Source organism: Taudactylus pleione, unplaced genomic scaffold (assembly GCF_031769625.1).
Source record: "Taudactylus pleione unplaced genomic scaffold, aTauple2 ptg000129l, whole genome shotgun sequence".
NCBI classification, from domain to species: Eukaryota; Metazoa; Chordata; class Amphibia; order Anura; family Myobatrachidae; genus Taudactylus; species Taudactylus pleione.
In genome coordinates this window covers 10,802,609-11,956,041 of record NW_028284531.1, presented here as the reverse complement: position 1 = coordinate 11,956,041, position 1,153,433 = coordinate 10,802,609, and the positions used below count along the sequence as shown (strand labels likewise).

Genomic DNA, 1,153,433 nt, shown 5'->3' with positions numbered 1-1,153,433 from the left:
CACACATATATACATATACACACATATAAATAATACAGCCGGCCTAGCTCTATCCAGTTCTCTTCCCTCTACGCTAGGGGTGGGTAATAAGCGGCCCCCCAGTTGTTGTAGAACTACACTTTCCACAGCATGCCCTGCCACAGTTTTGCTATTTAGCCATGATAAAACTGTTGCAAGGCATGCTGGGATTTGTAGTGCAACAACAGCTGGAGGTCCGCTTATTGCCCACCCCTGCTCTACACACTCCTTCACCAGCCCTAACCAGGTAGTCCTCACTCCCCGCATCCACATGACATGCTGGCTGCTGCTGCATGTCATGTGGATTCGGGGAGGTAGGTCTCACGACTTACCTCCTCGAAGGAGGCTCCTCCTAGTCTGGCTGCCGTGGCTCCTCTTTCTTCCAGAGGCATGGTGTGACGTCACATGTGCCGACGGACTATTGAACAAGTGGGTGGGAGGGAGGAGAGGCGGGCCTACTTATCCCGTCAATCAATCACTGTTATTGTCAATCGGCTGGTAGGAGCAGGCGGGCCCCCTCCTTTCTGAGGAGTGTCTGGGCCTGGGACTACAGTCCTGGCGGTCCCCCACTTATGGCGGCCCTGCCACCGGCCCTCGCTGATGTATTTGCAGACTGACAGCTCCACATAAGCATTAGACTAGTCGCATTTGAACACGGAAGCAGAGTGATAGTGTAAGCCATCACTCTGCTACTTTCACTATGCTGGGATGGGCTCTTATTAGAGCCAGTCTCCAGGTAGGATAATATTGCTAAATTGTTCACTTTCGCTTTACAAATTTAGATGGCTAAGCTCAGTTCCCTGGCAAAAAAACATTGCGATCATGGGGTAGAACCATCGGATCTCGGCTATCCATGGGAAAACCATCAACCATCGGTGGCAAACCTCAATATTTGTTGACCTTCAATGAACAATGACCATTGTTATAATCTGCTAAGGCAGAGACAGGCAACAGGTGGCCATCCGAGGCCTCACTTGCATCCCCCAGCTCCTTCATACTTGTTGTCACATTTGCTTCTATCTTATTAAAGAGAAGAGTCTCATTAATCAAATGTGTTAAATTACTATTGAGATTAATAGTAATATGCAGTCTTTTTGTAAGTTAGAGGGCGCCCAATGCAGCCCCCGAAGTGAATCAGATGGCCTATCACTGCAGTAAGGTCTGTCCCATCTCCGACATGCGCAGTAGGAGCCAGTTTGCGAGCCTCAGGTGGGGAATGGAGCAGTGGGTGGACAGATGTGACCTGGCGTATGTCGGGTCCCTTTACTGGTATTAAGCTGTATTGACCAGCCTGCTTGCTCCTATGCTGCGGTTCTAAACAACATTGAGATATGGCTAAAAGCAAATACATGCACTGGAAAATGTGGCTTCAAGAAGTAGAAATATTTACACAATGGATGGAAGCATTCTATTATGCAAGCTGTGTAATGCAGAGAGGAGTTCAACTAAAATGAAGGAATCACTCTGTAAATTTAGCACCCCTTTTGCCAAGACGTTTCATTTTGGGTTGCGTAAGATTGGCTGACACTTATGTCCACATTCATCATGTCTGTATGGGAGTATTGACATGTTCAGCATGTCGACAGTGGATGATATGTCAACATAATGAACGGTCTACAAATCATCCCTGGTGGCCTAGTGGGTGTCTCACCTTTTCCTGGTGACTGCTGTGGCTCCAGCTTTTTCATCCGAAAAGCCCTTATTCCCTACTTACCCCTCCCCCTAGTGCCACTTCCCCCAACCTCCCCTGCCTAACTCTCCCAGTGGTGTCTATCCCTAACTAGCGGCATCCTCAGCATGTCGACATTTCACATGGCAACTGGATATCAACATTGTGCTTGTCAACAGTTTGAACCATGTCAAAATCATGGTGTTGACATGGTTACTGTCAACCTTCTGACCGATTATCTTAATTTTTTCCTTTTAGCTCCCTCCATCTGAAACCAAGATCTATGTAGGTTTTGCCAGACTAAAATGTGTTGATTAAAGTTAGCAATGCCTTTTTTAACTATAATATATTATACTACATATCTGAACCAATTGGTGTAATAACAGAACCTTAATTTTGGGTAAATATAAGAAATTAAAAAGGTAATATAATAGTGGTAAGTAACTAACTGAGGGCCTGATTCAGACCCGCTCACTAGATGCATACTTTCGCTGCGTGTGAACACAAGTCCTGCGGTCGCACAGCCATGTCTTGGCGTGCGATCGCGGTGTGTACAGTATGTAGACGTCCAGCAGCCTGTCTTAAGACGCCTTTTTATACACGTCATCTTCAGGATGTGTATGCAACCATCGGTAACATCGAGTACCATCGGAAACGTTCGTAGCTGACCATTCCCTACCGCAAGCACTGCAAGTGCTTCAGTGTGAATTTCAACCATGTGACGTGTACTAAGATGCTGCGTCTTAATTATGCATGCCTATGAAACGGCTTTAAGATGCTCAGACACGCCTGTGTTTGCACCACCACTCCCCCGTTTCCAATGACCATCCCGTCACCACCCACAAACGGCTCGTCCTGTCACTCATTCTAGCGAGGTGGCTATACGCAGCAAGCGCTTACCGATCGCATGGACTAGTTCGCGCACGCGCACTGCAATGCGTATGCATGCGCAGAATCCAAAAATTGGCAGGCTGCGTGCGAATGCATCCTAGCGAGCGGGTCTGAATTGAGCCCTGATTTCAAAGTTTGTCATATATTTTTGGATATTTAGGGCGTTTCCTTTGCATATTTTTACAGTTTTGACTGCATATTGCCGGTTTATTTGGGGCAATATTTATTTGCATATCTCCCTATGTCTGCTTATAAAAAACAGTATTGCTATCATAGAAGATATTTCTTCCCATCTTTTGGTGGTAATACTATCCCAGAAACTCTACCTTCACTCCTATACTGAGGGTTAAAATCATTCTGCATCTGGAGCCTTTGGGATAACTTAGCGCCTGTGATCCCAATCACCAGTGTATAACTTCCGTGCTCTGCCTTTTAAGACCAAAAATGAGTTTTCTGCCAGCTCATATAGCCGTCTGATAAAAGCACACACACTCCTTCATTTTCATCCCTCTGAAAAATCCCAGTCTATCACATTGCATGCAGATACTTAATCCTTAAATATACAGGACAGTAAAGAAATATTTATTTTACCCCTTCAAATGTGCTCTGCAAAGCCAGAGCAGAATTGCTGGAACTGAACTCAAATACATTACTATGTTTTCAATGCGGAAAACTGCAGATTGGTGAAGTCAAGAGGTTTGTTTTCTAGTATCAGGTATATAAGCCAGACCGAAGGGAAAAATAAATACTTTATGTTTAAGGAGGTTTTATTATCCTTTACAAAAGAGCAAGAAAACTTTATAGGTTACATCTATATATGAAATATACAAACACAACTTTCATAAAATATATTTCAAAACATATGTACTGTGGAAATCAGGGACGTGTGGTGAGGTCAATGGATGGGCAGGCACTGGCTAGTATCAGAGCCAGATTTACACACATATAAATGAACCTGCCCCACTTGCACAGATCTCCCCTTCACACAGTTCCCCCTCACACACAGATTCCACGTAGCACAGATGCCCCTCACCAGTGGCGGAACTAGAGTGGTGGGCCCAGGTGCAAGAATATGCTTTGGGTCCCCCTATGCAGTGCCCTCAGTAGTGGTCCCCTATGCAGTGCCCCTTATACAGTGCACCATATACAGTGCCCCTAGAAGTGGTCCCTCTATGCAGTGCCCCCAGTAGTGGTCCCCCCTATGCAGTGCTCCCAGTAGTGCCCCATATACAGTTCCACCAGTAGTGGTCCCCCCTACATATACTGTATAAGACAAACACACACAAAAAAAATCAAAAACACACTTACCTGAATCCCCGCTCCTACGCCTGCCGCCGTTAGCTCCTCTGTCCTCCTGCTCTGCACGATGGAAGACACGTCATGACGTCTCTCCCATCACCCACGTCACGGCGCAACTAGAAGGGCTGTTTAACGCACATCTGTATGTCCAGGACTGAAAGATTGATTTCTTCCATGTACATATAAAAATTGATACAACGGAACCATTCCTGAATAGATGGTGAGGTGGGAGATTTCCAGTGCATCGGAATCACCTCCATGGCAGCATTGTTTAGATGTTTCAGCAAAATGAAAATGGACATTATGTGCAACTGTATAGCCAAAACCTGTAGTGAGTTGGGGCATTGGAGCCACAAAGCTTCTTTGAAAAAGAACAAAAACAGCTGCCAAAAAGTGGTGACACCAGAACACGTCCACCAAATATGAAACGGTGAACCTGGGTGAGACCCGCAATGCCAACAGTCATCATATACAGAGAGAAACATAGCATGTACTACGGTGTGGCAGAGTTACCATTTAGAGAGGAATTTGTAGCGGGTTTTTAGAACGTGAATTTAAATAGTTTCTCCCATTGGGAATCTTCAAGGAAAAACTGGCAATCTCTGTGCTACAACATCGTATAAAGCAGGTAGGTTAGGGTGCAAGGCTAGGTCCAGCAATTGGTACATTTGAAAGATCAGGTGACAGATGGGGGTGTTTTAGAGGAGCACCACGATATGAATGGGGTCAGTTGGAGACCCAAAAATGAGGATCTTAACATAGTGCCAAATTTGGACATAATTCCAAAAGACAGAGGAAGGCAAGGAGCCAAACGAGCCCTGAATCATCAGCTGACCGATCCATAGTGGAAGCCGCTATTCCATATAGCAAAGCCACCTTCTATATCAGCAGGAGGAAATTGTGAGTTGTGTATTAGAGAAGTGAGGATATTAAGGAAGATACAGCGGGTACGTTTCTAAGCATCTCCCAACAAGCCAAGGTGGGGAGAAATTGGGAGAACCAGAGTCCAGAGCTCCCCCTCGAAGTAAACCCACTGCTTAACAGAGCGTGGTCGACTAGGATACAATTCGACCCAAGTGGGCTGGATAAGAATACTGTAGAAAACCAGGCAGCTGAAGACCACCTCAAGATTTGCACCTAGATAGAAGAACCAGTCTCAGTCACACCTACCCCACCCCCCTGAAAAACCATTAATGGCCCCTTCATGATCTTTAAAGAAGTCCTAAGGAACATGAATCAGGAACGTTTGAAGCAGATACAAAACCTTTGGCAGAGTGTTCATCATGAGAACATTGATCCGACCCAACCAAGACGCACTTAAAAGCCTTCCATTCCCAAAGATCGCACCTAACCGAGAGTTAGGAAAAAAATTTAACTGCAACTGGTAGGCACTGTGAGCAGGGATACCCCAGGTATTTAGTTCTGAACATCGGGATGCCGTTGTCAGTCTTTTCACCACCAGCATGCCAACCGCCGGTCAATTGTATGTATTCCGTTTCAATTATCAATTGGAGGCAATCTGAGAGATTTCCCTTCAGTATACACGAAGCCTACACAGATGATGAGGATGCAATATTGGACTAAACAGAACCCACTTAGGTCATCCTCTCCCCCCTACTATAACAGATTGATTCTCCAAAATTGATTTCTATTTAGATATGGCTGACATGGCAACATTTGCTACAGGTAGAAACTAGGGATCTGCAGGCTCGGATAGGTTCGAATTTGTCCAGGAATGATGATGTTTGTCCATGCAAGATGACGTCTTGCCTCTTTCTGAGTCCCGTTTTTTGGAGGGAAAAATCCGAACTCGGCGTGCAAACTCGAACCTATCCGAGCCTGCACATCCCTAGTAGAAACCTTGTCCTTTGCTCACTTGTTTGCCTCGGCTGCAATTTATAGAATCTTCTCCATACAAAACCAACCTAATTGGTTCAGCCTTTATTTGATGGTGGGTCTATCATTATTCACCACATGCTTTCGCACATCATCATCACTCTTTTTACCCCCCCCCCCTCGAGTTCCCTGTTGCTGTTGTCCCCGCTATTTTGTCTCGGTGTTGTTTGCTATGACACCTTCAGTAATCTCACGTCGCTAACATGGATTCCTTATTGTATATTTTATGTCCGTTTCCATACTCATTTCCTGTGTCTTGTATGTCATTGTGGATATATCTCAATAAAAAGAATATAGAGCATGAGAACTGTGACTCTTCTTGTCATACAGAAAAAAAAAATCAGCCATTTCTAACACAAAAGGCTGGTAACATTGGCCAGAGACTATTCTTCACATTAGTAGGTAAACCTAAGCGCAGCAACTTGTCCCCCCTCAGCGCACCAGGTACCAGACGACTCAGCAAAACCGAGCGGCTCTTTCACTCAAAATGTGCATTATATTTGCATAAATAAAACAATTGGGAGCAACAATACTACATTGCTTTGATCAATTTGATGTGCGACTGCATCTGGATCTATATACGAAGCGCTACAAGGCATCGGTTGCAGCTTTTTCTCACGTAAAGTGTGATGTGCTTTATCTGCAACTTTGTACATGTTTAAAATAATTCCTGTGCAGTTAAAGTTGCAGCCAAGCATCTCTTATACACAAAGTGTTGTTTCGCTGCAACTGCGATGCAAATAAGACAAGTTGCACAGGATGTCTCGGGTCGTATGGCGTATGGACACATTTGTATAGGGCCAATTCATTATCTAGGGACGATTGGCCCCTAAAATTAAGTATTCAACTCAATGCGAGTCGCAGTGATTGAGCGATTTAGCATATGAGTTTTCAATGTTTGGCGAATACGGGGGCAATCACATCGACCTCTAATAATGAATGGGCTTGTTACTTCACACATTGCAGAAACTAATGTTTCCACATGTGTAAACAGGCCCATAAGGGATGATGAATAGGCCTCAAAAGAGATAGAGAGGCTGGAGAGTCCGGATAAAAGACGAGAGAAGAAAAAAAAAAAAGAAGAGCTGAAAATGATACTGTGTCTGTAGTCAGACCTCTGGTTTTATGCTTACTGCTTTCCAGCGGGCCAGTACCAAGGCTGTATTTGTTCACGTGACGGGCATTAGTATATTTAAAATACACTGAGAGCTACATTGGTTTGTGGCAGAAGAGCCTGGAGTTTGCATTAGGACTATTCTTAATGTACAAAAATAAAATGTGGAAGACATATACATGTAATGTACATAGCTTGTAGTCTATTGGAGGAATACGGTTTTCTTATTTACTGGTGAAAGTTTAATTTCCACTTCACAAGTAGTTTCACCATAAGCCAATAGTAAGGCTGGGTGGAAAAGATCAATGTTAAATTAAAAGGTGAGGTTTTGCCATCTTTAAAGGAGTTTTTTTGTGTGCTACCCTAAGGTGAAAAATATCTTTGGAAAGTACGATTATTGTAGATGGCCGACCGCGTCCAGCTCAACTTGGAAGTCAATGAATATTGACAAAGAGGTGGAACTCCCTAATAGTAATTACTCAGGCTTGTAGAGCAGTGGATCTCAAATCCAGTTCTGGATACACAGTAGAGGGGCCTATCCATTAGCAGAAAAATTTGAACGATGAACGATTCATCATTTTGCCGGGGGGGTGTGTGTGTATTTGTTTATAGTGCGGTGGGGGGGTAGGTAGTGCGGTGGTCAGGGCCGCCATCAGGAGTTCCGGGCCCGTCCGACTGTTCACCGGCCCCCCCTCCTTACCTTTCTGACATGCTCGCCATGCTCGCCTGGGGGTCCGCAGCCGCCCGCCGTGGCTGCTGCTGTGGGAAGAAGGCAGAGTGGATGCTCCCGGCTGCTCTGTGTTGCTAGCAGCCGGGAGTATCTTCTCTGCCTGTCTCCCACAGCTAGCCACATACATGACGAGCCTGTGAGAGGGGGGAAATAGTAGTGGGCGCGGGTGCCCGTTGGTAGGAGCGGACCCTCTAAATTTGGCAGGGGGCCCTCATCGGGTGGAGGGGGGGCCCTGCCTAAATGGGGGGCTGGGGGCACTATAGGGGCTCCAATGGGGACACTGCAGGGGCATTGGGGGCTCTATAAGGGGCACTATGGGGGCTCTATAAGGGGCACTATGGAGGTTTCTTTAATGAATATTCAAACAATCATTAACAAAAAATCCACTCCCAGAATGATGTCATGCAATATCCTTAAAATGTGATTTGATCTTCATCTAAGTTACAATAATAGACAAACAGTCTGCTTAAACACACAATTATATATGTTTTGATGACTATATTAAACAAACCATATAAAAAGTGCAAGGAATAGAAATTATGTGAACCCTTGGATTTAATAACTGGTTAACCCTCCTTTGGCTGCAATACCCTCAACCAAATGTATCCTGTATCAGCGGGTCAGAGCTGCATAACGGTCAAGAGGAATCTTGCTCCATATTCCTCCTTACAAAACTGTTTCAGTTCAGCAATATTCTTGGGATGTCTGGCATGAACGGCTTCCTGTGAAACATCCATTCTCTTTAGTGAAATTCAGATGTGCAGCAATATTTTTTGTTTTTGACAACAGTGACTACTTCCATGGTGCACGCCCATAAACACCATTCTGGTTTAGTGTTGTACGTATTGTTGACTTCTGAGCAGATATATTTGTTGAAAGTTGCAGAGATTTCTGTAAAGGTGCATACACACTAGACCGCAAGTGCAGGGGGAGGGCTGGGCCCCGAGTCGGTCCGTGCCCCATAACAGCCGATGCGGCTGGTTACGCCACTGGGTTCACATACTTTTCCCAACCTATACTTTGAATATTAAAAAGATGTATTCAATATGGACAAGAAAAGTACTGTACGCTGCATGTAAGTTTAAGCAGATTGTATTTGTCAATTCTTGTGACTTAGATGAAGATCAGGTCACATTTTATGATCAATTTATGCATAAATCCCTGTAGTTCTAAAGGGTTCACACACTTTTTCTAGCCACTGTGTTGGACCGAAACATTTTTTGATGTTTTGAATAAACTGGTGAGTGTACCCTTTCTTGTCATAAATATATATAGTCAATATATTTTTTTTTCTCTTTTTTTGTGAACTCATTACAAAGTATTTATAAATTGTGATTGACAGCAGGGGCGTTTTAAGAGGAGGGGGCCCATGTGCAGTCTCGGTCTGGGGCCCCCTCCTCTCTACACAGTGGCCAGCAGCGCACTGAGCGCAGCAGTAGACTCTGGGTACTAGTCTGTGCCAGAGTCTACTGCACATGCACAGGTCACCATTTGCCCAGTGATTTCCCTACTGCGCATGTGCAAAACGCTGGGAAAATGGCCATGGCTGCCATTTTCTAGGTGATTTCTACAGCGATGCTACCGCTGATGCGGGACTCTGGAGAGGTAAGTAGTGAGTGCGGTGTGAGCCACCCTGGACCCCAGGGCCTGTGTGCCCCGCACACTCTGTCAATCAGCGGCATACCTATAATGGGTCCAGTCTAGACTGGACCTTGCATTTAATGAAAGCATACTCATATACACTCTATAAAATATAAATACTTAAACACGGAACTGCAGCAACTGGCAAATAAAAGCTGTATTTCATATAAAAAGATTTCAACAAAAGAGCCACAACATTCACTGACCTGAATGATAATGACTATATGTGTCTGTCCATAGCATTCAGCGAACACTGAAAGGACACATCTACATGTACCTTATTTTCTGTATTTTACTCACTTGGATGGATCGGTTCAACAGCAACTCGTACAATTGGCGTTGCTTCAAAGTTAAGAGGAATAAATGGTGGACAAGCTGGTGTTGTAGACAAAGTTGCTGACTTCAGGACAAATTCCTCTAACCCTCCGATACCTAATGATATGATAAAAACATCAATAGCCAATTAAGACAGATTTGATAAATTAACTTATTGTTATTATACAGTTTTTAAAAAAAAATATATTTTTTTATAACATTAGCTTTATTTATTTCCACTAATACTGATCTTATATGATTGTTCAAACAATGCTGTTGGTCTAAATTGGTGAAGCAATATCAAAAAGTTTGAAGAACAAAGAAAACCATTAGCCAAAATGAAATATCTGCTTGTATTGAGTACATTATACGAGCAGTATCCTCCCCCTTATGTACCACCTAATCGCATCTTCCAAAGGTGCGTCATAAGAATGTCAATATTCTGCAGGGTCTATCACAACTGAATGATGCCAGACTATGGTGGCTTTTCGTCAATTAACCAAATGGATTCAACTGATATTATTGTACGGGCATCATTATTTATCTTTCTACTATGTATATTCATGTTGCTTAAGTGCGTCATACCAATTAATTAGCACTTTTTAGGGAGACTCTGACAATATTTCAGCAGACAATCTCCAAACTGTGACTTACATAATGTAAAATAGGTTGTTTATTTATGTTTTCCGGCAGAACCTCTCTCAGGAGCCATGTATTAAATTGCTTAAAAACCAGTGAGTCACAATTCTCAGGCTATTAGTGTCAATGACTGTTAAAGGATGAGTATTCTTGGAAATATACAGGACACTGCAGTGAAATACTGAAAGCATATGCAATGTAACCTAACTATAAACTTTTCTGTTTTCCTTTAGCTACCAAATAGGACATCATTATCACTGGGAAAGAGATGGTTTTTTGTACATAATGATTATTTTCACCTAATAACATTTTCATTTTATTATTCTTAAAATTAGCAGTTTTGGGAACACGAGTCAGGACTACTGTAATGCTGGGTACACACTAAACAGATATATCTGCAGATCACTTGTTCGTACACACTGTACAACCATCATCAGTCATCAGTGTTCAGTGTGTAGGAGAGGGAGGGTCCTGCTGGCACGGGCGGTGGGGTTCCGCGCTCCTCCCCGCGGCTGCATGTGTACGGGCGGTCGGCAGACCGTCGGTACACACTTACCGATGGACAGATATATCTGCAGATATATCTGGCAATCAGCTGTGTAGCACGGCCAAAGTGATATGTCTGAACGACGGCCTTCACAGACATATCGCTGGTAGACAATGGCCGACGGGCAGCAGATATATTGGCCAATCAATTTGGTCGGCCAATATATGTCAGTGTGCACCCACCTTAACACAGATGAGACAATCAAATGTTAGGGGTGGGGTTGTCTCCAAAATGTCTTGCAAGGCAATAGTGTACTGACCGATTAACCAACATTAACTTCCCATTCATTTTATTGAGGTTGTCAGCTACATGCATGGAATGAGGGTCTTACAAAGCCCTTAATATTTTGTTGGGGTAACAACACTGCCACTTCAGGGGTCCAAATATTCTTTTTTACCCCAGAACCCACAGCAGAAAGGTGCAAGGAAAAGCCACAGTGCTGGTAGTCTTTGATTACAAAATTAGTGTGGACTCCCTTCTCACCACCCCCATTGAGGATCCAGCCAATGCACTGACCTCACACTGTTAATAGTGTCTAGACTATTGCTGGTCTCCAATGTAGCATAGAGAACACATTTGTCCCCCTGATTTGGTGGTTATCAGTACAGGCTGCCTAGCACTCAGGCTAGTTGAAGAATTTCTGGGGAGAAGGGAACACTATCCGACTTTATCCATTAATTTTTCAATAGGGAAGAAATTCCATAATTCTTCCGTTCATTCATTTCAAAACTCTGAGCTTTTGTATTGAAGGAATTTCCAAAATGTGCATTATATTATATGTGCATTATACACAAATAAAGTAAATGTTGCTAAAAGCATAAATACAGATGTGTACTCATACACTATTGCCGCAGTCCGTCAAACAGCCATTTCCCAGCGCCAGATCCCATGCAACTTTTTTGCTTGAATATGCATCTTAGTTGCAATATGCAATACGATGTGACAAAACCGCTTAGCAAGACTGCACTGATTCATTTGATATGCAACACTTGTACATCTGTGTGCGAATGAGTCTGAAGCTGTATATGATGCAGCGGCCGCGGCTTTAGTTCATGCAAAGTTTTAAAACTAATTCCTGTGCGGTTAAATAAGCAGCCCGGCGTCTCTGGACAAATTGGTGTTTTGCAGCATTAAGAGGCGTAACTAAGGGGGGTCGAGCAGGGCGTGTGCCCTTGGCACGGTAGGACCGGCGGTGCGGGGGGCGCCGCCGGCTACGGTACCGGCCCGTCTTAGTTAACCAGTGTAGTGCCGACCGCAGTGAGTGCGGTCAGCACTACACATTATACACAGGACCGGCGCTAGGCTTCCCTGCGCCGGTCCTGTGCTGCACAGTCGAGCCCCTTCCCTCCCCCTGAGTGCTTGCCCAATAGTGCCAGGAGGAGGGTGGGAGGCGGGCTGCGGCTGTGCATTTTTACACACACATCGCCGCCAGCGTGGCGGCGATGTGTGTGTTAAGCAGCAGCTAATGAGAGTCAGACAGACTCTCATTGGCTGCTGCGCCCACTCATGAGCTCCGCCTTCCGGCTCTTGCAGTGGGTAATGGGAGAGACGTCATGATGTCTCTCCCATAATGCAGACCACGCCAGCCTGGGAGGACTGATGTGCGGCGGCGGCGGGAGCAGTGACCAGATCCGGAGCGCGGATTAAGGTAAGTGTATTTTTTTTTTCTTGTATTTGTCTGCACTAATCGGGGGGGGGGGGGGGAGGACTACTACTACTACTACTACTATTGGGCTGGGGGCACTGCATCTGGAGGGGAGACCTCTACTGGGGGCACTACTGGGGGGAGTGGGGACTACTACTACTCTGGGCACTGCATCAGGGGGGGGGGATTCTTCTGGGGACTACTAATGGGATTACTATATATGGGGCTTACTACTAGGGGCAGTGCACTGGGGGGACCACTACGGGGGGCACTACATTGGGAGGACCTGGCCCACTACAGGGGGCACTATAAGGGGCAGTGGAAAGGGGTCATCACTACTGGGGGCCTGCATAAGGGGGACCACTACTGGGGGCATTGCACAGGGGGGATACTACTGGGGGCACTATATAAAGGGCACTGCATACGGGGTACCACTACTGTGGAGTACTGGGGGAACTATATAAGGGACACTGCATAAGGGGGACCACTACTGGAGGCACTGTATAAGGGGAAATAATGGAGGGTTGCATAAGGGGGACCACTACTGGGGGCACTGCTAGGGCCCTGCATAAGAGGGACCACTACTGGGGACATAGCAAACTGGGGGTACTGTATAAGGGGCACTACTTGGGTTAAGGTGCATATGGAAAGGAATGTTCAGAGTGACGAGAAAGGGGTGTGTCATGTTGACACGCCCCATTTTTAAGTGACCACACCCATTTATTTTGCTGCGCGCGCTGCAAATGCATAATGTGTAATATGAGAGATAAATATATGTACAATTGTCTTTTTTTGGAGTCATTTTTTTCTCTCTCAAAATTTGTTGAAATGTATTGCTTATATATAAGCAGCGTCTATATATATATTATGTAATAGTGATTAAATTCATTACCTATGTACAGTGTTGCTTTGCAAGTGTTGGGAGTACAAACAATGCAAATGGGTGGCAGAGGGATCCCAGCTGGAAAATGATTGAGACCCAACTGCTTTAAAAGAATCCTTTGATAAGCACTATTTGTGTATATGGTATTAGGATACACCGTTAAGTGTAATTTTGGATATGTAGTCAAGAAGCCGGTGGTTGAAATGCCGACCGCCGGCTTCCCGTCTGCAAAATCCCGTCATGGGACTAATGATAGGTATCTAAATATCGACGCCCACCATCAGCCCCACTCCGAAATCCCGACGCCCGGCTTCCGAACATAGGTAAGCCAAACACCAGGACTGGTTAGCCGTGGAGGGGTTAGGGTTAAGCACCCACCCCGGGAGGGTTAGGGAGCGGGGGTAAGGTTTAGGCACCCTTGGGGGGAGGTTAGGGTTAAGCACTAGAGGGGGAGGTTGGGGTTAGGCACTCCTATGGGAGGGATAGGGTTGGGGTGGGGGGGGGGGAGAGAGGAGGGTCAGGATACTTACCAGGCGACGTCGGGATCTTCATCTGCCATACTTCCTGCGTCAGTATTTCATCCGCCAGGCTCAGGTCCGGCGGTATGTCATACCGATTCCGTTATTTTGATACAGGCTGCTGTTTTAGACAGTGCACACTTTAGACGTTATTTTCTGGTTGCAGATGTACAGTGTTTATAAGCAATTCACAGAAAATCCCTGCAGTAGAATTCATTTGTCAACATCTTGTGCTAAGCAGCTAAAAGGTTACAAAAAATAAACAAACTGAAGACCATCTCTAAACGAAAAAAAAAAAAAGTTGGTTTTAAATAATGTCAGAATTCAGCAACATTGTTTCTGTTCACTAAGGACATGACCTTGAAATGACAAAAAAAAAAAACATGAGTAAACATTTACTATCAAGCGTATTACTGCCAAGCTACCGCAGGTAGGTCGGGTCGCTTATTTAACACATTCTTTGACAAAAGGGAACAATGAGGACATCTACTTGACAAGCTTTTGTTATTGGAAAGCAACACGATAAAATCAGTAGTCTCAAACAGAAATGGTTAATGCCATTAAAACTAGCATGGTTGAATTGAAACAATTCTCGCTGCACAGTCAATATTTACTTGCCCTAAGTTGCCACAAATCTGCTCTTCGTGCCAATGCTTAATGGAATTAACCAAAAATTATTTTCTGCTACATTTTTCTTAATGAGAATTACTATAAATATGTTTGACAGATTACAGGGATTAATGAAAAGAAAATCCTATGATATGATACAACATAGAAAATAGATTTATGCAAAATTCAGTAATTAGAATCTGCATAGCTTTCATAAATGAAGACTGGGAGTGTACCAGTTACCCTTCTAGCTACACACAAGAATTTTGCAGGCAATTTCTAAAATACCTAGATACACAGATCCACTTCTTGGCTGTCCAACATCCCCACACCACCAAGAGTGGGGGTCATTTATCAACCAGATTTTACACTTTACCTGAGTAAACACTATTGTTCAGGATAAAAAAAAAACTTCAATGCAAGAGATATGTAAGGAATTATTATTATAAAAAAATAAAAAAAACTTATTTATAGGGCACAATAAGTGGTCTGCAACGTTGTAAACATGGCAAAAACAATAAGACAGTATGGGGCAAAACAGTACAGTACCAACACAACCACTGATGCAAGGGGTGCAATGGAAATGGTCAGCGTAAGCTGAAACCTGTAGCTATTAGCGTTGGCGCAGAAAACGGGTCTAGGTCATCTGAAGAAACTAATACAACGGTGGAGTGTGAGAGTCCAGGTGCCGAGATCCCAAGGAGGAGGTGTATAGTGTAGCTGGTGTGTAAGAGAAGTAGGTAATGAGAACAGACCAGGAGGGAAGAGGTCCCTGCTCATGGAGCTTACAGTCTAAAGGGAAGGGGGAGACAAATGGAAGACATAAGGAGTGAGCCAGTGTAAGGGGAGCTAAGGACAGGAAGCAGGCGTAAAAGAATTGGAGAGTGCAAGAGGGTGAGTTAGACTAAGTGGTAATACGGTTAAGTGATGGATGGATATGCTTTTATGAGCAGGTGGGTTTTCAGGTCCCCTTTGAAGCTATGCAGGCTAGGGGATAGTCTGATAGAACAAGGGAGAACATTCTAGTATTGGGGGCAGCATGGGAAAAATCTTGGATTCGGGAGTGAGAGGTTGTAACCAGAGGGGAGGAAAGGCAACGGTCATTGGCTGACCGCAGTAGGAGCATGTAGGGAGATGAGGTTGGAGATGTAGGGAGCAGTGGAGCAGGAGAGGGCCTTATACGTGAGGAGTTTGAAGAGGGTTCTGCAGGGAAGGGGGAGCCAGTGTAGTGCTTGGCACAGTGAGGAAGCAGATATATGCGAGATGGGAGTGGAGGAGGCCCGGTAAGGAGAAAGTTGCCGTAAATTTTTTTATTTTATACATACAAATTGATGGACCAGATGAGCTTAATAATACATTTTAAATGTTTTGTGCAGCACCTGTGGGCATAGGCGAAACTAAGGGGTGGTCCGGGGGTGTACCGGACCACCCATTAGCCTCTGCCACCAATTTACATTTTTTTTAATATAATTAATGGGCTCCCTGTCAGGAAGGCGTTAACGCCGCACAGTCCGCCACCACCTGACCGGGAGGACCTTCATGTTCTGCACCTCCGCCTCTCTACCTAAACAGGCATCACCAATCGAATTCATCCTTGTGCACGAGCTCCCGGTGACATCATGCCACGCGCGCTATGCCAGTGAGGAGCCGAGGTGCTCTCACTGTCACCTGCTGCCTATATATGGGGAGGAGAATACTGCAGCTTGCAGGGGATGGGACTTACCGGGTACAGCAGCAGCCGACTCCCTCTCACCTCCACACACGTGCCCCAGTGCTGGGAGCCTCAAGGCACAGGTGAGGTAACCCAATGGTCTGTGTTTTGAGGGGGGGTTTGTGCTGTGAGGGGGGGGGTCTGTGCTGTGAGGGGGGGTCTGTGCGTGCTGTGAGGGGGGTGGGTCTGTGCTATGAGGGGGGGTCTGTGCTGTGAGGGGGGTCTGTGCTGCGAGGGGGGTCTGTGCTGCGAGGGAGGTTTGGTGCTGTGAGGGGGGTTCTGTGCTGAGAGGGGGGTTCTGTTGTAAGAGGGGTCAGTAATGTGAGAAAAAGGGTGTCTGTGCTATGAGGGTGGGGGGGTCTGTTGTGAGAGGAGTTAGTGATGTGAGAAAGAGGGGGTCTATGCTGTGAGGGGGGTCTATGTTTAGAGGTGACAGGGGTCTGTGGTGAGAGGGATCAGTGATGTGAGAGGGGTCTGTGCTGTGAGAGCTCAGTGATGTGAGAAAGAAGGGGTCTGGGGGGTTGGAGCTGACTGCACAGGGGGCTGGGGGGGAGGTTGGAGCAGACTGTACTGGGCTGGGGTGACATGGGATGGGGAATGGGGCAGAGAGACGCAGACTGGGGCCAGGGGAATGGGGCTGAGACACACACACTGGGAATGGGGGAATGGGGCTGAGAGACACACACTGGGGCCGCGGGGGAATGGGGCTCAGAGACGCACAGTGGGGCCGTGGGGAATGGGGCTCAGAGACGCACACTGGGGCCGTGGGCAATGGGGCTGAGAGCCACAGGTGGGCCTAAGGATGGAAAGATGCAGGGGGTCTTGGGGATGGAGAGGCCCAGGGGGTCCTGGGGATGGAGAGGCCCAGAGGGTCCTGGTTAGAGACGAGGGGGCCTGGAGATAAAGAGACACAGAGAGCCTGGAAAACCACAGAGGGGCCTGGGGATGGAGACATTGGGGGATCTGGAGAAACACAGAAGTCTGATCAGGGAAATTCATATTTTTCCTGCACAAAAGCTTCTGTTACGACAGTATATATTATCTGGTTATGATGATGACATTGGTTATATTTCTACGTAAACAGGCATCTTCCAGACAATGTTATCTCCTACATGAATAGTGAATACTGGCTGAAGACGCTGCCCAGTGAGGCTCAAATTCCTCAGTTTCCCCGTTGCAGAGAAACCACCATATAGGTAAGAAAAGACTTTCAAACTGACTGGGGCCCTAAAAACCTGCTGAGGGGTGACACCAAGGTGACAGGAGCCGGGTGCTGCACTGTAGCATTAAGTGCAGCACTCGACTCCTGACAGTGTGAGGGAGCCGGCACTGCACAGTGCTCACCTGTACTCCTGGCACCCCCCACCACACCGAACCACTGGGGTTCGTGCGGCAAGGCCATACCCCTTCCCAAGTGGCCACGCCCCCTGTCCATGAGGCCACACCCCCCTTTGGCGGTACAGATCATTATACGCATGCGCGAACCAGTCCGTGCTGTCGAAATTCATGTGCTCGCAAAATAGCGAATGCCTGATAATTTGAGTGACAGAAAGAGGCGTATGTGGGTGGTAACAGGGGAAGGTGCTTGAAAACGGGGAGTGGATATCCGATCGCAGGCGTACTTAAAGGTCAAAACGGGCGTTTTATGGGTGTGCATAATTAAAACAGCAGCGTCATTGACCACGTCACTGGGTTATTTTATAGCCAGAACTGCTCGCAAGATTGTGGTAGCAAAAACCAACCACAAGAATAGCGAGCAGTTCATAAGCTGGTCGATGTACTCGATTAATCTAATAAATAGCGGACATGACGTAGGATGCGAGCGGCCAGGGGGCGTATTTTTTCAAAAAGCGACCGCAAGTTTTGTTCGCTCATTCAGACATAGAGGCGTGAACAGACCACAAAGAGCGAACGGTTCATTTGAATAGCCACCCCTATTTTCTGGACGAACGACCGCAAATAGCGTCCGGCTCTGAATCAGGCCCAATATCTGATGTGCTAAAACTGGGACCACCCATTACCAGATCTCTAGTTTCGCCTATTCCTGTGGGCCATACATCTACGGGCCAATTCCCCGATCTGACTATTGGTGTACATTGATGAATCTACGGGCCAATTCCCCGATCTGACTATTGGTGTACATTGATGATTGCTGATCTGACGAGGAATCGGGTGAATTAAATATGTTAAAAATACCTGACTCGCAAATACGGACCTATTTCAGGTCGAAAAATGGGAATCAAGATTGTCTAACATGTTGGATTAGACAATTTATTAGGACCCAGTGATATCAGTAATATTCTCAGGAATACTGGTTCATCAAACACGAGTCTCCACTAATGTTACTGGTTCCTAGTAAATTTGTTGGTTACATTTTGAAGGTTAGATCAGGTCAACTTTGTCACACAAAACAGAAATTTGGGAGGTAAATCCTGTTCATTGAGGTTTTGCACAGCAGAGCAGCAGGACATGGGTGACACACGCACATCCCACTGGTGCGCACAGCAATGACTTTGCAATTGAATCATGGCTACCACCTTGAAGTGTTTGGCTGCCCCTTGGTCTCCTCATTTTTCCTCCAATCACAATGTGATCACACCTACAATACAACATGACCATGCCCCCTGTACATACACAATTAGGAAGTATAGCAAGAGTTCCCAGTTACAGTATTTTGTTTATTTATTGGGGGGGCTGGGAAGATATTTTAATTCTCTTATATAGTTACAATTGAACTTTAATCAGTCCATGGGTTGGATTTACTAAGCAGTGATTTTCAAAACTGGCAGGTCATTCCATGGTAACTCATGTTACACAGTGACATACTGTAGCAAACAATTAGTAATTCCTGTATACAGTTTTTTAAAGCATGACTTGTCTTATTATTTACTCAGAAAATAAAATTAATTTCACATAAATTCCTTTTGCTGTTGATAGCCATGCATATACTTGCTATGTCACTTTGTAACGTGAGTTTCCATGGAATGACCCTGTGTGTTTTTGACCGTTTCAGCCCTTGATTTATAGGGGTAATATTACTACTTACAGATGTGTCCTCATACACCTATCCTCAATACACCATACGGCGTGAGTGAGCCACCAGGTCTTGTATGATTGGCTTGTGCCAGGCGTCTTTTCTACCCAAAAAATGCATCTTAGTTGCAAATGGATGTGACAAACAGCGTCACAAGACGGCACTGATTAATGTGATATGCACACTTGTACAGCTGTGTGCGACTGGGTCTGCATCTGTGTATGCAGTGTTACGATGCAGCCGCCACGCCTGTGGAAGTCTGCTGTGCTTCATATATTGACCCAGTCGCACATCAAATTAATCAATACAGTCTCTTGAAGCAGATTGTTGTATCCATTTGCAACTGTTGGGTGAAGATGAAGTTCTGCACAACCAGAGTCAGACCGGACCTGGCGCACCAATAAAGGGCTGTTTGACATGACCATAGCAATAATGTGTGAGGTATATCTGTACGAATCCCTGCTGGTATTCCACTTGCTATTATTGCCACATTAAATCAAAAGTTTGAACTGGAAATCCTTGCTAGCTTTGCAAAGCGCCACTTAGTAAAGACTTGGGTGGAGGGATTCAGGGTAGTGCAGTTAGGATGACATACATTCATGATTAAAATGCTAACAAATAGCGCTATTATACACAAACATACACAAAGCTGAAAGTCGTTTGTAAATGGAATCCTATATCTTTAAAATCAAGGAAATGGCAGTTGCCACATGAGTTATATATCCGAGCAATAAGAATAGCCTAATTCAGGAGACATCAAAGACATCTCCTTCCTTATGCTGGTACAGCCATGAGCGAGGGATTGGCTTTACTGGCTGTCCGATTCACAGATTTGGTAAGTGTTCTGAACAAACGAAATGCGCATATACACTTACCAATCTGCCGCCAGGTATGACTGGCCACAGGAACCGGAAATGACTGTTTTGTCAGCAGTTCCTGCTGCAAGCATATAGGTACTCGGTGAGTCGCCTGTACACACATACAGATGCAACAATATACTGTATCTGCATGATATGTCATCATCGGCTGTGCTGCAGGGCTGACCTGATATGTCTGTGAATGACGTCGCTCACGAACATATTGCATGTACACACCCGTTGATGCTCTAACAATATATTGTTCAGCGGTTAAACAAATGATATATCAATAAGTGTGTAACCAGCTTTAGGTTAACAAACACTGGATACCACAATCCCCATTATTCTCAATGAATACATCTGTACGATAATCACCCTATTTACCAAGTTTAGAAAAGTTTAGAATTGCGGAACTTGGCGTCAGTTGCTTTGTGCCTGTGGAGACATTTTCGTTGCAGAGGGATCTTCTAATTCCTCCCTGACAGACTCCATTCTCCTCCCCCCCATTGCATTTTCTGCATGCATAGAGTCCTACGTGGCAATAATGTGATAGGGATAACTATCTACTTACTAACAAGCTCTTTGCAGGGACAGCCTCTTACTGGACCTGCTGATAATCTGCAACAAACAAAAATTCCTTAAGCTGGCCATACACCAGATCAACTTTCCTCCAACCATCCAAACACCAGAAAACACGAAAAAGGTAATTAAGGCAAGATGGTTAAATCTGTTTGATGTAAACGACTTATCCGTTTTTCGGTGTTTGGGAGCAAATGGCTGACTGTCATTTGCTCCCATACATTGCCGGATCTTTATTCCAACCAACCAACTACAATACTTGGATAGTTGGAGAAACATTGGTCTGGTGTATGGCCAGCTTTATTGCTGTGACATGCTACAATAAGGAGTGATAGTTTATGGGGACTATATACAGAACAAAGTAAATAGATCCCTAAGCATGGTAAATATATGTAGAAAACCAGTGATATAAAAGAAGCAGTGATAACTGCAGGCTGTAAGAAAATACTACTCTAAAAAGCAATGCGGGCATCAGGACAATCCATAACTAGAACCAAAACGAATCATTTTTTTCAATGGAAAAGTTCAGTCCTGTCATTTTTATAGTTCACAAAATATATTAAGCCACATCTGAAATGGTGATAAACGTCGTCACTGCTCCTTGTCTGAGCAATTTAATAAAGCTTCATGCCTTCTGCATTGTTTCTTAGAGTCACCCTATTGACCCAAACTGTATGACACTTCTCCAACTGAAATGACTACAACATGACCCATGAAAAGGTTAATAAAAACCACCACTCACACAAAATAAATAATTGATGCAGAGCTCAGGTGCTTCTTGAAGTGACATTAGTGGAATCTCCCTATTATACAACCTCAGTCTTCTTTCTACCCTAAGGTATAACAGTCTCCTCTGACAGCAGGCTGGGATTTGAGCCATTTCACGTGACAAGCTGCTGGAACTGCATGCACTAACCGCTGTTATGCTGGAAGGTGATCAACTATAGGCAGAGAGATTGTGCTGGTGTTAATCCAGCCCTCCAAAAAGAGGACAACCAGGCTGTTCGAGCTCAACACCTACTGAGCCACACTCCACAAACAGCCCTGCTTTCCAAAACAAGGCTACTGTAGGGTCAGTGTTGACATTACAAGAGTCTCAAAACTCCCTTCCAGGAAGAAGGAAACGGTCACATCATCACTTCTTTATAACTCTGTAGGTTTATAAGAGGCTCTTCTGTAAGGGCTCATACACACAGGTGTTATAATCAAGTATTCCATATTCTTGCAACCTGTTAAACACATTTTAAAGTTGATCGTCAATGCACCTACAGTATGAACACAGACTTTCTGATAAGCAATTTGTGTCGTGTCCCTATCCACACTGCCTGCTATGTTCAGAAGCATCAATGCTGTGTGAGATATACAGTAATGTAGTCTGTGGGAGCACATACACAGTACACTATGCTGCAGGGAAATTTAAGGAGCAGGCACAAAACAAAATACAGCATTATTAAGAGATGATGTTTTATAAACTGCATATTTATGAGCAGCTGAAAAACATCATTATACACTCAGAGGATAAACACACAAACAATATGTTTAAAGCAATGTATATTTTGTACAGCAATTCACAATAAATAATGGAGTTCTATGTTGACATTTAGAACATAGACAATCATTATAGAGACACCATAATTTCGACAGGTACTTTATGTAGACAACCAAAATGGACTATATGTCAACTATCAATATGTCGACAGTCAAAATGTTAACAGGAAGATAATGTATATATTTTAACTGCAAACTATAGCTGCATGTTATCAGTGCAAGTCATCAACATGGTACCTATATTATAGATATACTGTAGTTGATTATCACTAGCATTGGCAGATTTTACCTAGGGACCCTTCATTACACAATTTTATTTTTTATTAGTCAAATTTTAATTCCTGCTCACTCCAAGTGAAAGACTAAATGGATCTTTACAATTTGTGGACAGGTGATATAAAAGAATAATGAACATACATTTCATAACAAATTACTATTATAGTCAAAAAAGGAACTAAGGGCCTGATTCAGAGCCGGACGCTCTTTCAGAGCGCTCGCTCTGAATCAGTGCCCTCCCGCTCTTTTTTTAGAGCGGCCTCCTGGCCGCTCTCATAGCTGTGGCTCTCACAGCTATAGCGAGCGGCCCAAAAAATGGTCGCGATGGTTAAGACCATCGGGCTTGCAACGAGACCCTTGTGGTAGGGTCTCGTTGCCGCAAGCCCTGGAGTGCTTTTGGCTCTATCAGAGCCGAGAGCACTCCCACTGACATCACTTGTGATGTCGGTGGGGCCGGCCCCAGACGGTAGGCGTTCCCATGGGAACGCCTCCGTCTGGGCAGCAATGCCCCCGGCACGCCCACCAAAGTTGTCACTCAACATCGACAGCACGCCCCCTTTGTAGCGAGACCCATAGCGACGGCTTGCCCGTCGCTATGCGGGTCTCGCGCATGCGCACGACGGAGCCGGCTCCCTCGTGCGCATGCGCACTTGGCCAACATCGACCCACTTGCGAGCGCTCAGCGCTCGAGAGTGGGTCTGAATCAGGCCCTAAATTCATACAAATATTATAGTAAACAATGAACAATGAGCTGCTGGTGACCATTTATGTGTGGGGTTGCTTCTCAGCCAAGGGCGTGGGCTCACTCAAAATTTTGCCTAAGAACACAGCCATGAATAAAGAATGGTACCAAAACATCCTCCAAGAGCATCTTCTCCCAACCATCCAAGAACAATTTGGTGATGAACAATGCCTTTTCCAGCATGATGGAGCACCTTGCCATAAGGCAAAAGTGATAACTAAGTGGCTCGGGGAACAAAACATCGAAATTTTGGGTCCATGGCCAGGAAACTCCCCAGACCTTAATCCCATTGAGAACTTGTGGTCAATCCTCAAGAGGCAGATTGACAAACTAAAGGGGCCTATCCATTAGCTGATAAAATGAACGATTGAACTATATATCGTTAATTATATCTGCTAATGGATAGGCCCTGAACGATGACAGATGCGCACTCCCGAGGCCGATAAATCGCATTTATCATCTCTCCAACATGTTGGTCAATTATTGCATATAGCTGTACGATATTAGCAGTATCGTGCAGTTTATATGCTTTAAACGACAAAAAATATTAGCAGCAGCTACAGAGAAAAAAATCCACTCCCTGAATGATGCCATGCGATATCGTTGATCAAAATCTGTCATGTACATGACAGATATCGTTCAGCACAGCCACCGGAATTTTCAAGGTATATCTTTTGTCTTTCATCGCTCAGAAATACATCTGCTAATGGATAGGTCCCTAAACACCCACACATTCTGACAAACTCCAAGCATTGATTAGGCAAGAATGGGCGGCCATCAGTCAGTATATGGGCCAGAATTTGATTGACAGCATGCCAGGGCGAATTGCAGAGGTCTTTAAAAACAAAAAGGTCAACACTATCAGATATTGACTCTTTGCATAAATGTAACGTAGTTGTCAATAAAAGCCTTTGACACTTATGAAATGCTTGTAATTTTACTTCAGTATACCACAGTAAAAAGGTTTAAAAACAATGAAGCCGCAAACTTTGTGAAAACCAATATGTAATTCTGAAAACTTTTGGCCATGGCTGTACACCAAAATACACAGCCAAAGAAGAGAAAAAAATGCACTGTTAAGCTGGCTATACACACTACAATTATCGGGGCGATCCCGCGGATCGCCCCGATAATTGTAGCGTGTGTGCGGGCGACCGAGGGTTAAATATTGCTCGGTCGGGCATGCCAGAATGTCCAGCATGCCTGTCCGATGCGATATTTAACAGGTAAAATGTTGGCCGCATTGGGCTGTGTGTGCGCCGAGCCGCGGCCGACAGACAGACATTTCCTGTGTTCCTTCCCATGGAAGGAACACAGGAAATGTCTCCTCCCCCGGGGCGGAGCGCAGATGTCGGGCTGATACACTGGGAGAAATCTCACAGTGTATGCCGCGGACATCTGCGGCTGGCAGGCTGCCAGAGGCATTTTATCTGCACGTGTATGCCCAGATTTAGGGTTCCTTGGAATTTGAAAACATTTAGTATACATTGTATAGTTGTGTAAATTTGGGGATTTGTTTTTCTTAGCTCTGTATTAACACAATTACAATTTAATAAAACTGAACACTGACAGACATTTGTCATTTTTAGCCTTACCATGTTACCTATTAATATCCAAGTTTATATTTGATTTTTTATGCAGTCTAAACACTGCAGGCAAGACAAACTTCAGCTTCTCCCCCCTGGTGAGACCCTCAGTGACGGATGTAGCACAGGTGCAGAGAGTATGTTTACATATTGTAAGGAAAAAAATGATAGTAACAAAGTAAAGAGAAAGATTCTCAACTTTGTTCCTAGAAGTGTAACTTACACTCACATGTTGCAACAGATACAGATGCCATTATAGAATTACTCAGCCACTTTCTTGCAAAGTATATACACAGCGGTGGTGAGCTACGCCCCCAAGTAGTGAGACTGCTGCCGGGACACTTGTTTGTTGCAATACAGTACAAATGGAAAGGTTTTCCTCAGCAGTTGCTCACAGTAAATAGCACCTACTCAAATCTTCAAGGAACATATTTACATCTGAGAAGTTCTCCCTGAAACTATGTCAGTTTTAACAAAGGATACACAGGCATGTTAAACTCACCAAGCTGTGTATAAATCAGTGCAGGCCCAGCTGTAGTTACAGCTTAGCTACTAGCATGTAGTCAAATTCATATATTGAAGTGAGAAATGATTGTGATGCATTTTTCAACCGGTCTTCTTTTTTTCTGTGTAAAGGTGCGTACACACTAGACGATTAAAATGAGCGACTGAACGATTACCTCATAGTTATTGTTCAATCGCTTATTAATCGTACATGAATCGTCCAGTAAAATGTCTAAAATAACCAGCGATGCGCACTCCCGCTGGTTGTTTTTGACATCTATCATCGCCTGAACATGTAGCCTAATCTGCCGATAACGATAGGTTGGGCATATTCGGGAATGAGAGAGGGTGCCTGCACTGTACGACATATCGTTCAGTGTGGGCACATTATCCACTGCACAAGATGAAGAACGATTGCATTATTACAATGTTGTAATCGTGCAGTCGTTGCACTCTCGTCTAGTTTGTACGCACCTTTAGAGTGGTGTCACACAGGAACTTTTCCAGATTCCAGAGCTCTCAAACCAGATTATCATGGCATTTTTTATCACAGCTGGAAAAGTGCAGCACTTGTAAAGCTGGATACACACTAGACGATGTGCAAATTACGTGATGGTCGTCCAGATTCCCTATGAACCCCAGAACAAACGATATAGTGCGTTCAGACTGTGTAATCCTTCAAAAGACCAAACGATATATCTTGCGTCGTTAGATCGTTAAGATGTTACATTAACATATTGCCTGGTCGTCCGGTAGGGCGTACACAATAGATGATATGAACAAAATTGTTAATGAAATCTTCAGATCTTCCTGCGATGCGTTGAAAGACGCACGGGAGCGCGCAATAGTGTGTACACACTGGACGATGTGGTCCATTTGTCATTTCAATTCGCTTCAAAATGACAAATCGTCCACAGCGTCACAGCATGCTTCCTTTTGCAGTCAGGGTATCTGATCACAGTGTGCTTCCTCTTGCAGTCAGGGTATCTGATCACAGTGTGCTTCCTCTTGCAGTCAGGGTACTGGATCACATTGTGTTTCCCTTTGCAGTCAGGGTATCGAATCACAACGTGCTTCCTTTTGCACGTTGCAGGAAATTGGATTACAGTGCGCTTTCCTTTGCATATTGGATTCACAGTGTGCTTCCCCTTGCAGTCAGGGAATTGGATTACAGTGTGCTTCCTCTTGCAATCGGGGTATCGGATAACAGTGTGCTTCCTCTTGCAGTCAGGGTATCGGATAACAGTGTGCTTCCTCTTGCAGTCAGGGTATCTGATCACAGTGTGCTTCCTCTTGCAGTCAGGGTACTGGATCACATTGTGTTTCCCTTTGCAGTCAGGGTATCGAATCACAACGTGCTTCCTTTTGCACGTTGCAGGAAATTGGATTACAGTGCGCTTTCCTTTGCATATTGGATTCACAGTGTGCTTCCCCTTGCATTCAGGGAATTGGATTACAGTGTGCTTCCTCTTGCAGTCAGGGAATTATGTACATGGTGGCTAGTTTTTTATAATAAGGGATCCATTGCTCCACTCACAATTTAGAATTTAAGTGTATATGATGAGTGGTGTGGTGGCTTGTTGAGAAGTGCAGTGCGAAATCAGTGCAGATTATTTACACTGAAGTTGGAGACTCAAAATTCATTGCCAAACACAGGCTGGGATATGTGTATGCACTGGCCTAGAGTAGGACAGTATATGTATTCTGGACTAGTTGAAAGTAGTATAGAGTACATGTACAGATAAGGGATATTTATTTCAGAATGTCATTATTTAGAAGATAACAAACACTATGAAGTGATCATCAGAAACCATCAACAAGAAAGCATACTTGTTGATGTTACCTAGTTAATTTCTTATTTCTGGATTCCTCCCACTTAATCCACATAGATGAGTGGACCCACTATCAACTGCTGCCAACAGTAGACAATGTCATAGCTCTCAAAATTCAGACTGGAAAGCCAGGATAAATGAAAACACATCTGTCCCTCCCAAAGATAGCCCAATCTGGACATACTATAGGTATGCTTACAGCAGGCCATCCACTCTGGGACCTCACAGTGATGATCAGTCACTGTGAGGAGCCTTACATAATTTAAAGATAACTGGAAATTCAGGGCAGAGTAAAGCTGGGCACATACTAGGACGATGGATCGGCCATATGGCCGATCTGCCGTCCTGATTGGTAAGTGCATACACACTTACCAATTATCGGCCCGATGTGTCATGACTGACACCAGTACCATCGGAAGCGATCGCAGCGCTTGTGGCTGACCATACCCTACCGCAAACACTGCAAGTGATTCAGTGTGATTTTCAACTATGTGACGTGTACTATGATGCTGCGTCTTAATTATGCACTCCTCTTAAACGGCGTTAAGATGCTCAGGCACACCTGCGTTCGCACCACCACTCCCCCGTTTCCATGGACCATCCCCTGTCACCACCCACAAATGGCTTGTCCAATCACTCTAGCTAGCGAGCTGTCTATGCGCAGCGAGCGCTTCCCGATCGCATGGACTAGTTAGAGCACTGCGATGCGTAAGCATGTGCAGAATGCGAAAATCGGCTGGCTGCGTACAAACGCAGCCTAGCGTGTGGGTCTGAATCAGGCACAAAGACCCATTTTGGCTTGTACAGACCTTACTGACGCTTTAACTAAACACAGTGTCTGTTTTTGTAGGCTATCAAATTTGCTTTTCAGACAAATTTTCAGAGGAGCGTTTATTTTTATTGCCCATACAACACACAGCTGCTCTCTTGGTATACAATGGTATTTAATACACAGCACAGCAGAGCAATGAATACAACCAACTTTATCTATTGATACAACAAAAAGGCTAAAAATCACAAAAGCCAAATAGACAACATAGGCCCTCATTCAGAGCCGTACGCTCTGAGCAGAGCGCACGCTCTGAATGAGGGCCGGGCTCCATTTTCATGGAGCGTCCTCCTGGACGCTCGTATAGCTGTGGGTCACCACCCACAGGCTATACGAGCGTGCATTGTGATGGTCGCGATGGTCGAGACCATCGCGACCATCGAATTTGCGAGCCGGAGCCTGCGGTTGAGGTTTTCAACCGCAAGCTCCGGAGTGATTTTGGCTCTATCAGAGCCAAAATCACTCCCACTGACATCACTAGTGATGTCAGTGGGCCGGCTTCTGACGGGAGGCGTTCCCATGGGAACGCCCCCGTCAGGGAGGCACGCCCCCGGCACGCCCACCAAAGGGGGCGTGCTGTCAATCAACATTGACAGCACGCCCCCTTTGATCGGACACAACGAGCGAAGGACTTTCCTTCGCTCGTCGCGTCTGGCGCATGCGCACGACGGAGCTCCCTCCGTCGTGCGCATGCTCAGTCCATAACATCGACCCACTTGCGAGCGGACAGCCGCTCGCGAGTGGGTCTGAATCAGGCCCATAGTGTATTAAGCAAACATTTCAGGAGGATATGCACAACCACAAATCAATCAAGTAAAGTTATTATAGTTGTGTTCAATAACTAACTACTGTTTTTGCTATATTTTCCCAATGCTCATTACATTCATTCACTCCAATACAAGAACAGCGTATTCAAACTATGAACCACCTATCCTTAATGCACAATTAAGGTACATACACACGTAACGATTTTTTGAACGATTTAACTATAACAACGTCGTTATCATTCAATCGTTGAAGAAAACGTTCAGTTTCTAAGTTATAATGATGAACGATTATCGTTCATGCGTGTTCCCGTTTGTAGTTCATTCTGACTGACCAACTGAACGATTTTCATAAAGGGAAGTTACAAAAATCGTTTGTAGTTCAAAAAATCGTTCATTACACTTTAAAAAATCTGACAGATAATCTGACAGAAAATCGTTCATAAAATCGTTCATAAAATCGTTGTGTGTGTATGCAGCTTTAAAGATAAATTCTTCTTGTAGAGGACTGATAGTCTATGTAAATATTTGCTTAGCTGACAGCACGTAAATATATTTACACCACATCTATAAAACACTTCAGAACAATTTATCTGCAAGGCAGAATTTGATAGATCAACTTCTGACACAAACAAAATTATACTATATGTAAATGAATTTAATTTGAGGCTTAAAAGCAAATTATAGCTATAGGCATGGCTCCTATATCAAGAAGCACTTTGCAAAATTCAAGATAGCAGTAGAAGTTTCCCTGAAATATCTGCAACAGAATGTGCTCTGTGGGGGCAATGATTATTTTGTTTCTCATTCTTCCTAAGGAATTGGTGATGATGTAAATGACATCTGTTGGAACTGTTCAGGTTCTATTCTAACCAGACATCTCTGCAACATATATGTAAATATACCTAACAGATTTACAGGGGAATAAAAATGTATGATTACAATTTATCTTAATATTTTATTTCTTTTAAAAAGTCAATTGCACATAATAAATAAAAATAAAAATACAAAACACGATTAGCTTTTACAGCGTTCGTTTTTGTCTCTTTTGTATTAGCCTACAAATTAGGTTACCCGATTCCGCCATTACTGTCCAGTTTGACTTAATTAGTACCTCAGTCAATTTGATTTAACAATCTGGACTCAAGCATGGATAGCCTTAAAACATGGACTGTTATGGCGGAGTTTGGATAACTCCGTCCTACAGCATAAAAAGAAAGACAAAGCATATTTAAGTCTTATGCAGTCCCTGGAAACACTTTTTCATGTGAACTTATCACCTGTCTTAACGGTATGCGTTTATGATGCCGGCGGTCGCTATGCCAAGCGCCGGCATCTCCACTACAGAATCCCGGTCGAGGGTTAATTAACCTGTGCTGGTAGACCGTCGCCCCGATCAAAGGGGTGCCGGGCACTGAGAACAAGCACAGCCGTGGGGGGGAGGGGGAGGGTTAGGTATAGGGTTCCAGGGGGGGGGGGGACTTAGGGTTAGGCACCGGTATAGGCTAGGGGGAGGGAGAGTTAGGGTTAGGCACCCACGGAGGGAACTTAGGTTTAGATGGCGGGGAAAGGGGGGGGTTAGGTTTAGGCACTTAGAGGGGGGACTAGGGTTAGGCACAGGGGGGGGAGAGGTTAAGGTTAGGCACCCTAAAGGAGGGTTAGGGGGTAGATTAGGTTAGATAACACTTACCTTTCGCACAATCGGGATTTCCTTCTACGTCGGGCTGGCGCTGCGGCCGGCGGTGTAACATATGTATTCCGTCTTAACTACTCGGTCATATGGTTTGTTTAGGACCTCATTGCTTCTATCCATCACTCTCTTCTGTCCACATAATAATGCTTACACTACACACCCCTATACTATTTGTTAATAGTGTGGTTCCTCTGGTGAGTTTGCTTCTCCTAAAGCACTTTAGTTGGTGTTCAGAAACCAAATGGCTGGCCTATCCATTAAGTGCTTCCAGCACTATTCAATGCAACATCTCATCAATCACAGACTGGAAAGCTACAGATATGCCCTGCTATACCCTTGCCGCTGGCGCAGCAACTCGTGAGACACGCGCCCACGGGCGGATACGTGTACTTCTGCCCACGCCTCCATAGGAATGCATGGTGCGATCGCAGTGTACTCCATAGCGTACCGTAGCATATGCAGGCGCGGGGAATCGCATGGTGTGATGCGTGCGCACATTTGTGGCGCGATCAGCCTCAATGTAACAGGGCGCATCTGTAGGATAAATGTTACCTTTTCCACACATTTGTTCCCTTAAATAACAGTCAGGATCTAGGGATGAATAGAGCAGGTCACCCCTACCTGAAAATTCAGAAATTGTACCTCTCACAAATCACAAAAATATATATTTTCTCTAGCCTTTTTCCTGTATTGTAATAGGTAGAGAAGTTTTATTTTATTCACATAATGTACTTCTGTAAAAAAAAAAGTTGGGTGTTTCGCAAACAAATGTGTCTTAAAATGTACAGATGTGTCCTCCTATATACGCCACACAGCGCGACATGCCTGGCATGAGTGAGCCGTCAGGTCCCGTGCAACTCTGCTAGTGTCAGGCATCTTTTAGTGCTGAAAATGTGCCTAAGTTGCAATGCGATATGACTAGGAGGCACCAGGAGAATGTGCTGATTAATTTAATATGTTAAGCTGCATACACACGGAACGATATTGTGAACGATATGAACAATATCGTTATCGCTCATACCGTTCAGTGTGTATGCAAGACATCGTTAACGATGCGCGCTCCCGCGGATCATTACCGATATCTTTCATCGGCCGTACTTGCAGGCCAATCTGACGATATCATCAAATCCTGCAAGTTCGGTGATGCAGTCGGTGACGTCACTGTACGATATGCTAAATATCGCAAATGACATTGCGCCCGGCAGGTGAGGGGACAACACTGAACAATATCGCTCATGGAGCATATCGTTCCGCGTGTACCCGGCTTAACAATATCTGTGTACGACCGAGTCTGTAAGCGGAACTTGGTGTGGAGAAAAACAAAGGCTGCTGCATCATAGCACTTCGTATGCTGATTCAAAGACTCATACAAGTGTCTCAAATCACGTTAATCAGTACAGTTTCCTGGAGCATCCTAGTCTCATCAAATTGCATTTTTGTCAAAAAAGGCGGGAAAAAGATACCCGGCGCAAGCAGAGTTTCACAGGACCTGGCGCGCCGAGATGGCCTGTTTGGCTCGAATGAAGCAAAGATGTGTGAGAACACATCTGTTGTCCAGTTGCCATCAAACCTATCGCTGAGTAAGCAATTCAAGAGCCAACATAGCAACGGTTTAAAGAAAATAACAGAGAAATAAAAAAAAAATCTGTAACCATCAGTAATGTGTTCTGAGGAATTTCAGGTTGTTTTCGAAATTATGAGCAATGCATACATGACACAATAAGGAAACATGCATGTAAGAAGCCTTGTATAAGAAATTACTGTTCATGCAGTAATGTATTATATAAGGGTTACGTGCAGAGAAGGTAAAAAAAAGAAAGCATGAGGACTATAAATCACTGCTTCTACAATGTTTACAGTGGCATGTTTATCTGGCCACCATTTCCCTTACTAGAACCAAGAACAACACACATCTGTTCAGAGGTTAATCAAGGAAACAAATGACACAGAAGGCCGTGTAAAGAGAGATCATATATGTACACATGATCAGAACGTTCTCCAAACTTTTAGTTATTAATTCCTGCTGAAGAGCAGGGCCTCCTCTCCACCATTTTATTAATGCCAATAAGAATTATGATAAACTGTATAAAATACACTGTAAAATCACTTAAAACTGTGGGCCTGATTCATTAAGAATCACTATTGCGATTGTAGCTCCGTAATCGCGCGCAGGTCTTCTGCGAAAATATGCTGAGTGCTATCGCAATGCCATCGCACTGCCACCATAGAGGCGCCCCCAAACCCTCACTGCCTGTCAATCACTCTGCGATGGCTCTGGTCTGCTTGATCGCAGTGGTGCCTTCGCGCACGCGCATTGCTATGCATATGCAGTACGTAACAAACAGCCAACTGCGAGCGCTGTTGCGGTTGTGATCCTTAATTAATCAGGCCCTTTGTCTTTTGTGTACTAAGATTATATTCCAGGCGAGTTCTTGAACAGGAACATCACAGTCATGCATCGTTTATAATTATTACTTATTTCAGAGAAGTTTCAAAGTGATTCCACCTGCTGGACAGTGTTTGTTCTCTTGCATTCTAGTGATATTACTGCGTGCAAGATATGAAGAGCTCACTGCGCAGGAGATTGCTTTCATGGAGTTAAAGTGAACGCAGTGTAACTGGGGAAGATATAGGGATCATATTGGGAGGTTGGTATAAAGTCTAATAATGATCCAATTGAAATTGATAGAACAGGGGGGATTCAGTATGATTTACCGCCGACCGCATGGTTCAAATCCCGACAGCGGCTGCCTAGCAGGGGTGAAAATCCCGATCGTCTAAGGTGAGTATTTGCTAACCCTATTCTACCCCCTAACCCTCCCTTAGGGGTGCCTAACCCTAAACTCCCCCTCCCCCCAAGTGCTTAAACCTAACCTCCGCCCTTCCCTGCCTAAACCTAAGTCCCCCGGGGGATTGCCTAACCCTAACCTCCCCCCGGGGATGCCCAACCCTAACCCCCCTTTCCCCTAGTGTAGCCTTAACCTCCAGGGGGGTGCCTAACCCTAAGTCCCCCCTGGGAGCCCTAAACCTAACCCTCCCAGCCCCTGCGGCTGTCCGCGCCCGGCTTACCTTCGATCGGTAAGCCGGGTGTCGGGCTCCTGGCGTAGGTAAAATGACAGGGATTTCGCCGCCTGTCATTTAACCCCTTCCCGGGATTATACAGTTGGGAAACCGGCGGTTGGGATTACATCTGAAGGCTTCCCGACTGCTTCCCAACATGGGAAGAACTAGAAATGAATGGACCTAATAGTTATGAGGAGGGAGCATCACCCTACACTTCATTGGTACACCTGCCCTCACTTACCATGTTGTGTCGGCTACTTCCTCTGGTCTGCAGAGAATGGGAACATGGGAGTTAGGACTGTAAAATAATATTTATTTTAGCCCCAGGTGTACCCAACTTTTGCAGAAGATGTACTTCCCAAAAGCTAATTTTCCAAAGTGGGCTGCTTGGCCGACAGAATGTAGTCATATTTACAGAATTTTTTTTGTAATGAAGAGCATACAGTTCACTAACAAACATATTTGGGTATTTGGACTGCATGTGCCAAAATTCTTAAACAGCCAACAAATGATTTAGCTTGAAATTTAACGACTAGCCCAAGGTCACAGGAAAAAAGTGCCATATCTATTCTTGCCAAACTCCAGACTCGGTTCACATTTCTCCAGACATATCAGGCACAAAAGAGGCTTTAAGAGTAATTTAGCTCTGTCATAAAAATAGAAGCAAACAAAATTAGGACTGTTTAAATTTCAACCTCTCCCACATTGTAAAGGAAGTAGAACACATCTGTCCCAGGAATCGTTATCTTGCTAAACTGATGACATCAACACCTAAATATTCTAGGGAATAAAGAGCAGTCATCTCTCTTTTTAATTCTTGAAGTTTACCGGCTGAAGTCAGGAGTTAATGAAACAAACTGCCAAACAAAACTGTCTGCAACCAGATTTATCACCACTTATCAGCATTGTTTGTTTAGAAAGAATTAAGGCTCTCTGCCCTGAACTGAAAGACCAAAGTTGAAGTGCCCCAGACTGAAATGTTCAGCCAGTTAGAAATCACCAGGAGTTAAATCAAATACTATACATAAACACACAGCTGATAAGACTCACTCAATACAGCTTTCTGTGCCTCATCCTCCTCCAGTCTAACTACGAAATAACCACAGCAATCATAATTGTGTAAAATAGTGAAGTAGGTTGTACACTTAATGATCTTCAATTTTTTTTTTTTTTTTTTTTAAACAAAGGAATACTTCTAAAGGGGCCTATCCATTAGCAGATAAATTGACCGAATTTATCTAATGGATAGGCCCAAAACGACGACAGATGCGCACTCCCGCGGCCGATAAATTTTATCTTTCGTCTCTCCAACATGATGGTCAATTATCGCATATCGCTGCCAGATATTAGAAATATCTGGCAGTTTATATGCGGTGAACGACAAATGATATTAACAGCAGCTGCAAAGCACTAGAGAGAATAAAATCCACTCCCTGAATGTCATGCGATAACGTTCATCTTTCGTCTTTTGCAGAAATCTGTCAAGTACATGACAGATATCTTTCAGCATAGCCACCGGAATTTTCAATAGATATCTTTTGTCTTTCATCGTTCAGAAAAACATCTGCTAATGTATAGGCCCCTTAACTCCCAAAATAATCATCTTAAGTGACTAACAAACACATGGCAATGATCCTGTACTTTTAAATTGATCAGCTGATATGAAACATGACTGCCCCCAATGACCTGGTTGCTCTGTCACTATCTCAGCCAATCAAATTAATATTACCATTTACTTATATAGCGCCAGCATATTCCGTTGCACTTTACAATTGGTAGTCACAAGTGAATAGAAAATCACCCAACAAGTTTTGCACAATTAATCCAACCATATGCAGCTTCTATACACACTATAGCAAATAAGTGACGCTCGAAAAAGGATTTGATAATAAAAAACGCGTTGTGTGGGCACTGTGCTGCAGACTTTTCAGGATTTGGGATCTGGATGACCTTCAACAACCCCTTGCTTCTGGACATTCCCCCATTGATTACAGTCTAAAGCTAAAGGGGCCTATCCATTAGGCGACCTGAAAAACGGAACTTCTAGTGTTTAGTTCTTCAAGTCGTGCGGTGTCCGCACTCAACGGTGTTCACTGAACATCATTCAGTGCAGGAGACCGACCTCCTATCTGTGAACATGTGGAACCTGACGCTCGTCGTCAGGTTGACGAGCATGTTCCACAAATAGTCTGGGTCGGCAAGGACCCAGCGTGCATGCACATCGCTGGTCCTTGCCGGCTATCCATTAGACGACTTTCTGAACAAAACCTCCTGGTTTTGGACGGATCATTCAAAAAGTCGTCTAATGGAGAGGCCACTTTAGTGGTGTGATGCTAAACTGGCCTTGGTTCCTGGACAATGGACAGTTACCATCACGTTTGCTCACATCACCACCAATAAAGGGTATGATCCAGAGGGTTCATATTATATATCTCATATATGTATAAATTTGCTGCCTATCCTATCATCAATTAATTAATTTTATCCATTTCAGTGATTTTTATCAATGTTTTGTATAATATTCGATAAATAAATGTATCTGTATTCTCTTTCATTCTAGTCCCATTCTTTGATTAAAGGGATTATGTGATTTATAGTTATCACATGAGTAAAGTCCATTCTGAACAGAACGCTATCAATACTCACTTATTTTTTGGCACTTTACAATTGGTAACAAAAATAAAAAATAAAGAGACTGTAGGAAAGCAAGCTTACAATCTATATAAAAAGAAGAAAATACTGTAGGGAGAAGACAAAAAATTATCAAGTAGTCTTGAAAATGTTTTGTGTTTACAAAACGAAACGCATTGACTGTGACTGCCTCATTCGCTATTTGGACACGTAGCTCACTGTCTCTACAGCTGCAGTGATCCACCAGAGATGGAGGTTTGAACAGGCCAAGTACCTACTGTACTCGTAAACATCAGATGGTATATTTTAGCAGTGCGTACTGCAACTTTTAACACAATCTTATTGCGGCTTAATAAAGCCTTATGCAACTTTGAACATTAACCATTGCAACTTTGTGCAGTGCCTTGATACGACAAACTTAAGACACAAGTTCCCGAATAATTGTTCAACAAAAGACCGACACATAATTGGAGAAGATCTTTAGTTATCTACTATGGGTTATTCTCCTGGACTGTTTTATATGCAGCTAGCAACTAATTTTCCATCAAAGTGCGAGAATCTGATCAGAATTATATTTCAGATTATTCAAATCCATGCAGATTTAAATTTAATAAATGTATTACATTTTTATATATACGGTTAGCTTTTTTTTCGTGAACCAATTGTTTTCATTTAATTTATTGTATTTGGTATATATTTTTAGGTTTTTGAATTTATTATATTCAATTATATAAAATATCAATTATCAATTTATGACACGTAATATATACATACATATATAATATTATTCTTCACTACCACAGTGATATATTATGTACTTATAGTCATTTAATGTTATAGACCTAGCAAGTTTATCAAATCACTTGCAGCAGGTGTTCTAGTTACCAATTAAGCGCCAGAGTGTGTAAAGACATTCACACAACAATCCTAGTTTTGTAAAAATAAATATCAGGTACTGCACTTCATGAATTTCATTATTTTAATTATCGCATTAATTAGATATGGAAAAAACACCATTAGCTTCTTAATTATGCTGACGGCAGACCAGGCAGTACAGAGCAAAACAGCAATATAGGTGATTGCTCCTAATACAGAGAGGAAGAAAAACAAGCTGAAATAATGCGACAAACTGAGAACTGGGGATGCAGTTGAAATACCGGTGCGGCGGCATACCGACGGTAAGTAGTTGGGTTAGGTGGAGGTTTGGGGTTAGGTACTAGGGGGAGGGCTACAGTTAGGCCCTGGGGCGATGGGTTAAGCGCTAGCGGGGATGGATAGATTTAGGCACTAGGGAGGTTAGGGTTAGAGTGCAGGGAGGGAGGGTTAGTATACTTACCGACAGATGTCGATATCCTAACCCTGTCGGGATGCCAGCGTCGGGATTCTGGGCGCCGGCATCCCGCACCAAACTCATTAGTTGCATTCTTGTAGTAGTTATAATTACAACTAGAGATAATGCAGGACAATTTTAAAAACTGTTGCCCTTAAAGAGAAGAACGTTGAACAACCAATTATGTCTTAACTGTCATTATCCTAATACATTTCAGGAAATGAAAGCAAACCTCTGATTTGTTGTTATAGGTACAGCATATTTTTCCTATCATCAATTTTCAGTCCCCAAATGTTTTCCATGAAACATACAACAGAGGGGACTAAACCAAAATGTAAACTGAAAAAAAAAATACATGTAGCAACATTCAAAAATGTAGATGCAAATGTTCCCCATGCCAACATAGCAGTGACGGTGCAGAGCGTTTCTATTTGCAGAACGGGATCGATCGTGGTGGACACCTGCCGCTGCCTATATCATTTGCTGGGAGCCCTCAGATTTTGTTACCAGTGGGCACCCGGCAGCTCCTTCCTTCCTTACAGCGGCAGATGGTGGCTGGATCTCACTCCTGAGCTCCGCCTTCGGGCTCCCGCAGTCGGTGAAGCGAGACGTAGCATGATGTCTCTTCCATAGTGGTGAGCAGGAGGAGCAGTAGGACAGCGGCGGGCGCAGGAGCGGGGCTTCAGGTAAGTATAGTGTTTGTTGTGTGTGTCTGTCTCTTTATGTGTAAGGGGCACTACTACTGGGCACACTGCGTAAGGAGCACTGCTTAAGGGTCACTACTACAGGGGTCACTGCTTAATGGGCAATACAGAAGGCACTATGGGCACTGCATAAGGAGCACTACTGGGGGCAGTGAATAAGGGACACTACTACTGGGGGCATTGAATAAGGGGTACTACTACAGGGTGCTCTGCATAAAAGGAACTACTACTGTTTGCATTATGTGTATATGGGTCACTACTGTTGGCATTGTGTATAAGGGGGGCACTACTGTGTAGTAATGTGAATAAGGGGCACTTCTTTGCAGTGTAATGTGAATCAGGGGCAATATACAGTCAGGTCCATAAATATTGGGACATTGACAGAATTTTCATATTTTGGCCTCTATTCACCACCACAATGGCTTTGAAATGAAACAAACAAGATGTGCTTTAACTGCAGACTTTCAGATTTCATTTGAGGGTAATTACATCCAAATCAGGTGAACGGTGTAGGAATTACAACTGTTTCTATAAGTGCCTCCCACTTTTTAAGGGGCCAAAAGTAATGGGACAAACTAAACAATCCTAAATCTAACTTTCACTTTGTTGCAAATCCTTTGCAGGCAATTACAGCCTGAAGTCTGGAACGCATAGACATCACCAGACGCTGGGTTTCATCCCTGGTGATGCTCTGCCAGGCCTCTACTGCAAATGACTTCAGTTCCTGCTTGTTCTTGGGGCATTTTCCCTTCAGTTTTGTCTTCATCAAGTGAAATGCATGCTCAAATCGGATTCAGGTCAGGGGATTGACTTGGCCATTGCATAACATTCCACTTTTTAGCTTTAAAAAACTCTTTGGTTGCTTTTGCAGTATGCTTCGGTCATTGTCCATCTGCACTGTGAAGCGCCGTCCAATGAGTTCTGAAGCATTTGACTGAATATGAGCATATAATATTGCCCGAAACACTTCAGAATTCATTCTGCTGCTTTTCTCAGCAGTCACATCATCAATAAATACAAGGGAACCAGTTCCATTGGCAGCCATACATGCCCACGCCATGATACTACCACCACCATGCTTCACTGATGAGGTGGTATGTTTTGGATCATGAGCAGTTCCTTTCCTTCTCCATACTCTTCTCTTCCCATCACTCTGGTACAAGTTGATCTTTGTCTCATCTGTCCACAGGATGTTGTTACAGAACTGTAATGGCTTTTTTAGATGTTGTTTAGCAAACTCTAATCTGGTCTTCCTGTTTTTGTGGCTCACCAATGGTTTACATCTTGTGCTGAACCCTCTATATTCACTCTTGTGAAGTCTTCTCTTGATTGTTGACTTTGACACATATACACCTACCTCCTGGAGAGTGTTCTTGATTTGGCCAACTGTTGTGAAGGGATTTTTCTTCACCAGGGAAATAATACTTCCTTCATCCACCACAGTTGTTTTACATGGTCTTCCGGGTCTTTTGGTGTTGCTGAGCTCTCCGATGCGTTCTTTCTTTTTAAAAATGTTCCAAACAGTTGATTTGGCCACACCTAATGTTTTTGGTATCTCTCTGATGGGTTTGTTTTGATTTTTCAGCCTAATGATGGCTTGCTTCACTGATAGTGACAGCTCTTTGGATCTCATATTGAGAGTCAACAGCAACTGATTCCAAATGCAAATGTCACACCTAGAATCAACTCCAGACCTTTTACCTGCTTAATTGATAATGAAATAACGAGGGAATAGCCCACACCTGTCCATGAAATAGCTTTTGAGTTGATAGTCCCATTACTTTTGGCCCCTTAAAAAGTGGGAGGCACATATAGAAACCGTTGTAATTCCTACACCGTTCACCTGATTTGGATGTAATTCCCCTCAAATTAAATCTGAAAGTCTGCAGTTAAAGCACATCTTGTTTGTTTCATTTCAAGGCCATTGTGGTGGTGAATAGAGGCCAAAATATGAAAATTATGTCAATGTCCCAATATTTATGCACCTGACTGTATGCAGTGTAATGTGAATAAGATTGTGCTACTGTGTGGCGTAATTTGAATTGAAGATACTATGTGTGATTTCTGCAGGACAGACCCCCATGCCCCTTGCTGCAAAGTCACGCCCCCTTTTTGCATTCATGTCCCCTTTTTCGGGCTCGGTAGCTCATGAAAGGTTTATTGCTTTATAAGTAGATCACAGAGTCCAAAAGTCTGGCCACCCCTGGTATAGTGTGCACCCAGCATATGTTTGCATCTAGTTCTAACCCCTAGTCCATAGATTAGTAGCATGGGCCCAATATTACCCAAAAGTGTACACTAAACTGATTCAAACAGGTTCACCTTAAAGGAGCAGAAGACCTGAAGTAAAAGGTGACACCTATATTTAAGGATGTTATTAGTCACTGTTCTATAGGTAAAATTACCATACCTTGGAAACCATTGATATTTATGTTCAATTACTTTATACCTTACTGTAAACTAGTGTTCTCTGTGATCAGTTATCCTCTAAAAGGACGCTAACTACTACCTATTTATCAATTAATATTTTCTGGCTATCCACATAAATCACCCGTTTTCAGGGAGCACCCACAAATATTAAGGATCCCCTAGATCAGGGATAGGGAACCTCAGGCCCGGGGACCTTATAAGGCCCTCGGAATCATTTGGTCTGGCCCTCTGAGCTTTTTTCTGCTAGCCTCATCTGGCCAAGAATGGCACCGTGCAGCCAGAATCTAAGCAGCAGTGCCGCCTGTAGCGTCCTTAGGGCGCTTCAGGCGGTCACACCACTGCCTTAACAGCTCCCCGAGGAATCCTCAGGATGCTCTGGGCATTGCTGTAATCACCTGCAATTGTGGCCCCACCCCGTGTGACATCACGCAGAGGGGGCGTGGCGTGCACCAGGCCCACAAATAATCTTATACAGTATATATCAACATGGCCCTCGGCAGAAAAAAGGTTCCCCACCCCTGCCCTAAATATACCATGGAGGGATCACAGCAGATAGCTCATATCTGTTGCGGGCCCACCATTTGTACATGCAAATGCAGCCCTGATAAACTTCTATAGGGCTAAAATCCAGTTGGATTTAACAAGCCCTGATAGCCAACGCCATTCAAAGATAGCGTTAGCCTATGGGCTAGTGCATCTGTATCTGTATTTTTAGAAAGGGATCTCTCCAAGTCCCCTCACTGACGCAGTATGTACCCAAACCAGGAATCAGAGTGATAGCGGAAGCTATCCCTGAGCTTCCAGCTCTTTGCTGGGTTAAGCTCTTATTGATCAGTCTCCCAGCAAAAGCTTTTCACTAAATTTGCATAAAAAATCCTATTTTCACAATGCAAATTTAGACAATAAATATTTCTCACATCTGCATTAAAAAATGTGGATTGTGATAAATATCTGAAATATTTTCATTTGTGAAACCCCCTAAAAGAATTCCACAAGCATTGCATAAAACTTTATAGGCAGTATCATTCAAGTGTCCAATCATTTCTGTAATTATTGGGAATACTGGACAATACAGTTGGATGACCACCTTCTGACTACAGTCATAATCCCCAGATACACTGGAAAACAATCCAGCCACTGAACCCACTCATGTGTATGGCCATATTGGGAAAAGATCCCCTTTCATGAGCTTAGTATTGTTGCGTGTGTAGTTAGCTTTACATAACAGGGCTGTAACTAAGGATGGGTGAGCTGCGCAACTGCCCAAGGCTCACGGTCTAGGCGATGGCAAGGTTGTTGCCCCATGGCACCTGCATTTGGCTTGCATGGTGCCTGGAATGGATTATGCTATGGCCTTGTTGCATACTGTATATTTTTGCTAATGTTATTAAAGCAGCAATCCTATGAAAAATCTATATATTTTTTTTAATAAATCTCTATGGCAGATTATGCAAAGAATACTGATATTTATTATTTGTCTTTTTCTTTTTTTTCTTTTTTTAGGGGGTTATTAATGATTTATACTTCTACACAGTGTAATGGACTACCCTGGCAACTGCAATTGCACAGCACATGAAGTAGTTAACCGATACTTTGGAATGCCCCTCTTAGCTGTATCTGTACTGTGACATACTCCTTCAACTACTCCCAACTCTGCCATAATATGCCAAACAGAGCTGTTTGAGCCTGTGTCTGTCAGCCATAATTGCTTACCCAGAAGACTCACAAATTTAATGGGTCTCTCTCGGGCCAGCACCCTGTATACAGCCCCACTTCCCAAGTGAATCAAGGCTTTGTACAATAGGAAGTGGGACTACAATCACCATATAACGCCTGACCTGCACCTTCCAACTGGCTGCCAACCCAGATTTAATGTCGGCGGGCATAATATCTTTTATTTTCAGTTAAGCTCTCAGTGAGACAGTATCTAACAAAGGACGAACATAGAGAGTCAGAGTTGCTGAAGGGGGCACTGGAAACAAAGATGAACATTAGGAAAGAGGATCCTACCCATGAGAGATTACATGCTAAGAGGAGGGGTGAACAACTGGAAGGTGGACTGGGGAGAAAAGGTGGTCAGGGGATGTGAGATTGTAGATTTAAAAGAAGGCATGATAGACTTTGAATGTGGATTAGGATATTTTAATATAATATGTTCAGTACACGTTCAAAAAGCAAGGTAAAAGGAGAGTTATGGTAAAACGTACCCTTGTTAACACTCTTTTGTCGAAGACCATAGGGAGATAATGGTGGTACTTGGAGGATCGGACACCAACAGCAAAGCTTTTTTCACTCCCAGAATGCTCCGGTCCTTCCCCCTATACCCCACCCACAGCCTGAGGGCAACTCAGTTTTGTTAACAAGCCCAAGGCAGGAGCAGGTTAGGAGAGAAGGAAGACTGGTGCACTCAGGAATCACACTCTCACACAGAGAAGGAAACAAGTGACCAAGAGAAGAAACCCATAGAAGCCAGGTGCGTCAGGGCGGGTGCCCTGTGGACCCTATGGACTTCGAAAAAAGAGTTAACAAGGGTAAGTTTTACCATAACTCTCCTTTTCTTCTTCAGAGTCCATAGGGCACCACAAGGGAGACAATGGGAATGTCACAAAGCAGTTGTTCAAGGGCGGGAACGTTCCTGAGCTGAAGATCCCGGCGCCCGAAGAAAGCATCCTGAGAGGCAAATGTGTCAAAGGCATAGAACCTAAGAAAGTTGAGGACAAAAGACCATGTGGCCGCCTTGCATAGTTGTTTGGTAGACGCGCCACGGCGGATTGCCCACGAGGGACCCACAAAGCGAGTAGAATGAGCAGATACTGTAGCCAGCACAGGAAGTCCAGACTGTGTAAGCATGTGAGATAGTTAGGCGAAGCCATCTGGCCAGAGTCTGTTTGTTAGCTGTCCATCCCTTCTTGTGGAATCCATACAGGACAAAGAGGGAGTCCGATTTCCTGATGGCACTAGTATGGTCCACGTAGATCCTCAGAGCATGGACCACATTCAAAGAGGCCTCACCTGCTGAGAGGTCTGGCTTATTGAAAGGCCAGAACCACAATTTCCTCAATGATGTGGAAACAAGAGACCACCTTGGGAAGGAGGCCAGGGCACATTCGAGAACAGACCTGTTCAGATGAAAGATTAGAAAAGGGGAGTGACAGGAAAGTGCCCCTAAATCCAATACCCTACGGGCAGATGCTATAGCCAGAAGAAACAGAGGGCCTAATTCAGACCCGCTCGCGAGCGCTGAGCGCTCGCAAGTGGGTCGATGGTGCCCTAATGCGCATGCGCATGACGGAGGGAGCTCCGTTGAGCGCATGCACGAGACCCGCATAGCGACAGCTAAGCTGTCGCTATGGGTCTCCCACCAAAGGGGGCGTGCTGTCGATGGTGACTGACAGCACGCCCCCTTTGGTGGGCGTTGCTGCCCAGATGGAGGCGTTCCCATGGGAACGCCTACCGTCTGGGTCTGGCCCCACTGACATCACTAGTGATGTCAGTGGTAGTGCTTTTGGCTCTGATAGAGCCAAAAGCACTCCTGGGCTTGCGGCAGCGAGACCCTACCGCAGGGTCTCGTCGCAAGCCCGAAGGTCGTGATGGTCTTGACCATCGCGACCATCTTTTTGGACGCTCGCTATAGCTGTGGGTGGCCACCCACAGCTATGCGAGCGGCCAGGAGGCTGCTCCATTTTTAGGTAGGAGGGCCCTGATTTAGAGCGAGCGCTCTGGTCAGAGCGCCGGCTCTGAATCAGGCCCAGAGTCTTTGCAGTGAGCCATTTGACATCTACTGAATCCAGGGGTTTGAATGGAGGTTCCTGAAGTGTGTGGAGAACCACTAACAAATCCCACGGAGCTACGGGAGGGACATGGGGAGGTTGTATTCACAGAACACATTGCAGGAAGGTGTGAACATCTGGTAGCGGTGCAATTCTGCTGGAACCGGATACACAGAGCAGACGCGTGCACTTTCAGAGAGGCTAGGCGGAGTCCAAGATCCAATCCAGATTTGGTAGGTAGATGTCTTGTAGCCCAGGTCTGTTTCGCCCTAGGCTTGGAGGGTTTAGTGGATGCCGACTGCCATGGAAAGGACTGACCTTTAACTGTTCCTTGGGGATGAAAGGACTGAAAGGATGACATTGGAGGCTTCGTATTAGATGCAGAGGGCAAGAATGCCTATTTGGAAGCTGCCAAGGTAGTCAAAATCTTGTTCAATTCTGGGCCAAACAGAATCTCCCCAGAATAAGGCAGAGACTCCAAAAGCCTTTTTAGAGTCTGAATCTGCTTTCCATGAGCGAAGTCAAACAATACGACGGGCTACCACAGAAGCAGCAGATGCCTTGGAAGCTAGGAGACAAGTATCCAAAGTTGCCTCCCCTAAATAGGAGGCTGCATCTCTAATGTGAGATATGTAGGGCAGCAGTTCCCTCAAAGAATCAGAGGGAAATGTATCTTCTAGGGCCTCTGCCCAACCCTCAATGGCTTTTGCCGCCCAGGCTGCAGCTCTGGCAGGACGAGTAATTCCTCCTGTAAGATAGTATATAGACTTTAGGCAAGCTTCAATCCTTCTATCCGTAGTCTCCTTTAAAGAGGCTGCAGTGTGGATAGGTAAGGCAGCGTTCTTAACTATGCATGTCACGTGGGAATCCACAGCAGGGGGAACTTCCTATTTAGTGCAATCAGTAGCTGTAAGAGGGTAAAAGGAAATCAAGAGTTTAGGCAGGTGAAACTTTTTACTAGGTATATTCCATACTTCACACATATGATCAGATAGTGAGGAAACTCTAGCCACTATTTAAGCGTCAGAAGGTAGTTTTGCGATTTTGCCCGAGGAGTGGGTTCTGCCTCTTCTAGGAAATAGCGCTATATAACCTGGCTTTTGGGAGAGGTATACAGGAAAACCAGACCCAGCGTACCCGGAGACCGGAGACTGATGCAGAAAATAGCTGCTGTGAGTCTCTAAAGGGGCGGAGTGTGAGGGAGGAGCAGCTCAGGGGCGGCAAGTGGAATGGTGCCCTGAGCTGGGGGAGGGGCCGCAGGTAGAGGGCCTTCTGCCCTATGCTGACGTCAACCACCGGGTCCCTGGCCATAGTATTCTGTCTCCTGCGCCAGTATATTATACCCTGGTGGTCTACTGGGGTCCCAGACAAACCGGTGTCCACAATAGCGCCTCCGGTCTGTCTCCTAAGACCAGAGGTAAGACTGCCTTATAAAGCGGTGACCTGCCGTAGCTGTCCCCTTGAGTCCCGGCTGCAGTCTGGGGTCTGAGGAGCCCTTCTAGCTAGGTCCCCCCGAAGCCCAGCAGAGAGTGCATAGCCGAGGGCTGGAGTTGCGGCGCTGCGGAGGGTTGATGGAGCGGCAGTGCAGACGTCCAGAGGACTGTCTAGCGCTGCTTGCTCTATTATGAAAAAATTTAAAGAAAAATGAATCATAATAATAAAGCTTGGGCTGCTTCCGTGTGGAGCCCTATGGACCCTGAAGAAGAAAAGTACTTTAGCGCTGTAGTGCATAAAGATAATATAAGCGAATGGATGTGTGTATTGCTACCGTATTTCAGTTGGCTTTACGTTAATTTCAACTTTGTTTGCAACGTTCATGAGTATTAAACTCTAATACAATGCATTTCTATGTGACAGTAGTACTTTACGAAGGGAGGCTTTGAGAACATGATTTAAAAACTCTGTTGAAGTGAGGGCAAAGTACAAGATTTTGCCTACACTTAATAAGCATTGTTTTTCAACACCATGTATACAAACCTCTAGGCTGAAAAGAGAGATCATGTTTAGTGAAAACTTTATTAAGAGTAAAAGGATTTATAATGTTATGAGAAATGGAAACTAAGGGAAAATAAAGACAAAAACCTCATTAGAAAAACAAGCTGTAAACAGCACTTGAATTGTGCAGGTCAAGTATTTGCTGGGTATTAACGGGAATGAATAAGAGTGCTTAGCACTGCTCAGCAAAGTGGAAAGCAAATAGAGTTCTTTAAATATATAAAATGTCATAATGCAGAAATGCACAATAAATCATGTGACAGTAATGGGACAACACCAAGGTCAACAAATAGGAGAGTAGTAGTAAGAAAAGGAATGGTTCTCCAGCCAGTTCAGCATAAAATGATCTAGGCATACATCCAGAGAGGAATCCAGGAAGGTGTGAACAGAAGTGGAGTAGAAGTGCTTGTACAATCCTATCACAGATGTACTTACTATACCCATGGGCCTCACAAGAAATAGCACAGTCCAAACACACGTATATTATATATATATATATATATATATATATATATATACACACACACACGCACATACACACAAATACATACACATATATAGTTTCTTGTCGATGTATTCAGGCTTAGACATCACGTGACCTGCATCTTCAGACTAACTACCGTGTACAGTATTATTTATACATTTTTGTCTTTCTGCTGTTTGACAGGATTGGAATGTTCCATTCACTGTCATTCATGTTTTTGTTTCTGCCACATGGTAGGAGGCGTGGTGATGACTCTCCCCGGATGCTGTCTCCATGGTTACGAAATCAAGCATACCCGCTGACGCACTTCCGGCTGGCGAAACCAGAAGTGACGCGGACCCGGAAGTGCGGCGGATGCAGATGCCGGTCCGGATGGGCAGCACATGGTGAGAGTCACTATGTAGGCACTATATAGGTAAGCAATGTTACATGCGTTTGTCTTGTTTACATGTCTGTTCCTTGAAAAAGGAGTTAAATCCAAAACGTTGGAACCAAACTTTACCTCATCAAGGTATTTCCAAGCCCAGAAGAGTGCCACAATTTGGAGTATGTATGGCTGTGTTGTACGCAGATGCTGAGCACCCTGGCCACCTGTACACTGTCTGAGGGGAGTGCCATCCATAGGAGGGATATATATACACACATACATACATACAGTATATAAAACTTGCAAGATGTACCGGCACTCTCCTTTAATGATTCATCAACTCCGGTGCCATCAGGAAAAAGGTCATGTAAACTACAGGACCAGCACAAACAAGCTGCGGCACTCAGAGATTATACGAAAGTAATGAGCTTGTATTAAATAATTTGTGACAAATCCACCAACGTTTCGGGACACACCAGTGTATGCCTTGACAAAGGGACTGGTGTGTCCCGAAATGTTGGTGGATTTGGCACAAATGATTTAATACAAGCTTAGTACTTTCGTATAATCTCTGATTGCTGAAGCTTGTTTGTGCTGGTAGTTATATATATATATATATATATATATATATATATATATATATATATATATATGTATATATGTAGCTATTTTGTAGTTCCTGAACCTCTCATTAACTATGACGTACAGTCCTGGGCCAAAATGCATTTTCCATAAGATAAGTGATTTTAAAGTCACCTTTGAGTGTCTTCCTTTCTAAATGCTATAATTGTATATAAACATATATATATATATATATATATATATATATATATACACACACACACACACACACACATACGCCTACCCAGGAAGGCGGCACTCAGAGCCTTCAGATCAAGGTGAAACAGACTTCAGTTTTAATGAATCAATGTTTTTCGGAGGACGAACTTCCTTTCTCAAGACACTGACATACAATGAAACAATACAGACAAAAACACTTAAATACCTTCTAAGACAACAAAGTTCCTCCTCCCCCGCAAGAAACAAGACGCCAGACGCAACTCCAGTGACCCACGGAGGCACACATGCACCCAGTACCGCGCCACCGCAGACGTCACAAGGAGGCGCCTCTGGCGCACTGATGACGTGGTCCATGGCAACCGACAAACAGGTGGAGGCCAACGTACACAAACCCCAGGATCACATACATCGGGATAACAAACGATGAAGATATAAGTAAAATGCTGGATACCGTACAAATGAAACAAATATATAAACAAATATCTTAATATCAACTAGGATTTAGACTAATTCTTCAAAAAGCATATATATAACAATATGAGAATAAGGTAGATCAAACCTACTATAGTATAGAAATAATGTGAGCTGTAATAACACACTGTTATTAAAGGTGGGTAACCATACAGTCACTTAATGCACAAACCAAAGATATTCTCAAAAAACAGAATCAATACCATTTAACACGAGCACGAAGAGAACATTATTGCTGCATTCATCTCTCTCTCTATCCTGACTAGTCTCCCAGTTCCTGCCGCTGAAAAACATCCCCACAGCATGATGCTGTCACCACCATGCTTCACTGTAGGGATGATATTGGCCTGGTGATGAGCGGTGCCTGGCTTCCTCCAAACATAACGCCTGGCATTCATGCCAAAGAGTTCAATCTTTGTCTCTCATGGTCTGAGAGTCCTTCAGGTGCATTTTGGCAAACTCCAGGTGGGCTGCCAAGTGCTTTTTACGAAGGAGTGGCTTCCGTCTGGCCACTCTACCATACAGGCCTGATTGGTGGATTGCTGGAGAGATGGTTGTCCTTCTGGATGGTTCTCTCTCCACAGAGGAATGCTGTAGCTCTGACAGAGTGACCATCGGGTTCTTGGTCACCTCCCTGACTAGGGCCCTTCTCCCCCGATCGCTCAGTTTAAACGGCTGGCCAACTAACTCTAGGAACAGTCCTGGTGGTTCCAAACTTCTTCCATTTACGGATGATGGAGGCCACTGTGACCACTGGGACCTTCAAAGCAGCAGATATTTTTCTGTACTCTTCCCCAGATTTGTGCCTCGAGACCAACCTGTCTCAGAGGTCTACAGACAATTCCTTGGACTTCATGCTTGGTTTGTGTTTTGACATGCACGGTCAAGTGTGGGACTTTATATAGACAGGTGTATGCTTTTCTAAATCATGTCCAATCAACTGAATTTACCACAGGTGGACTCCTATTAAGCTGCAGGGACATCTCATGGATGATCAGTGGAAACAGGATGCACCTGAGCTGAATTTTGAGCTTCATGGCAAAGGCTGTGAATACTTATGTACATGCGACTTCTTAGTGGGTTTTTTTTTTTTTTATTAAATTTGCAAAAATCTCAAAACAAACTTTTTACACGTTGTCATTATGGGGTATTGTGTGTAAAATATTGAGGACAAAAATGAATTTATTCCATTTTGGAATAAGACTGTAACATAACAAAATGTGGAAAAAGTGAAGTGCTGTGAATAGTTTCCGGATGCACTGTAAATCATTTTGAATTGACTCAGATGATTTTCTTTTGTCACTCAAGCACAGTTTTTTCATTCTTCTATCACAGCATGGTGTTGTGGATATTTTCCTACCTTTACCAGTTTGGTTTTGAATCGACTGAGTCTGTTGATACTTATTGAACAGTTTTTCAAAATTCCTCCTTTGGTTACCTTCTTCACATAAAGTAATTATTTTTATCTCTTTCTAGGTGACCAGTCAACTTTTTTTTACTCTGTATGTCATCCTAAATAAGTTACACAGCTTACTTCAAGAAATGAAAAGTAAAAAAACGCATAAAAAGTGATAATCAAACAACTAAATAAGATGTTTTACTATCAATACTGGTAGAAACAAATGTGAGCTTACTTATGCTAACACCTTATTGGATCCATTTTGTGGCATCGCAACACCTGTTTGTTTTTATGCTTTGCAACTTGACAAAGGGGTGCTGAAGCCCCGAAACGTCAGATCTATGTATTAGCATGATTTGAATTATATATATATATATATATATATATCGCAAATAATAAATGAATTCGGCGCCAGAACCTAAACCAATATGTAAACTGCTGGTGTATTATGCAAATGCAGGTAAAAGCCAAGGCTTAGACCTAGGGCGTCTGCTCCTATGTCAATAGTTTGTAGTGTTGGTGAATACACTACTAATCAAATTAAGAAAGGGGGTTATTGACTGTGGGCGACCATCCTGCTAGTAATGCATAGTGATATAAATAAATATATACAAAGTGCTAAGTGCAAACGTGCTTAAAAATCAACCTGGGCAAATAATTAAAATCATAAAGTGCTTTGTGCTTCAAGCAGCCTAAACATATGAAGAGCTTAGTGCAATATAATTGATTTTAGCAGCATAAACAAATACAGTGATAAGAGAAGGCTAATAGCATAAAAATATATATTTAATAGAATTTGACAAAAATAAAATGTACACAATAAAAATAGACACTGTGGTTCCTAATCAGGAGTGACCACCAAAGGCAATAAATAAGCGATAAAAAATAAAATCAATTTCAGAGGTAAAAGAAGAGTTTTAGCTTATCTGAAAAAATGGATTTGAGGGGGTCTGGATGTAAGTCTCAAGGGCAAATAATAAGGTCCCAACGCGTTTCGTCCGTTGACTTCTTCAGCCAGGCTTCCAAGTGTCTCCGAGCAAACTCCCTGCCAGCTCCCCCAGGTATATATTTTAAAATAGTCTTCTTCGACTGAAACGTTGAACGTACTACACTGCTGTGTCAGGAGTCTCATTTGAAAGTCCCGTGAGTGCCGCTATTTTCTTTTCTATAAAATTATATATATTTATATATATATTTATTAGGGATGTGCAGGCTCAGAAAGGTTCGAGTTTGCACGCAGAGTTCGGATTTTTCAAAAGTCCAGGAATGAGTTTGTTTGTACATGCAAGATGACGTTTTGCCTCTTTCTGAGTCCCGTTTTTTGGAGGGTAAAATCCGAACTCGGCGTGCAAACTTGAACCTACCCGAGCCTAAACATCCCACATATATATATATATATATATATATATATATATACACATACACACACAGATATATGTCGCACTCCTATCTCAAAGACTCCTCCAGCGACTGGGGTGTCCTCACACCCCCTATTGTGATTGTGCTACGTATAGAAAGTTCAGAGAAAAGGACACACCAGGTTTCTTTATATATAGAAGGTAGACATTTATTTATTTCTTGATGCAAGTTTCCATGACAAAAAATGCTGTAAATTTCTTTTCTCTCGAACATTTTCGGACTGCATCAGTCCTTCAACAGGAGACACAACAGCAAGCCATATGCAGCATATACACCACACCAAACACCAGCACGTGGGCCGATTGTTTTCCTGTCCCATAGGTAGATGTGGCAACACTATGCTGGTTATTGTGAAGCTCATACTTCGATGTGTCTGAACCTGCGGTTGGACTGCCGTAGTCGTCTTTGTTTGGTCACAGCAAGTGGAAGATCTTCGTACGTTTCGTCAAGGCAGATGAGGAAGACGCGTCTGTGAGATCACATCAGAGATGTATGATTGAATTTTGTGTTAAACTTTGAACAAGCGGAAATAAAACTCATGAAATGTTACGGCAAGCATACGGTGGAGAAATAATTAGCCAGGCTGCAGTATTTTGGTGGTGGAAGCACTTCAAAGAGGGTAATACTCAAGTGACTGAGGAAGCACGTTTTGGGAGACCATCCACCGTGGTTACAGATGTCAACATTGCCAAAGCTGCGGAGATGTTGCAAAATGACAGGTCAACTTTATGCAAACTTTCAGCTTCACTTGGCATCTCATTCAAATGGGTTCAACATATGGTGACAAAGGAACTGAAAATGCATCACGTGTGTGCCAGGGGGGTACCAAGAAATCTCACAGAAGATCAGATGTGACGACAAGGTGAATTGTGCAAGAACACCACTCAAATGCCGGAGAGGATACCAGATTTCCTGACATTGCTTGTGATGTGTGACGAATCGTGGATTCATCATTATGATCTGGAATCCAAACAGTCCAGTGTATGGAAGCACGCAAATTCGCCTCCGCCCCAAAAAATCTGTGTGATTCCTTTGACGTGTAAAGTCATGCTTCTGCTGTTCTTTAATGCGCTTGGTATGATCCTACAGTACTGGGTGGACAGACAATTAATGTTGACAACTATGCAAATGTCCTGAAAACCCATATGTGTGGAGCCATGAGGAAAAAAACACAACATTTGCTGAAGAAACAGTGGTTTTTGCTCCAAGACAATGTCTGACCACATGTTGCTGCTGTTGCATTGGCAGCACTGACTGAAGTTAATGGGACAGCACTGGAACACCCTCCATAGAGCCCGGACATAGCACCCTGTGATTTATGGGCATTCCCAACCCTGAAAAAACAACTACGTGGAAAGAAGTTCTCAACAAATGAAGTGAAAAATGCCACAGCTGCAACACTAAAAGTGATGTCACAAAACAGTCTACTGCATGTCTTTGAATCGTTGTTGAAACGCTGCAAGAAATGTATTAAATGTGAAGGACGTTACTTTGAAAAAGAAAAAATGTTCAGATCCTGTGGAGTCATCCGATTCCGAATAAAAAAAAAAAACAAGCTCATTACTTTCCAATCCGCCCTCGTATATGTGTAGATATATTATTTTTTTCTGAAAGCTTTCTGAGCATATACAGATGTGTCCTCGCACATCTTTGCTGCAGTTGCGCCAAACAGCCCCCTCTTGGCGCACCTAGTCCGTGAGACTCTGCTAGCGCCACGTATCTTTTTTGCATATGTTTTGCCAAACATAGGTTTAAACAATGTGATGCAACTAGGTGGGAACAGGAGACTGTGCCGATATATTTGATATGCGACACTTGTATATCTATGTGCGACTGAATCTCTGAATCAGCATACAAGGTGCTACATACAATGCAGCGGCTGCGGCTTTTCTCCACGCCAAGTTCCGTTTGCAGACTCCATTGCACACAGGTATACAAGTCACATTGCATTGCGACGAAGACGCATTTTCAGCAAAAAGACGCCAAACGCTAGCAGAGTTGCACAGGACCTGGGGGCTCCCTCACGCCAGGCTTGTCGCCCTGTGTGGCATATGGAGTATAGATGTCGGCAGGAACATATGTATCTGCAACGCCCTTTGACAACAGCTGATCAATGAACACTTCCCTTTTAAACACAAACTTTTCATTTATTTGTCCATTTCTGATTTTACATGGATCACATTGATGTCTTATTTAAGAATATTTTTTACAAGGAGAGGGATTTAAGAGTAACATCTTTAATCCAAGAGTATAGAGAGTAGTCCGTTTGCTTTACCTTTGAATCCTTAACTCTCTATCTAGATTATTGATCTCTAATGCACTGCTTATAGTATGCTGGTTGATATGTGAAACAGGGTTAATAACATTTATTTTTTAAAATTACTAGTGCATTTATATCGATTAATTCCTTGTGACAGAAAAAGAAGCGTAATCTGACTTTAACAACTTTGTTTGTGCTTAAGTAGATAGCACAGTATCACACATCTGTAGCTCACATCGTAATTTTACAGCATGTGTCCACATACATCTATCCTCCGTGTGCTACAAGTCGCGTTACACAAAGTGTGAGCGCTGACTTGGTAGCGCTGAGGGTATTTTTGTGCAACTTTTTCTCTTCAAATGCGGCTTATTCGCACAGCAATGCGAATAGGACGCCCGAGCAGCGGCTGTATCTACAAGTTAAATGCTACGTTACAGTGTCGCAGCTGCTGACACTAAGGTATCATTTTGCATGCAGATAGAGCCGCAGTCGCACACAGAATATAGGCATTGCCGCTTATCATTTTAATCAGCAGAAGTTGTTTGTGTGTCCTATTCACATTACTGTGGTAATAAGACGCATTTGAAGGGAAAAAGTCGCACGAAAAGACACTCTGCGCTACTAAGTCATGGGCTGTTTAACGCATACAGATGTATGTGGACACATCTGTCCGGTGTAAGCGGCTGGAGCAGAATTCACCCCAAGTTAAGAATTCCTGCTTAAAATAGTTATTTATATAACATTCAAATGTAAATGGCTGGAATCAAATTGGCATTACTGTTGAATTGTTTTAAGTACATGTCATTATAACTTGAACAACACAATCTAAATAAATCTGAATTGTTTAAAAGGAGTTTTATTGTATCTCATAATTTCACTGTGCAGCCTTTTATTCATTAATCTGTACTGAACAATAATTTATGTTAAATTAAGTAAAAATAGGAGACATCCTTTAATAGCGTTAAATTGTGACTATTTTGTGACTCATTTCCATTAAGCTCTTGTAATGATTTTGATTAAACACATTTAATGGATATAATGGTATTTTAACTCAGGTATGGCAAAGGTTACTACCTTTATAATTACGAAACATAATTTGAATCTCTTGGAATATATTTTGCTATTCAAAAACTCTACAGCAATCAAATAACCAAAGAAAATATTTGTGGAAGGAAATGTTACAATTAGTATGAATTTAAAAAAAATAAAAATAGAATTATAGTTAAATTAAAAAAAAAAAAAAAAAAAAAAAAAACATTATTCAAAGATAATCTTTACATAGAATAAAATAAATTCCCTGGTAGGCGTCTGTCTGTTTGATCTGGCTAATCTCGAGAACCACTGGACAAATTTTGATGCAGTTTTCACTTTTCTATAGAGCATTTGTTGAGGAAGGTTTAGGTGTAATGTGTTAACAAAGGGAGCCGAGCATTGCCTAGTTTAGTAAAGCATGTCAATGAAAAAAATGGACGTCCGAGCGCTTTCTTGGCTTACGCTGCCTAAACCATTAAAGGTATATCCCAATGATGGACTTTATTTTATATCATGTAAAGATGTCTACGTATTTTCCGGATTCTCCAGAAAAATTTATGTAAGCTGTTTACCTATACAAAATTTCAGTTTTTCCCTTTTTTTAATTGCTCCTATTTCATTTATGTAAAAAATTATTCTTTAATTTCAAACAAGTCCAATTCCTAGTAAGAGTCTGCTTTGGTATGGCAATAAATACAGCACAGGGACAGACACATAACATGTCCCAAGTGGAGACTGTTTTGCTCATGGACACTATGTGGTACTTTTGTGTGTCATGTCAAAACAATCTTTTCATGTTGATGTCAGGAGAAAAAACTACTAATGTCGTCTACAAGGGAATCTTATAAGACCTCGGTTAAACAAGACTATCACAGTAATATTAAAATTGCTCCCATGCAAAGCTGGGACAGGTCATTGGCATATAGATAAATAAATTACAATCCACCACTACTCTAGCATAAAGTTAAGAAATTCTCTGTCTGGGTCATTACATGTGACATGATCTAATGAAAATTATATTAACAGTTACATTTAACAGTATAAGTGAGTATTCTAAAAATATATTTTTTTAATCTTGTGCCGTTTTTGAACTAGTTTGAAAAATGTAAGAAATCTGCATATTTTTGGATTTGCGAGTACAGGTTGACTCTCCCATATACAAGTATTCCGAAATGCGGAATAATTTTGGCATGACTGAGATAATAAAACCTTTGGTTTTTGATGGTTCAATGTACACAAACTTTGTCTAAGGCACAAATTATTAAAAATATGGTATAAAATTACCTTCAGGCTGTGTGTATAGGGTGTAAATAAAAAAATGTATTTCATGTATGTACACAAACTATGCTTGAGCCACAAAATTATTGAAAATTTGTATAAGGTGTATATAACACATAAATGCATTGTGTGTATATTGGGGTCACATTTCCAAGATATTTCATTATGATATGCAATTATTCCAAAATACATAATATTCCGTTATCCAAAATACCCCTGGTCCCAAGCATTTTGGATATGGGAGACTCAACCTGTATACAAAATCTCAGGACTGAGATTTAAAAAATAAATAACATTTTGTTCAGAACATAACAGGCTTTAATACGATATACAGATGTGTCCTCGTACACTGTGGCATGTCTTTTTTGATGTGTCTTATTCACACAAATAAAACACCTGGAAGCAACATAACTACTTTGCTGGGTTGCACTGATCGATTTGATGTACGACAGACATCTTGTGCCGCATGGCGTACTGAGGCTAGGTGTATGAGGTGACATATCTACCATATGACTAGATTTAAAGAAGTCAAACACTTTAAGGTCACAAGATCAAAGATTTCCAAAAACTATAAAATTAGTGTTCATTCCTTTAAGATTGTCCACACCAAGTTGGGATCTTAATGGCATATTACGTTTTATTAATTGGTGGTTTTTTTATTTTACAGTATATTGCAGTAAAATATCAAAACTTAAGAAAACAATTGTTAACAATTTTTGGGGGAAATTTGTTTTTAAAATATTTTAGTTTGTGACTGCTAAATATAAGCCTGCTATGTTCTGAATAAAATCTGGTGTTTTTTTAAAATCTCAATTCTGCCTTTTTATGACAAAATGTGTTTTTTTTCAGACCCAAATCAAAATCCACATGAGATAATATTTAAGATTTGTAGTCAGCTTTGATGTCCTAATTTTTTATACAAATTGCAGTTAAAATTGGGACATCTAAGGTAAAATATATCAGTTGATTTGGGATAAAAGGTCTGCAAATTATGAAAATCATTCTGACTGTGATATGTAAATCAGTAGGATTATTTTATCTAACTCATGTCTCTTCTACATCTTCTAAATAAAAGTGAAGAGCTGCAACCTAGTGGCAAATCTCTAAAAGTTTAAGTTGCTCCAAACAATGTGCATCAGTTTAAAAGTAGATTTAATTGAAAAGGTGAAATGTAAATCTATGTGGTAGAAAACTTCCATACACTGTTATACTGTCTGAGGAAGCCGCTGATACCGATCGGAGGCGGAGAAAAACGTTACTGAGCCCCATCTGTCTGAGACAGCCGCTGAGCACGGATCCAACACCATCTAGAGGAAAGGTGTATGCCATCTCCTGTATAACTCTGTCATCATGCCATGTGACTGAGAGGGACCAGCAGCACAGGCAAAACAAGATCCAATAACCACTAATCACTCCGGACTATGGGGGTCATTCAGACCTGGTCGCTAGCACAGATGTGCTCGCAACCGGGACGATGGGTAGCCCTGCGCACACGCAGTGGCCGCACTGCGCGTGTGCAAGCCCCGGAGCGAGAGAGAAACTCTCTCGCTCCGGAGCTCGCTACAAAAGGGGGGGCTGTCGATGTTGATCGACAGCTCGCCCCTTTTTGTAGGCGGGCCGGGGGGATGGTTTCCAAAACGGAGGCATTCCTTAAGGAACACCTACCGTTTTGTGGGCGGCCGCACTGACATCATCAGTGATGTCAGTGGGGAGCTTCCTGCTCCGTCAGAGCAGAAAGCTCCCTGGGGTTTGCGAGTATCCAGACCCAACCTTAGGGTCTGGTCGCAAGCCGCGATGGTCACCACCATCGCGACCATCACCCTGGTCGCTAGCTAAGCTGTGGGTGCTAACCAAAAAAAAAATAAACGCCCGCCCTCATTCAGAGAGCGATCGCTTCTTGCGACCGCCTCTGAATGAGGTCCTATGTCTGCCAAAAAGTCTGGGACTGAGAGATATGGAATATTGAAAGACCACTAAGGAGTGGCTGGATTCACAAGCTACAGCAGGTGTGCCAATAATAAGAGGTTTGTCACAGAGATCATTTTACCTGAAGAAGCATAGGTTACACCAAAGGGAATTCGCACTGTTCAATATCCAGGTGACGTAAGTGACTATACTTCTACATATCGTACAGCATATAAGGAATTATTAACTCTACTAAAAGTACTTACCCAATATGGTCCACTTATAAAAGGAGCATACTAACAAAAGGAACTTTGCTTACTAACATAGCTCATATGAAAAATGAGAAGGACTGATGATTCCTATTTTGTGTGCAACAGTGCTACTTACTAACTACGCTTACTAACATTGTATACACTTAATTTGGAAAGAACTAATGATTCCTACATGATGTGCAATAGTGTCATTTAAATAATAACTTTTTTGTAAGTTTGTTTTGTTTTTTTAGCTGCAGTTTTATATTCTGCTAAGTAAAACTATGTGTGTTTAGGTTTTTTGTGATATTTTTTATGTCAGATATTATGCAATGATTAATATTTTAATTCACTGATTAATTATCATTCCTGTTAGATGCACAGCGCTCTCTTGATTTTCTTTGAAAGGTAAAAACTTCTTAGAAAAGTCATTATCTCTGTACCAAGAGTGATCTCAGGTGTGGAGGAACACAACCTGCTGATTCCTAATTAGAGCACTCTCGGGGCCTAACTATGAGATTTACAAAATGTCGATATCAACGCTGATGGAACAATTTTGCAACTGGTTTGCGATTACGCTTGCACAGAGGATTCAGTCGTAAAGTGTGAGCAACAGGTAGTAAGCATTTGAGGGTGGTAACGGGGTGGCTAAGTAAACGCAAGTGTGTGACATTTAAACGCTGTTTCATGGGTGCGCATAAATAAGCCATTGCGATCTCCTTTGCAGTATGAGAGCTCTCAGCGTGTCAGGAGAGACGCAGTGCTTGAGACAGGCCAGACTTCACTCAGAAGTTGGGCGGCTTCTTAATCTGTGTCGATGTTGCAGATGTTTACGCTGATGCACATCATCGGACGGACATGAGAAGACAACAATGGGCGTTTCAATGCTTGGGTAAGCTTTGAAAGACATTAGCATATTTTCAAAATTGCAGTTCGTAAGAGATTGCAGTTATGTTTATGCATTAGCATAAATCTTGGAATCAGGCTCTTAATGTCTACCCAGAAATTGGTAATTTTTAAAACAAGTGGAGCAGCCTGGGCAAAATGTTCATTTTTATAGCTTTAATGCATCCAATCCAAGAAATACAGAGGTGGGTCCATCTGTAAAAGAGGAGAGCAGTTGGACTTAAAACAATTGGTCATAGGTCTTCGTGATATGAATTCCTAGGTATTTACTAGTCAGTGAGCGCCACAAATAGTTAAGTTCTAGGAGTTTCGTTGTAGAAGGGGGAGATGGAACACTAGTGCTTCTGACTTAGCACTGTTGACACTGTATCGGAGTACTTGTCATATAAATCTAATTTAGCCCCAAGATTTGGGAGTGAAGTTAGAGGAGAGTAAATCATCCACAAATAATGACATTTTAAATTGGGTACCGTTCACTGAGATACCCCTAATGTCTGAGTTACAGCGCACCCTAGCCGACAATAGTTCGATACTTAATGCATAAATTAGTGGAGAGAGGGGGCAACCTTGCCAAGTCCCATTGCTCCGGCTAAACACCGGTGAACAAAGTCCATTCGTAGACACTGAAGCTGTCGAGTTGGAATGTACGGCGTTTATCGCTAACAAAAATTACAGCAAAATCCATAAGTTTTTAAGAAACAAAGGGCCAAGAAAGCTGGTCAAAGGCCTTTTCCATATCTAAGGCGAGTAGTACTGTCGGCAGCTGGTGTCAATTGATGCGAGAGATGAAGTTGACTATCCGCTGAGTGTTATCTAATGGTCATCTAGATGGTACAAAGCCAACCTGCTCCGCATTAATCAGATGTGCCAGACAAGCAATCAGCTTTCTTGCCAAAATATTCACAAAGAGGGATATTGGCCTATAATTAGTACAAGTAGGGTCTTTGCCCAAGTTTCTCCAATTGATTACAGAGTTCAGCAATCCATTGAGATTGCTGGCGTTTTCTATGAGTGGCATATTTACACACTGCTCTTCGAAGTACAGCCTCGTGAGCTTACGAAGGTGGAAAAGTGGATGTCTGGGGTAACATTATGGTCAAAATATTTCTAAAGGTGATTTTGGAGGTGCTCCTTAAACTGGAAGCTTGTTTTGTTTTGTTTTTTACAGAAAAACAAGTCTCTTAGCACATTCAACTCACATCTTATCAGAATTTCTTATGTGTTCATCACATAGAAGGACAGTTTAAAACTCAATTTCCTTTTTAACACCAAAGAACAGATGCCAGCTAAACTTTCCTTGTACAGCTTCCAAACTTCCAGCAAAAATATCTCACCTTACTTTATAATTTACTTTAAAAATCTCCAAGACATTTTATCAGAACTGGAAAATAAAACTAAGCATAGCGGCTTGTATAAACTTTGCATGTGTATCCCACTTCAAGAATAGCGATAGAGAACCCAATTGCAATCTGAAATGCAGGGCCGCCATCAGAGAGGGACTGCCCGGGCCTGGAGTCCCGAGTACAGATAGAGACGGGACCAGCACCGGCAGAGACTAAGGGCTCCACTCCCCGGATTTTTGGCCACTGCCGTGCTAGAGATGCCAGATACCTGCCGCAATTTATTCGTGAGCGGCATGCCCGGCCGTCTCTGCCTTCCCGTCCCTCCTCCTACGTCAGCACACTCTGATGCTGAGGGGAATGAGATATTAGGACGTTGTGACATCTTGTCACCCCATACATCGGCTAGAAGAACAGCAGCCTACAAGGGGAGCGAACCCACTCCTCCCTGGCCAGCCTGAGCCGAGCCCCAGCAGTGATCAGAAGAGAAGGAGGAGAGGAAGAAACTGAAGAACAGGTAAGTAATAAAAAGATGGAGACACAAGGTCATTAAACACATATACAGTGTGTGTGTAAGGGTGGAGGTGATCTTGGGGAAACAAAAAATCATAAAATACATATATTACAAATGTATTGTGTGTCGGGGAAGGCCCTAACTTACTATAGGTGTGAGTGAGGGTAATGTTTTACTACAGGATACGGTCAATATACCGGCACATGGGATGCCGATGAGTAGAATACCGGTGCTGGAATCCCAACCATCGACATACCGAGAGTAAGTAGTGGGGTTAGGGGGAAGGTCAGCGGTAAGCATTAGGGGGAGCGCTAGCGTTAGGTACTATGGGGGGGTGGTTAGGGTGCGGGTGGGGAGGTTAGGTTTAGGCACTAGGGGGAGGTAAGGTTTAGGCACTGGAGAGGGGGGGTTAGGATACCTACCAACAGGTGTCGGTATCCTAATTCTGCCGGGGTGCAGATGTCAGGATTTTGGTCACCGGCATTCTGTACCCAACCCGTTACTACAGGTGTGAGTGATGGGTTGTATTTATACACAGGTGAGGGAGGGGGAATGTTGAATGTATTACAAACAGGGCGAGGGGGGAAGATGTATTACTACCAGAGGTGAGCGAGAATAATGTTTTACTACAGAGGTGAGGGAGTGAAATGTGTTAGTACATAGGTGAGAGAGGGTAATGTCTTACAGTGCAGTGATGCATTACTATAGAGGTGAAGGATGAATATGTTACTGGAGAGGCGAGATGGAAATGGAAACAGTGAATAACAGATCTACCCGGGTGAAACCGGAATCATCAGCTAGTGATAATAAAATAATAATAATGGCCCCTATAAGCATTTGTTGCCCACCGTTTTCCTTCAAACTGCCATAGGTTTTATTTTATTACTTTTTTGGCTTAAACGCAAAACGAAACAAAAGCAACAAAAATATACACAGACTGGTTTGCCATGTTTTAAATCAGCTCTCACATAATTTGAATCTCACTACAGAATACTGCATTGTATTGCAATGAACAAGGAGTGCTTGTATCTAAAAATCACCAGGGGTATAAGCTGATGATTCTCCTGTTCCTGCACTCTCCTTTGACCTTGCACAAGTTGCTTGACCTGTTTGTGCTCCAGCCCTCCCATCTGTTGACAATTTGTAAACATAGGATCCATTGAAAAACAGATGTTGCTTTTAAAATGACAGCCATAATCATATGACAAGCAGAGTCTAGAAAAACAAGCTGTCACCTCATTCAGCGGAGTCATGTAACGCACTCTATACTCTGTAAAGCAAAAATGGAAAGGAAATCATCAAAATTATTGAATGTATGACAAATACGACTGGGCTCAGATTTCCTCCATTTATGTGTTTTTTGAAAAAAAAGATATCTGCCATGTATGAAAAAAACAACTTGCGCCTCAGTCATGTATCTGATGCCTATCGAACATGTTTAGCTAACAAAATGGCTGCCTCATCTCCACTAACAAAAAAAATGAAGCCCTAGTCAGCAAATCATTTTAAATGATTGACTGGGAACTGGAAATGTTCCTTTTCTGTCTCTAACAATGAAAACTCATAGTACACAGAAAATACAGAGATATAGGATTATATCTTCAGAAAAATAATGATGTCCAAGAACAGTTATGGAAATACAGAGTAAAAACATACTTGCCGACATTCAGCTCCCTCATAACGGGAGGGAGCTGAATGCCTGCAAACTGCAGGGGGCTTTGCCGGACACTGATGCTGGATTCGGGGCGGAGCCACACGATAGCGTCATTGTGGCCCCGCCCCCTCTTCACAATGCCAACATTAAAGGCATTGTGAAGCAGGGGGTGGGGCCACGATTGAGCGCAAACTGCGTCATCGCCTCCCCGCTGCAGGGATTTCTGTTAGTGGACAGGGGGGCAGGCTTGCCTTCCTTTCCGGGGGGTCGGTAGCGGCACCCGATATTCGGGAGGCTCCCGACCAAATCAGGAGGGTGGGCAAACCAGAGTAAAAATAGTTAATATAAATAAACATATACTATCTGTATATAGGCATAAGAAAAATGGTACAGGTTGTAATAGGCCATATGCACTGACACATACAATTATTGCAAATTTAAGAAGGTATTAAAATACAAAAAATAAAATTTGGGATGACTGAGAAAAAGGGAGTGAAGGTGTGAGAATGGAAGTCGACACAGTGGGCATTATGCAGAATGGTTTCCAAATTACCCCAAGCAGTGGTGACTTGGTTAGGAGATACCATGATTTTGTGATCATTAGCAGTGGAGCTCGACAGCATATTTGAAATGTATTGTTACAAATGCTTTGCAGATATACAGGAGAAGTTTGTCTAAAGAGAAATTACTTAATGGGTTTATACGACAGGTAAATAATAGGGTAAAGCAGGTAAGTGGATGTTAGTAACCAGTTTGATTAGGGCATGGATAACTTTTCAAAGATAAGAAATTTTGTGGGCAATCCAACCAATTGTGTAGGAAAGTACTAGTGGCCACACAGTCTCTCCAGAGAGTGTAATCAAGCTATGGAGTCAGGATGGATCTAGATACAGTCAACCCTCCACCAACTGATCTGATTACGGTGGAACAGTTCCGATCTGGGGGCTCTGTCCACCTGTCATGGATTGGGCGTTAAATACCATTCTATAAGAGCAGTGGTGAATGGGTGCTGCAAAAAGTGGTTTTTTTTGTGAAGCTGGAGAGTGCTACTGCACATACTCCATATTGATTTCTCCAGGGAGACTTCAATACCTTACCAAGCTGGCCACCATCTGTAGTTCTGCGATGCTAGGTGCCATCTTGTCACTGTGTTAGAGCTCCACAGTGGGAGGTGCATATCTTCCACAGAGACTGTGTGATTACTGCCTATCCAGCCCTATTAAAGACGCTGATACCGTTTGCATCCTGCACCGCTACCTACATACATTCACCACTTGGTGAGTATGCTCCACTCTGCTCAAGCTCCCGCTCTATGCAACAAGTCTGTGCAAGTATAACGGAGTATGGCTGTACATTCACATTGCTACTAAATAAACCACACTACTTGTTAAGCAGTGGGCTGTTCATTGCTCAGGGCACCCACTGGTGTGTATATACACTCTGCCATACCACTGCATCCTGTTCACACATATTCCAACAGGTTATGTGTCCAAACATGCAAGTTACAGTTACACAGGCCCCAAGCTACTAGAATGCCCAGCAGCACACAGACACCTGCAAACAGAGTGAAGACAGGACAGAGTTTTTCTAGTGCAGCATGTCAGCAGAGAAGCGAAGTACAGCACAAGAGGTGCATAATCATGTCAGTAAGAAATATGCACACATACTGGGGTTAATCAAACTTAAAAAGGTGCAGAGAATTACACCACATGGAAGTTTGCTATGGAGATGCACCTAAAGCACAAAAGGTGTAAAGTAATAGTGACAGTCCAAACCCAGATGATGAAAAAAGAGTCATGGGTACGATTGTTTGAGTGTTGAGCAACATGTGTACGCTATCATACATTGGAAAGTGTCAGCAAAAGACATGTGGACAGCAGGCAGCATATCAAGATGGGTTTCTGATGGGAATAATTAATTTGAGATGTGTACTGTAAGAGTAATACCAAGTTATCTGAATGCAGCAGTATGAGTGACTACATTGAAAAATGATGTCCATTTCTCAGCAACTGATGTCTGAAATGAGTGAACATAATGGTCACAGGAATATCAGTGACTGATACAGAGAAACCCATATGTGAAAACTGTATAACAGGAAAACAAAGCTTTCAGCCTTTTCTAAAACCAACAGAGCTGAAACATCACTTGAGTTAGTACATGCAGATGTGTGTGTAGTCCAATGGTTAAGTCAATTAGTGGATACAGATACTTCACATGATTCATTAATAACTGTACAAGAATGGCACACACACGTCAAAGAGAAGTCAGAAGTACAAACTACAAGAAACTTGTTGAAAATCAAAATGGTCACAGACTAAAAACCCTGAGTTCTGATAATGGCGAAATATCTAAACAGAAAAGTGGAATTCTTAATAAAGAAATAAGGAACTGAACATCAATTGACCATCGCCTACACTTGTGAACACAATGGTATCAGCGAGCGAGCAAACCACACACTAGAGGAGAAAGAAAGATCTATGCTAAAGGATGCAGGCCTAAACAAACAATTTTGGGCAGAAGCTGTGTCCACAGCAGTCTATCTGATAAATCTTTCTACCACAGTCACCTTAAAAGATGAAACACCTATTTAAGTGTGGTCAGGAAGAAAACAAAAGTGTAAAACATTTCAGGACTTTTGGAAGTACTGCCTATGTACACATATCAAAAGAAAAATAAGACGCAAGCTAGATTCAAAATCCATGAAGTGCATCATCCTTGGCTGCCATGAAAGTAAAGGCTGCAGATTATGGGTTCCAAGCACCAGAAAGCTTGTCAAGTCTAGAGTTGTCATATTTACAGAAACAGCACAGCTTAAAGAAAAGCTGGAATTTGAAAAGTAGAGCTTGTATCACTTGATATGCCAGCAGCTGGAGATATGGATGTGTTCACATACATCGATCCTCTGTGCGTTACAGCTAATGCATGAGCACCGTGTGACTCGGTAGTACAGAGTCTTTTTGTGTGACCTTTTACCTTCAAATGCATCTTATTCGCACAGTGACGGAAATAGGACGCACAAGCAGCTTCTGCTTTTTAAAATTAAATGAGGCATGCCTATATTCTGTTACGCGACTGAGGCATACCTATATTCTGATACGCGACTGAGTGTATCAAATGCAAAATGCTACGTTACAGTGTCAGTGGCTGTGACACTAAAGTAGCATTTCGCATGCAGATACACCCGCAGTCATACAAAGAATAAATGCATGACGCATATAATTTTAATCAGAACCTTGTGCGTCCTATTTAAGATGCATTTGAAGGGAAAGAGTTGCACAAAAAGACGCCTAGCGCTACCTACAGTAACCACGGGATGGCATGGTGCAAATAGAAGGGCTGTTTAACGCGCAAATATATATGTCTGAACCAGAAGCTTCCAGTGTGGACATTCAACCATAGAAAGATACAATGAGGAATTTGCCAATATTGTATTCAGTGAACCTCTTGGTATTCCAGAAGCACAGTCAAGAGCTGACTGTTGTGAATGGAAATCAACGATAGACATGGAAATTAAGTCACTTGATGACAAGAAATCAGATGTATGGTATATGGATACTCTGGGGTACCCGTTCACCTGATCCCGTACTGAAAGAACCAACCCTTTTTGTGATTGTAGTGTAAGCAGAGTCTGGTCTGGGTTTCCAGGGAAGCTATGGCAAAATTTCAATGATTCTTCTCTAGGAAGGCATTTTCAGTATTGACGCATTTGGTAATTCTGGGCTTTACAGGTCATGACATGTATGGACATCCACTCCTACTGGTTTATTTAAAAGTCAAGCTCTATAATCTATGTTTATTTCCCTCCCATATAAAATCGATTGCAGGGTACTAAGAGTATGCACAGGGAGATGAACTCTAATAGGAGACAAATGTTAATTTTACCTTTGATAATCCTACCAATTCACAAAATATCTGGATTCTCATACAGGGGCCTATTCATCAACACTAAATTAACGTTTTTAAGGACATTTTCCTTAAATAACGTTATTTTAGTATTCATGAAGCCACTTAGCACAGGATATATCACTGATATCTCCTTGCAAAGTCCCCCTGCGTTAATTTCCACACTCCCCATACATTAGTATGGGGATGTGGAAATTATGGTATTCATCAAATTCCGAAAATTATGAATTTTCAGAATTTGATGGAGGTACTATCCGCCACTGTGAGGTGGCGAATAGCAGGTGACACTTACGTGCTTCCAGCTGGACAGGTCCCCCGGCGTCTTCCTCCGGCAGTCTGGTACGTCCTCTGGCTCCGGAGGCTGGTCGGACACGGTGTTCTCCCAGCAGAACACAATAAAGATTAGAATAAAAAAAAATATTTTTTTTTTCACCTAATCTGTACTGTGGTCTGCTGGGAGACCATGTGACAGACCAGCAGGACGGTGCCGGAGGCTGCTGCGCGGACAGGTAAGTGCTGAAGGGGGGGGGAGGGAGGTGAGGGACACAAACTTACCGCATGTGTAGGCAGTGCTGCGCATGCGCTGGGTTAACGAATGTAACAGCGCATGCACAGCACTGTTTCCAGCTGCGGTAAGTTAGTGTAGACAGGGATAACTATCTATTTCCTGAAAAGCTGTCATCGCAAAAATGACAGCTTTTCGGAATAGATAGTTATGGGGCGGAGGAATGATGAATTCCTCTGGTAATTAGGTAGAACTCTGCATGCGAGTTCTAAACCTAATTACCTCCAGGGAAAGTTTTGTAATGATGAATAGGCCCCCCAGTCTCTAATTTAAAATAAGTAGCTATAACTCCCCTGCCACTAGTGACAAGTGCTGTGGGAGAAACATCACAAAGCAAAGGGTAAAATAAAAAAAAGTATACAGGCATTTAGAGAAATACAGTGCAATGTTGATTACATTTTTAACATGATAACATTTCTATAGTTGTCATTTTAATATTGATTTTCTTTAATGTACCTTAATATAGGATAATTAAAAATAACTCATATTTAGATGGCGCCAATGATCAACAAAGTGAAAACTGTAATGCTAGGATAGTACTGTAATGCACTGGAATAACCAGGTGTTCTATAATCCGTAGACCCCATGCAGGGCGCAATGACATGGATGTGAGGGACACCTAAACCCATTTAAATTGCAGAATTAAGATGTATTCATAAATTCAAGGGTTTTCATAAAATATACACATAAATAAACAGAAACAGAGCAAAAAGACCCAGATATGTGTCTGCTTCAGATTTTTTGCTTGTGTAGCAGAGATATTTCCTGAAAAACACAGCTGATCTGCAAGCCAGGCTTACAAAAACATATTGCCTTCACTGTCCAAGTTTTGGCAGCTGTTTCTCTTTTGCTCACAAGTTCTAGGTAATGTTTCTTCCATGCCTGGATGAAATGATAAAATTGCATATGACACATATTTACTGACCATTTATTTATTGATAGCCATTTATTTAGCGCCTACAAAATATGCAGTGCTTTACACAGAATATTTACTTAGCCAGACACTGCATGAAGGAATAGGAAAGTGCCTGAATCTGGGCATGGTTTACTGAACATTAAAGACCTGTATACGAGACGGACGCAGCCAAGTCCATGTCTACGTCTGTTGTATGCTGGTACCAAAATATCCTCCAAGAGCAACTTCTCCCAACCATCCAAGAACAGTTTGGGGACGAACAATGCCTTTCCCAGCATGATTGAGCACCTTGCCATAAGGTAAAAGAGATAACGAAGTGGCTCGGGGAACAAAACACTGAAATTTTCGGTCCATGGCCAGGAAACTCCCCAGACCTTAATCCCATTGAGAACTTGTGGTCAATCCTCAAGAGGTGGGTGGACAAACAACAAAACCCACAAATTCTGACAAACTCCAAGCATTGATTAGGCAAGAATGGGCAGCCATCAGTCAGGACATCTGACAAAAAGGGCTAAAAACACTGAAGCAGCAAACTTTATGAAAACCAACACTTGTGTCAGTCTCAAAACTTTTGGCCATGGCTGTATGTATGTATACATCATATAATATAAAATTAATTGGTCGGTTTGTTGGTCCGGTTATGAGATAAAACCAATGCAAGGTGGTCCAGTTGAATCCTGGACAGATTTTAGGTGGGGTTAGGGTCCCGGTCGGACCTCCCGTTGGTGTACGCTGGGCAGAACTTTGACCTGGAGAGCCTGTTGTGGGCCTTCCACTGGATGGATTTGGATGAAATCTTCACAGAGGGGTGGCAATTCGTCTAGGATGCCTAATGGAGTGATTGGGGTCCCGGTCGGCCATCACAGTGGAGTGCGCTTGGCAGAACTTTGACCCAGGGAGTCTGTTCTGGGCCTACCACTGGATGGATTTAGACATGCCCGGCTAAATGCCCGGTCATTTAGCCACCATCCCCAGAGAGACACCCATCCACACCTCCCTGGACCCCTTCGGTCACCCGAGCCATCATCACCCTCATAATCACCCCCACACACACACAGCCAGCCTATCACAGCACATGATTGGCCGCCCCACCACGAGACTAAACTACCACGACAGTGAGGTTACACATCCCCACCTCCACAATAATTGCCACACACACCCCAGTGCCCGACCCCCCACCCCACTCGCCATATGCCCCTGCCCAATCATTAAATCCTCCACCAAGCACTCAGTCACTTTTTCCACATACCTCCTCCACTCAACGCACGCCAGAACCAGCTGTCACCTCAACCCATGTAAACACACAGAAACCCTACACAGCATAAGATTGGCTGCCCGCACCACGTGACCACCTCCAACCAACTACAACCGCTCACGATCCCCATAGCAACCGCATAATGCATTACAGTACAGTACACCAGGCCCAGCATACACACCCACACCAGCAGAGCACACGATTGGCTGCCAACACCACGTGACCGCCGCTGACCATCCACAGCCGATCACGATCCCCATAGCAGCCACACACGCACCCAGACACGAGCCCCAGCTAACACACCCACAGCCGTGCAGCACACCATTGGCTGCCCAAACCACGTGACGATATCACCCAATTACAGGCTTAGCCTCGCACAATCACCCACGACCTATCAGATACATGGGCCACACCCACTCTTAGCCCCGATTGGTCATCTCCACCATCTGACAAATACAGAACCCGGAAGTTCCACATTTAAACCCCACACGTGCATAGCCACACTTCTTACCTCCTTGAAGAAGGCAGAGCCCCTGCCGAAACGCGTCGGAGACCCCCTACTTCCTGACACCAAAGCCAGCTTACACCAGAGCTCTTCATTCCCGCGGGGAACTCGGTCGAGCCTTGCTGCTTCCAGAACCCTCTCTACCCACTACCCGCAGGGCCGCGCATCACACCTAGCAAAGCCCTGTGCACCCCTCCTGATCACCACTCCGCCTGCCTGACCCAGGCGACCACGCACCGCCCCCCGGGAGCAACCAACACCAGCTCCACCCGCAGCTGTTCGTCCAGCAGCAATCCCTAAGCAATCCACACAAACAGGCACCCACCATGCAGCGGGAGCAGAACGCCAGCAACGCGGTGCACCAAGCCCCACAGTGCACCAGCAAGCTACCACCACACACAGAGCTTCCTCCAACTGCTGACATCGCAGCAGCCATCCAACACCGCATCTGCAAAAGGAAATTCCAACACCAGCTACCAGCAGCCCAAGCTATCTTCACCAACAAATCCTACCGGTAGGTAAGTGACTTCGAGACTAATACCCCTGCGCGGGACGCCGCCAGGGTGTACATCCACAACCGCCAGACCCGCTGCCAACCCACCACTCCCCTCCCCCCGAGACATCCTAAGACTGTTGACCAAAGGTCCAGCAGGGGTAACGTGCCGGTCTATTGAACTGCACGGAAAGGAGCCCCCTAAAAGGGTCCACTCACCTCCCCAGTCTCCACCCACACCCCCTCCAAGTGGATTGCTTATCCCACCTGGGTGCCTGGGACCGAACAGGATTAGTACTGTGTTTTTTCCAATAAACCTTTTGGCCCCCATTTCTTCCTCTGTTCATTTTCTCGCCCACCACCTCCAGTCCATTCGACCCCCCTTCCTCCCTACACCCCATCACTCCACACATAACATCGAACACAAAAGACCACGACATACTATTACTCCAGCATTACACCCATAGGCCGAGCGCACCCTCCGCACCCTCTACCCCATTCTATTGCTACACAGGACCCAGTACTCCTGCTTTTAGGAAGGTGCAGCACCCCGACACAAACAATACATCTCACATTCCATCCGCCCATACAGCAGAGCGCAGTACTAACCCATCATTTGCAAGTATCTTCATTAGTACCCAGAACTGCCGCACTCTGTCCTTGAGCAGAGAACACACAGAAACACCCACTACACCCCAACAGTACCAATGACATCACATCCACACATGGGAATCTTCAACATCAGAGAGACGAGATTAGATAGGACCAATACTCTCCTCCGTGACCTAGAACACAGCATTCAACTACATAACAACAGCAACACATTCTGCCATACTTACCTACAATTAGAGAAATTAATCACCAGAGAAACAAAACTATGGTGGGAGACACACATACTCCAATGGTACTCTGACACAACCAAAACACAATACCCGAACAGGCCGCCCACAAGGACGCAGCACCAACCCCCCAGACACACCCATCTACAAGAAATTCGAACTTACCTACCAGCAACATATGTCCAAAGTCCACAAGAACCACAAGTCGACAAACACCCAACCTACACACATAGACTACACAGACGTCCAGGAACTAGACTCCGACATAGACACATCCTTCAGCATACACGAGATAGAAGACCCATCGGACACTGAACAATACAAAGACCTAGCCAGAAACTCCCTGAGACAAGGGTGGGTCAACACTCTCAGAGACACCTCTGCACTCACCACCACACAGGACAATTCAAAACAAACACTACCAACACACCGATCCACCACCCCACCACCAGCAAGATGTACACCCACAAACACAGAAGAACAATGGTCCAATCATTTTTTAGATTTGGAGGCAGGCAGCCGCACCTGCCTATCACCATCACTAATCAAACACCCACACAGCATAAAGAGAAAACTAGACCAACGAGACGTGGATGCAGAGGCGGACACCCGACCAGATCCCAAACACCCACCGACTCCCCAACACCCGACAACAAAGGCATCTTCAACCTCAGCTCACGCATCCTCACACCAAAAGACATCACTCTCCTCAACGAAGGCCTCAAGTTCGCACCCAACAACCACCTTAACAAATTCGAAACCTACCTAGACATCAACAGATTTGTCCGCAAACTAACCTTAAAAAAGTACTTCATATCCAACAAAACCACCTCAGAAACCAACCCCGACAAATTCAAGCACACATCACTAAGACCACCTTCCAAATTCTTCCCTAACCATCTTAAAGGACATTTCATCAACACCTTCGAACACATGGTAACGGAAGACATGAACAAACTTGACACCCGAATGAAACACCGCAACCCTAACCTCATGGCAGGCGAACGCAGCGCACTCAAAAAACTCAAAACTGACACCAACCTCATAATTAAACCAGCGGATAAGGGAGGGGGAATAGTACTCTTGAACAAAACCGATAACATCACAGAATCCCTACGCATACTACAAGACACAAACACATATGAGACCCTCAGGACAGATCCCACACTAAACTTTAACATGACACTCAAACACATACTCCAAAAAGGACTAGACAAAGGTATCTTGAACAAAGACGAAAACAACTTCATATACAACCCCAACCCCATCATTCCAGTCTTCTATCATCTCCCGAAAATCCGCAAAAGCATCACCAATCCACCAGGCAGACCAATCATATCCGGCATCAATTCCATATCAAGCAACCTCTCACAATACATCGACCATTTCCTACAACCACAGGTCAAACGCCAAAGATCACACCTCCAAGACACTACCCACATACTCAAAATCCTTGACAACATAACATGGGGTGATGACCACTGGCTGGTCACCAGCGATGTTACATCACTCTACACTATAATCAATCACACACAAGAACTCGACAGCATCAACGAACACCTCAAACACGACGATTCACTGGAACCAGACCAATTATCCTTCATTCTACAAGGCATTAATTACATCCTTTCACATAACTATTTCTGGTTCAATGGGGAATTTTTCCTACAGAGGACGGGCACTGCCATGGGGACGAAGTTCGCGCCCAGCTATGTGAACCTGTTCATGAGTAGCTGGGAAGACTCCCAAATATGGACGGGCCATGGCTGGGAAGCGAACATGGTCCTATGGACGAGGTACACTGACGACGTCCTCTGCATCTGGAAAGGCCCCCTCAACACAATACTTGACTTCATCAACTACATCAATGACAACGATAGAAGCCTCCATTTCACGACACACTACAGTCAGACATCAGTCAACTTCCTCGACTTCGAAGTCTTCATCGAAAACCAACAGATACATACCAGAACCTACCAAAAACCAGTGGATGTCAATAGCTATATCCTATCCACCAGTGGTCACCACCCCACCTGGCTTGACAATATCCCCACAGGACAATTCAAACGCATTAGACGCAACTGCACAAGACTCACAGACTACAAGGAACAAGCCAACACCCGCAAAAAACAATTTTTGGACAAAGCATACAAACCAGACAAGTTAGAAAGCACCCTCATACAAATAGGTAAAGAAGACAGACAGCCACTTCTTGACTGCAAACAAAAACCGCAAGATATACAGAACATCATCCCATTCATCACGCAATACAACACACACAAACAGCATAAAACGCATCATGAACAAACATTGGCACCTACTACTACAAGACAAACAACTCATCGACATTTTACCCAGCAAACCAAAAGTCATCTACAGGAAAGCCCCCAACATACAGAACCAACTGGTACGCAATCACATTCCACCCCTGCAACATTCACAGTCTACCCTGGACAATTCTAGACCTACACAAGGTTTTTTCCACTGCGGTACGTGCACCAACTGTACCACCTTGAAATATCGCAGCACCAGACCCACCACGTCATTCACATCAACACAGACAGGAGAAACATACAAAATACAGGAACACATAACATGTAACACCACGAACGTCATATATCTTACACAATACCCCTGCAACCAACAATACATCGGCAGAACCACCAGACCACTCAAAACCAGGATCCAAGAACAACTCAGAAACATCACGAAACAGACAACCACAGCATATCGATACACTTCAAGAACACCACCACAGCAACACGACAGGCATCAGATTCACAGGCATTAAACACATCAAGAAAAACTGGAGGGGAGGGGACCACACCAAGATCCTAAACAAGGAGGAACTCCGGTGGATCTTCACCCTCAAACCACTAGCACCCAAAGGACTAAACATCGATAACGAGATTAAATCAGTCATCTCCAAATGAACACAGCTACCATATACTTGACACAAACACACCTTGACACCTTGATCACCACCACCCCCATACCCCTTATATCGACTGCACCACCCATTCCAACACCCTCATCCACATCCCAACCGGACTCCCCCCGACACAACAGAAAGCGCCCTCACACGAATACACCTAGCCACGACCATCATCCGAGCCACCCCCGTCCCCCCCACCTCATTACCCAGCACAGCAAGCACCCATTACACCCCACTGCCACACACATCTAGGACACACCCCGCCTCTCGCATCTCTATGTTGCTATGGCTCTTGTCTGACACACATCACCAGTCTGTAAAATGAACACACACCTGCCCCCCCCTCACGCTACACTATATCCCAGCCCCCACATACAATCCTGACTGCCTTTATAGTGACCACACCACCCCAAGACGGCACCCCTTCCCCCCCTCTTTCCACAACATGACCATTTGCACACTACTGCACCAAACACATACCACATGCTAAGAACCTATTAGTCAACAGACCAACCTTACTCCTCCTCGCCACACGTTAACACACACTTCCCCGTGTCAGTCGACTTAACATCACCACTCGGCCACACCACATATATACTTACACAACCCCGGCATTCCACACATCACACAGGTTAGCGATACTAACCACTACACTCACCCTCCCACCACACGCGGCCATCATCTAGACACCATTACACACATAACAGCATTGTCCAATACAGCACTGCCAGCTTGACAGACGCTACACGCACCAGTTTAATTCCATCACCCCCTGCCCAGTCATTTAGCCACCATCCCCGGAGAGACGCCCATCCACACCTCCCCGGACCCCTTCGGTCACCCGAGCCACCATCACCCTCATAATAACCCCCACACACACACCCAGCCTATCACAGCACATGATTGGCCGCCCGCACCGCGGGACTAAAGTACCACGACAGTGCGGTTTCACATCCCCACCTCCACAATAATTGCCACACACACCCCGGTGCCCCTGACCCCCCACCCCACTCGCCATATGCCCCTGCCCGATCATTAAATCCTCCACCAAGCACCAAACACTCGGTCACTTTTTCCACATACCTCCTCCGCTCAACGCACGCCAGAACCAGCTGTCACCTCAACCCATGTAAACACACGGAAACCCTACACAGCATAAGATTGGCTGCCCGCACCACGTGACCACCTCCAACCAACTACAACTGCTCACGATCCCCATAGCAACCGCATAATGCATTACAGTACACAAGCCCCAGCATACACACCCACACCAGCAGAGCACACGATTGGCTGCCAACACCACGTGACCGCCGCTGACCATCCACAGCCGATCACGATCCCCATAGCAGCCACACACGCACCCAGACACGAGCCCCAGCTAACACACCCACAGCAGCGCAGCACACCATTGGCTGCCCAAACTACGTGACGATATCACCCAATTACAGGCTTAGCCTCGCACAATCACCCACGACCTATCAGATACATGGGCCACATCCACTCTTAGCCCCAATTGGTCATCTCCACCATCTGACAAATACAGAACCCGGAAGTTCCACATTTAAACCCCACGTGTGCATAGCTACACTTCTTACCTCCTTGAAGAAGGCAGAGCCCCTGCCGAAACGCGTCGGAGACCCCTACATCCTGGCACCAAAGCCAGCTTACACCAGAGCTCTTCATTCCCGCGGGGAACTCGGTCGAGCCTTGCTGCTTCCAGAACCCTCTCTACCCACTACCCGCAGGGCCGCGCTGGGCATCACACCTAGCAAAGCCCTGTGCACCCCTCCTGATCACCTTTTGGCCCCCATTTCTGCCTCTGTCTTCATTTTCTCACCCACCACCTCCAGTCCATTCGACCCCCCTCCCTCCCTACACCCCATCACTCCACACATAACATCGAACACAAAAGACCACAACATACTATTACTCCAGCATTACACCCATAGGGTGAGCGCACCCTCCGCACCCTCTACCCCATCACAAAATAAAACTTAACTTGAATATTTAAACCTGGACAACGCCGGGTACTTTAGCTATTATATATGTGTTTTTTTGTGTGTACTAAGTAAAATACATCTTACCTAGATGTTGGTTTCTCTGGGGATCTCAGGTGATCCTTCCTGGACAGGCAGTGCCTTCAGTTGGTACTCATTATTTATGTAGAAGATCACATGGTCTGGAAGAGGTCTGTTTGTGTTTGAATGTGACAAATGTCATCATGCCCCGTGTCACCTCCTACCCGTCTTTCCAGCCTCCTGTCTTTCCACAGATGTTCAACAAGACTTGTGCCCCGTGTCTGCTCCAGCTCCTAGTGTCTCTCCAGTCTCAAGCACCCTGTCTAGTTCCAGCCCCCTGTCACTCCAGCATCATACCCAGTCACTCAAACTCCCTTCCCTGCCCCTTCACCTTACCTCCTTCTTGGGCAGCTTGCATGCTCCTCTTCCTTAGCGGTGCAGCATGACAGAGAAACGCAGCAGCATTGCGTGTAAGCACAGAAGTCGCATGTCAGAGGACAGGCCTCCGTGGAAAGCCCCTGGGTCCTAGTGCCCAGTGACTATCAGCCAGCAGTTACCAAAGGTGACGGCAGTGCTGGTGGGGTTCCTGGGCATCAGCCATAGGCCGCAGTGATCCAGGCAATATCCCAGTAAGCCCACCACTGGCGGTGCAACACCTGAGTATTGTTGTAATAGGTAAATTAGACTGTAAACTCCAATGGGGTCATGCAAATGATTATACATGATGACTGTAAAGCGCAGCACAATTGGTTTGATTCAAACAAAGAAAAATCAATATGTAAAAATATATCTTTAAGTTGTGGGTCTATAGTTCAACATTCTGTAAAAAAAAGCTTCAGAACCTCTTTATAAAGATTAATTTGTACCATATTACTTCTGCCTCTCACTAGAACAGACTAGGAAAGTTTTGGAGTGAATACAATTATTGCATGGGCCAGAACACATTTGCCAAGCTAAAAGTGAAAAAGCTGAAATTATGAAAAAAATTGGACAAATGACCAAGCGTCCCACAGTATAAAGGGTTTGGAGGTGATGAGACATCTGCAAATCCAAATATACTACACAGAACAGAGCAAATTTTAAATGTTTGTTATGCCATTAATTTGAACAAAGAAGCATTGCATGCTCAGGCAATCAGTAGCTCTCCATATTCTGTGGAACTCAATAGCTGGAGTGTCACAGGCAGTGGCGGGCTGGGCCGGGGGGCAGGGTGCCATGTGCCCCCCGGGCCGCAGCATCATGCGAGCCGCGGGCAGTCTCTGTCACTGTGACACAGACTGCACCGCGTGTGTAGCGCTGACCGGACGGAGTTCGGTCAGCGCTACACAGCACAAACACACAGCCGCCGGAGCCGGCAGCTGTGTGTTTGCTGTAATCAGCAGCCGCTGACATTCTGTCAGACTCATCGGCTGCTGCTCACACTGCGGGAGCCATCTTCCAGCTCCCGCAGTGGGTAATGGGAGAGACGTCGACATGACGACGTCTCTCCCATAATGCAAAGCGGACGGAGGAGCCGGTGGAACCGTCGGGACCAGGAGCGGGAGTTTCAGGTAAGTGGTTTTTTTTTTTGTTTATTAAGTCTCTCTCTACTGGGGGGGGGGGAACTACTGGGGGCACTACCAGGGGGAGGATTACTATGGGGGCATTACCAGGGGGGGATTACTACTGGGGGCACTACAAAGGGGGGGCAAACTACTACTGGGGGCACTACAAGGGGGGGCTACTACTGGGGGCACTACAAGGGGAGGGGACTACTACTAGGGGCACTGCATAGGGGGGAGGGGACTACTACTAGGGGCACTACATAGGGGGAGGGGACTACCATTGGGGGCACTGCATCGAGGGACCACTGCTGGGGGCTCTATATAAAGGGCAGTACTGGGGATACGGCATAGGGGGGAGACTACAACTGGGGCCACTATTTAAGGGGCATTGCATAAGGGTTAACACTATTGGGGGCACTGCATGGGGGGTGGACTGCTACTGGGGGCACTGCATAGGGGGTACCACTATTGGGGGCACTATATAAGGGGCTTACTACTGGGGGCACAAGGGGCACTGAACAGGGGGGACCACTATATAAGGGGCTTACTACTGGGGGCACTGCATAGGGGGGATCACTACTGGGGGCACTACTGGAGGCCTGCATAAGGGTGTTCTCTCCTGTGGCACACGGGGGCACTGCATATGGGCACTACGACAGGGGGCTGCCCCTAATCTTTATTTTTACCTTACATTAATCCCATATGGACCCGCCTCCTCCCTGAAACACTTGAGGGGGGGGCGGCGCCGTAGCACGCACGTTCTTCGGGCACCCTGGCTACACGCTACTCCTCTGCCAGGGCCGCCTGCATGCATTTGCCCCCCAGGCTAAAAGTTGCCAGCCAGCCCCTGGTCACAGGCTGCCTATGATTGGGGAGGGGGGAGCAAGTAAAAAATCAATCCGTGAATCATGGTGGATTCACTCATTTTGTACCTTCTCTTTCTACATTAGTCTTATAACTTTTTCTTTATTTAACACCTTTTGACCATTAGAAAATTTGTGGCACTAGATAACTTTTTGAACAGCAAAACGGTGTACCACTATTATCTGCTTAGCAATACAGTTGGGCAAAACTGATGATTATGATGATGCTAAAGGGCTATTTTGTGCTCGTAAGAAAAGGAGAGACTATTACAACATATCTGAGGCCATAATATAAGAGATATGTATTTATAAGAGATATGTACTTATAAATCTTTGCAGCAGTTGTGCCTCTCAGAGAACCAGGTGCCGTGAGATTCTGCTAGCGCCAGGCATCTTTTTTTTTTTGGACGAAAATGCATTTAAGTCACAATGCGATGCGACTAATATGCACCAGCACACTGAGCTGATTTGTTTGATATGCGACACTTGAATATCTGTGTGCAACTGAGTCTCTGAATCTGTATATGAAGTGCTACAATGTAGCGGCCGCAGCTTTTTCCATTCCAAATTCCGTTGTGGTTCATATACAGACTCAGGTGCACACAGATACACAAGTTTCGCATATCAAACAAATCAGCTCAGTCTGCTGGTGCATATTAGTCACATCACATTGTGACTTAAATGCATTTTCTTCCCTGTCTACCCCATCTGTGTCACACCTGTTTGTCTGCCCTTCCCCTTTACAATGTAAGCTCTTATGAGCAGGGCCCTCTACCCTCCTGTGCTTCTCCTTCTCTACTTTCATCTAATTCTTACTCCCCACTAGGGCACCTAACACTTGGTTGCTTAAGCTTGACTGCTTATGTGGGTGTTGTGGTCGCTAATGTAGCAATATATATTATCCATGTCCTTGTCCTGCATTCTATTGTATTGTACTGTACTGTCTTTAGTCACATATTTGTTTATATATTTTGTAAGGCGCTGCGGAACACTTGTGGCACCATATAAATAAATGATGATAATTTTCGGCAAAAAAATAAATAAAAATATGCCCGACACTAGCAGAGTCTTACGAGACACTGGCAGCTCACATACACCAGGCAAAGATGTGATGTGGAGCGTATTGAGGCTAGATGTATGAGGACAAATCTGTATTGTATCAAGGATGCTTACAGTCAGGTGCATAAATATTGGGACATTGACAGAATTTTCATATTTTGGCCTCTATTCACCACCACAATGGCTTTGAAATGAAACAAACAAGATGTGCTTTAACTGCAGACTTTCAGATTTCATTTGAGGGTAATTACATCCAAATCAGGTGAACGGTGTAGGAATTACAACGGTTTCTATATGTGCCTCACACTTTTTAAGGGGCCAAAAGTAATGGGACAAACTAAACAATCCTAAATCTAACTTTCACTTTTTAATACTTTGTTGCAAATCCTTTGCAGGCAATTACAGCCTGAAGTCTGGAACGCATAGACATCACCAGACGCTGGGTTTCATCCCTGGTGATGCTCTGCCAGGCCTCTACTGCAAATGTCTTCAGTTCCTGCTTGTTCTTGGGGCATTTTCCCTTCAGTTTTGTCTTCATCAAGTGAAATGCATGCTCAATCGGATTCAGGTCAGGGGATTGACTTGGCCATTGCATAACATTCCACTTTTTAGCCTTAAAAAACTCTTTGGTTGCTTTTGCAGTATGCTTCGGGTCATTGTCCATCTGTACTGTGAAGCGCCGTCCAATGAGTTCTGAAGCATTTGACTGAATATGAGCATATAATATTGCCCGAAACACTTCAGAATTCATTCTGCTGCTTTTCTCAGCAGTCACATCATCAATAAATACAAGGGAACCAGTTCCATTGGCAGCCATACATGCCCACGCCATGACACTACCACCACCATGCTTCACTGATGAGGTGGTATGTTTTGGATCATGAGCAGTTCCTTTCCTTCTCCATACTCTTCTCTTCCCATCACTCTGGTACAAGTTGATCTTTGTCTCATCTGTCCATAGGATGTTGTTCCAGAACTGTAATGGCTTTTTTAGATGTTGTTGGCAAACTCTAATCTGGTCTTCCTGTTTTTGAGGCTCACCAGTGGTTTACATCTTGTGGTGAGCCCTCTATATTCACTCTTGTGAAGTCTTCTCTTGATTGTTGACTTTGTCACATATACACCTACCTCCTGGAGAGTGTTCTTGATTTAGCCAACTGTTGTGAAGGGGTTTTTCTCCACCAGGGAAATAATTCTTCTGTCATCCGCCACAGTTGTTTTCCGTGGTCTTTTGGTGTTTGCTGAGCTCTCCGGTGCATTCTTTCTTTTTAAAAATGTTCCAAACAGTTGATTTGGCCACACCTAATATTTTTGCTATCTCTCTGATGGGTTTGTTTTGATTTTTCAGCCTAATGATGGTTTGCTTCACCGATAGTGACTGCTCTTTAGATCTCATATTGAGAGTCGACAGCAACTGATTCCAAATGCAAATGTCACATGCTAGAATCAACTCCAGACCTTTTACCTGCTTAATTGATAATGAAATAATGAGGGAATAGCCCACACCTGTCCATGAAATAGCTTTTGAGTTGATAGTCCCATTACTTTTGGCCCCTTAAAAAGTGGGAGGCACATATAGAAACCATTGTAATTCCTACACCGTTCAGCTGATTTGGATGTAATTACCCTCAAATTAAATCTGAAAGTCTGCAGTTAAAGCACATCTTGTTTGTTTCATTTCAAAGCCATTGTGGTGGTGAATAGAGGCCAAAATATGAAATTTCTGTCAATGTCCCAATATTTATGCACCTGACTGTAAATGCTTCTGGAATTTTATATGTATTATTAAGAGACTATGGCCCTCATTCAGAGCCGTACGCTCTGAGCAGAGCGCACGCTCTGATTGAGGGCCGGGCTCCATTTTCATGGAGCGTCCTCCTGGACGCTCGTATAGCTGTGGGTCACCACCCACAGGCTATACGAGCGTGCATTGTGATGGTTGCGATGGTCGAGACCATCGCGACCATCGAATTTGCGAGCCGGAGCCTGCGGTTGAGGTTTTCAACCGCAAGCTCCGGAGTGATTTTGGCTCTATCAGAGCCAAAATCACTCCCACTGACATCACTAGTGATGTCAGTGGGCCGGCTTCTGACGGGAGGCACGCCCCCGGCACGCCCACCAAAGGGGGCGTGCTGTCAATCAACATTGACAGCACGCCCCCTTTGATCGGACACAACGAGCGAAGGACTTTCCTTCGCTCGTCGTGTCTGGCGCATGCGCACGACGGAGCTCCCTCCGTCGTGCGCATGCTCAGTCCATAACATCGACCCACTTGCGAGCGGACAGCCGCTCGCGAGTGGGTCTGAATCAGGCCCTATGCACTTTGTATCTGTCACTAGAAAACACTACAAGGTCACTAGGGTACTATGTTTGGTATAAAGGTCAGGATTATGCTTTCTGTATTGTATAGGGGTCAGTTGGATGCTCACTGTACTGCAAAGAAATCACTAAGATGTTCTCTGTACTGTATACTAGCTGTTGTCCCCGATGCTGTCTGGTTTTTTTTTTTTCCTCTCTCTCTCTATTCAGCAAACCCTCCGGTATGAATTACCGCCGTTTGGAATCCCAACACCAGGATGCTGGCAGAGGAGGAAATCCCGATCGTCTAAGGTAAGTATACACTAACCTAATTCTAACCCCCTAACCCTCCTTTAGGGTGCCTAACCCTAACCTTCCCCTCCAGTGCCCAACCCTAATCCCCCCTCTAAGTGCCTAAACCTAATCCCCCCCTTCCCCGCCTCCTAAACCTAAGTCCCCTGGGGGGTTGCCTAACCCTAAGTCCCCCCCGGGGGTGCCTAACCCTAACCTTCCCCCCTAGCCTAGCCCTAAGTCCACCCCAGGAGCCCTAAACCTAACCCTGCCGCCCCCCGCGCGGCTTTCCGCAGCGGCACCCGGCATCACTTCAATCAGGATTTTGTTTTGATGGTAGTTTTCAGTTACAGCCGAAGCATAGTTAGGAAAAAAGAAATGTCCACAAGGTTCATTCTGCGATTTTACAAATTGTCTAGAACTGTTGTAATGCATATGGGGTTCTCAAGATGAGGCAGATTAAATGCAGCAGGAAGCTTGTAAAGAAGTCAAACCTGATGTTTTACTGAATATTACTTTATAAAAATGTATATTCGCTGTATACACTACTAATACCCCTAGATAGTAACTGGTTATTCACTGTGAATTAGCTTCAAACAAAGGCTGCATTCGATGCACAGTCATTTTCTGTTTATCCCTTTAACCCTGTCATGAACAGCCGCTTTAACTCCAAATTACTATACCAAGGTTAATATTTATGGCATGTGTGTTATACTGTACCTGGATTAATTTATTTCTACATTTCTTTATATCATTATGCAGATCTATTTAGTTTTGCTGCCTGGAAATATATCACATCTGCTGTGCTCTTTGCATTGGATTCAATTTTATCCAGAACAGTTTAATACACTATAAGACACATGACTAAAAAGCTAAAAATTAAAAACAATGCATGTATTAATAGTACAGTCAAATGAAGAGGCAAAACACTTTTTAAATACACAAAATTATCCCTTTTGTATATCTTCAATTAATGTTACGAGATTTACCCAAAGAGTTTGGTGAAAAAAGTAGTTGTGACACACTAATGTGCACACTTATACATCCAAACATGGGGCCCGATTCAGAGATAGACACTATTAACGCAGCTGCTAGGTCTTTGTACACAGCGGCTCTGATAAAATCTACAAATGTCATAGGAAACATCTTGTGGAAACAGTTGCCTCCTGTCAGATTCTCTGACCCGCTGCTGCATCCGAAGATGCAGCATCGGATCAAATTGTGTGAACATCACACATTGGAGTAACCCTCAGGTTACTCAGGATGTCGGATGAAGTCACACTGCCAGGGCCGGTGAAGCATGACTGTCCCGTTTTCAGGGACACTTCCTGTCGCACCTCCAAAATGTCAATCATGCTGCCGTGTTTGGAGCACTGCAAGCAAAATCACAGACCTAGATCTGGACATACGCAGTGTGGCTTCTAATCACGTGTGGATCTCAAAACATCAGAAATTTGCGTAAACATTGTGTTTACTTAAATCTCTGAAAAAGGCCCATGGTCCAGTTCCAAATCTGCACAATTTCAGTGGACATATCACGCTGGGGAACCCAGCATGTCAGGGAAGCAATGTCACAAACTGCAGATCCCCGCTGCCCTGTCACCTGTTTACTCACCTGACTCCCTGCTCTGGCAACGGCTCTGTGGGTGTACTGCTGTAAGTCGAGGCTGCTTAGTTCCAGCGGCTGTGGCTGCTCCTCTCCTCTGCAGCCTCCAGGGGACTTCTCGTCTTCCTGCAACGTCACCCCTGGTGTCCCACATGGATGAGCACACGCCGGTTCCGGTTGCTGGGTAACCACCATGACAGTCATGGTCAGGTGACTAGGATCCCACTGGCTGAAGAACAATCTGCCAGCTCCTGATTCCAGCAGCCAAGCCCTGGTTATCTAGGGGTATATAAGTATTCTCTTGGTATACAGCAATTGCCAGTGCAATGTTGTCTTCAGCACAGCTGTAGAATCATAGAGAGAGCTCCTGTGGATATCCTATCCCATCAGTGACTCCTGTGCAGCTTTTCATCTTGCTACGCCCCTGGCTCCAGTATCCGGCAACATTCCAGTGACCAAGTGTTCCAACGCCTATTCGGTGGTGATCCAGCTATCCGGTTCCATCCCAATGATCCAGCTATCCGGTTCCATCCCTATGATCCAGTTATCCCGTTCCATCTCGGTAATCCAGCTATCTAGTTCCATCAAGGTGATACAGATAACTGGCTCCATCCCAATAATCCAGTTCCATCCCAGTGATCCAGCTACCCAGTTCCATTCCAGCAATTTGTATATGGTATTCCTTCCGGTTCCATTCTGGTGTCTCAGCATCCTGTGCTATCCCAGCTGTAACCTCAGTATCTCCTTTCACCAGTAGCTGTAATTCACCCTCCAGTTACACACCATTCATTCCGAACCCAGTTCCTTGAACTGAAATTACATTAGGCCTGCCAGCTTCAAGGCGTCTTGGTATACAGCAATTGCCAGTGCAATGTTAGAGTTAGAAGTTAGAATCAAAATAAGACAAAACAATGATCAAATCTTAATCAAGATAGAACCTTGAAAATGCACTTGACATAAAAAAAATTACAAGCACACCAATTACATAAAGAAACTACATGATTTCAACAGACTTTAAATAAGACTTGAGACAACCATAAATGGAAATGTTCCCATTTTATCAAATACAGCAAGCACAAATGAAAAGAACATTAAAAAAAAAAAAAAAAGAGAAAGAAATTATAATTTCTCAGGGGAACTAGTGGATTTACTGACATTGCATTACATGCTATTAGGCTAGAGACCAGACAGGAGATGAAAAGTGAGTAATAGCCGCAGAAATGGTTTGTCTTTTTCTCCATCTTCAACATAGCCCAGTGCCCCAACATGAACTGCATATCCTTACTGTTTTAGTTATTTGTACACTACGGTGAAGAGGTAGCATCTGTTCCATGCCAGCTGTCGATTAGAAATGGTGTTAAAATTAATGAAGCCTTTAGGCAGCAAGCTTACATGGATTTCTCTCCAGCACCGGACGACGTCTTGGACTGTTTATTTAAAGAGAGATAGAATATGTGTATTGCCAAAAACCGTCCTTTGCAATAAAGTGCAGATATCTTACGTCGATTAAGTCAGAATAGTTATATTTAGCACCAGAACTGAAGCATGTAAATCCTTCCTGGTTCTGTAGAAATCAATCCTATTGCCTTTACCTTTAGTCATCATATCTCTTAACATGCCCAGCTCTGGATAGATAATCTTTAATCTCATCAGGGGGCAATATGTGTAATTATATACAGCTACAAATATTTCATAACCTTGTCTTTATTATACAAATGCCAAGATGCCTTTGTCAAAGTATAATTTTATTTATATTTCTTGCACATTTTGTTTCTGAACAGCTTAGTTGTGAAGAGGAAACTAGCTAGGATACTTATCTGGAGAGAGAATCATTTTCAGCACCAGTATATTATTATGCAGAGAGCTGCACTCCCACTTTCCAATAAGGAAAGATTTCCAGCAATAGTAATAGCAGAGTTCTCTGAAATGCTGTCTCTCTGAGCTCTAGAGGGAAACAAAGCACTATAAATGTTCCAGGCCAATGCACTGTAATAGGGGTCTCTCGCTGTCAGACATGTTCTGCTTCCAGTGGAGGGATACATAACTAATGTTATTCAAATATATAGTTGACATGGGAATAAAAAAAAAAAAAAACACATGGGAACTGTACAGTAGGATTATTATACTGTAAAATTGTTCATAGTTCCAAAAGAGAAATTTTATGAGGAAAATAGAATTGAGACCTTGTAATATTTCTGCTATGTATTCTGGAAGATGTGCAACGTGATATATACTGTAGTACACATTTTGGTTGTCTGGATCAGTCATGCTGCCTTTTACCAAACATTAACACATTTCTGAAAAGAAAGTAAAAGTGATGGTCTCAATAGCAGTAGGGTAACATGTGAACACATCCTTACATGGTAGTGGTTTTCCATTCCTCAAATGTTAAATGTAAAACACTTTCAAAGTCTCATGTAGCTTTTCAGTACTACTTCAAATACTATAAAACTGTTAAAGGGAATTGAATTTTATTATGTAGTAGCAGTGGCTTGATGTGCACTTAACAATGGCAACAGAACACACCCTCATTAAAAAGATAGATTGTGAAGTCCTCACTTCTCATTCAAATCTGAATATTTGTATATGAATAAACACCCCCTACAGCAGATTATCTAAGTATATTTATCAGTCATCTAGAAGAAATGTTTTTCATAGCTATGTATTTGTGTTGAAAATGGAGAGTGCCATCTTAGATAAAATACTTTACCGGCAGTAGGTGGCACCTACAGATTGTAAAACCCATTGTCAGCATGCCCATTAAACTGTCAGCCCAGCAATGCACAGAGCAAACAGAATAATTGCTAGACTGCTGCAGGAGATCTGGCTGCAGACAGTTGACATAGGGAGAGCGAGATCTTCCAAGTACATATCAAATTATAATTTGGTATGATGTAGGTTACGCATTACTAACTTTTATTCAGCTGCTTGCAGTGAACACGAGGCTTTAGGCACAACCGAGGGACACTTGACACAATAAGTGCGGTCCCATGTTCCCATCTGTGCGGTCCCATGTTCCCATCTGTGTGCAATTTAGATTTTATTTTATTTTTTATTATTTGCAATTTTTTTAATTTTGGCACAACACTAAAAATGTGGCGCATGGTGGGAATAAAAACATTGCATCAATATCCAAAATTCTTCCACTTCATGATTACCCTGTCCAATGATTCTCTTCTAAAATACTGAGAAGAATCAGAAGAATATCTCTACTGCATTTATTTAGTACCACTTTGTATATTGTTTTTATTTTTATTTTTTATTTAATTGGTTTAACGTCCACTTACTGTAGAAATGTGCTTCTCAGTAGAAGTGAGGGGGAAGGTGCAAGGAGGTAAAAAAAAGAGATGTGTTCCCTTCATACAGAGCTGGGAAAACTGCAGTGAGTGCCCTTCATTTACCATTTTTTCTCATGAACTAATCATGGACAACAATATAAAAGTGTTTTTTCATGTCAGCGCACAATTAAGCACAGTTTGGCAGATTGTGGGTAGGCTAGGATGCACAACTCTTCCCATTTGTCGATGCAAACACGAGCTGGGTACACACCTATACAATTCTTGGACCAATTACTCGATATCGTGTGTATGCAGGACTGTTAGTCGATAAATGGCTACGCTCCTGCAGCGGCCGGGATTGGGAGATTGCATCTTATGTGCTGTTTAATATTTATTGGCCCGACCTCCCCATCCCATAGAAGCTCGTACACACAGTGCTATTTCTAGCACAATGTATATGGGACTCGCAGGGGGTTACGCTGAGTGCACGCTGCTCGGGAGCATCTAACCCGATCAGCCGGGGATCACAAAGGTCTGTAGCCAACTTTATAACCCTTTACAGATGTTGCACATCTTGCCTGACAAATTTACACAATTACATCTAAAGCACGTGCACCTGGAAAAGTAGGAGTGCATTGACACAAAAGAGAATTTGTTTTACACTTTTTCTGTTCACAAATGACTGACTGCAACATTGTTGCTACAAGCCAGACATTGGAAGGAAAATCGTGGCAGAAGCAGTGAGGTGAACATGGACAGCCAAACTGGTGACTTTTTACCTTTGATGCTTTACATCAGAAGTTTTCAAACTCTGCCAATACAGTCCAGGGTTTAAGGATATCCATGCTTGAGTCCAGATTATTAAATCAAATTGACTGAGGTACTAATTCAGTTACCTGTGCTCCCAAGCATGGATATCCTTAAAACGTGGACTATTAGTACTGCTGACATGTTGGGTATTCCTATTAATGGTCTTATTAATGAGCATTTAAGAAGGTGCTCTATCATTAACCTTATCTGGCTTCATTGTTACTACCAGCATACTCTGTTCTAGTGATGCAGTCTAGTGAAGTACATATTGCTGGTGATTCACAGTAACCGGAAGTCCCATTGCTCCTCACTGGAGATCCAAAAACAATGGTAGCTCTTCATAGTGCAAAAAAAACCCAAAACACTTCAGTTACTTTAGTCATTACCACAATGCAAAAAAATAACTGAAGCCATGACTTTTGTGGTTTCATGGCAAGCTTTGTTGTATAATGAATAGAGAAAGTAGGAGGTTATGAAAGCCCAGACTAACATCTTTTCAATCTCACTTAATAGATGTTAGCTGAAATATCCAGCACTCAATAGTTTAGTACAATAAACACAACTTTGTGCTTCTTGATATAGAAGAATAAAAAAATACAGAGTAAGAATTCTATACTGCAAAGGAATGAAAGAAAATCATACATCAAATCAAGTGTTAGAACCTTGGGAGATAGAAATAAACATCTCCTTGCTGAACTACCAGCTGGATTGAACCTGTCGCTTACACCAGCAAGGGGTGTTTTGTAGAAGCTTATCAAAATGGCCAACACTGGATGGGGGTATGGAAAAGAAATCCCCAAATAGTTCAAGTATTGCTATAATGAAATTCAGTAAAAATGTAGTTTAACTCTTCATTTATGGAATAATAAGTATATACAGAAAATGGGATAATTTTAAGACTTCCCTTAACTGTCAGGCAATAGTTTCCTAAACTCAGAATACTGTTCAGAAGTAAAATTAAATAGCCACATAAATTAAGTGTTGTTAGGGCAAAGAAGTGTAATAAAAAGTAGTAATACAATTTAGATCAATGTATTATGAGCAAAGGAGCAATTATGGCTGCTCATTATCACAGCAGTGAAACATCCGTATTTCTGACAAAGATAATCATCATGAAAATTTTAACTAAGGGGGCTAAGGCCTGGTTGATCAGATCTTGCACTGCCGTGATGAGTAACGGACGTGAATGCTCATATGCTTATGATCAGGGGCGTAACTAGAACAGGTGCAGGGGGTGCCGCTGCTATGGGCTCTGGAGGATTAGCAGGCCCGTCTCAGGTGCCCATGTCCCCTGCACCCAGATCACATCAGCATTAGTGCTGAATGCCAGGGGAATACAATGAATGCAGAGAAGGGGAGTGGCTTGGTGTAGGGAGTGTGGCTAGACCATTGTTTGGTAATCCTCACCATCTACCCCTGGGCCTCTCCTTTGCTGGATCTCTCTCCTAAGCCTCGAGCCATCCACTAAGCTGTCCTGCTAGTTGCAGGAGCCGCTCCTCACCAGACAGCAGAGTCTCCTTTCTCCAGCATTTGGTGGGACTTATCTGCAAAAGATCTAGCAGACAATAGTGTCCTCCCACTGGTCACTGTATCTGCTGAAACATAGACGATAACCTCACCTCTGCAGATCATCCTAAGGCTTAGGTGTCCTCCTCTTACTCACCTAACTGCTTGTGTGAGGCGGCCTGAGTTGTTCCGATCCCTCCACCTACTTCTTTCCATTTCCATGCCACTGCGGATCTGAGAGGATTCCTCATGTATACTCTCTACTGCACAGCAGCTGTTACCCAGTCCACTTCCACAATCTTCAGGAACAAGATTAGTCCTGGGTCTCTCCTCCTGGTTTCCCGGTGAGAGCTGCATCCACTTGAATTTTCTTCTGCACAGCTTCGAGCTCCAACACAGGTTTTTCCATTACCTAAGTGAAGTACTCCTATTACCATTGAATTAATGTATCTTCAGCCCAGAGAGCACAGTGTGCACTGAGGGGTAGTACTGGGGGGCTATGTATACGGAAGGGTAATATCGAGGAGTTGTGTGTACTAAGTGGTATTATTATGGAGAGCACTGTGTATACTGAAAGGTATTATGGGGGTGCTGTGTATACTGATGGGTATTATGGGGGGTGCTGTGTATACCGAGTGGTATAATGGGGCTTGCTGTATATAATGAAGTGTATTATGGTGGGTGCTGTGTGTACTATGGGGTACTATAGAGGCACTGTGTACACTATAGGGTGTTATGTGAATCATTGGGTTCTATGGGAGGCGCTGTAGAGGCACTATGTACACTGCAGTTTAATATCAGAATGATGCGTATAATTAGGAGATGAAGCTACAAGAAGGGTAAATAAGAGCATGAAGTTAGTCTGACCACATAAATATTCTTCAGCACCCAAATCAGTGATGTGATCCAACAGGAATGTAACTAAAATGGTCCCCAAGGGTTTAGAGGGCAAAAAATGAACAACCGCTAGGAAATTAGGTATCTCTCTAGAGAATCAGGGGCCCCTATAAAATGTTGTTATGGGGCCCTCAAAGTTCTAGTTATACCGCTGCATATGATACATGGATCACATTTAAAAAGGTTTATAAAGCACATGCTCATTTGTTCAGGAAATAAGAATTTTAAGCTTAACAAGTTCCTTGTTATAACTAATGATATCTATAAACCCTTTGTAGTTAATGATCAAAAGTAACAACGGAGGATAGGTAACCTGTTACTCAGCTGGGAAGCTTGACCTAGAAATGAGAAGTCCTGCAAAAGTACAACTAAGCAGAAGATTCAATTAAGCACGAGTTTACATCAGAACATGGTGCTGCACACATTGCGGGTAATAATGGGAATACCACACTTGCTTTTACTTCTAAAAATGAGCATCCTTCTTCTGCTCAGATATCCAGCATTATAGCAGTGCATGAGTTTCAAATGGAACCTTGCTGATAACTGAATCTGCCCCTGACAGGTGCAAATTACATTCGGTTATAAATATAGGGACAGAAAAAAAAAATGTAATATGCAGACATTTGGAGTAGTTGGTCTAGGTGTGAGAGAGGCTCAAAATCTATTCAGCTGTCCACCATAGCTTTACATTAGGGACATAACCATTTTGCAGATACTTGGGATATCGTCAACAGACTCAGGATTTTGAATTTTTTGCCCTGTAATAAATCACTCAGCATGTCTATTAATCCATACTGTACCAGCGATTCACAGGTTTGTTAAATGCGCTTAAGGGAGTATTCATTAGTCTATGATTTTACCCCTGATTACAGCCTGGTCACTCATGACCCTGCTGAATAGCCTCTTTCACACGGCTACTTTATGTACCACGCTGCTCTGTAACAAGTCTCCCACTAGCTGGAAATTCAACATTTCTGGTCTTTTCTCATTTTGTGCACTTTAAGAATTTCTACCTATGAAAAACACTTTGCGATTATATCATCATTTCAACTTAATACAACCATTAATCTTCCCAGGTGTCATCATGTAGATACTAATGTAAAACGTTGACATATCATCGATGTTGGCCCAGTGGTGACTTACCTGTTCCCGATAGCGGATCCTGTGTGGCTTCCGGTGGTCATGTGACCATCATTTCCGGTGGAGTCATCTGATGCTCCAGGGCAGAGCCGGATTTAGACCTCAGGGAGCCCTAGGCAAAATACCGGTTTGGGGCCCCCTCCCTTTAGCTTAGGTTTAGGCACTGGGGAGGGAGGGTTAGGGGTTGTAACCTGGTCGGGATGCCGGCGTCGGGTTTCTGACAGACGGGATCCCGAGCACCGGTATCCCGTACCCAAGCATTATGGATGTGTGTATCTTGCTCCAGTGACACCTAAATATATGCACCGATAAATATAGGTCTCAGTGCACGTCACCAGGCCCTGGCATGGCCTGGTGACGCGCCTACCTCCCCGCAATCAGGCCTCACCTTCATGGTAAGTGTGTTTCCGACACGCCGTATCCTGTGCTAACGGCCATCCTGGAAGAGTGGACTTGATCTACAGTCTGGATGGTGATTGTCGGTATTGCCGGTTGAGTATTTTAGCAATACCATGTGGTACCCAGTGGCCAAACGGTTTTACACTATGGAGTGCCTCCTCTTTCTTTCTAACATTATATATATACATAAATATACTCCTAAATATATGTACCCCTCCCATAAATATATGTGTATATGCACACAGCTTCAGGTTGCTATAGTCAGTGTGACAGTATTATCAGAGCCCAGGCTCCCTTATGAGTCACCCTAACCTCTGTTTAGAACTTGAGAAAGCCTGGCCCCTTCACAGCACCACATACTGCCCCCTTATTCCCTTCACTTCCTCTCCCAGGACACAGCACCCATAATTCTCCCCTCACAGCAGACACCCTCCTCCCCTCACAGCACAGACCCCTCTCAGCATATACCCCCCTCCCCTCACAGCACAGACCCCTCCCTCCCCTCACAGCATAGACCCTCCTCTCACAGCACAAACCCCTTCCTCCCCTCACAGCAGACTAACAGCACAGACCCCCCCCAATCCCTCACAGGAGAACCCCCTCAACATAGACCCCTCTCAGCACAGACTCTCTCACCCCATAGCATAGACGCCTCTCCACTTACTAGACCCCTCTTTCTCTGCAGTACACTCCTGTCAGTATAGACACCCTCACTGTTCATCGCTTTTCTCCCCTCCCTGCCAGTTCCAGCAAACTTACCTGCCCAGGACATTGGTGCGGACCTGCATGGCTCTTTGAATAGGTCCAGCCTCCTGAACAGCGGCACAGTGGGGGACAAAGTGAGTGATAGTGAATAATTTTCACTGACTGTGGGAGCGGCGACATACTCCTCACCATGACAGTGGCGCTTCATTCAGCTGTATATCCTCCCTGCCTAATGGAAGTGCCGGCCCTGGCCTTCAACCCCACCTCCTCCTCCCCTAGCTTAGTGGGGCAGCCCCAGGGCCCTGGGCTGGACGTGCTGCTACTACACCGCCAGCTAGTATGTGTGTCTCGACTCTTCTCTCCCCGCCTGGCTGATGCCAGCAGTAGCAGCAGGTCATACAGAGCAACAGGTTCTCTCCAGGGCCGGATTTCAGGGGGGCCCAGCCACGGGCCCCTTGGAACCCACTGGGCCCTCCAAACTGAGGCACCCCTGCAAGTGTCCCAAGGCACCCCAGGGTGCCGCAGCGCACAGTTTGGGAACCACTGCCCTAACTTCCTCTGCAGTGATGGGCGGTGAGATGAGGCAGAGCCTTTCCTGCCATAGAGAATAATCCAGAGTTTTTACTATAAAAACTAAGAAAAATTTTAAGAAATCATAAATATCTTCCCCGTCTACCTTTTCCGCCCATAACACACCAAATTTCCAGCACTATATACTGTGCTGCACCTTTGTATAATGTCCACATGTATCTGTAAATCTGGCTCTCATACTAGCCACTGCCTCCCCAGCAATGTACCTCACCGCACGCCACTGCCCTCTAGTGCCTAACCCTAAACCATTCCGTAACCTCCCCGTAGTGCCTAACACTAACCTGCCGCCCTAACCGGAACATCGACATTCTGACCATATTGACATTTCACATGTTGATATTCTGAGAATTTTGCCTTTCATCATTTTAACAATGTTAACATCATAACTCGATATTGATAATGTCGACCTAATTACTACATCTCAAGCTTCCCAACTGTTAAACTATTAAAGGTGCTTTTATTTGCTAGATAGACAGATACACAGTATATTATTGTTAGCACTGATAACAAAATGCTTTCTGAAGGTAGAATTAGCCTTGCATGACAAAGCAGTAATATAATTTATATGTATATATTCTTTTGCTTGAACAAAAAATAATGTCATTCGTAAAACAAGGTTTATAAAGCAAATAATAGCAGCAGTAAAAATAAAAACCTGCACCAGTAACAGGAAAAAAAAAATCCCATTACATATATTGTAAGCTCATTTGGGCAGAGCCACCTTTGCCTTCCATTTTAAGTCACTGTATGTAATTTAAGTCATGATACATTAATTATATAGCCCTGCATATGTCAGCACTTTACTAAACAAAAATAATAATAATAATAGCACTAATCTGGTATGTTAGAACAGAGCTGGCTATGGCTGTAGGACTCATTACTTCCTATAAAGATGACGGTTTAGGTTTTTGTTTGCTGATTCAAAGTGAAACACCTTGGAAAAATGATTATGGGAAGATAAAATTTTCCATAAATAAGAGCAATCATGTCCACATAAAAGAAAGAAAACAAACTGTATAGCCTACTTGCCCCAGCATCACATGTGATGTAACAGAAATGTCATCTGGCAAATTACTATGAAGTCATCCAAATGTTCAAAATAAAAACCAACCTTTTGCCATAAATAATAAAAAAATCAACAACCATAAATCGTACATGATGATATCATTTTACCATCCTGAAGTTTAGTTGAAAAGACAAAAAAAGCTGGCAGTAGAAACAGAAAAGACAAACAAATATCTGAAAACCATATGCTGCACATTACTGGTGGGCCAGCTCATCCCTTTTCAGCCAGAGAAATGTAGCTCAGTGCAATGAATATCAGAAGGCAGAGGGAACTCTTGAATATATAGAAGTATATACAAAAGAGTTACTAAAATTAGGCACTTGGATCAGCATTGATCTTCTAGTGTGTGATGCAAATATTCAACTTCGTCCACATGATTAAAATTCAATTCACTTAGAATGGAGCCAATCAAAGTTTCCATCACCCGGGGCATTATTTTGTTGGCTGTTTCTGTGCAACATTTGTAGCTTGAGATTTATTTATTTTATGTTAAAAAGGCCCTGCATAGCCATACTTACATTGAGAAACCCGCAGAATTCTTTTATTACCATTTTGCCAAGGGAAATACAATATAAACTAGATAACGGAAAATCTATAAGCAGACATGAGCCTCTAATTAGAACCAATTTAGATAGCTGCAATCCTGGTTACATGTTAAATTTTCACATAGCTACAGTACTTCTACTTAGTACAGCCCAAGGAACTATACTCTGAAAACGCTATCTTAAGGGCTCCTGTGTTTCTGTACTACACAGAATAGGTGACAGCTACACTGTTGAGGGGTGGAAGTGCACAGACAAATAAGAAGCCTCGCACTACATTTTTAACGGTCCATTTTTGAATGGCTGACTTGGTACAGTCATTGACTTTAGGCTTCAGGATACCTTTTTTAAGCTGTACATGATTAGGGTCAAATAATTTTTTTTTGTTACCTTAATAATCTGCATATCCATGTATCCCTAATTTTGTAGTTAGGAATAGAACAATCTGTAGCCACTCTAATCATCTTAATATTCATAGCTGATCTTGTAGGAAAGCAAACTGTTCCAATTTCTCAATGTTGTTGCCATGATATGAGCAGGGGAATTGAGGCAGGCAGAAGTCTACAGACTGAGGGGCAGCTAATAAACGAGCACCACAAAGTAAGATAATAATAATCTATATAATGCTCGTCTCCCAACATGACTCAAATTACTTTACATATGCAAATTTTTAAAAATATGATACAAAAAACAACTCCTTCCCTGCAAAGGATGAGTGGGACTTGACCTCAGTACATACTTCAAAAGTGCATAGGACAACCTATGTTCTGCCATAAGAGGCATGGCTTGATGAAGACCTCACAACATGGGTGTAATGTAATAAACCCTGCCCCTCAAAGCCACTACATTATATACAATTGTATAAAGAAAAGGGAATAGGATGAGAGCACTAAAAATGTCATCTCCCCATTCCTGTCGGGAGAAAGGGATGAGGGTACACTCGTTTGATAGAGGGGAGTCCCTGTTTTCAAATTATTTGGCCCCTGAGAAGTTATTCCCTGGTTATGACGTGTGATCACCAGGAGATAATAGACACTGCTAAATTCATTAAAAAGAGCTCACCCATCCTGGCAGCAATAAACTCAGAAGAACCCTCATATAAAAGAGAGAAGTCTCTTATTAGTAATTCTTTGGTGATTACCAGAAAAAAAAACCCTTAGATTACAGAAAGGTCCTTGTTTGGCTATCATGTACTCCAAACACATTATATGCATTTCATATAAACTGACCTAAAAAAAACATTATCATGTTCAATTGCAGATTTTATTATGAAAACTGATCTGTAGAATCCAGCTTTTTCCTATTTTGGAAAGGTAGATTAACGCAGAAGCAAGGACCACATATGAGTTCTTGATGGTGGTTAGAAAAATAAATGACATTTTTACTACACTTTCTAGCATTTGCAATAAAAAAAAAACAACTGCTTTGGCCAATTTGGGTAGATTTTCTTTACTGTTTGAGAAGACATAGGCAAAATAATATGTGAAAAGTTAAAGTCTTCTGGAAAAAAAAAAAAGCAAAAAATACAGATGATGTGTCCTCATACACCTAGCCTCATGGGGCGAGAGAAACCGGGCGCGAGTGAGCTGCACAGAGCGGTGTAGCGTCTTTTTTGTCTGAATGTGCATCTTAGTCACAATGTAATAAAACCGCTTCATGAGACTGCACAGATTCATTTGCTATGCAACACTTGTATATCCGTACAACAGAAATTAGTGTGACAAAAAGCTGCGGCATGGTGGCACTTCGTATATAGATTCAGACTCATTTGCACACAGATTTACACGTGTCGCATATCAAATTAAGCAATGAAGTCTCGTAATACGATTTTGTTGCATCACGTTCCAACTAAGATGCACATTCAAGCGAAAAAGATGCTCGGCACAAGGCAAGTCTCACGCCGAGAGCTGTTTGGGATGACTGCGGAAATACTGTATGAGGACACATCTGTAAACAACATAAATGGTCGTGGAAACTGCACAAACTGATATTGTGCCAGCAAAGGGGGGTGAAAACCTAAGTTGCAAAAGGGTTCATTAAATGTGGAGTACATACAGTAGGTAGGTTTTTAAGCCTGTTTTTGAAAATGTTTATAGTGTCTGCCTGTATGAAGCAGCGAGACCGGAGAGTAAGAGCCACAAAGCTAAAGGCTTCATCCCTCATTCTAAGTACTAGAAGTAATCCTTCAGCTGTGAATCAAAGTAAGCAAGTGGGAGTATAAGGAATCAGAAGCGGCTTCAAGTATCCGGATTATGTAGAGTGTGCTGAATGTCAATTAGCCAATCTTGAAACAGATTCACCATATCACAAGCAGCCAGTGAATGGAATGGAGAGCAGGTTTTATGTAGCAGGAATGGGTAGATAGGCTGCTGCATTTTGTACCTGCTGCAAGTGGTGTAGACCCAAATAGAGTGCACTGCAGTATTCTAAGTGTGACAACCTACATGCATGTATCAGTGTAGAAAGAGCATTAGGCACACACCAGTATTGCCTCAATACTTTGTTGTCCCCTGTATTGTGACTGGAATGGTTCATCAATATCATGGGCTAACAGACAAAGTTCCAGATGGGTTGCAACCACTTTCTCAATAACCTTCTCTAGAAATAGACAGTTATCGATCTGTGGTTGTTTGTGCACTCAGGGTCTGACAACTGCATATTGAACTCCTATCACACTGATGTGGGGAGACTGGTTTCAAAAGCACTTCTAAAGCTGGGTACACAGACAATTTTTTGAACGATTTAAACACCAAATCGTCTAATGTGTACGGACTATGCACGCTCCCGCGGCGGCGTCCATCGCATCTTCAGGTCGGCCTTACATGCAGCTCAATCTAAACATTTGACAGACGATGCTGTGTATGTGGTGGGGGAACGGCACATCATGTGGTTGTTCACCAAATCACATGGTGTGTACAGACTGCACGATGTGTCATCTGCCGCATCTGCCGTCGGCTGGACCATTCATCACATCTGCCGTCGTCTAATGTATGTCCAACTTAAATTAATATAAAAAAAAAATAAAAAAATCTTACTTTCAATTTGCCATCATCTTATTTTTTCAGCTGCTGTGAAAAGTCTATGTACAGTAAACTTGCACATACTGTAGCAATGTCCCTCCATGCTCCACATGTGAAATAATTCAGCTCGTAGGTTTGGATTAGTTATATGAATCAAGCTAACTTAAATGTATCCCTGATCCTTGCTTTAACCACGATAAAAACAAAACAATGACCCATACCCCTTTCAGACATACGACCTGGGAAATTTCCTGCTCAGACCCGGGAATTTATCCTGGGTAAATTCACGGGTATTTGGTCGAGACCCCCCTTTCACACTACAGCGTCTACCCGGGAAATTCCCAGGTAGACCACTTTCAGACATAAGCAGGGTTTTTTAGACTACCTGCCTCTCCTATGCAGTCTACCCTTCCTAGCCTATCCCCTCTCCGGCTGCCGCTGAGGTCATCAAAATGCAGCAGGCAGCCAGCCAATCCCAGTCCAGCCATTTTTTTATTATGTTATGTGTTTTAACCCCTATTTGCCGCACCCCCCCCAATGGGGAAGAGATAGAACCCTTTCCGTTGATGTACTGCCCTGGTGGTCCAGCGGGGGTGAGGGCGGTCTCCAGCACTGGTGGGTGTCCCCAGCGTCCGGCTGGGGTCCTATGTGTCGTGATCTACACAGCCACCGGCGCAGGGGGTGGTGAGCGGCAGCGCTGAGCATCTATAGGACGCTCTGCACTGCCAACTGAAAGCAGCAGCACTGAACATCTGTGCTGCCAACTTAAAGCAGCGTATAGGATGCTATAGGATTCTCTGTGCTGCCAACTCAATGTAAAAGCTGCTTGGTGCAGCCCGGCAATAGTAAATTCCTGGGTAGCACCATTCAGACATAAGCAGGGTAATTTCCCGAGACTTAAGTCCCGTGAAATTCCCTGGTCGATTGAAGGGTCGGCTACCTGGGAACGTGTTCCCAGGTAAGTACCTTTCAGACATACGCGGCAGCCCTGCCTCAGCCAAATTCCCAGGATTCTCGGCATGTCTGAAAGGGGTATAATTGACATTTAGCATTCTTACAGGACCCTCTGCAATGCAGCAGTAATAGAGGTCTGTATCTGCCATTCACCCAACAGGCACGTGCAACAGAACACCTTATGGAAGGAAAACACATCACTGCCTCTGTGGCTCCCTGGCACCACATTACTTTAAAATTAAAAAAAAAGAAAACAGATTGGTCTGGATGATATTTTGCTGACTTAACAAAGTGTCTCACAAGTGAGAGATCATGTATCACTCACAACCAAAGCAACAACTGTGTTGCCTCCTCCTTCAAGACAGACGAAAACCACAGAGACAAAAGAAATGAAGAATGTCAGCTGCTTTAGAAACTTGACCACCGTTTGTAACTTACAGAAACAAGCTTAAAATATTAGCATAAATGCACAGCCTGGACGCCTACACATTTATGCAAAAACAAAATAAAAAGTGACTCATGCTGTATTAGGTTACATGAATGCCTTTCAGTTGTGCTGTAGAGTGTAGGGCATATAATGTGATAGGTCATGCTTCTCTGATGAAAGGACATGAAGTCACCTAAGCAATAAAAGGGAAATGTAAAATTCCCCTGTGTCTTTTTAATATAACGTTCATGCTAGAAACCACTTTGTCTGAACTCCTGGGTTATTCATTGCAATGAAGGTATGGTCAGAAAATGCAGTACAAAGATATCTCCAGATCAGATACAATTGGTGTGTGTGTGGGGGGATAGGGAGGGAATTTGACAATTCAAATTATATAAACTAAAGCAGCTGCTTGCACAGAGCACTTAAAAGTCTTATAAATGACCATAAATGAAAATACAGTATAGACTACTGACTGAAACTTCGCCATTTATTACATACAATCCCAAAACACACACTTTTGGGCACCTAGTCTCTAAATTCAACATACATATAACCGCTCTGTGTATGAATTTATATCATTTGGCAGACTCAAATTAGTGTTAGGTCCCATCGTAGCCTGGTGTAAGAAGAGAATGCCACTAAGGGGGGGGATTAAATAAGGGTATACAATCGGGATACCAGCAGCCGCCTTCCCGACTGTCATATCCCGGCGAGGGTGAAATGCCGGGCGTCTAGATGCAGACACCTGACATTTCCCCGACGCCAGGAGACCGGCGTTGCCGGGGGCCGCAAGTGGACAGCCGCGGGAGGGAGGGTTAGGTTTAGGGCACCCAGGGGGGACTTAGGGTTAGGCACCCCCCTGGGAGGGTTAGGGTTAGGCTAGGGGGGAGGGAGGGTTAGGGTTAGGCACCCCCCCGGGGAACTTAGGTTTAGGCAGCGGGGAAAGGGGGGGGTTAGGGTTAGGCACCCCCGGGGGGGACTTAGGGTTAGGCACCCCCCTGGGGGACTTAGGTTTAGGCAGCGGGGAAAGGGGGGGTTAGGGTTAGGCACTTAGAGGGGGCATTAGGGATAGGCACTTGAGGGGGAGGTTAGGGTTAGGCACCCTCAAGGAGGGTTAGGGGGTTAGGTTAGGTTAGAACATACTTACCTATCGACGATCGGATTTCCAGCGATGTCGGGCTTCCGCTGCCGGGAACTCTGCTGTGGTCGGCCAGGCGCTGCTGGTTCATACCGATTCCTAAACAAGCCATGATAAACCACTTTTTTGCGAAAAGTTTACACAGATGCTAACTTTTCACAATGTGTATAACGATATCCTATTAGCTGTGGATTGGCGCAAGTGCTCCATAGCAAAAAGTTGCGCAAACTTTTTATCACCTCCTGAGTAGGTACAAAGTTACGCTAAACCCTATTTTTGACCAAAAACATTGGGACTTGGTTCAGAAGCACTGGGACAGCCTCCTTTGTGGCTATTTAAGTCAAACGTTTTTTTAATTAGCTTAATTTGGCCAATAATTAGGCCATTTTTGGAGTGAAAAAGTGCAAAATGCAAGAACATGGGTTAATTGATGTGGGACAGGTATATGGGGGTGCTGCATGATTGTAGCAGGTGAATTTTAAGATTGCAGGTGGGTGTTAGAGGTGTAGTTTGAAGAGATTTTAAAAATGTCTTTAAATGACACAAATATATGCTTTTTATGCACCCCTAATTTAAATAGAACATTTGGCAAAAAACACTTGCTTTCTATCATATAAATGTTTTTAAAAAATGCATATAACAGTCATTTGACACATTTTAAGAATCCAAATACTTTTGTTAGGGCTACTAATACACTTTGATATAGGAAAACAATTTATGTTTGCCTTTTTTTTGGGGGGGGGGGGGGGGGGGGGGGAGATACAGGCAGTTTTCCCCATATTTGCCTAGACTTATCGAGGCAAAATTATCACACTTTTACAATTGGATTGTGCTATAAATGGGAATGCGCATAGCCAAAATATACGAAATTATCACACAAACAGTTGCAAAGTGTGCGATAAGTGTCAGTTAGATGCAGTGAGTTTTATTTGAGATCCATTGGCAATTCCTAGTGACTTTGCACAAGTGGTATACTGCACGGTAAATATAGATTTAAAAAAAATGCTTGCAGATAAGAAAATTAACTAAAGAATGAGCCAGTGAATAAACATTTTCAAGTTTAATACAGTTATCTTAAATTTTAGTACGTACAATCTTAGATTAGATCTATTGACTGTTTTATTGATGTTTATTCACTGGTAATTTCTACACCCCTCCTGTTTTTGGTTGTAAAAATTCTAACTAATCCTTTAATCTTTAAATCAAAAATGTGCTTTAAAAATATACATCTTAATAATAATGGCCCGTCTCAAAATATTTTTTTATGTTGTTTCCTCTACATGCACCATCTCTTTTAATTATGAGAATTCATTTAACTGTTCATTCACTGGACGATTCAATCTACTATATACAGCGTGTAAAATAAGTATTTAACACATCAACATTTTTCTCAGTAAATACATTTGTAATGGGGCTATTGTAATGACATTTTTACCAAATGTCAGCAACAACCCATGCAATCCACAGATGCCAAGAAATGAAACCATAGATGTCCATACATTAAGTTATGTGAAATGACACAGGGAAATTGTATTGAACACATGAAGCAAGGGAGGTGCAAAAAGGCATGGAAAGCCAAGACACCAGCTGAAATCAGTAATTAGAAAGCAATCCTGCCCCTTGTCAGTGCAAATTAATATAAACTGGTTCAGTCCCAACTGATGGCCTATAAAAAGGTGTCTCATTACCAAGGTGTCACAAGAAACACCTCATGATAGGTAAAGAGCAAAGAGCTCTCTCAAGACCTTCGCAACCTTATTTGTTGCAAAACATACTGATGGCATTGGTTACAGAAGGAAGGATTTCTAAACTTCTGAATGTTCCAGTGAGCAATGTTGGGGCCATAATCCGGAAGTGGAAAGAACATTATTTCACCAAAAACCAGCCACGACCAGGTGCTCCTCACAAGATTTCTGACAGAGGAGTGAAAAGAATTATCAGAAGAGTTGTCCAAGAGCCAAGGACCACTTGTGGAGAGCTTCAGAAAGACCTGGAATTAGCAGATACAATTGTTTCAAAGAAAACAATAAGTAATGCACTCAACCGGCATGGCCTGTATGCATACTCACCACGCAAGACTCCATTGCTGAAGAAAAAGCATGTTGAAGCTCATTTAAAGTTTGCTGCACAACATTTGGACAAGCCTGTGAAATACTGGGAGAATATAGTCTGGTCAGATGAGACCAAAATTGAACTCTTTGGATGCCATAATACACCATGTTTGGAGGAGAAATGGCACTGCACATCACCCCAAAAACCAAATACCAACAGTGAAGTTTGGGGGTGGGAACATCATTACTGTACTGGCATACTTCATATGATTGAAGGAAGGATGAATGAAAAAATGTACCAAGACATTCTTGAATCTGCTGCCATCTATCAGGATGCTGAAGATGAAATGAGGGTGGACATTTCAGTAAGACAATGATCCCAAACACACAGCCAAGTACACTCTCAATTGCTTTCAGAGAAAGAAAATAAAGCTGCTAGAATGGCTCAGCCAATCACTTGACATGATTCCAATTGAAAATCTATGGAAAGAACTAAAGATCATAGAAGAGGCCCACGGAACCTTCAAGATTTGAAGACTGTTTGTGTGGAAGAATGGGCCAAAATCACACCAGAGCAATGCATGCGACTAGTTTCTCCATACAGGAGGCATCTTGAAGCTGTCATTACCAACAATGGCTTTTGTACGAAACATACAATAATCTTCAGTAATTGTGTTCAAAACTTTTCCTTATGTCATTTCACATTATTACACATAACTTAATTTATGGACATCTATGGTTTGATTTCTTTGCATGTGTGGATTGCATGGGTTGTTGCTGACATTTGGTGAGAATTTCACCACAATAGCCCCCATTACAAATATATTTACTGAGAAAAATGTTGATGTGGTCAATACTTATTTTACCCGCTGTATATCACGCTTGCAGACATGCTGGCTGCCCCTTCCGGGAGGGGTCAGCCAGGTTGGACAAGCAGGGCAAAGTGGTGCTGCAGAGGGGGGCCACAATGATGCTATTCAGCGCAAATCACGTCACCCCCCCAGGGTTTTTTATTGTAACAGTGGGGGGGGGCTGGACGGGTCAGCAGCCACCGGGGGGCTCGCCTGCCCTTCCGGGGGGCCAAGTGCGGCACCCGATCGGGAGGCTCCCTGTCGAATCGGGAGGGTAGGCAAGTATGATATATATATATATATATATATAGATAGATATAGATATATACACACACCTGTCCAATATTGTGCTAGTCCCCCTCGTGCCTATCGAGGCATAGACTTCACAAGACCTCTGAAGGTGTTCTGTGGTGCCTAGCACCAATACATTAGCGGCAAATCTTGAAGTCTTGTAAATTGGGACGTGGGACCTCCATGGCTCAGACTTGTTTTTATAGCACATCCCACAGATACTCGATCGGATTGAGATCTGGGGAATCAGGAGGCCAAGTCTATAGCTATAACTATGTCATGTTCCTCAAACCATTTCTGAACATTTTTAGCAGTGTGGCAGGGTCGCATTATAGTACGTGTCAAAGTAACATCCACAGGAATGCCAGGACCCAAGGTTTCACAGTAGAACATTGCCCAGAGCATCACACTGCCTTCGCTGGCTTGCCATCATCCCATAGTGCAGCCTGGCCAACCTGTGGCTCTCCAGCTGTTTCGAAACTACGTCCCAGCATGTCCAGCCACAGTTTTAGTATTCCCTAACTGTGGCAGGGCATGCTGGGGCTTGTAGTTTCACAACAGCTGGAGAGCCATAGGTTGGCCAGGCCTGCCATAGTGCATCCTGGGGCCATCTATCTCTTGCCTAAGTAAAGTACACATGTGCACCCAGAAGTCCACATGCTGTAAGGAAAATGTGATTCATCAGACCATGCCACCGTCTTCTGATGCTCTGTTGCCCACATATATATATATATATATATATATATATACATACACATATATATATATATATATATATATATACACACACACACACAGTGGGGCAAAAAAGTATTTGGACAGCCACCGATTGTGCAAGTTGTTGCACTTTAAAAGATGAGAGAGGTTTGTAATTTCCATCATAGGTATACTTTAACTGTGTGAGACAGAATCAGAACAAAAAATTCCAGAAATCACATTGTATGATTTTAAACAATTTATTTGTATATTCTTGCGGAAAATAAATATTTGGACACCTACCAACCAGCAAGAATTCTGGCTTTCACAGACCTGTTACTTCTTCTTTAGGAAACTCATCTATCCTCCACTCGTTACCTGTATTAATGGCACCTGTTTGTACTGGTTAACTGTATAAAAGACACCTGTCCACACCCTCAAACAGTCAGACTGCAACCTCTCCACCATGGACAACACCAAAGAGCTGTCTAAGGACACCAAGGACAAAATTGTAGACCTGCACAAGGCTGGGATGAGCTACTCGACAATAGGCAAGCAGCTTGGTGAGAAGAGATCAACTGTTGGCGCAATTATTAAAAAATGGAAGAAATACAAGATCACTGACAATCTCCCTCGACCAGGGGCTCCATGCAAGATCTCACCTTGTGGGGTATCAATGAACTACACAGGGGTCCTGGTCAATGACCTCAAGAGAGCTGGGACCACAGTCACAAAGGTTACCATCAGTAACACACTACGTCGTCATGGATTCAAATCCTGCAGCGCCCAAAAGGTCACCCTGCTTAAGCCAGCAGGGCCGTCTAAAGTTTGCCCGTGACCATCTGGATGATCCAGAGGAGGATTGGGAGAATGTCATGTGGTCAGATGAGACCAAAATAGAACTTTTTGGTATAAACTCCACACGCCGTGTTTGGAGGGAGAAGAATGATGAGTGGCATCCCAAAAACACCATACCCACTGTGAAGCATGGTGTTGGAAACAACATGCTTTGGGGATGTTTTTCTGCAAAGGGAACAGGACGACTGATCCGTATTACAGAGAGGATGAATGGGGCCATGTATCGTGACATTTTGGGGAAAAACCTCCTTCCCTCAGTAAGAGCATTGAAGATGCAACGTGGCTGGGTCTTTCAGCATGACAATGACCCCAAACACACCACCCGGACAACTAAGGAGTGACTCCGTAAGAAGCATTTCAAGGTCCTGGATTTCCCTAGCCAGTCTCCAGACCTCAACCCAATAGAAAATCTGTGGAGGGAGTTGAAAGTCTGTGTTGCCCGGCGACAGCCCCAAAACATGACACATCTAGAGAAGATCTGCATTGAAGAGTGGGCCAAAATACCTGCTGCAATGTGTGCAAACCTGGTCAAGAACTACAGGAAACATTTGACCTCTGTAAAGTAACCTCGGTTGGCAATTACAAAGTATTGAGTTAAACTTTTTGATTGTCCAAATATTTTTTTTTCGAAAGAATATACAAATAAATTGTTTAAAAATCATACAATGTGATTTCCGTGATTTTTTGATCTGATTCTGTCTCTCACAGTTGAAGTGTACCTATGATGGAAATTACAGACCTCTCTCATCTTTTAAAGTGCAACAACTTGCACAATCAGTGGCTGTCCAAATACTTTTTTGCCCCACTGTATATATCTATAAATCTAGGATCTGGCACTCACCAATATAGCATCACCTGACCCAGGAGGATGCAGTCAGGAAGCAGATGGTCGAAATGCCGACCGTTGGCTTCCCGACTATTTAATCTCGGCAGGGCCCTAAAGACAGGCGTCAAAATCCCGACGCCTGTCATTTAACCTACGCCGGGAGCCCGACGCCCGGCATACCAAACGAAGGTAAGCCAGGTGGCGAGCACGGACAGCCGCAAGGGGGGGAGAGTTAGGTTAGGGGAAGGGGTGGTTAGGCACCCCCGGGGGGGAGGTTAGGGTTAGGCAGCCCCCCGGGAGACTTAGGTTTAAACTGTGGGGAAAGGGGGGGTTAGGTTTAGGCACTTACAGGGAGGGTTAGGGTTAAGTACCCCTAAGGGAGGGTTAATGTTAGTTATAGTTAAAATACTTACCTGTCGGGATCTTCAGTTGCCGATCCCGGCCCAGGTGCCTAACCAGGAAAGATATAATTCCTGCACAGCAGTTTATTTATTAAACAGTCTTCAGAGATACCCTCTCTCTCTGAAGACAATTAAATAAGCGAAATGTTGGAAACTGTTTACAGTGGTTTTTTTTCTTGTGTACAAAGTCGCTGAGTGCAACCTTCCATTGGTGTGAGGATATAAAAGTACAAGTGTTAAGCAGTTAGAATGAACTGTGCTTCACCACCAATAAATATTCAGGAGATTATCTGGGTCACTTCAAGTTTAAACTCCAAAAAAGCAATCACTTGACCTACATCCGTACATACAGATGTGTCAACCCTGGTCAAGTATCATAAATAGAAGTGTGGAGATATGGGATTGTATGAGCACACGCTTGTCTGTGGCACACTGTTTAAACATGCTGACCAGAAACAAAATGTTCTCAAATGCTGATGTTACAGGAAAAAAAAGCTAAAAGATATGTGATAGCCACTGACAGAACCTGTCAATCACTCAACAAAATGCATTCTGCACACAACTAACGTGTGCTTAGAGATCTTCACCAGTCAGACCACATAAATGTATTACAAGTGGAAGAAATGTGCACTCGGATTTCCAATCTCAATTTAAAACATGGATAGATGTAAAGATGATAGACATTTTAAGAATTATCTATTCTCTGTAAGATACAAGCTTGAAAAAACAATCACAGGAAAAGCTATACTATAGCAGCCTGCAAACTATTTTTGATACATTCATAAATCAACATTTTTTTTAGCAGACCTTTTTTATTTCCATAGCACAGGAAATAAAAATGGACAATTTAATTATATAGAATTTACATTTTAACGGTAGTATTCCAATTATGAAAATAAGTGCCCCCAGCTAAAAACAGAATATACATCTCTTTTGTTATATATTTTACATTCATATGTCTGCTAGCATATATTGCTAGTATAAATGCAGGCCAAGTCATAAAATCATAATTGTTTACAATCCTGGAACATCCAGGAGTATCCAAAAGAATTTGGTAGTACTACAGAGTTTCAGGAGAGCGGGTCACCCTAATTCATCCCGCCCACTTCCTACTAAAATGGACGAGACAAGTGACTTGTGTCATCACATCCACCGTGTACGTAATACAGTTATTCACAGCAGTGTGCCAAATGATGCAAGGGTCAATGAAGAGGGGCGGGGCCAAAATGATGTAATTATTATGTCATATTGGCAAGCTCCCCATGTCCACGCATATGCAATTCCTGGCATTATTCTCCCCATCCAGCCCATTTCACCAGGAAGTGGATGTGATGCGGAAGGACCACCCACTGTTCCGAGAGACTTCATGAAAATTTATGTAGGTGAATATATGTATTAACATCATGAGCAGAAGAGACTTATAAAAAAAAATCTAAAATGGTTACACGCTGGCTGCTTTCAATATCTTTCTATACTACCCCATCATCTTCCCTTTTCTACCATCCCTCGCCTATTCCTTCTGGGTGCTGCCCTGAGTTCTGATTTATTTTTTTCTCTTTCTGTTCTGTGATTCTTGACTGCACATTACATATCTACAAAACAAATTGCACATACTGCCCGCTATAACCTAAGTAGTATGGCTGCATTTTCCAGTACTTCCATGGGCAGGATGGACAACTCGTTGAACAATTTAATCAGTGGTTAACTTGTTAGTCATTTTCCATGTTTACCCTTATATGTCTTACTTCCATGTACTGATCACTTTGCACACTGTAACCTATGAAGATGGCGCCTCATCTGGTATTCTTGTGTAAAATGAACATTGCATGGCTCTGTTGATTTTTAAAGGATCTCACTTTAGTATTCTAAAGATGCCTGTCTAGTCTGGTTCCTTATTGGGCAGGATAAATAATCCTTGGAACTTTGACCCAAAAATGGCAGCCTTTTCTCTGTATGATCATCGATTGTCTGGCAATTTAATTCTCTGTTTTATGTTTATGAATTGTGTACTCTCTGTAAAGCCAAAAGTCTATTAATATTCAATATTTCTGTAAAATGCCTTGAGTCGTTTTGGAGAAGAGCACCATATATAAAAAAATATTCTTCTTCAACATCATCTCCTTATTACAAATAATTTCAAGTACAAATATTCGAAAGACAATCAACAAAGGAATTAATAAATGACACTGAAGATAGTCACCAAATATTCAGAGAAGTGGGTGCAACACTACATTCACCCAAACCGCAAAGAACCCATGTGTGACATCCAGGGTTCTAAAGGTCTCGGTCAACATGGGACATGCTAATGTTCATGAGTCCACTATCAGAAAAATACTGCACGGCTGTGGCTTTCACAAAAGACGAGAGAAGGCAACCAAAAAAAGTGGCGCATGGATAAATTTGCAGTGTTGTTCCTGAATGAAACAAAAAAGATCTGGAAACATATACTCTAGACAGACAAGAACAAAGTTGAGTTTAGTCTTCATGTACGTCGTCTCATTTGGCAAAAACAACAAACAGTGCATCATAACAAAAGCCTCATACAAATGATCATGCACAGTGGTGGAGCGATTGTGATTAGGGATTGTTTTGCAGCCACAGGACCTGCATACCGCTCTATCAAAGTCCACAATCTAAGTCCATCCACTTCATTCCAAAAGTGCTGCTACGGAAAACTGTGAGACCATCTGTCTGAAAATGGAAAATTGGCCAATTTTGGAATCTTGCTACATGACAACGATCATAAGTACAACAGAATGGATGTAAAATAATGACCCAAGGTTTTGGAATGGTTAAGTCAAAATACATCAACCATATTCAGAATCTGCGGCAGGACCTTAGGAGACCTGTGCATAAATGAATGTACTCAAACAACACTGAACTGAGGCACTTTTGTAGGGAGAACAACAGAAAAGGATTCCTTGAAGTTATTGCCACTGAAGGTAGCTCTGCGAGATACTAAATACTGGGATGCACTTACTTCACACAAGGGTTCTTTAGGACAGCTTAATTATTGTCACATGGAATAGAAATTATTTGGTGAGGACTACAGCCATGGCCAAAAGTTTTGAGAATGACACAAGTATTGGTTTTCACAAAGTTTGCTGCTTCAGTGTTTTTAGACCTTTTTGTCAGATGTTACTATGGTATTCTGGAGTAAAATTACAAGCGTTTGATAAGTGTCAAAAGTTTTTATTGACAATTACATAAAGTTTATGCAAAGAGTCAATATTTGCAGTGTTGACCCTTCTTTTTCAAGACCTCTGCAATTTGCCCTGGCATGCTGTTAATCAACTTGTGGGCCACATACTGACTGATGGCCACCCATTCTTGCCTAATAAATGCTTGGAGTTTGTCAGAATTTGTGGGTTTTTGTTTGTCCACCCGCCTCTTGAGGAATGACCACAAGTTCTCATTGGGATTAAAGTCTGGGGACTTTCTTGGCCATAGACCCAAAATTTCGATGATTTGTTCCCTGAGCCACTTCGTTATCACTTTTGCCTTATTGCAAGGTGCTCCATCATGCTGGAAAAGGCATTGTTTGTCACCAAACTATTCTTGGATGGTTGGGAGAAGTTGCTCTTGGAGGATGTTTTGGTACCATTCTCTATTCATGGCTGTGTTCTTAGGCAAAATTTTGAGTGATCCCACTCCCTTTCATGTGTGGGGTTGCCCGGCATACCGAACGAAGGCAAGCCGGGCAAGGTCAACCACGCAGGGGGGGGGGGTTAGGAAAGGGGGTCCTGGGGGGGACTTAGGGTTAGGCACTGACCCAGGAGGGTTAGGTTTAAGCACTTATGGGGGAGGTTAGGGTTAGGCACCCCTAAGGAAGGGTTAGGAATAGTTTGAAACTTACCTTAGTTGGGATCCTGCTGTTCTGCTTTCCGGCGTCTGAATAACATTCGCCAGGCTAACATCCGGCGGCATTTCATACAGATTCCGATGTAAGTTATACTGTATACCTCTCTTAACATTTAGTTTTCTTGTGACTGGCTATATCCCCTCTTATTCCAGTCACCAAGAAAGTTGCAAGCATTTCTTGTTATGTTTTCCAAATATTATACTAATAAGTTACCAAAAATGAACATAGAGGACAATGAAGTTATAGCTGCCTAAATCCCTGTAGAGAACAGTAATCAGACCCTGCATTCGGAGAGGAGGTGGTACTGGCAGAGGAAATTATATCCATCAAGAACATAAAATTCAGAATAAAAACAGTCACTAATTACAAAATCATGGTAACTAATGAAATTTCTTTCAGTCAACACAATGCTATGTTGAAAATGTATATTTCTCTGTAGATAGAAACATCTTCTGTTTACAGTCATCTAACGACTCCACATTACCAATAATCAGAAACTGTTGCCGCTCACACTTACAACACGTGCAATGTACGCAGAAGACATATCAAAACATTACCATGTCTACAGTGGAAAGCAAAAAAACAGAACTGCAATTATAAATTTCCACCCAATAAAAGGCCGTGAATGGTACAGTATCTTTGAGTAACATCTTTTGTGTGGAAACAGAATGTGAGATACACAAATCATATACAGCACCTGGTGTGATGTGGGCTTCTGGCATAAAAAATATACCTTGTATACTGATACTAGTAGGTGATCACTATTAATAATGTAGTAGTGATGACCACAATTTAAATGATTTTAAGTGCTTTTAAAAATGTTTGCCTGTAATTACACATCTACTATATTCCAGCATCAAGGGTTTGATGTATTAAGCAGTGAAAAGAGAGAAGTGGATCAGTGGAGAAGTTGCCCATAACCAATTAGCTTCGAGGTACTGTAGTATTTATCAAGTACATTCTATAAAATGTTAGGTAGAAGCTGATTGGTTGCTAAGGGTAACTTATCCACTGGTCCACTTCTCATGTCTTTTTGGATACATCAACCCCAGAATTCCTAGTTTCACAGTTGCACTCCCTGACAACCATTTCTGAGTTTAAAATCTGGAGTGGTTTTAATGCTTTTTGAACCAGCAGTAGATGAGCTTCTCCCATGGGGTAAGAGCATTTCCCCAGAATGGCCCTTCACATTAAGATATTAAGCAATGAAATATAAAAAATTATGTGAAAGAGCTATGATCAAATACAATACAGCCCTGACTACCATTTAAAATAGAGAATATTTAGTGATCTCTAGCAATATGTAAAATGGGTCTGAAGTAGATTAGATACGCAATATAATTAGATATCACTTAAGCTGCGTACACATTAGATGATGTGCAAATGATGCGATATCATCAACAATTTCCCTTGAACTCTCGGACAAACGATATAGTGCATACACACTGTGCAATCTAACAAACGACGGAATGGTATATCATGCATCGTTGGGTGGTTACATCATTAGCTATATAATGTTAACATATCGCCTGGCCGTTCAGTAGAGCATACACACTGCACGATGTGGTAAAATCGTTAATGAGATCCTCAGATTGAGCAGCTCTGGGTATCAGCCAATTCCCCAGTACTATTCAGCTTCCTTCAGCCTCAGACTACATCTCATGAGCTACATCTAAATAACCCAAAACCCATTCCAACTAGCGACTACAGTCCTGCTCCACAAACAAACACAAGTGTGACAAATGGTCAGATTCATTCACCAAAGCCACAAGCGCCTTTTCCAAGCAAAATAAAAATGCAGGTAGAGATGAATGCTGTAAGCAATGGCATGTCCTTTGAAGACAGTTAAGATGGCTTATATCATACTTACCTACTTTCCCCAAATATTTGTAAACTCCTACATTTTTGGAGAGTCCCATGGACTCATGGAAGAGTAGATCACCATCGCGAATCCCATCCAATTCCTAGTGAATTGGTGGGGAGGGTAATGCAATGACATTATTCTCAGAGGGGCCTAATGACAATAAGTGCCCAGACCACTCCCCCGGGGATCAGCTGCATCTCCTCTCCAGGAACATTGTACAGTTGGCAAGTATTATTTATATCACAAAACAAAGTTGAAAAAGTTTTATTTATATTGTCACATATAATTAAGGATTCCAGATTCCTAGGACAATCTCATTTTTAGCCACCAGAACTACTCTTCTTTCATGTTTCTGTCTAATGCCCACAAATTACCAGGATAAATGGGAAAGTGTTTCTTAATTGTTTTACTTTCTTTGGGACCCAAAAGGGAAGGATTGGGTAGGGTTCACGGTGCTCAGGACCCCAGCAGTGAGAATCCAGACGCCAGCAGCCCGACAGGGTCAGAATACAGACACCGGCCAGTAAGTACCCTAACCCCCCACTGCAGCCTAAACCTAACCCTACCTCCACCCGCAGCATAACCCTAACCTCCCCCAGCAGCCAACCCTATCCCTTACCCTGGTACCCAACATTAACCTTCCCTCTAACCCCAATACTTACCGTTGGGATCTCAGCGGTCGGGATGCTGGCGCAGGGGATTCTGCCTTGTTTCAGGATATCAACTACATCCCAAAAGGAAATATAGCCTGTTTATAGCCTCCACAACCTTTCCTTCTAAAATTATAGAATCTTTGAATAGAAGTTATATTGCAAACCCGAACAACATCTCATAAAGTTAAGTAAAGGATGAGATAGAAAACTTGGGACAACAACTCATCATTTTGTGGCAATGTCCTAGTACCCCATTAGTACATAAGGAGTTACCAATAAAATGTAACAACAACAATATATTATGCAAACTTTGTTTGCTTCAATGAGCGTATAACATAAAACAAAATAACAGAGTAATAAACCACCAGAAATACAGGAAGCACCTAAATGACCCTGCCACACTTCTCTTACTGCTAAGACATATTGCCAAGCTCTGTAGGTTTGAAAAAACGACCACTTGCTGGAAGACAGCTAACAGACCAACACACAGAATTCCGGGAAGTGACATACAAATGAGAAATTTGTCTGTCTGGGGCAGACAGTGAGAATTGTTACATGCTGAAAGCAGAAGGCTCTGGAACACAGTCTATAAGATCTCCATAAGGAATAAATTAATTTAGCTATTCAGTTATGGTTGCCAGCATCTAACTATTTTAAGATTTCTACAGTGACTGGTTAATGTTTCATGTCTACAACTTCCGCTGTCTCGCCTCGTTCCAACCATAGCACTGGTAGCTACACAGATATGCCAGTAGCTGCTTTATTATTGGTGCCCGATAATGCTGCTGCCTTACAACAATGCCACAAACATGCACTTTTCTGATCTGGAACCAGGAGCGCCGATAAGGGGGGGGGACTAGCGGTTACTGATTACCCGGACATGCCGTTTTTTTATTCACTTTTTTTTTTCTTTATTCAGACACTATGATAAATCCGCCATGAGCGGTGGGCAGCAGTTGCAGGGAAGGGGTAGGGGGCGGCGGGGGTTGGGGTCTCGGTCACTCAGTGTCTGCGTGTCAGACAGTGGTACTCACTTGCAGGAGCTGGGCCGCTGCAGAGCGAATGATGGTCTTGCGGCTGGCTCCGGGCAGCAGGTGGGGACTACAAATTAGAAAAGCAGGCTGGGTGACCATGGGCAGGGTTTGTGTGTCAAAGTCAGTACAGTAGTGGAATAAGGAAGTGTGAGACAGTGACTGAGGGAAGAGCAGAGTCTGCCTGTGTGAGTGACTTGGACTTGTCTTTGACATTGTGGTGCTGCCTGCTGCTGAGCTTGAAAGCTGTACAAATAGATGAATACAGTAGGATGGCGGCAGTCTGGATTAGATTAGTAATGCTGTTTCTGACAAAGGTGCAATAAAGCCCTGAAATGTTAGGAGACAGAGTGAAAAGTGATAAGATGCATGTTAGGAGACAGAGTGAAAAGTGATAAGGTGCCAGCCAATCAGCTCCTAACTGCCATCTCACAGGCTGTGTTTGAAAAATGACAGTTAGGAGCTGATTGGCTGGCACCTTATCACTTTTCACTCTGTCTCCTAACACAGCTTAGTAAATAGACCCCTTAGTGAATAAGACTCCAAGGTCTACGTTCAACGTTTCAGTCAGAACAACTTTTATCAAGAACGATAAACAAAGTTCTTGATAAAAGTCATCCTGACAAACATCGAACGTAGACCTTTTGGAGTTGTGAGTCTTATTCACTAAGTTCTGTGAGTACCGCTGTTTATATACATATCGTTTTAAAAAAAAAAATAAAATATATATATATAACGTGGAGATGGCTGGCACTCCCTAGCTGACAATCAGATACTTGCATCTGGTGCCTTCCTGATTACCTCTCACTTCTAATGAGGTAAATATACCAAGATATGCAGGTGGCACTCATGACGGCTTCAATCAAATAAATAGACAGATCCGCTGGGTTATGTCAACGTTTCAGAACTTTAGTTGATGTCCTGTTGAAAGAACATCAACTAAAGTCCTGAAATGTTGACATAATCCAGCGGGTCTGTCTATTTATTTGATTGAAGCCGTCATGAGTGCCATCTGCATATCTTGAGAATTATATTTTATATATTATATATATATATATATATATATATATATATATATATTAGGGATGTGCAGGCTCGGATAGGTTCGAGTTTGCACGTGGAGTTCGGATTTTTCCCTCCAAAAAAACGGAACTCAGAACGAGGCAAAACGTCATCTTACATGGACGAACATCATCATTCCTGGTCTTTTGTCCAGGAATGATGATGTTCGTCCATGTAAGATGACGTTGTGCCTCGTTCTGAGTTCCGTTTTTTTGGAGGGAAAAATCCGAACTCCACGTGCAAACTCGAACCTATCCGAGCCTGCACATCCCTAATATATATATATATATATATATATATATATATATATATATATACCCAATTTGACGTTCTGATTTGGCCAAATCGGGCAGATATCGTGCAGATGTGTACCCAGAGTAATATACTCTTGTCCCAGCTGCTGGGAGCTATGCATGCTCCTGTGAGTGATTGTTTCACACATGCTAGACACGCCCACAAAGAGGTGCAGTCAATCTACGTCTACCAACATGCTGTGGCCACAAGTTGCTGTACCGGGGCCCAGGATTTCTCTTGGCAGCCCTGCCTGGAGCTAGAGTTAGTTCGTTACATAAGGTATCACGTGTTCCCACACCTCTTAGATTGTAAGCTTATGTGGGCAAGGCCATCTTTACCTTCTGTGCTTGTATGTAATCAAGATCCTTTCAGTATCAGTTTATTAAAATAATAATTAAATTCAACCTTGCACTCTTTCGACACAAATTCCCTGCAGTATTCATTTTATTAAGTGTACACAGATCAATTGCTGGCAGCAATTTTCTTTTCCAAATGATAATTTCCTCTCCCATGTTACAAAACAGTAATAATACTTATGGGCCAATTCAAAACAACAGTCACTTGAATGCTGGGACAGGACAGAATCTATTGTAAGGGGTAAATTTACTAACAATCAAGATAGGTCGAGATGACCATCTCGGGTGATTTATTGATTTTTTTCCCTGCTTGCAAATTTATTAAAGGCAAAAGTCGGGTGAGTTAGAGAGAGATTTCTCTCATCTCACTCGTAAAACTCGAGTGAGATAGCAATCTCGAATCATATCACCATGGGGCCAAATCGGAAGTACTTTTCACCTAAAACCTACATCTCTCAAAAATCGGGATGACAAGCTCGGGTGAGATATGAGCAAACTCTCTGTCAAAATAACTTTTCAAACTCTCAACCCCCTGAGCTGCGAGATGGTCAGAAACATACACAAATCATTGTGATTTGAGTATGTTTCTTTCTGTAACTGTAAAAAATAGGGCTAAATTGAGAAAAAAAAATGACGCGAGGCCCCCCCCCCCCCAAAACACTAACCAGCCCCGAGCTTGCCAGCCTGTCAAAGTTCTTAACATTACAGGGACAAAAATGTATAGGGATCCCCTGTAATGTAAGAACCAGCACAAGGCTGCAGGGACAGAGCTGGTTTTAAATATACGGCAAAAAAAAGATGTCGTGGGTTACACAGTATATTTAAAACCAGCCCTGGACCCTTTCACCGGGCCCCCCAGCCAGAGCTGTTTTAAATCTATGGTGGAACTCACGTTATTTTATTTTGGGCAGGCTGGCAAGCCCGGGGCTGGTTAGTGTTTTGGGGGGGACCTCACGTCTTTTTTTTTTTAAACATTTTTCTAATTTTTACAAGGGTTAAAACACATGCAGCAAGCACATATCTCAGTGATATGTGCTGGCTGCTAGCTCAGGAGAGATTTGCAGAGAGAAAACACTTCAATCTCAGGTGAGTAATCTCCTGCAAAACGAGTTACTCGGGAGAGATATCTCGTTCTGCTTCACCATCGGCATACGCGTTTAGCCTCAAATTGCCTGTTCGTAAATTTGGTAAAAGAAAAGGGATTAAATCACCCATATTTTGGCGAATTCCAGCGAGATAAATCACTTTGAAAATCGGGACCATCTCGAATCTTAGTAAATTTACCCCTTAGACTGACACAGACCCATATAACAGAACTGAGAAACATTTTACCAAGAGGGCTGTTACAAAGCATTGGCCCCTGACTGGCAAATAAGTGTATGGACAGTATTTTTTTTTACAAAAGGTTTAAAAACAAAAAAAGCAATGATAAAGAAGTGATCCTTGAGCAGTTACATTATTTCCAAAAATTATTTTTCTAGGGCTCACCACTTCATTCCATACAGTATCTACATACCATAGCCATATGCTCATGGAGGTAGATGACAGAAATACAATGTACCTGTCATTTGTTAGGATAAATGATAGAAGGTATTGCTCTGTGAAGTCAGCGTATCAAAGGGATTTTGTATCACTTTTGTGTAACACACTCACGTGGCTTGTGACCAGAAATTGTTACCTTGTCAACTTCAATTGAGTTCTTGATATGAGCAATTGCTGAAAAATATCTAAGTAGATAAAAGGGTTTTGCAGATTTGCTCTGTATTTGTAAATGGCCATTTTGCTATCAAATTCATCCTGCTATGTGATTGGGTAGACTTAATCCATATTAAAGCCAAGATCCAGCACTGAAATATGTAAAAGTGGAATAAGGTGAATATTTCACAGATTAGAACATTCAGCCATCTCTACTCCTGTATGTTATCCTACTGTAGTACCTTATGCCACTTTCCCATCTGCAGATTGCCAGCACTGTACGAAAAATAAAAATACAAAAAGGATTAAGCTAACGAAATGAAGTACACTACTAGCTGTGTTCAAATGACCCCATCAGCCAGTGATGTGTCCACACAACATGGACAGATTGTGCTAATTATTTGCTGTACAAGGCTCCGTGCTTTCTGGACTGATAGTGACATTGGCATATGTCAGGGGGCTGACCATCTAACCAGATTTTCAGTCCACTAGATCTAAATCAGACCCATTGAAAGAACTAAAATGTGCATTACAAAAGTATCTCCATTAAAATTGCCAAAAATGACCAGAGACCTCTCAGGGTGATAAGATTAGATAACATTACCGGTCACAGGTTTCTAGAGACCATGCAAAGGGGGTTGGTACTATGCAGCCATAGGCTGCTCATTCCTAAGCCACTGGTTTCCATTATCACTCAAAGCCTTTAGCAATCTGTTTAATGTCAGATGCTGGTTTAATGAAACTCATGTAAAATTGTCGATACATTTTTGAGAGGGGTTTCCCCCACACTTCTTCTTGTTGGACATTAACAGTTAAAATATTCAGCTTTTAACGGCAACGTTTAAAAGGAAAACACAATTTGCATTGCAGATGCAGACTGATAAAATTATACCTTTAAACAATTACAGTTTTATAGGCAGACTGTGTGCATATGAAATGACATGTAATTCAAATACTTTGCCAAAAGAAAAAAAAATGGAGAGCAGCACTCTCTTACACTCCCTTTGTTCAATGTGTGCACTCTGTTCTTTGTTTAACAAATCTTATGAGGAACACTGCCCTCAAGTGTTCAACCGCACACAGAGCACTCTGAGCTCTTAGGGCAGCGAGCAGGCTACTTTTATAACCATATGAGCGATTCAGAGAGCAAAATTAGTCCACCAAATGTCTGTACAAAAACAAAAGGCTGGTATAACAGCAGGACAATTTGCAGGGCTTTTGCGGAAAAAGCTAATGCTTTCTATCTGGCTTTAATCCTAGAAAGGCATTCTGGCCCTCTAAAATGGCATCATCGTCTGCAGCTGCTCTGTCCCTGGGCAAGCACTGCCTACTAAAAGCTCCAAATCATTAGACTGGACAGATCGCTTGTTAGAAGGAACCCTGTATAATGGCAATCACACTATACCAGCTCATCCTATGGTCCACATTGGCAGTGACCCAAAACAGAAAATACGTTACAAAAGTTAAGCTCCTGATTTAATAAGTCAGTTATCAAAGTGGGCTCTGATTTATGGTCAGTAGTTGAACTAAATAGCATAGAACAAGTCAATTCTACATGACCACTAATAACAAGGCTCATCAACCTCCTGACCTAGCAGGACAGTTATCAGTCAACACAGCCTGAACTCGCAAGGTTTGTTTTCACATCTAAGGAACTCTTAGTTCTGTTAGAGGAGACTGTGTCGTACATGCTTCACTCTGCTCCCAGAAGAAGTGGGGCGTATAAATAATGAAAAACAAATGCATTAATTGGGTGCAATTCACATACAACAGTACATTACTGACCATTTCCTTTGTAAAGCACTTGGAAGATTTTCCTTATGAGCTACTGCTGATTGCATGTTACTTTCAGAACTGAAAATTCTACTACTGATGCTCCATGTTCTGCTAATGGACTTACACTATTAATCTTTTTATCACCATTATCTTCAATATTCCTCCCAAGCTGCACCTAAATCCAACACATTAAACCAAGGAAGTGCATTTCAAAAATTTAAGCTTTCCCTGAGAATGCCTCTTCAGTGGACTTTGGACAAAAAGATTTTGGTCAAATGCACCAAGCAATGTTTTTCAATGCTGTCACATCTTCAGTAACTGGATTTAAAGGGGGCATAATAATAATAGATACAAGACATGCTTGGTCTTGTATTTAATATTATTGCTCCTTTAAAACCAGTGGGCAACAATGAAGACGCGAGAGCTTTGAAATGCACCGCTTACTAAATGTAACCTTTAGGGCTGATCCCCTGAACAAATCAAGAACTTCTACTATATGTTTGAGACTTTAGCAAACAGGATCATCTCCCCTATTGTTTCACTGTTTTTTCTGGTATTTTAAGGCCGGATACACAGTAAAATGACGAGCAATCGGGATATCTCGTTCCATCCTTCATTAAAACTGCATCACCTCGTACACGATATCTTCTGATTGACCGTGCAGTACAGCAAACCAAAATATATTGTGTACTACCTGCGATTAGCGTGCAATTGCACATACACACTACACGACATGCACGATTTATCGTTCTAATTTGCCAGGAAAAGACAAATCGTGCGGATATCGTTGTAGTGTGTACACTTATTTCCCCCCCCCCCCCCGATTGTACAGCGCTGAAAAGTAGGTTTACACTACATAAAACACAAATCTTTATAAATAAACCAAGATCTATAAAATACTCATGTGTATAAAACATGAGGCAGCATATGCTAATACAGAAATTTCATAACAGCTGACTAATATAAGCAACAATGATTTGCATTGGTCATGGATGCCTACAAGAGAGGTTCAGCTGGGTGATCTAAATACCCAATCAGAAGGAAGACTGGGCGAGCAGAGAACTGACAATAGTGCAGCCATCTTAATTTCCCTGGAGGAACATCCAACATTTAGCTACTGAAGAAAAGCAAGACCAGCACTGTTTTAATAAATATTTCTTGTGGGAATGCTGCATCCTGACATGAAAACAAAGAATATGAGCAAGAGGGAGGAGAGTGAGAACACATAATAGGAGAGAGAAGGAGCTACTTTTATATATTGGATTTGCTCTTACAAGATGAATCTATTACCAGTATAATAATAAAAAAGAACAATTATAAAAGCGAGAGGGGGAGCAAGAGAGCAGGCAAGAGCGAAAGAGAGTAAGGGAGTCAGAGAGAGAGAGCGAGAGTGAAAGAGACCTTGAGAAAGCAAGAGAGAATGCAATTGTTAGCAGAAGTGCACAAGTGTTAAGGTGGCCATACACTGCACGATATACGTGCCGATCCATCGGATATAGGTGCTATATCGTGCCGTGTACGATATCGTACCTGATATCGTGCTGCACGCTCCCACGGGGTCATACATCACATCCCCAGGTCTTCCTGCAAAACCATCTGACCTGGGATGCGATGTACGATCCCATTCAAATGGTGGAGGGGGGAGCCGGCACATCGTGCGGTCTTCGGGGACCGCACGAATGCCAGCAGTGACAGCACGATCCGTCTGCTGACGGATCGGCAGTCGCACTACACGGTGCATCGCACAGTGTATGGCCAGCATTAGAGGGGAAGCATGAGTCTTAGTAGGGAGAGCACAAGCACGAGTGTGAGTATTAAAAGAGAAAGTGAGAGTGTTAGAAGAGAGCATGGGAGTGTTTAAAGAGAGAGTGCGAATATTAAAGAAAGGGTAAGCCTTAAAGAGAGCACAAGAGAGATAGAGGGAACTATTATTTACGTGGCATATTTTGCTCTTCGAAGATAAATCCATGGAAAGATAAAGAGAAGGAAAAAGAAGTAAAAAAAAAAGTTATTTATACAAGGAGAAAATTTTGAAAAGTAAACTTAGAGGCTTTGAAAATTATTTATTTTTGCTTTCTAGCTAACTCATAAGGCGGGTATCCACTTATAGATATACAAACGAGAGCACGATTACGACATTGCAATCGTGCTCTCGTTTGTATATCTAGTGATGTGCCTAGACTGAACGTTCACTCGTTCAGTCCAGGCACATCCCTCATCCCCGCACATGCTGAACCTGACGAGATTGTCAGGTTGACCAGCATGTACGGGCGATGTCGTAAGCGACCACGCGCATCGCTGGTCGCTTCCGACCAAAACATGCCCGATTTGCAAGCGATTGCATGATAACAACTTCGTTATCGTGCAATCGCTTGGTTAAATCGTTAAGTGGATACCCCCCTTTAGATACTAGTTAAAACTGAAAGTTTTGGCCAACTCATAAACAGAAATTAATAGCTGAGAACCCAGTGGCGGAACTAAAGAGTGATGGGCCCAGGTGCAAGAATATGCTTCCCCCCCCCTCCCCCCGTGTGTATATACTGATGAAGTGGATGTATCCCCGAAATACTGAAAATAAAACACGTTTGTTCACAGAGGTAGAAGTCTATGGAGTGCCGTCTATATATACACACAGTATTACATTAGGTCCACATAAAATACGTTGGAAAAGTCGGATGTAAATTAAAAAGTACCACCATTACACTTGTGCAGTTCAGATGGGTAAGAGTTCACCTGCATCTCCCAGTCCCTAACCCAGCCCCGGGGGTCGTTCCACCACAAACCCAGCCCCTGCGTCTCTCAGCCCCAAACCCAGCCCCTGCATCTCTCAGCCCCAAACCTCAGCCCCTGCGTCTCAGCCCCAAACCTCAGCCCCTGCGTCTCAGCCCCAAACCTCAGCCCCTGCATCTCTCAGCCCCAAAACCAGCCCCTGCGTCTCTCAGCCCCAAACCCAGCCCCTGCGTCTCTCAGCCCCAAACCTCAGCCCCTGCGTCTCTCAGCCCCAAACCTCAGCTCCTGCGTCTCTCAGCCCCAAACCCAGCCCCTGCGTCTCTCAGCCCCAAACCCAGCCCCTGTGTTTCGCAGTTCCAAGACCCTGTGCCTCACAGCCCCCAAGACCCTGTGCCTCACAGCCCCCAAGACCCTGTGCCTCACAGCCCCCAAGACCCTGTGCCTCACAGCCCCCAAGACCCTGTGCCTCACAGCCCCCAAGACCCTGTGCCTCACAGCCCCCAAGACCCTGTGCCTCACAGCCCCCAAGACCCTGTGCCTCACAGCCCCCAAGACCCTGTGCCTCACAGCCCCCAAGACCCTGTGCCTCACAGCCCCCAAGACCCTGTGCCTCACAGCCCCCAAGACCCTGTGCCTCACAGCCCCCAAGATCCTGTGCCTCACAGCCCCCAAGACCCTGTGCCTCACAGCCCCCAAGACCCTGTGCCTCACAGCCCCCAAGATCCTGTGCCTCACAGCCCCCAGACCCTGTGCCTCACAGCCCCCAGACCCTGTGCCTCACAGCCCCCAGACCCTGTGCCTCGCAGCCCCCAGACCCTGTGCTGGAGAAGAGAAAGGAACAGCACAGGAGGCAGCAGGTAAGTGTTGGCTGGGGTGTAGAACCCCGTTAATTCTTGCAGGGATGGCAGGCAATAAGCACAGGTGAAAATGGGGAAATCAGTCTGTAAAAAAGGAAAAATAATATTGGCTAACACTATAGAAATCTGTTAGTGGCCAAATTCAAAGGGTTTGGGGTTCTTAAATTGTATGAAATGGGTGTTACAAGCATTTTTCAATAATAGTTTAAACATAACAGAAGGTAAGTATGTGTGTGCAAAATGCATGCTCTACAAAAAAACATAGGGGTACATACAAATAGGTGTAAGTAAGTTTGTGTGTCATTTAAATTCACTTTTAAAATAATCTTTAAAAAACACCTGTCACTGCCAGCTGCAATGTTCAAAGCGGGAAGCAGTCGGGAAGCCGACGGACGGAATCTCGACCGCCGGCTTCCCGACTGTCTAATCCCGGCAAGGGTTAAATGACAGGCGTCGAAATACCGACGCCTGTCATTTACCTACGCCGGGGGGAGTCCGATGCCCGGCATCCCGATCGAAGGTAAGCCGAGCGCCGGGTAGCCGCCGGTAAATCATACCGATCCCGTTCAAAGCACCTGCCCCAGCCATACAGTGCCCCCATTTACCTGCCCCAGCCATACAGTTCCCCCATTTACGTGCCCCATCCATACAGTGCCTCCATTTACCTGCCCCATCCATAAAGCATCGCCATTTAACTGCCCCATCCACACAATTACCTGTCCCACATCTTTAACCTAATTATTCTGCACTTTGCAAATATTTACCCCAAATTTGATGTCATTATTGGCCAAATTAAGAGAATTAAAAAATAATTTTTGACAAATTATTCATTAAGGAGGGTGTCCCAATGGTTCTGAACCAAGTCCCGACATTCTTAACTCAAAATAGAAGTTTTGCAAAACTTGCGCCTGCTCAAGGGAGTCCTGTTAAAGAAGAAGCGTTAACACAATACAGAATTAATGCACAATAACAGACCGGCTAATTGAATTGGGTGAATTCGTCATAACAATATAGAACAATAGCAATGGTACAAATATGCTTGGATTTTACCTGGTCAACACCGCCTAACCTATATTATTTCGCGGAAATGAGAGATATTATCTATTATAATCAGGGAACTGTAAAGGGTTAATTTACTAGAGTGAGATTTTAGACATGGGGATGTTGCCAGTGGCAACCAATAATATTCTAGCTATTATCTTGTAGAAAGTGCTAGTTAAATGTTAAGTAGAATCTGATTCGTTGCTATGGGCAACATCTCCACTTCCAAAAACTCCTACTTTAGTAAATATACCTCTAGGAGTGTAACTCACATAGAAAGTAACTTTTCTTCTTCACACAGGGATGCACACCAAGGCCGCCATCAGGGGAGACTGTCGGAACATGATTCCAGGGCCGGGACACTTGGGAGGCCCGCCTGCTCCTACTGCTCGTCGCCCAACCACCCGCTGCCACTATGCCCTTATGACAGGGTGCACAATAGACAGGCAAGGGCCCTACCACTCCATCCTGTCCTCCAGCTCCACCTCCTATCTAACCTATGCTGACGCGGCCGTCTCGTGTGAAAAAATGTTAATTGTTGTGAGCTGGCGCGTGTGACGTCATGACGCACCGCTGAAAGAGCCACGACGTGGGAGGACTGGACTGAAAAGCAGCCAGAACAGGAGGTAAAGTAAGTATCTGACTCTTCTTGCATTATTGCACATCAGTTGTCATGTTGCAGATGTGGGGAGTGGGTTGGCTAGGGCTACTTTGTGCTTGGGTTACTTTCTCCCATAGATTATAATATCTACTTATTTAGCTGCAAGATAACCCCTTCACCAATATTTATACATATACACATACACACACACACATACACTGTATATATACATACATACACACAGGTAAGTCCAGGGCATCTTAGCTGTCAGTTGCGGGGGAGGAAGGTCAGGTTAAGATAGCATAGCAAGCTTAGAGGTTTAGTGGATTTTTTTTTGGGGGGGGGGAGGTTATGCACCCCTGGGGGAGTAAGGTTAGCCACCCCTGGGGGGGTGGGGGAGAAGAGTTAGGGTTAGGCACCCCTGGGGGAGGGGAGATAGGGAGTAAGGGGGAGGGTTAGATTTAGGCTACAAGAAGGGAGGGTTAGGGGGGGAAGGGTTACCAACCATCGGGATGCGGCTGTCGGTATTTTCACAGGAGGCATTTTGATGCCAGCACTACATACAGATTCCCACATATATACACACACATATATATATACACACACACACACACCTAAAAATAGATACGGCAGTCACTTTATGTATGAAGTAGCTTCATCCCGTTGCCCTCATCAAATAACAGCCGTGTGCGCGTGTGTGTATGTATATATATATATTTTTTTTATTTGCTCTAACTACCATATAGTAAAAGATTTTACCAAAGTGCCTCTCCCCATTCAGTTTTCCTTAATGCTGCTTCTTTCCTTGTTACAGCAATGGCTGAAAACTCTGGGAATAATTGTGAGGGTGAGAACCAACCTCAAGCCACAATCATAAGACTGGTTTGTGATTGCTCCTTCCGCTCCTAGCCCTATTTCTAAGTAGTTGGCAGATGAACTGGGGAGTTTTATATACTGTAGTGCAACTTTGGTTCATTTTTGGGGCGTGGGTCCCCCTGGATTGCCTTTGTTGATTTGTTTCAGGGCACCGCATTATAACACATTTTTCTTTTATAACACATTTTAACCCTTCACTGTTTGTTTATTATATATGTACCTCACTTTTTATTTTCATTCTTTATATGCAGCAGTAGCTGCTCCTAACTATCTCTTTCACACTGCACTTTTCTTACTATGGCGGTACCCTGGGGTGGCTTAGCTGGGCTAGTTTGGGGGTGTCCTGCGCTCTGGATTTGAATCGTAGTATGTTAGGGACCTACCCTACAGAGGTTTCCTGGATATGGTGGGTAGGCCCATAACCTTGGCCAAGATTATGCTAAATACCTCTATTGATTGCAAAATTGTATTGCATTTATATATTATTAATAATTTGGAGTTGTGCACCTGAGATTTATCTGTTTGTGAACTGGGGAGAAGATCAGGTTGAGGGTGAAGTCGTAAGTGGAGCTTTAGGAGGAGAGCTGGTAGGCTTTAATGTGTGTTTTGAGTGCACGTTTGAAACCAGCAAGACTCTTACAAAGTCTGACAAGGAAAAAAGTTACAGTCAGAGATTCTATTAATAAAGAGGACATTGCTGTATCAAACTGGCTTGATTGGAAGGCAAACAATTAGAAACCATTTAAATGTACTGTACACTCCCTTCTGTATTCTACCACTACCTCTTGGCAAACCTGAGCAGTGTGCTTCTTTACTTATTTACCCTACAGAGAAATGGTGTAGTGACAACTACTACAATATAAATGACAAACGCATACTTCTGAAAAGGAGAGATCAAAGAGGCAAATGTGAGGGCATGACACCACAATGTGCGCAGTATGTACGAAACAATTTGCATAATCAGAAAGAGTAGCCGCATTCTGTACTCTCCTGAACATTTCAGGGGAATAGGCAACTATGCCTAAACTAGTAACACCAGAGAGACATCTCCTTTTTGTATGTGTGTATGACAAAAAAACCAAACAAGTAAACAAGATTTATGGTACTTACCAGTTACAGTGTGCGGGGGGGAGTTGTGGAACAATGTAGTGCCTTCAATATGCTACTGCAACATTATTGAACAGGAAATCATGTGGTCTTATTTAAAACAGAGGTTGCGTTTGAGTCCCTGAACCCCAACACCTGTGGGTGCATCTGAAACTCGATTAGTGCGGATGGATCTACCAATGTACTTTATAAAAAAAATAGAGGAATGAATCTAAAGTAACCAAGATTTGACCCTGGACCATGGCAATGTAAAACCACCGCTCTACCACTAGGCCAAGAAGGATTTCACATCCATCTACTGAATCCTTGTGCACTCCACCCACTGCCGTTATGAAGGGAGCAGTAAGGGAAACATAATAATAATGATAATAATAAAAATGTGTCTTCCTTTCTAAATATTATACTAGTATATGTAAACACAGTAACTGAGCAGTTACCCTATTATTAATTCATTCCATCTCATTGAAAGCTCTGTGTGTGTGACCCCGAGACAAAAATATTAAAACATTTTTTAAAATACACATACTGTAATGATTTAAAATTGATTACAGATTCTTCTACAGCCGATTCCATGACAAAAACGCTGTACTATAGTGTACCGAATCACAGGTTATGTCAGCCAATCATCGGGTGGTGATACAGAAAATGCATTGGATATCGGACGCACGCGCAGTGTAGTTTACGAAAAGCGACACCTGGTGCACAAAAAGTTGCATTACAGGTGTCACGGACCGCTGTGACGGCTCTTTCCAGATACAACAATCAGAGAAGCTGCCGTGAACTTCACCGGTTAACTCAGCGCTTGTGGTTATTAACTCAGGTAACTGCCACCAGCAGACAACCAATTTAACGCTAAAGCGTAAGGCAAGCTTCTGCTCTCACCTGTACACACAACTTATCAATATTTAAACATAGGTAACATGCCAAACATGAGGCGTTTGGGTCATAAAAACACAGTTCCAGAACTAGAATTAATGTTTTAATTTAAGAATTCCTTCAAAGCTTAGTTACAAAAAGTTACAAGATTATACTAATATTAAATAAAAGGTTGCAGACAAGTTACTTACAATTTCAGAAAAAAAATAAAAGGGAAAAAGCAAACCACACTTTCTTTCTTGGGGTGATTTGGGGACAGGTCCCTAGTGACGAACTCCAATTTAGTCTGTACCTTTGACGATAGCCCCTCAGAAAAGAACATTGACCCAGAAGTCAGCTACAGTTTTATGCCTGTTTCTCCAGGCACCCCCTGACCCCCCTTCCTGAGGTGATTTTAACCCTTGTCAACTCACAGGGTTGTCCAGCTGGTTGAATCATTGGGGTCTCTCTCTCATTTGGACACGGGTTATTTTAATTACCTTCAGCACTTTCTGAAGTTTAGCTCCAAGGCTTATGTGAATAAACATACCACTGGACAGGTGAAAAAAGCTCTTAATGACTTCTTCTGGCAGAGCCTGGTCAAATGGCTGGTACTTTCCAGGGTCATTTATCTTATGTGAGATATACATGTTAACCAAGTTTTATGATGCTATGGGAAGGAAATCCCTTCTACCATTCATCTCAGCTTCAAAGAACTACACTAAGGGTTTTGACACCTCATATTAGACTTTAGCATAATATTATACAGATACATATACATTTACAATGGAAAACTACGGATTCTGCTGACGCAATCATGTGCAGTTACGCCCATGCGGACGCAAAATCTGCTTTTTCGCTATAACACAATTACTTTTTCCAGCGCCACGGTATGTTCCATTGCAATTAATCCTGAAAAGGTGCGACTCAACGCGTACCATGTGGCGCGAGATGCAGGGCACTCTACATGGCGTATGGAGCAACAAACTAGCTGGGCACATCTGTATACACAGGACTGCGAAGTATTACGGATGTCGATCTCCAGATATGTCAGATGTGTACCCAGCTTAAGAGAGGCACCATCCAGTAAAGGGAGGGCCATGACCTTAAATAATCTAGCTATAAGAACATCCACCTTCTGAGGTTGTTCTCTAAACCCAATATCCTTATACGGTATGGGATACATAAACTGAAATCTGCATGGTTCTGCAATAATCTCACTCAATTGTACAGAAGTAGGAAAACACTACAAATCAAGACACTGTTTCCACAGATTTGTTCAGACCTAAAAAGGCTAAGAAAATACCCAAAAAACTGCTTTAACTAGCTCATCTATACCCTGTATCCACATTGTCTTCTATGAAAGATCCTGCATCTTCTAAGTCAGAGATATCTAATCAACCCTCCTTTTCTAAGTATAACTCTGACTCAGAAAATCTTGCCACTTTCTCCATACCCTGTCTCTTACGAGATCTAGGCACCGCAGAGGCCAGCATCTTTTCAAGAGAGTTTTTTTCTAAACCCAGGGCTGTTCTTTCCATGGCTTTGGTCCATGATGGAGACATCCCATGTACTGTAGCCTCACACCCCTCTGACAGGTTTTCTGTAACAGTTACATCTTGCTCAATTTTGGAAATATTTTGATTAGACACATAGGGCCAAATGTAATAGGGTGAGAGTTTAGAAAAGTGAGAGTTTCTGACACTTTTTAAACTTTACCAATGTAATAGAGTCCAAAAACAAAAGTAACAGAGCGAACTTGCATGTTTTTTTAGACTTAAAAAACTCTCACGATTTAAAATCTCATTCAGATGTTTTCCCATTTTGAAGATAAAACTCAACCAATGTGAGAGTTTACTGCTAAACTCTCACATTTTCTAAACTCTCACCCTATTACATTTGGCCCAAAATTTCTTCTCTCATAATTGAGGCAACATACAGTGCAAATGATTGGAGCCAGGCTGGCTCTTCCAAAGAATGCCTCCAGTTCATCTTATGCCACATTACAGTGCCTCCTGCTCATATTTGCCACTATCATGCCTCCAGTTTATATAGTACCCATTACAGTGCCCTCCAGTTCATATTAAACACACTACGGCCTCCACTTCATATTGTGCCACATTACATTAATATTATGCCAAATTATAGTGCCCTCCAGTTCACATTATACCATATTGCAATAAGAAGGTTAGATTATGGCACATTACAGTGCCCCCCAGTTCAGATTATGCCACATTGAAAATGGAATGTCTGGCTGGGCAACGGGTAGGACCCAAATGCTTAGCAGGCAAATCTGGGAAATTTATTTGAAACTATATAGCCTGGTCTGGGGCCCCCTAAGCCTCTGAGCCCCATAGCAATGGCACCCCCTGCACTCATTATAGCTACACTCATGGGTTTATCATTAAATAGCAAGCAGTATACAGTATATGCCATAACATACCCCAGACCTGTTATTACAAAATACAATTAGAGCGATAGAGATATATATATACAGATATATATTTATATCTATATATACATACATACATACACACACTAAACTAAGTATGGAAGGCGACCAATACTTCCATACAGGTCTCTGATCAAGACTGGAGTCAGAACATCATTAAGTGTTGTTAGCTTAAATAAGGGAAATTGTATATCTAAGGCTGAATTGTAGTGATTCCTGCCTAGAGGTAACAAATAACCACTAATATGAGTTTTACAAGACAAATGAAAGTAATTATATAAAGCAGGCATGTGGAACTGCAAATTCACACAAGCTGTATTGTTCTCCCATCAAAATAATGCTTATCTGCTTATACTGTACGTCAGTCCAGCACTGAGGAAGGATCACCGGGAGCAGTGAAAGTGGTATGGAGATCTGTACTCTTATCAGCGCCTTGGCTAGTCACCTAAGAAGCATATCCAGAATACGCACACACCCAAATTTCACACAAGACAAAGCAAATAAAGATTTGCACTCATTATCTCCTGCATTTATTATTGTAACAGCATTTTTATTGGCCTTCCCCTGAGCAGACTGTCACCCCTACAATCTATTTTAATTGCAAAACATTCTTCTCTTGCTACTCCTGTTTGTCAGTCCCTACACTGGTTGCCTGTACTTTACAGAAATCAATATAAAATACTTCTGCTTACATATAAGTCTATTAACAAAACGACATCATCATAAATCTCTTCGCTTGACTCTAAACACGTCCTAAAGCTGGACACCCACTGATCAGTGCAGACGACCCAGCAAAAAGGAGCAAAGGTCCGATAATCAGAGAACTTCCATGCACTGAACGATGTATGAAGGTGATCTCTAATCACAGCATGAATACGGATAAACAGTATCGCAGCCATTTTCAGGCTATGAACAATTACCATTCAGGTCCATACACTGAACAAAAATTATTGTTATTATTGAGTGATTATAATCACTCAAGCCAGTTGTTTGGTCGGCTGACTTGAACAACTAACTGTGAATGGCAGTGAATGGACAGCTTAACTCGAACACAAGATCTGCATTTCTCATCCACACTCATAACCTGCTCACCGAATTTTTTCTATGTTGCACCCACGCTGCAGTCCGGTCTCCAAACCTTCAAGCGTTCCCTGAAAACTCGCCTCTTCAGGCAAGCTGATCAAATTCCTAAATTACCAACATAACCTCCAAAAGCTATGCTATCCAATTACCTCCTCTCTGCACAGCTGACATAAAACTTAAGCTGCATACACACGAGACGATCTGTTCAGCAATCGATATCGTTGAACGATCTTCCTTGAATGTCCCGGTGTGTTGGATGAATGATATCGTTCATCCACACACCACCAATATCAGCCATGACCAACGACCATTCCCTCCTGCAGGCACTGATAGAGATCGTCCAGGTTGGCCTGTATGCATGGACGATTAACGATATAGTTATCGTCCATGAGGGAATGCGCATCGTTGGCAGCATAAAAATTAACGATTTAACGATGAACGATATTGTTTAAATCGTACCGTGTGTACGCACCATTACATGTTATCTTTCCACTCTCACACAACCCTCTGACCAACAAAGGTGTGTTACCATACATAACCAACCCTCTGACCCTAAACCAGCACTGCTGTGTTACTGGCTCATATAGCCCACCAAGACCATTTAACCTTTTCAGTCTTGGTTAACCAATATGCACTTATCTCCATCTATCAAATTCCTATTTCCTTATACATTGTAAGCTTGCAAGCAGGACCCTCTTTCATTTTCATCTATTACCCAGTCTCATTTTTATTTTATTAGTGCAACAGAATATGCTGTTGTTATATAATTACATGCTTATTATATGTTACAGTTTTTAATGTACAACATTTTTTCTGAGGCATACACGGAGTATGAAGAAAATGTATATTTATACGCTGAAGTCTGCACAGATATATTAGTGTATCTGCATATGGGGTAATTAATTCCCATCTACAATTTGGTCTAGCCTTGGCTTAACAGACCAACACAGCTAACCTCATGCATATCTGAAGTGACATCTATGTGAAAGGTGCACTTAGAATGTGATGGAACGTTGTTACACTGATAACCCAGCAGCTCTGGATGTCTGTCACACTGACAACCTACTTTTATCTCAGGTAAGTGAAAACTGTTCCCTTGGGCACTATCCATAGTCTGTAATATGACAGTCAGTAGGACAGAACAGTGGGCAATTCTACAAATTAGAAGACACAGGGTACTTCTACAAATTAGGCTAAACTACAAAATACATTTTAGGATTTTCAGCACTTATTTTAAATGAGGACAAAAGATATGAATTGCTGAGGTCGCCAAAAACAAGCGAGCAGTAGTTTAGCACTGCCATCTTCTCCTAGCATTCTCTGCCTGCTTTAAGCTTAATGTATAATGGAATCATCATCATTATCTGAAAACTTTTATATTGATACATCGAAGAATAAATGATTGATAAATATAAAACCACGTTACTTTTGTTTAGTGTTAACAAAGAGCATTGCCCTTTACTGGAATCCAGAAACAGAGGAGTGAATGGAAGAACAGGCCGTAATTACATCTGCTACTACTATAGCTTTATGGTTTAGCATAGAGGTTCTCAAACTCGGTCCTCAGGACCCCACAGGCGTCACATTTTGCAGGTTAACCAGCAGGAGCAAAGGTGCATTCATTACACATTGACACATTTTAAAAGTTCCACAGGTGGAGCTAATTATTTCACTTGCGATTCTGTGAGGAGACCTGGAAAACATGCACTGTTTGGTGTCCTGATGGCCGAGTTTGAGAACCTGTGGTTTAGCAGATCTATGTGCCAGCAAGGACATTAAACTACGGGCAAAATAAAGTCCCAACTGAGTTTTTGCAGATGTCACACACACAGACAAATATATCCACATATATATAAAACCACCCAAAACTATTCACCCCTGAATATTTTGTGCTGTTCCCTATTATTAAAAAAAATTTTTTTTAAATAATTCATTAGCAACTATTCTGCTGCTTCTGGTAGGAAATAAGGGAATATAAAAGTTTTGAAACAATTTGCATGTGAATGGGAGATTTCAGCTGACAATGGAACTTTTCTCTTCAACTAAAAAGGAAAAGAAAATGAAAGCAAATCATCTTATCAATTGAAGGAAAATAACTGAATCAAAAATATTGTAGAGATCTGTAAGCCTAAGAGCAGCCAATGAGTGATGCACAGTGAAGGGGGTTTATCATAAAAAAAAAAAAAAAACCCTTAGACACCAATCACAATGTAAAATGTAGTAGGCAGCGTCTAATATGTTAAGATGATAACTGCTGCCTCCCTTACTACTGTAAAAGCACTACTGGCCCAACATTTTTAACAGCCACAAAACTACGCCTTTAAGTTACACCTATTTACCAGGCAGAGCTGTTGTCTATGGTTCTTTCCTCTGCACCTCCCACTGCAAGCAACAGGTCCACGGCAGGTGTAAGGGACCTGGAGAATTTAAAGAAATTCCATTCACACAAGCAGATTCGATGCAATGGGTTGTTTTTTTTTCCTTAACTATATAGCAGGCAGTAATGTCTGCTATGCTATGTAACGTTGCTTTAAAAACTAATAAAGTAAAACAGATATTCAAGGATGGTACATATCAATTTTAACTTTATGTGAGCTATGAATGAGTGTATTGCATTGTAATTTCACTTATGCATTTTTTTATGTTGTAATGACAAACAAACTATTTGATTTAATTAATCTACTGCTGACGTTTAGGGGGCCTCCATTTGCTTCTATACTAATATTGCAAAGTTTAAAATACTAATATTTAATTTTTTTAAATGTCAATAAATATTGGAGTTTTTCCTTCAAAATTTCTTTTGCATCTTTAAAACAGAAAAAAAATGAAAGAATTGGGATGAATTAAATAAAAATGTATAGTGCCTAATTGAGGTCACTGAGCAGAGGCTGTATGTTAATTAATGTACTTAACACTTCAAGACTGTAGCGTCTTATAATGGAATATACGTGTGCACTGAATGACTATTGCATTATTATCAAATCAGCAGACAGTGCTTTAAATAGAAGCCATGTTTATACGTCATCAAGATTTCTGCTAACATTTTCTTGCTCTCATGAATGCTAGATCTACATGTTCTTGTACACATTTGTAGCAATGACATCACATTTTTCATATAATGATGGCAATTAAAATAGATTACGTAGGATGTCCCATACAAACACAGTCTCTCAAGCAAAAAAAACAAGCTTCTAGATCAGGGGTCAGGGAACTTTTTTACCTTTTACCCGAAAAGATATTTAGATATGCCGACGTTACCCCCTTGATTTTAAAGGACTGAAATCATATAGTAGTGCCCCCATAGTTATGCCCCTGTAATAGTGCCCCCAATAGTTATGCCCCTGTAGTAGTGCCCCCATATAATGCCCCTGTAGCAGTACCCCCATATAATGCCCCTGTAGTAGTGCCCCCATAGTTATGCCCCTGTAGTAGTGCCCCTGTAGTAGTGCCCCTGTAGTGCCGCTTGTACAAAAAAAAAAAAACACTTACTTTAATCCCCGCTCCTGCATCCGCTGCCGTCTTTGTCCGCCCGGCTGTTCCTCGGAACTATGGGAGAGACGTCATGACGTCCCATAGTGCGCATTGGGAGAGCCGGAAGCTGGAGTTCAGAAGAGAACTCCAGCCTCCGGCTAACGCAGCGCTGCAGGGAAGGAACCGGGTGCCCGCTGGTAATAACATCTCAGCGGGCGTCCGGCTTAGGGCCTCCCTGCGGCACAGCCGGGCATGCATATGAATCATTATATATCATAGAATGATTCATATGCATGCCGGGCTGTCCGCCCATTACCCCCAGGGATTTCAGTTTTACCCCATGTGGGGCAATTTACCCCTGTTCTCCGACCACTGTTCTAGATAGAGGCAATTACAGGAGCACATCTGGTTTCCCACATGGCTGTTTTGGGAAATGGTAGAGGGGAAGAGAAGAGAATGAAACATTTGGGTAGATCCTAAATTCGATGTAGCAAAGATTACTGTAGATAATATGCTACTAAATGTCCAAGAAAACCACCATTATCATAACGCAGTTTTGTGACTTTGCCTATTTATGTGCACATGCACCAAATTCATGTGAAAGGAGATAATATAAAGAGTTAAAAATATGAAGCAGCATTTAGGGAGACTAAACTTCTATGGGACATAGGCCCTGATTCAGAGGCGGACGATCTGAAAGAGCGCTCGCTCTGAAACAGGGCCGTCCCTCCTCCTTTTTGGAGCGGCCTCCTGGCCGCTCGCATAGCTGTGGGTGACCACCCACAGCTATAGCGAGCGACCAAAATGATGGTCGCGATGGTCAAGACCATCGCGACCATCGGGCTTGCGACGAGACCCTGCGGTAGGGTCTCGCTGCCGCAAGCCCTGGAGTGCTTTTGGCTCTATCAGAGCCAAAAGCACTCCCACTAACATCACTAGTGATGTAAGTGGGGCCGGCCCCAGACGGTAGGCGTTCCCATGGGAACGCCTCCGTCTGGGCAGCCACGCCCCCGGCACGCCCACCGAAGGGGGCGTGCTGTCAATCACCATCGACAGCACGCCCCCTTTGGTGCGAGGACCATAATGACAGTTTGGCCGTCGTTATTCAGGTCTCGCGCATGCACACGACGGAGCCGCCTCCGTCGTGCGCATGCGCACTTGGGCAACATCGACCCGCTTGCGAGCAGGTCTGAGTCAGGTCCAGAGGCCCAGATTCAGAGCCGGACGCTCTGACAGAGTGCTCGCTCTGAATCAGGGCCGGCCTTTTGGTTTTTTAGAGCGGCCTCCTGGCCGCTTGCATAGCTGTGGGTGACCACCCACAGCTATAGCGAGCGGCCAGGAAGATGGTCGTGATGGTCAAGACCATCGGGACCATCGGGCTTGCGACGAGACCCTTGTGGTAGGGTCTCGTAGGTTCTCGTTGCCGCAAGCCCAAGAGTGCTATCGGCTCTAACAGAGCGGTACACTAACAGAGCCGAAAGCACTCCCACTGACATCACTTGTGATGTCAGTGGGGCCGGCACCAGACAGTAGGCGTTCCCATGGGAACGCCTCCGTCTGGGCAGCGATGCACCCGGCCAAAGGGGGCATGCTGTCACTCAACATCGACAGCACGCCCCCTTTGGTACGAGACCCAGAGCGACGGTTTGCCCGTAACGCCCGCGAGCAGGTCTGAATCAGGCCCAGAGTCCTGATAATCAAGAGCGGTCATATACTTTCAATAGGACATTTTCTGCACCATCATATTTTATTTTATTACTATAGTAAAGCACATTTTTAGGCGCACTACAACCAATGTAACACAAACTGTCATAAAAATTAAGCACACACATAGCATTGACAATACTGATGCGCTATCAGTCTTTACACTAATTTAAGGCATACTGAAGCTAAAATGTTGAGTATTTAAAGAGAAAATAAAAAATATAATTAATTAATTAAGGGGCTAGGAGGTTGAAGTGGATGTGGCGTTTTACGGTTTCTAATATCCGCATTTCTAATCGGGCTCAAAATCCCACAAAAGAGGCAGACAAACTGTAACTGGAAAAATCAAAATCAGACATGTTTGCATTTGTATATTTTGAAGACCTTTTGAAAAAAAAAAAGAAACCTGTACCTAAACAAAAATGAAATAAATGGAGGATAGAGAGATACCTTGATCTCTATGAGAGATGTCGGAGCAGTGCAGGTGGGCGCGGCAGACTTAAGGAGCCAAACGGCAAAGCAATGAATAATCCACCTTACACCATTCCGCCATCCAATTTGGAAAGACCGCCAAATGCATGGCACTGATAGCTCTCTGTGAAAAGCAATGAATGGTGTGCCAGTCACCTTTCAAAACAGCAAGAGATGGATTTCTGTAAATTTCCAAGTGATCAGTATGCCAGTCTTGTATCTTAGATCAAACAGCCCAACAATTAGACAGGTTCTCGATATCAAACAGATATCAACAAGAACTTAAGATAAAATGTTTCCAGATGAAGTCTGTCATCACAAACAAACCGCATTAACTACACCCTTCAATATCCAGCTGTTCAGCCTGAGCGAAATATGGCTGCATCTGCCCACTTTGATCACACAAGTGCATCCTAACTGGATATAGTTCTGACCATAAGAAGCCCAGGCCAAGTAGCCGGATTTACAGATGCAACATTTAGCATTGTTTACTTCCATTCTTTAAATAAACTAAATAGATTTTTATTGTTAGTGCCACATACAGATATTGCTAGCAACAACTACTGTGAAGGAAGACAACCTCTATGTCTTAATGGTTATATACTGTAACTTTCTGGAACTATACTCTGTAATAGTATAGTAATTGCATATCGACAACTAGCACCAGACACAAATAGGCCATTAGTTTGCCCCACCTACTTTGCATCTTGTCAAGTACATTAATATACAGCAGGGGTTGGGAACCTTATTTCTGCCGAGGGCCATTTTGATATATATAACATCATTTGCGGGCCTGGTTCAGGCCATGCCCCCTCTGCGTGACGTCACGCGACGGCGAGGCCGCAATCGTCAGTGATGACAGAAATGCCAGGAGCATCCTGAAGATGCTCCGGGGAGCTGTAAGGGCAGCGGTGTGACCGTCTGATGCATCCTAAGTACGCTCCAGGCGGCACTGCTGCATAGATTCTGGCTGCATGGTGCCATTCTAGGCACCCTGCAAGCCAAATGAGGCTAGCAGAAAAAAGCTCAGAGGGCCTGACCAAATGATTCAGATGGCCTTATAAGGCCCCCGGGCAGGAGGTTCCCCATCCCTGATATACAGGGATTCATTTAAGCCAAAATACTTAAGAAACCTGTGAGTAAAACATAAACAACACTAATATAATGAAATTGTGTATCCAAAGCAATTCTAAGTTTAAAAGAAAATCTCATTCATATTGTAACATATCTTGCATAAGTGACCTAAAATAAAAGTAAATAAAAATCATTCAAAACATTGTTAAAAAAAAAAACTAGGCCAAACACTACAAAACACATCCATAACCTATTCAGTGAACCAAATTAGACAGAATTTCTCTTTCCAACTTGCAGCAGGAAGTGAGGCACTGTCAGATGCGGATAAAGCAGGTAATTCTTTTTTTGTATAACTGTATTTACAAGGCTGGTAACAATTAGAAAATGGTTAGCCTAAAAACAAATCGGAGCAAACATGAAAATGATTTATATCTGTTAGCATGTGATGAAAAAATAATCTAAAACAAATGTCGAGTTTTATTTTGTTATTTTGTGGAGATTTTTTAGCAATCACATGTTGAATCAGCAATAACCTTTTCTGAAATGTTCTGGCAGGGTTGTTTAAAAAGGATATATATAGATACAGTATTTATAACATATGGAATAGTTTGCTTTAATCTAAGCTTACCTCAAACAATGAGTTTATTGGTATCAAAAAATGAGGATTAACCCCCAACTGTGATTAGTCAGGAAAACATGAAGCCACCTTTCAACAAACAACTTTAGGTGTTCTTGTTTTCATTAATTAATTACAAATCATGCTATTTTCTCTCAAATATTTTTTTTTTATAAAACATTTTTTTTAACCTCTACAACAGTGCAGAATCCAACCCTTGAACACACTTCCTGTTCATTTATAACAAGCTAACAGTATGACTAAACAAGCACACAAGCCAAGTCCTTGAGAGATAGAGATATATATATATAAATATATATATATACACATACACACACACACACTATGTATGTGTGTGTGTGTGTGTATTTATATATATTAAAAAAGAACTGGTTCTGTCTGTTCAGGGTAAACTCTATCGAACAACTGGACAGATTTTACTGACGCAAGTCTCAGAAAAAACAGTTGCGCTGTGTGACTGATTGACTGCTGCCACAGAAGCGAGGGCTGCACTCTGATTAGCTCTCTAAGACAGTGAGAGCCAAATCAGAGCTAGCAATTTGCCCTGTTTCTTAGCAGCAGCCTAGAGAGGGGAGGGAATCAGGGACTGATAAGGGTCATGTCTGAGGCATACAGAGTTAGGGATAGCCCCCAACAAACCCATAAAGATGCCCTGATGCAAAAAATGTAGCCAGAAAGGACCCAGGTGGGACAAAGCTATCAGGAATTTAAAAAAAAAAAAAAAAGCAAACCATCCGAACACCATTGAACGATTTCCATTTGGTGGTAGATAACATCAGACCACCACCATCAAATGGTAAAAACACTACCAATTGCAGCAGCAACTGTAATAAAGCCGCCTGTTGCAGTAATGCCAAATAAAACGAACAGTAGTAAAACCTAATAAGCATTTGTGATCCCCAGTAATATGCCAGCAGTTACAGTAATATGATACCAGTACTTCTATAGTATCTACTATTTATATTCAGCTGTCATTGATGTTGCCATCTCCTTTGGTAAAGTCTGATCTCTTTGGATGCTGCCACAGCTTCTGCAAACATGCAAACAAGTCTCCTGGCTCTGTGTCTAGCGGTAATCATGATACCAAATAAATATACTAGGCACCATGCTACTACGAGCAGGAAAATAAACGTAAGTGTGTCTATGCAGCCTTTTACAACTCAGAAAGGATGTCCTGATCAGCAAGGTCAACTTTGGTAAGAAGCCAATTAACCCAACAGTATGTTTTTGGACTTAGGGAAGAAACTGGAGCACCCTTGAGGAAATTACAAAAACATGGAGAGAACATACTAGCACCACACGCAGCTAGGGTCCTGGGTAGAAGAAGAACCATGACCCCAGTGCTGTGTAGCTGCAAAGCTACACACTATACTGCCCCAATATTATATACAGTGTTACTTCAATAGAGTACTACACCACGGCTCTTTACTTTCACAATTATATATTTTCAGACTGAAGGTGAATCAAAATTATACATGTGTCCTCCATACATCAAGTCCCATTACGCCATAAGATGAGACACCCGGCACGACCGAGCCATGCAGTGTAGCGCAAAGACTTTTTCTTTAAATTGTGCATCAAAGTCATATCACAGATGTAGCAAAACACCATTCAAAGTGCACTAGAGATGCCGGGCTGTGACTTTCACCGCACAGGAATTAGTTTTAAACACGTAAAAAGTCACAGATGAAGCACAATGGAACTTGGTGTGAGGAAAAAGCCGCGGCCATTGCATCGTAGCAATTCGTATATATATTCAGACTCATTCGCACACAGATGTACAAATCTCACAGATAATATTAATCAGTGTAGTCAAGTGTGCGACTGAAACCTATTTTCGAGTGGAAAGATACTTGGCACGAGCTGGGTCACATGCTTCACTGGGAATAGAGAATGGTTGCTGGACACCATATTGTTGTGTGATTTTATAAATGTATAAGGCATCAGATAATGGTCAAGACATTAGAAAGGACAGTTATGTTGAAATGTATATGTACTGTATATACACTGCACAAGGTGTTCTCGACAGAAAGAATCCAAGGACAGGACAAAGTTCACTGTTTAAGTAAATAGTGTCTTATTGTGTCCAGACATTACCAATCCTGAATAAATATGGCGGTACCTTCAGTTAAGCTAAGTACACGCCATAAACAGTCAGATGTCTTTGACATGTCCAACTTTCTTAATTGAGGCAACAGTGCCCCCTACTGTCTATTCTTTCCTCTTTCCTTTACTTAATATTTCCAAATGACCTTTGTACTTATTAAATGCTTATGCATACGTTTCTTCCCTATATAAGATGTAACCTGTCAGTATACAGTTAGCCTATTGCTCGATGCATGAGATCCCAGCTTCAAGGTGTTGGAGGAGGCTCCTGGGAATTAAGCCATCTATGTTTTAAGTAGATCTGACAAGCAAGTTAAGTATTCTTCCTTTTATTTTGTAATAAATGTCTTTTTAATATATATTTGTTTGTGTGGTTTGATTAACTCTTTGTATCCAAGAATCATATTCTCGGTCCACCGAGAGAACACACCACCTGGCGCGCCAAGAAGGACTGTTTGGTGCGACTGCTGCAATAGTCTATGAGGATACATTTGTATTTTTCCAGATTTGAATAAGCATTTAAAGCAAAGCAGACTTTGAAGTTTTGTGGAGAGTCTGATAGGGAGAAGGCTCCAATGAACTTCCAACGGGCTCCCAAGAACCACAATTTTATCAAAGTCCTAAAGTTGTCATCCGAACCCACTGCTCAATGCTTACTGTCTCTCCCCACTAAATTAGACTACGAGAGTGGGGCCCGCTTCCCTCATGTGCTTTTCCTTCCTTCACTTATACAATCATCTCGTCCCCCACTGCCTACAACCAGCAGCTGCTGAGGGCATTAAGTGACTTGTACAAAATCTGATTTTAATCATTTTTACCCTATAGAGTCTTACTTTGGCAGCTTTCATCAGCAAAAGCTTCCTTGTAACTGCTATGTTCTCTGTGGGCTGTCCAGATACAATTCCATTGTATCTGGATAGCCAGAAGTTTCTTGGGCCCCAACCCCTGCATTTATTCATGCCCCAATACAACACTGCTCTTGACTTTTTTCCTTTTATTTAAAAATACCCAAACATTCTGGCCACACCCCTTTACCGTGTGCACTTCATCATCAGGGGCCGTACCATAGACACGTCAAGGTGAACCACATCATGAGCCTAACATCTCTTATACTGACACATTATGTAAATTATCCAGGACTTACCTAAAATAGTGCCTATTCCAATGTGTAGACTGCAATGAAAGGTCCTATACGAATTAAAATCACCTAAGGACAGATGGGAGGGGTGTTAATCCTCCAAGAAATTTCTTACTGACTGGCTCTGACACAGATTAGGGTACACTTTACTCATGAACTTGTTTGAGAGCTGAAATCAAAATCTTCCAATTGTGAGACAGTGGGCCTGATTCACAGTTGTACGCTATGCCGATATTCACAAAGTTAAGCTATATTTTGTTACTGCGCATGTGCGTAAGGCCAAGAAAAGTCTTACAGAGTACGCATGAGCTGTAGTTTTACACAGCATTCGAAAGGTCTCTGATTTCAAGGTCCTGAGCAGACAACTACAATCCACCACCAAATGTTAGTGTGCAATAAGGGCCATACAACATTCCTTGCTTAAAAAAAAGTTTTGTTTTTTTCCAGCAGATTGTTTATTTTCTCTTATAGGTATTCATGACTTGCACAGATTGTCACTAACTTTATCACATGGCAGCCACCAAGAAATATAGTCATGTAAATAATACATTTTCCAGGTGTTGGGCACTTGCCAATGTTGTATTCGAGGCAAACTAGGCATAGCTTTTACCTCCATTTCAGTGCAATGACCAATTAGTATCCTAAATATACCCACCTGTCCATAAACATACACTTATCAGCAAATTCAGCAGCATAAAACATAGGGATTTTATCTTCTGTTTCCGTGAGATGGAGAATGAAATGATTATTTTCAGTTACAGTCAGGTTCTTTGTTTGAAACATGGCAGCCTTATTTTTTTCATTCCACTTGATCTTTAATGATTTATTAGCAGTCCCACAGTCCGCGCAATATTGAGCCCTTTCCAGTTAAAATCAATGCTGTGTGTTTTAGAGCTTAAATGACCAAAAGGCAGGATATTCTGCAGGATTTATATTCTTGCCAATGATCACATTGTAATGTTCTCCTTCATTTTCTCAGCTCACACATCAAAACTGTTCTTTGATCATTAAAGACTGCTAAAGACCAAAGGTAACATGTAACATCTCGTTAGGCACCAGCAGATTTCACCTTGTTAGTAACCACCCACAGACAACCCAAAACAGGTTAGGGGATGAAAATAAAATAGCGCTGTATTTTTGTTAACTATTTTCCTAACATTCACAGAATACATTTTTATTATTGAACTGGAGGCTGTGTTAGCACATCTATGATTAAACAATCATTCCATATAGCAACCATTAAATTGTAAAGGGCAATACCACTAATCGGCAGAGCAGCTTCGCTAATTTGCTGCAAAGTCTGCAAGAAATTTCTCTATAAGGCACTTAGGATTCATTTGAAGTTTTTTAAAACAGAAATCACTGCTAACCGCCATGACTAAAGCCTCATGATCACCATGTTTGTGTCTACCTCCTGTGTATAAGTGTAATATTTTGCCATTATATCCCAAGTGGAAAATATCTCTATGAATGAATGAGAAGCAGAAGCAGCATGTGCTTTGCGAAGACATAGTCCTCCGAGATGCAGTATTGACTTAACACATGACAATCACTTTGTCTTCTCTAAGTGCTGTATTGTGAGGTCAAAGCTGATTCCACATAAGAGCTTGGAGTTAACAATTGCGGCTGCTGGAACAGAAAATGTGTGTTCACATATTATACTACTGTAGTTGGTTGGACTTCACAATATTTAAAAATACTATGACAAATTAAAATATGCATGTAATACTATATATAATAAGCTACATGGGGATTAAAGAAGCCCCTTTCAGCTTCCTTCAATAGCCTTTTGTACTTAAAATTTAGGGTTTTATTTACTATGCGTTGGGTACTAAATCCTGTCACTTGCAATTGTGTTTATGCCAGAAATTTTAAAGGAAAATGATTTTACTAGCCTTGTTTTGCAATTCCCAATGCAACAATGGCCAACCAAAATATCATTACTAGCATGTCTTGCATATGCCAAATGTCTTTCACGCATTGTCCACTTACCTTAAATACATTTAGAGGAAGATCCAATTAAGTCACGGCAGCTTATGCTTAACTGAATCTTCCCATTAATCTGCCGGGGATTCCCATAAAACCTGTACTTGGAGGGCTACCACACATTTCTGGTGGCAATCAAAGAAAAAGTGGTGTACCTAAACGGCCATGGTAATGGAATATTTATAATGGGTTTAAGTGCTAGATAAAAAATTCTATTGGACCTGGACAATTCTGAAGGCATGTGTCGCCATCCACCTAATTCTAATTACTGACCGAGTAAAGCACACTTGGGATGACGTTTTTGTTTACACTTTCATTAGAACAGAGAGAGAGCTCCATTAGCCCAAATCATCTACTGTATATGCAAATAAAAATCCAACATATAATCACCCATTGATTACAGTTGTAACACTATTTTTCACTTTACTCCAAACTGTCACCTTTAAAATGTGACTTTACACCCCTGATCAACATCATGACAATGTTCCTTACCTGAGCTGGCGAGAGACAGACTTAGTGGCAAGGCCATCATGGAGTTCTATAGGCAGTTAGATACTCCTGGCACTATTACCTAAACCTACACCCTTCGGACCACACACTGAAGCGATGCAGCAGTTTGCTCCTCTGTCTGAAAGTTACAGCAGCCACACTTGCTACATTCTCACTGAAGGATCCCGCCTCAACCATCTCCTCCGGCTTCCATGCTCCTTACAAATACAGTACTTCTGCACAGTACATGGGAGTAATCACTAGAAACAGTCTATTATACCAGGACTTATCCTCGCATGCACTTCCCTCTGAATGCGGCCTGAAAACTGTAGATCGTGGGAACAAATTAAGTTGATTTATATTGAGTCTAAGAGGAAATGCATTTTATTTGGGCTGTTTTGCTTATCGTTCAAGTTCTCAGGAACAAATTAACAGCGCTGTTCAGGGAAATCCTGTACTATACATTAAATCTGAAAAACATTTTCACTATGGAAACAATGCAATCTCATCATCCAGAATTCTATTTTCCTATTGCCAAAGGCATAGTAGTACCAAAGAGATTGCATGGAGACATAATGAGTCCTACAACATCGCCCCCCGCCCCCAACCAGTGATGGGCAACGAGCGGCCCTCCAAGCCTTCACTTGCATTCCCCAGCTCCTTCCTGCTTTCTGGTCATATTTGTTTGTTGTATATTGTAAAACTTGCCTGAAAGGCCTGTTGATATGTTATTACATTTAGGTGTCTTTTCATGATTAAATATTTAAACTTGCTATTGAGATTACGGGTAATGTGTACTAGGCTGTGATGTGATAGAGCTGCAGTGGATACCTAGAAGGAGGAGAAGAAAAGAACGGCAGCAGGGTATAATGGGTGTGTAAATGTGTCTGCCATGGTCTCTACATTTATTTGTTATACTTGTTTGTGTGTGTGTGTGTGTGTATATATATATATATATATATATATATATATATATATATTTGAGAACTTTGCATTATTAGTCTGTATTTATATATACTTTTGTAAATTGTATCCCCTTGTAGGGTGTCACGGAACACTTGTAGCGCTTTATAGTTTGGAGGACAATATAATGTGTGTGGATAAGAGGGAAAATGTATGGATTTTGGATTAACACGGAAGGTATTTATTCTGGGTAGACACAAATGGCTACACAGCTTGGAAGTGGGGGAAATATAAATTAGGTGGACAATAGGGGGTGATACAGGACTTGTATGGATTTTTTATACATGTAAACATATGTATGGTTAGAACTAGACTTAATGTGGCGGTTGTCAGGTCACTGGATAACATGGCTGGGAAAGGAGGGGTGGGTTTATACCTAGGTATAGGATGTGCATGTTGGAAGTGGTGATCAGAGAGTGCAGTAGATTAAAAGAGAATACCACTAGCAATGTATAATACACACACGCACACATCTAGCACATTCTGCTATACAAAAGAGATAAAATGAATGAGCTGTATTGTACAGATTTGTGAAGCAGCATTGAACTGGCCAATTTAAGAACATCCAAATAATGAGATTCCCTTCTGCTGCAATAATTGGACATATTTACTTTTTAGCTGATGGAGAATATCAAGTTCCCCCACAGAGGTTTCCTCAAGCTCTGAATAGAGACCGACTTAAAAAGAAAAGAACGTCGCACATCTGGAAGAAATTCCAATTTTCCATGACATGATTTAAGTTTTGGAAACTTAATTTCCACTATATTTCACATGAACAGATGGCAGACAAACACGTCCTATTTTTAGACCATTTTATCACTGATTGGATGTTTACAAAAATGCTACAACATATAACAATTATTTTCTGGTAACACTTAAATACTTCCCTGCATACCATCAAAGCAGGCTGTATGATTTCCTAATCCGTACAATTATCCGTTCTATTCCATCTACACAACAGAGGCAAGAAACCTTGTAAGGACCATATTAAAGATACAGTATAATACTAGTCTTACATATAGAATTTGCTTAGTCCCTTTGTTCGGAACGCTCTTTGAATTTGAATATCTCAAAGACTAAGATATTAATGTGATTCTTTTGGAACTGATTTCAATCAGCAATAAATCACAGAATTTGGAATAAAACTTTATAAAATTGAATGAAAAAAAAAAAAAAAGTATAATAAATGCTTTGGTATAACTAACCTTAAAATGTCAAGAAAACTACCAGAGCACAGAGCCGGCAAAGTGACCCAGGGGAAGCGGGATAAGTGACCACCGCCGGCTGCTGTTCTCACGCACTACTTGTTGTCTGTGCTCTCACATGGGCTCGGCGCCCTAGCCATGTGCAAACACTGTTTACGTTTTGCTCAGTTCGGCTCCTGATTGGCTGCGTGACGTTGCTATTACATAATGAGGGAGAGCACGCAGGCGGCACAACAGGTGAGGCGGCTGCTGTAGGGGGGGGGCACTCTTCTCTCACATACTTTCTCCAACACGTCTATTCCAGGCTCAGCACCTCTTTTCTCTGCTTTCCACGAGAGCTGCCGGCAGCCGCTGATTGGCGGGAGGCTGGGAGACGGTAAGGCGGAGTAACAGTGCATTATCATTTGCACCTATAGGGGCTCAGCTTGCAATACCCCTGGAAAAAGGTCCATTTTGCTTCAGAGTCCATGGCCACATATATCATCACACTTACAAATTGGCGAAATGTTACAATAAATATCGCTGCAAAGGAGTCTTATTCGCACTGTGATGCAGACTATGCTGATTACAATATGTGGAATGTGCATGTTCTGTGTGCGACCGCAGCAGTATCTACATACAAAATACAAATACAAAATGCTACATTACAGTGTCAGTGGCTGTTTTCCACACCAAGTTCCTTTGTGATGCTTTTACAGACGCACACAGAACAAATACATAAGCTGCATGTCATATTTATCAGCAAAGTCTGCTTGTGCATTTTATGCACATCGCATTGTGAATAAGACACATTTGAGGTGAAAAAGACTCATCACCTCACACATTGCAGTCAGACACCTTACACATGGAGCTATCTTCTCCTGCAAAGTAAGCTTTTCAATTCTAACTATATGAAGTAATTGTCAGTTTAAAACCATTGCTACTCAGCAGATATATGTAGTGTGCAGCCACACATCCAATCTGCTGCAGCTACACACTACATACTGTAGATCTTCTCAGCTGCAATGCTGACTTTATACAAAAGTATATTGTGTCTCATATAGTTAGAATTTGCAGGCTTCCTTTGCATGAGTAGATAGCGCCATGTGCAACGTGTCTGACTGCCATGTGAGAGGTGATGGTTTGAGTCTTGGGTATGACAGTATTTTGAAATGTGTGTGTTAAATAAAGGAGGATGTGACTGAAGGTGCTTGGGGTGGTGGCAAGATTAAGGGTGAGTCAGCCAGGGAGGAGATGGGGACAACCAGGAGATGCCAGGGATAAAAGAACAGCGCCCCCTTCCCTGCGGCGCACTGTTACGGCCCTGGCGAACACCATTGTAACATCATTTAACATATAGTGACAAGCAATGTTGGCTCAACATACAGGAAACGTGTGTCAGCATGTGATGTAAATTAAGATAAATTGTGTATCACATATTTCCCAAACAGAAAAAAACTAACTACATCATGATGCCTGGCTTATGCTAAAGCTGACATTCATCCTCTTAGTGGCCATGATTATTTTATTGTTTCTTAAGAACAACAGAATGGTTTCAGGGAGAGTACATTATATTTTATACAAAAAAAATGCACTCCTACACCTACAGTAATTATGTATGTTAGGAAGATACAGGAGAGTTCTGTGACCATAAAAAGTACAAGTCTGTGACTTCTGATGTTAGTGAGAGGCAATACATACGGTTTAGGTTTGCTACTATAACCTGAAGTTATCGCATTACAACTTACTAAAATGTCGATGTCATAATTCACAGTTTATACAGATATTACAAGAGATATACAATTATTATTTGTCTATTAAATACTGGTGAGATCAATCAAGGGACATTAAAGAAAACAGAAATATTTTGGTAATGATATGGTTTCTCCCAACCAAGCTGGTTAAGGGCTGGATGCCATTAGCCGAAGTAATTTACCACAATGAAAAGGGTGCCGAGGCTACTCAATTAACCCATAGTATCTGGGATAAGTACCCAGTGCTAAGAGTTAACACGTTCACGTCATCCGCGCTAAGAGCACTTTCTGCCGATTTCTGTTCGAGCCTCCCTCAGACACGAACAGAAATCCGCATTAAGGGCAGGCTGCAGCCCCACCAGTGCAATTAGCCTGTGGTTAATTACTGCTGCTAACTGCATGCGGCCCTAAGTGGTAGTACAAGATTCGTCCCCAATTTATCAATTAATTTCAAAATCAGGCAAAGTGCCACACAAATTAACCATTGATCAACGTTTACGGTCATAGGAAAAAAGAAAAGTTGTGAGACATACCCAAGATATTGCCTGCGGGTACTTCCTCCAAGTCTTCTAGTTCACGGCCCATAAGAAGATAAAGGCTGTCCACAGTGCAGCAAGCCATGTGAGGTATATCAGGGAGGTCAGCAGTGGCCGAGCATTCAGAGGGCAACTGTAACAGATACTCATACTGTGATTTCTGACAAATCAGAGATGTAACTAGTAATTCTATTAGGCAACAAACACCAAAGCAACCCTCTCATCACGCACACAATCAATAATATACAATGCATATGTTAGTTTAACACTATCTGTTTAGCTTATTGGTTCAGACAATTTCCAATCCCACCATAGTCTGCACTTAAAACCGGCTGCCCCATCTGTCTATTCAACACCATGCATTCAGATATGGTCAAGAGCAGGGCCACTGGGAGTCATTTTTGGGTCTGGTGTTGCTGCTTTTTTGGAGCCACAGAGGCTGACAATGCAGATTTGATGCAACTATTTTAGGTGCTGAACTTCCAAACCCTACAACTGTGACACCAAATTAGCAAGAGAAATAACTGAAGTAACTTCTAATCTACTTAAGTCATAATGTTTTGCCAGAAGCCCCAGGGTTGGTATGGAGGTAAGTAACGTTTACTGCTCACTCAACAAAATTAGAGGAAATTAATGTCCATAAATGCTAAACCTCAAGAGGCTTTGTATGTACAAAATTTATCAGAAGCTGCAATTGAACAGAATAGCATTTTGTCTATCAGCCAAACAAATTGTCAAATAAATGAGGTGCAAATCATTCAAATCACTATTAAACAAATAAGTAGACCCTGGGTGGACAGCTGCTTTCTTTTCAAATTAAATCTTAGGTTCTGCAAGTCACAATAGTAAGTAAGAATACCACCCCTACTATACTGCTGCAAAAACCTGGGTTATTGCCGGGTCTACCTGGGTTGCAGCTCAGTGTACAAGGGTCCCTGAAAAATAACCTGGGTCAAGTAACCCAGGAATCCAACCCAGGTAGCTACCAGGGTTGGACACAGGATGAACCTGGGTGCAGTGTAAACGGCGCGACCCAGGTTATCCTACCCGGGTCATGCCTAAAATGAGCTGATTGGTGGTTGTGGAGCAGTCACCTCCCACTTTTTAATGACATCACAAGTTTAGCAGGGCAGACCCAGGTTCAGTGTGAACGGGGCTGACCTGAGAATAACCCAGATCGATGGTGCTGTGTAAATGGTGTCTGACCTGGGTTGGAACCATGTCTGAAAACCCAGACACAAATCACAGAATTTCCCCTGTAAAATCTGAGGTTTTAAAAAAAAAAAAATAATGGTGTTTACTTACATGTTTATTGCTAAAACCACAACCTTTTGAAATGATCTAGTACAGTGGTTCTCAAACTTAAGTCCTCAGGACCCCACAGAGGTCACGTTTTCCAGGTCACCCAGCAGCTGCACAGGTGTATTCATTACTCACTGACACATTTTAAAAGATCTACAGGTGAAGCTAATTATTCAACTTGTGATTCTGTAAGAAGACCTGGAAAAAAAAATGCACTGTTTGGGGTCCTGAGGACAAAGTTTGAGAACCTGTGATCTAGTATCATAACTCAATTATAAAAGGGCTAAAATCTGTTGAACTCAATTAAAATTAATCCCACCAATATACACTAAAAGATTCAATTACTAGAACAGGATCTTTGTTCAGGATCAATGACAAATCCTTCAAACTTATCAACTGAACATAGAGCAGACAGAGGAGCATTATGAAAGGTAATTGATTTAATAAACTCCAGCACCAGGGCCTGATTAGCAATGGGGCGGGAGGAGCTGCAGCTCCCGGCGCTCCCATCAAACTAGGCCTACAGGATCTGCAGGGCTGCTGGAGACCAGACAATGTTTTCCTGTTACAGCAGCCTGCCAGCTGCTGCCCAAGGCCTCACCCACTCAACCACAATGTCCACGGTTGAAATACCAGGTATAATACTTTTGCTAATTGGCACTCCCTGTGCCACAGTTTCTCTCCTCCTCTGCTGCACTGTGACGTCATGCCAGGGACAGACTGCTCCCAGGAATCCTTCAGAGCTCTGTCCCCTGCTGTGCATGGCCAATACCAGAAAACAGTGGGTGTCGTCACTGTTCTGCGCCAACGTGGACATCAAGTGGGAGTCTGACTGTGCTGCCCACCCTCACTGACAGGAACAGTCAGGCAGAAGGAGCAGGGTGGGAGGGGCCAGAAGGAGTAACAAACTGAATGAAACAAGAGCCTGAGGCAAGAGTTCAGTAGTAACAGATAGTGTATATGTACTAGGGCCATTGTTGGCAATGCAGGAGTTAATCTTTTGCTGCACTGAATAGGGGAGACTCAGGAAGGGAGATTACCTCCATCCATCCAGTGAGCTGATGCAGTGTGCACACACAGTATAGAGCTCCTCCCTGCTGCTGCCTGACTGTCACTACGATGGCTACTCCGCCTCTGCAAGCAGAAAATGAAGTGATCTGTACTAGTGAGTATAGGCCCAGTAGCAGCTCCCAATGCACAGGAGAGTGGGGAGGCACAGCATCCTGAGACACTAGCAGGAATACCCCCATTTCTATACAGTGAGACCCCCTCCTCTCAGGAGGGATGCTGTCACCACCTGTAACACCAGGTGCCTGGAGCCATCTTTCAGCAGTTTCAGTACCATTCATGATGTGGAATTGGCTCCAGTCCAAAATCTCATGCACTCTCATCCCCCCTCCCCTCCCTGACCAGCTGCACAACATCATGGGGGGCTGCATACTCAGACAGTTACTGATTGGCTATGACAAATGTCTGTCTGGCTGAGGTGTACTCATCACCTAACAAACATATTACTTAAATGCAGCTAAGGGTACAGACATCTCATAGCCTGCGCCCAGGTCTGTATGCAGAGCCCCTAGATCATTTCCTGACACTTCCAAACGCACCACTACATCTTTGCACTATCTCCATGACCACTACTTCCTCTCTGCACTATTCCCCTGAATCCTCCATGCCTACCACTCTCTCTGCACTACCGACCTGAATCCTTCATACCCAACAAAACCTCTCTACACAACCGCCCCTGAGCTCCTCATGCCCACCACTTTTCTGCTCTACCCCTGAACCCTTCATGCCCACCACTACCTCTGCACTGACCCCTCCATGCCCACCACTACTTCTCTGGAGTACCCCAATGAACCCTTCCATGCCCATCACTACGGCCCCTGGCCCCTCCATACACAACACTACTTCTCTGCACTATATAACGGATTTCTCCTAAACCAACACGTTACTGCACTACATCATTTAGCCTTACATGATTGACCCCTCCATACCAAGCCTACAACATTGATCACTCCACATCAAGCAGTGCACCTTTTTCTTTCACTTCTCCAAGTAAAGCAAGATTGAATTGAGGTTGCAGGGTCTGCCTGCTGATAACCCTTTAACAAAACCAAATTCAACTTATCTGCCCTGAAATTTTACTTCAATATACAGTACGCAGCTTTCCAGCTGCTCATGTGCAATGCGGCAAAAGCCACAAAGCTTTCAGGAAGTCCTGCAGCCCACCAGAGGGGATCACAAGATGCCTCTCTGGCAGGGCAGCCTCACAGCAGGTAATCGGCTAACCCGGCTCACTTTGAGTTAAACTTATCAGACTGAACCATACTCTCTCCTGACCCGATCTGCTCCACACCTTACATCTCTACTGCTGTGCAGCCAGAGAAACTATAGCCCCTATCAGAGGCCGGGGGAGAGGCCGCAGTACTGATCACCGCCCTCCTCCTCAGAGGTCCTTGCCGTCCTGGTGAACTGCTTTGTTATGCAGCAGTCAGTCACTGGCAGGGGGCGGTGCTTTCCTGTCCAGCTCCGTCCTCTCTAGTGTCAGTCTGACTGTCCACTCAAATTCGGCTAACTGTGCATGCGCAAACCATAACAATGGATTTACCATTGAATACTTGTGATGCAATGGTTAAGTACCATCACACTGCAACATTCAATGGAGAAAGTCTGTTCCACCATTCGATGATGGGCTTCTGATGTCCATCTCTAGATGGCAGGTTAGAGGACAGAATTTGTCATTGTCTCACCTAAATCAAGTCAGCTGGAAAGTGTTATGGGCGAACCTTGGCAGCTTCTCTTATGTACATCGGGACAATCACTCTTGATATGCCAAGGTGTGTCCCGAGCCAGATTAACAATGGGGTGGATGCTCCATGTCTCCACATAAAAATAGGCCCATAATCATAAGTATTTAAATTGTATTTCCAGTGGGGGTATAGCCTGGAGTAGAACGTCGTAGGACATCTTACCAGCTCTCCTGTTAACATCCTGCTACAATCTCCTGTCTACCAGGTAGTATCCACCACTGCCTTGGCACATTAGTAGATTGCCCCCTCCTGCCTCCCTGGAGTTTGTGGTGGGCAGATTGCATGCCTGTTTCCTCCCCCAAATTTCTCTGGCTTCCTCGTGGTGCTGCTACTGATTGGTGTCTCCAACCTGGTCATGACTGCGTCCTCCGGAGCCCTGTGTATGCTGACCACTCACTGCCTCTCCTTCAGCTCCCATCGTTCAGCACCCGTGACTCAAAGCGCCGCCATCTTGAAAGTGTGATTGTTTGTGGCAGCCTCTTGGAGATCCTTGCTGTCCAGGTGACTCGATCAAACCACTGACAGGCTTCCTGCTGTATTCCCCTGGTGCTGGTCTCCAGCCTGCAATTTTCTCCTGGGGCAGTTTCCAGCAGCAGCGGCTATTTTGGATGGGTGGCTCTGTGCTCTGCACTCTGGGTGTCTCATCATCCATGCTGACTACGGTTTGCAGCTGCTGCTTGTAAATACTGAATAGTGGTTATTCCTCATCTCCTCTGATATTGTTCAAAGTAAATACCCGGTTGATATATTTCTTGCCAACACACTTCCTGGACTCAGGTTGGTGGATTTTTACTTTATATTTGGACCACCTCTCCACCCCTGACTGCTGTGACTTTGTTCCTGGTGCTCCATTATCTGCTCTACTTTGGCTATCTACCTGCCTGTCCTATATTTTACCGTTTGTTAATACATACTGTGCACCTGTCACTGGTGTTTCTACTGTTTTTCTCCTTTCAACTATATCATCCTGCCACAGGCAAATATTGGCATACCACTGGCGCAGCAGCCAGGCTGGAGAAATTTGCAGACTCCTCACAGGCTCCTTTGCAGGCTAACCTCCTTCAGGAGTCCAAGCTTCCCCCTTCCCATACTTCCGATGTTGGTGCCAACACTGCTTCTGAGCAACAGGTTACTGACAAGATTGGCGAATAATAAGTAGATATCTCCCTCCTCCGTCATGATCTCCAGAAAGATAGAGAGTGGGTTGGGAATGATGAACATCAGATTTTAGACTTTGAGGACCTTACTTCTCCTATGAAAGATAAATCTGATTTGTCCTCTCAAAAGTTTCCGATATGGAGGACTGGCTTGTGAGCACCTTTGGTAGAGATGTTTTTACCCCCCATTTTACCATCATCTCCCCTCCCAGCCACCTCCACCGGGGACTCAATTTGGACTTTATAGCTTGCCTTCTAAATTTCAAGGATTGGGACGCTGTCCTACAACTAGTCCGTCTTCAAGGTCCCTTCCAATTCGATAACCACTCTGTCTTGGTGTAACCTGATTTTGCCTTGGACATTCTAAAGAATCGTTTCCAGTTCCTGCAGGTTATGAAGTAGTTCTGGGATATTAAATTACAATATTCTGTCCTTTTCCTAGCTCGTCTGCGGATAGTCGGACTACTCTTTTTTTCATTGCTCAACGACCTAGAATCCATAGCTGATCCTGTACTGAATTGAGTTACATTGCTCATCTTGCTAGTGTGCCTTTATATGCTTTGAACACCTCTTTAAGTTGAACTCCATTATTTAACGGGAGAGACTTACTAGTTATGCCTTTGATTAACAAAGCCCTTTCCTCCTACTTTGTTTATTGGTTCCACATGTTTCTAGTTTGTTTCCTTTTCTGGACATCGAATTGGCAATTGCAACTTGTTTTGCTGGCAACTCTGTTGTCCAGACATTATGGTGGGTGATTACTTACCATTATAGTGTAGTTTAGTATAGTTTGGAGCTCCAAGTATACCTTAAGGTGCGCATTCACTAGGCGATATTAATGAGCGATTGAATGATAACGACATGGTTATCGTTCAATCGCTCATTAATAGTGCACAAAAAACTGCACTATAATGTCGGAAATGACCAGCGATGTGCACTCCAGCTGGTAGTTTCCGACATCAATCATCGCCTGAAAATGCCGGACAATCTGCCGATAACGACACTGCACAGTTTAATGAATGACTGAACGATAACTACAGTATATCATTATCGTTCAGTCCTTCACTAGTCGTCTAGTGCACAGGTTCTCAAACTCAGTCCTCAGGACCCCAAACAGTGCATGTTTTGCAGGTCTCCTCACATAATTACTAGTGATATAATTAGCTGCACCTGTAGATCTTTTAAAATGTGTCAGTGAGTAATGAATACACCTGCGAACCTGCTGGGTGACCTGCAAAAATTTAACTGTTGTGGGGTCCTGAGGACTGAGTTTGAGAACCACTGGTCTAGTGGATGTGCTCCTTCAGTTTAAGATGGTTATACAGGGTGGGATAGTGGTTGGGATAGTATCTTATTTTTCATATCTAATTCGGCTAGAATTACTATGCGGTTTCTCTTTATTTTATCAAATAAAATCAGTACAACCGCGCAACTTCAAATCATGGGTATTACGTGTTAAGTCTGCAGTATTTTATCTATATGAAGTGGATGAAAGCCAGGGAAATCATTGTGAGCCTCAAATAGATAGCTAATGGCCATACGAACAGTTTAGGAGGCTGTTAGTGGCCATTAGAAAAGTATAGGAGGCTGTTATAAGGCGTCCAGGAGTTGATTTTTACACCTTCTATATATCAATGAAAAATTATAAACCAGCCGGGGAATTTCAGCAAATAAAAAAAAAAAAAGTGTGTTTAGAGTACTTTGGGGCACAATTAAAGTTCTCCATTGTGTTTTGTAAGTGTGGATATACAAGTTAGTAAATAACGGGAAAAGACAGATGCAACTACAGTCTGCAAGTAAACCTAAAATAAAAAAATAAAAAACAGAGAAAAAACTACTTTGTACTTCAATACTACACATTAACATACAGTAGATGTCACAAATTGTTAACACTTCTTTGGCTATATTTTACTATAGAATCAGCTTTGAATACATGACTGTTCATTAAGAGCAGCGTACCAGAGGTACTGCATTATACTCTTACATTTATATAACTTAGAAAAAGTTATCACCAACTTTCAAGCAACGCACTAAAAGCCATTTCTCCCTTCCGAGACAGCATTATCTGAACACTATTTTAATAGCGTAAAGTTGAAGCCGCAGGGAATGAACACATTTAATAGTTGTATGGCATTACCTACCAACGCCGCACATCCCACACCTGATATTGCACTATAAATGGGCACCAATGACAAGTCACTGTATGCAGCTGTACACTAACAGCAAATTAATTATTTTTCTTTTAGGTGGCAGAAGCGTTGCCATTAGTTAATGTTAGATAAAGTTAACTTTAAACAGCTTCTAGACATAACATTTACGTTTATAACCATGTGTCTGTACCACTCGACTATAATAAATGATTTAATATACACACACATAAATAGGCTACCCTTCAATGGGTGTACTATATTTTGTCGCCATTCATAATGTTGACATGAAAATGCCGACATGATCATAATGTTGAAAAAATATCCCTGATGGTCTAGTGGTGACATGGTGCAGCAGGAATTACGTTTGGCACACCACGAGCATGGAAAAAATTACCTATTACCTACATGATTGTCCTCATAAATTTGAGCTAGTCTGGGGCCCCTGACTTTTGAGAGGTAACCACAGCTCATCTCCCCTCTCCTGGTTTGGTGCTACCTTTGTATTTTCGGGGCTCTTAGTATGTCTGCCTTGCCTCCCTCGGGTCCTCCTCATCGGTTCATTTGTTTTGTACTCTGGTAAGCCGTATTTCTTCATATTTATGTCTTTTGGCGATACATATTGTTTGATATGTACCTGTTTATGTTCTCCCCCCCTTCCTTCCCCCCTCCCTACCCTATGTCTTGAATTTTTATTTGTACTTTGTTTTCTCAAAATTCTGGAAAAAAATACGGAACATTTCTGTTACATATTGCATATTCTTTATTAATGTCTATTTTTCTTGTTTCCTTGAATAAATACAGAATTTAAATTGTCTTTGCTTATAATCTCATTCCATTGTTCCTGAAAAGGACTCCACTGTTCACTAACATGCATGCAAACATTGGAGTAACTACCGTGGGTGCGGCTGCTAGGGTGCCTGAGCTGCCTCTGTAGGCCGGTGCTCCCCCTTCACCCAGTCACGCACACAAGGTGGGCCGGTCCAGTCAGGGCCTTCGAGGGAGGCCTAGGTGTCAGTGATGTTGATTTGGTGCCGGCCTGTGGCGTAAATTTATCCCAGACGCAAGTTATAATTTGATGCCCCCCCGTCACAGCCGCTGACATTGTAATGTAGCAATTTGCATGCAGACATGGAGCTCTCCACTAGTGTATGGTGGCTTCTCAGGTGCCAGGAAGGGGTTCCATGTATTGGGCAGCTGTGACGGTTCACATGACGGGTATATAGTTATAGCCATAAGTGGGTTGAATATGTTGTGGACAATGGAGGAGGTGCCCCCCCCAGAGCTGGAGCCCGGCGGCAGGCGCCTCCATTGTCTCCCATAGTTCTGCCCCTGGTGCCAGCCCACCAGTTGGTTACAGCTGGAGCACTGGCAAGCAGTCATGGAGAGACAGTACCACCAGTCGCGAGGCAATTGGAGCTTGCAAACCGGCACCAGATTCAAATTGCAATGGCGTTGTCCATGTCTGCCAGTGTACCAGCTGTAATTAGCAGGTGGCATGGCCCCAAATCCACACCTGCTGGCTGCTGATTGCACATAGGGGGAGGCGAGAGGCTGCTGGAGAGACATGGGGAGGTGAGTTGCTGGGGAAGGGGGCATAATGTATGTGTGGCACTACTACTATGTGGCATAATCTGTAAAGGCAATGGATTTAATATGAACTTGCATGAGTCATTGTTTGCTCATACTGAGGTTAAAAGGATACTTTTGTAGCTTTCTCACAAGTTTTTTGGCAAACTGCCAATATCCACTGGAGCCAGCCCTGGAACCTGTGTAATTTAAGAGTTTCCCATTTTTAGGGTTTGTGTGAGAATGTGTGGCCCTGACGAAGTTCAAATCTAATCCTGGTCAAACTACACCACCATGCCACATTTGGTGGAGCTAGGTCCAAAACTCTGGTCATGCATAAAGGACAAACAGACAGACTTTCTCGTTTATTATATAGATGGCTATATTGTAAAAAATGTAGACATTTTCACCACATCCCCTCTTAAAAAAGTAACATTTGGATAGATTTTTCTTAAAACACTGTAAGCTTTACTTTCCATCTAGCCCTTCTGTGGACCATATGGCAAATCTGCGGTTCAAATACACATCAATTACAAGCTACAAAACGAATTACTGACTCCTCAGTGAATTTCCCTAGCCTTCTTTTCACAAGTAAAACCACTAAGTTTTTCTACATACAGTATAAAAATGGCCAACAAACAAGCTCTATAGGATAATTTTAACAATAGGATTAAAGTCTGGCCTGTTGTACATGAATCACTTGGAAATAAATAGATCAAGCACTGTGAGATATTACGAGAACATATGTGTATTTGAGACCGTTTAAATTAGCATCTCTGCCACAGGGAAAATAGTTGCAGACAGGACATTTCATGCTGAGAAGTAACAAAAGGCCTGATTCAGAGGCGCTCTGAATCAGGGCGGGGTTTTTTGTTTTTTTTTCGGCCTCCAGGCCACTCGCTAAGCTGTGGGTGACCACACACAGCTTTTGCGGGCGGCCTGGCGATGGTCGCGATTATCGCGACCATCGGGCTTGCGAGGAGACCCTTGTGGTAGGGTCTCAGCTCTCACAAGCCCGAGTGGACTTCATGCTCTAATAGAGCAGGAAGTTCACTACTGACGTCAGTAGGGCCGCCCACAAACACCAGACGTTTGTGCAGCCACCCCCCTTCCCGCCTACAACACGGGGCGAGCTGTCAATCAGCATAGACAGCCGCCCCATGTTGTAGCGAGACCTGTTGCGAGACGGAGCTGCCATCGCAGTACGGGTCTCACGCATGCGCACGCTGTTGGCGGCGCATGCGCAGTCGGGGAATACTGACCCACTTGCGCTCGCGAGTGGGTCTGAATCAGGCCCAAAGTCTGAAATGAAGCAGATCTGCTAGCAGCAACAAGGATCTCAAACATTCACTTAGATCTCTGTCCAGCTTTGCAGTCACTAATCTGCCATGTGGCACATGAGATCTGGTCATAGATTATATCACCAGGTGTCAGTTATTGTGGGACAATTATGGAAACAGGAAAAATAAATCATGCTGGATGCAACCTCCGGAAACATAGCAGAGACAATATCAGACAGAAAGATGCAGAGTTCTGACATAACAGTGGAAGGACGCATGGCTTGGTGTAGACCTTCCCCTGGATACCAGAGGAAGCAAATACAGGAAGTTTTCCAGACCCCTGGGTAAACCAATGTAGTTATACTAATGCCTGTAACAAGTATTATTACGTTTAGAGCAGCAGTGCTGAAGTGACACATGAGGGGGACTGAGTGACACATGGAGGGGCTGGATTGACAAATGAGGGTGGCTCGACTGTATTGAGAAACTTTATTTTTTTCTTCTTCAATGTATTTTTTGTGTATGTGGCTTTTTCTTTGTATTTTATATGTATGTGCCTTTGTCCCTGTATTTTATGTGGATCTGTTTTTTTCAGTGTTTTTTATATTGTTCTGGCTTTTTCTTTCCCTTTAATAGATACACTTCCACAGTGATTGTATGCATGCGCTTTTACATGCTCCTACAAAAATCATACCAGGGGCATGGACTAGCGGGCACAAGGCCACACCCCTTTTTGCATGTGCGCATGATCTCTTTATAGGTATGTCTCTGATATACCTACAGATATTTTTGGGCTTCTTTCACTTTTGTATTTCTTCTTCGGGTTCCACAGGGTCACACAGGAATTACCTTGGGGACGTCCTAAAGCAGTTACCTTACAGGTGGGGACACTCCTGAGAGAGGAGAATCCGCCGCCTAAAGGAAGCATCATGGGATTCAAAGAATGCCGTAGAGACTTTGTCCAATCCTCCATAGTCTTGGCCACCCAAGCTACAGCCATAGCTGGACTGGTAATGGCCCCAGAAAGTCATCTGAAATCAATGTTTTCTCTATCAAGTTTTCTATCCGTAATCTCCTTTAAAGAAGATGCTGCCAGAATGGGCTACACTCCTAATTAATCTTGTCATATGAGCGTCTACCGTTGGGGGAACTTCCCATTTTTTGCACGCTCCTGGTGCAAATGGGTACCGAGAGGATACATTCCTAGTGGCCGGAAAAAACTTGCTAGGAGTATTCCATGCCTCAGACAAGAGGTTTGTCAACTGTCCCGACTGAGGGAAATAATCTTTAGACACCGCCTGACGTCTAAAGACCACCTCCTTAGATGTCCGTGCAACCTCCTCCTCAATATTGAGGACAGACCTCACCGCTCTTACCATAGAGGGAACATCCACCAGGGATTGATGGTCCTCCTTCACAGAGACTGTCCCAGAACTCTGAGAATCATCATCTGACGAGAAGGTTGAGTCAAACTCCTGAGGCAACACCTGACGAGAACCTCTTTCATGCCCTTGCTTTCTTACTACCACTGGTCCTTCCACCTGTGGAGAGGCTGAGGACGGTAGTATACTCTGGCTAGAGTGAGCAGCCGCATTAACCCAACAGGTATTCATGAGGGGCAAACATAGCCTGAGGCATCACCGCAGCTGGAGCCCATACCTCCGTGCAGTGGCGGAACTCCCGGAGACAATGGAGTCATTTGCTGCCAGGCGCCAGCCCTGAAGGGAGCACCTGGCTCCATTGTCACCCGAAGCTGCATGGAGAAGGAGCGCTCCACCTCCAGTGGCGTAACTAGGGAGGGTGCGGTCGCACCCCCTGCACCCTCCATTTGCCAGGCGCCCGCTGAGCGTGTTACCAGCGGGCGCCCGGCTCCTTCTCTCGACGGAGCTCACTCCTGAGCTCCGGCTCCCGCAGTGCACTATGGGAGTGACGTCATGAGGTCACTCCCGGGGACGGGGTTTAAGGTAAGTATTTTAGTGTGTGTGTGTGTGTGTGTGTGTGTGTGCGCGCGTGTGTGTACACGTGTGTATGTGTGCACGCGGGGGGGGGGGACTTATTACAGCGGGCTTACTACTGGGGGCACTACAGGGGCACTACAGCAGCATCACTACTGGGGGGATCATATGGGGGCACTACAGGGGCCTTACTATTGGGGGGCACTAGAGGGGCCTTACTACTGCATAGGGGGACCACTACTGGAGGTACTGCATAGAGGGACCACTACTGGAGGCACTGCATAGGAGGGCACTGTATAGGGGGACCTCTACTGAGGGCACTGCATATGGGGACCACTACTGGGGGCATTGTATAAAATGAACTGCATGGGGGGGGCAGCAGCAGCTGGGGCTGGCATAGGTGCTGGGGGTGGTATATTTTAATTTGGGGGGGAGGGGGTACCAACATTTATCTTGGCTCCGGGCACATGGGATGAAGTTAAGCCACTGCCTCCGTGGCTCTGTCTATTAAATAGGACAAGACCTCAGGTGTGATGGCCATCCAAGACGATTCTGCTGCTGGGGCAGGTGTAACAGATGTATTCGGTAACTGTTTGCTACAGTTATTATGGAACACATTCTGGTTAACATCCTGCTCAAACAGGGCTGCTGAACAGGACTTACAGGATATAAGCACCGGAGGACTCCCATCCTCATCTTTACCTTCAGACATAATGCAACGTATAAATGGTATAAGATATGCAAGTCTAAATGTAATGTGACAGTCTATCAATGACACACCCCACCCTCAGAGGGATAAGGAGAATCACAGTGATGGATGTACCTGACAGTTTTTGAAAACATAGGCAGTGTACATACAGCAGCTAGCATACAGTCACATACAATGCATAAAAGATGCACAATTGCTACAGCAATATGGACTCAATCAAATGACCAGCCCCTGGAGGAAGATGGTAGGATATAGAGTACGCTATACGCCAAACCCTGAGGGAGAGGTATATAGAGAGACAGACCAAACCTCTGAGACCAACTGCTACAGCCGTGAACAGACCATCGCTAATCTGCGCGCGTCTCGCACACACACACGAGGTGGTCAATTATAGCAAACCAGATGCGGGAATCCATACCTGGAAGTTCGTGTCTGGCGGGGAGGAGCGCCTTATCTCCCCTAGGCTGCGATTTTGATGGCCGGGTATGCTGAACTACAAGGTAGCAAGACGTTGACTAGTGTGGTCTAATTCGTCCTACCACCCGTCCCCGGTAACAGACGATATGGCCCTGGCCAACTTAGTGAGGAAACGCAGGACGACCTTCACCCGCAGCGGCCTCTGATGCGTCTCAACACCAGAGGCGAGGTACTGCTTTGCGCATGATTCCCCGAGAGGAATCCTTACCTGCCATCTCCATTACCCGTCCGCAGTCCCGGACCTCAGCGTTTTTAGGCCGCTAGCTAAGCCACGCTGAGGCCTGCGGTAAACCTCAGGGCATAAAGCGGAGTCACAGTACAGTGTCATTACCCGCGCTGGAACCTCTAAACTCTGAAGTTTCAGAAGCTTAAGGTAAAACATAATAGAAAAAAGCTTAGGTCTGCCTAGCAGTCCCGCTGTTATAACAGGTGGGTCTTGCCGCGCACCAAACAAAACAACTGAACGCCATTGGCTTGTGACGGGGTATATAGGGAGGAGGACCAGTGCATGCTGGCAGCTCCAAAGCTTTGCTGTTTGGTGCATTGGATGCGATCCAACTATATACCCCAAGGTAATTCCTGTAGACCCTATGGACCTCGAAGAAAAATTATCATCAAAGGTATGTTATATCATAATTCTGTATTTTTTTTTACGTAGGCAATCCTCTAAACCAGGTGTGGCCAACCAGTCAGAGTGAAAGAAGCCCAAAAATATCTGTGGGTATGTCAGAGACATACCTATAAAGAGATCATGAACACATGCAAAAAGGGGTGTGGCCTTGTGCCCGCTAGTCCATGCCCCTGGTATGATTTTTGTAGGAGCATATAAAAGCGCATGCATACAATCACTGTGGAAGTGTAACTATTAAAAGGGAAAGAAAAAGCCAGAACAATATAAAAAAAACATTGAAAAAAAACAGATCCACATAAAATACAGGGAAAAAGAAACATCCATATAAAAATAGGATTTTGGTACTTACCGATAAATCCATTTCTCCGATTCCACAGGGGACACTGGAGCCTCAGTACAATGGGGTATAGGAGTGTGTCAACCGGGAGCTGGCACCTTTAAATAAAAAACTACTGGTAGCTAGCTCCTCCCCCTCTATTGGATTGAATTAGAAGAGTCATCCTTAAACACCGGAACCACGATAGGCTGGTTTATATGAAAAGCTGTCACCACTTTGGGAAGAAAAGCCCTTTGAGTACGCAGCTCCGTCCGTTCCTCATGGAACATAAGATAAGGAGGGTGGCAGGATAAAGCACTGAGTTCTGACACACGCCTTGCCGAAGCGAGAGCCAACAACAGAACCACTCTCTGTAATGGCTCAAAAGTATCAGACTGGAGGAAGGCCAACACCAAATCCAAATCCCATGGTCCTGTGGGAGGTACAAAGGGGGGTTGAATCCTCACAACTCCCTGGAGAAAAGTCTGTATATCCGGAAGCAAAGCAAGTTTCCTCTGAAAGAAAATGGACAACGCGGATACCTGTACCTTTAATGAACCCAGACGAAGGCCTGCTGTGAGACCAGCCTGAAGAAAAAGAAGGAGACGTGATACCTTAAAGACTGAAGGAGGAGAATTAAGTCTCTCACACCAAGCCACATATGTCTTCCATATGCGGTAGTAATGTTGAGAAGTGACTTCTTTCCTAGCCCGAATCATTGTGGGAATTACACTAGATGGAAAACCCTTCTTTCTGAGGACGGTCCTTTCAATAGCCAGGCCGTCAAACGAAGCCACCTTAAGTCGCGATAAACAAATGGGCTCTGACGAAGGAGGTCATCCTGAAGAGGCAGTGGCCACAGCTCGTCTATTAACAGATTCTGTATCTGCTCGTCTGGGCCAATCTGGTGCTATCAGAAGCACCTTGATCCCTTCCCGCTTGATTCTTTGAAGCAGGCGTGGAATGAGCGGAAACGGAGGGAATAGGTAAATGTAATGAAACTTCCACGGAGCAGTCAGTGCGTCCACTGCAGCTGCCCGTGGATCCCTTGTTCTGGAGTAGTAAACTGGTAGTAGGTGGTTTAACCTTGATGCCATAAGGTCGGCTTGAGGACAGCCCCACCTCAGAGTTAGTTGCTGGAACACCAGAGGATTGAGTGACCATTCCCCTGGATGAACGTTCTGCCGACTGAGGTAGTCGGCCTCCCAGTTTTCTACTCCTGGGATGAAGATCGCAGAAATCGCTGCTGCGAATTCCTCTGCCCAAAGCGGAATCCTGGTTACCTCCCTCATGGCGGCTCTGCTTTTTGTGCCGCCCTACTTGTTTATATATGCCACTGCAGTGGCGTTGTCCGACTGGACTCTGATTGCCTGCCCCTCCAGCAGCGGATACGCCAGCTGGAGAGCATAAAATACCGCTCTCAACTCTAGGATATTTATGGGCAATCTGGCTTCCTGCAGCATCTAGTGCCCCTGAAAATGCTTTCCCAGAGTCACTGCTCCCCAGCCCCTCAGACTTGCGTCCGTGGTGAGGAGGGTCCAATCCCACACCGCAAACCTTTTCCCCGCCAGCAGGTGGGAAGGGTTCAGCCACCAAATGAGAGATGTTCGAGTCTGAGGCGCCAGGAGAACTCTCTGATGGAGAAAAAGGTGGGATCCTGACCACTGGGAGAGGAGATCCAATTGAAAAGGACGGGCTTGAAATCGTGCATACTGAATCGCCTCGAAGGCCGCTACTATCTTCCCCAGAAGGCAGATACAGAGATGCACAGACACTCGGCGATGTTGTAAGACAAGGCGCACCATTTGCTGAATGCAGGCAGCCTTGTCTTGAGGCAGGAAAACTCTTTGCTGCACTGTGTCCAGTATCATTCCCAGGAATAGTAAACGCTGTGTGGGGATCAGGGAGGACTTTTTAAAATTTAGCATCCAACCGTGTTGTAGGAGGATGCTCTGAGTAAAGCGAATGTCCCTTAACAGCCGAGCTTCCGAAGAGGCCTTTATCAATAGATCGTCTAAGTATGGAACAATGACGACCCCCTGACCATGCAGTAGGGCCATCATTGCCGCCATAACTTTTGTGAAGACTCTTGGAGCTGACGAAAGTCCGAAAGGTAGGGCCTGGAATTGAAAATGCGACTCTAGGACCGCAAAACGAAGAAAGGCCTGATGGGGAGCCAGATGGGGATGTGGAGCTAAGCGTCCTTTATGTCTAAGGACACCAGAAACTCGTTTCTGTCGAGACCCGTTATAACGGATTGGAGAGATTCCATCTTGAATTTGAAACTCAAAGATGAGGGTTTAAATCCTTGAGATTGAGTATGGGTCTCATGGAGCCGTCCAGCTTGGGCACTACAAACAGGCTGGAATAAAACCCTTGACCTCTCTGATGGGTCGGAACATTCACTATTACCTGGGAGAATAACAGTTTTTGTATTGCCCCTAGAATTTCTCCTCGTTTTTCTGCAACCAGAGGTAAACCGGTTTTGAAAAAACGAGAAGGAGGATGGGCTCTGAAGTCCAATTTCAGGCCGTGAATCATGATGTTCCTGACCCAGGCGTCCTGCCAAGACTGGATCCAAATGTCCTTGAAACGTAAAAGGCGTGCCCCAACCCTGGGATCCCCCAAATGAGAAGGGAGGACGTCATGTGGCAGGCTTGGCAGCTGCCTTGTCCTGCTCAGTATTGGAGGCGGCTGATGCTGAAGCTCTACCTCGGCCTCTGGAGAAGGCCGGACCTCCTCTGGAACGCCCCCTAAATCTTCCAGAGGCTCGAAAGGAGGGACCTGCCAAAGATCTTCTAGTAGGAGGAGGAGCTGCAGATGGTAGGTAAGTGGATTTCCCACCTGTAGCTTGTGAGATCCACTTATCTAATTCCGATCCGAAAAGTACCTCCCCAGTAAAGTGAAGGGCCTCTACCGCTCTCTTGGACTCTGCATCTGGCTGCCATTGACGTAGCCACAGAGCCCTTCTAGCAGATATAGCTAATGCTGAAGATCTGGCGGATTACAAATGTCCTTAGATGCTTCTCCGAGGAAAGCAGCCGACTCTGCGATCTGTTCGGCTAACTGAATTAAGTCGTCAGATTGCGTACCTGTCTTAATCCCCTCAGCCAGCTGCAGCGCCCAGGCTTCAATGGCCTTATTCACCCAACAACTGACTAGTGCTGGACGCATCAAAACCCCTGCAACTGTATACAAGGAATTCATTGTGTGTTCCATCTTCCTATCCGAGGTTTCCTTTAGGGAAACCGCGCCATGCACCGGAAGCACCCTTTTCTTAGAAAGACGGGCTACTGACGGGTCCACTGCTGGAGGAGTTTCACATAATCTCCTACTGTCAGGTGGGAAAGGGTAATAAGATAGATATTTCTTAGAGATTTGAAATTTTTTGTCTGGGTGTTTCCATGCGGAATAAAGAATCTCATCCAGCTCTTCAGATGCTGGAAAGGTAACAGACTGTTTAAATCTTTTACCAAAACTCGATGGTTTTCAATAACCTCTAAATCCTCTACATGCAACACCTGGCGTACTGCTGAAATTAAAGCATCTACGCCCTGAGATGCAGGTTCGGGGTCTTCAGGAATGTAAGTTTCCTCTTCCTGAACCTCGCCCTCTTGAGTGTCCTGCAACTCCTCATCTGACTCATCCCAGTGTAAGGGATTATGAATCAATCTCTTACTAAGGACCTGAGCAGGAGAAGAAGCAGGTGGGGCCTGGGACATTACTTTTGTAAGTCCCTCCACAGATCTGCCAGAGAGCAAGCCCAATCTGGTTCAGCTGCTGTTTGTCTCAGCCTCTCCCTGTCCTTACGAGCGGATTCCAGCTCTGATGACATATTTGATATAACTGCAGTCAATTGATCAGACCACCTAGGCTGGACTTCAAGATTAGTATCTTGAGGTAAAGACACACATTTATCACACAGTAAGGAAGCATTAGATAGTCCCTGTGTGAATTTTTCACCACAAGTCTTGCATGAAAAAGACTTCTGTGCTGCTTTAGACCCCTTGGTAGACATGTCTGTTACAGACACCACACCCACACACACAGAGAAAAGGACAGTAAGGCAATAACAGATTTTTCAATCACACCACACAGTCCTGAAAGGGGCACAGAGGGAGATAAACTATAATGCTTGCAGCGCTAACCGAATAGTGCTGATAACAAGAATAAAAAATGCAATTGCTGATACACAGAGTACTAGCCTGTCTCCTGCACAGCTCTTGTGCTTAAAATGGCCACCAGCGTCCTTCTGGAAGCGCTGAATCTGCTGGGAGGCAGGAGCAGTAGGGAAACTTAGGCTCCGCCCCCCCCCCCCGCACTGTGAATGCCCGCCTAAATACATGTCCTGGCTCCTCTGCTAACCAGGGAGCCAGGAAACACTAACCTTAGCCCTGCCTGTGCTGCCGGCGGCGTGCATAAGCTACTGGGTCCCGCGACGTGCACTGCATGCAGCGCGTCTTTGGGAACCCTAGAGACTGAGGTCTCTGTAGCAGGAGACCTCAGCGCAAACCGCATGCAGCAGCGTAGAGGATCTCCCCGGCAGCTCCCTCGTCGCAGACAGACAGGGGCAGTAAGCTGCCTGTCTGTCCTCAATGCTTGTGTATTATTCCGGAGCCCTAAGGAGGCTTACGTCCAGCTCCCAGGGAACATTTTTTAGACTGACCTGTGGGGGTATAGAGGGGGAGGAGCTAGCTACCAGTAGTTTTTTATTTAAAGGTGCCAGCTCCCGGTTAACACACTCCTATACCCCATTGTACTGAGGCTCCAGTGTCCCCTGGTGGATGAAGGAGAAATACACTGAAAAAGCCACATACACAAAAAATACATTGGTGCATTGGACGCGATCCAACTATATGCACCAAGGTAATTCCTGTGGACCCTATGGAACCTGAAGAAGAAAAAAATAATAATTTGGCGAAATAACGTCCCATCCCACTAATAGCAGTTGTGGGGTCCCGCCCTGATATCCACCATTCTTTTGTGGTTAGTAGGGTCCAGTATCATACATATAGCGGTGAACATCTGCTGACCACCTTGTAACAGCTTAGTTCTCTACGGCAAGGGAAGTCTGTACAATCAACGTTAGTTAAAAAACCCATTCTCAGCTAAGACTGTATGCAGCATTGAATGAACATCCATTGGCCAATGGCTGTAAGACAAACATCTTTAAGAATTGCAAGCACACTGATGAACCTCCTTAAGAATCAATCATTCTTTTTATTCCTTATAAACTGACTATATACTGAACAAGGGAGGTCCAATAAGTAAGGTAACAAGACCTCTCATGTGTAATATTCTCTACTTCATTTTATTTTCCAGCCAGGTCAGAGCAGGTAGACCACTGCCTTAACGCCCATTAGACTGCGCCTTATATCAGTCATACTGTTCCAACATCAGTTGTAAGATGGCGGGACTGGCGGAAACATGGTCAAATATTGAGGTGTGTATTGTAATCTGATTTTTGTGTCTAATGGGCATTATCAGCAGCTGAAATTCATTACCAACTTGTCGAAGTGTACTTTGATAACGCCATGTCATGGAAACAGGTTTGGTGCACTGCCTTTGAGAACGCCAAGGCAGACGTTCAAGATGAGCAGCAAAGCACAATCACCACAGATGACAATTTGTGCAGCACAGAAAGTCTGATTCATTCTGACGTACTGAACATCTCCGTGGGTATTGTGCACAACATTGTTCATGAGCAACTGAGGTACAGGAAAACGTGTTCACGCTGGGTACAGAAGCAATTCATTTCACAGACGTTCACAAAACCAATAGGATGGGATTGTCTCTTGTGTGCTGCGGTACCATGAGGAGTGAGTGCAGTTCCTGCAGCGTATTTACAGGCAATAAAACATGGGTGCATCATGTGACACCAGAGAAGAAGCAAGCATCCATGACATGGAAACACGCATTGTCCCCACCTTCATAGAAATTCAGAACAACTCCATCAGCAAAGAAGGTCATGGTGACCGTGTTTTGGGACCACAAGGGCATGCTTCTTGTCAATTTCCTCACCAAGGTAGATACTGTGCATGCTGTCTGCTACTGTAACATATTAAGCTGGTTGCAGAGGGCACTTCATCGAAAACGACCTGTGTTGCTGAGAGCATGCGTCGTATTGCTGTACAATAATGCCAGGCCACATTCAGCCAACTACACGCATGAGTTATTACAGCAATACCATTGGGATGTACTGGACCTTCCTCCCTATTTCCATCCCTTTGGACCAGAGAAGAAGCACCCGGGTGGAAGGTGATTTGCAACTGATGATGAAGTCCAGCAAGCCTTCATGTCCTGGATTCAGGTACTTGACACTAATTTTTTTTGCCGGGATAGATACCTTGGTGTACTGTTGGAACAAATGCTTAGACAGGTATGGGGACTATGTGGAAAAATAATCTGTACCAAGGCCACATTATTGATTATCCATAAATGTACGAGCTGAATACATTTACGCAATGATAGGTCTTCTTACCTTTTTATTGAACCTCCCGCATATGTCAAGTGCCTCAGTAAAGCTTCATTGTAAATGTATTTTACCTCTATACTGACCTCAATTGTTTTGTGTTTCTTTGTTGTATATTATCTCGTCCCTTATTTTATATTTATAGAATAATAAAAGTTAAATTTTAATACTATAATATTACTTAAAGAGTGCACCACACAGGTGTGACTGCTTTTGACTCGTGCTTAGTGGTCCATCCCCCTTCCGAGTATATTTGTACTCTACACCAGCTACATACAAATGATAGAATCTCCTAATTACTGAGTTAATTACATATTATGGTTGGTTTTTCATATATGCAAAGAAAAGATTTCTGTCCTGTGCGGATTCAACCTTTTACCTTAAATACAAACGTCAGAAACCCAGTAACAGCAGTCGCATGGAGCAGCTGTCGGGCTTTGGAGAGGAGACAGAGTAGGGTATTCTTTTGATCTTACCAAGAAATACTGCTTTACAGTGTCTAAAATGAAGAGAAAAAGCTTACCTTATGCAGTGCTTCTATGGGATCGTATTTAGGTCCCAAAACAAATATCCTTTGTCCTCTGCGCACAACACCACTAAAGACCCGAGCAAATGCAATGAAATAGCTTTTATTCTCAACTTCTTGCTTCTCCGGCTTATGCGTCAGGTTCTGGCTTTCATTTGTCAGTGTTTGTAAATCCCCTGTAACATGATTACACCAAAAAGAATTGAGAGTTTTTTCGCCTAGATTCCTAGATCTATTTGCAAGACAATTTATACACAAAAAAAATTTGATATTTAAGATACCACTAGGGAGGTGATAGTGCTGGGGATATTTTTCCACTGGGGAGGGGAATAGGTGATTTTAGAATGGGGGCCTATGTTTGGTATGTTTTTTTTTTTTTTTTTTTTCAAATACAATATTTAAATATATTTTTAAAATTGCATTTTAAACTTTATTAAATTTAAGCAAAACATTTGAGAGAGGGGGAGAGAGAGGGGAGATATAGAGTGTGTGTATACAGGTTGAGTCTCCCATATCCAAAATGCTCGGGACCAGGGTTATTTTGGATATCGGAATATTCCGTATTTTGGAATATTTGCATATTATAATGAAATATCTTGAGCATGGGACCCAAATATACAAATAGAAGGCATTTATGTATTATATACACTTTATACACACAGCCGGAAGGTAATTTTATAAAATATTTTTAATAATTTTGTGCCTTAAACAAAGTTTGTGTACATTGAACCATCAAAAATCAACAGGTTTCCATATCTCAGTCATGCCAAATAAAAAAAAATCTGTATTTCGGAATATTTGGATATGGGAGACTCAACATGTATGTATGTATGTATGTATGTATGTATGTACTGTATGTACTGTGTGTACTGTGTGTATACACACAGAGGATGAATACAACCCAACTTTCACTCAGAAGCTCACATTAAGTTCTAATATATCTTACATTCTTGCCTTTGGTGCAGTATGAAACAAGCTGGGACGGGAGAAAGCATAGCACAAACAGCATTAACACTCAAAATATTACACATTACAACATATGTGTGCATTGATTATATGTTCCTACAGTGCTCCCAGACCATGCTACAAACGGTATGTAGTTATGTGACCGTGGGCCGCAAGTCACAATCCGAATGCCAGTTAGGGATTCATGATAGACGTTGAGATACCGACGCCTATCATAATCCGACGCTGGAATCCACGACGACGCGTGCCCGAACGAGGTAAGTCCGGGGCGTCCGTCCTCTTAGCCATGGGGGGGTTTGGGGTTAGGTTTACGGAAACCCGGGGGACTTAGGGTTAGGCACCCCCCAAGGAGGGTTAGGCTTAAGGAGGGGGTTAGGCACCCCTAAGGGAGGGTTAGGGGAAGGTTAGGTTACTTACGTGCCGCTATCGAGATTTCTTCCTTTCAGGCAGCCGCTGTCAGGTTTTGAACCGCCGCCGGCATTTCGATGCAATATATGCAGCCATCAACGTGTACATTATATATATATATATATATATATATATATATATATATATATATATATATATACACACACACACACACACAACCTCTGGAAGTGTTCACGTTGTCTTTGAAGCAAGCAAATAGGGTCATGAGGGAACCCTGTTCCTTTGGGTATTTTTTTTTTTTACAACTGCATCTATCACTATGCAGTCAAAGAACATATGACAGTGACTAGGGCCTTTTCATGTTCTTTCACACAATGGGACATTTTAGAACATGTTTGTTAAGGTTAAGCTATTTCTTATTGGATCAACTTATATTTTAGCATTAATAACTTGGAGAGCTGCTGCAGCCATTAGCGGAGCAGACAGACAATTAAAAGCAGGTTGAAGAAATTATTTTTTCATTCAATTCATCAGGCTTAGCAGCAACTCTTGCAGTCAATGATTATTAAGTAGAACTCCAATGATAATGGTTTTTCTGGCATTTTCAGGCTAACATTTAGCCAGCAGGGTGTAAATGTAGAATATGTTGTTTTAAGCATGGGCTGCTGTTCTGCACATCCCTGTTTATGGATAAATACTTGCACTTATAGGCCCTCATTCACAGCCGGACGCTCTGACCAGAGCGCTCGCTCTGAATCAGGGCCCACCTCCATTAATATGGATCGTCCTCCTGGACGCTCGTATAGCTGTGGGTCACCACCCACAGCATATACGAGCGTGCAAATTGATGGTCGCGATGGTCTTGGTTGGGTTTCTCATCCACAAGGTCAGGAGTGATTTTGGCTCTATCAGAGCCAAAATCACTCCCACTGACATCACTAGTGATGTCAGTGGGGCCGGCTTCAGACGGTAGGCGTTAGCTTGGGAACGCCTCCGTCTGGGAGGCATGCCCACCAAAGGGGGCGTGCTGTCAGTCACCATCGACAGCACGCCCCCTTTGATGAGACACTCCGAGCGAAGGAAAGTCCTTCGCTCGTCGGGTCTCGCGCATGACGGAGCTCCCTCCGTCGTGCGCATGCGCAGTGGGGAACATCGACCCACTTGCGAGCATACTGCTGCTCGCAAGTGGGTCTGAATGACCCCCATAGTGCCTACACTGAACGATCAGTCCTTCAGTGTAGGCTCCCTCCCTCATCACTGAACATACACAATCTATCGTTATCGACAGATTGTGCTGCATATTCAGGCAATGGACAATGTCGGAAACGACCAGCGGGAGCCCGCATCGCTGGTCATTTCCGACATTATAGTGCGCGATTTGTGCACGATTACGATGTGTGAACTACACGATTGCCAAGCATTTGAATTCTTTATTTATATATATATATATATTTTTTTTTTTTTTATGTGACAACTTGGGGTTAATTAGCTCAGTAGACTGGGGTCAGTGGTGCAGTGAGTAGGTGCAGAATTAGAGTCCACACGTAGCATTACAGTTAAATAAACATAAGTGATGCTTTACTCCCAGCATGTGAAATCAGGAAACAGAAAAATAATAAACAAACCTAGCCCTTGTTTAGGGTACTAGCTCACTTCTTGAACCCTCTCTACAGAAGCAGCTAATCTGCTTGAAAGTCTCTCAGTCTCTGAGATTTATGGTCCTTCCTGCCACATGCAGGACTGGACACATTCCTCCTGGCCTGGTATAGCTTTCTCAGCTTGTTGGCTGCCGTCTCTCACAAGGACAGTGTCAGAGGTATCTGGATCTGCCTGCCACCTGGTCTGCTTCACTCACACTGCAGCCCCACCTGGACTGTCTGGCTGTGTCTACCAGCAGCCTCACCTGGGCGCAGGTCATACGGCAGCCATTCTACATCTTCCCACAATGCTTTTCTACTCTGTGTGGGCGGATCTGTCCTGCCCCACACAGAATTTGTTGCTCACCAGTGCCACCTCCGGTGATACTGCCATATAATTAAAATATATCTCTTAAGTTCTGTCTCCACAGTTGCGCAGTATAGACAGGATCGAGGCCGTGTCCCTTGCCTTCATAGCTCTCCCATCACTGGCTGTCAGGGCACACAGCCCACGCAGTTCCCCAATATTCTGTCACTATTAGTGTGTCTTCTCAATCACAATACATCCTCATTATTAGTGTCTCTCTCCTCAATCTGAGGCCTGTCTGCATTCCCATTGCCTCCAGGCACCATATAGGTTGAGTCTCCCATTCCCGTTATTCTAAAAACCGAATATTTCAGGCTGACATCTCACTCTGATGCCATGTAATGAGTCAGAAACAGTTCTCAAGACGGCCCCTTGCACATATTACCCTGCTTTCTGACCACGCCGGATTTCCTCTAGGTTGTGCAGTGCCTGTCTGGCGCAACACCGCCAGTGCTTCTGCAATCTCCATGCTCGTCCGGCGCCTCACCAGCAGTCCCTCTGCAGTCTCCATGCACCACTCGCCACAATCTGGTTAACCGCAGCCGCCGAATTAGCTCTCTGGGACTCTTCTCCACCCTGACTGGTTACAGATTCAGCTCTGCCTCCTCGCACTGCATCTTAAAGGGATCCCTGTGCAAATATTCCAAAATCAGGAAAAATTCTAAATCCTAAATGCTTCTGGTCCCAAGCATTTCGCATATGGGAGACTCAATCTGTAATTAATTGTTCAGCTTATTTTACGGATGTATTCCGAACGCGGTTTTTGCCATATGAAACTTCCTCGTTTGCATTCCACAGTGGAGCCCATGACTGGGCATGCGTCCTTGCTGTGATGCTCGCGTCGGGGTGCTGCACATGTGACCCCTGTGCGTTCCAGAATTGGATGCACTTCCGGTTTACGCTGCCCCTGTCCAGTCTCATCTTCAGGCTACAGGGCTGCTTATTCAGGATCCATCCTGACTGAGACTTTATTAATTCTTTTGATGTATACTATGCGCAGTTATATTTTAATTGCTAGATATGAACGTATACATTATGTGGTTCAGGATGGAACACAAATACTTCCGGTTCTGCCTATTTTTGGTGCATTTTTAAAAGTTTGTGTGGGTAGTTTTATATCCTGTTTGGGTGTGGATTGTCTGATTGGTGTAGGTATATATAGGACACGTCTCAAATTTTGCTATCTTGACAAAAGTCCATGCTAGGACCGAAACATTGATGTGCATTCATTATGGAATCTTATGAATAAATCCATGAAACATTTCAAGTCTAATGATTCCCTCCGTTTTCTGCATTTTTATACTATTGGATTCATTTGGATCGGCACCACAGCTATTTGGGAGGATTTAGAAGTGAGTTTGGGCAATCATACTATATATAAACATATACACACATAAAATCTTAGAGATAATTAGAGATAATAAAGTGAACATGAATAAGGTCTATGCAGTGCTCTAAAGTTTGTGAAAATCTCAAAAGAGTACATGCACCTGTTATATGCTCAACGTGAATTTAGCGGAGTTCTGCTGAAGGTATGAGAACTGCATAACATAAGCAAGAATAGTGTATATGTGATTTTCACCCATTTCTAATACATTGACCAGTACCCCATCTACAGATGTGCCCTCATATACCTAGCCTGAATATGCCATGTGGTGCGAGATGCCTTGCGCGAATGAGCCGCCAGGTCCAGTGTGACACTGCTAGCATGGGCATCTTTTTTGCCTGAAAATGCATCTTAGTTGAAATATGATGTACTAGGACGCACCAGGAGACACTGCTGATTAATTTGATATGCAACACTTGTGTATTATATCTGTGTGTGACTGAGTCTGTACATGAAGCACGGAACTTGGCATGGAAAAACCCTGTGGTCGCTGCATCGTTGCACTTCATATATAGATTCAGAGACTCAATCGCACCAGGAGACTGTGTTGATTATTTCATATGTGGCACTTGTATGTCACATATCAAAATAATCATTATTATTATCATAATTTATTTATATGGCGCCACAAGTGTTCCACAGCACCTTACAAAGTACATAGACAAATAAGTAACCATTGACTTACAATACAATACAGGACATGGATAAACATTGCTATATTAGCAATCTTACACTCGCGTAAGCAGCCAAGTGTTAGTTGCCCTAGTGGGGAGTAAGAGATAAATTAAATTACAGTAGGGAGAAGCACAAGAGGGTAGAGGGCCCTGCTCGAAAGAGCTTACATTCTTTAAGGGAGGGGAAGAAACAGGAGTGACACAAAATGGGGTAGGTGGGGAGAAAGAAAGATGTAGCAGCAAGTTAGGATGAGAGCTGGAAGGCTTTAATGAAGTAGTGGGTCTTAAGAGCTCGTTTGAAAGATTGTAGAGAGGTGCAGAGACTGATGGGGAGAGGGAGGGAGTTCCAAAGGTGAGGAGCAGCATGGGCAAAATCTTGGAGGCGGGAGTGGGAGGAAGTAAGCAATTGGCATGAAAGGCGGCGTGTATTAAGTGAACGAAGGGCGGACAGAAGAGTGAAGGGAGATGAGATCAGAAATGTAAATGGGAGAGGAATGGGTGAAGGCTTTGTAAGTGAGTGTGAGAGCCTTGAATTGGGTTCTGAAAGGGAATGGGAGCCAGTGGATCATCAGAGTCTCCTGGTGCGTCCTAGTACATCACACTGTTACTAAGATGCAACGTCTGGTGAAAAAGATACAAAAAAAAGACGCCCGGCGCTAGCAGAGTTGCATAGGATCTGGCGCCCAAAGAGAGGCTGTTTGGTGCAACTGCAGCAAGAATGTATGAGGACACATTTGTATTGAAGGCATGGCCCATCTTCACCTCTCTTCCTCTGGGCTTCATTGAAAGCATGGCCCATCTCCACCTCTCTTCCTTTGGGCTTCATTGAAAGCATGGCCCACCTCCACCTCTCTTCCTCTGGGCTTCATTGAAAGCATGGCCCATCTCCACGTCTCTTCCTTTGGGCTTCATTGAAAGCATGGCCCACCTCCACCTCTCTTCCTTTAAGCATCACTGCATATGGTACGTGTGCGCCTCTATATGATAGAAATGCTATTCAACCAATTCTCTTTCTATGTTTATTGAAGCACTCTGACAGCAGCTCCCTCTCGGTTGAAGATACCAGAGAACAATAACTTGAACACTTGCACAGCTAATGTAAATAGAAGTTCAAACATTTTAAAAGTTGTGTAAGACTGAGGATACTTTTACAAATAATTATAAATGCTATATATAGGCAAGGCATATTGCATTTTAAGCGGTGTTCACTATTTGTGTCAGTCTGGCATTAAAAAAAGTTAGTGATTCATAGCAACAGATCATAAATTAACCGATCACGAACCATATACACCTCACACCACCTAAACAGCTAATTTGCTTGTAATTATGTAATTTACAGACTGGTGTCAGCAACTGTTAGCAAGTGATGTGGATTGTAATAGTGTGTAATTACTGTCTGTGTGGTGGGAACATTCAGTGATTACACAGAACTCACTAAAGACTCCTGGAGGGGGAAAAAGTTAATAAAAGTAGTAAGAACAGACACTTGCCTTTGGTGTTCTCACTGTTTACAGCGCCTTGACATTCAGTGCTGGAGGGAGCCTGTTCCTGTCCCTGATTGCTTGCCATCTTTTCAGCATGTCTCTGCCTGGCAAGCTCCCGTCTCAGCCCAATCTCTTCCTGAGTTAATGGCCTGCGAGAAGTGCAGTTATTTGCATGAGAGGTATACCATTGCTAACAGACTGAGAATTACGGGTTCTAGATATTGAGATACCAAATCTAACAACTACTAAGCACATAAGGGGAAATTGTAGCCAGTTAGTGTATTATACACAAGTATTCAATACAAACACATGTATGTCAAATAAAAATCTTCATTTATATATTATATAGTACAAAACGCAGAACATAATGATAAAAATATACTTTTCAAATGAGTTTTTAAGCGTTCCTCTCATTAACATACAGTGAAGGGAGAAATTAGGAGTGTATCCAATATTTATTATAATATAGCCTATGACCTTACAAAGAGCTTGTGCTCTTACTGTGCATGAGGATTATTATTAACCTGTAACTACAAAAATGTCTGTTGGAATGGTACTCCTAATGAATGGTAAGCTCTGGCCTCTGGACCAACCAGAAAAGCTAAACATTTATCCCTAAAAAATATGTTATGCAATTTTAACAATGTTACATGAACAGTACACTGAGTAAAATCCTGATTGCAGTGTACAATTTTCAGCTATAAAACTGTGCCTCCCTAGCTGTGACATATTTGGAACCATTCAAATTAGCTGCTTGTGTATCAAAAAAGTACCTACAACTCTGTGACCAGTTCAGACAAACTGGATAAATCAACCGATTTAACCAAATTGTTTGAACGACCATTTTTGTCTGTTTTGCAAAGTTTGGGGAAAAAGGGTTATTGTCATTTGCTCCCATACATTATCAGATTTTCGTTCCACCAGCCACATTGACAGATAATCTTAGTGTGCACCTAGCTTTAGGTTCAGTTATTTTGTGGTGGACAGAGTTGCACATCTGCTTGTGAATGGCAGCCATCAGCACTGGTTTTGCTCATCACATTGCACATAAACAATTTGATTTGGTGCTGAACCACCAAGCCGTGGCACCTATGCAGGTGCTTCGTGTCACCCAACAGTGCCATGGTACCCAGTTTGGGAACAACTGGTGTAAGTTAAAACCAAAACAGAAAATATTTACCTGTACAAAAAGGCTCATATGCATCTTACACACTTAACATGAGAGCACCTTCACATTCTGAATGAGAGTGTGAATTTGAGTTTGCATGCATGTTTTAATAAAATTATACTGTCACGGTGTGTGAGTCTTGTGTTTATTTTAATATTTCTTTTACTACAAGTACCAGCGCGCTCTTAATGCCCCGAATGCCGGTACTTGTGGTACTCCAATTACCAGCATGTGGGGGAGGCTTGCTGGAACCTATAGCTCCAGCAAAAGACAATATTAGTTAATTATTTTTTTACACCACACTATACACAATCAACCCAGCACTTACCGGCCAGGGGTGCCGGCGATAGCCCCAGGCTATCAGCCCAGGCCTGGGGTGCCCTGGAGAGAGGGACCCCTGTATTAGAAGTGTCCACCTCCCCAGGGATCCCCGGCCTGGGCTGACTAGCGGTCAGATGTAATGCTTTGGCCGGGAAACCGGGTGAAAGGGTTCCCCTTGCTGTGGCATTACACCACCGCTAAAAAGAGTCCGGTGTTGATTATGGAAAATACAAGGCACCCCTACTTATTTTGTCCCCTATATTGCCAAAACTAGGACCAGCTCGCTGAGCCCAGTGCTGGTTGTGCTAAATACAGGGGACCCCTACGTCTTTTGTCCCCCATATTAAGATAACCAGGACTGGTTCTGAAAAGTCCGGAGCTGGTCATGCTTTTAGGGGGGAACCACACATTTTTTTTTAATTTTAACACTTTACAAGCTTTTACACAGATGCATGCATGAATCTCACTGATCTGTGCATGCATCTGTCTCTCATAGAACAGCCCCGTAATTAAATTTAGCAGAAATCTGTAAAAGGGTCGTCAGTTGTTTTGGCAAGTTAATCATCTAACGATTTGGAAATCATTAACGAACAATATATTGTTTTTAAAATTACACAGTGTGTATGCACTATATCGTTAGTCCAGGGCTTCCGGGTAGTTCAGGGAAGTTTGTTGACGACATCACATCGTTTGCAAGTAGTTTAATGTGTACCCAGCTTAACTGTAATTTGGCTGTGCACTTCATGGAAAAACGGTAATAACGTGAATTGTATTTGTACCCTCTATACTACATAAAGTATATAAAGCTACCTACAGTAGATATTGGAAAGTCCGCTTCACAGTAAAGTGCTTATCCTTACACACAGATAAAGCCAGTAGTACAGCCAGAGATAATGAGGTGTTCCGGATTACACGTTTTTTCTCTTGTGCTAAATTGGCAGTTTCCCCAAGATAGTGTGCACTTGTTGAAGTGTTATCTCATTCTCATCTGTGCATGCAAGCCAGCCATTTTGTTATTATTGGTCGATTTTTGTTTTTACTGATCATATACTCTTTGTAGATGCATCAATATAATTTGGTAGGCTGGGCCAATAAACATGAAAATGCAATGGCATCACTAAAGGTGGCCATATAGTGTCAGATAATTGGTCAGTCTGTCTGATGAGGATCACTAAAGGTGGCCATACAGTGTCAGATAATTGGTCGGTCTGCCTGATGGGGATCACTAAAGGTGGCCATACAGTGTCAGATAATTGGTCGGTCTGCCTGATGGGGAGTATATCTGATCATGCTGGAAGATTTTTCATTCCCCACAGCCTGATAATTAGTACTCAGTTGCAGCCATATGCTGTGCAATTATCAGCCCTATCATCCGATAATTGGCTGATCAGGCCAATAATTGTATAATATATGCACTTCAGTAAACCTAAGTATGCATAGAGATAGCTCACTACAGAATACTTTATATAGACAAGGTTTTAATTAACTTTAAACAGCACTTATAGAGCACTTTTTAATAAAACCTGCTAGTAAATTTATAGGCCTAATTCTAATAATCTTGCTAAAATACTTCCGGATATATCACTCACCAAGTTCTCCCATAACAACAGTTTTAATAGAGAGAAAATGCACATATGGCAACTCAAAAACAAATATATTACTACACAAAAATCATATTTAAAGAGACATTTCCAAACAAAGACCTATTCAAGATTTCAGAATGATGGTAAAGTAAACCATGCACAGGATGGCAATAAAGGAATCCTGCATATCAAAAGACTACAGAAAGAGAAAATATTCTACAGCTTTGTCAAAACTGAATGGCCCCAATCCAGTTAAAATGTTACATACTATCAGATTAAATAAGGGGGTGTGTGGGAAATGCATAAAAATGGAAAATAAACCGCGACATAAAAGCAGAGGCCGAGGCTCAAATAAAGAGGCAGTGTGCATTACTGTCAAGACACGGAAGAGAATTGCAAACACCTAGTAAAACAGATGAAGTAAAAACACATGTATATTAAAAGACTCTTTTACTGCCTTTAAACATACCCTATATCCCTTTCCAAGACACGACATATACAAAGCTCAACATAATCATTTTTCCAGGTTGCCATAAACTAAAACACATTAAAGCAACGGCATGGGAAAAAAATAAATGGAGAAAAGGTTTTAATAAAAAGGGCAGATTGTTGAGACCAAATTGACGAACATTTTTCTGACTTGACACTTGCCAACATAAATGACTGGATACACAGCACATATTTTTAAAAAGCAAAAGGTGACCATGGATGTAATGTAAGTTAATAGAGTATACAAAGGAGGTGGACTCTCACCCCACTTGTAACAGTCTACACCACAGGTTCTCAAACTCGGTCCTTGGGACCCCAAACAGTGCATGTTTTAAAAGTTTCCTCACAGAATCATAAGTAAAATAATTATATCCACCTGTGGATCTTTTAAAATGTGTCAGTGAGTAATGAACACACCTGTGCATCTGCTGGGTGACCTGGAAAACGTGACCTGTGTGGGGTCCTGAGGACAGAGTTTGAGAACCACTGCTCTACACTACAACATACGGATGTGGCTATATACAGTACGTCTTACTTCCATGTGCTGCAAGTGGTGTTAAACATAACGAATGAGCGCTGGGCGACTCTGTAGTGCCGAGCGTCTTTTCGTGTGACTTTTTACCTGCAAATCTGCTGCGAAATACTACTTTACAGTGTCAGCAGGTTTGACACTGTAACGTAGCATTTTGTGTGCAGATTGACCCATAGTTGTACACAGAATATAGCCATGCTGTATATCATTTAAATCAGCAGAAACTGCTTGTGTGTACTATTCGTCTCACTTTGCGAATAAGATGCATTTGAAGGTAAAAAGTCGCACAAAAAGACGCCCAGAGCTACGGCATGGCGCAACTAGAAAGGTTGATTCAGAGGTGGACGTAAATCCCGTGGCTTCCCTAATGGCAACATTGCTAAGAGGTTGCTATCCTTTTTTTATGGCAACAAGAGAAAACTACAGAGTTTGACATTTTATGAGTGACCATTAAAAGAACCTGATATTGACAAACTCTACTCTCAAATAGAATGTAAGCTCTCACATGAGCATGCCCCTCCCTACACATGGTCTTTGTGTCTGCATATATTGAGTCTCCCCCTTGTATGTCCTGTTTTCCCTACTGTACAGCGCTGCCAAGCACTGTGGCGCATTATCAAGCAAAAACAATAACGGCAACTTACACCATGAAAAGGAAAGCCAGGGAATACCAATGTCTTGTGTGCAGTGTCTTTTATTATTACAACACTAGGTAAGTAATATAGTCTGTATAGGAAAGTCAATAAAATAAATAAGTCCCAGCCCTCTGGTCAGAGACTTGTTGCATCTTGTTTGAATGAAAGAGGCCCATCTCATCATCCATATTATTCCATCTCCTCTTCCACATTACTTCAATACAAGTGACCTTAAGACCTAGGTCACTTGTCTGAAAGAGGCCCATCTCATCTTCCATATCAGTTACTTGCATAAAATGATCTTAAGCCCTGGGTCACAAAGAAACAAAAATCTCAAACAGTAATATTTGTACAAATAAACTGTTTTCTATGTACAAAACTCTTGATAGCTTGATGGAGTGGCAAGTTACTTCTTTGTTCAGGGGCAAGAACTAGCCCGACCCTTGTTCTAGGCCAAATAATGCCCTAAAGGGCCCCTGATTGCTTTACACAACAGCTGCTGCTAGCAAAAGATCAAAAATGGGCATTTCCGGTAAAAATGCTATATACTATAGCCTGCACTATCCTACAGGTATTAACACAAGTACAGCAACTGTTGGTATAAGGAACACAAACTAATGACTCAGTGTTTATCTGATAATGACAGACAGGCATCACAGAGAACACATAAAACATTGCTTCTCTCTCATTGATGGTTCAGAGAGAAAGAGAAAAAAAAAAACAACAAACAATAAAAGTAGTGGGTAGAAAAACGAAAAAATAAATGTTCAGTACTTTCTAAAACACTTTGTTATTTTAAGAAAAGTAAAAATTATATATTGTGCAGGAGAAAAATACTAGTTAAACCATTCAATGACAGTGCATTCACAAGATTAAGATTAGCAGTTTAGACAGCTGCACTGGAGTCATGAGTTCAAATTTCAATCAGGTCCATACCTGTGTGGAGTTTTCATGTTGTCTTTGTGTAGGGTTTTTCTAGTTACTCTGGTTTACACAATTCAATTAACATACAGGTAGCTTAACAGGATAAAAAAAAAACAGCCACTTCTCTTACCACTGAATTGAACACCATTTTAATTCTTCACTGCGACCACCACAATACATATATTTATAAATTATACACATACAGAGATAGAGCGTTCCCCTAAATAATACGCATACTCCTGCAGCCGCAGTACTGATTAATAAAGTTTGTACTTTTTTATATTTATTTTAAAACAAGTTCAATAAACGTCAACCTATTTAAAATTTAATTTGGAATTTTTTTTTTAGAAAATCAAATATTTACTCTCCTGCTGAGACAGACAAAGACAATGCAATCACTACTGTGTGACTAATATTGCATCTTCTCACATCTGTGCAAGTTATAACACAATTTCAACCAGGGCCGGATTAAGGTCTGTGGGGGCCCCTGGGCAACAAACTGGTAGGGACCCCTATCAATAAAATTATCAAAGTAATATACTGGCGATGTTATAAAAAAGTATAATGTCTGTGTGCGTGTATATATATATATATATATATATATATATATATATATATAAAAACGTAAAATCCCAGTATACTACATTTTAAAGCAAATGTAATAAACTGGAGTTTCAAGTGCATAATATATATATATATATATATATATTATATACACACACATACATATACACATACACACAATGGGGCAAAAAAGTATTTGGACAGCCACCGCTTGTGCAACTTGTTGCACTTTAAAAGATGAGAGAGGTCTGTAATTTCCATCATAGGTACACTTCAGCTGTGAGAGACAGAATCAGAACAGAAAATTCCGGAAATCACATTGTATGATTTTGAAACAATTTATTTGTATATTCTTTCGGAAAACAAATATTTGGACAATCAAAAAGTTTAATTCAATACTTTGTAAAGTAACCTCGGTTGGCAATTACAGAGGTCAAACGTTTCCTGTAGTTCTTGACCAGGTTTGCACACACTGCAGCAGGTATTTTGGCCCACTCTTCAATGCAGATCTTCTCTAGATGTGTCATGTTTTGGGGCTGTCGCCGGGCAACACGGACTTTCAACTCCCTCCACAGATTTTCTATTGGGTTGAGGTCTGGAGACTGGCTAGGCCAATCCAGGACCTTGACAGGCTTGTGCTGTTGAGGGCAAGTGAAATATTTGTATAGGATTCTGGGAGGCTACAGAGAACAAGCTTGGAAATGAAAATATTATAAATAATAACTTCAACAGCTAAACAAAAACATTCAAAGCATTTTCAAGAATAAAATTACAACAATCTTGTTAAACAGAATACTTTCAAAGCCAAATGCAATAAATGATTTCCTCCTAGTTTAAAAGCACGGCTGTCAGTGCTAAATGGATGATAAACATAGGTTAGCGGTCTGCTTCTTCACAGGCGCAAATGTTTTATAAAGTCCAGGACTAGGTGAGGAGGAAAGAAACAGGTTAAATTGCTTAACATAAGAAAAGCATGAGGACAACCAATCTAAACAGGTTTAATATGTGCTGAGCAAAAATTGCTTTCAACGAGACTCAAAATGTCTTTCAATTCTAAAATGGGTAGTTGGCCACTGGTGACTCATTTATAGGCATGTCACATGCATTCTAGGCCATTCTGTAAGGTACTTTATGAAAGCTTCAGGATGGTATGTACAGATTCATAAATGAAGTGTATTAAGTAGTTTTTCAAACTATAAAATATAAGTAATTATAAGTAATGAACATGTCAGAAATAAGCAGTTAACACAAGACAAGCAGCTTGTCACAAGCCGCCGCACTGAGAACGCAGAGCGAGACGAACGTTCGCTGAACTCCTCCCTATCAGCTGTCCATTGGTCTGTCCCGGTTTGGCTCCTGTTGCTATTTCCTGCTGGTGCGAATGCTGCTCCGGTGCAGATGATAGCGTTTCACGTGTTTCCGGTTTTGGAGTTGTCTCCTGTTATCCAGTGGAGTGCTTAGTTCTCCTGTCAGCTTTTGTTACCTGCCGTTTGTGTCATCTAGGCGGTACGGTTCGCATATCCACGCTCTGCCGTTTGTGTCACCCAGGCGGCACAGACAGCACTCAGAGTCCAGAGTGCGCAGTTCTGCGTCCAGCCACTTGTGTCAACCCAACGGCACAGGCCGCACTTCAGCATCCAGCTGCTTGTGTCAACCCGGCGGCACAGGCCGCAATCCAGCGTCCAAAGTACGCAATCCTGCGTACCACCGCCTGTGTCAACCCGGTGGCACAGGTACTTCATCAGACCACCGCAGCCAAGGTTTCTGCACGGCCCAAAGGCCGCATCTTGTTCTACGGCCTACAGGCCCCAACCAGCCCTCAAGGCTGCTCCACGGCCACAGCTAGCCAAGTGTTCCAGTCCTCAAGGCTGTTGCAAGACTATACCCTCAAAAGATAATACCCATTCCTTAACACAGATCAAGGATTAAACCTTCTATGAATGGAAGAAAAGTATTTACGTGGTGGAAAAACAAAGTAGTCACATAAGGAAAGGCATCTCGGCAATAAAGAAAGGAAACTGGGAGAGCAAAAGATTATCTAGACTAAAAGCCTCTCCACCATCCCCCTCAATGGTACAGTCAGAAACTTGCTTCAGAGTCGCAGGCAAAGTGCCCATACTGCAAGCTCGAAAACAGCTGTGGATTTCTATCTATATCCAGAGTCAATCGGTTCTATATGACTGCATCTCCACTATACAGTCGCTTGTGGGAGAAGCGGTCATCACTATCGGCACACATTTCCACCAGCCAGAAATCGCACACACTTATCTTTCCATCTGCAGACCCAGAGCAGTCTTAAGCCAAGTGCAAACACCCATACACTGTCCAGTTACACCAATTTAGTCACAAGTGGAGATCTGTGCTAATCTGAAAAGTCCCGCAAGTCTGTGTATGTTCGCCCGTGTGAGAATTTGCGGTGTGAAAACGTGTGCGACTCCGAATCAGTCCCTTTTAGTGCTCACTTTCAATAACCACATATGAACAATACACTGAGAAAAGGGCACTGGATTATTAATAACAGTAGTCAGGGCCGGATACAGTTTGCGGGGGAACCCAGGGAAACTAAATTAAATTACCAATAAAATTGTCAATATGATATGCTGGCGATGTTATTAAAAAGTATAGTATGTAAATACTCCCAGCACCATAACATGTTAAACACAATGTAGTGCCCCCAGATCACATTAAGCCACATAAAAACCCTAGTTGATATATGCCACAGTGCCCCCACGCAGGTGGTGTGTGTGTGTGTGTTTGTGTGCGCCCATCCCAGATGCCCTTTGTTAATTTGGAACTGTTCGTCATAGAAGGATTATCAACAATAATAATACTACTAATAATAAATGTTGGTCCATATCTGTGTGAAACTTCTATACTCTCCCAATGTCCGTAGGGTGTTTCGTCCGAGGGCTGTCATATCCTCCCACACTATAAATACATACTGGTAGGTAATAGCTGTACACCTTATGCTTGTTTGTTACCTACATGACCATGGCAGTGAGATCTAGGGGGACTGATTCAGCATAGTACAGAAGTGCAATGCCGATGGCATATTCCCGATTATCCCAAGTGTGAGAATGGGTCCTGCGTAATCGCACACAGCCCCTTCTGTGCCTCTGCCTGATTGGGCACGGACGACCTGCGTTCCCGGAAACAGGGGCGTGTCTGCCCCAAATTCCAGGAGTGGCAAGGCAGTTAACTGGCCTCGCAAGCTGGCCAGACTGAATAAGCTGAGGCTTACTCAGCTAGCCGGGGGCCTGGCGCCGCCCACCATCGCAGATGGTCAAGATATTGATCCCAGGGGTGTCATACACCTCTTGCTGCATTTGCATATTTACAATGACAGAATTGAAAGCTGTCTGCGTGCAGCATTGCAATTGCGATCCAACTTGAATCAGCCGTTACATCAGGACTATGACTATATTCAACACCATTAGTGAAACGTAAAACTTAAAGAAAAGCTGACTGTGGCTTACCAGACCCACATTATCCTTACAAGTCAATCAACTAAAGAACAGACTCATGACAGAGGTCTACCAATTCAGCAGTGCCAAACATCTGCAGGCAACACCACCCCCATCCCATCCTTACTGGCATTTTCTACTTCCCAACACAGGAAGCGGTATTCCTAGTGTGTGTGGGGAGGGGGGGTTTGCCCACCATACAGATATGACTCACATTATTTCACAACAAGCAGGATACTTTGTAGTTGTATGACTACACATAACACCACTCATTGTACTGGATAATGTAGTTGCGGTATGACAAAAAAAAAAAAAAAAAAGTTACAGTACTGAATCATTAGGAGAGCAATTTCGAGCACCGCAATAAAAAGTAAATATAAATAGATCAGTTATATTTCTTTACAGTTGTGTGTGTGACTTAGCAATATTCTATTTGATAAATGAAGGCACAATTTTCAGGAACAGGTTTGGAATACTGCACAATTAAAATGGAAAGAGACATCTATTTTACCTTGGTATAATAAATGACCCTCAAATCAACTCCTGGATTAGTCCTCCCTCCCACGCTGTACATCTGTGGAGGGACAGGGAGCAAGGAGTCAGATGAGACCGTGACTAGCCTCTGATAAAGTCCTCCTGGCAAATAGTCATTTCTCCTTTCCCTTGAAAGAATCGGCATTGACATTGCCTGCTCTGTAACAGTATGGTGGCACCATCTTGCTCATTAACTACTAATCAACCAATGGTGTGATGGTAGCATTACAGGTAAAATGCCAGATGAACTAATGCTGGGCATACACTCTACAATTATCTGTCAGATCTCTGTCCAATCTGGCTGTTTAGAATTAAAATCTGGTAATGTATGAGAGCCAATGACAATCAACTTTGTTCACAAACACTGGAAAACAAGACAAAAATGGTAATTCAGACAAACTGGTTAAATCAAATTAATTTAACCAATTTGAACAATTGTTTTTGTCCGTTTTCCAGTGTTTAAGACCATATGGTCTATTGTCAATGGGTCCCATACATTACCAGGTTTTTTTATTCCAACCAGCCAGATTGGACAGATATCTGACAGATAATTGCATAGTGTATGCCCAGCGTAAGGAATGGACAGCCCAACTTGTTCCTTAAACACACACAACACTTGTGTTTAAATATCAGGAGCTACATGGCTTAAGAACCATTTGGTAATGGAGAAAACAGTCTCTCCTTATACCTAGCCTAGGTGACAAATGAGCACAGACGTTTCATCATACAGCACAGCACAGGTTATCACTTCTTTCTCTACAAATGTTCTTAAAAAGTTATACATTATGAATATATGTATAAACTGCTGTAAATATCTGTGTCAAAAGCAAATTCTGATGCCGTCACTTGTGTATTAGAAGATATAAATCACACTCTAATGTAAAATTATGGATATTAGTAGTCATGCCACATTTGTGACATCTATGAAAACACTGCCTACAGCCATGTGTGAGTTACTACCCATAAAATGTACAGTAGGGAACGCACTGTACCGTACGGATTGATCCATCTGTATCTGAATTACATAGGTGAAAAAGGAAAGAGCAGGGAGAACGTTATAGCTTTCCAGTCATACGTAATGAATCCACACCAAGCTGAAAAGATACAGGTCTTATTCACAATCCCCAGGAGCCAACTAAGGCTTCAAATGCTGGGAAAATTGCTGCATTTACTTAAATGACCCTATTTCTCCAACTACCACTACGACAGCAGGTCTGAGGTTGTTTTAAAGCCCAAACCATTTCTTTTTCTATAGTAATGGCTTATAAATGAGCTCGGGATTTTTTTTCCCTCTCCCCCCCCCCCTTTAAATCACAGCCAATGATAAATGTTGTTATCTTTGTAAACACTTGGTTTTCTCCACATTAAATGATACCAAAGCTTATCTTAAAATTCAAGTGGTTTAAGAGAGATAATGGAATATAAATGAGAACAATTTTGTTTTGAGATGAAATGACTGAATGGAGTATGTTTTGTTATTGTAGTCGCAGGAATAAGAAAGGAAGAAACAGAATTTTATCAACGATTTGAATAAAAGAAAATCTTAGCGTTCCTGGAACAAAGACATTAATGTATCAGTCAGTAATAACAAGTTCGCATCACCTGCTGAAGCTTTCTGAACGACGCTGACATTTATGGGCTCCAGAGAATTTGCTGCACTCATTTACGCTGAGCAAAGTCAATTGAAAACAGTTATTTACAAGTGCCTATTAGAATCCTAGAGACCCCAATAAACTTGGAACATGTGCCCTGAGCTGGTTTAATTGTTTGCGGTCATCATAATAGAATTCTGTAATGATTAACCCTTTAAACAGGGTAGCGTTGTTTTCTGGTTAAGCAGCCAGACCACATTAAGTGTCAATTATAGCTTTTTCACATAAAATTTATATTTCAGACAGGTGAATAGAGTGATACTAATTATACAGAGACCAACACTACACAAATTTCCATCTCATAGGATATTTAAAACTCATAAAAGAAATTCTCCCAAATAAGATATGTGCATACAGAATTTAGCAGTATATTATGTTCTAAAATAATATCTTGCTGGGCATAGAATGTCTACCAGCTGAGACTGTGAAATGCAAGTAAATCAACTACTTAACATTAACCCAGATAAGTTCTATGTGCTGTTGAGTTAAACAAAATAAAATAAAATAACTACAGAGTTTATACTTACACTACATATGTCACACCATTGAAACCTTCTTAGAAAGACAGACAGGGCAGCCTAAGGTGCCGGGGCCTTGGGGGTGTGCTTAAGCCACATAGTAGAAATATGAAGGAGGCCTCTGAAATTTTTCTACCAAGTTTTAATAGCCCTGGGCAGCAGTGGAACCTGGACAGTGTTCTGAGTTTCAACAGCAGTGCATCTAGACTGCAACCTTGACAGCCAGCCAGAAGGTAAAACATTTTTATTTTAGAAAAGTCTGTGTTTTTAGGGCTGGGAAATCGGTATTGGGGTATGAGGGTTGGTAAGCTGAAGCCTTGCCTATGGTGCCGAGAAACCTTGCACCAGCCCTGAAGACAATGAGGGTGAGATTGGCTTGTATTGGTCAATAGAAAGCTGTGTACAGATTGGTCAAATAGTACAACATAGATGTCCCTGCAAGTTTGAGATAAAAATTATAATACAAAAAATTTTATGATTTGAGCTTTTCATTCCTTTTGCTTAAGTGGTGTGCCTACTACGGAGTTGCAATGGTAACTCAGGTTATGTCCCGTATTCAATTGAGCTGAGCCGCGATACTTTTTCGCCTCCCGGACTTTTCGCCTACATCACGTGTTTTGCAGGCAGAAAAGTATCGCACGCGTGCCCGCATATCGCCGTATTCAATTTGAAAATAGGCGAAAACGGGACCCGGCGAAACTTAAACAAGCGGAAAGGTACTGTCAGATTTGGAGAAATCAGCCTGCCACCCCCCAAAAGATGCTCTGACATTGGGGTTAGTTATGGTACCTCCCGATTCGGCTTGCTGAAGGTATTTGGTGTTTTTAAACGGGCTCAATAGCTGCTAAATAGCGTTTTTGTTTAAGAGGTGCAGAATAGTATTCAGGAATATTTTTTGCAGAAAATTACTTATCCCAGCAAATTTGGGGTACTTGAAAAAGGGGGTCAGCATATTTTAAAGTTGCTAAAGTTAAATTTAAAAAAAAACTTTAAAAGTCCACCTGCCGCAAGCCCCTGCATTGAAAAAAAAAACACCTGGGGCATACTTGGGGACCCCCCCAGAGTCAAGTTCGCTAGTTTTTAACTTTGTCCAACATTTTTATTCTTTGCCCCCAAATTCAAAGTGATTTTTTTGGGGTAAGTTTTTTTTTTTTTGACACAGTTTACCTTTGGGGCACTGTCTGAAGGCTGCATGGGGGTTCCAGCACCATTGCACCCCAAAACCCCAATTCTGCACTTTTTTCCGCCTATTACATTGCATTGCAAATCTTTTTCGCCTATTACATTGCATTGACTTTCCGCCTTGGCAGAAAGTCTTTCAAATTGAATACAGCAATATTTTTCCGCCTAGCAAAATGACATTGGCGAAAAGTTTTCGCCCAAAACACGCGAAAACGGCTTTTCGCTTCAAATTGAATACGGGCCTAAAGCTGGCCACACACTAGACCAACTTACATCCAACCAGCCAACTAGCTGATTGGTTGGAATGAAAATCTGGTAAGGAATACAATCAGCAATTTGCTCCCAAACGCTGGAAAACGGACCAAAACTGTTGTTTGAACAAATAGTTTAGATCAAACATTTAACAAATTTGTCTGAACGACCATTTTCATCTGTTTTCTGACATTTAGGAGCAAATTGCTGATCATCAGTTACTCCTATACCTTACCAGATTTTCATTCCAACCAATCAACAAGTTGGCTGGTTGGATGTAAGTTGGTCTAGTGTGTGGCCAGCTTAAGTCTGCACAGCATGCATCCAGAAAACATATATAGTAATATAGTAATTTCTATTGAGCAAAAAAATCTGTTAAACAGTCCATGTAACAATAACAGCCACAACCATAAAAAGAAAAAACTCAAACATGTGGTAAATATGTTAAAAGTCTCAACTGACTCACAAATAAAATATTTCCCGTTAATCAATTTGATGCCTCTCAAAAATCCCTAGGGCTTTGTCAATGTGACAGACACGGGATAGCATCATAGTTTGGTGGGCTGGGCTTCTTTCAGACTCTAGCTGTTTGGGAGTGGGCCCCAGTACAAACATGTTGTGCTAACTTGTTATGAGGACGGTAAGAGTCTTATAACTGGGTAGCACAGGAGCATGACAAGGGGATCAGTAGATAGTAACACCAAGAAGCTGCCCCAGGAGGGCTAGCACTCTCCGCCAGAAAATGGATACTAAGACAACCCCACCATACATGAAAATAAGTACCAGCGTGACCACATTGTCACCAACATAAGGTGGAAGAGCTGGGGTACATCTGGTGGAATTTAGCAGGAACTAAGGGCCCGATTCAGCCCCGCTCGCTAGGAAGTGTTCGCACACAGTCAGACGATGTTTGCATTGTGCGCATGCATCGCAGTGCGCGAACCAGTCCGAGCGATCGGGAATCGTTTGTTCGATCGCCGCGCATAGACAGCCGGCCGAATGAGTGACAGAAGTAGCAGTTTGTGGGTGGTGACAGGGGCTGGCCATTAAAAACGGGGGAGTGGAGGTGCGAACACAAGCGTGTCTGAGCGTCTCATCGCCTTTTCAGAGGCAGCGTCATAGTACACGTCACTGAAGTACTCTCCATGCTTGCAGTAGGGTATGGTCTGCCACAAGTGCTGCGTATGGGTCCGATTGTTGCATACACTTCCTGGAGAGGACGTGCGCAAGTGGGCATCTCAAGTCAGGCTGGGGGGCATCTGCATACACAAAGCGATCGCACGCCAAGACATAGTGGGGGCATGCTAATGCCTTGCCGTGCGATCGCCTGCCTTGCTGGGGGTGTGCCGGATTTGCATACTCTGGGTGCGTGTGAACGCATCTAGCGAGCGGGTCTGAATCGAGCCCTAAGTACCATCTCATATAAACCTTAAAAGTGTTTTCCAGAAGCTAATTAATAGAGCACTTTGCGACTCTTTGCCTAATGAGTGACCACTCGGGTATCTTTTTCAGGTAGTCTCAAAAAGTTTTGGGGGTGGGGGGGGGAGCGATAAAAAAAAAAAAAAGGGAGGTGGCTCCCTGACAACCCCCAGAAAAAATACAATTACTCTCAAAGGATGTAAGGTGTCTGAGCTTGGAGGTTTGAGTGCAAGATTGTATGAACCACTTTAAGTGAAGAGTCAGGGATTAATAGTATTGATAGCGAAAATCAGAAAAAGAGCTGGGAATTAAAATCAGCACCCACATGCCAAAACCATGTAACCCAGGCAAAACTGCCAGTGAACTCACAGTAAAGCGAAAAGGTCAGTGACCTGCATAGAAAAAAAATAGGGTGTCAAAGAGGAGACAAAGGGGAGAGGTGAGAAGTAAGGTCATACAACTGAACTAGTTTATCTCACAAATCAAGCGTGAACCCAACAGTAGGGAAGAGGCAGATCAAGGCCAGGGCAAAAGACTTAACATATCTCCCTTGACTAGAGAGTTCTCCATATCCACCCATTTCCAAGCAACAAGCCAGGAAAGAATATGACAGAGGTGGACATGATAGTGTTGGTTGAATAGGGGAAGAAGTTAATCCCGCAGAAGTTGAAGACTTTACAAGACATCCACAATTTATCCAGGGCTTCTTACTATTCCAGATAAGTGTATTACAAAGCATCTGTAAGGAAGAGAGAAAAGACCCCGGGACTGACACAGATAAGAAAAAATTATAATAAACGAGGGCAATATTCATTTTCACAATGTTGATCCGACCAAACCTGGAGATAAAAAGGGGGGCTCCATTTGAGCAAGTCCTGTTTAATAGAGGTCAAGAATGCAGAGTAATTAAATTTAAAGAGTTGTTTATAAGGTTTTTTGCAAAGTGCTAAGAATATATGGGGGTACATGCTGAGTTTGTGCTTCAGATTTTTAATTGTTGACTTTATAGCCAGTGACCCGGCCATAATAATTAAAATTCCGAAAAAAATTGGGAAAGGCGATTAAGGGGTAGGTAAGAGTCGATGGGGCGATTGAAATGTTTCCGTCTGGGACTATCAGTGCCGGGCGCCCGATAAAGCAACTCTATTGTTGCTCTGTTAGGAAGCGAACAGCCGGTGGCACCAGCATTTCTGCTCACCCCCCCTTCCTGAGGAGACAAGTAGAAATTGCGACAAGTTAGTTTGGATGCCCTAAGAAAGGATTAGTAGTTTTACACAACTAAACCCGGTTTAATTGGGCACGACAAGCGCAATAATTAATGTTACGGACTTTATACTCTGATACAGAATTTGTATTTTTCATACACCCACAACAAATAATTGGAGAAAATTGCATGAACATTAATACTTACAAAGGGTGAGCTTAATAACGCTTTTTATTAAAAGGTTGTTGTGGCAGAAAATCTAATTTATGTGTTACATTATATACTACTATTCTATATTGATTCCCAGGGTCACTGAAGCTTTTCATGTGGTGCAGACTGATTTCCCCCCCAAAAAGATGTCCTTTTCGCTAGTTTCACTTTTTAAAACATTCGCCTATCCACGTTTTCGCATGTTTTACAATTGAATAGGGCAAAAAGCGGGGGATGCGCATGGAGAAAACATTGCATCAAAACAGGCAAATGAGGCTAATTCAATACGCTTTTCACCAGACGGCACTTTTCGAGGCTAATTTGATTCAGCCCTCCAGCCTAAGATTAAATCATCAACTAAGTTAACTAAATTAGAATGGCAAATTAGGCTTAGAACAAAGAATCAATTGGAGAGTCCATGGGCGGCACTTCAAGGCAGATAGTGAGCAACGATGGACCTTGAAGACTCTTGACTTGCAGAAGTTGAGGCAAGATGGAGATTTGCAAATTAAGTCTGTGGAGCAGGTCTCGTCCCTCATACAGGGTCCTGATCACGACTGGCTGGCCACAAACAACTATGAGCTGGAAAGGAAAGCCCCATTTATATTTGTATCTATTGTCCCTGAGCGTGTGGGTCATGGCAATCAAGTCATTTGGCAATCATTGACAGAGCAGTTTGGAACTTAGGATACCTCAAATAGAATGTTAGAAGATTTCCGCCTAGCCACAATCACCAATTCTTTAATTTTAATAGAAGGGCACTTCAGAAGCACATCATATGGTGCTACTGGCTCTTTGGGTTTGGGCTGGAGGGCTCTGTGTATTTGATCAATAAGGACATGCTGTGGGTCTAGACCCGAGACCAAAGACAAGAACAGCTGGAACACAAACGGTTCAAGGGCCGATGGGTCCACTGATTTCCCGGATATTGCATACATGGAGATTATTTTGGCGTTCATGATTCTAAATACTCCATTTTCTCAAAGAAAATGTTCTCTATAAAGACAGTCCGTATCATGAGACATCTCATTCTGTAATTTGATAGTGGACTCCATTTTCGATTCAAGGGCCCCTGTGTATTTGGAAATAGAAGTAATTTCAGAAGTAAAATTAGGGATGGCACGCTGCAAATCTAAAGAAAAGGAGTCCTTCATGTTCACAATGAGAGCTCACAAGGTGGTAATATCCACTTTCGTAGAGTGAACTATAGGGAATTGCAATTCATCTCTGAACCAGCAGGATGAGAGGAAGGCAGGAGAGACTTTTCCTGTCTAATGAAGGAATGAATGATTTCTACAGAAGTTTTATTACGGCCTTAGTTGGCCAATTTATGCATCAAATTCACACACTGCAATGAACTTGAATGTATTCTGAAAAAAACTGATGGGTGGTCATAGGTATTTTAAGCCATACTGGCAGCTTGCAGAGGAAATCCAAGGTGTGGTAACAGGAGCAGACAAGATAGTACATGAAAAAGAAGTGGATTAATGGTGGAGCCAGAAAATTTAACTCAGCGCATGTGCAACAGGAAAACTAGTGCAGTCAACACTAGCAAGTGGGGGTAGTTAGTTCACTAAAAATTAAAACACTGCCGAATATCCAACAGGATGGTCAGGGGTGGTGCAAGTTGGCTACTGGTGAGGTGAACTGAGGCGTCCAACTGCTGGGTGGATTCCCACAAGTGCTGGATGCTGCGGCTGATTGTGCAGTGGAACAACCAGTCTCCACACAGGCAGATCGTGAAGGTCGACGTGAAATTGATTCCATAATTCATATGGGTTTATTTAATTATTGGACTGACAAACAAACAGTGGATTTTTTGACACAGGAATTCCTGAGGATACCACTTCTGTATATACAACCAAAAGATACTGTACTTAAGTCCTTGGTCAGGCCTCCTGGCAGACATATTATTTCCTTGAATGGTTCACTGTGCCAATCCTGGTCACAGTATGTGGATTATCATCTTCAGCCAGTGGTGCAGAACACCCCCTATTTTTTTAAGGATATGACTGATTTTCTTAATAATCTTAAATCATTTGGCCATGCAGAGTACTTTTGCTGTTTATCTGCTTCTTGAGCCATCCTTATGTTTGTACGCTGTATTATTCTTGCATTGTTTACCTGTTGATGACTAATTGTATGGTCCCAATGTCAATACATTCTGTTTTGTACTATTGAAAAATTAATAAAAATGCTTTTCAAAAAAAAAAAAAAAAAAACTAATTTGGCCAACCACCCGCCAAGTGTCTACTGGTGACGCTAGAGATGTCACCAGTTTATATACAAACATTGAACATAATGATAGTATGCAAGCTGTTCGTGATGTGATCATTCTTGCTATTGCATATGGATACTATGTTGCATAAAAAATTTATTTAGGAGGATTAGTTTTTTCTTAGAACTTAAAGGCACGTTGATGGCCTCGAATATGGCCCCATGGCATGCAACTCTTTTTATGTTTAATTATGAAAAACTGCATATCACTGCAAAAGGCAAATTTTCCAAATACACAGCGTTTTCCGTACACCATATAGATGACCTCTTTTTAGTTTGGACTGCTACGGAGTTAGAAATATTGGAATTTGTGGACACCCTTAATTGTATTCCAGGGACCATAAGGTTTACATGTACTAAGAGCTCAAAAAGTATTGATTTTTTTTTAGATGTGTCTATTTCACTCAAAGATGGACAATTTTTTACTGGTCTTTTCAAAAAACCCACTGCTAAAAATACATAATTATCGGCCTCAAGTTTTCACCCACAGCCGTTGAAAAAAGGTTTACCCTTTCCACAACTGGTCCAAGTGGTAAGGATAACATCTGATAATATCGAACTTCCGGGGGCTCTAGAAAGAATGGGAAACAATTTTATTGATCGTGTCTACAATTCCAAGGATGTGCATAAAGCTATACAAAAATGTCTTAAGCTTAATAGGGGCGATCTGCTCACTCCAACCATTAATTAAAAAAAGAATATTCAGAAATAATTTTTTTCCAGTACTTATTCAGTTACATCCTCACTCCTATGCAAATCCATTTTGAAACACTTGCACATAATACAGTCGGACCCTATTCTCAGACAGAGCTGTTTGAATGTTCCACTGTTCAGTTATAAGCACAGTGATAACCTTAAGGAACGCATCACTTATGCAAACATTAGTCCCAGGATCAGTAGTGGGAGAATACAGAGGCAGCATCCGCAATCTGAACACAATGTAGGTAAAGTGATGGGGTATTTGGGCTATAAATTGGGGCTAGTTTGATGAATAGTCTTTGTCGCAGGGAAGAAGTGATTGGCTGCAGCAGCAGAGGGGGCTGGGTTATGACCTAGACCGTACAGGGTTAAAGTTATTTCTAAAAGAGAAAAAGGTCCAGTCCAGGAGAAGAAGTGAGAGGTGAAGAATCAAAGTCAACAAAAGGCAATGTGCAGTAATGTGCTTTCTCTTTCTAAGGAATCTTTCCCACCCTCCCAACACCTAAAATGTTTCTTTTATGACTGTACCCTCCTTTCTGTAGAGGGGGAATATGGTCCAGTGGCATAAACAAAAAATCTTTGATAGAGTGTCCATGAGTGACAAAATGTTTGGCTACTGGAGGAGTGCTAGATTCAATTTTAGATAGAGCCTTCTTAATAGACGATCGATGCAATCCCATCCTTTTCTTTAAGCACCCGCATTGTCTTTCCAACATAGTTTCTCACATGGACACATTATCACATATATCACGTTTACCAATTCATGCGATATTGCAGATGGTAAGAAATTCCAGACCGAGGATGTTCAAACACATTGCCAGTTTGCATACAACGGCAGTATACACAGCCCAAACAACAAAAAGGCACCATGAGCTGATGAAAGCCAGTTAAGCCACTTAGGTATGAGAGCTTCCCTTGTGCCTACTTCCTATTAGCATATTTTATAGCATTCTATATGACCACCTCTGAACCCCATTGAATAAAGACACAACACACTATAGCTGGCAGAAGTAGATCCAATTTATTTATCGCTTGCATAAAGTTGATGGCCTAGGAAAAGCAATCGCAAACATACTATTCAATTTGATAATTGGGGTGAGTACTCCTACCCACCCCATCCATGGGTGGGTGCATATGAGCCCACCCAATTCAAAATGACAGGGTTCTCCAATCCTACTGACCGTGAAACCAAGACGTCAGTCACTCTTCCTTCACTAGCGGGATTGACTGTCCGAGTTTGGGCCTAGTGCCCCCACGATGTTCAACTTGCGAGGAGACTTCACGTTCCATCATATAACAAAAAGGATCCATGACACTACTAGCAGCCCACATTGGCACAGGTGTCATACAACTACATAGGTGTGTTCTGCCTATCATGAGGCAATTCATTCCAGGAAGCGTGCTCAATCACTACACTGCCCCGAAGGATATATCATCCTCCCATCACGTTATTGACAACGTCTCTTGATTATCGTAAGTTTGCAATTACATGTCCCCGGACGCCCAACTGCCAAAAATGCTGCTCGACCGCGAAAGCCACTGGATTTATAAATTAAAAACAATTGCACCACAAGGCCTTAATGAAGAAATTTACTTTTCCACCATTTTTAGAACTGAGTTTCTGTGAGCTCTGTTGCCTTATGGGCCATGGGATGGATTTCTGATATTGATGTTAGTTTAAATGATTTAAATATTATTTGCAATACTATTTATTTACTTATATTAGTGAATATTACATTTGGTTCATCATATGATTTCTTTCTATTGTTATTTGGAGAATACGCATGTCACAGTTTTGTTTTGGTCCAGTTTGTCATTTCCAGCACACGGGAACCTATCTTTCTTTCCCGCAGACCGGAGCAGTGCCTGTGGTTCCACTATCTGGTGTCAATTCCAGTGCTGCTCCCGTGGCCCTTGCCAGGATGAATGGAGCATTCCAGGCTGTCAGTATGTGAATGTGAGCACCATCAGTGTGGACAGGTGAGCCTAGTTATTTATGGTTGTACTTATTTAAGCCGCTTTGGTACACAGTATTACTGGCTATTCCTTTGAGAAAGGTGCATAAGGCACCGAAACAGCTGTCGGGCAATGCTGGGTCTATGTTGGAGTGAGGCTCCACCTATTGAGATAGAAACATAGAATTTGACGGCAGATAAGAACCACTTGGCCCATCTACTTTGCCCTATTTTTTCCTTTTGGTAACCCTCAACCCTATGTGATCCTCAGTTCTTTGTAAGGATATTCTTATGCTAATCCCAAGCATGTTTAAATTGCTCTACTGTCTTAGCCTCTACCACCTCTGATTGGAGGCTATTCCACTTATCCACTATCCTCTTCCCTCAAAATTTCCTTTGAACCTCCCTTCCAGTCCTCCAGTCTTAGTGCATGGCCTCGTGTTCTAGTACTTCTCTTATTTTAAAGAAAGTCTCCCTCCTGCACCTTGTTAAAACCCATGATATATTTGAAAGTTTCTATCATGTTCCCCCTATCCCCTCTCTGCTCCAAACTATTAAGATCTTTTATGGGACACTTTTACTGATATGTACTGATCTCCTTTATTATGCTCGAGACAGCTTACTATATTGTGAGATATATTAAATTAACTTTTATATTGCATTAAAAAAATGTGTGAGTGCTGGTCCATTGCCCTCTTCGGTGAAATTGAGGATGCTATAGGCAAGCACAGACTGTGTAATGGTTAGCATTACTTCCTTACAGCACTGAGGTCGTGGGTTAGATTCCACTATGGCCCTAACTGTGTGGAGTTTGTATATTCTCCTGTGCTTGTGTGGGTTTCCTCCGGGTACTCCGGTTTCCTCCCACACTCCAAAAATATACTGGTAGGTTAACTGGGTCCCAACAAAAAATGAACCCTAGTGTGTGAGTATGTGGTAGGGAACATAGATTGTAAGCTCCACTGGGGCAGGGATTAATGTGAATGGACAAATATTCTCTGTAAAGCGCTGCGGAATATGTGTGCGCTATATAAATAACTGGTAATAAGTAAATATATATTTATTGGCTTATGCTGTGACCATACATTGGACAAGTGGAAATAAAAATTATTTGGTTACCAATTTTGGTAACAGTTTAGAAAACCTAAAGAGAGATAGAGAAGGAAAGAATGAAGAAGGTGGGTGGGGGTTGTGAGAGTGTGTGTGAGAGAGTGCAGGGGAGTCCATGGGCCATAAGAACAGAAGGGGTATATGCACTAATCCTTGGAAAGTGAGAAAGTGGAGAGTGATACAGTACCAATCAATCAGCTCCTAACTGTCATGTTACAAGCTGTGTTTCAAAAGTTAGTTAGGAGCTGAGTGGTTTGTGCTTTATCACTCTCCAAGGCTTAGTGCATCTGCCCATGAAGAGGTATACTAACGTTAGATGATTCCTAAGGGGAGGGTGCTAACTCAAAAATACAGGATAGACCAGAAGGACCTGTCAGTTAGATGGTCATGTGCTCCATAGACAAACTAGATCTTCTGTAGGAGAGCAGGTACAGTGGGGGGGGGCTCTGAGGCAGGCAGCAGCACTGAGGACATGTCTTGCAAGCCTGTTCTCATGTTAAGCCAAGCCAGGGAATGGTAGAGGGAGCAAAATGTGTTTAGGGAAACATGGGACATTCAAACCTCTGACCAGGAGCCCTATATAATGGGACAGAACTGCCAGATGTGGAAGGAAGGAAGGAACCCATATACATACAACCCATTAAATAGAGAGGAGAAGCTGAGCCTACCACTGGAACAGTAGTTTATAAGCATTCTTTTAGAGGCCACATCCAGGGCTTCATCCAGATCCCTTTTCCAATACAATTCATGAAGGTACTGAGCAGGAGAAGTAGGAGGAGTCAAAACAGTTATACAAAAATGATGAGATTCCTGGCTGCGCAGCCTCAATGACAACTAGCTCAAAAGAGAGAAGGAGCCTCGAAAAGAGCAAAGATGGGTAGGAGTGAAAATAAATTTTGATTTGCAGGAAGCAGTGAAAGGAAGAGGTAGGGAGATGAAAGCGGTCATGGAAAGAGCAGCAAGTGGGAAACACCCTTCTAAATATTATATCATAAAGAAATCTGATCCCAGCTGAGATCCAAGGGGAAAAAGTGGACGAGTTGAGGCCAGGGGAGAATGTTGGCTTTGTACCAAAGTGGCATGAGGGTAGAGAGTAGGCGCCATGGAATAGGTAGTGTTACATCTAAGGCATAGCATCAGGGAGAGGCTCGTACTTTATTTTAGCCAGAAATTCTTCCTTGCGACCATCCCACTCCCATTTTTGCAGAATGGCCTGAAGATATCTAACCCATGTGCTGTACATTATTTTCTACTGCATGCACTGACTGATGCAGCTTGTTCAATGTCAAAGTTGCTCTTGCATTAGCTTTACTGTTAGGTGCTCTTGTTGTCCAAAAACAAACTAGTTTAGGCCTGGATTAGTGGGACTGTAGTTCCACACTTCTTGCCCTTCTGTACAATGGACTGACAGCCTTTTTATTCGGTGATGCGCACTTTGTCAGACGTGTAATAAGCAGATGTCCAATTTATTTGGAATGTTCCTTCATTGAAGTTTGTAAAATGTTGTAAGACCACACAGCAAGAACAGTATTAACATCTACAAAAGTTCTGTCTACACTAACTTCACTTTCCTACAGAATTGGAATCGATTAACTAATTATATGACTTGAATTAGCGTATAGCACCAATAAACATGTAAATCTGTGCAATTACCATGGCGTATGAATAGTTTTATTTACATATGTTTTCGTTAGGGCAGCACAGACATTGTAGTGGTAACAATTCCTGCCTCACAGCACTGAGGTCGTGGGTTCGATTCTCATTACGGCCCTAACTGTGTGGAATTTTCATATTCTCCCTGTGCTTGCGTGGGTTTCCTCTGGGTACTCCGGTTTCTTCCTACACTCCAAAAATATACTGGTAGGCTAATTAGCTCCAAACAAAAATATGATTCCTAGTGTGTATGTCTGTGTGCATATGATAGGTAACATAGATTGTAAGCTCCACTGGGTCAGGGACTGATGTGAATGGCCAAATATTCTCTGTAAAGCGCTGCAGATTGTGTGTGCTATATAAATTACTGGTAATACATTTTTAGTACTACAGTAGGTTTTCAAGAAAGCCGCCTATTTCCCTGTGATTTACAAGTAATCACTTATTTCAGCAGCTTTGTAGAATGCCACGGTAAGATTTTACATAAGTTTAGCATTTTCCAGGTGACCCATATCTATTTGAAGCACAGGCAAGAGAGATAGTGTTCTTAATATTTTCACTCTTAAGAGTTGAAATTCCAGAGTACAGTAAACATGAACAGGACATGTTAATGAAATTTGCATGGAGGTAAATGATATGGCAACTTCTACTCAAATTGTGGTAAAGACAAAACTTGCTTTGCAGACATACCTTCTATACAAAGTAAACTCTACCTCTATCTTCATTCATAACAAATAAAATAAATGTTAATTATACATAGAATATTTTGATTTAGGAAAAGGAAGGGTTACTGCAAACAGTCAGGGTGAAAGTCAATACATCTCTGAGTTACAGACTGTCAGGAAAGCAACATTCTAGCAGTCTAAAAAAACTAGAGCTCAGCAGTAGATAATTACCCTACTACTAATCCATGAGGTCATGCAGCTTTTTGGATCCTGTGTGTTAAAAAAATGCAACAAATAAGACTAATAAAGAACAACACATCGCCATCTAGTGGGGACAAATCAGTATATCCTCTACGAGCTCTAATGGTCCAGACACAAAGTGGTATATTTACTAAAGTGAGGTCTAGCAATCATCTTCTAGAACAGTGTTGGCTAACCTTGACACTCCAGCTGTTGTGGAACTATATATCCCAGCATGCCCTGCCACAGTTTTAGCATGCCCTAATAGCAAAACTGTAGCAGTGCATGCTGGGTTATGTAGTTCCATAACAGCTGGCGTGTCAAGGTTAGCCAACACTGTTCTAGAAGGTGCTAGTTAATTGTTAAGTAGAATCTGATTGGTTGCTATATGCAACATCTCCACTTCTAAAAACTCTCCCAAAGTCTCTTGCAGTCAGGTAAACCACAGGTGTGAGAACATTCAGATCTGCATGCATTAAAGGCTTAGAATAACATGCACCCAATTTCAGTTTATTTTATTTTAAGGCCTTTGTTGCTGAGGGTTTTCTCACTCGTGCTGAAATCATGTTTTTACGTTTGTGCTCGTTACATTCCAACATGAATTTGCATGATTTCGTATGCAGCGTCAACACAAATTATACCTGGTTATTTTCAGATTGTATTTTCTGAAAATACTATTAGTCTTTTTACTTATTCTAACGCAGCAAAAAGTTAACCCAAATGGGCAAAAAAAAAAAAAAATGATTACTGAAATTGTAAGAAAGGGAACCTTAAGCAAACATGATTTTTTATCCCGTCTTATAAGCACCACAAAGAAATACTTTGTGGCTCTTGTTTCGCCAATAATACAATTTACCAAAATAATAAAAAGCAGAATTATAAGTGGAGGTTTTGAAAAAAATAAAAATAAAGTGCATTTCTTTCTTTGAAATATTTGCCGTCTCGATTTAAGTGCTTCCTATGTGTGGGAAGAATATGGCAGCCCAACAAGGCCTACCATTTTATACACTAGGCAACCTACTGCATTAAATGAGGAACCACTTTCTTTATTGGACATAAGATGGGGGAGAAATGGGCTATAGACCCCCACATGGGAAACAGTCGGGAAGCCGATGGCCCGGAATCCCGGCAAGGGTTAAATGACAGGCGTCGAAATCCTGACACCGGTCATTTACCCTACGCCGGGAGCCCGACACCCAGCTTACTGATGGAAGGTAAGTTGGGTGACAGGCGTGGACAGCCGCGGGGGAGGTGGGAGGTTTAGGGTCCCCGGGGGGGACTTAGGGTTAGGCACCCCCCCCCGGGAGGTTAGGTATAGGCTAGGGGAAGGGGGGGGGTGGTTAGGGTTAGACACCCCCGGGGGGAGGTTAGGGTTAGGCACCCCCCCCCCGGGGGACTTAGGTTTAGATGGGGGGATTAGGGTTAGGCACTCCTAAGGGAGGGTTAGGGTAGTTTATACGTACCTTAGGACGATCGGGATTTCCTCCTCTGCCGGGATGCCGCTGTTGGGATTAGAACCATACTAGTAAATCATACTGAATGCCCCCACATCTTTGGAAAATTTTATCTACTGTTTCAATTATTGTCTGGTGATCAACAGACAATAACTATGGATGGCACACCATTTGAAAGAGACTCCCCTCTTTCAAGACAGAGCGTCCCCGTGTGTGGGGCAGTATGGGCGAGAAAGGCACAATGTGCCCCTCCCCATCTATGGAAAACTACTTAGCGCTGGTCGATATTGTCTGGTTATCATAGGTGATCACCAGACAATAGCTACACTTAGTCCCCTCTACTCCATATACTGAAAAATGTAGTTTTAAGTAGCACGGGGTAACACTGCCCAAATTTTTGATAGAGGAGAACTCCCTTAATTCTATGTAGTCAGGATGGGGGAGATCTTCCCCCATGCTTGGACTACATTTTTGTTCTGTAGTACAGGCAGTTAATGTTTGGTGACCAGTGGGATCATAACATTTGAAAAAGTGTACTCCCTTCTTTCATAGAAGGTACCTAAATCTTTTTATGTTGGTGGGGTAAAAATAAAGGCACTTAAAATCATACTTGCCAACTCTCCCTGATTGTCAGGGAGACTCCCTGAAATAGTTGCAATCTCCATGACTCCCTGAAGAGTATAGCAATCTCCCTGATTGCATGTTGCCCCCATTATAAAGCTGTTATACATATATATACATTCAAATGGAATCATTAGTATAATTTCCCTGCATTGGATATAAGGCACAATGATCCCTAAGGCTACATGCATTTTCTAAAAAGTATCAGTGTGTTTTCATCAACAAATAGATCTTACTAACTGCTTTGGGGCTCATTTACATGCGGATATAAGTACATTTTATGACACTCCTCTCAGATGTACCAGTGCACATCCACTTTACCGCCACGCTCATAGATGTTGCTTTCACAGTCTCTCAGAAAAGCTTTTTCAAAAGTAGGGAAGTATGCTTAAACAATAGAGGTTTGGTCAAAGGCACTATGTAGTGTGAAAAACACAATAAAACAACCAAACTTATCACTTATAAAAATCAAACAGGTGCTATAAGAATAAAAATATATTTGTCGTGGCCCACCACAAGATCTAACTAGAGGACAGTAATAAAAAAAAAATAAGACTACTAGGAGTAAATATAAAAAGGAGAAAAGGAATAAATGGGTGGAACACATTTAGGACATATTGGGCATGATTCAAAGCCACATTTGGGACCTTTTGCACTGCACATGCTTATGCATCTCTGCGGATCTGCTGGGGCTATTCAGAGTAGCATGGAAGTCAGACGCATCTCTAATTGCAGCTAAATGGGTGTAACTGGGCAGCATACACAAAGATACGGCAATTTCAGACAGATCCTTTGCGCCCAGGATATGGCTGATTATGACAGCGCACTCACAAGTGGGTGTACAGAGGAGGTGCAGCCATATAGATCCGGCCACATCCGAAAACAGGCGGAAATCCGCAGCCATTTCCAAGGTTGCAAATACGTACACTTTGCATGCTTCGCTCTATCAGGTCCATTGTATTTATATTATTCAAAAATAAGAGAGATTGGATCTAATGTAGAATGCACACTATGGCCCTGATTCAGACACGCTCGCCGCTTGGGCGCGCGGGCTGGAGACCGTCGCGATTATCGTGACCATCGGGCTTGCGACAAGGCCCTGGGGTAGGGTCTCGGCTGCCGCAAGCTCGGGTGGACTCCCTGCTCTAATAGAGCAGGAAGTCCACTACTGACATCACTAGTGATGTCAGTACGTCCTCCTACAAACGCCCGGCGTTCCTAAAGGAACGCCTGCGTTTGTGTAGCCACACCCCCTACCCACCTACAAAACGGGGCGAGCGGTCACTCACCATCGACAGCCGCCCCGTCTTGTAGTGAGCTCCGTAGCGACTGCAGTTCAGTCGCTAGGTGGGGCTCGCGCATGCCGGACGCGGCGCATGCGCAGTGGCCAAACATCAAGCCGCTTGCAAGCGCTGTGCACTCGCGAGCGGCTCTGAATCAGGCCCTATGTGCAGTACATAAGCTGTTTGCAATGTACGCATAAGATACACACCTGCCATTCATTCCTGGGAGACTATTTTGCAGATGCGCACATACGCATAGCATACAGAGAAAACATTGTACCACACATTTATGGGTTTCATTTTATTTATTTTTCAATATTTTAAATTCAGCAACTACAGAATAATTCTGCATTAAAAGGTGTAGAAATATGTCATGCTTGTACAGTTTTGTTATCTTCTTTCCACTTACAGATTACTGAAACATGCAATTGCCCCAGCATAATAGCTTAATGCCCCACACAGTACGGTGTCAAACTTGAACTGCCTTTGCGGTTTGCCATACACAGTCCTATACCCATCATAACAACCACATGCCCACCATATAAAATCCTATGCCCTTGTCTACCACAACAACCACATATGGCCCCCATGACTAACATAACAAGCACATGTCCACCACATATACCCTCTTGTCTATCATAACAACAACATGACCTCCATATATACTGTAGCTCAATGACCATCAGAACACCCACATATAGCCCCACGACTACCATAACAACCACATGCCACCACATCTAGCCCCTTGTCTACCAAAACAGCCACCTGCCCACCACATATAGCCCAGTCTACCATAACAGCCACAAGCCCACCACATCCAGCCCCTTGTCTACCAAAACAGCCACCTGCCCACCACATATAGCCCAGTCTACCATAACAGCCACATGCCCACCACATATAGCCCCTTGTCTACCAAAACAGCCACCTGCCCACCACATATAGCCCCGTCTACCATAATAGCCACCTGCCCACCACATATAGCCCTGTCTACCATAACCACATGCCACCACATTTAGCCCCTTGTCTAGAAAAAAGCCACCTGCCCACCACATATAGCCCCTTGTCTACCAAAACAGCCACATGCCACCACATCTAGCTCCTTGTCTACCAAAACAGCCACCTGCTCACCACATATAGCCCAGTCTACCATAACAGCCACATGCCACCACATCTAGCCCCTTGTCTGCTAAAACAGCCACATGCCACCACATCTAGCCCCTTGTCTACCAAAACAGCCACCTGCCCACCACATATAGCCCCATCTACCATAACAGCCACCTGCCCACCACATATAGCCCTGTCTACCATAACAGCCACCTGCCCACATCTAACCCCTTGTCTACCAAAACAGCCACCTGCCCACCACATATAGCCCAGTCTACCATAACAGCCACCTGCCCACCACATCTAGCCCCTTGTCTACCAAAACAGCCACCTGTCCACCACATATAGCCCCATGACTAAGTGGCATATTCAAGTAGGTGCGAAAAGTCCCAGACTTTTACGCATGCCAGAGTTTCCGCCGTCATCGCTGGTTTTTCAAGCAGAAAAGTATCGCGCTTATCCCCGTATTCAATTCGAAATCGGCGAAGACGGAACCCGGCGAATTCGAAAACTGCGGAAAGTGCTGTCAGATTTGGGGAAATCAGCCTGACACCCCCCAAAAGATGCACTGACATTGGGGATCACTATAGATACCCCCAAATAGGCCTGCTGAAGGTATTTGGGGTACTTAAATGATCTCAATAGCTGCTAAATAGCGTCTTTGCACAAGTGGTGAAGAATAGCATTTAGCAATATTTTTTGCTGAAAATAAGTAGTCCAAGCAAATTTGGGGTACATGAAAATGGGTGCAGTCAAATTTTTAAGTTGCTAAAGTGAAGGTTTACAAATCTTTAAAAAAAAAAAACACCTGCTGCAAACACCTGCAATCTTAAAAACACCTGGGGCATACTTGGGGGCTCCCCTGCTATCTAGTTTGCTAGCTTTAAGTTTGTCCCCCAACTTTGTACTTTTTCGCCTCCTTTTTCAAAGTAACTTTTTGGGGTGTTCTTAAGGGTTTTTTTTTTTCTTTATTTTGACACGGTTTACCTTTGGGGGACTGTCCCAAATGTACTGGGTGGTTGCATCAAATTTGCACCCCAAAACCCCAATTCTGCCCTTTTTTTCGACAGGTTTCAAAGGCGAATCTTTTTCGCCTATTCCAATGCATTGACTTTCCGCACCGACAAAAAGTCTTTGAAATTGAATACGGGGATAAGTTTCGCCTGGCTATACTTTTCCGCAGAAACTGACTTTTCGCACCTAATTGAATACCCTCCTGAAAGTTAAATCTTACATTTAAGAGTGCACCTACAATGAAGACAGTTCTTTTCTTCCTAAACCCTGTGAAATACACCACACTTGCAAGCTCAGCTAAAGAATAAATGAAGATAATGAGAGATTCGGATCAGACAAATTCCCCCTCTGAGGCTAGTAGGCAATTCTTTTAACATGGTCTTATCAGAAAATCTTTAGAAAAGTTGTGAAGGGTCAAATTTGTCTATGGGCAATTCCCAGCCTTTTTTAAAACATCATTTATAAAGGAGACACATTATACAGTAAAATCTCCCTGGATCAGTTTCACAGACTGCTGCCTGGGTATCCAGCTCATTCTCCTCTTTACTGTGCAGTTAGTGGCTTCCCGTTTTACTTCCTTCACCTTCCTACATCATTGTGGTACTTCGGTCACATGCAGTCCTCAGTTACACAATCACAGGTGTGGTATATTATGTTGCCTGTCAAAACTCAATGTTCACATGGTCGTAATGTCAACACTGATAGAATGCACTAAAAAGACACTGTCGACATTACATCACTTTGGACATTTATTTTAGGTAAATTGTCACTACTTTTATATTAGGAGCCATTACTATAACGGAAGTTAGGAATTTATTGTGAATCTGTGATGGTCTTCCCACTTCTCAGAAATTGTTTATCTTAAGACTTTATTGCATCTCAATTTAGGGCCATATTCAATTTGGAGCGAAATGTCGGGATGACGTCATTTTTCGCCTATTTCAATTATCCCCGTTTTCAATTTCAAAGAGTTTTCACAGGTTCGAAAAGTATTTGAAAAAAAAAAAAAGGGGGATAACTTTTCACTGCTGAAATAGGGGCGAAAAAAGTGCACAATTGGGGTTTAGGGGTGCAGGCTTAAAAAAAATAGCCTGCACCCCTGGGATGTCATTTAAAAAAAACTGTCAAAAAAAGCTTAAAACACCCCAAAAAACTTTAATTTTGGGGTTAAAAATAAAAAAAATTTTGAACACTTTAAATGCAGAGGGGTTCCCTTATATGTGGCAGGTGCATTTTTAAAAATAATTTTTAGGGACTTTAAAATATGCTTGCACCCATTTTCATGTAACATAAATTTGATGGAACAAGTTATTTTAAAAAAAAAAAAACACCTAAGTGCTATTCTTCACCACATCATCAATAGCCGCATTTATGCATCACAATCCCCGACTTCCTTCAGCAAGCTAAAATGGGGGTACCCATAGTTAACACCCATGTCTGGACATCTTTAGGGGGGACCCAGGGACATTTCCCTAAAATTTCCGAATTTTTTGCGATACTTAACTTTCCGCCGGCTCCCGTTTTCGCTGCTTCCTAATTGAATACGGGGATAAAGCAGGCACGCGCCAGATACTTTATCCCTGGAATAGCTGCGATGTGGAGCGAAAAGTCCAGCACGGACTTTTCGCTCCCAAATTGAATACCCCCCTTAGTGTGTGTTGAGCAAAGGGGATGGGGTCCCAATCAGTGAGCACACAGACACGTTTGTTACTTTAGTTGCTATTAGTGATCAGTAAGGCTGCATAGCCTCTAGCTGCCATAGTCCGTGTTAGAGTCAATGTGTTAAGCTGGGTACACACGTAAAGATTTTCTGTCCAACCATCCAACTAGTTGATTGGTTGGAATGAAAATCTGGTAAGGTATGGGAGTAACTGATGATCAGCAATTTGCTCCTAAATGCCAGAAAACAGATGAAAATGGTCGTTCAGACAAGTTTGTTAAATATTTTATCTAAACAATTTGTTCAAACAACAGTTTTTGTCCATTTTCTGGCGTTTGGGAGGAAATTGCTGATTGTCATTTGCTTTCATAGCTTACCAAATTTTCATTCCAACCAATCAACTAGTTAGATGGTTGGACAGAAAATCTTTACGTGTGTATGCAGCTTTTTATTCTAAGTGTAATTACAATTTGATAACTAAGACGGAGTTAGGCTGGAGGGAAAACATCCATAAAACCAGAACACTTTCTGACCGACATTAAGCATCATACTTTTGTGTTACCAAATTCACCATCTGCTGCTGTATGCATATCCAGGAAACTCCTTTCTGCACTCGCTGCTTGGTCATTGCAAGTACTTCCCTATCTGCGTACTGCTCTTATTGATTGATCTTTGTTGTTCAAACGGCTATGTACATTGCAATTTTTGCCTTCATACTACAGAAAATCTTGTTTGTACTGTATTGCCTTTTCTCATTGCATCACATCAATCCACTTTAATCATTAATTTAATAACCAATTCCTTCTCCCACTACTTACATCTCTTTATATTTCACTTTCGGAGCTGCGCTCATACATTAGCAGCGCTGTTCTGTTACCTGTATTTTTGAACATTTAACAACTTTTATCCACACTGTCTCTACATCACACTGTCTCTACATCACACAGCCTCCACTCCAGTTTTTATCTTGCTTATTTCCCCTTCCACAACATGAACACCCTTTCTTTAAACACCCCCCATATTAAATGTTCACATAATCCTCTACTTTATCCATCCCTATTCTTCCCCTCTTGTCTTCTGCACTTGCGGTTCCCCCTTTTTTCTCTCTAATTTGTCTGCTTTCCAACCCTCTGCTTCTTTCCCCCACCTTTCCTGTTCCTCCACCACCCTCCCTACCTCCCTCCACGGCCTTGCTACCCCACCACTAAGCCCCATTTCCTCCTGGTTCTGTCTGTGACCTACAGGGCTGCCAAGAACATCCTGTGGGACCACAGCTGCACCCATGTGTGGGTGGGTCTAGCATGTGAGATACACCCACTCAGGAGCATGGCATAGCACCCAGCAGCTGGGACTAAAGTATTCACTACTGTATTAGGATGGCAGGAGCTGCATTTTTAGAAGGATGTATTTAGATGCTAAAATGCAACACACAAAAATTAAAGTGCAACAACTTTATTTTATACATCTCTCAAGTAAATAGCACAAACAAAATCTATTTTCTGTCATAGAGATAGATGAAGGAAGGACTTAATTTTGACATATCAGGTCATCTTAAACACACACATTCCGCAGCACATATCCTAACCCACTGCTCCATCCTCACAATCTACCCCATCTGTGTCGCCCCTGTCTGTCTGCCCTCCCCTTTAGCATGTAAGCTCTCACGAGCAGGGCCCTCGTCCCTCACATGCTTCTCCTATCCCTACTTATAGAATCATTTGCTCGTAACTCCCCAATTGGCACCTAACATGCTGCTTGTGTAATGCAGCTAAGCTATGTGTATAAAAAATGTCCTTGTCCTGCATTGTTTTGTATTACTATTAACTGTTTTACTTGTACGCTCAATTTATGCACTGTGTAAGGCGCTGCGGAACCTTTGTGGCGCCATATAAATAAATGATAAAAATAATAATAACCATAATGAACATGTCAACATTTTCACCATGTTAAAATTTCATCCATGTTGACATTTTAACCAGATAGACAACACAACTGTCAACATTCTGGTGTCGATTTCATGATTACAATTACACAAATGGACAGGTCACTTCCTCAAGATCAGTACAATTATCTCCTAAAATACTCGCAACCCGTGAAACATTCTGATGATCTCATTGGCTATACATAGGTTGTTCTTTCTCCACCTACTTCAATATAAAAGTTTTATCCTGATAAGCAGTAAAGATTTAATACAAAAGCTGGTCTTCAAAACAAATGCACCAAATGTCTAAAAACTCCAACACAAAATATTCCTTGTTTGGACATTAGGACCAACTGAACCACTCTACCTTTGCCAGTGTGATTTATGCTGGGTACACAATAGACGATATATCATCAGATATTTGTTTTGAAGCGGATCAGAATTATATACTGGGCACATAATTTAATGTGTACCCACGGGTCGCATGGTGTAATTGGCTGTGCTGCACGGCCAATCACACAATATTGTATCTGTGGCTATGCAGTGTAATGAAGGGCAGAACGAAGTATCGTTCCACCGTTCATTACAATATGTAATGTGTCCCGGCAATCTCGCATGGTCTGGGAAAAAGGTAAATCACCCCGACCTTCTGCAACATTGCTGGGTCGTCTAGTGTGTACCCAGCCTTACAACTGTAGGTGATCGCCTTTGTGGGAGTAAGCTACCATGTACATTCCTCAAACAAAAACTAAGGAACAATGTTTCCATTAATAAAAGTTAGTGGACAGCAGTGTTATGTTCCATACCTTTGCTTGTTCTGGGGCATGGCTTTCTCATCAACAGCAAACATTTTGGAAACGAAGATAATGATCGGTGCAGTCTCCTCGCTGCGACACTGCAAAAAAACTGAGACAGAAAAACAAGTTGAATGAAAAAAAATCAGGTCAAGTTTGAGGAGAGATCGATCTCACCTGTCTGCACTTACTGTACTGGCAGAGGATATTATTTCTGTTGGTGCCTCGGGACTGTGCCAGTGTTATTTATTTACTGAAAGATTAAATTTAAAGGTGTAATCATGAAGCAATACTGAGTCACCTTTAAAAGTCTTTGTAATTTATTCTTCCTTTTAGCAGATTTATATAGCCCCTGCTCAATGTTATCATAAAGATGTCTAATTATTTACTGTGAGCAATAAATTGTACCTAAGAGATGGATACATACTGTATTTTTGTGTTTTTTTCTATATTAATCCTTACATTTTAGAATGATCTTATATGGATCCCTTTGGTTGCTTTCTCATTATCAGTACAATTTCCCTAAAATCTTTAATTACCACAACTGACTAAATAGAAAGAGTCCGTATAGAAAGAGTCTGTTTGCATTTACATAGGTACTCCAGGAAATAGTACAGGAGAGTACATATGCAGACAGTCCAATTTCGGTTCTCTTCTGGGACGTGTTAAGGCGCACATCCACTAGGTGATATTAATGAGCGATTGAACGATAACGACATTGTTATATTCAATCGATCATTAATTGTACACTTTAATGTCAGAAACGACCAGCTGGTCATTTCCAACACCAATCATTGCCTGAACATGCTGGTCAATCTGCCGATAATGACAGATTGGGCATGTTCAGTGATTAGGGAGGGTTCCTACACTGAACAACATATCGTTCAGTGTAGGCACTGCAGGGGAAGAGTAACGACTGTACGATTACAATGTTGTAATCGTATTGTCGTTCCACTATCTACTAGTGGAAGTGCCCCTTTACACAGTCACAGTACCATAAATGCAGCCTTTGGTAATGATGCCCACTGTCACTCAGTGACAAGATGGAAGACAAAAGGACAATGCACCAGATGGCACTACTGGCTAGTGGATGGAGTATAAGGAGTTAAAAAGCAGACACTGAGCTCAAACTTGGAAGCCTAATGAAAATAACAAAATAAATCAGCAAAAAAAAAAAGTATTGACCCGACATTGAAATAAGTGCAGAAAAAAAAAAACCATTTGTGCTTAATGACAAATGATTTTGTCATTAAACGATAATGCGATTCTAGGGCGCCGTTTACCGGGCCGGCACAGGGTTCTCAGACCCCTGGAGCCGGCCCTGGTTGGTTTATCTAAAGTCACTAGGTGTAAATGGCAGTGACAAACAATCAGATTTGACATGTGAACAGCAATTGCGCTTTAAAGGTGACAGTGGGGTCATAAATGAACCACCCCACAGTGACCCGCTTAGGTTCACCTGTCGTTAATAAAAGTAGACATTACCTACAAAATGCCGCAGCTACAACCATGAGTGGGTGGAAGTGATTAATGAGCTCAGGGTGCAAATAAATAACAGACAACAACATGAAACAGAAGCTAAAGATGCTCCTGGCACGTGTACGTCTAATCTAAGAGGTGTAGGAACACTTGATACAGAAGGTAGCAGAATAAAAAGGGGAGCAGGCGGTGGGGAAAGTCTTTGCGGCTACAGTAAGGCGGTGGAGGGTGAAGACATAAAAGATCAACCAGTCACTGTATAAATATCAAAATGGTTACTGGCAACTAAGACTATTACTCTCTGCTTCCTGTTCTGGAAGTGGCTTTAGGCCCTGAACTGTAAGAGCACTTCCTGTGTTCATCCACCAGCTCCAAGTAGTTGTGTACCCAATATTCTTCTTTAGCACCATGCTGGCTGCTGGCCGCAGAGACAAGGCAGGTGTTCCAAATATATTGCGGAAGCTGCGGTTACCAAGGACCCAAAGAGGTTGCTGAGAATACCAAAAGGAGGTTCAAACATGGCAGCAGCGATGACCGTTACACTCACAGAGGCTAGAGACAATTAAAGCAATCCTGTCCTTCGGAAGAGGAGGGAGGGGGGCAGGTAAACTCTCTGGTTCCATCTTGTAGTTTCTCACGGCCTTCAGAGATCGGTTTACAGATTTATATTTGTGGGAGGTAGTTCTGAAGTGTAACTGCATCGGTAACCGCTGTCCTCATGTCACCATACATATATTTACCATATGAATTGAAATCCTTTATAACCACATACTGTATTGATCTATTACACTGCAATCCAGGATAAAACCAAACTAAAAAGGTTTAAGAGTTCAATAACTGTCCAACTGAGATTTAACAGAAAGCCTTACATGGCAAGCAACAAATTAATCTCCCTAATGTTCTTTATTTGTAATATAAGCTGCTGTACTTACAAGAAATGTGTGTGAACCAATGTATTGTTACTTGTACAGAGGATCTGCAGGCCCATTTAACGCTAAATAAAACACTTGTGTCTAGAGATTTGTCCACTTGCAAGAAAGCAGAGAGAATGAAAGTCAATCCCTGTGGTTTACAAAAATATTCAAGTAATTCTCAGGGAAGCAATGCAGTGCCGAAACCGGCATATTTTCCAATAAATCACAAATACATTCACAGATCAGAAACAATACCTTTGTACTAGGACACAAGTTCTACTTACAGAGAAAATAAACAATCAGTGTACTTCGATTACATTTGAACTACATTGTAACTTAGGTTACACACATCCATGCACTAGTGAGAGTATTTGAGTCTGGATGCATGTCTATACAAGGTGTGGCTTAGGGACTTCCATGGTAGCCAGTTCTAGTTCTCAGGAAATTACTCAAGGGAGAATAAACTGCTCACAAAAATACAGAAGCTGTGCTTTGCTTTTGGTGCATGGTCATTTCGTTATAGTCATCTGGGAACACACAATTTTACTGACCATTCCTGTGGGCATTTTAGCTCAGACTGTTCTTTAAGTGCAGCTGCACATATATTAAGTAACATTTGTTATATAGTGCTTACATATCACACAGAGTTTTACAGATAATGATTAGTCATTTACATCAGTCCATGCCCCTAGTGGAGCTTACATACACATATAATAATGTGTGGGGCAGGGGAGATCCGCCCACACAGACTAGAAAAGCATTGTGGGAAGATGCCTAATTGCTGCCTTGTGGATAGAGCTCAGGTGTGGGCTGATGAGAAGGCAGACCAGTCAGAGAGCCCAGTGAAGCTGAGCGAGCCATTGGGGGCCAGGAGGCCTGTGTCTGGACCTTGAAGGAGGCAAGGGCGGGGCCACAAACTCTCAGACTGTGTGACATTAAAGCAGTGAAGCTGCAGGCTGAGGAAGCCAGGGCCTATATCTGTATGATACATGGAAGGCCACCAGGACTGACTGTATTTGTGTAGCTGTGGCAGCCAAGCCAGGCTGGAGCCGGCGATAGACCTGCAAGAAGTAGGCAGAGACTTTGTTGGCAGACTAGCTGCGCCACATTAAAGAGGGCTCAAAAAGTGAGTTAGACGCCCTAAACAGGTGCTAGGTTGTCTATTGTTTTCTGGTCCTTTGTGTTGTACCTGTTTTCCCTGCTGGAAGTAAAGCACCAACTAATTTGTTTTACTTGAAAGCTGTGTGTGTACCCTCATTAAGCACCTAAACACTGCACCAATCCACCCTCTGCTGAGCTAATTACTCCCAAGATAGATAGATAGATAGATAGATAGATAGATAGATAGATAGATAGATAGATAGATAGATAGATACACACATACAGTCAGGCGCATAAATATTGGGACATTGACAGAATTTTCATATTTTGGCCTCTATTCACCACCACAATGGCTTTGAAATGAAACAAACAAGATGTGCTTTCCCTGCAGACTTTTAGATTTAATTTGAGGGTAATTATATCCAAATCGGGTGAATGGTGTAGGAAATACAACAGTTTCAATATGTGCCTCCCACTTTTTAAGGGGCCAAAAGTAATGGGACTATTAACTCAAAAGCTATTTCAAGACAGGTGTGGGCTATTCCCTCGTTATTCCATTATCAATTACGCAGGTAAAATGTCTGGAGTTGATTCTAGGTGTGACATTTGCATTTGGAATCAGTTGCTGTCGAATCTCAATATGAGATCCAAAGAGCTGTCACTCTCAGTGAAGCAAGCCATCATTAGGCTGAAAAATCAAAACAAACCCATTAGAGAGATAGCAAAAACATTAGGTGTGGCCAAATCAACTGTTTGGAACATTCTTAAAAAGAAAGAACGCCCTGGAGAGCTCAGCAACACCAAAAGACCCGGAAGACCACGGAAAACAACTGTTGTGGATGACAGAAGAATTATTTCCCTGGTGAAGAAAAACCCCTTCACAACAGTTGGCCAAATCAAGAACACTCTCCAGGAGGTAGGTGTGTATGTGTCAAAGTCAACAATCAAGAGAAGACTTCACAAGAGTGAATATAGAGGGTTCACCACAAGATGTAAACCATTGGTGAGCCACAAAAACAGGAAGACCAGATTAGTTTGCCAAACAACATCTAAAAAAGCCATTACAGTTCTAGAACAACATCCTATGGACAGATGAGACAAAGATCAACTTGTTCCAGAGTGATGGGAAGAGAAGAGTATGGAGAAGGAAAGGAACTGCTCATGATCCAAAACATACCACCTCATCAGTGAAGCATGGTGGTGGTAGTGTCATGGCGTGGGCATGTATGGCTGCCATTGGAACTGGTTCCCTTGTATTTATTCATGATGTGACTGCTGATAAAAGCAGCAGAATGAATTCTGAAGTGTTTCGGGCAATATTATATGCTCATATTCAGTCAACTGCTTCAGAACTCATTGGACAACGCTTCACAGTGCAGATGGACAATGACCCGAAGCATACTGCAAAAGCAACCAAAGAGTTTTTTAAGGCTAAAAAGTGGAATGTTATGCAATGGCCAAGTCAATCCCCTGACCTGAATCCGATTGAGCATGCATTTCACTTGATGAAGACAAAACTGAAGGGAAAATGCCCCAAGAACAAGCAGGAACTGAAGACATTTGCAGTAGAGGCCTGGCAGAGCATCACCAGGGATGAAACCCCGCGTCTGGTGATGTCTATGCGTTCCAGACTTCAGGCTGTAATTGCCTGCAAAGGATTTGCAAAAAGTATTAAAAAGTGAAAGTTAGATTTAGGATTGTTTAGTTTGTCCCATTACTTTTGGCCCCTTAAAAAGTGGAAGGCACATATAGAAACCATTGTAATTCCTACACCGTTCACCTGATTTGGATGTAATTACCCTCAACTTAAATCTGAAAGTCTGCAGTTAAAGCACATCTTGTTTGTTTCATTTCAAAGCCATTGTGGTGGTGAATAGAGGCCAAAATATGAAAATTCTGTCAATGTCATAATATTTATGCTCCTGACTGTATATAGAAACATAAGTCCTTGCATGAAGCAGGAACAGGCAGCACTCACTGGTCTTGTGTAAACGTGCAATATTTAATACAAAGGCCAACAGGTTGATATAGATATATATATATATCTATATCTATATATATCTATATCAACATTCGCGGTTGATCCACCACAAGTATTCAAGTATAGACAGAAGACCTCCGGCAAACACCAGGCCCCTTCACACGAACCAAGTCACATATGTATAACATATGGATCTGTCATATAACAGTAAACAATGTGCATAACAAAATGTAATCATAAAATCGACTTGTAAACCTTTGTTGGACTTCCTCGTCTAAAGCCGCGTAACCATTAGACGATATAATGAAGATTGAATGATAACGACATTGTTAAATTGTCCACAATATTGTGCAGTGGATATGCCGTCAATGACCAGTGATGCGCGCTCCCGCTGGTCGTCGCTCATCGCCCGAACCTGCTGTCCAACCATACGATATCATAGTCAGGTTGTGCAGGTTCAGGGATGAGGAAGGGTGCCGGCACTGAACAATATGTCGTTCAGTGTGGGCTCAATGTTCACTGCACAATATAATGAACGATTGATTGATGTCGTCATTGTTCATTATATCAGGATTCCAAGTGTTCATAGGGTTAGTGATGATCTCCACAACATTTCCAAGCTCCAAAAAGAGCAAGGAAAAATATTAACCACAATAGTGTAATACATTTTGAATGATGGGGGAAGGGAAGAAGACAAGGTGCTACATTTGATTATGTGCAAAAGTGCATACAAAAATAGTGCTATAGTGCAAAACCAACCAATGGATGGCAATGTACCAAATAAAAATAAATAAATAAAAGAAAGGCTTCTTTCTCCATGTAGTACATTTCTTCTTATTGTAGATCACATGTAGGGGAAAATATCCTTATGGTATGCTGTGCTCCGCCAGTCCCCTCACCATGACCCGGCTGTACAGTTCCCCATCCACAAGACACATGTGGCTGGCTAATGGTTTGAGGTCACACCCAAGGCAGTCTTTTCCATCACCATCAGTAATTCATTGTCCTTTCTGTGGAAGAATAATGCTGCACAATTCCAGACTTTGGTAGATTCAGCGGTGAAAATGCCTACAAGTTGGAGTTTCCTTTTTGGCCCACTCCCTGTAAATAAATGTGTGTTTAAATGTACTAACAATTAATCTAAATTAAATACTTATTTGCCCATAATAGGAACAGATTAGCAGCTGCTATGAGAATTTACACTTTTACACTTGTAAGAGCCAGTGTAGTGACTTAATTTTGCTTTCAAAAATGTTTTATTATTTCTGTTACATAAAAAGTACACATTTACAAAGCATTCACATGCCATATCCCAATGGATAAATGGTTATAAAATACAATAGAAATACAATAAGAAAAAAACAAAGTAAATAGCTAAACATGGTACTGTAGATATAAAAGTATTGACCTTATGGCAGACATTTACCAGGGGAATTATTATTATTATCCTTTATTTATATGGCACCACAAAAGGTTAGGCAGCACCTTACAGTACATAAATGAGCACACAAGAAAAACAGTTATTAGCAATACAAAACTATGCAGGACAAGGACATGGTTTATACACATACAGTAGCTGCATAACACAAGCAGCAGGGCCTCAGCAACCAAGTGTCAGGTGACAAATTGGGGAGTTAGAGTACACGATAGTATAAGTAGGGGGAAGGAGAAGCACGGTTGGGACGAGGGCCCTGCTTGTGAGAGCTTACATTCTAAAAGGGAAGGGGCAGGCAGACAGGTGTGACACAGATGAGGTAGATAGTGAAGAAGGAGCATGGAGCAGTGGGTTAGGATATAAGTGGAATGTGTTTGTTTTCAGATGTTCATCTTTATAACAAAAAATAGATTTTATTTATGTGTTATTTACACATTTAGAAATGTACGAAAAAAAAGGTGTTTCACTTTCATTCTTGTCGTTATATTTTAGCATCTAAATACACCCAGCTAAAAATGCAGATACTATGGGACTTTCCCGCCATCCTAATAGTGAATACTTTCTCCCAGCTGCAAGGTGCTATGCCATGCTCCTATGAGTGGGTTCTTCTCACATGCATCTCACATGCTAGACCCACCCATAAAGAAGTGCAGCCATGCAAAACATGATGTGGCCATGCCCCCAGGATGTTGCTGTACCCAGGCCCAGGATTTCTCTTGGCAGTCCTGGAGGTGACAGGAGGTAATGGGGCTTAGTGGTGGGGTAGCAAGGCCATGGAGGGAGGGATGTGGTTGAGAGTGGAGGAACAGGAAAGAGAAGTAGAGTTTTGGAAAGCAGACTAAGGAGAGAAGAAAGGGGGGTCAGCAAGTGGAGGAGACTAGAGGGGGAGGATAGGGGTGGAAAAAGTAGGTAGAGTAAAGGATTATGTTGGCACTGAATATGGGGGGTGTTGAAGTAGTAGTGTTCATGCTATGGACGAGGTAATAAGTTAGATGAAAACTGGAGTGGAGGCTATGCAATATGGAGACAGTGTGATAAATGTATTTAAAAAATACAGGTAAAAGAAAAGTGCTGCTAATGTACGGGCTCAGCTACAAAAGTATGTGAGTAGTGGGTGCAGGAATTAGTTATTAAGTTAAAGAATGTTTAAAGTGGATAGATGTAATGCAATGGAAAAAGGCAATACAAAACAGGATTTTCTGTAGTAAGAAGGCAAAAATTACATTGTACAGAGCCGTTCCAGTCTAAGGTGTTTTGAACAACAGAAGCAATCAATAAGAGCAACACGCAGATTGGGAAGTACCTGCAATGTCCAAGCCTGGAGTGCAGTAAGGAGTTTCCTGGATATACATACAGCAGGTGTTAGTAATGGCGAATCAGCTAATTCACATAAGTATGTTGTATGATGTCTTTCAGAAGGAGTTCTGGCTTTCATGCCGTTCGTTATCAAATTATAACTACATTTATAATCTAAAGGCCCCCATACATCAACAATAGATTGTGGCAATTCTGCAATTTGCAATCGATTATGTATAAAAATCTGCAATGTATGGGCTTCACAGATCGCAGATTGCAACCAAAAAGTGGTTGGAATTGTTAGATTGTCCAACATGTTGGATTTCACAGATGAATTGGGGCTGTAGATTGCTAGTGTATGGGCATGATCAGCAGGCCGTTACTAGTAAAATGATGGGCCTTTCAAGATTGGCAGATCTGTGTTTGCTGCAATCGATCTGCAAATCACTGAAAAAGATCTGTAATGTATGGGCGCAGATTGCTAGATTGGGAAATCCTAAAATCAGGCAATAAATCTTCAAATTGTTCAATTGTGGTTTTCAGATTGCTGATGTATGGGGGTTAACATTGACTATTGCAGCCTACGTTTATGCAGTCTTACTGGTCACTAAAGGTGCATACACACACTATTTTTTGAACGATTATCGTTAACGATATAGTTTATCGTTGAAAAAATCGTTCACTTTCTAAGTTAAAACAATGAACGATTATAGTTCATGTGCGCTCACGTTTGTAGTTCAGTCAGACTTACCAACTCAACGATTTTCATTAAGGTAATATGAAAAAATAGTTTGTAGTTCAAAAAAATCCTACACTTTAAAAAATCTGACAGATATGTAGCATACACACAGTCAGATTTGTCAGATCTGTCAGATGAACGATTTGAACGATTTTACCAAAGATTTGAACGATTGAATGATTTTTAACTGCATTAAAATGAATGGAATCGTCCAAGTCTGACTGCAAACACATCAGATGTCAGATATTAACTGACCATCGGGAACGCGCATCGTTCATCTGACAGATATGTCAGATTTTCCTTCAGATATGAACGATTTAACGATTTTTTAAATAGTTATCGTTCAGATCTGAAGAAAAATCTGACCGTGTGTATGCACCAATAATCTAACAGAAAATCGTTGGTAACAAAATCGTTGTGTGTGTATGCAGCTTTATAAGTATCTACCAACAGGTGTCCGTGTACTCACTGACTGGAACCCCTCCCCCAGTACTCAACACACACTAGATAGGGATGCAATAAAGTCGAATGGTGCGTACACACGTAGCGATTTAAAAGAACGATTTGAACGATAACGATATCGTTACAGTTATATTTCAAATGGTTATTTTAAATGGTCCCTATCAACTTACCTTTGACCAGCGATGCGCGGCCACGTATGGACGACAGCGATATCGTCCATCGGCCGTGCATGCCGGGCAACTTGCTCGATTTCGAGCAAGTTACTATAGAGACCCGCGATCGATGACCGCTATAGTCGTCTGCAAGTTGGTGGTGTGCTGGATGATAGATATTGATTATCCAGCATACCAGGGATGGTGTATAACGATCTGCCAGTGATATCGTATCGTGTGTACGGACCATAAGATAAACAAATGGTGAGAGAGGAGTAGACCATCACAGATTCACAATAATGGCTGCTAATATAAAAATAGTTGCAAATTACTTAAAACAATATTTCAAAGCTGTCCTATTCGAGTGAAAAAACAGTAATGCTACATACTCAACCGGGTCAGTAGATACCCAAATACATAAAGTATGACGTCCATACAAGGGGAAACCCACACATCACGCTAACCAAAGTGGATAAACATAAAGGGGAATGTGTGATCACAATTTATTCTTAAGCCATTATAGCGGGTAAACTTGTTTAAAATCTGAAACACAGTGACCAAAGATCCTCTTGCATCCGATAAAAAGATCAACACAGACGGTGTGTTGGTTAGCATTACTGCCTTACAGCACTGAGGTCGTGGGTTCGACTCCCACCATGGCCCTAAGTGTGTGGAGTTTGTATATTCTCCCTGCGCTTGCATGGGTTTTCTCCGGGTACTCAGGTTTCCTCCCACACTCCAAAAATATACTGGTAGGTCAATTGGCTCCCCACAAAAATGACCATAGTGTGTATGTGTGCGCGCATGTGGTAGGGAATATAGAGTGTAAGCTCCACTGGGGCAGGGACTGATGTGAATGGTAAGATATTCTCTGTAAAGTGCTGCAGAATATGTGTACGCTATATAAATAACTGGTAATAATAATAATAACCCGCATACAATGCGATTTTATGCTCATGCTTATATAACACTTGAAACAGGGCAAGGGATAGCAGGCACCCTTGTTGAGTAACACTACCAATCTCAATGATTGTGGTACATAGCTGATAACAAAAACCCTTGCCTTAGGTATAGAATAACGGAGCTTTATCCAATAGATGTAAGGTTGGTTCAAAACCAAAACATTTCACCACTTAAATAAATTCTTTAGCAGCATCCAAATATACTGCAGTCTCCTCGCTCAAACATTGGACATTACAGCTGCATAAGAGTAAAGACAGAACGTATACAGATACAGGTTCCTCAGCATAAAGCCTGAAGACAAAAGTGCAATAGGAATCAGTACACAGGGTATCTTCTCCAGGTTTAGGGATCACCATTATCAGGAGTATACAGTATTAAAGTGTAAAGATAATTAAAAATGTCCAGCAGTTTAGAAGTAAAGAGAGTGCTATATTTCTGATAGAGCTCAATTGGAAATTCATATATCTCAGTAGACTTCCTATTTGGGACTGAAATAGCATCGTCCACCTCTTTCAAGGTAAAGGGGAAATCTAAATTCTCTCTACTGGCCTGCGAGAGGACAGGTACACAAACCTACATAGACCTACATATCATCCATTAATTTCACTGATCAACACGCTTTTCATTACCAATCATATTAGAGAGATCTTGGGCTAACTTTGTGGGGCTGATTCTGAATAGGACATCGGTTTTGCTAGATTGGCTCTAATTTTTAAGATACACAGACTAGAAACAAAAAAAAAAACACTATAAGCAACTGACAACTGATTGCTGGTTGGGTGGCTAATCACTTATTTACAGAGAGGAAATATTCTAGAATGATCGCGGAGTGAACACCTAAAATATTTGCGTGTCTGACCTTCTAGAACAGGGGGTCTTCAAACCGTGGCCCGTTGAGCTGTTCCCCGTGGCTCGCAGATGGTTAGTGTAGTGCGGACCGCAGCGAGTGCAGCCCGCACTACACAAAAACAAACACAGCCGTCAGCGCCGGGTAGTACACTCTTACTACCCGATGGCGATGTGTCTGTTTTAGCAGCCGGTCTGGAAGCTCACTCATGAGCTCCACCTTCCGGCTCCCACAGTGGGTGATGGGAGAGACACGTCATGACATATCTCCCATAGTGCAGAGCGGGCCGGGAGGACGGAGGAGCGGACAGAGGCAGGTGCGGGGATTCAGGTAAGTGTTTTTTTTTTTTTTTAATCTGTCCTATAAATGTAAGGGGCACTGCATAGGGCAGACTACTACTGGGGGCACTGCATAAGGGGGACCACTTCTGGAGTCACTGTATAAGGGGGCAGTTATGGGACATAATTAAGGATGGGGGCAACTGACAATTAATGGAGGAGGAGGGACAGTTATGGGGCATAATTATAATTGTGGGAGGAGGGGGCTGTTCTGGGACCTAATTATAATTGTAGGAGGGGGCTGTTAAGGGACATAATTGTGTGAGGAGGGGGCAGAGTCTAAACACTGCAGTATAGTTTAATGGACCTTGGGCTTTGTTGAATTTTTTAATTTGGCCAACACTGTCTTAAAGGTTGAAGACCCCTGTTCTAGAATGTTCCGATACATTGCCATATGCACGCGTTACGGCGAAGTTCCCAATTACATGGGAGAATCTATTATCCCAAGAACTGGAGCCAATTCGAAAAAAATACTTTAATTTTTAAATTCAGCAACCACAAAAAACCATAAATTTGTTAAAATATTCTTGGCAACTAATCAATTTCTTATTTGTTTTGCTCATATAGGGTGTGTTTACAGAAGAGTAATTTACACCTTGATGTATCTAGAAAGTAATCAGCCCAGGATTTTTTGTGCAGCAAGCCAAGAACGCCTAGAAGCCTCAGATGGGGAACTAATATATGCAGAACCTAAATCAACACATTTCTTCTTCAACTCACATTCATGTTTAGAAGATTATTTCTTTAGGGATGTCAAACTATTGATTAGAATAGTGCTGCCGATCACTCATTTACGGTAAAAAAGCTATCCCATAGCCTTACCCCAACCAATACTAAAATTAACACATAGTAAGGAGGAGAGGAGGGTGATCCGAAATCCCTCAATTAATACAGGTTGAGTCTCCCATATCCAAAATGCTTGGGACCAGAGGTATTTTGGATATCTGAATATTGTGCCATAAATTCTATGTGCTAAAGTGCTATAAATTCACAGCATCTCCTCAATACTTCACTAAAGCTACCATTAACTTGCCCTATCCATATGATAGCGAAGACATATCTATCCCACTGATGAAGACGCACCATATAAAGCACAAAAAGACAAATTACAAGTGCACAACTCCTTTTCGATATACTGTATTCAGTGTGCTCCTTTGCACACCTGAAAGCATGAGACACCTTCAGCCTGGACTAGCACCTCTCCCCCATTGGTATAAAGCAAGTAGTCTGGCATTGTGACTGCACAGTAGTAAAAGGCACAATTTAGGTAAGTCCTACAAATTTATATACTGTGTGCAGCTTTGGGTTGATTTTTGGGGCGTAGGTCCCCTGGATTGCTTTGGTTGGGCTGCTTCAGGACATCACATTATAAAACACATTTTTCCTTTTTTGCACTTTTATTGTCTGCTTATTATAACAAGAGATATGGTAAGAACTTACCTTTGTTATCTCTGTTTCTACGAAGTCCATAGGGTCCACAGGGTTGACCTTGGGGATATAGCTGGATCAGGATCCATGGGCACCACACAGTTAAGCTTTTAGCTCCCAGGATGCACTTGGGTCCTCCTCTATACCCCGCCCCCGAGCCACAGGCACCTCAGTTGGTAAGCAGCCTAGGCCGGAGGAGAATATGGAACAGAGAGAAGGAAGACTGGAACACACAAGAAACCATACTCACAGAAATGGGAGACGGAAAACCGGTGACCAGCCACACAGCCCATTTGAAGCCAGGTGCGTCAGGCGGGCGCCCTGTGGACCCTATGGACTTCGTAGAAACAGAGATAACAAAGGTAAGTTCTTACCATATCTCTTGTTTTCTACTTCAGGGTCCATAGGGGGTCCACAGGGTTGACCTTGGGGATGTCCCAAAGCAGTTCAACTAAGGGCGGGGACGCTCCTGTGCTGAAAGGAGCACCCGGCGCCCAAAGGATGCATCCTGAGAGGCGAAGGTGTCAAACGCATAGAACCTCAAAATCGTTGAATTGAAGACCAAGTGGCCGCCTTACACAGCTGAACAGCAGAAGCGCCACGTCTAGCAGCCCAAGAGGGACCCACAGAACGAGTGGAATGAGCCTTAACAGAGGCTGGCACAGGTAAACCCTCCTGTGCATAAGCCTCACAAATAACGGAACAAAGCCAACGGGCTAACGTTTGTTTGTTGGCAGGCCAACCCCTCTTGTGAAAACCAAAGAGGATAAACAAGAAATCAGACTTCCTAACCGAAGCCGTCCGGTCTACATAAATTCTAAGCGCCCGGACCACATCTAAGGAAGTCTCACCAGCTGAAAGATCAGGAGACTGAAAAGCTGGCACAAGTAGTTCCTGATTAATGTGGAACTTCGAGACCACTTTGGGCAAAAACTCAGGACGAGTGCGGAGCACCGCTCTGTCCCGGTGAAAAATCAGGAAAGGAGGGCAACAGGAAAGCGCCCCCAATTCAGACACCCTCCTGGCTGAAGCAATTGCCAGGAGAAAAACCGTCTTAAATGTCAGCCACTTGAGCTCCACTGACTCAAGAGGCTCAAACGGAGGACCCAGCAGGACCCGTAGCACCACTGCCAAGTCCCAAGGAGCCACAGGAGGCACAAAGGGAGGCTGGATCCTGAGAACACCTTGGAAAAAGGTGTGAACGTCTGGCAGTATTGCAATCCGCCGTTGAAACCACACGGACAAGGCGGACACATGAACCTTCAGAGATGCAAGGCGTAAGCCGAGGTCCAATCCTGATTGAAGAAATTCCAAGATCCTAGAAACTCGGAACACCTGAGGATCATAATGTGTAGACTCACACCATTGAAAGTAAGTGTGCCACACTCTGTGATAAATCCGTGCTGAAGCAGGCTTGCGTGCCCTGAGCATGGTACCAATAATCGAACTGGAGAAGCCCCGAGACCTCAACACGGCTGTCTCAAGAGCCACGCCGTCAAAGACAGCTGACCCAGATCCGGGTAAAGGCAGGGCCCCTGAGACAACAGGTCCCGACGCTGAGGAAGAAGGTACGGCGAGTCGATGGAGAGGCTCCTGAGATCGGAGTACCAAGGCCGTCTGGGCCACGCCGGAGCCACCAGCACGAGCGTGCCGCCGTCCTGCTTGAATTTCCGCAGAACCCGAGGAAGTAGGGATATCGGAGGAAACAGATACGCCAGGTGAAAAGACCATTTCACCGACAGCGCGTCCACCAGACTTGCGCCTGCGTCTCTTGTCCTTGACCCGTAAACGGGCAACTTGTGATTGTGACGGGAGGCCATCAAGTCCAGCTCCGGCAGTCCCCATCTGTCCACGAGTAGCTGAAACACCTCTGGGTGAAGCGACCATTCCCCGGGATGCACGTCGTGACGGCTGAGGAAGTCCGCTTCCCAATTGAGGACTCCGGGGATGAAGACCGCCGAGATCGCTGGAATGTGACCCTCCGCCCACGTCAGGATGCGAGACACCTCCGACATCGCTGCCCGACTGCGAGTTCAGCCTTGGTGGTTGATATACGCCACCGTGGTGGCGTTGTCGGACTGCACCTGTACCGCCCTTCCGTGAAGAGCGGGGCCGGACGACTGCAGGGCCCTGTATACTGCCCGCAGTTCCAGGATGTTGATGGGAAGAAGTGCTTCTTCCGCAGACCAACGACCCTGGAGAGACAATGAGCCGGTCACTGCCCCCCAACCCCGGAGACTGGCATCCGTCGTGAGCAGGACCCAGTCCGGGATCCAAAAGGGGCGCCCCTCGACGAGATGAGCTGTCTGAAGCCACCAAGACAAAGATTTCCGAACGTCCGGAGACAACACCAGCACCTGAGAGCGGATCCGGTGAGGTAACCCGTTCCATTCCGATAGAATCAACCCCTGCAGGGGCCGGGAATGGAACTGGGCAAATTCCACCATGTCGAATGTCGACACCATGGACCCCAGAACTCTCATAGCTGAATGGACCGACAGGCGGCAACTGCTCAGGCAACTGCGTATCCGCAGCTGTAGGGAGGCGACCTTCTCAGGAGTTAGGAAGATCCTTTGCTGACGCGAATCCAGCAGGGCTCCCAAATGAACCATCCGCTGTGATGGAATCAGGGAGGACTTTTTCCAATTTATCAACCACCCGTGTGCTTGCAAGCAATCGATCGTCAGGTGGAGATGTTGAAGCAGTACCTCCGGGGAGCTCGCCAGCAACAGGAGGTCGTCCAGATACGGCAGCAGCCGTACATTCTGGCTCCGAAGATGTGCGGCCATGACCGCCATAATCTTCGTGAACACCCTCGGTGCCGTGGAGAGACCAAAGGGTAGCGCCCGGAACTGATAGTGGTGTTGAAGGATAGCGAACCTCAGATACCGCTGGTGCGAAGATGCTATCGGAACATGGAGGTAGGCGTCCTGGATGCCCAGGGACACCATGTAATCCCCCGGTTCCATCGCCAGAATGATGGAACGTAACGTTTCCATCCTGAACTTGGGAACTCTGAGGAATTTGTTCAGAGACTTCAAGTTGAGGATAGGGCGATGAGAACCATTGGGTTTCTGCACCAGAAACAGAGACGAATAATACCCCGTCCCTCGTTGTGATTGAGGAATGGGAACAATGACCCCTGCTTTCAGCAAGGACTCTATAGCCTCCTGAACCTGTAACGCCTTGGTCTTGTCCTGAGAAGGACTCGTGCAGAAAAACTGGTGGGGTGGTTTGTGCCGAAAAGACAGGGCGTACCCCTGGGAGACCACTTCTCGAACCCAGGTATCCGTGGTGGTATTGTGCCAGCACAGGGCAAATAGAAGAAGTCGGCCTCCCACTCTGAGGTCCCCCAGAGGGAGGCCCGTCCCATCAGGCCGCAGGTTTATCTTCCTGCTTGGAAGAAGGGCGCTGAGCACTCCAGGCTTGCTTCTTGGGTTTAGAGGCAGTCTTACTCGCAGACTGTCTCGGGAAGGACTGACCTTTCGCCTTACCCTGAACCCGAAAGGAACGAAAACCCGAACTCCGAACCTTAGCAGGCAGTGCCGCCGAAGGGAGGAAGGCCGACTTGGATTTAGCCAGGGCATCCACTATTTTGTCCAAGTCCGGACCAAATAGTAATTCCCCATTGAAAGGTAAGGCCTCCAGACCTTTCTTTGAATCAGAGTCCGCTCTCCAGGACCGCAACCATAAGGATCGGCGGGCAGACACCGCTGCAGCCGATACCCGCGAGGTCAGCAGACTAGCATCTAAAGAAGCTTCTCCAATGTAAGAAGCAGCGTCCCTCATTTGTCCCAACAACGCCGGCTGGACATCCGGAGCGTCGTCCGGGAAGGTATCTTCCAATGCATTGGCCCACCCCTCAATGGCCTTGGCCACCCAGGAGATGGCCATAGACGGTCGGGCCACCGCCCCGGAGAGGGAGTAAATAGACTTTAAGCAAGTCTCAACTTTCCTGTCCGTGGGATCCTTCAACGAGGATATCGACAGTAAAGGTAAGGTAGCGCCCCGAGTTAAACGGGTGACATGGGAATCCACCGCCGGTGGAGTTTCCCATTTTTTACAATGTGCCTCAGGGAAGGGATAATTAGAAGCCAACCGCTTCTGAGGAAGGAATCTCTTACTGGGCGCCTGCCAAGCTACCGCCATATGATCCGTCAACTGATCCGACAGGGGAAACACCGCAGAAGCCACCTTAGTTTTTTTTAAACTAGGAAACTTCGACTTAGGAACCGGTGCCTCATCCTCTATAAGAAGAATAGCTCGCACCGCCCTAACTAGTGCTCGCACATTAATGGACGACTTGGTATTCATTTCCTGGACCGAGGCGTCCGAGTCAGTGTCATCAGGGACCTCCCCATCATCTGAGGAACCCTCTGAGTCCGATACCTGAGCAGCCTGTGTCATGAGTGGGCGTTTTGAAATCCTAGAAGGCATGTCAGTCTGCAACATTGACTGAAAAGCCGAGGAAGCGGCCGCCAAATTTTGCACGGAGTTGGAGAGCACATCCACCCAGGGTGGAGGAGCCGCCATAGGGGCCTGAAAAGGTACCACAGGCTGCTGCGGCACAGGGGAAGCCTGTATATACATAGGCAACCCCGCATAGGGACCCACTGACTGAGACCCAGGAGGACTCCGCAATAACTGCGGGACACCCGGGGAATGAGGAATGGTCGGCTGGGGTAATGCCCTAGTAGGGAGAGCAGTCGGGACCGACAGACGGTCCGCAATAGACACCAGCACTTGAGAAAACATCGCCCACGGTGGTTCCTGCGTCAGAGAAGGTCTGGATGGGTCAGGAGCCACCTGGCATCGACTACACAGGCCATCCTGTGACAAATCCTCCCTATCCACTCCTGCAGAACAGCGTCCGCAGGAGGCCAACACCGGAGCCACTGAGCGCTCAACCTCCTCGTCTGACATGACAGAATATATTATATAGTCAAAAAAATATATCTGGCAACAGGGCAGAAGTAAACGCACTCACCGGTGTGCTGAACAACTGCCCATAATATGGCACTGTGTAACACACAACTGTATGTGACGGACCTCACAAATACGTGATCTATATAAGTGAGGTCAGTAGAAACGCCCCTCCCCCACACACCTGTAGGGCTTGTAGGAGAAGGAAAGGGACAGGTATAAGCTGAAAGTAAGCGGAAAATAAGCACAGACAGGCAGCACTAGCAAAAGTCACATACCATGCAGAGAAGTTATACTCACTGCACCTTTTCACTACAATCAACCTACCCAGATTCAGTGTCTGGGAGGGCTATAGTGCTGTGTACACTGTCCTTAAATCAGGGGAGAGGTACACAGGGGGACCGGTCCGCGTGCTCCCTGAGATCTGCGCTGCCACATAGAAAATGGCCCCCAGAGACCTCAGAGGAGGAGTGGCCGTAGAGTCTGCAGCTCAGCGACGCCAGACTGCGTGTTGAAAGGCGCGCTGAGCTGAGGGGAGGAGCCGCTGACAGGGAAGGCTTCCTCCCCTGGCTGGCCATAACCCCAGGGATGCTGGCTTCCCGCATGCCTGTTAACCCTGGTGGTCTAGTGGTCCCACGGGTTATGGGGGGCCCGCCGCCACTGCCAGCAGCCTCCGGTCTGTCCCCAGGACCGGAGGCTAAAGGACTGCATTTTAAGGCATTCCGCGCGCCGCCGCTAGCCAGCTTACCTGAATCCCCAGCGACTCCGGCAGCACTCTGTCCTCCCGCCGCGATCCCCAGATCAGTACTGGCGTCGCAGCGCCAGTCGGGGATCAGAGCGGCAGCGTGGGCGTCTGAATAGACAGCCCTTCGCTGCCGTCTGTAGTAAAAAGAAAGATTAAATAAATAAAATCTATGTTAAACTAAAAAAGCTTCTGGGGGCTGCTCCTGCAGCCCCCCCTGCGCGGTGACCGACTCCGGCCGGGCACCAACTTACACTGAGGTGCCTGTGGCTCGGGGGCGGGGTATAGAGGAGGACCCAAGTGCATCCTGGGAGCTAAAAGCTTAACTGTGTGGGGCCCATGGATCCTGATCCAGCTATATCCCCAAGGTCAACCCTGTGGACCCCCTATGGACCCTGAAGTAGAAATATGTATTTTCACATCTCTATTCTTATATATGCAGCAGTAGCTGCTCTTATCTATCCAATTTTACACTTCACTTTTCTTATTGGTGATGCCCTGGGATGGCTCAGCTGGGTTGGTTTGGGGGTGTCCTGCGCTCTGAATTTGAACCTTAGTGTGTTAGGGACCAGCCCTAAGATTACCGTTAAGTGGTGGGTAGGCCCATAACCTTGGCCATGATTATGCTAAAAACCTCTATTTATTGCAAAAATTTTATTTAAAAATGTACTATATATAAATTAGTAATTTGGAGTTGTGCACTTGTACTTTGTCTTTTTGTGTCTGCAATTACAATCTCAACAGGTAGCACTTTCCATTATATATATTCAGGGTGTGCAGTCTAGGGTCCTTTTCCATATACCATATAAAGCACGAAAGGGCTTTTCAGAGTGAAAATGTATCACGCTTGTCCCTGCGTATTCAATTCCAAATCAGCGAAAACAGGAGCCAGCGAAACTGAAATGAGCACAAAGTAGTCATTTTTGGGGAAATCAGGCCAGCACCCCCCCCAAAAGATGCTCTGACATGGGGGTTCACTATGGGTACCCCCGAATAGCCCTGCTGCAGGTATTTGGGGTGTTTAAATGGTCTGAATAGCTGCTATTTTGCATCTTTGGAAAAGTGGCGAAGATTATTATTTAGCAAGTTTTTTGGGGAAAAATAAGTAGTCCCACCAAATTTGGGGTGCCTGAAAATGGGTGCAAGCAAATTTTAAAGTGGGTAAGGTGAACTTTTAAAAAACTTGAAAAATCCACCTGCAAACTAAAACACACCTGGCGCATACTTGGGGACTGCTCCTGAGTCTATTTCGCTAGTTTAGAAGTTTGTCCCCCAACTTTTGTTTTTTTCGCCTCCAAAACGAAAGTTGTTTTTGGGGTGTCCCGTGGTACTTTTTACAATTTTTTAGACACCCAATACCTTTGGGGGACTGTCCAAGGGGTGCAAGGTGGTTTTTTGAAGTTTTCACCCCAAAACCCCAATTCTGCACTTTCTCGCCACCTATTCACAGGTGATACTTTTTCGCAGGTCCCGATGCTTTGACTTTTCACACCGGTGAAAAGTCAGAACAATTGAATACGGGGATAACTGGAAAGCAGTGAAAATGACGTCATTGGCGAATAAGTATCGCAGATAACTTCTTTTTGCCGGCAATTGAATATGACCCTAAAGCAGAGACAGGTCTACAATTAGAGTGGTAGGTTACATGGCATGCCCAATTTTTTTTTTTTTTTAACAGCAAGGAGTTTTCCTTCTTAAAAGTGTCTCTATTATACATACCACATTAGGGTTGTATTATTTTACATACTTCAATACCAGGGAAAGTTTAAATGCATTATTTAAGCTGCAAACATTCCATGAGAATAGGCAAAGGTCTTCAGGGGCAGTATAACCTTGAGCTATAGGAATTAATTTAAATTTGCAAAAGAGAAATGTCATCCAATCCATATACTTCATGCCGTATATATCTTGCCAGCACCCAGCATTACCGCACATATTTAAGTACAGAAAAAAAAAACCGGTATCCGGTTTAAAGATAGACACTCAATAGGTCGACGGACAAATGGTCAACACAAAAATTGTCGACATGCTTCCTCAATATTTTTAAGCTTAGGATGAGGGTCAGGGTTAGGCACTTGCCGGAGGGGCCGGTTAGCAGGGCAATGTAATGGACTGGCGCCCCTCCCCTATGCAGTGCCCCCAGTAGTAATCTCCCCCCTATGCTGCATTGCCCCCAGTAGTAGTCCCCCCTATACAGTGCCTCCAGTGGTAGTCCCTCCTATGCTGCATTGCAACCAGTAGTAGTCCCCCCTATACAGTGCCCCCAATAGTCCCCCCTATGCTGCATTGCCCCCCAGTAGTAGTCTCTCCTATGTTGCAGTGCTCCCAGTAGTAGTCCCCCCTATATAGTGCCCCCAGTAGTAGCCCCCCCTATATAGTGCCCCCAGTAGTAGCCCCCCCTATACAATGCCCCCAGTAGTAGTCCCCTATGCTGCATTGCCCCAGTAGTAGCCCCCCCTATACAGTGCCCCCAGTAGTAGTCCCCTCTATACAGTGCCCCCAGTAGCGGCCACCCCCTACACAGTGCCCCCCCCCTGCTGTGCCAGGCTTACACACACACAAAAAAAAATTTACAACTTACCTGATCCCCGCTCCTGACGCGATCACGGCTGACCGTCTCTCCCATCACCCGCTGCGGGGGGGAGCCGGAAGTAGGAGCTCAAGAGTGAGCTCCAGACGGCTCCCTCCGTGGACGACACAGCAGCCCATGAGAGTCTGTCTGACTCTCATTGGCTGGCTGCTATAACAAACACACAGCTGCCGCTGACGGCTGTGTGTTTGTAAACTGTGTGACCGCTCTCACTGCGGTCTGCCCTACACTTGTGGGGCCGGGGAACTAGCTAGTCCACCCCTTGGCTGCTGGTGGCACTGCCGGAAAGCGCCCCCCACCCCTTTGGTCAGCGCCCCTGGCGAGTGCCATCCTGACCAATGGGTAGATACGCTCCTGCCGGTTAGTGTTAGGGACTAGGGGGAGGGTAAGGTTTAGGGTGAAAATTAGGCTTAAAATACAAAAGAAATGTTTTGGCCATTTGTGTCTCGATCATGTGTGTGTCGACCTTTTGTACATGTCAACCTATTGTCTGTCTACCATCATTTGTGTTTCCATGTTTGCAAGTTGATTCTGGAGTGGAGCTGTGGAATCTTCCAGCATAGATATACGTCTTTCCACCTCATCAAGTCACTCCCTAACTTTTTGCATATCCTGTCACAATAGGCATAGATCAGTGTTCGCAAATACACGCTATAGCGCGTATTTTACCCGGGATTGAGCACTGGTGACTCACTGTTAAAAAGTAGACGATGTGCTGTGGCCAGTCCCTGACAGCTGGCTGCAGCACAGCGTGTAACAAGCACAATGCTGTTTGTTATAGCAGCCAATGAGAGTCAGACAGACTCTCATTGGCTGCTGCTATGGAAAGCCGTGCTGGGTTTAAGTGTCTGATCCCAACATCGTCGCAGCAGCAGGGGCAGGCAGAATAGATGTGTCCCCTGCGAGACACATCCGTGCCCAGCGCTGGGACAGTGTGTTTGTTCCCAGCGCCAGGTAAGCAGCCGCGGCGGGTATCTGATGAAGGGACTGACTGGTCCCTTCCACCAGCATCAGCGGTAAAGTAGCGGTGAGAGAAGCTTGGCTCCGGGTGCAAGCTAAGCGGAGCTCGCCGCCTGGAAGCCAAGAAGCGGCGGTTGTTTGGCACTGGCCGCGAGCCAAACACGGCTTGTGGCAGCAGCCAATAGAAGGCAGACGCGACGAGCCAATCGCGGCTCGCCGCGTCATAGCCCTGCCCACTCGCGACGTCTTGTATTAGACACCACTGAGCGGGAAAGTTCAGTCCGATGGTGGAGGGTGAGGAGTGAAGACCTCCCGAAGAGAAGAGCGCCGCGTCAACAGTTACGGCGGCAACGCAAGAGGCCAGAAGATGGCGTGATCAAGGAGGAAGAAAGGAAGAGGCGGCGCCGCTGGCCAGGACGGGCCAGCAGCAGAAGAACGAAGCTGAGGACTGGAGAGGAATGCAGGAGTGGAAAGAAACAGAGCTAACGAAGCTCCCCCCCCCGCAGCCTCTTCCACCGCACCGGTACGCGGCCTTGGGCCACCGGTATTTAACCCCTCCCTAGACCACCAGGTTTGTCGGGCACTAGGCCCATGTGATAAATTCAGGCAATAGGCCTGTGGGTATATAGGCGGGCACATGGCACGGGGCTATATAGGTGGCATTAGGCCCAATTGAAGGCATCTGTCCCCCAAATAGGTGTGAGTGACCTGGGCATTAGGCCAAGGTCCCTAAAGGCCAAATAGATGGGCCACTACTGGGGGCAATGCATATGGGTCAACTACTGGGGGCACTGCATAGGGGGACTGCTAAGGGCAATGCATAGTAGGACTACTACTAGGGGCAATGCATAGGACGACTACTACTAGGGGCAATGCATAGGGGGTCAACTACTGGGGGCTGTGAAATCCTACTTTAAATCTCTCTCACTATGGCTGTTGACGCCATGTGGACACACCTTGCGTATGGCGATACGCAAATGTGAATGCACAGTGTACGCAACGTGTGATGCATAGGCAATACCTTCCCTTATGGTAACACCAACAGTATGCATAATAGTTGCTCTCATCATATCAAAATACAGTGTGAATTACAGTGCAATATATATATATCTTAGTATACTAACCTTATTTGTGAAAGCAAGTGAACACACACACACACCAATTTCTGTGGTCCAACGCACTAAAGTAAATATTGTATTGAAAGTATATATAACATTAGTTACACGTTATGGGTGTGTATAATAGCAGGCTGTGTCATCTTCCATTGGCCCAGGGGCGGGACGTTTCCAGTTCACTGGGGGTCATTGGTTGGTTCAAACAGTGGGTGATGCCTAGGCTCAGAATGCTGTTACAGGACTTCACCTCTGGGTTCCCTCCAAAAAACTAGCTCAAATCAACCATTGTTATATGCCATTATTAAACATAAATCTGGCATTGCTAATATCTGCTTGCCGCAATGTGCAACAATCTATTCGCAATCACCGGATTTATGCTAATCCCTGGACTATATGTATTGTGTGAGCCACGAAAGCTGGGATATATATATATAATACATTGGACATGTAATTTAAATGTCCAATTTGTTCTATATATATATATATATTGTTATTTTGGATATCTTAGAAGAAATATGCAACCATTACAGTGGTATAATGGTTATAGTAAAATAGTGATTATGAAAGGAGAGTTTGGTTACAAGAAATGCCTAAAAATGGTCATCAATTGTAAAATAAAATATACCTTAGTAATATGAGGATGAGACATTGCCTAAATTGAAAACATCATTAATTGTTACTTTAGATACACTGCACATATATTTTTTAAAGTGAGAAATAGATTAAATAGGTTTGACTTTATAAATGTTTAGTAGCATGCATGTAGAGGTATTTATTTTACACTGAGACTATGGGTCATTGTTATAAGAAACAGGTTTTTACTGCTTAGATCATTTAAAATGCACACAGATAGTGGTATGCATAGGTGTGTGCCTGCCATTCTAATCAGGATCAAAGTATTGTACCCTTGGCAGTCATAAACGGACATGTCCATTGTCCAGTATGGGTCAAAAGAGGAGCCATGACAACAACAGACAAGAGGTCGTATATATATATATATATATATATATATATATATATATATATATTAGGGGTGTGCACCGGCCACTTTTCGTGTTTTGTGTTTTGGTTTTGGATCTGGATTGGTTTTGCCAAAACCACCCTTCCGTGTTTTGGGTTCTGGGTTTTGTGTTTTGGATCTGTATTTTTTTTAAAAAAAGCATAAAAACAGCTAAAATCACAGAATTTGTAGGTTTTTCTGCTCCTATGCTATTATTAACCTCAATAACCTTAATTTCCACTCATTTCCAGTCTATTCTGAACACCTCACACCTCACAATAGTGTTTTTATGTCCAAAACGTTGCACCGAGGTAGCTGGATGACTATGCTAAGCGACACGAGTGGGCGGCACAAACACGTGACCCATCTAGGCGTGAAACTGCAGTGGCAGACAGGATGGCAGTTTGAAAAACTAGGCCCCAAACTGTACATAATGCAAAGAAAAAAAAGAGGTGCAAGATGGAATTGTCCTTGGGCCCTCCCACCCACCCTTATGTTGTATAAACAGGACATGCACACTTTAACAAACCAATCATTTCAGCGCCAGGGTCTGCCACACAACTGTGGCTGAAATGATTGGTTCGTTTGGGCCCCCACAAAACAAGCTGGCAATTAATGTGTCCCTGCACAAACTGGCTCTATGGAGGCAAGATGTCATCCTCATCCTCCTCATCCACCGATTCCTCACCCTCTTCAGTGTGTACATCCTCATCCTCACAAAGTATTAACTCGTCCCCACTTGAATCCACCACCACAGGTCCCTCTGTACCTTCTGGAGGCTGGTCTCCCTGGAAGAGCTGATAATTCATTTTGATGAACATCATCTTCTCCACATTCTGTGGAAGCAACCTCCTACGCCTTTCGCTGACAAGGTTCCCGGCTGCACTAAACACTCTTTCGGAGTACACACTGGAGGGGGGGCAACTCAGGTAAAATAGAGCCAGTTTGTACAGGGGCCTCCAAATTGCCTCTTTTTCCTGCCAGTACAGGTATGGACTGTCTGCCATGCCTACTTGGATGCTGTCACCGATGTAATCCTCCACCATTCTGTCAATGGTGACAGTATCATATGCAGTGACAGTAGACATGTCAGAAATTGTTGCCAGGTCCTTCAGTCCGGACCAGATGTCCAAACTTGGTCCTGCCTGCCCTGCATCACCGCCAGCGGGTTGCTTAGGATACCTAAGTTTTTTCCTGGCAGCCCCAGTTGCAGGAGAAAATGAAGAAGGAGCCGTTGACGTGTCACGTTCCGCTTCAGCTGACAGTGTGTTCACCAGCAGGTCTTTGCACCTCTGCAGGCTTGTGTCGGCCGGAAAGAGAGACACCACATAGGCTTTAAACCTAGGATCGAGCACGGTGGCCAAAACGTAGTGGTCTGATTTCAACAGATTGACCACCCTGGAATCCTGGCAAAGCGAATGAAGGGCTTCATCCACAAGTCCCACATGCCGAGCGGAATCGCTCCGTCTTAGCTCCTCCTTCACTTTCTCCAGCTGCTTCTGCAAAAGCCTGATGAGGGGAATGACCTGACTCAAGCTGGCAGTGTCTGAACTGACTTCACGTGTGGCAAGTTCGAAGGGCTGGAGAACCTTGCACAACACGGAAATCATTCTCCACTGCGCTTGAGTCAGGTGCATACCCCCTCCTTTGCCTATGTCATAGGTGGATGTGGCCTTTTGCTGCTCCTCCATCCTCTGAAGCATATAGAGGGTTGAGTTCCACCGCGTCACAACCTCTTGCTTCAGGTGATGGCGGGGCAGGTTCAAGAGTGTTTGCTGGCGCTCCAGTCTTCGGCACGCAGTCGCTGAATGGCGAAAGTGGCCAGAAATTTTTCGGGCCACCCAAAGCGTCTCCTGCACGCCCCTGTCGCTTTTCAGAAAATTCTGCACCACCAAGTTTATTGTGTGAGCAAAACATGGGACGTGCTGGAATTTGCCCAGATGTAATGCCCGCACAATATTGGTGGCGTTGTCAGATATCACAAATCCCCAGGAGAGTCTAAGTGGGGTAAGCCACTGGGCGATGATTTCCCTCAGTTTCTCTAAGAGGTTGTCGGCGGTGTGCCTCTTACTGAAACCGGTGATACACAGCGTAGCCTGCCTTGTAACGAGCTGGCATTTCTGAGATGCTGCTACTGGTGACGCTGCTGCTGTTGCTGCGTAAGGTGATACATCTACCCAGTGGGCTGTCACAGTCATATAGTCCTTAGTCTGCCCTGTTCCACTTGTCCACATGTCCGTGGTTAAGTGGACATTGTGTACAACGGCATTTTTCAGGACACTGAGGACACTTTTTCTGACGTTTCTGTACAGTCTCGGTATCGCCTGCCTAGTGAAGTGGAATCTAGACAGGATTTGGAACCGGGGACACACTACCTCCATCAATTGTCTAAATCCCACTGCACTAATGGCGGATACCGGACGCACGTCTAACACCAACATAGCAGTCAAGGCCTCAGTTATACGTTTTGCTTCAGGATGACTGCTGTCGTACTTCATCCTCCTCGCTAAGGACTGTTGGAGGGTCAATTGTTTAGTAAAAGTAGTGGTGTTCCTACTTCCTCTCTGGGATGATGAACGACTCCCAGCAGCAGCAACAGCAGCAGCGGCAGCAGTAGGCGTAGCAATGCAGGATCCTCCGGAGGAATCCCGGATAGGAGAGTCAGTCATGCCAGTGACATGGCCTGCAGGACTACTTCCGATCCTAACTAAGGAGGAAATTGACGAGGAGGGAGTTGACGGTGTGGTTTGCAGGCGCTTGGATACAACAGGACAACGGGATTTAGGTGTCCCTGGACTGCTTACGGTCTTAGCCAAAGTTTCTGAACTTGACAGTAACTTTTTATGAACGCGCTGCAGGTGCCGTATAAGGGAGGATGTTCCTAGGTGGTTGACGTCCCTACCCCTACTTATTTCACCTTTACATATGGTACATATGGCAAGACAGTTGTTGTCCGGATTTGGATAGAAATATTGCCAGACCAAAGAGGTGGAATGTTTGGTCTTCTGCCCAGGCATGACCGTGATGGGCTTTTTCATCCCACGGACAACAACTGTCTCCCCCGGAGCCTGATTTAAACAAACCACATCACCATCAGAATCCTCCTCGCCAACTTCCTCCTCAGCGCCAGCTACACCAGTATCCTCATCCTGTTGTACTTCAACAGTGACATCTTCAATTTGCATATCAGCAAGTGGACTGTGGGTGCTCCTTTCAGCACTTGCAGGGGGCGTGCAAATGGTGGAAAGAGCCACCTCTTCCCGTCCAGTGCTGGGAAGGTCAGGCATCGCAACCACCACCACACTTGGACTCTCCTTGGGGATTTGTGATATCTTCTTAGAAAGCACAGTTCTTCGCTGTGCTTTTGCCAGCTTAACTCTTTTGATTTTTTTAGTGGGAGGAGGGCTTCCATCGTCATGTGAAGCTGAACCACTAGTCATGAACATACTAGGGATCGACCTTAGCCGTTCCTTGCCACTCCGTGTCGTAAATGGCATATTGGCAAGTTTACGTTTCTCTTCAGCTGATTTAAATGTCTTTTTCAAGGTCATTTTCCTGAACTTTGCCATTTGGGATTGTATGTGCCCTCTACTATGACATTGGGCATCGGCCTTGGCAGACGACGTTGATGGCATGTTATCGTCTATGTCATGACTAGTGGCAGCAGCTTCAGCACTAGGAGGAAGTGGTTCTTGATCTTTCTCTATTTTATTTTTATCGGAGAAAGTTTGGTCCTCCATTTATGTTATATCGATTTGATATATACGTGCGGCTAAACACAGAAAATAATATTTTTTTGGGTTTGGACTGGAGTGTACTTTGTGGGTTACAGCACCCTTTAACGGTCAAGCCAGCCGGCCCTTTACTTATGACACAGGCGCACGCTTGGCACTACTTTGTTGATGCACGTGCGGCTACTGCGCACACAATTCACAAACACAGAAAATAATTTTTTTTTGGTTTGGACTGGAGTGTACTTTCGGGGGTTACAGCACCCTTAACGGTCAAGCCAGCCGGCCCTTTACTTATGACACAGGTGCACGCTTGGCACTACTTTGTTGATGCACGTGCGGCTACTGCGCACACAATTCACAAACACAGAAAATAATTTTTTTTTTGGTTTGGACTGGAGTGTACTTTCGGGGGTTACAGCACCCTTAACGGTCAAGCCAGCCGGCCCTTTACTTATGACACAGGCGCACGCTTGGCACTACTTTGTTGATGCACGTGCGGCTACTGCGCACACAATTCACAAACACAGAAAATAATTTTTTTTTGGTTTGGACTGGAGTGTACTTTCGGGGGTTACAGCACCCTTAACGGTCAAGCCAGCCGGCCCTTTACTTATGACACAGGCGCACGCTTGGCACTACTTTGTTGATGCACGTGCGGCTACTGCGCACACAATTCACAAACACAGAAAATAATTTTTTTTTTGGTTTGGACTGGAGTGTACTTTCGGGGGTTACAGCACCCTTAACGGTCAAGCCAGCCGGCCCTTTACTTATGACACAGGCGCACGCTTGGCACTACTTTGTTGATGCACGTGCGGCTACTGCGCACACAATTCACAAACACAGAAAATAATTTTTTTTTGGTTTGGACTGGAGTGTACTTTCGGGGGTTACAGCACCCTTTAACGGTCAAGCCAGCCGGCCCTTTACTTATGACACAGGCGCACGCTTGGCACTACTTTGTTGATGCACGTGCGGCTACTGCGCACACAATTCACAAACACAGAAAATATATTATATTTTTAGCACTTGGGGGGAGCACCCCTGATGGACAGAGCACCCCCTGGACAACACTACAGCACCTCTTTAGGACTGGGACACTGCACAGGACTTTGGAGTGGACACAGCCCCTATGGAGAACTGACTGCACAACACAGTCCAGCCAGCCCCTATGGACTTTGAAGTAGTGGACACAGCCCCTATTAACAACAGCAGCACAGCACAACACAGCCAGCCCCTATGGACTTTGAAGTAGTGGACAACAGCAGCACTACACTACACTACACTACACAGCCCTAACTCCCACCCTCCCTCTTCACTGTCCACAGCCGAGTGAGAAAATGGCGCCGACGTGGGTACCTTATATAGGATCCAAAACCCGCGAGACTCGGAAGGCGGGAAGATGACGTTTTGCCTCGATTTCAGAATCCGAGTCAGGCGGGAAAAGTCGAGCCTGACTCGGATCGGACTCGGATCGGGGGGGCTCGGGGGGGTTCGGATTTCAGAAATCCGAACCCGCTCACCCCTAATATATATATATATATATATATATATATATATATATATATTGGTTTTAAGACCTCAGGCATGCCATACCTATTTACACATCAAACATAACCAAAGGAGGATAACTGATGAATAAATATCACCTTTTATGACACCCTGTCTGCTGGGGGGGAACAACAAGCCTTATTGTTTACGAAACCTTGGAACTTGTTACTTCAATAGAATGGAATAAGGTTCTTTAAAAGAAAGTGGTATATGTGTATAGATCACAGAAATACACACAGGTTATGGCTTTTTGAAATATGCCATGAGAATATGCCAGTTAATGTTAATGTCTGGGATATGAGTTATTTTGTAGTGTATTAAAATATTTTCTGACTTCGACAGGGCACTGCATGGGGGGAGGATTGCTACTGGGGGCACTGCATAGGGGGGCCCAACGCATATTCTTGCACCTGGGCCCACCACACTCTAGTTCCGCCACTGCTGACTATCCAGATCAGCTAGCTGCTTGACACCTAATAGATACTGCTTATACTATTACTGGCTGCTGGGGATTTCATGCATGCAAAATTATTCTGCATAGGGACTTTTTGCATGCAATCAATTGTGCCCTTTGATCCTGGAGTCACTCTTGCAATTATATGGAGTTTTTTTTATGTGCTGGAATCTAGTGTAAAGGGCATTACTGCATGGCATAATGTGTAAAGGCTGGGTATTACTGCATGGTATAATGTGTAAAGGGCATTACTGCATCGCATAATGTGTAGTGGCTGGGTATTACTGCGTGGCATAATGTGTAAAGGCTGGGCATTACTGCGTGGCATAATGTGTTTATAAGGGGCAATACTGTGGTGGTGTAACGTGAATACGGGACACTATATTGTGAAACACTAAAACGTCCGTCTCCACTCAAGAGCCGCAGTGTCTGGCATGGCATCTATTCACACTGCAGGGATAGCTTTGGGGCAGCCCAGCATCTCAGTGAGTGCTGGGCACGCCCCCAACAGTGATGAAAAGGGGGCACTCAACGACACGCCCTCTTTTCTGGTGAGCATGCCCCTTCTTGGGTGCGCGCTGAAGTGTCCCTTTCTGAAAGGGCCCCTGCCTGCCCTAACATGAAGACTAGGGGATTGCAGCAGATATCATGAATATATGCTGTGGTCTTTTGAACATGTATCCTGGTAGTTCTTAATATTTCCATACCACCTCCAAAAACAGTTTTCTGGGATATACCACACATTAATTTATTATCTAATGCCTTATTCACTATGGGTTTGGTGTACATACAAGTCATATGTGTAGGATCATGGAGGCATTAAACATGCATTTAAGGGGCATGTGAGGTCTGATGCTGTTGGCGGTATCAAATGGGCATTCTAAGGGTATGTGGGGATGTGTGGTGGCATGTGGAGAGGTCTGAGGGACATATGGGGACCTCTAAAGCATAAATTATGATGGGAACCAGAAATGGTCAGATAGGACCCCATTTTTCTTAAATGGAGGGTCCCTGGGACCCACATATTTTGTCACTCAGCGCAATCACTGATAGATCAACTTATAATTCGCCAATTTTATCCGTAACTTGCTTTACAGATGTAGTAAAGATGCAGAGACACCAGGTGCTGTAGTGTGGGAAAACCTCAGCAGATTAAGGTCAGCTGACAGTTAACTATTTTTGCCCTAGGGTAATTCCATCGTTAACGGAATCACCTTTTTACATCGATATAAACTCTATTCATTATACAACTGCCACCACTAATGTGACCAAATCATCATAACCCAGCAGCGCACAATAAACCCCATATAAAATATTATCCAAATAGCTTAAAGGGGCCTATCCATTTATAGACTTGAAGGTCTGAACGACTAGCGTTCAGACCTTTAAGTCGCCGGGTGCTGAGCAGCACTGAAAGAGGTTCACTGAACTAAATATCTAAGGACAAAATTACACAATTTAGAACGCATCAACATGGTGGAATACTTTTTTTTTTTTTTAAAAGTGGACATAAACATTCAAACCTAGATTCAGATACATAGAAGAGCAAATCAAAAATATCAACTACAAATCATACTCGTCTACTTTTGGTTTCTCCTCTCCGCAAAAAAGCCCATAGAGGAGACTCAACTGATCACTTCAGGGAGCAGGGCCAGGCGCTCAAGATATTATGCTCCGCCCCCATTATGACAAAATGGTGCAAATCCTGGGTCCGTGGGGAGGGGACGGAGCTAAAACTACGCGATTCACTGCAATTTGGCCCCGACCCCTCCATACGGACCTGCGATCGCAGTCAATTATCTCCCTACCCGGGCCCACTTCATAGTGGAGAGCAAGATGCTGGAGATACGCCCACTTTTCCAGGAGTGCAGGGGAATACCCAAAAAGAAAAAAAAAAATCATGAGACTCCCGCACCTTTCGGGAGAGGAGGCAAAGTATGCTACAACTAGGTCCATACAAAACAAATCAAGACTAACCAAGTAGTACATTCATGAAATGTAGCCTTTACTAAGCATCTAGAACAGAAAAACAAACAATGTCCCCTGTTATCGATATTGTGGTGCTGCAACAACTTTAACTTCTGAACTGCTAATTATGCCTCTTTATAAAGTGAAATAGTAGGTAGAGGTAAAATTATATGCTTTATACCAAGGCTTGACAAATTTTTCTAAAATTTAGGAGCCAGGATGAAAGTGTAGGAGCCAGACCCCCCCCTTACCCCCCGGGAAGCATTACTGAGCACCTACGCCCCTGACAACCAACCCCCATGGCCACACCACTAACGGGGTGCCCCAGTAGTAATCCCCCCTCTGCAGTGTCCCCAGTAGTAATCCCCCCTCTGCAGTACCCCCAGTAGTAATTCCCCCTCTGCAGTGCCCCCAGTAGTGGTTCCCTTATGTAGTGCCCCTTTAATCAGTGCCCCCCCATATGCATTGCCCAGAGTAGTAGTCCCCCCTATGCAGTGACCCCCCCCATAGTGTCCCCAGTAATGGCCACCCCCAATATGCAGTGTCCCTACAGTAGCGGCCACCCCCACCTATGCAGTGTCCCTACAGTAGCAGCCACCCCCACCTATGCAGTGTCCCTACAGTAGCAGCCACCCCCACCTATGCAGTGTCCCTACAGTAGCGGCCATCCCCCCTATGCAGTGCCCCTTAAAAGAAAAAACGCAACTTACCTGATCCCCGCTCCTGCCGACGACCGCCGCTGTCCGCTCCTCCTGGCCGCTCTGCACTATGGGAGAGACGTAATGACGTCTCTCCCAACCTGCTGCGGGGTGAGCCGGAAGGTGGAGCTCATGAGTGAGCTCCAAGCCGGCTCACTCCGTGGACGATGCCGCAGCCAATGAGTCTTGGCAGTCGCTGACGGCTGTATGTTTGTTACTCTGTAGTGTGGACCGCGCTCGCGGATTGCACTACAGGACCCGGGGGTTGCTGAAAACCTGGTCGCCAGGCAACCAAATCTGGTCGCCATGGCGACCTGGCCCCCGGGTTTTGTTGAGCCCCGCTTTACACTCACCAGAAATATGTTCAAAACTTCAAAGACATTTAGAATAATATCCAACACTCTTGTTCAGGATTATGTAAACAATTACTCAGCACATGGTTAATTGTAGCCTGCGCTATCAATGACCAAGATCAGCTGTATAAATGGTGGCACTTCCTCTTTAGATCTACTTACTGATTAAAGAGGCAACCTAGTGCGATTCTGTTACCAAAAATAAAGCTAGCGTTCCCACTAGGCTGTTTTAGCAGGGCGCCAAGCCATGCCCGATTTCAAGAGGGCAGAATGCACCCTACCTTTTTGGCGATGCCCTGCTAAAGCAACCTATCGGATGCCGTTCCCACCCGCGGGCCGCAGTGTCCCACGGGTGGAAAAAATAGAGGAGCAGCAATCACTACTGGTGAATAGGTGCCGGGCACATGCTCTTTTAGGGGAGAACTTGGGGGCAGCCCGGCATGTCCGTAAGTGCTGGGTGCGCCCCCAAGAGTGATGAAAAGTGGACGCATCTTAAAGACACAACCTCTTTTCTCGTGGCCACATCCCCTTTTCGGGCGTGCTCAGAAGTAACCCTTTCTAGGTCTGGCGCCAGATCTAGTGTGAACACTGTAAAGTGCTTCTGTTGCCTCAAATTACAGCCTGGAAAAAAATAAAATGTTAGGACCATCTCCTTTTAAATAGGAGTTTGTATTTAGAAACTAATATAAATCTAAATTTTGAGGTAATATCTAAAAATTTGAATAATCAAACTTTTTAGTTTACTGAATCACCTTTACTGTTGTAACCATATCAACAAGAGAGATTTATTTATGGCTGTAAAATTGCCTTATTGTATTATATTAACCCCGACATTGATATACGTGATAATCAAACACATATTTTCAGGATATGCATATTCATATTTGCAAATGAATGAAAGCTTGATCAATATGGTTTTCATTCTGTGAACACATAGTTTAAAGAGCTCTAATATTAGGTACTAGATCACAAATCAACATTATTTTCCTCTATTAGTAAAATAGATCACTTTAACTGATTATAATGCCAACATCTTGTACCTGTGTTGACTTATGTTTTAGGCTATATGTCCATAATTTTGTGGAATTGCCCCATAATAAGATGGGAAAACACACAAAAAAAATATAATGCCAATGTAGCCTTCCAAATAAAATGAATACAAGGCCATCACAGCAAAGAGTGCCATATAATTTGTTCAAAATAAACTTTAAAGTTGCAGGAGCCAAAAGAAGATATAAAAGAATTGCTAGTACATTGCTGGTCTGACGTTCCAGCCGTACTTCCATATATACGGGATAGAAGCAGGTTACAAGCTCAAATGGTGCATCATACACAAATAAAAAGATAGTGTAATCAAATCAGTAGGTCATCAGCATCATGTTTGACTATATGTCCCAGTATAAGTCAATACAGGCAGAAAATCAGGATGCATTGAGAAAACAGCTAGCAGGGGAGGTTATGCAGTATCAACAGGGGATGTAGTTTGGAAGCCAACGGTCTAAATCCCGACCGCCGGCTTCCAGACGTTATAATCCCGGTGTGGTACTGACAGGCGTCTAAATCTAGACGCCTGTCATTAAAACCGACAGCGGAAAACCGACGCCCGGCAACCCGATCGAAGTGATGCTGGGCTTGGGAGGGTTAGATTTAGGGTCCCCGGGGGGGACTTAGGGTTAGGCACCCCCCTGGGAGGGTTAGGGTCAGGCTAGGGGAAGGGAGGGTTAGGGTTAGGTGCTGGAAGTGCTAGGGACGTAACATCTACCTTAATGATCAATGCACCAATATGGCTACATCAGTCCAAGATGCGTTCTCCACAGGTAGAGCAAAACCACAGCCCTGATGTCAATGTGTATGTTCCCTTTTAGTGAACTAGTTTCCTACACACAGCAGAGGCTGTGCCAGTATTTGTGAGAAAGCAGTGCTTCAATCTGATAATCAGTGACATCACTAGGACAAACCTTACCAATAATAGATTTGATTTCCCTTCATGAGACCTAAGCTCTATGCTTCAAAAACAGCTAGTGGCAAAAAAATAATGAAATAAAAAAATATTTATATATTATATATATATATATATATATATATATATATATATATATATATATATATATATATATATATATATTTATTTATTTTATTTAAAGTATGTTAAGAACTATGGGCCTAATTTAGAGATTTCCGTAAAGCTGCTTTTTACATAAGTCTCCAATGTTAAATGATCTGCGCATGTGCATGAGCTGCACTGTGCGTGTGCAGATCTGTTGCCCCTAAGCTGCAGCATCATTGACACAGTGCTGGCAAAAGGAGCATTCCAGAAAACAGGGGGGGGGTGTCAGCCCCATTTTCTGGGTTTGCTGAAGCCAGTGGCTGCGTCCTTGAACACATCTTCACTGGCCCCGGCAGCGTGATATTTCCGGACATCAAGAGTAACATAAGGGTTACTCAGACGGCCGATGTTCACGCTGTTGATCCGATGCAGCGGATGAAAGAAGCCGGCACTGGGCGGCTTATTATTTAACTAAGGAGCCTCTTGCGGCTTTTGCATATATTAGCACAGCCGCTGCCTACAAAGGCTGTGCTATAGCATACCTCTCTGAATCAGGCCCTAGGTTACAAACAACATTTACTTTTGTGTTGTCTACAAAAAACATAGCAGATACATAAAACAAACAGAATAGTAAAATGCATTGGAAGTGAAATAATGTAGCATAGCAAACTGGCCAAGTGGGTCACAGCCAGCGGGAGCCATATGCAGATATTTCACCTTACATCATTAATCAAACTACGCGTCTAGCAGCCACAAAGTGTTAATAGGTCAAAGGCATTCTGTACTGAAAAACCAATACGTATAAATTATATTCAGCATTCAAATGGAAAAAGTTAAAGCCTGATATAATATGGAAGAGAACATCATACAATATTATTACTCACAGTCTTTGAGCTGTTGTGTCTGTGGGGGCAAGGAATCAAAGCGCCGGGAGCCAGCACATAGCAGCTTTTCCACTCTCTCCGCGGAGTTATCCAGGGGGCTGGGAAGCTTCCTGCACACCATGTCTAACAGTAGTGGTAAAGGATTCATACAGCAAGCCACGTCTGCCATTACTACAAGGCTGCATAACATTTGTCTAGATTCCCAATCCCAGGTATCTATCGACTTATATCGATTGATTCCAAAATAGACTATAACAAACAGTAAAAATGTTTTGATATTATCTATGGCACTTACATATCCTACAATAGAACACAGATTGCATTAGATATTCTATTTTACTATATGGAAGTGCCATAGATTATACCTGTATTCGTATACAAGTGTGGTGGCATTCATAGGAACACACTAGCTAAAATAAATTAAAAACTTAGGCCCTCATTCAGAGCCGTACGCTCTGAGCAGAGCGCACGCTCTGAATGAGGGCAGTCCTCCATAACTATGGAGCGTCCCCCTGGACGCTCGTATAGCTGTGGGTCACCACCCACAGCCTATACGAGCGTGCAGTTTGATGGCCGCGATGGTCGTGACCATCGCGACCATCGAAACTGCGAGCCGGAGCCTGCGGTTGAGGTTTTCAACCGCAAGGCCAGGAGTGATTTTGGCTCTATCAGAGCCAAAATCACTCCCACTGACATCACTAGTGATGTCAGTGGGCCGGCTTCTGACGGGAGGCGTTCCCTTGGGAACGCCCCCGTCAGGGAGGCACGCCCCCGGCACGCCCACCAAAGGGGGCGTGCTGTCAATCAACATCGACAGCACGCCCCCTTTGATCAGACACAACGAGCGAAGGACTTTCCTTCGCTCGTCGCGTCTGGCACATGCGCACGACGGAGCTCCCTCCGTCGTGCGCATGCTCAGTGCAGACCATCGACCCACTTGCGAGCGGACAGCCGCTTGCGAGTGGGTCTGAATCAGGGCCTTAATATTAATAGTAATAATAGACAAAAATGGGGTAGTACATGGAAGAAAAAAAGCTAAAGTAACAGTTTAATTACGGAAATGGTCTGGCAGTAGCTGCAGTATATCCAGACTGTGGATTGGCATCGTGCTAGGATTTAGTGGCAGTGAATTTATATTTTAATAACACCAGCTGTTAACACAGACTTCTATCATTCATTCTCTAGATAAGTGCAGAAAAAACACTCTGCCAAATATAGTGAGAAAACGTGTCTAACCTTTGTTGGCCGATGCAGCAGCCAAGATATTCCAGTTCAAATTAGGTACTTACTTTTAGCTGGCTCACACTAGTCTGCACCATAGAGGTTATGGATAAACACATAAAATAGAGCTAGAGTAAAGTGTAAACCTATTTAATGAGCCCTGAACTGGAAAATCACTGCAGTTATTAATGCCAGCACAACAAACAGAAACCCCAATATTAACATTAGAACTACAGGGAGCTGCTGCAATACATTAATGGAAAGCACATAAATGATGTCAAATTAACAGCAGCAAGCATACCTACAGATGTGTCCTCATACACCATACGTTGTGAGCTGTCCAGCACAACTAAGCCTCTGTGAGAAGTGTTAGCACACCGTCTTCATCTTTCAATTTTGCGTAACTTGACGTGAGAAAAAGCTGCTGCATTGTAGCACTGCGTATACAGATTCAGACTCCATCGCACACACATGTACAAATGTTGTACATCCAATTGATCAGTGCAAACAAGCAAAGTTGTTTTGCCTCTTCCAGTTGTTTTATTTGTGTAAGACACACATTTTGAGTGAAAGACACTTGGCACGGCCAATTTACACAGGACCTTGCACGCCGAGAGGGGCTGTTTGGCACAACTGAAGCCAGAGTGTAAGGACACATCTGTAAACAATTTTGCCCATGGCACAGTATCCAGGGTTGAGGAAAACATTCCTAGTAACCCAAGCGCTGTGCGTATCTGGATTCTACGTTGTGACTGTATGAGCTGACAACGCCTGGATCTTAATGCACCTTATTTCTGAGAGTGCCACTGAATCATGCATGGTGTCTATCTGTACCCACAGAAACTTGATGTGCTGTGATGGAATTAACTGTCTCTTCTCCAATTTATTAGACACCCATTGCCTTGAAGATATAGAATTACTTGCTTTACTCTGGTCTTAACGATCTGATTTGGTTCTCCTCCGACCAGGAGATCATCAAGGTATTGATCATTTCTGATTTCTTAATTGTTCAAAAGTTCTCGGTGAGGTCGACAGATCAAACGGGAGGCAAGTAAAGTGATAATGGTTGCCCAGGATACAGAACCTGAGAGAAGCTTGATGCTGTCTGCCAACGGGAATACAGAAAAAGGCATCTTGGAGGTCTATAGAAATCAAGAATTTGCCTTTATTTCGTTCAGGAGTGACTTGTCTCCATCTGAAAATGCTTTACCTGGACATACTTGCTTAGATGCCTTAGATCTAATACTTAACACACCTGAATACTTATCAGAAATAGGCGTGAATAAAAACCTGCTCCTCTGTGCATGGGGGCACACTTGTAATCACTTGGAACTTTACATAAGGCTGTAGAGAACAGTCTCACAGATTTGTTGTGGTGTTTTTGACATGACCATTACATTCTTTTAACGGACTTTATTGAACTCTATTTTGTAGCCGTGCACGACAACATCCAGCATTAATTTGTCCCATTTATTTTCCTTCTATTGTTGTCTTGCTGAAAAGGGAGGTGGATATTTAATCTTCTTGTCCTGTGGTAATCTACTTGATCTCCCACCAGTCAACTTTTGAATCATGGATTCTAATTTGTCGCCAAACAAGAGAACCTTCAAAAGGAAGTATAGCCAAACTAGATTAGAATGTACATCCGCCAACCATGGGCATAACCAAAGCGCTCTTCTAGCCACCACTGATCCACAGATCTTGCAGAGAATGATACATCTAATGATAATTCACACAGATATTCAACCGCCTTCTGCATGAGATGGATGTTACTGCTATGCCTGAACTTAGCGTGGTTACTGTAGATGTATGTAAACTCTTGAGATAACCCTCCATTTTCTTATCCAAGGATCTTTAAAGGAGGCTCCATCTTCCAATGGGATGGTGGCTCTGAATTCCTCACCTATAACAGGGTACATAAGTTATATTCAGTGGTAGCACTGGGGTTGGTGACATCCAGTGCGTCTAGTAAAACCCCATCCAAAAGGGGTGTGTCCTCACTGTGGGGGGGGGTGTCCTCACGGTATACACCCCGGTTTCATCACTCTGGGGGATTGCCCAGTACTCCCCGGAGAAGCCGGGCTGCCCTCAGAGACTCTCCCCTGCAGTGCTGGCTCCTCCACAGTGACCAGGAGCCGGGAGCTGCACTGTGATTTTAGTGTGCAGTGCCAGACTCCCTGACACCGAGGAGCCGGCATTTTGGTGTCACCCCCTCGGAGGGCGATACCTGGCGCAGTCCACACCCCCATTGTGACGCCACTGGTTCCATCCTAGACAAATTACTCTGACATTTGTCCAGATTCTGCCATTCTTTTAACACCATGGGGGAATTACCCATGCCTCGCAGGGAAACATTATTTAGTGAAATTGCATTTTCTTCACACGATCAAAAGGGGATTAACATGTAAACCACTAAATCAATGGGTTACCCCGTGGCAAATTGGATCCACCCCCCATATATTTCATGACTTTATGAACTGGAAACACCCTGCCTTTTCTAGGACAATCTTCAAACAGGAGATCCCGTTCTGCACCTTGCTCTGATTCAACTTTATAACTCACAGGGTCATATTCAAATTGAAGCGAAATGTCGGAATCGGCGATAATTTATCACAGATGATGTAATTTTCACCTGTTTTAATTATCCCCGTATTCAATTTCAAAGACTTTTCGCCGGTGCGAAAAAAGTCTTTGAAAAAAAAAACAGGGATAAGTTTTCACCATGTTTTACATGGCGAAAAAAAGTGCAGAATTGGGGTTTAGGGGTGCAGGCTTAAAAAAATAAAAAAAATAGCCTGCACCCTGGAAATAGCCCCTAAGAATGAACTGTGTCAAAAAAAAGTTTAAACATAAAATAGGGACACCCAAAAAAAAATGTACATTTTGGGGTTTAAAAAAAATATATAAAAAAAATGGGGAACAAGCTTTTAAATAAATAAATTAATTCAGGGGGGTTCCGAAGTATGCAGCAGGTGTTTAAAAGTATTTGGGTGGTAGTGGCAGGTGCATTTTTGAAGAATTTTCAAAATGCACTTTAGGAACTTAAAAATATGCTTACCCCCATTTTCTTATACCCCAAATTTGATAGATTTAAAAAAATAAATATGTAACTATTCCTAAGTGCTATTCTTCACCACCTCTTCATAGCCGCAAATATGCACCTGCTGCGGCTATTACAAACCCGACTTCCTTCAGCAGGCAAAAATGGGGGTACGCATAAGTGATCCCCCATGGCTTGACATCTTTAGGGGGGTCCCAGGCACATTTCCCGAAAATTTCCCAGGAAGGAGTCAAGCTGAATTTTTTGAGAAATAGGGGTATATTTACTAAAGTGCAGGAACTCTAAATACCCACACTCTAGTAAATATATCCCTATATCTCAAAAAATTCAGCCTGACGACACCACTCAAATTTACATCTGTTCTCACGATCACTCACATGTCGCCACCTGCCTGTTGAACATCCCCTCTTAAATAATCCATCACTTTTTAAGAATGAACCTCTCAGGAACTTTAATAACCATCTTTCCTCCCACCAAGGTTCCCTTCTCTTCCCCTCGTCGACAATATCTCTCATTCCTCTGTACCCCAAACCTCTGTTTTGGTGTCATCAGCGATTCTCACCTACATTCAGTCCCTCTCCATATCCTGTCATTTCCACCTCCATAAATATTTCCAGGATTGGACCCGATCTCAATCTGGAAGCCACTGAAACCCTTATTAAAGCCTTTTTTTTCTCGCCTAGACTACTGTAAACTACTCACTAGCCTATCAATGCCCCCAACTCCCACCCCCCAAGTCTATCCTGAACTCTTCTGCCTGCCAATTTTCCTATGGCTGTCACTAAACTGGCTCACTATCTCACTCAGAATGTAGTGCAAACTCCTCTCACCTACAAAGCTCTCAACGACTACCCACTTACATTTCCTACTCACACTCTCCTTTGCCAACAGACTCCTCACAGCTTCCCAGATCCACTTCTTTTTTCACCCACCTCCAGGATTTCAACCGCACGGCTCCATACCTCTAGAGTACCCTGCCATGCACTGTGCTCTCACAACAAATCTTCATAGAAGCTGACCATGCTCCCCTTAAATGTCCAAATACTAATCTGTGCCAACTCTCCATATTTGTGTCCACCCAGTTTCTCTACAACAGGGCACTTTCTCCTTTTGAGGTCAGTAACTATGTCATTTGCAGGTTTCAATTACATATTACAGACTTTGTCAACTTGTCTTTGTAATGATGCTGTATGTTCATCCCCTTATGGTGTAGGTGTAGCAAAACCCCTTGTGGAACCAAATAGAAGATAATTGGTCAAGAATGTGTCATAAGTCACAACCTGTGTAAGTCGCAGATGTATCCACAAGGATAAATTTTCCATAGGATTACCCTTTTCATCCAATTAACAGAGCTCTGACATTCCCAGATTGGCCACAGTTTCTGAGATACTTGCCCTCCCCTCACATGAAATAGCCCAATGACCCCCAGCACTCAATGCAGGGGTAACCACAGCTGAACAGACAGCTACTTTAACAAGTGTAATGGACAGATGACAACTTAAACAAATAAAATATAGTGTGAGGACTTCTTTAAAGGAAATGGCAACTTAGTTTATTTAATAATAGCTAAACCAAATAGACTTAGCCTAGATGTTAAGATACACAATCTAGCAGAGTAACTAACGGTACCTACAGTTGAAAAATAAAAGTGCAACTTGATGGCAATTTTGCATATGGCCAATTGCTACCACATGTCAACATCAGAGGCTTTCAAGCTTCTTTTGCACCATAACCCAGCCTGCACTAGGAGCTGGGATATATTTTTTATAAAAGACAAAATGGTACTGTCACTTATCCCAGGCACAGAATCTAGCATGGATTACCCACTGCATTGTAGCTCAAAAAGAGGATACTGAGAACAGCCTCTGATACTGGAAGCCACTGACTGCAAATCGCATTCACATGGACCTTTGGGTCAGAGTGGCGGGATTCACGAGGACTGGTTTTCAGTCCCAAAGAAGAGACAATTTTGTCAATTTTCTCCTTCTCCCTAGGAAAAAACAGAAGAAAAACAACTTTTATCATAGGCACCATATACTGTATGTCTAAAACCTCACCCCTTCAGACACATTATTTAACCTGTTCTATCTTCTTCCCCTTCTCTATACAGTTCAATACCTAAATTTATTCTTAACCATCTGACCTGCAAACCACCATTGCTATGTGCCTCAATCATATTCACATCCACGTTCCAATTTTTCCTACTGCAATCTGGTTGGACCAACATGCAATAAGCGCCTTGTTTTAGTATTCTATTTGCTTACAAATTTAAAGCACTGTGGGATCAGCAAGCACTGTATAAATAATACATTTTAGTAAATTCTAAAACAAGTAAACAATAAGTTTGAGCTCTGTTTTTTCATTTTTTAATTGTGTGGGCGGAATTTACTAAGGGCAGAAATGCAGTAGTATGTATGTATGTATTTATGTATGTATTTATGTATTTATGTATGCATTTATGTATTTATGTATGTATTAAGCACAGGAATGTATCACTTCGTCCCAGTTGGTAACGCCATTTTTAGATGGTGTTACCCAATAGAAGCCTATGGGCTTCTTTTCGGAACACCCAGAGGTCCAATCAGATCCCTCGCAGCTCCCCCACAGCGCGGCTGTCCTGGTGCAGAAGGGCGCCAGAGTAACGTCTGTGTCATAAACCCGGAAGTCTCTGTATCGCAAAAAACAGCTCTTGCCGGAAGAGCTGTCCTTTCCATTTTGGTGCATACCAACGAGAGATATATATCTCAATTATAGAAAAAGCAGCACTCAGACTTCAATCAGCGGTAAAGTGCAGGTACCTTAATCAACGATTTGGGGACATTCGCCCCTACCTCATTATACACACAAAGTGATAAAAAAAAAACAGACCGGATGCCATTCCGGGTGACGGACTAGACTCCAAGGTGTGAGTTAGACTGTTGGTCACTATGTGTACAGCCCTTTTTTTCCCCATAAATATTCATGTAATTACTGTGCTTTATTTTTAGGATTCTTAAATCATTCTTGCTGCCAAGCTACAGTCATTTGTAACATATAACACAGTGCATTTTTAGGTGTTTATGTAAGAACATGGCAGCTGTGTGCATTTTTAACTTATTTTACATGATAATAGTTTATTTGTATTCACCATATTTTCAAAGCATTAGAAATGTGTAGTTATGATGTGTATACTTGCAAGTCTGGTTATTGTATATTCAGCCCGGTTGATGTTTGTGTGGATGCCGCTTTTCTTATCAGGCAGTTTCCATGGTTACTTCACAAACTATTTTTTGTTGACAAGTTCACAGCGGGCGTTTGGTCACCCTCTGACCGAAATCCCTTCCGTTGTGCAAACCTTGGAGTCTAGCATGGCACCAAAAAGTTGCCGACCGGATTAGTTTCTGGCATTCACGTCTTACACTTGAGGAATGCTTATGTAATGGGGTATTTAAGGTAAGATTTATGTTTTTATCACTTTGTGTGTATCCTGAGGAGGGAGTGGATGTCCCAGGAACGTTGATTAAAGCACCTGCACTTTACTGCTGACTGAAGTCTCTGAGTGCTGCTTTTTCTACATTGGGGGTGCTTTCACCCTAAAAAAAGGCACCAGAGCCAGACACTGTGCATTACCATTAGGTGTGCAAGATATCAAAGTACAATATAGATTTGTGATATTAACGCTATGCTTTATTAAACACTGCTAATGAGAAGTGTGGCAAGTGCCTCCCTATACATGATTATTTGTGGCTACACTTGCAAACGATGGACTTTGGGTCTAGCTGAGAAGAGCACCCCTGCTGCTGGATTCATAACCGTGAGTGCACAGACTTCCTTTTGTAGGTAGATAGATACTGTATAGTTTATATCCTATCTATCTATTTCCAGCTCACACTCAAATAACACATTAATCCTTCACCTCGATAGTAATGTATCACTGCTATGAGAGATTACCTTCCCTCACCTGTGTACCAACACTTTCCACTCCCTCACCTCTGTAGTAACACATTGCCCTCCCTCACCTGTGTAGAAATACAATTCTTCCCTCACACCTGTAGTAACACATTACCCTCACTCACACCTGTAGTAACTTATTCCTCTCCCTCACTATTCAAATAGGGGAGCCACACCAACTGCCAGTGATGTTTGGCAACACTAGGGATGACAGTTGGTGTTTGAATATGAACTGTGCTGCAGCCACGATGATTCAGTCAGGCAGGAAACATTTTAGCCTTTTTGACCCCCTTTGGAGTCGAATTTCAAAAACTCCCTTCTTAGTGGCCACCTACGTCATGGAAGGAATGTACTCCCCAATTTCATGTTTCTAGGGGTTTGGGCTGGGCGTTGATCAGTCAGTCAGGACATTAGATAGACAGATGATAGGCAGATAGATATTTTTTTTAAAGATGAACTCTGAGCTCTCTGAAAGATAAGGACAAATAGAGGATAGGCCAGATAGAAGCAAGACATTAAATAAAGCATAAAAAAAGAGCAACTCAATGATATTTAGTAACTTAAAACAAAGCATAGCTTGTAGGTATTACACAAAACAGAGATATTAAAACCCCATACAGGATAATAGTGGTGAAACCGGTACCTGAAGGCGCCGGGACTTAGTCAGGATGCCGGTGATCGTAATGCTGATCTACAGAATCCCGGCATGGGACTAAAGATAGGCATCTAAATGCCGACACCTATCATTATCCCCATGCCGAAATCCCAACGCTCGGCATACCGAACGTAGTTAAGCCGGGCGTTGTGAGCAGTTAGCCGCTGGGGGAGGGTTAGGTTTAGGCTAGGAAAAGGGGGGACTTAGGGTTAGGTACCACCCTGGGAGGGTTAGGTTTAGGCACCACGGTGGGCACTTAGGGTTAGGCACCACCCCCAAGGGAGGGGAGGATTAAATATACTTACCAGCCGGTGTCAGGATTTTGATCTGTCGGGCTTCCAGGGTCGGGATTAGAACCGGCGGCGTTTAAGCAGTCGGTATACCATAGCCAACCTGAAGGCGCCATCCAGGCCCACGCAACACGTAGTGTGACAAATATAAAGCCAGCCTTATAAAAGGGATAAGGGCAATAAATCTAGACCCCAGCACCTAACATCAAACCAAGCCATTCTAATGTGGACCTATGTACAGAAGGCTGCCGTGAAGCAAGCAAATATCAAATCAATACAGAGAAACTTACGATGTATATACTAGCCATCATCACCAAACATACATCCGAATACAATTATCAACCATTCCCCCATGTCCCCCCACCCTGTATGACCATACCTCCAATTTACGGCATACCTGGACCCCCTAATAAACAACTCTTCCCCAACTGCACTACATTATAAAGACATGGGGGCAGCTATTCCCGTGTACCGTAAAATTAAGGTGTATTCAGCACAGGCTCTAAGGGACAACAAAAGACTGCCAAAAATAAGAAATACATTAACCTACCCAAAAAAAAAAAAACTAAAACAAAGAAAGATTAAGCAGTAAAACTAAATAAGGATAACATAACCTTGGAAGCAATTAAATACGAATGAAGAAGAAATATGTATATAGGATAAAACTAAAGAAAAAAATATTTCAATGACAGACAATTTCCTATAGGTACTACACCCTCAGAGATGCCAAGATGTGACAGAACTTGACGTAAAAGAGAGAATTCAGCATGCAGTTCTGCTCCTGAGCTGCCACCCTCCTGTCTGACTCGGTAACGAGCTGAAGGAGTCTCTTCGTGGTGCACACAAACTGTCACAGCAGGAGAGGACTGTAACAGTAGTTAAGTATCAGTAACCGAACAACAGTCCAGATGGTATCACTGAATAGGAGACTAGGGAAAAAGGGAGCGGATGCAACAGCTGAAACAGGATCTTATATTGGAGCAGGTCAGCAGAGCAGAATGAAGCAGGTGTAAGTGAGCAATACAATCTCACAGGGTAGCACTGACCATCAGAGTAGAAAAACTGGAGCAGCAAACAAGGAGAAAGGCAAGGGTACCTCAGTCACAGTGAGCCCAGGGCATTGTAGGAAATCCATCACCTCAGTAGCAGCTAGGCAAAACAGCAATTTCAGCTGCAGTTGCAACCATAGGAGGCAGACAGGAACAGACACCAGTGCACCAAGGGCAGAAGAGCGCAGCGGGAGTCCAGCGCCGCGGAACTCAGGGGCAATAAGCGACCCCAGCAGCTTCAACAGGATCCACCAGCAATCTGGACCCTCAGAAAACTAAAATGGCGGCAGGCCGGGAAGGACAGTGGGGGATACAGCGCCCCAGGGGCTCACGCAGTAAAAGACTCCAGAGGACAGCAGGATCCGGAGTGACACCAGGGTACAATCCAGAGCTAGAGGCCACTGAGAGGAGTCCCACAAGACAGCGGTGCAGCAGGCAGAAGGTCACTACAATGGTAGACAGGCGTCTGGAGATAATGCAGGCCCCAACACAGCATGGCACAGGAGAGCGACACGGAGACTTGGAGCTGAGCAGAAGCACCCCCAGGGCAGCACGAAGATATCCAGCAATGCAAAAGGTAAGAAGGAGCCTCAGGGTAGCCACAGGATGGATAAACAGGATAATTAGACTGAAGAGATTTAAGACTCACGTCTTACTCCAGCTCTCTGCGGTTTTAAATAAATTTTGTCCAAAAGTTAACTTTAAACCATCAAAAAAGGCTAATGCCATCCTATGAAGTGCTGACCCCAATAGTATAATTATGAAGGCTAATGCCATCCTGCGAAGCACTGACCCAAATAGTTCTATTATGAACTACACAATCAATATGCCACAACTTAATAGATCTGGTGTTAGAGCTAATTCCCACTTTTATCAGCTTGAGTCTAAATCTTGATGTTTACTATGAGCTCATTAATTTATATGAAGCAGACTATAACAAACTGAGAGAATTAGATTCTTGATTTTATAGGTTCTTAATGACCTGAAACTAAATAAAAATACAGGAGGCAAATAGGTTTCTTGAGGACACCACATCTTACACTAAATTAACAGAAGATCCAACAGATGTATTTGCTGGCGATTTTAGGTTTTCATAGAGGAAAGTCTTAAAAAGAAATTGATTGTGAAAAATGAAATTAATTATTTAGCACTCTATCCCACAATTTACTAAAAATCAACAAATCATTTATGAATCCACTGGGTAGGCTCATAACTGCGGGCACAGATTCAGTAACACCTCATGCCTCCAAATTTGTTGATTTGCATTTGAAAAATACATCATTCCCATCCTACCTAAAGGATACTACTACTACTGTACTTCATGCAATTGGGCAATTTTAATAAAATCCAATTATTATTGGCTGACAACTGATGTCTAATCTTTCTATACTTGTACTGTAACTAAGCAAGGACTAGAAGCCTGTAAATGTTGTCTTCTGACTCTGTGGTGGATTCTGATCTCATGACCTTCCTTTGTAATCTAAGAATTTACATTTTAGCACCAAAAAATGTTTAATTCTTAGATGTGCGCTCCTGCACATGTGACTGCAGCCATGTTAGTACTTTGTCTGAGTAACATATAACGCCGCTAAAGCTTCTCTCCATTACCAGTGTACATGTAACAGTGAGTATACGGCTGTACCTGCTACCCATCAATAAACCACCACCACCACTGGTTAAGTAACTGGTTTGTGCCTATATAACTCTGCAGTATCAACACCTGCACACACACAATTTCCAACAGGTTACGGGCCCTGGCACACAGGTGTAGAGTACCCAGACACCCATACATACAAGCTATTAGGGACGCCCAGAGCGGCATACAGATACCATCTTAGGCACATCTTAGTGCAGACTACATAGGAGCACAGTGTGAAGAGAGCACAGGGTTTCCAGCGCAGTATAGCAGCAGTGAAACAGATTTTAGTACATAAGCTGCACAGTCATGTCTGTAAGAAGCAGAAATACAGGAGCTACAACCATAATTTGGTTTATCAAGCAAAAGGTGCAGAAAATTATACAACCTGGAAGTTTGCTATGGAAATGCAATTAAAGCGTATCAAGATGGAGGTCTCATGAGGAGGATACATTTTACGACCTGTATTGTAGAACACCAAACTGAATGCCAATTGCTAGAGCAATATATTCCATTTTGTAAACTTGGAGCTTTCACAGCACACCGATTGAATACTTAACCAAGCAGCAGTTTCTCATTTTTTATTTATTTTTAAATCTGCTGACAAATAATATATTAGGAGTTTAAAAACCAGCATACTCCTTCACAATAAAAATACTGTGGAACAATCTGTGCAAGAAGTATTATTTCACGCACACAGTTCTATGGCTAAAGACTGACCTTTTCATAACTGCATCGTACAGACTCCACACATTGTCCAAGATCAGTTGCACAAATAATGGTTTCTTCCCTTTGCCCTGTATAGTAAAAAGGAGCATAGTTACAAATAGGATATCATTACTGACTATACCGACTTAACTGACAGATAAACTGCAGCCATTTAAAGTGACAGAACAGATGGCTGCTCGCGCTTCATAACATGCAATGCATACTGATAAATCCAAAGGAGGCCTTACAGAGACATCAGGCATAACAGGGACATGAATTTCCTGATCGGAGATGCTAATGGTAAGGAAGACTGCTGCAAAAAAAAGAAATAAAAAAAAAACAGACTATTTTCCAGAGCAGGGTAATAAAGAAAGGGGATGTAGTTATGTGGGGTCACAATCCCGACTGCTGAATGCCGGCAAAGGATTCATGATGGACGTTGAAATACCGACGCCGATCATAATTCTAACACCAGAATCCAGGAGGACGTGTGCCCGAACGAGGCAAGTACAGGCTGCGTGTCTAACCCTCCCCCCGCAGGTGGGGGGCAGGGTTAGGTTTAGGGTAGTTAGCGGGGTTAGAGTTAGGTTTTGGGGGGGGTTAGGGCTAGCCCCCCCCTCCCCCCCAGGAGGGTTAGGTCCCCCCGGGGGGAGGTTAGGGCTGGGGCGCCACTAGGGGAGGGTTAGGGTTAAGGGGGGGGGGGGGGAGGTTGGGGTACTTACCTGCCTCTGTCGGGATCTTCATCCTGTCGGGCAGCCGCAGTAGAGATTTGAACCGGCGGCTAAACAGCGACCGACATTTCAATCCCTTTCCTAAAGAAAGCACAGATCTATAGTGCAGGCACTGATATAGGTGATCTGTACAGTGCGGTGTAATACAGTGCACTACATAACTAAAATTAATAATGTATGTACCAGTATAAGCTATGTAATGCCCATGTTATGAAGTTATCTTACTATGTATAGATTAATATACTGTACTATATGTCATTACGTCTATGTTGTCAGTGTGTGTTATGGTGCATACACAAGATCAGATTTTCTGTCAGATTTGTACAATAAAATCGTTCATATCGGAAAAGAAAATCTGCCATGTGTCCCTGCAACGATGAACGATGCACGTTCCCGTTTATCAGATAACGATATCTGACATCTGATGTATTTGCAGTCAGATTTGGTCGATTTTCATTCATTTTAATACTGTCAAAAATCATTCGTAGCTCATGAAATCGTTGGTAAAATCGTTCAAATCGTTTGTCGTTTATCATTCGTAGTTCATTTGTCTGACAGATCAGACCATTAGTTATCGAATAAACTACCGTGTTTCCCCAATAAGACACTGTCTTTTTTTTTTGTCCAAAAAACTCCATAGGGCTTATTTTCGGGGTAGGGCTTATTTTCGGGGTAGGGCTTATTTTAATTAACATTGAAAGCAATTTCAATAATTCAATACAATTCTTAACTTACTTTTTTTTTTCCTCTTTTTCTATCCTCTCCTCCGCGGCACTGCTGTAAATGACCCTGCCACGCACGCCAGCTGCCGCACGCTCACTGAGAGAGTGAGACGCTGCAGCTGTGATTGGATGCCACTGTTACATCTTTAACAACGGCATCCATTTCATGCGGGGGGCGGAGCTGGGGGCATTTTAGTGTAGCGCAGGCAGGTACCGGACAAAATGGGGATTTTGTTAGGTCTTATTTACAGGGTAGGGCTTATTTTGGAACGTTTTCCAAAAGTAAGGGTAGGGCTTATTTTCGGGGTAGGTCTTATTATCGGGGAAACACGGTAGTACATTTAAAAAATAATACAGAACAATACACAACAGGATCTATAATGCATAAAGATCATAATTCAATTTAAAAGCCTAAGGGTCCACCCCCACCCCAATAATAGGTTCTAGTATCATTATGAAACAAATGCTATCTGTGAGGTATGTATACACTAGACAATAAGTGGAATCCTTCCCATACCACTAGATAAAAGCACGGCATTCTAGTGTACCATCTCTTTATCATTGCCATTTGCTCTGCAAAAAACTAGAAACAAGCTGCAGGCAACATAAAGGAGAAGTCTCAAAACAAGACATTAGCTTTGCTATTTTTACCAGTACAGTGACAAAGGCCATATACAAGCGTCATCAATCACCACATATTTAGCTTGCTGCTTTTATTAACACTAGTTTGTAATCAAAGGAACCATTAGAAGAGGTAGAAAAAAAAGAAAAAGGAGCCCTAAATACAACTTTTCAATGACATTTAAAAGGAAATGATGTTAAGAAGTCAAACCATGAGGCCATCAATCATTTAAAAATAACGAAGGCAAAAAGCAAATGACAAAATAAACCACAAACATATAAAGAGTGTAACATTAGACTGTAAGCTAATAGTACTGAAAAGAAATAATGGCACAGTATAAAAATAAAAATCTTTGAGGTTTTGAAATATAATCTCAATCAAATGAAAATAGATGGTGTCATAATAACAGAATGCCAAGAGCTGCATTATGGCCTCACTAACACAATACGAGATGTGGATATTTTTAAAGCTTGACTATTACAAAGAGATTCTGGCTCGTGATTGTCCTTGCTCAACCCCCAGCCCTCCTCTTAACACACACCATTATAATGTGCAACATAAATGAGGCTCCATGTTGGAGAAGGGGGAGGGGGAGGGGGAATGCAGCAATACCACCATCAGGTGGGATATTCTTTAAATTCCCCTAACTGTCCTGATGGTTTATATGAGGTTTGGTAAATCCTCCATGGAACCAATTTGTCCTAGCCTGGCTGAACAGTCTGAAGTTAGAACATTTGTCTTGACACTAGCCTGCATAATGCTATGAAAATCCAGTGAGTAATAGAATTCAAGGGATTGTCATGAAAAAATACATAGCCAGAATTCTACCCTCCTGAAGAGGAACGTTATGAGACAAGGCAACATATTTACGATTTGTAGAACACCTGTGATGTACTGGCTCTTACCTGAGCTCCCTTCATGATCTTCTTGGCTTTGGTACTCAGATAGTAGTCTCCCCAGAGTGTCTTCAGCAGCACAGCTGACTTAATGCCAATCTTCTGGCCATACAGCTGGGCAAAGTAATCAATCCTGCAAAAATAAATAATAAATTATGCCCAAAGCACAAACCAAGTTCTCAATCATGTATCTAAAGTGAAAATGAGCTTCTTAATATGGAGCTTCTTAATTCTTAAAAGAGATTGTCCAGATATTACTATCATTTACTGAACCTGCTTTCTAATACTCGTGTAATCAGGAAGCTTAGGTACACTATTGGTGGAGACCACAGCCAGAAACTTTGCTCTTAATAGATATTAGAAGAAAGAAAAATATCTGGCACTTCCCATTTGTTTGCTTTTCTGAGATTATACATTTATAAAACAGTACGTGGAATTTTGACCTTTATTGCAAATATCAGAACTAATGATTGCACAGTATTCCACTATTCCATAATCACTGAATCACTAATTGGTAAGGAATAGATCAAATACTAAAACCAGAAAGTGCTCTAGGATAATTCTATTTGTTTTTATCTGATAACAGTAACAGGTATGTGAGGTGTGTGTAAGACAGGTGGTGAGAACAGTACAGGTGTGTGACATCTGTAGGTATGTACTAGGTAGGTGTGTGTATTCTATTCGGACTGGCATACAATTTGGTAGATACATATTCTCACCATCATTTCAATTTGAACAGTCTAAGATAAGTGTGAAAGTAATCTGCAGTAGGTAAAGGATCCGAATAGACTATGTCAGCTGTCAGTGACAATCATTCCATGCCTGGAGTTCACTGATAAGGACCACTAATATTGAATATATATATATATATATATATATATATATATATATATTTATTTATTTATTTTTAATCTGCTCCTTTATTTAACTTACCTACCCCTGTCCTCTACCTCACTACTGTGTTGGATTTTAATGAGAAGTCAGGCCAGGAAAGCCCAGATAACTCATAGCAACAATCCTGACAGTGTATAGCAATGTACATGGTTGTCATTCTAATACTGCAGCGCACCAAATGGTCTGCAGGATCATGGCAGCTCTCTCTGCTGCCACAGAACAGTCTACCCTAATTTTATGGTAAGCCTGAAGCAATGCAAAACATGGGCACAACTGCAGGGGTGAGTTTTTAATATTTACCATTTTTAATATGCGAGTGTCCTCTGCAATTGCAATAGTGCTATTTAAAAGAAAAAAAAAAAAAAAACAGAAACTACCTTTCAATGATATGATCTCCCATGAATGCAGTGTCTCCCTGAATACTTATAAGTTAAAAAATTATACCTGACTACAAATAGGTCAAAATCAAGTATTAACATAGCAATTAAATGAAATTCTGCCCCAACGAAGACAAATCTTATTTCAAATGTTCTACCAACTCTCTGATTAAACAAAAAAAAATAAATAAAAGGTCTAATAGAACTTGAAAAAAGAAAGAAAAAAAAATGCACGAAAAAGTGTAGGCTACTCAAAATCAGTAAAGGGTACACTGAATCAATTTAAAGGAATCACCTAAAATGAACTTATGACGGTGATCAAAACAAAGCCACAGCGCCATCTAGTGACCGAAAATGAATATTTGCAGAGCAAAAAAAAAAATTTCCTGGCAAGGTGATGCCATTAATTTAAAAAAGCATATTCTGGATCATAAAAAAAAAAGTTATACTAAAAAAAGGATCTATAATGCCAAAATTTTCAGTTTAAAAACATAAATAAAATAGAAATATAAAATCACACACAGTCAAGAGACTATGCTACTGCATTCAGGATTAAAGGTTAACACAGACAACTTCCTCATGGTGTTTCAGAGATGTTAATGCTGGCCATACATCAAACCAACTTTCCTCCAACTAAAACGGTTCACCTAACCAACTTTTTCATAAGACCAGCCAACTTCTGTCCAACTTGTGATTTCACAGAAGTAGGTGGACAGGGTCTGCCAGCTACTGCATGTTTTAAATAAATTGAAAATAAATATTTGTTTGAATGTTTGTTTGAAAAATTGAACGTCATTATTATTACTTTTAAACTAAAAATGCCCTCAAAATTATCAATATTGTTTATTATATGTAAATAGTTGCTATATGGACTAAATTCAGTAACATTTTACTAACAAATCTGCAGTTTGATCATTTAAAGAAATCGATAATTTTGTGGAACTTTTTGGAAACAATAGTTTTATACAATTTAAAAAAAAACTACGGTGAAATAGAGAGATATCTAGATCTACATCTATATATCTATATCTACACACTAATAGATACATCATAAAAATGTTTTAACTGTATAAAACCAAGGTCGACAAGGGAGAGGCATGGGGCAATAAATAAACAGAGAGTATCATACACTATATGGGCTCACAGGATGTAAGGCGCTATATGGGTCTGATTCAGAGACGAACAGTATTACAAATGCAACTGCATACTTTCACACTTACCAGAGCATAGGGATGCCCACTGCTGCCTTCTCATATCTGTACGAAGATGGGTAAAAGCAGTACCAAGAATGCACAGAAGGCAGTAACGCAGTATGCAAGTCAAGTCTGACAAGCCGCTCTCCTGACATGCTGAGTGTTAATATGCTGGCAAGATGAACACAGTGGCTAATTTATGCACGCCCATGCAACAGCAATTAAACAGCCAGACACGCCCGCGTTTTCTAACTACCATCCCCCCCCGTTACCACCCCCAAAAGCTGACTACTTGTCACTCACTTTGCAAGTGGGTCCTCTGTGCGTATGCAGTGTGGTGTTCGTGCATGCGCATTAGCAAATAATCACTTGAACTGCATAAAAATCGAATTTGTGTCAATCTCTGATCAGACCCTATGGTCACACAGATTAACATGAGAGAGAGGGTGTCATGTGTGCCCAGGTGGCATGAGGCGGTGTCAGGTACTATATGGGCACACAGGGTGACAGGAATCAGGTACTGTATGGGTGAATAGGGGAAGGGGGGTCAAGTACTATGTGGACGCACAGGGTGATAGGGGAGAGGGGTCTGGTACTATATGGGTGCACAGCATGTCAGGAAGAAGGTGTCAGGCATTACACAGGTGCACAGGGTGACAGGCAGTATGGAGGGGACACCAGGTAATCAGCTCATTCCCCATCTCTGACCTCAGTCTTAACCTCCCTGGTGTATTATTTAAACTATAAAAAAATAAATTAGAGTTATGGTAGACTTACCTAGATAACTCCTTTTCTTCAAGGTCCATAGGGTCCACAGGGATACCAGGGGGATATTATGGTTGGGGACCAGGCACAAAACAGTTAAAGCTTCAGCTTCCAGGATGCCTCAGGGTCCTCCTCCATATATACCGCGCCCCTAGCCATAGGACTTAAGTTTAGTTAACAAGCCTCAAGGCAGGAGAAGGAAAGAGAAGGAAGATCAATCGTACACCAGAAACACTTTTAGACAAAATGAGTGCCCTGGGGACTTTGTGGCTGTGACGTGACACCATGAGATCTATTTCTGTTAGACCCCATTTGTTTACCGGAAGCTGAAACACTCCTGGATGGAGAGACCACTCTCCAGCGTGTATGGCCTGGCGACTTAGCAAGTCTGCTTCCCAATTGAGTACTCCTGGTATGAATATTGCCGAGATGGCCGGAAGATGACGTTCTGCCGAAATTAGAACCCTTGTCACCTATTTCATGGCTGCGTAACTTCTTGTGCCTCCCTGATGATAGAGGTAGGCCACTGTCGCATTGTCGGACTGGATCTGGACCGGCTTGCCCTGAAGCAGGACTTGTGCCCTGATAAGTGCTTTGTATACTGCTCGCAGTTCTAGAATGTTTATTGGCAGATGACTTTCCTGATTTGTCCATCTTCCCTGAAAGGTGTGATGACCTGTCACTGCTCTCCATCTGCAAAGACTGGCGTCTGTGTGGAGCAGTACCAAATTTGGAATCCAGAATTGGCGCCCTTTGTTCAGATGAACCTTTCTCAACCACCACAGGGAGTGACGAACCTCTGGAGTAAGAAGGATCCTTTGGGACTTTATTCAATGATACTGTCCGATCTACTTGCCTATGTCGAAGGTGGATACGATTGATCCTAGTATCCGCATTGCTAACAGAATGGATGCCCTTCGCTTTCTAAGCAGATTTCGTATTGGCAATGATAGGGCCACAATCTTGTCCTCTGGTAGAAACACCGTCTGTGCCCGAGAATCCAGAAGAGCTCCCTGATGTACCATCTCGTGTGTTGGAAAAAGTGATGATTTCTTCCAATTGATGACCCAGCCGTGCTTTTGTAGGCAGGCTATGGTCAGTAGAAGATGGGTTTGTAAAACAACAGGAGTCTGTGCCATTATCAGAAGGTCGTCCAAATATGACAGAATTCTGACTCCCTGACGCCTGAGATAGGCTGTCATGACTGCCATTATTTTGTTAAAAACCCGGGAAGCCATAGAAAGGCCAAAGGGTAGAGCCTGAAATTGGTAATGCTGCTGAAGGACAGCAAACCGTAAAAATTGCTGGTGGGATGATATAATAGGAACATGCAGACATGCATCCTGAATGTCCAGGGAAACCATGTAATCCCCCGCTCCATTGCCAAAATAATTGATCGGAGAGTTTCCATAAGAAACTTGGGTACATGGATAAACCTGTTGAAGGTCATTAGATTTAGTATAGGGCGATAAACCCCATTCGGTTTCCAAACCAGAAATAGATTTGAATAACCACCTCTTCCCTTTTGCAACACAGGAACCGGGATTATTACCCCAGCCTGCAGCAGGGAGTGAATGGCATCCTGAAAGGCCAAGGCCTTGACCACATCTGATGGGGGATCTGTGGAAAAAAAAACTTCTGGGGAGGATGCCTCTTGAAAGTGAGGGCATACCCCTGAGAGACCACATCTCGGACCCAGGCATCAGTTGTTTGATGCCAACAATCCGCAAACTAAAGATGTCGGCCTCCCACCCTGGGATCCCCCAGGAGGAGGCCCGTCCCATCAGGCAGAAGGTTGTTATCCGGCTTAGAAGCTGGACGTCTTGACGGCCCTGACCTCTTAGTTTGTCGCCTTGATATTTCGCGAAAACTAGACGCCTTAAAGGAAGACTGTTCCCTTGCTCGTCCCTGAGAACTGAAGGACTGAAAAAGAAACCTGTCTAGACTTAGTCGCCGTAGATGGTAGACCTGCATACTTTGAAGCTGCCAGAGTAGCTATTATTTTATCCAACTCTGCTCTAAAAAGTACTTTTCCATAGAAAGGTAAAATCTCTAGCACCCTCTTTGATCCTGTATGAGCTTTCCAGGATCTTGACCAAAGGGCCCTGTGTGCCACTACTGAATCTGCTGATGCTTTAGAAGCTAAAATTCCAGTATCTACAGCAGCTTCACCCAGATAGGAAACCGCTTCCCGTATATGAGAGATATATTGTACATAATCTGTTCTCTGGTAGCATTTGGTAAAGAATTTTCCAATGCTCCCATCCATTCTTCAGCCGCTTTTCCTACCCAGGTTTCAGCCATAGCTGGACAAGTAACAGCTCCAGATGAAGAAAAAATCATTTTAAGACACGCCTCAATCTTTTTATCCATGGAGAAGTTGCTGACGGAATAGGCAATGTAGCATTTTTTATTAAATGCTTTAAATGAGCATCCACAGTAGGAGGTACCTCCCGCTTAGGACATACAGAAGCCGGGAAAGGATACAACGATGTTATTCTCTTATTCACATAAAACCACAGGGTTACCCCAGGCCTCATCCATAAGCGCAGTGAGCTGTTCTGATACAGGGAACTCAGTTTTGACCACCTTCCGGTGGTGTTTAAACACTGGAGCCTTCTTACTATGAGCTAGCTCATCATCCTGAATTTCTAGGATTGATTTAACCGCCTTCTCCAAAGAAGGAACTTCCACTGTGGACAGATGGTCCTCCTCCCCCGAGCTAGACCATGGAGAGGAAGTATGCGCATCATTTGCATCATCTGATGATGCGTCTGAATCCATATGTTGAGCTGACTGATAAAAAGCTAACTTGCGCTTAGGTGCCTTAGTAATTACCGGCCTGCTATCAACATTAGATGGTGCCATAGTCTGACTAGAATGGACATCAACATCTTTCCAGGAAAAATGCATAGGAGGTGCAAACATAGCATGCTGTGGACACCCCATCAAAGGAGGCATAGTGGGAGCAGCCATACGATCCACAAACTGATTCATTACCTGGGAAAAAGAGGCTACCCAAGAAGGCTCTTGTCCAGGAACATGTACACTGGTTAGGTGGCATCTGGGTCAGGGGAGGGACTGCCGGGGGAGAGCCTACCTCCCCTAAGCTGCGTTAACCAGCCAGGTACGCTGGCTTTGAGGCAGCAGAAGCATCTGCTGATGATCCCCACCATCAGACTACAAGACCCCGGTGGTGTAGTGAGAACGCGGACAATCCAGGGCCGCGGCTTCTGCTGCAAAGCCGCAGCCCAGAAATGTTGGCTTCTGGTGCGTCTCTGACACCAGCAGCAAGGACTGCCACGCGCCATTTCCCGTAAGCGAGTAATCGCCTTACTTGACATCTCCGTGCGTCCAGTTGTAGTCCAGGTCTCAGCATTACGGCTAGCAAGCTTAGCCTCAACCCGCTGAAATCACCAGCTCAGTTACTGGTGTTGCGGCCCGGTGGAGGTAGATGGAGTCGCAGTATATGCTTCTTAATTCAGATGCTTAGTAATGCCAACCCAAAAACATAAATAACATAAAATCTAAAATAAAAAGCTTAGGACTGCCAGAGCAGTCCCCTGTTACAAAGGTGCATCTGCCGTCCTATGGCTAGGGGTGGGTTATATATGGAATTTGGTGCCTGGTCTCCAACCATAATATCGCCATGGTATCCCTGTGGATCCCTATGAACCCTGAAGAAGAAAAAAATAATTCTAGAAATATAAATATTTATATAAATCTAAAAATATAAATATTTAAATACCTGGGTTTGAACCCTGGACCCTTGCATCAACATACCTGCACTCTTGCCACGAGACTTATATGCCAGCTGTGTTACCTCTATACAAACAAATAGAAGAGGCCTTACTCATCCATTATCTACAATAGGTACCAGCAGGAGGGGAGGTGTGTGAGGCTGGGGCACATCGATCGAGGTGGTGGATGCCGCTTGGGGAAGTGGGCTGTGGGGTTGGAATAGTCCGTAGATGCAGTGCCGCTTGTACTGGGGCAATAGTCGGGGATCAGTGTCGCTTGTACTGGTGGGGTGGGGAGGAGTCCCTGGGTGCAGTGCCGCTTGTACTGGGCAGGGGGATCTGGGTTCAGTGCCGCTTGTACGGGTGGGGGTTGAAAAGTCCACAAGTGCTGTGCCGCTTGTACTGGGGAGGGGGGGGGGGGGATTCCATAGGTGCAGTGCCACTTTTACTGAGGTAGGGGGATCTGGGGTCAGTGCAGCTTGTACGGTGGAGGGGGAAGGGGTGGGGGGGGGGGGCAGGGAGTCCGCAGGTGCAGTTCCGCTTTTACTGAGGGGGAGACCCGCTGCCGGCACTGACGAGAAGGTGACCTGCTGCTACCAGTCAGTACTAAAGGACTGACAAAAGCATTTAGTGTCCGTCTACTTATCTTTCAATTGGGGGGAAACTTTCCAACTTTCCCCCTACACTAGAACAATTAGTTGGGTAAAATCTAACATGTTTGATTTTCCCAAATAGTTGGACAGACCATTTTTTGGCGTTTTCAGCATGTGGAACAAGCAAATGATTATCGTTTGCGCCCACACACTAGATGATTATCATTCCAACCAGCCAACTAGTTGGCTGGTTGAATAATGTAGATGTGTATGTGCAGACTACTTAATTATCACTTTATTATGAACACCTGATTGTTAATGCAAATACCTGATCAGCCAATCAAGTGGCAACAATTTAATGCATAATGTTCAGACCTAATGCCAGAATGGGGAAGAAATATGATCTAAAGCTGCCCACACATCAAGAATATTATCTTTCCAACCAGTCAACTTTTTGTTTTGTGAACTATTCTCTGTAAACTCTATGGAGACTATGGTCCATGAAAATCTGAGGAGATCAGCCATTTCTGAGACACATGAATAACCAGATTTTTGTTCCAACCAACTAGTTGGCTGCTTTGAAAAATAATCTTTAGATGTGTGGCCAGTTTAGGTGAGATTGTTGGTGCAAGATGAGCATCACAGAAACTCCTGGATTTTCATGGACCACAGTCTCTAGAGTTTACAGAGAAAGGTCCACAAAACAAATACACAAAATCATCCACAGAGTGTCAGGTCTGTGGGCTAAAACACAAACTGGTTCGAGATGACAAGAAAGTGAAAGCCACACAAATCGCACATAGCCATGTATTACAAACAGTGACAGGCAAAAGAGCATTTCTGAATGCACAGCATGTGGAGATGATGGGCTACAGCAGCAGAACATGACTCCAGGTTCCACTTCTGTCAGCTTAGAACAGAAAACTGTGGCCACAATAGTCCAGGTTCCCCAAAACTGTAAAAGGTTAGAAAAACGCTATCTGATCTAACGACCCTCAATATCTGCAGCGCAATTCACAAGGCAGGGTCAGAATTTGGTATGCTCGGGTGGCGAGCAGAAACAGCAGAAATAAGTTGGCTGTTTGGGTGCACAAAGCAGGACATTAGACAGGGTTAGCTGCTATATACAGCTAAACCTCGTGATTTTGGGGCGCACACACGCGGCACCAGAACAGAGCAACTATTGAATTGCTCCGTCAGACGTCCATTGTATTTGGGCACACAAAAAAATCCATTGATCCACCCAGCCTTGTGTCAATGGCTGAGATTGATGGTGGTGTAATGCAGTGGGAACGGGATGTAGTTATGAAATACCCATCAGAGACTCTCACATCATTTTGTTGCTACTTTTAATACTGCTTATACAAAAGTTATGTGGAACTAGATCTGCCATTAAGTTACTCACATTTATTTTCATATTGATACTTTGTGTATGTTGATTTCCATTTTTTGTTTATTTTCTATATGTCTCTAGCATTTATCTTTTTACACATTTTTGTCTTGTGTTATTGTCATTTTTGGGATTTTTTTTTTTTTATTTATTTAATTTTTTGTTGTTTTAGGAGGTTTTGATTATTCTATCCATTAACTCACCCATAATTCAGGAGGTGGCTGCAGGTGTACTTAATTCAGTGGTATTATTTGCAGAATATATTGCAAACTGTCTCTCTTTTTATTATGCTAATGCACTTTATGTCACATGTTTAGGACATTTGTAGAATTTAATATATTTTATTACTACAATAAACTGTATCTCTTTGGTCCGGGTTAGACACTTGGCACTATCAATTTGATACAAAATTTCCTCTTGATTTATGGGTGGCAGTGTACCCCTAGGATAGCTGCCTGACACTTTTCAGCCGAGAACTTGGAAGGCACCCTTTTTTCTTGTTACATTATTGATGCATGGTCTAAATAAACTACAAGCTGATTACTGCAGACAAAAAAAAACTGCATCCAGGGTGATCGGTGCTCCGGTCAGCTAGTCTCCCGGCTTCTGCACTGTGACCCCAGGTCAGCTGCTGCACAGAACAGCAGACAAGAGTTAGAGTGCTGGCCGGGAGACCAGCTGACCAGAGCACATCACCGGACCACCGATCACAGAAGGTAAGTGAAACTGAGGGGGAGGGGGGGTAGCAGACAAGGGAGGGGGGGGCGGTATGATGTGCCAATCCGCGCATTTTGCAAAAAAGTACAGTGAGAAGATTGCGTACGGGATTTGCAGGGACAGAGCTTTAAGGGATTTTTGATAAATCCCTGTGATAGTTCCTAAATTCGCAATGCGAATTCAGACAAAAATATCACACTACAACCGCATTTTAAATGCGGCTGTAGCAAATAGGGCCCCAAGTCACAAAGAACATGTCATGTCAAGGAAGTTCCACAAACAGGGCAAGGAGTACTGTTTACTCAAATGGCCTCCACAGTCACCAGACATCAATCCACTAAAACCCCTTTGGGTTGTAAATGACAATAGCAACAGCTAGGAATTCAGGCTTTTCTGGGGGCAAAAGGGTGTCCTACCTAGTACTAGAAAAGTGTACCTAACAACATGGCCACTGGGTGTAAACAAATAATGATAGATGATCAAGTCCTTGAATAATTATCGAAGTGTGAGTTTTCACAAAGGCAAAACTTGATTTTAAAGTTAAGAGTAAAACAAAGTTCACAAAATTTGCTTACGTAAACCCCCAGCCATCTATGGCACTGGCAAACACCACATTGCCTTGTTCTGGGGAGAAATACAAGAGAGAATCATCTGTCTCTTCCAAGCCTGCACTCCAGTCATAAACCTGCTCCCCCTCCAATGTCTCTGTAGAAGTGTCTTTCTCTGCTCTCTCTTTCAAGACCTTTGAGGTGAAAAGGGCTCCTGTCACAGCATTAACCTGGAAAATAAAGCAGAGGCTGGTCAAGGTTCATGTCTGTCAAGGCAGTTTTGATTAATTCACATTGTGGAGTAGTGGTTACCTGCTCCAATAATTTTTGGAGATGTGTATATGCTTCCTGGGAGGAGAATTTCAATTCTACTATCAACCTGTCAATCTTATTAATCACTAGAACAGGCCGTATGTTCTCCAGCCAGGCCTGTCGTAATACCGCTTGCGTCTGAAGAACAAGAAAGGAGAAGATTATCAGCAGGAAACAAGCCAAGGTCAGATGATACTTTTGTAGGAGCCAAGATGGACACCTCCTCCTGAGTTACAGTTCTAGATATCTCCATAGCCATCCATACTCGTATATCCAATGAAACAGTAACAAGTATGACCAGAGCAGAAGCCACCTTACTTGACTAAGGATCTAAGACCAAGGCCAGTATTCAATTAGAGGCGAAAAGTCGGAGAAGTTTTGCCTGTCCGACTTTCCGCCTCCTTCGCCCGTTTGAGGTGAAAAATTTCCATGCACGTCCCCGCTTTTCGTCCTATTCAATTGCAAAAAATGGAAAGCGGCGAATGCGGAACAGGCTTTTACAAAAAGTGAAAAACCACCCTCATACATGCACCTGCAATACCAAAAACACTTGGCCCCTCCTTACAGCACCCCAAGAAGTCTATTTCACTACTTTTCATAGTTGTCCCCTCACTTTTTACAGAACACAGAGTACATATTTGGGGTGTTCTGAGGTCATTTTTTATATTTTTTTGTTGATTTGTCCTTTGGGGGGCTGTCACAGGGGTTCTGAGTCATTTCCCCACATTTGCACCCCAAAATAATGATTTTGCATTTTTTTCCTCCTGCTATTCATAGGAGATATTTTTCCGCCTATTGCAATGCATTGGCTTTCCGCTTACGCAAAACAGTCCTGGAATTGAATATTGAGATACTTTGAAAACAGGCGGAAGGTCCAAATCCGTGGAAACTTATCGCCTAACGGCACTTTTCGCCTCTAATTGAATACGGCCTTGAGTCAGTTAACACTGAAGTACCACTATAATGTTATTATAAACAACAGTGGGAAAAGCGTTTGAGTTCCAGGATTAGAAAACACGCTGCAAGCAGAGCTATCGCATATCAAGTTTTTCTTTTTTTGAGGTTATGACATTTATTATGTTAGAATTTTTTCCTCAGCTATGTGTAGAAGCAACTCTTGCCATTCTGAGTGCTAGAATATTTATAATATACAACTTAAAGAACAAACCGTGTTGAACGAGTATGCCATATGGTAAATTTCGCCATATACTCTACAATACCCAGAGAAGCCAATACGGGAGCTGCACAATAGGATTTATCCTGGACAACTAAAAACTGCCTCATTCCTTTCGCTCACTCAGCCACTGCAACAGTATTAAGAGATGGGAATTACAGCGCTCTAGATCATTTGTTGGAAACTCCCTAGCTGCTCCACTTGTAGAGATATCCCAACCTCTTACAGAAACATAAACTAAAAATACAATAGTGGTGCGCTCTGGGGTTATCCTAATAGGTGGTGTGCACTCTTGTATGTGTCCTTTGATATTTATGATCAATTATTATCCTGTATCCTTAACAGCAAATCCCGATTATTATTCTGTAGGTAAGGTGTTCTTAAATAGTAACCATAAAGTCTTAGGCCCTAATTCAGAGCCGCTCGTAAGCGGCCGCTCGTTCGTTCTGACCGATGTTCGCACATCTGCGCATGCGTACGGATTTTAATACGCATGCGCAAACCAGTCAGTGCTGCCGAAAATCGTTTGTTCGCTATATAGCGAATGCCTGCTATTTTGAGTGACAGAAGGAGGCGTATGTGGGTGGTAACAGGGGAAGGTGCTTGAAAACGGGGGTGTGGAATTCGAACGCAGGCGTGCTTAAAGGTCAAAACGGGCGTTTTAAGGGAGTGCATAATTAATACAGCAGTGTCATTGACGACGTCACTTGGTGACGGTTGAAAAAACCAGCCACAAGAATAGCGAGCAGTTCATACGCTGTTCGATGTACTCGATTAATCTAATAAATAGCGGACATGACGTATGGTGCGAGCGGCAAGGGGGCGTATTTTTCAAAATTACAACCGCAAGTTTTGCTCACTCGTTCAGACTTAGAGGCGTGAACAGACCGAAATTAGCGAACGGTTGATTTGAATAGCCACCCCTTGTTTTAGAACGAACGACCGCAAATAGCGAGCGGCTCTGAATGAGGGCCTTAATGTGCTGTATCCCTGTCCCTGAACGGGAAATGTCTCTAAATGTGTCCACAATTGTAAATAAACTCTTGTGGAGAAGGGATCATGGATAGTCCCAGCAAAGTGTTCTCGTAATAGCTGTAGGATGGGTATTCTGATATAAAGGTTAGGACTCTTCGTTCTCCTCTCCACCTCAAATATAATACAGTAGCACAGTATCAAGGACTTGGTGAACACAATAATGCAGGATAGGTGACTAATGGCTTGTACTTACCAATTGATGTGGTTCGTTCCTGCTGGTTCTCCTCGTCCCGGTGCTTGCAGAAGTTGTGGTGAGGAGTGATATAAGGGTGATATTACTAATGCTATATAATATAAGTGAGACTGAGGACTCCAGTCTGATACAATATATTTATTCTCAAAATCAAACAGTGTGACTCTTCAGAGTCTAAACATCCTTTTAAAATATCCTAATAATGGTATAAAAGTTCCAAGGTGCAGTATGCATACATAGTCTATTAAAGTGGTCCTGTATAAAAGGGACGTGGCCCAACGAGTTTCGTCCACAATTTATGGACTTTTTCAAGGTGCCTACCTTTCTCTGTTCCTTCCTTAAATAGGCTGTGTATTCGGTTGTCTCCTCGATGCCGGTGTTCGCGCTCCCCGCATTTCCGGGTGGTGTTGTGTCATCACTGGCTAGTACTGTCCAAGTTGCATGCACTAGAGTGTGCACTGAAGTGTCCATTAGTGCTTTGCACATGCGCCGTCCTCGGCGGCCATTTTGGTAGTGATTTATCTGGTTGTATGATGTTAGATGTTCTGCGGCGGCAATCTTTTTGGTTAGTTTTAATCATTGGACTTAGAGTGTCTGTGGGATTGTGTCTCTCAGTGGTCACGGCCATTTTGTTGGTTATACCATCTATGTTGATTTCTCCTATATGCCCACTATATATAAATTAATCTAGCCTGCTTACTTCATTCTAGTAAGTATGTCTAGAGTTATTTGTATTGGGCTGTGTGGTGCCATTCATCTATTGGTAGATGATATGGATAATTCCAATGAGATAGCATGTTAATATCCAGATCAATAGCTGCTTTGAGTGATCATTGCTATTTCTATTCAGTAATCATAATCTCACTTCCAAAGAAGTTATGTATTGATTTTTATTGTGACCTAATCGGATTCCAATTATTAGTCAATGTGGTTACAGGTAACTTCTGTTGAACAAGGATTTTGAATTGAAATGTTATTTAAATCGATATTTTAAATAAGCTCAGCGTGGACCTATGGATCTATATTTAATCCTTCTGTGATGAGGGTGTGTAGATTAAAAATCCATCTGCTTTCTATCTAGTCTATCCTGACGTTGTGGTCTCCTCTCCTCCAATTGGGTACAACCTGGTCTATTGCTGAGAATTTCAATCCCTTGGGGTTATTATTATGTTCTTTCTTAAAGTGTTCTGGCACACAATGCTGTTTGAAACCAATCTTAATACTGCGAATGTGTTCTGCTATTCTTGTTTTTAGACTTCTAGTGGTGCGTCCTACATACTGTAAATGGCATGGATATTCCAGTACGTAGATCACATTCTTGCTGTCACAGCTCAGTGTGTGGCGTATTTTATATTCCTGTTGAGTTGGTTGACTGATAATACTCTGTCGGAGTAGTGTTTCTACAACCCTGGTTTTTACATGGTTGACAGCGGCCGCAATAGTAAAAGCCTGTCCTAGTGGTCTTCCCATCTAATGTAGTCTGTTTGACAAATTTATTGTTCCTCAAATGATTCCTGACCAGTTTTTGTTTCAGATCTGGTGCTTTCCTATATAGTACATCAGGTGTGTCGGGTAAAATGGTTGTTAATTTGCTGTCCAGATGTAGAATAGACCAATTTTTTTTACAATGTTTTTTACTTTAAGAGCTGAATTAGTGTAATTGGTAATGAAATATATTTTACTGTTTTCCCTATCGCCCGGTTTCTTTTTTTCTTTATATGTCAATAGTTGTTCTCTAGGTCTTTTTTTTTATTTTTTCAGAAGCTTCTTCTACTTGTGAATCATCATAGCGTTTTTCTTTAAATTGGTTTATTAAATTCTGTCCCTGTAACTCATAGTCCTCAATATTAGTACAATTCCTGCATATACATGTGAATTAACTCTGTGGAATACTGCGAATCCAACTGGGGTGATGATCACTCTCTGCAAGAATATAGCTATTCACGTCTACTTTTTTATAGTGTGTCCTAGTCTGTATGTTGGAATTTCTGATGTAAACATCTAGGTCGAGGAATTCCACCCTCTCCTTACCGTATGTAGTAGTAAATCTCAAATTCTGACTGTTTAAATTGATGTGTTGTGTAAACTCCCTCAGTGATTCCTTGTCTCCCTGCCATATAATGTAAATAGTACATCGTCGATAAAGCGTCTCCATAGGACCAAGTTTGCACCAAGCTCATGCCTTCCCCAAATGTTCCTGAGCTCCCAGAGACTCATGAACAGGTTTGCTTAGCTTGGTGCAAAATTGGTCCCCATCGCAGTACCGTGACGTTGTAAATAGAAATCCTCCTGGAACCACATGCAATTATGCGTAAGTATATATAGCATTAGTAATATCACCCTTATGTCACTCCTCACCACAACCTCTGCAAGCACCGGTACAAGGAGAACCAGCAGGAACGAACCACATCATTTGGTAAGTACAAGCCATTACTTACCTATCCTGCATTATTGTGTTTACCAAGTCCCTGATACTATGCTACTGTATTATATTTGAGGTGGAGAGGAGAACGAAGAGTCATAACCTTTACATCAGAACACCCATCCTACAGCTATTATGAGAACACTTTGCTGGGACTATCCATGATCCCTTCTCCACAAGTTTGTTTACAATTGTGGACAGATTTAGAGACATTTCCCGTTCAGGGACAGGGACACAGCACATTAAGATTATTTAAGAACAACCTACCTACAGAATAATAAATCGGGATTTGCTGTTAAGGATACAGGACAATAATTGATCATAAATATCGAAGGACACATAAAAGAGTGCACACCACCTATTAGGATAACCCCAGAGCGCACTACTATTGTATTTTTAGTTTATGTTACTGCAACAGTATTGACAGGATTGGTCAAAATTTGTTTCCCTAAAGGAACATGGGAACTTATCAAATCCATAAGAGACTTCTCAGACAGCAGCCCAAAACTGCACAGATCATTTTCCATGTGAAATGGGTGACGCAGTGTTGAATCACACAGCATCACAGAATGGTGGAGTGAGTATGGAGACAGTCACAGTCACCAATCCGCATGTGCACAAGACATACTGCAGGGCTTGACAAATTTTTCGAGAATCTAGGAGCCAGCTTAAAAGTTTTAGAGTCAGGCCATCGCCTCCAACCAAAACATATGACAACTTGTATAGACCACCACACCCCCCGATTGCTCCCCAGATCTTCCCACGTGCCCCTTTAAATGCCAATTAGGCCCCCCACACATCCCTTATATCGCATCAAACATCCTCCACATGCCTTGTGCAGTGTAATTGGTACTATCCCTGAGGAAAGCTCCACACAGACACATTTGTATCATTCAACGAACCATGGACCTTTATAACATCCCAGCGCAGGACACACTGGAACTGGAAGATTACCTGCACAGCAACACAGGGTGACTCAATCACAAAATTAAAGAATACAGAATTAAATATCCCTAGTCTTGAAAATAGCTCAAACATAAAACGTAATTATACACAGCAAGAAAACATTCTAAAAGCTACACATGGACAATTATTAGCAAAGATCCACATGTATGAAATATAACTAAAAGGGGAACATATGCAAACATACAGTAATATAGAATGCAAGCCAAATTATTTAAAAAGAAAGCTTATAATATTATGCATAGTCATGTGATGAGCAGAGATCAAAAGCCCATTCCTGTTTATTAACGCGAAAACAGATCAGAGTCCCATATGCACAGCTGCTGGTGCAGAGATGGGAGAATGAGAAACATTATCAGTGAGATTGGAAAAACACTTTTGCATATACTTTGTACAACTCTTCCTTGTTTGTGAGCGCAACTATACATCCGGCTGCAGTGGCGTAACTATAAATTTTGCTCCCCCATGCCAAAAAAGTTTCAGGCGCCCCCCCCCCCCCCCCCTTCCCCGCCCAAAGATCAAACACACCCAAAGACGACATTTAAGGTGTGTGGTTACATGATACAGTAATGCGCCTTACACATTATGACACACTAAGTAATGCCACTTATAACACAGTATGCCACACCGGAATGCCCCTTACAACACATTATGCCACACAGCAATGCCCCTTACACATGCCACACAATGCCACGTATAACACATAATGACATACAGTAATGCCCTTATAACAAATTTATGCCACGCTGTAATGCCCCTATTTCACATTATGCCACACTGTAATGCCACATACAACACATTATGACACACAGTAATGCCCCTAATAGCACATTGTGCACACAGTATTGCCAAATACACATTATACCAAACAGTAATGCCCATTACATCCCACCCTGACAGATCTACTTCACCAACCCTCCTCTCTGCTCCTGCCAGTCTGCCACCTCAGCTCAAGACAGGTTGCACAGATTTTATGTCCGTGTAGAACCAGATTATTGGGAACATAGTTTATAACCTGTAAACTGCGTGTATCAAGTTAGTGCCCCCTATACTAGTGCCCCTTATGCAATGCCCCCCTGTAATAGTGCCCCTAATGCAATGCCCCCTGTAATAGTGCCCATTATGCAGGGCCCCCTGTAGTTGTGCCCATTAAAGTAGTGCCACCTGTAGTTGTGCCCCATATGCAATTCCCCCTGTAGCAAGTGCCCCTTATGCAATGCCCCCTGTAATAGTGCCCATTATGCAATGCCCCCTGTAATAGTGCCAATTACGCAGGGCCCCCTGTAATAGTGCCAGTTACGCAGGGCCCCCTGTAATAGTGCCAGTTACGCAGGGCCCCCTGTAATAGTGCCAGTTACGCAGGGCCCCCTGTAGTTGTGCCCATTAAAGTAGTGCCCCCTGTAGTTGTGCCCCTTCTAGAAGTGCCCACTGTAGTTGTGGCCTCTCCTGTAGTTGTGGCCTCCCCAAACCTCTCTCCCTCCCCTCCCCCCCCCCCTCACTTACCTGACTTTGCGCGCTGTCATCCGCGTTGTCTCTCCCGCTGTCGCGCTGACTGGATCTAAATAGACCCAGCAGACGCGGCCGCGCAGGTTCCCCAGGTCGCAGGTGACGTCATGACCCGCGCACTGCATTACTGGGAACGCTGGCCTCTGAAGTGATCGGAGGCTTCCTTAGCCTCCGATCATTTCAGAGGCCAGCGCTCACAGTTGCAGTGGTGTAACCACTGCCCCCGTCACCCCCAAGCTACCCGACGCCTCCAAGCCACCGCGGGGGCTGCGGGGGCAGTAGTTACGCCACTGTCCGGCTGCAATGTACTCAATCACATATCATAGGTGCTGCAATGCAGGCTGAAAGTTGCAGGAGCCAACTGAATTCCATGGAACAGAAGATTGAGAGGATGGGAGAGCACTATCCTCCTCCCCTGATTGGTCAGCCTGCATTACGATCATCTAATTGGCAGCCCCAAGAAGCAGTGATTGATAGAGGACAGCTCAGTATGATTGGGAGGAGCATGTCTGTGGGACCTAGTCTTTGCTTTTTTGAGTCCCCCACCATAGTTTTCAGGTAAAAATAAATGCCATCGCTAGACGATACTAAAGTCATGGCGGGCGTTCTCTTCTGGGGCTGCTCATCTGACTGCAGTATCTGTGTGCACACAAGTCAGTCCAAGACGGGTCTCCCCTCTACTGGTGCCCATCACTGTATTTTCCACTTACAGAGGCAATAAAAACAGGTTTTGTTAAAAACCAAGAATTACTACACACTGTGCAACACTATAAGAAAACACCCAGAAGGGTGTTCCATAATTACCCATATTAATATTACACATCGCTTACAGATATTTAGTGTCATTAAAATTTTATATCTTTTAAGAAAATGTAACATTTGAAGCAAATTTCTTAAAGCTTTTGACAGTCTATACACCTAAAACAGACAGATAGACAGACAGAGGCTCCAGTCCAAGATTCAAATAGTGGAGCTACACCAACTGGGACTCACTGGCAGCTGGTGTGGTTCCCCTATTGCAGCCCCACCTCTGGAGCAGTCACTGATGAAGATATATTCATTTATACCCCAGCTCACAGATTGTACCAATCACTTCAGCCTTTAGTGAGCAACATAATAGATTACACAAATACAATACATGCATTAGCTATTAATTGATGCCATGCATGTTGTTTTGTCTATGTTACAGGTCTACACCTGTATTGATAAGAAACAGATTGTTGCATTACCTGTGGACAGACACCTTCTACAGCATCAACTACAATAATACAGCCATCACAGAGACGGACTGCCGTGGAGACCTCGGATGAGAAATCAACATGTCCCGGGGAGTCTATGAGGTTGATGAGATATTCTTCTTCACCTAAAAAATGATAACGACGATTAGGATTATGGGTATTCAAATCAATGGTTTATCAATAACTAAGCAAAAAAAAAAAAATTAAATATCGAGAGACCAAATATTGAGGATTAAATAAAACAAGCAAACAAAAACCAGTACTTGTAGTTCAAGTCTTGGTGGGGGACATGTCAGTGCCTGGAAGGTGGCAGATCAGTACAAATTACAGTCTAGTAAGAAGCATGTAGATGGGCAGTGAACTGGTTGAAGCATAGGTTATAAAGGGAACATAATCACATTAGTTATAGGGAATAGTATCAGGCACTGCTCTTTTTAGTCTCTTTATTAAAACCTTGTAGATGGCCAACAAAGTAAGGTGTCTGTGTTTGGAGATAGACAATTAACAGAGTGCAATAGTAACTTGCTACAGAAAGATTACAGAAACATGTCAAACTCAACATTAAGATGGCAGATATAAAGGAAAGCGGAGATGAAAAAGGACTAATGCCGGGTCCCTCTGAAAGCTCCTACTCCGAGATACAGGCTGCCAATGTACTGCAAACCAAATAAGTAAACCGAAAAGTACAGGCTGCTCCAAAATAGAGCACTCAGGAGCTCATTCAGACCCGCTCGCTACATGCGTTCTTTCGAACCCAGCGTATGCAAACTCTGCAAAGTGACGGCACAGCAAGCTATCGCACAGCAAGGCAAAAGCACGGCCACTTTGTCTTGGCGTGCGATCACTTTGTATATGCAGACGCACAGCAGCCTGTCTTAAGACGCCCACTAGCGAACGTGTTCTCCAGGAAGTGTATGCAAGCATTGGAACATCAGGTAGCATCGAAAGCGAACGCAGCGCTTGAGGTAGACTATACCCTCAAGCACTGCGATCACTTATGCAAAAAACAGCCAGGTGACGTGCACACCTCCAAAACAGCGTTGCGACACTCAGGCCCGCCCTTGTTCGCATCTCCCCTCCCCCGTTTCTAGTGGCCGGCCCTGTCACCACCCATAAACGGCTTCTCCTGTCACTCACTCTGCTGAGCAGGCTATGCGCAGCGAGCGAATGCTTCCAGAGCGTTCGCAGTGGTTCGCGTACGCGCACTGCGATGCATGCGCACAATGCGAACATCAGCCAGCTATGAGCTAACACTTTTTAGCGTCCGGGTCTGATTCAGGTCCTCAGCTCCATCAAGTAATAAAAACTGAAACGTTTACCAGCCAATCAGGGTACAGTATAGAGAGGTAGTAGTGCAAGTTAAAGCGGTTATTATGAAAGTGCCCAGCCTACTCGCACCACAAGCTATATTAATATTTCCTCCATTGTATCCCATAGGAAAAAAGAGAAAGTAGATTTGCTTACTCTGGAGAACAATTTGCTGATTAAGGTTTTCTCATCCTTGTGCTGAGGTCATTTTTCCACATTCCAACATAACATGGGGGAGATAGAAGCTATTGTCTAGTGACCACGTGTGCCCTAAGTGGATCACATAATTTGAAAGAGGGGACCCCTCTCAAATATGTGACACCACATTTACAAGTGTAATTATGGACGCAAGTGCCCTCCCAAAATTATATAGAAAAGCCTGTTTTCTGAAGTGCAGGGCAGGATTGGCACCGGTGACAACAGGGAGTCCCTACCGGTCTCCTGGACCGGTGGGGACAAGGTCATTTATTTTGGGGGGGCGCACTACCCACCCCTGTGGAAAGCGAATGGGGCTTTTCTTCCACAGTTTACATGTATATGCGACAATTCTAGATATATACAGTCAGGTGCATAAATATTGGGACATTGACAGAATTTTCATATTTTGGCCTCTATTCACCACCACAATGGCTTTGAAATGAAACAAACAAGATGTACTTTAACTGCAGACTTTCAGATTTAATTTGAGGGTAATTACATCCAAATCAGGTGAACGGTGTAGGAATTACAATGGTCTCTATATGTGCCTCCCACTTTTTAAGGGGCCAAAAGTAATGGGACAAACTAAACAATCCTAAATCTAACTTTCACTTTTTAATACTTTGTTGTAAATCCTTTGCAGGCAATTACAGCCTGAAGTCTGGAACGCATAGACATCACCAGACGCTGGGTTTCATCCCTGGTGATGCTCTGCCAGGCCTCTACTGCAAATGTCTTCAGTTCCTGCTTGTTCTTGGGCCTTATCCCTTTAGTTTTGTCTTCATCAAGTGAAATGCATGCTCAATCGGATTCAGGTAAGGGGATTGACTTGGCCGTTGCATAACATTCCACTTTTTAGCCTTAAAAAACTCTTTGGTTGCTTTTGCAGTATGCTTCGGCTCAATGTCCATCTGCACTGTGAAGCGCCGTCCAATGAGTTCTGAAGCATATGACTGAATATGAGCATATAATATTGCCCGAAACACTTCAGAATTCATTCTGCTGCTTTTGTCAGCAGTCACATCATCAATAAATACAAGGGAACCAGTTCCATTGGCAGCCATACATGCCCATGCCATGACACTACCACCACCATGCTTCACTGATGAGGTGGTATGTTTTGGATCATGAGCAGTTCCTTTCCTTCTCCATACTCTTCTCTTCCCATCACTCTGGTACAAGTTGATCTTTGTCTCATCTGTCCATAGGATGTTGTTCCAGAACTGTAATGGCTTTTTTAGATGTTGTTTGGCAAACTCTAATCTGGTCTTCCTGCTTTTGTGGCTCACCAATGGTTTACATCTTGTGGTGAACCCTCTATATTCACTCTTGTGAAGTCTTCTCTTGATTGTTGACTTGGACACATATACACCTACCTCTTGGAGAGTGTTCTTGATTTGGCCAACTGTTGTGAAGGGGTTTTTTCACTAGGGAAATAATTCTTCTGTCATCCAGCACAGTTTTTTGCCGTGGTCTTCCGGGTCTTTTGGTGTTGCAGAGCTCTCCGGTGCGTTCTTTCTTTTTAAGAATGTTCCAAACAGTTGATTTGGCCACACCTAATGTTTTTGCTATCTCTCTGATGGGTTTGTTTTGATTTTTCAGCCTAATGATGGCTTGCTTCACTGATAGTGACAGCTCTTTGGATCTCATATTGAGAGTCGACAGCAACTGATTCCAAATGCAAATGTCACACCTAGAATCAACTCCAGACCTTTTACCTGCTTAATTGTTAATGAAATAACGAGGTAATAGCCCACACCTGTCCATGAAATAGCGTTTGAGTTGATAGTCCCATTACTTTTGGCCCCTTAAAAAGTGGGAGGCACATATAGAAACCGTTGTAATTCCTACACCGTTCACCTGATTTGGATGTAATTACCCTCAAATGAAATCTGAAAGTCTGCAGTTAAAGCACAACTTGTTTGTTTCATTTCAAAGCCATTGTGGTGGTGAATAGAGGTCAAAATATGAAAATTCTGTCAATGTCCCAATATTTATCGACATGTGAAATGTTGACATTGTCAGACTGTCGACAGTAGGGTTAGGCTGCGGCGGGGCGGGGGGATGGGGTTAGGGACTAAAGGGATGGCTAGGGTTAAGAATAGGGATTAGGGTTAGGTATAGGGGAGAAATACTCATTGTAACGCTGCAGCATCGGAGGTCCAGCCAGGAAGCGACTCTCGTATGACTGCAAGGAAGCCGCAATAAGAGCCAATGCTGTCGTCAGAAACAATATGTCGACATTCTAACATGTTGACATCTCATTCGTGTCTACATAATGAATGTCGATATGGTCAATGTCGACATTACAATGCAGGCATCTCACACCACCCCCCTCCCAGACAGCATGTAACCAGGGTTTCATAAGGCAACAAAGGCCAATGTGGTCTCCTGAATTGATGGATAAAGGGAGGGGTTGAAGTAGGGATTAAATCATGTTTCTGGTTATATTTTCCTATTCCCTAGCACAACTGTATTACAGGGTGAATTCTAATTTAACAGATGAGAAGTCTCAAACATTTCTTGGGTGAAATTGCCTATGTTTTGTGATGCTTTATTATTATCACCCTTTATTGTAGGTAAAACAGACAAGAAAGGTTTATAAATAGTATAAAATGCTATAGATTGGAAATATACCAGATTTGTACTGAAGTGATATTGCACTGGATTTCATGGTGATTCCTCGAATCTGCTCATCTTCACGACTATCCAAATAACGTAACTGCAATGATAATCATAAAGGTTACAATCTGGCAGTGAAGACCAGCGTATACTCCCAAGCAATAACTCAGAAATTAAAACAATACCTTCCCCGCTAGTCTGTTAGAGATGATCCCATTGCTTGATATGAGGCAGTCTGCTAATGTAGTTTTCCCTAAAGAGCACAACATAGATTAAATTTAAATAAAATAAAAAAAAATTAAAGGGAACAATTAAAAATACAGTACCAGCAGTTTTGAGGAAAAAAAACCATAGTACTGAATAAACCTTTTATCAATGATTAGTAAGTGACTAGAAGAAACTAATATACTTATATAAAGATACAAACAAATGAATTCGCACTGAGGGCCCGATTCAGAGAATGTTGCAAATGCTGTCACAGCAGATGTGCGGAAATATGCAAATATCACAGCTGCCAGGACTTGTAATGAGACTTTCACCTCTGGCGTCTCAGATTCGCCGCTTGCGTACATGGACGCAACCATCATTCGCACATCGGTTGAGTATCAAACTTCTGCGATATGGTTACTCGGAATGGCCTCTGGAACGAAGACATCAGAACCTTTGTATGGGATCGCAGTTGCAGGCTAAGATACGCCCAGAAAATGGTCATGACAGGCCTGCTTTGAGTCAACACCACACACACGCACACACACCCCCCCATCCCCTGTTGCCGCCTACAAACGGTGCCTGCCTGTCACTGCCTTGTCAATAAATCCTCACTGCAACCGTGGCAGGACCATCGCAACATATTTGCAATGTGACCTATACGCATGAGCAGTAGAAAAAAAAACATCCATTTGCAAAAACATTGGCGTTGCGACCATCTCTGAATCAGGCCCTGAGTGCTAGGGCAGGAACAGCACAATATCAGTAAAAGGCATAGGCTCCTTATAACCTCCCAATGTGAGCACTAGCCTTTCATGCATAGTAAGGAAAGATGAGCTATCAGCAAAACTCGGCTCAAGTGCTTTAAGAATAGAATTGGCTATAGCCTATCACATACAAAAGCCCACTTACCATGATCAACATGAGCCAATATACAGATATTCCGAATGTTAGCCGGCTTCTTTTGCAGAGCAACTATTTTTTCCAAGCTTATGAGCCTCATTGTGTTTTATCTGAAAAAAAAATGAAAATAACTTGCTTTACTTTGATGTAACAATAAATACAAGAACATAAAACTGCACACATTAAGTCCACCAGATCATCAACAAGTGAAATTACAACTGACATACAGGTCAAAAACCTATACAATGATGCCAGATGGCTGTTATGGCCCGACATCCACAACAGCTCCCACTGTCGGCAAAAGGACAGCAATCCTGCAGAAGAGGACAGGATGACCAGTAAATATAACGGGGAGGGTACGGGGGTGGGCTGAAGTGACTCAGCATATCCAAGGTCCATTTTATTTTATTTTTTTTAAATTGGAGTAGTATTTATTAATTTTCAGAAACAAATATAAAAACAAAAATACACTACTTATAATAAAATAAAACAAAATTAAAACATCAGGGTAATACAATTGAGCAGAGAAAACAGCACATCATACAGAGATGTGGTAACATCAAATTACATCATTGGGACAATAACACAAAATTGCAGTGTAAACATACATATAAAAATAAACAAAAAACTGGTAGAATAGAAGCACCAAAACATAGCATTGAATAACCCTAGCACCTCCACTAGGGGTAAATAAACAAATTACTAGAAATAATGTCCTAACCTATAAATCAAACTGATAAATGTGGGGATGTCAGACCTATCGTCCAGCACTTTAGCAAACCTGGACTCTGCCAAATATGATCAAATTTAGATTCAGCCTTGCGGGCAATATATACTGTACATATCGTTCATGGGCCACCATGACACTGACCAAAGAGACCCATTCCTGGAACTCGGGACCTGTAGTAGCCATCCACGTACATGCAATACAAACCTTGGCCAAAGAGCACAAATTATGAATGTATTGTCTGGTATAACAGTCAATAGCATCCTTGGCCAGAGTACAAAGTGTACAAACTGCCGGTGTGAGAACAGATGGAGAAGCACTGGTAGAGACAAGCACTCTAATCACCTGTCCCCAGAAATCTGAACCTGTGGGCATGTCCAAAGGAGATACTAAAAGTGTGCTCAGAATACACTCACACACTTTGGACACCTGGCATCAGTACGACCCACAAACTTACGAAGACGTTCAGGTGTGAGATCAGTTCTGTGTACAATAAACAGTTGGATCTGTTGGAATCTAATAGAAGTTGTGGATTCTCCTGGACTTCCCAAGGCCATAGACCAATAATCATTACACATTGGCCCCACATCTTCCTCCCACCATAATTTAAGGCGTGGTAAATTAGAAGAGTGATGAGCCGCCATTCTATAGGAATATAAAGAGGAGAGAGTCCTTTTGGAAGTAATAGATAACAAAAATTATTTAAGTGAGGAGTCCTGTATATTGGGTGACGTCCCTGAAAATTGAGCCGTTCGAGCGTGTCTGAGCTGTAAATAACCATATAATATCGTAGCGGGGAGCAAATACTCAGTACATAGCTGGGAGAATGATTTCAACACATTGCCCTCAAAGATATGCCCCAGCGTGACTATACCTCTGCCACCTCAGAACACTCTAGCCTGAAGAGAGGATAATTCTGACAATGCCCTAGCACCCATAAAGGAGTGTCAGGGCCAATATCCTTGAACCTTAGGAGTTTATGAACAGACGCCCACAGCCTGAGTGATCAAATGAGGACCCAATCGGAATTTCTTGGCAGCAAGCAGGGCTTGTAAAGGTATAAGGCCTGGCATGGCCTGAGTTACGAATAGCGTGTGAAGACCGAGGCGTCCTCTAACCAGAGCCTCAAATGCAATAATTGTGCAGCATAATAATAAAAGCGAAAATGAGGTAGTGCTAAAGCTCCATCCGTTTTGGCTCTAGTAAGAGTACTGTAATGAATACGAGCCCGGTGGTCCACCCAGACCAGAGAAGAGACCAGATTCTCCACTTTACGGAATGACATAAGGTGCGTACACACGTAACGATTTTTTTTGAACGATTTAACTATAACGACGTCGTTATCGTTCAAAAAATCGTACAGTTTCTGAGTTATACCGATGAACGAAAATCGTTCAAGCGCGCTCCCGTTTGTAGTTTGTAGTTCATTTCAGACTGTCCAACAGAACGATTTTCATTAAGGGAAGGAACATTTTTCGTTCATCGTTGTAAAAATCGTTCATTACACTTCAAAAAAATCGGTCACTCTTCAAGGGAAAATCTGACAGATAATCGTTGTTTACAAAATCGTTACATGTGTATGTACCTATAGGGAGATAAATAGGTGAATGGTGAAAAAAATAAAGTTTAGGTTGGACTATCTTCTTAACCAGATTTGCTCTCCTGGTAAGAGCGAGAGGCAATTTGCTCCATGAGCAGGTTTTGGCCTTTAAATATACCAGCTGTGGTTTTAACATAATCTGATGAGGAGTTACTAATCTAATCCCTAAGTATTTAAATTTGTCCAACCAGTGAAGGGGGAGGGTTATCAATGGGGAATCAGGTCAGGACCCACGGAGAGGAAGGATATGGGACTTCTCCCAGTTCGTAGCGAGGCCAGAAAAAGTAGCAAATTTGGAGGACAATAGGCATAGATGTAAATCAATCTGACAACAAAAGTAGGTGGTCATCGGCATAGAGAGACACTTTATCTTCCCTGTCCCCTAGTCATGCCGGGTCCATTTTAATAGTCTACATCAGAGGTTCTCAAACTCTGCCATGACAGTCCAGGTTTCAAAAATACCCATGCTTGAGCACAGGTGACATAATAATTAGTACCTCAGCCAATTTGATTTGATCATGGATATCCTTCAAACCTGGACTGTAATGGCGGAATCTCCGAATCCTCTGGTCTATATAATAAGGCAGAGTGGTGTGTCATGAGGCGCACATGCTCAGTACGTGTGGGAGTAAGCTCAGGTGATGACATCACTAACACTGGCAGGAGGGGTCAGAGGTCAGATCAACTGTCAGTAACTGTAATGTAGCTGTTACTTAGCAACAGCGTTTTGCTTTTTTAATTACTCCTTTCATTAGCACCAATCTACAGAGTCAGTGGTAAGATGGAGAACATCCAGGAGGCAGTTTTCAGACATACTTTGTGAAACCGTATGGCCACCTAACGGCCTACATAGCAACTGATGCAAACGTAATTGCTCCAATCACCCATTAATCAGACATGAGTGTCAGATTAAGCACATGCCTGCCTGTCCGCACCGAGCACATGTCCAAAATGACGTGCAATGCCACAGGTTGGACATACATTCACATTTTTCATGCATTTTTGACGAGTCCTAAATTGCTAAGCTTTCCAATATCTGTAATTGTGTGCCTTGCTGCTGACACAGAAACATCTTTGGATAAACAGAATATACAGCAACTGCTGTAGTAGTATATGGTATTTTCAGGTCAATCTTATTGGACAGCTCCCTCAAGTTAGGATGTCATTCCCCACATGTGCATGGTCAGGTCTTTTAGTATAAAAGACAACTAGTTTTCAAAATCATCCTATAATATAAAGACTAAGGGGCCTATTTATTAACATTATTTTTACTAAAATAAAGCGAAGAAGTGTGTTTTCACGACCTTTTCACATTTTTTAGTTTGACATAAATTTACTAAAGGGAAATTAGAGTAGAATTCGTAAAATTCTACTCCAAGCATATTTTTAGTAAGCAGGTCACATTCCCCATAATTGTAATGGGAAATGTGATCTGGCCAAAGTTACTAAAAATATATTGTGAAAAAATACCAGGCGAAGTCCTGTGATAATAACGCCACCTGGAGATGGCGTTATCCAAGGTTTTCCCAGGTTCCCCGACTCCTGCACTGCTCTAACAGGCAGAGCAGAGCCGAAAGCCAGCCCCAGTGATCAACTGTGTGGTCAAAACAAACAACAAGCTGATCCCTGCAAAAAAAAAAAAAAAAACATCTGCATCCAGGGTGCTCGGTGACTGGTGATGTCCTCCGGGCTCCAGTCAGCTGGTCTCCCAGCTGCTGCACTGTGACCCTGGTCAACTGGTGCATAGAACAGCTGACCGGGGTCACAGTACAGGAGCCAAGGGACCAGTGACTGGGGCCTAGGAGTACATCACCGAGCACCAATGACCGGTGGGAAGTGAAAGTGCAGGGGGGCTATGGCAATCTCGGGGGGGCGCGGTCACAGGGGGGGTTGTATGGTGAGCCAGTCAGCACATGCGCAAGCACCTTCTCACTGTGGGGCAGATGTATGAAGCTCTGGGAAGTGATAAAGTGGAGAGTGATAAACTACCAACCAATCAGCTCCCAACTGTCATTTTTCAAACAGCCTGTAAAATGACAGTTGGGAGCTGAGTGGCTGGTCGTTCATCACTCTCCACTTTATCACTTCCCAGAGCTTCATACATCTGCCCCTGTATGTTTTGCAAAAAATACAGTGATAAGGCTGCGAATGGAATTCGCAGGGGCAGAGCTTTATCGCGAGCTCTGTCCCTCCAAGGGATTTTTGATACATCCCTGTGATATTGCCTAAATTCGCAATGCGGATTTAGGCAAAAATATCACACTACAATCTGCATTTCAAATGCGGATTGTAGTAAATAGGGCCCAAAGCATTGTTTTAATTATATGGATTTATTAGCTTGGTAAAGTTATGTAGTATACAGCTAGATACATATTGCAGTCTGTTATTGTTTAACTAACATTCCAAGTAAACATATTATTATCATGATTATTATCATTTATTTATATGGCGCCACAAGTGTTCCGCAGCGCCTTACAAAGTACATAAACAAGTTGTTGACAAACGACTTACAGAACAATACAATACAGGACCAGGACATGGATAATATATATTGCTACATTAGCGACCATAACATCCAGATAAGCAACAGAGCATAAGCAACCAAGTGTTAGGTGCCCTAGTGGTGAGTAAAAAGTAGATGAAACGAAGGCAGGGAGAGGCACAAGAAGGTAGAGGGCCCTGCTCGTAAGAGCTTACATTCTAAAAGGGAGGGGGAGACAAACAGAGGTGATACAGATGGGGTGGTTGGGGAGGAAGGAGCATGTAGCAGGAAGTTAGAATGATAGCTTGAATGCTTTGATGAAGTAGTGGGTCTTGAGAGCCCGTTTGAAGGATTGCAAAGAGGTGGAGAATCTGATGGGGAGTGGGAGAGAGTTCCAGAGGTGGGGAGCAGTGTGGACAAAATCTTGGAGGCGGGAGTGGGAGGAAGTAATCAGCTGGCATGAAAAGCGTGCATTAGTTGAATGAAGAGAGAGGAGAGGAGAGTGAAGGGAGATGAGATCAGAGATGTATATAGGAGAAGATTGGGTGAGGGTTTTGTAAGCGAGCGTGAGAACCTTATTGGGTTCTGAAAGGGAAGGGGAGCTAGAGGAGGGCTTGTAGGAGAGGGGAGGCAGATGTGGAGCGTTTGGAGAGGAAGATAAGTAGATATAAACAGACAAATTATTTTTATTTGCACAGCATTATAAATCTTCAAAAGAGAATTTTATCACCATAGTACATAGTCTACAGCTTCTGCATCACGTTCGTAGAAAACTGTGCTTTTCACTCGCAATAATAATGCAGCTTCACCAAGGGCTACTAACAATATAAACATCCAGATTATACAAGAAAACTGGGGCCAAGCATCAGGGCCGCCATCAGGGGGGGACTGCGGGGACTCGAGTCTCGGGCCCGGAGAGAGAGGGGGCCCTGGTAGCAGAGGTGTGGTGGAATGCATTGGAAGCTAGAGAAAAAAGCAGTCTGCCGGCGGCGAACGCTGCTTATTGGCTGCAGTTCCGCGAGCCAATCACAGCTTGTGGAACAGCAGCCAGCCAATCAGCAGCAGCCGCTGCTGATTGGCTGCAGTTCTGCGAGCCAATCATAGCTTGTGGAACAGCAGCCAATCAGCAGCGGCCGCTGCTGATTGGCTGGCTGCCGTTCCGCGAGCTGTGATTGGCTCGTGGCCAGCTCTATGTTTTAAATGCCACCGACACTCTTCATTTCTTCTCTGGCTGCCGGGTGCATTCCACCAGTGATGACGTGTGGTACCGCATATCACTGCATTCCACACCTCTGCAGCTCTGCTACCTGGGTCCCCTCTATCTCCGGAAATGCAGCCGATGCTCTTTCGCCCAGGCTGCCTGTGTCTACCAAAATTTATAAGGTGCTTAAAGGTATTTTTTTTCGCAATAGTCTAAATCTCGAATATGACAAAAAAAAATGAATTGATGATATAATATTAACAATAATATACCAGCCTTCCCTGCGCCCCCCTTCCAGCCAGCCTGCCTTCCCTGCCTTTGCCCCCACAGCCTTCCCTGCCCTGTGCCACCCTTCCCAGCCCAGTACCCCCCTTGTCCAGCCTTCCATGCCCCCTGTGCCACCGCCCCCCCACCATGTCTAATCCCTGTGCTCCCAATAGCTCCAGCCCTCCCTGTCCCTCACCGCTGAAGTAGCTCCACCCACATCCACAATTCCGCCCCCCTCTGTCCCTTACCCCGGGGAGGGGGCCCTGCCTATTTTCTCAGTACCGGGCCCCACAATCTCTGATGGCAGCCCTGCCAAGCATGAATTGCCAAAGAAATCCCCTCACCTGTGACACACCATATCTAAAACATGGAGCAGCAGGAAGTGGCGGACCATTAGCAAAAAACGCAAACACGTAAGAGGTCAGCAAATACAAGCTATATACAGATGTGTATGCATCTTTGCTGCAGTAACGCTAAAAAGCCCCTCTCGACGCACCAGCTCTCGTGAGACTCTGCTTGCGCTGGGCGCTGTTTTGCGTCTTTTTTCACTGAAAATGTGTCTAATTCGCAATGTGATGAGACTAGGACGCACGCACACACTCTGCTGATTAATTTGATATGTGACATTTCTATATCTGTTTGCGAATTATGCTGAATCTGTATACTAAGTGCTAGAATGTAGCGGCCGCATATTTGTTTTCATTCCAAGTTCCGTTTTGGTTCATATAAGACTCAGGTGCACATAGATACACAAGTGTTGCATATCAAACTAATCAGCACAGTCTGCTGGTGTACGCTAGCAGATTAGCACAGGACCTGGCAACTCACTCACGCCAGGCATGTCATACTGCATGGAGTATTGAGGCTTGATGTATGTGGACACATCTGTAAACAAAACAATCGGAAATGACACGGTCATCACCAAACAACCAATAATACCAACAGAGAAAAAAATACATACATTCATACTCTCTCTGAAAGGTAGCGCCATCATTCAGGGCAATAAAACAGGCTGTCAAAAGCTGTAAATCTGCAGTCTGTGCCACTGGTTTGAGTTCTGTAGCTTCCTTACAGTATTTATACTGAAGGCAACAATGACAAACATTTCGTAATGTATGCGAGTGCTAAATCCTTCTGTCAATGTCTGTGGTAATAATGGGTGGATAAGTTGGTGATGAACCTTCTCATTTGTGCTCTCACCGAGAGCAGTGAAGACTACCTGCCTGTGCCGGTTGGAGGGGCCCACATCAGCGCAGCCCTCACTGCTCTGGCCACTACCGCAGGCCACTTCTATATAGCAGTGCAGCCACAGTGGCACATTGGGCAGTGAGAGAGTTGAGACTGCCAAGGAGAGCAGAGACTGCAGCAGTGTCCACGGTATACAATCCCGGCAGCCGGCTTCCCGACTGCTTTATCCCACCGCGGGATAAATGACCGGCGTCTATATCTAGACGCTGCTCATTTCCCCGACGCCGGGAGAGAGGCGCCCGGCATCCCGATCGAGCGTATGCCGGGCGCCGCGAGTGGACAGCCGCGGGGGGGGGGTTAGGTTTAGGGCACCCGGGGGGGGGGGACTTAGGGCCAGGCACCCCCTCGGGAGGGTTAGGCACCCCCGGGGGGGGACTTAGGGCCAGGCAGCGGGGAAGGGGGTTAAGGCACTTAGAGGGGGGGGATTAGGGTTAGGCACAGGGGGGAGGTTAGGGTTAGGCACCCCTAAGGAGGGTTAGGTTAGATTAGTTCATACTTACCTCACCACGGTCAGGATTTCCAGAGCTGTCGGGCTTCCGCTGCCGGGCTCTGCTGTTTTGTCGGGCTGCCGCTGCCGGGATTCGAACTCCCAGCCATGCGGCAGTCGGCATATCATACCGATTCAGTCTCCACTCACTGCCCAATTTGCCGCTGCGGTACTGTACAGGTGCGGCCAGCGGAAGTGGGCAGCGAGAAGAAGTGTTACAGGTGTGAGAAATCACACTGATCGTCACCCCCTCCCCTGTAGCTGTCCCCCTGTGCTAAGTGTGTGGCGCTATACTACATATTTTTGGGGAGAAGCGTTGCCACTCGTCATGTATTTGGCCACCCCCAATCCCCCAGTACCCGGTCCCGTCTGAACTCTCGACGTCCCTGGGTGATGGTGCAGGCCAAATGGTCAGCAGACCATTTTTTATTCACAAACAATGGAGATTTATTTACAGTACATTTTCTTGGCTTCCACTCCAGCACAGTATGTGAGTTGCAATATTTAGATCTCTCCTGTTATCTGCCCACCACTATTCCTGAGCAGGTCACATGAGCAGTAGCAGGTGGTGAGGGCAGTGGCAGCTGGAAGCGACTGGCAGTTGGTCAGGGCAGAGAGCCTAAAGCTGGGTACAAACTAGACAATATATTGGACGATTTGTAATTTTGATGCAAATTGAAACGACAAATCATCCACATTGTCCAGTGTGTACGCACTATGGAGTGCTCCCATGCATCGCATCTTCTGATCTACTGCATGCCGACAATAGGCCTCTGGATGCGGTGGGGAATGTACACCAGATTGTGCAGTGTGTACAGACCACCCGATATATTGTGCTGTCGCTGGGTACATTCATGGTCTAGTGTGTACCCAGCTTAAGGTTCCTTGATAGCCAGAGTGAACCTGCACTGCTGAGGGGTCCTGCGATAGCTTTTTACCTCAGAGACAGTTTCAACATAGAGCCAGTCGTTTGCTCCTATAACACAAGTCTGTAATTAATCTCCTTGATTTATCGACAACGGTTAAAGACCGGGAAACGGCCATACGTTTCCTGCAATTTTACATGCTCCACAGGTCATGAGAGGACATTGGGATTAACAGGGAGAGAGAGACGGAGATGTTCTGAACGAGGATGCCATGATGACAGTGATGATGACCCATTTCTAAAAATTTTTGAAAAGATCTTACTGTATTGGCCCCCAAAGTGAAATTGCCCCCTTAATTTGTTGGCATTTGCTTTTCCGATACTGTAAAAATTAGTTTTTCATGTATTTCTTACACAGGTTGTAAAAGTATGTTGCTCAAGAATAGTTGCAGGCAGATAACAGGAAAACCCCAATATTTACATGATTCTTTACCTTTCCTTAGCCAGGGTTAATAACCATGACTTATTGCTGTCCACCTTCCTGGGAATGGAAACATCCTCCCCTCCATCAGTATGCTGCTCCTCACTGCCACCTACTGGCTATAACTGTCACTGCCTCACCATGCTTCCCTGGTGATTGTCCTCCCACATCACCCAGGGATGTGGCTCCGAAGGAGGTGAGCTGGGCACTCGTCTCACTGTAGTATTCTTTTACCATTGTGTATGTTCACAACTGTAAAGCTATACGTAGTACGCAGAACCATTATAAAAAATAAAGTAATAATAATGACTGAAGCATTCACATAAGTCATAACATTAAGATCAAAGTTTTCAAGTTTTGTACCGGATTGTGGATTGAGAAATTATATGTGGCTGTTTCGAGCCTCTATAAACGTGATCACTCTGGACAACCTATGACTTCCAGTGATTATCCCTTTAGCTCTTGATTGTTATTAGTTGGTGATCATTTCACTTTATTGCTTCCTGTCATCAAGCTCTCTAAAGCTGGGTACTGTCGAAGCTGGATTATTGGCTGAGACCAGATCAGTTTAAAATTGAATCGCAGCAATGCCATCTTGCGACTGGCCGCAAGACGCCATCTTGGAAATGAGATAACAAGACGCAGTTTTGCGAATGGCCGCCCAAGCGCCATTTTAGATAAATTCACATTTAAGTACATATGGCGATATTACTATTAGCACCATGCGATTGCATCTTTCACCATTTCTCATATACACATTAATACGCACAATTGCGCTGTTAACTAGTCGCATATTAGCGAATGCATAAGATCCTATATGAAAACGCTGTTTATTAGCTAAATGCGCACGCATCTGTCCCAAGTTAACTAGCGTCCTTATATCAAACCCCGCATACTCACACATTACATATCTACATACAAGGTTCCATAAGCTTTAAGGTATAAGATTTAAGTTTGTTCACTTAGTATAAATGCTGTGAAATAAAGATTATTTATTATAAGGTTTTATACATGATAAGTAAGCTGTGTTTGGTTTTGTACTGATGCGTACTCTTTCCACAGTATTCCGGTATCATCGGTGGGGAGATCGCATCATGCATTCTCAACTTATGGACCGCAGAGACTTCAAGCAACAAAATGTATATAATATGAGCAACAGTTAGGATGTTGCAAGTGGCGGGAACCCAGAGACCCCCAGTTGTTAGAGGCTGGGTTGGGTCTATTTGAATCAGCCTGTTAAACGCTCTGTAACAGATGTATCCCCCTTGGGAACAATGGCATCAGCAACAAACTTCTCTATTGTTTTGTCTATTCCTGGGGGGTATAAATGTGTGCGCTCCAACATTGGGTCTTAGTCTTCCTGCTGAATGCTGATTGACAAAGGGGTTTCTTGCTGATGCCTAACATCTGGTCCGGAAGCACTGCGTATGTATACTGTACTCGGGTCTGTATAATTCCTTTGCGCCGAATTGTGTCTGGATCAATAGCGTGTAATTGACTGTACTTTAACTTGAATAATACTTGTGCTTTGGAACCACAGATTCCAGGTCTGAAGTCTTTATTTACTGTATGATTGCGTACGCAAATTAGCGTCATCCTTAGAAGGTATAGGCAGGATATTAGAAGGTATAGGCAGGATATTAGAAGGTATAGGAAGGAGTGTATAGAGGTTCTAAGCCAGTATCGTTAGTTGGGGGCTCGTAATGAAGTCACTTACCTACTCCCACGGTACATACGGTTATCGATATTTCAGCAAAGGGTGGAGTGGCCACATGCAGGGTTTACCTGCAACCATTTTGTGCTGAAAGATCGTTATCCGTTTCCGTGTGAGCCAAGGAAGCTGACAAGAATCCAGGGACAAGAGAGGAAAAAGTTTGTTTTCCTTTATTGATAGAACCAAATGTTTAAAGGGGTGCCGCAGTATTGAGTACGCGGCTGAGTCGCAGTTTTGCACACAGCAAAGACGCACTTTTGCGTATGCAGCTAAAAAGTTGTCATACGGTTGTGTGGTAGTCGCATTATTGTGTATGCGTCTGGTCGCACAATAGCGTATACGTACTTCCGGTTGTGCTACCACGTGTTTATACAAAGCCGTTGAGGTTTAAATTTTTCAATTGTTATCAATATCTGGGTTAACGTGTGTTTTTCTGCACAGGAGAAAGTGTGTAACAGTGAGTATTTGTTGGTAGGGGTAACTTGTTCCCTAGAGTTAAAGGTACCGTATGACCTTTAAGGGCTAAGTGCTAGTCGCTCGGTAAGCAGCTCACCGTTCTATACACAGTAGCAGGTGTACATGTTGTCTTTGTTGTAGAGAAGTGCGTGGAAGTAGCCGACATACAAACTTCCATAGGTGTGGAAGTTGCCTTACTAAATCTTATCCGGGTGTGGAAGTTGCCTTTTTCAAATCTTATCCAGGTGTGTGGGCGCTGCTGATTTAAATCGTCCACAGGTAAGTGAAAGTATCTTGATTGTCTTTCACCAGTTTAAATCTTTATTGAAAAGCGTAGGATTTGTCCCAGAATGGGAGCAGCGCAAACAGTAGAGATGTTAGACAATGATGTGCTGCTAATGGAAGCACCGATTGGATCGGCCCGTCGTATTATACATACTAAGTACAGTACTTATGCGATAAGGTATTGTGATGTATGGTTTAAAATGACGATGAAGAGTGTTAGACCGTTTCCCAGAATTGGTAGTTTTGATAAAAATGTACTAGATAATGTCCCGATCACATCAGTCTGATGCGCTCCCGAGAGAAAAAAGTTGAATATTATGAATGTTTAAAATTGTGGCAGCATGAAGGGGATGCGTGGCTTAAAAATGCGCAAGCGACGCAAACTAGCGTCGCGAGTGGATTGCCAGAGAATGCATCCGTGACGCTAAATTGTAATACGGGCGAGCTGCAAAATGGCGCGCATGTGCTGCAAAGTAGCGTTGTGGAGAGTATTCACAGCAGTTACGCTCACCTCCCCCACCATATGTGGATGGAGGTGCAAGTACAGTTACCAAAAATACCCATAAAAATGTAACAAGCAATTTGTACCCTCTCTTAAGCAACCATAAAGAAAATGTTTATGATGTGGATGATGAGCCTATTGTAATGTCTGCCATTTCCCATGCTGTGCAGATGATAGATGCTGCATCACCATAATCACGAGTGGTGCCGCCATCTCCATCGGTAACAGTAAGGGAAGTGTTAACACCCTCTGCACCCGTAGAGGAAGTTGTTAATACCATACGTAGCAACAACAGATTAAACCCCCAGCCAGGTAACAAGGTCAAAGGTAGCAGCGCTGCCGGTCTGCATCCCATTCGGACAATAACCGTTCCGAATGGAAACGCAGATGCGAACGGTGTAGTGCCCACGAGGGAAGTGGTAATGCATTGTCCTTGGACAAGAGCAGAACTAAATTTGATCATAAATGATTTCCCCGATCCCAAAAAGGAACTAGCCAAATGTCAAAGATTTTTGAGAAATTTGGGTAGTTCACACGAGCCAACTAACAAAGATTGGCGTGTGGTGTTAAGGGCCTGTCTACCACGCAATACCGACGTGACAAAATAATAACGGATTGTGTATTGGATGGTGACGTTCCCTTAACAGACCAAGTAAACCAAGGTAACATTTCCCACATTGTAACTCAATTGGGTATATATTTTTCAGTAGTAGTTAACTGGAACAAAATTTTCACCATTAAGCAAAAGGAGAGTGAATCTGCAGAAGATTATTGTGACCGGGCTCTGCAGGCTATCACCCAGTACACTGGGATAGAAGATATTAAAGATAGCACTCACCACAGGTGAATGATAGTCACGGTACTCGTGGACGGTCTGAAAGAGAATTTAAAGACTCGGGTTCAGACCTCACAGCCTGGCTGGAGGGGAATCACAATAGATACCCTCATAGAATCTGCCATAGAACACGATAAAAACATCTCAAAGAAGAGAGAGATCCAGAGCGAAAAACTAATGGCTGTCAGTATCCAAGCTCTGGAGGGAATGACAGTAACATCACAGCCAACAGACACACTCGCAACTGCACACACACTTACATCTGAACAGATATATGCCCTCACTAACCCCACGCAACAACAATCACAGCTCTATTCCACTAACCCAATACAATCACAGGTCCCATACTACTCACAAACTTCATATCCCCCACAATACCCTTACCCTCCCTAGCCTTACCCATATCCACCACCTTTACCCTCTGCTCAAACCTCACAACCACACATGCCTTCACCCGATCCACGAACATGTTTTAAGTGTAAACAAACAGGACATTTAAGTAGAAACTGTGCAGTAAAAAGAATAGGAAACCCAAATCAGGGAAGACCTGGATATCCCCATAAGGGATATGCACAGAGACCATCAAATGTCCAGCAGGCACCAGTTCCAATTGTGGCCGTAAATGCTTTATTGGAGAACGGTAGCCAATGCTAGGGGTCAGGTCATACCTGTAGTCTACAGATGGTCAGGTTAACGGGAAGTACTAGGGAAGAACCGGTCATGATGGTTGATGTAGCTGGTACTGAATATCCTTTTCTTTTAGACACAGGGGCGACCAGGTCAGTGATAATATCTCCCGCTAATTTACAGGTGACCAACGAGACAGTACCAACAATGGGTATAACAGGTAAAGTGGAACATTATCCTTTAACAAAGTCCACATAGGTTACTATTGGGCCGCTGCATACCAGGCATTCTTTCCTTCTGGCTGCTGCGGCTCCTACTAACCTGCTGGGTAGAGACCTGTTATGTAAAATGGGATGTGTTATATATTGCACCCCTGATGGTGTATTTTTAGACATCCCAGAGAGAGTTGCACACGAGGTGCGGGATATGTTGGACACTCCCCAAAGGATAATGTATCACTCTACAAGTTTAAATGAAAATCCATCTCAGGTAGATGAAATGTTGTCCCAAATTCCAGATTCTCTTTGGACTAAGGATGGACAGGACACTGGATTAATGGCAAACGTAAGCCCTGTAATGGTAAATTTAAAAAGCGGAAGGCAAGCTCCAAAAATTCCCCAGTACCCACTAAAACAGGAGGTAGAGTTAGGGTTTTTTCCAATAATTGAGCGATTATTGCAACAGGGAATTTTAGTTCGTACAGCTAGTGTAGCCAACAGTCCCATTTTTCCAGTGAAGAAGAGTGGTGGGAGGGGTTATAGGCTGGTACAAGACCTTAGAGGTGTTAATAAGGTGGTAGAGAGCCAATTTCCTGTAGTGCCAAACCCAGCTGTCATCCTGATGCAGATCCCACCAAATGCAACCCATTTCACTGTCATTGACCTCTGTTCTGCTTTCTTCTCTGTGCCTCTCCACCCTGACTGTCAGTATCTATTCGCATTTACATACAGAGGTGTACAATATACATGGACACGGTTACCCCAAGATTTCATAGACAGCCCCAGTATCTTCTCCCAGGCATTGCACGACTGTTTACAATCTTTTCAACCTGCCAATGGATCTGTTCTAATTCAATATGTGGACGATTTATTGCTATGTTCTGACTCGTTTATGTCATGTTTGAATGATACTAAACTTTTGTTACTTCATCTCTCGCATACAAGACACAAGGTGGCTAAGGACAAACTACAGCCGTGCCAATCCAGAGTAAAATATTTGGGAAACTGCCTAACCCAGGGGTTACGACATCTTACAAATGATAGAATCCAGGCCATACAGAACATGACACTGCCGCAGAATCAACAGCAAATTCGTACCTACTTGGGAATGTGTGGATACTGTAGAATGTGGATCCCAGGTTTTTCTATTATGGCCTTGCCTTTACAGGAATTAGTCTCTTCCTCAAAGCCCGATCGTGTCATACATCCAGAGGAATCAGAGCAGGCTTTCCTTAATCTTAAGGATAGTCTGACAAAGGCTCCTGCATTGGGAATACCTGATTATGAAAAACCTTTTGATTTGTATTGTACGGAAGCCGATGGTTGTGCTGCAGGTGTCCTTACACAAAATCATGGTGATGCCAGTAGGCCCGTAGCATACTACAGTGCCCAATTGGACACTGTAGCAAGATCACTCCCAACTTGTTTGAGAAGTGTAGCAGCTACCGCTCTATTGGTGAGTAAAAGTGAGGACGTAGTACTGGGTCATGATATGATTGTCTACACTCCCCATGCTGTATCTGCTCTGTTGAACTCAGGGGGTCATTCAGACCCGCTCGCAAGTGCAGGACGCTCGCAAGCGGGTCGATGTTCCCCCTATGCGCATGCGCACGACGGAGGGAGCTCCGTCGTGCGCATGCGCGAGACCCGAATAACGACGGCCAAACAGTCGTTATGGGTCTCGCACTAAAGGGGGCGTGCTGTCGATGGTGACTGACAGCACGCCCCTTTAGTTGGCGTGCCGAGGGCGTGGTTGCCAGACGGAGGCGTTCCGATGGAAACGCCTACCGTCTGAGTCCGACCCCACTGACATCACTAGTGATGTCAGTGGGAGTGATTTTGGCTCTGATAGAGCCAAAATCACTCCAGGGCTTGCAGTAACAAGACCCTACCACAAGGGTCTCGTCACAAGCCCGATGGTCAAGATGGTCTTGACCGTCTTGACCATCTTTTTGGCCGCTCGCATATGCTGTAGGTGGTCACCCACAGCTATGCGAGCGGCCAGGAGGCCGCTCCATTTTCAGGGAGGAGGGCACTGATTCAGAGCGAGCGCTCTGGTCAGAGCGTTCGGCTCTGAATCAGGCCCTCAGCTCAAACCAGACACGTCTCTTCGGCTAGGTATACCAAAAGAGAACTAGCTCTAATCGCACCCACAAACATCACTGTTAAACGTTGCAGCACGCTGAATCCAGCTACGTATTTACCATATGTACAACATGATGTACAAAGGGTGGAAGGAGGCGAGTTGTTGGCGGGAGGTGAGTTCAGCGGACATAATGATACGCATGATTGTATGAGATATCTGAATCAGACATTTACTTCTAGACCTGACATACATGACACACCTTTAGAGAATGTGGATGTGACTTTTTATACGGATGGGAGTTGTCATAGACAAACAGACACAGGTGAATTATGTACAGGTTATGCTGTCGTAAATGACAGACATCATAGAAGCTAAACCTCTTGGTCCTCCTCACTCAGCCCAGATGGCAGAGTTAGTAGCACTAACTAGAGCGTGTGAACTGGCAGCAGGCAAATCTGCTAACATTTACACTGACTTGAGGTACGCGTTCAGGGTGGTGCACGATTTTGGGGCTCTAAGGCGTCTGAGAAATTTTATGACAGCAGCAGGCACACCAGTTGCACATTCCCGACATATAAAACATCTTTTAGAAGCAAACCAAGTGCCCAAGGCGATGGCAGTAATTAAATGTAAAGCCCACACATGTGAGGATGATCCGGTGTCACTGGGCAACAACAGAGCCGATGAAGCTGCAAAATGGGCAGTAGGGTTAAAAATGTTTTCTCCAACTGAAAAAATTATGTCTTTCCAAACAACTGATATGCTGAAATTAATTGAGATGCACAATTTGTGTTCAATTCAGGAAAAATCCATTTGGAAGTCCAAGGGATGTGGGCAAGAGTCCTCCTGACTCATCTGGGAAAACAACGTATGTGCAAGTTGGTGAGAGCATACTGGTGTGCACCAGGTTTTTCGTCACAAGCAGAAAAGATAGCAATGTCCTGTCTGACCTGCTTGAGGAAGAACATAGGGAAAGCGATCCCTACTGAACCGTCCCACATTCCACTGACTGATGGACCTTTCCAGGTGATACAAATTGATTTCATCAAATTACCACCCTGCAGGAACCTTAAGTATGTATTAGTGTGCACATACGTATTTTCTAAGTGGATTGAGGCCTACCCAGCGGCCACTAATACTGTATGCTGGTACGGTATCCCTAAAATCATCGAGAGTGACAGGGGTACTCATTTCACAGGTGATGTTTTTCAAAATATGTGTAAGCTGATGGGTATTAATAGCTCCCCTACCGACCGCAAGCCAGTGCCAAGGTAGAGAGGATGAACGGGACTATTAAAAATAAGTTAAGTAAAATCATGGCAGAGACTGGACTAGGATGGCCAGAAGCGTTACCTTTGGTCCTACATAGCATAAGGACCACTCCTAGACCCCCTCTAAATCTGTCCCCATTTGAAATACTGTTTGGTAGACAACCTCATTTGATTATAAGTCCACAGGAAGACTTGAAGGGTAACAACGAGGTAACTGTAAAGTATCTTATATCAATGAGTAAGCAGTTAAAGCAACAGCAGCAGAAACTGAAATTGTTGTCCCATGATATGCCTGAAACTAACTGTCATGATGTTGAACCAGGAGAATATGTTATGATCAGAAATTTCTTGCGTTCAGGTTGTTTGACTGATCGGTGGGAAGGTCCGAACCAGGTGCTGCTGACAAGTACTACATCTTTGAAGGTGGGTGAGAGAGATACTTGGGTCCATTCCACTCACTGCAAAAAGGTCAATCAACCGGTGGAGAAACAAGTCGGAGACAAGGCTGATAGCGTGGACATGTCGCTCGCGAGCTTGTTCCGGGAGGATTGAAAAGGTCGTAGTGAGATACCTGAACTAAGAGAAATTTGCAGGTCTTGTTGTGACAATGGACGGGCCTGCTGTGTTCATTTTCATATTCTCCTTTAGTGTGTTCACCATCCTGGTCGGTTCGGGAATATCCAGTTTTTGTGATGGGAGACCGATTGATGAAATGGGAGCTGATGGCAGTGCTGATGGAGTGGAGTCAGGAGGAGTGCGATGCCAATCAGGGGAGTGTCTGACCAATCTTAGTACTGTTATTGTTAAGAGAGCTGTCATTCCGGATACTCGGGGACGGTGTGGAGGTTTATCGTCTGAAGATTCCTGTATTTGTGAGCTTTGTGGGTCCCTAGTTCATGAGAACTGTATCCAAAGGTGCCAACCTAAATATAACCCGTACTGGGGTGGGTATCCTTTAGAGGATTATCATAGCATGGTAGCAAAGTATTAAATCAAACTGATTGCTGGGTGTGCTCACATGTGCCACAGAGGCAGCATAACGTAGGGTTGGTGCCATTTCCGCTGAATATCACGTAAATTTTAGAATTACAAAAAAGGGAAAACATTGGATGGAAAATTCCTCTCATCCAAACCATCTCATTTCAAACTCTATCAATTCCAAGTAGATAGATCACTTTTGTGTTTAAACATAACCAACCCCAATAAACCCGGGAGTTGGGAAGTGACGGGGAATAATCAGACGATGACCTTCTCACAAAGAGCTGATAATGAGTCCATAAACCATGATCTACTACGCTCAATTAAATCTAGTGGGAAACATTTTAGGTACCGGTATACATTGAGTTCCACCAAATAAATTATTGGTAAGGTGCCAGATGGTTATTGTGCTAAAATAATACAGCCAGAAACTTGCATATACCAGATGGAAGACCCAGAAATAGGATTATTTGCAAGAGAAATGTGCTTAATGATAATGATGCATACCATTCCTTATGTTCTCCCCGATAATGTATATTTTATATGTGGAAGAAAAGTGTATATGTGGCTCTCCCCGAGTTCCGAAGGTTTGTGTTACCTGGGAAGAGTAGTCCCAGAAGTTATGACCCTCACACATGTTGAAATGCTTGGTATACATAAAAATACACCATCACCATATCTTCACACACAATATGAACACAGAGGCAAAAGAAATATGATACCTGGTGACGTGCATAAAGCCACTCAGTTAATTAGTGAGACAACTGGCTTTCAAGTTTTAGTCGCACTGGATCCCACCAGGATTGCTCGGGGTACATTAAATTTTAGGTATATTCAGGAACTTGCTAAATTGATAGATAATATCACCGAGATGTACGATGACACATTCAGGTATACAGGGAGAGAATTGCAAGCGTACAAGAAAGAACTGCTGCAACACAGGCTAGTGTTAAATTATTTAACTGCTGTTACTGGAGGGTATTGCGTAACATTGGCCATCCAATTTGGAGTAAAATGTTGCACCTATGTCACCAATGATACCAGCGACCCCAAGGAGGTGATAGACCGAAAGATGGATGAAATCATGCAGCTAAAATGGGAGTTTCCTAAGAACTATAATGCTTCAGTGGCTGAAGTAGGGAAGAAGATAGAAGGATGGGTTTCATGGCTGAACCCAGTGAAATGGTTCTCAGGTCTAGGGGAATGGGTCCAGGAAGTGATCGCCAGTATAGGCAAATTCTTGATCCTCATACTGATTGTCATCATAATTGGCATATGTATCCGGTGTGTTCCTATTGTGTTGCAGTGTGGAAAATGTAAAAATAGAGTAAAATTCAAGAACGAAACTATGATGGTGGTCAGTAATGACAATATGAATACCAAGGTAAATATAGAACTGCATTACAACCCTGAACTAGGAAATACCATCATTTAATGTATTATATTTAGACGTGCATAGAATGTATTATTGAAATGTTATTTTTAAAACACCTCAGATAATGTAAAGTCTCAATTCCCCTTCAAGACTGCCTTTATAAGACTGGTGCATCCCCACACTTTTCACATGATCTTCCAAGATCTGCGGTGTGCGTATAATAGTAGTTTTATGTCCCCACCCAGAGACACATTATTGATGGATTAAGAACCACCTTGTGCCATCCCATAATAACACTAAATAGTATATGTAAATATAAGCCTAAATTATATTTTAAAACCAGATTGTGATAGCATGTTGTTTGCTATCAAAGGGTGGACTGTCGAAGCTGGATTATTGGCTGAGACAAGATCAGTTTAAAATTGAATCGCAGCAACGCCATCTTGCGACTGGCCACAAGACGCCATCTTGGAAATGAGATCGCAAGACGCCATTTTGCAAATGGCCACCCAAGCGCCATTTTAGATAAATTCACATTTAAGTACATATGGCGATATTACTATTAGCACCATGCGATTGCATCTTTCACCATTTCTCATATACACATTAATACGCACAATTGCACTGTTAACTAGTCGCATATTAGCGAATGCATAATATCCTATATGAAAACGCTGTTTTTTAGCTAAATGCGCACGCATCTGTCCCAAGTTAACTAGCGTCCTTATATCAAACCCCGCATACATATCTACATACAAGGTTCCATAAGCTTTAAGGTATAAGATTTAAGTTTGTTCACTTAGTATAAATGCTGTGAAATAAAGATTACTTGGTAACTAAGGTTTTATACATGATAAGTAAGCAGTGTTTGGTTTTGTACTGATGCGTACTCTTTCAACAGAATTCCGGTATTATCGGTGTGGAGATCGCATCATGCACTCTCAACTTATGGACCGCAGAGACTTCAAGCAACAAAATATATATAATATGAACAACTGTTAGGATGTTACATGAGACGGGAACCCAGAGACCCCCAGTTGTTAGAGGCTGGGTTGGGTCTATTTGAATAAGCCTGTTAAACGCTCTGTAACAGATGTATCCCCCTTGGGAACCAATGGCATCAGCAACAAACTTCTCTATTGTTTTGTCTATTCCTGGGAGGTATAAATGTGTGCGCTCCAACACTGGGTGTCTTAGTCTTCCTGCTGAATGCTGATTGACAAAGGGGTTTCTTGCTGATGCCTAACATCTGGTCCGGAAGCACTGCGTATGTATACTGTACTCGGGTCTGTATAATTCCTTTGCGCCGAATTGTGTCTGGATCAATAGCGTGTAACTGACTGTACTTTAACTTGAATAATACTTGTGCTTTGGAACCACAGATTCCAGGTCAGAAGTCTTTATTTACTGTATGACTGCGTACGCAAATTAGCGTCATCCTTAGAAGGTATAGGCAGGATATTAGAAGGTATAGGCAGGATATTAGAAGGTATAGGAAGGAGTGTATAGAGGTTCTAAGCCAGTATTGTTAGTACACACTGTGCCGATGGATCAGTCAACACAGCGGGCGATCAGGTAAGCTACAGATGGGTCCGCATATCTAGCCTCCTTGCGCGCTAAACATCCCTTCTAGTCGCGCCATGCCGTTGCGTGACTCAGTAGCTCCAAGTGTCTTTTCCGGCGACTTTTTACTTTCAAATGCATCTTATTCACACAGTGGATGTGAAAATGTAGCACAAGCAGCTTCTGCTGATTAAAATTATATGCAGCATGTCTATGTTCTGTGTGAGATTGCAAGTGTATCTGCATGTGAAATGCTACATTACAGAGTCAGCGGCTGTAACACTAACGGAGCGTTCTGTATGCAGATACACACGCACACAGAACATAGGCATGCTGCATATCATTTTAATAAGCAGAAGCTGCTTGTGCTTACTATTTGCATCACTGTGCGAATAAGACATATTTGAAGGTAAAAAGTCAAATGGAAAAGACACTTGCGGTACATCGGCCATTCCAATGAATGCCTGATATATATCGCCCAATGTGTACCCAGCTTTAGGCCAAGATTTATCAAAAAGTGATATTCCTGTCATTACTCGTTACTATTCTTAAATGGTGCTCCAACCAATCAGCTCCTGTCATTATTCAAACACATGACAGTTAGAAGCTGACTGGTTGGAGCACCATTTAAGATTAGTAACCAGTGATAATGTAACATAGAGCAACGTTATCACAGGCGTGTCATTGGAAGTGGTTGCATACACAGACGAGCAACCGCTCATATACGAAGCCAAAACACGAAAGGAGAAACTGCACCTACCATAAAGCTGGTACGAGTTTTGATGGTGCGATCAGTGGCGGCATCTCAGAACGCACCAATCGGTATTACTTCAGAAGCTGGGAGTGGGCATCTCAGTCCTTGCACATTCGGGCATATGGATTCACACAAGGGACTCTGTAGAAGCATTTGCATAAAGTCGCAGACAGACTGCCAATAGGCGTGCCTGTCTGCGAAGCTGTGCCGTCAGAAACAGGCCATTTATCTTCAAAGGGCATTCCAAAGGAATTGACGCTTTATACCATAATCAATGCCATCTCCTAGCATTAATATTCACATTAAATATGCGCCCCCTAGATATAAAAAAAAAATAATAATCTTTAAAACTGTGCAGCCATGTATACACTCAAAACAAAATTCCCTGTACATGGATAACGTCCTCTTATCAACATTCAAACATCCATCCTAATTCTTTTACAGATTACAGAAATAATCCTACAAAATAGAAGTGTAAGACTTTCATAGTCCAACAGCCATAAAAACTCACTTGGAAAAACTTGCCTTTCAAATGGCAGAAAAAGCAAGATAAATTATCTTAATTCGCAAAATTTACACACAGCAGATTCGACGAACGGCGCATGGGAGTGCGTAATCACCCGTACACACTGAGTGATATGGGCGATATATATTGTTCCAATCCGCTTCGGAATGATATATTGTCCAATATATCGCTTAGCGTGTACCCAGCATTACCCATCCTTAAAAGATTATTTTTTTTTTTATATAAACTTAACTGTTTTATCTCGGTATGCATTCATTCATTCACACACATTCTTTAACCAGTGTTCTCCACAGAAAATTTTTCCAGCCGGGTGGCATCAAGAAGTAGCCGGGTGGGGCTTTCGCAATAATTAAATGTTTTAAAACTTGACCTTATAAAGATTTGAAATAACATATTATATATTAATTCTCCTCTTCTTATTAGAAGTCCAGTCGTCTGATTATGAAAAAGCTGCAAAGTCTGTAGGATCTGGCCCTTTTTATACAGCTCCCAGATACTGTCCCCACTTGGAGGCTTCCAAAGTGCCGGGTGGTAGGCTGTTTCTTACCGCGTGGTGCACCTGCCAAAAACAGCCTGGGGAGAACACTGCTTAACCCACTCCAGTCTGGCTTCTGTCAACCCCACAAAGGGGCCCATACTAAAGTCATCCACTAATGATCACTTTTCCTTGCTCATCCTTCTGGACTGCTATGAAGCTTTTGACAGACTCTCCCTCCTGTACACCCTTCACTAAACCAGACCTTCATGACACTGTACTCTACTGTTCTCCTATCTTTCCAACTGTCCTCTCTCTACCTCTGCATTTTCCTCCCATTCGCTAACTATATATATTGGGGTCCCAGATGTATCTGTCCTCTCCCCTTTTCAGACCACCTCCCTTGGTGAACTAATGGGCTCATTTGTCCGCGGCCTGGGTGTCATTTTCAACTTCTTGCTTATTCTTCACTCCCCCTCCCAAAGCCGCCACTTGCAAATCCACTACATCGCCAGGATTAGACACTTTCCCATCCTTGACGCTACCAAAAATGTATTCTCTCATTATTTCTCACTTACAGCAACCTTCTCCAATCTGATCTCTTCTCATTGCCTTTTCCCCATTTCAATTCAACCTCAGGGCTGCTGTTGATTTTTCTCTATCCCGCTCTGCATGTCTCCCAACTCTGCTAAAGCTACACTGACTCCAGCTTGCTTCAGTATTATCATCATCATTTATTTATATGGCTCCGCAGTGCCTTAGAAAGTACATAAACAAATAGGTGACCAGTGACAGGATGTAGTTGGCATCCCGGCATGCGGGATGCCGATGGTCTGAATACTGGAGCCAAAATCCGACAGGTCGGAATCCCAGCACCAGTATCTCGACCGCCGGCATCCTGAAGGTAAGTATTGGGGTATTAGGGGGAGGTTAGGGTTAGGTAGCGGGGTTAGGCATTAGGGAGAGGGTTAGGCACTGGATAGGGAGTGTTAGGATTAGGGTGCGGGGAGGGGGTGGTTAGGTTTAGGCACTAAGGGGGAAAGGTTAGGGTAGGGGTTAGAAAAACACTTAACTGCCTTCCCTATGGGTGTCGGGATTCTGGATGTCGGGATGCCTGTCAGTATTCTGACCAGCAGCATCCAGGCAGCCGGGATTTCGTACCCAACCCCCAGTGACTAACAGTACAATACAATGCAGGACAAAGACACGGATAATATAAATTACTACATTAGTGACCATAACACTCACATAAACAGCTGAGCATAAGCAACCAAGTGTTAGGTGTCCTAGTGGGGAGTAAGAAGCAGACAAAAGTAGGGAAAAGCACAAGATGGTAGCAGGCCCTGCTCGTAAGAGCTTACATTCTAAAAATGTTCTAGTTCAAAGTCCACACCTACAATTTACACTCCCACACCAATGGAACTCGTTCACACGTCCAATAAGACTATTCACCAAACCCCTTAAAAAACCCACCTGACATCAAATACAACCCAACCGCCTCCTAACTCCTCCCCCCACACATACTATTTCACACAGATGCTGCTCTTTGTCCTTTTTGATATTGAGGAATGTACAACAGCTTCAACATTTTGGAAAGAAATCAAAGATCTAATTTTTACCATGATATGCAGGTAAGCGCCCCAGCCATGGTTCTGTCAGCTTCTCAATTACAGAACACCTTAATTAGGCATATGGCTTCCACAGCCACCTGCCAGATAACCACCAATTGGAAATCTCCAACACTACTTGTTCCTCAGTAGATTGTGGCATACATATTGGATGGAATATAACAATTCTGCTTTCACAATATGGGCAGCATGGCATCACAGTGGTTAGGACTGGCAACTAATCAGCTTCTAGCAATCACATTATAGAATGTATTTGATGAATGAGAACTAGAAGCTTACTGGTTGATATGGGCAAATTATTCACTTGTCTTCCTTAGAAAGTTTGATATGTATTCCCCTTAGATTCCAATGGGACAGGGACTGATGCGAGTGGTAAATATTATCTGTACACCACTGCATCACATGTTGCCAATATATAAAAGATAATAATCTGAGCCTACCATTTTAAAAGGAAAGGCAACAAAACAATTGCATGCAGACAGTGTTAGATGTGGGACTTCCCTTGCATCACCCCCCCCCCCTCCTCCTTCCCATGTTGGTACAGTACACCACTGTTTCCCAATCCTCTCTGTGTAATAATCTGATTGGTAGAGATTAATAGAATATTCCAGTATAATTGTTGTTTTCACAATCCTTGCCTAAGGCTATGTAGGTCTTTACTAATTTCTTAAAAGATTCCCGAGAAGTCGCATTGGGAGGACGCGTGCAGGGTAGATGCCCTGAATGCCACCTTTCATGTACTGTAACAATGGATGAACAGACATCTTAATTTGAATATACAGATGTGTCCTCAAAACATTTTCCTGAATTTAGTCTGGAAAATGTGTGTAGCCGCACGCATTCGCTTATAGTGTCCTATGATTTAGGATTAGTATTTTTGCAACAAAGAAATTGACATAACGTTGCAGATTAAGCATAACTATGTGTGGAGCAAAGCATAACAGATATCATTTGTATCAAACCACTGTCTCCTGCCTTTTCATCCAGTTTAGCAAACAAATTGCACACAGCAACTACATGAAATGCCAGTGTCACTATTCAGGGTTCCCATGCATTGTACTTTTGTTGCATTAGGGGTGCGAATAAGACATCATTTGTGAATACGTCTCCACATGGCCAAATTGCAAATTTGTGGCGTGCCAAACAAGGCTATTTGGCGTGGTTTGTGGATAGGTGCATGTGGACACATCTGTAACAAGGTGCTCAGAACATAGTTAAATCCACTTTCAAACCAAAAGAGGAGTAAAAAAGTGACACCTTCATAAAAGTAGAATACAGTACTGCATGGGAAAGGACCACACTAATGGTAATGCTGCATCAGGGTGAATTGTTCAACGTCATTGCTGGTCTATTTACTATAACTAGCAGTTGTCCTCAGCGTTGCTTGGGTTAGTTTGTTTTAGTCTATTCCCTCGTGTTCCATTTTCCCTGCCATGCTCTGTCCTCTCAGTCTTTCTCTCCTGCCTTTGTTACCCCTCAGACTTTTTCTCTCCTACCTCTTGTTGCCTTGCCCCCAAGATTCTTTTGGTCTCAGACTCAGGCCCGTATTTAATTTGAGGCGAAATGTCGGAATCGGCGAAAATTTATCGCCGATGACGTCATTTACGCCTATTTTCATTATCCCCATATTCAATTACATTGACTTTTCGCCCCTGCGTAAAGTCAATGTAAAAACGGGGATAAATATTCACCTGCCTTTAGCAGGCGAAAAAAAATGCAGAATTGGGGTTTAGGCTTAAAAAAATTAGCCTGCACCCTTGGGTAGGACCCCTTAAAATGATCTGTGTCAAAAAAAAATAAAAAATTAGGACACCCCAAATAAAAATTGTAAATTTGGTGGAAAAAAAAAATAGGAAAAACCACTTCTAAAATAGTTAAATAGATTCCAGAGGGGGTCAGAAATATGCGTCAGGTGTTTTCTTCAATGCCGGTGACAGCAGCAGGTGCATTTTTGCAGAATTTAAAAAAAATATTTTAGAGACTTAAAAATATGCTTGCACCCATTTTCATGTACCCCAAATTTGATGGGACCATTTATAAAAACTAAAAAAAAAAAACCTAAGTGCTCTTCTGCATCACTTCTTCCATGTCGGGAAAAATAACCACCTGCCGCATCTATTTAAAAAGCTGACTTTCTTCTGCAGGTAAAAAAGGGGGTTACCCATAGTGATCCCCGAGGTCTGGAAATCTTTAGAAGGGTCCTACAATTATTTCCCGAAAATTCCCGTTTTTTGGTGATCCAAGTTTCGCCTGTTCCCGATTTTGCCTACTTTGGAATTGAAAACGGGGAATAGCGGGAAAGCACGTGATACTTTTCCGCCTGGAAAACAGGCGAAGGAGGCGAAAAGTCCAGCAGGCAAAAAGTCTGGACTTTTCGCCTCAAACTGAATACAGGCCTCAGTGTCTTTCTACCCCCTCTGTTTCTATTCCACCTACCAATACCTCCAGTCCTACACGTGCCCAGGGCCGCCATCAGGGGGGGGGGGACTGTCGGGACTACTCTCCCAAGCCCGGACACTCTGACAGAAAAGGGGGGCCCGGACCACTACTACCACCCGCCCGCCGCTACTGTGGACGAATGAGAGTCCGCCCCCTAACCCCACCTTTGCTTCCTTGTCCCCAATGTGAAAGGAGCCCGCCGCGAATGAGGTGCCTGCTGTCCGCTCCTTCTGGCAATGTAACTTTATTGTACATAGGCAGGAGTGGACGCTGGACAGGCCACCCGTTGATGGCGGGCGGTGGGCTCCTTATCCGGCGACCGTGATGTCATTGTCACCGCGCGCTAATGAAGAAGAGGAGCCGCATAATCACCAGCCTGACCCTGGAGCAAAAGGGTAAGATTTATATGCTCTCTGGCTGGGGGAGAAGGGGGCTGCAAGAACACTGTGCCGGGCCTGTATGTATATGTATATAGAGATATATATTATATAAGGTACCTTTGGTGCGCTACAACTTTGAGTATTAATTGAATAGAAGAAATTTCCACCACTTAGGAGGATTTATTGCAATGTTAGCTGTTGGTCAAACACAACCTTCTAGTTAGTCTTCAAATCACCATAAGTTTATGTTTTGGATATTATTCATAAAATAAAAGCCCTATGGTAGCACATAATTCTTATACCTGAATATTTTATTCTTGGTATATCAACAGTTATAGCTATAGCTAGCTGACCCTTGAGGAAGGTGGCAAGACCGAAACAGCTGTCGGGCTGGGAGCTATCAGTATGCCTGTATCTAAACTAGCATGATAAGTATCAATATCATATTGAACTTTATGGAATGCAGCCAAATGCCTTTTTCCTATTGAAATAAATGTACTGGGTTTTTTTGCTACAAAGCTGGTGTGCTGGTTTGTGCTGTCTTTCTCTTTGGATGCAGTTCAAGCATTGTTTTTGGATGATTATTTACCTCGCACCCGTTTCATGACATTATCGGGCATATTCAAGTAAACCCTGCGGCTAATTGTCACGCTGGTGGTGATTCAATAAGCGGGGATTCCATGTGCGGGTGTCCACGAGACCCCGCGCACGAATCCCCGCTGACGGGCTTTACCTCGCACCTCATGTAGGTGCGAGGTAACAGCTGCACGAAGTCGGCCTTGCGCGCGTCATAAAAACAAAGTTTTCGCACTTCTCGCGGAAAGTGGAAACAGTGTGTTCTCGCGAGCGAGGGCTCATTTACTGGCGCGGGGAAAAAGCTATTTTATTGAATAGCTTAACCCCGCGCCGCGGGACATTCGAGCCTCAATTGCTCGCGGGAGAAGTCCCGCGGGTAATTGAATATGCCCCTAAGTGTGCGATTTTCTATGGTCTGATATATATATATATATATATATTACACATACACACACACACACACACACTTGTGTGTGTGTACCAGGAATAAATGCTGCAGATGCAGTTGCATGCCGATTTATAGAGCCGTAAGCCGGGGAATGCGGCCATAGGTTTTCATATTGTGGGGGGGGGGGGGTCCTGCCTATTTTGTTAGTCCCGGGCCCCACAATTTCTGATGGCAGCCCTGCACGTGCCTATCATCTTCAGCTGCCGCCGCTGCCTCCATCCAGTCACCAGTGGATTGCCATCGGCCAGGTGGGTGCACATCTGTCCCAGCGTGTGCCATATATTTGGCAGGTGACCAGTGACATCGGAAGGTGCCAAACTATTCATGCAACGTCCAACATGAACGCATGCCTACCAACGCAATATAGGGATGGCCATTGACCATCCATGGTTATCAACCATTAATGGTTAAATTAACAGTCATGCTTATTAGAAAACGCTATACATTAAAGCTATATACCCCAGCATGGTGACAGCAAGAATAACATCGTTTATTACATTTGTATAATGTTATCAGTAACAATTACTTTTTAAAATCCTTAAACCAACCACCAGCTGCAGAGAAGCTGGCCCAATTTTGTACCAGAACAGGGAAGGAAGAAATAGGCGCCCAGCGCGGTATATAGAAAAGCGGGGCTCCTCTACAAGAACACTGGTAGTTACAGTACTGAGAGGAAGCGCCGGCACTCACCAGTCTCTCGGACACCACACACACACTGACAGCACCGCCGCTCCTCCAACAACATGTGCAGCTGCCCAAACCCGGAACCTAGCGAGCGCATCACGTCCTTCTCTGTGACGTCACGGCGCAGCTCCGCCCTGTTGACTGGACGCGCAGTTGTTGCTAGGCGACGGCCCGCTTGCATAGTTACCAACTACGGTGCATCGTGCAGCATCTTTCAGTGATCGCCGTCCAAGCACCGGGAGACATGAAGCGCAAGTGTATCTGCGAGATCTGCACCTGCGGGTATGACAATGACATCAGCCACGCTAGGGGGCAAGGGGGGCTGCACCCGGGCATAGGGGCATAGAGAGCAGCAGGGGGGCTTCTCTCCAGCCTGAGGGACTACAAGTTCCAAACTTGCAGCTCAAGTGACAGACAGACACAGGCAGCCCAGTCTGGTATAGCTAGGACAGGAATACTATGTATTATCATACTGTTATTATTATATATGTCTGTAGGAATTCCATGCTGTTTCTGTATAGGAGTTACAGTTACACTACTGGTGAAAAGTTTTAAAACACCCCCATTTTTCCAGTCGTTATTGAAATTTGCACCGTTTACTGTCTCAGGGCCTGATTCAGAGCCGGACGCAATTAGCACTCGCTCGTCCAGAAAATAGGGGTGGCTATTCAAATGAACCATTCGCTCTTTGCGGTCTGTTCACGCCTCTATGTCTGAACGAGCGAACAAAACTTGCGGTCGTTTTTTAAAAAAATACGCCCCCTGGCCGCTCGCATCCTACGTCATATCCGCTATTTATTAGATTAATCGAGTACATCGACCAGCGTATGAACTGCTCGCTATTCTTGTGGTTGGTTTTTGCTACCACAATTTTGCGAGCAGTTCTGGCTATAAAATAACCCAGTGACGTGGTCAATGACGCTGCTGTATTAATTATGCACACCCTTAAAATGCCCGTTTTGACCTTTAAGCACGCCTGCGTTCGGATCTCCACTCCCCGTTTTCAAGCACCTTCCCTTGTTACCACCCACATACGCCTCATTCTGTCACTCAAAATAGCAGGCATTCGCTATTTTGCGAGCACACGATTTTCGGCCGCACTGACTGGTTCGCGCATGCATATTACGATCCGTACGCATGCGCAGTTGGGCAAACATCGCTCGGAGCGAACGAGCGGCTCTGAATCAGGCCCTCAGTGTACTATGAAGCTAATGCAAAGAACAAATAAACAATTGGAGACCAAAAATAAATAAATAAGAAGTCAGAGAGTAACTTTAACAAAATTTAAACTGAATGTTTAGCTCATCAAAGTAGCCGCCTTTTGCAGAGATAACCGCCAAGCGCCCTTTTGGCGTTCTTTCTACAATGGAAATCAAATAATGATCAGGGAGTTCTTCCCAACATTGTTCCCACAAATGTGTTGCACTTGTAGATTACTTTGGGGCTATTTTGCTATTAAAAGCATTGCCCTTTTACATTTTGGGCTTAAACATACCAGGAAGCAGGGGGCTTAGTAAATAAACCCCACACACTGAGGAATCATTTTTTCACCTACTCAAAGGGGTACAAGAACCCTGCGTGATGATTTAAAATTTTGATTCATCAGTCCGTAAGACCTTCTCCCAGTCTTCAGTAGTACATTGGTGGTGCTTCATGTCCCACACAAGCATATTTTTATTGCTACAGAATGTAAGTTTTTAACATATTACTTATTCCCTGAAAAAAAACAACCTTTTTTATATCACTCTCAAAGGTACATTATATTTTACATTTTTGCTAACCTAAACTTTTTATAATTATTTTTAACCTTTAACAGTTTATCGCTTGGCAAGATTTACACTTAATTGAGTGCCGCTTTCAAATTTTTACCTGAAACCCGCCGAGAAGTGTCAGTTTATAAAAGCTGCCGCTTCGTAAATATAGCTCGTAGTGTACATACTATGTGTGTATAGGAATTACATGCTGAGCCTGTTTGTGTATAGGAATTACATGTTATTTGTGTATAGGATTTTTATACTACTTGTATACTGTAAATACATGCATATAATTGTATATCACAGTATAACTATGCATCTATTCTAACTTAATTTTCTATAAAACACTACAGTGTATATATTATGTACAGTATGTATATATACAGATGTATCCTTACACATTTTTTCTGCAGTCACACCAAGAAGCCCCACTTGGTGCGTCAGGTTCCGTGAGACTCTGCTCACGTCTGGCGTCTTTTTCCTCGAAAATGTGTCTAGGACGCAAGGCGATGCAACTAGGATGCATCTTCAAACTGTGCTGATTAATTTAATATGCAACAATTGTATACCTATGTGTGACTGAGTCTCTGGGGGCGAGTCAAATGTTTTTTGGGGCGTGATAATTAATGAGCGCCCAGTTTGATATTCAATTGTTCTGGGCGCTCATTAATTATCGCCGTCTTCGACGACTAAAAGACGAGGTTTAGCCATCTAAAACAGCTAAACCTGTCTTAATTCCTGGTTAGTTAGCACACCCTAACCAGGGTGTTTCAGACACATTTATGCTCTCGCACTCCTGAGTGCTTGCAGAAATGCCGGCGCCGGCGGCTATCGCGCCCTGACAGAGCAACAATTGAATTGCTCTGTCGGGCGTCTTAAAAAAAAAAGCAGCTGGCAGAACATTTGAATCGCCCCCTCTGAGTCTGTATACGAAGTGCTACAATGTAGTAACTTTTTTCATTTCAAGTTCCATTGTGCTTCACATTTAGGTTCGTATTCAATTCGGGAGCGAAAAGTCCTGCATCGGAGCTTTTCTCGGGATAACTTATCAGGCACGTGGCCGCTCTATCCCCGTATTCATTTTAAAATGAGCGAAACGAGACCCGGCGAATTGGGATCTACGAAAAAAACAGGAATTTTCAGGAAATAATTGTAGGACCCCTCTAAAGATATCCATATATGGGGGATCACTATGGGTACCCCCGTTTTTGCCTGCAAAAGAAAGTCTGGTTTTTAAATAGCCGCGGCCGGTGTTTTTTCCCGACATTGAAGAAGTGATGCAGAAGAGCACTTAGGTTTTTTTTTCCATTTTTTTTAAGTGGTCCCATCAAATTTGGGGTACATGAAAATGGATGCTAGCATATGCACCTGCCGCTAATAGCCTATTCTAGAAAACACCTGCCGCATACTTGCAGAATAGCCCTGAACCTATTTCCCTATTTTTTAACACTATTTCCCCTTTTTTTTTTTTCACCCCAAATTTTAAATTCATTTTTTAGGGGTGTCCCTAATTTTTTTTTATTTTACTTTTTTTGACAAAGTTTATTTTTAAATGACATTCCCAGGGGTGCAGGCTATTTTTGTAAAGCCTGCACCCCTAAACCCCAATTCTGCACTTTTTTAGCCATGTAAAACACGGTGAAAAGTTATCCACGTTTTTTTTCAAAGCCTTTTCGAACCTGCGAAAAGTCTTTGAAATTGAATACGGGGATAACTGAAACATGCGAAAATGACGTCATCGGCGATAATTTAACACCGATTCCGACTTTTCGCATCCAAATTGAATACCCCCCCCATAGACCCATGTGCACACAGATACACAAGTGTTGCATATCAAATTAATCAGCACAGTCTGCTGGTGCATCCTAGTCACATCATATTGCGACTGAAGGCCCCCATACATCACAGAATGATTGCAGCAATCGTGCAATTTGCAATCGATTGTGTATAAAAATCTTTCCCTTTTTCAATCGATTGTGGCAATTCTGCAATCTGCAATCGATTGAAAAAGGGAAAGATTTTTATACACAATCGATTGCAAATTGCACGATTGCTGCAATCAATCTTTGATGTATGGGGGACTTTAGACACAATGGGGTAAATTTACTAAGATGGGAGTTCTATTACGAAGTGATGTTGCCCTTAGCAACCAATCAGATTCTACTTATCATTTATCTAGCACCTTCTAGAAGATAATACCTGGAATCTGATTGGTTGCTATGGGCAACATCACTTCTTAATAGAACTCCCATCTTAGTAAATTTACCCCAACGTCTGCAAAAAAAAACGCCCGGCGCTAGCAGAGTCTCACGGGACCTGGCGGCTCACTTATGCCAGGCCAGTCGCGCTGCGTCGCGTATTGAAGCTAGATGTAAGAGGACACATCTGTACAGTGTAAAGAATGTCTATTATAGTTAAAAGTGGTGATAGTGCTGTGTTTATTACTTGTCTTAAGTCATCACTTTGTACTTTTTTCCACAATGGACTTAGGGCCTGATTCAGAGATGGTTGGTAATACAGCCACGTTCCCAGACTCTCGCATTAGCGGTTGCGGGAATATGCAAATACTAATCTCAGTCTTCCTTTGTGCTCGATAGTGCAATAGATTGTACGAGCATTGAGACGCCCACTTTCAGGCTGTGTGGTTTGTGCATGGAAATTGTAAACACTCCACCATCAGCGCAACATTGGTCGCACCACCGACATTTGCGGTAACCTAGGGTCTAATCTAGCAACTCTCCTCAAATCCAACTAAACGTGGCCGCTGAAGCATTGGATTTGCGATTTGGAAAGCAGCAGCATTCCCAGACACACCCGTGACGCTCCCATAAGCCCATGAAATGGCCCCTTTTTGCGATCACTTTAGGTCCCCTCCCAGTCTCCACCCTGAAATTCCCAGGGATGACACATTACTTCTCAAGTGACACTGATATTGTAACAAACGTCAATTGCGAACGTCATAGGACATTTGCTTTCACGCATGCAGAATAAGGGCTTTCTGGACTTTTTGCGCATGCGCAGTAGAAAAACATCGCTCAACTACGTAAACATCACCACTGTTTCCATCTCTGAATCAGGCCCTTAGTCAGTATGTTGTGTTATGACAGGGCCGTAGCTAGGGTAGTGCGGCCGGTGCCATCGCACAGGGCACCACAGGTCAGGGGGCGCTGTTTGGGCCTGTCAAATTTCTACAAGTGAGAATGATAATAATCATTCTCACTTGTAGCTTCCTCTTATTTCATCCCCAGCATTTCCTGGCCTCTCCTATCTCTTCCCTGGCCCTTCCCCATGAAGCCATGGCCCTTTTTTGGGTGCATTATGTCCCTTTGAAAAATGAGGGGGGCGCCAATGCTCTTTCTGGCACAGGGCACCAAAAAGTCTAGTTACAGTTCTGTGTTATGAGATGTACGATACGGCCTGGTAAGAGGCTTTTAGTACTGCCTGGAGAGGGGCCTAGCATAGGAAACAATCTGCGAGCCCTAACTATCAGATAGATAAAAACAAATAATAATTGTTAATACAGTCCCTGATTTACCGATCTGTTTTCTGAGATGGAGACTTTGGGCTAGATTTACTAAATGTTGGTTTTTCAAAGCCACTGACAACAGGAATCAATGCTAAACCAGCCTAGTTTAGATTGGTTCCTGTTGCAGTTTTAAAACTATTAGCCAAAGCCACTTTGAAGAACCAACATTTAGTAAATCTACCCCAAAGTCTCCATCTTTACGATGGCTAACCCTGCAATGGTGAGGATCTGGGGCCTGATTCTCAGACGGACGCAGAGGCGTCCATGTGTGCGTCTTTTGCGGGTCGCACATCAGCGACGTTATGCTAATACTGCTACAAGCCCTTCCCTTGTGTACATCTGTGTAAGGACTGAGATGCCCACTTGGGTGTCCCCAGACACTACAATCATGCTTGGTGCGTCTTTAGAAACCACCGCCGCGCCTTGGAAACATGCATCAGTCCAATGCTAGGTGCAGATTCTCCGTCTGAGTACTGTATGTCCTCCAATATGAGCCATTAAGCATTTGTGATTAAGCAAACACTTCAGCAACACAACCGCAACACTTTCATAAGACACCCAAAAGATCGACCAGCTTCATCCGCCTAGATAGCCACCTCCCAGTCACCACCAAGGAATGTCCAATATATTTTCAAATCATTTCTGCGTGCGCCTGAAATTGTTACTGCAGCTCTGTACCAACACAATTGGAGCACATGCGCGGTGCGACTAAGATGCATGTGCAGCAAATAAACCCTCAACTATGTCTAACATCGACATAGCGTGCAACTCAGAATCAGGTCCCCACTGTTTGCTCACCATCACAAGCTTATTTCCAATGTTCTACTAATGTACTGGGGGAGGGGCAGGCAGGTTAGTTTGATTGGCTCCCATGTGTACAGAAGATATATACACCCAGTAGCGTCACTAGGGAGGAGTGGAGTACATCGGGTGTCATCATCCGAGGGGGTGACACTAAAATGCCCCTTCCTCTTTAGTGACTGGGAACCGGGGGCTGCACTCTCATGTAAATGTGCAGCGCCCAGCTCCCAGTCACTGAGAACTCTACACCTTTACGGGCACTCACTGGACTCTGTTTGGTGCACTGGGTGACACTGACCCCAGTGATGCCACTGTGTACACCTTCAGTTAAATCCCCCTGTATTTAAAACAGACATTTTTAATTTTCAGCATACCATACAGGAGACTGTATGATATTTGATGTTGCATTGGAAGGCTAAGTGAGTCTAACTATATGATGCTAACTGTAATTGTCAGTTTAAACCACTGCATCTAAGCCAGTGACGGCACCAGGGTTAGTGACACCCATGAGAGGGGTGTGGCCTTGCAGGGAGGGGGTGTGGCCTCATGGGAAGGCAGTGACTCTTTCAATGCCAGGGTGTGGCCATGTGGCAAGTCTCCATTTACATTAATCCGGATCATGCCCAGCCTTCCCAGAGATGCTGGGATGCCCCCCGAGACTGTGTCTGCACTGCCTTCTCCTCACCAGTGACAGGAGCTGGGTGCTGCAGGATAATGTCACAGTGCAGCACTCGGCTCCCTGTCACTGCAGAGGAGCTGGCATTTTGGTGTCACCCCCTGGAAGCGTGACACCCCTAAGTGACGCCTATGAGATAAGCATTGCAGTGAAGCAGATCTATGTTTGTGGCTGTATGTAGTGTGTGGCTGCTTAGCTGCAATGGTTTAAACGGGATGTACTTAATATGCCGGCAAGATGCCAACGCTGGTATCCTGATCCCTTTCGGATAGCGGCGTCTGCATTTTGCCGGGCTGCGGGATTCCAGCGTTGGTATATCGGCAGCTGGCAGCCCGTCTACCAGCATATTAACTACATCCGTTTAAACCATGGGGTTAGGTTTAGGGACCCTCGGGGGGAATTTAGAGTTAGGCGCCCCCTGGGAGGATTAGGTTTAGGGTGTTGGAATGGTGGACGCAGCAGTGCACACTGCAACCTCCGGGAGACTTAAATGCCCTTCTGAGTGGCCGGGGACATCAAGCAAGAATCGGGAGCCTCTTGGCCATTTTGGGAGAGTAGACAAGTGTGTTATGCATCATGAAGAATGAAGAAGTAAACCATAGACAAACCTTTATCCATACTTACCTACTCTTCTGGAAGTTGCGGGTGACCCCTGATTTTTTTATGTAGCACCCCCAGAAGAGTGGGTGGATCTCCCGTGTCCCACCCACTTCCTAGTTAAGTGGGCAGGATGGGGACATAATTACTGAGTATAGCAAGTCCATACGGAGGGGGCAGGGCTACAGTGATGCAATGTAAAGAGCCGGCTCCGCCCCTAAATAGTCATCTGCATCTCCGCTCCGGCTTCTCCCTGATAGGAGAATTAAAATATCAGCAAGTATGCCTTTATCTTTTATTCCTAACCTTTCCAGACATAATACCATGGCTTCTAGTTACTGTGATTCAAATATCATAAACTGAGGTCAGGCATCACACCTAACTGGCAATGTGTCCATATCATGTTCTCAGCTGTAACAACTGAAAACTAGTTCATCCAAACATAATGAGGAATGTGAGAGACTGGACTGACAGCACTGGCTCTCTGGCAAATAAGAAAAATGCTCCAGAGAGAAAGTCACAACAAGCTCTCCTAGATATTAATACTCCAGTCCTACAGTGATATGTTCCTCTTGTGTCCAGTGTGGCTCATTGTAATGTACTGCACATCTCTCAGGCAGCTTATACATACTATGTGACATCAATAGCTCTAGGATGGTCCATGTATATTGGGTAGTTGCCTAGGAGTGTAACTTGGGTGTGTCTGATGTTCTGTACATATTACTAAGTGTTACTAAGGAAAACATATACACAGAGACTGTGTTGTAATGTCATACGATGACTGACAGCAGTTCTCATTACATCTTACCAAAGTACCATTAGGATTAAATACTGCTGTAACATTTAATCAAGCAGGTGACCACTGAGAGGCCTATTTCCAAAAAGAATACTGTGCATAGTCCCTGTAACTTAGCATTCCTCTTATTAGCATTCCTCTTATTAGCATTCCTCTTAGAATCGATATGATATTCTGAGCCTATTATTGGGGTGCTGGCAAAGGCCCAGAAGTAAAGTGGTAGCTTACACTATCCATTAACTTCCAGATTCGGCCCTGGCTTAGTTAGTGCACACGTGAGACTTTGGGTCACGCATGTACAAATGCTAGTTACATAAAAAGAATGTGATATAGGCCATCTAACATGTTATTAGCTGCTTCATTTTTTGGAGCTAGGTATAATTGGGATTTGGGGATATATGGGGACTACTTTTGTGATCGATAACTGAGGGATCACAACACATTTCTCCCGTATCTTCTATTGTACCCTCTTAGTAAATAAGTGAGATATAGGGCCTGATTTTGAGTCGCACGCCATGCAGATGTTCACATAAATTGGCATTTTTTTGCTGCTATGCAAAAATCCCTAAAAAACTTGCATGGTGCATGCTCTCCATTGGTTGCGTGCTCTCCATTGGTGCGTGCTCTCCATTGGTGCGCGCACAAAGTCGCAATATCGATTGAGACAGTCAGTTTACTCATCATATTCATCCAGTTCTCTCTCTTATTTTTTTTCAACTGAATTCATAGTTGCCAAAACGTTACAGTACATTACATGGCAGGGGCATTTTAAGAGAGGAGGGGGCCCGTGTGCACTCCTCGTGCGGGCCCCCTCCTCTCTCCCTGGTGGCTGGCAGCCGACTGACGCGGCTGGCCAGCCACTGGAGCATTAGTAGACTCCGGGTACACTCTAGTGCCCGGAGTGTACTGCGCATGCGCAGAACACCGGAAAATGGCCGCGGGGGCCTTTTTTCCGGTGTTCTAAGCAGATGTGACACCCGACGCACGACCTCGGACAGGTAAGTTTAAAAAAAATATGGGTACAGTGTGTGCGGTGCGGGGCCCCCCTGGACCCGGGGGCCCGTGTGTCCCGCACACGCCACTGTTACATGGCCAAAAGTATGTGGATACCCCTTCTAATTAGTGTGCTTAGCCATCTCAGCCACAGCCATTGCTAACAGGTGCAGCCATACAATCTCCACAATCAAATACTAGCAGTAGAACGGGTCATACTGAGGAGCCAAGTGACTTTCATCCTGGCCCTGTTCTAGGATTCCACCTTCTCAACAAGTCAGCTTGTCAGATTCCTGCACTGCTATTGGTGCTTTGGTCAGCTATATGTGCTATTAATGTAAAGTGCAACAACAGCTCAATCTCGAACCCTGGAGCAATGGAAACATATTCTCTGGATTGATGATTCGCCTTCACCACCGAGCAGACTGATGGATGAATATGGGTTTGATAGGTGCCAGGAGAACACTTATAGCCACAGACGTACTGCCACCAGTACAGTTGGGTGGAAGTGAAATAATGGTCTAGGGCTGTTTTCCATGGCATGGACTGGGCCCTTTAGTTGCAGTAAAGATAAATCTTAAAGTTATACCATACAGCATACTTGCCTACCTTTGCTTTGAAAAAGCATTTCATGGAGATTGTGAAAGCTACACCTATGAGAGCGGTGGTAAAGTGGACGTGTACTGTTCCGCCTGACAGGCGTGCCATAAAATGTACTTACAGCCAAATGTAAATGAACCCCAAACAACAGTTGTTGCTCAGTAAGATGTACTTGTTGATGAAATCACACTGATACTTCCTTGTGCCTTATAATCAATGCAGGGAAATGGCACTGATGATCCCATTTGAATATATATATATATATATTAGGGGTGTGCACCGGCCACTTTTCGTGTTTTGGTTTTGGATCTGGATCTTTCTTCGTGTTTTGGATCTGGATTGGTTTTGCCAAAACCACCCTTGCGTGTTTTGGGTTCTGGGTTTTGTGTTTTGGATCTGTATTTTTTTGAAAAAAAGCATAAAAACAGCTAAAATCACAGAATTTGTAGGTTTTTCTGCTCCTATGCTATTATTAACCTCAATAACCTTAATTTCCACTCATTTCCAGTCTATTCTGAATACCTCACACCTCACAATAGTGTTTTTATGTCCAAAAGGTTGCACCGAGGTAGCTGGATGACTATGCTAAGCGACACAAGTGGGCGGCACAAACACGTGACCCATCTAGGCGTGAAACTGCAGTGGCAGACAGGATGGCATTGAAAAACTAGGCCCCAAACTGTACATAATGCAAAGAAAAAAAAGAGGTGCAAGATGGAATTGTCCTTGGGCCCTCCCACCCACCCTTATGTTGTATAAACAGGACATGCACACTTTAACAAACCAATCATTTCAGCGCCAGGGTCTGCCACACAACTGTGGCTGAAATGATTGGTTCGTTTGGGCCCCCACAAAACAAGCTGGCAATTTATCTGTCCCTGCACAAACTGGCTCTACGGAGGCAAGATGTCATCCTCATCCTCCTCATCCACCGATTCCTCACCCTCTTCAGTGTGTACATCCTCATCCTCACAGAGTATTAATTTGTCCCTGCTGGAACCACAGGTCCCTCTGTACGTTCTGGAGGCTGGTCTCCCTGGAAGAGTTGATAATTCATTTTATGAACATCATCTTCTCCACATTTTGTGGAAGCAACCTCCTACGCCTTTCGCTGACAAGGTTCCCGGCTGCACTAAACACTCTTTCGGAGTACACACTGGAGGGGGGGCAACTCAGGTAAAATAGAGCCAGTTTGTACAGGGACCTCCAAATTGCTTCTTTTTCCTGCCAGTACAGGAACGGACTGTCTGACATGCCTACTTGGATGCTGTCACCGATGTAATCCTTTAACAGACAGACGCACGCTTGTCGCTGCTGCTTTGAGGATTCAAGTGCGGCTACAGCCCACACAATTCACAAAGACAGAAAAAAAAAAGAATATTTTTATTGTTTGTGGAGCACACTTTGAGGGTTACACCACCCTTTAACAGACAGACGCACGCTTGTCGCTGCTGCTTTGAGGATGCAAGTGTGGCTACAGCCCACACAATTCACAAAGACAGAAAAAAGAAGAAGAATATTTTAATTGTTTGTGTAGAACACTTTGAGGTGTCACCACCCTTTAACAGACAGACGCACGCTTGTCGCTGCTGCTTTAAGGATGCAGGTGCGGCTACAGCCCACACATTTCACAAAGACCAAAAAAAAAAGAACAATATTTTAATTGTTTGTGTAGAACACTTTGAGGTGTCACCACCCTTTAACAGACAGACGCACGCTTGTCGCTGCTGCTTTAAGGATGCAGGTGCGGCTACAGCCCACACAATTCACATAGACAGAAAAAAAAAGAACAATATTTTAATTGTTTGTGTAGCACACTTTGAGGGTGTCACCACCCTTTAACAGACAGACGCACGCTTGTCGCTGCTGCTTTGAGGATGCAAGTGTGGCTACATCGCATACAAGTCACAAACACATTAAAAAAATAGTTTTTTATTTTTTGGAACACTTTGAGAGTTACACCACCCTTTAACAGACAGACGCACGCTTGTCGCTGCTGCTTTAAGGATGCAGGTGCGGCTACAGCCCACACATTTCACAAAGACCGAAAAAAAAAGAACAATATTTTAATTGTTTGTGTAGAACACTTTGAGGGTGTCACCACCCTTTAACAGACAGACGCACGCTTGTCGCTGCTGCTTTAAGGATGCAGGTGCGGCTACAGCCCACACAATTCACATAGACAGTAAAAAGAAGAATATTTTTATTGTTTGTGTAGCACACTTTGAGGGTGTCACCACCCTTTAACAGACAGACGCACGCTTGTCGCTGCTGCTTTAAGGATGCAGGTGCGGCTACATCGCACACAAGTCACAAACACATTAAAAAAATAGTTTTTTATTTTTTGGAGCACTTTGAGAGTTACACCACCCTTTAACAGACAGACGCACGCTTGTCGCTGCTGCTTTAAGGATGCAGGTGCGGCTACAGCCCACACATTTCACAAAGACCGAAAAAAAAAGAACAATATTTTAATTGTTTGTGTAGAACACTTTGAGGGTGTCACCACCCTTTAACAGACAGACGCACGCTTGTCGCTGCTGCTTTAAGGATGCAGGTGCGGCTACAGCCCACACATTTCACAAAGACCGAAAAAAAAAGAACAATATTTTAATTGTTTGTGTAGAACACTTTGAGGGTGTCACCACCCTTTAACAGACAGACGCACGCTTGTCGCTGCTGCTTTAAGGATGCAGGTGCGGCTACAGCCCACACATTTCACAAAGACCAAAAAAAAAAGAACAATATTTTAATTGTTTGTGTAGCACACTTTGAGGGTGTCACCACCCTTTAACAGACAGACGCACGCTTGTCGCTGCTGCTTTAAGGATGCAGGTGCGGCTACAGCCCACACATTTCACAAAGACCAAAAAAAAAAGAACAATATTTTAATTGTTTGTGTAGCACACTTTGAGGGTGTCACCACCCTTTAACAGACAGACGCACGCTTGTCGCTGCTGCTTTAAGGATGCAGGTGCGGCTACAGCCCACACAATTCACAAAGACAGAAAAAAAAAGAACAATATTTTAATTGTTTGTGTAGCACATTTTGAGGGTGTCACCACCCTTTAACAGACAGACGCACGCTTGTCGCTGCTGCTTTAAGGATGCAGGTGCGGCTACAGCCCACACAATTCACAAAGACAGAAAAAAAAAGAACAATATTTTAATTGTTTGTGTAGCACACTTTGAGGGTGTCACCACCCTTTAACAGACAGACGCACGCTTGTCGCTGCTGCTTTGAGGATGCAGGTGGAATCTAGACGGGATTTGGAACCGAGGACACACTACCTCCATCAATTGTCTAAATCCCACTGCACTAATGTCGGATACCGGACGCACGTCTAACACCAACATAGCAGTCAAGGCCTCAGTTATACGTTTTGCTTCAGGATGACTGCTGTCGTACTTCATCCTCATCGCTAGGGACTGTTGGAGGGTCAATTGTTTAGTAAAAGTAGTGATGTTCCTACTTCCTCTCTGGGATGATGAACAACTCCCAGCAGCAGCAACAGCACTAGGAGGAAGTGGTTCTTGATCTTTCCCTATTTTATTTTTATCGGAGAAAGTTTGGTCCTCCATTTATGTTATATTGATATATATACGTGCGGCTAAAGCGCACACAAACACAGAAAATATTATTTTATTTTTGCTGGAGAGTAGTGCACTTTGTGGGTTACACCACCCTTTAAGAAATGAGCCAGCCGGCTCTTTACTTATGGGACACAGGCGCACGCTTGGCGCTGCTCCTTTGTTGATGCACGTGCAGCCACAGTGCACACAATTCACAAACACAGAAAATTATTTTTTTTTTGGTTTGGACTGGAGTGTACTTTCGGGGGTTACAGCACCCTTAACGGTCAAGCCAGCCGGCCCTTTACTTATGACACAGGCGCACGCTTGGCACTACTTTGTTGATGCACGTGCGGCTACTGCGCACACAATTCACAAACACAGAAAATAATTTTTTTTTTGGCTTGGACTGGAGTGTACTTTCGGGGGTTACAGCACCCTTAACGGTCAAGCCAGCCGGCCCTTTACTTATGACACAGGCGCACGCTTGGCACTACTTTGTTGATGCACGTGCGGCTACTGCGCACACAATTCACAAACACAGAAAATAATATTTTTTTTGGTTTGGACTGGAGTGTACTTTCGGGGGTTACAGCACCCTTAACGGTCAAGCCAGCCGGCCCTTTACTTATGACACAGGCGCACGCTTGGCACTACTTTGTTGATGCACGTGCGGCTACTGCGCACACAATTCACAAACACAGAAAATAATTTTTTTTTTGGTTTGGACTGGAGTGTACTTTCGGGGGTTACAGCACCCTTAACGGTCAAGCCAGCCGGCCCTTTACTTATGACACAGGCGCACGCTTGGCACTACTTTGTTGATGCACGTGCGGCTACTGCGCACACAATTCACAAACACAGAAAATAATTTTTTTTTTGGTTTGGACTGGAGTGTACTTTCGGGGGTTACAGCACCCTTAACGGTCAAGCCAGCCGGCCCTTTACTTATGACACAGGCGCACGCTTGGCACTACTTTGTTGATGCACGTGCGGCTACTGCGCACACAATTCACAAACACAGAAAATAATTTTTTTTTTGGTTTGGACTGGAGTGTACTTTCGGGGGTTACAGCACCCTTAACGGTCAAGCCAGCCGGCCCTTTACTTATGACACAGGCGCACGCTTGGCACTACTTTGTTGATGCACGTGCGGCTACTGCGCACACAATTCACAAACACAGAAAATAATTTTTTTTTTGGTTTGGACTGGAGTGTACTTTCGGGGGTTACAGCACCCTTAACGGTCAAGCCAGCCGGCCCTTTACTTATGACACAGGCGCACGCTTGGCACTACTTTGTTGATGCACGTGCGGCTACTGCGCACACAATTCACAAACACAGAAAATAATTTTTTTTTTGGTTTGGACTGGAGTGTACTTTCGGGGGTTACAGCACCCTTAACGGTCAAGCCAGCCGGCCCTTTACTTATGACACAGGCGCACGCTTGGCACTACTTTGTTGATGCACGTGCGGCTACTGCGCACACAATTCACAAACACAGAAAATAATTTTTTTTTTGGTTTGGACTGGAGTGTACTTTCGGGGGTTACAGCACCCTTAACGGTCAAGCCAGCCGGCCCTTTACTTATGACACAGGCGCACGCTTGGCACTACTTTGTTGATGCACGTGCGGCTACTGCGCACACAATTCACAAACACAGAAAATAATTTTTTTTTTGGTTTGGACTGGAGTGTACTTTCGGGGGTTACAGCACCCTTAACGGTCAAGCCAGCCGGCCCTTTACTTATGACACAGGCGCACGCTTGGCACTACTTTGTTGATGCACGTGCGGCTACTGCGCACACAATTCACAAACACAGAAAATAATTTTTTTTTTGGTTTGGACTGGAGTGTACTTTCGGGGGTTACAGCACCCTTAACGGTCAAGCCAGCCGGCCCTTTACTTATGACACAGGCGCACGCTTGGCACTACTTTGTTGATGCACGTGCGGCTACTGCGCACACAATTCACAAACACAGAAAATAATTTTTTTTTTGGTTTGGACTGGAGTGTACTTTCGGGGGTTACAGCACCCTTAACGGTCAAGCCAGCCGGCCCTTTACTTATGACACAGGCGCACGCTTGGCACTACTTTGTTGATGCACGTGCGGCTACTGCGCACACAATTCACAAACACAGAAAATAATTTTTTTTTTGGTTTGGACTGGAGTGTACTTTCGGGGGTTACAGCACCCTTAACGGTCAAGCCAGCCGGCCCTTTACTTATGACACAGGCGCACGCTTGGCACTACTTTGTTGATGCATGTGCGGCTACTGCGCACACAATTCACAAACACAGAAAATATATTATTTTTTTAGCACTTGGGGGGAGCACCCCTGATGGACAGAGCACCCCCTGGAAAACACTGCAGCACTCCTTTAGGACTGGGACACTGCACAGGACTTTGGAGTGGACACAGCCCCTATGGAGAACTGACTGCACAACACAGTCCAGCCAGCCCCTATGGACTTTGAAGTAGTGGACACAGCCCCTATTAACAACAGCAGCACAGCACAACACAGCCAGCCCCTATGGACTTTGAAGTAGTGGACAACAGCAGCACTACACTACACTACACAGCCCTAACTCCCACCCTCCCTCTTCACTGTCCACAGCCGAGTGAGAAAATGGCGCCGACGTGGGTACCTTATATAGGATCCAAAACCCGCGAGACTCGGAAGGCGGGATGATGACGTTTTGCCTCGATTTCAGATCCGAGTCAGGTGGGAAAAGTCGAGCCTGATTCGGATCGGACTCGGATCGGGGGGGCTCGGGGGGGTTCGGATTTCAGAAATCCGAACCCGCTCAACCCTAATATATATATATATATATATCCATACCTCCCAGCTGTCCCATATTCAGCGGGATAGTCCTGCCCGCGGGCTGTCCCGTGGTGGGGGGGAAGTTGGGAGAAGCATACAAGCAGAATAGATGCCGTGCGCACAGTATCTGTTCTCTACTGTAGGGAGAGATTGGGCACGCCCCCACAGAGATGTAAACAGGGGGTTCCGTGAGGTCCCTGATGTTCCGCCCCTTATGTGTTTAGCCATGCCCCCTTTTCGGACGCACGCGCAACCTGTCCCTCCCTACAAAACTAAAATGTTGGGAGGTATGTATATCTTTTTTTTTTTTTTTCCCAAATATGGGGATAAGGTGCAATCAGGGAGATTCCTAGGGGTAAACTTACTAAGAATCGAGTCTGGGAGAGGTTTGTTTTTTTTTTCAACTCGATTAGCTACGCTGAAACTCTGGTGATTTGAGGCTCCTGAGACTCTCAAATTTACCAAGAAGTGAGTTTAGCTGAGAGTGAGATGTCCGATGGTGAAGCAGAATGAGATTTCTACCAAGAGTAGCAAGTTTTGCAGGAGATGACTCACATGAGATTGCAGTGTCTTCTCTCTGCAAAACTCTCCCTAGCAAGCAGCCTGCACATATCAGTGAGATATGTGAAGGCTGCTTGTGTTCTAGCCTGTAAAAAAACGGGTTGAAAGTAAAAAAAAAAAAACATTTCCCCCCCCCCCCTAAAGCTTAACCAGCCCCAGACTTGCCAGCCAGTCCTGGTTTCTAAAATTACAGGGGAACAAAATGAGTAGGGTTCCACCGTAATTTAGAAACCAACACCAGGTTGCAGGGCCAGTCCTGGTTTTAAATAGAGGGGGAAAAAATTGCTTAGGGTACCCCCTATATTTAAAACCAGCAGTGGGAACTGGCAGTAGCCGGAGCCAATCAGCAACCGCTCTACAGTTAGCGGTCGCTGATTGCCTGGCAGGACGTGCAAACCCTGTGCAGTCCCGTCAGCTGGCATACGCGAGGTATCTGTATGTGTGGAAACACACATACAGATCCTGGGTCCGTCTGGTTCGTGACTCGTTTTTTTTTTTTTTTTTTTTTTTTTGCTAAGCCCCGGGGATGCTACAGAGACCAGCGCCAGGATATAGGTGAGTATGCAATCTTTTTTGCAGGGTCAGTCATTAAGGATTCTACATGGGACAAATGGACAGACAAGCTGGTATAGGTAAGTATGTGTGAGTGGTTAGGTGTATGCAATACACTTTTACTTGTCACGGTGTGTGTGTGTTTTGTCTTTATTTAACTATTTATTTTACAGTGGGGGTACAGGTGCCGCCCGTCTGCTGGCACTTGTAGTTCCACAAGTGCCAAAGGGCAGGCATGCTGGCACTTGTAGTCCCACTGTAAAATACAATAGTTTAATTCTATTCTTTATATTATTACCCCCGTACCCAACGCTCCAGGGGTGGTGGGAAGAGCCCCGGGCTTCAGTCCAAGCCTGGGATTTCGGGGGGAGGACACCCCTTCTTGAGGGGGTCGCCACCTCCCGTGAGATCCCCGGCTTGGCCTGACCGGCTTGGGCTGATAATGCTTGAAAGGGTCTCCGGGCTGTGGCATTAGAGCTTGGTCGTTTTGGGTCCAGTGCTGGTTTTATATATAGGGGTACCGTACGTAAATTTTTTCCCCCTATATTTAAAACCAGGACTGGCCCTGCAGTCTGGTGTTGGTTTCTAAATTACGGTGGAACCCTACACATTTTGTTCCCTATAAGTTTAGAAAGCAGGACTGGCTGGCAATTCCGGGACTGGTTAGGCTTTTGGGGGGGGACCCTATGTAATTTTTTTCTGATATTTATAATTTTTTTTTATATATTTACAGGCAGAAACATACATGAATCACAGTGATCTGTGTATGTTTCTGCCAAACTCTCAGATCACAGGCAGGTGTATTTATTTCACGAGTTTTTACAGGAGAGTTTTCCCATCTAATGAGAGTTTAGAAACTCTCTGCTTGGTAAATTCCCAAATCCTATCTTCACTAGTGAAAAGGTTCTCGAGTTTTGCCGATGGTGTATTGAAGAGAGTTTGCTAACTCTCCAGTATTTTTACATAGTAAAGGAGATCTCTCTCCCGAGTTTGACATTAGTAAATTTGAGAGTGGGAAAAAATGCCCAAACTCTCCGGAGTTTGCAAACTCTCACCTTAGTAAATTTACCCCCTAGACTCTTCAGGGAGTAGGGAGATTGCTACTATTACAAGTATGACATACAGTGATATTCTAGAGTAGTTTGTACTTCCATAGAGAGTTCAGTCCCTGGATTACTGTAGTTCCCAATAATATAATATTTATTGGGCTTCGTTATACTGGACTTTTTTGAATTTCAAACACTCTCTTTCAGTATATATGAAAGTAAAAATTAATTTGTAGTATAAATATTATACTAAAATTGTCCAGCAGAGGTCACCATACACTGTGGCTTCTACAGCATAGCTGCATGTTGCTCTGTTAAATTAAAACTACCCAATACAAGTGAATAATGTTAATGCATTTAGTCTAGCAAACTAAACAAAAAACACAGCTCAGCATTGACTTTTCCGTGATATTTGTAGTGACAGGTGATAAGCCCTTGTGCTATATTTCACTCTCGTATTAAACAGATGTAGACAAATTATGTTTAAATAGTAAATAAAAATGTTTCTGTGCCAACTACTATTAATATAATAAGTTGTGTAAAGCAAAATCCTCTATGGGTCTAATCAGCAATGACATAAGGCTGCTGGTGTCGCTTTGCCCATCTTAGTACAATGTTGGGCTGATCGCATGCCGTCGCTTTTCCTTCTGCCCACGGCTGCTGCTTACTACATTATGGTAAAGTGCAAATCCGACCGTGTACAAAAGAAATCCATGCGACTCCACGTTGAAGCCTGTCCCGGTCACTGTTTTTACATCCACCAGCCACATGCTGAATGAAAAAGATCCATTTTCAACAGACGTCCCATCTCCGTCCAAATACCACAAACGAGCAATGAAATCAGCGTACACGCCCAGGACATTCCCACTAAACGGAACATTTCCGTGTGATCAGATGGTTGCCACCAAGGTACCTCCCAGAAATGCCCATTTCACGTATAGTGTGGTCTGTCAAATGACTTCTCAATCTGTATGCACTAGCAATCTCCCCCTGTGTGCGATAACTAAACCACATGCGCAGAAGTTGATTTCTTTTCATTTGGCGCATGTTATTCTGAAATCCATAATATCCGCGGACTTTGCGACTTGCGTGCTATTCAGAATCAGCCCCTTTATATAAAGCTGAACAGTGATAAAAATGATGTCATCACGTTAGCATGTAATGGTTTGAACTCTGACCCCCTCAGACCGGTAAAACTGTTTAAAATGTGTAAAAAAGCTTGGCTGAGCTGGTTTGGGGGTGTCCTGCGCCCTGGATTTGAACCCCAGTATGTTAGGGACCTTCCCTACAGAAGTTACCTGGATATGGTGGGTAGGTCCATAACCTTGGCCATGATTATGCTAAAAACCTCTATTTATTGCAAAATTCCATTGCAAAATGTATTTATATATAATTAGTAATTTGGAGTTGTGCACCTGTGATCTGTCTTTTTTTGTGTCTGCATTAATAGTCTCAACTGGTAACACCTCCTATTATATATATTCAGGGTATGCAGTCTAGGACTTTTTCCCATATACTCTAATCAGTGTGCTTCTTTGCACACCTGAAGACATGAGACACCTTCAGCCTGGACTAGCACCCCTGCCCCATTGGTATAAAGCATGGAGTCTGGCATTGTTATGCAATGTTATGTAACTAGTACAAGGCACAATATAGGTAAGTCCTTCAAATTATATACTGTAGTGCAGCTTTGGGTTGATTTTTGGGACATGGGTGGGTAGGCCTATAACCTTGGCCATGATTATGCTAAAAAACTCTATTTATTGCAAAATTTCATTGCAAGATGTATTTATATATAATTAGTAATTTGGAGTTGTGCACCTGTGATCTGTCTTTTTTTGTGCCCTCACACCAGTGTCCAGTGATGTCACTCCCAGAGAGTCCTGGCATAACACACATACAGTTTCCCATACTTACTCATTACGGTTTGGTTATGAAATCCCGGCAGTCGAGTTGCCTGCTGTCAAAATGCCAACAGCGGCATTCCAATGCTGGGAATCCCGACAGGGGTCGGGTAAGTATGTTAACCCTCTCTCCTTCTCCCCCTACCCCTAACCCTCCCTTCTTGCACCCTAATCCTAACCCTCCCCACCAGCACCCTCACCCTCCCCATTAGTGCCTAAACCTAACCCTCCCCCCTTGGTGCCTAAACCTAACCCTTCCCCCTTAGTGCCTAACCCCCCCGCCAGTGGTGCCTAACCCTAACCTCCCCCCCAAAGCCTAACCCTAAACCCCCCGTGATGCCTTAAGCCAACTCTCACCCCCACAGCTAACAGCTAAGGGCATCCCGGCTTACCTTCGATCGGGATGCCGTCTGTCAGGATGACGCCTGTTGGGATTCCAGTGTCGGTCTATGGGCTGGCGTCGGGATTTAGCCGTCTAAGTTAACTCCCAGGTCGGGATTCCGTCACCGGGATTTCAACAGTCGGCGTCCGGCCGTCGGTGTTTTAACTACATCCCCTCGTGATCAGGGGCATTTCATGAGAGGAGAGGGCCCGTGTGCAGTCTCCGTCACAGGACCCCTCCTCTCAGTCCGGCGGCCAGCAGGGCACTGAGCGCTGCTCCACACTGATAGGGCACTAGAGTGTGCCCAGAGTCTATAGCGCATGCGCAGTTCACCGGGAAAATGGACGCGGCGGCCATCTTCGCTGTACTGCGCAAAACTACGGGAAAATGGGCGTGGCAGCCATTTTCCAGGCATTTTTACAGTGCTGACCCCGGCACCGACGTGGGACTCCGGAGAGGTAAATATAATATGGGTGCAAGGTGTGCGGTGCGGGCCCCACCCTGCTCGTGATGAAACCACAGACACTCATGATAATCACCCAGCAACAACATTATAACATTAACCACCACAAAAAATTTAGTATAGAAAAAATGAAACAGACACACAGGGATGAACAGGCCACATACAGAAAGTAAAAACACTGTAGAGGAGAAAAGGTCTCATAAACATACAGTAGTTAAGATGAAAAGAAAAAAATGCATGGTAAGGATAATCAACATAATAAAATCAATTGCTGATAAGATAGACAGATTAAGGGGAAGAGACAGATGAAAAAAGAGGGGGGGGTGCTGAAGAGAGAGAAGAGGAAAGAGGAAGACAGGGACAACATCTAGTCTATTTATATAACTGGTTTCCCAGTTTATGAAACTTTTTTCCTAGAGAAATTAACAACCTACTCAGGAAGGAACATACATTTTTTGTAACAATCATTGTTAAACTATAAAACTGGCCATACACTGAAGAATTTTACAGCCAATTTGGTTGATATATGATAGTTCTGAACATTTGTCGTTCAATGTATGTATGAACAATGAATGTCGGACGCTAAACAAAAGTTGGCTTTCATTTTCAATCATGATCGACCTGTCAGACCATCGTTCTGCCGATTTTATTCTGTGTACTATACGTCATCATGATACATCGTTCAGTGTATGGAGGCACTGCAAAATTGTTAAAATCACGTAGCCGGTCATACAGTACCCCGTTGTTTGAACTGTTTCCTAAATCTTTCAGTGTATTGCCAGCTTTAAGCTGGGTACACACTTATCGATGTGTGTACCCAGCAATGCAACATCCGATGGGCCGACATATCGAGCAGCACACATTACACAATCCGTTGCCTGACCGCCCAATCTGTCAGGCACTGACTCCATTCACCTCCCTGGCGTCGTTCATCACATTGTCAGATGAGCAGCATAATGTGGCAGATCTGTCAATGCGAGGAACGACCCTGTGGGAGCACACATAGGCCAACATAGTGCCTACACACTGGCCGATGCCAACGATATGTTGGCCCGATCCACCGGATCGAGCGACATATCGTCTAATGTGTACCCACCTTAACAATTCAGGTTATCCAAACCACCTAGCTGGCACACAATTCCTTTTACTGAGTCCAAACACATTTTAAAGAACCATAGATTGTCTGGAAAACATGAACGATTAGGGTACCTTAAAAATACGACAATAATGATTATGATGATGATAATAATAATAATGATTATAATAATAATTACTAAGGCAGGCAAAATGGTTAGAATCCATTCAGACATAACATTGAGAAAATTAGTGCATATGATGTGTGTGTATATTTGTGATGTGGTTACAGAAAATTAACGTTGAGACATAGGCCCTCATTCAGAGCCATACGCAAACAGCAGTACGCTCGTTGCGTTCCGATGTTGACTAACCGCGCTTGCGTCGGTGTAACACTGCCCATGTGCGTACGGCAGATTGCAAGTTTTTTTGGTCTCGTTCGTCAAATAGCGTACAGGAAGCGACATGTCAAATGTGATTGACAGAACAGGGCGTTTTTGGGTGTTGACGGGGGTGGAGATGGAAAAACGCAGGCGTGGCGAGGCGTTTTTGGGGCGTACATACATTAGCAGATGCGAGCGTAAAATGTGTACGGACCGACTCATACGTCACTGGATGATCCTCTTTCCCTTCAAAATGCTCGCACAGCTTAGGGTCTGGATTACTCGACCACATTGGCGATGGCCTTCTCCTCCATCCCGGCACTCCACGATGTTGCTGCGATTAATCGCGGATGGTCTGAACAGCAATTAGTGGTGGATTGAAAACCGGCTTGGTATGTGTTTTGAAAGCAGTTTTTTGTGTTAGCACAAAAGCGTACGCAGGTGGAAATCATAGCTGCTAATGTGATGATTACACAATCAATTTACGTACATTTGTGGTAGTTTCTTTTGGGCTCAATTTGTTGGTTAGGGCCTATTGTAACAATAATGTCATCATGTTTTTTTGGTTTTTACCTTTTTCTTTTGGCCTGTTGAATTTGCATCGTTATGTTAAATTTGAAACGTTCCTTAAAGAGCCCTTTTTTTGGGGGGCATGTAAAATGTGGTTTTTGCCAGTTTGTGCCTTTTGGCCCAGGATTAAATGTAAACCATTTTGACAATAATGTGAGAATACAATGTCAGTTTTTTACTTTTTTTTTATTGCTCAAACAAAAACTAAAAAAAAAAACAATTTGTGGCAAAGTTTTTTTGCAGGGTTCATTCCCAAAGTTACAATAATTGGGCCAACATAAAAGATTTCTGAAATGTAGAACACAAAATTAAAAACAATTCACAAGAAAGGAGAGGGAAGTTTTGACCAGAAAGGAATATGAGCCAAGCACAGAAGGAGTGTGGGAAAAGTCGCCATCGCTGTCACCGTTTTTTCACCCGTTTGGCTGGGGGAGGGAGGGCGCCAGACCGGGGCCGGGATGTCATCGGGCTGGCCTGTCCAGAGGCAGATGTTGTGGCCTCTGGACTAGGCACAGGGCTAGGCACATTTGGAGGATTGGCTGATGTTGTGCCAGAGGTGGAGGATCCTGATGTTCCGGCAGGAAGGGAGGTCGGCTCCACTATGTGCTGGCAAACGAGCTGCTCCAGGGCATTGGCGATGCGGATGTTGGCCCTGGTATTTTCCGCCAGGGCCTGACCAATGGTCACATTGGCCGCAGCATTTTGCTCCAGGGCCTCAGCCACCCGTAGCAGACTGGCGTCCACCCTCTGCAGAATCTCCGTATGGAAATCCGATTTGAAATTGAGTTCTGTGAGGAGGGCCACTGCCTGCGAGGGGGATTGCCCTGGACTGGCTTCAGCAGGGTCCTCAGCCGGATATACTGGTTCCTCCCCTGCAGAGCCAGCAGAAATTCGGCAGCCAAGGCTCCCCTCTGGAGCAGACTCATCCGCCTGTGTCTCTGTTCGGAAAAATGAGAAAAGACTCACATTAGAATCTACATATTGGCCCACTAACATTTCAGAGTTGGTGACATCACAAGATTTACCTGGGACAACATGAGGAGCCGCAAAGTCTGGCATGTCCGTATCCATGTTGGACACGCCAAACACCTCCACAGGCTGCACACACCCCTGTGCCAGCTCTTCTAAATCCGTCAACTCCAATGACACGGGTGGGACCCCCACCTGTCCCCCTTGCATGCCTAGCCCTGTCCGCGAGTTTTTGCTTTAGGCGATATTTGAAGTCGCCCCATCTGTGGAATAAAATGGGAACCATTATCCTTTTGTTTAAAATGGGGTTTGTTTTTAGGGGGGGCACGTGTTTACTTACCGCCGTTTGACATCCCGGGCTAGACGGACATACTCACCCACCCTATTGACAGCAACGGCTACCTCTTCCCACATTCTCCACTTCTGGCTTGTACTCATATTCCTGTCTGCCTGTGGCAGGATGTCCACACACTTCTGAATCAAAACCTCCATCTCCTTTCTTGTGAAATGTGGCTGCCTTTTCTTTTTGGCAGCTTTGGCCGGAATACTGGGCCCAGCAGCCTCTTCCATGTCATCCTCCTCACCTATTTGTGTAAATATGCAGATTTCTCTAATTCACAACTTGCCCAATCTTATGTTTCAAAGTAATCATTGAGACAAAATGCATGAAAGACTTACCGCCTGACTCTTGTCCATTGTTTCCCTGGTCTGTAGCCATGTCTGAGGTCCAAACAAGAAATACACCAGAATTTAAAAGTGTTTTCGTGACGTATTTATACATGCGTCTTTATTTTGCGGCCGCATCATTGATTGTGCGTTCCTATGATCCCTCCTTAATTTGTGCGGGAAACAAAACACTATTTATGGCTTGGTGTGTCTCGAGTCGAGGTGGCGTTTTTGGATTGTTGGAGGTTACCTTGGTTGGAGTTTCTTGTTTGCGGATTAAGGAGTTGGCGTTTGGAGTTTATTTTGTTTGCTAGACTTGCGTTTTTATTTTCCGTTCTCTTTTTTTTAAAAAAATTTTTGGCCTCGTTTCTTGATTTGGTAAGTTTTGGGAAGTCTAACTTTGGTTCAATTGGTGTCTCATTTTGTTTCTTCTTGTTTTTATTTTTTTGATCCATAATTTCATCTCTTTTAGGTTTTTTTTTATTTCGGACCCAAAGACCTTTTGATTGGGAATCTCATATATTTGCTCTTGGTAAGTCCATTTTTTAACTTGTATTTGCGACCTAATTAGCGCATTTTTCTCTGTTTGTATAGTGACTTGTATTTGCGACCTAATTAGCGCATTTTTCTCTGTTTGTATAGTGACTTGTATTTGCGACCTAATTAGCGCATTTTTCTCTGTTTGTATAGTGACTTGTATTTGCAACCTAATTAGCGCATTTTTCTCTGTTTGTATAGTGACTTGTATTTGCGAACTAATTAGCGGATTTTTCTCTGTTTGTATAGTGACTTGTATTTGCGAACTAATTAGCGCATTTTTCTCTGTTTGTATAGTGACTTGTATTTGCGAACTAATTAGCGCATTTTTCTCTGTTTGTATAGTAACTTGTATTGGCGAACTAATTAGTGCATTTTTAAAAGCTTATTAATCCTGTAAAATTGTTTGTGGTTGTCCTTTAGCATTTTTGGCTTACATTTCACCCCATTTTGATGTACTGTGTGCAATGTCGTTTTGCTCTTTGCCCAAATGTGTGTTTCGCCTATTTTATGTTTTGTCTAGTACCAAATTTAGAAACATAAATGCACAGACTAAACTTTTACAAATTAATATTGGGATTATTTTCAGTTTGGACGTATCATGACAATACCCCGGCATGTAAGCAGCAATGGATGGTATCATCAAGCTAAGTTGTTCTTATTTTTCTTTTGGGGTGGGTCCAAAGCCTTACATTCAAATCTTGCCATTTCAGGTTGATCTTGGGCGGATTGTTCTGGCCATGCTCCCGGAAGCCGACCAACCTCAATCTCGTCCCAGGCGTAGGCATCGTAGGCGTGCAAGGCCCCAGATATTTCGAACACGTGTCACCCTTTTTGGAATGCCCGATGATGAGGTTTTAAGACGCTACCGTCTTCCTCCCAAAATCAACATAGACACTCTCTCATTAATAGAGAGTGATCTTGAGCGGCAAATTGACAGTCCTACAGCAATACCACCACTTATGCAATTTATGGCGGTGTTACATTTCTGTGCCTCAGGATCGTTTCAAACAACGGTGGGAATAGTGGCGGGCATCTCACAATCCTCCTTTTCCAGGATCCTGAGGGCAGTGATGGAGGCACTTTTCAAGCACCTCCATCATTTTATTAAAATGCCTTTGGATATGGGTGCCCTTAGTGTGGCCAAGGCCAATTTTTAGCAAATAGCTGGCTTCCCACACATCATAGGGGTTGTGGATGGTACTCACATACCACTTCAGCCTCCAGCACGGCTGGAGGCAATATTTCGCAACCGTAAACACTATCACTCCCTGAATGTAATGGTGGTATGTGATGCCTCCCTCCAGATCCTGTCCCTGAATGCAAAATTACCAGGAAGTGCACATGACTCCTTCGTCATCCGGCAATCAGGGATATGGCACAAATTAAACAACCTACAAGCTGGTGATGCGTGGCTTCTGGGTAAGTGGAGACCTTTAGTACATAACAATGTTAAGCTTGATACACAGTGATCCTGATGTTGTGTATTCTTTTTCACAGGAGACAGTGGATACCCTTGCATGCCCTGGCTGCTCACTCCTTATTTGGCTCCCACACCAGGCCCACAAAGTGAGTTTAATACCGCACTTACAGCCACCAGGCAAGTGGTGGAGCGCTGTATCGGCCTTTTAAAAGGCCGATTCAGATGCCTCCACCGCTCTGGTGGCGAGCTCATGTATTTGCCGGATATGGTTTCGAAAATTGTGGTCCTGTGTGGGATATTTCACAACATCGCCATAAGGAGTGGTGTTCCAATGCAGCCAGAGGATGCCTTACCTGAGGATGGCCCCCCCGAGGTTGGTCGGAGGTCAGTATGTGGGGGGGCCATACGCGATGATGTGGTGGCCCGATATTTTAGGTAATTATTGACCAAACAACAGTGTGTATACCCAATGTGTTACTGTTTTTTGCCGTTCATCTTTTTTTATATTAATTCTTGCACCATCTTCTGTTTGTTTGCACAATCTTTGCCACTCCCACGATGACTACTTCCTGCTACCCTTCAAAAACCTTTATGTGGAAACTTCTGGAATATATTATGCCACCCATATTGCAACGCCATATTTTTGAAATCATGTGGGCATGGACCTTCGTCAACCAGTTCTTGATTTGTTGTGTGTTTGTTTCCTGTTTTTGGTATGTGGTGTATTTCTGATTATCACTGTGTGTTTTGTTTGTGAGTGACCACTTTGTTTTTTGTTTTCTGTTGTGAATAAATTTTTGGAGAGTGTAATTTGTTTCCTTTTTGGGCACGTTAGAAGCAAGTGTAAACAAACTCCCAAACGTTAATTTTACCTAAGGGGTAACCCAGTAATGAAGCAAGTGGAGCTAAAATGTAATATGTTTTCGGGGTACTAACCAACACACCAAGAAATCCTGTACAATCAGTTGCCTTCGTAAGATTGTCCTAAGCAGATTGGCCACCAAATAGGAACCTGTAAAATGTTGTAAACTATCATGTTGTCCACCCCAAAAAAGGAAAATGACATTGGTACTGGGAGGTGTTTCTTGTGCCTGTTTGCCTTCAAAATACAACACACAATCTGTAGTGAGATTCTTTGGCAATCCCTGCTTGAAGAGTCTACTTATGTCAGTGTAAAGAATCTTGGATTTACTAAAAACGCATGAGACAGAGCGTGAATTAAAAGTGATTTATTTGTAAACAATTAGAAAAAAATAAATTTAAAAAACTAATTCCTAAGGAGGACCGCCAGATGGTCAAGGCCCTGCAGAAGCCCGGTGACTTGCTCCCGCATACAGGCCACACACTCACAGATTTCTGCCCGACGCCTCTGTTCCTCTGTGGGTGACAAAAGTTTGGGGATTAATAAATCAATAATGAAGCAACATTCCAAAAAAACACAAAACAAGCAAACCAAAACTTAAAAGCTTGTGGCCAAAAAAAACATTACACGGATAAAACCCAGCACCCCAAAATGTCCTAGGCCAAAAATACAAGGGCCCTAAAAAAATGCACACAGGTGTGATATGTGTATGGTGAAATCAGCAGGAACAGGTAAAGACAACCCCCAAAAATACCCTAAGGCGACAGAAAGCCAACAAAAATGGGGACGACACATGATTACATACAATCAGTTTGTGGTGCCCCAAAAAAAAAAAAAAAACATACTGTTCGGCAAAACGCCACAGCGAGAAGCCACTCCCTCGACCACCTCGGAGGTGGCTACATTCCCCAAACCTAGGGGCAGGGTGTTTGAAGAATCCTGGGAGGGGGTATTTGGAGGAGGGGCGGATGGAGGAGAGGGGGAATTGGGCTGGAGGGGAAGTAGACCAGAAATCTCGGCCACAGGGTCTGGGGAGGAGGGGGGAATTGGGGGTTGGAGAGAGGGGCCGGGACCGGCGTCTTGTCTGGCGATGACGCCGTAGTCTTTGCTGTGCCCCTAAAAGATGAAAAAAATATTGTGGTTAGTTTCAACAGGAATCCAAAATAAAAAAATAAAAAAATGTACAATGACTAAATAGGACAGACATGAAAACATGCACATGCAGATATGACTACAATGACTAAATAGGACAGACATGAAAACATGCACATGCAGATATGACTACAATGACTAAATAGGACAGACATGAAAACATGCACATGCAGATATGACTACAATGACTAAATAGGACAGACATGAAAACATGCACATGCAGATATGACTACAATGACTAAATAGGACAGACATGAAAACATGACATGCAGATATGACTACAATGACTAAATAGGACAGACATGAAAACATGCACATGCAGATATGACTACAGTGACTAAATAGGACAGACATGAAAACATGCACATGCAGATATGACTACAATGACTAAAGAGGACAGACATGAAAACATGCACATGCAGATATGACTACAATGACTAAATAGGACAGACATGAAAACATGCACACGCAGTTAGGGCCCACAAGATAAAGTTGAAAACCACAGTCCATAAAACTTACTTTCCTCGATCTGCATGCGAAAGCATGCCAGCAAGCGGGGCGTACGCCGGTGCAGGTCCGACCACCTGCGCTCCAGCTGGCCAATATGTCGGCGTGAGCCAAAGGAGCGCAGGCGGCGACGTACCTCCGCATATGCGGAACGCTTTCGGCTATTTGAGATGGGTGGAGGCTGACTGGTGATCCGCCTGTCCATCACCTCCGTGAGCACCAGCAGTTCGCGCCTGGTGAATGCGGCGGATCTCATGATGGCAATGGTGTATTTTTAGAAAATTATTTTTAATAAAGCACCCAAAATAAATTTGATTGGCTAATGTATTTGGGAAATTAACAGGACAAATTCTATTGGTTAGTGTATGAGTCATGTGTTCGACAGGGCCACAAATCTCTTGAGAGTTATGATAGGCTTGATGCAGTGACATGCGTAAGCAAATTTAAATAAAGAAATGAATCACAGAAAATTTGTGGGGATACAAACAAATAGAACAATTGTTTAATTGAGGCTAACATGTCTTTTGAACAATAAAAGCGAAGGTTTCAGCCGTACGTATTCTGCGAGTAAACACAAACACGGACAAGATTAAAGTTTATTGCATTGTGTTGAAAAAAAAAAACAATTAAGCGAATTGATACATTGATTGGCATGATACGATTGAGGGAGGTAGGCAGAAAATACGAGCAGGTAATCGGAATCTGACAGGCCCACTTCCGGTTTGTACTTGTGCGTGCGTTCCCTTCAAGCCATTTCGGGGATGTACGCTCGCTATTTGGCACGCTCGTTAGTTAGAGGAGGGGTCGCCTGAGTTTGGGGCGGATTTTTAGCTGCGTACGAAAATACGAGCGAGTGCTTGAATTTAAATATTTTTTTACGTACGCCGAACGTACGTACGCCCACTTGCGAGTGGGTCTGAATCAGGGCCATAACCCCCTAATATATATATTGTAACCATAAGTATTGAAATAAGACTATAATAATTGTAATACTATTATTTCAACTAGTGGTTTGCAACTCTAAAGTTGGGTGCACACTGACAGATATATTGGTTGATCAATTGATCGGCCAATATATCTGCTGCCCGTCGGCCAGTGTGTACCAGCGATATGTCTGTGAACGGCGTCGCTGCACAGCCAATGGACAGATATGTCTGCAGACATATCTGACCATCCGCAGGTGTGTATGGGCAATCTGCAGACCACCAGTACACACAGCGGCAGCCGCGTGGAAGGGGACGAAACACGCCCCTCCGCCCGCCGGTACACGCCCCCGCCCCCCGTCCGCTGGGACCCGCTGCAGCATGCAGATGATGGTTGTTCAGTGTATATGAACGACCATCATCTGCAGTTATATCGCTTAGGTGTGTACCCACCTTAAGTCTCAAGTACTTCCAACAGGTCATCATTTTAAGACTTCTAGAAATAGCCTTATTATTAATGTAACCTTATAATTAATACATGTCAATGCTATGTTACAACAGTATGTGAGGATTATGGCTGTAAGGAATTTATAACTTGATTTATTTTGTTCATGTCATTCACCACCAGCGGTGTATGTTATGCAGTGCTTCGTTTCTGGCCTTTAGCTGTCGCCTTACTGGCTCTAATTAGTTTTTGTAGCATTTTTGCATTCAACAACCCATTTGCATATCTTATGTGTGTGTATTATAATATATTTGTATTTCCTTTAAAAAAATAAAATTGTGTGGAAGGTGCATGTGATTCTCATTTATATGCTTATTTGTTTCCCAGGCGTCACCACTGCCCACATATGCCTACCAAAATTTTTGAAAAATCTTGGAAACCTTGTTCTCTGACTGAATATGTGGAGAAATACCCTCAGTATGATAACATTCAGCCACCACAAAGCATGAAACCAAAGCATGAGTACCAGGGGAACCGTGGGAAGATGGAAGGCATAACAACCTTTAAGTAAGTGTGTTTGGCTACATATGTGTAAGATAGACCAAGGCAAATTTTCAGCAGGAACTCTGGAGCTGATTCAGACCCGCTCCCTAGGATGCGATCGCTTGTAGCTGGCCGATATTTGCAATCTGCGCATGCATATGCATCGATTCGTAATGCGCGTGCGTGAACCACTGCGAAAGATCGGAAAGCGATCGCTCGCCCAGCATAGACAGCCCAGCTGAATGAGTGACAGGAGAGGCCGTTTGTGGCTGGTAACAGGGGCAGGCCACTGGAAAGTGGAGGTACGAACGCAGGCATGCCTGAGTGTCCCAACGCCGTTTCAGAGTCGTGCATAATTAACAGGCAGCGTCATTGTACAGGTCACCTGGTTGTATTTCACACTGAAGTGATCGCAGTGCTTGCGGCAAGGTATAGTCAACCTCAAGCACTGCAAGCACATCTGATTGTGCTCGATGTACCAATGTTTTCATTCTTTTTCTATAGCTCCTCCCACAGTTCCTGAACCTATTTTAATAAAAAAAAATAGCCCTGTGTAAGATGAACACATATCGCGCCTACAGCCGTTACTCACTTAACTCCTCTTCCCAAACTGAGCATGGGTGAATGGGTGCCGTGCACGCTTGCCACTGGTGCAAGCCATAAGTTCATAATGGTTTTTAATATCCAGCACTTAATAAATCATAATACAGATTAGTTTGAACTGAGTTGCAGTTCACAATGTAATAATCAGCAATCAATCATTCACTTTAAAAATATCTATCTCAAGTCATATTGTTTAGAGTGCAGATATATAATATAATACACCATTCCACTTATAATACTTGCCAACCCTAAAACGTACCGATATTTTGCCATATATATCTATGTAATACACACATCAATGGTAAATCTTCACCAAGTTAATCAGTATCTGTATAATTGGTGTATTCTGACATCACAATGTACCAATTATTTTTTAAAAAGAGGATTCACTGAACATTTTCCGATGTGAATGATCTCTTGAAGTAGGGATGGCTATCAACCATCAATGATTGGTAACTGTAGATGCTTGACAACGAAGGTTAAAAAACATCGACCATCTACAGTTAACACTTCGATGGCCATCCCCAGGGGCGGATTGGGATGGAAAACCAGCCCGGGAAATTTTTGGAAGCAGCCCTGATGGGGGCGGGCTCTGTTAAAGCGGCGGAGTCTGTTGAGGGAATAGAATACGCCCTCCTTATAGGGCCTGATTCTAAATTGGATGCAGTTGCAGCTACTACTAACCCCTTGCATGGTGCACAGCCGTGCATCCAAATGTGCAAGGGCTGAGACACCCACTTTGGTCTTTAGACATTACCATCAGATGCGTCATCTGCTAGGTGCAGATTATCCATCAAGTATGGCCTCCAACGTGTGTGATTCAGCATCTCTCAACGCACCTACTTTCAGCAACACTCCTGTATCACTCCGATAATACACCTATCATCGTAGTGATATTATATATATATATACACACATAGTATATAGCAAGTGAATGGGTGGCACTTTAGCTGTGTGTATATATATATATCAATATATATATATATATATATATATATATATTCAGGCAGGCAGACATATGTTAGGTTAGGTATAAAAAAAATTGTTTACTTACTGACTGTCACAGTCACAGGCTGTCGGTGTGCAGGTTGCTGCTGTGCCGTCTGTGTACTCTGTATGCCAGCTGCTTGTTGTTGGAGACAGTGCCAGTGTGCCATGCATGGTACAGAGATGATCCTGGAGGCACTGAGGCAGACCACAGACAGAATGGAGGTGGAGCCGTCAGTAGTGACTGGCAGGCTCCGCAAAGGCTTATGGGAGAGCTGCAGCGGCTGGGCATGTGCAACAGCTCCCCCATTGGCCATTTTTGTGTAGGTCTGTAGGCTTAACACTGAGCTCCGATCGCGGCAGCTGGGTCGGTAGTGGGGTGACTGAGGGAAGGTCTATGGGCAATAAACTTGTGGCGGCCCCTATATATATATATATATATATATATTTCTTTTATTATTATTTTTTTTGCTATATATATATATATATATATATATATATATACATACTCACATGCAGTATATATACATGTGTATATATACTGTAGCTATTTTTTTTCTTTTTTAAATCTCAGGCAATTACACCTTGACAGTATAATATATATATATATATATATATACATATACATATATATATATATATATATATATATACACAGTATATATATATATATATACACACAGTAAGTATATATATATATATATATATATATATACACACAGTATATATATATATATATATATACACACAGTATATATATATATATATATAAGCCCCCACACCTTGCCCGGACGCTTACTATAAAAATCCGGAGGACAGCGTTTAGCTGTGTCAGCTTCGGTCCTTGGTCTCCTCCTCGGCGGCTCAGCTGTTATTACCTATTACCGCGGCCGCTGAAGATCTGTCACAGTACCAGTCTCGCGAGATTTGACTCCTCTCGCGAGACTGGGACTGTGACAAGGTGCGGTAATAGGTAATAACAGCTGAGCCGCCGAGGAGGAGACCAAGGACCGGAGCTGACACAGCTAAACGCTGTCCTCCGGATTTTTATAGTAAGCTTCGGGGAAAGGGTGTGGGGGCCTCGGAGTTGCCGTCACGCCTATTGTCCAGCCCTGGCTGCCCGGTCGCGGCAGCTGGGTCAGCACTGGGTGGTAAGGGAAGGTTAGCTGCCGGCCCTTAAAATATATAAAAAGAGACCAGCCCAGCGGGAACCAGCCCGGCGTCCCGGCGGCCCAAACCGCCCCTGGCCATCCCTATCTTAAAGTCCTTCCTCCTTTCTGGTCATGGCCACAGCAACTCCCGCTTTGGGACACAAACCGGAAGCTGTCTGCTGTGGCTGCCAGGCACTTTTGGGTGCCCTTAGCCGGGGCCGGGGAACACGCTTTTACACTGCCTGTGGCGGCTGTAGATCTTGTAAGGTGCGGCCTCTGTGTCTGCATGCCATCCTTTCACCTGCTCTAAAGTCTCAAGGCCTGTCTATTTGTCTGTCCCGTCATTCAGCAGGCAGAGGCGCCCATCCCCCTCCCTTCCAGTCAATGATACAGGATGCCCCGTCCAGAGCCGTAACTAGACTTTTTGGTGCCCTGTGCCAGAAAGAGCATTGGGGCCCCCCAATCAAATTGGGACATACGACGTGTACACGAAAAAGGGCCATGGCCTCATGGGGAAGGGCCATGGAAGAGATAGGGGTAGCCAGAAGCTGCTGGGGATAAAAGAAGAGGAAGCTACAAGTCAGAATGATTATAAATAGAAATTTGACAGGCCCAAACAGCGCCCTCTGCCCTGCGGTGCCCTGTGCCATGGCACTGGTCGCACTACCCTAGTTAAGGCCCTGGCCTCGCCTTCCAGACTACATATATCCTGGTGCTGTTAGCTGGGAGCAGCAGCGTAGATAGACCGCACTGACCTCTGCCCACCTCTCACCCCATATCAACACTGTCCCCACCCCAGCTATTACCCATCACTGCACTGTCCACTCCCCAGCTCCTACCCCACATCAGCACTGTCTCCACCCCAGCTGTCACCCCATCTCAGCACTGTGCCCTGCCTAGCTCCCACGCATTCTCAGCACTGTCCCCTCCTCAACTGTCACCCTATCAGCAATTTCCCCTCCCCAGCTGTCACACTATCTCGGCACCGTTTCCACCCCAGCTGTCACCCTATGCTGGTCCCAGGGACATACACTACCTCTGGCTCCAGAGACATACACTTCCCACCCTAACCCCCACACCAAGAGACATACACTCCCCAACCTACCCCCTGGCCCCAGAGATATACACTCAACAACCTACCCTTGGCCCCAAAGACAGACAGTAAACCCCCCAGCCCAGGTACATACACTACCTGCCCGACCCCAGGGACATACAGATGTGTCCACATACATCTAGCCTCCTTGCGCGTTAGACAGCCCTTCTAGATCTGCCATGCCGTGGTGTGACTCGGTAGTGCAGAGCGTCTTTTTGTGTGACTTTTTACATTCAAATACGGTAGTTTAGGTCTATGGGGCCAAGAGGGGGGATGTAGGTAGTGTACAGATGTGTCCACATACATGTACATATCCTCCGTGCATGAGCGCTGTGTGACTTGGTAGCGCCAAGCGTCTTTTCGTGAGTCTTTATCCCTTCAAATGCATTATTCACATTGCGATGCGAATAGGATGCACAAGTAACTTCTGCTGATTGAAATGATATGCAGCATGCCTATATTCTACGTGCAACTGCAGGTGTATCTGCATGAGAAATGCTACGTTACAGTGTCAAAGCCGCTGACACTGTTACGTAGCATTTCACATGCAGATACACCCGCAGTCACACACTACCCCAGTGACATAAATACCCTCCCTACCCCATGGTCCCCATGACATAAAGTACACCCAAGATATACACTAACCACTCTAAACCCCCTGCCTTTGGAACACACCCTAGCCCCCATTTCCTACACCAGCCCAAGGGACATACACTACCTGCCCCCCCCCCAGCTAATGGTGTACCTAGGGGGGGTTGAGCAAGGCATGTGCCCTGGGCGCCATCGGAACTGTGGTCCAGGACAGTGATTTCAACTCAGTGTAGTGCGTGCGGTCCGCACTACACAGTAACAAACATACCGGCGGTGTGTTTGTTTTAGCAGCCAATGAGAGTCAGACAGACTGTATAAGGGGCACTACTGGGGGCACTGCATAGTGGGACCACTACTGGGAGCACTGTATAAGGAGCACTGCATAGGGGGGACCACTACTGGGAGCACTGTATAAGGGGCACTACTGGGAGCACTGCATATGGGGGACCACTACTGGGGGCACTGTATAAATGGCACTACTGGGGGCATTGTATAAGTGGCACTACTGGGGGCACTGCATAAGGGGCACTGTATAAGGGTTAAATACTGGGGGCACTGTACATGGGTGTACTACTGGGGGCACTGTATTAGGGGTACTACAGGTAGCACTGAACAAGGGGCGCTACAGGGGCACTGAATAAGGGGCACTACTGCGAGCACTGTATAAGGGGCACTACTGGGGCACTGCATAAGTGGACATTGCATAAGTGGTACTACTGCAGGGGGCATTGCAAGAGGCCATGCCCACTCTTCGACACACACCTTAGGCACGTGCACATACTTGGGGGGCTCCTTTTTTAACTTGCCCTGGGCTCCAAATACCCTACTTATGCCACTTCCCACAGCCCAACATAAATCACCCACCCAATTCCCTGAGCCTTGAGACAGTAGTGCTGCCCTTCCTGTACACATGCTGAATCTTAGCCCCATATGCTGGCTATGCCCAGTCCCCAGACACATTACTGTACTTGAGGATGGGGCACCATAGCATGTGCCTGCTTGGGGATCTGCAGCTCCTCGCTATGCCTCTATGGGCCACCCGAAAGCCCGCCATATCCTCTCTATGACAGTTGCACGCAAGGCAATTGGGTATGGCCCGATTCATCTTACTGCACCTGTGTTGGTACTGTTGCCAGCCTGAGCACCACTAAATAGCCGAACACACAACGCTCTCAGGGACGGGAAGCCAAGCATGTCAGCAAGTACTGCAGACAGGTCAGTCTACTGTGGAAGGCTGGGGCAATTATGTATGTTTTATTGTTTTCTGTAGGGGCTAATGTGTTTTATTGTTTTCTGTAGGAGCCAGTGTGTTTATTTGCTTTTTGTGGGGACCATTGTTTTTTCTTTTTTTATTGTGCGATGTTATTCATCTGCGCATGCGTCCCAATGGTGTCTGTACAGAGTCACAGTACAGATTCAGATGCACGCACCAAATAGAGTAGTGTATTAGAAATGTGTTGGGCGTTCCTAGGCAGTTACTGGAGGTTGGCTAACCAGATGCAGATGTAGCATAGTATGGGCGTGTTATAGGAGTGACTTGGGCGTGACGATTAAAGTGTTTGCGTACAGAGATGCCGAATTGCTTACATTAGAGGTCATGCACAGACTGATGATCTGCACCTAGCATAGGGCTGGTGAAAGTTTCAATGGTGCGACCGATAGTGGCGTCTAAAGATGCACAAAGCATGATTGCCGTGTCATTAGACACTGAAAGTGGATGTCTCAGTTCTAGCACATACAGACTAGGGATGAGCGGGTTCGGATTTCAGAAATTCCCGACCCCCCCCCCCCCCCCCCGATCCGAGTCATATCCGAGTCAGGCTTGACTTTTCCCGCCTGTCTCGGAAATCGAGGTAAAACGTCATCATCCCACCATTTCTCACTCCGGCTGTGGACAGTGAAGAGGGAGGGTGGGAGCTAGGTATGGCTGGGCTGTGTTGTGCTGCTGTTGTCCATAGGAGCTGGCTGGGCTGTGTTGTGCTGCTGTCGTAGGGGCTGGCTGGGCTGTGTTGTGCCCTCAGTTGTCCATAGGGGCTGTGTCCACTCCAAAGTCTGTAGGGGCTGGCTGGACTGTGTTGTGCAGTGTCCCATAAAGGCTGTAGTCCTAGAGGGGTGCTGTAGTGTTGTCCAGGGGGTGATCTCTGCATCAGGGGTGCTCCACCAAAGTGCACTCCAAAAAAAATGATTTTTTTTTTTCCTGCGTTTGTGAATTGTGTGCGACAAAGTAGCACCAAGCGTGCGCCTGTGTTATAAGTAAAGGGCCGGCTGGCTTGACCGTTAAAGGGTGCTGTAACCCCCAAAGTGGACTCCAAAAAAAAAAAAAAAAAAAAATTTTTTGTGTTTGTGAATTGTGTGCACTGTGGCTGCACGTGCATCAACAAAGGAGCAGCGCCAAGTGTCCCATAAGTAAAGGGTCGGCTGGCTCATCTCTTAAAGGGTGGTGTAAGCCCCCAAAGTGCACTCCAACAAAAATAAAAAATTATTTTCTGTGTTTGTGAATTGTATGCGCTGTAGCCGCACGTCCATCAACAAAGGAGCAGCGCCAAGCGTGCGCCTGTGTCATAAGTAAAGGGCCGGTTGGCTCATCCGTTAAAGGGTGCTGTAATCCCCAAAGTGCACTCCAAAAAATATTTTTTTTTTCTGTGTTTGTGAATTGTGTGAATTGGAACACAATTCACACAATTGTGCATCCTCAAAGCAGCAGCGCCAAGCGTGCGTCTGTCTGTTAAAGGGTAGTGTAACCCCCAAAGTGCACTCCAACAAAAACAAAACATTTTCTTCTGTGTTTGTGAATTGTGTGCACTGTACGTGCATCCTCAAAGCAGTAGCGACAAGCGTGCGTCGGTCTGTTAAAGGGTGGTGTAACTACCAAAGTGCACTCCCAACAAAAATAAAACATTTCCTTCTGTGTTTGTGAATTGTGTGCACTGTACGTGCATCCTAAAAGCAGCAGCGCCAAGCATGCGTCTGTCTGTTAAAGGGTGGTGTAACCCCAAAAGTGCACTCCAACAAAAATAAAACATTTTCTTCTGTGTTTGTGAATTGTGTGCACTGTACGTGCATCAACAGAGGAGCAGCGCCAAGTGTGCGCCTGTGTCCCATAAGTCTGTTAAAGGGTGGTGTAACCCCCAAAGTGCGCTCCACAAAAAATAAACAATTCTTTTTTTTCTGTGTTTGTGTGTGAAATGTATGCGCAGTAGCCGCACGTGCATCAACACAGCAGCAGCGCCAAGCGTGCGCCTGCGTCATAAGTCAGGGGCCGGTTTGGGCATCTGGTCCAGACTGAAAGACGTGCCAACAATTTCTGACATGTCTACTGTCACTGCATATGATACTGTCACCACTGACAGAATGGTGGAGGATTACATTGGTGACAGCATCCAAGTAGGAATGTCAGACAGTCCGTACCTGTACTGGCAGGAAAAAGAGGCAATTTGGAGGCCCCTGTACAAACTGGCTCTAATTTACCTGAGTTGCCCCCCCTCCAGTGTGTACTCCGAAAGAGTGTTTAGTGCAGCTGGGAACCTTGTCAGCGAAAGGTTGCTTCCACAAAATGTGGAGAAGGTGATATTCATAAAAATGAATTATCAACTCTTCCAGGGAGACCAGCCTCCAGAACGTACAGAGGGACCTGTGGTGGTGGATTCCAGTGGGGACGAATTAATACTCTGTGAGGATGAGGATGTACACAACACTGAAGAGGGTGAAGAATCGGTGGATGAGGAGTATGAGGACGACATCTTGCCTCCGTAGAGCCAGTTTGTGCAGGGACAGATTAATTGCCAGCTTGTTTTGTGGGGGCCCAAACGAACCAATCATTTCAGCCACAGTCGTGTGGCAGACCCTGGCGCTGAAATGATTGGTTTGTTAAAGTGTGCTTGTCCTGTTTATACAACATAAGGGTGGGTGGGCCCAAGGACAATTCCATCTTGCACCTCTTTTTTTTATTTGCATTATGTACTGTTTGGGGCCTAGTTTTTCAAACTGCCATCCTGTCTGCCACTGCAGTGCCACTCCTAGATGGGCCACGTGTTTGTGCTCCCCACTTGTGTCGCTTAAGCATAGTCATCCAGCTACCTCGGTGCAACCTTTTGGACATAAAAACACTATTGTGAGGTGTGAGGTGTTCAGAATAGACTGGAAATGAGTGGAAATTAAGGTCATTGAGGTTAATAATAGCATAGGAGCAGAAAAACCCACAAATTCTATGATTTTAGATGTTTTTATGCTTTTTTTAAAAATAATACAGATCCAAAACACAAAACCCAGAACCCAAAAAACGGAAGGGTGGTTTTGGCAAAACCAATCCAGATCCAAAACACGAAGAAAGATCCAGATCCAAAAGCAAAACACGAAAAGTGGCCGGTGCACACCCCTAATACAGATGCACGAATGTACACCAGGAAAGGGCATTTTAGCGGCATTAGCATAAAGTCGCAGGCACAACTGCAGCAAAAGACGCAAGGAAAGCCGCAACTGCGATCCCATCCCCCTCGATAGACCCTGCCCCCATTAGGGCTGCTTCCGCATATTTCCCAGGTTGGTTTTCCATCCCAATCCGCCCCTGTTCCTAGTGGTAGCATCGGCCCAACTATTACAAAGCTTACATAAAACTTCAACATCATTTCAACAAAATACAAAACCAAAAATAAAGAGTTGTCTCCCGGGCTTTAAAGTGTGCATAGGGAAGCTAGTGAGATGTGAGATCCCAGGCTGCTATCACTTCACTATCCAGCACACCAGTAGATAGGTAGAAGCAACTGCAATATATGCATATTTTTCCACTAGAAGAGATCAGATAATTCACAGCATGTCTATTACCTGCAGACAGTGGCAACTTAAGCTGGGTACACACTAGACAATCTTTAAAACAATTTTTCGTTTTCCGACGGATTGGAACAACAAGACAGACAGTAACCCCCCAGCACAGTTACATACACTACCCGCCCGACCCAGGGACATACAGATGTGTCCACATAAATCTAGCCTCCTTGCGCGCTAGACACCGCTGTCACTCATCTCACCACCGGCAGTGCACTGGTCATGCCAGAGCTTGGTATCCTCTCCCCGCCGCATACACCCGTGCTGCCTGTCAGCGCTGAATCACCCCCATGTTCTGCTTACTCATACCCTTAGCTCCTCTTTCTTTCTTTCAGAGATGAGAAGCATGGCTATTAGTCACACTTCACTACAGTGGTGCCCACTTGTCTATTGCCCAGCTTCACTGACAATTTTGTTTTTGTGTGTTCTCACTGGAGCTCTGAACAACCTTGTAGCCAGTGAGATGGCTCAGTCGTCCAGGGGTGCTGCTGCGACGCGCGCGCAGCTCCTCCCAGGCAGCTTCCATGGGCCTTTCAGTGCTCAGTGACTCATTATCACTGCACTGCACTCCTCTCGGGTCTGGACATCTGTAGGTAAGGCAACTGTAACATTTTAAGTAAGCTGTATCTGGCTGTGTGTCATGCATGTTGTAGGAGGGAAGGTGTAGGTGTGTGTGTGTGTGTATGTGTGTGTTAGGAAGTGAGTAATTGGTGTGTAGGGAGGGGGTGGACTTTCAGTATAAGATGCTGCACTTTTAGACAATGTTATTTATTCTATTTTTATACACAATCAACCTGGCACCCACCGGCAAAGGGTGCCGGGGATAGCCTCAGACTATCAGCCTAGGTCTGGGGTGCCCTGGAGAGGGGGAACCCTTTTATTGGGGGTCCCCACCTCCCTTGGGATCGCCCTTCCTGGGCTGACTAGCGATCAGGTATAATGTTTTGACCCGGGGACCCGGTGAAAGGCTACCCCGGCTGTGGCATTACACCCCCACTAGAAAGAGTACGGTGCTGGTTTTGGAAAATATAGGTGACCCTTACTCATTTTGTCCCCTCTGTTCCCAAAACCAGGACTGACTCACTGAGCCTGGTACTGGTTGTTGAAAATAAGGGGGAACCCTACAACTTTTTCCCCCCGTATGTTCACAACCAGGACCGGCTCAGAAAAGCCCTGTGCTGGTTGAGCATTTAGGGGGTGGACCCCACGTCAGTTTTTTTGGGGGGATTTTACACTTTTTATAGGTTCACAGAGAAACATTTCTGTGCAACTGGTACCTGCTCATGCTAAAATTGTCAGCATGAAACAGGTCTATTATTTTGGGGATTTTAAGTTCGATTTTGTGTTCGATTTTGTGTTCAATTTGGACATGGGCATCCAAAATCGAACCACATCGAATTCGATTTAGAAAAGGCTTACAAAATCAAACTTTTGTAAATGTGTGATTTTTACAGTGATTTCTACATTCGATTTGATTTGATTTCAAGTGAGCTAAATCGAAAATAAAATCGAATGCAAAATCGAACTTTCTTTATCCCCAAAATGTACAGTGCTAATTTGTTGGCGCTTTACAAATAAAAGATGATAATATTTTTTACTTTATGAAAAGAATCTGACTATCAATATGTTTACAAGATATTTTCTATATGCACTATATAATACACATTACTCGATATACATGTTGTGGGTATATATGTTTCTTCTGCTTGCTAGTTTAGATTTATGCAACATTTGCCTATAAAATGTATATATGCTTAATATTATTGAAAGTGTCACTTATATTTATGTAAAGGCTTTAGTGTAGCGTACGTTACCAGGTAGAGTGGTATTGGGTTAATGGTTACCGGAGGGAAGGCCAATGTGATCATAAACCACTCTTGCATCACATTGACAATAATTAGGCATTGTTTTGCTTCTCCATTTACAACTTGCTTTTCTGTGACTATATATTTATATGTTTTAGGTCAGATTACATCCCGTATGAGGTAACCAACATCCCAGTACGTCCTCACCAAGAGTATCAGCCGAAGCCCGGTCAGATTGACCTCGGAACAACCTATAATCAGGATTTTAACCCTTATAAAATAGAACTGGTAGCACCAGCACGACCAGTGGAAAAGAGACAGATGAATGTGGGGAAGTTTGACACAAATCCTACATATAAAGGTAAGTACACAGTCCTGGAGCATTGTGACATGACAGGCTCTATGTAACTTGTCATAGCCGCTTGTCAGTGTGTGGTTCCAGCTGTGTGGGTGGGTGTTATGTAGCCTCTTTGTAGGTCTAAGTTGGTCTTCAAGAACCTAATGGGGCTGATTCTGAGCCTCACACAAAGTGGCTATATATGCGGGCAGCCATGGCAATCAGATTTACTACCTAATGCTGCTGCCAGATTCTGCTCAGCAAATGCGGGGAGTCCATGTGCCAGATTAAGGCTTTTGGGTACCCCGGGGCAACTAAGTTGTGGGGGCTTCCTCCAATAAAATTTAAACCCTGCCTCACAGTGCCCCTGCAACATGGTGTCCCCTCATCATGCCTGTGCCCCCTTATATGCCACACCATGCTCTCCACCAATATGCCCTACAATGCCCCCTGCAGGATATACACAGCTTCCCCCCCCCCCCATGCCCCTGAGTACTCACCTCCCATGGTTGGCTCATGCTGAATGCTTTTGGCTCTGTGTTCTGCATGAGTGCGTGCACGGTGCATACAGGGCAGAGCGACTCCCCTCATCAGCCTCGTGGACGTGATGTGTCAGGTGGCGGTTATGAGGGTACCGGTAACAGGTGCTTCTGGGCACTTGTTCTTGGCAATTGAAGGTTCACACTGACTCCTTGGTGGCGGCCCCCTATAATCCAGCCCTGGCAAGCAAGAAACCACTGCCATCCATTGATTTAACGTCAACCGCCATCATTAGTATCAGCAATTGCACCATCCCCATGCTAGGTGCAAGAGGTTCATCAGACACAGGCTTCTCTTCTTTGTACATAAGATCAGAACCGCATGTAGCTTTAGATACACGCCCATGACACTTCCTCTATTCAGAACAGTTCCGTACAATCACATTGTTGCTGCCCAGTTCTTTTCCCGAAATGCCAAATTTCAAGGAAAGACAGATCCTACTAAGCTTCGCCTGGTTCAGAATAGGACTGACATAAGTGAAGATGCGTATTTGCATCTGCACATGGCCTCTATGCAAACACTCTCCATTTGCATCCATACACTGAGATCAGCCCCAATGAGAGCAAGAACCTAATGAGGAGCTTTATGTTCCTCTCAGACCAATCCATCAGCTGCCCGAGCATTGTCTTGTAACCATCTCTCCTTGGCTATGTCTTTAGATTATGGTAATTTAGGAAATACATATTTTGAAAGAGTCTAACTTCACTAATTAATTAATCTCCCAGAACAAATTAAAACAAGGTTGCCAAGGCAATATATTATAATATGTTCTGACCAATAAAATATTATATGCTACCAATATTACATTATTTGTCCTAAGAAAGGAATCACATATATTAAACCATATTAATGTTCCATATAAATATTTTTTCATGACAACTCCCAGCCAGTAAACAAAGACATTGGAGAAGTGATGTAAATAAACTTAGTTGATTAGAGAACCACATACATAATAATGTGCTGTTAAACACAAAATGTACATATTCAGTTATGTATTTTAAATTACGCTGTCCGTCATCAGCTCTATTGAAAAGCAAAGTATTACCTCTGAACTCCGTTATAGACAGCTGGGGGTATATTTAGTAAAGTGCAGGTTTATAGAAGAGGAGATGTTTCCCATGGCAACCAATAAGATTCTACTTATCGGTACCTTCTAGAAGATAATAGCTAGAATTGCATTGGTTACTATGGGCAACACCTCCACTTCTATAAACTTCTAGAAACCCACACTTTAGTAAATATACCACCTGGAGTCTATTTCCACAGTCCTAACGAGATATGATCAGGTCAAATAGCTGAAACTACAATAATTTGAGTTGCTGTGAAATCATTGGTTCTGCCCCTGTCTATGAATCCACCAACCACCAAACCACTCAGTGAAAGCATTCAGTTTACCCGTTTAATTAGAAAGTCTGCCTCTGTAACATGGTAGCATGCTGCGTAGAGGGGAAAGAGAGAATGGTGGACATTTTTAGTTAAGTATAAACACTCCAGTTATTTAAGTTATATCTTTCAGCTCAGGCTTATACAGTATTTTATTTATGGAACGTTTTGTGTTTGATCTTTTTTTTTTCAAGATGACTATAGACCATGGGACATCAATAAAAGAGAACTTGCTAAACAGGAGCATAATTACCAACCTCCAACTGTGAAGTTTGGAAATTCAACTACATTCCAGGATGATTTTTTCCCAAAAGAAATTATGCCAAGAGAGAGTTTCAAACCCCCTAGTTTAGCGAAACGCACTGGTGTCCCTTTTGATGGCACAACAAGCCATCGTGTTTCTTACGTCCCGTATGACTTAGAACCAAGGTTTGCAAGACAGAAACAAGAATATAAGCCCAGCAGCCAACCATTTGATGGTATCACTACCCACCATCTCAATTTTAAAGGTGCACTCGGGGAAAAAACAAAAAGCTTCAAACCTGAACATGGCAAAGTTGGAAGCGATGCTCGCTTTGAAGGCAACACTGAATTCCGTGATAGCTTTCAGCCATGGGAGGTTTCTCCCCATCATGTTCAAAAATCTCAAGAGTACAATCCACCTACTACTCACATGGAGGTAGACACCACAACTCATCTAGATTATGTACCACACCAGCTGAATTATGTTGCCCCAATTCGTCCCGTCTCCCATGGAAGAAGAAGCAATGTGCCATTCAAAGGAAATTCTACAATGAAAGAAGATTTTCGAGCCTGGGAGGGCAGGCGCCAAGAAATTATTAAGAAGGATCATCAGATTCCAAAGCCTGCTGGAAAATTTGATGGGTTGACTACATTCAAATCCCACTATCTTCCTCATGAAATACATCCAACTCAGAGCTATAAGCCTTCAAACATAGCATCACGCAACTCTGCCCCGTTTGAAAGCGGGACATTATACCGCTCAGATTTTACACCCAAGAAGAATGAAATCTGTCCTGCAAATTACCCATCTCCTCCCGGCTATGTCTTTGAGAGTATCAATAGCCGAGGTCACAAAATATTTCAGAAGATTCCTTCTCCGGAAATGAATTTGTTTTCCAACACAAACGAAAACATCCTGGCGAAAGCAATTGCTGTGATATCATAATTCACGTTACACTTTAAAAAAATATACGAAGCTTAAACATATTATGTTGTACTTGCAATTCTTTCCTCTTTTGAAAAAATACTGTTCATTTAATCACTTCAAAACCACACATTGTACAATTATATAGTATTAAATGATTATATTTTCTTAAACTATAGCACAGGTTCTAACTGCAAAAATAAAACAACCACACCAGTTGTAATAATACTATAATTTTGATTTAAAAAAATTACTCCTATTAGTATAAGTGTTAAGGGATTGAAGTACTCTTCTTATTGATTATCAAGGAGATTGTGCTGTTATTCTGTCTTAATATTCAGGTCACCAAGAAGGAAGATACAGAAGTTAGTCTGGGTGACACACTAGTAAGATAATTAACATAACTGTTAATGATTTTGTATTGTAAGGAATAATGTTACTGTGGCAATTGTTAAAACAAAATCATTAGAAAAAAAACATTCTAAAAGTGAAGAAAATAAAGTGTGTTAAAAGAATAATGATCGTGTGTAATCCAATTTCTGGTATTGTATCTTTACAAGTAGTTTTTAAATTCCAGAGAGACAGGCCTATTTACCACAATCTGCATTTAAAATGCGGTTGTGGTGTAATATATTCGCCTAAATTTGCATTGTGAATTTAGGAAACATTATACGAATGTTTTAAAACGCATACGCAGGGACAGAGATTGTGAGAAACCTCTGTCCCTGTGAATTCCTTCCATGCACCTTTCAGGGCATTTTTCGCAAATAATACCCTTGGACTGTGCATGCACAAGCGCAGCCGGCTACACTCTACCCCCTCCTCTCCTCCCCATTCCCCTCAGCTTACATTTACCTCCGTTCAGGTGATCGGTGAGCTCCTCGGTGACCTGGTCTGGCAATAAACTGAGATGCCGGACAGGACTTAACTGCATCTTAGTACATAGCACAGAGCAGATGACCGGGTTGCAGGGGAGCTCACCGATCACCAGCCCCTGGTGCAGGTACAGTAAGTGTAAGTTTTGTTTTAATTATTATAACTTTTCTTTGTAATCAGTCTGTGGTCTATCAAACACACATGACTGATCGCATCAGCCTGTTCTAGGCTCTGCTTTCCCTGTCAGCAGGCAGGGAAGGCTGAGCTGGAGTAGGGGAAACAGGGGAGAACCCTGCATAATGCCATCTCCAGATAGCGTTATTATTGCAGGGCTCCGTCACAGTCTTTTTTTACAATTTCTTATAGTAAATCTGAAACAGATCACATTTCCCATTACTAGTATAGAAAATGCAATCTACTTAGAAACATAGAATTTGACGTCAGAAAAGAACCACTTGGCCCATCTAGTCTGCCCCTTTTCATTTATCCTTTTGGCAACTTTAACCCTATTTACTCCTTTGGTTTCTCTTAAGGATATTCTTATGCTTATCCAAAGCGTGTTTAAATTGTTCCGCCGTCTTAGCTTCAACCACATCTGATGGGAGGCTAATCCGCTTAGCCACTACCTTTTCTGTGAAGTCATTTTTCCTCAAATTCCTCTGAACCTCCCTCCAGTGTCAGTGCATGTCCTCCTGTTCTTGTACATCTCTTCCTTTGAAGAATGTTTCCCTCCTGTCTCTTGTTAACACCCTTCATGTATTTGGAAGTTTCTATCATGTCCCCCTTTCCCTTTTCTGCTCCAAACTATACATATTACGATATTTTAGTCTTTCCTGGTAAGTTCTGTGTTGTAGGCCATGCACCATTTTAGTTGCCCTTCTTTGCACAGTCTCTAATGTATTTATATCCTTCTGGAGTTACTGTATGGCCTCCAGAACTGAACACAGTATTCTAGATGAGGCCGTACCAATGACCTATACAGTGGCATTATTACTTATTTTTTCCTGTTACTGATTCCTCTCCCTATACAACCAAGCATATGACTTGCCTTCCTGAATGTCTTGGTGCATTGCTTGCCTGCCTTCAAGTAATCTGAAATGGCGATTCCTAATTCCCTTTCCTGCACCTTATTGTAGATACTCGCCTGCGCCTCTGATGAGACTTTCCTGGCAAAAGTGGGCGGTCCAAGCAGCCGTAAGAATGCAAACTTAAGGCCTTGGAGTACTTTTTTATACAAAAGTCCTTTGATACAATTAATTTATACTAAAATATTGTGAAAAGGGTGTAAACAAAATCCGTTTTTTCATTATTTTAATTTTAAAAAAATGATAAATAGGCTCACACCACGTGCATTGTAATTGTTATTTATTTAAAATTCATCCCTCCGGGAAATCAGCTGTAATATAAAGTATACTTAAATCACTATGTTAGATAATCATATGTGTTACAGGTGACAAATTTAGTCATCAAACCAATTATTCGCTTATATAAAACAATTAGTAAATGTGCCCCAAATTGTGAATAGATTTTATTCCATGCAACAGTATGACACACTGATATGAATCCAGTCTTTATATATACTTGACAATTAATTCCACTCTGAGGGCCGATGATCGGGAATCTGCGCAAGCGCATGACCCACTCTACGCATGTGCAAAACGGGTCTGCAATCCTGCACAGAGACTGGCAGCAGACTGTCAGTGGGCGGGGAGGGGGAGGCGATGGCCTCCATTTCCCGAAACGGAGGCGTGACGCCGTCATTGGGGTGGAGGGAAGAAGCCAGGATCTCCGTCGGCTGACGGAGATTTCCTGGCTTCTTCCTCTCATCTGCGGCGGCTGGCTGCGGGGCCCCATTGTTCACCATAACCAGCCGATGTTCTGCAGAGTATCCGATGCTGTACTTGAAAACGCAGCTCGGATACGTAATGCAGCAGGAGACGTGATGCCTCCTGTGCATTAGCATATCTGCAAGGATCGCAATTTGCAAAGCTGCCTGCAATTCCGTCTGAAGCTGAATCAGGCCCTGAGAACGGAATGTGGGCCTGATTTATAGATTTACACTAATGCCAACGCTGCTGCCAATTTGTATGCAGTGGCTGTGTGATATTATGCAAATATCACAGCCCCCCGGGATTTGCATTGAGACACCCACTGGCGGCTTCGCAAATCCAAGCAACTGTGTACAAAGACGCAGCATTGGTCACAGGTCAGTCGATAATTGGCCTCATAAGTAACCCTATGGCCGCGGGAACTGAGAAGCCAGAGCCATGGTTACTGTTTACAGGATTGCAGGAGCAGACTGAGACATGCCCAGATAATGGTCGCGACATGCCTGCGTTTGAGTTGCAATCCCCCCATTGCCGCCCACAAGTGGTCCCTGACTGTCAATCACATTAAATCCTCACTGGGAGCGACAACGGTAATGAAACAATGCATGCGAAGTTCGATAATTGCGCGGATCACAATAATCACTGAACAGCCTAAATATCAGCATTGCGTCCATCTCATTAATCAGGCCCTGTGTTTCCATTTAGTATTAAGCTTCTTTGATATGAAGACACACACTTCATACAACGCAAAGGATTAGTTAGATCCCAGAGGCTTTTGTCAGAGTAAACTACTATAAACCATCTTATTCTTAAATCATAAAGAGAAAGAGAAAAATCATGAAGAGAAAGAGTAGCTCCACATAGCACAGTACATTGTGAAATCAGACCATCATGTGTAGTAATAACAGTCTATATAGAGAATTTATGTTTGTATGCTTACACCATGTACACCATACTTCACAACTTCCTTGCTGCCCCCTCCAGGAAGGGGAAACCACATCAGCTCTTCAAAGAGGCATGTGGCGGGAAAGTGGGTGGGCCGATGGGGCATGATTGCGTCATCGTGGCTCCACTCTCTGCTACACAATGCCTTGATTATCGGGCATAGTGAAGCGGGGGCAGGGCCACAATGAAGCAATTCAGTACGAATCATGCTATCAGGTGCTTGGACTGCCCACTTTTGCCAGGAAAGTGGCCGGGTTTCGGGCAGATGGTTGCCATCTCAGGAAACTTGCCCACTCTTCCAGGTGGACAGGAGTGCCACCCGATTTTCTGGAGCTTCCCGGCCGTTCCAGGAGAGTAGGCAAGTATGATGTATACCACTGGGACACTTTGTAGTGTCTTATAAATAAAATACCATAAGGGTCATTCCATGTGACTCACGTTACATTTCATGTTAATTTTTAGAAGTTTAAATGCACCACACAGAAATATGAAGCTGAAATTCAACATTTTAAAAATATGACAATAATATATGGGGTAGGGAGTTATAATTATTGCTTTGAAGCAGAAAAAAATGTACACTTAATAGTTACATTTTATTGTTTATAGGCGTGACTCTTAATACAACAGAATGGACATAGGAAATAAGGGGACTTATATATTTATTTAAACCTGCTCTCCTAATTATTTTTACAATATGATTGTTATACTCTACACTTATAAGACCCTAAACTTATGATTGACACACAAACAAAAAAACTGAATATTAAGCAAACTATACTTAAAATCAATATTAGAAGAGAATTATAGATGGAGCGCTGGTGTTTGGTTGAGGTCACCCTAAATTGTAGACAGCAGCTCTCACCGTGGGTTCTGCTGCCCACTAAAAATTACAACTACGGAAGAAAGGAGAGTGGAGCGCTGTTAAGAATTTAATTTAGAAAATGTATTGCTAGACAGGAATATGTTAAGAACAAATGTATCTACATACATACAATGAAACACCTTTTTCAATTAATGAAGTAAATAAAATCTAATGCTAAAAAACACAGGACTAATAATACATAGACACTACTTATACTCTTATACACAAGAAACTGCAACATTGTTCTTCAATATGGCATCAATAGTATCTAATAGAAAAAATATAGCCAAGCATTCACATTAAAAGCGATTTATCCAAAACACAGTACATTGTGGGAGTAATATATGTGAAGAAAAACTCTGTGAGGAGATCCAAATATATACTGTCAAAGTTCTTATCCCGATATATTAATGACAAGTCCGTAATTAGAGGAACTCACCCGTAGATGCTGCTATTCCTAGGAGTAATGTTATACAATGTAATCAGCAACTCCTATTCAAGGGAGCTGAGTAGAGCTGATATACATAGCCGCTGGGTAGGGGGAGTGCTAATACTCCTGACTGATCACTGTGGAACACACCAGCAGTGTGCTGCCTTGCATACAGTGTCAGGGCCGGGTGTGGCTATCATGCAGAGGTTATGTACCGGAGGTCCAGAGATTTTTATTTACAGTCCTGTTTCAAATTAATAGCTAAGCATAATCAGTGCAATCCTATGGAGACAGTGCCGGACTGGTTGCAGCGGCAGAGAAATAAAAGTATCTCAAGGGATTTAACTCATCCCTATTCCAGGAGGGTTTAGTAAGTGCCTAGGAGACAGCAAGTTCAGGGCATCAAGGCTCTGTGTTGGGATCAGCAATATTATGGCTGTTACCGGAATATCAAAGTGCAGTGGGTATAGAGGTCAACGTCCATATGATCTGAATTAATTACTCAGAAGGCAAACTGGGAGTAGGTGTATGCGGAGAAATGCGTCAAGGATCAGATTATATGGACATTGACCTCTATAACCAAAGCACTTTGATCACTCTCCTTTCTTACTTAAAATCAATTTTGACATGTTACATACGAATGTGACTCACGTTACATTTCTGACCCCAGTCAAAGGGCTCTGATACAAATTACTCAAACCTGTAGAATCCACATGAATGAATCAATGTAGGCCTGCTTATCTTCCTGATCAACTGTGAAGATATATAAAATATTTCATCTGGTATGATGGCCATTTCCAGTTGCTGCCAGCTTGCTCCATTGTACTCACTAAGTAACTGTTTCCATCATAGTCACCAACACTACATCATCTGAATTCATTGTGACAGTTACATTAAGTTAATCAGTATAAAGAAATGAAATTGAAAATGCCTTGGCATCTCCTGCGATACAATTTAATTTTCATGTATTGTGTCCTTTATTTCAAGGAATGATCCATATTAATATTTTAATATTACTAAATTGATTAAATTATGACAGACAAACTGATCTAAGATATCAAAGGAGTTGGGGTCTTTTTTCGCTAATAGAAAGACCGGATTGTACTTGTATTTAGAAAAAAAACTAATTAATGAATGAGGCCTATCAATCTGGGCACATGAATATAGTCTATGTTATGAGCCATCGTGACAGCTCATATCTGCTGCAGGTTCCAGCCACAGAGAGGGTTAACAGGCAAAGACACCCACAGTGAGGTTTGGTCCAGGCTGATTGCTCTGAGCTCGGAAGCCTCTTTAAACATGCAGCATTCAGCTGCTCATAGTGGTAATTACCATAGGCTAGTCTTGTTTACGCATACTGGATTGCTTCTGGCTTCTATTATAGGGCAGCAAGTCCATTTTGTGGAAGTCGTGCCATCCGGTCCCTGTTCCTGTATCTGCTGTTTGGTACAGTATTCCTGGTTCCTGTCCTGGCTCTGCCTTGCATTACCTGTACCTTTTGCAAGTATACATGGAACATTAATTGTGTTGCAGATCTACTTTGCAAGCCATTTGTGTTGTTTACTGTTGCTATTCCACACAAAAGTCTATGTACATATCTTTTGCTGCTATTATACTCTGCAAAACACATGCTGGTTAATATATTGCTATTCCATTCTGCATTATATGTTAAGCTGCAATTCCATACTGCCAGCTGCATGAGTATCTGAGTTTATTGCTATACCATCTTGCAATATATCTGTTGTTTGAGATTGCCACTATTTTATATAGTTGTATGTATATGCAATCGTATTCTGTTATTGTCAGCAGTGCACGCTGATCTGTGGTAATTCCCCAGCGATATTATTATTTAGTATTGCTGATATTCACGCTACCTGTCATTAGTGTGCATTCTGTCTTGCTGGGGTCCACAGCTGCAGCTTGCTATGTGGTTAATATTACCTTTGTACTACTACTCCAGATTTACCTTGCGAACTCCCGCTGTTTGTATAATCCCTACTGTCCAGAGGTTAAGACCTGGCAGCATCCTAAGTACCGGTGAGTGCGCTGTATGGCAGTAGTTCTCAAACTCGGTCCTCAGGTGCACAGTTGTAGTCATTACTTACTGATACATTTTAAAAGTTACACAGGTGGAGCTAATTAGTTTACTTGTAATTCTGTGAGGAGACCTGGAAAACATGCACTGTTTGGGGTCCTGAGGACCGAGTTTGAGAACCTGTGCTTTAACGGGCTGTTGTTATAGGCAGAAGCCGTCCCTAGTGTGGCTCTAGGTGACTTATGCAAATACAGGGGAGATTCATTGCAATATGGATGAACAAAACAATACACAAGAAGAATTACTCATCTATATGTGTGTATAGAGACAATTCTCTTGATGTTGGTAGTTCCTCGCATAGGCACTTAATCCACAGGTACACATAAAATAAAACAGATATCACAATATAGTGTAGTTTGAATGCAAAATACAATTAATAAAAATATATTCATGCAAAATGGTTAATGTGTCCACCTGGTCATTTAATAAATCCAATCCACACATGAGGATGGGGTGCTGCCTTCACTATATTATTTTCCCCTTTTGGTGAAACATTCACAGGAAAACCGTTGACATAAACATGTAGTATAACAATCAGATGGGGATCTAATGCACTTTATCGTCGGATAGGATCAGCAGTGGCTCCTACCTTCTTGGATGAGGGGGGCTGCTGCTGCCGAAGGAGAGGGGGAGATACTGCAGTCCCGGCAGGCCGAGTTCCCGTGCCTGCACAAAAGATCTGGCAGGTTTCAGGACCGGCAAATGCGTGCAAGAGGCGATGGTGCCGCACATACGCAAACAACAGACTTCTAGGGACTGTATAGGCTGCACACCCTAGAAGCCAGGTATGGCAGAGACCGAGGATCAACTTCCCAATAGAAACACACTCTCTGCTAATCGCAGCCCAGACTGGCAGTCCCAGGGGGATAAAGCACCTCCGTCCGGGACTGCCTGTCCACTGTGTGACTGGCAGGTAGTGATTTCAATGGGAAGTCACTGCCATTCAGAGTGTAGCCAGTGCAATCACGAACTGCAACTGGCTTACTTACGGTACGGATTTTACTGGGGGGTCTGCAGAACCTTATTGTACCCAAAGCACCCACTCCCAGTAGTTCTTTACATACCAACCCCCCATAAACACACACCACATTCTCTTTAACCATTCATTGTAGTTCAGTCTCCCATCCTACTAAGTACGCAGCTGCCTGCTCCTGGTTCCTCTCCATGACAGATGTCATGTTGCTGAGATATCTGCACTGCTGTGGCTGCTCCCGGCTCCTTTCTGATGCTGCACGAAGCTGGGGTGGAACTTTGTCTTGACAGTCTCGCACAATATTCAGTGAAGTATGGGAAGCACAGGTTTAATGCATGAAATATTATTTACATCATTCTTTTATGTGGGTGAGGCACATGGTACATAACCTATGGTTTATTATGTACATATGATAATTTGTCTCATGATATTCAATGAGTCCACCTCCCATATCCCAGAGTGGATGTATAAACTGCAATATATATTGCGTTCCCCTGATCTGAGGATGAGATATTAGCAGAAAACACTGATAAATATGTATGTTTGGCACAGGTAAGGTAAGTTATATGTGCAGGAGTCTTATACGTAATATTCTGTTGAACACAATCACACTCCTTAAAACCCAGGAAAAGTATAACTGGGTCCCGGTGATTTTAATGGAATCATATTTCCTTATATATTAAAAAAAATCTTGTCTAAGCAGACAGTCCCAGGCTATAGAATGTTAGAGGAGAGACGGGGGTAGAGTTACTAAAGGACAGTTAGGTGTTTTTTGTTTATTTTCCATAGAATTTACAAATAAACTATTTGCTAAAGTCAAATCTGAAGGAAAATGAGCCAAAACACTGACTTTGGAACACTATAGAACATTGCATCTACAATCAATACTTTACATAGAGAAGAATAGGATTTGTAGATTTACTAAAGGTTGGTTTAAAACCGATCAAAACCTGATGGAAATCAGGTATGATTTGTGCAAGCTTCATTAGGTTAAAACAAAAAGAAAGGGTTGAAAAACATGCGTGGGGTCCCCAATCAAATCAGTAACGAACCCCGGACCTCTCAGCCCCAGCCCTGGACCTAAATAAATTAGTCCCCCTCCCGAGGAATGCCCAGGGCTCTTGGATTGGCTCCGCTTCTGTCCATGTATTAATCCAATGGTGTTCGGAAAAATAACAAACCCCAAACCAGAGCCCCACGGACAGCACTGTACAGTACACTGGGCACAGTGCTATGTGAAATGACATGTCATTACCTCGGTCACGTTCATAGGACTGAATGAGGAAGATCTCGGTGAGGAGCATACATGTTCCATATTACACAAAGACGGGGGAAACAATGTATCTATATATATATATCATATTATACAAATAAGGAACTGACCGAAAGTTCTATTTAAATGTATTTCACAAATAATTATGTTGAACATATAAAGGGATTTAAAGGATTACTCAAGACTATCCTTCGAGTCTTTAATAAGCCACTCTACACACCAAGTATTAAGAATTCCTCATGAAAAAAATACTGTATCAGAAATCAGAGGTCTTGGATCTTTGGGAGTCCAGAAAAGTAATTTATTCATACTAAGGGCGAAATGTACAGTGCCAGTGCTAGTATAGGCTTTGCCAAATTAACAGTCTCAGAGAACTACACTACATGGAAATTCACCATGCAGATGCAGTTAAAGCAGGAAAAGTTGTGGAAGGTCACTAGTGATCATCTAACCCAGAAGATGTGAAGAGAACCATGGGGACCAAAGGCTTAGCTGTAGAGCAGCACATATATTGCATAATTGATGGAAATGTGACAGCATACGAAATGTGGGTGGCCTTGCAGACAACTTATGAAGACTGAGGCGCCCTGTGTACAGCACTAAGCTAGGTGCGTGCAAGAATATCAATGAATATATAGATAGGATGCTGTCTATCTCTCAGTAGTTGACATAAGTAGATGTCCAAGTAGATGACAAGTTTCAAGAGTGCATACCTGTTGAGACAAATGCTGAGAATTCTATTCTATCAAAAGGCATAAAACCCAGAAAGCACAAGTGTCACAAGATGCTTCAGAATGCAGAGCAAGTGAAAATGTGGTATTTCATCATGCAAGCAAGATAAAAAAAGTCAGCATTAAATGTAGCAGACAGTCATCACAAAGATTGCTGGTACATAGACTCAGGAGCAATGAAGCACTTCAGCTGTAATTAAAGTTGGTTGTAACTGAAGTCATGTGATTCTGTAAATGTCAAGGGAATAAAATATAGAGGCCGGTATCCTATTAGCAGAGGAAAATTTTCTGACACAAAAAAAAGTTTGTTTATGCCGATTTACGGGTGTTTTTCAGCAATTTTTTTGTGGTATCCAATTAAGCTCCATTTTTTATGCCCGAAAACTTTCTATTTTTCTCACGAAAACACATAGGATCTGCGAAAAGTCGCGGACCTATTTTCACTTTCGCAATCGTAGGAAAAATGGCTTCTTATCACAGATTTGGTTTTGCCTGCCTGAGGCAGGTGAAACAAAATCCCTGATAAGTGCCGGCATTGGGGTTAATTGGATAGCCCCGGGCGAGGTAAGTTACTGCGGCTAATAGGATACCGGCCAAAGTCCTAAATGCCCCAAAAGATGGGACAATTACTTTGCACTTGAGAATTAAAGGTAAAATAGTTGTCACAGACATAGAAGATGTACTATTTGTGCCAGATCTAGGAACCAATCTGATTGCCATCATTGTACTAGAAAAGAAGCAATACAAGGTCTAGTTCATAGATGGACAGTGTGTTGTACACAATAAAAGAGGCACTGTAATTGCAATGACCAGCCAGTCCCAACAACTGTACGTCCTAGACACTGAGGAGTGATGGCAGATTCAAATTCCAACCTGTCTATGGAGCTATGGCATTGGACACTGGATCACCTAGGGTACGACAATGTGCAGAAGCTTCTAGATGTCAAGGTGACAGGGATGTCAGCGAATGAGACAGAAAAAACAGAATATGAAAGGTAAACAAACACGTTACCCCTGTCAGCATCCAGAGCTAGAGCATTATTGGAACTACTGTAATGCACTCAAACCTGTTTGAACCAATGGAGGTAAAGTCAATTAGTGGTAACTGTTACTTCATGATGCTTATAGATGATGCTTCAAGGATGACACATGTATACTTCCTGTAAGCTAAAAGTTAAGTAACCAGTAAAATTGCAGAATACAAGAATCTGATGGATACTCAAACAGGTCTAAAATTAAAAGTGCTGAGAGCTGACAAGCAGGGAGAATATCAGATCAGAGATCTTGCTACTTTTCTAAAGAAGAAGAGCATCCAACAACAATTAATGATTAATCACATACCAGAACAGAATGGTGTGGGTGTAAGGGCAAACAGAAATTCATTGAAAAACCACATACTGCTAAGTGATGCAGGTCTGAACAAGATAATCTGGGAAGGGGTAGTCCTAGCTGTGATATAACTCAAGAATTGGGCACCTACAGTGGTAGTCAAAATTAAAACACCATTGGAGGCATGGTCCAGGAAAAAAAAAGCCAAGTGTCAGTCATCTCTGTGTCTTTGGGTGTAAAGCATATTTCCATATACCTAAGGAAAAGAGTTGCAAGTTGGATTCCATGTCCATCTCCTGTATTATGCTTGGATAATGTCAAGAAAGTAAAGTATACAGATTGTGGGACATTAGCAACTAAAATCTTGTAAATTCAAAAACATGGTGTTTTACAAGCTTCAACTAAAGACAAGCTGGATATTGTAACTCAACAAAAAGTTGTGATGCTAGTTATGCCAACACCTGGAAGCACACTGGAAACTGCCCACAGATAACAGAGCAGGAGCTCTATGAGGAGTAACAAAGGTAAACCACCGTCCTAAACGATACAATAAAGATTTTGCTAACTTTGCCTGCTATAAACAAATGATTCAAGAAGCAAAGTCAAGCAGCTATTGGGAAGAGTGGAAATCAAAGAGCTTACAGCCTTGAACAACATTGACACCTGGACCAATGTAGACCACTAAATAGTAAAAGAAAGTGGGTCTTCTGAAACAAGCTACAGTAAATACCGATGGAAGTCTTGCTCGGTATATAGCCTGACTAGTTGCCAAGGGCTACACCCAGAAATCTAGCAATGACTATGCAGAGATCTTGTCTTTTGCAAGAACATAACATTATGTATGGTCATTACTATATCTGCTATGTATGATTTACTGCTGTACCAACTAGACTTTGATTCAGCCTTCTTAAATGATGAGCTAGCTGAAGAAATTTACAGGGAGCCACCAGAAAATTACAGTGTTCATGCATTCCTAGAGGTAAAAGTATGTCTACTGAAACAAAGTGACTGCTGCTGGTACAACAAAATTGACAATGTATTGCTGGAAATTTACTTTATGTATTCTAAAACTATTCACTGGTTGTACTATAAGTGGAAAGAGAAAAGCTTATTCATTGTAGTTGTGTATGTAGAGTATCTATTGCTTACAGGTCAAGAAAGCCAGATAGTCAAAGTAAATTGATGCTAAGTGATTGGTTCAGTCTAAAAGACCTTGGACTGGCACACCAACTACTGGGTCTTGTATTGTATTGAGTATTGTGCAAAATTGAAATGCTGGTCTGTTAGCATAGACCAATGTTATCAGTGGTTTCCATGCTTTCTTGAATCACAGAGTACTGTGGGACATTAGCAACTAAAATCTTGTAAATTCAAAAACATGGTGTTTTACAAGCTTCAACTAAAGAGTATCAGCATTTTTTTTACGACACCTCTAGGCCAAAATTTTCCTATTGATAAATTCATAAACAAGTATTAAATTAAATAAATTGTGCTTACCTGTCATCTTTAGGTTCAGTTATGTGGTGGTGGACAGGGTTGCACTTCTATTTGTCCACATATTTTATGACTGGCAGCCACCAGCACTGGTTTTGCCAATCACATTAACCATAAATACTTTGAATTGGTTCTGGACTACCAACAGATGGAACCCCTGCAAGTGTCCTGCAGTAACTCAGGGTGCCACGGCACCCATTTTGGGAAACACTGCCATAGACCAACAACAGTACATTGAAGCAATGCTAGAACAAATTTGGTATGATGGATGCCAAACCAGTCATACACCAACTGGCAAAAGCACAAAAATAACAAGAGTTATGTGTCCAATGACAGAAGTAGAGATAGAGGAAATGAAAATAGTTCCTTACCAAAATGCCATTAAAACTTTAATGAATGCAAGTGTTGGCACACGTCCAGACATCACACATGCAGTCAGTTGTGTTAGCCAATTTGCAATCAATCCAGAAAGAGAGAGCATTGAATTGCACGCGCCTCAAAATTAAGGTTTGTAGGAAATGGAAGTTTGGCTTTACAAGCCCGCTGTAATGCTTATTGTGGATCGGATGTGGACAACAGATGTTCCTACAACACAATAGATACATATTTGCTTGGTGGCTGCAGCCATCAGCTGGGCTAGCAGGAAACAGCCTACAGTTGCCTTGTCCACTACTGAAGCAGAATATATGGCTCTCATAGAAACAGCCAAAGAGGTGCCTTCTTAGTGCAATAGATGCTGTCAGCATTGCATGTGACAACAAAGGCAAACATCATGGTTGGTCTAAGCATATCGCCATAAAACACTATTTTATAGGAGAGATGTTAGCACTTTAGGCAGTGTGCAATATGTAAATACTCGTAGTGATGGAAATCTCACTGATATGTTGACCAATGGTCTGACACCACATGTACTTAAGGGCGGGGGTACAAATTACCCGGGCCCGGGCCTGCGGCAGGGGCCCAGTGGGGGCCCAGGTCAGGCATCGCTCCTTCTCCCTCTTAAGTCACAGCAGCCCAGCACATTGCACTGGGAGACTGCTCATGGCTGCTAAAGCAGCAGCCAAAACAGTCTCCTATGCCTATGGGGGGAGCGATCATGCTGATCATGCACCCCCTTGGCTGTGCATCGGGCTGAGGGGCACACAGCACCCACTCCCCAACTCACTGTAATATTTTTTTTTCTAGGGGGATGTTGCCATGCTTCCCGTGATTAGGCCACGCCCCCTGTCACCTGTGCCCGGCGCGGCTCTTGTTGGCCCTGTCTCCAGTACATGTTTAAGTGGTCTGTTGGTCATCCTGATATATATTTTGGGACATGTACAGTATATATAATAACTTCCCCCTGCCTTTTTGCAGTTTGTGAAGTTGCATATGATGTATGCTATAGTATCTATTACGTCATTTTTCTTTGGGGAAACATATTTGTACCCTTTGGGGTATATTTACCAAAGTGAAAATTTTTAGAAATAGAGATGTTGCCCATAGCAACCAAACAGATTCTACTTAACAGTTTACTAGCACCTTCTAGAAGATAATAGCTAGAAGCTAACAGAGCTAACTGTTTAGAGATAATTCCCAACAGACAATACAGGAAGGCCAGTTAAGTAGCGACTGCCTCCAGTTCCAGCCATCTCAGGGTACTGCAGGAAGCAAACCACACAACCACTTGGCTGAGGTTGGAAGCTAAGTAATAAAGCTTAATATCTGGAAAGTTCATTGAGAAAGAACAGAGTCAGGCACACAAACCGTAAAGTTTGAAATAACTGGAGAAACCTTAGCAGAAGGTTCATTATAATTGCTGATATTCTACTTAGACAAGCGATATTTTGGCTTTGCAACCTGAACAGGTCTGCCTTTATAGTTGAGAGTACCTTGGGATCTTTTTTTTTTTTTTTTTTAGAGTGATCCATAAGTGTGGGTAAGGTAGATATCTAAATATTTATTCTTGTATGGTTTCAAGGTAAAATTATAGTTAGATATTAAAAGGTCCAATTGGGTCTGTGACACATGAAAGGGAAGAGCTTCTGTCTTGGTATATTTCATTTTATAACCAGAGAGGGATCTGTAGTTTGTGAGGATATTGTACAACTTTGGGAGTAACATATGGGGGGATATCAGGGAAAGTAAGATATCGTCGTCAAACTGGGAGACTTTAAAGTATTCTAGGCCGACTTGGATCCCTCAGATGCCTGTAGATAACTATATTCTAGCTGATAGAGTATAAAGATCAAGGGTGAAAGCAGACACCCCTCTCTTGTGACACTAGTTATAGAGAACAAATTGGATTCTGTCTGAGGAGATTGAGCCTTAGTCACTTTTAAGAAACCTACCTCACCAGCTCTGACGCCATGCACAGAAGTTCATTCAGCAGTAACATGTGAAATGGCCACGAGAGGGCTGCTGCGGATACCCAGCCACAGCAGCTCCTCCCATGGGCCATTGCGGAGCACGTGACACCTCACAGCACGGCCTCCAGCTGCAGAGACCATCTATGTTGAGTGTGCATTTTCTGTGCGGCTGGGGGCTGTCACCGTTGGGCAGGGGATAAGGCCGACCCCGTGATATGCTGGGGGAAAGCTGCATTGTCCTGTCTGTTATATACACCAGGGTACCAGAGGACTGTAGCTGTGGAGAAAGCAGTATGCAAGGATCATTTCCCTTGAAAATGCCAGCAGCAGGTGGTGGGACAAGGGGCTGTCTCTCTGCAATGCTGAGGTGTAGATTAGTGGGCGTACAGTGTACCTGACTGCCATGGTAGGTCTGTAAACAGCGGCTTCTTTTCGGCTGCTTATGAGACTGTAGAGTCCTACCTCATTGCTAATCTTCACCTCAGCGCTGGGAAGATACAGTATTCCTCTGTTAGAGAAACAATACCAATTGGGGATTGCAAGTATATAGTGAACTCACTACTGTATATATGCCTAATTGATGAGTCCTGGTGGGTACTGGTGCTTTTATATACTGACAATTTTGTTGTGTAGTTGCTGGTGGAAGTTTTTTCTTTATATTGATATGTGTATATATATACTGATCAGCAAAAGGATCTGCCCCCTCCTAAGAATCTGCTTTAATATACAATTGGTCACATTTGTTAATCTACCATTTCATCATGAGCGCCAATAGAGATGTTCAATATATAATAATATCATTAGGGGTAATACATGTCATTGGAGAGCAGCAAATGGGTAGAGCCAGTGCACATGCATATATATATATATATATATATATATATATATATATGTACATATACAGACAGGTCCATAAATATTGGGACATTGACAGAATTTTCAGATTTTGGCCTCTATTCACCACCACAATGGCTTTGAAATGAAACAAACAAGATGTGCTTTAACTGCAGACTTTCAGATTTCATTTGAGGGTAATTACATCCAAATCAGGTGAACGGTGTAGGAATTACAACTGTTTCTATATATGTGCCTCCCACTTTTTAAGGGGCCAAAAGTAATGGGACAAACTAAACAATCCTAAATCTAACTTTCACTTTGTTGCAAATCCTTTGCAGGCAATTACAGCCTGAAGTCTGGAACGCATAGACATCACCAGACGCTGGGTTTCATCCCTGGTGATGCTCTGCCAGGCCTCTACTGCAAATGTCTTCAGTTCCTGCTTGTTCTTGTGGCATTTTCCCTTCAGTTTTGTCTTCATCAAGTGAAATGCATGCTCAATCGGATTCAGGTCAGGGGATTGACTTGGCCATTGCATAACATTCCACTTTTTAGCCTTAAAAAACTCTTTGGTTGCTTTTGCAGTATGCTTCGGGTCATTGTCCATCTGCACTGTGAAGCGCCGTCCAATGAGTTCTGAAGCATTTGACTGAATATGAGCATATAATATTGCCCGAAACACTTCAGAATTCATTCTGCTACTTTTGTTAGCAGTCACATCATCAATAAATATAAGGGAACAAGTTCCATTGGCAGCAATACATGCCCACGCCATGACACTACTACCACCATGCTTCACTGATGAGGTGGTATGTTTTGGATCATGAGCAGTTCCTTTCCTTCTCTTCTCTTCCCATCACTCTGGTACAAGTTGATCTTTGTCTCATCTGTCCATAGGATGTTGTTCCAGAACTGTAATGGCTTTTTTAGATGTTGTTTGGCAAACTCTAATCTGGTCCTCCTGTTTTTGTGGCTCACCAATGGTTTGCATCTTGTGGTGAACCCTCCATATTCACTCTTGTGAACTCTTCTCTTCATTGTTGACTTTGACACATATACATCTACCTCCTGGAGAGTGTTCTTGATTTGGCCAACTGTTGTGAAGGGGTTTTTCTTCACCAGATAAATAATTCTTCTGTCATCCACCACAGTTGTTTTCCATGGTCTTCCGGGTCTTTTGGTGTTGCTGAGCTCTCCAGTGTGTTCTTTCTTTTTAAGAATGTTCCAAACAGTTGATTTGGCCACACCTAATGTTTTTGCTATCTCTCTGATGTTTGTTTTGATTTTTCAGCCTAATGATGGCTTGCTTCACTGATAGTGACAGCTCTTTGGATCTCATATTGAGAGTCGACAGCAACTGATTCCAAATGCAAATGTCACACCTAGAATCAACTCCAGACCTTTTACCTGCTTAATTGATAATGAAATAACGAGGGAATAGCCCACACCTGTCCATGAAATAGCTTTTCAGTTGATAGTCCCATTACTTTTGGCCCCTTAAAAAGTGGGAGGCACATATTGAAACCGTTGTAATTCCTACACCGTTCACCCGATTTGGATGTAATTACCCTCAAATTAAATCTGAAAGTCTGCAGTTAAAGCACATCTTGTTTGTTTAATTTCAAAACCATTGTGGTGGTGAATAGAGGCCAAAATCTGAAAATTCTGTCAGTGTCCCAATATTTATGGACCTGACTGTATATATATATATATATTTATGTATAATGTTATGCTGATTTAATTTATTTTATGCTAATAGTGGTAATACACTAATATTGTAATATACAGCATGTTGGTGTGATGTTCACCATAAAGTTGCACCAGCTGACTAAACATATTAATGCCGGGCAGAGTGTTTACTAATTTATTTATGTTTTGTTAATTGCTATTTTTTGTTGCACTTCTGAATGTTTTTATAATTAGTGAGATCAGCAGATAGAAGGTCAGTGACATTATATATGGCCCTATTGTAGTTATGTTATATAGCAAGCACCACTATGGCACAGTAGTATACAGCATTGTGGGCAGGGCCGGTGCAAGGCTTCTAGGCACCCCAGGCAAAACTTGTGCCTGCGGTTCATTCTGAGTCAGACACTGTGACAATGTTGGATGAAGTGGAGCGATGTTTTCATCGATTTGCACTGCACATACATCCTAATGGAGATCTCACAGAACTTATTCATATTCACACACAAAGAAGTGAATCAGAAATGTGTTGGGCGTTCAATGGCAGTTACAGGTTTTTGGCTAATCGACACAGATGTAACATAGTACGGGTGTGTTATTAGAGACAGGAGCATGTTACTGGAAGTGGTTGCGTACAGATACGCTGAATTGCTTACATTAAAGGCCATACTCAGATGGATCATCTGCACCTAGCATAGGGCTGGTGAAAGTTTTAAACGGTGCGACTGGTATTGGCATCTAAAGACGCACAAAGCATGATTGCAGCATCTGTAGCCACTGACAGCGGGCGTCTCATTCCTTGCACATTTGGACGCATGGATGTACCCCAGGGAGGAGCTTTGTTGCTGCATTAGCATAAAGTCACAGACGCAACTGCAGCAAAAGACACAAGAAAAGCCACAACTGCGTCCAACTCAGAATCAATAGACACCCGCCCCCTCATCAGACCACATCCCAATTATGGCTTCTTCAATAATTTTCCCGGGCTGGTTTTCTACCCCAATCCGGCCCCTGCCTACCTCCAAAATCTAATTAGGGGAGTTTATCAAGCATGAAGGTCCAGCTGATCCTATAGAATGCTATCTCCACATTCAGAGAAAGTAAGAGAGCAGGGATCATGTTTGAGTTATTGCTATGTGTTAGGCTAACAATGTGCTTGATGTCACAGGCCTGTCTTCATTGTATAAAACCAACTTGGTCATTGTGAAACAGCTGAGGTAACACCAAGTTCATGCAGGAAGCTAGTATTTAGAGTAAAGTCCAGTGGCGAATTTTACCTAGCGGCTGTAAAGCTGAAGTCCCCCAGTGAGAACTTCTAAGTGGCTTTCCATTGGAAATGCTTTCCACTAATTACATCCAGGTAGTCCCAGGGGGTGGTGTTTTCTCCCCCTGGAATTCCAGTCCTGACTGTGACAGCATTGCTTGCAATGGGAGGCCACTCCTCTGCTATAATGGCTGCTCTATGTGGCTTCTATGGGCTGCAACCAATGCAGTCCCTAGACGCCAGCTTATTGATTTGCGCGAATGCATGGGATGGCGATCATTGTGCACATTTGCACATCAGACCCCTCTGCAAACCCAGGTAGGAACACATCCAACCTATTTATAAGATTACTTATTTAGCCATCGGGGATGTGCAGTCAGTATAGGCAGGGGAGGCAGAGCCTCCCCGTCATACTCCCTGTCATGCTCCAGAGTTTTGATATATAAAAACTGTGTTTTTATACATGTGTGCCTCCTAAGCCATTGACCTCACCGCACGTCACTGTTAGCCATTTCATGTTGTAGTGTGCCTTTGCTGTTAATAGCAAATTGAATTTGCCCCTGGAACCTAGTAGATGTGAACAGGCATATTTAGAGCCAGAATTCCTATGTTGTATGTCAAGGATTCGTCTAAGTTTCCTAGAATATGTAGAAATTCTAATCTTTTAGGGAAAAATAAAATCATAGCTTTCTCTTCCCTAAAAAGTGTTACTTTAAATATATTTCAATTATGATATGGAAAATACGAAACTGTAAAACAAAATTTGATAGTGACAGAAAATTTTAATTCAATATTTAATTTGATAAAAGCAAAACAAAAATGCTATGTATTTCTCATGTCTAACAAACAAATCAGTGTATATTTGCACTGCATAATTATGTCATGTTCATGCAGAAATTTTGAATTGAACACTTGTTTATTTCCTATTTTAAAGTGAATTAAACCAATAGTTCCAATTTGGGAAAAGCTAAAATTAGGATTAAGTGTGGCTGAATAGAGCTGGAGACACAGACATATGTTATTAGATTTGCTATGAGAGCTGTTACTCCGTGTCAGGATCATGTACTAGGAAATTAAGGATATGGAACTAAAGGCAACAAACCCAATGTAAAGCCTCTAATCTCAGCCAAACATAACATAACTGTCATTGGCTTTTCCTTAACACTGCCCAGAAAAAAACTACATGTGACCCCTCCATAATAAAAGAACACAAATGCTATATTTTATTAAGAGTGTGTCAAACAGGAAGAAAATTAATTACTTTTTTGCAGTTGGAGGTGTCTTTTTTGTTACTTGTGTGAACAGTTTCAACTTTACTGACATTTGTCAGTAAAGAGTTAAAGGTTCCCAGTAATGTGAAGTAACTTTTTATTTACAGTATGATCTGTTTTGTGTCGAGCAGATGTTTGTACCATCTTCAGTTTGTTTTATAGATCTCCTACAAAATGGTGGTGCCTTACCCAATTGTTGTCAGTCGTGTGCTATGTCCCAGCTTGACCCCGTGAACCCCGTACATACTGTGCTAGAGATAGCTCTGTGTGTACAAGCTTATACGGGATGGAGAGGTCGGGCCAATCAATATTAAACAGCACATAAGACGCGACTTCCCGATCCAGGCCGTTGCAGGAGTGGTATAAGCTGTTTATTGGCTAATAATCATGTGTATAGACATCTATACAATAGTGGGCCTGGGTGATCAGTCCGAGGATTGTACCAAGCATAGGTATGGCATCGTTTGCCTAACCACCCCCGTTTGCTGCATGTTGCACAGTGCGAAACGCCTATTCTGCGTAAATGTCGGCAATGTGTACATCTTTGAACCAGGCCCACTGTGCGAGCTAAAGTGCAGGGCGCACTGGAAAAGAGCATTTCTGCAAAGTGGATTTAATCAAGTTCCCCTGAGCTGTCTACATCATCAAAGAAGCTTCCATGTTAAACATTCCTGAGTTACATTAAAGAACAGACGCCTATGGGGACCAGTGTTGCCAACTCTGAAATGAAAACAAGGAACTGATGAGCAAAAAAAACTATTCAAAAATCAAACCCAAAAGAAAAGCCCAACTTAATGTGGTGGTATGGAGGTGGGGGTAATTTAATAAAAACATGTCTTTTATTATGTTAATGAAAGTCTCATGCTTGCTTTGGGTGAAGGGACCTAGAGGGCACACCAAGTTTGTAATTTGAGCACACCACCCATTCAAAAGATTTAGGGCTCTATTTACTACAATCCGCATTTGTAATGCAGACTGTAGTGTGATATTACCGACTGAATTCGCATTGCAAATTCAAGCAATATCACAGGGATTTACTACAAATCCCTTGCAGGGATAGAGCTTGCGATCAAGCTCTGTCCCTGCGAATCACCTCCACACACTTATCACGGTATTTTCGCAAAAAATACTGTGACAAGTGCAGACACATGCGCCGACCGACCGTCGCTAACCCCCGCCCCCCATGATCACGGATCCCCCCACAAACCCCACTCCCTTAATTACACTTACCTGCAGTCATCAGTGCTCCGGTGATGTCCTCCGTGGCTCCGGTCAGCTGACATCCCATACTGCACTGGGACTCAGGGCCTAATTCAGACCCGCTCGCGAACACTGAGCGCTCGCAAGCGGGTCGATGTTGGGGCAGTGCGCATGCGCACGACGGAGGCGGCTCCGTCATGCGCATGCGCGAGACCCGGATAGCGACGGGCAAGCCGTCTCTCCGGGTCTCGCTACAAAGGGGGCGTGCTGTCGATGGTGAGTGACAGCACGCCCCCTTTGGTGGGCGTGCAGGGGGCATGGCTGCCCAGACGGAGGCGTTCCCATGGGAACACCTACCGTTTGGGGCCGGCCCCACTGACATCACAAGTGATGTCAGTGGGAGTGCTCTCGGCTCTGATAGAGCCGAAAGCACTCCAGGACTTGCGGCCACGAGACCCTACCACAAGGGTCTCGTCGCAAGCCCGATGGTCGCGATGGTCTTGACCATCGCGACCATCTTTTTGGCCGCTCGCTATAGCTGTGGATGGTCACCCACAGCTATGCGAGCAGCCAGGAGGCCGCTCTAAAAAAGGACGGCCCCGATTCAGAGCGAACGCTCTGTCAGAGCGTCTGGTTCTGAATCAGGGCCTCAGTCAGGTGACAACCAGGCACCAGTGCAGGCTGGGAGACCAGCTGACTGGAGGGAGGACATTACGGGAGCCCTGATCACCAGTCCCTGGACTCAGGTAATGTTCTTTTTTTTTTTTTAGCAGAGATCAGTGTGTGGTCTGTTTAGACCACACAGCTGATCACTGAGACCGGCTCCGGATTTTGCTCTGCCCGTTAGAGCAGAGCAGGAGTCCGGTAACCGTGGAAGACCCTGGATAACGCCACCTCCAGGTGGCGTTATTATCACAGGGCTTTCCCCGGTATTTTTTCACAATTTATTTTTAGTGACTTTGGCCAGATCATACTTCCTATTACAATTATGGGAAATGCGATCTGCTTACTAAAAATAAGTGATAATTAGGGCTTGGATTAGAATTTTACAAATTCTACTCCAATTGCCTTGTAGTAACTTTCGGTGGTACTAAAATAATGTGAAATGGGTGTGAAAACACCCTTTTTCACTTTATTTTAGTAAAAATAATGTTAATAAATAGAGCCCTTAATACAGTAACCTTTCAGTATTTGCAGTTAGCACTGATAAACCTCTAATATTATGTACTTATATGTTATCATATTATTAAGTGTCCCTTTGCAATCATATTCACCATAATACATATTATACTCTATAGAGCAAGCTGGGCTGACACTTGTAGTTGCGTGATTTCATACACAGCAGTGCTGACATTTGCACAAAAAAAAAATTGACGTAGGGTTCCCTCTCCCCCAAAAGCATAAGCAGCCCTGGGCTCCTGAGCCAGCCCTGGTTCTAAAAATTTTGGGGGAAAAAAAGTGTAGGGTTTCCCTATTTTATGAACCAGCACTGGGCTGTGAGCCAGTCCTGGTTTTAAAAATAGGGGGTGGGAATGGCGTGGGGGTCCCCCTATTTATAAAACCAGCAGACTCTAACTAGCTGGGGACATGCCACAGCTAGGGGACCCTTTCACTGGGTCACCCCAGCCAAAGCATTAACACTACAAGCTAGTCAGCCTAAGCCAGGGATCTCAGGGGAGGTGGGGACCCCCCCAATAAGGGGTCCCCCCTCTCCCGAGCACCCCAAGCTTAGGCTGAAGCCAGGGGCTCTTCCCTGCACCCCTGGCCAGTGGGTGCAGGGGTAATAGTGGGATTTTTGTCCAATAGTGTTTTTTACAGTGGGACTACAGGTGCCAACGTGCCTGCCCTTTAGCACTTGTAGGGCCACAAGTACCAAAGGGCAGGCACGCTGGCACCTGTAGTCCCACTGTAAAAAAAATAGTAAAATAATCACAGTACACACACACTGTAGAAAGTAAAGTTTTATTACATACAAAACACTCACACATACTTACCTTCTGCCAGGTGATCGGTCCCCTTGTCCAGTAGAATTTCCACCTACAAAAAAATATCTATATTCACCTACCTCCTGGTGTAGCTCAGGACCACACCATCCACTCCAAAGATTTCAAACAGTACAGTAGCCGGCACCCTCTAAAAACAACCACCATTCATTATTAAATAATACTATTATATAATAAAATAGAGGTTTTTTTTTACTTTGGTGTGTTTCCTGTCAGAATTTGCAGCTACAGCAGCACTAAATGATAAATTAAGAAAAAACTCTATTATTAATGTCTACCCTTACAAACGTATTCACCGTATGAAACACTATACAGCAAGCTGCGCACACACTGATCATTGTGGCATACTGTAGTCTCACCCGTAGCACAAGTCACAACACAGGCACTTGCCGCAAGTGTGCTGCAGAAAATGCACATTCAGTTTGTAATCTAAAGACACCTACTGTATATCTTCGCTGAGACTTGTAGTTCTGTGATGATTTATTGATTGCCCTTCAAATCTCTATCTATTTTATAGGCATGCCATCACTGTGTGAGCGCCGCACACCACTTTCTACAGTGCCACCATGACTGGCACTTACTGATGTGTACCGATTGGCGACATTTGTACAAACTCCTAGTGGCACAGCAGTGCTGACATTGCTGCAAGCGTGTGGCATAAATTGCACAGTCAGTTTGTAATCCAGAGACACCTCTTTCTGGGCTGAGACTTGTAGTTCAGTGATGGTTTTATCCACCACTACTCAGACCCCACTACTAGTTTCTAAGGTATGCCATCACTGTGTGAGCATCACATACCACTTTCTACAGTATTGCAGTGTAACGATTAGCGTCAAGCTCCTAGCGGCACAGCAGTGCCGACATTGCTGCAAGTGTGCTGCATAAAACACACAGTCAGTTTGTAAACTCTTTCTGGACTGAGATTTGTAGTTCTAGCATGGTTCCATACACCGCTGCTCAAGTTCTACTACTAATTTCTAAGGCATGTCATCATTGTGTGAGCGCTACAGACCACTTTCTACAGTGACGCAGTGACCGATACTTACTGATGTGTAAGCAAAATGTTGTACAAATTCCAAGCGGCACAGCAGTACCGATATTACCGCAAGTGTGCGGCATTAAACACACAATCAGTTTACAACCTAAAGACATCTCTTTCGGGTCTGAGATTTGTGGTTCATTGATGATTTCATACAACGCTGCTAAAACCCCACTACTAATTTGTAAGCCATCACTGTGTGTGTGCCGCATATCACTGCCAAAAATAGCCTGACATGCAGAATTACTACAGTACTGTATACTGTATTAAAGACACTGTACAGAATGTGACTGGTCTGCCTGTCAGGGCTTACAGTTCTATTGTATTCTGTAGTGCCATACTGTATCCATCCACTGCTGTATTATTCACCACTTATTCAGTGGAGCACTAACCACCCAGCAGGGGAGCTGTGCATTGCATGCCGTGGATATTGTCAAGTCTCACTACGCCATACCGCGCTATTCTCATGCCGCGACTTAGAAGCCTGTATGGCACGCTATGAGCAAAGATGTAGTAGGACACATCTATAGTGCCGAAAAAAAGAGTTTTGAAATGAGCTAAACAAGAAATATACCCAAGGCGCCGTAATGGAAATATCAGTGTACCAAAAAGGTGTACTTAAATCTAACTTGATAATGAATAACAATGAGTGAATCAAGCTGCTGTATTAAATGGCAGCCAACCAAAAAATGCAAATAAAGAAAGAGAAAAACATTCACTCAAAAAAGATAATGCGGCTTCTACCAGGTGTTAAGCAGATGGATACAGTACATATGTAGTAAATTTTGTCTGATTTTTATTTGTAATTTAATTATTAGTGTTGCTGGTTTTTTTTACATTACTGAGTATTTGATATTGATTAGTGGTAAAAAAAAATTTTTAATTTTGATTTCTGTAAAGTAAAGTAAATGTAAAAACACCATGTAGATGAATTATTTTTATAGCCACTGGCGAATTTATGGCAGAGCAATATTTTGAGCATAACAGATTTTTTTTAACCTACAGTTTATTTTGCACATGTTTTTCCAGACATATACAAATCTGATACTTGAAGTATGAAGAGTAGGACACATATAATTAATGTCAGAATAAAAATCATTAGTGTAAGAATAACAAGTATATTTTTATTGCCAAAATACTGTAAATCTGTTCATGAGACAAAGACATTGCTTCTTATAAGGATAACAGGTTTTGCAGGAATGTCAAATTATTTGTAATAATAACAACAAATGATAGCATTGTGCTTCCATATTGCATGCATGCTTAACTAAAGACACATTTGTCACAGCAAACAAGGAAAGTGCTATAAGTTGTCATATTTTGACTTTAAATACAAAGGAGGAAACAAATGAAATGATTTGGTAATAAGAAAATATATGTCCCAACATATTTATTAAACACTGTACAGAACAAAATATTGCACTTGAAATCAGACCATAAATATGTACAAAAAGTATTTTACAAACTTTAATTCTTAATTTATAAATCTCTAATAACAATCAAGACCCATTATTGATTAAACAGACAAATGTACTGGAATATTTTGTATACAGTAGTTCTTGTCTAGCAGTCAGTGATACAAGACATATAAAGGCAGTTGTGTTTTCCGGAAATGTAAAAAAAAAAAAGTGGTTTGATTGCCAAGTAATAATCAGTGATTGTTGGAAAGACAAAAGTGACTCTGTGATCAGGAATAGGAGCATATTCATAACTATACTAACAAGCTCTAAACTGAATCCCAAATTAAGGATAACAGGATTGAGGAACTTTAATGGGCCATTAAACCTAAAATGTAGGTCTCAAACAGAATTGCTGGTGACATTTACAAGGATATAAGTAAAAGTTTCAGGACGTAGTACAAAATGACAATGTCTGTAATTAGCCATTTGTGTGGAAAAGATATTCTTTTGTATACAGCAGATTTCATGACGGTTAGACTTGAGGTACCAATTTAAGGCCGATTTGGCCAATAATAGAAAATAGCTCTATTACATGAAAAATACACAGAAAACATCTGTTTTGAAATTGTACTTCACTGTAGATATAGTGGACCTTTAGTACAAAATGTCCCAGCTGTATGATACACATTGATCTTGAATATCACCTCTGTCCCTAACAACCCCCTTGACACTGACCATGGAGAGAAATATTTTCGGAGCATTGATGAAAAAGTATAAATGACCACATTCTGATAACAATTGTTGTAATGACCTGACCTTGAGCATATTAAAGTGGGTCTTTATAGGTGCCCAAACATAGGGTCACGCTGCCTATAGCATCCTGTTTGATGTCTGGACCAAATAGACAAATCCTATGGGCCCAAACAATTGCTATCACCCAATGACTGCATACACAGGTCATAGTGTATCTTCGGGATGTAGTTAGTATACCGACGCACGGGAAGCCGTCTGACGGAATCCCGGCGTCTAAATCACAACTTAGTACTTAAGATAGGCGTCTAAATATCGCCGCCTATCTTTAACCCAACAGACGTCTTCCCAAACAAAGGTAGTTGGGGACAGGGTTAGCGTTAGCTGCGGGGGAGGTTAGGTTTAGGCACTCCCAGGGGGGACTTGCGATTGGGCACCCCCCAGGGAGGGTTAGGGTTAGGCTAGGGGAAGAGGGGGTTAGGCACCACCGGAGGAAGGTTAGGGATAAGTATCCCTTCCGGATGGGTTAAATTTAGAGTGCGGGAATGGGGGGGGTTGGGTTTAGGCACCCCGGGGGGACTTAGGGTTAGGCACCACCCCGGGAGTTTTAGGGTTAGGCACCCCTAAGGGAGGATAAGGATTAGGAGGGGGAGAAGGTTAGGGTTAGTATACTTACCTGCCCTATTGGGATTCTGGTGTTTCAGGCTTCCGGCGTCGGCTTTTCATACCCAACCCGTATCTTCAGACCAAAGTTTCTGCCAGTCTTGATCAAGATCACATCGAACTTGTGAAATTCTTGGTCAGGATTTGGGCCTACATCAAGCAGCACCTTGTAGACAATATTGTCTTACAGAGACTAAATCACTACAGGTTTTGTCACCTCAATGTCCACCCTGGCATCGATTATGGCACTTCCAGCTGGGAAGCTCTGGAGCAGTCGGAAGTACCTGCCCAAAGAGGTACATGAGAGGATGTAAACATCATGGGGTCAGCCATCATCCACTCATGTGATGCCCTTATTGGACAGGTATGCCCCACAGCTGGCGTGCCCCCTCATTAATTATATTTAGTGATGAATTCAGTCATGGGGATCCAATCCCCTTTAATGTCTGGTTCACACTGGTGACTTTTGTTACATTTATAAGCTGTAAGATTTTTAAAACAAAAATAATGTTTAAGGAGCAGAAAAAAATGCTTCAATATGTGAATAAGTGTCTACATGTCTGCATCATGTTACATGTCTGCATGTTTCATTGTGCATATCCACTTCTGTGTCCTGGAACTACTCCGGGAAAGTCATTCTGCTTTGGGTTTATCTGACAATGCACTTGGTGGAAACATTGAAACCTAATAAAAATTTAAAGCCACCTATTTATTACATTAAGCTTTTCAGGTTTTATCTGACTGCATTTATTATGCATGAATTTTGTGTGTTTGAAGCTTTTAATTACATTAAATTGTGTCTAAACTTGAGCTTTTCCCACAGAAGCGTAACTAGAAAGTGCCAATATATGTCCCATTAAATGTAAGAGATGAGCCCCCACCAGTCCTACTGCAGGGATGAAGGGACTGTCTGCCCTAAGGTAAAGCTGGGAATGGCCATGTATTTTCGCCTTTGCTATCCTTTTATGTAATTTTAATAATAATACAATATATAATTTATGTGGGAGACATCAGCTAGGAATGCCCCCAACCCACCCATTAGCTGGTGACAACCTTTGTACTGGTCTATATATTCATGCAACTGCATTTTCTAATCTATATATTAATTAGTAAAACCACTCTGGAACATAAACAATACTATGCATATTAGCTGGGGTCACAAATCACTGGTTTTTACTTGCAATATGACCCCCATTATGTGCGACCTCAAATGGGAGCAATTGTCCTTCGGTAACATGATATTTAGATGACTTGCTGCTCACCAAATCTCACCATACACAAGAAAATGGAAAGACGCCTTTCACTTATTTAGTGACTGTACATGTAGAAAGGGACTTTCTACTCATCAGGGGAAGAAACTCACTTCAAAAATGTTTAACTTAGCAAAGAGTCTCCTTTAATAGTAAATATGGATTGTATAGTCTGAATATATATATACATATATACATATATATATAATATATATATATATATATATACTGTATATAAAAATAAAAAGTCATACTGGCACTGAATGACTTCATACAGCCACAGCTAACTTGGATCTGCTGTCTACCGTTTATTTTAGCTTACTAAAGTCTAAAGGAAAAGGATGAGAGTCACTGTCCTTCTGGCAAATAAAGAGTTTATATTAAATATAGAACAATAGAACATTTCCAACTATCACTGCTGTTCAGCTGATCATGGTTGTAGGATATGGCACCAATTGATAGCACTAATAATGCTGCTGATAGATTTGCACACATAAGTAAAACTGCACTACAGCATGTAAGTTTAATGTAGTGCTAGACTGAACATATAGGTATATCTTGCATATGATGAATTATTGTACTCCGCTATACAGGTAGTAAAGGATGCTGAGTGGGAGGCAGGGCTGTATACGCACTGCCAAAAATTATATCATTTTTACAAATAAAAAACAAACAAAAAACAACAACTTGTATTACATATTTGTTAAAAGCTTTGCAAAATGTTTTCATGTGTAAAGCCTTGAAGAGTTGGACATTCTTACACACCTCATTATATTATAGTAAACAATGCTTTTTTTTTTCTTTCTACAAAATAGTCTTTTCTAAAATGTACAAGTAGACAAAAATGATGTTTGTGAATTGCACTGGTCATGCTCATATGTACTGAGCTGCAGCTACAGAATTGCTGCATAGAGGGCATAAGCCAATGTAAAAACACCGCTCAGTAGATTCAGCCCTGGACCCAATACCTGCATGTTTACTGCTAAGAACCTTCACAGAGCCTTTGAACTCTGGGTATCCAGCTGATGACATATCAACTTGCTATAACATTTCTCTATCCATCAAATTAACCTTTGATGTAGCGTCAAGTAACTTCTGTCCTCTGCTCATAGCTCTATTCAATGGAAATCCCTCATTCTGCATAAAACAAACAGACAAATAATCTAGTATTCCATACTAGCAAGAAATGGAGACTTTTATTGGTTCATCCAATCAGAAAAATTACTGCAACATGAACGTCTCACAGATTCACGTTGAATTTGTTTCCTTTCATCCCGAGGCTGGAACAGGCTTAGGTCTCTTCTTATCTATCTGTGGGACAAACATCATAGCCAATCAAAATGATGGCTCATTGCATGCACTAGATGTTAGGTCTTCAATTATATTAAAAGCCATCAGGGTAAGGCTCAACTGTACATACTGACAAGAAATTCCCGCTAATTTTTTTTCTTCTTTTTATTTTGGCAGCAGTTAGGGATGTTCCATTGAATAGACCTTAAAATCTAAATAATAAACCTAAATGTACACACTTTATACAGTTTTTGGTGGCTCCTTCTCATCTCTTCAGTTTACCGCAGAGTACGGTTTTCAGGAGAAGTTATGCTCCATTACACGATTCACAACACCTCTGCTTGTAGAGATCTATTAAGCACAGCTTAAGCTGTTTTACAAATGTACAGTAGTGAGTTGAGTCCTTGCATTCTCCTTCTGTAAAAATAAAAGATCTAATTAAAACCCAAAGCTGGAAAAAAAAGTACAAGTTGTAAAACAGAACACTGTATTAAAGTGTACCTATCACCTACTTATACTGGCGGCAGCCATTTTATGAGGTAAACCAACATTCTGCAGAATGCAGCCTATCAATTCACTAGGAACCAGTGACTTCATCGAGGCCCTAGGCAGTTATAGTATTTGTTCAGTCTACAAAATGGTTGCCTGGTCCACTGTGTGTGGGTCACAGCTACACTTTTGAATGAATGAATGAATGTCTTGTTACAAGCAGTACACACAATTGGCAATTATACTCTTCTGTTAAAGAGATTTCATTTTTAATATCATTGTCAATGATTGTAATAGCCAAATATTTGCATACTTCCACAGGATGTAATATTGCAGTGCTGCCAAGTTGAGGGCCTCCGTTTCCACACGCAGTATTGATCAGCCAAGACCTTTCCGTTCTTCCTATGTACACATTCTACTTTCCGAGACTGAAAACCACTTCCACAGGCAGCAGTGCACGGTCTCCAGTTCCCTGTTTTCCAGTACACATCGCACATTTCTGAAGAACAGTTCCTTCTGGAAGCTGGCCTGGGGATTAGACAATCACATAATATTACAAATGGAATTCTCAACTGTATTACAATCTGTAATACTACATACAATACTGTAGTGTGCTCGCCTACTCAGGTGTACAACTTTATCCTGGCCCAGGACTGTCCAATTTGTGGCATATGGGATAGGTGTGAGACTGGTGGACATTAAACTCTGCTGAACACAGGACTGTAAGAGACAGGACGGTTCTATGGTAGAGATGAACCTGTTAATTCTGCTACAAGGAGGTATATGTCATATGAATGGGACTGCTATGTTAGGCAGTAGGTTGCATTTAATGTGCACAGGACTGTTGAGGCATGAACAGGAGTGTCAAGAGGGGGGATTTGTATCAAAGCACGCAGGACTTTTGGGAGCCATGTTACGGCAAATGATAAGGTGCAAATCCATCCTGACCTAGGGGGCACATGGCTCCGGTGACATCTGAGCTGGATTGCACGCACAAAGGAAATGGGGGCAGATGACTGCATGGACCAATAGCTTCTTATTGATCAAGTGGTCACACACCCCCAAGGCCGTGCTTAAGAATCCATAGGTTGGGAGTGCACAAAAAGCTGCCTCATTGGGTCACAAGTTTCCTTTTAGCAGCCAAGGAAAAGGTATGTAATGGTGGGCCTGAGGCTATTATGTATTACAGAATGCTCTGAAGGGCATGTAATTGTTTGGGGCATAAGGTTGGTAATCAGTATGTTACATTGTTCACATAGCAGAAATGATGAGTATGAGGCTGTGGTGGGCAGAGAACTGTGTGCCATGGCACAAAGTTGTTATGTTAGTCATTGGTCTGTAATGTGGGCATTAAGCTGCATCATGAAATCAGTGTGTGCATGCCCAGAAAAACAGTTGCACGGGTAGCTAAGAGACATTCTAATACATAGTTGCTGACCTTTGGACAGCCCTCTCTGGAAGGGGTCACCTAGGTTGGCACTACGGGGAGCGTGTTGGGGGTAAATGGGTGGTTCCGGGAGCATGATGATGCAATTGCATCATTGTGGCTTCGCCCACACTATATAATGCCATGATTACCGGCATTGTGGAGCCATGTCAGGGCTAGGATGCCATGATTCAGAGCAGAGCACATCATCGGTTGGCCAGACCACCCACTTCACTCAGATGACTCTCAGGAGACTTGCCCACTCTTCAGGGGGGTTGGGAGTGCCACCTGAGATTTGGGATCCTCCGGGTCTAGGCAAATATGTTCTAATGTATGTGTAGTACAGTAAGGACTTGTTTGCACAATTGTGCACAGTTTAGACCCGGGACACGTGAATATCAGCCTGAAAAAAACAGGGCAAAGTGAAATACTGGATGATAATGATTATTATGACAGACACCAGCACTAGTGAACTACTTGTGATTGGCTGGTTTGTAATGCTCCACTAACACTGATTTAGAGAATTTAGACATATTGGGCAGGATGCATCAATGAGAAAAATGTGGTCAAACCCCGAAAATGCGTTTTTGACCATATTTCTCATATGCACTGAGCCCTGGAGTGCTCTTACCGACAGAGCGGTCCTTTGCGGTGATCGTCATGCACACCGGCATAACCAACACCGGCATGCATGCGATGACCGGCGGAATACATCGCATCGCGAGTGCGATGTGTCATGTATCCCGCCCATTAAGTGATATAAAGGCCTTCAGGATGTGAGAAGCATAACTGTATTGTATTTAGTAAAACCTCCTTTAAGTTACTAAGTATGAAAACTTTTTGCTCACATGTAATATACTACAGATACTTCTGATCATGAATGTAGACACTAATGTTATGTATAGCAAAACTGCCCTTTTCTTTTTAAATATGATACGAGTACGATAAATTTGCTAAATGTTTACCTCAGATCTTACACAAAGTGAAAATAATTTATGATAGATGAATTGTCAGTGATTTATTTAAACTTTTTGGAATCAATCAATTAGGTGCGTGTTTGTGAAAGTGAACTCGCATCATCAAATTTGCATACACTGCACGAATGCGTGAACTCTAGAGATATGCAAGATCCAATTAGAATTGCGGCTTTTGAACAAAATGCGACCTCGGACAAGGGCATGAAAAGTGGGGAAATCATTCTGAACCCAAAAAAGTGGCAATGGAGGCAGCAGGACCACATAGAAGGCTGTTAGTGGCCATAAGGAAAGAACTGGAGTTTTTTTTTAAATGTCAAATGCGTGACTTTAAAAAAAAAATATTAATGGTGTAAAAATTACAGCAAGCAAGTGTATTTCAGTAAAGTCTTTACAGTATTTTGGGGAACATAAAAATGTCTGAATAGTAGTTTTTCAGTGATTTTATACACTTTTGTAAAAAGTTGGAATAAGCACTTGTACTTTTAAAACCCCTCTCCCGTCAACACAATACCTCCACATACCTGTCCCACATCATTTTCACACATAGGTGTAACCATAGGTGCAAGGGGTGCAGCTACTATGGGGCCAGAGCTGAGTGGGTCAAATCTTCTATTGTTAAAGTTACATGTGTTTTACACATTTTTCACCATTGGGTGGTACATAGAGGCCCTTACAAACTTTTGCTATGGGGCCTTCAAATACGTAGTCACGCCCCAGCCTCCACGTACCTGTCCCACATCATTTACAGATAGACGTACCTGTCCCACATAATTTACAGATAGACGTACCTGTCCCACATCATTTACAGATCCACGTACCTGTTCCACATCATTTACAGATCCACGTACCTGTCCCACATAATTTACACCTCCACATACCTGTCCCACATCATTTACACCTCCACATACCTGTCCCACATAATTTACAGATAGACGTACCTGTCCCACATCATTTACATCTCCACATACCTGTTCCACATCATTTACAGATCCACGTACCTGTCCCACATTACAGATCCACATACCTGTCCCACATCACTTACACCTCCACATACCTGTCCCACATCATTTACATCTCCACATACCTGTCCCACATCATTTACACCTCCACATACCTGTCCCACATCATTTACACCTCCACATACCTGTCCCACATCATTTACACCTCCACATACCTGTCCCACATAATTTACACCTCCAAATAAATGTCCTACATCATTTACACCTCCACATACCTGTCCTACATCATTTACACCTCCACATACATGTCCCACATAATTTACACCTCCAAATACCTGTCCTACATCATTTACACCTCCAAATACCTGTCCTACATCATTTACACCTCCAAATACCTGTCCTACATCATTTACACCTCCAAATACCTGTGCCACATCATTTACACCTCCACATACCTGTCCCACATCATTTACACCTCCACATACCTGTCCCACATCATTTACACCTCCACATACCTGTCCCACATCATTTACACCTCCACATACCTGTCCCACATCATTTACACCTCCACATACCTGTCCCACATCATTTACACCTCCACATACCTGTCCCACATCATTTACAGATAGACGTACCTGTCCCACATCATTTACATCTCCACATACCTGTCCCACATCATTTACAGATCCACGTACCTGTTCCACATCATTTACAGATCCACGTACCTGTCCCACATCATTTACATCTCCACATACCTGTTCCACATAATTTACAGATCCACGTACCTGTCCCACATTACAGATCCACATACCTGTCCCACATCACTTACACCTCCACATACATGTCCCACATCATTTACACCTCCACATACCTGTCCCACATAATTTACACCTCCACATACCTGTCCCACATAATTTACACCTCCAAATACCTGTCCTACATCATTTATACCTCCACATACCTGTCCTACATCATTTACTCCACCAAATATCTGTCCTACATCATTTACACCTCCACATACCCGTCCTACATCATTTACACCTCCACATACCTGTCCCACATCATTTACACCTCCTAATACTTATCCTATATCATTAGTCCATTATTGAGATTTTTAGAGAAATTCACCTGAAAACTGACAAAATATGCTACTTAAACCCGTCCAACTGCATGATTATTCATTGGGAGGTGTGTACCAGAGGTTCTGCACTGTGTCCTGACATTTTTACCTTACAATAAAGATTTTTCCTACCTTTTCATCTGCTCAGGAAAGTGTGCACAACGAAAATGGGAATTTGCAGGGAGACTGAAATGTGAGTTTGGAATTGGTTTGCTAATACAATTTGCGGAGCGAATTTGCTGTGAAAATGGCTCGCACGAGCCAACTCACAACTAACTGGATTGACCTCTTTCACTGTTGTGATATTCTGCATAACAGCCCAGCATTCATCTGAGCAACTAGTGTCTGAATCTAATAAATGGTAAGAGCTACAAAGGGCTTTATATGATCTCAGTAGAACATCGAAACTCCTGGATGCATATTTCTGGATATGTACTATTTTCTTCCACTATAAAATTGGCATGCCAAAGAGCATTACATCTGTAATCTGTTACTGGCTTCTTATAGTGAGCGTCAGGCGCGTTCAAATACCTCTTCCTTCTGTCACAGAGAGTGTCTGGCAGAGTGGTTCCATTCCGGTCCTGACACAGTATGTGCCGATGCTGTAAGCCCATTCCTTGTCCGGTGCAACGATTAACACACTAGAAGGAAAATACATTTTTTAGATGGAACACAGATTCACGTCCTCTCCTCTGACCAGGATTCATTTATCTTACATTTGGATAGATATTTGAAAGGCAATTGTGAGCCAAGCAAACCATTTCTGTGACTTGAACAAAGCTACAAATACTGTATCTGAGAGTCTTTCCATCAGCATTTTCCTGACCATGGAAATACTACAATATTGGGAGGCATAATAAAGATTATTTTAAATGTTCTTTTGATAATTGCCGTAGTGTGAAGTGCAACTTTCTATGATTGTAAGCACATGTTTGTTTGGAGGCTAAAATTACCACTTCACAGTACTGGGGCCTTCAATTCATCCATGGCACTATCTGTGTGAAATATGTACAGCCATGGCCAAAAGTTTTGAGAATGACACAAGTATTGGTTTTCACAAAGTTTGATGCTTCAGTGATTTCAGACCTTTTTGTCAGATGTTACTATGGTATACTGAATTAACATTACAAGCATTTCATAAGTGTCAAAGGCTTTTATTGACAATTACATTAAGTTTATGCAAAGAATCAATATTTAACAGTGTTGACCCTTCTTTTTCAAGACCTCTGCAATTCGCCCTGTCATACTGTCAGTCAACTTCTGGGCCACATACTGACTGATGGCCGCCCATTCTTACCTAATCAGTTCTTGGAGTTTGTCAGAATGTGTGGGTGTTTGTTTGTCCACTCGCCTCTTGAGGATTGACCACAAGTTCTCAATGGGATTAAGGTCTGGAGGATGTTTTGGTACCATTCTTTATTCATGGCTGTTAGGCAAAATTGTGAGTGAGCCACTCCCTTGGCTGAGAAGCAACCTCAGACATGAATGGTCTCAGGATGCTTTACTGTTGGCATGACACAGGACGGATGGAAGCGCTCACCTTTCCTTCTCCGGACAAGCCTTTTCCAGATGCCCAAAACACTCTGAAAGGGGATTCATCAGAGAAAATAACTTTACCCCAGTCTTCAGCAGTCCAATCCCTGTACCTTTTGCAGGATATTAGTCTGTCCCTGATTTTTTTCCTACAGAAAAGTGGCTTCTCTGCTGCCCTTCTTGACACCAGGCCATCCTCCAAAAGTCTTTGTCCTGTGTCATGCCAACAGTAAAGCATCCTGAGACCATTCATATGTGGGATTGCTTCTCAGCCAAGGGAGTGGGATCACTAAACTAACAATCAGGGGCGTGTCTATAATGGGTGCAAGGTGTGCGGTGCACACGGGCACACCCTACACCCATACTTTCTAATACTTACCTCTCCAAAGTCCCACGTTGGCTGAGGAGGCGCTACGCAGAATGCCTGGAAAATGGCAGCAGTGGCCATTTCTCTGGCATTCTGCACATGCGCAGCAGGGAAATCATCGGGAAAATGGCTGCCGCACCATTTTCCTGGTGTCCTGCGCTATGGCAGTAGACTCCGGGCACAGACTAGTGCCCGGAGTCTACTGAACCCATCAGCGTGCCTCGCCTGCTGGAGGAGGGGGTCCCGGACGGTGAGTGAACACGGGCCCCCTCCTTTCTAAATACGCCCCATGTCATAATTAATGTTATTGCTATTTAAATCAAGGATAGTAAAGATCAAGATGATCAGAAAAAATTTTGTTTATCTTAAATGTGCCACCACTCAGGCAAATCCTGTCATTTAACTGGATTATCATTCAATTTGACCATACATGTGGGTGACCATATCAATGAGATCTGGCTGTGCAATGTTCTGGCAAATATGCCATCTCACTTCCATCCTCACTGCAGCCTCTTAGAAGATGAGCACACATACAAGTGATAGAGGTCATCCTCAGACATTATCTAACACTACGTTCATTTTGGGGTCACACACACTGTGATATCATGTCAGCAGCCCAATATCAGCGATACACGATACACAATGTGGGCATAATTCTGAGTCAAACACAATGCCAATGTCAGGTAAGTTGGAGATTTTTTTTGTGACAGCGCATGCTTTCAATGTTGTATGCACACAGAGTGGCGGAACCGATTGAGCTACACTGACCCTGGAATGTGTTATTTGTTCCTGGGTGGTTACTGGGAGGTGGTTATTCAGACGCACAAGATATTCAGTCCAATTAATGTGCTATGGGACGGTCAGGGGCGTGTCACAGGAGTTGTTTCCGACTCAGACGCTTAATAGTGTACTGTACATTGGAGGCCATACTCTGACAGAGATTCTGCAATAGCATGGGGCTAGTGCAAGTCCCGATGGTGCTTCAGATGGTTGCACCTGCAGCCACTCAAAGTGTGGGTCCCAGCACTTGCACATTCAGACGCACAACCAGAGGGAGCACTGACACTAGACTTAGCATAAAGTAGCAAACACGACTATGGTGATAGACACTAAAGAGGTCGCAGCAGCATGTGACTCAGAACCAATCCGTGTGTCCAGATTAGTACCCACCCTCTTACTTGATGATATGTTACAAATTATATTATTTCAAAACCCTAATCATTGGCCAGATAATGGCTGAGTAAGTACTCTATACACATCGCTGCTGCTGACGGGCCAGCAGGGTCAGTTGATGTGTATGCATTTTAAATTTAGGTTTTTGTTACAGCAGAGAGTCCTACAAATGCAGTATTACTATTTTGTGTTGCTCATAGTCACCTGCAGAACTGCCTCCACTTTATATATATATATATACACACAATATATATATATATATATACACAATATATATATATATATATATATATATATATATATATATTTATATTAGGGATGTGCAGGCTCGGATTGGTTCGAGTTTGCACGTCGAGTTCGGATTTTTCCCTCCAAGAAAACGGAACTCAGAAAGAGGCAAAACGTCATCTTGCATGGACAAACATCATCATTCTTGGACTTTCCAAGAATGATGATGTTTGTCCATGCAAGATGACGTTTTGCCTCTTTCTGAGTTCCGTTTTTTTGGAGGGAAAAATCCGAGTTGACGTGCAAACTCGAACCAATCCGAGCCTGCACATCCCTAATATATATATATATATATATATATATATATATATATATATATATATATATCAATATCAGAAGATATAGGGTGCAGACACGTGAGTAGTATAAAAAGCAATAATTTTACTTGTAATAAAAATCATGTGCATCTAAGTAAACAGTAGTCAGCATATCACCACCTAACAGGGACAGGATTAGCCGCACAGTTGACTGGACTGGTCCCCTGATGAAGACCAATCAGAGAATGGAATGACGAAATGCACTGGGCGTGGCCAGATTATGTGGGATGCTGTGATATCAAGGAGTGATTCTGGCAGCTTTGAATGTGGACACAGGACGCTGGTTCTCCGGGTAGCACTACTGGTGACTGTGTGGCTAATCCTGTGCTTTCTGTGTGGTGATATGCAGACTACTGTTTATTTACAGTACATGATTTTGATTACAAGTAAAATTATAGCATATATATATATATATATATATATAATATTATATATATAAATAAATACTATGTGGACAAATGTATTCGGACGCCTGACCATTACACCAGCAGTCACTGTAATGACATTGTATTCAAATACATATACTTTAATATGGAGTTGGTCACCCTTTTGCAGCTATAACAGCTTCCACTCTTCTTGGAAGGCTTTCCACAAGATTTTGGAGTGTTTCTATGGGAATTTGCGCCCGTTCATTCTGTAGAGCATTTATGAGGTCAGGCGCTGATGTTGGACGAGAAGGCCTGGCTGGCAATCTCCGTTCCAGTTCATCCCAAATGTGTTTGATGGGGTTGAGGTCAGTGCAGTCAAGTTCTTCCACACCAAACTCATCAGTGTCTTTATAGTTCTTGCTTTGTGCACTGGGGCACAGTCATGTTGGAATAGAAAAAGGCCTTCCCCAAACTGTTGCCACAAAGTTGGAAGCATAGCATTGTCCAAAATGTCTTGGTATGCTGAAGCATTAAGATTGTACATCACTGGAGATAAGGGGCCTAGCCCAAACCCTGAAAAACAGCCCCATATCATTATCCCTCCTCCACCAAACTTCACATTTGGCACAATGCAGTCAGGCAGACCCAGACTCACCCATCTGACTGCCAAACAGAGAAGCATGACTCGTCACGCCACAGAACACGTTTCCAGTGCTCCACAGTCCAGTGTCGGTGTGTTTTACACCACTCCATCCGACGCTTGGCATTGGACATGTGAGGCTTGCATCCATTCTATTAAGCTCTCGCTGCACAGTTTTTGTGCTTACATTAATGACAGTGGACGTTTGGAACTCTTCAGCTATGGAATAAGCAGAGCGTTGGCAACTTTTACGCACCATGCGCCTTAGCAGTCGTTGACCCTGCTCTGTGATTTTACGTGGTCTTCCGCTTCGAGGCTGAGTTGCTGTTGTTCCTAAACGCTTCCACTTGACCGTGGAATATCCAGCAGGGATGAAATTTCACAAACTATTGCAAAGGTGGCATCCTATCACAGTACCACGCTTGAAGTCACTGAGCTCTTCAGAACGACCCATTTTGTATGACAGATGTTTGCAAATGGAGACTGTATGGATAGGTGCTTGATTTTAAACACCTGCGGCAACTGGTCTGATTGAAACACCTCAATTCCATAATTAACAGGTGTGGTCAAATACTTTTGTCCATATAGTGTGTGTGTATATATAAATATATATGTATTAATCCGTCTATGGCAAGGAATGTGTTAAACGCTGCTTACCTTAATTTGGCTACACACACAATTTTTATTCCAGTGATTAATATTCTGTAGACCTCTCAGAAAGACTAATGTTTCTATGGAGTTTAATAATTGTTATTGGGTTTCTACACACATCAGTGTCGCTTCTGCTCTAAGCTCTGGGCTGTGTTTTTTAATTATGCACGATCATCCACCAACAAAAGGTACATGACAGGAGCCAAGCTCTCTGACTCATTACACGGTCATTGCCAAAGGGGTTTAACACTGTTACACGATGATGTTTGCTTTGGGTCAGCTCCTTCTAGAAAATGACTATAATAAAACGTTTCTAGAATAAAACTTTTATAGTGTACATTTCCACACACACAACAACCCGAATTGCATAGTGTCTACATACCTTCAAGTTCAGATATATGTTATTCTCTAACTGCCACTTTCTACAAGGTGTGAATAAGCAGTATTACTGGGTTGTTATGATTAGAGCAACATACAGAAAAAAAGGATGGATTTAATATACAATGATTGTGCACTGGGGAAACACAGCCTGGACTTATGTCAGCAGTAAAACTAGCAGCAATGTATTAATTTGATCCAGAAATGAATAAAAAGCATTATGGAATAATGTTGTGTGTGGTTAGGTACAACCAGGAATAAATGGCTCCATGATTGCTCTGGGAACCTGCAAACTATTCAAAACGTTTCTGACTTGACCCCAAGTTATTGGCTGACGTGAGGCTGCAGCCTGATGGAACGCAGTTTACCTGTCCCCAAGGCTGAGGAATCCAGTCCATACAGGTATCGACAGAACATGGCTTCTGTGCTGCTGGGCGCTCAGTGAATCCGCAGGAATGTAAAGGCAGCTCTTTTACGGTACCAACTGCCATAATCTGCTGGCAAGCCACTTGCCTCTGCTGGAACCCTGTGCCGCAAGAGGCAGAACACAAAGACCACGATCCTTTTGCCCATCTAGAAAGATAACATATTGCATTATATCCCATTAATGGTCTAACAGTTCAGCTATCTAATACCATAGAGTATAAGAGTCACCTTATTGGACAGTCTTTTATATTGCAAGGCTGAGACTTTGCCACTAATGGTTCAAGATGTTCACATAGTGAATTGTTCACTTGGTGCCCCTCGGAGTTCAGACAATGTTGTGTTCTAACCTGAGTACCCATATTTCCACATGTTGCTGTGCAAGGGGTCCATTCACCATACTCCAGCCTGTAGTCTGTGGCAGAACATATTACATATTAGGGGGTTATTAGCGATGATTTCACTTACATTTCTCTTACAATATTTCATTTTACACCTATGGCTTTGGCCCAGAAGGCAGACACTCGAACACACGCTGGCACGACTGCTATGTGTTCTGTTTGACTATAGCTCAACACAGAGTGTACACAAGTGTCTATCCTGATATTATTAGAGAAGTACCTTTTCAATAATGTGAATTAGTAAGGAGAGATGCTACTATGTCACTAATGATGATGTCATTACTCATGATGTCATCAGGCTGTTAAAGTTTCCTGTATACGGTTACATGTATTGTATTCTCCTTATATGATAATTTACTGGGTTCATATGATCACACATTTCCCATCTGTTCGAAAACTTAAGAAACCTCAACCTAAATTGCAGGAAAAGACAAAACTCTTTAAAAATCATTTTGTCATCAATTTATTTTGTGCATGGAGATGTCTACAGAATCCGGGGTGCCTTTGTGTGTTGTTGCTAAACCTCCTTTAAGCATACTGTATTTCCATCCCTTTTTTGACACTTTGTTGAAGATGAAGTCCTGCACTGCTATGAAAGAGTTTATTTTATACGTGATTGCAGAAACAGCCAGAATTTTCTGCAATAACCAGCAACAAATGATAGCTCCCAGCTGTATCCACAGACTCATTACTGCAAGCCATCCAGCAGTTCTTAATTCTTTGTTTTCCACTATTTTCCTTACCATACGTTTTCTTTCAAATGTATTTCTTAAATAGTCCAAGTTATTTTGGTGTTCGATAATTTGCTAGAATTATGTTGATAATATTTAAGCAAGAAACATATGTAAGGTGGAATATTTAAGAAGCTTACTGCTAAACAAAAAATCCAGGTCTTTGCAGGTTTTGGTTACAGCTATGTCCTTAATAAATGATAGATAAGTGCTTTATAAGATTGTTATTCACATTGGTAGGTGAGGGAGTAAGTGAGGTCTTTCTGACGGGGATGATTTATTAATTTGCAAATTTTACACCGGTTTGTCAGATCTGTGTTAGTGAACACCAGAGCCAGATTAAGGGGGGGGCACAGGGGGCAAGTGCCCCTGCCCCCCATTTCTCTCAGAAGCCCCTCCCCCCAGCCTTTGATCGCATGCTAGAGTGTGTAGTAGATACAGAAGCCCCTCAGGGGAGAGGAGGCTCACACCAAAGGGTCACTATACATGAAACGAGGTACATTAGACAGTACTGCTGTGTGGTAAACCGCATGAGAAGGTGACATGCTATTCATCCCCATTTCGGAAAAAATGGAGATGAATGGTGGAGGCGGAGTCCTAGTAGGCGGTGGGGCTACACAGCACTGTGTGAAGTCAGAGCCAGGAGCAACATGTATGGGAGAGATGATGGGAGGAGCAGCAGCTGCAGACAGTCCCAGTGTTAAGAGTTTATGGTAAGTGGGAGGACACTATATTGTCTCTCAGTATTTTTATATGTGACTGTATGTGTGTGTGTGACTACGTGATGACAGTATGTATGTGTATGACTAAGTGCGGCTATGTGTACAACAGTACATATGTAAGTGTATATGTGTGTAACTATATATGTATGTGTAGAAGTGTGGCTATGTGTACAACAGTGCGTATGTAAGTGTATATGTGTGTAACTATATATGTATGTGAAGTGTGGCTATGTGCGTATGTAAGTGTATATATGTGTGACTATATATGTATGTGTATAAGTGTGGCTATGTGTACAACAGTATGTAAGCATATATGTGTGTGACTATATATGTGTTTGTATAAGTGTGGCTATGTGCATATGTAAGTGTATATGTGTGTGACTATATATGTATATAACTGTGGTTATGTGTACAACAGTGCGTATGTAAGTGTACGTATGTGTGTATGACTATATATGTATGTGTATAAGTGTGGCTATGTGTACAACAGTGCGTATGTAAGTGTATATATGTGTGACTATATGTATGTGTATGTGTGGTTATGTGTACAACAGTGCGTATGTAAGTGTATGTGTCTACATATGTATATGTATATGTTTGGTACGTACAGTATGTAAGTGTATATGTATGTGCCTGTATATGTGTGGCTATGTGTAAAACAGTACATACAGTATGCAGTGTGCATACCCCCCAACCATCATTATTGAGGTGCGACAGTTTTATTATTTGGGTTTTATTATTTGGGTGCTATCCCACCCGTGGGCTGGAGGAAAGTTAGGGAGGACAGCCCAGCATCTATGAAAGTTATGTGCATTCGCCCAGCATGAAATGAAATGGGGACGTGCTATATGGCCATACCCCATTTTCATTAGCGTGCCCAAAGCTTGCACACAAGGACTTGATCCCAGTGTCCCAACTCCCAAATATTGCCCTCTAGGGCTCCCCAGTCTTAAGTGCCCCGGGCCCCTCAAAGCCGTAATCCCGCTATGGGGAACACCCAATCAGGTTAGCAGAATATTTAACATCAGAACTTTCTGGATAATGGACCTCATTCAGAACCGCTCACAAGCGGGTCGATGGTGAGGGCCTGCGCACGCGCAGCACTCGCACTGTGCGTACGCAAGCCCCAGAACGAGTGACAAATGCACTCGCTCCGGGGCTCGCTACAAAAGGGGCGGCTGTTGATGTTGATCGACAGCTCGACCCGTTTTGTAGGTGGGGTGGGGGGGTGGCCGGACAAACGGAGGCGTTCCTGAAGGAACGCCCGGCATTTGTAGGCGGCACTACTGACATCTAACAGAGCAGGAAGCTACCTGGGGCTTGCGGTAGACGAGACCCTACCCCAAGGGTCTCGTTGCAAGCCCCGATGGTCGCGACCATCACCTAGTCACTCGCTAAAGCTGTGGGTGGTAACCCACAGCTTAGCGAGTGGCCAGGAGGCCGCCTTTAAAAAAAAAAAAGCGGCCGCCCTCATTCAGAGCGAGCGGCTCTGAATGAGGTCGAATGTGCCCGCTTGATAGATCACATACTTGTACAGAGAATGTGTGAAAAGGCTCACCTTCTAGAGAGACATTCACCCAGGCGGACAATATCCTTGAATCACTTGAAGTCCAACATCTGTACTCTCCAGCACTCTGCTCAGATAAGTTGTTTATCTCCAGAACCCGTCCAGACACCAAAACACGGTATCTGAAGTCTTTGATGTCTTCTATTGGTTGTTTCCTTAGAAACCAGTGAATTGTGTTCTGGTGGCTCGTTTGCACTGGACAACCTATAAGAGCAGCACCAGTATTCTTTTATGTAACAGCATTGTTTTACAAAACATAATTCTTTTAAATAGTGTAATTGTTTTAAACATCATCCTTTTATATGATAGTATTGTGTTATATGGTATCAATGTTTTTTTGTTAAATAATATAATTGTTTTATACGGGGGCTGATGCTTGGTTAGTCCACAATTGCGCCTCAAATTGTAGGTGCAATTTGCGTTCATTAAAATAATCTGCAATTGTGACCATATGCAAAGTGGTAAAAGTCATAAGATGCATGCTAGTCATCAACAATAGCAAATGCAACTGGATGTCTTGTGCACTTAAGGAAAAAGGTTTGCTTAAACACACACAGAAGCGTAACGTATGCCCAAGCCAGGAGCGTATCTATAATGGGTGCAGGGTGTGCGGTGCACATGGGCCCCCAGATCCAGGGGGGCCTGCACCGCACATCCTGCACCCATACTTTGTAATACTTACCTCTCCGAAATCCCGCGTCGGGTCTCCCAGCGCTGTTCAAACAGCGGAAAATGGTCGTCGTGGCCATTTTGTGCATACGCTGTGAGATCTCCAGGAAAATGGCAGCCTCGCCAGTTCCCCGGCGATCTGCGCATGCGCAATAGGCTCTGGGCACACTCTAGTGCCCAGTCTATTGATTCTGCCACCAGAGTGAGCGGAGGGGGCCCGTGACGAGTGATGCACACGGGCCTCCTCCTCTCTAAAGGCGCCCCTGCCCCAAGCGATGAAAAAATCAACAATCGGTAGAGCATTTGCAAATAGTTGTTAAAAAGGCATCGCTAGTGTTGGGGACCACTAATTGCAAAATGACCTCACGCTACTAATACAAATGTCTCAGATGCATATGCGCCATTGCACAATTTCAAACAGATATAGAGCAGGAAATATTTGCCCTTGATGTACTTTGCCTATATCATGTCCCCAAACCATCTATCCAGGTGCAAGAAGCATAAGTGGCAGAATCATGCAAATCTACATCTGGTTACTTTTCTGGGCACGATTTCATGCAAGATTAGCTACATCAACTTGTGTAGTACACACTCAGCATCAGGCACACACTATTTATCACAAAAGTCACAAAACATGGATTCATAGATCTAAAATTACATTAGATAATTTACAAAATCCATGACTGAAAATGTGTTCAATACATGAATTCTATATATGGATTCATGTGTTGAACACGTAGTGATTTCTATATATATTGTTTTCTGTATTTACATGTAAATAAATTGTTTTATATAATAAAACAGGATTTACCAATACGTAAGAGGTCCCCGAGTTTACCCACAATACTAGTTCCTAATGAAGACGCCATCAGAACTCGCCTTTTGCCTTTTCGGGACTGTTCTTCCGTAGAGTTATGAGCTTTTTTACCTAATAAGACAATAAAGTCACATTTCACTCATCATATACAGCATCTATATATACATATCTGCTGCAAGATGTGGACATCATATGTAAGTATGTTTGCCTTCACTAGTTCTAATATAAATACCATTACAGTCTGCATTGTGCATACGATGATTTAAGACAGAATGAATCAGCAGGCAAGTGGGGGAAAAGTACAAGTCTTGGGGCTGACAGTGGGAGATAGGTGTACATTCCTTTAGTGACAATGTATCTCCAATGTGTATAGAATGCGTAGTTCTTGGATTCAGCAGAACATATCAGCAATGATATACCAAATTTCTCCACAAGATGTCAGTAGCGGAAACAACCAAAGGTACAATAAACCTGCAGGACACAGTGACCGACTCACCATGTGCGTATATATATTCCTCCCTCAGCTTTATATTTTTGTGGTCCAATCCAAATATCCAGTGGCTAAATAGGTCGTAGCCTAACGATTATGGGTTTAGCAAATAATAAATATTGGTGCAGTTGGATGGGTCACTAGCGTGAGCTAACTATATCTGAGGTGTGGCCTACAATATTTTGTCCCAAAGTTTATGTTTCAATCTAGGTAAGTATGCTACAATCACTATCTGGCTCTGCATTAATGCCAGGGAGGGGTAATGCCACAGCCAGGGAAACCCTTTCACCGGGTTCCCCAGGCAAAGCATTACCCCTGACCGCTAGTCAGCCCAGGCCGGGGATCCCTGGGGAGGTGGGGATCCTTCCCAATAAAGGGGTCTCCCTCTCCAGGGCACCCCAGGCCTGAGTTGATAGTTAGGGGCTATCCCTGCCACCCCTGGCCGGTGGGTGCCGGGTTGAGCGCTGGGCAAGCCCCCAGCATGCTGAAAGTGGGGGACGTGGCTCACGGGTACTGCATTTCCAGGGAGGCCACGCCCCTTGTTGATAGGCCATGCCCCCAATTTTCAGGCATGTGTTGTTGTCTTCAAAAATTGGGAGGTATGCTGAAGTCGTTTGATCATGTAAATGTCAGGGGAATAGGAAATACAAGTGCTAAATACAACGAAAGTTGGGACAATTGCTGTATACTTGAGGGTCAAGGGTGAAACAGCTGTCACAGACATAGAAGTATTATTCGTGCCAGATCTAGGAACCGATTTAATTGTCATCAGTGTACTGGAAAAGAAACCAAACAAGGGGACAAAGGGACATTGTGTTGTGTACAATGAAAGAGGCACTGTAATTGCAACGGCAACCCGACACTAACAACTGTACATCTTAGACAACGAGGAGTGTTGTGCAATGGCGGCTTCAGATTCCAACCAGTTTATAGAACTATGGCATAGAAGACTGGGTTTTCTAGGCTATGACAACAGACAGAAACTTCTAGATGTCATGATGACGGGGATGTTAGTGAACAACTCAGAAAGACCAGAATGTAAAAGTTGTGTGAAAGGTAATCAAACACGTTACCCTTTTCCAAAGTCAGCGTCCAGAGCTAAACTACAATTGGAACTAAACACAATAAATAGGATGCACCAAAGCTTTTAATTCAAAACACCTATACAATACATCCCTCTCTTATTATAATTCCAATCAATTTGTTGTCTGGATATATACTGATGTTAGGAATTTAGTTATTAATGACATTTAATAAAAGTTATGTTTTAAATTCATGTACCTGTGCCTATACTGATATGCAAGTGTATTCCATCATTGGGACTGCTTTGTCTATATTGTTGGAACTAGTGTACACAGATGTGTGTGGACTGATGGAGGTGACGTCATTGAGTGGGAACCACTTCTTCATAACTTTCATAGGTGATGCTACAAGGATGACGCATGTATACTTCATGAAAGCAAAAAGTTAAGTAACTTGCAAAATTGCAGAGTCTAGTGAAAACTCAAACAGGCCTGAAAATAAAATGTTGAAGTCTGACAATGTTGGCGATTATGTTAAGTGATGCGGGTCTGGATAAGAGATTTTGAGCAGAAGCAGTCCTAACTGCAGTGTGCCTCAAGAATCGAGCATCTACAATGGCAGTTAAAAGTAAAGAACCATTGGAGACGCAGTCCAGTAAACAACCAAGTGTCAATCATCTACATGTGTTTGTATATAAAGCATTTGCCCATATCCCTAACAAAAAAGAGAAGCAAGTTTTATTCCAAGTTCGGCTTGTTTATTATGCATGGATATTGTCAAGAGAGCAAGGGATACATATTGTGGGACATTGTCAATCAAAAGTTCACAAAGTCAAAATACGTAGAGTTTCATGAGGCAGCTTCAACATGGATAAGCTGGATATTACAACTCCACATGGATTTGTGATGCTGGATATGCAAACAGCTGGAAGCATATCAGAAATTGAGACTACAGATACACGTGATCAATCACAGAGCAGGAGCTCTATGAGGAGCAACAAAGCTAATAAATTCCAGTAGTCTCTGGTGGGGTCAGAGGAGCATGTGATGAGCTCTGATTGGAGGAGCCCATCACATGCTCCTCTGACATGGAGTTTAGCAGCAGTTTAGGGTAATTAGGCTGGGATGTACTAAGTTGAAGCAAGTTGACACCCCATCTTATACCCTATGTGGTTATATGTGATTTAAAAAATTTTCAAATGTGAGTGTGATTTGATAAATAAACCTTTTCCCAAAAATTATTTTTGGCTATATTGCACCATGTTTTGTCTTCTTCTTTTCTATACCAACCATTGAGGATTTTATTAAAGAAGGAGTGTATATGGAGAAAGATCTATGTCCTTAAAAGAGATTGAAAGAACGATATCCAGATACTTAGAAACAGATGGGCCACAGGCTTCTACAACAACGTACTGGCCGGATGATCAGTGTCATGTGCACAATGATGCATGAGAGTATTTTAGGAAAGTGTCAGGGTTCTCCAAGATGTCAGGAATGCCTTTACATGCATTAACAGCAGCACAGAGGCACTTCAAGTGCCCAATTGCTCCAATCTTGGGTGAACAGTGATCACCCTTTTAATTTAATTAAGCCACTCACTTGCACATGCTCCCCAGTACAGATAGTACCAGCCCTCCCATTAGATGGAAGAGAGTCTAATCCCAAATACAAATTCTGAGGTGCTAGAATAGCATGTGAGGTTTTTATCTTATAGCCAAAGTTTACAATTTCATTAGCACCTTTCTGATGATGAACAATGTTTTCCTCCTGGAGGCTACTCATGTGAAACATCATGCTGGTCTATATAAAAATGGCATCAAATCCTGAACCTTTATATTAAAAATCATATTGCAATTGGACAATGAAAATCTTTGAATTTGTCTAATTTAGCAAATGTCCCCCCAAGTTTGCATATTTATGTCATCAGAGTAGCTTTTGTTATCCATTTCATCATATCACTTTGGTGTTAGCACAAATAGCCGATGAGCTCAGGCATCCAGAATAGCTACACAATAGACTGCTGGTCTTTAGCAACACTTAATACATTAAGGTAACTCTGGTAATATCTGTAAAATAAAGAACCATTAATCTCTGGAAAAAATATACAGTAGCACTTTAGAAAGAGAACTTATGCTAAAAATTGTGTATAAGATTATAGAGATCGAATATGAAAACATTTCGCAAACTTTAAAAGGGTTGATTAGAATATCATGTGTTTACATGTGTAAAATATAGTTCAATGCCACCATAATGCTCTGGAAGACAGTCCCCAGACAACGTCATGCACAGACCACACGCTCCACTACAAGTTATTATGTAGGAAATAATCCCAAACTGCCTTTTTATGTTAAAATGAGGTATTTGGAAAACAGGCACAACGTCTTGCTATAACTATTTCTCAGGAATGCCATAAAAACTGATAGAACGTCACCGCAGGCTAGCTCATAGCAGAAGAATGCAGCTGCACATTTTGATACTAACCAGATAGGTGCAAAACAGACATTGCTACTGTTTTTCCAAGAGCGTTTGTTGCAATACAAATGTACATCCCTTCATCTTCAGCGGTGATGTTTGTCAGCAGCAGAGATCCATTTGAAAGCACAAATGAATTGTTTGGCATGGGGAAGTCTTTCTTCAGCCATGTTAGCTTGGGATGAGGAAAACCTAATGAAGAACACATTGAACAACAGTTGAGGTACTAATAGCTACAGTTATAACAATGTACAAAAGAACATTTTTGATGAATAATAAGTACCTGGGACCTAGATATACATCCTAACTTATAGGAGCGTGTGTCCAAAATGGAGGCAAACCTCGCGACAGAAGGCATGGCCTAGCTAGTTGCTGCATATTTAAGTTACCGGGCCATTCATCATCAGGGGTCCGATAGGACCACCTGATATTCAGCAAACTATGAAGACTTTAAGCTTTCAGAGTTTGCCTGCTAGAACGATCGCCATCTTCAGATGGAGCTTGTTCTCGTAGCCCCGCTCCTTCCTATGGATCCCTCCGCTGCCTCCTCAGCGGCACACATGCGCAGAAGCTGGCCACGGAGACAGGTAAGTAACGTTGCTACTTCTGTAGCAGTGTTACTAATCGCAGACAGGGCGGCTTTTCACAGCAGCTGTCCCCGTACCGGAGCAATGATGAATTGTTCCGGTGACAAGTACTCCCTGCTGCGAGGTGGATAATTAATCATTATGCGGCCCCAGATTATGAATAGGCCTTTAAGGGTCTTAGAGATGCAAATTTTCTTCACGGCTTTCCTAATTCGTGTTACTGGACTGATAGCTTTTACAAAATTACAGGTGGTTTGTCAAAGCACTGATCATTAAAATGACAACAGGAATCAATGCATCAACAGGTTTGTCTATCATTGTTAAAAGCTAACGGTCAAAGACGCTGATGATTGGCAGCTTTAACAAACCACCCATTACTAAATATACCCACATCGCTAATGCAATTACTTTATTTGCTAGATTGGGGGCCAGCCGCGCCACTGCGCAAGCACCGTCATCAGACCAAGCATATGCGAGCGTGCATTGCCAGGGAGGGATGGTAACTTTTGCGGTGTATAGCCTATAGGCTACAATGGCTGCTGCATCCCCCAAAAATGTCCATTTTGGGGGGAATTATTACTTCAATAACTACGCCCCTGTGGGTTTTATGCAAAAGCTGATTATACATGGATATCTCTCAATTGTGAGACATACAAGCCTAATGTATTAGGAATGAATAAAGCATATTCAAACAAATTAAAATGAGTATTTCCTACCAAAGACACAAGCAGTTTGTTGACACACATTTATACACACTGCAATGTAATTTCACTAGCTGTACACCCTTTATAGGGTACTTGGGATGCATTTTCCCAAAATATGGGGTATCTGGCTAATATGTAACATCAATTGGAAAAAAAAAAGGAACACTCTCTGTGGGCACTCTTGTTACGGTACATCCACTATTTTAAAGCATAACTTTTAATTATAGTAAAAAAACCTAAAGTACCTCATATACCACTATGAGATAATAGGGAAAGCAACTGTGATAAAATACAGATGTATACCACAAATATTTAATGATAAATAGCCACCCCTAGGGTGGTGATATCAAATACTAATTTAATATCTATCCTGGTTACTTTACCTGTGCAGATACCTCTCCCTACTTTACAGATAATATGCAACATCATAAAGCTGTACATGATATAGGAAGGATGAGAAACACGGAACTACAGTACACACAGATGAGGCAGCCATATGGTCAGCTTCATGCCTCAGTGATGTCACTAATTCCTAGTGAACTGATAGAATCTATTCTTTTGAAGACCACAGGTGTAGTTTAAAGAATAAAATATAAAAGGTAAGAGTTCATTAATTCATAAAATATCAGTTACATTTTTCTTCCTTGTTTACCATTAGGTGGCATGAGGTGAACAGATTAGGAATAATACTAACTAATTTACAAGGCATGTTTATAGACGGGATGATACAACCTGCAATTAATATACATTTGCTTTTATATGTCAGTCTTTAAGAGCTTTGATACGAGTTTCTGAGGTATTTATTTTACATTAAAAAAACTATGAATGCTGTAAAGCTTATCCAAAAGCAACTTGGAGCAGAATTGCTGTAGATATTTATACCACATGTGTTGACTGAAAAGCATTTGCCTGCGAAAATGAAATACAAATCAGAGCTGAAAGGTTGTAAATAAATCCATATATCACAGACTCTGCAATGTTGATCCAAAAGACAATGACTTCCAATGAGAGCTGCACAAATGTTATTACCAAATGTCAAAACAAAACAAAATATATCCCAGGGGTATCGGGGGCTTCTGGCTGTAAGGGTGGAGGGATAGCACATGTGTTGTGATATGTGTGCAGCTTTCCGCAGATTTATCAACCTCATAAAGGTTTGTTAAAAAAACTATATGAATTAAGGTTGTTATTATTATAAGGAAATTAGACTGTAATCCAGTATAATATCCAAGTATTATATTATACATTAACAAACAACTTTTATGTAAATGATAAATCACCTCTCTAGGAGCCATAGCTCGCAGGGGTGACACAACCACTCCCAGGGCCGGTTCTCCCGTTACGCATGGTACGCAGCTGCGTAAGGCGCCACACAGTGAAGGGTGCCTCAGCTGCGTACCATGCGGGCCGCGGTGCAGACTGTGTCTCTGTGACACAGCTGCACCGCGTGTGTAGCGCTGACCGGACGACGTTCGGTCAGCGCTACACAGCACAAACACACAGCCTCCGGAGTCGGCAGCTGTGTGTTTGCTTTAGCAGCTGATGAGAGTCCGGCTCCCGCAGTGGGTAATGGGAGTGACGCATCACTCCCATGACGCGTCACTCCCATAATGCAAAGCGGCGGACGGAGGAGCTGATCTCGGCGGCGGGACCAGGAGCGGGTGTCAGGTAAGTGTTTTTTTTTTATTATGTCTCTACTGCGGGGGGGCGGATTACTACTGGGGGCACAACAAGGGGGGGGACTACTGGGAGCACTACAGGGGGGGAATGTCAAAGTTAAATTGGGTATAGCAGAGAGCAATGTCCTGCTTCTCCGTTTCTTGTCGTCTTACCACAAAAGTTCCTGAAGTATTGACTGTGGTGTGGGTGTTGGTTGGGTTCTCCTGCAAATGGTGGTTGTTTAGGACACACCGTGGGGCATCGATCCTATCTGGTTGTGTCCTCCTTTTCTAAGGCTTCTAGCTGGGTGTTTTGGTACCTGGTGACGAGGATTCATCCCGCAGTGATGTTATTGAGGTCAGCTGGTTCCTTGTGGTGGACTTCCACTGTAATTTATTGTTTTCATGCTATAGTTTCCATAGTTATTTTTCATGTATTATGCTGAAGTACCGGTAAAGTATTTCATACTGATCTGTATCAGAATTGTCTTTACCTATACACACCAAAATAAGAGTTTGATTGAGGTCATCTGTATTTTTATGCTCTGTGGGCTGGGAAACCTATTAATCAGCAGCTCCACCCAACTCACTAGGCCACATATACATATTGTATATCAATTTATAAAATTGCAGGCATACATGGAAAAATACAAAGTTGAGAGATACTGGTCTTTCCATTTACATAGCAATAACAGAATTTAAAAAATAAAGAAATACCAGTTATAGACTTTCAAGAGCCAGGTCTGTAGTATGAGCTTCATTAGGGTCCAAAGGGGGAGCAATTTCAATGTCAGTGGGCTTGGACTTAGGTGCCCCTTCCCCTTTCAATATATATAAGTGCCAAGGAAGCCACCTGATTAAAATGGACGATGCTGAGGTAGAGTATGGGCCTTCTGGGATTTCTATTTCAAAGTTAAATTGGGGTCTTTGAAAATACTTTAGAAATAGATGAGCAGAGGGTAATTTCCAAAGTTGGACAAGGTGTCGTGGGCGTATATTACCTAAAACATATCTATTGGATTTGAAAACTGATAGAGCAATAGAGCAGTGGTTCTCAAACTCGGTCCTCGGCCCCCACAAAGGGCACATTTTGCAGGTTACCTAACAGGTGCACAGGTGTAATCATTACTCACTGACACATTTTTAAAGATCCACAGGTGGAGCTAATTATGTCACTTGTGATTCTGTGAGGAGACCTGGAAAACATGCACTGTTTGGTGTCCTGAGGACCGAGTTTGAGAACCTGTGTGATAGAGGGTACCAATGTAAAAGTGCCAATACAGGGTCGGAAAGGTCCTGCAGATGGGGGACTTTGAAAATAAGACTAAAAACCTCCTTCCAGAATGGTTGTATGATCGTGAATCTCAAAATATGTAGAGAATGTAGCCCACACCCAGCGGCTACATTTTGTGTAATTCAGTTAGTCTATAAAGGAGTTTAACATGTATCGGAGCATGGTTTTGTGCATTTGGGGGTATGGAAAGAAGTGAGGCAAATACAATCCAATTGTTTAGGTGTAAAGGTACGATGGAATCCTCTTGCCAATGTCTCGCTACCTTAGTTTTATCAACCAATTCAGGATAAAAGGTAATTGAACCTTCAGATACCTTGTTGTTCAGCATGTATAAAATCGGAGTTGGCAGCAGATGGAGGGCATTGTAGTTTCTACTCATCTCCCACACTCAGTGAGCAATCTAGAGATATTGATAGTATTCAGATGGAGGTAGTCCCAACTGACTCTGAAGCTGGGCAAAAGCTCATAGTGTCATTGTGAAAGGTTTAAGGGCCTGATTCAGCAAGGATCAAGATTGCAATAGTGATTATGCACGCAGTCTCGCTGCGAAGATATGCCAATACTCTGCGATCGCTATGCTGTTGCAGCACAACATAAGGACGCCCACCTTACCTTAAACACATCCGTAATAATAAGCAAGTCTGCAAAACCATCGGTAACATTAAGTACAATCGGAGCCTCACGCACAGTTGCACAAGGTCAGACCTTACTCAGAAATTGCTAACCTCATTGCACGCAGTGAAAGCGCAAGCTGCGTATGGCATCGCAGTGGCTAATTTATGCATGTCCCCTGCAATGGCGTGCAAAGGCACTGGCACGCCTGCGTTTCACCGACCACCTCCCATCACCAAACGGTACTTCCTGTCAAACACTCTGTGATGGGTATGCGTAGTCACTGCAGTGCCGATCGCTGTGGAGTGTTTGCGCACAGTGATGCATACGCATGCGCAGAACTCAACAATCGCCGATTGCGTGCGTAATCTCAGTTGCGATCCTTTCTTAATCAGGTCCTAAATTAGGTATAAGACAACCAAGTGCCATAAGGGAGAGATTTTTGGTGAGAACCGTCCAATCAACACAGGGCAGGATCTGGGTATCACAGGTTTTGAGGGCATCAATCACAGCCAAGGGGCCAGAACATAAGGCTGAAGAGGGAATCTGGGTATTAAAAATTCCACTAGGTCATCTTAGGGTTTAGATATGGGGAGCAGAAACCAATCAAATAACTGAGAGAGGAAACATGCATGTTGATATACAGTATGAACAAATTGGGAAACAGAAGGCCCCAGTATGTCTTAGAGAGGCTCATATGTTTATAAACTTTAATGGAGGAAGGGGTGCGGGTTGATCTTCCAAATATACACAAATATAATTTTTTTAAGCAAATCAAGGTAACATCTTAGAAAAGTAAAAGGGATGGTGCGGAATAGATACAATAATTTTGGTAGAAGCATCATTTTAAAATCTGCCAAACAACGCAACCAGGAAACCGCATAGCTGACCCGAGTGTGTGATACTGTATGTCAGTAAAATGGGCAATCAAGTAATGCAGTTTGAAGTGCCGTTTGCCTTTAGTAACTTTCTGTATGATTTACAAACTGCATTTAAAACTGCTAGAAAACACGTGGTTTTGCAAAACCGCACTTTGGGAATTCTTTTCCCTGTACCTAAGTGTACTCACCCCAAAATACTTTAGTAGTTATCCTTTAATTATTCAAATAAATAGTCAACAAATGATTAATAAAAAAACTAATAGTTGTTAGATGACCATATACTGTGGGGTGACAGAAAAATAAGAAGCATCTAATTTATCAGAGCGCACGTTCCTCCATCCGATCCCTGCTGACTGCAATTGGGATATTATTTAAGACTATTTCTACTTGAGCACAAAATATTTTATTGCAAGCACTTAATGAATTTTCACTGAGCCTTGTGCGCAACCACAATATTAGAACATGTTGGTTTATTTAACTTAGTTATGAGGAAGTGTATATTTTTTTTGTATGCTTCATCAATCAAATGTCATGTTTGTTCAAAGTGGCATTTACAGAAAAAATAACTCCTAATATATGTAACACATGCTGAGCTGAGTCCTGATCTTTAAAGTTTGTATGACAAGGAGCTAAATATAGTAAAAAAAATATAAACACATGCAATATATTTCAGAGGCATTTGGGAGATCCTCTTCAAACTTGCAAAAACTAATTTATGAAATCAGAAGACTATAATGAATGCTAAATGCTCCCTAGGAGAAGTTCATGTCTTTCCTAGGATTCTTGCATAAACAGAGGTGTTTCGAGCTAATCTGAAAGAGTGTCTTTTATGCAGTGCCATCAAAAAAACACTCTTTAATGGAACAGACAATTTGATATCCACAGTGAAAAAGAGGCCTTGTTTGTGCCTTACACATTGAGTAAATTATTAAAGAGTGGTTTATCCTTGTAAAAATATTATTCCCCAATGTTCTTGTAATACTGCCAAGGTCACTGAGAGTTTAGCGTTAGAAACTGAAGCTGGGTAAATTATTCACACTGAATCTGGGTTACCCATGACACGTGCTATTGGATAGCTACGAGCTACAGTAAGATTGAGGATTTGTAATGCGTTTTAACAGCGTACACGTGTGTTTTTGAACCATGCAAAATGCATTAAAAAATAAACATACTTTCAAAGACAATTCACTACTGTCCAGTTGACCCACAGTGGGCTTAAGCACAAGTGATTATGGCAAATGTAGGTGTTCGGAAAATAATATATAAATGTGATCATGATTACTCCTAAATATATTAGTACCAGTGAAGTCTCTGTGTGCAAATAAAAAAGTGGTGAATATAGGTTGTCACTTCAAAATTGTCTGCGTCTTGTCATATAGATGGATTGTTAATATTCAGAGAGGCCTGGTGTCTCCCAGACACAAGGTAAGATCAACATGTCACTTAAGGTTTATGGCGTAGCCCAGATGCTGTGAAAACAAAGAACACTGTTTGAAGTCATACCCAGGACAATATATATTTTATAGGAAAACCATTTACATAAGAATAATGCTTTACATAATGCTTATTTGAGAAGACCTATGTACATATTTATAATCAGTGGGATGAGCTATATGACATATGGCATTTATAATTAACAGTCTGTATGAGAACATAGGGAAATTACAAGTCTCCATGAACGATGACGTTATTATAGATTTTCTGACCACAACTTATTTTGAAAAACAAAAGACAGGGTTATAAAATTGATCAGTACATACTTCTCTTATGGAGGGGTAGAAGAAAAGAAGTGTGATGAGAAAGAGAGACTGTGTGAAAATCAGGGAGCTAATCTGGAAAATGATTAGGCCTTGGATGTCAGTCTGCTACTAAAGTGTTGTCCATTTTCTAGCCACGTAGAGGTTACATGAAAAAGTATGTGAGTGTGAGTTTTTTATTTGTTTTTATTCCTGATTATTTAAGAGAACCATTTGCATTGTTTTTCTGTATCTTATTTTGTTATCTTTCATCATACAACAAATCACAGTACATCCATTTAATAACATTCTGTCCATGTGTTCTTAAATATTTTCAAGTCAGTAAGACTTGGTTCATATAATGCTACATTTAAGACAAATAATTGTGGAGATTACATGAAATCTTATTAAATCAGATTGGGATTTCAACTGAAGATGTAATTAGAGTGTCAGTTTTGAAGCCAATGTTAGATGTAGCAGAAGTAGTTAATAGTTGACATGAGCTTTGGCTTGGATCTTCCCACCAAGTTTGGATCTCATAACGAAGCAAAACATTATTTTTCATGGACATCTATTTTGAGATGTTTTGCCTCCTTATGAGATCAGAACTTGGTGGGAAGATCTGAGTCAAGACCGAACCGCTCATCTCTAGGTAATAATGAGTGTGAACAATCAGTTTGAGTGAGTTTGATCATTTTTAGATAGACCTGGCATTTTTATTTTGATTAACCCTATCTCACCCACGTGTCATACATGCTGAAGTGGAGCTTATAATGACAGTGGACCTCATTCAGAGGCGGTCGTTAGATGCAAGCGGTCGCTCTGAATGAGGGCGTCCGCTTGCATCTTGTAGTGCCGCCTCTTGGTCGATCGCTAAGCTGTGGGTTACCACCCACAGCTCTAGCGACCAACCAGGGTGATAGTCGCGATGGTCAAGACCATTGCGACCATCGGGGCTTGCGACGAGACCCTAAGGTTGGGTCTCGGCACTTGCAAGCCCCAGGGAGCTTCCTGCTCTGATCGAGCAGGAAGCTCCCCACTGACATCACTGCTGATGTCAGTGGGCCCGCCCCCAAACGGCAAGCCGTCCTTCGGGAACGCCTCCGTTTGGCCGGCCATGCCCCCTGCCAGCCTCCCAAATGGGGCGAGCTGTCACTCACCATCGACAGCTTGCCCCCTTTGGTGCGAGACCCCTAGCGACGGAGTGCCCGTTGCTAGTCGGGTCTCGCGTATGCGCACGTCAGAGCCGGCTCCTACGTGCGCCTGCCCAGTGGGGGAACATCGACCCGGTTGCGAGCGCTCAGCGCTTGTGACTAGGTCTGAATGACCCCCAGTGACTTTTAGTATGTTTTTCCTCCATCAATTTATCGAAAGGTGAAAGGATAAGACATTAATAAAGATAATTTGGAGAGATTTATGAAAACTAGTATAAAAGGGAAGAAGGAAGTGATGCCCACAGAACTAGTCAGAAGATGTGCTGCTGCTAATCATATGTCAAATGGTATTGGTGGTTAGTGAGCGGTAGAACACTGTGTACAGTGATATGAAGACAGATAGTTTATGCTGCACAAGTGACAGTTGTGGTGGATAATGGCTCTGTTACCAGCGGCACTGCAGAGTCACATATCACTTTCAAACACCCGTTCACGCTGCATGCTGAAACTATATTTTGTTTATGGTGTCTGAACATCGAACACATAAAACCCTCCAGGGGCATGAGATTTATGTTTATTATACCTCTGGAGAACAGTAATATATATTGATTGAACCAATAAGGAATGGTGTTTGTGCATCACTGTGGCTGCTATACATGATAATTGGTTATTATACCATTATTAGTGGATTCTTGTATTTACATATTTTACCAGCTTTATTTTGCTTTTTTTTATTTGAAATTCTTTTATTGTAATACCTTTATTTGATGTGTAAAATAAAAAATTTCTCACTTTTGATGTATATTTAATAAAAGTATTTTTTTATTTAATAATATTTTCTTTACCCGAGTGCCCCCAAAATTAGAGTTTCATTTTCTAAAAAATATTGTGCAATTATATACGTTCACTCTCTGGGGAAGCACCTCCACCTATATCTCCCTTATTTGGGATTTCATTTGAAGCTAATATCGTGGACATATTATTTAGGGGCCTATTCATCATCACTTAATTTTTACAAAAGCAGGTGAAAATACACATTTTCACCTGCAATTGTAAAACTTAAGTGTTCGGGCCATTCATCACAAAGGTAAAGCAGGAGATATCACAGATATCTCCTGCTTACCTTCCTCTTGCAGAATGGCCCGCTGTCCCCATACATTAGTATGGGGACAGAATTCATCAAGCTCCGAAAATATTTTTTCGGAGCTTGATTGTGGTAGCATTCGCCATCTTCAGATGGCATTTGCTACCGCTACCCGCTCCTTCCCTATGGGAAGGGTCCTGGGTCGCGAATAGGGATCCTTTCAGATCCCTCTGCCTCTGTCTGGCTCCTTCTGCCGGATGTCAGGGCTCTTATGCGCATGCGTGACCTGTAGGTCAGGCACGTACACTGCTATCGCGAGCAGTGAAAAGATTCACTGCTCCGACAGGAGCAGTGAAGCCGCTCGTTGGGGCAGCTGATTAATTGCTTCGGCGTCCGCAGCGAGTCAGTGTGTTAATTATCGGGGTCCGTTCGGACCTTGATAATTAACATCTTAAATAGGCCCTTTACTGTGTTATTTTGATCACCAATAGGGGTATTAAATATGGGTGCGATAACATTGTTTTTTTCGTTGATATCGCACTTTTTAACGTTTTTGCGTTAATATCACTTGTTTTAGTTTTACACCGTATTCAATTTCAAAGACTTATCGCAGTTTTGAAAAGTCTTTGATAAAAAACGGTGATAACTTTTCACCATTGAATAGGTGTCGAAAAAAAGTGCAGAATTGGGGTTTAGGGGTGCAGGCTTAAAAGATTGATATTAAAAAAAGAACTGTGTCAAAAAAAGTTTTAAAAAAAATAGGGACACCCCAAAAAATTAATTTAAAAATTGGGTTTCAAAAAAAAAAAAAAAAGGGGAAAAAATTGTTAAACAGTAGGTAAATAGGTTCAGGGCTATTCTGCATGTATGCGGCAGATGTTTTCTAGAATAGAATTATAGCGGCAGGTGCACAAATGCAGAATTTTTAAAAACTTACTTTAGGGACATCAAAATATGCTAGTACCCATTTTCATGTACCCCAAATTTGATGGGACCACTTAAAAAAACGAAAAAAATAACCTAAGTGCTCTTCTGCATCACTTCTTCAATGTCGAGAAAAAAAGACCTGGTGTGGCTATTTAAAGCCCCGACTTTCAATTAAAGGCTAAAATGGGGGTACCCATAGTGTTCCCCCATGTTTTTACAACTTTAGGGGGGTCTTACAATTATTTTAAGGAAAAATTTGTAACTTTACGCAAATCCAACTTCGGAGTATCCCGTTTTCGTTAATTTGATATTGAATACGGGGATAAGTGGGAGCGCGCACCATACCTTTACGCAGAAAAAAACTCCGATATGAAATGTTAACTTCGCCAGGGAAGTTAACCTTTCATATTGAATACCCCTCCTAGTGTTCAAGTTTTTTTCCCATTTTCCCCTTCCCCGGCAATCTATTTTCTAACTTCCACTAGAAAAAAATAAGACTGACAACACCAATAGAGCAGGTAAGTTAATGTAAGACCATGCTATAAATCTGTGGTGTAACAACAGCCCCCGAATACCCCGGGGTGGCTTGGGGGTTGGATTAAGGGGGGGTGTGCGGGGCAGTGGCTGCAAAACGTTGATCGCAATCCACCGGTAGCTCACAGAGCTCCCGCCTGTAGATCACGACCAACTTGCCTACAGCAACTGTGAACACTGGCCTCTGATGCGATCAGAGGCTAAAGAATCCTCTGATTGCTACAGAGGCCAGCATTCCCAGTTATGCAGTGTGTGGGTGATGTGAGGAGCCTGCACACCTGATGAATCCAGTTAGATCCAGCCAGCGGCAGGGAAAGCCCTGATGGCATGGAGCCAGCGGTGCCCAGCATGGAAATTTAAGTACTGCACAGGTATGTGCGGGGCCCACTGGGGGCTGTTCTGCACTGGGAGGGGGCACTAGTACTGGGGGTATTGCATAAGGGGCACTACTTTAGGGGCACTGCATAAGGGGCACAACTACAGGGGCACTACCACAGGGGGCACTGCATAATGGGTGCTACTACAGGAAGTACTGCATATTGGGCACAACTACAAAGGGCACTGCATTAGGGGCTCTATACAAGGGGCACTGCATAATGGGCACTAACCTAATACACACAGAGTTTACAGGTTATAATAACCTATGTTCCCAATAATCTGGTTTTACACGGACATAGAAACTGTGCCACCTGTATTGAGCTGAGGTGATAGACTGGCAGGAGCGGAGAGGAGGATTGGTGAGGCAGATCTTCATGGTGGGATGTAATGGGCATTACTGTGTGTCATAATGTGTAAGGGTCATTACTGTGTGGCACAATATGCTATAAGGGGTATTATTTAGTGTGGCATAATGTGTTATAAAGAGTATTACTGTGTGGCATAATGTGTTATAAGGGGAATTGTTATGTGGCATAATATGTAAGGAGTATTACTGTGTGGCATAATGTGTTGTAAGGGGCATTACAGTATGCCATAATGTGTTGTAAGGGGCATTATGGTGTGGCATAATATGTTATAAGGGTATTACGGTGTGGCATATGTTATATGGGTATTACGGTGTGGAGTAATGTGTTATAAGGGCCATTACTTAGTGTGGCATAGTGTGTAAAGGGCATTACTGTATCACAAAACCACACATCTTTTTCTGGAGTGGCGCGTGCAGAAATACATCTTTTTATTTTTGTTTGGATATTTTGTGGGGAGGGGTTTGCCAGAAACTTTGATTTGGCAGGGGGGAGCAAAATTTGTAGTTATACCACTGCTATAAATGCCAAGGTAGCTTCATTCTTCTGACCCCTGTCTGATTTTGATTCTCTCAAACTGATTTTTTTCCCTTGCATTTTTGACTATTTACTTGGATTCTGATTTTTGGCTTTGGACAACATCTAGGAATTGTATACAATGAATTCCTGCAAGTGACATTCACTCACATTCACCACCTGTACCATATGTGCGTTCATATCACACGCCTTATAAAAACTGAGTATGTGCTTCAACTCTAGGGATGAATAAGAGCATTCACAGGACGAAAGAGTTTAAAAGTGTAATTCATGTGACCAGAAACAAACAACCCCAGTCAAAATGTGAAGGGATAAGTTTCTTGTCATGTCAGTTCCATCCATGTGTCACTGTTGACTTTAACCTGTTTGAATGGTACCAAGTTGCTGCCAAGGCTAGAGTGTGTATTTGCTTCTGAGAAAGTGTCTCTGGAATGTAAAGTGTAAGAGTAGTGCGGGGCATATGAGCTCGAGACTAGCACCAGGGTTGTTACTGTACATTTTTGTGATGTGAGTCAAGTAGTATGAACATAAGTGTAGTCTCTGAGGGACACCAATGAGGTCTTGGACCGAACTTGTTGTTAACCAAAGAATGGAATAAGGTGAATTGGTACTTAGTGTGAGCTCTAAGGGCCTGATTCAGACCCGCTCGCAAGCGGGTCGATGGCCGGGCAGTGCGCACGCGCAGCGTGCGTGAGCCCCGGAGCGAGCGAGAAATCACTCGCTCCGGCACTCGCATCCAAAAGGCGCGGCTGCCGATGTTGATCGACAGCTCGCCCCGCTTGGTAGGCGTGTCGGGGGGGGTGTGACTGGCCAAACGGAGGCGTTCCCGAAGTGATGTCAGTGGTGAGCTTCCGGCTCTATTATAGCCGGAACTCACTGGGTCTTGTGACAGACAAGACCCTACCACAAGGGTCTCGTTGCAAGCCCGATGGTAGCGATAGTCGCAACCATCGCGACCATCATCTGGCCGCTCGCTAAAGCTGTGGGTGGTCACCCACAGCTTAGCGAGCGGCCAGGATGCCGAACAAAAAAAAACATGCGGCTGCCCTGATTCAGAGCGAGCGCTCGCTTTTTGCGAGCGGCTCTGAATCAGGCCCTAAGGGTGAACATAACTGTTCATAGGCAAATAAGTGAGTGAACTGTGCCAGTCCCACTGCACGCAACGGTCAGCTTTAGTGTCAAGCAACTGTAACTACTAAAATATAAGTATCCAAAAGTAACTAAGTGAACTGAACTGGAGTATGAAGCTGGGAGAAACAAGTGAAGTCCTATCTCATGTAGAATAAGAGAGATGGCCTGGTTCCTATTATTTTTAACTAGTGTCTGCACGCCACCACACTTGCTTTATCTGCTCTCCAAGTACATTACTGTTATTAAACCTACATATTTAGGGACAAATGTTGCCGATTCACTGACAGAGGCCAGAGGTGATAGAGAGTTAGAACCCATGTATTGCACCCAAGAGAATTCCAGTGTTAGGTGTGAAAGCGCTAGGCGGCGGGCCGTGGCTGGGACTGATCCCCTACTTCTCCAGGTACTCCCACAGTGCACAGATATGCCCCCGTCAGACACTACCCAGGCAGCAGCACATGGCATGATGCTGCCGCGGCTCTGTAGTATGTGGCATTGCCTTGAAGAGCGGCGGTTGAGACAGAGCAGCACGAGGGGTCTGAAGGCATTGGTAACTTATCTAGCGTGAGGGAGAGAGGGAAGGACAATACAAAGTATGAAGGGGACAGAGGGCAATATGAGACAGAGGGAGGCAAGAGCAATACATGGTACGGGGGGACACAATACAAGGCATGGAGGGGGGTAGAGGACAATATAAAACAGAGAGGGAGAGAACAATAATATGCATGGGGAGGTACAATACAAAGTATGGTGGGGAAGAAGACAATTTAGACATGGGGGGAGCAATACAATGCATGGAGGGGGAGAGGATAATATAAGATATAGAGTGGGAGGAGAACAATATAAGACATTTGTGTAGATATGTAGTTGCATATTTATGTACATGCTTTAGGTATGTGTACGGCTTTTCCCACACCCTTATGTATTTCGACCGCGCCCCAAAGGCGCGTGCAACTGTACCCCTAAGGGCACCAAAAAGAATATTCGCTTACCTAAAAAATTGTCCTCGGGCCGGCCCTGTCCATACATTGTGGGTCTTGACAGATACAGTACAGATACATTAAGTCAAATAGTGGCTTTAATTGTAATGGTTCTGAAAAGCTGCTTTCTTGGCCAACAGTTATCCTATTTTATGCAGAGCCCTCATTGAATAAACATTAGAAGTGCTCACAGATTTGCCTTTCATCAATCTTAAAATAAGAAATGTCAGGACGGGAACATTCTGGCTCAAGGAGGGTTAATATCCCCGAGATTCACAGTTAAACCAATCACAGACATTCTTAGGCAGTGATCACTTTCCATTGCACATATTTCTCTCCTGACAAAAAAAAAACTACTTTGAAGTTAGAATCTCCATTAACTTAAATTAAAATCTCTAAGGGAGTATACAGTTTTATTTTTGACTTAAATATGGCAGAACTCATAGTGGAAGAGAGATTAAAGTATTATTAATAAAGTTTAAAGAGAAAACATTAATCATGTGAAACCAGTTTTTTATACTCTCTCAGTAGGGAGTATTCCACCTTTATATTTCTGTAAATGTTTAGCACAATATATGGACATAAGTTATTATAAACACAATTAGGTTCATTTAGGCAGAGCAAGACTAACATTGTGCTGTGCACGTACTGTATAAGTGAGCATCTGCGCTTTTTTATTGGGGTTGTCCACTTTTGTCTGTGAAAGCTTACACTGCTGGGCGGTGTTATACTGCACATACGTGGCCTTAGGTCATACGTGCACACAACAAGGACTGAAGGGTGCAGAGAGATCTCAATATGAATAGATCTCTCTTCGCATATCGGATCTCCTTCCTATAGGAAGGAACAGGCTCGTGGGCTAATGGCCACAGAATTTACCTTCCCATACTAGTGTGCGTCCTGTGCTGTGTGCAGGAGTTATCAGTCATATCTCCTGCACTGCAGCAATGGTGAATGGGTACGTTTCTTAAAATATACAGAAATGTTTCGACATGTATAATGGACCCACTCACCTTGATGAACAGGGCCCGTACTAGTCATTAGAACCTTAGTTGGGAGTGAATGAGGGAGAGAAAATGTGTATAATTGCCCGTATGCAGCATTGCACTCATCTCTGTGGTTAGACCAGACGTAGTTGTACGTTTCATATCTGTCATCATCATCAGGGCTCATTTGCACCAGCCTATACCTGGCGCAAAATACATGTCTGATAGCAGGTACAATACGCATATGCACAATACTGCATAGCCCACATTTCTGTCTACACGCCCTCTGACAACTTAGCCTACGTGATAACACCCAGTTATGCCCCATCAGCTGCGAGTGGAGATGGAATTGAGTTGTACATTATTGTACATTGCCTATACATGCGCCTGTTTGACCCCGTACAAAAACATGTATGATACGTCTGCACATGCAGCATAGCATTAGCCTCTAAGTGTGTGTCTGCACTGCTTGAAATTAGCATGTACATCATAGAACGTACATCATATAAGTGCTATCGTCACCCCTGCAGCTATTTCAATTTATTCTTCTGAAAATCTTTTTTTTTTTTTTTTAGAAACTGTGAAAAGACAGCATCCAACCTGCACACACAAGATCCACCGCAGTCGTTTAAACGCTGTTATTTTATTTCTTTCTGTAGTTCATAAACAGACGTTGCGTGTGGGATATTTACACAGTGCCACCGTATATGACCCTTATTATTTCTCTTCTCAGGACCAATGCAACAGAGCCCCCTGTGGCTAAGATGTTGGGGAAAATGAAAGGTTTTAGATTTATTAAGCGGTACATTTTGAGCTGAGAATGTCTCAGGATGACTCTTGTTCCAGTCAGCAAGACGAGCAATAAATAAACACACTTTACTGTTTTAGTACAAAGACCTATTCAAAATTACTTTGTGTATTCACCATCTCGTTTCATTCTAAGGGCTCTATTTATCAACATTGTTTTTACTAAAATAATGTGAAAAAGGGTGTTTTCACACCCTTTTCACATTATTTTAGTATCACCTATAGTTATTACAGGGCAATTGGAGTAGAATTCATAAAATTCTACTCCAACCCCTAAGTAACACTTATTTTTAGTAAAGCAGATCACATTTCCCATAATTGTAATGGGAAATGTGATCCGACCAAAGTTACTAAAAATAAATTGTAAAAAAATACCGGGGAAAGCCTTGTGATAATAACGCCACCTGGAGGTGGCGTTATCCAGGGTCTCCCCCGGTTACCGGCCTCCTGCCCTGCTCTAACGGGGAGAGCAGAGCCGGGAGTCGGTCCCTGTAATCAGCTGTGTGGTCTAAACAGACCGCAAGCTGATTACTGTAAAAAAAAAGTAAAACAAAAAAAGTAAAAAAAAAAATTACTTACCTGACTCCAGGGACCGGCGATCGGGCCTCCGGTGATGTCTCCCCTCCGGTCAGCTGGTCTCCCACAGTGCACTGCGGCCCGGTCATCAGGTGATCGGGCCCCAGTGCAGTATGGGAGATCACCTGACCGGAGGAATGGAGATCATCACCGGAGGCCCGGAGCGTGCAGGTAAGTGTAAGTAAGGGAGAGGCGGGTCGCAGGGGGGGAGGGGGGGGTCGCGGGGGGTCCGCGATCGCGGGGCTTAGCGTCAGGGGAGGGGCTAAGCACCGGAGGGGGGATAGCAGCGGTGACCGGTTGGCGCATGCGCGGGCACTTAATCACGGTATTTTTTGCAAAAATACCGTGATAAGGCTCCGAAGGGGATTTGCAGGGACAGAGCTTTATCGCAAGCTCTGTCCCTGCAAGGGATTTGTAGTAAATCCCTGTGATATTGCCTGGATTCGCAATGCGAATTCACTTGGTAATATCACACTACAATCTGCATTACCAATGCGGATTGTAGTAAATAGAGCCTTAGATAACACACAATTATTGAATTGATCACTGGGATTTAATCAATGTTCCACTAAAGCTTTTCTATAAATTATTATTATTTTGAAAAATGATTTATACAGCGCACACACATTATGCAGTGCTTTACAGAGTATCTTTTAGAATCTTAGTCATTCAGTAGAGTGTACAATATATTTCCTATCACGTATACATACTAGAAGCTAGATTTCGGGAGCGTTAGCTCTTTCAAGCCAATGCTAGTCTGTTTGGCCTGGAAATTTAAAGCAGCAACAATATTAATGCAAAACACGCGTCGTTAAGCATTTAATATTATTGGTACTCTAAACTTCCAGGCCAAACCCGCCATGAAGTGGAGGTTTGCAAAGCCACAGTTTGGAAGTTTCATTTTGTCAGAATTCAGCTGGTTTTTGGAATGTGGGATGAAACCGGACAACCCGGGAAAAATCCAAACACAAGGATAACATGCAAACTCTACTTGCAGATAGTGTGTGCCCCTAGGCCTAGTAGCTGTTATTGACACTGGTAGTTCTATTACCACCTCTGGGTGCAGCATAGAAATCTGTTTATGTTCTGTTTGTATTCCCAATATAGGGCCGTATTCAATTCGGAGCAAATAGCTGTTTTCGACCATTTTTTTTGCGAAAATTTCACCTGAAAATTTATCTTCATAGTCAATTCCAGTCCGTTTTCGCCTATGTGAAAAGTCAATGCACTGAAATAGGCAAAACTTTTTCTCCAGAATAGCAGGAGAAAAGAAGTGCAAAATCTATAATTTGGGGTGTAGATGTTCGGAAAACACTCAGAACTCTTGGTACAACCCCCCAAAAGGACAATTCACCCCAAAAAAAAGAAATAAAAAATTCCAGGATCATCCTAAAAAATGCCTTTGAAATGTGAGGCAAAAATTAAAAAAGTGGGGGGACAACTTCAAAAACTAGTGAAATAAGCGTCTGGGGGTGCTCTAAGAATGGGCCAAGTGTTTTGGGATTGCAGGTGCTTGTATGAAGGAGGAATTTCTTGCCGATGCGAAACTAATTGAATATGGCCCATAATCGTTATTATGGAAGCACATGAGTAGTAATGCTTACAAGTTAGTTATTATAGAGGCATACAAATGAGAATTTGCTAGCTTCGTGTGGCTTTTTTTTTTTTTTGTGAAAATGTGCCTAAGTCCCAATACGATGCAACTAATTTGCTCCCATACATTACCAGGTTTTCAATCCAACCAGCCAGATTGGACAGACACCTGACAGATAATTGTACAGTGTATGCCTAGCATAAGATGCACCAGGAGACTGTGCTGATTAGTTTGATAGGTGACACTTGTATATCTGTGTGCCACTGAGTTTCTCAATCAGCATACAAAGTGCCACCATGCAGCGGCCACAGCTGTTTTCCACACCAAGGACCTGATTCAGACCTGCTCTCTAGCAAGCGGCCACTCGCTGCAGATGATGTTTCGCTAGTGTGCGCATGCGTGTAGTTCACAGTGCGCGTGCGCAAACTAGTACGAGCGATCAGAATGTGCTCGGTCGCCCTGCAGAGACAGCCCAGTGGAATGAGTGACAGGAGAGGCCGTTTGTGGGTGGTAACAGGAGCAGGGCAGTAGTAATGGGGGAGTGGAGTTGCGGATGCAGGCGTGCCAGAGTTTTCACGCCATTCCTGCAGCGTGCATAATTGACAGGCAGTGTCATGGTAAACGTCACCTGGTTGAATAATACACTGAAGTACTCGCAGTGTTTGCGGTAGGTTACAGTCAACCGCAAGCGCTGCAGTCAGATCCGATGGGACCCGATGTACCGATGGTTGTATATACTTCCTGGAGATGACGTACGCTAGTGACCGGCTAAGGACAGGCTGGTGGGAGTCTATAAACACAAAGTGATCGCTCGCCAAGTCATAGTGGGTGTGCTTATGCCTTGCCGTGCAAACCGCTGCCTTGACGTCACTTAGCTGAATTTCCATACGCTGGGAGCGAGCGGTCGCATCTAGTGAGCGGGTCTGACTCAGGCCCCAAGTTCCATTTACAGACTTAGTCGCACACAGATATACAAGTATAACTTATCAAATTAATTAGCACAGTCTGATTGATAATCGCAAAGACACCCGATGCTGGCAGAGTTTGCACGGGACCTGGTGGTGGCTCACTCATGCCAAGCATACCGCGCTGCTTAGCATATTGAGGCTAGATGGGAAAGGACACATTATTGCTACACATTGCTGGAACTGCATGCTAGTCTATACCTCTGTCTAACATGGATTGGAATAACAAATTTATGTATATTAACCCCTTCAATGCTGAGGGCTTTCTCACCCCTGTGCTGAGGCAATACAAAGTATATATTGAATTTTTCAGAAGACTTTGTAGTAAATCTTTTTAAACGCCAAAAACAAACACTTTCTGGTTCATGCTTCGGTATTAATTCATCATTCCTAGACTGAAACCAGCAGGGTTCTATGTGTATATTTGCACACAAAATCTACACTAGAAAATGATAATACAGTACAGTACATTTTCTGTCTTTCTTATTTCTACCATCTCAATTAAATACTAACCATGTGTAGGTATAATATTGCAGCACAGTAAGGCCTATCCATTTGTAAAAAGAGGAAATCTACTGCATTTAATGAGGAGATCCCTTTTTATTTGACAGTATATGGAGGAGATCTCGGATTTAGATCCCGTCCATATGTGGATCTTTGTGTGTGCGCTGTTTAAGTCACTGGGCTTGATGCAGAGGTGGACACTAATCGCGTCACTGCTATATCTTCGTACGTAGAGGATCTGAGCAGATATGCAAATGTCACCGCAGGCTTCTCAGATCCGCCAACTGCGTGCAAAGACGCACCATCGGATGAACATCGATCGCACCAACCTTACGGTTGCTCAGGATGTCCGTCGCAACTAAGCCGCCAGGGCCAGTACAGCTGCGTATGAGGACCCTGAAACGGTCGTGACACGCCTGCGTTTTTGTAGCCCCCGTTACTTTCCACAAAACTGCCACTGTCTGTCAGTCACTCTGGACCTCATTCAGAGGCGGTAGAACAGAGTGACTGGTCGTAGCGAGCAATGTTTTTTTCAACTGCGCATGCGTGTACATGGCAGTGCACTTGCGCAAGCCTGTCTTTCCAACAGCAATCCTCTTGCTCATTAATCATTACGAGGTCGTAGCTGACATTGACGTTTGTGGGTGGTTACAGGGGAAGGTGTTTGTGAACGGGGGTGGGGTGGTGCGGACGCAGGCGTGGTTGACCTTAAAAAGGGCGTGCATATATTACTGAGCGAGTCATCACACACGTCATCTCGTTGCAATAACGATGCTACTGCTCGTAGTGCTAAAGGTAGCCCAGGGTCTACCTTTAGCATTGCGAGTGCAGGCGATGGTTTCTGCCTCAACCGATGTTTGTAGGCAATTAACACTGTAACAGGTGTTAATCGTGCTGACATAGGTTGCCGCCTGCGACCGACTCTGAATTAGGCCGGAGAGATAGGAGGTGTGCTTTCATTGTTGTGGGTGTTTCCGCGCTTATGATGTGCGTTGCGACTGAGCGCTCATTTTGCATATTCTCGATCACTTTGGGTGCTACCGATCGCTCCCGAGCGACCGCCTCTCAATGAGGTCCTCTGTGTACTTATCTACATTGCAAGCGCTGTCACAAAACCATTGCAGCACATGTGCAGTAGATAAAACATCGGTCAACTGCGAAAATATCTGAATTGCAGCCATTCATGCATTAGCGTATACCTCTGAATCAGACCCTCTATTCCTAATATACTTCTGTGTTGTAATAAGCTATACAATGCCTACTTGTTTACATTTTATTAGATAAAGAGTATACAAAATATTTTCTTTTAATGAAATAGCAAGTTTGTAAGTCACATCTCCACTTCTCTAACCCCAGTTGCATGTGAGGCCTCCTATAGATTTAACCTAACACCCTGTTTAGACGTAAAGTAGTTAACTATAATAGGAGTTTGGCAATACGAGTTGACTTGGGCTTGGATTTCTACCCACGCATTCTGAGTCTTCCAATGTAGCGCAGATTGATGTCTTGCATTGTAGCAATCCATCTGTTGCATAAATCCAGTTACATAATGCTGCACACATCTGGGAACCGAGTGTTTCTCTTCCACCTAATGACTCTGAGCAGTGTATACATGTTTAATGTAAATCCAGACTTTGAACAAGGCTCCTGTGTGGTGATGTGAATTTACATCTGAAAACATTAGGTATGTAAGCATATTTTTATGTGATGTGTGCACGCAACAGAATACTGAAAACTAACATCTGCTAATGCAACATATGAAATTGGAACTAGAACCTCAAATTCTATTTTAAATGTATTTTGGTATATTGCTGAGGAGTCAGAGGAGATTAAATTGTACAGTTCTACCTTTCCTAAAAGGCCTGAATACCTCTGAAAACGGAGACAATAATCAGATTGCCTTCGACACACTGCCATACTTCTGTGAAAACTCAGAACACTTTCACAGTTGATATCTTTAACTATTATTCAGCAACTTATGCTGAAGGAAATTTTATTTGCTTAACTTTTATAATTTTACAAATTTAAAAAAAATTATCAAAACATGGTACAATTCTTTTTGTGCAGTATATACAGCACATTCTACAATCCTTACAATCAGAAGGATACAGTGTAAATAGTTTCCACTTAAATTAGGTTTTTTTATGTTTTCAGGTTTAGCACCACTAAAAACCCACATGCGTTTCACGCAGTCACTGCCTGTATTTTTCATTCTCTTGGGCTGATATCTGATCTGCAAATTCGTTGAGGCTGACCAAACACTAAATGATTTAAGATGGTCATAGATTTGGCTGATTGGAATAAAAATCTTTTAATAAGGTATGAATGTATGGGAGCAAATGACAATTGAGCCTTTGCTCCCAAACACTGGAAAACACACAAAAAGATTGTTCAGACAAATTGGTTATATATTTGATTTAACCAATTTGTCTGAATGATTGGTGTTGTCCGTTTTCCAGTGTTTGGGAGCAAATGTCAACTGTCATTTGCTCCCATATATTACCAGATTTCCGTTCCAACCAGCCAACTAGTTGATTAGTCGGAAAGATAATCTTTGGATGTGTGGCCAATTTTAGTTACACTAGTTGGCTGGTTTGAACGATAATTTGAAGGTGTGTGGAAGCAAACGATAATCGGCCGTTTGCTCCAACATGCTGGAAAATGTCAGAGAACAGTCATAATAGTTGGGCAATAATCGGTTCAGTATTCAGAGAAAGATAAAGTTGGACACTTCCTTCTGTTCGTCTACTTTTGTCTACTCCCCCCCCCCACTCCACAGCCCATCGATTTTGTGACAAGCTCCCCATCTCCATGGATCACAGAAATGATCTGCTTTGCAGGTCCCTGGTTACTGCTGACACTCTCCGCATCTCAGAACAGAGACAGCATCTCTTTGAATCCATGATGGCTGATGTGAAAGTATCTGACTAGAGCAGCTTCACGTTGTTTGCGGGATGGGAGCACTGGCAGAGATGGTAGTACTGTCGGTGCAGCCACCACCACCATCAGCTTTCCAGGCACTGCCCGTTCGGGAATAAAAGCCCTAAAGACTCCGGACAGTTCTAATGATTTCCGGACTGTCCGGGGTAATCCAAATTGGGTCGTAACCCTATCTCTGACTAATTTCTTCTCCAGTATTGCTGCATAGCTTCCAGAAGCATAGTTGCCAACATTTTAAAATAAATTCCTTAACTATGATAATCTCTTGAGGTATAAAGCCATGGAGTCATGCTTCTTCTGTATGTCGCTCAATAAATCATCCATCACCTTGGAGCAAATGGTACAGTGGCTGTGGTCTATAAGGCCCTACTAACAAGCATGGAATCATTGTACAATATAAGTGAAGTAAACCCTGTTTGGTTTCAGAAGTAATTTTCCTCTAAGCGTTGCTTGGCCAGAAATGGAACTGGCAACCAATTCTCCACTCCCTAATATCTGCCCCCAAGTACGCACAGCACCTAAATAAGAGAGGACTCTACAGACCTGATCATCTATCAAAAGAATGTGATATGACAATAGTGAAAAGATAAAGAAATGCATATTGCAAAACATATGTATAGGTGACATAGAGTAGCATGATTCCCCAGAGACACAGCACAGTCACATTGTTTATACGGGACAGATAAACCAGTTTGTATTACCTTTCACAGGACAATCCAGTGTAATATTCACTCTTGTTCTTGTCACCAAATTGTCACCCACGATGGCCAAAATGTTGCCGCCATCCAGGCTGGTGATGTTCCTTCTGGAGGATTGGATGATAGGTGCTTCTTTAATTGAAAGTGATAAATAAGACATGAGTTTCTGCTCAAACAGTTCTATGACATGTCAGTCTTATATCTCAAATATAATGCTCACTAATGTCACACATGGACATTCACTGTGGCTAAGGGAAAAATATTCTGTTGAGGTGGATCTTATAATTCAATCTTTGTCTATAATTTCATAATACAGAAGACATACATACATACAGTACATACATGTACAAATTCTGCATCCACAGATTAATGATGTGGTGCACTCTCTATACACTACAATTTGTAAGCTTCTAACAATGGGGAACAAAATGTAACTTATGGGGCTGTGGGACATGTTAAGTAGAACATAATGTGTATTCACATCCTGAAGATGAAAGTGTGATAGCACATGAAGCTGACCTGAAGCTGTGTTCAACTTGTACTGCAATGATGATAATAATAATAATAATAATAATAATAGAGCATTATTGGAGCACTAGTTTCCACTTAACCATTTTGTATCTTATATTAGCAGGCAGCAGAACCTACTGTGACAGCTGTAATCGGTAGCTAGGTGCCACAGCCGCTGACACTGTAACGTAGCGTTTTGCATGCAGATACAGCCGCAGTACCACACAGAACATAGGCATGCCGCATATCATTTTAATCAGCAGAAGCTGCTTGTACATTCTGTTTGCATCAAAGACGCATTTGAAGGTAACAAGTTGTACGAAAAGACGCTCGGCGCTGCAGAGTTACATGGCGCTCACACTTTATGTGTAACAAGACTTGTAGCGCAGGGAGGATGTGGACACATCTGTATGTCCAGTGCCACCGTATATATGGTCACAAAAACCACACCCCATTCATAGTCCACCTACAATGCACACCATTGGTGGTGCAGATTTGGAAACAAGAAAAGAAGCATGTACAGAAATAAATGTGAGGCAAAGTTGTACTCAGGCATCTGTGCTTGCGCTTGTTTACTATTAGTTATCATCAGTGTGGACATGAGTCTGCCCTACACTAGGTGCAAAAGAGACATCTCCAAACAGGCGTGTTTCTATTACATCCAGCTATGGATGGGTTAACCACCTACCTGATTAATTTTTTTAATCAATAACTGCACAGAAATTGTCGTGTTTTTTTATTTATTTAATTAAGTTAAAAGAGTATTTTTAAAACTATTTTTAAATATTTTATTTAAAAAAATATACCTAGAGGATGCACTGATTATGGCACCTTCAGTGCTTATGCTGCAATTTATTATTTGTTTTTATTGTGTGTTTATCTACTAATTTCCTTTTTTATTGCTAAGATTCCCAATCCCGGGAGTTAGTGTTTAAATATTGTTGCTAATTTGCACTTTTTATGTACACACTTGTCGATATATAATTTGTTTGATCAACAAACAACCATTCAAATGCTCCCATTAGCTATGTCTAGGGCAGATATTACAGTATGCTCCAAAACCTACACTAAATGTAACTGGCATTATAAAAAAGCAAACATTTCCCGGCTTTGTTTAATACAAGTAAGGAAATCAGCTGGTTTGGGTCTTACTGACATCTGTGCCTTTTCACAGGCGGCTTTTTTTCCCGCTATGTGGCTGAACACCTTACCATCCTCTCATTAGGAAAAGATTTCTGGACTGCACAACCTGACTATATATAATGGGAGATGCTACCTGATGAGACTAATTGCAGGCACAGAAACAGACAAAATCTCAGGTGCACAACTCCAAATTATTAATAATGTATATAAATGCAATAAAATGTTGCAATCAATAGAGGTTTTTAGCATAATCATGGCCAAGGTTATTATATATAGTCAGGTTGTGCAGTCCAGAAATCTTTTCCATATACTCCATTTAATGTGCTTTATTGCACATCTGAGGGAAAGGAGACGCCCTCATTCTGGACTAGCACCCTTCCTTATTGGTTTAAAAGCATGGAGTATGGTAATGTATATGCACACTGTATTAGGCACAATTCTAGGTAAGTCCTACAAGTTATATACTGTAGTGCAATTTTGGTTCATTTTTGGGGTGTGGGTCCCCCTGGATTGCGTTGGTTGGTCTGTCTCAGGGCACTGCATTATAACACATTTTCCTTTATAACACATTTTAACCCTTCACTGTGTGTCTAATATATATGTACTTCACTTTTTTATTTTCATTCTTTATATGCAGCTGCAGCTGCTCCTAACTATCTCTTTACACTGCACTTTTCTTACTATGGTGGTGCCCTGGGGCGGCTTAGCTGGGCCGGTTTTGGGGGTCCTGCGCTCTGGATTTGAACCTTAGTATGTTAGGGACCTACCCGAAAGAGGTTACCTGGATATGGTGGGTAGGCCCATAACCTTGGCCATGATTATGCTAAAAACCTCTATTGATTGCCACATTTTATTGCATTTATATATATTATTAATAATTTGGAGTTGTGCACCTGAGATTTTGTCTGTTTCTGTGCCTGCAATTAGTCTCATCAGGTAGCACCTCCCATTATATATAGTCAGGTTGTGCAGTCCAGAAATATTTTCCATATACTCCATTTAATGTGCTTTATTGCACATCTGAGGGAAAGGAGACGCCCTCATTCTGGACTAGCACCCTTCCTTATTGGTTTAAAAGAATGGAGTATAGTAATGTATATGCACACTGTATTAGGCACAATTCTAGGTAAGTCCTACAAGTTATATACTGTAGTGCAATTTTGGTTCATTTTTGGGGCGTGGGTCCCCTTGGAATGCGTTGGTTGGTCTGTCTCAGGGCACTGCATTATAACACATTTTCCTTTATAACACATTTTAACCATTCACTGTGTGTCTAATATATATGTACTTCACTTTTTTATTTTCATTCTTTATATGCAGCTGCAGTGTTCCTAACTATCTCTTTACACTGCACTTTTCTTACTATGGTGGTGCCCTGGGGCGGCTTAGCTGGGCCGGTTTTGGGGGGTCCTGCGCTCTGGATTTGAACCTTAGTATGTTAGGGACCTACCCGAAAGAGGTTACCTGGATATGGTGGGTAGGCCCATAACCTTGGCCATGATTATGCTAAAAACCTCTATTGATTGCAACATTTTATTGCATTTATATATATTATTAATAATTTGGAGTTGTGCACCTGAGATTTTGTCTGTTTCCATCCTCTCATTAGATAAAGGCCTTTTTGATCCATTTACCCCAGCTGTACTTCTTCATCTCCGCAGGGCATACATCCCCTTGCATGTACTGTACAAAACCACCTCTTTTCAAAGATATTTATTCTGCTTGGTTGGCGGTCAATAGGAAATTGGGTGGCGACAATACCAGCTCCAGATTTATTCCCATTTGGGGTAAACCTGATTTTTTGCCATCTCGACATCTCTCTGCCTGGTTTTTACAATGGAAATGTAAAGGATTGAGTGTGTTCGGTGTCTCAGTGCCATGTACGAGCAATTCTATCACCTGAGGCTGCAGTCGTGAAGAGACTTCAGTATGGACTCTAATGCGTTTCTTCCCGTCATCGGGATTTCAGTATGACTACAGCAACTTTATAAATTTTAATTAATTCATTTTAATTAATATAAGCTTTCCTAAAAAAAATAAAAACACAAATGTAGCACATTAAAATATGCAGATTCTTTCAGATCACCGATGTACTATGTTAATTGAGTAAGAAGCTTGGGCATGCGCAAAAGAACCTCCAGAGTCCTGACACCGGCAAGTGTACATAACAATCCTGAGATGATGTTATATTTTTTCCTCAAACTGCAATATGATCAAATTATCACAGTTTTATACATTAATTCCACATAACAGTCGCCATAGCGGCGATGGGGCAGAAATGCAATGCACAGAGAGACATCTGTGATTTATAAGGAGAAGCATCCTTTTCTTCTGCATACGATAAATGCAGCAAAAGTGGGTTTTCAGTGCTTCATAAATAGACCCCAAAATAAGTTTACTTTTAAAGAAAGAAAATTGTTATGTGGCAGCTAGAGATGCATGTTGGGGCAGAATTTATGGAGTAAAAGGTTGCTCGTTCCTTTTCAATCACCCTCCTGACAGAAACATTTAATATCATAAAATAGATTTATTTAAATTTCTTACTTTGGGCCTGATTCAGAGATGTATATTCATCTGACGGTAAAGGTATATCTCTGATTGTTAGGGGTCTGCGTCTGCGCATATGCAGAACGTGTCCTGCGATCCTTTGGAGGGCGGAGAGGGGGCGTGACTGGTCGCAGTTCCCGGAAAAGGGTGTGTGTCATTTTCCGGAAGTGACGAGGCCAGGGTCTGTGTTGATGAATGCAGATTCCTGGCGTCTTACGTGACTAGCACCGGGTCTGACGCCTCCTTCTGCATTTGCGTCTGAGATGGACGGATTTGAACAGCCGCTTGTACATTTCTCATGTGCATGCACAGTACAAAGAAGCTTATTTTAAGCTTAAAAGTATCCCTTGCATCCAAATATAAATATATCCCTTATTTATGCAAATCATTTTCTACAGGTTGTCTGATTCTGTTGGGCTCACTCTACATGCACTACTATTGTGAGATTATTCAATACGGCCTCCAAGAACCTCTATCTATTTATGTCTCTTTAGAAAGCAGTGGTCTTCCAGCCAGAAAACCACAGCATTAGGAAATTCATATAACACCACACAGCAGTTAAGGGAAAACTTGAACTCCCTAACACATGGAATTTGCTTCAGACATGAAAATGTCAGTGCAGCATTCTCACAGAAGCACTTCCTGTGTGACAGAGACTTCACCCTCACAGCTGTGTGTCATTACAGGAGCTGGAGAGCGCGCTGTGTTTTTGGCTGGAAAAGTGCTATACTCTAACACACCTACAACCTTCCCTGGCACACATTCCCCGATATTCCTACCATACCCTATTCAATAAATCAACCAGGATTTTATACTTCCCCATCCTCACTGCTGACAAACACAGACCTCATATCATGTTTCTCTAATCTCATTTGCTGAGGAAACATCATAACTGAATTGATGCTTTAATAAATGATGCACAGCTATAAACCAACCAAACCTTTTAAGGTATGTTTTGAACGAAGTGGCCATAGATAGAAAACTGTAACCAATGACATAATCTGACTGTTCGCGTCAGCACAAATGATGATATTATTTGCTGTGAATCACGTCATTGTGGCCCTGTCTCTGTGGTGCAGTTCTGAGATTTGCAGCATTGCATGGGGGATAAGGGGACAGTAACATTGGCGTATCAATAATGGCCTACCCTCCCATTAGGTACAAAATGCTCTGCTCCTGGACTTCCCACCTAATTACTGATTGCAGTCACCTGTGTTGAGCTAGGTAATAGATGAGAAAGGTGTTTCAGCACAGATGGCTTCAATCATAAATAAAGAAGGAAGTCCAGGAGCAGAGGATTTTGTACCTAATGGAATGGGTCATGTTGGAGGGTCTGTAATGGGTGCAGGATGTGCGGTGCACACGGGTCCCTGAGTCCAGGGGGGTCTATACCGCACACCCTGCACCCATGTTTAATACTTACCTTTCCGGAGACCAGTGTCAGCGCTGCAGTAGCAGCGTTAATCACCGGAATTATATGAGGCAGCGAGCATTTTCCCAGTGATCTGCACATGCCTGGTAGAAGTGTCCTCGGCAACAAGGAGCAGGCGCCATGTTGCCAGAGACCTTTGCATGTGCAGTAGAGGTGTCCCCAGTACCATGGCGTGGGCGCCATGTTATCGTGGATCTGTGCATGTGCAGTAGACTCTGGCACAATGCCAGAGTCTACTGCATCACAGAGGGTAGGGGGCCCGAATTAAGTGGTCAGCACACGGCCCCCTCTTCTCTAAAACGGCACATGGGCAGTAATGAGGCAATGTGAGGCAAATATAGTGTTCACTCATATGGCTATGTAAAGCAGGACAGTGCTGCAGGTGACGGCAGTAATATCATGATGTCAGGAGAGGAATGAAAGCATTCAGCAGGTCACAAGCGGATAGATCGTGGCAGAGCTCTTTGCAGAACAGCGAAATAGAGGTCAGGCTTCTATCAAATTAATGCAGGAAAATTGTAGCATTACAATAGTTTGATAATTGTACAGATGTGTCCTCATACACTGTTACTTGCTCTGAGCATCTCTTTTGCAACTGAAAAATGCGTTTTAGACATAATGCAATGTGACTAAGATGCACCAGTAAAGGGCAGTGATTAATCTGATATGCAACACTTGTATATCTGTGTGCGACTAAGTGTGAATCTGTATACAGAATCAGTAGCGATGCAGCGGACGCATTTTTTCCCATGGTGCTTCTTTTACAGACTCAGTCGCACACAGATATGCAAGTGGTGCATATCAAATTAATCAGCGCAGTCTCCTGTTGCGATCCAACTAAGGAGCATTTTCGTCAGAAACAAATGCAAAAAAGACGCTGTGTGCAAGCAGAGTGGCGCGGGACCTAATGGCTTAATCATGCCATACATCTCGCGACACATGGCATATTTAGGCTACAGTAGGTGTATGAAGACAAATCTGTATATGAGAACCTGCGCACTGAAGTAATATATATAAGTTGACAACTAGAATGTGCTGCTCACAGGGTGTCTAACCTCTGTTACAAGAAGGCATGTGTAGGGTAGGTGAGAGCTCTGCCTCTGGTGTGTGGGTGGATGTAGGAAATTATAGATTGAATTCAAAATATGCATTATTGAGTAAACACTATAGCAGTCAAATAACTTCACTGATGTATTCATAGAATAAATGTGCATTTAGGTTACTAATGTACTGCATATGGGTAGAGCAGCCGCTCTAACCCCTGGAGATCACGGACTGTGCTCTTGGCACTTTGCTGATTAGAATACTATGTTGCCATAGAGTCCAGTACGCAATCTGAAATAGACTTGTTGGAAACCAGAAGATGCTACATTGTTGGAATAAACTCAATCTAGGATTTGGAAAGTTTCTCACACAACATATACTATGTACCATCTTGTTTAGCAACTAGAGCAGCGGTTTTCAACTAGTGTGCAGCGGGCGGTTGTGCAGTGTGTCAGGGCGCAAGAGCCGCCGGTCACATTATAGAAAAGACCGGGCAGCTCCTCTGGGAGGCTCAGATGCGCCCGGGCCGCGCCTAGAGGCGGTGGCGTGACATCACAGGTCACACACGAAGCGTTGCCTGGCCGCCCCGTCACCCAGCCCTTTGAGTGCTGTGACAGTGGAGGAGGAGCTGAGAAGACAGGGGAACATGTGAAGAGAGAACAAGCTGGTAAGTGTAGGCGGGGGGGGGGAGCAGAACAGACACAGATGGGGAGGAGGGGGGAAGAGTGCATAGTAACACACAGATGGGGAGGAGGGGGGAAGAGTGCATAGTAACACACAGATGGGGAGGAGGGGGGATGAGTGCATAGTAACACACAGATGGGGAGGAGGGGGGATGAGTGCATAGTAACACACAGATGGGGAGGAGGGGGGAAGAGTGCATAGTAACACACGATGGGGAGGAGGGGGGAAGAGTGCATAGTAACACACAGATGGGGAGGAGTGGGGAAGAGTGCATAGTAACACACAGATGGGGAGGAGTGGGGAAGAGTGCATAGTAACACACAGATGGGGAGGAGTGGGGAAGAGTGCATAGTAACACACAGATGCGGAGGAGGGGGGGAAGTGCATAGTAACACACAGATGGGGAGGAGTGGGGAAGAGTGCATAGTAACACACAGATGGGGAGGAGTGGGGAAGAGTGCATAGTAACACACAGATGGGGAGGAGGGGGGGATGAGTGCATAGTAACACACAGATGGGGAGGAGGTGGGAAGAGTGCATAGTAACACACAGATGGGGAGGAGGGGGGAAGAGTGCATAGTAACACACAGATGGGGAGGAGGGGGGATGAGTGCATAGTAACACACAGATGGGGAGGAGTGGGGAAGAGTGCATAGTAACACACAGATGGGGAGGAGGGGGGATGAGTGCATAGTAACACAGAGATGGGGAGGAGGGGGGATGAGTGCATAGTAACACAGAGATGGGGAGGAGGGGGGAAGAGTGCATAGTAACACACAGATGGGGAGGAGGGGGGATGAGTGCATAGTAACACACAGATGGGGAGGAGGGGGGAAGAGTGCATAGTAACACACAGATGGGGAGGAGGGGGGATGAGTGCATAGTAACACACAGATGGGGAGGAGTGGGGAAGAGTGCATAGTAACACACAGATGGGGAGGAGTGGGGAAGAGTGCATAGTAACACACAGATGGGGAGGAGGGGGGATGAGTGCATAGTAACACACAGATGGGGAGGAGGGGGGAAGAGTGCATAGTAACACACAGATGGGGAGGAGGGGGGATGAGTGCATAGTAACACACAGATGGGGAGGAGGGGGGATGAGTGCATAGTAACACACAGATGGGGAGGAGGGGGGATGAGTGCATAGTAACACACAGATGGTGAGGAGGGGGGAAAAGTGCATAGTAACACACAGATGGGGAGGAGGGGGGATGAGTGCATAGTAACACACAGATGGGGAGGAGGGGGGGATGAGTGCATAGTAACACACAGATGGGGAGGAGTGGGGAAGAGTGCATAGTAACACACAGATGGGGAGGAGGGGGGATGAGTGCATAGTAACACACAGATGGGGAGGAGGGGGGAAGAGTGCATAGTAACACACAGATGGGGAGGAGGGGGGATGAGTGCATAGTAACACACAGATGGGGAGGAGTGGGGAAGAGTGCATAGTAACACACAGTTGGGGAGGAGGGGGGATGAGTGCATAGTAACACACAGATGGGGAGGAGGGGGGATGAGTGCATAGTAACACACAGATGGGGAGGAGGGGGGAAGAGTGCATAGTAACACACAGATGGGGAGGAGGGGGGATGAGTGCATAGTAACACACAGATGGGGAGGAGTGGGGAAGAGTGCATAGTAACACACAGATGGGGAGGAGGGGGGATGAGTGCATAGTAACACACAGATGGGGAGGAGGGGGGATGAGTGCATAGTAACACAGAGATGGGGAGGAGGGGGGAAGAGTGCATAGTAACACACAGATGGGGAGGAGGGGGGATGAGTGCATAGTAACACACAAATGGGGAGGAGGGGGGAAGAGTGCATAGTAACACACAGATGGGGAGGAGGGGGGATGAGTGCATAGTAACACACAGATGGGGAGGAGTGGGGAAGAGTGCATAGTAACACACAGATGGGGAGGAGGGGGGATGAGTGCATAGTAACACACAGATGGGGAGGAGGGGGGATGAGTGCATAGTAACACAGAGATGGGGAGGAGGGGGGAAGAGTGCATAGTAACACACAGATGGGGAGGAGGGGGGAAGAGTGCATAGTAACACACAGATGGGGAGGAGGGGGGAAAAGTGCATAGTAACACACAGATGGGGAGGAGGGGGGATGAGTGCATAGTAACACACAGATGGGGAGGAGGGGGGGATGAGTGCATAGTAACACACAGATGGGGAGGAGGGGGGAAGAGTGCATAGTAACACACAGATGGGGAGGAGGTGGGAAGAGTGCATAGTAACACACAGATGGGGAGGAGGGGGGAAGAGTGCATAGTAACACACACATGGGGAGGAGGGGGGATGAGTGCATAGTAACACACAGAAGGGGAGGAGGGGGGATGAGTGCATAGTAACACACAGATGGGGAGGAGGGGGGAAGTGTGCATAGTAACACACAGATGGGGAGGAGGGGGGGGTGAGTGCATAGTAACACACAGATGGGGAGGAGGTGGGAAGAGTGCATAGTAACACACAGAAGGGGAGGAGGGGGGATGAGTGCATAGTAACACAGAGATGGGGAGGAGGGGGGGATGAGTGCATAGTAACACACAAATGGGGAGGAGGGGGGGATGAGTGCATAGTAACACACAGATGGGGAGGAGGGGGGGATGAGTGCATAGTAACACACAGATGGGGAAGAGGGGGGGAAGAGTGCATAGTAACACACAGATGCGGAGGAGGGGGGAAGAGTGCATAGTAACACACAGATGGGGAGGAGGGGGGAAGCACAAGAACACAGATGAGGAGGGGGGGAGCAAAATAACACAGATGGGGAGAAGGGGATGTGCACAATAACATAGGAGGTGGAGGTGGAGGAGGAAGGGAGCACAACACCACAAATTGGGAGGAGGGGGGGACAATAACACAGATGGGGAAGGGGGTAGCACAATAACATAGATGGAAAGAATGGGGGACACTAACACATATGAGGAGGGGGGAGCACAATCACAAACATTGGGAGAAGGGGGGCAATAACACAGATGTAGTGCGTTTTATTCCTGTGGAGGCCAATGTAGTGTGTTTTATTCCTGTGGAGGACAATGTAGTGTGTTTTATTCCTGTGGAGGACAATGTAGTGTGTTTTATTCCTGTGGAGGCCAATGTAGTGTGTGTTATTCCTCTGGAGGCCAATGTAGTTTGTTTTATTCCTGTGGAGGCCAATGTAGTGTGTGTTATTCCTCTGGAGGCCAATGTAGTGTGTTTTATTCCTGTGGAGGCCAATGTAGTGTGTTTTATTCCTGTGGAGGCCAATGTAGTGTGTGTTATTCCTCTGGAGGCCAATGTAGTGTGTTTTATTCCTCTGGAGGCCAATGTAGTGTGTTTTATTCCTCTGGAGGCCAATGTAGTGTGTTTTATTCCTGTGGAGGCCAATGTAGTGTGTTTTATTCCTGTGGAGGCCAATGTAGTGTGTTTTATTATGTGGGAGCCAATATGTATGTTTTTTCATCGGTCGCGCACGCCGTATCATCGGATAGTGTGCCCTGGCAATTTGAAAATCTTATGTAGTGTGCCTCGAGTTGAAAAACGTTGAAAATCACTGAACTAGAGAGACCACCGCTGCTTACACACTACTGTACAGACTCCCAGAGTGTAGCATTCAGAGCGACTTGTATCAGACTGCTACATAATGCAAAGATTACCTGCGAGATATAAGTGTGAAGTTTCCACATCAGATCCTCGTTCGTTATCAACTTCACACTGATACACACCCATGTCTTGTGCTGTAGGACCATATATATGTAATGATTTGCTGTTTTCCAGGAATATCCTAGAAGTAAAAATAAACATGTCTTTTGCTGATTCCGGACTTTAAAGAGAGCTAACGTCTTAATAATTGCAAGCCTTAGGTTCACTAATGTGCTAATGAACTATAAAATTATTATTATTAAAGCTGTGTTGATCTCTTTACATTCAATCCTTTTATACACACTTAAGCTGGGTACACATTTAACAATATGTACCCAGCCGACCTATCCTGCAACGAGACCCGGCATTGGGTTCCCGGCATTGGCAAATGCATACACACTTGCTGATGTCGGGAGCGACGATGCGGCAACAATGCAGGTCCGACGGGTGATGTCGTTGACGATGCACGCATCATCAGCAACATTGAGAGTACACACTAGACGATGTACCTGATATGTCGTCCAATCCGGCCGAATAGTACAACATATCGTCTAGTGTGTACCCGGCATTAGGCAATATGGAAATATTAAGTTACAGGGGATACAATAAGGAGGGAAGAGGTTACCGGTGTTGAAGTTATTCAGTGGCTTTAGTATATTTTGGTGCATCTGACAGGGTTGGATTATGGGATACATGGGCCTGGGGCTGAAAATGGGGCCTATTATGAGAAGCGGAGGAACTGTGCCCAGCGCTGTGTGGGTGTAGCCAGTGCCATATAAGCATGTAAACCGTCCTACACCATCTGCCCCAATGTCACTCTAAATAAACATTTAAAAAAAATAATTTTAGTTTTTTTGTGAGGAAAATAGAAACACAATTTTAATACGTATGATTGATGGCCAACTATGTGGCTAGCTGGGCCTATTTTCATGTGGAGGCATGGAGCTGCAGCCCCTTTCTTAATCTGGTGCTAGCACCTGATTAAATATAACAAATGATCATTTAGAAAATTTACTTTTCAGCCGCTGTTCTTGGGTTTATTATACAAACAGTTTATATGTCTAGGGTAATACTCTGGCAGTAGACAAATGATGATGTTTATTTATACTTTATATTTTACTACAGAAGTTCAGTATATAGTATAACATCACCATTCAGGGCCACTTTACTACAAGCATATTTATGAACAATTGTCTCCAATGAATGGTTTTAAATCGTTTTGTCTAAAGGCTGAAAGTGTAACAGTCTATCAGTGTAATGGCCCAACCTCTTTGTATATGAGGTGTAATATATCCCCACAGAGCACTGTATTTCTGGGTTCAGTGTGCTGCCAAAACCAAACAGCCTAATCTTTTAATTCTGCGATTGAACAGGGAGAGTACAGAAAACAGCCGACCATCATCAAACGGGGAACTTAAGAAGGACTCTATGCTGGCCGAGAATATATATTTTGTGTCATTTTAAAGCTACCATGTGGCACAGTAAGAGGGAAATTAGCTAAATCTCCTGTGTGTCGCTAATACAGAAATGTGCATATAATGCCAGCAGTCAAAGCCTCAACAGGGCTTGCCTAATTTTTAAGATCCGTTTATGAAAATATTTGTTATAGACTTTTTGGTATTCTGCATTAAATCACATGGCTCAGGGGATGCATAACAGAGAATTCTTCCAAGCTAAGGAAGGCTGAAAAAGAAGGATGAACATAATAAAGGGAAACATGCATAAAGTACATAAGGAATCCTTCAGCGGCATAGTCTACTGGCCCAGTGCTTGGGACTAATTGCTGCCAAGCCTAGGGATCAGGTTTGGTTTCTGTCTTATGTTTACAAAACAACATTTAGAAAGATCACAGTGCAAGAATCCAACATTGTGTGTGAGATCAGACAATTGTCCAAGCAGATTTGTCTGGGAAAGTGTATCTACACACCTGCCAATAGTCCCTAGTTTCCGGAGTCTGATCTATGACCCAATAATCCTCTACGTCCTGGGTGAATTTTAATGGTTAACAATCTGTTCTGTGACTTTCTCTTTCCAAGTCCAGTGAAAATTTCTAGCCAACACGAAAGCAGGTAGATGGCTGTATGGAAGAGAGTATGGGAATCATGTAACAGGGCAGCTACAGCTGAAATGTCATTTTTATATTCTACACAAAGTAGAATATAAAAATGACATCAGTTTAAACTGATCAATCTGCTGGGGACACTATACTGATCACTGCTGGTGTGTATGGCACCATATCCATGGCACGTGTTCTGGGCACTGCTGGGTATGAGAAATTGACCACTGCTACTTAAAGTATATTGGCTACTGGCTTGGTTGATTTGTATTCCTTTGTACGCCCGTGATATAGGTTACAATACACTGATTAAATAAGAATTAAACCAGCTGACATTTCCCTCCTAATTCCAGACTCAGGCAACAGAAGACATAAACATGTTGACTGGAACAACAGTGAGAACAGACTTGGTTGGCACCTACTGTACCAACTTGGAAAAGCCCACATACTGCACAAACGCTGCAATGGTCCATTTTGTATGCAGCCTATCAGTGTTCATTATTGTTAGGGGCTTAATGGTTTCTTCTCATAGATTTCCTTTATAAGCTTTATTTATACTTAACAAAATGCAGTTTCGGCTTCATAATGCTTTATTACATGGTAATAAAGCTTTGACTTTAAATCATTCGTTCCAACATCACCTCAATGACACATCAGAATTCCCCCATGTCCTGTCACAATAATATAAATCTCGGGGATATCCAGGATTCTTTTCAGTTTGAACATTTGTGAAAAAAAATGTTTGATAAGAGAGCCCACACCTAAACTCACATGACTACCAGGAGCCTGTAAGTAGCTTTTAGTCAGTGACTTTTCATAACACTTGTATCATCAAAGTGTTACCCACTGAATACAGATTCTGAGTCACATGATAAACTAGCAACGACAATGGACCTCTTTTGCTTCACAATAGTTTAGACTTAAGCAAGCGGCACAAGGCAACTTACACAATTATAGGAAAGTTATAAACTATTAGACGTAACCGCAACATGCCACAAAATAGCCATAAACCTGGTTAATATGGAAACTTTTTAATTAGCTAGAGACATGTTATTGGTGTCACATGCTGATTCAGGTAGGTGTAGGAAAATGTTATCTCTAAACACAGATTGTGATTACAAAAAGCATTACACTTAATAAAGGTGTGTTATGCGGTCGCTTCATGTAAAAAACATGCATTTGTAACTTTTGAGTGCACCACACCCATAAGCAAAATTGACTAATGTTGTATGTGTCAAAATTACAGATAAGTATGCAAAATATCTTTTGCTTTTTTGGGATTGATGTAGGAAGGAGTGTGCTCCTGTGCTGCCTCCTATCCAGTACACTACAAGGTAGGCTGACTCGGCTATATCTAGGACCAGCCGGAGCTCAGCCTCACAGGCCCAACCTCTGACGTGCACTGGGGGGAATAGTACTGTACTTACCGCTATCACACCTGGCACACTACAATGCCCAGCAACACCCTAATCTCCAGACTGCTCATATATATCTGCATACCTCTGTTATACTTGTTGCATCCCTGTGTCTTGTGCTACATGTTCTACCTGATTCAATAAATGTAAGAACTGGTTAAGCTGTATCACGTATAAACTAACCGCCACCAGCACCAACCCCTGTGCTACATATTCATCACATATACCTTGGTCAAGTATATTGTATCCTGGCATGTCTGGAAGACTACTGTACCCAGCAAGTCCGCTCACACATCGCACTCTGCCAGGGGCGCCACAACGTTTTTAGGTTGGGGGGGCAAAATATAATTTAATTTTGGCGCATTTAAATCGCTGTCACTCCCTCGGGGGCAGCTGGAGTAACCAGCCACAGCACTTACCTGATGACAGAGATCAGTTACCCTGTTTTTGCTGATTTGGCTCTAAATGAGGACATTACTGCTCTCTATTAGGGCAGGATGCATCAAGCATCACATTTTGGATGCTCCCCGATAAAAGCTGTCCTTTGCGGTGGGGGGCTTCATGGATTATGTACTGTGCATGTGCGGTCATGGGGGACCCTGTTTCACTGGCTCCATATCCACATACAATACAGTTAAAACTCCTCGCCCTCTGACTTTTGATTTCGGTGGCGATGTAGTAAGTCAAGTCACTGCAGCTGCGCACCATCCCGGCATCTTACTTGTTCACAGCCGTTTGCCGGCCTCCACACTGCGCTGCCCACATCACTGAAGTGGGTGCACTTACATGGAGAAATTGCTCTCCCCATCCTGGTAAACATCAGAGAGCCCTGGCTGAGAAATGCTGCATGCAATCCAACATGACGGGCACAGCGACGGAAGCTACTGATTCAACGGATCTGGCCCCCTTTCTGTAGTCCACACCCCAGCTACTGCTGATTCTTTTATTACATATTGGTAGGATGTGAAAGCAATAAAAGAAGCCATGATTCCCTTACTTCAGGAGCAGGCTACTACATTAATTTACACAAGCTCTCACTGATATTAGGAATCAGATTCAGCAGCTGTCCCGGTGTGTCTCTTCCACTGAAACCACATTGAGAACTTTCAAGATTTAGCAACCCTGCAGTCAGACTATGATAAGCTTCAAACATCTCATCTCCAACATCTAAAAACAGTGGATGTTCTTGAGAACAAGTCCAGGTGAAACAATCTACGCGCTGTTGGCCTGCCCTAATCCCTTAAAGGGCCCACGCTCTCAATTTCTATGCACCACCCTGCTTGCGCTCTTGGATATTAGCGATAAATGCAAGGGCATGATAGTGGAGAGAGCTCACCACTTAGGACTCCAGATAACTGGTGCTAGACCCAGAGTGGTAATCTTTTGTTGCCTGAATTTCATTCATACAAAAGCGATATGATCAACCTGAAGAAAACATTGTGACTTGGGAAGACCTTATGCAGTTTACATTTCAAGACTACTCTGCTGAGGAAATGAGAGCCCTCAGTACGCCAATTACTCATCAACCGAGGCTGCGAATTTGCCTTATTGTATGACGCCTCTGCTTATATGCGAGAACTACAGCAGTCTTTCCTCAGAATTTCCTGTGGCTGATCCTACGGCTGACTGACCCACCTTCACCACCTCGCTGAATTCCTGCTGCGTTGCCAGTCTTCCACAGAGTTGGAACTCATGTCCATTTCTCCGTTTATGCCTCTGTGTGTGAATGGATGCTAGTATGGGAAAAAACTGAGACTGTTCTCTAGGATGTTGGGTTTCATTGCTTTTCAACAACAGTTATTATGGCAGCTTTACTTCCTCCTTTACAATTTCTGTTATTCTATGAGCTCCTCACTACTTTCACAACTTGATGGTTCCTTTAGTTTCCTAGTTTTAGTTGCTGGGAAAGGTTAGGATATGTATTAATGTGATACTGATTTGGTACCAATCATCTGTACCTATATCACAAATGTTTTTTTATTTACCTGCTCTATTTTTTATTTAATATTCTTGTTTACATGTTATTTTTTGTTTCATTTTCCCCCTTTCTGTTTCTCTCCCTTCTGTTTGGCACAGGAGCATGAAACCCCCCTCCTTTTTTGGCAGATGTCCAAGGGCAGTTATAAGAGGTGATATTTTCTCCTATGTGACCCACAACCGCAAATCATTTCAAAACTTCTCAGGAGGTCCTTACTGATGCCTTTCATATGTATAAATTCACCCTACCCTTATAAATAAACAGTTATATATAGATAAGAAAACACATTTTGAGGAAATTATAACTTTCATAGGATGAAGACACTCTTTCCACAAAGATTACCGATTCCACAAATTCGTCAACAAAACTGGCCGTCTTTTGTCTAATCACTTGAGAGTCGCCAGTTCTTCTGTCATTATTAAACGCCTAAGACAAAATGATGCTACATATACCACCTCAGGTGCCCAAATCACTGAGTTATTCAGTGTTTTTTATGCAAATTTACATGTGCAGGCCCCTCCTGATCTTCAGAGTAAATCATCCTTTTGGACCACTTTTTCCCTTCCCCAACTATCTCCTGAACTACCTAAGTCCCTTTTCGGCCCTATTACTTCTAAAGAAGTACTGAATGCAATTAAAGGCTTGAAGTCTGGCAAGGCCCCAGTTATCGATGGATTTAATGGCGATTACTACAAACTCCTATCTGCCAGGATTGTTGATAGGCTCTAGCTGGGTACACAATGGTACTGATACCGTACTGTATATCTGTAGATCGAGTGATCTACAGATGATGGTTGTTCAGAACAACCATCATCTGTTTTCTGGCCACAGGTCCCACTGACCAGGGTGGTGTGGGTGTGGAAGCAAGTGTACTGTACACACAGAACAATGCCCCAATATATATATCTGCAGATAAACTGGGCATCGTCTGTGCAGCAGACGCGATATGTCAGTGAATGATGTCATTCACAGACATATCGCTGGTACATACAGGCTGACGGGCACCCAATATATTGGCCAATCAATTGATCGGCCAATATATCTGCCAGTGTGTACCCAGCATTACAGCATCTTTCAGTTATATACTTGATAACAAATTACTTACTACCTATTTTAATTCAGCAATTATCAAAGACCTACCAAAACATTTATATCACTGCTCTTAATACTGACTATAAGTTGTTGACAAAAATCCTGGCGGATAGATTGAAACTAGTCTTACCTTCATTGAATGATGGGGACCAGATGGGTTTCATGTGGGGTAGACACTCTGCAGTTAACATTCTCCGGGTTCTCTTAGCAGCCCAATGGATCAGCTCCAGATGACCAAAGTCTAAGTACTATACTCTCCTTTGACACTGAGAAAGCATTTGACTTGGTCTCCTGGCTCCATCTCTTTGAATCTTTACGAAAATTTGGTTTTGGAGAGGATTTTATTGCTATTCTCCATACTTTGTATTCTAATTTCACCTCCCAAATCTCCTGCAATAGCTATCTTTCCTGTCTTTCCCCCGATTCAGCAGGACACCAGACAGAGATGCTCATTATCCCCATTTCTATTCGCACCGGCTATAGAGACACTCGCTTTAGCACTAAGCGCATCTTTTGAATTCTGTGGGATTCGGGTCGGCTCAAATGAACTCAAAGCTACTCTGTTTGCAGACAACATGCTTTTGTTTGTTTCAGATGCGGCCGGCTTGATCCCCATGGTGCTCCACAGTATTAAACATTTTGGCTCCTTTGTGGGTTACTGCATCAATATCACTAAGGGGCCTATTTATCAACACTAAAATAACGTTTTTAAGGACATTTTCCTTAAATAACGTTATTTTAGTATTCATGAAGCCACTTAGCACAGGAGATATCACTGATATCTCCTTGCTAAGCTCCCCTGCGTTAATTTCCACACTCCCCATTCATTAGTATGGGGATATGGAGATTATGGTATTCATGAAATTCCGAAAATTATGTATTTTTGGAATTTGATGGAGTTACTATTCGCCACTGTGAGGTGGCAAATAGCAGGACAGACTTACCTGCTTCCAGCTGTGCAGGTCCCCCGATGTCTCCCTCCGGCGCTCTGATGCGTCCTCTAGCTCCGTCTGCAATGCTGACATTGTGTTCTACCAGAAGAACACAATAAAGTTTAGAAAAAAAAAAAGTTTTTTTTCTAAACTGCACTGTGTGCTGCTGGGAGAACACATGACAGACCAGCAGGACGGAGGCGCTGCAGCGGGCAGGTAAGTGCGGGACAGGGGGGAGGTGAGCGGAGGGGGGAGGCACACACAAACTTACCGCAGCTGTAAGTAGTGCTGCGCATGCGCTGGGTTTACGATTGTAACAGCGTATGCGCAGCACGGATTCCAGCTGCGGTAAGTTAGAGCCCTCAGGGAAAACTATATATTTCCCGAAAAGCTGTCATTGCAAAAATGACAGCTTTTCGGAATTGATAGTTAATGGGAGGAGGAATGATGAATTCCTGCGGTAATTAGGTAGAACTCCATGCGAGTTCTAAACCTAATTACCTCCCTCAATATTTTATGTATGATGAATAGGCCTCTAAATCTGATATTTTAGTTACCCCAGGATCTTCCTGTGACTTTTTTAACTATCCCAACCCTCGCCTCTTTTCAGTGCTCATGTGCCAAGCTTAAATACAGTACTTAGGTGTTATTACTCCAAAAATAAGAGACCTTTATTCAGGTAACTTTTCCTCTTTAATAAAATCCATTTCAAGGCTGCTTACTAACTGGAATTTTCTATCATTATTGTGTAGGATAGCAGTGCTTTCCTAAGATTTCTTATACCATGCAAATTTTACCTTTATCTTGAAAGAATGGTGCAATAAAAAGCCAAAGATTGAAGTTATACCTCCTTCGGTAAGATGGTGGTTTAGGAGTGCTAACCTGCTAACATTTTCCCATTCTATATGTTTTTGGTATGTTGCTGACTGGCTTTTAGACCATTCTGTCTATACTTGTTCTGCCTTATATAAAGCAATGTTTGCCCCATATTGGATGGGTGCACTCCTGCATACCCCTCGGGCTCTTATTCCACCCTTTATTTTCTAAATTCCCTTATTTCACAACACCTACAGTACTTAGCCTGGATTTCTATAAACAAGAAGTTATGTAGAACATGGAGATTTTTCCATTTATATGCTCTTTTGTGGCCACCCCTTATTTACACCAGCTATATACAATCAATATTCTCATTATGGAGTGTTAATGGCATCATGACAATTAAGGATGTATTTCATCCTGGTGGTCATATTTGCTTATTCCAAAATCTCAGCTTACTTTATGGTATTTCTAAATAAAGGTTTTTTTCATGTACTTGCAACTATGTGATTACATTCAGTCCCTCCCCCCGGTAATGTTGTCTCCCCAAACCACTGATTCACTATCCACATCGCACTAGATACCTTTATAAAGATCTTATTTTAGTAGATCCCGCACTATGGAAAGCTATGCTGCAAAGCTAGCCTAAGGATATTCCTCCATTCCACCCCTCCCAAAGATTTATTCTATTATTTTGACACCCCCATGAAGTTTTAACAAACTGCCATGCTACAGGACATCCATTTAAAAATGCTAAACAGGGCATATATTTCCCAATACCAACGTAGGCATATGGTCAGTGATGAATCGGGCTATTGTCTTATATTAGGCTGCCGGCCACCGGGGAGAGAAGAGGGGGCCCTGCACGGGGAGTGCATATGGGCCCACTCCTCTCTTAAGACACCCCTGAGCAGAGGCTGGGGTCAACTGCTGGCACCAGCCGGGACCTGGCTATGCTGGCCATACACAGTTAGGCGGCGGGAGCTGAGCGAAGTCAGCTGTCAGCCCATGCACCCAGCCAGCCAGAGAAGGAAGTGGAGTGACATGAGATTTGTAGTTATTCTTTTACTGCTCAGACTCTAAGCCAGTGGTTCCCAAACTTTTTGGAATCACAGCAGCCTAGATATCAGCATTTTTTTCCACGGCACCCCCTGGGGCAAAAGTTTCTTATTGAGAAATTCAGCAACAATTTAATTAAGTAAATTGTGCTTATATCTCACCCTTTAGGTTTATTTATGTGGTGGTTGACAAGGCTACGCTTCTTTTTGTCTACATATTGTTTGATTGGCAGCCATGAGCACTGGTTTTGCTTATCACACTGACTAAATATTAGTTTATTTGGTACTGGACCACCAACCTGAGGCACCCAGGGTGCCACGGCACACAGTTTGGGAACCACTGCTCTAAGCAGTAAAAGAGAAACTACAAATCCCATTGCAAAACTATCAGACATACTATTCCTATTCTGAGTTGCTTTCAAGGTGCTATCTCCATCCAAACATAGGGCAGTCGGAAGAAACACAAACTCATAGCAAAGCTTTGTGTATCTGCTGTACATATGATCACCTATTGTGTTACTGCCTGCTTTCTCATGTGCCATTTACATGTCCTTATACATTAATATTGAGTATTCTCATATTGCAAAACATTTTTGTTCACACATCAACAGCAGTTCAAGAAAAGCATTGTTATACCAGGAGTCAACCAGGGTAATCTAATGGAGCAACCAGTAATTAATTTTGATGGATCTACTGCAAGTTGAAAAAAATGAAAGCAAATATCTAATAGGTCAGTATATTTCTAGGGCAGATTTGCACCTTCATGCAACTATGATACATAACCCTCAGTGTATCCTGAACTACATCTCAGAGCAAAGAGAAATTAAAAGGTAATGTAACCACTATAACAGTCTACCTACCTGTCAGAGAACTTCAAAGTTTCTCCATCCCTACTCCAAGTGAATTTAGTTTTAACTTCACCATCAACGTCACACTGAATGGTAATGATCTGGGTGTTATTAGTGATAAAGCCATTACTTCCAATGACCAAGTTCAGGGTCTTATTAGAAGACAATATATAGCCATTCTTCTTTTTGCGAATGAGTAGTCGTTTTCGATTATCCTTTTCTGTGGCTTTATTACTAAAAAATATTGAAGTATTTGGTTCTTTTGCAACCAACTTATGGTCTGATAAATTATCTTCATTGGGCCCCTTCCACTTTTCCACAGGTGGTTGAGGTTTAGACAACTCATTCACTACATGGGAAATAATCTGACTTGCAAAATCATCACTAATTTCACCAGCCTCAATAAGTTCACTCATGTTCCTAACCAAAACTTCAAACTGGACACTGTCCATACTGTAAGCTCCTTGTAGAACTGCAGCCTCTAGTCTCCTGTCTCTAAACTCTTGAGAACCATAGATCTCCGCAGAGTTTGTCACAAGAGTTTCGAGGTTTCTTAAGACCATTACATCCTGGGGCTGGCTGTCTTCAAGATATAAATTATTGTTTTTATTCCACGACTTCCACATTTTGCTCATTGTATGCCATTTTTCCCCAAAATGTTGTGCTTCTTTGGGATCTTTTTGAAAACTTGGTGGCTCCAGGAGTCTATTATCAGTGCCTATGAGCTTGAGAACAAAGGTTTCAGAAGCAGAGTTTGCAATGCACTTGTACACTCCAATATCCTGCACGTCCAGGTTATGAATCTTAAGTGAACCTGATTTTGTTACTCCAAGTTTCTTGGAATGTCTCACAGGCTGTCCGTTTTTTTCCCATTTAATAAGTGACTTTTGGAAGCGACGTACAGGGCATTTTATCATAACAGATGTTTTAGGAAGTAAATAAGCTCTGCTTCCAATGGTAAAATTAATGCGTTTTTCTTGTCTGGTCTGAATGTAAACACGATGGATGGTGAGAATTTCTGGAGGACCAAAACGGTCTTCTTTATTTGACGTATGCTGTTTGTTTTCTTTTGGAAAATTGGATAAACAAAGTTAAAATTAGATGTTTGAGCATATAAATCGAAATGCATATAGTGAAAATAATATTGGTATATAGTCATGTGAGCAAGAAATAGCTGAATAGTATAAGGAAGACAGAGAACATGCAATGAACCTGTTGCATGCAATAGCTGTGAAATATTTTCACCCTCTTTGGCATTTTCGTATTTTATTTTCTTGCAACATTGAATCAAAATTAGTTTATTCAGGAATTCTTACCACTGATCAAAACAAAATAATATGTAATGTCAAATAAAAGCAAATTATAAATGTATTTTTTTTTAAATGTATTGATTAAATCAGTATTCAGCCCTTTTGCTAATGATGGGCATACACTATACAATTATCTGTCAGACATCTGTGTAGTTGGAATGAAAATCTGGTAATGTATGGGAGTAATTGACAATCGGCCATTTGCTCACAAACACTAGAAAAATGAGACAAAAATGGTAATTCTGACAAATTGGTTAAATCAAACTAATTTAACCAATTTGAACGATTGCTTTTGTCAATTTTCCAGTGTTTGGGATTATATGGTGGAATGTCAATTGCTCCCATACATTACCAGGTTTTCATCCCAACCAAAGCAGATTGGACAGATGTCTGACAGTTAATTGGATAGCATATGCCCAGCATAAGATACACCTTAATAACCCTGGTGCAAGCAGTTATCTCTAGAAGTCACATAATGAATTGGAGTCCATCTGTGCGCAATTATATTATCTTGATTGACTTTACATCTAAAGGCCCCCATACATCAGAGATTGATTGCTGCAATCGTGCAATTTGCAATCGATTGTGTATACAAATCTTTCCCTTTTTCAATCGATTGTGGTAATTCTACAATCTGCAATCGATTGAAAAAGGGAAAGATTTTTATACACAATCGATTGCAAATTGCACGATTGCTGCAATCCATCTCTGATGTATGGGGGCCTTAACTGTGAGATGTCCAACAGTGACAATTGCTTCATCATGAAAATCAAAGAACATTCAAAGCAAATTCAAGAAAACTACCAATTAGGGGAAGGTTATCAGAAGATTTCAAAGATACATGGAACATGGTCAAGTCTATTACAAATAAACAGAGAGAATATGCAAAACTGTGGGTTTATATAGAAAAGGCTGTCCTCCAAAACTAAGCATGCGTGCACGAAGGGAACTTACGTTGGTGAGGGAACCAAGAGGACTATAGCAACTCTGACAGAGTTACAGCTATGTACGGCAGAGATATGGCAAATGGTTTATGGGACAACAATACCACAGGAATTCACTACGCCTTATGGAGCAGTGACAAGATGGAAACCATTGTTGAAGGGCACTCAATGAAATCTCAGCTAGACATTGCCAAAAAAACATGTAATACACCTGTCAGCCAAGTGGAGCAATACTCTAGGATCTGATGAGTTCAAGATTTATTTTTTTGGTCTAACTGGACAAAACTAACAATACACATTGTCAACATAACATCCCTACCATGAAGCCTGGTGTTGACATGAAAATGCTACACGGATGCTTCGCTAATTCATGGACAGAAAAACTTAAAGTAAAAGGAAACATGAATGCAGCATATTGATCCAAATGAATCTGGATCAAAACTTGCTGCAGTCTGCACGAGAATGACCCAAAGAAAACAGTAATAGTCAGATTGGAGTAGTTTAAATATAAAACACAATCAATGTCCTTGAGTGGCCCAGTTAAAGCCCAAACAATCAATTCTATTGGGAAACTGTGGAATAGTTTGTAAACTGCTATTCACCAACAGTCCCAATCAACCTGAAGGATATTGAGTAATTTTGCAAATAAGAATGAGCGTAAATTCCAGTGTCCGGATGTGCTAAGCTGGTAGCAATTTACCCAAATAGAATTAAAGCTTCAGCTGCAGTTAAAAATATCCTACAAAGTAATAAAATATGGCAGCAAATACTTATGCAATCAATTACTGTCTGGTTTCTATTTGTCGTCAATTCAGAAAAAAGGCTTAGAGCATTTTATGCATGTCATTACTCTGGGTTGATCAGTAATAAAAACTCCCAAATAAATCCATCCTTATTAATGAGAAAATAAAATGTAAAAAAAGGTTAAAGGGGGTAAATTCTACTGTATATAGTTAAATAGATGACTAGTCAGATTGACATCATAAGCCTCGGACACATACATGATCCTTATATGAAAAAACTAACAATCTGTCTATAGGGTTGTTGCTGAAAACAGATGACATGACCTTGAGTGCACTATGTACTATTGTCAATGGCTTATAAGGTGCCTGTGTGAGAACTTTCACTTTAAGCAGAGCGAGCATTAGGAGTTAGCTCCTCAATCAGTAAGGCTAGATATGCTTGCTAATCTGCTCCTTAAAACTGTAGTCTACTTTAAGGGGAATATTTACTAAAGGTCGATTTTGATTGATTTGTAATTGATCAAAATCGCTCAACATTGATGTTATATTTCTGGGGCTAAATGTTAGTAAATACAGTATGTGATTTAGGAGTCTATTTACTAAGCTGTGTTAGGAAATAAAGTGAACGGTGATAAGGTACCAACCAATCAGCTCCTAACTGCCATGTCACTGGCTGTGTTTGAAAAATGGCAGTTAGGAGCTGATTGGCTGATACCTTATCACCGTTCACTTTATCTCCTAACACAGCTTAGTAAATAGACCCCTTAGCCCCAGAAACACAACATCGATTTTGATTGATTTTAAATCAATCATAATTGACCTTCAGCAAATATACCCCTTAGGGCCATATTCAATTAGGTGTGATAAGTGCCAATTTTGCGGTAAATATATTATCGCACCCACCGATTTCGCTGTAAATTTACACACCCGCGATAATCAGATAATGTAAAACGTTTTCACCCTCTCAGACCAGGTGAAAAAAACTGCAAAATCCCTATTTTTGCCTAAAAATGTGGGGATTTCTTTCAGAATCGTTTGGACACCCCCCGCCCCCCCTTAATGATAAATTACCCCAAAAGTTTTCTGTAATTTGCGTAATTGGGCCATAAACGATCGGTCAAGTTTTGGGTGAAAAAAAATCATTGAAAATGGCTTTAACGTATTGGGTCTGGTATTTCGGGGGGCTATATGGATGTGACAGGTGTTTTAAACATTGCACAAGGTTGCAGCAAGTATTTTTTTAACTGTTTTTAAAAGTAAAAAAACACCAGCAGCAGCCCTGTGCAATGTTAACCGCAAAATTACAGGTGCGATAATTTACAACAAATTCGTCACTTATCACACCTAATTGAATACGGTCGTGTCATTCAAAAATACGCATGTCAATTGTAAACGTTGCAGTACCTTTATGGACAGGTCATTTATCTAAAGAGAAAACATACTTTGTTACATAGCCTATGTTCTCTAGTCATACGTTTACAGCGGAATCGCTATGTAATGCCGGCGGCTGATTAGCCAGAAGAAATATCGACGCCGGAAGCCTGAACGCTTTACATCCCGACTGGCGCTGGTAAATACACTAACCCTCCCCTGCCCCCCCCCCTAAACCTCCCTTAGTGGTGCCTAACCCTAACCTCCTCCCTTCCCCTAGCCTAACCCTAACCCTCGGTGTCGGGATTTCGTCATCAGGCTAATGATAGGCGTTGGGATTTAGACACCTATCTTTAATCCCAAATCGGGCTTTCCGCATCTGGATTCTGGGAGGCGCCATTCCGGACACCGGTAACTTACTGTAACTTTATCCCCCCACAGCAATGTATGCAAATTTTTGTAGGGAAAGTGTAAGGGGCAGCCTAGCCCTTGAATGTGCTATGCTCCCATTGGGACATGGCAATGTCACCATTTGTGGACTGCTCTTGAGTACATTACTGTAAATCTCATTTGGAGGAGTCTAATAGTTGGAAGGTTTATTAATAATATACAAAGTATATGGTAACTCCCTTTAGAAACTGATTTTCTCCCTTCTGTGTAGATTTTGCAGTTCATTGTTATTGAATTCAACTTTTAATCTCACCTATCTAGCCTTTTCAGCACTCGCCACAATACAGAATGAGAATGCAATAACAAGGGAGAATGCATGATTTGGGGCTCTCCTTGTAGTAACACCCATCTGACTGATTTGGACATTACAGTGCTATACTATCTTAGTCCAAATGGGGAAAAATATTCTAAACCTTAAAAATCCACCTGGCTAATGGCTTGTAATGAGAAGGGAGTGAGAGTGAGTCCCAGGGGATCCCTGCTTTGATTATTTTGCTTTGGTCATATAGCAGGTAATTTGTATAGGCTATTTTGGGGTTTGTGGGGTGTTTTCCCACTTGAACAATAAGGGCTCAAGAAGGAGAAAACAAATGTTGATGATACAGTATTTTTAAGAAAATGTGCTTTTTTGGGGAAGCTGATATTTAACTCACATTTAAGTGATTTTTTTTTCATTAACTAGGGAACTCAAAGTTGGGTATTCAATAAATCCAGCGGCTAATTGCCGCGTCGTAGCTATTCAATTAGCGGGGATTACACCGTTCGCCAGTCCCTGCAGTAGGACTGAACCTCGCAGCTTATGGAGGTGCTAGGTAAAGTCAGAGATTTTTTGTCGAGGGAAAAACGTTATTTAATTGAATAGCCTTTGCCCGCGCTGAAGGGTTTTTGGCCGGCAATTAGTCGCAGGGTAAACCCTGCGGCTAATTGAATACCCCCCCAAACTATTACACTGGGACACTATTACACTGGAACACTATTACACTGGAACAATTGCAATTACAAATACTCCAGTTGCTTACCAGCCCTGTGCTGATCACTATGGCAGAGGAACATGGGCTTCTTGTTATAGTGACATCAGGCCCAGGCTTAAATAGCTTTGTGACAGCTTCAGAATTTGGAACTGGTTGAGGATTTGAAACCAGTGGCACAGTGCAGCTCTTACACAGTTTTCCTTCTCTCCGCATAGAGGAGAACTTTAGTTTGCAGTGAGGAGAGAGGAGATATCTACCTTAAAGTGTTCCAGGTGGAGTATAGAGACACTACAGTGCAAAAGCAGGTGCACTTAGTAAATTAAGCCCAATGTGTTAATTACAGAGCTGCTTCAGCGTATTTGTAATGTGGCAAGACTCAGAAAGTTTGTTAACTTCCACCTTAATGTAAATTGAGTGAATGATGCCAATGTTTTTGAAAATCACTCTTCACCATCTACCACACACTTCAAAGTCATTGCCTCAGCTTTCTGCAATTAATTACACCAACTAAGATATGTAGCTCTTTTTTTAACCTCATGCCAAGAACATTCCTGGAACTCCATTGGGGTTTTAAATGTGCTACAATCTCAGCCAGCCGGTTGGCATTTTAATCTGAAATAAAGCCCAAGTGAAGAAAGTCTCTTATTATGCGGGAGCTGTTAGAACTATTTTTTCTAACTATAAAATCATATGAAGGCATAATATTCAGTCCTCAGTCAAGCCCGGGATTTAAGCATAGTTAATTTGTCAACTTTTCACATCAAAAGCAAAAAACTTGTGACACTTTCATTTGCACATTCTTTTCATACCCAAATCATTAAATCCACATTTCATTGCACCTGTAGCTTGTTTTAGTGTTTTCGAAGACCCCCAGGTCACCGTGTGCCATATTTATAGCTCTTTGCAGTGCTAAGCCATTAGCCACCTTATAAAATAGTCAACTCAATTTGCCACATGGTGTCTGCATAACGTTGCTTAGTAGATAGTCCACTCTCTACTGTATGTGACTTCACTTATATGGAAAGAATTGTGATTTTTGTTTTCATACTACAATATTCCCACATGTTTAAAAAATAAACATGTTAATTTTATTCATATAAGGCATATTCCCTGGATGTAGTGTTGCTTTTTGTTTCTGATTTGTGGCACTCACATGAAATATTTGCTCTTCAATTACAAAGACTTGCAAAGAACAAGTCATCTCTGCTGGTCCATGTAATAGAACTTGCCGTACAGACATCCTAATCTCCAGAGCTTTTCCCATCAGAGGTTTTCCCATCCGCCCTGTGTTCTTAGTGCCAGCGCAGTACAATCATACTGTGTACAGGTGAGGAACCCATGATTGGATGTAAAGGTCTTCTCACCACTAATCAGCTAGTCCAAGGTTAGTTTGCGCCACAGCTCTGATGTTATTAGGTGCGGATACAAGCTTTCATAGAGCCAATGCAATCTGACACTGGTCTGTATTGTGTGGCCCAGCTGAGGGACCAGATTCTCAGAACATATCATGTCAGCCGCAATAGCTGAGCAACTACCACACGCTGCACATCTGTATAACACATTCCAGGTGAATGCATGGTGAATGTGAGTGCTGGAGCGCATATGAGGGAGAGTGTTGCTGTACAGCATGTGCTCCCCTCAGACACACCCTTCTAGTCATGCACAGAAGCAATGTGTGGTAAGTAACCTACAGATGGGTCCACATACATCTAGCCTCCTGGCGCGTTAAACAGCCCTTCAAGTCGCGCCATGCCGTGTCATTACTCAGTAGCGCAGAGCGTCTTTTTGTGCGTCTTTTTACCTTCAACTGTGTCTTATTCGCATAACGGTGCAAATAGATATCATTTTAATCAGCAGAAGCTGCTTGTGCTATGTAGTATGTCTATGTTCTCTGTGCATCTGTGGATGTATCTGCATACGAAATGCTACGTAACAGTGTTACAGCCACTGACACTGTAACATAGCATTTCGCATGCAGATACACCCATACTCACTCAGAGAACATAGGCATGCTGCATATCATTTTAATCAGCAGAAGCTGTTAGTGCTATCTATTCGCATCATTGTGCGAATCAGACGCATTTGAAGGTAGAAAGACGCACGAAAAAACACTCTGCGCTACCGAGTCACACTGAGCTCCCACGTTATGTGTGGCGCGACTTGAAGCGCACGGAGGATAGATGTATGTGGGCACATCTGTAAGAAGTTATTGTTGAATGATAAGAAGTGACTGGTTTCCCAAATACATGAAGAGCTTAGCAAAAAACTATTCATCAAATGAACAGATATCTGTTTCTAGTGGCATCAAAACAGACGGTACTAAATTAACACATTGTGTGGCCTTTCACTTCTCACAATGAAAGCATTTATGACATTACAGTAAGTGCTCTTTTCCTATATGAAACCCAGATTTCACATTGCAAACTTTTCGCTCTATCGGGCATATTCATTTAGGTGCGAAAAGTCCCGTACTTTTGCATGCCAGACTTTTCACCGTCAGCGCTGGTTTTCCATGTGGAAAAGTCTCGCACGTGTCCCCGCTTATCCCTGTATTCAATTAGAAATCGTCGAAAACTGCACCCGGCGAAACGCAAACAGGCGAAAAGTGCTGTCAAATTTGGGGAAATCAGCCTGACACCCCCCAAATGATGCACTAACATTGGGGATCATGGTAGATGGCCCCGAATAGCCCTGCTGAAGCTATTTGGGGTACTTAAATGCTCTCATTAGCTGCTAATTCACGTATTTGCACAAGTGGTGAAGAATAGCATTTAGGAGTTGTTTCTGGTGAAAATAACTAGTCCCAGCAAAATTGGGGTACATGAAAATGGGTGCAAGCATGATTAAAATTCGCAAAAGTGAGGGTTTAAAAAACTTGAAAAACACCTTCAGCAAGCAATTGCAATCCAAAAAACACCTACCCCATACTTCCAGACAGCCCCAACGTCTATTTAGCTAGTTTTTAAGTTTGTACCCCAACTTTGAAATTTTTCACCACCTTTTTCAAAGTCATTTCTTGGGGTGTACTTACATTTTTTTAGGATTTTTTTGATGCAGTTTACCTTTGGGGACCTGTCCTAAGGGTGCAGGGTGGTTTTCCCACCTCTGCACCCCAAAACTGCAATTCTGCAGTTTTTTTCGACTGCTATTCATAGGCAGGTTCAATGCATTGAGTTTCCGCACCGGCGAAAAGTCTCCACAACTGAATACGGAGATAAGTTTCCGCAGGTGAAATAACGCCACCGGCGAAACTTTTTCGCCGAAAATGGCTTTTCGCAACTAACTGAATACGGCCCTTACTGTACATAACATTACTCTAGGGAGCTCCGTCACACTCAATGTATGTGGGAGATGTATCAAAGCTTCTAAAGAGTGAAGAAGTTGCCCATAGCAACCAGTTGGTTAGTAGCCAGAATTTATCATGTACATTCTATAAAGATAGGGAGAAGCTAGTTGCTATGGGCAACTTTTCCACTCTTTAAAAGGTATGGTACATTTCCCCATATGCCACAAAGTATTCTCCTCTTCCTATCAACCTATAACCTGCCTTCCCTGCTGATATTTGCTTCCTAATGTCAGTAGTACCAGAAGGCTAATGAGGGGGAGGAGAAACATGGCCCCCTGTCACTGGGCTTTAGTAGATGATGGAAAAGATCCCTACACAGATCCCTATTCCATGTATTACGACTATCTTTGCCTTCATTATATATTTACCATCAGGTTCTCCAAAACATTTACCTGTAAAACAACTCACATGTCTGCAATATTTAATTATTTAAGAGTTCATACAGAGAAATATTAACCTAAATAATAAAGTAAAGGTAATGTTTGCCTTTTGATACAACAATGTAGTTTTGTATAGTGGTGACAGGTCCACTTTAAAGCTTCCGCATCCTAGTAGTGATCTTTCAATTAACTGTGCCTGAATTCCCTATATATGATGTAGTACTATTAGTATAAGTATCCAGCACATAAAACATACTTACTGTGACATGGCCCCACACGACATGCTCTAACAAGTGCTGGGATAGGAAGTCCATGACATAGGGATTTATTCACAATAACGATTTGTCCCTTAGATGTTATCTTCTGACAGACCAGCGTCCTCCTCTGGACTCCAACACCGCATCTCACAGAGCACTACATTAACACACACACAGTCAGGAAATCTCTGTTGCCATTGGAAATTAAAATGTATTTGATGATAAAGTGAGGCTTTAAACTATCTGCATACCCATTCCTATACGTATACCCATACCTATACCCATATGTATACCCATAGCTATACCCATATGGTAGAATATGTCAGAATTCTGGGCTTTATTTCTCAATCGATGGTTTTACAGAGTGAAGATTTTTGAAGTCTTTGCCACAGAATTTATGGCGGTGATTTTGGTAAAGGCATACACATTCCTAAATTGGTCCAAGCAGACGCGGTCGCACAGTGGTAACCACCGGGACACATGCCCAGTGCTATATGTATGCATGCACAGACTGAAAACATCGGACACTTGCGTCCGACATCACCACTTCGTCCACCTCTGAATCAGGCCCTTTATCTCTCTGCAAAACTGCAGACGACACATATTAACAAACAAATTAATTAACAAATAAACCTGCTAAACTCTCATTGATCAATTTATCCTTCAGCCACGTGGTTCTGTAAGAGTTCAGAGCAGTCACAGACAGAATAAAGGAGCCAGCGACTGGATACAGTACAAATGACTGCAAAGTTAAACATATACTTGATCAAAGCAATCATAATAAAAAAACAACATTAGGTGGACGCGCCTTTACCAGTTAATTGCTGAGCCCCTGAGGAACCAACAAATTACACTGTCATGTACTATTTATCATGGCACCATTTGTGGATATCACTAACCTTGGACCATTCTCCTGTAGTTAACTGCAGGGGGCAATCAACTTTACCACAAGGTTTCTGACTAGCCGGCTTTTGTATCTGGCACATTTCTTCTGAAAGCTTCATAAAGCTCCCATCTGCTAACAACTGTTTGCAGCTCACTTTGCGGTTTTGGACACCTCCCCCACACATCCGGGAACACTAAGAACACAAACAAGGCATTGTTCAGGCTATCAGTATCACTCCAGTCACAGGGTATAGCATGGCACAAGTCACCTATGCTGTACAGAACGGGATCGGTTTGAATGACCAATCCCGACGCCGGAAGACCGGCAGCAGTGAAGATCCCGACAGGTAAGTAAACTAACTATACCTAACCTTCTCCCCCCCAACCCTAACCCTCCCTAAGGGGTTCCTAACCCTAATCCCCCCCCCCTAGTCCCCAACCCCCCCCCCCTGTAAGTACCTAAACCTAACCCTCCCGGGGGGGGGGTGCCTATCCCTAACCCCCCCTTCCCCTTGCCTAACCCTAACCCTCCCAGGGGGGTAGTTAACCCTAAGTCTCCCCCGGGAGCCCCTAACCCTTCCCCCACCGCGGCTGTCCGCTCCTGGCCTACCTTCATTCGGTATGCCAGGCGTCGGGCTCCCAGCGTAGAGATGATAGGCGTCAGGATTTCAACGCCTATCATTAGTCCTCTGTCGGGATTACAGAGTCGGGAAGCCGGCAGTCGGCATTTCGACCATCAGCTTCCTGACTGCATACTGTACAGAACAAGAGTGTCTTTACACACAGCAGTGTCACTTGTCCAGACATCTCAGCAGAAGAGTGTGCAACGCCGCCAAATCCATCCAGTGTGTTATCTAATGGCCTCATGTTTTCATGGACTGAATCACTGGCTCTTGCTCAGGGTATATTAATAATATGTCACATTATATTTTAGACTTCTGAATCTGCAATCCAAGGGCATATTTACAACCAGGTAAGTTTGCAGAAGTGCAAATATTACTCCATATCACACATTTCCACTGATGTCTAGCTGTTCCCCAGAAGAACATTGTGATGGGTGAGGGGATAAGTGGTGGGAGGTCAGCATCGAAGCCTCAACTAGAAATCTGTCTATACCTTTGTTGGGATAATATTCACTGTAATATCAGTAGTCATAGGTACATTAGACAATAGGAAGTTAAGTGTCCTAAAAAGTACTAAAAAGTAGAGAAGCGGAGAAGTTACCCATAACAACCAACCAGCTTCTACCCATACTTGCCTACTTTTGAAGAAGCATTTCAGGGAGATTGTGAAAGCAGCACCTATGAGCGCGTGTTACAGTAGGCGTGTACTGATAAATCTGAGAGGCGTGTCCTAATACTGACTTACACTAAAATGTAACCAGCCCAAAAGCAGTTAGTAAGATCTGTTTGTTGATGAAAACACTAATACTTTTCAGAAATTCATAGGGATCATTGTGCCTTATAATAACCAATGCAAGGAAGTGACACTAATGATCCCATTTGAATGTATATATAACAGCTTCATAATGGGGGTAAGGATGAAATGAGGGAGATTTCTAGACTCTTCAGGGAGACAGGGAGATTGCTACTATTTCAGGGAGTCTCCCTGACAATGAGGGAGAGTTGGCAAGTATGCTTCTACCTATCATTTCATAGAATGTACTTAGCAAATGCTAGCAAGTAGCAGATTGGTTACTATAGGCAACTTTTCCACTCTTTAAAAGCTTTACATCTCTCCCTCTCCCCAGTCCTAACACTGAGGTCTCATGAATAAGAACACATGGAACAATGTTATGCATGTTATGCTTGCCAGGCACTGTACATTTACAGAATAAAGGGCCTATTCATCATAACCGCAGGGGATACTTATCACAGGAGCAATTCATCATTGCTCCATTGCGGGGGTAGCTGCTCTAAAAAGCAGCTGTCCCCACGATTTGTAGCACTGCTACAAAAGTAGCAGCGTTACTTACTGTCCCCATCTCTGGCTTCTCCAACATGCGTGACCTAAGGCCACGAATGCGCAAAGCCACCGGGGAGTCAGTGAGGAGGCGATGGAGGTATCTGCTTAGATCCCTCTTCGCATCCCCGGAACTCCTTCCCATAGGAAGGAGAGGGGCTACGAGAACAAGCTCCATCTGAAGATTGTGTTTTCTCTTTAAGTTTTCGAAGTTTGCTGAATATCAGGTGGTCCTATCGGACCCCTGATAATAAATGGCCCATTACCTTAAATATGTAGGAACTAGCGTTTCCGCATGTGTATCGGGCAACTTTAATGTTGATGAATATAAATTACAGAAATTCTGCAGTGAGCTAGAAGGTTCAGATTGCTGTATAAAATATATCTAATACTGTAAAGAATGTGTATGTGAATACCTGTTGCCAGTCTTCTACATGCCAAGCTGGAGAACAATCAATCTGGTTGCAAGGCTGCAATGCTGAAGGCTTTTCCCCATCGCACTCATGCTCAGAATTGTTATTAGACTCAGTCAGGCTGGAACAATGCACATCTCTTGTCTGTATTCCAACCCCACATGTAGCAGAGCACTGACTCCAGGACCCAGTCTGCCACCTGTTATATAAAAATAGTATTATATACATTAAGGTCACAACACAAAAACATTCTCTGGCATTTTATAATCAACCTTAGTATTTCAGCTTCAGACGCATCACATTCACATCTCTATGCACCACGTGGTAAGTACAGCTCTTATTACCATTTGTTCCTCTATTAACCTGAGTATATTTATCTAACTGAAGGAATTTGGAACTCACCTAAAATTAACTTGTGCCTCGCCAGTATGTGACACAGATCATTCTATAAATGTGATTACACTGAATTTAACCCGCCTTTTACCGCCCAAACATCATACTTGCCGACATTTGCTTTTTCCTACCTCGGAGAAGCCCATGGAAGAGAAGCAGATGGGAGGTGTGGGGGGCAGGACCGGAAGTGTCATTAAGCCCCACCCCATCACATAAATTTGCCGCGAACGGCACATATTTAAATAAGGGGACAGGGCCAAATGTCGCAATTCCCATAGAACTGCATCATTAGGTTACGCCCCTACTCGCGGACCTGCCGATCCGCTAGAAAATTCTCCTATTCTGCCCACTTCACTAGGAAGTAGGCTGAATGTGGGAGAAGTACCTAGCCTTCCGGGGGTGCGGGGGGGGTTACCCGAAAAATCGAGAGTCTCCCGCGACTTCTAATAGGGTAGGCATGTATGCCAACATGCAAATAAACAATGTAAAACACAGACTAGTGGGTGATGCCGTTTACATCTCTGTGTATAGGTGGAGATTATGTGTCAGCCACATGAGCCTCGTGCTTCAGAAACCCAGGTGTGGAACCCATGTGAATAGCACTAACCAGAGGTCTATTCTCTTGTTGGACCAACTTACTATATTGCATGGACTGCAGCTTGGAATGTTCTCTAACACATCTACTTGCTAAAGTGAAGCAATTGCAAAGTATCCATTAAATAAATTTCGGCGGCTGTTTAGCCGCCGGTTCAAATCCCTACAGCGAATGCCCGACATGAGGAGATCCCGACTGGGGTAGGTAAGTATACTAACCCTCCCCTGTCCCCCCTCTAACTCTAACCCTCCCTTAGTGGTGCCTAACCCTAACCTCTCCCCTTAGTGCCTAACCCTAACCTCCCCCCCAGGGTGCCTAAAACTAACACCCCCTCCCTGCACCCTAAACATAACCCTCCCGTGGAGGCGCCTAAACCTAACCTCCCCCCGGTGGTGCCTAACCCTCCCTCCTAGGGGTGCCTAACCCTAATCTCTCCCCCCCCAAACCTAACGCTAACCCCGCTAGACTTCCTAATACTAATCCTCCCCCCCCAATGGTTAACACTTAGGGCGCCTTGGACTTACCTTCTTTCAGGCTGGCGTCCTCTGCGTTCCGGCGTGGGGATTAACATAGGCGTTGGTATTTCGACGCCTATGTTACAGCCCTTGCAGGGATTCTGCTGTCGGCATTGAGACTCATTACTACATCCCATTAAATACAATCTAATACACATGACTATGGATGTAAACAGTGATATTACAGTTCTTACTTTTACATAACTCAATTCAAATTGCACGTTGATTTTAAAATCTATTGTAGGTAGAAAGGCTGAAAACCATGTGTTACCTAACTGTCCATTCAGGCCTATGAATAGGCTCTAGATTACAGGGGGTGGGCAATAAGCGGCCCTCCAGCTGTCAACACATCCCAGCATGCCATGCAACAGTTTTAGCATGGCCAAATAGCAAAACTGTGTCAGGTCATGCTGGGATGTGTAGTTCTACAACAGCTGGGGGGGGGCGCTTATTGCCCACCCCTAATCTAGAAGCTGATTTTCCCTCAATATTTTCCTGTTTTTTCTCTCAGATCACCTTCTGCTATGATTATAAACACGCGAGCACTACTCTGAGTAAAAGCACCTCACTGGGGCCTCTGAAATTGCCTTAGTAAACTTTCCAATGAACCTGTGCATCTTTCTGCTAAATGAATCTGTGCATGTCTAGCTTCTGTAATTGTATTACCATCTGTCCAAGATTACCTTTTATAAAATATCTAAGCATATTTCAACTCTTGCTTCCGTCCCTATGTTTCATTGAGCTAATCATGCCCCATGTTTTACTACATAGCAAATAACATTGAAATATACTTTGTGGTCGCATAGTATTTTGTCATATTGTAACTTAAATTTAAATCAAATATGTAATGTCAATTAAATTCACTGGAAACAAGATGTCCAACTACCAATGCAGTATAAATATTATACTGTGTTTCCATTGTAGATATGAATAGTTTCGACTGACTTGTTTGATTGATAGTTTAATGTTATTTGCAAAATGATCAAAATAAGAGTTCCAGGAACTCCAGCTTTGCTTACTTGAGAATTAATCAAGACAGCTTGTCAGTTACCAAACTTTTCATTAACTCTGAATTATATTTTATTATTTGTATTTTTCATAACTGAGGCTGTGTTTAAAGAAATGTTATAATCTTATAAAATGACTATGCATTAAAACGAGTACCGTAAGTAAAACGGATCCTTCACACAAACATTTTGCCTGGAATTCTGATACAATTAGAGAAAAGATAACACATATTTACATAAAACCTAGCAGCTGCTTTTGGTTCTGGTGTCTTGGCAAGGAAGCCCATGTGCATATGTTTCCCGGGCCAGGACAATTCTGTTTGTGGTGCCATGTGGAAGGCATATGTGATTGCTAATTATAGTGGATCAATACAGGCACATATCACACTTTGGGGGAGATGTACTAAGCTCTGGAAAGTGATAAATTGGAGAGTGCTAAATTACCAGCAACTCAACTCCTAAATGTCAAGTTACAGGCTGTTTGAAAAATGACAGTTAGGAACTGAATGGTTGGTAGTTTAATACTCTCCAATTTATTACTTTCCAGAGCTTAGTACCTCTGCCCCGTGGGTGTGTTGCTTGATGTGATGGGAAGCAGATTTGCTCAGGTAAGTGGAATTGAGAAAGCTATTCAGACAGCAGGTCCTGATTAAAAGTTCTGTATGCCCTACATCAGCGTACCAGTTACCAGATCACTTGTCACTAATTTAATCTAACGATTGGCAATCAAAACCACCCATCCATGGACGTCAATGATCGCAATCCGTCGGGGAATCGGGGAAACTCTGCATGTTAAAGTTCCCCAATTTGCTGATCCCGATCGTTTCCCGGGCCCAGTCCCAGGAGTCAGGGAATTGAGGCAATCAGTCGCATATGTATGGGCCCCATAATGCACTTGTAGTGCATAAAAGTTTGAGCAGTAAGTTACATCGTGACATCTGCACAGCCATTGTGGGTCACTTTATGAACTTTACCCTCCAATCTACCTCAGGCCGGCCAGATGACTTACAAGTTTCTTTAATTAAACAATGCGCCCTTCATTTTATTCCCCAGCTGCCAACTGCATGGCACCCCCCCAAGTCCTGGAGCCCTAGGCTGCAGCCTAATTAGCCTAATGGTTGATCAGACACTGGCAGACAGGCCAATTTTATTAAACACAGCAGTTCTAATGTAAATCCTTGGAGGGCTGTGCAAACAACACTGTCCTGATAGGTACAACATTAGTTATCCCATCTCTATACAGTCTCATATCTTCAATTTATCTGACTATACAACTACAAATAACTACTGTAAATATGCATTTTTAGTTTATTGAAATCATGTACATATATTAAACACTGCAATTCCATACTGCCTATTCCCTCATTACAGCTTTAGTTAGTTGTGAGGCACAATTTTTATTTTCACTTATTCCTGTGCGTTTATGTTCTTTGCAATATTTCAGATTCCTTTGTTATTTCTCCAGGTCCTGTCATATATTATTTAGTGCTTATTTGGTCAAATAAGGAGATATGAGATAGTGTCAATGATTCTATGGTCTTCTGTCATGCAGACACACTTCTATCCAAAGTTGTCAAAGTAATGTCACAGCCCCATAATAAAGTGCAGCCAGCAGTTAAGGCACACATCCACTAGACGACAGGCAAAAGACTGCATGATTACCACATTGTAATTGTGCAGTCGTTTGTCTGTCTGTGATGTGCCTACACTGAATGAGCAGTCGTTCAGTGTAGGCACATCAATCATCTGCAAACAGGCTAAACCTGACGTTATCATCAGGTTGTCCAACATATTTGTACGATGATAGATGTCTAAACGACCAGCGGGAGCATGCATTGCTTAGACATTTTTTTAAAGAATCTGCAAACGATTAAACGATTATCGAATGATTAACCGATAACGATATCGTTATCGTTCAATCGCTCAATTTGATCGTCTAGTGGATGTGTGCCTTTAGACAAAATAAGTTGGCCCTTTATGTCAGAAACTCCACAAATTTGGATTTGGGGATTCCTCCAAGGCAGTGGCAGAACTAGCGGCGGTGCAGCCGGTGGCTTGCACCGGGGCCCGCTGTGGTGCAGGGGCCCATAGCCGCTGCTGCACCCGCCGCTAGTGTCCCCCGGGCCACACAAGTGTAGTGCAGCCCAAAGTGAGAGTGGTCAGCACTACACAGTAACAAACAGATAGCCACATAGTAGCCAATGAGAGTCAGACAGACTCTCATTGGCTGCTGCGTAAATGGAGGGAGCCGGCTGCAGCTCACTCATGAGCCCCACCTTCCGGCTCCCCCCGCAGTGGGTGATGGGAGAGACATCACGGGCAGAAGAGCGGGCCGGGTGGAGCGGACAGTTGTGTTTTTTTTGTGTGTGTGTGTGTGTGTGTAAGAGGGAATGGGACCTGACACTGGTACAGCATAGGGGGGGGGCACTACTGGAGGTACTGCATAGGTGGGGTGGCTGCTACTAGGGGCACTGTATAGGGGGGGCCACTACTGGGGGCACTGTATGGGGGGGTGACCACTACTGGGGGCACTACTGGGGGCACTGTGTAGGGGGGACTACTACTGTGGGCAATGCATAGGGGGGACACTACTGGGGGCAATGCATAGGGGGGAGTACTACTGGGGGCACTGCATGGGGGGGACTTCTACTGGGGGTACTGTATAGGGGGGACGGGGGACTACTACTGGGGGCAATGCATAGGAGGTACTACTGGGGGCACTGCATAGGGGGGGCTACTACTGGGGGGCAACGCATAGGGGGGACTACTACTGGAGGCACTGTGTAGTGGGGACTACTTCTGGGGGCACTGTATAAGGGGCGCTGCATAGGGGGACCACTACTGGGGGCACTGCATAGGGGGACCCAAATCATATTCTTGCACCTTGGCCCACCACTCTCTAGTTCCGCCACTGCTCCAAGGCATTCAGCCCTATACTCAAAACCCTCTGCCAAGATGTTGGAAGCAGACAAGGCCCTTTATAACCCATATAAAGGTTGTCAAATCACTGGCAGCATGAATTAGGCTCCCCCAGACAACACAAGTGTCTCAGTCGATTTGGATGATTACAAAAAATCTCTTTTTGCAGATGAAGTTCTTACTATCATTTCTCCTCTACCATCCCTACCAAATGTATGCAAAAACTCTTGATATCACACTTGTTGGGAACACGGAGTGCATTGTGAGGCAAACATGGGCGTGCCTGGGGCGTGGCAACGCAATTGTGTCATCGTAGCTCCGACCCCTGCTGTACAATGCCAGTGGAGATATACCCATTTTTCTGGGTGGCCAGGACAGCCATCCAATTTTCGGGAGTCTCCGGCCATTTTGGGAGCGTAGCTGAGTATGGGTCCCAGCACTGGCTCCTGACCTCCCCATTTCTCCATTAACAATGACTAATAACAATAACTAACTGGCATACGGAATCATAATTTCTTGGCAAGTATAGATACATAGGAGCTGAGTTGAACACAAGGCGTCCGTAATTGCACCCGCATTGTGTTCACAGGAGTAAATATAGTCACCTGTAAGCAGAGTTGTACGCATATTTGCAGCCAGACTGTGCACTCATTATACAGTAAGTGTACACTTGTACCAGGCTTATCCCTGGTGCCAAAGATCCATTTCAAAATAGTTGTACTATCCAGGAAACACAACTGTGCAATTCTGCTGACAAGCCCTCGATAAACTGACCCTATGAGCGAATGCCGTGTTACCACCCAGTTGCACCCCTTCAGCAGTAAGTGGAGATGCAACTAAGTTGCATACGACTCAGGATCGCCCCATGCTTGCGTACTCCTGGCTCCGGAGCAATGCGCACTTTAAATAAACTGATACAGCCAGCTCTGGGTACTCTTTATAAGGCCCATAGTTAGTGATCAGCATGAACTATAGGGATATAGGAGTTATCTTGGTTATTTGTTGTTCTGGTGTCCACTGTATACAAAAGTTATAAAATAAACTGTTATTTGCCCTGATTTTTGTAACACTAAAGGTTGTGGCACAGACGTACTTTCTACACTAACGCTTTTGTGGCTTCAGAAGCCCTTATGCCTCATTTGATAGTATTGTGATTGCGGGTAGAATAGTGCAGCTCTTTTACATATTACTGTTTGTATACAGCCCTGAAAATGCTCTTTGCAACAACAAGGCCTTCTTAAATATAATGCATTTCAATTGGCTAGCATTTTCTACAGCACTATGGACATGTGTCCAAAACACTGCTCTCAGCACATTACAGACCACTCGAGCAATTAAAGCGATCATGTGTCATCCTCTTAATATTACTCATATATCTGAATGATTTAAATTTGGAGAGTGAAGTGAATGTGTAAGTGACACAACCCTAAGAAGCATAATGTTTGGTGAAATATTACATTCCCTTTCGTTTCAACTGTGGGCTTACCAGTGCCGGGCCTGCTTACCACATTTAACTTATCGATGTCAAGTGCCCGAAAGCTACTTTAGCATCTAGTGGATAGAATGTAAAATCCCCAAGGTAAAAGTATAATCCATGGAGTATTTAAAATAGAAAAAAATCAAGTTATTAATTTTTCTGCTATGAAAATAAGATATTGCAAAGGAAAAGATCAGAGCACTCACATAAACTGCCGCACATTTCTGGTAGAATAGAAACCAAAAAAAGGGAAGAAAATAAATACGTTCAAGGCTTATTACCGAGTTTCAAAGAGAATATTTAAGAGAAATGTCTGCCGCTAAAACTGAGAAATCATGATGAAACCAACATGAAATCTTCTTTCAGCTTCAATGTGGAACAATTTCCTGAATCATTATTAAAAAGACCTTTTGTGACTTCTGGCGGAGGAAGAAAGGAGCTAGCTGCCAGTGTATGTTAGAGGCTCGCCCCAAGCTTTGGACACTTTGCAGACCATTATTTTACATCCAAGATTGTAAGTTCTAAAATAGCCGTACCACATAGAAACTGCAACCTGTAGGGCGAGGAAAAGTTTCACCATTGTGACATATAATCTCGTGACCCATACCAGTCATATTATTAATCATGTTCAGTAAAACTACTAATTAAAGGGTCAAGATAATGCAAACAATATATGCCTCATGTATACAAACTAGGTGTTGTATTATATGTTCTTGATGTATAGATTTTAGAGGTTTGCAATATATTTTCATTTAATTTTGCAGTATCTTAACCAATAAAAATGTGTTGAAAAAAATAAATTAATTAGAAATAAAAAAAATACACAATATAATATTAACATTGTGAAGTGGATTTTTTACACTTTATCTCTGTTACTTCACAATTTTACAACGGTTCTAGGATTTCCTGCATTTGGCACCTGATATTGGAATACTAAAATCTGTTCATTATGTGTCTGCCAGATGTGGTAAGTGTAAGGAACGCTGATTAATTTGTAACCTAGAGAGGCTCAATAAAGAATTCTGCTCTTTAAACCCTGACTTCATATGAAGGATTTTTTTTTTTTTTTTAGGACTACATTTATTTTTATAACATCTTATTGAGGCTTCATAATGCAAATAGAAACAAATATATTCAACAGATTCACATAAAGTGAAAGTACAGCAATAGAGGCAAACAGTGGCGACTCTTACATTTATCTTCTAGGGGGTCCGCTGTAAGCCGGTCTGTGCAGATGGCTTGTGCGTAAGCGCGGGATCAAGATCCCACACATGCGCACAAATTGACAAGCACCCCAGGCTTCTTGGGACTGCATCGTGTCCCCAGACACCAAACAGGGCTATCGTTATAGCAATTGAGTGACTTCCAGTTGGAAGTGCTCTCTCTGCTAATTGTAGCCCATACTGGAAGTCCCAGGGGCAGAAAACACCTCCTCATGGGACTGCCTGTCCGGCTGTGATTAGCAGGGGGTGCTTCCAATGGCAAGCCACTGCCACTGCGAGGCAGTCCCTGCGGGTGGTGGATGTTACTGGGTGGCTGCAGCCCCTAGGTGAAATTTGACAGTGGAGTCATTTTGATATAGAGTTGAAGCTCTAACAAGAAGGGGAGAACACAAATATCTAATACAAAGATGGACTTAAATATATATACACACATAAATACATGTACACACAGATACAATGCAAAATTCTATCCAGGGAGAGAACCAGACCATCTACAACTATGGAATATTGACACTAGAGTTGAATGGGGGGATCCTGGGCTAGGTCTCGCAGGTGGTATCAAGTAGTTTGGTGTAAACCTCTATAAATTTGAGTCTTCGTGGCAAGAGGCTATTTATCAATTTAAGTCTCCCATACACCAAAGAAGCATGCTGTATGTGTTTTCTTATTCCAAAGAGTCTCCACCCAGTCCATTCTAAATATAAAGTATAACTGGGGTAATTGGGGTGTGTGTTCTCTGTATCGGTTAGCTACAATATCCCGGAGGTCAGAATTCCTGTGGTCATAATGCCGGTTCTGGGATCCTTACGGTCAAAATCCCAGCGCATGTTAGAGAGTATTCTAACCCTAACCCTTCCCCTAACCCTTCCCTCACAGCCTAACCCTAACCGTCCCCTTCGGCAGCCTAACCTTAACAGTCCCCTTCGGCAGCCTAACCCTAACTGTCCCCTCTCGCAGCCTAACCTTAGTCCTTCTGCTAGTGCCTAACCCTAAACCTAACCCCTAACACTAATACTCACCGCCAGGATTCTGACCATTTGGATTCCAGAGCCGGTATTGTCATGAACGTCGGGAGTCCAGAGACGTTATAGTGACAGTCGGGATTCTGACCGCCGGGATCCTGACTACATCCCCTCTGTACCCATCTCTGGAGTATAGATTTTTTACCCCGGCTGCCCTCAAGTGCTATTAATAGTCATTTGCCCTCCATCATTATATGCTGGTGAACATCAAAGACACCTAAAATTACTCACTCTAGAGTAAAATCAACATAAGTAAGCAGATGATGTTCAGCATAGCACATAATCAGATGCCAAAAATATTTTATCAGTGGGCAAATCCAAAGGCCGCCTACTATAGCAGCCTGTGGTTGGTTACATTTCGGACATGTGTGAGTCGGTGAAAGTCGATAGCATCATTGGGGGGATATGTATTAAGAAACAACTCAGTGTAGATGCCAGTTAGAAGAGATTTGTGAGAGAACAACAGAGCTTGTTCTAGTATAGGTATGTTCAATGAAGGTCAATATGAGAGCCATTAGTCATACCACTAGCAGACAGTGAATGGTGGAGAATATCTTGAAGGAAAGCATAACAAGTGGAAATAGCTTTTGGGGGTGGTTGAATGGTTGAAGCAGGAGTTGATCTAAGAGATTCTGCCAATCAGCGACTGAAAAGTGGTGGATAACATGGCTAACATAAAATTGTGATTGTAAAGATACAAGAGGGTAAAGCCTAACAGATTCATATCTCAGAGAAGTTTCACAATATCTCAAGGTACGTTTTATAGAAATGTCAACCAGATATAGTGAAAATACCACCAAATTGTCAAATAGCAAAAAGATGAGCAGCCAAGCCGTCCAGAAAATCAGGGTTAGGAATGAGGGGGAGATGTAGTGAATGACATGTGTTAAGGCCTGATTGGTGATGCAATATATGCAAAATTTTACGAGTTGTCCACAACAATGTATTATCTTTAATTTTGTCTGAAATCTCCTGATCATGCGGGTGCTATATGTCCCAGGGAACCTTGCTCCAAGGAGGTATCGGCATAAGTATCCTCATTATGAAGCCAGTCACGCAGATTGCACAACAATGCTGCCTGATTATAGGCAATAACATCCGGAAAGTTGATTCCTCCATAGGATGTAGGTTGATATAGTTCATGCAAGCTGATGTGCGGGCGGCCATTGTTCTAAATAAATTTACGAAACAAAAAATGTATTTCTTGCATATCTCTATGGACAGATGGTTAACAATTGAAATAGATACAGCAACTGGGGGGGACGGGACCATTTTTATCAGTTTTGCCCGTCCTAAGTAGGAAATGAGAAGATGGTCCCACCCCTTCAAGTTGTTAGTAAGGTTCTGAATGGCCCGTGAGACTACATGGCATACAAGTCAGAAGGATGTTTGTGTAATATAATGTCTAAATAGGGAATGTTATTCATAGCCCATTGTAATGAGAGATAGTTTCCACAGGATGGACGAAAGCTTGGGTCATAGAGCTGTAGTGCCACAGACTTGTCTACATTGATAGTGAATTCAGATATAGAACCGAATAAATCAATCCTTTACAGGATATGTGGGAGAGAACACTTGTGATATAAAGAAGGATGTTGTCAGTGAAGCCGACCAATTGAAGTGTTGTTATGGAAACATCGGATCAAACGTCTGAAATCACTCTCTAACTACCCCACCTCCAGCACTCAGAACAAATGAGCCCATACAACCATGTCAAATGCTTTATGAGAATCTAAGCTCAACTATATGCTCGCGCAATACGGGCATTGAGAGGATGCTGCGACCGCTGGTATAGCTGTACAAATCCCATTCACGGCATGACAACCCTGCACAAAGCCCAGTTGGTGATCAGTCAGGAGAGATGGAAATATTGTTTGTAATCTAGCTGCCATCATTTTGGCCATTATTTTGAAATTGCCATTTAATAAACTAATAGCCCTATAAGACGCCAGTGGTTCTGGGTCTTTGTTTGGGTTAAGGTATTAAAGACTTTAAAGCGTCAGGAAATGAGGAATATGGAGGGGTATCCCTGTGAAGAGTTTGTTATAATTTTAACAAAGTAGGGGCATTGTGAGGCTGAAGGTTTATGTCTACTTTAATTTACAGATGTTTATATTGTTCATGAGAGAGTTAGGGTGCCAGGGAAATACATGCAAGTATTTAGAGGGGATCAGTAGGTTCTGAGGCGACACTCATACCCCTTTCAGACATGCCGAGAATCCCGGGAATTTGGCCTGCCTCAGTAGCTGACCCTTCAATCGACCAGGGAATTTCCCGGGACTTACGTCCCGGGAAATTACCCTGCTTATGTTTGAATGGTGCTACTCTCACTGGACCACCAGGGCACATTTAAATAATGTAATAATAGTAAAATAAAATGGCTGTAGTGATTGGACGGCTGCCCGCTGCATGATGATGACATCATCAGCGGCAGACGGAGAGGGGATAAACTAGGAAGGGCAGAGGAGAGGCAGGTAATATTAAAAACTAAAAGACCCTGCTTATGTCTGAAAGGGATCTACCTAGGAATTTCCCACGTAGACGCTGTAGTGTGAAAGGGGGGTCTTGACCAAACACCCGGTAACTTGCACAGGAGAAATTCCCGGGTGTGAGCAGGAAATTTCCCGGGTCGTATGTATGAAAGGGGTATAAGAAATGTATTAGATGGACTGCAGGACAAAGCAATGGATACAGGGCATAAGAAGCATCATAGGATAATATAAAATTGGCTGCAGCTATCAATTTGGTGACAAGGAAAACTGGGACACTATTTGGAATATTGTTTATGCAGCCACTACAGACTACCTCACACTTCTTTTCAATGAATCTTAAACAGTTACAGCCATTCCTTCTCACATCCCCATCTGCAAGTTACTTAATACTATAACACTTTGTTCTAATACCAGTTAGTGCTATAAGTAATGGAAACAAATCACACATAAACATTTAGAAGTCTACACTCAATTTAATAAAAACTAATATGAATTATAGCTTGTGTTTTATTAGTATTACTTAAACACTTATAAACCCAGCCAATATACTGTACAAATCAAACTATCATTGGGAGTTTATTATCATCATCATCATTATTATTATTATTCATTTTACTATTATTACTATCATTATTATTATTATTCATTTTACTATTATTATTACTATCATTATTATTATTATTATTAATCATTTTACTATTATTACTATCAATATTATTATTATTAATAATGTTATTATTATTATTATTATTACTATAATTATTATAATTTTAACTATTATTATCTTTTGCTGGATTTTACAATTACCGTTATTTATATAATGCCTACATATTACAAACCTATGAGCCCAGCACTGCAAGGCAATAATGCTAACCACTGTGACACCTGCTACTACCTCTGAATGAATCTTAACTCATGACATATAGAAAACAAGATACTTAAAAATGAGGGATTGTATGGTGGTAATTTCCTTGTTACCTTCGCTAGACAACCTGAGAGTGTGGTAGAGAGACATCCAGGAAGCGGTTGGGCTATGGGGGATAGCAGAGGCAGCTCTGTGCAGCTGTCCCAGACACAAATAAATGCACATACCAACAGCATTGTTTATATTTCTGTGCATCATGCATAGAGGCCCTGTTCAAACATCCCGGTACTTCAACTGCAGGTTTATAATGAGATGTCTGATATCACTTTCAGCCCTATACCTCTCAGACTTTTCCATTTTATTGCTTTGTCTACAACTAGTTCCTGTTTGGAATGTAAATTTACTTTTAAACGACTTTTAATCAAGAACATGTTGAAAAGAGTCCCCTCCACAGAAGGTGCGCATAGCGTGTGGTTCTGTACGTGGTACTGTGTGCTCTTCTACATGCAATATTATACTACTAGACAAAGAATACGGGCATGACCTAAAGTGGAAGCATACCCATGAATTCATGGACATAAGTCATTTGTAAACCATGTAGCAACATTGTGCATGTGCCCCTATGTGTATGGAGCAGACAATTATCCCCTCATACAGCTTACTGGAACTCTCTCTACTGATTGCCTGGGGCTGCTGAAATAACCAATAGGAAGCATCCTTTACTGTTAACTAATCACACACTTACTTTTGGTGAATATGACAGCAGCATAATTATTCTACAATCACAGTGTTGCTGCATGAGACTATGGGGCCTATTCATCACAACTAAAAATTCAATGGAGGTTATTAGGTTTAGAACTCGCATGGAGTTCTACTTAATTACCGGAGGAATTCATCATTCCTCCTCTCCATAACTATCTATTTTGAAAATCTGTCATTTTTTGCGATTACAGCTTTTAAGGAAATAGATACTTTTCCCTCTCTGCTCTAATTTACCGAAGCTGTAATCGATGTTGCGCATGCGCCGTTACATTCACAAAATCGTCGCATGCGCAGAGCTGCCCACAGTTGCGATAATTCTGTGGCCCCCCCAAACCCTCCACTCACCTCTCTGTCCCCCACCTACCTAGCCGCTGCACCTGCGGACCCAGACCTCACGTCTGAAGAGGAGAAAACCGTAAAGTTAAAATACATATATACATATATATATATATATATATACACATACACACAGTGTATATATATATATATATATATATATATTTATTTTTTAACTTTACTGTGTTCTGCCAGGAGAACACAGTCAGAGCAGCAGCCGGAGCCGGGACGAGGGAGTGACAGAGCGAGCCGGAGGACCTGCTCACACTCACAGCAGGTAAGTATAAAAACCGCTGTACACCACCTGAGAGTGGCGTATAGTAAGTTAGTAACACCTTCAAAATCCGAAAATACATAATTTTCAGAATTTGATGAATAGTCTAATTTCTACATCCCCATACTAATGTATGGGAAATTAACGCAGGCAGATTAAACCTGGAGATATCAGTGATATCTCCTGTGTTAAGTGTGTTAGTGAATACTAAAATAATGGTAATTAAGGGAAATGTCCTTAAAACCGTTATTTTAGTGTTGATGAATAGGCGCCTATGACGTGGCCCCCCAGGGACACCTGCAACTATAGTAGTGCCATCTCTGCATCCTGATCATCATAATAAACTTTACTCTCATCTATTTAAAAATAATTCTATGTATGTGAATCTCACCTTCAAAGTTGCAAACTGAGGTTTTGTGGCACCCTAGATGAGAAATTAAAAAGGGGCCTCAACCCAGAATATTATTCTCTTCTGGGATTCGGTCCATGGTCTCTTGAACTCCCTTTTGAAATCCACAGTGGCAAAGGACCCCTGGATATTTGTGTTATGCTACCCACCCCTAGACCTTGATACATTTTCAAAGAAAGTACTTATGCATATTCTGTCAGCGGCTAAATCCTTGATAGCCCTTAACTGGAAAACTATTCCTCCACCAACTCTTTCTGTGCTTAAATACCAGATTTGGCATGTGGCTGCTATGGAGAAGATAACTTATTATGTCCATGATAGGGGCCATGTTTTTACTCAAGTAAAACTCCCTGGCTCTCTGCTGAACGTAGACCTTCATCTCTCTCTACCCCTGAGAGCTGAACACCTGCGGAGACCCTTGGGTGGCTTAGTCTGTCTTCCTCATCTCAAACTACTGCCTCTAATATTACCAATTTCCCTACAGATTGGTCTGTCTGTACATTTTCATTGAATCTATCGCTATGGTAACCCTTGCCCTCTCCCTTGCCCGCCCTGTACTTATTCCCCTTATAACAGTCTGTGTTGTTTCCTAACTTTCTATTTGCATTTGTGCCCTTTGCTAATATTTACCTATGTTATTTTTAGTGTTTTGTTTCTATTTTGGGCTGGATCACGCTGTGACATTTAATATTTGCTATATTTATTTTTCCACTGTATTATTAACACAGCTTTAATGTTTATTTTTCTGTTTTATTGACTGACCGTTAAAAATAAAGAATTATAAAAAAAATAAATAAAGGGGGCCTCAACTATTTGCCACACAAGCAATTACACTGCCATTGCCACCAACACATAGCCCCATAAAAATCGTTTTCTAGGTAAGCAATTAGCTGTTTTATTCATCAATCCCTACCTTTTGGTTTCCATCCATTTTCTGCTCTACGCCTGACCGGATCCCTCACATTTAAATGTTTTTTTTACTAGTGACAGAGACACACCTACACCATATATAGTATGCCAGGAAGGTACATAAGGTGTCATTTATCCGAGCCGTAGCTAGACTTTTTGGTGCCCTGTGCCAGAAAGAGCATTGGCGCCCCCTCATTTTTCAAAGGGACATAATGGACCCAAAAAAGGGTCATGGCTTCATGGGAAGAGATAGGGGAGGCCAGGAGATGCTGGGGATGAAATAAGACAAATCTACAAGCAAGAATGATAATAAAGATAAATTTGACAGGCCCAAACAGCACCCCCTGACCTGTGGTGCCCTGCGCGATGGCACCTGCCGCACTACTCTAGCTACGACCCTGTCCTTTATAACATACAGAATTATTGAGATTTCCAACCAATTCTGCAGTGAGAAAGAATGTTCTAAGGCCGGGCACAAGCCAGGGCGACTGTGCTGATGCAAGCAGCAGCCATGGGAATCTCTCGCTCCATACAACGCATGCAAAGTGTTCACAATTATTTTACTTTATAAATGTTTATAAATGTTGTCTTATTTCTTAATTATTTTACACCACTTACACATTCCCTCTTTACCAATTTTTCTTACAGTTAATATTGTGTTCTCGAAGTCCCTTCAGACAATACCTTGGTGGGCACAGTTTGGTATTGCAGACTCTCGTCATTGCAGGGGGACGCATGGAGCTGTCACACAGGGAGCTGTTCGCAGCCCGCTTTGTCTGCATGTGAAGGCAGGCTGCTATGGCTTCTTGTCTTCCTGGATTAAAGAAACATAAAAATAAGGAAGGAAAGATATAAATACAAAGGCATATGTCCAATCGTTCACAAATAGTGAATAGGAAATATTATACTCAATTTAAGAGTAATTAAAACCATTTGTTCCTGGAATTAAATTACTAATTTAACTGAATTCACCATCTTATCTATAGGTACAAGGAATCAAATTTGACTGAAAAAATTACATTTTATAAAAATAAATCTGGTCTTTTAACAATAAATAATTTTTTTTAAAATAAAAACAGTATAAATTGAGGTGGCAGTCTTAGTTAGGGCAGCATCTGCCTCCTCCCTCCGTTGGCTTGCTGGCACTCGTCGCCAAAAGTCAGTGTTTACTCATCCGACCCTATAGAACTAAACCAATAGGGAATTCTGCCCAGCCCCCATACTTGAGCCTCTGTTCCCTCTATTTAATTATCCTGATTTCTTCACTGGATGTAAGCTCCCTACTTTCCCTCTATGGCAGTCAAACTAGTATAAAATATCTGAATGACCTCTCAACTAACCATTCGTCCGTTATATATATATATATATATATATATATATATTCGGATCCCTATGCTTGAGACAGACATCAACTTGAGGCCTGATCTCCATAATTTATGCTGAGATCAAACCTTCTGTATCTTCTTTGAGAGATTCTCACAAGTTGGTGTGGAAGTCGGACCTCGGAAAGTCTTTGGAGGACGAGTACAGTACTGTCAAGAAATTCGATCAAACATGGCTTCCAGTTCTATTTGTGCTATGAGTTAAAGAAAATGCTCTTAGCTTTTATATCACTGGTACTAAGGACCTGATTCAGACCCGGCCGCAAGGTTGCGTTCGCATGCAGCCGTCAGCAGCCAAAGTATGCAAATCCTGCGATCGCTAACAAGACATTAGCACGCCCACTATGTCTTGCCTTGCGATCGCGGTATGTATTTAGACGCCCACCAGCCTGACACAAGACGCCCACTTTCCCTTAGTAACACACGTCATCTCCAGGAAGTGTATTAAACAATCGGTAACATCGAGTAACATCGGACCCATATGCAGCACTTGTGGCTGGCCATACCCTACCGCAAGCACTGTGAGTGCTGCTGTGTGTAATTCAGCCATGTGACGTGTATGCTGACAATGTGTCTTAATTATGCACGCCCCTGAAACGGCGTTCAGACACAGATATGCGCCTGTTTTCGCATCACCACACCCCCGTTATCATCAAGCACTCCCTGTCACCACCCACAAACGGCACATCCTGTCACTCATTCTAGCGAGGTATCTGTGTACAGGGTGCGAGCGCTTCCAGATCACATGGACTAGTTTGCGCACTCGCACTGCTTCTTGTAAACATGCGCAGACTGCAAACAACGGCAGTCTACCTGCGAATGCAGACTTGTGACCGAGTCTGAATCAGGCACTAAATTCCTTTTGAGGCTCGTTCCTTTACATTTGGTGGGTTTGCCCCAGACGACAAGCCTTTTGGCATGATAGAGATGTGTCCACATTACATCTATCCTCCCCATGCGCCACAAGTCACATTACACATAACGTGTGAGCACCGTGTGACTCGGTAACTTTTTTTGTGCAACTTTTCCCTTAAAATGCATCTTATTCGCAAACTAATGTGAATAAGTCGCATAAGCTTATGCTGATTAAAATTATATATTCTATGTGCGACTGCGGCTGTATCTGCATGTGAAATGCTACGTTACAGTGTCATGGGCTCATTACACCACTGTCTTTTATTGTTGTTTTATAGCCTCTTCAGTTGTTTTTTTTGTCTTGAGCTTTTGTTTTTGTCAGTGACTTGCTTGTATGTTCCATGTACAGTATGTTTGTATCATCAATAAAATTATATTTAAAATTAAATAAACAAAACAGTCATATTGGTATCGCTATCTCAAGATTCGTGCATTGATTACAATGTACAATAATAATTTTCTATTATTGGTTACCTACAATGAACACTGTTTGGCCATGTATAAATTCCCAGGTTTCAAAGCACACCAAAAATGGATTACAGTATATACATTTATCATTACCTAAGGTCTATTCTATCCCTACAATGTGCGCCATGGAAGCCAAGGCGCACGCCACCCTCCAACGGTTCCCACTATGAGGGTGACAAGACGACTTAGCGCACTGTAGAGGAACAGCGATGGGCTAAGTGTTAGAGTAGGGGGCAGAACGGAGCATTACGTAATCATACTTACTGTTTTACTAAAATAAGGTCAGACGGATTGGGCCAACATATCGTCAAAATCGGCTAATGTGTACCCACTACAGTATGTCATGCCATGTGCGCTCCCATCATGTAACTTCAAGGCTTGACTATATAAGCAAATCCATCTATGTAGCGGTCAACAGCATTTGACTTTAATGCAATATGGATGCAAATGCCGTCGCTAGGATATGTAAAAAGACACCCACTAGCCGTGTCTCATGCCCGCTGCTTGCGTATAAGGATGCAACCATTGGATGCACATTGGTCAATCATCGGACTTCTGAGTAACCCTATGGCCACAAAGAATGGCTGACGGAACCAAGACACCGAAGCATTAACAACTGAGTACGGAATTGCAGTTGCAGGCTGTGACACGCCCCCGAAAGGGTCGCAATAGGCATGTGTTTGAGTCCGCCCACAAACGGCCCCTGACTGCCAATCACTTTGCGAATAAACTCCGAGGCCGCCATCGCAAGACCATTTGCAGCATTGCAGGACATGCACAGTGCAGCTCAGACATGCACAGTTGAAAAAACATTGGCCATTTGCAAAGACATTGGCATTGCGTCCATCTCTGAATAAGGCCTATTGTAGGATTAAGCTACCCATATATAGGCAGACCCAGTCACTCAGGTGGAATCCTAAATCGGAGTCTTCAATGAATAGATCTGTGACCATCTGGACAGCATACACAAGCAAACTGAACAGATCGTGCTGTGTAAAGCTCAATCAGAGCAACCGGATCACATGAGGTGAAGTTACTGTGCGGTCAATGAAAGATTCAACTGGTATGGACCCGTCCTGATAATCACAGTCATCTGGCAGGTTGGCCATTTTCAGAACACACAAAACCAAATCCAAACTGTTGTGTGTGCACATGGGCAGCATAAGAATATAATTTACTACTCACTGTTCAGATATATAAAAGCAATAGACTGTACCTCCTGAACAAGTGCTGGAGCAGGATGTGAAGCCAATATATTCCCAGTCATACATCTCAGCAGAATCCTCCTCTTGTGGTGGAAGTACTGATGCTTGGTCCATTGTATCACCATGACACGGGAGGAGATAGCAAGATCTTTCCACATCTGGTTTTTCATCCTCACATTCCTCTTCTGGCAATTCCAGTTCAGTCTGAGTAAATGTCAGCAGAATACGGCACTTGACATCTCTCACCTGTACACCACGACCACAAGTAGCACTACAAGGTGACCAGGCTTCTGGGATAAACCTGTGTGGATGATTTATGGTACATCATAGTGGAAACTACAATATATATGCACTTTGAACTTACACTCATTGTATAAAGATATTACTATAGTACAAAGTTATTATTAGGGATATATTTACTAAGAATCGTGTCTGTTCGATATTAAACACCAGGGGACTTACACTATAGCAGCATGTAATCCCCTTGCCATAATGTAAACCAACCCCAAACTAGTAAACCCAGGGCTGGCAATCCTCAGAAAGTGGGGACCCCCAGTGGCTTCATGAAGGGGGTGCAGGCCGCACCAGGGTGTCACCCTGGGAGGGGGTGACACCCAAATGCCGGCTCCTCTGCAGTGGCAGGAGCCGGGTGCTGCAGTGTGACATTCCCCTGCAGCACCCGGCTCCTATCATAGAAGAGCCTAGAGGAGCCGAACGTGCTGACCGCCAAGTCTCCAGGGGCAGCCCAGCATCTCCGGCTATGCTGGGATGCCCCGGGAGTGAAGTCATCGAGATCCCCCATGACGCCACGCCCCTTTATTTTAGGCCAATCCCCCCTTTTGGACGCCGGCACACAGAGATAATCAGAGTGCGCACCGGGTGTCACCAGACCCAGTGACGCCTCTAGGGACCCCCCCCCCCCAAAAAAAAAAAAAAACAAGGATCAACCAGCCCTGGACTGAAAGCTCTTCCCCGCAACACTGGTGACAGTGGGTGCCCTTCAGTGTAATCGCGTTGTTTGTTTTTAAAGAAATCCGGATCCTACATGGACAAGAGGACTGACCAGCACAGGGAGTAGGTTAGTATGTAGTGTGAGTGAGTGAGTGAGTGATAAAGTTTTAAAACATGTTGTGTGTTTGTCCTGTCTTTTTATTTTAATATTCTCTTCACAGTGGGGGTACAGGTGTCAGCAGCCTGCTGGCACTTGTGGTTCTACAAGTTCCGCAGGGCAGGCTTGTTGAGACTTGTAGTTCCACTGTGAAGAACAATATTAGTATATTTAATTTAACCCATTACCCCTGCACTCACTGCCACCAGGGGTGTAGGGAAGATCAGGTTGCTCCTCAGAAGGGGGACCCCTTATTTGGGGAGGTCCCCACTTTCCAAGGATTGCCAGCCCTGAGCTGACCAATTTGGGGCTGGTTTACATTATGGCAGAGGGATCCCACACTGTGTCTCCCTGCTATAGTGTAAGCCCATCGGGTGGTTCAGCCCGGTGCCTGTTATAGGAAAAGAGGGGGGAACCCCACGTCTGTTTTCCACCCGTATTTCCAGTACCAGAATGCTCAAGGGCTGACTATGCTTTTTTTGGGGGGGGGACCCCATGCTGTTTTGTTTTACCTTTTCTTTAACCTATAGCAGAGAAGCACTGCATAGATCACAGTGCTTCTGCTGAACACACTGCTGAGTCATTTTAAGCTTCTATTTTGACCCGAGTTTGCTCCATTTACAATCGTGTCTTCAGACATGATTCTTGGTACTTCCCTGTGTTGTATTCCTGTCTATGGAAAGTCATACATGCCTACTCTCCGGGAAGTTGCGGGAGTCTCCGGTAACCCCCCACACCACCGGAGGAGTAAGCATATCACCCACATCCCGCCCACTTCCTAGTGAACTGAGCAGGATGGGGAGATTTTACACTGAATTTTCGGGTCCATAGGGAAGGGTCAGGGCTAAATGAAAAAAATTGTGTCATTTAGCCCCACCCCTCCTCACAGACCCGCGATTCGTGGGGGTTTTCCCGAAGAGGAGAGCAGCAGGTCCCCTCCAGCTGCTACCGGAAAGGGGTGCCCAAGAATGTCGGTAAAAATATGGAAAGTACTTGCGAATTGTTTTGATGGTGTATTGACTTGTATTTGTGTGTTTTACCGTTGTTTGCAGATAGAATCGTGTTTTTACACCTGTGTTTGTCTTTAGTAAATCTCTTTGTTTGAAAATCAAGGGAAACGCGCCCAGGAATGCATTCTCGGACAGACACGATTCTTAGTAAATATACCCCTTAGAATGGACAATCAGCAAAATGTGTATAAATTTAACCAGTATTCATGGCAAGAACCATTGCATACTTTTTAGCATTTCTGCTAAAAGATTAAAAGCCAGGAGGGTAACCCAAAGCCAGAAGGATAGTCATACAGAGCCAAATGTCAAAACAAAGGTAATAATTCAATAAACTGTAATTAGGACACATGTTCAGAGAAGCTGGTTCAAAACGCCTCTCTCAATAAATTGCCAATGTGTGGTTCTCATACATCATCTTATATAGGGCTGAAAAGAACCTCATGTTCTGGCAACTAATTACTAGCAGCAGGATACTAGGGCCATTCTCTGATGCAGGTCTACACAGATGAAATAGGGCACTGTGGTTGTTAACAGGTGTTGTGGCTCATAGTATAAAGCAGGGGTGGCCAACCAGTGGCTCTTTTGAGTTTCTGGTGTGGCTCGCGGCTCGGCAGACCCCCACTAGTACTGAAAATGCTGGTCTCTGAAGCGATCAGAGACTAAAGAAGCCTCTGATCGTTTCAGAGGCCAGCGTTCCCAGTAATGCAGTGCGTGGGTGACGTCAGTTAAATCCAGCAGGCAGCGGAAGCGTCAGCAGCAGCGATGGCAGGACTCGGGACACCCGGATGGCGTGGAGAGGTGCCAGCATGAAGACAGGTAAGTTTCTTCTTAGGAGTATGTGGGCACTACCTTATAAGACACAACTACAGGGAGTATTGCAAAAGGGGCACAACTAATGGGGGACTTGCTTAATGGGCACAACTACAGGCTGTATTGCAGAAGTGGCACAACTACTGGGGGACATTGCATAATGGGCACAACTACAGGGGGGCATTGCATAAGGCCCACAGCTACTGGGGGCATTGCTTAAAGGGCACAACTACAGGGGGCATTGCAGAAGGGGCACAACTACTGGGGCCACTGCATAATGGGCACAGCTACAGGGGGCATTGCAGAAAGGGGAAAACTACTGGGGGCATTGCTTAATGGGCACAGCTACAGGGGGCACTGCATATGGGGCACAACTACAGGGGGCACAGCATAATGGGCACTGACTTCTCAATGTATTTTATGTGGTTCTGGATTTCAATATGTATTTTATTTGGATGTGTATTTTAAATGCATTTTATGTGGATCTGGCTAGTTTCTGTGTATTTTATGTGAACGTGGCTATTTCAATGTTTTCTATATTGCTCTGGCTTTTTCTTTCACTTCAAAAGTGAAAAAATTATATTGGGAACTTTATGTAAATTGTGTATTTTCAATGTGCTGGGCTCGCCCCCAGTGTGACTAAAAATGGGGGTGTGACACAAGGTCATGCTCCTGCGAATGTCATACCAAAGGCGTGCGCACATAAATGGGGCGTGGCCTTTTTGGCTCTTTGCCTCTGACTGGTTGGCCACCCCTGGTGTAGAGTCTCCACTGCTGCAACCTAGAGTTTACTTTTTTGAGTCCTACAAGCAACAGAATTTTCCCAGGAAATGGTCTTGTCAAGTGGCATAAGAAACACAACGTCTGTAGCAGAAAAGTGATGACATCATTTTTACAAAATATTGGACCTTCAACTTACGACCCCTGAATGTGGGCTTCATCTTATATGAGATACCTGGTGAGGGTTTTGGGACTCCATTAAACAATCCCTGAATTAGTAAAGCCCCAGACATAAGCATTGTCCAAAGCTGTAGGCATGCAATAGAAAACAAGTTTGCAGCCCTCAGCCCCATGCCATTTGAGATCAGCAGACCCCATGCACAAATACTTTCATCAGCACTGTTCCAGTCTGATCACCTGGGGATCTCAAACGTCATTTACACATCTCTCCATCATGTAGCACAGGAATAAAAAATAATTATGGAATAATACATAACATTGTTGAAACCTATGCTGTAGGCAAAAGGGCCCAGGGGGCAGCATTTAAAATCATGATGGGTTTCAACTGTCATCACATTCCACAACTAAAAACAAAAAAAGGTCAGGCTCACATTGTTCTTGGCTCTGATTTTCAAGCAAGTCATATTATATTCTGCCAGTAAAAGAAAAAAGATCTTTGAAAGATCTTTGAATGTTGTACAGTAATATAAATGTAGGACACTAGCAGTGGTAGACCGCAAAGGCCAAGGTATTTATCTAGCACGAGGCTGGTTTGGCAATGCTCAGGTCTATGCTTTGGAGTACAGCCGCACTTATTCCTTTGCTTTTCATAGTCACAAAACAAGACCGGCTCTAGGTATATACACTTAGGGGCATATTCAAATTGGAGCGAAAAATCAGTTGCCGGACTTTTCGCCGTCATCGGAGGTTTTGCCATTGATAAGTTATCGCGCTCGTCCCCGCTTATCCCTGTACTCAATTGCAAATCGGTGAAAACGGGACCCGGCGAAAACTAAATTAGCAAAAAGTACTGTCATTTTTGGGGAAATAAGCCTGACACCCCCAAAAAAGATGCTCTGACATCGGGGTTCACTGTGGGTACCCCCAAATAGCCCTGCAAAAGGTATTTGGGGTCTTTGAATGGTCTCAATAGGTGCTATGTAGCGTCTTTGGGACAGTGGTGAAGAATAGCATTTAACCACTTTTTGGGGGGGAAAAGAAGTAGTCCCATCAAATTTTGGTACCTGAAATGGGTACAAGCATATTTTTAAGTGGCTAAAGTGAACTTGTAAAATTTGTGAAAAATCCACCTGCTGCAAGATTCTGCAATCAAGAAAACACCTGGGGCATACTTGGGGAGCCCCCCTGATTCTATTTTGCTAGTTTAAAAGTTTGTACCCCAATTTTTATTTATCGCCCCCAAAATGAAAGTACCTTTTTTGGGGTGTCCTGTGGTACTTTTTAAAACATTTTTGACACAGAATACCTTTGGGGGCCTGTCCAATGGGTGCAGGGTGGTTTTTGGAAGTCTGCACCCCTAAAACCCCAATTCTGCACTTGTTCTCGCCTCCTATTCATTGGTGGTACTTTTTCGCTGGTCCCAATGCATAGACTTTTCGCTCCGGCGAAAAGTCGGGAAAATTGAATACGGGGATAAGTCAAACCTGCGAAAATGATGTCATCGGCGATAAAGTATCGCTGATAACGGCTGTTCGCAGCCTAATTGAGTAGGGCCCTTAATCTGTGCTTGGAAATCACAGCATAAGGACCATTTACTTCAATGTCTGACAGATGTAGTGCTCCAAACTGTGCCCAGTTAATTAGCACTTTCATTGGTTGGGAATGGGCAATAGGTAGCACTTCCACGGACACATTTTTGGATCTTAAGCCGGGGGTCCCGGCATCGGCAAGTGCATAAACACTTTCTGATGATGGGACCAACATCGTGACAGTGGGGGCCATGGTGCATTCGGCAGCATGGCCCTCCCTGACAATCTCGCCCGTCGGATCTGAATGCAGGTCCGATGGGCGATGTCGCTGATGATGCCCGCTCCCGAGTACATTGAGTGTACATACTAGAAGATGTTGCCAACATGTAGTCCGATCCCGCCGGATCGGACAACATATCATCTAGTGTGCACTGGTCATTAGACTGACAAAAATAGATGAACTAGAAGTACCAGTGGGCCCTTAATGCCCCGCATGTTGGTACTTGTGGTTCTCCAAGTACCAGCATGCAGTGGAGGCTTGCTGGGACCTGCAGTTTTACTGTTAAAGACAATGTTATTACTTCTATTTTTACACCACATAATCAAGCCGGCACCCACCGCCCAGGGGTGCCGGTGATAGCCCCGGGCTATCATCCCAGGCCTGGGGTGCCCTGGAGAGGGGGACCCCTTTATTTGGGTGGTTCCCACTTGCCCAGAGTTCCCCAGCCTGGGCTGACCAGCATAATGCTTTGGCCGGGGGACCCAGTGAAATGGTTCCCCTGGCTGTGGCATTACACCTCCACTAGAAAGAGTCCAGTGGTGGTTATGGAAAATATGGGGGACCCCTACTCTATTTGTCCCTGTATTTCCAAAACCAGGACCGGATCGTTGAGCCCAGTGCTGGTTTTGCAAAATACAGGGGGACCCTTACGTCTTTTGTCCCCTGTATTTTCAGAACCAGGACTGGCTCTGCTTTTAGGGGGGGACCCCATGGCATTTTTTTAATTTAACACTTTACAAGCATTTTACACACAAATGCATGCATGGATCCCGCTGATGCATGCATGCATCTGTGCCTTTCATACCTGCTCATGCTAAAATCGAAAGCGTGAAGCAGGTCTGTTATTTTGGGGATTTGAAGTTTAATTTGTTGTTCCTTTTCAAATCAAATCTTAGTAACTGTGGGATTTGTATGTGGTCTATGTGAAAGTACCAATGTTTTTCCGATGTTCGATTTTGATTTGAGTGAAATTCGGGATTTGAGTGAAATTCGGTTTTATGTTCGATTTGACATTCGATTTTGCCTTTAGTAAATCTACAAATGCAAAATCGAATGACAAATCACACTAAAATCAGAATTGAACATTAGTAAATATACCTCCTAGAGTGTATACTCCAGGGACGGAATTAGCGGCGGTGCAGCCGGTGGCTTACACCGGGGCCTGCTGTGGTGCAGGGGCCCAAAGCTGCCGCTGCACCCGCCGCTAGTGTCTCCGCTGCTAGTGTAGGGCAGACCGCAGTGAGAGTGGTCTGCACTACATAGTAACAAACACACAGCCGCCAGCGGCTGCTATGTCCACGGAGGGAGCTGGCTGGAGCTCACTCATGAGCTCTGCCTTCCGGCTCCCCCCACAGCGTGTGATGGAAGAGACGTCATGACGTCTAACCCTTGTTGCAGGAGAAGACCAGGCCGTTAAATGGAGCGGAAAGCGGCGGTCGCGTCAGTAGCGGGAATTCAGGTAAGTTTTTTTTTGTGTGTGTGTTTGTGTGTAAGGGGCACTGGCACTGCTTGGGGGGTGCTACAGGGGGCACTGTATAGGGGGCCGCTACTGGGGGCACTGTATGGGGCGGCCGTTACTGGGGGCACTGTATAGGGGGGCCGCTACTGAGGGTAATGCATAGGGGGGGGACTACTACTGGGGGCAATGTATAGGGGGGCTACTACTGGGGGCACTGTATAGGGAGGACTACTACTGGGGGCAATGCATAAGGGGGACTACTACTGGGAGCAATGCATAGGGAGGAATACTACTGGGGGCACTGCATAGGGGGGACTACTACTGGGGGCAATGCATAGGGAGGACTACTACTGGGGGCACTGTTTAAAGGGCACTACTGGGGGCACTGAATTGGGTGGCCACTACTGGGGGCACTGTATGTGGGGCACTACTGGGGGCATTGTATATGGGGCACTACTCTGGGCACTGCATAGGGGTACCACTACTGGGGGCACTGCATATGGGGACCACTACTGGGGGCACTGTATATGGGGCACTACTGTGGGCACTGCATAGGAGGACCACTACTAGGGGCACTGCATAGGGGGGCCCAAAGCATATTTTTGCACCAGGGCCCACCACTCTGCTATACTCCATACTGCGTGAGAGAAGAGGTGTAGCATACAGACGCAGCAAAACACCTCTCACAGTGTACTAGGAAATTGTTTTATACAAGTAAAAAGTGGTAGATGTAGCACAACGGAAATATGGGAAGGAGTCCCGGGTCGCAAAGGGGGATACTTTTGGATCCCTCCACTCCTGTCCGGCTCCTTCTGCCGGATATCGGGGTTCTTGTGCGCATGCGTGACCTGTAGGGCATGCATGCGCACTGCTCTTGTGAGCAGTGAAAAGATTTACTGCTCCCAAAGGAGCAATGAAGCCGCTCGCTGGGACAGCTGATTTTGGGATCAGCTGCCTCAGCGCTGGAGCAATGATGAATTGTTCCGGCGTCCGCTGCGAGTCAGTGTGTTAATTATCGGGATCTGTTCGGACTTCGATAATTAACATCATGAATAGGCCCCCTGAGTGAGTTCATCAGGAATTGGGAATTATTCAGCTCTGGCTCAGTTTCTGTTATACCCCTTTCACACTGCCATCAAATAACCCGGGTTACTGCGAAGTGAAAGGGGCAGTTAAAATAACCCGGGTCGAGCGAACTAGCATTTCAACTCGGGTAGCGAGCAGGGTTGAACACGAGTATGTTTGCTACTATGTAGTGCAGACTGCTCTCACTGCGGTCTGTCCTACACTAGCAGCGGGGACACTAGCTGCGGGTGCAGCAGCGGCTTTGGGCCCCTACACCACAGCTGCACCGCCGCTAGTTCCGTCCCAGGAGTATAGACTCTAGGAGGTATATTTACTAATGTTCAATTCTGATTTTAGTGTGTGCGGTGTGAACGGGTAACCCGGGTCAAGGCGACCCGGGTCCCGTTCACTGCATAGGGAGAGCCGGCACTTGGAGATTAGATAATCTCCAAGCACCGGCTCAGCAGCGATGGCAGTGACGTCATCAACCTGGTATTATTGCAGGGTTGGGCCACCAGTCTAAAAGGGGTCTCAGGTAGGCCGCATCCGGGATAGCCGCGTGCACAAATCCCGGGTGCAACCCGCCAAATGCGATGTGAAGGGGGTATAACCAAATTAGGGTTGTTAAATCATGGACATGAGACTAAAAGAAGCAATATACATGAATATCAAACACTTAGATATTTATATTACCTTTTCAGCTCCACAGAATTTTCCAATAAAATGCATGAAATAAATGACGCAGGATGCAGTCTGCATTTCAGTGAGGCACGTGTAGAAGTATTAAAACATTTCTACATTAGAGTTAACACACTGTATATTGTCATTGTATGAAGCAGCAAATTATCTACAGAATGTTCTAATCCCGCTGAGATTACGGCGATAAGAAGAATTTCTACTTACGTTGGCTGATCTGATGCTGTTCTAGTCTCCTCTAGTTCCTGGGCTTGTTTCAGCCACGGATGTTTTGCTTCCACAGGGAACTTTTCTAGCAGACAAATAAATACAACTCTCATTGCTCGACAAAACATGTCATTTATAAAAAGTCTCAAATAAAACTGCCAAATTGGTTTATTATCAGCGGAAGTAGAATATATTACCTCTGGGTTTATAACATGGCACAGTTACAATGCATTCCTCCTTTATATGTGGCTTTAGCTGTGGATTGCAGCCTCCAGTGTGTTGTCCACGATGGTCATTGCATAATACTACTCTATAGCGTAAGCCTCGTCCACATGTCACTGTACACTGAATAAATACAGAATGATAGCATGGCATGTTAGAGAAAGCTGAAGCCAATCAGGTGCAAAGTGAAACTTTACTTTTTCTTTAGAAATGCAATGTCCTATTTATATTTTATAGGGAGATATTCAATTCCTGGCAATGACAGTAAGGTGTGATCCGATCGTTCCTACTGCACCTGGTGATCACCGACATCACAGATTTTTTCTCACATCACAGAGGTGCGCAGGAGTGATGTTGGGGAACTATAATTAGCGTGATATGTGCAGCCACACATCCCTGCTAATTAATACCCCGTCATATGTGTATTCAACTAGGGTCAACTCAAAACATTTCTTGCATTTATTCTCCACCTCCTGCTTGGCTATTGTTATGATGAGAGGAGGGGAATGAAGGCAGGAAGAGTCGAGTGGCGCACGTGTCCTGGGCGCTGTGTCGGACACATCGGTAGGGAAGGGGGGGAGTGCCACTGGCCAGGAGAAGCCAGCAGCAGCCAATAAGAGTCAGGCAGATTCATATTGGCTGCTGCACCCAGAGCCGGCACCAGGCTGGAGAAGCGCCGCCGTTGCCTACTCCATCTGCCAGGAGCCCACTGAGATTTTGTTACCAGCGGGTGCCCGGCAGCTCCTTCCCTGCAGTGGCAGCCGGAGGCTGGAGCTCTCTCATGAGCTCTGCCTTCCGGCTCCCGCAGTGGGTGAAGGGAGAGGCGCCATATTGCTCAGTGTGAGAATGGAGCAGTCGGACGGCAGCGGGCGTAGGAGCAGGGCTTCAGGTTACTATAGTATTGTGTTGTGTGTCTGTGTCTTTATGTGTACTACTGGGGGTACTGTATAAGGAACACTACTACTGGGGAACTGTATAAGGGACACTGCATAAGGGGCCCTGTATAAGGGGCGCTACTACTGGGGGCACTGTATAAGGGGCACTATTACTGGGGGCACTGTATAAGGGGCACTACTACTGGGGGCACTGTATAAGGGACAATACTACTGTGGCACTGTATAAAAGGTACTACTATGGGGGCACTGTATAAGGGAAACTACTACTGGGGGCACTGTATAAGGGAAACTACTACTAGGGGCAGGGAATGGGTATGAAATTCCCGTCAGCGGCAGCCCGACATGAGCAGAGTTCGAAGCAGCGGAAGGCCGACAGCGCTGGAAATCCTGATCGTGGATAGGTGAGCATCTACTAACCTAACCCCCCTAACCCTATAACCCTAACCCTCCTTAGGGGTGTCTAACCCTAACTCCCCCCCCCCAAGTGCCTAACCCTAACCACCCCTTTTCCCGCTGCCTAAACCTAAGTCCCCCGGGGGGTGCCTAACCCTAAGTCCCCCCCGGGGGTGCCTAACCCTCCCTCCCCCTAGCCTAACCCTCCCGGGGGGGGGGGTGCCAAACCCTAAGTCCCCCCCGGGAGCCCTAAACCTAACCCTCCCCCCCCCGCGGTTGTCCGCTTGCGGCGCCCGGCATCACTACAATCGGGATGTCGGACGCCGGTCTCCCGGCGTCGGGGAAATGCGGGCATCTACATCTAGACGCCCGGCATTTCACCCTTGCCGGGATATGACAGTCGGGAAGCCGGCTGCCGGTATTTAGGCAGTTGGCTTCCCGATTGCATGCCAGGGGCAGAGCCGTAACTGGACTTTTTGGTGCCCTGTGCCAGAGCATTGGCACCCCCCTCCCCAATTTTTAAATAGGGACATAAGATCGTGCACCTGAAAAAGGTGCATGGCCTCACGGGGAAGGGCCAGGGAAGAGATAGAGGCAGCCAGGAGATGCTGGGGATAAAAGAAGAGGAAGCTACAAGTGAGAATGATAATAAACAGGAAAATTGACAGGCCCATACAGCACCCCGTGCCTTGCGGTGCCCTGTGCCATGGCACTGGCCGCAGTACCCTAGCTACGGCCCTGACTAGGGGCACTGTATAAGGGGCACTATTACTGTGGGCACTGTATAAGGGGCACTACTATTGGGGCACTGTATAAGGGGCACTACTACTGGGGCCACTGTATAAGTGGCACTACTACTGGGGGCACTGTATAAGGGACACTACTACTAAGGGCACTGTATAAGGGGCACTACTACTGGGGTATTGTATAATGAGCACTACTACTGGGGTCACTGCATAAGGAGCACTACTACTGGGGACATTAAGTTACATATGGAATGGAAAGGAATGTTCCCAGACTGACGAGAAGCAGTGGCGTGTCATGTTGACATGCCCCCATTTTTCAGTGGCCAAGCAAGCCCTTTATGGCATGTGGCCACAACCATTTTTTGGTGTGTGCACACAGTTGGGAGGGGCATCATTTTTCTGCTTGCCCTGGGCGCAAAAGACCCTAGTTACGCCACTGAGGAGCAGTGTTCCCTATTAGTACAGAGTAGTCCTATCATACTGGTACAGAAAGATCTCGCTCTATAGGTAAAGAAGTTCCGATGTCCAACATTTTTTTTCAAGCATTATTAATATTGTAATTTTCAAATATCCACTCGGATATGATGTTTACATGTTACCTGTGACCATTCCATAGCCATCCACTTGGGGCAGTCAAAGAGGTTACATGTCTGCATGACGGCAGGTTTGGGAGCATACATGCATTTCCATTCATCCACCTGCAATATCTCCCCATGCATCGTTTCCTCTACACACACAATGCTACGTCTCTGAATGCCCCCGCCGCAGGAAACAGAGCATGCCGTCCATGGATTATGTTCCCACCTAGAACACGGAGGTCAAGAGAAACACATGTATAACTACTCAGGGATACAGATAGATACATTCATGTTAACTGATTTATTATTGACAATGGATACCAGCATTTGCCTAAGTGTACATATCACTGAGAAAAGTATTTGATAGTGACATGAAGATGATCAGAGAAATGTGGATGAGTCAGGATGACCACTCTAATACAAATGACATAGCTGGGCAGAAAGTGGAGACAGAAATGAGTAGAGAGCACATGTTATCTTACGGAGTCTTCACAGAATATCTCATTATAAGGCTACACACCAAAATATTCTTATCAGGTCACTTTAAGGCCTCAATGCCACTGCTACTAAATGTGTACTAACCTATTTACTGTGTAAAAGGCACGAAGATGGGTCTGAAAATGGAGCCCTTTGGTCCCTATGATCCCATACCTAGAGGCACAATTGTGATGGAGACATCTGTGTATCATAAACCCTTACCCACCACAATGTCTGCTCCATCCCTAGTCAGTATCTAAAAGAGCAGAGCAATCACTGCATTGGCAGTAATCTCACATTAGTCTGATTTAAATATAGTCAAATTGTATTACTGCATGGATATATTCATCACAAAGCCATAACATTTGTATTTTAGGCATCATTGTTACTCTAGTATTGGGCCCCTGACCTGACAATTCCCAGTGCAGTTGCATGGATCACTATAGCTATAGTTATGGTATGGGTATGAAGTCCATATCCCGATGCCGGCAGCCCGAAGGGAGAAGATCCCGACAGGGCAGGAAAGTACTCTATCCCTACCCCTCTCCCCCCCCTAACCCTCCCTTAGTGGTGCCAAACCATAACCTCGCCCCGAGGGTGCCCCCCCCTTACCACACCCTAAATCTAACCCTCCCGAGGGGGTGCCCAACACTAACCTCCCCCGGGGGTGCCAAACCATAACCCTCCCCCCTAGGGGTGCCTAACACTAACCTCCCCCCCAAAACCTAACCCCGCTATGCTCCCTAAAACTAACCCACCCCCCTAAGGGCGCCCGGACTTATCTTGTTCGGTCAGGTGTCCTTCGGTGTTCCGGTGTTGGGATTAAGATAGGCGTTGGTATTTCAACGCCTATTTTAAATCCCTTGTCAGGATTCGGATGTCGGTCTCATAACTACATCCTATAGTTACCTGTGTACAGGAGAGTTGCATCGGCATTGTGCTTTTCCAAACCCGCCCTGCGACACTGTATGCAGGTTACATAATCAAGTGCAGGCAGGGGCCTCCCCTGTAATACGCCTGAGATATGATATAAAAATTATCAGAATAATAAAAAGAAGATATTTATAACTTATAAACATCTTCTATGTTTATTGTAATCACTTTTATACAGTAGTTTACGCTCACCAGCTTTGTGGAGCTCCCTGGGACTGCAGGGAGACAATAGATGAGGCAGCCACCGCTCAGCCTCATTTCTCTATCTGCCTGCAGAGCTGAGGGCGGGGCCACACCACGGGCAGTAAGCTGCTCAGAAAGAGAGCTAATAGAGGCATGCCTCTGAGTATGGGGGGGGTGTGCCTTTAGCACTGATGGACACCATGGATGTGCCATGTGACCAGGAAGTGCACTGCAGTGTTTAGAGATTGGAGCTCAGCACCACGAGAAGACACAGTGATGTAGATTGGAGAATCAATGGACACTGAAGCTTAGTGTAGTGAGGGGAGAGTTACAGTGAGTAGGGCGGGAGACTTGTTCCCAGCACTCAGACCCATGTCTGTGTGTATCTCCCCAGCCATTGACCTCACCGCACGTCACTGACTTGGGGTCCTTCAGAAGTCACTGCTGGATAAACCAAACTCAGCCAATTATGTGTATCAAGATATCATTTATGCCAAGAAGAACCATTATTTTTTATTTTTATTGCTACATACCGTGGGAGAGGCTGGAAATGGTCGTAGGGCATTATCTCCTTAAACCCATCACTGTAATCACATACAGAAATACTGTAAGTCATTCTTCCTACATTAAACAAATCATTACTAAAATTCTGCATGCTAAGCAATACCATATGCAGTGCAGACCATCACTTCAGTCATGACTGTATTAGGAGAATATATATGTTGAATTCACACAAAACTTATATTTTGCAACATTTATTTAAATTTCAAAAAAGTTCCTTTTTAACATGAAATATACTGTGCTGTATGTCCACATATGCATTCTGCATTTTTTTTCAGGGTAATATGAAAAATCAATGAATATATTATATTCTACGTCAGCTGAGTGAGACCGCACTTCATAAGTTAGAAAATAAAACAGGGTGACATGGTATTTAGGAAGGAAATCATCTCTACATAACATTACAACATACAAATAAACCACATTTGCAAACAAAACATACTTTAATGCTGTGCAGCAGATATATGAAATCTACAAATATTACCAAAATAATAATAATAATCATCATAATTTAACCCCAAGGAGTAAATTTACTGAAGTGAGAGTTTTTAAAAGTGTAGATGTTGCCCATAGCAACCAATCAGATTCTAGCCATTATCTTCTAGAAGGTGCTTATTGAATGTTAACTAGAATCTGGTTGCTATGGTCAACAACTCTCACTTTAGTAAATATACCCCCTAGTGTATATTCATATAAGTTTTGTGAGGGATACATTGTTGCTTCTGTTGTCTACAGAGTGATATCATGTTTTTGGGGGTTGTACGAGCAAGATCTTTGCCTACATTATAAAGCAGAGTGAAGCATTTGGAGCTGTCAGCATTTTTCAGAGCCTTCCCTGCAGTCAGAACTGGCGCCACAGAAACAAATTGCAGCCAATATGATCCCTGACTTCTCTGGCTTGCTGTTGGCAGAGGTATCCAATTTTATGGAGAGTAAAAACATCACATTTATCACAGGTTTGTACACTTAAGAGGCTGTGTTTGTGTTCAGCTCTTCCCAGCCACCTACTGCTATCATTCTCAAGGCTTCAAAAACAGGATAGCAAGTACGATAAAGTGATAAAGTATTTGTGAATGATAGATTAATAAATTGAAAGTTGAACTCGGATCATTTTTAATGCTGAGCTAATGTGTCAGTAAATGCAATTCCAGTTTTCGCAGTTCCACTGCAAATTGGTGTTTTAGGAAACATTTTGGAAATGAAAGAGTGAACGTACATTTAAAATATGCTGTGGTCACAGGAAAATGATGTTTAACAACCAAAGGATGCTAAGGATAATCTTCTAATACATGAGTATATTCCCATTGCTGTTTTTGCAGTGGTGATCGGGTAAGGGGTCAATGATAGGAAGTACAAGAATTAAAATAATTGTGCAGCTCACTAGCAATAGCAAGCACTTTATTATAATTGTTATCCTAGATTTGTAAGTAACCACAGAGCTCTGCAGTTCAGAGGAGAATCATAAAACAGGGACATACTGTAGTGTCAGAATAGGCACCGTCATGATCCCCTATTCAGGTTTTAGGCAACCCACAAACTGCTGGCCAACCAGTGCAGTGCAATCATCTGACTGTACTGCAGCTACTCATTGAGAGGGTGCACTGCTCTGTATGGACCTTCTGATTAGCTTATGAGCCTTCTGATTGGCTTCCTGCTCCTTTAGTTCTGTTCTTGCATAGGTGCGCACAAAATGTAAATTGTTAATTATGCACACCCTTAAAACGCCCGTTTTGACCTTTTGGCACGCCTGCGTTCGGATCTCCACTCCCCGTTTTCAAGCACCTTCCCCTGTTACCACCCACAAACGCCTCATCCTGTCACTCAAATTAGCAGGCACTCGCTATCTTGCGAGCGCTCGATTTCCGACCGCACTGACTGGTTGGCGCATGACGACCGATACGCATGCGCAGATGTGCGAATATCGCTCGGAGCGAACGAGCAGCCGCTTACGAGCGGCTCTGAATCAGGCCCAGAGTGAAAAGTGATAAGTAAGTGATAGGGTGCCAGCCAATCAGCTCCAAACTGCCATCTCACAGGCTGTGTTTGAAAAATGACAGTTGGGAGCTGATTGGCTGGCACCTTATCACTTTTCACTCTGTCTCTTATCACTGCTTAGTACATAGACCCCTATAATACATATAATACAGGGATACCCCTATAATACATATGTAATTACTCATTACTAATAATTTGTATCCTTTATTGAACTTTTGCCTTCACTTTTTGGGGTCTTTTCATCATCACTTAATTTCTACAAAAGTAGGTGAAAATGAACATTTTCACCTGCAATTGTAAAATTAAATTTTCGGGCGATTCATCAAGAATGTAAAGCAGGAGATATCACAGAAATCTGCTGCTTACCTTTCTCTCCCGGATTGGCCCGCTGTCCCCACACACTAGTATGGGGACAGAATTCATCAAGCTCCGTAAATACAATATTTTCGGAGCTTGACTGCGGGAGCAATCGCCATCCTCAGTTGGCGTTTGCTCCCGCAATCTGCTCCATCCCTATGGATCCCTACGCCCGTCTGTCTCCTTCCGCCGGACGACGGGGCTATTCTGTGCATGCATGACCTGTAGGTCACGCATGCGCATTAGTGTCACTGCTCGAAAGGAGCAATGAAGCGCTTTGGGGAGACAGCTGATTTTCAGATCAGCTGTCTCCGCACCGGAGCAATGATGAATTGTACAGGCACTCACGTCGAGTTAGTATGTTTATTATCGTGGTCCTTTCAAACCCCGATAGCATAATGAACAGACCCTTAGTGTGTGAGATATACAGTGTTAACAGTTATTTATACAGTATATCACCATTATATACTGCAGCTCTTTAAAAATGGGAACACAAACAGTAATAAAACAAGGCTGGTTATTAACTGCTAGACCAGAGGTTCTCAAAATCTGCCATTACAGTCCAGGTTTTAAGGATATCCATGCTCAAATCCAGATGTTTAAATCAAATTGACTGAAGTACTAATTAAGTCATCTGTGCTCAAGCATGGATATTCTTAAAACGCGAACTGTAATTGCGAGGTTTGATAACCTCTGTGCTACACAAAGTGGTAAGAGAACACAAGTTTACAATATATAGAAATAGGAGTTTGATACATGAGATTAAGGGCTCTATTTATGACAGGGAGAAAAGAAGACACCCAGCTACAGCCTATTTATGAAGGAGCGCTACAATACTATTATCACTATTGCTGTCTCAGTCTCAGACTGTGGGGGTGGGCAGTTCAGATGCAATAAAGGAAAATACTTTATAATTACAATAAAGCATGCTTTCTAAAAGGATGTATGGACATTATTGATATTATTATCATTTACTTATATGGCACCACAAGTGTTCCGCAACGCCTTACAAAGTACATACACAAATAAGTGACCAGTGACTTACAGTACAATACAGTGCAGGACAAGGACATGGATTATATACATTGCTACATTAGCAACCAAGTGTTAGGTGCCCTAGTGGGGAGGAAGGAGTACATGAAAATAAAGTAAATAGAAGCACAAGAGAGTAGCGTTCCCTGCTGGTAAGAGCTTACTGTACATTCTAAACATTTCTGAAAATATTGATATTACAGCCTGATATAATAAAATATTTCAGTTGATACAAACCATGTGATATATATTGTGTGGATCAATTATTGGGTAAAGAAATATCATTCCCCCAGAATCCCAGCCACCCAGAGGTGGAAGCTGTTTTTTCCATCCCTACTCTCCCTTAACCTATTGGAAGCAATCCTGGCAGCATGTTAAAAAGTCCATGAGAGGCTGAAAGAGTCCATCAGAAGACTCCAGGAAGATAAAGTACTAAAGGGGGGTATCCACTAGACGATAAAGTTGAACGATTGAACGATAATGACAAAATCGTTCGATAATCGTTCAAACATCGTTTGAACATCGTTTGCAAATCGTGCAGTAATTGTTTCTAACGATGTACGATGCGCGCTCCCGCTGGTCGTTTGATCGTCTCCTCCATCGACTGAACATGCAGGTCAATTTCACTTGATTGCTTACAAATCGTTTACACATCGTTCATGCTGAACGATCAAACGATGAACCACTGTCTGCCCACTATAGCTGAAAGCTCTCAATTACAGATTAAAACAACATAGTTTATTGTTAGATCTTTTGCAAATCGTTTGCAGATCTTTTGCAAATCGTTTGCAAATCGTTTGCAAATCGTTTGCAAATCGTTTGCAAATCGTTTGCAAATCTTTTGCAAATCTTTTGCAAATCTTTTGCAAATCCTTTGCAAATCCTTTGCAAATCCTTTGCAAATCCTTTGCAAATCTTTTGCAAATCCTTTGCAAATTGTTCAGAGTGGAAGATCATATTTCAAGGGAAACTTCAAGGGAAAATCGTTAAGAGGTTGGACAGGGATAAAATCGTCTAGTGGATGCCCCCCATAACCAATCATCTCTTAACTGTCATTTTACAGGATGTATTTGAAAAATGACAGTTAGGAGCTGATTGGTTGTTACTTTATCTCTCCAAGCTTTGATAAATCTCCCCCAAAGAATTGAAACTGTGTCTGTTTTCCATCTCATCAACTAGAAATAATAACCTTCCTCCCAGACCACAGAGACCAGTGTGACCAGGGGCGGAACTACTGGCGTTGCAGCACGTGCTCTACAGCGGGGTTCCTGAGATCTATGGGGCCTGATGGTATCCTATCCAGACCAGTAACTTTGGTTTCCCTTGACAGAGTCGCCCAACCATTTCTGCAGGGTTCAACTGCCCAGTGGGAAAGCACCGATACGACCCTGTGACGTTGGACCCAGGGGTGGAGACAAGGGTGTGGTCAAGGTGGGAAGTAGAATAGCACTACTGCAGCATGCTGTTTGCACTTCCAGCCACCAGTGTATATAAGAGTATAATTGTGTGCCTCTTCCCGTCACCCTCTGCCTTCTCCTCTCACACACTGCATTCCTCTGTTACCCACTGCATTCCTCTGTCATCCACTGCCTATATCCACTGTTTCCCCCTGTCACCCACTGCTTCTCATGTCACCCTCTGCCTCCCCATCATCCTCTTCCTCACCCTTCACTCTCTGCCTCCCCGGTCACCTCATGCCTTCCCCGTCAACCTCTGCCTCCCGTCACGCTTTGCCACCCGGTCACCATCTGCCTTTCCCATCACCCACTGCATTCATCTGTCACCTCCCCCTCCGCCCTCTGCAGCCCCTGTAACCCTCTGCCTCCCGCATCACATTCTTCCTCCTCCCATAACCATTTTCCTCTCCCCATCAAACTCTGCCTCTCCCGTCACCCTCTACCTCCCCCATCACCCTTGGTCTCCTCCTGTCACCCTCTGCCTCCCCTCATCACCCACTGCCTCCCCCCGTCACCCAGTGCCTCCCCTTGTCATCCTCTACCTCCCCCCATCATCCTCTGCGGGAATACATACGAAATCCCGACAGCGGCAGGCCGACACGGCTGAAAATATAGATCGTCCCCAGGTAAGTATGAACTAACCTAACCCCCCCTAACCCTCCTTAGGGATGCCTAACCCTAACCTTCCCCCAGTGCCTAACCCAAATCCCCCCTCTAAGTGTCTAAACCTACCCCCCCTTCCCCGCCGCCTAAACCTAAGTCCCCCGTGGAGGTGCCTAACCCTAACCCTCCCTCCCCCTAGCCTAACCCTAACCTCCCGGGGGGGTGCCTAACACTAAGAACCCCCCGGGAGCCCTAAACCTAACCCTCCCCTCCCGGGGCTGGCCACAGCGGCGCCCGGCATCACTTCGATCGGGATACCGTGTGCCAGTCTCCCGGCGTTGGTAAAATGACCGGCGTCTACATCTAGACACCGGTCATTTCACCCTCGCCGGGATATGACAGTCGGGAAGCCGGCTATCGGTATAATGTCAGCCGGCTTCCTGGTTGCATACCCCCTCTGCCTCCCCCCGTCACCCACTGCCTTGCAACTCTCTTTCGAGTAACGTGGTGCACTACCGGCATGATATGAACTCTTGCCAGTGGCGTAACTATGGAGGGTGCAGGGGGTGCGGTTGCTATGGGGCCCGGCGGCTTAAGGGGCCCGCCGGCCCGGCGATCGCACCCCCTGCACTTTCCATATGCCGGGCGCCCGCTGAGATTGTGTTACCAGCGGACGCCCGACTCCTACTCAAACCCCCGGCGGCAGCCGGAGGACGGAGCTCACTCCGTCTTCCGGGTCCCGCAATGCACTATGGGAGTGACTTCATGACGTCACTCCCATAGTGCCGAGGAGCGGACGCCGGGGACGGAGCTAAGGAATGAGCTCCGTCTTCCGGGTCCCGCAGTGCACTATGGGAGTGACGTCATGACGTCACTCTCATAGTGCCGAGGAGCGGGCGACGGGGCGGTCGGCGGCTTCACAGGAGCGGGGATAAGGTAAGTTTTTTTTTGTTTGTTTTGTGTGTGCGCACGCGCCCGCGCGCGTGGGGGGAAGTTCCTGGGATCTCACTACTGGGGGCATTACAGAGGGCTCACTACAGGGGGCAGCTACTGGGGGCATTACAGGGGGCTCACTATTGGGGGAAGCTACAGGGCTTCACTACAGGGGGCTCACTACTGGGGCAGCTACTGGGGTCTCACTACTGGGGGCAGCTACAGGGGGTCGCTACTGGGGGCTCACTACTGGGGGCAGCTACAGGGGCTCACTACTGGGGGCTCACTACTGGGGGAAGCTACAGGGGGTCACTACTGGGGGCTCATTACTGGGGTCACTACAGGGGGCTCACTACTGGGGCAGTTACTGGGGTCTCACTACTGGGGGCAGCTACAGGGGGTCACTACTGGGGGCAGCTACAGGGGGTCACTACTGGGGGCAGCTACAGGAGGTCACTACTGGGGGCAGCTACAGGAGGTCACTACTGGGGGCAGCTACAAGGGGCTCACTATTGGGGGCATTACAGGGGGCAATTACAAGGGGCTCACTACTGGGGGCATTACAGGGGGCTCATTACTGGGGGCAACTACAGGGGGCTCACTACTGGGGGCACTGCGTAAGGGGCACCATTACAGTGGGCATTGCATAAGGGGCACCATTACAGTGGGCATTTAATGTTTTAGGGGAACTACTGTGGTTATTGTGTAAGACCTAAGTTAGGGGGGGCCTTAAAAATGTTGCTATGGGGCCCAAAAAGTTCTAGTTACGCCCCTGACTCTTGCTGAGACAAAGAAAGGGGCCCAAAGTATATTTTTGCACCTGAGCCCACCACTGAATGTGACTGAACATGTAATCATTCCTCACAAACCAACATATGCTTCCTGTGGGGCCCACATTAAATACAATGTAGACTACCTCACAGGGTAGTTCTTACTGTATCGCTACAGTGTGGTGAGATGCAATACAGTATGTTAAATACTGCTGTGTACAAGTGATTCTTAGTAAATACGCCCCTAATTACTTGTTGTAATTTTATTCTTTATAGAGAGCATACTGAGCTGTTTTCTCTTTTCTGGTCGAATATACCCCCATAGTCTTAGAGCACAAAATATTGTAAAGGTCAATTTTTAGGTGTTATGTATGAAGAGCTCTTTTACAAATACAAATCCATATTACCATTCTCTTCCTGTACTTTGTAGTTGATGAAGAGGCTCTAAGTTGGAATGAACACTAATGTAAGGAATAATTTATGTGGAAGCTCCAAATATAACTTGAAGCCTTGAAAATATAAACAAAATACATTTTCCTCATCCCTTTACTTCATCTACTGTTACTTGTAATGTTTTCTCTGCCTCTCCCTGTCCCCTCTGATACACACTTCCTTCTGTGAACCGACAGGAAATCATGGATTCAGGAAAGTCACAAGATGGGTGGAGGAACTGACACCGACATCAAACTCCTAAACCAGGGAGCAGAAGATTGATGGGGCTTGGATTTAGTGCTGCTGTTAGAGCGGCATTGACACAGGATTTAATGTTCTCTTCCTTGAGAGGAAACAGCAGTCAGTCTGGACATCTGATTACCCAAATAAAGCAGCATAATTCAGCTAACATTTTAATGAATGGGATTATAATTTGGTTTAACTAAGCAGCCATGCGTGTTTCCAAGAAGACAATGATCTCCAGACAGGAGGTGTATTGCTTCAGAAATTTTATGTTGTAAGATGTATTTATGCTTTGCATTTACTTAGGTTAACCTCATACGTGTCATAAGTAGGCAAAGGTGTGTTTAGCATGGAATCAAGGAAATAGAGCAAGAACTGGAAACAATCTGGAGTGTTTCCTTGCCTGTTCTTCTGTCAGGGACAACTTCCTCTCTGTGTTCTGGGACTCTAGTGAGATGTCTAGAATGACAACCTGCATCCCTAGACTGTATATATTAAATCTCCAACATCACAGTAGCCTGCACACTGTCGATATCAATGTAAATCTATAGGTTTATGTTCAAACCTAGATGGGCAGGGATCCATACTGCATTCCTTCAGCTTGGGCTTAGGCTTCTTGTTTTCTGGATAATAATGACAATAGTGATCCGGGACAGTTCGATTAAGTCGCATATCAACACATTCAGCAGAATTTAGCTGATATCCTGTAACAGAAGCACAGAGGGAGAGAATGACTACAAGATACTGTAAGTAACTGTGACACTCTGTGCTCGTCTTACAATAACTATCTTATGATTCAAACCATTACATTGAGATATAATAATGACTTTTAAATTACCACATAAGCAGATTGCATATTTTGATCTTACACCAAAAATCAACTTAAATCATCCGTCTGCTTCTTATATAACTTTGGCGTCACAAGGGGGGTGCCGGCTGCACCCGGGTGTCACCCACCGAGGGGTGACTCCAAAGTGCAGACTCCTCCTCAGTGACAGGAGCCGGGTGCTGCACTGTAACATTACATGCAGCACTCGTTCCCTGACACAGTGAGGGAGCCAGCACTGCACAAAGACTGGACCCTGGGGGCAGTCCGCATCTCCGGGATCCCTGGAGGTACTTAAACAGGTTTTCGGGCCACGAAGCCACACCCTCTTTTTGCAGGCGCGTGGCAGAATTGCATGGAGATCCATGCCATTCCAAGAAGTGTTCCTGGGCAGTAACAGTGGGTGGCTTTCATCATTGGGCATGTCAGTGTCAGGGACTATGTTTGCAGTTCCATTGGCATTGGCGGCCAGATACAGTTGGACATTCTGAGCAACAATAGATGTCCGATGGACTGTGTGACTATTTGCGCACTGCAGCGGATTACAGCCATAAATGGCGGGTATCTCAGTAGACAGCCCATAGTCTGTGGCATTAGCATAAAATCGCAGTAGCGGCTGTGGCAGTAATGCATTAGCGTCCACCTCTGAATCAGGTAACTATTGTTTCTTCTAAGAGAAATTCTGAGAAATGTCCATAAGAAGCGCAGGCTTTACTGGCTAACATCAATATTGGCTGGTGCTCTGTCATGTCTAAAACACATCATCTAATTACTACAAACAGCTTCTGTGCTTTCCACTAAATCTGCTCTGTAAATCCTATTGACGTCAATAGGAGTTACAACACCATCTCTATTCATGAATTATTCTTCATGAATTTACCTCGTGACTCCCCCTCCCCGAATAGTGCAATGTAAAGGTTGTGATGTTAAAGGAATTGTTCTATGCCGACTAAATTCAATTATTTTTCACACCATTCTTGGATCATAATAAGTTTCCACGATTTTAAAACTTTTGGGAGGGATTTGAATGTATATGGGAAACAGTTATTTTGTTAAAATATTGCATATCTGAGCGGCAAATGAAATGAAAAGTTCCTGAATTACTCACCTCCTCCACAGGTGACAGTGCATGGAAAGAAGTCTGTCTGTCTCCACTGGTGACTAATGGGTTGGTAGAAAAAAAACTGCACCACACTATCTTTAGGAGAAACGTACTTGGTCTGGAGAGAGTTTTGTGACAAAGTATTAATGTCCAATTATTTTGACATGATAATATATCAGCGATGCACTTATATCAATAACAAATGTAACTCTTTTTAATAAAACATTTTATCATTATTTTTCTTTTTTTATTTTCCTTGTCATTTCTGGAAAAAAAAAAAAACTTGCATCAGATTAGACCACAGCCAGTGGATTACCACTTTGGTTCTACTAGTAATGTAGCATACCGAACGTATAAAGTCCATGTCCAAATTTTCTGGTAAACAGACTCTTATTAAACATCAAAAAAGTCTGTGATTTACTATATTTCTGTGTTAAGCAATGAAATGCAAAAAATAATAATAAAATAGTTTTAAAGTGCTATGTATCCACAAAGGGATAATAATCTTAGCTAACGGGAAAAATGAGCCTATTTTTAAATCACTGGTAAGTTATAATTAAAAATTGTACATATAAAATGATTTAATTTACTAAGGATCATGCACACAAGTCCAAAGAGGTCTGCCAGATATATCGTTCCATACTACCTCTGGAGACAGTTTTTGGAAAGCTTTATGCTCTGAAAACTTAATTTAGCTCCTAATTATAAGTTGTAAAAAAGGATTATGGAAACATGGCAAAATAACTCAGCATACTTGTACCAAAATGGAAGAAAAGGTAAAGAAAGGAAGTGAACTATTACCACAAAATGTGTATTCTTTACACTAAAGCCACATTTTCTGTCAAAGTATTGATCTGTTGACATTTTTTCACCATCATTTCACAAGGCCACCACCATGAGCTCAATCTAAACCTATTTAATGTGTAGACCTGAATGGCGTCCTTGGGTATGCACTAGGATATCCATATTAATTTTGAGTTGGCTGTATATTTTGTTATATACACATGATATATGTTTTACTTCTCTTTTTATATCCGTTGATCTTACTGTCAAAATGTAATATGTATATTGGCTTCAAGTATTTTCTATGTCTGCCATGAATACGATAATGTACTCTTTTATTTTTGTTTGGGTGTAACTTTAAAAAACTTTCAATAAATACTCAATTTAAAAATAAAAAAACCTCTTTAATGTGTACCTGTCAAATATACACTGGTGGAAGCAGCCATTTTGTGAGCTCACTTCAGTTTATCAATTCACTAGGAACTACTGTAGTGACCGTCATCAATGATAATTGAGGTATTTTCCCACCTTCTGTCTTGGTAAAGGGAATTAGTGAATTTTTTTTTTTTAAATGGCTGCAGACACTGTTATGAAGTCACAGATACACTGTCAGAGGTGCTTCAGAAGACAAATGTTCTATAAAAAAAGCTACAAGATTCTACTTAAAAAATGAAATCAACAAAATGTCATAGTTTTATCAAACTAGACAAACCGTACTAACTAACTAACACCTTTTCATATTAGTCGCCAGTTTATACATCAGATATATTCACTCATTTCTAATTCTGTAAAATATTATACAGAATGCTACAAATAAAACACAAAAAAACAAATTACTGGCATACATGACCACCAAACACCACGTCACTGTGAGGAGCTCTGCCAGACAAGTTAAATAAAAACAGAATGACAGGTGCTGTGAGGGGAGGCCAGGAGTAAAATATACATATTTATTTTAGCAATTTTGTGAACCATGCTGTTCTATATTACAGAAATAAAAGATTGTCTATACTCTAAAAAAAAGATTTAAAAAAAATCTCACTAGTATAATATATATATTTTGGAGGAAAATATATTTTTTAATGTGAATGAAGACAGATTTCTATAATCTGCAAACAGTACTTCTATATAAATAGCTCAAAATATACTTGAAAGAGCAGCAATTGCTTAACTGACACTTCAGCACAATTCTTATGGCACTGGTACTCTCATAGTCAAGGAAAAAAGTTGCCAGGAAAAATCTTAAAAGCCTGTGACCATCCCTGGCAGCTATGTAAAATACAATAATGAAGCTGGATTTACCTTAATGATGAAATCTGCACGCAATGGGCCAGGTATCTTTAAAACTTCTCTTTCAGATCCCTTTTGAAATTCTACTGTAGTGTTTTCCACAGTGTATAGCCCAGCGCTAGTAAAGCTGTGTTCCCCGCTTTCGCCTTGCAAGGTTTTTGTCTCTACAACTGGAAAAACAATTACAATGGCACAAAAATACTACAAGAACAAGTTACTGTAAATAGCAGTTTTCCTTTTGTAACAAACATACATGCAGCATATACATATATAAGATTGTATACATAATCTCTATATACTGTTCATATTCCTGCTTAGATGCAACAACATATTGTAGTAAGACCATCTATAGCAGTATCACCTGTATAAACGGATTAGCTTGTATTACGCAGGGAGAGGTGATTGCAGTCATTAGAGACTATGGAAGTATTCTGACTACATATCTATTTCATACTGGCAGGAGTTTTTGTACTGTACAGGACGGCAAGTTTTTTGCTACATGGATCTGAAACTGACCATATTGCCATTATTTTGACACAAAAGCATCACGTGTTACCAAAGTTTATCTCTAGTTTATTATGAACAAGTTTATTGTGTGTCATTCAGAAATGCCAGTTTCCCAAAGAGAATCAAAAAATGATGTTGATCTTTCCATGTGATGCTATATTGTGGTATGAACTGAGTAATGCTGACAAGTCACTAAGCTGATAAAGTATCATTTGGTAACAACTGTAAACCACCACAATATAAATAGTTCATATTGTCACCATTCCTGGCAAGGAAGAAATGCTTAATTGGGAAAAACCAAAATAAATGTCATTTCTTTATGGGAAACATACGCACAGGGACTCATGGAGTGTTGGTTGCAATTGTCCTAATAATGGCAGGTGTAAAATGTGTTCACTAAAAACTGTATGCACCTACCAGCATCAGGGGTGTGTGTATAACCAGCCAATATATATAGGCGCATATACGTGTGACCGGTTTTCCAGGCATGCACAGAGCAATTTCATCCAAGATATGTTATACAGATTGGCCTCAGGGCCTGATTCAGAGCCAGACGCTCTGACAAGAGCGCTCGCTCTGAATCAGGGCCCTCCTACCTAAAATTGGAGAGGCCTCCTGGCCGCTCGCATAGCTGCTTATGCGAGCTTAGCAACTTATGCGAGCGGCCAAAAAGATGGTCACGATGGTCAAGACCATCGCGACCATCAGGGTTGCGACGAGACCCTGCTGTAGGGTCTCACTGCCGCAAGCCCAGGAGTGCTTTTGGCTCTATCAGAGCCAAAAGCACTCCCACTGACATCACTAGTGATGTCAGTGGGACCGGACCCAGATGGTAGGCGTTCCCATGGGAGCGCTTCCGTCTGGGCAGCAACGCCCCCGGCACGCCCACCAAAGGGGGCGTGCTGTCACTCACCATCGACAGCACGCCCCCTTTGGTGCGAGTCCCATAGCGATGGCTGGCCGTCGCTATGCGGGTCTCGCGCATGCGCACGACGGAGCTCCCTCGACCCGCTTGCGAGCGCTCAGCGCTTGCGAGGGGGTCTGAATCAGGCCCTCAGTTTGCATCAGGCCCATAGACTGTAAAATCACGGATGGGTGACATTTTTCTGTCACGATCACCTTTACTTGAAAACACCCATTTTCTATATATATACTCCATTATATATAAAGACTATGGGCCTGATTCAGCAAGGATCGCAATTGCAAAGCTGCACGCAGGCTATAGATATATGATCTATGCACGTAGGCTATAGATATATGATGTATGCACGCAGGCTATAGATATATGTATGCACGCAGGCAGCTTTGTGATTGCGATCCTTGTAGATATGGTAATGCACAGGAGGCATCATGCCTCCTGTACATTACTTATCTGAGCTGTGTTGTCCAACGCAGCATTGGATAATCTGCGTAACATCTGCCGGCTAAGGTGACCCATAGGGTCATGCAGCTGGCCGCCACAGTAGAGAGTAAGGGGCCAGGAAATCTCCGTCAGCCAGTAGAGATCCTGGCCTCTTCCCTCCCCCTCAACTTCGGCGACACACCTCCGTTTCAGAAAATGGAGGGTATCGCTGCCCCCTCCACGCCAGTAAATGGCGAAACTAGTGAAAAGGACCTCTTTTTTGGGGGAAATCAGTATGTACCTCAAAAAAAGCGTAAGTGACCCTGGTAATCAATATAGAAGTGCAGTAATAGTAGTAACAAAATTATTTTGGGTTCCTTAATTGAGTCAAAGGGCTGTTATATGCACATTTGCATTAGTGTGAAAAAATTATATATATATGTTTTTTTTTTCATTTTAATTCCTTTTATTTTCTGAAACTTATTTGTGATATATTTGTATTGTCCATATTTGTACTACCTTTTTTCTGTAATCAATAGCCTTGGAAATATTTTTCGGATTAAACATTCTTAATCCAGTGTATTCTCTGTGTTCTTGTCAAATTCACGAGCCTGTGAGGTCAAAGCTATGTACCTATATGTAAGTGAGTGTGCATATTGAGATTTAAGGGGAGAACCTAACGACTCCCGTTAACTTCGTTGGTGGTGGCAGTACCGTGTTAGACTAACCGCACGTGCTAAGGTAACCATAAGTCACTGTTGGCGATTCTCAGATTGAGGTATCTGGAGAATTGGCGGGCTGGTCGTGACTTTCTGCTTTCTTCTCTGTACCTCTTCATCCTGTCAGTACCTATTCGCTTTTACATCCAGAGGTGTACAATACACAAGGACACGATTGCCCCAGGGCTTCATAGACAGCCCCAGTATCTTCTCCCAGGCCTTACATGACTGTTTACAATATTTTCAACCCGCCAGTGGATCTGTTCTAATACAATATGTGGACGATTTATTGTTATGTTCCGATTCGTTTATGTCATGTTTAAATGATACTAAACTTTTGTTGCTCCATCTCTCGCCTTTGGGCAGCAAAGACGGTGTAATGGTTAGCGTTACTGCCTCACACCACTGAGGTCGCGGGTTCGATTCCCACCACGGTCCTAACTGTGTGGAGTCTGTATATTCTCCCTGTGCTTGCGTGGGTTTCCTTCGGGTACTCCGGATTCATCCCACACTCCAAAAATATACTGGTAGGTTAACTGGCTCAAAAACATAAAAAAAAAAAAAAATTAACCCTAGTGTGTATGTGTGTGAGCATGTGATAGGGAACATAGACTGAAAGCTCCACTGGGGCAGGGACTGATGTGAATGGCCAACTATTCTCTGTAAAGCGCTGCGGAATATGTGTGCACTATATAAATAACTGGTAATAAATAAATATAAAATAAAGCAATCTCTTTGGTGAAAAATAATTGCTGTAGTTAAGTGGGTATATTTAACTGGGTACTTGTATATTTTGGAGTTAATAAGGTGCATTTTAAAAAATTTATAATAAACAGCTGCTGCAGCCCCCTGCAATTCTGAAAACACCTGCCCCATCCATACAGCACCCCAAAAATTACATGCCTTTTTTAGGGAGTATTCAGATTATATTTTTATATTTTTTTGCTGTTATTAGTCATTAGGGAGGATGCCCAAAGGGCTCTGAACCGAGTCCCCGCATTTTTTCTCAAAAATAGGGATTTTGCTAAACTTTTCTCCTGCCTTTGGGTGGAGAAACTTTTTTGCCTGTTTTTGCCTATGGAGTTTCACCCAGGCGAAAATGTCCTGGAATTGAATAGGGTGATACTTCGGAAACTGGCGAAAACCGCGCATCGGCGAAAACTTTTCGCCAATCACGGCTTTTCGTCTATAAATGAATATGGGCCTAAGTATTCCCATACAACATCTATTATTGCTAGTAGGTGGCAGCGGTGTGCGATGGAGGTCAGTGTACATGGCAGATAAACTTAACCAGGGAATGGTTTATTAACCAGTATTAGCAGGTGCAAGATAACACAGGGTTATCAGAATACAGCTGGTACACAATGCAAGGACATCCAGTTGCAGCCAGGAGCGTACAGGGTATGCTGGGCACTGTAGTGCATCTACAGTGCACACTCACTGGTACCGATATATGCATTGGTGGCAGCAGGATATAGATAATACACAGCTGTGGTGATAGTGTTGTTTGGGGCCTCCATTATTTGGAGAACACTCAGGTGCACATCTGTTACTCTGCAGGATGCTGAAAAAAAAGATGCGTGGGGAACCGCATATGTGTAGTAGGCAGAACAGAGATATTGCCTCGGGCTGCCGCACCGGGTCCTAGTGCCGGTGGCTTATGTAGGAGAAACAGTGCCAAGTGCTCTCTCTAACATGTATACTGTACTATAACTTGTTATTTGTAGGCAAATACCATTAATACACTATGTAATACAGTAAAACCTTGAAGGGCAATGTAAAAGGAAATACAAGGTGGATTAATTTATCTTTATCTATAAGCAACATGGTCAAGTCAAATATCGCCCTTACACAGAGCACTGTTAATTCTGGATTTGGCCTTTACTAGATGACACCCCCTTTTATTGCAGGCACCTGTAGCACTTTGTCTCGGGAAAACTACAGCCATAGAACCTAATACTTCAATTACACATGCTTTGATCTTGTACGCTGTCTGCACACAGGAGTTTTTACAAATGCTGTAATACACAAAAGGGAATAACCCTGTGCACATAGGGCACATCATTTTTATACATTTTTCCATCATCACGAAATCAGATCTGTGGAATACATCAATATGTGTAATACCCTCTGCAGGTCTGTAGACTCTGGTCTATTGAGCCATTTACACTTTGAAAATTGTTTGTATTATCGTTAGGGTGAAAAGACTATAATTAATCCTTATTGTTTTATGGGTGTCATTTATTTATACTACTTAGCATTAACACAAAATAAAAATTGTATATTAATAGCAACATATTTAATTAAGGACAAGAAGGTGCTACTCAATCAAACTTAGCATAGTTTACACTTATCACACTATTTACATAAGATAGATAGATAGATAGATAGATAGATAGATAGATAGATAGATAGATAGATAGATAGATAGATAGATAGATAGATAGATAAGATAGATAATGACTAGTTGCACAAACAGTAAGGAATCAGTGAAACAAATGTACCTAAAGACTAGTTTGTGGGCTGAACTAGCATAGTATCCATTAGAAGGTAGAAGCCATTACATAATAAATCTAAGTCTCAAGAATATAGGTTACACAGGGGACTATTTACTAAGCTTTGTTAGGAGATAAAGTGAACGGTGATAAGGTGCCAGCCAATCAGCTCCTAACTGTCATGTCACAGGCTGTGTTTGAAAAATGGCAGTTAGGAGCTGATTGCTTGGTACCTTATCACCGTTCACTTTATCTCCTAACAAAGCTTAGTAAATAGACCCATAATGTCTTATTGATGTTACCTTGATCCTAGTAAACTAATAGTAAAGGAATAGACTGCATCATACTTTAGTATGAGATGATGTGGCTGAGTAAACAAAAGAAAAGGTGGGAGGGGTTTGATGACATGATTCAGTTCATCAAGTGGGCACAGTAATCACATCAGGACATGCCCTCCCCTCTGAGAGAACGAGTAAAGGGAATTTTTCTGTATATGTATATATAGTCAAAAGGCGAATAGCTACCTGAAACATTGCGGTCGCCTAAATAAACACTTTGGGTGTTTGGACTCTGATTCTGGGGTGCAATTTTCTTCTACTGAAAGTTTAAAACCATTGCAGTGTGCCGATCATTCTGACAGCAAACTGCTCCCGTCACAGGTGAGATCATCAGCAGGCTGCAGCCCCCCCTCTGAGCCCAGGACCTGTACAATAGTACTGTACCCCCCTGATGGTGGCCCTATGTATATGTATGTAAGAGTAAGGAAATAACTGCAGGTGTGTGATTAAACCAGACCATGGATTCACTGGAAGATTAACATGCACACCCCATTAAAACTGTATATACTGTTTACTGTTACACAGAAAAAGTGTACAGCAGAAAAGCCTTGCTGGCATTTGTGCTTATGCAAACAGGGTGTGGTGGCCTTTCTGGTGGAAATTAAATCTATTGGAAAAATCCTGAGACATAAAGCATACTGCGTGAGTTTGACTCTTTACCGGTTACACATCGCGTCAGACTGGTCTTGCCACCCAACGTGCAGTCACCACTGCCAACGCTCCTTAAATGTCTCATTTACCAGGTTTGCAAGTGAATTTTGAATTGATAATACATCCGCAGATGTCGACCCACATATTTAGGAAGTGTTCTCTCCAGTGCTGGAGGAGCGTTCTGTGCAGAGCTCCAAAGTACAGATGATCACTGCAGACCACTGCTTAGAAACTACAACTAATCCCTCAAACATCAGAACTTCCACTAGACCTTGAAAACAGGTGTCGAGCAGCGTATTAACTCTTACTAGTAATAGAGGCAACATCATATGGTTAAATGTTCCTTCATAGAGGCCACATACGCGTATTACTCACACACACATGCACTTAAAAACATAGATCACATAAAACTTAAAATGGTTCATACAAATGTGAGCTGGTCCCTTTAGTGAGATTCTCACGCTGCGGCTTCCATGCGGTACAGCAATTACTGTCTCTTCCCCTGTGGAAAAAATACAAAATAAGACGTTACTCTGATGGAGACAGATGTTGTGAGTATCGTGTGACTGGGGCAGTGCTGAGGGCTAAATGACTGAGTAAAAACACAGGTGTATGCATTTCACATTAGAAGAACATCTAAGAATTGCAGAAAATACTATTTTATTTTAAAGATGGGGCTGAGGAGAAAATAGCATCCAGGCCTCCCACACTTCCTATAAAGGAAACACGTACCTGGAAAATGGATTTTTTTTTTTTCTTTACAATGCATGAAATTTAAACACAAAATAAAATAAGCGTTTGCTGTCTTTGAAGTATAACAAGGCATGTACAGTATATGGGCAAAGCACAGGCAAACACATTCCACCACAATCCTACTAATAGAACCACGACGGTCCTCCAGCAGGAAGCATATCTCACAAAAAGTGGGAGAGACCCTTGTGGTCCGAATAGATTTGGGGCAAATTAATTAGCGCTCCCCAAGGCCAGCAGAATGACACAAATGATATTACTGTACTGGAAACTTTAAATATTATACAAAATAACAAGGACATTAAAAAATGTCACAAAACACAAAAGAATGAATGATCCCATCACATATTTTACATTATCACAGAAAGTGGTGTTGTATTGATACATCTGGACTCCTGCTGTACTATATACGTCCTATAACCTATGGAAAATCTTTACATTTAAATCTTTACAATACTTTACATAGGACCTGATTCAGAGATGGAGGCAATAGCGGTTCTTACGCAGATCGAGCAATTGTTTGCCATTGTGCATGCGTATAAGCTGCGCTGCGATTGTCTTGCGATTCCGCATGCACAGAACCCATTCTCAAAGTGAATGACAGGTAGTCATCATTTGGGGCAGATAATGGGGTGTCAGAAAAATGCAGGTGTGTCTTACCTTTAAAACACCGTTACATGGGCGTACATAAATTAGCCACTGCAATCACATACGCAGCACGAGAGCCCTCTGCATGTTATGAAAGCTGCTGTATTTGAGACAGGTCAGATCTTCCACAAGGCTGCATTGCTGGTCGATGTGCATCGGTGTTACCAGTATTTACGATACTACGCGACGTCATACGCAGATGAGAAGGCACCGATGGGGTCATTATTCTCCGGTAAGCTTTGGAACCATCAGCATAATTTCGCAGCTGCGCTCCGTGCGAAATTGCAGCTGCGATCGCATTAGCGTCCATCTCTGAATCAGACCCGTAGTGCCCACGTGGTTGATGTTAGTATGTCTAGGAGTATAGACAGCTTCCACTTGAAATTCCATCATAGGGACTAGTCTAAGCGTCCGACGATTGCAAGACTCTGCATGTTCATTTATGCTACTGCGATTCTGGACGCTGCAGCCCAACTGATGGGCTCAGGTGTTCCGGGGTGGAGCCAGGGACCTATTATCAAAACCTATGGGAGTGCTGAGGCCTCTTCTGGTGCAGATTTACTTGCCATGGCAGTGGAGGTGAGGAACCATTCTGAGTAGCCTAATATGGCCCATACATCTGCCATGTATTGCCCAATTCCCCATTGGAAATCCTCGATTTACCATTTAAAAAAGTGATTGAGATTGGCAAATCAGGGATTTTTAACAAGCTGTTTTTCCCTGAGCCACTGATGGATCACTGATCGCCGTTATCCGCGGTTCAGCGTTTTTGATCGCCTGATCCTCAGAACGGTGAATCAGGGATGTAGATGTATGCATTAGGCTCACTCAGACGGCTGATGCTGTGATCGATGGTCGCGATGTTGATCCGGCAGGTGCAGCACTTGGATCTGAAATGACGGCAGTGGTCGTCTTTTAACTCCTGTGGTATTTACATATTTTACAATAGTGCCTTTACTGCGATAGTCTGCATCACGGCTTATTACTGTATGTATATATGTATTCAACATCTCCTTGCGCAAATAACCTATCCTCTAACTTCTCTGAAATTGACAATATTAAGTTTGTATGCATTATGGACAACAGTCACCTGCTATTTCAGGTGATTTCACAGGTTTCGTTATCAATAAATGCACTTGTGTGATGCTGGATAAGTTTGTGGTGAAAACAAATTGTTCAGTGAGACAGCACTTCCTGGCCAAACACAACCAGACAGAGGACCTCATTCATAGCCGCTCGCAAAATGCGAGCGCTCGCTCTGAATGAGGGCGGCCGCTTCTAGGGTCAGAGCCGGCCTCCTGGCTGCTCGCTAGGCTGTGGGTGACCACCCACAGCTTTAGCGAGCGGCCATGTTGATGGTTGCGATGTTCAAGACCATTGCGACCATCGGGGCTTGCGACGAGACCCTTGTGGTAGGGTCTCGTCTACCGCAAGTCCCAGTGAGCTTTTGGCTCTATTAGAGCTGGAAGCTCTCCACTGACATCATGAGTGATGTCAGTGGGCCGCCCCCAAACGGCAGGCATTCCGTCAGGAACGCCTCTGTTTGTGTAACCACCCCCCCCCGCCCCGCCTACAAAATGGGGCGAGATGTCGATCACCATCAACAGCCGCCCTGTTGTAGTGAGTCCCAGAGCGAGAAAATTTCTCTCTCGCTCCGGGGCTTGCTCACGCGCAGTGCGGCCGCTGCACGTGCGCAGGGCCTCAACATCGAACGGGTCTGAATGAGACCCAGAATGTATACACGGAGTCGGTATGATATGCCGGCTGTCGGGATGCCTCCTGTCAGATAGGGCCTGATGTGCAGTCAAGAATAAAATTGCAACTTGTCCACAAACTTAAAATTCTACAGCTGTATTTTGAGTTGCAGGTATTTTAAACAATGTGCACCTTTACATGAATACAGATAGGGAAAACAGCGTAGAGAACAACCCAGAAAAAAAAAAATACCTGGTACATTGAAAAAAAATCAAACGCATTTAATGCATGATGCTGCAATTAGCAAATTCAGTATACTGTATGTACTGCCAGCATAATGTCCTTGCATATTTTACAGATTAAAGATTGCTATTCTGTTGCAACATTTTATCTATTTAGTGTTTGTATCTTTTGCATGTTTTGTATTTGTTTATAGCAACATTGTGCAGTAATTCTTTTTTTTTTTTTATTGTACCAGTTAGTCTTTTTTTCTGATTGTTCTCTGTGCTGTGGGCCTGATTCAGAGCCGCACGTAAGCGGCTGCTCGTTCGTTCTGACCGATGTTCGCTCATCTGCGCATGCATACGGATTGTAATACGCATGCGCGAACCAGTCAGTGCGCCGAAAATCGTTTGTTCGCAAAATAGCGAATGTCTACTATTTTGAATGACAGGAGGAGGCGTATGTGGGTGGTAACAGGGGAAGGTGCTTGAAAACGGGGAGTGGAATTCAGAACGCAGGCGTGGTTAAAGGTCAAAACGGGCGTTTTATGGGTGTGCATAATTAATACAGCAGCGTCAGCGACCACGTCACTTGTTTTTTTTTTAGTCAGAACTACTCGCAAAATAGCGGTTGAAAAAACCAACCACAAGAATAGCGAGCAGTTCATACGCTGTTCGATGTACTCGATTAATCTAATAAATAGCGGACATGACGTATGATGCGAGCGGCCAGGGGGCGTATTTTTCAAAATTTCGACCGCAAGTTTTGCTCGCTCATTCAGACTTAGAGGCGTGAACAGACCGCAAAGTGCGAACGGTTCATTTGAATAGCCACCCCTTTTTTTTAAACGAACGACCGCAAATAGCGAGCGGTTCTGAATCAGGCCCTGTGTTCCTTATCTGTATTTGATTTCTTCCATAGGGGACTTAGCACTACCCCATACACAACTGCATTGACTACACATACTCGGCACCATAAGGTTTTTGTTTATAGCATACCTTTACAGCATAGCATACAGATACGGTACGTGCAACGCAAAAATGCTGCATCGTCATCATCAACTTGGAAACTTGAACTAGGTCTGTGTGATGCACAAACATACACCTTCCAAAAGCGTAATTTAAGGCTATGTCTAAGTCAAAATCTGGCACCTCTCTAAAAAGCGTGGTTGACTTGTGTCAAAACGCCCCTACGAAAATGAACTTACAAGTGAGCGTCTCTGATCCATTCTCCAAGCGTAAATATGGGTGCAAGTACAAGATGCACTGAACTCAAAATGCAGGTGCAGTTCAAAAATATTAGGTAAACTGTATTGTTGTATGACCCATAACTTACAGAGATTAAAACACAAGATTTTGAAGAGTAGAAATGCAATATGATACTAAATAGACAACAGGTTAGTTCTTATTTATTGCTTAGTATAGACAATAGATAAAGTTTAAAGTTACACATTTGACATTGGCCTGTCTTAAGGTTTGCTCTGTGTGGTTTATGGAAATTCTACAAGTAAATAAAAATGTACAATTACAATCCTTTAATGGATATGACTATCTCAAAAGCAGTAATGTACAAAAAGCAAGATTGACACAGCACAGTGCACCCAGGGGCTCATTCTAGTTGAAGGCATGAAAAACACTATAAAGCTGTGGGCCACAAATTGCTACTGACTAAAAGCACCTTCCATAATGAGACCAAGCAAGGCATCAACACATGCCGTGTACATAAAGCCCACCAAACAGTAAATATCAAACCCCTGTTTATCTGACTGACCTCTCTATCCAGTGCATACTTTGACACTTCCCACAGCTCATACTGTTACCTTCTAATTGCACTATGTGGTTTTGTAGACCATACTAAGAAAAATAAACAGCTCACATGCTTCAATAAACACATTTGTAGAAACTATTTATCATCTACACAGTATCATTTGATAGAGAGCTCATGCCTAGAGCTCTGGACGTGCTGTTAGTCTTTCACAAACATGCTCGCTGTCTCAAAAGCAAGGAGTCACGTTCACCATACACAGGCCAGTTTGGAGTGGAATTCTGCCATTACAAAGTTGCTTCAGCCAAAACTTTTTCAGACCTGCTCTCCTATACCCACTTATAACCACCATCCAGCTTATCAATTTATCACAGTGGAGGGTTCTGCAACAGGCTTGTAAATGACTGATCGTAATCACCACAGACCTACACCTAGGGATACACAATACTTGGTTGTAGATATATTTTGCTTGGGAATGAAATGCACAACATTGGAAATTTATAGGAACCCAAACTGCTGTCTTTGACATGTACAATGCTCCGATTACAGTATGGAGTTTCCATAATTCACTTAAGTACATTTCACATGTATTTTTCTTCTCAAAATAATCCTGTACTTTAATGTAAAACCCACGATTTGAGTACCCGCAAGACAAACATAGAAGGTTGGAGCCAGTTAGTTAGTGATTTGCAACCTTCTTTGGCAACTGAATAAAGTCATGAAAAAAATCGTAAAGAAAATGTAGAACTTATATAGTAAATATGGACATTGCCTGTTGCAGAGCTGCAGATTGAGACTATTTGATATATGAATTATTCACAGAGAGATTGTTAGTCTAAAACAATGATGTGTTGTGATCAATCATAAAAGAGAAGTATACTTAGATATAGGATGATGTAGATAAGTGTGGGGTATTATTAAATATAATTCCACCCTGAAGTTTTCAAACTGTAGTGACCACTGATTGAATGACATGTCACAAATAAATATAGGGGGAGATGAATCAACAGTGGAAAAAGTGGAAAAGTAGACCAGTGGAGAAGTTGCCCATATCTACCAATCAGCTTCAAGATATCATTTATGTACTGTCTATAACAAATCTAGGTAGAAACTGATTGGTTGCTAAGGGCAACTTCTCCACTCTGTACACTGCTTGATACATCTCCCCAATAGATCTTATAGAGCAATAAGATGCTATTAAACTTGTGCTGATATAGATAGAAAATCTCAAAGAAAGCTCATAGATTGAGAGTTATGATTCCACTAATATGCCGTGTGCGGTGTGCACAGAAAATTATTACCAAGGAGCCTAATAAAACACTAACTCACGGTAACTTATCACGGTCCCAAAGCAATGTAAAGTAGAAAAGCACCATCAACCTGTGCAATATTTGCTTTCTTGACAGAGCATATAGCTGGCAGAACAGATATAGAGCTTGATTCAGAGATTTTAACAAATGCCAATATTTTCGGAGATGGAGCAATTGTTATACAGGAATTGAGGTGGCTGCTCATGGGCAGGACCATTAGGGTATGTAGCCTGGCACCATCAAAGATATCAGGGATTACTGGAAGGCTCTCAACCTGCTCCTGGACCAACTGAGTGGAACTTGACCCTAGCCCTGAGCTCATGTCCATGGGGCTGGAACCACTGTTTGAGATATCAGGCGTCAAACAGAGAGTAATACAGATAACAACTAGTCCGCCTGGAATCCACTAGAGACAGTGCGACCTAGATACCAGAACTGAGTGCCTGAAGCCTACACCCTCCAATAGCGATATAAATCCAGTAGCCAGTCCCCAACATCCGGAGAAGACCCCTCTACTGTAGACTCAGCACAAACCCCACACTCAGAGAGAGGACCCTCAGAACAACAACCACCATCGATGATGATACTGATGGCATGATGAGCAGGGAGTCCCAGAAACAGGCTTGGGGCGTGTGATGCTGAGACAAATAGTAGAAACTGCTAAACAGTATTACCATCTGAAAAGAAATGCATGAATAATCCACTGAACCCGCAATGTGCAGGTGAGATGAACTCAGAATACTTGGCACTTGGGAGCACTATAACAGTCAATGGTTATACATCGCAATGTCAGACTACTGCTGGAATAATACAAGCAGGTACCGGACCGAGACCGAAATGGAAGTAGCAGGCTGAACCGGAATGGAGGTAGCAGGCTGAACCAGACTGGGCCCGGAAGGGAGGTACTGTAGCAGGTTGGACTCGCACTGGGACCGGGATGGAAGCAGGCTGATACTTGCAGGTTTATCCAGACTGGGATGGAAATGAAGAACACAGGCTGAAACTTGCAGGTTGATCCGGACTGGGACAGGAATATAGGACACAGACTGAAACTTGCAGGTTGATCCGGACTGGGACCAGAATGGAGGACACAAGCTGACGGTACACAGGCAGGATACTTGCAAAAGCGATATGTTGCAGAGTAGAGCAGCTTGAACTGGACTAAGACCAGAGCAGGGAACAGAGCTAGAACCGGAGGAGAACAGTAACTTGTGCCGGAACGTTACCGGATCTGAGCCGTAGGAGAACAGCAACTTGCACCAAACTGGGACCAGAGTTTGAACCATACTGGGACCAGAGGTAAACAGCAACTTGCACTGGACTGGGACTGGCAGGAGAAAAGCAGCTTGAACACAGTCTGTAGACGTGCAGCCTGGGACCAAGCAATAGCAATATACTGCAGAGTAGATGAGGCAGACAGAGGCAGCAGCTTGCAGAGGTCCAGCTGACAGGAGCACAGGTTCAGGCAGAGGATCTGAGTAAGGAGATGCACACTGGTGAGTGAGCACACAGAGAAGTATTGTTCCACATTGTTCTGACAGTGTACTAATGGCAGGTGAAGCTTTAAATAGGGCCCTCTTGCAGAGGATAGGAGGAAGCAGTCATATGAGCGCAGCAAACAGGTAGTGGATACGGAGCTCAGCTGATCAGAACCAACATGGCTGCACCCATGACCTTCAGGAATGCAGTGATATCGCCCTGGGACAGAATGGCCTACCTTGATAAAGCACCGACTGACTGGATATGAGTGACTAAGTCCTGGTTTAGTGACAATTACAGTCACTTAAGACACTTTACTTAACCTGAGGACAAGTTCTTCTCCTTTGTTTTTTAATCAGTGATTTGTTGGTCTTCAATTTCAGAAGAGGATAGACTCATTTGTGAAATCATTCAACCCACACACTCCCAACCCAACCCTAGACAGGACAGGGGCGATATAAATTATGTATTGTTTCCCACTAATATAATAGCTATAAGTATATACAGTAAACTAGCTGTATTGTGCTATGCTAAACTGTCTGTCCTTTATTTTTGTAACTAGGTTCACAGAGAACCAATTAATGTCCAACAGCTACTCTTTAAGGACATACATTATGCAGAAAAACATGGCTAATGTTAACAGGCATATTTATACATGTTCATGCATTGGACATTACGTATAGATGCACTGGGGAGTCCCAGACAAGCTAATTACAACAATCACTTCATATGTCACATTGAATAAAACACAAAAATATTTTGTTTGACAAGGTCTGTGTTTGCAGTATTGAGCTTTCTGGAGCTGGATCAATAGGCAGACTTGTATTTATCAAACGTATCACCTGACACAACCATTCAGAGTGCCTCAGCTGCCTGACTCATTGGTAATGTTTTTAAGCTGATGTAAGATTACACTCAGGGTCACAGATGGGGAACTTTTCTAAAGGAAGGCCATAAAAGGAAATACTGTATACTATGGACATTAAAAGCCTGTTTGTTGCGAACCAAAATTATTTTCTCAACAATCTATGTGGCAGTTTTCACATCCTGCGGCAGTCTCTTCCACTGCTGTATGCTGGGGGTGCTGTAATACACTGTTCATACAACAAATATTCCACACACAGCGGCGGTTATTTCCGAATGGCAAAATGGCGCTCCGTAGTGTAAATAAAGATTGTGACCCAGTGACTTGATTTGCAGAAATAAGCCTAGATTACCCTTAGATTTACAGAGCAAACTGGCCATATATGGAGCTGGTCAATGTGAAGCGCTCCCCTATGACGTACAGAAATGGCGGGTAAGTGTGCAATGTTTTGCTAAGCATTGCAGATATCCTTTTGTTGAGCAAAATTACTATAATGAGAAAATGGGATGGAGAGGACGCATTTCCAGGGCATTCCGTGCAAAGTCATTGCCCATCCACAATAGGACATGAATTTGAAGGTGAACAGGTCTCTATTTTCTACATTTATTAAGACAAAACACTCCCCATACACAATGCACTGTGTAATAAAGGGTGCATTCTCATCAATATTACTTCCACAAACAAAATGGCGTCCTCCATAGGAGGATTTTATAAAGCACAAAATATCAGCTACTAGCTGGGATACCCGGCATTGCACGTGTTGAAGAATGAACCTTGAAGTACATCTGCAGCCTTCATTTTATACAATGTCCTATAACCCCATTCCATTGATCAATTGACATCTGCTTGCATTTCCTCTGAGGAGTCCTCACTTCTTGTCTCTCCTTTACTTCTAGGAACTGCCACCCAGATTGGATTGGTTTTTTGGTGACATGGCTATTCTGAAACTTGATTGTGCTTTAACAGTAAATGGTCTTGAAAAAGACCATACTTTTGAAGGCTGAGATGTGAAAAGAACTAAACTTAGAGCCTGATTCAAGCAGGGTCACAACTGCGATTGTTGCGTACTGCGCATGCATATGCATCGTAGTGCTCGTACGCAAAGGCACCACTGCGATCGTACTGCGATCACGGAGACCACGGAGAGCCATCAAAGAATGAATGACAGGCAGTGAGCGTTTGGGGGTGGTGACGGTGGGGTGGTCGGAGAAATGCAGGCGTGCCTGTCCGTTTGAACGCCGTTGCATGGGCATGCATAAATTAGCCACTGCGATTGCATACGCAGCTTGAGTACTTACTACGTGCAACAAGGTTAGCAATTTCTAAGTAGGGTCAGAACAGCTGTAATTCTGCGTGAGGGGCTGATGGTACTCGATGTTACCGGTGTTTATGGAGGTTTGAAAGGTATTACAGATGTGAGATAGCGGTAGTGGGATGCAGTGAGCGTCTCTATGCTGGCAGTGCGGCGGCATTGCGATAGCATTCATTCGAATATTTTTGCCGCAGACCTGTGTGTGATTACGGAGCTGCAATAACAATCCTTAATGAATCAGGCCTTTAGTTTGAATGTGGTACCATGTAGACCTCCATGACCCTGGGCACCATTGTAGACCCTGGGCACCTCCATGACCCTGACAAACTTCAATCATAACCAAAAACCTAATCCTGGTTATACTACACTACCATGCCAAATATGGTGGTACAAAACTCTGGCTGTGCTTAAAGGACAAACAGACACAAATACATACACGCACACACACTTTCACGATTATTATATAGATATGCAGTGCTAAACAAACTTTGGGCCCACAGTGCACCTGAAATGTTTTACAGAGCAAGATAACTGCATTGAAGGAGAAATTGAAGTTTGTACAGGCAGACAATTAATTGGACAGACTTTGCACCTCCTTGTAACAATTCGGCAATGAGATCTTGTTTCTGCATTTCCTTTAAAAACTGCAGTCTTCCCTCAAAGAGTATCGTTCCTTATCACTACATATCACTGTACTTCCTGGTTCAGACTAGAGATGAGCTGGTTCGGTTCACAGAGAACCGCAGATCCGAGGCGAGATCAGAGTACGGCTCGGGTTTTCCCGCCTGACTCGGACCTCAAAGCGAGGCAAAACGTCATCATCCCGCTGTCGAATTCTCGCGGGGTTTTGGCTCCTATAAAGGTTCCCGGCCATTTTCATTCTGGCTGTGGAGAGTGAAGGGGAAGCTAGGGAGGGGCTGTGCTGTTGTTATCCATAGCGGCTGTGCTGTTGCTGTGCATAGGGTCTGGCTGCTGTTGTCATAGGGGCTGTTTTTTTTCTCTGTGTGTGTGCGCGTTAGCCACACTTAACAACATAGCTGCGCCAAGTGTGGTGCCTGTATCGTTAATCAAGGGGCTGCTGTGTCCATCCAGGGGTTGCTGTGACCATCAAGGGCAGGGCCTTCTGTGCTATCCATGGTCTGCTGTGTCCATCCAGGGGCAGTGGCTGCTGTGTCCATCCAGGGGCTGCTGTGTCCATCCAGGGGCAGTGGCTGCTGTGTCCATCCACGGCAGGGGCTGCTGTGTCCATCCGAAATGCAGTGTATTCGTAAAAAATATTGTGACTCTGTTAGTGGAAACGTAGTGTATTCATACAAAAAATTGTCACATTGTAAGTGGAAACACAGGCCCTGATTCAGAGCCGGACGCTCTGAAAGAGCGCTCGCTCTGAATCAGGGCGTTTTGTTTTTTTTTGGAGCGGCCTCCTGGCCGCTCGCATGGCTTTGGGTGCCCACCCACAGCTATTGCAAGGGCCTCCAAATTACTTCTTTTTCCTGCCAGTAGTCAAACGGACTGTCTGACATGCCTATTCTTTTAATGGTGACCATATCAGATGGAGTCACGCTAGAGGTGTCATTAATTGTAGGCAATTCTTCTGACCTGACCAGATGTCAAAACTTGGTTGTGTTGACTCAACTGCATCACCAGTGGGTGTTTTGAAAGTTTAGTTTTTTTCTCAGCAGATGCACTTGCTGGAGAAACTGAAGGAGAAGCCATCTCTGCATAACGTGCCACTTGAGCTCTTCAGATTTGTGTCCGTTGGAAAGAAGAAACAACGTCTTCATACCTTTTGGGATGAAAATCCACTCCCAGCAGCAGGCATGGTGCTCAAGTATTCTCAAGAAAGACATAACGTAAGACTGAAATCTTGCATTTGCTCTGTTCCGCTTGTCCACATATCTGTGCTGGTTAAGTGGACAGTGGGTACAACGGCACTTTGAAGGCCACTAAGTAACTATGTTTTTTTTTTATGTCCCTGTACAGGTTGGGAAAAATTTTTCAAGTGGAATCCTTGAAAAGGATTATGTAACAGTCAATTGTTTTTGAAAGCACTCTTCCTGGTCCCCTTCTGTGATGAAAATCCACTCCTAGCAGCAGAATCAGGTGCTGGATTCTCAAGAAAGACACAACGTAAGACCTTAAATCTGAAATCTTTGATTTGCTCTGTTCCGCTTGTCCACATATCTGTGCTGGTGGACAGTGGGTACAACGGCAGTTTGGAGGCCATTAATTATGTATTTTTTTAATGTCTCTGTACAGGTTGGGAACTGCTTTTCAAGTGGAATCTTTGCAAACGATTATTTAACAGTTAATTGTTTTGGAGAGCACTACTAGAAGTCTTCATGGTCCCCTTGTGGGATGAAAATCCACTCACAGCAGCAGGCATGGCACTCAAGGATTCTTCTGGGGCAAGGACTGATGTGAATGAGTAAAATATTTTTTATAAATGCCTCCCCTCCCCTTCTCCCTCATAAATTTACTTCGGAATCAAAAAATTTAATTAAATTTACTACCAATCAACCCTTCCTGTCCCTGCCTTCAACTACATACATACTCCAACTCCCTCAAGCCTCTTGAATAATAAAAACATTTGTTTCGTGATGTGCCACGTGTTTGTGCCGCCCACTACTGCTGCTTAGCTTAGTCAGCCAGCTAGCTTGGTGCAAATTCTTGGCCTAAACTGGATGAAAACAATATTGTGAGCTGTGAGGTGGTCAAAATCGACTGGAAATTAGTGGAAATAAATGTTATTGAGGGTAATAATACTGTAGGAACAAACACAGGCCCAAATTACGTGATTTTAGCTGTTTTTAGGATTCTTATTAGAAAAAATACAGATCCAAAAACCAAAAAACAAAACACGAAAGGGCGGTTTTGGAAAAACCAAACCAGATCCAAAACCAGAGAAGACACATATCCAAAACCAAAACACAGGGGTCAGCGCACATCTCTAGTTCAGACCCAGCCACAGATGCAATAAAGTTGCAATGGACATTGCGGTCACTCCAGCTCACCAATCTTCCCCATAGAGAATAGCGAGCCAAAGTCAGCTGAATATGGCATTATTAACTACCGTATGTAGGTTCTGAAAACCTAAGCTTTATGTAAGAGAGCTGGCAATCAGAATGCCGAAGATATGCGAGAATTAGTTTTATAAGTATGACCCTAGGTGCACCTTCTCCAAACGTTCCAAGGAATCTCTCCTCCCATCAGCCTGTGAAATATTTTGCACCTCCCCTCTGCAAACACTACTCTATAAACCAATTCAGTTACTGTAGGCACATGTCAGAGCCAAAGCTGATTTTCTACTATGTGCCACATATCAGGCACCATGTAACTGACCTACAAAGAATATATTGTAAGAAAAAACTGGCAGTAATACAAAGGGCGGGATGTACTAATGGCGAAAATGTGGTATAACCCCCAAAAAGGCATTTTTTGGAAGGGTTTACCGCATTCCCCGAATGTACTAAGCATTACGATGCTTCGTCCCGATAGGTGAAGCCTATGGGCTTCTTATCGGGACACTCCCCCTTGGGAGTGATTTGATCGGATCCCTCACATCACCCTATGTGGCTTTCTGCGCAGCTCAAGCTGTGTATACTATTGCAATGGTTCATTTATGCACGCCCCTGTAACGTCGTTCAAACGCACTGACATGCCCCCAAATGGTCACTTCCTGTCAATCATTTTGCGATAGGTCTGCATAGTGTCTGCGATCACTGGGGGATCACAGTGAGACTTTTGAGCACTGTGATGCATACGCATAACGCAACAATTGGCCGTCTGCATGCATAGTCGCAGTTGCGATCCATAATAAATCAAGCCAACTGTTCCATCCTTCATTAACTTACTACAGGTCGCTAGCGATATCACTAGGTTTATTGCTCACGACCATGGTCGCTAGCGATATCATTAGGTTTATTGCTAGGGAGCGCGTAATCGCCGATACAGAATGAAGTAGGCCATTTGTCGTTACGAAACGCCAAATCGGCCCGACATTGCTCCAGTGTGTACCCGGCTTATCTGTTCCATCATTGTGAGCCCTTCTATTGTCTACATGAAATGTTTACTGTGAAAGGATACCTAAAAATATAACAACAGCGCTAAATAATTGGTAAAAGCAGCAGAGGCGTCACTAGGGTTGGTGTCACCCGGTGCTGTAACTAATGGTGACATCCCCACCTGACCAAAAAATAAATAAATCAGGACTAAGGTGCACAGCTCCACGCTCTCTCTCCCCTTACCAGTCCAACAGGCTAATACGCACACTGCAGTGCCCATCCCAGAATGCTGGGCGCACCCGGGGGGGCGTGATGACATCAGTCTACTCCCTCTTCTGTGTCCCCAACCAGCCAATCCCCACTTCTGTGAACCCAGACTGCCAGCCAATCTGCCCTTCAATGTCCCCAGCTAGCCTTCCACCACTTCTGTGTCCCCAGCCAGCCTTCCACCACTTCTGTGTCCCCAGACTGCCTGCTCCCACTTCTGTGTGCCCATCCATCCAGCCAATCCCCCCTTCTGTGTCCCCAGCCAGCCTTCCCCCACTTCTGTGTCCCCAGACTGCCTGACCCCACTTCTGTGTCCCCACCCAACCAATCCCCACTTCTGTGTCCCCATCCATCCAGCCAATCCCCCCTTCTGTGTCCCCAGCCAACCAATCCCCACTTCTGTGTCCCCAGCCAGCCTTCCTCCACTTCTGTGTCCCCAGACTGCCTGCCACCACTTCTGTGTCCCCAGCTATCCTTCCCCCACTTGTGTTCCCAGCCAGCCTTCCCCCACTTCTGTGTCCTCTGCCAGCCAGCCTTGTGTTCCCACACAGCCACCTTGCTTCACTTACCTTCTTCTTGACGGCTCCTCTCTTCGAGCTTTCCAGAAGCGGCGGCGTTGGGCGGAGTAGTGGATGGGAAGCGGGCTCCTGAGCAGCGGCGGCGCAGTGTGACAACATGACGTCACACGCTGTCTTTAAAAAAAAAGAAAAACTTTTCAGCATGACGCCCATCCCGGGCGGCGGCCACAAAAGTGGATGGGAAGTGGGCGGATCCCATGCCCGGGACCCGGCACCTTTCATGGCCAATGGTGTGCGCCGCCCCTCTCAGCGGCCCTGCGGGCATCTCTTTGACGGCAGGGGAGGTGCAGTCAGCTGTGTGACGGTGGGGGGAGTGTTTGGCTTTTTGGTGTCACCCCCTTGGAGGGTGACATCCGTTGAGGCCCGCACCCCCCGCGCCCCTCTTGTGACGCCACTGAAAAGCAGTAATACTTCCCCCCAGCTCTGGGAGTTCCATCATTGCCTTATAGTTTTATTTTAAGATTTTTTTGCAATGTTCTACAAACAGGATATTACAGTTTCTGAGAATATAAGAAAAAGGGAACTGCATTCATATACTAGCATAGTATCACAATAGCAGAAATAATTTCAGTCAGGATACGTATGTAAATGTAAAACTTTTAATATCACAATTAGTTAATACTAGTGACTCGTCCCAGCTTCGCATAGGAGCAATTTTGAGTTTACAGCCATAGTATTTTTTAAACAAGGTCTTACAAAATTGCCTTGTAGACATTAGTAATTTTTACTCCTGATGTCAACACAAATAGATTTAGGGCCTGATTCACCTAGGATCGCTATTGCGATCGCAGCTCCGTAATCACACGCAGGTCTGCTGCAAAATTATGCTAATTAATGCTACTGCAATGCCTTCGCACAGCCAGCATAGAGAGGCCCACTACCGCTATCTCACATCTGTAATACCTTGCAAACCTCCATAAACATCGGTAACATCAAGTACCATCGGCCCCTCGTGCAGAATTACAGCAGCCCTGACCTTACTTAGAAATTGCTAACCACATTGCACGCAGAGGGCTCTCAAACTGTTTATGCATTCACACTGACTAATTTATGCACGCCCAAGCAACGGCATTCAAACGGACAGACACGCCTGCGTTTCTCTGACCACTCCGCTGTCACCACCCCCAAATGCTCACGGCCTGTCAATCGCTCTGCGATGGCTCTCCGTGGTCTGTGTGATCGCAGTGCGATAGCAGTGGTGCCTTCACGCACTGCGGTGCATGCGCAGTACGCGACAATCGGCCGTCTGCGTACACTTTATTAATAGCGATCCTTAATGAATCAGGCTCTTAGTTTTGACGCGACATGCAAAAGGGCCACATAAAGTTGTCCATAAGCAAAACAGTCTCCACTCAGGTCAACTCCAGCCACGTTAAGTGTCTGTCCCTGTGCTTTATTTATTGGCATGCCACGGCAGCCTCTTACTGGGAAATGCAAACATTTTTCACAGAAATGAAATAGGAACGTCAAAAAAAGGGAAAAACTAAGATTTTGTATCAGTTAACAGGGTTTACATCCATTTTCCTGGAGAAATTGGATAATACGTATCAACAGGGGCGTATCTATCATGGGTGCAGGGTGTGCGGTGCACACGAGGGGGGCCCGCACCGCACACCCTGCACCCATATTATCTAAAACTTGGCAGCAGCCATTTTTCCAGAGTTCTGCGCAGCGCTGTGAGGAAATTGCCGGGAAAATGGCGGCCGCACCATTTCCCCGGCAATCTGCGCATGCGCAGTAGACTCTGGGCACACTCTAGAACCCAGAGTCTACTGATTCTGTGGTGGCTGGCCAGCCACTTCAGTCGGCTGCCGGCCGTCGGGGTGAAAGGAGGGGGCCCATGACGTGGGGTGCACACGTGCCCCCTCCTCTCTAAAGACGCCCCTGTGTATCAATACATGTTATAAAATAACATCCATCATTGTGATATATCTTTAACAGTTTAGGCAGCGTGAGCCAAGACAGCGCTGGGACGTCTGTTTGTTCATTGATTTGCTTCACTAAAATCATTACTTCCCAGTTCCATTTTGTCATACATTAATGTTTCAGTGAACACTGCATCAAAATCCGACCAGTGGTTCTCTAGATTAGCCCGAACAAACAGACAGACGCCTATCTATACATAGTATTTTAGTATAGATAGAAGATATAGGAGCCTATTTATTAACATTATTTTTACTAAAATAAAGTGAAAACCTGTGTTTTCAAACACCTTATTTTAGTTTCACATAAATTTTCTAATGGGCAATTGGAGTAAAATTATATATACTTGAGCTGCTAGTTTGAATCCAGAGTAAGCTCCTCCTTAATATAAAAAGCTGCAATTGGTGCTTTCCCAGTATTCCAAAGTTTCTATTTTCTCCTTTTCTCCTGGGGTAGTTGTTGACGGCTGTTATGCAATTCAACAAATCCACATTTCAGTCCTCGAATCATAACAATTTTGACTCAGGAAAGGGTGTGGCCACTGGATGGGGTGGAGCTTGTGAAATTGAAACTAAAAATTCTGGAGTGTTAAAGATCCCGGACTGGTAGCATACTGAAAGCTGAAATTGTTTTAATTCACAAGCTCAAGTCTCCGTATACCTGCCTACCTCCAATCCTTGCCCACCTCCTATCTAGTCCTCTCCCACATACCTGCACACTTCCTCACCTGCCTCTTCGCCTGCCTCCAGTCCTCTCCTGGCTACCTGTCACTTCCTCACTTGCCTCCAGTCCTCTCCTGCCTAGCAAGCCTCCTCGCCCCCATCTAGTCCTCTCCCATATACCTCCTCAACTGTCTTTTTGCCTGACTCCTGTCCACTCCTGGCTACCAGATGCTTCCTCACTTGTCTCCAGTCCTCTCCCACCTACACGCTCGCCACTTCGCCTGCCTCTAGTCCTCGGCCACCTCCAGTCCTCTCCCGCCTATCAGCCCGTATCCTCGTCCGTCTCTTCACCTTTCTGCTGCTGCTGGCACTGGACTGCCATAGCATGCCCTAACAGCCGGAATGCGACAGGTAGGTTTGAGCTTCTGTTTTGGCAATTTAACCTTATAAACGTTGGGGTAACTGGACTGGGGTAAGGTCTCCGTGATTTCCAGAGAATGATTTAAATTATTCATCTTCTTATTTATAGACTATTAGCTGGGATACCTGGCATTGCCCAGTTTGAAGAAAGAACTTGAAGTACACCTGCAGCCTTCATATTTTCACATTGTCCTCATCTATAACCTGGATAACTGTGCAAATTAGGAGTAAATGACAGTGCAGGCATACCATTTGTAATGTGGTATATCAGAAGCAGACTGACTTACAGAACAGAAATCACTATAGCTTCCAAAACTACTTGAGCTTCAGAAATCACTGCAGAAGAGTGGTGGTGATTCAGCTGTGGTGGATATGCTATTGCAGCTGCTAACATGTCAATAACTACGATAGCTGTAATATGGTAATTCAGCAGGAGGCACCATGTCTCCTGCATGCATTACTGATCTGAGCTGCGTCCAAATACGCAGCATCAGATGATCTGTGTTCCCTTTGGCCGGCTGAGTGACATGAGGTCACGCAAGCCAGCAATCGCAGATGAGTAAAAGAGGCCAGGAAATCTACGTCAGCTGACAGAGATCCTGGCCTCTCCACTCCCCCCCAAAGGCAGTGACACGCCTTTGTTATAGGAAACGGAGGCCGCCGCAACCCCTCCCTGTCCAGATACAGCAGTAGACTGTCAATCACTGACAGTTTATTGCTGGACTGCGTGCACAGTACAGGTCAGGTACAGGTTAGGTGATTGCGCAGATTCCCAATAATTGGGAATCTACGTCAACCCTGTCACTGCGTCCGCAGCTAAATCACCCCATGAAATAACTCTGCAGACCAACATTGAAGACCATGTCTAGCAGTGCTGCCATCAGGCAAATATGCTGGGACTGGAGTACTGTTCCCACTCAGAAGGGGGTCTGCCCACAGTGGCACTGTGTGGCTGCGATCAATCTCCCCTGCTGTTTGTAATCTCCGTATGCTAAGCTTTGCCAGGATTGATTATGCTGTCTGCTACAGTTTAAATGTATTGAGTGCTGAGCTGCTCATGCGCCTGCCAGGAACTGTGACAGTGTGTGTATGAAGCCAGCCCCAGAACCTGTGTAGTTTAAGAGTGTCCTGGTTTTATGGGATTGGGTGACAGTGTGTGGTCCTGACAAAGTTCAAACCTTGGTCAAACCACATACCATGCCCAAGTGTGTATTAAGACAGGAGGGGGCCCGGGTTCATTACCTGTCCGAGGCCCCCGCCTCTCTCCCCGGCAGCAGACTGACGCATCTCACCGCCGACCGCAGCATCCGTAGACTCTGGGCACTAGAGTGTGCCCAAAGTCTACTGTGCATGCACAGGTCGCCAGGGAATTGTCGCGACCGCTATTTTCCCACTATTGCCTCACTGCGCATAACGCCGGCAGCCATTTTCCAGCATTTTGTGCAGGGCTGAGACACCCAACATGGGACATCGGAGAGGTAAGTATTAAATAATATGGGTGCAGGGTGTGCAGTGCGGGCTCCCCTGGACCCAGGGGCCTGTGTGCACCACACACCCTGCACCCATTATAGATACACCTCTGGCCATGCCAAATTTGGTGGAGCTAGGTACAAAATTGTTGGCGTGCATAAAGAACAGACGGACAAACACTTTCTCTCAAATTATATAGATTTTTACTCTTGTTCTTCATTTTAGTCCTATCTGATGCTTTTCCTAATTATTTGCTGCTGATGTTCCATAGTATGGAACTCTGTGTTTGGGTATAATTATAATGATTTACACTGATTTAAATTTCTCATATTCATTCTCTCCTTGTTTGTCTCTTTTATCCGGTCCCTGTGACCTTCTCTGTCTCTCTATGCCCCTGATCTCTCCCTATTTTCTCCTCTCTCTTTGCCCATCTTGATCCCTCTCCCCTCATTTGTCTAGCTCAATCTGTCTCTTTCCCCATCTGTCCTCTCTCTCTCTCTGCCAATCAACTCAAATTTACACTGAGTTGGTGTAAAATTATTTATAATAAAATAATTGATTATATTATACATATTTCATTAGAGTTTATTAAAAACAACAACAACATTTTCACTATTTGTGGTAATATTTTCCCAACTAATTTCCCAACTATATTTCATATATTTTTACGTGACATGATTTATGTATATGTTTATACATTCATTTTAATTAATAAAATAGATACAAACATCATGAATGAAATTATTTGATGATGTTGGAAGGGGGGGCCTATGTAGGTAATGATTATATAATGGCTATATATGTCTTTTGGCTGGGATACTAGTGAATCTGTTTCAAAATTACCACCATGTACTAAATATTATATAAAGTAATAAGGCTGCTCAGATTTATATACCCTTGGTCTGACATTTTTTAGACCCATCATCAGGTAATACTAATAGTGCACTGAATATATTAGCATATCTAGCTGAGGTGGGTATCTTAATCCATTCCATCATTAAAGGATATTTTGTTTTGTAAAAGTTTAAGTGGAATAGGGAATGTGATTATAAGAGAATTTTGCCTTAAATACCATTTACATATTATGTCATATGAGACTTAATTTACCAATTTATTGTCGAATGATTTCTTGATTTTTATATTCCAAGAGTGAATTTTGTATATACTCTTTTTTTTAGGGTAATTTATTAAAAGCTAGGTATTATGTGTTTTTAATATGGTTTTCTGACTTTCTACTATAATTGTTTAAGAGTGCCCCAGATAGACTAGTTTGTTCTTCTGCTTCTTCGCACCACAATACATTTGTGTCTTACACAAATATTATCGGGGAGCACCGCCAACGATTCGTCTTAAATAAATTTGTTTGGACAAGACTACTATGGCCCGTATTCAATTAGTTTTGCATGCCGGACTTTTCGCCTACATCGCGTATTTTAGCAGCGGAAACTTATCGTGCGCGTACCCGCGATTCGCCCTATTCAATTCCAAAAAACGTGAAAACGGAGACACGCAAAGTCAAAACAGGTGAAAAGTGGTGTCAGAATCGGGGAAATCAGCCTGAACCCCCCAAAAAGAAGCAGAAACATTGGGGATCAGTGTAGTAGTGTCCGATTAGCCATAATACAACTGTTTGGGGTACTTAAGTTCGCACAATTTACACTAATTAGCGTATGTTCACAAGTGGTGAAGAATAGCATAAAGCAGTATTTTTTGGAGAAAATAAGAAGTCCTGTCAAATTTGGGGTACCTGAAAATGGGTGCTAGCATATTTTAATGTCTCTAAAGTGCAGTTTTAATAATTGTGACTTTCCACCCTCATAAAAGCACCTGCAATCCCAAAAACACTTGACCCCTTCTTAGTGCACCCCCAGAATCTTATTGCGCTAGTTTGCGAACTTGTCCCCTTCTTTGTGCTTTTTCACCCCCAAATTCAAAGTACTTTTTTGGGGTGTTCTTAAGTTTTTTTCAGGATTTTTTTTACGCAATTGTCCATTGGGGGCTGTCCTAAGGGTTCTGATTGGTTTCCCCACCTTTGTACCCCAAAAAATAACTGTGCACTTCATTTCTCCTGCTATTCAGAGGCGAATCTTTTTCGCCTATTACACTGCATTGACTTTCCGCGTACGCGAAAAGCGGATGGAATTGAATACGGAGTTAAGTTTCCGACAGACGAAAAGTCGCAATCGGTGAAACTTTTTCACGGATCTCGGCTTTTCGCTTCTAACTGAATAGGGCCCTATGTTGGCTGTTTAATGAATAATATACATATATAGAAACACATTTTTTTTGGTCTACTAGTGTCGACCCTACCCAGACAATTCTAAGCCTCAGCTTACTCAGGCTGGCCGACTTGCGAGCCCAGGTCACTGCATTCATCAACGCAGATCCTGGGCTAGCCACTCCCGGAAAACGGGTGTACACGCCAGCGTTTCCGTAATGGTGGCCACTCCCACACCGCCCCTTAAATGCCTCTGCCTGTCAATCAGGCAGAGGCATTCAAGAACTTGCGTGCCACTACGCAGGACCCATTCTGCACACTCGCAGAATGGTCCTGCGCACGTGCAGATTCCCGATAATAGGGAATCTGCGATCAGCATTGGATTTGCATTCCCTGCTGAATCAGGCCCTACGATGTTTAAGGATGAAGGGCAGAAAGAGCTTATAAGGCAGATGATTTGATACTCAGTAAAGCTATGAATTTAGCAATGGGCTGCCATATCTCCCCCATGACACTTCACTGATTCTCTGACCAACCACATTTCACAGTATATCACGGTGCATAACTATTGCATATACTGTACAACAACCACTTACTCATTGTAACAACTATACTATACTATATTACTCATTTCAGAGTTAATGTCTCCATTTCCCAAAAGATGGATCATAGTTCTAGGCTAAGATGAGATAAAATTTCAAAACCGTTCCGTAGAATGTTCACCTCATTCCACATTTGGCACATGTTGTCTGCGGAATTTAAGTGTTCCCCGTACTACCAAAACCACACCACACAACAGCAGAATTACTGACCACTGTCCTCCCAGCTGTATTCATAGACTATAAATTCAGCAAAATGCACATTTACATATATAGGGCCTTATTCAGAGATTTATGCAAAGCCAATATTTTTGCAGGTAGAGTGATTGTTTGCAAATACACATGCACAGCATTTGCATTGCGATTACCTCCATACATAAGAACCACTCGCAAAGTGAGTGACAGGTAGTCAGCCTTTTGGGGGAGGTAAAGGGGGGTGGGGTTAGGAAAACGCAGGAGTGTCTGACCGTTCAAACACTGTTTCATGGGCGTGCATAAATTAGCCATTGCCTTTGTATGAGAGCCCTCTGCGTGCCAGGAAAACTGCAACATTTGTGGGTGGTCAGACTTGACTTACATACTGCATGACTGGGCGATGTGCATTGATGGTACCGATGTTTACGCTGTTGCACATCATCGAACGGATAGGAAAAGGAAGCAGTGGGTGCCTCCCTATGCTTGGCTAAGCTGTGGAAGGCATTAGCATATTTTAGCAACTGCAATCCTTAAGAGATTGCAGTTGCGAATGCATTAGCGTAAATCTCTGAATAAGGCCATAGAGCAGAAATGCATTCTGCAGAATGACAGCGCAAAAGTGGAAATTACGGTTGTATCGCCAGGATTTTATAGCTCTCCAAAACAGCCACGCACAGCTACTCAACCACAGTTCTAGCATATTCGAAGTGGCTAATGGATTATGAGCCTGACTGAGAAATTGATGCAATGCCAGTTTTTACGCAGTTCGAGTGATTGTTTGCCATTGTACATGTGTGTCAGCCACACTGCGCACTCACAACGATTTTTTTGCGATTATGCCCGCACAGAGGATCCATTCGCAAAGTGAGTGACAGGAAGTCACTATTTAAGGAGGTAACGGGGGGGGGGGGGGGGGCTTGTACTAGAAAAACGCAAGTGAATTGGACTGTTTAAACTCTGTTACATGGGCGTGCAGAAATTAGACATTGCGATCTTCTGTGCAGCATGAGAGCTCTCTTCGTGTCAGGAGAGCTGCGTTGTTTGCAGCTGGTCAGACTTGCTGCATATGCACCATGGCTGCCCGATGTACCTTGATAACGATGTTTACACTGTTGTACGTTGTCTGATGGATATGGACATGAGAAGGCAGCAGTGGGCATCCCTATGCTCGGCTGTGCATTGAAAGGCAATAGCATATTTTAAGAAATGGCGATCCGTGAGAGTATGCAGTTGCATTTGCATTAGCATCAGGGGCGTTCTGATGAGAGGAGGGGGCCCGAGTGCAGCCTCTGTTTGGGTCCCCTCCTCTCTGGCAGTGAAGAAGACTTTGGCTTAATGTAAGAATCTACTGCGCATGCGCGGGTCTCCGGTAAAATGGGTAAGCACCGAGCTGCCAAAAACCGAGCCTTATTCCCAGTTACATCTTTTCTGCTCACGTGCGAGTCACTGGGAAAATTGCCGCCCCCATTTTCCCTGTGATTTTTGCTGCTCTGCAACGCCAGCCTGTCAATGCAGAGCAGCACTCTGGAGACTGCGGAAAGGTAAGTGTAGCTGTATATGGGTGCAGGGTGTGCAGTGTGGGCCCCCCTTGGCCCCAGGGGACCATGTGCATGCCCCTGATTAGCGTCCATCTCTGAATCACGCCCTATATGCCCAAATAAAGGTAGGTAGTAATTTCTCAGTCCTACTGTACCCTAGATATATTACTTCTTGGCCATAGTATTCATTTGAACGTAATCCTTAGATCACATTATATAATGGGTACAGAACTGCTCAGACACATTATATAATCAGACATGGAACACAATATGTATTGTGCACGTAAATACTTGACCATATTATAAATTAGGCATATAACAACTGGTCCATCTTATATACTGGGCACATAACTGCTAGGAAATATGTTATACTGGGAACAGAACTGCTGGGCCAAGTTATATACTGGACGTGGCCTAGAAATACGGTGTATACTGGGGACCATACCCCTGGACCATGTCATTGTGCAGCGATGTGTAATATGTCAGCACTTTATATATAAAAGATAATAATATAACAGACACGGAATCCTGAACCTTTATCAGACTCTAATTGCAAAAAATTGGCTGCGCTCAATTCTGCACACTAAGTATATATATTATAAATCACACTATAGTGAAAAATACATAAAAAGATTTTAATATGGCAATATTTATACACAGATGAAAAATATTCAAAAATGTGTGGAACATGTATATGTTCCTAATAGAAATAAATACATACATACATACATACATACAAACAACATATATTACTATCAATATTGAATAAAACAGGTTAAATGGATGTAGTCAGTGTTCCTGGTCATATTGGGCCAGAAGAAAAAGAATGATTGTTTCTCTTGGATAAAATACACTGTATCTGTGGTAACTTGTGAATTAATTGCAGCAATTGAATATATTGTTGCTATTGAATAGCATGGAATGAGCTCACCAGATTCTGGTAGGGATGTTGTCTGTGATCTGCAGATCAGGGGTCTCAGTATTCAACGTATAATGCTGTGTTTGTCCCAAAACTTACAGCGCTTGTACTATTTCTATCCGTCACTGGAAATCAAGTTGTCTCCCTCTTATCACGGAAAATCTTAATGTTGCTGCTCCGCTCCGTGTCAGGCAGTATATAGTTACTGGTGGAGCCGCCGGCCGGCTTAGCTGCACAAACACCCGGGAGCGGGCACCTGCAGTGATGGACAAAGTACCCGGTGAGGCTTCACACTGGTCTGGATACCCGACCGGACTCCCCCCGTGCACGAAGGAGCGGCAAATATGGGTATCTACAGAGGCAGTCGGGCAATGTGGCTCTCAATGTAAGCTCCTTGGCTGTTTGTAATTTGCTGGAGTCTGTCTATTAGGAGAGCATAAACGCTGTTTGGTTCAGGATAATGTGTCCGCTTAAAAGGGAGAGAAGTGGCTGCTTTCTGGATCATGTACCACAGGATCAGCTGTATGGGCTCAACGCGTTTCCGTGTGTCTACACACCTTCGTCAGGAGCACTTTATCAGACTCTGAGAAGTTGTCCAGGCTGCCTAAACTGGTAATATCTATATGCAATATGAAGCTTTCCAAGACGGTTTATTTGTAACAGCACAGAATTACACAGAGGAGAGTGTCTTTATATTAATGACTGTAGCTTTAATTCATATGCTAGTACCAGTAATCATCTACACAGAATTTTTTTTAAATGACCTCTTTCTTGAGTATAATGTTAAAGGAATAAAGTGACACCTACTTTTTTCAGGAGACATATGAGTTTTGGATTGTCCTCTCACCAGCCTGCAGGTAGAGCCATCTCCGGCACACACTCCACAATTGTCTTCTTTGGCGTTGCTCCCAAGCTGCCGATCACAGCCCACTGCCTGCCAACATTAACAGCAAAGTCAGAAGGAGGGCAGACCCATAGTACACATGCTCAGGTTTCTGGAATTTTATTTATTATATTATGCTTTTCTCTTTATGAGCTGGCCTAATTCTGTCAGAGCACATATTGTTTTTCGGTTGATGTTAGACACATCCTGTGGCACCGTATCATTTCTACTATGCTAATAAGGTAGATTGGTTATCAGTTGTTACACTGCAAGCCCTAAGGGAAACTGAAAAGTATAGTATTACTATAGTGTCTGACAAATATTTCTGACTCATTGTGAAATTTAATGGGGATGGCTACCATTGGGGATCGAACCCCTGCTCCTCCCCACACACAGAAGGAGATCTGTGAATATCGTGCAATGTGCACCCTGCAGGTCACGTCTAACGTCTTTACGATTCCCAGCTTTCATGACTGTTATGGAAGCTTTTCACAGAATTAAATTGTCATTTAAATAGCTACTAAACATAAAATGGAAGTGGATTCAAAAGTAAACATCATACAGTATTTATAAATGCATAAGTAAGCGTTCCTGACAGAACTTCAGATAATTTAAATTTTTCCCACCATTGCCCTGACATGCAGCTACAGCAAGCTACTTTTCTCTTATCTATTTTGGATTTATAAAATTTTATTGCAGCGTTGCTCTACAGTTTTGTACATAGACAAAGCATCATTCCACCCTTGAACTCAAATAGCTGTAGCTGCGATTCAACTCCAGACGCTTTCACATTTACAGTCAGGTGCATAAATATTGGGACATTGACAGAATTTTCATATTTTGGCCTCTATTCACCACCACAATGGCTTTGAAATGAAACAAACAAGATGTGCTTTAACTGCAGACTTTCAGATTTAATTTGAGGGTAATTACATCCAAATCAGGTGAACGGTGTAGGAATTACAACGGTTTCTATATGTGCCTCCCACATTTTAAGGGGCCAAAAGTAATGGGACAAACTAAACAATCCTAAATCTAACTTTCACTTTTTAATACTTTGCAGGCAATTACAGCCTGAAGTCTGGAACGCATAGACATCACCAGACGCTGGGTTTCAGCCCTGGTGATGCTCTGCCAGGCCTCTACTGCAAATGTCTTCAGTTCCTGCTTGTTCTTGGGGCATTTTCCCTTCAGTTTTGACTTCATCAAGTGAAATGCATGCTCAATCGGATTCAGGTCAGGGGACTGACTTGGCCATTGCATAACATTCCACTTTTTAGCTTTAAAAAACTCTTTGGTCGCTTTTGCAGTATGCTTCGGGTCACTGTCCATCTGCACTGTGAAGCGCCGTCCAATGAGTTCTAAAGCATTTGACTGAATATGAGCATTTAATATTGCCCGAAACACTTCAGAATTCATTCTGCTGCTTTTGTCAGCAGTCACATCATCAATAAATACAAGGGAACCAGTTCCACTGGCAGCCATACATGCCCACGCCATGACACTACCACCACCATGCTTCACTGATGAGGTGGTATGTTTTGGATCATGAGCAGTTCCTTTCCTTCTCCATACTCTTCTCTTCCCATCACTCTGGTACAAGTTGATCTTTGTCTCATCTGTCCATAGGATGTTGTTCCAGAGCTGTAATGGCTTTTTAGATGTTGTTTGGCAAACTCTAATCTGGTCTTCCTGTTTTTGAGGCTCACCAATGGTTTACATCTTGTGGTGAACCCTCTATATTCACTCTTGTGAAGTCTTCTCTTGATTGTTGACTTTGACACATATACACCTGCCTCCTGGAGAGTGTTCTTGTTTTGGCCAACTGTTGTGAAGGGGTTTTTCTTCACCAGTGAAATAATTCTTCTGTCATCCACCACAGTTGTTTTCCGTGGTCTTCCAGGTCTTTTGGTGTTGCTGAGCTCTCCGATGCATTCTTTCTTTTTAAGAGTGTTCCAAACAGTCGATTTGGCCACACCTAATGTTTTTGCTATCTCTGTGATGGGTTTGTTTTGATTTTTCAGCCTAATGATGGCTTGCTTCACTGATAGTGACAGCTCTATGGATCTCATATTGAGAGTCGACAACAACTGATTCCAATTGCAAATGTCACACCTAGAATCAACTCCAGACCTTTTACCTGCTTAACTGATAATGAAATAACGAGGGAATAGCCCACACCTGTCCATGAAATAGCTTTTGAGTTGATAGTCCCATTACTTTTGGCCCCTTAAAAAGTGGGAGGCACATATAGAAACCGTTGTAATTCCTACACCTTTCATCTGATTTGGATGTAATTACCCTCAAATGAAATCTGAAAGTCTGCAGTTAAAGCACATCTTGTTTGTTTCATTTCAAAGCCATTGTGGTGGTGAATAGAGGCCAAAATATGAAAAATCTGTCAATGTCCCAATATTTATGCACCTGACTGTATATTCATGAATCCTACAATAATAGGAATTATTTATAAGACAACTTGTATTTTAGGTTTAGTGATTCCTCAAAAAATGCTCAGTCAATAAAATGACCCATTGGTAGTAACCTGTGGCTCCCAGCTGGTATTTATGTAGTGTCCAGTTATGGTGGAAGCAAAAGGACCAGAATATCCTGTCAACTAATGATGTAGAGAAGGATACCGCCCCACCTGTAAGTAGTAGATGCCATCAGCCTGATCTGCCTTCTAATATGAAATGATGGGAACATACTAACATTAACTAGAATAGGTATCCTGGCTGTGGTTTATTTGGCTAATAACAGACGGGAAGCTTTATGTGCAGTGGACGGGGTGTCAGTATCCACTGTACAAGTGTGCCGGACCAGCACTACCTCTAATAATAATAATAGGTATAATGCAGAAATAAAATCTCTCTTTTTCAGGACTAATGTAAACCTCTATAACACATAAATCAGTAGCTCACTTAATAGGGCTACAAGCTAGGCCGGCGCTATACGCTCAGCTGGACCTGCGCTGCACACGCTCGGCGGCTCCCTCCTTGCAGTCAAAGGCTGGATTTCACTCTGTCTTCCAGCTCCCTCAGTGGTTGTATGGAGAGACGTTATCATGACGTCTCTCCAACAGTGCTGAGTGCTAGGCGCTGGAACGGGATGTAGTTAGTTTGCCGACGGACAAGATGCCAGCGGTTGAAATCCCGGTGTCAGAAACGTGGCCCGGGAATAAACATAGGCATCTAAATCCCGACGCTATTTCAGATACCTATGCCGGAATCCCGACAGCTGCCATCCTGAATGTAAGTATAGCGGGGCGGCTTAGGTGTTAGCCGCTAGGGGGGGGAGGGTTAGGTTTAGGCACCATGGGAGTGTTAGTGTTAGGCTCCGGGGGAGATTAAGGTTAAACTATGGACGGGGGGGGGGGAATTAGCCACCACTAGGGGGGGTTAGGCACTAAGGGGGGAGAATTAGGTTTAGGCACCAAGGGGGGAGGGTTAGGGTTAGGCTCTAACAGGAAGGGTTAGGGTGCAAGGTGGGAAGATTCTGGTTATAGGCAGAAGGGGGGAGGGTTAGGATACTTACAAACCCCCTGTTAGGACACTGAGCATCAGGATGCCGCTGTCGGTATTTCATACCCAACCAAATACCAACAGCGGAACACCGGCGGACCTAATTCCCGACTGGGGCTGGTAAGTACCCTAACCCTTCCCTAACCCTCCCTGAGTGGTGCCTAACCCTAACCTCCCCCTTAGTGCCTAAGCCTAACCTCCACCCGTTAGTGCCTAAACCTAACCCCCCTTCCCCGCACCCTTAACCTACCCCTCCCGGGGGGGTGCCTAACTATACCCCTTCCCACCTAATGGTGCCTAACCCTAACCCCCCCCTTCCCTACCCTAACCCTCCCGGGAGGGTGCCTAGCCCTAACTCCCCCCCGGGGGTCCCTAAACCTAACCCGCCCCCCTCCCCTGCGGCTAGACGCTAAGACACCCGGCTTACCTTCGTTCGGTATGCCGGGTGTCGGGATTTTGTAGTGGGGCTAATGATAGGTGTTTGGATTTCGACGCCTATCATTAGTCCCATGTCGGGGTGTCAGTGTCGGGATATCAGCGGGAGGGATTGCGCCCGCCGGCACCCTGACTGCATCCTACGCATAGGTATCTTTTTTGAATAGTGATACTTTTCAAATGTATCAAGCACAGAATAGAATTTTCATTATTGAGTTTGAATGCTTTAGTTTTCGCCATCTTTTGATGGCAAGTTAGGAAGAATTACATGAAAATGCATGAGGGAAAGGCATCTTTTCTCATCCCTCCCCTGAATCTATTTGAATCATGTGCTCGCACTGCGTCGCGTAAAGCCAACCACTAAGTAATAGCAAGCGGCCGCACTATGCGCTCGCACCTGTATAGAGACGCCCCTTTGCCACTCGCAACACACGTCATCTCCGGCAGTTGTAGGATTAATCGAGAACATCGACAGCCATCGGAGCTGCTCGCAGCGCTTGTGGTAGCCTTTTCCCACCACAACATTGCGAGCAATTCAGGCTAATGACGCTACTTTGCTAATTATGCACGCCCATTAAACGCCATTCTGACGGTCGGGCATGCCTGCGTTCGCACATCCACACCCCCGTTTACAAGCACCTTGCCCTGTTACCACCCACAAACATCTGTCACTCAAAATAGCGCCCCAAATACGGGCTACGGGCGAGCAACTTTCCCATCGCAACGACTGGCGCACGCGCATTGCGACTCATGAACATGCGCAGATTGCGAAAAATCGCTCAATGCGTGCGAGAGCAGCATAGCGTTCGGGTCCGAATCAGGCCCACTGTCCTCAATAGTTACTTCACTACCCACTACAGGGGCTGTGTCACTCCAGCTGCCCTGCCACACTTTGCAGTTAGGGAATGCAAAAAAAGGGTTTGAACATTCTGGGATGTGTAGCTGCACAGCTGCTGGAATGAAACAGGTTTCCTACCCCTGACCCACTAGTTACTTCACAAATCTTTTTAACATAATCATTTTCTATCTTTCATTTACTATTTGCCGTGTCCGAAGTGCTTCAAATAAAACGGATGAAAAATATTTTTCCCAAAAAAGCGTATAAAATGTAAGTTTGGCCCATAAGTCAGTCTATTTTCACACAGTTTGTTTCTTATTGTCCCCAGTTGATCCTGTAATATAATTATGTACCATAGGCCTGATTCAGATATTTAGTTGAACAATTATCATCCGACTGTTCATGTGTCTGAGCCGCAAGGCGGACATACAGTGACTGAATTGCAATCAAATTTGACAACGGTTGTAGTATGGAACTAGTCGCAAGTGATTGACAGACGGAGGCCCTGTTGTGGGAAGTAACAGAGAGTACCGGCGAAAACACACGGGCTTGTCATGACCGTTACTGGGGCGGGTATCTGCGATCCCGTATGCAGAAAATATAACACCAGCATCTCAGTTCCAGCGGCCATTCTGTGCAACCATAGGATTACTCAGATGGTCAATTATCGTAGGTTCTGCGCCCACCACTGCATGTATTGTACGCACTTGCTTGGATCTGCGAAGCTGCCGGTGGGCGGCTCAATACATTTCCAGGCGGCTGTAGCATTAGCCTATTTTCGCACAGCGGCTGCGATTGCATTAGCGTCCACATCTGAATCAGGCCCTATGTCCTTCATTTATCTTACAATATAATAGTTATGAAATACTTGAAAAATACTTATTTTTATTACATTTTAATCCATTTTGCTATAGATGGTTTACGTGGTGATATGCTGAAGCCATTTTTTGCCCCTTTTACTTTTCGCTGAAAATACACTTTTAAAATGTGAATTTGCTTTGATACAGTTGGGTGAAAAGGCCTACGATCATTTTCACATGTAAAATGTGATTGATAATACGTACATCTGCCCCTGCTTTAGTACATAGGGGCTACTTCAGAGATGTGCGCATGTGCAGTACGAGTCCTGCATGTTCACACGCAAATTGGCAGCAGACTGTCAGTGATTGACAGTCTGCTGCCATTTCTGGGCGGGAAGGGGGCTGCGACGGCCTTCATTTCCTCAAACAGAAACTTGTTGCCGCATTGGGGGAGGAGGGAAAAGGCGAGGTTCTCCGTCGGCTGACAGAGATTTCCTGGCCACTTTTGAGCAACTGCATTCACCAACTTGAATGACCCCCCATGGTCACTCAAGCCAGCACAGGATCACGCATGGATCCAGCTCGGATCAGCAAAGCCACAGGAGGAGTGATGTCTCCTGCTGCATGACCATAATAGTGCTAACGCAGCTCCTACCAGGGTAGTAATACCATCGGACTTTGAATCACCCCCATAGTTCAGAAGGCCCTATTTAACAAAAAGAACATTTGTATGTATATTACTCATATCATTTTTTTATTTTACCAATGCAATAATTATCATACAGTATATGGCCAAAAATATTGAAAAATAAAATGTATCATGTTTTACCTCAAATATTTTCAGTATTTCAAGGACTATAGTAAAAATATAATACGTACATCACAGAAATCATCAGAACAGTACCAGCAATCAGTTTACAGTACATATTCATGCCAAGCACACGCTAGGCATTAAAGGGCACTGCCAGCCTAGCACAGCAGAACATGCTGCCCTGTAGCAGCAGGAACCAGCAGCTGAATAGATCTGTGCATTACTGGTCTTTAAAGCTGTCACATATAAATATTTTGATATACAATCTTAAGGTAAGCTTTGACACATTCCACGCATTAAAATCCAACTTAAAAGGTCCCAATAGGACAGATTTAATACAGAGCTTTCCATTACATATACATATTATTATATATATTTTTTATTATTATGTCTGGCGCTCTCTCGCTTGACCTACTAAGAGGTCATCAACCCAATTCGCTTTAGAAGCTGCTTTTCATTCGTCCATGGCTGTGTGAAGGAATAATAAAAAAAAAATCTTGGAACCACATAAACCATGTCAGGGTAGTAATCATTTTATTCTGGGTTCTGCTAACTCCATCTGAGAAATGCAGTTACAGGGATAGTTTTTCATTTTATATTGATGGTTTACAACTAAGGATCAACACAAGGGCACTGTATGCAGAAGAAAAGGGAATCTTACATTAAGTCTGGGTTTTAGCTTCAATGTTCATGATTCAGCTTTTTATTATAAAACAGTTGTTTGGTTTTATTACTTGTGTCAGGGACCTGTACCCAGTATCCCTGACGTGGAGGAGTGCACCTATAGACAGAGCGCCGTGATACAAATACCTTACTTACGAAACTGCCACCACCGATGGAAACAATTTAAAGAGGCCACCGGTCCTCTATTATCCCAATAATTGCACAGGCTCAGCAACAAGATTCCCACTCAGTTAAGCTGTTGCTTAACCTCTCCACAATTGCGCAGACTCGGCGTCCCAGATGACCACACAGTTCGCTGAGACCAACCCTCTGCTTCCCGTACTTAACAATCTCTTCAAAGACTAGGTTTCAGAGCATATATGAAATAAACTAATAAAGAATACTTTATTTACACAAAAGGTAGTACAATGCTTAAAAAAGAATGTTACAGAGAAAAGAATGGTTACAAAGGTACATACAGCAATATAAATTTTAAATAGTAGAGGTAGAAATACGGAAAACACGCTGCGTTAGAAACACGTAGCGTTCGCCCAGGAGGAATGGTAAGAACTGCAGAGACTGCAGGTTAAACTTCAATGCGACAAATTGATCCCCCAGTTGAACACAGAACACAGGGCTTCAATCCATTTTATCAGAAGGGTATCACACCTCAGGTGAGGTCATCACAGCCCGCTCTGATTGGTGGATGAGATGATTGGAGGTCAGGAACCTCCCAGCTAAGTTTAAATCCCTTTAAACTTATAACAGAATAAACCTAATAACTTCCCCTGTGGATGGACTACCTACAATATGGTGTGTTCCTCATACAGGTCCATATTTTATCTGTTATACAAGTGTAAATATGATGTGGTTGTCATAATGCATTCCTGAGATATCTCATATCTTCAAATCTGTATGTCTCAGTGATCTGGGAATTGCACACAACCTGGATATGGAGTCCAGTTATATGTATATAATTTTCCAAGCTTCCAGCTATCACTGATACATCACTTTTGTCACATAAACCATCCAAATATGACTGATCATTGATCTGCCATATCTCATCAGCCTGGTTTCTATTTGTTTTACCCCCTATGGTGCTGAAAGTCTATAGCGGCAGACACAAAGGCTGAGCAATACACATGCCCTGGTGACAAGGTTACCATAATTGAGTGGACACACAGCTCTCCTGCCCTCACATTTAGCAAACTAGTTATTCTATGGCTTTTAATTACCAATCTGTTATGATGTGAGAACTATAATTCACACTATGTGCCATATCGCTATATTCCTCACAACTTGTCTATTGTGTTATACTATTTTTCTTTTATTTATGAAGTATCATCATAGAAATAGCTTTCTGTAATAGAGGGAAACTTATATTTCAGTAAAGGGTTACAAAACAATATAAATTCTTCTAAAAGCTTATACTCTTAAAAGTAAACAAAAAAGTGACACAGAAGGTTCAAGTGTATGTTCTAGTCATCTAGGTATGCATATGCTGTACTACTGTGTAATCTCTACTTTCCAGGAGTGTGGTAAAGGTGTAGTGCTGGCAGGTCAAACATCTCACCTCTAGCAATACATCCAGTCAGGTCTTTTCTTGTCCCCGTTGCTCATCTGTCAGATGTGTCCGCTTCTCAAGTGTTAACATAACTAAAAATGATCACCCCTCCTTCCACTAATTGGCCTCTCTTGGGGGTCTATTTACTAAGCAGTGTTAGGAGACAGAATGAAAAGTGATAAGGTGCCAGCCAATCAGCTCCTAACTGCCATCTCACAGGCTGTGTTTGAAAAATGACAGTTGGAAGCTGATTGGCACCTTATCACTTTTCACTCTGTCCCTTAACACTGCTTAGTAAATAGACCCCTTGATACCATGTAAGTACTCTACTACTAGAGCACCACTAAAAGGGGCGTATCTATAATGGGTGCAGGGTGTGCGGGTCCCACACCGCACACCCTGCACCCGTATTTTTAATACTTACCACTGCGCCACCGGAGTCCCACTTCGGCGCAATATCCACGCTCTCAAAATCACCTTGAATATGGCCGCCGCAGTCATTTTCCAGGCGTTTTGCATGCGCAGTAGAGAAAACACCCTGGGAAATGGCCGCGGCCCCATGTTCCCGGTGACCTGCGCATGCGCTTTAGACTCTGGGCACACTCTAGTGTCCAGAGTCTACCAGTTCGGTGCTGCGCCCAGTGCGCAACCAGCCGCCGGAGACAGGAGAGGGCCCCGGACAGAGACTGCACACGGGCCCCCTACTCTCTTAAAACGCCCCTGACTGCTAACCATGGTGTCTGCTATTTTGTTACAGTGGCACGCTGTCACTAGTGAAAATACAAGATCAGTATATCAGAAGACGTTGGGTATGGGATGCCAGCGCACGGGATCCTGGCGGTCAGAATCCAGAGGCCGGCATACCGACAGGGTTAGGATACAGACATTGTCGGTCGGTATCCTAACACTCCCCTTCTTCCTAACCCTCCCTCTCAGTGCCTAAACCTAACCTCCCCCCTAGTGCCTAAACCTAACCTCCAGCACCTAAACATAACCCTCCCTCCTTAGTGCTTACCCTCCCTCTAGTGTCTGTTGATGGTGCAACTGATGTTGCGTTGATGTTGGAGCGTTTATAATTTCCATCGCAAATGTACAGACCACAGAGCCTGAAAGTGGGCGCCTCAGCACTCATACACTCCATTGCACCATCCTACACAAATTAAACCTGAGATTAGCAGTTCCATATTACCGCAACCTCTGTTGTGAGAGCGGCGGTGAACACGGCTGCATTACCAACCATCTCTGACTCAGGCCCTCATTCTGATCAAAATACCGGAAAGCTGCTTACAATGTCACCAAGGATTTGTCAGAAACAGTACATGGACTGTGCAGGATCTCATTATTACTCAGGAATATCTATAACGGTGCAGAAGATGGCTGACTTTATTCTAGGGGTGAGCGGGTTCGGATTTCTGAAATCCGAACCCCCCCGAGCCCCCCCGATCCGAGTCCGATCCGAGTCAGGCTCGACTTTTCCCGCCTGACTCGGATCTGACATCGAGGCAAAACGTCATCATCCCGCCTTCCGAGTCTCGCGGGTTTTGGATCCTATATAAGGTACCCGCGTCGGCGCCATTTTCTCACTCGGCTGTGGACAGTGAAGAGGGAGGGTGGGAGTTAGTGCTGTGTAGTGTAGTGTAGTGTAGTGCTGCTGTTGTCCACTACTTCAAAGTCCATAGGGGCTGGCTGTGTTGTGCTGTGCTGCTGTTGTTAATAGGGGCTGTGTCCACTACTTCAAAGTCCATAGGGGCTGGCTGGACTGTGTTGTGCAGTCAGTTCCAAAGTCCTGTGCAGTGTCCCAGTCCTAAAGGGGTGCTGTAGTGTTGTCCAGGGGGTGCTCTGTCCATCAGGGGTGCTCCCCCCAAGTGCTAAAAAAATAATATATTTTCTGTGTTTGTGAATTGTGTGCGCAGTAGCCGCACGTGCATCAACAAAGTAGTGCCAAGCGTGCGCCTGTGTCATAAGTAAAGGGCCGGCTGGCTTGACCGTTAAGGGTGCTGTAACCCCCGAAAGTACACTCCAGTCCAAACCAAAAAAAAAATTATTTTCTGTGTTTGTGAATTGTGTGCGCAGTAGCCGCACGTGCATCAACAAAGTAGTGCCAAGCGTGCGCCTGTGTCATAAGTAAAGGGCCGGCTGGCTTGACCGTTAAGGGTGCTGTAACCCCCGAAAGTACACTCCAGTCCAAACCTAAAAAAAAATTATTTTCTGTGTTTGTGAATTGTGTGCGCAGTAGCCGCACGTGCATCAACAAAGTAGTGCCAAGCGTGCGCCTGTGTCATAAGTAAAGGGCCGGCTGGCTTGACCGTTAAAGGGTGCTGTAACCCCCGAAAGTACACTCCAGTCCAAACCAAAAAAAAATTATTTTCTGTGTTTGTGAATTGTGTGCGCAGTAGCCGCACGTGCATCAACAAAGTAGTGCCAAGCGTGCGCCTGTGTCATAAGTAAAGGGCCGGCTGGCTTGACCGTTAAGGGTGCTGTAACCCCCGAAAGTACACTCCAGTCCAAACCTAAAAAAAAATTATTTTCTGTGTTTGTGAATTGTGTGCGCAGTAGCCGCACGTGCATCAACAAAGTAGTGCCAAGAGTGCCCCTGTGTCATAAGTAAAGGGCCGGCTGGCTTGACCGTTAAAGGGTGCTGTAACCCCCGAAAGTACACTCCAGTCCAAACCAAAAAAAAATTATTTTCTGTGTTTGTGAATTGTGTGCGCAGTAGCCGCACGTGCATCAACAAAGTAGTGCCAAGCGTGCGCCTGTGTCATAAGTAAAGGGCCGGCTGGCTTGACCGTTAAGGGTGCTGTAACTCCCGAAAGTACACTCCAGTCCAAACCAAAAAAAAAATTATTTTCTGTGTTTGTGAATTGTGTGCGCAGTAGCCGCACGTGCATCAACAAAGTAGTGCCAAGCGTGCGCCTGTGTCATAAGTAAAGGGCCGGCTGGCTTGACCGTTAAGGGTGCTGTAACCCCCGAAAGTACACTCCAGTCCAAACCAAAAAAAAAATTATTTTCTGTGTTTGTGAATTGTGTGCGCAGTAGCCGCACGTGCATCAACAAAGTAGTGCCAAGCGTGCGCCTGTGTCATAAGTAAAGGGCCGGCTGGCTTGACCGTTAAGGGTGCTGTAACCCCCGAAAGTACACTCCAGTCCAAACCTAAAAAAAAATTATTTTCTGTGTTTGTGAATTGTGTGCGCAGTAGCCGCACGTGCATCAACAAAGTAGTGCCAAGCGTGCGCCTGTGTCATAAGTAAAGGGCCGGCTGGCTTGACCGTTAAAGGGTGCTGTAACCCCCGAAAGTACACTCCAGTCCAAACCAAAAAAAAATTATTTTCTGTGTTTGTGAATTGTGTGCGCAGTAGCCGCACGTGCATCAACAAAGTAGTGCCAAGCGTGCGCCTGTGTCATAAGTAAAGGGCCGGCTGGCTTGACCGTTAAAGGGTGCTGTAACCCCCAAAGTACACTCCAGTCCAAACCAAAAAAAAATTATTTTCTGTGTTTGTGAATTGTGTGCGCAGTAGCCGCACGTGCATCAACAAAGTAGTGCCAAGAGTGCGCCTGTGTCATAAGTAAAGGGCCGGCTGGCTTGACCGTTAAAGGGTGCTGTAACCCACAAAGTACACTCCAGTCCGAACCAAAAAAAAATTTATTTTCTGTGTTTAGCCGCACGTATATATCAAATCGATATAACATAAATGGAGGACCAAACTTTCTCCGATAAAAATAAAATAGAGAAAGATCAAGAACCACTTCCTCCTAGTGCTGAAGCTGCTGCCACTAGTCATGACATAGACGATAACATGCCATCAACGTCGTCTGCCAAGGCCGATGCCCAATGTCATAGTAGAGGGCACATACAATCCCAAATGGCAAAGTTCAGGAAAATGACCTTGAAAAAGACATTTAAATCAGCTGAAGAGAAACGTAAACTTGCCAATATGCCATTTACGACACGGAGTGGCAAGGAACGGCTAAGGTCGATCCCTAGTATGTTCATGACTAGTGGTTCAGCTTCACATGACGATGGAAGCACTCCTCCCACTAAAAAAATCAAAAGAGTTAAGCTGGCAAAAGCACAGCGAAGAACTGTGCTTTCTAAGAAGATATCACAAATCCCCAAAGAGAGTCCAAGTGTGGTGGTGGTTGCGATGCCTGACCTTCCCAGCACTGGACGGGAAGAGGTGGCTCTTTCCACCATTTGCACGCCCCCTGCAAGTGCTGAAAGGAGCACCCACAGTCCACTTGCTGATATGCAAATTGAAGATGTCACTGTTGAAGTACAACAGGATGAGGATACTGGTGTAGCTGGCGCTGAGGAGGAAGTTGGCGAGGAGGATTCTGATGGTGATGTGGTTTGTTTAAATCAGGCTCCGGGGGAGACAGTTGTTGTCCGTGGGATGAAAAAGCCCATCACGGTCATGCCTGGGCAGAAGACCAAACATTCCACCTCTTTGGTCTGGCAATATTTCTATCCAAATCCGGACAACAACTGTCTTGCCATATGTACCATATGTAAAGGTGAAATAAGTAGGGGTAGGGACGTCAACCACCTAGGAACATCCTCCCTTATACGGCACCTGCAGCGCGTTCATAAAAAGTTACTGTCAAGTTCAGAAACTTTGGCTCAGACCGTAAGCAGTCCAGGGACACCTAAATCCCGTTGTCCTGTTGTATCCAAGCGCCTGCAAACCACACCGTCAACTCCCTCCTCGTCAATTTCCTCCTTAGTCAGGATCGGAAGTAGTCCTGCAGGCCATATCACTGGCATGACTGACTCTCCTATCCGGGATTCCTCCGGAGGATCCTGCATTGCTACGCCTACTGCTGCCGCTGCTGCTGTTGCTGCTGCTGCTGGGAGTCGTTCATCATCCCAGAGAGGAAGTAGGAACACCACTACTTTTACTAAACAATTGACCCTCCAACAGTCCTTAGCGAGGAGGATGAAGTACGACAGCAGTCATCCTGAAGCAAAACGTATAACTGAGGCCTTGACTGCTATGTTGGTGTTAGACGTGCGTCCGGTATCCGCCATTAGTGCAGTGGGATTTAGACAATTGATGGAGGTAGTGTGTCCCCGGTTCCAAATCCCGTCTAGATTCCACTTCACTAGGCAGGCGATACCGAGACTGTACAGAAACGTCAGAAAAAGTGTCCTCAGTGTCCTGAAAAATGCCGTTGTACACAATGTCCACTTAACCACGGACATGTGGACAAGTGGAACAGGGCAGACTAAGGACTATATGACTGTGACAGCCCACTGGGTAGATGTATCACCTTACGCAGCAACAGCAGCAGCGTCACCAGTAGCAGCATCTCAGAAACGCCAGCTCGTTACAAGGCAGGCTACGCTGTGTATCACCGGTTTCAGTAAGAGGCACACCGCCGACAACCTCTTAGAGAAACTGAGGGAAATCATCGCCCAGTGGCTTACCCCACTTAGACTCTCCTGGGGATTTGTGATATCTGACAACGCCACCAATATTGTGCGGGCATTACATCTGGGCAAATTCCAGCACGTCCCATGTTTTGCTCACACAATAAACTTGGTGGTGCAGAATTTTCTGAAAAGCGACAGGGGCGTGCAGGAGACGCTTTGGGTGGCCCGAAAAATTTCTGGCCACTTTCGCCATTCAGCGACTGCGTGCCGAAGACTGGAGCGCCAGCAAACACTCTTGAACCTGCCCCGCCATCACCTGAAGCAAGAGGTTGTGACGCGGTGGAACTCAACCCTCTATATGCTTCAGAGGATGGAGGAGCAGCAAAAGGCCATACAAGCCTATACATCCACCTATGACATAGGCAAAGGAGGGGGTATGCACCTGACTCAAGCGCAGTGGAGAATGATTTCCGTGTTGTGCAAGGTTCTTCAGCCCTTCGAACTTGCCACACGTGAAGTCAGTTCAGACACTGCCAGCTTGAGTCAGGTCATTCCCCTCATCAGGCTTTTGCAGAAGCAGCTGGAGAAAGTGAAGGAGGAGCTAAGACGGAGCGATTCCGCTCGGCATGTGGGACTTGTGGATGAAGCCCTTCATTCGCTTTGCCAGGATTCCAGGGTGGTCAATCTGTTGAAATCAGACCACTACATTTTGGCCACCGTGCTCGATCCTAGGTTTAAAGCCTATGTGGTGTCTCTCTTTCCGGCCGACACAAGCCTGCAGAGGTGCAAAGACCTGCTGGTGAACACACTGTCAGCTGAAGCGGAACGTGACACGTCAACGGCTCCTTCTTCATTTTCTCCCGCAACTGGGGCTGCCAGGAAAAAACTTAGGTATCCTAAGCAACCCGCTGGCGGTGATGCAGGGCAGGCAGGACCAAGTTTGGACATCTGGTCCGGACTGAAGGACCTGGCAACAATTTCTGACATGTCTACTGTCACTGCATATGATACTGTCACCATTGACAGAATGGTGGAGGATTACATCGGTGACAGCATCCAAGTAGGCATGTCAGACAGTCCATACCTGTACTGGCAGGAAAAAGAGGCAATTTGGAGGCCCCTGTACAAACTGGCTCTATTTTACCTGAGTTGCCCCCCCTCCAGTGTGTACTCCGAAAGAGTGTTTAGTGCAGCCGGGAACCTTGTCAGCGAAAGGCGTAGGAGGTTGCTTCCACAGAATGTGGAGAAGATGATGTTCATCAAAATGAATTATCAGCTCTTCCAGGGAGACCAGCCTCCAGAAGGTACAGAGGGACCTGTGGTGGTGGATTCAAGTGGGGACGAGTTAATACTTTGTGAGGATGAGGATGTACACACTGAAGAGGGTGAGGAATCGGTGGATGAGGAGGATGAGGATGACATCTTGCCTCCGTAGAGCCAGTTTGTGCAGGGACACATTAATTGCCAGCTTGTTTTGTGGGGGCCCAAACGAACCAATCATTTCAGCCACAGTTGTGTGGCAGACCCTGGCGCTGAAATGATTGATTTGTTAAAGTGTGCATGTCCTGTTTATACAACATAAGGGTGGGTGGGAGGGCCCAAGGACAATTCCATCTTGCACCTCTTTTTTTCTTTGCATTATGTACAGTTTGGGGCCTAGTTTTTCTAACTGCCATCCTGCCTGCCACTGCAGTGTCACTCCTAGATGGGTCACGTGTTTGTGCCGCCCACTCGTGTCGCTTAGCATAGTCATCCAGCTACCTCGGTGCAACCTTTTGGACATAAAAACACTATTGTGAGGTGTGAGGTGTTCAGAATAGACTGGAAATGAGTGGAAATTAAGGTTATTGAGGTTAATAATAGCATAGGAGCAGAAAAACCTACAAATTCTGTGATTTTAGCTGTTTTTATGCTTTTTTTCAAAAAAATACAGATCCAAAACACAAAACCCAGAACCCAAAACACGGAAGGGTGGTTTTGGCAAAACCAATCCAGATCCAAAACACGAAGAAAGATCCAGATCCAAAACCAAAACACAAAACACGAAAAGTGGCCGATGCACACCCCTACTTTATTCTGACATGTAAAAAGAGAATAGAAGACAAAAACATACTATACCGCTGTAAGACATAGTAAACACAAACATGTTATGTGCCGACTGCTAAGATATCTGTTTAATGTGCAGTTGTCAGTAGGTGACAGGAATGCTTAAAGTAACTGTTAAGAACTTAAGCATGTGTCCAAAATAATATAAAAATAAGAAGAATGAAGAGTTTATGGTAGTATATAAGATTGATATATATATAAAGGATATTGATGTCTATCCTAAATGGCACATCATTGTTTCATGGCTAGATACAAAGAGGTTTAATATCTGCAATGTTTCATTTTTGCATATGTACTTAATTATACTTTCTAGTTATATTTATGTCACCACTTATATGTCACCACTTCTAACACTCCCTGCAGGTAGAAAGGCTACAACACACAATCTGCCATGCTTCTAGTAGGACAGAAACTGGTAAACAGGCTAGAAACCTAATGTATGTCTGTGTGTTTTGTTGGGGAGAAGGGTTATCACCACTTATTTCTATTTATTGTGTTGGGTACGGGATCCCAGCGGTCAGAATACAGACAGCAGCATCACAACAGTCAGAATCCCGACACCTTGAAGGTAAGTACTGTATGCTAACCGCAACCCTCCCCTCCCGCAGCCTAACCCTACCCCTGCAACCTAACCCTCCCCCCACGCAGCCTAACCCTAACCCTGCAATTTAACCCTCCCCCACGAAGCCTAACCCCCAACTCCTTGTAGCCTTACCCTAACCCTCCCCCTAGTGCCTAACCCTAAAACTAACACTCCCCCTAATACTTACCGTTGGGATGTTGGCGGTCAGGATTCTGGTGCCAGGATTCCGAGCGCTGGTATCCCGACCACCAGGATGGTAACTACAGGGCCTATTTTTTTAATAGGGGTAGTGCAGAGAAATCAGTGAATGTTAATGGAGTACCTCTATTTTCTTAGTTTACCATGTCATAGCCTGCTACAGAGACTTCAGTGTATGCTCAATTTATGAAGCAGCAGAAAGCATTCCGTCACTAGGTAACACCATCATGAGATGGAGTTATCTATAGCCGGCAATAAGGGACCCGCAAAACAGGAGAGTGGGGTTTTTGCTGGGGCTCCAATAAAAACGAATGTAATTTCATTACACATAGTTGCAATATCCGGTGACACATAATTCTTCCAATGCACCACCAAAGATAACTAAAACCATCAAAAAAGTAGTGAGTAAAGTGTGTTTGTAAAACCATCTAGACCAGGGGTGGGGAACCTTTTTTCTACCAAGGGCCATTTTGATATATATAACATTACTTGCGACCTGGTGCAGGCCACGTCCCCTCAGTGTGACATCACATGGGGTGGGGCCACAATCACCAGTGATTACAGCAATGCCCGCAGTAACATAAGGATGCTCCGGGAAGCTGTAAGGGCAGCGGTGTGACCATCTGAAGCATCCTAAGGATGCTCCAGGCGGCACTCACCGTATAGATCCAGATGAGGTTAGCAGAAACAAGCTCAGAGGGCCAGACCAAATGATTCCGGGGGCTTTATACGGCCCCCAGGCCTGAGGTTCCCCATCCCTGATCTAGACAATGCAAATGTCAGAACTCTGTAGAGCTGCTGAAGGGTAGAGGGTTTTAAAATAATCTGAATGTAAATATAGCTGCTCAGTATTTGTGTCATACTTACTACAGGTTGAGTCTCCCATATCCGAAATGCTCGGGACCAGGAGCATGTTGGATTTTGGATACCTGCGGGGGGGGTCCGACAGGTGTCACGACGGGGTCCGACGTGTGCTGCGGGGAGTCTGGAGTGTGTCAGGGGCACCCAACGTGTGCTGCAGGGGGGGGGGGCATTGGCCAACTAGTCATTGGCCATTGATACTAGTGACTTCATGATATCCTGTCTCGTCATGACATCACGGCTGCCCCGAAATATTCAGTTTTTTGGAATATTTCTGCTTTTAGAATTATGCATATTCGAGACTCAACCTGTACTTCTTTTGCCTTTTCTCATGATCCCAGAGGGGAGATCCGAGTGATGCCCTACACACTATGCAATGTAATGATTCATGCATCAAGGTAACATTATGAATAAGAGGTTAATGCTTTATTGGGGTTAATTAGGATTAAGTTTTTTTTAAGAACTGAGGGAAGTAATTAGGGGGTTAATGCATATGAATGGAATTATTTGATGATGTTGGGGCTAATTAATAATGGTGATTATACAGGTAATGAATACAAAGAGGTTAATTATATTAATTCCAGTGAATCAGAGTTGTTACAACTATGCTGAGGTATTTAATAGTTTTTGTGGTAGGGTTAATCTATGTACTGGTAACACTATTCTCATAATGGCGTTACCATTGCAGAATATTTTTTTTTAAGTTTTGTTCTCTTGAAATAAAGCATTATATTATATTTAACGCAGTACTGTGTTGCTCACCAGCACCATTTCTTCCAATTGAACAACTGTTTCCAACTCTCCCCTTGTCTGGCTAAAGTTTGTGAATAAGTCATCACATCAGTATGACAGAAGATGATTAAAAAACATCTTGCACCCTGGGCCGCATGTGGCCCCACAAACCTTCCTGCTTTGCTGTTATATTTGTTCGTTATTATACTGTACCTTATAATGCTTGTTTAAAAGGCCTGCTGATATATTATTTGAAACAGTATACTGTAGTGTCTCTTTCCTTGTTTAAATGTACTCATTTAAATTACTACTGAGATTAAGGGTAATGGGCTAGATGGCTGCCCAGTGCGGCCCCCGGACTTTGGTGTGGTGTCATCTCCATTAACAAATGTTATACCTCACGCAAAATGCTCTCTGGCACCAGGAATATAAGTGCTGGAGCCTGTTGCCCTGCATAAAGAACAGTCTAAAGTTAGGCCGATTGGAGTATTGAATATTGTGAGCTGTTTTATAAAACTATTCCTATTAAAGCTTTCTAAGCCCTGTCTCTGGAATATGGCTGTTGTGACATAAGGTTTTCTTTGTTGCTCCTCTGCTGCTTTGATCATTTCTGCTCTTCATCTATATCCGTAATGTCCTTCCTTTTTCCTATATCATGCCTCCACTGCAGTCACTAGGGCCTCGCTCTTCGTATACCTTATCTGCAACCCATAGTGCCTAACTCCTACCCTTCTGCCTAACCCCAACATTTACCATCAGGATGCCGGCAGTCAGGATGCTGGTGTCGAGATTCTGAAAGGTATCGGGATTCCAGTGCCGGCATTATGAGTGCTGGCTTCCTGATGGCCGGGATATACTACATCCTAGCATGACGCAGCCTGATGCCACCTCAATTCATTCATAGGGCACTGGCCTGGGGCAAACACCACCCTGCCCCACTTGCCAGTGCCCTATTGAATTATGTTGAATACTTCTGGAAAATATGCTACTTTTTTTAATTGATTGTGATAGATAATCTTTCATATTAAATTGAATAGATTACTAAATATTACACTTATCTTTTCAAAACCTGTATTGTTAACGAGTGCATTTATGTTATATGGAGTATTGTTATCATTATGTATTTATATTTTTAAATCCTCATATCCTTCATGCTGCAGTGTAATGATGAGGCCAGCACAATATCAAGTTATTGTGGTTAGTGGTTGGTAAATTATAAAAAACTGAAAACCAGAAACCACTGAAAGAAAGCACAGACCGCCAAGCACATATAAAAGTTGCAGAATATGTTTCTGACTTATTGTATATGCTTTCTTAGACTACAAATTGGCATTGTACCAGCATGGCTCTCCCATTTCATACACTGTTTCAATGGCCCACACGCTCTAACTAAAAATATTCCACTTAAAAGAGTTCCTTTCATCTCTAAATGTGAAAGACTTCTGTTTACTCCTGATGAAAGAATGTAATCCGATGTGAGGACCGGCCAGCAAAGGATTATTATTTTTTTTTGCAAGGAAAGTTCTCAATCTTATAGATATTAAAACCTCAGCATTCAAAAGGACATTCACAGCTAAGGATACTGTAAACAACATCAAAAATAACTGCACAACAACCAGTTATTTCCATTGAAGCCCTTTTCAACTACTAAATACAATGCCACCAGTGGTGGCTCCAGAGGTTGGGCTGCAGCACACTCCAAAATTCAAATAGGGGAACCACACCGACTGCCAGTGAGTCCCGGTCAGTACTGTTTGGCAACGTTTGGCATGGCAGTTGGTGTGGTTACCCCATTTGGATTACTATGGCGACAACACCTCATCAGTAGGGTAAAACTAACCTGTCTCACGATGGTGAGAATGTGCTGCAGCCTCACCTCTGGAGCCACCACTGAATGCTACCAATGTTAAAATACTACCCAGACATACATTTCCACCCCAAAGCGCAGTCTTATTTATGCCTGTTTACACAGATCCGTTACACAAATATTATATTTTTTTTACTATTGCAGCCGAATCAGAATCCGTTACATATGACAATATGACTTGATGATGACAGGATGACAAGCAGTTGGCTAGTGGAAAGAATTTCTACATCTTGTTAAATCTCTTAATGCAGGCCATACATCTTTGGGCTGATTCACCATTCTGCCTATGTGGATTTGATCAGCCAATCCAAAATGATAGTTGCCCGATATCAATGCTCTGTGATTCGTCGGGGAATCGACCGGCTGTGACCGTTTTTTGGTTTGGAATTGGGATTGTCCAACATGTTGAATTTCTCCAATCACCCGACCAGGCGTCAGCAGAATGGGGAACTACCTATATGTATAGGTCCCATAAGCAGTGGGTGCAATTAGGGAAAGCACACCTTGTAACTTCACTTCGCCAGGAGATATTTTGGGCACTGTTACTGTGGAGTTGGCATGGCCATGGGTGTGTGTGAGTAGGAGTGGGCCGTGGCCTTTGTGAAATTCTGAGCCATGACTACAGTGCACTGCTGAAGGGGGCATGACCTCACCAACTTGAGTACCATGGCCCGCAGGAGAAGGCTGATATTTACCATTTAGGAAAAGGACATATTGATATATGAGACCATGCCATGCATATCTGCATTTTGATGGCTATTGTTTCTGTAAGTGTGCACTGACATCATCTGACAAGGATACGTAACTGTAAATACAGAAATGTACATATAACAGCACCAGCAACTTGAAATGGGCACCAATGATTTGCAGAAAAACAATCACTATAACTTTGCACAAATGACATGAGGTGAAGTGTGAAGGCATGTAGGGAGGTCTGAGTAGTATGCGGAGAAGCTTTGGAGTACATATAGAATCTGAAGTCTGAGAGCATGTAGAGGCATATCATGGCAGGTGGCAATCTGAGGGTATGAGGTGCAATTTTGGGGCAAGAGGGATATCTTATACCACCACAGACATAGTGAGATTCCTGGGTTTTTGGCGGGGTTTGGCCAAACTACCAGTGTCTCACTTATGTTTGAAAGGTACCAACCCGGAAACACATTCCCGGGTCGGCGCCCCTGCTATTGACCAGGGTTTGTCCCGGGACTTATGTCCCGGGTAGACAACCAGGGTTAAGTCTGGAAGGTTCATCCTAGGATTTTTGTCCCTGGTCGCACCCAAAGGCCTCTGATTGGCCGCTCGGGCTGCCTGGAGGGGACAGGGCTGTCTGGGGGGGGCATCCTCCTACAATAGAAAAAAAACTGTCAGCACTGGATCTGGGGAAAGAATCAGTGGTTTGACAACAAGGGGTGAAGACCAAGTACCCGATGGTTTGGAAAGAAGTGTCTGGTCCATGCTGCAGTGTGTAGAAGCAGCCGTTGCACACCAGCTATAGAGATGCTGCCCATTGTTGTGATGTCTAGTGGCTGGAGAAGGGGTGTATGATTGCGTGAGTGTGTATGAGTGTGATGTGTGTGTTTGTGTGTGTATGACATGTACAGTCAGGTGCATAAATATTGGGACATTGACAGAATTTTCATATTTTGGCCTCTATTCACCACCACAATGGTTTTGAAATGAAACAAACAAGATGTGCTTTAACTGCAGACTTTCAGATTTAATTTGAGGGTAATTACATCCAAATCAGGTGAACGGTGTAGGAATTACAACGGTTTCTATATGTGCCTCCCACTTTTTAAGGGGCCAAAAGTAATGGGACTATCAACTCAAAAGCTATTTCATGGACAGGTGTGGGCTATTCCCTCGTTATTTCAATATCAATTAAGCAGGTAAAAGGTCTGGAGTTAATTCTAGGTGTGACATTTGCATTTGGAATCAGTTGCTGTCGACTCTCAATATGATATCCAAAGAGCTGTCACTATCAGTGAAGCAAGCCATCATTAGGCTGAAAAATCAAAACAAACCCATCAGAGAGATAGCAAAAACATTAGGTGTGGCCAAATCAATTCTGTCAATGTCCCAATATTAATGCACCTGACTGTATATGTGTGTATAGTATATGCATAGCATGAGAGCAGCCTGGCAGTCCTGGCTGTTAACATGCATGGGCAAACCTGGATTATGTCTGAATTGGGTCGACCCAGGAATTTTCTGGGTCTCAGCAGTGATGTGCGGTGGGGTGAGGCAGAGCCTTTCCTGTCATACTTAGGTATACTCCACAGTTTTTACTATAAAAATTATAAGAAAAATATAAAGAAAATATTCTAAATATCTTCTTTTTATTATTATAATCATTTTTATAGTCAAAACTCTGGAGTAAAAAGTGCATGGCAGGTGAGGCACTGCCTCCCCTGTCTACTTTATCTGCACATCCCTGAACAAAACTCACCAAATTTCCAGCTCTATATACTGCTGCACCTTTGTATAATGCCCACATGAACCCTCAGGTTTATATATGTATCTGTATATCGGGCTCTGATACTAGCCAGTGCCTCCCCAGCCATTTACCTCACCGCATGTCACTGGGTCTCAGGTGTAGTGTGAAAGGGGGTCTCGCGCAAAAGGGGGTCTCAAGCAAAAGCCCAGGTTTTTGCTAAGGTGAAAAACCCAAATCTGAGCAGGGAAATTCCCGGGTCGGGTGTCTGAAAGTGGTATTAGTGGCATGTGGCTACATTTTTATGATGATATTTGCATTCAGAGATATTGGTGCTGCTCTTTCTTTCTGGAAAATTTAAGGTAGTGTGCGCCCTTTCTGAGGGTTGGAGTGACGCACATGCGGCCTTTGAAGTACAGAATATCAGGTTGGCCATCACTGATGTAATCTGCTTTAGGCTCATCAAAGCTAATTGCTGATATATTTTTGTGGGTTAATGAACATCCGTTTTAGATGTTACTAGTACCCCTACTGTATACTGTACATACACAATAATGCAAATTTAGACAATATCAGTGAATAGTTTTCCACAGCACATAGATTTACATTGATTGTGTCTTATTTTCTTTTGTCACTAAATTTAATGGCTAGTTTGAGCAGGATATAAAAGACATTAGTTATGTTGGCCAGACTCTGAGGGAGATTTATCAAAGCTTGGAGAGAAACTGGAGAGAGATAATGTACCACCAATCAGCTTCTATTTGTCATTATTCAAACTAAGGGATCTATTTACTAAGCAGTGTTAGGAGACAGAGTGAAAAGTGATAATGTGCCAGCCAATCAGCTCCCAACTGTCATTTTTCAAACACAGTAAATAGATCCTACAGACTGTAAAATGACAATTAGAAGCTGATTAGTTAGTACTTTAGCACTATTCACTTTATGTCTCTCATCGAGACCATCGGGCTTGCGACGGAGACCCTGCGGTAGGGTCTCGCTGCCGCAAGCCCTGGAGTGATTTTGGCTCTATCAGACCGGGCCGGCTTCAGATGGTAGGCATTCCCATGGGAACACCTCCGTCTGGCAGCCACGCCCCCGGCACGTCCACCAAAGGGGGCGTGCTGTCAATCAACATCGACAGCATGCCCCCTTTGGTGCGAGACCCAGAGTGACGGAGAGCCCGTCGCTAGCCGGGTCTCGTGCATGCGCACGACGGAGCTCCCTCCATCGTGCGCATGCGTAGTAGGGCAACATCGACCCGCTTGCGAGCATCCTGCGCGCGCGAGCGGGTCTGAATGACCCCCACTGGACACTTGCTATATAATTAATTAAGAATATCCCTATTGGTATGTAAAGATGCCATATGGTCGAACTATCAATCTTCTGATGAAGCAGCAGCGTCATAGGGCAGAGAAACGCGTCAGTGACCAGCCCAACAGTGACAGGCAGGTGGAATGTAAGATCGTAAGCCGAAAATTGGGTGTTCTCCTTGCCAGTGTTACTGGCTAGCTGTGTCCAGTGGAAAAGGCCACCTAGTGAGAGGAGAGGACTCTCTGCCTTGTAGTGGTGAGCAACAGTAACCCCTCGGTCCATATGTAGAGGGCTTCCTAAGTGACAGAAGATTGTGCCCCACTTCACATTGGTGTGGATCTAGCCCCTGATGGTGGGATAAGTTTGGACCAAGTACAGCTTGAGCCAGAGCAGGTACATATTGGCAAACAACTTTTATCTGTGGTTGGCAGTTGTACCCATGGGAGTGAATTGTTTTACACATTCTGGTGGATGATGACAATTTCCCCTATCTTAGATACAGTGACAATGTTACATTATATCACTTGCTTCATTAGTCCATATCCTGCTCTGCCACTAAACCTCTACTATTTGCTTCTAACACGCTCGATTGTGTTACTTAATAGGCTTTCTGATATAAATTGAATACAGCTGGACTTGCACAATCATATAATTATCTGTGGCCACAGAAATAAAACTTTTGGAACAACCTCCCTGCCGAGTTCCTTCAAAAACTGTGTGCAAGTGTACCTAGAAGAATTGATGCTGTTTTGAAGGCAAAGGGTGGTCACCCCAAATATTGATTTGATTTAGATTTCTCTTCTGTTCATTAACTTTGCATTTTGTTAATTGATAAAAATAAACAATTAACACTGCTATTATTGAAAGCATTCTTACTTTGCAGCATTTGTTCCACACCTGCCTAAAACTTTTGCACAGTACTATACATCTATCTATCTATATACCTACCTATCTATCTGCTCTCACTCACTGGGGGGTTTCTACCCATCTATCTATAGATTTTAATACTATTTTTTGCATCAAAAGACCTGGAGTGCCTTTCCTTTTTTGTGGAATTTGTATGGGGGTGTTCTACACCTTACATGGTTCGGGACACCTGGGCACCTTAAACTAATGAACTAGTAAGTGCCAGATATTGTTGGTTGTGTGTGTATATATATATATATATATATATATATACATACAACCAACATCTATATATATATATATATATATATATATATATATACACACATATATACACACAACCAACATCTATATATATAGATATATATATATAAATATATATATATATATATATATATACACACAACCAACATCTATATATATATATATATATATATATACACATATATACACACAACCAACATCTATATATATATAGATATATATATATAAATATATATATATATATATACACACAACCAACATCTATATATATATATATATCTATATATATATAAATATATATATATATATAAATATATATATATATATATATATATATATATATATATATATACATACACCCACATACTTGAGTAAAATAGTCCAGGTCGACCTGTGTATACTGTAACTGTATGTGATGTGATAGTTTTATTTTAATTGCTATAATGGGTATTTATTCTTATTAAATAAAATATAATAAAAAAATTAAACCAACAGCTGTTTATGATTGCCCCTATCACTTTTCGTACAAAACTCAGCATCAGATAGACAGACCAATTATCTGACATTGCCATACACTGTCAGATAATTGGTCTATTTGTCCGATGGTGAATATATCTGCTATCAGATCTGAACACCACTTATCATAAGCCATGCATGCTAAAAGATTTCTCATGCCCGAAAGAGAGATGACTGGTACTTGGTAGCGGCCATAAACTGTACACTCTTCATCCCAATTAGCCAATAATTAACTGATCAGGCCAATAATTGCATAGTGTATGGCCGCCTTTAGATGAATTGTGTAAAGACCTAGGAAATCAAAATTATAATGTCATTAAATATATTAATTTGAGCATGTACACACTCTGGGACTATAATTGACCTTAATTGATTTCAATTAGTATCTTACAGTATAACAACATTGACTAGTTATTCTCACACTTTGTATATACTTTGTATATAGTATAATTTATTTTACGGTTATTATGATTATGATTCAGTGTGTATTATTTGTATGTGTTTCATTGTTTGATTCTTTCTGGTGCTCTTTCTATAATATTTCTTGTATATTCCAATGAAGGAGATTATGTCATAATTGAATAATTTGGGTGCACCTTTTCAGTATATATTACACCACGTATTGCTTGTTTGGCTTGATAAAGGGTCCTGAGCAGACTCAAAACAATGATGTTTCTCAAGTGGTTTATGCATTCAAACAGTGTGCCATTCCTTTCTGTCCATATATCATCCATTTGTTCTGGCACTTGAAAGAATAACTGAACAATTGGTCTGCCCACTTTACCTTCTTATATATATTATACTGTACATTTACCTTTTATCTTTAAAATATAACATATAAAATACAATATTATTACATTATGTGTATGTCTAGGACGAGTTAGCTTATGTTTGTAGCAGCGTCCTGTGCCAGCATATTTTGTTAAAGCAATTCATTTTGACCATGTCCAGTGGTCAGATCATGTTGGGTATCTGTTACATCACATGTGCAGATCAAAGGGGAAAAGGCTACAGTAAAGTGTCAACCTGATCCCTAATCCAATCTGATATGCTAATGTAAGATGAAATAATATCCTTATACAATAACCTTATACTTCCTGCAAAGAAAACAGATTGCTTTCAAACAATGACAACATGTGTTTTATGTATAGGAACCTCTCCAAATATTACAGATCAAGTGCTTATTATGCTAAGGACGCTTTTAAAATAAAAATGCTACCATTGATACATTGCAGAAATGCTTTCTAAAGTGGACAGTGCCAAATACCCCACATTACTGATGTGAACTAGCACTGACCTCTGGGTAGTTAATTGAGTTTATTTGACCCACATTCTGATTACAAGTATTCTGTTTAGTCTCGGATCTAGAAGAGCCCAATTGCACATGATGTCATTTACAATGCATTTATTTTCTACATTACTCCAGCATATGGTAAGATCTTGGGTTCACCATTTTCAACAGTTTATTACTGTCAGTCTACCATGATGAAAGCAGGTGGCTGAATACACACTGTTGAATAGAGTGTTCTTTTTATACACAATAGTGTAAACTAGTCTTAAAAGAACTATCCAAGAGTTGACAGTACCTCCTCAATTCATGTCTCAATTCCTGTCACCTTCAATTATAGGATGTGTAGAAATGAGAAAATGCTGGAGAAAAGAGAATACATCTATTACAGTAGAATATACAGTATTATGAATCACTTCAGTCAATATTTAGAGATCAAAATCTCTCCCATCAACTGGCAGAATTGTCGGCTTGTTATGACCAGGACCTCTGAAGTCCCCGAGAACCTCCACTGCTAAGGGTATTTTCTCCAGGCTTAAACCCCTGGGAGTTATTGCTCTGTGCCCAGTGTAAATCTATAAACAATGCTGTCTATATGGCACATTAGGGACAGGTCTTCATTGGTGGCAGAGGTAACTTTTCATGGCACAGAGAAAGTAAGTCCCAGAATGGGAGTTTGGTTGGAAATCTATGGACATTGTAATATGGATATTCATGCAAAAGAATTATAGACACTTTGTCATGCCTCCCCACAAGTGAAATTGCCAAAAAGAACACAATGTGTTTTTGTATAATAGCAACTATTTTTTTTTGTGTTCCAAAAGTACATACCCATGGCAGACTTTCTGATACAAAGTATCAGAAAACAAAACTTATTACAAACACCAAAAAGCACTAAAACACCTAATCACATACCGAGTGAAGAGTACAGAATATAATACAATTAGGAGCCAAATAGACGTTCTCAGGATTCAGTGGAGGAGATTATTTATACAGAGTTGTAACACAGAGAAGAATCTGGATGTAGAGAAGAACAGGGCATCTGAGTCCAAAAAAAGAACAGCCCCTCGAAAAAAAAAAAGGTAATTTAGGAGGCATGCATTATGGGTCTATGGCCAATCAAAAATAGTCAGCAGTTCAATTCATGGTACAATGAGATTGTTATACAAGTTCTATGATGTATCTTAGAGGCAAATTAATGAATATAAGAGAACTAAAGTGATCTTATTCAATGCACACAATTTATTACAAGCTTTGGTCAGAGAGACTTGAGCCATGTTCATAATTCTGGAGCAGTTTCTTACTTTAGCCACAATTGTCTGGACTTGTTCCATTCCTCTTTGGTTACAGTTTTGAATTTCACGCAGCACTTGTCAGCTCCTGAAGCTGATTATATCTGTTATTCCTACATTCTAACTGGAAACAACTTATACTGATGTCATCCGTCACTCAATTTAGTTTATTTTACTTCCTATCTTCAATAATATAAAAAAAATTCAAAATACAGTTTATATAAATCTAGATATCTAGCCCCTTATTATTAATACAGTAAGTGCACAATTATTTTTCATGGCCAGATTACTCAATACTAGCCTAAGGCACAGATGAGGGACATAGCGAGCTACATCAAGTATTACTTTTCTTTTTGATCATCTTAAAAGTATCAGAGTATCCACTAAACGAGGCTCGAAGAACAAATGTACTTGAAGTGAGAATTTTAATGTTTATAGGACTAATTAAATTGCTTTTAGCCAAGGGGAAGATGGATTTTACATCATCTACTGAGAGGTGGAAGTGGAGACAAAACACCTACTAATAACCAAGCTAAATATTTCAAAAAGTAATGAAATATAAACATTTTAGCAAAATACTCTTTTGAGATAGAAGACTTGGCTCCCATGCTGAATAGTATAGTGGTTGAAATGTCCATACGCTTGTACTGGCCAGAGGCCACAAATAATAGAGCAGTAAATAGGAGAAAGAATGTGTCTTTTTGTAGCCTGTGGAACAGGAAGAGCAAAACCTTTAACTACAACTCGCTGGTAACAATTTAGATTGGCAGTTGTTTAACAATTCTTTGCAAAAGACGCAGTGCTATTACCATCACAATTCAGCTTTTTTAATAATATGGTATAAAGAGCAATACTCTGCAATCTGTATTTAGTAACTAGATATATGCTTTAGGTATAACTATAAGGTGTCTATTCATTACTAAGCCCTAATGGTACATGTTGATTAAGTATTCAACTCTCTGCGAGATGTAGTGGCAGATGCAAATGTGCAAAAGCAGCTGTCCTGAGATCCCTATCACTGCCACTTTTGTAACTAATTATTAGCGAAGAAAGATTACAGCGACATGCAGTATAATTGCAAATGACTGAACTTAATTCACACTTGTGCACAGAGAAAGCCACAGGAGCAGAGGATCTCAGTCAGGGACAGACTGGGGCTGTAGATCAGTCCTGGCAGTCCCCTCCTGTGCTCACGCCTTAGGCGTGCTCGCTCGCAAAGGGGACGAGGTTACGTTTCAAGGGGGCGAGCCGATAGTCACGAGTATAGAGAGTAGAGACATGGTAATAAAATGTATTAGAAAGGTTTTCTAGTGGAACTTCATAAACTCTAAAAAAGCAGCAACTGAACCAAATACATGGAGCGAATAGCAGAACATAACAAGATTAGGAAACACAAGACAAGAATATTTTATGTATGATTCACCTCTGTTTCGTCTCTGTGAAAGAAAGAAATTAGCCAAAGAATATGTGAAATCAGGCTTGCACAGTGTATGAAATATTAGTCTGGGGTTCCCCGTTCCAGCAAAAATCTCCAAACCCTCACCTTCCAGCTCTCTCATTACACGTCTGACAAAAACACCAAGTACCCCATCCAGCAAAGAGACGTCTACACTCAATAGCCTGTGGAGAATACGGCCTAGCTCACATTCTGGCTGGTAATGGTGACAAGTGATGATTTTAACCCCTTCATAGGTGATCTGGCATTTATAATCATGCTAAAGCATAGGCAGCACAGATGGTGTAGTGGTTAGCATTACTGCCTCACATCACTGAGGTCATGGGTTCGATTCCCACTATGGCCCTAACTGTGTGGAGTTAGTATATTCTCCCTGTGCTTGCGTGGGTTTCCTCCAGGTTCTCTGGTTTCCTCCCACACTCCAAAAATATACAGGTAGGTTAATTGGTTACTAACAAAATTAACCGTAGTGTGTATGTGTGCATGTGATAGGGAACATAGGGCCTGATTCAGACCTGGTCGCAAGCGCTGAGCACTCGCAACCGGGTCGATGGTGGCCCAGAGCGCATGCGCGAGACCCGGATAGCGACGGGCAATCCGTCGCCACGGGTCTCGTACCAAAGGGGGCATGCTGTCGATGTTGAGTGGCCGGGGAAGTGGCTGCCCAAACGGAGGCGTTCCCATGTGAGATTTGAGTGGGAGAGATTTCGGCTCTGCCACAAGGTCTCTTGACTTGACCATTGCGACCATCTTCCTGGCCGCTCGCTATAGCTGTGGGTGGTCACCCACAGCTATGCGAGCGGCCAGGAGGCCGTTCTAAAAAAAAAAAAAAAAAAAAAGACCGGCGCTGATTCACAGTGAGCGCTCTGTCAGAGCGACCGGCACTGTATCAGGGCCACAGATTGTAAGCTCCACTGGGGCAGGGACTGATATGAATGGACAAATATTCTCTGCGAGCTGTAGTGGCAGATCAAACAAATATTCTCTGCAAAAGTGCTGCGGAATATGTGTGCGCTATATAAATAACTTTTAATAAATAAATACTTGCCAACTCTCCCTGATTGTCAGGGAGAATCCCTGAAATAGTAGAAATCTCCCTGACTCCCTGAAGAATCTAGCAATCTTCCTGATTGCTGGGGGTAAATTTACTAAGATTTGAGTTTGGTTAAAATCTCGGGTGAATTTAGCCATGTTTTTCATCTCCGGTTCCTGACAGTTCCCACGTGGGCTGGTCAGTCAGTCAGGAGCCAATCAGCGGCCGCTAACTGTGACAATTCACACACATACACCACTAATGTAAGTGGCAGAGCCGGCCCTAGCCAAATTAGTGCCCTAGGCAAGATTTTGGGTGGTGCCTCCCCCATGGGATCCAGAAAAAGCGTGTGGCCTCACTGAAAGGGGTGTGGTCTCAGTGTGCTGTGGCCCCTTTCCCCATTGTGCTGTGATCCCAGCACCCCTCACAGATCACAGCATAGCACAAATCACAGCACCATTCTCCCAGCACAGATAACAGCACAGTACCCCTCACCCAGAACCCTCCCCAGCACAGCACCCCTCTCCCAGCACAGCACCCTTCACCATGCTCCCAGCACAGCACCACCGCTAACCACTAGCCGTCGTCCAGGTGCCCTGTCCCCACAAACCGCCGCTGCCGCGCTCACTGAATTGCTGCTGCCAGGCCCAATCGGAGCTGTCAGCTGAGATCTGATCATGGACGCTGCACAGTGGCAGTAGCAGCTGCCATAGTCTTTGCCCAGCCAGCAGCAGGTACCTCGGTTGTGCCTGTCCCAAACCTCCACCGGCCCTAGGTGGGTTTTGGTGCCCCTAGGCATTTGCTTAGTTTGTCTATGCCTAGGGCCGGCTCTGGGTTCAGGTGCCGGTTTGTTTTTTTTGCCAAGACCCGGGAATGCTACGGAGAACGGCGCCAGGATGTAGGCGAGTATTGTTTTTTTTTTTCAAGTACTCCCAGTGGAATCTACGGGACAAGTGGATGTGAACACCTGACAGCAGGTAAGTATGTGTGAGCGGGATAGGTGTATACAGGGCAGCCAGGACCCGGGTGACAGGGTGTGTGGCCTAATTGCGGGAGGCGTGGCTACGCCCCTTAGGGAAAAAAACACCCAAAAAAATAATTGTAGCAGCGCCGCGAAGCGAGGCTGCGCGTTGGGAGGAGAGCGCTGTGATCGCTCCCCCATAGGCATAGGAGACTGCTCTGGCTGCTGCTTAGCAGCTGCGAGCAGTCTCCCACTGCAGCCCAGCACACAGCAGCGTGGTGACGGACCTGTACCCGCTCCCACCCCCCTCTCGACACCCCTGGGTGTATGTTATACTGTATACGATGTGTGTGTGTACTGTGGTTATTTAACTATTTCTTTTACAGTGGGGGTACCGGTGCCAACCGCCTGCTGGCACTTGTAGTTCCACAAGTGCAAAAAGGCAATCATTCTGGCACCTGTAGTTCCACTGTAAAATACAATAGTTTAACTATTTCCCCCATTATTACCCCTGTACCCACAGCCCAAGGGTGCGGGGAAGAGCCCCGGGCTTCAGACTAAGCCTGGGGTTTCTGGAGAGGGGGAACCCTTCTTGGGGGGTCCCCACCTCCCCTGAGATCCCCAGCTTGGCCTGACCGGCTTGGGGTGTGAATGCTTTGGCAGGGGAGACCCGGTGATAGAGTCTCCTGGCTGTGGCATTACATCCAGGTCGGTTTGGGTCCGGTGCTGGTTTTAAATATAGGGGGACCCCTACGCATTTTTCCCCTTATATTTAAAATCAGGACTGGCCCTGCAGCCAGGTGCTGGTTCATAAATTACGGGGAAAACCTACATGTTTTTTTTCCTGTAATTTTAGGAACCAGGACTGGCTGAGCAGCCCAGGGCTGGTTATTCTTTGGGGGGGGGGACCTTACCTAATTTCTTTTTAAAGATTTAACGCTCTTGTAACAGGTACAGCACACAAGCAGCCTTCACATATCTCACTGATATGTGCAGGCTGCTTGTTCGGGAGAGTTAGGCAGAGAGAAGACACTGCAATCTCAGGTGAGTAATCTCCTTCAAAACTTGCTACTCGGGGTAGATGTCTCGATCTGCTTCACCATCGGCCTTCTTATTCTCAGCTAAACTCACTTCTTAGTAAATTTGTGAGTTTCAGGAGCCTCAAATCACCTGAGTTTTGACTATGCTAATCAAGTTTAAAATAAAAAAAAACTCAGTCAGACTCGGATCTTAGTGAATTTACCCCCTAGACCAGGGGTTCCCAACTACGGTCCTCAAGGTACACTAACAGCCCAGGTTTTAAGGATAGCCATAGTTGAGCACAGGTGACTTAATTAGTACCTTAGGTATTTTGATTTAACCATCTGTGCTTAAGCATGGATATCACTTAAACCAGGACTGTTAGTGTGCCTTGAGGGCCGAGGTTGGGAATCACTGCCCTATACTCTTCAGGGAGCTGTTATATATATATATATATATTAGGGATGTGCAGGCTCGGATAGGTTCGAGTTTGCACGTGGAGTTCGGATTTTTCCCTCCAAAAAAACGGAACTCAGAACGAGGCAAAACGTCATCTTACATGGACGAACATCATCATTCCTGGACAAAAGACCAGGAATGATGATGTTCGTCCATGTAAGATGACGTTTTGCCTCGTTCTGAGTTCCGTTTTTTTGGAGGGAAAAATCCGAACTCCACGTGCAAACTCGAACCTATCCGAGCCTGCACATCCCTAATATATATATATAAATATAAAAAAACAGCGATATATACATTCAAATTGAATCAGTAGTATAATCTCCCTGCATTGGTTTTAAGCAGGCTTGCCATATCATCCCTTTAAACCGGGACACATGGATTACACAGGTTCTGTGGCTCATTAATACCAGGTGAAATTCAGGCTTGAAGTCAGCCAGCCACAGAACCTGTGTAATTCACGAGTGTTGCGGTTTAAAGGGAAAGTATGGTAAGCCTAGTTATAAAGCACAATGATTCCTATGGTTACCTGCATTTTCTTAAAAGTATCAGTGTGTTTTTATCAACAAGTAGATCTTACAAAAAGTGCCCATACACGGGGCGATAAAGCAGACAATCCGATGGATTGGTATGATATGGCTGCTCTATCGTACAGTGTATGGGCATGATATCGGACAGAGCATGCACCCATGGGGTCGTACATCGCACCCCCAGATCTTACTGTTTCTCAGATGTAGCAGTACACGTCCACCTTACAGCGCGCTCATAAGTGTTACTTTCACAATCTCCCTGAAATGCTCTTTCAAAAGTAGTCAAGTATGTGCTAAAGTACATAATAGCATTACCGGTACTTCAGAAAGTCCGTAAATCAGAACATCTGTCCAGAGTCCGAAGTCTTCATACCGGATGGGCCATGTCCTGAAATTATATTTTTTGTTTCTTCAAACACAACCTTATGTGTGTGACTCACAGATTAGCTTTTGCCTTCTCTGCTGAGCGCTGACTGTTCCTTCCGGGATGCACAGCAGTCTGCTTAGCACCCGCAATTCTGCCAGCACAGTCACTGGACACAAAATCACAAGGCAATCCAAGGTATATAATGCTGCTTGGAGACTGATGGCAAATGGCACATGCAGTGGGAGATTCTGAAAAAGCATAAAGCGGGTGTAATTTTGCCTCCGCCCCTGCCATACACCCGCAAATTGTCACATTATGATTATGCTGTAAGGGAGCGGAGTCTAATTATGCAATTTACATGGCCCTGCTCCCAACAAGAGCTGCTGCATTGAAATATATATATGTTCTTATATATATCAAACAAAAAACGTTATCCCTTATACTGTGCTAATTAAAAGTAAATGTCCAAATGTCCAAGTCATTTTTTTTTTTTTTTTAAAGAATAAACAAAACACCAAAAGGGTGCCAACAGTGTAGTGTCCAGTAAAAGTTTCAGTATTTCAGTAAAAAAGGAATAAAACATATATTAATTCTTCAATTCGTTTGCGTACATTGATGCTTATATTTTGTGTTGTGGAATAGGTGGTCCTTTAATCTCCTACTCATGTTTCTCGATGTATATCACAAACCAGTTGAGACTTCCTTCAGTTTCCAAACTTCTGACATGCTCCCATTAAAAGACCTTTGCACCAAAAGCACCCAAAAAAGGCCAAAGGCCACTCATTTTTTAGTATTTCACTAAGTTGTATTTATATAAAAAAAAGTAAAAATATATAGTTTGATTGTTCTTACTTCTTAAAATAGTTTTTGTAAAACATGTGGGTTATGCTCTTTGGGAACAGATGTTATTAAGTTCACTCCATCCTTCCAGTGTATATGAGCTCCTGGTAGACCTAGTTTAGTTCCTTATTGGAGGGACACCACTTGAACTATACTACACGTTTCGCCTGAGACTTCTTCAGGGGTGTCATTTTCTGCAATCAATCCTCATCTGTCAGTGTCTGTATTTTTCTGCAATCGATGCTCTCATGTCTTGTGTCTGACAGACACTACACAAGGAAAGGATCAATTGAAACAAATTTAATTTGAAATGCCGACATTCTGCACTGACCAACAATGGAGGTTTAGGGTTACGCTATGGGAGGGGAGGTTAGGGTTATACACTAAGGTGAGCATTAGGGGTTAGGATAAGTCATACTCACAGTCAGAAGAGCTGCTGGATCCACCACAAGTCATCTTCAACCGTCCACCAGACCCAGAAGACGCTGCTGGAGCCACTAGACCACCAAGGACGTTTTGTCGACATTCTAATCATGTTGACATGTCGAAATGATGAGTGTCAAGGTGGTCAATGTCTCGTATCGTCATTATGACATTACTTTTGATCTATCTATCATGTAAATTAAAATAAGTTTACACTACACAGTCTTTAGGCATATTAACAGATTAACAGATATAAGGACCGATTCAGCAGTGGACAATAATGTAATCGCAGCTGCGAAAAAATACATTAAGTATGGGGACAGAATTCATCAAGCTCCAAAAACACAATAGTTTCAGAGCTTGACTGCGGGAGCATTCGCCATCTTCAGATGGAGAGTTGCTCCCGCTCACGGCTCGCAACCCGCTCCTTCCAGTCCCAGGTGGCGAAGAGGGGTTCTTTCAGATCCCTCCTCCCCTGTGCGTGACCTGTGAAAGGAGCAGTGAAGTGCTTCAGCGAGACAGCTGATTTTCGGATCAGCGGTCTCCGCGCTGAATCAATGATGAATTGCTCCGGCGTTTGCGTTGAGTTAGTATGTTAATTATCAGGGTCCATTCGAACCCAGATGATTAACAGAATGAATAGACCCCTTATAAACATAAAACTGAGCTTGGTGTTTGGAAATACCGGACACATAACACAATTTGGTGTAGTACAAATAGGACAGTTTGAGCCTTTGCACATTCAGCCTACTGTGGACATAAAACATCCCATGAAATAGGATGACTACATTGTTTAGGCAAAGTAATTTATCGCTGAACACCTATTTCGTTTTATGATGTGAATCCCGACTATCATCTCACCGAGGAAGTCTCCCAAGAAAAGATTTGTTACTTGCAGACAGTGAGGAAAATGAGTCCACGTCAGCAGGATGACAGGTTTGTTTAGATGAGTTACTGTAGGATTTAAAACACCTGCCAAATCATCCCCAGTCCCTGCCAAAGACATGTCAGAGCTCCAGCACTAACCAGGGATTCAGCACTTGCTGCTATCTACAGGCTGCTTAGCTCCAACCTTTCCTTACAGTCAAATAGGTTAGATAGCTCAGTATGGAATGAAATGCACAGAGCCATTACTCTTATCTGAGACCTGACATGATGATTATACAGCGATGGAGTAGTATTAGGAGTATAACCATCTTGTGTATTAGTTACAGAAGCCAAAGTACAGCACTTTTCTCAGAAACTAATCTGGTACAAGATAAAGGGGCCTTGTCTGGCTTCAAAAAATAAAGCATAGGCTAAGTTTAGTCTAATATGGATAGCATGTTATTCAGAATATCACTAGTTATATATATATATATATATATACTGTATATTGATGCCAATGTGTACTCGGATCAAGGACTCTATTTCAATCAGAATGTTCTCTGCATGGAGTTTGTATGTTTTCCCCATGTTCGTGTAGCCTTCTTCCAGGCACTTTGGCTGTGGTATGGAAGTAGATTGCAAGCTCTTCTACTGACAGCCTCATCTGAATGAAACTGACTCTCAGTAAGCTGAATGGGCACTGGAATCTGATTATTGACAGCATGCCTGGTGTGCTAGAGCTTATAGTTCCACAACAGCTGGAGACTGTTTGGGGAGGTGGGAGAGGATGGTATGTAAAGAGTGGAGTGAAGTAAAGGAGCTGGGTAAAGTAATGGGAAAGGAATTCTGACAGGGCAGATCATAGTAGTGAGGACCCCACAAACCAGTATATTGTACATGGCATGGGTTCATAATGCAGCTTTTCCCATTCTCCAGGAGAGGCTAAATAATTATTAATGTCCAATACCTTGTGCTCTCCAATCAGCCCGTGTGACACAAGAATTTCAAAATTATTCTGCCTCATATGGAAAAAAAAATAGATCACTTCAGAGGTGCTGTTGGGGTGTCAGACAAACAACAGAGAGCCTGAACATTTGCCACGCTGTTTATTTTACCTGGGTTGGTTCTACTGTATAATGTTGGGTCTTGGTTGAGCTTAGCATTTAGCTCTGAATCTCCTGTCTTACCTGCTTCCAATGGATCCCCTGATTAAATCACTATTATCTTAAGATGGAAATAACATTGCTTATTTTCTCCAAAGTCTAATCATTGAAGAAAGTTGAAGAAGGTATTTCTTATTCAGGTGTCAGGAAGTTATGTATGATGTATCATGTAGTTATTAGAATGTTGTGCTGTACAGACATCAGTAAGAGAAACACAAAGTGTGATTTTTGTGAACATTCCCATTAGACTATGTGGATTATGTACACTAAAGGATCAATCGGCACAAAAAACTCATCTGAATTCCAGGAACAATTCCTGACCCCTCCCCTCCAGCAGGAACACCTCTGAATTTGATAGTGTAGGCACAGTCAGGCGCATCCATAATATTGTTTTTGCAAGTACAATATATGCTGAAGATGATCAACAGTGGGCATAAAAAACTGTTTGTCATTTCCTTTATGTACAGCTGTGCCCTCATACACTATTGCTGCAGTCACGGCAAACACTATTGCGCCATATCCCGCCTGACTCTGCTTGCATCAAGTGTCTTTTTTGTGTATTTTTCGGCCAAAAATGCATCATAGCCGCAACGTGATGCGACTAGACGCACCAGGAGACTGTACTGATTAATTTGATGTGCAGCACTTGTATCTGTGTGCGACTAGGTTTGTATCTGTATACGGAGTGCTATGATGCAGCAACCAAAGTTTTTTTCCAAACCTAGGGGGTCATTCAGACCCGCTCACGAGCAAATGACGCTCGCAAGCCGGTCGATGTTTGCCGAATGCGCATGCGCACGACGGAGGGAGCTCCGTTGTACGCATGCGCGAGACCCGGCGAGCGACGAGAAATACGTCGCTCGGGGTCTCGCACCAAAGGGGGCGTGCTGTCGATGGTGAGTGACAGCACGCCCCCTTTGGTGGGCGTGCCGGGGGCGTGGCAGCCAGACGGAGGCGTTCCCATGGGAACGCCTACTGTCTGAGTCCGGCCCCACTGACATCAGTAATGATGTCAGTGGGAGTGACTTTGGCTCTGATAGAGCCAAAATCACTCCTGGGCTTGCGGCAGTGAGACCCTACCGCAGGGTCTCGTCGCAAGCCCAGACCATCGCGACCATCTTTTTGGCCGCTCGCATATGCTGTAGGTGGTCACCCAGGAGGCCGCTCCATTTTAGGTAGGAGGGCACTGATTCAGAGCGAGCGCTCTGGTCAGAGCGTTCAGCTCTGAATCAGGCCCCAAGTTCCATTGTGCTACATTTACAGACTCAGTCGCACACAGATATACTAAATAAATTATATGAAATGCTACACTTGTATACAGTATCATATAATTAAATTAAAAGACGCTCAGCACTAGCAGAGTCGTTCGGGTCCTGGTGGCTCACTCGTGCCTGGGATCTCGCACCGTGTGGCATATTGAGGATAGGTGTACAAGGACAAATCTGTACTAAGGGCCCGATTCAACAAGGATCACAGTTGCTAATACGCACGCAATCGGCCGATTGTTGCGTTCTGCGTATGCATTGCAGTGCGCGAACACTCCACTGAGATCGGGATTGCGATCGCAGAGACCACGCAGATGCATGGCAGAGTGATTGACAGGAAGTGCCGTTTTTGGGTGGTCGGCCAAACGCAGGCTTGCCAGTGCATTTAAATGGCGTTGCAAGGCTGTGCATGAATTAGCCACTGCGATACCATACGCAGCCTGATGCTTCATAATGTGCGCTGAAGTTATCAGTTCCAGAGTGAGGTCTGACCTGCCCTAACTGTGCGTATGGGTCCGATGTTACAAATTATTTTGCTATGTTGCTAAAGTATACTGGTTTAAGGGGAAGTGGGCGTCCTTATGTTAGGCTGCGATCACAATGCGAATGCAATTATTTGCATATCACCGCTGATATTAGCAACTGCGTTGCGTGCGTATTAGCAGAATAGCGATCCTTGCTGAATCAGGCCCTAAGTACCCTGACATTATTACCTTGTATTATATAGCCTGATGAACTGTTCAATTTCTACACTGGGGGCCTGATTCAGAGCCGAACACTCTGACCAGAGCGCTCGCTCTGAATCAGTGCCCTCCTACCTGAAAATGGAGCGGCCTCCGGGCCGCTCGCATAGCTGTGGGTGACCACCCACAGCATGTGCGAGCGGCCAAAAAGAGGGTCGCGATGCTCAAGACCATCGCGATCATCGGGCTTGCGACGAGACCCTGCAGTAGGGTCTCGCTGCCGCAAGCCCAGGAGTGATTTTGTCTCTATCAGAGCCAAAATCACTCCCACTGACATCATTACTGATGTCAGTGGGGCCGGCTTCAGACGGTAGGCGTTCCCATGGGAACGCCTGTCTGGCAGCCACGCCCCCGGCACGCCCACCAAAGGGGGCGTGCTGTCACTCACCATCGACAGCACGCCCCCTTTGGTGCGAGACCCCGAGCGATGTATTCCTCGTCGCTCTCCGGGTCTCGCGCATGCGCACGACGGAGCTCCCTCCGTCGTGCGCATGCGCATTCGCACAACATCGACCCGCTTGCGAGCATCTTTTGCTCGCGAACGGGTCTGAATGACCCCCTGGGTTCCTAATTCATAGTTATGAGCAAACATAAAAAAAGCAAAAAGAGCAATTTACTCCTTACAAACCATGTTGCAATACAAGGAGAAAATACAGGCTGCTTTTGCATGTAGCAAATAAATACTGGGCAATTTTGTTATTACACTTAGGGGTCAAAGCAAATAGGTGTGAGTTAGCTTGCGTGAACCGTTTTCAATCCAATTCCAAAATCTAATTTTTTTGTTTTTCAGAGGAAAATTGCGTTTTTTCATGCACAGTCCACTGAGGGTGTGAGATGGTATGGAAAATCTTTATTCTAAGGTACAAATATTGGGACACAGGGCATCAATCAGAGGCGGACGTTAGATGCAAGAGGTCGCTCTGAATCAGGGCGGCCGCTTGCATCCTGAACGGCCGCCTCCTTCTCGATCGTAAAGCTGTGGGTTAACACCCACAGCTCTAACAACCGACATGGGTGATGGTCGCGATGGTCAAGACCATTGCGACCATCGGGGCTTACAACCAGACCCTAGGATAGGGTCGGGCACTCATAAGCCCCAGGGAGCTTCCTGCTCTTTTCGAGCAGGATGTTCCCCACTGACATCAGCAATGATGTCAGTGGGGCCGCCCCCAAACGGCAAGTGTTCCGACTGGAATGCCTCCGTTTGGCCAGGCACGCCCCCGGCCCACCCAGCAAATGGGGCAAGCTGTCGATGTTGAGTGACAGCTCGTCGAGACCTCTAACGATGGAGCGCACGTCGTTAGCCGGGTCTCGCGCATGCGCTGTGGGGCAACATCGAGTCGGTTGTGAGCGCTCAGCGCTCACGACCGACTCTGAATGAGCTCCACAGTGTAGAACCCCTTGGACAGCCCCCTAATGACTAATTAGTAATTTAGAAGTTTTAATTTAGCTTAATTGGTCCAATAATTACATGTCATACATGTTGGTATTTTTTTTTCTTTAAATTAAATATAATTGCTTTTGACCATTTATTTTACATTAAAAAAAAAAGTTAGTGTCCTAAATTTAACACAAAATCACCTTTTTCCTATTTTTTTTGCATTTTTTAATTTAATTTGTTTAAACAAAAAAGTTTGCGGCGTAACTAGGTATTTAAAGGCCCTATAGCAAATGTTTTCAAGGGCACCTATGTACAATCCAATGGTGAAAAATAGCACATAACACATGCAACCCAGTGCGCGAACACTCCACATGCAACCAACCCCCCCCCCCCCCCTCGGCTCTTGGCCCCATAGCAGCTGCACCCTTTGCACTTATGGTAGTTACATCCATGATCCCACCTGTAGTGCAACATGTTTTTGGCAAGGTGCTAATAACTCTGCATAAACCCATGAATATTATATAATCTGGGGATTTGGGGTACTAATGAATATTTTTATGGCATCTTAAAATAATGCTTACATTACCACTAGTCCAAAAAGAAAACATTTATGCAAAAGTAGTAGCATCTAATGACAATATTTGTTATGTTGCAAAGCTTATCTGCATAAGAGCAACATCAGTAGTTAATAAAATGTCTAATAACAAAAAGAAATAATACAGGAACCAACGATAGAAACCCCGATACTAATGTTGTTTTTACTGCTAATAAATATACAAAATTTGCCTGGGAAATTTCAAAAGAAAGAGTAATGTTTACACTTATTTCAAGTTCCGATAATCCATTAAGTTTTTTTGTTTAGCAAAATTTATATAAATAGAAAAGAGTAGTAAAAAGGGTTTACGGTGCCAATAAACAATACACATATACTGTTCAAAGGCCACAAAACAAAGGCATTCATATTAGATTTAAAAATAATTATACAATAAAGTGTTGTTTAGTGCTTCAACTGATGCATTTTGGCCAAATGTCTTATTTTACCATAACAGCCAGAACACACAGCCCGGAATAATCAACATTTTCTGTTTTTTTTATTTCTTTGTATGTCTGTGTTATTATTTTATTATTTTTACTATGACCACTACATGCTTGAGGCAAGGTACTCAGCTGCATATATTCTAGGGAAGATCTAGGAACTTTTGGCCTTAGAGAAAGCACAAGTACATTGAGTGCCCAAGACAGTACAACACCACCCACATGTTTATATAATGGAACTAGTGGAAAGCAGGTAGTGGCTGCAACTCCTGATTAGCTGTCAGCCGTGTCTTTCTGCAGTTATGACCTGAACGCCCAAGAAGCTGGAGAGCTACAATGTCAAGTGTACTTATTGCATTGTTTGGTATTGTCTACTTCAATCTAATACAGAGTCTTCTCATAGAGCAGTGGTTCCCAAACTGGGTAACATGGCACTCTGGGGTGCCGTGTGGCACTTGCAGGGGTGCTATGAGTTGGTGGTTCAGGACCAAATCAAATGATTTACGTTCAAAAACCAGAGCTGGTGGCTGCCAATGATAAAATATGGGGACAAACAGCAGTGTAACCTTGGCCACCACTACACAACTGATCCTAAGAATGCAAGTAAACACAAATTACTTAATTTAATAATTTCTGCTAAATTTCTCAATAATAAACTTTTTGCTTAGGGTTGCTGTGAAAAAAAAATACTGATACTCTAGGGGGCCATGATTCAAGAAAGTTTGGGAACCACTGTCATAAAGACAATGGGCCTGATTCAGACCCACTCGCGAGCGGCTGTCCGCTCGCAAGTGGGTCGATGGTCTGCACTGAGCATGCGCACGACGGAGGGAGCTCCGTCGTGCGCATGCGCCAGACACGACGAGCGAAGGACTTTCCTTCGCTCGTTGTGTCCGATCAAAGGGGGCGTGCTGTCAATGTTGATTGACAGCACGCCCCCTTTGGTGGGCGTGCCGGGGGCGTGCCTCCCTGACGGGGGCGTTCCCACGGGAACGCCTCTCGTCAGAAGCCGGCCCACTGACATCACTAGTGATGTCAGTGGGAGTGATTTTGGCTCTGATAGAGCCAAAATCACTCCGGAGCTTGCGGTTGAAAACCTCAACCGCAGGCTCCGGCTCGCAATTTCGATGGTCGCGATGGTCACGACCATCGCGGCCATCAAAATGCACGCTCGTATAGCCTGTGGGTGGTGACCCACAGCTATACGAGTGTCCAGGAGGACGCTCCATGAAAATGGAGCCCGGCCCTCATGCAGAGCGTGCGCTCTGCTCAGAGCGTACGGCTCTGAATGAGGCCAATGATCTCAACTCGTACAAAACCTTATTTCTGATGTTTGCACAATTTCCCCTGGTTCCATTGTGTCAGTAGACAGAAGAAAATGCTAGAGATCTATCTTTGCAATCACATAAGTATCTAGTGCACAGTGGGCCTGATTCAGACCCATTCGCTAAGGCGCGATCGCTCGCTCTGAGCGATATTGGGCCATCTGCGCATGCGTATAATTCGCAGTGTGCGTGCGCAAGCCATTCGCTGCGATCTGATTTTGGTTTCACGTAAGCCACTATCAGGTCGCTGCTATGAGTGACAGATAGTGCCGTGTGGGAGGTAACAGGGGAAGGTGCTTGTGAACGGGGGAGTGGATGCGCGAACGCAGGCGTGTCAGGTCGCCAAAATGAGTTTAAAGGGTGTGTATAATTAGCAAAGTAGCGTCATTGTACACGTCACCTGCATGTATTTCAGCCAGCACTGATCGCTGTGCTTGCGGCAGGTTAAGGCAACCCCAAGGGCTGCAAGCAGCTCCGACCGCGCACGATGGTCCCGATTAATCCTTCATTTCCTGGAGATGACGTGTGTTGCGAGTGGCAAGGTGGGCGTCTTTAGACACTTGCGAGCGCACTTTGCCGTAGCTTTCTAATACATAGTGGGCGTCCATACGCAACGCAGTGCAAGCACTTAATTTAAATATCCGGCCCCTTTTTGCCAGTGAGCGATTGCATCTTGCAAGCAGGTCTGAATGAGGTCCAGTGTGCGCAGTTTATGAAAGACCTGAATGGATTGATCACAACTCATGCCCAATTAGGGAAGTTCCTCTCATGAGACAAGTAGAAAAGTCCTAGGTGCAGAAGACAAAAGATTTTCATCTAACTACTGTAATAACACACCTCTCTCTGCACTGACTGACTGCAAGAATCAATGTTACAATCGACTGACACAGTGAGTGCAGTAGGGACAGAACAGGGAGAATACTTAGGGCCTGATTCAGAGCCACTCGTAAGTGGCAGCTCGTTCGCTCCGAGCGATGTTTGCCCAACTGCGCATGCGTACGGATCGTTATACGCATGCGCGAACCAGTCAGTGCGGCCGAAATTCATGTGCTCGCAAAATAGCGAATGCCTGCTAATTTCAGTGACAGGATGAGGCGTATGTGGGTGGTAACAGGGGAAGGTGCTTGAAAACGGGGAGTGGAGATCCGATCGCAGGCGTGCTTAAAGGTCAAAACGGGCGTTTTATGGGTGTGCATATTTAAAACAGCAGCGTCATTGACCACGTCACTGGGTTATTTTATAGCCAGAACTGCTCGCAAAATTGTGGTAGCAAAAACCAACCACAAGAATAGCGAGCAGCTCATACCCTGTTCGATGTACTCGATTAATCTAATAAATAGCGGACATGACGTAGGATGCGAGCGGACAGGGGACGTAGTTTCCCAAAAAACGACCGCAAGTTTTGTTCGCTCGTTCAGACCTAGAGGCGTGAACAGACCGCAAACAGCGAACGGTTCATTTGAATAGCCACCCCTATTTTCTGGACGGGCGAGCGCAAATAGCGACCGGCTCTGAATCAGGCCCTTAGTCAGCTACCTTTATTCCACTCACAGTATAGAGCATGGAAGGAGCTCAGGGTACTTATATCACCTTGCGCTTCTTCATCATTACATCAAAGCTCCTTGAGTGACATAGATGAGTGGTACACACCCTGTGTGCAATTAGGCAATGCACACAGCACACACCATGCCATGCAATACTGTATGCACTGCCCACCCAGTTACACTATCTCCGCTTCATGCTGTTAGTGCATATAGGCAAGCAATACATACCAGTTTACCAGTTATTGGTGCAATACCAAAGACAAAAGCCCACTGAAGGGCCCTAGGAATAGATTCAGGATCATTACCTGCTGTCCCTATCTTAGAGGAACTGTGCCTTTTTTTGTTTTTAAAGGGTGTCTCTTTAGACCTACTTACTATATCTTTATGGGCAAACTCCTTAAGTGTCTCAAATAATAGTCCATTAGAACCAATATATTACTGCACTGACATCTCACCCATTATATCCGTATGTATTTTAGTTCTTTGTAGTGTTTGTAATTGTCTATATTGAATTGTGCTTTATGATAACTTGCTGTGGTCATTACAAATGATGGGAGATATAGGGCCTGATTCAGCACGGATCGCATCTGTATAATCACATGCAATGAAGCTCAGAAAATATGCTAATGTCTGCAACCGCCCAGCCAGCATGGAGTCGCCCACTACTGCCTTCTCACATCCGTAATACCTCGCCGTCCTGTGTATACATCGGAGAACATCGGCACGTCACGCACAATTACAGGAGGTCTGACCTGTCTCAGAAATTGCAAGTCTCGTCACACGCAGTGAGTACTCAGGCTGCATAGGCAGTCGCAGTGGCTAATTTATGCTCGCCCATGCAATGTTGTTCTAACGGACAGACATGCCTGCGTTTCTGCAACCACTCCCCCGTCACCACCCCCAAACACCCACGGCCCGTCACTCACTCTGCGATGGATTCCACAGTGCGACCGTAATTGCAGTGATATCGTCGCGCACACGCAGTGCAGGGCATATGCATGCACAGTACACAACAATTGGACGATCTGCATTGCAATTGCGATCCATGCTGAATCAGGCCCATAATACAGATCTCAGGGGACCTGTGCCAGCAGCAGCACAGTTCAGCATTTTATTATGTTCTGATTGCTATGTGCCGACTCTTCCTTTTATAAATACTACAGTAGTGGGTATTGGGCATGTGGCATGGACAAATATGGTGCCAGCTTGCACACAAGTTTCGGACCCAGTATAGACGTCTTTTACACGCCACCATGTGCAGTATTAAAAAGTCATACTGATAAACTAAGCAAGTACTTGGCATATTGGTACAAAAACTACAAATGTGGATTATTTAGCAATTGCCAGTACCTGTGATACATAGGACAAGTGAACACAACAAATCACTGAAGAACACAGTGTAAGGACAAAGTGATCATGAGATTTTGGGAATAAACTCTGAGATGTCCATGTAACTGTGAGTTTCAGGACAAGGTCTTCAGAGTTCCTAGATACGCCTATAACAGTTTTTTTGATGTTAAATTGTTTAAACGTTTCTCAGGAAAAAAAAAAAACACTTCACCGGCTTTATAGCTGCTAGCTTTTATTTCCATAGGAAAACTATCAACATCACACATTTATGGGCATATTCAATTAGCTGTGAAAACTGAAAAGCTGCAGTTTGGCGAAAACTTTACGCACAAAAATGCGTATCTTGCAATCCTGTTGCTGAAGTTTTAACATGTGCGAAAACTCCATAGACAAAGGACAGCAAACTGTGGGCCTGATTCAGACCCGCTGGCGAGCGCTAAGTGCTCGCAAGCGGGTCGATGGTGGCCCAATACGCATGCGCATGACGGAGCCGGCTCCGTCGTGTACATGCGCGAGACCCAGATAGCGACGGGCAAACAGTCTCTCCGGGTCTCGTACCAAAGGGGGCATGCTATTGATGTTGAGTGACAGCACGCCCCCTTTGGTGGGCGGGCCAGGGGAGTGGCTGCCCAAACGAAGGCGTTCCCATGCGAACGCCTCCGTTTGGGGGCGGCCCCACTGACATCATGAGTGATGTCAGTGGGAGAGATTTTGGCTCTGAGAGAGCCAAAATCTCTCTGGGGCTTGCGGCAATGAGACCCTACCACAAGGATCTCGTTGCAAGCCCGATGATCGCGATGGTCTTGACCATCGCGACCATCTTCCTGGCCGCTTGCTATAGCTGTGGGTGGTCACCCACAGCTATGCGAGCGGCCAGGAGGCCGCTCTAAAAAACAAGAAGACCGACCCTGATTCAGAGCGAGCGCTCTATCAGAGCGTCCGGCTCTGAATCAGGGCCTGTATTCACCATCTCAGGGCAGGTAAAAAGTTGTGCAAAATCCCTATTTTTGTTTAAAAATGTGGGGACTTGGACCAGAACCCCTTGGGCACTCTCCCTAATGATAAATTAGGCAAAAAAAATTTTAATTAGCTTAATTTGGCTAATAATGACATGTCATTTTTTGGGTAAAAAAATTAAAAGTGTTGGAAAATAGGTTTAAAGTAGTGTGTCTGGTATTTTGGGGGACTGTATGGATGGGACTTGTGTTTTAAACAATGTAGGTTGCTGCACCAGGTATATTTTTTTTAAAAAGTGCACTTTTTGGACTCAAAAATATAGTATTACACATTTTAATGTACCCCCAATTTTTTTTCCACACTTACGCAAATATGTATATAACAGCAATTTCGCACAATTTAAGAACCCCAAATAATTTTATTAGGGCCACTAATGCACTTCTAAAATGATTACCTAGGTCAGACACTTATTTCCCCGAATTCACCTGCACTTTTTTGCTGGTTACTACATGAACAGTCTTAGTGCAAATGCATTTTTTGGGGTCTTCTGTTATTGGATAGTGCAAAAAACGGGAGGGTGCACAGACAAAAGACGCAAAAAACTTAAGCTGGAACATAATGGCTGACTACATTATAATTTCCAATTGAATTGACCTTGGGAAATAATGGTGGAAATATGTATGTGGTAGATTACGAGATCATCTCAGAATAGGTGTTTAAAGGGTCTATGCACTAAGCCTTGGAGAGAGCTAAAGTACAAACCAATCAGCTCCTAACTGATTTATCAAACATAGCATGTAAAGTGACAGGAGTAGTTTGGTTGGCACTTTATTTCCATCCACTTTATTTTTCTCGAAGGCTTAGTACATATACCCCTAAGTGGGGAATTCAATTAGCCGGAGGCGCGCAAAACAAAATCCCCAAAAAGTGGCTTTTGTTGCAGCCACAATTGTGAAAACACATGGATCCGGGAACTTATCCTGGATCCTATGTGTTTTTGCCTGAAAACTGGATTTTTTATGTGTGCGGTAAAAATGGGGGGTAGTTGAATTGCCCGAAAAAAAAAAATTCTTGTTTTTATCGTACAAAAATGTATCGAGTACAATCGGATCCCTCCCAGTGTGCACGGAAGGACGCCAGAGGAACTTCTGGGCCATAAACCCATGAGAGGTGTCCTTTGTGATTTAATTCATGCATACCGGCATTATTTACGCGAGTGAAGGGATGAATTGCATACAAAATGCGATGCTTGATGCATCCCGCCTACTACATGTTCTGTTTGTGATGTAATACAGCAACAATTATCAGAAGCTTCTGTAAGCTCAGTAGAAGAATCTAGCCTGGGTTAGGTAATTTCCATAATTTTGGTATCCACTCGTTCTGTAGGAGTAACTAGCCAGTGTAAGGCCGGCTACACACTTGTACAACCAGCAATTGGGGGGATGGAGGGGGCGATTTCCCTTCACCCTGCTCCAGAGGAGATTGCCGGTACACAATTAATTAGATTTAATGAACGACGAAACGGTCATTGGGCCTGATTCAGACCCAGTCGCAAGCGCTGAGCGCTCGCAACCGGGTCAATGTTTGCCCACTGGGCATGCGCACGACGGAGCCGGCTCCGTTGTGCACATGCGCGAGACCCGGCTAGCGACGGGTGCTCCATCGCTCCGGGTCTCGCACCAAAGGGGGCGAGCTGTTGATGGTGATTGACAGCTCGCCCCCGTTGTCACCCACAGCTGTGTGAGCGGCCAGGGGGCCGCACGAAAAAAAAAAAAGAAAAGCCCAGATTCAGAGCGAGCGCTCTTTCAGAGCTTCCGGCTCTGAATCAGGGCCACTGTTCCGTCCCTCATTAATATGTATAGCCTGGCATGCGATACCATTATGGCCAATCACACAACATCACATGCGACCTGCGGGAGCGCGCAGTCGGGCATACACACTGCACAATATGCGTAATTTGTCTTTCCAATTATCTCTTACTTTTCTTCTCAAAGTCTAGCAGCTTGAGATAAGTTTCTGACAAAATTATACATTTTCTTTTCAGATATTTACGTGTTTTACCTGTATGCTGTATAAATGCTCAGTATCATACCAGGTGTAGGGGAATTTTTCTCCATGTGAAATTTGTTAATATGTTAAAAGAGGCTGCTGTGTTATATTGCAAGGGTGTATCAGGTTGCGGAGACTGCACATGGGCCCCCTCCTCTCTCCCCGCCGGCCTACTGCGCATGTGCAGGTCACCAGGAAAATGCCCGCCACGGCTATTTTCTCGCTGATTTCCCTACTGCACATGCACAAAATGCCGGCCATTTTCCAGGTGGTTTTTACAGTAACAATACCACAGATGTGGGACTATGGAGAGGGTGTGCGATGTGGGCCCCCCTGGACCCAGTGGTCTGTGTGCCCTGCACACCCTGCGCCCATCATAGATGGGCCCATCATAGATGGGCCCATCATAGATGGGCCCATCATAGATGGGCCCCTAGTTATGTACTAAAAGCACAATTACAAAAATCTGCAGCAAAGAGCAGATCGCAGTCCCCGCGAGTACCCCTTTGTACATACTGGGGATATTTTACACAGTCAAGGCTGGACTAGAGTCTTAAAATCACTTCACCTTAAATACTCCCAGTCTTGCTAACCTTAGAAAAAATGCATGGTTGGGTCTGGATGGTGCTTTGATGGTAGTCCACCTAGTGAGAACAGATGCTGTAAGTGCCAGGTACTAGATTAGGCTGATAGTTCAATGTGCTAGAACTAAGGGGCCTATTCATCAAACAATAAATGGCCCGGTAACCATGCAGAAACGCTAGTTTCCGCATTTTTAAGTTACCGGGCCATTCATCATTAGGGGTCCGTAGGACCCCCCTGGTATTCAGCAAACTCTGAAAACTGAAAGTTTTCGGAGTTTGCTTCAGAGAACAAGCGCCATCTTCAGACGGCGCTTGTTCTCGGATCCCCGCTCCTGCCTATGGGAAGGAGTTCCAGGGATGCAAAGAGGGCTCCGAGCGGATCCGCCGCCTCCTCACCAGCTCCCCGGCGGCTTTGCGCATGAGTGACCCGAGGTCACGCATGCGTAGCCGGGATGATGATCGGCATGTAAGTAACGCAGCTACAGAAGTAGCTGCGATACTTTCCACGGGGACAACTGCTTTTCGTAGCAGTTGTCCCCTCACCGGAGCAGTGATGAATTGCTCCGGTGTGATGCTTCCCCCGCTGCGAGTTGGATACTAAAGTATCCCTCGCAGCGAGTTCTAAACTTCATTATCGGAGGCCATAATGCCTTCGATGATGAATAGGCCCCTAAGTGAGGTTCTGAAAACATTGGAGTATGCACAGTCTACAATGCTACGGCAAGGTGCAGGCATATGATTCATAAGGAGAGGACAAAGGCTCTGATTCAGACCTGGTCACAAGGCTGCGTTTGCACGCAGCCTGACGATGTTTGCAATGTGCGCATGCGTAAAAGACGCAGTGTGTGAACTAGTCCATGCGATCTGGAAGTGTTCGCACCCTGTACACAGACGCTCTGCAAGCATGAGTGACAGGACGTGACATTTGTGGGTGGTGACGGGGTGGTCGATGGTAACGGGGGTGTGGTGGTGCGAACACAGGTGTGTCAGTGGCGTGCATAATTAGGACACATCATCAGCGTACACGTCACATGGCTGAATTAACACAGTAGCACTCACAGTGCTTGCGGTAGGGTATGGTCAGCCACAAGTGCTGCTTATGGTTCAGCCGATATTACCGATTGTTTAATACACTTCCTAGAGATGACGTGTGTTACTAAAGGAAAGTGGGCATCTTCTGTCAGGCTGGTGGATGTGTAATTACATACCCCGATCACATGGCAAAACATTGTGGGCATACTAATGTCTTGCTAGCGATCGCGGGATTTGCATACTTTGGCTGTTGTCGGCTGCGTGCGAACACAGCCTTGCATCCGGGTCTGAATCAGGCCCAAAGTACCTAAGAATGGGCGATTCTGTGTACATGTTTCCTATAGCAGAGATTTATGGGACTGCTCAGTCTCTCAACAGGAATAGAGAATGGGGAGAAAGACTGCCCAGTCATCAGTCCATGTTTCTGCATTCAGTAGAGTTTGTCCTAGTGACATTTTATGTTATACAATTGGTATTTTCCTCACATACCCATGCTTCCTTGTTTAGGAAGATATAGGGGATGGTATTCCAGTAATGCAGTGGCACCAGATTATCAAAAGAGGGTTTGGTGCTCAGAAATACTAGACAGGGCAGTGGGTCCATAACTAACGTTTCCATTTAAACAGGACCAGTCTGTTTATGGGCCGTTGTTGTCAAAACATATATAGGTATTAATTATGGCATTGGTTTGAAGCTAGAACCCTAGAGAAACTAGGGGGTTTCTAGATACATTAGTTCAGACTACGAGGAAATCAGGATTGTAGTTTCATCAGACAATTATCTTAGCGTCTGGAATGGTGATGTTGTTAGGAAAAGTTTTTTGTCTTACTCCTCCTCTTCTAGGCTTCTCATAGACAGCAACTTATAAGCATACGGTTTTGAGATGTGTGTATGTGGGTACATATTTTACACATACGAGCACCGGAATTGGTATGAAATACCGCCAGCCACGCCTGACAACAGCAGAGTTCCCGGCAGCGGAAGCCCGACAGCGCTGTAAATACCGATCGTGGATAGGTAAGTATTGACTTACCTAACCTAACCCCCTAACCCTCCTTAGGGGTGCCTAACCCTAACCTCCCCCCCAAGTGCCTAACCCTAATCCCCCCTCTAAGTGCCTAACCCCCCCCCCTTACCCGCTGCATAAACCTAAGTCCCAGGGGGGGGTGCCTAACCCTAAGTCCCCCCCGGGGGTGCCTAACCCTAGCCCTCCCTCCCCCTAGCCTAGCCCTAACCCTCCCGGGGGGGTGCCTAACCCTAAGTCCCCCCGGGTGCCCTAAACCTAACCCTTCCCCCCCCGCGGCGCCCGGCATCCCTTCGATCGGGATGCTGGGCGCCGGGCAAATGTCAGATGTCTACATCTAGACGCCCGGCATTTCATCCCTCGCCAGGATATGACAGTCAGGAAGCTGGCTGCCGGTATTAAGTATTGACTTACCTAACCTAACACCCTAACCCTCCTTAGGGGTGCCTAACCCTAACCTCCCCCCCAAGTGCCTAACCCTAATCCCCCCTCTAAGTGCCTAACCCCCCCCCTTACCCGCTGCCTAAACCTAAGTCCCACGTCCCACGGGGGGGTGCCTAACCCTAAGTCCCCCCCGGGGGTGCCTAACCCTAGCCCTCCCTCCCCCTAGCCTAACCCTAACCCTCCCGGGGGTGTGCCTAACCCTAAGTTCCCCCGGGTGCCCTAAACCTAACCCTCCCCCCCGCGGCGCCCGGCATCCCTTCGATCGGGATGCTGGGCGCCGGGCTCCCGGCGCCGGGGAAATGTCAGACGTCTACATCTAGACGCCCGGCATTTCATCCCTCGCCAGGATATGACAGACGGGAAGCTGGCTGCCGGTATTAAGGCAGCCGGCTTCCCGATTGTATACCACGAGCACCATATAGGCATCCTATAAAGCCTTGGGATTTAAATTTTGTTTTTACAGCTCTTAAGGGCTTCTCCTTTTCAGACATATAGGAGCTACATCTTACATGGTTAACTGGGGAATTGTTTTTTGTCCTTGCCATTACGTCAGCAAGAAGGGTGTTAGAATTAGGAGTTTTATACTGTACTCTCTATATATAGTCACCCATAAGGATAGGACAGTGTTCATACACATCCTTCATTTCAACCTAAAGTAAGGCAGACAAGATATTTAGCAAGAAAATTGACCTTGTTAGATGTGAACATAGTTTTGAGTATTCACTTGGACAGGTTTGCAAGTATTGGAAAGACCGATAGTCTATTCACTCTTATGATACTATGTAAGAGGATGACCAGCATCTAAGCAGGAGATCGCTAGATGGATTATGGCCACAATTAAGCTATCATATACTGGAGCTGTTCCAGTTAAATTTCTGCTAATTCCACCCGCTCAGTAGGTTTCTTCATGGGCAGCTTGGATAGGGGCATCCGCAGAGCAGTTATGTAGAAACAAATGCATGGTTCTCGGTCCATACAGTCACCAAATTTTTACAGTTTTCATGACTTTGCGCTCAGTGAATCTGACATTAAATGTAAAGTTTTAGCTCAGATATCTCTGGACGCTCCCTCTCGTAGGGACTGCTTTTGTACATCCCCGAGTGTAATGAAGTGTCGCTCAGATGAAGAAAGAGAATACAAAATGTACTTACCAGTTAAATTTATTTCTCTGACTTCATCTGGGGGACACTTTGATTCCTCCCTCATTTGTTGAATATATGAGTAGAATGGAAAAAGTTGTTCTTTAACCTATCCTTCAGGCTCTTTAAGTTCAAACGGAGGCAAGGTTAGAGGGGAGGAGCTTTTATACCACTAAATAGTTAGCACATTTAGGCCTCCATTTATTAACAAGTTTTGTCACCAAAACGAGTGATAAATGTCACTGTGTATATGATAAATGGTGCTAAAGCCAATCAGCTCCCAACTGTCATTTTTCTAACAGTTGACCGTTGGGAGCTGATTGGCTGGAGCACAATTTATCATATACACAGTGACATTTATCACTCGTTTTGGTGACAAAACTCGTTAATAAATGAGACCCTAAGTGCTGATGTCTCTATCCCCAAAAGTAATGAAGTGTCCCCCAGATGAAAGAGATTTAACTGGTAGGTACCATATATCTTGTTTCCTAATATATAAATGGTGATTTAGTCTAGATTTTACTATCACTTAGATTTTCCCTTCACTTATATAATGGTGCACTCTGTACAACACTGCCTTTTAGTTCATTTTCTACATTATTCCCTCTTCTTTATTGCAAGTTCATGTAAATCCAGTTATAATTGATGTATATGTATGATAGCTGTACCTCAGCAGCATTGCTATGGTTGCTGTGACATCATACATCTATCCTGTGACATCACAGTGCTTCATCCTGTAACATCCTGTCAACAATTGCCTCCAGTTTACAGTTACTGGCCAGGAAGGAGGAAGGTAAGTCCTACATAGCAGGGTATGATGGAGGTGGGTAAGGAAAGCAGAATGCAGTGTATTAGGGTGAAAGACAGGACAATATAGAACAGGGAATCTACAGTAAATTTAGCTATTTATTGTATAGTTCTTATTTACTGGGGAAATTTATTTTCAGAATGTACCCACTCGTTATTATAAGAAAACATATTTCTATAATCCACACATTAGGGGGAATAAAACAGGCCCTTTGGGCAATTGTTCATATTTTAGGGATTTTTATGTCCTCAATAGTTACAAAGAGAGATTTTCCTCTTCACAACTGCACCAAGTTTAACAGTTTGTCACTCTGCTTGTTCTTACACTAACAATGTCTTCTCCTCCCTTTCCCCCTAGTCTACACAGCAGCTGATGATCTTTGGTAAGTATTGGAAAGTATTGAACCTCTCCCTTTATCTATTAGTATACCTCTTAATGCCCAGAGAGAAGGGCGATCCTGAAGCCATGGTTCCTCAGAGGTTTCCAACACAGGGGGTTTTCCTCTCTTCAGTGCTGAAGGATGACTCTTTGTGAGTCCAGAGGTTGCACAAGTATGTGTCTGTTATTCCATTATGTTCACCCATCATTCACCTGTCTCTCCAGCTCACACCCCTGCATCTCTTTAGTTCACATCCCGGCATGTCCCAGGCAGGGTGCGGCCACTCTGGGTGCTGTGAGACTAGCTAGGGTCGCTGTATCCCAGGCAGGGTGCCGCCATGCTGGGTGCTGTGAGACTAGCTAGGGCTGGCGCATCCCAGGCAGGATGCTGCGACACTAGCTAGGACCGGTGTGGCCACTCTGGATGCTGCAAGACTATCTAGTCTCGCAGCACCCAGCATCTCTCCTGCTTTCAACACTGCGTCTTTCCAGTGTACATCCCTGCGTCTCTCCAGATCACACCCCTGCGTCTCTCCAGCTCAGACCCCTGCGTCTCTCCAGCTCAGTCCCCTGAATTTCTCTAGCTCACACCCATGTGTTTCTCCAGCTCACACCCCTGCATGTCTTAGGGTGGGTGTGGCCATTCTGGGTGCTGCAAGACTAGCTAGGGCCGATGCGTCTAAAGCAGGGAGCAGCCAATCTGGGTGCTGCAAGACTAGCTAAGGCTGGCGCATCCCAGGCAGGGTGCGGCCACTCTAGGTGCTACGAGTCTAGCTAGTCTCGAAGCACCAATTGTCTCTCCAGCTTTCAACACTGCGTCTTTCCAGTGTACACCACTGCGTCTTTCTAGCACAATCCCCGGCATCTCTTCACAGCACATCCCAGCATGTCCCAGGCAGGGTGTGGCCACTCTGGGTGCTATGAAACTAGCTAGGGCTGTTACGTCCCAGGCAGGGTGCGGCCACTCTGGGTGCTGCGAGACTAGTTGGACAGACGCATCCCAGGCAGGGTGCGGCCACTCTGGGTGCTGCAAGACTAGCTAGACGAAAGGAGCAAATTTAGAAGATCTCGAGCTAGGGGCCGCCCCAGAAGGGAGAAAAGCTGTCTTAGATGTTGCCACTGTAGCCACTATCTTATCTAGCTCTGGACCAAAGAGAATATCCCCCGAAAAGAGGAGAACGTCAAGGGGCTTCTTAGAGTCGGAATCCGCCTGCCAGGAACAAAGCCAGAGAGCTCTTCTAGCGGACACTGAAGGGGCCGAAACCTTGGAAGTTAGAATACCTGTATCTATAGCTTCTTCCACAAGATAAGAAGCCGCCTCACGGAAATGCTCCACGTGAGACAAAAGTTCATTCCTGTGTGTACCTGAAGAGAGACCATTTTCCTGGACATCAGCCCAGCGTCCCAGGCTGATGCAATGGCCGAGGGAGCTACCGCACCGGCATTGGAGTAAATAGACTTAAGAAAGGTTTCCAACTTCCTATCCATCGGATCCTTAGAGGATGCCGTACTAGGAAGAGGAAGAGTGGTATTTTTGACCAGGTGGGCCACATGCGCATCTACAGGGAGGAGACTCCCATTTAGCCTAATCGGCAGCATGAAGAGGGAATTTAAAGAAGTAATGCGCTTAGAAACCTGGAAGTACCTATTTGGGTGGGACCAAGCCTCCGCCAAGAGGTCATCAAGCTGCACTGAAGAAGGAAATTCTGAAACGACCCGACACTTAAACACTCCGCATCCTTAATAAGTAAAACTGATTTAACTGCTTTAATCAAGGAAACCACATCAACCTGAGGCTGTGAATCTTCCGGAATGGAAGAGAATTCAACATCAGAGGCTACCGATACGTTTTGGCCTGAGGAAACCTCAGAGTCTGAATCAATATCAGACAGGGGTGTGTAGAGCTGCTTCTGTTTGAAAGATTCTGACACCTGCGATAACCCCTGAACTGACTGCATAAAGGACTGCATCCAAGGAGGCTCCATAGCAGACGGCAGCAAAGGGGACAACACCATATTTGGGGCAACTCCAGAAGGGACACTAGCAGGGGGAGCAGACCCAGGGGAAGAAAGGCTATCCACAACCTCTAACATTACCTGGGATAGCGTGGAAATTCAAGCAGGTTCCTGACTAGCAGGTGCAGATGAAGGAACCACCTGCTGTGGGGTTGTAAAACAACGAACACAGAGACCATCATGGTCCAACACCTGTGAAAAAAACACAGCAGCACAAGCCCTGCAATTACCCAGCACAGAAACACCCACCGCCTTGGGAGTCTTACTCCTTGAAGATATAGTATAGAAATCCAAGGAAAACCCCACACACCAGAGCAAGAAAACTGTAATGTGCCAATTAGGGCAGAAAAAAGGCTGTAAAAAAATGAGTGGAGCTATACAGAGACTGTGACTATACAAAGTACATTAAAGTCAAACAGAGAGAACATTCAATGCAATAATACAGGCAATATGTGCTCAACAAACCACCCCAAGGTGCTGTATAATGTAACCTGACCACTGAGGGCGAGGAACATGGGTAAACAAGGAGCCTGCACGATCTGCAGACAAACTGCACCAGCAGACATTATTGAAAATGGCTGCTCAGCGTCTGTGAGGAGCGGAGAGAGGAGGAGTGACCATGAAACAAAGAGCCTATTATGAGGGAAAATGTCCAGGTGCGGGAGAAGAACCAACGGGGTGAGAGCCTACCTCATATCTACCAACATTTGCAGGCAAGGAGTCGGGACCTGCGTGTGCCCGAAAAGGGGGCGTGGCCTGATCGTAAAGGGGGCATGGTCTGATGACATGCTCCCCCCCATTTACATCACTAATGGGGCGTGCCCAGTATCTCCGAGATGTTGGGCTGCCCCCGGGCTTCACCCGTACTGTGAATAGATGCTGTGCGCATGCGCACAGCATCTATTTTCGCTCTGAATACACGCTGCCCTGCATAGCAGAGCAGGGGTGTATGCTTTCCCCAACTTCCCCCCCACTGCGGGACACTGCGGCCCTTGGGCGGGACAGTCCCAGAAAAACGGGACTATTCCGCTAAATGCGGGACAGCTGGGAGGTATGCTACCTCCCCCTTCTGGCATGGACCCCAGGGCAAATGGCCGCCAATACTGCAGCACCTCGCTGTCCGGCTGCCCTGGTGGTCTAGTGGAGATGCGGAGAGGACCTAGGACCCCACTGCCAACACCGCCGGCGTCTACCAGACCGGCGGTGAGAAGGCAAGATCACGCAGCTCCCTGCAAACAGGGAGTTGCCTTACCTTTCCCCTGCTGTACCGACTACAGCTTGACCCCACTGATCCATTGACCAGCACCGCAGCCACCGGCTCTGGGGTGATGGAGCAGCAGCGCGGACGTCCTCCTAGATGCCTAGCGCTGCTAACTCGTAAAAATAGAAAAACCTGAAACTTGAAGCTGTCCGTACAGCTTATCCGCGTACCTCTTTGCAGGCACCAACATAACACTGAAGTGCCTGTGGCTGGGGGCGGAGTATAAGGGGAAGGGGGAGCCTGGGCTGTGGTGCCCAGACTCCAGCTCACCAACCTATACCCAACGTAAAGCCTGTGTCCCCTATGAAGGAAGAAGAAATTCACAGTATAAAAAAAATTAAAAATAATAATAATAATAAAAATAATCATTCCATCTTAAGATAACTTTGCTTTATTACTCAAGCTTCTTCTTTGCCAGACAAGGGAGGATTGGGAACTTAAAGTGGACTTGGCAAAATATGAAAAGTGGCCTCATATAGGTTGGAATAAATCAACTATAGGCGGTTCCCAACGCAAAAGTAGGCGGAGTTAGCAAATTGTTAGCATTAGTCACAATGGTATTAAGCAAGGCCAATGCAACATGATAGATGGAGTTCCAACATCTGTAGGAGGATTCTGTAGGTATGTACATTGGAAACCTGCTATCAAATGGCTGGGCTTCTGCCATCAAAACTACCCATCATATCAAAAGATTTAAATGGAAAATGGTACAGTATATACACATGTGCAAAAAATTAAGTTTGCACATGCACAATAGCTATATTTTAACATCAAGTGGACATCACTTCCACATCATCCAATGGTGGCTATCATCGGAAAACCGCCATCGAACGGTAAAAATACTACCATAACAAGAAAAACATTGATGGTGTTAAGCCATCAAAATTCGATGTCCATCCCTAGTGCAAGTACAGTGCCGTGGGCCATTGCCAGGTTATTAGATTATTAGGTTTTTTCATGTCAACACTGTCTGTCAGCCTCCTGCGAGCCTATTTTCATGGGGGCCTGGAGCTGCAGCTCCACCCGCCCCATTGTTAATTTGGCCCTGACTGGGGTATATGACAATCTGCCTGTCTAGTGTGTTCAGTGCTGCTGTTGATATGCTTAACCTATGCATAAACAAATGCATGATGTATACACGGTTGTTGGTATTTTAATCCTAACCGTCCAGAAATAATGTAACGTAGCAGGATATATTTGACAAATGGGTAAGGTAAATTCTCCCCATCCTAATGATAAAAGTACAAAAATTACATGTAATAAAATTTCCTCGTTAGACATCTTTTACACTTCATAAAACAGAACTTTTTATTTTTAATTTTGCTATTAAAACTTGTCAAGACAACTGGCTATATAAAATATATAATTTTCCATTTCAGTTTTATGAACATGCATGTCTTCTTATGCAGCCAATTTACTCTTCTTTATGTCGTTTCAAATAATTCTGTGCCGGCCAATGCATACCGATATTTTACAACCTAAGATCCAAGTTAAAAAAAAATATTTTCTGATTGAAATTGAAAAGAAGTTTGTCGTTTTTTCCATTCTGTGAGCAAAAGCCCCGATGTCAGGGAGATGATTGAGAATTGCTTTTTTAAGCTGTGTCAGTTTTATGGTCCATTTAATTGGCTGATATCACCAAACTCCTGTATTTGCTGACAAAGTTACATCAGACACGAGTGCCAACGATGTAAATGGAAACCCTCTTTTACCTTTTTTTTTTGGCTAATGAAAGTATATAAAGTGTTTGGCAAGAAAGTGAAGATACGCATACAAAAGTGCTCACATTTTCTAAGGTTAGGACTAGGGGTGTGCACCGGCCACTTTTCGTGTTTTGTGTTTTGGTTTTGGATCTGGATCTTTCTTCGTGTTTTGGATCTGGATTGGTTTTGCCATGACCACTCTTCCGTGTTTTGGGTTCTGTGTTTTGGATCTGTATTTTTTTTGAAAAAAGCATAAAAACAGCTAAAATCACAGAATTTGTGGGTTTTTCTGCTCCTATGCTATTATTAACCTCAATAACCTTAATTTCCACTCATTTCCAGTCTATTCTGAACACCTCACACCTCACAATAGTGTTTTTATGTCCAAAAGGTTGCACCAAGGTAGCTGGATGACTATGCTAAGCGACACTAGTGGGCGGCACAAACACGTGGCCCATCTAGGAGTGACACTGCAGTGGCAGACAGGATGGCAGTTTGAAAAACTAGGCCCCAAACAGTACATAATGCAAAGAAAAAAAAGAGGTGCAAGATGGAATTGTCCTTGGGCCCTCCCACCCACCATTATGTTGTATAAACAGGACATGCACACTTTAACAACCCAATCAGTCTGCCACACGACTGTGGCTGAAATGATTGGTTCGTTTGGGCCCCCACAAAACAAGCTGGCAATTAATCTGTCCCTGCACAAACTGGCTCTACGGAGGCAAGATGTCATCCTCATCCTCCTCATTCACCGATTCCTCACCCTCTTCAGTATTGTGTACATCCTCATCCTCACAAAGTATTAACTCGTCCCCGCTGGAATCCACCACCACAGGTCTCTCTGTACGTTCTGGAGGCTGGTCTCCCTGGAAGAGTTGATAATTCATTTTTATGAACATCATCTTCTCCACATTTTGTGGAAGCAACCTCCTACGCCTTTCGCTGACAAGGTTCCCGGCTGCACTAAACACTCTTTCGGAGTACACACTGGAGGAGGGGCAACTCAGGTAAAATAGAGCCAGTTTGTACAGGGGCCTCCAAATTGCCTATTTTTCCTGCCAGTACATGTACGGACTGTCTGACATGCCTACTTGGATGCTGTCACCGATGTAATCCTTTAACAGACAGACGCACGTTTGCCGCTGCTGCTTTGAGGATGCAGGTGCAGCTACAGCCCACACAATTCACAAAGACAGAAAAAAAAGAAGAATCTTTTTATTTTTTGTGGAGCGCACTTTGGGGGTTACACCACCCTTTAACAGACAGACGCACGCTTGTCGCTGCTGCTTTGAGGATGCAGGTGTGGCTACAGCCCACACATTTCACAAAGACAGAAAAAAAAGAAGAATTTTTTTATTGTTTGTGGAGCGCACTTTGAGGGTTACACCTCCCTTTAACAGACAGACGCACGCTTGTCGCTGCTGCTTTGAGGATGCAGGTGGAATCTAGACGGGATTTGAAACCGGGGACACACTACCTCCATCAATTGTCTAAATCCCACTGCACTAATGGCGGATACTGGACGCACGTCTAACACCAACATAGCAGTTAAGGCCTCAGTTATACATTTTGCTTCAGGATGATTGCTGTCGTACTTCATCCTCCTCGCTAAGGACTGTTGGAGGGTCAATTGTTTAGTAAAAGTAGTGGTGTTCCTACTTCCTCTCTGGGATGATGAACAACTCCCAGCAGCAGCAACAGCACTAGGAGGAAGTGGTTCTTGATCTTTCCCTATTTTATTTTTATCGGAGAAAGTTTGGTCCTCCATTTATGTTATATTGATATATACGTGCGGCTAAGGCGCACACAAACACAGAAAATTATTTTTTATTTTTGTTGGAGACTAGTGCACTTTGTGGGTTACACCACCCTTTAAGAAATGAGCCAGCCAGCCCTTTACTTATGGGACACAGGCGCACGCTTGGCGCTGCTCCTTTGTTGATGCACGTACAGCCACAGTGCACACAATTCACAAACACAGAAAATATTTTTTTATTTTGTTTGGAGTGCCCTTTGGGGGTTACAGCACCCTTTAACGGACAAGCCAGCCGGCCCTTTACTTATGGGACACAGGCGCACGCTTGGCGCTGCTCCTTTGTTGATGCACGTGCAGCCACAGTGCACACAATTCACAAACACAGAAAATATTTTTTATTTTGTTTGGAGTGCACTTTGGGGGTTACAGCACCCTTTAACGGTCAAGCCAGCCGGCCCCTTACTTATGACACAGGCGCACGCTTGGCACTACTTTGCTGATGCACGTGCGGCTACTGTGCACACAATTCACAAACGAAGAAAAAATATTTTTTTTTTTGCACTTGGGGGGAGCACCCCCGATGGACAGAGCACCCCCTGGACAACACTACAGCACCCCTTTAGGACTGGGACACTGCACAGGACTTTGGAGTGGACACAGCCCCTATGGGCAACTGACTGCACAACACAGTCCAGCCAGCCCCTATGGACTTTGGAGGAGTGGACACAGCCCCTATGGACAACAGCAGCACAGTGCAGCACAGCATAGCACAACACTACACTGCACTGCACTACACTACACTACACAGCCCAGCCAGCCCTAACTCCCACCCTCCCTCTTCACTGTCCACAGCCGAGTGAGAAAATGGCGCCGACGCGGGTACCTTATATAGGATCCAAAACCCGCGAGACCCGGAAGGCGGGATGATGACGTTTTGCCTCGATTTCAGATCCGAGTCACGCGGGAAAAGTCAAGCCTGACTCGGATCGGCCTGGGATCGGGGGGTCTTGGGGGGGTTCGGATTTCAGAAATCCGAACCCGCTCACCCCTAGTTAGGACGTGTAACTGAACCCTTCACTAATAATGCTGTATTCCTTCTTTTACCATTATACAGTTCAGTGATGAAAATGACAAACATTATGGGTCACAGTGAAGTAGAATGTTAAAAAGTGACTCTACGCAGACAACGTTATACTAAACAAAGTGAACAGAATATTTGAATAGTTCACGCATAATGATGTACAAGTGCAAGGGTGAAAATTGGGGCTTTTTTCACCCAAATCACAAATACAGGATCTATTACATTGTATTTCTAAAATATGCAGATATATGCTTTATAATCCACAAGCCAATAAGTCAACAATAAATCTTTTAGAATCCAAAAACACTTACCTGGCAGATACCACTGATGCACATGTCTGGAGACTCCGTGTTACACCGTGTACCATCGAGGACTTTAGGAGCGAGCTCCACAACCAAGTTCTTCCCCACAGCTTGACACTTGAGTGCACAGGGAGCAGTGGCATCATTGTAGACTGGTTGCCACTCATAAAACTGTCCCTGGTACTTAACATCGTTGTGAGCTGAGCATTGCTGGGCCCTGAAGTCTCCAACATCAGAAGGACAATCCTACAAAATGAATGAAACAATGCACATTATTAACCTACAAAAGGGGAATTATGCACATCAAATTACAATGAACAAATTGAGCATATGGCTAGGACAGGATATACATAATTCATGCCTGCGGGCATGCGTCCTATGCTCTGTCTCATCCTCTATCTCTTTTATATAGGGTATTATCTAGCTTCACTGTACTTGTGTTACATCAAATGATAGTTGCTCCCTGTGCTTGCGTGGGTTTTCTCCGGGTGCCCCGGTTTCCTCCCACACTCCAAAAATATACTGGTAGGTTAATTGGCTCCCCACAAAATTGACCATAGTGTGTATGTTTGTGAGCATGTAGTAGGGAATATAGATTGTAAGCTCCACTGGGGCAAGGACTGATGTGAATGGTAAGATATTCTCTGTAAAGCGCTGCAAAATATGTGTGCGCTATATAAATAACTGGTAATAAATAAATAAATAAATAGTTGCATTATCAGGGACATAACTAGCAACGAATGGGCCATTTAAGCCATAACCGACCCACACTATGGGGCCTATTCATTAAACATTAAAATTCTCTGGAGATAATTAGCTTTAGAACTCTCATGGAGTTCTAGCTAATTATAGGTGGAATTCATCATTCCACCTCTCCATAAGTATCTATTCCGAAAAGCTGTCATTTTTGCGATGACAGCTTTTCGGGAAATAGATACTTTTCTCTGCCTACACTACCTTATCGCATCTGGAAACAGTGCTGCGCATGCGCTGTTACATCTGTAAAACCAGCGCATGCGCAGCACTGCCTACAGATGCGTTAAGTTTCGTACCCCCCCCCCCCCCGATGCCCCCCCCCCCCCCCCCGACTTACCTGTCCACGCAGCAGCCTCCGGCTCCGTCCTGCTGGTCTGTCATGTGGTTTCCCAGCAGATCACATGACAGATTAGAAAAAAAAAGAATTTTTTTTTTTCTTTTTCTAAACTTTCTTGTGCTCTGCTGGGGAGCACACATGACAGACCAGCCTCCGGAGCCTGAGGACGGAGCAGAGCGCCGGAGGGACTCGTCGTGGGACCTGCACACGTGGATACAGGTAAGTGGATTCTGCTATTCGCCACCTCACAGTGGCGAATAGTAACTGCATCAAATTCCGAAAATTGATAATTTTCGGAATTTGATGAATACCACAATTTCCACATCCCCATACTAATGTATGGGGAGTGTGGAAATTAACGCAGGGGAACTTAGCAAGGAGATATCTGTGATATCTCCTGTGTTAAGTCTGTTCATGAATACCAAAATAACGTTATTTAAGGAAAATATCCTTAAAAACGTTATTTTAGTGTTGATGAATAGGCCCCTAAGTATGTTTATTAGCCTAGGGCAATGCTGCACTGACATGTGTACACATAGCAGGCAGCATAAACTCTACGTTCCTGGCACAAGAACACAGATTCATATTGTAAAAAAGGCTACCTGCATCATTCATTCCCTAGACTACTATACATGGAGCTAACAAAGCGTGTACATGCCATTAGACTTAAGGACATAAGGGGGAGATCTATCAAACCTTCTAAAAAGTACAAGTGGAGAACTTCACTACAGCAACAAATCAACTTCTAGCTGTCATTTAACAAGTACATTCTGTAAAATGATAGCTAGAATCGGATTGGCTGGTATGGGCAACATCTCCACCTGCCATTTTTAGAAGATTTAATACCTCTCTTTATGAATATGATCTCTTGACTCTTTGCCCCATTCAGGGAGAATGACAGTTCTGGCTATTCTTACACTCAGAGCACTATCAACTACTCAGATTACACATCATTTGATTTTTTTTCAGCCATTTTGTTAACTTTTCTTTGCTGATGAAAGTTTGACACATGCCCTGTGCAGGGAAAGGCTCATATCCTGGGCAGCCACTTCTACCCTTAAACAAACCCGTGACAGGGGGTACAAGAGAGACACTTGTACTACAGCTGATACTGTATTCCGAGGGCCCTCATCCTCATCTCCCCTGCCTCCTGGGGCAATGCAGTACTTAATTGTATGCGCCGCTGCAGTAATCAGCAGGGCACACTCGTGAATGGGGAACCCTTTTACCTTATCACCTAGCACAATTAATGGGGAGGCTTAGACTGCTGGAGAGACACAGAAGCTGATGCTGCTGGAGAGAAAAGGTGGGGCTGACGCTGTTGGAGAGACGTAGGGAGGCTAAGGCTACTGGAGAGACAAAGCTGAGGTTGCTGGAGTAACACTGGGAGTCTGAGGTAGCTGGAGAGACACAGGGAGACTGAAGTAGCTGGAGAGACACAGGGTGGGATGAGACTACTATAAAGTCATAGGGGAGGCTGAGGGTGCTGTCAAGAAATAGCAAGGCAGAGGTTGCTAGAGAGACACAGGCATGATGAGGCTGCTGGAGAGATAGGAAGGATGAGACTGCTTGAGTGACACGAGGGATGAGGCTGTTGAAGAGACAAAGGGAAGGTTGAGGCTGCTGGAAAGACACTGGCCGTCATTCAGAGGTGGACGCAAGAAGCGATCGCTCTCTCTGAATGAGGGCGGCTGCTTCTTTTTTTTTTAGTGCGGCCTCATGGTCGCTAGCTACCACCCACAGCTTAGCGACCGACCAGGGTGATGGTTACGCGGGGGTCAAGAACATCGCGACCATCGGGGCTTGTGACGAGACCCTTAGGGTCTCGGCAACCGCAAGCCCCAAGGAGCTTCCTGCTCTGATCGAGCAGGAAGCTCCCCACTGACATCACTGCTGATGTCAGTGCGGCCGCCCACAAAAACGGCAAATGTTCCATTAGGAACGCCTCCGTTTGTGTAGCCACCCCCTGCTACGCCTACAAAACGGGCCGAGCTGTCGATCAACATCGACAGCCGGCCCTTTTGTAGAGAGCTCCGGAGCGAGAGAGTTCTTCTCTCGCTCCGGGGCTTTCGCATGCGTAGTGCAGCCGCTACGCGTGGGCAGGACCAAAACATTGACCCGGTTGCAAGCGTACAGCGCTTGCGACCGAGTCTGAATGAGGTCCACTGTGTGATAAGGCTGCTGCTGTAGAGACACATGGAGGATGAGGCTGCTGAAGAGACATAGGTGTGACAAGGATGCTGGAGAGATACATGGAGCATGCTGATGGAGATAAATGGGAGGGTGAGGCTGTTGGAGACACACACACAGGGGGGATGAGGTGGCTGGAGAGTCATGGCGGTGGTGCTGGAGATACAAAGGATGAAGATGGAGAGGCAGGGGGCTGAGGCTGCTGGAGAAACTCTATGGGGGATGAGGCTGGTGGAGAGACATGATGGGGATGAGGTTCTTGGGAGAAATGGTGGGGCTGAGGCTACTGGAGAGACACAAGGAGACTGACACTGCTGAAGAGACATGAGGACTGAGGCTGCTGGAGAGAAACAATGGGGCTGAGGCTGCTGGCAAGGCATGGGGAGGGTGATGCTGCTGGAATGGCAAGGGGGTTGAGGCTGCTGGAGAGACAGGGTAGGATGAGGCTATTGGAGAGACAGAGGAAGGCTGAGGCAGCTGGAGAGTCACAGGATGGATGAGGCTGTTGAGAGACAGGGATGAGATTGAGATTGCTGGTGAAACACAGAGGGTATGAGGCAGCTGTAGAGACACAGGTATGATAAGGCTGCTGGACAGAGGTGTGATGACGCTGCTGCTGGAGAGACACATGAAGGATGAAGCTGCTAGGAAGACACAGGTGGGATGAGGCTGCTGGAGAAACACAGGTGTGAAAAAAATAACATATTACTGATACTAATGTTATACCAAATTAGCAAATGCAGTTTAATATTATAAAAAATTTTGATCAGGGAAGTTTACATTTCTGTCTGCCCCAAAACTCCTGTTACTGTTTGAATCTCTGTTGTATGATGACTATATATATTATATTCCTACGCAAAGAGGCATCTTTCAGACCATGTAATCTCCTACATGAATAGTGAATATTGACTAAAGATATCTGCCCAGGGAGGATCAATTTCTTCAGATGTTCCAGTTGCAAAGAAACCACCATATACCGTAGGTAAGAAAAGACCAACCAGCCTGTACGAACAGGGGAAGTATAGGGGGGAGGAGGGGTGGTATGGCTCAACAAACACATTTTTCTGGACACTAGCCTACTATGCAAATGCTCACTCTGTTTGCTAGTTACTATTCATATAAAAGAAAGTACAGAATAAAAGGTTTCATTATTTGAAAACAAGACAGAAATAATGGATATGATCATTAAAAATTATAGCAGGACTTTTGTATGCATTATGTAAACAATCTATTGCAGAGCTTTGCTTGGGTATGGCTGTTAGTTAAAACTGACAGCTGAGAGATCACAACAAACTTGGATATAATAATAATAACGTCAACAATAATGATTATAATAATAAAAGCAATTGCTGTCACTAAATGATCACAACTGGTTATAATGTATTCTGTATAGTAGGTGTATTATTTGCCTGCATATACTATTTTAAGTTACAAGCTTTATGAGACTCCTCTTCTAGTCTGCTGGCATGTGATATAAAACATAATAGGCCTGATTCTGAGTAGAACGCAAAAGCAAAATCAACAGTTTGAGTTGGCGGTCACCCATCTGTGTTTATGTAACAGGAATATAAACTCCATCCCTTGTGTAAATCTGTGTGGCCAAAGGTGCAAGGACTGAGACGCCCACTTTAAGCGCATGTACACGATGTAATGCTGATTGGTGCATCCTTATACCGCAACATCAAGAATGACACCAGCCCTGACCACGGCCTCCAATGCCTGCGGCTAGGAGTCTGTGAACGCACCCGCTTGCACTGGAACGCCTGTGACACTCCCATAATACTGGCTTACATACATATCTGATTCATCCGCTATGGGCTACTCTCAGGGCAACACAGGCGTTGTAGGAGATTTCTGAATTTTTATGCATGCGCAGTTGCAAATAATCACTTAGCTACGTGAACATCGGCATTGGTGCAGTTCTCAATCAGGCCCAATGAGATATAGTTACCTGCTATCATTGTATATATAGGGAAATGAATGAAACAGTTACCACAAACTATCTTTTATGTTTTTTACTGGGGTCAATGGTCTCTTAAGGGGATGAAAGGAAAAACCATATTGTCAAAGATTATGCAAAATGGATGTACACTGTTGTTTAACTTCACAGAACAGTAATAAAATGTCAAAACACTTTAATTACACTCATAAAAATGATCTACCGAAAAAGAACATATTATTTGGTTCGGGATTCTATTTCAAATTATGCTAAGAATTCTAGAAGGTGGTTGAAAAACACAGGCTACCCTGAAAGTAAATGAGGAGATATGCATAGTAAAAACAGTGAACTGAATGTACAGTACATGTGCAGATCTGTATGACATTGGCCTTTCAGTAAGGTTAACATCTCAAAACAGGACCAGAATGAAAGATATTGTATGCTGGGATGGAGCTTCTTATACAAATGTGCTAACATCTGGACTAAATATTCTTTATTATTGTTGTAAGTGAGAATCAAGCAGGGGCAGGTCTCACCTAACCTGTAGCAGCTACGGCATAGCTGGTAACTGTAGCTGTCTCCCAATCTTAAACCGCTACACTGTTTTGACCAATATATTTTATTGAACATAATCCTAATTGATGTTCACACTCAACGATACCTGTAACTAAACTGAACAGCGAAAACATTACTGAAGAGTTTTAATTTTGTAATGTCAGAGGAATTTCAATTTAACAGAAGAGTTTTTACTAGCGTCTGTGATCTTCTTACATGATCGGAAATCGCTGCGAAATGCATTTAACAAAAAAAAGGCACTTGGCACATGGGCCCTGATTCAGAGCCGCTCGCTGCCGCTGCCCGCACGCTGGGATTGTGGGCGTTTTTTTTTTTTATCTCTGGCCGCTCACAAAGCTGTGGGAGACCACCCACAGCTTGTGCTAGCGGCCAGGAGACCATCGTGACAATCACGACCATCGACCTTGCGACGAGACCCTACGGTAGGATCTAGGCTGCCACAGGGCCGAGTGGACTTCCTGCTCTAATAGAGCAGGAAGCCCACTACTGACATCAGTAGTGATGTCAGTAAGACCTCACTACAAACGCCAGGCGTTCCTAAGGGAACGCCTGCATTTGTCCAGCTGTCACTCACCATCGACAGCCGCCCCGTCTTGTTGCGAGCCCTGTAGCGACTGAACTTCAGTCGCTCGGCAGGGCTCGCGCACGCTGGACGCGGCGCATGCACAGTGCCTAAACATCGGGCCGTTTGCGAGCGGCTCTGAATCAGGGCCATGGTCTTAGGGGTATATTTACTAACTTGCAGGTTTTTAGAAGTGGAGATGGTGCCCATAGCAACAAATCAGATTCTACTTATCATTTATCTAGCAACTTCTAGTATATAATAGCTTGATTCTGATTGGTTGCTATGGGCAACATCTCCACTTGTAAAAACCAGCACTTTAGTAAATATACCTCTCAAAGTCTGATCAGCTTATTCAGTCTTGACATTTCAAGAAGTGATTAGGCCTACATACAGTACCCATTGTTAGAATGCAGGTTGACACACACAGTAGCTGTTCAACTTCTAACTGTGCACACCCAGGACTGACTCTACCATTAGGCAGTTGGGATATGGGCAGAGGCGTCACCATCTGATGACACTCGGTGCACACTCTGACTATCCCTGTGCGCCGGAGGTGTGCCTGTGCCCCAAAATGGAGCGTGACATAAAAATAAAGGGGTGTGGCCCCACAGAGGATCCCGATGACTTCACTCTGGGGGCAGCCCCTGGATACTGGGTAGTCTGCACTGTCGGCTCCTCTTCTATGATAGGAGCCAGGTGCAGCAGGACCTCACAATGGACAGATCACTGCACCTGTGGAAAGTTTCCTTGATTTAGCCAGTGTGTGCAAGCACAGTCCGTGTCAATGTTCGTTCAGCAATCGCTTGTGTATAATTTCAGCATTTTGCGGAAAAGATTCAAAAAAAAGAAAAACAATGTGTAGTGTCAGATGAGCGACTTTCACTAAGTGGTGGTCACAGCTCAAACCCAAAACTTACTACTAGTGCCAGGGAAGTGTCTGTGTGTACCAGCCCTTAATGTAATCTAATTTACTTCTTTATCTAACAACAATCTCTTGTTTTAATGAGTGAACACAGACTACACTGAAGAATATAAACAACCTTGATAATTATTGTATTCACTTTACTTGTCTGAATATTCCAAAAGCTTTTACTGTTTACTATACATCGATAAGTACTGTATGCTTAGGGGAACGAGAGGATTGCACTGATGGGAAGCATGTGTCCTCTCCAACCTTGTGTACTGTATAATAAGGTCTGTAGATTATACCAAGGCTGTGCTAAACACAGAACAAACATGGATTGTGGCATTTAATAAATCATGGAAAGCTAGCCACAAAAACCCTGTATTTATCCCTGTGGTAGATCCCTTTTAGCGTGTATGTTCAAATTGGAATTCAACCTACAGAATTCTACACTTCTACCCAGGGCAGGTTTTAGACTTTGCGGAGCTCAGGGTGAATGTTTCCTTTGTCGCTCTGAGCTCAGAGGCCTTTGGCCTGATCAGCGTTTGCCTAATTCTTACCTTGTGAAGGCAGATGGGTCCCTCTTGCTTGCTGCTCCTCCATCCTCTCTCTCCTGAGCATGGGCGGTCCTCCCCGCCGTTACACCCAGTGTGGGGCGGGTTGTGGTGCTCACTTCCCCCAGGGACCACTCTGTGTGCAGTGCCGGCTCCCTCACTGTGTCAGGAGCCGAGTTCTGCACGGATTGCTACAGAGCAGCACCTGGCTCCAGTCACTGAAGAGGAGTAGGCACTTTGGTGTCACCCCTCGGTGGGTGACACCTGGGTGCGGCCCGCACTCCCCTTGTGACGCCACTGCTTTTGCGGCTGCTTCCAGAATGCTATGTGCGATGACATTATGCATTCTGGGACTCCCAGTCGGAGGCTACAGAAAATCAGCTTGTAACTATGACAACAGACAAGAGCGGGCGGGTGCCGTCAGTTAGACAGGCGCTGGTGGGGTGACTGCAGCTGCGCCCTCAGACAGCAGCGCCCTGGATAACAGCCCTGCTTGTCCGCCCCTAGAACCGACACTGCTTGTACTTGACCCTATAATCAGCCATGACTGCATTGCATGACTCATATACACTCTTACAAATTGTACTCTCTTCGTTTAGTAATTTTGCAATAAATCTATTTTGTCTCAGGCCCTGATTCAGAGCCGGACGCTCTGACCAGGTCACCACCCACAGCGTACACGAGCGTGCAGGATGATGGTCGCAATGGTCTTGACCATCGCGACCATCGAAACTGCGAGCAAAAGCCTGCGGTTGGGTTTTTCAACCGCAAGGCCAGGAGTGATTTTGGCTCTATTTTAGCCAAAATCACTCCCATTGACATCACTAGTGATGTCAGTGGGGCCGGCTTCAGATGGTAGGCGTTCCCTTGTGAACGTCTACGTCTGGCAGGCACGCCCCCAGCACGCCCACCTAAGGGGGCGTGCTGTCAGTCACCATCGACAGCACGCCCCCTTTGATGAGACACTCCGAGCGAAGGAAAGTCCTTCGCTCGTCGGGTCTCGCGCATGCGCACGACGGAGCTCCCTCCGTCGTGCGCATGCGCGGTGGGGACCATCGACCCCCTTGCAAGCGGACAGCCGCTCACGAGTGGGTCTGAATGAGGGCCTTAATGTCTAATGCACAAGAGAGATTCATTAGGCCTTCAGGATGTTAGATATTTTTCTTAATATAGGCAAATATTACAGCATTTTCCTTTCCTCTTCTAAATAAACTTTAAAGCGTGACATATTAAAGCCTAGCATCTAAATAAATGTTGGATATTTATGCAGCCCAAACAACCTTTTAGCATATGGATTGCAAAGGCTTATTTTAAAGTTGAGAATATACATCATAGCTTTAGAATGTAACAGCTGAACATAAACGTAGAACCAAAAAGAGAGAAAACAAAGAAGCTTATGTACAGTATGTCTGTCTTGTCTGGGGAAAACAGATACATTACAGCAGAGATGTGGAACTAAATGCACTGGTAGGTTGTGCTGATACTTGTAGTTCCACCACAGCTGGAGAGTCAAGGGTTGCCAAGCATGATTTGCCACACTGTCTTTGAGGCTATATAAGAGTATGAGACATGGTAAATGTCTTTATATGCACTGAATTAACCCTATGGTCATAATAATAAACAATTAAACAATATGATAATTATTGTATATATTACAAACCAGAGAAGTATGTGTGCAGCCCAGCAGGCACTGACAGAACAGCACCAATGTAAACGCTCTCCCGGCTGCTTACCATGGAAGCACTTGACTAGGAAAACACATGAAACCAATTTTATTGTAGAATAATTTTGGTTTTCTGATTATAACGACATTTATATTATGTGGGGCCACGCTCTGTTCTTCCAGAATGTTGGAGCTATATGCAGACTCATGCCTGTCAGCAGTTTGTTTCCGTTTGTGCGTAAGTTTTAACTAATACCACTTTTACATCAAAGTGCTGGGTCTGATCCGGGAGTTGGAACACTGTTCCAATCCGGATCAGACCCGGCACAGAACCCTATCATATTGCGGCGCTGACCAAGGATATTCTCAAGTCGGCGTCCTTCTAACCGTAGCCGGGTGTGCAGTGACCTGGCTTTTCCGGTGTTGGAGAGGACGCTTGGAGATGATGTAATCTCCAAGCGCCACTCAAGCCGGCCAATCGGGTGGCCATTTACACTGACAAAAATCCTGGGTTGATGCGTGTTCACATGCATCAATCTGGGATTGTTATGTCGGTGTACAAGCGGTATGAGTAAACGTCCAGCAGACAGAGCATAACAAAGAATAAAGAGACCCAGCAAATGAAAGGGAAACTGACTTATTTACATACGATTTTAAGATAAGAGGGGGCCCATGTGCAGACTAAGTGCAGGCTCCCTCCTCTCTCTAGCGATGCTGCGGCGGCCGGCGGGTGCAGTAGATTTTAGCTTAGTGACAGAATCTACTGCGCCCACGCCGTTTTTCCGGGACATCAATACTGCACATGCGCGAAACACTAGGAAAATGTCCACCTCCATGTTACCAGTGATTTTTGCTGCAGAGCAGCAGTCTGAATACAATGGACGGGTAAATATAAAGACTAAATGGGTGTGGGCCCCCTTAGACTCAGGGGCCCATGTGCATCGCACACCCTGCACCCGTTATAAATACGCCCCTGTGCAACCAGTAAGAAGCTGATTGGTTGGTATGGGCAACTTCTCCACTTAATCTCCCAAAATTTTAATACACCTCCCCCGAAGTGAGCAGGGTTAGAGCAATGTGTACCCACAGTATGTAGAGTATTGTACTGTAACTTCAGCACTAAGTATTTCAGCTTTAGATAACTATTGTGAATCAAGTGTGAGCATTTTAGTAGTATGAAGGGCTAAGCTAAATCCATCCCGGTGGAGATTTTGGCTGTGGGGTACAGATGTCCTAGGGAAAGTGAAGACACTGAAAGCTCCTGTAGAGCAGAAGGGTATAAAGGGCCTCATTTAGTAACGAGTTTTATCACCAAAACAAGTGATAAATGTCACTGTGTATGATAAATGGTGCTCCAGCCAATCAGCTCCCAACTGTCAACTGTTAGAAAACTGACAGTTGGGAGCTGATTGGCTGGAGCACCATTTATCATACACAGTGAAATTTATCACTCATTTTGATGATAAAACTCGTTACTAAATGGGGGCCTAAGTGTGAAGAGAAGTTATAACAGTTTTCTGTTAAAATATTTCTAAAAATTGTGATATCAGTTTAATACATCAGACTTTGCATCAATTAAGATGGGTCTTCACCCACACACATCAGGGACATCCAATTTTTGGGTTGAACCTTTATGGATGAAGCCTTTTATTTCCTAGGAACCAGTCATATCACTATGGTGCTGGCAGACTGACACTCTTGAGGTATTGGTTCCTATATAATCATAAGCCTACATACAAATGTAAGTACAGCGTACAAAATGACTGCTTCTAATATGATTAGGTGACAAGTCGTCCAGTTTAAATTAGCCCAGATTACTGCAGGTGAAAAATAAGTGGGGAAAGCAGGGACACTATTACCACACACAGGTGTCAGGATGAAAAGCATTTATGTAATATGCAGGGCCAGTACTATGGGAGACAATGGAGGCGCCTGCCGCCAGGCGCCAGCACTGAAGGGGCACCTCCTCCATCGCCCACAATATATTCACCCCACTTAGGGCTGTAAATATGTACCCGGAGTGTACCGTCATGGCCGCTCAATACATGGCACCTTTACCCTGCACCTGAGAAGCTACCATAACCATATGCTAGTGGAGGGCTCTGTGTCAGACCATCAGTTGCCGCTTCCATCTATCTACAGCCTGTTCCTGCTCATGGGGGTCGCTGCTCCTCAGCAGATTCTTATGCCAGTGGGACACGTCCGGCGCCCCCCCTCACCCACAACTCCCCGTCCCATTCCTCTGAGACAGAAGCCCTAGCCGCGGACCCGTGCAGCAGTCTCGGTGCCCCTCCTCACCTACAACCCCCTGCCCCACTCCTCCCTGGTAGAAGCTGTAGCCGCAGATTCTCCAGGAGCTAGATGTCAACAAGGACCACCACAGTGGCAGTCTTACAGTATCTCAACTCAAACTCAGTCCTCAAAGCCCCCACATCAGGTGGTTTTCCTCTCCATCAGGGGTATCAGGAGGGCTTCCCGACCACATCACGTGGTTTCGCCTCCATCAGGAGGACTCTTAGCCTCATGCTAATTGCACTATATAGGTCACTATCTTATCTGTGACTAATGCATAGCTGTATATACTGTACTCCTAATTAACCCCAGGGCTATAGGTGAGGTCACTCTTCATACAAACATACATTACATTCCTCAGCGCAGTCCCCATCTTTATAATACACAATGCTGCAATGTTATCTTGTGTCTCTGGTATACAATGGGAGAGCTGTATAGCTTTGCATGGAGATGCGTTCGGCATCCCGACAGTCTGTATGCCGACGCTCATATTAACCATGGGGACGCATTTGGTCAGCACTAGGGGGAGGGTTAGGTTCAGGCACTAGAGAGGGAGGTTAGGGCTAGGCACCAAAGAGGGAGGTTTAGGTTTAAGGTATGGAAAGAGTTGGAGGGTTAGCATACCGACCAACAAGTGTCGGTATGCTAACCCTGTCGGGATGCCGGAGACGGGATTCTGAACTCTGGGATTCCGACTGCTGGCATCCCATACCAAACCTCTTTCATGAGTTCCAGGCACATTAACTGAGGGAGATCTATACACAACCCTAATGCAAACCCTTCACTTCTCCTTCAGCGCTACTGTGCATGAGTGGCCTGAGTAGAGATTGCCAGGGAGGGATGCTAGGGATCCCTCTCCTGATACTTTTTATGATCTGTAGACCATAGGCAACAGCAGCTAATGCCACTTGAGATAGTATTAGCTACCGGGGCCAGTCACCAGAATGCAGATACATTCGGGGGATTCTATAAATCTGTAGATATCTCCCGAAAAAAGGGTGCTTTTGGGGGGATAGCCTGCAAATTTACTTTAGTACATAGGCCTAATAGAAACATAGGTGTAAATTTACTAAGATTCATGCTGGTCCCGATTTGCTCCATTTTTAAACACGGATCGGATCGATGAAAAAATAAAAGGGAATTTACCAAGCTCCCGTGTTGGTCAGGATAGTATTGTCCGATGGTGTATTTGATCGATCCTGTCCATGTTAAAGCCCAGAGTTTACTGCCCAAGTTTTCCTCCCGAACAAGCAGCCTGCACATATCAGTGAAATATGTGCAGGCTGCTTGTGTGTGTTAGTGTAATATAATGGGTTACATAAAAAATTACATAGGGTCCCCCCCAAAAGGCATAACCAGCCCCGGGCTGCTCAGCCAGCCCTGGTTCCTAAAAATACGGGGGGAAAAAAAAAGAGTAGGGTCCCCCCGTATTTTAGGAACCAGCACCTGGTTGCTGGCCAGTCCTGGTCTTAAAAATAGGGAGGAAAAATTGTGTAGGGGTTCCCCTATATTTAAAACTAGCACCGGATCAAAAAGCAACTGGGGTGTAATGCCACAGCCAGGGGACCCAATCACTGGGTCTCCCCGGTGAAAGCATTAACACCCCAAGCCAGGGATCTCAGGGTAAGTGGGGACCCCCCATATAAAGGGGTCCCCCTCTCCCGAGCACCCCAGGCTTAGTCTGAAATCCAGGGCTCTTTCCCGCACCCCTGGGCAGTGGGCAAGGGGGTAACAGTAGTGTAAAAATAGATAAACGATTGTATTTTACAGTGGAACTACATGTGCCAGCATGCCTGCCCTTTGGCACTTGTGAAACTACAAGTACCAGCAGGTGGCCAACACCTGTACCCCCGCTGTAAATTAAATAGTTAAAAAACCACAACACTCACACACCATGTAAAGTACATACACCTACCTCACTCACACATACTTTCCTGCTGCAAGGTGATCTGTCCCCTTCTTCATGTAGAAATCCAATGGGAGTACCTGGAAAAGAGATGCTATACTCACCACTATCCTTGTGCTAGTCTCCGCAGAATCCCTGGCCTTAGCAAAAAAAATTAAAAATAAGTGACCCGATCCATGCCGGACAAGTATTGGTATATGTCTTGTCACATAAACCAATACTTCGTGAATGACAGGAGACAGGCCTCTACGGGAAATCCCACGACCCGCCAGCCAATCAGAGGCCACTTTACATGTAGCAGACGCTCATTGGCTGTAACCCACGTGTGTAATATTTTGTGTGCTTGTGCGTTTTTCATTATTTTTTTCCCAGCTAGATTTTCCGTGCACCTGCAACTAATAAGCGTCCGGGTTGGCGCTGACCTGGGCTGCAGCCCGGATATCCCCCTGGACACTGCTTTTTATTTATCAGTGGCATCTGAGTGATATGGAACTTCCTTAAATACAATGATAAACAATTTATGCCTATGTTTTTATATGAGCTCGTACCTTTAATAAAAATTATGTACCTTGTTCTTTTCAGCATTAAAACACGATATGATCATTGAATTCAACCTTAAGCATGATGCTTGACATACATAGTTACTGTGTGTTTAAAGCACTTTCTGAAAAAATTTTAACTTTTTATCATGTTCTGTTAATTTGTGTTAAATTGTGTTCTTTATTCTATATATGACACCTGTGTTATATATGATGCATGTTATTTGTTGCTGATTTTGACCACATGAGGCCAGTGTTGTGCCATAGGAAATGTAACAAACATATCTCACAGCACAATCAGAATTAAATATTGTGAGTGTAATAAACAGAGTAATATATGCTGTCTTAGAATAGCTGCAAGGAAATCCTTAGTTTTTAATGAACATAAATTTCTCCTTTTTGTAGACAATACTTGTATAAATATTGGCTACTTTAAAACAAAAAATAGTGTTTCTTAAATCCTCTCTAAAGTGCAACTTCCTTCTGACACACATTAAACATTGTGAATCACCGCTTGGCAGGAAGACTCAGTTGTGGAGAGACACCATCGGGAAATGTGAGTTCAAAGCCCCGTGCTGTCAATTACTTCTAATGAAGTAAAGGAAGAAGTACGAAAACAGAGACAGGGACTTGCACCAACTTTAGACTTCGGAACTTGGAGACAATGAAAGAAAGGAAATTAATAATGGCATTCAGACTTACATTATTGCTGCATGTTCTGTAACGAATGTTCCGGCCTTCACAGCTCCTAAAATAGAATGTTGCGGAAGATAGAATTTAATAATACTGAATCATACTCCCATGTATACATTTATCTTAAATCCTATGAGGCAAAATCTTTATACATTTATTATAAAGAGATATGACAGACAGAGATATGATAGATTGAAAGAAAGATATGGCATAGGTAGATAGATAGATAGATAGATAGATAGATAGATAGATAGATAGATAGATAGATAGATAGATAGATGCAGACAGCTACATTTGCATGTATAGTAATGTGAAAGAAATGAAGTTAAATATTTCAAAGTTCTGAAGCTAATGTTAGTGTTACAGAGATAGGGGTAAAATACTCAGCAGGATGCTGCTCTGTCAGACGTCTCCGTCTCAGTGCTGTCACATGGCCGTTGCAACCCGGAAGACGACACTGGAGACGCAACTACTAGGTAAGTGACTGATGGGCCACCAGGAACATTAGGCTTAATATTCCAACATGCCAAAATGTCTTCTGTGTAGGTATGATAATTGTCGACATTGTCTCTGTAGACATGCTAAGCATGTCGGCAATGTGTCTGTGTCGATCATTCTCATGATACATGTTGAACTGTCAACCTAACATACTGTACCATACACTCAGATGGTCCCCAAGGAATACATCTTGTCTCCCCCCAGCTACAGGATAGAGATTATTCCCCCGGGTATAATTGACATATTGTCCCCACATCTACAGGTTACAGATGGTCTTCCCAGCTACAGGTTATAGACTGTCATCCCAGCTACATGTTATAGACTGTCTTCCCAGGGACAGGTTATAGACCGTCTTCCCAGGTGCAGGTTATAGACTGTCTTCTCAGGTGCAGGTTATAGACTATCATCCCAGGTACAGGTTATAGACTGTCTTCCCAGCTACAGGTTATAGACTGTCTTCCCAGGTACAGGTGACTGTCTTCCCAGGTGCAGGTTATAGACTGTCTTCTCAGGTGCAGGTTATAGACTGTCATCCCAGGTACAGGTTATAGACTGTCATCCCAGATACAGGTTATAGACTGTCTTCCCAGCTACATGTTATAGACCGTCTTCCCAGGTACAGGTTATAGACTGTCTTCTCAGGTGCAGGTTATAGACTGTCATCCCAGCTACAGGTTATAGACCGTCTTCCCAGGTACAGGTTATAGACCGTCTTCTCAGGTGCAGGTTATAGACTGTCTTCCCAGCTACAGGTTATAGACTGTCTTCCCAGGTACAGGTGACTGTCTTCCCAGGTGCAGGTTATAGACTGTATCCCAGCTGCAGGTTATAGACTGTCTTCCCAGGTACAGGTTATAGACTGTCTTCCCAGCTACATGTTATAGACCGTCTTCCCAGGTACAGGTTATAGACTGTCTTCTCAGGTGCAGGTTATAGACTGTCTTCCCAGCTACAGGTTATTGGCTGTCTTCCCAGGTACAGGTGACTGTCTTCCCAGGTGCAGGTTATAGACTGTATCCCAGCTGCAGGTTATAGACTGTCTTCCCAGGTACAGGTTATAGACTGTCTTCCCAGGTACAGGTTATAGACTGTCTTCCCAGGTAGAGGTTATATATAGACTGTCTTCCCAGATACAGGTTATAGACTGTCTTCCCAGGTACAGGTTATAGACTGTCTTCCCAGCTACATGTTATAGACCGTCTTTCCAGGGACGGGTTATAGACCGTCTTCCCAGGTGCAGGTTATAGACTGTCTTCTCAGGTGCAGGTTATAGACTGTCATCCCAGGTACAGGTTATAGACTGTCTTCCCAGTTACAGGTTATAGACTGTCTTCCCAGGTACAGGTGACTGTCTTCCCAGGTGCAGGTTATAGACTGTATCCCAGCTGCAGGTTATAGACTGTCTTCCCAGGTACAGGTTATAGACTGTCTTCCCAGGTACAGGTTATAGACTGTCTTCCCAGGTGCAGGTTATAGACTGTCTTCCCAGGTACAGGTTATAGACTGTCTTCCCAGGTACAAGTTATAGACTGTCTTCCCAGGTACAGGTGACTGTTTTCCCAGGTACAGGTTATAGACTGTCTTCCCAGGTACAGGTTATAGACTGTCTTCCCAGGTACAGGTTATAGACTGTCTTCCCAGGTACAGGTGACTGTCTTCCCAGGTACAGGTTATAGACCGTCTTCCCAGCTACAGGTTATAAATATGTTATAGATTGTTCCTCCATGTACAAATAGGTGTGCTCACTCCATAACCCACCTTCCCTTATAAAGGAATTACAGGAGGTAGGGCGAGAGTGGCAAAAAAGTGCATTTTGGGAGAGGGATGATGTGAACTGAACTACATGAAAGATAGTAAGTGAATATGAGAAAATAACTGCTTAGGAGGCGAACCACAGAAGGCGGGAGAGTAGGGAATGAATATGCTGGGCTGAGGGCAGGGTGGGAAACAACTACTGATCTGAGGGAGAGAATGTAGGTAGTGTATATGACAGCCGTGTATGACAATACAAGGTAGAATGAAGGGTGCTGAAGATGGACAAGTGTCACTACTGTAGACAGATCATGCCTCTTTCTTGCTGGGACGTTAAGTGGCAACATGCATGCCATTTATCTATAAATTAAGCACTACATAAAAGGACTGGATCATCACAATTTGTATATATCCACAGCTGAGAAGACATGGCAAGTAGACTGACATATGCTGTTGCCATGGTTTACATCCCTATAAGACTAGGGGGTGGAATTAAATTAGCCCCGACTTTTCCCCATTTTTTAGCTTTGGGCAATTCAATTAGAGCGTTTTTTGCACCCAAAAAATTACCTTTTTCAGGCTAATACACATAGAATCCGTGATAACTTCATGGACCTATTTGTTTTCGCTGGCGGCTTCCCGAAAACAGGCTAATTATCTGGGATTTTTTTCGGAGCCTTAATTCTGCTAGTATTATGATTGCTACTTGTTCAGCATTAAAACTGAATGTTGCCCACAGCCGCCATGGGTTCAGAAACTCTCACCGCACTGGGAATGGAGAGCAGGAAGCAGTAATAGCATAATGGAGGTTTGTACCCTCCTGTCAGTGCCCATAGCCGGAACCCCCACAGCACCAAGATGATTGAGATGGAGGGGTACAGAGATGAGAGAGACAGAAATGAGACAGTGTTAGTAACCCCGGCCGCGAATGATGGATACAAAGAACTAGTGATACAATAAAAGGCTGTTGCTGTACCATAGCAGCAAATGATAGGGAATCTTTCTTTTTTCTTTACTGCTGGAAAGTCAATCACTCGGGCCCTTCGCTCTCGATCTGCGTGGTTTTGCTGTGATTAGCAGGCTGGACTTATGGCGTAGTGCTGCTGTATTGGGACATGTTGATGTATGCCCACTCCTGAGTAATGTATAGGCTTTATACATCTACAAATGTCCATTATCTGTGAATGCACTGCTATCTGTAGTCCTTCTGCTGTTTTGTCCCTGTCTGCTGCATGTTATTTACTTTATCGGGCTCCTATGAGCTTGCCTTGGATTTGACCATTCCCCTGGATGCTGTTTGGGTACTGTGCAATATATACCTATCTGTTGCTGACCTTTTCCCGAATTTTGAAGAACCTGACCTGAAACTTGTACTCGCCTCGTGTGTCTCTGGATTTAGTTTTATCCCTTTGTTTTCCTAATACTGGTATCCTGTACACCATGTCTATATAAACACCTCTGACTCGTGCATATGTAAGCCTGGAGACAACAACTGTAACAAAGAGAAAGGGGTCTGCTATAACCAGGTATGGACTGGGGCTGCTGAGCAGCCCTGGCAGTTCCCCTGTGCGCGTGCCAAGGGAGCGCCCACAAAGGGGGCATGGCCTCACAGCTAAAGGGATGAACCGCGAGTCACGGGGCCTGGCCTTGCTTCAAGCCCCCCATCTTTCATTGTCCCTGGCTGAGCAGAGCGCCGGGAGGCGGAGCTGCTCGCCCGGGAGTTGATGCCGGACTGACCCATCTGCCAATTGGCCCTCCTGGCATTTGGCAGAAGTGCCATAAGGGCAGTCCGGCCCTGGCTATAACGAAGAGCACAGTACCCCGGTCATAGTGGCTATAAACAATGATTATAAACACGGACGTGGCCCAGATTGTCACTCTGTTTCCTGCTATATTGCAGTTGATCAAAAAAAGAAACACATTTACTGTATAATTGCATGTTTCTCTGCAGCACTAAGTGTTAACTATTATGGCAGAACGATGCAATATTATCTACATAATAAGCAAGGAAGTGTGTGTGTGTCTGTCTATTTGTTTGTTCTTTATGCACGGCCAGAGTTTTGTACCTAGCTCCACCAAATTTGGCATGGTGGTGTAGATTGATCAGGATTAGGTTTTTGACTGTGATGTATGTCAGGGGCATGGAGGTTTATATGGTGCCCACCAAGTAGGCCATGGAGTCTCTGATTTGAAATTTTGGTTTAAGCAAATATGTTCCGGATAGCACAGGGTAAGAAGTGAAGCTGGGGGGGTGGGGGGCTGCTTAGAGGAGGAGGCTTGCTGCACACAGGACCCCACAGGCGTTAATTCCCCCTTGTATTAAGGATATTTGGGTGAGAGACAGTCTCTGTTGGAGTAAAGTCAGGGTGCCAAAAATTCCCTTATTTAAAAGCAGTTACATAATTATAGGAACCATCCGCAATATCCATTTTACTCCAGATCTAGGAGTAGTCACTGTCTGAATATCAGGGAATAGGAAAAGATTTCCATGGCAATAACAAGAACTGTCCCTGTTAAATTTCTAAATAAAGAGACCTTATAGTATTATACAATTCTTACTTACCGGCCATTCAAGCACCTCCGCAATGAGTAGGATGCTCCTCCACCACAGGTACGTGAACAGTCACTCCAGTTACCCCAAGCATCCCATCCGCTGTCTTTCTCATTGTCGGAGCGTGTAATTCTGGAAGTCTGTGATAGAAACAAACAATGAGGTTTATGGATGGCCAAGGCATTTCCCAGCATTCAAAGCAAACAGCTTAGGCAACACTAGGCCAAGACCAAATTACCGCAACACAAAAATAGGAGATATACTCCTTTAATGAGCGCAACAGTTTTGAATAAAAATATACAATTTATTTATAAAGCAGAAAAATTAAATATACATGTATACAAACAATATTCAATGAGTTAATTAGAGAATGTGATCAGTAATCACTGTGGTTTTTAAGTGGCCTATCCATCATTACTCTGGAGGTAATTAGGTTTAGAACTCGCATGGAGTTCTACCTAATTACCGGAGGAATTCATCATTCCTCCTCTCCATCAGTATCTATTCCGAAAAGCTGTCATTTTTGCGATGACAGTTTTTCAGGAAATAGATACATTTCCCTGCCTGCTCTACCTTACCGCAGCTGTAATCAGTGCTGCACATGCGCTGTTACATCTGTAAAAGCAGCGCATGTGCAGTACTGCCTACAGCTGCGGTAATTGTGTCCCCCCCAACCCCCCCTCTGCTCACCTCCTTGTCCCCCACTTACCTGGCCGCTGCAGCCACCTCCGGCTCTTGCTGCTGCTCCGACACTGTGTTCTCCCGGCAGAACACAGTGTCAGAGCAGCAGCTGGAGCCAGAGGAGGGACCAGGGAGCGAAGGAGCGAGCCAAGGAGGATCTGCTCAGCTGACAGCAGGTAAGTGTAACCCGCCATACACCACCTGAGAGTGGCGTATAGTAACACCATCAAATTCCGAAAATACATAATTTTCGGAATTTGATGAATAGCCTAATTTCTACATCCCCATACTAATGTACAGTACTAATGTATGGGGAGTGTGGAAATTAACTCAAGCAAACTTAATCAGGAGATATCAGTGATATCTCCTGTGCTAAGTGTCTTCATGAATACTAAAATAACGTTAATTAAGGAAACTATCCTTAAAAACTCTATTTTAGTGTTGATGAATAGGCCCCTAAGTGATTAGTTTTCCTAATCACTCACTTTTGATATCGCTTGACAGTGACACATAGTTTAGCAAAACATGCCAGGAGAAAAATAAGCACTAGGATCCAGTGTTTTAATGCAACTTTGTAACAGTCCTTTGTTATTATAATGGTATTTTAAAGATTACAGCTGTAAAGTCCGCAAGGTATGCATACTGTTATAGATTGTAGTAGGTCTCAAATCCCCCCCATGTGTGCTCACTTCAGCCCCTCGCTTACCCCTTTATTACTTTAGGCCCTTAGCACAGTGCTATCATGGACGAGGAGAGAACCCTCCTTGTGGAGGTAGATTTCAGCGTGTCTCCATCCTGGTCTATCAGTAGCAGTGGGGCGCGGTGAGTATTAGCACAGCAACCGGGACGGAATCCAGAAGTATTTGAAAATCAGCGGTTTTAAAGCATCTGTCCAGCAAACCCCGGGTCCTCCCTTACGCGTTTCTCCGCCTTGTGCATTGGAAGTTTCTTCAAAGGTTCAAGCAATGAATATCCTGCTATGTCCTGGCTACATATTTATTTGACTTTTGTCCAATATACATCTTTCTTCCACAGCTGAATGTTAATCAACACCTGAAAGTAATTAGTCTTCACACGATGTATGAGAATTAATCTTCTTATATGTCTTTTTTTATAGAATTTTTTTATGTTGTATATTTATACATGAATATGTTTTAATGGTGTATCTAATTACATTGTGAAGACTAATTACCTTCATTTGTTGAAACTTTCAGCTGTGGAAGAAAGATTTCTATTGGACAAAAGTCAAATAAATATACAGCCAGGACATAGCAGGATACACTTGGAGAAAGGATTTTGATCTGAAACGCGTCAGTGTGTTCCCTGAAGGTGACCCTCCATTGCCACGCTTGATTATCTTGCGGACTGCACCTTCGTTCTATCCTAAAGGACTCTATATGGATAAGAGCTATGCAAGTATACGACTAAATCATTTTTTTTCAGTGTGGATATAGGAGTGTGTTCCTATAGGAAAAAGGTAACGACTCTACCTTTTTATTGATATTTGTATGGTTTTTTTATATGTGATTGGTGGTGTATGTTACACCGAATAAATTTTATATTTTTTTTTATCCGTGGAATACCGATCCTCCTGTAAGAATTACAATCAGCCTTGGGTAATAAAAAGGAGACTACTAAGTCGGTGAAGGATTGATTATTACTACAAAATATACATGCCTACCCTCCCTGAATTCGCAGGAGGCTCCCAATTTTTCGGGTAATCCCCCACACCCCCCCGGAAGGGTAGGCACTTCTCCCGCATTCTGCCCACTTCGTAGTGAAGTGGGCAAAATGGGGAGAATTTCCGTGGCGATCGCTGGTCTTAATGACGTGATTCTCCATGAATTGAGTAATTTAGTCAAGTTCCCTATTTAAATTAGTGGTAATTTACCACAAAGGGGTGGGGCTTAATGACACGACCTGTCAGGCCCAGCCCCCGTCGCAACCCACCGGCCTCTCTTCCCCGGGTATCTCCCGGGGAAGAGACAACAAAGGTAGGCAATTATGCTACAAAAAGATACCTTTATGTGAACGTCTAATACTTACCTCGGTAAGTGTGTTGGAGAGATCTCATTTACTGTGGATTGGCTTATAGATCGTGGAAACTCACCATTCCATTTGTCTTTATTTTCTTCCATGTATTGTGTAAATGGCGAGGAGGATATTGCTTAGTGTGGACAGAAGATTTCTGATACACATCTCACCACATACAAACTGATTTCCACAAGAGAAACAGCACATTCTTTAATTAACTCATTGAATATTGTTTGTATATTTAATTTTTTCTGCTTTATAAATAATTTGTATATTTTTATTCAAAACTGTTGCGCTCCTGAAAGGTGTATATCTCCTATTTTTGTGTTGCGATATATAAGTACTGTTCAGAGGTACTGTCTTGGAGCAGCAATATATTAAATTGAGAGTAGATCTGTTTTAAATGTTTATTAACTATCTAGCAGTAATATGTAAGGTATTGGCGCCAACTTAATTAGGATGTGTGTGCTCAAAAAGTGAAAAAGAAAGATATTTTGTACATATAGTCGGTACGTACTCCCTATGGATAAAGGGTGTCAGCTAGACCAAATGAAATGGAGCACTGTATATGCACCTAATTAACAGTATGTGTATAAGGTCTTAGCGACTAACATACTTAAGTTGTGAACGAGTGATACACCAAAGATTGTATGTGCAAAGAGTGCTATAAAAAAACATATGTATACACAATAGTGTATATAACTAATTATACCTTTTATTCAGAAAAATAAACAAACAAAACATATAATGATGAGCCTTCACGTGCTCACAATAGGCTCTACCAATGACCCTCAGGTCTGCATAATTCACGTGCAACAAGTAAAGTGCATATAATAAAGTGCAAATTGCTATAAATAATAATACAAGTATTAGCTTAGATGTAAATAAATGATAAAATATGTTGTTTAAAATAAAAAGCAATTGATATCGCAAGCACAGAATAATTGATAAGAAGCTTAAAGGATGTTCAAAAAACACTCAAAGATTCCTAAAGCATTTAAAACAGGTTCTTAAAAACGCAATAATTCATAAGGTGCTTACATTAATAGTTTATTTAGGCAAAAGGCAGCTTTCCAACGCGTTTTGTCCTCCTGGGACTTCATCCCAGGAGGACTTCATCCTAGCGCCTGATATTCTATTTACACTGTATTGACAAAACCAAAATATATATGTTCATGATAAGGAGAGATCATTTTGCTTTTAAGTTTTATTTACTAAATGGCATGTTAAAAAAAACTGCCACCATAAATATAGTGGCCAAACGGGTTGGGTATGATATCCTGGCTGTCGGGATGCCGTAAGTCAGAATACCGACAGCGGCATCCCGACAGCCAGAATCCAGACAGCTATAGAAATCAATGGTAAGTATTTTGCTACCCCCTCCACTAACCCCTACCATAACCCTAACTCGCCTTTCTCGATGCCTAATCCTAACCCTCCCCCCTAGTGCCTAAACCTAGCCTCCCCCTTCCTGCAACCTAATCCTAACCCTCCCTCCCAGGTGCCTAACCCTAGTGTCAAACTCTAACCCGCTACCTAACGCTACCCTTCCCCTGCACCCCGATACTTACCTTTGGGATGCCGACGGTCGGAATACTGGTGCCGGGATCCCGACCTGTCGGGATTTCAGCGCCGGTATTAAGACCGTCGGCAGTCTGCATGCTGGGATGGCGACTACATCCCTGGCCAAACAGCTGAAAACCATAAAACCTCCATTTAGTAAATAAACCCCTTAGTGTGGACTGTGACAAAAGTAACATAAATGAAGTATCAAACACAAGAAGTAACATACAAATGTAATGGCAATGCATTTTACATACATACTGTATATAATATATGTAGTGAGTGCTACTCTGCTCTGGATATATATATATATATATATATATATATATATTAATTTGCATATGTATGTGTGTATATATGCCTACATACATACAAACACTTATATAATGTATAAACAGGATTTTACCTACTAGATTTAGCTCCTGCATTTTGCCCTTTTTTCCCATCTGGGTCACAGCTATACTGTTTTGTGTTAACTTCAGTTTTAATTATGCTGTAATTACATGAAAATCCACTTGATGAGTGCTTTATAACCCAAGCAAGTACAGATGCAGAGTGTGTATATGTATTTAGTTGGAAATTATTAAGTGGTCTAATTATTCCTAATTGTGGCAGTTTGTGTTTATTTAGGCATGGAGGCCTTCCTTCCAGTGCCCAGAGCTGCCTCTAGCATACAAGGCACAGCCAGCCATCTCGTGAGAGGATTCAGAACCCCTTGCAAGGCAGTCACCATCTGACGAGAACCAGACTGGCTCCAACAGTACAAAATTAATGATTTATTGTTCACAAGTATATTATGAAATGCATGGTTTTGGTTAAATAACACGCTATGACACTAAACAGACATTTTCTTAAAAACTGTGCAATAATTGGAGCTTTTAACACAAGATCTATGTTATTGGCAGTACAAATTCAGTATTTCATATTTTAACCATAACTGGCACCATAAGATTTACCCACCTCCTTTTGTAAGTTCTTTAACCCTAAGTGATCATTTGAGGACATTTTCCAGGGACCTTTGGCAGCCGGACACCCAAATTAAGTATGTACAGTGCCCAGTTGGTGAAAACACTTCATATCTAATATAACTTGAATAGTGGATACAGGGCCAGATTCACTACGGATCGCAACTGTGATTGCAAGTGTGATTACGCACGCAGTCTGACTGTCATAGTATGCAAATCCATTGCGATCGCACTAGGCGATATTACAGCATCTACAGATGCTCTAAGTATGCGTCTCAGTCCTTGCAAATCATAGACACGGATGTACACCAGGGAAGGGCTTGTAGTGGCATTTGCCAAAAGACACAGATGCGGCCATTTCTGCGCCCGCCTCTGAATCAGGCCCAAAGACCTGCCTATCGCATACACCCTGCCAGCCAGGAAATTAATATCCATATCAAATATACATAACAATTATACTTAGGAGGCTCAAGGAGGTAACAGCTCCAAGGGCTGGATTAACTGGGGGGCGACAGGAGCGATCGTCCCTGGGCACCCACACGTTAAGGGCCCCCACACCCATCGGGGTTAAAGTGGACCGGAGGAGACGGAACCAGTTCCGCCTCCTCCGGCAAACTTAACCCCGGCGCCGCAGGGAAGCTCCATTTACCCAGCTCCCTCCCCGCAGCAGCAGCCGGAGTCGGAAGTTTGAGCTCAAGCCTCCGGCTCACGCAATGCACTATGGCAGAGACGTCATGACGTCTCTGCCATAGTGCAGAGGAGCAGCCGAGCAGACACCAGCGGACGCGGGGCTTAACTTAAGGTAAGTATGAGCTTTATTTTAATTTTTTTAGTGCAAGCTGCCTACTGGGGGCATTACTGGCGGGGGGCATTACAACAGGGGACATTACTCGGGGGGGGAGCATTACACCTGGGGCATTACTTGGGGAGGGGGGAGGCATTACTACTGGGGGCATTACTCAGGGGGGAGCATTACTACTGGGGCATTACTCGGTGAGGGGGGAGGCATTACTACTGGGGGCATTACTGGGGGGGGAATTACTACTGGGGGCATTACTCAGGGGGAGGGATTACTCGGAGTGGGAGGCATTACTACTGGGGGCATTACTATTGGGGGCTCTACTAGAGAGGGAGCATTAGTATTGGGGGCACTAATAGAGGGGCATTACTACTGGGGGCATTTCTACAGAGGGCTCTACTAAAGGGGGAATGACAACTGGGGGCATTGCTATTGGAGGCACAACTACATGGGTATTACTACTGGGGGATTTATACAGGAGGCATTACTATTGGGCAAACACCCAATTACTACTGCGGGGCATTACTATTTGGGGCACAACTACAGGGGTATTACTACTGGGGGCATTTATACAGAGGGCATTACTACAGGGGGCAGTACTAATGGGAGTATTGCATAGGGGCACTGCATAAGAGGCACTACTACTGGGTACACTGCATACGGGGCACTACCACTGTGGGCACTGACACTACTGGGGGCTCTGCATAAGGTCCCCATTTCGCATACCCCCAGTTTGTCACATTTAATAGGGGCCCCCACATGTTTGTTGCCCAGGGGCCCACACAGACCTTAATCTGGCCCTGACAGCTCCAACTAGTCTGAATACAGAGAGGAGTTATCTCAGGTCAGGTGCACAGACACAGGGATGCTAAGCCAAATAGAGGAACAGTAAAGAAAGGAACAAAGGGCGCGGGTAAAAGATGACACATACATTTCACTTTTAAAACTAATAAATATTGTTTTATTGGGCTTCTTCAATAATTCAACAAACTCAATTTATGTTAAGAGAATGGGAACAACACTTGAAATGTTACCCAGAATGCATCAATGTATCATAACCAGATTCTTAGACAAAAACAGTAATATTGGTATTTTTGTACCTAGCTTTACCAAATTTGGCATGGTGTTGTATTTTAACCAGGATTGGGTTTTTGGCTATGTTTGAGGTTCATCAGGGCCATGGAGGTCTACATCAGGGGTGTCAAACTCATGGCCATCCAGCTGCTGTGGGACTACATATCTCAGCATGTCCTGCCACAGTTTTAGAATGCCCTAACAGCAAAACTGTGGCAGTGCATGCTGGGATGTGTAGTTCCACTGCAGCTGGATGGGCATGAGTTTGACAGCACTGGTCTACATGGTGACCGCGTAGTTCACCAAGGATGTCTTCCAGTGCCCAAAACTGCACTGATCTGAATGCACAGGCTGATATGTACCAGTAGGGGGCAGGCAGAGCTCCAATGGAAGAGCAGTGAGTCGGAGGATCAACTGTCCACTGCGCCTGCACTGACAGTTACTAATGTACTCCAAGCACATTTTCATATGCCATGCTCTCCAATGTTGGTCTGCAGAGATTTCTGCTCTGCAGTGATTTCTGTTCTGCACTGATTTTCTGAAACTGCAGTGATTTGGGAAGCTATATTGATTTCTGTCCTGTAAGTCACTCTGCTCCTGATACATCCCATTCCAAATAGTCAGAGTGGGGACTTACAAAAGCCTTTTCATTCTGGCTCCTAATGGATAAACAAACAACACTGTTTATACCTCAGTGTTGAGGCGACAGTGATACTCTATCAAAATGGATAGATGGGTCCTTTTCAGGGCTAAAACCATGTTAGCAAACAGTGAGGTCTTTTAAGGATCACTGGAATGGGATTATAGATGAGGGCAATGTAAAAAATGAAGGCTGCAGATGTACTTCAAGGTCCATTCTTCAACTCGGGCAATGCCGGGTATCCCAACTAGCAAAATATTATATATATTATAAATATATATATATATATATTCTAAATGGGTTAACAGGTGTAGTAGTGATCAGTTTGACAAAAACTGAAATGTCCATTCCTCAAACGCATATTTTCACTGAGACACATGCATTTTTGAAAGATTTCCTTAAAAGCTTTAAGAAAACATAAAACTGGGGTTTGAAGGGAAGTGCACATCCCTTGCCAATCTGTGCACTAATCCAAGTGGTATTTGAAGCATCACAATGTGTTTTTATTGGCATAGTGGTTTTATTTTTGTATTTTGTCCTGTTAAGAAATCATATGCGTTCCTATTGCTCCCAGATGAACCAGCTGATGTTTAACCCCACAACCACTTGGGCTTTCAGCAACAGCTTGCAAAGCAATTTAGAATAAGCCTCTGACGAGGTGGGTTTAGGATAGGGTTTAGGTGAAGGACAAATCAAATTGACACGAAAAAAAAAACCTCTTTCATTCAACTTCTAAAAGACACCTTTATATCAGCACGAGTACATGCAAATACTTTGGAAAGACAACTCCAAAGTAAAAATTACACTGTAGTGTAAGGGAAAAATTGAAAATCTCATGTGTTAAATAAATCTGCATATACTAGGGATTTATCATCATATATAACAATTCTTGATCAGAGATGGCTGGTTGTCCTCGAATATTCCCCATGTCTGCTACTTAGGATTTCCGGAAATGTTAAATATTATATATATATATTATGAAATAGCTGTTTAATCATTGTCTGTATTTGTTGTTCCACCAATAATCTCACACTCACCACTTATTTTGCCGCTCTTTTTTCTATTCATGTCCAATGTTTATGTTTTTTAACCAATCTTAGCATTTGGGATATTGGACTTTCTGAACCACATACTAATGCAGAAACAGAGCCCATTATAAGTCTATATACCCACTCTGCTAAATACATGTTATATGTATGTTATGGTTAGGTGAGTCCATTAATATAACAATAGAGTGTTGAATTTTAAATTATACTTTTCTTCCAGTGTGCCCCACAGAGAAGTGCTTTCTCTAGCTTATTTTCTCTTGCCAAGGTATACAGCTAATCAGGACTGGTAAGACGTTGTTTGCAGACTGTTCCTGTTGTCACTAGGAAGGGGCAATACGGAAATAATGGTGTAATCAATGGACTGAAGCTGGGTACAAACTGCGCGATGTGTACCCAGCCGATGGGCCGACATATCGGATACTGGGTACACGTCAGAATGGTGTAATGAACGACAGAACAATCCCACATTCCATCCTTCATTAACATGCATGGAGCCGCAAGCGTCATCGCCAGGTTTCTTGTGCAGCACATCAAACCCATCAACATCGCATTCGACCGCGGGAGTGCACATATCATGCATACACACTGCATTATACATCGTTACGCACTGTGGGACGAATGCCCTGTGCGACTTTTTAGCTAGTTAGACGCACGGCTATTGCCAATGTGTGGACAGTTGTAGAGTTGTCAGGAGCAGGTTGTATTGTAGAGTTGAGCTAGTACATGCACTAAGTTAAAGCTAGTGTTCCCTGCACTTACACTGCTGTATAATTTATCCCAATTTTCCCCATTTACCTAGATTTGTTCCTACCATTAAATGTCTGTCTGTGCTTTGCTCCTTAAAAGCTGATGCAATTAAAGGGAAAGATCCTCAGGATAAATGTTTATGCACAATAGGAATGGAGGTTGTATTGCTGATGACTGAAGAAGTGGAAACTTCTTCCCTTGGAGGGTACAAAGTAAAAGCCAGAAGGTCCTTTTTAATTCACAGATATTTCAAAAACAATGTTACACTGTATGAGCCAGACAGCTACTGATTGTTAAATTGCCATTAACGATTCGGCTTAGAATTTCATATTGACAATTCCTACAACTAAAAATAGAGTTCATGGTTCTTCTCTCTCTGCATGGCGTCTCTAAGGAAAATGTCCTGTATTTTCCTGCAGAAAAGCAAAATATGGAATCTGATCCATTCAGCGTTGTGAGTCTTGAAGTGTATTGTATAGCTGCACCCTGCAGGCTCCTTCATAAAGTGATTAACACATACAGTATGCAGTATGCAGCATCTGTCCTTCAAAAACTGATTAAATACTTGGTATGTTGACCTTTTTTCTTTTTCTTTTTAACAGCAGTCAAAGAGCAGTTTTTTATTTTTAAATGTATTTAAATTATCCTGTGCTGGAAGGCCTGAAATATGGATACTGTCCACACTTGTTTTATCCGCAAACATTGGCCGGTATTTATACAGTAGCACACAGTGCAACTGCTTGGGGCCCTCTGGGTCCACCCAATCATCAAACCAACAATCCTGAACAGTGCTAGATTTAGCTAACTCATCCAGGCTGTAAATTGAGCTATCTGGGAAACAAAGGGTGAACTGAACATTTAAGAAAGGGGAGGATCATATATGTGCATGGAATTCTTATTTAATATGCTGCTGTTAATTTTGTTGCTATTTCATTATAAATAAAAGTACATTAGAACAGTAACAATTGGAGGATCCCATCTTATTTATCTGCCCTGACCTTGCTAATCCTTACTTATTAAAGGCACCATGCTCACATTAGGATATGTTTATGTACAAATGGCTCCACTTATGGGAGTGGCAAGTCTGCCAAATATAAGATTTAGCTATGCTCATTATTATTTTATGCTATCTACTTAAAAAAAAAATCACTATTACAAATTACTTTCCAACTTCCAAAGCTTTTTTCGTGTCTCGAGCTTAACTGAAAGCTGCTTATGTTTTCAGTGTAATACTGTATGGCTTACAGGTGATTTTTATTTATTTTTTGCAACATGTATTGTATACATTCTCAAATAATTGATTTGATAGTACTGCCTATGCATCATTACATACATGCCTACTTTTGAAAAAGCATTTCAGGGAGATTGTGAAAGCAGCACCTATGAGCACAGCGGTAAAGTGGGCGTGTACTGCTACATCTGAGAGGCGTGCCATATAATTGTTTTACATAAAATGTAAACGAGCCCCAAATCAGTTATACCACTTTCAGACAGAAAATGGCAAAAAACCCGGATTTTTCCAGACTTTTGTGTACCGGGTTGTTTTGCCAGTTCCTGCCTGTACCCCCCTTCAGACAGAAGAGGAAATTCCCGGGTCAAAAATTTCAATCCGGTAATTTACTGATTTACACGGGTATTTCTTCTGTCTGAATGGGTCAACCCAGGACTAAATTCCTGCGTCTCCGACCCTGGTAAATTCCTGGTTCAAAGTCCCAGGAATTTAGACCCGGGATGACCCTTTCAGACAGAAAAAAGTCCCGTGTAAATCACCAAATTACCGGGTTGAAATGTTTAACCCGGTAATTTGGATTTCTGTCTGAAAGGGGTACTAGTAACATCTACTTGTTGACGAAAACACACTGATACTTTTCAGAAAATGCATGTAGCCATAGGGATAATTGTGCCTTATAAACAATGCAGGGAAATGATATGATAGATTCCATTTGAATGTATGTCTTTTGTTTGTTTGTTTATTATATATATATATATATATATATATATATATATATATAACAGCTTCATAATGGGTGTAAGGTGCAATCAGGGAGATTGCTAGATACTTCAGGGCATACTTGCCTACCCTCCTGGTTTGGCCAGGAACCTCCCGAAAATCGAGTGCCGCTCCCGACCTCCCGGGGAGGCAGGCAATCCTCCCGGCTGCCGGCCACCCCTTCTATCCCCCCCGCAACTACCTTAGCAACCCCCGCAGTGGGGGGGGGGCAGTGACACGATTCGCGTCATTTTGGCCCTGCCCCCCTGCTTCACAATGCCTATATTACTGGCATTGTGTAGCGGGGCGGGGTCAAAATGGCACGATCGCGTGGCCACGCCCACAAGTTCCCATCACCTGCCCGGTCACTCCTCCTTGTCCCGGCCACGCCCACCCCCCCGTCCTGCTCACCCCCCGTCCTGCCGATTCCTCCCGAAAGGAGCAGCCAGAAAGTCGGCAGGTATGCTTCAGGGAGATTATTACTCTTTCAGGGAGTCTACTGACAATCAGGGAGAGTTGGCAAGTATGCGTCATGGTATTCCAATCACAGCATTCCAATGTATTGCGCAAGGTGCAAACAGGCTGAAAAATTTAATAAGCCGCTCATTGATTATCCCCGTATTGTGGATTTTTGGCTTCATCCGAGCTCATATACTTGTACTTGAATTTTACCTGGAGCAAGTGTCCCTCAGCAGTTCTATGTCACCCTAAGACTTAAGCTGGGTACATTCTAGATGTCTTGCAAAAGATACAATGGTTGTCTAGATTTCCCTTGAACTCCCGGACAAACGATCTAGTGCATACACACTGTGCAATCTTCCAAACGACCGAACAATATATCTTGCATCGTTTGGTGGTTAGATCGTTAAGTATATAATGTTATCATATCGTCTGGTCATCCAGTAGTGCTTACACACTGCACTATTTGTGGGTAATCATTAATGAGATTGTCAGATTGAACTGCATGTACAGATGACCTGAATATGCGAGGGACGACGCCGCGGGAGCGTGCATATTGTGTACACACTTGACGATTTGATGTTCCAATGCGTCAGAATTTGCCAAATCGTTCAAAAAATCGTCTAGTGTGTACGGGGCTCAAGATTATTGTTTCTTCAATAGTAATGTACCAAACACCTTAATTTGCTTCTCCACCAATCAAATCCCAGGAACTAACTGAGCAGCTACTCTTTTACTTATTGCTGATGTCAGCTGGACACCTGATTGCCGCCAAATGGAGACCATAGAGCAGTTAATCTTTAACAAGAAGCGTACCATGGAAATTATGTTTTATTTTTATACAATGTGGCTAACACTTTACTACATTTGTATTTATAAAACAGCATAAGTATTTTTTTCCAAACACATACAATTTTATATTTTCTTGTAAAGGGTCCCATTCAGTTTAAAAAGTCACTATTTTGGGATATATTGGTTGAATGGGATGACCAGAGGTTAACCACTGGATTATAAAGAAAAGTCTGCAACAGTAGGAAAAACATTTGTCATATATTTGTTCTCATCCTAAGCTTAACAGCCTTCTATTTTCAGCTAACATGTTGAAAAGTGAATAAAAAATATAGCTTTGCCTCTTCATAGGATAATGAAAGAAAAACATCCAATGTTTTCTATAAAGCCAGCTAAAAGCTTCCTATTCATGTGACTTCCAGAAGAACCAGGGTCTACAGAAGTGGACGGCTAAGAGGCAATATGTAATGTCACAATCATGTCAGTAAAATGGTCTATCTGTGAAAACATGGGTAACTATATATTAAATCAGCAGAGTTTGGTGTAGTCTGGTTCATGTTTTAGTGATATTGCCTGAAATATTATCATACGATATTTGCACCAAAAATATACAGAGAGAAGCTCACGTTACAGAACTGCATTTACAAAGTTAAATTATATAAACCATCATTGTCTATAATAGTAATATCTACAGGAATGCCACCACAATAACAAACAACAAAAAATAAGCTCATCTGTACTGCTTTGCTCATTATACTTCATTATTATCCTAGCATCACCCTGCATTAACAGTAATATTTATTTATATTATGCCAGTATATTCAGATCCGATTTGCAATTACAGTATATTAAATGACACCCATCATTTTGCGATATCAATACCTGCAAGTGGTAACATTACACCACTGCTTCGGAGAACTTGCATGAAAGCCACTGTAGGAATACGAGAAGGTTTATAGTATTATTATTATTATTACTAATAATAAAGTTTCTTTATTTAGTGCTTTTCTCTGAAAGGTCTCAAATTACATATGCAGTTTAATAATGTTTCAGTATTAGAAAAGACACAACCATTTTTTGCACCCACCACATTGGTTTTTGTTTCTTCAACACTCTGTTGAACATTTGTAACAATTAATGGCAGTGTGTTGTACAAATACATTATTTACACAAAAAAAACCTAATTTCACAGCCTGTAGAAAAGATAAATCATCTATTGGACCATTTCAAACTTAACTAACAACATTTTCTCACACTGGTCAATAAAACAATCTGGTTGGCTCTCCGATCGCTAACATGGATCAGCCAAGATAGATCCCTACCATCAATTCTCTGCAGCACACAGTCCAATTCATTACCGACCTTGTGGATTAACAAGGACAACTACGTGTGGTGACTTTTCTGGCATGGTTTAAGAATGGAACACAATAATTGAACAGGTAATGACTCTTCTATCAGTTCCTGCTTATTATAACTCAATTTGTGTTGGAAGGAGAATTGCTCTTTAGAAAAAATAAAAGGCAAGAGGTGTTAATGCAAACACTCCGCTAAGTGCTAAGGAAATTGAGCAAAGAAGAAGAGGGAAAGATGGAAACTTTCATTAATAAGCAATAAAAAATATCACTGAATTTGAATACCAGGCACAGGCTTTTGTAGCCAACTTAAGAAGTTTTAAAGGATTTAGAGAAAAGACCATAGAGTTCATCACTAAAGACACTATAGATTTGGATTCGAGAAAGAAGAGCAACCAAGTAACTTTTTAACTCAATCAATTGCAAGTCAAAGAAAATTCTGTATTACGACTAATCTGAAGACTCAAAACAATACTTAAAAGATAGAATGTGGGTCTAGTGCTTTAGGAATTCCAAAAGGATGTGTCTGCTCAAATATTTACTGTAACAATTATCCTCTCTGCACTAGCAGAACGGTCTGACATCCAGGGCTCTTGTTCATGTTATAGGCACCTCTCACCCTACAAGGCGTCTCCTAATAACCTAGGACCTGATTCATTATGGCTCGCTGTTGCAAACGTGGCTGCGATTACGCGCGCAGGTCTGCTGCGAAAATATCCTAATGAATGCAATGGTAAAACCGTCGCACAGCCAGCATAGAGACGCCCACTACCGCTATCTCACATCCGTAATACCTTGCAGTCCTGCATTTACATCGGGAACATTGGGCAACATCAGCCCCTCACGCACAATTACAGCAGGTCTGACCTTACTCAGAAATAGCTAAACTCGTCACACGCAGTGAGTAATTTATGCACGCCTATGCAACGGCGTTAAAACGGACAGGCACGCCTGCGTTTCTCCTACCACTCTCCTGTCACCACCCCCAAACGCTGATGTCCCATCCCTTGATCTGCTATTGCACTGTATGTAGGTGATCGCAGTGCGATCGCAATGCCAACTCGAACACATGCACTGCAGTGCATACGCATGCACAGTACGCACCATCGGCCAATCTGCGTTCGCTGTTGCAGTTGTGATCCGTAATAAATCAGGCCCCTAATGTTCTGCTTGGTTGGTAAGAAAAATTTTCAGTTTCAGCTCTCCTGACATACTGGGGCCTGTTATGTGTCAAAAGCACCGATTGGATGCATGCCGCAGCTGTCTGGTCAGTACTCAATACCAGTACACTGTTATTCTGCTAGTTAGGGTGACATTACAGTAAATACTTTATTTGGATAGCAACTACTTTACTTTGAACAGTAACTTAATAAAAAGGAAAATAAACTATTTATCTACAAGTATAGCGAGCAATTTGTTTTATTTTGGCTTTATTTTGCTACACTTGTCAAAGGGAGCATAACCCTGTATCACAATTTCCCTCATCATTCAACTAATTATGTGCAAATGAAGTCTATGGGGGTATCCAATTAGCCGCGGTAAATTACCGTGGCTAATTACCTCGCCCGAGGCTATCCAATTAGCCCTGAAGCTAGCACTTATCAGGGATTTTGATTCGCCTCAGGAAGGCGAAACCAAATCTCCGATAAGGTGTTTTTCTCCCGATCGCGGCAGAGAAAATACATAGGTCCGTGACTTTTCGCGGATCCTATTTATTTTCGTGAGAAAAACAGAAAATTTTCATCTGTAATAAACAGGGTTTAATTGATAGCACGATAAAAAAAATCGGCAAAAAAAATCAATTTTTTTTACGGCCGAAAATCTATTCGGAGCTAATTGGATACCCCACTATGGATTAATAATTATACTTTACTGATCCTAGTCCCTAAACATGCTTTTAAAATGTTTATTTTAATACAGATTGTCTTGTTTTCTAATTACCCAAGATATTCCATAGCCCCCCCCCTCGCCGCCAAGCCTTAAGGAGTGCTTCATTGAACAGGAATCAATATCCTTAGCAAAAAAATATATATTTTTTTTTAAATCTATAGAGAATCTATTTAAATTACTTACTGGTAAATGTAAATATTCAAAATGAAAATACAAAGCAATATACAGCAATACCGAAATGTGACACAAAAAGCTCAAAGCTATCAATCTATGAGCAAACAGCATAATAACCCCCAAAATCTAACTACGGCCGGTCCATTGTCTATTGTTTATAGCAGCCTTTATAATATCTAGACAAGCACAACCACCACACATACAGTACATTATATACATTTGACCTTTTCCAACATCACAAAACAACAGATCTCAATAGTTGTAATTAATAAAAAAGCCAAAAATGTTTTAAGATTTGTGGCATATTTCCTTAAATCTGATCACATGAAAAACTAAAATTCATGCTGTAAAATATGACCAATACCAGTAAAAAGTCTAACAAGTGCCATTCACCAATTACACAAAAATGTATTTGGAATAGGTCCTTAAATTTAAAAACTTGTACATCTGGTTTTAATAGGTTTAAACCCTCATAAACATACTGCTATTTCTTATTTCAATTCATCTAATAAAAATGTCCTCTGAAGCTGGTTTATAACAAACGTATAATATTTTGTCAGAAGTATTTCAAATTTAAAAATATATATATTTTACTATTGTCTGCCATTACTTCTGTACCAATAAATTACTAGTATCAGGGAAGGTATGTATATATTGTTTTATTTTTTTCTCTATTATAAATTACCCTATTAGTGGTGTCCGAAGAGAGTTGCTTTTAACTTTCCCCTAGTGTGTTCTCCGGTTCCTGTGCAAAGGCAAGAAGCATTCTGATTGGATGAGATCAAAAGGACCAACTGACAGGCTGACATGAAGCAGTTTGACTGCAACTATGTGGAATGTTCCAATTCTGCAGTTGATAGGGGATTCTAAAAGTCCAAAATACATTAATCATATAGTGTTTCATTTGAGTGCCTTTTGCTAGCAGAGCAAATGAGTAACAAATCTACATAATGTTCAGCCTTACAACGGTTAAATAGCATCTGCTAGCTGTTAAATTGTCATTTGTTAAGGGTATAGCCAACATCATATAGTAAGATAGCAATGTTAAAAGGTGGCTTTTGAAATATTTGCGCTGTGTTAAAAAGTTAAGTATCATGATATCCCCGCGGGTCTAAAATCACTGCCTAAAGATCCTTACCTACAGCACTGGCTAACTTATTTTAGAGCCTTGATAAGACTATAGGCACCACCAATAGAAGGAGTATACTTCATTGCTGAACGGATTAGTGTATGTCTTAATTTGCATTAGTTGAAATGGAATGTGAGAGTATTTGGGGGCCTATGCCTTAATAATCACTGCACTGCCATGATTATTAAGGATCCATATCACAGGGGATATTTTCATTTTTAATTAAAATATCCCCTGCGATATGGATCCTTAATAATCTCGGCAGTGCTGCAATTGTTTATGAAAATATCCCTGCTATGTACAAAGGGGAACTTGCAGGAACAGCTGTCCTTGCTAGTAATGTCCCCAGCATTTAGTAGAAGTCTTTCACATTTGTGACAGACTTCTCCTGTGAAAGCTGACACTGCACATGCGCACCGCGTCAGCCCCATCGAAAGATCTCTCTCCTGCTACTAAGCCTCCATAGACTTACTAAATTTACATTTAAAGAGTTACCAGTTGCCTTGGCCAATAACAGCAGACACGCTATACATATTTATTTGTTATATTTATTTCTATGTATATAACATCAACATTTATGGGTGTATTTTTGTCTTTAACATTACAATAGGTTGCAATAGGGACATGGCCACACCTCCTCCAAAGAGGTGTAGTCACATATTGTTAGGAGTATGGTTGCATCTAATTAGGGGTGTGGTTTCATCATAATGGGGAGGAGTAGGCAACCTGTGGCACTCCAGCAACTGTGGAACTACTCATCCCAGCATTCCCTGCCACAGTTTTAGCATGTCCTAACAGCAAAATTGTGGCAAAGCATGCTGGATGTGTAGTTTCCCAGCAGTTGGAGTGCCATAGGATGCCTACCCCTAATAATGGAAATGGTCACATCTTCATGCCCAGTGCTTCTGAAGAGCTAGGCCATCCCCATCCCATAAAAACACCCTTGAATTGCTCTGCACAGCAGAGGCACCTACTTCTGGTGTACGTGGGGCAAGTGAGATCGGGACTGTTGGGCAGTATGGAATAACTAGTTACAGTAGGTAGTGCTCAATCTTTATACTGCTAGTTTATTATGCAGGCCAAATCTGGCTATGCAGCGAGTGTAGAGTTATAAATGTAGAATATAATGTAAAAAATATATTTTAGGGACTTTTGTGTAGGTTATATTCTTGGAGGTAACTGAGGGTTTAAAATATGGAACTAAAATAGGAAACATTGTATCAAACTGCCATTCGCATCTGAATTTCAGTGGTGAGTTGAGGTGTTGTCACGTACAGATGCGACCACACATGTAGCAAACTGGCAACTCTTGCACCCTTTATCAAGGGGATATATTACAAAAGTGCGGGTTTTTAGAAGTGGAGATGTTGCCCATAGCAGCCAATCAGATTCTACTTAACATTTACCTAGCACCTTCTAAAATATAACAGCTAGAATCTGATTGGTTACGATGAGCAACATCTCCACTTCTAAAAACCCACACTTTAGTAAATATACCCCAAGGTGTGTAGGCATGGCATGGGCAAATGCACAGTCTTCAATTGCTTTTTGCGCAGTTTGCTGATAATCGCAAGAAGCGTCCACATCTGAAGCTGTTTCTGACTCAGAATCAGGCCTGTTACTTAACCTATTTGTGGTATAGTGGTTTCAGACGTTAAGGTGCGTACACATGATATAAACGATAACGATATCGATCATATCGTTATCGTTCATATCGTGCATTTTTCGGTGCCTCCAACCCGCCAACGACCTGCGATGCGCGAGCACGTATGGACGATAACGATATCGTCTATCACCCGTGCATGCAGGCCAACCTGGTCGATATTGTTGATCGCGGGTCGTTGGCCATCGTTGGTGTGTTGGTGGTGTGCTGGATGATCGATATTGACCATCCAGAACACCCAGGAGATCGGTCAACGATATCATTGACGATTGGCCCATGTGTATGCAGTTTTAGAAAAGGTGACTTTGGAAGACATTTAAGTGATGGATGCTAACTAAATCCTTGATATGTGTGTGTGTGTGACATTGTGCTTGCATATGATAATATACAACTGATATGAATTAAAAGCAAAAAAAATGTATGCAAAGTGGAAACACAAAAATCAGGATATGAAATCAAATAGTCAAGAAAACATACAATGACTAAACCAATAATAACCAATGCCAACCAACGCTTACTTAACTCTCCAATTGTATCTGTGCCCATATTTATACTATGAAAGTGAGCCAGTTAAAATATGTGTGCCATTAAAAGCCACAAGTTAAAATTAGCATGACCTTGCAACACAATATATTCTGGGAATTATTAAGTATCAGAGCCAGCAACTCTGAAATTCAAATCTTATTTTTGTTTAAAGGGACCCAATATTCCACTTTCCAAAAATACACAGGTGAAATGTATCTGACTGCTACTATAGTTTACAGTAAAATAAATAAATAATATTTTGACAATATTTACATTTGTACAGCTGTGCATTAAGAGAACGGTTTATACATTCCAGCATAATCTAAACAGGGACATTTCAGACTAATCAGAGAAATCATACATATGAAGGTGGCTCGATGACCTACATTTATCCATTACCACCAAATATTTAAGTATCGCCTATTTGCTACCAATCTATCTATATAAATGAATCTGCATATAAAAGACAAGGCACATAATACCAGTGTGGACAGAAAGGACTTGTTACAATAAAAGAGATCCTTCCTGAACGTTAATGAATAAATTGTACAGTAGGTGAGTGCTTATTATCTGAATCCGAGGCCATGTCACGATAGGAAATCTGATCCAAGTTGCACTCACTAGGACTAATGGATAGTAAACTTGTCCCCCACTGAATGTAATGGCCAAATAGCTAGTATAAGTTGTAAATGTGTTAAGCTAACACAGCATTAAGTGCTGGTTCACACCTATCCACTGTTGATAGTGGATAGGTTTGAATCTACTGTAAAAAAAAAAGCATTAAAACAAAATAAATAGTTTATTTTTATTCTTTATGAGTTTGATCCTTCTATTACCTTGTAAAATGATAATGCTGCACATAGAATGTTATAGTGCAGCACGACCTGTTCCTCATGCATTAATGTGTGGAAAAGTACACTATATTGAGAAAAGTGATTAAAGTGTGTGTTAGTTTCCAGGCTCTTTTCCCATTTTCTCAGTACGTATTGGTGACCCAGCTCTAAGTGATAAGTCCGGATAAAGCCATACCTATCTCTCCAACGTTCTGCACACAAGCAATTGACTCTGATTAAATAATATGACTATTGTCAGTTGGAATGTTTTACTACTGGATCCAAGAAATAATAGTCAACTTTGCTTCTTTTACTGACCTACATGCACAATATTTCATATACACATATTTCATACATATGCCAACAGAAAGCCAACTCACGCAATAGGCCCATAATTGCTCAACATATAGCCAATATGTCCATACAAATCCTCATATAGCCAAAATGCTTATACATACCTCTATATAGCTAATATGCCCACTATATAGTTTAATTTGCCCTATGTTATAGCTTAATATATCATCATATTCAATATGAAAACATAAAAACAGATGTGGGTGCATGAGATTATTTTATGTATAGGAGACAAAATGTGTCCCATTGCCAAGGGGCTGATCTATGCCTGAATCGTGAGGGCTGGGTATATGGCTCCTCCTCGTCTCGGATAGTCACCTGCTTTTCCATTTTCTTATTTAAAAACACAGTAAATCAGCACAGAAGGGGCTGAGGAATACAAGTGACCTCGGCTCAGCACTTGATAAGTTCCGATGACTGTGGAAAGCCATTTAGTCACATCAGTCATCCACTAAGCATGGGCTGCCAGACAATCATGTACTTTTTATACAGGGTATCTTGCAGAAATTTGCCATACTTGCTTTCTATGAGGACACATTAATAAGGTCCTGGACTCTGGAGTCACAATCCACTGTTATTAAGTTAACACAGTGATTTCAAAATACATTTAATTACGAACCTTAGTATTAACTTGCCCAACCCTCCCTCTTGAACCTGAGATCAGAGATGATGCAGTCAGGAAGCAGACGGTCAAAATGCCGACCGACGGCTTCCCAACTGTCTAATCCCGGCAGGGGTCTAATGACAGGCATCTAAATCCCGACGCCTGTCATGTTACCTACGCCGGGAGCCCGACTCCCAGCATACTGATCGAAAGAAAGCCGGGCGGCGGGCGCAGATAGCTGCGCAAGGGGGGAGGGTTAGGGGCTCCCGGGGGGGGACTTACGGTTAGGTACCCCCTGGGAGAGTTCGGGTTAGTCCAGGGTAAGGGGGGGTTATGTTTAGGCACCACCAGGGGGAGGTTAGGGTTAGGCACCCCCCCCCCCGGGAGACTTTTGCTTAGGCTGCGTCCGGCGGTATTTCATACCGATCCCGATCAGAGCCGTAACTAGACTTTTTGGTGCCCTGTGACAGAAAGAGCATTGGCGCCCCCCCCCATATTTTAAATAGGGACATAAGATAGTGCACCTGAAACAGGGCCATAACCTCATGGGGAAGGGCCAGGGAAGAGAGAGGGGTACTCCTGAGGCAGCCAGGAGATGCTGGGGATCAAGAGGAGGAAGCTACAAGTGATAATGATAATCAACAGAAAAATTGACAGGCCTGAACAGCGCCCCGTGCCCTGTCCGGCAGTGCCCTGTGCCATGGCACTGGTCGCACTGCCCTAGTTACAGCCCTGCTGAGATTAGCCAACTGCACAAGAGCAGAAAACAGTAAGAAAATGGACGGTCTGATGTTCCTTAACCACAATCATTGCTACTTTACTACTATTGAAAACACACAGTAACCATTAAGACGATTACATAAAACAGCCTACTATTTTCCAAGGGAGTCTCAACTTTCATGAAAGGTTAAACCTTTTCCATTCCACTGAACGGCAAAGGATAGGCAATACCTGTAAGGCTCACTATTATATTTAGCTACACTAAATTTCAAGAAATCTGCATCTATGACATCACTCATAATCATAGTAATATTAATAGTAATAACAAAGCCCATGGAATGTAATGAATATGCTTGGACTATTGGGCCAATGATTACTGTAGCTGCATGGAGATTCTATGAGCTACGATTTTAAGTTCACATTTGTTCAATTACATTTTTATAATACATTATGCTTGTGTTATGTAGAAGGTTGCTACAAACTCCAAGGGAAACATTGTAATTAAATTACTCTCCATCTCTTCTGCGAGCAGCTTATGAGAAAGTAACAGAATCTTTTTGCTATATCCTTAACATGATATAAGCAGATGTTCCTAATCTATTACGGATTTTTGTTTTCAGAGCCATCTATACATCAGTAGCCTGGCATTGTGAATAGATGACAGCTTCTTGAAGTTTGTAGGTTTGGAGTATGAGTGCAATTTGGCTGGACTCTCCGGCGTAAGATGCCTGCAGTGATGAGTGTTTAATGCCGGCTCTCTGTACGGTATCTGATTGCATAGCCGTGTTTGTGCCAAAGCTCTTAGTGCACAGATCCCTTTCTTTCAACTTCTTCCCAGCCAGAGGCAGAGGAACAAAAACACACAAAATCAAGTTTGAAATGCATGGGGTCCATGTTCAAAGTATATTAAAAAGTAGCATTAGGTGTCAGTGTTAGATATAACATAAATATGATTTACTTAATCATATAAGGTATGTATCAATATCATCATATCATATCATCAGTTAATGTTTACTCACCACTTGCCAACAGATGGTGGTAATGGCGCCATTCTGTGCTCTTCAGCCATGTCTTTTTGTCAAAATTAGAGTGGTTAATGTCATTGCTTCTGAACAAAACACAGCACAATGCGTGATGTATAACTTAGTTTGTGCCACATCCGTGAGCAACAACATTAAACAGCAAATAGCTGTAAGGCCATTGGGTTTTTTGAAAATAATATATATATATATATATATATATATACACACACAATTATATATATATATATATATATATATATATATATATATATATATATATACACAGTGCAGCAGACCTGCACTCTTGTAGATAAATAACCCTGCTTTGCTGCCTTCTTTTAGGGACCAGCTGACTTCCCGACATTATGCAAACAACAAAGGCGGTACTCAGAGGCTTTTAGATCAGGGTGAAGCAATGTGAAGTTTATTTGGTCGTCTTCGATGTTTCGGAGGCCTAGCCTCCTTCCTCAGGACACTTACAGACAGTCAATGTTGCTGTTCTGTTGATTTACATAGGCACAATAGTGACTTTAGAGCAACATTGCAATTGAGGAAAATGTGATGAATTTAATGTAGCAGGAAAGCTTCTCTTGAGCTGGGCATTGTGGCAGTCATCCAGCCTTACTTGCAAATCTGGTACCTTTCATTATACAATGTTCTAGGATTCTCCTGGTCACTTGTGAAATCTTAGTGTTTTTTTTAACATCTGTCACCACTGTTAGGATGTTCTTAAACCTTTCATAGAAAACAACAGATTTTAAACATAGGCTTTTCACTACCCTTCATCCATGTGCAAAGGTTGTGCCCATACATATTTGTTTGTGATTAGGGATTCCTTTGAGATAATTCTCATTTATACTATGGCCCATGGCTGTATGAGGCCTGCAAGGTTACTTTTGCAGCCTGCAGGAAGTGACATACATGGGATGCTAGGACAGAATTACTGCCTTACCAGTGACAGTGACAGTGGCAAAAGCAGGATATTGAAAGGGGGTTTCTAAAACCTTGGTTACCGAACCAATGAAAAAACATTGTGACAAATAAATATATATATACACACATAGAAACAGCTTACACAGGATTTAGGACCACTACAGTAAAATATATCACTCAGCCTATGACAGGGTACACACACACTGACTGACACAGACACACACAGACAGGCACACACACACCTCTATCACTAAACAACATGAATGCAGCCGGCAAATAAATACAGCCAGCATGATTTATTAAAGACCCCCTCCCCCCAGGAGTGCCCCTTATACAGTGCCCTCAGTAGTAGTCCCCCTATGCAGTGCCCCCCAGTAGTGCCCCTTAAACAGTGCCCCCAGTAGTGCCTCTTATACAGTGCCCCTAGTAGTGCCCATTAAACAGTGCCCCCAGTAGTGCCTCTAGTAGTGCCCCTTAAACAGTGTCCCCAGTAGTACCCCTAGTAGTGCCCCTTAAACAGTGTCCCTAGTAGTGCCTCTTATACAGTGCCTCTAGTAGTGCCCAATATACAGTGCCCCCCTATGTAGTGCCCCTTATACAGTGCCCCCAGTAGTGGTCCCCCCTATGCAGTGCTCCCAGTAGTGCCCTTTATACAGTGCCCCCAGTAGTGGTCCCCCCTATGCAGTGCCCCCAGTAGTGCCCCCAATAGTGGCAATAGTGGTCCCCCCTATGCAGTGCTCCCAATAGTGCCCCTTATACAGTGCCCCTTATACAGTGCCCCCAGTAGTGGTCCGCCCTATGCAGTGCCCCTTACACAGTGGCCCCAGTAGTGGTCCGCCCTATGCAGTGCCCCTTACATATATAACACAATATACTTACCTGAATCCTCGCCCTTGCGCCCGCCGCCGTCCGTTCCTCTGTCCTCCCGCTCGGCATTATGGGAGAGATGTCATGACGTCTCTCCCATCACCCACTGCGGGAGTCGGACCTCATGAGTGAGCTCCAGCCGGCTCCCTCCGTGTATATAACAGCCAATGAGAGTCTCATTGGCTGCTAAAACAAACATACCGCCGCCGGGTAGTACCAGTGTACTACCCCGTGCCGGTGTGTTTGTTACTGTGTAGTGCGGACTGCACTTACTGCGGTCCACACTACACTTACTGAAACCGATGGCTCTACGCCACTGATCGGCGGGCGGGGGGGGGGGGTTCTGGGTACTCAGAAACCCCCCCTGTGTGCACTTCTGATAGAGGCATACTTGCCAACTCTTCCTCATTGTCAAGGAGACTCCCTGAAATAGTAGCAATCTCCCTAACTCCCTGAAGAGTCTATGAATCTCCTTGATTGCAGTTTACCCCCATTATGGAGCTATTATATATAAAAAAATTGAGATATATACATTCAAATGGGATCATTAGTATAATTTCCCTGCATTGGTTATAAGGTACAATGATCCCTATGGCTACATGCATTTTCTAAAAAGAATAAGTGTGTTTTCATCAACAAATAGATCTTACTAACTGCTCTGGGGCTCATTTACATTTGGATGTAAATCAGTTTTATGACACGCCCCTCAGATGTAGCAGTTGTAACGCACGCTCATAGGTGTTGCTTTCACAATCTCCCTGAAATACATTTTCAAAAGTAGGCAAGTATGCATAGAGGGTTCCCCTATATTTATCCTCTCCTCCATCGCACTGGGAATCACTGTGTCTGTGGGAGGTGAGGATTTTCCCAGTCCACACCCCTGAAGCCACAGTAAGATTCAGCTACTTGTCATTAAGGACAGATCGTTTGGCAGTGAATCAGAATTAATTAACTTTCACTATGATTCACTACCAGCCTGACACTGTTCCCAGATGTTCCAGTAGAATAGGCAAGTATGGTCTTATCCTGAATTATAAGTAAAAGTGTAATTCCCAAGCTATATTTTGTATTTGCTTACAGTATGGTTTTGATATATTCTAGAAATACATATTACTAGGCCATAAGATGTGTGTAACTCTTTGTGCATAAACAAACAGATGTATTATTTGTACTGCCTAAGTAACATCACTGTAAACAGAATACTGTATGCTTACACTACTGTACATATGGATTGTACAGCAATTGGTTGTGGTCAACAAACTGCAGCAATTGTTAAACAGAGTTTTGTAGCAGGACATTTAAAGCTCTACTCAGCAATAGTATACAACCATCAGGTGTGTGGGAATGATTTTATGCTGGGGGGGGGGGGCAACATAAAATTGCTGCAATGCCCCTTCCTCCAATCAATGAGGCCCCTTTCCTCCCTCCCTCCCACTTACCTGTTGCTGGGCGCTAAAGACTGAGCGGCAGCCGCGGGCAGTCAGAGGCTGTGCTTTATAGCTATAGGCTGCAGGCCCCTGCACTGCACAGAAGAGAAGGTGTAATGTGCTGCCTTTTAACTTAAATACTACACATTACACCTCCTCCTCCATGCAGTGCAGGGGCCATGCAGCCTATTACTATACAGCACAGCCCCTGACTTACACCTCCTCCTCCATGCAGTGCAGGGGCCATGCAGTATATTACTATAAAGCACAGCCCCTGACTTACACGTCCTCCTCTATGCAGTGCAGGGGCCATGCAGCATATTACTTTACAGCACAGCCCCTGACTTACACCTCCTCCTCCATGCAGTGCAGGGGCCATGCAGCCTATTACTATACAGCACAGCCCCTGACTTACACCTCCTCCTCCATGCAGTGCAGGGGCCATGCAGCATATTACTATACAGCACAGCTCCTGACTTACACGTCCTCCTCTATGCAGTGCAGGGGCCATGCAGCATATTACTTTACAGCACAGCCCCTGACTTACACCTCCTCCTCCATGCAGTGCAGGGGCCATGCAGCATATTACTATAAAGCACAGCCCCTGACTTACACCTCCTCCTCCATGCAGTGCAGGGACCATGCAGCCTATTACTTTACAGCACAGCCCCTGATTTACACGTCCTCCTCTATGCAGTGCAGGGGCCATGCAGCATATTACTATAAAGCACAGCCCCTGACTTACACCTCCTCCTCCATGCAGTGCAGGGACCATGCAGCCTATTGCTATAAAGCACAGCACCTGACCGTCCGCGGCCCACGCGCCTTTCAAATGTTTGGGGGGGGACAAGCCACCCCCTTGGCCCTCCCCCGTTCCGACACCCATGATAACCATCTTGAATACTTTGGCCTCCAACACGCTCGTAATATACTGTACATTAAAAAATCACTCTGTACTTGACATGAAAACAATCAACCAGTAGAACATGACAGCACTAATTGGCTGAAAAACATCTTATTTGCTTATGACTACAGGAAACCAGTAGATTTCAACTGATAAAAAAGGCGCTGTCCAAAAAAAGTCAGGAGAAATACAAATCCTCTGTATGTTGCTTTTTAAAAAGCTTGTGGTTTTTAATTTTTATTTATCTACTTACCCTGATACTAAGGTTGCATTAACACCCCCGCTCTGTACCTGGTCTATGCCTGCCCGCTTCTAACCTCCCTGTTCTACCTCAGTACGTGCAGAGAGGCGCAATGGTAAAAAACATCTTAGTCCGCATACACACATGCTACACTTTAATGAGCATCCACCATGGCTGTCTTAACAGCATTGTAGGCCCTGGGCAAAGCATTGCACTAGGGCACCTACGCGCGCTGTCATGGGAATAAAAAATGTAAATAGTCAATAAAATTAAACCATTAGATTTATTGATACTTTCAAAAAAAATCAATGTTTAAACATAAAAAAATATGATGTAAAGTGAGGATTATGGACTTCACCTCCCTCTTCTCCATCTTGTAGTGCAGGTCTTGCTCTGCACCGCAGCTGTGATTTAATTATGTGGAACCCAATGATAGAGGGGAGCTAGGGGAGATGTGCTCCCCCCCCTTAATCCGGAACTGTGGCTGCAGGCTGGGAGGCAGGTAGAGAATGCTGCCTGGCCCCTCTGATTATGTGATTATGCAGCTTTCTCCACTTTCACTGACACTCCCGTAACACAACCATTAAATGGACCGTGTGTGCATGTATTACTAGCCACCTCCCAGTCCCCGCCCAGGAATACTCTGAATTTTAGGACATTTCTGGGGGGAGGGACCCGGCGGCCGTGTCGGGGAGGGTGTCCCGCCCCCCTCCTCACGGCTGCAGCTGTGTGTGTACGGGCGGTCTGCAGACCGCCCGTACACACTTGCCAATGGACAGATATGTCTGCAGCCCGCCCGTACACACTTGCAGATGGACAGATATGTCTGCAGCCCGCCCATACACACTTGGACAGATATGTTTGCAGACATATATGTCCATCGGCTGTGCTGCACAGCCAATGCATTATGTCGGTGATTGACATTCACAGACATATCACGGGTACACACTGGCTGATGGGCAGCAGATATATTGGCCGATCAATTGATCGGCCAATGTATCTATCAGTGTGTACCCAGCATAAGTCCATTCCGATGTACACCAGAGAAGAGCTTTGTAGGGGCAGTAGCATAAAGACCCAGACACGGACGCAATCCGACAAAATCAGGCCCTAAGTGATATTACAGATTCCGATCTCTATAATAACTGGAGACTTGCCTTTCATACAGGGCCAGCACAATTCTTGTGCCAGAGGCATATATGATATTTGTGAAGCACTAATAATACACTTATCCCTCAGCCATAGCACACCATTCACTGCAACAAACTCTGCTACATGCAGCGGGAGGGGAGCGGGTACTAATTACCCAGGCCCGGCTTGAGTCCACTGCCCTCTCAGTAAAACTTCTTACCTGTCAGGAGTAGCAACCTCTGTGTGCTGGGCTGCAGAGTGTCCCACCCTTGCCACGATCTGCCCCTGGCTGAGGGGCGCGGCGCGCCCTGTGCAGAACACGCATATATTTTTTATTTTCTTGTAGGGTTCCACTATTTGACCATACCCCCTCCAGTACCCAGGCCGGTCCCAGCTCTCTACGGCCATGATAATCAAACATTTGACATTGCGCTTTACAAATAGAAGAGGTTCATAAATGAACATACCATGATAAGAACACAAAAACATATCAATAAACAAATAAGACAGCCCTGTTCACTAGAGCCGACAATCAATATATCGGGGATATTCTGAATTGGACGGATATCTCTACATGGATGCAAACTGAGTTTTTGCAAATAGCGCATGCACAGAAGTGAATTTACGCATCCTTATGTCCGTCCTATAGTCGGAGGCAACGTGGCCGCCTCTGACTTTCCGTGAAATTGATCATTTCGGGGCATGAACAAGTGGTAGCAAAGCGAATGCACGCTACCACCCTGACTTGTGGGAGTGTTGTTGTCATGTGTGTTATTGGCATGTATCTGAGTGTGATTCTGCATCATGCATAGGGGGAAGAGAAGCCTGTGTCAGATGTAACTCTTGCACCTAGCATGGGGCAGGTGGTTGTGCAGATACGAATAATGATGCTTGCGAGGGCCACCATAAAATCAATGGGCAGCAGTGGTATCTGCTTGCACACGCACAATCCCCCGCATTAGTTGATTTTATACTACTTTACTAGTAGTAAAACAGACTTCTGTGGCTGCCCACACCTACAGCCACTATTATTTTGCCAGTTAGGGTGAACTGAAAGCCAAGGACTACACAAATGAAACATTTTAAGCTTTGTAATACGCTCAGCAGCAGAAACTATGACCTCAATGTTTTCTCTGCTTACATAAAGAAGAAAATAAACATGTTGCCAGTAAAACGTTTTATTGTGATTTCATAATTACGTTAATACAATAAGGCTGCTTTGGAAGCTTTAGTAGACCAGCTGTGTGGGCTAAACAAACATGCAATTTGAGAATGTAAAATAGTTACAATGTACTTTGTAAAAGGAGAATAAATGATTAGAAAACTCCGAAATGCTTTTATCTGTAATCATGTTTGTGTATTTTCAAGGACGTAGAAGAGTATAATAAAGGCTCTGTCTCTATAATATAATGTGCCCTGCTCCCCTCTATGAATATTTTAATGTTTTTGCTCATAATTAAATAGAAACACATATGCAATTATAACCTCCAATACATAATGTAACTGCACTTAGACATGACATATTAAATCATTCTTTAAATTATAACAAGGAGCGTCCTTTCCCTGCCTCCACAATCAAAGCAACATAAAAAGTAATATAAAACAGATCTGGGCTAAACAGACATATATCTTAGGGGAGTTATTGAAATTTAAATTTGTTCAAAGATAGAAGATGGTCTTCCGGGAATAAACCTCACAACCAATTAGAAGACTCACCACATACACCACATAAATTCCAACACATGGTCAAAATATTGAAGAAAATCCGTAGAAATATTTTTTTTAACCACAGGTCAACTCCAGCTTGTGATAAAATGCAGTGAGATGAAATGATGTCTAGAAAGAAAAACCTCTACAAAGGAGACAATGTGAAACATAAGGGCAAAGGTGCCTGGAGCACACAAAATAATGCTACATTGTTGGAGACAGCTTGATCCCTACTAAGGGTAAATATTCACTTTAAGGCTGCATGTGCCAGCAGACAGACACTGCCGGCTATAAAGGCCATGGCCAATATTGTATCATTAGGATATCCTATGTAAGTACATTCAGATGACCAACATGGTTTATCTATTTCAAAATTCATAAAATTTCGCCTGGTTCAGAGATATTAAAACAACTTACTCAAAATGAAGATAATTTATGTTGGGACTTGAGTGCCACTCAGGGGGCGGGTGCAGCACAGGGCGCAGTGGCACCCTGTTACTGGGCTGTGATACTTGGTGGAGACTATAACACTATTCTGGAACCTGCCTTGAACAGGTCTGCCCTTCTGCCGAAATCTGCTCCCATCCCACCCCAGGTCAACTCTCCTTGGTCTGCTTAGGAAACAAGCCTTGTACCACACCTGGTGCTTGAACATCTCTGACACCAGGGGCATCTTAAGAGAGGAGGGGGCCCGTGTGCACTCCCCGTGCAGGGCCCCCTCCTCTCTCCCCGGTGGCCGGCAGCCGACTGATGCAGCTGGCCAGCCACTGGAGCATTAGTAGACTCCGGGCACTAGAGTGTGCCCGGAGTCTACTACGCATGCGCAGAACGCTGGAAACATGGCCTCAGCAGCCATTTTCCGGCATTCTCTGCATGCGCAGTAGACTCTGGGCATCTGAGTAGCGCTGACACCCGATCGGGACCACGGACAGGTAAGTTACTTTAAACTAATATGGGTGCAGGGTGTGCGGTGCGAGGCCCCCTGGACCTGCACACACTGCACCCATTATAGATATGCCACTGTCTGACACTATATATTGTACTCATTTTTCAGTCCCACACCAGGATTATACTCACATAGCTATGCTCTCTGTAGCTCACTCCATTACACCTGCGGTTACTGCGACGGGTATAGTTATTTCCTTGTCATACCACGCATGGACTTTTTTAGATCATATAAAAGTTCCTACTTCACAGGGTATGATTAACAATGGGGAAGATGGAGCTACAGCTCCAGGCCTCCATATAAAATAGGCCCATTATCATGACAGCATGATGATGACCAAACAACCGGCTGGCCACACACTCGTTCATAAATCATAAGTATTAAAAATTGTATTCTCTCTTTTCCTCACAAAATGATTCTATTTTTATAGTTTTAGATATTTATGGAGACACTGGGGCTGATAGCGAAGGAGTGTACACACCCACATGGTACTGGTCACACCTCCTCTGCTTCTCACAATAGGCACTCGCTCATGTGGTCCATGTGGTCCTTAAACCAGTCCTGCTTCTCGACATCCCAGATGGCAATTAAAGGATTCTTTTCTCTTCAATACCTCAATGGTCTTATTCCTCTCCTCTATTTTAGCAGAGTTTTTCACAATTAACAATACTGATGATGTCACGCTGGGTGATGTAGGGGAAGCTCATAAAGACACTGTTCACGGCAGCTCATGTTTATACTCCCAATATAAAAAGCAGGCTAGACTGGATGTGTCCACTTTAGAATCCCAGATCTTTTTGCTTCTTTTTCAACATAAAGTATCTCATCTACTCACTTAGATAGATGTTCTTAAAGGCCAGCTAAACGCCATACTTTCTCATCCTGCTGCTGCTGCTCTTAAGAAACTAAACCAACACTTACGACAAAGCAAAAAAAGATGACTATGTGGGCCAACAAACTGCGCCAAAAAGAGCTTCTTGTCTGATTGACAAGATCAATAGACAGTCTAATTCTTCTATCATATGTGATTCAAACAAAACTGTAGATGAGTGTTGTGGTTTCTATGAAGCCCACGGCAGATATTACGATGCAATGAACACCGTGGTGGTGTTACATTCAGCATGTAACTATACACTGCGCCAACGTACACTGTATCGTGCAGTGTATACAGCATGCACAATGTACTGTTACATCACATTGTTGCATAGCCGGGTTGCACCATCGTAGAGTGTCTACCCAGCTTTATATAGCCAGCACGATATGGATGTGAGAAGATTTAGAGCAAGACATAATCCATATTTCTCAATGCTCATAAAAGACAGCACAGATTTAAAATATTGCCTTCCCTTCCGTATTTATAATTTCCAAAAAGAATAATGTGTATGAATAGGGTATTGCTACGCCATCAGTGTGTGATATTTTGGGGTACTGCTACGTCTTCAGTGTGTGATATTTTGGGGTACTGCTACGCCTTCAGTGTGTGATATTTTGGATACTAAAGTATCCCTTTCCATGGAGCAAGGATTTTGTACAGTACATTGAGTGGTGGTCTTACAATGCATTATTGGCCTAAAATGCACACAATGACCAAACTATCATGCATATCTTAACCAGCACAATGTTGTTCCCCTTCTTGGAGCCAATATTTCTTGAGCATAGCTATAAAGAAAATATTTTTCTTATACTATGTGCTTGCATTGCTAGCAGGAAAATATCCAAATTGCACTCGAGCAATAATATACATTAGTAATTAATTACAAGCACCTCCAAACTTTCCCAGTGCCCTTGGACAAGACACTTTATATTCTGGTGTCCAGACACCTATAATACATATAGCTTCAAAGCAAACATTTGATTACTGGATGACGAAGTGCAATTACTCCATTTTACAAACAAACATTAACGTCAGTAAAAAAATAATGCAAGTTTATTGTATTCTGTTTTTGATAACCCTTTCAATTGCCTATTAATGTAAAACTATTGTACATACTGTACTTGAAAGATTTTACTCACAATCAGCGGTGGCTCCTACTCTCTTAGATGAGGGGGACTGACTATGTCTGTGCTGCTGCCTACCCGGACAGCCGGGTCCTGTCACCTGCCCAATGGATCTGGCAGACGCCGGGACCAGCACATGTAGCAGTGGGACCGCGCATGCGCAAAACACAGGCTTCTAGGTACTGCATCCTCTAGAAGCCAGGGAGGGCTGCTCAGAAAGCAGAGGAGTGGCTTCCCTTTGGAAACACGCACTCTGCTAATTGCAGCCCGGACTGCCAGTCCCAGGGCGAGAGAAGACCTCATCCTGGGTGTTTGCATGTCTTGTGTGTGACTGACAGGTAGAACTTCCAACAGGGAGCCCTGCCGTCACAGTGTATCCAGTGCAGTCATGGACTGCAACTGGCTCACTGAGGTGGCAGATTTTATTGGGGAAGCTGTAGCCCTGTAGCCCCTAGGTAATATCCACCGCTGCTCACAATCCACAATTCTCTGAGGGATTAAAGATCTTAATAACATCCAATTTCCAGCGTGCATACTATTGAATTCTATGTTCCTATCTGAACGATTTATGCTCTAAAGATAATCAAAGGTAACGTTTTTAAAAGTACTATATCGGACAGATCATGTACACACTGCAATATGTGCACGATAATTGCTCAGTATTACTGACAAATGTTGTGCAGCAGTACACATCAGATGAGCAGTCTGCCCCGGGTGCTGTGTACAGTACACACTGTGCAAAACTCAGACAAGTTGTCTGTCGGTCCAATTGATGGATATCCTTAAAACCTGGACTGTAATGGCGGAGTTTGGGAAACTCTGGCATAGTGTGTGCCTCACTTTCGTTTTAATATTTCACTCTTGTTAATAAATCAAATGATATATATATTTAATTGAAGTGTTACCTTGGAGATTGTTTCTTACTCAAAACTACAAGCAATCACCCGACTATAGTTGTACATACAGTAACAACTACTTTATAAACTAACATATATACCAGATTACAAAATGCAAAAAATTGTTTGTTATATAGTTACAAGTCACAACTTTGTGCAGATTTCTTATGATAATTGCCCATAATCACCTAATATGCAACATCGTTAGTTCCGGATTTCATTAAATAGAATAATAATATAGAAAAAAGTAAATAGCCCTATTTAATGGATCAATTTATCTAGAAGGAAAAGCTGCAGACAAAACAAAACATTTAACATTAATATACAAGGTACACTTTAGAAAAAATCACTAATGAAATGTTCAAACAGAAGAAAGTGTTTGAACCCATCTCAGAGCCCCCCGATGATTAATTTCACTGGGGTTAAATATGAGGCGTACATTCTTCACAAACAGACACAAAAATGATGCACATGCATAACTACAGTATTAGTCCATGATCTAACTCTGTGTAACAAGCTATCAAAGGGAATTAAAGCACAGGGGATAATAGACATACAGCCAGACTGGCTTCCAATGCAGGCCCCTATTCCCTTAGGAGAAATCTGAAAACCACTGATCTCCGCTAGTACATTTAATTTGAACATTCCTGCAATAACTCAATTGGGTTCCATCTAACTTTTTTACTAGCGCGTGCACACACAAAAAAATTCAGACATTAGTTTTTGTCCTAGTACTACGTGGTACTGCCAATGTCTGGCTGGATATCATACTGGTAATTGTGTTTGTTTTGCACTGGACGAACTTACCTTGTGTCCTGCCAGCATGTCCTTAAATTTTACAACATTTCTTGCAGTTAAAATAAGCTTGTATACAGTCACCCATCACACGTTCCCTTTAGTTTCTGCTTAGGGGCCAGCTTTGTTATATATACAGAAATCTGTGCATGTCTATATATTTTCCCTTTTATTAGTTTATAAGGCTCTGCTAAATGGGTGCAGAGCATGTACTGTTTGGAAAACACACGTTGTAGTGTAGTGTAGTTGTAAACTGTCACTTAAATCGAAGTAATTAAAAAGCAGTTTCCCAGAATTATCTGATGTGGTTACTTTTTTTCCTTTACTTTTTAATTGGCATAATGTCACTAGCTTCATCACAATAGCCACTAAAGGGGTTGATGTTGAGTTGAACGCAAGTTCATTTGCGGATCCATTCTTGTGAACCTTTGCTCTGCGCATGCACTGGAGCCAAGCCTACACGACTATGGGTTATGCCGAGTCGTACGCATCTCAGGTGCACCTCAACTTGTGACTGAAGGAGCAAACTGGGCGCTAACCAGGTGTTCCACTGCAGCAGAGTTCAGATAGGGTCATACTTGCCGACTTTCTGGCAGCCAGGTCGGTGCTGAACTGGGCATTGCGGCGGCAATGGTGGATGGTGGGGGTATAGCGGCGCAATCACGTCATCATGGCACCACCTCCGCTATTTAATGGTAAAATTACTGGCATTGTAAATCAGGGGGCAGGGCTACGATGATGCGAATTGCGCCAGCCCCTCGCCCCCCCCAGACTGCCCACTTTTACCCGGTAAGTGGGCGGCTGCAGAGGGGATTTACGCAGGTGGCAGCCGGTCCTGGAGAGTTACGAGCGTCTGGGAGACACTCAGCCGTTCCAGGAGAGTAGGCAAGTATGGATAGGACATGTCGACGGAACTGGGTTTTGTGTGGCCCCACTGGTCTCACACCTCTAGTTACAGCCCTGTACACAGTGATGATGCTGATGGGTGTCATATAGATAAGGGTAGCCTGGCCACAAAATACATACAATTCTGCATACAGGCAAATATAGCCATTTATTTAAGTGCACGCAATGTGGAGGCAATTACAGCTTTAACTCTGCATCAACACTAAAATGCATAACAAAAATACCACCTTATGGACAGAATTCACTATTTTGAATACTCCAATAAAATGTATGTATAAGCTGCATGGGATACTACTGGTCTTGTTCTGATCTCTCTGATCTCTTGATCTGATTGGCCTGAAACTTAAAGATCATCCTACTAACTTTTTGCAAACCAACAGCTGGGCTTTGCTTTCCATGTGACAGGTCACTTGACTTGACCGAATGCCAGCAATACAGTCACAGCCACCAAATAACTCCTTTACCCACAACGACCTCATTAATGCAACAAGCACTAACTTTATAGTATGCCAACGTCTACGGTTTTCATTAGAGCTAAGAAAAACACGAGAATTCCCTAATCACCAATAAATGTCCTTGTAAGTAGCAACCATCCAGTAGCACTAAAAATATTATATAGTAGCTGCTTTTATCATATATGGTATTTTATCATTTAATAATTGAGATCTGCAATCTAAAAGAATGGTAATGAACCTATTTTTATTAATATAAGCACTCCTTTCTTAATTTAAAAAAAGACAAAACTGGTATACAGAAAAAGAATGGCATCCTTAGCATACAAATTAGAAAATTTAATTCAAAAATCAAATTTTTCCCGTTAGTAACACCACATTGTTTATTTACACTAATTTATGTAAATATCTCCTATTGTACTATAACATGCAGCTTTAATGAACCACTCACAATGTATATAACAATCATCTCCCTTCTATTTTATTGAAAGTAACAGAATACACTCAGGGGGTCATTTAGACCCGGTCGTTAGCGCCGATGCGCTCGGACCGGGTCGATGGCCCCCCACAGAGCATGCGCACGACGGCGCCGGCGTGCGCATGCGTGAGACCCGCTACGACCGACAGCGCCGGTCGTAGCGGGTCTCGATCCAAAGGGGGCGAGCTGTCGATGTTGATTGACAGCTCGCCCCGTTTGGAAGGCGGGCCGGGGGGGTGGCAGCCCAAACGGAGGCGTTCCCATGGGAACGCCTACCGTTTGGGGGCGGCCCCACTGACATCACTAAGCCGAAAGCTCTCCGGGGCTTACGACAACGGAGACCCTACCCTAGGGTCTCGTCGTAAGCCCCGATGGTCGCGATGGTCTTGACCATCGCGTCCATCACCTTAGGCGGTCGTAACCACCGCAAAGGAGGATGTCTTGAAAATTCAAGACGTCCTCCCCTCATTCAGACTGACCGCACGCTCTGTGCGACCGTCTCTGAATGAGGTCCTCATTGTATATGAGGACTATATACTATGAAAGACAAATTTTGTCATTATGATCATCAATCTACCAACAAGATGGATACTTCCCAACAATTCAGATGGAATACGATGAACACTTGAAACTTGGGGGCCTATTTACTAAGCAGTTAGGAGGCAGAGTGAAAAACGATAAGAAAGTGATAAGGTGCCAGCCAATCAGCTCCCAACTGCCATCTCACAGGCTGTGTTTGAAAAATGACAGTTGGGAGCTGATTGGCTGGCACCTTATTACTTTCTTATCACTTTTCGCTCTGTCTCCTAACACTGCTTAGTAAATAGACCCCTTGATGTGCAATACAATATAAACTGTATTTGAGCCCAGCACACATCTCAGCAGACCCTCACATACAATCTAGCACAAAATATAAACTACCAAAATATATTATTAAAACTACAAAGCACTAAAACAAACGAATAAAAGAAGATGGTGCTAATATATAGCAAGGGACTAGATAAGACACTTTTTCCTGTGCCGGTTAATTCATTTATATAGATCTTTACACCAGACCTAAAAAGTGGTGCAGAAAAAAATTGGGTTAGAAGAGATGAAGCGAAAATAGTGCAGATTTAAAGTAAATCCCTATATTCTGCTCATTGCCGCATTTACCCATTTTACTCAGCAATCTGACCTTATTTTCTTTCTTCAAAATGCTGCATTTGTATGTTTAGCAACGCCTATTTTTTTCTTTTTTCGTAACTCGCAGGTCTCTTATTGCAGACTGCTTGCTAACACCATGTGAGAGGGATTTGAGCAGAGTGTTTATGTGGTTAATATTAGAGGAGAATGCCAACGTAAGCATGTCGCGTACCCGACGTGTGACTTCCCGTTCCATAATGCCACAATGCAGGTTTCTATAAATATGATCTCACATAAAAAAATGTGGCGATTCACAGTGGCCAGACACAGTGGATTATATACGAGCACACGGGACACTAGAGATATAGGTGAATTTAGAACATTTATTGTATCACCAGGTTTCACAGCACTAGCACATAATATGCATGTTATTGTCACATCATTGTGCTTTAGCGTTCATTCATTTGTATGATTTTAAAAATGATCACTGTCACTAATAAAGGTGGATATGACAGGGCTTATATATATGTTTAGGAGGAGTTTTAGGTACCCGGGATCCCCTCGTGTTAAGAAAAAGAAATGCCTTAAATACTCAAAGTAGTAGTTAAAGGAACCGTTTTAATATACATGATAGTGCTGTGTACTTTTTGACGGCATGATACATATAGACTGCATACTGTATATTAGGGCTGATTCTGAGTCACAGGCAGCGGCGTCCATGTCTGTGTCCTTTGCCAGTCGAACATCTGCCACTTTGCGCAAATGCAGCTACAAGCCCTTCCCTGCAGTATAGCCGTGCATCTGAGTGTGCCAGGACTGAGACGCCCACTTTGAGTGTTAGACGCTCAGATACTACTCGGTGAGCCTTTAGACGCAATCACCAGTCACACCAGCCCCAGGCTAGCTGCAGATTCTCCATCAGAGAATGGTTAGTGTGAACAATTGTGCATCTGAGTTCACAACCACTACAGCGACACACCTACGACACTCTTATAACACACCATCTCCGTGTGTCCATTTAACCACCATCCTATCACCACCCAATACATTTTCAAAACATTTCTGAGTCCGTGCATCTCAATCGCAACTCTGTGTGCTGGGACTCTGGTCGCTTGCACAGTGTGACAGACACATGCTCATGCCTCAGACTCAGAATCAGCCCTTTACGGTTATGTCCTTGTAGATGCAAATACAAGTGTGTATCATACTTGCCTACCCTCCCGATTTGGTCGGAAGCCTCCCGAAAATCGGGTGCCGCTCCCGACCTCCCGGGAAGGCAGGCAATCCTCCCGGCCCCGGCGATATGACCACACTCCCCCGCGCTTTTAAGTAAAAACCCCGGCAGCAGGGGGGCTGGTGACGCGATTCGCGCTGAATCGCGTCATCGTGGCTCCGCCCCCGGCTGCACAATGCCATTAATCACGGCATTGTGAAGAGGGACGGAGCCACAATGACGCGATCGCGCTGTCACGCACCATGCTCCGCCCCCAACGCTGCATCAGGTGCCGGGCCCCACCCCCCTCTGGCCCGCGTCACGCCCCCAGCCCTGTAAGCCCGACAGCTCCCTCCAGGAAGGAGGGAGCTAAAAGTCGGCAAGCCTGGTGTGTATTAGATGTATGCATGTATACAGTACAGATGTGAATGATAATATATTCTTTGTAAAGTGATGCGTAATGTGTGTGTGTTCCATATATAGACAACTTAATAACTAAATACAGTAAATACACAATGTAATTTAACCAACAGTATAGATGGAATCCAAGCCATATGACTACAGCATAATGTATGTAGTCTTTAGTATTTGTATTCTCCAGCCCCTTAGAATTCTCATGCTGGGATCTGCTCAGGCAAGGAACTATTTGAGTGAATTGTGTGGTATCCAATATGTAGACATTCATGTAACAAGCAAAGAAGAAGGAAGACTTTCTGGATGGTACCCATAGGCAAACGCAGGAGGGGGTTCCAGTTGCCTGGAAACCCAGCTCCCCAGCCGACACCATGACCACAATAGAAATAATATACAATACCATTTAACTAGTGCTACATGTTCTCCCAGTAATGAATACACCTGTGCACCAACTAGGAGATCTGGAAAACATGCTAGGGTTGTTAGGGTTGCACTGCTATAGACCATCTATAGAGTTAATTATTAATACTGTTATCCAGTGCATAAGGAGCCCAATATGTACATATGTGTCCATGGCAGTGCTAGGCTCTTCTGCTGATGCCCCAGACTCCCGTTTTGCTCCCATGTTCTGGAATGGTGCCCACATGTGAAATAAAAACATTCAGCTCAGACAGGATGGCCCTACTGTCACATCTAATGACTTACTGTAATTGCTGGTCCTGTATATGTTGGAATTATAACATACACAACACGTTGTATGATGCATATTAAAGCTGGTTAAGTGCTAATTATGTCCTCTTCATGGACTGACCTCCCCTCTAGAATTCCTGCATTTGCCCCTTGTACCAGTTTATGGGTAAAGTACAGTCTGTAAGCTAGAGAATATAACTATTTGGTTTCAGGCTTGTTAGTGACTGTATACAGTGTGTGGACTTGCTGCCGAGTAATCGTAGTTTGGTAAACATGACCCCATTTTCCATGAACCTCAAGTAGTTTGAGCTTGGCACAGTTTTTTATTCTGCTCGTTTGCTGGATGGTTCTCACTGACTTTCTTCACAAAAGTCTATGTTCTTAACATGTATTTTCCAGGTACATGACATATCATAAATTGGGCACTTAGATCACCTAACTGTAAGCAAAATATTCTGCTATGCAAGACATTAAATGTAAAATGACTGTCTCCAGATTCTGTTCTCTGGCAGACTGGCGTCCAAACTAAACAATACCTTCTGAAGCCAACAAGTCTGCACCAACATTTGCTGTCATGAAAAATGTCTTTTAATAGCATTTTGTTGGAACTATCCTTCCCACGAAATCCAGGCTGCAGTGCAGGCAGCACAACAATAACCTCAAACACTTTCTTTGGAATGACAGCCCTTTGGGCCCCGTGGTTTTCAAATCAAAGATGGACTCACATAAAGAACATTCTTTACCATCACTGATTAGCTGGAGAGTATTAAATGTACGTAAGACCTGCACAAAATGTTATCAGAGAAGCCAAGTTGTATGGAAAAGCGCCATAGTAGATGCCTGATGGAACATCTCCTTCAATAGACGCAGTGATGTGAGATTCTGAAAACAACCGGGGCTATTCCTGGCTCTTTAAGTGGAGCCATTGCCGCACAATCAGTGGGGACAGCCATTTTCAGGGCTGTGAAAATATCTAAATTAATCCACTTCTAAAGTCACTGAGCCACTTTATGGAATCGGTATGTAATGCCGGCTGTCGGGATGCCTCCTGTCACAATACCGACAGCGGCATCCCTTTGGTTGGTATCCCGACAGGGGTCGGGTAAGTATACTTAACCGCCCCCCATCTCCCCCTAACCCTCCGTTTTTGTAGCCCAACCCTAACCCTCCCTGTTAGTGCCTAAACTTAAGTTTCCCCCCATGTGCCTGAACCTAACCCTAACCCCCCCCAGTGGTGCCTGACCCTAACCCTCCCCCCTAAGGGTGCCTAACCTTAACCTCCTCCCCCCAAAAAAAAATGCTAACCCCGCTATTTTACCTAAACCTAACTCCGCCCCCCCTCGTGGCTAACACTAAGGGCGCCCCGGCTTACCTTCATTTGGGCTGTCGTCCTCCTGGATTCTGGCGCCGGGATTAAGATAGGTGTCAATATTTTGACGCCTATCTTAAGGGTGAAAATCCCGATCGTCAAAAGGTAAGTATCGCTAACCTAATTCTACCCCCTAACCCTCCCTTAGGGCTGCCTAACCCTAACCTCCCCCCCAAGTGTCTAACCCTAACCCCCCCTTCCCTGCAGCCTAAACCTAAATCTCCTGGGGGGGTACCTAACCTTAACCTCCCCCCCGGGGGTGCCTAACCCTAACCCCCCATCCTCTAGACTAAACCTAACCCTCCCAGAGGGGTGCCTAACCCTAACTCCCCCCGGGAGCCCTAAAACCTAACCCTCCCCCCCCTGCGGCTGTCCGCGCCCGGCTTACCTTCATTCGGTATGCCGGGCGTCTGTCTTCCGGCGTATGGATAATGACTGGCGTTGAGTTTTCAACGCCTGTCATTAGTACCACACCGGAATTAGAGAGTCGGGAAGCCGGCGGTCGGCATCTAGACCGTCAGTTCCTGACTACACCCCCCCTTATTGGCCTTCCAGCGTCAGGATTGAGACCGGTGGCATCGCGGCCGCCGGTCTCATAACTACATCCCCACTGTATTAGTGATATCATTGGTTCCTAGTGAATTCATAGGCTGCAACGTCATAAATATTGGTAAAGGCAACAAAATGTGAAAATGATGCCTACTTGCCTTCCCTCCTGATTCGGCCGGGAGCCTCCCGAAAAGGCAAGCAAGTAGCCGCCGCCCCCCACACTGAATCACGTCAACGGCATTGCGAAGAGGGGGCGGGGCCATGATCGCCTGGTCACGCCCCATACTTCGGCCCCAATGCTGCAACATCACCGCGCCACGCCCCCTTTCTACCGCAACAAGACACCCTGCCGTGGAAGCTTGACAGCTCCCTCCCGGAAGGAGGGCGCTGAAAGTCAGCAAGTATGAAATGATGAGTCCTCTGCAAAATATATAAAGCTAAATATATAGGTATACGTTTTGTAGGTCACTATGAAGGATAACTAATATAACTAATAACTCTACACTAAAGGATTAAGGCACTGTTTAAAATAAATGAATAATAATAATAATAATAATAATAATAATAATAAAAAATATTGAGGGAACAGACTTCATTATAGTGTTTAGATAACAGACTTCATCAAATACCACACAACAGTCTGTTATCACATTGTAAAGACTGGAATAATCAGATTGTGAACCTTTCACTTTCCAACACATAAACAAGGTTATTTGGTAAGGGAAATTCAAACACAGCTGCCAACATAAAAAAAAAGCAGACAACACAGTGGGTGAAGCGCTGTGGTGGTATAGATGCAGGGGTGCAGGGGTATAGATCCATAATGGGTGCAAGATGAGCAGTGCACACAGGCGCCTGGGTCCAGGGGGGGCCCGCACCACACACCCTGCTCCTCTATTATCTAATACTGACCTCTCCAAGGTCCCTTGTCTGGTGTCTCTGCCCTGCACAAAACGCCAGATAATGGCCGCGGTGGCCATTTTTCCGGCGTTTTTTGAAAAAATCGCCAGTTAAATGGCGGCCGTGCCACCCCGGCAACCTGCGCATGCGCAGTAGCCTTTGGGCACAGACTACTGCCCACAGTCTACTGATGCTGCGGTCAGCGGTCAGACACGTCAGTCTGCTGCCGGCCGCCAGGGAGAGAGGAGGGGACTCAGGATGGGGAATGTACAAGGACCCCCTCCTCTCTTAATACGCCCCTGTATAGGTGTATCAGTATGGCACCATTTGCAGAGGAACAGAAGTCTGCACCCACCAATGGGGATGAGTGAGAGCTTTTCTTCCTAAGCAGGATGTTGCGCACATGGACACCTACAGTATACGTCTTAATCAGTGCTAAACTGACGTACATATTATTCAGTAAGGTACTGAAATGAGATATGGGGGAGTGGTTTAGGAATGCTCCTTACTGTGCCAAACGGCCATTCCACATCAGCTCTTCTGTGCAGGCAAAGATCAAGCATTGTCCTGTACTTTACATGGGACACATTCTGCATCCTGCGGTTACGTTTTGTCCCAGAAAAATATGAGATATGGTAAGAACTTACCCTTGTTATCTCTATTTCTACAAAGTCCATAGGGTTCCACAGGATACCTTGGGGTATAGGTGTGACGTCAGTCGCAGGGCACCAAAGAGTTAAGCTTTCAGCCTCCCAGGATGCACTAGGTCCCCCTCCTATACCCCGCCCCCGGGCCAAGGCACCTCAGTTAGTTACCAAGCCATAGGCCGGAGGAGGAGAAGGAAGAGAGAGAACAAAGATCTGGACACATACAAGAATCACATTCTCACCAGAGGGAGACGGAAAACCGGTGACCAGAGCAAAGCCCATCTGCAGCACAGGTGCGACAGGGCAGGAGTCCTGTGGAACCCTATGGACTTCGTAGAAATAGAGATAACAAGGGTAAGTTCTTACCATATCTCATATTTTCTACTTCAGGGTCCATAGGGTATCCACAGGATACCTTGAGGATGTCCCAAAGCAGTATCCTTTAAGGGTGGGGACGCTCCTGTGCAGAAAGGAGAATCCGCCGCCCGAAGGAAGCATCCTGAGAGGCGAAGGTGTCAAACCTGTAATACCTCACGAAGGTATGGACAGAAGACCACGTAGCAGCCTTGCAGATCTGAACTGCCGAGGCACCACGTCGAGCTGCCCACGAAGGACCCACAGACCTAGTGGAATGAGCCTTCAGAGAAGGAGGGACCGGTAGGCCTTCATGAAGATAAGCTTCAGAAATAGCCATACGGATCCAGGCTGCCAAAGTTTGCTTTGAAGCAGGCCAACCCTTTTTACGGAAGCCATAGAGGACAAACAAAGCATCCGACTTCCTAAACGAAGAAGTGCGGTCAACATAAGTCCTTAAGGCTCGCACAACATCCAAAGAGGCCTCACCCACGGAAAGACCCGGTGAGTTAAAGGCCGGAACAACTATTTCCTCGGTAACATGAAACTGGGAAACAACTTTGGGAAGAAACTCGGGCCGAGTGCGGAGCACTGCCCTGTTCCCGTGAAAAACCAAGAAAGGGGGTCTACAAGAAAGAGCCCCTAACTCAGAAACACGTCTGGCTGAAGCAATGGCCAGAAGGAAAACAGTCTTAGCTGTTAGCCATTTAATATCCACTGAGCCCAGTGGTTCAAACGGCGGTCCTTGGAGAGCCCTCAGGACCACAGCCAAATCCCAAGGCGCCACAGGTGGAACAAAGGGTGGCTGAATACGGAGAACACCTTGCATAAAGGTGCGCACATCCGGGATTGTAGCAATCCTACGGTGAAACCAGACAGATAGGGCCGAAACCTGTACCTTCAAAGAAGCAAGGCGAAGCCCATGATCTAGTCCCGCTTGCAGGAAGGCGAGAATCCGAGACAGACGAAACACCCGCGGTGCATAACCTCTCGGTCGACACCACTGGAAGAACGTATGCCACACGTGATGGTATATCCTCGCGGAAGACGGTTTCCGAGCTCGTAACATGGTACGCACCACAGAGCTGGAAAACCCCCAGGACCTCAGCATGGCCGTCTCAACAGCGACGCCGTCAAAGACAGCCGAGTCAGGTCCGGGGGAAGGCAAGGACCCTGAGACAGAAGGTCCGGTCGTAGCGGCAACCGCAGAGGACTGTCCACGGACAGACCCTGAAGGTCTGAGAACCAGTGCCGTCTGGGCCACGCGGGAACTATCAACAGGAGCGTCCCTCCTTCCTGTTTGAATTTCCGGATTACCCGTGGAAGAAGGGAGACCGGAGGGAACAGGTATGCGAACCGGAACGTCCACCGGACGGACAGAGCATCCACCAGAGACGCCCCTTCGTCTCTTGTGCGAGACCCGTACACCGGCAACTTGTTGTTGTGCCGGGACGCCATGAGGTCGATTTCTGGAAGACCCTACCTGTCCACCAGTAGTTGAAAAACGTCCGGGTGCAGGGACCATTCCCCCGGATGAACGTCCTGGCGACTTAGAAAGTCCGCCTCCCAATTTAGCACTCCCGGGATGAAGACCGCTGATATGGCCGGAAGATTGCGCTCCGCCCAAACCAGGATCCGAGAGACCTCTACGAGAGCCGCCCGACTGCGAGTTCCTCCTTGCCTGTTTATGTAGGCCACGGTGGTAGCGTTGTCTGACTGGACCTGCACCGGGTGACAATGGAGAAACCGCTGTGCCTGCTGGAGAGCATTGAAGACCGCACGGAGTTCCAAGATATTTATTGGAAGCTCCGCTTCGGTCGGCGTCCACCTGCCCTGGAACAAGTGTGGACCCGAAACTGCTCCCCAGCCCCGAAGACTGGCGTCCGTTGTCAACAGGACCCAATTTGGAACCCAGAACGGACCTCCCTTGTTGAGGTGGGTCGTCTTTAACCACCACGCAAGGGACAGGCGAACCTCCGGGGTGAGCACAATCGTCTGGGACTTCAGAGACTGAGGCAGCCCGTTCCATTTGGACAGGATCAGGTGCTGCAGAGGTCTGGAGTGAAACTGGGCGTATTCCACCATGTCGAACACCGACACCATGGAGCCCAGTAACCTCATCGCCGAGTGTAAGGACACCCGGCGGCTGTGCAGACAACTGCGCACCCTTGACTGTAAAGCAGAGATCTTGTCCTCCGTCACGAAGATCCTTTGCTGTCCCGAGTCCAATAAGGCTCCAAGATGCAGAATCCTCCGAGACGGGATTAGAGTGGACTTCTGCCAGTTGATTAGCCAGCCGTGCCGTTGCAGCAGCGCAATGGTCAGGTCCAAGTAGTGTAACAGGAGCTCTGGAGGTCCTGCCACCAATAACAGGTCGTCCAAGTACGGCAACATGCGGACTCCCTGCAGCCGCAGAGAAGCCGCCATGACCGCCATCACCTTGGTGAAAACACGTGGTGCTGTCGCCAGGCCAAAAGGTAACGCCCGAAACTGGAAGTGGTCGCTGCGGATTGCAAACCGGAGAAACTGTTGATGGCGCAAAAGAATAGGGACATGCAGGTAAGCGTCCTGTATGTCCAATGACACCATGTAGTCCCCAGGTTCCAGCGCCAGAATGATGGACCGTAGGGTCTCCATCCGAAACTTCGGGACCCGCAAAGACTTGTTGAGTGCTTTGAGGTTGAGAATCGGACGATATGACCCATTGGGTTTCTGTACCAAAAATAGATTTGAATAGAAACCCTGGCCCCTCTGGGAGAATGGAACAGGCACTATAACTCCAGCCTGGAGCATAGTGTGCAATACCTTCCGCAGCTCCGTAGCCTTGTTCCGGTCTGATGGTAGACCCGTGGTGAAGAATCGAGCCGGGGGTCTGTGCCGGAAGGAGAGGGCGTATCCGTGGGAAACCACCTCCAGAACCCAAGTGTCTGTCGTAGTGGTCGACCAACACTGGGCGAACTGTAGCAGGCGGCCTCCCACCCTGGGATCCCCCAAAGGGAGGCCCGGACCGTCAGGCCGCAGGCTTGTCATCTGGCTTGGGGGGCGGACGTCTGGTACTCCATGCCTGCTTCCGGGGCTTGACCGATTTCTTAGGACCAGCCTGTCGAGGAAACGACTGTGGTTTGGGCCTGCCCTGGGCCCTAGATGACCGAAAGGACGATGGTCCAGAACCAGAAGGAGCAGCGGCCGACGGGAGACAAGCAGATTTGGCTGCCGCCAGCGTGGCCACAATCTTATCCAGATCCGGACCGAAGAGAACTTCTCCGGTAAACGGCAACGCTTCCAGACCTTTCTTGGAATCTGCGTCCGCCTTCCAGGATCGCAGCCACAAGGTGCGACGAGCAGCTACCGCTGCTGAAGAAATTCTAGACACCAGAGTACTAATGTCTAGAGCCGCCTCGTTGATGTAGGTGGCCGAATCACGGAGATTGCCAATCAACTCCGCCTGTTCGGCCGGACAGTCGGATTCAAAAGAAGCCTCTAATGAATCCGCCCAGCGCTCCATCGCTCTGGCAACCCAGCAAATGGCCATAGCCGGCCGTGCTGCCCCCCCTGCAAGGGAATAAGCGGACTTCAGGCAGATTTCTACCATGCGGTCCGTAGCATCCTTAAGGGAGGACATGGATGGCATCGGCAATGTGGCACTACGGACAAGACGGGTCACGTGAGAATCCACCTGTGGAGGGGATTCCCACTTAGCAAAATAATTATCCGCGAACGGATAAGCCACCGCCAGGCGTCTCTGCGGCTGGTATCTTTTGCCAGGTTGTTTCCACGCCTCCTCTAAATGGTCCACCAACTGACCCGAAAGAGGAAAGACTGTGGCATCGCCCTTCACATCTTTGAAAAAGGCATACTTAGATTTAGCCGCTGGGGGAACTTCGTCCTCAATCACCAAGGCTGTGCGGACCGCCCGAATAAGTCCAGGAATATATACTTTGGACTTAGCATCAGCGTCCTTAGTATGGAGAGGTTCCTGATCGTAAAGATCCAGAATCTCCCCATCATCAGACGTCCCTTCGTCATCCTCATAAGGAGCGGACAGAGACGCCACCCGCCTTTTATGAGGCCGCATCACAGACTCCCCTTGCAACACATCCGACAAGTGCTGTACAGAACTCGTCAGGGAGTTAACCCACGCTGGCTCCTGAGAACCCGGGAGCGGGGAAATAGGGAGACTGTGGGGTACCACCAATTGTCGTGGGAACCCCTGCATGGGTGACGACACCACAGACTGCAGGGACAAACCCATCGGAGTAAACGCGGGCTGCGGAGCTAACTGGCCCACTAAAGCTGTTAACGCCTGAGCGAAACAAGCCCAGGGCGGCTCCTGTACCGGTGCTGTAACCGTAATAGGCCGCGCCATGGACAAACACTGCCGGCAAAGGCCCTCCGCGCTACCCTCCCCCTCCACTAACGGTACTTTGCACGTGGTACACTGTAGCCGGAGGGGAAAATCACTTTCAGACATGATGGCACCACGTATGTGACCTCTCTCACCAATTAAGTATTAAATAGGCGAGAGACCTCCCTGCAGCACCGCACTGCAAGGGCTTTAGCAGAAAGAACAGGGACAGTAATAAAGCTGACAGTTTTGAGAAGATAAAGTTACAGGCAGCAGCGCTAGCACAGTCACATACAATGCAGAGAAATAACAATTCCTGCACTAACAGCGCTGATCACTCAACTACACAGACACAGGGCCTGGTAGGACACAGCGCTGCATACACAGACCTGAGCCACAGCGGAGGAGAGGTATGCGGGGGGACCCAGACCACGATGCTTCCTTCCAGGCTTCCAGCAGCGTTCACCATGCGTTGCAGAGAAGATGGCCGCCGAGGAGCAGAGAGAAGCTGGCCTGGGGGAGGAGCGCTGACACAGGACCAGTCAGCACAGTGCAGAGAGGGCTGTGTGCAGCGGGGGAGGCGCCGGCTGTGAGACAGGGAAGGCGCGCTCCCCTGGCATGCATTTAACCCCTGGGACGCCGCAGCGCTACCGCTCTGCTGTGGTCTGCTGTCCCAGGGGGTAGCGGAAGCGCAGGTTGGTCGCCTGGCTCCACGCTGCAGCCAGTCCCCAGGGAGCGCCCTGCCTGGGGACTTAGGACCATGTGATCAGTGGGGTCCCACCGCGGGACCCCGCTGCTTACCTCTGTCCCCCTTGAATCCGGCCATGGTCCGGAGCATCTGGGGTCACCGCTAGCTGTGACCCCAGACGCCCACCAGCATCCCCGGATCAGTACCGGCGTTCTGGTACCGGCGGGGTGTAGGGAAGACAGCATGGACGTCAGGACTGACTGTCCATGCTGTTCATCCAGATGTGCAGCCACAGCTGCATGAAGAAAAAGCTTCAGGGGCTCTTCTAGCCCCCACTCCAACAGGTGCACCCGACTCCGGCCGGGCACCAAACTAAAACTGAGGTGCCTTGGCCCGGGGGCGGGGTATAGGAGGGGGACCTAGTGCATCCTGGGAGGCTGAAAGCTTAACTCTTTGGTGCCCTGCGACTGACGTCACACCTATACCCCAAGGTATCCTGTGGATACCCTATGGACCCTGAAGTAGAAAGCACTTTCCAAAATGTAAATAAAAACCTCATACAAATTTGTTACATGTAACAGGCAGCTTTATGTCCTTTTCTTATCATGACTAATTCAATCTACAAAATGAGGTTAAACTGAGCAGTATTTTAGGAGAAACACTGAACGGTTACATGTAATGAATAAGGTTGGTACGGTATAGAAGTAGTGGAGACATCTCCTAAGAGGGGTACGGGGTACGCGAGCTCCTTAAATTGCATTGGATGGACAATCTAGTGCAAAACCAAGACACCTTGCGCTGCTCTTACCGTGCGCTAGAATAGTAAACAGACCCTACTCTGTATTGTCCACCATTGACTACAAATTACATTGTTTAACTTATCTCAATGTGTTTTTCACATTCCCTGTTTCATAGAAGGCAAAACTTTGCCTTTATATTAAAAAAAATAATTAAATAAAATACTAATCAAGAACTGTGTGCTCCCTTGAGGAATTTCCTAGCTATTTTTTACCAAAAATTCAGTTTGCTTTAGGGAGTTTAAAAAGTAATCTGCTGCGGAAGAGTTTTTGGATATTAGATGTGGGCTGATTGAGTTTCTGGCGGTAGTCAGTGTGCTGACAGGTATCATGGTGAATAACAGCACGGAGGCGTTATGGTGATTGCTTGTGTCAGTACATAATAAGTAATTTATCAGACTATGTAACCAATGTTCACATGCTCAGAGCTTCTGTAATAAGCATAAGCGTTGGCTAACCAATGCATTGCAACTGGTCCTACAGTATTCTGTACTGGCCATAAGAAAACACCAGCAGAGATGGACCCCATGGACAATGTTACCTCTTGTAATAAACAAGTCTCCCCAAACTAGCAAAATCCCTATTTTCTCATGTATCATGGAATTGTAGAGGCAGCTTGTGTGAACTGCAGGGGTCTTGGGCATGGAAACTATGTGAGTCTAGGGGGTATACTAACTAAAGTGCAAGTTTTTAGAAATGGAGATGTTGCCCATAGCAACCAATCAGATTCTACTTAACATTTGTCTAGCCCCTTCTAGAAAACAATAGCTAGAATCTGATTGGTTGCTATGGGCAACATCTCCACTTCTAAAAACCTGCACTTTAATAAATGTACCTCTAGTAGTGGAAGGGAGGGAGTTTATTGCACAAAAAATAACAATATTATTTCATGGGAGCAGATTCAATTAGCTGCAAGGTTCTGTCAGAATGCTAATGCTACATAAGCTATCTGGGCTGGAAAACCTCACAACAAGTTAAAACCAATGCATTATGAACCACAAAAATAGGTTGGCACAATCTAAAGGGTTTTTTGATTTGAGGTTACATTACAAAAATATATATAATAATGTATATACATAATTGCAGATTCTGCTGCTGAGGGAATAAGCTCTCTAAGGTCAATTACCTATGAATACCCATGAATATACTATTAAGACCCAACACAAGAAATTACTGCTTTTCTTTTTTGGAGTAATGAACTCTTATTACAGAGAAGCTAGCAAATATAAACAAGGTTCTCCTGCAATGATAACCCAAAATGTGCTCAGCCTCCCACATTCTGCTGGAACCTCATGGCTAATTGAATCTGATCCATGGAGTACATTAAAATATCTTGTTTTCTGGTAGTGCGACATTATTTTTATTTATGGGGCTATTATTATCTTCTTTTATTTCTAGGGTGCTACAAGGGTTTCATAGCGTTGTAGAAAGTGGATGGAGCATACAGCAAATTACATAGTACAGGTAATTAGACAGGACAATTACAGACAAGTTAACAACTTTACATGTATACATAAATATAATCCAGATTACATAATTACGTGTAGACAGGGAGAAGAGAGTTTACAGTACATTCTAGAGGGCCACGGTGAGATATACAAAACTCTAAAGAAAATTCCTTAACTCTATAATCAAGTCTCATCCCATCTTCAATCTCCAAGTTTTCATGCTATTGGCAACTAGTTGCTCAGGTATGTCCACAAACCAATTGTCCACTTACAATGTTAAAAGTTTTACAAATACCATCTTATTGTGTAAACTTTCATATGATTCTTAAATTATTTTAAATAGGTAACAAAATTTGTGAAAAATGTAGACTGCAATTCTAAGAAAGGTTGTGTAATTAATGCAGTAGCCTACATTCAAGGTATACATTTTGAGTCTTCCATATCCAAAATGCTTGGGACCAGGGGTATTTTGGATAACGGAATATTCCGTACTGTAGCGCACGCAGGGGGGGTTTCCGAGCACACAGAAACCCCCCCAGATGTACCAGTTTGGTTTTTTTTAGTGACAGAGACAACCTTGTCTCTGCAGAGTCAGCGGGCCGTGACCCACGGCTGTGACTGTAGCTGCCGCCTGCCCGGCCAGGACCGGGAGGAAGAAGGTTAGTAGCTGCTAGCAGAAGCAGCTTCCAGACTGGTCTAGTCCCGGGCTGTGCCTCCTGTTGTTTACATGCGCGACGTGACGACGTCACGCTGCGTGCACTCTGTGTGGCCATGTATGAGAAGAACCAAGCCTAGAGGAGCAGACAGGCACACCAGAAATCATGTGGCCAGGAACAGGAGGACCGGACACTGAATCACCCGAGAGGGAAGAGGAGCAGGTAGGCGGTCTTCAAGTGACACAGGCGGCTGGAAGGGACAAAGGGGGCTGGAAGGGACCCTTGGCAGCTGCAGGGGATCCAAGAGACTGTAGGGACCTAGGAGGCTGGAGGGTACCCCAGGAGGCTGGAGGGACCCGGGGGCTGAAGGGGACATAAATCTGGTTGCCGAACTGTTCTATGATGAGGGGGACACCAAAGGGAAGTTAAGCTTACTTGGTCTAGAACTGGCCCTGGCCACACTGCGTAGAAGCAGTAATCAGCTCACTGAACTCCAATAATGAAGGGAGTGCAGAATGGCAAATGACCCTGTGACTAGGTTTGATGAAGTTAAGGGAGCTGATTTTAATCATCACCTGTGGGGACATACCATCTGCTAGGGTAGCCATGGCGGTGAGCTCTCCTCCTCAGCCCTGGTTTATGTAAGTACTATATGCTGTGTGTATGTTTGTTATGTGTGTGTAGGTATGCTACAGTATGTGTGAATGTATATATGCTACTGTATGTGTGAATGTATGCTTGCTATGTGCGTGTGTATGTTTGCTATGTGCGTGTATGCGTGCTTGTGTATGTATGTATGCTGTATATATGCTGTATGTGTGTATGTACAGTATGTATGTATGCCGTATGTGTATGTTTATGTGTATGTTTGTATGTATGCTGTATGTGTGTTATATATATGTTGGAAACCCCCCTTAAAACCCTGCGTTTGCCACTGCCGTATTTGAATATTTGCATACCATAATGAGATATCTTGGGATTGGGACCCAAATCTAAACACCGAATGCATTTATCTTCTATATACACCTTATACACACAGCCTGCGGGTCATTTATACAATATTTTCAATAATTTTGTGGCTCAAACAAAGTTTGTGACCTTACATGAAATTCATTTATGTTTCATATACACCTTATACACACAGACTGAAGGAAATTGTATACAATATTTTTTAATAATTTTGTGTCTTAAACAAAGTTTGTATTCATTGAACCATCAAAAAGCAAAGGTTTTACTATCTCAGTCATGCTAAAAAAAAAATCTGTAATTCGGAACATTACGTATTTTGCAATATTTGAATATGGGAGACTCAACCTGTACAACATACCTAATACATTTGTTATAGTGATGACCATCAGGGTTGAGCTAATTATTTTGTTAAGTCTTAATGAGAGATAACTACATCGGAACTTGTCCAGTGGGTGCTACACCCAACCACGATGTTAGCCAGACCAATGGTTCCATGTACAGTACTGAAAATAACTCAAAATGACCATTTTCATGTGAGCATTTGGTAAAAAGACTTCAGCTGTTAAATTCAATAATGCAGTAGTTATAAAAAAAAAAAAAACAGCACAAATCAAAAACATTCAAGATATATTTATTTGCACATGATACTCCAGAGGCTAATCTGAGAGACGGATTTACTGACAGCCTGTGCATGGTACAACTGAGCTGGTGCAGCTCCTAGCATATCCTTTCTGTTACTTGGGCCAATTTTATGTGCCGTTCATAGATAAGAAAAACAAGCTGTTTTCCTGTTACTGAAAAAGGCCAGGACATTGCTCCAATAATTCTTTTATATAACCTGGCCAAGGGTGCCAGAGGATAGAAGGAATGTGCAGGGTGCATGGAGCAAAGAACCATATTTCTGAGGAAGGAATAAAAGAGGTCTGGCTTTAATTTAAATGACCAGTACTACAATCATTACTAAACTGTATCTTCATAGAGAACAGCAGTTCTTGATTTTTTTCTGTCAGCACAAATAAAGAACAGATAAGTGGTTAGTTACAGTACCACCAATATATTCTTACAGCTCTATTATACTCTTAAACTTCTTTTAAAATTATAGAACATTGTCTTGCTTCTGCCATTGTGTGAAGCCATATTGGAAGCGTGTCCTGCAAATTATTATATGTAGGAGCAAGATTAAATTTTTCTTTACACATATAAATTTATTTAAATTCTGGGAGCCTTTTGTCCACTATTTCACTAGGAACTATAATATAAATATATATATATATATTTATATATATATTTGTGATCCTGATGGAGGGCTATTGTCATGAGATTTAAAAAAAATTTTCTGATACACAAACAAGGATATTGCACCCATAACGACTCTGAGTGCCATTTGTTTGCCATCGGAACACGCATACATTTTACATATATATATATATATATAAAATTGACTCCTAATCCGGCACTCTAGGCTGCTGATAGCCTTCTCTCTAATTGCTTGGGTGCCCTCCAGATGGGTGACCTCACCCTCTACATACCATAAACAGCAGGCAGCACTCCAAGGCTTAAAGACGGTGAAAGCAATGTGTATTTTTATCGCATCAACGTTTTGGGAACTGATACCCCATCATCAAGACAGACATAAGTGTATATATATATATATATATATATATATATTTATTATACAGTGACCTTTTATTTATTTGTAACATTGGGATTTGCCAGCGACAAGAATAAAAATGCAACAGAGCCCATGAGCAAAAGGGTACAATCTAACAAATGACATACTCAAGGGAAAATATGCTCATCAGATTGCTTTTCTCATTTCTAGTCTTCAGTTAAGATAATCTTAACTTACTAAAACTAGAACCACTAATGTAGCTTAAATATCAACCACCTTATAACAATTGAACTTGTGTGAAAGTTGCTGAGTCGGAGAGATTTGCACTGAAAACCTAACATCTCAGGGGATCAGTTATCAAGGCGGCCAAAGATTAACTAAATCGCTAGATTTTATTTCAGTGCAACCTAGTTTTGCTATGCCTATAAATTTGGCACAGCTGTGTCTCATTATCATATACTTCCACCTCAAGACCCAGGCCCAGCACAGTGCACTCTGGCAGGACTCAGATGCATTTTCCTCTAACCAATAATAAGGTATACACATTACATTTATCATATACTTCCACCCCGAGAGAGACCCAGGCCCGGCACAGTGCACTCAGGCAGGACTCAGATGCATTTTCCTGTCACCAATAATAAGGTATACACATTACATTTATCATATACTTCCACCCGAGACCCAGGCCCGGCACAGTGCACTCTGGCAGAACTCAGATGCATTTTCCTCTAACCAATAATAAGGTATACACATTACATTTATCATATACTTCCACCCCAAGACCCAGGCCTGGCACAATGCACTCTGGCAGAACTCAGATGCATTTTCCTGTCACCAATAATAAGGTATACACATTACATTTATCATATACTTCCACCCCGAGAGAGACCCAGGCCCGGCACAGTGCACTCAGGCAGGACTCAGATGCATTTTCCTCTAACCAATATAAGGTATACACATTACATTTATCATATACTTCCACCCCCAAGACCCAGGCCCGGCACAGTGCACTCTGGCAGGACTCAGATGCATTTTCCTGTCACCAATAATAAGGTATACACATTACATTTATCATATACTTCCACCCCGAGAGAGACCCAGGCCCGGCACAGTGCACTCAGGCAGGACTCAGATGCATTTTCCTGTCACCAATAATAAGGTATACACATTACATTTATCATATACTTCCACCCCGAGAGAGACCCAGGCCCGGCACAATGCACTCTGGCAGAACTCAGATGCATTTTCCTCTAACCAATAATAAGGTATACACATTACATTTATCATATACTTCCACCCCAAGACCCAGGCCCGGAACAGTGCACTCTGGCAGGACTCAGATGCATTTTCCTGTCACCAATAATAAGGTATACACATTACATTTATCATATACTTCCACCCCGAGAGAGACCCAGGCCCGGCACAGTGCACTCTGGCAGGACACATTACATTTACATTTTACATTTCAGGTTATTATTAATTACAACATTTTCAATTATTGCTAAGGTTGGTTCAATCATTTTCCAGCCTTTGTGGATAAATAAAAGTCACAACTGTTCCACAAAACATTCCCCTCGCTCTGCATTCTGCATTACTCCAGGTGCAGCAAGCAGAATGAACTGGCCATCATCGTCTCAGCGCTGTTCATAAACTTTTACGATAAATGTGAATTTACATATATGGGGCACAATTGTGAAGCAAAACTGAATTTCGTCTTTGCGTCTCTGCAAAATGGCCTGAAACGTAAACAACTCTGCTCATTTCACTAAACTGTCGGCACAGCAGCTCTCTATTTTATTTTATTTACTAAGAAAGTTTGCAACATTGTCTTCATAGTGTAGCTAAGTATTGCAGAGAGGACTTGAGAATCCATTTAGATGTAAAATACATTGCGGTGCGTCCTTTACAACTATGACCATTTTTCATTGCAGTTTTCCTCCCTCAAGCAGTGCACACGTGGGCAGTTGACATTGGGCCTGATGGTACACGTACTACTCTCATGTTAGATCAGAGCAATGTGCAGGATCTGTACTCAGTGGCATCCCTCCCCTGTGTGACACCTGGCGGGGGCAGGAAAATAGTGAACATGGCTTTTTAACATCTGACAAAAGGTCTAAAAACACTGAAGCAGTAAACTTTGTGAAAACCAATACTTGCGTCATTCTCAAAACTTTTGGCCGTGGCTGTACACCTTAGGCTGGAACATGTTGCATTAGAGTATATTACTCATGGACATGGACCTTGATAGTAGAATTTTCTACATGCATATGGATTCCTTGATTCCTATGTTAAGCTGGCTATACACTGAACAATAAATGTTCAGATCAGCCAATGAGAACACTGTTCTGAACGATTATTGTTCAGTGTATAGACATGAATAGTAATTGTTTATACTCTATAAAAAACAGTCTGGATCATTTGATTTGGTTATCAAACTTGTCTGATTCTCCAAACCTTCGTTCAGCTTACTCCATGCTGCAAAATATAGATTGCCTCATCTTATAGTGTATGGTGGCATGACGATTATCATCTTTCCGCTCCTAACCTTGTCCATTCTCTCTGGTAGTCTGCGCTACTCTTACAAATATGTCCTCCTACAGTACATCTATCCTCAATACTCCACGCAGCGTGACTTGCACTGCGTGAGTGAGCCAACAGGTCCCATGTAATTCTGCTAGGTTTGGGCATCTTTATTGCTGAAAATGTGTCTAAGTTGCAATGTGATGTGCAGGGGCGTCTTAAGAGAGGAGGGGGCCCGTGTGCACTCCCCGTGTGGGGCCCCCACCTCTCTTCCCTGGTGGCTGGCCAGCCGACTGATGTGGCTGGCCAGCCACCAGAGCATTAGTAGACTCGGGGCACTAGAGTGTGCCCGGAGTCTACAGCGCATGTGCAGAACACTGGGAAAATGGCTGTGGCAGCCATTTTCCGGTGTTCTGAGCAGCGCTGACACCCACTGCGGGACCACGGAGAGGTAAGTTTAAAATAATATGGGTGCAGGGTGTGCGATGTAGGGCCCCCCTGGACCCGGGGGGCCCATGTGACTTGCACACACTGCACCCATTCTAGATACACCACTGGCGATGTGACTAGGGTGCCTGGCGCTAGCAGGGTCTTGCAGGATCTGGCACGCCGAAAGGGGCTATTTGGCACTGCAACACAAGTGCGAGAACACGTGTTGCAGTGCTTCCACAAGATCTGTTGCCTTTTCCTGTTTAGAGGCAATCAATGCCCTCCTAAACTCATATTATGAGCAACTCAAAAGCCAGAGTATGCCAGGGTGCTACATTATGGAAGTCATTGCACTCTAGATAAGGGATTAGCATACCTCCCAAATGTTCCAATTTTAGGGGAATGTCCTGCTATTCTGACAATCAGCATATTGTTCACTTATTCTGCTGACACCTAAAGAGCCTCCTTTGCGCACCTGCCACTGGTGCTGGGTAATGCGCAGAGGTTTCTACGGCAGGATTGGGAGAATGTCCATTTGCAAGTGCTAGGACCCCCCAAATGAATGTATCATTCCCCAATATGACATTTCTATGGGCCTAATTAAGTGGTGGACGCAATGCCAAAGTGTGCAGTGTAGATGGATTCGTTCTATAGGGAGTCGCATTCCACATGCCCCAAGTTCCATTACTTACGGCTGCCGCAGTGAGAACTTGGATGTAGTAAAGGAGCGTTTGTGGGAGATAACAAGCGGTGGCGAATTCGAATGCAGGCGCGCCGTGACTATTTCTGGGGCGTGTCTGTGTCTACGAATTGGTACCTAGCGGTTAAGGCTCCGGTGGCTTATTTCCGACAGACATTCTGAGTGACCATAGGGTTTCTCAGAACATAGAAGCTGCGACCAATGCTGCGTCTGTGTATGCAAGCGGTGGACTTGAAATGCTGCTAGTGGGCGTCTCAATACAAATCCCAGTGACTGCAACATTTCCATATTATCGCACAACCGCTGTGTACGGGATTGCAGCCATGACGGGATTTGTGTCCACTTCTGAATCAAGCCCTATGGCTTCTTTTAATCAGAATGGCACACGCACACGCACTGTCCCCATTTACTCATTTACAAATGTTAGAAGGTTTAGATTACAACAGCAGAAGGAATTTGCCATATTTCTAATTAAAATACCATAGCAGAGAATACATTTGGCATTCTAGAACTATTTTTTTATGAACTGATCATAGATAAGTATGGATACATTGACTTTGGGCAAAGGAGGAAATAGGCAACTGAGCTATTCTGTTTCACTTGTGATATAAATTTCCTATCTTGTATGAGACCAGAGTGTCAGCTTAACACCTGTACCACTGCGTGACCCATACAGCATACCAAAAGCCATATGTTACACATTTTCCCATCTGTTTGGACCCAAACAAATTTAGCCAAATATAATTTGCTATCAAAATTTCTAGAGAATTTAGCCCGAACATATTTTAGCATTCATGAAAGTTCAGGGATAATACAGTGTGCAATTGCACTGCAAAAGGACTATTATAAAGTGTTCTCTTAGGACTTTTTACATTTCAACATCTTGCATTTGTTAAAATAAAGGGATAATGCTATTACTGTCACACAGGTTAGCCACATCTGTTCAGCAGATGCAACATCACCCTGCAAGAGCCAAAACATTAACATTTCTGACACAAAGCAGCCTGGAACAGGCTGCTCGGGAGAATGTCAGTAGTGAGATAGGCTCTTTAAGTTCCACACACTCAATCAGAGAAGGGGCCATTCCTACATCTTAGTATGCCTAGTACTGTTATCTACACTTTTTTCTAAACAGGCTCCCTAAAACGTTGGGTGAACCATCATTCACGGTTACAGAGAACTTCGCTATTGGGTAGCACATTTGATAGAGTTCTGCTGTTCTTTTCACTTTGTGATCTGCGCTGGGAGCCAACTACAGTGGCAAACGCAGGGTTTCTAGAGAGGGGGTTTCCAAATGCTTGATTTTAAAGTGAGTATGGCCAGTCCATGAAGAGGGCATAATTAGCACTTATCCAGCTTTAATATGTTACATACAAAGTGTACTGTGTTGCATAATTCCAGCATATACAGGACCAGCGATCACAGTAAGCCATTAGATGCGGCAGTAGGTCCATCCTGTCTGAGCAGAATGTTTTTCTTCAGATGTGGGCACCATTCCTGAGCATTGGAGCAAGTCCGGGAGTCTGAGGGAGCGGCAGGAGAACTTAGCACTGTCCTGGACATATATGTACATATCAGTCTCCTTATGTACTGGATAGTGTATTATTATACAGTATTAATTATTAACCCTATTGATGGTTTATAGCAGTGCACCCCTAACAGTGCATGTTTTCCACATCTCCTAGTTGGTGCACAGGTATATTTATTACTGGCTGACACATTTTAAAGATCCACAGTTGGTGCTAATCATTTCATTTGTGATACTGAGAAGAACATGCAGCACTAGTAACATTCTATTATATTACTATTTCTATTGTGGCCATGGTGTGTGCTGGGGAGGGGGGTTTCCAGGAAGACAGAAACCCCCCTGCGTTTTCCTATGAACTAACCAGAAAGCTGTTTATTAGATCCCAACAGTTTACCTTCACATTCTGGTATATTTAAACTAAAGTCATGTTATTTGCTGGGGCACTGAACTATTTATGTGGAGTTGCATTTGATTTATATGCTGCAACATTTAAAATGTTTTCATGGGTGATTTGCTTCTGGGCAGGAGCATCAAAGCACATCACACTCAGTAGTTTCATATACTTACGTTGCATATAGGTACAAAACTGTTTTGCAGTGAACCACAGAATCCAATCAGTCACTTTATTGTCTACAGTAGCTTGTGCTAGTCAGATAGAAACTCATTGATGATTGGTTGCTGTGATTGAATCAAAATGTTACACCTACTGTAAATGCAGTGTTATTAAGTGCTGTTCTAGGCAGACCTCTATTTGGCTCACTGTGATAACATGTTTACTGAACTTGATTATTTTTGTTTTGTGTTATATACATGGTTTAAATACATTTTAACATATAAAACACAGAAGATAAGACTACCTAGTGAGACTTGCATTAAATATACAGACTACAAGGGAATGTACTCTATTTACAGTTGCCTCAAAACTAGCCCGTTTTCAGTGAAACAATCAAGATTTTGGAGCCTTAAGCTCCGTACACACGGAGCGATCAGACATATCGTTTACTGATCATCCTTCATGTGTTGGATGTTCGATACTGAACATCCAGCACATGCACCAACCTCCAAAAAACTATAAAGATCCGCAATCGACTATCGCGGGTCCCTATAGTAACCAGGCTAACATGGTCGATATCGACCAGGTTGGCCTGATTGCACGGGCAATGGTCGATATAGACCATCAGTGCCCGCGCATCGACCATCGTTTGGGGGTTAGAAGGGCCCAAAAACAGGACGATATGATCGATAACGATAAATCGATTTCGTTATCATTCTTATCGTCCTGTTAAATCTGACTGTGTGTACGCACCATAACCGTGATTGTGAGGTTTGTCTTAAGATGCCCTCTGTATTGTATATGGGTCACTAGGACGTTCTCTGTGTTGAGTATAGACTCATACAATACTCTCTTTGTTGTAAATGTGTCACTGACATGTTATCTATATTTTATACATGACTAGCCTATTTCCCTATAGATTGTAAGCTTGCGAGCAGGGCCCTCTTACCTCTATGTCTGTCTGTTATTACCCAGTTTTGTTCTACTACTGTTGTTTCCAATTATAAAGCACAACAGAATATGCTGCGCTATATAAGAATCTGTTCATAAATAAATAATATTCTCAGTGCCTCTGGGCACTCCATCGATGACACTGATCCCACTGGCCCTTGGCTTCTTTCTTTCAGCAGATGGGATGTGAGGGGTTGTAGTTTCATCCCCTCAGAAAGGGAATGTGGTGTATCATAGACATGAGAGCAGCAGCTTTACAGGTAAGAAGCCAGTTGATGTGTCTTCAGCTGTCAGTGTGGATGCACCAAGGGGCATTAAAAACACTGAAAGACTGACATTAATGAGCGACAGGGGTAAATGTATGAATGGGTGATAAGTGCAAAATTGGTGCAGCAGTTATCACTTCCCAACATGTATCAAAGCTTGTATTGAATAGCAAACACAAATATCCTCAGTGCCTCTGTCATTGCCCAACCATACTTTATAAAGGCAGAGATACAGAATCACAATTTATTAAACCATGAGGCATTACCATTCCGACTGGCAGCTTCAAAACTTATCGGCAGGTACAGCCGCCATCATTACGCATTTCACATTATAACTCATGTATCAAATCCAACTTGAGCACAGTCGGCGTAGTTGTGGCTAGATCCCCTTCAGTTAAAGGACCCTGACATAATCATTTACTATCCACATGGGCATCTATTGGGAATAGTAACATGTGGCAAGCAAAGCGGATGAGCCATCATGCCCGAAGCGTGGCAAGTAAAGCAAGCCCTCGCGTATAGAAGTTTCTGCTATTGGCCAGATACATTTGGGACAAAATAACAGCGCTATGAGGGCATGGAACCGCACTTCCGCCCTCACTGATTGTCACGTCTGGGTCCATTAGCTGAAGGGGATATAGACACAACCTAGCCCGTGTGTTTCATGTACATGTGCCGACTAACTCACCAAAGTGCCGCTGGCTAGGCAAGTTTTTACCGCATGAACCCTGCAGGGCTACGGAACTGGCTATCCTCCCTCTTCGGCAAATGATTTTGTAATACATTTCAGCAATATTTGTTCCTGCTTTGCCTCAATAATGGATGAAGCAGGAGCTGCACTGTAGGATCTTTATTGGCCACGTTAATACATCTCCTCCATAGTTAGCTGGGCCCTTGCAGAGCTGGGTTCTGGGAAGTCTTCTTAACTGAGATATTAAACAATGACATGACACTCCACACAATGGAGAAGGATTACCTGGGCATCAATCTTTTTGGGTGACATCATGCCTCTAGCTGGCACTTTCTCCTAAATAAGGCCAACCACTAGCAAAGGAAGCAACACAAGGGTAATGTGCTTGCAGTCCCATCAGTGCTACCGGTTCCTAGAGAACCCACTTGGTGACATATTAGAACACTGACATATACATTAAAACGTATGTATATTTAACCTTAGTGCAATCCCAGAACAGTGCTTATATGGTCCCTATATCTTGTTATGGTGAGAGGGGATGCAGAGTGGGCTTATCCTTTGTTTTCAATTAGATTGTTTTCAATTAGACTCTCACCACAGGAAGGTCCACTTTCTGTTGTGGGGAATATGTATGTACTACGCAGACCGAGGGCCTGATTCAGATTTGTATGCAAACCCGATGGTTTACGTACAACTCCAATGTTTGGTGATCTGCGCATGTGCAGATGTGTATCTGTGACGCCAGTCACGGTGCCCCCTAATTGACGTGCTGTGACCGCTTTGGTGCGGGGAATAGACGGCGACACAAAGCACCCCAGAAAACAAGGGTGTGTCGAAGCCAGTGGCTGCGTCCTTGGAAGCAACTTCACTGGCCTCAGCAACGTGATTTACCCAGACATCCTGAGTAACCTGAGGGCTATGCAGATGTCCGATGGTCACGAAGCTGATCCAATGGCTGTGTTTCTCTACGCAGCATCAGTTCAGAGAAGCTGGTAGTGGGAGACTTATTACGTAAGACGCCTCGTGCGGCTTTTGCATATCGTAGCACAGTCGAAGCATACAAAGAAGCAGCAGCTGAACTACAGAGTACATCTATGAGAAAGGGCCTGAGAGGAGGGATTAGGGAATATCTCAAATGTTTTAAATTAACGCCTTTAAAAAAAAAAAAAATTATATAGACTATGGTGATATGGGTTGGGTACGGGATCCTGGCAGTCAGGATGCCAACAGTCATCCCAACACTCAGAATCCCAACCAGATTTTTTATAAGTGTTATAACCCTTACCCTAACCCTCCCCCTAACCCTAAACCACCTTTCCCACAGCCTAACCATAACCTTCCCCCCTACAGCCTAACCCTAACCCTCCCCCTAGTGTCTAACCCTACTCCCTAACCCTAAAACTAACCTTAATATGGGCAGCATGTCAGCGGTCGGGATTCTGGAGCCGGGATTCAGACTGCTGTTGGGATTCTGACCCCACGCATCCTGACCGCCAGGATGCCAACTGCATCTGGTGATATGTATGTGGCCTCCAAAGTTCTATAGGAAAACTTGGGACACTCCTGTGATACTACAGTTCTTAGTAGAATGTTATTAAAAAATTACTTTCAATACAATATTGTTATTTTATATCAGCAGATTGAATTCTAGTATTCTAGGATACATGAAATACTATGTCCACCAATAGCAGCAACACCCCACATTTCCACTATTCATTTCTACTAAAGACAAGCAGTGATTTTGGTGGTGCCTCTCAGCTTATAAAGGACCTTTATATATATAATGATATATAATTATTACAACCTTGACACAGAATAAATGACACACTACTTTCACATTAAGGTTAAACACATTTCCCTGTGTTGATATTTCCTTAAATTACCAATTTCTTTCTCTAATATTTTGGCAGTTCACATAAATAAGTCCATGGATTGTGGATCTTTCTAAAATAGACATACTGATGTAGGCCAATATATACATACACACAAAGGCTGCACATTATTGCATCATGGAAAATAAATAAACCTATTATGTGTATTTTGAAAAGACAGTGACCATCATGGAACATCTACAGTACTGCGCCAAATGATACCAGGTAACCAATATATAGATGACACCAGCACGACGTGACTATGGAATCCGTAAGGGAAAAATGCCAATAATTACATTTTAAGAATGTTGTATAATATAAAATATATCTAAACTCTGTACTTTATTATTTAAAAACACACAAGTTTATTATTTTTACTATACCTATATTTTTATTTCAAAACTGTACCACAATGATGTAAGTTATAGTAACAAAATGTCATGATGGCGTAAAGCCGCGTATCCACTAGCAGATACTGGCACGACAGTACGATTACATCATCGTAACGGTACCGTCGTTGCCCCTTCCCCTTGCAGTGCCTACACTCATGCCCGCCAAGAGCCGCGCCGGGCCCGGGTAAAAGGGGATGTGGCCTAATCGCAGGATGCATGGCCACACCCCCTTAGGTAAAAAAAAAGAAAGGTTTTGCGCTGCATGCTGGTGAGGGGGGCGCAGTGAGCACCCTCAGGCCAGCACATTACCAGTGGGGGGTGCAATCAGCTTTGATCGCTCCCCCCACAGGCATAGGAGACTGCTGTGGCTGCTTCTTAGCAGCTGCGAGCAGTCTCCCAGTACAGCCCAGCACACAGCAGCGTGTGCTGGGCTGCTGTGATGTAAGCGGGGTTGGGGAGCGGTGCCGGACCCGGGTCCCCGCCGGGCCCCTCCAGCAAGCCCAGGCCTGGGTAATTAGTACCCACCCCCCCCCCCTTCTCGGCGCCCCTGCCTACACTGAACGATTGATCGTTCAGTGTAGGCACATCAATCATCTCTGAACATGGGCAATCTGTCGTTAGCGGAAGATTGACCAGCATGTTCAGTAGATGATTGATGTCGGAAACGACCAGCGGGAGCGTGCATCGCTGGTCGTTTCCGGCATAATAGTGCCCGATTTGTGCACGATTACTGAGCGAATGCACTTTTACGATGTTGTAATCGTGCAATCGCTCAGTAACATCGCGTAGTGGATATCCGGCTTTACAAGAGAAAAATTATTAAAAAGGTACAATTTTGAATGATGTAAAAATATGCATTTTTTTATATACATTTATAGATGATTCAGAGATGGATGCAATGATGATAGTTTTGCAAATGGCCGTTGGATTACCGTTGTCAGACGCAGTAAGGATTTATTCGCCAAGTGACTGACAGGCAGGGACAATTTGTGGGTGGCAAGGGTGGTGGGGGGAGGAGTGGCATCTCAAATGCAGGAGTGTTGCGTGTCTCAGCTTGCAGCTACAATCCTGTATGCAGTTGCAAAGGCTCCAGCGCAGGGGTGGATTGGGCCACCGGGAGCTTGGGAGAGTTTCCGCTGGGCCGACTCAGATGTGCCCCGCCCCCCTCTCTCAAGGAGGATGCCAGCAGGGGGTCCCCACTTAATGAAAGCCAGCGCAGGCTCAGTGTTTTAACGCAAAGCTCAGCAGCTGCTGCAGCAAGTCGGATTGTCACTGTTAGACACAAGCTGGATGTAGGAAAGCAGGGTGCGGGCCCAGTGAGGACGGGGGGGGGGGGAGCCATTACCATCATAATGACCAGACTAGGACAGAGGAGGATCGCCGGGTGGCAACAACTGTTCTTTTTAGTTCCCACCCGGGCCATGGTCAGCCCAACTAGGTGTGTGTGGACTGTGGAGGCCAGTTGTCCAGAACAAGGGGGAGGCTAGCAGGAGAGGAGAAAGCAACAAAGTGTGCAGGTTAGTGTGCTAGAGATGTGAGGGGAGCAGGGGGTGGGTGTAAGGGGGGTTTGGCCAGTATGATCTGGAGGTGAGGTGGGTTTTGCCTTTCAAATTATTGCTGCTTGAAATCTAGCAGCTCAATTTTAGAAATCACGCGGCTGACTGCAATTGCGGGAACATTTATCCCGGCAGTACAACTACCGTGTTTCCCCGATAATAAGACCTACCCCGAAAATAAGCCCTACCCTTACTTTTCAAAAATGGTCCAAAATAAGCCCTACCCTGAAAATAAGCCCTAACAAAAAAATAAAAATAAAAAAATAATGGAAAGTAAAGAATTGTAAAGCAGGACTGAGGCCATGATGGGGATAAAAGCAGGACTGAGGGCATGATGGGGATAAAAGCAGGACTGAGGGCATGATGGGGATAAAAGCAGGACTGAGGGCATGATGGGGATAAAAGCAGGACTGAGGGCATGATAAAGTCAATGTTAATTAAAATAAGCCCTACCCCAAAAATAAGCCCTATGGAGTTTTTTTGACCAAAAAAAAAAATAAGACAGTGTCTTATTATCGGGGAAACACGGTAATAGGCCTCTTGCTATTGCTTCTAAAGAGGGGATCTCCTGCCCCCATCCCCCCATTAGGGCTGCTTCCAGAAATTCCCTGGGCTGATTTTCCATCCTAATCCACCCCTGCAGCTGGCATCTCTGCCATTCTGCGCACCCATAGACTTACTCAGAACTTCGATAATCGACTGATCTGTATCTGATGTTGCGTCGAGTTTGCGCACAACTATGAATGAAGCCCAAAGTCCATGTACAAATCTCAGACTCCAGTTCAAAGATATTCTATGCAGTGTTTGAGCATTACGGACACAGGTGATGAATGTTACACCTGCTTTTCATATTGTTTCATGCTGCTTCAGTAACGATAAATGCACAGCAAGAGAAACACATGTTAGTTTTTCACACAAGTTAAGATATTGCTCCCACATGTCTCTCTTTGAGCCAGATTTGATATGTTTTCTATCAGTACTTAGTGTATGTTTTGGATCACTATCAGGTATAATGTGGATAAATGTTTTATTCGCAATATTGTTTCTATATACCAACAAAAAAACTTTTTATATCTATAACCAGGTGTCACTCGTAAGGTGCATACACACGGTCAGATATGTCAGATGAACGATTGAACGATTTGCAAACGATTGAATGATTTTTGACTAATGGAAATGACTAAAATTAATGGAAATCTTCCAAAACTGACTGCAAACACATCTGACAATCAGGAACGCGCATTGTTCATCTTTGCACACGTCAGATTTTTCTTTCAGATATGAACGATTTTTAAAATCATTACCATCCAGATCTGAAGAAAAATCTGACTGTGTGTATGCACCTATAGACTATGGTTGTTGCAGACTAACTACAAGATTTGACTGTGTGAATTTGCACTGCACATTCCCAGAACAGTGGGCACACCCATGCCGATTTGCATGATTCTGCCAGTGCTTGGATGGGTACGTTCTAATGAAGGCCAAGTGCAGTAAGGCCAGGCTTGCCGACATTCTGGCGGAAAACCAGGGGGGAGTGGTGTGGCAGAGGGTGCGTGGCCAGGGATACTACACTTTATTGGGGCGGAGCGGGGGGCTTGGACACAGAATTGTGTCATATTGGCCCCGTCCCACTACACAATACCAAATTTTTTGGCATTGTGAAGCAATGGGTGGAGCTCCGATTATGCATTTAAGTGCGAATCGCGTCACCGGCACCCCCCGCTGCAGGGGTTTTATTGTAACAGTGGGGGGGGAGGCTGGTCAGGTCAGCGGTCACCAGGAGGCTTGACTGCCTTTCTGGGGGGCCTGGAGCGGCACACGATTTTCGGGAGGCTCCTGGTTGAATCAGGAGGGTAGGCAAGTATGAGTAATGCATGTTCGTGAAATTGTGAAACTATTGGCATACTAGTTTAGCAGGTAGCCACAATCTTAATACCACTCTTTCGCTTCTAAATTCAAACCTTTATTATTGTACCCTTTTTTATTTAAAATATATACTAGAAGCCAAGATTTTTAAAATACAGATAGAAAATCTGTTATCATTGCAATTTATCAATAAAATAATGCTGAGGCAACTGAGCGATGGTCTTTCAAATATCAGCACTGGTTTTCCTGGTAGAATATCTTCAAATAGCAACAGCAGTCAAAATGTGGGTTATTGCTGACAGCACTAGTGCACACAGGGGGGGTTTCTGAGTACCCAGAAACCCCCTCTGACAGACTGGAGAGCAGGCACCACCATCTTAAGCCCCGCCCCTTCGTGACAAAATTCAGCAATTCATGGCTCAATCAGGAGGAGGCTGAGCCAATATGACGTGATTCCTTCAGAATTGTGGCATTTGGCTCCACCGCTCCCGATTGACCCACAAATCACTGCATTTTGTTGGTAGGGGCCTAATGATATGGTGCCAGCCTGCCAGATCAAATCCTTATCGGGTTGGATGGCACTCAAAGACTTTCAACAGCATAAAAAAAGTCACCTTCACACAAGTCTGTGTATAGCCAACGTTTCAGGGACAAACCCTTTTATCAAATCTTAATAAAAGGGTTTGTCCCTGAAACGTTGGCTATACATGGACTTGTGTGAAGGTCACTTTTTTTATACTGTTGAAAGTCTTTGAGTGCCGTCCTACAATCAGCCCACTGTAGTTCCAGGTTATGGAAAAACACCATGCATTTCCAATAAGGAGGCTGTGTAGAAGTATCCACTTAGCCTAAGGTCCATCTTTCCAGATATCTGCTGGGGATGCGGTGAGGATCCCAACAAGAGGGATGCCATCTGCCAGAACCTCCGGTATCGGAATCCCAAGCGCCGAGACAACACCGGCGCCGAAATCCTGACATGACTCGGGATCCTGACAGACTGCATCCCAATCGTAAGGACACTGCGGAAAGGTATCAGCCACGGGCGGTGGGGTCTGTTTAGGCACCCCGGGGTGTGTTAGCGTTAAGCTCCGGGCAGGGGGGAGGTTAGGGTTAGGCTCCGGCCAGGGGGGTCAAGTTCAGGCACCACCAGGGGGGTTTAGGGTTAGGTTTAGGCACTTACCGGGAGCGTTAGGGTGTGGGGTAGGAAGGGTTAGTATTAGGGTACAGGAAAGGAGGGTTAGGGGTAAATAGGACAGGGGAACATTACTTACCGTTCCCTTGTCGAGATTTGAACCATCGGGATGCCGCTGTCAGTATACTGACAGTCGACATCCCGTCCATTGGTATTTCATACCGATTCCATCTGCTGCAGTCCCTCCATTTTCAACCGCAGCTCCCATAAGTTTCTACGTGGGCTGCAAAGCTTTCCGTTATCCAAGCGGAGTTTAGCCACGATAGGATAATGCCACCGCCAGATGGCATCTTATATATATATATATATAATTTGCTTAGTGCCTTTGTCTGGAAGGCTCTTTGGGGCAGATGTATGAAGCTCTGGGAACTGATATAGCCCGTACACATGATCAGATAAACTGCACGATTTTAACAATAACGATAATATAGTTATCGTTAAAATCGTACAGTTTCTGGCCCCCACAAATGACCAAACGATGCGCGGGCATGAATGGTTGATGCCGACCATCGACTGTCGCCCGTGCATGCAGGCCAACCTGGTCGTTATCGACCAGGTTAGCCTGTTTACTATAGGGAACCGCGTTCGTTAATCGCGGGTCGTTATAGTCGTTAAGCTGCCCATCCACTAGAGGACAGGCAAAAGACTGCACAATTACAACATTGTAATTGTGCAGTCATTTGTCAGTCTGTGATATGCCTACACTGAATGAGCAATCAGTCAGTGTAGGCACATCAATCATCTGCAAACATGTTCAACCTGACATTATCGTCAGGTAGTCCAGCATGTTTGCCCGATGAAAGATGTCTAAAACGACCAGCGGGAGCATGCATCGCACGTCGTTTTAGAAATTTTAGTGAATGATTTGCAAATGATTAATGAACGATTACGATATCGTTATCGTTCAATTTAATCGCCTAGTGGATCGGCAGCATTTGGAGGTTAATGCATTTGTTGGATGGTCGATAACTATCATCCAACACATGCAGGACGATCAGATAATGATCGTTATCGGTATCTGATAGTCTGATGGTCTGACCTTGTGTACCCCCCAATAGAGTGGAGAGTGATAAACGACCAATCAGCTCCCGAGTCCCAACTGTCATTTTTCAAACACAGCCTGTAACATGACAGTTGGGAGCTGAGTGGCTGATTGTTTATCACTCTCCACTTTATCCCTTTTTAGAGCTTCATACATCTGCCCCATTGAATTTGAATATCTCGAAGACTACTTAAGATATTAATGTGATTCTTTTGCAACAGATTTCAATTAGCAATAAAACTGTATAAAATTTGATGAAAACAAAAAAAACAACAAAAACCATAAGAAATGCTTTGGTATAGCTAACCTGAAGATGTCAAGAAAACTACCAGAACACAGAGCCGGCACAGTGACCCGGGGGAAGCGGGATAGGGGTGACCGCCATCGGATGCTGTTCTCACGCACTACCGGTGGTCTGTGCTCTCACATGGACCCGGCACCCTATGTGCGGACACTGTTTACGTTCTGCCCAGTTCGGCTCGTGATTTGTCGCCTGGCTGTGTGACGTAGCTATTACATAATGAGGGAGAGCACTCGGACGGCACAACATGTGAGGCGGTTGCTGTAGGGGGCGCTCTTCTCTCACCTACATTCTCCAACACGTCGATTCCAGGCTCAGCGCCTCTTTTCTCTGCTTTCCACGAGAGCTGCCAGCAGCCACTGATTGGCGGGAGGCTGGGAGACGGTGAGGCGGAGTAACAGTGCATTATCATTTGCATCTGTAGGAGCTCAGCTTGCAATACCCCCTGGAAATGGTCCATTTTGCGTCAGAGTCAATGGGCAAATATATCATCACACTTACAAATTGGCAAAATGTTACAATAAAAAAATTCCCAAAAAACCATAAAAGGGCGTGGCTTAGCCGGTTATATTTCACACACATCTTTCATTACCCGATTCCATCATATTAACATATGATCTAGCCATTACCTAGCTAAGCATTTTCAGTATCTATGTTCTGGGTTCAAATTGGCTAAATGTTCGCCACGGGCATACTAGTTACCCTATAGTAGCTAATGAGCTACTGATTAACTCCAGAACCCTTACCGGCAACAGATCGCGCACTTGGCTGGTGTGCTGACCATGCATGCACAGAACGGCCCACGTCCTGATAGAGAAGGGAAATTATTGCTTTTTCAATCATTTCACTTCTTTACACATTGCAGCCCCTGTCCCTGCAAGTGATTTTAATATGTTCGGGAGAATATTACTTTCTAATTGTAGCGAATAGCATGTATAAGAAATTCCAATTATCTGAAATTTCTGAATCCCGATAATTAGTAAGTATTCTCCATAGAGAGCAGTAACAAGAGGCTGTTTCTAGAGGGATTCCGGCGCTCAGGATCCCGGCAGTCAGAATCTCTATGTCGGCATCCCGACAAGGTTAGGATACCGACACTTGCTGGTAAGTACCTTAACCCGACCCCTACTACTAAACCTAACCCTCCCTCCCCGCAACGTAAACCTAACCCTCCCCCCCTCAGCCTAAACCTAACCTCCCTCCCTTAGCCTAACTCCTAACCCTAATCCTAACCCTCCCTCTTACCCCAATACTTACCACATCGAGATGCTGACAGGTGTCGGGATTCCGGGCACCGGCATCCTGACCTCGGGAAACCTCAACTACATCCCATTTCTAGAAGTGACAGTTCTAGTAGTGATGAAAACACATTTCAGAGTCAGATTTATGTTTCAAGTCAACTCTTATTAATAGGCTAAGACGGACATTGTTTTAAGTTCTCATCTAAATAATAATTCATAATTGTCAATCAGTTCTGAAGAGTTGCTGACATACTTGTCTGTCACTGTGTCCACGATTTCCTTACTGAAATGTAAAAGTGCATTACACCTCTGAATTAATAATGAAATATAGAGTTTTTGGTCACCTGATAAAATTCAGTGATCCCATGGTGGTGTGTTTGGCCATATACCGTACATGGGCACATGGACACACATCTAAGCTAGTGCCATGGTATGTGAATTTTGACGTAGAAGTTGAAAACTTATTTTTTGTTTTTCATTTTCAGAGAGAAAATTACTGGACAGAGTCAGACGGCTGCATTAAGCATCAGGCTCAAGCAAAATGTATTATATCAAATATTCCCCATAACCCCTCCTCATTTGCACACAATTTCCTACACACCTCAATAGTGTTTCATCTGTCTGTGGTTGGAAAAAAACGATGTGGCAGATTTAAACAGAAGCAGACATTAATATAGATGTATTTTTGTTTAAAAAAAAAGTGCACATTAAAGTGTCAGGAAAACTTTTCAGCAATACTACGTTCTTACTTCAAGGTGATAAGGTGTACACAAGGCTCAATGATTGCTGGCTTGTATGGAAACAGGAGGTCCTTTGGACACTAAACTAGTTTCCTGACTTCTATTAAATTACAAGTTGGGTTTGTCATCTCTAATTGCTTTTGTCACGGTCTATATACATAATGAAAGATTTATTAAACAAAAATAAACTTTTTACAGAAGAGATCATTCATTCTAATTAAATAAAATTCCACAGCAAAAGAAAAAAATTACAGTTACACTAACCAGTTACGTCATCCCTAATTTAACACACTACCATAAAAGCAGCCGCGAGGTGCCAAGGTAGGAACAAAGTACAGCCCTTATTACCACATCTATAGCAGTTACTTAAAGTATATATACAGTAGTTGTGACACAAAGGGGCTACTTGCAATCATTTGTGCACTGATGAATTGAATAACCTTGCAAAAATAAATAAATAAAATTCACCATGCTTCCGACACGTTTCACAGCTGCCATTTTGTCACTATGTATGTTCTATGACTGGACATGATATCTACGCATAAACACATACTTGGGGTTATGTGCAAGCTGGAAGCATGCAGCTACGCAGTGTATTTTTTGGTATTCTACTTTTGGGAGTGACTCTGTAAAATTTCTCTGCATGACGTTTTGCCTATAGAGGAGAGGCAAAGAAAGAGAGGTGGTCACGAGCCTCAGGACAACTTCCCCCTCGAGAGCATCTGTACACCTGTCCTTGATACTCGGGGCGATCACCACAACGGCCCCTTGCAACCAACACGTATTGGAGAGATTTCTGTTCAAAGACTGGGATACCATCAGAGTAGCGGCTCTCCTAGATTTTAGGAGGTGCCTGCCGCAGCATACTGAGCAGGGTCAACACTCATCTGAGATTTGGAAATCCATTATATTAGTTACACATACCTCCGTATGGAGACTCCACTAAGGATTCTGGGCCTGATTCAGACCCGTTCACGAGTGCTGAGCGCTCGCAAGCGGGTCGATGTTGGCCCAGTGCGCACGCGCACGATAGAGTCGGCTCCGTCGTGCGCATGCGCGAGACCCTGATAGCGACGGGCAAGATGTTGCTCCGGGTCTCGCTACAAAGGGGGCGTGCTGTCGATGTTGAGTGACAGCACGCCCCCTTCGGTGGGCGTGCCAGGGGCGTGGCTGCCCAGACGGAGGCGTTCCCATGGGAACGCCTACCGTCTAGGGCCGGCCCCACTGACATCACAAGTGATGTCAGTGGGTGGAATTCTTGCTCTGTAAGAGCAAGAAGTCCACTGGGACTTGCGGCAACGAGACCCTACCACAAGGGTCTCATCGCAAGTCCGATGGTCTTGACCATCGCGACCATCATCCTGGCCGCTCGCACTAGCTGTGGGTGGTCACTTACAGCTATGCGAGCGGCCAGGAGGCCGCTCTAAAAATACAATAGGCGGGCACTGATTCAGAGCGAGCGCTCTGAGAGAGCGTCCGGTTCTGAATCAGGCCCTCTGTTCAAGTGAAAAGTGTGGACTCGAGATTTCTTCACCATAATGTTTTTGGATTGCAATCCGGTGAGCTATCTATGCTATACAATAAGACAGTCGTATGTGGTCTTTTCCATAGTCAATCATACTAATTAGACCCCAATTGGGAGGTTTTTTATATATTATGAGTAGTCTGTTTTGACCTCTTTAGTATGTTATGTCTTTTTAGCACGTTTTATTGTCATATGACAATATTTAAATTGTATAAAGATTGAATACTTTCATGCCACATTTTGGTGTCTTGAATCTCTTTGTCTCTGCCATATCTGGTTAATATTTCTCAATGTAGATTATTAGCGCAACACCAGCAGTGTTTATAAGTTTTATCCTAAAAAACTACTAAATTGAGTCTCTCTTACATAAATCATCAGAGTGAGGGGACATCAATCTTGTCCTTATTATGTGTCCATATAATACATTTGATGTTTTTTTTTACATTGGTAGAACTGTGATTACAGATGTATCCTAACTTAGCTTTACTGTAATCTCTCCAAAGACCTATCTACCTCGCACCTATTCCACAAGATCAATACGTTCTTTGTTTCTATTGCTTGTATTACACAGAGTATTAGTACAATGAAGTATTGCTTAAAGAGGATGGGTACCAGTCTGGCCAAATCACATTATTTATTGTAATCGGGCAGGAGGAGGCTTGGCAGTAGCCTGGCCATAGAAGGCCAGAATCACACTCATGTCATATGATGTCAGGTGACGTCTTCTTCGGCCCGGCACACACTGCTGCTTCTAAGGGCCGGATTCAATTAGCTGCGTATATTACCGTGCAAGGAATAGTGCTAGTAAACTCTGGCCTTTAAGCCCGAAGCTTATCATAAACCCTTGTCCTCACGTGATAAATCCACGGCTAACGCAAGAAAACCCACGGATTCCGGGATATGTGCCCGGAGCTATGAGTTAATGCATTTGTGGCACCCACAATAAGGACACTTAAGCAAGGATTTCTGTTCGAGCCTTACAGACTCTAACACATATCTACGCTAAGTGCAACCTGTGGGCTGCCGCGGGCTACAATTAAATAGCCACCGCCACAGCATTAGCCCACGGATCATTACCACGGCTAATTGAATCCAGCCCCAAACCTACCAAGGTGATAGTGTGATAAAATTACATTCATCTCGTTATTCCCAGACCAAGTAATTCACCACTTTTATTTTATCATGATAAAAATGATTAGATCATAAGTACATCATAATACAGTACATATTAACATAGAATACGTTATACTTCAATGCATAGAATTCATCCCATCTTCCTTTCAATAAATAATTACAATGCCAAGGATAATTTGGGGAATTATCACATTTTTCGCGTCGTATTTACAGACAACTACAGAGAGCATTGAACCTGTAATATATTTGCTACAGTGTCAGCAGTCTTATTTTGAGAGCTTTTATAAAACTATATAGACCAGCAAGTAATGTTTGGGTAAGTATTTCAGGAAAGAGGAAATCCAATCTGGTTATGGCGAGAAACCACATATTGGCTCTAAATGAGTTCAACATCTGGTACAATACTATGAGAGCACTGTGGCAAAATAATTAGACGAAAATGTATGTGCATTATGTCTTTTCCCCCATTTACATTTTCATGATATACGCTGGGAATTTCAGACCCCATAAATCAAATAAAAGATTGGACATTATTGTGGCATAGGACAGTTTATGTGTTCCAGTGATTGTAGAAACAGGAGTGCATTATTCTGTATGGAAGAGACACACAGTACAATACAGTTTGTATGTACAGAATGTGTCTAAACACAACTGTCCTTATTGCTCCATATAGCTTGAGACGTCAAGTCATACTGACTGAGACGTGCCACCATGGGTAGTAATTCCAGCACTTTCGTGCTTATTTGTATCATAGCAGCATACAAATTTGTTTATAGAATTAGTATTTTTGTTGCAAAGGAATTGGTATAAAGTCATAGGTTAAGCATAATGATACATGGCGCGGGTCATCCTTATTAGACCTTTGTCTTCAGCTTTTTTTCACAGATTAGCAACTGAGCCACACAAAGAAGCTACATGAAATGCCAGCGTCCGTAATCAGGGTACCCCTGCATTGTGCATTTGTGGCATTAGTGATGCATAGAAGACACATTTTTTGTGAAAAAGTCTTTGGTGGGACATTTTGGCCCGGCTAAGTTGCAAACTTTGAGGCATACTTGCCAAGTTTTAAAGTCACATACTGGGATGGGATTTAAGGACACTACAATGAGGGACTGATTCAGCAAGGATCACTAAAGCGATCGCGGTTGCAATCGCGTACCCAAGTCTGCTGTGAAAGTATGCTAATGTTTGCAATTGCAAAGTACTCGTATGGACAACATGCAGACGCCCACTTCCCCTCTCGCACATCCGTAATACCTTGCAATCCATCCAAAACATCAGTAACATTGAATACCATCGGAGCCACTCGCACAATTGAGGTAGGTCAGACCTCACTTATAAATTGCTAACTTTCCTGTATACAGTGAACACTCAAGCTACGTATGGCATCGTAGTGACTAATTTATGCACGCCACTGTAACGGCATTCAAACTCACTGGCACACCTGCGTTCGGCCGACCACTCCCCGTAACCACACACAAATGGCACTTTCTGTCAATCACTTTACAATTAATCTGCGCAATCGCTGCAATCTCTTTCCCGTTCACAGTGAGCCACTTGCACAAGCGCACTGCGATGCATGCGCAGAAAGCAAACATCGGCCGTCTGCGTTCGTATTAGCATCTGTAATCCTTGCTGAAACAGGTCCTGAGCCCTCAACCTGAAGAACTTACAAAGACAAATCCTGATGCTCCTAGTCAATGGGGCATAGTCAATTGGGCATGAGGTTTAGGGAGGAAAAAACATTGTGCCCAATTTTGGATTACCGCGGGTATGCGCGCTCCCGATACCTGCTATATCCAATAAAAAAAAAGTGGTTGCAGGGTTTTCAGAGGTGAAACCCCATGCTACGTACAAAAAAAAATAAAAAATAAATTACACTTACCTACCCGGGGAACTCTGCGGCAACTGGTGGCCTACCCTCCATCTTCTCACTGGGGAGGGGGCTGCTGGGAGTCCTGGGGGCTGCTGGGAGGCACAAGGGCTGCTGGGAGATGTAGTTCCCCCAGCACCCATTAGAGGGGGCATACTCAGACTTGGGGGGGTCACACACACACACACTTACTCATACACACTGATATACTCACCGTTGCTGCAGGAGACCGGGTCCTGACGCTGGATGCAGAAGACAGCTCTTCGGAAGGTATTACTGACTAATTAAGCTAATTGGAAAGTTCCAATTGCTTAATTAGTCATTAGGAAGGGTGCCGCCTGGATCCCAGAGCATTTCCTGACCATTTTTCCTAAAATTGTGGATTTTAGGAAAAATTGGTCGAGCTCTGGAGGTATGCAAAAAAAACCTCTCGGCACTCAAAAAATTAAAAACCCCGTTCCTAATTGAATAGCAAAAATCCCGCACCTGCCGGCAAAACCCCGTGGGTACAGGATTTTTTGCTATTCTCGCACCTAATTGAATATGCCCCAATGTTTCTATATCTTTTCATTGCCCATGTGTGTAAAACAAGAAAAGAACAGAAATGGCTGTATCAAAACACTCCGAAGAGGAACCACAACAAATAGCCCAGCACTGAGAACACATAAATATTTAAAACAATAAAACTAAAACTTAACCTTTAATAAGATCACAAAGGAAAACCAAATAAAGTGCTAATTCAAAAACAAATCTGTTGCTAATTTCCAACCTACTATAAAATATAATTTCCCAAGTGTAGAAATATAAATAAATAACAGTAATAGGAACCAGTATAAGAATGTGATTTATTTATTGCATCATCATCATCATCAATCTACAGCCTACATTTATATTATACTGTGTTATTATGCCTTTTCTTGCTGTGGATCCTTTTTATTTAACGTCAGTTACTTACACTTTCAAAATTCAGCCCTAAGATGTACTCTAAATACCAGAAGCGCATTTCACCTCCAACACAGTCCTATTTTGAACCAAACAAGGGTTCTGTGAAAGATTTTGGTTGCCTATAGCAAACAGTAAGTATAGTGCAAACTAGGGATATTCTTCTGTAAAAATAGGTTCAGGAGGCACTCATAACTTTAAAATAAAACTTATCTTATGGAAAATATATTTTGGCCCAGGACATTACATCATAGATAATGAGAGGTTCAGGAACTAAGGGCCTGATTCAGACCTACTCGCTAGGATGCGTTCGCTCGTAGCTGATGATGTTTTGCAATGTGCACATTCATACGCATTGCAGTGTGCGTGCGCGAAACAGTTTGAGCGTTCGGGAAGCGTTCTCTTGCTGCGCATAGACTGCCCAGCTAAGTGAGCGACAGGAGAAGCCGTTTGTGGGTGGTGACAGGGGTTGGTCTTTGAAAATTGGGGGTGGAGGTGCGAACGCCACAACGCCGTTGCAGAGGCGTGCAAACTTAAGACGCAGTGTAATAGTACACATCACCTGGCTGAATTTTACACTGAAGTGCTCGCAGTGCTTGCGGTAGGGTATGGTCAACCACAAGCGCTGCGTTTGCTTCCGATGGTACCAAAGGTTGCATACACATCCTGGAGATGATGTGCGCAAGTGGGTGTCTTCAGACAGGCTGGTGGGCGTCTGCATACACAAAGTGATCGCATGCCATGACATAGGGGGCGTGCTTATGCCTTGCCTTGCGATCACCTGCCTTGCTGTTAGTTAGCCGGATTGGCATACGCATCGGGCGACCGTACACATCTAGTGAGCGGGTCTAAATCGAGCCCTAAGTTCCTGCTGAAAAATAGCACAGGCGCAAACTATTTCCACAGATTCTAAAGTTCGGCCACAGATTATTCAATCCAAATTTGTGCAAGATGAATAGGCTCTACCATGCTCAAGCTTAATGGCAATATATTTTTCACAAGTTTCAATATGAACGCAAACATTGAACTTGAAAACACAAATAGACCACCTAACATGTAGTAATGTCATACTTACCTACACTTCCGAAATGGTCGGGAGGCTCCAGAAAATCATGTGGCACCTCCGGCCACCCGGAAAGTTGGGCAAGTATCACGCAGCTCCCTCCATCGCGAGCACCCCCGTGACCTGCTTGCACACCACCAACACCCCCCCCTGCGGCTGACCAATTATAGAGCACAAGTGGGCGGATCATCGTAGCCACGATGACAGGATTGTGCTGCCACACCCCCTGGAATGCCCACTTTCCCGGCCACCATGCGACCTGCCAAGTATGAGCAAAGTACAGTAGGCAAGTATAAGTAAAGAACACTAACCATTTAGACATATTTTATAGCTTATTATTAACATTTTTAAGAACCTCAAAAGCAACCTGCGGGACACGAGTCCCAAACTTTACACCATAAACTCGAATGTCTTAAATTCATGGTCAGGACAGGAACAAATTGGAGACCCTCAAACTTTCTCTTCGTAATTAGAAGGTTGATTGATTAAAAATGTAAGTTTGTTCAACGCATTAGTGTACAAGCATTTCCTGCAGTATTCTAAGTGATTTATACACAGACATAATTTACAAATCTTGACATTAATATCATGTCTGATGTTTTCATCTTGCATAGTAAAACAAAGTTACAGTCTGAGAGACGCATTATATTTAAGTAGGTGGTAAAGGTGATATCTGCTAGGCATTAATAGTAGTCAACAAAATCACACACAATTAGCTGTTGTGCTGCTAATTATACAAAATCATTAAATCAAAATGACAAAATTTGAAGTTAGGCAGTAATTTGGCCCAAAAACAAGGTTAGACTGTTGCAAGACTCTAAAGATAACCAAACATGTGGCTGATCTTAACCACCTTGACCCAAAATCCACTCATGTGTGGGGCTCAACCGACCATAAACGGATGCTATGCGGTTTATGTAATAGGGTGCAAGTTGCACGAAGCACAAATCCTGCAAACTCGACTGCAGACTTAAAGCGGCAATAATTTAAATTGCAAAACCAACTCAATCCCTATTACTGAAAGCTGAAAGCTTTTTTCAATCTCTCTAGAAATGAGATCAATGTGCTCAGCCTATGGAGATATTAGTGAGCCCCTCCTAACTATATCTTTTTACATATTGATTGATCTTGTCTTCTCATTGGCAAAAATGCAATGTCGGCCACAAATATTATTGGTATGTTTGTGCAGTCATTGGCATGCACATTATTAAGCTCTTCCGGATCCCAATCAGTGATCAGACCAAGCTTTCAGATCTCATCGTGTCGTCTCCTCTACAGTCAAAAGCCCAGCAATCTGATTCACAATGATGCAAAACACACCCCACTTGATCGGATTTGTGTTCCTCTCCAACTGCACATCAGGTTTGGTATAAATGGCAAAAAAAAAAGAAAAGCCTATGCTTTTAGTAAATCAGCCTGCTAATTGAGAAAGATTGAGGTGTTGTAAATCCAAACACAAGACCCTAATGGAAAACATCTGACAAAGTGAGAGTGGACTGCATCAATTCTAATGATGCTAAAATAAAATTAGCAAGACTGTTGTCTGGAGGGAGAGACTCACATTAAACGAGAAGAGACAAAACATGGCAGGTGTCAGATGGAACTGAGAACTGAAGTGTGACTCTCTCCTCTCTGCCTGCAAGGCAAAGGCTGAGAAATGTGAAATAATAAATTGGCCTAATAGCTGCATTAAGTGCCAAAACCTCTTAAAATGAAAGCAAACGTGTGTCATAAATACTTGCAGAGAAAGAATGAAACAAATTGCTCAATGCCAGCATTGGATGCATTTCTGGCCTCGACAGGCAATCCCAAATGGCTTTTGAGGGCTTTCAAGTCATTTCTGAGTTAAAAGTGGCGAAACGTATATATTTTAAATCTCTACAGACACGTGACGCAACCTCATTACTTATAATGTGTCTTAGTAATGGCAGGTGACACACTAGCCTAGAACTTTAAATATTTAGCGTTCTGTGCGAAAACAAACTTTTTTCTTTTTTAAATGGCAGTTCTAAGTGCAGGTGAGGGAGAAAGAAATATAGGCTATAATAAACTTTCAAAAGAAGGAATGGCTAAGACTCTTTTCTCTAAAGAATGACTTCTCAGGGTGAGGAGGTATAAACTTCAATAAAAAAAAGTAAGACACTACAATGTGGGGACAGGACTTTCTCAGTATCATTGATCTTTGCAGACAACACTTTACCATGTGTTCAATGCAGAGATTGCATTACTACATTATGGTAAAGCAAGAATCCGCCCATGTATAATAAAACATCTGTGCACTTCCCTGTGGAAGTTTGCCCCGCCCACTGGTTTTATGTCCTCAGTCATCATCATTAGTACTGGGACTTACACCAGCCTCATGTTGAGTGCAAAAGATGAAACAGACATCCCATCTCTGTTCACACGCCACAAACAAGCTCTGAACACGCCCATGACATTTCCATGGCGCTCCCACTAGATGCAATAGTGCTATTGCATGGTCACTACCCGCTTACAGCCCAAAAATGCCCATTTCAAGGTTAGTGAGGTCCATCGATGGACAGAGTAATCCGTAGGCACTGGCGATCTCCATCCATTTACAGATAATACTTGATCCTGCAGAGAAGCGGATTTATTATTTTGGTGCATGTGCAGTAGGCTGAAATCCCCAAAATCTGCGTACATGGTGACTTGTGCCTCTCAGAATCAGACCCATTATGTGCTGTGTTCCATGTAGAAGTCCCATTATGGGGCTTATGCAGAGTTTGTGGCAATATTTGTTTAATTTATTCTGAAAAAAAAAATTTTGACACAGTATATTTAGTATAGGATATAGTCACCATCCCGGCGCATGCAATGTCAGCGGACAGAAACCTGGCTCCGGAATCCCAACGGTTGCGATCCCGATGGTTTTGGGGTTAGGCACTAGGAGGAGCGTTGGGCTGTGGGAAGTGAGAGTTAGAGTCAGACTGCGGGGTTTTAGGGTTAGGTTGCGAGAGGGGAAGGTTAGGGTCAGGCAGCGGGAAAGGTGGGTTAGGGGTAGGGCTAGAATACTTACCTGCATGTGTCAGGATTTCCACCATCGGGATTACGCTGCCGGGATTCTGACCGCCGGTATTATCAGCGCAGGGATCGTTTACCCAATCCATTTAGTATATGCATATGCTGATTTATGCAAGGCACATGTCAAGTACACTTTACTCCCATGTTTTCAACCATGTGTTTTGCTTGTGAAATATGTATTTACTATTACAGCTATAAAACATCAATAAAACTGTATTATTACAGCAATAAAACTTAAAAAAACATCTATAATACAAGAGAAATACTGTAACTCTGTTTTCTGCATGAAAAATATTTGTTAAAACACATATGCAAAAGCAGAATATATTCCACAGTAATGAACAAAGCACATACCTACATCTATGGTGCTTTCATAACCAGCCAATCACAAGTGGTTCACTAGTGCAGGTGACAATTCTGTGTTTATGGGTTATGCTTATTGTGACAAAAACACTGAAAAGGTTGTCAAGGGGTGATATATATGCCCCAGATTTTTAGCTTCTATCTAGAAGACAGAAACTGATTAGCAGCAATGATTGCCAGACCACATGTGAGAGGCTGCTAAATGCTGTCGGTCTCTGTAGTCATTCTCTCACTGCCTTGGGAACAGGTCAGAGGCCTTTTGAGATATAGTGTGATTTCTGAATGTAAGTGCTGTGCTAAAGACTTCTGTTTTGTGAGAGGGTTGTTAGGTCCATCCATTCTGAGAAAGGGAATCATTTTGTTTAGCTAGAGCCAGAGAGTCCAAGATTTACTGTATGTTTTGTTTATTTTTGTGCTGCTAATAAAACTATCTGCGGATACTTGTACCAAGGCCCTGGACTCATGTACTACTACCACTTGGCTACTCCATGACAAGTGTAACTGTTTACCCCAGGAGATGGCACCCGTACTGTGATCTTGCCACACTATCTTTAGCTCTTTTATCCACTAAGTGAATGCTGGTCATGCGGAAAGTAGCCTTTTGTACTGGCAGAGGCAAAGTTGCTTTCTGGAACTCAGCTCTAAAAAATCCTGAAGGGGGAGGCCCCAGGGGTAATTGTGGGGGTGTGGTGTCAACAGTTACATCATCATAGTCCCGTCGCTGCAGGAAAATGTTAAACGAAATTTTAAAATAAAAAAAATTGTTTTCACTATTGAAGACAACAATGGTTAAAGGAATAATTAAAAATACAACTAAGTTAAAAATAAATTAAAAACACAGTATCTTAAGATAAAAATCAGGCTTAAAAAAAAATAAAGCATAAAAGGAAAATTACATTCTCACTTAAAATTGCAATGCATTTTACAGCACCCAGCAGCTTCTTCAGGCAGTGTTGAATGAATGATGGTTTTCTATAATAGTTAAAACGATTTTGCTACTTTTAAATTTCGGTTATCCTTAACAATAATGAGTTGTAATCTGATGCCGTTAATCTAACTAATAAATCATTTGATTATTGTTTATCAATTTTTTGTTGGGTCATCCCTTATTTGCCAATTGCAGCCCATATTTCAGGTTTGGGTAAGAGGGTGTCTGACCACTTATATCATAAGTGCTGACACTACCTTTAACAGTCTTATATTGCTAAAGTCCCATTTATGGAGAGTAAGGGACTAGTTTTGCATAGCAGAAGTGTGTCACCTGGGTGTCACCCTCGATGATGCTGGGCTGCCCTCAACGTGATTTTATTGGGATCCCGCGGCGCCACATCCATTTATTTAGGCCACACCCCTTTTGGGCCGGGCACGCCTCCAACGCACGGGGAGTATCCAGACCCAGCGACACCTCTGATGTGGACACATGTAGGGGGCTTAGATCACACATGGAACTGGAAGCTTTGTTTGGGGGCAAAGTGTGCGGTGCACAAGGGGCCCCTGGGTCCAGGGGGCCCCACACCGCACATCCTGCACCCATATATTTTAATACTTACCTCTCCGAAGTCTCGCGTCGGTTGTAGCAGCGCTGCACAAAACGCATTTTTCACATGCGCAGCAAGGAAATCACCAGGAAAATGGCGGCCACACCATTTCCCAGTGACCTGCACATACGCAGTAGACTCTGGGCACAGACTAGTAGCCAGAAGTTACTGCTGCAGTCAGTGCGCTGCAGGCCGCCGGGGAGAGAGAACGGGGCCCTGTACGAGGAATGCACAGAGGCCCCCTCCTCACTTAATATACCCCTGTCAGTGACAGTGATGTTATTCCCTGTCTGAACAGAAGTAAGGTTATTACTGGTGAAACTATTGTTTTTAGCAGCAGTATGGCATTTATCCTTTCATAAAGCAGCTCCAGAGTTCTTGGGTACTTACTTGAAAATGGTATAAAGTACTCCCTCTCTACATCACAATGTCACCAAATAGCACCACCACTAACAGTGCAACCACCACTAACAGTGCAAAAGAGCAGTAAAAAGGGCATTTCATTGCATTATATTATTATTAGATGTTTGTCTTTCTCTCATCCTCTTACTCCATCTCTCTCTTTCCCCTCATCTATTACTCTTATCAGCACTTCATTGTATTATATAAATTACCCATAGCAATACTTTTTTTTCTTTTCATCATTATTATTATTATCCTTTATTTATATGGCGCCACAAGTGTTCCGCAGCGCCTTACCTAGTACATAGAACTAATAGGTGAACAAGAGACAAGTAACTTACAGTACATTACAGTGCAGGACAAGGACACGACTTATATACATTGCTGAAATAGTGATTAAAGCACTCACAATAAGCTGCCGGGAGTTGGCAGTCATGTGTTAGGTGCCGTAATGGGGAGTAGAGAGTAGAAGAAAATGTAAAGAGAAGCACATGAGGGAAGTGGTCCCTGCTCATGAGAGCTTACATTCTAGTAATTACTACTGTATTGTACTTTTTGGGACATCCTCACTCTTTCTTTCTGCATGTGCCTGTGCATCCCCGGGTGCCTTCTCCTTTACTTGTATACCGTTATCAATTTTTGATTGTAGATAAAGTTCTGATGATGTTATCGGTTGATTTTCAGGAGTGCCTGTGGTTTCATCATGAGGTGGTATGTGATGAGTAAGTATAGGAAGTAACTGAAGTATTTGGAGACTGTAGATCTGAGTGATGCCAGCACTCTCTAGAAGTATAAATATATATATATATATATATATATATATATATATATATAGAGAGAGAGAGAGAGAGAGAGAGAGAGAGAGAGAGAGAGAGAGAGAGAGAGAGAGAGAGAGAGAGAGAGAGAGAGAGAGAGAGAGAGAGAAAGAGAAAGAGAGAGAGAATTGGACTCACAGCATTTCATGGAGTCCTTGGCTTCCATCTCCTCTACTACTGTCCTCCTGATTATGCTATACTATGAAACGTCACAAGCTATGTGAAAACTGTAAATTCTATGGGTATTAGAAATCAGTGAGTACAGTGTACCATAACAATATGAAATCCAGCGGCCAAAATGCTTGTATACTGTTCATAGACATCAGCAGTGGCTTCTGAAATCCACAATGCCTTACCTATTTTAATACACACACTTTTTCCGAATCAAAAGTGAAGGGATGACATCATATATCACAGATTATAATGTATGTCATCATAATTCTTCCAGGAATATATACATATATTAGCATTACTATTGTACTATATTATATTATGCAGCAGGACATGGCACTGCAGTAAAATGATTATAAAGTATGGGATAGTAACTGCTAGTAAAGTAAATGACTGCAGAGGTTTGAGTGAGTGGTATTGTACTTTGAGTTTCCTCTCTTTGTTAAAACTAATAATACAAGATCTACACAAAATAGACTAACTAGTGTCTACTAGCTGTACTCTCCTTACATGACCTTATTTGCACGAGCAAACACATTACACAAAGGGCATGCTTATCTCATTAGAGCTTTTACTATGCCAGCTCAGAGTGTGTATAATCTTGCTTCCAAGTTTTAATAATAGTCTGATTGGTTCAGTATCCATGTACTGAGAAATAAAACTGTTACATTTACAAAACATTTAGGTCCACATTTGTGTACATTAATTTGATTACATATGTCAGGATGCCAATGTAAGTGAAAGTGTGTATGTGCATGTGTGTTTGTTCCTATCTAATATGTGTGTGCTATATAATATTTATGTGTGTATGTGCATGTGTGTTTGTTCCTATGTAATATATGTGTGTGCTATATAATATTTATGTGTGTGTGTATGTGTGTTTGTTCCTATGTAATGTATGTATGCTATATAATATTTATGTGTGTGTATGTGCATGTGTATTTTGTTCCTATGTAATATATGTGTGCTATATAATATTTATATATGTGTGTATGTGCATGGGTGTTTATTCCTATGTAATGTATGTGTGCTATATAATATTTCTGTGCATGTGTATGTGTGTTTGTTCCTGTGTAATATGTGTGTGCTATATAATATTTATATGTGTGTGTATGTGCATTTGTTCCTATGTAATATATGTGTGCTATATAATATTTATGTGTGTGTATGTGCATGTGTGTTTGTTCCTATGTAATATATATGTGCTATATAATATATATATATGTGTGTATGTGCATGTGTGTTTGTTCCTATGTAATATATATGTGCTATATAATATTTATATGTGTGGATGTGCATGTGTGGTTGTTCCTATGTAATGTGTGTGCTATATGATATATATATGTGTGTGTGTGTGTATATGTGTTTTGTTCCTATGTAATATATGTGTGTGCTATATAATATTCATATATATGTGTGTTTATGTGCATGCGTGTTTGTTCCTATGTAATATATGTGTGCGCTATATATATATACATATATATATATATATATAAGGTGCATGTGTGTGTCTCCTATGTAATGTGTGTGTGTAATATATACACCCGCCCTGGGGTGGTGCCAGGGTAGAAGAGAGGGGGAGTCAGGGTTATTATCATTAAACCGCCCCCCCTAAATGGATAGTATAGGTCCACCACTGTTTCTGAGTACCCGGAACAACACCCGCTAGTAGCGCTGTCAGTTTCAGTAAGTGTAGTGCGGATCGCAGTGAGTGCGGTCCACACTACACGGTAACAAACACACCGCCGCCGGCGGTGTTTGTTTTAGCAGCCAATGAGAGTCCCGACAAACTCTCATTGGCTGCTGCATCCACGGAGGGAGCCGGGCTGGAGCTCACTCATGAGCTCAGCCTTCCGGCTCCTGCAGTGGGTGATGGGAAAGACGTCATGACATCTCTCTCATAGTGCCGAGTGGGAGGACAGAGGAGCGGAAGGTGGCGGGCACAGGAGCGGGGATTCAGGTAAGTATATTGTGTGTGTGTCTTGTGTTACATATGTAAGGGGCACTGCATAGGGCGGACCACTACTGACGGCACTGTATAATAGTCACTACTGGGTTCACTGTATAAGGGTCACTACTGGGGGCACTGTATAAGGGGCACTACTGGGGGGAGGGGGTCTTTAATAAATCATGCTGGCTGTATTTATTTGCCTGCTGCATTCATGTTTTTTAGTGATAGAGGTGTGTGTTTCTGTCTGTGTCAGTCAGCGTGTTTGTACCCCGTCACAGGCTGAGTGGTATATTTTACTGTAGTGGTCCTAAATCCTGTGTAAGCTGTTTCTCTCTCTCTATATATATATATATATATATATATATATATATTTGTGGCTAGATGTTTTTTCTTTGGTTTGGTAGCCACGGATTTGGAATCCCCCCTTTCAAAATCCTGCGTTTGCCACTGTATGGCATTAATAAACACCACTGCATACGGTAAGTGTCGGGATATCCTGCATACAAAATGCAATGCTTGATACATCCTGCCCTATTTATGTATGTATACCCCCTCAATCACCCCAATTTTAGCAGGACTGGTAGTGAAGGGAACATTCTCTCACAAGCTTTGTGAGGCTGGGGAAGCTATTTACACACCTCCAGTGTGACATGAAATGGGGGAGTGATGTGTGGCCATGCCCATTTTACATGTGCGTACCAAAGGCTTCCGCACAAGAACGCGATCCCATTGTCCCAAATGATGCTCTTTAGGGCCCCCCAGTCTTAAGTGACCCGGGCCCCCCAAAGCCTTAATCCAGCTCTGCAGAGCCTCCTGAGTTGCAGCCTGATTGACAGGCTGCAGCCATTGGAATAGGCGTGGGCATGGTGCCAGCCTCCATTCTGGAAAAGGAGGGCGTGACGCTTTTGAGGTCAGGGTCTGTGCCTTCTGACGCAGGCATCCTGGCCTCGGCACTGGAGCTGTGAGAGGCAAACTGAGTAACCTCGGGGTTACTCAGATGGCCGATGATGTCGCAAAAGATCCGATGCTGCATCTTAGGATGCAGCACTCAGATCTGCAATGTTGTCAGGAGGCATCTTTCCTCCTCAGAGGCCTCCTGCTGCATGATAACAGCGTCCATCCCTGAAGCAGACCCACAGATTGATAGGAACCATCGGAATACATTTACATAAGGTTATACTGAGTTTGACATATACAAGGAAGTACAGACTGGCTGGTACAAATTATTTCACATAGTTACGTTTTAAAATAATGGCTATAATAATAGGGATAACATTATTTATAAAAAATAAAAATAAAGAAAAGATTCCTTCCACAATTAAATATCTTGCACTTTACTTTTGGCAATTAGGTTAATCATTATAAAATGATCTCTGCTTCCCTGTCTCACTTCTTATGTTTTCTCAAAGAGGTCAATTCAATTGTTGAGGATGTGCCACTGCAATGTCCGGCTGCACGCAACACCAAATATTATACTAACAATTTCAAATTTATACTGTGTACTTCTATCATAATTATACTTATTGCTGCTGGCTGTGAATTACATTTGCCGGACAGCTCCAGGAGGTACTTTGTGTCTCCCACAAGTAGTATGGATTTTTTCGTCTGTTAAAATCGTGGGAGCTCTGCTCTTAAATAAGAGCATCTGGAGTCCACTGTATTATGTATAAGAACTTGGTGATCATGTCATATAAATCTTGGAAAGTATCATACGTAGCAATCATTCCTCACCACTAGTTCCCTTACTGTCCAGTGGTTTATCTAAGAGCTCCGGCTGATAGTCAGTGCTCTGTGACACTGCAGTAGGCATCTGTGAATGAGAGGAGAACCAATCAGAAGCTCTCACTTTCTGCCGCCTAGGTAGTAGTAGGAGCTTTGAGGACATATTGTTTCCGGAAAATGAGAAACATGGAATTACAAAATAACATGTTTGGGAATACCCAGGGTGCTGATTCCTGATTGCACAGAATACACTTTGCACACAGTATAGAAAAGGCATAATATTATGAATCTCACTGGAGACACAGAGTAAAAGGCATAGGTTGTGCACCAGTACACCTCTGTGGTCAACATAGATTAACCTGATTTATTACATATATAAATCATGAGATTTGGGGATCTCAGCACTGTCACATGTGGCACTTTGTGTTCAAAGCCTTTCGTTAAACAGGGCAAAGAAAACCAAGGAATCCACTTCTGCAACATTACTTCAAATTATTTTGGGATTAGATTCAACCTCCCACAGCTGAGAGCTGGTACAAATCCCGGTTTTGATTAGCAGAAGTTACTCTTGCCTCTTCACACAGTAAGGAGTGCCCATAAAAATGTATCTCCTCCATCCCTTCTTCCCATGTCAATAAGCTTGCTCTGAAAAATGACATCTTGTGTTTCCACTGCTCTTATAAATAGATGCATTGGTCACAAACTCCATATTTATCAAGCAATGCCCCCCATACATCGGCGATAGATTGCCATGATGTTGTGAATCTGCAACCCGGCATTGCAGGATCGGTGAAATGCAACATGTTGGATTTCACCGATTTTCGGATCACGATCAAAATACAATCAGGATTGGCAAATCTGTGAAATTTAACATGGTGGATTTCACCGAATCTGCGATGGATCGTGGAACATCGATGGCCGCCGGATCGGCTTTTCTGAACTGATCGCAGGATCGCTCAATCCGCCGGCAGATGTATGGGGGCTTTAACTCGTCCGATCAGCAGATGCAATCTTCAGCCCTTTATCAAATTACCTCATCTTGCTCCACAAACTCTTTGGTGGAAATCTTGGCACACTTATATTTTGTCTGGTTCCCTCCTAGACATATTCCGTAGGAGATGCATCTGGTGGCAGCATAAAAGTGACAACGACTTTCAAGTATAATTTAGCACCTTGTTGCATGTCTGGAATGGCCACCCTAGTGGAGTAATATTGCAACAATATCATTTTCTCCAATGAGATACGGAAACAAACAATGTTTGAATAAACAGCATTCCTTCTCACACCCCCGATTTTGGTGTGGGGGCCGTCCAAATTTGCAGGGAGAGGTTTGGATGCATTAAACTACCGCAGGCAATTGCACTTATGTTTTGGGGGTTTTTTTGCTAAAAAAAACACTAGGACACGGTTACAACTCCCAGCATGCAGCTGCCATGTCCCCCATCCCAACTGCAACCTCCCAAATATTGGGCAGTGATATACAGTACCCCAGTGTTGCAGAGGAATAAAGTATATAAATTGTATACAAAGTAAATTTTGGTTTCTCTTCAATTGTCGGTAATTAGTGACCTTCATACTTTAATAAAGCAATTTTCATGTCAATGTACGTGAGAAATAAATTTTTTACAACCTCTTCTGCTAAGTAAAACACATTGGAGGTTGTTTTAGAAGGACATTATCCCCTTTATCTACTTTTGGGGGCATTTTGTGTCTCATATGCACAGGTACTGTAATGCTGGGTACACACTTGGCAAAATATTGCTCATTCTATCAACGAGTGACATATCGGTGGATGTGTACACCTGATATCTCTGTAAAACACGTCATTCACAGACATACAGGTCGACCATGCAGCACAGCGATGCAGATATATCTGAAAGATAAATTGTGCATCTGCATGGGTGTACGAGCGACCAGGAGAGCTGACACTGACAACTCAACTGGGCGTGGAAATTGAAATGCCCGCTCAGTTATGATGTCAGCCCAGACACATGTGTATAGCTTACAAGTCGGCAGCTCTGAGGCGTATCGGTTTGCTGACCGATTTGTCGTCAAAGAATGTACTCTTCTTAAGCCTAGATGTACATTTTGTGAATGGGTTTATGCTAGGGATGTGCAGGCTCGGATAGGTTCGAGTTTGCACGCCGAGTTCGGATTTTTCCCTCCAAAAAAACGGAACTCAGAAAGAGGCAAAACATCATCTTGCATGGACAAACATCATCATTCTTGTCCAGGAATGATGATGTTTGTCCATGCAAGATGACGTTTTGCCTCTTTCTGAGTTCCGTTTTTTTTGAGGGAAAAATCAGAACTCGGCGTGCAAACTCGAACCTATCCGAGCCTGCACATCCCTTATGCAGCAAGGTCGCTGCATTTGTGAAAAGATTTGCAGAGAATCTGGTACAAGTGAGGATTTACTTGCTAAGTACAGTGAGGCGAAATGCAATGTTACATTTTGTTTTGTAGAGTGAGATTGTTAAAAGCCATTTCTTCTCTGCCAAAGGACTTGAACTTTGCACCAGCTCAGAGATGGCAGAAATTGGATCCTATATTATACTGCTAATGGGACACATTTTGCACTTTCTAGTTGCACTTTGGCAGAGAAGTGTTCTTCCAGGCAAACTTTGCCTAACGTAGTTGTTTAATAACATTATTTAAACAAAGTTTCAAACACACAAATGTGGCACAAGTAACCAAAACAGTCCCAATATTCTCATGGTTAATTTCATTTATAAACGAGGCTAAACCGATTTGTATTTTAGGACAAAAATTTATTTTATTTAATGAAAGGGGTGGCTGTAAAGTGGGAGGGTGGACTTTGGCATAACTTTTCCACTTTTGCATAACGTACCTCTACAGCTTTTTCATGTATGAAGCCTTGGACAGAGAGTAGGTAGTTGGCCAAAACAACCAATCAGCTTTTGTCAATACAAATACTGGACTGGATAAATGACAGTTAGAAGGCGATTAGTTGCTTTGCGCAACTTCTCTACTTTATTCTCTCCAAGGCTTGACACATTTCCTCCTGGTCTCTCAGCACGTCTAGGTGGAGAGTAGGCGACCACTTTGAAGTGCTGCAAAACCCAAATTATTTTAAGCTGGGTTTGCTGAGAACTTTGTAATGAGGTCCATTGTCTGCAAATGCTTTATGGATTGTATAAAACAAAATGGATGAAAGTGTTGATGACTGTGACTGGTGGCTAGATCGCTACCTCAGATTTCTTGGAGTGTTGGCAAGCACTGGTAATTTTGGTCTCAATGCTGGTGGTATTAAGTTGTAGAGAAAAAAAACACAAGAAAGGAGGAGTTAGTGAATTCTAACACAACATATTGAATTTTGTCTCTCTTAATTTCTAATAATATTCAGAGGGCAGAAAGTGTTTGGAATCAGCACTCACCAGCCCCCCATGTGTACATACAGCGCAAGCTTGGCATCACTGCTATTATAGTAGACAGAAGACGGAACAACTATATTGGGCAGTAAAAAAAAAAAATGTTTTTAAGACCAGCTCCCAGAACCCTTTCACAGGATGTCATCCTCAAACAAAGTCACGTTTTTAAATATCTGTTACATGTGCTGCCTAAGCTACTACCATATTATTCACAGGTTCCAAATCCTGCTGAAATTCATAGAATCTTAAAACTTGACAAAGGAAATAATTTTGCTAATCTTTATTTGTAAATTATAACTGATAAAACACATCATTTCTGTAATGTTGTCAGCTATGTTGATAAATTAACACGTTTGCTTTCGCAACTCATAGTATAACATGCAGACTGCTTATATAAAGTAATATAGAAAAAAAAAGGATTACATAGAATTACCAACCCATAATTCCAAGTATTTCATATTTCCCTGGGATGCACAAAGAAAGGACTGCAATTTTACATCCTATTCACTTTCGTCTAAAAATGTTTATTTAAAAACAGACTGAATTAATTTGCTCCACTACGTTGTTGATTCCAGAAATGTGTCCAGGCCTTTTGTGAAGCTAATACAGTATATCCAATGTCAGGTTGTACAGATTCCATACAAATTGTCATTGTGATTCCAGGAGGCACTGGGATTAAAGAGAACCAATATTTTATGTTAGGGATTAGATCATGTAAATCTCTGGCAGTGTTTAAGGTGAAAACAGTCACAAAGGAAACGTCCAAATGGCGAATAAAGTGTGAGAAATACAGGATAACAGCATTTCCAAATTACAAAGTCTGGATGATGATATTTATAAAGTAAAACTATTATAGGTGGTATTAGGATTTTGGGTATATGACTTATTTGCCCCTTAGCAGAAATCAAATATTTGTAAAGATTTACCCTTATAAATGTCATCCAGTCTTGGACAAAATGGAGACCAGGACCGTATAAAGAAATAACACCTTAGGGCGCTTCTGACACAAGCTGCCTAATTGTACATGGTTCAACCTGGGAACCAGGGGGAAAAGACAAAATTGGTACAATAGGTAGCACTAGTGGGAGAAGGCAGCAGAGATGCATAAATAGAACATCAATTGTGAATAATATTAATAAGAACTATGCTTCACTTAGACATTGTAATGTGGTTCACAATGTTGAGAAATAGGAGTGTCTCTCAAGGTGTGTCTCAAGGCTTCCTTTGGATTGGTGATATCTCATCTCAACACAAACGTTCCATGAAAATAAATAACAATGGAGATCAGCGTGTTTTCAGCGTTGAAATTGGAGTTCAGAGGCTCGGATCCTCTTACTCCACAAATATCACCACAAGTTACGGTGGGTACAGATCCCAAACTGGCAAGCAATATCAAGGTAAACGGTTGGGGAGTGTCCATCTGGTGCATCCTAAATTGAAGACCAGGATTAGAGTCATATTAAGTAGCAGTTTGGAAACCCTTGTTCTAATATCCAGCCCTAGTTTCACTAGTTCATTTATCAACCCATGGCACCATTAGCCAGCAAAGTGTCCAAGTGATCATACAGTATACATCCCAGCAGAGCCCACACAAGTATATGATAGTCCTTCAAAGTACATGAAATGGATTAGCACTGCTCTCAGAAACATTTCCTTTGTACATACTCCTGCATAGTCACACAATTTTTAGGGGGTTAACACACCCATTCTGAATGTGGCAATAGTAAACATGAACATGTTTAGGTTGATATGGGAGCGACTTATGTGGATCTAAGTGGCATGACCAGGGTTGGTCTGATTTTTGACCCAAGAATGCTGTGAGATATGAATACTTCCAACCATAAGTGGTTGAAATGTAAGCAGGCTCCTTATTGGATGGGGGTGGCATCTGTCAATCTAGGAGTCACACTTTATGTGTCAGATCTGGAGGCTGCTTCCTGAAGTGGTCCAAAGGAAATAGGACCTGAACAATTCGCACTACTATGCAACTAAGACAGAAATCCCCAACATTACACTAGTTAAATACTAATTTAACATTTACTCCTTAAGTGGGACAAAACGGAAAAAAAAAAAAAAAATCTTCATAAAATGATTTAAAAAAAAATAAAAAATCAATTGCAACATTTATACATGATATAATACATACATATCTAACGTCCATATGACTTTATACTACGTATTTATGAAAATAGTGGAAAGTTAATTACTGTGCCTATAATTTTAAATGGGAGATGAGGTAATGCCTTGTTGGATAACTCAAGAGATCAATCTAAATACATAACTCTTATTAGTCACTTTAAACTCGACATTCAGGGTTTATAATGAGTTGTAAATATTGTGTAATAAAAAGTCAATAACTATTTTAGAAGACGTAATGTGGTGTTGATGAGCCGCCACTGTCAGGCCCAGCGCACACTTGGCATACAGCTAGGAGCTGTGTTCATCAGAAGGCTATGGATTACAACAAGAAAGACTAAAGTGGATGAGATCCAGGATTTGTTTTGGGAAAGGTCTTATGCACTAATTTAACTCTATGCAGGGCATTTTTCAGCATTTGCTTACATACCAACATTATGCGCACAAACAGTGATATGTATTGACATTATACTGTAGATATTGGTTTATATTCTAGTACAGGGGTTTCCAACCACAGTCCTCAAGGCACACTAACAGTCCAGGTTTTAGGGATATCCATACTTGAGCACAAGTGACTTAATTAGTACCTCAGTTTATTTGATTTAACCATCTGTGCACAATCATGGATATCACTAAAACCAGGACTGTTCGTGTGCCTTGAGGACCGAGGTTGGGAATAACTGTTCTAGTATCACTTTTTCACCTTTATATTTCATAGCAAAGCGGCTTGGTTATAAAATTATGGCCTATATTATTTTAATGAAAAAAATAAGTACCTAAAATGTTTTGTTTTTATTATTATTTATTTATTTAAAATAGTTTACCCCACCCCAGTCCCCATTTTTTGGGGGACAGTCTCTCTATCCAAAAGTCAAAAGTGAGTGTGGACTTGTGGGAAATATTTGAAGGATGGTCTGATTTTTCCAATCAGGAATGCTGCAATGTAGGAAGATTATAGAACCACACATTTGAGACGGCCTTATTTCTATGTACACAATACCTCCACTTTAAAGAACAGTAATTCCTATAATATTTAAATGTATGCGAATTTGCAGTGTGGGTTGCCTGTAGGCAAGCTGTAGGTGGGTTCCCTTCATCAAGCATACGTCCCACCTGTCCCACCCATCCGCCACAGTGTTCCACAGTGAGGGAAATTAGAGGGAGCGCTGTCACCACTGCTGTGTAAATAGAGGCTGAGCGCATTCACACAACATCTGTTCACTTTTTGGGGAGAGCCCTGGGGGCAGCCAAGCGTCTCGAGGAGTGCTGGGTTCGCCCCCAGAGTGATGAAATTTGGGGTGTGCCTCAAGGCCCCCCACCCCCGTTTATAGATGCAAAATGTTGGGAGCTATGATCAAAATTTGTTAAGGTTCCAATGTAAAGTAATTCTAACAGCAGAAAGTGAAACAAATTTAAAACAACACCTGAAAGTTGGACCTTATTCTCCCTTTCAGATATTAACTAATTTTCTCAGCAAAAATCTTCACTAAAATGCAGGGGCGTATCTACCCATTGGCCAGAATGGCACTCGCCAGGGGCGCCAACCAAAGGGGGGGTGCCGCCCAGCAGTGCCACTAGCAGCCAAGGGGTGGACAAGTCCCTCGGCCCCACAAGTGTAGGGCAGACCGCAGTGAGAGCGCTCTGCCCTACACAGTTTACAAACAGACAGCCGCCAGCGGCGGCTGTGTGTTTGTAATAGCAGCCAGCTAATGAGAGTCATACAGACTCTCATTAGCTGGTGCGTCATCCGCGGAGGGAGCCGGCTGGAGCTCACTCATGAGCTCCGTGTTCCAGCTCCCCCCGCAGCATGTGACGGGAGAAGAGCGGGCCGGGACTCTGACAGCGGCACTCGCGTTAGGAGCGTGGACCAGGTAACTTGAATTTTTTTTTTGTTCTTTGTTCTTTGTATGTGTGTGTGTGTGTGTGTGTGTGTAAGCGTGGCACTACAGGGGGGGGGAGCACTGAAACAGGGAGTGTCCACTACTGGGGCACTTTATGGGGGGTGGCCACTACTGGGGGCAATTTATGGGGGGTGGCCACTACTGGGAGCACTGTATAGGGGTGGCCACTGCTGGGGGCACTGTATAGGGGACTACTACTGGGGGCACTGTTTAGGGGGGGCTACCACTGGGGGAAATGTATAGGGGGGACTACTACTGGGTACTATTACTGGGGGCACTGTATAGGGGGGACTACTACTGGGTACTATTACTGGGGGCACTGTATAGGGGGGACTACTACTGGGTACTATTACTGGGGGCACTGTATAGGGGGGACTATGACTGGGTACTACTACTGGGGGCACTGTATAGAGGGGGCTACTACTGGGGGCAATGCAGCATAGGGGGGATTACTACTGGGAGATTACCACTGGGGGACTGTATAAGGGGGGTAGGGGGGCGCAAGTACATTTCCAGGGGTGGTTGGATCTCTAGATACACCCCTGCTAAAATGATCTTGGTTCCTTTGCCTTGTAAGTTACTGACATGGTTATTTCCAGCAGCATTAATACAAATGCCTGACGGGCAAGTGCCTGAGTTAATGGCATCTTTTGGAGCAGCTGCCTCTGCATTTTTTATGCTAAGGCTGCGACCGATAATCTTCCGACTGAGACACCTACAGGCAGCGGCGCTAATCCGTGTTGGTGCATCTTTAGACGCACCATCGCTGCACCATTGAAGTTTGCACCAGCCCTCTGGCAGGTGCAATTTCTCCATCTGAAAATAACATCCAGTGTCAGAGCTACTGTGCCTAAGCACCCCATGTTACCTCCCAAGAATGCCCACTGATATCCACGGTTTCCTGGCTGTAACCATAGGGATGCCGGAGCAGATTTAAAAAACATCGGGCAACTACGTGCAGCATCTACACTGCATCCACATCTGAATCAGGCCCAGTGTCTGCAGTCCCCCTATAGTGCTCCTAAAGACAACAGCATGAATCTGAATGTGCTAAATTCAAAGACCGCTCTGGTCATTCTTTATTTGTGGCCAAATAAGAGATCTCAGGGTTTCTGCCGACCCCTAGCAATATGCAATAAATCAACAGGAACAATGGGTAAGGCATCCATGCTGTTTTTGTTATTGTTTTTGAAGTTAGTGAAAGAAGCTACACAATGGCTAATGTGTACATATGCCAGAAAAGAATGCCACCGCTGGGCTGTGACATAGGACACGGCTAAATGATTGAAAGCTTGTGTACTGCGTGGAAAAAAGTTTTTAAAACACTCAAACAATTAAAAAAAATGAAAAAATAATAATTTGTTGAACAATGTAACCATCTAATATACAGTATGAAAATGTTTCAAAGTCAATCGATCCACGTAAGAAGCATTTTGGAGCTGCTTGTTTGTTTTCTTGTGCGGACTTTGAAGCAGCCATAAAAACCTTGTATTCATTAGGAATCCTCAGAGATGGGATGATCATGATGACAGCAGAGCTAACTACATTTTGTTAGGGGCAGCCACAGTGGAGAGGAAAGTCCTCATACCAGACTAACCTACAGATTCCCACGACTTTTTACCCAAACTGCTCTTTGTACTCTACACTAACTTAAGTCAATAGCAACCAACTAGACCTTAATGAAGGAGGTTCTTCTAAACAGAGTATTTTTTTCCGTGGAATCAAAACAGTAAAAGGAAGAATCTGTGACCCCTATTCTTCAAGAGCAAGGTATTTTAGGCACCAAATAAACATACATAGCTTTAGCTGTTCATTGGTAAAATAAATACAGGTTTTCTGTTCTCTAAACATCAAGCATCTCCTTCACCTCTTGACCAGCACTTTTCCCAGGGAGCCAGACATGTACTATTGCTGCATTATAAATAGCTGGAGAACAAGAATCTCATTTAGAAAAAGCCTGGAATATAATGGCTATGATTTGTATATATTTCAATGGGTCAACATTGATCATAGGAAGGATGTATCTGAATGTAATTTGTTACTGACTGCATTTACAGAGCAGAAGGTAGAGATTGTGGGTATGGACTAAAATGGAATTTTTCATCAATGTAATGCTGCTTATTTTGCCCACTGTATGTAACACTGTATGAAACCTCAACCGCAGGCTCTGGCTCGCAGTTTCGATGGTCGCGATGGTCAAGACCATCGCGGCCATCAAACTGCACGCTCGTATAGCCTGTGGGTGGTGACCCACAGCTATACGAGCGTCCAGGAGGACGCTCCATTTTCATGGAGGCCGGCCCTCATTCAGAGCGTGCGCTCTGCTCAGAGCGTACGGCTCTGAATGAGGGCCTATATTCCCTACCACATGATCACACACACACACACAGGTTCATTTTTGCTGGGGGACAATTAACCTACCAGTATATTTTTGGAGTGTGGGAGGAAACCGGAGTACGCGGAGGAAACCCACACAAGCACAGGGAGAATATGCAAACTCCACACAGTTAGGGCCGTGGTGGGAATCGAACCCACGACTTCAGTGCTGTGAGGCAGTAATGCTAACCATTACATTGTCTGTGCTGCAATTTCACAATCAGGATACAACAACCAGGTATAGGTTACTAGTTAGTGTACTGGGGAGTGTCTTTCATGGTCATTCAGAGGCCATGAGAGGGTGGGGAGTAAACTTCATAGTGATCCAGCCAAGGGGCTCATAGAACCATATTGGTGAGAACATATTCTGAGCATTAGAGATAAAACACCACACCACATATACTCCATTTCCTAAACAAAATAAATATTTTAAATGATCTAACTTAAGGGTAAGGGTGGGGAGTTTGATTTCACCAGTGTACACATTTATATTTGAATAAAAGTTATCTATCCTGCACTAGGTACAATATGATATCCTATTTTTGCAATGGTACTTCATCTACATTTCATAAAGCCATACATACCAGCCAGCAAAGGGCAGAAATTTCATGTTCCTGTAGTGGCATACTGCAGCGAATGGTGTTTACTGTACCTGTGAAATGATGGCGAATTCTGAGAGCTTGTATTATGGAAATGTTGAATACTGCTTTCTGACAGCTGAACCACTCCTATTGTATGTGTCTTGGTATTCCCAGTACAGTCTGAAATAAAATACTGTCAATCCTTACTTTGGATTACTTTGTTTTCTAGAATACAGATTCCTGATACAGATGTGTCCACATACATTTTATTTCCGTGCACGTTAAACAGTCTTTCGAGTAGCGCCATGCTGTTGTGTGACTCAATAGTCTCAAGTGTCTTTCGTGCAACATTTCACCTTCAAATGTGTCTTATTCTCAAAGCGATGCAACTAGATGGCACACGCAGCTTCTGCTGATTAAAATGATATGCGGCATGCCTATGTTCTCTGTGCGACTGCCGGTGTATCTACATGCAAAATGCTACGTTACAGTGTCACAGCTGCTGACGTTGTAATGTAGCATTTCGCATGCAGATTCACCGGCAGTCGCACACAGAATATAGGCATGCTGCATATCATTTTAATCAGCAGAAGCTGCTTGTGCTACCGATATGCATCATTTGCGAATAAGACATATTTAAAGGTAAAGTCTCACGAAAAGACGTTCTGCGCTACCGAGTCGCATGACACTCACACGTTATGTTTAACGTGACTTGTAGCACCCGTAGTTAGGATAAATGTGGAAACATCTGTAAATCTATAGTACATTGTTTATTGGAAAAAGGACCCTATGACTATTTTGTTTTATGCAGCACTTGAAAGATAGCACTGTGTAGTGCAGGGGTAGGCAACCTGTGGCACTCCAGCTCCTGTGGAACTACACATCCCGTCCCAGCATGCCCTGCCGCAGTTCTGCTGTTAGAACTTTATCCATGCAATACACAAACTGAGGCAGGGTCTGCTGGGATGTGTAGTTCAACAACAGCTGGAATTTGGCTATCATATTTCTAAATTAAATAAATGCTACTAGCATACTTACCCACTCGCCCGGACATTGCGGGAGGCTCCTGAATTTTCTGGTAGGCCCCGCACCCCTGGAAGTGTGTCCCGATCTCCCACATCCCACCCACTTCCTAGTGAAGTGGGCAGGATGGGCAGATAATAATTGCCGTGAATCATGGCTCCGGTATGGAGGAGGCAGGGCTAAAGGGTGTGAAAACCTGTCCCCCTCCCCCAAAGTGGCCAAATGCGTCTCCACTCCAGGCTTTTTCTGAAGAGGACATATAAAAAGTTTGCAAGTATGGCTACTACGCTTGCACTTCCCAGTAAAACTCAGCTATATAAACTGGCAGCCTGACCACAGCCTTAATATGGCTACACGAAGACATACAGAAGCGGTAACTGCATATTTGGTTATTTCCATCTAATCCAACTGAGCACGCATAATGAAGTTTCATTTATTTTTTTATTTTGTGCTAGAAATAATTACCAGGTGAGTCTCAGATTGGTTTCTTACACCTTCACAATTATTTTAATGTTCTTACTGACAGGATGTGTGGTGTGCATAAGAAACAATACATCCCCCATGTTAAATTTGTATATTCTCCCTGTACTTGGGTGGGTATCCTCCAGGTGCTCCGGTTTCCTCCCACACTCCAAAAATATACTGGTTGGTTAATTGGTCCTTAACAAAAAATGGGGTCGATGTATTATAGCTGCACTTAACGTGCCGCTATAACGCTTCCCGCTTCGCCTCTTTACCGAGGCGAAGCAGGAAGCACTACCGATGAGATGTATAAACATCTCATCGGCCGGAGAGGGGGAACGTTAACTCCCCCCTCCGGCGCTACCCACTAGAGACAGCAGCGCATCAGCCTAGTGCTGATGCGTTGTGTCTCTTCCCAGCCGGCTCCACTGAGCATGTGCGGGATCTCGCAAGTATCGCGAGATTCCCGCGTGGAGCCCTGGAGCCGGTAGCCGCCGCAGCAGGGACAGCGCTGTCCCTGCTGTGGGGATAGGCTAGCGCCAGGCTGTAGCTGTCGATAACGACAGCTACAGCCGGCCGAACGGTCAGACGATCTGACCATTCGTACATGGCCAAGGCTATCAGCGCTGCTATCTTGTAGATAGCAGCGCCGATAATGACAGGGGCGCATAGCACCCTTGTCATTTACCGCACAGACCCCGATCATACATCGGGGAGAAGCGGTATCAGCGCACATAACGTGCGCTGATACCGTTTCTGGGCTTCATACATCTACCCCATTAACCCTAGTGTGTATGTGTGTGTATAGGTGATAGGGAACATAGATTGTAAGCTCCGCTCGGGGCAGGGACTGATGTGAATGGCTAAATATTCTCTGTAAAGCGCTGCGGAATATGTGTGCGCTATAAAAATAACTGGTAATAAATAAATGATAACTCTTTGTGAAATAACTTTAGATTAAATAAATATCTGAAAGCTTTACTCTTACATTTGTAAATATTTTCAGCAGCTCTTACACCTTAAATGTACTAGACCTACAATGATCTGTGCAAAAGAATAAAACTATATAATTATATTATATTAATAAAACTATAAATATTTTGGGGCAGAGCATTAAGCACTCATTTATCATACTGTATTACTGTAGAAATTTGAGGATTAAAACTCATCTTGTCTTAAATTACTGATTGCAAGAAAGTTTGTGTCATGACCTGAATTTATCATAAAAGTTTTGAAATATTTATTACCAACTCTTTGCAGTTGAATTTTAAAACCAGTGTTTGAAAATATATTTAACATGACAAATTGTCGAAATATTTCAACTCCTCCACAATTCCACACATATTTATGTGACAAACCATAAAACAACACTAGAAACCACTGCCTACTGGAACCTCGTCATCACCAAATAGTGCGTAATGTTATTCTAAAAAGAAAATAAAACTTGGAGAAAAAATAAAATAAAGTATTACAAACTTTAAATGAAAGTAAAAAAAAAACATAGCTGGACAAATTGTTTTAATTGGAAAATTTTCCTACTGGCAAGAAAATAGTGAGCTATAATGGTACCCTCAATGTGAATATTTTTACCGTATGGCACTGGATGTACAGGAAAGTATAATGTATCTATTGTGTCTTGTCAGATGAAAACTGTAAAGTCGGGTACACCCTGAGCGATGTGTACCGGTACGATATGTAGGCCCGACATATCGTACCTCGGGTACACATTAGAACGAGGTAATGAACGACGGAACAATCCCTCGTTCCGTCCTTCATTACCTAGAACGCGATATCGTCTGGTTGGTTGCACGGCCGACTGGACGATAGCGCTTGCGACAGCGGGAGCGCGCATATTAAGGGAGCGATAATGCTGATGGCAGCCCATAGATTTGCACCGTGCTGAGGGTCTCACGGTGCTTTCAAGAATTCTGTTTCTTTCCCCATCACTGGCTCTTTATGCCCCTGCGTATGCCAGATATCAGCAAATCCAATTCTATGTCCTGCACAGGGTCTATTGGACCCCGGTTAGGTTTTATAACTTTGGTCTGCTTTGGTCCTGCCCTCAAGTGACCTCCTTTTGGGCGAGTGTTGATACTTTAATATAGGTTACGGGTTTACAGATTCCCCTGGTAGACTCCCGTATTTGCCTTTTTAACCTCGGCCTGGCAGATTCTCTCAATGTGTCCTTACGATTATATGTGAGCAATCTATTAACCTTAGCCCATGTTTGTATTGCTCGCACATGGATGGCACATGTATTGCTCGCACATGGATGGTTATTTTTATAGCAGATCTTCCTTCTTTTTCATCCTGGGTGTCCCTGGTTAAAGTCTCTCACAAATGCATTATGTGTCAGAAGCAAAAGTGCCCCCTATAATTTGATAGAATATGGAACCTCCAGGAAGCAATCTAGAAAACCCCCTTCCCCTGAACACTCCTAATCTTAACACAGTGATCTCCACTGAAATGCCTCTGCCGGCAGATGCCTCAATCTCTATGCATCATACTTTTGATGGGTTTTTTTTGCGCCTGTCCAATGCCGACACATTTCTGGCCCTGTATACACTATTGACTATTGATCACTTATCATACTTTTTATGATTATTCCTGTCCCATATTTACTTTAATGTGCATGGCCGGACTATAGGAGGGGCCACAGGGGCGGTTGTCCACACACTGTCCCCTGGCCACATCGGAGTAATTTTTTTTTTTTTACAGAGCCTTCTGCCGTGGCCTGCGATTAAGCCCCGTCCCTAGTGGTATTTGGCTCCTCCCCCTTTTTAATGACCCTCAAATTGCGCCAGTGAGTGACCAACTTCTGCTGCTGCTACCTCCTCGAGTCCTCTGACACCAGGAGATGTAAGAAGACAAGAAATATATGTGTACCTGTATCTGTGTATATATATATATATATATATATATATAGTGTGTGTATGTATATATATATATATATATATATGTGTGTGTGTGTGTATAGGTGTGTGTGAGTATGTGTCACAGTGCAACCTGTAAGCTACAATGGGTCAAGGCTTGATGCGATTACACATTCCCTGCACAGCACTGCATAATATGCTTGTTCCTCAATTAATAAAATATAATGATTCTCTGTTAAAAAATGAAACCACGTCATAAATTAAATCAATTACTTCTGATCGGTGGTTATACCTAGTACTCAATAGTAATGCTTTCATTCTACGAAGTCAGAGTTGGCACTACCAGTAGACAAATAAATACTGTTCCCTAGGATGCCAAAGCAATGGGCAATTCCAGGTCATAAGCGCCTCAGTCACATCTCTCTCTTATAAGTGTGTGTATATATACTGTATATATACTGTGTATATATATATATATATATATATATATATATATATACACACACAAAACCAACATCTTGCAAGAAAGAACAAGCCTGGCGTTTTACTCTGTTAGACAGTCAGGCAGGTAGCCCGATGTCTGTGTATATATCTCTCTCTCATATCTATATATCTATCTATATCGGACTTGATATACCACGTCATCATATATGCTTTGGAATGTAGGATACTGAAATATCAAGTTCAAATATACTGTATATATATATATATATATATATATTATATATACAGTATATATATTCAAAATCAACTTTGAACATTTTATTGGTAGGGGCCCCCGCATGTTTGTTGCCCGGGGGCCTCCACAGACCTTAATCCGGCCCTGCTAATATCTAGAAGTATGCTTTTTTGGTTTTTATTGTGTCTTGTGTTGCAAATTTTACCATATTGCGCTTGTAATTTCTGTTTGTAGTATCCCATAGCTTTTACTATGATCATTGTTATATGTATGCTCCAATTTTGATGTTCTGTTTTATTTTGTAACGCAAAACAAAATTCAATAAAAACACTTAATTTAAAAAAAACCAAAACAAAACAAATTTGAATATTGCATGTCTAAAAAGTCCCACACAGTTTTGCAAGTAGTACATGTACAAATGTGTGTAATTTTTATTGCTTAAAGGTTTTTTTTATCTAGGCCTCAAAGGAAAACCTTAATTTTGAGGAATTGGCATTTCATTTCAGATATCATTCATTCCATAAAAAAAATCTTCATTCCTCCCAGGCATGACCTCTGCGCTTTGATAACAAGGAAAATTCTTTGTTCTTATGCAAAAGATGCTAATTTCCTGTAGATAAGAATGCATGACCCAGTAAACACAGGTGCAAGACCTGAACGCCAATTACGTTGCAATGACAAACATTTTGTGTTACACTATCATTTTGTTTTACACTCTTCATTCATTAATATCCATCACTGCCTACAATACACAAGTCCTACATATATCCCATTGCAAACCCAATGTGTAGCTTAGAGCAGAGATGTACAACCTGTGGGTCCGGTGGGATTCCAGCATCTGTTTTTTTGGGATCCCCTGTTTGTCAGGTGTTCTATCACCTCTTTGGAAACTTACAACATTGGTACACTGACAACTGGGGTCCCAGTCGTTAAAACAATGAGCGCTATTGGCGTAGAATATGTACCAGATCAGCATTATGGCCCTCATTCAGAGCCGTACGCTCTGAGCAGAGCGCACGCTCTGAATGAGGGCCGTCCTCCATAATTATGGAGCGTCCTCCTGGACGCTCGTATAGCTGTGGGTCACCACCCACAGCCTATACGAGCGTGCAGGTTGATGGCCGCGATGGTCTTGACCATCGCGACCATCGCCACTGCGAGCCGGAGCCTGCGGTTGAGTTTCTCAACCGCAAGGCCCGGAGTGATTTTGGCTCTATCAGAGCCAAAATCACTCCCACTGACATCACTAGTGATGTCAGTGGGCCGGCTTCTGATGGTAGGCGTTCCCTTGGAAACGCCCCCGTCAGGTAGGCACGCCCCCGGCACGCCCACCAAAGGGGGCGTGCTGTCAATCAACATCGACAGCACGCCCCCTTTGATCAGACACAACGAGCGAAGGAAAGTCCTTCGCTCGTCGCGTCTGGCGCATGCGCACGACGGAGCTCCCGCCGTCGTGTGCATGCGCAGTGCACACCATCGACCCACTTGCGAGCGGACAGCCGCTCGCGAGTGGGTCTGAATCAGGCCCTATATTGCTAATTTGTAAGCAAAGTGTGTTCCCACCCAAAAAAGAAATTGGGAACAACACAAAAGATCCTCCCATAGTACATATGTTCCTGAATCATATTGTGCAGTTAGTTGGTGTGCTGGATAACTAAACCTGTCAATAGAGTCTCTTATGCTCAATATTTCTTTGTGCTTACCATTATGACATACATTTATTTTATTAATAATTGAAAACATTCACTAAAGAAGAATTTTGGACATTCTAAGCCAGCAGTGCCAGCCCACAGACCTCAATAGTTTCCAATTTTGTATTATTATTTTAAAATTCCTTTTTGACCAAAACAGTAGGAAAAACACAGCCTGGCAATACTGCTTCCTAATCTGGATGTTATGTCGAGGAAAAGACTTTTACAGATGTCTTCACATTCTCGGTTTTATCTGAGAATTTATGATTGAAGGATTTGTCTTTAAAATGTTTACAAATCACCATAGGTTACAACATGTGGTTAAATGAAGGAAGAGGCATTAATCGCTTCTCGAGGCATTACAGAGACTCGTTCATCCAATATTTTTAAGAAACTTCAACTCTATATTGAGATTTTGACATGAAAGAAACAAGGGTTTCTACCAAACCACATTCAAAACATTCTACTTCAACTGCCCCTTGGAAGATGTAGCATAGAAATAGGCTACTTTTCGGTAATCCTCATGGCTCAACACCTAAGCAAATATGAATGTAACTAGTAAGAAAATCTCTTCATCATTTGTAAACTTCAATTACTAAAGGAACGAGATTATCTGACAAACCTTCTCCAATAAAATGGTTATTCATTTTCTTGTCTTTAATATAGCTGACTTGTCACTAATATACCAGGTCTCTTGTAACCTCAAAAATCAAAGAGATAAGAGAGATCTTTCTACTGTACTTTCAGACAATTTAATTGATTTCTACATCATCTCCTGAAACTTTAACTAAACAAATTGCTCTATCAGTCTGACTCTGTTCTGTTTATTTATTGTTTTCAACCAAGGACTTTACATCAGTGATAAGAAAAGTCATACATTTCAAGTCCACCACTGATTTTGGAAAGGGATGCATATTACTGTCGATCTCAGTATAACTTATTCAATCAAAGAAAGAAGCACCTATCTGGAATAACAGATCATCATTACAAGCTGTAAGATACAAATCTATGAAGAAAGCAGGAAGGAGCTGAGCGCTGAAGGTCAAGGCTCGAAGGGCCATATCTGGCCCTAGGGACAACTGTTACACAACACAACCCTGCCATATTGCTACCAAAAAGATTTTTTTGTGTTTGTTGCCACTGGATACAACACAGAAGGTCTCTGGAAATACAGACATATCAGATACATTGTCTTATACTGTATGAGCAAGTTTTGTCATATACTTTTTCTTGACAGTCTCTGAAACAGAGACCTCCCATGTCTTCAGGGATGAATAGGACTAAAAATCAGCCCTGGCATTTAGAGCACACAGGCCCACCTCAACGGCATTGTCTGGCTCCTGAGTTTTCTCCTCTTGGCTACTCGAGTGGCTCCCAGCCTCTCCCAGTATGCGTGACGTGATGTAATGATGTCAGGGCATGTCTTACATTCATCCAATTGAGCAGAGCGACCGGAGGCGGAGCTGCTCAGCCAGGCCTCTGAATGACTCAGACTCTGACTGACAACCTAAGGTGGATCTAGACCAGGGGTCTTCAAACTTGGCCCTCCAGCTGCTGTAAAACTACACATCCCAGCATGCACTGCCACCTTTTTGATATAACAGCATGCTAAAACTATGTACAGTGCATGCTGGGATGTGTAGTTCCACAGCATCTGGAGGGCCAAGTTTGAAGACCCCTGATCTAGACTATTCAATGAGGAGGGGTGTGTTTATCAGCAATAATTATTATTTTTTTGTAATAAAACAAAGACAAGTAAAAAAGAAGGTACAGGAGAAAGGAAGGAGCCACAATCCACAACAGCAAGAATCACACAAATGAATGTAAATTCCACATAGCATATAAGCTATAAGAGGCAATTAACACAAGGAACTGAGGTATCAGGACTGAGCATAAAGATCCGTTACCGTAGTAGCTGGGGGAGATGTGGATGGAAGTGAGAGTAACAAGCTTCCTCCTTCCCCATCCGTCACCAATTCATGACACTTAAACCATTTCATCAATGGCAAAGAAGCAGCAGTAGCGTATGGAAGGCCCACTTTTTCCATTTCAAAAGCAAACTGAATCTTAGTAATAATTTTCTGTATTGAGGGTGTAGAGTGATGTTTCTAGCAGTGAGCAATACCATTCTTCATGCTACCATAATATAGCCTATCACATAGTGATCATGCTTTGGAAGGTCAGAGGGTACATGTGAAGAAGGGCTGGTGAAGGTGAAGATTGTAATCGAATTGCTAAAACCTTGAAAACTAATGCACACTAGATAATGTGTACCCGGACGATATGGCAGCCGACATATCGTATCCACGGTACACATCAGAACGATGTAATGAAGGGGGGAACGATTCCTCGTTCTGTCCTTCATTACCTTGCAGATTGGCCATACACAATGAGCGACCTGGCCAATATGTCGTTCCGACTCGGCCGTAAAACACATATCGGGCCGATATCGCACCAGTGTACACCCACCTTTAGTTGAACACCTCACGCCACAAAGTCTGACAAAGAGCACCCCAATAAAATATGTAACAAATCAACTACTTGTGAACAATTCCCCCAACAATATTTGGATTGGGATGGCCACATTTTATGCAACTTCACCGGGGAAAGGTACAGCCGGTAAAGTAGTTTAAATTGCAATTCCAAATGATTGTAACACAGACAAACAATATGTGTAAAGATAAATGGTCTTCCATTGATTACTGTAATCAACAGAATATCTTATTCCCACTGAAGTTGGGATTTGGATTTATCCATCAAGCCGCCTCCTAAGAATTAAAAATACCACAAACCAATGTTGCCCTCAGAGTTCCACGTATTATTATATTAAAAGATCAGCTGGGGGCTGCTCCAACTAACCTTGCTCCCTAAATGAACTAGAAATCCAATGCATAATACAACAATTTGAAAACAAGTCACTAGGTGGGAGGAGATATTGGGCCTGTAATTGGGGGAACGGGATCATGGCCAAATAGCTATAATTACAAGGCTTATTATACAGGAGCAAATAGTTCATGTGTAAAGTATCTGACAACAATAGCCACAGTTTTGAGTTAAAGTACCCTGATATAAACTGGATTAAAGTACCCTGATATACACTGGATTAAAGTACCCTGATGTAAAATGGATTTAAATGACAGTTTTTATTGATAAGATGCACAAGGGGCAGTGGCTGCTGAGAAAAAAAACTCACGTGTCACCACAAAGCAAGTGTGCTGATCACCGAGGGACTGTGCTGGTAGAGGTAACTCCTCCGGCATTTGCCAGATGGCCAATTTGGCCCCGGTTACGAATGCTCTGCACTGTACTTTCTAAACCATCCGCATCAATTAATAATATCAGATTGTAAATTAATACAAATGATTAGTGATATCTTCACTAATTGCTAAATCAAAATAATTTGGAAAAGCACTATTGACAAAATTACAAACAACAATGTGGGGAATTGCTACATGGCGATTTCACCAAATTGCGTTTTGGAGTGATTTATAAACTGCTGAATTTATCATAGCAAAAATGGCAGAAAATTGTTAATAAACCTCCATTTTCAAACCCAACCTGCCGCAAATCACAGTCCTGATTTTTTAGATGAAAAAAATTAAAAATACAAACAATCAGTTGCCTAAACCTGTTTGTTACACAAACCACATAAAAACCCGCTGAAGAAACGCAAAGAGGTAGTTGTGATAAGTGAGATAGATCAAACCACAGTCATCATGTCGTAAGCATGTAAAAAATGTTTTAATTAACGACCCTTGCTACATAGCATCTGTCCCAGTCCTTTAGATAGGGCCCAACATCTTTTGGCCCCCCGCTCCTGGGAATGTCCAGGCCAATGCTAATTACTGAAGCATATGCCACTTCCTGGTACCTCTGGCTGGTGGGTACCAGGGTTAAAAAAAAGAATTGTGGCCTCCTTTAGTCTATTAAAACTTTGTGCCCCCTTAGCAAATATAATGTTTCTGTGCCCCCTTATTACTTAAAAAAATTATTAGGGCCCTCTTTCTATTACAAAATAATATTAGAAGATTAAATAATATTAGATTTGAGTTTTTACTCCAAACCGCTGGATAATAAATCTGGTAGTTTGGGTGGGCAAAATTCCTGGGATGGTAGGCAAATCCACGCTCACTGGGAAAAACGGCATTTGCTAATCTACCGATCTATGTACATTTCCTATTTCAGTATCACTTTTATTTATGCTTACTTTCATTCCAATATGGGAAGTTTTTTATATATATAAAGAATAATAAAATGTAAATATTCATGAGCATACTTATTACATAATTATATTAGGTATTATATCTGGTATATACTGAAATTATAATTCATTATATAGCAAATATATTGTAAAAGCTTTAGGCTAGGTACACACTACACGATGTGTTTACCCATGCGATGGAATAACGCGATGGAACAATGTATTCCACGTATTGAACACACTGCGTGATGCTGAGTACAATGGCATGACGTGCTCTATTTAGCAGCATGGTGTCGTTCATTACATCATCCCATCCGACGTGCAAGATAATAGATGAGAAGAATGACCAATGAGAACGCGCAAATAGGCGTTGACACTCTGCAATGCGAATGATATATTGTTCCAATTGGATTTAAAGCAATATATTATGCGAGGGATCGCCTGTGTGCCTAGGGTAAGAGGAATCCATACAGACTATAAAAAATGTATTTTGATGATTAGACTAATACAGTATACTAGAGCATACTTGTCGACAATCAGCTCCAGCCTTCCGGGAGGGAGCTGATTGTTGGCTAGCAGCGGGGGGCGGGGCCGGCCATTGGGGGCGGAGCCTGGGCCGGTCAGGTTGTTTCTCATGGGGGTGGAGCCGGGGGCGGGACCGCACCTTCACGTCATCGTGGCTCCGCCCCCTCTTCACAATGCCGTTATTTTCAGTGTTGTGAAGCAGGGGGCGGGGTCACGATGACGCGATTCAGCGCAAATCGCGTCACCAGCTCCCCTGCTGCGGGGGTTTCTAGTTGTTTCAGGGGGGAGGTAGGGAGGGTCAGAGACTTCCGGGAGGCTTGCCTGCCTTTCCGGGGGGCCGGGAGCGGCACCCCAAAATTGGGAGGCTCCCGGCCAAATCGGGAGGGTAGGCAAGCCTGTACTAGAGTGATATGAGCTTTTGGGATTCTCACGTATCTACAGTATCTTTCCTTAACACTGTGGGGTAATAGGGTGCGAGTGTACAGGCAAAAACCAACTCGCACCTTCTTGCATTTTTTGAAGGTGCAAGCTGGTGCCAGGACTCACAAATGTAATAGCCTGCGAACATTTGAGTTCAGGGCTATTACACTATGCGAATCTGTGCGAGTATTTGCCTATGTAACTCACATCTGTATAACTCACAGGTGCGAGTTACACAGAAACCTTCACAGATCAGTGAGGTCCGTGAAGGCTTCTGTCTGTGTTAAAAAAAAGAAGTAACACTAACATCTAAAAAAGGGCATGCCCCCTCCCCCAGAAGCATAACCAGCCCTAGGCTCTGTACAGCCTGGCATGGTTTTTAAAATACAAGGGACACTGGACCTCATTCAGAGTCGGTCGTTGCGGCCGCACGGTCGTGTGCCACCAATGTTCGCTAAACTGCGCATGCGTAAAGTTCGCAATGCGCGTGCGCAAAATAGCTGCTACGATCAGAAATTTCTCTCCTTGAACACAGCCAGGTCGGTAGTTTGAGTGACAGGATGAGGCGTTTGTGGGTGGTAACAGGGGAAGGTGCTTGAAAACAGGGGGAGTGGAGATCCGAACGCAGGCGTGCCTAATTATGCGAACGGCGTTTTATGGGAGTGCATAATTAACAAAGTAGTATCATGGCACACGTGACATGGGTGGTTTGTACACTGACCTGATCGTAGTGCTTAAGAGAGGGTATGGTCAACCTTAAGCTCTACGACCAGTTCCAATGGTTACCGATGGTCTCGATTAATCCTTATATGGCTGGAGATGACGTGTAATGCGTACGAGAAGGGGGCGTATTTTTTGTCTTATGGCCGCATCCTCCCCTTGGTCGGCCAGCTAACGATCCGATCTTAAGGACGCAACTTGCGAGTGCAACATTTGCATATCCGCCCCCTTTTCCCTTACGACCGTGCGGCCGCAACGACCGTCTGTGAATGAGGTCCACAATGTGTATTTTAAGAACCAGCACCGGGCTATGTAAGGTCTGTGAAGGCTTCTGTCAGTGTTAAAAAAAAGAAGTAACACTAACATCTAAAAAAGGACATGCCCCCTCCCCCAGAAGCATAACCAGCCCCAGGCTCTGTACAGCCTGTGCTGGTTCTAAAAATACTGGGGACAAAATGCATAGGGGTCCCCCGTATTTTAAGTACCAGTACAGGGCTTTTCTGATCCGGTCCTGGTTGTGGAAATACAGGGGACTAAACGAGTAGGAGCGCTGGACTCTTTCTAGCAGGTGGGAGGGTGGGGGGTAATGACACAGCCAGGGAAACCCTTGGCATTACCCCTGACCACTATTCAGCCCAGGCCGGGGATCCCTGGGGAGGTGGGGACCCTGCCAATAAAGGGGTCCCCCTCTACAGGGCACCCCAGGCCTGGGCTGACAGCCCGGGGCAATCTCCGGCACCTCTGGTCGGTGGGTGACGGGTTGATAGCGTAAATGTGGTGTAAAAGATAGAAGTGAAAATATTGTCTTTTACAACAGAACTACAGGTCCCAGCAAGCCTCCCCCGCATGCTGGAATTTGGAGAACAACAAGTACCAGCATGCGGGGAATTAAGGACCAGCTGGTACCTGTAGTTCACCTGCAGAAGAAATATTAAAACAAATACTGTATGCACACACCGTGATAGTACAATTTTATTTAAACATACAAGCACACTCACATACACACTCACTATCACACATACTCACCTAGTATCCCTGTAGCCAATCATGTCCACTTCTCCATGTAGCATCCACGGGTGCATGAAAAAAAAAAATCCATGCCCACCTATTCTTATGTATTGATCACGTCCTCTCCGTTCCATGTAGGCATCCAGGAGGTGATAAAAACAAACCGAAAACTCCAGATTCATTACGAACAGGAGTAAGGATATGTTTACACATACCCTTCCTCCGCGCGACTGACTGGGAACCACGTGTGCCCAGTCATTGCAGGAGCTGCCAGCTAATCAGCAGGCACCTCCGTAGGAACTGCCGCTGATTGGCTGTGCGCGGTCAGCCTGTCTCCCCCATAGACTTCAATGGTGGGAAATCTCCATTGGAGTCTATGGTGGGAACCGCTACATTGTATCCTTTGATAGTAACAGCAAGGTTCACCTCAATTAACCTTGCGATTACATCAAAGGATACAGTGTAGCTGTGCCCACCATAGACTTTAATGGAGATTTCACACCATTGAAGTCTATGGGGAGATAGGCTGACCGTGCACAGCCAATCAGCGGGCAGCTCCTATGGTCTGACTAGTGGTCAGAGGTAATGCCTTCTCCAGGGGACCCGGTGATAGGGTATCCCTGGCTGTGGCATTACCTCCCCCCGCCCGCTAGGGGGAGTTTTGGAAGATACAGGGGCTATGGAAAATAGGACCGGATCGGATCAGAAAAGCCCTGTGCTGGTACTTAAAATACAGGGGTTCCCTACATATTTTCATCATTTTCATACCTCCCAATTTTTAGGTCCCCCGAAAAGGGACAGTTTGCGCGCCTTAGGTGTGACCGAAAAGGGGCGGACTTCGGGGAAAGTGGGAGGAGTCTCGGGGGAAAATGGGGCAGAGCCTAGCGGGTTCTCCCCATTTACATCACTATTGGGAGCATGCCCAGCACTCTGAGATTCTGGGCAGCACCCAGGATCTCCGTGTACTGGTGAACAGATGCCGTGCGCATGTGCTCCCCCCAACTTCCCCCCCCCCCACCGCAGGACACTGCGGCCTGCGGGTGGGACAGCGGGACCGTCCCAGAAAAACGCTGGATGCAGGACAGTTGGGAGGTATGCATTTTGTCCCCTGTATTTTAAACACTAGCACAGGCTCTACATAGCCCGGGGCTGGTTATGCTTATGGAAGGGGAGTGCACGATATATATATATATATATATATATTTTTTTTTTTTTATATGTACTGTACACACACAGAAACATGCACATATCTCATGGATATATGCATATTTCTGTGTTACTCTGACCTACACAGGATAAGCTCGCTATCCTGAAGCTGGTCTATTGTTTTTGCGATTTCTCAGGCAGTAATATGTGCAAGTGAAGCACTCGCACTCTATTACATTACCCGAGTTCTATCTAGAGAAAGGAAAAATATCTGGATGCGAGACACTTTTTCACGAGTAATAGCAAAGCCCAAAAAATACGAGTTTTATTATAGTCACACCCGATTACATTTGCGAGTAAGAAATGTGAGTTTAGCGCTAAACTCAAATTTTTTACAAATTTGCAACCTATTACATTTGGCTCCATATGTCTGTGAACGATGTTGTTCTCAGACATGTCACGTCGGCTCTGCTACACACAGGGTCAGAGTGGCCCTCAGGGGTACAGGGGAAACCCCCGGTGGGCCTCACTGCCTAAGGGCTCACCCCGTCCTCTAGGGATCAGGTTCTAGACTGTGTACTTGAATTATAGAAAATTAGGTGGAAAGCGCTGCACAAACACACATGATGTCAAAGGATAAAATAAAATGCTTTTTAATACACAATAATATATCACTTCAGATTACTGGTGCTAGGATGTAAGTGACCCAATGGACGTACTAAACACTTATCACAGATGTAATAAATGACAGAATGCCAATAAATGAGATAAAAATGCTATAGAAATTGCTGTTGTAAAAAATGCTAAATGATTCTTCCTATACCAAATAAAAGTGACTCGTGGAACCGATGGAATTGTCCACGAGATAAAATAAATGTATAGCAGACAAAAAAAAGTTGATTTATCGTCTTGTAACACTGCTAAGGAGTGTATACAGAGATAATGTTGCTGTGAGTAACTAGAGACACAGTATCCACATGTAGTTCACATACCCATAGCACCTCCTCGGAAGGACAGATCTGTTACTGTTGCAAGTAATGTATCCTCCGGCAGAGCAGTGGGATCGCTGTTCCTACCAGTTGGAAAGTATGCCTGCTGTCAGTGTGAGACCTGTCCGCTGCTGGGAGTATGCCTGTGCAGCACTGATGGAAGCCGTGTCCCAGCGACTAGATGAGGGTGTATAGCAGAGGGGAAGTCCAACACCACATAGAGTGTGATGATACATGTCAGGTGCACCGGCTGTGCAGGGCTTGTGGCGCTGGATATGAGCAGTCTCCTCGGGATGGCAGGTATTAACTCCGGGGGTGCGGGAATGCAAAAGTGGAACATCAATTGATGTTTTACTTAACGCGTTTCACCGCTAACAGCGGCTTTCTCAAAAGGCTTCTGCCTTTTGAGATAGTCTCACATTACTTGCAACAGTAACAGATCTGTCCTTCCGAGGAGGTGCTATGGGTATGTGAACTACATGTGGATACTGTGTCTCTAGTTACTCACAGCAACGTTATCTCTGTATACACTTCACAGCAGAGTTACAAGACGATAAATCAACTTTTTTGTCTGCTATACATTTATTTCATCTCATGGACAATTCCATCGGTTCCACGAGTCACTTTTATTTGGTATAGGAAGAATCATTTAGCATTTTTTACAACAGCAATTTCTATAGCATTTTTATCTAATTTATTGGCATTCTGTCATTTATTACATCTGTGATAAGTGTTTAGCACGTCCATTGGGTCACTTACATCCTAGCCCCAGTATTCTGAAGTGATATATTATTGTGTATTAAAAAGCATTTTATTTTATTCTTTGACATCATGTGTGTTTGTGCAGCGCTTTCCACCTAATTTTCTATATATCTTTTGTTGTTGGGAAGATTGGCAACATTTCCAGGTGGGAAGCGGCCCTACATCACATATATATTTTTCACTTGAATTATACTGCACAGGACTATTGTGTATTTTCAATGTACTACTGTTATTAATCTCGTACATTATCATACATTTACTACCAGTACTTACTATATATATGTATATATTTAAAGGGGCCCAGACCCACTCTGGAGGCTGGCCACACCCATAGGTATGGGCCCCTATCACTGCATTCCCCCAGTGGGCCCTTCATGCCCCAGTCCGACACTGGCTGCACAGCCGATGCCCAATATATCTGCATATATATTGGGGCATCGTGCTGTGTGTACAGGCAGCTGGACAACCACCTGTACACTTGCAGCAGGGACCGTGGGGAGGGGGGCGCGACACGCCCCCAGCCAGCTGGACCCGCGGACAGAAGACAGACTATGGTTGTTCAGTGTGTATGAACAACCAACATCTGCAGATATATATGTTAGGTGTGTACCCCGCATTGTAGAACACTTTTGTACTGTAATCTGTGTATCAGTTTCCAGAAAGGACCATATGTGTTTTCTTGAAAACTTTTCATTGAACTGAAATTTTAACTATGAAGATTTCCAAGCAAATTGCAATAAAGTGAGTTGACTAGAAGATCAAAGACTAAGGGATCTATGTATTAAGCAGTGATAAGAGACAGAGTGAAAAGTGATAAGGAAGTGATAAGATGCCAGCCAATCAGCTCCCAACTGTCATTTTTCAAACATAGCCTGTGATAATGGCAGGTGGGAGCTGATTGGCTGCCACTTATCACAGACTTATCACTTTTCACTCTGTCTCTTATCACTGCTTAGTACATAGACCCTTAAGTTTAGAGCCACAGTAGTTAGTACACTATGCACTTATCTATTGATGATGTTGCACTGGCTTCACACAATTAACAAGTATAATATAAGCATGTATGCAATGTTGCAACTGGTGATTCCACTTTATTTTTGCCCACACTAATCTATCTACCTGTGTTTACTTTTTTTGCACATAACTAATGTAGCTACAGTATACATACTATTGGCTCTGCAAGATGCTTGTATGAAATACTAGCACTGCAGTGTTGAGTTCATAATTTTGATTCCCAAAAAGGCAATCTGTATGGCTTTTGTATGTTCTCCTCATCTTAGTGTGCGTTTCCTCTAGGTGCTCTGGTTTTCCCCCACACTCCAAAAACATACTGATAGGTTAATTTGCTGCTTAATAAAATGAACCCTAGTGCATTTTGTGTGTTAAGGAATTTAGGGGTCTATTTACTAAGCAGTGTTAGGAGACAGAGTGAAAAGTGATAAGTGATAAGGTGCCAGCCAATCAGCTCCCAACTGTCATTTTTCAAACACAGCCTGTGAGATGACAGCTGGGAGCTGATTGGCTGGCACCTTATCACTTTTCACTCTGTCTCCTAACACTGCTTAGTAAATAGACCCTTTAGACTGTAATCTCTAATGGATCAGGGACTGATGCGATCATGCGAATGACAAATAGTCTCTCTGTACAGTGCTATATAAATAAATAAAGTCTACTTTGTGCATTCAGTAATATAATATTGTGGGCATGGGAAATGGCATTCAAAGTTTCCAAGTCTAACAATAACATTACCGTCAAATGTAAATTAGAATTAGTACTGTGTAAATGATCACACTAGCATTCAAAATATACATATCACACTTTTACAAGTTTGACAAAACTTACAAGTATAATAAGATAATTTATTAATAAAGTGGCAACATATTTCCTCTCCTACTATACAAAACAATGGTGACCTACTGAAGAGGAGATTGAGATGGTAACATGATACTTCAGAATGGTGCCCTGGAAAGAATGGGCAAGTCTGACTGAATGCTAGAACAATTATATATAGAGTTTACTTTAAGTGCAATGACCAATTTTTCAATCAAGCAGCTGTCTATGGGTTATTTTTGAATGCAATGCTCATATCATTTATGTCACTCCCACCTCAAGATACAGAAGAGGAAAATGTATTTGAGAAGTTCTGGCCGGTCTAAGAGAAGAGTAGTAATAGGGAAAATAAATCTAAATTTAAATGTGCAATAGTTTACAAGACATTGGATAGGGTAAAAAACACCAAAATAGAACAAATATTGGGTGTAATTTACATTCAAAAACTCTGTATGCAAATACAGAATATTTTTATAAGGATAAGGGTACGCATCGTAAGATGCATGAGAGTTGGCACCACTAGCAAGTGTGCCAGGTCTATGTTAGGCAAGCGTCACATACACTTCATACTTGCTAACTCTCCCTGACAGTCCCTGAAATAGTAGTAATCTCCCTGACTCCCTGAAGAGTCTAGCAATCTCCCTGATTGCACTTTACACCCCCCCCTATGAAGCTATATATATATATATATATATATATATATTATCAGATATATATTCAGACAAATGGGATCATCAGTATGATGGCCCTGCATTAGTTATGAGACACAATTATTCCTATGGCTACAGTACATGTATTTTCATATATCAGGTTTCTTTTTGAAACACCTGTAAAACCCAATACATGAGCAAGCCCTGAAAAGTATCAGTGTGATTTCATCAACAAGTAGATCTTACACGCCACGCACATACTGCAGGTGTTACTTCACAGGCAAGTATGATACACTTACAGCCATAATTTTAACCACTGTTTTGATTGTGAAATACTCATTCTTTATTAGGTTCCTATAAAGCTGAAGAAACTTCTATAATACAGAAGGTACAAATTTCCATATCATGTAATTATACTGGTAGGTTAATTGGCTCCCAACAAAAATTAACCTTAGTGTGTATGTGTGTGAGCATGTGGTCAGGAATATAGATTGTAAGCTCCACTGGGGCAGGGACTGATGTGAATGGGCAAATATTCTCTGTAAAGCGCTGCGGAATATGTGTGCGCTATATAAGTACCTAGCAATAATAATAATAATAATTAGAAAAAAAAATTGTTAAAATACACTCACAAAAATATAATATATGCACAAGCAACATAAAAATAAAAACAGATGGATCCATGATTAGCCAATCAGAATTTGGTAAGTAATGCTGGCAACCATAATGATCACTAGCATGCATTTGTTTTTGCCCTCAGGCACTTAAAATTAGTAAGGCTTATAAGTCTATGGGTCGTCTGCATCTCTATTCGAATCCAGCTCATGGTCTAGGTGGTAGTCCATGAATAACCTGTACAGCACTATCCCAGAAATATCTGTTCCTTAAGTATATTGCCAATGCTAAAAATGGCAGTGAAGACAATAACATTACTTTCCAATGTACACATAATATATATTATCAGCTTGGATACCAGAGGCAGGATTTTTCCTTGCAGCCTCAGGAGCTGCATTTAAACGTGCGGGGAAACCTATTGATTCTACACGTTACATGGAATCAATGCGTTAGTGTGCTTTAAACCCTTGTTTACCGCACGGGGAAGAGAGACCAAACAAATTGTCATCTCTATGTGCTGGACGTGTTACAAAACCATAAAGTCATTTTCAAAGGTGAAATCCATCCAAGGTACTGGAAGTAATTTACTGATGATGGAAAACGATAATTACTGTAGCTTTCTCTGGCAAAGCTCTTACAGATAAACACCTATGGAGATAAAGACCTTTTGTGAAACATTTATCGTTACCTTGTGTTTCCTAAGGAATGGAGCGGGTAATGAGAACTTTATATGTACAGTATTTGTTGACAGACTTCTCAACAGCTGCATTGAAAACCTGGATTTTGTTTTCTTTGCTTAGGAGCTTGGCTGTCAGATATTGCTGAGCAGTAGGGGAGCATTCTGCTTGCAGAAAATTACACACAGCTGAAATTCATATCAGCATATTGATGACAATGTCAATTTACTTGAAAAACCTAGCATTTAAAGATGTTACACATTCCTAAATCTTGTCTCCAGATTCACAGCCAAAATGAGAGTCTTCAAACTAGGTCAAATATCTGCATATTTGTTATATGCCCTTTTAGCGGAAGGAGGAGGAAATCTCTCCTGATTTTTGATTGGTCAATGAAAGTGAGAGCTACATTTGGTTATAATGTAAAGCAGATTACGATCAAAAATTTGCCTGACGCAATCAATTTAATTAGACCGAATAGGAAAGATTTGTACAATTCTGCAGTTGTGTAGTATTTGGCTTATTCATATTTCAAAACTGAGATCATGTACTGGTTTATACAAGTTACATTTATTGGTGCGTATTTCTGAAACCTGATTGACATTTTGAGCCGGATTGTCAGTTTGAAGTCCTAGAAATGACACACTAAGCCTGTTGTATGACTATTCAATCAATATGTAATCCTTTAACAAAAGATTCAGATGAGTGCAGAGCCAAACCTAAACCCTAATTCATATAATGACATGAATCAGGAGAGGCATAAATAATAAGCCCTGTCTGTAATCACAGGGAAATCAGGGTTCAGTTGGTGGAATGCAAAAAAAATAATTTACATCTGGATAAGAACCCCAAGGATTAAGGCAAATTCCAAACCAAATACTGAATTGTGTGCATTTGTAGTGCTAGACGAGAGCATAACCCCACACAGGTAGATTATGTGAAATAATTTTATTTTGTTTTCAACTGTTTTAAATAACAACAAAAGTAATACAATTCTTAATTTAACTAATTGTTTATAGAACCACAAACCTCAGACTATTTTGCTGTGTTTAAAATCATCTGTAAAAATTTACTAATTCCAGCAAAGAAATCACATAAATTGTACTAAAGTATGTAGAAGTGTTGTGATCTGGCTTAAATATTCAATAAAATAAAGTTACTGTTTTGGGAATAACTTCCTTCTCCCTACACCACAAACTCTACATACCACTAGCAGTCATTGTTATAATAACCCTTTCTCCCCAGTACAGATGTACAGACGTTACCTTATGGTGAATAGCTATTGCTGCACAGTTCAGCTATGCTTATTAAGCACTATAGATTTGTATTCATTCCCATATTCTGAGACAAAGCAAAAAGAGCAAGTAACTTTGCACCTTAGTAAAACCATGCTGCACTGCAGGTGGGCACATTAAAAAAGTGCACAGCACATGTCATTTGGGCTTGCACCCAAATGCACATGGGTTCATTTGTGCCAAGAAACGTGTCTAGTATCACCCAGCAGCATGTCTAGCACGAAGGTGTTAGAATGGGCTGGAACGGGGCGGAACCACGTTCCGTCAGTTGTATTTGGAGGGGGAGCATGTTCCGCCTCTACCTACAGGCCCATCCTCAGTTTACTTTCTGTTCCTGCTGTATGGCTACTGCTGATGACGAATGCCACACTGTGTGCTTCCCATATCAATAGATCTGGCGGGCGGATGGCACAACTGTGACTTGACCTGCCTCCCCCTCCTATGGCAGGCCAGGGAATGAGACACGGTGATGTCATGAGGCGCAGTGTGCAGGGGACCTCTGCTGCAGCTGCTGCTTTGAGCGACAAGCTGTTTTGAACTATTATTGCAAGTTAGTAAAGATAAATAAATTACGGAGTGGAGTGGGATGCAGTGGTGTGTGGTCAGGTCAGAGATCACTGAGGCTGCGCAAATTAAATAAATAGATATAAAGTAGGGGATAGCAGTGACTGGCGCATAAAATCAATACATGCACAAAGGAGGGTGTCAGTCATAGGGCATGATGGTACTGGACGGTGAGGCTGGAATGATGCAGGCAAGGATGAGATTGGAGAGACACGAGGGTGAGGCTGGAGAGATGGGGGAATGAGGGTAGAGAGACAGGAAAAATTAGGCTGGAGAGACATGGGGGTATGAGGCTAGTTGAGGCTAGAGTGACATGGGGAGGTGAGGCTAGAGTGATATGGAGGGGTGAGACTGGAGAGACACGTGGGGGTTAATGTTGGAGACTCAGGGTGGCGCTGGTGAGAAGCAGTGGGGATGACACTGCTAAGACCCAGGGGGGGTGACACTGGTGAGACAAAGTAAGATGGTGCTGAAGAGACGCAGTGGGGAATGGTGTGGGAATGGCACAGGGGGATGACGCTGATGAGATACAGGGGAGGAGCTGGGGAGACACGGGGGAATGGCACTGGAGAGATGCAGGGGGGATGCTGCTGGAGAGATGCAGGGGGATGGCGTTGCAGAGATGCAGGGGGGATGTCGCTGAAGAGACGTAGGAGGATGGTGTCTCTCTAGAATGATTGATCAGGGAAGTTCACATTTTGCCCTGCTCCAAAACTTCTATAACTATGTGTTAACTGGTTGAACATCTGTTGTATGAAGATGACATATTGGCCCTCATTCAGACCCACTCGCGAGCGGCTGTCCGCTCGCAAGTGGGTCGATGGTCCCCACTGCGCATGCGCACGATGGAGGGAGCTCCGTCGTGCGCATGCGCGAGACCCGACGAGCGAAGGACTTTCCTTCACTCGGAGTGTCTCATCAAAGGGGGCGTGCTGTCGATGGTGACTGACAGCACGCCCCCTTTGGTGGGCGTTCCGGGGGCGTGCCTGCCAGACGGAGGCGTTCCCAAGGGAACGCCTACCGTCTGAAGCCGGCCCCACTGACATCACTAGTGATGTCAGTGGGAGTGATTTTTGGCTCTGATAGAGCCAAAATCACTCCTGGCCTTGCGGTTGAAAAACACAAACCGCAGGCTTTTGCTTGCAGTTTCGATGGTCGCGATGGTCAAGACCATCGCGACCATCATCCTGCACGCTCGTATATGCTGTGGGTGGTGACCCACAGCTATACGAGCGTCCAGGAGGACGCTCCATATTAATGGAGGTGGGCCCTGATTCAGAGCAAGCGCTCTGGTCAGAGCGTCCGGCTCTGAATCAGGGCCATTATTCGCAACACAAACTGGTGGCTTCTGTACCACATGATCTCCTATATGCAAATTGAATATCGGCTTGAAACACTGTCTGCCTAGGGAGGCTCAATTTCTTCAGCGAACCACCGTTGCAGAATAACCACCAAATACGGAATAAAATACTCTAGCACATGGGATATATAGGGGTTGCAAATAAAAATAAAAAAAGAACAAAGACTTGGGGACCCAAATCTTTGGGTCCCCAGAGGGGTGGCAGAAAAATAATTATGAGTGATACTGATGGCATTCAGTAGAACATTTTTTTTTTTTAAGTGACTTAATACTGTAGTCTAGCTGGTGGCAGGAGTGCTAAAAAGCATGTATTTCACATTGCCATAGCGCCTAATGTTTCTGGGGGCCATGCACTTTACATTTTCCTATACACACACAACAGCGTGTGTGTGCACATGGTATTTATCCCAGTCATATTGAGGTTTTACCATGCTCTCGCACTTCCCTTTGTTTTTCCAATGTGTATTTCAATACTAATATAGGTATACAGACAGAATTCATGAGAACAGTTTTCAAGGGACAACTTTTTTTTTTATTTTTTATTTTTTTGCTCTGGGCAGCATTTACCCCAGTTACACCTCTGGCAGTGACAAGTTACTAACGTGGAAGGTAGGGGGCGGGAGGGGGAGCTGAGTTCCACCACCTCTCCAGGATCACTTTAAGCACTATACTAATGTCATTAACCTCCCTTATCATGTACCCCCAATCTCACATATCATGTCCCACCCCATCTCTCCCCACATCATTATATCTAAATCTATTCTATTATTATTATATTGTGTCCAAATCAATCCGCCTAACTCCATCACCTCACTTACCTATGACCATATTACGTCAGACATTAGTGCCCCTAAGTGATAATATGCCAAATAGAACTGGACGTTGTACTTACTGCACTGTTCTGCCTTTACTCCTAATTAAAGAGCATTTCACACTTGTCGGTCTCCCATCGCCGGCATTGCGGGTCGACCTAGGTTTTCTCAACATTATGGATATCCTAGGCTATTCCCAGGAGCAATATCTATAGACATTTCAAAAGTGCAGTCTTAAGCTGGGCACATACCATGCGATGTGCGACCCAGCAATGGTGTGATGAAATGATACATCGCGCATGAAGGTCACACTGCACGATCCACTGTACGACGGAGCGATATATCGTAAATGCATAACTGTACCGCATCATCCCCTCTGTGTGCAGAACAGCAGGTGGGACGATGCGATGAACGGCCATCATGAACGAGGGATCGGATGTACACACTATACGGTATATACGATATATTGTTCCGATCCGTGTCAGATCAATATATATCGTACAATATCGTAGAGTGTGTACCAAGCTTTAGGTGTAATTATAGTAGGAGGACTCAAAATAACCTGAATTCCATACGGAATAACAATGGCTGCATCTGTTCGTTCCTCTACAATCACATATTTTGCCATACAGAAATTAATGAATATTTGGTGTCAATAAAAAGAAATTTACTATTTTCATAAAATAATATTTTAAATGATGATAAAATAAATATAAGGGTAACACAATATAACAAAATATGTTTTAGGCATAAAACAAATACTGCATCATAATCCTCTGCTGTCAGATGACTTGCAACAAAGACAAGTCAAGTGTAAAATCTACAGATTTGTGGAAAATGTTGGCGCTTTATGAATAATAATTATCAAGCAGTTACTCCATTGCTGGATGACTTTAGAACATTGATTTGCACATATATTTGTGCAATCTTTATTAAATATTGATAATGATGCTTAGGTGCCTTAAAGCCATTTATGGGATACCACAGAAGACCGTTCTCTAAATACAATTGAATCCAATGTGAAAAGTACGGCTAAGCTATCTCATAGGCAACAAAAGAACATAAATATAAAAATGCAATTCATTATATCATGATGGGGCAGAAAAGCACAGAGGTAAGCCAGAAAGACTTGGCAATGTTGCAGGAAGGCATGACGTAAATTAAAGATGGACAACTGCTTCAAGAAATGCAGCATACAGGCAACTTGTAAAAACTCAAATTAGCGTTCTGCTATACTCAGAGAAGGCAAAAGGACACAGGAGTCATGGCTACCAGTACCACTGGGATTTGGTCATATAACTCAATAAATAAACACCCAGTCCCTTTTCCTGCACAATAGCAGCGAGATATGAGGTTTCCATGCCCTATAATATTCATTGCTGAGCCACATACAGTAGTATAATAAAACCGCAGCCATCATATCATGACTTCATGTTGGGGGGGCGAGCCTACTTAGGCATCTTTGTCTTGGTTGCCAAACTCAGTTTTAAGATAAAGATTTTGCAATAAAGTAAGCAATATATCTGTGCTATTGTAAACTTAACACAAATTTGTAATTAAATAGCGAAAAAGTCACAGCCGCCGTTTTTATCTCCGTCAAAAATTTGTGCAACCTAGTTTTGAACTCAATGAATCGGCCCCCAAGGTTCCTTTTACTCAGAATTGTCATAAAAAAATATTTTAACAAAACATAAAAGTGACAAACATCAGCTAGCCAGCAGTATTTGAAAGTGTGTGTTAGCTATAAATAAACCTTGTAGCATATTTTATGTACAGCACATTCTGCACATAGTATGAATATTTTTATAAATTCTATTCTACAAGTAAGGAGTCAGTGACGGGTATTTACAAACCTGAGGTAATGCAGAGACACAGCACAACAATACTTGTCCACTTTTGTGTAGCCATACCTCTCTGTATGGCCTAAATCAGGACCGGAATGGACAACTGGCAGTTCTGGCAAATGCCCAAGGGGGCGATAACTGGATAGGCCCATCCGGAGTCTCAACAGAATACTTCACTTCCTTGGGCTCTGCTCAGCGGGTGGACTTTCTGTAATTCGTAGCTGCATCGTGACATCATGATGTGTCGCGCAGAACCATAGTGGATGAAACACCACTGCACACGAGGAGCCGGGGATGCCATCTCCTGGCGTGAGTGCACGCTGGAAGCATGAGTGCTCTTCAGACTCAGGCGTCCATGGTGCAGAGAGGGAAGTCATATAGATAGAAGATGTGATGGTTTAGTCTTGTGGATGTCACCAAAATATTAGCCTCATGGATCTTTACATGTTGACTGGGGTGTGGTGACACCCTAGTTGGTTGTTGTTTGGAATTGCTCGTTTTGAGCCAGTATCCATTTTCAAATAAATCAGCACAGTCTCCTGGTGCATCTTAGTACATCACTTTGCGGCTAAGACACATTTCTGTAAAAAAAAAAAATGCAAAAAAGACGCCCGCGTTAACAGAATCGCACAGTACCTGACGGCATATCTGCGCCAGGCATCTCGCACCAGGTGGCGTATTGAGGATCCATGTATGAGGACACATCTGTCATTTGAGAGTTGACCCCATTTCAACTCCGTACTCCAAGGTGCCAGTGTTTATCCCCATGCAGAAGCACGCAGCTTATGGCCCTGATCAGGGCCATCAAGAGCTGGGACCAGCCCGTGTACACTGTGTGTGGGGGGGGGGGCAAAAATCTGGACCATGTGACCATGCCCCCTAACCCCTCCAATAGGTTAAAATAATATGTGCTTCTACAGGGGTGGTGGTGCCATGAGCACTGCAGGGGAAGCTGGTACTTGTGGAGTGGTGTCCCCCAGGGCATCCTCTTTCCAGGGTCTCCATTGGATGATCTACCGCGCTGCCAGTGCCTCTCACTCTGTCACATGATCCTCCCTAGCACCCGGCCAATCAGCTCCCTGGGAGAGGGGCTGAGCTGTACTGCAAATGTCCGCCTGAGCAGCTGATCCAGGCCCCCGCTGTGCCCATCTAATCAGTCCAGGCAAACAGTACCCAATTTCACCCCCTATCGGCATCCCTTACGCTGATGGCAAATAAATGGGCATTTGGGAGTTCTCTGGTGGATATTGTAAATTTTAGCAGGTCTCCATTGCAATTTTTAAGTAGAGGAAATCAGCTAGGTTTTTATACTACTTCAGAGGTGGCGTTAATTGAGCCTCAGTTGCTGGTTCAGATGAACACAAAGGGGGCATTCAATTAGCCGTGGTAATTTACTGCACGTTAAATGACCCCCTGGGGCATTAGTCCCGAAGTGGCGCCACCATCAGGACCTCAGCAGGCTCTGAAAAAAATTCCCTGATAATGAGCCTGTTTTCTGAAAGCCAGCAGTAAAAACCCATAGGTTTATGAACTTATCACGGATTCTGTGTGTATTCGCCCGAATACTGATCATTTTCTGGGAGAATAAAAAGGGCACTTATTGAATTGCCTGAAGGTAAAAATATGTGAAAACATTTTTTTTTTGCCCATGAAAAAGGGCTAATGAATTCCTCCCTGTGTTAATTAAGTTAATTTCATAGTGGAAGCGCTTGTGCACACATAGACCAATGTAAATATTAAATCTGAGGTAGGGGTCCGTAAAATAAAGGCGGATCTGATTACTTGAATGTTTTGAGTTATCTAAAACATAAATGGGACTTCAAAGTGTGGTATTTTAGGTCAAACAATTAATGTTGCAAATTATGAGCATACTTCCCAACTGTCCCAAATTCAGCAGGACCATCCCAAATCCTGTACCTTGAAAGAGGAGGAGCTCAGGTATAATAGGTTGAGTTTTGTACACAAGTGGCGTTTAAGAGAGGATCTGCACAGGCTTAGGGTGCATAGAATAAAAGGCAATATTTTCAGGTGATGAATTTACTTTATTGAAGATGTCGATGTGTGAAATAATCACAAAACATTGTGCAAATACCAAAGAGCAGAATAAGAAACACGCTTTCAATGTGATGGGATGGAAATATATCCACACTTCCACATGTAGATATGCTCTACAATTCTGTTTTTCCTTTGGCTTGTAAATGAGCCTCTGTGACTCCTAGTATTTAAATATACAATTTTTTCCAGCACTAAAATGGTCAAGAGTGCCTGTTTCCAAAGAGTAGTTTCAGAGTTTCCCAAGGCTTGCCTCCAGCCTCGTAATTTCCTCTTTTTTTTAGACTTTGGTTCTATGTCTCTCAAAGGAAATAATGAGGCCAAGATAAAATAATCATCCACCCAATGCCAAAAGCAAAGTAATAAAAATTACACTGCCTAGGACAGTGCAATCAATCATATGGAACAGTCCCACTTACTTATTTCTTTTAGTTAGTCTCATCAGTCAGAAAGGGGGGAATTGTGGTGTGTACAATATTATAATCTGAACACCCTAATATATAATAAACAGGCCTTAGAATATAAAGTGACTATAAGTTATAATGGCACAAACCTGAGAGTACAATTCCTTATTTCATTATGGAAAATAACAGGTTTGAGGGATCTGTGTCCCACTCTGTCACTGTGGTCAGGATGGGTTTCACATGGGTTGCCTGGTGGAAAGGTTGGAAAAGTAGGTAAAATACAGATGTGTCCTTATACATTTTTGCGGCATCCGCACCATACCGCCCATCCCAGTGCGCCAGGTCCCGCACAACTTGGCTTGCACAGAGAGTCGCCAGAAAACGTGTCTTAAGGTGCCTACACACTAGACGATGTGCTCACTATGCAAAATCGTGACCAATTTCCCTTGAACTCTCCCCGGCACCTCCCAGGTTCTCCAGGACACGATATGGTGCTAAAAAGTGTCCAACCTGACTAAAGATCTATCGTGCATAAAATCTATCTATTGCACAAAATCATGTATGAGATTGGCAAATCTTACCTGCAGTAGGCAAGATCTGAAGATGCGATGTAAGACCCACGGGTATGCACATCGGCATCGTGGACACTCACGACTTGGACATATTTTACACGATATGTCGTTCCAATGCGTCAAAATCGGGCGAATCGTGTAAAAATATTGTCTAGTGTGTACGCACCTTAAATCACAAAGCGATGCGACAAAACTGCATATCAAATTTATCAGTGCAGTTTCGTGAAGAGGTTTGTTCCTTCCGATTGTGGCTAAGACGCATTTTCGGGCGACAGAGAAACTACAACAACTGAGTCCAGTTGTGACAACGTGGAGCTGCCTAAGCGTCCAATGGGTTATTTTTTACCCCATACTCCCTTATATGTTCCCCTGCTGTGGAACTACACATCCCAGTATGCCCTGCCACAGTTTTTTTTGTAGTTCCACAGCAGCTGGGGGTCCGCATGTTGATTACCATTATCATACAGTATAGATTACCTTTACTGTGTAAAAGTATTTAAATACTGTCTCCCTGTACTTAACAGGCCCACTTTAAAGGTGTCAGTCTTCTCACTCATGATCCACCCAAAAATGTAAATGCCTTGATGGGTGGCAGATGGACATACCCATATTAACTGAACCTCTTCAGCTTCTCTCATGCCAGTCATCTTGACTAAAGACTAAATACCAATTAAGTAATCAAAACAGTGCCTATGTTAATCCCGATGCCGGAACGCCGAGGACGCCGCCCGAACTCTAAGGTAAGTCCTGGGTGCCCTTAGCGTTAGCCGCGGGGGGGGGAGGAGGGTTAGGATTAGGGAGTCTAGTGGGTTTAGGGTTAGGTTTGGGGGGGAGATTAGGGTTAGGCACCCCCAGGGAGAGGTTACGGTTAGGCAACCCCCCCACCCTGGGAGGGTTAGGTTTAGGGAGCAATAAGAGGGGGTTAGGGTTAGGCACCCCCAGGAGGAGGTTAGGGTTAGGCACTAGGGGGGGAGGTTACTGTAAGGGGGGACAGGGGATGGTTAGGGTACTTACCTGCCCCAGTCGGGATCTTCATCCTGTTGGGCATCCGCTGTCGGGAATTTTTCCCATTTTTTCCATATTGTCCGGCATTGCCACCGGACAGAATGGTTTTAGTTTTACATTCTTGCCTGAATTTCAACCATACTTGGTGTTCGCATTATCGTAGGCCCAATATCTAACACTTTCAAGTATAGTAAAAACAAAAACAGAACAGCAGTATTTTCAAAGAGAAGCAGCTGGATTGTCTGTAACATAGATGTCTGAGCTTGCGTTACCCTGATCCCTGGTCACCCCAACCAATGTATAGTGTCTCACTTCTTAATAAAACATTTTTTAATCATTTGTTTTATTCATCAGCGCAATAATACATTACACATCATATATCATAAAACAAAATAAACAAATAAAACAAAGACCCATTATATTAACAGAAAAAAATTTCCAACAACAAACGAAAAATAACACATAATATCCAGAGCAGTCTAAACATGGCAAGCACACACCCCTAAAAAATGTACCAATAAAATAAACTTAATAACATGTTTATTGCACCTGGCTGTTGCTACTATTTAGGATTAGACTATATTGTTGTTTCTAATGAAAATTAATGTACTTGTAACCCTGATGTAATGTATCTTGTATTGTTATTGTCAACAATTTTTATAATGTTTTGTTCAAACTCATGCAAACAAATAAATGGATAAATGAATAACCATTCCTCTGTAAAATGTCACAGTGCCTGGAGAAATTGGAAAATGATCTGGGCTTGTGAAGGCTGCTGAGATACTGCTGACTGGAGAAGCGGCACCATTTTGTGATTACCTGCCCCAGCCCCTCCCCCTTCAGGCTGCAGACACAGCCTCAGCGAACACCTAGGCCGTGGTAACCATATTAACTAATAGAAAGCTCCTGGCCCACGCAATCACCTACCCTGCCGTTTCCCCAGGACATCTCTGGAGCAGATGGGGCCCTTTTGGTCCTTGGCCAGCTGCCCCATCTGCCCGCATTCTAATCCACTCCTGATTCTAGCCATAAAAATCTATAATAATGCGGAAAATTTGATGCTTGATTGCATTGTTTAGTTTAAAAATCTCTGGCTAAACATCAGGTTTATAATTTAGTACTCCACCCTTGTATGTTACTTTATATTTTATAACTTTAAACCTGTTACTTCAGTAAAAATAAATCTCAGCAACAAAAGTGAAGTTGGTCCCTTGAATTCTTTCTGGTCAGTGAACATCGTATGGTTATTTTGTCTCTCTAAAGTTAATGTCATTTAGCATTTTCCTGGACTTTTATTGTTGAGGTTTTTCACCATTGGCTCCAGTAAGATATTTTCCCACAGTGCCTTGGAGTCTGTGATGTCAGACCAGTTTTCTTTTGTGGTCTGTCCAATATAAAATTATGGGCGTGACCTACCAATTGAGGTTTCAGTAAATATTCTTTTCTTAGATTTGGTTTTTAAGAGAAAGGATCCTGTGACATAATCCAATGGGAAGGAAAACAGGGTTCAATCCCAATTGTTTTTCTGTGGGCAGGTAATATTACAAGAATGCTGGAGCCAGTTCTCCTGGGGTGGAGCCAATAAAGTTGGGAACAGTCAAGTCGATGCTATGAAAATGGAACAGTACAGCAATGAAAGAACATAAAATTGATCATCTGTCAAAGCACCGTTCATGGAACATAAAGACAGAGCAACATTGGATGTGGAGTATTATATTAAATGCAGTACATGTACAGTATGTGCCTACCATGAGGCAACTGTCTCAGGCATGAAGGTTCTGGGCTGTGCAGACTTAAAATCTAAGGCGTTCATTTAAAAAATATATATATATATTTATATAAAATTTTGAATTCCGCAGCACAAAATAAATCATATATATATATATATATATATATATATAATTTATTTTGTGCTGCGGAATTCAAAATCTTATTATTTTTTTACTAGCCACCAGAAGCTGTATGCAGCGCCAATTAAGAGGTAACAAAGACAAGTACAGTAAAGTACTAGTATAAATACAATGCACTGTAAACATCACAAAAGTATAAAGCACAAATACAAACATTGCAGTAAAACTACAGACAGGGAGTGAAGAGTAGACAGGGAAAGGGTAGGATAAATGGCAGTAGCGGAGAGTCACAGGAGAAGGCACAAACAGTTTTCAATGATTCTGTGCCCGCTGTATGGTCGAGCAGAAAGTGTCAGAGTCGCTGAAGTGGAGAAGGAAACAAAAGACAAGGAGCTCTGGTGGTGAGGACACTGTAAAGCTAGGCACACACTAGGCCGAGCCGCCTACCTATCCGACGATTGGAGAGTGTATACACACTTACCAATCATCTGCCTGATGCGCCGGTCTTGACAGCTCTAATGGGTGGGCATTTAAATCACCCACCCAGTTCAGCTGTCAATCACCGCCGAGTCCTCACAGCATGAGTTTAGGCGATTGGTGGTTCACCCATATACACCAGCAGATGACCAACATACCTCTCAGATACATATCCAGATCGGACATATCTGTTGTACACACCCAGCGATGCACTATAGACATAACGCCCATTCAATGGAACGAGCTGCTTAAGGATAAGAACAAGAGGGAATAGGGCCCTGTCCTGGAACTTACATTCTATACATTAGTGGTTTCTGTTAGTTGGTAGGTTTAATAGGAATTACAATAATACTTGTTTATCTTTTAGGCTACACAAAGCACACGTGTTTACAGGATGATAGTGGTGCCATTTCAGTGGCCACCTGATGCAGGAAATAACAAGTAATGCTGCTACAGTATATTATGAAATTTATTTGTTAAAATGAGCTACTTGCTTACCGTAAATTCAGTTTACATTGGACAAAAACAAGAACAATTGACTCCTGTCTGTTTTTTATCTGTCCTCCTTTTCTCAGGTCCCTGTTCTTCTGTATTACATTTTCACAGGTATATTATACTAGAGCGCAGGCACCTATTGTAACTGTTTTGAGGTGAGTAATGTCTGTGTGCTTAAACTGTAAATGTCCTGAGCCATGAATGGTTTTCTTATGCTTTTATTAGGACTCCAGTGTGGAAAGTATACTAGGCATCAGTAACATAGCCTAGCCTCCAGGAAAGGAACCAGTACTGTGCAATAGCCAGATGGATGGATCTTGTAGGCCATAAGTTATACTGATCTGTGTGTGAATTGAGGTTCATGGACCAAAGTCATTTACCTTCTTATCACAAAAGATCAAAGAGTTGGCCAAATACAGACCACAATTTATAGAAAACAGTAGTGAGTAACTCTTACCAAGGAAGATTCAAAAGGGTTCCTCCGCACAGGAATGTGAGTATGCCGATGCAGAATGGACCTGTTCTGTGTATCAACCAAGGAAGGGACACTTACCTTTCTTGTTAAAGTTATAAGGAAAGTATAATTATATTAATTCATCCAAAGCGGTAAAAAGTATATTGCCTTGAGATCCTACTGACTGTGGTGGCCAGTAACAGCGCTGCTGTTCCACTATGAATCATCTACCACAAATAATACTTACAGCAAGTCAACTGAGCTAGAGCATGAATCAACTTACCCCACCAAGATAATCATTACACCCAACCCAAGGTCAGAGAGGAGAACTAGCCACAGAGGAAGGAGGAACATAAACTGTAAATGCTGGTTCTGTGCAGTCTGGGAAAGGTTACAGCTTACAAGTATTGCATAAAATCAATGTACTCTTATTGACTGCTACACAAACATATTTTATCTGTGCCCATAGATTTATTTATCCAAGTGGCTTTATTAAGTGGAAAGAAGATTATCTCTAATTGCCATAAGTATTTGGCTATATAAACCCACTGAGAATTATACAATCCTACTGTGATTCTATCCTGAACTCACAAAGAATGTTTTGCAGGATATTATTCCCATATGAAAAGCTCACTAAACGCAGACAGTGACATCTATCCATAATATCTGATGAGGAGTAACTGTATCTGACACATTACAGTGAGAGATACCTTATCACTATTAATAATATGTAACAGATTTGTAACACCTAGGGCTCTATTTATTAACATTATTTTTACAAAAATAAAGTGAAATAGGGTGTTTTCATACCCTTTTCACATTATTAAAGTATCCCCTAAAGTTACTAAAGGGCAATCGGAGTAGAATTCGTAAAATTCTACTCCAAACCCTAATTATCACTTATTTTTAGTAAGCAGATCGCATTTCCCATAATTGTAATGGGCAATGTGATCTGGCCAAAGTTACTAAAGATAAATTGTGAAAAAATACTGGGGAAAACCCTGTGATAATAACACCACCTGGAGGTGGGGTTATCCAGGGTCTTCCCCGGTTACCAGACTCATGCTCTGCTCTAACGGGCAGAGCAGAGCCTGGAGCCGGCCCCAGTGATCAGCTGTGTGGTCTAAACAGACACTGTAAAATATACACTGTAAACACTGTAAAAAAATAAATAAAGAAAATAACTTACCTGAGTCCAGGGACCAGTGATCAGAGCTCCAGTGATGTCTCCCATCCTGCACTGGGGCCCGGTCGTCACCTGACCGGGTCCCAGTGAATGATGGGATGTCAGCTGACTGGAGCCACAGAGGACATCACTGGAGCACCGATCACCAGAGGTAAGTGTAATTAGGGAGGGGAAGTTGTGATCGCAGGGTGCGGGGCTTAGCATCAGGGGCGGGACTTAGTGCAGCCGGTCGGCGCATATGCGGGCACTTGTCACAGTATTTTTGCAAAAATACCGTGATACGGCTGCGGAGGGGATTCGCAGGGACAGAGCTTTATCGCAAGCTCTGTCCCTGCAAGGGATTCTTAGTAAATCCCTGTGATATTGCCTGAATTCGCAATGCGAATATCACACTACAATCTACATTCAAAATGCGGATTGTAGTAAATAGAGCCCTTAATGAGATACATTTGTATCTGACACATTATAGTGAGAGATACAGAATCACTGTTTACGATGAGTAACAAATGTACCAGCAGAATGTTACGTGACAATCTGCCAAGTGAGACTATGGGTCGGATTTAATTAGAGGCGAAAAGCCTCAATCGGCGAATAAGTTTCACCTATTGCTGCTTTTGTTTGCTTCTTATATCCAAATTCAATTACAGGACCAATTCGCCTAAGCGGAAACTCAATGCAATGAAACAGGCAGAAAAGTTTCTCCAATGAATGTCAGGCAAAAAAAAGTGCAAAATCTCTATTTTGGGGTGCAAATGTGGGGAATTGATTCAGAACTCTTTGGACAACCCAAGGGAAAAATCCGCACATTTTTTTTACTTTAGAACACCCCACAAAAAGACGTCATTTTTGGGGCGAAAAAAAAATAATTGGGGGGACAAGGATAAAAAGTAGCACAATAGGTTTGTTGGGGGGGGCTGTATGGATGGGGCAGGTGTTTTTAGAATTCCAGATGCATGCAGCAGGTGGATTTTTCACATTTTTAATAAGTGTACTTTAGAGACATATAACTATGCTAGCACCCTTTATCAAGTACCCAAAATTTGATTGGACTATTTATTTTTTACCAAAAAATACTGTTTTCTATCATTCTGAAAATGGGTGCTAGCATATTTTTGTGTCTCTAAAGTGCACTTTTAAAAAATTTGAAAAATGCATCTCTTGCAAGCACGTGCAACCCTAAAAACACCTGCCCCATCCAAACAACCCCCCAAGAAACCTATTTCGCTAGTTTATATCCTTGTCCCCCCACTTTTTTAATTTTTGCCCCAAAAATTACATGTTTTTGGGGGGTTTTCTGAGGTAATTTTTTTTTTTTTTACTGATTTAACTTTTGGGGGATGGGGATGTCCAAAGGGTTCTGAATCAATTCCACACATTTGCACCCCACATTAGAGATTTTGCACTTTTTTCCACCTGCCATTCATTTGAGAAACTTTTCCACCTATTTCAGCGCATTGAGTTTGCGCTTAGGCGAAAACGTCCTGGAATTGAATTTGGAGATACAGTAAGACGCAAACAGGCAAAAAGCGGCAAGAGGCGAAACTTTTCGCGTCTAATTGAATCCGGCCCTATAAAACTATATTAGATCAGATTGTTATTGGTAGAAATATTTGGAGTATAATACATAGATTTGAGGAAAATATAATGTAAATATCAGCACAGACTGAAATAAGAGACATAGAAACAGACACTCGGCTGTTTAAAATAATTTTTTATTTTTATTTACTATTTCATCCTTTACACATATTCATGACTATGGGCCTGACTCAGCAGTTCACGCAAGTGCAAACTGCTGATCACATATTCCCGATTATAGGGAATCTGCGCGTGCGCAGGACCCATTCTGCTAGTGTTCAGAATGGGTCCTGCGTAGTCGCATGCAGACCCTTGAATGCCTCTGCCTGACTGACAGACAGAGGTATTTAAGGGGCATTGCGGGGGCAGGGGTGGCCTGCGTTCCCGGAATCAGGGGCGTGACCGCCCAGTTTTCTGGGAGTGGCCAGCCCAGGATCTGCATTGATCAACGCAGTGCCCTGGGCTCGCAAGCCGGCCAGTCTGAGTAAGCCGAGGCTTGTTCAGCTGGCCGGAAGCCCGGCGCTGTCCACCATTGTGACCATCGGTGGTCAATGGTCGCAGTGCTGAGCTCGAAAATGCAGCAGGGGGTGTCATACACCTCCTGCTGCATTTGCATAATAGCAAGGATCGCAATTGCAAAGCTGCCTGCTTGCAGTTTTGCAAGTGCAATCCTTGCTGAATCAGGCACTATATATTTAAGATATTTTGTTGTGCTTTATTTAGTATACTGTATGTGAGACTAGTTTTTAAGCAATTTAATAAAAGTTATATTTTAATTTTAGTGCACCATATACAGATCTCTGCTGTTCCCCCTTTCTTGTCATAGTTAATCTCTACAGATCTGTGGTAGCACCCCCTTCAGTAATACTTATAATAAATTGTCAATAAATTCCCCAATTTACAATAATTCTCTTATATCTTATTGACTCTCCTGTGCAACAGATACATCTTTCTCTTATTCCCCATAGCATAAAGGCTAGTGCCATAGTCTGACACCATGAGCCAAATGTAATAGGGTGAGAGTTTAGGAAATGTGACAGTTTTCTCTCACATTTTCTAAACTCTCACCCTATTACATTTGGCCCCATGTGTCACATGAATGTGAATGTGACACATTAACATGTATTCTGCATACAAAATTTTAACCATCTTTAAAACAAACCAAGACTTGTGAAATACAGAATTTGAAAAAAAGATATATTACTTTGGCATTCTCAATGAATAAAGATAAATACTATAACTGTCTCCTGCTGTCATTGTGCAATCTGTATATTATTATAAACTAGCTGAAAGTACCCGGCTTTGCCCGGGTTTAAATCTTTAAGTTATTAAGTTTTATTATGTGATGTCATCCAAATCCATCCAGTGGAATGTCGAGAACAGACTCCCTGGGTCATAGCTGTACTCAGCGCACTTCGCCATGAGGTCCGACTGGGAGGTCCGACCGGGACTCCAATCAATCATTAGGCATCCCAGACCAATTATCACCCCTCTGTGAAGTTTTCATGCAAATCCATCCAGTGGAAGGCTTAGAACAGACTCCCCAGGTCAAAGTTCTGCCTAGAGTACACCGACCGGGACCCTAACCCCCCTAGAACCTGGCCAGAATTCAACTGGACCAACTTGCGATGGTTTCATCCCAATCGGTGCAGGGGTATCCGAATGCATAACCAGACAAACAAATATACAAACAGACCAATACATTTTATGTATAAGATGCTAGACCTTTGTTCCCCAGTAACTCTGTAGTGCTAGTCAAGAATCGGACTAGAATTATTATTGAAATAAATCTAACCAAGTTCTTATACAGCTGTCCCTTAAATATTTCCTAATTCCCTCACTAGACACAACATAATAAATTACACGTAAAGCATAGTGTAAATAATATGCTCTACCTTGGTAAAGTGCCAGTTGTTAAATATATAGATATAAAAATTACAATAAACAATGTTTCTATCCATGCAGAATTTAATGTTTCCACCCAGACTATTTTACTGAAAAAGCCCCACAGTGCATCTTAATTCTCTCCATTTCCTCCAATGCTAGTGTTATACAAACATCTCTATTTACAAGGCCCCCGAAAAAGTGACAAGCTCCTAAACCCATAAATACATGCCTTCCAAGCATATTTTGTGAAAACTACTATGGAACAATGCCAATTGATTTGATTTATTTCTTTGTTAATCTCATGTTACAAGCACTGTATGGAATTTCTTGTGTTCTGAAAGCATTATAAAGCATGTACAGAACATACTGCTGTTGGGACAGCTAATGTGAGAATCTTTAAGCATTTATGGCTAAAATATGACAGTTTGGGGCTTTCCATGTTTCTTTTAGAGGAAGCAATAAACATGGATCCTTATTTTAAGTAGAATGTATTTTACAACTAATTGCACCAAATAGCTTTGCATAAAATCATGATTAAGTTAAGGCAGGTGGAGATATATAGTGCAATAACATGGGTGATTAATGCACTGTTCTGGAATGAAAAACATCTTGTTATTTTTATGGAAAGAAAATAAGAAGACACATTACATTTATATATCATCTGGCTCTTGTTTCAATGTTTTGATATCAGGCTTGCAAACAACAAGAATATATAATATCAGAGAATAGGCTTTGGTCGGATTCCAGGCTCATTTATTTTGTGCAAATGCACTTATATGATAATCGCCTTATATACCTATATAGGTGCATGTTATTGATTACTTTTACTGATGTGCCCACTTTCAGAAAGTGACTTTGTACTCTACATTTAAGCTTTCATGATTACTTGGTGGGCTGAAGGAAATGCCAAAAGAATAAAAACAACACTTCAAAGTATTTCTCATTATTACTTTTGAACTGCCTCTAACTAATTAAAAATGTAAAGCTTGGAGCCTCATGCTCTGACACTGAATGGTACTTATTTCATTTTTCTGTCCCATGGAGTTCTATATGTTGTATTAAAGAAATATTTGAAAATGTATTCACGCCTAAGAGCAAACACATCATGTGCACATAAACCAATTGGATATAGAGTAGGGGCACAAGTGGAGTAAACCGGGTGCATATGCTATTGGTGCTGACCTGCACATATGTTGTGATAGTTTCAGCTTTGCATATACTGTAAACACATTGGTGGCTTCTATAGTGAAATCAAATTGAACCTGCTTGAATCAGGGGTGAAATGGCCATATACAGTACCTCACCAGAAAGTTTAATCATTTTTACTTTTACTTTTTTTTTGTATTGAAAAAAAGAAATAACACTATGTAGGAAGGAGTGGTGCGGTCAAAGACCCTGGGCACTAAAGCAGGCTGACCTGATTTATAAGGTCTGACCATGGCTTAAAATGGGCTGGTCATGTATATTCTGTGTTTCTGCCTAACACAGAAGGGCTGAGGGATGATTTACATTATGTCAAGAATGGTTGAAGTCAAGAATGGTTGGATTATTAGGAGATTGGATTGATGGAGGTTATTAATGTGATGTGGGGCTCTTTAGGGGAGATCAATACATTGTAGTAGCTATTAGCACAATATAATGTATACAAATTAAAAAATAGGGCTCAATGAGAGAAATTTGGGAACCATTAACAATTGGGGTTAATATATCTCTTTATGAAATGTGAATGTTATTAATGTAATTCTGGAAGAAAATAATGAACTATTAAATGTGGGTGTTATTAATTTGATGGTGGGACTGGATAGGGGGGAGGGAGGCCTGTAAAATGCGCAGATTCTCAGAAACTAAATAGTATGTACTCCTTTTTCAAACAGCCCCAACATTTTTAGACCTCATGAAGCAGTGCAGCACAACACTCCTAGTGTATCACTGATGACACAGAGGAGCTGATACCAGTATTACACCTCTCTGACAGTCACGCATCTGCACAACTGAATAAGATCAGATTAGAAAGAGGACACATCTACCCTGGTTTTCACATTTTTAAAAAGGACTATGCAGCTAAGCCTTCAATCTCTCCAAAATACTGTTTAGTAAATAAAAACATAAATATCTATAAAGATGTTAGGTTACATTAAATTATCAACTAAATAAACATATCATATTTAGACCTAAATATGCATTAAACAGCATGAACACTCAACCAAGTTGATTTTGCATTTCAAATGATTGCCGCTTTAAAAATACGGGAAGGCAGGTCTACAAAAACACAATGCCCTGCAAAAAAAAAAAAGAGTCCAATCTATTGTTTGTGATGGCATTATTCATACACAATTATTCATATCTGGGCTATAATACTTGTAATATCCTATGCACTTGCCTAAGGAGTCACCTACTTTGGTCCATTCCATTCCTTTTGTGTGTGTTTTAGGTATTTTGTCAAATAACTACTCTCATGAAATAAGAATACTAAACTTTGTCATGTTGTAAAGACCACATTAACATCATTGGAGCTTGTAAGCACACTCCTTCCATGTCCCATCCACTTGTTACACTTCCTTTATGCAGAACATACTGTAGCAATGCCATTACGGTTGCACTGCATAACGTTCTGGGCAAAGTGCTGAGCATGTTCCTTGGGTGATCCTCACAGCATCCACATCACTTCACATTTCCTTAACTTGGTTAATAAATCGGTTGATATTTTCATGCCCTTATTTTTATTTTCATTGGGAAAGATAAATGAAGTAAGAAAACACATGCACTGTGTCCAGAAGGAGCAGCCTCTAGGCACCGACCTACAGTGCCTAATGCTACATCTGATCCAGTTCTGCTTCCGGCAGGAGAATCTGGCTCATACAAAAGAACATGTAATCTGGTGACCCATAAATTGCAGGAGGAGAGGTCAGGTTCCCTGTACATTTTAGCAAAACAGAGATACACTGTTGTGTTTGCACAGTCAAATGATGAACATGTGTCCTAACACTAAGTCCTGATGTTGCATACAAAGCTAACTGAAATCACAACGCTTGCTACTACTGCAGATATATTTTAGGCCTGTATGGAAAGGCATTTATTTCTGATTGTTTATCCAACACAAAGGTTTATACAGGCACCACACCATCTGCTAAGAATGTTTAGTTAGTGGACGTTCAGAGGAAATTGAAAAATGTCACTCACAGGATCCAGCTCTGTAATTTCATCTGCCAGTGTATGCTAGTATAAGACATTTGTGGTATGCTTCAAGTATTACCACTATTATCTGATGAAGTGATACGCCTGAAAACTTTCAGAACTGCTTAAACTATATTTGTGGAGACTTTGTCGGTTGCAGGAATCCTTCAATTCCTGTATTTAACCATTGGGTGAAGCCCAATGGGATATTATTTATACCTCATTTATGTGTATATAGGAGCATACAATTCCCTTTACAGTTAAAAGAATGCTTGTATTGTTTGAGATTTCCAATTGTGGTCAATGGGGTTTTTTAATTTGATATCAAGTTCCAGTATATGACCCTATGCATGTAATAATAAAGATGATTATATTACTGTTATATGCTATTTGCATGTTTAAAAATATTTACTGAGGATTTATAAGGCAATCCTTCCTTGTGTTAACAAGTATTGCTAATATATAATGTTCTAACACTCGTTCTTCTAGTTTTTAGAGAAAAGAGATTGGATTCTTTGTGTATTAGGGGGTGCAAGTTTACAGGGTGACTGACAATTTGTGTCTTTATGATACAGAAAGTTTTCTGCAGCCTTTTATCAACACTGCCATCGCGTTGTTACATATGGGATGTAGTCAGGATGCCGGTGGTCGAAATGCCGACCGCTAGAATCCTGACACTGAAAGCCCGGCATGGGACTAAATATAGGCGACAAAATACTGACGCCTATCATTAGCCCAATGCCGAAATCCTGACGCTCGGCATACCGAACATAGGTTAGTCGGGTGTCGCGAGCTGTTAGCCGCGGGGGGAGGGTTAGGTTTAGGCACCCCTGGGAGGACGGGGTTAGCCTCCCCCCCGGGAGGGTTAAGTTAGTGGAAGGGGGGTTTAGGCACCACGGGGGGAGGTTAGGGGTAGGCACCCCCCCCCCCAGGAGGATTAAGTTTAGGGTGAGGGCTGGGGGATTTGGGTTAGGCACCATGGGGGGGGACCTAGGGTTAGGCACCACCCCCAGAGTCTTAGGGTTAGGCACCCCCAAGGGAGGGTTTAGGGGAGAGTTAAATTTACCTACCAGCCAGCGTTGGGATTTTGATCTGTCGGGATTCCAGGGTCTGGATTTGATCAGACGGCTTTTAAGCCGTCGGTATTTCATACCCAATCCGTTAGATAGATAGATAGATAGATATATCACACACACATATATATATATATATATATATATATATATACACACACACACACACACACACACACACACACACACACACACACACACACACACACATACATATATATAGACTAATGTTAATTCTGTACTCACATCTTCAAGTGGTCGTACTCACTTAGGTTCACTTTAAAGCACATTCCTTTCAGACCATCTGCAAATAGCAATAGGGATGTTCTATAGTTACACTATGCACTATTTATATGAGAGCCCGGGGAACCAGTGTGCTCAGATGCTGTATCAGCTCTTACTGTGAGTAAATGTTGCTTTGATATTGTATCCTGTTTGCAAGCCTGGACCTGGTGTTAAGCCTTGATAAAGGATCATGGGATCCGAAACGTCAGCTTATTATGGCAAGGTGTTAATATTGGACACTACTGCTGAGCAGCTAATACGGCTATAACCATGGTGGCAACACTGTCTTGAAAATGCCCAGACCTGCATCAGTTGTAATTTGACATGTCGTGAGTCAGTTTGAACACCGGCTAGGCTGCTCATGGCAAGGCAATGTGAATTATCAGAGTTCGAATGGGGCATGAAGTGGGTGCCCTTACCGTTGGGACATTCCATTTCCAGAGTTGTTGTGGGTGTGGCTCATACTCGATGAGGTCATGATCCCCAGTTGACCGGTAACCGCTATGTGGCATTGCTTGATGACCATTTGCAGCCCTTCATGGACTTCATGTACCCCCACAACAATGGAATATTCCAGCAGGATAATGTGTCTTTGGTCCCAAGATGTCCAGAATTGGTTCGAGGAGCATTCTGGAGAGTTCTGATGAATGGTGTGGCCACCACGTTTGCCTGACATGAACCCAATCAAGCATTTATGGGACGTGGAGAGGTCCATTTAAACCCAAGATATTGAACCTACAAATATCAGGGAGCTGTGGGAAGCTGTCCAGACAGAATCAGTATGATTACCGACAGTGTTAACATACCGACACTTGTTGGTCAGTATGCCAACACAACAGGTGGTGGAAACTCTACCTAGCTCCCGGCGCTGATCAGTTAATGTGTAAAAAAATTGGCACGTGTAAAACTAGCAGCATATGTGGGAAGTCAAGTGTCAGACTTCAAAAAATACAAAACTTAGACAAGAGAAGAAAACACATTGCGCTTAGTAATGGCCTAATTTGCAAGAATATATCAGAAATTTCAATTGGTAAAAAATAATAAAGTTTTAGATCATAATAAAAAAGGTCAAATAACACAATCTAATAAAAGTCAAATGTGGTCAATACATTTTGCACCCATATAAACAATCACAAAAACATTAAAAAGTCGCATTTAGTTGGTAACAGTGCTGCTCTTCTATTAGAAAAGAGCTAATATAATTATCAGGTTCAAAATGTAGTCCAAGACTTGTAGTCATTTTGTGTCTGACCACATGAAAAAAATCTAGGAAAATATGTAGCAACCAGTCATAAGTTCATTAAAGAAAAAATGTGTCTCTATGTCTGTGCTGGCGTCCCAGCAAAGACACTAGTACTTATGCACAAAAATAAATTAGGCTCTCTTCTCAAATGATCTCCCTGAATATGATAAGGGCCAGTAAAGTTCCCGTGATACCCGCTCACCTCTCCAGAGTCCGCCGTGTAATGGTCGGCTCATTTTATTGTGGAGAGGTGAGCGGCGTGTGTCCAAAGCCACAGACACGGGAAGTTTGACCAGTGCATCCTGGAAAGGTGAGCAGCTTGTGTCCGCAACCACAGCTACGGGTACTCCGACCATTACATGGTGGACTCTGGAGAGGTGTGAGGGTATCACGGGAACTTTATTATTGTGCATAAATGTACTAGTGTCTGTGCTGGGACGCCAGCACAGACGTAGAGTCCCATTGTTTCATTAATGAACTTATGACTGGTTGCTACATATTTTCCTATATTTTTTTTCATGTGGTCAGACACAAAATTACTACAAGTGTTGGACTACAGTTTGAACTTGATAATTATATTAGCTCTTTTCTAATAGAAGATCAGCACTGTTACCAACTAAATGCAACTTTTTATTGTTTTTGTGATTGTTTATATGGGCATAAGATGTATTGACTACATTTGACTTTTATTAGATTGTGTTATTTGACCTTTTTTATTATGATATAAAACTATTATTTTATTACCAATTGAAATTTCTGATATATTCTTGCAAATTAGGCTGTTACTAAGCACAGTGTGTTCTTCTCTTGTCTAAGTTCAGTATGCTAACCCTCCCCCTCTCCCTACCCTAACCCTCCCCCCTAGTGTCTGAACTTAACCTCCCCCTCCCCACACCCTAAACTTAACCCTCACCCCTTAGTGCCTAACTCTAACCCCTAAACCTAACCCACCCCCAACCCCGTTACTTACCTTCGGAATCCTGGCGGTCGGGATGCCGGTGTCGGGATCCTGGCGCCAGTAATGTAAGCATCGGCATCCCGACCGCTGGGATGCTGAACGCATACCGTCCAGACAGCACAGATGAACATATCTGCAGAGTTCTTCTGTCCACTTGTGAAATCTACGCCACGTCAAGTTGTTGCACTTTGCCTAGCTAGAGGGGGTCCTACACAACACTCGGCATATATCCCATGACTTTTGGCACTTCAGTGTCTTTGAACACAGGTTTCTTACACTAACCTTGCTTGTATTATATTCAATAGATGTCAGTTCAGCAGCGCTGCAAACAATGTATAGTTCCCTTATCTCGAGACAAACAGTATCCAATAATATTATTTTCATGCAGATAATAAACCACAAAAAACAAAGTTCTTTGACGATATTGTCTCCTATAGAGCAAATGTCACATTTGTAAAATTCGTCCTTAATGCTCCGATCAGTGCTAATCCAAATTAGTAACACCAAATAAGGGGAAGTGTATCACCCAGGAATTGAATATCATATATTTCAAAAAGGATTTATGGCAAGAAACATAAAAGTTAAAAACATCTTTATTTTAAAATGTCCATAAAAACACATTCAAAAGAATCCTTGTATATTTACATAGTTAGAGGTATCCAGCGTGATTGCAGATAAATTATAACAACAAAGATCACCGGATCTGTGGGAACCAAAAATATTGCAGACCCCCAAATCGATGGTAATCTGGGTAATGGGCTTAGACCATCTTCTAAGGCTTCCAGATTATGTAGTTTCTGGTGGTTACTGTAGCACGTCTGCTAGGTCACCCATCAGCCGCGGCTCTCTCCGCATACCCACCACCCTGTTAGCTTAAACCTCCGCTATTATATTTATATTTTATGCAGTGAGTGCTACTTTACAGAAAAAAAAAAAAAAATCTTTATTAACTTTTCTACTCAAACATTTCACATGGCTTGATAAAACACTATTAAAGATCATAGTGGACTATTTACCACAATATTTTCCAGGCTACTGTAAATCAGAACATTATTTTAGCAATGTTTATTGATTTAACTGACAGGTATTATAGAGAACCCCTAACAATCACATTACTCCCAAAAAACTGTATTTACATCAAGATCAGTGCAAGATATTTGCAATCAAAATTTTGATTTGCAGTAGGTTAAATGAAGATCAGCTGTCACTATCGGTTGTTGGAAAATAACCATTAGTTGTCTACCTTGCTCAGGGGAATGTGATCACATCCGATTTCTCTTAATAAATTGCTGGGGTATAAAACCTAGAAGCATTTGATTAAGTATATTTCATGACAGAGCATGCACTGAGAGAATTACATAGATCATAAAACTTAAAACAGCAGTCAAGCTGACAGATTAAGTTAGCAGGATAGGCTGTGGGCTATTAACCTTCTAGCATCAGGAGATGTACAGTTTTCCAGAATGATTTAGCATCGAGAACACAGTGCAATCTAATGATATGTCTAATAGCTTGGTCATCACAAATAAATACTTTAATAAACGTACTGTAACTTTTAAGGATTTTATCAAATTGGTTACTAATTTTAAGGAACTATTTCATATTATTTATTCAGTGCCTCACATTTCAAAGACTAGCATCAAAAGGTTGCACTCAGTTCTGGGATGCAAACCCCAAATGTTTTATTTTTTTAATTACAGCTGTAAAACTCGATGTAAAGCTCCTGGGAACAAGTCTCTCACTCTAAGGGGTAAATTTACTAAAGTAAAGGCCCCCATACATCAGAGATTGATTGCAGCAATCGTGCAATTTGCAATCGATTGTGTATAAAAATCTTTCCCTTTTTCAATCGATTGCAGATTTCAGAATTGCTATAATCGATTGAAAAGGGAAAGATTTTTATACACAATCGATTGCAAATTGTACGATTGCTGCAATCAATCTCTGATGTTATGGGGGCCTTAAGAGTTTTTAGAAGTGAGTTTTAGAAGAGATGTTGCCCATAGCAACCAATCAGATTCTACTGTACTTAATATTTAACTAGCATCTTCTAGAAGATAACAGCTAGAATCTGACTGGTTACTATGGGCAACATCTCTTCTAAAACTCACTTCTAAAAACTCACACTTTAGTAAATTTACCCCTATGTGTTTCCAGATTTGTTTTGTATTGTATTCAATGAGCATGTTATATCTCCAAATACTTTTTTTTAAAATGTATTTATTATTTAAGTTGTATGTTTTATTACCATAGTATTTTGCAACATTTTGTTAGGATGAACAGTTTTGCTTGACAATCTTGCCAAGGGATTTCCTCTTTTTGAGGTCTTACTAAAGGTGCATACACACACAACGATTTTTTGAATGATTATCAATAACGATATCGTTTATCGTTCAATCGTTGAAAAAAATCGTTCACTTTCTGAGTTAAAACGATGAACGAGTATCGTTCATGCGCGTTCACGTTTGTAGTTTGTAGTTCAGTCAGACTGGCCACAAGGGAATATGCAAAAATCGTTTGTAGTTCAAAAAAATCGTTCATTACATTTAGTAAATGAACAATTTTAGTAAACGATTTTCGTTCATTTTTCCCTTGAAAAAATTAATGAAAATCGTTTACTAAAATCATTCATTTACGAAATCGTTGTGTGTGTATGCTGCTTTAGTAGTACTAAATTGCAATTGCTAAAGCCTACAAGTATGCAATGGGTAAAGCCTACAAGTATGCAATGGCTAAAGCCTACAATATGTTTAAAAATAGATTGCACACAGCCTTAGCAGATACAATACTATAAATAAAAACATAAGGGCTGATGCAGACTTGTTCTCAAAATGGGTGTAAAATAGAAAGAGCACAAAAAACAGCATATTTATTTTGAGATACGTATACCCCAACAAAGGCAGCATATGCAAGGTTTTTTATGACCAGTCATCAAACTCCTCACCTTCACATACAAGGCCCTCTCTAACTCTACTGCTCCCTACATCTCCAACCTCATCTCCTTACACACTGCCTCCCGTTCACTCCAGTCTGCCAATGATTGTTACTTCTCCTCCACCCTGGTTACTGCATCTCATGCTCGTGTCCAAGATTTTGCCCGTGCAGCCCCCCTCAACTGGAATGAGCTTCCTCGCTCGATCAGGCTCTCCCCGACCTTGCAGAGCTTCAAACGTGCACTGAAAACCCACCTGTTCACCAAAACATACCCTTCCACCACATAACCATGTTACCAGGTCTCTGTCCCTCCCGCCTCAGCCATCTCTACCTTGCTTACTTCCTGCACTCAGGTCCCCATCTACACACTCATGCCTCATGTCATCTGTCTGTCTCCCCTCTCCCCTAGATTGTAAGCTCCTAGGAGCAGGGTCCTCATCCCCATTGTCTCACAGCCTTCTTCTCTAGCACTTCTATGACAGCCTTCACCATCAGAGCTGTACTGTGTATGGAGAATTGTGTTGCTAATTGTTACTTGTGTTCTGTTTATATTTTGGTTATCGTAATGTAATGTAATGTTCTGTGTACCCTTTGCTATATGTACGGCGCTGCGGACAACTTGTGGCACCCTATATATAAAATGTAATAAATAATAAAAGTAATTATCATGGACATGCAATTGCTCTGTAGCATCTACTCTGTAGCAGGTGCAAAAGATAAGCTGAGATAACAATTTTGATCAATATGGGTGATTGTATTTGAACATCTGCATCTACAAATATTATCAGAGGACATACTCTAATAAACATTCCAAACAGCTGTGATGCAAATATTTATACTGCAAAAGCATTGTATCATATATTAAGTTTGTGAGCTATCCTTCTGGTCATTAGGCTCATTTCTTGAATCTGTGCGCTGTGCCAGACCCGGAATAGGTGACTCTAGCAGGCCCCGAATCCAGTTACATTCTATGTGTACCCATAAATATGGTATAATCACAGAGGATTGGAATCCACATGACCTGAAAACTTCTCATCCTAAAACCTAACCAAGATGTTCATAGTATCATAATATCTTACGTTGTTCTTGATTATCCATTAGCCATGATCTGATCTAGTAAAGAGTACTGCATTAGGTTATGAATTTCACTGTATTGGTAATAATAGCCACTCTGCAAAACAGATCCCAGTAGTGCATAGTAGCTAGCCAATCCGTGAGATTGGGGAGATGCGACACAGTAACACAACAGAGCAACATGCAGACTGGACAGGTCAGACAAACACAATCAGGATGGTTGGGGACAATCGGATCACTGGGCAAAAGAGAGCAGCAAGGTCAAGATTAAGGCAATGGGTAATGGCAAGCAGATATTCAGAAAGTCAGTAAACAAGCAAAAGAATCAAAAGGGCAGGCAGTGGTCACATGAAGATCCAAGAAATGTAGCAGAGGTCATACACAGCTAAATAGAATCCAATTTCTCACAAGGGGCACAGCACACCGAACTGGCAGGAAAACCTAACACCAGCAAATCAGGAAATGCAGTGTATTTACGTAGGTTTTTTTTAACAAAATCAGCTGCTGGGATAGAGTCAAGTGAGCATTCACATGAAAGCAGTGCTTGATTGATCAGCTGTGAAGCAGAAGCCCTGAGAGTTGTTTAATCAGGGCAGGTGCTGCCTAAGTAACTGCCAAAAACTGCTGAGCTGTACAAACCCAGACCCTCCAACATGACCCGTTCCATTAGGTACAAAATACTCTGCTCCTGGACTACCTTCTTAACTTATGATTGCAGCCACCTATGCTGAAACACCTTTCTCATCTATTACCTAGCTCAAGACAGGTGACTGCAATCATTAATTAGGTGGGAAGTCCAGGAGCAGAGTGTTTTGTACCCAATAGTCATGTTGGAGGGTAGGAAAACCAGGATGGAGGTTTGGTAATTACAGGCTGCGCTCTCTGCACACTTTTAGAGGTTTGATCCACGCTCCCTCCCCCGGAGAGCACTGTAATATCAAGGGGAATCACCACTCTGCAAATTCCTATTTCTTATCCACATCTTTGTTGCAGTCCCTTCTATGCACAGTGCCAGCTGCTGAGCAATGCTCTTCACTCATCTACTCAGGTACAAGGGAGCAGGGGCAGACTGGCCATAGACCTCACTGGGAGTTTTCCCGGTGGGCTGGACCATTTTGTGGGCTGGGACCACTGAAAACATTTATTTTCCAGAGGGGTGGAGTTTTAGCTGATCCAGCAGCACTGAATCAAGTTACCCGGCAGCCACGGCTGTGTGAGCTCCTGGAGCTTTGTGGGTGGAGCTACTGGGGGCTGTGTCAGGCAGCATTGAGGAGAGTTCTTCCGGTTGTGTGAGCGGTGCTGGGGGCAGTGTGAGGAGAGAGGCACTAGGGGCTCTGTGCAGTGGCGGAGAGAGGCTATGACAATGGCTATATACAGTGAACTTCACTCTTCACTGAGTGAAGAGCTTCAGGTGTGTTGAGCTGCGCTGCTGGGGGCACTGTCAGTGTGAGATGGAGGAGGGACTGGGGGCACTATGAGGTGGAGGAGAGATCGGCAGCTGCTGTGTGAGGACCAAAGGCACCTGACAAATATGAAGAAGTTTCAATTTAGAAGAAAGAGACATGACCTCCAGAGGGAGAAGATCAAGCAGGACCTGTTTGTTTTCAATAAGGTATGGGGCCCTTTAAGGTTGTGTGCTTGGTGGATTCCCTGTTATTGTGGTGCAGGGGGAGCCCTAAGGTCAGCTGCATGTGCTTGGTGCCACCCCTGGATGGGGTGTGGTGTAGTTGTATGGGTTGTATGCCTTTTGTATAAGGGAGCAGGGTTTGGGGTGGAATGCCCTCTATGGTCCCCAGTATAGGGGAGCATGGGTTGGTATGCCCTCTATGGCCTCATATATAGTGAAGCCGGGGCATTGGCATGGTGCTATGAGGAGGGTCAGTGTGTGCGGGTAGGGGGCAGTGGGGTGTCAGTGAGTGGTGAGGTGAGCAGTAAGGGGTTCAGTGTGTGTTCTGGGGGGCTCAATCTGCTGAAGGGGGGGCACAGAGGAGATGGCATTGGAGAGACACAGGGTTGGACCTGGGGAGACATGCAGGTAGGACCGCTACTAGGAGTAGAAGAAAGGCTGGGGCACAGTAATCTTTAGTAAGACACCAATTCTAAATAAACCATATTATTGATATATGTGGTACCAAAATTTGCAAATATACTTTATAAATATAAAATTGTTTGATAAGTGAAACACACATTTTGCCCTGCCCCAAAACTTTTGTTGCTATGTATTATCTGGTTGACCCTTTGTTGCATGATGATGATATTGGCTTTATTCCTAAACAAACAGGCGGCCTTCTGACCATGTGATCTGAATAGCGAATACCGACCGAAGAGACGGTCTGTCCAGGGAGGAACAATTTCTTCAGAGGTTCCCCACAGAAAAACCACCATATAGGTAAGGTGTATTTTAATGTAGTACACACAAAAACAGTACAGATATTTATTTTTTTTAAATAGGGGAGGCCCCCCTCTCACCCACTGCTCTGTCTATTCACTGGAGAGAGGAACTAGGGGTATGCCCAGTGGCTATTGGAGCACTGGGCATGCCCCCAGGGTGACGAAAATTGGGGAATTAGCTGGTGGGCATGGCATTTCATGTAGGGCCACACCCCTTTCCACAAGACCACACACCCTTTTCCAGGCACGCGCAAAACTCCTACTGCGCGTTCTAGAAAGCCGACCTAGGGCCACTTTCAGAAAATTTTTCAGGGCCACTTTATATTCCCAAACCGCCCCTGGTAGGGAGTAATCTCAAAGACTCTATGCTTTTAGTGGGTACACTAGTAGCAAAGTCTGTGGGTGCTTTTCAATCTACTTGTGGCCACTTAGTGCCGTTCTGCTTCCTCTTTGAAGACGTTATTAGTCCTCCTGCATCCAGCACAACAGGAACTGTTACCCAAATTACATCTAAAAACACAAATAAACACCTTTTGTGCCACAACTTTTAAAACCCACTTGTTGTAGTGACTCGCATCACCTGGACCATGCCTGGTTCCCCCAGCACCTCTTACCTCTTTGTGGTCACCATGTGCAACATGGCTCCAACATGTCTATCCAGACCCCATGTGACTCAGCAGGACTTCCGTGGGATGCAAATAAATACGTCTCCTACAGAACACAGGGGCATCATCATGGCAGCGTAGGCAACACTGCTTGTCAGCAACATACACAGTCAATGAGTCATACAACATATTACAATATAAACACAAAAATGTTGGCATTATAGCAATAAATGGTCAGTCATCAATTAAGACAACATGAAATCAAGTATTATTAATGAGTAACATCTGTAGAAGTTTGATAAAATATTCAATACATGTATTACTTCTCCACTACACTTTAAAAGTTTAAGTAAGAAAATAGGGCATTCCATATTGCTATACCATTCTGTATTTTTCATCTCTCAAGAGCCTTAATGCTTCTGTCACACACTAATAAAGACCCTGAACCTAATGGAGCTCATGGCTGATGCATAGGGAGGAGTACACAGGCACTTTGCCTTCACAAATTCCTTCCAGGAAACGGCCATGTCAACGCTTCTGTTTGTTGACAGCTACTACAAGCTCTAAAAAAAACACATGAATCGAAACGTAAGTAGATGTCATTTAAAGGTCTCTCTCTCTTGTTAGAACCACATGTCCCAATCACTCTTGTGAAGTGGCTCTATCACTTTAGGGCTGCTACCCTCCATTCCTGATCCTCATTTAGCACAGCTTTTATTGAGTTGACAATTTGCTATTTGTAAGCAATCAAAGTGGACTTTTAGCAATACAATAACATCGTCTTAACTAAAACTACATAGAAAACTACTATGCATCATGTAGTAATTATTAATATAAATATTCTATACTTATTTTTAATTAGAACAATTATTCATTTTTCGTTGCGGACGGCTACTCACTAATCCAAATGTAGAATGCTAATTAGGTGAAAGAAATAATTTCAGCTGACATTCTAGCAGTTTGAAATTTACCAACGGCACCACACTTGGGTACTATAAACTGTATAGGTGCTGTAAGCATAGTAAAAGATCAGTTACACATATACAACCAAATACTGAAAAATCTTTTGCATTCAGAAGACACAGGTCGCAGTGCTAGCACAAAGCAAGTAGTTACTGAGAGTTAGGCAGCGCAGACAGTGTAATAGTTAGCAGTACTGCCTCACAGCACGGATGTCGTGGGGTTGGATTCCCACTACAGTCCTAACTATGTGGAGTTTGTATATTCTCCCTGTGCTGGCTGGGTGTGGGTCTCCTCTGGGTACTCCGGTTTCCTCCCACACTCCAAAAAATATACTGGTAGCTTAATTGGCTCCCAACAAAAATGAACCCAGCCCTAGTGTGTAAGTATGTGCGTGTACATGTGGTAGGGAATATAGATTGTAAGCTCCATGGGGGCAGAATGGACAAATATTCTCTGTAAAGCGCTGCGGAATATGTGTGCGTTATATAAATAACTGGTAATAAATAAGTGATAGGTAAGTGTTAGGTAGGTAGGAGGTGCAGTCATACTGTGTAGGTAGGAGGTGCAGTATAAGACTGGCCCTGTCACGCTAATTAGGTCAAATGACCACCTTTTTGGCATATAAGAAATCCCAGGCAAACATTCCCCCACACCCTGAGGAAGGAAAAACATCCAAAATGCATTGGTGGGAGATAGGAGGCTTTCCGCCCTTTGGGACCATGTGAGAGACCTTATCATTGTGAGAAGGTTATATACCCAGGAGTTACCACCTATCTCTTTATGCTTAAACGAGTGCCTTCCTAAAGACCATTTGCGGTATCTTTATCTAGTGGGGATTTAAGTTTTCTTTTATTGTGAATACAATTTGTTACACTTTTACACTATGAGGAGCTATTTCTTATAATTTTTTGGAGGTTCATGCTATAATATTTCCACCATGAAATATTTGAATGGAAGTTTGGACAATGAGTGTCACCAATTAAGAAGGTGTTTTCAAGGTCCATTACTCACCTGTTTAAGGGTCATTCCATGCCAAAAATCATCACAGCTTCCAACCCGACCAACTCAGATTTTTATGAAATGTGGTAGGATGATAGCCGGCATTCAGCTCCCTCCTTCCAGGAGAAAGCTGAATGTCTGCTTACAGCGGGGGGCGTGGCCAGGCAATAATGATGTATTGGGGGCAGGGGCGTGACAACGCGATCCCATCATCATGACCCTGCCCCCTCTTCACACTGCCGAAATTAACGGCATTGTGAAGCAGGGGGCGGGGCCACGATGACTCGATTCAGAGCGAATCACGTCACCGCCCCCCCCGCTGCAGGGGTTTCTATTTTTACTCTGGGGGGCCGGATGAGTCTGCCTTTCCAGGGGGCCGGGAGCAGCACACGATATTCGGGAGGCTCCCGGCCAAATCGGGAGGGTAGGCAAGCCTGATAGGGGGTGTGGCTGGGGATATTACCCGGCATTAGAAGCAGAGTGAGAGGTATGACTACACAATTGTGTCATTTTGGCCAAGATTGCTGGCATTGTGAAGCAGGGGGCAGGGCCATGATGATGCAAGGGAGCCCCCTTTAGGCAGCCAGCTGGGAAACTTGCCTGCTTTTCCGGGGGGGGTGGGTGCGCCACACAATTTTCAGGAGACTCCTGGCTGTTTTGGGAGAAGAGGCAAGTATGATACAAAGGACTAAGACAGTTTATATCAGTTTCCCAAATTCAGTCCTCAGGGCACCCTAACAGTCCAGGTTTTAAGGATATCCATGCTTGACCAAGCAAATCAATTGATGAGTAAAGTGACACAGAAGTGGCAACATGCAGGACTGAATCAGCTTTGTAGTCATTAAATGAAAGTTTAAGCAGTTTGGGAGCATCACCTATCACATGGAAAAAAATGGAAGAAAACTATTGCAAAAGGAAAGCTGTAAAAATGATTAAAAAAATATATATATATATATATATATATATATATATATATTCCTATATATATATTCCAGCTGAAGAACCAGTGCCTGATATTTGTTTTCTACTACTGCTGTGTCATTTAATATCAAATGGGTTGCAGCACTGTTGTAGCACTGAGTCTTAATGTACTTCTTATCCATTTGTCACGTTGTTGATCAAACTACCACGATTCGGAATCGATATGACATACCGGCGGACTTAAGCCCGACACCGGACGGCAGAAAGCTGCAAATCCCGACTAAGGTAAGTTCTAACCCTAACCCTCTCCTCTCCCCCCGCCCCCAAACACTCCATTAGGGGTGCCTAACCCTAACCTCCCCACCTAGTGCCTAACCCTACCCCCAGGGGTGCCTAAACCTAACCCCCCTCCCGGCAGTCCTAAACCTAACCCTCCTGGGGGGGGGTGCCTAACCCTAACCTCCCTCAGGGAGTGCCTAACCCTAACCCCCCCTTTCCCTAGTCTAACCCCAAGTCCCCCCGAAAGTCCCCAAACCTAAACCCCCCCCGCGGCTAAGACGCCTATCATTAGTCCCATGCCGGGATTTCACAGATGGGAATCCAGCAGTCGGCATTTCGACCGACGGCTTCCTGACTATATACCCACTATTCACTGATAATAGAGTTTAACTGTCATATGGCCTGATTCAGAGCCGGACGCTATTTGCAAAAAAGGGGTGGCTATTCAAATGAACCATTCGCTCTTTGCGGTCTGTTCACGCCTCTATGTCAGAATGAGCGAACAAAACTTGCTGTCGTTTTTTTGGAAACTACGCCCCCTGGCCGCTCGCATCATACGTCATGTCCGCTATTTATTAGATAAATCGAGTACATCGACCAGCGTATGAACTGCTCGCTATTCTTGTGGTTGGTTTTTCCTACCGCAATCATGCGTGCAGTTCTGACTATAAAATAACCCAGTGACGTGGTCAATGACGCTGCTGTATTAATTATGCACACCCATAAAACGCCCGTTTTGACCTTTAAGCACGCCTGCGTTCGGATCTCCACTCCCCGTTTTCAAGCACCTTCACCTGTTACCACCCACATACGCCTCCTCCTGTCACTCAAAATAGCAGGCATTCGCTATTTAGCGAACAAACGATTTTCGGCTGCACTGACTGGTTCACGCATGCGTATTACGATCTGTACGCATGCGCAGTTGGGCAAACATCGCTCGGAACGAACGAGCGGCCGCTTACGAGCGGCTCTGAATCAGGCCCATAGTCCCTTGTATCACTCGTTCTCAATGCATCGATCATCAATAGTTTACAAATATCGATGGTTTACTACCAATGGTTTTGCCATCAATGGCAGATAGCCAATTATTTTCTGCCATCAATGGTAAAGTGAAACCCGATGGATTTTTTTTTCTGCTCATAACACAGAGCTTAGCCCCGGCCCCTGGCTGTCCACTAAGCCCCACCACCTAAGCCTCGCCCCATTTTTTTTTATTAGCCTTCGGCTTGCCAGGCACCTGGCAGCGGTGGCCATCGAGTGGTGCAAAAAATTGATGGTTCACCATAGATTATTGTAGCATCAATGGTTATCACTAGAACACAGAGAGAGACACTACAAAACAAGTTTGAACTTGCCAGTTGCATGGTTAGTGCAAGAAGGGTTCAACTGCTGTACTTAATATTTTATTTACTCCTGTTCCCAAAGGCTTCCTAAAATGAAACTTATACAGAGATATTGTATTTAAGTGTACAACATACTTTATGTACAAAAAAATTAAACCTGCACTTTTTTAGATATTCAAGGTCAAAGGTCACATCATGTGATCTTGAAATGTAAAAGTCAATATTTAAATATAAAACTATTTTTATGGTGCCTTAGCTTCAAAACAAGACCAACATGAAAATTCTACCACAAGTAGAAGCAAAGTTATGATTAGTCTTAGTTGACCGTGCAAGCATAAATTTTACACTCTTTGTCATGTTTGCAACCCTGTAGCATGAGCACTGTGTATCACTGCGGGCTACAATTTTACATATGAAAGTTACTTTATGTCCTCTATTATCCTACCAAATTTCACAAAAATCTGAGATGGACGGGTTGAAAAGTTACTTTTTTTGTGATGATTTGGCATGAAATGACCCTTAAGGTGAGCACACTAATGAAAAAATACAATCAGAAGTTGTGTTTAGCTTTACTATTGTGGACTTTTTATCTCTTTAATACACTGCATACAAGGGATCTACGTTCAAGAAGCGCGCTTGGTGACCTTCTCACAGGTCGTAGTGTTGCCAATGACCCTTCTACATTCTTTTCCATTCATGACAGTTGGAGGTTCAAAGGAAGGGGTGTCACCACCACCCTGTAATAGTAGTAGCAGGTGTTCATGACCAGACAGTTGGAGCTCTAAGTGATATACTGGATTTTGGTTATCCAGCATTACTTATGGATTTTGGTTATAGCATTACTTATGGATTACTTCCCAACCCTACATTTGCAGTGTTTGGTGGAGTATTTTTTTTTTTCCTTTTAGAAATGAAAAGAGTGAAACGCATAACTTTTATTACATATAAGTGTATTTAGTTCAGATACTCCAACGGTATTAATTGTCATTTGATTGACCACTCATCTACTCAATGTCTCCTGAGCAGGGGTGTAAGTGCATACCAGGAAAACCGGAGGCAAGATAGTTGTTGGTGCCCCCCCCACCAAACTTGCATTTACTACCAACACCCCAGTACCAGCAGCACTTAGACACACACTCACCCTAAACCACATTCACTACCAACACCCCGCAGCATCCAGTAACACTCACCCCCACATTCACTACTAACACCACAGCAACACCCAGATACACACCCTCCCCCCTGAGTACAATGCCAACACTCCAGCAGCGGCCAGACACACATCCTCCCCTCCTGAATTAACTTCCTACATTCCGGCAACACCCAGACACACACTCTCTCCTCCCTCTACATTCACTACCAACACCCAGGCCGCACCCAGATACACACCCTCCCCCTGCATCAGTGGTGGGCTGGGCCGGGGGGCAGGGTGCCATGTGCCCCCCGGGCCGCAGCGTCATGCGGGCCGCAGGCAGTCTGTGTCACTGTGACACAGACTGCACCGCGTGTGTAGCGCTGACCGGACGGAGTTCGGTCAGCGCTACACAAGTGACAAACACACAGCCGCTGGCTCCGGCAGCTGTGTGTTTGTTTTGATCAGCAGCCAATGAGAGTCTGTCAGACTCTCATTAGCTGCTGCTGCGCCCACTGCTGGAGCCACTCCATCTTCCGGCTCCCGCAGTGGGCGAGGCGTCATAACGTCATATGACGTCTCTCCCATAATGCAGAGCGGCCCGGCCCAGGAAGGACAGACGGAGGAGCGGATGGCGACGGCGGGAGTGGGGATTCAGGTAAGTGTTTTTTGTTTTTTTTTATACTATGTGTGTCTACTGGGGGGGAGGCTGGCACTACAAGGGGGGAGACCACTACTGGGGGCACCACAAGGGGGGGACTACTACTACTGGGGGCACTACAAGGGGGGGGGACTACTGGGGGCACTACAAAGGGGGAACCACTACTGGGGGCACTACAAGAGGGAGGGACTACCACTGGGGGCACTACAAAGGGGGAACCACTACTGGGGGCACTACAAGAGGGAGGGACTACTACTGGGGCCACTACAAGAGGGAGACCACTACTGGGGGTACTACAAGGGGGAGATCACTACTGGGGGCACTACAGGGGGGGCACTTCAAGGGGGGACCACTACTGGGGATTATAACTGGGGGCACTTCAAGGGGGGGAGACTACAACTGGGGGGACTATTACTGGGGGCACTACAAGGGGGGGACTACTACTACAAGGGGGGACTACTACTGGGGCACTACAAGGGGGGGACTACTACTACTATGGGCACTACAAGGGGAGGGGACAACTACTAGGGGCACTGCATAGGGGGGAGGGGACTACTACTAGGGGCACTACATAGGGGGGAGGGGACTACCACTGGGGGCACTGCATCGAGGGACCACTGCTGGAGGCTCTATAAAAAGGGCAATACTGGGGGTACTGCATAGGGGGGAGATTACAACTTGGGCCACTATTTAAGGGGCACTGCATAAGGGTTACCACTATTGGGGGCACTGCATGGGGTGTGGACTGCTACTGGGGACACTATATAAGGAGCACTGCATAGGGGGTACCACTACTGGGGGCACTATATAAGGGGCTTACTACTGGGGGTACAAGGGTCACTGCACAGGGGAGACCACTACTGGGGTCACTGTATAATGGGCACTGCATAGGGGGGATCACTACTGGGGGCACTACTGGAGGCCTGCATAAGGGGGTCCTCTCCTGGGGCACAGGGGGGCACTGCATATGGGCACCACGATGGGGCTGTCCCTAATCTTTATTTTTACTTTACAGTAATCCCATATGGCCAGCCTCCTCCCTGGAACACTTGAAGGGGGGGGGCGCCGTAGCACGCATGTTCTTCGGGCACCCTGGCTACACGCTACTCCTCTGCCAGGGCCGCCTGCATGCATTTGTCCCCCAGGCTAAAAGTTGCCAGCCAGCCCCTGCCCTGCATTCACTGCCAACATCCCAGGATTTCCAGACACACACTCTCCCCCATACATTCACTGCCAACACTGCAGCAGCACCCCAAAACATTCTCCCCACCACCTTGCATTAGCTACTAACACCACAGCTGCACCCAGACACACATCCTCCCCCCTGCAATCACAAGTAACACCCTGGATACACCAAAATACACACACACAGCACCTCTTCATTCCATGTCATCACTACAGCAGCAAACAGACATACTTTCCCAACCCCCTGCATTCACTGCCAGCATTCCAGCAGCACCCAGACACACATGCTCTCCTCTGACATTCACTACTAACACCTTAGCAGCACCCAGACACACACTCATTCCCCTGCATTCACTGCTTACACCCCATCAGCAACACCCAGGCACACACTCCTCCCCCAATTAACTACCAACACCCCAGCACGCAAACACTACATGTTGCTAATCAGGGTGTTCCGTTCTTGCTATTTGCTGCTGCCACAGCTACAGCAGAGTCAGCAGGTCCCACATGTATGAGGGGGAAGAACCACCAAAAGAGGGAGGGGCCATGCACACCATCTTCTGCCCTGCTGAGAGAATACGCTTCTTTGATCTCAGGCATTAGGAGTCACAAAATATTTTTTTTCCCAGCATAAAGTAATAATCCCTAACTCTACTAGCACAGCACTGTTCATGTGAATGATCTATGCAGCAGTTGCGATGTGCACCATTACAAGCATTCCCACTCCGTTCAGACATCACATTGCCAATGTTGCATTTAATTGAATTGCCTTCTATGAGGGGTATTCAATATGAAACGTTAACTTCACTGTCGAAGTTAACGTTTCATATCGGAGTTTTTACCTGCGTTAAAATATCCGGCGCGCTCCCGCTTATACCCGTATTCAATATAAAATTAACGAAAACGGGAAACTCCGAAGTTGGATTTGCGTAAAGTTACGAATTTTTCCTTAAAAAAATTGTAAGACCCCCTAAAGTAGTAAAAACATGGGGGGAACACTATGGGTACCCCCGTTTTAGCCTTTAATTGAAAGTCAGGGATTTAAATAGCCACAGCAGGTGTTTTTTCCGACATTGAAGAAGTGATACAGAAGAGCACAGGTTATTTTTTTCGTTTTTTTAAGTGGTTCCATCAAATTTGGGGTACATGAAAATGGGTACTAGCATATTTTGATGTCCCTAAAGTAAGTTTTTAAAAATTCTGCATTTGTGCACCTGCCGCTATAATTCTATTCTAGAAAACACCTGCCGCATACTTGCAGAATAGCCCTGAACATATTTCCCTATTGTTAAACAATTTTTTCCCTTTTTTTGGGGGGGGTGTCCCTATTTTTTTTTTAAACTTTTTTTGACACAGTTCATTTTTAAATGTCATTCCCAGGGGTGCAGGCTATTTTTTTTAAGCCTGCACCCCTAAACCCCAATTTTGCACTTTTTTTTCGACACCTATTCAATGGTGAAAAGTTATCCCCGTTTTTTATCAAAGACTTTTCAAAACTGCGATAAGTCTTTGAAATTGAATAAGGTGTAAAAGTCAAACCTGCTATAATGACGTCAAAAGTGCGATAATAACGCAAAAACGATGTTATCGCTCCCATATTGAATGCCCCTGTATGAGTTTAGAAGCAGAGACAGTTTAAATGTAAAACAGAAATGAGTGCTGATTTATACTTTTGACATAATTGTTACTAATCCATCCTTAAGTGTTGATGGATGCTGCAATATACAAACCAGTTTGGCTCGATAATAAATAAAACAAAGTCACTTTTCATTAAGTGCTAGTAACCTAATAGGAAAAATATCTGATAAGAATGTTTAGTGTTTAGCCAACAGCATGTAACAAAGTGTGTAATCTATCTCCCTCGTGGGCAAATAACCTACAGAAAAGAAGGGGCCAAAGACAATAAATCTACTCCATGCACTGATAAATATTTCACATTCTGAAAAATATGGAAAATAAGCAGCAAGACCCTGACCGGATAGGAACTGTCACACCAATCTGGCTGAGGGCTTAAGTTGGGCACTGCTTCGGAATCTTCCACACGCAACGCTGACAGATAGGGAAACTTTCTCAAATTGGCAAGGTTCTAGGATTCTTTGTAGGACTGTAACAAACTAATATTACATCCTTCCTTAACAAAAGCATGGTACGATTAATCTCTGTCCAAATGCTTGCAATCTAATTATGGCATGTTAGGCATATGACTGTAGATAGATTTCCCACATTCTCGCAGGCTAATGCACACAATCTCCTTTCACTGTTTGCAAACTGAGGATCACAGGAAAAGGAGATTCACAAAAGCTTTTAGAGCATCCGGTGAGCTAAGGCAACATGCAGCTGACCCCAAAGTGTTAACTTGTATGAACGCTATGCACTGTACTCAATTAGTAGCGATGTGCAGATGCGTAATTCACTGCTTAACACAGTAGTCTAACATTGCATATTTTTCTGCACAGCTCTATGGCAGTGCTTCTCAAATCCAGTCCTCGGACACACTAACAGTGCAGGTTTTCCAGGTCTCCTCAAAGAGTCACAAGTAAAATAATTAGAACCACCTGTGGATCTTTTAAAATGTGTCAGTCAGTAATGAAAACACCTTTGCTTTGGCAAGGAGATATAGAATACATGCACTGTTAGTATGGCCTGAGGACTGGATTTGAGAAGCATTGCTCTATGTGATGTGAGAATAAATCTGTGATGTTAGTGATCGGAAGGTGTACGCGAATCAGTCAGAATATTGGCAACTCCGCTAATTGAATGCCTCCCCTTGAGTTCTGATTATGGCATCCTGGGCTGTAGACAGCAATGATGGGGAGACGGGACCAAATCCTGGGGGCATGACCATGCTTAGCCCAAAACTTTTTATGAAAAAGTGCTTTACTGCGCGCCGAGGAGGGGGGTGGGCATTTTTCTTCCTGCACAGCTGGCTTGGGCCCCTCAAACAAGCCCAGGCTAGGGAAATTAGTACCCGTCCCACCGTTACTCTTGGTGCCCCTGATGGAACCCATAACAATACTCAATGGGCAAGCAGTACTGTGCACTTCACTAGAGCAATGACAGATAACCAGTGATTTAAAGTGAATGCAAGGAATTCTTTCCAAATGAGAGCATAATGCTTCTCTAACATTGAAAAAAGTATTTCTTCCATTTCAATTCCATTAATCAGCCAGCTGAGAGTACCCCCAGATGAAGTTCCCTTTATGTACTCTGCGTTCTATGAAGTGCTCATTGTGTTTAGGGCTCTTTGTGTGCCAAGACAAACTGAAGCGTACCTCCTGGTGTGACACTACATGGAGAACACTGTGTCAGATTGCATCAACAACAATTGAGAGCAGTTCTTATATAAATATGAAACAATGTCTGTGTAAGGCCAGAGCCGAGTACACACATTGATTATTTTTATATAGCAGTGAAACCTATTGCTTCAAACATGTTTGTTAAAATATTTTTTTTAAAAGTTGCCTTCGTAAAAGAGGTTTCTAAAGAGAAGATAATAAAATAATAACTAGATATTTATTAAATATAACTCAAAATATGTTATATAAAACTTTTCAATTCACATATAATTCTATTGCATTCTAAATTATAATCCTAACATACTGTAAGTATAGTCAGGTGCATAAATATTGGGACATTGTCATAATTTTCATATTTTGGCCTCTATTCACCACCACAATGGCTTTGAAATGAAACAAACAAGATGTGCTTTAACTGCAGACTTTCAGATTTCATTTGAGGGTAAATACATCCAAATCAGGTGAACGGTGTAGGAATTACAACGGTTTCTATATGTGCCTCCCACTTTTTAAGGGGCTAAAAGTAATGGGACAAACTAAACAATCCTAAATCTAACTTTCACTTTTCAATACTTTGTTGCAAATCCTTTGAAGGCAATTACAGCCTGAAGTCTGGAACGCATAGACATCACCAGACGCTGGGTTTCATCCCTGGTGATGCTCTGCCAGGCTTCTACTGCAAATGTCTTCAGTTCCTGCTTGTTCTTGGGGCATTTTCCCTTTAGTTTTGTCTTCATCAAATGAAATGCATGCTCAATCGATTCAGGTCAGGGGATTGACTTGGCCATTGCATAACATTCCACTTTTTAGCCTTAAAAAAGTCTTTGGTTGCTTTTGCAGTATGCTTCGGGTCATTGTCCATCTGCACTGTGAAGCGCCGTCCAATGAGTTCTGAAGCATTTGACTGAATATGAGCATATAATATTGCCCGAAACACTTCTGAATTAATTCTACTGCTTTTGTCAGCAGTCACATCATCAATAAATACAAGGGAACCAGTTCCATTGGCAGCCATACATGCCCACGCCATGACACTATCACCACCATGCTTCACTGATGAGGTGGTATGTTTTGGATCATGAGCAGTTCCTTTCCTTCTCCATACTCTTCTCTTTCCATCACTCTGGTACAAGATGATCTTTGTCTCATCTGTCCATAGGATGTTGTTCTAGAACTGTAATGGCTTTTTTAGATGTTGTTTGGCAAACTCTAATCTGGTCTTCCTGTTATTGAGGCTCACCAATGGTTTACATCTTGTGGTGAACCCTCTATATTCACTCTTGTGAAGTCTTCTCTTGATTGTTGACTTTGACACATATACACCTACCTCCTGCAGAGTGTTCTTGATTTGGCCAACTGTTATGAAGGGGTTTTTCTTCACCAGGGAAATAAATCTTCTGTCATCCACCACAGTTGTTTTCCGTGGTCTTCAGGGTCTTTTGGTGTTGTTGAGCTCTCTGATGCATTCTTTCTTTTTAAGAATGTTCCAAACAGTTGATTTGGCCACACCTAATGTTTTTGCTATCTCTCTGATGGGTTTGTTTTGATTTTTCAGCCTAATGATGGCTTGCTTCACTGATAGTGACAGCTCTTTGGAACTCATATTGAGAGTCGACAGCAACTGATTCCAAATGCAAATGTCACACCTTGAATCAACTCCAGACCTCTTACCTGCTTAATTGATAATGAAATAATGAGGGAATAGCCCACACCTGTCCCTGAAATAGCTTTTAAGTTGATAGTCCCATTACTTTTGGCCCCTTAAAAAGTGGGAGGCACATATAGAAACCGTTGTAATTCCTACACCGTTCACCTGATTTGGATGGAATTACCCTCAAATTGAATCTGAAAGTCTGCAGTTAAAGCACATCTTGTTTGTTTCAATTCAAAGCCATTGTGGAGGTGAATAGAGGCCACAATATGAAAATTCTGTCAATGTCCAAATATTTATGCACCTGACTGTATAAACTAAAGTATCTGCAGGAACAGTGAGTTGCAATATCTTATACTCTGAGTTCTGATGTCATTACTACAGAGTTCATTAGAAAACTTGTGCAGGCCACAGTTCAGGTGGCGGCTATCAGTGCCCTGCTTGGCCATACTGTTCTGTGTCCCACCTCAGCCGACTCGCTGTCACTCCGGGCAGTGATACCTTTCTTTTCAGTAGTTGCATCACTTCGGCCTGGTGCACCCTTAAAGCTGGGACCTCGCTTTCGAATCGCACATGCGGTGGTAATATGCCCACCTCCTTCTGACCACTGTGGTCTCCACGGCCTTGGATTGCCCTTGCCTCAAGTCTTCTTGACAGCTGCCTGTATCTCCAAGTGTGTGGGGTGTCCCTCCTTCTTCGTCATTCCAAGGCACAGGATCTTCCTCAGTGCAGCACTGTCATGTTTTCTCATGCTGCGGGCCTGCCTGTGTTCTGTTCTTGGCTGACCTGACTCTGCTCATTAAAAGAGGCCTCCTTGTGCCACTGCCTTGATGCTACTCACCTGGGGCAAGGATCCTCTTCAACTCTGATTGCCTACTCCTTCATGCTCTACATATGGCTTTAAAGAAACAAAATAAGCTTCCAAAGTTGGTTCCTCCAAATTGCTTTGAGCCTCAGACCTCCCTGGTTTTGGAAGTTCTGCCCTCTACATCTACTTCTCATACCTCAATACCACCGCAACCTCTGCTGCCCATCACAAGACTGTTCTGCTACTCCGCTGCCTGAGGCAGAAGCGTCACAAGGGGGGTGCGGAACGCACCCGGGTGTCACCCTTTCAGGGAGTTACACCAAAATGCTGGCTCTACCGCAGTGACAGGGTGCCAGGTGCTGCACTGTGACATTATTGTGCAGCACCCAGCTCCTGTCACTGGGAGTAGCCAGTGCAGGCACAGTCTCCATGGACAGCCAAGCATCTCCAGGAATGCTGGGCACACCCCAGAAGTGATGTAAATGGGGATTTCCAGTGAAGCCACGCCCCCAGATTAGAGAAAACACAGCCTTCCCGCAAGGCCACTTTCCTTCCTGTGAGGCCATGCCCACTTTTTCGGCGAGGGCTATTTACCACACTGGGTGTCGCTGACCCCAGTGCCACCACTGGCCAGAGGGCTCACTGGCCAGTGGATGCAGCTTACAGCTTGTATGTTACATCAAATTTACATTATATGATGCAGACTTTTAGGGCAGACCTGTCTTCCAATCTCTACACTGCAATATAGTCGGTCAAGGCTAATGTTGTGGGACTAGATGATTGCATCTGGAATGTAAATTGAAGGAGCTGGTGGCTTCCCACAACAAGCTCATCACTACTCCTGAATATGTTTTCTCTGAACTTTTTGCTATTATGGATAAAATTGATGATTTGTTGGACCACTCAAGAAGAACTAACATCACACTGGGGGGCAGCCCTGAATCTGTATCCAACTCTGATCTCCATAATTACACAATGGCTCTGTTGCATAACCTGCTTCCTTCCCTGGATGATAAGGACTTACTTATAGACAGAATCCATTGTCCCACCAAAACATTGCAATGCCCCATGAACATCACCCAGAGAAACCCTTCTCCCGAACCACTTTTTTCTTGTGAAACTGAGTCCATCTTGAAGGCGGTCAAGATTGCAGACAATGCAGTTACATTGAGGTCTATCCAAGTTTTCCCTGATCTCTCCATGTACACGATCACCAAACGTCTCTCCTTCATACGCATTACAACTGTGCTTTTTAACCAAGGTATCAAAGGAAAGTTAAGGGACAAAGGGTAACATTGACTAATGGACTTCAACTTCTTCTAAACAATGGCCTTTCATTCAGTCTGTATGGTCCAAGTTTGGGTAAGCCTACTCTGTGGCTTCATCCATCTCCAGTCGGATGCATGTCTCCTTTACACTTTGGTATGCTATACTGCATCCATTTTAAGAAGGAGGGTTCAGTTTTCTAATAGAGGACTTTCTAACTATGGTCGCAATGTTCTAAAAAAAAATTTCTCTGCTGTATTGCACATGGCATATTTATATTAGTCCATGGTGCCCTTTGGGACCTCGGTTTATAATGTTTTCCATGTTTTATACATTTTCTCTTTCTGAGATACTTTATTGCACTAGTTCAGCTTTTCAAATTATTTAACTGTTAATTATTATCTGCCATTTGTCTCATGGGTAATCAAATGCCCTATTTTGTTACAGTTTGTCCCCTGTGGCAAAAGCAGTACCTCAGGCTATTTCCTTTTTCCTGTTTTCTCTTCCCTTCCCCTTCATTGTAGCCATTCAAAAACGCATTTTCTTCCCTTGCTACCCATATATTGAAAGATCATACCCTTTACGCTGCATGGCCAGTAGCTCTTTCAAATGGAGTGGCCATATTATTTTGGATTTCTACCACCTTTTACTTGGTTTACACTAAACTGAAAGATCAGAGTGGTAGAGACCAAATTTCAGTCATTTGTCTGAGAAGGTTAAAAAAACCAGGTGTTAGGAAAGGCTATTAACTTATCTTGGAAGACTTTAATTTGGCCCCTGATCTTCAAATGGACAAAACAATACCTTTATGCACATCTCTCTCCCCAAGACTTGGAACCTACAATGACTTTAGGAACCTCAGGGCAGAATTTGATTTATACGACATTTGGGGCGCATATTCTCGGGCAGCAAGAGAGAGTATACCTTTTTTCACATATTAATAACTTCTACTCTATGATTGATATTGTACTGTTGGACAAATGGGCCCTCTAGTCTAAAAAGCGTGTTCGCATTCTACCCATCACTTCATCCATGCATGCTCCCCTTGTGTGGGTATAGGACTCCCAATCCTACTGCGGCCGTGGCGACTCTGACCACCTTCTGCAATCTGTTGATGCCCTACAATCTCTCTTGGAATCTTTAACTCTTTAAAGAATTCCCCATCCGACGCATCATATTTAACTACTAGCTGAAGTACCCGGCATTGACCGGGTTTAAATCTTCAGTTTATTGAGTTAGGCATTCCATACCAATTGCCACCTCTCTGTGAAGTTTTCATCCAAAATTTGTCCTGTGGAAGGCCCAGAGCATGCTTCCCGGATCAAAGTTCTGGCCAGCGTACACCAACGGGAGGTCCGACTGAGACCTATTCTTCAAGTTATTAAGTTATGCATCCCAGACCAATTGCCAGGCATCCCAGACTAGTTGCCACCCCTTTGTGAAGTTTTAATCCAAATCCATCCAGTAAGAGGCCCAGAACACGCTCCCTGGGTCACAGTTTTGCCAATCGTACACCAACGGTAGGTCCGACAGGACCTCAACCCCCTAATGTGTTACCTCTCTGTGAAGTTTTCATCCAAATCCATCCAGTGGAATACTCAATACAGGTTCCCCGGGTCAAGATTCTACCCAGTGTACACCAACGGGAGGTCCGACCAGGACCCTAACCCCCCATAAAACCTGCCCGGGATCAAACTGGACCACCTCGCATTGTATCATTCCAATCAGTGCAGGGGTGTCCGAATGTATAACCGGACAGACAAACAAACAGACCAATGAGTTTTATATGCATACAACCCCACTACTAATTTCTAAGGCATGCCATCACTGTGTGAGAGCTGCACACCACTGTCAACAGTGCTGCAGTGACCGTCACTTAGTGATGTTTACCGATTAGCGTCATGTTCAACAAGCGTGACGAAATTGCCGCAGTTTGCTGTAGAACACGTACAGTCAGTGTGTAATCCAAAGACACCTCTTTCTGGGCTGAGAGTTATAGTTCAGTGATGACGTCATAGAGCCGCCGGGATCCTGTACCCAAAGCCCACAGAGGACATATAATTACTGTTACTACTTGGGGGGATATAATTAAATCATAATCAAAGTATAACTGCAAATGAAGCATAAATTATAATCATATATAAATTTGACCATAGGTAATAAGTGAGATTAGGAAAATTATACTGAAAGCAAATAAGCAGCAAATGGCTCTTTCCTATACATCCCTTACTTAGAACTTATATAATTGACCATATTGGACATATGAAAGCATTTTGTACTGAAGCCACTATCTACCTGTATCAGTTAGACAGAAGCCTAACATCATTACTCTGTGCTGCTGAGAAATCACACTCCTTCCAGATTAAATCCTAATTATATCCATTGCCTCACATCAAGACACAATGTCACATGCAAATCTGTCCTCACTAACACAATCAAACGAATGCATGGTTACCACACACACAAAAAACCATACTTAATTCCATTAATATTTCTGCTATGAGCATCCAATCATCTGCTTGGCTTTCTATTTCAAACTAGAATACTACAAAGGAGAAGCAGATGAGAACATCTGCACAAGGGTGTTCTTAGAGCCAGGTATTATCTAGATAAGAGCAATGACAAATGTGCTTCTTGGGGGTAAAGTCTCTGGGATGATAGAAGATATTGCAGATTCATGTAGTCAGTGTAAATGTTTACAGAGAAGGCTGCATCTTCAAACAGATGGAGCTACAAATCAAAGGTCAAGTCTACTGAAAGATTACAAACTATGGTAAGAAACTGAAAGGCATATTGGCTGACAGCCCCAATTTCCCAGGATGATGCGCTGCTGAAGGCACTGGCATTCAGGGCCGGCGCTTCAACTAGGCAAGCTTAGGCAGCTTCCTAGGGGCGCCAACCACTAGAGGGTGCTTATGAGTCCGGCCCTCAGAGTCCGATTGCACCCCCCCATTTGCTGGGTGCCCGATGAGATTGTGTTACCAGCGGGCGCCCATCTCCTTCTCTCTCCCCCACCCCCCTCCCTGGCGCCAGCTCACTCCTGAGGTCCAACTTACGAGTCCTGCAGTGCACTACGGGAGTGATGTCATGACGTCACTCCCATAGTTCCGAGGAGCGGGCCCTGGGGACAGACGAAAGCAGGCACTGGACCGTGGTTTAAGGTAAGTATGTTTTATTTTTTTTGTATGTGTATGTGTGTGCGCAGGGGGGGGCTCACTACTGGGGGCACTACAGGGAGAATTACCGGGGCCTTACTACTGGGAGCACTACAGGGGCCTTACTACTGAGGGCATCATATGGGGGCACTACAGGGGCCTTACTATTGGGGGCACTACAGGGACCTTACTACTGGGGGTATTTCAGGGGCCTTACTACTGGGGACTACATGGGCCTTACTACTGGGGGCACTACAAGGGCCTTACTACTGGGGGCACTACAAGGGCCTTACTACTGGGGGCACTACAGGGGACATTACAGGGGCCTTACTACTGGGGGCACTACAAGGGCCTTACTACTGAGGGCATCATATGGGGCACTACAGGGGCCTTACTATTGGGGGCACTACAGGGACCTTACTACTGGGGGTATTTCAGGGGCCTTACTACTGGGGACTACATGGGCCTTACTACTGGGGGCACTACAAGGCCCTTACTACTGGGGGCACTACAAGGGCCTTACTACTGGGGGCACTACAAGGGCCTTACTACTGGGGGCACTACAGGGGACATTACAGGGGCCTTACTACTGGGGGCACTACAAGGGCCTCACTACTGGGGGCACTACAAGAGCCTTACTATTGGGGGCACTACAGGGGCCTTACAACTGGGGGAACTACAGGGGCCTTACAACTGGGGGAACTACAGGGGCCTTACTACTGGGGGCACTACAGGGGTCTTACTACTGGGGGCACTACTACAATGGGCATTACTTTTAGGGGCATTGTTACCAGGGACATTACTACAGGGGGCATTATTACTACTGGGGGCACTGCGTAAGGGGCACCATTACAGTGGGCATCACATAAGGGGCAACATTACAGTGGGCATTGAGTGTTTTAGGGGAACTACCACTGTGGCCATTTTGTAAGACCTAAGTTAGGGAGGGGGGAACTTAAAAATGTTGCTATGGGGCCCAAAAAGTTCTAGTTATGCCCCCAATACTGTGTGTATATATATATATATATATATATATATATATTGTGATATAGTCGGGGTAGGGGTCCCTCTCCTGGGGTAGATGGACACCTCCTTACACACAGCAGCCAGGAAACAGCACACCAGTCCAGGGTTTTCGTGCAAGCTGGTCGAAACCAGTTTTATTGCGCAACATAAACAACAAAATAAACAAAACATAAAAATAAGTCCTAGCCCGTCTGTGCACTAACTAGACAGGTTATTCCCTCTCTACAAGTGGCAGGGCCTACTGCCTTACCATAAACACAAACACAGCACTTTCAAGTATCACAGTGTCTCTGAACATACCTCAGTGTCTGTTCTCCCCAGGGTATGTGAACCACTGAACCAAAACCTTAACACAGCTATATGAACCACTTGCAGGTGCAACTACTAATCAGCCTGCTCTCAGACTGAAAGGCCCAACACCTGAAATGGCCTGTGGATGGAGCCCTCCCTTCTCTTCTCACATCCACACCCCTAGGACCCATTATCTAGATTTACCAAAAGCCGACACTTCTGGTCTGTTTGGCATAACAGACTTTTCCTGGGGTTTTTAAAATACATATGACAGGAATCTGGGACACACATATATGCCATCCCAGATTTCTCCAGTGCTTCTATCACAATATATAAAGTATATATACACACTGTGTATATATATGTGTGTGTATATATACATGCTTCTGCCTGCGCCCCCCTCTTCGTACTCATTTAGCCCCTCATGTGAAAATTACTTTGCACAGATGGAGTGGCGGATAAGTTTTGTGTTATGTGTCATGCGGTGTCCCACAGGGCTCTATACTATCTCCCATGCTTTTTGCAGTATACATGCTACCATTGGGTGAAATAATCAGATGTCATGGTCTGGTGTACCACTGCTATGCAGATGATACACAACTGTACCTGTCCTTTGCTCCAGGTACAAAGCACCCCATAACAACGCTAAATGGCTGCCTAGCTGAGCTTCAGGAGTGGATGAGTGCCAGTTGGCTGCGACTGAACCCTGATAAAACAGAGGTCCTTATGATAGGTCACAAGTCAAGGCTACAGCATAGCCAACCAACAGGACTTACGCTTGGGGAATCAGAATTACAAAACACTGAAAATGTGCAGAATCTTCGTGTTGTCCTGGATAGTGGTTTGACACTTAAACATCAGGTATCAGCCACAATCAAATCCTCGTTCTTTCATCTGAGGAACATTGCCAGAATCAAGCACTAAGGCCCTGATTCAGAGTCGGACGATCTGACAGAGCGCTCGCTCTGAATCAGGGCCGTCCCTCTTATTTTTTGGAGCGACCTCCTGGCCACTCGCATAGCTGTGGGTGCCCACCCACAGCTATAGCAAGCAGCCAAAATGATGGTCTCGATGGTCAAGACCATCGCGACCATCGGGCTTGCGACGAGACCCTTGTGGTAGGGTCTCGTCTGCCGCAAACCCTGGAGTGCTTTTGGCTCTATCAGAGCCAAAAGCACTCCCACTGACATCACTTGTGATGTCAGTGGGGCCTGCCCCAGACGGTAGACGTTTCCATGGGAACGCCTCCGTCTGGGCAGCCACGACCCCGGCACGCCCACCAAAGGGGGCGTGCTGTCAATCACCATCGACAGCACGCCCCCTTTGGTGCGAGACCCATAACGACGGCTTGGCCGTCGTTATTCGGGTCTCGCGCATGCGCACAACAGAGCCGCCTCCGACGTGTGCACTTGAGCAACATCGACCCGCTTGCGAGCGCTCAGCGCTCACGAGCGGGTCTGAATCAGGCCCATAATTCCCTCAGAAGATCTGCCTAAAGTCATACATGCATTTATATCATCACGCCTAGACTACTGCAACGCCCTCTACCTTGGACTCCCAGCAAAAGAATTGCACCGCTTGCAGATGGTACAAAACGCAGCTGCCAGGCTATTAGCCAACCAGCCCCGTTCCAGCCACATAACACCCACTCTCTACTCCCTTCACTGGCTGCCTGTCAGATTGCGAATTGTTTTCAAGTTTGGATTACTAACTTACAAAGCCCTACATGACCATGGCCCAAGGTACCTAATGCAGCTTCTGATTCGGTACCGTCCCACACGAGTACTGCGATCCGTTGACGAAGGGCTATTAACAGTACCTAGAATCTCCCAGGAATTTGTCTGGGGGTCGAGCTTTCAGTTTTGGGGCTTCAACCTTATGGAACTCACTTCCCCGCACAGTTTGAGAGGCCTCCATTCTAGAATCCTTCAAAAATAGACTCAAGACTTACCTCTTCACCCAATCATTTCACTAATGTCCCTTGTTTAAGCTTATTTTGTGTTTTGTACCGTAAAGGCAAATGTAATGCACTTTGAGTCCTTTAGGAGAAAAGTGCTATATAAATAGAATTATATATATATACAGTCAGGTGCATAAATATTGGGATATTGACAGAATTTTCATATTTTGGCCTCTATTCACCACCACAATAGCTTTGAATAGAAACAAACAAGATGTGCTTTAACTGCAGACTTTCAGATTTAATTTGAGGATAATTACATCCAAATCAGGTGAACGGTGTAGGAATTATAACGGTTTCTATATGTGCCTCCCACTTTTTAAGGGGCCAAAAATAATGGGACAAACTAAACAATCCTAAATCTAACTTTCACTTTTTAATACTTTGTTGCAAATCCTTTGAAGGCAATTACAGCCTGAAGTCTGGAACGCATAGACATCACCAGATGCTGGGTTTCATCCCTGGTGATGCTCTGCCAGACCTCTACTGCAAATGTCTTCAGTTTCTACTTGTTCTTGGGGCATTTTCCCTTCAGTTTTGTCTTCCTCAAGTGAAATGCATGCTCAATCGGATTCAGGTCAGGGGATTGACTTGGCCATTGCATAACATTCCACTTTTTAGCCTTAAAAAAGTCTTTGGTTGCTTTTGCAGTATGCTTCGGGTCATTGTCCATCTGCACTGTGAAGCGCCGTCCAATGAGTTCTGAAGCATTTGACTGAATATGAGCATATAATATTGCCCGAAACACTTCAGAATTAATTCTGCTGCTTTTGTCAGCAGTCACATCATCAATAAATACAAGGGAACCAGTTCCATTGGCAGCCATACATGCCCACGCCATGACACTACTACCACCATGCTTCACTGATGAGGTGGTATGTTTTGGATCATGAGCAGTTCCTTTCCTTCTCCATACTCTTCTCTTCCCATCACTCTGGTACAAGTTGATCTTTGTCTCATCTGTCCATAGGATGTTGTTCCAGAACTGTAATGGCTTTTTTAGATGTTGTTTGGCAAACTCTAATCTGGTCTTCCTGTTTTTGTGGCTCACCAATGGTTTACATCTTGTGATGAACCCTCTATATTCACTCTTGTGAAGTCTTCTCTTGATTGCTGACTTTGACACATATACACCTACCTCCTGGAGAGTGTTCTTGATTTGGCCAACTGTTGTGAAGGGGTTTTTCTTCACCAGGGAAATAATTCTTCTGTCATCCACCACAGTTGTTTTCCGTGGTCTTCCGGGTCTTTTGGTGTTGCTGAGCTCTCCAGTGCGTTCTTTCTTTTTAAGAATGTTCCAAACAGTTGATTTGGCCACACCTAATGTTTTTGCTATCTCTCTGATGGGTTTGTTTTGATTTTTCAGCCTAATGATGGCTTGCTTCACTGATAGTGACAGCTCTTTGGATCTCATATTGAGAGTTGACAGCAACTGTTCCAAATGCAAATGTCACACCTAGAATCAACTCCAGACCTTTTAACTACTTAATTGATAATGAAATAACGAGGGAATAGCCCACACCTGTCCATGAAATAGCTATTGAGTTGATAGTCCCATTACTTTTGGCCCCTTAAAAAGTGGGAGGCACATATAGAAACCATTGTAATTCCTACACCGTCCACCTGATTTGGATGTATTTACCCTCAAATTAAATCTGAAAGTTTGCAGTTAAAGCACATCTTGTTTGTTTCATTTCAAAGCCATTGTGGTGGTGAATAGAGGCCAAAATATGAAAATTCTGTCAATGTCCCAATATTTATGCACCTGACTGTATATAAATATTTTTTTTTAACACAAAACTTATCCGTCACTCCACCTGTGCAAAGTAATTTTCACCTGAGGGGCTAAATGAGTACAGGCCATGCAGAAGTTTTGCCTAGGGTGTCTAGAAGTCTAGCACCCGTCCTGCTGGCATTAGAAACAAGGGGATTTTATTTCCACAAAAGGTGAAGCCCAGTCTAGGGCCTCTCCAGGAAGCAGCAAGTTGAAATATTCAGTTTTTTCTTGGTCTAACAATTTCTACTTAATCATTTTAATTGAATGGAGCAATGATAAGGAAAATTGTAATAAGTCTCTCTAGGTCACCATTATATTGAGCATTAGATATTTGAAGAGGAGTCACTACTAAAGTAGGAGAACAGCAGCTTGCGCAGGATTAGTGGAAGCTGTCATACTGGAAACACGACCATCCCAAGTGGTTTGGAAAGAATATATGAAAGCTGAGGTGTTCTGCGATATCAAAATTGATCACCTTCCATTTCTTCTTGCCAACTCTTTGGGAGAGATCTTTCAAAGACAGAATTGGCAAAGTGATGTAAACAAAATGAATAGCCTATGTTGGAGAGTGGGTTTTCTGTGCTTCTAGTGGTCAGCATAGTATTCACCAGTGGACCCCACAAGAGGAGTTGAACTCCACTGTGAGGTGATCACACTCCCAAATGATCCCCAGTATGAGGCTGCTCGCTACTTCAAAGTGAGGTACCAAATCACAAGACAAAGGCAATCCAAGCAGATTCAGGGACAGGAGGCAGACACAAATAAAGTCGTCAGGATTCAAGTCACTGAAATCAGCTAAGGACCATAATGCAATTTTCCATGACAGCCAAATCTAATGCACAGGCAAGAAGTAAATGGAACAGAGTGGCTATATAGAAAGCCAAGTGACAGGTAAAGGCAATGAGGTAATCAGGACTTAGAACTGTCTCAGGAAAATTACAAGACAGAGGAACCTGGTACCAAGGATAGAATAGCAGTGCAACCACCTGTAACCACTGAGATCACAATTCAAATCACATGGAAATAAAAATATCAAACATGGTAAAAACAGAGGCCCGTAATTAACACTGGGGTCTATTTAATAAGCTTTGTTAGGAGATAAAGTGACCGGTGATAAGGTACCAGCCATTCAGCTCCTAACTGCCATTTTTCAAACACAGCCTGTGACATGACAGTTAGGAGCTGATTGGCTGGTACCTTACCTTTGTTTCCTTTATCCCCTAACAAAGCTTAGTAAATAGACCCCAGTGTGCCTTAATGCATTACAGTTCTATAGCAATCAATGTGTGAAGCCACTGTTCTAATGTTTGCTTATGTTTTATGTGTTTGAAGGAATGAAGAAAGTTGACCCTAAGAGAGGGAGATTCCTTCCTAAAAGAGAAATACTGACATGAAGCTATTAATGTATGTTATTCTTTTCTCATTTCTTGGCATTGTAAACACACCAGTGTATTGGAGGTCCAGTCCATCACAAAATGTCAGCACACAGATGAGGACGGCTGCCCTGTACTTTTATTAACGTCCCTTTAAGAGAGGTTAAAGCTGCAAATCCATCATTGTCAATTTACTTGACTAAGACCATAAACCAATGATAATGTATGGATAATTATGGTAAGACCAGTGGTTGAAGTGGGAATTTTGGAATGGGGGTATGGAGGATCACTGCGTTCGACGAAGGCGCGCCTAAAAAATGGGAGTGACCACGTGTTATGTGGGGCGTGGGAATGTATCACAAGGGGGCTTTACCCCTCTTGATACATTGTCACGCCCCTCATGTTGTGTTGAGTGTGGTTAAATATTGTCTCTTCAAAAGGTAAAAAGAGATGAGGTTTATTTTAGAAATAGTGACAGCAGCAAATCATTAATTCAGATAAAGAAAACAGGGGCTCTGCTGGTGTCTGTGTGTGTGAGGGGTGCTGCCGGTATCTGTGTGTGTGTGTGAGGGGTGCTGCCGGTGTCTGTATGTGTGACGGGTGCTTCCGCTGTCCGCGTGTGTGAGGGGTGCTGCCGCTGTCCGCGTGTGTGAGGGGTGCTGCCGCTGTCCGCGTGTGTGAGGGGTGCTGCCGCTGTCCGCGTGTGTGAGGGGTGCTGCCGGTGTCCGCGTGTGTGAGGGGTGCTGCCGGTGTCCGCGTGTGTGAGGGGTGCTGCCGGTGTCTGCGTGTGTGAGGGGTGCTGCCGGTGTCTGCATGTGTGAGCGTTGCTGCCGGTGTCTGCATGTGTGAGGGGTGCAGCCGGTGTCTGCATGTGTGAGGGGTGCAGCCGGTGTCTGCGTATGTGTGGGGTGCTGCCGGTGACTATGTAGAAGGGTGCTGCTGGTTTCTGTGTGTGTGGGGCTTCTTCTGGTGTCTGTGTGGAGTGCTGCCAGTGTCTGCGTTTGTGAGGGGAGCTGCCGGTGTCTGCGTTTGTGAGGGGTGCTGCCGGTGTCTGCGTGTGTGAAGGATGCTGCTGGTGTCTGCGTATGTGAGGGGTGTTGCCGGTGTCTGAGTGTGTGATGTCCAGCTGCTTGAGGGGTGATCGCAGGAGGGGTGGGTGCGGGCAGAGGGGACTGAATGTGTGGCTGTGGGGAAGGTGATTGTGAAGGGGTGGAGGTGATAATCTCGGGATGGTGGTTCAGGGAAAGGAGAGTCTCTCGCTAGATGTGATCGCTCGCCCCCAGCGTATGCAAATTTGTCAAAGCGACGCCACGGGAAGCGATCGCTCACCAAGGCATAAGCACGCCCACCATGTCTTAGCGAGCGGCCAGCATACGCCCAATCGCACAGGAAGAGCTGCCCGCCAGCACACGTCATCTCCAGGAAGTGTATTAAAACATTGGTACATCGAGGACAGTCGAATGCAATCGCAGCACTTGTGGTTGCCTTACCCTACCACAAGCACTGCAAGGACTTCATTGTAAAAACCAGGCATGTGACGTATACTGTGGCGCTGCCTGTTAATTATGCACGCCTTAAAAACGGTGTGGAGACACCCAGGCACGCCTGCGTTCGCACCTCCACTCCCCCGTTAGTAGTGTCCTGCCCCTGTTACCACCCACAAACGGCCTCTCCTGTCACTCATTACACTGGGCTGTCTTTGCTGGGTGAGCGAGCAGGCTGCGATCGCACAGAGTAGTTCGCGCACACGCGCAGAATGAAGCGTACGCATGCGCAAACCATCGGGCCGCTTGCGAGTGCACAGCGCTAGCGAGAGACTCTGAATGAGGTCCAAAGTCCAGCTGTAGGCAGGGGAAACTGTGCAGCTGAGGGGGGTGATCGTGGGGGAGTGTGTGGGAAGCCACAGGGAAGATTAAATACGCGGCTTTGTCTAGGGGTAAGTGATCACGGGGGAGTGTGTGGCAGCCGGAGGGATGATGGAATGTGCAGCTGTGCCGATGCTGCCAGTGTCCGCGTGTGTGTGGGGTGCTGCCGGTGTCCGCGTGTGTGTGGGGTGCTGCCGGTGTCCGCGTGTGTGAGGGGAGCTGCCGGTGTCCGCGTGTGTGAGGGGAGCTGCCGGTGTCCGCGTGTGTGAGGGGAGCTGCCGGTGTCTATGTAGGCGGGTGCTGCTGGTTTGTGTGTGTGTGGGGGGCTTCTTCTGGTGTCTGTGAGGGGTGTTGCTGGTGTCTGCGTGTGTGAGGGGTGCTGCAGGTGTCTGCGTGTGTGTGCGGGGTGCTGCCGGTGTCTGCGTGTGTGAGGGGAGCTGCCGGTGTCTGCGTGTGTGAGGGGAGCTGCCGGTGTCTGCGTGTGTGAGGGGAGCTGCCGGTGTCTGCGTGTGTGGGGTGCTGCTGGTTTCTGTGTGTGGGGGGCTTCTTCTGGTGTGTGTGTGGGGTGCTGCCGGTGTCTATGTGTGTGGGGGGTACTGCCGGTGTCTGCATGTGTGTGTGGGGTGCTGCCAGTGTCTACGTGTATGAGGGGTGCTGAAGGTGTCCGCATGTGTGTGGGGTGCTGCTGGTGTCTATGTAGGGGGGTGCTGCTGGTTTCTGTGTGTAGGGGGTCTTCTTCTGGTGTCTGTGAGGGGTGCTGCAGGTGTCTGCGTGTGTGTGGGGTGCTGCCGGTGTCTGCGTGTGTGTGTGGGGTGCTGCCAGTGTCTGCGTGTGTTTGGGGTGCTGCTGATGTCTGTGTGGGGTGCTGCTGGTGTCTGCATATGTGAGGGGTGCTGCCGGTGTCTGAGTGTGTGATGTCCAGCTGTTTGGGGTGATCGCAGGAGGGGTGGGTGCGGGTAGAGGGGACTGAATGTGTGGCTGTGGGGAAGGTGATTGTGAAGGGGTGGAGGTGATAATCTCGGGATGGAGGTACAGGTCTGAAGGGCGTTTTTTTTTTACCGGCCTTCTGACGAGCGGCCAGGTGATGGTCGCAATGGTCGCAATGGTCCCAACCATCGGGCTTGCGATGAGACCCTTGTGGTAGGGTCTTGTCTGCCGCAAGCCCCAATGAGCTTCCGACTCTAATAGAATCAGGCCCAAAGTCCAGCTGTAGGCAGGGGAAACTGTGCGGCTGAGGGGGATGATCGCGGGGGAGTGTGTGGGCAGCTGCAGGGAAGATTAAATGCGCAGCAGTGCCTGGGGGTAAGTGATCACGGGGAAGTGTGTGGGCAGCCGCAGGGATGATGGAATGCGCAGCTGTGCCTGGGGGGGGGAGTGATCGCAGAGGAGTGTGTTGGCAGCCGCAGGGAAGATTGAATGTGCGGCTCTGCATGGGGGAGGGAGTGATAGCGGGGGAGTGTGCGGGCTCTGCAAGGGGGAGGGAGTGATAGTGGGGGAGTGTGCGGGCAGTCGCAGGGATGATAATGTGCGGCTGTGCCTGGGGGGGAGTGTGCGGGCAGTCGCAGGGATGATGAAATGTGCGGCTGTGCCTGGGGGGGAGTGTGCGGGCAGTCGCAGGGATGATAATGTGCGGCTGTGCCTGTGGGGGTGTGATAGCGGGGGAGTGTGCGGGCAGTCGCAGGGATGATAATGTGCGGCTGTGCCTGGGGGGAGTGATTGCGGGGGAGTGTGTTGGCAGCCCCAGGGAAGATTGAATGTATGGCTGTTGATCGTGAGGGGGTATGGGCAGGGGTGGAGAAGTGATCGTGGGAGGGGGGTATGGGCAGTGAAGACTGAAGTGCAGCTGTGTGTGGATGGGAGGTGTGGGCAGAGAAGAAACATATATACTGTACACTGGTGGTGGGCGGGCGGCGGGACTCTGCAGGGCTCATCAACGTAACTGTGACTGTCCTGTGACTGACACTGACAGCAGTCAGCAGTGTCAGGGTAGCCGCTGGCGGCACACGTAGGGGTCCAGATCACGAGTGAGACTCACGCAGCAAAAAGCTTCTCCTTGAAAATAGAAAAAAAAAAAAAAAGTTTAGTGCTTGAAGTTGAAGTGCCGTTATGTCATACCGTTGCATACCGGCACACTTCGAGCACTGGGTAAGAAGTTATCTATATTACACAGCCTGAGAGGTACACTGCAAGTCCAGTTGTTTGAAGACAAAAGCTACTGTATATATGTCCTAGTCAGGAAGGAGATAACCGGTAACACATGAGTTAAGAGTTCTTTTGTCTTCCAGCAGCTGTTTTTTCCCAAGTCAGTACCTTACAGGAGAGCCATATAGAGCAATCCCATTCTTACACTCAGGGCCGATGCTACCACTAGGCAAGCAACAGCTACCTGGGGCGCCGGCCACTAGAGGGCGATTTTGAGTCCGGAGGGTGCAGCGGTTTCTATGGGGCCCAGCAGCTTAAGGGGCCCGCCGGCCCAGCGATTGTGTTACCAACGCTCCTTCTCCCCACCCCCCACCCTGCGCCAGCGGCAGCTCCGGCTTCTGGGTCCCGCAGTGCACCATAGTTCTGAGGAGCTGGCGCCGGGGACGGACGGCAGCAGGCACTGGAGCGAGGTTTAAGGTAAGTTTTTTTTTTCGTGTGTATGTGTGTGCGCGGGGGGGGGGGCTTACTACTGGGGGCATCATATGGGGGCACTATTGGGAGCACTACAACTGGGGGCACTACAGGGGTCCTTACTACTGGGGGCACTTCAAGGGGCATTACTACTGGGGCACTGCAGGGAGCAGGGGGCGCTATTTGGGCCTGTCAATTTTCCTGTTTATTATCATTCTCACTTGTAGCTTCATCTTCTTTTATCCCCAGCGTCTCCTGGCCTCCCCTATCTCTTCCCTGGCCCTTGCCCATGAGGCCATGGCCCTTTTTCAGGTGCACTATCTTATGTCCCTAGTTGAAAATTAGGAGGGGAGGGCACCAATGCTTTCTCTGGCACAGGGCACCAAAACATCTAGTTACGGCTCTACGAATCACATCATTGGCCAACCGGATGCTGTTCAGCTCCGGGAAATTTGAATATTCTTCTGGTGGCCTGGAGCAGCACCTGAGATTCAGGAGCCTTCCGCCTGTTTCGGGGGAGTAGGTAAGTATGCTCTGTTATTTACATTGTGTAGTATAAAAACAATTGCTATTTTGTTCCAAAATTCGATAATATAATTTTAAATCTCTAGACAGTATCATGATGCATATATAAACCTCAATCTATTGGAATTTCTTACTTGGGTATTGTTATAGTACAGGTTGAGTCTCCCATATCCAAAATGCTTGGGACCAGGGGTATTTTGGATATCGGAATATTCCGTATTTTGGAATAATTGCATATTATAATGAAATGTCTTGGAAATGGGACCCAGATATACACACAGAATGCATTTATGTGTTATATACACCTTATACACACAGCCTGCAGGTCATTTTAGACAATATTTTTTATAATTTTGTGCATCAAAAAAAGTGTGTGTACATACATGAAATTCATTTATGTTTCATATACACCTTATGCACACAGCCTGAAGGTTATTTTATACAATCTTTTTAATAATTTGTGCTTTAGACAAAGTTTATGTACATTAAACCATCAAAAATCAAAGGTTTCATTATCTCAGTCATGCTGAAAATATTCCGTATTTCGGAATATTCCGTATTTCGGAATATTTGGATATGGGAGACTCAACCTGTACCTTTAATCATTCTGAAAGTAAAAATGAAGTCTGATTAAGAAACTCAGGGGGTCATTCAGACCCGCTCGCGAGCGCAGGACGCTCACAAGCGGGTCGATGTTCCCCCACTGCACATGCGAGCGACGCCGAGCGAGCGATGCCTACCGTCTGAAGCCGTCTGATAGAGCCAAAATCACTCCAGGGCTTGCGGCAGCGAGACCCTACCGCAGGGTCTCGTCGCAAGCCCGATGGTCGCGATGGTCAAGACCATCGCGACCATCATCATGGACGCTCGCATATGCTGTGGGTGGTCACCCACAGCTATGCGAGCGGCCAGGAGGCCGCTCCATTTTCATGGAGGAGAGCCCTGATTCAGAGCGAGCGCTCTGGACAGAGCGTTCAGCTCTGAATCAGGCCCTCAGTGTGTAACTGGAAGTAGTTACAGCGCACACACACAAAAAACTGCATTCTTTGTAGAAACTACCTCCCAATAAATTCATGGGTAAATGAAATCTGAGAGATTTCAACTGGACAATAGACAGAAATGATTCAGCAGACTGCAAAATAGTTTAGCTTTGTGACTGATGCTCCTAAAGTAATGACACACATTCACTGAGATATGTAAAAGACAATCATGCGGTAATGAGCAATGTAATTTACATACACTGTAAAGCCTCACAGTGACATATTTTAGTAACTGATTTTTCAAACTCACAATGTTTCAAGGCAGTACGGACACATTTTCCCTAATAACCTGTAGGTAACAGACAAGCACACTACAGTGCAACGTTCTATGGACAAAATACAAGACTTGTTTACAAACAGCAAAACATAAGTTTCCCACAGTGTGCTTCATTTGGTGCAGATGCACAGAAATATTCGCCTCATGCAAACACAAATACATGCTCCAAATCAGTTTCTGGAAAAGCCCCTAGTGTTTGTATGTAGAAGTTCTGCTATAATCCCCAGGCTACCACCTATAATGGCCCTATTACTGTATATACCGTACTGTATTTATGTCATATAGCTGCTCTCCCAGATAGCTACACTCCATGGTCCATCTCACTGCCCTTGCTAAAATCACAACCATTTAATAACAATCAGCTTTATGATAGGACTGAAACAGCAGCTTCTCCCACTTACGCACAACAGGAGCTTTGAGATAAGGCATGGAGCCCATAGGGTCTGTTCCTTACAGCCATTTTCCTAAGTCTTTTGTGAATGGCGCTTAGGATTTTGTGATTTTTTTTCTCTCCCTGGGAATACTATAAAGGGGGTTTACATTTTTTTGTTTCAGTTTAAGGGGCCTATTTATCAAGCTTTTTTTAAATAATATTATGTAGAAACTGCAGCTTCTGCATAAGTTTATGAATTGTTGCTATGTACTAATAGCACAATGCAGGAGATTTCACAGAAATCTCCGGCAGTGTTAATTAGCACTGCAGATCACAGTCCCCATTATTATCAACGGGCACTACGATCTCAGCCATATGTACTAACCTCCAAAGAGCGCTTTTCAGAGTTTGACCCAGTTAGTTTACACCATCAACGGCTTTAGACCTATGGAGGTTCCAGGTGCAGGCTCCAGCAACCTACAGCCAGCGGTGGAGGCTAACACTGTTAGCAGGGCCGGCTCTTCCTGGAACAACTGACATGAACAAATGTGCATTTGGATTGACATACACACTTGCGTTTTAGCTGTTAATAATGAATTCTGGCAAGACTGCCTGTCACCTTTCTGGTGACAGTACCACTTTTGCTTCTACCTGCAGCATATAAAGATACTGTGGCAAGCACAATTATAGTCCCTGGCAATATAAAAACTTTTGCCCTTTACTGAATCGTATCCCATTGATTTTGTCATTTTTGTTTAATAGACACAGTATGGTTATTACATATTTTCCTCCTCCATAAATATACAAATTAACTTCACTGACTATTTCCATTGCTTAAAAAACTTTCAGTAAATAATGATAGCTCCGTATGTGGGAGTTTTATTGCAGTTTACTTGTGATGTCCATGAAGGAATTAAGCTAAACCATGAGTTGTCTCTCCTGCAATACCGATGATGACCACAGAGGGCATCATTGGTGAGGTACAGACACCTCTTGACACTGAATGTGTCCTTGGATGCTTGTACAGTAATTTAGCGAGTTTACTTCAGGTCATTATGGGTCACTCTATTAGTAAAGTCTATCCTACTAAGTGAATGTGAGTTACGCTAATAAGTGTCAGGGCTCGTTTATGTCTCTAATTGTTACAGTGACTGCATACTGTAGCTCAAATGCAAATATTATTATACATAGTTGACACTTTTCCCTTGATTATTTAATAATATTACAATTAACATTTCCTGATATAGGGCCAACATATTATAGAGCAATTCATAGGATTTGTCCCAGTGGAGCTTACAGACTAAAGGGGGGAGATGTATTAACATCTGAATTATGTCTGTGCCAGGAGACATCCAACCACTTAGTGATCGTGCTAATAATGCTAGTATAGTATAATATGTAATGGCTCTTGGGAGGCCCCGTTGCACTGGCGCAAAATTTTGAAAAGTCGCACAATCTCAAAGCATGCAAACTGCGCATTCACATAGCTTCATCCGCAGATGGTGTATGAGTTGTTAGACAAGTCACAGAAAGCTCAGTTTTTCGTCGCTTAGTATGTGGACATCCCTCTTCGTCGCCATAACGGACTGTGGTTGTGGCATTACTGGAAAAAACAGAAGGCCTCGCTACAGACATCTCTGGTTTCTCCACAGATTGCCTTTTATTACATGTTGGAGAACCATGATACGTTTGGTCCTAATTCTCTAGCACACACATTCACAGATTCTCATCAGAAGCCAATTAACATGCCTGTATGACTCTGAATTATATATATATATTTCATGTATTTTTAAGTTTGTTTTGCAAGTATAGTATTTAACAACAAATAAACTTTTGTATTATTATAGTTTTTGCTGCCACTAGTGGGTGCATTTGTCTGTATGTAGAAAGCCAGAAAACAGAACTACAGAACCAATTAATTATGATCATGTCTGGTGAAATAAAGTTGCATGTCTGTACAGCGTAATTATGATTTTGTCTGGTGGTCAGGCCATGTTGGGAGGAGTAGTAATCTATATCTGTATAGTGTAAATATGATCATATCCAGAGGTCAGGCCATGTTGGGAGGAGTAGTAATCTATATCTGTATAGTGTAAAGTTGATCATGTCTAGTGGTCAGGCCATGTTGGGAGGAGTAGTGGTCTATATCTGTATAGTGTAAATATGATCATGTGATTCATGTCTAGTGGTCAGGCCATGTTAGGAGGAGTAGTACAGCGTAATTATGGCCATATCTGGAGGTCAGGCCATTTTGGGAGGTGTAGTCGTCTATATCTGTATAGTGTAAATATGATCATGTTTAGTGGTCAGGCCATGTTGGGAGGAGTAGTACAGCGTAATTGTGATCATGATCAGGTCTTTGGCCATTCCATGAAATGTCCCATACGTGTCACTGTCAAAAATCTGTAGCTGTGTATCTTTTGAGTTTTCAACATAGGTTTACAAGTTAATTTTTTTCTCATAGGTTTTCTTAAAAAAAACAACACAGGATTTTAATACAAAATGTTGAGCTGAATTATCAAGTAGAAGTTTCCTTTACGTGACATGGAATGGCCTCTAGTGGATGATGAATTTTGGGAGGAGTAGTGGTCTATGGGCCTGAATCATAGTTGTAGGCTAATGCAAACACATTTTCGAATTTTGCCACTTAGCAATTTCTAAAATATGCTAATGCATCAACCGAAGCAATTTGCATTGAGACGCCCACTGGAGCCTTCACAGCTGCCCGCAACTGTGTACACAAATGCAGCATCGGACACAGATCCTGAAAACATCGACTCCTCAAGTGAGTCTATGGTCACTTTCAAAGGCCGCGGTAATTGAGACGCTGGAGCTTTGTTCTCTGCGTACACGATCGCAGATGCCTGCTAGTACACGCCCAAGAAAAGGCCCTAACAAGCCCGCACTTTGGCTGGAATTCCCCCTAACCACCCACAAAACTGTCTCTTCCTGACAATCAATTGCGAGTGAATCCTCACAGCGTGCTTGATCACAAATAATTTGCCGCACATGTGCAATGCAACTGTCAGGACTGCGACTATTTCAGTACATAAAGATAGATTACTTCTTCCAAAGTTCCTTTGTGGTCATTGGAGGAGCTATCCTTCTTGCTAGCATTCTTCACATACAGGGAATAGAGAGTTAAAGTGTTCATCTGTTTCCAAGGTGTTGTCAGGTTGTGGGATTCCTAGATTGCTCATTATTGCAAACCTGATTCCATTTGGGTCACATGTTCTGAACTTCCTATGGATCACAGACCTCTAGTATAAAGCCTGTTACTAACTGTGTCTCAGTGTCTGTGCAACATTACTTTCAGGTCTTTCTTGGACTCCTGCCAGATCCTTGCTGTGGCTGTGGTTTGCTGTGGACTTTGCTATATCTCCGCTCTTGTTCCAGCTTAACTTCTCATGCCAGTTACCAGCCGCACTGCAGAGCTCAGCATAGCCATTGCCTAAGTATTGCTTTCTGCTCCACTGCTGTGGTTTCACCTGTTGCTGAACTATTTACTTTGCCTGTTGCCTCTCACTCCTGTGGACCTCGAACCCATCTTCATTACAGTTGTCAACTGCACCGTTACAGTTATCATCACAGCATTGCGGGGCTCAGCCCCGTTCTGGATTCTAGTCACACCGCAGGGCTCAACCCTGCTTCAACCTTCATTGCATCGCAGGGCTCAACCCCGCTCCAGATTCTAGTTACATCGCAGGGCCCAACCCTGTTCCAGAACTACATCGCTTCACAGGGCTCAACCCTGCTTCAACCTCATCGCATCACAGGGCTCAACCCTGCTCGAATCTCACTGCATCACAGGGCTCAACCCTGCTCCGACCTCACCACATCACAGGGCTCAACACTGCTCCGACCTCACCACATCACAGGGCTCAACACTGCTCCGACCTCACTGCTTCACAGGGCTCAACACTGCTCCGACCTCACTGCTTCACAGGGCTCAACCCTGCTCCGACCTCACCGCATCACAGGGCTCAACACTGCTCCGACCTCACTGCTTCACAGGGCTCAACACTGCTCCGACCTCACTGCTTCACAGGGCTAAACCCTGCACCGACCTCACCGCATCACAGGGCTCAACCCTGCTTCATCCTCACAGCATCACAGGGCTCAACCCTGCTCTGTCTTTCACCGCATCACAGGGCTCACTCTGCTCCGGATCTCCATCACTACAGGGTTCCACCCTGGTGAAGCTCCTCTATACCATCCTGAGGTGTTAGCCTCATACTGGACTCGGGGTTCCCTACCATATTAACTATTCTGTGTTAAAGACTATATGGGTTTTTTTTCCTATACTCGTTATTGCTTATGTGTTGAGCCCTGTGATGCTCCGACCTCACCGCATCACAGGGCTCAACACTGCTCCGACCTCACTGCTTCACAGGGCTCAACACTGCTCTGACCTCACTGCTTCACAGGGCTAAACCCTGCACCAACCTCACCGCATCACAGGGCTCAACCCTGCTTCATCCTCACAGCATCACAGGGCTCAACCCTGCTCTGTCTTTCACCGCATCACAGGGCTCACTCTGCTCCGGATCTCCATCACTACAGGGTTCCACCCTGGTGAAGCTCCTCTATACCATCCTGAGGTGTTAGCCTCATACTGGACTTGGGGTTCCCTACCATATTAACTATTCTGTGTTAAAGACTATATGGGTTTTTTTTCCTATACTCGTTATTGCTTATGTGAACCTCAGTGTTGTTGAGACTTTATGTGAGACGTTGCTATTATATTTCTCCTGTGAATAAGTTCTATTAACTTTTATTCCGTGCTATCGAGATTTCATGAAAAGGTCATTCCTAAAGCCACCCCAGTTTACTGTGCCTAGTAGGCCTGCCTCCTCCCAGGAGTCTCAAGTGTCGGCAGCCGTGACAGCAGCTGTGATGCATGCGCAAACCACAGATAATTACTCAACTCCATAAAAATCAGCATAGCGTTCAACTCTGATTCAGGCCCTATGTCTGTACAGCGTTAATTCTGATTAAGTCTAGTGGTTAAGCAATGTTAGGTGGAGTAGTGTTTTATGTCTGTGTAATATAATTATGATCATGTCTAATGGTCAGGCAATGTTAGGTCCTGCTTGCCAACTCTCCCTGATTGACAGGGAGACTCCCTGAAATAGTAGCAATCTCCCTGACGAGCTCAGAAATCTCCGATTGCACCTTACGCCCATTATGAAGCTGTTATATTAAAAAGAAAAACAGAGCTATACTTACCCCCATTATGAAGCTGTTATCATTAGTATCATGTCCCTGCACTGGTTATAAGTCACAATGATCCCTATGGCCAGAGCCGGCCCTAGGCATAGACAAACTAAGCAAATGCCTAGGGGCATCCAAGCCCGCCGAGGGCCGGTGGAGGTTTGGTGCAGGCACAGCCGGGGCACCTGCTGCCAGCTGGGCAGAGACTCTGGCAGCTGCTACTGCTGCTGCACAGCTCAGCTGACAGCTCCGATTGGGTCTGGCAGCAGCAAACAGTGAGCGGGCAGTGGCAGAACAGTCATCAGCAGTTTGTTCGGGTGGAGCACCTGGACGGCGACTAGTGGTTAGCGCTGGGCTAGCTCACAGGCGTCACACAATAAGAATGATCTTCTGCGCATGGGCAGAGGTTCATTCAGGACTTTCAGCAATGGTCAAGGGAGGGCTGCTGCACCATGGGCCTTTGCGGAGCTTGGAGTAGTGAGTCACACCTCATGGCTCTGGGCTCTACCTCCAGCAATCATCACACACAGCTGCGGCCTGTCAGCCTGAGACGGGAAAAGCAGGTCTGCCACTCAAATAAAGTAAGTTTGGAAATGGGAGAGGGCTGGGGTGCTGTGGGTGCTGCTGGGATAGGGGTGGTGGGTGAGGGTTGTTGCTGATATTGTGCTGGGATAGGGGGGTGCTGTGCTGGGTGAGGGCCCCTTCTGTGAGGCCACACCCCTTTTCAGGATCCCACGGGGAGGGAGGCACCACCCAAAATCTTGCCTAGGGCACTAATTTTGCTAGGGCCAGCTCTGCCTATGGCTACATGCACTTTCTGAAAAGTATAGATAACTGCCTTGGGGCTCATTTACATTTGGATATAAATCAACTTTATGGAACGCGTCTCAGATGTAGCAGTAGACATCCACTTTACCGCCACGCTCATACAGTAGGTGTTGCTTTCATTATATTCATGAAATGCTTTTTCAATAGAAGGCTAGTATGAATTATGACCATGTCACGAGGTCAAGCCATGTTAGGAGCAGTACAGCGTTAGGTCTGTACAGCGTAATTATGATCATGTTTAATAGTCAGGTCATGTTTGGTAGGTGTACTATATTGTGTCTCTATAGTACCAACATAAACAAAGCAAACAAATGCAAGCAGCATAAAATGATGTATTCCTGAAAGCTAATTACAAATGTTGGCAAGGATAACTATATTGGTCAGATACATTAGCCGCCTTCTATGTATTCCAGACAAAAGTCTCTATATCTGAAAAAAGCAGAGGAAGAATTTTGCAATGCAAATAATGTTCCATATTATGCTTATGCTGCATATTAACATGCAACTTTATAATGTGTTATTGTTGCATTGATCACCAAATTATATTACAGATATATACTGTATATATAGCAGATTGCAGCTAACCTTGTAGATATTAGGGTTTAATTATTGACACATAATCAGTTTCTGATTAAAACCAGGCCAGATAAAGACTGGAGGTAATACACCATAGAACCTGTAGAATTTATACTGTATGTCAGCTATTGAATTGATGCCCCTGATAGCTACAGTATAAGCTCTCTGGAAGTTTAATTGGCAGTTTGGGGTTTACTATACATTATGGGTGGTATTCAATTAGACGCGGGGTTTACTCCGCGACTTATTGCCGGACAAAATCCCTGCGGCGTGGGAAAGGCTAAATTAAATTGCCTTTTACCTGCGCCAAAAAATCGGGACTCACGTGCGAAAACACACTGATTCAGTGTAAACTGAGGAATCAATGGGGGTTTTTTTCCTGCGCACGAGTGTTGCTATTTCTGTGGACTGTACCTCGCAGCTCCATGAGCTGCGAAGTTCAAACCGACTGTGGGGGCTCACACGCGGGATAATCCCCGCTAATTGAATAGCTCCGGCATGGCAATTAGCAGCGGGGTAAACCTTGTGGCTAATTGAATGTCCCCCTATAAGTCTCATCATTTACAGATGGAGCATTTGAGATTAGGATCACTTCTTTCATGTTTACTGTGATCAGCTCACTTAGAACCAGCCCTATAGAACTATTAAATAGGTGAATCTAATGTGTCTATATTGTTTCAGCCGTTTTAACTAGAGATGTGCAGGTTCTGTTTTACTCAGATATGTTCGGATCTCATGTGTTTTGGATAGCCAATAAAATAAATCCAAACTAATTCGAACTTGCGATAATTTTGGCGAAAAGAACCGAGTAAAACCGAACATCTTTAGTTTCAACACAGGTGCTATATAATTATGTGAATAATTTCAAAAGCAAAACACAGTACAGCATACCAATGGAGATTAAAATACTAATTCAATTTATCCCTGCCACAGTGGCAACCCAGTACATAGCAGGTTTTCCTGACCACAAGTAGTTATCCAACTAAGAAGGAACCAGTGAACAAGCTGCTTACATAAGGCTTCTGACAGCTCTCCTACTTGGTGGTCTAAGGCATGGAACAGTTTAAAGCTTGGAAGCGACACCTCAAGTGTCAGTGAAATAGGAATTCTTAATTTCTATAGGAAAACCAATCCTTCGTAGCTTGATTTTGGAAAGAAATTATTGCGGTAGGTAAGAAAAAAGCAAACCACCAACAAAGTGGGAAATAAAAACATTGACTAAAACCCCTTTTTCACTATATTCCATTACAATTTCAAAGGCTCCAAATACACAGCTGCTGAGTGGAGCCTCTGTTCTATTATTCTGGGAACATTCTAGAATAGTGGCTGTTACGAGTCATTATTGTATGGCAGAATACTGCAATTCAGCTCAAGAAACACAATAAAATGACACTCAGATTCACATACAGTATTAAAATACAAAGGGGGAATATAGTAGGGTCCCAGTTTACAATGGTGCAGATTTTTTGTTTATTTTGCCACAAGGTTTAATGTGACATTATTTTATTTTTAATAGGCAAAACCACAATTTTTTTTAATCTTGCGGAAAAATTACAGAAATAAAAATATTTTTGCAAATTCAGACCCTATTACATTTCCCCCAAAGTCTAGGACCATAAAACAATTCAATATGTACTGGGCAAGCTCACAGAATAGATAAATATAATGTCAGCCAATGAAGACAGGGTGATCATGAGAGACCAAAACCCAACACCTGATATATTCTACTACACCAACATATATATATATATATATATATATATATATATATATATATATATATATATATGGGTTCACTTTGAAAACCGGTGTATAAAATAAAAAAAAATAAAAACGTTTGTTCTTTGGAGTTAATAAAATGTATATGACTTAAAAACAGCTGCAATGCAGGGGAATAGGACCCTCTGTAAAATTAGCACTGGAAGTATGTAAAAAAAATGCAGGATTGCCTTGACTCAAGAAAAATAAAATAATCTTTTTTTCTTTTCATTATGTTTTATTTATTATCACTCTCAGGGCCTCATTAGTGATATTAAGTGATATTCTTATTAATCACTCGTTACTAATCTTAAATGGTGCTCCAACCAATCAGCTCCAGTCATTTTTCAAACATGTGACAGTTAGGAGTTGATTGTTTGGAGCATCATTTATAACAAGAATATCACTCAGATAAATGAGGTCCTCTATATTGTAAATCTTTTAAGTAAAAGTATATTTAAAAATCGTAAAATTGCTGGAAAATGGGACAGAATGGCTAACCAAAGGGATGGACGGGGCAACGTAAAAAAACAGTAATGTTCTGGCAAAAACAGGACGTATGGTCTCCATGTTAATATATCCTAAACACATATCAATTCAAATATCTGGATAGCTCAGATGGAATACTGCATTAAGGGCCTGCTTCAGATGTGTACGTAGTGTCGATGCAGCATGCAAGCGGCCAATGTTTCTAGTCTGTGTATGCGTCTGAGTCGCACCGCGCCTCTTAGTCACTGAAAGAATTGGGCTGCAAGAATTGCATTTTAAGCCATAGTTGCACTGACACAGGTGGCCATTTTCAGAAGGAGATTCTGCACCTCCATAGGGCTGGTGCAATTTTCGATCATGTGACCGATGGTGCATCCTAATGCGCACAGCGATGGATTAGCGCTGCAGCCCGTGGGGGTCTCAGTAGTAAGACAATCGTCCTGCCATTAGCATAAGAAGCAGTTGTGGCTGTAACTGTGCCCACCTCTGAATCAGGCCTGAAGACTGTCTCTACCTAATAGTTTATTTAGCAAATTATAAGTCCACTACAAGTATTATTACAGTACACATCAACCTCTTGCATTCAATAAGGTGCAGATAAGTCGCTGTGATCTGGTACCAATAATGCAACCACTACACTATTTGACAGAACAGTCACATAATTTATTACAAAGAGCAGCGTTCTAGCACTGAAAATACACTGGGAAGAGTCAGAGCATTCATATAGGCTTCAGCAGTAAATGTGATTCAAGAAGAATGCAATGCATTTTGGGACTTGCACTTTTACAATGATACCAGAGATATGCTTTTAAATAATATAGGGGGATGCGATAATTAACAGGGTGCCCGATGTTGCAATTCAATTGTTTTGGGCACCCATTAATTATTGCATTCTTCGCGGTTAATTAGACTGGGTTTAGCCATGTAAAACGGCTGAACCCATATATTGTCCAGGTTAGGGCACAAAAACCAGGATTTATCGCACATTTCTGCTCGCCTCCTCAAGAGGGCATGAACAGAAATGCTGGCGATGGCAGCTATTCGTGTTCTAATGGAGCAACAATTGAATTGCTCTGTTGGATGCCTGGCTCTACCAGCCACCAGTGAAAACAATTGAATCGCCCCTGTCTGAGAATTATCACAACCACCAATACTACCAACAACAAAAAATAGTTTACACTGAAACTAAACAAAATACAGCTAGATGGGTACTAGACACAATGTCTTATAGAAACATGTTCTTTGTCATGGATATAATTCAAAAATACTCCTTGACTGAATAGAGTGGTGTTAGTATTGTTGGACTGGGGAATGAAGGTACTACTGGGGGAATGAAGTGGTAGGTGCCCATTCATAAGGGGTATGGCCAGCCAACAGAGGGTGTGGCCAGCTAACATTGCTACTCAGATTCTTGGTTAACCATCAGAGAAGACATAGTTAGCATGCAGAACATAGCTACTAAAGGGGTGTTTCCGGACTGCCCCCTTTTATTGGCAGGAGGGAAAATCTCGTTGTTATCCATGGAAATGATCCATTTTTATCCGTGGTCCTGCTCCACCATGTACAGTAACTTACCCTCTAATAGAGTAACCATGTGTAATTTGAGTGCACAGCCTGGAACCTGATTCCTAGAGGAGTTAGTGAGGCCCACCGGGGATTTCCGCTGTACCACTGTGGGCCAGTCCGACCCCGGGTGTTAGCCATTTTGTGGACTGAACCAATATTCATGAGAATGCAGCCTATCCATACACTATGAATGATGATTCAAGGCTTGGGCATCCAAAAATATTATGGTTTCCAAGGGAACTGAACAGCTGGATTCTCGTGATTATAAGTACAGACCACAAAAGGGCTGCCTGTGAAGTGTATCAAGTTGTCTTAAGATTTTTTGAGTTACTTTGCCTAAGACATGAATTTAGGCTACTATTATGCCTTTTACTACCAAGAAACATCTGTTTGTAATTTCGATGGTGGTAAATGTCAAGTGACTGGATCCATCAAGCTCATCATCAAAGATTCTATACTTTGTCTTAATTTCTCTGTCATTTTGAAGTATTCCATTCTTGAAAATTCTTAGTTCTTGTTAGACAATAAAAATGTGAATGAGAAGTCAAGATATCTAGGATTGGTGTCCTGGCCATATAAAATCTGAGTATAAATTTTCTACAAACTCGGCTGCTCATGTGAGTTCTCATCAACCCATACCTTCATCGTGACTCCTCTATCATTTCATCACGTCTCTCTGAAATCCTGCCAAATAAGGATCTAAATCTCACCAACACTGAACCCTTTATTTGGTACAGACTTTGCAAGTTTTACATCATGGCCAAAGAAGAAATTTGGTAACCTTTAGAAAACCATCAGATACCTAAGGACTGGCTGCTATGAAAAAGTATGCAAAATTGTGCCAAAACTTTACAGAAATACAAAATCTGAATCACATTGTTGTTACTCCATTTCCAAATATACCATTCAGCACACTGTTTAAATTTGTATCTCGGAATAATCTGAGTTGGGACGAAGATGGCCAATTCATTCAGCTGTGTGGTGAAAGGTAAAGGACTTTATCAAAAAAGCCAAATTCCATCATGAAAACATGCACATACTGTACAGCCAAATGCTGAATGAAACAAATATTTTGCAGAAAACAGGAGTTCTGAAAGTTGAATGGGAGCAAATGACAATCGATTATATGGTTTTAAACATTGGAGAACAGACAAAAACGTTCAAATTGGTTAAATTTGTTTTATGTAACCAATTTGGCTGAACGTCCATTTTTATCTGTTTCCAGCGTTTGTGAACACTTGTCATTGGCTCCCATACATTACCAGATTTTCATTCCAACCAGCCAGATTGGACAGATATCTGTTAGATAATTGTATAGTGTATGCCCAGCATTACACACTCACACAACTTCACCATTGTTTTGTAATAAGATTGTACAGTATAAAGTAAACATTTCTTGAATTTCCCAAGATGAATAGCCTTTCTTGGAAGGAAGCTTTGGAAAAAGGCTTCAAACATGTTCATAGCCTTACAACATCACAGTATGAATTTATAGTTAAACTGTACATTAATTTGATTGCATTGTATCATAGCTCTATTCGAATTCATGGGGCCAGCTGTGTAATTGTTATGACTGTATGGCACTGGGCCAAATTCCATACAATAAAGATAAGTAATAAAATAGGGGCTATAGATTTCTAATATGGACAATATAAAAAAAAGTGGCATTTACTAACCTGATCATCATAGCGGTATGTTAGAAACTGTTCCCCTGTTGTGTCTTCAAGGAAACTTCCCTGAGGAGAAAGGGCAAATTCAGGAAGGTAGTAAGCTCCTTGCTCCTGCTCAGCTGCAGCCTGTTTGTAAATAATAGAAGCACAATCAATTACAGTTCATATACTAGGACAATAACAAGAAGTATACTCACAAAAAACTAATGGCATTCACTTGTACCCCAAAAGTCATGGCTGTAAGTAATATCACACATTTTCATGAATATGAGACTTGTTTACATGTAATTAGCAATAAATATTGGGCCAAATGTAATAGGGTGAGAGATTAAAAACATCTGGATGAGAGTTTAAATCGAGAGAGTTTTTTTGAGTCTGAAAAACATGAGAGTTTGTATGTTCTCAGACTCTATTACATTGGCCGTGTTTAAAAAGTGTGAGAGTTTACTTGTACATTTTGTAAACTCTCACCCTATTACATATGGCCCATTAAATCTAATAACAAAAAATCAGTTTTCCTATTTATGTGATAAAGACATTGGGCTTGAATGAGATGTACGCTAATTTCACCACCACCACCACGTCCGTGTACCCGACGTTGCAGGACCAGATATGCACATGTGTAGTGCGGCTCCTGGATGAATCATTAAATATCTGAGATTTACGTAAATATTGTACATTTGGAAATCTCTGAATCAGGCCCAAGTAGCATCTCAATAGTTAATAGAACACTCGCAGAGAACTGACAAAGTGGACAGCACAATCTCTACCACTTAACAGTGTTACAATGCTACATCTTAAAGAAGGGGTGGGGAACCTTTTTTCTGCCGTGGGCCATTTTGATAAATATAACATTATTTGCGGGCCCGGTGGTGCAGGCCACGCCCCTCCATGTGATGTCACACAGGGCAGGGCCACGATCACTGGTGATTACAGCAATGACTGGAACATCCTGAGGATGCTCCCGGGGAGCTGTAAGGGCAGCAGTGTGACTGTCTGAAGCATCCTAAGGACGCTCCAGGCAGCACTGCTGCATAGATTCTGGCAGCAGAATGCCATTCTAGGCACCCTGCTAGCCAGATGAGGCTAGCAGAAAAAAGCTCAGAGGGCCAGACCAAATACGGCCCCCAGGTCTGAGGTTTCCCATCCTTGTCTTAAAGGGAAAGACTTAAATTTTTCTCATACATCTTTTAAATGGGCCCCAACAGGCCCATACAGAGCTTCATCGTACCCATATTACCTATATAAGCTCCACCTTATTGAAATATATAGGTTCTGCTATAGCAGCGGCGACGTTGTCTTCTTTGATCTCTCCCTCAGCCCATTCTAATATGCTTCTTAGCCTGGACGCTAAAAAGGCCTTTCATACAGTATAATGGTCTTATATCCACAAAGTCCTGTCTCGTCGTGGTTTTGGTGCAGATTTCAGGGCCTTGTTTGGTTTTTCTACACCTCTCCAGTGACCTGACTCTTTGTTAATGGTTTTCGAGGTGAGAAGGTTGCGATGTCTTGTGGTATGAGACAGGGCTGCCCCTTATTTCTGCTACTCTTTAATTTGGTCCTGGTAATGCAGACTTTCAGAACACTGTGACGGCCCACCCCTTTCACTCTTTGGTATGTGAAGTGCATACGTACTGTTGGCCATCTTTTGGTCAGGTCTACACCATGTGACCCTGCCTATTAAGTGGTTAAATCATAAAAGAGGCAATAGCAGCTAGATTATACACATAGGTCTGATGCAGAATTAAACACAAGTTGGCTGTAATTGCTCTTGTATTTGTGCATGGATCTACAGATGTATCCTCGTACACTATTGCTGCAGTCGTACCAAACAACCCCTCTCAGCACCAGGTCCAGTGCTACTATGCTTGTGCCGAGCATCATATTTGCATCTTTTTTGATAGAAAATGCGTCTTAGGCACAATGCGATGTGACTAAGACGTCACAGGAGACTGCGCTGATTAATTTGATATGAGACACTTGACACTTTACTAAGAGACGCATTTTTGGGCGAAAAAGACACTTGGCACAAGTAGTGACGCACGGGACCTGGCGGCACACACATGCCAGGTGTAACGCACCGCATGGCGAATTGAGGCTAGGTGTATTACGGCACATCTGTAAATATGTATATTCCCCCATATGCATAGATTAATGTATCAATGTAGCTGTACCGCATCTATTATATTCTGCACCATACTATCTCTCTTCAGAGGCAGCCCATTGTGGATGTTTCTGTCAGCTAACTTCAGCCAGACCGTTGTTGTACAGTACCATCTGTTTTGCATGTTTTACAATATAATTTACAAATTGGCTTCACTTTACAGGTATCATGCCAGTTCCGTAAATATATTTATGGATGTAGTGAATCCAGGTTTTAAGATTTGGATGAACACTAAATCCTTTTACTAAATGTTTTACTGAATACCCAACTGAATATAAACCCTAATGTGAATATTACAATTAAGCAGTGTCGGTGGGTCGTTGAACATTAAAATTGTTATTCTTTAGGTTTTGTCTTCTGGGAATGATACAAATATTATCGGATAATTAGTATGGTTTGCCATGATATTATTGAGGCACCTAAAAGTACTGCAAAAGAGGAGTGTAGGCATTTCACTGAGGTGGTGTGCGGCAGTAATCTTTCCAGGCCTCTTCTGGACTTTTAGAGGTCCTATTCCATGCAAAGGGTGGTAGTTGCCCTTGCGATAGCGTTAAGACGCCGGCAACGAACAGTCACCTCGCACCCTTCGCGGCCCGCTCCGAGCCCAAATTCGCTTAATTTTGCTCGGAGCACTATGGGGCAGCGAGCACTTTTAAGCAAATTTGGGCTGCCATACCCATGCGTCCATTGTTGCGATGACAAGTACCCGCAAGAACATCGCATGGAATAGGATTGGCCCTTAGTGTTTGCTGAGTGCTCAATTGTTTCCCGTATTTGGTTACCTAAATTAACTGCACTACCATAGAGTAAAAGATTATACTAAAAGTGCCAGTCCAGAGCCACCGGGGAGTAGACTTTTCCTCGAGTACCTCTGTTCCCCTCACAGCGCTAGCCAAAAACTGAAAGGGGGAGGTGCATAGAGTATTAATCAGAAGCCACAATCATGACATTGTGATCGGTCATCCTGCTTTCAACACTTTCCAACATCGTTTAAAGGATTAAAAGGTGCATATAGTGGAACCCAAGATCTGAAAAGGGGGATAGAACTCTATGAAAATTTTTCTATTTTTTTATCTGTGTGATAGTACAACTTTAAAGGGCTCCACATATGGAGCGATATAGCGGCTAATCCGACAGATTGGAACGATATCGCAGCCATATCGTTCCATGTGTGGGCATGATATCGGCCACTGTGCGCTTCCGTGAGGTCGTCCGTTGCTCCGCCAGATCTTTCTGTCTGCTCAAGAGATCTGGTGAAAATGACGAATGATCTCATGCTAGTCTATGCGGAAGGGAGGGGGGGCGCGGCATATCGGGCGGTCAGGAAGCGGATCGCTCAGTGTGTGGGGACCGCCCGATATGTCGGACGTCGGATCGTGCATCGCATTGCCGGCTAAACATCGTACCACATGTAGCCGGCTTAAGACTCATCTGTAAACAACTGAATCTGGCATTCAATGCATCCTTCAATATTCTCCACAGAGAATGTCTATGCATGGTCTTTATGCACCAAAATCCATTACACCCCTTTACCCTTTAGCGTGTATAACTTCAATGAACAATGACTTAGTTGTTAAAGAGAGAGCAGGCAATACTTTTCTGCTTTCTGGGACATGTATTTACACTTACATACACGGTTACAATAAAACTAAATGTAGCAAAGTGGAAGGAAATAGGAAGTAGTAGAAAGCACTAAGGAAATCAAAATAGTGAATTGGCAGGAGCGTAAATAACACATTCCTATTTATGTGAAACGGTTTCAAATATACATAATAAAACATAATCATGGCTTATTAGCATGTCCACAATAAAACAGGTCATAAGTGCAATAGCTAAGATGCCAAAACATAATATCCATATATTATTACATTAAAAAAATAAAATAAAATTCACAGACTCAAAGTAAATTTACCAAACAATTAAAGTGGGAACTGTGTACGGAAAAGGCATACACTTAGCTTTCAAATTGACATCTAGCCAAAAGACAAAACAAAACAGAGCAGTTGCATAGAAAACAAAACACACAGGGGCCATAGTTCAGCTGGATGCAACTCGGCCATATTGCAATGCGGATTCTGGGCCATATGCTGACTAGCATCTATGTGACCGCAACTCTCCTATCCATACACTTGGTTTCAAAACCGTCATAACTGACTACATTGGGCCTACATCAAATACACACAGTACCCAATTTTGTAAACATTTGTTTTTGAAGCGAACTACAGATTCACTATTAGTTTTGATTAGAATTTAAGAAAAAACTCTAATGCAGTGGGTATAAATTATCTTTATCGAGAAAATGTAAAAATAAAAAAAAACAACAACTGATAAACGACCACAAAATAATATAATATGATCTATGAAGAAAAGACCTATCACCTTCAGAGGTGAATCCGCAGTCAGCCACTCAGTAGCAGCTAGCTAACGCTGTCATCACCATCAGTATGTACTTGCAGCTGTCCTGCTCAGGCCCCAGCAATTCATATGGCTCCTGACAGGCGTATATGTGTCTTCATGCAGGTCAGTCTCTGTGTGCAATTACCCGAGCATGCACCTAATATAATCAGTATGCATTTACACGCTCTTTCTCTCTTTCATTCCCCCGTTCCAGTCATAAGGAGGCACAAGTGGAAGATGTGACAGGTCTACATATGAACACATAAATTTTTTTTTTTCTGCACACTCGCATAACCAATTTGCATATGTTCTGCTATGCACATTGGTGTAAGTCCAACTCAGCATCCGCCCCATATTATCTATCCTCTCTTTACCCAATTCCCAGGTGATGTGATCTATACCAGGTAATGTCGTACCCAGAGCCCATCAGGGTAATGGTTAAATAGCAGTTTACATTATTCTTAGTACCGGAAAATGAAGAAAGAGAAAGTAAAAATAGCTCTTCAAGGGACCTGTTTATAGCCATAAACGTTGAGGTTAAAATGCAGGAAATAAATGACAATACAGTAACATTATATTAAGAAATGAGAGGAATAAGAAGCAAAAAATGTCCTAGTTCTAAAAGTGTAAATCTAATCACGGCTACATAGTGTAGACTAGTAAAAGTCTAGAAAGAGCTATAATAAACTTCTTCTATGCCTACTGTATATGATAAGATCACCGAAAGAAATACAAACCTTAACAAAATAAATTGAAATAAAAATATATGCCTAAAAAGTCTTATCAAAACACCTTTATATCCCGCACTAAGCAGAAAGCAGAGTAGGCCATGTACAGAGCAATGCGGATGTGCGCACCTTTGTATTATAGTACAAAAAGAAAAACACATTATAGTTGCTGCTGAATAAATTTAGTAATAACTACCTGCTTTTCCAGTACGGCTGGCGACCGTCAGCAAGCAGCATACTAAACAGGACAGGAAAAGAAATGTCCTATTTCCTGCACTATAGAAATAACCTCATTGACATTGCACCTAGTCACACATTTGTTTCCCCTTCCTCTACTAAATACTGTGGTTTTGAAGATTTTGCATAAAATAACAATGTGTCAGTATAATGCTGCCAGCCAGTAACAAGGGTGTGGTAGGATGTGTCATCATTCAGAATGTTGATATTCATTATTTCAACACCATAATGTAGACATAACCTGAATGTTGATATCCACAATACCAACATTAACATAATGTTGACATTTTAAAATTGTTGACATTGTGAATGGTGACAGGCACAACACTGACACTGATATTTTGGGCTAAAACTTACACTAACCCGATCTGTAGCCTACTGCCGGGTACACACTAAGCGATATGTCGTTCGATCCGGTGCGACATATCGGGCACATCGGCCAGTCTGTACCCGCTATGTTGCTGACGATGCGCACTCTTGGCATTCTCTCGATCAGCTTCATGAGGTAGTCTCCTGGAATGGTTTTCCAACAGTCTTGAAGGAGTTCAAAGAGGTGAGCACTTGTGAGCTGCTTTTCCTTCACTCTGCGGTCCAACTCATCCCAAACCAGCTCAATTGGGTGTAGGTCGGATGATTGTGGAGGCCAGGTCATCTGACGCAGCACTCCATCACTTTCCTTCTTGGTCAAGTAGCCCTTACATAGCCTGGAGGTGTGTTTGGGGTCATCGTCTTGTTGAAAAACAAATGATGGTCCCAGTAAGCACAAACCAGATGGGATGGGATGGCATGGCGCTTCAGAATGCTGTGGTAGCCATGCTGGTTAAGTGTGCCTTGAATTTTGAATAAATCACCAACAGTGTCACCAGCAAAGCACCCCCACTCCATCACACCTCCTTCTTCATGATTCACAGTGGGAGCCACACATACAGAAACCATCCGCTCACCTCTGCGCCTCACAAAGACACGGCAGTTGGAACCAAAAATCTCAACTTTGGACTCATCAGACCAAAGTACAGATTTCCACTTGTCTAATGTCCATTCTTTGTGTTTCTTGGCCCAAACAATTCTCTTCTTCTTCTTGTTCATCCTCAGTAGTGGCTTCTTCGCAGCAATACGACCATGAAGGTCTGATTCATGCAGTCTCCTCTGAACAGTTGATGTTGAGATTTGTCTGCTACTTGAACTCTGTGAAGACTTTAAGTGGTCTCTAATCTGGTGCTGTTAAGTAGCAGTTTCTGAGGCTGGTAACTCTAATGAACTTATCTTCTGCAGCAGAGGTAACTCTTGGTCTTCCTTTTCTGGGGTGGTCCTCATGAGAGCCCAGTTTCATCATAGCGTTTGATGGTTTTTGCAACTGCACTTGAGGATACATTCAAAGTTCTTGAAATTATCCGTATCGACTGACCTTCATAATGACCTTAAAGTAATAATGGACTGTTGTTTCTCATTACTGAGTTGAGTGGTTGGTGCCATAATATAGATTACAACAGTAGTCAAATAGTGGTCTCCACTGTGTACTAACCCTACCTCTGCACAACACAACTCATGGTCTCAAACACATTAAGAAGGCAAGTAATTCCTCAGATTGACTCTTGACAAGGCACACCTGTTAATTCAAAACCATTCCAGGAGACTACCTCATGAAGCTGATTGAGAGAATGCCAAGAGTGTGCAAAGCTGTCATCCAAGCAAAAGGGGGCTACTTTGAGGAATCTAAAATATAAAACATTTTTATTTGTTTAACACTTTTTTTGTTTAAAACATAATTCCATATGTGTTCTTTCAAAGTTTTGATGTCTTCAGTATTAATCTACTATGTTGAAAATAATTTACCACAAAAACCATTGAATGAGAAGTCCAAACTTTTGACTGGTACTATATATGTGTGTGTGCGAGTCCGTGTTTAACACACACGTGGCGGAGAAGTAGGATTAGGCTCTGTATGGTGGATGGGGTGGGGGGAGCAGGCTCCGTGTGGCTTGGTGGGGGCCCCCACAATTTAGTTGCCCCAGGGCCCCCACAAGCCTTAATCCGGCCCTGATTGTAGTATAACTCTAACCCTATCCCTAATTGCAACATAAACCTAACCCTAATGGTAGTATAACCCTAATTGCATATGATGACATTGTGACTGTCGAAATTCACAATGCTGACATTTTGAAAATATCATTATGACGGTGTTGACATTGTGGATGTCTACATGTTATCTGTACATATCCTGAACGGAATGGCCAACGGTTCAAATCCCGACAGCGGCAGCCCAGCAGGGGTGGAAATCCTGATCGTCAAAAGGTAAGTATTCACCAAACTTATTCTACCCTCTAACCCTCCCTTAGGGGTACCTAACCCTAACCTCTCCCCCAAGTGCCTAACCCTAATCCCCCCCTAAGTGCCTAAACCTAACCCCCCCTTCCCCGCAGCCTAAACCTAAGTCCCCCAGGAGGGTGCCTAACCCTAACCTCCCCCAGGGGTGCCTAACCCCCCCTTCCCCTAGCCTAAACCAAACCTCACGGGCAGGGCCGGCTCCAGGGGTCAGAGCACCCTGTGCCGGCCCATCACATGGCGCCCTCTCATCGCACGATCGAATTTGGGGGCGTGGCCTAATTACCATAGGCCACACCCCCTATGCGACGTTATTTGGAAGCGTGCCCGCATGGCACGCCTCCAAATAACGTCAGGCTGGGGGTAAAGCCCAGCAATCCGTCACTGGCTGGGCTTCCCCCAGCCCTCTTCCGTCAGTGAATGGATGCCGCACGCCATTCACACTCCGGGGGTCCGGCACCGCTGCACAGCTGCGGCGGTGGGGGTCCCCAACCTCCCAATTAGACCACCCGCGGGCCACTGCAGCCCGCGGATGGAGCAGCGGGACATTACTGTCCCACTGAAATCGGGATGCTGGTGAAGGGTGCCGCCCTCTAGGGGTGGCGCCCTTGTGCGACCGCACTGGTCGAACACCCCTAGAGCCGGCCCTGCTCACGGGGGGTGCCTATCCCCCCCCCCCCCGGTAGCCCCTAACATAACCCTTCCCCCCGTGGCAGTCCGCGCGGGGGGAGGGGAATCTGTAAGCCGGGTGTCGGGCTCCCGGCATAGGTCTAATGACAGGCGTCTGTATTTCGACGCCTGTCATTAGTGCCTTGCCAGAATTAGACAGTCGGGAAGCCGGCGGTCGGGATTACATCCGTCGGCTTCGCGACTGCTTCCCTCCTGAACATGACAACATTCAGAGCATGTCAACATTTTGATTGTCAACATTCTGACTGGAGCCCATTACGAGGCATTTCACCATTGTGGGGTTCTCAGTGGAGGACGTGTACTTTATACTCCCTCCTAGCGTCCATGTACAAAAGGGACAGAAACACCAAATGAAAGCCGATTTATAATCTTTAATTCACTTCATTTGCATCCAACATTAGTTATATTTTTGTGTTTCTCTTCCTTTACACAGGTGTTTCACGAGCTAACAAACTATTTTTCTACTGTTACAGAAATGTTTTTATTTTTATATACAGTATATAGATTACCAGACTAATGACAGAAAAAGTATAAAAACAACTCCATAAATATCACTAGAATGTACTATATATAGATGTGTGTGAGTGTGTCACATATTTATATATAGATTTCTAAAATACATATATACATTACACACATAAATGGCATGATGCCAATCATCAAATACCATGTGTTGTCCATCTGTGAAAACCTTGACAACAAAACAACTCCAACATAATTCAGTCATTATAGTGTCCCAACAAGTAAAAGAGCAGAGATAGATGGAAAATGAGTCACAAGTGATGTATTTTTCCATCAACAAATGTGTGGGTTCATTTTAAGAATTGCAGAATTACTGGGGTTTTGCACCTGTCATCTACACTGGAGGCAGCTATTGTGTGGGCTAAACCATAATCATGAGAATACAGCTTGTGAGGACAATTTCACAAAGACAAATTTTTAGGAGGATTCTAACTCAAATCACCAGTGATTTGCGGCAGTTCAGGTTTGAAACCCCAGAATCGCAAGTAGCTTAGCCCAAGCCACTGCCGCTTTAGTGAAAACATCTGCCATTTCAAAGACCCTTCACCTGTCCGGACTAATGCTAACAAGGTACCAGACCCTCTTAAAGTAAATAAAACTGTTACCTAATAGCAGTTACAGATGTGTCCTCATACATCTAGCTTCCTTGCTTGGTAAACAACCCTTCTAGTTGCGCCATGACAAACGTATTTCATGCAACTTTTTACCTTCTAATACATCTTATTGGCACAACGATGCTAATAGTTAGCACAAGCGGCTTCTGCTGATTAAAATTATATTTGGCATGCCTATATTCTGTGAGCAACTGCGGAATAAGACGCATTTGAAGGTATAAAATCACATGAAAAGACGTACAGCAATACCGAATCACACAGAGCTTCCGCGTTATGTGTAGCGCAACTTGTAGCGAATGGAGGATAGATGTATGTGGACTCATCTGTGTGCGGTGCCCCCTAGGTTTGGTGTGGCTGGGCAGCTCTGTGTTGGCACACTGTAACACTTTATGTAGCACTTTGATACCTTAAAATTATTTTTCTACTAATACTGCATATTTATATATTTATTTCTTTGCATTTTAATTACACCTTTCACCTGTGTATCACCTTAACACATAGTCAGTGTTAATAAGAATAAAGTAAAATGTATTACTTTAGTCTCTCATTGGTGTGCTTCCCTGAGGTGGCTGACCTTCGCTGGCTTTTTGGGGTTCCGCACCCCGGACTTTGACTAAGTACTAGGGACCTCCAGTAAGCAGAGACGCCATGAATTGGCCTAGACATATTTTTGCAAATATATGCAACTGAGATCTTTTAATTATCTACCACCCAGGGCAGACAACAGAAGACACGGGGCCCGGACCCCTCCCTTACATACACCTGAGTGATATTACTGAAGTGTTTGAGCAGCTACAATCATGTATTGCATCTATTGTTTTCGTCAGCCTGTTGCAGGTTAATGTATCAGACTTGTATGTTTTCCTAGAAAACGTTCGGGATGGCTATTTGGAACAGTGCGCAATCAAAATTTTGGTTGTGGGTGGATAAATGTGGCATCTGTAAAAGTGCTGAAAATCACACCAAAAAAAGTTTATTTTGAAAATCCACTTCATAAATTTCCCCTTAGAACTTAACTAGAAACCAGGCCGGGATTTCTGAAAATGCCACATAAGCCTGGGCCTAGGGAGCAGAGACATCCTATTGTTATTTAGTTTAGTTTATCATTTGCATATTATAAATATTTAATTATCAATTGACTTAGGTCTTTAAATCATTTACAATTATTTTATACAGATGGGATGCAGTAGTGGTGGATCTATAATCGTAGACGGCACAAGAGAGGAACAAAATGTAAACATAGGCCTGCTTGGAACCAGTGACATTATCAAGTCACCAGTACTTCAGCATTGATGCGGATATCATGGGGTAAATTCAACTGAGGTTGATGTCTGCCATTGGAACTCTAGCAACGGCACAGCAAATCACCCACAATCTGACTGGATTTCACCCTGAAATTAGATACTTTAGTTCGCAGCCCCATAGGGGTGCGTATTGAAATAGGCAATCTCAGGGCTACCGTAAATGTCTTAAGGTGCCTACACACTTGGCAATTTTTGTACACGATTTGCCCGATTCCAATGAATCGTGACGACAAATCGTGTAAAATATGCCCAAATCGTGAGTTTCCACTAACGATGCGCGTACCCGCTGGTTGTACATCGCATCTTCAGATCTGCTGTACTGTAGGGCAGATCTGACAATCTCAGTCACAATGCACTGGAATAGTTAGGAGGGACGATAGATCGTTTGTCACATTGGAGAGTTTTTAACACCAAATCGTGCCCACGACTGCCGGGGAGCTGCCTGGGGAGAGTTCAAGGGGAAAGCGAACACATCGTCGGATCGTGAGCACATCGCCAAGTGTGTAGGCACCTTTTACACACACCCAAGATTGCAGGCTTTGCCCACAATTGAATTGACCCCCTTGTGTAGTGATGGGCTGCAGCCTTGTGAATACTGCTGGTCTGTCTCACACAATGTCTGAGATGGAGAAGGAATGATCTGTTCTTTTAGTGCTGCTGCAGATATTTATAATGTATTTCTATTTCCTTTCTCTCTATGTACCCACTGCCTTTAGTAATTGTAGCAGTAAATACAGTTATATTCTCATTTGTGTACATTTACCCTTAGTGATTTCATGATGCATTTTATTGATTGAACGTGTTTTCCAAATTTTTGAATTGAAGTTGACTGCTTCTCCAATGCACACATACATATTAGATATAGTTTGTGCTACTTGCGGCATATTATAGAGTTACTGTGATGTACCAGCCATGTAGTTTTGTTCTGTGTCACATTTCCTAAATAAACACAGTAAATGAATATCCAGAATTCCATTTCAGAGGTGCCTGAATAAATGCCACAAACTATGAAAAAAATCTTTAGAACAGAAATAACCTTATAAAAATATAACTTATTATTATCCAATTAATTAGAAATTACCACACATCTTTCTAAAACCATAAATCCATACACACATCCCATATACAACAAGAGCCCCAGCTTTCCTTTCTCACACACTTTTTATTATACAATAAACATCTAACCGTTGCAGAGCAAATCCAATATAACCACACAGGAAGCCTGATTGCTTTAACCACAAACCAGTTCCACAAAGATGGTAACAAGGGAGGTTAGTGGGTGTTCCACCATTTCTGGTAATCTCTGATTTCTGCTGGTTTCTCAAGCACTGCAATACGCATCAGGAAATTTCAATGTTCAATACGATTGTCACCTGACTGGTATTCTATCCTCTGGTTGGTGAACTGGTGCTTGATGTCAATGTTATGATCATAGCACAGAGGAAAGGCTACTTTCTTTCCAGAAAATGTGGTGACCTTAATGATTAATCAATGTGCCTGTTGGAAAGAGTGACGAAAGAAGTAACTATTGCTTTATAATTTATGCATTACGCTCCTTCTATTTCAAGAGTAATTCTATACATTAAACCTTGACAGTTTGTGTGAATAGTTGTCCTCATACCCAGAACCGGCGCAATGCAGTTCATGGGGTAAGCACTGCAGGGGGCGCTGGGCTGGAGAGGCGCCCTTCCCGCTGCTTACTTTCTCAGTGCTTTTACAGCTGCGCTGCCGTGCCTGTGACAGGCAGGCTGAGGCAGATGGTGCAGCAGTGTCATGGGCAGGCCTGTCAGGGCAAAACTAAGTGGTGGTCCGGGGTGGCCGCAGACATTAATTATATTTCAATTCAGGTGGATCGGCGATCTGGCTTATTGGTGGTCCAGAATCCGGACCACTCATTAGCCAGATCCCTTCCGCCTGTATTTAAATGTAATTTATGTCTGCCTCAGTCTGGTCAGGAATGGATTTCATTGCCCGGCAATGGCTGTCCCTGAGTGGGAGGAGCTAGTTCATTGCCCTGCCATGATAAGTTGTTAAAAGCAGCGCTACTGCCAGCAATAGCATGTAGACCAGCAGTTTATATGCGCGATGTATGCGATGATATCACGCCGTGCATGTGCACCCGCGCTCTGTGTGGCCAAGAAGAGGAGCAATGGAGGAGCTGCCTCAGCTGCGCACCGCAACGCCAAGAGGAGGACCCACCAAACAGTGAGTGGCAAAGAGAGAGACAGCTACCTGCCGCTGACAGAGGTGAGGAGGGCAGAAATGTATAGTTTATAGGGGTGACCGAACACCCAGAGCCGGCCCTAGGCATAGGCATTATAAGCAAATGCCTAGGGGCGACTCAGAATGCTAGTGGCATTCCAGGGCTGAGCTCTGCCTGTCCCCCCCCTGCCACCGCCACCTGCCGCTGGGGCCACCTGCCGCTGCTACCCCGAAGCCGGTGCAGCTACCCGCTCTCTCCCAAGCGCGCTGCCGCAATCGGAGCTCTCCGATTGGGCAGCGCTGCGGATGGCCAGGCCGGTCATGTGACTGGGATCCGCATCCGCTCGGCCCTTAGTCAGAATGAGCTTCTGCATAGAAGCTCATTCTGACAATCTACAGAAGGCAGTGGCAGATCCAGGGGAGGTGGGCGATTGGAGCAATCGCCCCCCCTAGCACAGACAGTCCGCATCGTGCACTGAGCTGAGCAGTCTGTGTTTAGCCTGTGCTGTGATTGGAGCCTGGCTGAACACAGACACAGGGGGGCATTACTATTAGGGCACTACAGGGGGGCATTACTATAAGGGCACTACAGGGGGGCATTACTATATAGGCACTATTTATTATTTATTACCAGTTATTTATATAGTGCACACATATTCCGCAGCGCTTAACAGAGAATAGTTGGCCATTCACATCAGTCCCTGCCCCAGTGGAGCTTACAATCTATGGGCCTGATTCAGAGCCGGACGCTATTTGCGCTCGCTCGTTCAGAAAAAGGGGCCGGCTATTTAAATTGAGCGCTCGCTCTTTGTGGTCTGTTGACGCCTCTATGTCTGAGCGAGTGAACGAAACATTTTGTAAAGACGCCCCCTGGCCGCTCGCATCCTACGTCATCTCCGCTATTAGAGTAATCGAGTACATCGAAAGGCGTCTGAACTGCTCGCAGTGCTTGTGGTTGGATTTTCCTACCGCAATCATGCGAACAGTTCAGGCTAAGAAACAACCAAGTGACGTGGTCGATGACGCTGCTTTGTTAATTATGCACACCCTTAAAACACCTGTTTTGACCGTTTGGCACGCCTGCGTTCGGATCTCCACTCCCCGTTTTCAAGCACCTTCCCCTGTTACCACCCACAAACGTCTCATCCTTTCACTCAAATTAGCAGGTACTCGCTATTTAGTGAGTGCTCGATTTCCGACCGCAATGACTGGTTGGCGCATGCGCATTACGACCCATACGCATGCGCAGATGTGCGAACATCGCTCGGAGCGAACGAGCGGGAGCTTACGAGCAGCTCTGAATCAGGCCCTATGTTCCCTATCACATGCTCACACACATACACACTAGGGTTAATTTTTTTATATTTGGAGCCAATTAACCTACCAGTATATTTTTGGAGTGTGGGAGGAAACCGGAGTACCCGGAGGAAACCCACGCAAGCACAGGGAGAATAAACAAACTCTGCACAGTTAGGGCCGAGGGGGGTATCGAACCCACTACAGGAGGGCATTACTATAAGGACACTACAGGGGGCATTACTATAAGGGCACTATAGGGGGCATTTCTATAAGGGCACTACAAGGGGGCATTACTATAGGGACACTACAGGGGGGCATTACTATAAGGGCACTACAGGAGGTCATTACTATAAGGGCACTACAGGGGGCATTACTATAAGGACACTACAGGGGGGGCATTACTATAAGGGCACTACAGGGGCATTACTATAAATATAGTATATATATATATATATATACACACACACACACATACATTCAGCTCGGCACTCTGGATACATTTACTGGTAATCTCGGGGATATCCTCCTAGGATAATAAACAAATTCCTGTACCAAGCTGAACAGCCCCTCAGGAAAAAAACAGGCAGCACTCCTCAGTAGTTGTAACAACGTGATATATTGTCACAAATCACATAGGTTATGTTGATGTTTCAAGACCCATTGGTTTTTTCATCATGACATGTCCTGATGAAAAGACAGATTGGTTTTAAAATGTCGACACCACCTACTGAGGAGGGCCACCTGTTTTTTTCCTGAGGGGCTGTTCACCTCGGTATGGGAAGTTGTTGGGGGGCACTAGTCAAAATTTTGCCTAGGGCACCAAATGGGCTAGGGCCGGCTCTGCGAACTCCCTAGCACCAGCCCTGCTCATACCCACTGGGGGTTTTCAGGAATTTTTAACACTAGCAATTTGCAAATACTGCACATATCAAATGCGAATTCATTTTTAGAGTGTTAGTCTTCCCTGTACACGTTCCCATATATTTGCATGCAGTAAACACAGTAAAATAGAAACGTGTATTAGTTACAAAAGATGTAATTACATGAAATCTTACACTGCATGTTCCGGCACAATATACGGGCAATGTGCAGGGCGCGCATCCCACGTACATATGTTAACTCCCCCAAATGCTGACTACTTGTCACTCACTTTGTGAATAAATCTTCTCTGCAATAGCCGTTGCTAAACAATCGCTGCACATGCACTCTGTAAAGCACTGCCGAATATGTGTGCGCTATATAAATAACTGGTAATAAATAATAATAAATACACATGTGCCTTTGGGACGTGCGCAGTAACAAAATATTGTTCCACTGTGTCGGACATCGACATTGTGTCCATCTCAGGACCATGTCCATTGAGCGGTTGCTCTTCTCAAAAGACAGACTTGGAAGGTTGTGTCAGCAAGTGGACCTGAGCAACGTGAGGTTCAAACTAGGGGTGTGCACCGGACACTTTTCGTGTTTTGTGTTTTGGTTTTGGATCTGGATCTTTCTTCGTGTTTTGGATCTGGATTGGTTTTGCCAAAACCACCCTTCCGTGTTTTGGGTTCTGGGTTTTGTGTTTTGGATCTGGATTTTTTCTTAAAAAATAAAAAAAAACGCTAAAATCACATAAATGGGCCTTTTTTTGTTCCTACGCTATTAATAACCCCAATAACATTAATTTCCACTCATTTCCACTCTATTCTGAACACCTCACACCTCACAATATTGTTTTTAGGCCAAAAGGTTGTACCAAGGAAGCTGGATGACTATGCTAAGCGACACAAGGGGGCGGCACAAACACGTGGCCCATCTAGGAGTGGCACTGCAGTGGCAGACAGGAAGCCAATCAGCGTTAAGGTGCCCATTTGCATGTAGCACGAACCCGGGAGATCCGTGCTACATGCATCTGTGTGATTGGCACAGAGCAATGCCAGGTCCGTGAGACCCGTCTGTGCTGCTGTGGTAAAAAAAAACAAAAAAACCTGTGTAAAAAAAGAAAAAAATGGCGTGCACCCCCCCAAAAAAGAGCAACCAGCCCCGGGCATTAGTAACCCAGTGCTGGGTGTGCTTAAATACAGGGGACAAACGACGTAGGGGTCCCCTGTACTTAAGCACAACCAGCACCGGGCTAGTCAGAACCAGCGCTGGTTGCCAAAATACGGGGGACAAACGACGTAGGGGTCCCCTGTATTCTGCGCAACCAGCTCTGGGCTCTGATCCGGTCCTGGTTCTGGAAATATAGGGGACAAAAAATGAGTAGGGTTCCCCTGTATGTTCCAGAACCAGCACTGGACTTTTTCTAGCGGGGGGCTGATGCCACAGCCAGGGGAGCCCTTTCACCGGGCCCCCCAGCCGCAGCATCAACCCTGACCGCTAGTCAGCCCAGGCCGGGGATCCCTGGAGAGCTGGGGACCCCCCCAATAAAGGGGTCACCCTCTCCAGGGCACCCCAGGCCCAGGCTGATAGCCCGGGGCTATCCCCGCCACCCCTGGTGGTGGTGGGTGGCGGGTTGATTGTGTGGTGTGGTGTAAATAAAGAATATCAAACATTGTCTTTACAAGTAGAACTGCAAGTCCCAGCTAGCCTGCCCCGCATGCTGGTACTTGGAGAACCACAAGTACCAGCATGCAGGGCATTAAGGGCCCACTAGTACCTGTAGTTCACCTGTAAAAAAAATGTTTAAAAAAACACAGGACACACACACCGTGACAGTATAAGTTTATTAAACATACATACACACACACACACACACACACACACACACACACACACACATGTACACATACTCACCTATGTAACCTGTAGCATCGGTCCACTTGTCCGGTAAAGTATCCCTAGGGGACCTGTGAAAAAAAACATACTCACCATCTCCTATGCGAGGTTCTGTCCTCTTCGTTCCAAAGTAGGCATCCCCGGACTTGGCAAAAAAAAAAACGAAAACGCGATCCACGAACTTAGTACCGTTCTATAGAACGGTACTTCCCGAATGAGAGCTTAGCGGCGGGGTATCACCATGGAAACCCCGCTGCTAAGCGTTCATTGGCTGAGAGAGGCCATGTCCCGTCTCTCTCAGCCAATGAACGGCTCCCTCCATTGTAGTCAATGCTGGGAGCCGCAAGGTTATTAAAGTTTACCCTGCGGTTCCCAGCATTGACTACAATGGAGGGAGCCGTTCATTGGCTGAGAGACGGGAGATGACCTCTCTCAGCCAATGAACGCTTAGCAGCGGGGTTTCCATGGTGATACCCCGCCGCTAAGCTCTCATTCGGGAAGTACCGTTCTATAGAACGGTACTAAGTTCGTGGATCGCGTTTTCGTTTTTTTTTTTGCCAAGTCCGGGGATGCCTACTTTGGAACGAAGAGGACAGAACCTCGCATAGGAGATGGTGAGTATGTTTTTTTTCACAGGTCCCCTATGGATACTTTACCGGACAAGTGGACCGATGCTACATAGGTGAGTATGTGTACATGTGTGTGTGTGTGTGTGTGTGTATGTATGTTTAATAAACTTATACTGTCACGGTGTGTGTGTCCTGTGTTTTTTTTAAACATTTTTTTACAGGTGAACTACAGGTACTAGTGGGCCCTTAATGCCCTGCATGCTGGTACTTGTGGTTCTCCAAGTACCAGCATGCGGGGCAGGCTTGCTGGGACTTGCAGTTCTACTTGTAAAGACAATGTTTGATATTCTTTATTTACACCACACCACACAATCAACCCGCCACCCACCGCCACCAGGGGTGGCGGGGATAGCCCTGGGCTATCAGCATGGGCCTGGGGTGCCCTGGAGAGGGTGACCCCTTTATTGGGGGGGTCCCCAGGTCTCCAGGGATCCCCGGCCTGGGCTGACTAGCGGTCAGGGCTGATGCTGCGGCTGGGGGGCCTGGTGAAAGGGCTCCCCTGGCTGTGGCATCAGCCCCCCGCTAGAAAAAGTCCAGTGCTGGTTCTGGAACATACAGGGGAACCCTACTCATTTTTTTCCCCTGTATTTCCAGAACCAGGACCGGATCAGAGCCCAGAGCTGGTTGCGCAGAATACGGGGGACCCCTACGTCGTTTGTCCCCCGTATTTTGGCAACCAGCTCTGGTTCTGACTAGCCCAGTGCCGGTTGTGTTTAAGTACAGGGGACCCCTATGTCGTTTGTCCCCTGTATTTAAGCACACCCAGCACTGGGTCACTAATGCCCGGGGCTGGTTGCTCTTTTTTTGGGGGGGGGCACGCCATTTTTTTCTCTTTTTACACAGGTTTTTTTTTTTTTTTTTTTACCACAGCAGCACAGACGGGTCTCACGGACCCGTTAGTGCTCTGTGTCAATGACACAGATGCAAGTAGCACGGATCTCCTGGTCCGTGCGTGCATCTGTGTCATTGAAATACACAGCAGCACAGACGGGTCTCACTGACCCATCTGTGCTCTGTGTCACTGTCAATCACACAGATGCATGTAGCACGGATCTCACGAGTCCGTGCTACATGCAAATGAGCACCATAATGCTGATTGGCTGAGAGCCGTGACAGACGGCTCTGTCAGCCAATCAGCACTTTGCCCATTAAAGGCAAAGGCATTTTTTTTAAAATGGCCGCTCGAGGCAAAACCTCGAGATCCGACAGCAGATCTCGAGGTTTTGCCTCGGGAGAGGGATCCGGGGCAGACAGGGAGATCCGAGCTTGGGCTCGGATCGCCCCGGATCCCCGAAGTTCGGGTGGGTTCGGTTCTCAGGGAACCGAACCCGCTCATCCCTAGTTCAAACCCATATTACGCTATGGTTGGGCATAACCTGTGCGCATAACCAAAATTTCTATTGCCACTATGTACTAATAGCCCAAAGTAGGAGATTTTGCATAAATGTCCTGCAAAAAAATCATTAGCGCTGCAGATCGCAGTCCCCATTATTCTCAATGAGGACCACGGTGTGACCCCATACAAAAGCAAAACCTTTCAGAGTTGGTCCCGTTGGTTTACGCCATACTCAGATGGTGTAAACCGCTTTCTGCCTACAGAGGCATTCTCACATGACAGGGATCTTACGATTGTTCTCCCATAGCCTCCGTATGGCTCCCGAATTGCATACGCAATTTCCCAGGAAATTTTAAAGACTCCTCCAACATGCCGGGGATGTAACTAACAGGTATAGAGGTAATTGCTATCGCTGTGCCTGCGGTTTACACTTAGTACAAAGCCGGGGCATTTTTGTAAAAAATTAATAAGTCCCTCGCAAGATGGGCAGCTAATAACTGCGGCACTGCCATGATTATTAATACATAGGCCACTTAAATTATTTTAATTTTCAACTAAAATATTGTTCTCATTGCATATTTTTAACATCCTACAAGACATTTCAAATTGAGTTTGTGGCCACAACTTTATCTAGTTATTCTACTGCTGGAGGTAGCAACAGAAATGACGTTACAGAGTTCTGTGCAATGTTAAAGACAGATATTGAAATTCCTAAACATTATTTGATCTACCAACAAAGTAAACACCACGTATGTAGATATTTGCATCAAGAAATTGGTATTTCTACATTAATACCCATTTTGCTGCCACCAATAACCTGCTGCCTAAGCCTCACTATAGGCACATCAGTTGGGAACTTTCTCATGTGACATTCATCTGCTAAGTCTCAACAGACATATTTGTCTAGTCATATAAACGGAATCGGTATGGATTACCGCTGGACCCCTGGCCGGCGGTTCAAATCCCGAAAGCGGCGGGCCGACAGAGGAGGAAATCCCGATCGTCCCTAGGTAAGTATCAACTAACCTATTTTTCCCCCTAACACTCCTTTAGGGTGCCTAACCCTAATCCCCTGTGCCTAAACCTAACCCCCCCTTCCCTGCCGCCTAAACCTAAGTCCCCCGGGGGGGTGCCTAATCCTAACCTCGCCCCGGAGGTGCCTAACTCTAACCCTCCCTCCCCCTAGCCTAACCCTAACCTCCCGGGGGGTGCCTAACCCTAAGCCCCCCCCCGGGGAGCCCTAAACCTAACCCTCCACCCCTGCAGCTATACACTGCGGCACCCGGCATCCGCTCGATCGGGATGCCGGTCTCCCGGCGTCGGTAAAATTACAGGCATCTAGATTTAGACGCCTGTTACTCGTCCCTCATCGGGATTAAATTGTCTGGAAGCCGGCGATCGGCATTCTGTCCGCCGGCTTCCTAAAAGTATACCATATAAACAGTTTACTGCTCTAATTGGCTACATGTTGATCTAGCCCTGAAAACACAATTTTCTCATTGGCTACATGTTGGTCTAGCCCTGAAAACACAGTAATGCTCTGATTGGCTACATGTTGGACTAGCCCTGAAAACACAGTTATTCTCTGATTGGCTACATGTTGGACTAGCCCTGTGAACACAGTAATGTCCTGATTGGTTACATGTTGGTCTAGCTCTGAATACACAGTAATGCTCTGATTAGTTGAATGCTAGTCTGGCCCAGTAAAACATGGTACTGATTCTAGCCCTGTATACATGGCAGTGCTCTGATTGGTTACGGTTTAAATCGACATTAATATAGTTTGTCCGGGAGTGCCGGGGAGTTCAAGGGAAATAGTTGACATTGCATTGTTTGTGAGTCGTCTAGTGTGTAGGCACCTATAGTGAAAGGAAAGATTTCAATAATCTATTAAAGATATTATATGATCTGGTATTTCCATTTACAAAAGTGTTTCACTATATAATTCATAGTAATACATGGAAAGTTACTACTGTACCTCATTTACTTATGTGCTGCCCATTTTAGGCCACCAAATATATGACATAAAAGCCTAATGATGGAAGATCCAAGCGACAGTCCACTTTCTGCAGGTGCAGTGGGTCTATTCACTGTACATTTTTACAATAATACAAGATACATCTGTTTTATATTTTGTGTAAAGGTAAGGTTATTTTACTTTTACATACTTAGTTACCCGGACAAAAATGTGTGAAAAGTTACAACTAACATAAATAACTATTCCATAGATATAATAGTATTATGTACTTGACCATGCATACATGTAGCCGGCTATATCGCCATAGATCACGTTGCCTGCACCATGCATAGCATGCCATGGTACAGAGGTTCCTTGTACCTTAGTCCCTCTTCTGCACACACATCTGATTCAGATGTAGGTCTTATTAAAACTCAATTGGTGGAGGTGCTTGGAATCACCTAATCATACTTTCATTTTACACAGTGGACGGATTTCTATTTTCCTTACACTCCAAGTGCATGGCCTTGTTCTGGCCTCCCAAAGTGTTAGGAAACTTAGCAAGAAGATAATTATAACCAGACAAAGGTTTCCAAAGTCTATCATCACCACAAACAAGCAGATTAGCAAGTTTAAAATATTACACTTCCTTAAATAGAGCAAATTCTACGCCAAGCAACACATAAATCCACCACATTTTGAGAGCTGTGAACTGTCATACACAAGATATATTTGCTGTTCAAATGTTTTGGCAACTAGAAGTTGCCATTTTGAAATATAGTGTGTTGTAATGAAGCAGACATGAATAGTCACCGCAATGGTGGGATAGATTTTGGAAGGATTTTCTTGGAATTTGACTTTTGTATGCAAGACCTAATTCAGCATGGATCCCAATTGCAACCACGTATGCAGATTGGCCGATGGTGCATACTGCGCATGCATATCCACCGCAGTGAGTGTGCACAGGTCAGCATTGCGATCACGCATGCAGACAGGAATCCACCGCAGTGAGTGACGGGACGTTAAGCGTTTGGTTGCAGAAACGCAAGCGTGTGTCCGTTTGAGCGTTGTTACATGGGCGTGCATAAATGATCCACTGCGACGGTATATGCAGCTTGAGGACTCACTGCGTGCAAGAGACTTGCAATTTCTGAGACAGGTCAGACCTGCTGTAATTGTGCGGAAGGGGCCAATGTCACTCGATGTTACCGATGTATACACAGGACTGCGAGGTATTACGGATGTGAAAAAGAAGTAGTGGGCGTCTTTATGCTGGCTGAGCAGTAGCGATCCGTAATGAATCAGGCCCTTAGTTTCTAATAAAATGCTCCATTGCTTAACAGTGATGCGCAAGAAAATGTCCAGCAATTTCAAGCCATAGCTTTTGCTTCATAGATGTGCTATGGGTATAATGGGTATAATTTACAGCAACTATGCCGATGACCTATGGAAGTGCTATCAATGTGATGCTTGACCTTGAGGTTTGACCCAACCATGCACAAACAACAGATTCTTTCAAAGAAATTAAGTGTACTGCCTATTTATTAGATATCTCCCGCATTAATTGCAGCATATGCACACATCCTAATGTAATGCATACCTCAAAACCTACCAGCTTTTGATGCAAGAGTTATGATTGTGGAGAACTGTACCACCGTGCCCCTATTAAGATGTTCATCCTGATTTGCAGGGGGTTGGAAAGTGTTGCACTTCCACCAACAGAAAAGGCAGGTGTCTCCACAGCATGAGGCATAAAAAATGGAATCCCCCCCTCCCCCCCAAACCCAACCCCCCAGTGATTGCATGGTCACACATAATTGAGGCATGAACAGACTCCCAGTGTCTTGTGCTTATATTCACATCCCATTTTCGAGCCCTACGATGTTGGGAGATATGGGATATGGTATGGGGATGTTGCAATTGTGTTATTTATCCAATAGCTACAGTACCACCAACTTCAGATGACTGTAGCATGCTCTTTCCTACATAAAAAGCTATCGGAGTGCGAAAGGGATCTCATAAGATCTCTCTGGTACCTCCAGTTCTTTTGGTGAGCATGGGTGACTGAAAGTTAGAACCCTTCAGTGTAGACTTTCACTACTACTGTCAGCGGCAACATAGGCAAACGCAGGGGGGGTGCCAGTTGCCTGGAAACCCCCTTCCCCAACCCATACCATGACCACAATGGATACAGTGTATAATACAATTTTACTAGTGCTGCATGTTCTCCTCAGAATTAGCAACACCTGTGGATCTTTTAATGTCAGCCAGTAATGAATACACATGTGAACCAACTAGGAGATCTGGAAAACATACTGTTTGGGGTGCACTGCTATAGACAAACTATAGCAGAGGTTCCCAAACTCCACCATTACAGTCCAGGTTTTAAGGATATCCATACTTGAGCACAGGTGACATAATTAGTACTTTAGTCAATTTGATTTAGCCATCAGGAAACTCTGATCTATAGGGTTAATTATGAATTAAGTGCATAAGGAGACCAATATGTGCATATATGTCCAGGGCAGTGCTAGGTTTTTCTGCTGCTCCCACAGACTGGCGGACATACTCCAATGCTCTGGAATGGTGCCAACACCTGAAATAAAAAAAACAGCCAGGGATTTGCCTCCCTAGTGCTGATTTTGCCCTCTTCATGGACTGGTCACACTCACTTTAAAATCAAGTGTTTAGAAACCCCCCTCTAGAAATCCTGTGTTTGCCATTGGGCAAAGGTACAAGGTTTTGAATTCACCAGGCCAGTTGCACATACGAGCAGCTGTCCTATTATCACTACCATGAGAAATATCCCCCATAATCATAAGATAAGATATGTTAATTGTCATGACTGTATGCTGATTATTAACAAATATGCCCCTAAATGTTATATAAGTGAATAATGGGCATATATTTATTAACAAAATATATGCGGGATATCTCTCAAAAACACCCGTATTCAGGAGCTACCCAAAAATGTTAAGCATCCCCAGGGGTGCATGTACGGGGGACCACAACAGATATCGGAGAATGCTTTTGCTCTCAGTCTTGTTCTAGAACTATTTAATTTAGAATTCACACATCAGTTGTTTCTCTCATGCACTGTCATGTCACGCTTTGTTCTTGGCTACCACAATATGATCTTTCAGCAAATCTTAACTCCAGGTGAAAGTTTTACTCAACGTCCCCCTTTGCCCAACTAGCAGATCTGTGCAGATCACATACAAGGAACCACATTAGTTCTGGAGAAATCAGTCTTACCAGTGCTGCACACGTCTCCAAAAATAGGTGTATCTGTGCGCCTAAGATACACCCGAGGTGCTGACGTCTCTGCATAGGCAACGATCACTGAGCCTGATTCAGATATGTACGCTAATGAAATCACAGCTGCAATCCTGTATGCAGCTGCAGTGCGAAAATATGTTAAAGCATGCAGCCACCTGGAGATGTAATGAGACGCCCACGATGGCTTCACAAGTGCAGGCGAGTGCATACTAAAAAGCAGTGGTGGTTGCAGAGCCTTCAAAAATCGACCATCTGAGTAACCATAAGGTTCGCCGAATGGGAGCCGGAATTGAGACACTGGCACCATGTTTTCTGCGTACGGGAACGCAGTAATATGCTGAAAGACTCAGCAGAACAGACACAACACACCTGCGTGTTTGCCGCTACTCCCCGTAACTGCTCCCAAAAGGTCCATGAATGCAGTCACTTCGCAAAGAAATCCTCACTACGAGTGGCATTGCTAAGGTATCTTAGCGCATGCGCAGTGTGGCCAATAATTACTCAACTTGCGCCCACTGTGCATCAGCCCTTGTTACGTAAACACCTTGATTGAACAGAGAAGTCACACTGTCCATTCAGCTCCTGTAATAGAAACTGACACAGCGCGGTTTACTCCTGTCCTCCCTAATGTGAATGTGTGGACAAGAGGCGCTGATGAGTGAGCTATACTGAATTGTGGTGTTCCCTAGCTGGAGTGGGGATATTGGGTAAAAATTACCATGTTACCAGTTACCCTTTAATCAGCAAGTAATAAACTACAGACAAAAGAATACTTGACAATGAACTAAATAAATAAGAAATCCCGGTGACCACTGGAAATCTGCACTGAGATGTATTGATGAGTATAAGGACTGCAAACTGAGATAAGTCGTAGAAAGTAAATGGTCATTTATTTTAAACTGTACTTTATGGGACCTTGTTGTTATCTGTATAGGAGCACAAGTAAGACCAGCTCTCATGGTCATAATTTACACATATCCATACTGTACAGTACAGATGCCAGATAAAGAAAATAATAGTTATAGACTACAGTACTATTGTATCATTACAAGTGCTGATTTTTTTTTGTCACTGCAAAGTCTGTAGATTATCACGGTTTGTCAACACACAGACCATCTCCAAATGTAATGTTCTCTCCCATTTCCAATTCTTTTTATCAAGTGCTCCAAAGGAGGAAAGTTGTTTTCTTAAGATATTACTGAATGTTCATCGGCTAAAGAAAACATGTCAAAATATCTCACAGCTGGGAAAGCCTAATTCATTCTGAACTCTGAAAGCAATTGGTGCCTATTCCTGACCACTGAAACAGATGAGGCTGTCGCTCATTATGAATACTCTGAAAGCGTGTGGAAGGATTTCTTAAATGTTTTGACTCTCCAATCACATATTATGACAGCCAGTGTGTGGGTCTGAGCTACTGCCTGATTCCTTAAGCCAGCAGACATGACCTTCACATTCTCAAGCCAGACAACATAAACATCTCTAGTAACATAGGCATTTGTCACATTTTACCCAACAGTAATACCCCTTTCAGATCGCTATTGGCGGGTCGCACCCGGGATTTGTGCACAAGTCAATCCCGGGTGCGACCTGCCCGAGACCCCTTTAAGACTGGCAGCCTGACCCGACAATAATGCTGGGTCGATGATGTCACCGCCATCACTGCTGAGCCGGCGCTTGGAGATGATCTCATCTCCAAGCGCCGGCGCTCTCTATGCAGTGAACGGAACCCAGGTCGCCTCGACCGGAGTTACCCGTTCACAGCGCACCACGAGCCAGGTTGAACTCATGTTCAACCCTGCTCGTTACCCAGGTTGAAATGCCGGATTGCTCGACCTGGGACATGTTAACTGGTCCCTTTCACACTGCGCAGTTACCCGGGTTGCTGCGCGTTAATGTGCAATAACCCGGGTTACTTGATTACAATGTGTGTCTTTGTATCAGTAGTACACAAAGTAATAATAACATAACACAATATATACTGGGGAGAGCTTACTGCCACTGTTCTACTGCCCTGAGCAGATCAGCGACTATAATACCCCTTTTCCACCAAAATTCCGGGTCTGACCCGGAGTTGGAACAGGGTTCCTATCCGGATCAGACCCGGAATGTAGGCGGCGCCGACTCGGGATATTCCGAGTCGGCGCTGCTCACACCACAGTAGAGTCTGCATAGACTCGGCTTTTCCGGCATGAAAGTGGACGCTTGGAGATGACGTCATCTCCAAGCGCCACTGAAACAAGACCAATCAGCCGGCTTGTGGCGCACTGCAGGTCATCAAGACCCGGAGTGCGCCGTACACACAGCAGAGTTTCACGGGCTACGCCCTTTTTAAAACCTGCTATTTACCTGGGTTGGATTGCCAGGTCACTCGACCCGGCGATCCAACCCTCACCCCTTTTACACCAAGGAGCTGCCCGGGTTAACTCTGCAATAACCCGGGTTTTAGCTCCGATGTAAAAGGGGTATAACAGTTTCACTTACTTGTGATTTAACCTGGGACTTGAAGATCAAGCAAGTTACAAAACAGACGGTGTTGTGCATTTTTCTTACTTAACTGTTTCTAATAACTGTAATAAAATAAAAGCCTACAATTTGTTTGAATCTGCAGTATTCTGCTCTTATCACAACTTAGGGCCTAATTCAGAGATGTATTTAAATCTACGCATGTGTAGAAGTCTCACTGCACAAGTGCAGATCTGGGGCTGTGATGTCACTTGCAGGTCACTGGCCCTGCGCCTTCAGCTAGCAAAACAGGAAGGGAGGACACCAGACCTTCTTATTATAGCTCCTAAAGCACCCCAGATATCTGCAATTCAGCTGCAACGGGAAACTCATTTAAAAATGGTGTTTTCATTTGTGTGAACTCCCATTGCATCTCTAGATGTGTAAATGATGTGACTTGCTTGTCAATCTAATTGACTTAATTTAACAGCAGTCAAACTTCACAAAATTTGTCTAAATTTTTCTGTCTCAACTGCAACAAAGTAGCAGAAATGATGCTGATTTCCTCCAGGTACTCTGGTTTCCACCTGCAGTTTAAAAACATACTGGTAAGTCAACTGGCTTCAGGCAAAAATGGGCCCTTGTGTGTGCGTGCTTGGGAATTAGACTGTAATCTCCAATGGGATAGGGGCTGATATTAAATGTTGTATAGAAGAGCACTGAACCCTTGTGGTGCCATATAAATAAAGGATAATAATAATAATAATAATAATAATAATAATAATAATAATAATAATAATAATAATAATAATAATGGCCACTAACAGCTTCCTACAGTGTATTTATGGATACTTGCAATCTTTTTATAACACTTTTTTTGAGGTTGAAGATGATTTCTCCACTCTTTCATCCAGCTCGCAGAGGGAAGTTTAGGCATGGTGCAATATATTAAAGTATATAGAGTCATGGAACTTTTCTTTGAACAGTTTGTGGATAATTGAATTGTCCCCTATGTTGCTCTGCATGCAATATATGAAAGTACAGGTTGAGTCTCCCATATCCAAAATGCTTGGGACCAGGGGTATTTTGGATATCGGAATATTCCGTATTTTGGAATAATTTTAGACAATATTTTTTATAATTTTGTACACAAAAAAAGTTTGTGTACATACATGAAATTAATTTATGTTTCATATACACCTTATACACACAGCCTGAAGGTTATTTTATACAATCTTTTTAATAATTTGTGCCTTAGACAAAGTTTATGTACATTAAACCATCAAAAATCAAAGGTTTCATTATCTCAGTCATGCTGAAAATATTCCGTATTTCGGAATATTCCGTATTTCGGAATATTTAGATATGGGAGACTCAACCTGTATACTTATTGTAAAGTAAGTTTTTGTGCACCTTGTACTGTATGTACAGTACTGCGGACCACTTGTGGCGCCCTATAAATAAAATTTAATAATAATAATAACAATAATAATAATAATAATAAATAAGTATATAGATTAAAAAGAGTTGAGAATTAGCTGAGCAGTACAGATCATTTTCTCTGCACTAAAGGATCAGATTCTAGTATTCACTAATTTACATAATTTGCTAATTCGAGAATTGTGTAACTATATAATATTGATAAATAATTGCAGTAAAATAGACCCACTCCGTCGAGGCAATAAGTTGTAAGATAAAACTGTGCAGTAGAACAATTATGTTCTCACCTGGAGTTCTACAGTCGGTCAGTTGGTGAATTAATGAGCTGCTTAGTAAGTACAATGAGATACAACTGATATGATTAACGATAGTATTATTAAGCACTCCATAACTTTTTTCCCCAGACGTCACAAAAGTACCTAAGAGGTTATGATTGATAGCAATTATTTAAAAGAAATACAAGATCTCAGGAAATAAGGATCAACTCAAGGATTATGAGAGGAGGTAATAGGACAGGTCGTAAGGACATTTTTGTCCGGTAACGCAGTCGCTACAGTAGTATGGGATTAAATGAAAGAGCATGGAGTGTACTGAACATTGCACATATATTTTGGAGATAAAAGTAATATTTTCTAACTTCCTTTGAGTCATGACAATGCGTAGACAGAACGGATGTCTACTAATACAAAATTCATAATGACTCAAAGTTTTTGGTGCCCTGACTTAACATTACTAAGCTTACATAAATATAACTCTTCATTAAGTGGACCTTAGTTTCTATAAAAAATAAAAAAAAGCAGTCACACCACAATTAACTGTAAGAATCCTGATGGAAAAAGAAGAATGTCACTATTCTTTAGCCACCAATCACTCCTGGATAAGTTTAAGGAATACAAACTGATACATGCTACTGCAAGCAATTAGGCACCACACTGCTCTAATGGCTGGAGAAACAGATACACTGTTACATTGCTTGGTCTATTGCCATGAAAATGACTGGCCCATCAGCTGCATAGATTTGTACGTATGCCCAAGTGTCATCTGGCAGCATGAGGATAACAGATATTTGTTTAAAGCTGATACCCTGCCCTGTGTATACGTGTACACTTCCAGATCGTGTGCTTCAGTATCATTGGCTTTGCAATACAATATCCAACATTGTGTTCCACCCAAGAGCCAACGCTCCCTCTACACTCAGCAATCTGGAAATGAAAAGAGCATCACACACTGAACTTGTTAGGAAAATAACATAATTCAGGGTTGTGCTGAACTGAGGATTCCTAATAAAGCTATTTCGGGGTGCAGATCTCATTAAATTAATTTCTAATTTCAGTAGTAGGTTGACAAGCTAATGTCATTTGCACACAGGCAAATCTTTGTCATCAGCAGCAGGATAAAAAAGTACTGAGTAAATTAAGTACTGTATTTTTATTTTTTTAAATCAGATCTCATGTCTGCGGCCTGCCCTATTGTTGGTTTGCTAAAGTGGGTCTATATACTGAGTTGCAAAAATGAAAGACGATCCAATCAGATTGTTCTACTCAAAAATAACTTGAGGTTTGTACAATTCTGAAAACAAGACACATTATATAGTAAAATTAAATGGTCTATTTTAAAGTCATTAAAAATGTTGTTGCTTTTTTTTTTATTGAATGAAGCATCAGTTAAAAAATAGACAATCAAGGGCCAAATGTAATAGGGTGAGAGTTTAGAAAATGTGAAAGTTTAGCAGTAAACTTTTACACTGGTCGAGTTTGATCTTCAAAATGGAAAAACATCTGGATGAGAATTTAAATCGTGAGAGTTTTTTGAGTCTAAGGGGCCTATTCATTAAACATAAAAATTATCTGGAGATAATTAGCTTTAGAACTCTCATGGAGTTCTAGCTAATTATAGGTGGAATTCATCATTCCACCTCTCCATAAGTATCTATTCTGAAAAGCTCTCATTTTTGCGATGACAGCTTTTAGGGAAATAGATACTTTTCTCTGTCTACACTACCTTATCGCATCTGGAAACAGTGCTGCGCATGCACTGTTACATCTGTAAAACCAGCGCATGCGCAGCACTGCCTACAGATGCGTTAAATTTCGTACCCCCCACCGACCCACCCCACCCCCCTCCGCTCACCCCCCCCCCCCCAACTTACCTGTCCGCACAGCAGCCTCCGACTCCGTCCTGCTGGTCTGTCATGTGGTTTCCCTGCAGACCACATGACAGATTAGAGAAAAAAAAAAAAACTTTTTTTTTTTTGTCTAAACTTTCTTGTGCTCTGCTGGGGAGCACACATGTCCGACCAGCCTCCGGAGCCTGAGGACGGAGCAGAGCGCCGGAGGGACTCGTCGGGGGACCTGCACATGCGGATACAGGTAATTTTCACCTGCTCTTCGCCACCTCACAGTGGCGAATAGTAACTGCATCAAATTCCGAAAATTGATAATTTTAGGAATTTGATGAATACCACAATTTCCACATCCCCATACTAATGTATGGGGAGTGTGGAAATTAACGCAGGGGAACTTAGCAAGGAGATATCTGTGATATCTCCTGTGCTAAGTGGTTACATGAATACCAAAATAACGTTATTTAAGGAAAATGTCCTTAAAAACGTTATTTTAGTGTTGATGAATAGGCCCCTAAGAGGCCTATGTATCAAAGCTTGATGAGAGATAAAATTGTGAGATATAAATTGCCAACCAATCAGCTCCTGTCATTTTTCAAACACAGCTTATAAAATGTGACAGTTAGGAGCTGGTTGGTTAATAGTTTTTCTCTCACAATTGTATCGCTCATCAAGCTTTAGTACATAGGATCCTAAAAACATGCGAGTTTGCATGTTCTCGGACTCTATTACATTGGCAGAGTTTAAAAAGTGTGAGTAAATTCTCACATTTTCTAAACTCTCACCCTTTTACATTTGGCCCTCAGTGTATAAAGAGGAGATATGGAGAGACAATAACATTGGGCCTGATTCAGTAATAGAGTACTGTATAAAGTAAGAAAGAGCAAGTAACTGTGCATCTTATTAAAACCATGTTGCAGTGCAGGTGGAGCAGATTTAAAATGTGCAGAGATTTAGATTTGGGATGGGGTATCCAAACTTAAATCTAAATTGCAGTGTAAAAATAAAGTTGTGCAGTACTCGTGGGATACATGCAAAAGCAGCCAGTATATACCCTTAATGAAAAAAAAAAACATGTATGTATTTGCATTGCAACATGGTTGTCCAGGTTCGCATTTACTTGCCATATCGTACTCTATTCCCATAGCTGAATCAGGCCCATTGTACTTGCATTGCGCTTAAACAGAACATCAGATACAGTGCAAAAGCCACTGCAGTGACATAAAGGACAAAATTATACCCCTTTTACAACGGAGCAAAAACCTGGGTTATTGCTGGGTCTAGCCGGGTCGCAGCTCAGTGTAAAAGGGTCCCTGAAAAATAACCTGAGTCAAGTGACCCTGCAATCCAACCCAGGTAGCTGCAGGGTCGAACCCAGGATGGACCTGGGTAATGGTGCAGTGTAAACGGTGCAACCCAGGTTAACCAACCTGGGTCATGCCTAAAATGAGCTGGTTGGTGGTTGTGGAGCAGTCACCTCCCACTTTTTATGACGTCACAAGTTTAGCAGGACAGACCCAGGTTCAGTGTGAACGGGGGCGACATGAGAATAACCCGTATCGATGGTGCTGTGTAAATGGTGTCAGACCTGGGTTAGAACCATGTCTGTAAACCCAGGGCGGACCCGGGTTTTTTGGTGGAAAAGAGGTATAAGTAACAATCAGAATGCATTTTGGTATGGTAACAATCAGAATGCATTTTAGTATGGTTACAGAAAAGAAGTAAATAAATAAATGAATAAATTGATCAGACAGGCATGTGTGTGAAATCCTTAACAATCATAATATAGGCAGCATCATGGTAATTATATTGTATCATTCTAATGAAGATAACGAGTCTCAAACCACATCGTGAAATGGAAGCACTTAAGAATCTGAGCTTTGATTTGAGGAGAAAATGGGCTTTATGTACGAAGTAACGGCTTTTGGAAGCCATTGCTTCCCAGCTCGTGGCAGGTGAAAATGTAAAACAGCACCCGCAGTCAGTGTAAATCACGGCACTATTTATAATGACTGCAGTTGCCATTTTAAATTTTCAACTGCAATCCGCCGGGAAGCAATGGGTTCCAAAAGCTGCTAATTAGTGGATAAAGCCCAATATATTAATAAAACTTAAAAAAAATGTTAACAAAATATATTTAAAATGACATTAATCTTAGCCTTCCCTTTGTGCGGAATGGTGCAATGGAGTGCACGAGAGGTGAGATGTCCACTTTCAAGCTGCACGGTCTGAAGCTTTGTAATTGTTATTGGGAAGGCAGCAGCATTCCAAGACACGCCCATGACATTCCCATAACACGCCCATGACATTCCCATAACACGCCCATGACATTCCCATAACACGCCCATGACATTCCCATAACACGCCCATGACATTCCCATAACACGCCCATGACATTCCCATAACACGCCCATGACATTCCCATAACACGCCCATGACATTCCCATAACACGCCCATGACATTCCCATAACACGCCCATGATACGACCCCTTTTTGCGATTACAAAATGCCCAGGTATTTCAAACCCCTTCTCAAGTGTTACTGATTCCGTAAGCAATTGCGAACGCTTCGCTCACATTGGTTTGCACGTGCGGAGTAAGGGTATCTGAGATTTTTCACACATGCGCAGTAGCGAAACATCACTCAACTGCGCAAATATCTGCACTGCGTCCATCTCTGAATCAGGCCCTTTGTATGGAAATATAAATGAAGCTAAGCAATGCCACAAGCCCATCCAAAAATCCCTTGAACCAATACATCTCTCAGAACAAATATCTTATTATATATTATACAGGTTCAGTCTCCCATATCCAAATATTCTGAAATACAGAAATTTTTGAGTGCGACTGATATAGTGACACTTTTGATGGTCCAATGTACACAAACTTTGATGCACAAAATTATTAAAACATATTATAGAAAATTACCTGCATGCTGTGTGTACTAGGTGTATATGACATATAAAAGCATACCGTATTTAAACTTAGGTCACATTCCCAATATATTTCATTATGGTATGCAGAAGTGCAGATATATACACACACACACACACACATATATATATATATATATATATATATAAATCTGGTTCATCTCATCCTAACAAACGCTGATTGGTTTGACTATAGTGGGTTTTTCTTTCACTTTGAACTCTGGGAGTGGAATAAAAACTACCACTGGAAGCAAGGCTGAGATGAATACTTCCTAAGAATTACCAGCTCTGCAAGACTCATTTGTTTAAAGCTGTTTATTTCTAACGAGGATGCGAATTGTATACACTTGTAGATCACAATCTCTTTTTCTACCGAAAGAGAAACATAACTTTGCATACCACTTAATATCTCTGTGTTATAAACATATGTTTAATTTTGTGAAACAATATATTTCTAAAATTAGTGCCACAGTATTGCAGGAACTTTGAAGTGGAGTGGTAGGAGAAATAGGTAACAGTAGTCTTGAATTACTAATGAATTATTACAAGTGTTAAATTAAGGGTGAAAATTAACAAACTTCTATTAGCAAAGAGACTTGTAGTAGCACTTTACTCAGCAGAGCACAGTTATGATGAATATAGCTGTCATTGTGTACTGGGTTTCCAGGGGAATTCCTGGTTTTCAAAGACTTGTCCCCAGAAGCTGTTGTTCCTTACAGTGTTCCTTCTTAATTACTGCTCAAAGTCTAGACTGCAAATCTCATGACATGCTTAGTTACACCAATTCATCAGGAGTAAAATCAAGTTAGATACAGTGTAAAATGTAAGCTCTGGTCTACTAGACAGCTGCAATTCAGTATCAAGTACACGTATTCTGAGTGAGGTACAGTGGGGCACTTGGATTTTCAAGGTGTAGGTTTATACCGTTCTGGTTAGTCATACAGTACTGGGCTTAAATTGTCCATACATTGTCAGATCCAATTTTGAGATCCAATCTGTGGACAGCCACATACTGTACACCGCGGATATGGCAACATCAAGTTAGGTTCTGCTGTTCACATACTGGTTGCTAGGGGTTTTTCTTCCTTCTAACCATTGCTTCTGGTCAATGTGGAGCATGTTACCAATATATATTTTCCTTATATGCCAAACTAGTAGATGTATGTATCAATGTCTTTGCTGAGAAACCATTTTAGCAAGCCGCCAACTACATAATGCAACTTTGTGCTTGTTCGTCTTCTAGAACTGTTATATGAAGAAGTCATATTGCTATCTGATGGTTAAGTTAAATAATGGGTCCTGCTAATTAAGTAATAAAACAGAAATGATCTGTGAATACTCTGCATGCCTTATATTTCTATAAACTGTTTTTTATTTTTTTTTATAGATAAAAATTGTTACCTGGGCTGGGCCCGATGTTAACATACATCCAAAGTAGGTACTTGGCTAAAAGCCCATAGACTACAGTAAAAACTGTAGGGCTGAACACAAAGTGGCTGTGTGCGGGTAGTCGCTTAGGCCTGTTTTACCACCTTATGCTAATATGAGTTTAAGGGGCCTATTCATCAACACTAAAATAACGTTTTTAAGGACATTTTCCTTAAATAACGTTACTTTGGTATTCATGAACAGACTTAGGGCCTGATTCAGAGCCGGACGCAATTAGCGCTCGCTCGTTCAGAAAAAGGGGGTGGCTATTCAAATGAACCGTTCGCTCTTTGCGGTCTGTTGACGCCTCCATGTCTGAACGATCGAACAAAACTTGCGGACGTTTTTTTGAAAAATACGCCCCCTGGCCGCTCGCATCATACGTCATGTCCGCTATTTATTAGATTCATCGAGTACATCGATCAGCGTATGAACCGCTCGCTATTCTTGTGGTTGGTTTTTCCTACCACTATATTGCGAGCAGTTTTGACTATAAAACAACCAGCTGACGTGGTCAATGACGCTGCTGTTTTAATTATGCACACCCATAAAACGCCCGTTTTGACCTTTAAGCACGCCTGCGTTCTTAATTCCACTCCCCGTTTTCAAGCACCTTCCCCTGTTACCACCCACATACGCCTCATCCTGTCACTCAAAGTAGCAGGCATTCGCTATATAGCGAACAAACGATTTTCGGCCGCACTGACTGGTTCGCGCATGCGTATTATAAACCGCACGCATGAGCAGAAGTGCGAACATCGCTCAGAACGAGCGTACTGCCGCTTACGAGCGGCTCTGAATCAGGGCCTTAGCACAGGAGATATCACAGATATCGCCTTGCTAAGTTCCCCTTCGTTAATTTCAACACTCCCCATACATTAGTATGGGGATGTGGAAATTGTGGTATTCATCAAATTCCAAAAATTATTAATTTTTTGGTATTTGATGCAGTTACTATTCGCCACTGTGAGGTGGCGAATAGCAGAATCGACTTACCTGTATCCGCGTATGCAGGTCCCCCGACGAGTCCCCCCGGCGCTCTGCTCCGTCCTCAGGCTCCGGAGGCTGGTCGGACATGTGTGCTCACAAAAATGTGTAAATCCACATCTGTGCAACTGCATACACTGTCTACTATAACTCACAATATGCATTGTGCAAACAAACTTGTGCCACGCACAATGGATCCCTGTATCTTTATCTCTCTTTCTCTATTTTTATTGTCTAAATGCACAAGTTTAAAACTGAAATTGTACTTTTAGGGATATTTAATTATTTTGCTGATAAACTTCAGCCACAAGGATTACGCTCTTAAGAACATTTAAGGAGCAAAACACATTCTTCTGACTAGTGCATTAATACAAATATCCCAAAGCAAAGGAATAGCTCCAGTAACATCAACTAACATGCAAAGTAAAACAGCAAGCCAACAAAATATTGGCTACATGCAGACAAAAGTTTTAAGTTATTCGACTAAAATCCAAGAGTTAAGCAGGAGTTTAACATATTGGGAAAGTGAGTCAGACTTCCAGTTAACCTTTGGCAAATGGGATGCACAGCTTACAATTGTGATGACATAAAACAGGCAAGGGGATTATTAATTGTATATCCTGAAATATTAAAACTGCGCATGATAGATCTCTACAGATCTGTCCAACAGCAAGATGTTCAAGTTAATCTCACTCAGAGGAAGCAAAAGTTCAACCTGCTATGTGATAACTATAGCCCTCAGGATATAAGAAAAATATAAACAGCAGCAATATGTATATAAACCTCCAAGTAGGGGACTAATAATGAGAATATGCTAATGTACAGTACAATGATTCTATCTACAAAATCGTCTATTGCCCATTAGCTGTTTATTTACAGTCATTTATAAGGCACTTTACAGAGAAGCTTTAGTCATTCACATCAGTGACTGTCCCAGTGGAGCTTACAATCTATATTCCCTATTACATGGACATACACATACTGTATACACTAGAGTTATTTTTATTTTATTTCGTTATCAGAAGTCATGTAAGATATCAGTATGTTTTTGAATTGTGGGAGGAAATCAGAGAAAATATACACAAACACAGGGAGAATATACAAACTCTGCACAGATAGGGCCCTACAATGTGACCCAGGATATATGTGCTGTAAGTGAGGCAGCAGAGCTATCACTGTGCCACTGTAATGCCCTTATGACATTCCCTAATTCGGCTGATCTGTTATGACTGATACAAACAATTATAAAAGGCTGTAAGATATGCTGTGGATAAAAGGTAACTGAGACATGAGATGCACATTGTCAGAACTATAGTAGCGCGCACTGAGCACTGAACCAGAGCTGTTTTGTTCTTTTTGTCAAATATAAAATTGTGCTTCTTATTCTATAATGCATGTGATATATAGGTTTATTTCCATTTAAAGTGCACCGGTCACCAATACAAGAAACTACCTCTATAACACACGTTCTCAAACTCGGTCCTAAGGACCCCAAACAGTGCATGTTTTGCAGGTCCCCTCACATAATTGCTAGTGAAACAGTTAGCTGCACCTGTGGATCTTTTATAATGTGTCAGTGAGTAATGAATACACCTGTGCACCTGCTGGGTGACCTGGAAAAAGTGAACTGTGTGGGGTCCTGAGGACAGAGTTTGAGAACCACTGCTCTATAACACTTGCATTTGTACTTATTCCTCTGTGTTAAGGACTTCTTTCTTGCTGGCAATCTATGCCTTATGCCAATGGCTCCTTCCTATATAGAAAATGAGTAGAAAGAGTCAGCAGCATTCTAGTGGAGTAAAAACACTACTGGGGCCATTCCATCCGGTTTCATTATTGTGATGCTCGTATGTACACACTTGCGGCCGATGCTTTCCCTGTGTTCAACTCAGCATCACCCCCATCAGTTTCAGGGATCATACTGTATGTTCATAATATTAAGGCAACATATTTGAACCATCAATCATCAATTTTATTATTGCCACAAATTTTACAAGATATGCTGTTTTTCAATAGTTTCCATAATGCAGACAGATGCTTTAAACAGAAGTAATTGCTTGCTTGCCAACATGGCTATAAGTGCACAGGTGCAGGTAGTGCAGACTTCCTAGTACCTCTCATATTGTGAATATCTGAACGAAGAATAAAGGTAGATATAAACCAAAGGCCAACATTGTTCTAGTTCATAACGGTTTTAAACATTATTAGATGACTAAGGGATCAAAATTACAGTAAGTATGAATAAATGTTATTCACTTGGGCACTAATTAGCTTAAATCACCAACAACTGTGCCATGAATGATGTTAACATTAGCTCACATCGATATGCACACAAGGGAATGTAGAAATAGAAATCCCCCACTTTGGTTGACATTCAGTATTATAGATCATGCCGACACACCCTTGTATAATTGTGTGAAGCTTAATAGACTACAAACATTTAAATCTGTGTTCTTACAGAAGTAGAAACAACTGAACCAGGGAAAACAGAGCAGATTACTCATTGTTGGCCGGTTGTGTATATCAATGACATGGCCAAAGAATGATTCTACTCTGGAATGTTTTAAATTAAATGAAGCCTGTTGCAGGGTGTATCATAGATAGATAGATAGATAGATAGATAGATAGATAGATAGATAGATAGATAGATAGATACATATGGGTTCAACAAGGTCCTGGATGCAATCCTAAGAAATTCCTCTCCACATCGACTGTTACAGATTTGTTGGCTGCACATTCATGCTGAGAATTTCCCATTCCACCACATTCCAAAGGTGATGTGTTGGATTCAGGTCTGGTGACTGTGGAGGCATTTGGAGTACACAGAACTCATTGTCATGTTTGTGAAGCCAGCTTGAGATGATATATGCTTTGTGATATGGCTCTTATCCTGCTGGAAATAGCCATTAGAAGATTTGTAGACTGTGGCAAATGAAACATTGCCCACACCATTACAACAACAACCTGAATAGTATTGACACCAGATAGGATAGTTTCATAGATTGAAGTTGTTTACACTAAAGTCTGGTCTGCCATTTATGGGGCATATCCAATTGGCTAAGAGGTTTGCCTGCAAAACATTATACGGACTCCGCAACCAATTTTGGATTACCGCGTTTATGCACAATCCACATACCCAAAGTATCCAATTTAAAAAAAATAATGGTTGCTAGGTTTTGTGGGCAAAATCCTGCGGGAGGGGATTTTTTAAATTCCCCTGCGGGCGGCTGCTGAGGTTGTGTGCGGGGAGCGGGTGCAGTGTAGTGTGTGCAGGTGCAGAGTTAGTGGCGGTAGTGTATGCGGGGAGCAGGTGCAGAGTTAGTGGCAGTAGTGTATGCGGGGAGCAGGTGCAGAGTTAGCGGCAGTAGTGTAGTGCGTATGCAGGGTTAAGTGTAGTGTAGGTAGTGTGTGCAGGGATAGGTGTAGTGTAGGTATAGGTAATGTGTGCGAGGAGAGGGTTAGTGGCGGTAGTGTAATGTAGTGTGTGCGGGGAGCTGATGCAGGGTTAGGTGTAGTGTGTGCAGGGAGAGAGTGCAGGGCTAGCGGCAGGAGTGTAGTGTAGTGTGTGCGGGGAGCAGGTGCAGAGTTAGGTGTAGAGTAGGTAGTGTGTGAAAGCAGGGCCGATGCAAGGTGTTGCGGCACGCTAGGGAAATCTTCTGTATATCCCTGGGAACTTGGCAAATCAGTCACAAAGTCCATGGAGAGATGTAACAACTCACCAGCTGGGGCTTGATGCGAATACTTGTGCTGTGCACATGAGGTACATGATGAGATGAACTCCAATACATCAGCTTTCATCGATGGCCACCAATAGGCTCTCTTCAGAAGCTCCAGAGTCTTCAGAGTACCAGAATGGCCTGCAAAGCGTAAGGAGTGTGCCGAGGTGAGAAGCTGCTTCCTTAACTCCGGGGCCACAAAGGTTTTCCCAGTAGGTGGTTGCAATTGTATGGTGGCAAACACCCTTGACTCCGGCACAGGAGTGCTGAGTAGAATTTCAGAAATATTATTACAGGAGAGGGACCTTGATAAAGCATCTGATTTTTGATTAAAAGCTCAAGAACGGAAGGTCAGAGTAACCTGGAAGCGAGCAAAGAATATTGCCCATCAGGCCAGACGAGGACTTACACACTGGATATTTTTGAGGAAGTTTCTGTGGTCGGTAAAGACAGTAAAGGGAAACTTAGCCCCTTCTAGCAGGTATCTCCATTCCGTCAGTGCCAATTTTACTGCCAAGAGCTCTTGTTCTCCTATGGCGTAGTTCTTCTCTGCAGGAGAAAATTTCTTGGAAAAGAATCCACAGGGGTGGACTCTGTTGTCTTCGTAGTGCTGGGATAGGACGGCTCCCACTGCCTCTGATGATGCGTCAACCTCCAACAAGAAGGGTCTATCCAGGTCTGGTTGTCTTAAAACAGGAGCTGTAATAAATGCCTGCTTTAAAAGCTGGAAGGCTCTCTCTGCTTCAGGTGACCATAGAGCAGGATTAGCACCTTTACGAGTCAGGGCCGTGATGGGAGCCAGCAAAGAGGAAAATCCTTTGATAAAATGTCTGTAGTAGTTGGCAAATCCGAGCAATCGCTGAATGGCTTTCAAGGTCTGAGGTCAGGACCAATCCAGGATTGCCTGAACACTCTTGTGGTCCATTTCCAAACTGGAGCCCGAGATGACATAGCCAAGGAATGGCACACTGGGTACACTAAACACACATTTTTCCAGTTTGCAGTAAAGATGATTTTTCCTTAGTCGGCCCAACACTTCCTTCACGTGTTTACAATGTTCCTCTGGAGAAGACAAGAAAGTCAATATATCGTCCAAATAGACAACTAATGAAACATATAGATCTCTAAAAATTTAATTTACAAAGCCTTGAAAGACAGCAGGGGCATTACATAATCCGAAGGGCATCACAAGGTACTCAAAATGACCATCCCTGGTATTAAAAGCAGTTTTCCATTCATCGCCTGCACGGATACGAATGGGATTATAGGCCCCTCGTAAATCTAATTTTGAGAATATGACGGATCCTTTGACTCTGTTGAACAACTCTGTGATTAACGGGAGTGGATACCGATTCTTGACCGCTATAGTCTATACATGGTCTCAGGCCACCATCCTTCTTAGCAACAAAAAAGAACCCTGCTCTGGCAGGAGAGGGGGAAGAACTCTTCTCCAAATTCTCCTGGATGTAGTCAGACATAGCTTTGGTCTCTGGCAAGGGCAAAGGATAGGTGCGACCACAAGGAGGCATCTCGTCCGGCAATAAATCAATTGGGCAATCCCATTCTCTGTGAGGAGGTAAGATATTTGCCTGTTGTTCAGAAAAAACATCGGTAAACATTTGATACTCTTTGGGAATTGCTGATGGTTTTAATGAGACTGTTTTCCTTACAGGTCGTATCTTAGGAAGACAGGATTTCTGACAGTCAGCCCCCCATGAAAGGATCTGCATTGAGCACCAATCTATCCTGGGATTGTGCTGGCGTAACCAGGGTAGCCCTAAAATGATGTCTTGGGAGGCTTCAGGAATCACTAGGAGTCTCAGAGACTCGGAATGCAGTGCTCCAATGCGGACCAATACTGGGTGAGTTTCCTTGGAGACGATTCCATTAGTCAGAGGCAGTCCATCTACAGCGGTCAAGGAAATTGAGTGGTCGAGGAAAGTACAAGGAATCAGTAGTTTGTCAACTAAACTGGAAGTCATGAAATTTCCGGCTGCTCCAGAATCTAATAATGCAGCAACAAAGACAGGTTTAAACTTGAAATCTAAGGCTAGGTTTAATACGAAATCTTTACAGGTTGTGGACGGACTCATTACTCCTAACTTGATGTCCCCAGGGTCAGTTAGGAACGGGCGTTTCCCGATTTATGGGAACAGGAGGCCACCAGGTGACCCGCGTCTCCACAGTATAGGCAGAGGTTTTTTAATATTCTTCTCTGGCGTTCCTCTTCAGAGAGATGGGTATGATTCACCTGAATAGGCTCTTCATCTGCAGAAGGAGGGGATGGACGGGTAGTAGAGGGAGGGGTAAAAGACCTTAGCCGATCAGTTCTACGCTTTTCAGCTTGACGTTCTCTAAAACATAGATCGATCTTGTTACAGAGAGAAATCATATCGTCCAGATTAGTGGATAGTTCACGGGTGACTAGATCATCTTTCAGTCGATCAGAAAACCCATGCCAAAAAGCTGAGTTGAGGGCTTCCGCATTCTACTTGAGCGCTGATGTTAAAATCTGAAACTGTGCGGCATACTGGCTGACAGGACGGGTCCCTTGTTTCAGTGTCATGATACTGGATGAAGCCCAGGCTCATCGAAAATCCTCCTGAATGATGACACACAGTTGGTATAGTTGTCCAGCAAAGAATCTGAATGCTCCCAGAGTGGGGAAGCCCAATCCAAGGCTGAGCCAGACAAAAGTGACATGATGTAGGCCACTTTAGTTCTTGCAGTGGGAAAATTATCAGGCTGTAGGGTAAAATGTATATCACACTGATTCAGGAACCCCTGACAAAGGTTGGGGTTGCCATCAAATTTACTTGGCATAGGAAGATGTAACCGAGGGCATGCCCTGTACCCCGTATTTTCAGACACAGAAGCGGGTGTAACTACTGTTACATTAGGGGAGGGCAGAGAGGTTTGCATGTTATCCTGTCGTTTAGTCATTTCTTGCAGGAACTGGGCCATTCGGTGCTGCATAGCTTCCAGGTTTTCCAAACAGCCTGCGATGCACTGGAATAAATCCGCTCCAGACTCCTGTCCAGTGGCCGAATCCATTGGGACAGTGCAAACTGTGAGATTCTGGTTTTGTTGTGGACCCAGGGTAGTAATAGGAGCAGACACTGAAGCAGATTTAAAAATAAACGTGGAGTTTTTAATGAGTGGCTTAACAGACATGAAAGTGGTAAAAAAGAAAGTCCGGGTATAGCACTAAAGTGCACTTGGGAACTGTAGTGAGGCAATGGTAAAAAGTCCAGGTAGTGAACAAAGAAGGCAGTCCAGTATTCCAGGTCTTGTGAAGCTGATGTGAATTGTGGCTGAAGAAATAATGTCCAGAGGAAGGTGCAAGTGGAGGCAAGGTGCAGGGTAACAGCTGACACAGGTACTCAGGCAATGGGGAAGGCAAAAGGAGGAGGCAGTGGAATTCCAGCAGGGTAAGGAGCAGGTTAGGTGAAGCAGGCTTAGGCAGAGATCCAACAGGCAGACGGACAAGCTCAGGAACTCTCTCTCAGCTTACGCTGAGAAACACGTTGCACTGGCAATGCAAGGGAGCTCTGAACTCCCTTTTATACCCAGCGCTCAGCCATGAGTGGTCAGAGAGTGAGAATGTGACCCGCCAGGTTTGGGGAACTAGGTCACATGGCCGAAAGCAAGATGGCGGCTCCCATGCCGGAGCGGAACGGAAACACCGCCAGGCCTACCCAGCACAGAGTGACAATATGCCCACACAGGACCGCGCACAGCCAATGCTCCCCGCACAGGTAACACCCGCCGATCACCATGCCGAGAAACCCTGGTCGTGACAATTATAGTGGGAAGTGATAAATACCCCTAAATATTGTATTTTACGGTCTTGAGATTTAAAGGAATAGGATGACTGTAAACTGTCCCTCCATTGAGAAGGGACATGCAATTACATTATCATCAATAGCATCAGTAGCATTATCCATTCCAGATAAGGGTGGATAACATCAGACTTGAAAACATATGTTTTATAGAAAGGGTACCATATTCGTCCATCAGTCGATAAAGGGATGGTAAAGTGGACTGATGATTGGTAAGGGAAAGAACATCATCCCCAAACAGAGACATTTTAAATTCACAGGAAGCCACCTCCACACCACATATAGAAGTAGAATGCCTAATCATGGAAGCCAGTGGTTCAATTATCAAAGCGAAAACCGGGGAGACAGTAGACAGCCTTGTCTAGTTCCATTTAATAGGGGGAAGGACTCAGAGAGGGAGCCATTAGTGAGTACTCTTGCCGTGGGAGATGAGTAAAGAGCGGAAATACCTGTAAGGAATGCCGCAGAGATACCATAGGTTCTCAGGGCATTAAACATAAAAGAAATCCGGTGAAATGCCTTTTCAGCATCCAAGGATAAAATAATCGCTGGAGACCATCTATGGTGTATAATTTGTAGGTCCTTCTACAAATCCTCCTAGTGTTGTCTCTGGCCTGCCACCCTGGTATAAACCATACTTGGTCATAATGCACAAGGGCAGGAAGAACCCCTTTGAGGCAATCAGCCAGAATCTTTGCATAAAGTTTAAGATCAATGTTAAACAGAGATATAGGTCTGTAGCTGGCACAGTCACTAGGGTCCTTTCCATCTTTATGAATCACTACAATCTTAGCTTCCAGCATAGTTTTAGGGAAAGGAGTGCCATGTAACACAGGATTAAACAAGGTGTGGAGGTGGAGGACCAGAATGGAGGAAAATTTCTTATAATAGGCTTCAGAAAAGCCATCTGGGCCAGGAGCTTTAACTCATGTGAGTGAGGGAGATTGGCACGGGTAAGAAAATCGATAATGGCATCCTCTGACGGGCCAGGACTGACGCGTTGGCTGTCCAAATTATACAATTTGGTGTAAAATAATTGGAATTATTTATTAATGAGGTCCCCCAGGTCATTTTAAGATCTAGAAAATTATTCTTTGATATAGAAGCCCTCAGCCTATCCGCCTTGTCACCTTTCTCATAAAACGTCAGCTTTTCTTTTTTGTAGCCGTTTTGCCTTCAATGTTGTGATGTCAAAATTCAATGAAAATACAATATAAAAACTAATACTGAAAAAAATAAATCATCAATGATACAGTAAATATATTTACAATCCAGGCCTCATAAAATGTGCTAACTGCACAAAGGAAATAATTTACAGTGTGACACCCAGCAATATACCAGAGATTTATTTCCAAAGTGACAGAAAATACAAATTTGAGTACATTTTAGCGACTCCAAAATGGTGCTAAACAGCACCCACAACATGACAAGCTAAAAATTTAGCACATACAATAGGACCGATCAGAGCAGAAACTCTGCAAGTTAATTTTAAATTAATTCTTTGTTCAAAAGGACAGAGAGAAAAATCAGGGGAAAAAAAAGCAGTAAAGTCTGTAAAGTGAGAGAGTCTGCTGTGCTGTCTACTTATCACCAATATTCATGACTAGGAGGTATGAAACAATAACACAATAAGCTCTGTTTCTTGGGGCATATATAGTTATTAGGGGCACTGCTATGTGGCATATATTCGTTGGGGAGCACTAAGTTATACAGTCTACTGATTTAGACACTCTGAAGTTCAGATGTAAGAAAGACTCATGCTGGGCATACACTGTGTCACAACGACAGACACTTTATCTGACAGCCTGACACCCAGCAGATATCATGGGCATACACAGAGATATATATCACAATGTATGGCCCCGATATCAGCATTCCTTCCCTGGGGAGTAAACATATCCCCGATACTTCCCTGTGAATGTCCATTGGTCGCCGCGGCAGTGCATTCACTGGCTGATGCGGCCGACTTGTAACTCCAAAAACATTGCAACAGACGGACATACTGGATGATTCGGCATGTCCGACCGATCGATATTTTGCGATCAGTTGCGCAGATACATAGTACAATTATCTGGGCGTTCCGCTGATATTAGGCGGATTGCTTAGACAATTGTATAACGTTAATGTATGCCCAGCGATAGCATTATCCACTCCAGAAGAGGGTGTATAAAGCAACCAAGTAATGGTGTGACAATAGCATATCACTGGACCTCGCAGTGGCATGTCAAGCCGAGCACGGACAGTGAAAACAGAGGGGACTCATTACTGCTCACTGAGGATAACCTAGTATGTAAAGACCACAGGGAAATATAAGGTGTAATGCTGCTATGTGAACCTCATGTCTATTTAATGGCTATTTATATCGGCCTCAGACAGAGAGCTGCAGTCAACAGAATGCAGACCACAGTTCTGAGTGGGAAACAGAGACATAGCTATTACATTTGAAAGCATGTCATGACCAACTATGCACCATTTATGAAACTGTCAAGTCAATTTAGCAAGACAATGACGTCAGGAAGCGTGAGTACTTGTAACTTGTGTAATGCTCAACATTTAGTGAAATGGAGACTGGACGCATGATGAGAGACCAGGAGAGCTATTAAAGAGGAAAGTGTAGACATCAGTAGATATAACGACCATCCAAGGCGTGGGGTGAAGAAACTGTCCATTATTTATTCGTAATTATGAAGAATGTGCTTGGAGAGTTCAATAATAGAGTGAACCATTATTCCCAAAACTGTGATGTAAGCTTAGTCATCATCAACAAGTAGGCTGGTTTCCAATCTTGCATGTGTAAGGTCTGCTTTTACCCTTTCAGTCTAAAGAGGCCATGGATATGAGCCTGAGCTGGCCTAGAATCCCTGCAGCAGAAGAACCTACATTACACCTGTGAGAAGAGGCTTACACACAGTACAATACCATGTTATGATGCAATCTTTTCGATTATATTTTTAGAAAAAACACAATGTGTGGCTACAATAGAATAAACAGGTGCAATAGCCTATACTATAATCAGCGCCATGACAGGGAGACAGTGCAGTCAGTGCCAGACTCCGCACCCTAAACCCATGAAATCATGACAGCTGGTGAGCCTCTAGGCCGGAACCAGGCCCACCAGCTCTGGGAAGTAAAGTACTGCCTGGAGCATCCTAAGGACACTTTTGGGCAGCTCTACAGGCAACCTGCCCGGAGCATCCTTTGGAAATTCCAGGAGGAAATTCCAGGAGGCACTGCAGTACCGCTACTGGCTGCATGGTGTTGTTCCAGGCGCCATGGGGAAGCGAATGTGTCACTTGCTGCTCCCTGTGCGATGGCACAGGGCGCACAGCCCTAGCTATGGCCCTGATTATCTATCTATCTATCTATATATATATATATATATATCCCATATCTCCTGCTCAATGGAGCAAGAATAAGCGGCACTCATCCGGACGGTGAAAAAAATAGAAGGTTTTAATCCAGCATGAACCAACGTTTCAAGACCCCAACGGCCTTTTTCTCAAGGTGTGCCGTTGGGGCCTTGAAACGTTGGTTCATGCTGGATTAAAACCTTCTATTTTTTTCACCAAGTCCGGATGAGTGCTACTTATTCTTGCTCCATTGAGCAGGAGACATGGGATATACAAAATTTTAGCTGGCGCCACGGCGTTTTATATCTATATTGAGTGCCTGTCTACATGTATCTATATATATATATATATATATATATATATCTGTATTCCTGATGACGGGGCCGGTGGGACCTTGAAACGGTACCTAATGCAGAGAAGAGCATTGAGTGCCGATCCAGGACATTGTGTGTGTGTGTGTGTGTGTGTGTATAGATACATATACACACACACACAGACACACACACACACATGCCGGGCCCAAACCACTGGGCCTTGAAATATTAAAATCAGGGAGTATATGCCTTCTATGACATAAACACTCACTAAGAAGGGATTTTTCGAAATTCGAATCCTAAGGGGGTGAAAAGAGATAAAATGTTTCCTCCCCTTGTTCAATGTCCTGCCTGACTGACTCATCAATGCCGATTGCAAACCCCTGGACCTAGAAACATGAAATTCGGGGAGTATATTCCATATTCCTTCTATGATGTAAGTATCCACTAAGCAGGGATTTTTCTAAATTTTACCCCTTAAGAGGGTAAAAAGTGGTAAAATGTTTCCTCTCGACCCAGGTGATTCGGTGACAAAGTGACGTGTCCCAAGTACTGTGGGACTGTAAGCTCATTGTCTGGGTGGAGTGGTAGCTTCAGAGATGGGGCTGCTGCACAGTCAAATATTTAAATAGGGGAGCCACACCAACTGCCAGTGATGTTTGGCAGCAGTTGGGGTGACAGTTGGTGTAGCTCCCTTATTTGAATATTGGACAGTGCTGCAGCCTCACCTCTGGAGTCGCCACTGCTAAGGATTAAACACTAGATTTTTATCCATTTGGATACTTCACTTGCTTTGGATGAGAATGAGCGTCTGAGAGAGGGGATACAAAGGAAGAACAGAACAGATGGAGGAGAGGAGGAATTGGTAAGGGAACAGCAAGGAGATGTAAGATAAGACAGAGGGAGTTGCTCCCCTATAAAGAAAGATAATATTAATTACTTAGGGGCCTATTCATCATCGATAAATGGCCGGGGAATCATGCGGAAACATTAGTTTCCACATATTTTAGTTACCGGGCCATTCATCATCAGGGGTCCGATAGGACCACCTGATATTCAGCAAACTCCGAAAACTGAAAGTTTTTGTAGTTTGTTCAGAGAACAAGCTCCATTTTCAGACGATACTTGCTCTCGTAGCTCTGCTCCTTCCTATGGGAAGCAGTTCCGGGGATGCGAAGAGGGATCCGAGCGGATCCGCTCCGCCAACTTCTCACGGACTCCTGGGCCGACAGGGAGGAAGTAAGTAACATACTTCTGTAGCTACGATACTAACAGAGGGAACAGCTGCTTTTTGGAGCAGCTGTCCCCGCACCGGAGCAATGATTAATTGCTCCGGTGTAAACTATCCCCTGCTGCGAGTTGGATACTTAATTATCCCTTGTAGCTAAAGCAATACTTAATAATGATGATGAATAGGCCCCTTAACCTTGATACTAGCACATTGCTTTACCCCAGAGGCATACAATGAACTAAACATATAAGTTAAGTGAAGATGGGATGAAGAATTTGGGTACATCAGCTAATAATATAATATAATACAGATGCACCCAAGTTCATTGTGGCTGATCACGCCACAAATGTGTGCGCGCGTCGCACTATCCGACACAATACGCTATGGCGCGTCCCCGGTCTCCATTCAGTCCTATGGAAACGTGAATGCGCATCTACCATTCATTCCTATGGAGACACAAATGCGAGTCTCTGATTGCAGGAGTCCGTCTCGCGCCACGCATGGTGCTACAGGCAAGGATGTAGCTGGGCATATCTGTACAACTGAAATTGTGAATTAAGTTTTCACTGAAGTTCTTAGAACTGTGTGTGCTCTAAGGCATGTGACAAAAGACAGAGGAGTCTGTTTACTAAGCCTTGGATGGAGATAAAGTGAACGGAGGTAAAGTACCAGCCAATCAGCTCCTAACTGCCATTTCACAGGCTGTGTTTAAAAAATGACAATTAGCAGCTTTATCTTCATCCAAGGCTTAGTAAATAGACCCCTAACTATGTTATAGTATGTGAAGAGGTTGTTAGTTCTTAGGCTGTAAAACACAAGTAAATAGATTAGGAAGCATAAAAAATAATGCTGGGACACTGTCGCTGTACCCAACCGCAAGCAACCTCAAGTGGTTGTGGGGTCATTGGAACCAACAGCTTTCATTCCCATACCTCTTTACATGCTTTTTACTAGCATTAAAAACATTTGTAAAAGTATCATTATAGTTCATTTTAAAATGTTAAAATGATGTAATCTACATGTCTTATTCTACCGAGCAGTCGATTTGGTAAGAATACACAGTTTACACACCTATCAATCAACTGCTCGATATCCTGGCTAGACAACACAACTGGGTGGGCATTTAAACGTAATGGGTCGGTCGTCTGAACACACTGGCAGAAGCGCATGATATATCTGCAAGACATATTGCATCTACTGTGCTGTATGGCCGACACAATATATATGTGAAAAACGTCATTCACAGATATATTGTGTGTACACATGAGCCGACACACTGAATGATATATTGTTCGCCGTCTGTACAAAGGATATATTCACAGTGTGTACCCAGCATTAGACTGACCTATTAGCAAAAAAAAGAAAAATAAATGTTTGCATTTACACACTCCGCTCAGTGAGTGTGATGGCTTTTTCATATAAAGTAGGCAAGGCTTGATGGTAATAGGCCACAGAGACACAGTGGGGAAAAAATGCGAACCACTGAGAATTTCCATATGACCGGGTGAGATGGTCATTCTTTGTCAGCTTTGGAGATCCAGCTATGCAAAAGATAGACAAATCATAACAAATATTCCAGCTACCTAATGTGGTTTGCCTGAAGCACACAACTTCTTTCTTCTAGACTCATTTTTGACAGCTGTTCAAACACGCCAGGACATAATGTTGTATCTTCTCGGATTCCGAAGGGAAGATGCAGAAAAATCTGCCTAGAATATTCTTTGATCATTCTAAATTCTACCCAGGGCTTCTGTAATTCTCTGAATCATATCTTCTAATATATTGTTGTACTTTTACCATAGCATGGGATAAACACACTAAAGCTTACGTTACATCTTCATGTCAGAACACAACTAATGGCTCTTTATTTTATTAACTTATTTTTTTTGTTTTTATTAACTTAAACAGGCAAATTTCTATAGGTTCGCTTTCCATTGGAAGCTGATAAATCACAAGTTATTAAAGGAAAGACAAATACATATCCTAGAGAGTTTCCCAAACGCCGCAATTACAGGCCAGGAATTAAGGATATCCAGGCATGAGTCCAGATGGATAAATCAAATTGACTGAAGTACTGATTAAGCCACTTGTGCTCAAACATGGATATCCTTAAAACTTGGACTGTAATTTCGGAGTTTGGGTAACTCTGGTCTAACATAGTTTATAAATTTTTATCAGGCTATTTTCATTTATCAATGTATGGGGGCGAATTACTTTGTTTTTTGGGCAGCGATATTTAATGGGCACCAGACTAAGCAATTCAATTGTTTTGGGCATCCATTAATTATCACGCTGCATAAAACGGCTGAATCCATCTAAAGTAATGGTTAGGACGCCCAACATGGACTATTCGCACATTTCTGTTCACCACCACAGGAGGCTGCCAGCAGGAATTTAGGTGCAGCGGCACTCATGCCCGATCAGAGCAACAATTGAATTGCTCCATCTACTTGCTTTGGAGTAGAGGAATAATGATATACGTATAGACAGCAAGAGAACAGCGCCATCTTTTGGCCAAGTTATTATGACCATTGTATGACATCTGATTGGAATTATCATGTATGTACAGTACAATGCCCCTATAAGCTTGTTTGCATACAGCAGAGTAAGTAACATAAGATTAATCCTGAGGTTCACAGCTGTGATGTAAGTGTGGGTGCTAATGATATCCAGGTCGAATATTGGCCCATCTTCAACAAGGGTGCAGTGAACACAAATTAACTACTACTGTAATTGCCGTATTCCAAGATCATTGGGAACAGAGTTACAGGAAGCCCTTAATACTGGAACAGAATTAAACCTGCTTAACAAAATAGGAAGCACAGCTGTCCTATTGCGGGAGAACCTATTTAACCCCAATACTTTATATTGTGTGTTTCTGTGAGCATTTGCTGAATGTCAGTATATTTCCCTTTAATAATACCACAACATACAAAAATAATGCTGTGTCCACTATAATTTGAATCAAGTTTGAAAACGCCCTATTATGAAAAAAGTTAGCAAAATGGTAAAACACTGCCAGCATTCCAGCCCAATACATTCTCATTCCCTTGGACACAAACGTAAACCTCTCACCCACACACCACCTTTTTAAGGGCCCTGTTCATAATTAATTACCCCTTTAAATATACACTGCACAACACTATTGGACAACAGCATAAAGTGAATTTCCATGTTGCTTTTTCACAGTTTCAGAAAACTGTTCTGGGGACTGTTTTTGGCATTTTACTGTCCTAAGTTTTAGGCAGCAATTCCACTTGGCATGTGATAGGGGAGATGAAATATTGTGAGAGACACTTGCTGGTAACACCTCCCCTGCCATATTTTATTCTGTCTCCACAAAACCCAGGAGTATAGCACAGAATAATGCTCTACAAAAATAAAAAACAACAACTTCCAGCATTTGCTTTTACATGAGCTAATGTGCATTTGTTTAGAAGCATAAAGCACACACACAACTAGAGTTATATTTACCAAAGTGCGGGTTTTTAGAAATGGAGATGTTGCCCATAGCAATCAATCAGATTTTACTTCTAAAAACACTCACTTTAGTAAATATACCCCCTAGTATTTTAGAGCAGTCATTTGCCGGGTTGCTAGCTACTGTGACCGCAGTTACAGGGGTCTCCCCAACCCCTGTTCTCTTCCCACCCACCCCGTGCTCTCTCTTTGTCCCTCTCTCTCTCTCCCCATCAGGTCTCTCCTCCCACAATTCTCTCTCTATAGCCTATTCATCATAACTTATTTAAGGGTTTTTTTTTCAAACATTTTCCTTCTTTTAAGTAAGGGAGAAATTCTATAAACTAGTCACGCAGGAGATATAACTGATGGGTGGTTATATCTCTATACCAGACTGTTGGAAATGATGTGTGTGCAGGTGTTGATATTGCAGAGTTATGTAGCAACACACCTGCGGATGACACAAACTATAAACAGCCCAGTTACTTAACCAGTGGTGTTGATTTATTAATAGATAGCAGGTGCAGCCTTACTCAATGTTACATGCACACTGATAATGGAGCGAAGCAGGGTTTAATACAGCTCACCAGCCGGTGAGTGTATGCTGCTTGTGGGTAGCGGTGCAGGATGCTGGAACAGTTTTATATCAGGTATTAACCAGGTTCTCTCTAGGAGCTACTGTAAGTAGGAGAATTCTGTCTCCCACCATGTCTTTCTACACAGTACTAAGAAAATAGATGGCCGCAGTCACATGTGCAGTAGCATATCAGGTTGGAGGTCAGACTTTCCTGCAAACCCAGGGCTCCTAGTGCACAGAATGTATGCACAAAAAGCACTACACTACAAAAGCATGAGCCGATATATATGGGATGTAGCTATGAGGCCGTCGGTCTCAATCGAGACGCTGGAATCCCGGCAAGGGAGTTAAGATACGCGTTGAAATACCGATGCCTATATTAATCCCATCGCCGGAATCCAGGAGGACGCCAGCCCCAGCGAAGGTAAGCCGGGGCGCCCTTAGTGTTAGCTGCGGGGAAGGGGGGGGGGGAGGGTTAGGTTTAGGTAAGTTAGCAGGGTTAGCGTTAGTTCTTTTTTGGGGGGGTTAGGGTCAAACACCACTGGGGGGAGGGGTTAGGATTAGGCACTAAGGGTGGAGGATTAGGTTTAGGCACTAACAGGAAGGGTTAGGGTTAGGCTACAAGAAGGGAGGGTTAGGGGGAGTAGGGGGGAGGGTAAGTATACTTACCCGACCCCTGTCGGGATACCAACCATCGGGATGCCGCTGACGGTATTGTGACAGGAGGCATCCCGACAGCCGGTATTACATACCGATTCTGATATATATATATATATATATATATATATATATACACATTAAAAATATAGATTATATTATATATTCCACGTGATTGGCCAGTATGGCTGCTTTGAACAAGCTTCTTGCCAAGAGGGATAGTCTGGCTCGACTGATAAAACACTTTTATGGTACAGGAATAAGAGCAGATGCTGAGAAAATGTGAATTCCCAGTTTCACACGATTACATTTAGAAAATGTGTAGGAGTTTCAGTGCAACATAACCCTTTATTTTAAATGACTATAAAAGCATATGGGTTGAGACCATGAGATTTAATATAATTTGATAAAATATTATAGTTAAAATGTACCTATATACCTGTCTGCAGATTTGAGAACTGTAACATTAGTTGTCTTGGGAAGGACATGATTTATCAACACCTGTTACCATTCTTGAAAAACTCAACAGTGAAATTGTGCATCTTCTTTGCGGTCAAGGGGCCTAATCATCAACACTAAAATAACGTTTTTAAGGACATTTTCCTTAAATAACGTTATTTTGGTATTCATGAACAGACTTAACACAGGAGATATCACAGATATCTCCTTGCTAAGTCCCCCTGCGTTAACAAAACTTTACGCATCTGTAGGCAGTGCTGCGCATGCACTGGTTTTACAGATGTAACAGCGCATGAGCAGCACTGTTTCCAGATGCGATAAGTTAGTGTAGAGAGGGAAAAGTATCTATTTCCCGAAAAGCTGTCATCGCAAAAATGACAGCTTTTCGGAATAGATACTTATGGAGAGGTGGAATGATGAATTCCACCTATAATTAGCTAGAACTCCATGAGAGTTCTTAAGCTAATTATCTCCATTGAATTTTTACGTTTAATTAATAGGCCCCTTATTCTTCCTGTTATTGTGCCTAATTCTGGCTATAAACACTGCTTCACTGAGCAATTGGCACAATACTATACGGCAATAAATAATCTCCCCCTGAAAACTTATTCCAACTGATCACAGTGTAAAAAGAGAGTTTACACTGGATAATTTAAGATGGCCAATAAATTAACGATATTCAACCAGATCAAATCATGAAATTACTTTTCTTAAAGTTTATCATTGAGTGAAGGGACATGATTGATAATTGTTCACAGGCTGAAAATGGCTGAAAAACAGCCCGGATCACTTGGTTGTCCGATCCACAGTCCAAACCGCTGTTCAGTTAACATCATGCTGTGAATGGAGATCGCCTCCTACATCTTACAGTGTCTTGAGGCGCACCAATCGATTATCATCCCATTGCTAATCCCCTTGTCTGTTCTCTCTGGTCATCTGCACTATTGTGAAGTCTATGGCTAGGTTTAGTTACCAGGGGCAGGTCCAGGTTTAAAAATTTGTTCTGTATTAATTAAAATATATAAATAAGTATTATTTTTCTGCATGACGTCTTTTTCTGCTGTCACGCAACTTAACTTTCTGCTACCCAGCAATTCACACAGGCTGTGTAGAAACTTACTGTACGGCCAAATAAATAGGCTTTCATGTTGAACTCAATTCCCTAGACGACCACGATACCATGATCATAATTGTTCTATAATGTATTCTGTAACCTTTCATCACTGGTAAGAGTTAACTGTTCACGTGATTTGGCTCCTACTCCTGAAGCTGTGAAACACAAGACCTTTATTTCCAAAATAGCAGCAGAATTTGTTCACATTGCGTGCTCATCTCATTTAATTAACTTCCCCTGAGGAAGACTGAACAAGTTGCAGTAAAAATAATAAACCAACGGGATATCTATTGCAGATCTCTGCTAAAACAATTGTTGAGTCTGTGTACTAAAATGTGCAGGTAATTCTGGCATCATTCATATATTTTTTTTTTTTTGCATATATTAAGACCAAGGGGCCTATTCATCAACTCTAAAATAACGGTTTTAAAGGACATTTTCCTTAAATATAATTTTTTTAGTATACATTAACACACTTAACACAGGAGATACCACTGATATCTCCTGGTTAAGTCCACCTGCGTTAATTTCCACACTCCCTATACATTAGTATGGGGATGTAGAAATTAGGCTATTCATCAAATTCCGAAAATTATGTATTTTCTAAATTTGATGGTATTTTACTATACGCCACTCACAGGTGGCGTACAGTGGGTTATAATTATGACTTTCAGCGTGAGCAGGTCCTCCTCCGGCTCGCTCTCTCGCTCCCTGGTCCCTCCTCCGGCTCCGGCTGCTGCTCTCACTGTGTTCTCCCGGCAGAACACAGTAAAGTTTAAAAAAAAAAAAAAAGGTTAAAAAAAATAAAATTAAATAAAAAAAAAAATCTTCAGCAAGCCGGGTGGGAGGTTGGGATCTGCAGCTGCAGCCTCTCGGGGTCCAGGCAGCCAGGTAAATGGGGGAGGGGAGCGGAGAGGCGGGCGGACACAGAGTTACCGCAGCTGTAATCAGTGCTGTGCATGCATCGCTTTTGTGAACGTAACGGTGCATGCACAGCACTGATTACAGCTGCGGTAAGTTGGAGAAGATAGGGAAAAGTATCTGTTTCCTAAAAAGTTGTCATCGCAAAAATGACAGCTTTTCGGAATAGATAGTTATAGGGAGGAGGAATGATGAATTCCTCCAGTAATTAGGTAGAACTCCATGCGAGTTCTAAACCTAATTACCTCCATCGATATTTTAGTGTTGATGAATACGCCCCCAAGTCATACTGACATGAACTTCATCTAAAATCACCGAAAAGGGTGTGATGAAAAATTACTGGATTTCTTCTGTATTTATTTTTTAGAAATTGAAGTAAAGGCAGACAGTGCAATATTTCCTTTCCTGCGCCCGTTGGCACTGCATTAACAGCTATAAGGTTACATTGAGACAGGTATTTTTCCTGGAGTCTATTTTGGATGCTCAAGAAGCGAAGAGTGACAGAAGGCAATTTATACGCCTGGCTGGGAAACCCAGAGCGTGGATCATTTCACACTGGCAGGGGAAAAGATGGTTAGTAGTGGATGTTTACAGGGATGTTCCCTAGGTTAGATGATGTTTAATGGGGAGGGTATTTACTGGATAGGAGTTTCTGGAAAATTCTGGCGTTGAACCAGAGAAGTAGTGCCTTAAGCTGGGTACACACCTTACAGATATATCTGCACATCCAGTGATCACACTGGCCGATGTACACAGGATGTATTGGCCGTGTGTACCCAGCAGCACTGTGCTATGCAGTTTTAACTGTATTTATTGTGCTTATTTCTCTTTCTGTTCCTCCCCCCCTTTTTCTCCTGGGTATCCTTCTATATTCCTTTGTTGTTTTATTCTATTCTTTCAGAACCTGTCTCCTGCCTTGTCTCTTACTTGTTCTTTACCCTTTCCTTCATCTTTTTACGCTGGCCTTCTCCCCTTTTTCCCTTTCTTATCACCCTCTACAGTTTTATTGTGCAACTACCATGTCCTGTCCTACCCATTCTGTGCGCCCCTCTGCTCGCTTTCATACTGGCCCCTCTAGCCCTGTGGACAAGTCTGCAGTTCGTCCTAGCTGAAGGCGTCCTGTCTTCATGGCTCCTGCCAGACGTGCTTTCGGATTGCTCTCTTGTGGATCCAACAAACTAGTGGCCTCGGTGCTCCTGGCTAGGCGCTGTCGCTCAAGCGCAGTGGCACTCCTGGCTATGTGCATGGGATGGAGGTTTTGCATTGTGCAAAGGAAGTTTACAACTAAGAATCCGGCCGTGCTACCTGCTGCTAGTAGGCGGTGGGCTAGTATGTTTAATGGGGGTCTCCCGCGGTGCAGACCACGTGGTACTCATACAGCGCCCATTTTGGAGGAGCACGCGCCATCATGTGGCATGTCGTCTTCCTCACGGTTCATCCGGGGGGCAATGGACAGGCTGGTCTCAGTCCTGGTGTGCAGGAGTCTGGGTTGCTTGCTAATAGAAATGTGCACTGACCCCCGTGTTTTGGATCTGGATTCATCTTTATGTTTTGGTTTTGCAAAACCACCCGCAAGGATTTTGGTTTTGGATCTGGATTTTTTTTTTTTTTTAATTTAAAAAAGTTTTTAAAAAACAGCTAAAATCAAGTAAATTATGAATTCCAAAACCCAAAAATCGAATTTAAAATCCAAACTGCAAGAAGATCAGAACCGCAACTCTGATTTATCCGTATTCACGAAATTCGGATTTCTGGAGAACTGAACCACACATCTCTACTTGCTGCCCAGGCTATCCATGCTCAGACTAGTGCTGTGGCTGGCCTGGATTTACCTGCTGCATCTGCCTTGGGCAATGAGCTAGTTACGTCCTTGGTCTGCTCACTCGTTCCCCTTCTCACCACCGTGGCGGGGGGAGCGAGCACGGGCCCAACATTGGTGCAGGCTCGTGTGTGGTGTTTGTGACACTGTAGTGTCACATGGCCACTCTGGCGATGTAATTTGTACATGTTTTGGGGCAGTCCCTGCTCCTGTCACGGCAGCGTTGGTTTCTCCAGTGCCGATAACAAATCACTCATAAACGCCTCTTTTTTAATGCCAGGTAAAAGCCCATTAACTGTTAACTGCCTCATTTTTCATCTTTATAGTCATCCCTAAATCATCACCAGGGCCTGGGAGTCCAATATATAGCTACGCATTGCACATCACATTAATTAATCTTACGCAATTCAACACTTGTAAAGTACGTTAGTAAGCTGACATAGTTCTAAGCAAGGGTTGGAAATCTGAAGATACTCAGCACTTTTGTTTTTACACATATCCCTATTACATGTGGTTAACCCAAATTGTAACAGTATATTTTGATTTAAATACCAGTCAATTATATCAGCAACTACAGTATGACCGAAATTCAGCCTTTTCAAAGGCTGTGGACTACTACTTGCTGAATTATGTAAAGGAAAATAATAATCTTATAGTGGAAATCAATCAATTAAAATGTGCCGATTCTGAGTGTGCTCTTGTCAGTTACAAGCGCACACTCAGAATCAACACATTTTAATAAATGGTAACACCATATCCCTAGTGGTATAATAACATCTTTGGGCCTGATTCAGAGTTGTAAGCAATGCAGATAATTACGCAGTTGACCAATATTTTTACTACGGCGCATACGTCCAAGTTGCGCGGTGCATGCGTCCCAGTGCCTCTGTGATGTCGATTTAGACGCAGTTATTGACAATTATGGCTGTTTGCGGGTAGTAAATGGTGGGGACGTTAAAATAAATGTGGACGTTTCACAACCGTTTTATAGGAGTGTTGGATCTCGCGACTGCTTTATTGTACACATCTTCAATGGTGCCAGCGCCTTAGTTCCTTGTTCAGTCTGAGTAGCCATAGGGTTACCCAGAAGGCCGATGACTGACTGATCTGCAACTGATGCTCCAACTACTTATGCAGATGCTGCACCTATTTATGCAGATGCTGCACCTACTTATGCAGATGCTGCACCTACTTATGCAGATGCTGCACCTATTTATGCAGATGCTGCAACTATTTATGCAGATGCTGTATCTATTTATGCAGGTGCGTGGACATCTCCCGGCGGCTGTGACATTTGCATATTTTCGCAAAGGAGCTGCATAAAAAGTTACAGACCTGACGGTATTAGCGTACTGTACAAGTCTGAATCAGGCCCTGTGTCCCTAAGAGGTTGGAAGCAGTAATGTTAAATAATTTTTTAAACACATAAATGCAATCAAAATGTTGAATTTATCCTCAAATGCTTCAATTAGATTATACCCAATAATGAGTTCAAATAATTATTTCAAATAGAATAGTTCTCTGCATTTTCCTCTTTGACCTCTCACCACCTCCAATTCAATCTTAAAAAAAAGTAAATAAAAAGCTAGTACTACATGTACCAATCAACAGAATTTGCCTACGTGATATCTCTATAAGGGTTTGCAATACGATAATATCCTACCCTTCAATGTCGCTGCTTATGGGTCCATTTAACAAAAAGTGTCAATATAAGAGGTGCTCCAACAATGGGAAAAGATAAAAAAAGATTAAAAAAAAAAAACTTAAAATCCTGTGAAAAGTTCTATTTTGCAGGATTTAGGGATCTTGTCACTTTGATAAATTAGCTGCTTGGATTCATCCTTGGTTCAAAACGGTCCTTTGCTCTCCACTTTAAATCTGAATTAAATTACTGTTACATACATCTAACAAATGTTTCCAGAATACTCCCATTTCTCACACAATACACTGCAAAATCTTAAATCATGCAAGGTACTGTACGTAAACCTGATGGTGAGCGCATGCACAGACAGGTTCTGCACACATGCAGAATGAGCCCTGTGTGATTCCACACAATGCTCCCAAGTCACAGCAGCCGTTTGTGGTGGGGAGGGTGTGGCGTGGGCCAGGGTCTGCGAGGACACAGATTTCCTGGCCATGCAAGTGGCAACAAGCGGACAGTCTGAGTAAGCTTTGCCTTATTCAAATGGCTGATACTACAAACATTGCGACCAGTGGTTGCGATGTTGATCCGATGCGGTGTCTTTGGGCGCAGCACTCGGATCTGCAATGACGACTGAAGGTGTCTTGTTCCGTCAGATGCATTAGCATGTTAGGTGTACGGCTTCTCTGCAGCTGTGCAATACTGTACATATCTGAACCAGGCACAAAGCTTCCTCCCCAGGCTTTTACCCTTACAATCTATTGTGAATGCAGTGGCTAGAATAATTTTCTTTGCAAAATGTTATTTACCACTGCTCTGCTTTTTCGGGCTCCTTCATTAGTTGTCTGTACTTTCCCAAATCTTAAATACATTTTAGCAAAATTGCACCAGCATACATCTCTTCTATTCTTATTTCTCCCAATTTGACCCCTCTGCTCTGCCCAAGATCTGAGTCTCTGATCATTAACTGCTCCCATTTCACTGAAAACTCAGCTCAGATCAGGATTACAGAATTGAACCTCTAACTAAAGCTCCATACTATAGTTTCTTGTACCCAATCACACCGCACTACACAGTCCACAGACTATCATTTATTCTCATTAAATAATAAATAATTCCTTTGGCTGCTGACAGGATTACGTAGCCTCACTAAGCACCTCATACTATTGCTATCTGGTGACACCAATATGCAATCAATGGCACATAATCTCATGCATCAAACTCTTATTTAGCTATAGACTGAAAGCGTACAAGTAGGGCCCTCTTACCACTTTGTCTGTTAATACCCTGTCTTGTTGTTTTATTACTGTTTGGCTGCAATTGTAAAGTGCGATAGAGTTTTCTGGAGCTGTATAAATAAATATTAATAATAATTCTCACCAGTCATTATCATCTTCATACAACTTCATTTAGAAAAACATTTCCAATGCTGTGTGTTTATGTTATGTACAGCTAATATTTTCAAGAAAACTTACCCACTTGATGGCATTTTATGTATGTTACCAACTTACCATGGTATGACAGGGAGGGTGACAAGCAGTTCCTTGAACAATTTTGTCTATTAATAACATTAGCTGCAACATTACATTCATCAGTGTAGTCCTCATTATCAGACTCACATCCTTATGATTAAAACTAATGCTCATGACAGAGTTCTACAGTAGACAAAGATTATTCTACAGTGTTAATAGTTATATATACTATTTTTCCAGCTGTTGAACTGGACTGTGTGACAGAAACCAACATAGCAATGGCCATCGATGAGTCTACTATTGATGGTTGGTGGTTTACATTGATGGCAGAAAACCATTGATGGTTTACCTAATTAATGGCCATCGCTACAGCAGCTCCAATTCTATTTGGAGTTGGGACTTAACAGGCCAATCAGGGAAGGGGCAGGGCTCTACTGGCCATGTCAGGCGGCGGAACTAAGCTCTGTTTCCCCTGCTTGGGGAATAAAAAATAAAAACTCTATTGCTACCACTGTGCCATCGTTGGCGGAAAACCATTAGATCTCTGACATTGATGGCAAAACCATAATTGGCAAACCATTGATGCAGACCCGCTCGCGAGCGCTTAGCGCATGCAAGTGGGTCGATGGTGGGATACTGCGCGTGCATGTGCAAGCCCCAGAGTGAGAACGAAATTATCTCGCTCCGGGACTCACTACAAAAGGGGCAGCTGTCGATGTTGATCGACAGCTCGCCCCGTTTTGTAGGCGTGGAGGGGAGGTGGCTACACAAACGGAGACGTTCCCGAAGGAACGCCTGCAGTTTGTGGGAGGCACCACTGACATCACCAGTGATGTCGATGGAGAGCTTCCCGCTCTGTTAGAGCAGGAAGCTCTCTGGTGCTTGCGACGGACGAGACCCTACCACAAGGGTCTCGTCGCAAGCCCTGATGGTCGCGACCATCACCTGGCCGCTCACAAAAAAAAAATCGCCCTGATTCAGAGCGAGCGCTCTTAAAGAGCATCCAGCTCTGAATTAGGCCCTAAGTTTTTAGCAATCTATTTCAACTCTCTCAGTCGCAGTTACACAGTCGACAACAAGGCAATGAATTAGAAGCCATCTCATTGTAGTGATCAGGAACAAAAGCAAAGTCTTAACCAATGACCCACCTATATTTACAGCAGTATATTTTCGAAACAAATATGCGAGACACACACACACACACATTGTCCCTTGAAATAAAATTTCCCCACGCTTGATTATGACTCCCATGTGTTCTGAGTTTTCACGAAAAATAAGTATTGTAAGTTAAACTTCTGAAACCCATAAATGAGAGGGATTAGTGGGGACAGGTCCTATAACTGTTTTACTTCACTGACACCCTATAGGAAATATGGGATGGTGGGAAATAGTCTGAGAAAACTTTAGATCATATGAACACCCTGTTATTTTATTCCATAAGTGGAAGTTGTGCCCGGTGTTGCCTGGATTTTTTTTCTTCTGTCTTACATACGACCAGTCCTAAGAGCTCAAAGTTTCTCTCTTGTATTAGTTACTATTCAACACACACACACATTCATCTTTATCTCTCTGTCTGTCTCCCTCTTTCCGCCTCTCTCTTTCTGTGTCCATCTCCCCTTCCCCCACCTCTTTCTCTCACACTCTTCCTCTCTGTATAGGAATGTGCTGGGGTAGTGATAGTCTGTGAAAATCACTGCTCTGGAGGTCTGTACCGTGCCGCAATAGGATGCTATGGAGCATGTGACTGGCGACCTGCTGACTCCTTGTTGCTGGGTGTAGCCCGCACAGAAGCTTCTTTGCAACCGGTGACTGTAACAGCTGCAGCGATAACAGTTATTACATCACTCTAATGGCCTATCTCTCAGAGTGTGACTGCCAAAATATTTTTTTTTGTACATCAATTTGTTGTTGATCAGTTAAACATAAAATGGCCTTACTAGCATTACTTAAAAACAGTTACAAAACAGTTTTCATAGGGCTAGAAAACAACTTCCATAATCTCGATTGTCTACCCATTTTATAGTGTTAAATTTTCATGTTTAAATTAGAGATGTGCGCCGACCCCGTGTTTTGGTTTTGGATCTGGATTAATCCCTGCAAAACCACCCTCACGTGTTTTGGTTTTGGATCTATATATTTTTTTAAATGCTAAAATGATGTAATTTTGTTTACATGCAATCCAAAACCTGAGTTCGGTTTTAAAATTCGAGTTCCGAGCCGCCGGAAACCGAACAGTGACTTGGTTTGACTCGGTACCCCAAAGTGATTCCGAACTCGGACTCAGTTCGACTTGGAACCCTTAAATTAGGTTCGTGATGGTTCTCTGGGAACCGGAACCGCACCTCTCTAGTTTAAACTCTTGCTTTTGTTAAGAGGAACAAAATATAGTCCCTTACTGAGCAGGGAAATTTCACCAGATGTTAAAACATGGGAAATCAATCAAATCTGTGTTTGTCTCTTCCTGTTTTTTTTCTGGAATCCTCCTCTCCTCTGGTGTATTATTGGCCTCTTCCTAATAGTATGATCTGTTTTTGCATGGATGGTTACCCCGAAAAAGGACCACTAGTTGGTAAACTCTCAAAAGACTGAGGGCTAGATTTATCAAGCCTTGGAGCGAGATAAAGTGGAGAGAGATTTAAGTATCAATCAATCAGCTTCTGTCATTTTACAGGCTGTGGGTGGGATGTACTAATAGGGAAAATGCGGTAAAACCCCCGAAAATGCAGTTTTCGTGGGTTTCACCGCATACCCCATATGCACTAACCACCTGTCCTGATGGGTAACTTCAGGTGATGTTACCCAATAGAAGCCTATGGGCTTCTTTTCGGGATGCTCCCTCTGAAAGGGATCCAATTGGATCCCTCCCATAACCCACCACGGCCCTCGTCCTTCTATGCATGTGCAGAAGGACGTCAGAGGGACATCTAGGTGTTAAACTCTAATTATCTCTCTCCGGAGGCATCGCAAAGGACAGCTCTTATCGGGATAGCTGTCATTTGTGAAATTTTAAGTACATACTGCAGTAATCAACCGCAGTATATACCCGTTGAGAGATGGGATGCACTGCATTGCAGAAGTGATGCTTAGTACATCCCGACCTGTGTTTAAAAAATGACAGTTAGGAGCTGATTGGTTGGTTATTTATCTCTCTCCAAGGCTTGATCTATCTCCCCCTCAATATCAATATCTGGGGTGGATTGGGAAGAGTTTGAATCTAAAAAGTGGCTTTCTGACATGGAGTCAGGGTCGGACTGACCCACAGGGGTACAGGGGAAATCCCCAGTGAGCCTCACTCCCTTCTCTAGGGGTAAGTAACTTAAAGGAGCAGTATCATGGATGTACTTGTATGCTTGTTTTGTTTGTATTGAATCCACACCAAGATTAGTCCTCCTGCAATCAATGTGGTTGTCCTAACACATTCCTGCCCATTCATTTATAAAGGGGTTCTGTTCTTTGCATGTATTCTCAAATGGTTGACCATGTCCCTCTGTGGTGGCTGGCCACACCCACTCTGGTGGCTAGCCACACCCCTTAAGCTTGGATCCCTACCAGTGTATTCCCTGGTGGGCCCTTCATACCCCAGTCTGATACTGCATGGAGCTGTAGGGAATCATCTTCCACAAGAGTTGGTTCTTTCTACTATCAACCACTTACAATATATACTGTATGATCTCAATAGTTCTTGTTTAAAGTTTGTGTTGTTTAATTGCCACTAGATCTTTATTATATACATATAGCTGATTCTGTAATTTGTCTAAACATCTGTCAGTTTTATTGTCTGTCAGTTGTTTGAGATGCAAAGCATTGAAAGTCTCAATATCATGTTTTATTTTGGTCAGCTTAGTTCCCACCTGTTCAATCACCACCGCACTAACAGCTACAAAATAAGGGGTTACTTTACACTATGGGGTCTATTCATCATCACTTCAGTTCTACAAAAGTAGGTGAAAATTAAGATTTTCACCTATTTTTGTGTAAATTAAGTGTCATTGTCATTCATCATTAATGTAACACAGGAGATATCACTGATATCTCCTGGTTACAATTGTGTATCGATAATTTCCACAGTCCCCATACTCAGGGGCGTTTCTAGAGAGGAGGGGGCCCATGTGCTGTCTCTGACACGGGCCCCCTCCTCTCCATCTGGCGGCCGGCTGCGCACTGAGCGTTGCACAGCCAGCGCCGCACTTATAGACTCTGGACATTAGAGTGCGCCCAGAGTCTATAGCGCATGCACAGGTCACCGGGAAAATGCCTGCAGCGGCCATTTTCCCTGTGCTGCGCATGCGCGAACAATGGGAAAATGCCCGCCCTCGGCCATTTTCTAGCCGTTTTTACAGGCGCAGACACCAGAGCCGAAATGGGACTCCGGAGAGGTACGTTTTATGGGTGCAGGGTGTGCGATGCGAGCCCCCCCTGGACCCATGAGCCCGTGTGCCCCGTACCCATTATAAATATGCCCCTGCCCACACTATAGAAAGCATTTTTTTTTGGGAACTTGACAGTGATACTGTACACCACCCCGAGATGACGTACAGCATCCGATACAGCTTAGGGATCTGAAAAGATCCCTCCCTGCTGTGTCTTCTTACCTTCCAGCAGCTCCCTCCCGACTCCCCGAGCTCTCCTCCTGTAAGACAAGGCTAAGGGAGAGGGCACAGCAGCAGTGGCGGGGGATTGGTGCCGTGGGGCTGCATGACCTGAGCGGGGGTCACAGACTCCCGCCGCGGCGGGGGGCCAGGTCTCAGGCATCAGGGATATCCTGGGCTGAACTGGGTCTTAGGTGCCAGGTCTTAGGCAGTGGGGATATCCGGGGCTGAGTGGAGGAGACGAGTGAGCGGGGAAGAAGGGGGCGGGGGTCGAGGAGGGGCTTGACTCTGCCAACTTCTCTCCTGTCTATTCCCAGCCTGTCTTCAAGCTGCACATGCGCAGCTTCAAGACAGGCTGCGAAGAGTGAAGGCAGCATGATAATTAAGTATAGGAGGCATGATGAATGCCTGCAATACTAGGATTGAACTTGCAGCGAGTTCAGTCCTTAATTATCACTAGGGAAATTTTTCTCTTCATGAATAGGGCCCTATGGGAGGGACGTTAGACAGTTTTTTTTTTGTTCTGTACCATTCAGAAAGGAACTGGCCCTGCAGAGTAAGAAGATCTACTTAGTTTTTCTTAAGTTGAGCTTATTTAAGATAAATATCAGTGGGTGTTTCTGCTGGTAATTTTTCAAAGTTAAGTTGTCCAAATAGAAGTTTATCTGCATGATCATCAGTAAGGCTGATAAATGTATTTTCAGCTTCCTTAAGTAAATCTTCTCTAGAAGTCTGACAGATAGTTGGAAAATAAAAAAACAGTATAGCTGTAGGCGATCTAAATCACTGTTATATTTGACAAATCAAATAAATGTGTTATGGTTATAGTACCGACGGTGTAATGGTTAGCATTACTGCCGCACAGCACTGAGGTCATGGGTTCGATTCCCTGGTCCTACTTGTGTGGAGTTTGTATATTCTCCCTGTGCTTGCGTGGGTTTCCTCCGGGTACTTCGGTTTCCTCCCACTCTCCAAAAATATACTGGTAGGTTAATTGGTTCCCAACAAAAATTAACCCTAGTGTGTATGTGTGTGAGCATGGGGTAGGGAATATAGATTGTAAGCTCCACTGGGGCAGGGACTGAATGGCCAACTATTCTCTGTAAAGTGCTGCGGAATATGTGTGCGCTATATAAATAACTGGTAATAAGTAATAACTAAATGGTCATTAAGTTCTTTAATATATTGTCTCAAACACAAATACATATAGTAATCAAATATACAGTCAAAGCAGTCAAATATATTTCCACTCTTGCCGAGAATATTCATATTTAGGGCCGGATTCAGAGATTTACGTAATGCCGATATTTAGGGGGATTGAGCGCTTTTTAGCCACTGCGCATGTGTGAAAGTCATACTGCGCAGTGCAGTGATTGCTTTGGGATTTGGGAATACGCTAGCATAGAGGATTCACTTGTAGAGTGAGTGACAGGTAGTCAGCGTTTAGGGGAGGTGACAGTGGGGTGAGTAACGTAAGGACCGTTTAAACGCTGTTACATGGGCGTGCATAAATTAGCTACTGCAATCTCCCTCACAGCATGAGAGCTCTCAGCGTGTCAGCAGAAGCGCATTGTTTGAGACAGCACAGACTTCAATCAAAGCTGCGTGACTGCCCAATCTGCCACTATGTTCCCGATGTGTCGCCCCCGTCTTGGAGACATGACAAGCCTAGGGTCTGCTTCTTTGGACGCAGACTTCCTGTACCCAGATGTCCAGCTCCAATGGCCAAGCTGGACAAGTTTCAGCTTACGCAGCCCGGCCAAAGCAGCATCTACGGATGCTGCACTCAGATCGCAGATGCATGCAGAAGGGTGTCCATTTCCTAAAGACACCTCCTGCTGCATTTGCATTTTAGTTGAACAGTAATGCACAGATGCTTCCCTGTGGCTGTGCAATACCATTCATCTCTGCCAGTGACTATCAAAAGGTAACTGAGGCTAAGCAGCCATTTCAGAAATAGTTTGGTTACTCAGATCAGCCCAATTACACTTCCGGCAAATGGCAGAATTGCCAGTACTGTAATTCAAATCTTCAAATAAGTTCTATGGCAAAAACAAGTATTAAAGCAGGAAGAGGCATGTAAAGGTTAAAGTTCTCTAGAGTATAGAGATTGCACATACAGTAATAGGTTGATGCATTTACAGATGTGTCCAAAAAGTGCATGTTTCTAACTGGCAAGACTGGTGGAAAGTCTGACTTGGCAAGGGAGTAAGTTGCAGAGGAGGGGGCTGACTGTGAGAAATCTTGGAGGTAGGCATGAGAGGAGGTAACCAGGGTGGAGGCTGCTATCGAAGGAAGAGTGAATGGGACGGAAGGCATTGAGTACATGTAGTAAATTACATTGGAGATGTAAGATTGGGCAGTGAGATTAAGGGGTCTATTTACTAAGCAGTGTTAAGAGACAGAGTGAAAAGTGATAAGGTGCCAGCCAATCAGCTCCCAACTGTCATCTCACAGGGTGTGTTTGAAAAATGACAGGTGGGAGCTGATTGGCTGGCACCTTATCACTTTTCACTCTGTCTCTTAACACTGGTTAGTAAATAGACCCCTAAGTGTTTTCGTGAGAGGGTCAGGAGTTTTAATTGGATTCTGAGGTGGATACAGAGTCAATGAAGCAGGTTGCAGAGAGGGAGGTCGACGTAAAGCGGTTAAGAGAAAAAAAAAGGGCAGCAGGGTTTGTGGATGATTGAAGTGGAGAAAGGTAAGAAAGGAGGAGGCCAGAGGAAGAGGGTACAGCAGTCAAGGTGGGAGAGGATGAGAACATGAATAAGGGTGAGAAAAGGCCTGATTCTAGAGATGCTGCAGTGGTGGACACAGCAAGCATGAGAGATATTTTGAATGTGTGAGATGAAGGACAGGGAAGAGTCAAGGATGACACCCAGGCAGCAGACATAGGAGATTGCCAGGGCAGAAACATTATCGATAGAAAAAGAGAGGCGAGGAGAAGATGGTGCCCTGGAAGTGGGCTGCAATCACCCCTTACCCAAGAAAATCCTTCAACCAGGCCTAGTGCTTGACAGCCTGGGTTTTTGTTTCCCCTTTAACAGGGAGACCACAAGCATACGTTTTTTATTACACGGTGCACTGTGTATGAGAAATGTTTCACTTATTAAAGATCCAATCTCCACCAGCTCTGAAGTGATGAAAACATCAGGTCCTTTTACAGAGTGCAAGAGCCATGGGCCACCCCTGAAAATGCCCCCTCTTCATCCTATTACACAAACATTGCACTAATCTATACAGTTTTAGTAAAGAATAGATACTAAGGTCTTCACATGTAGCTCAATAACATTTCATTTCAAACATATGAATGTAGTACAAATAGTAAAACGTACCTAGTCAGTATAGTTAAAAAAAAATTCTATATTGCTCTGACTGTAAGGCAGCCAGCTTTGTATACAGTAACTTACCTACTGAGGGACTGACCTCACTAATAATAAGTGCAAAACATGCAGCGCTATGCACTTACTAATAGTGGAGCTTTATACTTTCACATCAAACCTGCTAAAAAGTGACAGTTTGCAAATGCCGCTGCATTGTAATTATACATAATTTTGTGCTGATCTTAAAATATTGGAGATGTGCGCTAATATCAAATTAACGTACATCTCTGAATCAGCCCCTAAAATATGCCCCTTAGATCTGCTGCACCGATTTAGATATATTTCAGAACAGGACAACCAGCACACTGTTACACAAAACTTTGGATTTATCTTTTCCAGACAAGTTTAATTAGAGAAGTGAGTACAGACCTGTTATGTTTCTCTGCTCTTTGAAATGGCATTTCTTAATATCTTGGACAAGCAAAATAGAGATAACTTATGCATTACCCAGCTGCTGTCCTTAAAGTCTCCTGTGAAGCCAGGCCCAGGAACACACTATTTGTGTTTTTTTGCGACCAACTTTGAAAGATTTATGTTCAGCTGAGTTGAGCCCTTTTCCCAAGTATTTCCTCTGTGGCACTGCTTCACAGTACAGGAAAGAAGCCGTCACGAAATAGTGAGGCCAGGACTGCATGTTGTGTTTGGTTTGATAGTAAAGTATTAATCTGTTATCAGACTGTCAGCAGCTCCCCTTACTTTACTAGCAAGTATCATTTTCAGCAATTACACACCCATCGCTCTACATGATGCTTTCAGAACAGATATTGCACAATCAACATCTCCTTTATCAGGCACAACAGTAGCTTACAGAATGGGTAATGTAACACTGAACGTGTCATTCTAGGAATCATAGAACTTGGTGCAGATGGACGCCCTACACCACCACTTGCAAACCACAATTCTTAGTGGTATTAGCCTAACTAATGTTATCGTGGTAAATAAAATTACCTGAACAGATTTGTATGATTCTGCCACTTCTGCCTGGAAAGGTGGTACGTGAGGTGTTATTACATAGGACATGTACAGTAATGATGTATTCGGCTAATTGTGAATAGATGCAGACTAGAACAAAGACTCATATTATTTGCAGATGATATGGGCAGTAACAAATGGTGGATGATGATGATGACGTTTCCCAGCACGCAGTGCCAGCCCCAGATATAATAGCACCCTATGCAAAACATTTTTATGCACCCCCCAACCAACTATATCCATTATTAATATTTAAGTATTGTTATCATCAATAATAATACTAATACTACTACACACACATTGTCCCCCACAGGAAAAACACAGAATACATTGACCTGCTAAGAAAAACACACACACACACACACACAAAATAAAACACAATGGACCCCACAGGAAAAAAATACACACACATTGGCCCCTACAGGAAAAACAAACCCACTGTCCCCCACAGAAAACAATACAAACACATTGGCCCCCATAGGAAAATAACATAAAAAAACACTAATTGCCACAGCCCCCCAAAGCAGACTGGCCTGACCTGTCTATAGCAGAAGAAAGAGAGTAAACTCACTAGCAGTGTATTCTGTGCATTGTCCCCCATGTTCTTTATACTAAACATATTAACCAAACTACCTTAACAATAATAAATAACAACACAGATGACAGTGCTGGCGTTTTAAAATAATGTCAAATTTTATTGACCAATTCATAATGAAATTGGTGGAAGCATTAAAGAACGGACATGACAAACACAATCAACCACACACTCAAACATTGGTGTTCAACTCTCACAATGGGCTCTATTTACTACAATCCGCATATTGAATGCAGATTGTAGTGTGATATTACCGAGTGAATTCGCATTGCGAATTCAGGCAATATCACAGGGATTTACTACAAATCCTTTACAGGGACAGAGCTTGCGATAAAGCTCTGTCCCTGCAAATACCCTTCGGAGCCTTATCACAGTATTTTCGCAAAAAATACCGTGATTAAGTGTCCGCGCATGCGCTGACCGATCGACGCTGCTACCCCTCCCGGCGCTAAGCCCCGCCCCCACAAGCACGGAACCCCCCCGCGACACCCCCTCCCTAAATAGCACTTACCTGCATGCTCCGGGCCTCCGGTGATGTTCTCCATTCCTCCGGTCAGGTGATCTCCCATACTGCACTGGGGCCCGATCACCTGATGACCGGGCAGCTGTGCACTATGGGAGACCAGCTGACCGGAGGGGAGTCATCACCGGAGGCCCGATCACCGGTCCCTGGAGTCAGGTAAGTAAATTTTTTTTTTTACTATTTTTCTTTTTCTTTTTTTTACAGTAAAGAGGCAGTTAATCTGCCTAGCAGCAACTAAATTCAAGAAACTCCTCCCCCTAACCAATCCTATAGGACAGCAACCTAATTAACTAAAGTATGAAATCTTAAAGGGGTAATGCCACCAGCACATTAAAGAGGAGGCAATGCACCCAAAACACCTCGTGGTTTATCCTCCTTCATGTTCAATGGCAAACCTTAAGTCTCAAAGCTTCCTCCCGTGCCTTCAGCATCAGGCGGCGCTGGCACCCAGAAGTGGCTGCAGTGCAGCCTTAGCGACTAAGGGCCTGATTCAGCAAGGTACGCAAGTGTGTGCACTCGGCCGCTGCGTGGATATGCTAATTAATGCATACGCACGGCAACCGCAGCCAGGGCCAGCCCTAGCCCAAATTTTTTGGTAAGCAAGTATATTTTTTGGCGCCCCCCTATGCAGTGCCACTGGTAGTGGTCCCCCCTATGCAGTGCCCCAGTAGTGGAACCCCCTATGCAGTGCCCCTTTTACAGTGCCCCCGATAGTGGTCCCCCCTGTGCAGTGCCCCTTGTGCCCCCAGTAGTATTCCCCTTATATAGTGCCCCAGTAGTACTCCCCCCCCTATGCAGTGCCCCCAGTAGTGGTACCCACTATGCAGTGCCCTTTATATAGTGCCCCCAGTAGTGGTCCCACCCCCTTGTAGTGCCCCTAGTAGTATTCCTCCCCCCTTGTAGTGCCCCCAGTAGTATTCCCCCCTGTAGCGCCCCCAGTAGTAATCTCCCCTTGTAGTGCTCCCAGTAGTATTACCCCCTGTAGTGTCCCCAGTAGTATTACCCCCTGTAGTGTCCCCAGTAGTATTACCCCCTGTAATCCCCCCCGTGTAGTGCCCCGCAGTAATATTACCCCCTGTAGTGACCCCCCTAGTAATCCCCCCTTGTAGTATTCCACCTTCCCCCGCCCCCGCAGTAGAGACGTAATGAAAATTAAAAAAAAACACTTACCTGAAACCCGCTCCTGCTCCCGCCGCCGATACCAGCTCCTCCGTCCGCCGCTTTGCATTATGGGAGTGATGTCACGTCATGACGTCACTCCCATTACCCACTGCGGGAGCCGGAAAATGTCCGGCTCTGGCAGTGGGAGCAGCAGCAGCCGATGAGAGTCTGTCTGACTCTCATCAGCTGCTAAAGCAAACACACAGCTGCCAGCGCCGGCAGCTGTGTGTTTGTGCTGTGTAGCGCTGACCGAACTCCATCTGGTCAGCGCTACACACGCGGTGCAGCTGTGTCACAGAGACACAGTCTGCACCGCGGCCCGCATGGTACGCAGCTGAGGCGCCCTTCACTATGTGGTGCCTTACGCAGCTGCGTACCATGCGTAACGGGAGAACCGGCCCTGACCGCAGCATAAGATGCAGATGCCCAGTACCACACAATTGTGCCCACTTCCCTTTACTCTACTCAAAGCCTGAGTAGTCTGCAAGACAACGGAAACATCTGTAACATCGAGAACCATCGGAATCATACACACAACAGAGGTTGACCTAATCTTGTGCAGGATTTTGGGCACTTCCTGCGTGCATCGAGTCGTCTGGTTGCGTGTGCCGCCGAACTGCCTTAATTATACGCCCTATAACGGCGTCCCAACGCACAGGCACGCCTGCATTCACCCAACCACCCCCCGTCACCACCCACAAACGCCACTTCTTGTCAATCAATATCTAAAGGGTCTGCGTACACTGTGTGTAGTCTGCGTACCCTTGCCCAATCACACTGACTAGTTTGCGGACATACAGTGCGATGCATATGCATGCGCAGTGCGAAAACATCAGCCGCGTGTGTGCGTTCTCTCACTTGCGTTCCTTGCTGAATCAGGCCTAAGTCACTGCAGAAGAGTGTAGAGCCCTGTGTGCGGGACGGCGGGCAGCTGGGTGATATATGATATCACACTGCCTCGTTGCCGTAGGCCGTGGCCCGGGCCTCATCTGAGCCACCAGGGAGAGATCATCGCTGCCTGTTCCCGTAGTTAGAACTGGTCGTCTGGCTGGCGATGCAGTTCCTCGCCAGTCTTGATCGTTCCAAGACATGGGAGAGCACTGTGCCCCCTATGTGGTGGCGAACTCATGCACCTGCTCTGCTGGTACGGCTCTGAAACTGGACCCGCAAGCACTAGTGAACCGCTTGTGATTGGCTGTTGATCTGCTGATACTGTTTAGCGATTTCTTCGTAGTTCGGCCAGAAATTATTACTTTTTTTTGTATGTTTCTGTTGTATTGGAGATGTTTTAGCAGTTTTATTGATGTCTCATATCAAATGTTTTTGTAGTAAATAAAATAAATGGCTAAAAACAAGGACACAAGTAGGACAAAAGTGTATGTTCCCATCATAAACCAGGTGTATATGCTGCTGCTGTTGTTGACTGGCACGCAGCTTGCCACAGTTGCCACTTTGCATATACTGTAGCTGTAGCAGATTTAACTAAGCCAGCAATTTGGGCACCACTGTGGGCAACTTTGCATCTGGCTCAGTATTTATAATTAAGAATAAAGATACATGCTGAATAATTATCTCGGAAACAAGCAAAACACAGTATTGTCAGTCTACATCGCAGAATTTGAAGGAGGGCCAGGCTATTACTGTCCATCCCACTCCACTTTGTTCTCATGAGCATGTTTGGGGGCCAGGGCAGGTGCAGAAATCCGGCTTGGGGCTTGATAGTACATGTCACATTCTTGCTCAGAAGAGACCTGCACTATTGAGATCAGTGAACTGCAAAACAGGGTTCCTCTGTGCATGGACGCATATTGCTCGGGCCTCTGGATTGTGGCCTGGCATTTCTGACACCCCTCACCTCTGGGCCCTGTAGCTATTGCATCCCATTCAGTGGGGCTAATTCTGACACTGCTAGGAAATCTATTGTCTGCTCTCATTAGCATGACCCTCTGTACATGCTGTATTACTCTGTATACTGCGCCCTTTATACTGTAAAAAGAGACATTTGATGATCAAGTATGTGTGTAGGATGCGTTCACCAAACAGTAGTAATTCATTTTTTTTTTATGTTGTATAGAACTTTCTGGATAATAGGTTTTCGGTCAAAAGATATAATATCTGTGCATATAATAATCAGCATGGCCTAGTATCCATAGCAGTTCCTTCTTTTATTTAGTCTGTATAACACAAAGAAAGCTGTGTGCTCCAGCCATACGAATAGTGCCCCATGGAAATTTGCTCATATACAAATACCAAATCTGCCTGTGTGTGTGTGCACCTTATGCTTGAAAATGTACTGTCCTATTTAAGCCCTCTGAAATCTGTAGATTCAGTAAAACTTATGGTGCGTACACAAGGTAGATCAGTCAGCGATAAAGTTATCGCTGACTGATCGTCCTGCACCTTCCCGGAGTGCTGGATGATCGTTATCGTTCATCCAGCACACCACCGACGGGCCAGCGACCCACGATTGACCTGGTCGATATCGACCAGGTTGGCCTGCATGCACGGACGATGGTCCAGTGGCGTATCTATAATGGGTCCAGGGGGGCCCCGCACCGCACACCCTGCACCCATATTACTTTAAATTTACCTGTCCGTGGTCCCGCGGCGAGTGTCAGCGCTGCTCAGAATACCGGGAAATGGCTGCCGCGGCCATTTTTCCGGTGTTCTACGCATGCGTAGTAGACTCCAGGCACACTCTAGTGCCCGGAGTCTACTAATGGTCCGGTGGCTGGCCAGCCGCATCCTTCGGAAAGAGAGGAGGGGGCCCCACACAGGGAGTGCACAAGGGTCCCCTTCTCTCTTAAGACGCCCCTGTGATGGTCGTTATTGTTATCGTCCATACGTGTCCGCGCATTGCTGGTCGATGAGCACCAAATAATTAACGATCTGAACGATAACGATATGGTTGATATTATTATCGTTCATATCGTGCATTTTTATCGTACCGTGTGTACTCACTGTTAGATTTTAAATGCTAGCACTCCTGGCGTACATGGAATACCAGGCAACCTACAAAGGCGCACTCTGAAATATCACATGTAGAAAAAGCAAGCTTTAAAAGTTTCACATTTGTTCCCAATATGTTGCTTTAATACATTTACCCTATATATCAAGATAGTGGGAAAGGAGCCAGGGTATAGCATGCAGAGAAAACAGCAACCTTTCCGCTGTGAAATCAGAGAGACGGAAACCATAGCACTGGTTAATACCATATGAGCTCCTTGTCTTCCTTACTGCTTTAACAGAACAGAAGCTAATGACATAAACACCACTATACTATCCATACGTGGGAAAATTAGTTTGGTCTTTTCACAAAAACATTAGAGCTACTTTAAATGTGGAGACATATAATTGTTATAGCAAAAGAACAGACTTTGAACAGATCATACATTTTTTTTTTTATATATATATACTAAGTTGGATTTTTCAGCCGGCTGATAAGACCTGCACAGTCCCATGCATAGTCCAAAATATAACGATGTGCGAGCACGGCAGTGAGAGAAGTGTATAATGGAAACTTCTAAGTCTGTTATAAATATAAGTTCTGAAACAGATAGATTACGTTAGCAGATGTTATTAAAATTGACAGCATGTCTAAATTTAATCAATTGTTTGGCAGCCGGTATGGTTCTAAGGATTAAAAGTGGCAGGAGAGGAGGAGGCCGGATGATCGGAATCTTTAAGTGAAAATATAATGATAGTTATCAAGAGCAGGATATCATGGTGGAATGGGATATTATTTAACCCCATTGGCAATGAAAGTACCACAAAGTCATATCTCTCAGCATTTAGAGGTGACGAATCGTGATGTGGCACAAAGTAATATTAACTGAGTGCGTGTTTAGCCTAAATGCACAGTTTGCTTGCTTCATGTGTTATAAATATTTCAGCATACATACACCAACTGTCTTTTTGTTTTCAAATATGGTATCTCTTTCTGAGTCGCTATACTAATGTGTGCATGTGCTAATATACCTTATTTAACTATTCTTTGCAGCTTCTTATATCGCTCTCCTCCTTACGTAGAACCATTACAGTAGTCCACAATTCTAATCCTTATTGGAGTTGCAAATATGCTAGAAGTTAATTACAGTACCTCTCATTTTAATACAATGGCTTAGTGTAAAACCATTTATTTATGTTGAAAACAAAAAACATTTCTTCAAAGCTAGTCTGTTGGGTAAATGTGAGAATCCTGCCTGCTGTTTAGTTTTTAGTGCTGTGTAGATGACAGTTCTGTCCACACTAAGGTTATTTGACCTCTGTGTTGACCCTGTCCCAAACTGGAGCAATTTCCTGTTGTAATCTAGATAATGTTCAGCTCTGACAATGAAACCAAACAAAAGTAAACAGTGGGAGGGAGTTTTGTTTAGGCACAGGAAAAAGGATAATAGAAAATATTTATAACCTCACGGAAAAAAAGGACTATGGTCCAAATGACTATGGAATTTCTGGGCAATTTGGTCATTTTACCATGGTAATCCTTCTTTTCATAAGATGGTAGTTCTCCGTGAGGATAGCTAAGGAACAGCCTTTACCCATTTTGGATTTGTTTTGGCTTAAACCATTTCTACTCCAATGAGAATACACTTACTGTTAGGTGCTAGACAGAGTGTATTTTGCTCTTTATAGTTTTGCCGTTTTAAATTCAGTGGGCAAAAAAACTCACAATCAGCGTCTTTAAAAAGTTGTCGTTTAGTAAATAAACCCCTTGGTGGGGCTACTGCTATATGATAATAGGTATATGCTGGTCTATATTTCCTGCAGTTAGATAGTTAACACACATTGGGCATACATCATCCCTTATCAATCCTATTTGTGCCTATGGGCTCTATTTATTAACATTATTTTGACTAAAATAAAGTGAAAAGGGTGTTTTCACACCCTTTTCACATTATTTTAATATCACCTAAAGTTACTAAAGGGCAATTGGAGTACAATTCGTAAAATTCTACTCCAACCCCTAAGTATCACTTATTTTTTGTAATCAGATAGCATTTCCCATAATTGTAATGGGAAATGCGATCTGTGTGCAAGTTACTAAAAATAAATTGTGAAAATATACCGGGGAAAGCCGCGTGATAATAACGCCACCTGGAGGTGGCGTTATCCAAGGTCTCTCCCCTGGTAACCAGACTCCGCTCTAACAGGCAGAGCAGAGCCCGGAGCTGGCCCCAGTGATCAGCTGTGTGGTATAAACAGACCACACGCTGATCACTGCTAAGAAAAGAAAAGCAGTAAAAAAAAAAAACACCAAAACTTACCAGAGTCCAGGGACTGGAGATCGGGGCTCCGGTGTCCGGTGATGCCCTCCCTCCGGTCAGCTGGTCTCCCATCCTGCACTGGGACCCGGTCAGCTGACCGGGTCCCAGTGCAGGATGGGAGATCAGCTGACTGAAGTAACGGAGGACATCACCAGAGTACCGATTACCGGAGGTAAGTTTAATTAACGGAGAGGGGTCTCGGAGGGGAAGTCGCGATCGCGGAGCTTAACGGTGGGGGGGGGGGCTTAGCGACGGCCAGACGGCGCATGCGTGGGCACTTGTCACAGTATTTTTTACAAAAATACCGAGATAAGTGTGCGGAGGGGATTCGCAGGGACAGGGCTTGATCGCAGGCTCTGTCCCTGCAAAGGATATTTAGTAAATCCCTGTGATATTGCCTGAATTCTCAATGCGAATTCAGTCGGTAATATCACACTACAAGCTGCATTCAATATGCGGACTGTAGTAAATAGAGCCCTTTGTCTTTAATACAAAAGTGATACTAGTATGTATATAAACTGATTTATTATTATTAATAATAACAGCAACTTCTGATGTTATCTATAATAATCAGAGAGTTCTGACATCATCATTTACCATCATGTTTATTACAAATTATGAAAGAAAATGCAACCCCTACTATAAGGGATTAAGTATAGCAAAGGTCCCCTTGGATCACTGTGACCTATATAAATCGACTAGAGCCTACAGCTTCTATATGTTTACAGAACTCCTTCATGACTTCTAATATCCATAGAATTTACCATGGGGAGTGCATATATAATGAACCAGGTCAATGGCATTTTGGCAACTTAACGATTAACATGTTGGGTTATCTTGGGATCAGTGACATATCTATAATGGGTGCACACGGACCGCTTGGTCTAAGGGGGCCGACAATGCACACCCTGGACCCATTTAGTATACTTATCTCTCCTGAGTCCCGCAATGGCACTGCGCAAATCACCAGGAAAATAGCACATCTGCACAGTACAGAAATCAGTGGGTACATGGCATGACTCCACGTTCCCGGAGACCAGCACATGGGCAGTAGACTCTGGCACAGTGCCACAGTCTACTCGCATCTTCGCTGCAGAGAGAGGAGGGAGCTCACACAGAGGCTGCACATAGGCCCCACCGGCACACAGGACCCCTCCTCTTTTAATCCACCCCTGCTTGCACAATATCACATGCATACACTAAAAGAGTACACATGCATACTTACACTTGATGCAGCAGCTGCTGCTGGCCTGGTACTGGTTGCAAAAAGATAAAGGCACCTCCTAATTTCATTAGGCTCCGCCCCCGCGATGTAATTACGTGATTCGCTGGGATATGGGGGAGGGGCTTGTCATATTGGCTCTGCCCTCCAATGCAGCCAGTGGAGAGGAGGCATCGGTGGAGGGGGGGTTATGCGCTAGTGTAAAGCTGGCCCCTCTCCCACTTGACAGCTGATGCAGCAGCACTGACTGTGTTGTTGCATGCAGTCTATCGAACAGCCACGGCTCCAGAGCCTCTACCCGGGAACAGGTGCCGCTGGATACCTGGTCTCGGCAGGATCACATCGACCCTGTGTGGGGACCCCTCTGTGTGTGAGGGCCCTGGACGACCGCCCCTGTCACCCCCCCCTTAGTCCGGTCCTGGTTCTACACTGAAAATTACAAATAAATTCTTATAAAATGAAAACATAACCATCAAAATATCATATCCATTGCACAACGTGTGCAGGAAGCAGGAAATAAAGGGTACAGGGAGTGAAGTTCAATGTGTTACAAACTGCAGGGGTTAAATAGTTATATGTGAAGATTATTAGACTAAGAGCAGGTGCATATGAGAAATTTATGGTTTACAGTGGTATGAAGTCTGTTTCATCACTGCATTTCTGTTTAGCTCTGTATGCCCTCTCATTAGCCTCTGCTCTTCAGTTTCATACCGCCTGCAAATTCAATTTATGACATCATATCTGGACTGTGTTCTGAGCAATACAGCAGGCAGGTTATCCTGGGGCTCCACTGAGCTCAACTCTCCAACCAACCAGAAAAGTCTGCCTTTCTACCAGCGTTCAAAGTAAATGATGTCAGACAGGGATGCTTAAACTCAGACAGTCCACAATCAAGGAGGAGGGGAACAGACTAAGAAAAGTCATAACAAAAGCCGTCCCAGACCGATCAAAATGTGTTTTTTTATAAACTAGTTTTCCCTTTTTAATTGGGATTGCGTAGTGCAGTGTATTTTGTCAGTAGTTCTCAGTCTATGCAACAAATAATGAGTATTTTAAAGATTAAACACAAGTAATAAAAAACAAAAAGGTAAAACCCACCATCTTCTACGTAACGTATTCGCTTCGAATTTCAACCTTCTACTTGTCAACTATTAATAATCTGCAATCAAAGTAACCACTTGTACCAATGGGCCTGTTTCAGAGTTGTACAGTATTGTACAGCCGCAGGGAAGCGCCCACAAACGGCCACTGCGGCGTAGGGGAACTGCATGAGATCTCGCAGAGACAGACCTGCACATGCGCAGTACAGATCGTGCATAGGTCTCTCACAATTGGAGTAGTACTTCATTAGGTTTGCCTACCAATCTGAATCAGGCCCAATATTAATATAACTGTATCTATATATCTATATACAGTATATAGCTAAGTGATGAAGGAAGTACGGCACTCAGGACAAGTTGCTTAAGGTTTTGAAGTGAACTAGAGAAAGGGCTATTTCTGACCAAAGCGTTGAGCAGATTGCTTAACAAATAATCTATTATTTAAGCAACTTATCCTGAGTTCCGGACCTCCTTCATTGCTAATACCAGACCCTCCAACATTTCCTAGTAAGAACCCGGTACATGGGGGGGCATGACCGCAGATAAAGGGGCGTGGTAATCGGTAAAGGGGCGTGTCCATGGGGGCTGGAGGCATCGGACGCTGGCTAGTTTAGAACATGCAGTAATATACTGCATGTTCTGTATACCGGCGCTGGCGGTCAGGGCAGAGAAGCACGGAGGTCGGCTGTCACTCAGCAGCGCTGCGGGAGTCCTGTGTCCCAGCAGCGCTGCTTAACAAATCTGGTGAGTGTACCAACCCGGTACAAAACGGTACAGCCCCGTTTGCCGGTACAGACCATTAGAAAACGGTACTGTACCGGCTAAAACGGTATAGTTGGAGGGTATGTCATACCTACATTCTCTGGCACCTGGCTTTCAATTTTAATAGTACATGACTCTCTCTCCCACTACCATGGAATAGGACTTATATAAAACTGCTCACACACTGAGCATTTTTTTGCTACAGCGCATATGCAAAAATCCCTAAAAACTACTGCAGTGCATGCATTACACAGAGTGTACGCACAAGAGTGAGGCTGAGGAAGTGCTGTGTGTTCCTGGGCGGTGACTGGCAGATGTATGGAGATAGTCCTTCTTATGAAAGTGTCGCAGTATGTCGCTGAAGTGGTTGTGTACACAGACGCTAATGCTGGGTACACACTGGCCGCTATATCGGCCGTTCAAATGAACGGCCGATATATTGTGTGTGCATTGGCCAGTGTGTACAGACAATATGTCTGTGAATTATGTCATTCACAGACATATCGCATCAGCTGTGAAGCACAGCCAATAGCCAATATCTCTGCAGCTATATCGGCTCATACACTTGCAGCGGAGGCCGCCGGTGAATGACAGCTCAACTAGGCGGGAACAAGTAAATGCCAGCTTAGTTGTGACGTCAGTCACAACACAGTGGGCCGACGCTTGGTAAGTGTGTATGCACTTACCAATTATCAGATAGGACGGCAGATTGGCCGGACAGCAGATCCGTCGTCCTAGTGTGTACCCAGCTTAAACACTCACATAATGTAAGAGGCGAGACACGGGCGAAAAATCGGCACCCGCCATAGTGCTGATGTAAATTTCAATGGTACGACTGATGGTGGTGTCTAAAGACGTACCACGTAGTATAACATTGTCGTGGGCGCCTCTGTTCTTCAACAGTCATACACACTGATGTACAACAGGGAAGGGCTTTGTAACTGCACTTGCATAAAGTCATAGACGGCCGTCCACCAATAGACACAGCTGCATCTCTGCCCACCTCTGAATCAGCCGCTCAGTGTATCACTTTGTTTATAAATATGTACTCTAGTCCGGTTTGATAAAACAATATACATTGCAAGAGCACTTGATAGGAAATATGGCCAAGTGTAAATATGGATGGGAAGTGCATATGTTGGCTCCTGGGAAATGTCCTTTCTGTAAGCTTAGCAGAGAGCAAAACATCAGTTACGTACACAGCATGGCAGGGGCAGCCATATTGTGTCCTGAATAAAATGTTAGTGTATTATTGCTTCCCTTTGACTTACTGACATCACTAAGGCATGAGACACAAAGTGATATCACTAACTGGTAGGGAACTAAGGGAGGAATTAAATTAGAGGCGAAGTGATACGTTTTTGCGTGTAAGTGTATACTTGTGTCATTTTAAGACACTTAAAAAAAATATATATATATATATATATATATATATATATATATATATCTCTAGCACCCACCTGCAATCTTAAAAACTCCTGCCCCATTCATGCAGCACCCCCATATACCTGTCCCACATAAATTGACCCATTTTCCTGTATTTTGCACATTTTCACCACAAAAATGACATGTCATTATTGGCCAAATTAAGAAAATTAAAAAAAATAATTTGGTCTAATTGGTCATTAAGGAGGGTGTCCCAGTGGTTCTGATCCAAGTCCTGACATTTTTATCTTAAAATAGGGATTTTCCCAACTTTTCACCTGCTCAGGAAGTGGTAAAAAATTGTGTTAAATCCTATGGAGAATTATAGGTTAACAACTTCACCTGCAATTAAATTGGGTGATAAACACTTTTCACGAAAAGTAAAAACTTTTCACATGAAAACGGCTTATCACCTCTAATCGATAAGTCTAAATTCTCATAAATATCAGACCAGCACACAGACTGCCCTTTATATAGGTGACAACATTATACCCCTTTTACACAGGAGCTAAAACCCGGGTTTTTGAAGGGTTAACCCGGGCAGCTCCCTGGTGTTAAAGGGGAGAGGGTTGGATCGCCGGGTCGAGTGACCCGGCAATCCAACCCAGGTAACTAGCAGGGTTTAACACGGGCGTAGCCCGTGAAACCCTGCTGTGAGAACAGCGCACTCTGGGTCACAATGACCTGGAGTGCGCTGCTAGCCGGCCGATTGGTCCGGCTTCAGTGGCGCTTGGAGATGACGCAACCTCCAAGCGTCCACTTTGACTCCGGAAAAGCCGGGTCTATGCAGACCTGACTGCGGTGTGAGCGGCGCTGACTCGGGAATATCCCGAGTCGGCGCCGTCAAAATTCCGGGTCTGATCCGGATAGGAACTTTGTTCCAACTCCGGGTCAGACCCGGAATTTAGGTGGAAAAGGGGTATAAGTTAGGATGGACAAAAAAACACCCTTGATTTTTATATGGTGCAATATTTCTGTTATAATGGGAATGATATTTTCCCCACAAAAATTCAGATTTGCTAAAGTTACATTAATTACCCTTTAAATATTTCAGCAATTTCATTTTGGAAAACTCTTCATACACACAACTTTGTGTCTGGCAGAAGTGTAACATAGTCGTTCACACCAAATAATTAATTTTTCATTTACCTGATATCTTGAAGATTTAACAGTCAGCGATATTATTACCCACACTGACAGAACCCTAGAGGCCATCTTGCGGTCACTGGTCCACTTCAACCTCATTTGCTCTTTAAAAAGAAGAAAAAATGCATTAGTCTCATTAGCTTCATGCTGTGGACACAGCCTTTTGTTATACAAAACTACCACAATATAGGGGGAGATGTATCAAATCTTCTAAAGAGTGGAAAAGTGGACAAGTTGCCCATAGCAACCAATCGGCTTTTACCTATAATTTTATAGACTGTACTTGATAAATGCTACCAAAGTTGATTGGTTGCTATGGGCAATTTCTGCATTTGTCCATTTCTTAGAAGCTTTGATGCATTCCTCCCAGGGCCGGATTAAGGGGAGGGCAACAGGGGCGGTCGTCCCTGGGCCCCCACACACGGAGGGTCCCCCAAACAGGGTCGGTGTGACCCTGCCGAGAACAGGCGTCCAGTGGCACCTGTTCCCGGATTGAGGTTCACTGCTGTGATCCGGTGTTACTGTATGCAGCAGCACACAGTCACCGCTGCTGCATAGAGCGCAGAGCGGCTCCAGAGTCCTCTCATCGGCGTCACGTGACACATTACGTCCGTGACGCTGATGAGAGGACTAGGGAGAAGCTCTGCCTGGAGGTCACGCCCGCAAGCCGTCACTCAGGTAAGTCAGCGGAGGAGCAATAGGCTCCGTGTGGTTTGGGGTAGGAGGGCGGTAGGCTCAGGGTGAAGTAGGTATTGGTGGGGGGCAGCAGGCTAAAGTTTTGCCTAAGGTGCCGAGAAACCTTGCACTGGCCCTGCTATGACCCATGACAAAGCATAAAGACAATGGCTCTTCTGGACCTGGTGTGGTATGTAAATTGACGGGAGGCAGAAAAAATGTCACATGATCAGTGGTGTAACTAAGGGGGGTCGAACGGGCTTGTGCCCTGGGCACCATGGGACCAGCGGCTCGGGGGGCACCACCAGCCGCGGTCCTGGACACTGTGGTCAGTGCAGGGCCGGTGGCTGTGTGTTTGTTTTAATTAGCAGTCAATGAGAGTCAGACAGACTCTCATTGACTGCTGCGCCCACTGCCGGAACCGGGCTGGAGCTCACGCATGAGCTCCATCTTCCGGCTCCTGCAGTGTAATGCAGAGCGGGCTGGCCCGGGAGGACGGAGAAGTGGCGGCGGGAGCAGGAGCCAGATCGGGGATTCAGGTAAGTGTTTTTTTTTTTAAATATGTGTCTGCTGGGGGAGGGGGGGGGGGGAGGACTACTACTGGGGGCACTGCATCGGGGGGGGACCACCACTGGGGACTACTACTGGTGGGGGGGGAAGGGGCGTGGCAACTACTGTGGGCACTGCTTCGGGGGGGGCACTACTGGGGACTACTACTGGGGGAGGAAACTACTACTAGGGGCAGTGCATCAGAGGGGACTACTATTGGGGGAGCTACTACTGAGGGCACTGCATCGGAGGGGGGGGGACTACTACTGGGGGCACAATATAAATGGCTTACTACTGGGGGCACTGCACAGGAGGGACCATTACTGGCCCTGGGGCACTGAATAAGGAGGACCGCTACAGGGGGCACTGTATAAGAGGTACTGCACTGCATAGGGGGGATCACTACGGGGGGCCTGCATAAAGGGGACAACTACTGGAGGCACTGTATAAGGGGCACTGCATGGGGGGGATCACTACTGGGGGCCTCCATAAGGGTTTCCACTACTGGGGGAACTGTATAAGGGGAACTAATGGGGCCTGCATAAGGGGGATCACTACAGGGGGCACTGTATAAGGGGGAATCATTACTGGGGCCTGCATAAGGGGGACCACTACTGGGGGCACTGTATAAAGGGCACTGCATAAAGCATTGCATACTGGGGGCACTGCATTAAGGAGTATATAAAATGGAAAGGAATGTTCCCAGAGTAACGAGAAAGGGGTGAGTGTCATGTTGACACACCCCATTTTCAGTGGCCACGCTCATTTTTCGACACACACATAGGGGGTGGGGGGCTCCATTTTTCAATTGGCCTGGACTCCAAAGACCCTAGCTACGACACTGCACATGATCCACTCTCATCCAATCACTTGCTCTTCTTTATGATCTTTTTACAAACAAAGATTTGCAGTCAGTGGGAAGGGCATACAAGCGCTTTAATCTAATTTCTATGTAAGTAGAAGGTATGAAACATATATTTATACATGTTAGTGATAACTCAACATAGCCATAGACTCAAAATGGGTGGTGCTAAAATAAACAGTAGAAATAAAATTAAAGACTTCAATAGTATATACCTTTACCACCAGTTTATTATTCATACCCATGATAGGGTATATAGGATGGCCTTACAGCTATTTGTTTTTTTTTAACAACCCACAACACTATCAACATTCCTTGTCCTCGTTGCTTTCAGTACAGTTTCAAAAAAAAAAAAAAAGGTATGTAATAATAGGCCCCAGTGTATGGATGCACCAATCTACAAAGTGCATGACTGGAGGTAAAGCAGTGCACGGCAATTGTTCATCGCATCGTCCCATCTCTTGTGCTGCACAGCAAATGGGACGATGCATGGGACGATGCTATGCTGCTAAAAGCAGCATGTAACGATACATCATGGCATTGTACACTGGATTGTGCAGTTGTGTACTTTGTATATCATTACATTGTGTTGCGCTGTTGCTGGGTACACACATCGTATAGTGTATATGTACCCAGCGTAAGCTGTTACTCACACTCTGCCTGCTCAGTTATACCCCTTTCCTAACGCTAATGGCGGGTCACACCCGGGATTTGTGCACGTGTCGATCACAGGTGCGACCCGCCTGAGACCCCTATCAGACTGGTGGCCCGAACCGGCACCAATGCCGGGTGGATGACGTCACCGCCATCGCTGCTGAGCCGGCTCTCCCTATGCAGTAAACAGGACCCGGGTCGCCTGCAGTCTATTAGAAAGCTCACTCCTGACTATGGCATAAGCGTCACTAAATTTAATCACATGTAAAGGAATTGCTCATGAATAACAGGAAAATGAAGCCTGCCAAAACACAGCTGATTAATGTCGCACAGAGAAATCTGCTATTCAACCTTCTCACTAACATTCCACCCGTCTCAAAGCATAGAACGCAGCCAGGTTTTTTTTTTATTTGCACCCCAACTATTGTGGAAAATGGTCATCAAGACTTGAAATCTAGTATAGTCTACAGCTGAGAGAAAAAAAAGATAAGTGAGCCGTCTAGACAAATGAAATGAAAACATATGAGCTTAGTGGTCACTTCTTATTAAGTAAAAAATCTTGTCAAATTATTATCAAACCCCCTAATAGCTGCCCACAGGAGGTCATCTTTGGGGACTAGAATATAACATGTTTATTAAAAGGATCCTATCAGAATCCGGATTATCAGAGTCAAAATAAATATACATGGAAAATAATGAGATATATTTTTCCTAGTGTGGCTGCAAAGTATTTTAATTTCCCTCTGGGTAACAGCTAAGCATTCCCTTCACCTGTTACTGTTCATATTATAACATTGCAGTGAGAAGACATACTGAGTATGGCCACACCAGTAATGTGTCTCAACCAAAATCCTCTCTATTCAGCAAGCAAAGGGGCTGATTCTAAGTCGGGCGCAGTCACATCCAAGTTTGTATCTGTCCGTCTATGGGGGTATTAGCTTGCCTTCATGTGTCCCAGTCACACCACCCACTGTTTTATATGTGTCCTTGCTTTAGCCGTCATTATTAGTATCTGGGCTTCCACCAGCCCCATGCGGTGTGCAAAAGATCCATCTGAAACAGTCGTCCCAACTGCGTCCGAACAACTAAATCAAACAAATAATTTGGGCAACACGGCAATGACACTTCCATCCGCTACATGCGTCTTAATACTTGCCACGCAGAAACTCTTACTTAGGCTCCATCTGCTTGAGATGCGATGTAGACAGAGCTACTGTACCTGCAACTTTGTACGCAGACTACCTTTTCAGATCAAGACAAAATCATAAATGCATTAATTTCCTCAGATACATCTGACTAAGGGGCATATTTGCCCATTGCAACCAATCAGATTCTAGCTATTATCTTCTAGAAGGAGCTAGATAAATGTGCCCGGCACTAGCAGTGTTTAACGGGACCTGGCGCACCGCAAGGGACTTTTTAGCGCAACTGTGTAAAGGGCACATTTGTAGATTTAGAAATTTATCCAGGAATCTAGAATGTATCCAGGAATCTATGTGTTAATGCCCGTTAATAGTTAATTTATCAGGCGAGAAGAAGGGGCTCTAATTGAATAGCCCCAGGTGTTCCCTTTTTCAAACCCGGTATATTGACAGGGCTAATTGGATTCCTGCCTAAGGGCCGTATTCAATTAGACGCGAAAAGCAGAGATCCATGAAAAAGTATCGCCGATTGCGACTTTTCGCCTGTCGGAAACTTATCTCCATATTCAATTCCAAATACTTTTCGCTTACGCAGAAAGTCAATGCAATGTAATAGGCGAAAAAGATTCGCCTTTGAATAGCTGGAGAAAAGAAGTGCATTTTTTTTATTTTGGGGAGCAAAGGTGGGGAAACCACTCAGAACCCTTGGGACAGCCCCCAAAAGACAACTGTGTAAAAAAATTCCAGAAAAAATCTTAACACCCCCAAAAAAGTACTTTAATTTGGATGGGTGCAGGGGGGGGGGCAAAAAAGTGGGGGGGACAAATTCAAAAACTAGTTAACTAAGGTTCTGGGGGTGCTCTAAGAATGGGCCAAGTGTTTTTGAGGTTGCAGGGGCTTTTATGATGGAGGAATTTCACTTTTATTAAAGTCGCTAATTCACTTCAAAGACGCTAATTAGAGGCAACTGTACCAACGTAAGTACCCCAAACAGCTTATTTAGGACTAATCGGGCGCTACTACATTGAGGTTTCTGCATCTTTTTGGGGAATTCAGGCTGATTTCCCCGATTCTGACACCACTTTTCATCTGTTCTGACTTTGCGTTTCGCCATTTTCGTGTCTTTGGAATTGATTACGGAAAATAGCGGGGACGCGCACGATAAGTTTCTACGGTCAAAAGACGCGAGGTAGGCGAAAAGTCCGGCAGGCAGAACTTTATCGCAGGTGCGAAACTAATTGAATACCACCCGTAAATATCTTCCTACAATGACCATGATACCGTTTGTTTGCAAAAACATTGCAGAACTTTTGACAAAAAAGTTACTTCACAACAAAAATTGGTCTTGTTTAACAAAATGGATGTTACAAGGCTACATTCCTATTGCCAGATTAACTGTAGTGGTACAAATTTGACTCTGGCCCTGAAGCAATTTTTTTTTTTTTTTTCTTCAATTAATGATTTTTCAACAAAAGCAATGTGTATTTTAAAGTGTGTTTTATTAAAATAAGGTTATTTTAGTGATAGAATCGTAAGTCAATGGGTTGAAGTACTTAATATTGACTTTAGAATATGCTCTACAGTAGTGCATGTGGGGGGGGTTCTGAGTATCCAGAAACACCCCCCTGGTCAGTTCTGGTCAGCAGACAATATCTACAGCTACGACCAGAGGATGGCTTTTCTGAGCCGACCGGGCACAGAATAGAGAGCTGCTGTCAGTGTCACTGCTGAGTGCAGTACTGCCAAGTGCCCATCTCCATTTATGCTGCCCCATCTGCCAGAAGTCAGCCCTGCAATGCTGACCACAAACTGAAAGCAGAGCTGACTGAAGGATGGCATGCAGCTCAGAGGTGGGAACACGCAGCGTGGGGGAGAGACCTGACTCCCACTCAGGAGGATCAATAGCTGGGATTCTAGATAAGGAAGTTTTGGTTTTGTATGTGAACTATCTAGTCTCTCACTCTCTGGGGGGTTTCTACATCTATCTACAGTCTCTCTGGGGTTTCTACATCTATCTACAGTCTCTCACTCTCTGGGGGGTTTCTACATCCATCTACAGTCTCTCACTCTCTGGGGGGTTTCTACATCTATCTATCTACCTACCTAGAGTGTCTCACTCTCTGAGGGGTTTCTACATCTCTGCCATTTGGGCCTCAGGGTCCTTGCAAGGGCAGCAAGGCCCTTTGGACCTTGTTGGATGTTGACCTTTTGTTGCTGGTTGCAAAGGGGCCCCCATAAAAGTACAAGCTTCAGGCCCCAAAAATGTAGATCCAACACTGGGTATGACTAAATCTGGAGTGCGGCCCACAAGGCCACGCCCCTTACATGCAAAGTCACATCCCATAACAGTGAGGCCACGCCCCTTTTACCACTGCGTGCACTACTATCTCTCATGGGTCTGCACCGGGTGTCACCAGGATGAGTGACGCCACTGGATGTCACTAATGATGTCATGCTGCAGTTTCCGCATGATGCGTCCCTCCCCACCGTCGCCCCAGCATCAGAAAGTGTGTATGCACTTGCTACATGCCGGGTCCCGTCGCCGGCGATATCGAACTGGGTACACATCAGCTAATGTGTACCCAGCTTTAGAGGCACAATGCAATAAACAGGGCCTCTTTGTAACGGAAGGGACTGGGGTGTGTCAGTACCACCCACTTTGAATGGCAGGAGGGCTAATCTTGGTGTAGTTTGTATAGACACACTCCAAGCACAATGATCCTGCTCCACCAAGTTACTTACCCCTAGAGGAGGGGGTGGGGCCCTTAGGCAGAGGGGCCAACCTGAAATGTCCCCTATACACATGTGAGCCATTCTGACTTACTGTCAGCATTCAGCCTGGGATCGGCCGTTACTCACTGCGGCGCTGGCTTCCCCTGACTAACCACGCGGTCAGACACCGAGTGCGGCGGTGGGTGACATGCCTAGCATTATCCCCGAGGCCCTGTTGACTTCTACGCAATCCTCCATATCGGAGTTCCGGCGGAGGCGTTCTGGTAGCCTGGTCACCTCTCAGCTGTCTCTCTCCTCCAATGGACAGCTACCTAAGGTTATAAAGCAGGACTCCAGGAAACAGGAAGTCGTCTGAGCAACTTCTCCAGTAGCTGCTAGCTTTGGATCACTGTTCCAGGCTGTTGTATCCTCAGTGCGCTTCACCAGTCTCTGTGATATTCTCCAGTGATATTCAGCAACGGTCACTACCGATACTCTTCAGTGATATTCAACATCAGTCACTACCAATATTCTTCAGGAATATTCAACATCGGTCACTACCAATATTCTTAAGCGTTATTCTACATCGGTGATTACCGATATTTTCTAGAGATGAGCGGTTCGGATTCTGTGGATTCCAAACCGCTCCGAACATTGGGGATCCGAGTCCACCGCCTGACTTGGATCCCCGTCCGGGGCCGAACGGCGGCCGCCTGATGTCGGTTTCTCACTAGAGAATCCGACATCAGGTCTCCTTGCGTGTAGGGCAGACCGCTGTGATAGCGGTCTGCCCTACACAGAACAAACACACAGCCGCCAGCGGCAGCTGTGTGTTTGTTACAGCAGCCAATGAGAGTCACACAGACTCTCATTGGCTGCTGCACGGAGGGAGCCGGCTGGAGCTCACTCAGGAGCTCCGTCTTCCGGCTCCTTCCTCAGTGCGTGGCAGCAAAGCGGACGGCGTGGGAGCGGGGATTCAGGTAAGTTTTTTTTTTTATGTGTGTAAGGGCGGGGGCGCTACTGGGGGGGTCTGCTACTGGGGGTGCGGGGGGGCTTCTACTGGGGGGGCCTGCTACTGGGGGGGCCTGCTACTGGGGGGGCTGCTACGGGGGGGGCTGCTACGGGGGGCCATACTACTGGGGGGGGCCTGCTACTGGGGGGCCATACTACTGGGGGGCCATACTACTGGGGGGGCCTGCTACTGGGGGGCCATACTACTGGGGGGGCCATACTACTGGGGGGGCCATACTACTGGGGCGGCCTGCTACTGGGGCGGCCTGCTACTGGGGCGGCCTGCTACTGGGGCGGCCTACTACTGGGGGGGCCTACTACTGGGGGGCTGCTAATGGGGGGCATACTACTGGGGGGGCATACTACTGGGGGCCTCCTAATGGGTGGCATACTACTGGGGGGCCATACTACTGGGAGGGCCTGCTAATGGGGGGCATACTACTGGGGGGGCCTGCTAATGGGGGGCATACTACTGGGGGCCTCCTAATGGGTGGCATACTACTGGGGGGGCATACTACTGGGAGGGCATACTACTGGGAGGGCCTGCTAATGGGGGGCATACTACTGGGGGGGGCATTCTACTACTGGGGGCACTGCATAGGGGACCCTACTACTAAGGGGACTGCATAGGGGGCACCACTGCTGGGGGCATTGTGTAAGGGACACCACTACTGTGGGCAGGGGCGGATTGGGATGGAAAACCAGCCCGGGAAATTTATAGAAGCAGCCGTAATGGGGGCGGGGTCTATTGAGGGGTTGGGGTCTGTCGAGGGGGCGGGATCCCTCCTTATAGGGCTGATTCTGAGTTGGACACAATTGCAGCTGTCCTTGCGTCTTTTGATGCAGTTGCATATTTAGGCTAATGCAGCTTTAATGGCCTTTTCTGGTGTACATCTGTATTTTCCAACTTTCTACAGACCCTGCAAACATGCTTTGCGCGTCTTTTGACGCCACCATCGGTCGCACCATTAGAACTTTCACCAGGCCAATATGAGCAATTCAGTGTCATTATAGCCAACCCTCTGTAACCACCCAACACATTTCTAGTACACTTTTTGGTGCATGCATCTGAACTCGTACTGCAACTCTGTAGGAACACCATCGGGACGCAACGCGGTGTAACTCAGGCACATGTGCAGATATAAAACAATGCACAAGAAAAAAAATAAAACACATTGGCTCCCACAGAAAAAAAACACACATATTGTCTCCCACAGAAAAAAAACACATTACCCCCATAGGAAAAAATAAAACACATTGGTCCCCAAAAGAAAAAAAAACAAATTGACCAGCATGTAAAAAAATAGAAAACATTGGTCCCCACTGGAAAAAAAAACAACACATTGGCCCCTACAGAAATTAATAAAACACATTGGCCCCCATAGGAAAGAAAAACACATTGACCTTGAATGAGAAAAAATGAAAACACATTGGCCTACACAAGAAAAAAATAGTGAGAGCAGTGTACATGCCTTGGGCCGAAGGAGGGAGAGGGTGGGGGGTTGGCGGTGGGTGTATGTCCCAGGGCTGAGTGGTACTGTATGTCTAGGGGGCCTGGGGGTAGGGTGGGTTATATATATAAAATCCTGTGTTGACCGGCACCCCTAATAGCTTTTACTGGTGGTACAGTATGTAATCCATATATATATATATATATGTATATATATATATATATATATATACATACAAACAGTATATATATATATATATATATATATATATATGATATAACTCACATACAGTATAGAAACTTACTTTAATGTTATATATTCATATTCTTTATTATTCTACTGGTGCCTACCTGCACACAGTAGTAACAGTAATAATGGGCAGTTTGCTGGGCGCCGGCATCCTGGAACAGTGCAGCAAGCTGCATCACATCGCTTCTGCTGCCTGCCTGGTGTGGTGACATCTGTGGGAGGCTGAAGGCGGGCTTCGGAGGGGCTGAAGGCGGAGCAAAGGCTCCGTCGCCCATTTTTTTTTTTTTTTTACTATGCTTCAAGTTCTGCCGTGCCGATTAGGGCTTCAGCTGACGGCGGCCGCTCAGCCCATCCTTCACTAATTTAAACAGCCCAGCGCTTCCGCTGCCGTGAAGCGCGGGGCTGTTTAAATTAGTGAAGGATGGGCTGAGCGGCCACCGGCAGCTGAAGCCCTAATCGCGGCAGCGGAAGCCGGGGAGGGGGTCCAGATAGAGAGGGGTAGGCTGAGCGGCTGCTGGCCACCAAAGGCACCGGCCCAGCGGGAACTGGCCCAGCATCCCGGCGGCCCAATCCGCCCCTGACTGTGGGTATTGTGTAAAAGGGGCACTACTGTGGGCATTGTGTAAAAGGGGCACTACTGTGTGTCGTAACATAAATAAGAGACACTACTTTATGGTGTAATGTGAGTCAGGCCCTATGTGCGGTGTAATGTGAATAAGATTGTGCACTGTGACTCCTTGGGCCATAGCCCACTATGTAAACAAGTACTGTGACTCTGCTGGCCGTACCCACTGGGTGGGTGCACTACTTTTCATTTCTGCCACTGCTGTGTGGCAATGTTTTCATAGATGTGCTTTATACTGTGGTGTTTGTGTCGTTGTGCCGCTGCTTTGTCGCTTAGTAACCAGTCAGCTCACTGCAAACTTTGGCCAATAATGTTGAAAACAATATTATAAGCTGTGATATGGTCTAAATTGACTGGAAATTAATGTTATTGAGGTTAATAATATTCTAGGAAGAAAAAAAAAAGACCAATTTATGTGATTTTAGCTTTTTTTGTAAATTTTTGTAAAAAAATCCAAATCCAAATCCAAATCCAGTCACCGCAGTTTGGCAAATCCAAATCCAATCCAAAGCCGGACGACGAATTAGAACCAAATCCAAATCCGGCAAAAATGGTCCGGCGCACATCCCTAATATTTTCCATTGATAATCACCAGGCACTCAGTTGTCTTTCTTATTTCCCTGTCAGTTGCTAATTCCTGGGTCCCTGATCAGGGGTGGCGACCTGCTTATTGGGCGCAGCTAAACCCATATCCCAGTTAGAGGGGTCACTGATGAAAACCACCAATGAGTAAGACTCCACACCTCTGGTCAGGTCTCATCAACACCCGGAATTAGCTGATGAAGTTATATGTACTTCCTCCTCGTCTACTGCTGCCTCCCCGGACTCCCAGTCCTCTGACTGGAAACCTCCAGGGCCAGGTTGTGGCACCCCTGTGAACTGTCCTGGAATATTATGGAGTCTCACAGATTCACATCCTAGCTTGTCAAACTCAAGGCACGTTATAGTTTTTTTTAACGCTAGTTACAAACAACTTGTGCTGGCATTGGCTTGATTCAGTGATCTGTAGCAGCCAGTTAGTGTGCACTAACAGCCACATTTATGATTAGGATTTTATTACTTGTTACCTATGTTAAATGCAGCTGCTGCTATCTTTCAATACTGATAGCGCTGTTTTTCTAATGACAGACAGCTGCGCTAGCCTGTACTTCTGCCCATACAAAATGTATGGGTTTAGCATTTACTAACAAGTATTTTTTGTAGCTTAACACGTGTTAATTGAAACTCTCCAGGATGCTGCCACTTTTATCTTGTCCCGGTGGGTAGGCAGCGGCATCTGGGTCATTACCCCACAATGCACTGCAGCAGCTCCTTCTCCATCCCTTCCCTCTTGCCCTCCAATCCCTCCCTCCTTCTCTATGGAGTTAACTTAGGGTGGGGATACACATATATAGAAAAGTTTTGCATATCAAATTCATCAGCACAGTCTGCTGGTACGTCCTAGTCGCATTGCAACTTAAACACATTTTCGGTAAAATAGACGCCAGACGCTAGCAGAGTGGCATCGCCAGACGCTAGCAGAGTGGCATGGAACCTAGCAGCTCACTCACGACAGGCAAGCATATATATACACACATGGCCGTAGAAAGCTGACCGGGGCCCGATTGAAGGGGGCGTGGCCTATTTGCAGTAGTTGTGGCCATGCCCCCTCAGGGAAAAAATGAAGCGGGGAACAGTGAGCCCCCCAGCCCGGAGCAAATCTAGTGGGGGGTACGAGTTCAGTGTGATCCTGCGATGCTGGGTTGCAGCATCGCGGGATCACGGCAATCCATCGCAGATATATGGGCCCCATTAGATAAGGTGTCACAAGCTAGAATTATATAGGGCTCTACGAATACTAGCTTGTGACACCTTGTCAAGAGATCTAATGGCTTATCATGGGATGTTTTTTTTATTATTATTAATTAGCATATTCTTCCAAAATTATCTAAGTCAGAGGTGGGGAACCTTTTCTCTGCCGAGGGCCATTTTGATATATATAACATTATTCACGGGCCTGGTGCAGGCCACGCCCCTCCATGTGACGTCACATGGGGGCAGGGCCACAATCGCCAGTGATTACAGCAATGCCCGGAGCATCGTAAGGATGCTCCAGGGAGCTGTGAGGGCAGCGGTGTGACCGTTTGAAGCGTCCTAAGGACGCTCTAGGTGGCACTGCTGCATAGATTCTGGCTGCAGGGTGCCATTCTAGGCACCCTGCTAGCCAGAAGAGGCTAGCAGAAAAAAGCTCAGAGGGCCAGACCAAATGAATCTGCGGGCCTTATACGGCCCCCTGGCCTGAGGTTCCCCATCCCTGATCTAAGTTGTGTCCGTCCAGAAGGATAGTTAAAAGTGGACACAGCTGTAGCTCTTTGAAATACCAGTGTTCATAAATTACATTGCTGTGTATAATCACTCCCACAAACTGCAATCCAATACCATATTTTGTGTACTTATTGCATAACTCAAGCAGGCAGTGACATCATTTTATACAGCTTTCAACCAGTACATTGATTATATTTATAATTAATTTATATGAAGTACATGAGCATTGTAGAGGCAAATTTAGAGCCAATTCTGAGACAAGCTATGATCTATTTTATTCATATATTTGCAGGTGAAAAATAAATTACTCAAATACTGTAAGTTCCAGTCTCAGCATATAATGAGTGGGAACAGTCATGAAGATGTCTCTCTATAGTTCTGTGTATTACACTTTGAAGGATAGTTCTCTGCATAGAGTATGATGAAAAAGCAGAGGGGGTCATTCAGACCCGCTCGTGAGCGGCAGTATGCTCGCAAGCGGGTCGATGTTCCCCCACTGCGCATGCGCACGACGGAGGGAGGTCCGTCGTGCGCATGTGCGAGACCCGGCGAGCGACGGGCTCTCCATCGCTTCGGGTCTCGCACCAAAGGGGGCGTGCTGTCGATGTTGATTGACAGCATGCCCCCTTTGGTGGGCGTGCCGGGGGCGTGCCTGCCAGACAGAGGCGTTCCCATGGGAACGCCTACCGTCTGAAGCCGGCCCCACTGACATCACTAGTGATGTCAGTGGGAGTGATTTTGGCTCTGATAGGGCCAAAATCACTCCAGGGCTTGCAGCAGCGAGACCCTACCGCAGGATCTCCGTCACAAGCCCGATGGTCGTGATGGTCAAGACCATCGCGACCATCATCATGGACGCTCGCCCACAGCTATGCGAGCGTCCATGAGGACGCACCAAAAAAAGGTAGGAGGGCCCTGATTCAGAGCGAGCGCTCTGGTCAGAGCGTTCAGCTCTGAATCAGGCCCAGAGTCTGTGAAAATATCATACAGTCAGGATTTACACTTGAGAACATGTAGAACGCTTAACCACTTCCATCTACACTGCAGGGGTGGGCAATAAGCGGCACTCCAGCTGTTGATGAAGTGCAAATCCCAACATGCCATGCAACAGTTTTAGAATGGCCAAATAGCAACACTGTTGCATGGCATGCTGGGTTGTGTAGTTCTACAACAGCTGGAGGTCCGCTTATTGCCCACCCCTAATCTACAGAGTGTTTCACTGGCTATCGGCCCTAATGTTTTTCTTATAACATTTAAAGTAATTGATGTCATTTAGTGAAATGTGACACAGACATACATTGGTCTATGAGAAACATGAGGAGGTCATAGCAAGTGATGAAAGTGTTCACCATTAGCATCCAGGCCAAGGTTCATGCATGTGCGAAGTGATAGCCAGCTGTTCCCCACCTTAGTCAGCAGCAGAGTGCAAAATTCAAATATGGGAGCCACACCAACTGCCAGTGAGGATGCCAGTTGGTGTGGTTCCCCTATTTGAATTTTGGACTGGACTCTTAGCTGAGGGGGCCTGCCGCTGCTGCTGGTCTGGCCAGGTCCCGGCACCTGCACAATGTACCTGGCAGGGGCCGGGACCAACACTTGTGCATGAGCGGGGGTGGCGCAGCGCATATCGCCGGCTTCTAGGGACTGCATTGGTTGCAGTCCCGGGAAGCTGTGTAGGGCTGCCAGATTGGCAGAGCAGCGGCTTCCACTGCAAGCCGGTCTCTGAAAATCGTAGCCCGGACTGGCAGTCCCAGGGGGAGAATAGCCCTCCCCCTTGGGCTGCCTGTCCTTTGAGTGACTGGCAGGTAGCGCTTCCAATAGGAAGCCACCTCCAATCACAGTGTAGCCAGTGCGGTCAAGGACTGCAACTGGCTCAGTGAAGTAGCATATTTTACCCCTAGGTAAAATCCGCCACTGGCTGCAGCCTCACCTCTGGAGCTGCCATTGCTAGTCAGTAGGTATTCCTGCTTCTGACAGTGGTGTTGTGCACTGAGGCGTCCACATTCATCATGTCTGTGTGTTACGTGCCCATATGAACCTTGCCAGTAGCAAGTGAAACACCCTGTATAATGACAACATATAATGACAGTAACCCCTACACACATTCCCACTTCTTTTTGGAAAAAAATCCAACTTTTTAGAAGCACTGGTATTAATTAAATAACTTCACACTGATAAGCAAATATGGTCAGTTTTACAGGACTGTAACTTAGAAAAACCATATGTTTGTTTTTTAAAAATATATAAACTTTTTTTTTGTTACGCGTAATATGTGATGATTTCATTTAGAATATCTGCACTATCTTATATTAGCCAAGCATACATGGATAACGTCATCTATTATTAAGACAAAACCCTCTAGAGGCCTTTTTCAAAGTTAACATCATTAAAGGAGATCTGCAGCAGGGAAAAGGGTCAGACTGGGCATAGCATAGGCGTTAGGTCACTGGGGCTAGCATTTACTCTTAAAAATAGTTGTGTTATGTCATATATTTAAGACTTTTAAAATATTTCCCTGATCATCCCCTTTTTAAAATTACTTTCCTCTAAGAAACTAGTGGCAAATGCTCTTAGTGTTCTATCTGTTGTTCAGTACCTGTATCCTATTCGCTTACTAGTGTCACCACACAGCCTAAAGATGCATGATCAGTGCAAATCACTGAAGAGGGGAGGAGCGACAGCCCTATATTCAAAGTGCCTCCATACACTGCACGATGTATGGAGGCGATCTACATTCACAGCAAGACATTGGCTGAACGACGGTCGTGAGGATCGGACAGGTTTGATAAACTAACCAAACGACCCAGACCATTTTTCAGCTGTATTCAGGCTGTGAATGATTATAATTCAGTACCGTACACTGGGGCAAGGACGGAATTGCAAAGCTGCTTGCATACAGCTTTGTAATTCCATCCCAAACTGAATCACCCCCACTGAACGACAATCGTTCAAATCAAGTCATTTGATTGGCTGGTTTTCACAATTTGCATGCAGTGTATTGCCAGCTTAAGAAAATATTTAGCGATTATCTATTTACAGAGAGAGATACAGCACAGTAATACAAGTGGGTTTTGGTGGATATCCAAGTAGCTCCGATATATTTTCAGGGGCGAAAAATGGGGTCTTCTCGCTGATACTTCCCGTTTTTCACCCATTTTTTATATCCCGGTATCCTATTTGTTTGGCCAAACAAATAGGATTTTTGGGGCAAAAACACATAGGATCCATGATAAGTTCACAGACCTATGTGTTTTTGCCATCGCTGCGGTGAAAACATGGCACTTTTCAGGACACATCAGAACCTGATAAAAAAGCCCCAATAAGTGCCGGCGTCGGGTGGATTTCGGGGATAATTGGATACCGCCCTACGAGTTCATTATACGGGATGTAGTTACCATCACGGCGGTTGGGACGCCGGCGCTCAGAATACTGGTGACGAAATCTTGACAGCAGACGGAATCCCGGAGCCAGAATCCCGACCACTGGCACCCCATTGTTAAGTATTAGGGTTAGGGGGATGATTAGGTTTGGGGATTATGGTTAGGCAGCAGTGGGAGTGTTAGGGCTAGGCTGCAAGAAAGGTGGGTTAGGACACTTACCTTAGTGCAGTGGTTCTCAAACTCGGCCCTCAGGACCCCACACAGTTCAAGTTTTCCAGGTCACCTAGCAGGTGCACAGGTGTATTCACTTCTCATTGACACATTTTAAAAGATCCACAGGTGGTTATAATTACTTCACTTGCAATTTTGTGTAGAAACCTGGAAAACATGCACTGTTTGGGGTCCTGACCACCGAGTTTGAGAACCTGTGCCTTAGTGGGTCGGGATTCTAACTGTCGAGATGCCACTGTCGTTATTCTGACCGCCGGCATCCCGACCGGATACCAAGCCCATTATACATGTGATAGTGCTGAGATGCAAACCTCACTCATATAATTCAGGAAACAGTGGTCGACTGTTGGACGTAGCATGTATTAACATGGGGGCAATTCACTGATATAAAATATTTTACATCAATTACGTTTTTGAGCCCATGTTCACCGTCAGTGATAAGTGTAGAAACGGCAACTATGTTGTGAGTTTGATATTTGTGGATAGTGCACTAAAACAGTGTTTCTCAAACTCAGTCCTCAAGGCACACTAAAGGTGCATACACACAACGATTTTTTGAACGATTTAATTATAACGATGTCGTTATCGTTCTCAGTTTCTGAGTTATTACGATGAACGATTATCGTTCATGCGTGTTCCCGTTTGTAGTTTATTCTGACTGACCAACTGAATGATTTTCATTAAGGGAAGTTACAAAAATCGTTTGTAGTTCAAAAAATTGTTCATTACACTTGAAAAAAATCTGACAGATAATCGTTCATAAAATCTTTAGTAACAAAATCATTGTGTGTGTATGCAGCTTTAGGGGTATATTTACTAAAGTGAGAGTTTTTAGACACGGAGATTTTGCCCATAGCAACCAATCAGATTCTACTTAACATTTAACTAGCACCTTTTAGAAGATAATAGTTAGAATATGATTGGTTGCTATGGGCAACATCTCCACTTCTAAAAACTCTCACTTTAGTAAATATACCCCTAATAGTCCAGGTATTAAGGATAATAATGCTTGCGCCCGGTGACTTAATTAGTACCTCAGTCAGTTTGATTTAACCATCTGAGCTCAAGCATGGATATCCTTAAAACCTGGACTGTTAGTGTGGTTTGAGGACAGAGGGGGCAATTCAATTCAACGCGATGTTTGGTCGGGCTAAAAGATTTCTTCTCGCACCCTCCTGGGATGCGAGGAGAAATCTGACAAAAGTGCAGACCGCGCGGCTGTTCAGTCAGAGAATTCCGGTTCTCGCTACTAAACACCCAGGTTAAGTCGTGAGAACCGGCATTCTCCGAGTTAACAGTGCGCTGAATTGAATAGCTCCGGGAGCTCCCTCCCGCGGATATTCAACATCGCATTGAATTGAATCACGCTCAGAGTTTGAGAAGCTCTGCTTTAGAATTACCAAAGATCACTGTTGCATATGACGTACTAGGCCAACTTCAATCATCAAAACCCTTATATGAATCTACAACTATCTCTGACTGTTATAATTTGTTAGTTAAATACATTTGTAGCCTTCCCCATAAACAGAATGGCCAGCAGTTCACAAGCAATTATGACCAAGCATCACATGGGTCAGAGCCACAGGGGGCATTAACATCAGTGAAGCTGAGCCTTTAAGTGTCACAACCAAACATACTTAGGACTACCCAACTAACATACTAGGGACTAGCATAAAATGTTAATCAAATAAATCATACAATTTATGTCAAACTTTGGGTTTTCAGCAAGTAAAATAATGTTACCTTATTGCTCTTAGCATCAGATTTATACTACAACTCAGTAGTTACAAAAGGTGTGTTTTAGAGAGAACTGGTGTTTTCCAGCTATTTTTGTTATAATAATAATAATAATAATAATAATAATAATAATAATAATAATAATAATGAGAGTTCTTGGTATTTTTGTATATAAAAGGTTTTTTTATGTTTAAAGTACTAACAATATAAAGAAGTCATGTTCTGTTTATACAACGCTCTTGCAAAATGTATAACCAATTATCTTACAGAAAATAAATCCATGGTATTTCCGTGCATGTTCATTGCTCTATAGCAGTGAGAATTGTCATTATCAGCTTTCACAGCATAACCTGCATGTCTATGATACAATTGTAGAGGTCCTGATTATATACCACTCTTCTCTTTTTACATGTTGACGTTTCATTAAAGATTAACCCTTTAGATACAGTCATGAAACATAAATTCTACTCAACTTCCACTGAAATATTTGTACATTAATTTTGGGTCTAATGCCAAGCCTGAATTTTGCAAAACATGTTTTTATTGCCTGATATGTCAATGTGGAAAGTTATCCTATTCAATCAGATCCACCTGCCACATGATTCATGTAGCTCCTGAGTGTATTTGGCAACCTCCATAAAATTTATACAAATTTACACAATACGGTCTCCTACTCCCCCTTTCTTCCAGAAAGACCATCATCTAATTCATGTGACAGCAACATATCACATCAATACACTGTCACACACATTGTATACAGCCGTCATCAAATTGTTACAATTTTTTTTATTTATTTTTTGTCATAAGAAAATTAATTAGAAAAATAAGAGTTGCACTCCAGTATACTCATGGGCTATTAACAATAATCAAAATTTGTTAAAGATCATTGATGGGGTTAAAAGTGCACATAGGTATAATAAACTGGATAATACATATATTACTTTTCAGATTCACAATTTTGGATCTATGAGACATCATACATTGCAATTACCTTAAAAACTGAAGACTGCAATTAACATCACAGCATGTGATATGGTAACAACCAACTACCGCTAGTGACATTCATCACCTCATTGTAAAGTTATAAGGAATATCCTAGTATTTAAAGTGTTAAAAAGCATGAAGGCAATGTACTCTTCAGGGGCACAATTCTGGGCTTCCACACCACTACTTCAAAGGAATTGCAAAGAGGTCTGCCATGCTCTGGCTATATATATATATATATATATATATATATATATATATATATATATATATATATATATCTATATATATATATATATACACACACACACAACTCAAACACAATAGATTGAGAGACTTGCAATCCAGGAAACTAGACTCACACATGTATATTGACATTATGACATCTCTTTGACAACTCACCTTCCCTAGGACTGGCTCCCACGTCTATTCCTCATGCAACTACTAAACTGTATGCAAAAAGGAGAATATCACAGTCCAGAAAGTGCAAATATGAATATAGTCTTCAAATCTTCATTATCTCTTGTGGTCTGTCTGGGTCTGGCTTGGAGCAGAGGGCACCATTGTGATCATTGAGTGTGTGGCACAGCTGTAAACCACAGAGGGGAAACTTGCACAGCTCCTGGATACAGCTGGAAGCTGCCTCCCTGCTGCACAAGTCAAGCGGCTGAATGCAAATGCAACAGGTCTGTTGGTGACAGAAGGAGCAGCTGATTTTCATCTGCTAGCGCCACCTACTGGTCGTCGCCGCGAGATGCAGGGAGGCACTGCTTTAAGGGTTCCCTATGGAAAAGCAGCTGTGAGCAGACAGACATGCTCCTGTATTACAGTAGCTGAAGCCAAAATAAAAAGGCAGGTTCCTGGTAGCTCTGTCTTTATAAGACCCAGGGACACCTGATCTGAAGGATTTCTATCACAGCTTCGTTACACTTTTTCCATTTTAACTTCTAGCAGACAGAAGAAATGAATCAAGTTTAACACATATTCTAAGCATATATATGTATATATATTACATATGTATAGAGTATAGATAGATATAGAGAGAGAGAGATACATGCATACACATACACACACATATACATACCAGTGGCATAACTAGGGTATTTGGAGCCCAGGGCAAATTTGAAAAGGTAGCCCCCCCCCCCATGTGCGTGCGCCGAAGGCGCGCGCGACAAAAAATGGTCGTGGTCACTTAAAAATGGGGCATGTCAACATGACACACCCCTTTATTTTCAAACTGAACATTCCTATCCATATGCACCTTAACCCCAGTAGTACCCCTTATACAGTACCCCCAGTATGCAGTTGTGGTCCCTCTCATGCAGGCCCATAGTAGTGCCCCTTATACAGTATCCCCAGTAGTGGTCCCTCTTATACAGCCCCCAATTAGTTACCCTTACTCAGTACCCCCAGTAGTGGCCCCCCCAAATGCAGTGCCCCACGTAGTGTTCCCCCTTATGCAGTGCCCCCAGTAGCAGTCCCCACAATGCAGTGCGCCCAGTAGCGGTATCCCCTTATGCAGTGCCCTTTTATATAGTGCCCCCAGCAGTAGTCCACCCCATGCAGTTTTCCCAGTAGTGGTCCCCTTATGCAGGCACCCTGTAGTGATCCCCCCTATCTAGTGCCCCCTGTAGTGGTCCCCGCAGTGCCCCTAGCAGTAAGCCCCTTGTATAGTGCCCCCAGCAGTAGTGTCCCCCCCTCCCATGCAGTGCCCCAGTAGTGGTCCCCCTGATGCAGGCTCCCAGTAGTGACCCCCCCCTATCCAGTGGTCCCTGTAGTGGCCCTTCCTATTATTGCCCCCAGTAGTGGTCCCCCGAGTGCAGTGCCTCTAGTAATAGGCCCCTTTTATAATGCCCCCAGTGGTAGTCCCCCCCCCAAGTAGTAGTCCCCAGTAGAGTAGCCCCCCCCAGTAGAGGTCCTCCCAATGGCACCCCCAGTAGTAGCCACACGTCCCCCAGTAGAGGTCCCCCCAGTAGTAGCCAACCCCTCCCCCATTGTGCAGATAGGTTTAAAAATAAATAAATATATATAAAAATATACTTACCGGATTCCACGCTGCTCCTGTCCGCGATGCCGCTCCCGCCCTCCAGTCCGCCCGGGCTGGCGTGCTCAGCATTTTGGGACTGACGTCATGACGTCAGTCCCATTACCCACTGCAGGAGCCGGACGGAAGTCCGGCTCTTGCAGTGGGTGCTGCAGCAGTCAATGAGAGTCTTGATGACTCTCATTGGCTGCTGTTTAACACACGCATCGCCGCCAGCGCTGGCGGCGATGCGTGTGTTATGCACAGCCTGAGCCCGCCTCCTGGCGCTATTGGGCAAGCGCTCAGGGGGAGGGAACGGGCTCAGGCGTGCAGCACAAGACCGGCGCTGGTAGCCTAGCGCCGGTCCTGTGCAAATGTGTAGCGCTGACCGCACTCATTGCGGTCGGCGCTACACTGGCTAACTAGGGCGGGCGGGCCGGTACCGTGGCCGGCGGCGCCCCCCCGTGCCGCCGGTCCAACGGTGCCCAGGGCACGAACCCCGCTCGCCCTGCCCTAGTTACGCCACTGATACATACATACATAACGGCGTAGCTGGATGGCACTCCGGGTCTTGTATACAGTAAATAAATGACTGCGACCACAAACAGTCAGTTTGGACTGACTGTTTGTGGTCGCAGTCATTTATTTACTGTATACAAGACCCGGAGTGCCATCCAGCTAAGTCTTTATAAGATACCTCTATCGGAAGGGCACCCAGGCAAATATAACTTGTCTTTTACTGGAGTGCCGGTTCATTTCTACCCATTATATATATATATATATATATATATATATATATATTGTGACACAGTTAGGTTAGGGGGTCCCTCTCCTGGGTAGAGGACTCCTTCCTTTCACACACAGCAGCTGGGAAACAGTACGCCAGACTGGATGCAAGTACAAGCTGGTCGGCGCCAGTCTTTATTGTGCAATGTCAGAAATAACACAAAGAAAACATAAACGTAAATCCTAGCCCTGTCGGAGCACTAACTTCACAGGTAGTTCCCTCACTACCAGAACCTGGCAGGGCCTAATGCCCTCACCAGCAACAAAAGCACAGCACAACACTTACAGTTAGGTTTTCAAGTGTCTCTGAGCAAACTCCCTGTCTGCTCTCCCAGGTGAGACAATCAGCCCTCAACACACTAGGCTTATATTGGCCACTCTCAGGTGGAAAACTAACAAGCCTGATACCAGGCTGCGAGAACCAAAACCTGGAGTGGCCGTGGGTGGAGCCCTCCCTCTCCTCTCACCCACAACCCCCAGGTCCCAAACCGGCTTTTCAAAAAAGCTGAAACTCAAGCCTGCTACACTGCAGACTTTCTCCTGGGGATTTTAAACACATAGGACAGGAATTTGGGATAAATGTCCATGCCACAGACCACTTTACCAGTGATCCTATCACAATATATATATATATACATATATATACATATATATATATATATACACATACTGTACATATAGGTAGAGGCAATCCTCAATCTAATAAGACTACATAATCTGGTGTCCTTCATAAACCAATACAATGTGTGATGTTGTAAACAGAATTTTCATGATGCTGGCACTCGGAATGAATACACAGGTAGGATGAATTACCAAGTAATATATACAATTGTATATATATATAAATACCATAAGAAAAAGGCAGCACTCCCGGACAGATAGCACAAAAAAATTAGCTTGTGATGTAATACAACGTTTCGGGGTTAAAGCCCCGTCATCAGGACACACTTTTATATATATATAAAAGTTATGGTCACTTAGGCCAAAAGAGGGCACTCACCAGTATAAGTAAAATTAAGGCTTTATTAATTAACAGGATAAGTATCACAAGTCGACGTTTCGATCCCTAAGGGTCATCGTCAAGACTGTCCAAACAGGCATCAGCACAGCATGCAGTCAATAGGTGTATATATATAGTATATATACACACACATATAGTAGAAAATAGTCCAGGGTAGGCGTCAGCTTGTTTGGGCTAATCTTGAGAACCACTGAATGGATTTTGATGCAGTTTTCACTATTCTATAGATCATTTGTCAAGGAAAGTTTAGGTTTATTGAACATTAATGTATGACAAAAGGGAGCCGAGCAGTGACGGTTTTATGTGAAGCTGGGTACACACTGGCAGATACATTGGCCGATCAATTGATCGGCCAATGTATCTGCTGCCCGTTGGCCAGTGTGTAACTGCGATATTTCGGTAAACGTCGGCGTTCACCAACATATCTCATTGACTGTGCTGCACAGCCGATGGACAGATACAGTATGTCTGCAGACATATCTGTCCATCGGCAGGTGTGTATGGGTGGTCTGCAGACCACCCGAAAACACAGCGGCAGCTGCTAGGAGGGCAGCAGGACACACCCCTGACAAGGCCACCGGCCGCTGGGTCCCGCCCCCCGGCCGCCGGGACCTGAGGGCACAAGCAGAGATGATGGGCGTTCAGTGTGTATGAATGACCATCATCTGCAGATATATCTGCAGGTCACTCGATCTGCAGATATATCTATCAGGTGTGTACCCGTATACTGATGTCCGTCCTGATGACGGGGTAGCAGTCCCCGAAACGTCGTAATATTAAAAGACACAGCTTTATTCATATCTTTTCAAGTCTTGGAGTGATGCCTCTTGTTTGTACTATATATATATATATATATATATATATATATATATATTGAAGAGTAGTCGGATGGCACTCGAAGAGGTTTTCCTCTCTAACGCTTGTCTGATGGAGGAACGATGGAGAGCCATGCGCTCTATAAACATTTGAGATGTTTTGCTCACATAGAGTTGTCCACAGGGACACTTGATGTAGTAAATCACAAAGCGAGAGGTGCACATCAGGTGAAATCTGATTTTGTGCTCTGTCAACTGTTACTGTATTACATGACAGCTCTGCAAGAGGTGTCAGCTGTTTGTTACTTTGTATCTATTTACTTGTATCTATTTGACAGACCACCTTGTTCCCTTGGTGATTCGTATACACTTGGTCTTGACCACGCGCCCCCAGGCTGCTGGAACGTCGGCGCCGGTGTGCATATCGATGATGTCACCGAGCGTCTAACGGAGGCTGTGGTCGTTGGGAAGCAGTTAGATCCCCTTTCGTAGATTGACCTTGATGTCATCAGCCAGTGTCCAACGTCATTCCCTACCATCCAAGTGGGCATTGAGGGAGAATATAATCATGTGGCGAGCATAGCAAGCCACTGAGCCCAAAGCGTGGCGAGCGAAGTTCAGTTCACGTCACTTCCAGGTACAGTATCCGAAGGGGAATTAGTCTTTTCTGTGGTCATTGTGCATGGGGTGAATATGCTTCGATAAAGGTATGTAGGTTGTATATGTTGTTTGTTCCTGATGACATGATGAAAGATATGAAACGCTGAACTGTTTCCTTGGTGTGCAGAGTGATTTTTTCTTATCCACTACCCCTGGTTTTCAAATCTCTTGGAGTGCCATCCGACTACTCTTCAATATTCTACTATATATATATATATATGTATATATATATATATATATATATATATATATACACACAGTCGGGTGCATAAATATTGGGACATTGACAGAATTTTCATTTTGTGGCCTCTATTCACCACCACAATGTCTTTAAAATTAAACAAACAAGATGTGCCTTAACTGCAGACTTTCAGATTTAATTTGAGGGTAATTACATCCCAATAAGGTGAACGGTGTAGGAATTACAACGGTTTCTATATGTGCCTCCCACTTTTTAAGGGGCCAAAAGTAATGGGACTATCAACTCAAAAGCTATTTCATGGACAGGTGTGGGCTATTCCCTCGTTATTTCATTATCAATTAAGCATGTAAAAGGTCTGGAGTTGATTCTAGGTGTGACATTTGCATTTGGAATCAGTTGCTGTCGACTCTCAATATGAGATCCAAAGAGCTGTCACTATCAGTGAAGCAAGCCATCATTAGGCTGAAAAATCATAACAAACCCATCAGAGAGATAGCAAAAACATTAGGTGTGGCCAAATCAACTGTTTGGAACATTCTTGAAAAGAAAGAACACACCGGAGAGCTCAGCAACACCAAAAGACCCGGAAGACCACGGAAAACAACTGTGGTGGATGACAAAATAATTATTTCCCTGGTGAAGAAAACCCCCTTCACAACAGTTGGCCAAATCAAGAACACTCTCCAGGAGGTAGGTGTATATGTGTCAAAGTCAACAATCAAGAGAAGACTTCACAAGAGTGAATATAGAGGGTTCACCACAAGATGTAAACCATTGGTGAGCCTCAAAAACAGGAAGACCAGATTAGAGTTTGCCAAACAACATCTAAAAAAGCCATTACAGTTCTGGAACAACATCCTATGGACAGCTGAGACAAAGATCAACTTGTACCAGAGTGATGGGAAGAGAAGAGTATGGAGAAGGAAAGGAACTGCTCATGATCCAAAACATACCACCTCATCAGTGAAGCATGGTGGTGGTAGTGTCATGGCGTGGGCATGTATGGCTGCCAATGGAACTGGTTCCCTTGTATTTATTGATGATGTGACTGCTGACAAAAGCAGCAGAATGAATTCTGAAGTGTTTCTGGCAATATTATACGCTCATATTCAGTCAAATGCTTCAGAACTCATTGGACGGCGCTTCACAGTGCAGATGGACAATGACCCGAAGCATACTGCAAAAGCAACCAAAGAGTTTTTTAAGGCTAAAAAGTGGAATGTTATGCAATGGCCAAGTCAATCCCCTGACCTGAATCCGATTGAGCATGCATTTCACTTGATGAAGACAAAACTGAAGGGAAAATGCCCCAAGAACAAGCAGGAACTGAAGACATTTGCAGTAGAGGCCTGGCAGCGCATCACCAGGGAAGAAACCCAGCATCGGGTGATGTCTATGCGTTCCAGACTTCAGGCTGTAATTGCCTGCAAAGGATTTGCAACAAAGTATTAAAAAGTGAAAGTTAGATTTAGGATTGTTTAGTTTGTCCCATTACTTTTGGCCCCTTAAAAAGTGGGAGGCACATATAGAAACCGTTGTAATTCCTACACCGTTCACCTGATTTGGATGTAATTACCCTCAACTTAAATCTGAAAGTCTGCAGTTAAAGCACATCTTGTTTATTTCATTTCAAAGCCATTGTGGTGGTGAATAGAGGCCAAAATATGAAAATTCTGTCAATGTCCCAATATTTATGCACCTGACTGTATATATACATATTGTGACACAGTCGGGGTAGGGGTCCCTCTCCTGGGTAGATGGACTCCCTCTTTGCACACACAGCAGCTGGAGAAACAGGACACAATTCTGGGGATCTCGTGCAAGCTGGACGGAGCCAGTCTTTATTGTACTGGACACATAAATAAAACAAAACACAAACAACATCCTAGCCCGTCTGGGCTCTAACTAGACAGCAGGTTCCCTCACTAACAGACGACTAAAATAAGTTCACGTCCACAGTACTTACAGGTTGTATCACACAGTGTCTCAGAGCAAACTAGCCTGCGGGCCTGCCCTCCCAGGTATGAGACACTCAGCTTTAACAAAACCCAGCTTATCTGAGCCACTTTCAGGTGCAAGCCCTAATGAGCCTGTTACCAGGCTGAAAGGCCCAACACCTGGAATGGCCTGTGGATGGAGCCCTCCCTCTCCTCACATCCACACCCCCAGGACCCATTCCGGCTTTTCACTAAAGCCAACATTTCTAGTCTGTTTTTCGAAACAGACTTCTCCTGGGGGTTTTAAAACACATAGGACAGACATAGAAGCCATTCAAAACTGTTCCAGTGCTGGGCAACATTCACCATTTACCTTACCTACTGTAAGACATATTTACCATAAAAGCCTTTGTTTTTATTACTGTGCTATAAATCACATGCAGTATAATGTACCCTGCAGTTTCTGCCAAAATGTTCAGAACTTGTAGAAATATTAATTTCCAGGAGACTCTGTGGGTAACGAGAGACTAAATATGAAAGCTAAAATGGCAAAGCCACATGGTGCAAAATAGATCTAAAGAGTATGGAAAGCCACTATTTGGCATTAATATATTACTGAGAATAATAATATATGTTATAGCTGAAGGGTTTTATGCTTAGCTAAATATGTCCATCTGCTCTCCCAGATGCAGGTGCTTATATCAGTCAACAGTCACTGACAGATTTTCAGATTTGCTGAGATATGTAGAATTGCACTGTGTGGATTGGTGTATTCATACACAGGGCCAAATCTAGTGACATCACAGCAGCTGAAATGACTGCAGTCTAAGCTTTTTTATTTTTCGGCCTGCATTAGATCACAATGATAAGAGGTGTTTTTAAGAATATGTGACCCATTGCAAAAATAACACTGTAGAACCCAAACTCTGTCAACATGTATAGTATCCATGCTTGTGATACACACAACAGTCTCTATTCCTCTCACTGAGGGACCTATTTTTCCCTAAAATTAAGTAGAAACTGAAGTTTCTGCATATTTCTTTTTCTTGCTAGTGTGTTTCCCCGATAATAAGACCTACCCTGAAAATAAGCCCTACCCTTACTTTTGAAAAACGGTCCAAAATAAGCCCTACCCCAAAAATAAGCCCTAACAAAATCCCCATTCTGTCCGGTCCTTGCCTGCACTACACTAAAATGCCCCCAGCTCCGCCCCCACATGAAATGGATGCCGCTGTTAAAGATTTAACAGTGGCATCCAATCACAGCTGCAGCGTCTCACTTTCTCACAGTGAGCGCACGGCAGCTGGCGTGCGTGGCAGCGTCATTTACAGCAGCGCCGCGGAGGAGAGGAGAGAAAAAGAGGAAAAAAAATAAAGGTAAGTAAAGAATTGTATTGAATTATTGAAATTGCTGTCAATGTTAAATAAAATAAGCCCTACCCCGAAAATAAGCCCAATGGAGTGTTTTGGACCAAAAAAAAAAATAAGACAGTGTCTTATTATCGGGGAAACACGATATGTACTAATAGCACAATGCACGACATTTCCTGCAGAAAGCTAATTAGCACTGCAGATTGCAGTCCCAATTATTATCAATGGGGGCTACAGGGATGTAACTAGGTATTTGAAGGCCCGATAGCAAAAGTTTGTAAGGGCCCCTATGTACCAGCCAATGGTGAAAACTGTATATAACACATGTAACTTTGACAAGGAACATGGGCCCCCTCTTAGCTCTAGGACCTAAAGCAGCTGCATATCTTGTACCTATGGTAGTTACGCCCATGGGGGGGGAGGCTACAATCTTACCCCTATGTACCAAACTCCAAAAAGCTAAATAATGTTGTGCAAAAACCATGTGCCTTTATACAGTATGTGTGTCTCTATGTCTGTGCATTCCTCCAACAGTGCTGCTTGTTGCGGTACAGTCCCAACTCTCACTTGAAGGACTGGCATGTGCTCTGTTTTATGGGCATGTTGGAGGTGTGTTTGGGTGTGTGTCTGCATACTATAGGATATTTACTAACAATAAGTAACATAATCTTCTGTTATGGTCACATGATAAAGTTGCGCATAACTATAAAATAAAAAAGCAAATAGAGTACTATAACTGACAGATATGGCTATGCCAGGGCCGTAACTAAGGCGGTGCGTCATGTGCCATTGCACAGGGCCAGGGGCGCCGAGAGCCATGCCAAGCCCAGAAACGGGGCTTGGCCTAACCGCAGGAGGCATGGCCGGGCCCCCTCAAGATAACATAAATGTTAAAAAATAATTTTGCAGTACCTCATAGCGGTGCTTTGCGCTGGTGAGGGGGGCACTGTGAGCCCCTCAGCCTGGCGCAAAGCCAGGGGGGGCACGATCAGTGTGATCGCTCCCCCCCACAGGCATAGGAGACTGCTGCGGCTGCTGCTCAGCAGTTGGTAGCAGTCTCCCACTGCAGCCCAGCACACAGCAGTGTGTGCTGGGCTGCTGTGAAGTAAGAGGGAGGGGGCGCCAGACCCCGCCGAGCCCCTCTAGCAAGCCCGGGCCCCCCTCTCGGTGCCCCTGCACAGGGCACCGAAAGGCTGGGGGCCTGTTCAGGCCTGTCAATTTTCTGTTTATAATCATTCTCACTTGTAGCTACCTCTCCTTTTATCCCCAGCATCTGTTGGCCGCCCCTATCTCCTCCCTGGCCGACTCCCCCTCCATCTGGTCACCTTCCCAAGCACCTTCAGTTACATCCTCTTTTATTTAACACACACATTTGAAAATACTGTCATACCCAGGTCTCAAACCTATTCTATCTCACATGACAGTCAGATACCTTATGCATGAAGCTATCTGCCCCACAATTTCTGATAGCAGCCCTGAACACAGCTACCGATTCCCGACTAAGGTTTTACCAGCACACTTCGAGTACCCTTGCCAGTGAGTTCAGCTGTCGATGCAGGGTACATAGATGGATCTCCCCGACGCTGATATTTATACTGCATATACACTACAAGGAGCAATCTTTGTATACCTTCAGCCGGTGATCTATATTGCCAGTTCCAGGCTTGTGCACAGCTGTTCTGATGGACAAATCCATCAGCACTCTCCTAGATCTAGAGAAGGTGAGTTATATTCCATAATTATTGTGTATCATTACTGCAACCACTGGCTTCATACTGTATCTTGCAGTGAAACTTGGATAACAAAGGGATCGTTACCCCTGCATCATCGTATGGGATAAATCAGATTTGTCATACCCCTTCCCTGTGAGGTCACACCCATTTTTCGAGTGCTCGATGTACGAGGGGGGTGCCAGTGCTCCTTCTGGCCCAGGGCACCAGAAAGTGTAGTTATGGCTCTGAACCATCGGGTTTGCGTACAACTCTGAATCAGGTCCTAAAGCCTGAAAATTAGATACACCATGACAGGCCTTTTTCCTCATTAATGTGATCTTGCAATCAACAAAATTTCAAGTAACAACCACACTAATTTTTGGGTTGAAAATGAAAATAAACAAGTACAATATACTTAAGTGTATTGTAGGTTTGTGTAATTCACTTAAGTGTCATATGAGATGAATAATTTGTTTTATCTACTGTATTGTTTGTAAATTAAAAACTGCAGATAAAATGGAGGGAGGTGTCTGAAGGGGTAAGGGTGACAGGCCAAAATTTGTTATATAGTCATTACCTGAAGATGTTATTCAGGTTCTTTTTTGAAGATGTTGCTGTTCAGGACCTTCTTGGAAGATGTAATCCAAAATCCTTATCAGTAGTCATTATCCAATGTCACTTAAATAAAGCAGAAGCTACTCAGAGAGTATCAATGTAGAACAAAATGTCACCACAAAATGGCTGCCAGTAGCTGGACATCCTTTATATAGGGCTGTGACCTGCATTGTGACATCACAATGCATGCAGGCAGCAGCTAGAGATGGCTGTATCTTAGATCAGCTCTGGGCCCTACCTGCCACATTTATATAACATCAGTAATTGGTTGTGAAGGCTGGTGCTCCCTTGGTGAATCTCTGATCCACAATAGTGATCCCTGCATGAGGATTTGGGCTTTGTAGATGGAAGGTTGTATCCCTCTGCCGTGCCTCCAGATGTGGTGGGCTGGTGCAGGTACAAATAATGATCATTAAGCTGGGTCTGGTACACAAATGGATTGCAGAAGGGAAAATCAAGACAGGCCACATACAGATAATACTGGATTCTGAAAGTACATATTGGTTTCTCAAGAGAGGTGGTATAGATAGAAAGAAAGCAGAGTACCGAGGACTGAGCCTAGTAGTACTCCTAATGATATAGGAAGCAGAGAGGGTGTTGATCAAGTGAAGCAAACTCTGAAAGTGCAATCTGATAAGTAGGATGAGAATCAGGATAAGACAGTGTCCCAAAGACCTAGGGATTGTAGCTTTTGTACGAGAAGAGAGTGGTCAACAGTGTAAAACCATCCTATGCTGTTGGCCTATGTGATCAATATACAGTAACAGACATGTTGGGGAAGTAAAAGCTCTATAGGATTTGATTCCAAAATAGTGACAGTCCCGGGACATATGCCGGGAGCCATTGCCAAATAATTAAGACTTCCAAGCAGCTTCTCTTTATTCTCATTAAACCATGGTAAGGGGGAGAAACATGTGACAGCAATCCAATATTAGTTCAGAGTGAACCTGCAGTACAGGTTCACACCGTACTAAAATAAATCAGACTTGTCATTGGACGTTTTAATGCTCTCCGTAGAGTTTCATAGTGAGACTTTCCACTGGCTATAATCTGAAGTGGAACCTTGATAAATCAATTCCCTCTACTCTCTCAATTCTGTTGTGCATAATAACAAAATATAAAATGTGAGATTTGTACCGAAGCCATGGGAAACACCTTCATGGTTGATATAACTTCATTTAACCAGAAAGGACCCAGATCTGCAAATGAGTCACAACACTTTGGCTATTGGATATAGCCATGCAGTTGTTAGCTCTGTCTTGCCAATATTTATTTTAAGGCAAAGTCTAGTGTTCTTGAGCATCAATTAGCTGAACTATTCAGGGTTCACACTGGCTAATATTAGACATATGTCTCTTTGTTAAGGGACAGTCCTCCTTATTATACACAGCAATCCCCTTGTCACCCATTCTCCCTGAATGCTTTCTGTTTTAAGGTTGATAAATAATGCTGTGCAGGAAATGATTCCACTGGCTCATAAGAGTGTCAGTTTTCCTCTTAAAAGTATGAAATCCTACACTGTACACATTATCTTATGTCTTTTTTTTATTACTTTCTGGGGTATTTAGCTTACTAAAATATTAACTTATGGTTTATGTTATTTTATAATTCATATATCTATTATGGTCTGCTTGTTTGTCTGTAAACATAAAAGTAATTTTTTTCACAAACAATCTTCTTAAACCATTCACGATGTTGGGATAATTGTACAAGCAAGAAATTAATAGTAGCATAGCTGAACATAGGTAACCAACACTCTCACACGGGATGGGTACGGGATGCTGGCGCTCGGGATCACGGTGGTCAAAATCCCGATATTGGCATCCCAACAGGGTTAGGATACTGACACCTGTCGGTAGGTAACCTAACCCTCCCCCTCTCCCTACCCTAACCCTCCCTCCCCGGTGCCTGAACCAGACCTCCCCCCCTAGTGCCTAAACCTAGCCTCCCCCACCCCGCACCCTAAACCTAACCCTCCCCCCAGTGCCTAACCCCTAACCCTCCCCCCAACCCCGCTACTTACTTGGGTATGCCGGCGGTTGGGATCCCGGCACCGGGGATTCTGACAGGTGCCGGGATTCCAGCGGCTGCATTCTAAGCGACGGGCATCCCATGTGTCAGCATACTAAGCGTATTCCCTCTCACACATTGTATTACTGTTAGACATAATGAAGAAGATACAACTGCCCCGTATCATGGCACTGCCCCACTTTATACTCAGGTATGTGCCCACCTTATATTTTGCAGATGTCTAAAAATTTTAATATTTGGTACAGAGAATATGTGAGAATTTCAGATACAGATTGTCAGGAAAGCACCTCACAAAACATAAGTATCTAACAATCTATAGAGTGGATTCTAATATATGTGTAGGATTAAAAAAGAAATGTGATGAGTTTATCTATAATAAGGCTTTAAAAGTATAGTCTTGGAAATATTTATCTGATAAAGTTCCTGTTTATTATAACAAATTATGCAGAACCGCTTCCTTGCTCTTATAGGTTTCATGTAGCGTTAAGGTGCATACACACGGTCAGATGTTTCTTCAGATCTGAACGATAATGATTTAAAAAATCGTTCATATCTGAAGGAAAATCTGAGATATATGACATATCTGTTAGATCTGTCAGATGAACGATTTGAACGATGCGCGTTCCCGATGGTCAGATAACAATATCTGACATCTGATGTGTTTGCAGTCAGACTTGGACGATTCCATTAATTTTAATGCAGTCAAAAATCGTTCAAATCTTTGGTAAAATTGTTCAATCGTTCATCTGACAGATCTGACAAATCTGACCGTGTGTATGCTCCATTAGACGCAAATTCAGTTTGTTTCTTTTATCCCCAGAAATTGCTTTGTTTTTACTGCACATGCAAACCAAAGATTCTTTTGCATCCATAGCCATGCGGACTGAGGTGCCTTTTTGGGCTTACGACCCATTGTGCTTACAGCTTAGCCCTTGGAGCAGTTGTGCTCATTAATACTCAGAAGCCTTCAAGATTTACACATGAAGCCTGATATGTTATTTAAGGAATCAGGCAGACTAAGTAGACCTAAGAGCAAAGGTAGCAACAAAAGTCATATCCAAGGTCAAAGACAACAGGTTAGGGCTGGGAACCAGGTCAAATAGGTGCATTAACATTTACTAGGTTACTGTACAAAGATCCAGCCTTTAAGACTACATATAGGATACAATTACAGGTTATGGGACCTATTCATCAACACTAAAATAACGTTTTTAAGGACATTTTCCTTAAATACCGTTATTTTAGTATTCATGAAGTATCTAAACACACTGATATCTCCTGGTTAAGTCCCCCTGCGTTAATTTCCACACTCCCCATACATTAGTATGGGGATATGGAAATTATGGTATTCATCAAACTCCAAAAATGATGTATTTTCGGAATTTGATGGAGTTACTATCCGCCACTGTGAGGTGGCGAATAGCAGGTGACACTTACCTGCTTCCAGTTGGTGAGGTCCCCCGACGTCTTCCTCTGGTGCTCTGGTCCGTCCTCTGGCTCCGGTGGCTGCTCGGACACTGTGTTCTCCCAGCAGAACACAATAAAGTTTAGAAAAAAAAAATAACTTTTTTTTTCTAAACTGTACTGTGGTCTGCAGGGAGAACACGTGTCAGAGCAGACACCGGAGCCAGAGGCGCTGCAGCGGCCAGCTAAGTGCGGGATAGGGGGGAGGTTTTCGGAGGGGGGGTTGGGGACACACACACAAAATTACCGCAGCTGTAGGTAGTGCTGCACATACGCTGGTTTTACGAATGTAACAGCGCATGAGCAGCACTGATTACAGCTGCGGTAAGGTAGTGTAGAGAGGGAAAACTATCTATTTCCCGAAAAGCTGTCATCGCAAAAATGACAGCTTTTCGAAATAGTTATGGAGAGGAGGGATGATGAATTGCTCCAGTAATTAGGTAGAACCCCATGCGAGTTCTAAAAATAATTACCTCCAGAGAATTTTAAGTTATGATGAATAGGCCCCTGAGTCTCCCATATCCAAATATTCCGACTTACAGAATTTTTTAAGCATAACTGAGATAGTGAAACCTTTGCTTATTGATGGTTAAAAGTACACAAACTTTATTTAAGGCACAAAATTATTGAAAATATTGTATAAAATTACCTGCAGGCTGTGTATAAGGTGTATATAATACACCTGTGTTTAGATTTGGGTCCCATTCCCAAGATATTTCATTGTGGTATGCAAATATTCCAAAATACAGAATATTCTGATATCCAAAATACCCCTGGTCCCAAGCATTTTGGATATGGCAGACTCAACCTGTATTTGAAACTATTCTAACCCTTTTACACCAACCGAATAACCCGGGTTATTGCCGGGTCGACCCGGGTCGATGCTCTGTGTGAACGGCTCCCAGAAAAAGTTCCCGGGTTGATTTACCCGGGAATCTTACTCGGGTTGAGAGCAGGGTTGAACACGGGTTCTTCCCGTGTCATGCGGCAGTGTGAACGGGTGCTACCCTGCTTATTTGACCCGGCTAGCTCTGAAAGATGCTGATTGGAGCTTCTGGGGCACTGGCAGATGATGTAATTTGTCAGTGCCCTGCAGAGAGATGCACATGAAGCCATCGCTTGCCTGCCTAACCTCCTGCACCACAGCAGCCTGACCAGCAGCCACAAACGCAGGCTGATACACAGCCTGCCACAGCCAGAACAGCAACCTATAGCAATGCTGTAATCAGTCCCCACCCCTCTCTTTTGTTGCCTTTTGTGACCATCTTTGTCAGACCTTAAAACAGACCATTTTTAATGACTTCTATAGAGAAAAGCAGGGATTACCCGGGTTCAGTGTGAACGGGGCAAACCCGGGAATAACCCGGGTCAAGTTGCAGTGTAAACGCGGTCTGAAGCAGAGTTCCACCCGGGATTGACCAGTGTTCAAATTCCAGGGTCGGACCCGGGATTTTGGTGTAAAAGGGGTATTACTGGGCAGTGCCTGGTTGTTTAAAGAATACAAACCTCGAGAAGAACTAGCGAGACATCAGTAGGACTTGAAATAAAAACCAGTGGTGAGTGAGAGAAGTGCCCATGTCACTTGATGGGTTGGTGGACAGCAATGTTTCAATGTTGCCAAAATACGGCATATATCACCCAAACAGAAGTTAAATGCTGTTTCGCCTTAAATGTCTTCACTCAATATACTGTAATAGCAGATGTACCCGGTTTCACCTGGGTAGGCCTTAGATATTTACTGTTTCCATTTACATCTCACCACTCCAGTAACACATTAATACTTCACCTCTGTAGTAATGCATCTCCTCCCTCACTGCTATAGTAAGACATTACCCTCCCTTGCCTGTGTACTAACACATTCCACTACCTCACCTCTGTAGTAAAACATTTCCCTCCCTCACCTGTGTTGTAAAACATTCTACATTCCCCTCCCTCACCTGTGTAGAAATACAATTCCTCCCTCACCCCGTAGTAATACATTACCCTCACTCACACCTGTAGTAACTTATTCCCTTCCCTCACCCCTGTAGTAACACATTCCCCTCCCTCGCCTGTGTTGTAACACATTCCCTTCCCTCACCCCATAGTAACACATTCCCTTCCCATACCTGTGTAGTAACACATTCCCTTTCCTCACCTCTATAAGTAACACATTCCCCTCTCACTGCTGTTGTAATGCTGGGTACACACTGGCCAACATATCGGCCATTCAGTTGAATGGCTGATATGCTGTGTGTGCGTCAGCCAGTGTACATACTATGGGGCCTATTTACTAAGCCTTAGATGGAGATAAAGTGAACCGAGATAAAATTCCAGCCAATCAACTCTTAACTACCATGCCACAGGCTGTGTTTGTAAAATGACAGTTAGAAGCTGGTTGGCTGGTACTTTATCTTTGTTCACTTTATCTCTCTCCAAGACTTATGCCGGGCATATATTGCCAGATAAAATGCCTGTCAGACCGACAGACATTTTATCTGGCAGCCTGCAGATATCACGGGCATACACTATGAGATGTCTCACAATGTATTGGCCCTCCGCCCCTGGGGGAGGAGACATTTCCCCATTCCTTCCATGAGAAGGAACAGGGGAAATATCTGTCTGTTGGCCGTGGCTGGGCATACACTGGCCAATGCGGTCGACATTTTTACATGCAGATATCACATTGGACGGGCAAGCTGGACGATCCGGCATGCCCAACCGATCAATATTTAACCCTCGGTCAGCCACACAAACACTATAATTATCAGGGCGATCCGTGGATATTGGATGGAATAGCACCATAATTGTAGAGTGTATGCCCAGCATTAGTAAATAGACCCCTATACAGTATGTTTGTGATGATGTGCTGCACAGCCGATGGTAGACAGCCGACCGCCCCTACACTTGCTGAAGAGGCCAGGAAGAGGGGCGTGACACAACCTCTAGCCAGCGGGACCTCCGGCCAGATGGCAGTGATAGTTGTTCAGTGTGTATGAACAACCACCATCTGCAGATATATCTTTCAGGTGTGTATGCAGCTTTACACATTTTCCTCTCTCACATCTGTAGTAACACATTCCCTTCCCTCACTATTAGGGGAGCCACACCAACTGCCAGTGATGTTTGGCAGCACTTGGGATGACAGTTGGTGTTTCAATACTGAACTATGATCCAATCAGTCAGGACATTGCACAGTGGGAGGAAACTTATTAGCCCTTTCTACCCCCTTAGGAGTCAAAATTCGAAAACTCAGTGGGCATCTACGTCATGGAAGGAAAGTACTCCCCGATTTTCATGTTTCTAGTTTCAGGGGTTTGGGCTGGGCGTTGATGAGTCAGCCAGTCAGGACATTTGATTATATATATATACAGTTAGGTCCATAAATATTGGGACATTGACAGAATTTTCAGATTTTGGCCTCTATTCACCACCACCATGGTTTTGAAATGAAACAAACAAGATGTGCTTTAACTGCAGACTTTCAGATTTAATTTGAGGGTAATTACATCCAACAGTTTCAATATATATATATATATATATATATATATATATATATATATATAGTGATAGGAGCACTGGTAAAGTGGTCTGTGGTAGATACATTTGTCCTAGGCTTTTGACCTATATGTTCTAAAAAACCCCAGGAGACAGTCTGCAGTGAAGCGGATTTGAGTGTCGGCTTTTTGGAACAGCCGGTTTGGGACCTGGGGGTGTGGATGTGAGGAGAGGGAGGGCTCCATCCACGGGCCACTCTAGGTTTTGGCCTTTTGGCCTGTTAGCAGGCTCATTAGGTTCTGCACCTGGAACTGGCTGATTTAGACTGTGTTTGATTGTAAGCTAGGTGTCTCATACCTGGGAGAGCAAGCAGACTGGCTGGCTCAGAGACACTTGCTGAAAACTACCTGTAAAGCTGCATACACACACAACAATTTTTTTAATGAACGATTTGAGTAAGCGATTTTTTCCCTTGAAAAAATGTACTAAAATCGATTACTAAAGTTGTTCATTTACTAAATGTCATGAACGATTTTTATGAACTACAAACAATTTTTGCATATTCCCTTAATGTAAATCGTTGAGTTGACAAGTCTGACTGAACGACAAACTACAAACGACAAACTACAAACGTGAACGCGCATGAACGATAATCGTTCATCGTTTGACTCAGAAAGTGAACGATTTTTGCCATCAATTATCGTTAAACGATATCGTTTAACGATAATCATTAAAAAAATCGTTGTGTGTGTATGCTGCTTTAGTCTTGTGCATACTTTGTGCTGATGGTGGAGGCAGTAGGCCCCACTATTTCTTTATAGAGGGAATATCTGGTCCTGTTACAATATATATATATATATATATATATATATATATATATATATAGATAGATAGATAGATAGATGATATAGTACATGATTGATTCAATCAATTATGACCAAGCCTGTATGTTTCCGTGCTCCAGGCCTCTTTGGTTGTGCCCCCACCTCCCCTCTATCACTTCTGTATCATGTTGCACAACCCACCAACATATACCATTTGAATAAAAAATATATATATATAATCAGTAATCAAAATTGATAATAGATGGTTTTAAGCCACAGTTGCTTGCTTCTCATGTCCGGGATGTCCAAATTTCGGTATGCTCTTCTAGGCTGCTGAGAAAATAAACCAGCCTCTCAGATCTTCCAACTTCCCCAGTGTTATACTGCAGACGCCACTGAATTTACATAATTAAACTACTATTGATGAGCCAACGGAAATAAACATACGATGGTAGCAACCATCGCAATCCCCAAATCAGATGGAAAAAAACATTTTCATTGAATCAGGAGCATCAATCGTTGCCAACCACTGGTTTCCAATGGCCATCCCTACTTGTTAATTAGTGATTTCTGAGAGTTATTTTGTGCTTTTTGTTATCTACTAAATTGTTTGTTATTCTTACTTGTTATTCTTACTGTTTGTTCTGTTTTGTGCTTCAAGTGGATGCTATGTAAAAAAAAGTAGAGGGGTTGCTACCAGTAAATTTGTAAAGGAGGAAGAAAGGGAAGTGGACCAGGAAGTGACAGAAAAGATACAGGACGATGGAGAGGAAGCAGGTGGTGATGACAATAGGCAGCTGTAGAATGTGGCTTGCCATGCTGTAAATGCAATTAAACAAGCAATAAAAATGCACTGTGACATTGTAAGAAGCTGTATGCAGATATCTATATGTGTCACAAAATAACTTTTCAGCAGAAAGAAGGGCTAGTGCAGAGAACGGAGAAGGCATCCTGCCCATGGAAGTTTTCGAAGTCCCCAATATACATAATAGCAGTATTCCTCCCACACATGAACAGGCCAGTGAGTATAGCTATAATTGTACACCAGAATTCTGGTGCTAGAAAGTGCCCAACAGGGCCAGGCACTTTGGACAAGCAGAGGAAAATCCTTCCCGCTACATTCAGACAGATGAGCCAGCTGCAATATAATACTGTTTAAAATGCAGCAAGCCAGGCCAGCCAAAGCACCGGATCTAGTAAGTGTGGGCAATTTTCAGCAGTACCTCCTCACTACCACAGAAACCAGTCATTTATATGATGGCTGCGGACTGCGGTATATGATTTCTGACACATCCACAGGGACTTCATGTATACCTTAGATGCCACATGCATCAAATTAATGCCCACTTACCAAGGGGTTTAAGGTATACTAGTATTTAAAATAATGCACATGTGCGGTCTTTAAGTTAAAAGACCGCATGTTACACCTCCTGCTCCATGCAGTGCAGGGACTGTGCAGCATATTGTTATAAGCACAGCCCCTGACCTCCCGCGGCCGCCGGTCCAGTCCCTGCCTCCTGCTGCTCCACTATGGTGCTCCGGCGCCTATGCGCCCACCAAAACAGATAAGTTGGAGGGAGGGTCGGTGGGGGGGCGCCAACAAAATTAACTTATATATTGCCCCCCAATGTAAATAATGTAAATTTGTTCCGACGCCCCTGATAGTGATAGTGGGGAGATTTACCTATACAAGATATTGCTGGGTCGAGATGACCACAAATCCACTCTGTCCATCCGCTCCATCTGGCTGGTGGTCACTGGTTTTCCCTCTTCTCGAACACCGTGCATGTCCAGGTTGGTAAGTGCGCATGCACAGTTTGAGCATTGGCTGCGATACTCTCCAAAGCTGTGGAACAGAAGGTGAAGTCTATCACACTTCCAGAAAGTTATCTCTGCAAATACAGCAGCTTTCCAGGAAGTTATATTTATGTAGAGAATGGGTCTTGAGATGTCACTTGCAGCACCCTGTCAGCCGCAGCATGATTGACCTGATGCGGCATTTGGGGGTGGAGTGGTGGCAGCACCGTTCTTTAAAACGAGAGTGTGTTTCCCCCATTTTGAAGTGTGATGGGTCAAGGGTCTGCGTCATTGGATGCAGACATCCTGTACCCAAGTGTCCGGATCCTAGGGCCAGCCCGCGTAAGTTTCATCTTACGCTGGCTGGCCAGTGTCTGAAACCATCACCAATCATGACTGATGGTCGTGATGGTGATCTGAGCCTGCACACCGCTCTCGTATCTCGCAAGGGCTAACAGGAGACGTCTATGTCTTACAGGCGCCTCCTGTTGCATTTGAATTTTAATGACACGGCATAGCACTGCCACTTACTTGCGGCTGTGCAATTCCTCACAAACATGAATCACGCCCTGACACCCTTGCCTGACATTGCCCCACTCTAAGGAAACATCCCTTGTTCTCCTAAGCCGTTCTTCTTCCATTTTTGGAACTTTATATCACAGTCCAATGCAGGACTGTTTTCTATGAAAAAAGGTACTGGTACTTACCTAAAGTTATGTACTCATTTAATTATTAGATATTATAAAACAAACAAACAAACAAAAGGTGCCAGTGCTGAGTACCATCAGAACAAAAAGTGCTGGTCCAAAGCAGGATCGCCTATCAGAATAATTTTTAAAATGTCTCCTTTTTGTCTGGCGTGCTGAGTTTATACAAAATGCAGCTTAATACATTGTACAAGAAACCAGCTGAATTTTCTCAAAGCAACCAGATGACAATAAGGGGTAAATTTACTTAGAATCGTGTTGGTCTGAGATTGCATTCACTTTACTAAAGGCAAGCACGGGTGTAAAATCATGATTATCTCTGCAAAACACGTGTGAAGACACAAATGGAGATAAATATACCATCAGCCAAACTCGCAAGTACTTTCCATAGACAGAAATACAACACAGGAATTTACCAAGAATCCTGACTGCAATCACAAGTGTAAATTAAGCAATCTCCGTCCAAAATAGAAGTTTAAAATAGACCCCCACCTGAGAAGCATGTTTAGCAGAATGCAGAAACACACGCAGATCAGTGTGATCCGTGCATGTTTCTGATTGTAATAAAGCCACTGAGGTGTTTAAAAAAAATGGCTTTGGGTCCCCCAAAAACATAATCTTTGAGCCGGCCTTGGTTCAAAAAATATGGCGTCACCCGTATTTAATGAACCAGCACTGGGCTCTGTGAGCCGATCCTAATTCTAAAATTACAGGGAACTGCCGGTAAGTGATAGGCACCAGATATTCGGACACGCTGCCGTAGTCCAGAAGGCTGTTGCCAGCTCAGATTGGAGATGGCCATAATGCAAATAATGTCCTCAGTAGTGAGCAATCAGTGAGGGTGAAGGCTTGACGCTTTTCTCAGGTGCAAACAAGGGGTCGTTTCTTTAGAAGTACATCCCCTAAATAGCACTGTAGAAAGGAAGCTTTTTGGATTTTTAAATTGGGCACATTGGCTCCCAATGGGCTTAATGATACAATAGAACTTAATGGGGTATAATTTACAGCCAGATATGCCGGGCTGTTCTGGGTAGATGATCACCCCAGTTCCCTGGGGGTTAATTGCTCAGTTCTTGCCCATCATCTTTGGCCTTTCTGCCTAATTGGTTCGATCTCCTTATATACTAATACTCCCTTATCAAGGTTGTTGTATGTCCACAACTTTCCTGGCCTCTCCTCATTGTTTATTCTTTTCCCTTCCCTTTTCCTTCCCCCTCCATTTTCCTTTTCTTCTTTTTTCTAACTTTATCATGGATGCATTCTTGCACATATTTTCTGTCTTAGGGATAGACAATATAGTCACTCTAGTATGCCATTTGCTGATTATGCATTGGCCTATATGCTGGCAATATCGTTCTCTAGATGCCCTTATTCATTTTCCTCCTGTTCTTCTCGATTTTTTTATGTTTTTTCATTTATGTCTTTTCCCAATTTAAAAGTGAATATAAAGATATAAAATAATTTCCTCTAAGTAGAGTCACCTAATAAGTGATCTAATGGAAAACAGTATAGAAATATTAATACATTTTAGCAATTAGCCATAAAATGGTGGAATTAATTCATTTATATCTGTTGATTTAATTCACTCCGCACATACTGACTCTGCACATACAGTTTGTCTATATGATATGGGACCATGTATTCCATAAGTGTATCTTTAATTTACTATGGTCATAGATTAAGGTAACTATTAAAATATACTTGTCACATAAAATAGATTGACTAGATCTAGTTTTCTTTCTGCTGTGTGTTTAAATGATTATCCTTATGAACTCCATTCAACAACAGATCCGTATGATATAATAGGTCTCTTTTTTAGGTATCATATATGTTTGAAATGTATATTTATGTTTAGATTATTAATTTTGTTTATACTTTTATATATGCTTATTGCTTAGATTTTTAATATATGTAAATATATATATTTTTTCTGTATGTGTATAAATATTTTCCTTTTTTAATTTAATTTAATCTGAGAGATGCAATCCTGTAATGATATCTATTAGTGATTTAGTCCAGAATTTTGGGCTCCAGTGGTAATATTTGTGTTATTTATTAGTAATACAACCTGCCACACTATAAAATATATTTTTACAACTGGAAATACCGATTAGAAGGTTTAGAGGACGGTCTTTATGGTTCAGTTATGGCTAAGTGGTCTGAATGAGTTAAACCGCAAAGCAGGATCTAATGATCTCCTTGATTGACACAGAGACCAAATGAATAAAAAGCCAGGTGCTATTGAGGGGATGTTCTGAAGAAACGGCCCCTTGTTTGTGGCTGAGAAATGCGTCAAGCCTTCAACCTCACTGACTGCCCACTACTGAGGACATTGCATTACGGCCATCTCCCATCTGAGCTGGCAACAGCCTTCTGGACTACAGCAGCGTGACCGAATATCTGGTGCCTATCGCTTACCGGCAGTGGAGTATAAATAGACTTATCATCTGCAGCATTACAGACCTCCGGAGGTCCTGTCAAAGGTAGCGGTAAGCAGCACTTTCAAACAATATTAAGATCCAGCCGTAACTGACGGTCTGTTCCATAGTGCAGTGGATTTCAGCTGAGCATGGAGAACGCATTGAACATTGTCATTAGCTGCCAAATGATTTATTTCACATATGTCTTTGTGCTTGACCATTGACCAGGCAGTGGCGTAACTTCATCCCAGGTGCCCGGAGGCAAGATAAATGTTGGTGCCCCCCCCCCCAAACTAAAATGTACCACCCCCCAGCACCTATGCCAGCCCCAGCTGCCGCCGCCCCCCTTATGCAGTTCCTTTTATATAATGCCCCCAGTAGTGGTCCGCCTATGTAGTGCTCCCCAGTAATGGTCCCCCTATGCAGTACATCCAGTAGTGAGCCCCCGGTAGTTGCCCCCAGTAGTGAGCCCCTTGTAGTTGCCCCCAGTAGTGAGCCCCCTGTAGTAAGCCCCCTGTAGTTGCCCCCAGTAGTGAGGCCCCTGTAGTTGCTCCCAGTAGTGAGGCCCCTGTAGTTGCTCCCAGTAGTGAGCCCCCAGTAGTTGCCCCCAGTAGTGAGACCCCTGTAGTTGCCCCCAGTAGTGAGACCCCTGTAGTTGCCCCCAGTAGTGAGACCCTATAGTTACCCCCAGTAGTGAGGCCCCTGTAGTTGCCCCCAGTAGTGAGGCCCCTGTAGTTGCCCCCAGTAGTTAGCCCCTGTAGTTGCCCCCAGTAGTTAGCCCCTGTAGTTGCCCCCAGTAGTTAGCCCCTGTAGTTACCCCCAGTAGTGAGGCCCCTGTAGTTACCCCCAGTAGTGAGGCCCCTGTAGTTGCCCCCAGTAGTGAGGCCCCTGTAGTTACCCCCAGTAGTGAGGCCCCTGTAGTTGCCCCAAGTAGTGAGGTCCCTGTAGTTGCCCCCACCGCGCGCGCACGCACACACAAAAAAACAAACTAACAAACACTTACCTTTATCCCCACTCCAGTGCTGCTGCCGTCCATTCCTGGCGTCCGCTCCTCGGCACTATGGGAGTGACGTCATTACGTCACTCCCATTGTGCACTGTGGGACCCGGAAGACAGAGCTCACTCCTGAGCTCCGTCCCCAGCGTCCGCTCCTCGGCACTATGGGAGTGACGTTATGACGTCACTCCCATAGTACACTACGGGACCCGGAAGACGGAAGGAGCTCCGTCCTCCGGCTACCACCGGGGGTTTGAATAGGAGCCGGGCGCCCGCTGGTAACACACTCAGCGGGCGCCCGGCAAATGGAGGGTGCAGGGGATGCGACCGCACCCCTTGCACCCTCCGTAGTTACGCCAATGGAGGTGGAGCGTAGATCAGCGGCGCTCCTTCTCCATGCAGCTCCCGGGGACAATGGAGCCAGGTGCCTCCTTCAGGGCTGACGCCCGGCGGCAAATGACTCCATTGTCTCCGGGAGTTCCGCCACTGTCTCAAGGTGAATCTGTTCACACTAAAGATTCCTCATCTATACAAGTGTCTATTACAGAGATTGCGGCTTGACAGTTAGCTGCAGGAGGAACAAATTAATGTTTGTTGCCAGCAGTTTGAAACATTAAAGGTGGTTTGTTTCCAAATTGTATCTATATTGCATGTATACTTTGCTACAAGACCTCATTAAGGAAAAGGAAACTGCACAAATGTATCATTATGAGAAGTTCCTATAAATACAAATAAGTGTGCGCACACATACTATCTTCCTGGATTAAAGGATTTTTTCTTTATCCTAAGAATTAGAGGACTTCCATATTACACTTTTTAAATGTGGCAGGTTTCTCTTTAAACTTTTTTGGTCTTAGATTTGATACATTGAATGGGAGAATGCATTATTGTCTATTTTGAACCTCAATGATTGTGATATTCATTTATGTTAATTTCTTTAGAATCAGCTGGAATCATTTTAAATGTATCTTATTTATTTAATATATGTTTTACATTGATTAAAAATGGGATACTAACTGTTGGTTAGCGCTTCTTCGTTTTTGTAAACTATTGTTCTATTCCCTACATAAGGTCAGCTCCTTATGTGTAGTAGCAGCAACCAATTTTTTTCAGTATCAGATATTAATTACATATTAGCAAGTAAATTTGAGTCACAGTAGCGCTTTGGCGAGGTAATCCTCTGTGTACCTTCTAGAAGGAAGACTACATGTCCAAGGCATGTAGCTTGCTGGGAAATATGACATTACCCAGGAGTGTCCCTCTAATGGGAAAAGGGGAGTGCCTTTAATGTGAAATATTGATGCAGATGTTTTTTTTTTTGCAGCATTTAGGGGGTGGGAGGGGGCTGGCAAATTAACTGATAGCTCTTACTTTACTGACTATTGTTATGGTTTCTGCTTCGCTGGTAAATATGAAAATGAGTATGCAGAGTTTGCAATGATGCAGCTATGTGGGTTAGAATGCAAGGAGACACCTGTGTATGGGTTTGGTACATAATCCTGGGGGGGTCAGCATCCTGGTGATTACAGTGATGGCTCGGGAACCCCGATGGTCAAAATTCCGATTCATGGGGGCGTGGCCTAGCTTGCAGCCAGAGTGAACGTGCTCTCTCGGATCCCAATCTGTTGCCCTTAAAAGACCCTACATACGTGGTCCCCACCGACCAGACTGACTTCCGGGCTCCTTACTCTGTCCCCTTGGTGTCTCCTATAGCGAGGGGTTAGGTCCGAGGAGCCAGGGGACACTTTTAGTGCCCCTGCAACCTTCCCCTCATTCTGCAGCCGAGCCCTCAATTTACAGCTTCCACCCGATGGGCGCTTATCCCAGTCATGGTGCCGTAATTCTTCGGCCTGCTCCCTGTTGGCACGCTTGATTCATCTGGAGGCTCTGCAGTGGTCACCACTACCATCGGGGCCTGCTCCGGTACTCCCTAAGCCTGCTACACCCACTCAAACCGACACACAGCCCCCGGGACCGGAGCCCCATGCTGCACCCAGGAGTCTCCGGGGCCATCTCTCAGGGCAGTCCCAGCCTCCTTGGTACCCCCGAACACTGCTGGACCTGCTACCAGGTCATGTGCGATCTCCCTGTTGGCTGCCACTTCTGCCTATACAGGATCCCCAGAGCAGCCCTGGCCATCAGTACAGCCACAGCCTGTGAACTACTCCAGTGGCTGCAGTGCCTGATTGGATCTCCTGACAGTGCCTACCACATGGATCCTGTTACACCTGCTGCCTCCTGACCTTCTAGAGCCCCACTACATTTTATGAAAAGAGTAATAAAGCAGACACTCTATTAGCTAATAGGCTGAAAGCTCGGAGGGCCTGGACTACTATCCCAGTCCTGAAAGATGATCACGGCACCCATCATTATAACCCAACTGCCATCAACTCACTATTCAAGACATACTACCAACGCCTATATGACCTTCCCAAATCCCCCGCCATGACCCTTACTTCCGACTCATTGACCCCAGAATACTTGACCTCTTGTAACCTTCCTCACATAGACCCTGCGACTTCCCTCACCCTTGACGACCCCATTCCTGCCGAAGAAATTCTCTCAGCCCTTAAAACAGAAAAACCCTCCAAAGCTCCTAGGCCTGATGGATTTCCAATGTCTTATTATAAGACCTTCCAATCCTCTCTGCTACCTCACTTAACTGCGACTTTCAACCACATTCTCGAAGTTGCTCCATTTCACTCAGATACTTCTAAAGCCACTATTACGGTCCTCCCAAATCCAATCCGTGTCCAACTATCAGCCCATCTCACTTCTCAACTACTATTTGAATTTTTTGCCAAAGTACTCGCAAACAGACTGAACCGCTCCTCCCTACTTTGATCCACCCTGATCAGGTGGGCTTCGTCTCATCCAGGCAGTCAGTTGACAATACCAGACGCACAATTGATATTGTTTACTACAGCAACGTCCATAAACTTCCCTCCCTGGTGCTTGCCCTGGATGCAGAGAAGACCTTTGATAGGGTCACCTGGCCTTTCATGTTCCAGATGCTATGCCATTTCGGTTTTCAGGGGAAGTTCCTTACAGCTATCCAAGCACTCTACCATAACTCATCTGCCACACACTCGGCTGGTGGTTTAATATCTGACCCTTTCCCAATCACCAATGGCACTAAGCAGGGATGTCCCTTAATGCCGCTTGTGTTTGCTCTTGTTATCGAGCCACTTACTTCCCAAATACGGGCTAATCCTGATAGAGCTGGTGTAGAAGTTAAACACTCCAAATATATCCTATCCCTATTTGCCAATGACATACTCCTCACGCTGACAAAACCACTCACATCCCTTCTGAACCTTTTCCGTGAACTCTCTCTCTTTTGCCATCTCTCAGGTTATAAAGTCAACCACACCAAATCTGAAGCTCTTCCCTTTCATCGCCCTGGGAGCATGAAGACACTGCTACAATTAAATTTTGACTTCCAGTGGAAGAGAGACTCGCTGAAATACCTTGGGATTCTCATCACAAAATCATACAGCTCTCTCTAAAAAACTAACTACCCCCCCTTATCAACTCTATTGTTAAGGACTTACAGCAGTGGCGTTCATACTTCCTTTCATGGATTGGCCGCATCATCACTGTGAAAATGAGCATCCACCAAACCTACTATATCTATTCTGGAAACTGCCTGTGCCTATTCCCTTACACACTCTCAATACTCTTCAAACCACACTCTGTGGTTTTTTGCAATTCTAAATAAATTTACAAATTCGATGAGATATCCTCGCCAAAAGCACATGGAACAGAGGGCTAGGGTTACCCATCCTCCACCGATATTATAATGCCTCCCAACTGAGCCAATTGATTGCTTGACACTCTGCTCACCATGTTAAACGCTGGGTTGACTTGGAAAGTGACTTGGCTGATGCACACTCGATATCTCACCTACCATGGTTTCCCCGTAAACAAAGACCCAGACCTGCTTCCTTGGTTCATATTATCACGCTGACACTTAACAACTGGGACTCGCTTAACAAAATATTTAATCTCTCTTCGCATCTGTCTCCCCTAACCCCCATTTGGAATAATCCTGCTTTTCCACTGGGTCTATCCTCTACAATGGCTCGTCCCTGGATTTCTGCTGGTATTACCAGATTTCATCATATCGTCGGGAATGTTGCCCCTATGTCATTCACCGACATTCAAGAAAAATACAGAATTCCCAACTCACTCCATTATCAATACTTACAGATTCGCCACTTTACTACATCATCTTCTCCTGCCCTCTACCCATTTGCTCCCTCCCCTCTTGAAAGATTTTGCATGTATAGACCGAATGATAAAGGGGCTATTTCACATCTATACCATTCTAACATCGCATTGGAGTCTCCCCCACTCGAGGCACATGAACAGGCTTGGGAATCAGATCTGGGCCTATTCCTTGGTGACAAAGCTTGGGATGCTATACGAACAGCCATCTCAAAAAGCTCTATCAGTGTTGCTATTCGAGAAAATTCTTACAAAATATATACTAGATGATACTTGGTGTCAGAACGCCAACATCAGATTTATCCGAATACTGTACCTATAATTTATGTTGGAGATGTTGTGACCAACTCGGAACGTTTTTTCATATATGGTGGACATGCCCACTTAGCCTCCCATTTTGGAACATGGGAGCTCATTCAGACCTGCTCGCTAAGATGCATACTCTCGCTACTGCCGATGGTATGCAGTGTGTATGCATTGTGCGTATGCATCGCAGTGCGCGTGCACATACCTTAGCGAAAGTTCAAATGCACTCGCTTGCTGTGCATAGACAGCCCAGCAGAGTGAGTGACAGGGGAAGCCATTTGTAGGTGATAACAGGGGCTGGCCATTAAAAACGGGGGAGTGGAGGTGCAAACGCAGGCGTGCCTGAGCATCTCAACAGGGTTTTAGAGGTATGTATAATTAAAAGACAGCATCATAGTACGTCACCTGGCTTGTTTTTACACTGAAGTGCTCGCAGTGCTTGGGGCAGGGTATGGTCAGCCTCAAGCGCTGCGATCGCATCCGATGTTACCCGATGTACCGATGGTTGCATACACTTCCTGGACATGACGTGCACAAGGGGGCATCTTAAGACAGGCTAGTGGGTGTCTGCATACACTATGTGATCGCTCTCTAAGAAATACTGGGCGTGCTAATGCATTGCTGTGCGATTGCACTGCCTACACAATTTGCATACACATCATGCGAGCGATCACATCTAGCGAGTGGCTCTGAATCAGCTCCATGATCCGCACTTTACTCTCCCAAATCATCAATATCCTGATTTCTCTCTTTCCCGCCAATCTATTACTCTGCGCTCCGATCGATCATGTTTCCAATGCCTCCAACAGATTGGTTCTCCACATATCTTGCGCAGCTAAATACCAAATTGCCCGTAACTGGAAAGTGCCGAATACTCCCAGCCGTCAGGAACTGAACTCCTAAACAGGATATGGTTAATTTTGAAAATGGAATATATTACTAGTTTACAGAATAACACTATACAGAGATTCCAAGCTGTCTGGAACCCCTGTTATTTCCAACATAATGTTCCCCTCCCAGGTCTCAATTAATACCTCCCAGAACGCTCCTGTTATTCTCATAATTTTCTCTTTTTCTTCCCCCTCCCCCAACTCGCTCCCCTCCTCCCCCCCACCCTCCCTAAGACTCTCTACCCTAACCTATCCCGATGCGGGCTGCTACCTACGACCCGCCGTAGTTATTTTGTATACAATTGCTCTTACTCTTTTTTTATGGGTTTATCTCTTCTAATTCTTGCAAGCTGTTTTTCTTGCTGAATTGTATCTATATGTGTTTTCAGATTTTATTGTATATCAATATTTAATGATAATACCTTTTGATAAAAACCCTGTGAGAGGGGAGAAACGCTTCAAGGGAACTACTAGTATCTGCAGTATTTCTGGTATTCAACAAAACCTCTCTCATTGGACTATTCCATTCAGCCGCTGCATTTTACTTACAATTAGCTCACCCACCCCGCATGTGGTTGGCCAGCCGCTGGTGCTGCTTTCCGGGTCCTCCGTCGGTTAACATACCGAGCGGCAACTGAAGGTGCGGAGGTAGCATCGTGGAGTTATCAAGCGGACCACTCACTGCCGGAGGCTGACCGCGCTCAATTTGTGTTCTACCAGCTAACACAGCACGTGGACTTGTCAGCAGGTCATTAATTGCCAGAGGCTTACCACACCACTTTACTATTCACTCATACACCACAGGAGGTGCGCTACCCCTCATCACCAACCAGGGGTTAATTGCAAGCCAGGATTCCTGGACATCTTTGCTATCCTATATAAGGGAGTGGTGAGTGACATTGCTACCAAGTTCCATTTGTCGGACACTATCTCCTGGTTAAGGGGAAAGGTTATTACTACATCATTGTATATATTGTGTGTATACATATTTTATATGTCTTTCATTGAGAATATTTTTACCGGTGGGACTATTTTTGGATACTCATTTTAATTTATTCAGTGCACTGATTGCTACATTCTGTCAGTTGATAGAACATTGTATCCATCATTCTAGAAACTGCAGTTCTATATTTTATGTTATTTTTGTGTATTATGTTGCCAATAAATTGTGACCAACAGCTCTGAAGTATCATTTAATTAGTGGTTATAAGCGCAGACATTTAAATTTTGACTTCGTTTTTTCAAGGGTTTTTTGGCAGTATCCCTTTTATGTCAGCTGCTATTAATCCACTTATGATCCCTGGCTAAACGGCGCACCACTGTATTATTATTATTCTCAATATTTAATGATGTACAATAGTTCTATTCAGATGTTTTCTTACTTGTGCTCAATAAACGAACCCTAAAGTGGAGGTGGGCAATAATCGGCCATCCAGCTGGTATGGGACTACACTTTCCAGCATGCCCTGCCACAATTTAAGCATGTTCTGATAGTAAAACTGTGGCTGGGCATGCTGAGATGTGTAGTTCTACAACAGCTGGAGGTCCGCATATTGACCACCCCTGCCCTAAACTCTAACACTCACCGTTGGGATTGTGATTTTTTTTTTTTTTAAAGTAATATACACTATATATATATATATATATATATATATATATATACACACACACACACACACACACACACACAAAGATACCCTATTATTTGCGCTAAAACTATTGATGATACTGATATGTAACCAACACTTAAATCTAATAGAGTGGATGGCTGCACCTTTCACCTAATATCTCTGTTAGACAGATATGGAGGGAAATGGAAACCAAGAAAGAAGAGAAAGGGCGCTCTAATGTACAAAATATAAAAATATATTAAAATACAAAATGTGTAAATAACACAAACTGAATAATTAAAAAATCAACAATTAATGCAGCAAAGAAGCTACTTCAATGATCATTCCTAGATGTCGACACAGAGGATGAATCTTCCTTTCGTTTCCCAGAGAGTAGATTTATTGAGTCCTTTGTTGGTCTTTAAATGATTTTGTAGAGGTCATAAATCCTGTTTTCAGGGTTAGCAATGATTCCTTGTAATGTTGCTGAAAAATACCCTTCCACCAAAATTACACCCAAACAGGCCAAAAGGCCACTATTATAATTTGAATAAAACACTTCAATCTCAATAAAAAAGAACAATATTTATTCAATAAAATCAGTGAATCTGATGAGCTTACATCAAACACTAGTCAAAATACGATGGAGACCCAACGCGTTTCGTCCCCACATTGGACTTCATCAAGGGTACATCTTGAAATGACTGTATTATCAGTCCTATTAATAGTCAGGAAAATGTGAACACTGATCAAACGATCCTAAGATCTGTTTGCGGAGAATAAACTGGAGTAGACGCACTTTATATAGTGGATGGATTTATACTCCCAGGTAAGGATTGCTAAGAAGCAATAATCCTGTTCCACTCCAGCAAAATACTGCTGACAAGTGTTTCAGTCTGCTGAAACACTTCACATAAAATGGGTTTATGTGAATGGTGGACATTGCACTGTAAACATTCCCTTCATTTGGAAGGTGTAGAGATATGTATTTTATCTCTATAGTTGATGTTGACATTTCATCAAATTAATGTAAGATCATTTGTCCATCTAAAATTGTGAAATTTTAATAAAAATCTATTTTAATGTTTATGAATTATTAATATTGGTCTTTGGGCCTATTTCGGGTGTTTTCTGGTATGAGGGTATTTTTATAGAACCTCAAGGAGGACGATAAACAAGCTCTATTATATGAACTTATTGACCAGTATACAGTATATACATTATCTGATATCCAGAGTAACTATTGCTGATGCTGGGTACAGTTTGGCCGACCTATCTGATGATTGGTAAGTACTTAGGGCCTGATTCACTACCGATTGCAAATGCGATTACGCACACAATCGGCTGATTGTTGCATTCTGCACATGCGTATCGGAATTGCGATCGCTGTGACTACGTAGACCCATCACAGACTGATTGACAGGAAGTACCGTTTGCGGTGGTCGGCGAAACAAAGTCGTGCCAGTGCGTTTGATCGCCGTTGTAGGGGCCTGCATAAATTAGCCATTGCGATGCCATACGCAACTTGGGCTTTCACTGCATGCAATGAGGTTAGCCATTCCTGAGTAAGGTCAGACCCTGTGCAAGTGTGCATGAGGCTGTGATTGTACTCAATGTTACTGATGGTTTCGTAGTCTTGCTTAGTATTACGGATGTGTGTAAAGTAAAGTGGGAGTCCTTATGTTTGCAATCTCTGCGTAAGGCATTGTGATTGCAATCATTAGCATATCCTACACTGAATCAGGCCCTTATACACTTACTAATAGTTTGCCAGATGTGTCTGGCCTGACGTTACAACTGGGCGGGAATTAAAAGTATCCTGCCCAGTTGAGCTGTCACTCACCACCGGGTCCCTGCAGTATGTGTAAGGACGATTGGCAGGTCGCCCGTACACACCAGCAGATGCATCAATATACCTGCAGATATAACGACCATCTGCTGTGCTGCACAGCCGATGCAATATGCCTGTGAACAAAGTTATTCACAGACATATTGGAGGCACACAGCTGCCTACTCGCTCGCGATATGAACGGCTGGTATGTCGCCAGTGTGTACCCAGCTTAAGCCACTCAGTAGGGAATTGGTTGGGTCTCTGTTTAAGAACTAATCCACCTATTCCCAGTTTTTAGTGGTGCAAGCATATATATAAATAATATATGACAAAGATAAATGATGTACTATTTCATCAGAAAATAAATAAAATGGAAAACATTCCACACATACGTACACACAACGGTTTTCACATAAAGTACACAATGACACATACATTAATAACACACAGCTTAGTGTAGCCCTAGAGTAGTTGGAAATGAATAGCAGCATGTGAGCACAAATCAATTCCTTTGACAAAGTCACAGTTACGCGATGAAACGCATTAGCATCCAGACTCTTTGGACAATCATTCGATTATACCATTAAGCTCATCTCTGCTAGAGATGGATGAGCTCATTCCAGGACTGGCTTCCTCCATTAACCAGCCACTGGGGACCATCATACCTCTATAGTAATCTGAGCCTGAATAACTTTATGGAGTGAGCTCCTAAGTTATCAGGGTTTATTTACTAACTTCTGCTAATGTTAATGCCCGATATTTCAAAGGACAGTGCTTTTACTAGCTGTGTCTTTCTAGTAAAAGCACTGGCCTTTTAAATATCAGGCAAGAACATGAGCAGAGGTGTCAGATTTTACAACCCAACAATTAATTAATAAACCCCTTCATCTAATCATTCGGCTTTGTCAACTGATTCCTTAAGATCCCCGTATCGGCAACTGTCCTGGACTTAATTACCACTGGTCTTATGAGACTGTGAAAATTTCATATACCCCTCATTATTTAACTTTCATCAGTAAACAGCCGTCATGCAGTCATTAAACAAGCTCACATGGTTTTAAACCATTGGGCAGAAGCAATCAGCGATGAGTCATCAATGGTTTGTGTTTTGCACATGTACAGTCAGCGACAGCACATGCCCAAAATGCATTTGTGATTCACCATAGGGTTATCCATTGATATTATACCATTGGTAGTTGGCCATCGATTGCGAGGGGAAGTTCTCACCATTTGCTCAGACCATCAATGGTTGCTAAACTATCGATGGTCGATGACCAACCGGGATGGCCCCTGCCTATAAAATCCATTTTCTAATTTAGCTCAATGAACTTTACCTATATATATTTGTTAGTTACAGAATTGTGCTAATTTATTACTATGGAAGACTTGAAACTAGAACATTTATGTTATTCCAAATGTCTTAAATATGACAAAATTGTGGTCTTTCTTTTATATAATAAATCCATGGTTTTGGTACAGAATAAACACACATGGAGCAGTACTGTGTATCTTATTAAGGCGATATCATCCTAGAACAGTCATGGCACTGGTTAAAAACAATGAGAGAAGATTCACAATTTCCCTGGAGTACAGAGCTTAGCTTGCAGTTACGGAATGTTTTTACTACTGTCATGGGACAAGGTGATCAATGACTTCAATATATTTAGAAATCTAATGATTTCTTCAGATGTTCACGCTACTTAATTTGAGGGATTGGCTTTCATATTGTGCATATAGTACCACCTAGTGGAAATATAACAATTTGCTATTTAATTGACACTTTTTGACAAGAGTGCTTGGCATCGCTAAACAACTGCTGTGAAATTACAAGTCCCAGCTTGCACTGCCTGTTTCTTTTAAGTAGAGTTATATTAGATATTGTATGCATGTTCAGCTTCTGTAGAACTAGAAATTTCAGCAATCCCTGTAACCTTTTTAAAATCATGTTTCCGTGCAGAAACCAAATTAGTTACACACTAAAGGTACCTACACACTTGGCGATGTGCTCACGATCCGATATTGTGTCCGATTTCCCCTTAAACTCTCCCCAGCAGCTCCCCGGCAGTCGCGGGGACGCGCATCGGCATCGCTAAAGGTGCCTACACACTTAGCGATACTTTACACGATTTGCCCGATTGCAACGCATCGTGACGACAAATCGTGTAAAATATGCCCAAATCGTGAGTGTCCACTCATGATCGCGATGCCAATGCGCGCCCCCGCAGGTCGTACATCGCATTTTCAGATCTGCCGTTCTGTAGGGCAGATCTGACAAGCTCAGTCACGATGAGGCACGATAGATTGTTTGTCACATTGGACAGTTTTTAACACCAAATCGTGCCCAACACCGAATCGTGCCCACGACTGCCGGGGAGCTGCTGGGGAGAGTTCAAGGGGAAATCGGACACAATGTCGGATCGTGAGCACATCGCCAAGTGTGTAGGTACCTGTAGAAGAGCATTTTAAAAAGTTAAAAAGGCAAGTAGACAATAACATATTTGTTTTTAAGTACTATTAGCTTTTACAAAGGCATATTATTTGTATTATAATCTTGGAAAATTAACCCACATGACAATTAAGATGTATTTATTATGAGGTTGGACAACTTTGTCACATTGTAAGTTTAGTTGCAAATATTTAAAATAAAACTTCCAGGGACATTTTGCTGCTGGAAAATACTTCTTCCGGTAAAGTAGGAACCCATTTGGATCTTGCTGACTTCACTTCGTGGCCCTGCCACCCAATACCAGTAGCAAAGTAGCCAAGTATGGGCCTGATTCAGAGCCGCTCGTAAGCGGCCTCTCGTTCGCTCTGAGCGATGTTTGCCCAACTGCGCGTGCGTACGGATCGTTATACGCATGCGCGTACCAGTCAGTGCAGTCGAAATTCATGTGCTCGCAAAATAGCGAATGCCTGACAATTTGAGTGACAGAATGAGGCGTATGTGGGTGGTAACAGGGGAAGGTGCTTGAAAACGGGGAGTGGAGATCCGAACGTAGGCGTGCTTAAAGGTCAAAACGGGCGTTTTATGGGTGTGCATAATTAAAACAGCAGCGTCATTGACCACGTCACTGGGTTATTTTACAGCCAGAACTGCTTGCAAAATTGTGGTAGCAAAAACCAACCACAAGAATAGCGAGCAGTTCATACCCTGGTCGATGTACTCGATTAATCTAATAAATAGCGGACATGACGTAGGATGCGAGCGGCCAGGTGGCGTAGTTTCCCAAAAAACGACCGCAAGTTTTGTTCGCTCATTCAGACCTAGAGGCGTGAACAGACCGCAAACAGCGAACGGTTCATTTGAATAGCCACCCCTATTTTCTGGACGAGCGAGCGCTAATTGCGTCTGGCTCTGAATCAGGCCCTATGTGCTGGACAGCTTCAGATAAGCACACAACATGTCTAGGATGTGAACCTTGGACACCAATTTCCAAAGACAATTCTGGATTTCTAAGATTTGTCCCTGAAAATTATATACAGATGGCACAAATGCAAAGGTAATAATATAATTCTATATTTGCATTATAATGTGCCACAATAAATAGTCAAGTTGGGAGAAATTTGCGAAAAAATATGCCCCATAGAATAATAAATATTAACACTGATAGGATAAATTCCCATAGAAATAAAGGGTTATAGATAGGTAAAAAAAATAATATTTCCATCCCAACAAATGTAATTCTGAATTCACCCATACTTTACTGTTACATGGAAAGCCAAGCAAGCACATAAACATTTCACTTGGCCTAATGCCCAGAGTCACTTTTACTTGTGGCACGGGCAATCTGCCTGCCTAACATGCCCCACATGCCTAAAACCTGATTGCAGCTACGGGCCTAATGTCCGAAACCTACTGAAGGTTCTGCTCGGCGGTGTCTGTAGTCATACGCCGTGAGCAGGAGGAGCTTTGGCGCGGCAAGCCATGATTTTCATCTAATTTGATACATGTCCACGACCCGCGATTGGCTCACGGATGGTGCCAAGTTCAACTAACCCTGCTGCCTTTTAGCCACCAGTCCACGAGCCACGATTGACTCACGGTCGTTGGCAAATTTAATCTGGCACCACACTCGCTTGCGCAGCACTTATTAAAGTGGTCAGGGCAGCGGCCGGGGTGAACAGCACAGGCTAGGGAGGTGTAGACCTCAATGACAGACAGCAGCTCAGCAAAACTAGGACATTATCTGTTTATGGTGTAGGCTCATTACCAGGCATCATCCCATATGCACAGGGCACCAGTCTGGAAGTCTAATATCACACTGCATAACAAGCTCCAGGGAGGTCAGACACGTGGAACGCTGAAATATTCTGTTATTATAAGGGATCCACTGATCTGAAGTTTTCCCTGTATTTATATCGGCTAGACTGCAGTGACTCACTGTCAAAATACGCACCCACCCACCCCCTGCCCCATTGCACCTCACCGGTGGCAGACTTTGTGCATCATATGCAGGTACAATCCTTGTACCCCACTTTCAGCCTTATATAAATTATAGTTGACGCACCGGCAGACATGGACAGCCAGCACTTGCGCAATTTGAATCTGGCGCCGGTCGCAAGCCAATCTGAGCCTGTGGACTGGCAGCCAATCAGGAGCTGCCACTGCTGATTGGCTGCTGGTTTGCAAGCTCTGATTGCTTCGCGACCGGTGGCGTTGTCCCTCCATAGCTGCTTGTAATCAGCTGGCGGCCAGCACCAAATCAACATCGCTGACACCCTGGCCCCCCTCGATGGACCTGACTGGACCGGCCCACCTTGCGTGCGTGACTGAGTGCAGGTGGAACGGCAGGAAACAGAGGCAGCTCGGACAAAATAGCAGCTGCACCCACAGTAGTTAGACCACTGTTTGCATGCATGTTAGTAAACAGTGGGGTCCTTTTCAGGATCAATGGAATGGGGTTATAGGTGAGGACAATGTAAACAAATAAAGGCTGCAGGTGTACTTCAGAGTCCAGTCTTCAACCTGGGCAACGCCGGGTATCCCAGCTAGTATCATAAAAAAAAAAAAACCTATTCTGTATATAATGGTCTGGTACAGTATTTACATAAATTACAAATACAAAGGGGTACACTATATCTAATATAGGTAGATAATGACGATGGATCAACTGTTCTGATCCAAAGTTAGTATGGAGCTACTTTTTCCAAAGTTGTTATTCATTTGCCGGCACTCCTTAGAAACATGTTTGCTTTTTAACATATAATAGAAGGCCTGATTCAGTAAGGATCGCAATTGCGATTGCACTAGCAGTTATGCACGCACACAGGCCCTGATTCAGAGCCGCTGCCCGCTTGCTGGGTTTGTGGGCGTTTTTTTGTTTGTTCTCCAGCCGCTCGCAAAGCTGTGGGAGACCACCCACAGCTTGTGCGAGTGGCCAGGAGACCATCGTGATAATCGCGACCATCGGCCTTGCGACGAGACCCCACGGTAAGGTCTAGGCTGCCGCAAGGCCGAGTGGACTTCCTGCTCTAATAGAGCAGGAAGTCCACTACTGACATCAGTAGTGATGTCAGTAAGACCTCCCTACAAACGCCAGGCGCTCCCAAGGGAACGCCTGCGTTTGTCCAGCCACCCCCCCTACCCGCCCACAAAACGGGGCGAGCTGTCACTCACCATCGACAGTCGGCCTACCTTGTTGCGAGCCCCGTAGCGATTGAAATTCAGTTGCTCGGCGGGGTTCTCGCACGCACATGCCAGAGGCAGCGCATGCGCAGTGCATAAACATCGGACCGCTTGCGAGTGCACTGCGCTTGCGAGCGGCTCTGAATCAGGGCCACAGTCCCAGTGCGATAGTGATCTCAATAGATTAGCAATTGCACTAGCGATTATGCACGCACATAGGCCCTGATTCAGAGCCGCTGCCCGCTCGCTGGGTTTGTGGACGTTTTTTTTGTTTGTTTTCCAGCCGCTCGCAAAGCTGTGGGAGACCACCCACAGCTTGTGCGAGCGGCCAGGAGACCATCGAGATAATCGCGACCATCGGCCTTGCGACGAGACCCCACGGTAGGGTCTAGGCTTCCGCAAGGCCAAGTGGACTTCCTGCTCTAATAGAGCAGGAAGTCCACTACTGACATCAGTAGTGATGTCAGTAAGACCTCCCTACAAACGCCAGGCGTTCCTAGGGGAACGCCTGCGTTTATCCAGCCACCCCCCCCTACCCGACCACAAAACGGAGCGAGCTGTCACTCACCATCGACAGTCGGTCCGCCTTGTTGCGAGCCCCGTAGCAATTGAACTTCAGTTGCTCGGCGGGGTTCTCGCACGTGCATGCCAGACGCAGCGCATGCGCAGTGCATAAACATCGGGACGCTTGCGAGCGGCTCTGAATCAGGGCCACAGTCTCACTGCGATAGTGATCTCAATAGTTTAGCATACTATGTCGCAGCAACACAACATAAGGGTGCCCACTTTACCTTACACACATCCGTAATCCTTAGCAAGACTGTGAAACCATCGGTAACATCGAGTAGCATTGCAGCCTCACGCACACTTGCACACACGCACTGACCTTACTCAGAAATTGCTGGCCTCGTTAGACGCTATGAGTACTCAGGCTGCGTAAGGCATCGCAGTGGATAATTTATGCACTCCTATGCAACGCCATTCAAATTCACTTGCACGACTGCGTTACGACTACCACCCCCCCCACAAACGGCACTTCCTGTCAATCATTCTGCGATGGATCTGCGTAGTCACTGGTTCGCACACGCGCACTGCGATGCATATGCATGCGCAGTACGCAACAATCGGCCGATTGAGTCGTATTAGCAGTTGTGATCCTTGCTGAATCAGGCCCAGAGTCAGGTTTGACAATCCAAAGGAAGTGAGAAAGTAAGTTATACTGTAAGTTTACTACTGGTGAAGAGTCCCTTTCTGGGCTGTTGCATGCCGTAGAGTCCTACACCGCACACCCTTCCTCCTCCCTTGGAAGTATCAACCACCTTGGGCATTAGACCCCACTACATCCTCTGCTCTTTGAATTGGGAGTGTGACATAGCCAAGCACCATACTCCAAATGTAAAACTAACAAGTATTGAATGCAGGAGTGCTAGGAGGCAATCAGCAAAGAGTTGTGGCGACAATAAATGAAATAACGGAGAGGGCAAGAGGGAATGTGGATTGTGATGAGGTCGGATTTGAATATAATGCTGAGGTAAAAGTTGAAGGATTTGGGGGCGTGGTCTGGACGGGCTAGTGATAGGAAGCTGACTCCTTAGCTCCTAGGCCCAAATATCCGTTACACTCATCCTGGATCATAAGCCTGGACCTTACGCTGGAATATTATTGGGAACTTACATCTCCACGTTCCGGGAGCTCTTTGGCCTGCCTGCCTTTTGTGGCTGATGAGTTACAGGCGCTGACAATTTCCTCCTGCAGTGACTCCTCGTCGCGGGCGCCATCTTGGATCCGGCTGAGGCGGCTCCTGACTCCAGCACTGGTTGTTTCTGCCTCCCGGTCTGTGTTCTGGATAGCTGGATAGGTGGTAAATCCTGTCTCTGGCAAACTACGGCTTTCTGTGAACTTTTGCAGTCCTGCAACTCCCGGCTTCCGTCGCTATCTTGGTACGTTGCTTTGTGTTGGTAACAATCCCGACTGAAGGTACATCCATTGTTCTATTTATCCTATGCTCTCCGAAGTGGAAGTGCGATAACTGAATCTGCTGCTGTGGCTTATTCTCTGGTTCTTCACTGCCTCATTACCCGGTCTTCTGGCCCCTGAGACTTCCTATATTATATCTTGGGATCATCTCCTGGATATTTTGTACTATTCAAATCTCCTAATTTGATACCTATTTAGTATCTCCTTCTGTAGATATACCATTTTTTGATTATTATGGATCGTCTCCTTACTGCTATTGGTGTTTCTGGGGAGAGGCTCGTAACTCGACTGGCGAGTCTGCATGATGCGTTGTTTTTTCCATGCTATGACTTACTGTATACCGAGACTCGGCTCGCTGTTATGGAGACATGCACTCCCACTCTGGAGGGTGGTGATACTCCTGTTGTCGATCCGACGTCATCTGACGCCATTGCCAGCTGCTCTGCTAATATTTTATCTCACTCTCTGACTCTGTAGGCCTCATTTTATCCACAAAGGCTCAATATATCATATCTTCCATAGAGGTTGAAATTACATCCAAGGCCGATGATTTCTCGGTATATGGGACCTTCGGATCTGTGTTCCCTCTTCAAAAAGCCCAACTATTTGCTTTACAGGATGTGCTGAAGATTCTAGATTCAACATTTCAGTATTACCGTATATGTATTTTTTTCTTTGTGTATGGATGGGCTGGTCCGAAACTCTTTTTTTCTTTAAAATTTTGCAAGATTCTGAGGCTTGGCCTGACTAGCACTCTGCAGTCCAATGTGTTTGTCGCAGTTTTTACGTCTTTCAAATGTCTATAGTCTCATGTCACAAATGTACTTTATTTTGTTTCAAAATGGGAGGAATTTTATTCCTTCTTATGTCTGGAAGCCGGGTTAAGCTTGCCATGTGGTCATTTAGTATATTGTCCCTGTCAATTACCCTGCGTAATTATTTATTTATTTTTTTATTTGGGCTGGGTGGTGGTAAGGGTTTTATTCTGGTATATAAGTGCTAATTATATCCTTGTTATTTTTTGTTTTTTACTGAAGGGGGAAGGATTTTGTGACAATTTAATTTGGAGGCCTGCTGTGAGTTGGGGTTAGTTTCCACAAGCTTAGGGCCATCTAGTTTTTTGCCCCTGTTATATATATATTTTTTTTGTTTTGAGGGGGGTGGGGGGATTTAGGTATTTAGCTAGGTTAGATTAGTTGTAGTGGGATAGTGGATTCGGGGATCCAGGTATACCTAGATTGGGGTTAGGTCATACAGGGTGGGGGGTTAAGGTGGGTTGATTTGGGATATTTTTGGGGGGGTTTATTTATATATTTACATTTTGTTTACAATTATATGTTGGCAGGAATGGAATTGTTTTCCTTTTCTTTTCAAATATTACTGTATATATTTATCCTGATATGTGGCATTTCTTGAAGACTATTTACTGTTTAGATAGTATGTCTGTTTATATAGTCTATTTTATATAGTCTTAGGTTACGTGGACCCAGATGGCGCCTATGGGTCCGCGTTGCATTATACGTAGGGTTTGTGATAGATATGGTCTATACTTTTGCTATTTACTATGGTTTTTTTTCTATATGTATCACTTGATCTGATTGTTATTATGTGATCTATATTGTTATATCTGCCGACTTTACTATTATATTATTTTAATTTTTGTTATTTTGTTTGGGGGTGTGTTTCAAAAACTCAATAAAAAGGGGGAGGTTAGATCGGAATACAGTGCACTGGCGGCCGTCTTATAAAAATATCACATTTACCAACTGGCTGCAGCTGAGGGGGGCAGGTTGGTGGGCCCCTATGAGCTTTGGGCCCTTGGGCAACTGCCCAACAAGCCCCATGGAAGAGATGGCCCTGAGCAAAACCCCAGGGAAGGAGGTATGGGAAAAGGAGAGCCCGCTGAGAGAGAGCAGCCTAAGAAGTAGTGTCAGAGTGGGGGATCCAAGTCTCACTGATAGCAAGGTTTAAGGAGTGTAAAACAAGGTGGTCAGGGACAGAGGCTAGTTTGTTATACATAGACCTGGCATTCCAAAACACACAAGAGGAAGAGAATGAAATGTTGAGATTGGCCAGGCTAATGGACAAAGGTGGAGAGACATAGGAGGGGCAAGGTGAGCTGCAAAGTGAGCGGGAGAGGGAGAGAGCGGGTATAAAACGAGACCTAGAACGAGAAAAAGGGGTGTGGAGATCGGCAGTGTTGACAGCAGGGAAGAAGTCATGCTGCAGGGAAGTAATGAACACCCACAACACTCATCCCAGTGATACTAGATGCTTCTCAGTCTTTACAAATGCTACAAAACTCCCCCCTTACTCTCACATGAGACTCAGACCAGCCCGCACAACCCAACTCACTGTTATTACCAATGACCACCCACTACAATTGCGGAACCTAGTGACTAATTACATTATTGCTTTAATTATTTTAATGCCAGGTTAGATATTGCTTATGTTCAGTCTGAAGCATTCAGAGAAAGGAGGGAGACCCCATGATTAGATCCCTCTTCCCTAATTAGATGTGCTGCAATGTGCAGTAAAGCCCATATGATGCGGAAGCCAGCTGCTCACATCATGTTCAATCTTTTTCTCTGATTTATGATAAGCCAGCAGGTGAAGATCCGTAGAACCACCTATTGCCCATCAGGTCAAAGATGATTGAAGAACAAAAAAAAAGCACAGCTGCCACCACTTGTGGTTAGATAATGGCAATATAGATAGTCCACTTACCATTTATAGGACATTGTGACTTGAAGACTATTGTAGATTGAGCAGGCTATTACAGGGAATTTGAGGATTCAGGTGTGGTGAGGGCTGTGCCTGGAATTATATAAAGAGGCTGGGAGTAACTTTTTAGTCAGATATAGTTTATGATATCTTTCATTCACAGCTACAATGTGTGCTGGATAAGGCTGTGCTTATTGGTGAAGGTGAAAACTAATTTAAAGTGTGCATGTGTGTGTGTGGTGCTACATGCTGTTCATTCTCTGTTCTCTGGGTTAGGATAATACTGATCCATGGGCATGTCTATAGTGTATTATGGTAGTGGGAGAATGTATTGCCCCCCTTCCCTCTCCCGAGGCATGAGTGTGAGGGGGAGGGGAGAGTTCAGAGCTGCAATTGAGGGATGCTACAAAATCTAGAGAGGAATTGAGTAAAGTACATGTAATATTCCTGAATTTGGGGGAAATTAAATACTGGAGTGCTGCAGAAAATGAGATACAGATCCAGAAAGAGATCACAAAGGGCCTTGAGTGAGATGTAAATGTATGTTATGGCTTTTTTTGGCCGTAAATTGTAATTTACTTAGGGCCTGATTCAGAGTTTTATGCAAAGCCGATATTTGCGCAGTTGAGTGATTATTGGTAAACTACGCTTGCGTCGCACTGCAAATACGTCAAGGTACATTACTGTAGTCGCTCACGACTTTTTACTCGTAGTGTAATTGACAGGCAGGAAGCGTTTGGGAGAGGTAACGGTGAGTGGCGGCAAAAACCGCAGTGATGTTACAACCATTTTTGAGGGCATGTCAGCCTGTCTGAGATCTCGTGTACAATACAAATGGCTCCAGTGTCTCAGTTCCCGCAGCCATTCCGTGCGACTATAAGGATACTCAGAACTGCGATAATTGAATAATCTGCTACCGATGCTGCATCACTCTTTGGCCCTCATTCAGAGCCGTACGCTCTGAGCAGAGCGCACGCTCTGAATGAGGGCTGTCCTCCATAACTATGGAGCGTCCCCCTGGACGCTCGTATAGCTGTGGGTCACCACCCACAGCCTATACGAGTGTGCAGTTTGATAGCCGCGATGGTCGTGACCATCGAAACTGCGAGCCGGAGCCTGCGGTTGAGGTTTTCAACCGCAAGGCCCGGAGTGATTTTGGCTCTATCAGAGCCAAAATCACTCCCACTGACATCACTAGTGACACTGACACTAGTGATGTCAGTGGGCCGGCTTCTGACGGGAGGCGTTCCCTTGGGAACGCCCCCGTCAGGGAGGCACACCCCCTGGCACGCCCACCAAAGGGGGCGTGCTGTCAATCAACATCGACAGCACGCCCCCTTTGATCAGACACAACGAGCGAAGGACTTTCCTTCGCTCGTCGCATCTGGCGCATGCGCACGACGGAGCTCCCTCCGTCGTGCGCATGCTCAGTGCAGACCATCGACCCACTTGCGAGCGGACAGCCGCTTGCGAGTGGGTCTGAATCAGGGCCTTTGTACGCAGATGCTTGGGGTTGCAAAGCTGCTGGGGGGCATCTCAATACATTGCTTGCAATCTGCAACGTTCGCATATTTTTGCACAGCAGCTGCATGTGGGATCGCAGATGCAAAGGCATTAGCGTACTCCTCTGAATAAAGGGCCTGATTCAGAGCCGGATGATATTTGCGCTCGCTCGTTCAGAAAAAGGGGCCGGATATTTTAATAGAACGCTCGCTCGCTCTTTGCGGTCTGTTGACGCCTCTATGTCTGAGCCAGCGAACGAAATATGCGCTCGCTATTTTGTAAAGATGCCCCCTGGCTGTTCGCATCATATGTCATCTCCGCTATTTATTAGATTAATTGAGTACATCGAAAGGCGTCTGAACTGCTCGCAGTGCTTGTGGTTGGATATTCCTACCGCAATCATGCGAACAGTTCAGGCTAAGAGACAACCAAGTGACATGGTCGATGACGCTGCTTTGTTAATTATGCACACCCTTAAAACGCCCGTTTTGACCGTTTCGGATCTCCACTCCCCGTTTTCAAGCACCTTCCTCTGTTACCACCCACAAACGCCTCATCCTGTCACTCAAATTAGCAGGCACTCGCTATTTTGCGAACACACGATTTCCGACCGCACTGACTGGTTGTCGCATGCGCATTACGACCCATACACATGCGCAGATGTGCGAACGTCGCTCAGAGCGAACGAGCGGCTGCTTGCGAGCGGCTCTGAATCAGGCCCAAAGTCCTTAATGCATACAGTATGAGAACATTTTCACAACGCACATCTTATGTCATGCATGTGCCCAACCTGTGGCTGTGTACTACCAGGGGGCTGGGGTTGCTATTGCAATGGGTATGTAGAGCAGGCAGCGGGCATGCAGCCGCAAAGTGCAACTAAATTGTCTGTGAGAAGTTGTAAATGTTTGTCCCCTGGAGGGGCCTAGGCCGCGAGTGCTATAACACTGGTGTAAGTTGCACACTGATGAAGATGACTGGGTTTGAGTTGTCATAAACATTAAGATCACACCCATTTATACAATCCCGCCGAAACTGCTTGCATTTCTGAATAAGGCCCACAGTGTGTAAAACCACTGTATTTATTAGATGAGGATAGTGCAGAAAACTGAAAAATGATCTGTATGTTAGTCAATGTTGTTATCAAGTCAAAAGTGCTGAAGGAGCATTTATTTGTAATTAGTTGTACTCTCAATGCAATTAATAATGAATAAGGGGGTAATTCATCTTAGGGCGGAATTGCAAAGCTGCACGCAGGCAGCATTGCAATTCCATCCTTGCTAATATGCAAATGCAGCAGGAGGTGTATGACACCCCCTGCTGCATTTGCCATCCTAGCACTGCGACCAAGGCATACTCAGGCTGGGATCACCATCGCAACCATCGGTCATGATGGTGGACGGCGCTGAGCCGCAGGCCAGCTGAGTAAGCCTCAGCTTAGGCTGGCCGGCTTGCGAGGCCAGGAAACTGCGTCCATTGATGCAGCCCCTGGCCTTGCCACTCCCAGAAACCTTAGCGGACACGTACTCAACCATATCTGTGTACTAAACCACTTTCACTGACACCCCCCATACACGGACCATCACTGTGCGTGCAACAAGACACCACCTTGTCACCGCCCAGGAACGCCTACTATATTTTCACTACACTTCTCCCTGCATGCGCCTGAAATTAGAAATGCGCGGTGCGACTTAGGCGTATGTACAGTAGCAAAAAATCACTACGTCTGGCATCAGCATTGCGTACAACTCAGGCTCCAAGTGTCCAGTTTACTTTAGTTTTTAAAATGTTTAATGACATTTTTGTAACTTTTCATAAATAATAAGTAAAAAATCATCTGCGGTTTGTTCAAGAGCTAAAATCTCTTATCTACATAATAATTGCCAGATATTAGAATTAGTGTATTTTGATCAGAATTACTGTATATGATGTATTACACTACATGTGCACTGTATGCTCAGGAGTACGGTGGTCACTGACAGTAGTTCCTGCACCTGCTGAGAGGAGGAAATCACAGCCGGGGTAATAATAACCCTGCTCCCCGCAGTGTGAGGCTGCTCTCACCGCCGGTACATCACCAGGGCAGCGCACATTTCCCGGGGACGTAATATATGGGGACACCCCTCACCACTCCATACTTGCCCAGACCACGGTAACTGTAACATGGCTTCGTCCACTCCCGGCAGAAGCACGAACCGGGCAGCTCCCGGCGGAGCCTCATCCCCGGGCAGTCCCACCCGCCTGAGCCGCATACAGGAGAAGGATGAGCTGCGGCACCTCAATGACCGCCTGGCCGCCTACATCGAGCGGGTTAGGTCGTTGGAAGCGGACAAGTCGCTGCTGAGGCTGCAGCTCGAGGAGAAGGAGGAGGTCACTACCCGGGAGGTGTCCAATCTCCGCCTGCTCTATGAGACCGAGCTCGCCGACGCCCGCAAGCTGCTGGACCACACGGCTAACGAGAGGGCCCGGCTGCAGGTGGAACTCGGCAAGGTCCGGGAGGAGTACCGGCAGCTGCAGGCCAGGTCACCTACCTATATAGAGGGATACACTACTACTCTCACACAGGTCACCTACCTATCGCCACACTATATACAGGGATACACTACTCTCACACAGGTCACCCATATACAGGGATACACTACTCTCACACAGGTCACCCACCTATAGCTGCACTATATACAGGGATACACTACTCTCACACAGGTCACCCACCTATAGCTGCACTATATACAGGGATACACTACTCTCACACAGGTCACCTACCTATATAGAGGGATACACTACTTACACTCACACAGGTCACCTACCTATCGCCACACTATATACAGGGATACACTACTCTCACACAGGTCACCTACCTATAGCTGCACTATATACAGGGATACACTACTCTCACACAGGTCACCCACCTATAGCTGCACTATACAGGGATAAAATACAATACAGTAATGTGTGGTCAGGTGAGGCAGAGCCTTTCCTGTCATACTTAGGTTTATGTTTTGACTATAAAAATGATAAGAATAATATAAAGAAAATATTATAGCTTTGTATTATTCCTTTTTTTTTTTGTAAACTGTTTATTTTTTTATTTAAAATGCATAAGACAAAAGCAACATAAGCTTTTAGATGAGAATAAGAGAATATTGTGGAATCGGATATGCATCCGGAGTTTATATTAGAAATGTAAAAAAACAGTATGATTAACAATCTTAGAAGATCGTATATAGCACAGTTCTATTTTACAGATAACTGGTTAAAAATAGGTGCAGTGAAAAAGGTAAAAGTAGAGGGAATAAAAATAAAGTAGAGGGGGGCTCTGCTGGTATAACATCCCGTATTCTTTGTATTATTCTAATCATTTTTATAATCAAAACTCTGGAGTAAAAAGTGTAGGGCAGGTGAGGCAGTGCCTCCCCTGTCTACCTTATATGCACATCCCTGATCAAAATGCACTAAATTACCAGCACTATACTGTATACTGCTGCACCTTTGTATATGTTCACATGAACCCTTGTATTCATTTATGTATCTGTAAATCTGGCTCTGTTACTAGCCAGTGCCTCCCCAGCCATTTACCTCACTGTACATCACTGATAAAAAAAGTACTCACACTGGTCACCCACTTATAACCACACTGCACAGGGATATAATACTCACGGGTCACCCAACTACTGAATAGCTGTATTATTCAGGTGTATATAATAACCTCACCCTGGTTACCCACCTGTAGCCTATATAAGCATTTAATACTCCCACACTGGTCACACACCTGTAGCTGCACTATACACAGATACTCTCACACAGGTCACACCCTCCTAAAGCTGCACTATACACTGATATAATACTCTCACACAGGTCATCCACCTGTAACTGGATTATACATGGAGATATAGTAGTCTCTCAGAGGTCACCCACCTCTAGCTGCACTATATACAGACAGCTTTCTATAGCCACCCTATACAGAGGTATGTACTACTCTAATACAGGGTACCCACCTATAGCTGCACTAAATCCAGGGATATATTACTTTCACATAGGTTACCCACCTATAGCCACAGTATATAAGTATCTAAATATCTTACATTGGGCATTTGCGTACACTGTAAAATGTGGAAATGTATTTTGTGGAAGCTTAAAGCACAGTCTTCTACCCATTCATAGTTATTTCATTGCTGTATAGGTATTTGTGCAGCACAGGTTATAATGACACTTCTGATAAGTGCTTGTTAGCTGATTTACCTGCAGGCTAGTGGCAAATTCTGCACTTGTAGAATGATTCTGTGGTAGCCCTTCCATGGCCGTTCAGATGAAGTCATACTGACCATGGTTTCACAAGTCTTCCCCTTTAATGTATTGTGGAAAAAAAATATCAGTAAATAATGTTGGTGCTATATGAGCAAATGGTTGTACACTAGCACTTTTTGCAGCTTTTGCACAAGATGGACGCACTTGTCTGTAAAGGGTATATAGAACCAGTTTGCAAAGTACTTTATAGTACAGATATCTGCACTGTATACGTACACAATGGGTTGGGTACGGAATGCCGGCGGTCAGAATACAGACTATAGAAAAGAATCCTGACACCTGCATTTAAGTACCATAACCCCAAGCCTAAAACTTACCTTCTGGAGCCTGGATGCTGACCGCCGGCATCCCGACCGCCGGGATGCCAACTACATCCCGTACACAATGATGCCTTGTAATAGTGTTTAAGGTGACTTAATTAGTACCTCTGTGCTCAAGCATGGATATCCTTAAAACCTAATCTGTTAGTGAGGACGGAGGACTTGAATCAGACCCGCTCGCAAGAGGCGTTTGCACTCTGCCATAGTATGCAAATCCGTGATCACACAGCAAGGCTTTAGCACGCCCACTATATCTTGGCGTGCGATCGCGCTGTGTATGCAGAGGCACACCTTCCCTTAGTAAGACACGTAATCTCCAGGAGGTGTATGCAACCATCAGTACCATACCATACTTGTGGTAGACTATACCCTACCACAAGCCCTGCGAGCGCTTCAGTGTAAAAATCAGCCAAGTGACGTGTACTATGACGCTATGTCTTAATTATGCATGCCTCTGAAACGGTATTAAGATGCTCAGGCACGCCTGCGTTCGCACCACCACTCCCCCGTTTTCATCGACCAACCTGTCACCACCCACAAACTGCTCGTCCTGTCACTCAAGCAAGCGAGGTGTCTGTGCACAAGGGGTGAGCACTTCGCGATCACACAGACTGGTTCATGCACTGCGATGCATGCGCAGAATGCAAACATCGGCAGGCGAGTGGATCTGAATCGTGCCCATAGTTTGGGAAATACTTCCCCATAATGTCCTCACAATGTTCCGGTAGCTACAATGTAAGTTGTTGGATATTTCATTACAGAAATGGCAAAAAAGAAGCTGATTTAAGTCTGGCTCAAAATCAGTTGCGTGACGTGGAAGCTAAGCTGAACTCCAAAGAAGCTGATTTGGCTACTGCACTACGCGCCAGGAGGAGTGTAGAAGAGCAACTACAAGATCTGAAGGCACAGACTGCTGGTGTAAGACCTCATTATTGCTCCCATCTTACCAGCATTCAGTGTATTATCTTTTCCAAATGTTCTATTTCTCAAATATGACATCTATGTTAAAGTGGTCCATTTATCAATAATTGCATTTGCAATGTGACCTGGGCGCGATATTGGCGCCCTTGATCACATTGCAGTATGCAGTCATAGTGCCCGGATGTATGAAATTGCGCAAACGGCAACAGGGGCTTTGAAAGGAGCCTGTCACTGCAATGTGCTCGGAGCGAAAAGACCGTCTTCATGCATGCGCGGCGGCCATTGCCGGGGGGTGTGGGGATGTTTCTCCAGAACCCTCTCCAGGTAATTGTTACGATGTGTAGCCCATAGGCTACAGTAGCACAGTGCCATCTTCAGATGGCGTTACCTGATGGGACCAAGCTCCAGAGTACTTTGCGTTCTGGAGCTTGGTAATCTGACAGCATTGCATCCCCCATGGAGGTTGGGGCTGCTAGTGGAAATGGATGGACCACAGCAGATATCGTGAGATATCTGCTGTGGTCCCTCTATAATACATTTGGGGGATACTTGCAGGTATCCGTTTTCTGGGAATATTGTATGCCGCAAATAATTAATGATAAATAGGCCCCAAAATGAGGTAGAAAAAAAAGACAATAGGTTGCGCTTATCACACAGTACCACACTCAAGGGATAAACAATCTCCTTTTTTAATAATCAAAAAGTTCTTCTCATAATGAATATAAATATACACATGTATTTTAAAACCTCACTTATCAATATAATGACTGTAGTATACCGCTGGCAAACACACGGAGAGTATATGAGGGATGATTCATATGTGTATCCACATCTGAAATTGCTGTTCTAGTGTGGGACGTATCCAATTTGGAGATGAATGCAATATAGGACCGTATTCAATTTGGGAGCGAAAAGTCTGTGCTGGACTTTTCGCTCCACATCGGAGCTTTTCCTGGGATAAAGTAACGGGCGCACGCCCGCTTTATCCCTGTATTCAATTGGGAAGCAGCGAAAACGGGAGCCTGCGGAAAGGTAAGTATCGCTAAAAATTTGTGAATTTTCGGGTTTTGTTCCTAGGACTCCCCTAAAGATGTCCAGACATGTTGGTTCACTCTGGGTACCCCCATTTAGCCCTGCAGAATGTGTTCTGCATTTTTATATAGCCGCGGCAGGTGTTTTTTCCCGACATTAGAACAAGTGATGCAGAAGAGCACTTAGGTTTATTTTTTAGTTTTTTTTAAGTGGTCACATCAAATTTGGGGTGTATGAAAATGGGTACTAGCATATTTTTAAGTCCCTAAACTTATTTATTTATTATTTTTAAATTCTGCAAAAATGCACCTGCCGCTAATAGCCTATTCTAGAAAACACCTGCCACATACTTGCAGAACACCTCTGAAACTATTGCGCTATTTTTAGACACTGTTCCCCATTTTTTTTTTTTTTTTTTATTTTACCCAAAAATAATTTTGACTTTTCGCAGCCTAATTGAAAACGCCCCAAAGTAGCAAATTTTTCCAGTATGGAGATTAATGTAATAGAGTGTCAATTGAGGAGAAATGTTCAAAGAACTGCTGGGAATGCAATTGCTCCACTATACTCAGTCCTTTCGGCAGCTGATAAATGTGTCACTCAGCTACCATTAATGTTCTGGTGAGTAAATAAATTTCTCAAATCTCCCGGTAGGTCCGTAAGCGATCCTCCAGACAGCACTACCTGTGACAGGCTCTCACCACTGTCGCTCCCATTGCGCTGATTCCTCCTAGGACCCCAGCGATGGTGTGGCTGGTGGCTCCGGTGTATAATGGAGGCTGGAATAATATTGCCAGTAAAATGGCCTTATTCAGATGTACGCTAATGCGACCGCGTCTCCGTACGCAACGCAGTTGCAAAAATATGCCAATGTTAGTATAGATCACCGGAGCTTAAAGACTCCCACTACTGACTTCTCACCTGCGTACAACTACGTATACCTACTTGAACATCAGCGGCCATTTTACCCTTGCGGCAGGTCTGACCACATGCAGGCCAGGGAGATCTTCTGCCACGCAGAGCTGCGTATGCAATTGTAGTGGCTAATTTATGCATGCCCACGTAACGGCGTTCAAACGGCAAGGCGCGCCTGCGTTTCGCAAACCAACCCCCGTCTCCACCCCCAAACGGTTACTTCGTGTCAATCAATCTGCAATAGGTTTCTGTGGTCTGCTTATATGCAAAACGGACATACTGCTGCCTTCTCTCGCTGCGATGCATGCGCAATGACAAATCGCTTGATCAGCGTGCAAATTGCAGTTGCGTTTATCTCTAAATCAGGCCCAAAGTCTCCTCTGGCTGTAAGCGGGCACACCACTTATTCAGGGTAATTTCTCCACTATCTCCAAAGTAGCACACTGATCTCCTTAGTGTGTGTTGCCAGTGTTCTCGTCTCCTTAACTAGTTTCTCAAAAGGCAGTAATGTTCAATGGTCAGTCAGGGGCCAGAATAAATAGCAGAAGATGCTGATTATCAGCAGGTGTAAACTAAGTAATCAGACATTAGTATTCTGCATTCACATACATAAAATAAATATTATGAATCACTGTTTGTATACACCACATTTTTATATAAATAATATAAACAATCATGTATAAATAATATTTTTAAAACTGACGTGTCACATAGAGGCTACACGCACACAATACTTGTGTGTAAATTCACCTTGAGAAAGGGGCTTGTTTGTCCTGAAACGTTGGTACTTGGTTATGTGACTCTTTCACAGTAAATACCTTTTTACAATCGTTGGATGACTGAGTGCCACTGCTTGTTGGAATTTGATTACTCAGCGGGCACCGGAGCAAGTGGACATAATTTCACAGAGTGCCAGTCTATTACCGCCATATATCTATCCTGTCCCTCTTCCTCCTCCTCCTCTCCAGGAAAGTTCATCAGTGGGGTGCTATCCAAGATCAGATTTTTGGACTGAACCATAAATATCTATCTAAATTTTATACACATGGTGCATTTATTCATTGTTTGCCGGTCTATCTGAATCGAAACATCGACAACTATTTGGCAACTAATTTTTGATTAAACTATATTACCTTTGAATTCAACAAAGACTTTTATTGACTTACTGGAGAGTGCTCCTATCTAGATATATATCAGGGATTGTATCTCGTATACAACATAAAATCTCGGTACAGATTAAGGTATCTTAAAAAGTATAAAAGAAAGAAGTTATACATAAACAAAACTTTAACCCTGTATCGAGTATTAAAGAGATATAACGATCTATATTTAGAATATATTCTAATATGGTAATTTATATGACTTCAAGATCAATTGTTTAATTTAGCCCTTGTCGTTTCAAAGATTATAGTTTCAAAATCCTTGCTGTCCCCTGTCTGCATAGGTTTCTAAATCTCTCACCACCCCTTTTTAGTGATTGTAATTGAACATATTCCAGTCAGTTTTAAACTTGAGGGGTCCCCTTCATGATACTCCAAAAAGTGCCTGGGGACACTGTGATTCAGACATTTATTCACGATATTTCTCCTCTGTTCCATAAACATGCATTTTAAGTTATGTATAGTTCTTCCTACAAAGTGCATAAACAGTACAACAAATAAACAACATAATTAGAACCACAATTTATAAATGATTCTATCTTGAATTCTTTATTAGAAATGGATGAAAATATGGATTTGGTTTTATTTACCACATGAAGGCATGTAGTACATTTGTTATGATTGCACCTATAGAAATCACATATTTGTGTACCTGATATGGTTTTCTGTATTAATCCATTTTTCTGATTAAGATGATTTACAAAGAAGCTGGGAGCTAATATGTTTCTGAGGTGATTAGCCTTTCTAAAGATAACTGAGGGCTTTATTTCTAAGGAATTACATAAAAGGGGTTCAGTAAATAATCTATAGTTTCTCTTTATAATGTTCACGATTTTATTCGCTGCCACTTTGTACTTAGATGTAAAAGATAGATTAAACTTAGGATTCGAGCTCTTACCAACGCTCTCATTAATCCTATGTTTTTTATTTATAATGGCAGATCTATCTAATTTTTGTGAATATTCTAAGGCTTCATCTAATATATGCTGTGGATCATTTTTTATCTATAAAGTCACTAATCAATTCAGAGGCCTGTGTTTCAAAGGTTGTACTAGAGGTACAGTTCCTTTGAATTCTATATATCTGACTTCTAGGCACATTATTCAGCCAACTTTTATTATGATTACTGGAATATGGAATATAATTGCAAACCTCTACCTGTTTCTTATATGATGATGTGCAAATAACGTCCTGCACCACCTCCACTCCATATCTAAAAAAATTAATGAGTGGGATCGTCTGGGCATGTGAAGGATAACCCAAGTGTTCATGTTTAAATAATTAACAAATTGCGTGATAGTAGAAACATCTCCTTCCCAAATGAAGAACAGGTCATTGATATATATTGACAGTAGAGGACTAGACTCATACCGAATGGACCTTCCCAAATAAGTTGTTGTTCAAGGCGACCCATATAGAGGTTCGCAAAACTCTGTGCGAATCGAGTCCCCATCGCGGTATCTATAACCTGTAAGTAGTGCACGTGATCAAACAAAAAATAATTGTGAGTTAAATTAAATTTCCTCTATCACAATTGTATTATCTTCTGTCTCTCTGAGATCCCACTATCCTGTTGTAGAAACCATTCAACGGTTTCAACTCCTTTTGGTATGGGGAATATTAATGTATTATGATGTTACATCACACGTGACAAATTAATAATTCGGTTTCCATATTTGTCCCTCAATTAATTTAATAATTTGTGTAGTATCTTGAATGTGGGACCGCAGAGAGACAGCTTGTGACTGTAAATAAAAATCTACATATGCTGAAAGATGACAAGTAAGTCCCCCTATCTCAGATATAATTGGGCGCCCCGGTGGATCGTGAGGTACTGTTGTGTCTGACTCATTTGGAGTTGGATGTAAGTGCTGTCTAGCACTTGGGATGTTCTCACAGCACAAGTCATAATCGATAATTAGTTTGTGGAATATGAAAATGATGTTTTCCTCTTCCAAAAAAAAAAAAAAAGCTCAACGATTTTGGCAATTAAAGAAACTCTCTTTTCTGTGTTATCTCCAGAAATATTTTTCTCTTCTCTCTGTAGTATATATGCACACAGATTTTTGGTTTTCTTATGTAACCTGGAAATCCTCAAAATGGAACAGAAGTATTACAGCATTTTCAAATTCGATAAATTAAATCCGCTTTGCATGTGTGTATATCGCTGATTTGGCGCCCGACAGAGCAATGCAATTGTTGCTACGATTGGGCACGGGTGCCCATTACTTATCATGCTTGTTGTGCCCAAAAGCACTGTGTGTAGACGTGTAAAGTGGCTAAACCTGTCCTGGTTAGGGTGCCCAAACCACAGACTTTTAACCGTTTTCTGCTCGCCACCTCAGGAGGGTGTGAGCAGAAATACAGACGCCCACTGCATTCGCGCCCTATCCGAGCAACAATTGCTAAGTCAGGCGCCCATTACTTTAGAGTGCCCCCCCAAAAATTGTCCCTCCCCAGCTATGTGTTTATATCACTGTCTGAAGATGTTAGTTATTACACTTATGGCTGAAATTTGTAGTGAGTGATAATTGTGGCTGCAATGGACAAAAGCAAAAAAAGTCACTTGATAGATTAGATTGCAATGTATATGATGGAATTTTTCTTTCAGCTTGAATCCACATTGGAAGACACAACAAAACAGCTGCATGATGAAATGCTGTGGAGAGTTGACCTGGAAAATAAAATGCAAACTCTTAGGGAACAAATGGATTTTGAAAAAAATGTACATAATCAGGTAACTTATTACATAATTAACAATACTTGGGGTAAAAATACTTATTTACTGAATTGCCATTACATTCAATGTTGCTTTGTACATGCATGGAGGATGGACTGTCACTAATACCCCTTTATCACCTCATTTCTGAGACACAATCGCAGCTGCTCCTCTATGCGCACACAGCGAGGGATGTATGCGCTGTGTGACTTTTTAGTGACTTGGGCGCATGCAGAGATGAAAAACAATGACCATTTGCACAAACATCGGCATTGTGTGCGACTTAGAATGAGGCCCTGATGGGTTAAGCTGGGTACACTCTAGACGATATGTCGTCTGATTCCGCGGATCTGCGTAACATATCTGGTACATTGTCTAGTGTGTACCCATGATGTGTGCTCCCGCGGGTCGGTAGCAACATCCCCCATCGGCCCTACTGCAGAGCCGATGGGGGATGCATGTCCCTCCCCATGTCGGACCAGGCATCGGCAAGTGTGTATGAACTTGCCACATACCGGGTCCTGGCGGGCTGGGTACACATCGTCTGATGTGTACCCAGCTTTATAGGGGTCTTTAAACTCCATCATAGCTTCCACTTTGTGTCCACATAAGAAACTTCAAACAGAAAATAAATCTGAATGCTGAAAAGTACATCTGACTATTGCTGAAGAAGAGCAATTTTCAGTACATGTGAGTTTACATCTTTATTGTGATTTTTGTACTTTGTATAACTTTTGCCATCTGACAAACTGAATAGAGTGCATTGTGTTCACTGCTGAATGGTGCAGTAGGACCTGATGTTCTGCAGAAAGTGAGCTTCCCTATGGAACACTGTTTATGTAAATCTTTTTCAGGTTTTACAATAAAGGAATAATTTACAAATAAATATTAGAGCTTTTACACAGGCAATTTAAACATTAGGAGCATGTACATGGTCCAAATCTAATCTAGCGGCATGAGTTAATGCCTTGTGTCTCGGCATTGCAGGAGGTGAGCGAGATGAAGAAACGCCATGATACTAGGATTGTGGAAATAGATTCTGGTCGCCGGATAGAATTTGAGAGCAAACTAGCTGAAGCCCTGCAAGACTTGAGGAAAGACCATGAACAACAAATCCAGGAGTACAAGGAGCAGCTGGAGAAGACCTTTAGTGCCAAGGTGAGTCTGGATAATATGGTAAGCCTTTGCTGCTGGTTTTTTATTTGAATTAATAAATGGGGGGGACCCATATGACTGTTTAATAGACATGATTTTAGATTACATAATACTGATGCTTTAGGAATGGTTATATAGATGTACCTTAAGGAAGAAGTGTTTAAGATAAAAGGCAACACATTTCCTCATTGTACATTTATAGAGCCATGCAAGACTTGTGTTATGTACACTGGAGATCTTTCATACAAACTACACAATAATAAGTCATTTCTCTAGCTATGGGCTGGAACCTACTGTATACTGGTTAAATCTAATAAAGTTGAAATGTGTGAAACTATTGAAATACAATAAAATTGTATATTTGTGTATAGTGTATTTGGTGAAGTGGCTGCAGTGTTTATTCTGACTGCAAAGAACAAATGCAAATATAAGGTGAAACCGTGGCCATGGTAAGTACTGCGGCTAGGGGTAGACACTAGGGGGAGGATTAGGGTTAGGCACTGAGGGGTGGGTCAAGTTTAGGGTGCGTGGAGGAGGAGGAGGAGGTTAGGTTCAGGCACCAATTAGGGGAGGGTTAGGATACTAATTGACAAATGTCGGTATACTAACCCTGTCTGTATGCCAAACCCCAGCATCCCGTAACCATCCCCTGAGCAAGTATCTTGTTGTACCTCTTATTGTCTCATATATAAGGTCAATTTCATTAGTAGGCATTTGTTCTTGCTCTTTAACACCTTTTGTATTTGGAATATATAATATATATATACCCCATGGTGGCTGCATGCTCATAAAAGACCTACCTACTATAATACTGTGCATGTGCTAAGCTTTTCCAGTATGCTGTACCCCAGACTTAAGGCGGAAAAAAACGGGTTCTATAAATTTTGAACTCACTCATTTTACATGTAGTTTTTGTAAAACAGGGCATCTGGAGGGTGTTAGTTCAAGGTTTTTCATATATTATGCATTTTCATTTTTTGGGGATTGATTGTGTTGGTGATTGTTACAGTTTGAATGTGTAATTTTCTGTGCCTGTTTAACTTATCAGCTTTTAATTTTTCTTCTTAGTTAGCTCAGTAATCGCTCATTTAATATGGGTGCTATTGATAGTAATAATGGCTGTCCGCAATTATGTGCCCTGAATGGTTTTCCATTCTATGTGATTTGAAGACAGAATGTTTGGTGTAATGACTAGCATTGCTGCCTTACAGCCTGAGGTTTTGGGTTCAGTTACCACTACGGCCCTAACTGTGTGGAGTGTGTATATTCTCCCCATGCTTCCTCCTGTTTCCTCCCACACTCCAAAAATATACTGGTAAGTTAATTGGCTCCCGATTAAAAAAAATAAAAAAAATAACGTGTTTTGTCTGTGTACATGTGGTAGGGAATATAGATTGTGAGGTATACACTGGGACAGAGACTGATGTGAATGGCCAAAAATTCTCTGTAAAGCGCTGCGGAATATGTGTGCGCTATATAAATAAGGCAGGACACCCAGCATCTGAATTATACAGTGGGCATGCTGAAAGAGGGATTATATTTATTTAGTATTGTATGTTTACCATCCACACAAATGATAAGTTAGCTTTATGGAAAGACCTGTGATACTCACATATTGACAGTGATATTTGATAAGCACATAAAAAAACAGCATGAGAGTACAAATACGTTTTAGAGTTCACCTTGGTTATCCGTACATTATAGCATGTGAAAGTATTTAAAATATTTTATACTTACAGATATATTATAAAAGCGTTACCAGAGAGGTTTTAGAGCAGCAGCAAACAGAAGATTTAGAATTTCAAAGCAGGTTTATAGAGAGTGAGGTCCAAGAACAGATAGAGATGAGGAAGGAGAAAGACCAGGTACAGGCCTATTGGCTAAAATGTAAAATCTTTAAGCTATGTAGCTATCAATGTAAATAGAAGTAGTACAACAGATCATCACTTTAAATTTGCCTGTCTTGAAGATCCTGCTTAGCCCATTGTGTGGTAATAAAACATTGGACTTGCACAGTCCATCAATGACCTCCAGGCACAGATCTGGATTTGATATGCTGTGCACCTAATCTTTTTTTCTGCAAAAAGTTTGCCTAGATGTTTTAATGGAGATGTGTCCATTTATTATTATTTATTATTATTATTATTATTATTAATTTGTGACCGTTTTATTGGGTCATAGAATAGGACTACAATTTGTGGTTCCTCCACTCCTATCTGTCTTGGAGTATTCTCCATTGTCATTCTTCATCTGCCCAGCCCCCACCATGGCATCATTTGCCCGTCATTACTGATTTTAAAATACATTGTGCAATGCACCTCACTTCTCAATAGAGAATTGCGCTCTAGCAGTTTGAACAATACATATTCCACATTTAGGAAATTTTCCAGAGGTCATTGTCATTACTCTGGTTTGTTATACCAGGGTGCTCCAATAAATAAGGTAACCAGACTGCTCATTGTGTAAATTTATTCAACCCGTACAGATATGTATAGTCGATAGTATGGCCTTAGTACAGATTATTTTTCCACATAGTCCCCATACATTTCTAAGCATTTGTACACCAAGGAATCTATCCCGACATAGAAGAAATCCGTGTCCAGCGCCTGAAGCCAGGACATGACGGCCTGCGGAGCTTTACAGTCTTTACAGCCTTCTACCCAGGTGCTTCTTCAATGGTCCAAAGAGATGGAAATCACTCGGTGCCAGGTCAGGGCTGTAGGGAGGATGGTCCAGTAATTCCCAATGGTAGCGCCATAACTTACTCGTGCAGTTGGCTGTGTGTAGCCTTGCATTATCGTGCAGCAACCCATGTCGTTTTTGAAAAATTGCCCTCCAGAGCCAGCTCACTGTGTCACAATAGCGGACAGCATTCACAGTATCTGCCTTGGTAAAGAAATCAGCAAGAAGCATTCCCTTGTGGTCCCAAAACATGGTCGCCGTGGTCTATTTTGCTGATGGCGTTGTTTTGAAATTCTTTGAAGGCGGGGACAATGTGTGTTTCCATGACATGAATGCTTGCCTCGTCTCCAGTGTTGCATGATGCACCAACGTTTCATCGGCTGTAACATTATGCTGCAGGAACTGTACTCTGTTCTCATGGTACCGCATCAAGTGCACAAAAGACAATCCCAACCGTATTAGTATTGTGAACTTCTGTCAGTCGCTATGGTACCCATCATGAACACTTTTTTTTTTTCTTTTTTTTTTTTTTCCTGTACCCCAGTTGCTCTTGAACAATGTTGTGCACAAAATCGCTCACTGAAATGTGTTTGTTCTCCTGAATCATACCACAATGTGGCACAATTTGTCATCTGTGGTGGACGTGCTTGGTCGGCTGGATCGCTACCCCTCTTGAATATCTGTCCTGCGTTATCAAAGACAGTGCACCAAACTCAAACCGGTTTCCGTAACAAGACGTTATCAATACACCTTGATAAGTTGGCGATGAATTTTAGTTGCTGGTGTCCTCTTTAGACCCATTAATCTAATCAAACTACACAACTCAGTGTTTGACCATGTTTCAGCCAGCTCTGCCATCTTAAGGTGCGTATCCACTAGCAGATAGTGGAACGACAGTACGATTACAACATTGTAATCGTACAGTTGTTCCTCTTCCCCTGCAGTGAAGTCGAAATTGATGTCGAAAGCAACCAGCGGGAGTGCGCATCACTGGTCGTTTTCAACATTTTCATGCACGATTAATGAGCGATCGAACGATATCGTTCGATCGTAATAGGAAAGTGGATCCGCAGCTTACAACTGATGTTGGGACAGTATGACTGACTGATATGAGGCGCAGTCTAATGGTCATGAGGGGTAACTGTGGTCTAGCTGCACTGGCCTGGGAGGAAATTAGAATGAAATAGAGAACATTACATATGAGAGGTCTTGTTGCCTTACTTATTGAGCCACCTTTGTAGAATTACTTTTCTTAGCAATATTATAGGAAGTCTTAGTCTACACAACATATTCTTTATTTTATTGAGATTTTTCAGGCACTCGGGTACTGGAGTCATAAGTTCATATTTTGATGATGATAAATTTTAGGTTTCAATTAGGCCCACCAGCATGAGGAGTAGATGAATGTATTTTATTACATTTCTGAGCTGTATTCAATATTCTGATCTACCTTGAAGTTGTCCAAATTTAACGCTAATCCCCTTTTGGGTACTAAATATTTAAAAAAAAGTTTTAAATGTCTCGGAGTTGGCTAAAATAAAAGAATATAATGGGTAAGCTATTCCTTATAATACTGTTCTTTACCTTAATTTTTACAAATTTTCTTTTTTCAATCCCTTTTGATATACTGTACATACACTGCAAATGTGGAATATTCTGCCCACTGTCTGTCTTTAACGTACAGTTACTTCCGATTGTCCCATATTTACATGTTTGTTTGCAGTATTTGTTCCCCCTGTCTTATGGCTTTAAGTCTTCTGTATGGAAGTGTATTTAAAGACCCAGCTAAGGGCTGCACATTTGCCTCTGGTCACACTGGGATATGTAAGGGATATAACTACAATACATTTCGTTTTTAAGTTCTTTATTTGCCATTTTAATGGTTTTAGGCTTCCTTGTATCAAGGATACTCCACTCCCCTTAGAATGTAAGATTGTTTGGGCAGGGCCATCTTTACCTTATGTTTCATGTTCTTTGTCTATTCTGAACCACTCTGTGGACAGCTCTGCGTAATTATAATTGTGCTTTATGAATTTAAAGATAATAGCTGTCTCGGCTTGCTGCACAAATTTAATCGTAGTAATTCGCTGTAACTCTGCTTTTGTATTTCTTTGATCTCTGCAAGATAAAAGCCAGAGGTACAGCGCATCTTGTGTAACTGCAGTGTCATGTGTCTGTTTACGTGTTTCCCCAGTTGGAGAATGCACAACTTGCAGCGGCTAAGAACAGCGATTATGCGAATGCAACCAGAGAAGAGATCATGTCTGCACAACTCAGGATGGACATGTTTGTGTCACAGCTGAGCCAGTATCAAAAGCAGGTATTGCCTCTGTCATAAGCTGGTTAGTTCTGTATTTTGTGTGTTTGGTGCTTGTTCACAGGTTGTGGACATTGACATTGGGGATGAAGATGACATACAGGCCCGTATTCAATTAGAGGCGAAAATCCGCGACTGGCAGAAAAAAATTTTCGCCGATGCACGGTTTTCGCCTGTTTCCAGAGTATTGCTATATTCAATTCCAGGACGTTTTCGCCTAGGCAAAAACAGGCGAAAAAGTTTCTCCACCCAGAGGCAGGAGAAAAGAATCCATATTTTGCGGTACAAATGTGGGGACTTGGTTCAGAACCCTTTGGACCCTCCCCCTAATGACTAATTAGGGGGAAAAAAAATTCTTCATAAATTTTTGGGGCGAAGATGTAAAAAGTGTTGGGGAATGGGTCTAAAGTACTGGGACGGGTATTTTGGTGTGCTGTATGGTTGGGGCAGGTGTTTTTAGGATTGCAGGTGGCTGCAGCAGGTGTATTAACATTTTTTTTTTAAATCTGCACTTTATAGACACAAATATACTAGTACCCATTTACATGTACCCTCAATTTAACTACAGCAATTATTTTTCAGAAAGAAATTGCTTTCCATCATTTTTCCACACTTATGCAAATATGCATATAACAGTCCTTTGACTCAATTTAAATATCCTAATTACTTTTATTAGGGTTATTAATACACTTCTATATTGATTCCCCGTGTCAGTTATGCTTTTTAGGGGGTACAGACTTATTTCCCCCAAAACAGCTGTTCTATTCAGGCGTTTTCGCCTGTTTTGCAATTGAAGAGGACGAAAAGTGGGGACACGCCTTGTGAAAGCACGCAAAAAATGTGCTTCAAAACAGGTGAAAACATTGCGCTTTTCGACCTCGATTTTTCGCGCCTAATTGAATCTGTCCCATAGTGGGCAAATGATGCAGAAATGTACCTGAGAAGTGAGCAGAGAATAATTTGCAGGGTTTTTTTTGTACTTACTGAACTGTTTCTGGTGCATTTTTATTGCAATATCAGACACTGTACAAAATTACACTGAAGTATTAGTCATGGGATAGCAGTATGTAAAGGTAGGTGGTGCCATTGTACTGTGACGTCTTGGAAATACCCAGACATGCATCAGTTGCAATCTGACATCTTGTGAGTCAGCTTGAAAACCGGCTGCTCATGGCAAGGTGACAAATTATCGGCATTCCAATGGGGCAGGATAGTGGGTTCCCACGGTTGGGACACTTCAATTTCCCAAGCTGTGCGGATATACAACATTCCTCGATCTTATGGTGTCACGTGTGTACCGGGGATACCTCATGGAAGGCATTACCACCCAACGTGGACAGCACAGTAGCCGACCATATGTGCGTAATGATTGTGACCAGAGGCATCCACCCAGAATTGTCTGTGGTAACAGACAAGCTACACTGGCTCAAATGCTATCCACATTCATTACAGGAGGTACCAGACGCACATTCAGCAGGTCAGTGTAGCGTTCTTTAGCTTATTTGGGATATGAGAGCAGAAGACCCAAAAGAGTGCCCCTGTTAACACTACAACATCGGACACAGCGCCTCACTTGGTCTTGTGACATTGCTAATTCGACCCTGGAGGATTGGCAACATGTGGCATGGTCCGAAGTGTCAGGTGTCAGTTCCAATTGTTTCGGGCTGATGGTAGGGTTCGGGTGTGACACAGACCCGATGAGGCCATGGACCCTAAATGTCAACAAGGCACCATGCAGGCTGATGGTTTCATGATGGTGTGGGGTGTGTTCACGTGGCATGGGCTGGGTCTGCTTGTCCACCTGAACACCTCATTGACCGGTAACCGATATGTTGCATTGCTTGATAATCATTTGCAGCCCTTCATGTACCCCCACAACGAAGGAACATTCCAGCAGGATAATGCACCATGTCATCCGTCCCAAGTCGTCCAGAATTGGTTTGAGGAGCATTCTGGAGAGTTCTGACAAATGGTGTAGCCAGCACGTTTGCCTGACATGAACTGAATCGGGCATTTGAGACGTGATGAAGTCCATTCGCACCCAAGATCCTGCATCTACAAATATCAGGGAGCTGTGGGAAGCTATCCAGACGGCACGGGTGAACATCTCTCCAGGGGCCTTCTGTAATCAATGCCACGTCGAGTTGCTGCAATTCACCAGGCTAGAGGAGGTCCTACACAATACTAGGCACCTATCCCATTACTTTTGGCACTTCAGTGTATAGCAGTGTTGTAATTACAGCAGAACTGCTCATACTTTATTCAAATGGTAAAGACTAAATAATAGTAAGAATGCAATAAGGAATACAGAAAGTTTCAGTAGTGAAGATAGAATGATGAATATAGAAGGTGGAATTGACAGTCTAGATGTGAGTTTATTAAACTTTAATAGTGTAGCGAGCAAGTAAGCTGCATAAACATGTAAAAATATGTAGTCTACATCATACAGGACAAAATATGGGGATAATTTGAGAATATATAAGCAGTAAATAAATGTACAGCTCAATTGGAAAAAAGGGGCATATGGAATGAAATTAAAATTTAGTATGCAGATGCCACTTGTGTGCCCCAAAAACTTACACAAGGATATTTCTAAATAATTCGATAACATTATCTGTTCCCTACTAAAAAAAAAAAAAATGTAAATAAAAAAAAAAAAAAACTACAGTGGTAGGATCATGAAGCCAAACAGACACTGATAAAGAAAAATAACAAAGTCAGCAAGCTGCACTATATTATCAGAAGGTTTTAATTTAAGGTAACTGGTACAAAGTGTCAAGCAGTGACTGGGACAGGTCCATGTTTTGCAAATCTGTAGAGAAGTCCGTTGGTTAATAATTTCCAAGACACTGGTTAAGTAATTAATCAACCTAAACAGGAGAGGTACAGGTTTACATATGGGCTAATATAACCACTACTTTTAATTCAAAGCTTATGGGAAATGTTTTGGTAATTCAGCAACTATATAAAAACACAAGGCTGTGGAACAAGTACCCACTGCTGTTAATGGAAAATTAAGGTGTATGTGTCTGTGTATAATATATATATATATATATATATATATATATCACAATCACTTGTATATTATAATCAAAAATGTATTTCTCATGATAAATGTTTTTGTGTTTTTTTCATGTAAACCACTTTTAGCTGGTGGGAAGATTGTTTGTTAGTTTCCACTAATTTTAACCTTTCTCTATCATGCTATCTGGGTGACACTGTGAGACCTCAGGATGTAGAATATACTGTCCCAGGAACAAGCACATCTTCAAAATGTTTTGTTTTAGCTAGTTTCCTCCCCCCTGTACTCATACAAGTATATACTTAAGGGCCTGACATCTGGTCTTGTCTGTCGGAGTAATTTTGTGAAGAAAAGCCTGAGTGGTGGTCCCGAGAGGTCAAGATTATTAATTATTTCTAGAATACCTCCTATACCACCAATCCAATAAGGAAGCAGCCAACTGGTCCTACGGACGGGCTCCCACCACAGACCAATCTGTGTGGCGAGTGGCTTAGTCATGCTGCCTATTTATTGGCGTGCTTAGGCCTGGGAGGTCCCCTGGTCCAGACTGCCTTCCCATTTGGTGGCTCCAACAGGATCTGTGGGAGCACCCCCTTGAAAGGGTTCCTCTAATTTTTCTTTAGACACCAAATGATCAATATCTTTGGCCTTCAGGTTTGGTGGCCTTGAACGTAAGAAAAGGACCTCTTTCTCCCTGTGGCATCAGAAATTATGCAGTAGAGAAACTTACATAAAAATTGATAAAATGTAGATTCCTTGTCCAGCAGTTAATCTAATAAAAAATGAAAAAACACAAAACCACAACATCTAGCCTCAGTAGCCCAAATCCATGACAAGCCAAGAGCCATGTCTATCACAGTGTCACCAAAGTAGGCTTTTTACATCACTGGCCTGACTCACCGAGGGTAACAATTCTGATTCGGCTCCAGCTGTGACAAAGACTGCCTAAACAAGCTACCCGCCCCTGTCCAGCATGGTCACAAAATAAAAGTAAAAATTAAATTTATAGAAGCTACTCCTGCAGTCAACGAAAATGGTGCCCACTCCTTAGGCACAAAAATGTAAACGAAGCTCCTATTGGTTGAATGTAGGATAATAGGGTCCCTTTCATTCTGGTGGCCAAATATTGCCAGAGACTATTGTGGTACAGCAACATCCTAAGCCTCATAGTGAAACCATCTTGGAGATTTCCTGAAGGCAGATCTAAGTCAGGGGCATGTTTTTCCACCAAGATTTAGTATGGTTAGCTTTTAATGGCATTACTGTTTAGGCCATACTGGGGCTATGAGGTTTTGTGATTAGGTCATTAGTCCACAATCAGAGACAGAGAAACTGTATCTTCTAAAGACTATCAGAAAATGTGAAAGATTTACATCTTTGTGGGAAAGGAAAACATTTCATTTATTTTTGTTAAATGGGTAAAAATGTAATGGGGTGCAAGTGTGAATCCCAAAATAATTTTGTGAATTTGGAATTACCGTGCGCTCATCTCTGAATTCATTTTGGGATTAGGATAAAGAGGTAATAAAATCATATTTTTATTTATTCATCCATGACCTCTGTCTCCCATGGGCTTTATTTTACATTGAGGTCCTATTGGTTGGTGGGATGGATGTAGAAGAGGGGGGTGGGGGAGCTGCCTGCACCTGTCACTACGCCATTACTAGTACCAAAAATCCTGTGGTTTTTTTATTTCTTCTGTTATGTTTTAGAACTCTGCACTAGAGAACAAGGTAAGAGAGTTGCAGGAGATGCTGGACCGTACAAAAGATCTGCACCGAAGGCAAATGTCTGAGAAGGACAGAGAGGTATCTGAGATGAGGCACAAATTGCAATCACAATTAGAAGAATATGAGCAATTACTGGACGTGAAGCTTGCTTTAGATATGGAAATAAATGCCTACAGGAAAATGCTGGAAGGAGAAGAGCAGAGGTGAGCCTGACCTTAATTCCAGTCAATTACAACCTAGTACTAGTAAATGTGTACATAGTAATTTGTAATTGTTGTGTTATGTTGCATATTGATCACTTATGTTATGTTAATACTGGAGATGGATATATAAATATCATAAAAAGCAAGAGATATACAGCCCCTGACAGTGCTTTGAAAATTGTTATCCACAACGTAATTGATATAAAAAGGTGTAATAAAAGCTTATCTTTTTTGTCTTTAGAATCCTCAGTTGTTGTGGCAGTTTAGATGGTAAAATGTTTTGTATATAGAGAAAAAAACATTATAACCTTGTGCGTATCTTTAGGAACTTTTCTGTCCCCCTTTTAAAAATCCAATCTTATCAGTACATATGGTTTCTAGTTCAGGGTTAAATGTAGGGACATCAGTCCCATATATTATATTCACAGCCCAGCCAAATATTCTGTACTGAAGGTATTTTTATTAAAATAAGAAAGAAAAAAAGAAAAATTAAATAACAAAGTATTAAAATACAATATTATATTGTTGAACTCCGTCCACCGATAGGTATTGCACGTACAATGTTAATAACGTATAAATTGCTTATCTGTCCACATGAAGTGTGAAGGTAGTGTAGAATTCCAAACACGTTTCGTCTGCAGGTCAGACTTCTTCAAGACTGTTTGGCCTCAGAATCTATCTGTATTATGTAACCTGTATATTGGATTAAATCCATGTTTTATTTTTTTTGTGGTGGAGTGCGAGTCCTGGAATCTTCTCTTAAGGAGCGTACACACGGTCAGATTTGTCAGACTTGTCAGATGAACGACTAAACTATTTGAACGATTTGACCGATTGAACGATTTTTGACTGCATTAAAATGAATGGAATCGTCCAAGTCTGACTGCAAACCCATCAGATGTCAGATATCGTTATCTGACAAACGGGAACGCGCATCGTTGATCGTCCATCGTTCAGGCATGTCAGATATGAACGATTTTCCTTCAGATATGAACGACTGAACGATTTTTAAATCGTTATCGTCCATATCTGAAGAAAAAATCTGATCGTGTGTATGCACCATTATGTGTATATACATATACACAATTTCACATGTAAAGAAACACTCCGAATGGTTTTTCAAAGTATTGACTCAGACCGCTGTTACTCCAACGTTTCAGATGATTTAATACATCTTTCTTCAGATTTTTGTACATCATAATGCATTTTTATGTGTCTTATAAAACAGACCAGTACTCAGAGTAATAGTCATGCAGTAATAACTTCATTAACTCTCATCCCTGTCTTGTTTCACACATTTATATTATGAAGTGCCCATATTAAGCAGTGGGCAGAGTCTCCCCAATGTGAGCCCTGCCACTTAGAGGCCAAAATAGGAGTTGCGATCAATATCCCGACCGCCAGAATCCTGAAGGTAAGTAGTGTTAGTTAAGCACTAGGGCGAGGGTTAGGGTTAAGCACTAAGAGGGGAGGGTTAGGTTTATGGTGCCGGGGGGAGGTTATGTTTAGGTACTAGGGGAGCTTGAGGCACCGGGGTGGGTTAGGGTAGGGAGAGTGGGGGGGAGGGATAGGATACCTACCGACAGGTGTATGTATCCTAACCCTGTTGGGATGCCAGCATCTGGATTCTGACCGTCGGGATCCCAAGCATCGGCATCTCCATACCCAGCCCCTAAAACAAATAATGCAGACGGTATGTGAACATAAAATGAAGAAAAAATAATAATTGTCTAAATAAATAAATAGCTATTGTCTGTTGGTATTAATGACTCTAACATGTTTGAGCGAAAAATTAAATTAATGCTAAAATTTATCAATTTGACCGGTGTGGTGGTCAAAATACATTTTAAACAACTTTTTTTTTTTTTGTTCAACACTGTTGGCACAGGCATGATATCTTATTATATAATGTGTGGGTTAAATTGAAATTCCTTGAAGGAATAATTGATATTTTGTTGAACACATTGTTCAACAAATTATTAATGTTTATTCAATACATTTGAAATATTTGAGGATAATTCATGAGCATATAGTAACTGCTGCCACCATGCTGAATTTGAATGAGATTTTCCCCCTTTACATTCATTCAGATCAGTGGCGTAACTAGGGTATGTGGAGCCCAGTGCAAGTTAAAAATCTGAGGCCCCCCCCCCCCCCAAGTAAATGTGCATGCCAAAAAAGTGGGCGTGGTCGCATACCACAAAGGGCGTAGCCAATGGAAAATGGGGTTGTGGCAACATGATTTTCTCATCACTCTGGGAACATTCCTTTGCACCATAATGCCCCAAGTAGTAATGCCCCTCTTGCAATGCCCACTGTAGTAGTGCCCCTATACAGTGCCCCCAGTAGTGAACCTTATTCAATGCTGCTAGTAGTGGGCCCTCCCTATGCAGTGCACCCAGTAGTGGTCCCCCCTATACAGAGCCTCCAGTAGTGGTACCCCCTATGCAGTGATCGCACTGAGTGACAAAATATATGGGTCCCAGGGACCTTCCATTTTAAAAAAAAAATGGGGTTTTAACTGACAATTTCTGGTTCCCATCATAATTTGCTTTAGATACCTCCATATGTCCCTCAGACCTCCCCACATACCCTTGGAATGCCCATTTGATACCACCAACAGCATCAGACCTCCCCACATGACCCTTAAATGCATGTTTAATGCCTTCATGATCTTACACACATGACTTGTATGTACACAAAACCCATAGTGAATAACGGCCTTAACACATTATGCCCCCCCCCCTATACATTGCCCCTAGTAGTCCTTCTATGAATTGCCCCCAGTAGTTGACCCTCTAATAGTCCCCTTATGCATTGCCCCCGGTAGTAATCCCCCTCCCTATGCAGATGCATTGCCCCCAGTAGTGGCCCACCTATTTGCCCCTTAGTGACCTGGGCCTAATGCCCAGGTCACTCACACCTATTTGGGGGGCAGATACCTTCAATTGGGCTTAATGCCCCCTATGTAACCCAGGCCTTGTGCCTGCCTATATCCCCACAGGCCTATTGCCTAAATTTATCCCACAGGCCTAGTGCCCGACAACCCTGGTGGTCTAGGGAGGAGTTAAATACCGGTGGCCCAAGGCCGCCTACCGGTACGGTGGAAGAGGCTGCGGGGGGGGGGGAGCTTCGGTGTCTTTTTCTGTCCACCCCCGCATTTCTCTCCGGTCCTCAGCTTCGTTCTTCTGCCGCTGGCCCATCCTGGCCAGCGGCGCCGCCTCTTCCTTTCTTCCTCCTTGATCAGGCCGTCTTCTGGCCTCTTGCGCGACCGTTGTCTCTGCCGCGACGCTATTCTCTTCGGGAGGTCTTTGCTACCCCCCCCCTCTCCCGCCGCCTTACTGAACTTTCCCGCTCTGCGGCATCTTAATTCAAGACGCCAGTGGGCGGGGCTTTGATGCGGCGTGTTTGGCTCACGGCTAGTGCCAAACCACTTCCGGGCGGCGAGCTCCGCTTAGCTTGCGAACGGAGCCAAGCTTCTTCCGCCGCCACTTTACAGCCGACGCTGGTGGAATGGGCCAGGCTGTACCTTCACCAGGTACCCGCCGTGGCTGCTTACCTGGCGCTGGGAACAAACACACTGTCCCAGCGCTGGGCACGGATGTGTCCCACAGGTGGGACATCTCCTCTGCCTGCCCCTGCAGCTGTGCCGATGCTGGGATCAGACACTTGATCCCAGCACGGCTTTCCACACCAGCAGCCAATGAGTCATTTGGCTGCTATAACCAACAGCGTTGTTTGTTACATGCTGTGCTCAATCCCTGGTAAAATACGTGCTATAGCGCGTATTTGCAAAAACTGCATATGGTTCCCCCTATGCAGTGCCAGACAAAGACACACGCAAAAAAACACTTACTTGAATCCCTGCTCCTGTACCCGCCGCTGTACCCTCTTCCCGGGCCCGCCTGCTCTGCACTATGGGAGAGATGTCATGACTTCTCTCCCATTACCCACTGCTGGAGCCAAAAGTTGGAGCTCATGAGTGGGCGCAGCAGCCAATGAGTCTGTCTGACTCTCATTGGCTGCCAAAACAAACACACTGCTGCCGGGTAGTACAAGTGTACTAGCCAGCGGCAGTGTTTGTTACTGTATAGTGCGGTCCGCACTACACTGACCAGTGTCCTGGACCATGCCCCCCATGCTGCCGGTTCGATTGCGCCCAGGGCACGAGCCCTGCTTGACACCCTCCCCCTCCCTAGATACGCTACTGATACAGCTTCCTTGTATTTTAAGGAGGATTTGAATCTTGCATGAATACACTATTGCTATGATGGGCTAAGTGCAACAGATACGTTAAGTAATTGTTTAGCACAGACTGGTGCAAGTAGAAAACCTTTTTATAGTTGTACTGTATGTGTGCACCGAAGGCGTGACAACTCTAAATGGGGGAGTGTCAGCATAGCACGCCACCCACTTCTCATCACTTTGGGAGAATTACTCTCCATTCCATTTCACAAATACCTTACCTAGATGGTGGTTTCTCTGCAATGGAGAACTTATGAAGAAACTTCTCCCTGGGCAGACAATGTCTTCAGTCTGTATTTCATATACATGTAGGAGATCACATGGTCCAGAAGATGCCTGTTTGTTGCATGATAACATTGGTTTTATTCCTTCACAGAGGTTGAACCAGACTTGTGTCCCCTGTATCCCCTCCAGCTTTCTGTCTTTACAGCTTCCTGTAGGAGACTGTCTCCTGAACTGTCACTCAAACCTCCCCGAGCCCAGCCCAGTGCAGCCCACACTTACCTTTACCTCCTGCTACTCAGTCTTCGGTCGAACGTCTCTGCTCCTCTCATCAGTGTCCAGCAGTGCAATGACATGACGCTGCTGTGTCTGTGGACAAGAAAACTTAATTGTGCTGCCCACCGGCAGCTGCCTCCTCTCTGTGCTATTTGTTCCCTTTTCATGTCTGACATGAAAGCGGGACAAACTGTGTCCCGTCGGTGGTACAGTGGTAGGGGCTACGGCATACCGGCTACGATTTTCTTAATGCTACACTGTACCACCATACTTGCAGCAGTGAGCAGAGAGTTTCCCAAACCCTGACATTATGGTGCCGGAATTAAGGATTTCCATGCTTGAGCACAGAAAATTAGGGCCTGATTCAGCATGCGCCTGATGGCATGTGCAGAACTGGTCAGTGATCCTGCATGCAGACTGGCAGCAAACTGTTATTGATTGATTGACAGTCTACTGCCGTTTGGGGACGGGGTGGCGACTGACTACGTTTCAAGAAACGGAGATGTGTCGCTGCCGTTGGTGGAGAGGGAAGAGGCCAGGATCTCTGTTGGCTGATGGAGATTTCCTGGCCTCTTTCTCTCATCTGCGGTAGCCGGCTTGTTTGACCAATGGATCACTTAGCCGGCTGATGTTCCCTCAGATTATCCGATGCTGCGTTGTACAACGCAGCTCATATAAGTAATGCATGCAGGAACTGTGATGCCTCCTGTTGCATTACTATAATTGCAAGGACGGAATTGCGAAGCTGAATGAGCGATTATTCAGAATACACTGTAGCTAGTATGTAATTGTGTGTATATACATGCTTTTATCATGGAAACTTGGCACCACTCTGCGTAGGGCAAATTAATTGTTGATCTAGACTTATTTACAGGTAAGGCTGCTGAGGTCTATTCCCACAGTGATGCTAAACCTTTAAAATGATCTGAAACGCATTTAGCTTGGTTTAAATCATGACTTTGCAAAACCTGGTATTGCCTCTTAAATTATTGTGACTGTAAATCTATGGGCTGAATTGTGCCAGTTCCTGCAAATTGCAGACTGCTATATAATGGGCCTATGACTCTGTGCTACACCTACTCCGCTCTCTAGTAATAAATGTATGACATTAATATTGTAGATCTATTAACACTGTACAGGTTGAAGCTGTCACCAAGTCCTTCTCAAAGAACAAGAGTTTCTCGAACTAGCTCAAGTCAAAGAAGCCATTTAGAACGGGGGAAGAAGAGAAAGTTAGAGGAGAGTGAGAGTGAAATGAACAGACCAGGGTACAAAATCATTCAAGAGGCCTCCTCTGTAGGACCAGTGTCTATAGAAGAAATAGACCCGGAAGGAAAGTACTTGCGGCTTGTGAACAATTCAGAGGAGGTATTGCTATTTGATTTTTTTCCTATGATATGTAACTTATCTGCATGGGTTACTTTGTAGCATAAAGACCTAAACGGCTAAATGATTTTGGAACAAGAAAACTTTGACCTGTGTAAGATGATGACATTGGAAGTTGTGCACTTGCATGGTTTTATTTGCTATCATCTATCTGTTCCCTTACACGTCTATGTAATGTTAATGCAAAAGATAAGGGTAATAAATATAATTTGTTGCTCAACCTAGGATCAACAACTAAATGGTTGGACAATTAGAAGACAGCATGGGAGCCTGCCTGAAATTGGTTATAAGCTTCCTTGCCGTTATACACTGAAAGCTGGACAGCATGTTAACGTAAGTAATGCCTTCCATAAGGGAAAGCCTCAATCCAGGGTGTTTTTATCTTGGCTCAATTGTTTACGGTTTTTAATTCTCTGGTTCACATTGTGTTTGTTTAACTTATTGGTTTATAAAATTGAGTATTAAAATCTTAATTCATGAAATGATTAAAACATGCCGCCAGTATAAATATACTTATTTCTTTTCTAAACGAGCATAGATGATTATATGAAAGGAAATGTGTAAATCTGTTTTCACATGTGTGCCTAATGTGATTTGCTATATTGAAAATATCAACTACACAGAATGACCTGGCGCTAATGGTAAAATGGATCTCAATTTAGAATACTAATATTATCAGTAATCAAGCAGCAAAGAGCTAATCTGCTTGTGGTTGCACATACAATTACACCCAAAGACCAGGTGTTAACATTAGAAAAACATTAAACCCCCTTTGCGCTGGAAATATAGATGGAAGTTGCTACAAAGAAAATCATAAATACGAAATTATAAACATATTTATTATCACATATAATATAATATAATTCACTGACCGGTCAGAAATGAAACCTAAAACATCACATAAAAAAAAAAAAAAAAAATTTCTATGGAAAAAATATTATATAAAAAAATTATATATAATTGAAAGAATTTTGTAACTCTGGTCCCACTTTGATTAGTATAGTTGAAGGAGGTGGATCTTAAATTGTATATTGATTCAAATCTATCAGCAGTAGATATTTAATGTGACTACACAGCTCATACTTTATAAATATTCAGATATCCTTTTAATTGGTGAATATTCAGATGTCCCTTATATAGGAAGTCCCACAGTATAAAAGACTAGCCGCAATCATTGTAAATGCAAATGTCTGTTGTGACAACTTTGGTTTGTTTGTGCAAAAGTTATAAGGACTCCACTTTAGGAGATCCACATACCCCCCTCTAAGTTGATCGAGAGAAGAGGGGAAAGGAAGGAGGCTAGATCTCTCCAACAGGAGATTATCCGACTAGTACCGGTCAGGTAATTGTGTCCTTTAGTTGGCAAAGGTACGGTCTCAGCCTCGACCACACTGGTGTTTCCCATCCAGCAATACAGCGCACGTCCGTCTCTACGGAACTCCAGACAGTATCAGCAGGTAAGTTGGTGTCCCAAAAATATCCAGGGGTCCAAACCTCCTTCAGTTATACTAATCAAAGTCGGACCAGAGTTAAAAAAAAAAAAAAAAAAAAAAAAAAATTTTCAGTTATATATAATTTTTATTATATAATTTTCCATAGAAAAAGAGAAAAAAAAAATGTTGTGATGTTTTAGGTTTAATTTCTAACCAGTCAGTGAATTATGTTACAGTATATTATATATGTGATAATAAATGTTTATAATTTCGTATTTGATTTTCTTTGTACTAACTTCCACCTGTCTTACCAGTGCAAAGGGGGTTTTATATGTGTTTTTTTTTTTTTTTTTTGTTTGTTTTTTTTTCCCTATATTGAAAATATATCTGACTCGAATAAGAATCTTAAATATATCCCAAACGCAGCTCGGGCCATGACCTGCGACTGTGTGACATCATAAGTCACTCAGCCACCCATCTGTACAGTGCTCTGCGGTCTGTACTGAGGCTGCTGCTGGTGCTGCCTGCAGCTGAGGTAGGTCAGGGAAGGGACTGGGAGACCCTCTCTTTCTTTCAGGTCAGGCAAATCTTCTGTGGGATGGGGAAAGTAATTTTTATTTTATTTTTTCTTATTTCTCCTTCATCCACTAGGGGACACTGGAGTCTCTGTACAGTGGGGTATGCATGTGGGATAACCGGGTGCTGGCACTTAAATAAATTTTGAATAGTAGCTAGCTCCTCCCCCTCTATACCCCCCTACAGGCCAGTCTAAATTTTGTGCCAAGGGAGCTGGTCACATACAATAGCTCTGGTAAAAATCAATGGATCCTCGATCAGCATGAGGATCAGACAGGCAGCTCACTGCCTCTGCCTGTCTGCTTCGTTGGAGCTGCCGAGAGACCTCACCACCGCTGCTTGCAGCGCACGCTGGGGTCTTCAGCTACAGAGACCACTGTTTCTGGGGGGTAGCCAGACGTGCTCGTCGCGCTCCCCCAATAGCCAGCCTGCCGCCGGCAGCATTTGGCAGCAGAAGGTTAATGACTCCTGGCACTCTGAGTAGCAGGGTGACCAGGTGGAAATGACAGGCGGACATTAAAAACACTAAGCAGCAAAAACGGAGGGAGCGGAACTTAACACACAGTTCTGCTTGTGCCTCCCAGCAGCCCCAGCGCTTCCAGAAGGAGGCTGGTGGCCATTTTACAAACGCAGGCTGCTGACACACACACAGAAAAAGATCTGTCTGCCCAGATTGTGCCTGCACAGTGGGTATAGATTTGTGAAGATCCGGTTGGACTGTGTTTACACAGTGATTACAGCATTATATTATGTTAATAGCAGTAGTCTCTGAAGCAGAGCTGGTTGGGCGGGGTTGATGGCATAATCTCCCTCTATGCCCCTATCTCGTCTTCAAACACAGTCTCTCTGTGTGTGGTGTTTATCTGTATCACTACCTCTTTTACTCTGTGTGCTGTGTACAGTGAAGTGGTAGAATTTCGTCTAAGGCTGCACAAAAAACTTCCTCCTGTAAGAATTGTGCAAAGAAGTTTACACAGGGACTATCATCCAGTTCCCTGTTGTGTGAGAAGTGTGTTTCAGAGACAGCCTGCAGCATCCCTACAAAATTAATGGACTGATCAAATTACATCAGTCATGTCTCAAATGTCTGCAGAGCTAGAAGCTTCTCGCAAGGTGAGAGAGGCTGAAAGATCTCAAAGGTCTGCCTTCTCTGAACCAGACTGGGTGCGGTCTTTAGCCAGGTCTGTAGAAGGGCTCACAAGGGTTATCAGCCCAGGTTCCTCCCGTGGCATCGCCCTCTAGAGTCCCTACCAGAAGACTTATACCGAATCCTTTTATGTGGAATGATCCGGAAGAGGATGACATGCTGATATGGAGGAAGGGGAGGTACAGGACCCTATAGAGGAACAGGCGCAAGAGGAGGAGGCGGAGCCTGTATATCAGGGAGTAGAGGCACTGATTGCAGCTATACGCCAGATGTTACATGTTGAGGACAGGGATCCTATAGAGGTTAGGCCGTCAATCTTTAATAAAAAGCAGAGACTGGCAGCCTCCTTTCCAATGTCTGAGGAATTGGACGCGATTCTTACCTCAGCGTGGAAACTCCCTGATAAAAGGTTTCAGATTTCAAGGAAGCTTTTATCATACTATCCCTTTCCTGCAGAAAGCAGGCATTTATGCGAAACACCTCCTTCAGTGGACCCTTCAGTGTCACGTCTGTCAAAAAAGACAGTGCTCCCTGTTCCAGGGGCAGTGTCTTTAAAGGAGCCTTCTGACGAAGTTAGAAACTACCTTGAAGCCAATGGACGCTGTAGCAGGGGTGTCTCTTCGACCCGCATTAGTCAGCTGTTGGGTTAACGATGCGGTGGAAGCATAGGCTACGCAGCTCGCTGAGGGCCTTAAGACTGGGGCTCCGGTGGAGGATCTGGTTCCTCTAGCGCAAGGGTTCCCAACCACGGTCCTCAAGGCACACTAACAGTCCAGGTTTTAAGGCTAGCCATAGCTGGGCACAGGTGACTTAATTAGTACCTCAGTTATTTTGATTTAACTATCCGTGCTTAAGCATGGATATCACTAAAACCAGGACTGTTAGTGTGCCTTGAGGACCGAGGTTGGGAATCACTGCTCTAGCGGAACAGATTGCAGAGTCTGCTGCTTTTCTTGGAGAGGCATCTAAAGATATTTGTAGTCTTTCCTCTACATCAGGCATTCCCAACCACGGTCCTCAACGCACAGTAACAGTCCTGGTTTTAAGGATAGCCATACTTTAGCACAGGTGATTTAATCAGTACCTCAGTTATTTTGATTGAACCATCTGTGCTTAAGCATGGATATCACTAAAACCAGGACTGTTAGTGTGCCTTGAAGACCGAGGTTGGGAATCACTGCTCTAGATCCTCGGCCTTGGCTGTCTCAGCCTGCAGAGCCCTGTGGCTGCGACAATGGCAGGCGAATGTGGAATCCAAGAGAGCCGTGGAAGCGTTTCCATTCACAGGAGAAGCTCTGTTTGCAACGGAACTGGATAAGTGGATATCTCAAGCCACAGGTGGCAAGTCCACTTATCACACATTGCTGCTCCTCCCCTCAAGAAGCCCTTTGCCGGACCGTCCTTTCGCATTCCAGGGAGATTCAGGGGCCGTGGCAGGCGCTCCCGCTATCTCCCGTGGTCCCAGAAGCAGGAGTAGAGCCACCCTTCTCTCCTGGGGGACCCCAGGGTGGTCCCCCAGGACCACCCTGAATAAGCGCCGGGCCAACGTCAAGGCTCCTCTATATTGAATATATGAATTTCTATTATGTAGGATTCAAGTATTTTTGCTGCAGTGTGCTGGAGGGAAAATCCCTTTTTTTTTTTTTTTTCCTGTAGTTCAGTGTAAACCCTGCCCTTTACAAGCACCTGTGCAACGTCATTAAACTGATGTGAGCGACCACCATACTTTTTATTTGCCTTCTGGGTAAAATGATTGCGTCTTTCGAGTCCATCCAATACGGGAGGTTTCCATTCCAACTGGACCACCTCTCTGTGGTCATGGTCCCATCTCTTCCTTCACTAGCGAGTTCAACTGTCACCCAGGACTCGGACATCTCTCCTTTGGTGGCTGAATTCCTCTCACCTATTGGCAGGCAAGGGGTTTGCATTGTGGGAATGGATTCTCCTCACCAGACGCCAGTCTGAGAGGATGGGGGGCAGTGACTCAGGGAAGACACTTTCAGGGCCGCTGGACTCTGCTGGAGGCAGTACTGCCCATAAACATTCTGGAGCTAAGGGCCGTGTTCTATGCTCTTCAGGTGGCACATCCTCCGTTGAAGGGCTAGGCCAGGGGTTCCCAACCACGGTCCTCAAGGCACACTAACAGTCCTGGTTTTAGTGATATCCATGATAGTGCACAGATGGTTAAATCAAAATAACTGAGGTTCTAATTAAGTCACTTGTGCTCAAGTATGGCTATCCCTAAAACCTGGACTGTTAGTGTGCCTTGAGGACCGTGGTTGGGAACCCCTGGCCTAGCCCTTCAACGGAGGATGTGCCACCTGAAGAGCATAGAACACGGCCCTTAGCTCCAGAATGTTTATGGGCAGTACTGCCTCCAGCAAAGGGCCGTGTTCTATGCTCTTCAGGTGGCACATCCTCCGTTGAAGGGCTAGGCCAGGGGTTCCCAACCACGGTCCTCAAGGCACACCAGTCCAGGTTCTAGGGATAGCCATACTTGAGCACAAGTGACTTAATTAGAACCTCAGTTATTTTGATTTAACCATCTGTGCACTATCATGGATATCACTAAAACCAGGACTGTTAGTGTGCCTTGAGGACCGAGGTTGGGAATCACTGGGCTAGGCCATCAGAGTTCAATCAGACAACGCCACGGCTATGGCGTACATCAACAATCAGGGCAGTACCAAGAATTGGTCCGCCATGAGGGAGGTAAGCCGCATTCTTCTCTGGGCAGAGGAATATGCTGTTGCGATATCAGCAATTTTCATACCAGGGGTAGAAAATTGGGAGGCAGATTACCTCAGTCGACATTTCATTCATCCGGGAGAGTGGATGCTCAATCCGCAGGTCTTCCAACAACTGATTCAGCGTTGGTCTCCCTCAGGTAGATCTTATTGCATCGAGACTGAACCATCAACTGCCATGTTACTGCTCCAGGACAAAAGATCCACAGGCAGTGGCGGTGGATGGTCTAACAGCTCCTTGGCGGTTTCAGCTTGTCTGCCTGTTTCAACCATCCCACTCCTTCCTCGTCTGCTGCAAAGAATCAAACTAGAAGGGGTAAAGGTTCTGTTGGTGGCTCCAGACTGGCCCAGACGGGCATGGTATTTAAACCTACGTCTTCTACTGATAGACGACCCGTGGCCTCTTCCTCTGCAACAAGATCTACTGCAACAGGGTCCGTTTATTTATCAGGACTTAAAGCGGCTTCGTTGGACGGCGTGGCTGTTGAAAGGGCTATCTTAAGAAAGAAGGGTATCCCTTCAAGGGTGATTCCTATGATGTTAAGGGCTAGAAAGGAAATTGTCTCTAAGCGCTATCATCGCATTTGGAAGGCATATGTTGCTTGGTGTGAACGCAGGGGTGCACCACAGTCAGAATTCAACTTAGCCAGGCTGCTTCTTTTTCTACAGGCTGGTTTATAAGCAGGTCTTCATCTGGGATCTTTTAAAAGTTCAAGTATCTGCTTTGTCAATTTTCTTTCAAAAGCGACTAGCATTATTACCGGATGTCCAGACTTTTCTCCCTTTGTACCTCCTACAGCCCCATGGGATTTGGATTTCGTCCTCTTTTCTACAATATTCACTATTCGAACCTTTACAAACAGTGGAATTTAAATTTTTATCATGGAAAGTAGTTCTCCTGTTGGCGCTCGCCTCTGCTAGGCGTGTGTCTGAGCTAGGGGCGCTTTCTTGTCGTCCGCCTTAGCTCATTTTCATGAGGATGGGGCTGAGCTACATACGCAGTTATCCTTTTTGCCTAAGATAGTGTCGGCGTTTCAAATCAACCAACCGATCGTAGTTCCGGTGTTTAAAGAGAATTCTTTGCCTTCCAGATCCCTAGATGTTGTCCGGGCTCTTCGGATTTATGTTGATAGGACAGCATCCCTCCGGAAGTTGGATACGCTGTTTGTTCGATATGATATAGCGCGGCCACGCTGGCCGGCTTCTAAGGCTACTATTTCTAGATGGATTCGTCTGACAATCAGACAAGCCTATCTGGCTGCATGAAAGCAACCACCTACTTCAATCACAGCACATTCTGCACGCTCGGTGTGTCCTTCGTGGGCAGCTGCCTGCGGGGTTTCCCTGACCCAGCTTTATCGAGCGGCCTCTTAGTTGGGCCGGCATACTTTTACAAAGTTTTGACATGTTTGCGGCTTCTGCTTCACAGTATGGCCGTGCTGTTTTGCAGGGTTCACAGCGCTCTCCCGCTCTGGATGTGAGCTCTGGGACGTCCCCACTGTACTTGGACTCCAGTGTCCCATAGTGGATGAAGGATGAAACAGGATTTTGGTACTTAGCGTTAAATCCCTTCTCCGACTCCACAGGGGACGCTGGACGCCCACCCGGCGCTGTTCCACCTGCATTTGTTATAGTTCTGCCAGGTTTAGATAGTCAAGTTTTTTTTCTTCAAGGTCTGCTTGATTTGTTTGCATATTTGCTTGTTGTTCATGTATGTTCTAGTTCTCTTCTCCTCTGTTATTCTATTTCCAGCTCTCCTCGGGCACAGTTTTTTTAAACTGACCTGTAGGGGGTATAGAGGGGGAGGAGCTAGCTACTATTCAAATTTATTAAAGTGACAGCTCACGGTTATCCCACATCTATACCCCACTGTCTGAGACTCCAGTGTCCCCTGTGGAATCAGAGAAAGGGATTTAACGGTAAATACCAAAATTCTATTTTTTGGGTTTTGTTTTTTTTTCCTGTGGTGGATGTGTATTTTTATTTCCTATGGGGGGGATGGCCAACATGTTTAGTTTGTTTTTCCTGTGGAGGCCCATGTGTCTGTGGTGTGTGGTGTTATTGATTATAAAAAAAAAAAAGGAGGGGAGGGGGGACTCTAAATTCTTGGCACAGGGTGCTAGTAGACCTGGGGCCGCCGCTGGCTAAACCGATGACTAAACTGTGCAATACTGTGTATTCCACAACCTCCTTCCAAATAACTCCAGTCGTTTTCTGACAGGTATGGGCAGCAGGTGCCGGAGCTGTTAACAATCCTCCCTTCGACTTGGTCTGGAAGTCCCAGAAGTCCTGGGGAACAGGGGATAATGTTAAAGTTACACTTTTGGATACCACTGGGGAGGTGAGATTAAAATGACTAAGATGTACCTGCTAGTGGAAGAAGCTTGTGGCACAAATCAGCTGTTGACTGTTTCTGCATTAATGCATATTGATAAAATAAAATGTTACAGCAGGGAAGGAGAAGATTACAACATGCTCTACTTTCCTCAGCTCCTGCTTTGTCATTTGCTTACACCTTTCAGACATTCTCTCCATAGAGCTCAGTGTGTACCCTTATGTACTGTAGGTATCATTCTTACCTCATCTGTTAAAAAAAAATGAAATACTAGAGATGCATTAAAAAGAAGTCTGTGCATGTAGTCTTCGTACCGTTGCCAGTTGATGATTTGTGAGGTTTAGCTAAATCAAGCACATATACTAGATACATTCCCAAAGGGCTAATCCACACTATAATTTTCTCTTCAACTGTTCCAACCAGAATGCAACGCGAAAAAGCCACCTGGGAAACAGCATGACCAGACATCCATCGATGGTTTATATTGCATACATACAGACAGCTGTTATATACTGGGCTATGATGCTGCAAGAATACTGTATGGCAGGGTTTGACAAACTGTTCTAAAATCTAGGAGCCAGGATTAAAATGTAGGAGCCAGACCCCTCCCTCCCGGGCAACCAACAACCACACCACTAATGGGGCAAACAAAACCCCCGCCAGCCACACATAGACCCCTCTTGCCGGAGCTCTATGCAGCCGGAGTTAGGAGACAACAGACATCGGGGACGCACTGGAGCTGTCAGTGCAGAATGGGGCAGACAGCAGAAGTCACCGCAGGCCGGGACTAACTGGAGTCACCACAGGCGAGGAGTCAGAGCACCAAGACTGAGAGGAGGAGTAGTCGGCGCAGGGGATACTCAGCACATGCACTCCTGTGCATTATATGGCCGTCACAATACAACAGGTTGGCACGTCCACGAATCTATGCTGGGCCTGACAAGGAACTGTTTCCTCCCTACCTGCAAAATCTCGTCGCCATGGCGGCCTGGCCCTCGGGATTTGTCGAGCCCTGGTGTATAGTATTAACATGTTCTTTCTGCCTCATCTCTCTTGCATCACTCCTCCTATGTGAGGGCAGCATTCGTGGCACAGATTAGTATCTGTTTTCCTGGGCAAACCCGACGATTAGGAATAGTGAAACAAAATTTATAAACTTTTTTTCAGTACATAAAATTAAACCTGTAATTAATGGGGAGAGCTGAATGATATATTATAAGCGTACCGTGGCTGTGTAAGCGATTGAGATTTTTTGGGGGTCTTTGACTTAAACTCACAACTGCGGATATGGTTATTTATCTCTCAAAAGCAATGTATTTCTATTATGTACTGATCTGCTGTCATCTCAGAGCATCGCTTATTTTCAGCTGTGTGTATTCTGTATTCTATCTAATCATCTGGTTTAGGAATGTGCTGAACGGACCCTGTTTAGGATAAGAAAAGATGAAGGTGAAACGGATGAGGAATTACTTGATGAGGAATTATCTGAGTTTCGATCCAAGGTAAGCTTTTGTCTTTATAGCCCCTTCAGCACAATTCCCCGTTCTGGACCAAAAAAGGCTTGACCCTTATTTTTGTGTGTTTTGCAACTTGTCTTTGGTCATTCAGCCCAAAAGAAGGAAAAAGAAGTGTTGCTTAGTGTCCTGATACAGCAGGTGAGGCCACTCACAGGGCCAGTGTGTGCATGTAACCAGCATGGCATGTGCTTTGTCCCCCAAATTCTGTTTCAGGTGGCTGTTCTGATTTGTCCCATTTAACGTGAGCATCTTACAGGTCAAAGCCCTACTTCCCTCTAAGACACTACTGTAATTGCTTGTAATGTTTTGTAATCCTTTGTGCTGGTTGCATGTTTTTAATGTCAATCTCCTCTGGGTTTAATTATTTTTCTGCTATTCCATGCACATTGAATGGAATAATACATATATACAGTCAAATGCTCATTTACATAGTATAGTGAGATACACTGCTGGGCATGGTATTCTGCTGTTCATAGCTCTGTATTGGTTGTAGTAGACATTTACTAACCCACGCAAACTTCATGGAACTTGCAAGATACTATAATCAGGTCTTCGTAAATCTATACTACTACGTGCTACATAAATTATACTAGCTTAGCTATTCCTCTAGCCCAGAAATCTTCTTTTTTTTTGGGGGGGGGGGGGGCATTTTGATAGTCTCTGTCTGTCTGTCTCTCTCTGTCTCTCTCTCTCTCGTGCAGCCAATGTCACCTCCGTGTGATGTCACACAGGGGCGGGGCCACAATTGCCTGTGACTACAGCAATTCCCGAAGCATTCTGAGGATGCTCTGGGGAGCTGTAAGGGCAGCGGTGTGGACGTCTAAAGCTTCCTAAGGACACTCCAGGTGGCACTTCTGCATAGAGGGCCAGACCAAATGATTCTGGGAGCCTTATATGGCCCCCGGGCCTGAGGTTCCCCATCCCTGCTCTAGCCGGAGACCCAGGGTCTGCTCCATGCAGCTGCTTTTCTCCTCCTCTCCAAATCAGACCTGTGTGATGCTTCGGTGTATGAACAGGAGGACCAATCAGATGCTAAAAGATTTTTGGCTTCTAATTAGTTGTTGCACTCAGCTCCACACCCTTCTGTTTTAAGGTGGCCAGTTGCATAGATGTGCTTGTTGTGTTTTCTATGCCTACATTTCTTCTTCTGGGTCCCCAGGAATTACCTTGGGCTATGTGGCTGGAGTGATCCAGGCACCAAACAGTTACAAGCTTTAGCTCCCAGGATGCACTGGGTCCTCCTCCATATATACCCCGCCCCTGACTACAGGTATTTAGTTTTTTGTTTGATGCGCAGGAGTGCACCTGGTGAACAGGGGACTGCTTCAGCAGTCCCAAGCAAGTGTTTTTTTTATTTTTTATTTTTATTTTTGTACTCCTGAGTAAGCGGCACTAGGTGTCCGAATGGACACCCGTGCTGCTGCTCCGTCTACCCCCGCAGGCGCCGCTACACCTGTGAGGGAACTGGTATTTCGTTTGGTGTTGGCAGAGAGAGCGCTGAGCCCAGGACTGCAGCTGGAGACATCGGGGATGCAGGTAAGGTGGCTCCCCACAGGTCGCTGACGGCGGGGAACCACGTAGGAGTCTGTACCTCCGGCGGTGGTGACCTGCTGGAGGCCATTGTTTTAAGGAACCAGGTAAACTGCTTCCCCAACTAGACCACCGGTACATGAGATTCTCCTGACAGCCAGGGATGATGATGGCGGCGGCCATGTATAGATCAGTGAGCTCTGTGCATCCATACAGCCTAGGGGAAGTATGCTCTCCCCGGTGGCCCCTCCCCCAACCCAGACGCTGGTCCAGAGATGAGGTTTCCTCCATCTGGGTTGCTTCTACCTGCGTCCCCTGTTATGAGACGGCCAGATACCACTCTCGGGTGCTCTTGGTGGTATGCATACCTCTCCTATATATGTGTGTGTGTGTGTATGTGTATGTATGTATGTGTATATATATATATTATATTCTGAAAAGGTCCTGCACTCGCAACAAGTAGGAAATCTTTGGGGTGCTATCCAAGGACCTATATGGCCCCATAGATAATTGCCAAATTTCTGGAAAGGAAGGAAGAAAGCACTCGCCAATTCAAATAGAGATTATTGTAGTTCATCATATATGAATGAATATAGCCATAGGTCTGGCTGATATTTCAGTCCCAAATCGAACCTTTCTCAAGACCTGAGTTAATGGCTCAAAAAGCCAACCACATTATTAACAATGTTATAAATCTTAAGACATGATCCAAACGCAGACATCCTATGAAAAAATTCTGTTTAGACACAGAATCCATGTTAGGGGAAACGTGTGCCAATCCGGCAAGACGCTGTCAGCAGGAACACCTCCGCATAGGATATATATTTTTTTTTTTCATTGTATGTGACTTGTGTAAATCTGCTGTGTGTTATACTGCCTGTTTTATCTCTGAATAACGGTCATTTATAGCTATCACTGCTGTTTCTGCTACAGGGGTGTGGGTTATTTTCGGTGTGAAACACGGTCTCCTTGTATTGTATTATATTACTTTGCACATTTAGGGATATTGTTATGTCCAAAGAAAATGAGAAGCAGGAGGTGAAAGCCCCTATGCTGGTTTCATGTATGGCCTGTCAGGTGGGTTGTCCCTTCAGGATTTCATACAGAATAGATTATGTGGTCACTGTTACAAGGAGTCACCACATTAGTACAGCCTACTAGCCCCTGGGCAGGAACCCCCTTGGGCTTCTTTTTCCCAGATCTTGGCTCTGTATGCCTCTCCTTTGGCGGCCACGTTATACAGAGCTCAATATCTGTTTGTGGTTTTTGTAGTTGAGTTAAGAGCCTTTTGCAAATATATTGCTTAAATGCATTAAGTTTTTTTGCTGTGTTATGCTGCCTTTTATTTTTGTGAAAAAACTGTCAGTTATAACTATAATTCACATTTACTAGATATTTGTGAAGGTGGTCACATTATATTGTTGCCTTTGTATGTCTATATAGACATACAAAGGGCATACACTTTACAATTATCTGTCCAATCTGGCTGGTTGTCATTTGCTCCCATACTTTACCAGGTTTTGATTCCAGTCATATGGTCTTGAAAACTGGAAAACGGACAAAAAAAAATTGTTCAAATTTGTTCAAACAAATTGGTTAAAACACAAATTGAACCACCATTTTTGTTTGCTTTCCAGTGTTTGTTAGCAAATGGTCGATTGTCATTTACTCCCATACATTACCAGATTTTCATTTCAACCCGCCAGATTGGATAGATATCTGACAGATAATTGTATAGTAGATGCCAAGCATAAGGGAAGTGGCCATCCGGGTTCAGAGCGTGTCTCCCCGGGCCCTATGAAGGCTATTCATCAACAAGATGTGTTGAGTATCATTTTTACTTATTATGGCTTGTTACTATACCCTGATGGTGATCTTTTTAATCATTAAAGCTTTTTTCATACTGTTTCTAAAAAGGTGTGCTGGATTTTATCCACTATATATATATATATATATATATATATATGTATGTATGTGTGTATATATATATATATATATATATATATATATATATATATGAGAGAGAGAAATCAGCTGTGTTATACTGCCTTTTTTGTTCCTGAATAACTGTCACTTATAACTATCACTGCTGTTTCTCCTCATGAGCCCTCTGCTACAGGTGTGTGAGTTAATTTAAGTGTGAAACACTGTCACATTGTAATATATTACTTTGCATAACATTAGGGATATTATGTCCAAAGAAAGTGAAAAGCAAGAGGCGAAAGCCTCAATGCTGGATTCATGTATGGCCTGTTAGGCGGGCTTGTCCCCTCAGGACTTCATACAGAATGGACTATATGGTCATGGTTTCAAGCAGTCACCACATCATTCAAATCTACCAGCTCCTGGGCAGGAAACCCCTTGGGTTTCCTTTTCACAGATCTGCTCCTATGCTGGCCCCTACTATGGGTTACCCTCAGCAGCTACAACCTACTATTTTTATGCATCCGTCCTGGATGGAAGTTTATGCCCACTCAGGTCAGAGTATGGCTTCGTCCCCTGCTGCATTTCTGCAAGTGGCTAGGCTGGTACAGCCTAAAATTTAGATGGTCGGCTTCCTCCTATCACTCCGTCCAGCCTGCAGACTCTGAGTGAGTGTGAAGACATACAGGGCTCCTCTCAAGAGTCTCTCTCAGGAGAGGAGGACCATTTTCCTAGATCAGATGTTCCCTCCTTAATTAGGGCGGTTATAGCTGTGTTAAGCACAGAACTTAGGAAGGATCCGGTGTTTAAACGCCAGAAGGTTGTGAAGGTGGAGTTTCCCAAATCTGAGAGGTCTCCTATCCATAAACATTCTGGAACTGCGTGCAGTGTTCAGAGCACTTGTTCAGGCACAGGATATACTGAAGGGCCTGTCAAGGTACAGTCTGACAACGCCACAGCAGTAGCCTACCTCAACCATCAGGGAGGCACGTGAAGTCAGGCTGCCAATGCGGAAGTGTCAAACATTCTGGTCTGGACAGAACGTCATCTTCCAGCAATCTCTGCAGTATTCATACCAGAAATCCTCATTTGGAAAGTGGACTTCCTAATTCAGCAGGATATACAGGCCGGGGAGTGGGCTTTTTCATCCACAGGTATTTCAGAGCCTAGTGGACAGATGGGGACTCCGAGAGGTAGACCTCATGGTCTCAGGCCACAACCACAGGGTCCCCAGGTACGGGTCTAGAACCAGGGATCCCGCAGCCGAGTTTGTGTACGCTGTAGCAGTGAAGTGGAACTTCAAGCTAGCGTATATTTTTCCTATGTTCTCCCTTCTGCCAAGGGTCATCAGGAAATTCAAGCAGGAGGCGGAACAGTAATACTGATGGCCCCTGATTGGCCCAGACGCCATTGGTTCACTGACCTTCGTAGTCTCTCTTTAGACACTCCATGGCCTTTTCCTCTAAGGCCGGACCTGTTAACACAGGGTCCCTGCCTGTATCCGGACCCCCCCCCGTCTGTCTTTGACTGCGTGGCTCTTGAATCTTCCATCTCAAAAGCCAAGGGTTTTGCCAGTTCTGTAATTCAGACGATGCTTAGGGCGTGGAAACCTTCCTCTGCCTGCATTTATTACAGCGTTTGGCACTCGTATTATCAGTGGTGTAAGCATAGAAAATATGATCCTGAAGTTTTTAGGATCTCTCGAGTGTTTGCTTTCTTCAGGCTGGGTTAGACGGGGGTCTCCGCCTGGCCACCCTGAGAGTTCAGGCATCTGCTTTATGTTTGGATTCAGCGAAGGATCGCCCCACTGCCTGATGTTAGGACCTTTTTTTCAGGGTGCTCCGAGGGTTCAGCCACCCTTTGTCCCTCCAGTAGCTCCGTGGGATTTCTTTGGCTCTCAAGGCTCTACAGGCTCCCCCATTCGAACCCCCTGAAATTCGTAGACCTTAAGTGGTTGACAGCAAAGACCGTTTTTCTACTTGCTATCTCCTCTGCCCACAGGGTCTCTGATTTGGCAACCCTTTCTTGTCACTCTCCCTTTTTAATTTTTCATCAGGATAGAGCTGTTCTTCGTACCAGGGCGTGGTACCTTCCTAAGGTAGTTTCCCGCTTTCATGTAAATTAAGAAATTGTGGTTCCAGCCTCCCAGTCTTCAGACCTCTCTGTAGGTGAAGCTTCTCTGGAAGTTGTACGTGCCCTACGTATTTACGTGGATTGCACCAACTCCATTAGGAAATCGGATTCTCTTTTTGTGTTGTATGGCTGTCATAAGCGAGGCTGGCCAGCTAACAGACAGACTCTGGCTAGGTGGCTTCGTATGACAATTTCTCAAGCTTACACACAAGCTGATCTCTCTGTTACACACAAGCTGATCTCTCTGTTCCAAACAGTGACAGCAAATTCTACTCGATCCGTGCGACCATTGTGGGCGTTTCGGCGTGGTGCCTCTGCTGAACAATTGTGCAAGGCAGCCATGTGGTCTTCCATCCACACTTTTGTCAAATTTTACGCATTTGATACATTTGCCTCTCAGGATGCTTCCCTTGGGTGTCAGATTTTCCTTTCTACTAAACAGAAGCCTCCAAACCCTTAAGGGAACTGCTTTGGGACATTCCAAAGGTAATTCCTGTGGACTCTATAGACCCCAAAGAAGAAAAGAAGAGTTATGGTATAACAACATACCTTTTTGTTAACTATTTTTTTTTCTTCGAGGTCTATAGGGTCCTTAAAACACCCACCCCAAACACATCTTATGGTGTTGGGTAAACTTTCTTTTGTATTTCTATGATTCCCTCTTCTTAGAGAGGGTGTTTCTGAGGTACAATTGTCCTTCCTTCTCATCTTTTCCTTCTCCTGCCTTGGGCTTGGTAACAAACTAAATGCTGGTAGCCAGGGCCGGGGTATATATGTAGAGAGGACCCAGTGCATCCTGGGAGCTAAAGCTTGTAACTGTCTGGTGCCTGGATTACTCCAACCAAATACCCCAAGGTAATTCCTGTGGACCCTATAGAGCTTGAAGAAAGAGTTAACAAAGGTATGTTATACCATAACTTTGTTTTTTTTCCCAGGGCTTTGGCTAGGGGAATCACTGTTAGAAAAATTCATGTGGTCAGTGGTATTGCAGCTTTAATAGAAGTAATTTATATTAACTAATACAGGGCTTGGCAACTTGTGGCACTCCAGCTGCTCCGGAACTACAAATCCTAACATGCTGGGAATTGTAGTGCCACAGTTGTCTACCCCTACATTTGTTTATGCATTACTAATAGCTTATTTAAACCATTATCTTGTGAAAATATTGAAGTGCTAAATGTATGTATTATACAGTGACTGCGCCTACATGATGTAAGTGACAAATGGAGAGATTTGTGTTAATACTGCTACAACATACTGAGCCCTCCCCCTACATACGTCAGATTCCTGCCTACTGAGATGGACATTCTGTTTCGTATTTTATTTTATCGGTCTCCTCATAACCTTACTGTACAGGGCTTAGCCATGTTAGTGCTTTATAAATAGATATTCTAATAATATTGGAGCCTAAAGGAATGTCAGAAGCTGTTGACAATAGTATGTCTTCAGCATATTTACTAGTATGTTTGTCTCTGAAAACAAAAATCGTAAACATAAAATGCAAAGTTGTTTGTAGCCTGAAACATACTGAAAAAGGAAAGCATTATACAGAACTAGATAAATACATAATTTACTACAATCTTACATTTACACAAAAAGGGCTCAGCTTACACAGTGGGGCAGAGGTAATGGAGACTTATTAGAAAAACTTTCTGTATGAAAGTCTAGACTTTCTTTGGGCGGAATTCAATTGTTTACGCGGTCCGGAACACCCGTTTAAAGTGACAGGAGATCACCGGCCGCTATTCAGTTGCTGCCGTTTTTCGCACTGGTCGCGCCCAAAGTGGCCTGGTTTAGCCTTTTAAAGGAGCTACCCCCAACCAAAGTGCTGGGCACGACCACGAAAAGTGATGTTTGGGCACCCAAACAGGTCACTTTTCACACATTTCCGCTCGCACCCCTCTGGGGCTGCAAGCTGAAATGGAGCGCTGGCAGCTGATCGCGCCCGACAGGAGCAACAATTGAATAGCTCCATTGGGCACGAAGGGGGGTAGAAACAATTGAATTCCGCCCTTTGTTTCTGTTTATAAAAGCACATTTTAGTTTTGACAGTTTTTTTTTGTTTGTTTTTTTTTTCTGCTTTCTTTAGGCCCACCAGTCAGTGGATCCCAGCTGTACCGTAATGTAACCTCTGCTAGTGATGATGCAAAATCAGGCGAACTCTTCTGAGCCCCTACTTCAAGCAGAGAATTTAAACTGTTTGGTTTTTATAATTTGTTTGGGAGGTGTCCTGTGGGGGAGGCTTTGTTACCATTCTACATTGAAAGCTAAAGGACCATAGCCTAGGGTAGAGTATTTAATTTTAAGGCTAGCCTTCAAAAGAAACTCGAACAGCACAATTTTGCACTTTTGGGTATGAGAAGGTTTTGTAATGACCCTTGTTTATTTTGTGGGGTATTTAGGTGCTAAAAGAAAGCAATTTATTTTCATTATGTTATAAACCTGTTATGTTATAGTCATTATTCTCATACTGCACATTTTCATAAACACTTGAGCGTTCTGGAGTGGAGATATTAAGCATTTAATTCTTCCACTAATTATTATTTGATTTACATCTAGTATAATAAATATATAACAAAACCAATATCAGTGTTTGTGAACCGCAATTTTTAGTCTTACTTGCTAAATAAGTTTGCACTTAAAAAAAATTTTTTTTGATAAACCTTTACGCTGTTAATAAATGTAGCCATCTTACAGGTCATCAGTAATAAGTAGCGTTGCGGTCTTCCTTCCCCAGTAACTTCACATCAGATATGAAAGGGAACTGACTTATATTAATTTTTTCCACCTAATACTTTATATTTGAATATGCCTTCAGAGGAGAGAATGGGAAGTGTCTGTAATAACCATTGATGTCAGTATACCAAGAGGTCGCACTTCTGTGAATTTGCATGGGTTCTTGTGCAACGGAACGCTGTTAATCCCATAAATTGTAAATGGGTCTTGTCACCTCAATCTGTTGAACAGTTTATTGCAATACTTTGATTGCTTTGAATGTGGGTCATTATGTTAAATCATTGTAGATTTGACGCATACCATAGAATCCCATTAAGAATAAACACTGAATAACGGCAATCGCTGAACCCTAAGTGCATTTATTTTTTAAGGAATTATTTTAGTAAATTCTTAGTGACCAAATCACAAAAGCCTTGTAGTTATGGCACCTGACCGAACGTTACTATAATTCTCAACTGGTGCACCCTATCTTTAGGTCTGAGGGTTTGTTCCTATGTATAACATTTTGCCCATCGGCTGATGTGGTTGTTAAAAGGTCTAATGAATCTGTAGCCACTGTAAAATAAATTGTAACAAAACATGGTGATACTAAATATTTTAATTTGTTATATTATAAATTCTAGTTTTTCAGATGGGGAAATTAAATAATAAAATATTTTGAACTTCATGTTTTTGTTTTCTTGGTAAGTAAGAGGTTAAAAAGCATATAGCTGTGTAAGCTGGAGCCTGAGTTATGCTAGGTACACACTTGTACAATCGTATTTGAGATCTGATTCTTCTTACAATTACCCTTACGATTGAAAGTCAACAAGAACATGCAGAGTAATGCGTACACACTATTACAATCTACCAATCAATCTGCGATCCTCATACAGTATCTGGAAACAATCGGCTGAAAAGTTTGACTGCAAGAGCAGAAGAACCGTACAGGACGGACGGTGGAGCGCACACACTTCCAGGTTTGTCTGACATTGTACCATCGCATCTGATGAACATTGGGATGCCCGTAAAACCAGATCTTCACTGATGTGGGCTCCACTTATTTCTGGGTCTTTTTTGGGGTTTTTTGTTTTGTTTGTTTGACATGTGCTTGCTTGGTGCAATGTGCTACTTTATTTACTTTTTGGTTAAAATGCTTTTACGCTAATTATTGTGTAATAGTTTTGTGCATATGCCTATAACAGGCCTCAGTTTTACTTTTTTACTTACTTTGCTTGTCGATATATTATGTGTTGTAATATGTTATTGCTCTGATCAATAAAATAATTGAAAAATATAAACCCAGATCTTTAAAGTGTTCTAGCACTGCACTGTGTTTCTCGCCCAGAAACTGTTTCACAGAGAGAGCTGTGTGGGCTGGTGCGTTATCCTGATGGAGGATGAAACCGTTTTTCCACAACTCTGGCCTCCTTCTGACAGACCTAGCTCAGTGTGACTGCTTTCTTTTCCCTAAAGTCAAATCTGTACTTAAGCGACCCAGTTTTGCATCAATAACTAAGGTAAAGAAGAAAATGACGGAGCTGTTGATACAGCTGACAGATAATGTGCTACAGCACGGCTTTGACCAATGTAAAATAAGAATGCAGCAGTGTGGATGCAGAAGGAGAGTACATAGAAGGGAAATGGAATTAAAATGTACTAGAAGTTAAGAAATTTACTAACGTCTGAAAAAAATATAGTATTATGGTAGTATTTAGTTGTTAGAATAAACTCTCTGCAAAGTTACCATTATGATTTTCCCTGTGGGTGATCAGGACGTGACACGCTAACAAGAGATGGTGAGTGTAGATTCACTGAATAGACTGAATGACTTTCTTACACGTAACAATTAATAGTTAGACCTAGTAAGTTATAAACTTGTAAGGATGCCATAATGTCATTTGTAAAGTCATGCAGGACGTTTTACCCTTGTGAGGATGAATTGGCAGCTGTCGTCTGGATTGGCACAATAAGAACTTAGGCCTTGATTCAATGCGATGTTAAATAGCACGGGAGGGAGATCCCGAAACTATTAAATTCAACACAATGTTTGGGTGGGCTAAAAGATTTCTTCTCGCACCCCCCTGGGGATGCAAGGAGACATACGACAAAAGTGCAGGCCGCGTGTCTGTTTGCAGGCTTAGCGTGGCGCTAACAGCCTCGCGGCTGACACTTTAGTCGGAGAATGCCAGAACACCCAAGTTAAGTCTCGAGAACCGGCACTCTCCGACTTAACAGCGTGCTGAATTGAATAGCAACAGGAGCTCCCTCCCAGGGCTATTAAACATCGCATTGAATTAAATCGCGGCCAAAGTAGTGGTTTAAAAATTTCCAAAACTGAACTTATCGCCTTTCTTTCAACCAGAGCCCCCTCCCCACTGCTCTTTGTCAGTTGATAACCTCTCCCTCTTGGCTGTCCCTTAAGTTTGCTGCCTGGATGTCCTTTATGACTCCTCCCTGTCCATCACCTGCACATTCAATATAGATCTCACTCTTGTCACTTCCACCTCTGCAACATCTCTAAGATCAGGCCCTCCCTTGTGCCACTAAAATTCTAATCCATGCACTCATCTTCAGGCTGGATTACTGTAATATCCCCTCAGGCCTCCCCCTTCTGCATGTCTCGTTTTTCTCTCTAAACATTCTGCCGGCCTCTCCCCTCTGCGTCCTACTAACTTACTGGTTCCCCATCCACCTCTGAATCCAGTTCACTCTAATCCCTCACGTACAAAGCGCTTTATAACTTTGTGCCCTCCTATATCTCTGGCCCATCCCTGACCACACTCCCTCTCGGTCCACTCTTCCTCTGACTGCCGTTTTAATTTCCCCCTATTACCTCCTCACACCCCCTATTACCTCCTCATACCCCCTCCTCTGGAATGGACTCCCAAGCCAAGTTAAAATTTTAGCCAGTTTCTCCATCTTCAAATGTTCACACACAACTACTGTACATTTTGACCAAAGTCTACCACCCCTCCCATAAAGCTCCACTCTTCCCTCATCCCCTTACCTTTTCTTCTCCCTGGTTCACCCCTTAGCATGTAAGCTCCCATGGGTAAGGTTCTCCATCCTTTTGTTTATCCCCTGCACTATCCTTCTTCTTTTTTTTTTTTCCCTCCAGTGGTCCTTGTTTCTGACTGTGTGCTAATCCTTCATGGGTGCAGTCTCATTGAATGCTGAATTGTCTTTCCCCTCTCCATGCCTTACCATCTTATGCCTGTCTGTATATAGTGCGTCTCCCACCAATCAACCTATCTGTCTCCTACCTAGTTTATCAGTTATTTGCTTTGTGGTGTTCCAATGTTATGTCAGATTACATTTACTGTACTATTGCTTTGTATATTTTCACTGTTACCTGAATATTGCCTGTATGGCGCTGCCTATACTGTGGGGATCCTTAAACATAAAATGAAAATCATAGTAATATGGACAATCCTAGTTTAACCTCATGAACCAGTGTGCATTATTAAATTTGAATATAAACTGGGTACATGAATCTAATTAAAAAAACGCTTTGTAATATATTTATTATATTTGGTCATATAGATATGGCAATTTATATTAAATGACTTACTGTAACATTATAATAACAAATATTGTATTGTGCAACATACATTAAAATATTCAATTAGATTTGTTTATAGAACATAACAAACCAGTAAACCCGTGGACTTTGCTTATTGATTTAAAATACTTTTTTGTGAATTACACGCACCACAAATGTCACATCTGAAATGGTATGATGTAGACCCCATACAACGATAAAATATATATTTTTGCATGTCCATGTATAGCAGTGTTTGTTTTCATAAAAAATAAAATTGATATAAAATAAATACATATAAAAGATGACACATAATAAAAGTTAAGTCACTCAAGTAGCAAGGCGTTCACAGAATGCCACATTCAAAGGGCTTTTAGAGTCTGTTTTTATGATAGTGGAATGGTCTTCATCTTCAGATGATGCTCACTGTGGAAGAGGAATAACAACTTCAACATAGTTAATCGGGAAGAAACCAGATTCTCCATTAGCCATGCCTTCATACCAGTTCTCATCAATTTGGTTGGTTAATGTAATGATGTCCCTTTCTTTAAATCCAAGCTCTCCTTCATTCTCAGGGTCAAAGTCATATAATGCTCTGCAACAGGGCTGGTCCAACTGTATGGTGGAACCTGGGGAATACGCACAGAGAAATAACTATATGTAGCCAATGAAGCTGTAATCTTTTAATAAAGCTTAATGACTAATTATATAATCTAGGTACAAAATAAAGTATAACTCGATTTTCAGCTGGGGCCATCATAATGTGCAAATGTTTTTATACTGCATCCTTAGAACATAGGATTTAGAAAGAACTTGATCACTGTCTTATCCATATCACTTTGAAATCTAAAGAGATTTGGGGAGTGGCGGAAGTTGTAAAAGTGCAAGGAGTCCTATCCACCTTGCCCGCTACCTGGACATTTCCTCTGCTGGTCTAGTGCACTGTTCCTTTGCTGCTGCCAGCCAAATCCCTGAGGAAAGATTAGGTTTTGGCAGCAGGAAGGAAATAAGGTAGGCAGCTAGAGGTCTAGGAAGAGACACTAGCATCATACTTTACTTTTGGGCTGAGATATAATTCCCTCCTTAACTTAGAACATCAAACAATCATTGTTGCTTAATTATTCACTTTATGTAACATATATACAGTTTTGCGGATGTGACATCTATGGTACTAAACACTAAATATGAACCAGTTACAAATCTGTTTTACTCCATAACATTTCAAATACCAACAAACAAGGGTGAATCCAGAACTTTCTGATCCCCATAGCAACATTTTCAAGGTGCCCCCACCCCAATGCTTCTAGAGCGAGACTCCTCTCTCTGCAGCAGTTGTTGATTGTATAGTCATATTAGTGCCCTAGTCCACATTATACCAGGCAGTGCCCCCAAATTATATTGCGTCACATTCTAGTGTTCACAATATGCCTTATTGTCGTGCTGCCAATAAACATGCCACACAGCGTTGCCAGTTCATATTTTGTCACAATGTAAGGCACCCATTTCAGATTATGCCACATTACAGTACCCCCAGTCCATTATAACATCCAATACCCATTTAACTTGCTAAAAATAGAACGGCAGCCCTATCCTACCGAGGTCCGGAAGAGATTATGGGCCTAATTCAGACATGGACACAGCTGCTGTGCAAAAATATGCTAATGCCTGTAGGAAGCTTCTGAAGGAAAATTACGCTTTCTGCCGGCATCTCAGATCCGATATATGCGTCCAAAGACATAGGATCGGATCAACATCGCGATCATTGGTTGCGATGTTTGTAGCATCAGCTATTTGAGTAAGCCTAAGCTGACTCAGAATGACTACCTCCTGCCTGCTTGTGAGGCCGATAAATCTGCATCAGAGGATGCAGACACTGGCCTCAGCACTCCCAGAACACTGGGCCAATGCCCCTGTTTTCTGGAAACACAGGCAACATCGGCACAGACAACACCGGCCGTGCTCCAAACAGCATCAGCCTGTTAATCGGGCTGCATCTTAGGGGGCACAGCGTGCGACAACACAGGATCCTTCGGCATATGCGGAGAACAACGCATGTGCAGTCTAATCACCATCAGAGATGTATGCAAACCATCGGTTTTGCGTACATCTCTGCATCAGGCCCTATATCCCATTGACCGCTTATCACACCTTACTTGTTGATAGTGATGCTTCAAGGGCTCCATCCCTATTGGTAGATTTTAAATCTTACACGGCAGCCCCACATCTGCAGGGTCTTTAGGGCTGAGAAGATTGCCGTTTCCAGTGACTGTAAAGACAGGAGGAGGGAGACAGGATACAACCAGCTCCAACCTCTGGGGTGGGAATACTTCCTAATGCAGATGATTCCAATTTGAGTGGAGAACTTAAGTTTAGCTTTCTGGGACGGCCTTGATCTCGGAGAGCAATCCTCAGCCTCCAGCTCACTTCACAAAGGATGTAATTAAGGATTAGCCTACTATGACAGTGCTGAGATCAGCTGTGCCTGTGAGGGTGAAACGGCAGCATGGGAGATGGATCATATCAGTGTGGTGCTTTACTACGAGGCTGAAACAGACTGCCACCTATATGAATGTCGGAGATAGATCAGATCATTGTTGAAATTTACTGAAAGGCTTAGGCAAAAACCGCCATCTAAATAAACACTGACAAGTCCCCTTTTTCAGTGTTGGGCAACATGGCAAACCCAATTGCTTGGCAAGCATTTTGAGAACTAGATCACTACATAATCTGGGTACAGGCCCCCTAAGCCTCTGGGACACATAAGGATGGCACCCCTGCACCCACTATAGATACGCCCATGCCAACAAATGTAAAAGTTTTAGCATTAAAAGGTAGGGAACATAAGAAAAGCAAAGTACTTTCACTCAAGGTGTTGAGAATTGATCCTGTAAACAAAGCTTTGCTAATGATTAGCACAGCTACTGAGCACAGTTTCATGTATGAAATTATTAGAACAGTGCAACAACATACAGAAAAGTATTAGAGAGCGATAACTCCACTATAATAAAATACAGTAAGAGACTGGTTATAACAGTATGATTCAAATTCTTATAGTTTACTAGCTGGAGTACCCGCCGTTGCCTGGGATTTTAAGAATGTTTGTTTACACATCATCCTCCAACCAACCTCTCCTTAGGCAGGCCTCACGAAAAGTGTGACAAACTTCCCCATCAACAGTCCTAAGGTCTTCGAAGGAAGTAGGACCTGTAACGGTGTAAAGCAAACTTCGGAGATAGAAGCATTCAAAAATTTGTAGGATGTACAGTGTAAATACGGCCAAGAGCTTCTGTTGCTCTGATACCAGGATGACCATCTACAGCGACTCCCTGTTTTCTGCACAGAAAACTTTGAGCGAAGCATTCCATGTGTAATATTTTGGCAGCTCACAGTACAGCAGGGTCCTTGCAAAGTCATCATTTTGACACAGTTGCTAGAAAGAAAGAAATGTTGTTGCGTAATTTGGTACAGTCAGAGAGCTAAGAATGCTGACAAAGCCTGCTAAAGCTCTCTTCGATAATAAACATTAAGATCATGACAAAATATGACAACACAAAACACTTGCTCTGAGGCCCTACCCATATGCCGTGAGGCCCCACAATGAGTGTCCAGCAAAAATTGTGGTCTTAAATGAATTAAAAATTAACAGTAATTAATTTCGATTTAAACAATTTTTAGTTGCCTCCGCCGGGTTTTAATACGCTCGTATGTAAAATGAAACGATCTTCGCTTGTAAACTGTGGCTTTGTATAGAAAGACAGACGTACAGATGGACAAATTTTCACTTTGATATAGTAGAGAAAATGGAAAGGAAAAAAATAGTAGATAAGCTAAATCCTTTTGTAATTCTGTACCTGACCTGTAGAGGGCGAATGCTATGCAAAAATTGTGGTTTTTAATTAATTAAAAAGTAACAGTAATTAATTTCGATCTCAATTTTTTTTAGTTGCCTCCACCGTGTTTTAATACGCTCGTATGTAAAATTTCACGATCGTGGCTTGTAAACTGTGGCTTTGTATAGAAAGACAGAAGGACAAATGTTCACTTTTATATAGTAGATAACCAAAAGTGTAATCCCACATAACCTGTGAGTTAAAGTAGGCCTGTCACCTACACAAAGTGAAAGCACATATTTTATAGGCTGAACAAATTTTCAGCCTATCAATTTGTTAAAAAGTAGTGACAGTACTAAGATCCTGCCTGACTAAAAGGCACGATGGACTAATTCATAGTGAATAGATATTTTCTTGTGCTAGAATGTGTATCTAATCTACAATTAGAGATGGGTTACGGATCATCATCAATTTGGAAAATTACCCTTGCCCCTGGGTAATTCAATGATATGACTCCAAAAAGATGTATCTTATGTAATTCAATTTCGGATGCATCTCTAAGGGGCTTTTGTCTCCACTCCTCTACTGTACTAAATTTACATGTGAACACATCTGATCCTTTTATTTTTTTCTTTAGAACGTAAAAGCAGGCCAAACTGTTGATCTCTTAATTTTGGGTTAAAATCAATAACTGGGCCATACCTTAGCTGCCGTGCCTTAAAGCTTTGCTGTTGAAAATTAGCCCTTTAAAAGTGTTGAGATAGAAGCAGAAGTAAAGAACATTAATTTCTAAAGACTGTCCTACTACTTAAGGTACATACACATGTAACGATTTTGTAACCAACAAAAGATAATCATCTGTCAGATTTTCTCTTGAAAAGTGAACGATTTTTTAAAGTGTAATGAATGATTTTTAAAACGGCGAATGAAAAATGTACCTTCCCTTACTGAAAATCGTTATGTTGGACAGCCTGAAATGAACTGCAAACTACAAATGGGAGCGCGCTTGAACGATTTTCGTTCATTGTTATAACTCAGAAACTGAACGAATTTTTGAACGATAATGACTTCGTTCTAGTTAAATCATCCAAAAAAATTGTTCCATGTGTACGCACCTTTAGACGTGTCAGTCGTTGTAAAGGCTTAATGCACAATCATTAAACTTCAGCTGACAAGTCTCACTCTGTAACTGTACGAGAGCAGTCAGTCCTGACTGTACAGTGACTGGTCACAAAAATAAGACTGGCAGCTATTAGCTAATTTGTGGTCATGCTCGTATCTAAATGTTCTACTAACTTAATAGCACTATTATATTAGGAGTAGGTATAGAAAGGGTGGTGTCTGTTACTGATTACCACTAAGTATAAGTAATCCAGACTATAATTGTACAGAATCTGTCTTTCTGTCTGCATATGAGTCTTGACTATAATGAGTCCAAAGAATATACCTCTGAGTAAGTCTAAGTAACCTGCCAAACCAAGTAAGCTATTACCCTTCAGACACCTTTAAACACCCCATCTGAAAACTAAGCCATACAGTTGTACAGGGAAGACTTGTACGTAAGACAGAGAGAGAGGAAATGGATAACGGTGAAATTACTTTGAAATGTGTGACCTCAGAAATGAGTTCTTTGTGTAAGATCCAGCTACATGGCACAGAGCACCTGAACAAGACAAATTACATGCTCGGCTTTCTAAGACAGCAAAATAGCAGCCAGAGGAACAAAGCTTGCAGGGAGCGCTGGCCCCGTGTACTCTCTGTCTCGATATAACATATAACCGTTAGATGACTGTGCATTTATCAGATGGATATATTTCTCAGAATGCCCTTGCTGGTTTTCAACAGCTTGTCAACTTCATCCATTGACAAATGTAAAAATAAAAATGTATTTTTCTAACTTAAAATTATTTTTAATTATTATTTATAATAATAATATTTATTATTTGTAATGTTATTATATAATGTTTGCAAATATGTATAGGTTACCAGTACAGTAATATTTTAATAACATCTTTCTATATGTAGATAACGGTAATTGAATTAACGTTTTATAATGATTACAAAAATTTTGCTCCATAAAAATTTAATATAATTTATTCACTACTTCACAAAATGTGACGCGCTCAGGGCTATATTTGTTTTAGAACGTTCCGGAAGTTCATGTTAAAATGCAGCATACTACAGTACAGTTTGCTCAAACGGATCTAATACCGTTTGCTCGGCGGCAGCACAGCTTGTCTCTGACTGCTGTGCTACTGACTGGGGCTGCAGCATCTTGCAGAATCCAGCTGGCTGCTCAGGGTCCTGACAGGAGCTGGCCGTTTGTACGCAGATAAAATACTGGGGAATCTGGAGGCTCCTGGCTGTCAGGAGTCAGGACCCTCAGATACAGTGACAAACATCGAGGATGGGTGCTCCGTCCTCCAAATGGCCCTCCCTCTGCCTGCGGAGTGATGATGAGGAAAGGGAGATCAGATCTTGGAAATATATTACTCATATGTGCTGCTGCACCCACCTACCCATATGTGCCTTTGACTCCCTCCTACCCAGGTGTGCCTCTGACCCCTCCCTACCCAGGTGTGCCTCTGACCCCATACCCATGTGTGCCTTGGACTTCCCCTACCAAGGTGTGCCTCTGACCCCACCCTACCCAGGTGTGCCTCTGACCCCCTACCCATGTGTGCCTCTGACCCCCTACCCATGTGTAACTCTTATTCCCCATACCCATGTGTGCCTCTGACTCCCCTACCCATCTCTTACTGTGATCCCATTTTTCAATATATTTTATGTGGATCCATCATCTGGCTTTTCAATGTATTTTATGTGGATCTGGCTTTTTCAATGTTTTGTACAGTATGTGGATCTGACTTCTTCAATTTTTTAAGGGGATTTGGAATTTTTCAATGTATTTTATATAAATCTGGCCTTTTCAATATTAATATGGATCCTGCTTTTCTTATATATGTAGACTTAAGGTGCGTACACACTGGGCGATTACAGTGGACGACTGAACAATACGACATTGAGCACAGCCTGCCGTGGACACACTAGACCAGCGTTTCTTAAACTGTGGGTCACGACCCCAGAGTGGGTCGCGCCGATCTCATCATGGGGTCGCAACTCACTAGAGTTAAATACCGGTCCCGAGTCCTGGGCTTACGCTGCCATGATGATGCGCAGCGGCGTTTGTACCGGCAGTCCCCCGCCGGCTCCTCCTTCCTTCACGGTGATGGAAATGCATATGTGTCACGACGCCCTAGCGTCATGACGTCACCCCGTGTCAGTCAGAGTGAAAGGAGCTGCAGCGCAGTGTGACTCTGCGTTACAGTGTGCTAGTAGTGGACAAGAGCTGTTTCTGTGCTGCCCCAGCTAGTGGCAGTTTTAAATATTAAAAAGCAAGAACATTTATTTCATTGTAAGTAAAATGGAGAACTATGGTGATGTGTATAAAATGTATGCACATTACTCCCATTGTCCATCTTCCCTTTGTTTCATGTCCAACATATTTTTATGCCATAAATAAGATGATGGGCAAGGAGGGGTAATGTGCATACATTTTATACATATCACCCCCATGCCCATCATTTTATATATTTTTATGGCCATCATCTGTCTTATATATTTTTATGGCATACAAGCATATAAGAAATATGATGGTCTTAAAAATATATAAGGTATATATGGGCAGATTTATTATAGCGGCACAGATCGTACTGCTATAACTCTTCCTGCTTTGCCTCATTACCGAGGCAAAGTAGAAAGCACTAACAATGAGATGCAAGAACATCTCATCTGCCAGAGTGGGGGAGTGAAAACTCCCCCCCCCTCCAGTGATTCCTGCCTGAGTACACAGCGCATCAGCTTAGTGCTGATACTGTGTCTCACTCCTGGCCGGCTCCAATGGGCATGCGCAGGATCTTGCAAGCATCGTGAGATCCTGTGTGCAGCCCCTGGAGCCACCAGCCCCTGCCGCCAGGGACAGTGCAGTCCCTGCTATGGTGATAGGGCAACCACTTCTTCCCCATATTGCCAGTTAATACATGTACCCCATAATGGCATAAAGTGTATGTGCGTACTACCCCCCCCCCCCTTCCTTGTCCATCATCCTTCTTATATATTTGTATGCCATTATATAAGAAAGATAATGGACATAAATATATGTAAGGAAGATGATGGGCAATGGGGGGTGATGTGCACATACATTTGTTGCCTCATCCCCCTTTGCCCATTATCCTTCTTATATATTTTTATGCCATAAAACACAAGGGTGGTACAATAAGTTAGGTAACAAGAGCTCTCACTTGTGTAATGTTCACTATTTCATTCTAATTTACCACGAGGCCAGAGTAGCTAGGCCACTGTTTCCCTTCATGGCCATTAGACTGCGCCTCATATCAATAATACTGTTCCAGACATTAGTTGTAAGATGGTGGGGCTGGGGGAAACCATGGTCAAACATTGAGGTGCATAGTGTGATCAGCTTTCTGCGTCCAAAGGTCACATGAGAAGCTGAAACTCATCTCCAACTTATGTACTGTGATAACGTCATGTCACGGAAACAGGTATGGGTTTGGTGCATCACCTTTGATCATGGCAGGACAAACGTTAAAGATGAGCAATGCTGCCATTGGGAATTACTGGACCATTCTCCATATAGCCCTGACCTTGCACCAAGTGATTTCCATCTCTTTGGACCATTGAAGAAGCACCTGGGTGGAAGGCACTTTGCAACCAAAGTCATGTCCTGGTTTCAGGCGTTTTACACTGATTTCTTCTATCCCGGGATAGATGCCTTTTTACCACTGGAACAAATGTGGAAAAAGAATCTGTACCAAGGCCAAGAAAAAATATAAACGAGTTGAATGAATTTACGCAATGAAAGGTTGTTAACTTATTTATTAAACCACCCTCGTATAAGGAAGCATAAAATATATATATATAAAATATATCAGGATGATGATGTGCATTCATCACCCCCACCCATCATTCTTATAAGGAAGACGATGGACATGGGTGGGGATGAGATCCCATAAAAAAAGAACCAATGAAATAAAGAGCATTAAATCCAGTTTTTTTTTCACCAGTTGCACATCAGTGAGTGAAATGGACCGTTTTCTTCAAAAGAGTGGCAGAAAGCAGAGCAATGAAGGTGAGTTGGTTGCCAGTAGCAGCAAAAGATGTGCTGCCAGCGAAGATTCAAATAGTAATAAAAAGGTAAGAAACCGGAAATATGATCCAAAATATTTGGAATATGGTTTTACTTGGGCTGGCTCGGAGGAAGCACCACGTCCACAGTGTGTTGTGTGTGGCGAAGTTCTTGCTAAAGAGAGCTTAAAACCATCCAAAATGATCAGGCACCTGCAGACAAAACACAGTTCTCTGTAAACCAAACTGCTTGATTATTTTAAAAGGAAATTAAGGGAACTACGCGGCCAAAAAACTGTGCTAAAAACAGCAGCTAGTTAATGAGAAATCACTTGAGGCCTCATTTGTGGTGTCATACTGGATAGCCAAAACGGGTAAACCGCACAACATTGGAGAAAGCTTTTTTCTACCTTGTGCCAAAGAAATGGTTTCTATTATGCTTGGGCAAAGTGCTGCAACTCAGCTTGATTTGATCCCCCTGTCTAATGACACTATTGCTAGGCGAATTCATAGCATGACAAGAGACGTGACAGAGCAAGTCACCACCGAAATTAAACAAAGTGCTTTTTTTGCCATTCAAATTGATGAAACGACAGATGTGTCGGGGGCTGCGCAGGTGCTGACCTACATACCTACATAAAATTTGAGAATGATGAAAAACTAATTGAGGAATTTCTGTTCTGCCAGCCACTACCACAACGTGCTACTGGGGGACAACTTTTTTCACTTTTGGATGCTTTTGTCACTGATTCTGGCTTGGAATGGCTGCGCTGTGTTGGAATTTGCAGCGACGGTGCTCGGGCAATGACTGGAAACAACAGCGGGTTAGTGACCAGAGTGCAAGCTGTTGCACCAGAAGCAGCCTGGACCCACTGTATTATACATAGGCAAGTTGCAAAAAAATGTCACCTGCTCTAAAACAAGTTCTAGATGAAGCTGTACGCACAGACAACTTCATTAAGAGCAGTTCAACAAGTGCATGTCTGTTTAGAGTTTTGTGTGAGGAGATGGGAGCTGAGCACCATCAGTTACTTTATCACACAGAAGTACGCTGGTTATCACGGGGAAAGGTGGTCAACCGTTTGTTTGAGCTTAGGGACGAAGTACATTTCTTTCTTTCAGACAGAGATTCTCTGCTGGCTGAAATTTTTTTAGATGCTAAGTGGCTTGCTATGCTAGCTTACCTAGCAGACATTTTTGAACGGTTAAATGCGCTAAATACCTCCCTCCAAGGACAAGAAATTACAGTTTTTTCATCCACTGACAAGGTTGAAAGTTGGATGAAGAAGCTGTCCTTGTGCTGGTACACTCGTGTGGAAAGTGGCAATTTTGAAGCATTTGCTTTGTTGGATGATTTTTTGCATGTCAATGATCTTCCAAAACATGATTTGCAACCTATCATCATCAGCCATTTGGACAGCCTTAAACAGCAATTTCGTCAGTACTTTCCTGAGAAGGATCGAAAAGCAGAAGGGTGGATTAGGAATCCATTCAGTGCTGAAGCAACTGCAAGTGCTTGTTTGCCACTTTCACTGGATGAAAAATGAATTGACCTCTCCTGTGATGAGACATTGAAGCTGAGATACTCTGAACAACCTCTTGCAAACTTCTGGATATCGATTCAACAGGAATACCCAGAGCTGTCATCTGCTGCACTAAAGGTGCTGATGCCCTTCACGTCTACTTACCTTTGTGAAGCTGGATTTTCAGCTTTGACTTTACTGAAAAATAAGTACAGATCCCGTCTCGCTGTTGAAGAGGACATTCGCCTTTATCTGAGTCACACAAAGCCCCGTTTCAAGGATTTGTGTTCAACACTACAAGCTCACCCATCTCATTAACAAAGAAATAAAAAAAAATTATTATTATATAAATATGTTCTAGTTTTGGAAGTGTCATGTTGTTACAAATAGACACAACATTTTACAATTATTTTGTCTGTATTGATCTGTTGATCTCGCAGCCTTGATGTTTTTTCTTGATGAATAATTGCCTGACCATTCAAAATAAATAATTATTAGAAAAAAAGAAAAGTGTCATGTTCTCTCCATATTTAATTTTGCTTGGTGAGAAAAGTCACAATATCTTTAAAAAAAGTGTGCTACTTATATATAGGTGCATTGTTTGGCGGTAAATTACTGGGGTCCTGTAAAAACATGTTTTGTCAGATGGGGTCCCAGAGCAAAATAGTATGAGAACCTCTGCACTAGACGATATCGCTCAGGGAGCATATCGTCTAGTGTGTATGCTCCTTTAATGTGGCTTTTCCTTTATATTTAATGTGGATCTGGCTTTTTCAAGGTTTTTTTTGTGGATCTGGCTTTTTCAATATATTTTATATGGATCTGGTCTTTTCAATATTAGGATTCTGGTTTCTGTTGGTGTGTGCGCATTTACGGCAGATTTCTTTCTTATACTGTGTTTCTGTATGTGTTTTATATATTATTTGATAGCGTGACATGTTATAATAACCCCTCATAGCCCAATTTTGTAAAAAAAAAATTTGACAATGTTTAAAAAATTTTTTAGTTTCTGCATCAATTGATGGCCCAGCCACTACTGTAGTACTACCCACATTCCTCACACCTCCGTCCAGCTCTGACTGCCCCCCCTCCCCCCTTTCTCCCCCCCCAGTGTTCCTGAACCTATTTTTCTAGAAAAATAGCACTGATGCAGCTACTACATACTTCACTAGACAGGTCTTCACGCAGCCCAATTCCTCCCCTCTGCCAAACGTTTGCTCCTCTACAAATGCAGCCGTCTTGCTCCATTGCACTATGCTCCCCAGCAGAAATCTAGGTGCACTTGCACAAAAGGAGGCCCGTGTCGGGAATGAAGCTACATTTGTGCTGCAGAGTTGCCCTTTAAAAGTGGTTTCCACTACACTGTACCCCCCAAGTGTCTCCAACATTGCATAAAGGAAAAGAATAAGAACATGATGTGAACTACAAAATTCAATGACCGGGGCTACATAAAAATAAGAATTTAAAAATGTGGAAATGAAATGGAGTCATTAAAAATTGAATGATTAGTAAAAAGATATGAGGAAAAAACAGTTGGTCTTGTAAGTGTGCATTTGTTATGCTGTCCATACACACTACAATTATTGGGGCGATCCGCCCGATATCCGCGGATCGCCCCAATAATTGTAGCATGTGTGCGGGCGACCCAGGGTTCAATATAGCTCGGTCGGGCATGCCGGATTGTCCAGCATGCCTGACCGATGTGATATTTAAGAGTACAATGTCGGCTGCATCGGGCAGTGTATGCCCAGCTGCGGCCGACAGACATTTTCTGTGTTCCTTCCCATGGAAGGAACAGGGAAATGTCTCCTCCCCCGGGGGCGGAGCGCAGATGTCGGACTGATACACTGGGAGAAATCTCACAGTGTATGCCGCGGACATCTGCGGTTGGCAGGCTGCCAGATAAAATGTCTGTCGGTCTGACAGCCATTTTATCTGGACGTATATGCCCAGCTTTAGTGCAAAGCAATAGGCAACCATTAGGCCTATTATAAACAGATCTGTTATAAGGACCTCACTTAGGGCTACGTCTGGGGCCGGATTTTTCAAATCAGTCAACAATTGTGTTACAGATGTAAGATGGCCAGTGCCAGAGGAAACTGCTGGTCAAATTCACGGGGTCATCTTTTAGAAAAAGTTACTTTAAAGAGAAACATTCTGGATACATGCGCTTAATGCATTAAAACCTGGAGGTCTTAACTAGCAATCTGCTAGATTCACCATGCCTTATGGGTGTACCCATACATTCTTATAGATAATGCCAGGTTCATGCATAAAGTTTACTTAGGTGTTGACTCAAGAAGCCTGGGCCTGGTGGGGCCTTCCAGAGACAGCAAGAGAGGGGAGTGTTATGGGATTGATACAGCAGTAGGAGGAACGCCAGGCAGTAAAAATTCCATAGTAAATCAGATCAGTATTAGCATCACTGGTGACAGATATTCCAAAAACAAGAGGATAAAGAACTGTTAATATTGATTTAAAGTACAGTACGTAGTCCAGCAGATGGTAATGAAGGACAAGTTTAGCTAAACATATAGGGGGAGATGTATCAAACCTTCGAGAGAGATAAAGTGTAGCTAAAAAAATACAGGATTTGTGAAGGGGGGTTTCCAGATATGTGATAGAGGATTTTGTGTGTATGTGTATCAAATATATATATATATATATATATACATATATATATATATATATACACACACACACAGACACACAGTATATATATGATATATATGATAGTTATATATTATTATTATCCTTTATTTATATGGCGCCACAAGTGTTCCGCAGCGCCTTACATAGTACATAGAACTAATAGGTGAACAAGAAACAAGTAACTTACAGTACATTACAGTGCAGGACAAGAACATGATTTATATATATTGCTGCAATAGTGATTAAAGCACTCACACAAGCTGCCGGGAGTTGGCAGTCACGTGTTAGGTGCTCTTATGGGGAGTAAAGAGTAGAAGAAAATGTAAAGAGAAGCACATGAGGGAAGAGGTCCCTGCTCGTGAGAACTTACATTCTAAAGGGGAGGGGCAGACAGACAGACGTGACACAGAAGGGGAAAATAGGGAGGAAAGAGCATGAGGTGGGTTAGGATGACAGCTGGAAGGCCTTGATGAAGTGGTGGGTCTTGAGAGCCCGTTTGAAGATTTGTAGAGAGGTGGAGAGTCTGATGGGGAGAGGGAGAGCATTCCAAAGGTAGGGAGCAGCCTGGGCAAAATCTTGGATGCGGGAGTGGGAGGAAGTAATCAGTTGACAAGAGAGGCGGCATGCATTTGTTGAGCGAAGTGGACGAGTGGGACTGTGAAGGGAGAGAAGGTCAGAAATGTATGCAGGAGAGGATATGGTGAGGGCTTTGTAGGCAAGTGTAAGAACCTTGAATTGGCATCTGAAGGGGAAGGGGAGCCAGTGTAGGGCTTGAAGGAGAGGGGAAGCAGATGTAGAACGTCTGGAGAGGAAGATGAGCCGAGCAGCAGCATTGAGAACAGATTGTAGGTTACAGTAGTCCAATCTGGAGATGACCAGTTGTCACGACCCTGTCTAGTTGTCACCTTTTTGCCTTGAGACTTACCCCTGTCAGCTTCCCCATGGATCTGTGTGTGTAGTTCTCCTGGGGGATCTGCTCTGACTTCTCTATGCATTCCTGTCACAGTGATTATTGCACCTGGCCTCTCCTCTGTCTGTGAGCACTCCTAGCCCTGATTGGAATCGCAGGTGTGGTTCTGATTCTCAGAGCTGCAGAGATGAATACTCCCTCTGTATGTTGTGCCTTCCACCACTCAGAATGCTACTACCAAACCACCTGTCCGTATCCACCAATTGCTGCCAGACCCATGGTATATATATCCTCCCGATAGCATTCTGGCCCTGAACATCTCGTCTTCCCGTGGTGTATGGTTCATGCTGTTTCTGCATTCAAGTGTATCCCTGAATCCTGCTACAGCAACCCCTGGTGCAATCCAGAAAACCTGTTACAGCTATACCTGGCAATTCAGTAAACCTGCTGGTAGCAACCTCCGGTGCCTCCAGAAAACCTGCTACAGCTAAAACTGGCAATCCAGTAAGCCTGCTGACAGCAACCCCTGGTGCATCCCAAAAACCTGCTACAGTAATACCTGGCATCCAGACGTCCTGATACAGCAATACCTGGCCTGTGCTCTGCTGCTAGTCCTACTCCTGGTTGGTCCCTGGCACTCTGTAAACCTGCATCGTGTCACCCTGCCTTGCTTTCCTGCTGTGGATCAACTCCTGCCCCTTTTACCTACCTACTCCCTCCCTGAACCTAAAATTCCCAAACCTACCCATTCCTTCCTGAAACCTGTTATTCCCAATTATCCAATCCAGCCTGCACCTGAGTTCCAGCCTTTGTCATAGAAATTCCAGATTACCCTGTTTAGCCCTCGTCTCAGCATTACCTGACTTCCCTTCAGCCATTGTCATTATTCCAGTCCAGAGTCAAGTTCCAAGCTCTTCAGTTCTATTCACGTTGTTCCAGTCCAGAGTCAAGTTCTTAGTTCATCAGTTCAATTCAACAAGTCTTCCTGCCGGTCCCAGTCCGGTCCCTCCAGTTCCTGTCATTTATCATCAAAGGCAGTTTTCACTGCAACACAAGTCTTGTAAATAGAGCTATCTACATCATCTGTGGTTCCAGTCATGCCGGCCTCCGTTGAAACCCAATCACCACCTGAGACAGGTAACTCGCAGACACCAATTGTGACACCAGTAAGTGGATGAGGGTTTTAGTGGCATCCTGGGTGAGGAAAGGTCTAATCCTGTAGATATTTTTTAGGTGGAAAATGGCAGGAATGCGAGAGGTGCTGAATGTGTGGTTTAAAGGAGAGGGAGGAGTCTAGGATAACTCTAAGACAGCGCACTTTGGGGCTAGAGGAGATAGTTGTGCCATCAATAGATAATTAAATTGTGGGAAGTGATGTAGTGGAAGAGGGTGGGAAGATGATCAGCTCAGTCTTAGACATGTTAAGTTTAAGAAAGCGCTGGGACATCCATGAAGAGACAGCAGAGATACGGGTAAGGAACGAGGGGGAGAGCTCAGGGGTGGAAAGGTAATTTTGAGTGTCATCAGCATAGAGATGATAATGGAGGTGAAATGAGTTAATGAGTTCACCTAAAGAGGATGTATATAGGGAGAAAAGGAGAGGTCCAAGAACAGAACCTTGGGGAACTCCTACTGTTAGTGGAAGTGGGGGGGAGGAGGAGTCATGAGAGGACACAGAGAAGGAACAATCAGAGAGGTAGGAGGAAAGCCAGGAGAGGGCAGTGCCAAGTAAACCGAGAGAGTAAAGGATTTGCAGGAGGAGAGGATGGTCTACAGTGTCAAATGCAGCAGGAAGGTCAAGGAGAATGAGCAGAGAGTAGTGGCCCTTGGATTTGGCAGCAAGGAGGTCATTGCTGACTTTCGTGAGGGCAGTTTCAGTGGAGTGGAGAGAATGGAAGCCAGATTGAAATGAGTCAAGGAGGGAGTGGGAGGAAAGAAAGGTGGTAAGGCGACTGTAGACAATACGCTCAAGGAGTTTGGAAGCAAATGGGAGAAGAGAGATGGGTCGATAGTTGGAAAGTATGTTGGGATCAAGGGTAGGTTTTTTAAGAATGGGAGAGACAAGGGCATGTTTGAATGCAGAAGGGACAGTGCCAGATGATAGGGAGAGATTAAGGAGGTGAGCCAGATGGGAACAGGCAGAAGGAGACAGGTAGGAGAGTAGATGGGAAGGGATAGGGTCAAGAGGGGAGGTGGAAGGAGGGGAGGACCGGATGAGGGCCATGACTTCCTCTCCAGAAGCAGGGGAGAAGGATGTCACAGTTGGTGAGACAGAAGGGGAGGGGTGGTCAGGGCAAGGAGGGGGAGGAGTGCCGAGGGTCTGATGGGATATGATGTCCTCACGTATGGTGTCAATTTTAGATGTAAAGTAGGTGGCAAAGTCAAGGACAGAGAGTGAGGACGGGAGGCGAGGAGGGGAAGGGCATAGCAGGGAGTTGAAAGTGACAAAGAGATGCCGGGGGTTTGAGGACTGGGAGGAGATGAGGTTCTCATATTAAAATAATACAGATTAGAATAGACTATTTACTTTATTATTTATAATAATAAATATTATTTATTTTTCCATTGAAGCCAGCCTGGTGACGCAGCACAGTTATATTTGCCAGCCGCCACCGCCTCCTCTTGTTTGGCAGCTCGCAGCACTGTGCTGCGTCTGCTTCCTGTGCGCCTGTGTAGGAGGCGGGCAGCGGAGGGGCTGGAGGCAGGGCCGTCAGTGTTGACTGACGGCCCCACAAATGCTTATGGGAAGAGCTGCTGCGGCCGGGCATGCGGAGCAGCTCTCCCGTCTGCCTTTTTTTTTTTTAATGTCACTAAGCTTCTGAACTTGCACATAAGCTGTGCTGCTGATTGCGGCAGCAGGACATGGGAGCGGAGGCCCGGGGGATTAATGAAAGCCGGGCCAGGCGGCCGCTGTCATTAAGCTGCTGCGCTGTGCAGCTGCCCGATCAGAGAGCTCCGATCGCGGCAGCGGGATGGGGGAGGGGGTCAGTTATTGATGGGTGGGCTGGGCGGCCACCAAGGGGACTGGCCCAGCGGGAACTGGCCAAACCGCCGCTGGACGCAAGTGGTATCCATCTAAAAAACAAAAAAACTTGGCCCTTCAGGTGGGGTCTCTGGGTACTCAGAAATCCCCCCTGCATGCGCCACTGAAGTGGATAAGTTACACATAGCAACCAATCAGCTTCTATCATTTATCTAGCCCAGTGTATAAAATGACAGTTAATAGCTGATTAGTTGCTATGGGCAACTTCTCCAATGTACAGATGTGGACTCATACATCTAGCCTCCTTGCACGTTAAACAGCCTTTCTAATCATGCCATGCCGTGGTGTGACTCTGTAGCGTCTTTCATGCGACTTTTCTACCTTCAAATGCGTCTTATTCACAGTAATGCGAATAGCTAGCACAAGCAGCTTCTGCTGATTAAAATGGAATGCAGCATGTCTATGTTCTCTGCGTGTCTGCGGTTGTATCTGCATGCGAAATGCTATGTTACAGTGTTACAGCCGCTGACACTGTAACATAGTATTTTGCATGCAGATACACCCGCACTGTGTGAATAAGATACATTTGAAAATAAAAAGTTGCACAAATGATGCTCGGTGCTACCAAGGCACACGAAGCTCCCGCGTTATGTGTGGTGCGACTTGTATCCCATTGAGGATAGATGTATGTGGATACATCTGTATCTCTGTTGAAGGTTTTAATCTCCCGTATAGGGAAGAGAAAAACTACAAGAGAACAGACATAGACACACAGCAGAGAATAACTGTATTTTAAAATTATGGGCCTGATTCGGAGTTGTACACAAAGCCGATGGTGGCCAATTGGCGTCTGCGCTAGACCTGTACTGCACATGTGCCGATCATTGTCTGCTACGATGGTTGCAGTGTACCCTAAGCCCGTTTGGGGGTGGGGAAGGGGCAGCAATAGCCAGCGAATTGGGGCATGTTGGTGCCGTTATCTGGGCGTGCCAAGACCAGTGGCTGGGTCCTTGGACACAGCTTCACTGGCCTTGGCAGCGTGAAATACACCCTGAGGGATACTCAGATGGCCGATGTTCATACAGTTGATCTGATGCTGTATCCTCGAGGGCAGCAGCGGATCACAGAAGCCAGCAGAAGGCGTCCATTTACACAAGATACCTCCTTAGGTATTAACATAATATAGCATCGCTGCTGCGCGATACAATTAGCTTACAACTCTGAATCAGGCCATATACCCGATGTCCTTTTTGGTCAGTCACAATTAATTGTGAAGCTCTAAAATTGATAACTTGCATAGACACAGTTGTGTCCACATATATACGTACATCTATCATACGTGCGCTACAACTTGCGTTACAAATAATGCGTGAGAGCAGTGTGACTTGGTAGCACCGAGCTTCTTTTAGTGCGACTTTTTACCTTCAAATGCGTTTTATTAATACAGCTTTTGCTGATTAAAATGATATGCAGCATGCCTATGTGCTGTGTGCATCTGCGGGTGTATCTGCATGTGAAATGCTACGTTACAGTGTCAGCGGCTGTGACGTATACATGACATATATCCTGTATGCTCTTCTTGGGAGGAGAGTTTGAAGAATGTAATTCTCTATACGTAATTAATCAAATGAAGTTTAGACGGTATCGCAATTCAGATATAGTAGTGTCAGATCGGTGTGCACCCACCACACTAGGATACGCACACCTCAGTGCAGAGGCGTTACCGGGTCTGGTGACACCCGGTGCGCACTCTAACTATCTCTGCGCGCCGGAGACGTGCCCGCGTCCGAAAAGGGGGACTGGCCTAAAATAAAGGGGAGTGGCCTCGAAGGGAATGACAATGACTTCACTCCAGGGGCAGCAGAGCATCGCCGGTGCCACCTAGCCACCTCCTCCCATTGCAACGTCAACATGCTGGGCGGGGTCTCAGTATATTATGAGCTGCAGGGACTGCGCTTTATACTGATTCCAGCTTGAGAAGCAGGAGGTGCAGGAGTCTCTGGGCTGAATGTGGCCCCCGACCTGCTGGGCTTCTTTAGAGTTTTAGACGCATCTCAGATGGAGTGAAAGAGCCCTCAAAATGTACTAGAGAGGATGGGCTGTGACTAACCACACAGGTATTAGTTTTACACATTTACAAAGACGCAGATGAAGCAGAACTGAGAAAAGGCTGCAGCTGCTGTATGGCAGCACTTTACACACAGACGTACAAATGGCGCACACAGACGTACAAATGGCGCACACAGATGTACAAATGGCGCACATATAACTGATCAGTGGAATCTAGTAAAGTAGTTTTGTCACTCCAATTGTTTTATTTATGCCAATAAGAGGTGCGGCCGAATCGCTGGCACCTTGAGCTGCAGTGTACCAGGACACATTTGTAAGTGTAATTTTCAATAAAATATTAAATAGTAAACTGCATAAATAGATCAATAAATTGAACATATGTTTGTGAAACCATAAAATTACATAATAACAATAATCCAGGGATTATACACAGTTGTTCCCAAACTGGGTGCTGCAACGCACTTGCTGGGGTGCCATGGGTGGGTAGTCTGACCCCAAATTAAATGAAATGATTTAAATTGGCATCTTTGTGGCCTTGGCGATGCACCACCACATAACTGAGCCTAAGGATAACAGGTAAGAACAATTTTATTCTTTAAATAATTTTGACTGATTATCTCAACAGGAAACTCATGGCCTAGGGGTGGAGGAAACATACTGAAACTCGAAGGTGCCGTGATTCAAGACAGTTTGGGAATCCTTGGTTTATAGAATAAACTGAGAACATTGTCTGACACATGGACAATGTTATACACCTCACTGTATCTCTCTCTTTGTTCATGGAAATAAATACAGGACTGTGCCCAGATTGTAGTTTACGTGCAGAAAAGAACAACTGATAACTGTATTCAGTGAGTAGGACGGAACTATGGGCCTCATTCAGCTTGGATCGCAAGTCTGCAGACGCATGCACCCAGTTGATGTTTGTGTACCGACCGATGTGATCGTGAAAGCAAACGCAGCAGATACGCAGAGCCATGGAGAAATGATTGACAGGAAGTGCTGTTTGGGGATGGAGAGGGGGGTGGTCGAAGGAACGCAGGCGTGCCAATGCGTTTGAACGCTGTTGCAAGGGTGTGCATAAATAAGCACCCGGAAACAACATACGCAGCCAGAGGTCTAGATGGTGACAGGAATTTTCGCAGTTTGTAAGCTAGGTCAAGCTCAACCACAACTGTGCGTATGGGTCCGATGTTCTTTGATGTTACCAATGTTTTAGCTGACTTGTGGATGTATGTAATGGGATCTTCTGGTACCCCTGAAGCTGTCCTGGCTTGAAACCACTATAAGAGCAAAAATGTGTTGGGCACATGATACGTGAATACTAGCACTAGTGCCAGCTAGGTGGCGCTGTCATACAGAATCCATGAGTATGTGGTACTTTACATTCCATTGTGATTCTAGATGGAGTTTGTCTACAAAATGTATAAAATGGGAAGTTACTTATAGAGGGCCTGATTCAGAGCCGCTCGTAAGCGGCCGCTCGTTCGTTCCGAGCGATGTTTTCCCAACTGCGCGTGCGTACGGATCGTAATACGCATGCGCGTACCAGTCAGTGCGGCCGAAAATCGTTTGTTCGCTAAATAGCGAATGCCTGCTATTTTGAGTGACATGAGGAGGCGTATGTGGGTGGTAACAGGGGAAGGTGCTTGAAAACGGGGAGTGGAGATCCGAACGCAGGCGTGCTTAAAGGTCAAAACGGGCGTTTTAAGGGTGTGCATAATTAATACAGGAGCGTCATTGACCACGTCACTGGGTTATTTCATAGTCAGAACTGCTCGCAAGATTGAGGTAGGAAAAACCAACCACAAGAATAGCGAGCAGTTCATACGCTGGTCGATGTACTCGATTAATCTAATAAATAGCGGACATGACGTAGGATGCGAGCGGCCAGGGGGCGTAGTTTTAAAAAAAACGACCGCATGTTTGGTTCGCTCGTTCAGACCTAGAGGCGTGAACAGACCGCAAAGAGCGAACAGTTCATTTGAATAGCCACCCCTTTTTTCTGAACGAGCGAGCGCAAATAGCGTCCGGCTCTGAATCAGGCCCAGAGTGTGCAATCTAGTGCCTACTTGCTTTAAAGATAAATATACCTTCTTCTGTATAAAAATACAGGCTGTCAGTCCATGCTGGGCTCACAATAGCTAGAGACCCAGAGGGTACCTGCTTCTGAATAGTTACATGTAATATGCAGTGTGCAGACAAGACACAGATTGAACAATCATACTGCTTATTTTACCAATGTAACAAAACTATCAGTAATTAATCCAGCTCTTCTAATGACAAAATGGACATGGGAACTAATCGAAAACTTGTAAATATGGGCAGGGACCGGGTGAAGCCGCTCTAGCCTCCCAGGCTCCCTACACTGCTCTCACCAGAAGAGGGGTAGGGATTCCGCCCCACCCACCTATGAGCCCACCCCCTGTGTTTTCACCACTGGCTACTTGCTTTTCTCGAATAATACCTCAGACCAAATGATGGCTGGGCTTCCACCATCTAAACTTTTGACGTGATGGTAACTAACCATCCCATCAAAAGGTTTAGATGGAAAAAACTATTTACATGATATGCGCAAAAACCCCTTCAGCACGGCTTGCAGGGAACGGGAATGGGACCGGGATTGGGGGCAAGGCCCAGAACAGTTACTGACTGTGTAGTGTGTATGCACTTGCAGTGCTTCAATGATGGCTCTGCTGGGGATACTGCAGTCCATGTACTACAAAATGTTAGGGATCAGGAACTATCTATGTGAAAGTGTGACTGCTGTGCTCTTTCTTAACTGGAGCAGTCAGTCACACGTATGTGTCTGTGCTGTGTGACTGACTGCTACTGCAGGGGCAAGGGCGGCGCTCTGATTGCCTCTCACTGTCTCAGAGAGCAAATCAGAGCTAGCAATGTGCCCTGTTGCCTAGTAGCAGCCTAGTGAGGGACTGAGCAGGGTCACATCTGAGGCAGACAGAGAATGAGAGACAGCCTCCAATGAACCCATGAAGATGCTCTGATGCAGACACAGCAGCCAGGAAGGAGCCAGGGGAGGCATAAAAAAAACAAGCAACCATAGGAACACCTTTGAATAATTACCATTTGATGGTGGCAAACATCGAAATGCCACTATCGAATGGTAAAACACTACCATCAGAACAAAAACATTGGGTTCCAATGTCCATCCCTACCTGAAACATGGGTACAAATCAGGGCAGCCAAGACTGTAGCATGTTACCTATGGTCCTCATTTAGCAAGTGCCCATTTGTGGGGATGCGCGCATCAGGGTGAATGATCACGTCGTTGCATGGGTGTGTCACCTCTACTACACTCCTGGGCCCCCACAGAGGTCCATGTAATCTGTAACTGCAAACCCTCTCTGCACCCCTGGTACAACATTTTAAATCACCTAGAAAAAGACCTGTCCTGATGTTGCTTACAATAACTCATGTGACAGTAGAATATCCTTTTGAAAACAAAGCGAAGGATGTATAATGTGTTGTGTACAGTGCAGAAGGTCACCTATACCTGATAATGTTATGGATGAAGTGCACAAGATCCCATTACGGTGCAGCTTTTCAGTTGACTCCAGCGTTGACATTATCGATCTTGCATGGTGCTCTCGTTTAGGGCGACTGGACGCTGAATTCATTCTAAAAACAGAGGGCAATTACAGATAACGAGTCACAGGACCAAGACTAACTGTATTCTTCACTGCAATAAACCTCTTATAATTCTGCACTGTATCAAAAGTCTTTTGTTTCTGGAGTCTAGAAAATGTGTACTGCTTAGGGGATCATTTCCTCCATACTGTTCTTCTTATCTGCCATTACAATGAATGGCTAATGCAAATGCATTGTGGTGCTTTAATTTGAACAGCTGTGTGATTTTGCAAGTATGAAAAAGATGCAGGAGTCAGTAATCTTCTCTCATCAATCCTCGTTCTGGATCCTTTACCACATTTCCTTAAAAATCAAGATTACAGATAATCAACCTGCAGCTCTACAGTCACAATGGACATGTTGGGACCTGTAGTTCCACAACAGTTACATATATAAAGGTTTCTTATTTTGGAACTTCCTCCCGTTGGCTTACTCAAATCATACTTGCCTACTTTTTGAAAAAGCATTTCAGGGCGATTGTGAAAGCGACACCTATGAGTGCAGCGGTAAAGTGGGCGTGTACTGCTACATCTGAGAGGCGTGTTATAGAACTGACTTACATCCACATGTAAACGATCCCCAAAGCAGTTATAGTAAAATCTGCTTGTTGATGAAAAAACACTGATACTTTTCAGAAAATGTAGCCATAGTGATCATTGTGCCTTATAACCTCCATCGCAGTGCTGGGATCACAAATGCAGCGGGCTTGTCATACACCTCTAACTACATTTGCATAATAGCAAGGATCACAATTGTAAAGCTGCCTGCATGCACTACACACTACAGTATATGCCTGCGTGCAGCTTTGCAATTGCGATCCTTGCTGAATCAGGCCCTCAGTTAATTGATTGCTAACCTATTTGCACAGGATTTGAATAATTTGACCTGTATGTGGCTGCTAAGCTTTTTATCTGATAGACCCCAGGTGGTTAAGCAGGGGAGAAATATCTCGAAGGAGGTAGTGCTGAACGTTGGAGTCCCGCAGGGATGTGTTCTAAGCCCGGCACTGTATTCGTTGTTCACACACAATTGCGAGTCAACTTCATAGTCCATTAAGATTGTCAAGTTTGCAGATGATACTGCCATTGTTGGCTTAATAAGCAAAGGGGATGAACACGCATACAGAACAGAGGTTGCTAGAATGAATGGAGTAAGGAGAGCTGATTACTCTTAAACACTTTGAAAACCAAAGAGATGATGACTTTAGGAAGCGGAATGTTTTGCCAAAGGCTCCTGTCTGCCTGGATAGTTTAAACTATTGAGATAGTGGCATCCTTTAAATTATTGTTTTTTTTATCTCAGATACTTTAACTTGGTCTCTGATCTCTGCCTCCTTGGCCAAGAAGATACATCAATGCCTTTTTTTATTAAGACGTTTGAGTCAGTAGAGGGAACCTGTTAAACTATTATCGCAGCATTGTGGAAAGTGTTCTTACCTACGAGATTGTGGTATGGTATGGGAACTGTACTGTGGTGGAACGTAAGGCGCTAGATCAGGTGGTTAGGACGGCTGGTAGAATAATTGGTGTTGTGCTGCCATGCACCCAGGAGATCTACGATAAGAGGCTCCTGTAGAAATCTAAATCCATCTTAGTAGATCCCAGCCACCCAAACCATGTTTTGGAGAGGTTACCATCTACACAGTAATAGGCGCTTTAGAACTGTGCGTTCATGCACAAAACGGTTGCACAACAGCTTTTTCCCTTGTGCTGTGCGTATGCTAAATGGTCGTAATATTCCTGCTTTATTTGTATTATGATGTTTTTTATTATTTTTATTTGTAATGTAACTGCTGCTCGTCTTATTATGTGCTATAGTGCTGCATGGTTTTTCATTGACATCACTTGTGTTGTTAATGACTATAAAGTATTCATTCATTTATTTCTGTTCGCCCCCTCCTGAGGTGCAAAGGGAAGTCTGCGATAAGTAGAGCTTTCGGGGGTTATCACTGCTTCCCGCGAACGGTTAACCCATAGCTCCGGGTACTTAACCCAGAATCTAACTTTTCCGGATGGTGTTCAACACTACGCAGAATCAGCATCTTTTTTGTAGAGTTCTTGTCTATTATAACTAGCTGCAGAAACCAGGAGAAATCGGTGACATTATTTATGATGTGAATAAAATAATCGCCTGAAGATTTGCCCAAAGTATGGAAGTTACTGCAATTATTGTATCAACCTGTAACTTTAGTTGTGTACCAGCAGCTTTTTTCATAGTAGCAAAAGCACTGCATACTGTATTACTTACTATTTATAACTCAATTGTTACTAGCAGTGTTGTGCTGTTACACTTCTTACATCTATAGATGCAACTAAATAACACAAATCCTATATTACCCATAACATGATTGAAATCTATGGTGTCCCAAAGTAATGCACTCTCTGCTCTTACTGCAGACTTAGCCACACCCCCTCTGGTGGCTGACCACACCCCCTATTCATGGACTCCTACCACTGCATTCACCCGGTGGGCTCTTCTTGCCCCAGTCAGACACTGGCTAAAGATTGAGGTGTAAATAAATGTGAGATTCTCCTAAATGTTTATAATTGCAAACATGACGGGTTTGAGTCAGAGGTGGACACAGTTATAGCCATGACTGCATCTCTTGCCGCAGCTGCAACTACGCCTTAATGCTAATGACACAGCCGATGGTATTTATACTGACATGCCCACCATCGAAGTTGTACAAGCCCTTGGAGGCGCAGAATCTCCATCTGCGTATTTAGATGCAGTCACTAACCACGACATGCCCGCGACTGTCTAGCCACCCCGTTACCATCCAGAAACGCCCACCAAAAGTGCATCTATCTGCGTGCAATTCCAATCTGCGTCGTTGTGCAGTAACCTTTGGGCACTTGCGCAGTGTGACTCGGATGCATGTGCCACCTGCATGTACCGGTCGCTTGCGTCCGACACCACCACTGCGTCCACCATTGAATTAGGCCCTGAGAATGGAAGGTCTTCTCACCTGTTGTGTAATCTCCTGTGGAGATCTTCCAGGACCTGAGCCGTCAGCCTGTGATAGTCTAGAGCAGCGTCTACCAATACATTCAGCTGGCTCACTTGTTCTATCTGTAAGGAAAGGAAGATCAATGACACAATAGTAAGAGCCGATGCTCTACAGCACAGGTTCTCAAACTCGGTCCTCAGGACCCCAAATAGTGCATGTTTTCCATGTCTCCTCACAGAATAACAAGTGAAATAATTAGCTCCACCTGTGGATCTTTTAAAATGTGTCAGTGATTAATGAATACACCTGTGCACCTGCTGGGTGACCTGGAAAACGTGACCTGTGTGGGGTCCTAAGGACCGAGTTTGAGAACCACTGCTCTACAGCATACAGATCCGCAGATGGGGACTCTCATTGCTTTCATTAAAAGATTGAAACTCTAATTATTATTATATGCCCTATATCACAATCACCACCAAAGACAAAAAAAACAACAGCAACGTGAGTGTGTGTGTGTGAGTGAGTGTGTGTTTGTGACAAACTTTGTTCACAAAAAAAAAATTAAAAAAAATCTCCTTTTACAGAATATTAAAAGTAGTTCAATAAGTGTCCATGAGAGGGCAGCATTTCATAGCATCATTTTCACTGGTAAACACAATGTAGGAGGAGTGGCCATTATATGTGCACTGCTACCTAATGTGATCTGCGTATATCTACAGTACTTGGTATTCCTGTATCACTTACCCATGCAATAAATACAATACATTTTGGTTAAGATATAGTGAGATCACGTTACAGTTTAAAATGAATCTAATTTCTGATTTTAATTCCAGCTGGAGCTCTGATTTAGAACACAATTGTTGGGCTGTGATGGAAATACAGTATGTAAGCACCCTAATGAGCTCCTTCTAATGGACGCAGACAAGAGTGTTCGTGAATGTTTCATCTAATTAGCTCATTACTATGCAAGCAGAGGAAGACAGACACAGGGAGTGGATGCATGACACAGCTGCTATGTAAATCTGCTGTCTGAACAAGTCAGGTCCCTTTTGTCTTGTGATAATTATGATTTTATTACACAAAGGTTGGAATGAAGGAGGACCAGTGAGCCATTCCCATAACAACACATTTCCTGGGAGGGAGGGGAGGCAGTGATTTGCAGACCCTGTGTCCTTAGCTCTGTTCTTCTGTTGGGGCATCACTGCACTCTGAGATATGAGTGGCTGTAGTGTAGACAATGGCTCACACTAGTGATAGGTATCACACCTGGGCCCCAGAGCCACAGTAACCCCCTCCCACAGTAAAGGTGGTACCACCGTGAATGCTTACTGCTAAAGCCTCCACCTAAACCTCCCTGTTATTAACCTTTTTACAGGCACAAAACATCATCTTTGTAGCATTATCTCTGGACACGAGAGCAGTGACTTCATCCATACTTTGCTGTCAGACAAGGACCTGCCATGTCTACAGTCTCTCCTGAGCTTCCTCTCTTCTCCTAGTACAGTATTTATGAAAAGCCAGAGCGTCCGATCAATAAATAGCCATCACCTGCAATATCTGCCTGTTGTCTAACTGATAGGAGCATATAAAATATACAAAATCCAATTATTAACAAGGAATGACAAGCATTAGCATACAAGTAGATGCTATATGTTAATATTTAAAGATCACAGTATAAATAGTGAGTTTTCTTTATAAATGTAGTATTTAGACTTTCAAAGGACGGATGAGAAATATATCTCTATAATATTCCCCAATTACAGGTATTTACCCCTTTACATTTACTCAGCACCATCCTATCCTTCCACACATCTTCAGTGCAGAGAAGGGCCTAAGAAACTGAGGTTGCTGAAGGTCAATAGGTCGCATGCTGGGTGAGACCCAAATACTAAGGGTGGAGATAGTAAATACATGCTGGAGAGATAGAGGGGAATAGACATGACACAGAAATGTTCAGGAAAAGCCAGAACAACTTTCTGAGATCAGCGCTGACCATTTGCATTCTGCTTAACACACAACGTGCTTAGTCACACTACTGACCATCTGCCAACAGGAGAAGAATCAGGGCCAGAGGGAGTCATTATAATAACAAATATGATTGTAAATAAATCCCATGCTTCAATTCATTTTATCCTTAACATGTCCAACAAACGTTCCCAATAAAAGCAGAAGGAACTTTCCAATATTCATTGGATGCAATTAAAATGAACATACTCTGATACCCCTGATACTCTGGTACTGCCCAGCTCATGACGACCCCAGCTGCAACGTAGTTCTATTACTACACATCCTAATCTGAGCAGCTTCCAGTATGTGAGTCAATGTTTCCCCGACGCCCTCAATGTTCCCCCGATGCACAATCCAGTGCTTATTGAATAGGAATGGAACATGAAGCCCATGATTAAGGATGCTGAGCTGAGAGGGACCTAATAGTGACCTCAGTATAATCCTAGTCCAGATGGTGCAATTTCTACTGTCTTGATGTGGTCTGCACAGGTCATGGCAGCACCTGATGGAAAGGCAGATGGAGGATCCCGTCCAGCTGTTTTTATTTATTTTATTATGAACACAAGTGGTATAATAGCACCAGAGACTAGTGTTGTAGTCTATATTATAAAGCTGCTATAGATCTGGGGGTTGTATACTAAACTCACCAGAGACTTGCTGTGCGTTGTGTTATATAGACACCAGAAATTTAGGCTGGTGTGAGTTGTAGAATCACCAGAGATATGAGAGGGTTGAAATAGTCTACATTTGGTCAGCTATAGATCTGTGGTCTGTACAGCTAAACCACCACAGATATAAGGCCTGTATAGTAAACCCACCACATATTTTCCAGGTCTGTAACAGTGCCAGGAAATTGGGGACCTGCACTGTAAACCAACTAGAGATTTGGGATTCTGCCTTTACTGGCAGTCTCCAGAACTGGGTTGGCATTAAATAGTACAAGTGTGCTTTGTGTGCTCTCAAGAAAGCTCTCTCTATTGTACAGAAACCACTACAATGTTCTCTGTATTGTATCTTGTTTATAAACTTGCTCTTTGTTTTTGTATATTGCTCATTACAATGCTGTGTATATTGTACAAAGGTCACTACAATGTTATCTGTATTATATAGAGATAACTAAAATAGGAACCTATTCATCAACACTAAAATAATGGTTTTAAGGACATTTTTTCTTAATTACTGTTTTTTTTAGTATTCATGAACACACTTAACACAGGAGATGTCACTGATATCTCCTGGTTAAGTCCGCCTGTGTTAATTTCCACACTCCCCAAACATTAGTATGGGGATGTAGAAATTATTGTATTCACCAAATTCCGCAAATTATGTATTTTCGGAATTTTATGGTGTTGCTATAAGCCACTCTCAGATGGTGTACAGTGGGTTACACTTACCTGCTGTCAGCGTGGGCAGGTCCTCGGCTCGCTCTGTCGCTCCCTGGTCCCGCCTCCGGCTCCGTCTGCTGCTCTGACACTGTGTTCTCCCAGCAGAACACAGTAAAGTAAAAAAAAAACGTTTTTTCTTTTTATTATTACTTTACTGTGTTCTGCCGGGAGAACACAGTGTCAGAGCAGCAGACGGAGCCGGAGGCGGCTGCAGCGGCCAGATAAGTGGGGGACAGGGAGGTGAGCGGAGGGAGAGGCAGAATTATCGCAGCTGTAGGTAGTGCTGCGCATGCGCTGGGTTTAAGAATGTAACGGCGCATGTACAGCACTGATTACAGCTGCGGTAACTTAGAGTAGAGAGGGAAAACTATATTTCCCGAACAGCTGTCATCGCAAATATGACAGCTTTTCGGAATAGATAGTTATGGAGAGGAGGAATGATTAATTCCTCTGGTAATTAGGTAGAACATGCGAGTTCTAAACCTAATAACCTCCAGAGAATTTTTAGAAATGATGAATAGGTCCCATAGTCTGAATTAAATAGTAGTTAGATGGGGCTGTGTTGTATTTGACTGTAGTTTTTTCATATTTCATCAGCTGCATAAACCCACACACATTAGACACACCACTCCGCACTGGTACGTCTCAGTTCTGACCCGGTTTGGAACTGTGTTCCAAATTAGGGGTCAGCCACGGGACATTAGTGTAGAAGGGGTATAAGTGTGTTGAGGTTTGGGGAAATGCTGTTATTGGCAGAGTCTGACAGGTTCCTTATATAGGACTAGCAGAAGCTTATTATACGAGTCATATTTTATAGTAGGATTTCTTGTATCACCATTTATCCCTAAGTAATAACTTGTTACACAGGAACATGAATTATGTATTGTGTTCTTAACATGAGTGCACAATTGTTAACACATAAGTTATTATTCTCACACCACCCACAAGAGCTGTCACTAGTGGCATCACAAGGGGGGTGCGGGCCGCACCAAGGGGTCTCCTGCTGAGAGGTGACACCAAAGTGCCGTTTCCTCCTCAGTGACAGGAGCCGGGTGCTGCACTGTAGCATTACACGCAGCACTCGGCTACTAATACAGTGAGGGAGCCGGCACTGCACACAGACTGGTCCCCGGGGCACAATAAAGTGGGTGTTTGGGCCGCGATGCCACATCCCCTATCCACGAGGCCATGCCCTACCAGGGAGGCCATGCCCCTTTTTTACTGGTGTGTGGTTTCCTATCCGCACCGGGTGCCATCATGGGGGGGACGCCTCTGGCTGTCACCTCACTACTTCATATCTCTCCTACTGTATCTCAGGATCTTTGAAGCAAGTACAGACATTCCTCACTTAACGACCTACCTGTTTAGCGACCGTTCGGAATTACAACCAGCTGACTGTTGCTTGCACTGATAAAAAAATAAAAGACAACTCTGTCCGAGAGGGGGCCATGGCTGTGGCGCGGGACACACAGGAGACATTGACTGCCATGAGGGAAAGGATGGACGGGATTCGGCGCGCTCTCGTCGGAGGTGGGGCACACACAGGCATGTGTCACCCTCAGCCTGGGTCCTGCTGCTTCCCGACCACTATATGTCCTCGCTTAACGAACGATTCGTTTAACAACTGAGTCGTAGGAACGGAACTCAGTCGTTAAGTGAGGAATGTCTGTATATAGCTAAGAGAAGCAAGACAGCTAATTGCTACTTTAACGAGAACAATATATTTTCCTTACTATCTTTATTATGTCACTATACAAAACAGGAAACACATATAAAGCACTGTGTGAAAGTTAAGAATGAACAAGAGATGACCACAGCACATGCCATACTGTACTTACATCGTTTTCTAGGAAATTAAACATACTCCTCTCAGCCAGTTCCTTAGATTCTTGAAATTTCTCCACAGCCTGCTGGATCTCTTCATCTGAGATTTTCCCTTGTCGCTTCTTTTTATAGTCATAATCTAAGCGACGGCCTTCCAACTTTTTCAAATGATACTGCAAATCGAAAAATAGTTTATTAGGAATGTAACTAAGAGGAGGGAGTACAATGATTTTATATTTATTATTATATGTACAAATGCTGTGGTGAAACGCCGGTTGCACAGTGCTTAGAGGAGCCGCTTGTATGTAACCCCTCCCGAGTCCCAACTACCATTTACACAGAATGGAGGGTTGGAATTAATGCTTGGTGGCAAACCTATCACACTTTAGTCATGTCATTACTCTATAAGAGATAGGCCTCAGTTGTATGTCTGTCAGAGGCCAATATCAGATGAAGAGCAACACAAGTAAATGACGCATAATACTATTCATTTGTTGTTGTTAATTTATATAGAGCCGCCATGTTACATAACAATGTACAGAGGCTATGTCAATCATATTTATCCCGCCCACTACCCATGAGGTTTAAAATATCCAATTTACAAGCAGTGTTGATTTTAAAAGAATGATCCACAGACCCCCAAAGTACAGAATAAAGTCATATTTGTGTTAGAGATAGAGGTGTAAATAGTTGAAGTTCCCTTTTCAATGACTGAAGTTTAAAACACCTGGAAACAGGAGCAGTACATTGAGTCTGTTCTGTATTAATTTTGCTTCTTCTTCATAATAGCAATAGTAATAATAATATGACATACTAATACTATAATAATACACTGTTATGCCTCTTTGTAAGGAAATGTATTTCTCTGACAATCACTGTTTCTGTATTTGCGTTCTGCTAGTTTAGGCTGCTGAATGTTCTCTAGCTGTATTTGTCAGTTTCTGCCTTACTTATCTTATGCTGGGAATCCACTATACAATTTTCTGTCAGATATCTGTCCAATCTGGCTGGTTGGAATGAAAACCTGGTAATGTATGGGAGCAAATGACAATCGTCCATTTGCTCACAAACACTGGAAAATAGCCAAAAATGGTTCTTCAGACAAACTGGTTAAAACACACAAATGTAACCAATTTGAACAAATGTTTTTGTCCTTTTTTTCAGTGTTTAAAACCATATGATCGACTGTCATTTGCTCCCATACATTACCAGGTTTTCATTCCAACCTGCCAGATTGGACAGATATCTGACAGAAAATTGTATAGTGGATGCCCAGCTTAAGCCTAAATCTGTGCATACATGGCCAGATAAAATGCCTGTCAGACCGACAGACATTTTATCTGGCAACATGCCAGCCGCAGATGTCCGCGGCATACACTGTGAGACTTCTCACAGTGTATTTGCCCGACATCTACGCTCCGTCCCCGGGGGAGGAGACATTTCTCTGTTCCTTCCATGGGAAGGAACACATGAAATGTCGGTCTGTCGGCCGCGGTTGGGCATACACTACCCGATGCGGCCGACAGGTTACCCCCTAAATAACACATCAGACGGGCATGCTGGACAATCCGGCATGCCCAACCGAGCAATATTTAACCCTTGGTCAGCCGCACACACGCTACAATTATCGGGGCGATCCGCGGATATCGGGCGGATCGTCCCGATAATTGTAGCGTGTATGGCCAGCTTAACATGTAGCAATTTAGTGCAAAGGTCAAGGCTCCATTGTGTATTAGTGTCTGGTAAGCTGGGTGCACACTATGCGATATATGTACGCAGCGACGGCATATCCAGAGTCTACATGAACATGAGAAGCTAGATCTTATTATATGTTGAAGTTTGTTTTTTTTGCCATCTCTTGAATATCCTGCACTGGCTCAAATAGAAGTGCATTCGCCATGTAAATAGATCATTTCAACAGTTCTAGGAGTGTCACTATCTGTACCAGAAGTGGGGAACTGTGATAGGCTATCTGGCATAGACACTCGCGCCAATGCGTAGTGAGGTCAGAATAGTAAATAGATCACCTCTAATGTGCTTTCTAATGCATATTCTGCTAGGAATGCCTCCCTAGTGATCAAACAAATGAACTTGGTCAGATCTGCCAAACAGCTAAGCAAGTAGAGACTGTACCAACAATAACTTACCTCACTGTTCAGCGCTATCACAAAAATGGAAAGTGACATACTCCAATTGAATTGCAATATTTTGCACAAACCTAAGCATGCACAGACTGATGCTTCAAGCATGACTGACTGGCAAATATCTTGTGAATTGTGAGCTGGTCCACACAGGATTTACAAGGTTTGATAACCACTCATAGAACTGCAATTTGTGGAAGTTTACTTTAATGGACTCAACCAACAATCACTGCAAATGAAGAACTTGCTGTCTATGACATGGTTAGGAGATGAGTCTTCAGACTATATGGATATAGCTCAGTACATGTGGAATATAAAAGTATTACCATAACCCAGAAATTATTGAACCTATGCTATTCGGGACCTTTCGAAGATCAAAGTATAAATAATGATAATCAAGTCCAATTCTCTCCCTCTTCATTTGTGCATGAGCTAAGCACGGAATGATCCCAGCTCCATCTTAGCACCTCAGCTATGGCCAGTCTAAACCATTCAAAAAGTGAAAAGCAATTACTAACTGTGCTCACCCCAAGATACCCGTCTCCATGTACAGCCAACTGATACTCCCACCATTACTAAACTCTGCAAAAAAAATGCCTCTTTTCCTCAAGACTTATGGTGGCATCAGAAAAAAAGTCCTCTAAAAGAAAATGCTCAAGCACTTTGGAATTAGTAGCAGCTGTTGTTGTTCTATAAATTATCTCTCAAGAGACTGTAAAGCAACAATTAAATGTGCAGCATGTGACTGCTTCCACCCAGACACCTTTTCTTCTACAAACCCTCCACGTAGGTATTGAGGAATGGCTGGAAGAAAGAGAGGAAAAAAAGAACCTGTAGTAATATGCACATGTACAATGTGGAGAAGATCAAATAGATACGTTATAGAGACCAGGGACGTGCAGTCAGGGTAGGCAGAGCCTCCCTGTCAGACAGCAGAGTTTTTATAAATACGTTTTTATAAATATCATCTTTGTATTATTCTAATCAATTTTATAGGCAAAACTCACCGAAGTTGCAGCACTCCCTGGAAATACTGGGAGAGACAAGAGATGAGGCAGTATAAGCTCAGCCTCACCTCTGATAGCTCAGACACTGCTTGGAGCTGGGGGCTGGGCCATGAAGCAGCCAATAAAACACAGAGAAAGAGCTAATGGAGGCAAGCCACACTGTGAGGGGGCGTGCCTTGAGCTCTGATGGACACCTCTGACGATCAGGTGACCAGTCCAGGAAGTACTCGGAGCTCAGCAGCAGCACTGAGGAGGGAAGGAAATTGAAATATGCAGACAGAGGAAACACACAAAGGAGAAAAAGGTGAGTAGGGTCCGCTGCTAGGGGGTGAACTGTGTGTGTGTGGGAGACATCTTTTGTGCCAGGGGGGATCTCCTGTGCAAGTGGGAGATATGTGTGAGGGGGATCTGTGTTACGGGAAATCTGTGTGTGGGGGGAGATTTGTGCAAGTGGGGCACGTTCATATACGTGTGAGTAAATCTGGCTCTGATACTTGCCAGTGCCTCCCCATCCATTGACCTCATCGCACGTCCCTGATTGAGACCATGGATGGCAAATGTAAAATATCTTTTCCTACACTTATGGGGGTAAATTTAATAGCAAGTCATCAGCGAGTACCCAGCGAGTCTGCCTGATTTTTAAAGGGGCAATCATTTGAAAGTCAAAACCAACCTGGTTTTACATTTTCAATTATTGCCCCTTTAGACTTCTAGCAGACTAACCAGAAACTCGCAGATGCCTGCAAGTCCTACATCAGTAACTGCATGACACTATCCCCTCCTGATCACAGTATATGATGTTGCACACATTACTCGGCATAGACATTCTGAGGTACAAAAGGCTGGACAGTGATACAACAACCCTTGACTAGAGATGGGTGACAATTGCACTGACAGCATGCATAGACCAGACAATGTCAATATATCCGGCACAAGTGTGCTAGAAAATGATAATAAATCCTTTTACAAGGCATGTTTTAATTACTAGTGTGTGAAGAGAGACCTGGAGACCAGCCGAGTGCAACAAAGTGATCTGAGCCAGGCTTGCCTACTATGGAGAAAGGTGACCCTGGTCTTTTTAGTGCATTCCCAGAGTGTTGAAGACAAGGAAAGATGACAATATACTGTACCTCTTCCTTATAATTGAAGACAAGGAATTTTGAACTCTTCAAGCACAAATCTACCTGTTGGGCAGCTCCACTTCCATACACTTTAAAGGTATGTCATTAAAATTTATATTTACTGAACTGGGCTTTACTTCATTAAAGATCACGTTGCTATAAAATCTGACATCTACCAGTTTCTACTGATTCACAATACTTGGATACACCACCATCCTAAAGGTAACGAAAATGGGATATGTGTAAATAGTTTTTATGTTCTTTAGAACATCTCCAAATTCTGAACTGTTATGCTCCAATCTCTCTCTTAGCAGCCACATACAGAGATTTACATGCTTCGAGAATGGCCATAGCTGCAGTTGCTTACCTATAGGTGTCTGAAAAGGTTAATTATATAGTAAGAGATAAAATAAACACAATAAAGCATAAGAGGGGACCTCACTTTAGTAATTCATAGAAATGTATCTTAAAGCTATGCCGTAGTTTGACTTTGGTTTTCCAAGAAGCAGAAATGTTTTTATCAGTCCTGATGTTTTGCCAAGTACAGTGCATCCGGAAAGTATTCACAGCGCTTCACTTTTTCCACATTTTGTTATGTTACAGCCTTATTCCAAAATGGAATAAATTAATTTTTGTCCTCAAAATTCTACACACAATACCCCATAATGACAACGTGTAAAATGTTTTTTTTTGAGATTTTTGCAAAGTTAATAAAAAAAACAATACTAAGATATCACATGTACATTAGTATTCACAGCCTTTGACATGAAGCTCGAAATTGAGCTTAGGTGCATCCTGTTTCCACTGATCATCCTTGAGATTTTACTACAGCTTAATTGGAGTTTACCTGTGGTAAATTCAGTTGTTTGGACATGATTTTGAAAGGCATACACCTGTCTTTATAAGGTCCCGCACTTGACAGTGCATGTCAGAGCAGAAACCAAGCATGAAGTCCAAGGAATTGTCTGTAGACCTCCGAGACAGGATTGTCTCGAAGGGTACAGAAAAATATTTGCTGCTTTGAAGGTCCCAATGAGCACAGTGGCCTTCATCATCCGTACATAGAAGAAGTTCAGAACCACCAGGACTCTTCCTATAGTTGGTGGCCGTCTAAACTGAGCGATCGGGGGAGAAGGGTCCTAGTCAGGGAGGTGACCAAGAACCCGATGGTCACTCTGTCAGAGCTACAGCATTCCTCTGTGGACAGAGGAGAACCTTCCAGAAGGACAACCATCTCTGCAGCAATCCACCAATCAGGCCAGATGGAAGCCACTCCTTAATAAAAAGCACATGGCAGCCTGCCTGGAGTTTTCCAAAATGCACCTGAAGTACTCTCAGACCATGAGAAACAAAATTCTCTGGTCTGATGAGACAAAGATTGAACTCTTTGGTGTCAATGCCAGGCATTATGTGTGGAGGAAACCAGGCACCGCTCATCAACAGGCCAATACCATCCCTACAGTGAGCATGGTGGTGGCAGCATCATGCTGTGAGGATGTTTTTCAGCAGCAGGAACTGGGACACTAGTCAGGATAGAGGGAAAGATGAATGCAGCAATGTACAGAGACATCCTGGATAAAAACCTGCTCCAGAGCGCTCTTGATCTCAGACTGGGGCGACAGTTCACCTTCAAGCAGGACAACGACCCTAAGCACACAGCCAAGATATCAAAGGAGTGGCTTCAGGACAACTCTGTGAATGTCCTTGAGTGGCCCAGCCAGAGCCCAGACTTGAATCCGATTGAACATCTCTGGAGAGATCTGAAAATGGCTGTGCACCGACACTTCCCTTCCAACCTGATGGAGCTTGAGAGGTGCTGCAAAGAGGAATGGGTGAAACTGCCCAAAGATAGGTGTGCCAAGCTTGTGGCATCATATTCAAAAAGACTTGAGGCTGTAATTGCTGCCAAAGGTGCATCAACAAAGTATTGAGCAAAGGCTGTGATGTGATTTCTTAGAGTTTTTTTTTTATTAAATTTGCAAAAATCTCAAAAAAACTTTTTACACATTGTCATTATGGGGTATTGCGTGTAGAATTTTGAGGACAAAAATGAACTTATTCCATTTTGGAATAAGGCTATAACATAACAAAATGTGGAAAAAGTGAAACGCTGTGAATACTTTCCAGATGCACTGTATTAGTAGTGTTTGTGGAATGGACTCTTGTTTTCTATACACTATGTTTTTCTTAAACTTAAAATGCCCCCAGTGGTAAGCCCCCTGTAATGCCCCCAGAAGTAAGCCCCCTGCAGTGCCCCCCTCCTATTTACCTTAAACCCCGCTCCAGTGCCTGCTGCCGTCCGTCCCCTGCGCCCGCTCCTCGGAACATGATGTCACTCCCATAGTGCACTGCGGGCCCGGAAGCCGGAGCTCAGGAGTGAGCTCCGTCCTCCGGCTACCGCCGGGGGGAGAGAAGGAGCCAGACGCCCGCTGGTAGCACCCGTAGTTACGCCACTGGAGGTGGAGCGCCGATCAACGGCGCTCCTTCTCCATGCAGCTCTGGTTGACAATGGAGCCAGGTGCCCACTTCAGGGCTGGCGCCCGGCGGCAAATGACTCCATTGTCTCCGGGAGTTCCGCCACTGTCAACTCACTGAAGGCCTGATTCAGAGGTGGACGGTGTGTGGATTTGTTCGCAAATGTTTTGTGTTCTGCATACTTATCTTAGCTGCACTGCCCATGCGCTGCGTTGTTTTCTGACACTGATGCAGTTTAATTGACAGACTGCAACCCTTTTAGGTGTGGTAACGAGGAGTGGCGTTTAGGGTTGCAGAAAGGGGGGGAGCAGGTACTAACTACCCAGGCCAGGGACTGCTCGAGGGGTCTAGTGGGGCCCGGGTCCGATGCCGCCCTCCCTCCCTCTTACCTGTCAGCAGCCCAGCACACGCTGTTGTATGCTGGGCTGCAGTCTCCTCTGTCTGTGGGGGGGAGCGATCACACTGATAGCAGACGGATTTGCGTCTGGCTGAGGGGCTCACAGCGCCCCCTTCCCAGCGCTGCTTTGTGGCACTGCAAAAACGTTTTTCTTTTTTTTTCTAAGGGAGAGCTGACACGCCTCCTGCGATCAGGCCACGCCCCTTTCCCCAGGCCGGCTCTCTCTACGGCTCTGGTTGTGTTTAAAATGCAGGCATGTCAAGGCCATTTCAGGAGCATGCTGAAGCCAAATATTGGCAAGGTATTCTCTGTAGAAGCTCTGCGGAATATGTGTGCGCTATATAAATAACTAGTATTAATAATATATATATTTATATTCATATATTTTTGTATATCTGCGAATATTTTATTTAGTGGAGGACATTTTAAATGGATATTATATACAGGTGTTAGCAAAACTGTGATCTTTAAGATTGAGTGTTCCACTTGGATTATGGAAACTAATTTTGATTGTGAACTACTGCCTGTAATTACCTTAATTGGATAACAAACTTTGCTGACCAATCAGATGAAACTCCATTCTACAGTATTTAAATATATTTGAAAAGAAAATAGGGACATGTAGCTTGAAAAAGTCTACAGTAGTAGACTGAACGCGTCGCTGTCCCTGATCACCATTTACTTCTGATCCCATATCGAATATTGTCCCTACTGGTCCAGGGGACCAGGATCCATATGCTTATGCTGGCGACTACTTCGACACCACGCTCCAGCAGCTGTTCATCAACTTTATTCTGCTGTCGAGCAAACTGCAAGTAGATTGTCCTTACCTTTGGAGACAGGGCCGCTCACAGTGCTCAATTCACGGAAGTCAGTGAGTATCTCCTATCACTGTGTTAAGGACTCCAGATTCTGCATCTGCATATAGCCGCCATGAGCAGCTCCTTACAGTTTAGGAACCTTCTTGGGCTAATATCCAGCAGCTACTGAATTTGCCAGTAGCAACATCCAGAAAAGACAATGTAAAGCTGGCTACACTGACAGATATATTGGCCGATCAATTGATTGGCCAATATATCTGCTGCCCGTCGGCCAGTGTGTACACACGATATATCTGTGAACTGCGTCGTTCACAGACATATCGCATTGGCTGTGCTGCATAGCCGATGGACAGATATGTCTGCAGACCACCCGTACACACCCAGCGGTAGCCGTGGGGAGGGGGCCAGGACACCACCCTGACCTGCCCACCGGCTGCCGGGTCCCGCCCCCCGGGACCCGGGGGCACAAGCAGATGATGACCGTTCCGTGTGTATGAACGACCATCATCTGCAGATATATCTGTCAGGTGTGTACCCACCATTACACTTATTTCCAACTGGAGATTATTGGTGAGTTCACTAATTGAAGTCACCCACTCTGGCAGTCGATCAGACATTCCTCCTGGGTACTAGTGGCTGAGAATCCTACAATAATATACCATTTGGGATAAAATTCAGAAGTTTGAAATATAGTGACTATCAATTCAATATTGGACATTGCTGGTTTCCAGTTTTAATACACATATGAGTTTTTCTGGTATTTATCTTTTATTCAAACATCTATTTGAAGATTTAAAACATGGGAGAAGATTTAGGAGATGTGAATTGTTTTACTCCTTGGAGACTTATCTTATATATAAAATTAATTGGTCTGTTTCTCTGTATGTCCGGTTATGCATTCGGACATCCCTGCACCGATTGGGATGAAACCAACGCGAGGTGGTCCAGTTGGATCCTAGCCAGGTTATAGGGGGGTTAGGGTCCCGGTAGGAACTCCCGTTGGTGTACACTTGGCAAAGCTTTGACCAGGGAAGCCTGTTCTGAGCCTTCCACTAGATTGATTTGGACCAAAACTTCACAAAGTGGTAACATTGGATCCCAAAAGACATACTAGGGAATTGTGGTCCCGGTCGGACCTCCTGTTGGTGTGCGCTGGCCAGAACTTTGACCCGGGAAGCCTGTTCTGGGCCTTCAACTTGATGGATTTGGATGAAAACTTTACAGAGGGGTGGCAATTGGTCTGGGATGCCTAACTTAATAATTTGAAGATTTAAACCCGGGCAACACCGGGTACTTCAGCTAGTGTTTTATAAAGTGTGACTTATTTTAATTGACACATACTAGACACAAGCATTTTGGATACAGTTAATAGATACTGTACATTGTATATCTTTTTCTCTTTTACATATTTATTTCAATTATATGCCTTTTATACATTATTCAGGTAATTTATGTATCAGTAAACTGTTTTAATACAATTTTACTATAGCAACCAGCACAGTATTTCTCCTGTATAAGTGGTATGTGTAACATGTAGCAATATATATGTGCTGACACCTTACTAGTACAAATGTATTTCTAATCTTCATTATCTTACTTCTCGTAGTCTAATATCAAGCTGACTTTGTTCCTCAATTATAAAACTGGATCACTTATATTTTGTGTATTTTAAAGTATGATGGTATTCAAATTTTGAATAGATTTATGGATTTGTAATTACTATTATATTCATTTAAAAAAAAACAACAACATTTTATTAAGGTAAAATAGTAAAGTTACAGCAACACACATATGCAAATATACTGTACAGTTTAGAAAAATTAAAGAAGAGGAGAGAAATAGGGATAAAGGGGAGAGAGAGGATGGGAACTGGGAAACCAATAGACTGATGTCTGCTATATAAATAGGGGGCAAGTAAAACATAATGCAGAGAAATCTCAGTGTAAATAAAGTCAACATGAAGGTATTACCGCTAAGAAGAATCTCGGAAACAATGGAATGTAAGGTACAATGAGAAAATAGTGGAAACACACCATGGGGACGCATGCACAATGCTAAGTTTTATGGGATTTCACCAGTGGCGGATTTTACCTATGGGCTGCGGGACTGCAGTATCCCCAGTAAAATCCGTCACCCGTAGGCACTGCCTAGGCTAGCAGCAGTGGTAGTGACTTCTCACTAACCTGTGGATCATACTCCTCACTACCCTGCTGATCAGACTCCTCACTACAGACAGTCCCAAGGGGAGGTGTTTTCTCCCCCTGGAACTGCCAGTCCAGACTGCAATAGCAGAGAGAGGGCTTCCTGTGGGAAGCCACACCCCTTCTATAACGGCAGCCCTATCTGGCTAATAGGGGCTGCAGCTAATGCAGACCCTTAAAGTCAGCCTATCTGCTAGCCTAGCAGTAGGTACGGTCTTAAGTCATGCCCCCTGATTTAGGCCATACGGCAGCCTGTACTTAAGCCCTGCCTCCAGGTGACATCAGCTGTCAATCACAGCAATGCAGACCCCCCGGCCAGACAGGTAAGGAGCTGCTGCTGGTTTTCATGCATGTGCATTAGCTAAAACCAGGGTTGCATAAAATTGGATTTTTTTAACAAAATCAAAAACTGACTTATTTGATTTAAATCAGATTTTTTGGGGGGATTTAAATAGGATTTATTTAAAAAATGTTTTTTAAAATGTTTAAACGTTTATTTAAAAAAAAAAAAAAAATCCTAGTTAAATCAAATAAATCGTTTTTTTTTTTAAATCCAATTTTATGCAACCCTGGCTAAAAATCGCACAAGTGAGAATCAGGCCCTATCTCACATTGCCACCATAGTAACAGATGCTAAAGGAATGTGTCACACAGGATCTAGGCAAGGTCATGCTAGCATCACAACCTCGCTGGCAGCAAATATAGCAGTGCAGACACTAATACCCCTTTTCCACCTAAATTCCAGGTCTGACCCGGAGTTGGAACAAAGTTCCTATCCGGATCAGACCCGGAATTTTGCCGATGCCGACTCGGGATATTCCCGAGTCAGCACCGCTCGCACCGCAGTCGGGTCTGCATAGACCCGGCTTTTGCGGAGTGAAAGTGGTCGCTTGGAGATGACGTCATCTCCAAGCGCCACTGAAGCCGGACCAATCGGCCGGCTAGCAGCGCACTCCAGGTCATCGTGACCCGGAGTGCGCTGTTCTCACAGCAGGGTTTCACGGGCTACACCCGTGTTAAACTCTCCTAGTTACATGGGTTGGATTGCCGGGTCACTCGACCCGGCGATCCAACCCTCTCCCCTTTTACACCAGGGAGCTGCCCGGGTTAACCCTTCAAAAACCCGGGTTTTAGCTCCGGTGTAAAAGGGGTATAACAGAAAGGGCCATGAAACCCAATGCTGTGAAATTCTACATTAATAGGAATACAGTACTATGGTACAGTACATATATGCCAAACCAGAAGAGACTATGTTGTAGATTTACTATGGTGCAGTCTGTCGGCGATGCTGATCATTTGTGACCGATAGTTTTAAAATGACAACAGGAATAATTGGTAAACTAGCCTGGTTTAGAATTAATTCCTAATGCCTTTTTAAAACCACAATAGTTTAACTCAGTGGTTCCCAAACTTCACGGCACCCTAGTGCATCAGCATTGAGGCACCCCTGCAAGTGTTCCAAGGCACCCCAGGGTGCTGCGGTGCACAGTTAGGGAACCACTGGATTAACCTATTAAAATCCATAATACGAATATTTCTATTTTCAAGTATTTATTGATTTACATACTCAGACAAACATTCTAAACAAGAATATGCCAATATTTTTACAAATCAGGCCCCAGTTACAAAATTATTAAGTGTCCAATTTATAGGACATTGGGTCTATACAGAGCACAAAATAAGACACTTTAAGTTGTGCACAAATGTATGCCATATTAATAGGACAATAGGTTTTAACAGGTTGAAACTGCAATAGACAAACTCTGCCTTACATTGCCTACTGCCAAAAACCATGGGCTCATGCCACAAGGTGGCACTTATAGGGCCTGATTCAGCAAGGAACGCAGTTGCTAATAGCACGCAATCAGCCGATTGTTGCATACTGCGCATGCGAATGTATCGCAGTGCGTAAACTAGCCATTGCGATCAGGACTGTGATCTCAGTGACTGCGCAGACCCATCGCAGAGTGATTGACAGGAAGAGCCGATTGTGGGTGGTGACGGTGGTGGTGGTGGTGGTTGGCTGAACGCAGGCGTGCCAGGGTGTTTGAACGCTGTTACAGGGGCGTGCATAAATTAGCCACTGCGATGCCCTATGCAGCCTGAGGTCTCATAGCGTGCGTGGAAGTTGGCAATTTCTGAGTAAGGTCAGAGCTTGTGCGTGAGGCTGTGATGGTACGCGATTGTACCTATGTTTTCGCAGTCTTAAGGTAAGGTAAAGTGAGCATCCTTATGTAGTGCAGCTGCGGCATTGCGATTGCCAGAATTAGCATACTATCTCAGTTGAACTGTGTGCGTAATCGCTAATACATTCCCAGTTGCGTTCCGTAGTGAATCAGGCCCATAGCACTTTTGATGACCACTGCATGATTACAGGGATCACAGTTCCTGGTACTTCCAGATGATACCATAGAAATTGTCCAATTGCAAATCCTGGATCAGATCAGATCCATCCTGAGGTAATCACATTAGTTACAAATACGATAATCAAGGACTGATTTGAAAAACATCAGTCTAAACCTTTAAAGTGAAATAATGATATCTACTGATATCAAGTGGGAGCGTTCTGTGGGGGTCATTCAGACCCGCTCGCGAGCGCAGGATGCTCGCAAGCGGGTCGATGGTGCCGAATTGCGCATGCGCACGACGGAGGGAGCTCCGTCGTGCGCATGTGCGAGACCCGAATAACGACGGCACCAAAGGGGGCGTGCTGTCGATGTTGATTGACAGCACGCCCCCTTTGGTGGGCATGCCGGGGGCGTGGCTGCCAGACGGAGGCGTTCCCATGGGAACGCCTACCGTCTGAAGCCGGCCCCACTGACATCAGTAGTGATGTCAGTGGGAGTGATTTTGGCTCTGATAGAGCCAAAATCACTCCAGGGCTTGCGGTCACCGAGACCCTACATCAGGGTCTCGTCGCAAGCCCGATGGTCAAGACCATCGCGACCATCATCATGGACGCTCACTATAGCTGTGGGTTGGGTGGTAACCCACAGCTATGCGAGCGTCCATGAGGCCGCTCCAAGTTGAGGGAGGAGGGCCCTGATTCAGAGCGTCCGGCTTTGAATCAGACCCTGTATTCACAGCATTTCTTTCTGTCCTGTATACATCCCCTGTATCCAGAGCCGGTGCAAGGCTTCTAGGCAGTAGCACACGCGGGGGGGGGGGGGGGTTCTGAGTACCCAGAAACCCCCCCTGATAGACTCAAGAGCAGGCATCATGCTCTTAAGCCCCGCCCCCTAGTGGCATTTTGCAGCGATTTTGCCGTGATTTGCAGGTCAATCGGGAGGAAGCGGAGCCAATATGACGCAATTCCTTTAGAATTGCATAATTTGGCTCCGCCCCCACCCGGTTGACTCGCGAATCGCGAGTGAAGACTCGTTTCATTTGTTCAAGCTGTTTTTACTTGCGGTGGTCTGACCGCATTGTCCAGTACGTGATTCAAGACTTGTGGTTGTTTGTACTGGATATAAATAAATGTTTTGGAGATAATGCACTATTAGGCGCTCCCTCTGTTTATTTTGCAGCATCCATTTACCTGTACTTTGGATACGGGGAATTTTGAATGAGGGAAAGACGCCGGTCTAATAAGGCAGTGCACACAGATCCACAGAAATCAATTTACATTGGGACTGTTTATGAGAAAAAATAAGACTTGCGCTTTGATTATTCTTTTCATATATATATATATATATATATATATATATATATTTATATACATACATACACTGTGTGCGTGTGTATATAAACCCCCCTATAGAAATCCTGCGCTTGCCCCTGATCCTAGACAAACTTCTGCCTGCGAGAGCATAGGGAACATTCAATAGCACTTGAAGCCGCTGCCCTCGGGTAGATTGGAGGAGGAGCGGCAGAGTAGGGCGGCCGGTGACACGCTGACGTCACCAGCGCCGGTGCCGGCCACAGCTGCAGCAGTTTGTCTCTGCTCTTGGTGTGTGTTTTTTTTTTTTGCCTTCTCCGGCAGACAGGTGTAGATGGAGGCCCGCAGGTTTCAACTGGTCTCTCAGCCGGAGTGGCTTTCGGGAGAGGCAAGACAATGGCCCCTTTCCAAGGCAGCCTCAGCGGGCCGCCCCTCAGGTCCCGGGACCCTTAGGCAGCTGCCTAAAGCTGCTTATGGAAACGCCGGCCCTGCCTGTATCAATGTTTCTGCAGTCTGTTGATACAGTCTGCTGGTAGTTCTACGGCTCTGTAAGTGATTGCATATTCCCAAGCTGCATTCTGTGACTCTTTTTACATGTTGTATTTTATTTGCTTATGTCATCTTCTACAATGCTGATCTGTGCACAACTATAACACTTTTAATCTGTGCTGCTGTACATGGGATTCTCGGTTTAAATAAATAGTTTTAAGTCATCTGGAAATGTCCCGGTTTGTGCCATGAGTGAGGTGATAACTGGGTTTTCCTGCACAAACACCACATGTATGCTTACGGGAAATGGTCATTTCAGTAGGCATACCATAATAACAAGGACATGATCAGATGTAATAAGCATAGTATTTAGCACTATACAGAAAATATGAAATAATTCACATTAGTGTATGTGCCAGCCGAGCTTACGGTCTCTATTTACCTGCACATCAACACACACGAGGGTTCATTTTGTCAGAAGTCGATTAACCTACAAGTACATGTTTGTAGTGTGAGAGGAAACTGGAGCACCGGCAGGAGATCAATACCAACATCCAAACTCCACACAGATAGTGTCCTGGTTGGAAATTAACCCATGACCTCAGTGTTGTGAGGAAGCAATGCCATCCACTGTGATGCCTCACATATGATTCGAGGAATAAAATACTTCATGCTACATTTTATACAATGATAAAAACTCACTGTTTCTATGTAGTAGCAGACGGTAAATTATAATAAAATATACTTACCACAATTTCTTTCAAGTCTTTGTCCTGTAGGGACTGCAGAGGATCGATAAAGTTCTGCTTGACATTAATATCAAGAGAATCCTTCACGTCTGCCATTTGCTTCATGCTTTCTCCAACATCCAGCAAAGCACTACCTAGTGTAAAGTGAGAGTTTATTGGAAAGCTGCATACTGTAGATTGCTGACAATGAGAGACATACAGTGCATGCGAAAAGTATTCACAGCGCTTCACTTTTCCACATTTTTTTTTGTTACAGCCTTATTCCATAATGGAATAAATTAATTTTTGTCCTCAAAATTCTACACACAATACCACATAATAACACTATGCAAAACGTTTTTTGAGATTTTTGCAAATTTAATTTAAAAAAAAAAAAACCTAAGAAATCACATGTACATAAGCATTCACAGCCTTTGCCATGAAGGTCAAAATTAAGCTCAGGTGCATCCTGTTTCCACTGAGCATCCTTGAGATGTTTCTACAGCTTAATTGGAGTCTACCTGTGGTAAATTCAGTTGTTTGGACATGATTTTGAAAGGCATAAACCTGTCTATATAAGGTCCCACACTTGACCGTGCATGTCAGAGCACAAACCAAGCATGAAGTCCAAGGAATTGTCTGTAGACCTCCGATACAGGATTGTCTCAAGGTACAAATATGGGGAAGGGTACAGAAAAATATCTGCTGCTTTGAAGGTCCCAATGAGCACAGTGGTCTCCATCATCTGTAAATGGAAGAAGTTCGGAACCACTAGGACTCTTCCTAGAGTTGACCGGCCGTCTAAACTGAGCGATCGGGGGAGAAGGGCCCTAGTCAGGGAGGTGACCAAGAACCTGATGGTCACTCTGTCAGAGCTACAGCATTCCTCTGTGGAGAGAGGAGAACCTTCCAGAAGGATAACCATCTCTGCAGCAATCCACCAATCAGGCCTGTATGGTAGAGTGGCCAGACGGAAGCCACTCCTTAGTAAAAAGCACATGGCAGCCTGCCTGGAGTTTGCCAAAATGCACCTGAAGGACTCTCAGACCATGAGAAACAAAATTCTCTGGTCTGATGAGACAAAGATTGAACTCTTTAACGTGAAGGCCAGGCTTTATGTTTGGAGGAAACCAGGCACCGCTCATCACCAGGCCAATACCATCCCTACAGTGAAGCATGGTGGTGGCAGCATCATGCTGTGGGGATGTTTTTCAGAGGCAGGAACTGGGAGACTAGTCAGGATAGAGGGAAAGATGAATGCCGCAATGTACAGAGACATCCTACATGAAAACCTGCTCCAGAACGCTCTTGACCTCAGACTGGGGCGACGGTTCATCTTTCAGCAGGACAACGACCCTAAGCAACCAGCCAAGATATGAAAGGAGTGGCTTCAGGACAACTCTGTGAATGTCCTTGAGTGGCCCAGCCAGAGCCCAGACTTGAATCCGATTGAACATCTCTGGAGAGATCTGAAAATTACTGTGCACCGACGCTTCCCATCCAACCTGATGGAGCTTGAGAGGTGCTGCAAAGCGGAATGGATGAAACTGCCCAAAGATAGGTGTGCCAAGCTTGTGGCATCATATTCAAAAAGACTTGAGGCTGTAATTGCTGCCAAAGGTGCATCAACAAAGTATTGAGCAAAGGCTGTGAATACTTATGTACATGTGATTTCTTAGTTTTGTTTTTTAATTAAATTTGCAAAAATATCAAGAAAACTTTTTACACGTTGTCATTATGGGGTATTGTGTGTAGAATTTTGAGGTCAAAAATGAATTTATTCCATGTTGAAATAAGGCTGTAACATAACAAAATGTGAAAAAAAGTGAAACGCTGTGTATACTTTCCGGATGCACTGTACATGCAGGTGACTGCTAGATGAACAAAACACTGTTTTTGTACTAATAAATCTTGCAACAAAAAACAAGTCAAACTCCCTATTGCCACAGAATAATATTTATGTAAAAGTCAAATATTACTGGTATTATTGGCAATTATATTTTACATAAATCAACGTTAAGACAAGTAGCATCAAAATAAATCTAATGAAATATGTGCAATATTTATTTATCTTGTAATCCACGTCATATTATTTTTGTACAACATATAAACAATTAGATTCTAAACAAATGATATTGTATGCAGCTCTCAAAGATGATTGGCTCATTTCTATGAATTACTCTACTAGTAATGCCCTGAGATTTGCATACAAATTGTTGTAACTGTCACCATTCTGTGATTGGATGATGTAATACCATGTGACCTTTATCCAACACTGTCTTGTTTCTCCAATTCCATATATTGTTCCCACTGACTAAAGCTGGGTAGACACCATAGGACAGTGCGACCCAGTGATGCAGCGAACGGTGTAACGCTACATCACAATTACCATACACACAGGACGATCTGGTGTATGACAGCGCGATGCTTAGTTACATGCTGCATGTAACTATACGGCGTCATTCATTGCATCTTCCCATCTGGAAAGCAGATGGGACGGTGCAATGAACGATGGCCGGGAATGATGGATCAGGCATATACAATATACGATGTGTTCGATATATCCTTCCGATCAGCATCGGAACGATATATGGTACAATGCATCATATAGTGTCTACCAGGCTTTAGTTCAGTGTGTATATTCTGCTGTGATGTTGTACATTAATACCCTAGTATTAATCTGTTCAATTAGGGCCTTTTTGATTTAACGTTCTTATTATTTTATGACATATGCCTGTTTTGCACTTAAAAAAAGCAAACTAAGCTTGGTCTGGACAAGCATACTATTGTACTACAGAAGCAGGAGTTTACTTTCGATGTAAAGACAGCTGATGTGAGAGAGCTTACATGAAGACAGACAGCTAATGGCATGAGAGAAGTGGGAGTGAATCCTGCAGCTTTGAGAAGTGGAGATGAAGAGGATGTGTTTAGAGAAACCGTGGAATGACCCCAGGCTGCATTACTACATTTTTTTACAGTTTCCCTGGCCTTGGGAATTTCATTTTAATTAATTCTTATGGGAAATTAATTTCTGTGTGGTGCTTTTCAGGTTAGCAGTTTTTGCACAAATTTACAGTTCTAAGCAGGAGTGGCTATATGTTACTGTATTATTATATACAGTGGTAGCTCTAATCCATGAGTTAATTATAACCAGTAAAACAATCAGCACTAAAAATAGTACAATTATACATATAATCAGTGACTATTTTCTATGAAAAATGCTATTGGTACTCACCTACACCTACAGTAGATTTGGGGTGCAACATGGTATGTGACCACATTGTTTAAATAGAAATCACATGGGCTCTGCACTCACCATGTGCTAGTTATCTAACTTGTGTCAGCTGTTTTCCTAGGTGCTTTGCAACAGGTGTGCTTGGTAACTGTCTCACATTTAAAAGCAAAGTTGCTGTGAGCTTTAAACCTTGACAGCATACCCTGAGTTTAACACTAATGCGATGGCTATGTCCATGTTATAATTCTGAGCAATAGAGTAGGGACTTGCAGTAAAGTGGGGTCCCGTGACGGGGGCTGCAAGCTTAAATGCATTGATCAATTCATGAACCAAAACCCCACTGTTTATTATTATTATTGTTAGTTATTATGGTGAGTGCAGAGCCCCTGTGATTATATATATATATATATATATATATATATATACACACAGGGGCAGAACTATGGGAGACAATGGAGGCACCTGCCGCCGGGCTCCAGCACTGAAGGGGCACCTCCTCCATCGCCCACAATATATTCACCCCACTTAGGGCTGCAACTATGTGCCCGGAGTGTACCAGCACGGCTGCCCAATACACGGCATCTCTTCCCGGCACCTGATAAGCCACCAAACACTAGTGGAGAGCACAGTATCAGACCATCATCTGCTGCCTCCGTCTATCTATAGCCTGTCCTTACTCATTGGTGTTGCTGCTCCTCCTCCTCCACGTCCAGTGCCCTCCTCACCCACAACTCTCTGTCTCAATTCCTCCATGGCATGCCTATATTCTGTGTGCAACTGCGGGTGTATCTGCTTGCAAAATGTTACATTACATTACAGTGTCAGCGGCTGTGACGGGGGGCACCAAATTATAACTTGCCTCCGGGCATCTGGGATGAACTTCCGCCACTGTAAATATAAATGTATACAGTGTGTATATATATATATATATATATATATATATATATATATATCAAATAATTGAGTGTCAATATGAGAACATAGTGTTTATAGTTTCCTAATTAGGTGCCGAATATCGACCCATACTCATGGGCACCGAGGGGGGGGGGGGGGGGGGGGTACAGGTTACCCGGGCACGGGCTTGCTAGAGGGGCCTGGCGGGGCCCGGGTCCGGCGTCGCCCCCCCTCCTCCCTCACAGCATTGTGTGCTGCTGTGTGAGACTGCTGTGTGAGACTGCTCGCGGATGCTGCAGCAGCTGAAGAAGTCTCCTATGGCTGTGGGGGGGAGCGATCACACTGATTGCGCCCTCCCCCCCTGCTTAGCGCCGGGCTGGGGGTCTTACAGCGCGCCCCTCGCCGCGCGCAGCGCCGATAAGTTTTCCTCTTTTTTTCAAAGGTGCGTGGCCTCGCCTCTAGGGATTAGGCCACGTCCCCTCCATTACCCGGGCCCGGCCAGACTCTCAACGGCCCTGCCCATACTACTGCAGGGAAATCATACTTAAAGCTATAAAGTATCGCTGTCTTAGGAATAGGGATGTCATCTTACATGGACGAACATCATCATTCCTGGACAAAAGTCCAGGAATGATGATGTTTGTCCATGTAAGATGGCGTTTTGCCTCTTTCTGAGTTCCGTTTTTTTGGAGGGAAAAATCCGAACTCCACGTGCAAACTCGAACCTATCCGAGCCTGCACATCCCTACTTAGGAACCACAATGTCCCCTGGTAAAGTAAATATCCAAATAAAAATAGATGTACGTTGAAAAGCTTCATTTTTTTCTGAAAGATGAATAGCAAACTTAGGAGGATTGAAGATCAGTCAGCTAACATCACATTCAAACACTTTTACCAGTGAATATCTACTTCAGAGTAAAACATTAGTTGTGTGAAATATAATATCTGCTTTAGAAGCTGCAATCCAGTAATTAGTGCACAACGCGTTTCTACACAAACCTCTGGTTTTATAGAGACATAATGCTCAAACCAAAAGAGGGGTATTTAAATCCTTTCGTGCAACCAGATTAGGGACTTTATTTACGAAGTCCATCACGCCCAATTTTTTCAATTAACATGGTTATGCGTATTTCCAATTCCCATGCCATCCAATGAAAAACTTGCGTGGTAATTTTGGCTGTTAATATCCGCGTTATTTATAGAGGAAAATGGGTAAATCAGCTTGTACCCTAAAAAGCTGCGATTAAATATTGGATAACAGCGCAGAGATCTATTACTGTTCAAAAGAAAATATTTGGGGCTCTTAAAAGGTGTCAAATGGCTGATGTTTTTCATTTTTAACATGAGTGAAAAAAATTATCGAAATAAGTTTTTTTTCATCAAATAAATGCTTCAGTTAAATTAAGGCTGCATAAATATGCATGTAAACTGATTTTTGAGGCATTTAAAGCGACTTTTAAAAATTGGTTATTAAACACCTGTAACTCCTACCTGCAATGATAAAAAAAAACCCGTCCCATCTGTACAACACCCCATATACCTGTCCAACATCTTTAACCATTTTTTCTGAACTTTGCAGAATATCACCCCCAAAAATTACATGCAATTATTAGACAAATTAAGCTAATTAAAAACTTCTAATTGTCTAATTAATCAGTAGGGAGTGTCCCAGGGGTTCTGGACCAAGTCCCAGCATTTTTATTTAATTTAGCACCATAAACCTTGCGCCTGGCCACATTAACTCACAGATCAGATTAACGTGGCTAATTGGATATGCCCCTTAAAAATAGATTTCGCTTATCATAGCAATTGCAAAACGGTCCATTTAAGTCATTGGCTTTACCTGCAGGCTTTAACTACTCATGTAATATGCTGTAGCTCTCTTGTTCTTTAGAATTATGTTGCTATAACAGAATATACACATGACAATATATAATATGATATAGATCTATAGGCAAACTTCAGACATTCTCCTGCCCATCATGGTAATGATGGGCCAAGACAAATCCACTCACCAAACTCTGATTCTTCCCCCAATTCTCTCCCATATCGCAGCATACAGTCCCCAAGTAAGCCTTCTGTCTGGGGATAGCCTGTAGTTTTCACTTGTCCTCTGATTTTTGACATTGTGTTTAACATTCCTAGTCTGGCTCGATATGCTGAAAACAAAAATGAATTCATTGCAATGCACACAGGCCCATATTTGGATACAGGTAACATCGGGTCTGATTGAGAGATGGAGGCACTGCTGATGTTTAAGCAGTTGAGCGATCTGTAATCTGTGCAGGCGTCTGAGTCACACTTCACATGTATTAAGTTTCGTTTGTTGATGCTCATTAAACCCTATGAGGACACATGCAGTGAGGATTTATTTGCAAAGTGATCGACAGGCAGGGATCTTATGTGGGAGGGGGAGAAAGGGGTGGTGACTCAAACGCAGGCGTGTCTCGACCATTTTCAGGGAGTGTCTGCAATCCCGTATGCAGTGAAAATGGCTTTGACTCCTCAGTTCCTGCGGCCTTTCTGCATGACCACAGGGAACTCAGAAGTCCGATGATTGCCTGATCTGCAACCGATACTGCATCTTTTACAAAATCGCTTGGATTTGTGAAGCCATCTGTGGGTCTCAATACAAATCCAGGCGGCTGCAGCATTTGCATATTGTCGCACAAACTTGCGGCTGCTGTGTCATTGGCGTACATCTGTGAATGAGCCCCATAGTTCCCGTCTTAGGGCAGCCCCACACTGAGTTTGTTCCCAAAAAAATATTTCTGGCTGAATTACTGATGAGGAGTGTTTTTTCAGCTGGGGTGGAGTGATAAGAAGCAGTGCTGCAATAGATTTATTCAGTCTGGTAGTTCAGATCAGACTCAATGAATCTAAAACAGCACTGAATATTTTATACACTACCAAGGTACTTGTAACACCGTAATCACTACCCCTATCTAATAGGAACTCCTGCATATTACTGAGATGTGCATGAGTTCTTGGGTGGCCTGTGATTGTGATTCGGTGTAATATTTAGTATTACCGCCTCACAACAATGAGGTGCTATTGCCACCATGGCCCTAACTGTGTGGAGTTTGTATATTCTCCCTGTGCTTGCGTGGGTTTCCTCCAGGTACTCCAGGTTTCATCCCACACTCCAAAACTATGGTTTAATATATATTATGTCTTGAATGTGTAATAATACTCTTAATACTGCAGTTGGGTATGTATGTGTTTTCTCCCTTTCCTGTTGGCGTGACCAGCCTTATGTCAGGGCATTACGTTACCTATTAATGAGAAGAATACGGCAGGTTGCAGATGCATTCTGGTAGTGAATTCTAGCAGTTGTGTTTTATTGCATTATTTCCCATGTAGTTTCTCTATGAATGAAAATCATACAATAGGACACTTAAAGGAACCATTCAGGATATTGGACAAGAAGTATTACTGTACCTGGATTTGGCTGCAAATATTCTGTGGTTTTGGAAAGCAGCTCAGCAACTACCTTATTGGTGATGTCAATTTTCTAAAACAGAAAAGTGCAATATGTTCATTTATGTTAATTATTCGTACAATAATATACCCAGGTAACATTTGTATAATACATCCAAGAATGCCAAATAGCCACAGACAGATATGTCTCAGAAAACATGCACATTTTGATACATGTGGCCCTGAGGCCCTGATTCAGAGCCGGATGCTCTGAATCAGGGCCATCCCTCTTACTTTTTGGAGCGGCCTCCCACAGCTATAGCGAGCGGCCAAAATGATGGTCGCGATGGTCAAGACCATCACGACCATCGGGCTTGCGACGAGACCCTTGCGATAGGGTCTCGCTGCCGCAAGCCCTGGAGTGCTTTTGGCTCTATCAGAGCCAAAAGCACTCCCACTGACATCACTAATGATGTCAGTGGGGCCTGCCCCAGACGGTAGGCGTTCCCATGGGAACGCCTCCGTCTGGGGAGCCACGCCCCCGGCACACCCACCAAAGGGGGCGTGCTGTCAATCACCATCGACAGCACGCCCCCTTTGGTGCGAGACCCATAACGACGGCTTGACCGTCATTATTCGGGTCTCGCACATGCGCACGACGGAGCCGCCTCTGTCGTGCGCATGCGCACTTGGGCAACATCAACCCGCTTGCGAGCGGGTCTGAATCAGGCCCTTAGTTCCTTCTGATAGAAGAATCTAGCTGATCAGAGAAATGCATCCCAAATATATACCAGCATTATTATTATTACATACCTCCCAACATTCCCGATTTCAGCGGGTCTCGCTTACAGGGCACTGTCCTGCGAGCAGTCAGAAGATTGAGGGTGGCACACTGTAGAGCACGCAGAACAGCGGAGAAGGGATGCTGTGTGCGTCCATTAAGTGTCGGGAGAGGCTGGGAGCAGCCAAGCAGATGCCAGAGTGCTGGGCTCTCCCCAGAGTGATGAGAGACAAGGACGTGACACGTGGTCATGCCCCTAAAAGTTACAAACCAGGGGGCGTGGCCTAGTGGGTACGAGGCCACGCTTCCTGCGGGTGCAAGGCGTTCCATTGCCCAATATTAAAATGTTGGGAAGTATGTTATTATTAGGGTCCACAGTACAGATCACATACAGCAAAACAGTGTATGAATTACAATAGAGAACATTACACAGTAATATATAGCATTGGAAAGCAGAACACCCATGAGGTACGAATTGGGGCGGAGCATCTCACCATAACTTGAAGAGACAAGCAGGCAAGTGCGCAGACAGAATAGCGAGCAAATCAGCATGAGCTGAGTCTGTGCCCAGAAGCTAGAGCGGGACAAGCAGGACTAGAAACATTGAAGGAGGATAGAAGATTAGGGAGATATGGAAACAAGGATCAGAGAGGAGGTGTAGGATATAGTTGTCCTGGTGACGTGGATAGTGAAACGAGGTGGACACGAGGACAGAGGTGAGCTAGTGACAGCTTACAATCTAAAGGAGAGGTGTGCAACAAAGGGGGTAACACTAGGTGGGAGAGTAGATGAGAGAAGTGAATGGATTAGGAGGAGGACTGGTAGACTTTTATGAAAATGGTGAGTTTTTAGGCTGGAAACTGGTGGTGGTCGTGGAAGCGAGTTATAGAGATGGGGAGCAGCCTAGGAGAAGCCTTGGAGGTGGGAGTAAGTAGATGGAATCAAAATGCAGGTTACATGGTATATCCTTGGCAGGGCCGGATTAAGGTCTGTGGGGGCCCCTGGGCAACAAACATGTGGGGGCCCCTATTAAATGTAATAAACTGGGGGTATACACAATGGGGACCCCCAGTATGGTAGTGCCCCGTATGCAGTGCACCCAGTAGTAGTGCCCCTTATGCAGTGCCCCCTATGCAATACTCCCATTAGTAGTGCCCCCTGTAGTAATGTCCTCTGTATAAATGCCCCCAGTAGTAATACCCCTGTAGTTGTGCTCCAAATAGTAATGCCCCCAGTAGTAATTGGGCATGTGCCCAATAGTAATGCCCTAGTAGTAATGCCCCTGTATAAATCCCCTAGTAGAAATACTCATGCAGTTGTGCCCCCAATAGTAATGCCCCCAGTAGTTATGCCCCTCTATTAGTGCCCCCAATACTAATGCTCCCTCTCTAGTAGAGCCCCCAATAGAAATGCCCCCTGATTAATGCCCCCAGCAGTAATGCTTCCCCCCCCCCGAGTAATGTTCCCAGTAGTAATTCCCCCCCCAGTAATGCCCCCAGTAGTAATGCCTCCCCCCTCCCCGAGTAATGCCCCAGTAGTAATGCTCCCACCTGAATAATGCCCCCAGTAGTAATGCCTCCCCCCTCCCCGAGTAATGCCCCAGTAGTAATGCTCCTCCCTGAATAATGCTCCCAGTAGTAATGCCTCCCTCCTCCCCGAGTAATGCCCCAGTAGTAATGCTCCCCCTGAATAATGCCCCCAGTAGTAATGCCTCCCCCCTCCCCGAGTAATGCCCCAGTAGTAATGCTCCCCCTGTATAATGCCCCCAGTAGTAATGCCTCCCCCCTCCCCGAGTAATGTCCCAGTAGTAATGCTCCCCCCTGAATAATGCCCCCCACCAGTAATGCCCCCAGTAGTAATGCCTCCCTCCTCCCCGAGTAATGCCCCAGGTGTAATGTGTAATGCCCCCGCCAGTAATGCCCCAGTAGTAATGCTCCCCCCTGAATAATGCCCCCCGCCAGTAATGCCCCCAGTAGTAATGCCTCCCTCCTCCCCGAGTAATGCCCCATGTGTAATGTGTAATGCCCCCCGCCAGTAATGCCCCCAGTAGTAATGCCTCCCCCCTCCCCGAGTAATGCCCCAGGTGTAATGTGTAATGCCCCCCGCCAGTAATGCCCCCAGTAGGCCGCTTGCACTAAGAAAATAAAAAATAAAAATAAAGCTCATACTTACCTTAACCTTAGCCCCGCGTCCGCTGCTGTCCGCTCAGCTGCTCCTCCACACTATGGCAGAGACGTCATGACGTCTCTGCCATAGTGCTCTGCGTGAGCCGGAAGCTGGAGCTCATGTGAGCTCAAGCCTCCGACTCAGTCTGCCGCTGCGGGGAGGGAGCCGGGCGACCGCTGTTTACAGCGGGCGCCTGGCAATAGGAGCCTCACTGCGGCGCCGGGGTCAGGTTGGCCGGAGAAGGCGGAACTGGTTCCGCCTCCTCCGGTCCATTTTAACCCCGATGGGTGTGTGGGCCCTTAACGTGTGGGGGCCCAGGGACGATCGCCCCTGTCGCCCCCCCGTTAATCCGGCCCTGATCCTTAGTAGAGGTGAAGGGTTTGATTAGAGTGTGGATGGAAATAAGGCTGGAGTAGAGTGACTGTGTGAGCTTTATAGGTGAGGAGGAAATGACACATGTGTGGGCTCACACATATGTCAAAAACGGGACTGCGCTCCGGAAATGGTGCATAAATATTGTCATATACAAATGACTGAGTCTGAGAAATGATTTGTCCTATCGTGTATTCCTTTTATTATTGAACTATACGTACTAAGAATCACAGTATGTGATGATTGTAGATGTCATATACAATAAGGAGGGGGAAGGTAATGTTGGGATTAAAAAATGGATGCAGAATAAAGTTTCTATTAATTAAGGGGTCAGTGGTAGGTACCGTTCAGTAACTGGCAAACAGGTAAATGCCGGGTACAGAGGGAGGGCGTCCCCCACCCCACTGCACCTCAAAATCCAACAATAAAGTCAAGTCTGAAAGAGAATCAAATCTTAAGGTTGATTGTAATCAGACCACAGGTGGTCCGTGAGTAGTCTAGTAAGATAAAAGTCCTGGTGAGGCCTCACCTTCTGATGAACTCTAGCGGTTCCTGATTCTATCTCCGTTCTGCCTTAGGAGTCCCGGCTTCGTCTCCGCCGATGGTAGGGCCGTATTCCAGCAACTGTTATGCAAACAGTTGCAGGCTTGCTCCCCACAGAGTCCGTACGACGAATCCCGTGCAGCACCGCGATCTCGCGAGAGGTCGCGGAATGCAGGTGAAGATGACGGCCCCGGACTGCTGTGCGCTCAACTCACCCAATTGAGGAGACTCTGGCGGGCAGAAGGGGGGGCGCGGGTCACAGTGATGGCAGAAATGTGTGATGTTCCTTCGGTTCCTTCGTGCTCCTACGCGTGTCGGCTAAAACAGCCTTCCTTAGGGAGTGATATTGACGCCATCTTGGAGGTGGAATATATAGTGTGTTGGGCGTGGCTCTGTCTCTGATGCTGGCCTACGTCATAGTAATCACCTGTTTCCATAGTTACTTAGCGTGATAGTAAAGGGGAAAAAAACTTTGGGGAAAGGGGAAAAAATATACATCCTTAAAGCCATAAAATGGAAACATGGGGAGGTGAAGAATGCACTTATCATAATGAATTGTGGCCAGTCTTGTTGTTTTGCACATGAGAACACTCTTGATAAAAAGTAAATAGAGGATCTGCTGTGCCACAATAAATGAATGTATCTGTGATTATGATAGTAGATGATAGTGCACTCTAAGATTATGATAAAGGTGATAGTACACTCTATGTTGTACAGTAGGATATGCTGATAAGATTTAACACACTGATATAGTAAAATCGGTATGCAGATAGAGTACAATCGGTATACAGATACTTGACCATTAAGTGTACAAAGAATTAATTATAGTGTCTGGAACTAAAATTGATACCATGAATAGATTAGAGTTGAAGTTTAGCCTGTTATGATCGCTTTTATTTCATTATCTATATTGAGCCCATATGGGGTCAAAGTCTTGAGTTCCATTATCCATTTTAACTCTTCTTTGTTAATTGTTTTTTCGTAATTACCTCCCCTCCAGTTCATTCTAACTTGTTTGATTCCTATAAAGCACATACCCGTTGGATCTTGATTATGGTTATCCCTGAAATGCTTGGATAAACTATGAGAGTCTAGGCCCTTCTTGATATTCCTGATGTGCTCTGATATTCTTATTTTTAATCTCCTTGTCGTCCTTCCCACATATTGCTCTCCACAATGACATGTTATAGGGTAAATAACCCCCATGCTGTTACAAGTGAGGTGATCTTTAATGTCATAGGTTGTCTGTCTCTGATTAGATTTAAAAGAACATACTTTCTTTGTAGATGGTTGGTTCAATTTACAAAATTGACATGCTCCACAGTAGTAGAAGCCTGAATCTAGTGTGTTTCCTAGAAGTGTTTTCTGAATGGCTGTTTTATTCTTCATATGATTATGTACCAGTTTCTGTTTATAGGTGAGGAGTTTGTGTTGAATTCTATAGGGGATGATGAGCCACTGTAGCGAGTGAAAGAGTTGGGCAGCAAATGCAGAAGAATAACAAGAATGGAAAATAAGATGAGCAGCAGTGCTAACTGAAGTGAGTGAAAGAAAGGCCAGAACGGGTAAGGTTGCAATAGTTCAGGGCGAGAGAATGAGGAATAAGTGGAGACAAGAGAGCTGCATCCAGGGTGTGAAAGGGTCTGATCCTGATATTAGGAAAGTGTACACGGCATGATTAGAAGAGGGTCTGGATGTGGGGAGAGAAGGAGAGGAAAGAGTCGAGAATGATGCCCAGGCAGCGGATTGTCGGACAGAGGAGAGAGTACTGTTGTCAATGTATAGAGAGGATGGGAGTAGAGGGAACCCTGTAGGAGAGTTGATGACAAGATCAGTTTTAGACATCTGAAGATGAACAAAGCATTGGGACATCCAAGTAGAGATAGCCAATAGAAGCCCGCAGATGTCAGAGAGGAGAAAAGAGGGGAGGTCAGGAGAGGAGTTCACAGGGAGAGTGCGGCTGTTATGCTGGGTACACACTAGACGATATGTCATCCGATCTGGCCGGATCGGACAACATATCGTGCACATCGTCTAGTGTGTACCTTCAATGTAACTGACGATGCGTGCTCCCGCGCATCATCGGTGACATCGCCCGTCGGACCTGCATGACATCGTCAGCGAGAGCCATGCTGCTGAATGTAGCATGGCCCCCGTTCTCGCGCAGTCGCTCCCGGCATCGGCAAGTGTGTATGCACTTGCCGATGCCGGCACCCCGCTGGGACGCATCGCTAACGAGGTTTCCATACTGGAGCCAACAGCAAAAATGAGATCTCATGCTGTGGTACAAGATATTTAAATGTGTTTCAGTATGGAGGTTATAATATAAGCATTGTTTTTGAGTGTTTCCATTTTAGTGGATTTTTGTAGAGGCTTTTTAACCTTAACCAGAGCCTTAGAGATGCCAGAGTATCGGTGTCCGTGAAAAGTTTCAGTGGGTCACACTTAAATGGCAGATAAATACCAATGTGTAGAGTGGAAAAGATGCACTTGGGGTCCTCCATAACAAACAATATGCAAAACTGAAGCAATGAAACGGCAGCATGACGCCACTTCCAAGAAAGCAGAAAGAGAGCAGGCGCTCATGTATGCACACTGCACGCAAATAAGTGCACGTGCGCAAACATTGTGTATTGATTATGTGCATTTTCTCAGGTACCTAATGGAACCTACATGAGTTAATTTGCTTTCTTGGTAACATCTGCTGCACTGTGTTGTGCCATATTATCACAAAAAAAGTTCAGATGTTTAATCTTACTCTTTCCATTTCTTGAAAATCATTATCGAGTTTCGTTCCTTCCGCTCCACTAATTTTTTCACTCAAGAGCTGCAAGAGGAAGTAAAATCACATAATGAATTCACATATCATACAGAACAAGTTATCATAGCTTAAGTCATTTAACAGCATGGTCCTTAAACACTGCTTTAGGAAATCAGCAACCTACATAAATACTACAGTGCAAGCATTATATTCAGATGCAATTTAGAAACTGACAATTGTACTGCTCTAGCGCAGTACATTGGTCTAAGTATTCTTTATTAAATGCAAATTGCTTCATATTCCAACAAAAAATATCTGCACAAGAAGATAAGCAATTGTTATGAAATATGTGGCTAAAAAACTTTAGTAAACTCTTCATTTATAAAAGCAGGTGAACTAATGTGGAAATCATGAGATCATTTTATAGTAGAGTCCAAGTTCTAAAAATGTGCGAGTTTGCATTCGACCAATGTAATAAAGTGTGAGAACATGTTATATCTCATGAAACTCGCATCAAAGCTTCTCGCCCTGGCAAAACATGCCATCCAGATGTACAAATATACAACTCGCACAGTGTAATAGAGTGCAATTTGTAAACTTGCACAAAACCAGAAAAAAAAACTTGCAGAAAAATAGACTCATTTAAGGCTATTGAGTTTAGCCTCAGCAGCAGCCTGCACAGATCAGCGAGATCTATGCAGGCTTCTGTGTTTTAAAAGGGAATGAAAGTGTTATCTAATTGAATTGTGCATTAAGTGGGAGTACTCATGCACATACTGAATTCACTGTGCAATAAGTGCGTTAAGTCAAGTCATGGTAAATACAGCAGCTATTTGAATCTTACCCTCAATGTCCCATATATAATTTGTCTCTATTCCGAGCCCCGGCAATTACTCATTTGTGACAGGGACACATTGTGGAAGCGTTCACAGCATCTCTAACAGATAGTAGCTGAATACTTGCATTCTATGGTTCCCTGCCACAATCAATAAGGCATACTTGCCTACTTTTGAAAAAGCATTTCAGGGAGATTGTGAAAGCAATATCTATTAGCATGGTTTTCATCATCCAAAAGTGATAAGGATCTATTGAGAACTCATAATCAGAGAGAGAGAGCTGCTTCATAAGGTCATTTCAGTTTTCAGCATCAACATCTAGGAGTCTAGGACACTCTCTGCCACATTGTGCTAGAGAAGGAAAGGAGCGGGGCAGTGGTGTCTCTGCACAAAGACAGAGCAGAGCACAGGTCACTGGCTGTCTATAATCACCATTGCCAGCTGTCTCTGTGAGTTACGGAGCATAAACACCCAGCACTAGTGAGTCAGCACCAGTCAGTCAGTGTATTGTGGTTAGGGGATTGGATAAATATCAGACTGAAAATGGCATGGAGGTTATTGGCGGACTCAGAGCCTGATTCAGACCCGGTTGCTAGCAAGCGTTCGCTCGTTGCTGGTGATGTTTGCTAATGTGCGCATGCGTATGCATCACAGTGGGCGTTAGCGAACTAGTCCGAGTGATCGGGAAGCGCTCGCTCTCCCAGCAAAGACAGCCCAGTGGAATGAGTGACAGGAGAGGCCGTTTGTGGGTGGTAACAGGGGCAGGCCAGTAGTAACGGGGGAGAGGAGGTGCAAACGCAGGCGTCCCTGAGTGTTTCAACGCCGTTTCAGAGGCATGCATAATTAATAGGCAGCGTCATAGTACACGTTACCTGGCTGGTTTTTACACTGAAGTGCTCACAGTGCTTGCGGTAGGGTAAAGGCAACCACAAGTGCTGCGAATGCTACAAATGGTACCTGATGTACCAATGATTGTATACACTTCCTGGAGATGACGTGCGCAAGTGGGCGTCTTAAGACAGGCTGGTGGGCGTCTACTTACACAAAGTGATCGCACGCCAAGACATGGTGGGTGTGCTTATGCCCTGCCGTGTGATCGCCTGCCTTGCTGGGTGTGTTCCGAATTTGCATACGCTGGGAGCAAGTGTACGTATCTAGTGACCGGGTCTTAATCAGTAGAAGAAATGTCCTGGCTGAAAGAGTGAATGACAAGTAAAAGATACAAAGGTGTCATTGTATGGGTACGGGTACAATTATCATATGTGTGGGCATTAAGAATTCAAGTACATAGTTATAATAAAAAAAAAGTGTCTCTATATGGAAAAACAGTGCAGGGATAGTTAATTGTATTAGGACAAGCAGGACATGATGGCATGGGTTGTTATCGGTAGATTGTGACAGAAAATATATAACACTTTAGACAAGTACTGTATGATGACCATTGCAGTATATTATATGCTACAGTATGCATATTATGTCACATCCACAGATGTGCATGGCCCCATCTCATGTTAACGTTTTCCTCATAAAACTGCTGAATCTTAACTTGTGACCCTGACTTCTATGATTCCAAGAAGTTTGTCCAGATCTGCAAGTTAGTATTCCCCCAGGATCTCTAAACACAGGGCAGTGTCCAAGAAACACTGCAGATTCACCACAGGATACAAGTGACATCATCTCAGCTCTACAGACATTTGGATGATAGTGAGATACCTATAAAAAATTCCACCCACTGGTTTCTCTCTCTTATATACAATAAGCTGCAAGCTGATACAGTATGTATATGCTGTCATTTACACACAATGTAGACAACTGAATGGAAACAATATATGAAAAACACAAAAAAATTACGTATATTTATCAACTGACACTCATTGACAGTGTATCTGCTTTAAAAACATGACCTAGTGCAGGGGTATGCAACCTCTGTCACTTCAACTACTGTGGAACTACACATGCCAGCATGCCCTGCCACAGTTTCACTATGCCCTAACAGCAATACTGTGGCAGGGCATGAGGGCATGCTGAGATATGTAGTTCCACAGCAGTTGGAGTGCCCTGTTCTAGTGGGATAGTGCAAAGTTCGGTGAGAAGGGAGAGGACAGCTGTCTGAGAGATGAAAGCGTTACGGCTCTGGAGATATATAACGTGGAGATCTACAGTATCACAGGGAAAAGGTTAATACGAAAACAAGAAAAATCTATGCACATAAGCAAATGACTCCACTATGCTATTTAAAGTTATTTTGAATTATACTGTAAATACAATTTTAATGTGAGGTTCTGTGTCTGCTTAGTCAAGCCAGATTCTCATTTATGTCTACATTACAACTCTGTTAGCCCTACCCTATGTGTGTGTTGCTTCTTATCCATTGCAAATGCTTTTCTGGAAATAAAACATGTAATTTTTGGAGTGAGTAAAATGACTAATCTACTTCTTATTTACTTAAAAAAAAACGAATTCCTCTACAAAAAAGGAAGGGACTTTTCTGTACTGAGCAACAGTAATGGTAAATAGATCACAACTCGGGGATTGGGGAAGGTGCTCATCTTCATACAATACATCAATGTTTCCCTGTCAGTATGGACTGCTGGACACTCATTTAATGTATGAACTTTCATGTTAGATCAATAGAGGAGGTAAATTACTGTAATGTAATATGCTCATGCTTCTCCAGAGGGTAGAGGCTCCTGAAAATCCCCCTCATCCCTCCTACACACACTTACTTACCTAAAGTGGGAGGTCTAGAGGGGTCCAATGACGCGATTCTCGCTGAATCACGATCATAGCCCCGCCTCCTGCTTTACAATACCAGAAATCTAGGCATTGTGTAGCGGGGGACGGGGCCGCGATGATGCGATCTGGCGACCAGGTCTCCACACCACCTGCCATTGCCGCATCCACGCCCCCAGCAGAGCCGACCTTGGAGGGGGAAGCCAAAAAGTTGGCAAGCCTGATCTGAACTTACCAGCACGTGTTTTGGCTTGATAGGTATCCTATTACATGTTTTCAAATATTGGCAAACATACATAACAGTGCCAAACAAGGGTCTAATTCATTGTAGTATAGCAGTGGTTCTCAAACTCGGTCCTCAGGACCCCACGCAGGTCACGTTTTCCAGGACACCCAGCAGGTGCACAGGTGTGTTCATTACTCACTGACACATTTTGAAAGATAGACAGGTGCAGCTAATTATTTCACTTGTGAATCTGTGAGGAGACCTGGAAAACATGCACTGTTTGGGGTCCTGAGGACCGAGCTTGACAACCTATCTAGTATACTATTCAGATGGTGTAATGGTAGCATTACTGCCTCACAGCACTGAGGTCGTTGGTTCGATACCCACTACGGCCCTAACTGTGTGGAGTTTGTATATTCTCCCTGTGCTTGCGTGGGTTTCCTCCGGGTTCTCCGGTTTCCTCCCACACTCCAAAAATATACTGGTAGGTTAATTGGCTCCTAACAAAATTACCCCTATTGTGTGTATGTGCGTGTGCATGTGGTAGGGAATATAGATTGTAAGCTCCACTGGGGCAGGGACTGATGTGAATGGCCGAATATTCTCTGTAAAAGCGCTGCGGAATATGTGTGCGCTATATAAATAACTGGTAATAATAATAATAATGTTTACGCAGTTGAGTGATAATCGTTAATCTGCGCATGTGTATGAGTCGCACTGCGCATGCATCAATGTACATTACCATAGTTGCTCGCAGCGATTATTTACTCGCAGTGTGATTGACAGTCAGGGAGCATTTGTGGGAGGTAAGGGGAAGTGACAGCAAAGAACGCAGGCATGTCGCAACTGTCGACCCTGGGTCGTGTAGTGGATACTCACCTTAAGAGGTGCTTCTAGGCTTTTCATCTTGGCATCTCTCAAAAGCGGAGAGGCACTGGTAGGCACTTTTCCATACTAAAGCTGGCCACACACTAGACCAACTTTCATCCAACTAGTTGATTGGTTAGAATGAAAATCTGGTAAGGTATGGGAGTAAATGATGATCAGCAATTTGCTCCTAAATGCCAGAAAACAGATGAAAATGGTCGTCAGACAAGTTTGTTAAATGTGTGATCTAAACTATTTGTTCAAACAGCAGTTTTTGTCCATTTTCAGGCATTTGGGAGCAAATTGCTGATTGTCATTTGGTTTCATACATTACCAGATTTTCATTCCAACCAATCAACTAGTTGGCTGGTTGGATGTAAGTTGGTCTAGTGTGTGGCCAGCTTAAGGCTTTCGCTGTCATCCAATGTGGAGAATACTGAAGAGTTATATTCAGCACACATTTAATAATTGTCTTGGAGCCTGATTCTGAGATGTACGCTAATGCCATAGCAGCTGCGATCCCGCACGTACTGTAGCTGCTTTGTGAAAAATGTCACAGACACCAATGAATGTATTGAGGCGCCCATCTGCAGCTATTGAAATCCAAGCATCTGCCAAAAAGATACAGCATCGGTCTCAGGTCCTGCGATAACCGGACTTCTGAGTAGCACTATGGTTGCGCAGAATGGTTGCGTGTACTAAGACGCCACAGTCAATTTCACTGCATGACATGTCTAATCGTACCATCGTTCCCCATCCCCAGCAGTGCCTAAACTGAACGATTAGCTGTTCAGTGTAGGCACTCTCCGCCATCCCCGAACACGGTCAATCTGTCGTTATTAGCAGATGTTCGGGCGATGACGAAAACGACCAGCGGGAGCGCGCATTGCTGGTCGTTTCCGACAGTTTAGTGCCCGATTCATGCACGATTAATGGACGACTGAACGATAACGATGTCGTTATCGTTCAGTCGTCCATTAATATCTGCTAGTGGATGTGCCCCTTAGGTGTGTGTAGCAGAGGGGGATTCAGAAGAAGCGCACTAAGGGGGGTATTCAATTTGGAGCGAAAAGTCCGTGCTGGACTTTTTTTCTCCACACCGGAGGTTTTTCGGGGATAAAGTATCGGGCGCGCGCCCGCTTTATCCTCGTTTTCAATTAGAAATCAACGAAAACGGGAGCTGGCGGAAAGGTAAGTATCGCCAAAAAACGGGAATTTTCGGGAAATATTCCAGGGACCCCCTAAAGATGTCTAGACATGGGGGATCACTATGGGTACCCCATTTTTACCTGCTGAAGGAAGTCAGGGTTTCTAATAGCCGCGGCAGGTGCATATTTGCGGCTGTGGGTGAAGAATACCAGAAATTTGGGGTACATGAAAATGGGGGTAAGCATAAGTCCCTAAAATGATATTTAAAAATTCCGCACCTGCCGCTACTCCTGCAATGAAGAAAACACCTGCCGCATTTAAGAGAACCCCTCTGCAATCAATTTTGGTATTTTTGAAATGTGTTCCCTATTTTTTTTTTTTTAAGACCCCAAAATCAAACACTATTTTTGGGGGTGTCTCGTTTTTGTTTTTTTTACACAGAGGTGCAGGCTATTTTTTTTAAGCGTGCACCCCTAAACCCCAATTCTGCACTTTTTTTTCGCAATGTAAAACATGGTGAAAAGTTATCCCCGTTTTTTTACAAAGACTTTTTGCACTGGCAAAAAGTCTTTGTAATTGAATGCGGTGATAATTGAGCCATGCGAAAATGATGTCATCGGCGATAATTTATCGCCGACTCCAACATTTCGCAGCCAGATTGAATGCGGCCCTAAGCAAGATGTAAATGTCACATCAGCTATCTACCTATCACATCAGCACCACATGAGATTGTGGATGTCTTTATGTGGTGCGTGTGTGTGTGTGTGTGTGTGTGTTTGTGTGTCCGCAGAAGTGCAAGATAAAAACACAAAAAGGGTTCCATTACAAATAATGGATAATAACAGAAGTACAGCTTGCTCTGTGAGCCTATGTGTCCCTGCATATATTAGCACATTCAGTGGGCCCTCAGCTGCTTTTCACAGGACAGCAGTTTAGTGTTTTGTAAATGACATTCACTGACCTCTGTGCTCCCATTTTTAGCCAGTCTGAATCCACTAATGTTTTGGCTTTGCCTACAGTACCTCTCTCCTAATTAATGTCATTATGTACATTTTAAGTTATTTAGAAACATATTTCTGAAATAGCAATTCCTTCTGTTTTTTGATGAAGTCAAACATCCACCACCCACTTAGCATATCTTTGGCCATGTGAGTCATTGCACAGCAGAACGGGCCATGTCACACAATCTGCATCTATTAGACATTTTACTGCTGACACCATTCTGTACAATGAAAGCTACAGGCACATGTAATACAATAAACACTTTGTCTACATCTTCATACCCTGTTCTCATCTAAGTAATGGCAACATACATTAAAGTTCTGAAACAGTCAGCTGGTACTATGTTACGTGTGACCTAATAAACTGTATATAACCACATATTGACAAGGTAATGCAGCTAATGCTTATTCCATCAAGGACATTTACAGAAGTGCAAAAAGTCAGGCCCCTAGCACAAATTACAGTTTTCCATGTCATACAGTACGTGTATTTTTACACTGTTCACACTCAGAGAGTACACACGGATGTCTGCATGCAGATGGCAGCGTCTGTGGTTGGGTACAGAAGTCTTTTGCTGGGTACACACTGGAGCGATGTCATTCCGATTTGTCTAAATCGGAATGACAAATCGGGAATATCTTGCAGTGTGTATGCATGATTTGCGTGCTCCCGCTGTCGCATGTGCTGCACATGAAACCTGACGATATCGCATGCGGCGACATGCATATTAATGAAGGACGGAACGAGTGATCGCTCCATCATCATTAATCGTTGCAGTGTGTACCGGCAATCATGCGATGTCCAGGGTGAAGGCAAATCATCCTGAACATCGTCATGATTGCCAGTCGTCACAGTGTGTACCCAGCTTTAATTTTCTGATGGGAAGAGCTTGGAACATTGGGAAACGCCTTGCTGTGCCTATTCCTGTTCTGAAGTTTGTGGAACAAGATTACAGAAAATGAGTTTCAACGGTTGTAGAAGATACATTTAGGGGAATATATTCAATTGCAGGCAAAATGAATAAAAATCTGGCACTGCAGGCGCGAGATTTTTTTGGTATTCAATTGGGTGTGTGATTTTTATTTTTTCACATGGCGCTCAGTTTTGTTTTTGAGCACCTTCTGAGTAAGTCCAATTTTTCCGAAAATCTTTATTCTAGGGAAAAATTGTCAGGATTTGCTTCAGATCCCCTTGGACACCCTCACTTAGCTTAGTCCATAATACTCACCTTCTGACAGCGCTGTCCTCCTCCTCCGCTTACCCGACATGCAGAAGTCATCCTGTCAGTAGTGTGTGAGACCCTCATGTGTGTGTGAGACCCCTGTCACTATGTGTGCCCCCTGTGTGTGTGAGACCCCTGTCACTATGTGTGCCACGTGAGTGTGTGAGATCATGTGTGTGTGAGACCCGTGTCACTATGTGTGCCCCGTGAGTGTGTGAGACCCTTGTCACTATGTGTGCCCTGTGTGTGTGTGAGAACCCTGTCACTATGTGTGCCCCGTGTGTGTGTGAGACCCCTGTCACTGTGTGCCCTGTGTGTGTGTGAGAACCCTGTCAATATGTGTGCCCCCTGTGTGTGTGAGACCCATGTCACTATGTGTGCCACGTGAGTGTGTGAGATCATGTGTGTGTGAGACCTCTGTCACTATGTGTGCCCCCTGTGTGTGTGAGACCCCTGCACTATGTGTGCCCTGTGTGTGTGAGAACCCTGTCACTATGTGTGCCCTGTGTGTGTGTGTGAGAACCCTGTCACTATGTGTGCCCCCTGTGTGTGTGAGACCCCTGTCACTATGTGTGCCCCCTGTGTGTGTGAGACCCCTGTCACTATGTGTGTCCCCTGTGTGTGTGAGAACCCTGTCACTATGTGTGCCCCCTGTGTGTGTGAGACCCCTGCACTATGTGTGCCCCCTGTGTGTGAGAGACCCCTGTCACTATGTGTGTCCCCTGTGTGTGTGACCCCTGTCACTATGTGTGGCCCCTGTGTGTGGGAGACCCCTGTCACTATGTGTGCTCCCTGTGTGTGTGAGACCCCTGTCACTATGTGTGCCCCCTGTGTGTGTGAGACCCCTGCACTATGTGTGCCCCCTGTGTGTGAGAGACCCCTGTCACTATGTGTGTCCCCTGTGTGTGAAACCCCTGTCACTATGTGTGCCCCGTGTGTGTGTGAGACCCGTCACTATGTGTGCCCTGTGTGTGTGTGTGAGAACCCTGTCACTATGTGTGCCCCCTGTGTGTGGGAGACCCCTGTCACTATGTGTGTCCCCTGTGTGTGTGAGACCCCTGTGTGTGGGAGACCCTTGTCACTATGTGTGCCCCCTGTGTGTGTGAGACCCCTGTCACTATGTGTGTCCCCTGTGTGTGTGAGACCACTGTCACTATGTGTGCCCCCTGTGTGTGTGAGACCCCTGTCACTATGTGTGCCCTCTGTGTGAGTGAGACCCCTGTCACTATGTGTGCCCCCTGTGTGTGTGTGAGACCCCTGTCACTATGTGTGCCCCCTGTGTGTGTGAAACCCCTGTCACTATGTGTGCCCCCTGTGTGTGTGTGAGACCCCTGTCATTATGTGTGCCCCCTGTGTGTGTGAGAACCCTGTCACTATGTGTGCCCCCTGTGTGAGTGAGACCCCTGTCACTATGTGTGCCCTCTGTGTGTGTGAGAACCCTGTCACTATGTGTGCCCCCTGTGTGTGTGAGACCCCTGTCACTATGTGTGCTCCCTGTGTGTGTGAGAACCCTGTCACTATGTGTGCCCTGTGTGTGTGAGACCCCTGGCACTATGTGTGCCCTCTGTGTGTGTGAGACCCCTGTCACTATGTGTGTCCCGTGTGTGTGTGAGACCCCTGTCACTATGTGTGCCCTGTGTGTGTGTGTGTGTGTGTGTGTGTGAGAACCCTGTCACTATGTGTGCCCCCTGTGTGTGTGAGACCCCTGTCACTATGTGTGCCCTCTGTGTGTGTGAGACCCCTGTCACTATGTGTGCTCCCTGTGTGTGTGAGAACCCTGTCACTATGTGTGCCCTGTGTGTGTGAGACCCCTGTCACTATGTGTGCCCTCTGTGTGTGTGAGACCCCTGTCACTATGTGTGCTCCGTGTGTGTGAGAACCCTGTCACTATGTGTGCCCCCTGTGTGTGTGAGAACCCTGTCACTATGTGTGCCCTCTGTGTGTGTGAGACCCCTGTCACTATGTGTGCTCCCTGTGTGTGTGAGAACCCTGTCACTATGTGTGCCCTGTGTGTGTGAGACCCCTGGCACTATGTGTGCCCTCTGTGTGTGTGAGAACCCTGTCACTATGTGTGTCCCCTGTGTGTGTGAGACCCCTGTGTGTGGGAGACCCTTGTCACTATGTGTGCCCCCTGTGTGTGTGAGACCCCTGTCACTATGTGTGTCCCCTGTGTGTGTGAGACCCCTGTCACTATGTGTGCCCCCTGTGTGTGTGAGACCCCTGTCACTATGTGTGCCCCCTGTGTGTGTGTGAGACCCCTGTCACTATGTGTGCCCCCTGTGTGTGTGAGACCCCTGTCACTATGTGTGCCCCCTGTGTGTGTGTGAGACCCCTGTCACTGTGTGCCCCCTGTGTGTGTGAGAACCCTGTCACTATGTGTGCCCTCTGTGTGAGTGAGACCCCTGTCACTATGTGTGCCCCCTGTGTGTGTGTGAGACCCCTGTCACTATGTGTGCCCCCTGTGTGTGTGAAACCCTTGTCACTGTGTGCCCCCTGTGTGTGTGTGAGACCCCTGTCACTATGTGTGCCCCCTGTGTGTGTGAGAACCCTGTCACTATGTGTGCCCCCTGTGTGAGTGAGACCCCTGTCACTATGTGTGCCCTCTGTGTGTGTGAGAACCCTGTCACTATGTGTGCCCCCTGTGTGTGTGAGACCCCTGTCACTATGTGTGCCCTCTGTGTGTGTGAGACCCCTGTCACTATGTGTGTCCCGTGTGTGTGTGTGAGACCCCTGTCACTATGTGTGCCCTGTGTGTGTGTGTGAGAACCCTGTCACTATGTGTGCCCCCTGTGTGTGTGAGACCCCTGTCACTATGTGTGCCCTCTGTGTGTGTGAGACCCCTGTCACTATGTGTGCCCCTGTGTGTGTGAGAACCCTGTCACTATGTGTGCCCTGTGTGTGTGAGACCCCTGTCACTATGTGTGCTCCGTGTGTGTGAGAACCCTGTCACTATGTGTGCCCCCTTTGTGTGTGAGAACCCTGTCACTATGTGTGCCCTCTGTGTGTGTGAGACCCCTGTCACTATGTGTGCTCCCTGTGTGTGTGAGAACCCTATCACTATGTGTGCCCTGTGTGTGTGAGACCCCTGTCACTATGTGTGCCCTCTGTGTGTGTGAGACCCGTCACTATGTGTGCTCCGTGTGTGTGTGAGAACCCTGTCACTATGTGTGCCCCCTGTGTGTGTGAGACCCCTGTCACTATGTGTGCCCCCTGTGTGTGTGAGACCCCTGTCACTATGTGTGCCCCCTGTGTGTGTGAGACCCCTGTCACTATGTGTGCCCCTGTGTGTGTGAGACCCCTGTCACTATGTGTGCCCCCTGTGTGTGTGAGACCCCTGACAGGATTTCCTGTTTAGTAGGTGTACACGAAGGGGAAGATTTACTAAAGAGTCGTTTGGGAAAGCTGCATCATTAGCAGATGTGACCAGACTTGTTTAGCATTAATTGCTATTGACTTTTTCAGTCAAATCAGCCAGTAATCAGTGGATTTGACAAATTGCGGCATAGTAAATCTACCCCCGAGTACTTCTGTTCCTTTTGTAGGTGGATTAGGAAGTGATTTGTCCTGGTATTCCTGGGTATATTTAAGGAGAAATGCAAAAGTACTATGGGTCTGATTCACTACGGTTGGCAATATAGCGTATGCACGCAGTTTTACTAGGAATTTATGCTAATCCATTGCGATCGCTCTGCCGCCACATCACTACATAAGGGCGCCCACTTCACCTACACGCACATCCATAATGTTTACCAAGGCTGCTAAAACATCGGTCCAATGTGGTGTCTTCGGACCCATACGCGGAGGTCAGATCTCACTCAGGAATTGCTTACTTCTGCGCATGCTATCAGGACTGCATAGGGTATTGCTGTGGTTAATTTATGCACGTCCATGCAACGGAGTTGAAACGCACCGGCACGCCTGCATTTCCCTGACCACCCCCCCAGTCACCACCCACAAATGGCACTTCCTGTCAATCACTCTGTGATGGGTCTGCATAGTACGCATGCGCAGAATGCAATAAATGGCTCATTGCGTGCGTATAAGCAACTGCGATCCAAGCTGAATCAGGGCCTATATCTTTACACATTCTGATGGAAATCTGGTGTCGGCCTACACCTTCGAAGAGAAAACCATTCCACATCCCAGGTGCTCTCTACATGGGAAATTGCATTTGCAGGCACATTTCATCCATTAGAAAAAAAATGTAAAACTCAGACACTGGGTTATAGAAAGGTGTAGGCCCTTTTAGGTATGACAGTAGTAACACTGATCCTGCTTAGCTACTTAGCATATAGTAACTCGCTGACAGTCACCAGCTCAGTGAGCAGCATTATCTTATGAAGGAATAGTCACTCCTGAGCTTTATGTGCAGTTGCAGAGCCGGCTCCAGGAGGAGTTGCTCCCTGTGCAGAACGGGACTGAGGTGTCTGCAAATAGGGCGTGGCCTAATTACTATACACCACACACCCTAAATTACATATTTGGGGGTGTGCCTTTATGGTATGCCTCCCTTTTAACATCAGGCTGAGGGCGAGCCCAGCACTCCGTCAGTAGCTGGTTTACCCCCAGCCCGTTTCCTGCACTGAATGGATTCTCTTCTCCGGGGTCCGGCACTGGCGCACAGCTGCAGCGATGAAGGTGCCCAACCTCCCGCGGGAGACATCGGCCCATGGGTAGAACAGCGGGGCACTGTCCCCGAAAAACGAAACTGTCCCGCTGGAATCGGGAATGGTTGGGAGGGGTGCGCCCTCTATGGGGGTGGCGCCCCTGTTCGACCGCACTGGTCAAATGTGCCTTGAGCATGCCCTGTGCAGTTGGCTATCATTTGTCCATTTACATGGAGTAAGACAACTTAATGTAAAATACTAGTGACAAATACTGGAATGAACAAATACTGGCACACACACACAAATGCCAGCAGCCATTAAATGTTATACAGTATTATACCAGCACAACAAGAAAGTATTAAGGAGACTGAGAATTTCTGTTAAATTGGCAAGCTGTGAATAGCTTTACTTTCCTTAAGGTGAACAAAATCAGCAAGCCCTAACTTGCTACAGTATATTGTTCTCTGTACATTCTCTATTTACAGTAACTTGTAAGCCGTCAGTGGACTCATTTAGAAGGGGCACAACAAGACACTTTGCTTATACATTATTGCGTTTATCTAGCACTACCTCCACATTCCAAGGGGCATGCTCAGCATGGAAAGGTGTAAGTTCAAATCATTCATTTAAACTTTACAGGTTTAAGTAAATACATGAGTGAGACAACATCACAGTTGTTATTATATGTGGTACTTTTGTATGTTAGAAGTATTTAAGGCCCAGATTTATCAATGAGTAATATTCTTATCACTCCTTACTAATCTTAAATGGTGCCCCAACCAATCAGCTCCTAACTGCATACTTGCTGACTTTTTAAATCTCTCCTCCGGGAGGAGCCTGGAGAGGGGATGTAGCTGGCCACTTCGGGGGGCAGGCTCCTATGTCATTATGACAACGATCGCGGGTCCCTATAGTAACCTGCTCGATATCAAGCAAGTTGATCGGCATGCACGGCCGATGGATGATATCACTATCGTCCATACGTGGCCGCGCATCGCTGGTTGATAGTAAGTTGGTAGGGACCATTTAAATAACCGATTTGAATGATAACGGTAACGATATCGTTCAAATCGATCATTTAAATCGCTATATGTGTACGCACCATTAGATCTACAATTGTCGCTCTGCAACATATTTTGCAGGTAGGTCTGCATGATAAAGCATCGCGTAAGACTATTCTGATTTTGTGCTTTATGTTTTGCATCTTCTTTAGCCATTGCTGTTCCACTTTGAAATCTATTTTTATTGTACTTCATTTTAAACTGACTACCTTATTGCTTTTTACTGAAACCGTGAAGTGAACTGTTAATACCTGTGGATTTTAAATATATGTGTATGTGGCTCCCTCTCTGACTCCTTTGGCATTAACAATGGAACAAGACAGGGATGTCCTTTGCAGTGGCGGCTCCAGAGGTGAGGCTGCAGCGCAGTACAAAATTCAAATAGGGGAGCAGTGGCGTAACTATAAATTTTGCTCCCCCATGCCAAAAAAGTTTCAGGCGCCCCCTCCCCCCCCCTTCCCCGCCCAAAGATCAAACACACCCAAAGACGACATTTAAGGTGTGTGGTTACATGATACAGAAATGTGCCTTACACATTATGACACACTAAGTAATGCCACTTATAACACAGTATGCCACATCGGAATGCCCCTTACAACACATTATGCCACACAGCAATACCCCTTACACATGCCACACAATAATGCCACGTATAACACATAATGACATACAGTAATGCCCTTATAACAAATTTATGCCACGCTGTAATGCCCCTATTTCACATTATGCCACACTGTAATGCCACATACAACACATTATGCCACACAGTAATGCCCCTAATAGCACATTGTGCACACAGTAATGCCAAATACACATTATGCCAAACAGTAATGCCCATTACATCCCACCCTGACAGATCTACTTCACCAACCCTCCTCTCTGCTCCTGCCAGTCTGTCACCTCAGCTTAAGACAGGTTGCACAGATTTTATGTCCGTGTAGAACCAGATTATTGGGAACATAGGCCCTCATTCAGAGCCGGACGCTCTGAGCAGAGCGCTCGCTCTGAATGAGGGCCGTCCTCCATAAAAATGGAGCGTCCTCCTGGACGCTCGTATAGCTGTGGGTTACCACCCACAGCACATATGAGCGTGCAGGATGACCATCGCGACCATCGCCAGTGCGACCAGAAGCCTGTGGTCGGGGTTTTCGACCACAAGCCCTGGAGTGATTTTGGCTCTATCAGAGCCAAAATCACTCCCACTGACATCACTAGTGATGTCAGCGGGGCCGGCTTCTGACGGTAGGTGTTCCCTTGGGAACACCTCCGTCTGGCAGGCACGCCCCCGGCACGCCCACCAAAGGGGGCGTGCTGTCAATCAACATCGACAACACGCCCCCTTTGATCAGACACAACGAGCGAAGGAAAGTCCTTCGCTCGTCGCGTCTGGCGCATGCGCACGACGGAGCTCCCTCCGTCGTGCGCATGCGCAGTGCACACCATCGACCCACTTGCGAGCGGACAGCCGCTCGCGAGTGGGTCTGAATCAGGCCCATAGTTTATAACCTGTAAACTGCGTGTATCAAGTTAGTGCCCCTTATACAGTGCCCCCTATACTAGCGCCCCTTATGCAATGCCCCCCTGTAATAGTGCCCCTTATGCATTGCCCCCTGTAATATTGCCCATTATGCAGGGCCCCCTGTAGTTGTGCCCATTAAAGTAGTCCCCCCTGTAGTTGTGCCTCATATGCAATGCCCCCTATACTAGTGCCCTTATGCAATGTCCCCTGTAATAGTGCCCCTTATGCAATGCCCCCTGTAGTAGTGCCCATTATTCAGGGCCCCCTGTAGTTGTGCCCATTATGCAGGGCCCCCTGTAGTTGCGCCCAGTAAAGTAGTGCCCCCTGTAGTTGTGCCCCATATGCAATGCCCCCTGTAGCAAGTGCCCCTTATGCAATGCCCCCTGTAATAGTGCCCATTATGCAATGCCCCCTGTAGTAGTGCCAATTATGTAGGGCCCCCTGTAGTTGTGCCCATTAAAGTAGTGCCCCCTGTAGTTGTGCCCCTTTTAGTAATGCCCCCTGTAGTTGTGCCCCCTCTAGTAGTGCCTCTTTTAGTAGTGCCCCCTGTAGTTGTGCCCCTTCTAGTAGTGCCCTCGGTAGTTGTGCCCCTTGTAGAAGTGCCCCCTGTAGTTGTGCCCCTTTTAGTAGTGCCCACTGTAGTTGTGGCCTCTCCTGTAGTTGTGGCCTCCCCAAACCTCTCTCCCTCCCCTCCCCCCCTCACTTACCTGACTTTGCGCGCTGTAATCCGCGTTGTCTCTCCCGCTGCCGCGCTGACTGGATCTAAATAGATCCAGCAGTCGCGGCCGCGCAGGTTCCCCAGGTCGCGGGTGACGTCATGACGTCACCCGCGCACTGCCTTACTGGGAACGCTGGCCTCTGAAGTGATCGGAGGCTTCCTTAGCCTCCGATCATTTCAGAGGCCATCGCTCACAGTTGCAGTGGCGTAACCACTGCCCCCGTCACCCCCAAGCTACCCGGCGCCTCCAAGCCACCGCGGGGGCTGCGGTGGCAGTAGTTACACCACTGTAGGGGAATCACACCAACTGCCATTTCAAACACTGCCAAACACTGCTGACGGGGACTGACTGGCAGTTGGTGTGATTCCCCTATTTGAATTTTGAACAGTGCTGCAGCCCCATCTCTGGAGCTGCCACTGGTCCTTTGTCACCCCTGATTTGTATTCTTTGCATGGAGGCTCTGGCAAGGTCAATAAGGTTGAACCCGGATATATCAGGATTTGTGTTGCAAAGCAGTGAGCATAAATTGTCTCTCTTTATTAGCCACGATCACTAATCCCATTATTTGCCTTCCAAACCTTCTAGATTAATTGAAGGCCTTTGGTGACCTCTCTAAATTCAAAGTCAACTACTCTAAGTTGATTGCCTTGTACATCACGGGTTCCCCCCAAAATGGTAATGGGCCTCAAAACTGCATTCCCCTGGCATCCCTCTCAACTAAAATATTTGAGTGTTGTTCTTACTAGAGGTCTATCACGCTTATTTGAGACTAATTTCACCCCCCTATTGTACAAAATACGCTCTGACTTACAGTCCTGGAAGTCCAGACCCTTCTCTTGGTTTGGGAGGTTGGGTATTCTCAAAATGAACTCTCTTCCTAAGATTCTATATCTACACCAGTCCCTGCCTTAATAAGTTGCCTCCAAGATGGTTTTTGGACGTTCAGGCTTTAGTTAGGGACTTTGTGTGGAGAGGTGGTAGGTCCCGCTAGAGGCTAGATATGATGTTTAGGTAAATAGCTAGGGGTGGACAGCATCTCCATAGCATTCAGGGGTACTATCATGCCTGTCTCCTCAAAAGAATTTTAGAATGGTAGGGTAGGCACAACCAAACAGTGGGTGCAAATTGAGAATCAAGCGTTGATGGTTCCCATCTCTGTTGCTCCATGGCTCCACACCCTACCTAATATTTCCCATCCTACTATAGGACCCACCTTAATTTCCTGGAAAACCCTAAGACAGACCCCCTCAATATCCTTGCTAACTTCCTCCTTTATGTCATTCCTATTTAATGAACAATTCTCCACAGGCACGGACATTGGAGCTTTCCGATCTTGGTATGATGTGGGTGTTTTACGGGTTGGACAGCTGATGAGTGAAAGAGGAATAATGCCCTTCAATGAGGTGCGTGAGAGGTGGAACTTGCCTTACCATTTCTTTTATGATCCCTTGGTCCTACTGGGGCCCTCTTGGTTCCTACACCTTTTGAACAATTATGTGTCAGTTCCGCTGTTCCAACACATGCTATTTCTCTGATTTATAACCTTCTGTTGGTAGGTACTGGCCTTACACTCCCTCATTTTACTAAAACTTGGGACTGTGAGATTGGTGAGGAATTGGATGAAGATAAATGGGAAAAAAATATTTCAATTAGCCCTTGCCTGCTCCTCCAGTGTTTGTGTTGTGGAAACCCAATACAAGTTACTGTCCCGTTGGTACAGATGCCCAGATACCCTTTTTAAGGTGGGGATCAGTGTGCCTAATATTTGTTGGTGTTGTTTCAGCGGCCCAAAGCACATAAGGTGGCAATGCCCTATACTCCAACCTATTTGGCAAGAGGTGCTTACTCTTTCTGCTAAAATTGTAGGGGAATCGGTCCCTACGGACCCTATGCTTTGGTTGTTTCACTTTTGACCCAAGCCCATCTCGAAATATAAGAAAACCCTTTTGTGCTGTTTGAATGATGCTGCTAAATCACTTATTCCAATACCTTGGCGCTTCTCCTCTCCTCCAACAGTTCTGGGTTGGTTTAATAAAATAGATTTCTATATGGAAATGGAGGATATATTGACTTCTGCAGATGGGTTTATCAGTCCTTCAGAGATACCTGGTTTCCCTGGATGTACTTAAAAGATTCTGTGGCCTTTAAAAACATCCTTTCATCCAACCCCCTCTAGATTCTCTGGTCCAAATGTAATAGGGTGAAAGTTTATAAAATGTGAGAGTTTAGCAGTAAACTCTCACATTGGTTGAGATTTATCTTCAAAATGGGAAAACATCTGGATGAGAGTTTAAATCGTGGGGTTTTTTTTAGTCTAAAAACATGCGAGCTTGTATGTTCTCGGACTCTATTACATTAGCCGAGTTTAAAAAGTGTGAGAGTTTACTGCTAAACTCTCACATTTTCTTAACTGTCACCCTATTACATTTGGCCCTCGGGGTCTAAAACAAATTGCGGGAGAATGGGGTCCCTGGCTGATAATTATTACGCCTACATTACAGCACTGCTTTCATCCTATTCCTTATCGGTTCTGGTTGTCGCTAGTTTGTATAATCTGATTTGGAGCAACTTCAATCTGTTTCTTTGTTCTTTTCCTTTCTCTCTCTATTCTTATTTATTTTCCTACCCCTCTTCCCCCCTCTCCTTTCCCTATTGTCTTGATGTCATTGTTTTTATTTTGCTATTCATTTATATTCTGTTTATGATATGTACGGGTCTTTTTTAGTTTTTTTTAGTGGACTCGCTGATGGTGTTTTCCCCTGATGTTCTACAGATTTTTTTTTTTATCTATTCCAGTGTGTGCATTTTCTGATGTTCCCTTTTTATGACAGACCTGTGTCTGTTTCTGAAAATATGTGTTGTTTTTCTTTTTCTATGCACAAATTTAATAAAAATATTTTGCACTAAATATATGTGTCTGCAGTAGAAGTAACATTAACTCCAGGACACTGACATGTAAATGTTGTTTAGTACAGTATATAGTAATAAAACCACCAATATCTGATTGAATATGTACACCAAATGGACATTCGCTCATTCAGTGGTGTATTTATAATGGGCGCAGGGTGTGCAGTGCACACGGGCCCCTGGGTCCAATAGGGGCCCACACCGCACACCCTGCACCCATACTTTTATTATTTTATACTTACCTCTTTGATGTCCCACAGCCATTTTCCCGGCGTTTTGCGCATGCGCCGTAGGAAATCACCGGGAAAATGCGGCAGCATTTTCCCGGTGACCTGTGCATGCGCAGTAGACTCCGGGCACACTCTAGTGCCCGGAGTCTACTGCTGCTGTCAGTTGGCTGTCGAAGCTGTATTATTGGCTGAGACAAGATCAGTTTAAAATTGAATCGCAGCGACACCATCTTGCGACTGGCCGCAAGACGCCATTTTGCGAAAGGTCGCCTAAGAGCCATTTTAGATAAACTCACTCTTTAGTACATGTGGCGATATTACTATTAGCATCATGCGATTGCATCTGTGACCATCGCCATAAGTTACGGCGATTCACCAAAATCCCATTTCATGACTTTACGTAGTTTGGGTGCTCTGGATAAAGTGTATATTATTATAATTCCCCTAAAGGATATTGCATTAGCTAAACAGAGCAAATGGCCACGTGACAACTAGCCTGTGTAGACAAGCTTCCTGGATATAACGTCTGCTCTCACTCCAGGTGGCCCTGCTCGAATACACACCTTACATTAGCAGGCTTCCTGAAATAAAACATCTTCAAAGCCAAGAGTGTTATCTTAGGTTTTGGGTCTTGTAGCTGTGCCAATTTGCATTTACACAAGAGTCTGGGAGAACAAAGGACTTTACTTTTGAGCCTGGGAAGGGTGGGGGCTGCTGAGAGAGGGGGTCGTGTGGAACTATAAAGATCAGCATTCCACACTGCTAGGTGTTCACTTAGTTTAAGTGAGATGTAAGTGCACCATTTCTCATACACAAATTAATACGCACAATTGCGCTGGTAACTAATCGCATATTAGCGAATGCATAAGATCCTATATGAAAACGCTGTTCATTAGCTTTATGCGCACGCATCTGCTCAAAGTTAACTAGCGTCTTTATATCAAACCCCGCATACTCACACATTACATATCCACATACAAGGTTCCATAAGCTTTAAGGGATAAGATTTAAGTTCGTTCATTTAGTATAAATGCTGTGAAATAAAGATTATTTAGTAACTAAGGTTTTATACATGCTAAGTAAGCCGTGTTTGGTTTTGTACTGATGCATACTCTTTCAACAGAATTCCGGTATTATCGGTGTGGAGATCGCATCATGCACTCTCAACTTATGGACCGCAGAGACTTCAAGCAAAAAAATGTATATAATATGAACAACTGTTAGGATGTTACATGGGGTGGGAAACCAGAGACCCTCAGTTGTTGGAGGCTGGGTTGTGTCTATTTGAATCAGCCTGTTAAATGCTCTGAAACAGATGTATCCCCCTTGGGAACCAATGGCATCAGCAACAAACTTCTGTATTGTGTTGTCTATTTCTGGGGGGTATAAATATGTGTGTTCCAACACTGGGTCTTAGTCTTCTTGCTGAATGCTGATTGACGAAGGGGTTTCTTGCTGATGCCCAACATCTGATCCGGAAGCGCTGCGTATGAATACTGTACTTGGGTCTGTATAATTCCTTTGCGCCGAATTGTGTCTGGATCAATAGCGTGTAACTGACTGTACTATTACTTGAATAATACTTGTGCTTTGGAACCACAGATTCCAGGTCTGAAGTCTTTATTTACTGTATGACTGCGTATGCAAATTAGCGTCATCCTTAGAAGGTATAGGCAGGATATTAGAAGATATAGGCAGGATATTAGAAGGTATAGGAAGGAGTGTATAGAGGTTCTAATATAGATTCCTTATCGCTAACAGCAGCCAGGGAGAGAGAAGAGGGCCCTGGACGGGGAGTGAACACTCTTAATCTCTCTTAATACGCCCCTGCTCTCATTCTATATATAGTTTATTATTGAGTAAGGAATACTGCACCATGGGATACCAGTCATTACATTTCTGTGGTTACAAATAATTGGATAAAATTTACCCCATATAATAATTGTGACCTGTTTGATGAATTAGTAATCTGTTTTTCTCTGGAACCCCAGCAGGACTGGCTAGAGGCACGTTCGACCAATCAGCCGAAGAGGGATGCCACCCCATAGAGGGCGCACCCCTCCCAGCCATCTCGATTTCAATGGGACAGTCCCGTTTTTTGGGCACTGCCCCGCTATTCCACCCACGGTCTGAAGTGTCTGGCGGTCGGGAAGTTGGGCACCCCCACAGCTGTGCCGGACCCCGGAGAAGCTCAATGGGTACTTTGCGCATGCGCGAGGCATCCATTTAGTGCAGGAAGAGGGCTGGAGGCAGCCCAGCTACTGAAGGAGCGCTGCACTCGCCCCCAGCTTGATGTTACATGGGAGGCGTGCCATAAGAGCATACCCCCAACTAGCATAATTCAGGGAGGGTAGCCTATGGTAATTAGGCTACACACCCTTTTCGGCCTCCCGTGTGCAGGGCTAACGGGCGCCTCAGTCCCAATCTGCACAGTGGCGCAGCTCCTTCTGGAGCCAGCTCTGAACCCCAGGCATCTCCATGTGTTGACCCCATACTCAGCAGTGTGTGGCTGCTATTTCAATTTCATAGCTATAAGGTCTGCTTATCTGCAATGTAAAAACACAGGGGAGGCTTTAGACACACTGATTGTGCTGTGAAATGTTGTGAGTGTGTCTAGCTCCTCCTTAGCAGGTACAGTATTTACTGTTTTACAATACTTTGAAACCTTTATATACCCTTTTGCACTTATTCCCAATCTTCTTGGCCTCCACAGAACACACTAACCTTCCAGCTGCAGTTAAGTGCTTTTATACATTTCAGTGCAATTTAGAAATGTTACTGCACAGGTTCTCAAACTCGGTCCTCAGGACCCCAAACAGGGCATGTTTTCCAGGTCTTCTTACAGAATCACAAGTGAAATAATTAGCTGCACCTGTGGATCTTTTAAAACGTGTGAGTAATATCTACACCTGTGCACCTGCTGGGTGACCTGGAAAACATGACCTGTGTGGGGTCCTGAGGACCGAGTTCGAGAACCACTGCAACCAGGGCCGTCATCAGTGGAGTACAGCCGGTACTGGTGTGTTGAGCCCGGGCTCGGGTGGGCAGGGAATAAGAATCAGTTTGCTGTCAGACTTTCATGCTGCATTATTTTTTTTCATTTTCCCAAGACTATGGACCAAAGAAGAGCCATCCAAGGATTTGGTAAGCATGAATTTGTTTTTTTAATTTTTTTTTTACTAATTTATTGTTTTTTTTTATTGTTTTCAATAAAGGATTACCACGTGTGTGATTACAGAGTTTATTTTAATATTTTCTTTTACAGGCGGACTACAGGTGCCAGCAGACCTTTAATGTTTGGGCATGTCTGGGACTTGTAGTCCACCTGTAACAAATAATATTATTAACTATTTTATTACTATTAACCCTGCAGCAGGATCCACCACCACTAGGGATGCAGGGAATAGCCCTGGGCTTTCAGCCCGGGCTGGTAGTTCCTTGGGAAAATGAACCCCATTTAATTTTTGAGGTCCCCACTTTCCGCTGAATTCCAGCCTGGGGCTGACCAGTTTGGGGCTGGTTAAATGTGTCCCACTGTGTCCACCTACTATGGCATTATCCCCCCAATTGTTTCAGCCTGGTGTTGATTATTGCAGAATAGGGGGGAACCCTATGCCGTCTTTTTCCCCCCTATATTCCAATACCAGCCCAGGCTGAGGTTCAAGGCTGGTTACTGATTTTAGCACTTTGTCAACATTTTAGTGATCTGTGGGCCTGATTCAGAGCCGCTCATAAGCGGGTGCTCGTTCGCTCTGAGCGATGTTTGCCCAACTGCGCATGCGTACGGATCGTAATACGCATGCGCGAACCAGTCAGTGCGGCCGAAAATCGTTTGTTCGCTAAATAGCGAATGCCTGCTATTTTGAGTGACAGAATGAGGCGTATGTGGGTGGTAACAGGGGAAGGTGCTTGAAAACGGGGAGTGGAGATCCGAACGCAGGCGTGCTTAAAGGTCAAAATGGGCGTTTTAAGGGTGTGCATAATTAATACAGCAGCGTCATTGACCACGTCACTGGGTTATTTTATAGCCAGAACTGCTCGCAAGATTGTGGTAGGAAAAACCAACCACAAGAATAGCGAGCAGTTCATACGCTGGTCGATGTACTCGATTAATCTAATAAATAGCGGACATGACGTAGGATGCGAGTGGCCAGGGGGCGTAGTTTTCCAAAAAACTACCGCAAGTTTGGTTCGCTCGTTCAGACCTAGAGGCGTGAACAGACCACAGAGAGCGAATGGGTCATTTGAATAACCACCCCTTTTTTCTGAACGAGCGAGCGCAAATAGCGTCCGGCTCTGAATCAGGCCCTGTGTGTGTAGTGCATCTCCCAAACTCGGCTTCCTTAGGCAGGTCTATTGTTTAGGCAGATTTCCCATCATTTTGCGGTTGGTTTTTGGTTGGTTGTAAACCATATTCTGCTCTATGTGGAAAAATCGAATGTTGGTCTAAAGTTGGGTTCATGGTCGTTTTGACGTTAGATTTGACTTTAGTAAATGCTCGGTTTGCAAAACAGACAGGAAAATGACCAAAAACAACCCTTAAGTGTGCCTATGTGTGCAGTTAACTGCATAAGTGTAAATATCACATCTAAAGACCAACTAAACTTCACTTTAACATCATTCCTTTTTTTTTTTAATTAAACTTTCCTATTCTACTCCAAAAACACTGCTTGATTTCTCCATTTAATCAAAAAAGTGACGGGACACTGTTGCTATTATTATTATCCTTTATTTATTTGGCACCTTAATGGGCGGACAGAGCCCCACAAAGTACATAAACAGAAACCGTATAAACAAAACAAAAGAAAAAAGACTTAAGCAAGGTACACACTGGAGCGATGTTGGGGCGATTTGCCGTTTCGTAACAACATATCGCCTACTTCTCTCAGTGTGTACGCATGATTGCGAGTTCCCACAGTCGCAAGTGACGGTCCCCAGGTTTAATGTGCTGCACATCAAACCATGCGATATCGCTAGCAATTTTGTGCCTATTGTGCAGTGTGTACGGCAAACCGGTTGACAAACAATATGTCGGACCAATTTGATATCACCTTCATGCCTCCATCCTAATGATGGCTGTTCTAGTGTGTACAGGAGGAACGATAAATCACTATCGACCAAACAATACATTCGTTCACAAGACTGCAATGTGTGTACGCTCAATATTGCTTCTGGGCTCAAGGTAAATCGTCAGTAAAGTCGGAGCGATCGCTGATCGCTCTAGTGTGTACCTAGCTTTATAGTACAAAGCATTGCAGGATATAAACCTTCCTGTACCATCAGTCATAAACCCCAAATAAGCAGTGCCATCTTAACCCAAAGGTTTGATCCATTGTTGGCAGTGGGGAGGAGATGATGGCATAAGTGACGGCAGGAAAAGCAGGAGGGAAGAGGGCCCTTCTTGTGAGAGCTTACAATCTAAAGGGGAGTTGCAGACAGGGGTGATATTTAGGGGAGAGACAGTGAGCCAGAAGCATGGAGCAGTGGGTTAGGATGAGAATGCCTTTATTAAATTTGGTATTTTTGTATGTACAGTGATCATAAAATCGCACTATAGCGCGTATTTTACCCAGTATTAAGGACCAGGGACTCCGTTTTAAAAAAGGTCTGGGTCCCCGGGAACGCACTGTGCTGTGGCTAATCCCTGACAGGCTGTCAGGAATTGGCCGAAGCACAGCGCGTCTCCGGGGACCCGGCACAGCCACCCTGCAGGGAGATATTCATGTCTGTCTCCTTAATTTACTGTGAAGTGTGGATGCATCGCTAACAGCGCTCCTGTCATTTAAATAGGAGCCGGTCGCGGGCCAATTGGAGCTCACGGACCGGCAGCCAATCAGCAGCGGCTGCCTGTCTGCAAGCTCTGATTGGGTCGCGACCGGTGCCAGTTTTGAATGACAGTGGGGCTATCTCTCAAGGGATGCAGCCTCTGCACTGAGTGCCGGGCTGGTGCGAAGCCTGCTGATGTGGGCGTGGGGCCCCCGTCCAGCTGATACAGGTAAGGGCTGCTAGAGAGACACAGCTAGGTAAGACGCTGCTGGGGAGGGGGGGGGGTGAGAAGGTGGAAGATGCATAAGGGGCATTACTGTGTGGCATAATGTGTAAAGGCCAGGCATTACTGTGTGGCATAATCTGTAAGAGGCATTACTGTATGGCATAATGTGTAAGGTGTATTATGGCGTGGTATAATGTGTAAAGGCCGGGCATTGCTGTGTGGCATAATGTGTAAAGGACATTAATGTATGGTATAATGTGTAAGGGCACTACTGTGTGGCATAATGTGTAAGGCGGATTACTGCACGGCATAATGTGTAAGGGGCATTACTGTGTGGCATAATGTGTAAGGGGTATTACTGCATGGCATAATGTGTAAAGACCGGGCATTACTGTGTGGCATAAATGTGTAAAGGGCATTACTGCATGGCATAAATGTGTAAAGGGCATTACTGCATGGCATATATATGTAAAGGGCATTACTTCATGGCATAAATGTGTAAAAGGCATTACTGCATGGCATAAATGTGTAAAAGGCATTACTGCATGGCATAAATGTGTAAAGGACATTACTGCGTGGCATAAATATGTAAAGGGCATTACTTAATGTCATAAATGTGCTAAAGGCATTACTGCATGGCATGAATGTGTAAAAGGCATTACTGCGTGGCATAAATGTCTGAAAGGCATTACTGCATGGCATAAATGTGTAAAAGGCATTACTGCATGGCATAAATGTGTAAAAAGCATTACTGCATTGCATACATGTGTAAAAGGCATTACTGCATGGCATAAATGTGTAAAATGCATTATTGCATGGCATAAATGTGTAAAGGGCATTACTGCATGGCATAAATGTGCAAAGGGCATTACTGCGTGGCATAAATATGTAAAGGGCATTACTTAATGGCATAAATGTGCTAAAGGCATTACTGCATGGCATAAATGTGTAAAAGGCATTACTGCGTGGCATAAATGTGTAAAAGGCATTACTGCGTGGCATAAATGTGTGAAAGGCATTACTGTGTGGCATAATGTGTTATAAGGGGCACTACTGTGGTGACACGTGAATAAAGGGCACTACTGTGGTGACCCGTGAATAAAGGGCACTACTGTATGACGTAACGTGAATAAGGGACACTATACAGTGAAAAGCTAAACAGCCATCCCCACCCATGGGCCGCAGTGACCGGCATGGCACGGCATCTATTCACACTGCAGGGAGATCTTGGCATGCCTCCTACAGTGAAGAAAAGGGGACGCATCTCAAGAACACGCCCCCTTTACAAAATTATCACACTCCTTTTTCGGGTGCGTGCTTTCAGAATATATGCTGTGGTTCCCTGTACATTGGAACAGTTGTTTTCTGGGTAATACCGCACATATTCTTTGATAAATATGCCTCTTATTACCTAATGCCTTATTCACTATGGGTTTTGTGTACAGACAAGTCATATCACCTGTAGAATCATGGAGGCATTAAACATGCATTTAAGTGGCATGTGGGGATATCTGATGCTGTTGGGGGTATGAGATGGGCATTCTAGGGGTATGTGGAAATGTGTGGTGGCATGTGGGGAAGTCTGAGGGGCATATATGGACCTCTAAAGCATATATTATGATGAGACCAGAAATGGTCGGTAGGACCACATTTTTTTAAAATTGGAGGGTCCCTGGCAATATAATTCAGTGTGCCAGAAATGCAGCGTGATGGTTATAAGTCAAAGTGTGCAAAGTGCATTGCATTAAAAAAATACAACAAGACTACATACCTCCAACCCCAAAGCTGGTGTAAACATCAAGTCCATTTGCAAACTGGAAATATATGTGTGCCCCTCTACATAACAATAAATGTTCCTAAAAATGCACCCTCTGTACCCCCTTATCTTATTTTAATACTACTGCTTAAAAATATGAAAGCTCTTTTTTGCACTACTCAACAAAAAACATTTTATTAACAATTGACACCCTTGGCCACAGGATAATGATAATGTCTTTAGCGTTTTTTTGCCCTTACAGTCAACTGGTATGCCCGTAGGCCAGCCTTATACGTTGCCCCGGCCTTCCTGACCCTCAACGTGGATTAAATAAATCACATAGGCAAATAGTGAGCAAAAGAGATGGCTGTGATACAAAAGATCGACAATAATTTGGTTGACACCAAAAGGTCGACACAGAAAAGGTAGACATAACATAAGTTAGGCAGTACAGAAGGTCGACAGGTACAAAGGGTCGACATGGAAATGGTCGACACTTTCTTTTTTTTCTCTAACTGTAGTCTTTAGCCTAATACTAATCCTCCCCTTGGTGCCTAACTAGAGCATAACTCTCAACATAGGGGAAAGTGGTTATCCCTAACCATTCCTCTTAGTACCTAACCCTAACCATCCCTCCTAGTGCCTAACCCTAACAGAATAAAAAAACGGGTGTCGACCATTAACACGTCAACCTTTTGTACCTGTTGACCTTCTGTAATGTCGACCTTTGTCCCTGTCGACCTTTTGGTGTAGACCAAATTATTTGCAAGGAACAACAAAAAAAAAATAAGGTTATTCAGTTTTCACTGGTAACCACTGATCTAGGAGCTTACGTAGATTCACACTTCATACACTTTTAGTTGTATACCTATGGCACTGTAGCTTGCAGTTGCTATGCTGACATGTTAACTACTTTATTATATTATATTTTATATTGATTTTAGAGAAGTCTGCTTCACATTCAATCAATCCAGCACATAGTACTACACTTTTAATGACACTAGCGCGGTCCATTGTACATATTGTAGTGAAATTATTGTCATGCAGTGGCGCAACGAAGGGGGGTGAAGCAGAGCACTTGCCCTGGGCGCCGTAAGACCACTGGCCGCAGTCTAGGGTACATGCGGTCCACGGCACTATACATTAAAACAAACACGCCATTGCCATCGGTGTGTTTGTTTTAGCACTGCAGTCAATTAGAGTCAGACAGACTCTTACTGACTGCTGCACCCTAGGCCGGAGCCGGGCTGGAGCTCATTTAGGAGCTTCGCCTTCCAGCTCCCACACTGGGTGAAGGGAGAGACGTCATGAAGTCTCTCCCATAGTGCCAAGCGGGACGGGAGCAGCGGTCAGCGGCGGTGGGCACAGGAGCAGGATTCCGGTAAGTAAATTATGTGTTGTGTGTGTATCTTATGTGTAAAAGGCACTCATCCTGGGGGCACTACATATTGGGCACTACTGGGGGCACTATATATTGGGCACTGTATTTTGGGCACTACTGGGGGCACTATTTAGTGGGCACTGCATAAGGGGCTCTACTAAGGCACTGCTTAAGGGGCATTAATGGGGCACTGCATAATGGGCACTACAACAGGGGGCATTGCATAAGGGACACTGCATAAAGGGCACTACTGGGGCAGTGCATAAGGGGTACTACTGGGAGCACTGCATAATGTGCACAAAAGGAGGCATGCATAAGGGGCACTACTACTGGGGCACTGCATAAGGGGCACTACTACAGGGGGCATTGCATAAGGGGTACTGCTACTGGGGATATAGCATAAGGGGCACTACTACAGTGGGCATTGCATGAGGGGCACTACTACTGGGGCACTGCATAAGGGGCACTGCTACTGGGGACATTGCCTAAGGGGCATTACTACTGGGGACATTGCATAAATTGCATAAGGGGCACTACTATAGGGGGCATTAAGGTGCATATGGATGGAAAGGAATGTTCCCAGCGTGACAAGAAATAGTGGTGTGTCATGTTGACACGCCACTATTTTTCAGTGGTCACAACCCTTGTGGCATGTCGCCATGCCCACATTTTAGGTCGCGCACATAGGTGGGGAGGGGCTCCATTTTTCATCTTGTCCTGGGCTCCAAATACCCTAGTTACGTCACTGTTGTCAACCTTTTCACTGTCAACCTTTTCTTTGTATGGAACCCAAAGAGATTTCCTTATATTATATAAAACACATACATATACACACAAAAAAATAAAAAATATGATTATGGAATCCTCTAGCTTATATAGACCCATTTCTCTCCTTAATAATGATTACAAAAATTTATTAAAAATACTAGCAGAGCGAATTAAAGTACTACTTCCCAGGATGATCCATGACGACCAGACCAGCTTGATATGGGGGGACACTCGACGGCCAATATACGCAGGGTATTGGCAGCGTTTTACTGGGTACAGTCATTAAAAACTGCGGATTTACATACCATCTAATCCTTTCATGCCGAAAAGGCCTTTGACCTGGTGTCCTGGGATCATTTATTTTGCACATTACATAAATTTGGGTTCCAATCTGACTTCACTATATGCTAACTCAACCTCACAAATTGTTTGTAACGGCTATATCTCTGAACCCTTCCCTATACATAAGGGCACCAGGCAATGATGTCCCCCATCACCCCTCCTATTTGCCCTTGCTGTGGAGCCGCTTGCCATAGCATTGCGTGGTTCCACGGTATTTCGAGGAATCCGGGTTGGTACAGTTGAACTTAAGGTGGCATTAATTGCTGATGACATGCTTTTATTTATGTCCGACCCGGCTTCCTTGGCCCCGGGAGTAATGCGTCTAATAGACCTCTTTGGATCCTTCGCGGGTTATAAGGTGAACGTAGCCAAGTCGGAATACTTACCTCTCTCTGGTGCTCCTGATGATTTTCTTTCAATCCCCATCTTTTCACATCATCGTTTGGCACGTCCTACCTTGAAATATTTGGGGATATATATCCCCTTTGATCATGGGAAACTATACTCAGTAAATTCATCTCCATTACTCCAAACTGTATCAAAATTATTGACAGACTGGTTATCCTTACCTCTGTCTTTGCTGGGTCGTATTGCCGTTTTGAAAAGTGTTATATTCCCCAAGATTTCATACCCCATGCAAATGTTGCCGATCTCCCTTACCAAAACAGATCTCCATGCGCTTCAAAAAATATTTACTAAATTTATTTGGAACCGTGGCAAACCAAGGATTGTTTTAGTTAAGCTTCATTTATTATGTATATTTCAGACTGGTTGTTAAATGGCTCTGTTTACATGTTTACACGTCACTCGATGTGGAAAAATAATTATTTAAACCATACTCCTTGGGTGCTCTCCTCCATACCCCCAAAAAATCAATTTCCCAACAAATTTTACTAAACCCCTTATTTAGTGACACTTATCTAGCTTGGATAGTGATGAACCGCAAGTTGAAACGTGATTGGCGTTATACCCCATTTATTTCTATTTGTGGTAACCCACTGTTCCCCCCCTATGACTGATAAGGGCTTCGCAGAATGGAAACGGAGGGGAATCCTAATAATCAATGATGTATTTGATCCTGGGGGTGACATGCTATCATTTGCAACCATTAGAGATACCTTTAATATTTCAAATAAATGTTTCTATATATATCTCCAATTACGTCATTATATTTCTAGTTTACCTAAAGCCTATTTACCCTCAGATAGGTCTGATCCTCTGATCTCACTTCTGTCACGTATAAAGTCCCGTCCCTACCATACTAGATTGTTAAATGATGTGTTTATCAAGAATGATACTTATGACGTCTGGAAATCTCTACATACTAGTTGGTCTAGGGACATACTGTACCATCTTTTCAAGAACCTGATGAGTTCCTCTTGCATTTTGATTCTACAATGAAGTACTTGAATACAGCAATGCTCCAGGAAGTAAATTAAAAGGTTCTGAACAGAGCATATATCTCACAACATCAGAGGAATATATGGACCCTATTGAGACAGGTCAATGCCTTAAGTGTCACCATGTCTCAGCTTCTTTCTATCTTTTGGGAGTGTGAGAAAATTCGTCGATTCTGGAATAAGATAATGGTTTTTATCAATACAATTTATTTTTTACATTTAAGTCCAGATCCTTTAGCGATCTTATGTCTTAATTATGCTAATTGGGAATTGGGCCCGAATCACAGATCTATTATCCCATTACTTTCTATTATTTTAACTACGGCCAAAAAAAGTCATTTTAACACAATGGACCAGTAAAACCTCGCCTTTTCTTTCCACAGTTCAGCATTTATTACTTTTTGTATTTTGACAGGAAAGCTTCATTTCCAGACCTCGAGAAGGGAGTTGTGCGATTTTATAGGAAATGGGGGTCATACATTGAACACCTACAACCACAATCTCAACCTCAGACCCAAATATTACAGGTGTTTGAAAATACGAATTGGTACTTATTGAAACAACTAATGTAGATATAACTAGTACAGTTCTTTTACTCAATTTTTAAGCTAACAATACACACACTGCAATTGTGTCTGTGATGCTATGAAGATATGGCCGATGGCTACAAAGAGTTAAGTTCCTGATTGCATCTACTATGAAGATGTCATATCGTTCAAATAACAATTTCTTTTGATTTCCCCTATGCCCCTCCCTCCCTACCATTTGTGTTCTCCTATTTGTATGTCACCCATTACACCCATTATTTGTAATTATTAGATTGTTGTAAAAGTTTGGTATGGTGGAGATACTATTTTCGTATATGAACAATGGATCTCCTTTCTTACTACACAAATGGGATTAATTCAAAGCTGGTCTTTGAGTGTTGATTTTCATATGTTTCAAGGTTGATACTACATTCCATTGTATACTATTGCTGTAAGTGTCTCTATTGTTGTGTAAGAACGTTATTGCTCTGCTAAATCCCCCACACCTTCTATGTTCTCTATTCATTCCAATGTCTATTTTCAATATTTGTATGTAATTATTACAAAATTTTCAATAAAAAGATTTAACAAAAAAAAATATGAACAAGGAACATATGAAAATGTTTGTGCAGCGAGCGCTCAGTCACGTGAAGTAAAATGTTCTGTCTTTGTATCTATAAAAATACATTTTGACAGTATACCTTCTGTAATGTTTGAAAAAACAAATTTGATGTTATCAGGAACCAATGTACAATGAATGTCACAATAATGGATCTAAAATACGCAACATATAAAATTTTTTATAGATGAACAGGGGCAAACGCAGGATTTTTAAGGGGGGGTTTCCATATTTTTAGAGAGAGAGAGAGAGATTATTGTATATAGAGAGAGATTGTGTGTGTGTGTGTGTGTGTGTGTGTGTGTGTGTGTGTGTGTGTGTGTGTGTGTGTGTGTGTGTGTGTGTGTGTGTGTGAGACTTACACACAGTATACATACACATACAACATACTTACAAACACACACACACAGCATACATACATGTTCCCTTGTCATTTATACCAATTAATTATTCACATTGAACAAATAAAAAGGAAAATGGAATAGTTATAGAGTTTATTTACAAAGGAAAAAAAAAAGACTCCAGATCTGTTAGTATTTCATGATACTATATTCCCCTCCTCCTCCCCTCCTGGGACTTTAGATGCACAGCACCCACCTGGTCAATTGGACCACACTGGCACCAGCAATGTCTGTGTAGGTATAGCTTTATTGTATATAATCATGGTGGCACCAAACAGCCCCCCCCCCCACCTTCCCTGGGACTCCTATGTCTCACACACACACACACACACACACACACACACACACACACACACACACACACCACAAACACCCTCCCCCCACCCCCCTTCTTCCCTGGGACATCAAGGTCACACACATTCATCACACACACAGAGCAACACATACATATATCACACATACTGTACATCACACACACACCATCTACCCAGCCAACACTAAAAACAAAGAAACTGACCTGACATGATTCTGCAGTTAGCCTCTCAGTGCCGTGACGCCCTCCCACGTCTCACTGCGCCGACCAGCTCCTCGATCCCTCCCTTGTATGCGCTGTGGCAGTTGTCGGTGGAGAGAAGACATGTCGTCTCTCCATAGAGCCAGCGCACCATGCGGGAGCTGGAAGAGGCGGAGCTCAAAGCAGGGTCATGGATAGATCCCCTTCCGTAGATGTATCAACAGAAGGGGATCTATACAAAACCCTCACAGCAGCCAGGACAGCCGGGTGCGCCGCTGATATACATAGCAGCAGGCACCCGGCAAATAGAAATTGCTCCAGAGGCCGTGTCCGCCCAAGAGCATTATCCTCTCAGTGTAGCCTCCCTGGTTACGGCCTTTGAAAAAATAATTTGGTTGGTCGGGGGGGGGGGGGGGGTTCTGGGTACCGATAGTGGTTAGTTAGATAGTGGTTATGTACAAATCAATTAATTGCACACTACATATATTGACACAATAATAATAACAAAAAAAAAATATTAATACAGGGATTCGTCACACTACAAACTACTCACTCCTATAACTCATCAATGTCTTTGTCGGATTAATTCTAATGTATACAGTAGTAGTGGCTGCTGTGCCACGCACTTCACACCTATATTGACGTGGCAGGGACTGAGCTCAATGTCCTCCTGCTTTTCAAAGGTCCATAAAGAAAGCAAAGCTCTTAGAGGCTTCGATATCTAGACAATCATGATTCTAGAACAGTGGGCTAATGACTCCTTGCCACTTGCAGGCAACATGCTGCGTGGCTCCTGCATTTTCACGGGTCGTAATCCATAAGGAGACAATATTAATTTTACAAGTAAAGCCTTATTAAGTATTTATTACTATTGTCATCATCATCAATTAGCTGAATTACTTGTCAGCCATGTGGAATTGTACAGATCTGCGTAATACACAGTCACATATTACCATTACCGCCTGCCTAGGCAATACAGTGTCAGTAATAACTAACACATTAGGGGGCAGTGATAAGTCCTCGACCTAACCCACTTCCTGTAATCGCAGCATTATTTTGTCACTGCAGCTAGAAAGAGCATCCTTTTTCATTGTAAAATGGCAATTTTCAGACTAATAGCACGTTTTTTACAGGTGTTTGCTGTCTTAAATCAACAATCTCAATGCAAAGTGTTGAATTGTCGAATGTGGAACTCCAGGCTGTCATGAAGTTTCTGCAGAAGAAAACTGCAAAGGAAATCCATGAGTGTATGATACAAACATTAAGTGACAAGTGCCCTTCTTATTCCACTGTGAGGAAATGGTGTGCCAACTTTCAGCGTGGAGATTTCTAGACTGAAGATGCAGCAAGATCTGGGAGGCCTTCAACAGAGGCCACACCCAAAATTGTTGTTCATGTTCATGACTTGATTTTGACAGATCAGTGAATCTCGGCTAAAACAATAGCTGAGACACTGGAGATATCCAGGGAACGTGTTGAGTTCATAATTCATGAAGTTGTAAGCCAAGTGGGTGCTCAAATGTTTGAACGCCGATGAGAAATGAAAACGAGTGGACACTTCCAAGATGGTTTTGCAGGATTTTGAACTATCTGGTGATGATTTTTCACTGCTGAAGAAACATGGTTACATCACTACGATCCAGAGACGAAACAACAGTCCATGCAGTGGAAGCACTCAAATTCTCCATGCCTAAAGAAATTCAAGACTCAAAGGTCTGCAGGAAAGGTGATAGCAAAATGCCTTTCGAGTCCCAAAAAAACGTTGCTATCTCCCAAAGGGCCAAACAATAAATGCTGAATACTATTCTAAATTGCTGTAATATCAGCAGGAGAACAGTATTGGAGTCATCAAACTTCAACATTTTTTTGGAAGGGTTAAAGAAACTTCAGAAACACTGTGGTAACTTTGGGGTGAATATTGTAAGTTTCATGCAACTAGCCCATTTCCTTCTTGGTGAGGCCGGGGACTTTTCTGCATTCCCTCATTCACCACCACCTGGAAAGAATAATCTTTATATACATATTGCTATAATGAGTGACGTTAAGTCTATTCCACAGGTTCTCAAACTCGGTCCTCAGGACCCCAAACAGTGCATGTTTTACAGGTATTCTCACAGAGTCACAAGTGAAATAATTAGCTCCACAAGTGAAACTTTTAAAATGTCAGTGAGGAATGAGTACACCTGTGCACCTGCTGGGTGACCTTGAAAACGTGACCTGTGTGGGGTCCTGAGGACTGAGGGCCTGATTCAGAGCTGAACGCTCTGACCAGAGCGCTCGCTCTGAATCAGGGCCCTCCTACCTTTTTTTGGAGCATCCTCATGGACGCTCGCATAGCTGTGGGTTACCACCCACAGCTATAGTGAGCGTCCATGATGATGGTCGCGATGGTCTTGACCATTGCGACCATCGGGCTTGCGACGGAGACCCTGCGGTAGGGTCTCACTGCCGCAAGCCCTGGAGTGATTTTGGCTCTATCAGAGCCGAAATCACTCCCACTGACATCACTAGTGATGTCAGTGGGGACGGCTTGAGACGGTAGGCGTTCCCATGGGAACGCCTCCGTCTGGCAGGCACGCCCCCGGCACGCCCACCAAAGGGGGCGTGCTGTCAATCAACATCGACAGCACGCCCCCTTTGGTGCGAGACCCGGAGCGATGGAGAGCCCGTCGCTCGCCAGGTTTCGCGCATGCGCACGACAGAGCTCCCTCCGTCGTGCGCATGCGCAGTGGGGGAACATCGACCCGCTTGCGAGCGTACTGCCGCTCACGAGCGGGTCTGAATGACCCCGAGGCCCTGATTCAGAGGCGCTCACTATTTGCGAGCGCTCACTCTGAATCGGGGCGGGCCATTTTTTTTGTTTACCGGCCTCCAGGCCGCTCGTTAAGCTGTGGGTGACCACCTACAGCTTTAGCAGGCGGCCTGGCGATGGTCACGACCATCGGGCTTGTGACGAGACCCTTGTGGTAGGGTCTCATCCACTGCAAGCCCCAGTGAACTTCCTGCTCAATACAGCAGGAAGTTCACTACTGACATCACGAGTGATGTCAGTAGGGCCGCCCCCAAACGGCAGGCGCATACCTCCCAACATGACCCTCTCCAGAAGGGACACAATGCTCTGGTCCTGGACTTCCCTGGTAATTTATGATTGGTGGCGGCTCCAGAGGTGGGGCTGCAGCACAGTCTAAAATTCAAATAGGGGAGTCACACCAACTGCCAGTGAGTCCCAGCCAGTGATGATTGGCAGCGTGTGAGATGACAGTTGGTGTGGCTCCCCTATTTGAATTTTAAACTGCGCTGCAGCCGAGCCTCTTACCAGAGAAGTCCAGGACCAGAGCATTGTGTCCCTCCTGGAGAGGGTCATGTTGGGAGGTATGCAGGCGTTCCTTCGGGAACGCCTCCGTTTGGCCAGTCACTCCCCCGACCTGCCTACAAAACGGGGCGAGCTGTCGATCAACATCAACAGCCGCCCCGTTTTGCTGCGAGCCCCAAGCGAGTGAAGTTTTCACTCGCTCCGGGGCTTCTCACTCTCTCCGGGGCTCTCGCACGCCACGCGTGCACACTGCCCGGCCATCGACCCACTTGCAAGCGCTATGCGCTCACGAGCGGGTCTGAATCAGGCCCTGAGTTTGAGAACCTCTGGTCTATTCAACTGCTCTCTTTCAACAGCAATGGATCAAAGTGTTTACTGCTTACATTATAAATATGGACAATCACTGTTTTCTTTCTACATTAAAAGTGTAATAATTAATTAATTAGGCAATCAACCCATCATTCATTCGATCAGTCAGTGATTCTTTCATTTATCCATGGTCGTAACTGTGTGGTTTAATGAATTATTGTACTTTGTTGTCTACCGAAACAATGCACTGATACATTATTTATGCCTTAGCAGATTTAAATTACCCTTTTGGTAACTGTGTTTTCATTTGTAATTTAAGCACTATTCTCTTATTTATTGTAAATCTTCTATCAAGCTCAGATCCACTATTTGTTTACATTTCTTGCATGACAAAAAGAACCTTGAAAATGTTATATTCAGGGCTTTACAAATTCCCGGTAGCCATGGCGACTATGATTTTAGGCCTGGTGACAAGGTTCTACAAGAGTCAGGTACTAATAAACCTAATAGTCAAAGAAAAAAAAAGTTCCTCTGGAGGTGCCTAATCACTTGCCTGGACGTGGTCGCATCAGAGGCCACCACACCTGGCTAGGATTTGGCTGACATGGTCGCATCTGATGCGACCAGTCAGAAACCCCCAAGTAGGCTGATGGAAAATAATCTTCCAGCAACCACCAATCTCAGAGGGACCAGCTGGCCTGTCCGGATCCGTGCACCATCCCCCAGTGTCTGCCGTGCAGGCGATCACTGCTGATCGGGCAGCCTGGGAGCACCCCCTACCTGGTGGATGCAGAGAGGAGTAGCCTTCGGGAAAATTATAACGTGTCAGCTAAACGATGTCCTGATAGATAGACAGCCAATATTTAAATGATCAATATTAGTGTTATGTGTTTTAAGAAAATGTAAATATTATTTAAAAAAAAATTAAATCAAAACAAGTTGGGTAATTTTTAAAAAGATGGTATTTACCAAATTCAATCATAAACAAAAAAACAAAAATTTCAGAGATTTTGCTACAATTATTAGCCAGTTAAGGTAAAGGAGTGGATGCCGACACAGAGCCTGATTCTGAGTTGGGAGGTAAGCACACAAAAAAAAGGGCAATTAACTGTGTTCCTGGACAAACCATGTTCCACTGCAAAGGGTGCAAATACTTTTGCATGCATGGTAAATACTGGCTGCTTTTGCATGCAAACCATAAATGCTGACAGCTTTAGTTTCACACTGCAATTTAGACCTGAGTTTGGAGACACTCCTCCCAAATCTAAATCTCTCTGCAGTGACACATGGTTTTACCAAGATGAAAAGTCACTTGTTCTTTTTAGCTTTACTCCCACCTCAGAATTAGGCCCACAGTGATGGAGGAGAGTGACCTCCGGGGGAGCTGGGCACTGCCGATCACACAGCAAGAGCGGCCCAGGCTTGCTGATCCGGCAAAGGAGGGTAATCATAACATTATGCACAGTAATAGCGTTTGTTCACTACATAAGTGTCATGTCTGCTGAAACAGATGTTGCAAGTGCTTGTTGGATCATCAACTGGGTCCTATAATGAGCAGGGAGTCTGGCTGCCTTCACTGTTTTGTCTGCAACTGGCTGCTTCATTTTCTACACTGACACCCTCCTCTAGTGTTATTTCCATGGCTGGGGTACTTCATTACTCTTTTCCAGTTTTTCTTGGGGTGCGATTGTCCTCTGATCAACAACAGGTAGCCTAGAGGTCCCAGGAACTACAGCTCTTGTCTGACACGTATCTCCCATAATGTGTGTAAATAATAGTTCTTGATATTGTTAAAGGTGTTTTCATACTCAAAACATATAACACCCATATGTCCCTAAAAAGCCAGCAGACGTAAGTGCCAGGGGCGTATCTATAATGGGTGCAGGGTGTGCGGGGAACACAGGCCCCTGGGTCCAGGGGGGCCCTGCACCGCACACCCTGCAACCATAATATTACTTACCTCTCCGGAGTCGCACGTCGGAGCGGACGTCCGGCATTGTAAAACGACTGGAAAATGGCCACGGTGCCCATTTTCCCGTCGTATGCGCATGCGCAGTAAAGGGTAAATGGCCGCGGCTGCCATTTTCCTGGTGACCTGTGCATACACTATAGATTCTGGGCACACTCTAGTGCCCAGAGTCTACAACTCCGGTGCTGGCCGCGCACAGCTCAGTGCACTGCCGGCCGTCGGGAGGGGGCCCGTGTCGGAGACTGCACACGGGCCCTCTCTTCTCTAGAAGCACCCCTGGTAAGTGCTTGCCCCTGTTTCATACAGCTGTGAACTACTATAGCTCTAGCAATTTGACAAGTATTACAGAAGTCCAGGGGCGTATCTATAATGGGTCCAGGGGGGCCCCGCACCGCACACCCTGCACCCATAGCATACTTAACTCTCCGGAGTCCCACGTCGGAGTGGGGTCCGGAGCTCTAAAAACGACTGAAAAATGTCCGCCGCGGCCATTTTCCCATCGTTTGCGCATGTGCAGTATAGGGAAAATGGCCACCGCGTCCATTTTCTCGGTGACCTGTGAATACTCTATAGACTCTTGGCGCACTCTAGTGCCCAGAGTCTATAACTCCGGCGCTGGCAGTGCACAGCAGAGTGCGCTGCCGGCCGCCGGACAGAGAGGAGGGGGCCCGTGTCAGAGACTGCACACGGGCCCCCTCCTCTCTAGAAACGCCCCTGCAGAAGTCTATGGGACTATGGCCAAATATGCTTCATGCCCAAAGATAGTGTGGCATAATTACTGTCCAAACACCAGCTGCTGCTGCTCCAGGCTCACTTGGAACATGATTAGATCCTGTGATGGGACTGGAGATTTCAGGTTTCACTTTCACAGCAGGGAGTATAACCAATGCTGCTCCATCTCCAGTCTCACAGCTGGCAGCACCAGATTCGCTGATCGCTTGGTCTTGTTCTAGCTTTTCTTTAATTTTGACTTTAGAGGAGGTTCCTCACTGCCTGAGGACATATTGGTTACTTAGCATCACCATTTTTGAAGCCATCCGGATGCTGATACCTTTCAGGATATGATGGGGACTGCACAGGCTGAGGGGTGAAAGAAACTGAATCTGTAGTGTGTTACATTCTATTAATTTCGGTCCTACTGCGTGATTTATTTTGAAGCGCGTGCCAGGTACGGGCATGTGGCAGAATCTGTTGACCATTAAAGGGGCATGTGTGGTGGCCTGATGGCAAGGGGAAGGTTGAGGGGTATGTGTGGCGTTCTATATGAGTTTTCATATATTTTGGTCAGGGACAGTGGCTGCTCATAATGGTGGCAACAAAGAGTCTAATCTGTAATATTGTAGTTGCCCGTCATTATGAAAATTAGTCTTGCCCTTGTAGCCATATCTAACCAGCACGTCATGGCACCTAGAGATGAAAAGTATCTAATCAACTCATTATTGCAAGTAGCCTTCAAGTATTACATCTTTAAACACTGTACACACAAGTAGCAGTTCCAACATTTTCCCTAACATAAATCCCGTGTAATTTTAAAACAGAAATCCAGGCCAAAAGCAATACACAAAGGGGAAATTCAATCCCCCCTTTAAATTGTTATCAACATTTTGTGATACATTTTTAACTTCACATCATTCTATTCTTCTCTTCTTGATGCCATCGTAACAAGAGAAAGGGCTTTTCCTTCCTATGTTATTTCCCTAGAGATAGTATAGGACCGACGCAAAAGCCATAGGGCCTGATTCAGACCCGTTCGCTAGATGCGATCGCTCGCATCCAGCGTATGCAACTTTTTCAAAGTGATGTCATGGGAAACGAGTGCTTGCTAAGGCTCTGTGTATGCAGACACCCACTAGAGTATGTAGAGACGCCCACTAGCGCACGTCATCTCCAGGAAGTGTATTAAAACATTGGTACATCGAACACCATCGGTAGTGAACGCAGCACTTGCGGTAGCCTTACCCTGCCGCAATCACTGCGAGGACTTCAGTGTAAAAAACAGGCATGTGACGTGTACTATGAAGCTGCCTGTTAATTATGCACGCCTTAAAAACGGCGTTGAAACTCCCAGGCACGCCTGCGTTCGCACCTCCACTCCCCCGTTTTTACTGGACTGCCACTGTTAACACCCACAAACAGCCTCTCCTGTCACTCATTATACTGGGCTGACTTTGCCGGGCGAGCGAGCGCTTCCCGATTGCTATGAGTAGTTTGCGCATGCGCACTGCGATGCATACGCATGCGCAGATTAGCAAACATCGGCAATAGCGAGAGGACGGCTGCTAGCGACCGGGTCTGAATCAGGCCCATAGGCCCTCATTCAGAGCCGTACGCTCTGAGCAGAGCGCACGCTCTGCATGAGGGCCGGGCTCCTTTTTCATGGAGCGTCCTCCTGGACGCTCGTATAGCTGTGGGTCACCACCCACAGGCTATACGAGCGTGCATTTTGATGGCCGCGATGGTCGTGACCATCGCGACCATCGAATTTGCGAGCCGGAGCCTGCGGTTGAGGTTTTCAACCGCAAGCTCCGGAGTGATTTTGGCTCTATCAGAGCCAAAATCACTCCCACTGACATCACTAGTGATGTCAGTGGGCCGGCTTCTGACGGGAGGCGTTCCCGTGGGAACGCCCCCGTCAGGGAGGCACGCCCCCGGCACGCCCACCAAAGGGGGCGTGCTGTCAATCAACATTGACAGCACGCCCCCTTTGATCGGACACAACGAGCGAAGGAAAGTCCTTCGCTCGTCGTGTCTGGCGCATGCGCACGACGGAGCTCCCTCCGTCGTGCGCATGCTCAGTGCAGACCATCGACCCACTTGCGAGCGTACAGCCGCTCGCGAGTGGGTCTGAATCAGGCCCATAGTCCATTATTTTTTGCTCAATATTCTAACTCGCAGGCAACGAACTATAATCACCTGACTCAGCACATTACGCTATTGCTGCATACACACGGGATGATTTTCCTGAACGATAACGATATCGTTCAACGATAAATTGTTCATATTGTTCATTTTTATGCAATGAACTATCGACCAACGATCAACGATACGCGTTCCCGCATGAACGATAACGATATCTATGGACGACCATATATGCAGACCAACTTGGACTATTTTGTCAAGATTTGCCTGTAAAGACATGACTTCACTGAAATATCTATCATAGATATCTATCAGTGTACACCCAAAATCGTTTGCCCTGCACTACAGAAAGATATCGACCAGGTTAGTGACCTCGTTGTCCATCATTGGTGGGTTGGTGGTGTGCTGGATGATCAATATCGATCATCCAGCACACCCAGGAGATCGTTCAGCGATATCGTTATCGCTGACGATCGTTCCGTGCTCATGCACCATATCAGCGATATCTTTGGTTATGCAGGTTGTACCGTGTGTATACAGCATTAGGGTAACAAAAGAATTCAGGGAAAGTGGGAATTTCTCAAATAACTCAGGAAACATATACCTGTATCATAGTCTTTACATATTTTAATATTTGTGTTGGGTACATCACTCTAGACCGTAAAGGTGCATACACACTAGACGATATGCTCCCTGAGCGATATCGTCTAGTGTGTCCCCGGCAGGCTGTGCTCAATGTCGTTCATGACATTGAGCACAGCCGCTGAACGATATCATTAGCGATATCGTTCAGCGCCGGGCTCTCTCACCCATTCCCTGACATGCAGCAACCTGACGAGGTCGTCAGGTTGGCCTGCATGTCAGCCCGATGAACGAGGATGACGAACGACCCGCGGGAACGCGCGTCGTCGTCATCGTTCATCTTTTTTGTGTTAAAAATGGACGATAAAGTGGACGACTGAACGATAACGATATCGTTATCGTTCAGTCGTCCACTTTAATCGCCCAGTGTGTACGCACCATAACAGTTTATATTGTGGTACTGTAGCTCTCCATTAAATAATAATGTAAGACTGGTAGACGTTTGTAATGATTATTACTATGGCTGTAAAGGTATGAATAATCAGCCATGAAGCAAGTTTGTATATGCACAGTATACATCAAATTAAAGGGGCTGTACACCTTCAGATAATGCTACTGGCTTCTACAGCGCATGTTTTTCTGCAGCTTTTACTTTGGGTGACACTATAAATCTATTTTCATTTTTAAAACATCTGTTTCTTTGTTATAACTAGAGCTGCAAAATTATCTCTTCTCACAGCTGGAAATGGTAACCGTTTATTTTCTAGCTTCCTTCTGTGCACTTCAGAAATGTCCGTAGCATAATACTTGTAGTTTACTTAGATGCCCTGCGATATGTCACAGCTCTTATATCCAGAGAGCAGCTTAGTGTTATATGCAAGGAAAATGTGACTATAGGGGGTAAATTTACTAAAGTGAGAGTTTTTAGAAGTGAATTTTAGAAGAGATGTTGCCCATAACAACCAATCAGATTCTACTTAACATTTAACTAGCACCTTCTAGAAGATAATAGCTAGAATCTGATTGGTTGCTATGGGCAAGATTTCTTCTAAAACTCACTTCTAAAAACTCTCACTTTAGTAAATTTACCCCTAGAACTCTACTGCCTGATATAAAGACTTGGCTGAAGAGCACAGAAGGACATAGGAAAGACAACACACTAGCTAACAAACTGCAGAAGGTCATACATAAGCCAATAAAAAAGGTTACCCGAAGGTGGAAAACACCTTTATGAACAATTTCATACCGGCTAATGGAATTTCTACAAATGTAAAAGAAATAGTATTAATTTTTTCAGACACTTTTATTGTATTCATCAATGTATAATGCGTTAGTTAAATAAATAAAAAAATAGTCTAGTTTACAGAAAGTTCTAATTTTTTAGAGAATTTTATGATCAGCAAAACCATGGAATGGGATATAGGGATTTGTAGAAGACACATTAACAGAGCTCACAAATTAGGTTGGAATAGATGAGGATGATCACAAATTAGTCAAATGTAAAACAATATGTATTAGGGAAGATATGTGATGCAGCTTGTATGGATATGGGGAACCTGGTGGATAATAAGGTCATACATCAGGTGCTAACACAGGTTTCAGCATTTTTAGAGAATTATAGGCAGTAAATTAATAACACATCAATCAAAGCGTATATAGAAGGCAGTCTGTGCCCAGAGGGAGAAACAGATTTTAAACGAAGGAGTGAAACACATAAAAAGGAGAGGAAGAGACGAGTGTATGTTATCTAAGTTGCAGTAGGAAGTAACATGCAGAATGTGCAGTATGACAGTACAAAGGAAATACTGTACCTGATAAGAGAGGAAGGCAGCTGTGTGTAGGACATGTTGTGTAAGACAAAGTTACCATACAGGAAGAGCAAACAGGGTTCATCGGCGTAAACGTTATCTGGGAAGGCACTAAGCATTGTCAACAGAAATGTGTGGCATTATAAATCGATTTTGGGTGTTCTTCCCAGGATGGTCTGGGGTCTTCACTGTGTGATCCTTCTACTCCCCCAGGTGACACTCCATTGGAGGAGAAAGTGTAGTTTACTAGTGAGTTTTGCTATTCAATGCAGTGGTAACAAGAAAGTAATGGGCCCCAGTGCAGAACGCAATCAGTGCCCCATGCCTACTTACCAGCAGTGCCCATAGTCAATAATCAGAAGAGATCCCACATCGTTATTTATGGGACTGATTCGGAGTGGCACATACAGCAGCTGTATCTGAAGCTGCATTACATGCTTACAAATAGATGCGTATTTCTGCCTGTATTCAGCTGTGCCCAGAACAGACTTCCACTATGCCTTGCAGCGCTCCCCTATCCCATACCAGTGGCGTAACTTCATCCTAGACGCCCGGAGGCAAGTTATAATTTTGTGCCCCCCCTTCACCACACTGTAATGTAGCATTTCGCCATCAGATACACCCGCAGTTGCACACAGAGTATTGGCATGCCATGGAGGAATGGGACGGGGAGTTGAGTAGGATTGGCACACCAATGAGTAGGAACAGACTATAGATAGGTTAGTTAGGTTAGGAATCCGGATTATACCCGCCAGACATGTGTCTGGCGGTATTTCATACCGATTCCTCTGGGACATCCAAGGGACAAGTTTGGGGGTATAATAATGTGAGTCATGCCATCACGTCCTCTCCCCTGCTGCCCATGCTGCCACACAGGGAACTGGGAACAATGAAAGAAATTTGGTACATGCTTCTTAACCATTGTTTGTTAGGGCAACTTGGGTATTATAGAGGGACAACCCACATTATACTGTAACTTATTCTGAATATTAGACATTACCTTGAATTTCTGTTACCCGATTTATTGCCTTATGTCTTTATATGATTATCAAACTCCTCTGTGACTTCCAATCTCATTATCATGTATGGGGGAGGTACATTATGCTATATTCAGGAGGGAAATCGAGTAATGCTAAAATATATATAGAAAAAGCTACATCAGGACTCATGAAGGGGTAATACATGATGTTACAGCGTAATCCCTAAATATTCCTCTAGAATATAATCCTTTTGTATAAAATAAGAGCACAACATCATACCATACCAGTTCAGTAATCGTCCGTCACGAGGCAGCTTCCTCCTTCCGTCTTTACAGTACAGTATTAACATTAATTATCTTCATTAATACAAGTCTGGAATTGCACAAGTGCCTATGCTTTGTTCTTCCTATTACACACATTGCATGAATCAGCATTAGACATTATGAAGTATGATAACTGCAGAGGGTTATATAGAACGTCTGCTTACTAACCATTGCTAAATGGCAATGAATAATACACATTCCAAAGCATTGTATAAACTCCTGAATTAGATTATTTCCTTGCAACATATAATATGTAGATACAAACCGAAAAGAAAAAAAATAGTCTCTCTTATGTCAAAGTAAATGTATTAAAAAAAATAATGCTATACAGCACTGGATCACTGGATAGTTCTATTCTGAACAGGGCACTATCTGGGTGACGTCTGTATCAGCCTTGCCTACACTTCCAGAACGTCAGGGAGACTCCCTAATTTCAGGGAGTTCGCCCACACTCCCAGGAGAGAAGACCAAACTCCTGGATTCATATATGTCCCCACCCCCTGCTGTGCCATGGCACAAGTGTCCCTGACCCCTGCTGTGCCATGGCAGCATAATGCTGCAGGGGGTGGTGGGCATGCTGACATCGAAACAAGTTGCATCATAATGTTCCCTCAATGCTCCCATCAAGATCCCCACCCCCCAGCCCTAGAGAGGAAGATAACAAAGTCAGAAAGTGTGGCTTGTAACTTATTCTAAATATTAGATACAGGATCACCTTGAATTTCTGTTAATCAATCCATCACCAGGATGGGTACAGGATGCCGGAGCTCAGGATCCTGGCAGTCAGAATTCTGACACCGGCATCCGGACAGGGTTAGGATACCGACACTTATCGGTTATTATGCTAATCCTCCCTTTCTCTATACTCTAACCCTAACCCTCCCTCCCCGATGCCTAAACCTAACTTCTGTAGTGGTGCCTAAACCTCACCTCCCTCTCCCCACACCCTAAACATAACCCTTCCCCCTTAGTGCCTAACCCTAACCCTCCCCCTAGTGCCTAACCCTAACACTTCCCCATAACCCTGCCACTTACCACTTACCTTTGGGATGCCGGCGCCGGGATTCTATCAGGTGTCAGGAATCCCTGCAGTCGGGATATTGACCGCGTCCCTATAGCCTATCCAATGTCCTCCCACACTATAACAAACCTCCCCATGTGTGTGTGTTCTCCTGTATGCTTCGCTGCGGCCAGAACATCAGTGCGCACTTGCACTAGTCCTATCATCCATCTGAAAATGGGCTCTCTGAGCCTACCAATTCTGCCCACATACCGTAGTAATGGATAGTAAACATATGATTCACAGCAAAATGTGTCTCTTTAAACTTCCATCTACATTGTAGAATATTGAGTATTCTAATAAGACTCCATATGTCAGGATCATATGCTCAGGTTTTAAAGTAAACTAATTGTACTTATGTGTTTAGTAGTAGGATCTAATTTTAGTTTCTATGTACAAGTACATCTTATTTATTAATTGTGGCCCGTGGCTATCTGAGTCAGCAGGAAGATAACCAACTTCACGTGTTGCTAATCAATAATTATAATAAATGTCACTTGTCTTCATTATTTAAGGTGAATCACACACAGATTAAATATCTCCTATTACAAAAGACTAGCTAAATATTTTCCCTTTACTTCTATACACCAACAAAAGGAGACAGCCACCGCCATGTGGATGGGCCAATTCAGCTTTTCATTTTTGGAGGTCAGAGGTGGCGCCGTTGTTATTACTCTCTATTAGAGACCCAATATCATTTATAATAGTTTTTAATAAACTTATATAGCTATGTACAGATGTGTCCACATACATCACATCTTATTCCTTGCGAGTTAAAAAGCCCTTCTAGTCGCGATCCATGCCGTAACGTGACTGAGGTTATAGCTGCATGCGAGATACTATGTTACAGTGTCAGCGTCTATGACACTGTAACGCAGCGGTTCAAATTCAGATACACCCGCACACAGAACATAGGCATGCTGCATATCATTTTATTCAGCAGAAGCTGCTTGTGTATCCTATTCACATTGCTTTGCAAATAAGACGCATTTGAAGGTAAAAAGTTGAATGAAAAGACGATTGGCGCTACTGAATCACACAGCGCTCGTGTATTATGTGTAACAACTTGTAGTGCATGAAGGTAAGATGTATGCGAACACATCTGTATAAATGCAATATATGCAAATAGCTGTTGTTCTTTGCACATAGCTACTATAGGTTATGCACAACATTCTATAGACAAAGAGAAATTGTTAAATCTTTTAGCTAAGACTTAATGTTACTACAGATGTGTCCTGCTACATCTTTGCTGCGTACGCGACAAATCACGCCATGCATGGCGTGATGTCCACGAGCGGATACGCGCACTGCGTTCGCACCCGCGACTCCATAGGAGTCATGTTGTGATCGCAGTGCGTGCCATAGTGCACGTTTGTAGCGCGATCGGCAAGGATATAAGAGGACACATCTGTAGAGCAGCTTACAGTCTGCTGCCACAAAAAAACTAAAGCTACACTTTCTCCACGCAAGGTTACAGCAAAGGTTAATATAAATAATTTCATAGTAGCACCTCTCTAACCTCACACTCACTGTTATCGTTCTAGATGTAGGAACCAACCCTGTGGTAAATGTTCCTTTATTTAATTATAAACAGCAGAAAACATCTCAATTTCCATGGAACCACTTTTGTATGCGATGTGCCAAAGGTTCCCAAACTCCGCCATTATAGTCTAGGTTTTATAGATATCCATGCTTGAACACAGCTAACTTAATTAGCACCTCAGTCAACTTGTTTTAATCATCTGGGCTCAGTATAACCAATGGCTGCTTGCATTCACAAATTAATGTATCTTATTCAGCCATGTTCTGTCTCACAGATATTCTCAGCACTATAATAAAGTCTGTTACTGGTCTTTGTGTCGCTCATTACCCAAATGCATTTTACCCACCAATGTCTTCTGGATGAGTTCTATCTTAATGGACCTATCCACACAGGAAATTCTCTCTTGCCTTAAATGATAATCCTCGTCAGCAATTTGGTGGGATCCGGTCTAAAGATCTACAGTAAAAAGGTAGACAATGTCTAGATAGACACCAGATGTTAGACAGGCAATAGATCAACAGGGACAAAAGGTCGACAGGGACAAAAGGTCGACACACTAAAGGTCGACATGTAAGAAGGTCAACATGTACAAATGGTCGACAGGTCAAAAGGTCAACATGCAAATGGTCGACATTAAAATGGTTGACACGTGAATTATTATTTTTTTTTTTAGGGTTAGGTTTAGGGCTAGGCACTTACCGGAGGGTTAGGCACTTACTTCAACGGTTAGGCACTTACCCCAATGGTTAGGGTTTGGCACCAGGAGGGAGGGTTAGGCACTTACCAGAGGGTTAGGCATTAGAAGGGACGGTTAGGGTCAGGCACCTACCCCGACGCTTAGGGTTAGGCACCAGGAGGGAGGGTTAGGGTTAGGCACCAAGGGGAGGGTTAACGTGAAGATTAGGGTTAGAAAACAAAAAAAATATGTATCGGCCATTTTAATGTCAACCATAAGTATGTCGACCTTTTGACCCTGTCAACAATTTGTACCCGTCGACCCTTTGTCCCTGTCGACCTTTTGTCCCTGTCGACCTATTCCCTGTCTAACATCTGGTATCTATCTAGACATTGTCTACCTTTTTACTGGTGGTGTATCCTCAGTGAATTATAATGAATGCATCTTGTCTGCATGCTGTTGGCTATTATGAGGTATGATGGGAAGAAGGTATCGGAGCCTCCATCCAATTGCAACACAGGATATACATTTACTGAGAGGGATGTCCTAAGGTGGATAAACTCATTAACTCACTTTAAAGGCAAAACATATGTAATTCCTCTACATAACTACATAACATGATAAATGAAAACGCCATATCACTATGCTATAACAATTAGCACACAATAAAGTCCCAGATTCACCTTTAATATATAGACTGCATGTTAGGCTTTTCTCTATGAATCCACTTTCTGTAATGTAATCCTCTCATGTTCACTGTTATCCAGTCCCACTAGAACTTGTGATGGTTTCATTGTTAAATCTCTCCACTTATTCACCAGGCATCACATATCAACAACACATAGCAAGCATTCTTGTTATAGTTCACATAGAGTCTGCAGGTCCCTACTGAGTTCATCCTATTTTTCCTCCCTCTGTATTTACTGCTAGTATTAGTATTAGGTTACAATTGTAGCAAATTTATTTTTCTTTCAATTCAGATTTATATTAAAGTGGTTCATTTACTTTCCAGTTCATCTACAGCGCGTTCTCTTTATAATTCCAGTGGGGATTGAAGCAAGGTGCTGGGATTATAGAGGACAGTGATATATAATGGATTTCAGACCATTTGCAGCTACAAGGGGGCACACGGATCAGTCTGGGTTTACCAGCTAAATAAATCACAATAAAAATCCTGAAAGGTAGCTGGATTCATAGAGTATAGAGGTGTCCTCATACATCCAGCCTCGTGGCGAGAGATGCCTGGTGCAAGTGAGCCGCCATGTCTGTGCTAGCGCCAGGTGTCTTTTTTTCCCAAAAATTCTTAGTTGCAATGTGATGTGACTAGGACGCACCAGGAGATTGCGCTGAATCATTTGACATCCGACACTTGTGTATCTGTGTGCCACTGAGTCTCTATACGAAGCACTAAGGAACCTGGCGTGGAAAGAAAAAATTGCACACAGGTATACAAGTGCCGCATATGGAATTAATCAGCGCAGTCTCCTGGTGTGACGCAACTGAGATCGATTTAAAAAGGACACTTGGCGCTAGCAGAGTTGCTCAGGACCTGGCGTGCCAAGGGGGGCTGTTCGGCACGACTGCAGCAATGATGTATGAGGACACATCTGTAGGTTAGAAGCTCTACTCTAATCACCTGCTGATGTGTCTAAAATCCAAACAGCGCTGTTACCTGCCCTGATTCTCCTGAAATGTTTGTGTAAGAGATATTTTACATGACTAGCTCTTAAATCTGTGTTCTAAGCCCTTAGTTTCAGGACAATCTCCATGCACAGATCTACTCTTCTGACGCACGTTCAGAATATACAAATACTTTTACTGAAGCACTGCTCTATTATGCTCGGTACTAACACGAAAGGTTTAAATGCAAAAAAATCTCTACATCCAAAAATAAGCCATGAAAACAACATAAATAGAAATTTCTGTAATTCTTATTGCATAATAAATTACACATGCACTTTTTTCATTTTCCTGTATATGTGTTTAAAAAAAAAAAAAATAAAGTGCACAGTGGTCCGAGTCATCATCAGGGTATGCGGTCATTATCCAACACATGGGATGCCGGCGATGATAATACCGATGCCGGAATCCCCCAACCCATTGTCAGATATGCAGAAGGGAGTTCGATTATCCTCTCCATGGCCAGACAGGATTATGCTCCTATGCAGGCAGCAGTGCCAATGACAAATTTGAAGGTTAACACACTATGAGGTGACTGTATAAAGTGGTGATAACCCCCTTTTATAGGCGTTGTGACATAATGACATCGCTTACTTACTGACCCAATGCCACCTCAGGACACTCCTGCTCTATTGCTTGTGTATGCGCAGACTCGTCAAAGTAACATCTCATGTTTTCTAGAAACCTTGCACATGTGTAATTACATATTGCACCAGCAGTAGTAAGTTGGTGCAATACAGAGGGACAGTGGAATTAGTTTAGGTAACACCTCTCCAGTGACTCTCAGTTTGATACATTGTAGCGCTAAGACATCCTGCATCGCTGTGACAAGCGGCATTGCATGTGCAAATGTAAGTCAGAATATGCTACACTGATCTATATGTGCGGAAATGACCTAGCACTCTCAACACTCACACCTTATCCGTCTATGTACACAAAGCAAAGCAGGGGCAAGCTTGGTGCTGAGAAAGATTCTGATCTTTAAAGCAATGGAATTGTCCAGTCATTACATGGAGCCCACCAGGTTATATAAATTCAGCCTCCAAAGAACTCCCAAAGAGGTATATATAGTTCTCCCATATATACTGGCATGAGAGGAGTGGTATGCAAAGTTTTTAGCCTATATAGTCACCAAAAAGCATGTTTGTAAGCTAAGTATTATACTGTACCACACCCAAAAATCCTCTCCTATAGCTCAGTACACACTGGAAGATATATCGGTCGTTCACTCGAACAGCCGATATATCGTGAGCGTGTCAGCGGGTGTGTTCCCCCGATATGTCTTTGAATAACTTCGTTCACAGACATATCGCATCGGCTATGCAGCACAGCAGAATGCGGATTAATGTGCAGATATATTGGTGCATCTGCTGGTGTGAACGACAGGGACACGGTGGTGAGTGACAGCTCAACTGGGCGAGCAAATTTAAATGCCTGCCCAGTTGTGACGTCCAGCCCGACACATCAGGAGCATGATTAGTAAGCGTATATGCACTTGCCAATCGTCAGATAGCTCAGTGGGTCTGCCAAACCTGTCAATCTAGTTTGTACCCAGCATAACGCTAGGCACATTATAGTAAACTATCACTCTGCCTTTATGTCTTAATGTTCTACATCAAATTACAATATATTTTCAGTATTACAGCAGATAATCTATAAATCTCGGCTGTGCAATTCGGTCCATTAAAATGCAAATGCAGAAGTAGGTGTCAGACTCCTCGTTGCTGCATCTGTGTGATCTCAGCCTGGGAACACTATCAGAACGACTGTTGTCCCTTTGGTCAGGCTGCAGTAGCAGAAGCTTACCGCAGGGTCCTTGCAGCTTGCGAGGCCAGGAAGTCTGCGTGATCCTACGAAGACCCTGGCCTCGTCCTTCCCGGAAAACGGGGGTGTGAACGCTGCCCAGAAACGCCCCCGCTCCGCCTCAAAAACGCCGCAGCCTGTCGATCAGGTTGCGGCTGTGAGTCTCTGCGAGCGAACTCGTAGACGGAGAGCTGCACATACGCAGTACACCTCCTGCGCATACGCAGTCCTCCCGCCATCGGAGATGTGCGCTACCCGTCGTGTTAGCGTACATCTCTGAATCGGGCCCATAGCTCACTGGCTGAAATGAAAGTGGTTACAGGTTAGATCATTGTCATTATCATCCAAACTGTCAGTTCCACGTGCTCTCTAACCTTTAGCTCCACCCCTACATGCACTCAAAGTATAAGAGTTTCAGGTACTTGCAACTCACAAAAAGAGGGGGTATCCGGTGTAATAGCCTGGGAAATAAGAAGGCTAAATAAGACCCATCCTAAATGTGAAAAATACCACTAAGCCACTATATATAACCATTATAAGTATAATATTTATCTCAGAAATAATTATGGTATTTTTTGTCGTGTTGCATTTTTTAATCTTCTAAAGGTAATTTTTTTAAAGATGTGTTTTGGGGCCAAGACTATCTATTGTATAGTCACCGCTGACCACCTGCATCTTACAGCCTCAATCACAGCACACCAGCCCATAGTGGGAAATGACCCCTAAAACCCGACCCTGCCTGCCAGGGAAAAGTGACACTGACACCTGGTAACGCTGTCCAGACCAATTTCTCCCAGGTGGAAGAATCTTCTATTCAGGCCACAAACTTTTACGAAAGAAACTGATTTTCTCTTCACTCCTTCCTTATATTGGGAAATCAGCACTGAAATGTTTTGATAAATTTATGGGGGTGTTCACACATCACGCAGGCTACTGGTAAAAGGAAAAGGAAAGGGTCTATGGCTACATACAAGAAAAGAGAGTACAGGCTATCCATTATCAACACTGCGGACATATGGATATTGCCTTCCTACATGAGACACATCTCTTATTAAGTAGAACTCTATTGTTATGAAATTTGGAATATCGTAGATCACATAAAAACAATAACACTAGACATGAATCTAGAGGTATACAGTATATGTTATGTATTGTTCTAAGCATGTTCCTTTTTAAGAAATTGAAGTGTCCCAGGACATAGACGCTTGTTTTATATTTGTATTAGCCATTATACATCGGCAACCTACATATTTGTTAATATTTATCTCCCCAATGACAAATAAGTTTCACGTCTGAGGGGGCGATTCAAATGTTTTTTGGGCGTGATAATTAATGAGCACCCAGTTTGATATTCAATTGTTCTGGGCGCTCATTAATTATCGCCCTCTTCGCCGCCTAAAAGACGAGGTTTAGCCATCTACAACGGCTAAATCCATCTTAATTTCTGGTTAGGGCACGCTATCTGCGGTTAGCGCGTCCTAACAAGGGTGTTTCAGAAACATTTCTGCTCGCACCCTCCTGAGTGCGTGCAGAAATTCCGTCGCCGGCGGCTATCGCGCCCTGACAGAGCAACAATTGAATTGCTCTGTCGAGCATCGTAAAAAAAAAGCCGCCGGCAGAACAACTGAATTCCCCCCTGACAATTGAGAAAATGTTATGGAGGATTCTTAGGGGACAAATCAAATTGCGATGGCCACAAAGTGCTAGTGACAGTCGGAACGTTGGCACCTCCCAGCCACCAATATGTGTGTAGCCAGAGAACGCAACCACACATTGCTGAGAACTGAACTGCCACCTTAAAGGGAGATTTTAAACTCTCTAGAGCCTTAGGTAGACTCCTCCTCTCAGACAATGGGTATGTACAACGCACTGCATTTTGGATGCGGTACATCCCGCCACTAATCGGGTACATACCGCCGGTATGTACTTAGAATTGCAATTAAAATTGCAATGGACAGCTCTTCCGAAAAGAGATATCCTTTGAGAAGAGGGAACTTCCAGGTTATGATGCAGAAGTCCCTCCACGCACACGGCGTATGACGCGTGTGCCACGTGGGGTGTTGGGAGGAATCCAAATGGTTTCCACAGGGCACAATGCGAAAAGAAGCCCTTAGGCTTCTATTGTGCAACGCCATCTACAGACCCTCCAACATGACCCCTTCCATCAGGTACAAAATGGTCTGCTCTTCCCACATAATTTATGATTGCAGTCACCTGAGTTGAACTAGTTAATTGATAACAAAAGGGGTCAAGATAGAAGGTCTGCATCTATAGATGGCATTGCCCACTGAGTCCAAGTATCGTAAATTATAGCATTCCGGAACTTGGTACATATGGGAAATGCGGACAAAACCCTTAACCTGCAGTTTTTGCAGTTTTGACTGCATTTTAGCCTTAGTACATACCACCCAGAGTGCCAACCTCAAACAACTTAAATTAACATATATTATATTGGTGGGAAATTATACAGCCTTCAGTAAGATACTTTATTATTATTCCTACTCAAAGCAGTGATAAAAGAACTGTCCATTTCTTTTCTACAACTTATGCTTTTTACATAATACAGGTTGAGTCTCCCATATCCAAAATGCTTGGGACCAGGGGTATTTTGGATATCGGAATATTCTGTATTTTGGAATATGTACTGTACATACCATAATGAGATATCTTGGGGATGGGACCCAAATCTAAACACAGAATGCATTTATGTGTTATATACAGCTTATACATACAGCATGAGGGTCATTTTATACAATATTTTCAATAATTTTGTGACTCAAACTAAATTTGCGTACATACATGAAATTCATTTAAGTTTCATATACACCTTATACACACAGCCTAAAGGTAATTTTATTTTAAAAAAATATTAATAATTTTGTGCCTTAAACAAAGTTTGTGTACATTGAACTATCAAAAAGCAAAGGTGTCACTATCTCAGCCATGCTAAAAAAAAATCTGTGTTTCGTAATATTTGGATATGGGAGACTCAACCTGTACACAAATCAGATCCATATCTGGAACCAACCTGATTATCTAGAACTTAATGGTATTTTTATGGAATCGGTATGTAATCCCGCCGGCTGCATGGGGTGGAAATCCTGACTGCTTCTAAAGGTAAGTAACCCTAATCTACCCCCCCCAACCCTAACCCTCCCTTTGGGGTGCCTAAACCTAACCCCGACCCAGTGCCTAACCCTAACCCCCTTCTAAGTGCCTAAACCTAATCCCCCCTTCCCCACTGCCTAAACCTAAGTCTCCCGGGAAGGTGCCAAACCCTAACCTCCCCCCGGGGGTGCCTAACCCTAACACCCCCTTCCTCTAGCCTAAACCTAACCCTCCCGGGGGGATGCCTAACCCTAAGTCCCCCCCGGGAGCCCCTAACCTAACGCTCCACCCCCTCAGCTGTCCGCACCACGGCTTACCTTCGATTAATATGCCGGGCGTCAGGATCCGGCGTAGGTCTAATGACAGGCGTCGGCATATCGACACCTGTCATTAGTGCCTAGCCGGGATTAGACAGTCGGGAAGCCGGCGGTCGGGATTTCATCCGTCGGCTTCCCGACTGCTTCCCATTTTTAACATAGTTGTACACCAACATTCTTATTGCAGGGATATAGATTGCAGTTGTGCCGCAATGTACACATGTGTCCTCATACACCTAGCCTCAATACGCCATGCGGCGCAAGACGCCTGGCGTTAGAGAGCCGCCAGGTCTCGTGTGACTCTGCTAGCACCAAGCATCTTTACTTGTATCTTTTTTGCCTGAAAATGTGTTTTAGTTGCAATGCGATGCACCACGAGACCACACTGATTTATATCATATGTGACACTTGTATATCTGTGTGCGACTGAATCTGTATACGAAGCACAACAGAAATGATCATGGAAAAAAGCATTGCAGCTCTCTATATATAGATTCCGACTCGCACACAGATAGACAAGTGTTACATATCAAATAATCACAGCAGTCTAGTCGTGCGCCTTAGTCACATCACTCTGCGACTAAGACACATTTCTGAATGAAAAAGATGCAAAAACGCCGCTTAGCGCTAGCAGAGTGGTAGGAGAGCCAACTGCAGCCATAGTGTATGAGGATTTGCTTCATACTGTTGATGAAAGGTTACAGAGAAATGCATATGGGCGGCCAGTGCACAGTAGTCTGACCCAGGCCAGAGGGGATGAAGGCAATATTCATCAGCTTCACTGGTCCCCCACTGCAGAGCATAGGTAACGCCAACTCAAAGATGCCATTACCCAGCAGCAACAATCTGACATTATTGATGCTTGATAAATGGAGCCTCTTGACAATCTCCATAGCAAGCTTTTGGGATGCACTAACATGCCAAAACAGAGGGACTGCAAATTCCCTCTTAGTAAATGGGAGAAGCAGTGAATAACCCCTTCTCCAGCAAAAAATGCCTGAGAAAGGGGTAATCACTGCGTGATAAATTTACCCTTTAGGCTGCTGGAGGCTCTACCTTGGTCATGGTGAGTATACAAATCCTTGTTAAAGAACACATCATTTTATACAATATTTTCAATCATTTTGTGGCTCAAACAAAATTTGTGTACATACATGAAATTTATTTATGTTTTATATACACCTAATGCTGGGCATACACGGCAAGATAAAATGTCTGTCAGACCAACAGACATTTTATCTGGCCGGCTGCCAGCCGCAGATGTCCGCGGCATACACTGTGAGAGAAATCTGACAGTGTACAGCCCGACATCCACGCTCCGCCCCCGGGGGAGGAGACATTTCCCTGTTCCTTCTGTAGGAAGGAACACAGGAAATGTCTGTCTGTCGGCCGCGCTGGGCATACACTGCCCGATGCGGCCGACAGTTACCGGGTAAATATCGCATCGGACGGGCATGCTGGACAATCCAGCATGCCCGACCGAGCAATATTTAACCCTCGGTTGCCCCCCCACGCTACAATTATCGCGGCGATCCGCCGATATCGGACGGATCGTCCCGATAATTGCAGCGTGTATGGCCAGCATTATACACAAAGCCTGAAGGTATTTTATACAATATTTTTTATAATTTTGTGCCTTAAACAAAGTGTGTGTATATAAATCCATCAAAAAGTAAAAGGTGTCACTATCTCAGTCATGCTAAAAAAAAATCTGTATTTCGGAATATTTGGATATGCGAGACTCAACCTGTAGTGTTAATAATAGATGTGTACTATTGTCTTTTACAGTGGGACTAGAGGTGCCAGCGTGCCTGCCCTTTGGCAATTGTGGAATTGCAAGTGCCAGCAGGTGGCGGCGTCCTTACCCCCACTGTAGGAGAACCAGAGCAGAGGGCGACACTCTAGACAGGAAAGAGGAACTGCATGGATTGTGACAGGTGCAAGGTGCTAGAGTGAACACTACATCAATCATCCATTACCACCCCACTAAGTTACGTGATATCACAAAGTATCAGTACGAATTGCTGTGGTGACATCACTTTCTATCGACGTAGCTAGTCACCATGCATATCGCGAAAGAGGCGCATGTGACAGGAATAGGCAAGACAGGTCCATACATTTGACATAGGAAAGGCAGGTATAATACATTGACCTATATCTGAGACTCACATGTTGGATGGGGCCCCAACGGCGTACATACTGCCAGGGTCACAGATCATGTTGATAAGCTACAGATACCGACTTGTCTAGATTTTGCTGTTACTAAACGTGAACCTGCACTCAACAGAATCCAAGTTTCAAGACAGATATCGTACATCACATAAAAAGTGGACAATGGGGTCTATTTAATAAGCGGTGTTAGGAGACAGAGTGAAAAGTGATAAGTCTCTGATAAGGTGCCAGCCAATCAGCTCCCAACTGTCATTTTTCAAACACAGCCTGTGAGATGACAGTTGGGAGCTGATTGGCTGGCACCTTATCAGAGACTTATCACTTTTCACTCTGTCTCATAACACTGCTTAGTAAATAGACCCCAATATGTTAAACAAAGAAAATTATATTGTGGAGTTATTGGAGCTCTGACTCTCACAGTGAGTTTTAATATTCTTAATACTGAAGAAACAAGATTGGACAGACACCTGTTTAAGTTCATGCAAGGCGAAAGTCATACATTTTGGTTAAAAAATGAAAAAATGCTACATGCTCAGTATTCCCATGGTTGACTCACTCTGAGATTACATACAGTACAGAACTCCCCCAACAAACGTTCTTCAAATGCTTTGGCTGGATAAGTAAACATTTGTGTTAGTTCAGAGTGAGGTCTGGCTTTCTGTACAGTGAGGAACGGTCCATTTTCGTATTGCTTTACTTTTGTTTTGTAGCTAATTTTGAAATCAATGACTCAACTATCAGTCCTATAGGAAATAATATAATAATACAGCTCTGTGTGTGCATTCAACAGCATTCAGCATTTACATATAACACACAACGATGTTCTGTTTTCTCCTGGGCAGAGGAGGGAACATACGGTGACTTTGTTCTATTTAGGACATACATAGTGCGCAAGCATCTACTGTATGTGGGCAAACGTTATTTGATACATGACAGATCCTCTTTAAATTGACACCTGCATTTTTACAGTTCCAAGTTTAAAAGCCTTATTCAATGCACATGTTAAAATGTGAATGAGCTGGACAGTTTTGCACTGTGTAAAACAAACATTATTCAAAATGAGCAAGGTCCTCTTTAAGCTACAGCCTAACAATATAACAAATGACATTGATCTTCAACGAGAGTGCATTACACGTGCCTATATATACCTGATCTCCGTGCACTAGAAGTCGCGTTAAACATAACGTGAGTGTCATGCAAATCAGTAGCGCTGAGCGTCTTTTCGTGTGACTTTTTACCTTTCAAATACGTCTTATTCACATGCCTATATTCTATGTGCGGCTGCGGGTGTCAACTGCTGCTTGTGCATCCTATTCGCATTGCTTCGCGACTAAGATGCATTTGAAGATAAAAAGTCGCACAGAAAGACGCTTGTGCTACTGAATCACGACACGGCATGGCGCGTCTAGAAGGGCAGGAAAGTAAGATGTATGTGGACACATCTGTAAAGGTGGGTACACAACAAAAAGATATATCACTTGAATTTGAGATAAACAATTTAAAATTAAATGCTTAAAGACTTTCAGATATTGACTATTTGCTGGCTGGACACGGATAAAATGGCGTCCAGCAATGCATGCTGAGACACAATGCATGCCTACACTCTCCTTATCTGCAAAGTTCCTGCTGCCCAAACCGTGCCTGCCTTTTAAAGACCGGGGAAGGATCTCTGACATACCCATTTTCCACCAAAAACCCAGGTCTGACCTGGGTTTTCGGACCTGGTCCCAACCCAGGCCAGACCCCATTTACACTGCACCTTCAATCTGGATTTTTCCCAGGTCAGCCCCGTTCACACTGAACAGATTCTACCCTGCTAAACTCGTGATGTCATAAAAAGTGGGAGGTGACTGCTCCACAGCCACCAATCAGCTAATTTTAAGCATGACCCAGGTCAGATAACCCGGGTCGCGTTGTTTACACTGCACCATTACCTGGATCCATCCTGGGTCCGACCCTGGTAGCTACCTGGATTGGATTCCCAGGTCACTTGACCCAGGTTATTTTTCAGGGACTCTTTTCCACTGAGCCGCTACCCGTGTAGACCCGGAAATAACCTGGGTCACGGACCCGTTGGTCATTCAGAGAGACTTTTAAATTCATTACCATTGCCACATCACCTATATTTATACTAGTGGGTGCACACAGCTGCCATTTAGGATTGCCACTACTATTGCTAAACTATACTATACCGCATTGAAGTTATATACATGTTTATGTAGTATAACATTAGGATATGTTTTATATGTGTTTTTTACTGTTCTGATTACAATAGTAAAAATCAAATCTATAAGAGGTACACGTTTTTTCCTGAATATTATTTATTAGGTATCACTCAATTCATTACAACGTACAAATTCAGTATTAGGTATTATTCAATTCATTATAACGTACAAATATTGTTGACATTCATTTAGAGGTGCAGCGCTAGGCAAAACTCCTTTTATATACTAGATAATTACGCGGGAAGGGACAACCCGCTTGTCTAGCTGCTCCCACAAAACATATATTCCCTGTGGAGCGCTAATACTGTCACTATTTATGCACAGGCGCACGCTTGGCGCAACTTTGTTGATGCACGTGCGGCTACAGCGCACACAAACAGAAAAATATTTTTTTTTTGCACTTGGGGGGAGCACCCCTGGTGGACAGAGTACCCCTGATGGACAACACTACAGCCGCTATGGGACACTGCACAACACAGCCCAGGCAGCCAGCCCCTATGGACTTTGGAGTGGACACAGCCCTATGGACGACAACAGCAGCACAACTCCACCCTCCTGTTTCACTGTCCACAGCCGGAGTGAAAAATGGCGCAGACGCGGGGACCTCTGATTGAATCCAAAACCCGCGAGAATCCGACAGCGGGATGATGACGTTTTGCCTTGATTTCAGATCCGAGTCAGGCGGGAAAACTCGAACCTGACTCAGATCCGGCTCGGATTGGGGGAGCTCGGGGGGGTTCGAATTTCAGAAATCCGAACCCCCTCATCCCTAGTAGCAGTACATGTCCACTTTACCGCCGTGCTCATAGGTGGTGCTCACAATCTCCCTGAAATGCTTTTTCAAAAGTAGGCAAGTATGCCTGTCACAGTAAAGTAAGTGCAGTGCAACTCTGATTTTGTCCGTCAGACCCCTGAAGCAGGATGCTGCCGGGTGTCATGTAAATAAAGCCACAGAGTACCAAGATCTCAGTACTATAACTGCTGGATTATATACAATCCCTAAAGGGTTCCATTTACTACTAATTAATACTTTCATTTATTATATATCATGTTTTAATTATTTATTGTATGTTTTGTATGTGTGAACAAATGTAATTTTGATTGAGCAGCGCTTTCCTGGTGGAAGGATTTATTTCCTTCTGAAGTGTGTTGGTCTACTAACAGGGCCGTTGCCCCGCAGTGCCGGCCCCTAGAGGGCGCCACTGAGTCCCCAGCAGAAAAAAAAAGTTGCCCCTCCCCCCCAAAAAAAGCTGGGCAGCACCCCTCACTGCTGTGGGCATTGTATATGGGGCACTGCTACTGTGGGCATTGCATAAGGGGCACTACTACTGTGGGCATTGTGTATAAGGGGCACTAATTTGGGCATTGTGTATAAGGGGCATTACCGTGTGTCATAACATGAATAAGGGACTACTGTGTGGCGTAATTTGAATTGGGGATAATGGATTATACAGGGCATTAATGCGTGTGTTATGTGTTATACAGGGCATTACTGCATGTGGCATAATGTATCATACAGGGCATTACTGCATGTGGCATAATGTGTTATAAAGGGCATTACTGTGTAAGACATACTGTGTAAGGCACATTAATGCATATGGCAATTATTCACCATGAGGGGAGAGCTTGGGGGAAGCCCAGCACCTGGACACCGCAGAGGAAAGGCGTCTGTAAAATTTTGTTTCTTTTTGGGGGGGGGGGTTGGGCGCAGCTGGAAACTTTCATCCTGAGTACCACAATATCTAGAACCGGCACTGTCAACCCTGAATTGCCACATGCACCAGCACTCACTCACTCACTCACTCACTGCTCAGTATGCTATAGATTAATTCTGCTGATATAGATTTGATGAGACAACTCATGATTACAGTATATTACTTTTGCCTGAAAAGTGCATTTTATCATCTCTGTAAATGAATTGATAAAATCTTACTGCACACAGCTACAGTACAGACATTCCTCACATAACGACGAGTTCCGTTCCTACGACTCGGTCGTTAAACGAATCGGTCGTTAAGCGAGGACATGAAGCAGCAGGACCCAGGCTTAGGGTGACACATGCCTCTGTGTACCCCATCTCCCCCGAGAACGGGCCGCATCCCCATCCGTTCTTTCCCTCATGGCAGGCAATGTCTCCTGTGTGTCCCGCGCCACAGCCACGGCATCCTCTCAGACAGAGTTGTCTTTTATATTTTTTTGTTATCAGTGCAAGCCTCAGTTAGCTGGTCAGAGCGCCGGTCGTAAGTCCGAATGGTCGCTAAACAGGTAGGTCGTTAAGTGAGGAATGTCTGTACACACAAAGGGCCCTATTTACTACAATCCGCAATGGGAATGCAGATTGTAGTGTGATATTACCGACTGAATTTGCATTGCGAATTCAGGCAATATCACAGGGATTTACTAAAAACCCCTTGCGATAAAGCTCTGTCCCTGCGAATCCCCTCCACAGCCTTATCACGGTATTTTAAAAAAAAATACCGTGACAAGTGCCCGCGCATGCGCTGACCGGCCGCCGCTGCTACCCCCCGTCGCTAAGCCCCACCCCCTGGTGCTAAGACCCCCCCTCCCTTAATTGCACTTACCTGCATGATCCGGGCTCCGGTGATGTCCTCCATGACTCCGGTCAGCTGACATGCCATACTGCACTGGAACCCAGTCACCTGATGACCGGGCCGCAGTGCAGTATGGGAAACCAGCTGACCAGAGGGAGGACATCACCGGGGCCCCGAACTCCGGTCCCTGGACTCAGGTAAGTTAATTTTTTTCTAACTACTGTTTTTTATCTTTTTTGCGGTGTATGAGCGTGTGGTCTGTTTAGGCCACACAGCTGATCACTGGGGCCGACTCCGGGCTCTGCTCTGCATGTTAGAGCGGAGCAGGAGTCCGGTAACCGGGGGAGACCCTGGATAACGCAACGTACAGATGGCGTTATTATCACAGGGCTTTCCCCGGTATTTCTTCACAATTTATTTTTAGTAACTTGCACACAGATCGCATTTCCCATTACAACTATGGGAAATGCGATCTGATTAGTAAAAATAAGTGATACTTAGGGTTGGAGTAGAATTTTATGAATTCTACTCCAATTGCCCTGTAGTAACTTTAGGTGAAACTAAAATAATGTGAAAAGGGTGAGAAAACACCCCTTTTTCACTTTATTTCAGTAAAAATAATGATAATAAATAGAGCCCAAAGTCTTGTCACTGACAGCTATAGTGCAATGCAACACAAGGATGTAGATACTGAAATATGCTCTGTTCTTGCAGTAAATAGAAGCTACAAAATGAGACACGGGTCTGCAATGAAGCTCAGGCCTCAAACGCAAATGAGATACAGCCATTTACTAATTTGCAAAGCAATCAGAAGAAATGATTCTGCTGTAACGGATGCTTCTCGTTGGCCCCAATCCTGTTTTAGATTAGTAAGAAGAGTAAGTAGGCCATATTTTCCCTGACAGATAGCATTACTAGGCTTGTATTTATGTTGCAGATTCACAGCTGTTACATGACATGTTGGAAGAAACAAGAGTGAAATACAACACACAAATGGCAAAGAATATCACAGACCACAATGTTTTCCCAATAGGAGATCGTCAGATGATTTAATTTAGCTTATGCTCCATGGGGTCACCATGCTAATGGTGGAGAGTATCTACTCACTCACTAATACCCCTTTTACACCAGAGCAAAAACCTGGGTTTTTGCTGGGTCTACCCGGGTCGCAGCTCAGTGTAAAAGGGTCTCTGAAAAATAACCTGGGTCAAGTGACCCTGCAATCCAACCCAGGTAGCTACCAGGGTTGGACCCAGGATGGACCCAGGTAATGGTGCAGTGTAAACGGTGCAACACAGGTTATCTGACCTGGATCATGCCTAAAATGAGAGGATTGGTGGTTGTGGAGCATTCACCTCCCACTTTTTATGACCTCACAGGTTTAGCAGGGCAGACCTGAATTCAGTGTGAACAGGGCTTACCTGGGAGTAACCCAGATCAAAGGTGCAGTGTAAATGGGTCTGACCAGGGTTGGAACCATGTCCAAAAACCCAGGTCGGACCTGGGTTTTTGGTGGAAAAGAGGTATAAGGCTGGCTACACACAGGGAGATCCTGCATGTACAATGTTTAATGCTGGTCACTTATGGAACTAATGCAAAGTTTTCTCTATCGGATGAGATTTGTTTTTTATGCTTAGATGTTCCGCTGACTGTTTCTAATGTTCTCTTGTTGTTAGGTAACCATGATAGGAGGGACCTGGAGTTGTACTCCCTGGATGGCACGGCATGATGACGTCACCGGGACCGTGCCGCGAGTAACAGTGAGCAGTCGGATGGCAGCATGCGTCCAGGTGAGTATACAGGGGAGATTGATGACCTAATTAATGTACTTACAAATGTCGTACTTTGTCATATGTACTTTATCCCTGTAAGTGAGCAGAGTAGATTCCGTGTGGGGTAGGATAGATCCGCCCACACAGAGGAGAAAAGGATTCTGGAAGATGTGTGATTGCTGCCTTGTGGAGAGAGCTCAGGCGTGGGCTGATGAGAAGGCAGACCAGTCAGGCTGCCATTGGAGACAGTCCAAGTGGGACTGTGGCCCCCCCAGCTAAAGCATTAACCCTGAGCGCTAATCAGCCCAGGCCGGGGGGAGCTGGCCCCCCCCCCTCAATAAAGGGGTCCCCCTCTCCAGGGCACCCCAGGCCTAGGCTGATAGCCTGGGGCTATCCCCGGCAACCCTGGGGTGGTGGGTGCCGGGTTAATAGTGTAATATGGTGTAAAAAATAGAAGTATAATATTGTCTTTTGGAGTAGAACTACAGGTCCCAGCAAACCTCCCCTGCATGCTGGTACTTGGAGAACCACAAGTACCAGCAAGCGGGGTATTAATGGCCCGCTGGTACTTATAGTACCCCTGTAAAATAAATATATTTAAAAAAAAAAAACACACCGTTTGTTTTATTATTTTATTTCACCTGTGGGGCGGCAGCCTTTAAGCTCTTTTTTATGGCTGCCGCCTGCCCCAGGACTTCCACGGCGACTTCACCTGGAGGGCACTGCCCATCCAGGACTTTCCCAGCGTCTTCTCTCCTCAGCAGCTTGTCACTGCTGCCACCCGGCCAACGGACTGGCCTGACGGCGCCTCACGCTTGCTTTATATAAGCCAGCCTAGGGGGCGGGGCGATAACGCAGTAAGCCGTGATTGGCTCACGGTGGGCATCTTTGAATTTCAAAAATGGCGCTGAGGCGCCATATTTTTAAATGGGCACGCACAGTTCTCACTATTGAAGTCAATGGTGAGAACCGTTCATTGGCTGAGAGGTGGAAGGCTCGCCTCTCTCAGCCAAAGAGCGCTCAGCGACGGGATTTCCAGAGTGAAATCCCGCTGCTAAGCTCTCATTTGCGTAGTACTGTCCTTGTAGGACAGTACTAATGTCCGTGGGTCCGTGCTGTTCGTTTTTTTTGTTTTGCCAAGCCCGGGGATTGTCTACTTTGGACTGAAGAGGACCGATCCATGCATAGGGGAAGGTGAGTATGGTTTTATTTATTTTTTTCCCTATGGATTATCTACATAGAGAAGGGGACCAATGGCTACAGTGATACATAGGAGAGTGTGTACATGTGTGAGTGCATGTATGTTTAATAAACTTTTACTTTCTACGGTGTGTGTGTCCTGTGTTTATTTTAATATTTATTTTGTTGTAGAACTACAGGTACCAGCGGGCCCGTATTGCCCCGCATGCTGGTACTTGTGGTTCTCCAAGTACCAGCATGCAGGAGAGGGGAGGCTTGCTGGGAACTGTAGTTCCACAGCAAAAGACAATATTTAACATCTATTTTTTACACCACATTACACAATTAACTCAGCACTCACCGGCCAGGGAATCGGTATCAAATACCGCCGGCAGCGCCTGGCCAACAAAAGCAGAGTTCCCGGCAGCGGAAGCCCGACAGCGCTGGAAATCCCGATTGTCGCTAAGGTAAGTATAAGCTAACCTACCTAACCCCCTAACCCTCCTTAGGGGTGTCTAACCCTAGCCTCCCCCCCAAGTGCCTAACCCTAATCTTCCCTCTAAGTGCCTAACCCTAACCCCCCCTTCCCCGCTGCCTACACCTAAGTCCCCCGGGGGGGTGCCTAACCCTAAGTTCCCCCCGGGGGAGCCTCGCGGCGCCCGGCGTCAGGGAAATGTCAGGCGTCTCCATCTAGACGCCCGGCATTTCACCCTCGCCGGGATATGACAGTCGGGAAGCCGGCTGTCGGTATTAAGGCAGCCAGTTTCCCGATTGTATACCCCGGCCAGGGGTGCCTGGGATAGCCCTGGGCTATCAGCCTAGGGTGCCCTGAAGAAGGGGACCCCTTTATTGGCGGGGGGTCACCAGCTCCCCAGGGATCCCCGGCCTGGGCTGACTAGCGGTCAGGTTGGATGCTTCGGCTGGGGGGCCCAGTGAAAGGGTTTACCCTGGCTGTGTCATCAGCCCCCCACTAGAAAAAGTCCGGTGCTGGTCCTGGAAAATACAGGGGGACCTTTACGCATTTTTTCCCCGTATTTCCAGAACCAAGACCGGCTCAGAGCCCAGTGCTGGTTGCGCTGAATACGGGGGACCCCTACTTCATTTGTCCCCCGTATTTTGGCAACCAGGACAAGTTCTGATTAGCCTGGTGCTGGTTGTGCATAATACGGGGGACCCCTACGCCGTTTGTCCTTTGGATTTTGCACAACCAGCACTGGGTCACTAAAAGCCCGGTGCTGGTTGCTCTTTTGGGGGGTTTCACATGTAAAATGTTTTATACCCACAGATGCAGGCTTCATGAGCCTGCATCCGCCGCTGACGCTGGCTACCTCCCCTGGGTCCTACTGCCTAATGCTCGCCCCGCCTAGGACACTAATGGCTGCACCGCCGCCTGCTTTCGTCCCCAGGTCTCAGCTGCTGCTAATGCCTGCTACCTCCCCCCGGGTCCCTGCCACAGCAAACGCCAGCTTCCTTCCCCCGGATCCCTGCCCCCACTACCACCTAAAGAGGACAGCCATCTTGGTGCACCCAAGTGAAGCCACAGTGAGTACACCTGCTGGAGGCTCCTACTGAGGCTGCACAAGGAATGGAATCTTCCTATCTCTATAAAGGCGCAATTGTGAGGTAATAGGAACAATAGCTACCTATTAAAACAAACCCCAAGGCTAAATTCTCCCCTACCCTGAGTTATGTCTTCCCAGAAATCCCCCATAGAGAACAGCAGAAAAGTGGTCCTAACTGAGAGTGGCAGAAAAAATGACAGTTGGAACTTTAGATTGTTCCCAAATCTTAATTTTTTATTTTTTCAGCTCGGTACTTCCTATAGCTTTTGAGGTGTAGCCCCTTAAACACCATGACCCCCTTCCGGAATTCTCTATGGAGATTTCAGTTTTTTTTCTATTCAGCCTTAATATAAGGGCACAACTGTGCCCTTATAATGCATATACATCAGTGCAGGGCGACTTTTGTCAGTGAAATTTTGCTGGGTGGAATGCCGAGAAATATAGTGTGGAGAGAAAACTTATATATATATAAAGTTTTCTCCCCACACTATATTTCTCGGCATTCCACCCAGCAAAATTTCCCTGACAAAAGTCGCACTGCACCAGAAGGAGGCCGCCGGCCGCCCCCCCCCCTCCCCCCCTCACCACGACTGTAGCGCAGGGCCTGATTCAGACTTAGGAATAGAGACAGATATCTCTCTCAACTGATCATATTGGTAAAACCATGCCGCACTGCAGGTGGGGCAGATTTAAAATGTGCAGAGAGATTTAGATTTGGGAGGAGTGTTTCCAAACTGACATCTAAATTGTAGATTAATAATAAAGCTGTGCAATATTTGTGAGCTACATGCAAAAGTAACCAGTTTTTACCCCACATGTAAAATGTTTTTATTTATTTACACCCCTTGCATTGCAATATGGTTTGTTCAGGTTCACAGTTGAGAGAGATCTCTCACTCTGGCCCTGATTCAGAGCCGGACGCTCTGACAGAGCGCTCGCTCTGAATCAGGGCCGGCCCTCTTACTTTTTGCACCGGCATCCTGGCCGCTCGCATAGCTGTGGGTGACCACCCACAGCTGTAGCGAGCGGCCAAAATTATGGTTGCGATGGTCAAGACCATCACGACCATCGGGCTTGCGACGAGACCCTAAGGTAGGGTCTCGTCTGCCGCAAGCCCTGGAGTGCTTTTGGCTCTATCAGAGCCAAAAGCACTCCCACTGACATCACTAGTGATGTCAGTGGGGCCGGCCCCAGACGGTAGGCGTTCCCATGGGAACGCCTCCGTCTGGGCAGCCACGCCCCCGGCTCGCCCACCAAAGTGGGCGTGCTGTCAATCACCATCGACAGCACGCCCCCTTTGGTGCGAGACCCATAACGACGGCTTGGCCGTTGTTATTCGGGTCTCGCACATGCGCACGACGGAGCCGCCTCCGTTGTGAGCATGCGCACTTGGGCACCATCGACCCGCTTGCGAGCGCTCAGCGCTCGCGAGCAGGTCTGAATCAGGCCCTCTATTCCCAAGTCTGAATCAGGCCTAAGGGGGAAGCAGGGGGCAGAACAGAGGATTAGGTAGAGAATGAGTGAAGGGGAATTGAAGAGAACATTGTCATGGTGTGGATGAGGTAACTAAAGGGAAGAAAACTGGAAGTATAAATGAAATATGAATGCGAGGGAAAGTACAGAGATATGCAGAAATGGCAGTGACAGAACAGTGTTGGTAAATGTGTATGTACAACAACAAAAATGTATTACTGAGCAGAATAAAAGTGGGGATTTAATGGGTGCAGAATTTGAATATTAAAGTAGACTATGGCCCTCATTCAGAGCCACTCGCTAGCGGCAGTACGCTCGTTCCGAGCGATGTTCGCACTTCTGCGCATGCGTACGGATTGTTATACGCATGCGCGAACCAGTCAGTGCGGCCGAAATTCATGTGCTCGCAATATAGCGAATGCCTGCTATTTTGAGTGACAGAATGAGGCGTATGTGGGTGGTAACGGGGGAAGGTGCTTGAAAATGGGGAGTGGAGATCCGAACGCAGGCGTGCTTAAAGGTCAAAACGGGCGTTTTATGGGTGTGCATAATTAATACAGCAGCGTCATTGACCACGTCACAGGGTTATTTTATAGCCAGAACTGCTCGCAAGATTGTGGTAGCAAAAACCAACCACAAGAATAGCGAGCAGTTCATACGCTGGTCGATGTACTCGATTAATCTAATAAATAGCGGACGTGACGTATGGTGCGAGCGGCCAGGGGGCGTTTTTAACAAATAAACGAGCGTATGTTTTGCACGCTCGTTCAGACTTAGAGGTGTGAATAGACTGCAATTTGCGAACGGATCATTTGAATAGCCACCCCTTGTTTTTGAATGAACGACCGCAAATAGCGAACGGCTCTGAATCAGGCCCTATGTTAGCAGATAAAGGATGTGAGGATAGACAAGAGAGCTATAACAAAGAGACAGCATTTCCAAGTGGAAAGAGGCAAACTGACATAGGCACAGATACAGTATGTATTGAGATGTACGTGAAAATCAGAAGACCAGCATTAGTAATAACAATAGAAGTGTTGAGTTCTTGCTGTGATCACACAGGGAGTCTCGGTGTAACAGTCCTGGATATGTAGACAGTAGAGGTTTGTAGTGATGAGATTTTGAACTCAAAATTTTTGATGCAAGTTTGTCCTTATATTGATTTGATTGTTGATAGTTGTAACAAGTGTTCTCCTTCTGTTATGTTACTATGACAGGACTTGAGGGAAATGACCAGGTTCTTTTACTAATAATTAAAAATTCTGTAAAAATATTCCATATAGGTTAAAAAGCACAGTTTACCATTGACAGAATATTGTACCAATCCAATGAAATAACCCCATAAACAGCTAATGATTTACCACATATCACACCCAGAAAAGATATTTCAGCTGTGAGCCACAGAAAATTAAATCATGATGTTTAACAAACAGTTTGGAATGCTAAACACTGCCAAGCCTGGAGTAAGTGTTGTAACTATATACTGTATATATATTTTTTTTTATGAAATGTAGTCACGATACGGCTCAAACTGCTGCACAACATTATTGTGCAGCATAGTCCTGTGACAGTAACTACATTTAAAATACGCTTATTACACTTATTATAAATCTGTAAATGTAAGCCCATGTACATATAACTGAGATGTAGGAAATACCCGTTTCCTGGAATAAAAAGTAGCGATTGTTTAAAAACTTCATTAGAACAAAATTCTCAGGGATCCATTGTTTTCACAATATTTCATCACATTATGGAATGATTACCATCCAAAGCATGACCAAATGCAAGATTTATGTAATTCAGCACTTCAAACACTCAGCACTTCAAACAGAAGCAATGAGCTGTGAGGATATACTGGACATGTTATATGTGAGGTAAAAGCTGTAAAGTAGAACACTTACATGTAATGTAATAGTTTTGGTGTGCGTGATTTTTATTATTACAGAGTCCATAAATGGATAATTATTTGAAGATAGGAAATAAAACCTATTATTTAAATACTTATTCAAAATATATAGAGAGCTTCTCTAATTATCACAATTTTTGAAGTGCACCTATATCTTAAACATAGTGAAGGCAGCCATTTTGTCCACCCTTGGATTCACTAGAAACCAGTGTCATGACTGAGACACAGTGGAGTCACAATGGCGTTAATATGCAAATGCAAGCCTTCCACCTTGTGCACTAGCGCATGACGGACTGTGTAAATGCTGAGATGCCCACTTTCAATGCCCATGGACAATGAAACTCCACTGGTGGATGTAAACACTCCACCATTGGCGCACCATTGTTCTATCATCATTGGCGCACCATCAACACTTACAACAGGCTGGCACAGTGTCTCCTTCTGAAAACCCTCTAAACATGGCCTCTGTGGTTGAGAATCTGCGCTTGAGTACACAGCTGCTGTCACTGACACGTCCATTACATGTCCATTAGATGGCCTTTTTGGCGTTCACTTCAGGCCATCTCCTAGGAACGCCCATAGTCTCGCACCGACAGCTCTAACGCCTGTGTTTCCATATGCAACAGCTCTGAATCAGGCCCACTGTCTCCAATCTCCACCGTATGCATGGATGATGGGTGTACTTTACAGGGTCAATTCAATTAGGGGCAAGTGGGGCGAGGGGTTATTGCAACGGCGTGGTAACGCCAGCAACAGCACCTTTTCTTGCTACCAACTCGCCCCAGACTCACAGATTTTCGTACACTGCCCTATGAGGCTGCAAACAAAACACTGTCCGGGCTACAGTAAATGGCCGCAGCTAGTTGAGTTGACCCATAAAAATGACATATCACTTTTTTGCTCTTCCCATGCTGAACATTACAAGGAAACCATATGGAACCTAAATGGTTTCTTACTTCATAATTACTGTCCTTTACTAATATACCTCAAAGCTCCATCAGTACAGTTAATTAGACATATTCTTTCATTGGCAAACTTGCACTAGAGAAATAATAGCTAATTGATTGATTATCAAATGCGTCTCAAATATCTTATTTGTGGTGTGACAACCCTGAATGGCGGACTTAGAAAGGGGCAGAGCTTACAGAGAAATGGGCAGAACACATGTGGGGTTTATTTTGGCTGGATTCTGCTTATATAAGTGTTGGCAGGCATGTAACGAGTTACTGCAGGTGGACAATGTTAGTGAATAGTTCTCACTGGTTGGTTAAAAAAAAACCCTGTCATCTACCATTTCCAGAATATTTATTATACCTGGTAGACTTTTCAAGTATTAAGATGAGTCCTCTTTGAAACATTTTTTTTACTAAAACAGGCGCAGGCAACTACAAGTCCCAGAATATCAAAAAAATCATTGAGTTGCTGCATCATGCGTGTGAACTGATAAACAATCTATGTTACATTGGAACTCTCAGTGGAACGCTTAGTTCCGATACCTTGCAGCAATGGTGCTGTGTGAATTCTCAGTTTTGTACTCATCATGTTCACGGGGTTTCCTCCAGCTGCCCACAGTTCAGAGTCATATTGGCAGGTTAAATGGGTGCTATAAATCTCTAATGAATGTATAGCACTGTGGAATATGTTAGCTCTACATTAATAAAGGATAATAAATAAAACTAATTATGACACTATGGATAATCAATATGTACCAATACTAGATCCATCGGTGGGTCCCAAAGCAACATTTTGGCTATAGCCAATCCATTAGCTCCCAAAAAGTGCAGGGTGGGGGCATCACGAGTAGATGAATCATCATAGATATACTAGTAGTTTTGTCTCTGTCCTGCTATACTTACCCTGTGCTGACGTTGCAGGGTTCTCGTCTCCTAATCTGTCCAATTTCTGTCGCTGTGGTGGGAGCTACTCCCACTGCGCATACGGCGATTGGACAGGTCATCCATGATTATTACAGTACATAGATTTTTCTATTTGAGAACACATCAGCTAAAGTGTTGTAAAACTTGACACAAATGTATTATATTGTAAAACTAAACAATTCTGAACACAAGTAAAACATTTGCCTGAATAGTGCTAATGTAAAGTGAACATGCATCTGCGGTTTTATATAAAAAAAAATCTATATATATACATATATGTGTGTGTATGTATGTATGTATGTAAGTAATATGAGAGAGACATACATGGATGGATGGATGGATGGATGGATAGATAGATAGATAGATAGATAGATAGATAGATAGATAGATAGATAGATAGATAGATAGATAGATAGAAATTTTCATTCAGACAATATCATACAAGAATTTAAATAAGTAATTTGCCAATTTTCCCCAGAAGTCACATAATTTCTATTATTCAGAACAAATGCTTATGAGTTGCGTGTCATATTCCACCTGTAGTGAGCTACCTGTGCTATACTTCTCATGTGTCATTCAGAAATTATGTACTGAGACTTGCAACATTAAATGGACAGCATCATTTTACACCACTGAAAACCGTTGCTATTATGCAATTATACAATCAAACAAAACAAAGGCAGTCCTGTAAATAAGCCATAATTCACAATTTTATAAAAGATTGTTACCATTGTTAAATCACTTCTACTAAGCTTTGTGTAATAATTACTACCATCTATCATGCAACAGGTCTGTCTGACGATGACATGGACATGTATTATTGATCACCGGTACCAGAAAAATCCTAGACAGCGAAAATAGATAGCCCACTATTGGATTCATACCCCATATTCAATATATCAGATGGTGTGGTGATCAAACATATAATAGATTATATTTGTTAGATGCTTTTACCATTTTACACATAAACAGAGCACTTGTTCTGTATTACAATTGGGTACAGGATGTAAGCAAAGTGAGCATGAAAATATACTGCTGTTAACAACTGTTCTTAGACAGATAGACTGTAGTAGTATCATGACGAAGTAGCCACCTTGGAAGCATTTACTTTGATTTAATGCGCGATGCATCATTGTGTTTACATGCACTGAGTATGTAGTGTGGCAATCAGCCCTTACCTGACTGGCTTTATGGAACTGCTTCTTTAGCCCTGCTACTGACATCCTGTCATCAGCCCGTGGGGGTCAGCTGCAACCAGCACACTGACAGCGATCGCCTGTAAATAAATACACACAGCAGAGAGGAGCAGGTTGTCAGGGAGCCTGTGCACACAGCGCGTCTATCCCACAACGTCAGGCAGCAGCCAGCAATTCCTTCCCAGCAGCGGCCGCTCCTGACAGCTAGAGCAATGACCATCGCCAGACGCCTTGCACACGGAGGAAACGCCCCCGCTGCCTGATTGGACCAGGCAATGTATGCAGATTAGGTGGGCGGAAACTGAGTGAGAGTGAGCATTGTATAGCTAGAGTTGACAGAGACACTAGCATCAATAATGGGATTGGCTGGAGGTTACACGGTGCACACTGGCCGCTATCTGTCTGTCCTAAAGAGTTGTGGGATTCTCAGCACATGTACACTGTGCTGGTAGGCGGAAAGTAAAGTAACTGATGTATAAAGAGTTTTTAAATATTTATTAATATTACTTATTTATAACACAGTAGTATACATTATGTGATTATTTTGTCCACTGTTAGCAAATAACTCTTACAGTTTCTTAAATTTTCTATAAAATTATAACTGATTACTTATCCGTACACGTATTGCACAATGCACATGTATCACAAAATGCCATAACTACTAGTGAAGAACCTTGTGGTCTCTATTATTCTTATATACTCCATTTAATGTGCTTTATTGCACACCTGAGGGAAAGGAGACGCCCTAAGTCTGGATTAGCACCCTTATTGGTTTAAAAGCATGGAGTCTGGTAATGTATATGCACATTAGTATTAGGCGCAATTCTAGGTAAGTCCTACAAGTTATGTACTGTAG

At 43.7% G+C, this 1,153,433-nt stretch overlaps 5 protein-coding genes across 7 annotated transcripts in view; 2 read left to right on the top strand and 3 right to left on the bottom strand.

The window, feature by feature from the left end:
• The window catches only part of EFL1 (elongation factor like GTPase 1), a 363,676-nt gene extending 47,482 nt beyond the window's left edge, over positions 1-316,194 (bottom strand). Inside the window, exons 1-16 of the mRNA XM_088472852.1 lie at positions 316,118-316,194; positions 286,943-287,043; positions 286,009-286,076; positions 285,839-285,923; positions 281,687-281,820; positions 273,165-273,302; positions 272,880-273,082; positions 262,645-262,768; positions 259,677-259,753; positions 253,250-253,386; positions 247,115-247,237; positions 210,973-211,072; positions 175,866-176,008; positions 168,973-169,151; positions 147,619-147,754; positions 9,559-9,690 (exon numbers count right to left, since the gene is read on the bottom strand). Of these exons, the coding sequence (XP_088328978.1) occupies positions 9,559-9,690; positions 147,619-147,754; positions 168,973-169,151; positions 175,866-176,008; positions 210,973-211,072; positions 247,115-247,237; positions 253,250-253,386; positions 259,677-259,753; positions 262,645-262,768; positions 272,880-273,082; positions 273,165-273,302; positions 281,687-281,820; positions 285,839-285,923; positions 286,009-286,076; positions 286,943-287,033 (1,870 nt within the window). The 5' untranslated portion in view covers positions 287,034-287,043; positions 316,118-316,194. The remainder of the gene's footprint in view (positions 1-9,558; positions 9,691-147,618; positions 147,755-168,972; positions 169,152-175,865; positions 176,009-210,972; positions 211,073-247,114; positions 247,238-253,249; positions 253,387-259,676; positions 259,754-262,644; positions 262,769-272,879; positions 273,083-273,164; positions 273,303-281,686; positions 281,821-285,838; positions 285,924-286,008; positions 286,077-286,942; positions 287,044-316,117) is intronic.
• A 124-nt stretch (positions 316,195-316,318) lies between these two features.
• Positions 316,319-362,214, top strand: SAXO2 (stabilizer of axonemal microtubules 2). The gene is made up of 4 exons (XM_088472994.1): positions 316,319-316,393; positions 347,062-347,241; positions 358,427-358,629; positions 360,723-362,214. Exons 1-4 carry the CDS (start codon positions 316,356-316,358, stop codon positions 361,715-361,717), a joined length of 1,416 nt encoding a protein of 471 aa, XP_088329120.1. The 5' UTR covers positions 316,319-316,355; the 3' UTR covers positions 361,718-362,214.
• A 25,074-nt stretch (positions 362,215-387,288) lies between these two features.
• ADAMTSL3 (ADAMTS like 3) lies at positions 387,289-924,127 on the bottom strand. The gene is made up of 31 exons (XM_088472851.1): positions 924,060-924,127; positions 905,095-905,195; positions 822,585-822,704; positions 628,595-628,722; positions 623,791-623,836; positions 608,877-609,113; positions 546,139-546,265; positions 520,921-520,995; positions 514,454-514,611; positions 512,375-512,486; positions 511,006-511,144; positions 502,591-502,641; positions 500,486-500,690; positions 497,827-497,974; positions 497,630-497,714; positions 488,577-488,866; positions 485,280-485,409; positions 469,401-469,596; positions 467,037-467,216; positions 466,141-466,294; positions 456,378-457,431; positions 446,185-446,312; positions 435,170-435,298; positions 411,544-411,726; positions 407,545-407,661; positions 406,056-406,268; positions 402,875-403,058; positions 402,589-402,793; positions 397,037-397,146; positions 392,337-392,551; positions 387,289-391,951 (listed from the first exon to the last, which is right to left on the bottom strand). Exons 2-31 carry the CDS (start codon positions 905,188-905,190, stop codon positions 391,842-391,844), a joined length of 5,325 nt encoding a protein of 1,774 aa, XP_088328977.1. The 5' UTR covers positions 905,191-905,195; positions 924,060-924,127; the 3' UTR covers positions 387,289-391,841.
• Positions 924,128-971,193: 47,066 nt separating this feature from the next.
• Positions 971,194-1,016,562, top strand: LOC148523637 (lamin-B3-like). Of its 2 annotated transcripts, XM_088472849.1 has the most exons (12): positions 971,194-971,730; positions 974,595-974,751; positions 980,473-980,598; positions 981,568-981,738; positions 986,612-986,737; positions 991,469-991,689; positions 997,572-997,800; positions 998,044-998,151; positions 1,005,943-1,006,062; positions 1,007,463-1,007,558; positions 1,007,665-1,007,711; positions 1,015,249-1,016,562. In XM_088472849.1, exons 1-11 carry the CDS (start codon positions 971,372-971,374, stop codon positions 1,007,701-1,007,703), a joined length of 1,752 nt encoding a protein of 583 aa, XP_088328975.1. In that variant the 5' UTR covers positions 971,194-971,371; the 3' UTR covers positions 1,007,704-1,007,711; positions 1,015,249-1,016,562. The 2 variants fall into 2 exon arrangements, with proteins under 2 accessions (XP_088328975.1, XP_088328974.1); XM_088472848.1 differs by lacking the exon at positions 1,007,665-1,007,711 and having other exon boundaries at positions 971,195-971,730.
• Positions 1,016,563-1,019,545: 2,983 nt separating this feature from the next.
• Positions 1,019,546-1,152,771, bottom strand: SH3GL3 (SH3 domain containing GRB2 like 3, endophilin A3). Of its 2 annotated transcripts, none has more exons than XM_088472846.1 (9): positions 1,152,560-1,152,771; positions 1,079,553-1,079,621; positions 1,072,954-1,073,026; positions 1,071,528-1,071,671; positions 1,065,405-1,065,538; positions 1,050,360-1,050,518; positions 1,045,148-1,045,251; positions 1,042,046-1,042,170; positions 1,019,546-1,020,047 (listed from the first exon to the last, which is right to left on the bottom strand). In XM_088472846.1, exons 1-9 carry the CDS (start codon positions 1,152,602-1,152,604, stop codon positions 1,019,842-1,019,844), a joined length of 1,059 nt encoding a protein of 352 aa, XP_088328972.1. In that variant the 5' UTR covers positions 1,152,605-1,152,771; the 3' UTR covers positions 1,019,546-1,019,841. The 2 variants fall into 2 exon arrangements, with proteins under 2 accessions (XP_088328972.1, XP_088328973.1); XM_088472847.1 differs by lacking the exon at positions 1,019,546-1,020,047 and adding an exon at positions 1,020,054-1,022,848.
• Between the last annotated feature and the right edge of the window lie 662 nt (positions 1,152,772-1,153,433).

Bases quoted from the DNA above. Each gene is read 5' to 3' on its own strand.
- SAXO2 (XM_088472994.1), top strand. From the start codon at position 316,356: ATGAAGCGCAAGTGTATCTGCGAGATCTGCACCTGCGG. The intron at 316,394-347,061 runs GTATGACAATGA...TTTGTTTCCCAG, and splicing joins TGCGAGATCTGCACCTGCGG to GCGTCACCACTGCCCACATA. The intron at 347,242-358,426 runs GTAAGTGTGTTT...TATATGTTTTAG, and splicing joins GAAGGCATAACAACCTTTAA to GTCAGATTACATCCCGTATG.
- ADAMTSL3 (XM_088472851.1), bottom strand. From the start codon at position 905,190: ATGAGGTTGAAGTGGACCAGTGACCGCAAGATGGCCTCTAGGGTTCTG. The intron at 497,715-497,826 runs GTAATATATTCT...TTTGTCTGCTAG, and splicing joins GCCATGTTATAAACCCAGAG to AAAAGTTCCCTGTGGAAGCA. The intron at 435,299-446,184 runs GTAATCTTTGCA...TTTCAATTAAAG, and splicing joins TTCACACTTATATCTCGCAG to AAGCACCTATCATCCAATCC.
- LOC148523637 (XM_088472849.1), top strand. From the start codon at position 971,372: ATGGCTTCGTCCACTCCCGGCAGAAGCACGAACCGGGCAGCTCCCGGC. The intron at 971,731-974,594 runs GTCACCTACCTA...ATTTCATTACAG, and splicing joins TACCGGCAGCTGCAGGCCAG to AAATGGCAAAAAAGAAGCTG. The intron at 997,801-998,043 runs GTATTGCTATTT...TGCTCAACCTAG, and splicing joins TTGTGAACAATTCAGAGGAG to GATCAACAACTAAATGGTTG.
- SH3GL3 (XM_088472846.1), bottom strand. From the start codon at position 1,152,604: ATGTCAGTAGCAGGGCTAAAGAAGCAGTTCCATAAAGCCAGTCAG. The intron at 1,065,539-1,071,527 runs GTGAGTGGATTT...ACTTTACACTAG, and splicing joins GGGGGAAGAATCAGAGTTTG to GTAGTGCTTTGCTGGATGTT. The intron at 1,042,171-1,045,147 runs GTGAGAAGACCT...CTCTGTTTTTAG, and splicing joins CACAGGAGATTACACAACAG to AATGAATTCAGCGTCCAGTC.